The sequence below is a fragment of the Bufo bufo genome, chromosome 4 (genome assembly GCF_905171765.1).
Source record: "Bufo bufo chromosome 4, aBufBuf1.1, whole genome shotgun sequence".
NCBI classification, from domain to species: Eukaryota; Metazoa; Chordata; class Amphibia; order Anura; family Bufonidae; genus Bufo; species Bufo bufo.
Genome location: NC_053392.1, coordinates 476144578 through 477298010, shown reverse-complemented (window position 1 = coordinate 477298010; position 1153433 = coordinate 476144578). Strand labels below are relative to the sequence as shown.

At 44.1% G+C, this 1153433-nt stretch overlaps 3 protein-coding genes across 3 annotated transcripts; 2 read left to right on the top strand and 1 right to left on the bottom strand.

Moving 5' to 3' along the window:
* Nucleotides 1-37653: 37653 nt before the first annotated feature.
* On the top strand, nucleotides 37654-115373 carry LOC120997317 (sulfotransferase 6B1-like). Its single transcript, XM_040427355.1, has 7 exons — nucleotides 37654-37862; nucleotides 88666-88775; nucleotides 91282-91371; nucleotides 100618-100744; nucleotides 106383-106477; nucleotides 107049-107205; nucleotides 115243-115373. The coding sequence occupies exons 1-7, from the start codon at nucleotides 37664-37666 to the stop codon at nucleotides 115371-115373; spliced, it is 909 nt and encodes a 302-aa protein (XP_040283289.1). The 5' UTR covers nucleotides 37654-37663.
* A 55038-nt stretch (nucleotides 115374-170411) lies between these two features.
* SHPRH (SNF2 histone linker PHD RING helicase) lies at nucleotides 170412-296571 on the bottom strand. Its single transcript, XM_040429507.1, has 31 exons — nucleotides 296425-296571; nucleotides 285904-286527; nucleotides 270534-270663; nucleotides 266487-266705; nucleotides 260711-260789; nucleotides 255353-255503; nucleotides 247778-247865; nucleotides 243594-243856; nucleotides 237237-237830; nucleotides 236470-236721; nucleotides 231670-231748; nucleotides 230086-230249; nucleotides 221910-222166; nucleotides 213689-213810; nucleotides 212796-212884; nucleotides 210703-210795; nucleotides 210017-210124; nucleotides 200924-201066; nucleotides 197117-197290; nucleotides 191940-192002; nucleotides 188287-188512; nucleotides 186157-186300; nucleotides 185929-186030; nucleotides 185074-185145; nucleotides 182855-183043; nucleotides 180318-180410; nucleotides 179750-179836; nucleotides 175302-175480; nucleotides 174140-174220; nucleotides 170498-172311; nucleotides 170412-170447 (listed from the first exon to the last, which is right to left on the bottom strand). The coding sequence occupies exons 2-30, from the start codon at nucleotides 286507-286509 to the stop codon at nucleotides 172218-172220; spliced, it is 4941 nt and encodes a 1646-aa protein (XP_040285441.1). The 5' UTR covers nucleotides 286510-286527; nucleotides 296425-296571; the 3' UTR covers nucleotides 170412-170447; nucleotides 170498-172217.
* A 147201-nt stretch (nucleotides 296572-443772) lies between these two features.
* On the top strand, nucleotides 443773-981566 carry GRM1 (glutamate metabotropic receptor 1). The gene is made up of 8 exons (XM_040430147.1): nucleotides 443773-444472; nucleotides 598333-598582; nucleotides 863671-863906; nucleotides 878991-879237; nucleotides 884009-884177; nucleotides 891655-891781; nucleotides 928481-929411; nucleotides 980750-981566. The coding sequence occupies exons 1-8, from the start codon at nucleotides 443773-443775 to the stop codon at nucleotides 981564-981566; spliced, it is 3477 nt and encodes a 1158-aa protein (XP_040286081.1).
* Nucleotides 981567-1153433: the final 171867 nt, after the last annotated feature.

Genomic DNA, 1153433 nt, shown 5'->3' with positions numbered 1-1153433 from the left:
GTAATTTCCACCACACTTTCCTTACATCGTAATCCCTCCCATAATAATTTGCCCCCACACAGTAATCCCTCCAAAATAATTTGCCCCACACAGTAATTTCCCCCGCACTGCCCCCACATAGTAACCCTCCCCCATAGTAATTTCCCCCACACTGCCTCCACATAATAATCCCTCCCATAATAATTTGCCCCCACACAGCCCTCACATAGTAATTTCCCCTCACACTGCCCTCACATAGTAATTTCCCCGATAAAAATGTGACCCCACATAGTAATCCCCCCATAATAATTTGCCCCCAAACTGCCACCACATAGTTATTTCCTCTCACACTGCCCTCACATAGTAATTTCCCCCACACAGCCGCCATAAAGTATTTTCCCCCGCACAGCCAGCCCCAATATAGTAATTGCGCTCCCATGCCCTGCCGCAGTATGAAGTTGTTTGGGTCAGCGTTGGGTCCCTCAGCGGTGCCGGGCCCGGGGCTGCCGACCCGAATGCCCGTATTATAATCTGCTATTGCTCAGGGGTCATCTTCCTTAACGAATCTTCAGCCATGTGCTTTCTTCTCGTGAAAATTTTCCTCTGCATACACAAGCGGGGTGCCATCTTTTTTCACAAGTCCGGCGAGGCACAGGTAAGCCCTTACCTGTGCCTGTGCCGCGAGCCGGTCTGAAAACAAATGCGGTCACCGAGAGCAGGCAGTTCCGAGAACAGCCTGAAGAAGGCCCCCGGTGGCTGTTCTTGAAACTGCCTGCTCCCGCTGACCGCACTTGTTTTTGGACCAGCTCGCGCACAGGCACAGGTAAGGGCTTACCTGTGCCTCGCCGGACTTGTGAGACTTAGCATAAGTTCTTTGTACTTACTGATCACAAAACCCTGATTTATCTTGACAGTGCTAAGTGCTTGAATCCTAGACAGGCACGCTACACAGGGCCGGCGTCAGCACCTGGCATTCCTGGGGGAGGGGGGGCACTGCTCTGCTATGAGAGCTTCCATCAATACAGATGGAAGCGCTCATTGATGGAGCGCCGGGAGCTGCAGTCCTTTCATTCACGCAGCTTCAGACTGGAGCAAGGGAGCATCTGTAAGCCGTGTACCAAAGTGGGCTCCCCAGAATACAGCGAAGTCACAAACGAGGAAAGCAACTCCAACACCAGCTTTTGCCGAAACAGAATTTTACTAACACAACCACAAATGCTGAGAACATAAAATAAATAAAAAAACACACAAAGGCTGAGACCCCTGTGTTGCACAGCACGGCACCTTCTAATGGATGTCAGCGGAAATTTTGAGGTAATTTACCTACTGACGGGCACAACTAAAACCACCTCGTCGTACCTATTATTACCCTGAAGCAAACACAAACAATTGGTTGGGTGCTTAGTAAGTGCTGGCCTTTGGTGCAACACAGCATCTTACCGTGCTCTATATTATTCCCCCTCCCATAACTAGTCCGGTAGCATGTGCCTGATTATTACTCCTGAGCAATACGCTGAACTGGATAGAGTTCGTAGGGATGTTTATCAGCTCCCAAATGTGCAATGTCCCTTTTAGTAATAGAGTCCTTGTAGATACAGTAGCAACTCTTTAGACCTGACACAAAGCAGAGACCCTAACTATCTAACTACAGGCCTGGTCTAAGTCTCTAGGCTCCAACACTGCAGTGTGATGCGTGCACGATCTTACTGACCCGGGTCCGCTCTTTATCCACTGATGTCTCTGAACCGAACAACCAGTCTCTCCAGCAAACATGAGGTCCCACAGTGTATGCAGCTTGTTCCTTACCTCTTTTCAGCCTTCCTGGAAACAATTCTCCTTTCCCTGGACAGGATATGGGTTTTGGAAAATGATCAGCTGCAGCTGTGGTCACACAGAAGGTCCTCCCACTCCTGGATCCATTAGCTTCTGTGCTCACACACGATTCCTCAGCTCTCAGCTCGCTCCTAAGATGGCTGCAACTCCTTCTTCATACTCTGAAGAACCACACCTCTCATGAATATGGAAATATATATGCAGTCAGTCAGCTGTGCCTAGGAAACAGCAGCATCTTGTGGCCAAACAGCAGAACGTCAGTCCAGAACATTTAATTTAATCCACACACAAGCAGTGTTCAAACAATGAAAGCTGTTTCTCAATCTCACATATCCTCTGGTGGACCCTCTGCTGCTGTCCCCCTTACAAGCTCCTGTGCTGCGGAGCTTCAGACACGCCCCCTCTTCACTCCAGCAGAGAAGGACATGTTGCCTTACAAGCTTCAGACACGCCACCTCTACAATGGACGTACCGCCTGAGGAGGAGACAGACCCCAGCGGCTGGAGCAGCAGTGTGAAGAGATGCATACAGTCTGAGTGTCATGGATGAACCGAGACATATTGACGTTCCCGCTACAAGTGGCAGGAGATCTGCGACCCAAACTTGACCCCGAACCCTATTGAAGTCAATGGGGACCCGAACTTTGGAGCACTAAAATGGCTCTAAAAAAAATCATGGAAACTGCTAGAGGGCTGCAAATGGCATAAAAATGTGGTTAAGAGCATGGCAAGTGCTCTGCAAACAAATGTGGATAGGGATATGACTTAAAATAACATAAAATACGCAAAAATAAAAAATAATAATCATGATCTAGGAGGACGAGGTCCATATGGAGTAGGAGGTTGAGGAGCCGGTGGATGTGGAGGTGGAAGCGGCAGTGGAGGAGGTAGCCTACACTGCTTTTTGGTTTAAATTTATTTTATAAATTTTTTTTTGTTTAAATTAGGGTATACCTTAAAACATTCCAAAACATTGGGAAATATAACCTGTGATAACCCCCCTCCGAATTTTTGAAATTTAATTCCCTGTCATCTATGCAGAGCAGTGGTTCTTCATCGCCAAAAATGGGTTAATGTCACCCACCAATGGAACAGAGGATTTTTTAAAATTTCGGTCCCTGTCACCTATGCAGAGCAGGGCAAAAATGTCACCCAAGAATGTAACAGAGGAATTAGTGAAATGTATTTCCTTGTCCACTAGGTAGAGCAGGGGTATATCGCAGCCAAAAATTGGTGAATGTCACCCGACAATGTAACAGACAAATTTGTGAAATTTATTAACCTGTCCACTAGGTAGAACAGGGGTATATCACAGCCATAAATTGGTGAATGTCACCCGACAATGTAACAGAAAAATTAGTGAAATATATTAACCTGTCTACTAGGTAGAGCAGGGGTATATCACAGCCAAAAATTGGTGAATGTCACCCGACAATGTAACAGACAAATTTGCGAAATTTATTAACCTGTCCACTAGGTAGAACAGGGGTATATCACAGCCAAAAATTGGTGAATGTCACCTGACAATGTAACAGAAAAATTAGTGAAATATATTAACCTGTCTACTAGGTAGAGCAGGGGTATATCACAGCCAAAAATTGGTGAATGTCTCCCGACAATGTAACAGACAAATTTGTGAAATTTATTAACCTGTCCACTAGGTAGAGCAGTATATGTGTGAAAAAGGGGGAAAGGCGCTCATAGGATAGTATGAAATAAAGGGGTGAAACAAACACGAAAGGTGCCAATGAATGTGCTCAACTTTGTGTTGTGCATCAGAGGCACCACACTCGTGAGATCAGTGGGTCGGTGCTGCCGGTATCTCTCAGTCCTTGTAGGTGGAGAGGCCAAATTCTCCAGAGGAGTGATGTGAGGTTCAATGGGGGGATATGTACCAAGGCAGTACACAACTGTGATACCTCTTGGTGCAAACGCGTTTCGGAGTGGATGTACTCCTTTTTCAAGTCTTTTGGATCTGTGCTAATGCAGATAGCGTAGCTTCTCACATATGGATGGTCCAAGCTGTAAGATTCAAGCAGCTGCAGGCAGCGCCGCCTCCTTTTTGCTTCCGGGGTCAGGGCCCCGGGTAAGGGTAAAAAAGACTGGTGGCCACTCAATCCTGAGTGCTGGTGTTGTGAATGGTGATGAGAGAGTCTTCAGATAGCACTGAAAGGTTGTTATCACCTACTTCATGACTTTCAGTTGGTATTGCTGTGGTGGAGATGGTGGTCAGGGTGGGAGTGGGTGGCCGTAGCTGGATGGGAGAAGCAGATCCAAAGGTAGTAGGAGGAAAAATGGGACGCTCGTTGGGTTGGTGGTCCGTCTCTAGAACGGGTACCAACGTCAAGTGGTTACTTTGAATGGGCCACGGGGAAAGTGGGGGTTCTGAGTGGGAAAAGGCAGATGTGGTGGGCTTGGGATGTTGGTCTAGGGAACTGGTAGAGGACTCAGAGGTAGGATGTGGCTTGGGATTTCGGGTAAGGGAGTTTGTGCAGGGATCTGAGGTGCGACGCGGGACTACGGTGCCCATGTGTTGGTACATATGGAGGTTTCTTCCTATTAGGCCTCATGCACACGACCGTTGTGTGCATCCGTGGCCGTTGTGCCGTTTTCCGTTTTTTTTCGCGGACCCATTGACTTTTAATGGGTCCGTGGAAAAATCGGAAAATGCACCGTTTGGCAGCCGCATCCGTGAGCCGTGTTTCCTGGCCATGAAAAAAATATGACCTGTCCTATTTTTTTCACGGCCAACGGTTCACGGACCCATTCAAGTCAATGGGTCCGTGAAAGAACACGGATGCACACAAGATTGGCATCCGTGTCCGTGATCCGTGGCCGTAGGTTAGTTTTTATACAGACGGATCCGAAGATCCGTCTGCATAAAAGCTTTTTCAGAGCTGAGTTTTCACTTCGTGAAAACTCAAATCCGACAGTATATTCTAACACAGAGGCGTTCCCATGGTGATGGGGACGCTTCAGGTTAGAATATACTAAAAGAACTGTGTACATGACTGCCCCCTGCTGCCTGGCAGGTGCTGCCAGGCAGCAGGGGGCAGCCACCCCCCCTGTAGTTAACACATTGGTGGCCAGTGCGGCCAGCCCCCCCCCCCCCCCCCCCCCTGTAGTTAACTCATTGGTGGCCAGTGCGGCCCCTCCCCTGTAGTTAACTCATTGGTGGCCAGTGGCCCCCCCCCTGTAGTTAACTCATTGGTGGCCAGTGCGGCCGGCCCCCCTCCCTCCCCTGTAGTTAACTCGTTGGTGGGCAGTGGGCCCCCCCCCCTCCCTTCCCATGTAGTTAACTCGTTGGTGGCCAGTGGGCCTTCTCCCCTCCCTCCTCCTCCTAATTAAAATCTCCCCCTATCATTGGTGGCAGCGGAGTGTACCGATCGGAGTCCCAGTTAATCGCTGGGGCTCCGATCGGAGTCCCAGTTTGATCTCTGCGTCTGGCCGGGAGCTCCTCCTACTGGTAAGTGACATGACCTGTCACTTACCAGTAGGAGGAGCTCCCGGCCGGACCTGTCACTTACCAGTAGGAGGAGCTCCCGGCCGGACGCAGAGATCACAGCTCGCAGGTAAGTATAATGGTTGTACAAATTGCTAAGTAACCATGGCAACCGGGACTGCAGTAGCGTCCTGGTTGCCATGGTTACCGATCGGAGCCCCAGCGATTAAACTGGGACTCCGATCGGTACACTCCGCTGCCACCAATGATAGGGGGGAGATTTTAATTAGGAGGGGGAGGGAGGGGAGAAGGCCCACTGGCCACCAACGAGTTAACTACATGGGAAGGGAGGGGGGGGGCCCACTGCCCACCAACGAGTTAACTACAGGGGAGGGAGGGGGGCCGGCCGCACTGGCCACCAATGAGTTAACTACAGGGGGGGGGGCACTGGCCACCAATGAGTTAACTACAGGGGAGGGGAGGGGCCCCACTGGCCACCAATGAGTTAACTACAGGGGAGGGGGGGGGCCCACTGGCCACCAATGAGTTAACTACAGGGGAGTGGGGGGCGGCCGCACTGGCCACCAATGTGTTAACTACAGGGGGGGGGCTGTCATGTACACAGTTCTTTTACTATATTCTAACCTGAAGCGTCCCCATCACCATGGGAACGCCTCTGTGTTAGAATATACTGTTGGATTTGAGTTTCACGATGTAACTCAAATCCGACAGTATATTCTAACATAGAGGCGTTCCCATGGTGATGGGGACGCTTCAAGTTAAAATATACCATCGGATTGGAGATCCGATGGTATATTAACTCCTGACTTTACATTGAAAGTCAATGGGGGACGGATCCGTTTGAAATTGCACCATATTGTATCAACGTCAAACGGATCCGTCCCTATTGACTTGCATTGTAATTCAGGACGGATCCGTTTGGCTCCGCACGGCCAGGCGGACACCAAAACGACTTTTTTTTCATGTCCGTGGATACTCCAAAAATCAAGGAAGACCCACGGACGAAAAAACGGTCACGGATCACGGAAAAAAGGAACCCCGTTTTGCGGACCGCAAAAAAATACGGTCGTGTGCATGAGGCCTTACTGTTGAGGAAAGTGTTCCTCTGATAGTGTTTAATAGTGGTGTCACGATTCGATACACGTCTTGGTGTCGGGAATGCTTTAGACTGAGTATGAGATGGTACGGCTCCTATCGGTTGCATGGGTGTCTGAACTGGGTGGGACGTGGACTGAGCTGCAGGGGCGTAGATAAGGGGGGGGGATAGGGGGGTTCAAAGTGAAATCCCGGCGCAGGCGTGCGTGATGACGTCATCGCGTGCCTGTGCCGGGACGCAGCACTGTGACGCGCCTGACTCATCCCGCCTTCCTCTGCGAGCAAGCGCCTGGCCCTGGACATAGGTGAGTATTTAGCTTTTCATTTTTTGTTCATTTTTAAAAAAAAATTATTTCATGTGCCTACTTTGGAAGACATGGGGACATGGGGGGGGGGAGACACACAGGAGGACATAGGGAAGATAAATCGAGTACATGATGGGGGGGGAATGTGGGGGCTGTATGGGGCCAAATTATTATGAGAGGGACTACTATGTGGGGGCAAATTACTAGATGGGGCAGTGTGAGGGCAAATTATTATGGGAGGGACTACTATGTGGGGGCAAATTTCTATATGGGGGCAGTGTGGGGGAAACTATTGTGTGGGGGCAGTGTGGGGGTAATTGCTATGTGGGGACAGTGTGGGGTAATTTCTATGTGGGGACAGTGTTGGGAAATTGCTATGTGGGGGCAAATTACTATATGGGGGCAAATTACTATGGGGGGATTACTATGTGGGGACAGTGTGGTGGAAATTACTATATGGGGGTGTTGCTATTGGGGAGGCACTGTAGGGGCAATTCTATTATTTCTGGATACACTATACAAGGATTATTGCCTGGAGCACAATAGAGGGTGTAATTATTACTGGGGGTCTCTAGGGGACATTATAGCTGCTGTGGACACTATAGGAACATTTGGGGCAATTTATCAAACTGGTGTAAAGTAGAACTGGCTTAGTTGCCCATAGCAGCCAATCAGATTCCACCTTTCATATTTGACAGCTCTTTTGGAAATCCAGTTCTACTTTACACCAGTTTGATAAATTACCCCAATTATGTCTATTAGGGTCACTATTAATTCAGCAGTATAGTACCTGGGGCATTGGGGGGCACAACGGGCACAGTATTGGGGGTGGCAGGATGACACTGTGGGGACACCAGGATGAGGAGGTTGATGGAAAAATTTAGAAATCTAACGTGTCTGTGTTACAAACTGTAGAGACGATATGCGGCTGAAAGAATTTGCCATGGTGGTCTGGGTCAAATGGAGGAGAAGAGGAAAAAGAAGGTCTACATGACAGGAGATGTCACTGGATGTAAGAGGTATGTGGTGCTGTATTCTCCTCCATGTCTTTTTTATTACAATTATATGTATTTTAAATTTGGCGACCAAATTTTTCAGTTTAGGACCCAATTTGGGGTACTTTTTTTTAGTCTGAAGATGTCATATGGCCTAGGAAGAGACTGTGGCGCTCATGAAGCACCGCAGCCTCTTCATACAAAAAAAAACGAAACTAAAATGGAGGGGGGGGGGCCCAAGTTGGGTAGACAGCCCTGGGCCTATCATGCACTTAATCTGCCCCTGGGCAGCATAGGCGTGCGCACAGGGTGTGCTGGGTGCCTGGGCACACCCTAATCACACCCCTGTGCTCCGCCGCCTGCCAGCCCCACACTAGTGTAATTTGAGAAAGCTGAACCCCCCCCCCAGGAAAAAAAATTATCTACGGCCCTGCTGAGCTGTAATGTATGATGGTACTGTAGATGCTTGGAAATTGGTGGTATGTTGGTTGTTTCCTCTGTTTGACCAAAATCTGATGTTGTTTGTATGGAAGTCAATCCTATCCCTATTTAGTTTGGTGGACTTGGTTTCTATTGTTTCTTTTTCATATTGGAGGACTCTAGTAGTTATGAGCCGATCAAACTTGATAAAGTCAATATGTGTTGTATATTGTGCGAGATTGGCTACTAGTTCATCTATCCGTATCTTTAGTGTGTCACATAGTTGTTTACGTTTGTTGTGGAGTCTATCTAGCATTCCGCGGGCGCACATCAACATGTATTCATCCCATTCTTTAGAGAAGATGGGATCATTTTTGAAAGTGCTTTCGAATCTTAATCTCAGATTAATTTTCTTTTAAATAAATTTCCAATAGTAACCAGTCCATGTGATGCTGGATCTCTTCCTGCAGTAGTTTCTCTAGACCAGGGGTGCACAACCTTTTCCGGTGGGGGCCACATTGTCAGACTGAAGGAATCCCATGGGACGAAAATAAAAGTTAAAGGGGTATTACCAGCTGATATACTGTATTTATTGCATATTGTACATACAGTATACAACATAAATGTCTGCTTACACCTCCAGGACTCCCATCTAATGGGAGAATACATGAAAAATGCATGCGAGTAGCCACAAGACATAGACATACATGTCTGTCACCAGATGGTTGAGGGCCGCACAGAATGATATCGAGGGCCGCATGTGGCCCCCGGGCCGCAGGTTGTGCACCTCTGCTCTAGACCAAAGAATAAGTGAAGCAAGTCTTTGGATTCAATTGTTCGGGAATCCTCAGATGATTGTAGTTGTTCGTTTTTGCTTGCGACGTCTTGTCTATTCGTCCAGGTTGATACCAATATGGTGCGCTGTTGTATTCTTTGCACGCAGTAGTCCATAATGACACTTTTCGGGATGTTGTAGTAAGGTGGAAATGATTAGACCTAGAGCTGCCATATTCCCAGACCAATTTGTTTGGTCTTGGTCCTGAAAGGTATCAGGAATATACGGTATATGTGGCGAAAAAGGGGGAAAGGCGCTCATAGGATAGTATGAAATAAAGGGGTGAAACAAACACGAAGGGTGCCAATGAATGTGCTCACCTTTGTGAGTGAGATCAGTGGGTCGGTGCTGCCGGTATCTCTCAGTCCTCGTAGGTGGAGAGGCCAAATTCTCCAGAGGAGTGATGTGAGGTTCAATGGGGGGATATGTACCAAGACAGTACGCAACTGCCTGCAGCTGCTTGAATCTTACAGCTTGGACCATCCATATGTGAGAAGCTACGCTATATGCATTAGCACGGACCCAAAAGACTTGAAAAAGGAGTACATCCACTCTGAAACGCGTTTAATTTTTTTAATTTTTTTATAATAATATCTACTGGAGTCGTGTTTGCGCCAAGAGGTATCACAGTTGTGTACTGTCTTGGTACATATCCCCCCATTGAACTAGGTAGAGCAGGGGAAAATATCAGAGCTAAAAATTGGCGAATTTCACCCGAAAATGTAACAAACAAATTAGTTAAATTTGTTTACCTGTCTTCTAGGTAGAGCAGTGGTACTGTATATCACAGCCAAAAATTGGTGAATTTCACCCGAAAATGTAACAGACAAATTAGTGAAATTTGTTTACCTGTCTTCTAGGTAGAGCAGTGGTACTGTATATCACAGCCAAAAATTGGTGAATTTCACCCGAAAGTGTAAGAGACAAATTATTGAAATGACATAAAATAAAATACGTACAAATTAAAAAAAAAAATCTTGATGCATGAGGTGGAGGTCCATATGGAGTAGGAAGTTAAGGAGGCGGTGGACGCAGCGGTGTAGGTGGAAGCGGCGGTGGAGGAGGACGAGGTAGCCAACACTGGTTTTTGGTTTTTAATTTATTTTTTATTTTTAGGGTAGACACCAAAAGAGTGGGAAATATAAAAAATACAACAATGAACAATTGCGCTGTAGTATAACAATGGCTGGGTAAGGCCGGTATACATGTCTATTCTGCACAAGGTACGGACAAGTCCTGTGGGATCCATGCCTGGTTCATTTTAATGAACGTGAGCTTATCCACATTGGCTGTGGACAGGCGGCTGCGCTTGCCTTTGATAACGCCCCCCTGCCGTGCTAAACACACGTTCAGACAATACACTGGCTGCAGGGCAGGCCAGCCCCTCCAAGGCGTAAAGGGCAAGCTCAGGCCACGTGCCCAATTTGGAGACCCAGAAGTTGAAGGGGAAGACCCGTCATTCAGTACGTGTTGTCGTGTGCACACATACTGCTCCACCATATTGCTGAAATGCTGCCTCCTGCTAAGACGTTCCATATCAGCTAGTGGTGCTGGTTGTTGTGGCGTGCAGACAAAGCTTTTCCACATTTCGTCCATGCTAACCCTGCCTTCTGAGGTGCTGGTAGTGCCCCAGCTGCGTTGGCGACCTCTTCCTCCTCCTCTGCCTTCGCCTTGTGCTTCCACTGTGCCCCCGCTGTCAGGTGGGAATGCCACTAGCAGCGTGTCTACCAGCGTGCGCTTGTACTCGCGCATCTTACGATCACGCTCCAGTGACGGAATTAAGGACGGTACAATGTCCTTGTAACGGGGATCCAGCAGCGTGGCCACCCAGTAATCAGCACAAGTTAGAATGTGGGCAACTCGGTGGTCGTTGCGGAGACACTGCAGCATGTAATCACTCATGTGTGCCAGGCTGCCCAGAGGCAACAAAAAAGCTGTCCTCTGTGGGAGGTGTATAATCTGTGTCCTCTGTATCCCCCCAGCCACGCACCAGTGATGGCCATTAGCTGGTTTGGGTGCCACGCTGCTGTGAACACGGTTCCTCCTCTTCCATCTCCTCCTCCTCATCCTCCACCTCGTCATCCTCCAGAACTGTGCTCTGGCTGGACAATTGTGTACTTACCATTTGTGGGTACAGGAACCCACCCTCAGAGCCACTTGTGAATGACTGGCCGGAAACCCTATAAAATGATCCCTCTTCCTCCTCCTCCTCCTCCTGTGCCACATCCTCTTCCATCATCGCCAGAAGTGTTTTTTCAAGGAGGCATAGAAGTGGCATAGTAACGCTGAGAACGGCGTTATCGGCACTGGCCATGTTGGTGGAGTACTCGAAACAGCGCAACAAGGAACACAGGTCTCGCATGGAGGCCCAGTAATTGGTGGTGAAGTGGTGCTGTGCCGCAGAGCGACTCACCCGTGCGTGCTGCAGTTGAAACTCCACGATTGCCTGCTGCTGCTCGCACAGTCTGGCCAGCATGTGCAAGGTGGAATTCCACCTTGTGGGCATGTCGCATATAAGGAGGTATAAGCGTAAGGCCGAAGTTACACTGCAGCGCTGACAGGCGAGCAGCAGCAGGGTGAGAACGCCGAAAGCGCGCACAGACGGCCCACACTTTCTGCAGCAGCTCTGACATATCGGGGTAATTTTTAAGAAACCTCTGCACCACCAAAATCGGCAAATGCGTCAGGCAAGGGATGTGCGTCAAACCGGCTAGTCCTAGAGCTGCTACGAGATTTCGCCCATTATCGCACACCACCAGGCCGGGATTGAGGCTCACTGGCACCAACCACTCATCGGTCTGTTGTTCCATGCCTGTCCACAGCTCCTGCACAGTGTGGGGTTTGTCCCCCAAACAGATAAGTTTTAAAACTGCCTGCTGTCGTTTACCCCTGGCTGTGCTGAAGTTGGTGGTGAACGTGTTACGCTGACCGGATGAGGAGGCAGTAGAGGATGAGGAAGCAGAGTAGGAGGAGGAAGCAACATGAGGCAAACTGAAGTGCCCTGCAATCCTCGGTGGTGCAACGAAGGCCGCACATTTCGTTTTTTGCCCAAAATGGGTGTTTTTTTAAACCCAGGAAATTATTGAATTATTTCAAGCTTGTCTTTCACACTGACAAATGCTGCAAAGGCACCAGATGTAGGGTATTGCCAAAAATGGGTGTTTTTTTAAAACCAGACAATTATTGCAGTATTTCAAGATCGGATTTCACACTGACAAATGCTGCAAAGGCCCCAGATGTAGGATATTGCCAAAAATTGGTGTTTTTTTGAACCCAGATTATTATCACAGTATTTCAAGCTTGGATTTGAATGTCACAAATGCACATATGCTGTGCTGGTGCACTGAACTTGCATAAAATGGCCGCCACTGCCCATCTAACTAACAGACGGATAAAAGTTATTTTTCTGTGTCACTGGGCTCAGGGCAGGGTAAAAAGATTGTGCACTGCACCCACAAAACTAAATCTATGTAGATCGCTGAGTTAACAAGCACTTCAGATTAAAGATTCTTTCCTATTCTCTCCCTCACAGCAGCAGCATCTTATCCTTACACTAAGCACAGCAGAGTGACGTGCAGCGCTACGTGACTCCAGTTTATATAGCGGTAGGGGTCACATGTGTAACATCCCAGAGTTATGTTACTAAACTCTTTTTCCCCGCTACTATTTGTTGGTAACATGTGCCTTGTCATCTAATGTGATTTAATTTAATATTCCTCACAAATGTGCATTTTCTAAGCCTGTTACATGTATTTGCTGTAATTTCCATGTACACCAGCAGGTGGCAGCAATGTGTCAGCAGGACCTTAGTGTCAGTTTAGTGTTTCTAAACTGGAATAGTACATTCCAGTTAACTCCCCCTCTATGAGCAGATGGCCCACATCCTGCCTCATGGGGAGGAAAGGAAGTTCAGTTAGTGTGGCAGCTACCCGTGCTAGGGGAAGGCTGTGCTGGTAGGAGTTCCTAGAAATAGGGATCCCAACCCAGGATTGAGTCTCGGCTGAGACCAAAGATCACCCTTCACAGTCTGAGCCCTTCAGCCTCAACTGGTGACCAGCAAGCAGCCACCTCCAGGATGAACCATTCCCTGTGAGCATAACTGTGAGTAACTATCCAGAGACCAGGAGAAGCCAAATTCCTCCTCAGCTAGTCAGTCCCATACACAGCAGAAGATAGACAGAGCAGAATATATAGATTCCTGCCATATTCTCCAGGCACATGATAGAAGCAGAAGAGAAATTTATCCCTGCCACACATTGCCAATACCTGCTGGGACCCAAGACTATTGCTGTATCTCATTTGGATTAATGCTGCCTCCAGTAAAGACAAGTTGAATTATATTTCAAGTCTGGATCTCATTTACTACTACTAAAACCCTCAATTACTCCTACTATCAACACACTCATTTATTGCAAGTGAGCCAGGATCCAGGAGTCCAGCCGTACCAAGGTAGGAGACACCGTTGACACTATACCTACTACCATACAGAGAGGTAATAAAGGCTCCTCCCTCTGGGCTCCACCCTTACCTCTGGCACTCTTCATGATCGAGGAAGCAGTGAAGATGGTGCTCCCTCAACCTAAGTGGAATCAAATGGTTATCGGAGGAGAGCCGGTGTATGAAGATCACCCGCCAGAGATTCAAGTCTCTCAGCTAGTGAGGAAAAGTGGTCCCTCCGTCTTTGTCACAAGCCCGGAGGCAGTGGATCCCTCCGCGGCTACGGAGTCTGTAACCCTTATCCTTACCAGCGCCGAAGAAGAGAAGGTCGCTGTTGCTGTTGCCACTCCCGCGGAAGAAGACGAGACTCTAGTCAAGTCCTCTGAGGCTGTGGATCCCTCCGCTTCCATTACTGTCAGCGCGGAAGGCGAGACGTCACGTAAGATGGCTGCCGACGCTGAACCAGTCCCCGCGGAGGAAGCTGTTGATGTTGCTGCCCAGGCGTCAAACCAGCCTGCACCGCGGACCGAGATGGGACCCCGCAACGATCACCAAGAGGCACCGGAACCGGCCGCCCGGCCGCTACAACAGGTAGGAGCTGCCGCGCTCCCTGAGGCCCAGGCCCGGTCCTTATCTGCCCCTGCACCGCTACCCGTGGCTCCTGAAACCACCACCAGGCCTAGGTCTGCTCCGCTAAAGACACCCACTGGTGCGGCGGAGGCGGCTGGTGTTTCCACTCCGCCGCCCAGTTCTGCCACTACTAAACCGGGTTGCTTGAATCCCGAGGTCCCGTGGGAAATAACTGCTTATGCCCAGACGGCGTGGGAGTGGGTAAAGTCCGCCATCGAGGAGTGGGTAAAGCAAGAGGTAGACGACCCCCAGCCAGGAGATCCTAAACTCACCAGTCGCACTGGGACTGTGCTCTGGTTCTCCGTCGAAAGGGGAGTTGGATTTCTGCAGGATAGTCACTCCGGGTCGGAGATCTTTGTGGGCCGTTGCTCAGTGAAGCGCCACTATCTGCCGCAGGCCCGTCACAACCTGTACGCGGGGGATCAGGTAGAATATACCCCCATGCGTTCAGTACAGGGTCCCTTCGCTGCTGGTGTGACTTTGTTAGACAAGCCATTAACCCCTGCAGTCACCCCGGAGACCTGGCAGGAGGACCCAGGCTCTGCGGGGAAGGTGAGATGTCTACAGGAGACCCCAGATGGCAGGTTGCGTTTTAGGGAGCAACCCCAGATAGAACCGGCACCTCTTATGCCTGACCTGGCCGTGCCACCAACACTGCGGGTGGGCAGATAAATAACTCTGTACTGACCTTCAACCCCAAGGTGCAGCCTTATGTACTGCCATGGAAGCAGCCTCAGGCACCTTCTGCATGTCTACCAGAGCCCCTCCAGCCAGAGGTTCTGAGCCCCTCTGCACCGGCTAGGGATTCCGGCTTGCAGCAAGTCACGGCTGCATTCTCCAGGCTGTATGCGCAGCCAACTCCAACAGCCACCACCAGAGGTCAGTGGCGCACAACAACTGCTGAGACGATGAGCTACCAGAGGCAGGAGCGCCCCCTGATGCGCTTCAGTAGCTCTAGTATCGAGGAGGACATGGATGCCTTCCTCTAAATGTATCCTCCTTCAAAAATAAGGAACTGTTTGGGAGCCACGTCGTGGACTATTCCTGACGGGTGAGGACCCGTTGGCATTGTGTGCTTTTAATGTTTTTATTTCAGGTTGCCCTAGTTTGTCCTCACCCTGATGGTCATGAACAGTAAGGACTCCCCCCATCAGTATTTAACCCCTCACGTCCAAGTTCATTGTTTTATCCCCTTTCTCAGGTTACTTGATAGCCTTATGGAACTACGGTTCTGAACATGTGCTTTTAGACATTTTATACCTCCTTGGATTACAATTAACTCTTTTATCCCTGTGGATTTCAATTGACTTTTAAAAGTTTCCAGAGGATTCTACTACTTCAAGCACTTCAAGTCAAAGGACTCAAGTTATTTTTGAGCCTATCCTTGCATTAATAAAATTGCACTACTTTTACTAAAAATGTTTACCGCAACATAAAAGCTTGCACCCAAACGTATACCTGAGCTCTTTGTGATTTTCATACTATGTGATATTTTTGCACTAGTTGTACCAGTTTACAGGTTATGTAACGTTCAAGATAACATGCCCATTGTGTATATTCTTTTCTAGGTGCCGCAATGTGACTTTATGCACTATTTGTGACATTTGCACTTACCATTGTGCTTAACCTAAAATGTAGCAACTTACTCTTATATGCCGTATTTGACAGCTCTTGTTCTTTCCTTCCTTTATACGGACTGCCTTCATACGGACGCTTAAAACTAATGGCCTACACCCGGTGATATATACCCATAGGTACCCAGGGTATGACCAAGTGGTGAGTCCCTGCAGGTCCAGTAATTACACAGGTACCCCCGCTGCTTCGGGAATCATTAGAAGTCCTAGACTGCTACTTCCCGCTTGTTTCATGTTCAGGATTGTTCCCATCCTGAGGTGTCTTATTTCCAGGAGATCCATGGGATCGTAATGCCCTCCTCCTGTGACATTGCCGGAAGTATACGGAGGCGATAAATACCTCCCCTTCTGAGCCTTTTGCCTAAGGTATGGTACCTCAAGCCTTAGAACCACATAATTTAGCTACCCCATAGTCACCATAGTGATCGTGCTTTAAGCCAAATTTCTCAGGCTTTGGTGTAGGAAAGGGAATACAGGATAAAGCCAGCCTTTCATTTGCGGGCATTTCATTACACAATAGTGGGACTACAGAGTAAAGACACCCCCATGCTTTCTTTGGTGTCTACAGAGCTCAGGACACTACAAGGTCAGTCAGTAATGTTTGCTTTGTGCAGTATTTAGGTTACCTGGTTATACCAAGAGAAGGAAACTGTGTGTTGGACACCTTACTCTAGCGGGCAGGAACCTGGGGAAAGCCGTTTCATGTTTTGTCTATGTATGTCTTTATATGTAATTCATGCAGCACTTTGTATTTATTGGGTACCCCAGAGCTGGTTCTTTCTCTCTCTCCTAAGCATAAGCCGAGGGTGGCTTAACTCAAAGTAAAGGGGAATGTAACATCCCAGAGTTATGTTACTAAACTCTTTTTCCCTGCTACTATTTGTTGGTAACATGTGCCTTGTCATCTAATGTGATTTAATTTAATATTCCTTACAAATGTGCATTTTCTAAGCCTGTTACATGTATTTGCTGTAATTTCCATGTACACCAGCAGGTGGCAGCAATGTGTCAGCAGGACCTTAGTGTCAGTTTAGTGTTTCTAAACTGGAATAGTACATTCCAGTTTAGTTCCCCCTCTATGAGCAGAAGTGGGCTCCCAGAAATAGGGATCCCAACCCAGGATCGAGTCTCGGCTGAGACCAAAGATCACCCTTCACAGTCTGAGCCCTTCAGCCTCAACTGGTGACCAGCAAGCAGCCACCTCCAGATCTCCAGGACGAACCATTCCCTGTGTAACTATCCAGAGACCAGGAGAAGCCAAAGTCCTCCTCAGCTAGTCAGTCCCATACACAGCAGAAGATAGACAGAGCAGAAGATATAGATTCCTGCCATATTCTACAGGCACATGATAGAAGCAGAAGAGATATTGATCCCTGCCACACATTGCCAATACCTGCTGGGACCCAAGACTATTGCTGTATCTCATGTAGATTAATGCTGCCTCCAGTAAAGACAAGTTGAATTATATTTCAAGTCTGGTTCTCATTTACTACTACTAAAACCCTTAATTACTTCTACTATCAACACACTCATTTATTGCAAGTGAGCCAGGATCCAGGAGTCCAGCCGTACCAAGGTAGGAGACACCATTGACACTATACCTACTACCATACAGAGACTTTATACCACTCTGGCATTCCTCACCTGGTACGTGAGTTGCAACACCTTAAAGGGCCCTGTGTTAGTACCCTGCGCACGCTGCAATTGGCATCACGAACAAAAACTATAGACTTATATACCCATATCCGGACCCACTGCACAATTTGGCTTCCGTGTAACTGTGCCACAGTCCGGCTCATTGCACATGCTCCACTGGCCAATCACAGCCATGCCATAAGTAGGCATGGCTGTGATGGCTTCTAAGGGCACAAGAGTAAAATGCTCGTTGATTGGCTTCTCTGCAGCCTTTCAAAAAGCGTCAATAAATCGCTGAACACCGAACTCAGTAAAAGTTTGGATTCGGGTCCAGGGTCCAAAAATCCTAAAGTTCGGTACGAACCCGAACTTTACAGTTCGGGTTGGCTCAACCCTAATCTTGTGTAGTTATCCCTAGGTCCTGCACAATGTGTAAATGTATTTATGATTCTGTAATGGTTTAACATGTAATGTGCCTGGTTCACCAGCAGATGGCAGCACTTTTGGAAGAGCTGTGTTAGATAGAATGGAACCCTTTCTCCATTCTATTCCCCTCTCTAGAGAGAGAGGAGTTAGTCAGTTAGAAGTTAGTTCAGAGTATCCCCTGCAATGGGAAGGAGCAGGCCCTCGTCCCCCCTGGACAAGCCTGCCGTAGTGAGTTGAGAGAAGCCCCTGTAAGGGGAAGGCTGTGTGTCAACCAGCAGAGCACTGTCTGTTCTGCTGGGCATAGAGGCCCAAGCTGCAAGCCTCAGAAGCCAGGAGGAAAGGTTCCCTGGACAAGATACAGCACAAGAGAAAGATAAGAGAGTTAGACAAAGAGAAAAGTTGCAGCAGAAAGCAAAAGGAAAAGTTCCTGTTTAATCCAGCCAACATAGCAGGGCTGAAAGAGTTCTTATGTAGCAAAGCTGAGAGTGTTTAACTGCCAGAACCTCATGCCAAAGCTTGCTGGTAACCAAGATAAAGTTGGAAGATTGTTCTCTGATGGAAGTTGATGCCAAGTAAAGCGGTTAACTACTTCAATACCAGTCTGGACTCAAGTTATTTCATCCTCATCCTTATCACCCATCCATTTCAATTGCACCGCTGCAGACGACAATGCCTGGGCTTACAGGATATTCAGGTAGGAGCACCATTACAAGTGCTAAAGCCACACCTAAGGGACACTATGGGCAGCCCTTACACCACTCTGGCAATCCTACACCTGGTGTCCACCATCACCTTCTACATAGGGGACCTGGTCCCTCGTTGCTAAAATGCAACTGGCATAACATCACAACAAACTTTTAACCATTATAACACCCCTTAAAGGAACCCCCTGGCCGACGTCGCTGGGAGTCAAAGCAAGAACTCTAGTTTATTGCGGAACAGATGACATTATATAGGGCAGCAAATCTAGAACAGGAAGAAGCGGGGGAGGTAGGGTGGCATATATCTTTGCTATTTGCTAAAAACTCTGTATTTTCTGTCACATGTATGTGCAAGAGGAAGTTCCCCCCTCCTCCCTTCCATATGGGTGAAGCTGCTTGCTTGAGTTGAACAGAAACAGTTTTGAGGCACTTAATAAGGCGGAAAGTAAGATTCTTGTTCTAGGCGTTGGCTGGGTGCCTGGCCATCATTTTAGCTAAAGTATAGTTCTTAACAAGCAAGTATCCATTTTGCCTCAATATTCCATAACATCTGTCCGTCTGAATCTCGGCATATTTACTAGGTAGAGGTCAGATCTCAGTCAGACCTCATTATAGTCAATGGGGTCGGCAGGCCTTCATTTGGCAATGTCGGAACCAGAGAGCTCTGGCAGGCTGTTCACTGAAAGAACAGCCTTCATGAGCTACGACTGGAAGTGGCAAAGAAGCCTAAGCTTTATTTGCTTAACTATTATTATTTGCGGATTATTATTTGCAACAGGAGTTCTAAAATGGCCCTGATCATGCCTTTTGTACTCCACTTTGGTTTGGTTCTATGATGCATCCACCCCATGGTGCTCTTCTAGGTAGAGCTCCTGGGCCCCAAAATCTGAAAGACTGCCTCCACACAGTATTATGCTCCTAAGTGCCCTCCACACAGTATGATGTCTCTTAGTACCCCCTCACAGTATTATGCGACCAAGTGCTCCCCACACAGTATGATGCCTCCTTAAGTAATAGTCACACAATGTAATGCCCCTTCAGTGAACCCCACACAATATGATGCACCCTTGAATGCCCCCCCCACACAATTGTATTCCCCTTTAGAGCCTCTAAAATGAATACATGCCTAGCTTGCTTTCCTACGATGAATGGTAGAGATGAGCGAAGTTATGAAAAATTTGTTTTGGCTGCCTCGCCGAATTTCACAAAGAATTACTTAGTCACGAAGCACATTCCTTTATATGTAGTAGGCACATTGACGTTGAATGGAGATCGCGCCGCCCCCCCCATCATTGAACTTCTCAGATGTTGTGTTCATCGCTGATTGTGGCATCTGAGGCTACAGTTTTAGCCTTTCAGGGTTTAATCAGGGTAAGAAAATACTCACCTTATGTATTTGCTCACGTAGAGGCCATCGAGGCAATCTTGATTGAAGACACCGCGCCAAATCTTGCAAGGGGTGGCATATGACGAGATTTCCCTTGGTTTCTGCAATCAAGATGGCCGCAATGGCCTCTTCACGTGCAAATGGATGTGAGTATGCATTTTTTTTATTAGCGCCATTTCAGGAAAAATAGATTCGTCATCACGAAGATCAAGGAGATTCAGCTCGCAGCAATTCAAATTTTTCCTGAAATTCGTATCGAAGTCATTTTGTTTTGATTCGCTCAAGCTTAATGGTGCAGATCACTCACTGCATGTCTGCTCTAGTATATGCTGTTCACAGTTCATCACAGCAGACATGACAATGACACTGAATTATGCCCAGGGCTGTCTTTAACGCAGGGCAAAAGGAGCAGCTGCCCCGCGCCAGTTGCTCCTGGGGGTCCCAAGGCAGCTGCCTCTTGAGCCCTGCTGGCCACTGGTGACGTGGGGGGCGGCAGCAGGGCACAGGGAGATGAGCGCTTCCATTGTGGAAGCGCTTATCTCCATAATCATCTGTATCGTCGTCCTCAGGACAGCGATACAGATGGAAGTGCTGCTGCGGGGCAAGAGAGGGAGAGACGTCTTCCCCTTTCCTCTGATAGGCTGCAGGCACTAGGCGTCATCGCGCTGCCTGACCCATACAACGCGGGACACAGGACGGAAGAGGCCTGCATCACATTGCTGCCAGACTGATAGAGGTAAGTACTGTATAAGGGCTCATGCACACAACCGTATGGCGTTTTCAGTGTTTTGCGGGCCGTTTTTAACGGATCAGTTTTTCCGTTTTTTGTTTCAGTAGTGTTTCCAGTTCAGTTAGTTCCGTTTTTCTGTATGGCATATACAGTATACAGTAATTACATAGGAAAAATTGGGCTGGGCAGAAAATTTTCAATAGATTGTTCTGCAAAAACGGAACGGATACGGAAGACATATGGAGTACATTCCGTATGTGTTCCATTTTTTTGCAGACCCATTGACTTGAATGGAGCCACGGAACGTGATTTGCGGGCAATAATAGGACATGTTCTATCTTTCAACGGAACGGAAAAACGGAAATACAGAAACGGAATGCACACGGAGACACTTCAGTTTTTTTTGCTGACCCAGTATAAGTAACGCATACTGGACATTAAAAAAACGGCCAGTATACTGAAAGCAAAAAACTTTCGTGTGCATGAGCCCTAAGTGTTTATTTTTTTTATATGGTACTACTACTGGCACATGATTGGGGGGCATCTATGGGGGCACCTGTTACTGGCACATGATTGGGGGCATCTATGGGGGCACCTGTTACTGGCACATGATAGGGGGGCATCTATGAGGGCACCTGTTAATGGCACATGATTGGGGGGCATCTATGGGGACACCGTTTACTGGCACATGATTGGGGGGCATCTATGGGGTCACCTGTTACTGGCACATGATTGGGGGCATTTATGGGGCACTTGTTACTGGCACATGATTGGGGGGCATCTATGGGGGCACTTGTTACTGGCACATGATTGGGGGCATCTATGGGGGCACCTGTTACTGGCACATGATAGGGGGGCATCTATGAGGGCACCTGTTAATGGCACATGATTAAGGGGCATCTATGGGGACACCGTTTACTGGCACATGATTGGGGGGCATCTATGGGGTCACCTGTTACTGGCACATGATTGGGGGCATTTATGGGGCACTTGTTACTGGCACATGATTGGGGGGCATCTATGGGGGCACTTGTTACTGGCACATGATTGGGGGCATCTATGAGGGCACATTTTACTGGCACATGATTGGGGGCATCTATGGGGGTACTTGTTACTGGCACATGATTGGGGGCATCTATGGGGGCACTTGTTACTGACACATGATTGGGGGGCATCTATGGGGGCACATCTTACTGGAACATTATTGGTGGCACTTTTTACTGTCACATTATTGGGTGGCACTATGGGGGCATCTATGGGGGCACTTCTTACTGGCATATTATTGGGAGCACTATGGGTGCTTCTACTGAGGCCACAAAGAAGGGGTATTTTAAATGGGGGAAGGGGGGAGAGGAACACTATGGGGGATTCTACTGAGGCCACAAAGAAGGGGTATTTTATATGGGGGGCTCTGTATAGGGGCATTTTATACAGGGGCACATTATGGTGGGTACTATGGAAAAAAGGGAGAGAGGAGTACTATGGGCTCATCTATGGGGGGCACTAAGAAGGGGTATTTTATTTGCAAATTATGGGGGACACTGAGGGCATTATTACTTCTGGGGCACAGTGGGGACATGTTGGGGGCACTGTAGGAGCACTATTACTACCATGTGTGCTCTAGCAGAGAATTATTCCTATTGGTGGGACTTTTTGTAGCACTATTACTGTGGGGGCATCTTGGCACAGTATCAGCTTACCACAATTATTTTTTTGGGGAAGTTATGTTTACAGTATTAGTGTCAGGGGCACTATTTTCTGGGTGCAGTTATTTTAGGGCACTGTGTGCCAATAATTATTGAAGGGCACTATCTGCATGGTACTACTACTATCAGGGGGTTTATCTGTTTCTGCAGTATAGTATTGGGGAGCATAGCGGCACAGTATTGGGGGAGGTAGGATAATCTGTCCAGAAGATGGGAGGATGATGAAAAAGTAGTAAACTAAGATTTTGTTTGTCAAACTGCAGAGACGAGAAATGGCTGAAAAATGGTGGTCTGGTCTGAAGGTCTTAAAGGAAAAGATGATGAAAGAACATCTACATCAAAGAGACGTCACTGGATGTAAGAGGTATGGGGCGCTGTATTACCCTGTATGTAGGAATGGATGGAGGGGTTAGTAGTACAGTACTATCTGCACATTGTAAAAAAACAAAAAGTAATCTGCAAAATACTATACAGGGAGTGCAGAATTATTAGGCAAGTTGTATTTTTGAGGATTAATTTTATTATTGAACAACAACCATGTTCTCAATGAACCCAAAAAACTCATTAATATCAAAGCTGAATATTTTTGGAAGTAGTTTTTAGTTTGTTTTTAGTTTTAGCTATTTTAGGGGGATATCTGTGTGTGCAGGTGACTATTACTGTGCAGAATTATTAGGCAACTTAACAAAAAACAAATATATACCCATTTCAATTATTTATTTTTACCAGTGAAACCAATATAACATCTCAACATTCACAAATATACATTTCTGACATTCAAAAACAAAACAAAAACAAATCAGTGACCAATATAGCCACCTTTCTTTGCAAGGACACTCAAAAGCCTGCCATCCATGGATTCTGTCAGTGTTTTGATCTGTTCACCATCAACATTGCGTGCAGCAGCAACCACAGCCTCCCAGACACTGTTCAGAGAGGTGTACTGTTTTCCCTCCTTGTAAATCTCACATTTGATGATGGACCACAGGTTCTCAATGGGGTTCAGATCAGGTGAACAAGGAGGCCATGTCATTAGATTTTCTTCTTATATACCCTTTCTTGCCAGCCACGCTGTGGAGTACTTGGACGCGTGTGATGGAGCATTGTCCTGCATGAAAATCATGTTTTTCTTGAAGGATGCAGACTTCTTCCTTTACCACTGCTTGAAGAAGGTGTCTTCAAGAAACTGGCAGTAGGACTGAGAGTTGAGCTTGACTCCATCCTCAACCCGAAAAGGCCCCACAAGCTCATCTTTGATGATACCAGCCCAAACCAGTACTCCACCTCCACCTTGCTGGCGTCTGAGTCGGACTGGAGCTCTCTGCCCTTTACCAATCCAGCCACGGGCCCATCCATCTGGCCCATCAAGACTCACTCTCATTTCATCAGTCCATAAAACCTTAGAAAAATCAGTCTTGAGATATTTCTTGGCCCAGTCTTGACGTTTCAGCTTGTGTGTCTTGTTCAGTGGTGGTCGTCTTTCAGCCTTTCTTACCTTGGCCATGTCTCTGAGTATTGCACACCTTGTGCTTTTGGGCACTCCAGTGATGTTGCAGCTCTGAAATATGGCCAAACTGGTGGCAAGTGGCATCTTGGCAGCTGCACGCTTGACTTTTCTCAGTTCATGGGCAGTTATTTTGCGCCTTGGTTTTTCCACACGCTTCTTGCGACCATGTTGACTATTTTGAATGAAACGCTTGATTGTTCAATGATCACGCTTCAGAAGCTTTGCAATTTTAAGAGTGCTGCATCCCTCTGCAAGATATCTTACTATTTTTGACTTTTCTGAGCCTGTCAAGTCCTTCTTTTGACCCATTTTGCCAAAGGAAAGGAAGTTGCCTAATAATTATGCACACCTAATATAGGGTGTTGATGTCATTAGACCACACCCCTTCTCATTACAGAGATGCACATCACCTAATATGCTTAATTGGTAGTAGGCTTTCGAGCCTATACAGCATGGAGTAAGACAACATGCATAAAGAGGATGATGTGGTCAAAATACTCATTTATGTAGTTTACAGAACCGTTTTTTAGTGGGTAAGGCTACAGTAACTAAATAGTGAAGTAAATAGGCTGGAGATCCACTCTCTTACCTTCCGTTCCTGTGAGCGCGCGCGCCTGTGTGCGCGCCTTCACAGGAAATCTCGGCTCACGCGAGATGACGCCAATCGGCGTTAGCGTAGCCTGGGGGAGCCGCAGAGATGACGCCTTTCGGCGTTAGCTTAGCGGCAAGTGGTTAATATAGAGGGAAAAAAATAAAGAATCAGCACAAAAGTATCAAATAAAATGGCTGTATCATTATTCAAAAAATTTAAAAAGCACAACTTCTGACACAAATATACACTGCGTGCAGAATCATTAGGCAAATGAGTATTTTGAAAATTTTTACAGGTTATGGGTAGCTTATTTCATTTGATTTAAAACTTAACATTTAATTAATGTCAATCATAAAAAGATAGGCCCTTAAATATAAACACTCAAAAAAAGAAAGTATCTGTAACCACTGGTTACACTAGTCTCCTGAAAAAATGGATGGAGATTGGAAGGAATCATAAGCAGGGATAGCGTTTGAAACAGATAGGGTGAAGGGTACAAAGGTACCAAGACAGAGGGACACACTGCTGGGACCATACCCTGGATGTCCCTTATCTATCTAAATCACACCACTATCTAATGCATATATCCCTGCATTCGCCCTCCCTAAAGATGGACTGCCCAGCTTGGCCCGATAGACAGAATAGATGGTCCTGTGATGAGTTAATTCTCTACCGGGTATGGGCACTAAAGTTGGCAAAGGGGACGTGGTGATTAAAGTCCAGGTGGATTGGCAGTACCGATGTGAGGGGTCACAAATCCTGGTCTAAATCAAACACGTATAGGTGTATTAATCAGAAAGGTACAGTGTCCCGACGCGTTTCCTCAGTGATGTCTGATTCATCAGGGGACAAAATTAAATATAAGAGGCTCCCTGGTATGAGGATACCTCTTCCAACCAAAACACGTGACACAGGATGGTATCTAGTTCATAGTCTTGAGTCCTGTGTAGGCCCTGACTATATACCACCCGCCATCCGGTTATATGTCACAATCCGGATAGTGAGTCAAGAGCGATCCTGTGTCACTTAATCACAGCCGTTATAGGGATACATAGACTGCTGTGACTTAAATCCAAGTATAGTGAAAACACCACGTATAAGGTTACATATACATCACAATGAGTCAAAGTGTCAATTTAGTTTGCAGTGTAACAGATCCATGCTAGTTGTAACCCCCAGCATAGGTTAACGATCTGTGCAGTGCTAAATGCATAACAGTACTGAATCACTGTGGTAAGCAAGTATGTCAGCGTGGTACACTTATCTGTCCAGTTCTAAATGGCAACTGTTCCCAGATATCGCTGGGTGGAAGGTGCTCCTTGGCGTCCCGCGTGTAGCAGTGGCAATGAAGCCGCGTTCGCGGGTTGTTTAAAAAGGCCAGGTAGCTCCGCCCCTGCTATACGCCCCCTCAACGTCATGCAGTGCCGTCGTCATGCGATATCTCAGCTGTTCGGCTTCAACTCACATGACCGCACCTCTTCCTATGATGCGGTGTATAGAGGCGTGTACTGTCGCCAGGCAACCATCCGGGTAACCGGCTTCCTTAATGAAGCCAAGATCCAAACAATACAGGTAACCCAGCAACCAGCCGTCTGACTAGTAACTGATCCTACGGCGAGCACTCTATCTTGCGCATGTGTAAGGCGGGTATGTTATGGTGCAGAGATCGGGTCAAAGGGCAAGTTTGCCCAACCTTTGCTACCACCTAAAAACAATGTAATTTCCACCTGTATGCCTAGTTTACAGTTCACATAGTGGAGTCTTGGAGTTTCTAAGGTAGTTCCTCAAAATTACTAACGTTGCCAGCAGTGGCTGTCGCACCCTTTTAAAGGAAGGGGCTCATCCTCCATAGGTAACCGAACCAAGTTCAAATAGAGAAAGCTTATTTTATCCTACAATGCATAAATGTTGTTAGTGTTGTGTGGGCACAGAGGGTAGAAGATGTGATCGGATGGTATATCCCACTTGTCAGAGAGAGACACTATGGATCTATATAGCAACTGAACGACAATTGTTCGTTCAGACCCGTAGGCACCACTGTTTTAAGATGGAAGATCCACCATGTCTCTCTCTGCAGAATCCTCCGATCCCAATCTCCCCCCCTAGGTTGTCTTGCAATGGTCTCAATTCCCATAAATTTCAAAAATGACACATCACCTCCGTGCATCATGTTGACATGCTTTGCCAGGGACGTGTCTCTGTCATTCCTCACGTCACCAAGGTGTTCACCCACCCGTCGTCGCAGTTCACGGGTGGTTTTCCCTACGTTTTCAAGGCCGCATCTACAGTTCGCTCTATAGATTACTCCTTGAGTGCGGCAATTGATGAAATTTTTAATTTGGTAGGTTTTACCAGTGACGTTAGCACGGAATGACCGTCCCTGTGTAATATATTGACATGCCACACAGCCATTACAGTGAAAGCAACCGATCGGGCGCTGAAGCCATGTCCCTTTAAGATCACGTGCCTCACTGTAGTGGCTGTGCACTAGGCGGTCCTTGAGGCTAAGGCCTCTACGATATGTGACCTGTACCCTCTCAGGAAGCACCTTTTTGATGTCCGGATCGATTAAGAGGACCTCCCCGTGGTTCCTCAATATCTGTTTGACCTCATTTGAGGCATCATCAAACGTGCCTATAAGGCGTATATACCCGTCCCCAGTTTTTTTCGGTTTCGGGTGGAGGAGATCCTCTCGCTTACTTTCACATGCTCTCTTAAAGGCCAATTTAAGCACTCTATCAGGGTAACCCCTCTCCCGAAAATGACTTCTCAGGTCATTTGCCTGTTCTTTAAAGGATTCCCAGGTGGAACAGTTCCTCCTAATGCGCAGGTACTGTCCCACCAGTATTCCCTTCTTCAGGGGAAAGGGATGGTGGCTACTCCAATGTAGGAGTGAGTTAGTGGAGGTGGGTTTCCTAAAGGTGCTTGTTTGTAACGCGTCTTCCTTGTCTCTTAAAATCAGTATGTCAAGAAAGGGCAGGGTGTCCTTTTCAAAGACTAAAGTAAATTTCATGTTGATGTCATTAACGTTTAGATTTTTGACGAAATCACAGAAATCTTGCTCTCCCCCTTTCCAGACAACAAAGACGTCGTCGATAAACCTTGCCCAAGTAACGATGCATGGGGTGTGTATATTGGGAATGTCACCGAAGACCAATGTCCTCTCCCACCAGCCCAGGAACAAGTTAGCGTACGACGGGGCACATGAACTCCCCATCGCGGTGCCCCTGAGCTGGTGGTAGAGGACCCCATCAAATAGGAAATAATTCCTTGTAAGGACAAAATTTAACAGTCGCAGGACAAAACCATTGTGTGGATAGAACTGTTGTCCCCTAGTGAGGAGAAATGATTGCACTGCCCTCATACCTGATTCATGGGGTATTGAGGAATAGAGGGCCTCAACGTCAATTGAGGCTAGTGATGTATCCGCCTCTAGACTGATTCCCTCTAAACGACCAAGAAGGTCACTTGTATCCCTCAGGTATGAGGGCAGTGCTTTCACAAAAGGCGCCAGGATATGATCCAAGTAGATCCCTAAATTTTGGGTCAGGCTATTGACGCCTGACACGATTGGGCGCCCTTTGACCGGGGTACCCCCCTTATGGACTTTAGGCAAGCTGTAAAATGTGGCTACCGTGGGGTATTTCTTATAAAGAAAATCAAATTCATCCCCAGATATCAAATTCTCAGTCTTTGCCTGTCGCAAAATATCAATTAGATCTTTCTGATAGGCGGCTGTAGGATCACCACCAAGTCTCTCATATGTCTCCTTGTCGTCAAGTAGGGTCTTACACATCTTTCTGTAGTCATTAGTGTCCATCAGGACAATATTGCCCCCCTTGTCTGAGGGTTTGATGGTAAGGTTCTTCTTCTTCTCAAGATCTAATAATGCTTTATATTCACTAATGCTACAATTAAAGCCCCCCTGCAAAGAGGTAAGATTAGATAGATCTCGACAGACTTGGTTGACGAACACGTCTATACATGTGAGGTCCCCCAGAGGAGGCATTTTAATGCTCTTGTTTTTGAGCCCAGTGAAGGGACCTTTACCCTCGTGGGGGGTACTATCGCTCAAACTGAACAGGAGGCGGACATCTTGAAGGATATCAGGTGAGATACCCATCTCTTTGCTCTCTCGTTTTGCAATGAGCGCAAAATGTTTCCGCCATCTAAGTTTACGAGCAAAGAGATGGATATCTCTAACCCAATTAAAGAGGTTGAAATTAGGGGTAGGAACAAACGAAAGGCCTTTACAGAGTATGTTCATTTCTGAACCTTGGAGTGACTGGTCAGAGAGGTTAATTATTTGGTTGTGTTGCCTAACGGCCTGTTGGTCTGAGGTGGCGACTTTTGAGACCCTCGATTGCGCAGAGTGTATCTAAAAAATCTGATCCACCTTGATCTTGCCTGCCTCTCTGAATTTTCCTCTCCCCTCTACCTCTAAAGTTTTGTGCTTTCCTGTAGCCCCTACCTCTTCCTCTAAATATCTGATTTCCCTCCCTTTCGTTTTCAGAGGCCTCAGTATCACTGGATGTGATGTCCACCTCAGGACGTTTCGTTTGTGATATATTGCGATCTAGCATGGAGTACACCCGGTTATCCCTAAAATCTTGAAGGTCTCTGTTAAATTGGCGGTGTTTCCGCTCTTTGAGGTGAAACTGAAATTTGTCAACGGTATTCTTCAATTGAAGTTCCTTGTTAGCAAACTCAGCTTCTCCCCCAAATTTTTGTGTGAGTTCAATTTGATCTTTTAACTTCCCATCCAATTTAACCAGGTTAGCCTTTTCTTCTTCCAGCAATAGATGCATAAATCTGAGAGAGCTTTTTGTAGCCTCGTCCTCCCACTTGCTCATCAGAGAGGTAGACCTACTTCTAATTGCCGGGGTTAGGGTAATCCTCAATCCTCTGGGTACGATCTTATTTTTCAAATAGTTCTCTATTGATTGAATCTCCCACCACGAGGATATTTGTTCCTTATAAACATTGGTAAGGTCCTTAAAAGCGGCCTTAAATGAGGGTGCGTATTTGCTCTGTGTCAAAGTCTTCTCTGAGAAGACCTCATTGGCATCAGAGAGCAACTGTGTTTTGTCAACGCCAGTGGAGAGGAAACCAGCCATACTCCAGATATAGGTAAATGTAGTTTACAGAACCGTTTTTTAGTGGGTAAGGCTACAGTAACTAAATAGTGAGCTAAACCCTTTAGTCTAGAGAAAATTTTTACAGGTTATGGGTAGCTTATTTCATTTGATTTAAAACTTAACATTTAATTAATGTCAATCATAAAAAGATAGGCCCTTAAATATAAACACTCCTGTTCAGTTTGAGCGATAGTACCCCCCACGAGGGTAAAGGTCCCTTCACTGGGCTCAAAAACAAGAGCATTAAAATGCCTCCTCTGGGGGACCTCACATGTATAGACGTGTTCGTCAACCAAGTCTGTCGAGATCTATCTAATCTTACCTCTTTGCAGGGGGGCTTTAATTGTAGCATTAGTGAATATAAAGCATTATTAGATCTTGAGAAGAAGAAGAACCTTACCATCAAACCCTCAGACAAGGGGGGCAATATTGTCCTGATGGACACTAATGACTACAGAAAGATGTGTAAGACCCTACTTGACGACAAGGAGACATATGAGAGACTTGGTGGTGATCCTACAGCCGCCTATCAGAAAGATCTAATTGATATTTTGCGACAGGCAAAGACTGAGAATTTGATATCTGGGGATGAATTTGATTTTCTTTATAAGAAATACCCCACGGTAGCCACATTTTACAGCTTGCCTAAAGTCCATAAGGGGGGTACCCCGATCAAAGGGCGCCCAATCGTGTCAGGCGTCAATAGCCTGACCCAAAATTTAGGGATCTACTTGGATCATATCCTGGCGCCTTTTGTGAAAGCACTGCCCTCATACCTGAGGGATACAAGTGACCTTCTTGGTCGTTTAGAGGGAATCAGTCTAGAGGCGGATACATCACTAGCCTCAATTGACGTTGAGGCCCTCTATTCCTCAATACCCCAGGAATTAGGTATGAGGGCAGTGCAATCATTTCTCCTCACTAGGGGACAACAGTTCTATCCACACAATGGTTTTGTCCTGCGACTGTTAAATTTTGTCCTTACAAGGAATTATTTCCTATTTGACGGGGTCCTCTACCACCAGCTCAGGGGCACCGCGATGGGGAGTTCATGTGCCCCGTCGTACGCTAACTTGTTCCTGGGCTGGTGGGAGAGGACGTTGGTCTTCGGTGACATTCCCAATATACACACCCCATGCATCGTTACTTGGGCAAGGTTTATCGACAACGTCTTTGTTGTCTGGAAAGGGGGAGAGCAAGATTTCTGTGATTTCGTCAAAAATCTAAACGTTAATGACATCAACATGAAATTTACTTCAGTCTTTGAAAAGGACACCCTGCCCTTTCTTGACATACTGATTTCAAGAGACAAGGAAGACGCGTTACAAACAAGCACCTTTAGGAAACCCACCTCCACTAACTCACTCCTACATTGGAGTAGCCACCATCCCTTTCCCCTGAAGAAGGGAATACCGGTGGGACAGTACCTGCGCATTAGGAGGAACTGTTCCACCTGGGAATCCTTTAAAGAACAGGCAAATGACCTGAGAAGTCGTTTTCGGGAGAGGGGTTACCCTGATAGAGTGCTTAAATTGGCCTTTAAGTGAGCATGTGAAAGTAAGCGAGAGGATCTCCTCCACCCGAAACCGAAAAAAACTGGGGACGGGTATATACGCCTTATAGGCACGTTTGATGATGCCTCAAATGAGGTCAAACAGATATTGAGGAACCACTGGGAGGTCCTCTTAATCGATCCGTACATCAAAAAGGTGCTTCCTGAAAGGGTACAGGTCACATATCGTAGAGGCCTTAGCCTCAAGGACCGCCTAGTGCACAGCCACTACAGTGAGGCACGTGATCTTAAAGGGACATGGCTTCAGCGCCCGATCGGTTGCTTTCACTGTAATGGCTGTGTGGCATGTCAATATATTACACAAGGACGGTCATTCCGTGCTAACGTCACTGGTAAAACCTACCAAATTAAAAATTTCATCAATTGCCGCACTCAAGGAGTAATCTATAGAGCGAACTGTAGATGCGGCCTTGAATACGTAGGGAAAACCACCCGTGAACTGCGACGACGGGTGGGTGAACACCTTGGTGACGTGAGGAATGACAGAGACACGTCCCTGGCAAAGCATGTCAACATGATGCACGGAGGTGATGTGTCATTTTTGAAATTTATGGGAATTGAGACCATTGCAAGACAACCTAGGGGGGGAGATTGGGATCGGAGGATTCTGCAGAGAGAGACATGGTGGATCTTCCATCTTAAAACAGTGGTGCCTACGGGTCTGAACGAACAATTGTCGTTCAGTTGCTATATAGATCCATAGTGTCTCTCTCTGACAAGTGGGATATACCATCCGATCACATCTTCTACCCTCTGTGCCCACACAACACTAACAACATTTATGTATTGTAGGATAAAATAAGCTTTCTCTATTTGAACTTGGTTCGGTTACCTATGGAGGATGAGCCCCTTCCTTTAAAAGGGTGCGACAGCCACTGCTGGCAACGTTAGTAATTTTGAGGAACTACCTTAGAAACTCCAAGACTCCACTATGTGAACTGTAAACTAGGCATACAGGTGGAAATTACATTGTTTTTAGGTGGTAGCAAAGGTTGGGCAAACTTGCCCTTTGACCCGATCTCTGCACCATAACATACCCGCCTTACACATGCGCAAGATAGAGTGCTCGCCGTAGGATCAGTTACTAGTCAGACGGCTGGTTGCTGGGTTACCTGTATTGTTTGGATCTTGGCTTCATTAAGGAAGCCGGTTACCCGGATGGTTGCCTGGCGACAGTACACGCCTCTATACACCGCATCATAGGAAGAGGTGCGGTCATGTGAGTTGAAGCCGAACAGCTGAGATATCGCATGACGACGGCACTGCATGACGTTGAGGGGGCGTATAGCAGGGGCGGAGCTACCTGGCCTTTTTAAACAACCCGCGAACGCGGCTTCATTGCCACTGCTACTTGCGGGACGCCAAGGAGCACCTTCCACCCAGCGATATCTGGGAACAGTTGCCATTTAGAACTGGACAGATAAGTGTACCACGCTGACATACTTGCTTACCACAGTGATTCAGTATTGTTATGCATTTAGCACTGCACAGATCGTTAACCTATGCTGGGGGTTACAACTAGCATGGATCTGTTACACTGCAAACTAAATTGACACTTTGACTCATTGTGATGTATATGTAACCTTATACGTGGTGTTTTCACTATACTTGGATTTAAGTCACAGCAGTCTATGTATCCCTATAACGGCTGTGATTAAGTGACACAGGATCGCTCTTGACTCACTATCCGGATTGTGACATATAACCGGATGGCGGGTGGTATATAGTCAGGGCCTACACAGGACTCAAGACTATGAACTAGATACCATCCTGTGTCACGTGTTTTGGTTGGAAGAGGTATCCTCATACCAGGGAGCCTCTTATATTTAATTTTGTCCCCTGATGAATCAGACATCACTGAGGAAACGCGTCGGGACACTGTACCTTTCTGATTAATACACCTATACGTGTTTGATTTAGACCAGGATTTGTGACCCCTCACATCGGTACTGCCAATCCACCTGGACTTTAATCACCACGTCCCCTTTGCCAACTTTAGTGCCCATACCCGGTAGAGAATTAACTCATCACAGGACCATCTATTCTGTCTATCGGGCCAAGCTGGGCAGTCCATCTTTAGGGAGGGCGAATGCAGGGATATATGCATTAGATAGTGGTGTGATTTAGATAGATAAGGGACATCCAGGGTATGGTCCCAGCAGTGTGTCCCTCTGTCTTGGTACCTTTGTACCCTTCACCCTATCTGTTTCAAACGCTATCCCTGCTTATGGTTTCTTCCAATCTCCGTCCATTTTTTCAGGAGACTAGTGTAACCAGTGGTTACAGATACTTTCTTTTTTTGAGTGTTTATATTTAAGGGCCTATCTTTTTATGATTGACATTAATTAAATGTTAAGTTTTAAATCAAATGAAATAAGCTACCCATAACCTGTAAACATTTTCAAAATACTCATTTGCCTAATAATTCTGCACGCAGTGTATATTTGTGTCAGAAGTTGTGCTTTTTAAATTTTTTGAATAATGATACAGCCATTTTATTTGATACTTTTGTGCTGATTCTTTATTTTTTTCCCTCTATATTAACCACTTGCCGCTAAGCTAACGCCGAAAGGCGCCATCTCTGCGGCTCCCCCAGGCTACGCTACGCTAACAGCCGAGATTTCCTGTGAAGGCGCGCACACAGGCGCGCGCGCTCACAGGAACGGAAGGTAAGAGAGTGGATCTCCAGCCTGCCAGCGGCGATCGTTCGCTGGCAGGCTGGAGATGTGTTTTTTTTTACCCCTAACAGGTATATTAGATGCTGTTTTGATAACAGCGTCTAATATACCTGCTACCTGGTCCTCTGGTGGTCCCCTTTGTTTGGATCGACCACCAGAGGACACAGGTAGCTCAGTAATATGTTGCACCAAGCACCACTACACTACACCCCCCCCTTGTCACTTATTAACCCCTTATTCACCCTTGATCACCCCTGATCACCCCATATAGACTCCCTGATCACCCCCCTGTCATTGATTACCCCCCTGTCATTGATCACCCCCCTGTAAAGCTCCATTCAGATGTCCGCATGATTTTTACGGATCCACTGATAGATGGATCGGATCCGCAAAACGCATACGGACGTCTGAATGGAGCCTTACAGGGGCGTGATCAATGACTGTGGTGATCACCCCATATAGACTCCCTGATCACCCCCCTGTCATTGATTACCCCCCTGTCATTGATCACCCCCCTGTAAAGCTCCATTCAGATGTCCGCATGATTTTTACGGATCCACTGATAGATGGATCGGATCCGCGAAACGCATACGGACGTCTGAATGGAGCCTTACAGGGGGGGTGATCAATGACTGTGGTGATCACCCCATATAGACTCCCTGATCACCCCCTGTCATTGATTACCCCCCTGTCATTGATTACCCCCCTGTAAAGCTCCATTCAGACGTCCGCATGATTTTTACGGATCCACTGATAGATGGATCGGATCCGCAAAACGCATACGGACAACTGAATGGAGCCTTACACGGGGGTGATCAATGACTGTGGTGATCACCCCATATAGACTCCCTGATCACCCCCCTGTCATTGATCACCCCCCTGTAAGGCTCCATTCAGACATTTTTTTGGCCCAAGTTAGCGGAAATTATTTTATTTTTTCTTACAAAGTCTCATATTCCACTAACTTGTGTCAAAAAATAAAATCTCACATGAACTCACCATACCCCTCACGGAATCCAAATGCGTAAAATTTTTTAGACATTTATATTCCAGACTTCTTCTCACGCTTTAGGGCCCCTAGAATGCCAGGGCAGTATAAATACCCCACATGTGACCCCATTTCGGAAAGAAGACACCCCCAGGTATTCCGTGAGGGGCATATTGAGTCCATGAAAGATTGAAATTTTTGTCCCAAGTTAGCGGAACGGGAGACTTTGTGAGAAAAAAATTAAAAATATCAATTTCCGCTAACTTGTGCCAAAAAAAAAAAATTTCTATGAACTCGCCATGCCCCTCATTGAATACCTTGGGGTGTCTTCTTTCCAAAATGGGGTCACATGTGGGGTATTTATACTGCCCTGGCATTCTAGGGGCCCCAAAGCGTGAGAAGAAGTCTGGTATCCAAATGTCTAAAAATGCCCTCCTAAAAGGAATTTGGGCACCTTTTCGCATCTAGGCTGCAAAAAAGTGTCACACATCTGGTATCGCCGTAGTCAGGAGAAGTTGGGGAATGTGTTTTGGGGTGTCATTTTACATATACCCATGCTGGGTGAGAGAAATATCTTGGTCAAATGCCAACTTTGTATAAAAAAATGGGAAAAGTTGTCTTTTGCCAAGATATTTCTCTCACCCAGCATGGGTATATGTAAAATGACACCCCAAAACACATTCCCCAACTTCTCCTGAATATTTGGCAAAGTCCTCAGCTGAGAAGAGAGGAGAGGGTGGAGGTGCTGGGGGATGGAGAAGGGAGTTAAAAGTGCTAAAAAGTTGTTTAGGGCTGTGGGCCAGGGAAGATATGAGAGATGAGAAGTAGGCCTGTTTTGCATCAGTGAGTGAGGATTTGAATATAAGGAGGGATTGCTTGTATGCGGTGAAATGATCTTTTGAATGGGATTTCTTCCATCGCCGCTCAGCAGCCCTGGAAGCTTGTCTGAGTTTTTTGGTCAGGTTGGTGTGCCAGGGTTGTCTGTTAATTTTTGGATTTTGTTGTGTGTGATGGGGGCAACAGTGTCCAGAGCTGTACTTATTGTGGTGTTATATAGGGTGGTAGCAGCATCTGGGTCTTGGAGGGAACAGATGGTAGAGAGTGGGAGAAGAGAGTCAGAAAGCAAGCGAAAGTCTAGATGTTTAAGGTTCCTGCGGGGGTGTGCTAGTGTGTGGACCGGGGGAGCAGCAGAAGAGACCAATGAAGAGAAGGTGAGTAGGTTGTGGTCGGATAGGGGAAGAGGCGAATTAGAAAGGTTAGATAGGGAGCAGAGGCGGGTAAAGATAAGATCCAAAGTGTGACCATCTCTGTGGGTGGGAATGAAGACCACTGTGATAGGCCGAAGGAGGAAGAGAGCGATAGGAGTTTAGAGGCAGTTGAGTGGCAGGTGTCAATAGGGATGTTGACGTCACCCATGATGATAGTGGGGATGTCGGCAGAAAGAAAGTGTAGTAGCCAGGTGTTAAAGTGGTCAAGAAAGATGGTGGCTGGGCCTGGGGGGCGGTTAATGACGGCTACTTGGAGGTTGGAGGGAGAGTAGATGCGAACAGAGTGTACTTCAAATGAGGTGAGCGTAATGGAGGGTGGCAGTGGAGTTGGGCTGTAGGAGCAGGTGTCTGATAGGAAAAGACCAACTCCTCCACCATGTTTGCAGCCAGGGCGGGGGTGTGAGTGAATTGAAATCCACTATATGAGAGTGCAGCAGGTGAGGAGGTGTCGGAGGATGTCAGCCATGTTTCTGTGAGACCCAGAAAGGAAAGGTTTTGAGAGATGAAAAGTTCATGAATGTACGACAGTTTGTTACAGACAGAGCGTGCGTTCCATAATGCTCCTGCAAGAGGAACCAAAGGAGCAGGGGTCACAGGAATGGTTATTAGGTTTAAGGGGTTGCAGAAATTTGTAGAAGGAGATTTGTATTGGGACGTAGAGGTGATAGTGGGGATTTGCTGAGGGGGGCCTGGATTTGGAGAGATATCACCAGCAGTAAGGAGAAGCAGAGAAAGTGTTAATAGGTGAGAATAGGAGAGGGCAGGAGGTATCTGTGTGTGTTTGGGAAGGAAGTGTTTTATGTTGCCAAGCAGGTTTGTGCAAGCTGTCAGATGAGAAGGTAAGATGGAGGGAGAGATGAATAGTTCCTTGCTGGGTGAATGAATGTGGGGGTATTTCAGGAGGTTGTTGACAAGTGGGAACAGTAAGATGAAAAATTTGAAACATTGTTTGCATTAACTATGTCTGTAATTACCTGTGGTCCCCTTCTAGTCCAATTCTGGTATAATTCAGTCTGTGCACTTGAGAGTGGCACTTGAGAGATGTGGCATCATTATTAAAGTTTACTACTCTACGAGGTTTGTGGAATTTTTTTATTGTGTGTGTGTTGTGGTGGAGGGCGTGATTGCATGCTAGGGTGTGGGAAGGCGGGATCCAGGGGGCCCAAGCAAATTCTTGCCCAGGGTCCAATCAATATTAAAGACGGCCCTGATTATGCCTCTCTGTGGCAAACCACCAACAGCAGTGGTCAGGCGTATGGAGGAGCAAGGGGCTGAAGGTTACTGCTTCTTGATTGTCTCCATCTGTATCTGCATCCTGAGGACTCAGATATAGTGAAATCAGGACAGCAGCTGATATCTGGGACATTCCTGCTGGATCTGGGACAATTGAGGCATGCAATCATAAAGGCATAAATTACATTATCCATTGATCAAGTGGATAAGCTGTATACTGAAACAATTTCATTACTTGATTACTTTTTTGAAGCGATCTTGGATCAATGGCTTCTGAAATTATGTACTGACACCAACTACAATATAAAACACAGGACAGCATTCCTCTTCAGAGTGTAAAAGGTTAAAAGCTGTAAAAGCATGAGTACTGCCTCTTGTATGCCTGCCCTCTTTCTCGTTGGATCACCCTCCTTGCTTATTAACAGAAGTTGAGGAGATAAAGAAACCTGTTCCCAGCAGCCCTAGATCACATCACAATGGAGAGCAATTTAAAATTCACTGAAGAAGTGAAAAAAGTACTTGACGCAGCCAAGAACATTCCAAAGGAGGATTTGCTTTTTACATACAATGGAGTTATATATCCAACATCGACTTGTGATGTCGATACATTTAAAACTATTGAAACATTTGAAGCACGTGAAGAGGATTTTATGTTGGTGGCATATCCCAAATGTGGTAAGTTCTAAGCAGAGTTGTAGGGGAGCCTCCATGAGATCATTATTAGTGTTGATATCAAAATTAGTGTTGAGCAAACATGCTCAGCCGAATACCAGTTCGGCTCGAGCATCGCTATGCCCGGCACATGGCGGTACTTACCTAAGCAGCCAATAAAAGTGCAGGTAAGTACTGCGCTCACTGTAATGCCAGTAGCCATGTTGGCTACTGGCATTACAGTGATTGGCTAGCCGGAACGCGTCATCAGGTTCTATATAGCACTCGATGACGTGTGTTCTGCTCATTCGAAGTCAGGGAGAGCTGAGCATAGGAAGGGACAGACAGTGTAAGGAGTGTAATTGAATATTATTTCTGTACAAAAACGTTTCAGAGACCCAAAAGTGTGTGTGACAGCAGCAATATATGTTTGTAGCGCAACCTGCGCTAAATTGCTCAGTGTTAGGGCTCGTTCACATGAACGTTTTTTGCATTCCGTATACGGGCCATTTATTGCGTTCCGTATACGGTCCATATACGGAACCATTCATTTCAATGGGTCTGCAAAAAAAAATGAATGTACTCAGTGAGCATTCCGTTTCCGTATGTCCGCATTTCTGTTCCGCTACATTTTGAGTCTTGTCCTATTCTTGTCCGCAAATCACGTTTCGTGGCTCCATTCAAGTCAATGGGTCGGAACACCGTATGCATCCGTATGTCTTCCGTATGCATTCCGTTTATCTATTGAAAATGTTATGCCCAGCCAAATTTTTTCTATGTAATTACTGTATACTGTATATGCCATACGGAAAAACGGAACCTAAAACGGAAACACAACGGAAACAAAAAACGAAACAACGGATCCGGAAAAAACGGCCCGCAAAACACTGAAAAAGCCATACGGTCGTGTAAAAGAGGCTTTAGGGAGAGCTGTGCATAGGAAGGGACAGACAGTGTAGGGAGTGTAAAATGAAGATTTTTATACAAAAAAAGTTTCAGAGACCCAAAACTCCTTTTAAGGACTGTTGTGTGAGACAGCAGCAATATATATTTTTAGTGCATCCTGCACAAAATACCGTGTAATAGGCCGCTGCGAACAGTTAAATTATTCGTGCCACATCTCCTGTGTAAAGTGTGCGCATCCCTAAAATATCCAGTGCAGTTTTTCCATAGACGTTGTCCACTTTTGACAGTGACATTACCAGGCCCACATCTGCTGTGTAACGTGTGCGCTTCAAAAAAATTTCTGTGACATAAAATTATATTTTTCAATAGACGGTGTCCGCTTCTGACAGTGACCTTCCCAAGACCACATCTGCTGTGTATTATTTTTCAATAGACGAAAGAGTCTTCTGACAGTCGGGAGTGGGTAATTTGCGCGCCCCCCGCTTGCCTTCCTTCAATGTGTTAGCCGTTTCTCAGGCTCCCTCTCTGGAATTGAACACTAATTCCCCGTTACCCATGGTCACCATGTTAGGCGCATAAAAGAACATCGAATGTTGATAGGGCGGACATCCAAATGGATCATCGATGTCACGGGGACGTGCGATCAGGCAGAAGTTATCTAGAGTCAACAAAGCGGCAGCAGGCCCTGGCCCATAATGTTTGCAATGGTCAGCTCACCTGCAGGCCCTCAACCAATTTTTTTTCGATGGTCAGCTAAGCAGCAGGCAGTCTCCCATAAGAGTCTGGTCAACACAATCCTCACCGCCAGGGCCGTCTTTAATATTGATTGGACCCTGGGCAAGAATTTACTTGGGCCCTCTGGATCCCGCCTTCCACACCCTAGCATGCAATCACGCCCTCCATGTTGTGCAAACCTGGACTAGGAAGCACCTCTAGTGTCCATCTGATGAGTGGCCACTAGAGGTGTTCCTTGGCAGTAATGTAAATACTGCCTTTTTTTCAGAAAAGGCAGGGTTTACATTAAAAAGCTTGCAGAGACATGCTATAGCCACCAGAACTACTACGTTTAGCTGTTGTGGTTCTGGTAACTATAGTGTCCCTTAACCTCCATGGCGGTCCGGAAATGCGGATGCGGACAGCACACTGTGTGCTGTCTGCATCCATCCCTGCGCCGTTCAAATTAACTCATGGTGGTTCTGAGAGTGTCTCACGGTTACCGCTGCTTGCAGTGTAATGTGACCCCGAGCCACATTTTGGATTAACACTAAGGAGGTTAATATAGAGGGGAAAAAAAGATTCAGCACAAAAGTATCAAATAAAATGGTTATATCATTATTAAAAAAATTTAATAAGTATAACTTCTGACACAAATATATAGTATTTTGCAGATTACTTTTTTTTTTTTACAAGCTGCAGATAGTATTGTACTACTAACTCCTCCATCCACCCCACCCCCTCTTCTCCAACCACCCAGCACCCTTACTCACATACAGTAAAACATATAATATATCCATTTTTCCCCCCTATGTACAGTACAGACCAAAAGTTTGGACACACCTTCTCATTCAAAGAGTTTTCTTTATTTTCATGACTATGAAGGCATCAAAACTATGAATTAACACATGTGGAATTATATACATAACAAACAAGTGTGAAACAACTGAAAATATGTCATATTCTAGGTTCTTCAAAGTAGCCACCTTTTGCTTTGATTACTGCTTTGCACACTCTTGGCATTCTCTTGATGAGCTTTAAGAGGTAGTCACCTGAAATGGTCTTCCAACAGTCTTGAAGGAGTTCCCAGAGATGCTTAGCACTTGTTGGCCCTTTTGCCTTCACTCTGCGGTCCAGCTCACCCCAAACCATCTCGATTGGGTTCAGGTCCGGTGACTGTGGAGGCCAGGTCATCTGGCGCAGCACCCCATCACTCTCCTTCATGGTCAAATAGCCCTTACTTTCAAAGTTTTCCCAATTTTTCGGCTGACTGACTGACCTTCATTTCTTAAAGTAATGATGGCCACTCATTTTTCTTTACTTAGCTGCTTTTTTCTTGCCATAATACAAATTCTATCAGTCTATTCAGTAGGACTATCAGCTGTGTATCCACCTGACTTCTCCTCAACGCAACTCATGGTCCCAACCCCATTTATAAGGCAAGAAATCCCACTTATTAAACCTGACAGGGCACACCTGTGAAGTGAAAACCATTTCAGGGGACTACCTCTTGAAGCTCATCAAGAGAATGCCAAGAGTGTGCAAAGCAGTAATCAAAGCAAAAGGTGGCTACTTTGAAGAATCTAGAATATGACATATTTTCAGTTGTTTCACACTTATTTGTTATGTATATAATGCCACATGTGTTAATTCATAGTTTTGATGCCTTCAGTGTGAATCTACAATTTTCATAGTCATGAAAATAAAGAAAACTCTTTGAATGAGAAGGTGTGTCCAAACTTTTGGTCTGTACTGTATATATTCCATTTTTTGCCCCCTCTGTATATATATCATATACACTCACCTAAAGAATTATTAGGAACACCATACTAATACGGTGTTGGACCCCCTTTTGCCTTAAGAACTGCCTTAATTCTACGTGGCATTGATTCAACAAGGTGCTGATAGCATTCTTTAGAAATGTTGGCCCATATTGATAGGATAGCATCTTGCAGTTGATGGAGATTTGAGGGATGCACATCCAGGGCATGAAGCTCCCGTTCCACCACATCCCAAAGATGCTCTATTGGGTTGAGATCTAGTGACTGTGGGGGCCATTTTAGTATAGTGAACTCATTGTCATGTTCAAGAAACCAATTTGAAATGATTCGAGCTTTGTGACATGGTGCATTATCCTGCTGGAAGTAGCCATCAGAGGATGGATACATGTTCTCATTCTGTTTACGCCAAATTCGGACTCTACCATTTGAATGTCTCAACAGAAATCGAGACTTATCAGACCAGGCAACATTTTTCCAGTCTTCAACAGTCCAATTTTGGTGAGCTCATGCAAATTGTAGCCTCTTTTCCCTATTTGTAGTGGAGATGAGTGGTACCCGGTGGGGTCTTCTGCTGTTGTAGCCCATCCGCCTCAAGGTTGTGCGTGTTGTGGCTTCACAAATGCTTTGCTGCTTACCTCGGTTGTAACGAGTGGTTATTTCAGTCAACGTTGCTCTTCTATCAGCTTGAATCAGTCGGCCCATTTTCCTCTGACCTCTAGCATCCACAAGGCATTTTTGCCCACAGGACTGCCGCATACTGGATGTTTTTCCCTTTTCACACCATTCTTTGTAAACCCTAGAAATGGTTGTACGTGAAAATCCCAGTAACTGAGCAGATTGTGAAATACTCAGACAGGCCTGTCCGGCACCACCAACCATGCCACGCTCAAAATTGCTTAAATTACCTTTCTTTCCCATTCTGACATTCAGTTTGGAGTTCAGGAGATTGTCTTGACCAGGACCACACCCCTAAATGCATTGAAGCAACTGCCATGTGATTGGTTGACTAGATAATTGCATTAATGAGAAATAGAACAGGTGTTACTAATAATTCTTTAGGTGAGTGTATATACAGAGGGGGTAAAATTGAATATATACATAGGGGGGAAAATTGGTATATAATATATCCATTTTTCCCCCCTTTGTATATATTCAATTTTTTGCCCCCAAAGCCACTATATATTTGTTTGCCACTTTTTTTTAATGATTTTTCCACCGGGGCTTGACCCCTAGGAAGGATTTGCTCTTGCTGCCAGTGCCGAGACCTCCTGCCCTCATACAGCCGGCCGCAACCAGCACTGCCGCACCACTGATCATCACCTCAGATACCCCCCCTTACCGGGATGAAGCAGGAACAGTGTGCCAGGGCAGTGCCATACATTATTATTAAAAAAAAATACTACCTACTTGTTCCGCTCTGTACTAAGTTGCAGGCTGCGGCGAGCTTCAGTTAGGTGGCACGCAAATCGCAATCACGTTACCCTCCCAGTTCCAGCTGTGATCCCGCGAGACCTCGGGCCTCGTGATGACAAGATAAGGAATAGAATTCAGAGCAGCCGCACTTCAAATACAGGGAGGGCCCGGCCGCCGCACTGGCCGGGCTGCGGGCCCCTTCCCGCTGGGCCCGACCTCGATCGTTACGCCACTGGAGTGACCAGCAGGGCTCAAGAGGCAGCTGCCTTGGGCCCCCCAGGAGAAACTGGGCCGGGGCAGCTGGCCCTTTTGCCCCGCGTTAAAGATGGCCCTGCTCACCGCCTGAGGTCACGTAACTAATTAGCACGGAGGAGTCTCGTTGGTTATCGGAATTAACCACCCACAGAATCGAGTAAGAGCTATCAATCTGTCAATCCTTTCCGTGCCTGGGCAGGTTGAGGTTTGTGGTGTTGAGTCAAATTAAGCAGCAGGTGGTGCCCTTCCGTCAATTAGTTTAAGTTTCAGCTTTGCAACCATACTCCCCCCGGAACCCAAAGACTTTGGTTTCCCGTAAGCTGCTTGCCGGGTCATGGGAATAACACTGCCGGATCACCTGTTGGATCGTCTTCGATCCTCCGACTTTCGTTGTTGATTAATGAAAACATTCTTGGCAGATGCTTTCACTGTGGTCTGTCTTGTGCCGGTGCATGAATTTCACTTCTAGCGGCGCAATACGGATGCCACCGGCCGTCCCTCTTAATCATGGCCCCAGTTCCGAAAATCAAGAAAATTTTGGGCTGAACTTGCACTTTATATACAAGTAAATATACAGGAAAGAATGTTTCCTAACAATTTTTCCTCTAAAATCGATTTCATCTTCGGTTTTGTGCGTATTATTGTTAGTCTGTAAAAGTGGCGTACTAATCAGACAACATCGTTCCCAGCAGCGACCTGGGAGTCCAAGATGCATCCAGACATGCTCCCCATGCTGTTCCAGAACCATTTTGGTGGTGTTTCCATCAATTTCTGACATTTTCCTATGAATCAGGCACTCTCCCCTCTTCAAGGCAGGGGGTACCTGGTTTAATGCTCGGGTTCTCCCATTGACTTCCATTATACTCAGGTGCTCGGTCGAGCACCCGAACATCTCGATGTGTTTGGCCCGAGCCCCCAAGCACTACAGTGCTCGATCAACACTAATAATATTCTTAAGGGAACAATTGGGAGGGAACTCGGGGTGCTGTCATGTCGGACTCTGGAAATACAATTACTGGTAAGACTAATACTTACTTTCCAGGAAGTCCTCCATGACAGCACCACATGGAGTAATACCAGATTAATATACAGACCTAGGGAGGGACCACTGCTTGGAGAACTTTCCATCCAAACCTCTGGTCATGGTTTTCTGCAATATCTAATCTATAGTGTTTTCAAAAGGTATGAGAATTTGACCATGTAGCCAACTTGCAAATCTGGTCAATAGAAGCTTCTGCATGTTCTGCCCATGAAGCTGAAACTGCTCTGGTGGAATGGGCTCTGATATCTTGAGGACAGGATATTCCCTGCAGTTGGTAGGAGTCCCTAATTGCCCTTGTTTCGGCCGGCAAATTGTATGAACAGATTAGAGGTGTCTAAATCCACTGGTAGCTTCTGAATAGATAAGAAGAGAACGTCTGACATCTAACAAGTGGAAGCTTTTTTCCCTGTCATTTTTGGGATCCGCACAAAGGGTAGGCAGTATAATTTCCTGATTTAGATGGAATGTAGAAACTACCTTTGTTAAGAAGGATGAATCTAGTCTAAGGATGACTCTGTCCTCTAAAATTTTAAAGGGACACTGACAGGCCCAATAAGCATATTTAGCTATATATGACTGCACAGGTCTTCTAATGTGTACTAAAATCATATAAGTATACCCCCTGTCCACCTTATAAATACAGTAAACTCATGTTTATAACCTGATAGAATCGTCTTCTTTCTGCCCAAGGGGCGGCGTTTCAGCTTCACTTCTGCCCAGCCAGCTGCCCCCAACCGCCGTTTTGAAGCGCCGCCCAACTCATCAATATTCACTTTGCTGGGCGGCTTCTGCTGTCCCCGATGTTCCGAGATCCGGCGCATGCCCAATACAAAGCTATGGGCATCGGACTCCATTTCATCTTCAGCGCATGCGCCCGGCACCCTCACTGGCCGGGATCACATCGCGCCTGCGTCCCCTCTGCTTCTTTGAGGCCTCTTCAGCCTCTGTGCTCTGCGCCTGCGCTGGGCACTCTTCAGAGCAGCGCTTCAGAGCGATGTGATCCCGGCCAGTGAGGGTGCCGGGTGCATGTGCTGAAGATGAAATGGAGTCCGATGCCCATAGCTTTGTATTGGACATGCGCCGGATCTCGGAACATCGGGGACAGCAGAAGCCGCCCTGCGAAGTGAATATTGATGAGCTGGGCTGGGCGCAAGTGAAGCTGAAACGCCCCCCGATTCTATCAGGTTATAAAACATGAGTTTACTGTATTTATAAGGTGGACAGGGGGTATACTTATATGATTTTAATACACATTAGAAGACCCTTTAAGGTAAGGTTCTCAGGTGGTTAAAGCTTGAATTTCACCTACCCTACGGGCCGATGTAATTGCCACTAGGAAGACCATTTTTGGGATATATGTTTTAAAGAGCTATCTTGCATAGGTTCAAAGGGTTCTTTTATTAAACCATTGAGAACTATTGTCAGGTCCCAAGGTGGGACTGAGGATTTTAGAGTTGGCTTTAATTGCTTTAATATACCAGCTTATCCATCTACTTTATGCCAGTTTGAACAGTTATGAACAGTTTAGAAACCAGCTCAAGGCTGCTATCTGGACTTTTAGGGTGTTTGGTCTAAGACCCCTATCAAAGCCATCTTGTAGAAAGTTCAGGATTTCCCCCAAACCCGGAAGCAGCGGATTTCCGTTTCTCAAAGCTATCCATGAGCAGAATCTCTTCCAAATTTTATTATAGATGGCAGCGGTTACTTGTTTATGACCTTTTTGAAGGGTTGATATCACATCATCCGAAAACCCCTGTAATTTTAATAAGTCCCTTTCAGAAGCCATGCTGTTAACTTTAGCTTGCTTATCTCCGGGTTCCAAATTGGACCCTGAGACAGCAGATCTGGGGAAGAGTTATCGGATCTTCCAAGGCCAACGAGGTTAGGACAGGAAACCACGCTTGTTTCGGCCAGAACAGGGCTATAAAAATCACTTTTGATGACTAGGGATGAGCGAACCCGAACTGTATAGTTCGGGTTCGTACTGAATTTTGGGGCGTCCGTGACACGGACCCGAACCCGAACATTTTCGTAAAAGTCTGAGTTCGGGTTCGGTGTTCGGCGCTTTCTTGGCGCTTTTTGAAAGGCTGCAAAGCAGCCAATCAACAAGCGTCATACTACTTGCCCCAAGAGGCCATCACAGCCATGCCTACTATTGGCATGGCTGTGATTGGCCAGTGCAGCATGTGACCCAGCCTCTATTTAAGCTGGAGTCCCGTAGCGCCGCACGTCACTCTGCTATGATCAGTTTAGGGAGAGGATGCTGCTGCTGTTAGGGAGAGATTAGGCAGGAATTTACTCAGCAAAAACACTTAATTCAGTGATCGATCTACAGCTGTGGATCATTGAACTGCTGCTATTTAATTGCTCACTGTTTTTAGGCTGCCCAGAGCGTTTTTATGTCACTTTTTTCTTGGGTGATCGGCGGTCATTTTGTGTCTTGTGGTGCGCCAGCACAAGCTGCCACCAAGTCCATTTAACCATCAATAGTGTGGTTATTTTTTTGCTATATCCTACATCAGGGGCTTGGCTGTGCTTGCTATTTTATTGAGGGGTAAAATACAATTGGCCAAAATAGCAGTACCGTAAATCTGGTGTTTCAGCTGTGGCTAGCCAATTGTAATACTGTCTGCTGTCTGCCGAAGCACAGTTTTTGTTCTGGGTTGAATGCAATTCCCAACTTAGCAATCCCCTAAATATTTTTTTCTGCTGTATCAGGCCAAGTTTAAATTGATCCATAAAAGGGTATATTAGATTGAAGGTGCGGATAGTGTCATCCTCAATAACTTTACACGCTACCGTGCATTTCCAAGTTTAAATAATTCTGTCCGTAAACGTATACCTGTCACCCAGCGCCTAAATAATAGGCCTCAAATTTATATTCAGCTCAATCTGTGTTTATTGCTGAGGCTGGTCAATTTATTTAGTGTCCGCCAAAGCACAGTTTTTGTTCTGGGTTGAATACAATTCCTAACTTAGCAATCCCCTAAATATATTTTTTCTGCTGTATCAGGCCAAGTTTAAATTGATCCATAAAAGGGTATATTATATTGAAGGTGCGGATAGTGTCATCCTCAATAACTTCACACGCTACCGTGCATTTCCAAGTTTAAATAATTCTGTCCGTAAACGTATACCTGTCACCCAGCGCCTAAATAATAGGCCTCAAATTTATATTCAGCTAAATCTATGTTTATTGCTGAGGCTGGTCAATTTATTTAGTGTCCGCCAAAGCACAGTTTTTGTTCTGGGTTGAATACAATTCCCAACTTAGCAATTCCCTAAATCAGTGGTTTCTGCTCTATCAGGCCTACTTTAAATCTATCCATAAAAGGGTATAATAGATTGAAGGTGCAGATAGGGTCATTCTCAATAACTTCACACACACACTACCGTGCATTTCCAAGTCTAATTCTGTCCGTAAACGTGTACCTGTCACCCAGCGCCTAAATAATAGGCCTCAAATTTATATTCATCTAAATCTGTTGATACTGCTGTGGCTGGTCAATCTATTTAGTGTCTGCCAAAGCACAGTTTTTGTTCTGGGTTGAAATACAATTCCCAACTTAGAGCAGAAACCACAAATTTAGGGAATTACTATCAGGCCAAGTTTAAATCGATCCATAAAAGGGTATATTAGATTGAAGGTGCGGATATTGTCATCCTCAATAACTTCACACGCTACCGTGCATTTCCAAGTTTAAATAATTCTGTCCGTAAACGTATACCTGTCCCCCAGCGCCTAAATAATAAGCCTAAAATTTATATTCAGCTCAATCTGTGTTTATTGCTGAGGCTGGTCAATTTATTTAGTGTCCGCCAAAGCACAGTTTTTGTTCTGAGTTGAATACAATTCCCAACTTAGCAATCCCCTAAATATATTTTTTCTGCTGTATCAGGCCAAGTTTAAATTGATCCATAAAAGGGTATATTAGATTGAAGGTGTGGATAGTGTCATCCTCAATAACTTCACACGCTACCGTGCATTTCCAAGTTTAAATAATTCTGTCCATAAACGTATACCTGTCACCCAGCGCCTAAATAATAGGCCTCAAATTTATATTCAGCTAAATCTATGTTTATTGCTGAGGCTGGTCAATTTATTTAGTGTCCGCCAAAGCACAGTTTTTGTTCTGGGTTGAATACAATTCCCAACTTAGCAATCCCCTAAATATATTTTTTCTGCTGTATCAGGCCAAGTTTAAATTGATCCATAAAAGGGTATATTATATTGAAGGTGCGGATAGTGTCATCCTCAATAACTTCACACGCTACCGTGCATTTCCAAGTTTAAATAATTCTGTCCGTAAACGTATACCTGTCACCCAGCGCCTAAATAATAGGCCTCAAATTTATATTCAGCTAAATCTATGTTTATTGCTGAGGCTGGTCAATTTATTTAGTGTCCGCCAAAGCACAGTTTTTGTTCTGGGTTGAATACAATTCCCAACTTAGCAATTCCCTAAATCAGTGGTTTCTGCTCTATCAGGCCTACTTTAAATCTATCCATAAAAGGGTACCGTATTTTTCGCCCCATAAGACGCATTTTTTCCTCCCCAAAAATGGAAAATGCCCCTGCGTCTTATGGGGCGAATGCTGACAGTTTAACATCGCTAGACGCGATGTACGGAGCGGGGGCTGGGGGAGGGACTGGGAGGAGGAGCTGGGGGCCGGCAATAGCGGTGGGGCGGTGCAGTCCCTGTACTATAGCCCCGCCCCACCGCTCCGGTATACTAATATAAAATGTATTATTGAATTAAAAGTTATTAAACATGCCCCCCTCACTCCTAATAGTACCGTATATTCTAATTTCTTCTGTATAATGCCGGCAGGCAGGACGGGCGGGTGGCAGCGTAACTCCTTGATGTCACGTGCCTGCGCCGCCTGCTTTATGAATGAAGCAGGCGGCGCAGACAAGTGACGTCACTGAGGGACGCGCCGGCCGCCCAGCCCGCCTGTCGGCATTATACAGAAGAAATTCGGATATACGGTACTATTAGGAGTGAGGGGGGCATGTTTAATAACTTTTAATTCAATAATACATTTTATATTTGTATGCAGCGGCGGCGGGGGGGGGGGGGGGGGGGGGGGACACACGGAATCTGTGGATGGCACAGTTAAGGAATGGGGGTCTGTGGATGGCACTGTTATGGGCTGGGGGGGCACTGTGGATGGCACTGTTATGGGGTGGGGGGTCTGTGGATGGCACATATATAACAGTGCCATCCACAGATCCCCCCCCCTGTAACAGTGCCAGCCACAGATCCCCCCCTGTAACAGTGTCCATCATCCACAGATCCCCCCATAAGTGTCCGTCATCCACAGATCCCCCCATAAGTGTCCGTCATCCACAGATCCCCCCCATAAGTGTCCGTCTTACACAGATCCCCCCATAAGTGTCCGTCATCCACAGATCCCCCCCCATAAGTGTCCATCATCCACAGATCCCCCCATAAGTGTCCATCATCCACAGATCCCCCCATAAGTGTCCGTCATCCACAGATCCCCCCCATAAGTGTCCGTCATCCACAGATCCCCCCCATAAGTGTCCGTCATCCACAGATCCCCCCCATAAGTGTCCGTCATCCACAGACCCCCCCATAAGTGTCCGTCATCCACAGATCCCCCCCATAAGTGTCCGTCATCCATAGATCCCCCCATAACAGTGTCCGTCATCCACAGATCCCCCCATAACAGTGTCCGTCATCCACAGATCCCCCCATAACAGTGTCCGTCATCCACAGATCCCCCCATAACAGTGTCCGTCATCCACATACCACCATTACTTCCAAACCCACCAAAAGCACACCTTTTGGTTAAAAATATTTTTTTCTTATTTTCCTCCCCAAAAACCTAGGTGCGTCTTATGGGCCGGTGCGTCTTATACGGTATATTAGATTGAAGGTGCAGATAGGGTCATTCTCAATAACTTCACACACACGCTACAGTGCATTTCCAAGTCTAATTATGTCCGTAAATGTATACCTGTCACCCAGCGACTAAATACTAGGCCTACAATTTATATTCAGCTAAATCTGTCGTTACTGCTGTGCCTGTATTAGTGTAATACGGTACCTAAATAGATAGCCAGATAGTGTTAGGTGCCTGTAAAAAAAGGCCTGAATTTGAATTCAATACATTGGGCCAAATAATTTTTTTCTTATTGTGGTGAACGGTAACAATGAGGAAAACATCTAGTAAGGGACGCGGACATGGTCGTGGTGGTGTTAGTGGACCCTGTGGTGCTGGGAGAGGACGTGGCCGTTCTGCCACAGCCACACGTCCTAGTGAACCAACTACCTCAGGTCCCAGTAGCCAGCAGAATTTACAGTGATATTTGGTGGGGCCCAATGCCGTTCTAAGGATGGTAAGGCCTCAGCAGGTACAGGCATTAGTCAATTGGGTGGCCGACAGTGGATCCAGCACGTTCACATTATCTCCCACCCAGTCTTCTGCAGAAAGCGCACAGATGGCGCCTGAAAACCAAGCCCATCAGTCTGTCACATCACCCCCATGCATATCAGGGAAACAGTCTGAGCCTCAAGTTATGCAGCAGTCTCTTATGCTGTTTGAAGACTCTGCTGGCAGGGTTTCCCAAGGGCATCCACCTAGCCCTTCCCCAGCGGTGGAAGACATAGAATGCACGGACGCACAACCACTTATGTTTCCTGATGATAAGGACATGGGAATACCACCTCAGCACGTCTCTGATGATGACGAAACACAGGTGCCAACTGCTGCGTCTTTCTGCAGTGTGCAGACTAAACAGGAGGTCAGGGATGAAGACGATGCAGGGGACGATGAGGTCCTAGACCCCACATGGAATGAAGGTCGTGCCACTGACTTTCACAGTTCGGAGGAAGAGGCAGTGGTGAGACCGAGCCAACAGCGTAGCAAAAGAGGGAGCAGTCGGCAAAAGCAGAACACCCGCCGCCAAGAGACTCCGCCTGCTACTGACCGCCGCCATCTGGGACCGAGCACCCCAAAGGCAGCTTCAAGGAGTTCCCTGGCATGGCACTTCTTCAAACAATGTGCTGACGACAAGACTCGAGTGGTTTGCACGCTGTGCCATCAGAGCCTGAAGCGAGGCATTAACGCTCTGAACCTTAGCACAACCTGCATGACCAGGCACCTGCATGCAAAGCATGAACTGCAGTGGAGTAAACACCTTAAAAACAAGGAAGTCACTCAGGCTCCCCCTGCTACCGCTTCTGCTGCTGCCGCCTCGGCCTCTTTCTCCGCCTCTGGAGGAACGTTGGCACCTGCCGCCCAGCAAACAGAGGATGTACCACCAACACCACCACCACCTCCGTCACCAAGCATCTCAACCATGTCACACGGCAGCGTTCAGCTCTCCATCTCACAAACATTTGAGAGAAAGCCTAAATTCCCACATAGCTACCCTCGATCCCTGGCCCTGAATGCCAGCATTTCTAAACTACTGGCCTATGAAATGCTGTCATTCAGGCTGGTGGACACAGACAGCTTTAAACAGATCATGTCGCTTGCTGTCCCACAGTATGTTGTTCCCAGCCGCCACTACTTCTCCAAGAGAGCCGTGCCTTCCCTGCACAACCAAGTATCTGATAAAATCAAGTGTGCACTGCGCAACGCCATCTGTGGCAAGGTCAACCTAACCACAGATACGTGGACCAGTAAGCACGGCCAGGGACGCTATATCTCCCTAACTGCACACTGGGTAAATGTAGTGGCGGCTGGGCCCCAGGCGAAGAGCTGTTTGGCGCACGTCCTTCCGCCGAGGATCGCAGGGCAACATTCTTTGCCTCCTGTTGCCTCCTCCCCCTACTCGGCTTCCTCCTCCTCTTCTTCCACCTGCTCATCCAGTCAGCCACACACCTTCACCACCAACTTCAGCACAGCCCGGGGTAAACGTCAGCAGGCCATTCTGAAACTCATATGTTTGGGGGACAGGCCCCACACCGCACAGGAGTTGTGGCGGGGTATAGAACAACAGACCGACGAGTGGTTGCTGCCGGTGAGCCTCAAGCCTGGCCTGGTGGTGTGCGATAATGGGCGAAATCTCGTTGCAGCTCTGAGACTAGCCGGTTTGACGCACATCCCTTGCCTGGCGCATGTGCTGAATTTGGTGGTGCAGAAGTTCATTCACAACTACCCCGACATGTCAGAGCTGCTGCATAAAGTGCGGGCCGTCTGTGCGCGCTTCCGGCGTTCACATCCTGCCGCTGCTCGCCTGTCTGTGCTACAGCGTAACTTCGGCCTTCCCGCTCACCGCCTCATATGCGACGTGCCCACCAGGTGGAACTCCACCTTGCACATGCTGGACAGACTGTGCGAGCAGCAGTAGGCCATAGTGGAGTTTCAGCTGCAGCACGCACGGGTCAGTCGCACTGCGGAACAGCACCACTTCACCACCAATGACTGGGCCTCCATGCGAGACCTGTGTGCCCTGTTGCGCTGTTTCGAGTACTCCACCAACATGGCCAGTGGCGATGACGCCGTTATCAGCGTTACAATACCACTTCTATGTCTCCTTGAGAAAACACTTAGGGCGATGATGGAAGAGGAGGTGGCCCAGGAGGAGGAGGAAGAGGGGTCATTTTTAGCACTTTCAGGACAGTCTCTTCGAAGTGACTCAGAGGGAGGTTTTTTGCAACAGCAGAGGCCAGGTACAAATGTGGCCAGCCAGGGCCCACTACTGGAGGACGAGGAGGACGAGGATGAGGAGGAGGTGGAGGAGGATGAGGATGAAGCATGTTCACAGCGAAGTGGCACCCAACGCAGCTCGGGCCCATCACTGGTGCGTGGCTGGGGGGAAACGCAGGACGATGACGATACACCTCCTACAGAGGACAGCTTGTCCTTACCTCTGGGCAGCCTGGCACACATGAGCGACTACATGCTGCAGTGCCTGCGCAACAACAGCAGAGTTGCCCACATTTTAACGTGTGCAGACTACTGGGTTGCCACCCTGCTGGATCCCCGGTACAAAGACAATGTGCCCACCTTACTTCCTACACTGGAGCGTGATAGGAAGATGCGCGAGTACAAGCGCATATTGGTAGACGCGCTACTGAGAGCATTCCCAAATGTCACAGGGGAACAAGTGGAAGCCCAAGGCGAAGGCAGAGGAGGAGCAAGAGGTCGCCAACGCAGCTGTGTCATGGCCAGCTCCTCTGAGGGCAGGGTTAGCATGGCAGAGATGTGGAAAAGTTTTGTCAACACGCCACAGCTAACTGCACCACCACCTGATAAGGAACGTGTTAGCAGGAGGCAACATTTCACTAACATGGTGGAACAGTACATGTGCACACCCCTCCACGTACTGACTGATGGTTCGGCCCCATTCAACTTCTGGGTCTCCAAATTGTCCACGTGGCCAGAGCTAGCCTTATATGCCTTGGAGGTGCTGGCCTGCCCGGCGGCCAGCGTTTTGTCTGAACGTGTATTCAGCACGGCAGGGGGCGTCATTACAGACAAACGCAGCCGCCTGTCTACAGCCAATGTGTGACGTTCATAAAAATGAACCAAGCATGGATCCCACAGGACCTGTCCATCCCTTGTGCAGATTAGACATTTATAACTACCTCCCCTTAACCATATATTATTGTACTCCAGGGCACTTCCTCATTCAATCCTTTTTTTATTTTCATTTTACCATTATATTGCGGGGCAACCCAAAGTTGAATGAACCTCTCCTCTGTCTGGGTGCTGGGGCCTAAAAATATCTGACAATGGCCTGTTCCAGTGGTGGGTGACATGAAGCCTGATTCTCTGCTATGACATGAAGCCTGATTCTCTGCTATGACATGAAGCCTGATTCTCTGCTATGGGACCTCTCTCCTCTGTCTGGGTGTCGGGGCCTAAAAATATCTGACAATGGCCTGTTCCAGTGGTGGGTGACATGAAGCCTGATTCTCTGCTATGACATGAAGCCTGATTCTCTGCTATGACATGAAGCCTGATTCTCTGCTATGGGACCTCTCTCCTCTGTCTGGGTGCCGGGGCCTAAAAATATCTGACAATGGCCTGTTCCAGTGGTGGGTGACATGAAGCCTGATTCTCTGCTATGACATGAAGCCTGATTCTCTGCTATGACATGAAGCCTGATTCTCTGCTATGACATGAAGCCTGATTCTCTGCTATGGGACCTCTCTCCTCTGTCTGGGTGCAGGGGCCTAAAAATATCTGACAATGGCCTGTTCCAGTGGTGGGTGACATGAAGCATGATTCTCTGCTATGACATGAAGCCTGATTCTCTGCTATGGGACCTCTCTCCTCTGTCTGGGTGCCGGGGTCTAAATATCTGACAGTGGCCTGTTCCAGTGGTGGGTGACATGAAGCCTGATTCTCTGCTATGGGACCTCTCTCCAATTGATATTGGTTAATTTTTATTTATTTTATTTTTATTTTAATTCATTTCCCTATCCACATTTGTTTGCAGGGGATTTAACTACATTTTGCTGCCTTTTGCAGCACTCTAGCCCTTTCCTGGGCTGTTTTACAGCCTTTTTAGTGCCGAAAAGTTCAGGTCCCCATTGACTTCAATGGGGTTCGGGACGAAGTTCGGGTCGGGTTCGGATCCCGAACCCGAACATTTCCGGGAAGTTCGGCCGAACTTCTCGAACCCGAACATCCAGGTGTTCGCTCAACTCTATTGATGACCCCATTCTGATCTTTCTGAGAATAGCCGGAATTAGAGGGAAGGGGGGAAAAGCATAAGCCATCTTCATATTCCATCTCTGGGACAAGGCATCTACCGCAATCGGATGGTCTGCTGGATCCCGGGAGAAAAAGGAATTTGTTTGAGCATTTTTACGTGTGGCAAAAAGGTCTATTTCAGGATATCCCCACTTCGCTGGCAAATCCCGGAAAACCTGTTTGTTTAGGGAGCACTCGCTTGGGTCTAGGTAATGCCTGCTGAGGAAATCTGCTGATTGGTTTTTTGACCCTTTTAGGTGAACCGCTGAAATTGATAGGATTTTTCCCTCTGCCCAAGAGAAAATCCTGTTGGAAAGACTCTGAAGTAGAGGGTATCTTGTCCCCCCTGATGTTTGAGAAACGCCACCGTCGTCATGTTGTCTGACAAATTCTCATGTGCTGGCTCAGCAGAAGATCTTGATCTTGTTGCAGAGTTTCCCAGACTGCTCGGAGTTCTCGGTAATTTGAGGATCTCCCCTTTATGGCTTGATCCCAAGTTCCTTGGAAGCAATGATTTCCAATCTTTGCCCCCCATCCCTGCTGACTGGCATCTGTTGTTACAACAGTATAGGGGCCTGGGTTCCAGGAAAATCTTTTTGACAGGTTGTCCATGAAGAACACCATTCCAAAGACTTTCGAGCATCTTCTTTTATGAGAATTTTCTGATTTAGGGACTGATGGTTCCATCCCAAACAGAGAGGATCATCTTCTGAAGTGATCTTGTGTAATACTGGGTCCATGGCACTGTCATACAAGCTGTCATCAGGTCTAGGATGCTCATTGCCTCTCTGATCGTACAAACTGATTTATTTTGAAAAAAACTCTGATTTTCTCCGGAAAGGAAGGATTTTTGCAATCTTGAGTCTAGTACAGTTCCTAAGAAAATTTTCCTGGTATCGGGTGTCAGGTCTGATTTTTCCCAATTTAGGATCCAACCTTGCAGGAGAGTGATCACAGTCTGAGTATGATCAATTAACATTTGCACTGAGTCTGCGATTAGATGCACATTACTGCTCCTGGAGGAATTAGAGGTGTGGTCGATCTGATAGAATCCATCTTGAAGCGCCGATATTTTATTGATCTGTTCAGAGGTTTCAAATTTATTATGGTTCTAAATGAACCATCCGGGTTTTCTTACAAGAAACAGTCTTGAGTAATACCCCTTGCCTTTCTGATGTTTTGGGACCCGAATCACCGCACCCAGATTTTTTCATTTTGTAATGTCTTCTATCAGGTTTCTTTGAGTTGTATTTTCTCCGTACCAAGTCAGTACATATTTTTGTTGAGGAACTGACATAAATTATATTCTGTAGCCTTCTTGTATGATTTGAAGCGCCCACGGGTTTTGAGTTATCTGGCGCCATACTGGTAGAACGAATTTTAGTCTTCCTCCCACCGGCCTGGCGTCATTGTTTGTTCTGGGAGGTGTTGGGGTTAAGTACAAAACCCCTGCCTTTTCCTCCTTTCTGATAGGATCATCTTCCCGATTTTCACTTGTCCTTGTATGTTTGATTTTTTTGCTGAAACTTTTTACGAAAAAAAAGTTTTCTTGGGCTTTCCTTCCGGTAAGGCTTTCTTCTTGTTTGAGGCTTTTTCAAGGATACTATCTAATAGTGGGCCGAAAACATAAGACCCTGAGAAAGGAATCGCACATAATATTTTTTTTAGACGCTAGGTTGCCGAACCAATTTTTTAACCATAAGGCTCTTTTTGCCATATTCAGAAGTGCTAAGTTTTTTGCCGCAAACCTTACTGACTCTGCCAATGAATCTGCTATGAATGCAGTTGCCATTTTTAGGAGAGGAATAGATTCCAGTATATCCTCCCTGGGAGTCCCCATTTTTAAATGGTTTTCCAACTGGGACAACCACAAAAGCATGGATCTTGCCACCGAGGTAGCAGCAATGTTAGTCAAGACTAAGGCTGCTGATGTCTCCCACGTTTTTCTCAAGAGACCGTCTGCCTTATGATCCATTGGTTCTTTTAAATGAGATGTATCCTCAAAGGGAATAGCCATTTTTATAGCCACCCTGGCCACTGGAGTATCTATTTTTGGGATTTCCTCCAACAATTTTGTCTCCTCTTTATGATTTTTTGCAAATCTGACCAGTGTCACTTTAAGTGGTGATAACTTTAAAATGCTTTGACTTATCCAGGCCATTCTGAGATTGTTTTTTCGTCACATATTGTACTTCATGACACTGGTAAAATTAAGTAAAAAAAAAATCATTTTTATTTATAAAAAAATACCAAATTTAGCAAAAATTTGTAAAAAAATTGCAAATTTCCAAGTTTCAATTTCTCTACTTCTATAATACATAGTAATACCTCCAAAAATAGTTATTACTTTACATTCCCCATATGTCTACTTCATGTTTGGATCATTTTGGGAATGATATTTTATTTTTTGGGGATGTTACAAGGCTTAGAAGTTTAGAAGCAAATCTTACATAATAGAAACCACCCAAAAATGACCCCATTCTAGAAACTACACCCCTCAAGGTATTCAAAACTGATTTTACAAACTTTGTTAACCCTTTAGGTGTTCCACAAGAATTAAAGGAAAATAGAGATACAATTTAAAAATTTTACTTTTTTGGCAGATTTTCCATTTTAATAATTTTTTTTCAGTTACAAAGCAAGGGTTAACAGCCAAACCAAACTCAATATTTATGGCTCTGATTCTGTAGTTTACATAAACACCTCATATGTGGTTGTAAACCGCTGTACGGGCACACGGCAGGGCGCAGAAGGAAAGGAATGCTGTGGCAAATCCAGCCACATTGAGAACCTATTCAAGTGAATTTTGGATATGTTATCCTCAAGTTATACTGGTTAAATTGATATAAGTTTTATGTATGTAACCTGTAAACTCACAAAGTTGTAAAAATGTATAAGAGTAACTTTCCAGCTTAGGAGATAGTTGAGAAGATACAGTGATTGACTCAATTAACTCCAAACAGAGGGGAGGAATATGCTGGGTGGGTTTCTATTGTCCCATTGTGTAGTAACTTTTCAGTTTAGGAGATAGTTGGGGAGATACAGTGATTGATTCAATTATCTCCTAGACAGAGGGGAGGAATATGTGTGGGTTGTAACTACAATGTTATTGCTTAATGTATGATAATGTGTGTGTCCCTCTCCTTCATGGGAGCAGGTAATAAAAAGGGCTGCAAGCTAGTGGCCAGGGAGTTCACCTCCAAGCTATGTGTCGTCTAGTTCTTGGAGGGATGGGATATATACACGCTACCTGCATTTCATTCTGATTGTTCCTGTTCTGATTGTTCCTGTCTACCAGTGGAGATACTGCACTTCACCCTGCCTCTTCGCTACAATTGGTGGCAAGCGACGGGATTCGAATCTCACAGCAGAAGACCGTTCAGCTGTTTTATTTGATACGAACGGAAAGGAACCTCATCCGTACAAAGTCATCGTTCGTGAGTATGCGGATTTTATGCGAACAGATGACGAATGGGGACGGATTATACCAGGCTGAAAAGAGAAACGCTAAAGGCATTACTGGAAGCCAGAGGAATTATTGCCAGTAACAAAGCGAAAAGAGTCATTATTGCAGAACTCATGGAGGGCGATCAAGCAGCAGTTACACCAGCAGCCACGGAAACATATAGCTCAGCATGGGCCAACGAAATGAGGATAAGGCTGGCATTTTTTCTGTTGCCACATTCCCAGGAATTTCTGGAAAGGACATCAGCTGATATTAATGAATATCTAGCGGCCACCCGACCAAACCTCACTTCACCTGGGGAAGCAAACCCTCCTGCATATCCGGTAATATCAGAAAAACAGAAATTACCGCACCATGCATTTAAAACCTATGTGGAAACCGAGGACATTGATGGGTACCTGCAGGACTTCGAAAGATTATGCCAGCTGCATAAAATCGATCCTGCGGATAAGGTACCCCTATTGGCCGGCAAATTGTCGGGTAGGGCAGCGGAAGCATACCGGACTATGCCAGATGAGGACAGGACAGATTATCAAAAGGTAAAACAAGCCATATTGACCTGGAATGCCATTACCCCTGAGGCATACCGCCAGCGCTTTCGGGAGCTAAAGAAAGCCGAGAGAGATACCCACACGGAATGGGCACATAGATTGACCCGTGCTGCTAAAGGATGGGTACAAGCAGCACAGGTAACCCAGCTGGAAGAGCTGTTACAATTGTTATTACTGGAGCAATTTTTTCAAGGACTGTCTGACGAATTACAAAACTGGTTACAGGATCGCAAACCCAATACCGTACATGTGGCAGCTACTATGGCAGACGAGTACCAAGATGCCCGGCGGGCACAGAAGGTTGCACAACGACCCCTTTCCGGGGCCCCTACATCTAACCCCGTTCCAGCACCCGTTCCAGCATCCAGTCCAGCACCCTACAGATCGAGTGGGGGCAACTACCATCAAGCACCCAGATACCAGTCTCGCCCTCAGGTCAGATGCCATATTTGCAAGCAGCAGGGGCACATCCAGAAAGATTGCCCCAGGAACCGAAACCGTTCCAACTGGGGAAACCCTAGCCAGCAGATTCATCGCCCAGCGGCAGTACACTGCTTCCAAAATGAGTTTTCCCAGCAGCAATTGGTACCAATGCCTCCAGGGGAGCCCTTGGGCATTATACACGAGGCCAACCCGATACAGGCAGCCTCTGACAACAGACAAGGACATTGCCAGGCCGTCCACCTAGATGGCAGGAGCCGCCAGGGATTACGAGACTCTGGCGCCACCATCACCTTGGTCCGGAATCACTTGATCCCTGCTCACCAGCTCACCGGTGAATGTGTAGCTGTTCGAGTAGCCGGGGGTAATATCTACAAGATTCCTACTGCCCGGGTACATTTGAATTGGGGAGCGGGGTCTGGAAATGTGGAAGTGGGGCTCATGCAAGATTTGCCACCGGATATTATTTTGGGCAACGATTTGGGGGAGCTGACTTCGGCGTTTGTGCCACAACGGAACCTCCAGGAAGCTTTACCTGTTGTTACCAGGCAGCAGGCCCGCACCAACCCACCGGCAAATCACTCTGAGGCTCAGGTAAGGAACAATACCCCTGTTATCCCTTGGGCCCCCCCATTAGAGTTTGGTAGTGAGGTAGCTAATGACCCTTCCTTGCAAGTATATAAAGATAAAGTAGCAGGAAGCCAAACTGGGTTAGAGGGGGAGAGATATGGGTGGGAAAAGGGGTTACTGTATAGATATGCAGAGAAGACAGTAGCCGGTACAGTTCCCGTATCTATGCGACAGTTAGTAGTACCTAAGAGATACCGACGTGAGTTACTACGCATTGCTCATGACATCCCCCTGTCAGGACACTTAGGCGTTAGTCGGACTAAACACCGGCTAACGCAGAACTTCTTTTGGCCCGGTATCTCCAAAGACATTCGGCAGTATTGCCAAACGTGTGACACCTGCCAACGAGTAGGAAAGCGAGGAGATAAATATAAGGCTAAGTTACACTCCCTCCCTATAATTGAAGAACCCTTCAGTAGGGTAGCTGTTGACATTATTGGACCCCTAGCTAAACCCGGCCCCTCGGGGAAGCGGTTTATCCTGACGGTAGTAGATTACGCCACCCGTTACCCTGAGGCAGTGGCATTGACTAATATTCATGCCGAGACCGTAGCCGAGGCCCTTATTAAAATATTCTCTCGCATGGGTTTCCCCCGAGAGATTATTTCTGATAGGGGCACCCAGTTCACCGCTGAAGTCACCCGCCAGTTGTGGAAAACATGTGGGGTAAAGCCGATTATAAACTCGGCCTACCACCCCCAGTCTAATGGCCTCTGTGAACGCTTTAACGGAACATTGAAACAAATGCTCCGTACGTTCATGGAGACCCAGAAGAACTGGGAGCGGTTTTTGCCCCACCTGTTGTTCGCATACAGGGAGGTACCTCAAGAGTCCACTGGGTTCTCACCTTTCGAGTTATTGTTCGGAAGGAGGGTAAGGGGCCCCTTAGATTTAATCCGGGAACATTGGGAGGGGGAAGTCACGATAGAGGGTACCCCTGTTGTTCCATATGTGCTGGAGTTTCGGGACCGCTTGGAGGAGCTAACCGAGACCGTACGCTCTAACCTCCAGGCGGCCCAGAACCGGCAGCGCCGATGATATGATAGAGGTGCCAGGGACCGCAGTTTTCAAGTGGGGGAAAAGGTGTTGATCCTTAAACCTGTTAAGAATGATAAACTGCAGGCTTCCTGGCAGGGCCCATACAAGGTGGTGGAACAAGTTTGTGACACCACCTATGTGATCGGTCCATGTACGGGAGCAGGAGTTAGTCGGATGCTCCATGTTAACATGTTAAAACCATATCATGAACGCCCAGAGGAGGTAAATGCTATTTGCGCCTCTGCTGCAGAAGATATGGACAATTTACCTCTCCCTGATCTCCTGAGAATGGGGAACCGGAACGAAGACCTGGGAGAGGTACAATTGGGGGAAAGATTAAACCCGCAGGAAAGGGACCAGATTGTAGATCTCTTACGAGAGAAAAGCGAAACCTTCTCTAATGTACCAGGGTATACCCCCCTAGCCACTCACCGAGTGGAGACCCCTGGTCAGCTGCCCATGCGTCAACCCCCTTACCGCATCCCTGAATCTGTCAAGGAACACATGCGTAAGGAGATTGACGAAATGTTAGAGCTTGGGGTGATAGAACACTCCGACAGCCCCTGGGCTTCCCCAGTAGTTCTAGTGCCCAAACGGGACGGCACGACCCGTTTCTGCGTAGACTACCGGAAGTTGAATGACAAGACTATATCAGACGCCTATCCTATGCCCAGGATAGACGAACTCTTAGATAAGATGGCCCGTGGTCAGTACCTCACGACGATAGATTTGTGTAAGGGGTACTGGCAGATTCCCCTAGCCGAGAATGCCATCCCCAAGTCGGCGTTCGTCACCCCATTTGGCCTGTACCAGTTTAAGGTCATGCCATTTGGGATGAAGAACGCCCCGGCTACCTTTCAGAGGATGGTAGATTGGCTATTGGAAGGATCCCAGGAGTTTGCGTGCGCATATTTAGACGATATCGCCATATTCAGCAGCTCCTGGGAAGAACATTTAACCCATATCGGGTTTATCCTAGATAGGATCAGGGAAGCCAACCTGACCCTAAAACCCAGCAAGTGCCATATAGGGATGGCAGAAGTTCAGTATCTGGGACACAGGGTGGGTAGTGGGAAACAGAAGCCAGAACCCGCTAAAATTGAGGCTGTCGCCAAATGGCCAACCCCCCGCACCAAGACCCAGGTATTAGCTTTCTTAGGTACCGCTGGGTATTACCGGAAATTTGTACCCAATTATAGCGCCGTAGAAAAACCCCTAACTGACCTTGAACAATGATCGGTGGGTACTCTTCCGGACCTCCCCAAGCCGATCCGTTTGGATCAGACTGTGTATGCTGGCTTGGTTCTGGGGGAGCATTGTGGCAAATCCAGCCACATTGAGAACCTATTCAAGTGAATTTTGGATATGTTATCCTCAAGTTATACTGGTTAAATTGATATAAGTTTTATGTATGTAACCTGTAAACTCACAAAGTTGTAAAAATGTATAAGAGTAACTTTCCAGCTTAGGAGATAGTTGAGAAGATACAGTGATTGACTCAATTAACTCCAAACAGAGGGGAGGAATATGCTGGGTGGGTTTCTATTGTCCCATTGTGTAGTAACTTTTCAGTTTAGGAGATAGTTGGGGAGATACAGTGATTGATTCAATTATCTCCTAGACAGAGGGGAGGAATATGTGTGGGTTGTAACTACAATGTTATTGCTTAATGTATGATAATGTGTGTGTCCCTCTCCTTCATGGGAGCAGGTAATAAAAAGGGCTGCAAGCTAGCGGCCAGGGAGTTCACCTCCAAGCTATGTGTCGTCTAGTTCTTGGAGGGATGGGATATATACACGCTACCTGCATTTCATTCTGATTGTTCCTGTTCTGATTGTTCCTGTCTACCAGCGGAGATACTGCACTTCACCCTGCCTCTCCGCTACAAATGCCATACAGTTTTTGGAAGGCAGGTTTTGCTGGACTGTTTTTTTTGACACCATGTCCCATTTGAAGCCCCCCTGATGCACCCCTAGAGTAGAAACCACCCAAAAATGACCCCATTCTAGAAACTACACCCCTCAAGGTATTCAAAACTTATTTTACAAACTTTGTTAACCCTTTAGGTGTTCCACAAGAATTAATGGAAAATAGAGATACAATTTCACAATTTCAAAATTTAACTTTTTTGGCAGATTTTCCATTTTAATAATTTTTTTTCAGTTACAAAGCAAGGGTTAACAGCCAAACCAAACTCAATATTTATGGCTCTGATTCTGTAGTTTACAGAAACACCTCATATGTGGTCGTAAACTGCTGTACGGGCACACGGCAGGGCGCAGACGGATGCCATATGGTTTTTGGAAGGCAGATTTTGTTGGACTGTTTTTTTTGACACCATGTCCCATTTGAAGCCCCCCTGATGCAACCCTAGAGTAGAAACTCCATAAATGTACCCCATCTAAGAAACTACACCCCTCAAGGTATTCAAAACTGATTTTACAAACGTCGTTAACCCTTTAGGTGTTCCACAAGAGTTATTGGCAAATGGAGATGAAATTTCAGAATTTCAATTTTTTGGCAAATTTTCCATTTTAATCCATTCTTTCCAGTAACAAAGCAAGGGTTAACAGCCAAACAAAACTGAATATTTATGGCCCTGATTCTGTAGTTTACAGAAACACCCCATATGTGGTCGTAAACTGCTGTATGGGCACACGGCAGGGCACAGAAGGAAAGGAATGCCATACGGTTTTTGGAAGGCAGATTTTGCTGGACTGTTTATTTTTACACCATGCCCCATTTGAAGCCCCCCTGATTCACCTCTAGAGTAGAAACTCGCAAAAAGTGACCCCATTTTAGAAACTACGGGATAGGGTGGAAGTTTTGTTGGTACTAGTTTAGGGTACATATGATTTTTGGTTGCTCTATATTACACTTTTTGTGAGGCAAGATAACAAGAAATAGCTGTTTTGGCACCCTTTTAATTTTTTATTATTTACAACATTCATCTGACAGGTTAGATCATGTGGTATTTTTATAGACCAGGTTGTCACGGACGCGGCAATACCTAATATGTATACTTTTTATTTATTTATGTAAGTTTTACACAATGATTTCATTTTTGAAGCAAAAAAAATCATGTTTTAGTGTTTCCATAGTCTGAGAGCCATAATTTTTTCAGTTTTGGGGAGATTACCTTGGGTAGGGTATGATTTTTGCGGGATGAGATGATGGTTTTATTGGCACTATTTTGGGGTGCGTGTGACTTTTTGATCGCTTGCTATTACACTTTTTGTGATGTAAGGTGACAAAAAAGGGTTTATTTAGCACAGCTTTTATTTAAAATTTTTTACGGTGTTTATCTGAGGGGTTAGGTCATGTGATATTTTTATATAGCCGGTCGATACGGACACGGCGATACCTAATATGTATACTTTTTATTTATTTATGTAAGTTTTACAAAATGATTTCATTTTTGAAGCGAAAAAAATCATGTTTTAGTGTTTCCATAGTCTGAAAACCATAATTTTTTTTTAGTTTTTGGGCGATTACCTTTAGTAGGGTATGATTTTTTTCGGGATGAGATGACAGTTTAATTAGCACTATTTTGGGGTGCGTGTGACTTTTTGATCGCTTGCTATTACACTTTTTGTGATATAAGGTGACAAAAAAGTGTTTATTTAGCAGAGTTTTTATTTAATTTTTTTTACTGTATTCATCTGAGGGGTTAGGTCATGTGATATTTTTATCGAGCCGGTCGATACGGACGCGGCGATACCCAATATGTATACTTTTTTTTATTAATGTAAGTTTTACACAATAATATCATTTTTGAAACAAAAAAAAAATCATGTTTTAGTGTCTCCATAGTCTGAGAACCATAGTTTTTTCAGTTTTTGGGCGATTATCTTAGGTAGGGTCTCATTTTTTGTGGGATGAGATGACGGTTTGATTGGCACTATTTTGGGGTGCATATGACTTTTTGATCGCTTGCTATTACACTTTTTGTGATGTAAGGTGACAAAAAATTGTTTATTTAGCACAGTTTTTTTTTTTACGGTGTTCATCTGAGGGGTTAGGTCATCTGATATTTTTATAGAGCCGGTCGATACGGACGCGTCGATACCTAATATGTATACTCTTTTTTTATTTATGTAAGGCTGGATCTCACAGGCTCGTCACCGGAAGGCAGCACGATGCCTTCCTTAGACATCGCGCTGCCTTCCATGCCATCGGGTCCCCCCTACAGCCGCATGGGGACCCGATGGCACCACCCGCCGCCGCAATAGGTAAAAGCCGCAAACCGCAGGTCTGAATTGACCTGCCATGCCATAGTTTCCCGAACGGCAGTAAGAAGAGAGTCCATATCATCTGATGAGAAGCAGTATTTCTGCTCGACTTCTTGGAAAGTTTAGTCTTTCGGAGATGCTGGGAAGGAGCCTAAACAGCACCTCTAGTGCGCTGTGGTTGGAGTTCATTACTAATGCAGAGAATACCAGTAAAGGATTTGAACTGTATTATTCCAGTAAGTCTGCATAAGATAAAATTCATTTCTTAAAGGCTAATTCTATCTTTTTTTTTTATTTAGATTAATTTTTTATTTTTTGCAAATACAATTAATATAGAAAATAACCAAAGTGATAAGATCATACCCAACCCGCCCCGCGAACCCCCCCCCCCCAACTCGCAGGGAAAAAAAAAAGGGAAAAGGGGGAAGCCGGATTAATTAACCATGTCCCAATCCTTCCACAGTTTGCTCCATCCTAAGTAGGATCCTCTTTGTTTATACAGAATCCTCTCATAGTTTTTCACTTTCTCAACCAGACCCAACCAATTATTACAATCTGGGGCAGAGGAGGAGAACCATGTTCTAGATATGAGAAGCCTGGCTAGGAACAAAACCTTTATCAGCAGTCGGCATTTCATAGGCTGGCAGTTAACCTCCGATAAGTCTCCCAGGACCCATATCCTGGGGGACAAGGGAACGTCAACGTTGAGTTTCCGAGCCAAGTTAGTTTGCACCAATCTCCAATACTTGCCCACCATTGGGCAGTCCCAGAACAGATGTAAATGATCTGCCTCGGGATCTCCACAACGTGGGCAATCAGAGGAGGCTCTAAATCCTCTCTTACGTAGCCATATAGGTGTTACGTATATTTTGTGCATAATATTAAATTGTACGACAGTGTGGTTAAAATTATGTGAAACAAAATTTTAACTTTCCCCTATCTTCTCCCAGTCTGGAGGGCCCGCCTCTAAAAGTAAGGTAGACCAAGATCTCTGTCCTGGAGAGAGAACATCCAAAAAATTTTTTTTCATTAAGTGTCTATAGCAATGTGATACTTTCACTTTCGTGACAGCTTTCTTAGAGATTAAATCATGTAAAAATTCAGGAGTGTCTACAGTAAATAAGTGACTATTAGAAGTACTAGAAAGTGCTAACCTCAATTGAAAATATGGGTACCAAGCCACCTCACCAACATTTTCCTTTTGCCTTAGCTCCATAAGGGAGAGAATTTGTCCACCCCTGACCACTTGGTGCAAGTACTGAACATTTTTGATCCTCCAATACTGCCGACAGTTTGGGTCGTCTAAATTCAAAAGCTTTGAATTGTGCCATAATGGGGTACACATGAGTGATGCCTTAACTCTACACCAACTCCTTATAGCCAACCAAGCCTTAGTGGCCATTCTGCAGAAAAATTTATAACCAATCTGTGTGTTTGATAGATAATCAGACTCTAGTACGGTGAAAAAATCTGAAAAACCTGAGTCTTTCACCAGTTTACGACAGAAATGGCTATTTTCCCAATCATTAAAAAGGCAAAGTTGGGAGGCCACAAAGTAACCCCTAAAATAGGGGAGGTTGAGACCTCCCCGATTGTAGGGCATAGAAAAGTAGAGCACCTTCAATCTCACGCGCTTCCTCCCCCATAATAAATCGTTAAGCATCCGCTCTATCAATCTAAAATATTTGTCCTCAATCCATACAGGCGAGTTGCGCAGGACGTAAAGAACCTGGGGCAGCACTACCATTTTTATTAATGAAATTCTGTCCGCTCTTGCAGGCAGGATTTTTTGCCATATCTTAATTTTAGCTCTCAACTTTATCAACAAAGGAATCAAGTTGAGTTGTAGATATTCCTGAAGTTTGGCAGAAACTGTTATCCCCAGGTACTTTATTGAGTCAGAGATCGATAGCCGATTATCCCAATCTCCTCGCAACTTGTCTATAGGGAGGAGGACGGTCTTCTCCCAGTTGACCTCCAGGCCAGACGAGTCGGAAAAAAGCCCAACCAACTCCATTATACGAGGAAGGGTGTTTTCTGTTTGATGAATAAACAACAGGATGTCGTCTGCGTAGAGGGATACGCGATCATGCTTCCCCATTATACCAAAGCCGGCCACTCTCGAGTCCTGCCTTATGCTGGCTGCTAAGGGTTCAATATATATATTAAATAGAAGAGGGGAAAGGGGACAGCCTTGACGGGTGCCTCTTCCTAAAATAAAGCTCTTTGTCATCGTATCGTTAATCCTGATCCTAGCAGCTGGGGAGTTATATAATAGCTGAACCATCGCCATAAATCTGGGGCCAAAACCCATTTTTTTGGCCCCAGGATGGAGCGGGCGCCACACCCAGGGGACTGAATATTCATAAATAGCCTATGCAGGTTGTGGTGAGTGCCCCTTTTTGGCATAAAGCCATTTTGATCTGGATGAATGATGGCAGATATAACCCGAGAGAGCCTCCTAGCCAGGACTTTTGATAGTAGCTTAGCATCAGTATTTAGTAGCGAAATTGGTCTATAAGAACTCAATTCTACCAGGTCTTTATCTTTTTTGGGGATTAGGACTATCAGGGCCTCCATCATAGAATCTGGTAGACCCCCTCCCTGAATTGCTCGAGAAAGGACATCTAGCATATGAGGAAGGATCACATCACTGTACTTGTGGTAAAATTCATACGAAGGCCGTCTAGCCCTGGCGATGAGTTCCCTGAGATAGACCCTAGAGCCTCCTGAAGCTCCAAGAGAGACAAATCCTCTTCCAGGTATTTTATTTGATCTTCCTTTTAGGGTCAAAAGTGGAATCTTCTCCAAAAACCGCCTCGCCTGGTCAGACAACAAGCCAGGAGAGGATCTGTATATCTGGGCAAAGTATTGTAGGAAAGTATCCCTAATTCCTTCTGGATCTGTCATGATTACCCCTTCTAAATTGCGAATCGAGATAATAGATTTATTTTTCTTATCCTGTTATGTGATTATTCTGGCTAAGAGCTTACCAGGGCGTCCAGACTCCGAAAAGTACTTTAGACCCCGAAAAGTACTTTAAATAACTTTTTTGACCCAATTTTAGCAGTGTCATGAAGTACAATATGTGACGAAAAAACAATCTCAGAACGGCCTGGGTAAGTCAAAGCGTTTTAAAGTTATCAGCACTTAAAGTGACACTGGTCAGATTTGCAAAAAATGGCCTGGTCCTTAAGGTGAAATAGGGCTGTGTCCTTAAGGGGTTAAAGAATACTCTATGATTTGCTTTCTCGGTTACATATTTCTCCAAAGAACAGCTAGCCTTCTGCATCTCTTCCTTATTGTGTTCAGTGGGTTGACTGATAAATCGCTCCGTTGTAAGTTCAACAGTCTTGGCCAGTTCCTGCTCTTTTTTCTTAAATGTTTTCCTTGCTGCAGCAATATCGCTTATAAGAAAAACCCCCTCAGATATGCTTTCAGAGCATCCCATACTGAATTGATGTTAGCAGAGGGGAGATTCACCTCCCAAAAGGAGGATATAAGTAGTTTAATAGCCTGATGGTTGTCCATAATGGTAAGCCAATATGGGTTCAACTTGAAACCTAACCCCCTGTTCTCCTTATTCTCCCCAGTGCGAACCTCAATTAATACGGGTGAATGGTCTGAAACTGTTCTTACTCCATATCGTATCCTTCGAATATTCCTCAGATTACTCTCGTTGGTGAATGCTAAGTCATTATTGTGCCCATCATAGACCTAGAGAATGGGAAAATACAATGTAATGATGTATGATCATACCCAACTTCATCCCTAACCTATTATTCTATTGATTAAGAGTCATCGTATTGTAAGACACATTTTCTGATGGAAATGTGATAGGTCAAATATTGAGGGATGTATTCGAAATGGGAAGCCATCAACAGATGAAGTCAAACATTGCTATTTATAACCTATATACATCAGGACTAATAATGGATATAGTATGTAGATAAAGAAATGCAAGACCTTTAGGTAGTCTCCAGGTGCAAGGTCAAATGTCCGAGCTCTCAGCTGTACACCTTTCCCAGGTTGGCATGGTGGTTGCATTAATTGACTGGGTAGTTGGGAGACAACAAGACACCCTGCGTTCCAGTGACTGATGCGCCGCACTCAGCTGAAATATAAGAAGGGGGCAAGGAGTTAAGATCTACAAAATAGTCTATTATCTTTAGTAATGGGGGTGGGTACCTCAATAACTATATATCTATAGAGTATCTATCTATCTATCTATCTACATATCTATCTATCGATCTATCATCTGAAACAAGTCAACATGAATATCACTCCTTCCACAAGTCCTTAACTAGTGCTTCAATCCAAAAACTAACAAATTCTACTATGCCCATACAGACTACAATGCAAAAATATGCAATTGGTTGATGTAAAAATTACTAGCATGGCCCTATCAACTAAAAGATATCTTGCTCCTCATTACACTACTATAAAAGACTGACTGGAAACTAAGCTCACTTTCATCTTCAATGAAATATTGAACTCCTTTGATGTAAGCAGTGGAGACTACAACGCAATTTTCAACCAAGAATCTAATACAGTACACACCATTGATGAAATGTTTATAGAGTTTTCTAAAGTTACTGGAAATATTTGTGACTGAGTTATAAGTTAGCATTTCTTTCTATACCTGCCATAGCACACACTATATTCCATCACTTGTACTGTAATGTTATGCAAATTTCAATTTCCACCGCTGCATTTCATGTCTTTTTCTAATTTGGGCATTAATCATATAGTCTATATATCACTTGGGATCACACTTGAAAATGTCAGGTTGGTAGCTCTGAAACCAGCCCCACGAGATATGAATTACTCAATAAAATGAATTTTTTGTTAAAAAAAGAACCAGTATTTCTGCTGTTCATCATAGGCTGTGGAGGGTATTGAATCGAATTCTTCTTCATCTCCATCGTCCGACGGAGTATATTGTACCTCCACATCCTCTGATTCGGAATCTAAGACCTCTCTAGGTCTCTTAGCTCTCGGGATATGACCGATAACAGGAGGGGGTACAAGGGATGTCACAGATGCTTTTACTTCTTCCCTTATAATGGCTCTAAGGTCCGTTAAGAGAGAAGGCTGTTCTTCTTTCATTATTTTATTGATACAATCTGTGCATAATTTTTTTGAGTATGTATCTTGAAGCCTTTTGTTGCAAGTAGCACATCTTTAAGGCTTCCTTTTAGGTTCCTTTTTTGCCCCTAGGAACCATGACAATTTTTTTTAGGAAAATGATTATATATATTTTTTCCTCTAAAACCCAAGTCTGGTTTTCCTACTCACATGACCCTGGACAGGAGGCTCTGGGGACTGCTCTCTCCTAATAGAGCTGGGGGAATCCATCTGTAAGGACCCTGTTGCTAACCCCCTTCAGGTTTAAATGCCCTCTGCACTTACCCCTCCTGTTGCTATGATGCTCCTCCCCTTCCTTTCTGGGACTCATCCTAAGAGAGTCAACGAGATTGGATGCAAGTACGTTAAGCAAGGCCTCAAGTGTCTCACGCAATGAGAACCGCTGTAGGGCACCGCCATCTTGTTTCCGGGCATCTGTGTGGAACGCACATGCGCTCCAACCACTGAAGGAATCCAATATGGATGCCGCCATCTTACTTCCAGTTGCCCTTACTTCAGCGGAAGTGACATCAGATGCGCTGGGCTCCTGACACCTACGGCCTCCAGTGATTGAGGCGCAATGAAGAGGAGCAAGTCTGGAGCCCAGAGCCCCACCAGGGTTGCGGCTACCAATCTCCCTGCTCGCATCAGTATATTCCGACCTGGAAATCAGCCACAATGCCAACAGGTACTGGAAGGGCTGGGGAGGCTAAGGGACCCCCAGTTTAGGAGGTTTTAGCTGGGCGTCTAAAGGAGGAACGAGAGGAACATGCCCCCCGATCCCAGCCTCCGCCCAGGTCCAAAAAAAATCCTCATCTCTACACTGGGGTCTGTGGGGTGGGGGGGATCTTTAAACCTCTGTTTCCTGTCCCAATAGTGGGTGGGGAGACATCCTCCATGTGGTGCTGTCATGGAGGATGTCCTGGAAAAGGGCATTAAATGCTCATTTGTTATTCCTGGCCAAATTGCGAAAGTTTTTTAAGAATCAATCTTTTTTTTTGAGTCTGCAGACTCATTAGTAGACCGGCTTGACCGGAATAATATTTGAATGTTTTCTTTTCTCTTGGATGGCGGGATGGAGGCAGGAGGGTAGGTGGTCTTAGGTGTGAGTTCTGTCCCAAGAAGGTGGCAGATCATGGAGTGTAAGGGAGCGGGCTGGGATGTAGCTTATGGGGAGGTTTGGGAGGGATATGGGAGGAAATGCGATGTGTCTCTCTTGAGGAGGATGAGGGGAGGTCCCAGAATTTGTCTGTTTTTTCTATTTTGGATTTTTGGGGCTTTGATTTGTTGAATAAATGTCAATTAAAATACTAACTTGGAATGTACGAGGACTTGGCGATAGGCCTAAAAGACAAGCAGTTTTTGATCTGGTTCAGAACCATTTGCTCACAATTGTGTGCTTAGTGGAGACCCACCTTACTGGGGAAATGGCTCGGCGTCTCGATAGAGGATGGGCCGCGCAGACGTATCATTCTATCTTCTCTAGTTATTCTAGAGGAGTTTCAGTTTTAGTTCATAAACGGATTGACTTTTTCTGCCAGGCATCCTCTATCAACAAACAGGGAAGATATGTTTTCCTTTATGGAAAACTTACTGGAAAATTATGTATTCTGGCTTTTGTTCACATCCCCCCACCCTTTTCTTTTGGGGTACTTAATTCTTTGTTAACCTTTATAGATCGTTGGCCTGAATGCCCAGTGATAATAAACGGAGATTTTAAATGCATTATTGACCCAATGATTGATAGGATTTCAAATGGGGGTAACATGCAGATGCCCCTACAAGGGTCACCCCTGGCAAGATTTTGTCAGTAATCAGGTTTTGTCGATATATGGGGCCTTGTAGGGAGAGGGAAGAGAGCCTACTCTTGCGTAAGTAAGTCCGGAAATTCTATGTCCAGGATAGATCTGGCGTTGATAAATAAAGACTACTTGAGTTGTATTAAGCGGATGAAATATGAAGCCAGGGCTCTTTCGGACCATGTACCTCTCTCCCTTGAGGTTTCCATGGGGGACAATAAAGCTATTAGGCTAAATCGCCATTGGATTTCCTTAATGGATAATCATGATATTATGTACCAGGACATGACTCGATTTTGGGACATTAATTATAATTCAGTAAGTATTCAACTAGTCTGGGATGCATTTAAGGTCTATATGAGCGGGGTATTTGTTAGCAACATTTCTAACCTAAGAAAGGAATCTATACATATAAAGAAGGACGTATATATGTGTGTGTGTATGTATGTTCCATGGTCACTCAAAACGCAACCATCGATTTCAATGAAACTTGGTATACACATCCCTTGCTACCTGGAAAAAAATCTTGTGGTGGGGTCACAGCTCTCTAGCACGTATCGTTTCTGAGATATTCCCCAAAAAAAAAGCAAATATGGCACATCACATGACCTACATTAGCCAATAGAAGCCTGCAGGTCTTTCTCTTCATATCCCAACTGGCATACACACGGTCACATGTCCCTTATCAGCCAATAGAAACTTGCAGGTCCTTAGTCTCCACATACACGCAGTATTAAACCAGGTTTCCATAACAACCCAGCCATTTTCTTCACTGCTGCAGGTCAGCTTTAAAGGGGCAGGGCGCTGTTGATGACACTGTTAAGGGGGCAGGGGCCACTATGGAAAGGGCAGCTGCTGTAGAGGTCACTGTTAAAAGGGCGGGCACTGTGGAGGTCACTGTTAAAGGGGCGGGCACTGTGGAGGTCACTGTTAAAGAGGCGGGCCCCTGAGAAGGTCACTGTCAAGGGGGTGGGGTGCTGTGAAATCCACTGTTAAAGGGGCAGGCTGCTGTAAAGGTCAAAGTTAAGGGAATGGGCTGCTGTGGAGGTCCCATTTTAAGAATGCGGGGCACTGTGGGGGGTCAGTGTTAAGGGGTTGGGGGGCTGTGGAGTTTACTGTTATGGGGATACTGTCGATATCTTTTAACGACACACACAAACCTTAAAGGGCTTCTGTCACCCCACTAAACTGATTTTTTTTTTTTGTGTACTTATAATCCCTATCCTGCGATATTGCTATACTTTATGTTATTAATAATTTTTGTTCAGTATATTTAGCAAAAAACGTACTTTTATGATATGCTAATTACCTTTCTACCAGCAAGTAGGGCGTCTACTTGCTGGTAGCAGCCGCAGAAAACCTCCCCCTCCTTCTGTTGATTGACAGGGCCAGCCGGGATCTCCTCCTCCGGCCAGCCCTGTCAGCATTTCAAAAATCGCGCGCCTGTGTTGATTCGGCGCAGGCGCTCTGAGATAAGGAGGCTCGCCTCCTCAGCACTCCCTCAGTGCGCCTGCGCCGATGACGTCTTCTCTTTCGGTGACAGAAGCCCTTTAAGTGAAATAGATGAAATATACCCATGCGAAGCCGGGTCCTTCTGCTTGTATGGTATAAAAGAAAGGGATCTTAAGGATGCAGTGGCAGCTGCTACTATTGAATTCTTCAGAAATAAAACAGTAGAAAATAGAGAAAGTATGGAGAAGGTAAGTCAGAAATTTTTCAAGGGACAAAAATATTTTGTTGAATCAGGACGTCCAGGGAAACTACTAGCCAGGGTTATTTCGAACCAGGAGAAAAATAAAAAATAAATATTAAGCATTCGGGCACCTGGGGGAATAGTCGAAGATCAGGAGCATATAAAACAAACTTTTGTTAGGCATTTTGCCAATTGATTGATTTATATATATATATGAGAGAGAGAGAGAGAGAGAGATATAAAAAAGAACATATGTATGTATGTTCCGCGATCACTGAAAAACGCAACCATCGACTTTAACGAAACTTGGTATACACATCCATTCCTACCTGAAAAGAAATCTTGTGGGGGTCTCAGCTCTCTAGCACGTACCATTCCTGAGATATTCCCCAAAAATGCAAATATGGCACATCACATGACCTACATTAGCCAATAGAAGCCTGCAAGTCTCTCTTCATATCCCAACTGCCATACACACGGTCACATGTCCCTTATCAGCCAATAGAAGCTCGCAGGCCCTTACAGGGAGTGCAGAATTATTAGGCAAGTTGTATTTTTGAGGATTAATTTTATTATTGAACAAAAACCATGTTCTCAATGAACCCAAAAAACTCATTAATATCAAAGCTGAATATTTTTGGAAGATGTTTTTAGTTTGTTTTTAGTTTTAGCTATTTTAGGGGGATATCTGTGTGTGCAGGTGACTATTACTGTGCATAATTATTAGGCAACTTAACAAAAAACAAATATATACCCATTTCAATTATTTATTTTTACCAGTGAAACCAATATAACATCTCAACATTCACAAATATACATTTCTGACATTCAAAAACAAAACAAAAACAAATCAGTGACCAATATAGCCACCTTTCTTTGCAAGGACACTCAAAAGCCTGCCATCCATGGATTCTGTCAGTGTTTTGATCTGTTCACCATCAACATTGCGTGCAGCAGCAACCACAGCCTCCCAGACACTGTTCAGAGAGGTGTACTGTTTTCCCTCCTTGTAAATCTCACATTTGATGATGGACCACAGGTTCTCAATGGGGTTCAGATCAGGTGAACAAGGAGGCCATGTCATTAGATTTTCTTCTTTTATACCCTTTCTTGCCAGCCACGCTGTGGAGTACTTGGACGCGTGTGATGGAGCATTGTCCTGCATGAAAATCATGTTTTTGTTGAAGGATGCAGACTTCTTCCTGTACCACTGCTTGAAGAAGGTGTCTTCCAGAAACTGGCAGTAGGACTGGGAGTTGAGCTTGACTCCATCCTCAACCCGAAAAGGCCCCACAAGCTCATCTTTGATGATACCAGCCCAAACCAGTACTCCACCTCCACCTTGCTGGCGTCTGAGTCGGACTGGAGCTCTCTGCCCTTTACCAATCCAGCCATGGTCCCATCCATCTGGCCCATCAAGACTCACTCTCATTTCATCAGTCCATAAAACCTTAGAAAAATCAGTCTTGAGATATTTCTTGGCCCAGTCTTGACGTTTCAGCTTGTGTGTCTTGTTCAGTGGTGGTCGTCTTTCAGCCTTTCTTACCTTGGCCATGTCTCTGAGTATTGCACACCTTGTGCTTTTGGGCACTCCAGTGATGTTGCAGCTCTGAAATATGGCCAAACTGGTGGCAAGTGGCATCTTAGCAGCTGCACGCTTGACTTTTCTCAGTTCATGGGCAGTTATTTTGCGCCTTGGTTTTTCCACACGCTTCTTGCGACCCTGTTGACTATTTTGAATGAAACGCTTGATTGTTCGATGATCACGCTTCAGAAGCTTTGCAATTTTACGAGTGCTGCATCCCTCTGCAAGATATCTCACTATTTTTGACTTTTCTGAGCCTGTCAAGTCCTTCTTTTGACCCATTTTGCCAAAGGAAAGGAAGTTGCCTAATAATTATGCACACCTAATATAGGGTGTTGATGTCATTAGACCACACCCCTTCTCATTACAGAGATGCACATCACCTAATATGCTTAATTGGTAGTAGGCTTTCGAGCCTATACAGCTTGGAGTAAGACAACATGCATAAAGAGGATGATGTGGTCAAAATACTCATTTGCCTAGTAATTCTGCACGCAGTGTAGTCTCCACATACACACATTTTTATACCAGGTTTCCATAACAACCCAGCCATTTTTCTTCACTGCTGTAGGTCAGCTTTAAAGGGGCAAGGCGCTGTAGACACTGGTAAGGGAGCACTGTGGAGGTCACAGTTCATGGGCAGGTAGGGTGGCCATTCTGGCCACCTTCAAAAGATGGACTTAAAAACCACGCTCCCTGGTCCCTCTAAGCCACGCGCCCTCCCACTCCGCAGCCGACGGGGATTGAAAAAATGAAGGTAAAAATAAACTTCTGTCAGCTGCAGGGGATCGAGGGAAGGTGACTTCCCCCCTGCAGCTCATGCTCATACAGCACAGTGCTGCTGTCTGAGAGTGAGCTGTTTAAAAGAACATCCCTGTGTCCGTCCAGGCCCTGCGCCGGACTGTCCGGCCTAAAACTGGACCTCTGGCTACCCTAGAGGCAGGCTGCTGTGGAGGTCACAGTTAAGGGGACGGTCCACTATGGAGGTCAGTGTTAAGGGGCGGGGGTGCTGTAGAGGTCCCTGTTAAGGGGACGGGGTACTGTGGAGGTCACTATTGAAGGGGTGGCGGCTGTGAAGGTCACTGTTAAGAGGGCCGGATACTGTTGAGGTCACTGTTAAAGGGGCAGGCTGCTGTGGAGGTCACTGATAAGGGGGTGGGCACTGTGGTGGTCTCTGTTAAGGGGACAGGGAACTGTGGAGGTCACAGTTAAAGGGATGGTCCGCTATGGAGGTCAGTGTTAAGGGGCGGAGTGCTGTAGAGGTCACTGTTAAGGGGGATACTGTCTATATATTTTAATGACATACACAAACATTAAATGAAATAGATTAAATATACCTGTGCAAAGCTGAGTCCTTCTGCTTATTTATAACTACACAGAAAAATAAATCTGCACAGTAAACAGAGCAGACCGGTCAGAAAAATGGATGTTTCTGATTAACGCTCAGCAGGTGCAAGACACACGCATGCATATATTATGTGCATGCAAAAATCTATACTAACACTACCTAACTAAAATTGATTATATATATATATATATATATATATATATATATATACACATATACATATATACACACACACAGGTGAAACTCAAAAAATTTGAATATTGTGCAATATATTGTTCATTTATTTCAGTAATGGAACTTAAAAGGTGAAACTAATACTGTATGTGAGATAGACTCATTACTTTCAAAGCAAGATATTTCAAGCCTTTATTTGTTTTAATTTGTATTATTATGGCTTACAATTTATGAAAACCCCAAATTCACAATCTCAGAAAATTTGAATATTGTGAAAAGTTTCAATATTCTAGGCTCAAAGTGTCACACTCTAGTCAGCTAATTAATCCATACCCCCTAAGCAAAGGTTACTTGAGCCTTTAAATTGTCTCTCAGTTTGGTCCAGTAGGAATCACAATCATGGGAAAGACTGCTGACCTGACAGTTGTGCAGAAAACCATCATTGACACCCTCCATAAGGAGGGAACGTCTCCCAAAGAAGATTAATAGAAAGTTATGTGGAAGGGACAAGTGTGGAAGAAAAAGGTGCACAAGCAGCAGGGATGACCACAGCCTGAAGAGGATTGTCAGGAAAAGGCCATACAAAAGTTGGGGACTTTCACAAGGAGTGGACTGAGGCTGGTGTTAGTGCATCAAGAGCCACCACACACAGACGGATCCTGGACATGGGCTTCAAATGTCGTATTCCTCTTGTCAAGCCTCTCCTGAACAACAAACAACGTCAGAAGCGTCTTACCTGGGCTAAAGAAAAAAAGAACTGGTCTGTTGCTCAGTGGTCCAAAGTCCTCTTTTCTGATGAGAGCAACTTTTGCATCTTATTTGGAAACCAAGGACCCAGAGTCTGGAGGAAAAATGGAGAGGCACACAATGCAAGATGCTTGAAGTCCAGTGTGAAGTTTCCACAGTCTGTGTTGTCTTCTGCTGATGTTTGTCCACTGTGCTTCATTAAGTTCAGAGTCAACACAGTCATCTACCAGGAGATTTTGGAGAACTCCATGCTTCCTTCCGCAGACGAGCTTTATGCAGATGGTGACTTCATTTTCTAGCAGGACTTGGCATCTGCCCACACTGCCAAAAGTACCAAAATCTGATTCAATGACCATGGGATTACTGTGCTTGACTGGCCAGGAAACTCGCCTAACCTGAACCCCATAGAGAATCTATGGGGCATTGACAATAGAAAGATGAGAGACATGAGACTGAACAATGCAGAAGAGCTGAAGGCTGCTATTGAAGCATCCTGGTCTTCCATAACACCTCAGCAGTGCCATAGGCTGATAGCATCCATGCCACGCTGCATTGAGGCAGTAATTGATGCAAAAGGGGCCCCAACCAAGTACTGAGTACATATGCATGAGTAAACTTTTCAGAGGTCCTACATTATTCAATTTAACATCCTTTTTTATTGATTTCATGTAATATTCAAATTTTCTGAGATTGTGAATTTGGGGTTTTCATAAACTGTAAGCCATAATCATCCAAATTATAACAAATAAAGGCTTGAAATATCTTGCTTTGCATGTAATGAGTCTATCTCATATATTAGTTTCACCTTTTAAGTTGCATTAAGGAAATAAATGAACTTTTGCACAATATTCAAATTTTTTGAGTTTCACCTGTAGATATAGATATATCTAACTACACGAAGAAAAAAAAATGTACACAGGAAACTGAGCAGACTGGTCAGAAAAATGGATGTTTCTGATCAGCGCTCAGCAGGTGCAGGAAGCACGCATGCACACAGATATGTGCGTGCAAAAATCTACACTAACACTACCTAAAATTGATTTCTATGTAACACTAAATATATATTTTTTCCATTCTAGCCCTTTCTAGAGAGGATGGAGTTCTAGTTAGCTAGAGCAAGTTGAGTCGATCCCCTGTAAGGGGAAAGGTGTGTAGCAGGCCCTCGTCCTTGCTGGACGGGCCCTGCCAAGGCCAGTGGAGCACCAATAGCTCTGCTAGAACAAGAGAGAAAAGCCAAGAGCCTCAGAAGCCAGGAGGAAGAGTTCCCTGGATAAAGACAAAGACAAATATATAGGAAAAAGATAAAGACAGTCATACTACAGAAAGCCAAGTTCAGCAGAAAGGAAAAGTTCCTATTTAATCCAGTTAGCACAGCAGAGCTAAAGAGTGACAGATGTAGCAGATCCGAATGTGTTTGCCTGCCAGAATTTAAGCCAAAGCCTGCTGGTAACCAAGATAAAGTTGGAGGATTGTTTCCCTGATGAAGGTTTATTCAAGTAAAGCTGGTGTTTATTTCTTAATCTACTTCAACAACCCTCCCTATTGCTGCAACGGACGATCACACTTGGGGTTCCAGCGTATCCAGGTAGGACACCATGACACGTGCACAGCCACGCTCAAAGGGACATCTAGGCTACCCTTACACCACGCTCGCATTCCTACACCTGGGAACCACCATCACCATCTACTTAGGGGGACTCCATCCCTTGTTGCTGAAATGCAGCTGGCGTCACGACAAAGACCTCTCATAACACCTTAAAGGGACCCCTGTTCCCGGTCTCTGCTTGCCGCATAAGCTTCTAACTAATACTCCTTAAAAAAAAAAAAAAGGCACTGATGAAAATAAAAATATCTGCACCCAAAAAATGAGCCCAGGTGCTGAACAGCTCGCACACAGAAAAAGTGGTGCAGAGCAGGAAAAAACCCCATAAAAGTGACCAAAAAAAAGTCACAATTTATTCGCCGTAGGCAAAATCGGACGGGGGGGGGGAGGGGGGATAGGAACAGGGATTAGGGATTTGGAACTTTTGCTGCTGCAAAAAAAATTACAAATTCACTGCAGCAGATGTTCTTCTTTCCTTTATTACAGGTACCAGTAAAAACAGTGGTGGTGAACCACAAGTCCCATGCAATATCCAGCTAGAATGGCTGCATGCAGAGGGATTTTTCCTGTTCCTTCTGATGCTGTAGCGCTCCCATAGCAGGGCTGGCAGGGGACGCCAAACTCTGGAGTCCCCTGCCTGACCTCGGAGGAGACAGGTGCTGACTAGTTCAGCACCGGTCACCTACACATGACCCCCCCCTGCCCCCCCCCCCCCCCCCCCGCAGCTCCATACTGCTTTCGGCGCTGCGATGAACCGGTCTTCATTGACCGACCAATCGCAGTGCTTGGAGCTGCGAGGGGGCGGAAATACACTATGCTGCCCTTACCCGGCATGGATGCCTGCCGGTAAGAGCAGACATCGCGCTCCGGTTCCCCTGCGATCCTACACCAGAACCGGCGGACCTTGCGCCATACATGTACGGCGCGGGTCCTTAAGTCACGTCCAGCCTCGCCGTACAAGTCCTCTACGGGTTAATGTGTATGGTCAGCTTATGGTGGATATGTCAATGAATTTAGGTAAATAAATAAAAGTTACTTATAAACCATGTTACAATGGGGTAAAACAGTATTGGGGAAATATGGTTGTTGCTAATGGTGGCAGTTACCCTTAGGTGGTACTGTGACTCAAATTTGTGAGGACCATAAAGGCTCTTAAAGGGAGTCTGTCAGTAATTTTGTCAATACAAAACTGCTGGCACACGTAGGTAGAGGCAGGGGACAGGAGGCATTTTATACTTCTGCCCATGTATTTAATCAAAATCGGATGGGGGGAGGGGGGATAGGAACAGGGATTAGGGATTTGGAACTTTTGCTGCTGCAAAAAAAATTACAAATTCACTGCAGCAGATGTTCTTCTTTCCTTTATTACAGGTACCAGTAAAAACAGTGGTGGTGAACCACAAGTCCCATGCAATATCCAGCTAGAATGGCTGCATGCAGAGGGATTTTTCCTGTTCTTTCTGATGCTGTAGCGCTGCCATAGCAGGGCTGGCAGGGGACGCCAAACTCTGGAGTCCCCTGCCTGACCTCGGAGGAGACAGGTGCTGACTAGTTCAGCACCGGTCACCTACACATGACCCCCCCCCTGCAGCTCTATACTGCTTTCGGCGCTGCGATGAGCCAGTCTTCATTGAGCGGCCAATCACAGTGCTTGGAGCTGCGAGGGGGCGGAAATACACTATGCTGCCCTTACCCGGCATGGATGCCTGCCGGTAAGAGCAGACATCGTGCTCCGGTTCCCCTGTGATCCTACTCCAGAACCGGCGGACCTTGCGCCGTACATGTACGGCGCAGGTCCTTAAGTCACGTCCATCTGCGCCGTACATATACGGCGCAAGTCCTCTACGGGTTAATGTGTATGGTCAGCTTATGGTGGATATGTCAATGAATTTAGGTAAATAAATAAAAGTTACTTGTAAACCATGTTACAATGGGGTAAAACAGTATTGGGGAAATATGGTTGTTGCTAATGGTGGCAGTTACCCTTAGGTGGTACTGTGACTCAAATTTGTGAGGACCATATAGCTAGCTCTTAAAGGGAGTCTGTCAGTAATTTTGTCAATACAAAACTGCTGGCACACATAGCTAGAGGCAGGGGACAGGAGGCATTTTATACTTCTGCCCATGCATTTAATCAATATAGTGCTGTAAAAATGAAATTTGAATGCCGTGGGTAGTGATGAGCGGCATAGGCAATATTCGTTTTCGCTATATCTCGCTAATTTTTCTCATAATAGTCGCAGTAAATTCGCGAATTCTAGAATTCGTGATCTCCAGTCATTATTTTCGCGATTGCGCAAATCGGCACTAATGATAAGCATATTTTTTGCTCAATATATGCAACTTTACATTTTATCAGGTCTGAGTAGATATTACTGATAGGTGCACTAAGTATTGTTGTGAGCCTAGTCTTGTTTGAAAGCTGACAATATGAAGGGTTAAAGAAGCTGTAACGGATCTCCTAGCACCCCGACAGGGTACATCCGTTGATGGATGCTCCTAGTGCTTCCCGAGGACTCCAAGCACTCCGCTCTACACCAAAACCACCACAGGAACCAGGAACAGGAACAGCTCTTACAAGAGCTAATAGTATAGCCAGGGGAGTATAGCAAATCTTCAGCGTTTAGCAATCCCCAGTGTCGATCAGTTACCCAAACACCAGCCTCAACATGATGAAGGGTAAAACAGGAACTCTTTTTTGAACACACAGCATTGACCTTTATACCCATGACATACTGAGGACATGACATAGCAGCCAATCCTGTACAGTTTAAACACAAAACTAACCCTATTCAACAAACACAATGGCATTGTCTGTGACGCAATTAACAAACACACTGGCATTGTCTTTGACGCAATCAACAATGAACATGCAAACAGATATCTTCACCCCCTCCATAATGAATGAATGGGAAGAGGAGACACATGTGATGGGATTATCTCCTGAGTGTATCATAGGAGTCGGCTGCTATTATAATCAACTATCTTAATCCCATCACTAACACAATAAGTGGGAGTCTTAGTGCAGAGTTAACCCTTTTTGTGTTGCTGAATCCACACCATACCTTTTTAATGGGCAATAGGAAATATGTGGCATATAAATTACACACATAAATCAGGGTTCATAGTTCATTGTAACCCCAAAAAGTCTGAGAGGGTCTCCATAGTTCTCGGTCCATAGTCTGTAGGAAGAAGGATGGCCCTCAGCGTTCTCCAGCAGCCCCAGTGACGGTTCAGTCCGTCACAGAAGCCCTTCCCCTTCCGGTGGCTGAGATCGCAGCCAACCTGGAGGAGACGGGGCAGTGAGGGGGCAGATAGGTTGCAGGGAGGAGAGAAAAGAATATCCTCTCTCATGACCCCAGGGGGGAAGGTAAAATGGACTTCTGTGCATGTTACCTATCCATCTCCCCTCCATCAGAGAGGATACTTGCTCTCAGATTGTCACATTTGGAGAATTTTATTCTAGGAAAGGAGTGAGGAGCACTTGCCCATCTAATCACCTCTCTGTGTACAATTAGACCATTTATGACCCAGACATTTACCAGCCTCAGGATCACAGTGACGAATAAGCCACGCCAAACACTTGTACCCCACACACATACAAACATCAATAAAGTTTCCACTTTACACTGTCCTTCAGGTCCATATCCTATCTTTACCACAAAATATCCAGACTGCTTCTCTAGGGCTACCTATTACACACACAGTAACAGCAATAACTAGTATCACTAGAGAGAAATCATATATTAGCCCTCACATGATTACGGCATCAGAAAAATTTAAATGTTCTAGATATTGTGGGGGTCACTCTGGTAGACACTTGGTAGCTGTGCAGGAAGCAGGGACACAGACAGGATAAAGTCCGATTTAAGTGTTTTTATTTCACACTTATATAATTAAACATAAGTATAGCCTTAACAAATAGGCTTAAACAAACAAACCTAATACAACAAGGCAGTCCCCAACTATACGTGGGACCTGCTACCTGGCCCACAGGTACAAATGACAGGTATTGGGTGGCACATGCAATACCTTCTTTAGTTCAGCAGTCAGCTTCTCCAGGTATGGCCACACTGCTCAGCTCTACACTGAGCTTTAAAATTAGGCTCTAATGACCCGCAGTTGTGGGATATGGAAGCCCAGGTGGAGCGAGTGTCCTACTGCCAACCTCACTCACTCCAGTAAGTGTGTCTGGGTTAACCCCTCAGTTCCCAGAGACACACCCAAGGCTTACCAGAACACAGTTTAACCATTTCAAAGGCAGATATCGGTTCTCCCAAACCATGCCCTTCTCACAATATTCAAATGCAGTGACACAAAAAACTTGATTATTTAGTAAAAAATAGGACTGCTGGTATCCAGGGAAACAGGGGAGGGGATACCACCTTTAACTCACCCTTGGCCCCTTTACCCAACCTTGACCCATAACAAAAGACACCGACAACTGTATCACTTTATTGCTGGGTGGTGATCGGCCACAGCTTCTTTATTAAAGCGGCAAACCTTAATAAACCATAATATCGGAACGGTATGCCAAAGGCTGGAATCCCAGCGGGCAAGTTAAACCGTAATCATCAGAGCTGTTTGCCAACCGCTGGACTCCCAGCGGGCAGTTACTCCATCTGCTACCACCATATCTCCGCTGAACTCAAATGCCGCCAGCTGTGACTTCATAAACTCGACCAAAATTCGCAGCTCTCCAAAGCCGTAATCATCGGACCAATATCCAAAACCGCTGGACTCCCAGCAGGGTCTCTTAAAAATAGAAAAAACAAAACAGAATAACCAAGTATCCATAACTGATCAGAACCGTGCACCTCGACCCGCCTCCCAAGAATAACCGCAAAGGGAGGGAGGGAGGGCCAATCTGCTTCCACTTGCAAGAGGAAGTGACCAGGACAGAGAGGAGGTATATGTGACCTTCAGGATTTCCTGCACCGCCCCCATCCTGTCTAAGGAGGATACCCAGTGAATTAACCCCCAATGACCCTAATCTGCAACCTACTTAACCATTACTGAGACGGGGCCAGATTCCTAAATGCCCCTAAGGGGGGAAGGGGGAGGACCATCAGTCCCTAAGCACCCTCCCTATACAGTCAGGCGCTTTCCATTATTTTCATTATGCAAATAATATTATAAAAAAACTATATCAATTTGGCATCATAATCATAGTGGCCTCAAGAATAAAGTTATCATGTTATTTATATCACAGAGTGAATGCCATAAAACTTAAACCAAGAAAATAACATTAACCTTTTTCTGACCTCTGCCGTACATGTATAGTGCAGCGGGAAGTGACTGCCCCCCATCTGACATACAGTACAAGTACAGTATGGAACACTGACCAGGCAGGCGCAGGAGTCTGGCTGTTTCTGAGAGCTAGGCCCCTGCTGTAACTGCTGCCATTTGTGAAAACTCTGATGCCAGAGGATTAACCCCTTAGATGCGGTGGTCAAAGGCTGCCAGCTATAGAAGCCTATGAGGCCCATAGGTGAACTGTCAGTATAGTTTAAAAAAAAAAAGTTAAAAAAGGTATTTTTTTTACAAATAAAAAAGTTAAAAAAAAGCACCCCTTTTGCCTAACTATGTCATTTAAAATTGTAAAAAAAATATAGAAAAAAAAAATCACCGGATCCAGCTCTCTAAATCACATGATCTACACTGTCAGGTGAATGCCTTAAAAAATAAAATAAAAATGGTGCCAAAACAAAATGGTACCAATGAAAATGTCAACTCATCACACAAAAATGAGTGCCCACCCAAGACAATCTCCAGAAAAGAAAAGAAAAAATTATATGGCTTTCAGACAAAGGTCACATAAACTTTTTTTTTTTTTTTTAAAAATTCAGCCTTAATATCTGCTTCTCTGAGTATACTATCAGGTTGGCTGTATTACTTGTATCATCTGTATTCACTGCTATTGCATGATAAGCTATTGGTTTATTACTGTTTTAAAAAATATTTTTCATTAGACCCAATGTAAATCAGACCTGAGATCAGACCCCCAATGTGAAGACCCCCAATCAGACCTCAGATCAGACCCCCAGTGTTAATAAGACCTCCAATATTAATAAGACCCCATTTAGAGCTCAGCTAATCAGCTCTCAAAGCAGATAAAAAATAAATAAATCAACTTACTGCTCCTGTTCCAGACGCTGCTGCCGCTCCTGAGATTCAGCGCTCTTCTTGCCGCGCTGTGCTGTGACCCGACGTCATACAGCGTGAGGTCACTGAGCACACAGATATCCTCACATTGTCAGAGCACAGCATGCGTCCGAGGAAGACCAGGAAGCGACGAGTACAAAGCCCGCACGGGGAGTGCTGTATTCACCGCTCCCCCGGTCCTTCTGTACTAATGAGAGTTTCCATAATGGAAGTGCTCATTAGTATTCGTTCCATAAGATGCACTGGAATTTTTTCAAAATACCTGTGGCATCAAAATGCTCACTTGACCCCCTTAATACCTTATGGGTGGAGTTTCCAAAATTGGTTTACTTCTCGGGGGTCCCATTTATTATTTACCCCAGAGCCACTACAGTTGTTAGTACAAGATGCGTAAATCACCACATTAGGCTTGAAATGCACATGGTCCTGAGCCCTGTTGTATGTCCAGACACAAGATTAGGGCCACATGTAGGGTGTTTATAAAACCAGGAAGCAAGGCATAATAATAAGAGGTTGTTTTTCACACTGGCATATTCTGGTCACAACATATTTTCACTTTGCAAGCTCAGAGCCTCTGCAATTGTCGGCCACTGCTGTATAAATCACCAAACTAGGCCTCAAATGTACATGGCTCTCTTTCTCTTCTGAACACTGCAGTGTGCACAATCAGCAGTCTCTGACCACATAAGGGATGTTGCCCTTTTCATGGGAAAGAGGCGTAACAAATTGTGGGGTGACTTTATCCTATTACCCGTTGTGAAAATGAAAAATGTGGGCCTAAAGTGACATTTTCCTGTAACAAAAATGTAATTATAAATTTTTATAGCCAAGTGTTAAATTTCATGAAACGCCTTCGGGGCAAAAGTGCTCACTACCCATTTTGAAAAACTCCTTGGGGGCTGTAATTTCCAAAATGGAGCCAATTTTGGGTGGTTTCCACTGTAGGGTTACCTCAGTTTGTCTGCAAATGTGACATAGTGTCTGAAAATTACTCCAGTGAAATCTACCATCCAAAAGCCATATGGTGCTCCTTCACTTTTGAGCTCTGTGGTGTGCCCATACAGCAATTTACAAGCACATATGGTCTGTTGCCTTGTTTAGGAGAAAAGGGATAGTAAGTTGGGTGTTTATTTTCTCCTGTTACCCCATGTGAAAATGAAAAAATTGAGCCTAAAGCAACATTTTCTTCTAAAAAAAAAAATGCAATTTTTAATTTTCATGATTAAGGCCTCTTTCAGACGGGCAAGATTTCCGCGCAGGCGGTGATTTTCACGCATCACTTGTGCGTTGTGTGAAAATCGCAGCATGCTCCTCTTTGTGCGTTTTTCACGTAACTCAGGCCCCATAGAAATGAATGGGGCTGCGTGAAAATCGCAAGCATCCGTAAGCAAGTGCGGATGCGGTGCGATTTTCACGCATGGTTGCTAGGAGACGATCGGGATGGGGACCCGATCATTATTATTTTCCCTTATAACATGGTTATAAGGGAAAATAATAGCATTCTGAATACAGAATGCTAAGTGAAATAGGGCTGGAGGGGTTAAAAAAAATAAAATAATGATTTAACTCACCTTAATCCACTTGTTCGCGCAGCCGGCATCTCTTCTGTCTTCATCTGTGAGGAAAAGGACCTGTGGTAACGTCACTGCGCTCATCACACGGTCCATGGCGATGGATCATGTGATGGACCATGTGATGAGCGCAGTGACATCACCACAGGTCCTTTTCCTCACAGTCGAAGACAGAAGAGATGTCGGCTGCGCGAACAAGTGGATTAAGGTGAGTTAAAATATTTATTTATTTTTTTAACCCCTTTAGCCCTATTTTACTTAGCATTCTGTATTCAGAATGCTATTATTTTCCCTTATAACTATGTTATAAGGGGAAATAATACAATCTACACAATCTTGAACCCAAACCTGAACTTCTGTGAAGAAGTTCGGGTCTGGGTACCACATTCAGTTTTTTTATCACGTGTGTGCAAAACACATTGCACCCGCGCGATAAAAACTGAACAACGGAACGCAATCGCAGTCAAAACTGACTGCAATTGTGTACCTACTCGCGCGGGTTTGCCGCAATGCACCCGGGACACATCCGGAGCCAAAACGTGATGCCCGTGTGAAAGAGGCCTAAGTGTTTCTAAATTCTATGAAGCACTTTTTGGCCCTACAGCTCTTGAAAAATGTCTTGCAGGATGTAGTTTCAAAATAGGGGCCACTTTTTGGGGGTTTCCACTGTAGGGGTACCTCTGCGTGTCTTCAAATGCAACTTGGCGCTAAAATTATTCCAGTAAAATCTGCCCTCCAAATACCATATGGTGCTCTTAAAATAATATTTACAAAAGGATGCCAACATAAAGTAGACATATGGTGAATGTTAACTAATAACTATTAGTCTTAAAAGCAGAAAAATTCTATTTTACAAAACTGCTAATTTTTCCATAAATTTTGGATTTTCTTTTTTTAACTAAAGGTAAAATATATTGACTCAAAATTACAACAAATGTGTAATGCAATGTGTCTCAAGAAAACTATCTCAAAGTGGCTTGGATAAATAAAAGTATTCCAAAGTTATTACCACATAAAGTGACACGTCAGATTTGCAAAAAGAGCCAGGGTCAGGAAAGTGAAAAATGGCTGCATCTGGAAGGGGTTAAAATTGCTGGTTTTTTTTATCTCCTCCCAAAAAAATAATTAATAAAAGTTACTATATGTACCTCAAGATGGTTCCAAAAAAATTCAACTTGTCCCACAAAAGTTAAGGTCTCATACAGCTAAATTGAAGTTATGACCACTGGAACACAGAGGTAGAAAATGTCACTGGTCCTTAAGGCTAAACTTAGTTATGTCACTAAAGGGTTAAAATGCCCTTAAGTCACCTGAGTTGCGCTCCAACTATATTTATTTCAGACATAAACTCAAAATCTACAATAAAAAAGTTATATTTTCAGTAGTATTTTTTACAATTTTATTTATGAGGTATCCCATAAAATGTATTAGTAGTATGCAAGGGGAATAGGGAATTTCAAAATATATTATTATTAGTGCTGCTTTAGTGATCTCACAGTGAAGCAGGAGAAGCGGCTCAGACACCTTTCATTCATTCGATCCTACTTCTAAAATCATACACATATGGTATATACAGTAGGAACTGTAGATCTCTGATTACTTATTGCAATGCACTTCTGGGAGATGCAGGTGCTTGGTTGTCACCTGGGAGTAGCTGCTGCCTGCATATAGATAACAAAGAGACAAGTCCTCCAGATTTGTGAGTTTTGAAAAAAGAGAAAAATTGCATGGAGAACAGCATCTTTTTGCATTTATGTAGTTACTATAATGGTGTTTACTCGTACTTCAGTCTTTTTTTTAAAACATGGGATAGCAACTTGCAGTAATTGTGTAAAGATATTCTAATATTTGTCACATACTTTATAGGATCCAATTGGACTATTTTACTGCTACACAGCATTGTGCGAGCTGTTTACAACAAGGAACCATCGGCAACTATTCCATTGATTGAGTTTAAAGCTCCTAATAAATTTGAGGTATGTGCAAACTGTGAGTTTTTGGAGCAACTGTCCATGTAAATTTGATGGGGTTGTAAAGGAATGCAACCTATAGGAAAAATGTTATTTTACAGTATGGTATACTGTAACGGCATACAAGGAAATGCTCCAAACTCCGAATGGAACCTCACGAATAGCTGCTAGCAGACAAATAGGAAACGCACCCAAGCGGCTTACACTCCTAGCAATCAGTCTCTAACAGCATGCAGTGAATCCCCCCAAGAACGAGACGAGGCTCCGTGTTGAGGGTCAAGCAGTGCTCACCCAGAGCTATGTATTTATTGATCTTATATAACATTGGTACACATCAGAACCACCCACAGGGTTTTGTAAAAACAGCTAATAAACACGTACAATACAGTAAAACACTCCCACACAAAATCCTCCCCTCTGCCTGTGATAATTACATCAACCCATTGTGTAAGGTAATTGTATCACAGGAGAATACACAATGTCTTCTGTCCTGGAGACAACCGAGGGGTAATTCAATTATCTCTCAGGACAAAGGGAAATCGCCAATACACACGTGGGAATAATAGGACAGACATCACTATTTAAATATACAATGTCCCAACCATTACAGTAACATAGACATTTAACATATCCCCAGATGGCTTGGATCTGAGCGTTCAAAATATCCAAACAGCGCTCAGATGCCACAAACACAGTCAAATCGCCATGGGGTTTTAGTTTAGCATGGGCTGATGAGAGGGCCCATAATCCTGGGGCAAGAGGCTGGCAACCAGGCCCCTCCAAAACCCAGTTTCGCCACATATACCATAATATAGGGAACACAATAGTGCTTGTGAAGTATACAATACTTGCAGAAAGCATCCTTTCCAAATTTGCAGCTCAAAAGACACACACACAGAAGTAAAGAGGTGGTAAAGCCTAGGGTGTATGGGCTTCTGTATGAATCTGGTCGTGTGAGGAGGTGGTGGTGGTGAAAAATGACATTTGTAATATATATTTTGATGAAGAAAAATGCTTATTTCTCTTCATCTTTCCCCATATATGTGCCTACAGTACTGTTTCTGCTCAAAAACTCTGCACTTACTGAAAAGACATACCAAATACAGTGAGGCTAGAAACGTGTTGGATCCTCTAGTCTCATTGAGGGATCATATTGCATAGAGTAGAGCTATAGAGATACTTAGTAAGGACTGAGTGAGAGGAAATCTGGAAGGAAGGAAGTGAAACTACCCCCTCTCCAGAAAAGTTGCAGGCCATAATTTCAGTAAAGTTGACTTGTTATTCCATACTCAAGTTGCATTATTTTATTATTTAATTTGTCCTGCATCTGAAACCTCATATTTGCCTGCCCCCCCAATCCAATTTTTTTTACCCGTGTACACCTATTCAGATCTCTTATAGTTCCCTTCTGAACAAACCATATTCTAGTGCAGTGGTGGCAAACCTTAGGCACACGTGCCAAAGGGAGCACTCAGAGACCTCTCTGTGGGCATAAGCACAGGGCCGGCTGCTATGAGCGCTTCCATCAATATAGATGGAAGTGCTCATTGCTGGAGGGCAGAGGAGCTGGCAGTCTTTCATTCACTAACCGCAGCTCATTTACCTGTGCTCCTTCTCTCCTCCAGGCCTGGCCCAGTATTGACGTCATGACCTCAGCCAGCGCTCCTCAGCAGCACGATGTACTGTCACACATCGCTCTGCTGTGTACGAGGAGCCGGGAATCAGCTGTGCGCTCTTCCTCTGGCAGTTTCCTGCTACTGCAGAGTGACAGCGTCTGATCGGAGGACTGTGAATGGGCACATATCTGGGCATCAATACTGTGAAGGGGGCCTAGTATGAAAAAAAATTGACATACATGTTGTCCCTCTTTGTGTTTTTCAAAAGTTGGGAGGTATGCGGCTCCCCTGTGCACCAGCAATGATAGGTATGTAAGGGGGCCACTGGGGGTCATTATACTGTGTGAGGGCCCCAGGTTAAGTTGCCATATATCCACTTTGCGATAAATAACTTTGCTCACCTCTAATTGTCATGTTGCATGAAGAAGCATCTAACTGATCACCGTATTGAGGCTTTGAGAACAACAAACTCACTGGGGTCCCTCTGTTAGTCCATTAGAAACAGGCAAAAACTGTGGGCTTGAGTTTGGAAGAACATGTCTGCAGTTTCTTAAGCTATGAAACTTAATGTCCGAGATGGACACTGGCGAGAATAAACTGGTCGAGCTTGACCAGACATACTGTTATTACTAAAGTACATTTATTTTTTCTGAATATTCACTTGAAACGAAAAGTACCCGTTAAGCTTTTTTTTTTCCTATTGTTCTCTTTTGGTGGATTAAACGTTAAGCTTTATTTGCTAGACGCTATAGACCCTTACTTATATATCCTACAGGTCTTTAAAAACAGCATATTAATCACATCTATTGACTCGTAATAAGACAGACAACCTGCTTAATTCTTCAGCCTTGTTTTAAATGTACCACATTAATAAAAAAAAATGATTTATTTTTCAGAAGCTAAAAGTTGAACCTTCACCCAGAGTCCTAGGGACACACTTGGATTATGACAACATACCTCAATCATTTTTTGATAAGAAAGTAAAGGTGAGTATAGTCTCTGATATTGTATAATTAATTATATGTGTATATTTCTTTCAGTAACATATTAGACATGTTTGTGAGAAACCCTCTGTCCGTTGCAAAATAATGCATATACCGTCAGGTCCATAAATATTGGGACATCGACACAATTCTAAAATTTTTGGCTCTATATACCGCCACAATGGATTTCAGCTTTAATTTGAGGGTATTTACATCCAAATCAGGTGAATGGGGTAGGAATTACAACAGTTTGCATATGTGCCTCCCACTTGTTAAGGGACCAAAAGTAATGGGACAATTGGCTTCTCAGCTGTTCCATGGCCAAGTGTATGTCATTCCCTCATTATTCCAATTACAATGAGCAGATAAAATGTCCAGATTTAAATTCAAGTGTGCTATTTGCATTTGGAATCTGTTGCTGTCAACTCTCAAGATGAGATCCAAAGAGCTGTCACTATCAGTGAAGCAAGCCATCATTAGGCTGAAAAAGGTTTTGAAAAAAAAAAACAAATCCATCAGAGAGATAGCAAAAACATTAGGCGTGGCCAAAACAACTGTTTGGAACATTCTTAAAAAGAAGTAACACACCGGTGAGCTCAGCAATACCAAAAGTCCCGGAAGACCACGGAAAACAACTGTGGTGGATGACCGAAGAATTCTTTCTCTGGTGAAGAAAACACCCTTCACAACAGTTGGCCAAATCAAGAACACTCTCCAGGAGGTAGGTGTATGTGTGTCAAAGTCAACAATCAAGAGAAGACACAATACAGAGGGTTCACCACAAGATGTAAACCATTGGTGTGTCTCAAAAACAGGAAGACCAGATTAGAGTTTGCCATACGACATCTAAAAAGCCTTCACAGTTCTGGAACAACATCCTATGGACAGATGAGACAAAGATCAACTTGTACTAGAGTGATGGGAAGAGAAGAGTATGGAGAAGGAAATGAACTGATCATGATCCTAAGCATACCACCTCATCAGTGAATCATGGTGGTGGTAGTGTCATGGCGTGGGCATTTATGGTTGCCAATGGAACTGGTTCTCTTGTATTTATTGATGATGTGACTGCTAACAAAAGCAGCAGGATGAATTCTGAAGTGTTTTGGGCAATATTATCTGCTCATATTCAGCCAAATGCTTCAGAACTCATTGGACGGAGCTTCACAGTGCACATGGACAATGACTCAAAGCATACTGCAAAAACAACCAAAGAGTTTTTTAAGGGAAAGAAGTGGAATGTAATGCAATGGCCAAGTCAATCACCTGACCTGAATCCGATTGAGCATGCATTTCACTTGCTGAAGGCAAAACTGAAGGGAAAATGCCCCAAGAACAAGCAGGAACTGAAGACAGTTGCAGTAGAGGCCTGGCTGTCACGACCATGGTCATGGTCGTGACTCCTGTATCCGCATGCTGTTGCCTGCGGTCTGGTTTGGTTGTTCAACCACAGGTGAGGGCCGCTAGTATGTTGCCTCACTTGTGGTTGCCGCTGGCAACATGTAGTTAATTCGCAGTTTAGCAGCCTGAGCTGGTGCTGGGCAGCTTGCTGCAATGTGCATGCGGTTGCACCTGGCAACCTATCTTTGCTAGGTGTGTCTTTTGTATGTCTGGTGTGCACAGGGTTTTAGTTATGTGTGCACTTTCTCCTTTAAGTGGCTGTCTTCCCTTCCCTGGTGTGAGAAGGGTTAATTCCCTTCTGTGTGTGTGAACACTGGGTGTGTCTGTGTGGGTGTGGCCACTTTGGGCTATATAGCCTCAGTTGAGACCTGATGTCTGAGGGGTACTCCAGCCTTGTTTGTAAGCTGGAGGCACCCTCCTGGTCCCTTATACCATCTGCCAGTGAGGGCCACCCTTGTGGTCATAAATGTTGTTATGTGATGTTAAGTTTATGTTTATGTGGTGTCTGTTATTATTGCAGCTATGGTTCTGGCTTCCTGTGTGTTTATGGGTGCTGTGTCCTTTTATGTCTGTGTGTGGACTTCAGCATTTGTGTCCAGGGATCCAGTCAGTGTGTCTGTGGCAGGTAGGGGTGGAAGTCTTTCACTCTCCTGCCATATCCATAGTCTGTTTATGTTTATATCCCCTTGCAGCTCGGGCCAGTTTAGACTCCTGTTTCTCCGCATCCGGTGAGCCAGGGTAGCCCCAAGTTGGATTTAAGAGGGGCATAGAACCTGGTCAGGGTCAGGGAAGGGGACGAATGGAAGACGGCCTTCAATACCCCTGAGGGTCATTTTGAGAATTTGGTTATGCCCTTTGGTTTGATGAATGCTCCGGCCGTCTTCCAACATTTTGTGAACAGCATTTTTTATTATTTAATGGGAAAATTTGTACTGGTGTATCTAGATGACATTTAGATTTTTTTTCTCCTGATTTCAAGACTCATCTAGACCACCTATGTCAGGTCTTGCTGATTCTGCGGGATAATAAATTGTACGCTAAACTGGAAAAATGTGTGTTTGCGGTTCTGGAGATTCAATTTCTTGTTTTTCTTCTCTCCGCTTCTGGTTTTCGCATGGACCCTGAGAAGGTCAGCGCTGTGCTTTATGGGGGGCTTCCTGAGAATCAGAAGGCGCTGATGTGGTTTTTGGGTTTTGCCAATTATTACAGAAAGTTAATTTTGAATTATTCCTCTGTTGTTAAGCCACTCACTGATATGACTAAAAAGGGGGTAGATTTTTCTTTGTGGTCGGTAGATGCACGTAAAGCCTTTTCTACTATTAAAGAGAGTTTTGCTTCCGCTCCCATTTCCGCTCACTGATGTCTCTCTACAGTTTATTGTTGAGGTGGACGCTTCTGAGGTGGGTGTGGGTGCGGTCTTATCTCAGGGTCCCTCTCCTGCCAAATGGCGACCGTGTGCCTTTTTCTCAAGGAAACTCTCCTCTGCAGAGAGAAATTACGATGTGGGAGATAGGGAGTTGTTGGCCATCAAATTAGCTTTTGAGGAATGGCGCCATTGGTTAGAGGGACCCAGACACCCTAATACCGTGTTTACAGACCATAAGAATCTGGCCTACTTGGAATCGGCCAAGCGTCTGAACCCGAGACAGGCCAGATGGTCTTTGTTCTTTTCTAGGTTTAATTTTGCTGTTACGTTCCGCCCTGGGGTTAAAAATGTGAAGGCGGATGCCCTGTCACCTTGTTTTCCGGGAGGGGGGAACTTTGAAGACCCGGGTCCCATTTTGGCTGAAGGGGTGGTTGTCTCTGCTCTTTATCCTGATTTGGAGGTGGAGGTTCAGGCAGCCCAGGCAGAGGCTCCTGATCTTTGTCCCCCTGGGAGGTTGCTTGTGCCTCTCGCTTTACGACACAAGGTTTTTAAGGAGCACCACGATACTGTCCTTGCTGGGCACCCGGGGAGTAGAGCCACAGTGGATCTCATTGCTCAGAGATTCTGGTGGCCAACTCTTTGTAAGACGGTTGAGGGTTTTGTGGCAGCCTGCAAGACCTGCGCTCGTGCCAAGGTCCCTCATTCACGGCCATCGGGTTCTCTCCTCCCGTTACCCATTCCTTCCCATCCTTGGATGCATCTGTCCATGGACTTCATTACGGACCTGCCTCGTTCCTCGGGGAAGACTGTGATTCTGGTAGTAGTAGTAGTAGTAGTTTTAGCAAAATGGCGCATTTCATTCCCTTTCCTGGGTTACCCAATGCTAAGACGCTGGCGCAAGCGTTTGTTGATCACATTGTTAAAGGGTTTCTACCACCAGAAATACTGTTATGTAGCTGACTGACATTAGCGATGCGCTAATGTCAGCACTACATAACAGTATGTTTCTAACGTTAGTCCGTGCAGCCGTTTTTGTTAAAAAAGCACTTTTATTATATGCTAATGAGCCTCTAGGTGCTATGTGGGCGTAAAATCAGCACCTAGAGGCTCCGTCCACTCATCCATTATCCCGCCCAGGTCCAGTGTTGTGTCCACCCAGCTCCTCTCGATTGATGGCACGGTCCGCCGCATCGCTGCTGAAATCCTGCGCCTGCGCCATTCATTTCTGTCTTGGGCGCAGGCGCAGTGAGTGAAGGCCGCTCTCCTGATGCCGGCTTCCTCACTGTGACGTAGTGCTGACATTAGCGCATCGCTAATGTCAGTCAGCTACATAACAGTATTTCTGGTGGCAGAAACCCTTTAAATTGCATGACATTCCTTCAGACATAGTTTCTGATAGGGGCACGCAATTTGTTTCCAGATTCTGGAAGGCCTTCTGTTCTCGCTTGGGGGTTCGGTTGTCGTTCTCTTCTGCTTTTCACCCGCAGTCGAATGGTCAGACCGAACGCATCAATCAGAATCTGGAGAAATATCTGCGCTGTTTTGTGGCGGAGAATCAGGAGGATTGGTATTATTTTTTGTCCCTTGCTGAGTTTGCTTTAAATAACCGTCGCCAGGAGTCCTCTGATAAGTCAACATTTTTTGGTGCATATGGGTTTCATCTGCAGTTTGGGACATTCTCTGGAGAGGGGTCTTCTGGTTTACCTGATGAGGAGAGATTTTCATTGTCTTTGTCATTTATTTGGCAAAAGATTCAGGGTAATCTGAAGAGGATGAGTGAGAGATATAAGCGTGTGGCGGATAAGTGACGTGTGCCTGTTCCGGACCTGAATGTGGGTGATCTGGTGTGGTTGTCTACAAAGAATATCAAACTGAAGGTTCCCTCCTGGAAGTTGGGTCCTAAGTTTATTGGGCCTTACAATATCTTGTCCGTCATCAATCCCGTTGCCTTCCGTCTTGATCTTCCTCAGACTTGGAAGATCCATAATGTTTTTCACAGGTCCCTATTAAAACCTTATGTCCAACCCACTGTACCCTCCTCTTTGCCTCCTCCTCCGATTGTTGTTGATGGTAATCTTGAATTTCAGGTCTCTAGGACTGTGGATTCTCGCATTATCCGCAGTTCTCTCCAGTACCTCGTTCATTGAGAGGGTTATGGTCCTGAGGAGAGGATGTGGGTCCCAGTGGCGGACATTAAGGCCACTCGTCTCATCAGGGCTTTCCATAGGTCTCATCCTAAGAAGGTGGGCTCTGGGTGTCCGGAGTCCACCTATAGAGGGAGGGGTACTGTCACCGCCAGTTCTGTGAGAAGGTCTGTTAGACGTCCTTCTCTACCTCTTGCATGAGGTTCTTTGTTTTGGTTTCACTTTGTCATCTCTTTTCCTTCTCCCAGCTGTCACCTATTTACCCTAATTGTCTCCCTTTATATTCCCTCCCATACTGCCTCACTTTGCGGTTTATACTTCTTCCTGGATGAGTTGTTCACATGCTGGAGGCTCCTACTGCCGATTCCTCAGATAAGTCCTTTTCCTTTATTTGTGTTTCCTTACTGGCTTGATTATAGGTGACCCTGATTCCGTCCGTATTAAGTGCAGGGAGCCGGTGGTCGTGTCCCCTCACTATTATAGGGTTTTCAGGTGTCACACAGTATAAGGTACGTGGGCATGCAATAGTCTACCATAAAGACCTTTGCATGGGCATAGCAGTCAGGGAGAGCTCTAGGGGTTTTATAGGGCTCACCCATATGCTCCTTAGTTTGTGATCAAGCCAGTCGGATGTTTATTTATAAGTTACAGCTTTCTGCATCACCATCCGTGACACATTGTAAAGGAAAATCTTCCCCTGAGTCTTCTCTTCTTTATGACCCCACTCCTGGACTTAGCTTTAAAAACTGCATCAAAAAACTTGAACATAGAAACCCAAGACTAAAAACTGCATCAAAAACCTAAACATAGAACCCAAGACTAAAAACTGCATAAAAAAACCTGAACATAGAAACCCAAGCCTAAGGTCTCCTGCACACGACCGTATGGTTTTGCGGTCCGTTTTAAACAGTTCAGTTTTTTTGGTTCTTTGTTTCAGTTTCCGTTCCGCTTCCGTTCCATTTTGCAGTTCCGTTTTTCCGTTTGGTTTCCATTTGTGATCAGTTTTTTGCGGATCGCAAACGGAAGCATACAATAATGTTTGAACAGTAAGTAAAAAATTGGGCTGGACATAAATTTTTCAATAGATGGTTCCGCAAAAACAGAACGGATACGGTAGACATACGGATGCATTCCGTATGCATTTAGTTTTTTTTGCGGAACCATTGACTTGAATGGAGCTACGGAACATGATTTGCAGGCAATGATAGGACATATCTTTTCTATCTGTTCTATCTTTTAACGGAATGGAAATACGGAAACAGAATGCATACGGAGTACCTTCCGTTGTTTTTGCGGACCCATTGAAGTGAATGGTTCTGCATACGGACCGCAAAAAAACTGAATGGAAACAGAAAAAAATACGGTCATATACTGTGGAGGAGATCAGTGCATATAATAGCAGCAGCCTCCTCTGCTAGCAAGCAGGCGATTGCCCGGAAGGAATGTTTCCCTCCTGACAATCACCTGTATGATCACTAGGTCTAATACGGTCTTCTAGGTGGCTGTACACTTTAGATAGCTCTTTCATTGGCTTACAGCTATTCCTGCCAGTTGTCCCATACATATGCATGTTCGACTTGGCAGTGTGTGCTCAATAGGGAGGGGGAGCGAACCACTATTAGACATCTCTGACAGCAGCTTATCTCATGTGAGAACAAAAAGATTGAGAGTTGAAAATCAACATGCTCAAGCCTTCTTTCCCCCAACATCTGCTATCGGAGGAGAGTTGGAACAACCCCATACACAATAGAGGATCTGCATGCAATACATTCAATATTCATCCAATGTATATGCAGCGCACGAGGTTGCCAACGGCCATGGGATCCCTTTAAGTTGAAATAATTGTTTGTCGTGACGCCAATTGAAGTAAAGCAACAAGGGCACAGGGCCCCTTTTAGTGATATGGTGGTACCCAGGTGTAGGGATGTCAGAGTGGTGTAGGGTAGCCTACGATGTCCCTGAATGGTGTTGCTCTTGTCACGGTGCTCCTACCTGGATACGCTGCACCCCAGGCGTTGTCGTGCAAAGAAGAGCAAATAGGGTAGTTGAATGGTGGTCCAGACCTTGTATATAGTTAAACAGCAACTTTACTTGAATAATCTTTCTTCCAAACTGTTTACAGGCTTTATCTTGGTTCCAGCAGGCGTTGGCATTAACAGCGGCCGGCAAACTCCTTTCTGCTACGTCAGTTGCTCTCTGGCTCTGCTGTGCTAACAGGATTAAATAGGAATCTCTTCCTTTTCTTTTCTACTGTACTCTACTTTGTAGTCTGGTCTGTCTCTAGCTTTGTCCAGGGAACTTTCTCCTCCTGGCTTCAGAGGCTCCAGGCTTTTGGACTCTATGTCCAGCAGAGCTGAGGGTGCTCCACTGGCTTGGACACAGCCTTCCCCTAGCAGGGGGTACTCTATTCTCACTTCTAACTAGCTAAACTCCTCCCTAGAAGGGAAGAATAGAATGGAAAGAAGGGTTCCATTCCAGGTAAAATAGCTCTGTCATGTATGCTGCCATCTGCTGGTGAACCAAGCATATTACACAGATACATAACAGTATTATGAAGGCACATTTTGCAGGACCTGGAAATTAATACATATGGTGACATAAGGTTAAAAAACTAATCACTATTAACCTCACCGAGGATATGCATATATTATAATTGTAAATTCCTGCAGTATGAACAATTGGATCACAGTGAGCATGAATAAAACATAACCTTTATTATTCAATATTTAATAATCCACCCACTTCAAACAAAAAAGATACAGACGAACAAAAATGTGACCAGATAGATCAAATGGTAACTGAGGGGAGGGGCTAGATGGAGAAAAGAGGATACGCGAGGGAACCACACTTTCCCTATGGGGACCCTCTCTAAAGCCTCAACCCACAGGAACACCCTGATGGTGGGTGGCCTGTGGTCCCGTGCCTGCTCTGACCGTCCCGTGCCTGCCCTAAAACCTCCTAATGCGTTTCCCCTAGCAAAGGTTCATCAGGCGAGAGATGATGGGTATACAACACACCACAACATAAAATAACATATAAGTCTTAGATGCAAATCCGATAAATCAACCCGCAAATGGGCATAGATAATGACATAAGGTTAACCAAAGGAGACAGTAGCAAGGTGAAAAGGTGGTAATGCACCTCTGGGGCGTTACATATATGGCTACCTATTGGTCCATTTTTTTTTTTTCACTTTTCACTAACAGCCATAAATAGAGTAATCACCAACTTAACATGTTAAAAGCCGATGCAGTTTAGCAAAATCATTGTAAAAAAGCACACCATGGTGCCCCATGCAGGAGCCTGAATAGCAGTATGCCAGAATCATGTGCAGCTCCATATGGTTTACTGATAACTCCTTATGTATGAAATCGGTCTCAATAAGAAGCAGGCTCTGTATATATGGCATAAAATAGAGTGTAGAGACAAACTGACCCACCAAGAGACAGAGGTAAAAAAAATCTAGCTGAAGACAACTGCAGTTGACCTTGGAAGTAATCATTTGACCCTAGGATCTATTTCTTATTGGTTGATTTGAATGAATATAGTTTAATTAGACTCAGTCCTGATTGTGACAAATATAACTTTATAGTTTTAACTTGAAAATGTTGACTTTTTTTATTAAATTTTTTGCACTAAAAAGCACTAGTTGCAAAAATATCACTAAAAGTGATTATTGAATTCAAAAAGTGTGGGACTGAGGACCCTTTTACATGGACTGATAGGGTGGGCAATGATTGTGAATGAACCTTACTATCAAGGATCGTCCCTCTACAGTCTCCTGGAATGTTAGCAGCACACCCTAATTTACACATGGCAATACGCGGCTGACAAACGAGGATGTTTGGTGCCGCATGAAAGATACAATCACCTGACAAACGAGCACTTTCTGCACCTTTACACGGCTATTATTGGGAATGAGTGTTGATAGGAATGTTTGTTCCCACAAATGTCCCTGATCCTCAGCCCATGTAAAAGGGCCCTAAGGATTTAAAGGGGTTGTCTAATTACGACATGTTACCCCCATATCCACATGATCCGGTATGTGTCTGATTGGCGGAGAGCTGACTGCTGGGGCCACATCGGCCGCAGGAAAGGGGGTCTGTGGTATGTGCATGCAGGTCTACCTGCATCAATGGTTGTTTTCTTAAAGATGTGGTCTTTTGGAGCGGTTTGACTGTACATGGTTCACTTTCTACAGTATATGTGACCAGACCACCTTACTGTCCTGGCCCAGTGGACTAGACTGTCTGTTGCCCACATATCAATGACTATGTGCAGCTACTGTAACACAAATTCTTATCTCATTAGTGTTTTCATAACTACTTTGTTTAACAGATGCTGGTGGTGTTTCGGAATCCCAAAGATACAGCAGTGTCACTTTTTCACTTCTACAATAACAACCCAGTTCTTCCCGCTTACAATAGCTGGGATGAGTTTTTCCCGGACTTCATGACTGGAAAAGGTATTGTGTTACAATTTTTTAACCATAATTTTGATTATGGTTTGTCACTTTTAAAATGAAATAGATCTTTGCATGAGGGTGGTGTAATAGTGAACAAACAAGTAACAAAACAAGATCTATCAATGAAATATACAAAACACTGTATAGTAGTAGAGTAATACAATTAAAAGAAAAAGATTACTCCAACATAAAACTGTTAATAAGATTCTTCTGAGAGGTCTACCCTGAGTGGAAGACCCAGCCAACAGGGCAGAGGATGAAAAAGGAGGAAAAAAAAAAATTGGCACCTGGTTAACCCATCTTGCAGGGTGGCAGTTGTGGATGATCATATACCTGCATTTTTTATTTATTTTATTCAGGAGGGCCTCTAGTAGGTCTTACCACCAAATGTAGCCAGTGACCAAATGGATAAAGGAATAGACCTGAATCCAATGTCTCTTGATTTGAGGGCAGTCCATTAAGTCTGTAACATGTGCAAAGGATATTGGCACCCTGTGAAACTATTGATTGAGTAGCCTGGTACTGCATGATCTAGTCTGGTAGAATCTTGGATTCTATGTAATAAAGAATCTAACTATTTGATGTAGAAAAAAATGTAGACAACATGTCATGATATAAAGGGAGTGCAGAATTATTAGGCAAATGAGTATTTTGACCACATCATCCTCTTTATGCATGTTGTCTTACTCCAAGCTGTATAGGCTCGAAAGCCTACTACCAATTAAGTATATTAGGTGATGTGCATCTCTGTAATGAGAAGGGGTGTGGTCTAATGACATCAACACCCTATATTAGGTGTGCATAATTATTAGGCAACTTCCTTTCCTTTGGCAAAATGGGTCAAAAGAAGGACTTGACAGGCTCAGAAAAGTCAAAAATAGTGAGATATCTTGCAGAGGGATGCAGCACTCTTAAAATTGCAAAGCTTCTGAAGCGTGATCATCGAACAATCAAGCGTTTCATTCAAAATAGTCAACAGGGTCGCAAGAAGCGTGTGGAAAAACCAAGGCGCAAAATAACTGCCCATGAACTGAGAAAAGTCAAGCGTGCAGCTGCCAAGATGCCACTTGCCACCAGTTTGGCCATATTTCAGAGCTGCAACATCACTGGAGTGCCCAAAAGCACAAGGTGTGCAATACTCAGAGACATGGCCAAGGTAAGAAAGGCTGAAAGACGACCACCACTGAACAAGACACACAAGCTGAAACGTCAAGACTGGGCCAAGAAATATCTCAAGACTGGTTTTTCTGAGGTTTTATGGACTGATGAAATGAGAGTGAGTCTTGATGGGCCAGATGGATGGGCCTGTGGCTGGATTGGTAAAGGGCAGAGAGCTCCAGTCCGACTCAGACGCCAGCAAGGTGGAGGTGGAGTACTGGTTTGGGCTGGTATCATCAAAGATGAGCTTGTGGGGCCTTTTCGGGTTGAGGATGGAGTCAAGCTCAACTCCCAGTCCTACTGCCAGTTTCTGGAAGACACCTTCTTCAAGCAGTGGTACAGGAAGAAGTCTGCATCCTTCAAGAAAAACATGATTTTCATGCAGGACAATGCTCCATCACACGCGTCCAAGTACTCCACAGCGTGGCTGGCAAGAAAGGGTATAAAAGAAGAAAATCTAATGACATGGCCTCCTTGTTCACCTGATCTGAACCCCATTGAGAACCTGTGGTTCATCATCAAATGTGAGATTTACAAGGAGGGAAAACAGTACACCTCTCTGAACAGTGTCTGGGAGGCTGTGGTTGCTGCTGCACGCAATGTTGATGGTGAACAGATCAAAACACTGACAGAATCCATGGCTGGCAGGCTTTTGAGTGTCCTTGCAAAGAAAGGTGGCTATATTGGTCACTGATTTGTTTTTGTTTTGTTTTTGAATGTCAGAAATGTATATTTGTGAATGTTGAGATGTTATATTGGTTTCACTGGTAAAAATAAATAATTGAAATGGGTATATATTTGTTTTTTGTTAAGTTGCCTAATAATTATGCACAGTAATAGTCACCTGCACACACAGATATCCCCCTAAAATAGCTAAAACTAAAAACAAACTAAAAACTACTTCCAAAAATATTCAGCTTTGATATTAATGAGTTTTTTGGGTTCATTGAGAACATGGTTGTTGTTCAATAATAAAATTAATCCTCAAAAATACAACTTGCCTAATAATTCTGCACTCCCTGTATTAGAATTGATGATCTAATAGAATTGAAATTATGACTGCACAGTCAATATTTCCGAAAAATCATTCACAAAACCTTGCAATATAAATTCCTTCTATTTCTAGATTCATAATATTCTCTTCACTTCTGAATTAGAATCATTATACTTACCTGAAGAGCTGCGATCTATGTGACCGGCCGGGAGCTCCTCCTACTGGTAAAGTGACAGGTCTGTGCGGCGCATTGCCTATAGACCTGTCACTTACCAGTAGGAGGAGCTCCCGGCCGGTCACATAGATCGCAGCTCTTCAGGTAAGTATAATGCTGCTATTTGTTGCTAAGTAACCATGGCAGCCAAGACTGCAATAGCGTCTTGGCTGCCATGGTAACCGATCGGAGCCCCAGCGATTTAAACTGGGACTCCGATCGGTACTCTCCGCTGCCACCAATGATGGGGGGGGGGGGGGGGAGAGATGGGAGGCCGCACTGATCACAATACTTTGAATCCGCACTGGCCACCAATGAATAGAGGGAGGGGGAGGCCGCACTGCTCATATTTAATACTGGGGAGGGAGGGAGGGGGAGGCCGCACTGCTCATATTTAATACTGGGGAGGGAGGGAGGGAGGGAGGGAGGGGGAGACCGCACTGCTCATATTTAATACTGGGGAGGGAGGGAGGGGGAGACCGCACTGCTCATATTTAATACTGAGGAGGGAGGGAGGGGGAGACCGCACTGCTCATATTTAATACTGGGGAGGGAGGGAGGGGGAGACCGCACTGCTCATATTTAATACTGGGGAGGGAGGGAGGGGGAGACCGCACTGCTCATATTTAATACTGGGGAGGGAGGGAGGGGGAGACCGCACTGCTCATATTTAATATCCGCACTGGCCACCGATGAATATAGAGGGAGGGGGGCCGCACTGGTTACAATTAATACTGGGGAGGGAGGGGGGGCCGCACTGGCCACCAATAAGTTAAATACAGGAGGGGGGGGGGTCTGCCCCCTGCTGCCTGGCAGCACCTGCCAGGCAGCAGGGGGCAGTCATGTGCACAGTTCTCAGTATATTCTAACTTGAAGCGTCCCCATCACCATGGGAACGCCTCTGTGTTAGAATATACTGTCGGATTTGAGTTTCACGATGTAACTCAAATCCGATGGTATATTCTAACATAGAGGCGTTCCCATGGTGATGGGGACGCTTCAAGTTAAAATATACCATCGGATTGGAGAAAACTCCGATCTGATGGTATAATCCTGACTTTACATTGAAAGTCAATGGGGGACGGATCCGTTTGAAATTGCACCATATTGTGTCAATGTCAAACGGATCCGTCCCCATTGACTTGCATTGTAAGTCTGGACGGATCCGTTTGGCTCCGCACGGCCAGGCGGACACGAAAACGCTGCAAGCAGCGTTCGGGTGTCCGTCAGCTGAGCGGAGCGGAGGACAAACGGTGCCAAACTGATGCATTCTGAGCGGATCCGCATCCACTCAGAATGCATTGGGGCAGTACGGATCCGTTCGGGGCCGCTTGTGAGAGCCTTCAAACGGAGCTCACAAGCGGAGCCCCGAACGCTAGTGTGAAAGTAGCCTTAACCTGTTAGATATCTGGACAGTTAAGTGAATGCTAGAGGTCCTACTGATGCACTTTACAGGACTAAAATGAGAAAAGTTAAATACGGGAATCGCGCTGTATTTTTGACAGTTTATGAAAGTAGTTGAAATAAAGAACCATAAACATGGGGAACTGAGTTCATATCCAGCTGTCGGACGTGCCAATCACAAGTCCGTACTTCACATACAATGGACCTGCTATCCACCTCCAGCCTGTCGTCAGATCTCGCCTTGAGCCACCGACCGCCCACTCCAAACCGGGTCAAGATTACCTTCACAAAAGGACAGAGAGATGGTGCAATACCCTCAACACTCAGAGGTAACCAAGTTTTATTGTACTCACATATTCCAAAGTTTTCACATGCGTACAAAAATGCCCGACCCGGGTTTTGCTGTTAGCTTCGTCAGGGACTGCTGTACAAACGCCGCTATAATCCACGAGTATATAACAACCTTTTACCCCGGGACAAAAACGGACTTCCGTTGTCCGGCGGCATGTCAAACAATCACATGCTTGTTTGACATGCCGCCGGACAACGGAAGTCCGTTTTTGCTCCGGGGTAAAAGGTTGTTATATACTCGTGGATTATAGTGGCGTTTGTACCGCAGCCCCTGGCGAAGCTAACAGCAAAACCCGGATCGGGCATTTTTATACGCATGTGAAAACTTTGGAATATGTGAGTACAATAAAACTTGGTTACCTCTGAGTGTTGAGGGTATTGCACCATCTCTCTGTCCTTTTGTGAAGGTAATCTTGACCCGGTTTGGAGTGGGCGATCGGTGGCTCAAGCGAGATCTGACGACAGGCTGGAGGTGGATAGCAGGTCCATTGTATGTGAAGTACGGACTTGTGATTGGCACTTCCGACAGCTGGATATGAACTCAGTTCCCCACGTTTATGGTTCTTTATTTCAACTACTTTCATAAACTGTCAAAAATACAGCACGGTTCCCGTATTTAACTTTTCACTTTGTACTAAGGAGATTGAACCTACCCTATTAAGGGCACTGCTGCTCTGTCCAGTATTTCACACCAAACATTACTTGTTTTAGGACTAAAATGGGGCCTATTTTTTTTCTTTAGAGAGAGGCTATAGTGCAAATATAATTAAGGTGTCACGGACGTTCCCACGACAGGTGGCAAGAGATCGGTGGTTTGATCTAACAGGTTTTCCCTGTGGATCAATAGGTGTCTGTATTGTTTCTGGTATGGCCACACCCCTTGCCTCAGGTGTTGCTAATGTGGTCATTCAACCTTCCTTATTTATAGTTGGTTCTCCCACTATGCTGTGTGGTTTATAGCTTCAGTTTCAGTTGTGGATTGCTGGTGTGTGTGCGGCTAAGTTCATGGTGATCCCATAGCTCCTTTGAAGTTAAGTCTTTCCTTTCCCTTTTGTATTTTGTTTGGGTTCTGTGTGTTGCATTTCCCTTTTGTTTGTATTAGGCATGAAGGAGACTCCTGTTCATCCTTTCTTTTGGAGGAACAGGTAGTCTCGTCCCTGCCATTAGTACCAGGGTCCTATAGGACTAGTTAGGACTCTAGGTATTCCTGTGCATGAACACAGCTACCTTTGGGATCTGTTCATACTGGTAGTCAGTCAGGATTTTGGCTAGGGTATTACTAGGAGGTGTCCATCTTCCTTCCCTAATTCTTAGGCCTGATCCTCCCTTCCCTCTTATGCTCAGTGTGGTGTATCCCTCCCACACTGAACCGTGACAAAAGGTCTGCCAGGAAAATGCTAAACACGTGTATATAAGAAATTGCATAACTGCCTATTCTCTAAACAAATAAATATAAAACTGTAATACCTCTGTAAGAAAGTTCTCAACTCCAGACTACTTGTTTTTTATCATTTTAGTTGCCTTCGGATCGTATTTTGACCATGCAGTTGCCTGGAACAAACATCTTGACGATGACTCAATTTTGCTGACAACATTTGAAGATATGAAAGAAGTTAGTAAACTTTTACTTCATAGTTTCAGAGTTTTAAAACCACATTCCAGCTGCTGAGCCATTCCTCTTTACTAGCTTGGCCCCTGCCCCCTGGGAGGGTCAAAGTCCCCTCTGACACTTAAAAGATAACAGTATGGAACTTGGTAGATGCAGATTTGCACTTGGGACCCAGCATTCACAAATGCATACCTTTGGAAACAAAGTATGTACAGAATAAAACATGGCTGCATTCTTCCAGAAACAGAGCTTCATAGGCCAATGGGTTGTTCATGATATTGTAGTTCGGCTCCACTGAAGTAAATGGTGCAATACCAAACACAACCTAAGCCCACATGAGGCACTTTCTTTTTTAGAAGAAGGCAGTCATATTTTTATAGTGCTGTGGGCCAGTTTAAACACACAGGATAATTATTCATCTGTACCCTTATTTTTTTATTTTTATCAATTGATCATACAAAGGAGGAATATATTAACTGGGCTCACAGATGATTATTTGCTGCCAGGAAAATCAGTAGAGAAAAGAACATAATATTTCTAGCAGTAACCTTAATCAGATTTACTGCCTTCATAGGATCTGGAAGGTTCCATTAAGAAGATATCTGAATTCTATGGAATTTCAATTACTGAGGAACAACAGAAGCAAATTGCTGAACAAGGAACATTTAAGTCTATGAAGGAGAATTCTGGGAAAACTCATGGGGAGTTCGGAAATATTATTTTTAGAAAAGGTAAGAGTCCAACTGCTACTTGTATCCTATAATATGACCTGAATTCAAATTTGCAAGAATTGCATTATCATTGTATAACTCAACACCAAAAATATATAATTTCGTTAAATTGCTGCTCTGATATATCCAATTAAAAGATGACCTTTGAACGTATGTTTCATACACACAGCAAACAGAGCATGAACCTATATGAATCTGGGAGTAAAATCTACTATAATGTTGGAGGTATATAGATGTACAGTAGGGCCCATAGAGCTATTAGCGAGACATATAATAGCTCTGTAAAACTTGGATGTTCCATGCAAACATGCTATACCTGGAAGAATCACTAGCTACTGTAATAGCATATACTCCTGAGTAACCCTTGTTGATATTGTGAAAGACATGAGAATCCACTTCGTATCAACCTAGAGTAGTGCATTATTGGCAACTTTTGTCCCACAGGATCTGGGAGGTGGAAGAGGGTGTTGCATCAAATTTTTTTTTCCTGCCAATACGTCCCTTGTATAAGGCCATAACCCCGTTGAGATAAACCTTTTTGTGAAGTGCTCCACCCTCATTGCACATTCGGGAACTGAGTCTTATAATGCAGTATCCCAGCATCACATGCAGGTAGAGTTCATGAAGCGGTATTTTCTGAGATAAAGCAGCCCTCCATGTGGCACCTGGGAGATTTGCCAGCTGGACATTTCAGGTGAGTTAGCAAGTATGGAGTAGCCAAGTACCCTCTACTCAAATTATATCAAAGCACCGTCAAGCCTATGATCATACCCTCTGCTGCATATTAAACGCATAGCATTAGGACCTTGGCTGTGTACCCCCTGGCTGAGAATCTAGAGGCATAGGGGTAAATCTATTATTGCCCGCACACCATTTTTCTGGTGTAAAAAAGTTGCAAACACCAATTTTGAGCAGGTGTTGTTTCTCCGTCACCCTCACCACTTTCCTGAAAATGGAGAGCGGGCTCGGCTAGTGGCCCCAGCATATTTATCTTTTTTTTTAATCTGTTTTCTGGCATAAAAGGAGACTGAAATCTACACCAGCTAGGGCTGGTGTAGATTTAGTTTAGGCACATGGACTGCTGAAGCTGCCTCCGTTAGGGCCCAGGCATTTCATTAAAAGGGTTATCCAATGTCTCCAACAGCCCCTCCCTATGTGCCGGCCCCTCACAGGTAATATACTTACCCCGCTCCCAACACCGCTCCTTTTCCCCGCACCACCGCTGCTGCTTCTCCCTGTACACGGATGAAAACATCCGGCGTCGGGGGGGGAGCAACCAATGGCAGGCGGGGACGGGGACGAGCATCCCTAGCATCGTGGGTGACACTAGGGAGGCTCGTCCCTGCCTGCTATTGGCTGCTCCCCCCCGACAACGGGTGTTTTCATCCGTGTACAGGGAGAAGCAGCAGCGTCGGTGCGGGGAACAGGAGCAGCGCAGGGAGTGGGGACCAGAGTAAGTATATTACCTGTGAGGGGCCCGGCACATGGGGGGGCTGTTGGAGACATTGGATAACTCCTTTAACTGGCATAAACGTTGGTCTACAATAAATTACCCCCATATTGTTAGCTCAAGGATGGAGTGTTGGGCAGGTTCCCTGTGAACAAGCATAAATCTATTCTGGAGACTTACTAGTAGAAGTATTGGTGATCTACTTGTATAAAATAATTGTATGATTTTCCTATTTTATGACGTAAAGTCATGATTTTATGAAAGACACGGAGGCGAGTATTGCATTACTCCTTCTTTACTGGAATCCACAGCAGCAAAGAAAAACACAAGAAACTTACAGACCACCCCCAAAGGGGTAACCCCTCCCACAGTCCAGTCTATAAATAGGCCCCTACACCTGAACTCTTCCTCTTTCTTTGTAACGATGAACCTTCTAATCCCAATAACCGGGCTGGAACGACTCCCACCAACATGCTCCAACGGGAGAACTCTGAAGAACACACGGAATCGAAAATCTCCGCCAGGAACTCCGCCTGAATAATGAAACAATCGGCAGGATGGATCAGCCACTTGAACTACTCGGAACTAGTGATCCGGGACATCAACCTAAAAGGAAGGAATAGAACAGAGGTACATGGTAATCGACCAGCTCCAAATCATAATTACTAAAGGGATAAAAGATAATGATAATAAATAACAGCAAAGACATACTATATTATCTCTAACAAACGCAGTAATAAAAAATGTCCCATAGAGAAAAACTATAACTATAACAACGACAAGGGAGGGAAAATTTTAATAAAGAAATATTAGGGAGGGGCAATACTCGCCTCCGTGTCTTTCATAAAATCATGACTTTACGTCATAAAATAGGAAAATCATGCAATTTTATATCAAGACACGGAGGCTCATATTGCAAGTTCAAAGCGTAGACATCACCGAAGTGAAGGCATGCGGAGGAGGCCTAAAATAAAACTCTCTGAACGTAGACGATCTGGACCAATCCGCCAACTTCAGAATATCCTCCAGGCGAGCACCCGCGACGGCCATGGAAGTCGCAGAAGCCCCTCGGACCGAATGAGTAGTGAACACAGATGTGTCAATACCAGACAAGGAAAGGATCCATTTCACCCAACGGGACAGGGTGACACTAGTGACCGGACGAAATGGCCTGCGAAAAGAAATAAACAATTGAGGTGTAGACGCAGGCCGTAGAGAGGAAGTACGAAACAAGTATTCCCTCAGACACCCCACCGGACAAAGCGCCGGAGAATTGGGAAAAGCCGGATAGGAAACAGATTTAATACCGGTCTTGGTGCGGCGGGAAATATTGAAGGAAACCCCTTCCGGGGTAAAATAAAGAGCATCGAAGTCTAAAGCCCTAATGTCTGAAACTCTCTTACAAGAGATAAGACAGAGCAAGGTCACCAATTTGGCTGATAATTGACGAAGGGACAGATCCGAATTAAGAGACCAACGTGAAAAGAAATCCAGGACCGAAAGGACGTCCCAAGAACTGGTAAAACGAGGTCTAGGAGGTCGAGAGAGCTGAGAGCCCTTGAGGAGCCGGCAAACCAAAGGATGTTGGCCGGCCGGGCAACCATCAAACCCTTCGTGGCTAGAGGAAAACGCAGATCTTAACACATTAATAGTCCTATACGCCTTACCTTCGTCAAAAAGGGAAGATAAAAAATGTAGGATATCCGTCACAGGGGCCGTAAGGGGATCCAGATTCCGGCCCACACACCAGCGAGACCAAACGCCCCAAGCTGAACGATACGCTCGTCTAGTACCGGGAGCCCAAGCGTTCTCCAAGAGGAATCTAGCCGTCCCCGATACTCCTGCGACGTCCCAGCGTTCCCCGACACTCTGCACACTAGGAGATGGAGAGACCCGTCCACCAGGAGGGGGTGATGCTGGCCTACCGGGCCGAGGAGGAGATTCGGTGAACTCGGGAGGAGACGAGGATCCTCGATTAGGAGCTCCAGGAGTAGAGGAAACCAAACTTGAGCTTGCCAGAAGGAAACCACCAGAACCAACTCCGCCGATTGGCGGCGAACCTGAGTCAGAACGCGAGGGATCAACACGAACGGAGGAAAGGCATACGAGAGCGTTCCCGACCAGTCCTGTAGAAGAGCGTCCACTGCCTCCGAAAGCGGGTCCGGTCTCCAGCTGTAGAACCTAGGAAGTTGGGAGTTCCATCGTGAAGCGAACAAGTCCACCGCAAAAGGGCCCCAAATCGATTCGATGGAGGAGAACACCTCCGGATTCAATCTCCAATCGCTGAAGTCCGAAGTGTACCGCGAAGTCCAATCCACGAAAGTATTGTGAAGGCCCGGGATGTATTCTGCGATCACTGTGAAACCCCTGTCCAGGCAATACGACCAGAAGTCCTTCGCCAGATGGGTCAACATCGCGGAGTGAGTACCCCCCATGGCGTTGATGTACCGAATTGCCGACCCGTTGTCCATCCTGAGCCTGATGCACGCGGAGACCTTGCCGCCGGTGAAACTGTGGATGGCGAAGGATCCCGTCAAGAGTTCCAGAGCATTTATGTGGAGCCGGGACTCGTTTGCCGACCAAGGACCTCCGGTGGAAACCCCGTTGCAGTGTGCGCCCCAGCCGTACAGACTGGCGTCCGACTCCACGATCAGGTCTGGTAGAGGACCCACGATGGCTCTGCCGTTTCATGCCTCAAGGTTGGAGATCCACCACATCAGCTCGTCCCTTGTCTCCTGATCCAGGACCAGAACGTCCGCATACGATGCTCCTGCCTGCAGGTGAGCTATCTTGAGCCGCTGTAGCGCTGGATAATGGAGAGGAGCCGGATAGATCGCCTGGATGGAAGAGGATAGTAGGCCGATAATCTGCGCCAAATGACGCAGTGAGATCCGGGGAAGCCTCAGCGTATGCCGCAATTCCTTGCGGATGGCTCTGACCTTCGTTCCCGGGAAGCAAAGAGTCTGTGCGGTGGAATCCACAACGAAACCCAAGAATTCCATGGACCTCGAAGGTCGAAGAGAGGACTTCTCGGTGTTGATGATAAAACCTAGGTCGGTGATCAGGGAAACATACGTAGATGAGCCATAAGGATGGACGGGCACTGGGCCAAGAGCAGAATATCGTCCAGGTAAATTACCAGACGAACTCCCTGGCTGCGGAGCCACGCCACCACCGATTTCATCAGCTTGGTGAAACACCAAGGTGCCGATGAGAGGCCAAACGGGAGACACGTGAACCACCAAACCTGTCCCTGCCAAAAGAATTGAAGTAAATCTCTGGAAGGCGGGGCTACCGCGACCATCAGGTAAGCATCCATCAGTTCATACTTCACCATCCAGTCGCCCGGGAGTAGGAGGTCCCTGAGCAGATGGATGCCTTCCATTTTGAAATGACGGTACCGTTCGAACCGGTTGAGGTTCTTTAGATTTATAACAGGCCGAAACTGACCCCCTTTCTTCTCTACCAAGAAGATGTCGCTGACGACCCCCACACCGTGGAATGGGGCTTGTTCCACCACACCCTTTACCCGGAGAGACTGAAGCTCCGCGTCTATGCATTGTTGGGCCTACCTTGATATAAACCTCGGGTGCGGGTTTGGGAGTAACAGAGGTGCGTCTATTAACTCTATATGAAAACCCCGGACCGTGGAGAGGACCCACGGGTCGGACGTGATACGGGGCCAAACATTCAAAAAATGATGGAGTCTGCCCCCTGTGCAAAGAGTTGAAGAAGATACCAGATTTGGGAGACTCACCGAGAGGACGTATTGATCCTGGAAAACCTCTGAAGGCCCTGGATCTTCCGGCGGAACCTCTGAATGGAAAAAACGAGGACTGTTACCTGTGGTCTTGGAACGCAGAGCGTTGACTGAAGGGACATCGACCGTTGCCACGGGTCTGGAAATGGGCACGGACGGACAGTCGGCCCCTGAAACTGCCGGCCCCCCTGGTAGAGACTCTACCGTGAAACACCCTACGCATAGAACTCTACGCCTTATCTAACACAGTAAATGCCCCGACAAACTTGCCCAAGTCCTTTATGAAGGTGTCACCAAAAAGGAGCCCCTGTGCCTCTTTGCCAGACTCTGTAAGCGCCATGTTGGCTAACTTAGGCTCAATCTTGATGAGGATAGCTTTCCTCCTTTCAATGGAAAGTGAAGAGTTCACATTTCCCACCATACAGATGGCGCGTTGCGCCCAGCCACGGAGTTCGTCTGGGTCAATAGGGGTGCCCTCCGCTCTGGCTGTCTCCGCCAAATCAAATATTTTGGTCAAGGGACCCAAGCTATCTAAGAGCTTATCCTGGCAGGCGCGGAGCGCTGAATCCAGGCCCCTGCGGGGATTAAAGCCAGTCTTGGCTAAAAATTGGACCATCTTGGGGTCCATATTAGGGGTTTCACCAACCTTGTTCGGAATAAGAGGGCGCGGGCACTCCGCCCTCAACTTGTTCCGTGTCTTTTTCGAGAGGGGTTTCCTAACCCTGTCCTCCAAATACCGAGCCACATGTGGAGCGGGTAACCATTCCGCTGACCTCGGGTGATGTAAACTGTCGGGGTCAAATAAAGGGTCGCCCAAAGGATCCGTTAGGGAGGTAGGACCCGGAACCTTGGCCTCAAGCGCCGCACTAGTTGACGGGCGTGACAGAGGGACTTCAGACTCAAAATCATCATCCTCCACAAAGACCCCTTCAAGGTCGACATCAGAGGCACTCTGGCCATCATTCAAAGCCTCCTCCTTGGACTCAATCTCTGAGTCAGAACTAGCCAACGGGCTGAGCCTGAGCAGATTTCCAGGGGCGCGCTTTTTCCGCCTGGCGTGGGTAGGCTCTCTTGCGTGTACCAGGCACGCTATCCTTTGATAGCTTAGTTCTATCAGTTCTAAAATTTCTGGAGGCATCAGTGACAGGAGGTGGAACAGGAGCAGGGGTCTGAGCCCTGAGAGCTTGGGAAATAGACTGGGAGATTATGGAGGACATGGAACCCATAGCATTAGCAATGGCATTAGATATGGACTGCTGCAAGGCAGCCGCTTGGGACTCAGTAGGTGAGGTGGAAGCAATGGCCCCAGCAGGGGTAGGGGTAGTACTAAGAGCAGAGGGAATCTGCAAGGCAGAAGGCATAGAAGGGGAGACCTCTACAGGGAGAGACATGGTGAAAGTAGTAGGAGTTAGTCACTCCAATGAGAGAAGACACACTAGCCTGAAACGCTGGCGAACGGAATACTGCAGGGAAACAACAAGATGGAGCCGAGTGAATAACTCCTCCCCCAGCGCTCGCGGGAATATGAAGAAAAAACGCCCCCTTCCGGCATGTAAAGCGTCGTCTGCGCCGTAAGATGGAAAGCAAGATGGCGCCCGAGAATCCCGGCCTCGGGCACCAGAAGCGCGAGAAGCGGCAGAAATCTCGCGAATCGCGATATTACGGACGGAGGAGCGCAAGAACAAACGGAGCTGGTAGAGAAGGCCCAAAATGGCGCAGGATGCGCCGAGGTAAGCAAAGGAGGGATAAACAAAAACCGGCCACAAGGAAGGGGCGCGAGGAAAGAAACCCGCCAGGGGCGGGTGGGGATAGGACGGCAATAAAGGCAGTATTAACCCCCCAGAAAGAAAAGAAAATGGGGCAAAGGGAAAAAAGAAGAAAATATAAAATACAATACAATCTATTACACAAAACCCCAAGGATAATGAAATAATAGAAAAATACAATAAAACAAGGGTATAAAAAAGAAAGGCTTAGAAAGCCATAAACGTAGTACTTATCTGCTATGGACAGCAGCAAAGAAAGAGGAAGAGTTCAGGTGTAGGGGCCTATTTATGGACTGGACTGTGGGAGGGGTTACCCCTTTGGGGGTGGTCTGTAAGTTTCTTGTGTTTTTCTTTGCTGCTGTGGATTCCAGTAAAGAAGGAGTAATGCAATACTCGCCTCCGTGTCTTGATATAAAATTCAGCTTTGCTGTCAAACGGTTCACTTAGTTGGCTTCATTCTGTTATGAAGCTGTTAGAAGTCATCCAAAGCTATATTAAACTTGTTCCATTGCCCATAGACATGAAGGTTCGTATTATCACAGGGTGTTCACATTTAACATCAATTTTGTGCCAATATTTGCTGAATGAAGAGTTAATCAGATGGGAAATGCCAAGCTCTATATCAATGGCAGGAAAAATATGTTGTTATTGCTCCTGAATTCACTTTAATTGGTCTGCATCTATCAGTGTCGGCAACACAGACAGTGCACATGCATTGAGGACTGCAATTTGCGGTCTCAAAGCATGGCGCAGGCGGCACACGTTCATATGCATGAGTCCCAAGGTTTATTGGTATAAGGAGAGGATTCATTATAAAGTAGGGTCCCATCTAAATTAGGTCACCTTTTCTCTGTGGATGGACACAAATGATTTGGATCAAAATGTAATTGCTAAGGAACATATTCATTTATATAGTGGATATAGCATTATTAAAATTTACAATCTATATATTCAATGTTTGTAGAGTGCTGTTGCATTGTGTTTTTGCATGAGTGTAAGAGTATGAGGTGACCCTCAGAGTCACAAATTTTCCACAAGTTTAATTATTTTTTTTTTTATAGGGGAAGTTGGAGACTGGAAAAACCACTTCTCAGAAGCTCAGAGCCAAGAAATGGATGCAAAATTTGAAGAATGTTTAGCAGGAACCAAACTCGGAGAAAAGCTGAAGTATAATGTGCACTGTAAATGGTGAAATTGTAGTGTGCAGCAATAAATATTTTGTCTGTATCATCTATACTGTCTCATTAGTTTGCATCCTGTTATCTACAGTCCTGTTTATGGTCCTGTTCCATCTGAGATCTGTTATTTTAGATGCAGTCCTGCATGCAGGACCCATGATCTGTTTTTTTTTTTTGTTTTTTTTTCTGTTCTTCTGATAGATCAGAGGAACGGAAAAATAAATGGTGATGTGAACCCGGCCTAATATATGGATATACCTTAACATTACGATTGGTGAAGTTTCAACCTACCAGAGCAAATCCCCACAATTGGTGGAGGATGTGGGCAAGTGCAGTGAGGCTGGCCTGAAGGCCAAAAAATGTTTGTTTTTCCGGGCACGGTTGTATGTCTTACATCAAACAAGCCTGATTACAACCCGTGTCCCTTGACAAAATGGAGGCTGTCGTGAAAGCCCTCGTGGAGGCTAACTTGCAGCAGTGGGAGGCTAATAAGCAGCAGCAGGAAACCAACCAGCTGCTATTGCAGCATGTGATGGCTTTGCAAGCGGCAGGAGCGTCCCAGAACGTCCACGATGCCCAGAAAGTGGTCCGTGCGGCGATCCCTAAGATGACCCCCTCGGATGACGTCGAGACCTATCTGGCGGTGTTTGAAAAGGTGGCCGTGAGGGAGAAGCTACCCCGAGATCAATGGGCTGAAGTCGTCGCTCCGTTCCTGGCATCCGGACCCCAGCAGGTGTTTTTCGACTTACCGGATGATCAAGCGGCCGATTACACGACAGTAAAGGGTGAGATTCTGGCAAGACTGGGGGTGAACGTGTTGGTCTGGGCCCAGCGGGTGAATCAGTGGGTGTTTAACCCGGCTGAACCCACGAGACCTCAGTATTATGATCTGTTACAATGGTTGCAAAAATGGCTGCAGCCTGACGTGCTGAGTTCCACTGCTATGCAGGATTGTCTGTTGGCTGATGTATTCTGGAGGGCTTTGCCATACCCTCTCCAGCACTAGATCGGCCAGGTGTCTCCTGGTAATGCCCTTGAGATGGTCAACCTGGTGGAGCACTATGAGGCTACTAGAGGTGGGTTCGTTTGGGAGGGGGCAATCGCACCCCGAAAATCTCCACCCCAGACCCGGCGGCTGGTGTCAGCTAAGCCCGCCCGGGATGTACCCCCTGCAGATCCAGCTCCGATGGTCTGCTGGCGGTGTAAGGAGCCTGGCCACATAAAGGCCAACTGTCCCCATCGGGGCGAACCCATGGATACGAACTATGGCTACCACCACTCATTGTATGCCAGGAAGCTGTGTGCAACAGGTATCCCCAAGACTATAGACAATAGCCACCTGTGCCAGGTGGAAGTTGGAGACACTCTGGTGGTGGCTTTGCGATAAGAGCTGCCCTGGTGCTGCCAAGTATACTGGCCGAAAAGTCGGGTCGTGTGCATCCATGGAGACGTAAAGGACTATTCCACCACCCTGGTTTCTCTGTCCACGGTGGCCGGCAGGTGGTCTCATGAGGTGGCCGTCGCCACCAATTTACATTATGAACTTATAATTCGGAGAGACTTCCCTGGTTTCCCGGCACTGTGGCCTGATACGAAAGTTACCGATACCCGTGAGACAGGTGTAACCCCAGCAGAGTGGCCTTGCTCAGGGGGAAAACCGGAACCCTGGGAACCTAAGACCGAAGGGCCAATGGTAGGGGTGGCCGCCACTGTGGTGGAGGAGGGGGAGGCAAGCCCTCTGAGTGTAATGGTGTAATTTCGGTACAGCACAGCACCGGGACCCAACACTATCTTGGGCCTGGGAAAATGTTGTAATGGTTAATGGTGAACCTCAACAACCGGGGGCCAAGTCGATGTTTCCCCGTTTTGTGGTTCATCAGAAGATGCTGTATCGGGTAAACCAACTACAGGGTGAGCATATTGAACAGCTGGTGGTACCCAAGGCATATCGCAAGCTTGTGTTAGAGCTAGCCCACCAACATGTTCTTGGGGGACACCTGGGATGGCAGAAAACGCAGGATCGGATTCTACAGCGGTTTTACTGGGCCAGGGTGTTCAGAGAGGTGGAAGAATATCGTAAGTCTTGCCCACCCTGCCAGATAACTAGCTCCCAGCCACATTTCCATAGTCCCCTGGTACCTCTACCGATTATCAAGGTTACGTTCGAGCATATCGCTATAGATCTCATAGGCCCAGTACCGAAGTCCGCTAGAGGGCACCAACACATCTTGGTCGTCCTAGACTATGCCACTATGCCACTATACCCGGAGGCGGTGCCCCTGCGACATACAGTACAGACCAAAAGTTTGGACACACCTTCTCATTCAAAGAGTTTTCTTTATTTTCATGACTATGAAGGCATCAAAACTATGAATTAACACATGTGGAATTAAATACATAACAAACAAGTGTGAAACAACTGAAAATATGTCATATTCTAGGTTCTTCAAAGTAGCCACCTTTTGCTTTGATTACTGCTTTGCACACTCTTGGCATTCTCTTGATGAGCTTCAAGAGGTAGTCACCTGAAATGGTCTTCCAACAGTCTTGAAGGAGTTCCCAGAGATGCTTAGCACTTGTTGGCCCTTTTGCCTTCACTCTGCGGTCCAGCTAACGCCAAACCATCTCGATTGTGTTCAGGTCCGGTGACTGTGGAGGCCAGGTCATCTGGCGCAGCACCCCATCACTATCCTTCATGGTCAAATAGCCCTTACTTTCAAAGTTTTCCCAATTTTTCGGCTGACTGACTGACCTTCATTTCTTAAAGTAATGATGGCCACTCGTTTTTCTTTACTTAGCTGCTTTTTTCTTGCCATAATACAAATTCTAACAGTCTATTCAGTAGGACTATCAGCTGTGTATCCACCTGACTTCTTCTCAACGCCACTGATGGTCCCAACCCCATTTATAAGGCAAGAAATCCCACTTATTAAACCTGACAGGGCACACCTGTGAAGTGAAAACAATTTCAGGGGACTAGCTCTTGAAGCTCATCAAGAAAATGCCAAGAGTGTGCAAAGCAGTAATCAAAGCAAAAGGTGGCTACTTTGAAGAACCTAGAATATGACATATTTTCAGTTGTTTCACACTTGTTTGTTATGTATAGAATTACACATTTGTTATTTCATAGTTTTGATGCCTTCAGTGTGAATCTACAATTTTCATAGTCATGAAAATAAAGAAAACTCTTTGAATGAGAAGGTGTGTCCAAACTTTTGGTCTGTACTGTACATCAGCCAAACTCAGAGCTAAGGAGTTAATGGAGATGTTTTCCTGAGTGGGACTACCTAAAGAGGTTCTGACCGACCAGGGGACCCTTTTTATGTCAAAGGTGATGAGGGAACTCTGTAAGTTACTGCACATAAAACAGCTACAGACGTCCGTTTATCATCCGCAAACAGATGGCCTGGTAGAGAGGTTTAATCAAACATTAAAAAACATGTTAAAAAGAGTGGTGTCTAAAGATGGGAGGGATTGGGACCTTCTTCTGCCCTATCTCATGTTCGCAGTGCGAGAGGTGCCCCAGGCCTCTACTGGGTTCTCGCCCTTCGAACTGCTATATGGCCGACATCCTCGCAGTCTGTTGGACATAGCCAAAGAGGCGTGGGAACAACAACTCACACTGTATAAAAGTGTAATTGAATATGTCACTCAGATGCAAAAGCGGATGGAGACAGTGTTGCTGCTTGTTAGGGAACATATGGAGGCAGCCCAGCGAACCCAGAGTAGGTTCTATAATCGGCGGGCACGGATCTTTAACCCTGGAGATCGGGTTTTGGTTTTGGTACCGACAGTGGACAGTAAGTTCCTGGCTAGGTGGCAGGGACCCTACGAAGTACTCAAAAAAGTTAGTGAGGTAAACTACAAGGTACACCAGCCAGGGCGGCAAAAGCCAGAGCAGGTGTACCATGTGAATTTACTTAAACCTTGGAAAGATAGGGAGACCAGTACGGACGACAGCCCGCGGCCGAGTTTTCTAGGGGAAGAGTTTCCAGCCCCACGGTCTGATACAAGGGAAGCAGTTGCCACAGTGAAGATTGCTGACAGCCTTTCCTCTAAACAGACTCAGGAGGCCAGGGAGTATGTCAGCAGGAACACGGATGTGTTCTCAGACCTCCCTGGACGCACTTCTACCACCCAGCATGACATTGTCACTGAGCCTCAGGCCAGTGTCCGGTTGAAACCATACCAGGTACCAGAGTCTCGGCGACAAGCCACCTTGGAAGAAGTGCAGCTAATGCTATAACTAGACGTCATTGAGGAGTCGAAAAGTGAATGGGCCAGCCAGTCTTAATACCCAAGCCGAACGGGACGTTACGGTTCTGTAACGATGTCCGCAAACTAAATAAGATTTAAAAATTTGATGCGTATCCCATGCCTCGGGTGGATGATTTTATTGAGAGGTTAGGCCAAGCCCGGTATTTTTCTGTTTTGGACCTCACCAAAGGGTACTGGAAGGTAGCCTTGACGGAGGCTGCCAAAGAGAAAACTGCCTTCATCACACCAGAGGGGCTGTACCAATATAAGGTGTTGCCCTTTGATCTGCATGGCGACCCTGCCACTTTTAACGGCTCAGGGAAATTGTGTTTCGTCCACATTGTCGGTATGCTTCGGCTTACCTGGACGATATTGTCATTCACAGTACCAGCTGGGAAAGACAGCTACCAAAAGTGCAGGCTGTAGTGGACTCCCTTCGAAAGGCTGGACTAACAGCTAACCCCAAAAAATATGCAATAGGGTTATAGGAGACAAAATACCTGAGGTATGTCATTGGGCGCAGAGTCCTCAAACCCCAAGTGAACAAAATAGAGGCGAATCGGAATTGTCCCTGACCTGTCACTACTAGTCAAGTAAAGTCGTTCCTGGGAATAGTAGGATATTATATGAGGTTTGTCCCCCACTTTGCTACGGTGGCCGCATCATTGACAGGGCTCTTGAAGGGACGCAAGTCGGTGATGGTCCACTGGGATGATCAGGCGGAAGAGGCTTTCTCTGCTTTGAAGTCGGCCCTGTGTGGGTCCCCGGTTTTGGTGATGCCCGACTTCAAAAGGGAGTTTATAGTACAAACCGATGCCTCCGAAGTAGGCCTTGTGCTGTACTGTCTCAGGAAGTCAGTGGGGAGGAGCATCCCGTTGTCTTCCTCAGCCGTAAGCTTACCCCAGCCGAGACCAGGTACAGTATAGTAGAGAGAGAGTGCCTGGCTATTAAGTGGGCACTCGAGTCTCTCCGCTATTATTTGTTTGGGAGAAAGTTCCATCTGGTGACCAAACACTCCCCTCTCAAATGGATGAGCCAGGCCAAGGACAGAAATGCCCGGGTCACCCGATAGTTTCTCTCTTTACAGAACTTTGAGTTTTCGGTGGAACACAGGGCAGGCCGTTTACAAGGAAACGTGGATGCCCTGTCCCGGGTACACTGTTTGACGTGTGTTCACCCCCTCAGGGTTGAACAAAGGGGGGAGGTATGTAGGAAGGTACAAGGGGTCGTCATTGATGGTAGGTATGTGTCACCGAGGTTCCTGGCCTCGGTGAAGTAAGAGCCGGTAATTTAATGGGCCAGCGGGAGCTAATGCTGATTGACACTGCTATTTAGTATGGCTGTAAATAGCTGATCTGGGACGGCTGTTACTGGGAGTAGTCAAAGTGCTGGGTGGGTGACTACTCCCCACATTCCAGGCCGGGTCTTGGCAGGCTTATAAAAAACAGCCAGCGCTGTCAGGTGGTGTGAATTACCTCCCTCTGACAGTGGAGCTCTGGAGATCTCTGTGCTGAGGTCTGAAGACTGTGTGTCAGGCAAGCAGGCCGCCTTAAAGCTTGCAAGTGAACTTTCTGAGGCTGAGCATTCAGCTGGGTTTCAGCTGACTCCCAGGATACCAGGTGAACTTTATTTTGTTTTTCTGTGTGAACAAGCACCAAGCCTGAAAAGTTGTGTTATGTTATAAGTATGAATAAACACTGAAGAGTGATTTACAATCTGGTGCTTTGCCTCTATACTGCGTCCGCTAACCTGCCTACCAGAGCGAATCCCCACAATATATATTTTATATATATATATATATATATATATATATAACAGCAGAAGTTGCTGTTTGACACCTTGCCTTGCTATTTGGTATAGCTGTAATAGCTGATCCGGGACGGCTCTGACTGAGAGTAATCAAAGTGCTGGGTGGGTGACTACTCCCCACGTTCCAGGCCGGGTCTTGACTGGCCTACATAAAAAAAAAAAACAGCCAGCAGTGTCAGCTGGTGGTAATTACCTCTCTCTCTGACAGAAGAGCTCTGGCAATCGCTGGATTGGGATCTGAGCCGTGTGCTAGACTGGAGGCCTGAGTTTGGGAGGTTTGCTCTGTCCTGAGCAATGCCGATCGGGTGTGAACTAACAGCTAGGATAACAGGTGACTCTTTTGCTGTATGAACTGTCTTGGTGTGAACGAACACCAAAACTGCAAATAGACTGTCGTACTGGTTTGTTGCTATAAGTGTGAATAAAACACAGAAGTTTTTGAGTTACAAACTGGTCTTTGCCTCTATACTGTGTCCGCTTGTCCTGTCTACCAGAGCAAATCCACACAATTTTATTAACTTGGGGTTATCGCACATTTCTTTGGGTTAGCGGTCAGTCCAGCCTTCCTAAGGGAGTCCACTACACCCTGCACTTTGGGTAGATGACTTTCCCAGTCGGTACTGTGGATGACAATATCGTCCAGGTAAGCCGAAGTGTACCGACGATGTGGACGCAGCACAATGTCCATGAGCCGTTGAAAAGTGGCAGGGGCGCCATGCAGACCAAAGGGTAACACCTTATATTGGTACAGCCCCTCTGGTGTGAGGAACGCAGTTTTCTCTTTGGCAGCCTCCATCAAGGGTACCTGGTTCAAAACAGAAAAATACCGGGCTTGGCCTAACCTCTCAATAATCTCATCCATCCAAGGCATGGGATATGCATCAAACTTAGAGCTCTCGTTTAGTTTTTGTAAATCGTTACAAAACTGGAGTGTCCCGTCCGGCTTTGGTATTAGCACCATAGGACTAGCCCACTCACTTTTAGACTCCGAGTCCTCAATGACGTCTAGCCTAAGCATCATCTGCACTTCCTCTGAGATGGCTTGTTGCCGAGCCTCAGGTACTGGGTATGATTTTAGGGGCACTTTCGCCTGAGGCTCAGTGACAATGTAATGCCAAATTGTGGAAGTGCGTCCAGGGAGATCCAAAAACACATCCATGTTCCGGCTAATAAACTCCATGTCCTCCTGAGCCTGCTTAGAGGAGAGGCTGTCAGCAATTCTTACTGTGGCAGCCGCTTCCCTTGCTTCAGAGAGAGGGGCCGAAACCTCTTCCCCCTAAACTCGGCCGCGGGCTGTCGTCCGTACTGGTTTCCTTATCTTTCCACGGTTTGAGTAGATTCACATGGTACACCTGCTCCGGCTTTCGCCTCCCTGGCTGGTGTACCTTGTAATTTACCTCTCCAATTTTTTCAAGTACCTCATAGGGCCCCTGCCACCTGGCCAGGAACTTACTGTCCATGGTCAGCACCAGAGCCAAAACCTGATCACCTGGGTTAAAGATCCGGACCTGAACCTGCCGATTATAGATCCGACTCTGGGCTCGCTGAGCGGCCTACGTATGCTCCCGGACAAGAGGCAAAACGGTCTCTATCCGCTGTTGCATCTTGGTAACATACTCAAGGACACTTTTATGCGGAGTGGGTTGCTGTTCCCATGCCTCTTTGGCTATGTCCAACAAACCACGAGGATGTCTGCCATATAGCAATTCGAAGGGCGAGAACCTAGTAGAGGCCTGGGGTACCTCTCGCTCAGCGAACATGAGATAGGGCATAAGAAGGTCCCAGTCCTTACCATCTTTAGACACCACCCTTTTTAACATGGTTTTTAGTGTTTTGTTAAACCTTTCAACCAGACCGTCCGTTTGCGGATGGTACACAGACGTCCGTAACTGTTTGATATGCAGCAACTTACAGAGTTTCCTCATGACCTTGGACATAAAAGGGGTCCCCTGGTCAGTCAGAACCTCTTTAGGTAGCCCCACTCTGGAGAACATCTCCATTAGCTCCATAGCTATAAGTTTAGCCGATGTATGTCGCAGTGGCACCGCCTACGGGTACAGAGTGGTGTAGTTTAGGATGACCAAGATGTGTTGGTGTCCTCTAGCGGACTTCAGTACTGGGCCTACGAGGTCCAAAGCGATTCGCTCAAACGGTACCTCGATGATCGGGAGAGGTACCAAGGGACTGCGGAAAAGGTGCTGGGGGCTAGTTGCCTGACAGGTCGGGGAAGACTTACAGAATTCATCCACCTCCCTAAACACACTGGGCCAGTAAAACCATTGTAGTATCCGGTCCTGTGTTTTCTGCATTCCCAGATGACCCCCAAAAACATGTTGGTGGGCCAACTCTAACACGAGTTTGCGATAGGCCTGGGGCACCACCAACTGTTCAATGGGTTCACCCCGCAGCTGGTTTACCTGATACAACATATCCTGTTGAACCACAAAACAGAGGAACACCGACTCTGCCCCAGCTTGTTGTGGTTTACCATCTACTATTAATACATTTTCCCAGGCTCGGGATAGGGTTGGGTCCTGGTGTTGTGCAGTACCAAAATTATCCCCGGAGACATTGAGGTCTGCCAGCTCAGGCCCTGGTGGCAAGTCCTTCACGTCTCCCACCATTACACTCAGTGGGGTTGTCTCCCCCTCTTCCACTGAAGTGGCGGTCATCTCTACCGCTGGCTCTTCAGCCTCGGGTTCCCAGAGTTCTGGCCTCCCCCCCGGAGCAAGACCACTCTGCTGGGGTTACCCGTGTCTTATGGGTATCATTCACTTTCGTAGTGTAAGTTTTTGGCAACTGCCACTTCGTGAGTATACCTGCTGGCCTCCGTGGTTAGAGACACCAGGGTGGTGGGATAGTCTTTTAAGTCCCCATGACTCCATGAGTCCAGCAGGGCCTCTGCTGGAGTGTCTCCCACTTCCTCCTGGCACAAGTGATTTAGAGTTTCTGGGGTACCCGCTGCACACAGCTTACTGGCATATAACGACTGACGGAATCCATAGTTCGTGCCCATGGGTTCCACCTGATGTGGACAGTCAGCTCGTACATGGCCAGGCTCCCGACACCACCAGAAGACTATCGAAGACGGGTCCACAGGGGGTACATCCTAGGCGTGTTTGTTTCGCACAAGTCAACGGGTCTGGGGTAGATATTTACAGGATTTGACTACCCCCCTCCCAAAAGAACTCCCCTGTAGATTCCGGGTAGCCTCATAGCGTTCCACTAGGTTGACCATCTCAAGGGCATTACATGGAGACACCTGGCCGATCCATTTCTGGAGAGGGGGTGGCAAAGTCCTCCAGATTATATCAGTCAATATTCTGTCCAGCATAGCCATGGGACTCAGCACATCAGGCTGTAGCCACTTTTTCAAAAGATGGAGTAGGTCATAATACTGGGGTCTCGCGGGCTCAGCCGGCTTAAACCCGCTGGGCCCGGACCAACACATTCACCCCCAGTCTTGCCAAAATCTCACCCTTTACTTTGTGGTAGTCGGCCGCTTGATCGTCTGGCAAATCGAAATACACCCGCTGGGAATCGGATGCCAGAAACGGAGCGACGACCTCAGCCCACTGGTCTCGGGGTAGCTTCTCCCTTGTGGCCACTTTCTCATACATCGCCAGGTAGGTTTCGATGTCGTCTGCGGGTGTCATCTTAGGAATCGCCGCACGGACGGCCTTCCGGGCAACGTGGATGCTCGGGGTTGCTCCTGCTGTCTGCAAAGCCATCACATGTTGTAGCAGCAACTGGTTGGTCGCTTGATGCTGCTTGTTAGCCTCCCGTTGTTGCAGGTTTGTCTCTTGCTGCTGCAGATTAGCCTCCAAGAGGGCCTTCACAACAGCATTCATTTTGTTGTGGGACACGGGTTGTAATACCACTGTTTTGATATATGACACACAACCGTGCCCAAAAATGCAAACAAAAAATATTTTGGCGTTCATGCCAGCCTCACTGCTCTTGCCCGCATCCTCCACCAATTGTGGGGGTTCGCTCTGGTAGACAGGACAAGCGGACACATTATAGAGGCAGGAAGAAAATAGGTTCAGGAGCAGCACAACATGCGGCTTGTGTAGAGCAGTGATGGAGATCATGCAACAGCTGGGCAAGAGATCACAGATCCAATACGATCCATAGGAATGTAGAAAGGATAGAGGTTTATTGGTCGATAATTTCACAGCATAGCATAAAAACAATAGCAACGTTTCGGTTAAAAGTAGCCTTTGTCAAGCATATGTTACAACTAAAAGAACCAGCATATAAATCTAAAATACTGGTACCTCCCACAATCATGGTAATCCAATCGACAATAATGTTATGTGACACACCTACCTAACATCAAATCACAATGCTGCTAAATCACACAAGTCAGCTGATTCAAATCGCGATTCACATCGCGACGCCGCTCCCACCTATTTTAGGTTACGTCATAGGTGGGCGCGGCGTCGCGATGTGAATCGGCCGCTCTCTGATGACTCTTATGGACATGCGCACCTTCTACATTGGGACGCCAGCTACCATGCGGATGTCTACACGCGATCACTTCACACAGGTGAACATGTTGTATCGACAGATACTTATTTGAATCAGCTGACTAGTGTGATTTAGCAGCATTGTGATTTGATGTTAGGTAGGTGTGTCACATAACATTATTGTCGATTGGATTACCATGATTGTGGGAGGTACCAGTATTTTAGATTTATATGCTGGTTCTTTTAGTTGTAACATATGCTTGACAAAGGCTACTTTTAGCCGAAACGTTGCCATTGCTTTTATGCTATGCTGTGAAATTATCGACCAATAAAGAAGAATTGCTGGACATGCTGCTGTGGCCCTCTATCCTTTCTACATTATAGAGGCAAAGACCAGTTTGTAACTCAAAAACGTCAGTGTTTTATTAACACTTATGGCAACAAAACAGTAGAACAGTCCATTTGCAATTTTGGTGTTCGTTCACACCTAGACAGTTCATACAGAAAAAGAGTCACCTGTTATCCTAGCTGTTAGTTCACACCCGATCGGCATTTCTCAGGACAGAGCAGACCTCCCAAACTCAGGCCTCCAGCCTAGCACACGGCTCAGATCCCAATCCAGCGATTGCCAGATCTCCTCTGTCAGAGAGAGAGGTAATTACCACCAGCTGACACTGCTGACTGTTTTTTTTTTATATAGGCCAGTCAAGACCTGGCCTGGAACGTGGGGAGTAGTCACCCACCCAGCACTTTGACTACTCCCAGTAAGAGCCGTCCCGGATCAGCTATTACAGCTATACCAAATAGCAAGGCAAGGTGTCAAACAGCAAGTGCCTGCTCCCGGTGACCGCATTTGATTTCAGACCGGCTCCCGGCACAGGTAAGGGCTTACCTGTGCATCGCCGGACGGGTGAGTCAAGATGGCAGCCCGCATGTGTTCGCTGGCGAACACTGCGAACTGACCATCACTGTTCTTCTTTACTGTTCTCTGGTCCCTATTAAGGCTAGTTTCACAATAGCGCTAAAATCTTCGCGCAGGCTGTTCTGGCATAACCAGATACTACCTTTTCCCGCCGGAGTCCATAATTGGACCCTCAACCAGTTTGTTTCAGCATTAGTGCCTGGGTTCGGTCAGACAAAAAACGCTGCTGCTTATACCAGAAGCAGGCTGGATCCCCGTTGGGTCTCATTATAGTCAATAGGTCCTGGCAGTGCTTCGACTTTTCTGGCTATTTACATGCAGTGTATTCACAGAGTACCACCCTAATTAAAACATAGCCTTTATTCTTAAAAGCTAAAATTACACAAAAACAAAGTATATAAAAAAAATATATATATTATTGAATCAAAAATAGTGTAGACAGAAGGGTCATAACTATTCCACAATACGGGATAGGGCAATATCATAGGCAGGGTGGTGATGGTCTGATACGGGGCCTTTCCCTAATCCTCACCATATACTGTAAACCCCTGCCTATAAAACAGAATACCTGGCCCGATAAGGGCGATCCCGTATTCAGGAACCTCCTAAAAGCCCTTGGATGGCCCTGAAGACAGATGTTAAAGACAACTAGGTAGGGTGCCCGAAGCGGGTCTATTAGATAACCTACTCTAAACACAAAAAATAATAAATAATAAGTGCTGAGTACATCAAAGAAACAAACAAACACTGAGTATATCAAAATAAACCCATGCTGAATACATAATGATAGAGAGGTATATCGCTGCAGTGATCTCCTCCACAGTATGGGGAGGAGCGATGACTAATACCATTGTAATCCCCATACAGAATGATTGTTTGCCAGCAGCAGAGGCTATTTAGACGGCACAATCTGCTGCTGGCGAATGATGATTTAGGTGTCCACACCAACAATCCTATTACCTGATGAATGAGCGTTTTGCTCGTCCATTGGGTAATCGGCAGTACCTTTACACCAGCAGATTAACGATAATGAGCATTCGTATGAACACTTAGCGATAATCTCCCCAAGAATCGGCAGTCTAAAGGGGCCTTTAGTGTTTGGCATCCATGGAGCACCATCACAAAGGAAATGAATAATTAACCAGTTATTAGGCTGCACTATGTGTATAATGAATGGACATGCAAGGTCCTCAAATAATGTATACCTTGAGCTTCAGTTTCTCACCACTTCGAAAATCAAAATGGCCGATTTAAAAATTCAACCCTCATTCCCCATAATTAAATAAACAACAAAAAAAAATACAGATCATTTGCAATGCCTCGCCTAAAAACACCCATACTAGTAAAATATAAATAGGTAAATGCTGTAACGGAAAAAAATCAAAATTACAAATTTACATTTATTTTCGTCGCTTCATCTCCCCTCCAAAATTCATTCCCCATTCCCCATAATTAAAATAAATAAACAATTAATAAAAAAAAATCAAAGTCATACTCACTCTATAATAGTATCAATAGTAACACAGTTTGTAAGGCTGACATCCGTCCATCCTGTTCAACCTGTAAGGCTCCATTTACACGTCCGTGGTGTGTTGCGGACCCGCAAATTGCGGATCCGCACACACCCGCCTGGCACCCCTATAGCAATGCCTATTCTTGTCCGCAAGCTGCGGACAAGAATAGGACATGTTCTATCTTTTGCGGAGCTGCGGACCTGAAGATCGGGGCCGCGCTCCACAAATGCGGATGCTGACAGCACACTGTGTGCTGTCCGCATCCATAGAAAATGAATGGGTCCGCACCCGTTCCGCAAAATTGCGGAACGAATGCGGAACCATTTGCGGACGTGTGAATGGAGCCTTATCTTGCAAGTTGATCCAGTTGAAGGCAAAAAAATAGAAGTAGAAGCCAATTTTCCTCATTTTAGGGGAAAAAATGATTTCCCAACTCCAATCAGAATAACTCCCTGGACCAATAAATATAATACGTTTGTGACCCTTTTTTTTTTTTTTTAAACAAAAAGCGCATACGTTTCTGTGAAACCTTTCTTTAAAATAAAGATTTGTAGCTTTGAAGGCATCATCAGAAATTTTGTTTCTAGCCATCTCTCAATCACTGCAATGTATACCTTTCTATGCGTTTTCTTTTCTTTACAGGACAGAAAATTGTGGTATGCTACGCTTTTCTGTTCTGCAAAAAAGTACAGAAACAAACAATGACAAACGGAGTGAAAAGTATTCACTTTTAAACTACGTTTGCCCAATAATAGTCTATGGGTACGTCAAGCTATATGTTTCCATAAGGGTCTATTCATATGTTCGCAAGTGTTTTGCGGTCCGCAAATTGCAGATCCACGAAACACGGATACTGGCCTTGTGCATTCCACATTTTGCAGACTGCACATGACCGGCCCTGTGATAGAAATGCCTATTCTTGTCCACAATTGCAGGCAAGAATAGGACATGCTCTATCTTTTTTGTGGGGCCGCTGAACGGAACTACGGATGCGGACAGCACATTGAAATGAATGGATTCGCACCCGTCCTGCAAAATTGCGGAACGGATGCGGATCCTGAACTATGGAAGTCTGAATGGACCCTAAATCTTTTCTGTTTACAAACGTATCTGCTTGATGTACAGTAAAGACGAGATGTGAATAGCCTGTTTACATTGTAGTTCTATTGAACTACAATGTAAGCTAAGAGCCATCTGAAGAATGCATATTCTAGCCTCCTGTCGGGAGCTAAAAAAATAACAAAAAAAGTGAAAAAATATATATATAAAAAGATATAAAGATTTGTCCCCAACAATAACTGAACTAATTAAATAGAAAAATATTTATCCTGTATAGTCAATGATGTAACAGATTTTTTTTTTACAAAGGCTGATTTGCCATTTTTTCATTGCTTCACTTATCAAAATTATGTAATAAAATGGTATTAATAAAATCTACAGATCGTTCTGCAAAAGGTGAGTCTCCACGCAGCTCCCAGATATAACTATAAAAAAGTTTTAGGGGTCAGAGTATGGTGGTGAATAGAAAAAAAATATCATTTTTTCCAAAGTTTTTTTTTTTTTTTTTTTTTTTAGTATTAAAACACAAGAAAAACTATATAAATGTGGTATTGTTGCAATCATACTGACCTGGAGAATGAGGTTAATAGGTCATAGGGAACATTGTAAAGACAAAACCCGTAAGACTGCATTTTTTTTTCCAATTCTACTTCATTTGGAATTTTTTTTTAAAGCTTCCCACTATATCATATGAAATATTAAGTGGTGCCATTAGAAAGTATGACTTGTCCCACAAAAAAAACAAGCTCTCATACTGCTATGTGAATGGAAAAATAAAAAAGTTATGGATAACGAAAAATGAAAAAATCCTGAAAAACACACAAATGATTTGTTTATATAGCAGTTTTGTTTTTACTACAGTGTAGCATGAATATGACAAGTCAAACCTGCTTAAATTCCAGAGGTTATTATTACTCTTCAATCACAAGCAATAAAGCACCATGGAATTTACTGTTTTCTCCAAAAAACAAACAACCACTACATGACCCTATACATTCTGTTGTCTGCATAATTTCTCACGGATCTGACAGACTTTCAAAAACTGCTGGAAAGCCTATGCAAGGTCAGCAAAATCGTATATACAGCACTTGCACTAAATTCTCATGCATATGCGACATTGTCAGAAAACCATATAACATTTCATATTAAATTTGAAATGTAGTAAATTATATTTTATGTTTAAACTTCATTTAAATAGGTTGTACCACAAAACATATTCTGCATTTTTTTTTCAAAGCAGCACCTGGATCTGAATACTTTTGTAATTTCATGTAATTAAAAATTTAGTATAGCCAGTGATCTATTCAATAAAATGTATCTGTGTAGCGCCATCTGCTGTTTATCATTTTCCTTATTTTTTGTCCATCTCACTGAGCTGGCTGAACGCTCTCAGTTTAAATCTATAGCTGCCACCAGCCATATGTTCTGTTAAAAGCTGTAGTAGTTACAGGGAGAGAGCTGCAGCAGAAAGGACACTCCCCCTGAGCTGCCAGCTTGGGAAATGAATGAGGAGATCTCTGGATCCATGTGAGGTACAGAGCTGGTTCTAGCTTTGTTAGAAAGAGATTTTCATTTTTTACATCAACCATGGCTTAACCCCTTAGTGACCACCCATACGTGTTTTTACGGCGGTCACTAAGGGGCCTTAGGCTGGGCCGCCGCGTTTTTACGGCGGCACAGTTTAAGCGCCGCGCGGGTCCCCCGTGCAGCGGGGAGCGCGGACGCGACTCTCACATGAGAGCCGGGTCCCTGCTCTAACAGCCCGGAACGGCAGGAGTGCCGATCCGGGCTGTTTAACCCTTTACATGACGGGCGCAATGGCGCCCGCTGCATGTAAAGTGGTGACAGAGGGAGCGGACTACCTCTGTCTCCCATCAGCACCCCGAAAATGCGATCGCGGGGTGCTGATGTGCTGGGAAGCTTACCTTGCTTCCGATGAGGGCCCGAGCCTGTCTTCAGTTACTTCCAGCAGGCTGTGCCTCTCTGGCGCAGCCTGCTGGTCAATGTTCGAATAGCATTGCTATTGAAATGCAATGCATTATAGAGATAATGCATTACATTTTAAAAGCAATCAAAATACTGTATATTATAGTCCCCTTGTGGGACTATTAAGTAGTAAAAAAAATAGAAAAAAAATACACATTTATTAAATAAAAAAAATTCCATAAAATAAAAAAATATGCCTTTTTTTCCATTGAAAATACGCTTTTCAATGAAAAAAATTGCAAAAAGAAAATATCCCCCATATGTTTGGTATTGCCGCGTCCGTAACGACCGGGACTACATAAATATTACATAAATTATCCCCTATGGTGAACGCCATAAAAAATAAAAAATAAAAAAAGACAGAATTTCAAATTTATTCTTAGTTTCCACCGAAAAAAAACGTAATAACAAGCGATCAAAAAGCGGCATTTACTCCAAAATCATACCCATGAAAAATACAAGTCGTCTTTCAAAAATCAAACCCTCACACAATTCCATATAAAAAAATTAAAAAAAGTTATGGGTCTTGTGAAGTGGTTAATAAAAGGTGTTTTATTGCAAAAAAAAGTAGTAAAACGTAAACAAAATTATAAGTATTTAGTATCACTGTAATCGTACTGATCCAGAGAATAAAGATATTATGTTATTTGCACCGAAAAATGAACGCCAAAAAATGTATAATGTAAAAACGCAGTGGCAGTATTGCTATTTTTCCCCATCTCCCTCCCAGAAAGAGTTAATAAAAGTTAATCAGAAAGTTATGTGTACCCCAAAATGGCGCCATTAAAAACTACAACTTGTCCCGTAAAAAACAAGCCCTCATAAAGCTATATAGACGAAAAAATAAAAAAGTTATAGCTCTTGGAACGAGACCATAAAAAAAGGAAGAAAAACGCTTGGTCATAAAGGCCCAAACAGGCTTGGTCACTAAGGGGTTAACCCCTTTAAGTGTAATTCTAATTTGGATTGATATAGTACGTATGATAATTGACTGTGAAACACATAGTACATTCTGGCCAAGAAGGTTCAATAACAAGCACATACAAAATAGCCAGCAGCATTAAAGGTTTATTTCATCTCAGTATTTCACAGAATAATCCTTGTGAGTGGCAGTTACGGAAGCAGCAGAGTGGGCAATGATACTCTATTTCTGTAACTTTTAGCTCACTAAGAATTGACTAGACTGGATAAAAAGCAGGACAAAGTATGTACAGGCTCATGTACAGTGGTCCCTCAAGTTACAATAGTATTTGGTGCCGGGAAGACCATTGTAAGTTGAAACCATTATAACTTAGTCCATAACTCTATGGAAAAACAGTAATTGGTTCCAAAGTCCAAAAATGCCATCCCAGAATAAGAAAAAGTGAAGTTTTAAGAAAAATTAGCAGATAACGAAGACATATAAACTAAGTCCTTAAAGGGGTTGTCCGGGTTCACATATCCACATTTTCATCACTCCGGCTCCTGTGATATGAGCATCTGAGCATTTCATGATCCAATGCTCTTCCTTGCCCTGTGGGGCAAGGGCTTGTTTGTTTACCTGCGCACACTGCCAGACGGAAGCTTCCACCCAGCAGTGTATTCGGTGACGTCACTGGCTCTGATGGGCCGGCTTTAGTGCTGCCCTAGCCATTTTACAGGATAGGACAGCACTAAAGCCCGCCCATCAGTGCACCCAGTGGTGTACATAAAGAAGTAAGGGCCCCATAGCAAGGATCAAACAAGGCCCCCCCCCCCCCCATACAGGACAGAAGGGTTTCTGCCTAAACCCCTTTCAGTGACCCTTGGGCCATTTTTCCCACTGCCTCATATGTTAAAAGTTGTTTCTTTAGAGGGTAGAGTCCTGACCAAGTTTTCACCCCCAGTTGAAGAGGGAATGATCCCAACTGGGCCCCCTTTTGCCCTGGTCTGCTGCCAGGGTAATTATGCCCCTGAGTGCACCCATATTAGGGGGGCTGCCTTGGTGAAAATGTGGATATGTCCAGGTTCAGCTCTGAACCCCAACAACCCCTTTAAGTAAAACAGACAGGAATAGATGCTGGAAGCTGTAAATTGCTTTCTATGGTGAGGGCAGGAGGTTGGTCTTGCATAGTACATACATGTACCAGAAAATAAAATGAAGCCGCAGGTAGTATCAATTCATTTGATACTACCAATGTGTATTAACCAGCTGATCACTGGTGGTTTCTGTGCATCAATTATAAGACGCGCCAGACTACACCCCAATCCTCATCAGACCCCAAAAATCAGACCCCCAAGATCCATCAACCTCAGATTAGGCCCCTCAACCTCCATCAGCCTCAGATAAGACCCCCCCATCACCCTCAGATCAGCCTCCCAGCCTCCATTAACCTCAGGTCAGACCCCTCCAGCCTCCATTAGCCTCAGATCAGACCCCCAATCAGCCTCAGATTGGACCCCCAGCCCAAATTAGCCTCAGATCGGACCCCCCAGCCCAAATTAGCCTCAGATCGGACCCCCCAGCCCCACTTAGGCTCAGATCAGAATTTTCAATTTTTTTTATAAAAACTTACCTCGATTGCTCCTAAAGGGCACTGCAGGTCCAGGACTCTACCCTCAATTACTTATTTTGGGTCCTGCTATGTACTGTGAACTGGCCACACACAGCGTCAGTTTATAGTGCGCATCCTATGTGCGCTACATACTGCCGCTGTGAGTGGTAAGGACACCACAGCGGGACCCGGAAGAAGACCAGGGAAGGTTAGTAGAGCCAGCACAGCGCTGCCCTCACCTCCCCGTGCCTTCCACATGCTAATGACCACTTCAATAATGGAAGTGGTCATTAGCTTTCAGACTATAAGACGCACTACCACTTTTTGGGGAAAAATTTGAGTCTTATAGTCCAAAAAATACGGTAGGTGGTTATCGGGGTGGGGTTGTCCAGATGAGACAACACCATTTAAATGCAATTACATTACAGACAGCCCTCAGTTCCAGTAGGGCCCTATTAACACTAACATCACGGTTTTCACTTACAACAGAATCCTGACAGGTAAGCCAAATAGATTTCCAAACAATTACCGATGAATCCTGACAGATCCTATTAATGTCTGTTGGGGTTCCAATATGTTTGCTGATAAGATTAGAGTGTAGACTAAAGTATACTTGCTATAAAAATATCGTAATACTTGATGGAAACCCCCATTATAGGGGTATTCTGGTAGTAACAAGTTATTCCCTATCCACTGGATAGAGGATAAGGCCAAGCACAATCAGGTTTTCTGTCTTCGATGTGATGCTTGTGAAAGGTTAGCATCTGGACTGAATACTGACCCATTCATTTCAAAGGGTATGTGCACATGAGCATTGTTTATCACTGATCACCTCTATGTTCAGGAACAATTGGAGAATGTTCTATACTGTGCGTTTTTTCGCGCAGCCCTAGCTTCATAGAAATGAATGGGTCTTGTGTGAAAACCTGAAGGCATCCAAATGCAATGTGTTTTTTACTGATGGTTGCTAGGAGATAAGCGTGCTCTGCATGGCTCCATACTAGAAATGAGAGAAATCCTTGAAATTCGTTTTGTGTCAGATTCATCTTTTTTTTTTTAATTGGCCTGAAAATTCATATATGACACTATATCTTGTTGTCCACCTGAAAAAAATCTGTAAAGTCATGGCCACTAGGGGTCTCACTTCCACCTAACTTGCAGTCCACTGCCCGTTAGGCAAGATCCATCCCTGGTAACAGATAATCAGAAGACTGCTGAGAGGACGTGGGGGTGTCAGAGCTAGTTGACATTATGACCCTGATTAAAAAAAAAAAAAAAAAAAAAAAAAAAAAAGCTTCTAAATATCACAGGAACCTCTTGCTTTTTTGCGTAATTTATGCCAGCTTATCAGCTTTTTCAGCTCCCTAGAAGAAAACAAACATAGTGGGAAGTACAGGAAGTAAGGTCGCTGCATACAGTACTGACAGAAGGGATACACCCCTGCTTCGGAGAGAAATGCATCTAGTTGTGCTCCGATTGTCTGTCATGAGACAACCCCTTTAAAAAGGTAAAAATATGGCTGAAACAGACTTTAGGGAAGCCCAAACATAACTGATCCTTCACAGTTATGATTGTACAAAGAAGCATAGCCAGTATGCAAACTTTATTATTTTTTTAAACTCAGGTACGTTTTAGGCTCATTAATGCAATAACAGCAATAACAAAAAATGAAAGAGTGACACTGACATATATAGCTATGGGTAAATAAATGGTTGACAGCGCTAACAAATAGCATGTTTCTAAACACACTGTGCCGTCATATTTGTTATGCTTTTTTATATTATCCTAAAGAGATACCATTGAAACGTAACTTTTATTAATATCAGTTAAATCCCTAAGTATGCATGATATACACCAATCGCTGTGCCAATGGTGACCAGGAACTAGGGATGTGGGAAGACTAGTACTGGGTCTCTGACAACTAATCTTACCCTACACTGGATGTACCTTGAGGTGGCAATGTACTATCCACAGAGATATCCCAAATTGCCAGTGGACACCTATAAGGCCCTTCCTGTCCCTGTGCAGCAATGGAGACTGCCCAGCTTCGTCACGCTGTGGTGGGGGGCCCTGTTACCAATATGTTATTCTTGGTCCTAATAAAATATCATTCTTTTGGTCCTAATAAGCGGTCCAACGCGTTTCATTGGACATAGGTCCAACTCATCAGGGGACCTGTTAATAATGATCCCAGTTTCGGAGGTGGTGGTCCCTTTTATTGGGCTGTGTTTGTAACCCCAGACTCAAACCCACCTCTTCCCACTGGGTTACAATGCAATAATCAGATACTATGGGGAAGATGAACCCCCATAGAATAGTATATTAAATAGCGTAGTACTTATCTTTGCCTCCCATGTATCTGTCCACATGGATGCGGCTGTATTGTAGCTTGTATTGTGCCATCCAGTCCACAATGCCATCCTCTTTGTCCTCAATAATAATCTGCCACCTATCAGAGGGACCTGTGGCCTACTACTACTGGCTGGACGGATGGTGCTGCTATTGCTGTTGCCAGAACAACACACAACTCATAGTGACCAGCCTCCCTCACTCTATGATAACCAAGCTTTCCCTGATAAAACCCTACCCAATTATATTTACCTATTCTCTTCTTATACTCTCCATGGCTGAGACTACTGCCCCAATTGGCATATCAGACTGTCAGCCTCTGAGCCAATCAGGGCAACCCCTCCCCCTCCAGCTGTATGTCATTCTCCATCTTCTTCCTTCCCTTAGTTTTTTTCCAGCCAATTTTCACAGTAAAATGGCCCCATTGTTTGCATATTATTGTCCGAAGCGAATCAACCAAACTTTGTTCGGATTCATTTTAGTGGATACATTTTTATGAAATTTGCAACAAATCTGATTAGTTTAAAGCTAACTTGCTCATCTGTAATGGATATTCATTCTGTTTTTAATCTTCGCAACTCTTCCAGAGATTGATCTTTAGGGTGTGAGCTGTGTTTTTTTTTTAAGTTTTTTTAGTCATCTGCCTTGCATTGTGTACTTTACTATTTTTGGATGTACATGGACCATTGTTGCCCTGTGCTTTTATTTGTGACGTTTCTTATTCTCTGCCACATCATTTGGCTTGGTTTGATTGTGATGTTTTTAAAATAGCATGTTAGGGCTTTATACATACAGCAGTTCAGATATTGCAGAAGTGTTGCATTCAGTAATTCACACTGAAAATACTTTCATTTAAAAGTGAATTGCGCATGAATCTGAAGGTAAAACCTTCATACATTAATATGGCTCCACCAGTAAAAAAAAATATATATATTTTTGCCATATTTGTGGCATTTTTTTTTTTACAAACAGTGGCCCAGACTTCCTAACGTGCCTGTGTCTAGAATCTGCCTAAGGCCTCTTTCACACGACCGTTTTTTTTTTTTTTTTTGCGTTCTGTATACGGAACCATTCATTTCAATGGTTCCGCAAAAAAAACGGAATGCACTCCGTATGCATTCCGTTTCCGTATTTCCGTTCCGTTGAAAGATAGAACATATCCTATTATTGACCACAAATCACGTTCCGTGGCTCCATTCAAGTCAATAGGTCCGCAAAAAAAAACCGGAACACACAGAAATGCATCCGTATGTCTTCCGTATCCGTTCCGTTTTTGCGGAACCACCTATTGAAAATTGTATGCCTAGCCCAATTTTTTATATGTAATTATTGTATATGCCATACGGAAAAACGGAACAGAAATGGAAACACAACGGAAACAAAAAACGGAACAATGGATCTGTGAAAAACGGACCGCAAAATACTGAAAAAGCCATACGGTCGTGTGAAAGAGGCCTAAAAAGGAGCACATATTGGCAAAATTTGGGTTTTTACACCTTTTATTTCACCTGCTTTAAAAGAGGGAGGGTCTTATTGAGAAAGGGTGGGACTTCATGGAAAAAGGAGCAGAGTCTAAAATGCAAGGTTTTACACCAAAAATTGCACCACAAATCTTGTGTAAATTTATGACTCAAAAGTGTATATCCATGCAGCAAATTTATCATCTTGCCTCAACCACTGAGATAAATTTGGTGCAGGTCTAGGCAGCCTAAGTTTACCCCCATCTACGGCATGCTGCGTTAAAAAAAACAACAAAAAAAAAAACAGTAAGCCAAAATTAACACTTATTAATACTAGTAGCAAAAAAAACAAAAAACTGGTAATTCCTGCATTTCATATTTTCCAGAGATATTCTTTAGAATGGGCATGGATTTTTCAGATGGAACTGGTGTTTTTACCTCAAATAAGGCTAGGACTACACGGCGACATGTGTCGCATGACTTGTCGCAGAGAAGTCATGCAATTTTTTTTATAATGATAGCCAATGGTGTCGCACTGCAACACAACATCCAAGTTGGATTTCTGTGCGACCGTTGTGTCGCAGGTCGCGGTGCGACACCATAGACTATAATTACAATAAATGTCATGCGACATTGGTGCGACACATGTCTAAATGACTAGGGCGACATTGATCGCCCTAGTCTAAAGGCCACTAAAAATGTATAGAAAAACACCAGCAAAATTTTTTTTGATAGATTCCATTTAACAGATATTTGACACTTGAGTATCTGCATGAAAATCTACAGCAAAATATGCTTGGAATTACATATTGATTTCTTTGAGGATTTTAGTGTGGACTGAGGTGCAGACCTCACTCATTGTATTTTAATGAAATAATTAATGATATCCATGATGAAAATCCATAGCATTTCCACAACAGATTTAAAATCTCCAACAAACTTTGAATCAGTGGTGGATTTTTTTATGTTGTGATATGTCAGTAAAAGACCTCAAAGACCTCTGGGAGAACTGACACTTAGTTTTTTGTTTGTATTATGTCCAGTGTAACTTGGCCATCCACAAGAGCCCCAATTACATGGTAAAACAGACCCCTGTGGGTGCATTGCACAGGCAGAGCTGCTCAGGATTTGCTAAGACCCTGCAGCTCTGCTCATACCCCAAGACACACGGCTATGCTGCTTCCTCTATTCCCTGCATAGCGCTTATTGAGAACTATGCAACCGACACAGGAGAAGCAGTAATAAAACACTTCTGTCTTCTCCTCAGGTCCCTGGCTGTCACTGACAGCTGGGACTTGACCTGCTCCTTTGCCGTCCCCAGATATTAATCTATATACATGTACTAACTGCACAGGGCATAAGCAGTTACCATGTATATATATATATATATCTGGATGGCAGTTAAGAGGCACACACCTCTTAATAACTGAGGAATATCTCAGGCCAACTGTGTGCCAGAACGGATCTCTATGCCAGTTAAGAGCTGGTGTAGAGGTATGCCAGTTTTCTGGTGTAAATTATAATAAAAGTGCTGAGAAAGGTGTCGAGCGAGCAGGGCTTGCACCCAAATTTGCAACGTTTGACACCAGTTTAATTGGTCTTGATAAATGTGGGCCATGGTATTTAGCTTTTTTTTTTTAACACTATTATTGGTGTTTTTAATAACTTTTTTGTACCTAATGCTGCAGCCAGAGGTTAATTGAAAAATCGCAGGAAATATACCAGTAATACTGCATCTTTAAAATGTTACAAAAATGCCTCCAAATGCCATGTAAAATACTTTAAAAAAAACTGTAGTTTTTTTAAACAAGTGTTTAAAAATGCTGAAAACATACTATATATGAAGCAGACCTTTACACTACTAGGCGTGCCCCAAGTATTGCTTCACTATATAGCACTGGGTGAACTGGGTTGTAATACTACAATTTCAATTAGTAAGACGATTCGGAGACGTATTTGCTTTTCAAACAACCTGTCTGGTGAACGAGCTGAAACTGGTGAAACTGGAAACCTTCACGCAATTGCTTTCCTTTGTCTTTTCCTGCTGACTCACTTTCTAATAGCGTGACAGCAGGGAGACCTTGAGAGTCTTCAAACTATTCTTCTCACGTGAGGCAGAGGCCTCTACACTTATCATTCCTGCCCAGAACTAGAGGATCCACTCAGAATGTATCCTTCATAGAGAAGTGCTGGTATCTACATGAACTCTGCCTTATCTCTAGTTGTAGTGGTAAATGCATTTATTGCTAAGCTGTTGTAATCTTTTCTATAAAGCTCCACAGCAATTATATTACACTCATTATACAAGAATAATTCATTTCAGAACAAAGCTAGAAACTTTTTATTTCCGACAAAAAAGTACAGGGGCAGATTTACTAATGCTGTCTAACATGTAGTAGTGTAAACTTAGACCTAAATATGAACCAAATTTATCCAAAAGGTTCACCGACAAACTTTGCGACAAACTTTTGGCACATGTTACATTTAGGTCATGCCCCTTCCGGCTAAGCCACAGCCCCTTGTTTAGTAAGGCACATAAAATGTGTAAAAAATATGTAAAAATGTAGAGCAAGGCATGCAGGTCATTATTTTTTTTCTCAAAAATGTATCCAGAATTCTGGAGCATTAGCTTAGCAGATCTCCTCAATGTTCTTGCCCTCGAGTGATTAATCTCAAGCCGCATCTCATAGCAGCTGCTATGGCTTTAGTTACACTACCCATGGAGCAAATTTACAGACCCAAAATAGGAGTCTGAACTACTGAAATATTAACCACTTAAGGACCACAGGTTTATACCCCCCTAGTGACCAGGCCCTTTTTTACAAATCGACACTCCACAACTTTAGCGGTTTATTGCTCGGTCATGCAACTTACCACCCAAATGAATTTTACCTCCTTTTCTTCTCACTAATAGAGCTTTCATTTAGTGGTATTTCATTGCTGCTGACATTTTTACTTTTTTTGTTATTAATCGAAATTTAACAAAATTATTGCAAAAGAATGACATTTTTCACTTTCAGTTGTAAAATTTTTTAAAAAAAACGACATCTATATATAAATTTTTCTCTAAATTTATTGTTCTACATGTCTTTGATGAAAAAAAATGTTTGGGGGAAAAAAAATGGTTTGGGTAAAAGTTATAGCGTTTACAAACTATGGTACAAAAATGTGAATTTCCGCTTTTTGAAGCAGCCCTTACTTCCTGAGCACCTGTCATGTTTCCTGAGGTTCTACAATTCCCAGACAGTAGAAAAACCCCACAAATGACCCCATTTCGGAAAAGTACACACCCTAAGGTATTCGCTGATGGGCATAGTGAGTTCATAGAACTTTTTATTTTTTGTCACAAGTTAGCGGAAAATGATGATTTTTTATTTATTTTTTTCCTTACAAAGTCTCATATTCCACTTACTTGTGACGAAAAAATAAAAACTTCCATGAACTCACTATGCCCATCATGAAATACCTTGGGGTGTCTTCTTTCCAAAATGGGGTCACTTGTGGGGTAGTTATACTGCCCTGGCATTTTAGGGGCCCAAATGCGTGCAAAGTAGTTTGAAATCAAAATGTGTAAAAAATGGCCTGTGAAATCCGAAAGGTGCTCTTTGGAATGTGGGCCCCTTTGCCCACCTAGGCTGCAAAAAAGTGTCACACATGTGGTATCGCCGTACTCAGGAGAAGTTGGGGAATGTGTTTTGTGGTGTCATTTTACATATACCCATGCTGGGTGAGATAAATATCTTGGTCAAATGCCAACTTTGTATAAAAAAATGGGAAAAGTTGTCTTTTGCCGAGATATTTCTCTCACCCAGCATGGGTATATGTAAAAAGACACCCCAAAACACATTGCCCAACTTCTTCCGAGTACGGCGATACCACATGTGTGACACTTTTTTGCAGCCAAGGTGGGCAAATGGGCCCACATTCCAAAGAGCACCTTTCGGAATTCACAGGCCATTTTTTACACATTTTGATTTCAAACTACTTTGCACGCATTTGGGCCCCTAAAATGCCAGGGCAGTATAACTACCCCACAAGTGACCCCATTTTGGAAAGAAGACACCCCAAGGTATTTAATGAGGGGCATAGTGAGTTCATGGAAGTTTTTATTTTTTGTCACAAGTTAGTGGAATATGAGACTTTGTAAGAAAAAAAAAAAAGAAAAAAATCATCTTTTTCAGCTAACTTGTGACAAAAAATAAAAAATTCTAGGAACTCGCCATGCCCCTCACGGAATACCTTGGGGTGTCTTCTTTCCAAAATGGGGTCACTTGTGGGGTAGTTATACTGCCCTGGCATTTTAGCGGCCCTAATGCGTGCAAAGTAGTTTGAAATCAAAATCTGTAAAAAATGGCCTGTGAAATCCGAAGGGTGCTCTTTCGAATGTGGGCCCATTTGCCCACCTTGGCTGCAAAAAAAGTGTCACACATGTGGTATCGCCGTACTCAGAAGAAGTTGGGCAATGTGTTTTGGGGTGTCTTTTTACATAAACCCATGCTGGGTGAGAGAAATATCTCGGCAAAAGACAACTTTTCCCATTTTTTTTATACAAAGTTGGCATTTGACCAAGATATTTATCTCACCCAGCATGGGTATATGTAAAATGACACCCCAAAACACATTCCCCAACTTCTCCTGAGTACGGCGATACCACATGTGTGACACTTTTTTTGCAGCCTAGGTGGGCAAAGGGGCCCACATTCCAAAGAGCACCTTTCGGATTTCACAGGCCATTTTTTACACATTTTGATTTCAAACTACTTTGCACACATTTGGGCCCCTAAAATGCCAGGGCAGTATAACTACCCCACAAGTGACCCCATTTTGGAAAAAAGACACCCCAAGGTATTTCATGATGGGCATAGTGAGTTCATGGAAGTTTTTATTTTTTGTCACAAGTTAGTGGAATATGAGACTTTGTAGGAAAAAAAAAATATAATAATCATCATTTTCCGCTAACTTGTGACAAAAAATTCTAGGAACTCGCCATGCCCCTCACGGAATACCTTGGGGTGTCTTCTTTCCAAAATGGGGTCACTTGTGGGGTAGTTATACTGCCCTGGCATTTTAGGGGCCCTAATGCGTGCAAAGTAGTTTGAAATCAAAATCTGTAAAAAATGGCCTGTGAAATCCGAAAAGTGCTCTTTGGAATGTGGGCCCATTTGCCCACCTTGGCTGCAAAAAAGTGTCACACATGAGGTATCGCCGTACAAGACAACTTTTCCCATTTTTTTATACAAAGTTGGCCTTTGACCAAGATATTTATCTCACCCAGCATGGTTATATGTAAAATGACACCCCAAAACACATTCCCCAACTTCTCCTGAGTACGGCGATACCACATGTGTGACACTTTTTTGCTGCCTAGATGCGCAAAGGGGCCCACATTCCTTTTAGGAGGGCATTTTTAGACATTTGGATCCCAGACTTCTTCGCACGCTTTAGGGCCCCTAAAATGCCAGCGCAGTATAAATACCCCACATGTGACCCCATTTTGGAAAGAAGACACCCCAAGGTATTCAATGAGGGGCATGGCGAGTTCATAGAAATGTTTTTTGTTTGGCACAAGTTAGCGGAAATTTAATTTTTTAGTTTTTTTCTCACAAAGTCTCCCGTTTCCGCTAACTTGGGACAAAAATGTCAATCTTTCATGGACTCAATATGCCCCTCAGCGAATTCCTTGGGGTGTCTTCTTTCCAAAATGGGGTCATTTGTGGGGTGTTTGTACTGCCCTGGCATTTGAGGGTCTCCGCAGTCATTACATGTATGGCCAGCATTAGGAGTTTCTGCTATTCTCCTTATATTGAGCATACGGGTAATGAGATATTTTTTTTTCGTTCAGCCTCTGGGCTGAAAGAAAAAATGAACGGCACAGATTTCTTCATTCGCATCGATCAATGTGGATGAAAAAATCTCTGCCAAAAAAAAAGGAGGGGAAAGGCGTCTGCCAGGACATAGGAGCTCCGCCCAACATCCATACCCACTTAGCTCGTATGCCCTGGCAAACCAGATTTCTCCATTCACATCAATCGATGTGGATGAATAAATCATTGCCGGGATTTTTTTTATATATACAAAGTGTTTGCCAAAGCATATGAACACCGCCGCCTCCTCAGCTCATATGCCTCGGCAAACGTATCTTTTACTGCAGAGGAGAAATCTCGTCTTGCAGCGCCGCATACACCGACTTTTGTGTAATCTGACAGCAGCGCAATGCCTCTGTCAGAATGCACATCAGTGCTGCAGCTGCTTGATCGCTTGGTCCACCTAGAAGGTAAAAAAAAAAAAAAGGCCGCAACGCAATAAATTTATTAACATTAACTTTAGAGAACATTAACTTTTATAAACTTTTGAAACAGAACAATAACTTTTTTGCTTACCAGTGATTTTTTTTTTTTTTTTTTTTACCTTTATAGGACAAACCTCTCCTTCCCCATGGGACAATGTGCAAATCGCCCAGAGATGTGGCGAAGTACATTATGCACTTTGTCCCAGGTGAAAGGAGAGGTTTGTGGCAGCTCTGTGTGAAAGGGCCCTAAGACCCCTGTGTGCCTGTCCTGTGTACGCAATCCCTATGCTAATAGTGTACCTGAGTGTGGAACTTGCGGAAACACTCAGGGCAGGCTGGTCAGGACAGTCAGGACAAAAAAAGGTGGTGTCACGCCTTATTCCACCCCTGCTACAGACACGACATCTTTTTCTTGGGGAACGTTGAGTTGGGGTACCAGGATAGACAGACGGGAAGTGTCTGCCATGTAGCCGGCTCACTACATCAGGGCCTTGGGGCACGGACCCTCCTGGATACAGGATTTCCGAAATGATCTCTTCCTGGAATTTTAGGAAGGATCCTGTTCTCCCAGCCTTACTGTAGAGAACAAAACTATTATACATCGCCAATTGAATTAAATAAACAGACACCTTCTTATACCAGCGTCTGGTGCGTCGGGAAACTAAATAGAGAGCCAACATCTGGTCATTGAAGTCCACCCCTCCCATGTGAAGGTTATAGTCGTGGACAGAGAGGGGTTTCACAATGACTCCAGTTGCCCTTCCAATTTGTACAGTCGTGTCTGCGTGAATGGTGGACAGAAGGTAAACGTCCCTCTTGTCCCTCCACTTCACCGCGAGCAGTTCTTGGTCACACAAGGCAGCCCTCTCCCCCCGTGCAAGTCGGGTACTAACAAGCCGTTGGGGGAAGCCCCGGCGACTAGGTCGCGCGGTGCCACAGCATTGAATTCCGACTAGATGTAAGTGCCGAAAGAGGGCCACGCTTGAGTAAAAATTGTCCACGTATAAGTGGTACCCCTTGTGGAGTAAGGGTGACACCAAGTCCCAGACAATCTTCCCACTGCTCCCCAGGTAGTCAGGACATCCGACCGGCTCCAGTTTTGAGTCTTTTCCCTCATAGACCCTAAAACGATATGTATAGCCTGTGGCCCTTTCACAGAGCTTATACAGTTTGACCCCATACCGGGCGTGCTTGCTGGGGATGTACTGTTTTATGCCAAGGCGCCCGGTAAAATGTACTAAGGACTCATCTATGCAGATGTTTTGATTAGGGGTATACACATCTGCAAATCTGGATGACAAATGGTCTATGAGGGGCCGAATTTTATGGAGCCGGTCATAAGCAGGGTGGCCTCTTGGATGACAGGTGCTATTGTCAGCGAAATGCATAAAGCACATGATGACCTCAAAACGTGCCCTAGACATTGCAGCAGAGAACATGGGCATGTAATGTATTGGGTCTTTAGACCAATATGACCGCAATACATTTTTTTTGTTAGACCCATGCTGAGGATAAGGCCCAAAAAAATTTTAAACTCGGAAACTGTGACTGGTTTCCACCGGAAAGGTCGGGCATAGTAGCTTTCCGGATTGGCGGTAATAAACTGTGTGGCGTAGCGGTTGGTTTCTGCCACAACTAGGTCATAGAGATCCGCGGTGAAGAACAGCTCAAAAAACTGAAGGGCCGATCCTAAATGAGCCGTCTTCACGCGAACTCCAGACTGGGCGCTGAAAGGGGGCAATACGGGTGCGGCGGAATCAGGGGATTGCCAATTAGGATTTGCCAGCACCTCTGGGAGACTAGGGGTTCTACGGGCCTGTGAACGCGGTGGCTGCGATGGGGGAGTTATTGCACATGCCACCGTACCAGCTGGAACTCCCCTTCTGGTGCTCGCCACTTCACCAGGGAATACGGCAGTGCTGGTAGAAGGTCCAGGGTGTGCTGCGCTGCTGGTGTATGCCGCACCATAAACAAGATCAGCGCTAGCACCACTCTGCTGCAAATGAGGATCATCATGCGGGGTATGCAGAACTCTGACATGGGATCGGGTACGCCTGACCGTAGCAGGGACCTCTACCTCGTCATCTTCGCTAGCGGTTAGAGTGCCACTGCTGTCTACAGGTTCATATTCTGAACCACTGGATTCAGCGGGTGAGGCATCCCCATCGCTTTCATCCATCACGGCCAGAATCCTGTAGGCTTCTTCAGCGGAATACCCCTTGTTTGACATTTTGGGTTCACTAAATTTAGGGGGTATTCCTCTGAGACTACCCGGGAAAAAGAGCAAACCTACCTAGTAAAAAGGAGTGCTTGCGAAGTAAAGCTGCGATCGCTAATAAAGATCCAAAAAGCTCAAAAGTGATCTTTATAGCGGCGCAGCGATTTTATAGTGTTTTTGCAGTGATCAGAAAAAAAAAATTTATGTCACTGCGGTGGGGCGGACTGAACGCAAGTGTGCGCACAAGATCAGGCCTGATCGGGCGAACACTGCGTTTTGTAGAGCCTAAGGTGACCCTAATGTACTTATATAGATCTGAATGCGATCAGTCTTGATCACTTACTGTACAGATACTATATAGTACTAGTGCTGATTAGCGACAGCGATGACGCTAATCAGCGACTAATCAGTGACTGCGGTGTGGTGGGCTGGGCACTAAACTACCTAGCAAGTAGCTAACTACCTGGCAGGGATGAGGGACCCTTACAGGGGGGGTGATCAATGACAGGGGGGTTGACAAGGGGGTGATCAGGGTGTCTAAAATGGGTGATCAGGTGCTAAATAAGGCGTTAATAAATGACTGGGTAATGTGTAATGTGTAGTGTGGTGATTTGGTGCTACTTACAGAGCTGCCTGTGTCCTCTGGTGGTCGATCCAAGCAAAAGGGACCACCAGAGGACCAGGCAGCAGTTATATCAGACGCTATTTTCAAAATAGCGTCTGACATACTGATTTCATTGGTCGATTCATAAATCCACAGCCTGCCAGCCAATGATCGCGGCCGGCAGGCTGTAGATGAACTTGTGCACTACGCGATCCTGTGAACGTGCGCTCCTGTGTGCGCGCGTTCACAGGAAATCTCGGCTCACGCGAGATGACGCCAATCGGCGTTAGTGTGACCTGGGAGCGCCGCAGCAATGACGCCTTTCGGCGTTAGTGTGACGGGAGGTGGTTAAAGGGATTCTGTCATCAGAAATGAGCCCTATAAGCTAAACATATGGAGATGTCCCTTGTAAAACACTGAATCCTAAAGTGAGTTTATCAAATGCCCTTGTGGCTCTATATTCATAAAAAAGTGGTTTATATCACCTGCCAATCACTTCAAAGTGTGTCCAAGGGGACGTCTCATGGTGAAAGGTGCTCGGCTGCAGCCATGTCGTTTAGGTGCCCAGCGCCGCCTTCTGAGCTGAAATCGCCGCCCTCCCTTTCATTCGATCCACCTACCTCAGGTGACTAACCTTCCTTGTGCCCAGCCACGCCCACCTGTGAAGGAGCCTAGCACCGCCTATGTCTCCTCCTTTCATCAACGATAGATAGCCGTAATCTCGCGATGCGCGAGATCGCGCATGCGCAGTGTCGGTATAGTGTTCCTTCCCTGTGCTGGCATCAGCCTCAGGGAAAGAACTGCGCATGCGCGATCTCGCGCATCACGAGATTACGGCTATCTATCGTTGATGAAAGGAGGAGACATAGGCGGTGCTGGGCTCCTTCACAGGCGGGCGTGGCTGGGCTCGGCTGGGCACAAGGAAGGTTAGTCACCTGAGGTAGGCGGATCGAATGAAAGGGAGGGCGGCGATTTCAGCTCAGAAGGCGGCGCCGGGCACCTTTCACCATGAGACGTCCCCTTGGACACATTTTGAAGTGATTGACAGGTGATATAAACTGCTTTTTTATGAATATAGAGCCAGAGGGGCATTTGATAAACTCACTTTAGGATTCAGTGTTTTACAAGGACATCGCAATATGTTTAGCTTATAGGGCTCATTTCTGATGACAGAATCCCTTTAAGTCACTGTAGTGCAATGTTAGCTGGGATGCCCTAAGTACACTAAGTTACCCAACAACATAAATGTCCAAGCATAACTGCCACTAGTTAAAGGGCATCTATCAGTAGATTTGTACCTAGGAAACAGGCTGACCTGTTGCATGTGCGCTTGGCATCTGAAGGTATCTATGTTGGTCCCATGTTTATACAGTATGTGCCCGTATCGCTGAGAAAAATGAAGTTTTAATATATATGCAAATTAGCCTCTAGGAGCAATGGGGGTGTTGCGATTGCGGAGCCCATCGCTCCTAGAGGCTCATTTGCGTAAAATAAAACATAATTCTTATCAGCAAGGCAGGCACATACTGTATGAACATGGGACTAACACAGAGGTCCTCAGCTGCCAAGCGCACATGCAACAGGTCAGCCAGTTTCATAGGTACAAATCTACTGATAGATGCCCTTTAAGGGGAACCTGTCATCAGTTTTATTTTGTCCTAACAAAGGGTCACTTTCTTTAATTGCCCCAGCCGGTTGGCTAAAGTCATGTATTGAACAGAACCAGAACATGGAGATGTCTGCTTATGCATGAGCTCCTGGATCTTCCTATCCACTTACTGAATGCAGCAGGAAAAAACTGTCAGTAGAATGGGCAGAAAGCCCGACACCATGAAGATCAGGACTTGTGCTGGAGCTGTTAGGACTTACAAGTTTGGACAGCAAAACACGGGTGACAGATTCCCTTTAAAAGGGGCTTTCCGAGACACATACTTGCTTGGATCAGCAGAGAGCATGTGTCCATTTAGGATAGGTCATCAATATCAGATTAGTGGGGGTCCAACTCCCGACGCCCCCAGTGACCAGCTGGTTGAATGGACTCCTGCACTCCTGAACAGGTGCTGGAAAATCTCAGCTTCTATTCATTTAAAGGGGTTGTGTCATCTGAAACATTGGTGGGATATCACTAAAATATGCCATAAATGTCAGATAGGTGCTGATGCCACCTGTGGGACCCGCACCTATCTCTAGAAAGGGGCCCCCTAAGCATAGGAGAGCAAACCGTGCAAGTGCAGCATGCTCTCCATTCACTTATATGGGAGTTCTGAAAATAGTAAAGCAAGTGCAGTCTGCTATTGCTGGAAATCACATAGGACGGATTGGAGAGCACACCACTCATGCACGGCCGCCTCCCCTCCCCGGGAATTCTGGAAAAAGCCAAGACGGCACATGACTATTTTTAGGACTCCCATAGAAGTGAATGTAGGGTGGCCGCACTTCTTTGGGGGACCCATTCTAGAGATAGGTCTGGGACTTGCACCTATCTGACATTGGTAGCATATCCTAGCGATATCACAACACAGAGTCATGAGAATAGATGCTCCAGAATTGTTATTACATGGGGGATGCAAGTAAAGTGTAACTGTAATTTTTTTTTTTATGTACTTGGATTGGTCTAAGTTTACCATAGTTCCCTAATTAATACTTTTGTAAAGGGGATTGAATTACCTAGTAATTGCAGAATGTTCTTTCCTCCCCCAGGCATTTCAGTGGTGCAGCTAAAACAGCATTGCTAGGTGTCCTCCGTCTCCTATCTTCTATATACAGAAGACGGAGGAAGTAGGAGTGGGCAGTCCCGAACGCTGCGTGCGCGCTCCTGTCGGACCGGGATAGTGCCGATATTCACTATAAAAAAAATTTGCGATTAGAAGATTCGCGATAAAAATTCACGGTTAGAATATTCACGATCAACACTACTCAGGAGGAAGAGGGCGTGTTTAAGTCTGGAGAAAGCCGATTGGTTGGGGTGAGGCTGCACTTTCCCGAGATGAGCAGAATAGATTCTGGGTAGTTAGGGAGGGAGGTCTTAGCCTCAGGGTAAGGGCATCGGCAGCCATCTTGAGAAGATAGTCAGAAAGAAGTCTTGTGAGGAGCGGTTGCTACGGACGGAATCTTATTAAACAAGTGGTATGTGAACAAAATAATTAGTGAGTATGGATTATCACCACAGCAGCAGCAACATGTATGAAAATTAAATTTTGAGTGAAAATATGACAGTTATCCTTTAATAAAACAGATATGTAAGGAGAAGAGACAGGTTCTCTTTAAAAGGTGATGTCTTCATTTTTATTTTTCCCCCGTTATTTAACCCCTTTCACCCAATTTATTTATTACAATTTCTTTATCAGGGAAGCATGAAGAACATGATCTATACCTTTTTTGCAGTTCAAAAGGTAACTGTGATCAAATGTCAGGTTTTTACAAGCTGGAATGTTAAACCTTTTTTTTTACTGTACTGTGCTATGTATTTTAACTGTGAGGGCCACACAGGTGACCTTCCATGAGCTCCTAGGCTACACTCTGCTCAAATTACAATCCAAAAAGATAATCATATTCTATAGGTTTACTTCAGTCTCTTTTTAGAAAATAGGCCCACGGTTACTTATTCTGTACTGCTTTGACTACAAAATACATTTGCACAAATACAATGCCAAATAGATTGTTCTTCTAGATCTACCTGAAAACCTTTGCTTTAACATTGCGATATAAAGCTAATAAATCTGAGTAAAAGCATGTTTCCATTGTGCTATAAACATTGTGTTGTTATGTAATGGATGGATGTCAGTTCTCAATAAGTCAAAGCTTCAGAGTCTGCTAACGAGTTTTTCAAGTCTCTGTCACATTGACTAGACCACACTAACACAGCATTATGTAAGGTATTAGCGCCCCCTAGTGTACATTCAACAACATGTTTTCCTGTGCATTTTCTCTAGTTAATTCAGTTGTACTCAGTGTCGGACTGGGGTACCTAGGGCCCACCAGTGTAACGGATTCTGGGGGCCCACCTTAGGGCTCATGCACAGCATTTAAAAATAAATAAAAATTTCCGTGTCAGTACCATTTTATTTTTTTTGTGGCATATATGTGAAACTATTCACTTCAATGGGGCCGCAAAAAACTGAAATGACTCCATGTGCATTCCGTGTCTGTATGTACGCATGGCCGTTACCCAAAATGATAGAACATGTCCTATTATTATCCACATTACAGACAAGAATAGGACTGTTCTATTGGAGGCCGGCTGTTCTGTTCCACATAATGTGGAATGCACACACCCGGTATTCATGTTTTGCAGATCCGCAATTTTCATACTGCAAAACATTGGTCGTGTTGAGGACTTACAGTGATAACAGAAATATTAAAGATGACGTATGATGGTAGACATCCACAGCAAAATGCACAAACATACATGTGGGAGAATTTAGGCTACTTTCACGCTTGCAGTAGCAGGGTCCGGCAGGATGGTCTGGCTAGCCCACCGTGCCGCCGGAAGTCCACTGTAATTTTTGTCCTGCCGCCTCTCGGCATGTTTGCCGTGCTGCTACCGGACCTCTGGCCCGCCCCCATTATAGTGAATGGGGCCGGAGCCGTCCTCAGGCGGCACGGTGGGCTAGCGTAAGCACGGATCTGGCAGGATGTTCACCCACTGGAACAGCCTGCCGGACCCTGCTACTGCAAGTGTAAAAGTAGCCTTACACATACAGTTGTGTTCAAAATAATAGCAGTCAGACATCACTAACCTGATCAATCACTGTTTTTGGTAGAAATGATATTTCTAAATGGCAAATAATTTACTAGCAGGTGTAGTAGAGTAATAGAAACCCAACAGAACCAACAGTCATGACATGTATGCTGCTGATTCTCTGTAATTCAATCACTTATTGAAAGAGGCATGTTCAAAATAATAGCAGTGTGGATTACAATGAGTGAGGTCATTCATTCTTTGAAAAACAGGTGGCAATTATTACCCTTATTTAAGGAAGGAAGGCAGCAAATGTTGTACATGCTGGTTACAGTGCATTTCTCTCTGAAATTCTGAGGAAAATGGGTCGTTCCAGACATTGTTTAGAAGAACAGCGTACCTTGATTAAAAGGTTGATTGGAGAGGGGAAAACATATAAAGAAGTGCAGAAAATGATAGGCTGCTCAGCTAAAATGATTGCAAATGCTTTAAAATGGCAACCAAAACCTGAAAGACGTGGAAGAAAGCGAAAAACTACCATTCGAATGGATAGAAGAATAGCCAAAATGGCAAAGACTATTCTCAGCTCCAGGAAGATCAAAGATCAAAGAAGGTCTAAAGTTACCTGTGAGTACTGTTACAATTGGAAGACGCATATGTAAAGCCAAGCTATCTGCAAGAAGCCCCCGCAAAGTCCCACTGTTGAAAAAAAGACATGTGCTGAAGAGGTTACAATTTGCAAAAGAGCACATTGACTGGCCTAAAGAGACATTTTGTGGACTGATGAAAGTAAGATTGTTCTTTTTGGGTCTAGTGGCCGGAGACAGTTTGTCAGACGACCCCCAAACACTGAATTCAAGCCGCAGTACACTGTGAAGACAGTGAAGCATGGTGGCGCAAGCATCATGATATAGAGATGTTTCTCATACTACGGTGTTGGGCCTATTTATCGCATACCAGGGATCATGGATCAGTTTGAATACATCAGAATACTTGAAGAGGTCATGCTGCCTTATGCTGAAGAGGAAATGCCCTTGAAATGGGTGTTCCAACAAGACAACAACCCCAAACACTTCAGTAAACGTGCAACATCTTGGTTCCAGACCAACAAGATCGACGTTATGGAGTGGCCAGCCCAATCCCCGGATCTTAATCCAATAGAAAACTTGTGGGATGACATCAAAAATGCAGTTTCTGAGGCAAAACCAAGAAATAGAGAAGAACTGTGGAATGTAGTCCAATCATCCTGGGCTGGAATACCTGTTCACAGGTGCCAGAAGTTGGTTGACTCCATGCAACACAGATGTACAGCAGTTCTCAGAAACAGTAGTTATACAACTAAATATTAGTTAAGTGATTCAAAGAAAAGCAAAACATAAAAAAAAAAATCAGTTTATATAGTGAATATTTGAGTTTGTAAAGAAGAATACCAACACTGCTATTTTTTTTAACAGTCTAATATTCACTTTTCTTCATTTTTTTTTTTAGAGGAACAACACACATTTGATATATCTTTCTTCATGTTTTGATTTGGAATAGAATGTGTAGTGTTTCCAATGCATTTGTGTGTATGAAAATAAAAGCTATTAGAAGGAGTTTGAGCTTTATTCACTTTTTTAAACACACTGCTATTATTTTGAACACAACTATATATGGATATCCTGCTCTTAAGTCAGTCAGAAACAAGACACATGCAGTTCCTATCACACTTAGGAAACATGCAATGTAGGCGCTAAGACATTTTTTGCCTAACCCTATTAAGTGTAGAACACTTAAAGGGGTTGTCTCACTTCAACAAATGGCATTTATTGTGTAGAGAAAGTTAATACAAGCCACTTACTAATGTATTCTGATTCTCCATATTGGCTCTTTTTAACCACCTCAGCCCCCAGTGCTTAAACACCCTTAATGACCAGGCCACTTTTTACACTTCTGACCTACACTACTTTCACCGTTTATTGCTCGGTCATGCAACTTACCACCCAAATGAATTTTACCTCCTTTTCTTCTCACTAATAGAGCTTTCATTTGGTGGTATTTCATTGCTGCTGACATTTTTACTTTTTTTGTTATTAATCGAAATTTAACGATTTTTTTGCAAAAAAAGGACATTTTTCACTTTCAGTTGTAAAATTTTGCAAAAAAAACGACATCCATATATAAATTTTGCTCTAAATTTATTGTTCTACATGTCTTTGATAAAAAAAAATGTTTGGGTAAAAAAAAAATGGTTTGGGTAAAAGTTATAGCGTTTACAAACTATGGTACAAAAATGTGAATTTCCGCTTTTTGAAGCAGCTCTGACTTTCTGAGCACCTGTCATGTTTCCTGAGGTTCTACAATGCCCAGACAGTACAAACACCCCACAAATGACCCCATTTCGGAAAGTACACACCCTAAGGTATTCGCTGATGGGCATAGTGAGTTCATAGAACTTTTTATTTTTTGTCACAAGTTAGCGGAAAATGATGATTTTTTTTTTTTTTCTTACAAAGTCTCATATTCCACTAACTTGTGACAAAAAATAAAAAGTTCTATGAACTCACTATGCCCATCACGAAATACCTTGGGGTCTCTTCTTTCCAAAATGGGGTCACTTGTGGGGTAGTTATACTGCCCTGGCATTCTAGGGGCCCAAATGTGTTTTGGGGTGTCTTTTTACATATACCCATGCTGGGTGAGATAAATATCTTGGTCAAATGCCAACTTTGTATAAAAAAATGGGAAAAGTTGTCTTTTGCCAAGATATTTCTCTCACCCAGCATGGGTATATGTAAAATGACACCCCAAAACACATTCCCCACCTTCTCCTGAGTACGGAGATACCAGATGTGTGACACTTTTTTGCAGCCTAGGTGGGCAAAGGGGCCCACATTCCAAAGAGCACCTTTCGGATTTCACAGGTCATTTTTTACAGAATTTGATTTCAAACTCCTTACCACACATTTGGGCCCCTAGAATGCCAGGGCAGTATAACTACCCCACAAGTGACCCCATTTTGGAAAGAAGAGACCCCAAGGTATTCGCTGATGGGCATAGTGAGTTCATGGAAGTTTTTATTTTTTGTCACAAGTTAGTGAAATATGAGACTTTGTATAAAAAAAAAAAAAATCATCATTTTCCACTAACTTGTGACAAAAAATAAAAAATTCTAGGAACTTGCCATGCCCCTCACGGAATACCTTGGGGTGTCTTCTTTCCAAAATGGGGTCACTTGTGGGGTAGTAATACTGCCTTGGCATTTTCCAGGGGCCCTAATGTGTGGTAAGTAGGTAAATGACCTGTGAAATCCGAAAGGTGCTCTTTGGAATGTGGGCCCCTTTGCCCACCTAGGCTGCAAAAAAGTGTCACACATCTGGTATCTCCGTACTCAGGAGAAGGTTGGGAATGTGTTTTGTGGTGTCATTTTACATATACCCATGCTGGGTGAGAGAAATATCTTGGCAAAAGACAACTTTTCCCATTTTGTTATACAAAGTTGGCATTTGACCAAGATATTTATCTCACCCAGCATGGGTATATGTAAAAAGACACCCCAAAACACATTCCTTAACTTCTCCTGAATACAGAGATACCAGATGTGTGACATTTTTTTGCAGCCTAGGTGGGCAAAGGTGCCCAAATTCCTTTTAGGAGGGCATTTTTAGACATTTGGATACCAGACTTCTTCTCACACTTTGGGGCCCCTAAAATGCCAGGGCAGTATAAATACCCCACATGTGACCCCATTTTGGAAAGAAGACACCCCAAGGTATTCAATGAGGGGCATGGCGAGTTCATAGAAAAAAAAAATTTTTGGCACAAGTAGAATTTTGGCATAGAAAAATTGATTTTTTTGATTTTGTTCTCACAAAGTCTCCCTTTCCGCTAACTTGGGACAAAAATTTCAATCTTTCATGGACTCAATATGCCCCTCAGCGAATACCTTGGAGTGTCTTCTTTCCAAAATGGGGTCATTTGTGGGGTGTTTGTACTGCCCTGGCATTTGAGGGTCTCCGCAATCATTACATGTATGCCCAGCATTAGGAGTTTCTGCTATTCTCCTTATATTGAGCATACAGGTAATGAGATTTTTTTTTTCCGTTCAGCCTCTGGGCTGAAAGAAAAAAATGAACGGCACAGATTTCTTCATTCGCATCGATCAATGTGGATGAAAAAATCTCTGCCAAAAAAAGAAAAAGGAGGGGAAAGGCGTCTGCCAGGACATAGGAGCTCCGCCCAACATCCATACCCACTTCAGCTCGTATGCCCTGGCAAACCCGATTTCTCCATTCACATCAATCGATGTGGATGAATAAATCATTGCCGGGATTTTTTTTTTTATATATACAAAGTGTTTGCCAAAGTATATGAACACCGCCACCTCCTCAGCTCATATGCCTCGGCAAACATATCTTTTACTGAAGAGGAGAAATCTCGTCTTGCAGCGCCGCATACACCGACTTGCGTGTAATCTGACAGCAGCGCAATGCTTCTGTCCGAATGCACATCAGTGCTGGAGCTAGTCGATCGGTTGGTCCACCTGGAAGGTAAAAAAAACAAAACAAAAAAGAAAAAACCAGGCCGCAAAGCAATAACTTTATTAACTTTAGAACAGAACATATTAACTTTTTTTAAACTTTTTAAACTTTTTTACTTACCGGTAATTTTTTTTTTGTTTAGTTTTTTTTACCTTTATAGAACAAACCTCTCCTTCCCCATGGGACAATGTGCAAAGCGCAAATCGCCCAAAGATGTGGCGAAGTACGTTATGCACTTTATCCCAGGTGAAAGGAGAGGTTTGCAGCAGCTGTGAGTAAAAGGGCCCTAATAGCCCTGTGTGCCTGTCCTGTGAGATGCAATCCCTATGCTAGGTGTACCTGTGTGTGGTACTTCCGGAAACACTCACCTAAGCATAGGGCAGGGTGGTCAGGGCAGTCAGGACAGAAATAGCGGGTGTCACGCCTTATTCCACTCCTGCTACAGACACGACATTTTTTTCGGGTGGCGGTTGGGTTGAGGTACCAGCAACGACACTGGGGAAATGTCGCTCGTGTAGACGGCTAACTACACTGGTGGATGGGGCCACGGAACCTCCTGGGTAAAGGAGGTTCGCGATGATCTCTTCCTGGAATTTGAGGAAGGATCCTGTTCTCCCAGCCTTACTGTAGAGAACAAAACTATTGTACAGCGCCAATTGAATTAAATATACAGACACCTTCTTATACCAGCGTCTGGTTCTGCGGGAAACTAAATAGGGAGCCAACATCTGGTCATTGAAGTCCACCCCTCCCATGAGCGCATTATAGTCGTGGACTGAGAGGGGCTTTTCAATGACACGGGTTGCCCTTTCAATTTGGATTGTCGTGTCTGCGTGAATGGAGGAGAGCATGTAAACGTCACGCTTGTCTCTCCATTTCACCGCGAGCAGTTCTTCGTTACACAAGGCAGCCCTCTCCCCCCTTGCAAGACGGGTGGTTACAAGCCGTTGGGGGAAGCCCACGCGACTAGTTCGCGCGGTGCCACAGGCGCAAATCCGTTCTAGAAACAAATGCCTAAAGAGGGCCACACTTGTGTAAAAATTGTCCACATAAAGATGGTACCCCTTGCCGAATAAGGGTGACACCAAGTCCCAGACTGTCTTCCCACTGCTCCCCAGGTAGTCAGGGCAACCGACCGGCTCCAGGGTCTGATCTTTTCCCTCATAGATCCGAAATTTGTGGGTATAGCCTGTGGCCCTTTCACAGAGCTTATACAATTTGACCCCATACCGGGCACGCTTGCTTGGGATGTATTGTTTGAAGCCAAGGCGCCCGGTAAAATGTATTAGGGACTCGTCTACGCAGATGTTTTGCTCAGGGGTATACAAATCTGCAAATTTCTGGTTGAAATGGTCTATGAGGGGCCGAATTTTGTGGAGCCGGTCAAAAGCTGGGTGGCCTCTGGGACGGGAGGTGGTGTTGTCGCTAAAATGCAGAAAACGCAGGATGGTCTCAAATCGTGTCCTGGACATAGCAGCAGAGAACATGGGCATGTGATGAATTGGGTTCGTGGACCAATATGACCGCAATTCATGTTTTTTTGTCAGGCCCATGTTGAGGAGAAGGCCCAGAAAAATTTTAAGTTCGGAAACTTGGACTGGTTTCCACCGGAAAGGCTGGGCATAATAGCTTTCCGGGTTTGCGGTTATAAATTGTGTGGCATACTGGTTGGCCTCTGCCACGACTAAGTCCAAGAGCTCCGCAGTCAAGAACAGCTCAAAAAATCCCAGGGCCGAACCGATTTGAGCCGTCTCAACCCGAACTCCAGACTGGGCGGTGAAAGGGGGAACTACAGGTGCGGCTGAAGTTGGTGACTGCCAATCAGGGTTTGCCAGCACCTCAGGGACTCTAGGGGGTCTACGGGCCTGTCTGCGCGGTGGCTGCGACGGGGTAACTACTGCACGTGCCACCGTACCAGCTTCAACTGCCCTTCTGGTGCTCGCTACTTCACCATGTTGTACGGCAGTGCTGGTACTAGGTCCAGGAAGGGCTGCGCTGCTGGTGTATGCCTCACCACGTGATCCGGCAGCGACAGCCCCACTCTGCTGCTCTTGAAGCGGATCCTGCGTAACCTGTGGTCTAGCGACACGGGGCCGGGTACGCCTGGTGCTGCCAGGGACCTCCACCTCCTCGTCCGAACTTTGGGTCAGAGAGCCACTGCTTTCCACAGGTTCATATTCTGACCCGCTAGATTCGTCAGATGAGGGTTCCCACTCCTCATCCGACTGGGTCAGAATCCTGTAGGCCTCTTCAGAAGAATACCCCCTGTTTGACATTTTGGACTACTAAATTTAGGGGTATTCCCTGAGACTACCCAAGAAAAAAAGCAAACCTGTCTTACAAAGGGGAGGCTAGCGAAGTACCGGAGGCCGCTGCGGTTGATAAAAAATATCAAAACTGATTTTTTTATCGCCGCAGTGCGTGTAAAGTGAATGTGCAGTGATCAAAAAATAATAATTTTTTGTCACTGCGGTGGGGCGGGTGTGGGTGAACGCACGTGTGGGCGACCGATCAGGCCTGATCGGGCAAACACTGCGTTTTGGGTGGAGGGCGAACTAAAGTGACACTAATACTATTATAGATCTGACCGTGATCAGTTTTGATCACTTACAGATACTATAAAAGTACAAATGCTGATTAGCGATACGCTAATCAGCGAATAAAAGTGACTGCGGTGCGGTGGGGTGGGCGCTAACTGACGCTAACTACCTAACCAAGGGGCCTAAACTATCCCTAAAACCTATCAGTCAATACCAGTGAAAAAAAAAAGTGACAGTTTACACTGATCACTTTTTTTCCTTTCACTAGTGATTGACAGGGGCGATCAAAGGGGTGATCAAAGGGTTAATTGGGGTGCAGGGGGGTGATCTGGGGCTAAGGTGTAGTGTTTGGTGTACTCACAGTTCAGTCTGCTCCTGTGCTGGATCCAACCGACGAAAAGGACCAGCACAGGAGCAGAGAAGCCATATAACAGATCATATTTACTAATATGATCTGTTATCTGGCTTGTGATTCGATTTTTTAAAAATCAGCAACCTGCCAGCGACGATCATTGGCTGGCAGGTTGCTGATGCAATTCTCCTCGAACTTTTGCCGGCCCGCGATGCGCATGCGCGGGCCGGCTGTGACCGAAATCTCGCGTCTCGCGAGAGGACGTGCCGGCGCGTCCACTCGGAATGAAACAACCACCTCCAGGACGCGTCTGTGCGTACAGCGGTCCGGAGGTGGTTAACATTGTTATAAGGAAAAATAATAGCATTCTTAATACAGAATGCTTAGTAAAACGTGCCTTGAGGGGTTCAAAAATAAAAAAAAGTAACTCACCTCATCCACTTGATCGCGCAGCCGGCATCGTCTTCTTTCTTGACCTGCAAAAGGACTTTTGATGACGTAATTGCGCTCACCACGTGGTGAGCTCGGTGATGTCAGCGATCAAGTAGATGAGGTGAGTTATGTTTTTATTATTTTTTTTAACCCTCAATTGACATTTTACTTAGCATTCTGTATTAAATAATGCTATTATTTTACATTATAACCATGTTATAATGGAAAATAATAAAATCTACAGAACACCAAACCCAAACTTCAATGAAGAAGTCTGGGTTCGGGTCTGGGTATCACATTAAGTTTTTTCGCAAGCGCGTGAGAAAAAACTGAATATGGTACCCAGACCCAAACCCGAACTTCTTCACTAAAGTTCAGGTTTGGTGTTCTGTAGATTTTATTATTGTTTTACATTGCACTCGTGCGGAAAAAGGAGACTTTTGTATTACTTACCAGTAAAGTCTCTTTCTCGCTCTTCCTTGGGGGACACAGGAAACCATGGGTATAGCTCTGCTCCCTAGGAGGCGTGACACTAAGCGAAAGCTGTAAGCCCCTCCTCCATCAGCTATACCCTTCAGCCTGGAGAAGAGACTGCCAGTTGCGTGTCCAAGTAGTGAAAGATAACCACCAACCGGAAAAAGAACTGTCGAGCCCCAACGGGGGCAACCAAGCCGGAACCACAACTGTAACCCAATGAAGGGCGGGTGCTGTGTCCCCCAAGGAAGAGCGAGAAAGAGACTTTACTGGTAAGTAATACAAAAGTCTCCTTTTCTCGCCCATATTCCTTGGGGGACACAGGAAACCATGGGACGTTCCAGAGCAGTCCCAGAAGGGAGGGACCAGAACAAACTCAACCAACACCAGAGGCATCAATCAACTGCCGCCTGCAACACCAGACGGCCTAAAGCAGCGTCAGCCGACGCATGAGTATGCACCCTGTAGAACTTGGTGAAGGTGTGCAAGGAGGACCAAGTGGCCGCCTTGCAAATCTGCTCCGAAGAAGCCCGATTTCTCTGAGCCCAGGAAGCCCCGACCGCTCTAGTGGAGTGAGCGGTAACACCAAGGGGAGGAACCCTGCCCTTGGCGAGATAAGCCTCAGTAACAGCCATCTTGACAAAACGAGCGATAGCAACTTTGGATGCCGCCATCCCTCTGCGCGACCCTTCCGGGACCACAAAGAGCGAGTCAGTATGCCTGAAAGAGCTGGTTACTTCCAGGTAAATCTTGAGCGCCCTGACAACGTCCAGGCGATGAAGCTTCCTCTCCCGCGGATGGGAAGGGGAAGGACACAAAGAGGGGAGAACGATGTCCTCGTTCAGATGAAAGGCGGAGACCACCTTAGGAAGGAAGGAAGGGACCGGACGAAGAACCACCTTGTCCTGGTGGAACACTAGGAAAGGTTCCAGACAGGAGAGTGCAGCCAATTCGGACACCCTCCGAAGAGAGGTGATGGCTACAAGGAAAATAACCTTGCAGGACAGAAGTCGCAAGGAAACCGTCCGCAGAGGCTCGAAAGGAGAAGCCTGGAGCGCTGAGAGAACCAGGTTCAGGTCCCAGGGCGGTACCGGAGGGCGATACGGGGGAACCGCGTGAGCCACGCCCTGAAGGAAGGTCTTGACAGGACCAAGGGGGGCCAGTGGGCGCTGAAACAAAATGGACAGCGCAGATACCTGACCCTTCAAAGAACTAAGGCCTAGACCTTGGGCCAGTCCGCTCTGCAGGAAGGACAAAACGGTGGGGAGAGAAAAGCGGAGCGGAGGAATCCCCAGATCGGCACAGAACCCCAAAAAAGTCCTCCAGGTCCTATAATAGATCCTAGAAGAGGACGGCTTACGGGCGCGGATCATGGTGCGGACGACGTCCGCAGAAAAGCCCCTACGTGTCAGGACGGTGGTCTCAACAACCACGCCGTCAAACGTAGGGACCCTAAACGCGGGTGGAAGATCGGTCCCTGAGAGAGAAGATCTTCCCTGGCGGGCAGTGGCCAGGGCGCGTCTGCCAGGAGCAGCATGAGGTCGGCATACCAAGACCGGCGGGGCCAGTCCGGAGCGACCAGAATCACCGAGACGCCTTCCGCCGCGATCTTCCGAAGGACCTTGGGCAGGAGAGGGATGGGAGGGAATATGTATGGGCGCGCGAAGCCTCGCCAAGGAAGAACGAGGGCGTCGGCTCCGCAAGCTCCCGGATCCCTGGCCCTGGACAGATAGGCGGGGACCTTGTGATTGAATTTTGAGGCCATGAGGTCCACGTCCGGAATGCCCCAACGAAGGCAAATGGCCTCGAATACCTCCGGGTGAAGAGACCACTCGCCGGGGTCGACGGTGGTGCGACTGAGGAAGTCCGCCGCCCAATTGTCCACCCCTGGAATAAAAATTGCAGATAGGGCCGGGACGTGGGCTTCCGCCCAACGGAGAATGCTGGTGACCTCCCGCATCGCTGCAGCGCTGCGAGTGCCCCCCTGGTGGTTTATGTACGCCACGGCCGTGGCGTTGTCTGATTGTACACGAACTGGATGACCCTTCAGCAGATGAGTCCAGTGTCGTAGAGACAGAAGGGCCGCTCTCAGTTCCAGGACATTGATCGAGAGTTTGGACTCCGATGGAGACCAAATGCCCTGGACGGATCGGGGAGGAAACACGCCTCCCCAGCCCGAGAGACTGGCATCGGTTGTAACCACCAACCAGTTGAGTGGCAGAAAGGACCTGCCCAGAAGAGGGGACTGTAACCACCAGCGGAGAGATGACCGCACCGGAGGCGAAAGATGGAAGGGATGATCCAGAGACTGCGGCGATTTGTCCCAGGAGGAGAGGATCGCCCGTTGGAGAGGGCGGGAGTGAAACTGCGCAAATGGGATCGCCTCGAAGCAGGCAACCATCTGCCCCAATACCCGCATGCAGAAGCGGAAGGACGGTCGACGGTGGAGAAGGAGACCCCGAACCGCCCCACGGAGGATCAGACGTTTTTCCGAGGGAAGACGTACCTCCGCCGCTCCCGTGTCTAAAAGCATTCCCAGGAAGACGAGTTGTCTGGAGGGGGGAAGGGAGGACTTGGGGAAGTTGATGACCCAACCGAACCTCTCCAGAGTCTCTAGAGTGAGATCCACGCTGGCAACCGCTTGAGAAAGGGACGGAGCCTTGATGAGGATATCGTCCAAGTACGGTAGCAGAAAAACACCCCTGGAACGGAGTAAGGCTAAAACCGGGGCCAGGACCTTGGTGAACACCCGGGGGGCTGTTGCCAGTCCAAAGGGAAGGGCGACAAATTGGAAGTGGAGGTCCCCCACGGCGAATCGAAGGAAGCGATGGTGACACTGGGCTACCGGAACATGGAGGTAGGCATCCTGTATATCGATGGAAGACATGAAATCTCCCTGCTCCAGGGAAGCCACCGCGGAGCGGAGGGACTCCATCCGAAACCGTCGAAGGAGGAGAAAACGGTTGAGCTTTTTGAGGTCCAAAATGGGCCGCACCGAACCTCCCTTCTTGGGAACTACAAAGAGGTTCGAGTAGAACCCTTGGAATCTTTCCTCTAGAGGAACGGGGGTAATCACCCCCCTGTCCAGTAAGGCTTGAACGGCCGCGGAGAACGCAGCCGCGTCTTTCGGGTCTCGCGTGGGGCGGGAGCGAAAGAACCGATCCGGAGGGAAGGATGCAAATTCGATTTTGTATCCGGAGGACACAATTTCGAGGGCCCAGGCGTCGGAGACGTGAGCCATCCAGACGTCCTTGAAAAGGAGGAGCCGGCCCCCCACCCGGGTGGGTGGGGGCGCGCCTTCAGGCAGAGGACTGTTTTGCTGCGGGTGTGCGGGCAGCCTGCGGCTTGCGCCAGGAGGGCTGCGCCCGAAAAAACGGCTTCCTACGCTTGTCCTGGGGAGGAGCCGAAGCGGCAGCTGTGGTGGGAGCCCCAGAGGCCCTGCGGGAGGACCGAAAACGAGACGCACCAGGGCGTCCGCGGGGGGCGCCCCTGGCTTGGGGTTGAGGAAGATGGGTGCTTTTACCACCCGTGGCCTCTGAAATAAGTTCGTCTAAGCGGACCCCGAAAAGGCGGGAACCCGCAAACGGTAGCCCCGCCAAGGAACGTTTGGAGGCAGCGTCCGCTTTCCAGACCTTCAGCCAGAGCTCCCTCCTGACGGCAACTGCCAGGGCGGAGGAGCGTGCAATAAGGGCTCCCGCATCAAGGGAGGCCTCACAGACAAAATTCCCGGCCCGAATAATAAGCTGGGCCAAGGAACGTAGGTCCTGGATGGGGATGTCCGAGTCCAACTCCTGTTCCAGCTGCGTACCCCAAGCAGAGATTGCTTTCCCTGCCCAAGCAGAGGCAAAAACCGGTCTGAGGGCAGAACCGGAGGCAGCAAAAATGCCCTTGGACAGGGTCTCCATGCGACGGTCCTCCGCTGACTGAAGAGAGGACCCGTCGGGAACAGGGATGGCCGTGTTCTTTGACAGCCGGGCCACAGGGGGGTCCACCTTGGGTGGGGAAGACCAGGTGGCCACGACATCGGCTGGAAAAGGATAGCAAATGTCCAGCTTCTTTGGGTTGACAAAACGGGCGTCCGGGCGAGCCCAAGCCTTAGACACCACGGAGGAGAAATCAGAGTGGATTGGAAAGACTTTTGAGGCCTGCCTGGGTCTGATAAAGGAGACGCTAGCTGCGTCCGAGCTAGGGGGGTCATCCTGCACCTTAAAGGTGTCACGTATATCAGAGATGAGTTGACCCATCGCTGAGGCTAGCTTGGACGGCAGGGCCGAGTCCATTTCCAAATCTGAAGCCGCCAATTCACCTTCAGAGAGCGAATCCTTTGGAGAGGAGAGGCTCGTCTGGGTGCGCACGCGTGGCGGGGAGAGGGAGGCATCCGAGGAGGAGGCTCGCTCTACTCTAATACGCTTCTGAGAGTGCCTAGCTCGGGAGGGGTCACTAGGAGAGGGTGAACCCGCTGCAGCGGCAGAAGCAGTGGACCCGGAGGGCGCGACAGTCAGAGTGGCGTCCTGCGGGGTAGGTGGCCTGTCTATTAGGCGGCCCACGACATGAGTGAGGCTTTCCACGGCCTGGGACAGGGATCTAGCCCAGTCAGGCGGGTCAGAGGAAGCAGGGAGCGACACAGCGGGCGACTGAGGCTGCGGTGGAGCTCGGCATGCAGTACAGTGCGGATCAGACTGCCCCCGGGGAAAGGGTTCCCTACAAGCAGTACAGGCATGGTACCATGGCTTGGCGGCTGCAGAAGGGTCTGACATGGTGGAAAGATGTTGCACTTAAAAGTGAGAACCAAGCAACAGTACTGTGGCACGGAGGGGGTTAAACAGTCCTACCAGACCCGGAGATACAAGCGGCAGCTGTAAGGGGAACAGACTGAGGAGGCTGTGGAGGAGAGGCAGCAGCACGGAGCTGAATGGCTTCAGGATCGCACGGCAGAGAGATGAACCCGGAAGTAGCGGAGCTCAGCAGCACGGAGCTGAATGTGTAAGGAAGGTCCGCCCCCCCTCTGCCGCGCTGAAGCCGAAGCAGAGCCGCGCGCGCGCGGCAAAATGATTTTAACCCCCAAGGATGTTGAAGTGCCGGCCATGACATGGCGCCGTTCATGCCAGGAAAACGGCTCCCACCGCGCCTAGATGTAGCAGACGGCTTGCATGTCTGCAGCCGTCCCCTGTAAGGCAGCGTTCTAGGACTTGCCCAGATAAACTGCCCTCCAACTAAGCCCGGTAACGTCCCAATATGCGGGGGGGGGCGGGGGGTGGGGGGGGGGGTTGTCCGGGATTGTAGCAGTGGCCATGTAACAGTGGCCATGTTGGTAGCAGCGGTGGGAGGGAGGAAGGGGAGGCTGGAGCAGCCACTCTCACCATACGCTGTCTTCGCCCTCAGTCCATCCAGCGGGGGTCGCCCCTTCAGCTCCTGGCACCGCGGTGGCAGGAAGCCGGGGGAGGGACTTGGCGTGCGGGCGACCCTGAGCTGGCGGGACGCAGGGGAGCGAGGCTGCCCTGGTCCACCTTGTCTTCTGTGGGGGAGGCGGCAGTGCGGAATTACCGGCACTGGCGCAACTCAACCCCGGGAGAAACAGAGGGGTCTAATGCGCCTCTGTTGTCCCTGTAGGTAGAAAAAAAAAAAAACCGAGTTAAAAACAACAAATACGTAAAAATAAAAATCATAGGATAACAACCCTGCATAAGCAGGGGGTGTCTTGCCTCCTTGGACACTAAGCAAAAACTGGCAGTCTCTTCTCCAGGCTGAAGGGTATAGCTGATGGAGGAGGGGCTTACAGCTTTCGCTTAGTGTCACGCCTCCTAGGGAGCAGAGCTATACCCATGGTTTCCTGTGTCCCCCAAGGAATATGGGCGAGAAAAACTGAACATCGGAACGCAGTCGCAGACAAAACTGACTGCAATTGCTTGCCTACTCGCACGGGTTTCCCGCAATGCATCCTGAACGCATTCGGCCCTGACCCGCGACGCCCCCATGTGAAGGGGGCCTACGGCTCACTACTGTCACACATCTGAGAAATTAGCCCAGCACCGCAGAGGAGTCCTTCTCTCCAGCAGCCACAGTTTCCTGACAGGATGGCGGGCAGGAGGAGGCAGAAGCCTTCTCTCCTCCTTCACAGCCAGCAGCCCCAGAAGTCTAGAAGATACTGAGATACTGCGGGGCCTCCTGTACAATGTACACCAGTAGGAGGCTGCATCGCTGTGCGATACTGCCACCTAGTGGCTACAATAATTATCTCTCCTGAGAAAGGAGAAATAATTACTCCTCCATCTTATCTCGGGCGCAGGAGACTGGGGGCCCATCAAGGAATCCCCCGACTCCCTGGTTGGCTAGTCCGAGCCTGGTTGTACTATATAGAAAAGGGAACACTTATTTAAAAAGGATTAAAGAAGCGATTTAAGTAATTATTGCCCATTTATATTATATACTGTGACATAATACAAGTTCAAAAGCTATACAAAAATATTTTTAAAACAGGCCGTGCGCAATCTTCAAACTGTTACAATCCAAGAGCTCACAAATCAGATATTAAGACAGCAGATTTTGGTTTTCCACTTCAATAACATTTATAAAATTATACAAATCACACATGAGCAAGTTTAAAGGGAGTCTGTCAGTAGTTTTGACCTAGCTTAAACTGCTGACAGCTCTAGGTAAGGGCTGAGGAGAACAGTACAAAAGTAGTGTGAATATGAACATTTATTCTGGCAGATTATGCTCCTGAGAAAGTCCAGTAAGCGGAGCTCCACTGTGTAGTGTGTCTGCATTCAGCTGATTCACAGCCCCCCCACTATTCTCAGAGTGACACCTGTAGTGGTCTCCTGGTTGGATGCTACAGCCTTCACTCGGCTGAGGCAGATGATGTTATAAATAGAGATGGCCAGTTCGCCAGCAAACACATGCGATCTGCCATCTTAACTGACAAGTCCGGCGAGGCACGGGTAAGTCCTTACCTGTGCCTGTGCGCGAGCCGGTCGGAAATGAAATGCGGTCTTCAGGAGCAGGCAGTTCCGAGAACAGCCTCCGGGGGCCGTTCTCGGAACGGCCTGCTCCCAGAGACCGCATTTCATTTCAGACCGGCTCGCGCACAGGCACAGGTAAGGACTTACCCGTGCCTCGCCGGACTTGTCAGTTAAGATGGCAGATCGTATGTGTTCGCTGGCGAACACTGCGAACTGGCCATCACTGGTTATAAATGAGGTTAGGGGGCAATGTGTCTCTTTGGCTAGTAAGAGATTTTCACAACAGTGAGATCGGCTGATGGTGCTCTTATTGAAAATAATAATGACTGTTAGGCCTCATGCACATGGCCCTAAGTGTTTTGTAGTCCGCGAATCGCGGGTCTGCAAAACATGGATCCCGGTTGTGAGCCTCTTTTTCCCCACATCTAAAGAGAAGTCCTATTCTTGTCCACAAAATGGACAAGAATAGGACACGTTCTATGTTTTTACAGGGCCGCAGAATGGATTGAGAAACTACGCTGTGTGCATGAGGCCTTAGACTGTGAGAATCTTTTAAGTCAATGGAGTTTCAAGAGCAAATCGATTTGTTCATAAAAACAAAGTGCTTAAACAATTGGTGAGATAGGAGTTTAAAGTGCACTTCACTTGTCATCTCAAAAAGCCTAATCATTACCAGAAAGTGCAGCGGCGCATGCATAGTCAGGATCTGCGATGCACCGGTCGTAGCAGGGCCTCTGCGCTTGCGCTGCTATTTCGAGTCATGGTGCAGGCACGATATTGACAGGGCCAGGCGAGATGTCCAGCAATGTCACTCAAAGGAAAGGGGGAAGGGGGCACACAGTGTTTTTAAAGCAGGGGTGCAAAACCTTTTCTGCTTGGGGGACATGTTGTCAGATTGAACCAATTTCAAGGGCCAAAAATAAAACAAATGGGTATTATCAACTGAAATACTGTATTTATGGCATATTGAACATCCAGTACATACCATAAATGTCTATTTACACTTCTAGTACTCCCATCTACGGTAATTGGAGAATACATGAAAGGTACATGTGAGCAGCCACAAGACATAGACATACATGTCTGTTACAAGATGGTTGGGGGCCACACAAAGTGGTATCGAGGATAGCATGTAGCCCCCCAGCCATACGTTGTGCACCCCTGCTTTAAATGGAAAACCAACAGTAAAATGTTAAATCTGGACTTTGCTGTAACTGATTTTAAGAATAATACATTGAAAAATAGTTCACTTGACCTTGTGTAAAAGCAGAATTTAATAACCAAGACATTTAACAATTACTTGTAAAATTGGAGACTTTCAAAGAGAAGGATTTCATCAACCATAAAGATGGTAAGGCAAAAAAGTTGGGAAGGACAACTGACAAAATTGAAAAGATTGCTAAAACAATTTAGAGTTACCCCCTTTGGCCCAGTATCCTACCCCTCGCTTGTAATAAAACATGGTGGTCTTCTAGTAAAACAGCACCACACCTGTTCACAGGTAATATGTGATATTACAGCTCAATTCCATTCACGTCAATGGAACTGAATTAAAATACCAGATTTTGTGACTTGCGAAAGTGGCATGCACCCAGATTTAGGCAGGTAGTCTGAGTCAACTAAAGATGTTGGTCCCCGGGCAATAAATATAATAATAATTACAAAAAGGAAAGGAAGGCGGGCCAGAGGGGTGAAATAGGTGTGGTTTTCTGGGCACATCGCCGAAGGGGCCTGGGCACTTGCTGCAGTAACGCCGCCCCTGGGCACTTGCCGAACCTCATTAGCATATGTTTTAAAAGTCTTTTTTGGAAGATCTCGGCGAGGGACAGCACAAATAAAGGTACCATTGTAATGAGGGCACAGGAGTCTATAACCTGATCTGGGCGGTCTAAAAGGTTCAGATTAGGTGACAGAGACTCCCTTTAAAAACATTTTCTGACGATGGTCTTGTGTGAAGGCTTATTTTTTGCAGGATGAGTTGCAGTTTTAATTGGTACCATTTTGGGGTACATAGTACTTTTTAATTGCTCGATATTATGCTTTCGAGCAAGGCAAAATGTCACGGATGGTGTTTCAGAAAACTGGAAGTTATAAATAAACATCCGACTGACTTGATCCCAAACTAAGGAACATATGGGTGAGCCCTATAAAACCCCTAGAGCTCTCCCTGACTGCTATGCCCATGCAAAGGTCTTTATGGTAGACGATTGCATGCCCTCGTACCTAGACTGTGTGACACCTGAAAACCCTATAATAGTGAGGGGACACGACCACCGGCTCCCTGCACTTAATACGGACGGAGTCAGGGTCACCTAGAATCAAGCCAGCAAGGAAACACAAATAAAGGGAAAAAGACTTATCTGAGGAATCAGCAGTTGCAGCCTCCAGCAGTGAACACAATCCAGGAAGTAGTATAAACCACAAAGTGAGGCAGTATTGGAGGGAATATCAAGGGAGGCAATCAGTGTAAATAGATGACAGCTGGGAGAAGGAAAGGAGATGACAAAGTGAAACCAAAACAAAGATCATGATGCAAGAGGTACAGAAGAACGCCTGCCAGACCTTCTCAGCGAGCTGGCGGTGACACAAGGTGATCAAAAAATGGTGTTCTTTTTTTTAGGGCACTCACCTGACGGGTAGATCATGCAATTTTTTTTTTTCGAGCTGGTCGTTTTGGATGCGGTGATACCTATAACCTATTTTTTTATTATTCTAAATGGCTTGATGAGGGAAAAGGGGCGCTTTTTTACTTGAAACTTTTTAACTTTTATTTTTAGAGAAGCATTATTTTTTACTTATAATTTTTGTCCCATTATGGCACTTAAAGGGTCTGATCCCTTTTCCAATGCATTACAATACATGCTGTATTATACTGCATTCGAAATGGCAGTTTTATCCTGACAGATTACCTACGAGACCCAGCTTGGGGGCTGGGCCTCACAGGTTTCTTTCACTGTCTCCCTTATCAGCCATTGGCACCCCGCATGGGCTGAAAGAAGGAGCTCACTCCTTCTGTAAACCCCTTAGGCTGGGTTCAGACCTGAGCGTTTTACAGCGCGTTCCTACGCGCTGTAAAACGCTCAACAGGCAAAAACCAATGTTTCCCGAAGGGCATGGTTCTCACCTAAGCATTTTACAGTGCGTACGAACGTGCTGTAAAACGCCCTATGCCTCAAGAAGTACAGGAGATTCTTTGTGGCGTATTGTCGCGTGTTCCCACCCATAGACTTCAGCGGGAACGCGCCTAAATGGGCGTTTGCTTGTTTCCGCCCATTAAAAAAACGCCCGATACAAACGCCCGACAAAAGCGCCTGTAAAAAGCGCATATCGAATACGCTCAGGTCTGAACCCAGCCTTAGATGTCACAATCTAAGGGGTTAGTCTGCCAGCATTGGAGTTTTCACCAATGCCAGCGGTTACAGCAGGGACCCAGCTGTCAGAAACAGCTGTGCCCCTGCCACTGATCAGGCATGTACAGAATCTGTGTGCACCCAAATAGCCCGCTATACATGTATGGTGCTGGGCATCAAGTCACGTCCAACAATGCTGTACATGTCAATGGTGGTCCAGGAACTTTGCACAGAGAACAAGAGCATAACTAGGAGGATCAGGAGGCAAGTATGTTCTCCTTCCCCGTACAGCACTCGCTCTGCTGCCACCAATGAGTGCCGGGACCTGCATGTAATCAGTGGGAATGCATGATTAGCTAATGTGCTGTAGATTACATGTGGGTTCCAGCACTTAATGGTGGAAGCATAGTGAACAATGTATGGCAGAAGAGATCCTCTCTTGTTCTCTCTGTGGACCACTAATGACTTCTTGTTACATTATAATTATAAGACCATTATGTCACCAACAGTTTCCTTGGAGGGGGAACATAAGTGGGGCAATGTGTTATGTTATGGTGATACACTACTGGGATGGGTGGCTGAGGAGCAACAATAGAGGGTTAGATGAGATGTCTAGACCTCTCAATTATAGAGAGGGGGGAGGGGTGCCCAGATGAGATGGGCGTTTGAATAGCAGTGCTCCAAGGCTTATGGCAGCTTATTTGCATAAAAATAAAAATGCTCAAATCACGGGAATGCTGCTGCTTAAAAACATGGTTTAATAGGGTTGACCATGCTGAGAGAGACTTTTTAACAAGTGGTCACCTCCAGTCTGTATCCTCAGGCCAGACATATTTCTCCATGTTCTGTCACATCTGCTTGCTATGGCAACTTGTGCAGCACAATGATGTTATTGCAGGAGGTTACATTAAATGGAACAGGTCACCTTAGATCTCAGGTTACTGCCCCTACCTGCGTTTGGTATTTTTTGCACTGTATGTTCCTGATCATAGTTACAAACTTTTGCTACATCTCAACCCCAGTTGAGTTGCATTGCTTCTTCAGATTTAAGATTGACTGGACCTCAGCTTCATTTTATGGTTATGTCTTGGATCATCCCTGGTACTTCTGTCTGTTTTGACTACATTCCTGGCAGTGAATACAGATGTGTAGGTCAGGATAGTCATGTCCGTTCCAGACATACTCACGAGCACAGTTGTTGCCATTCGGTAACTACCTCAGGTGGGGGTGTGTTCAAGATAATCTGAAGATCTAAGAAAGTCCACTGAACATTCCAAACTTCACATACACATGCACCGTGTCTCGGCTGAACATGAATGTGCTCTCAAAAGTAAATAAACTGCTGCCAGACACATCTAGCAGTGGTTTATTTCCCATGAAATCCAACATGCCTGTTCCTTTTTCCCGTGACATAGGCCATTACGTTAGGACACTTTCCATACATATTGGTCAGTTGGTCCCACCAAAACTATAGGGGTTCAGCCGATGTTCATTTAATGTGTATGGCCACTTTTAGAATTCTGGTAAGTCTTCACCAAACTGGTTGTCACACTGAAGTTTCCACTAGTGGCTCACATTCTCCATGTGGAAAGTGGCACAGTCTATTAGGACGGGAAGAGGTTAGTCATCCTTCATAAATGCTATAGCATAAGAGCTTTAACATCTATGACTAATACATTACAGATTTGTTCCTAAGCTCTTGTATCACTTGAATAAATAAATAGATACAATGTTTCAGGAATTTCATTTGTGATCTAACATCCCTTTGTAATACTCTCCTTCCCTGTTGCACACTTAGGCTTAGTTAAAACGGGCACAGAAGATTTTATTAAAGAGCACAGAGCCCTTTACGTTATTATTACATAAAAAGCAAGTTTGCGCTGCGGACTTACGAAAAGTCCACAGAATAGAAAATATTGCTAGAAGACTGTGTGTTTATAACATTTCACCAGTACAAACATAAGAAACAGATTTCTCCAGGGAACACAGTTACAGCACTTTGTATTATGCCCACAGTCCCTGGTAGTCCTAGAAGTGCATACTACAGAGAAAATGCTAAAGGTGCTCTGCTCAGGGAATGTCTCTTGGTGGCAGGTTATTCGAGTTCTCTCTCCTCTGTAAACAGGTCGGCGAGGTCAGCTACAGTCAGGACGGACGCTTCAGACTGTTTCATCGATGTACTCGTATGACTGAAAAGCAAATGTGAACAAATTAAAACATTCTAGTTAAAACAATGGAAAAATAATAAGTGATGATTTGCGTTTCAATTCCTCATTGCAATTATTTTACAAAACGTTGGATTTTGCTGCCTGAAATGGTCACAAAAGGAGACATTTGTGATGAGAATAGGGTCCCTTGACCCTTCAATGGAGAGGTGGTTGCACATATATGCAGCACTCTCCATTGAAGTCTATAGGTGTTACATAAGAGTCCTAACTCCTATAAACTTTAATCTAAAGGACCATCTCTCCCACTGAAGTGTTTGGAGAATGGTGCGGCCAAGAATTAGTGAACTGAACCCCAAAGGTGGGAGCTACACCGACCTGATATTTATGACATATCCTGTGGATATGCCAAAAATGCCTATGATGGGAATACTCCTTTAGAGGGGCTGTCCCACCCTCAGGCAGACCCCTAAACGCCCTCCCTCAGCAAGGCTGGACCTGCAGAAGGAACCACACTTACCGAATCCCTGCTGCTGGGTTTCCAATGCGTCATGGCAGTGGGTCATGTGACACGTGGGGAACGCATCACCACTGCAGTCAGTCATTGACTGCAGAGGCTGCATGAGATGCGTCAAACCAGATATTGATGCGGGGACAGCGCAGGCGCTGGAACTCAGCGGAAGGGATCAGGTAAGTGTGATTCGCTCCCCTGCCCAAAAGGCCCCGTGGGTGGACAACCCCTTTAATGCTGATGTTTAGACAAATGGGGAGATAGCGTTTTACAATGCACATCAATTCAAAGTCTAATTATTAACATCCAGTTTTTCAGATTATTGAATATTTGCCACTCTCAATCATTCATATTTCCTTTCAATGTTCTGTGACTCCCTGGATAAACTTTACCCTTGAAGTAATTTTATCCAACAGACACTTCTGGCTATTCAGCACCAGGACATAGCGGATTGCTTCTTGGCCAGATTTAGATTTTGTTGTAGTTCTACTTAACTGATTTATAGTTTTTTCAGGGTTTTTTGCAAGGGTTACAAAAAAGAAAAAAAAAAACACTACAACACCCTGACAGCGAAATACACTTTAAGAAATGGCTCTCCAGGCCACTGCAGACTAAAATGTTTTAACAATTTATCTCCCTTCAGGAAATACTTATGTTTCTATATGATTCTCTTTGATAAATATTACATTTAACTGAATAGAGAACAGATAAATATGCAGTATTACAAAGCGCATGAAAGCAGGCAAATATTTTTTGACCAAACTGTATATGAAGTCAGTACACTAGGTGCGACTGGATAGGAAAGGGGTTGTCCAAGAGTAAAAATTTCCAGGTGGCTGGGCACGGTGTAAAATTATAAAAAAATAAATAAAAATACACACACTAAACAATTCAAAGTGTTCCAGGATTGGCCCTGAGTTCCCATCTCTGCTGGACCAGAAGTCCTATTAACACACGCCATTTCTGAAGGCCAATCATTGGGCTCAGCAGTGATGCAAGAAGAACAGCATGTGACTACTGAGGCCATTTATTGGCCCTCCACAAGGATGTGCATGTTCACGAAACATCATAGGAGAGTGTGTCTTTTTTTAAAATTTTACACTGTGCCCAAAACTACACAGTTCCATCCATTGTGTAGTGGACAAAGCTGCTTACTTCAGTGCTGCCCCCACGTGGACAAAGCTGTGTAGTTCTGGCGCCGGAGCTACTCCCAAACCGCCGATTAGTGGGGGTGCTGGGAGTAGGACCCTCGCTGATAAAATATTGTTTGCCTATCCTACAGCTAGGTCATCAATATAAAAAGGAGTGGACAACCTTGTTAAAATAATAAATTACAAATACCTCCTGTCGACAGTCTTTAGCATTGCTTGCATTCTTTCCTCAATTGTTGCTTTAATTAGAAATCGATGCACAATTGTAGCCCTGAAACAAAGGTAGAAGATCTGATCTGAATTCTTTCCACATTTTTGTAAAGACTAAGGCTACTTTCACATCTGCGCTTTCCCTTTCCGCTATTGAGATCTGTTTTTGCTGATCCATGACGGATCCAGCAAAAATGCTGGTGTGAAAGTAGCCTTACATATAAAAATGTCATCCATGATCCATTTTCAAAAACAATAATTATGAGTGAAGAAGAGTTTAAAGACTCACTAATGAAAAAATTTGCATTGAGACACTGCTTTTTACAAAAGACAGGCCACTCTAGTAAAACACATCTGATAGTACTGTGCTTCACTGGGTGTTTTTGCACCTGCTAAATGGCACCCAAAGACCTCTGTGATGCCAGAGTGTGAGCGCGGTACTCTGCTATCTGTGGCGCTTCCATAAAAATGAATGGTGCGACTGCGTGCTTTTTCCGACCAGCCCCTCCATCCATTTCAGGGGGCGCCAGAGAGTACGGGGCCCCCGTTCCCGTGAGGATCCCAGTGGTAGGACCCCCACCGATCTCATAGTTATCCCCTATGCTGTGTTAGAACAAGAATAGCCCTCTAAAGAGTTACTGTGCTTTCAGAAAACATTTGATATGTTATAGGGACATATCAAAAATTTTGATCAGTGAGAGTCTGAGGGCAAAGACCCCCACCGAACTCTAGAACGATGGGAGAAAAGCGCTCTCTTAGCGCTGTCTCTATCTTTCCTGCACGAGACAGGAGTGACACAGGCCTACAGACTTTCGATTGAGTCCGTCTTGCTTCCTGTCCTTCAGTATGGAGAGGGAACAGGCTAAGTGCTTCTCTTCACTCGTTCTAGAGATTGGTGGGGTCTCGGCTCCTGGACCTCCACCGATCAAAAGGTGTCAAAAGTTTTTTGAAAGTACAGTGACCCTCTAATTTTTATTTTTTTATTTTTAAGTGGCAGATTCTCTTTAATATGCACTTCCACTGTGGTTTCATTTAGAGAACCAACTTGATTTACAAGACATGAAACAAGGTCTATTGTTATAATCAGAAGGAACTGCAAACCATACATACTGAATGTGTTGAATAAAAGCCCTAATACCTACTTTTTTTGGCCAATTCTGTGCACACGACCTATTGCCTGAAGTTCATGTGCTGGGTTTAAAATAGGCTCCACCAACAACACATGTGTAGCCTCAATAATGTTCAGCCCATTGGATCCCGTGTGTAATGGAAGAAGTAAAATGTTGATCTTAGGATCATATTTAAATGCTGAAAGATTTTCCTGGTCAGGAAGAAACACAAATCCAGTTAATAAAGTAATGGGTAGAATGTGACGTATTACTCGAAAGTTACTCAACCAGTTGTCATGAGGTTGTGCCAACAATGGAGCAGTAAAACGCTCCACCACGTTGTGTGCTATTCTTCACTCTCTGATGGATTATGTGCAGAGGCTTCACCAATTTCTATATCAACTGTACCTGATGATTCATGTCTTACATGTTAATCCATCAATATGACAGAACCGCTCCATGCAGCAACCTCAAACGCCCTAAGGCCTCTTTCACACGAGCGAGTTTTCCGCACGGGTGCAATGAGTGATGTGCATTTCAATGGGTCTGTGTACATGAGCGTTTTTTTTCACGCATCAGTTCTGCGTTGCGTGAAAAACGCAGCATGTTCTATATTCTGCATTTTTCACGCAGCCCTGGCCCCATAGAAGTGAATGGGTCTTCAGTGAAAAACGCATTGCATCCTCAAGCACTTGCGAGTTTTTCACTGATGGTTGCTAAGAGATGTTGTTTGTAAACGCACGTGAAAAACGCATCAAAACGCATTGCACCCGCGCGGAAAAACCTGAACAACTGAACACAATCCTAGACAAAACTGACTGAACTTGCTTGCAAAATGGTGCGAGCTTCATTACCCTCGTATAAAAGAGGCCTAAGTGTAAAAATGTTGAAAACTCAAGAGCAGTAGATACAAAGATTCTTTTAATGCTACAATTTAACCTTGGTACTTTGGTTGTGGAGAACATTTCAAGAACTTCTAATGCAATGTAAACTAATCTTGCATGTACAAATAAACTAAAAGGGGTTGTCAGGCTATTTTTCTTTGCTGCTACATATGTATCAATTAAACAAAAAGGAAAAAGCCCATTCTCAACTATGGCTATGTTCATTTTGTTTAGATAGACCCAGAAATCTCACAATAAATGGCCCCATTCATCCTCTCCTTAATACAGTGCAGTCGTCCTGTCCCCTTCCCAGAAAAGTACCCCCAAAGCATGATGTTAACACCCCCATGCTTCACAGTGGGGATGGTGTTCTTGGGATGCAACGCGTCCTTCTTTTTCCTCCAAACACGACGAGTGAAGTGTAGACCAAAAAGTTCTACTTTGGTCTCATCTGACCACATGACTTTCTCCCATGCCTCCTCTGGATCATCCAGATGGTCATTGGCAAACTTCAGACGGGCCTGGACATGTGATGACTTGAGCAGGGGAACCTTCCGTGCAATGCATGATTTGAAACCATGACGTGTTCTACCGACAGTGACCTTTGAAACTGTGGTGCCAGCTCTCTTCATGTCATTGACCAGCTCCTCCCTTGTAGTTCTGGGCTGATTCCTCACCTTTCTTATCATCAGTGATACCCCACGAGGTGAGATGGTGAGATCTTGCATGGAGCCCCAGTCCGAGGGAGACTGACAGTCGTCTTTAGCCTCTTCCATTTTCTAACAATTGCTCCAACAGTTGATCTATTTTCACCAAGCTGCTTGGCAATCGCCCCGTAGCCCTTTCCAGCCTTGTGGAGGTCCACAGTTTTGTCTCTGGTGTCTTTTGACAGCTCTTTGGTCTTGCCCATGGTAGTAGTTGGCGTCTGACTGCGGAGTGGACAGGTGTCTCAGACAGGTGCTACTAAGTTAGATTAATGAGTGGAGTAGAGGTGGACTTTTTAAAGGCACAGTAACAGGTCTTTGAGAGCCACAATTCTTGCTGTTTCTCAGGTGTTCAAATACCTTTGTTCAGCAGTGCAAGAGAAATAAATTCTTTAAAAATCATTTGTGATTTCCTTATTTTTTTTATTTTTTTATTCTGTCTCTCCGAGTGGGAATGCACCTACAATGTGAATTTCAGACCCCTCCATGATTTCTAAGTGGGAGAACTTGCAAAATCGCAGGGTGTTCAAATACTTCGGTTCCTCACGGTATGTCCTAAATCCAAAGGTCAGCCTCGGGTTTCTGCCTCGGAAACATGCATGTGAACATGGTCTATTAAATGTTTGGCTATTTCAAAGCCAAAGGTCGAATGGTCCCTTGCAGCCAATCACTGCTGATGTATAAAAATAAACTGCCAGCGGACCCAGAGACTAAGGGGGTCATTTACTAAGCTGAAACACGCCTATATTAGGACTATTTCAGGCGCAGGTGGAGGTGCAACGGTTAATTGTGCTGCTATCTGCAACTTCGCCCTGCTCATGACAGTTCTAAAATTGTGGGCGTGGAGCGGGTGGGGAAGGGGACGGGACAGTGTTTTTCCCAGTTCCTACATTTAGCATTTTTTTCAGTTTCCCAGTACATCGTAAGCAATATTAAATGGTGCCATTACAAAGTACAACTTGTTCCACACAAAAAATAAGCCCTCACACAGCTATACAAACAGAAAAATAAAGACATTGCTCAGGAAAGGCAGGGAGTGCAAAAAGGAAAATCGCCTGGTAATGAAGCAGTTAAAGAGAGTCTGTCAGCAGTTTCTACCCTGAAAACTGATGATACAGTAGGTCTCCAGGTCTATCTAGTGCTAGGTAAACTTACCTTTCTGTATATTCTTAGTATTAACATCACAAAGAAAGAGAAGTTTTATGCCTCTTTTACACAAATAATCTGTTAAGGATTTAAGGATCTGTTTGGGGAAAAACTGATGCTTTTGCATCCGCGCGAAAAAACGGAAACACTGAATGCAATCGCAGACAAAACGGACTGAACTTGTGTGCAAAAGCATTCGTTTTTCCCTGAACAGACCCTGTGAGAATCCGTAACACTCATGTGATAGAGGCCTTTACGAACGATATGGATTGTGTCAGGATGCGTTCCGTGAAACTCTCACCATTTCGCAAGCAAGTTCAGTCAGTTTTACCTGCAATTCCGTTCAGTGTTTCAGTTTTTATCGTGCGGGTGCGATCAGTTTTGATGCGCTTTTCACATGCGAGAAAAAAACTGAAGGTTTACAAACAACATCTCCTAGTAACCATCAGTGAAAAACGCATTGCACTTGGACTGCATCCGGATGCGATGCGTTTTTCACTGAAGCCCCATTTATTTGTTTGGGGCAAGGGCTGTGTGAAAAATGCAGAATACAGAACATGCCGAGATTCTCACGCAACGCAGAACTCATGCGTTAAAAAAAAATGTGCACAGACCCATTGAAATGAATGGGTCAGGATTCAGTGCGGGTGCTATGCGTTCACTTCACGTATTGCCTCGGCACGGAAAACTCGCGTGAAAGGGGCCTTAATCTGCTGCGCTGCTACAGAAAATACCCATTGGGTGTTTCCTAATGCTGACGTGCTCTCGGCAATGAGTGCTCCACAACCGCTCCCCTCTGAATGTATACTACAGCTATCCCTAAAGGGAAGAGGAGGAAAGGGGTTACTCCAGAGATGGCTGTAGCAGCAAATGTCCGATTAAACTTTCTTTTACGTTTGTTCTTAGTATCAGCATCACTGAGAAGGAAAAGTTTTAAACAGGTCTCCTACCGACAACGGTCATGCATGCTCTCTTTAAAGCTGGACAATCCTTTTAAAATTAGAAATGAGACCTGTGATCCTTTGTGGGAGTTTGCACCCAGGATTTCCATTTCCAATCATTTTTAACGTGAATCTGTCACCAGAAAATTCAGTGTTAAACCAAGCACAAGGGGGGAGATTGATCAGACTGGTGTAAAGGAGAACTGACTTAGTTGCCCATAGCAACCAATCAGATTCCACCTTTCATTTTTCAGAATTCCTTTGGAAAATGAAAGGTGGACTCTGATTGGTTGCTATGGGCAGCTAAGCCAGTTCTACCTTACACCAGTTTGATAAATCTCCCACAATGTCTCGTAGGGCTAGCTCAGCAGAATGTTTTGATACCTTTCACTTTTCGATCCATTGCTTCACTCTGGATCCATATGCAAATGAGGGATTGAGTGCACTGAAGGCGGGCCCATGACACCCTGTATCTTGCTCCTCCTACTTCCTCTGCCAGTCCCTCTATCTCCTTCTTGATTGACAAAGCCACATTCCCCATATTCATCTCGACTGGCACGGGTCAATCAAGAATAGGAGGAGGCTGGCAGAGAAAGCAGGAGGAGCAAGGGTGCACAGAGTGACCTGGGCCTATCCTTGGTGCACTTAATTGCTCATTTGCATATGGATTAAAAGTACTTTTCTCCAGAATGAATCAATGGATCGCTAATACATTCAGCTGAACTATCCTGATAAAGCTAGTTCAGCTTCTTCTCCCTATAACCTTTATTCCATCTCACCGCAAAGCAGTATGGAGTTTTCAGTACCTGAAACTTCTGGATCCCATTGATCTGTGAGAACACCATGCCATTGTCTTGCAGTGCTTTTGCAATAATATCCAATACATCCTGCCACTGGAGTCAAATGAGAAATGACATAAGTGAAGTATATTAGCGTTGCAAATATTACTGCTTTAACTAAGAAGTATTACTGAGGTAGCAGAGAAGGAAAATCAAGGGAAGCGCATCATTTCTCCAGTAATGCTTCATTTTCCCAAACATCACCACATTATCCACTTGCGCTTCTAAGTCACACATTATCCTGACAGCAGGGAACTCCTGAATCCGAGGACTCTTCAGCTTGTGCACAGTACTGACCTGGTCAATAACCATTTTAAGAAAACAACCATTGTCTGAGATGGGAATACGCCTTTAACCTACTTCTACTAGTGGGTAAAATTATACCCTCTAAACTGGGGTGCATATTAAGAAAGGTCCTAAGTAGTCGCAACAGGTATCACATGATCTCTATCTGCGCAGCTGACTGGTTGAAAATGAATCACGTGGTACTGTCTGTCATAGAACAGGTCCTAACTTAAATTCAGTAGACACTTACTGTTGAAAAGACCAAAGATTTTGCACCTGGATCCAAAGTTTGGATTTTCATAAGAGTTCTGACAACTGCCTCAACTTTTGTGGAATGGCTCCCCTTTAAAAACAAATAGAATGAGATTTGTTAGAAGGACATATTTATTCCAAGACCTCTGCAATAAAACAAACATTCTCTTTGAGAAGATCAGTGCTTCTTTGTAAAAACCATTAAAAGGTTTTCCAGGATATTAATAATGATGCCCCCTCCCCATCAATATCTGATCGGCAGGTGTCCGACACTCTGCAAACCCCCTACTGATCAGTTGTTCTGAAGTAGCTCTGGGGCTGGACTGACACAGCTCCATTCACGGTGTATTGGATGGAGCAAGTAACTGCAGAGCTGCTCCCACTGAAGTGAATGGTCCACTACATGATGGATGGAGCTGTTCAAGATTTATTTACAGCGCCAGAACTACTTTGGAACAGCTGGGGTACAGAATTTTGGACCAACGCCAATCAAAGTTTGGTGGCCTATCCTGAGGATACGCGATCAATATAAAAATCCTGGACAAGCCCTTTAAGCGTACACTTTAAAGGCCATTTGCCAGAAGTAGCAACCCTATTTAAACCAGGCACAACGCCTGGTAAGGGTGACCCTGCTAATTAAAGGCATGCCCTTTATTAGATCATAGGTTGCACCTTTATGTAGAATCTTTCTTTTAATGTATATGCAATTGAAGGCTTAAAGAGGACCTTTCACTGGCCCTGACATTACCATATAAATAGCTGGCAGGGTAGGGCATAGTAATGGCATGTGATAGCGTAACAGCCAGGGAGGAAAAAAAAGCTGTGATGCTCTCCGCTGCGATTGGGCAGATCACAGCCAGGGAGAAGGAGACACCCCTTGAGAAACAGGGCTGTCTCCTCCTCCCTGTACCGATGGTATGGATTTACATACCAGGCGGGAAACCAGAACGGGGGGCACAGCGGGGGCAACCTTAGAAAACTTGAAGGTTGAACACTCGCTGATGATAGGTCACCAATATGTGTAGCATGGACAACAACTGTCGTAGGAGGAGAGTTGGAAGGCCCCCATACATATCAGAAATTCAGGCAGTCTTGGCGTACATTTATCTGATGTGCATGTCCAGCTCAAGAAGCATTAGGCCGTCCCAGCCAATAGTTTGCACCGCAACAGTATCCCAGTCATTCACATTATTGAGTTGGGTACTTTAAAAGGACTCTCTTCCTAGAACGTTTGTTAATAAGCCAACAGAAACACTTTGCAGGTTAATCGATTTTCTCATTTTGTTAGATCACCACCAACTCAATGCTGCCGCCGTACACTTAGGCTCTGCGCTACTCCAGACTCCTACTCTGGTTGCTGTAGAGACAGCTATTGATGGCTTTCCAGGTCCTCTGCAAATGATTAGAAAGCTCAACTGTATATAAAAAAATCTGGAAATCTGACAAAAATGCTGTAGCTATAGCAACCACTGCATTGTCTTCTGAAAAGAGCAGAAGCAACAGCCATAAGGGTTAATGCTGTACTACCATGATGTCCAGGATATTATATGTTCTACATACTTCACACAAATGAACACATCATGTCGAATTTGTTTTAAGGGGTTTTCCTGTATTTATTTGTTTTGGCAATAGTCCCTATGCAGAGATCCATATTCACCTGCTTCCCTCTGCTCTGTTCCGGCTCCATTTAATGGACTCCTGGTTCTAGCTGTCAACTTCCGCCAGGATTTGGTCATATTTGCTGCCGCAACCAATGACTAACCTAATTGGTGATGTGTCCCCAAGCAGCAAGTGACCCAGGGGTGATGTACTCCGTGGAAACACGTCATTGCTGAGGCCAGCGGCGTACATGACCCTGTCTATGGGAAAGTTGACAGGGTAAAACTGACACTACCGATTGGCAGTCATGCTTCTGCATGGCCATACAGCATGTTGTTTCCATGTTCTCAGTCATTGGAAAATCCATCATTGTATCCAGATGTTTAGGTTAAGCTGTGAGAATAGAATACAGCGCGCTGCATCTCCAGAGCATAGACACTGCACCTATAGGTCACAAGCTAGGCTGTAGCGTGGACTATGATATACGTAGGATCTAGTTACACGTCTACAGAGGTTAGACTTAGGCTGGGTTCACACCTGAGCGTTTTACAGCGCGTTCCTACGCGCTGTAAAACGCTCAACAGGCAAAAACCAATGTTTCCCTATGGGCATGGTTCTCACCTGAGCGTTTTACAGCGCGTACGAACGCGCTGTAAAACGCCCTACGCCCCAAGAAGTACTGAAGCTTCTTTGGGGCGTATTGTCGCGCGTTCCCGCCCATAGACTTCAGCGGCAACACCCCTAAATGGGCGCTTGCTTGTTTCCGCCCATTAAAAACGCCCGATACAAACGCCCGATAAAAACGCCTGTAAAAAGCGCTTATCGAATACGCTCAGGTGTGAACCCAGCCTTATATCAAACATATCTCTCAGTCTCCCTACCAACGAATTGATCCAAGACATATAAAGCTTGCCCCTCTTACAGAAGAACACTTACCTTTACAGGAATGTCCTTCTCTTCGCTTGCAGCCTCACTTGTGAACACATAAGAAATCTCTTTGTGGGACGTTGTCTGTCTGCAAATAGCACATTTGATAGCACTTCTTCTTGTACCAACACTATACTGCTCAATGATGATCGCTACACATTCATTGCAGAAGCAATGGCCACAGGTCAGCACTGCCCACTAGGAAAGAAAAGAAAGGATGATACAGTTTTGCCACACAAGTGCTGAGCTCTCTATTTATTTCTATGGGAGTTGAGAAAACAGTAGAGCAAGGATCAGTAACCTCTGGCGCTCCAGCTGGTCTGAAACTACAACTCCCAGAATCCTGCTTTCCCTTCTGTGGGAGTTACAAGAACAGCCAAGTTAAGTTTGCATGCTGGGAGTTGTAGTTTCACAGCAGCTGGAGTGCCGAAGGCTGCTGATCCCTGCAGTAGTGTGGCTATCAATCCATTCACAGTGGTCATATCACCAGGCGCGGTCCTGAAGACAAGTGCGGGTCCAAGAGGTGGGACCTGCATCTATCATACAATTATAGCATATCCTGAACCCAAGATGGTACCCAAGGTGCTGCTGTTCCCCCAAAATATAACCGAAGGAGGGTTGTATTCGTCGATGCTGCATCCGCAGCAAGTTTACTAAAAGGGGCATGGATGGTGGCGTAGATTCCACCTCTGGGACTTACTACCTAATCTCAAGGACAAGGCCTACGAAGCGAAGGAGAGCACACCGGTCATGCATGGCAAGTTCTCCATTCACTACTAGGAGACTTCCGAAAATAACAGAGCAAGGGTGCTCTGCTATTTTCAGAGGTCCCATAGCTGAAATTGGAGAGCAAGCCACACAGGCGCAGCCACCTTGCCTGCTATTCCCGGCAATTCCCTAGCAGTGAATAGAGAGGTGGCTGTGCTTGGCTATTTTCAGAACTCCCACGGCAGTGAATGGAGGGTGGCCACGCATGCACGGCTGCTCTCGCTTCACTTTCAAGGCTCAATTCTCCAGATAGAAACAGGTCCCGGAGGTTGGACCCGCATCTAGATGACATTTCTGTCACATCGCAGCGATATGCCACAACTGTTTATATGGGAAGACCCCTTTAAATGTATGCCCAGCTTTGGATCATATTTTTGTGAATCCCAGAAACAAATCTTACAAAAAAGTAGCGTTGCCCTTTAAGACCATCAGCAGAATATGTGTGCTGATGTGCTGCCTCTCCTTTTCTTTATAATCAGATTCGCCAGCTTCTCTCTCTCTCCTTCTTGATTGACAAGGCCAGGTTCCTGTAGTCCCATAGTCATCTTGTCAATCAAGGAGGAGGGGGACGGACTGGCAGAGGAAACAGGGGAGCAAGAGTGCACAGAGTGGCCAGTGCCCACCCTCAGTGCACTTAACTGCTTAGGCTACTTTCACACTAGCGTTCGGGGCTCCGCTTGTGAGTTCCGTTTGAAGGCTCTCACAAGCGGCCCCGAACGGATCCATCCAGCCCTAATGCATTCTGAGTGAATGCGGATCCGCTCAGAATGCATCAGTTTGGCACCGTTTGTCCTCCGCTCAGCAGGCGGACCCCTGAACGCAGCTTGCAGCGTTCGGGTGTCCGCCTGGCCGTGCGGAGGCAAACGGATCCGTCCAGACTTACAATGTAAGTCAATGGGGACGGATCCGTTTGAAGTTGACACAATATGGCTCAATTTTCAAACGGATCCTTCCCCCATTGACTTTCAATGTAAAGTCAAAACGGATCCGTTTGCATAAATGTTTTTGTTTTTTTTTGTTCATGGTACTGCAAACGGATCCGTTCTGAACGGATCTAAGCGTTTGCATTATAGGTGCGGATCCGTCTGTGCAGATACCAGACGGATCCGCACCTAACGCAGGTGTGAAAGTAGCCTTATTGGCAAATGGATCCAAAGTACTTTTCTTCCAGTATGAGGCAGCTGACCGCTAAGTGAAATGTTTCGGTACATTCAGCTGAGCTAGCCTTACAAGATATGGTTCTGGATTATCAGTGAATCTCCTGGTCACTGACTCCCTTTAATACACAGGCACAGGTAACCAAATGTTAGCACCAGTTCAAACGCTTGCTTATTGTGCTTGACATATTTTGATTAACCAACAGTTCCAATTCTGATGCAACACAAATTAAAGAAGGCAAACAATAATCATAAGAAGAAAGAGGACTTTTACTTTAATAGTAAAACCATGCCAGAAATTACCTGCTTCCCCAGATTTCTTGCACATATTGGACAAGGCTCTGGATTTACTCCTCCGCTGGATTGATTCTGAGACTAGAATAGGAACAAATACGTCAGGTTGTTTTTGTTCTCCCCACCAGAAGGTCATAACAAAGTGTCTTGGCTCTGCTCCACTAGAAATAAATGAGTCATCTAGAGTGACGCTGACCCTTTGTACAGTTCATTGGCGCACACTGCCAAGGATATATGCGTTTACAGCAGTAAATTTTGTTAGGCCACACTATTTTTGGAAAACAGTATAAATCTGGGCTGCATGGAGAAACCAAGACATTCAACACTAATGAGATAAACGTAAAGGGGCAAGTACAAGTCATTCTGCATTCAGTGGTAGGGGCTAACTGCTAGATCGTTAGAGTCTGGTCTCTGGGACCTTGATTAATGGCCAGAATGGTGGTTAAGTGTCTTCTGTTCCCCTACATGCAAGACCGTGGCCAGTAGGAGGTAAATTAAGTGGCAGTCGAGTAAAAACGTCAAGCTGTTTCTTTCATGGCCTAGGGCACTGACAAGGACAGCTGTACTCGCTGATCTTCATTAGCGCCATAGACCATGAATAGAGTGACAGTGCAAATGCTTGGCCGCTGCTCCAGTCAACCTTGCAGTTGGGTGAAATGGAGGGACACAGGACTCCAGTTCTGGGGATACTTGTAATTACTGGAATACCCCTTTAACAAGTCACAAATATGTTTCCAAGACCATGAGCGCTCACTACTGGAGTAATGAAAATCCACGTCCTTAGTACTACAGATAAAGGTCACTAATGACATTGTTTTTCACACTTATACATTATTCTTGACTGAATTTGCTAGTCGTAATTACCTTTTCTAAATTTGTAAGGTAAAGAAGCTGGCCCAGTTTCTTCTGTAACTGTGACTTGGCAACGGCTTTGTCATTAAGCAGCTTCACACGATTCTGCTCAACCTGCAGAGACAAATTGATAATACCTCTAGGCATCGAAGAGAAATGATAGACCTTCTAGTAACGATGATGAGTGTTACACTTCTGTACCTGCTCTTAGAAGCCATTGCACTGCACGTATGCACTAACCTCATGCGGTTCAATGATGTGAGGAACAGGAGGGTTAGGCTTGGGTTCATCAGGAAGCCGGACTCTGAGGCGCTGGGTTGCCATTGAAAGCTCGTCAATAGCCGACACGTGGTTACGTAGGACCATCCAGTATTCATGAAGCAACTAAAGTTACCATTTCAGAAAAAAAAGTTGGTTTAAGCCAATAAGTGACTCTCTTTACTGTAAATTATGTTAATAGGTTTATATTTTTTAACCAGCAGTTATGGGTTACTTCACAGTTTAAGAACAAGGGTGTGTACAGCTAGTGCTATGTGGAGAAGAATCAGGGGGTTTGATCTCTGGGACTCACAACCAATTGCCAGAATGGTCCTTCCATGTACCATGTTTCCTCCAGCTGCAATATACTGTGGCCAACGGAGCGTTGGTCGAGCAAGCATGTAGCCGTTTCATTTACTGTCCATGGCATTGACAAACAAAGCTGTACTTGTCGATCTTCATGGGCGCCATAGACCGTGAATGGAGCGACAAGTGGTTGCATTGCAGTTGGGTGGGAAGGTAGGTAACAGGACTCCTATACTGGAGATCAGTGGATAGGGGATAATGCACTCAAATAATATTAAGTAACTACGTAAAACAAGAATGACATTAAACCTCCTCTTAATTATTCTGACCTACGTGCAGGGGGAAAAGGACATTAGGGTTTTGCCTGAGAATATTTTGGGAAGTGCTCTGATTACATGGAGAACTGCTTAGCCTCAGCAGCATCTTCTCCCTTCAGACCCTCATAGCAGGCAAAAGTAACCGAAATAAAGAAACGGAAAACCTGGGCAAAGTTTCTGAGAAAGGCTTTGCCCAAACTTTAATCTTCTCTGCACTACATGAGAGCTATAACTTTCAGCTTTAATGTGAATTTTAGGTGCTTAAACAAGCTTATGAAAATCTACCAACACATCACCTGTATTTTTAATAGTGAGCAACATTAACCCCTTAAGGACCTGGACCATTTTCCTTTTTACCTTCCCACTTTTTAAGAGCCATAACTTTTTAAATTTTCCATTCACATGGCCATATGAGGGCTTACTTTTTGGCAATTTTTTTTTTTTTTTATTGGCACCATTTAATTGACCATATCTTGTACAGGAAAACGGGAAAAAAAATATTTGTGGGGTGAAATTGAATAAAATCCACTATTCCGCCAAGGTTTTGATATACCGCGTTCACTGTGTGCTAAAAATGATGTTATTCTTATTCTGCAGTCAATATGATTATGGCGATACCAAAGTTGTATAGCTTTTTATTTTGTTTTACTACTTAAAAAAAAACATTTTGAAAAAAATAATTTCTTTGCATTGCCATTTTTTGACAGCCATAACTTTTTCATATTTCCGCCTACAGACCTGTATGAGGGATTGTTTGTTTGGGGAGAGAACTTTAGTTTTTATTGGTACCTTTTTTTTTTAAAGGTATGTACAGTTTGCTGACTTTTAATTTTTGGGGGGCAATAAGGTGAATGAAAAAATGGCGAATCCTGGATTTATTTTTTATTTTTTTTGTTACAGCATCCTGTTATGTTTATTTTTACATGTAAAATTGGGAAAGCGGGGTGATTTCTTTACTTTCTCCACAGTAACGTTTAGTCCCCTTAAGGGACTGGAACCTGCAATCTTCTAATTGCTTGTCCCATACACTGCAATACAATACTGTTGCAGTCTATAGGATTTTTAAACACTGCATGCTGTGCCTCACGCATGGGCTTTACAGGCAGTTAACCATGATAGGCCTGGGAACCTTCAGAAGGCCCTAGGCTGTCATGGTAACCAATTGGAGCCCCACGATTTTTCTGCAGGGATTCCAATCAGAAGGCAGTGGAAACCCCTGCCTAACCCCAGAGATGCTGCAATCACTATTGACTGTGGCATGTGAAAGGTTAAATGACCGGATCCGGCCTCACCGCCGATCTTGATTACTGTGGATGGGTGCTTGCTTTTACAGCCAGTACCTGCTGGGCAGGCTCGGTGCAGAAGCTCACTCCATACCAACCCTAAAGCATAATGACATACATGTATGTGGTTAGGGGCACAGGTTTGCCTCTTTTTCAAGTCATAAACTATTTTTAATCAATCAGCTAATAATATTGGAGAAGCTCACCTTATATTCTTTTTTCCACGCCTCAAACAGCTCCATGAAGCATGCACCTTCATCAGTAAGCCAGGGGTCCAGTCGGTGAGTTCTGGCAAATGACAGTATTGCTTTCAAAGAGCGTTCCAACTCACTGGCTGCCCATAGGCCTCGGCTAGTTTTAGGCAAACGATCATCTACCAATCCATTTTCTTCTTCAATCATTTCTTCAAATATAGCAGTCTGACCTTTCACCCTGAAAGTTTAAATAGATGGATGGCAATAAAAGCATCTGACACTTTCTAATATGAGATTTAATTTGATATTCATTTACATCATATTCTGATCTCTGACTTTTATGGTCCAAGGATATGCCACAAAAGTCTAATAGATCCGGGTTCCACCTCTGGTACCTGCATCTATTTGGAAAATGGGGCCCCATTTGCTGGCTACAACATATGGAGAGGTGGCCACGCATGAGTAGCTCTCTCTATTCTATGGGAGTTCCCAGAATTGCTGAGCGCTGTTGCTTGGGTAGGATATACCATAAAAGTTGGAGATTTAATTAAGCTATTCAGGAGACACTCAAAACAGTGCGTTTGGAATTATTTTCCAACTAGCTCCTGGGTACAGATTTGGAAAATGGAGTATTACTGTACTTCTACAATGCTTGTTGCTGGTGTAGCAGAAATTATTTGAAGTGAGAAGTGACCACTTCTTACTCTGGGATGATCTGTAGTTTTCTCATCTGTCTCATTGGGGGACACAGGCATGACCATGGGTACAGCTGTTGCTGCTAGGAGGCGGAAACTAAGCGCAAAAAGTGTAAGCTCCTCCTCTTCAGCTATACCCTTCCTACAGGGACTAAGCTAAATCAGTCTTCTCCGATTGAACCTTTGCAGCAGGTGTAGCTTCGCTTCGTGTCTTACAAGGAGGCGTTTTTGGTGGCAATCACTTCAATCCGTAGGGTGTCGGAACTCGCAGCTCTTTCTTGTCGGTCGCCTTTTCTGATCCTCCATCAGGATACGGTGGTCCTTCGCGCTGTTCAGTCCTTCCTGCCGAAGGTGGTGTCGGAATTCAATCTAAATAAGATTATTCACCCTTCATTTAGTCCGAATCCGTCTCATCCTCGGGAGCAGTCTCTCCACAATCTAGTTTTGGTACGAGCCGTTCAAGTTTATCTGTCCCAGACGTCATCCTTCCGGCAGACGGATTCCCTGTTCGTGATTCCAGAGGGGCCGAGACAAGGGCTGGCATCCATTTCCCGATGGATTTGTTTGGCCATTGTGGAAACGTACCGCATTAAGGACCGGGCCCCACCCTTCCGGTTGACTGCTCATTCGGCTAGGGCAGTCGGAGCCTCTTGGGCGGTGCCTCACAGGGCTTCGGCCCTTCAGGTATGCAAGGCGGCTACCTGGTCGTCTTTGCACACTTTTTCCAAGTTTTACAGAGTGCACAACTTTATGTCTTCTGACGCTTCTCTGGTGCATAGAGTTTTGCAGAAGGGGGTTCTCTGATTGATGGGAGGGGTGCTTGTTATGCCCACCCTTGGGGACTGCTCTGTAACATCCCATGGTCAAGCCTCTGTCCCCCCAATGATACGGATGAGAAAACTAGATTTTTGTACTTACCGTAAAATCTGTTTCTATTCTGTTCATTGGCTCCCACCCAGTCTTTTGTGTAGGGGCCTTTTCGGGCCTGTGTGCGTCTGGGTTTGTACAGTGTGGTATTTTGTCTTGCTTCTCCTACTGCTTTTGCTCTAACTGATTTAGCTTAGTCCCTGTAAGAAGGATATAGCTGAAGGGGAGGAGCTTACACTTTTTGTACTTAGTGTCCACCTCCTAGCTGCAACAGCTATACCCATGGTCAAGCCTGTGTCCCCCAATGAATGGAAGAGAAACTGATTTTACGGTAAGTACAAAAATCTAGTTTTTATTGATACCATTCTGGAGAGTGTGCCTTTTTGACCATGTTATTACATTTTTTGGTGTAAGAGAAGCAATTAAAAAATGGCGAATCAGCCATTTTGATACTTTTTTCCATTATGCATTCGCCACATTGGAAAAAAAAAATTCGATTTTAATAGTATGGGTGTTTTCAGACAAGGTGATGCCCATGAAGTTTATATTTTTTATTATTTATATATTTATTTTTGTTTTTATTATTTTTGTAGCCCCTCTAGGAGGCTACAATGTCCACAATTTTTTTTTTTTTTTAAAGATTGTTACTATACTTTCATAGATGTATAGTAAAATCACTAATTGCTGATCTCCTATATTGCTGATCTCCTATGTTGGCCAACATAGGAACTGCAGCTCTAATACCCTCTCTTCAGATAGACTCAGCTTATTAGAATTAATGACCAGCATCCCCAATCGCTGCACGGGGATGCCGGTCCAAACCCAGAAGCACGCGCTTCCAGGTTTTTATGTATCATGTATTTAGATGCCGTGATCACACTTGAACACGACATCTGAAGGTTATAATGACAGCAATCAGCGTTATTGCCAGTCGCAGACATTAACTGTGGGCCTCTGCTATTTCAAACCGCAGAGACCTGCCGGCTATGGTGCTCGCTGCACGCTCGAGCGGGCACCATGTTTAAAGACCCTACCACCACAGTACATGTATGGCGCTGGTAGCGAAGGGGTTAAGATCCAGAAGATGTATATTTTTTGCTACGGAAAACATGTGAGAAGACAACATACGTGAGCTCTATGGAGTGGGTCTCCTAATGCTTTCCAGAATAAAGGGCTGTGGTGGTCAATAGCGTACCAAAGCAGTCATAGAAATAAAAAAGAAAAGCACCAGAGCTCAGAGGCCACCTAAAATCCATTGGGGTGTCTGTATAAAAACAATACACTTAAAAAAAAATTGTCTCAACTAGCGGTATTTTAGTCCAGACAACCCCTTTAACTTACTTCCCAAGAGTATGTAATATACTGTATATAAAATACCAATTATTCCCCTCCAGGTAGGCACATGAAAGATATGGTCTCAATGCATTTTACTGCTGGTTTGTGGGAGCGTATTGTGAGAATGCAAGTGAATATAAAGCAAAAATTACATAACCGGACTCTGCACCACTTATACTATTCTGGTTTGGAAAATCAGTGTCAGAAATAGTGTCAGGGTACTTGAGAAATATGGCTCTCTTTTCAATGCAATGGTGATAAATAATGGATCATTGATACACCCCACAATCCTTAGAACGAGGGGTTCCCAAGTCTCCTCTCTGAATAGTGTCCATTTTGGTCCACTGCTCTAGCCCCTCACTTCTAGGGGCTGACTTAGCACAAGGTCAACTCAACAGAAGGGAATGGAGCAGTGGACCAACGTGAAAACTACCGCTCCATTCAGAGAGAGGACTCTGGAGCTCCTTGTTCTCGGGACTGCGGAGGGTCTGACCGCTGGGGACAGGTGATAAAATAGTTCTCTGAGAAAACCCCTTTAAAAGTGCCAAAACGTACCTGCGGCATTAAGTGGGGAAGCTTGTAGAGTGCAAGGGAAAGCCTTTACCAGCTTCCTTTGAGTTGGTAAAAAAATGCAGCATTATTACCATATGAATCATGGACTTGCAGCTGCATCACAACAAAACGATAAAAGAATATCACAGCTATAAACAACTAAACTCATTTACTAAGCTACTCAACAATAACCATTGCAGAGAGGTGGCTACTTACGTATGAGAGAAGAGTTTTGACTCATAATCCGTGAATAATTCATCAGCTTTACAAAAGACGCAGCTGTGAAGAGAGGAAACATCAGAGGCCCGCTGTGAGAAGTAGAGCACCCAACAGACACAGGACAGGTAGTCTGGAAGTAGTCACCAACAATGGCACAAATTAACCGTTTAACAACTAGAGTGGCCCGGTTCGAAATGGCCAGACACTTTTCAGTGATATCTCACCTGTGATGGTTTAACATCTCCAATTTCAGTACCTTTTTTAGGGGTACCAAAATCCTTCTTGGACTTCTGTTTGTGATTTTAAATACCATGTTTTGTTAAATCTATAGTCTATTCCTTTATTTTTTATTTCTTTCAGTTTGCTAGGTATTATCATTCCCCTACACTCTTTCCAGCCTAAAAAAGTGGCAAACCCTGCATTTGGGACTGTTTAACCACCCTTGTATCTACATCTAGGCAACGGGGGAGTTTCCATGCCACCCTTGCAACTGTCTCAAACGGGGGTGGGTAGGGTCACTGGCCCCGGTACATTTATCATCATTTACGCCAATTTCCTGGCGTAAATGATGACCGAAATGTATGCCAGCTACAAACTGATGTAGACTTCAACTGAGGTGCACAGAGGATGTGCTTAATTTATGATGATGTGTGCGCCTAGTCCAGAATAAAATGCGTTCTCTGGCAGGGTATATCAGGACCGGTGTACAAGCACTGGTCATGATAAATCTCCCCTAAAATCTTCAAAAATAATATGCTTTCAGTGTGGTTTCTTTATATTTACGGCTTATATCTGTATCAACAGTATCCCCCATAACAGTGACCTCTACAGCACCCTGCCCCTTAACAGTGACCTTCACAGCACCCGCCCTCTTAACTGTGACCTCCACAGCGGCCTACAACCTCAACAGTGACCCCCCTCACACCGCCCCTTTAACAGTGACCTCTACAGCACGCCACCCCCTTAACAGTGACCTTAACAGCCCCCCACTCAACACTAACCCCCCCACAGTGCCCCGCCTCCTTAAAATGCGACCTCCACAGCAGCCCACCCCCTTAACTTTGACCTTAACAGCAGCCCACTCCTTTAACAGTGACCTCCACAACACCCCACCCGCCCCTCTAACAAAGAATTATTGTCTTTAATTGACAGTATATAAAACCCCACAGAATTAGTATACACTTAGGCCTCTTGCACACAAGCGGGACAGATTAGGTCTGGATGCGTTCAGGGTGCATTCAGGAAAACTCGCACCATTTCGGTTCAGACAGTTTTGTCTGCGAGTGGTTCAGTTTTATTCGCGTGGGTGAAATGCGCTTTCATGCGTTTTTCACGAGCATGATAAAAAAAACTGAAGGTTTACAAACAACATCTCTTAGCAACCATCAGTGAAAAACGCTTTTTCACGCAGCCCCATTCACTTCTATGGGGCCAGGGCTGTGTGAAAAACGCAGAATATACAACATGCTGCGATTTTCACGCAAAGCACAAGTGATGCGTGAAAAACAACGCTCATGTACAAAGATCCATTGAAACGAGCATTGCGCCCGGGCGGAAAACTCGCTCGTGTGAAAGGGGCCTTAATGTCATTTGAGTTACATCAGCCTCTACAGCAGGCATCCTCAAACTGCGGCCCTCCAGCTGTTGTAAAACTACAACTCCCACAATGCCCTGCTGTAGGCTGATACCTGTAGGCTGTTCGGGCATGCTGGGAGTTGTAGTTTTGCAACAGCTGGAGGGCCGCAGTTTGAGGATGCCTGCTCTACAACAACGTTGGCTAAGCGTCGCAATCAAAATCATATTAACTGACACATAAGCTGTCTTATACTAAGAATGTCCTTCATTGCCTATAGCAACCAATCAGAGCTCATATGAATGACCTGTAGCAAAATAGAAGTTGAGCTGTGATTGGTTGCTATATGCAGCCTGATGAATATCCAGGCTAACTGCCACAACAGCCAATAGACAATGGTTATGGAGGGGATCTGTGCATGGCACTTTTATGGGGGATCTGTGGATGGCACTGTTATGGAGGGGATCTGTGGATGGCACTGTTATGGGGGATTTGTGGATGACACTATGGAGGGGATCTGTGGATGGCACTGTTATGGAGGGGATCTGTGGATGGCACTGTTATGGGGGATTTGTGGATGACACTATGGAGGGGATCTGTGGATGGCACTGTTATGGAGGGGATCTGTGGATGGCACTGTTATGGAGGGGATCTGTGGATGGCACGGTTATGGAGAGGATCTGTGGATGGCACTGCTATGGAGAGGATCTGTGGATGGCACTGCTATGTAGGGGATATGTGGATGGCACTGGGCACTGTTATGGGGATCTCTGGATGGCACTGTGATGGGGGCATCTGTGGATGACACTGCTATGGGGGGGGATCTGTGGATGACACATATATAGCATCTTATGCTATGTGCCATCCACAGATCCTCCCCATAACAGTGTCCCTGCAGTGTAAATGACCCCCAATACAAAGGCTGGGGGCCGGCATCTGGATTAGGAATGACAGCGGGGACTGGTGCAGTCCCTGTATTCTAATGCACTGGCCCCGCTCACTGTTGTATAATCTTATCTAACCTGTAGGCATTGTTAAAATATAATAATCATGTGTAATCCGGCTGTATTACTTACAACTAAATTCCGTAGCAGAGAGGAGGGAGGCCGGCGCGTCACTCACTACGTCACGCGCCCGCGCCGCCTGCTTCATTCATAAAGTGGGCGGCGCAGGTGCATGACGTAGTAAGTGACGCGCTGCCCGCCCACCCTCCTGGCCTGCCTCCTCCCTCCTCTCTGCTACGGAACTTGTTGTAAGTAATACAGCTGGATTACACATGATTATTAAATTTTAACAATGCCTACAGGTTAGATAAGATTATACAACAGTGAGCGGGGCCGGTGCATTAGAATACAGGGACTGCACCGGTCCCATCTGTCATTCCTAATCCAGATGCTGGCCCCCAGCCCCTCCTCCATCTGTTGATACACCCGCCGACCGTGCTGTGCGGCGGCCGTGTATCATTGTAGGTAATCGCAGCATTTTTGGGTCGGCCAAATCGCCATCGTCGATTATCGTGATACGACTGCTTTGGCGATATATCGTGCAGGCCTAATTATATATATATATATATATATATATATATATTCCACATTAACACAGATGAAAACAGCACCCTGTGGTGATATCAGTAACTGAAATAACTAGTTTGAGAATGCTAAGACCCAGCAGCTCACTGAGCACTATGTAGGCTGGAAGAAAAAAGACAGAAGTGGTTATAAACCGTTCATTTACAATGGCACGGGTTCAAATCAGGATCATACATTTACAGCAGGTGATCTTAGCTTAACAATGGCACTGATCTACTTGTATAGTATATCCAGAAGTAGTAGTAGTTTGAAAACATATATGATGGTGGACGTTCCCACTACGATGTAGATGGGCTGAGATAGAGCAGGAGTGCTGTGGACTAAGGTCATTGAGAGATTCTATGTGTTACACTAATACAGCTAAGCAGGAGGAGAGTTATATGTTACACACTCTCAAGGGTGAAGACGGTTAAGAAAAATCAGTGTTTTTTCTTTCATTCAGTTCAGTGCCGCTTAGCAGTAATAGCTAGATGTATTCAGAATTTGAATACTATACATTGGCATGTGGCAGGGGTGGAATGGTTACAGTAAGTCAGTTATATAGTAATTATAGGATATGTTCCTTTAAAAAGCTAAAACATCAATTTCAACGTAAATGAGGTTATGTTTTTCCAATACATACAATTAAGTCCAGCACTCTAATAAAATAAAATATAACGTTTACTCCATACTTCATATCCAAGGGCAGAAACAGCACAGAAGTCATCTGGGACTAAGGACCCAGAGGGGTCGGAAACGCGTCAGCCTGGTGTGCCGTTTCTGCACTGGCACATTTTATTCTATTTCACTGGAGTGCTGGATTGCTTTCTATGTCGGAAGTGGCCGGGATTCCGTGCACCCAACTGAGGTGAGCTGATAGACTCCATATGTGCAGTTGGATAGGGCAGCAGAATACATCACAATTCGCTAGGATTATAATTAATTAGCAAAGTACAAAAGGGGCTCAGTCTATCATTTAGAATGAATTAGGGGTAGAGACAGTGGTAACCAAAAGAACCTCATGAAGATTCAGTTTAGATGGCAATAATACCCACAGGGATTAGACTGTGTAGAGAGAGGCAAACTCCTACACAAGTGGTGGGAATGGGACAGGGTAAGGATCTATGGAAGGAGGTATCCCAGTTAATATCAAAATAGTGAAGCATTCTTTTGACCTAATCCCTGAACTAGCTATACGAATTTCTACATTATTCGGCCTGTTTACTGATCTCAAGAGATTGGAAAATTTGTAAAAGATATCAATGAAGTAGGAAGGTTAGTGAATACCTTACTGCTATATGAATTTTGGCAACAGGGTAACAGCAAATATTTTATGGGGTTGAACATGAATATGAACATGGGACCAACACAGATGCCTGCAGCTGCCAAGCGCACATGCAACAGGTCAGCAAGTTTTATAGGTACAGATCTGCTGACAGATGCCCTTAAAGAACGCTCAACTGATAAAACTTATTTGAGTAGGTGGCCTCAGATATTAAGTATGGGTAATAAAAATTAAGTTGAGATGGAGGAGGTAAAATGAGATGGAAGGGGAAGGTCTATTTTTTTTTTCTTTCTTTCATTCTTTCCTTTTTATTTTTTGCCCTTTAAAACTGAATATAATTGGCATGATATGATCAATTATTTGAATAAATGGTAAACATAATAAAAAAAAAACAAAAGCAGTCTAATAATGAATGGCTAATCATGCATTTTGCCTTCCTTGCCCTGTACATACAAAGTGGAATAACATACATACTGTATAATGGTGTTCAAAGCCTGCACTTCATAGCGTACATTCACTCTCAGGATGTCAAATCTTCCCCTCCAGGTGTTGTATGTCAGTTACTATTTATGTCAGTCTATAATCAGCAAATGTGTTTCTGAATGCAAGTAAGGGTAAAAATGGGCTAGGAGTGGAAAGGGATAGTTGAAAAGCTAAATTTCTATAAATTCAAAGTAATTCAAAGTTACACTAATTGTAAAAGGCTTCAACATGGAAATGCAATAAGATGCATGTATACAATACATACATATGGAGTGGCAGCCGACCAACCCTAAGGTGGCATATTGATGCTGTCTGGATAACTTCTTTAGACGGGGGACCTTCAAGATTCTTCACCGCCTCTCTGACTTGTTTCTGGCACTTTCTGACTTCCTCCATCTGAGAGGTAACAATGTACTGAAGTCCTCTGCAGTCCCGAAACCTAAAGGTGCGTAAAACAGGTAAGTAACAACAAATCTCATTGTCTGAAGAAAGGGTGGAATGGATTTCTGGCCAGATGAGAAAGAGATCATTGAAGGACAATAAAGTTGTCTTCATACAGAATGAAATTCATACAGAATGAAAATACAAATTTGCTTACTGTTTCTGTTATGTATAGTAAAATACAATTTTTATAAGTCATTTTAGGGGATAATCTAACCATTTCACTGCAAAGAATAGATGTAAACTCTTGCTGCGGCTGGAATAGAAGTTCTGGAGAGTAGAACTACAGTAATACACTCGTATGATCTATACGAGTGTATTACTGTACAGCAGCGGCGGCATGAAGCGCACGGCTTCATAGCAACCAATGATGCCGTGCACTCCTGCTCTGAACAGGAATCCAGCCCGGCATACCACGGACCGCTCTCGGCCGCGGAACACGACCGCGTGCATTCGGCCTAACAGTTTTGCTTGAGATCTGCTCAGGTTTTGAGAAAAGGACCGAACAGTTTAGCACAAGCAGCAGAACTTGGGCAGCAGGCTTAATGGGTGGAGGGCTGCTTTAACCTTTAATATCTAGGTCTATGTAGCAGCTAGAGATGTGAGACGGGTCTTGTTTGAAAGCTTTACAAGACCAGTTTCGTGAGAGCTCCATAAACTTGCTGCTTTCGCTCTTCAAACTATTTCTAAAGAGTATATCACCAGTTTCATGGCAGCTAACACTATGATCCTGGTCTATAAGCCTTAGATTGTCAGTTTTCAAACAAGGCCAAGCTCACATCTCTAGCTGCTACACAGCCTTAGATATTAAAGGTCAGAACAAGCCCTCCTTCTTCAGCCAGCTGTGATCTCAGCCAGCAAGGAGGAAGAGAGGTAATGGGGAAATGCTGACAGCCTGCAGGAGAAAAGAAAAAAGATCCTCTCTCCCTGTGTAACTGTACCTGACCCAAGGGGAGAGTAATATGGACTTCTGTGTATGTTTTCTGTCCCCATCTTCTCCATTAATCATGGAGAATACTTGCTCTATGATTTTCACATATGGAGGTGTCTTTTTCCAGGAAAGGAGTGAGAACACAAGCACTTTGCCCAACTAATTACCCCTCTGTGCATAATTTGGTCATATATTGTTGCCATTACCCAGATGTTTACTGGCCAGATCACAGCATTAAATAAGTCACACCAAACACTTCTACAGCCCATACACACCAAAAAAAAAAAGTTTCCTTTTTTACACTGTCCCTATCATATCTTTACCATATCACTAAAAAGTAATTTCTTTCTTTTTATATACCATATCCACGAAAAAGAATTCTGACAGGCAGAAAATATATTTTCACTCACTGGATGTCACCAAGAAATCTTTTTCATTTACTTTTACAAAACAAAGCATTATAGCAAAACAGGGTAAGCAGGGCTCCTGCACAAAGCTGCACGGCACAGAGGGCACTACTGAAATACATGTATGGTATCCTTGTGGTTACCTGTTTCTCCATAAGGGTCCATTCACACGTCCGTAGAAAGGGTCCGCATCCGTTCCGCATCCCATTCATTCTCTATGGGGCAGGAATGGATGCAGACATTTTCGTAGCGAGCCCCCGATCTTCTGGTCCGTGGCTCTGGAAAAAAAAAAAATAGAACATGTCGTATTCTTGTCCCCAATTGAGGACAAGAATAGGCAGTTCTATGGGGGTGCCGGCCAGGTGTATTGCGGATCCGCAATACACTACGGACGTGTGAATGGATCCTAAAAGCTACTTTTTGGCTGCCTATTGCTTTAAAAAAAAATCAAAGTATGAAAAATTCAAAGTATGAATAAACCACTGGTGTCAATTAACACAATTAACAGTGTGTCTGAGCACTGCTCAAGCTCAGCATCACTGTATTGAAGAGCACATGGGCTACTGCGAATGAGTTGTTCTATTGATTTCCACTGAGGTGCAGAAAGGTGGCCAAGAAGGGAGCTGCTGCACATGTGTGTGTATGGATAGGGATAGGTTTCCTATGACTGTCTCGTTTGGGGGATTCTTTCTTATTTATATCATACAGGTAAGGCTACTTTCACACTTGCAGCAGCGTGATCCGGCGGGCAGTTCCGTCGTCGGAACTGCCCGCCGGATCCGCCGATCTGCATGTGACTGAAAGCATTTGTGAAACGCATCCGGATGCGGATCCGTCTCACAAATGCATTGCAAGAACGGATCTGTCTCTCCGCTTGTCATGCGGACAGACAGATCCGTCTTGTATCTTTTTTCACATTTAGACCGGAAGGAAGGATCCGGAGTTCCGGTATTTTGAATGCCGTATCCGGCACTAATACATTCCTATGGGGAAAAATGCTGGATCCGGCATTCCGGCAAGTCTTCAGTTTTTTTCGCCGGAAATAAAACTGTAGCATGCTACGGTTTTATCTTTTGCCTGATCAGTCAAAACTCACTGAACTGAAGACATCCTGATGCATCCTGAACGGATTACTGTCCATTCAGAATGCATGGGGATATACCTGATCAGTTCTTTTCCGGTATAGAGCCCCTGTGACGGAAAAGAAAAACGCTAGTTTGAAGTACTCTAAGAAGATGAACAGATACACATCTAATCAAATGATATGTAGACTAATAGTTGCAATTGTTTATTGGTATAAAGGGTGCATTCACACGACCGTATATATTTTGGGGTCCGCAAAACGCAGATCCACAAAAAATAAGGATGACCTCCATGTTGCAAAGATTTCTGGTCTGTTCTGGTGAATATGCAATGATATGTGCATGTAGACAATATAAAAAGTGTCATGTATGAACTGAGCACATCTTACACTTTCATTATGTGAGGTGTTGTATGTCTCAGGCTCTGAGTTACACTTTGAGCCACAATCATGTATTTTTTGCTTTTTTTTTTTTTTTACAAAAGGTTACTCTTTGATGCAAAACTGCGTGAGGGCACAGGTGTCTACTTTCAGAAAACATATCAGTCTAAGGCTACTTTCACACTTGCGTTCAGAGAGGATCCGTCTGGTGTCTGCACAGACGGATCCGCTCCTATAATGCAGATGTTGGGATCCGTTCAGAACGGATCCGTCTGCATTATAGTTTAGAAATAATTCTAAGTGTGAAAGTAGTTCAGACGGATCCGTCCAGACTTTACATTGAAAGTCAATGGGGGACGGATCCGTTTGAAAATTGAGCCATATTGTGTCAACTTCAAACGGATCCGTCCCCATTGACTTACATTGTAAGTCTGGACGGATCCGTTTGCCTCCGCACGGCCAGGCGGACACCCGAACGATGCAAGCAGCGTTCGGGTGTCAGCCTGCTGAGCGGAGCAGAGGCCAAACGGTGCCAGACTGATTCATTCTGAGCGGATCCGCATCCACTCAGAATGCATTAGGGCAGGACGGATGCGTTCGGGGCCGCTTGTGAGACCCTTCAAACGGAGCTCACAAGCGGAGCCCCGAACGCTAGTGTGAAAGTAGCCTAAGGGAATAATAAGATTTTTTTTTTTTAGAATTCAGGTTTCTTTGTTTAAAAAGTGTGAAAACTGTCCTGGCAGCGAAGGAGAACAAAAGTGCCTGTCACCAATATGATTTTTTACTATAAGCAAAATGAACATTTTGACGCGAGACCCCCCCATCACTCACTTATCTGCCATGGACAACTTGTTCACTTGGGGTTTGTAGTTGACAGTGATTTCATTTTGCACACGCTGAACAAGATCCTCGTCATTTGCATTTTGGATTGCACGCTGGATCACATCTATCCACCAGGGAGAGGAGAAATTAATCTGCAAAGAACTCAAGAAGTTCAGGCTTGAAGAATTTGAGGCTATCAAATTTTTTAAAGGATTAGGATTAGGCCTCATGCACACGACCGTTGTGTGCATACGCGTCCGTTCTGTCATTTTTCACAGTTTAGCGGAGGTCCCATTCATTTCTATGGAGCTGTGAAAAAAAACTGATAGTCCTCCGTTTTTTCTCCGCATCCGTGATTCCAGTCCATCAAAAAAATATAACCTGTCCTATTCTTGTCAGTGGAAAACGGAGGATGGACCCATTCAAGTCAATGGGTTCATCAAAAAAAACGGATGCACAACTGGTATGTCATCCGTGTCCGTTTTTTTCTACAAGACTTTGGTGCAATAAAATTACACTTTTCATTAACCTTCCTTTTTTTTCCCCTGTCAGACAAAAAAAAAGGAAGACACAACTGAAGCAAAATCGGACACGGACCACTGAAGCCAAATCACTGACAGTGAAAAAACACTGTCGTGTGCATGAGGCCTTATTCTCAGAGAAACCAGATAAAAGGGTAATGGGTAAAAAGCAAATAAAGACAACTCTTCGGCATTGGTAAGCTTTGTCAATTATCACAGGACTATGAAGCGTGAAATAACACAGTTTTAAATTCATCCATTAGTTTTATTGTAGTAGCAATTGTAGAAAACAAAGTCAACCTTGAAATTCAACAGGAACTGCAAATTCCATTATGGAGATTCTGCATTGCTTTAGGAACACTAAACCTAGAAACAAATGATGATATTAGGCTTGTTTCATAGCCTGCCAGATCGATGAATACCGAGTGCTACCAAGGATCCGTCCAGCCACTTTCCCTATAATGGGGACCAGCGCAGAGCCGACTGCAACCCGGCAAATAAGCCAAGGAGCGGCTGAACAAATACCACTGGTTTTTGTCCAGCCGCGTCTCGGCATATTTGGCAGGTTGCGGCCGAATCTCCACCAGTTCCCATTAGTGAACGGGGCCGGACCCGATATTCACGGATCTGGCAAGCTGTTCCCGACCGGAACAGCCTTCCGGATATGTTTTAACGCAGATGTGAAACAAGCCTTAGGAGGAGATAACTAGATTTTTGTACTTACCGTAAAATCTGTTTCTCTTCCGTTCATTGAGGGATACAGGCTTTGACCATGGGTATAGCTGTGGCCGCTAGGAGGCGGACACTAAGCACACAAAGTGTAAGGTTACTTTCACACTTTCATTGTTTAATGCTGGCAGGCAGTTCCTGATCAGTCTGAAAAATGCCTGATCAGTCAGAAAAATGCATTGCAATACCGGATCCGTTTTTCCGGTGTCATCAGGTAAAACGGATTCACCGGAAGGACGGGTCCGGCATTTTGAATACTAATACATTCCTATGGAAAAAAATTCAGGCACTCAGGCAAGTGTTCAGTTTTTTTCGCCGTAGATAAAACCGTAGCATGTTAAGGTTTTCTCTTTTGCCTGATCAGTTAAAATGACTGAACTGAAGACATCCTGATGCATCCTGAACGGATTACTCATTTGCATATCTTATAAAGATCGTTTTTGAGGGTTCTATAAGTCCAGGATTGATGCCAGAGGTAATGTTTTTATTAACTGTAAGCATGCTATGGAGCTGTGGGAAGGGTTAAAAAAGTGAAATGCTGGTGACAGACTCCCTTTAAAAACCCCTGCCAATCAGAGAACTGCTGTCTGCAAAACTCTACGCCCCAAAAGAAGCGTCAGAAGATGCAAAGGTGTGCACTCTGTAAAACTTGGAAAAAGTATGCAACGACGACCAGGTCACCGCCTTGCACACCTGAAGGACAGAAGCCCCTTGATGTACCGCCCAAGAGGCCCCCAATGCCCGAGCTGATTGAGCAGTCACCCGGAAGGGCGGGACCCGGTCCTTAACACGGTACACTTCGACAATAGCCAAACAAATCCATCGGGAAATGGAAGTCTTTGACGCTGCCAGCCCTCGTCTCGGCCCCTCTGGAATCACAAACAGGGAATCCGTCCGCTTGAAAGATGCCGTCTGGGACAGATAAACCCGCACGGCTCGTACTAGATCCAGGGTATGGAGCGACTGCTCTCGAGGATGAGATGGGTCCGGACAAAATGAAGGGAGAATAATCTCCTCATTTAGATGGAATGATGACACCACCTTCAGCAGGAAGGTCTGCACAGCGCGAAGGACCACCTTATCCTGATAGAGAATCAGGAAGGGCAACCGACATGACAGAGCCGCGAGTTCTGACACTGTACGGATAGAAGTAATTGCAACCAAAAGAGCCACCTTATAAGACAGGAAGCGCAGCGACACCTGCTGCAAAGGCTCAAACGGAGAAGATTGGAGAGCATTGACCACTAGATTAAGATCCCAAGGATCCAATGGAGGACAGAAAGGGCAAAGTCAGAACCGCCGAAAGCGAAGCTAAATTTCGCTGAAAAAGAATGGAGAGTCGACACTTGCCCTTTAAGAGAGCTGAGAGCCAGCCCCAGGTCCATGCCCGACTGCAGGAAAGCCAAAAGTCGCGGCAAAGAAAAGCCAACGGGAGACAGCTGTCGCCGCTCGCACCAACTAACGTAGGACTTCCAGGTCTGGTGGTTGATTCTGGAAGACAATGACTTTCTTGCCTGAATCATGATCTGGACTGCCGCATCCGAAAACCCACGAGCTTTCAGTACGGCAGCTTCAACAGCCATGCCGTTAAATGTAGCGACCCTAAATTCGGGTGGAAGATTGGCTCCTGCGACAGCAGGTCCTCCCGAAGAGAAAGACGCCAAGGTTCGTCGGCGAGAAGAGTGACTAGGGACGTGTGCCACACCCTGCGCGGCCAATCTGGGGCCACGAGAATAATGGGCAGTCCCTCGGACCTAATCTTCCGGAGAAGACGCAAAATGAGAGGAAGAGGCGGGAACATGTAAGGAAACGTGAACTGACTCCACGGGATCACCAGCAGGTCGCATGTCCCTGGCCCGCTCGACAAAGTCCTCGACCTTGTTGTTGAAGAGTGAGGTCATGAGATCCACATCCGGCTGACCCCACCTCTTGCAGATGGTCCGAAAGCCCTGCGGGTGAAGAGCCCACTTGCCAGGATCGAGACGCTCCCGGCTGAGGAAGTCTGCGATCCAGTTGTCGACGCCGGGTATGTGAACTGCCGACAGTGCTGGAACATGTTTCTCCATCCAGCTGAGAATCAGCGCCGTCTCCACCATGACTGGTGCAGGGCTCAGGGTGCAGCACTGGTGATTGATGTACGCCACCGCTGTGGAGTTGTCGGACTGCACCCACACTGGACAACCCCTGAGATGGTTGGCCCAATGTCGCAGAAAGTGCCGAATCGCCCTCAACTACAGAACATTGATTGGAAGGGAGCGCTCCTCGCGTGACCATACCCCTTGAACAGAGAGATTTTCCAACACTCCTCTCCCAACCCTTGAGGGAGGAACGAGCGACCTGACGTCAACATCGGAAAGACCATCCACCATCTGAGGGCCCGGCACACTGCGGCAAGGAGACGCATTGGCCGATCGAAGGAGGCTGGGGAGCGATCCCAGCTGGATAGAATGGCTCGCTGAAGCGTTCTGGTATGGAATTGAGCATAGGGAACTGCTTCGAAGGCAGAGACCATGTGCCCTAGAACCGGCATGCAGCGACCAATGCGAACCGGAACTGGCCGCAACAAGGGGAGAATCTGAAGACGGAGAGCGGATAGTTTTTCCGGAGGCAAGAACACCTTGAACTGACAAGTGTCCAGTACCATGCCCAGATAAGTCAACAACTGCGATGGATAAAGACAAGACTTTTGCCTGTTCAGGATCCATCCAAAGCTCTCCAGGGTGTCTAGAACAACGTTCAAGCTGTCCGCCGTCACCCGGAACGACAGATCCTTCCCTAGGATGTCGTCTAAGTAAGGGATCGCCACGATCCCCCTGGCATGGAGCAGGGCCATGACTGCCGACAGAACCTTCGTAAAGACCCTGGGAGCCGTGGCCAGGCCGGATGGAAGGGCTACAAACTGGTAATGAAATGGACCCACTGCGAACCGGAGAAACCTCTGATGACTGATGCATATGGGCACGTGAAGATAAGCGTCCTTGATGTCTATCGAAGACAGGTACTCCCCCGGTTCCATAGACGCAATGACCGGACGCAAAGGAAACGTTTGAGCGCCTTGAGGTCCAGAACGTTATGGAATGGTCTTGCACAGGAACCTGAACAATCACACCTTGCTGCAGCAGCGTGCGAATTGCCAGAAAAAAAGATTCTGCGGCTGCGGGAGAGGCCGGAGGAGATGACCGAAAAAAAAAACGGGATGGAAGGGAGGACTTGAAATCCAGCTTGTAGCCCTCTGCGATGACCTCACCCACGCATCCGAGACATGAGCCAGCCAAACATGCCGAAACACATGAAGCCGCCCGCCCACCCGAACAGAGGGCGCCGGGAGCCGCCCGTCATGCAGCGGAGTTCTTAGTGTTAAAGGACTTGGAGCCTTGTTGACGTAAACGCCAGAAAGGGCGCGGCTTGCAGAAAGGTTTGCGCTTCCGATCCGTAGCCGACTTGTCGGACGCTTTCTTGGGGCTGGAAAAACTCAGAAAGGGACGAAAAAAAGGCTTCTGCTTTTTTGACCTATTAGACCGCCTGTTCTGTGGTAAATGGGTGCTCGTACCACCTGTAGCGTCCGAAATGATCTAATTCAGGCGCTTACCAAAAAGTCTGTCAACGGTAAAGGGGAGAGCCGTCAGGGTCCGCTTGGAAGCATTATCTGCCGCCCAGCAGGAGAGCCATAGGGTACGGCGAATAGCCGCCAACAGGGCTGATGAGCGAGCCATAAACCTGGCCGCGTCCAAAGATGCTTCACAAATCTATGCACTGGCATGCGAGAGCTGCAGGGCCACATCTGCAAGTTCCCCCGAGGGGACTCCCGAATCGAGACCCTGATGTAAATTACTTGCCCACTCTCCCATAGCCTTGCTCCCCCATGTAGAGGCAAACACCGGCTGCAGCGCTGTGCCCACTGCTTCAAAGGCAGATTTTGCAAACGCTTCCAGCTTCTTATCTTTGATTTCAGAAAAAGAAGCCCCATCCGCCATTGGCAAGGTAGTATGTTTAGCCAAGCGGGAAGCTGGCGGGTCCACTATAGGTGGAGCCGACCATTTCTTAGTCAAATCCTCCGGAAAAGGATAAAGGACGTTCAAGCGTTTTGGCAACATGGAATGTCTATCAGGGAAATTCCACTCCTTGGAGAAAGAGGATTCAAACTCCTGGTGGCTGGGGAAACACTTGTGCGAATGACGGGACTTCCTAAAGGAAACACCCGCGATGGCAGATGACAGAGCTGAATCCTCAACCTGCAACGTCTCAATAACTGCCGTAATTAAATTGTCCACCATGGAGGACAGTTTGGACGACTGACCCTCCGGTGAGACAACATCCACATTTGACCCTCTCTCCTCGGAACATGCCTCTTCAACTGAGGACATGTCGGAGTGAGATTCTCTAGTAGGAGGAGGCGAGGCCGAAGAAATGGGAGACACAGACACCCTTTTGGGGGCGGATGTTCTGGCCCGTTTTGTGGGACGGCCGTGATGGGCATGCGCCCCGTGATCCCCAGAGTTGGACCGGTCAGAGGACTGCCTTGCCGACAAACGCCCCAATATATCCACAATAGCTTTGTTGGTATTGGAGACATCCTGCACCACACTAGACAGGGAACGCACCCAATCCGGTTCTTCAGTAGCTTGGGCAGCGGGAAGCAATGGGTCCGGAGCCGAGCCACTTGATGGCGGCGCAGCACACGCAAAGCAGAGGGACTGAGGGGATGGAAAGTTTGCGCGACAAGACGCACAAGCAAAATGACGCACCAAAGGGACCGCCTGCTTCTGGACATCGGGCCTGGCTTCAGACATAATGATACCCCTGGCACCCCAATGAGAAAAAAGGGAAAGGTTAGGCCCTGTAAGAAGGGACAAACAACACTCACCCAGCCTGTGTCGCTCCAAGCAGCAAGCTAGTCCGTCCCACCATGTGCTTTAAATCCTGGAAGTGGGCGGAGCCTACTCTCCCCTGCTCTGCTGCTGGTGTGGTGAACACAATCCCCACCCCCAAAATAATGCCGGGTCTCAGCACCCACCCATCATCTCTGGCCGCGCCCCCAGCGCTCGCTGCAACACGTCGTCATCCCCGGCCGAACCCAGACGGCAGCCAGGTTAAAATAAGTCGCGGGGGGCCCTGCAGGAGCAGGCTGCACAAAAGCCGGGGCCTCAATTAACAATTGCCCCGGTTGCCCCAAAACCGACGTGCCGACCAGGAAGAGGCGCTCAGGAGGAAGCCCTTGGTGAGGGACGCTACACCGGAAACAGAGGGGACTTTTGCTGGGGCGGCCGTGGTGATGCTATTGCTGGCGGGAGACAGAGGTTTTTACGGGAACCTCTGGTCCTGCTTTTCTTCTGGAGACCGGGAACGAGCAGGGGGTTTGGGTGACCCCTGGTCTCCCATCTCCTGGTTGGAAGTGCATGTAGTTTAAAAGACTGCCTGAAGCTTCCCGCTAGAAGTACAAGAGACAAAATTAGCAAACTAGCAGACCTGCAATGCAGGAAGGTCTGCCTCCTACAGACACTAAGCTAAAACTAATTTAGCTTAGTCCCTGTAGGAAGGGTATAGCTGAAGAGGGAGGAGCTTACACTTCGTGTGCTTAGTGTCTGCCTCCTAGCGGCAACAGCTATACCCATGGTCAAAGCCTGTGTCCCCCAATGAGACGGATGAGAGAACCTTGCTTCTAAGGCTACTTTCACACTAGCGTTCGGAGCGGATCCGTCTGATGTTTCATCAGACGGATCCGCTCCGATAATGCAGACGTTTGCATCCGTTCAGAACGGATCCGTCTGCATTATTACTTAGAAAATTTTCTAAGTCAGAAAGTAGCCTGAGCGGATCCGTTCAGACTTTACATTAAAAGTCAATGGGGAACGGATCCGCTTGAAGATTGAGCCATATAGTGTCATCTTCAAGCGGATCCGTCCCCATTGACTTCCATTATAAGTCTGGACGGATCCGCTCGCCTCCGCACGGCCAGGCGGACACCCGAACGCTGCAAGCAGCGTTCAGGTGTCCGCTCACTGAGCGGAGCGGAGGCTGAGCGCTGGCAGGCGGATGCATTCTCAGTGGATCCGCCTCCACTGAGAATGCATTAGGGCCAGACGGATGCGTTCGGGGCCGCTCGTGAGCCCCTTCAAACGGAGCGCACGAGCGAACACCCGAACGCTCGTGTGAAAGTAGCCTAACGCAGTCAGTCTGCAGGATATTCTGTATGATCCTCAAAAAGTCTTTGAGAAGTACTGTAGAGAACACAGGTTAATCTCCTGCTCATCTGTACCCTATTCGTTAGAGATCCATTGAAGAGGTGTTTCTTTTTGTCCTACTGCATCCAGGGCACAGCAGAGAGGCTGTTGCTGAAGCCAGCTGTCTTACAGTCAGACACAGTGAAGAGAAGAAAGAAGACATAGCTGAGCTTTTGGAAGATTTTTTTAGCGCTGGAATAGTTTTTGTGTATTTTCTGTGTTGACTAGTATGTGCCGCCTTAATCTATGCCACCATAATGTGACTTTGGTGATAGAAATGTAAACAGGAGAGGTAGGAAAATGGTGCATAATTGCTCAGATAAGCAGGTATTTGTCATTTTACAAAATTATGCCCATAGAAACTAATATTTATACACTTGAAGAGTATGAACAGTTTTGCCCATGATACACTGGTCATAGTACTAGGTAGAGGTTGGGAAAAGCAGTAAATCATACCTTTTATGAAGCTTTTCTCATCAGGAGATGTAAAAATATGGGGGGTCATTTATTAAGACCGGCGTTTAAGACTGGCAGAGGAGCCGCTGAAGTTAAGAAGAGGCGCTGGCCTATCCATAACTTTAGCGCATCCAGCGCCAGTTCTAAATGTAAGACAGCTTCCTAGCTGGCTTACATTTAGACCATTTTCTACACCTAAAACAGGCATAGAAAATGATGAATAAGACAGCCTACTGGCCCGACCCCTTCCCCGCCCACATTTTTAGACCGGGCTGTCTGCATTGAGAGGATTCACAGCCCCTCCTCTCTGCTCTGAGTGACAGCTGTAGCATCCAACAATTACACTCAGTGCAGAGGGAGGGGTTGAAAAGCAGCACAATGCAATAAAACTAACTCCAGTGAATTTGCAGGAACATAATCTGGCAGAATAAAACTTCATATTCACACTACTCCTGATGAGAAAAGCACCACAAAAAGTATGTTTGTACTGCTCTTCCCAGCCCCTATCTAGTGTGGTGAACAATTTAGCATGATCAAAAGTGCCGATAAACTTACTTTAAAGGGGTATTTCAGTAATTTCAAGTTATTACCCTATCCAAAGGATAACTATTAGATCGGCTCGGACCCCTACCGAGCAAAAGAATGTGGTAATGTGTACTGTGGCTCCCTTCATCTCTATTGGTCTGCCAAGAGTACAAAGCTTGGCTATTTCCAACAGGTCATCACATGTAGATGAAAGGAGCAGACGTGCGCATTCCCAACCTGCCAGTCTATTCATTTGTGGAGGCTCAATGGGTCACAACTGCTGGATTGCATGGTGGTCATAACCCCTGGAAACAAGTAGTGTATAATGAAATTGAAAAATGAATCAAGCCAGCAAAGGACGCAATATGGACAATCACAATACATTAGTAACTGCCTTGTATTAAATTTCTCTACATGATAAAAGCCATTAGCTGAAGTGAGTCAAGCCTTTTAAAATGGAATAATGGGTCAAGAGTATGGTAACCAGAGCATGTCCATACTCCTTTGCAGGGGTTATGGGGAAGCACTTAGATTTCACACCTCCGTCTTGCCTCTGCCAAACCGATTGAAGCTTAGAGAATCCACATCTCTGCTGTGAAAAAGTATGTATATAATTATGATATCCAAATCTTATATTAAACATAATCTACCTTTCTTTGCAGTTCACGTATATTTTGCAGGATTGGTTGCAGAGCTTGGTGAGCCTCGGAAACCTCTGCATTCGATTTGATCATGTAATGTTCTTTAAGTTCTTTTATCTTAAAAAAAAAAAAAAAATAGTAGGAAGTGCGAACTATGAGTATTGTCCAAATGCAAGGCACATGCGTATGATCAATTCACCTGCCATTTTTTCCTGAGCATTTTAGATGTATACCACTCTAAAAAGTCAAACACACTATAGCAAAATATAGACAGCATAACACAAAATCACGGAAAATAATGCACTAACACAATAGATGCAAACATTATATATGGACGAACACCTCACTCTGATATGATAAAATCGGAGACTCTCAGACAATATATTTTGATTAAAGCACATCTGTGCCCGCCTACCAGCGCCAAGGTAGTCTCAGTCAGGCAGGCACTACTCTAAACCGACCTATGCAATTGGGCATCTACATTCAGGAGAGCAAACCCTGCACATATACATGTAGTGTGTAGCTCCTAGTCACCTCTATGTGCATCAAGCAACCAATGAGAGGAGGAGCAAGTACAGCTATATATACCACCTAATTGAGGTCACATGTGGGATAGGCGGGGCAAAAGTGTACAAGAATACTACTCCCCAGATAATAGGAGCGCATAACACACTGCAATATAAAAAAGCATTCACCTCTTCTTCCAGCTTGTCATCACGCAAGGTAGGTGGGATCCCAGGATGCTTTGCAGAAAGCAATTCAAGCAGGTTGTGTGTGGAGTGTAGTCTCTAGTAAAGAAACAAAATGAACAGACATTGGAAATCATATAATGAGTTATTCTTTAATGTTCTATGAAAAATTGACCTTACCGAATTCCGTCCATGTGGCCGTGTCTGAACATTCAAGGGAATAAGGTAAACTTGGTCATGGGCTGCAGTATCAAACACAGCCATATGGACAAGAGCCCAGCTATGTTGATTGACAGAGATGGGAAAAATCTAAACTGGCCACCCAGGACAGAAGGTCTCTCCCTCGAGACTCTTTACTCCCGAGAGGAACAGTATTGATTGCAAAGAATGGGGTGAGGAGAGTCCTGTAGAGGTCTTGCTATCCATTAGCAAAGAGAAAGAGACCAATCAGGACCAGCTACCTCTATCCAAGGGCCACACAGAAGTCACAAGGTCTGCCTCTTTATCATGTCACAAGGGACCATGGCTTGTTGGGTCATGACAGTGTTTTATCTGGAGGGTGAACTCATTTTAAATCCTCGCTCGAGTTTGAGAAATATATTTTGAGGCATATTTTAAAGCGAGAAATAAAATGTAACTAAAATTAAAAATGTAATTAAAGGCAGCAGTGACTTATCAACCTTGGGCCTGCTCGTATTTAATTTTAACAAGTACATTTTCACGTAATCATAACACATTAAGAAATGAGTTGGAGCAAACATAATAATAAGTAGGGTAGCTATAATTTCATTTGGCATCTGGAGCCTCAAATAGGGCGTTGAAATGTTGTGTTTCTAACGGAAAGGAAGCAAGGCATATGACTTTTACATTGTGGGCCAGAAAAGTAGAAAAGATAAAAGAAATATGGTATAGTTATTACACACAGGATTGTAGATATTTTCGAGACAGGTTCAATCCGACAATACGATTGGTTCCCATTTACATTACAATCTTCATTTTTTTGCTCTGTCACAGAAATAATAAGGGAGTGCTGGATCCATTCTATGATGGACATCAATGGAGCCCAACAGTTTCTGTCATGGTGTCAGTATTTCAATGGGAAGAAAAGCAAGGCATGCTTTGAATTTTTCTCATAAAAAATGATACAATTTCCAATTCCAGATCTTTAGCCAGAAAGTGATGCCCCTGGTTCCTACTGATTCATTAAAGGGTTATTCTCATCTCAGACAATGGGATCATATCGCTAGGATATGCCTTCATTGTCTGATTGGTGCGGGTCCCACCACTGGAACCTGCACCTATATCAAGAATGGAGCCCCGAAAGTGGTGGAGGGCACACTGCGCATTCGCCCTCTATTCATTTTCTATGGGGTCAGGCCCATAGAAGTGAATGGGAGCGGTGGCCGGTCATGGGCGGTGCGCTCCCATTCACTTCTATGGGGGGAGCGCTTGGTGGTGGCTGGACCAGAGTCCTCCAGCCACCAATTTTCTGGGCTCCGTTCCCGATATAGGTACGGGTCACAGCGGTGGGACCCACACCTATAAGACAATGGGGGCATATCCTAGAGATATGCCCCTATTGTCTGAGATGAGACAACCATTTAAAGGGTCGGTTCACATTGGTGTCATTGTTTCCATTCATAACAAAGCCATTATAGCTTTGCTGAATCGGTTTCAAAAAAAAATCAAACCTGATGAACCCCATTAAGTTACAATTTTGGGGTTTTGGTAATTTTTACGTCAAAAAGAGCACTGTAGGTTGCACTATTATTGATGTAAAAGCTACTGGCCTGCTTGCTGTAAATAGAAAACCAGGAAACATAGCATTCAAAATGCAGGCTCCACGAATATAATAGCCACTTATATTTCAACATACTTGGGCAACAAACCTTTTGGTCAAAGATGAGCAGAAATTTTGAAGCTCTGATTTACAGATTTTCCACCCCATCTCAAAATGCCATGAGAAATAACGTCACTATGCGCCCAGAAACAGAACAATATGAAGCAATCAACAATACTGCATATTAGACAGTATATCACACCAGAATGGGATGGTCATCAATGATATCACATTAGAATGGAATTTTGGGCATACATACTTGTAAAGAATCAGTCTTTAGTTTTTCTTTTTGTTCTTCGGAGGACCTTAAAACGTCCCTGTACAATTCGGCAGCCATAGGGTACTCACCTGCAGAAAAATACATAAAGCATAGTTCACTTTACTTGTTGTCACTGTCTTATACAAACATGATGCCTCGTGCAGCCACACGCTCCTTCGACAAGGGGACAAGGGGAACATTTAAGATTCCTTTAATTAGCTAAAAACATCCCCAAAGACGTTCCATTCCACAAAATGCAGAACGCACACAACCATTATCATTATCACAACCATTATCCGCAATCTGCGAACCGCAAAACAGGCTACGGTCGTGTGAATGGGCCCTCACATTGCTATATGTCACTGATGAATTTACTATATAGTATGATCTACCTAGATAAACTGTTTGAACATTTTTCCCACCGCTACTAAATATTGTATTGAAGCTGCATATAATTCATGATTTGTAAAAACTACAAATTAAGGCCCATTTAGACGGCCGTAGTGCTTTGCGGATCTGCAAAACACAGATACCGGCCGTGTGCGTTCCGCAATTTGCCGACCACACATGGCCGCAACCATAATCGAAAATGCCTATTCTATTCCGCGATGGCGGACAAGAATAGGACATGTTCTATATCTTCTGCGGAGCCGCGGAACGGAGCCACGAATGCGGACAGCACACGGTGTGCTGCCTGCATCTTTTGCGGTCCCATTGAAATTAATAGGTCTGCACTAGTTCCGCAAAATTGCGGAACAGAGGCGGACTCATTCACACGGCCGTCGGAATGAGCCCTTACCCGGTTGTTTACCCTATAAGTCATCAGCAGGGCCCAATAATTACACTGTAATGAGAAGAAAAAAATCTATTTCTGAGCTTTTCCAATATATCACCTTTAATGATGTGGATTCCGGCTAAACCATTAAAAGCACAGACAAGCTGGCGATGAGCCTCTTCACACTCCGTGCGACACTTTTTCTGGAGAGAAGTCAGAAGTTCTTCCATTGTCATTGTGCTGCAAAGGAAATTATGTATTAAGTAGATACTTCAATAGGATAAGTGAGGGTCACACCGCTGGGACTCCGACAAATCACAAGAACGGGGGTCCCTTGCCTCCCGTTTCAATGGAGCAGTGGCTGAGCATGAGCAATGCCGCTTCTCTCACAGTCAATGTGACTGATGGAGATAGCCAAGGACAGCCACAGATTAACAAAAATGATGATTACACTTACCAGTAATCGGATTTTCCAGACCCCACGACAGCACCACAGAGAGAGATGATCCGCCCCCAGGGACAGGAAACCTGCAGAATAAAAAGGTGGAGCCTCTCTCCCACCTCAGTGGTTTACAGAGCGTGAGAGTGACTCCAACCCAAGTTAGTTTATCCAATATATATATATATATATATATATATATATATATATATATATATATATTTATTTTTTTGCTACACCCAGTGCATGAGAAAGAAGGAACCATGAAACCATGGGAAAAGGGAGGGAATAAGGAAGGGTGCTGTCATGGGGGTCTGGAAAATCTGATTACCGTTAAGCGTAATCCTAATTTTTCCCTTCCCCCACGACAGCACCACAGAGAGAGAATACAGAGAACACCCCTTCCTTACAGGGGGGCCACCACTTGAAGAACCCTGGTACAAAACAGAAGATCAGAGGAAGAATTCAGTTGGAGACGATAGTGCTTGTAGACAGTTGAAGGAGAGGACCACATGGCAGCCTTGCAGATTTGTTTAATGAAGACATTAGATCTTTCAGCCCAAGATGTGGAGACAGCCCTAGTGGAATGTGCCTTAAGAGAGCTTGGAGGAGGACTACCAGACAAGGAATAAGCTAGGGAAATGACTGATTTAATCCATCTAGCTAGAGAACCTTTTGAGGCTACCTTTCCCTTGTTCCTCCCTGAAAAAAGAACAAAAAGAGAAGAGGATTCCCCCCAATCCTTAGTTACATCTAGGTAATGCAAAAGGCATCTCCTAATGTCTAGACAGTGTAACCTACGATCCTCTTGAGTCTTAGGATCAGAAAAAAAGGTTGGAAGAACAATTTCCTGAAGTCTATTAGCCCTTGATGGGACCTTTGGCAAAAAGGCAGGATCTGGTTTCAGGACCACCCTATCATCAGCAATTGACATAAAAGGGGGGTTTATAGATATAGCCCGGATCTCGCTGATCCTTCTGACGGAGGTTAAAGCTATTAATAAAACTAGCTTGAAAGTAAGGAGTTTTACAGAACAGGAAGACAATGGTTCAAATGGTTGATGGGTCAAAACATTCTGAACTAAGTTTAAATCCCACGGGCCCATAATGGGAGATTTTACCGGTAGAATTCTGTCCACTGCTTTAAAGAACCTTTCCACCCATGGGTTAGAGGCAAAGTTTCTATGAAAAAGGGCAGAGAGAGCAGATACCTGAACTTTTAGAGTGCTTTTAGCTAGTCCCCTTGTCAGCCCTTTCTGCAGAAATTCCAGGACTTGGAAAACAGAAGTTTCCGATGGTACAGAACCTGACCTGACCCCTAAAAATTCAAGGTATTTTCTCCAAACCCTAGCATAAATTTACACAGTTACCGCCTTTCTACTTTTTAACAAGGTGGACACTAGGGCTTCAGAAAACCCGTGTAGTCAATAGGGCCCTTTCAAATTCCAGGCCGTTAGATGCAAACCCCTGACGTCTGGATAACACACTGGTCCCTGTTCAAGAAGATCTGGAGTCTCCGGAAATATCCAAGGGTCTGATAGCGACATAGTCTTTAGGAGAGAACCAAGCTCTCCTTGGCCAGAAGGGGGCTATTAGTATCATTCTCGCTCCCTCGTTCCTGATCTTTTTGAGCACCAGTGGAATCAATTGGAAAGGAGGAAAAGCATAACCAAAGGGGAAATTCCACTTCCGGAGAAGAGCATCTAACCCATACGGGGATTCCTTCGGGTTAAGAGAACAAAAACGGTCCACCTTCCTGTTTGCTCTGGTGGCAAACAGATCAATGGAAGGAAGACCTCATAACCTCACTATTTTTAAGACTTTCTGATTTAGTGACCACTCCCCCTGTCTCAACTGGTGTCGACTTAGAAAATCCGCCTGGACATTCTTTTTGCCGGTTATATGGAGGGCGGAGACGTGACTAACCCTTCCTTCCAGATACTGAAACAGTTGCTTCTCTCATGAGGGACGTAGATCTTGTTCCTCCCTAATGATTTATATATGCAACTGCCACCTGATTGTCCAACATTATTCGTATATGATCTAAATAAATTAGGGGTATCGCTTTCTCCAAAGCCAGTAATTCCTTTCTGTTTGAGGAAAACGTCTTCTGCATCGGAGACCATCTCCTTTGAATGCCCTGGTCTAGAAAGTGGGACCCCATCCAAAGAGACTGGCATCCGTAGTCAACACCACTGGACTGGCGAAATTCCAAGGGATTCCCTGATCTAAACTTTACTTCATCTCCCACCATGTCAGACTTCTCAGTGTTTTCTTTGAGATCCTTATTTCTGACTCCAAAGAGCTCCCCCGTTTTTTTTTAGGGTAAAAAGGATCTCCATCTGTAAGGCTTGAGTATGGAATTGAGCAAAAGCCACTGCTGGTATACAAGAGGTTAGGGACCCCAATACTGACATGGCCATACGAATGGACAGACACTTTGATGTTTTTAATATTTGTAGCCTTGTCTGTATGTGTGTGATCTTTTCTTCCGTTAGAAATACCCTCTGGGCTATAGAATCCAAGAGGAGACCCAGGAATAGCTGGTGAGTCTTTGGTTCCATTCGGGACTTCTTCAGATTTATTATCCACCCCAATTGTTTTAAGATTTTTGACACCTTCTGTACTGCTGATATACAACTTTGTTGAGAGTTTGCAATGATCAGAAAATCATCTAGGTATGGCAGGAATAAAATGTCCTCTTTCCTTATGAAGGATGCCACCTCTGAAATTATCTTTGTGAATATTCTGGGGGCCATGGAAAGATGGAATGTGAGTGCCTGATATTGGAAATGACGAATCAGACCCCTGACTATTACGGCCACTCTGAGAAATTGTTGATGAGAGGGGTGAATTGGGACGTGGTAATATGCATCCTTCAGGTCGAGGACTGCCATGAAACAACCCGGGTACAGTAATTGGATTGCGGATTTTACAGTTTCCATCTTGAATATTCTCAGAACAAGGTGTCTGTTTAATTGTTTCAGGTTTATAATAGTGTGAAAGGTATTGTCCAGTTTCTTTACTAGAAAGAGGGGAGAATAATACCCCTTTCCTTGTTCCGTTACTGGAATCAGAACCTGTTTCTCCTCTAATTCCAGAATCTCCACTTCCATTGCTGATAGACCCGATGACGACCCCTGAGGTTTTATGATCTTGAATCTTTGAGGGCGGAATGAGCAAAATTCTAGTTTTAAACCTTCTTTTATTAGGTTCTGAACCCATCTCCGCGCCCCCCCCCCCCCCCCCCCCACACTTCTTCCCATGCGGAAAGGAAGAACTTTAGTCTCCCTCCCACAGAACTTCTGGCGTCATTGTTGTTGGGATGGTTTCTTAGGTTGAGAGGAGGAATTTACGAACAAAAAACCTTTGCTCCCAAACCCCCTAGATCTGGAATTTTGGCTCTTTTCCCTACCACGACTTCTCCTCCTGAACCCTGAGGAACGAAAGGGACATCTAGATTTAGAGAAGGAATTGGAGGTAAAACCTGTAAAGATAAAGACACCTGGAAATTTCCTTTTTTTCCTTCTCTAAGGGTCCATTCACACATCCGTAGTGTATTGCGGATCCGCAATACACCCGGCCGGCACCCCAATAGAACTGCCTATTCTTGTCCGCAATTGAGAACAAGAATAGGACATGTTCTATCTTTTTCCGGAGCTGCGGACCGGAAGATCGGGGGCACGCTCCGGAAATGCAGATAGCACACTGTGTGCTATCCACATCCATTCCTGCCCCATAGAGAATTGCGGAACGGATGCGGACCCATTCTACGGACGTGTGAATGGACCCTAAAAGGGAGTCCAATTCTGGGCCAAACAAGAATTCTCCCTGACAAGGGATACCACATAATCGCTGTTTGGAAGACAGGTCTCCTCCTCTCCAATTCTTTAACCATAGAGCTCTCCGAGCTGAATAGGAAAGAGAGGAGGCCTGAGCTAACTATCTACTACACTGCGTGCAGAATTATTAGGCAAATGAGTATTTTGACCACATCATCCTCTTTATGCATGTTGTCTTACTCCAAGCTGTATAGGCTCGAAAGCCTACTACCAATTAAGCATATTAGGTGATGTGCATCTCTGTAATGAGAAGGGGTGTGGTCTAATGACATCAACACCCTATATTAGATGTGCATAATTATTAGGCAACTTCCTTTCCTTTGGCAAAATGGGTCAAAAGAAGGACTTGACAGGCTCAGAAAAGTCAAAAATAGTGAGATATCTTGCAGAGGGATGCAGCACTCTTAAAATTGCAAAGCTTCTGAAGCGTGATCATCGAACAATCAAGCGTTTCATTCAAAATAGTCAACAGGGTCGCAAGAAGCGTGTGGAAAAACCAAGGCGCAAAATAACTGCCCATGAACTGAGAAAAGTCAAGCGTGCAGCTGCCAAGATGCCACTTGCCACCAGTTTGGCCATATTTCAGAGCTGCAACATCACTGGAGTGCCCAAAAGCACAAGGTGTGCAATACTCAGAGACATGGCTAAGGTAAGAAAGGCTGAAAGACGACCACCACTGAACAAGACACACAAGCTGAAAAGTCAAGACTGGGCCAAGAAATATCTCAAGACTGATTTTTCTAAGGTTTTATGGACTGATGAAATGAGAGTGAGTCTTGATGGGCCAGATGGATGGGCCCGTGGCTGGATTGGTAAAGGGCAGAGAGCTCCAGTCCGACTCAGACGCCAGCAAGGTGGAGGTGGAGTACTGGTTTGGGCTGGTATCATCAAAGATGAGCTTGTGGGGCCTTTTCGGGTTGAGGATGGAGTCAAGCTCAACTCCCAGTCCTACTGCCAGTTTCTGGAAGACACCTTCTTCAAGCAGTGGTACAGGAAGAAGTCTGCATCCTTCAAGAAAAACATGATTTTCATGCAGGACAATGCTCCATCACACGCGTCCAAGTACTCCACAGCGTGGCTGGCAAGAAAGGGTATAAAAGAAGAAAATCTAATGACATGGCCTCCTTGTTCACCTGATCTGAACCCCATTGAGAACCTGTGGTCCATCATCAAATGTGAGATTTACAAGGAGGGAAAACAGTACACCTCTCTGAACAGTGTCTGGGAGGCTGTGGTTGCTGCTGCACGCAATGTTGATGGTGAACAGATCAAAACACTGACAGAATCCATGGATGGCAGGCTTTTGAGTGTCCTTGCAAAGAAAGGTGGCTATATTCGTCACTGATTTGTTTTTGTTTTGTTTTTGAATGTCAGAAATGTATATTTGTGAATGTTGAGATGTTATATTGGTTTCACTGGTAAAAATAAATAATTGAAATGGGTATATATTTGTTTTTTGTTAAGTTGCCTAATAATTATGCACAGTAATAGTCACCTGCACACACAGATATCCCCCTAAAATAGCTAAAACTAAAAACAAACTAAAAACTACTTCCAAAAATATTCAGCTTTGATATTAATGAGTTTTTTGGGTTCATTGAGAACATGGTTGTTGTTCAATAATAAAATGAATCCTCAAAAATACAACTTGCCTAATAATTCTACACTCCCTGTAGAGTCCACAGAGGTATCAGCCATAAAGTCTGCTGCCTTCTGTAAGTTAGGGATAGAGGCTAAGATTTGTTCTCTGGGACATTTATCACGAATCTGTTTCTCCAAGCTCTCTAACCAAATGACCATGAACCTGGCTGCAACCGTAGATGCTACATTAGGTCTAAAAGCGGAGGTGGATGCCTCCCATGTACTTTTAAGGCAGTAGTCAATATTCTTATCCAACTGATCTTTTAGAAATCCCATGTCCTCGAATGGAAAGGAGGAATTCTTGGATATCTTGGAAATGGCAACATCGATTTTTGGTGCCTTATCCCAAGAAGAAGAGGCCTCTTCCTCAAATGGATATCTTCTCTTAAAACTCCTAGGGTTAAGTACTTTCTTATCTGGTTTTTTCCATTCTTTACTAATGAGGGCAATAACGCTCTTATGTAAAGAGAAACATCTGCGTTTCTTCTCTTGAAGCCCTTCAAATACAGAATCAACCATTGACTTACCATCTTTTACATCCTCTAGTTCTAAAGTGGAACGAATAGCCTTTGATAGTTTGTACGTATCTTCCACCGGAAATAAGATTCTTCTAAGTCCTCTCCAGAGGATGAGGAATCCGTAGATATAAATGTCTCCTGATCCTGATCACCGTCTATGGAATCCACTTCTGATGACCAAGCCTCTGTGGATTTCTTCTGACGTTTACAAGATTTTAAAGAAGATCAAACCTCCGACCTAATGAGCGACCTTATATTCTATAGGAAACAAGGGGATTCTTCCGAAACCGTTTTATCTATGCATTCCTGGCACAGCCTTTTAGTGTAAGAGGAGGATAAAGGGCATCCACACAGCGCACATTATTTGTTTTTTCGTTTTGCCAAAACCTTTCTGGGTCTTGTCTAAAAATAAATAAGTGACCAAACATCAATTCAGTAAATAGAACTGGGCACTTACCCCAAATGTCTTCAAACATGAGCTTAAGTACCGGCGCATACAGGAGAGCAGAAATAAACTTCACAGGAGGCAGTAGTCCTGAACCCTCACCGGACCTGCCGGCGTGCGCTCTCTTAAGAGATCCTCCTCCGGAAGCCATGCGCATCGAGGGCGATAGCCAAACCGGACGCGTTTGTGGAATGCACGCCACTGGAAGTGCGTCACATGGAAGTGTCCTTGTGAAGTGCACTCAGCCGCTCTGCCCTCAGAATTCACACACCGGAAAATGCCTCGATCAGGCCGCGTGTATAGGATGGCATCAACCCCCTGGTGCTGCTTCCTTTTCTCTCTCCAGTGTCACGTGGCCTTACTCCCCTGGAGGGGCACACGCACAAGCCGCAAGCACCGGATAGAGGCCCCGGACCTCCACCGGCACCTAGGGTTCTGCCAGCCCAACCTATGGGCGATAGACCCCAGGAGGTATGTTACCAACTAGTACTACAGAACCTCTGGGACTTGCAGACTAGCGGTACCTGAAAGAAAACTGCAGGTTCCCTGCTCCAGGGACAGAAAACCACTGAGGTGGGAGAGAGGCTCCACCTTTTTATTCTGTAGGTTTCTTGTCCCTGGGGGCGGATCCTCTCTCTCTGTGGTGCTGTCGTGGGGGAAGGGAAAAAAAGTCTCTTGCTAGACACTGTTGCATGGAATACTGTAGTCTACTATGCTATTCCACACATTATGCGACATACTGGTCAAACGAGGCCTCGGTCATAGCAAACCTATGGACATGTTTAGCATGCAGGTTGGTGTTTCCAAGCATACATTACAAATGAATGTAGCCTTAGGCTAGTTTCACACTAGCAGCAAGGAACTCAGGCAGGCTGTTCCGGCGGATGAACAGCCTGTTGGATCTGTGCTGTTGCTAGTGCACGCGTGCCCCCGGACTACCACTCCAGCCCCTTGACTATAATGGGGGCGGGCCGGAGTTCTGGCAGCAGCACGGCAAACATGCCGAGAGCCGGCCGGGATAAAAGTACGACAAGTCAATGGGGCCGGAGCGGTAGTCCGGGGGCACGCGTGCACTAGCGGCAGCACGGATCCGACAGGATGTTCACCCGCCGAAACAGCCTGCCGGAGTTCCTTGCCGCTAGTGTGAAAGTACCCTTAGCTGCATGAGTTCACAGTTTATCACTGCAAGTTACAGTCTGAACAGAGATCAAAAACGATGGAAATACTATTCATTTGTAGGGCCAGAGTTGAAAAAATAAGCTCTAGTTTGGGAACCTCTTGCGTTCAATGGAATCCCTTGCTGAAAGCATATTTCCATTGAGTCTATGGTGTCCCTGCAGTGAGCAGAAAAGGAGTGTAAGCGGGAGAGCATTGCAAATATCATTAAGCCATCTTCTTTATGAGGCCTATCTGACTTTCAGTTTGGAAAAACAAAAGAAGGGGTATGTGATTTACCTCTTTTGCAATGGTAAGAATTCCCCACGAACAGCCTGCGGGTGACAACAAGCCTGTCTTAGTCTCAGCAGAGGATACAGGATGGAGGATACAGTCCGTCTGTCTAAGCTACTAAGCTTCAGAGACCAATCTGAGATCTTACGTAGCTTTGCTAGAGCATCCTGACAACAAACTTCATGCTGCCGGTGATAGAAGTGTCTCTCCACTGGAGAGAAGTGAAGCCAGTGAACATCTTCTGTTTGTTCTGGGATTTGAATCTGCAAGAAAGCAAACGGAATCAATTCCACTTCTCTCTGTTCTAGCGTAGATCACTTTGAAAGGATTTATTGAAGTCTATGTACACCTTCAGATTTTGGTTTTGTGACTGCAGTTTTGGCTAAAAATCATATTTTCAATTGGCCTTTATTAAAAATATTGAGCCATTCTGTCACAAACGGTTGATTGTTTTTATAACTGTGGTACTGGTATTTTCATTTTGTGCTGGTCATCTAATAAACAGTATCTCTAAACTACTAAGAGGTCATAAACACTTATTTAAGCCTTAGTAAGATAAGAACTGAGCTATAATGAGTGTTTATAAGTTCAGAGAGCAGAGATAAGGAGTCCCTCATCTCCCCAACTGATGGAAAAAAACAGAAAATCTAGAGGCTGCTACTACAGCATCTCAGCTATGTACAGAAAAAAAAATCCATATTTTAATAAAGACCAACTGAAAAAAATTATTTTTAGCTCAGAATAAGTACAATGCAATAATAAAAATAAAAAAATTGTCCCCAAATGGGTACATAGCCTTTAAGACTGGCGTTTTAGATGCCAGTATTAATACCCCTTGCGTTGGCGCATGATGCCGGCCTCAGATAACTTAGGCGCATCCACTATTGGTCTAAATATACCCCAGCTTCCTTGTTGGCGAAGATTGAGATCATTTTCTACACTTAAAACAAGCGTAGAAAATTATAAATGAGACGGGCCGTCTGTCCTGCCCCTTTCCTCGCCTTTTTTTTTTTAGACCTGGCATGAGCAGGGAAAAGCCGCAGATTCGGCTGCAATTCCCCTTTACAACCTAATGTGCGACAGATATACACCAAAAATAGGCGTATATCTAATAATAAATGACCCCCTTAAATTTTTTCATTTTAGGCTAAAGTGGGGGATGCCACGCAAGTTACTAACTATTAGGGGTGGGCGGTATAGGCGATATAGGCGATATGCGATATAAATTTGGGCCACGATATGGATTTTTGCCATATCGCCTATATCGCCGTAGTGCGATATGACCACCTGAATCATTACCCAGAAGCTTCTTTTGGCCTCCCGACTCCGCAATACCGCTGTACTGGCCAGGGCCGGCGTGCGCACAGCGTCAGGCCGCTTTGCTGACGCTGTGTGTGACGTCAGTGAGGTCCCGCCAGTGCTGGAAGAAGACGCCACACCGCCCGCGGACTCCATTAGCCAGCCGCTGCCGAGCACCCTGCAGGAAAGGTAAGTTTTATAACAGCTGCTCTCGCTCTTGTAGGGGGACTGTCTGGGACTCTTGCTGGAGGATCGGGATGGGGACGCTGGCCGCTGGAGGATCGGGAGGGGGACGCTGGAGGATCGGGAGGGGGACGCTGGAGGATCGGGAGGGGGACGCTGGAGGATCGGAGGGGGGGGGGAGTGGATAAGGAATGGATGGCCATGGGGGCTGATGCTGCAGTCATGCAGTGATCATCTTATGATAGCACTGAGAGTCTGAGACCATGCTCTCTGAATGTATAGCAGGGGAGGAGACACATGAAGTCTGATGATGGCAAATGCCACATTATCTGATGGCACTGGCTCACTGCTGGGGGACACATGTCTGATGGCCCCATGTGGCATTTGCCATCAGACATGTGTCCCCAGCAGTCAGCCAGTGCCATCAGATTAGCCCCATGTGGCATTTGCCATCAGACATGTGTCCCCAGCAGTCAGCCAGTGCCATCAGATTAGCCCCATGTGGCATTTGCCATCAGACATGTGTCCCCAGCAGTCAGCCAGTGCCATCAGATTAGCCCCATGCCCATGGCATTTGCCGTCATCAGACATGTCACCCAGCAGTGAGCCAGTGCCATCAGTTAAGCCCCATGTGGCATTTGCCATCAGACATGTGTCCCCCAGCAGTGAGCCAGTGCCATCAGATTAGCCCCATGGCATTTGCCATCATCACACAGTCTGATAGATGATGGCAAATGCCATGGGGCTGATGGCACTGGCTCTGGGGGACATGTCTGATGATGGCAATTGGCAAATGCCATGGGTCTGTCTGACGCTGACTGACAGCAAATGGCATGGGGCTGATGATTTGCTATACTATTACCACATAAAAATATTGTTTTTAAAAAGCAATTAGCAATACGTTAGCAATAGTTTAAGAGACGGTTTGTCTTATTAGAGACGAGTACTCGATTGCTAAAATAATCGTTTCCTGCAGGCGCCCTATATGTCATCAAGATCAACTTAAGTTGTGCCTGTTTTGGTCAACTTCATGGAGGAGCTTACAGCATGTGGGGAGGAGGAAGAGGAGGAGGTGCTCATAAAGAAGACCGGTGCGACGTCTGTCATATGGACCTGGTTTGGGTTTAAGAAGTCTGATGTGGAGCAGAAAAATATAATCTGCAAAGTTTGCCGGGCGACAATAATAGCAAAGAGAGGGAATACAACCAATTTGTTTCATCACCTCAAAATGAAGCACCCTTTGGAATACCAAGATAGCCAAAAACTGCGCCCTCCTCCACAAACGGCCAGTCAGTCTAGTGGAAAGAAAAAAGGTGGCCCTGCCCACCAGCAGACCGATATTATGAAAGCATTTTCTAAAGGCACTCCGTATGACAAAAAAAATCGGCGGTGGATTGATATTACAAATGCCATTACCCTATACCTGTGTAAGGACATGGTGCCGTTTCTTACAGTGGAGAAACGCGGCTTTCAGAACATGATTAAGACACTCGATCCACGTTACGAGGTACCTAGCCGCAAATACTTTAGCCAAACTGAAATGCCCAAACTGTATGACAAAGTCCGTGAGCAAGTAAAGAACGAACTCCGGAGCATAAAATACTATGCAACTACTACGGACTTGTGGTCAAGTCGCACAATGGAGCCTTACATTAGTCTCACAATCCACTTCATCAATGACGAGTGGAAGTTGTGCAGCAGATGCCTACAGACATCTTATTTTCCCGAGGATCATACGGGTGAACTGATATCTCAGGGATTGAAGGAAGCGCTCGAGTCATGGGGACTTAAAGAAGAGTTACAAGTCTGCATAACCAACGACAATGGCGCAAATATTGTGAAAGCAGTGGAAATTAACGGCTGGACAAGACTGCAGTGCTTTGGTCACAGGCTCCACCTCGCCATAGGTAGGTAAACGTTTCTTTTAGTCCTAGACTAGTTACATTATGCACTGGGGTTGATGTGCTAATGATATCTTCCAATTTTGTCCTTAGAGAGAAGTGTGAAAGACGCCCGTGTTGAACATGCCATTGGCAAATGCAAGAAAATAGTGAGTGCCTTTTCTTACGCTTGGAAAAGGAAGAGAGAAATGGCTAATGCCCAGGCTGAGCTAAACCTGCCTCCTCACCGCCTCATCACTGAAACACCAACAAGATGGGGGTCTCGACAGCAGATGATTCAGCGGCTGCTCGAACAAGAGAAGGCCATATCACAGGTCCTGAAAGCAGACCGGAAAACCAGGCACCTGGTACCAACTTGGCAGGACATTGATGTGTTAGAATCGATGAACAAGACCCTCAGTCCCCTGTTGGAGTTTACAGATGCTCTGTCTGGAGAAGAGTATGTGAGTGTGTCGACTGTCAAACCTGTGCTCCACCTTCTAAACACCACAGTTCTTCCTCTAGCTGATGACGACATTGACACAGAACTGACGAAGGACATGAAGACAGCCATCCTCAAGTATTTAAATGAGAAGTACTCGGAAGTTGCAACTGATGACCTCCTGGATATGGCCTCCTTGGTCGACCCACGCTTCAGATCATCATATATAGCAGATGACCGAAGAGAGTTCATCTTCACAAAGGCAGCAGCAGAAATTCAGGCACTGCTAGAGACGCAAGCTGTGTCTGCCACAGAGTCATCATCACCATCACACACAAGCACAGGAGCTGCTGGAGAAGCCCAGAGAGAACCCAAGAGGAGTAAACGAAGTCTGGGCAGCTTTTTAAAAAATGCATCTGCTCAGCCTGGCCCAGCTGCCCTCACTGACAGAGAAGCGATTAAAATTGAGCTTAAGAGTTACCTGCAGGCACTGGATGTAGAAGGAGAAGCTGACCCACTGGAGTGGTGGAGGTTGCACCAGGCTAATTTTCCCAGGGTGGCAAGCCTAGCCAAGAAATATCTTTGCATTCCTGCCACAAGTGCCCCTTCAGAAAGGGCATTCAGCACCAGTGGCAATATAGTAACATGCCACCGATCTGCACTGAAGCCCGAGACTGTGGACAAACTTGTGTTCCTGGCGAAAAACCTTGGCTGAAGTGCTTTATGTAATGACAGGACCCCTCAGGAGGCGTGCAACGATATACTCCTGTATTTATTATCTCCTTATTGGCGACTCCAGAGGACCTGAGCGTTACTTTCGCACCCTCACTGAATAGTTTTATTGAAATTCTACTTTATTGATATTGATATATCCTTTAAAATCACTTCGTGTTAGACAAGGAACTCAAAAATGTGATTAAAATTACTCAGGGAGTTCAGGTTATAGGGAAGGGACGTGGCCTCCCTGAGTAATTTTAATCACATTTTTGAGTTCCTTGTCTAACACGAAGTGATTTTAAAGGATATATCAATAAAGTAGAATTTTAATAAAACTATTCAGTGAGTGTGCGAAAGTAACGCTCGCTCAGGTCCTCTGGACCAATAAGGAGATATTAAATGTAGTGACGGCACGCAAGGTTGATGTTCAGTCGCACTCGATATTGATTTGCAAGTTTGCAATTTGTTATATATTCAAAGGGAACCTGTCCTGTCATCACCTTTATGCTGACCTCACTGACAGCAGCATAAAATAATGACAAAAATTCTGATTTCAGCGGTGTGTCTCTCATTAACTAAAAGTAAGTGGTTGCTGAGAACCAGCATCATAATCACTGCAGCCCAGGCCTTGAAAAGAGTCAGATCTACCTGAGAAGAGTCCTGGTTATTCCTAATCTCCTGCTCTCCCGCCCATCTGCTGATGATTGGCAGTTCTCTCCTAGACAGAAAGGGAGAAAACTAGGTAGAAGCCTGTCAGTCATCAGCAGGTGGGCAGGAGAGCAGGAATTCATGAATAACCAGGACTCTTCTCAGGTGGCCGGGACTCTTTTCCAGGCCCAGTCAGCAATTAATGTGATGGTGGTTCTCGGGCAACCACTTACTTTTAAACTATGCAGACTGATGAAATCAACTCACCTGTCTCTACTTTATGCTGCTGTTAGTTTGGGCAGCATAAAGTTGATGACAGGTGTCAAGTTCCCTTTAACAGTTTACCGTTAAGAAGCCTGTTGAACTTGAAGGCTTTTTCGTTCAAATATGTGCAACTTTTTATTTTTGTGCAATATAAGTAAGGGCTCGTTCACACATCACCGTTTCTCCTTTCCATTCTCCAGCTCCATTAAGGAGCAGGAGAACGGAAAGGACGGATTCTGCAGATAACGGACACACCTAACTGAGCGTAACGGAGCCTAAGGACCCCATAGACAATAATGGGGTCCGTTCCGTGTCCGCTCAGAACATGATTTTTTAGCGGAGACTAAAGTCCTGCATGCACTACTTTTGTCTCTGCCCAAAAATCATGTTCTGAGTGGACACGGAACGGACCCCATTATTGTCTATGGGGTCTTTAGGCTCTGTTACGCTCAGTTAGCGGTCAGTTATGTGCCAAATCCGTCCTTTCCGTTCTCCTGCTCCTCAACCGAGCCGGAGAACGGAAAGGAGAAACAGTGATATGGATGGAGGGGAGCCTAAGTAATCAGGATAGGAGGAAGAAATGTGATGTTATTTATTATTTTACATTTTGCAATTTGCACTTTATTTTCAAGAAATTTGTGTTTTACTAACACTTCATCTTTACATTGTTTGGAAAAAGATGTGTTACACAATACACATATTAAAAATTTCTTGCAAAGTTTATTAATTTGCATTTTTTTGTATACATACAATCAAATAATATATCGCAATATATATATCGCATATCGCACATGATTCAAATTATATCGCAATATAGATTTTAGGCCATATCGCCCACCCCTACTAACTATGTAAAGTACAAGTAAATAGTGCAACTGCAGTCACCTGATGTCCAAAGTGACCAAGCATCCAGTGGTTTGCACAGTTTATGTATAACTATGTTAATCAGAAAAAGAGGCTCAATTTTATAAAGAGTACTCTGCTTTGGAAAAACCCTACTTGTTAGAATGGTCCCCTAACAAAAAGCTAATTACAAAGTGTCCCCCAGCGATCAGCTTGAATCTGTAAGGAAACTTGGTAGTAAGTGTTCAATTTCCAATAAAAGGGTTATCCAGGAAAAGATGTTTTGGACTTATCCTCAAAATAGGTCATCAGTATCAGATCTGCATGGGTTAGACACCCGGGAACCCCGCTGATCAACTGGTAGAAGAGGCCTTGAGCGGCGCAGCCTCTTCCTAGGCCACTGACATCACTGTATATTGGTCACATGCCCTAGCAGCTCAGCCACATTCAAGTGTGCTGCAATACCAAGCACTGCCACTATACGATGTACAGCGCTGTCCTTGGAAAGCTGCCAGGACCCTGAATTGCTCACCAGAGCTCCGGTGAGCACATAGACTCCCTGAAACAGCTGATCGGTGGGGATGCCGGGATCTGTACCCCCGCCGATGCGATAATGATGACCTATACTGAGGATAAGTCATCATTATGTTTTCCAGGATAACCCCTTTAAAGTGGCCACAAAGCTTAAAGGGAACCTGTCACCTCAAAAATGCATCTACACCCGCCAGCATTACCTTATAGTAGCCCGCAGTCTGATAATAATCATATGTTTCATCCTCTTGTCCGATGCTGCATAAGTTAAAAAAACGCAGTTTTATTCTCCACCAGTGCTATATTGCCGGCCAGCTTGAAGCCAAGGGGGCAGCGGCCTCCTTGCCTCAAGTCAAGGTCACCACGCCCCCTAACCGTCCCCTCTTGCCTGAGTGTGACAGCCTGCAGTGCAGCCGCGATTCCACAAGTCTCGTGCATCCGTATTGCGCCGCTGAAACCCGGCTAACAGCGACAGCAGGAGATGGGATCGCACATTACTACAGAGCGCACCGCGCATGTGCGAAACTTAGGGAATCGAGGCTGCACTGCAGGCTGTCACTCTCAGGCAAGAGGGGACGGTTAGGGGGCCCTCTTGACTTCAAACTGTCTGGCAATATAGCGCTGATGGAGAAAAAAAAACTGTGTTTTTGAACTTATGCAGCATCGGACAACAGGATGAAACATATGATTATTAACAGGCTGCGGGCTACTATGAGGTACTGCTGGCGGGTGTAGATGCATTTTTGAGGTGACAGGTTCCCTTTAAAGGGGTTATGCAATGATTGATGTAGTTCATGACAATCTCTTTCTAACAAAGCTAGAACCAGCCCTGTACCTCACATGGATCCACAGATCTCCCCATGCATTGCTCCAACTGTTTTGCTAGATTTATTTCAGGATGGCGGCTCTACCTACTATGAGAACAAAAGATTGGACATGCCGAAATCCAATATACCTAATTTTCTTTCTCTTACTATCTACAGTGAAGAGAGAGAGTCGGGGCCACCCCAATCACATTAGATGGTTAGACAGATTCCCATGTGTGTGGGCCCCTTTAAATGTCTCGATACCGTATGTCCTAATTCTATATGTAACAGGCAGCAGATATAGGAAATATTGCGCACCCAGTGCTGGTCACTACATAGGCTGAGTTCACACTTCAGTTATTTCCATCAGTTAGTGTGAGCCAAAACCTGCAGTGAAGCCTACACAGAGATCAGGTAGAATGGAAGGATTCGCACCTGTTCTGTGTTTTTGACCCAAATCTGGTTTTGGCTCATACATACATGAACAAATAACAGAAGTGTGAACTCTTTAGACAGCTTTTATATTATTTGACAAAACAAAAAAAAAAAAAGAGATATAAAATACATACCTGATCAATAACATCTTTTTTGGCGGACCTCCACATAATTTTGGCAATAAGACGATATAAAGGAAGAGGATTCCTCCTGCAGTACGGTCTGTAAAGAAGCTGGTCCCACCAGTGTTTTACCCAGTAAGGATCCACTCCAAGAAATAGCACTAGTCCAAATAAATCTGCAAGGCCAAACACAACGGATGAGGGTTTAGATCTGACCTTAAGCTATTTTCAGAGCGCCAGCCTATCTGCAACTGCATAAGGGCTCATTCACACGTATATATGTATGGGTCTGCAATTTTTCTGAACGGGTGCGGACCCAATAATTTCCCAGGGGCCGCAAAATATGCGGACAGCACACCGTGTGCTGTCCGCATCCGTAGTTCCGCTCAGCGGCCCGCAAAAAAGATACAGCATGTCCTATTCTTGTCTGCAATCGCGGACAAGAATAGGGATTTCTATTATAGGGCCGGTCATGTGCGGTCCGCAAAGTGCGGAATGCACGCGGCCGGTATCCGTGTTTTGCAGACCGCAAAACACTTACGGCCATCTGGATGAGCCCTAAGTGAGTACAAAAACGTACCCATTTTATTCTTCTCAATATCATTAAATTTGCATTGCAAAGACAGCGCCTATGACAAATGATCACATTCTCTGCACATATATAAGAGATTACAATTGGAGTTAAAATTCTGAAAATTCAGGGGAGATGACTCTGCCGGGACCTGGCCTTGTCAATTAGGAAGGAGGGGGAGGGGCTTGCAGAGGGAGGAGGAGGAGCAAGCGAGAGAGGCTTGGGTCCGCCCTTACTGCACTTGACTTATTAGAATTTGGATGAAAAGTACTTTTTCTCCAGAATGAAGCAATGGATCACTAATTGAATGGTAGCATTGCATTCAGGTGAGCTAGCCCTACAAGACATTGGGGGAGGTTTATCAAACTGGTGTAAAGTAGAACTGGCTTAGTTGCCCATAGCAACCAGATTCCACATTTCATTTTCCAAAGGAGCTGTGAAAAATTAAACATGGAATCTGATTGGTTGGTAGAAGCAACTAAGCCAGTCCTACTTTACACCAGTTTGATAAATCTCCTCCATTGTGCCTGGTGTAACAGTGAATTTCGCATTGACAGGCTCCCTTTAATGAGGTGGTCTCAAGAAGACCACCAAGGTCTATATGATTTTTTAGGGATGCTCAGCATTCTTCCACGAGCCAAGCAGCTCGGTTCCTATTCTGGTAAATGTGTAATATGGCAGATTTGAGCTTCAGTAGCCGCCATGTCATCTTACATTTCCACTGCAACAGCATCTGCAGGGGAAACGCCAGGTTGCTGTTGCGGGGAAGCTGTAGGTTCAGGACTTACAGTGGTCTGGTGATCACCACAAGGGCTCAAACCCGAAATTTTACCAATGATGTTATGAAACTCATGTCACCAATACATTATATAAACCAGTGTTGGAGAGCAAGACAAACTGCCTCACTTTTGTCTTCAACTCAAGTATGTATAACGGGTGGGAATGCAGAGATGAAAGGAATGCAATTTTTAGCTTAGACTCATTTTAGAAATGCTGCCTTGTCCTGGGTATCGTAGCAATGTTACCTTCTAAGCCCCTCTGTACTGGAGTTCCACTCACACACCACCTATTCACCCCTGTTAAACGCAGAGCCATTTCAGCAGCCTGAAAAAAAAAAAAAAAGAACAAAAACGTACATTTTTCAGCTGGGACTATATTTTAACAATTTGCTGCTTGTTATCTTGCCCCACTTCCCACCACCAATAAAAAAAAAAGCCCATAATATTGCCTTTGGATTTTCACCATCTTTTCTCTGTACCTTATTCGACTATTAGGCTGGGTTCACATCACTTTTTTCTCATCCGTTTAACGAATACAAAAAACATATACGTTAAAAGAATGCCTCTGATGCCATACAGTAGATGTTCACCGTAGAGTTCCATTGTAAAAAAAAAAAAAAAAAAAAAAGATACATTTTTATTACTGGACTCTGCAGGATACAAGAACGTAGTGTGCTGTGTTTTTGTTTCCTTTTTTTGTAAAGTATATTTCAAACGGAGACATAAAACGTGATGTGAAACCACCCTGAAAAAGAAGAACTAAGAACTAAAAAGTAGTGGTTCTAAGCCATAAAAATTTTTTATGTAAAAATTATATTTTAAACAGAAAAAAAAAGTTTTTACCGGATCTGCGCTGCCAACTTTCTCTAAGGCCCCTTTCACATGGGCGAGTGTTCCGCGCGGATGCGATGCGTGAGGTGAACGCATTGCACCCGCACTGAATACCGACCTATTCATTTCTATGGGGCTGTTCACATGAGCGGTGATTTTCATGCATCACTTGTGCATGCTCTATTTTCTGCGTTTTTCACGCAACGCAGGCCCCATAGAAGTGAATGGGGTTGCGTAAAAATCGCAAGCATCCGCAAGCAAGTGCGGATGCGGTGCGATTTTCACGCACGGTTGCTAGGTGACGATCGGGATGAAGACCCGATCATTATTATTTTCCCTTATAACATGGTTATAAGGGAAAATAATAGCATTCTGAATACAGAATGCATAGTAAACTAGCGCTGGAGGGGTTAAAAAATTTTTTTTTTATTATTTAACTCACCTTAGTCTACTTGATCGCGATGCCCGGCATCTCCTTCTGTCTCCTTTGTTGAACAGGACCTGTGATGAGCATTAATTACAGGAACAGGACCTGTGATGACGTCACGCCGGTCATCACATGATCCATCACATGATCTTTTACCATGGTGATGGATCATGTGATGACCGGAGTTACGTCACCACAGGTCCTTTTCCTGTAATTAATGCTCACCACAGGTCTTGTTCTGTTCAACAAAGGAGACAGACGAGAAGCCGGGCTTCGCGATCAAGTGGACTAAGGTGAGTTAAATTATTTTATTTTTTAACCCCTCCAGCGCTATTTTACTATGCATTCTGTATTCAGAATGCTATTATTTTCCCTTATAACCATGTTAGAAGGGAAAATAATACAATCTACAGAACACCGATCCCAAGCCCGAACTTCTGTGAAGAAGTTCGGGTTTGGGTACCAAACATGCGCGATTTTTCTCACGCGCGTGCAAAACGCATTACAATGTTTTGCACTCGCGCGGAAAAATCACGGGTGTTCCCGTAACGCACCCGCACATTTTCCCGCAATGCCCGTGTCAAAGGGGCCTAAGTGTTCTGAAAAGGAGAACTACATGATAACCTTCCTGCGGTAGCTTCTTCTGAGGCCAAGTTCAAACAGTCTTCCCAGTCAATCGCTGTAATTCATGGGCCTGGAGTGAAAGGCCGTGATTTTTATGATTTTAATGGAATGCACATGAATTTTAATTTCTTATATCCTAAATCTTGTGGCTTTTAACCCTGAAGTTACAGTACTTCACTACTGGATTTTCTTCTCATGTGTTTGATTATCAGATCTAGGAGGGGATTTGAATGGAAGAGACTGATGAATAAGGGACCATTCACACATCCGCAACTGTTTTGCAGTCCGCAAATTGCGGATCGGAAAAACACGGACACCGGTTATGTGCGTTCTGTGTTTTGCGGACCACACATGGCCGGCACTATAATAGAAATGCCTTTTCTTGTCTGTGTCTGCGGACAAGAATAGGACATGTTCTATTTTATTGAGGGGCCGCGGAACAGAAGTGCGGATGCGGACAGCACACTGTGTGCTGTCCGCATCTTTTGCGGTCCCACTGATGTAAAACATTCCGCTGTGAACCACTAGAATAATCAAGCAATCAGTGCAGTCATACGCCCCCTATTTTTGAAGGCTCGTCTATCTCTACAGCACAACAGAAAGCTGGGAAGACACTTCCAGTGAAATAATCTACATCGAGCCGCACCAGGGACATCTCGCGAGAACACAGAGATCAAGCTCTACCACACGGGTAGCTGCATCAACGCACGGAGTGAACCCAGTCATCAGGGGGCAACAGTAACAAGCAGGACGCCAAGATTACATACGTCCGGGAGGAGTGGTAATGTAACCATCTTTATTCTAAAGTACTGGTATACACTAACAATCAATGCTATGTAATCCTAATCGACTGCAACACTACTAACAAGTGTCGCTAGATCACCTGAACAAAACTACGCTATACTGCTCCAATCTGCAGCGGCAGCAACACTAATAACAAGCACCGCTACAATATTTGAGCAACAATACCTTTTTGCTCTCACCAGCTATAATGCTATGATAGTAATAATACTATTATAGCTGTGATTTTACAAATATTGGGGAGATTTGTATACATCCCTATCAGAGACATAAAAACATACCTAAGGTTTGGATTACCACCAGGCTCTATGTGACTTTCTCTGGAGGATAACCTGGTTCTATATATTTGGCGGCGACTAATCGATGGTATGCTACTGAAAAGCGCCACTAATATTTACTATTGAGTTTGGTTGATCACCTTTTTATATACCTTTTTTTATACCATGGATTGGCACCATGGAATTGGTGTATTATTAATTTTAGATTTTTAATAAAAAAAATTATTGGTTATTCCATACCTAGGATTTCAATAAATATGGTTGTTTCTATATTTATATATATATATATATTATATATATATGTATCTGAGTAGTTCATATGACACTAGGTAAGTGAGTGCCCTCCAACTTTTATAAACTTTCATACTATAATAGAAATGCCTTTTCTTGTCTGTGTCTGCGGACAAGAATAGGACATGTTCTATTTTATTGAGGGGCCGCAGAACGGAAGTGTGGATGTGGACAGCACACTGTGTGCTGTCTGCATCTTTTGCGGCCCCACTGAAAATGAATTTGCGTAATGGATGCGGACCCTTTTTGCGGACGTGTGAATGAACCCTTACAGTGATTGCTAAGGTCCCCTGCACACGAACGTGTGCGCCCAGTGATCGTGGTGCGGCCCGCAATGCACGAGCACAGTCCGTGGGGCAGCCGCAGCGGATCGTGGACCCATTCACTTGAATGGGTCCGCGATCCGGCCGTTCCGCAAAAATATAGGACATGTTCTATCTTTTTGCGGAAACGGAAGTACGGGACGAAACCCCGTGCTTCCGTTCCGTACCATTCCGCATCTCCGGATTTGCGGACCCATTCAAGTGAATGGGTCCGCATCCGTGATGCGGAATGCACACGGAACGGCACCTGTGTATTGCGGTCCGCAATACGGCAACGAAAAGCACACGTTCGTGCGCAGGGGGCCTAAGACTGTGTGAACCTGGCCATGGAAGAAGTTACCTACCGTAGGAGGGTTATTGTGTAGTTGTTCTTTTTTAGAAAACTTCCATTTTGAGAAAGTTGGCAGCATAATATTTTATTAGACAAAACATTTAGCAGTAATCTCGTAGAGATAAATATTCCCAATGGGAGTCTCAGTTAATGGCTCTGATGGAAAGAAAGGGGTTTATCTGCAAGTTAATCCTCTTTAAAATAATAGGAAGAGGACTCTTGATAGACCTAGATAAACATGCAAACAGAATAACAACGTGATGACCAGTATCATGTCCGAAGCGCTCATTAGTAACAGTACCTGCACAGCAAGGGGAGGTGTGGTGCCCAGGTCTGAGGGTTGGTCTGACAAAAAGTGTTAAAGGGGTCTTCCAAGATTTATTTTTTTTTTAACTTGCCAGAGAGCAGGGGACTGTATGAAATAAGGAAAAGAGCCTCATTCACCTTTTAATCCTAACCCTCTGCCATTCCACTGCAGCGGTCATGAGTGTGATCAATAGCATGTGACAGTTGCAGTTCCAGTGGGGATGGGAAAGGTGGGGATGGAGCGGTAACGTGGTAACTGTGGGACATTTAAAATGTGAGGGACGTTTTTTTCGTTACTTCACACAGCCCTCCCGCTGTCCAAAAAATTGGAAAACCCCTTAAAAAACGAGATTCTGTCATGCTAAAACGCCAGTAAAATAAGGCGTTAAAGACTTTAGACAGAAACTAGTTTTATATCAAAAAATAAATAAATCCACAAATAATTTTTAATGTTTTTTTTTAAACAAAGACTATTAACACATGGGTTAGTAAACATTTCTTACGGAGGTCTCTGCTGTTTAAAAGCACAGAAAAGGCAGGCTACCTTACGGAAGCATAAATGGTTAATGTTTTTACATTGTCTCATACAGTCAACCCCTTCTGGAATGAAAGCCAGTGATCGGCTGATCGATCCCCAGGGGATCAGTCACCTCTTGCCAGACCGTTCCCCTTCAGGGGCCTCTGATTGAATGGCCAGGTCTGCCAGGGATCCATTCTGGTTCAAAAAGAGAGTCCCGAGCTCTATGATGTTACAATGCCGCAATAGGCCCGTGGACAGTCTTCATGAGACAGCCCCAGTCTTCCAGTTTTAACATTGCTACACAGACCATTTACCTTTGCTGTTGTGCATTCCACCATTTGTGCCTCATCTAAACAAATCCGCCACCACTCCACAGCAACAAGCGGGCTTGGTATTGCCATGTAGCGCTTTTGGTTCCGGAACCGCCGGCCATCTTTGCTGTTGCTGTGAGGAATGTCTACATAATTTAACTCCGTTCTCAGAACATCATAAGTGGTTATGACTACGTCTTGCTCTGCTAACATCTGTGGTTGTAGGAAGCCATGTTTCTTTACACCTTGATATACCTAAAGGTACGAAGAACACACCTATTACAGGCCACTTATTAACAGCGCACATAAAACATGTCAGCCAGTTTCATAGTTACAAATCTTCAGACAGTTGTCCTTCCAGTAGATGTTCATGTCAAAGTAACATCCTCATGCATGTTAGGATACAAATTTTCTCCGACCAACATGGGTCAGAGCATTACACTGCCTCCACCGGCTTGCCTTCTTCCCATAATGCACCCTGGTGTCAACTCTTCCCCATGTGTAAACAAAGGGGGTGAATACATACGCACATGCCAATTTTCTGTTTTCTATTTCTAAACAAAAGTTTTATTTATATATTTTTCTCATTTCACTTCACCAACTTAGACTATTATGTTCTGAGCTATCCCATAAAATTCAGATTAACAAAACATTGAATTTAAGGCTGTACTATACCAAAATACGAAAAGTCACGGGGGGTGCAAGGCACTGTATATATATTAAAATACTATATTACACTACAATACAAGCAAAGTAAATAATATTCTTACCATGACATGAAGGGAGGATGATCGAACATGACGGTTAATTTCATCAACCCACTGGTGACAGATGGAACTGGGAGAAATGATCAAGGTTGCTCCTGTTGGAACTGGGTTCATTGCCACAAGACAGTGTGGGCAATAGAAGGGTGTGGTGCTGACACTTTCTCTCTTATAGTTTACACACTCGGCATGTTGCCATAGATGGCACTGCAAGCACTGGACTCGGTCCTTGAGGTCCGGATGCCTGAGACCACCACATATACATTCAAAACGGTAATCAGAGGTACTAATAGGGAAGACATGGCAGTCCATTTCCTGAGATATCAAGTCCATATCATCTTGCTTTGTTCTTAAATCTGTAGATTCAGTAGACCTCTCATCTGGCACAGGAGAACCTTGCAAGGTATCTAACCGCTCCGGCATTCCATTATTTGCAGGACAGCCCTGACGCTCTTTTTCGGGCGTACTTGTTTTACTCAGTGCACAGTAATCATGATCTTTTGACAAGACATTTAGATCCGCACCAGCCTCAGAAGGATCTTCATTGTTTTCCCTGAGTTGAGTCCCACCACTTTGCAGTCTGTTGGAAGATCTTGTATTCTGCAAAAAATATCAAATGTATTAGCATGAGACATGAACAGTTTGTGGTGAAATATTTAAAGGGAATCTATCTGAGAGCAACATAAACTAATGACAGCGATCCAGATTCAAACCCTGGGTCAATAATCTTTTTTTCATATGCAGTTGCCCTACAGTCAATGGTTAGCATCTCCAGCTCAGGAGTCCTTGTCTTGATGAGCTTCTGCCAACACTGCTCTCCCGTGAAATACTGATGGCTTTCTTCCTAAACTGTGTGTAGGAAGTAAGCTGCCATGTTGTTAACGATGGTGAGGAGAGTTGGGGGGCTTAGGATGGTTGTGTGTATAGAGCTGGAAGCTCATGAATACAAGAACTCCACTGTGTATGCCCATCATTGAGCATCACTCTGGTTACACCGGAACTGCTGATGTACCTGGTGTGACCTTATTGGACTTAGTCCTTCTGAGCAGTGATGGAAGCTGCTCACCACTGATTCTAAGAAAACGATGTGTTGTTTGAATCAGGGTTTCTGTCACTAGTTTACTGTATTCTGCCCTCGGATAGGGCAACACAAACCTTATAAAATATACCCTTTAATTCTTCTACCTACACTCTTGGCAAAACAGATGGAATTCAGGATCTCCTCCACCCACATCCACTACAAAAGAAATGAAGACAATAAAGACTAATTTAGCAATGAAGGTTAAAAGGATTTGCCAGTTCTTTCAAACTGGGAAATCCTTAAAGGGGTTATCCAATTTCACAAACAGGCCCCCCCCCCCCACAGGAAATATACTTACCCCGCTCTCTGCGCCGCTCCTGGTCCCCGCACCGCTGCATCCGGTGTCGGAGGGAGCAGCCAATGGCATGCAGGGACAGGGAAGAGCCTCCCTAGCATTGCGGGTGACGCTAGGGAGGATCGTCCCCATCCCCACCTGCCTTTGGCTGCTCCCACCGACACCGGATGTTTTCATCCGCGCACAGGGAGAATCAGCAGCGGCGGGCGGGGACCAGGAGCGGCGCAGAGAGAGGGGTAGTTATATTACCTGTGAGGGGCCTGGTACATGGGGGGCTGATTGTGAAATTGGATAATCCCTTTAAAGGGACCTGTCACTTTAAACATGTGTGTGAGTCACAAAGCAGCAGATTGACATATAGTTTTGAGGGAAAAGATTCTGGAAAACGTTGAAGTAAAGAAGGAGGAGGTCCTATCAGATAGGACCGCCTCCTTCACTTTAGAGCCTAGAATGAGCAGGAATTGAAATGATTTAAATACAAGTTTTACTTAATCTATTCCAAAAATCTATACATAAATCTGCTCCTCTTGTCATCCGCGTCCATCACTAGATGATGATGAGCCCCCAAGGTGGCAGAGAAGCCTCCAGGCGGAGCAAGGGGACCCCCATGTCAGGGACCCTGTGGCCCACACTAGTACGAGCAGCTCTGGGGCTCGTACTAGTTTTCCGGCCCACCAGATAAGTCCACCTGAGCTCCCTACCGGTGAACTTGCATGGTGTACCCCAGAGGATTTTGAGCCCGTGATTCCTGATTTTGTTGGCCAATCAGAAATCCAGATTCGCACAGTGGGCTTCACTGAATATGACAATTTAATTTTCTTTTTTCAGTGGCCACTTTGTGAATCTGATGGTGGAGCAAACGAACTTGTTCGCCCAACAGTTCATTGCTCAACACCTGGGCTCCTTTTTGGCTAGGTCCGGTGGCTGGTCTCCAGTCAGTGCAGCCGAGATAAGAACGTTTTGGGGCCTCGTGCTGCACATGGGCATAGTCAAAAAACCCAGTCTCAGGCAGTACTGGAGTGGGGATGTCCTCTACCAGACCCCACTCTACTGTATGGCCATGACACGTTCCCGTTTTGAGGCCATCCGGAAATGCCTGCATTATGCAGATAATGCAGCATGTCCCCCCCCCCCCCCCCCCCCCCCCCCCCCCGAGGTGATCCTGCCTATGACCGCCTGTACAAAATCAGCCCGGTTATCGATCACTCCGGGGCCAAATTTTTGGAGGCCTATGTACCTGGAAGGGAGGTCGCTGTTGATGAGTCTCTCAGTCTCTCCCATCTCTCAAGGGGAGACTCATTTTCCACCAGTATGTTCCCTCTAAGCGGACGAGGTATGGCGTGAAGCTGTACAAACTTTGTGAGAGTACCTCAGGGTACACTTACAAGTTTTGTGTGTACGAGGGGCGAGATTCCCGTATTCAACCCCCAGAATGTCCTCCCACTCTGGGTGTTAGCGGGAAACTTGTGTGGGACCTTATGCACCCACTGCTAGATAAGGGTTACCACCTGTACCTGGATAACTTTAATACTAGTATCCCCTTGTTCCAGTCCCTCGCCGCCAAATCCACGTCCGCTTGTGGGACCGTGCGGAAAAACCAATGCGGTCTCCCTGCCCACCCCCTCCAGGTACCTATCCCCAGGGGTAAGACCCGTGCCCTTACCAGTGGAAACCTGTTGCTGGTCAGATATAAGGACAAGAGGGATGTCCTTGTACTGTCCACAATTCACGGCAACAGCATCACCCCTGTCCCTGTGCGAGGTACCGCGGCAACGGTCCTCAAGCCCGATTGCATCGTCGACTACAATCGGTATATGGGAGGAGTTGATCTCTCTGATCAAGTCCTCAAGCCATATAAAGCCATGCCCAAAACCCGGGCATGGTACAAAAAAGTTGCGGTCTACTTGGTACAGGTTGCCTTGTACAACTCTTTTGTGCTGTCCCGGAGCGCTGGCAACACAGGGAAATTCCTGCAGTTCTATGAGGCAGTCCTCAAGGCCCTGATCTTTTCTGACCGCGAAAGAGCAGGCCGGAGTACCTCAGGAACTGGAGGCCCCCGGTTTGTCCCTGGCCAACACTTTCCAGGTGTGGTCACCCATACTGGAAAGAAGCGACTGTACCAAAAAAAGTGTCTGCTCTATAAAAATAACACATGACCTAACCCCTCAAATTTCAGAAACACCCCATATGTGGTCGTAAAATGCTGTATGGCCAAACGGCAGGGCGCAGAAGGAAAGGAGCGCCATATGGTTTTTGGAACGCAGACTTTGCTGGACTGTTTTTTTTTACACCATGTCCCATTTGAAGCCCCCCTAATGCATCCCTTCACTTTTGTGGAGTTTCTACTCTAGGGGTGCATCAGGGGGGCTTCAAATGGGACATGGTGTAAAAAAAAAACAGTCCAGCAAAACCTGCCTTTCAAAAACCGTATGGCATTCCTTTCCTTCTGCGCCCTGCCGTGTGCCCGTACAGCTGTTTACGACCACATATGGGGTGTTTCTGTAAACTACAGAATCAGGGCCATAAATATTGAGTTTTGTTTGGCTGTTAACCCTTGCTTTGTAACTGGAAAAAAAATATTAAAATGGAAAATCTGCCAAAAATGTGAAATTTTGAAATTGTGTCTCTATTTTTCATTAAATCTTGTGCAACACCTAAAGGGTTAACAAAGTTTGTAAAATCAGTTTTGAATACCTTGAGGGGTGTAGTTTCTTAGATGGGGTCACTTTTATGGAGTTTCTACTCTAGGGGTGCATCAGGGGGGCTTCAAATGGGACATGGTGTCAAAAAAACAGTCCAGCAAAACCTGCCTTCCAAAAACCAAACGGCGCACCTTTCACTCTACGCCCCACTGTGTGGCCGTACAGTAGTTTACGGCCACATATGGGGTGTTTCTGTGAACAGCAGAGTCAGGGCAATAAAGATACAGTCTTGTTTGGCTGTTAACCCTTGCTTTGTTAGTGGAAAAAATGGGTTAAAATTGAAAATTAGGCAAAAAAATGAAATTCTCAAATTTCATCTCCATTTGCCAATAACTCTTGTGCAACACCTAAAGGTTTAACAACGTATGTAAAATCAGTTTTGAATACCTTGAGGGGTGTAGTTTCTTAGATGGGGTCACTTTTAGGGAGTTTCTCCTCTAGGGGTGCATCAGGGGGCTTCAAATGGGACATGGTCTAAATAAACCAGTCCATAAAAATCAGCCTTCCAAAAACCATACGGCGCACCTTTCACTCTACGCCCCGCTGTGTGGCCGTACAGTAGTTTACGGACACATATTGGGTGTTTCCTTAAACGGCAAAGTCAGGGCAATAAAGATACAGTCTTGTTTGGCTGTTAACCCTTGCTTTGTTAGTGGAAAAAATGGGTTAAAATGAAAAATTAGACAAAAAAATGAAATTCTCAAATTTCCTCCCCATTTGCCAATAACTCTTGTGCAACACCTAAAGGGTTAACAATGTATGCAAAATCAGTTTTGAATACCTTGAGGGGTGTAGTTTCTTAGATGGGGTCATTTTTGGGTGGTTTCTATTATGTAAGCCTCGCAAAGTGACTTCAGACCTGAACTGGTCCCTAAAAATTGAGTTTTTGTAAATTTCTGAAAAATTTCAAGATTTGCTTCTAAACTTCTAAGCCTTATAACTTCCCCAAAAAATAAAATATCATTCCCAAAACAATTCAAACATGAAGTAGACATATGGGGAATGTAAAGTCATCACAATTTTTGGGGGTATTACTATGTATTACAGAAGTAGAGAAACTGAAACTTTGAAATTTGCAAATTTTTCCAAATTTTTGGTAAATTATGTATTTTTTTGTGCAAAAAAAATATTTTTTTTTACTTCATTTTACCAGTGTCATGAAGTACAATATGTGACGAAAAAACAATCTCAGAATGGCCCGGATAAGTCAAAGCGTTTTAAAGTTATTAGCACTTAAAGTGACACTGGTCAGATTTCCAAAAAATGGCCTGGTCCTTAAGGTGAAAATGAGCCCGGTCCTTAAGGGGTTAATGTAGAGAAAATTTAATAAAATATAAAAGTATAAATCACCTCTCTTTTTGTAGAATAAAAAAATAAATACATAAATAACAAAAAATATAAACATTATGGGTATCACCGTGACGCCCGTACTATTAAAAGATAAAAATATTTTCCCAATACGGCAAATGGCGTAACAGAAAAAAGGGTCAAAATGCCCAATTTGCCATTTTTTCATTGCTTCTCTTACTCAAAAAAATGTAATAAAAAGTAATCAAATATAAAAACTATAGATTGTCCCACAAAAAATGAGCCCCCACACAGCTCAGTAGATATAACTATAAAAAAGTTATGGGTGTCAACATATGGTGATGTAAAAAAAATAATAATAATTATTTTCAAAGTTTAAATTTATTTTTACACTATTTAGACATAAAAACCTATACATATGTCGTATCCTTGTAATCATACAGACCCAGAGAATGAGGGGCACAGATCAGTTTTGCTGCAAAGGAACGCCGTGTGAACAAAACATGTAAGGAATTGCATTTGTTTTCCAATTCCACCCCATTTGGAAAAGAAATTCACAGTTCCCACTACATTGTATGCCATATTAAATGGTGGCATTATAAAGTACTACTTGTCCCGCAAAAAATAAGCCCTCATATAGCTATCTGAACGGAAAAAAATTATGGCTCAAGGAAAACAGGGAAGAAAAATGAAAACAAAAAAACCTCCGGTATCCTAAGGGTCAAACTGGCAGCGGCTGCAGTGGCTGTCCCTCGTGTTACAGCTATGCCCTACTCACTTGAATAGGACGTAGCTGTAGAAAACTGTATGTAATACCAGAGACAGTCACTACCAAATAAAGCTGTGTGGAGTACAACGGGGTAAACAGCAAACTGGGAAGGGAAACCCGTCTGATGGATAAAAAAAACAAGCAACGTTCCTGTCCCCTGTAAAACAGAAGTCACCATAAACACAAAAACATCTCCATCACAGCTCACCAATTTTTGGACTGTAGGTTTATCTCGAATCATCTGTTCTTTGTAATTCACTCCTAGCCTAAAGGATCCTTGAAGTCCACGACCTTTGACCTGCTCCACTATCTTTTTGGAAAGTAGCTTATCCAAGGTCTTTTTGAGCAGTCGGTGATTTCTCTGCATGTCATAACTGTACATGGCGCTTATATATTTAAGTATGCCAACTCCAGACACACCTCTGCTGGTGCTCATTTCCTTAATGGCTGCTAAAATCATGACCCGGAAGCCTGTTAAAAAAAAAAAAAGAAAATATTTCAAGCAAAAGACAACTCATAAAAAGGCGTTCTAAAGTGAATACTCGCAGATTTGAGGCAACCATTTTTCATATGTCATACTACGCTATGATGAGATAACGAACCGGTAAACTCAGTACCAGAGACCTGCAGATGTGAAAGCAAGCTAAATGGATCCCCATTCATCTCAGAAGGAACCAGACACTTATCCAATTCCTTAAATACGGTTTTCCCATTATAAAGTTAATAGACAGAAAATGCCCTAAATGTTTGATCAGTATTGGGTATATGACTACTGAGACCCCCGCTGATCCCGAGAACTTGAAAGAAGAAAGAAGGCAGCACCAACAGAGAATGTACAAAGCCCGTGCATGAAAATGGTCAACATAAATGTTTAACTGCATATTTGCTGTCATATTTTTTTTTTTTTGTATTTGCTAGTATTAGTGCTAGGCCTGTATACCTGAGTTAGTTAATGATTGCCAAAAAATCTGTAATTACTTTCATTAATGTCCCCTGTCCCATTCCACTGGTCCCTTAAAGAAGACCTTTCACCCGAATAAAGTATCTAAACTGACTATATAGACTTGTAGAGCGGCGCCCAGGGATCCCCCTGCACTTACTCTTATCCCCGGGTGCCGCTCTGTTCTCCGGTTATAGCCTCCGGTATGTTCATACTTAGGCTCCACCCAGGGGAACCTGCCGCGGTCTCCTTCTCCTATGCTGTAGCGCTGGCCAATCGCAGCGCTCAGCTCACAGCCTGGCTATGAGCTGAGCGCTGCGATTGGCCAGCGCTACAGCATAGGAGAAAGAGACGCCGGCAGGTTCCCCTGGGTGGAGCCTAAGTATGAACATATCGGAGGCTATAACCGGAGAACGGAGCGGCGCCCGGGGATACCTCATAAAATATTTAACATTCCCCATATGTCTACTTTATGTTGGCATCATTTTGGAAATGTCATTTTATTTTTTTAGGACGTTAGAAGGCTTAGAAGTTTAGAAGCAATTCTTCAAATTTTTAAGAAAATTGCCAAAACCCACTTTTTAAGGACCAGTTCAGGTCTGAAGTCACTTTGTGGGGCCTACATAGTGGATACCCCCATAAATGACCCCATTGTAGAAACTACACCCCTCAAGGTATTCAAAACCGATTTTACAAACTTTGTTAACCCTTTAGGCGTTCCACAAGAATTAAAGGAAAATGGAGATCAAATTTTAAAATTTCACTTTTTTGGCAGATTTTCCATTTTAATAAATTTTTTTCTTTAACACATCGATGGTTAACAGCCAAACAAAACTCAATATTTATTACCCAGATTCTGCGGTTTACAGAAACACCCCACATGTGGTCATAAACTGCTGTACGGGCACACGGCAGGGCGCAGAAGAAAAGGAACTCCACATGGTTTTTAGATGCCATGTCCCATTTGAAGACCCCTGATGCACCCTTACAGTAGAAACTCCCAAGAAGTGACCCTATTTTGGAAACTAGGGGATAAGGTGACAGTTTTATTAGTACTATTTTTGGGTACATATGATTTTTTGATCATTCATTATAACACTTTATGGGGCAAGGTGACCAAAAAATTGGTTGTTTTAGCACAGTTTCTATTTATTTATTTTTACAGCGTTCACCTGAGGGGTTCAGTCAAGTGACATTTTTATAGAGCAGATTGTTACGGACGTGGCGATACCTAATATGTATACTTTTTCTCATTTATTAAAGTTTTACACAATAATAGCATTTTTGAAACAAAAAAATTATGTTTTAATGTGTCCATGTTCTGAGAGCTATAGTTTTTTATTTTTTGAGAGATTTTCTTATGTAGGGGCTCATTTTTTGCGGGATGAGGTGACGGTTTTATTGGTACTATTTTGTGGGACATACGCGTTTTTGATCACTTGGTGTTGCACCTTTTGTGATGCAAGGTGACAAAAATTGCTTGTTTTGACACCGTTTTTTTTTTTTGTTTTTTTTACGGTGTTCATCCGAGGGGTTAGGTCATGTGATATTTTTATAGAGCTGGTTTTTACGGACGCGGCAATACCTAATATGTATACTTTTTTTTATTTGTTTCACTTTAACACAATAATAGCATTTTTGAAACCAAAAAAAATTATGTTTTAGTGTCTCCATGTTCTAAGAGCTATATTTTTTTTATTTTTTGAGAGATTTTCTTATGTAGGGGCTCATTTTTTGCGAGATGAGGTGACGGTTTTATTGGTACCATTTTGTGGGACATACACGTTTTTGATCACTTGGTGTTGCACCTTTTGTGATGCAAGGTGACAAAAATTGCTTGTTTTGACACAGTTTTTCTTTTTTTTTTTTTTACGGTCTTCACCCGCCAAGGGGTTAGGTCATGTGATATTTTTATAGAGCTGGTTTTTACGGACGCGGCAATACCAAATAGGTCTATTTTATTTTATTTTTTCTATTTTTAACATTATTTTTTCATTCCTTACTTGGGGACTTTTTTTTTTTACATGTGAAACTTTTTTTTATTTTTTTTATTTTCAACCTTTTATTTTTATTTTTTTTATTTTACACTTTTCGTCCCCCATAAGGTCATACAAGACCTCTGGGGGACATTTACTTCACTTTTTCTTTTTTTTTTTTCACTGTTGATTTCTCCTGTAACTGGGGCTGACATAGTAGCCCCAGTTACAGGATAAATACACCCCTAGAGAGGCTGTACAGCAGCAATCCAGCCTGCATTAGGCTTCAGAGTGAGGAGGCGTGTCTCTCAGTAATCCAATCTGATTGGCTGGCAGGGAGCTGCTGGCTAGAACAAGTGTGTATGTGAAGTGAGGAAAGGCAGTTTTGGCCTCAGAGAACTGGCAGAGGAACCATCTTGAGAAGGTGCTCATATTGTAGGGTTCAAAACAGCTGTAACTAAGGGAAAAACTCAAGAAAAACAGTGCTATATGAAGAAACTAAAGATTGCTTTATGCATAATGCTGCACCAGCAGTAACATATGCTAAAACTGTTTTTTTTATTTTATGAAAACATGACAGTTACCCTATAACATTCAATGTCAAAATTGCTTAGATCTTGAGGTGCACTTCTGATATCAGAACTTGACAGTTTAGCCACCAGCAATCCTTCCTGACTCCCCAATAAGCATTCAAGTTTGAATCATCTACGTTTATGTCATGAGATCGGCTAAAGCCAACATAAGCGTGTGGCATTATAGAGGCATTTACAACCTTATTACATTGTCTGTACAGAAAGTATAATGAAAGGGTGCTAATGGGACTGAGAGGGTCCTACAGCCGTATGCTGCCTTCAATAAGAGGAAGTAATGGCGGACTTGAAAAGAGAATTGCATAGAGCAGTGTGCCAGAAAAACAGTGCCTTTTTCATATTAAAGGGGATCTGTCACCATGATTTAGCCCTAATAACTGCAGTGCGTGTGTCTGTCCAGATCATTATCTTTTATTCTCATATCCCCCCGTCCCCATTGTACGCCGTCAAAGCGGAGCTCGATTATAATCTGGACTGTTGAGCCACAAGCACATAATGGACTACTGAGCTTGAGTTCTACAGTCTGGACTAAGGAATCCAGCTTACCTTTGAGGGATTACAGTGAGGCGGGAGGAGATATGAGAATAAAAAATGGTGATCTGGACTCTATCTGCTGTACGGTAGTTAATAGGGCTATATCATGGTAACAGACTCACTTTAAGGGCTCATGCATACGACCATTGTTTTTGTCCGCATCCAATCTGCATTTTGTGTGGGTCGGATGTGGACTCAATGGGGCCACAAAAGATGCGGACAGCACTCCGAAGGCACGCGGCCGGTATCTGTGTTTTGCAGATCCACAATTGGCGGACCGCTAAAATGGCTACGGCTGTGTGTAAGAATCCTAAATTATATTTAACCATTTAAAGTAGAATTAAACACTCACTGGGACAAGTCTGTCTGTTTTCCATTGTCCTGTCTTTCTTTGTCTTTTCTGTGGGTGGAGGTGGGATGAAGAAGTTCACAGTTTTTCCCTGAAATAAAAAACATCTGATTATATAAGAATAGGATATGGGAATATCTGATACATACAAATACACAATACATTCTGTATTTAGCTGGGACTATATCATTGTTAGATGTTTTACCAGTTGCTGGTTGCTAATTGCCCCTCTAGTTTAACCCTTAGAGGACCAGGGGATTTTTATTTCTTGCATTTTTGTTTTTCACTCCCCACCGCCTTGTTAGGGCTTATGTTTTATGGGACAAGTTGTACTTTCCAATGGCACCATTTACAGTTGCATACAATGTAGTGGGAAGCAGGGGAAAAAATTCCAAATTGGGTAGAGTTGGGGAAAAAAAAATGCAATTCTGACACTTTTTTTTTTATGTCGTTCACTATGCCGTAAAATGACCTGTTACCTTCATTCTCCATGTCAGTACAATTACAACAATACCACACTTGTATAGTTTTTCTTGCATTTTAATACTCCTCAAAAAAAATAAAAAATTCTGACCCCTATAACTTTTTTGTAGTTATGTGTACACAGCTGTGTGAGGACTCTTTTTTGTAGGACTATCTGTACTTTCAAGTGATACCATTTTGAAATGTGTGTAACTTTTCCATCACTTTTTATAAAAAAAATTTGGGCGAATTGAAGTAACAAAAAATTGTGAATGGGCCGTTTTTTTTTTTTTTTTCCATTACACCATTCACCGTATGGTATTACTATTGTTATAGTTTAATAGTACGGCCCTTTTTGCATGCGGCGATGCCCATGGTGTGTATTTTGTTTATTAAGTATTTTGATTTTGGGGAAAAGGGTGTGATTTGAACTTTAGAATTTTTTTAAATAACTGGCAATCATATGATTGCCCATTGTGTTCATTGATGGCTATATAGCCATCATTGAAAACTTCAGGGCACATTTATTAAGACTGCCGTTTTAACCCCTGTAACTGGCAGTAGATCCACTGGAGTTATGGAAAGGCGCCGGCCTTTACATAACTTTGGCGGATCCACCGCTGATTCTAAATGTAAGACAGCTTCCTAGCTGTTGTACATTAAAACCATTTTCTACGCCTAAAACTGGAGTAGAAAATGGTAAATGAGATGGGCCTTGCCAGCCCGTCCCCTTCCCCGCCATGCTCACTTTTTTTAGACCTTCAGTGAGCGGGAAGCAGTCGCAGATTGCGACACAAAGCACCTTTTCGCCGCAATCTGCGCCAGATATACGCCTAATTTAGGCACTCCAGGCCGATGGAGTGAGAGGGAGCCCCCTCCTTCTGCAAACCCCGAACATGCCGCTGTCAGCGCTGACCATGGCATGTGAATAGGTTAATCCACCGGCATCACCGTCTACAGCGATGCCGGTGGATGCAGCAGGCTCCTGCACCCGTCCGATCACATCACGTACATGCACGTGAGGATGCGGCAAGAAGCCGCATTCCCTCACGTACATGTACGAGACAATGTTTGAAGGGGTTAATAATAAACCCCTGTGCTGGCCGCTTCATAACTTTGGTGGATCCTCAGCCAATTCTAAATGTAAGACAGCTTCCGAGCTGTCTTACATTTAGACCTTTTTCTACACCTGAAACAGGTAAATGGTAATGAGAGGGCCCCTTCCAAGCCATGCCCACTTTTTTTTTTTTTTTTTGACGTGGAGTGAGCGGCGAGAAGTCTCAGATTGGCGCAACTAGCTGTTGCGGTGCAATGTGCACCTGAAATATGCCTAAAATAGGCGTATTTCAACTTAATAATAGTGATGAGCGGCAGGGGTCATATATTCAAATTCGTAATATTTCACAAATATTTTGTAGAATATTTGTTGAATATTCGCGAATTCGAATATTTGTTATATTCTACATTCTTTTCTTTTTTTTTACTCGAAAATCGGCAAGGTAATGATTGCGTAATATGCGAATATTACGCGATCAATACAGGCGTGTGTTAAAAAACGAATATATAGCACGATGATTCATGACTTCAGATGGGAAAAAAAGACGCCTATTCTAAAAAACAAATATATAGCATTATATTCAATATAGTGCTATATATTTGTATTTTAGAATAGTCGTCATTTTTTTCCATCTGAAGTGAAGACTGAACACTGTTCACTTCAGATGGAAAAAAATGACGAATATTCTAAAAACGAATATATAGCACTATATTGAATATAGTGCTATATATTAGTTTTTTAGAATATTCGTCATTTTTTTTGCATCTGAAGTCATGATTCCTCCCTGCGTCTTGCTTGTGGACCAAAGACTCATTGGCGCACAAGCAAGAAGCAGGGAGGAATCATGTGTTCAGATGGAAAAAATGATGAATATTCGATATAACAAATATATAGCACTATATTTGAAATATTCGCAAATTCTCAAAGTGGCGATATTCAAGATAAAATCTCGCTTTTCGAATATTCGTGCTCAACACTACTTAATAAATGACCCCCTATATTTATTGGAATACAATTCCTGACATTTTCTGAATTCCTGTAAGTAAATAGGCAATGCAATGTATTTATTAACTGTTATTAAACACTGTTATACACTTAATAATTATCCTCAGAAAATTTTGAAAAGCTATATGTGTATGTCCTAGAAATATAGAGAATCTAAATGAATGAAAGAAACCTGTAAAAAGCGTAGCTGCTCTAGTCAGGGCAATAAATAACTCTGCCTCCGCTATGGAAAGAGTCATAATTACTGCTCCCTGTAGCTCCCATGTGTCTATCTTCCGGTCCGCTGGTATGGGCATGGTCATCTGCTCTGATGTAGCCAATGACTGGATTCAGTGGTGACATGTACACAAGAGAAACATCACCACTGAAGCCAGTTATTGGCTGCCTCAGAGCAGATGATCATGCCTGTGAATTAAACAAGCCATAGACCATAAGATGGACACCCAGGAGCCAGCATGCAGAATGAGAGCTGCGGGTAGCAGGTAACTATAAAGCTGTGAGCTCCTGTCGACAGTTACATATTCCCCTTTAATGTTGTCTTCCTGTTCTGTCTAGTAGTTCTGAGATGACTGCAGGCATGGCCATTACTCAACTTCCTCCTCTGCTCTTTGGAGGTGGAACTCACTACTGAGCATGTGCAGCACAGTTTCAGGCCTTGGAGGAGCATGAAGATATCTAGTATAAGGATCAAGAGAGAACAAATTCTCTATCACCACTAGAAGACCCTACTTATCACTGTGCTGGATAAATAAGGGTCTTAGATTGATAGAACAGAACATATATTTATGATTAACATTTCTAAACTTTTCAAAACTTCTATGAAAGATACATTAATTAGACAGATAATATTATTTTAAGCTGGAGCTGGTACATTTCTACTAACTCCGACTCGACTCCATAGCCCTGCTAGTAATAGGAGACATAATAGGACCAAATGAGTGAGTATGTCTGGAGCTCCGATACCTTTAAAAGGGTATTCCGGTTGTTACAAGTTATCCCCTATCCACAGGTTAGGGGATAACAGACCAGTGGGGGTCCTACCGCTGGGACCAGTACCGATCATGAGAAACAGGGGCCCATACCCCCTGAAGTGGACATGCGTGCGGCTGCTCCATATATTTCTATGGGAATTCTGGAAAGTGTAGCGCTGTACTCAGCTATTTCCGGGAACTCCCATAGAAATGAATGGAGCTTCTGCTCATGTGCGACTGGTCTTTCCGTTCATTTTAGGAGGGCTGCAGGAGGTACAGTACCTCTGGTCTCATGATCGGTGGGGGTCCCAGTGGTAGGATCCCCACCAATCTAGTAGTTTTCCCCTAGCCTGTGGATAGAGGATAACATGAAACAACCAGAATGCCCCCTTAGAGGTTTCAGTGCTCCAGTTTTTTTCTAGTAGCCCCATTCTTGTACTAAGAACCCTTAGTTCCAAAGTAAATAATGGAGAATGACGATCTCCTTGCACCCTCACAGAGATTACACCACCTCCACACTGTCATATTATTCCCTGTAAGAGTTTAGCTATACCATAGCAAAGACAAAGACCAATAAAACTATTTTCCTTCAGTCAACTTTGCCCATTACACCTTCACCCTAAGGATGTTACGGTTTTTCAGTTTTTTGACTGGACACAAAACCGTTGCAAGCGTAAAAAACGTATCCGGCACTGACAATGATTTTAATGCCGGTACCGTTAAGTTCAGTTTCTATTTAATACAACCGGATCCGGATGAAACTGATGCATCTGGACGTATGAAATGAAACGGAAGCGTTTTATTCAGGTTTTGAGATCCTCTGCCGGAATAAAAAAAAACGCTGATGTGTAAGTAGCCTAATTCAAACAATATGGAGAATATACCCTAAAACAGTGTTTCCCAACCAGCGTGCCTCCAGCTGTTGCAAAACTACAACTCCCAGCATGCCCGGACTGCATTTGGCTGTGCGGGCATGCTGGGAGGTGTAGTTTTGCAACAGCTGGAGGCACACTGGTTGGGAAACACTGCCCTAAAAGATGGCTGGCAATATAAAAATTACCGTATTCTTCGCCCCATAAGATGCCGTTTTTTTCCCCCAATGCCCCTGCGTCTTATGGGGCGAATACTAAGGAAGCGCTTCCATTTTGGAAGCGCTTCATTAGTACCAGAAAGCGTTGAAGGATCTGTACTCACTGCTCAGCTGTCTGCTGTGCAGGGCTGCACACCATGTGACCTCACTGTGCGCAGCCTTCACAGCTGACAGCTGAGAACCAGGAAGAAGAGAGAGAGAGCTGGTGGTGAGGAGCGGAGGCGTCCAGGAGCAAGATAGGAAAGTTTTTTTTTTGCGCTGATGGCTGACATGGGGGGGGGGGGCATGATGGCTGACATGGTGGGGGGGCATGATGGCTGACATGGTGGGGGAGCATGATGGCTGACATGGTGGGGGAGCATGATGGCTGACATGGTGGGGGAGCATGATGGCTGACATGGTGGGGGAGCATGATGGCTGACATGGTGGGGGAGCATGATGGCTGACATGGTGGGGGAGCATGATGGCTGACATGGTGGGGGGGCATGATGGCTGACATGGTGGGGGGGCATGATGGCTGACATGGTGGGGGGGCATGATGGCTGACATGGTGGGGGGGCATGATGGCTGACATGGTGGGGGGGCATGATGGCTGACATGGTGGGGGGGGCATGATGGCTGACATGGTGGGGGGGCATGATGGCTGACATGGTGGGGGGGCATGATGGCTGACATGGTGGGGGGGCATGATGGCTGACAGGGTGGGGGGGCAGGATGGCTGACATGGTGGGGGGGCATGATGGCTGACATGGTGGGGGGGCATGATGGCTGACATGGTGGGGGGGCATGATGGCTGACATGGTGGGGGGGCATGATGGCTGACATGGTGGGGGGGCATGATGGCTGACATGGTGGGGGGGCATGATGGCTGACATGGTGGGGGGGCATGATGGCTGACATGGTGGGGGGAGCATGATGGCTGACATGGTGGGGGGGCATGATGGCTGACATGGGGGGGGGGCATGATGGCTGACATGGTGGGGGGGCATGATGGCTGACATGGTGGGGGGGCATGATGGCTGACATGGTGGGGGGGCATGATGGCTGACATGGTGGGGGGGCATGATGGCTGACATGGTGGGGGGGCATGATGGCTGACATGGTGGGGCATGATGGCTGACATGGGGGGGCATGATGGCTGACATGGGGGGGGCATGATGGCTGACATGGGGGGGGCATGATGGCTGACATGGGGGGGGCATGATGGCTGACATGGGGGGGGCATGATGGCTGACATGGGGGCATGATGGCTGACATGGGGGGGGGCATGATGGCTGACATGGGGGCATGATGGCTGACATGGGGGGGGCATGATGGCTGACATGGGGGGCATGATGGCTGACATGGGGGGCATGATGGCTGACATGGGGGGCATGATGGCTGACATGGGGGGCATGATGGCTGACATGGGGGGCATGATGGCTGACATGGGGGGCATGATGGCTGACATGGGGGGCATGATGGCTGACATGGGGGGCATGATGGCTGACATGGGGGGCATGATGGCTGACATGGGGGGCATGATGGCTGACATGGGGGGCATGATGGCTGACATGGGGGGCATGATGGCTGACATGGGGGGCATGATGGCTGACATGGGGGGCATGATGGCTGACATGGGGGGCATGATGGCTGACATGGGGGGCATGATTGCTGACATGGGGGGCATGATTGCTGACATGGGGGGCATGATGGCTGACATGGGGGGCATGATGGCTGACATGGGGGGCATGATGGCTGACATGGGGGGCATGATGGCTGACATGGGGGGCATGATGGCTGACATGGGGGGCATGATGGCTGACATGGGGGGCATGATGGCTGACATGGGGGGCATGATGGCTGACATGGGGGGCATGATGGCTGACATGGGGGGCATGATGGCTGACATGGGGGGCATGATGGCTGACATGGGGGGCATGATGGCTGACATGGGGGGACATGATGGCTGACATGGGGGGGCATGATGGCTGACATGGGGGGGGCATGATGGCTGACATGGGGGGGGCATGATGGCTGACATGGGGGGGGCATGATGGCTGACATGGGGGGGGCATGATGGCTGACATGGGGGGGGCATGATGGCTGACATGGGGGGGGGCATGATGGCTGACATGGGGGGGGCATGATGGCTGACATGGGGGGGGCATGATGGCTGACATGGGGGGGGCATGATGGCTGACATGGGGGGGCATGATGGCTGACATGGGAGGGGCATGATGGCTGACATGGGAGGGGCATGATGGCTGACATGGGGGGGGCATGATGGCTGACATGGGGGGGGCATGATGGCTGACATGGGGGGGGCATGATGGCTGACATGGGGGGGGCATGATGGCTGACATGGGGGGGGTATGATGGCTGACATGGGGGGGCATAATGGCTGACATGGGGGGGCATGATGGCTGACATGGGGGGCATGATGGCTGACATGGGGGCATGATGGCTGACATGGGGGGCATGATGGCTGACATGGGGGGCATGATGGCTGACATGGGGGGGCATGATGGCTGACATGGGGGGCTTATGGCTGACATATGTGACATGGGGGGCTGATCTGAGGCATTGAAAGTCTGATCTGAGGTCTGATTAACATTGGGGGTCTGATTGGGGCTGTGAGCTGAGGTCTGATGATTACAATGGGGGTCTGGTTGCTGGTCTGACCTGAGGTGTAATGGAAAATATTTTTTCTTATTATCCTCCTCTAAAACCTAGGTGCGTCTTATGGGCCGGTGCGTCTTATATGGCAAAAAATACGGAAACATTTCTGCATAAATAATACATAAAAAAAATCTGTCAGAGAAAGTTTATTTTTCTTTTTTTTTTCAATAACCTAATTGTTACAAGAAAAAGCATGATGAATACTGACACGGCAGCCTCTCACAAGTCCTACAGCCTCACATAATGACGTTCTTCCTTGCTGCAAACCACAATTCCCAAGATACCAAGTGCTTGTGGTGTCTGTCATCTGTGAGACCCAGAATGCTTATTACCTCAGGTAACGTCAAAGCCGACTTGCTGACATCTTTCCTAGGATGACAAAGGATCAAGCTCAGAACTTCCACTGTCTTCCCAAGACCCATTTCATCAGCGAGAATACCTCCAGGCCACTCGCGGGCAGCAGCGGGATGTTCGCGTATTATACTGGAGAACAGAAGAGCACAAAAAAGACTAATGGCTTTAAAAACCAATGGCATAAAAATCTATTTTCTTTTATAATAAATGATTACTACGTTTTTATGCAGCAGGATGTGTTGGGAGAATTAGAATACAATGCTGGTTTATTCTGCATCGCATTAAAGGAAACAGAGAGGAAAGAGATGCATAGAACATACAGCAATACTGATTCTGATGGATTTTATCAGGTCCTATCATTTTCTAACTAAAGCCAAAAGATGTCCTATAAATCCCACTGAAAGGAGTGGGGATGTTATTATATACATTTCTCTATATTTTCATGTAAAAAAAAAAAAGACAAACAGAGGAAAAATAAACCTAGTGAATCACTAAGGCCTCTTTCACACTTGTGTTGTCCTGATCTGTCGTGCACTCCATTTGCCGGAGGTGCCCGCCGGATCCGTAACACCGCAAGTGAACTGAAAGCATTCGAAGACGGATCCGTCTTCAAAATGCGTTCAGTGTTACTAGGGCACCCAGGACGCTATTAAAGTCCTGGCTGCCATAGTAGTAGTGGGGAGCGGGGGAGCAGTATACTTACTGTCCGTGCGGCTCCCGGGGCGCTCCAGAATGACGTCAGAGCGCCCCATGCGCATGGATGACGTGTCCATGCGATCACGTCATCCATGCGCGTGGGGCGCCCTGACGTCACTCTGAAGCGCCCCGGGAGCCGCACAGACGGTAAGTATACTGCTCCCCCGCTCCCCACTACACTTTACCATGGCAACCAGGACTTTAGCATCCTGGAAGCCATGGTAACCATTCTGAAAAAGCTAAACGTCGGATCCGGTAATGCGCCGAAACGACGTTTAGCTTAAGGCCGGATCCGGATTAATGCCTTTCAATGGGCATTAATTCCGGAACCGGCCTTGCGGCAAGTGTGCAGGGTTTTTGACCGGAGCAAAAAGCGCAGCATGCTGAGGTATTTTCTCCGGCCAAAAAACGTTCCGTTCCGGAACTGAAGACATCCTGATGCATCCTGAACGGATTTCTCTCCATTCAGAATGCATTAGGATAATCCTGATCAGGATTCTTCCGGCATAGAGCCCCGACGACGGAACTCTATGCCGGAAGACAAGAACGCAGGTGTGAAAGAGCCCTAAAAGAAAAACGAATACAATGTGATATACCTAATACAAGGGCCTGTGGGGCGGTGCATGACACAAGGATTAAAAAAAAAGAAAAATTAATACATCATAAAATCCTTTTGAATGTCATGTCATAGTTTTTATACAGCTGCAAACTTCTTCAAAAGTCGAATAATGTGTAAAGAGGACCTGTGACCTCTCCTGATATGTCCATTTTAGCAACTACTTGCATTCCTCATGTAATAAGAATTTTGGAGCATCTATTCTTATGTTGTGCCATTCTTTTATTATTCTTTGTAGAAGTTATGAACAAATTGCTAGGAGTTTGCACTGAAGGTCCAGATGGGTGTTACCAACTGGGGTGTGTCCCTGCACAGTCTGACAGTGGCAGCATTAATTGGATAGTGTCAGACCGTGTAGGGACACACCCACAAAGGGTAAAAACCCATTTTTACCCTTACTGCAAACTGTTGGAAATTCATTCATAACTTCTAGCAGGAATAGTAAAGGAACGACACAACACAGAGTCATAGAGATAGATGCCCCAGAATTGTTATTACAAGGGGGGATACAAGTAGGTACTAAAACTGACTTGCAAGGAGAAGTTAAAGGTCATCAGCTTTAAGCAGATCAGTATCAGGACAAATCTGCCTTCCTATTAGCCAAACAGCACTAAAGATATCAAGCTGTGCAGCTAAGAATAAACAGGACATACAGTTAACTTTAGTGTATTCACGAGGGAAGTGCCCCACCCTAGCAGTGACTGATGGGTGCTGTACATGCAAGTATACCCTAGCCCATAGCGAGGGGAGGAGGAGGCAGCGCTGACCTCATGAATACACCATACTCAAACTCAAGTTGCCAATACACCTTGTCTAAACAAGCGCTCGACCGATAGCCATCTTTCCCGACACCAGTGGCGGTGGCTTAGCTCCGAGAAGAACAAAAGCATCATCTGTTGGGGGTTTGTCAGGAGCTCCCCATGCCTGTCAGACTGTCAACTAGTCCAGTCAAAAAACTGCAGGGTCTGATGATTAGTACAATGCGTAAAAGGACCTTAGAGGAGTTGTCCACTTTTTACTATTGAATGACCTATCCTCAGGATAGGTCATCAATATCCGATCGGCGGCGGTCCGACTCCCTATGTAGTATTCACTTGCACAGACGGAGCAGTCCCATAGAAGTGAATGGGGACGCCATACTTGTAATGACACCTGCTGCGCACCACTGCTATTGCTGCAGCGAGCAGGTAAACAGAGTAGAGAAGGCAGTGCGTATGACTGCTGATCAGCTGATCGGCGGGGGGGGGGGGGGGGGGGCGGGAGTCGGACCCCTGCCGATCTGATATTGATGAATTATCCTGAGCATAGAACATCAATAGTTAAATGCGGAAAAACCCCTTTAAGACTCTGGTGTATTCCTTGATCATTCCTATTAGCTACAATATTTGTGTGGCCCTCCTGGCTAATAGGAGAGCAGACCTTATAACAGCCTTCTGCCGGATCCGCTCTGAATAATACATTGTGTTACATACCTTGCACTGATATTATAGTTCAAATCTACCCACTAAGCTGCTATTGAAAATAGTCCACATTGTCGGCAAACACCAATTTCTTTATACCAAGATTGCTGCTATAATATAGTTAAAGGAGTTTTCCAAGCTGAAAATATGGCACACGGCCACTAGACTTTGAATGGAGTTGTGCTTCCTGCTGCATTCAAAGTGCTAGTTCCAGCGCCAGAGGTTGCAGGGAACAACTGATTGCTGGGGATGCGGAGTATCAGACCTTCACCAATTGGATATTAAAGAGGTTATCCAACCCCTAAAATGCCTCCCCTACTGCCCAGGACTCTCACACGGATTGTACTTACCTTGCTCCTCGGCTCCCGCGCTGCTTCTGATGCCCGCACAGCTGCCGCTGCATCTTCCCGTCGGGTCACGCTAGGGAGGTTTACGTTTTGGATAACCCCTTTACTGACCTATCATGAGGATAGGGCATCAATATCAGGAGCCTGGAAAACCCCTTTAAATCATTCCACCACACAAGTGTACAGTACCTGGTGTTAAGATAATAAATCAACAGGGCAAATAAGATTTTAAAGGGGTTGTCTCACTTCAGCAAATGGCATTTATCATGTAGAGAAAGTTAATACAAGGCACTTACTAATGTATTGTGATTGTCCATATTGCTTCCTTTGTTGGCTTCATTCATTTTTCCATCACATTATAAACTGCTCCTATCCAGGGGTTATGACTACCCTGCACTCCAGCAGCAGTGGCCGTGCTTGCACACTATAGGAAAAGGAGCTGGCCTATATGCACTCCCACGGTCCCAGTCACCAGAGAGGCCAGCGCGTTTTCCAATAATAAGCAAGTACAAGCAAAGCTGGTGGATTGCAGGGTGGTTGTAACCTCTGGACAGGAGTAGCATATAATGTGATGGAAAAATGAATCAAGCCAGCAAAGGAGGCAGTATGGACAATCACAACACATTAGTAAGTGCCTTGTATTAAGGGGTTTGTACACTGATGACCTATCTTCTGCATAGATCATCAGTATGCGATCGATGGTGGTCCAACACTTGGGACCCCTGATGATCACCTGCTTGAGAAGGCACCAATGCTTACAGTAGAGCCGCGGCCTTCTCTCAGCTTACCAAACACAGTGCAGTACATTGTATAGCTCATTCACTTCAATGGGGCTGACTGATGAATGGGATGTCACATGGCCTAGAAAAGCTGGGGAAGGCCGCGACGCTACTGCGAGCGCTGATGCCTTCTCAAACAGCTGATCGACGAGGGTCCCGACAATCAGACACTGATGACTGATCCAGAAGATAGGTCATCAGTAAAAAAAAAACTCTTGGAAAACGCTGTTAAGTTTGTCTATATGATAAATGCCATTTATTAAGTGCGACAACCCCTTTAACTGTAAAGCCAGCAAAATTGCAACTGCAGCTCGAAGCTGTAACACAGGCTGTTATTTCCGACTAGTCTGAGATAAGTGAAGCACGTACTCTGCAATCGATGTTAAATCTGTAAATTATAGGAGGCTTAAAGGGATTGTCCGGGTTCAGAGCTGAACCTGGACATACCCTTATTTTCACCCAGGCAGTCCCCCTGATGCTAGCATCGGAGCATCTCATGCTTCGATGCGCTCCCTTGCCCTGCGCTAAATCGCGTAGGGCACGGGCTCTTTTGTTTATCATAACACACTGCCGGGCAGAAACTTCCGCCCGGCAGTGTGTTCAGTGACGTCACCGGCTCTAGCCGTTTTACTGGCTAGGGCAGCGCTAAATCCCACCCATCAGTGCCAGTGATTTCACCGGGCTTCCTGGCAGCCCCATGAAGAGCCCCGGTACGTCACCGGATCTCCAAAAAAGGCCTTTGCCCTGCGCGATTTAGCGTAGGGTAAAGGAGAGCATCAGAGTATGAACTGCTCCGATGCTCAAGTCAGGGGGGCTGCCTGGGTGAAAATGGAGGGATGTCCGGGTTCAGCTCTGAACCCGGACAACCCCTTTAAATATCTAGGCATGTAAATAGTCATCTCTTCTAGCAAGCACTGCTGACAGTCCTGCTTTTGGATTTGCTTGTCAACAGTCACGGCTAAGGGTTCATGTACTCGAACATATTTTCTTTCCGTGTCTGTTCTGTTTTTTTGCGAACCGTACACGGAACCATTCATTTTTTAATGGGTACAAAAAAAAAAACGAAAGTTACTCCGTGTGCATTCGGTTTCCATGTCCGTTCCGCAAAAAAATAGAACATGTCCTATTATTGTCCGCATTACGGACAAGAATAGTACATTTTTATTAGGGGCCAGCTGTTCCGTTCCGCAAAATACGGAATGCACACGGACGTCATCTGTATTTTTTGCAGATCCGTTTTATGCAGACTGCAAAATACATACAGTCGTGTGCATGAGCCCTAAAAGAGATATGGAAAGGAGTGTTCATTCTCTATGCCCTTCACATCATTAGTATACCAGGACGGTTCAGGGCACACTGGACAGGTAAGTCATTTCACAAGAACCAGTTTACATCACTTCTAACATACAGAATACACAATTACTTTAAGAAGGTTTACCTTCCAGAAAAGGGGTTATAGTACAGTTTAATACCATCCATTGTTGTGACCTCTCTCCATAATGGGTGCAATGCATTTTCTGCACAAAAAAAGAAACAAAAAGGTGACTGGCACAGAGCACTAGAATGTAATCCAAAATAACACAAGGGACTCATCAGTAGAGGAACACATATCAAGTAAATTGAGCGCATCCCCGTCCCAGCACTGGAGTCAGATGTAATTTCTCCTACATCTACTAAATATGGATTTAAAGGCTATGTACACCTTTGGCGATTTTTTATTTATTATTGCATTATACTCATTTTTTTCAGTTGGTCTTTACTAAAAATATGTAGTTTTTTTTCTGTACATAGCTGTGATGCTCTAGTAGCAGACTCTGGATTTTCTCTCTTTTCCATCAGTTGGGGAGCTGACTGGTTCCTTATCTCTGCTCTCCGACATTATAAAAACTCATTATAGATCAGTTCTTATCTTACTAATAAGAATGTGGCTTAAATAAGTGTTTATGACTTCTTAGTAATTTACAGATAAGGTTTATTAGATGACCGGCACAAAGTGAAAGTAACATTCATACAGCTAGAAAAACAGTTAAACCTTTGTGACAGAACACCTCAATAATTTTAATAAAGGCTAAATGAAGGTATGATTTTTTGCCAAAAATGAGTAAAATGCAATCATAAACAAAAATTGCCTCCGAAAGTGTACATAGCCTTTAAGTGATTCAAGTTTTTTCCCCCACTTAGAAGTGAGAAGCTAGAGTATCGCTGGAAGAACACTTTAATGCTTAGTGTCCACCTCCTCGTGGCAGCAGCTCTACCCAAGGTCTGCCTGTGTCCCCCAATGAGAACGGCATGGTTTAAATTTCTGAAAGCCTCCTTTGCATGTTTCTGCCCTCAGTTCTGTAGAAATGTTGCACTAAGCTGATGATGGTATAAAAGGATGAAATTTTGCTAGGATAATCACTTTAACATCATGGGGGTCCGACCTCTTGGACCATCACTGATCCTGAGACTGAAGGGCACTTCTAGAACTTTATCTCCTTCATGGTTTTCCCTGCAGCGTGGGCCATTCAAGTGAATTGGTTGGCTCCAGTTCACCACACAGCCAGTGGTGGGGAGCACCAATCTGCAGAAGAGACTTAGAAGGAAACAGCACTGCAACCCTGTCTCAGTGGGGGTTGCCAGAGGTCAGACCCTCTCTACTAATGATAATGTGTTGGCATATCCTAGCAATTTGCCAAAACTTTATAAAAATGGGAATACCTATTTAAAGAGGCATTCACATGTCAGCCATTCATGCCTACAGATTTATTGTTTTTGGGCAGCAAATTGTTGTTTAGACAGCATGATTTGCTGCCCAGAAACAGTGATTTAGATGACCGCATCAGCAGTGCTTTAACCCAATTAACAAGTGTTTAATCTTTCATCAAGTGATCAGTGAAACCTTTACATAGGGCAATTAGGAATGTACATTAACGTTAATTGCCTTGATTGTTAGCCCATGTAGAGGCCTTTCGGGTGAAATCAGGAACAACAAGACTTCCTGCCTGGGAAAGATAAAGTCTCAAAGAAGGGCTCAATTAGCAGATACAGTGCATTGGTAAACTCTTCAGACCCTTTCACTATTTTTGACATTTGTTACGTCGCATCATTCTGCTTTGCTTCCATCATTCTGCACTTAATACCCCATACTGAGAAAGCAAAAACAAAAGTTTCACATTTATTAAAAAGGAAAATTTTGCATGAACAGACCCTATGTTGTGACACTTGAAATTTAGATCTGGGGCCTTCTTGTTTCTCTAGATCATCTTTGAGATGTTTCTACACCTTGATTGCAGTCCACCTCTGGTAAATTCAGTTGACTAGACATGATTTGGAGAGACAGCCCAGTCTATATATATATATATATATATATATATATATATATAAAGGTCAGAGCAAAAACCAAACCACAAGGAGGAAAGAACTACCTGTAGAGCTCAGAGACAGGATTGTGTGGATGCACAGATCTGAAGAACAGCACAGCAAAGATTTTCTGCTGCAATGAAAGTTCGCAAAAGCACAGTGGCTCATAATTAGTATAATAATTAGGTATAGAACAACCAGGATTCTTCCTACAGCTGGCCGCTCCACCAAGCTTAAAGGGACACTGACAGGCCCAAAAAGCATATTTAGGTATATAAATGGAAAATGCAAATGTGATCGCACTCTACATCCAGCATTCTGCCCTGCCTCCATGCTGGATGAGACATTGGTGTACATTTTGGCCAAAGCGTAGTAAGCCACTCACCACGTCAAGGTCGCCTCATTTGAGTGGTCCCTAACACTAGTTCCTACCTGTTTATGGGCCATGACAGCCACATATATTTAGGTATATATATGACAGTACAGGTCTTATAAAGTGTATTAGAATCATCTAAGTATCCCCCCTGTCCACCTTATAAATACAGTAAAATGAAGTTTTATAACCTGCTTGAATCGTGTTCAATCTGGCCAAGGGGCGGCGTTTCATCTCCACTTGCGCCCAGCCAGCCTCCCACAACTGCCGTTTGAAGCGCCGCCCAGCACATCAATATTCACTTCGCTGGGCGGCTACTAGTGTCCCCGGCCATCTTCAGCGCATGCGCCCGGCACCCTCACTGGCCGGGATCACATCGCGCCTGCGCACAGTCTGATTCTCAGAGGCCGATGCAGCCTCTGCTTTATGCGCATGCGCCAGGCACAGTTCAGAGCAAGTAGCCGCCCAGCGAAGTGAATATTGATGAGCTGGGCGGCGCTTCAAACGGCAGTTGTGGGGAGGCTGGCTGGGCGCAAGTTGAGATGAAACGCCACCCCTTGGGCAGATTGAACACGATTGAAGCAGGTTATAAAACTTCATTTTACTGTATTTATAAGGTGGACAGGGGGGATACTTAGAGGATTCTAATACACTTTATAAGACCTGTACTGTCATATATATATACCTAAATATGCTTTTTGGGCCTGTCAGTGTCCCTTTAAGGGCATTTTACAAGGGCTGAGAATCTGCCAGATAAACGCTAATGATTGCTCATAGCAATTATCTGCCGGTGTAAAGGTAATGCTGTTATCCAATGAACAACCAAAACACTCATTCCTTGGGAATCGCTTGTGTAGGCACCTAAATCATCACTTGCCAGCAGCATGCTGTGTAAACAGCCACTGCTGCTGGCAAACAATGATTCTGTCTAGGGACGAGGGATGACATTGACGACTGCTTCTCCCCACACTGTGGAGGAGGTCTTCTTCACCGACAAGCAGGCACTTTCAGGAAAGGAACACTTCCTTCCCGACAATTGTATGCGGAATTGGACAGTGTAAAAGGACCTTAAGTAATCAGGGGAGAAGGGCCTTGGCAAGAGAAGTGACCAAGAAACCAATTGTCACACTGGCTGAACTCCAAAAGGTCCTGTGTGCAGATGGTAGAAACTTCCAGAAGGTCAACCACCACTGCAGCACTCCACCAATCTGGGCTTTATGGCAGAATGGCCACCGAAAAAGCCTCTGCTCAGTAAAAGACACATGAAAGCTCACCTATAGTTTGCAAAAATGCACTTACAGGATTCTTAGGTCTGGTGAAACCAAAACTGAACTTTTTGGCCTCAATTCTAAGCATCATTTCTAGAGGAAATCAGGCATTGCTCATCACCTGCCCAATACCATTCACACAGTGAAGCAGGGTGATGGTAGCATCATGCTGTGGGTTGTTTTTTTAGCGGATGTGACAGGGACTAGTCAGGGTTGAGAAAAAAGCTGAATGGAGAAAAGTACAGAGATATTCTTATTGAAAACCTGATCCAGAGTGCTTTGGACATTAGGCTGGGCCGAATGATCACCTTCCAACAAGACAATGACCATAAGCACAGAGCCAAAACAACACAGGAGTGGGGACAGTTAGAGACAATTCTGTGAATGTCCTTGAGTGGCCCAGCCAGAGCCCTGACTTGAAGCCAATCGAATATCTCTGGAGAGAGGGAAAATGGCTGCCCACCGATGGTCCCCACCCAACCTGACAGCGTTTCAGAGGATCTGCAAAGAATGGCAGAAAATCCACAAATCTAGTAAAGGTTCTGAATACTTATGTCAATGAAATATTTTAGTTTTTCCTTTTTTAATAAATTATCAAAAATTGTGAACATTTTTCACTTTCTCATTATTTGGTATTCAGAGCAGAATCTTAAGTTAAAATCTGAATCTTTTTATTTTTTATTTAAGGGTACTTTCACACTAGCGTTTTTCTTTTCCGGCGCTGAGTTCCGTTCTAGGGGCTCAAATCCGGAAAAGAACTGATCAGTTTTATCCTAATGCATTCTGAATGGAGAGCAATCCGTTCAGGATGCATCAGGATGTCTTCAGTTCAGTCTTTTTGACTGATCAGGCTTTTCAGAAAACCGTAGCATGTTGTATTTTTACCTCCGGCCAAAAATCCTGAACACTTTGACTGAACGCCGGATTCGGTCTTTTTCCCATTGTTGACTGAACGTGTGTTCAGTCAAACCGGATACGGCTTTTGCATGTTAAACCCGAAAAATTAGAAAAAAAAGTTAAAGTCCATAAATGGCGGATCCGTTTTTTACAATGCATTTTTTCATTGTGTTGAAAAATCCTGATCAGGATTCAAATGTAATCCGTTTTCACACGTTTTTCCGGATCCGATGGGCAGTTCCGGTGTCGGAATTGAACGCCGGATTTAAACAACGCTAGTGTGAAAGTAGCCTTAGCAGCAACCTGGGCTGGGTGATTATGGCAAAAAATAAAATCCAGATTTTTTTTCAACCTTATGGACGATTTTTGATTTGAATCTCGATTTTCTTATTTTTGTTAATCAAACTGAAAAAAATACCAAAACACAATTCTATAAATTATTTTCTTTATAGAAATAACTTTTAAATATATTACTACAATAATTGTACATAACTTCACGGCATGAAATTGATCAGGACAACAGATTGCACATTTTATGCCATCCGTTGGCCTAAGATGACAAGGCATCTGTTGCCATCAGTTAGGTGTGTAATCCTTTTTTTTTCACGGACAAAAAGTCCTGCAAGTCCGGATTTACAAAACTAACTTATGGCAACGGATGCCACTGATGCCGAAAGACAGCATTAAATGTGAAATCCGTTGTCCTGATTGAACGGATCAGGGCAACGGATTTGTTAACTTTAGTGAAACTGCATGCAGCTGCAATGCAGTTTTTGGTGCACTTTTTCATGCTGTAGGGACTGCACAGTGTCCTGCTCAGACTGCCCAAAGAGCCCGCTAACTACCTGGCCCTGCGGCAATTTTTGGACTGCGGTGACGGTCACAGAAATGCAGTGCACATGGCGGGAGCAGAGTGAGGAGCTCCTGCTCCTCATACGGTATAATGCGGAGATGGCAAGGCGGGCTTACGAGGTGGAGGCGATAGCGAGGCAAAGGCAAATTAACTCAACCAATATGGTTAATCGCCCAAACCTAGATGCAACATAAAATATGAAAAAAGTGAAGGGGTCTGAAGACTTTCCGAATGCACTTAAAATCCAACACTGAAAAGTTTTCTCCGCCCGGAAAAATCTAGGTTTTAAGTTAAAGTTTGCTACAACTGTAATCAGATTTTGCCTATCAATGGCTAAGATGGAAATACCCCTTTAACTAATCTGAAAAACACTGAGGCAAGTACTGTATGATAGCCTGGAAAAAAAATAGCCTGTAGTGTGGTATGCCCCTAGTAACCAGACTGTCAGGCACAGCAGTTTGGTAGCAATCATGGAATTTACCATTAGAAGGCACATTTTTGAAGTTCTCTCTCTGCAGCATCCAATTGACTGCTTCATTCTGGTACAGACGCAGGATGGGTATCAGAGCTGGATGCTGCACATCTTCTTGCAGAACCTTTCCTTCCTGTTGTTGAGTTTGCCTGACATAGGCATAGAGTTCTTCAATATTTTGTCTCTCCAGCTCTTGGTCTGACTCCTCCTCACTGTCATCTGAAATATCTGCAAGGAGATAAAAAAAATATATATATTTAATCACTAATGCAATGAAAACATAAAAAAAAAGAAAAAAATCACTAGATGGAACAAAAAACAGACATTACAAGAGATTTTACAGTAAGATTTAAAAAAAAAAAGAAAAATAGTCAGAAGTGGGTTAAAAGGAGATTTCTGGCATGTTGAGCCGGGACTGGAAGTGAAGAGCAACTGGAGTAGTATTTAACAGCAGTGGTTGGGGATACAAGGAGGTGAGTAATGACCTTCTACTAAATGAAATACTAACTAAATGCTTAATGACTTCTATAATAAATTGTCATTAATATTTATATAAATAATATACAAATATATATATATATATATATATATATATAAAATTTACAATTCAAAATCAAATACGTAATTATAACGATAAATTATTAACTAATTAATACTCTCCAACTTAACTATTCCAATTTACAAATAACGACAATATCAAAGAAACTGTTGTAAAAGTTTTGCTTATTGATCTATAAATCTATTTATCACATAAAAAGAAAGTAATGTAACTTTAAAATATATTATAAAAATGTACTGTTGGGGGGGGGGAACAAGGAGGTGAGTAATGATTCTTTTTTTTTTTTTTACTCCTTCTGACCAGTATTCTAGAAGAAAAAGAAATCTTACAGCGATCAATAACTGGTAAGTGGTAGTGTTGAAGAGTACCACTGAAGCACTGCTATTTGAAGCATGTATTAAGATATTTACACCACAACAGTAGCGTTAAAAAGTCGCAATTTATGGTGCAACCCAGATTTGGCCATAATTGTTATTGAGCTTCTCAACATTTTTCTAAATTGGCGAGAAACGGAAGCAGGGCTTAGTGGGAGGGGGCAAAGCCTATAGTGGCCAAATAATGGAGTAATAGCTGAAGTCTACACCAGCCCCTAGCTGGCATAGATGTGAATTTCTGGTGCTCGGACTGCAAGAGCTGCACCAAATTTATACAAAGGCATATGCCTCCTAAAAAATTAGGCGCATATTACTCCAGCGCAGGGGGATCAAGACTGTGTATGGAAACTCCAGTCTTGATAAATGTCCCACAGTAACTGATTCTGTAATATACTTTACAAGGGTAACAGAGGGGACTGGGTAGCCAGTGATCAGCACTGGCAGCAGATCCAGTAGGCAGGACTCTTAGAATAGGCAGGGACTCTTTGTAGAGCTAGTAGACAGGGGCTAGGGCAGAGAGGAGAGAGACAGGCCTCTTGGCATCCTACAATTAGCCATCTTTAGCATACAGTGCACGCTGAAGATAGAATTTCATTTGTAATGTTTTACAGTTTTTAAATAAGTTTAAATATTTCCCTAAAAGGTATATCATAAAATCACTTAAAGAGGACCTTTCATGGGACCGAACATTATAAACTAAGTATCAGGATACGTAGGGGATAGATCCCTGCACTAACTGCACTTACTATTTTTTCTGGGCGCCACTCCATTTGCCTGCTGTGGCCCCCGTTGTATTCTCCCGCCTGGTATGCTAATTTTAGCATCGGAGCAATGAGAAGGAGACTGAGTCTTTCTCCGTGGGTGTCTCCTTCTCCATGGCTGTAGCGCTGTCCAATTGCAGTGGAGAGCGTCACAGCCAGGGAGAAAAAATTAAAAAAAACACCTTCTCCCTGGCTGTGACGCTCTCTGCTACGATTGGACAGCGCTACAGCCAGGGAGAAGGAGACACCCACGGAGAAAGACTCAGTCTCCTCCTCATTGCTCCGATGCTAAAATTAGCATACCAGGCGGGAGAATACAATGGGGGCCACAGCAGGCGAACAGAGCAGCGCCCCCAGAAAATAGTAAGTGAAGTTAGATCCCTGCACTATCCCCTACATATCCTGATACTTAATTTACAGTGGGGGAAATAATTATTTGACCCCTCACTGATTTTGTAAGTTTGTCCAATGACAAAGAAATGAAAAGTCTCAGAACAGTATCATTTCAATGGTAGGTTTATTGTAACAGTGGCAGATAGCACATCAAAAGGAAAATCGAAAAAAAAACTTTAAATAAAAGATAGCAACTGATTTGCATTTCATTGAGTGAAATAAGTATTTGAACCCCTACCAACCATTAAGAGTTCTGGCTCCCACAGAGTGGTTAGACACTTCTACTCAATTAGTCACCCTCATTAAGGACACCTGTCTTAACTAGTCACCTGTATAAAAGACACCTGTCCACAGAATCAATCAATCAAGCAGACTCCAAACTCTCCAACATGGGAAAGACCAAAGAGCTGTCCAAGGATGTCAGAGACAAAATTGTAGACCTGCACAAGGCTGGAATGGGCTACAAAACCATTAGCAAGAAGCTGGGAGAGAAGGTGACAACTGTTGGTGCGATTGTTCGAAAATGGAAGGAGCACAAAATGACCATCAATCGACCTCGCTCTGGGGCTCCACGCAAGATCTCACCTCGTGGGGTGTCAATGGTTCTGAGAAAGGTGAAAAAGCATCCTAGAACTACACGGGAGGAGTTAGTTAATGACCTCAAATTAGCAGGGACCACAGTCACCAAGAAAACCATTGGAAACACATTACACCGCAATGGATTAAAATCCTGCAGGGCTCGCAAGGTCCCCCTGCTCAGGAAGGCACATGTGCAGGCCCTTCTGAAGTTTGCCAATGAACACCTGAATGATTCAGAGAGTGACTGGGAGAAGGTGCTGTGGTCTGATGAGACCAAAATAGAGCTCTTTGGCATTAACTCAACTCGCTGTGTTTGGAGGAAGAAAAATGCTGCCTATGACCCCCAAAACACCGTCCCCACCGTCAAGCATGGGGGTGGAAACATTTTGCTTTGGGGGTGTTTTTCTGCTAAGGGCACAGGACAACTTATTCGCATAAACGGGAAAATGGACGGAGCCATGTATCGTGAAATCCTGAGCGACAACCTCCTTCCCTCTGCCAGGAAACTGAAAATGGGTCGTGGATGGGTGTTCCAGCACGACAATGACCCAAAACATACAGCAAAGGCAACAAAGGAGTGGCTCAAGAAGAAGCACATTAAGGTCATGGAGTGGCCTAGTCAGTCTCCGGACCTTAATCCAATCGAAAACCTATGGAGGGAGCTCAAGCTCAGAGTTGCACAGAGACAGCCTCGAAACCTTAGGGATTTAGAGATGATCTGCAAAGAGGAGTGGACCAACATTCCTCCTAAAATGTGCGCAAACTTGGTCATCAATTACAAGAAACGTTTGACCTCTGTGCTTGCAAACAAGGGTTTTTCCACCAAGTATTAAGTCTTTTTTTGTTAGAGGGTTCAAATACTTATTTCACTCAATGAAATGCAAATCAGTTGCTATCTTTTATTTAAAGTTATTTTTTCGATTTTCCTTTTGATGTGCTATCTGCCACTGTTACAATAAACCTACCATTGAAATGATACTGTTCTGAGACTTTTCATTTCTTTGTCATTGGACAAACTTACAAAATCAGTGAGGGGTCAAATAATTATTTCCCCCACTGTATAATGTTTGGACCCATAAAAGGTCCTCTTTAAAATCACTGTCCCTACACAGTAAAAAACTGGAAATGACAGTTACACAAGCTCATATAGTTGCTCTTCTATTGCTCCGTAGCAACACACTACACCTGAACAAGAGGACAATTTGTAGTCTGTTGCTAAAAAATCAAACATGATCGCGCTATTTAAAGGGATGGTCCATGTTTATACTGTGTCATAAGTTGGGTGCCCCGATTCCTCCTATATGTACGAAATTATTTAAAAAAAAGATAAGTACTGAGCATTACTGTTGTAGGTTATGGTTCTAGTAAATGTTTTTTTCGGGTACGGCACCTGGTATGGTGAAGCTGTAGAACTTTTCCATCAGCTTTTGAATAATAAGACACGATTTCTTCATCCTCCGGTGTCCTTCACTGAGAAATTCTGGTTTGGATAAACATGCTTCCAGCAAATAGACCCCGACCTAGAAAACAGCACAAGAGAAAAGAGACTCTACAAATCTTATCTGCACCAAACATCAACAAGTAGCACAGTACAATTGGGGTCATTTATCAAACTGGTGTAAAGCAGAACTGACTTAGTTACCCATAGCAACCAATCAGAATCATCCTTTCATTTTCAAAAGGAGCTGTCCCACATGAAAGGTGGAATCTGATTGGTTGCTATGGGCAACTAAGCCAGTTCTACTTTACACCAGTTTGATAAATGACCCCAAATGTCTTTATTCAAAGAAGTTACCAAAGTTAGTGTGAATATTGGTCCCCCCTTTTCATTCACTTCCATGGGAAGGACAGAGAGCAATCTATCACTGTAGCGGGGGCCCCCGTTCTCATCAATAGTGGGCTCCTAGCTGTTCTCAGATACACAGGCGCTGCTATTGTTAGTGTTAGGTGGCCAGTACATCAAGAGGAGACAAGAACTGGGGCAGCAGCAGTGAAACAGAGGGCACTAGGTATGGTAACTCTACATTACACGTGTATAGCTTCAATTTGACTTCTACACAGTAGGCTCGCTTTACAAAGCAACAGAATGGTTTTCATTTTTGCTTCCAATCTAACTTTTTTTTATACTTTTGAAGCTATGTAGCTACTTGTTTTTGGGGGGATGAGTTGTATATTTTACACCCCTACATTTCCGTTGATATAGCTATATTGAGTGTTTGATTTTGGCAAGATGAATTGTACTTTTTAATGACACAGTTTAACGTTCCACACAATATACCGGTATTGCAAAGCTAAAAAAAATTAAAAAATATTATAAATATTAGCAGAAGGACCCGGCTTCGCACGTGACCTCTATAGCACCCGCCGCTTTAAAAATGGCCTCCACAGTGCCCGTCCATTTAACAGTGATCTCCACAGTGCCTGCCCCTTTAACAGTGACCTCCATAGTGGCCGCCCCTTTAACAGTGACCTCCACAGTGCCCGCCCCTTTAACAGTGACCGCCTCTTTAACAGTGATCTTCATAGTGGTCGCCTCTTTAACAGTGACCGCCCCTTTAACAGTGACCTCTGCAGTGCCTGCCCCATTAACAGTGAACTCCACAGTGCCCGTCCATTTAATAGTGGCCCCTGCACACCATGAATGTAGCAGTGTAGTTGTGCCGTCATACGTCATATGACTGAATATTTAAGGACCTGCGAACCGCTAAAACCTGTGATCAGTTGTTATGGCAACCTGGAGTAGGACTGCGAGCTTCTATTGGCTGATGAGGGACATGTGACCGTGTAAATGGCAGTTCGGATTTAAGTGAAAGACTTGCTGGCTTCTATTGGCTAATGCGGGTAATTTTTTGTGAATATCTCAGGAACAGTACGTCCTAGAGAGCTGAAAAAGGTGTAAAACCTTCCCGGACACCTGATGTACCTGTGTGCCAAATTTGGTGAAGATCGGTTCACTTGTTTGGTTGCGCATAAAGAACGTCTAGACAGACACTCATTTTTATAATATAAGATATATATATATATATATATATATATATATATATATATATAAATGACACCGCAGCACATCCAGTGGTGAAAAAGAGTGGAATCCTTTATTCACCTATGCGACGTTTCGGTCCGCTTGCTGGGACCATTCTCAAGCAATACAACATTGAAAACTATGGGTTTTTATATAGTCGTGTCAAGTTAACATAAGTGGCAATTAATAAAATTTACAAAAAAGTGTCAAAATACATCTCATATAAATATATCAGAAATATTGTGCCTGGAAGACAGTGTGAATGAATACATAAATTCATTTAGCCAAAACTACCAGGTATATTAATTCATAAAAAGCATAATAATTTGCACAAGTGGCAATCAACAGTGTATAATCATCACCTGTGACTGTGTTGACGTAACAGGACCAAACGTGGAATCGGGCATGCTCTATGGTGGGAGGATACACTGTAGCGGATAACACCGCATGGATACGGCGTCCTGAATTACTTGCTTTTGCTTTAGATTTACACATTATTATGACGCATGTATCTGCATTATACGTTTTACTTAAGCGACTTGCTATGCGACGTGTCAGGTGATGCTTTACACGGGATCATGTGATTCCTCCCAGTGTGACTTCACTGACATGCGCAGCTTCAGTTCCGGGACGCCGTATCCATGCGGTGTTATCCGCTACAGTGTATCCTCCCACCATTGAGCATGCCCGATTCCACGTTTGGTCCTGTTACGTCAACACAGTCACAGGTGATGATTATACACTGTTGATTGCCACTTGTGCAAATTATTATGCTTTTTATGAATTAATATACCTGGTAGTTTTGGCTATATGAATTTATGTATTCATTCACACTGTCTTCCAGGCACGATATTTCTGATATATTTATATGAGATGTATTTTTACACTTTTTTTGTACATTTTATTAATTGCCACTTATGTATGTTAACGTGACACGACTATATAAAAACCCACAGTTTTCAATGTTGTATTGCTTGAGAATGGTCCCAGCAAGCGGGCCGAAACGTCGCATAGGTGAATAAAGGATTCCACTCTTTTTCACCACTGGATGTGCTGCGGTGTCATTTATTTATTTTGTGTCATACACTTTGGTAAAGTGTTATCATCGCTGGCACCCAACCACTTGCTACTAGGTGTGCTGCCCTGAACTTCCGTTATATATACACACACACATACATCAGTATTTGTGGGGTGAAAAGGGGAAAAAAAAACTATTCTGCCATAGAAGACCAAGGAGCAGTGAATAAATACAGCACCAGAGGAGCTATATTCATCGCTTTACGGTCCCACTGTACTAATGAGCACTTAAGTAATGGAAGCGCGCATTAGTATTCGCTTTTTAAGACGCACTGTTTTACAAAGTGAAAAATACGGTTATCTTTTAGTAGATTGGACATATGTTTATTGATTTAATATGAAAAATTGGGAAAATGGGTATTTTGAAGTTTTAATTTTTGGGTGATTTTTTATTTTATTTTTTAAAGTAAATATTTTCTGACATTCTAAGACAGGCGTAAAAAATAATGAATGAGACGAGCCCGCTGGCCCGTCCCCTTTCCTCACCACACCCACTTTTTTAGACCTTGCGTGAGCACCGCCATATGCGCCTGAAATATGCCTAATATAGGTGTATTTCAATATAATAAATGACCTCCAAAGTGTATATTGTTTTTAGGACCATTTTAGGGTACATATAAATTATTCATTCATGTTCATTACTTTTGCAGGAGGAGAATGGGGAGAAGAGCTATTCTGTTGGGATTTTTTTATATATTTTTTTGGATTCTTCATATTGTTCACCATGTGATTTAAAAAACATGTTAAAGGGAATCTGTCACCTCAGAGAAGCCATAACTTTTTTTTTATATTTCTGTTCAGAGTCGTATGGTGGCTTGTTTTTTGCTTGACAAGTTGTACTTTCTAATGGTATAATTAATATTGCATACAATTTAGTGGAAAGCTGGAGAAAAAAAAAAATAAATTCCACCACCGTTTTATGGGTTTTGTTTACCGCAAAAGGAATGACGTGCAATGCTGACCCACACCCTTCATTCTCTGTGTCAGTACAATTACAGCAATAGCACACTTATACACTTTTTCTTGTATTTTAATACTGGAAAAAAATAAATAAATAAAAAATTCAAATTTTCTTTTAATTTCCGTATTCTGACTCCCAGGTTTTTTAAAGTTAGCTAGTCTTTTTGTGGGACACTCAGTAGTTTTTAGTGATACCATTTTGGAGTGTGTATGACTTTTTGCTCACTTTTTATTCAAATGTTTTGGGGAGGTGAAGTGTAGAAAAAAACTGGGAATTGGTCATTTTGATTTTGTTCCCACCTTACGCCTTTCATCATATGGGATAAATATGTTTATATTTTGATAGTATGGGCCTTTTCGGACCCGGCAATGCAAATCTTCTGTTTTTAATTGTTAATTTTTACTTCAGTGAAAAGGGGATGTTTTAAATTTTTATATATTTACTTTTTTTATATTTAAAAAAAAATTATTTTACTTTACACTTTCTTGTACACTTAGGGAATTGAACATGCAATCGTTAGACTGTTTCTCCCACAGACTGCAAAGAATTACAACTACAGTCTATGGGAGACTCATTATGTTCCTACGGAGCCCTGCCACAGAGCTCCACAAGAACATCGCTGTGGTAAGTCTTTGAGCCTCTAGAAAGCTGAAGGCTACAACAGTGAAAGAGCAGCTGAGGGGTTAAATGTAAAACAGCAGGCACCTGGTGGAGCAGGAACTATCTTTAACCCCTTAAGGACACATGACGTATCGGTACGGCATGTTTCCCGAGTCCTTAAGGACACATGACGTACCGGTACGTCATGTGTTGTTCCGATCACTGCCGCCCGGCCGGCTGTGATCGGAACAAGGTGCCTGCTCAAATCATTGAGCAGGCACCTCGGCTAAATGCGCGGGGGGGTCCCGTGACCCCCCGATGTCCGCGATCGCAACCGCGGCGATCAGAAACTTTAGTGTGGCGAAAATATATATTTATCACCCCCCCCCCCCCTGCACCTCTGAATGATTTTAGCCCGGTGGGAGGTGCAGGGGTGGGTGTTGCGGGCGGTGGGGGCGGTGCGGGAGGCGGGCGGTGCGACAGGCGGGATCGCGATCCCCCGCCCGCCTCCCATTGAATAATCGTTGGTGGCTAGTGGGTATACCAGGGTGCCAGCACATTGCTGGCACCCTGGTATAAACGGCTGACATCGGTGATGCGATGTCAGCCGTTTAACCCTTTCCATACAGCGGTCCATACGGACCGCTGTATGGAAAAAGTTAACAGTAAGAGGGAGCTCCCTCCCTCTCCGATGGGGGGGCTGCTGTGCCTTTGCAGCCCCCCGATGGGAGAGGGAGAGAGCTCCCAGACAGCCCACCGCCAGCCCCGTCCTCACCCTTCCCCGTCTGCGAAGTTCTGGCAGACGGGGAAGGTTCCCATGGCAACAGGACGCCTCTCAGGCGTCCTGCTGTCCATGGTGCTGAACAGATCTGTGCTGAAAGCATAGATCTGTTCAGTGTAAGTAAAATACAGTGCAGTACCCTATATAGAGTACAGTACTGTATTATACAGACATCAGACCCACTGGATCTTCAAGAACCAAGTGGGTCTGGGTAAAAAAAAAGTAAAAAATCAAAAAACACATTTATCACTGATTAAAAATTAAAAAAATTAAATTCCCTACACATGTTTGGTATCGCCGCGTCCGTAACGACCTGATCTATAAAACGGTCATGTTACTTTACCCGAACGGTGAACGCCATAAAAATAAAAAATAAAAAACTATGATGAAATTGAAATTTTGCCCACCTTACTTCCCAAAAAAAGGTAATAAAAGTGATCAAAAAAGTCGCATGTACGCCAAAATTGTAACAATCAAACCATCATCTCATCCTGCAAAAAATGAGACCCTACTTAACCACCTCAGCCCCCAGTGCTTAAACACCCTGAAAGACCAGGCCACTTTTTACACTTCTGACCTACACTACTTTCACCATTTATTGCTCGGTCATGCAACTTACCACCCAAATGAATTTTACCTCCTTTTCTTCTCACTAATAGAGCTTTCATTTGGTGGTATTTCATTGCTGCTGACATTTTTCCTTTTTTTGTTATTAATCGAAATTTAACGATTTTTTTGCAAAAAAATGACTTTTCACTTTCAGTTGTAAAATTTTGCAAAAAAAATGACATCCATATATAAATTTTGCTCTAAATTTATTGTTCTACATGTCTTTGATAAAAAAAAAATGTTTGGGTAAAAAAAAAATGGTTTGGGTAAAAGTTATAGCGTTTACAAACTATGGTACAAAAATGTGAATTTCCGCTTTTTGAAGCAGCTCTGACTTTCTGAGCACCTGTCATGTTTCCTGAGGTTCTACAATGCCCAGACAGTACAAACACCCCACAAATGACCCCATTTCGGAAAGTACACACCCTAAGGTATTCGCTGATGGGCATAGTGAGTTCATAGAACTTTTTATTTTTTGTCACAAGTTAGCGGAAAATGATGATTTTTTTTTTTTTTTTTTTTTTTCTTACAAAGTCTCATATTCCACTAACTTGTGACAAAAAATAAAAACTTCCATGAACTCACTATGCCCATCACGAAATACCTTGGGGTCTCTTCTTTCCAAAATGGGGTCACTTGTGGGGTAGTTATACTGCCCTGGCATTCTAGGGGCCCAAATGTGTGGTAAGGAGTTTGAAATCAAATTCTGTAAAAACTGACCAGTGAAATCCGAAAGGTGCTCTTTGGAATGTGGGCCCCTTTGCCCACCTAGGCTGCAAAAAAGTGTCACACATCTGGTATCTCCGTATTCAGTAGAAGTTGGGGAATGTGTTTTGGGGTGTCATTTTACATATACCCATGCTGGGTGAGATAAATATCTTGGTCAAATGCCAACTTTGTATAAAAAAATGGGAAAAGTTGTCTTTTGCCAAGATATTTCTCTCACCCAGCATGGGTATATGTAAAAAGACACCCCAAAACACATTCCCCAACTTCTCCTGAATACGGAGATACCAGATGTGTGACACTTTTTTGCAGCCTAGGTGGGCAAAGGGGCCCATATTCCAAAGAGCACCTTTCGGATTTCACTCGTCATTTTTTACAGAATTTGATTTCAAACTCCTTACCACACATTTGGGCCCCTAGAATGCCAGGGCAGTATAACTACCCCACAAGTGACCCCATTTTGGAAAGAAGAGACCCCAAGGTATTCGCTGATGGGCATAGTGAGTTCATGGAAGTTTTTATTTTTTGTCACAAGTTAGTGGAATATGAGACTTTGTATGAAAAAAAAAAATATATAAAAAAAATCATCATTTTCCACTAACTTGTGACAAAAAATAAAAAATTCTAGGAACTCGCCATGCCCCTCACGGAATACCTTGGGGTGTCTTCTTTCCAAAATGGGGTCACTTGTGGGGTAGTTATACTGCCCTGGCATTTTCCAGGGGCCCTAATGTGTGGTAAGTAGGTAAATGACCAGTGAAATCCAAAAGGTGCTCTTTGGAATATGGGCCCCTTTGCCCACCTAGGCTGCAAAAAAGTGCCACACATGTGGTATCTCCGTACTCAGGAGAAGTTGGGGAATGTGTTTTGGGGTGTCTTTTTACATATACCCATGCTGGGTGAGAGAAATATCTTGGCAAAAGACAACTTTTCCCATTTTTTTATACAAAGTTGGCATTTGACCAAGATATTTATCTCACCCAGCATGGGTATATGTAAAATGACACCCCAAAACACATTCCCCACCTTCTCCTGAGTACGGAGATACCAGATGTGTGACACTTTTTTGCAGCCTAGGTGGGCAAAGGGGCCCATATTCCAAAGAGCACCTTTCGGATTTCACTCGTCATTTTTTACAGAATTTGATTTCAAACTCCTTACCACACATTTGGGCCCCTAAAATACCAGGGCATTATACCTACCCCACAAGTGACCCCATTTTGGAAAGAATAGACCCCAAGGTATTCGCTGATGGGCATAGTGAGTTCATGGAAGTTTTTATTTTTTGTCACAAGTTAGTGGAATATGAGACTTTGTATGAAAAAAAAAAAAATATAAAAAAAATCATCATTTTCCACTAACTTGTGACAAAAAATAAAAAATTCTAGGAACTCGCCATGCCCCTCACGGAATGCCTTGGGGTGTCTTCATTCCAAAATGGGGTCACTTGTGGGGTAGTTATACTGCCCTGGCATTTTCCAGGGGCCCTAATGTGTGGTAAGTAGGTAAATGACCAGTGAAATCCGAAAGGTGCTCTTTGGAATATGGGCCCCTTTGCCCACCTAGGCTGCAAAAAAGTGTCACACATCTGGTATCTCCATACTCGGGAGAAGTTGGGGAATGTGTTTTGGGGTGTCTTTTTACATATACCCATGCTGGGTGAGAGAAATATCTTGGCAAAAGACAACTTTTCCCATTTTTTTATACAAAGTTGGCATTTGACCAAGATATTTATCTCACCCAGCATGGGTATATGTAAAATGACACCCCAAAACACATTCCCCAACTTCTCCTGAGTACGGCGATACCAGATGTGTGACACTTTTTTGCAGCCTAGATGCGCAAAGGGGCCCAAATTCCTTTTAGGAGGGCATTTTTAGACATTTGGATACCAGACTTCTTCTCACGCTTTGGGGCCCCTAGAATGCCAGGGCAGTATAAATACCCCACATGTGACCCCATTTTGGAAAGAAGACACCCCAAGGTATTCAATGAGGGGCATGGCGAGTTCATAGAAATTTTTTTTTTTTGGCACAAGTTAGCGGAAATTGATATTTTTTATTTTTTTCTCACAAAGTCTCCCGTTCCGCTAACTTGGGACAAAAATTTCAATCTTTCATGGACTCAATATGCCCCTCACGGAATACCTGGGGGTGTCTTCTTTCCGAAATGGGGTCACATGTGGGGTATTTATACTGCCCTGGCATTCTAGGGGCCCTAAAGCGTGAGAAGAAGTCTGGAATATAAATGTCTAAAAAAATTTTACGCATTTGGATTCCGTGAGGGGTATGGTGAGTTCATGTGAGATTTAATTTTTTGTCACAAGTTAGTGGAATATGAGACTTTGTAAGAAAAAAAAATAATAATTCCGCTAACTTGGGCCAAAAAAATGTCTGAATGGAGCCTTACAGGGGGGTGATCAATGACAGGGGGGTTGATCAATGACAGGGGGGTTGATCAATGACAGGGGGGTTGATCAATGACAGGGGGGTTGATCAATGACAGGGGGGGGTGATCAATGACAGGGGGGGTGATCAATGACAGGGGGGGTGATCAATGACAGGGGGGGTGATCAATGACAGGGGGGGTGATCAGGGAGTCTATATGGGGTGATAACCACAGTCATTTATCACGCCCGTGTAAGGCTTCATTCAGACGTCCGGATGCGTTTTGCGGATCCGATCCATCTATCAGTGGATCCGTAAAAATCATGCGGACGTCTGAATGGAGCTTTACAGGGGGGTGATCAATGACAGGGGGGTAATCAATGACAGGGGGGTGATCAGGGAGTCTATATGGGGTGATCACCACAGTCATTGATCATGCCCCTGTAAGGCTTCATTCAGACGTCCGGATGCGTTTTGCGGATCCGATCCATCTATCAGTGGATCCGTAAAAATCATGCGGACGTCTGAATGGAGCTTTACAGGGGGGTAATCAATGACAGGGGGGTGATCGGGGAGTCTATATGGGGTGATAACCACAGTCATTGATCATGCCCCTGTAAGGCTTCATTCAGACGTCCGGATGCGTTTTGCGGATCCGATCCATCTATCAGTGGATCCGTAAAAATCATGCGGACGTCTGAATGGAGCTTTACAGGGGGGTGATCAATGACAGGGGGGTAATCAATGACAGGGGGGTGATCAGGGAGTCTATATGGGGTGATCACCACAGTCATTGATCATGCCCCTGTAAGGCTTCATTCAGACGTCCGGATGCGTTTTGCGGATCCGATCCATCTATCAGTGGATCCGTAAAAATCATGCGGACGTCTGAATGGAGCTTTACAGGGGGGTAATCAATGACAGGGGGGTGATCAATGACAGGGGGGTGATCAGGGAGTCTATATGGGGTGATAACCACAGTCATTGATCATGCCCCTGTAAGGCTTCATTCAGACATCCGGATGCGTTTTGCGGATCCGATCCATCTATCAGTGGATCCGTAAAAATCATGCGGACATCTGAATGGAGCTTTACAGGGGGTTGATCAATGACAGGGGGGTAATCAATGACAGGGGGGTGATCAGGGAGTCTATATGGGGTGATCAGGGGTGATTAGGGGTGATCAGGGGCTAATAAGGGGTTAATAAGTGACGGGGGGGGGTGTAGTGTAGTGTAGTGGTGCTTGGTGGGACTTTACTGAGCTACCTGTGTCCTCTGGTGGTCGATCCAAACAAATGGGACCACCAGAGGACCAGGTAGCAGGTATATTAGACGCTGTTATCAAAACAGCGTCTAATATACCTGTTAGGGGTTAAAAAAAACACATCTCCAGCCTGCCAGCGAACGATCGCCGCTGGCAGGCTGGAGATCAACTCTCTTACCTTCCGTTCCTGTGAGCGCGCGCGCCTGTGTGCGCGCGTTCACAGGAAATCTCGCGTCTCGCGAGAGGACGCGCCGGCGCGTCCAGGAGGAATGAATCAACCACCTCCAGGACGCGTCTGTGCGTACAGCGGTCCGGAGGTGGTTAAGATAATCGCCCAAAAACTGAAAAAACTATGGCTCTTAGACTATGGAGACACTAAAACTTTTTTTTGTTTTAAAAATGAAATCATTGGGTAAAACTTACATAAATTAAAAAAATTTAATACATATTAGGTATCGCCGCGTCCGTGACAACCTGCTCTATGAAATTACCACATGATCTAACCTGTCAGATGAATGTTGTAAATAACAAAAAAAAAACGGTGCCAAAAAAGCTATTTCTTGTTACCTTGCCGCACAAAAAGTGTAATATAGAGCAACCAAAAATCATATGTACCCTAAACTAGTACCAACAAAACTGCCACCCTATCCCGTAGTTTCTAAAATGGGGTCACTTTTCTGGAGTTTCTACTCTAGGGGTGCATCAGGGGGGCTTCAAATGGGACATGGTGTCAAAAAACCAGTCCAGCAAAATCTGCCTTCCAAAAACCGTATGGCATTCCTTTCCTTCTGCGCCCTGCCGTGTGCCCGTACAGCAGTTTACAACCACATATGGGGTGTTTCTGTAAACTACAGAATCAGGGCCATAAATAATGAGTTTTGTTTGGCTGTTAACCCTTGCTTTGTAACTGGAAAAAAAAATATTAAAATGGAAAATCTGCCAAAAAAGTGAAATTTTGAAATTGTATCTCTATTTTCCATTAAATCTTGTGCAACACCTAAAGGGTTAACAACGTTTGTAAAATCAGTTTTGAATACCTTGAGGGGTGTAGTTTCTTAGATGGGGTCACTTTTATGGAGTTTCTACTCTAGGGGTGCATCAGGGGGCTTCAAATGGGACATGGTGTCAAAAAAACAGTCCAGCAAAATCTGCCTTCCAAAAACCAAACGGCGCACCTTTCACTCTGCGCCCCGCTGTGTGGCCGTACAGTAGTTTACGGCCACATATTGGGTGTTTCTGTAAACGGCAGAGTCAGGGCAATAAAGATACAGTCTTGTTTGGCTGTTAACCCTTGCTTTGTTAGTGGAAAAAATGGGTTAAAATGGAAAATTAGGCAAAAAAATGAAATTCTCAAATTTTATCCCCATTTGCCAATAACTCTTGTGCAACACCTAAAGGGTTAACGAAGTTTGTCAAATCAGTTTTGAATACCTTGAAGGGTGTAGTTTATAGAATGGGGTCATTTCTGGGTGGTTTCTATTATGTAAGCCTCGCAAAGTGACTTCAGAGCTGTAGTGGTCCCTAAAAATTGGGTTTTTGTAAATTTCTGAAAAATTTCAAGATTTGCTTCAAAACTTCTAAGCCTTGTAACATCCCCAAAAAATAAAATATCATTCCCAAAATAATTCAAACATGAAGTAGACATATGGGGAATGGTAAGTCATCACAATTTTTGGGGGTATTACTATGTATTACAGAAGTAGAGAAACTGAAACTTTGATATTTGCAAATTTTTCAAAATTTTGGGTAAATTAGGTATTTTTTTATGCAAAAAAAAATAATTTTTTGGACTTCATTTTACCAGTGTCATGAAGTACAATATGTGACGAAAAAACAATCTCAGAATGGCCTGGATAAGTCAAAGCGTTTTAAAGTTATCACCACTTAAAGTGACACTGGTCAGATTTGCAAAAAATGGCCTGGTCCTTAAGGTGAAATAAGGATGTCCTTAAGGGGTTAAAGAGCAGAGCGGGCATCATCTTTAAAGACCTAACATGAGGTTAAGTACAGTAATACATGTACAGAACTCAACATGGGATTAAAAGGATTTTCCAAGACTTTTATACTGATGACCTATTCTCGGGATAGGTCATCAGTATCTGATCAATGGGTGTCCGACACTCTCTATCCCCGCAGATTAGCCGTTTTGAAAAGGTACCGGCACTCCTGTGAGCGCCGGGGCCTTCTCGCAGTTCACCAAGCACATCGTCGTACATTGTACAGCTTCTGCACTTGGTATCGCAACTTAGCCCCATTTACTTCTATGGGGCTGAGCTGCTCCTAGGCCACGTGACTGATGAACTCAATGTGGAGGCATGGGAAACTCATTCACCAAGCTGTATATTTATGTCATGGTGCAATATAAGGGTTAAAACTTACTTTTTAATCATTTATATTAATTAAAGGGGTTGTCCCACGAAAAATATTCTAGTTTTCAAACCAGCACCTGGATCTGAATACTTTTGTAATTGCATGTAATTAAAAATTCTGTATAGTCACTGTGTTATTCTATAAAATGTATCTGTATAGCGCGACCTGCTGTTAGTTTTTTTCTCATTTCTTTGACCTGCTCACTGAGAAGGCCGCACATGCTCAGTTTCATCCTTTAATTGCCTCCTGAGCTGTGATAGTGAGAGCTGAGACACGCCCCCTGAGCTGCAGCAGAAAAGACACTCCCCTTGAGCTGTCGGCTTGATATAAATTCAGCAGATCAATGAATGGGGAGATCTCTGGACCATGTGAGGTACAGGGCTGGTTCTAGCTTTGTTAGAAATAGATTGTCATGTACTATATGATCTCTGATTTAAATTTTTTACATTAATCATGGGCTAACCCCTTTAAAGGGAACCTGTCACCTGGATTTTTGGGATAGAGCTGGGGACATGTGCTGCTAGATCGCCGCTAGCACATCCGCAATACCCATTCCCCATAGCTCTCTGTGCTTTTATTGTGTAAAGATTTTAAAAAGATTTTATATATATATATGTAAATGAGGCTACTACATTTCCGGAGCCCAGCCACGCCCACTGTGAAGGAGCCCAGCACCTCCCGCATACTCCGAATCTCCTCCTCGACGTCACAAAGCTAGAGCGCCGTAATCTTGCGATGCGCGAGCTAACATCGCAAGATTACGGCGCTCTAGCTTTGTGACGTCGAGGAGCAAGGAGGAGATTCGGAGTATGTGGGAGGTGCTGGGCTCCTTCACAGTGGGCGTGGCTGGGCCCTGGAAATGTAGTAGCCTCATTTACATATATATATAAAATCTTTTTAAAATCTTTTTTTTACACAATAAAAGCACAGAGAGCTATGGGGAATGGATATTGCGGATGTGCTAGCGGCCATCTAGCAGCCCATGTCCCCAGCTCTATACCAAAAATCCAGGTGACGGGTTCCCTTTAAAAGGAACATGCCAGCTTCCCTGACGTGTCTGGTTTAGTAAATACTATCATAAGGCTACTTTCACATTAGCGGCAGCCTTCTCCGGCAGGCTGTTCCAGCGGGTGAACAGCCTGCCGGACCCATGCTGCCGCTAGTGCACGCGTGCCGCCGGAAGTCTGCTTCGGCCCATTCATGTCGTCGTTTTATTACAGCCACCTATCGGCATGTTTGCCATGCGGCGGCCTAACCTCTGGCCCGCATCCATTATAGTGAATTGGGCCCGAGCGGACTTCCAGCGGCACGTGTACACTAGTTGCAGCACGGATCTTGCAGGCTGTTCAGCCGCTGGAACAGGCTGCCGGAGAAGTCTGACGCTAATCTGAAAGTAGCCTAACTTAGATTGTGAGCCCTATTGGGGACAGCTTGATGCTAATGTCTGTAAAGTGCTGTGGAATATAACAGCGCTATATAAGTGTGTAAAATAAAAAACTAAAATTCCCCATGAGGCTTTCACATGGTCAGTATTTGCATCTGCATTTGAAAGTCAAAACCAGCATTGGATAGAATAGCATAATGAAAGATTTGTAAATCTTCTGGGTTTCAGGGCCATTCCTGGTTTTAGGTAAGATACTGAAGATGCTGTCATATAAAAGGGCCAAAGTGCTAGTTCACATGGCGGTTAGGTCTCAATCTCCCACAGTTTCTGTGGCGGTTTTTCCATGTTGCTGCCCACATGGACACCACAGCACGAATGAACATGCCCTTTCATTGTGGTCACATGAATGGCAGTGTGGCCTCCCATTAAAAACAATGGCAGCTGGTTTTAGGAAAAAGAGGGAATTCCGAAAATAAAAAAACGTATAGGTCAACAAAGCCTAAATCAACAATTCTGGCTCATCGTTTCCTAGAACTAAGCGTTGCACCATTCCTCTGTTGTCCCTCCGTGGAAAACTGGGTGTTACAAATCTCCTGTCCGAAGGGTATGTCCCTACACAACTACCACAGTTAGATTGTATGGGACAGCGCCAGACTGTGCAGACACATCCTCAACTAGTAACATCCAATTGTCAAGTTATTCATACATTTTTCAGAAGGAATAACAGGAGGAACAAAACAACGTTTTTATAGAAGATGCTCCAGGATTATTATTTGATGAGGAAAGTAAGCATTTACTAAAACGGACATGTCCAGAGAGCCAATAGAGCTTCTTATTTTAAATCACTGCTCCGATCTCCACTGGGCCTGAAGCGGTCATGGGTCACTCATAGTTTCTGTGACTGATGTAGGCCTAGCAGGGATCAGAGTGGTGGGGACCACCAGGGCAATTTAAAGGGGTTTTCCAAGTGTTTAATACTGATGGCCTATCCTCTGGATAGGTAAATACCTGATCATTAGGTGTCTAAATCCATGCACCCTCGCCAATCAGCTTTTTGAAGAGCACCACGGCCTCCTCAAAACTTACTAAGCACAGTGCGCCCTCCACTGGATAGCGGCTGTGCTTGGTATTGCAGCTCAGCCCCATTCACTTGAATGAGATGGAGATGCACCTAGGCCCCGTCACCGATGAATGTGACTTCACTGGCCTAGGAATAGGCAGTGACACTTCACGGAGTGCCTTGGCCTCTTGAAACAGCTGACCGGCTGGGGTGTCGGGAGTCGGACCCCCACCAATCAGGTACTGATGACATATCCTGAGAGTAGGACAACCCGTTAAAGGTCAGTATGGTTTAATTTAACTTCACAAAACATCCTGATCCCTGCCAAGTTTTAACAAATCTTGAAGAACCACTTGGGCACTGGCTGAGTCCAGATTCTACAATAAAGGTACAAGCCCATATTAGCAAAAAAAATAAAAAATACAGAAGGTGGATTGAATTTTTTATGAAAGCAGAAGATGACAGTGACTGATCAGAGACTCCACTGGTAGTAGTAGGGACAAGCAGATCTTTGATTACCTCAAGCTCATTATATGGGGTTGTCCTTTGATAAAGTGCAATAAGCTTCTTCTTCTGCAACCACATTATGTCATCCAGCATCTGGCCACCAAGTGAAGCTTCAACAAGAACCTCTTCTGCACGTCTGCTAGATTCTTGTGTAGACCCTTCATCTACGTCTGATTTATGCACACAAAGCAAAAGCTGGGCAGGTTTGGAGGAAGCGGTACCAGTCAATGTAAAACTGCACCCATCAAAATCCAAACTAGCATACTGCCCAGGAGAAACCTGAAGACTAAATACACAAAGCAAAGCTCTCCAGATGTCATCATCAGGAACGGGCAAGACTACTAAACTAAGATCAACAGATGATGGAGCCAAAAAGTCTCTAGAGTCATTATTTTCTTTTCTTCCTGGCTGTGTACTTGGACTTTCAGTCTCACAGGTGGATAACAACCTTTCAGGACTGTTATTTATTAAAGAAAGTGATGTGCATGGCTCGGCAGGGTCCCCATCCTCTTCAAGAGTGACTTCATTCCTTCTGTCTTCATGCATGTTCCAGGATAACTGTTTCTTTGCGCCATCGTCCAGCTTGACTGGAGGTGCCCGTTTCCTGCGACCTGCCATCTTGTAAGAACTCTAGGCCTACAAAGTAAAGCAAATAACATTTCATGAAGACTTTAATCAGACGTTAATCATCAAAATGAACCATTTTCTGTAAATAACAAAGATTAACGATTTTGTATCATGAAAAATATTCTACATTTTTCAAACCAGTGGCAGTTACAGGGAAAGAGCTACAGCAGGAAGGCCACACCCCAGAGAAAGGACACGTGTCCTGAGAAAGAACACACCTTCTGAGGTACCAGCCTGAAATAGCAGAACAATTGGAGCAATCAGGGAGATCTCTGGATCCATGTGAGGTGCAGGGCTGCTTCTAGCTTTGTTAGATTGTCATGCAGTATATTATGTCTGATTTTCATTTTTTACATCAATCATGGTATGACCCCTTTAAAGGGGTTTTCTGGGATTTTGATATTAATAGCCTATCCTCCATATAAGCAAATAGTGTAACTTCTGATCGGTGGGGTCTGACACAGTAATCCCGCCGATCAACTATTTCATTGTAGCTCTGTCCGTTGGGTTCTGAATGGAACTGTAGGACGCTTCTCCTATTCACTTCAATGGGAGTTATGGCTCCACAATGAAACAGCTGATCGGTGGGGATGTAGGAAGTCAGTCCTCTGCCAATCTAATATTGATGATCTATCCTAAGGACAGGTCATCAGTATCAAAATCCTGGACTACCCCTTTAAGATCAATAACAAGCCTATGTGGCAATGACCTTTAAGTCAATGGTAGCAACAAGACTTGATCATTGGAAACCTCTCTTGAAACATTTAGAAAAAGAACTGAACTTTTCTACTAACAATCATGCTATGTATTCCTGGTCATGCATTACTCACTGGTACGGCTCGTCCGCATGCTGCCACCTCTCCACTGGTTACCTGCTGCTCGCCTACTTAGACTACTTTCACACTCGCGTTTTGGCTTTCCGTTTGTGAGATCCGTTCAGGGCTCTAACAAGCGGTCCAAAACGCATCAGTTTTGGCCTAATGCATTCTGAATGGAAAAGGATCCGCTCAGAATCCATCAGTTTGCCTCAGATCAGTCTCCATTCTGCTCTGACGAAGCAGAGCCAAGCGGATCCGTCCTGGCACACAATGTAAGTCAATGCGGACGGATCCGTTTTCTCTGACAATCTGGCACAATAGAAAACGGATCTGTCTCCCATTAACTTTCAATGGAGTTCATGACGGATCAGTCTTGTCATGCGGTTGAATTATTGTATTGTAACGGATCCGTTTTTGCAGATCCATGATGGTTCCGCCCAAAACACGAGTGTGAAAGTAACCTTAGTAGCAGTGCAGGGTATAGTAGCTTAGTCTCTTTCACTTGAATGGGTCAAAACTGCAACACTCTGCAGTACCGTGTAAACAATTAAGAGACTGCAGAGCGCGCAAAAGCTGAATGGTCAGAGTGCCGAGGGTCAGACCCCCAACAATCTCCAAAAAACAGTAAAAACCTTTTAGGATATAGTCACACATGGCGGAAATGCCACAGGCTTTCCACAATGGAGTTATGGGCGGCAAATCTGCAACGTATTACAGGACTGGCGGAAACTGTCCTTCCGTGCGGATTTAAAATCTGTAACATCAATTTATGCTGTGTATTTCCTTTACAATGTATGGGGTCTGCAAAGAGGGGCCTCCCAAAAAAAAGAGAACCATCTCGCCAGCACCACCTATTGGAAGTGGTTTCAAGATCCGACTTTCCAACAAGTCTTGGGATCTGACAAGGGAATATAGTCAGGCCGGATATTCACCCATAGGCAGATGTTTTGAGGTGCTTGCCCCTCATCAGTATATAGCAGGATTCTGGCTGGCTGGGTGCAATGCCCTGGACGCGGCTCATGGACGGTGCTGGATCTCCTTGAGGAGACGAATCCGTGAAAACTGGGGAAAATCTGCAGCAAAAATCTGCGACAAATCCGCATGTAAGATGCAGATTTTGACTCAGGAATGTCACAGATTTTGACATGGAAATGCAGCAGAAATTTCATTGTAGAAAATCTGGCTGTAAAGGGGTTATCCAAAATCTAACATTCCACCCATATAGATTATACTTACCCTGCTCCCCAGCATCGGCGTCACTCCTGATCCCCACACGGCCACCGCTGCATCCCCCCTCACGCGGATCAAAACATCTGGCGGGGGATCAGACAAAAGCAGACAGCGAGAGGGACGTGCCTCCCTAGCATCGTGGGTGAGGCAGCCGATGCCGTGCGGGCATTAGGAGCGACACGAGGAGCGGGGTAAGTATAATCTATATGAGGGGCCTGGGCATTGGAGGGCATGTTTTAGACATTGGATAACCCCTTTAAAAGGTACTTGGAAGTGACCCTGGCATAATGGTGGCGTGTTATATACTCATTTATCAGTTAAAACTTAACATTTCTATTTCTCTTCATTTAAAGTATTTTAGACGGGAAGAAAGTCTTCTATGACATTTTTAATTAAAGCGGCTTTGTCACCAGGATCAACCCTCTTAAACCAGACATACCGCCTGGTAGGGCGCATCATGCTGAATAAAACTGTACCCTTCTTTTCTCTTTACATTAAACGGCTGCAGAGATATCAGCGTTTTTATTCATATGAAAAATTTGAGTGTGGTGGAGCTATAGTGCAGAGAGTGTATAATACACATATATACAGTGGATATGTATAAGCCAGGACACAGCTCTGCCCTCAGCCTGCTGTCTTGCCCTGTCAATCAATGGGAGAGGGGCGTGTGCAGAGCACAGGGGGTGTTACAGAGCAGTGCTCAAAACATTCAGCCCCGCCTCTGAGTGCTCTCATTGCTCATTAACATAGTCAGGTCCATAAATATTGGGACATCGACACAATTCTAACATTTTTGGCTCTATACACCACCACAATGGATTTGAAATGAAACGAACAAGATGTGCTTTAAAGGGAATTTGTTACCTACTTTTAGCATTTTAAGCTGTCACCATCGCTATATTCACTAAAGTACCTTATTTCCAGCAGTCTTCTTTTTACTTGATTTCGTTTTGTCCTTTTGATTTAAAAGCGCTTTTTATGATATGCTAATGAGGGTCCAAGGTGCCCAGCGGGGCGTTTTTTTCCCTCTCCGGTGCCCAGTGACGCCCTCCTGCAGTGCCCAATAACTGCCCCCAGTGAAGTAACCCGAGCGCTGTTGCCCTGAGGAGGTTGATGATCGCGCAGGCCACAGGCGGTACTGCGCCTGTGTGAGTTTTCTGGCCGCCGACAGGAAGAAGGACGGGGCATTTCTAGAAGGTAGACTATGACGTGGGGAGGGGGCGGAACCGTTTGCCGGGGCTGTGGGAGGTTTTTTCAGAATCAGGAGGCGTTCTTGGGCACTGCAGGGGGGCGTCACTGGGCACCGGAGAGGGAAAAAAATGCCTCGCTGGGCACCTTGGACCCTCATTAGCATATCATAAAAAGCGCTTTTATATCAAAAGGACAAAACGAAATCAAGTAAAAAGAAGACTGCTGGAAATAAGGTACTTTAGTGAACATAGCGATGGTGACAGCTTAAAATGCTAAAAGTAGGTGACAGATTTCCTTTAACCCTTTAATTTGAGGGTATTTACATCCAAATCAGGTGAACGGTGTAGGAATTACAACAGTTTGCATATTTGCCTCCCACTTGTTAAGGGACCAAAAGTAATGGGACAATTGGCTTCTCAGCTGCTCCATGGCCAGGTGTGTGTTATTCCCTCATTATCCCAATTACAATGAGCAGATAAAAGGTCCAGAGTTCATTTCAAGTCTGCTATTTGCATTTGGAATCTGTTGCTGTCAACCCTCAAGATGAGATCCAAAGAGCTATTAGAAACAAATGGGCGGCACTGTGCTTCAGTCGGGGTCCAGGTGCACGGTCAGTAGGTAGATACCCCAGATACTTGCAATAGAAAGACCAGCACTCCGTAATTCCAATAGTGAAGAAAAGCTTTCTTTATTCGTCACCCATATGTGACGCGTGTTTCGACACCAATCTGTGTCTTTGTCAAATTACAGGTGATAACAGCTCAATTTCACATACACAAGGCACCATTTAAATACAATTCAAAAAACCCGCCTCCTAATCACGCAAGTGATCACGTGATCGGGGCCAGACTATGCCGCCCCCAGCCATGTGACCAGTCACGTGACCATAGCATCATATTGCTACGCAACCAGTCCGAAACAAGCTGAATTAACTGTGGGTGGAGTACGGTAAGACATGTATCTGAATCCATATACTATTATATATCTGGGCATTCTATAATCACTTGCACATCAAGTTTAAACATTTTTCATAATATATACTGATACATCAAGATTAAACCGTCTCCATAAGAAATCACGTGACTCCGGAATAAGATCCCGGTCACATGACTTCTCTCATGACATCATATTGCTACGCAACTGATCCAAACAATATTGGATCTTTCAAGGGATAGATTGCGATGCAATATTAAAGATCCATACTATATTCCAACTATGTTTAGGGATCTGAGGCATCCGTGATTAGTTACAGAACAAAAATATACATTAATGCAAAATGATAATTCATGATCACACGTTCTACATACTGAATCAAATGAAACTACTCAGTGAGTATTCCTTATTAAGGCTTTTGGGGGCAAGCGTCTCAAGTCGATGGATCCAATATGCTTCACGCTGGTGGAGCATCTGGATCCGATTTCCTCCACGTCGAGGTAAGGTCACTTCTTCTAAAATTTGAAAACGCAGTTGTGAGATGCGATGATTTTTTTCTTTAAAATGTTGGGGGATAGGTAACAAAGTGTTTTCCTTCCTAATTGTGGACTTATGCTTTCCTACCCGGTCTTTCATACGCATTGTCGTCTCTCCAACATAGCACAACCCACAGGGACATTTAAGTAAGTAAATTACAAAACTACTATCACATGTGAAGTGACCTCGAATGGGGATTTGTTGTCCTGTCTGTGGGTGTGATATGTTGGAGCCTTTGATGACATTGGAACAATGGACACAGTTAAGGCAGGGAAATGTTCCCTTCCTAACTGTTGAGAAAGTGAGCTGTCACTGGAGCACCCTGTCACTTCCTATGTCCGCCCGGACAATAATGTCCCTAATATTTTTATTGCGCTTATAGCACACCATGGGACGGTCCCTAAACGCCTGAATTGTGGGATATGAATTTTGTAAAATATTCCAGTGTTTGTAAATGACAGCTTTGACACGGTCCATCCAAGGATGGTATTTCACAATTAGTGGTATTCTCTGTCCTTTGTCTTTCTTTTCTGATGGTTCTACGGGATTTTCTATCTTGTCTAGCTGTTCTCGTAGTAAATGGGGGGGATAACCTCTATCTACAAACTTTTGGGTCATTTCCTGCAACCTAAGGTCACATGTGTCCCGATCCATGACAATATTGGCCACTCTTCTGTATTGCGAGTATGGCAGAGATTTTTTTGTAGTTGAAGGGTGATTACTATGGAATGACAAGAGGCTGTTTCTGTCAGTTTTCTTGACATACAAGTCAGTGGTAATCCTGTTGTCAATTCCCCTAATCACCCATGTGTCAAGGAAGGAGACACGTTGTGTGTCTTGGTGCAGGGTAAATTTCAGCTCAGGTCTCACATTATTGATGTAGTCCACAAAGGACATAAGGGTCTCAATGCTGCATCGCCATACGCAAAAAACATCATCTATGAAACGTTTCCAAAATATACAGTGATTCTGATATAGCTCACTTGGGTAGATATACTCTCTCTCAAAATGTGCCATATAGCAATTTGCGTATGGCGGTGCAGCATTGGACCCCATCGCGGTCCCACACCGCTGCTGAAAAAAAGTGTCCTGAAATAAAAAATAATTGCGACGCAAAACAATAGAAAGTAGGGACAGGAAAAATTTTGGTTGCGTAGCAATATGATGCTATGGTCACGTGACTGGTCACATGGCTGGGGGCGGCATAGTCCGGCCCCGATCACGTGATCACTTGCGTGATTAGGAGGCAGGTTTTTTTAATTGTATTTAAATGGTGCCTTGTGTATGTGAAATTGAGCTGTTATCACCTGTAATTTGACAAAGACACAGATTGGTGTCGAAACGCGCGTCACATATGGGTGACGAATAAAGAAAGCTTTTCTTCACTAATGGAATTACGGAGTGCTGGTCTTTCTATTGCAAGAGATCCAAAGAACTGTCACTATCAGTGAAGCAAGCCATCATTAGACTGAAAAAACAAAACAAACCCATCAGAGAGATAGCAAAAACATTAGGCCTGGCCAAAACAACTGTTTGGAACATTCTTCAAAAGAAGGAACACCAAAAGACCCAGAAGACCACAGAAAACAACTGTGGTGGATGACTGAAGAATTCTTTCCCTGGTGAAGAAAACACCCTTCACAACAGTTGGCCAGATCAAGAACGCTCTCCAGGAGGTAGGTGTATGTGTGTCAAAGTCAACAATCAAGAGAAGACTTCACCAGAGTGAATACAGAGGGTTCACCACAAGATGTAAACCATTGGTGAGCCTCAAAAATAGGAAGGCCAGATTAACGACATCTAAAAAAGCCTTCACAGTTCTGGAACAACATCCTATGGACAGATGAGACCAAGATCAACTTGTACCAAAGTGATGGGAAGAGAAGAGTATGGAGAATGAAAGGAACTGCTCATGATCCTAAGCATACCACCTCATCAGTGAAGCATGATGGTAGTAGTGTCATGGCGTGGGCATGTATGGCTGCCAATGGAACTGGTTCTTATGTATTTATTGATGATGTGACTGCTGACAAAAGCAGCAGGATGAAATCTGAAGTGTTTCGGGCAATATTATCTGCTCATATTCAGCCAAATGCTTCAGAACTCATTGGACGGCGCTTCACAGTGCAGATGGACAATGACCCAAAGCATACTGCAAAAGCAACCAAAGTTTTTTTAAAGAGGACCTTTCACTAGTTTAAAAACTAAAAACTAAAAACTAACTATATCAGTGGGCAGAGCGGCGCCCAGGGGTCCCCCTGCACTTACTAGTATTTCTGGGCGCCGCTCCGTTCGCCCGGTATAGGTTCCGGTGTCTGCAGCTCCCTCTGTTGTACGGGGCAGAGTTTTTGTATTAGGGTTGTCCCTTGCTGCAGCGCTGGCCAATCGTAGGGCACAGCTCATAGCCTGGGACTCCCAGGCTATGATCTGTGCGCTACGATATAGTTAGTTTTTAGTTTTTAAACTAGTGAAAGGTCCTCTTTAAGGGAAAGAAGTGGAATGTTATGCAATGGCCAAGTCAATCACCTGACCTGAATCCGATTGAGCATGCATTTCACTTGCTGAAGACAAAACTGAAGGGAAAATGCCCCAAGAACAAGCAGGAACTGAAGACAGTTGCAGTAGAGGCCTGGCAGAGCATCACCAGGGATGAAACCCAGCGTCTGGTGATGTCTATGCGTTCCAGACTTCAGGCTGTAATTGACTGCAAAGGATTTGCAACCAAGTAATAAAAAGTGAAAGTTTGATTTATGATTATTATTCTGTCCCATTACTTTTGGTCCATTAACAAGTGAGAGGCACATATGCAAACTGTTGTAATTCCTACACCGTTCACCTGATTTGGATGTAAATACCCTCAAATTAAAGCTGATAGTCTGCAGTTAAAGCACATCTTGTTCATTTCATTTCAAATCCATTGTGGTGGCGTATAGAGCCAAAAATGTTAGAACTGTGTCCATGTCCTAATATTTGTGGACCTGACTGTATGAATAAAAACTCAGATTTCGATGCAGCGGTGAAACATACAAACAAAAGAAAGGGATGGTTTTAACCCCTTAAGGACCCTGCCATATTTAATCTTCAGGACCAGGCCATTTTTTGCAAATCTGACATGTGTCACTTTATGTGTGAATAACTTTAAAACGCTTTTACTTATCCAGGCCATTCTGAGATTGTTTTCTCGTCACATATTGTACTTCATGACACTGGTAAAATTGAGTCAATTTTTTTTTTTTTTTTATTTATAAAAAAAATACCAAATTTACCAAAAAGTTTGAAAAATTAGCAAATTTCCCAATTTCAATTTCTCTACTTCTATAATACATAGTAATACCTACAAAAATAGTTATTACTTTACATTCCCCATATGTCTACTTCATGTTTGGATAATTTTGGGAATTACATTTTATTTTTGGGGGACGTTAGAAGGCTTAGAAGTTTTTTCAGAAAATTTCAAAAACCCACAGTTCAGGTCTGAAGTCACTTTGTGAGGCTTACATAATAGAAACCACCCAAAAATGACCCAATTTTAGAAACTACACCCCTCAAGGTATTCAAAACTGATTTGACAAACTTTGTTAACCCTTTAGGTGTTCCACAAGAATTAATGGAAATGGAGATGAAATTTCAGAATTTCACTTTTTTGGCAGATTTTCAATTTTAATCCATTTTTTGCCACTAACAAAGCAAGGGTTAACAGCCAAACAAAACTCAATATTTAATACCCTGATTCTGTAGTTTACAGAAACACCCCATATGTGGTCGTAAACTGCTGTACGGGCACAAGGCAGGGTGCAGAAGGAAAGGAATGCCATACGGTTTTTGAAGGGCAGATTTCACTGGGATAATTTTAAGTTGCCATATGACATTTAAAAGACCCCTAGAGTAGAAAGTGAAGTGACCCCATTTTGGAAACTACAGGATAAGGTGGCAGTTTTGTTGGTACTATTTTAGGGTACATATGATTTTTGGTTGCTCTATATTACACTTTTTGTGAGGCAAGGTAACAAGAAAAAGCTGTTTTGGCAGCGTTTTTATTTTTTGTTATTTACAATATTTATCTGACAGGTTAGATCATGGGGTATTTTTTAGAGCAGGTTGTTACAGACGCGACAATACCAAATATGACTAATTTTTTGGTTGTTTGTTTCAGTTTTACATAATTCATTTTTGAAAAGCCACAATCTGAAAGCTATAGTTTTATTTATTTTTTGGGAGAATGTCTTGTGTATGGGGCTAATTTTTTTCGGGATGAGATGACGGTTTGATTGGCACTATTTTGGGGTGCATATGACTTTTTGATCGCTTGCCATTACACTTTTGGTAATGTAAGGAGACAAAAAATGGCTTTTTTTCACTGTTTTTTTTAACGGTATTTACCTGAGGGGTTAGGTCATGTGATATTTTTATAGAGAAGGTTATTACAGACGCGGCGATACCTAATATGTATGCTTTTTTTTATTTATGTAATTTTTACACAATTATATCATTTTTTTAAACAAAAAAAATCATGTTTTGGTGTCTCAATAGTCTGAGAGCCATAGTTTTTTCAGTTTTTGGGAGATTGTCTTAGGTAGGGTATGATTTTTGCAGGATGAGATGACGGTTTGATTGGCACTATTTTGGGGTGCGTATGATTTTTTGATCGCTTGCTATTACACCTGCCCGATCACCATGACGCACATGTACTTCTCTGGTCCTTAAGTCACGGCCAGAGATGACGTACATGTGTCCTTAAGGGGTTAATCAGTATGATGCCCCTACCAGGGGGTATGTCTGGTTTAAAAGGTTAAGAGAAATAAAAGTAAAGTTTTAAATGAGTAAAAAGAAAACGGAAATAAGGCGCTTAATGGTCTATGACCAATAGTAATAAATGAGGATCCTTAAAGGGGGCTACACTCTTCTTTATTATTTTCCCTACTCCCCTCCCCACCCCAAATTCCAATAGTTACAAACTTGCGCAAAGAAATGTTAACTGGAGGACGCATGATTACATAGGTTATTACTCTTATTATGTTATACTAGGGAGTTTATTTTACAGTGGGAAGAAGAGATGGAACACAGTGTATGGACCCCTTTAGAGGTAATGCAATATATTATGTCAGGTCTGAGCAGCCCCTCTGAGAAGGTGCCTTATGAGTCTGTCTATAATACAACGTAGCTTTATATATAACGCATACACATGAGAATAACGTACCCGAATCAACGGCAGGCCGAGAGGTCGTACGCTCCTCAGTAGCGCGCACACACAGGCATGGTGTAGGGATCAGAGGCAGCCACACAACTCCTCCATGTCTACTGTATACAAATCACTATGTACCGGAAGCACTGTGCGCACAGCTACAAAAAGCAACCATTCACTTCCCAGCGCTGAGCCCCGCCCCTAACGATCTCTACCCAATCAGCACTCCGCAGATAAAAACAGACCAATAACAGTGCGCCTCTCAAAGGCCCTTCGGACGGCGGTGTGTGAGAGAAGTGTCGTGACAGGTCGGCTGTGTTTGACGTCATGCCATGTGACTTACCATGTGACTAGCTTTGTTATTGTGCTGAAAAGTAGTATATATAATTAAATAAGGACATTATGAGGGTTGTAACTAGAGTGTATGGGCTCCTAGGAGAATCCAGAGCTGCCCCCAAACGTTCCTCAGAAACCTTGACCACCCCCCAGCGACCTAAATAATCATCCACTTTTTTAGCAATTTTGTACAGATGGTGATGCAACTGTTTTTTTTATTTCTCACGCTAGCAAAATAATGTTTGGTAGCCTGAGAAACAGGGCTTATTTTAATGTATTTTTGCATACAGAATTTTTTTTAACTTTTAGTTTTATTGTGTAATTTGACCAAAAAGTTGTAAAAAAATAAAACTTAGTTTTTTTTGTTTTTACATTTATAGTTCGGTGTTTTCTAAATTAGCAAATTTACATTAAAGGGGTTCTCTGGAAATTAGGAAAATGAAAATACTTAAAGGTGTTCAGCTCTGAACCTGGACATACCCAAAATTTCATGCCATTTCATGCTCCGATGCTCTCCCTTGTTTGTTTACTTTGGTACACTGTATTCGGTGATGTCACTGGTTCTGATGGCCGGCCGGCCGGCTTGCCCATTAGTGCCGGTGACGTCACCGTGCTCACTGCTGGGGGAAAGCACTATGATAGAAATGCCTATTCTTGTCTGTGGCTGCGGACAAGAATAGGACATGCTCTATCTTTTTTTGCGGGGCTGCGGAACGGAACTACGGATGCTTACAGCACACAGTGTGCTGTCCACATCTTTTGTGGCCCCATTGAAACGAATGGGTCCGCACCTGTTGCCCAATATTGCGTAACGGATGCGGACCCATTCATGCAGATGTGTGAATGGACCCTAAGTACACACAAAACCTGTCCTAATCACACAGGAGGACAAGTTACTTCACAACGCTGAGCTGAAGAGCTGTCTCATCCTCCTCTCTGCTCCACTTGTCAGGAATTATGATCCTGAATACAGGTGATAGGATGTTCAGCTGAATCTCTGTAGGAATGGAGGTCATGAAGAGACATGAAGGGATGAGGGGTGACTAATGAGCAGCAGCACTTGTATGCAGTTTCCATTACCACAGTCTGTCCTGTCCGTCCTCTCTGTACTTCATGTTTACTCATGAACCCCATTCCCACATAGATTCAGCTAAAGATTCAGGATTATAATCCCTGACAAGTAAAGCAGAGAGGAGGACGAGGCAGCTCTTTAATCATTGCTTCCTAGACAAAATGAGCCATTATAACTAATGGAAGGTATTTGGGAATATATTTATAATAAAATTATATTTAAGTATTTTCATTTTCTTAATTCCCAGAGAACCCCTTTAAAGAGGTTCTCCGGGAATGGTGTAATAATGTCCTTCAGCAACCCAGTGAAAGTACATATCCAAATCGAACAAAGAGCTTCTTTGTAACTTTAAGAAATAACATGACTCAGTGATACAGTATATTCCAGGATTGCAGCGACAACAATATATTGGTATTTTATGGGCATGTACGTAATACAGTATAACATCAGCTTCTGTACTGTTAATGGTGACCAATAGGATCTTTTGTACGTACATTAGGGTTGCTGTATTTGTTTTTTTATGATTGCCCATAAGACGCATGACTAGGGATGAGTGAACCAGGACCGGAATGTTCGGGTTCGTACTGAACATTACGGTGTCCGGGCGGCAGCCAAACACGCACATTGGCGCAAAAGTCTGTGTTCGGTATTCGGATTTTAAATAAACCTTGTTGAAAGGCTGCGCCGCCATTCTGCTCTGAGTAGTGTGCTTTTAATGTGGCTGTTCAGTCTGTGGGTGACCTATAGGCATTTGTGTGGGTGCAATACACCTCCTTTGCCCCAATGACACAGAAATACAATACTTAATTAGGATGTTAATTCTGTGGGTGACCTAAAGCTATTTTTTGGGGTTCAAAACTCAGCTTTTGCATCCGTCTTACTGTAATAGGAGAGTTAATCAGTCTGTTAATTGTGCTGGTGACATAAAGCCATATTTGGGGGTTCATAACACCGCATGTTCATCCGTCTTACTGTAATTACAGAGTTAATCAGTCTATTAATTGTGTCGGTGACATAAAGCCATTTTTTGGGGTTCATAACACCGCATTTGCATCTGACTTACTGTAATACAATAGTTAATCAGTCTGTTAATTGTGTCGGTGATATAAAGCTTTTTTGGGGGTTCACAATACCACATTTGCATCTGTCTTACTGCAATAGGAGAGTTAATCATTCTGTTAATTGTGTCGGTGACATAAACCCATTTTTGGAGGGGTGATACACCTCATTTGTATCCATGACACGGAAATACAATAGTTAATTGTTCTGTTAATGCTGTCGGTGACATAAAGCCTTATTTTTTTTTGGAGGGGGGGGGATACACCTTATTTGCACCCATGACACAGAAATACAATAGTTCATCTGTCAGCCAATTTTGTCTGTGACCGTAAAAAAATGAGGAGAGCATCAAATAAGGGACGTGGCTGTGGTCATGGTACTACTGGTGGTGGTGGAGCTCCTGCTACAGGGAGAGGATGTTGCCGATCTGTGCCAGCTACGCCCCCAAATGAAACACCTTCCTATGGTGCACGCAGGCAACAGGACATTCTGCGTCATTTTGTAGTCCCGAATACCGCTCTAAGAATGGTGAGGCCAAGACAAGTAGAGGCGGTAGGAGATTGGATGGCTGAGAGTGCCTCCAGTTCCTTCACATTGTATTCCACCAGGTCCACTGCTGAAAGCACAGAGTTGGCACCAGCAGCCCATAGTCATCTGTCTTCCACCTCAACCCCTTGCACATCAGCCAAGCAGTCTGAGCCTCAAGTCATGCATCAGTCACTTATGATTTTGAATGACTCTGCTGGTGGGGTTTCCATTGGCCATCCATCCTTGCCCTGCTTCAGAAGGGGAAGAGATTGAGTGCTCTGATGCCCAACCACTTATGTTTGAGGATGAGGACCACCACAGCATGTCTTTCATGATGATGGCGAAACACAGGTGTCAACTGCTATGGATTTCTGCGCTGTGCAGACCGGACAGGGCTGAGGAGTGGGTGGAAGATGATGGGGAGGATGATGAGGTCCTAGACCTCACACGGCATCTATGTCATGCCAGTGACATGTGCAGTTAAGAAGAAGAGGTGGGGGTCACGCAGCGCCAGTCGCACAGAAAAAGAGGGAGCAGGGTGCAAAAGCAGAACGGCCAGCCCCTAGCCAGAGCACCTGCTACTGCCCACCTCACGAGGGACAGAGCACACCAAAGCCAGCTCAAACGAGTTCCCTGGCGTGGCAGTTCTTCAGGCAATGTGCTGACGACAAGACACGGGTGGTTTGCACACTGTACAGTCAGATCTTGAAGCGAGGCATAATTGTTCTAAACCTGATCACCACCTGCATGACCAGGCATCTAAGTGCAAAGCATGAGCTGCAGTGGAGTAGACACTTGAAAATCCACAAAAGATCTGAGGCTCCTCCTGCTCCCTCTTCTGCTGCAGTCTCAGCCTCTTCCTCCCCTCTGGAGCAATAGGGCCACCTGGCACCCCGCAAAGAGAGGATGTGACAGCAACACCACCAGTGTCACCGAGCATCTCCACACTGTCCCATGGAAGCGTTCAGCTGTCCATCCCCCAAACACTGAAGAGAAAGAGGTACCCCCTACCCACCCATGAGCCCTGGCCCTGAATGCCAGCATTTCAAAATTCCTGGCCTTTGAAATGCTGCCATTCCGTCTGGTGGAGATGGACAGTTTTAAAAACTTGATGACAGTGGCTGTCCCACATTAAGGGGTTCCCAGCCATCACTACTTTTCCAGGTGAGCTGTCCCTGCCCTGCACGAACAAGTGTCGGAAAAAAATCAGATGTGTGCTGCACAACGCCATCAGTGGCAAGGTCCACATAACCACCGATACATGGACCAGTAAGCACAGGCAGGAACGTTATATCTCCCTAACTTCCCGCTGGGTAAATGTAGTGGCGGCTGGGCCTGAGGTGGAAAGCGGCTTGTGCTACTGCCACCGAGCATTACTGGACGTTTCTCAGTGCCTCCTAGTCTGCTTCCTCCTCCTGTTCCTCCTCTACTGCCTTCTCATCACATCAGTGCAACATCTGGACCACCAACTTTAGCACAGCCAGGTGGAAACGACAGCAGGCTGTCCTGAAACTCATATGTTTGGGGGGCATGGAAGAACGGACCGACGAATGGTTGGTGCTGCTGAGCCTCAAGCCCGGCCTGGTGGAGTGTGACAACGGGTGAAATCTCGTAGCAGTTCTGGGCCTAGCCGGTTTGACGCACATCCCTTGCCTGGCGCATGTGCTGAATTTGGTGCTGCAGAGGTTCCTGAAGAATTACCCTGAGATGTCAGAGCTGCTGCAGAAAGTGCTGGCTGTCTGTGCGCGCTTTTGGCGTTCTCATCCTGTCGGAGCTGTAGCCTAACTTCTGCCTTCCCGCTCACCTCCTCATATGCGTCACAGCCACAGGCGATAGTGGAGTTTCAACTGCAGCACGCATGGGTGAGTCGCTCTGCGGAACAGCACCACTTCACTACCAACGAGTGGGCCTCCATACGGGACATGTGTGCTGTTTTGCACTGTTTCGAGTACTCCACCAACATAGCCAGTGCTGCTGACGCCATCCTCAGCGTTACTATCCCCCTTCTATGCCTCCTTGAAAAAACACTTCAGGCCATTATGGATGAGGATGTTTTGGAGGAGGAGGAACCGCGTTCACAGCAGGGTGGCTCCCAAATCGGCTCACGCGCATCAATGGAGAGTGGCTGGGGGGATACACGGGACACAGACAATACACCTCCCACCAAGGCCAGCTTGTCATTGCCTCTGGGCAGCCTGGCACACATGAGCAACTACATGCTGCAGTGCCTGCTCAACGACCGCCAAGTAGCCCTCATTGTTACCAGTGCTAATTACTGGGTGGCCACCCTGCTGGATCCCAGCTACAAGGACAACGTGCCGCCCTTACTATCGTCACTTGAGCGTGATCGGAAGATGCGCGCGTACAAGCGCACACTGGTACAGGCGCTACTGACGGCATTACCACCTGACAGCGGGGGCTCAGTGAAAGCACAAGGCTGAGGAGGAAGTCGCCAAAAAAAGCTGGGGCACCACCAGACCCTCAGAAGGGAGGACGAAATGTGGAAAAGCTTCATCAACATGCCACAACATCCAGCACCACCATCTGATATGGACCGTCTTAGCAGGAGGCAGCGTTTCAGCAACATAGTGGAACAGTACGTGTCTACACGTCTGCACATACTGACTGATGGGTCTGACCCATTCAACTTCTGGGTCCCCAAATTGGGCACATGGCCTGAGCTTGTCCATTACTCCTTGGAGATGCTGGCCTGCCCTGCGGTAAGCGTATTGTCTAAACGTGTGAGCAGCACGGCAGGTAGTGTGATCACAGACAGGCGCATTTGTCTGTCCACAGCCAATGTGGACAAGCTCATGTTCATTAATTCTTTCAGCACTAAGCCACTTTTCACCTTAAATCCCAGTCTGACCTGCTTCATTTTATGTGCTAATAACTTTGGAATACTTTTACTTATCCAAGCTATTCTGAGACTGTTTTCTCATGACACATTGTACTTCATGACAGTGGTAAATTTGAGTTGATATATTTCACCTTTATTTATATAATGATCCAAAATGTACCAAAAATTTGGAGAAATTCACAATTTTCTAAATTTAAATTTCTTTACTTTTAAGACAGATAGTAATACCTCATAAAATAATTATCAAAGTTCCCCATATGTCTGCTTTATGTTGGCATAATTTTGTAAATGTAATTTTCTTTTTTTTGGAACGTTAGAAGGCTTAGAATTTTAGAAGCCATGGTCTTTGGGCACCATTTTGTATTTGGAGAGACCCTGACGCACCCCTACAGTGGAAACCCTCAGAAAGTGACCCTATTTTGGAAACTACACCCCTCAAAGAATATAGTAAGAGGTGTTCTGAACACTTTGACCCCCTAAGCGTTTTACAGAATTTGGAAACACTTGGCTGTGAAAATGAAAAGTTTCATTTCTTCTAATAAAATGTTGCTTTAGTCCCAAATTTTTCATTTTCACAAGGGGTAACAGGAGAAAAAGCACCCCATAATTTGTTACCCATTTTCTCCTGAATACGGCAACACCCCATATGTAGTGGTAAACTGCTGTGGGGGCACATGGCAGGTAAGGAGAGCCATATGGCTTTTGCAGCGCAGATTTTGATGGATTGGTTTATAGGTGCCATTGGTTTTTATTTTTTGAGCGATTGTCTTATGTGGGAGTTTTGTCTTATGTGACAGTTTGATTGGTACCATTTTGGGGTACATACGACTTTTTGATCACTTTTTTGTGAGGCAGGGTGACACAAAATGGCTGTTTTGGCACAGTATTCATTTTTTTATTTTTTACAGGATTCACCTGAGGCGGCATATAATGTGATATTTTTATACAGTAGAGCATATTGCTACGGAAGTGGTTAAACATAATATGTCTATCATTTTTATTTTTAAGTTTTACACAGTGAAAGCATTTTTAAATAGCATAAAATCTTGTTTTTGTGTTGCCATTTGTGAGCCATATTTTTTTTATTTTTCAGTGATTGTCTTAGGTAAGGGCTCATTTTTTGCAGGATGAGATGGCGGTTTGATTGGTACGCCTTTTTGATAGTTTGGTATTACACTTTTTGTGAGGCAATGTGACCAGAAAATGGCTGTTTTGGCACTGTTTTTATAATTTTTTTACGGCGTTCACCTGGCGGGGTGGATCATATGATATTTTTATAGAGCCGGTCTATACAGACGTGGCGATACCTAATATGTCTACTTTTCATTTTTTTCGCTATTTTTAAAAAAATTAAATTTTTATAAATTTTGGGAAAAGGACACTTTTTTTTACTTAAAACTTTAATTTTTTTTATTGAGTAAAACTTATTTTTAATTTTTTTCCACTTTATTTTTTTGTCCCACTCTGGGACTTCAACTTTTGGGGGTCTAATCCCCAGTACAAGCCTGGATCTCACAGGATTACAGGTAAGGCAGCCACAATGCCTATGGAAGGCATTGGGCTGCCTTCCCAGCCATCGGGTCCCTGTCCCTGCAGTGCGGGGACTGTCAGGGGTACCGCACATTCCGCGGTCACTGCTGACCGTGGCATTACGAGGGTTAATGCGCTGGCATCTGTGTTTTCACCGATGCCAACGCATACAGCAGGGGTCCGGCTATCAGTGACTGCCGGACCCCTGCCGCTGATCGAGTGGGCGCAGCTCGGGCATAGCTGTACGGCGCTGGGATTTGAACCAGGCGTGGATCTCACAGGACTTGTACTCCAGTGCAGTTTGTGCGTTCTCTTTTTCCATTTCCAAATGTTTTGGGGCCTCCACAAAAAATAAAAATAAAAAATATATATAAAAAACAAACAAACAAAAAAAAAGTTGGCTACCTCCTCTGCCTCTTCCACCTACACCGCCACGTCCCCCTCCTCCTCCACTCGGACCTCCATCTCCTGCCTCAAGACTATTATGTCTTATATTGGCAGATTAAAGAGGTATATCGGCTGCACCCAGCCAATGTGATCTCTTTGCCATTTCCCAATGTTTTGAGATCTTCACAAACCAAAACAATATATAATTGGCTGCCTCTTCTACCTACACCGCCACATCCGCCTCCACCTCCACTCGGACCTCCACCTCCTGGCTCAAGATTATTATTTCTTATATTTGCAGAGTAGAGTAGTATACCTGTTCTGCCCTAGCACAGGGAGATTCATTTCAGATCACGTCTATTTCATTTCTAATTCATTCTGCTGCAATTCTCGTATTTCTGTAGTGATTAGTTAGGTTATAGCACCATCTAGCAGTCTTAAAAATGTACTACATTTAGTTTTTCTGTTGATAAAGATTATTATATTTGTGGGTTTTGCAAAGCATTGTGGGACTGTAATGCATCCTGGGAAAGAGAAGCCCAGTCTCCAGTCTTCATGTTACAGGACATTAGCTGTGCTGTCTCCTGCATATCTCCCTTTCAAACCCCACAATCCTTGTACAAGCATATCTGTTAAGAATTCTACCTTTGTTTCAGGGACATTATGTATGCAGTGTTGTTTAGCTAGGTATAAGTGTTACTCAGGGAAGGGGTTGTAACTGTTAGATGCTAGACATGCATTCTTATGTATAGGTAGCCATTTTGGACATATGCTCAGTGTTAATGTAATGTTAGTATACATGCTGTTCTATGCTTTCTGCTAATACATGTTATGCCTTATACTTATACAAGTTTTTGTATTCTTATAGCTTTACCAATCTCAAATACTCCTGTTTTGCCAATAAACAAGCTAGACTACAAAGAACAGTCCACTTATTTGGAACACAGGACTGGTTTATACTGAATGTCACAGTGTATGAAGACAGAACAATACCGGCCACACCTCACAAAATGGCTAAAGGTCGCACACAGATTAAACAGACAAATGTTTTTCGGCCTCCACAAAAAAAAATGAAATTTTTTTTTTTTAAATAAATAATGTTGGCTAAAAAAAAAACTGTCATGTAATTGCTGTTTTTGCCACCTCACCTCCTCAAATTTTTTTATAAAATGTGATGAAAAAGTGATATGTATCCCATAATCATACCAATAAAATCTACAGCCAGCTCGCGAAGAACAAGCTCTAATACAGTTAGGGCTTGTTTACACGAAAGTATGGGTTCCATTGCCGTATGGCGGACCGCATATGCGGATCCGCAATAAACGGACACCGTTCACTTGAATGGGTCTGCAAATCCGGAGATGCAGTGTGGAACGGAAGCACTGCACGGAAACCCACGGAAGCACTACGGAGTGCTTCTGTGGGGTTCCGTTCCGCACAAAGATGGAACATGTCCTATTTTTTGCGGAATGGAGGGATGAGGACCCATTCAAGTTGAATGGGTCTGGATTCGTCCCGGAGTCCTCACGAATGTTCTCCGTGCATTGCGGACCGCAAATTGCGGCCCCAATGCACGGAACAGAACCCATACGTTCGTGTGAACAAGCCCTTACATTGGTGAAAAATTAAACACTAACCTGGATGTTAGTATATGGCGATGCAAAATGTAATTCATTTTTAATACAAAAATTATTTTATGCTGAAAAATTTGTAAAACAAAAAAAAGTATATAAATTTGATATCACCATAACCATATCAACCCACAAAATAAAATATATATATCACATGATGAACCCCATAAAAAATAAAAATGAAAAACAGAGAATTGCAATTTTTGCACACCTCACTTCCCAAAACATGGTATAAAAAAATAATCAAAAAGACATATGTACCCCTAAATGATACCAATATAAACTGCAGCCCGTTCCGCAAAAAAAAAAAAAACAAGCCCTCACACAGCTCAGTCGACAAAAAAATAAAAAGGTTATGGCCTCTAAAAATAATTTCAGCAAATTCCATGTTAGAAAATCCCAATGCCGCTTCTTCCCTTCTGAACATTGCCGTGCCCCCAAACAGCAGTTCATAACCACATATGGAGTGTAGCCATACTCACGAAAAATGGATAACAAATTGTGGTGTGCTTTTTCTCCTGTTACCCCTTGTGAAAATGAAAAAATTGGGGCTAAAACAACATTTTATTGGAAATAAAATGTAATTTTTCACAGCCAAGTGTTTCTAAATTTTTTGAAACGGTTCTTAGGTTAAAGCATTTACTTCACCCCGTGATAAATTCCTTGGGTGGTGTCGTTTCCAAAATTGGGTCACTTTTTGTGGTTTCCTTTCTAGGGGTACCTCAGGGTCTCTTCAAATGTGACATGGCACCCGAAAACCTTTCCAGCAAAATCTGCCCTCTAAAAACAATATCGCACTCCTTTCCTTTTGAGCCATACAGCAGTTTACGACCACATATGGCAGGGATGGCCAACCTGCGGCTTTCCAGCTGCTGTAAAGCTAAAACTTCCACCATGCCCTGCTGTAGGCAGTTTTGAATAAATTGAGGGTTGTAGTTTCTAAAATGCAGCTATTTTTTGTGTGGTTTCTACTAAGAAAGCCCCTTAAAGTCACTTCAGAACTGAATTGATCTTTAAAATTCATTTATGATTAGATATATGCGTCTTTTTGGAGTACAGTTTCTGTCACTGATTTTGGCACAAAGGTTATTTGTGGCAAAATCTGTGACTTTTGAGACTGGTACGCTAGTGCATAAAAAGGAGGTGTGGGCTTCTACATAACTTTGGTGCATCCACTGCTGGCGCAGAGGTATTAAGACTGGCGTCTAAATCGTCAGTCTTAACAAATGACCCCAATGGTTTTGAAATTTTTCTTCAAAATGTCAGTAATTGCTTCCAAAATTCAAAACCTTCTAAAATCCCCAAAAAATTAAAATTTACAAAATGATGCCAACATAAAATAGACATGTAGGGAATGTTAATTAGTAACTATTTTGTGAGGAATCACTATTTGTCTTAAAATCAGAGAAATTTAAATTTCGAAAATTGCAAATTTTTCCAAGTTTTTAGTAAATTTGGGATTTCTTATGATAAAAGTCAAACATATTAGCTCAAATTCACCACTGACATGAAGTATGAAGTGTCTTGAGAAAACAATCTTAGAATTGCCTGGATCAGTAAAAGCGCTTCAGAGTTATTACCAGATAAAGTGACACATATCAGATTAGAAAAATGGGGCTTCAGCATTTGGTCCAAACTGTTTTATGCAGGAAGGGGTTAAGATAATTTAGTCTGCCCATGTGACAATATGTTATGTTCTTTAAAAAGTTGTAAAAAGGGGTCTTGCGACCATTTTAAGTAAAAAACGTGAGTAAAAATGCTTGTAAATGACCCCCTATGAGTGCAGGGAGAGAATGCTTAAAAGGGTTTTCCAAGAGTTTATTTTGCTCACCTATTCTAAGGATAGGCCATCAGTATCTTATTGGTGGGGTCTGACAAATGGGAACCCCACCGATCAGCTGTTCAAAAAGGCAGCAATGCTCACAGTAGCGCCGTGGCCTTCTCTCATCTTTCTCTAGGCGAAGAGACGACACTTTCATCGGCCACATCGCCTAGGTACAGGTCAGCCCCATTCACTTCAATGGTGATGAGCTGTAACAGCAAGCACAGCCCCTATACAATGTACAGCGCTATGCTTGGTAAGCTGCGAGAAGACCGCAGAGCTCACCGTCGCACCAGTGCCTTTTCAAACAGCTGATTGGCAAGGATAGGTCATCAGTATCAAAATCTCAGAAAACCCTTTTAAGAGCAGCAGCGTATTCTCTCCTCAGCACATGCTGATAGAAGGGAAAACTATGTGATATTTATAAGGGGTTGTCCAAGTACAACAATGTATCCCCTATCGACAGGAATGGGGGAAAAGTGTCTGATCGGTGGGGATCTGACCACTGGGGCCCCTGCTGATCAGTGTGAAGGAGAAAGCTGACCACTTGTACCCATAGAGTTGATGTAACAGAGGCTGCTGTGCGTCACTGTTCCCCTGCTTACCGCTGTGGTCCCGGGCGCCATCTTCAGCGGTGATCTGCTGCCATTGTTTCCTTTCAGCCCTGGCAACAGCATGCTTGCTGCTTTTTTCCTGCAGCATTTCCTTAAGGGCTGGCGCGCTTCACTTCCTGTGTTTTATGGGTTGGATCATGTGACCTCACCAACTAATCCTAGCCCTCCTACACATATATAAGTGTCTCAGCCCCCTTCCCAGATGCCTCAGTGTCAAGGTCCTTGTGTCCTCCTGTCACGGAACCATGAACCAGACGTACAGCAAGAGATAAGTGAAAATAAGAAGGCTTTATTGAAAATAAAGCTGTAAAGCAAAAGTCCAAACGAATGGTGAAACCGAAGCAGAGTCTTTGAGAGGCCAGAGATCAGGAACCAGAAGGGTAGTCAGACGAAGCCAGGATCAGGAACCAGCAGGGTAGTCAGATGAAGCCAGGATCAGGAACCAGCAGGGTAGTCAGACGAAGCCAGGATCAGGAACCAGAAGCAGCAGCAGTCTTAGAAGCATGTGAACACAGGAGGACCAAGCAAGGAACTGAAGCCACAGACCTCCTATATATATGAGCTAGGCATCCAGCTCCTCCCAGTGGGAAGGAGGAGCCGCAGGGTGGAAGGCTACAAGAAACCCAGAAACCAAGATGGCCGCCAGCACATGTCAAACGAAGGAGAACAGCAAGAAGGTAAGACCATGACAGTACCTCCCCCTCAAAGGCCCCTCCTCCGCGGAGCAAAAAACGGTTTCTGAGGGAAGCGTGCGTGGAAGGCTCGGAGCAAGGCAGGAGCATGGACATCTGCGGAGGAAACCCAGGAACGCTCCTCTGGACCATAACCACGCCAATGGACCAAAAACTGCACCCGACCGCGGACCAGGCGTGAGTCCAGGATATTGCTCACCTCATACTCCTCATGATTGCCCACTCGGACCGGACGAGGCCGAGGAACCGAGGAAGTGAAACGATTACACACCAGTGGCTTCAACAGGGAGACATGAAACACGTTAGAGATCCGCATGCCAGGAGGAAGCGCAAGGGCATAGGCTACCGGGTTTACCCTGCGAAGCACTCGGAAGGGACCAACAAAGCGAGGCGCCAGCTTGGGAGTGGGCACTCGTAGGTTGAGGTTGCGGGTGGACAACCATACACGGTCTCCGACCTGCTAGGAAGGAGCAGGCGCTCGTCTGCGATCAGCCTGGAGTCTCTGGCGCTGCGCAGAGGCCTCAAGGGACTTCTGGATCTGTACCCAAGAAGCACGTAGGACGGAAAGGTGATCCTCCACAGCCGGAATATCCTGGGGAGAGAATACCTCCGGTAACACGGCAGGTTGGAACCCATAATTGGCCATGAAGGGAGACGTCCCAGAGGAAGAGTTCACCGCCGTGTTCCTGGCAAACTCAGCCCAAGGCAGAAGGTCAACCCAATTGTCTTGGTGATCGGAGACATAGCAACGAAGGAATTGCTCCAAGGCCTGATTGGATCGTTCTGCGGCCCCATTGGACTGAGGGTGGTAGGCCGAGGAGAAGGAGAGATGAATCCCCAACTGGGAGCAAAAGGCGCGCCAGAACCTGGACACAAACTGACTCCCCCGATCCGACACAATCTCCTTGGGCAAACCGTGCAACCGGAAGACCTCCCTGGCAAAAATCGTGGCCAACTCTTGTGCAGAGGGTAACTTCTTGAGAGGAACACAGTGGCACATTTTGGAAAACCGATCCCCAATCATGAGAATGACCGTATGGCCTCGGGATGCAGGGAGGTCCACAATGAAATCCATCCCCAGGTGTGACCATGGGCGCTCCCCGGTGGCTATGGGTTGCAGAAGGCCCAACGGAAGGTGCCGAGGGGACTTACTCTGGGCACAAACGGAGCATGCCGCTACATATGCGGCGATGTCGGAACGTAGGGAAGGCCACCAGAACAGCGTGAAACAGCCCAGGACAGCTGATTCTTTCCAGGATGCCCCGCGGTCTTGGAGTTATGGTAGGTTCGCAACAACCGAGTGCGCAACTCCTCAGGCACAAAACATCTGCCGTTGGGTCTCCCAGAGGGAGCACCAGATTGAGCCGCCAAAATCTGCTCACCCAGGGGAGAGGTCAGGCTGGTGCGAATGGCGGCCAGGATCTGATTCGGAGGTATGACCGAAGTCGGAATCGACTCCTCCCTGGACAGCTCGGAGTACTGCCGTGATAGGGCATCCGCCCTGATGTTCTTGGAACCGGGTAGGTAGGAGACCACGTAATTAAAACGTGACAAGAACAGAGCCCATCTGGCCTGACGTGGTGTCAATCTCTTGGCCTCAGAAAGGTAGGTCAGATTCTTATGGTCCGTCAGGATGAGAACCGGAACCACCGAACCCTCGAGCAGGTGCCTCCATTCTTTAAGGGCCTGCACGATGGCCAATAACTCCCTGTCACCAATCTGATAGTTGCACTCCGCGGAAGACAGTTTCCGGGAGTAAAACCCACAAGGAAGCAGAGGACCCTCTGGTGTTCTACGCTGAGACAGAAGGGCGCCTACTCCCGTCTCAGACGCGTCCACCTCGAGGACAAAGGGCAACCCAGGGTTGGGATGCGACAGAATCGGAGCCGACACAAAAGCGGACTTTAGGGCCTCAAAAGCTCGGATGGCCTCGAGCGGCCAGACCTGGGAATTACTGCCCTTCCTGGTCAGATCCGTGAGAGGCTTGGCCAGCATGGAAAAGTCCCTGATGAACTTCCGATAATAATTGGCGAAGCCCAAAAAGCGCTGCAGGGAACGAAGACCACTGGGCTGGGGCCACTGTAAGACAGCCGAAACCTTCTCAGCATCCATGGAGAACCCCTCAGCGGAAATGATGTAACCTAAGAAGGTTACCTGGGATCGGTGAAATTCGCATTTCTCAAGCTTACCGAACAGCTTGTTCTCTCGTAACCGTTGCAACACTCGTCTGACATCCAGAATGTGGGCCTCCATGGATTCAGAATATACCAAGATGTCATCCAAATAGACCACCACACACTGCTGCAACAGGTCACGGAAAACATCGTTGATGAATTCCTGAAAGACTGCGGGCGCATTGCACAACCCAAAGGGCATAACCAAGGATTCATAATGACCGGTCCTGGTGTTAAACGCGGTCTTCCACTCATCGCCCGCCTTGATCCTTACCAGGTTATATGCCGCCCTCAGGTCGAGTTTGGTAAAGACCGTGGCCCCTTTAAGGCGATCGAACAGCTCGGAAATCAAGGGTATCGGGTAAGCGTTCTTGATCGTGATGCGATTGAGACCCCTGTAATCGATGCAAGGCCTCAACTCACCGCCCTTCTTTTTCACAAAGAAAAATCCAGCCCCTGCCGGGGACGAGGATTTGCAAATGTGTCCGCGTGAAAGCGCCTCCCTCACGTACTCCTCCATGGCCTCATTCTCCGCTACCGACAGTGGATAGACTTTGCCACGAGGAGGAACGGCACCAGGTTGTAACTCTATGGCACAATCGTATGGGCGGTGCGGAGGTAGGGCAACCGCGCGCACCTTATCGAATACATCCCGGTACTCCTCGTATTCAGGGGGCAACAGAGAGTCCGAGGAAGTACACAGCAACTTGACAGACCCATGGATGCAACTAGCCCCACACTGCGGTGACCACGAGAGGATCTCGGCCGATCTCCAATCGAAAGTCGGATTATGCTTCTGGAGCCAGGGGTACCCCAAGACCACCGAGTAGTGTGGAGACGAAATAACCTGGAGGCAGACCGACTCTCTGTGAACGGCACCAATGGCTATCCCCACTGGAAGGGTCTCATGAGTCACGTGTGACGACAGAAGGGGTCTGCCGTCTATCGCCTCAAGAGCCAGTGGGGAACCTCGAGCCTGCAGAGGAATGGAATTGGCGGCCGCGAACACACTATCAATGAACAAACCACCAGCACCAGAGTCCACCAACGCCTGGGTCGTCACCAAGCCCCCGACCCAGGAGAGGACAACAGTGATCAGTGGTTTGTCAACACGGGAAACCGGGGACGAGGAGACTCCACCCAAGATCTGCCCCCGACAGGATCTCAGGTACGAGCGTTTCCCGGACGGTTCGGACATGCCAACCGAAAATGCCCACCGAGACCACAGTACATGCATCGACCCTCGCGTCTCCGGAGTACCCTTTCCCCCTCGGACAGGCGAGCAAACCCCAGCTGCATGGGTTCACCCCCAGACAAGTCATCCCCAGGAGGCGTGGGAGGAGAGGGAGGCACGGGTGGGACAGCAAACGTAGGCGCCAATCTGTTTGAAGACCTCCGCAGGCTCTCCTTAAAGGAAGGTCTCTCCCTGAGTCTGGTGTCAATCAAAATCAGGAAAGAAATAAGAGACTCGAGCTCCACTGGTAGGTCCTTAGCTGCAACCTCATCCTTCAAGGCATCCGAGAGACCATGAGAGAAAGCAGCGACCAGAGCCTCATTATTCCAGCCCACCTCTGCTGCCAGGGTACGAAACTCAATGGCGTATTCAGCTACGGATCGTGAACCCTGTCTGATGGACATAAGGAGCTTCGCGGCAGAGGCAGCACGAGCCGGCACATCGAATACCTTCCGAAGAGAAGCAACAAAAACCGGAAAACTCGGCAACCACCGGATTGTTGTTCTCCCATAAAGGGCTGGCCCAGGCCAAGGCCTTGTCCGAGAGCAGCGAGATCAAGAAGCCCACCTTTGATCTCTCAGTAGGAAAGGCATGTGGCAGCAACTCGAAATAAATGCCCACCTGGTTAAGGAAACCTCGGCACTGAGTTGGCTCTCCCCCAAAGCGCTGTGGAAGAGGGGCAGAACCGGTCATACCCCGAAACACCGCAGGCGCAACAACAGGTGTCGGGGTAGACTCTGGCGCAACAACCGGAGCGGCAGTAGGAGCGACAACCGACCCATCGGCAACGGGAGCGAAATGAGCCGTGCGTTCAAGCAGGGTTTGCAACGCCACAGCGAACCGACCCAACAGGTGATCCTGCTGATCAAGTCTGGCAACCAGCATGGGTAGCGAGGATGGCCCTGTACCGTCAGAACTCATGGCTTGGTCCTAATGTCACGGAACCATGAACCAGACGTACAGCAAGAGATAAGTGAAAATAAGAAGGCTTTATTGAAAATAAAGCTGTAAAGCAAAAGTCCAAACGAATGGTGAAACCGAAGCAGAGTCTTTGAGAGGCCAGAGATCAGGAACCAGAAGGGTAGTCAGACGAAGCCAGGATCAGGAACCAGCAGGGTAGTCAGACGAAGCCAGGATCAGGAACCAGCAGGGTAGTCAGACGAAGCCAGGATCAGGAACCAGAAGCAGCAGCAGTCTTAGAAGCATGTGAACACAGGAGGACCAAGCAAGGAACTGAAGCCACAGACCTCCTATATATATGAGCTAGGCATCCAGCTCCTCCCAGTGGGAAGGAGGAGCCGCAGGGTGGAAGGCTACAAGAAACCCAGAAACCAAGATGGCCGCCAGCACATGTCAAACGAAGGAGAACAGCAAGAAGGTAAGACCATGACACCTCCTAAGGTTCCTGATATCCGCTTGTGTTCCTGTGTTCCTGACTTGTACTTGTGTTCCTGGACACTGCTACCTGTTTGATCCCTGCCTGCTTGCCTTGAGTCTCCTGTTGCTGACCCAGATTGCCTGACCTGTACCTGTGCTGCCTTCCCTGAGCTATTGCCTGTCTGACTTTGCCTCTGCCTCATCCTTCGGTCCTGCACTGTTGCTCCTGATAATGACTCAGCCTGTTGACAACGCCTGTACCTTTGGTAACTTTCTCAAGTACCTCCTGGTCTGCCTGGACCAGTTGCCTCATGTGCCTACCCTCCTCAAGAGGTAGCGACCTGGTGTTCCCCTTGGGAAAGTCTATCCCCACCATCAGTGGTACTGTGAAGATCGAGGGGTTCACTTAGACAATGCCCTTAGAGGAGGTAGGACATTCGTGGCACAGTGGGTTCACAACCGCTGGTTCGTGACAGTACACTGAGGCCATGGATCCCGCTTGTCACCCCAAGCCTGTCGTTCAGGAATTGTTACATGAAGTGAGGCGTCAGAGCGAACATCAGGATGTGATGATGCAGTTCATGCAAAATGTTGCTGCTCGTCTGGATGCCATCTCTTCTCCAGTTACTGCAGGGTCACCAGTCGCTGCTACTCCTGTAATTCCAACACTGGTGAATGTGGATTTGTGTGCCGCTGGTGTGCAACTCCCTCTGCCATGATGCTATGGTGGAGAACCAAAAACCTGTTGTGGATTCCTGAGCAAGTGTCTGATCCACTTTGAGTTGCATGGGCAGAAGTTTCCCACTGAAAGGTCCAAGATTGCCTTCATTGTGTCCCTGCTGTCTGATGAGGCCCTTGCTTGGGCAAATCCTATTTGGGAACATGAAGGTCCAGAGACCACTAATCTGCAGTCTTTCCTGGCTACCTTCCGGCTGGTCTTTAAAGAGCCTGGCCGCACGTCCTCCGCTGCGTCTACGACAGGGTTCCTTGTCTGTGGGTCAGTATGCCATTTAGTTTCTTACCCTGGCTGCCGAACTTGCATGGAACAATGAGCCTCAACTGGCGGTATTCTGGGAGGGCCCTTTCTGACCAGATTAAGGATGAATTAGCTGGTCGCGACCGTCCGTCTACTCTGGATGACCTGATCACCTTGGCCACAAGGATAGATATGCGTTTCAGGGAACGTTCTAGGAAGGTCAAAGGCACCAGAAGACTACCCCGTTTGGCTCCATCCTTCCAGAGGCCGGTTCTTCCTCTAGTGTCCATCCCATCTGAAGAGCCCATGCAAATAGAGTGCCTTCGATTGTCTGACCAGGAACATTTACGCAGCAAAGCAGAGAACCTGTGTCTGTATTGTGGAGGCAAGGCCCACTTTGTGCGTAATTGTGCATAGAAGCCATAAAACGCCAATGTCTAGGGTCAGTTGGAAGGTGGTCCTAGACAAGAAGAAGTCCTCTCCGAAACTTTCAGTTCTGGTGACTCTCTCTGTGCCTGCATTCTTGGACTCTGGGTCAGCCGGTAACTTTATTCAGCAAGCTCTGGTCCATCAGTACCAGTTTCCTACCATCCGTCTAGAAAGGCCTCTGTTAGTGGCTTCCGTAAATGGACTGCCACTTCCTGAACCTGTGCTTTTTGTTACTATGCCTCTTAAGTTGCAAATAGGGGTTCTGCATTCTGAGATGATCTTCTTCTATGTGCTGCCAGCGTCCGTGAATCTGGTTATCCCTGGTCTTCCCTGGCTGCGTCAGCACACTCCAGTTCTGGATTGGCACTCCGGTCAGATTCTGCAATGGGGATCACCTGCCAGTTCACCTGCTTATCAGAGGTCCGACCTGCTTCTGCTTCTTCGCCTACTGTACCTCAAGACCTGCCTGGACTTCCGCAGCAGTATGCCAGTTTTGCGGATGTCTTCAGTAAGAAAGAGGCCAAGACCCTGCCTCCTCATTGTCCTTGTGCAGCAGGCCATCCCCTGGGGCCCTATTAGCTATACTGAGTACCCAGGTGTAGGAATGGCCTAGTGGTATAGGGTGGCCTAAAATGTCCCTTTATGTTGTATGAGTGTCACGGTGCTCCTACCTGGATACGGCTGGACTCCAGGTGTTGGCTCTGAAGCAAACAAATAGTGAGGAATAGTTGAGGATTATGAAGAAATAATTCCAGACCTTGTGATGAAGTTGAATAGCAGCTTTACTTTGATAAACTTTCATCAGACACAATCTTCCAGCTTTGACTTGGTTCCAGCAGGCTTTGACATTAAAACTCTGGCAGGCAAACTTGTTTCTCCTACATCTGTTGCTCTCTGGCTCTGCTGTACTGACATGCTGACTGTATAACTTTGCTTCTTCTTTATGCTGCAACTTCTCTCTTTGTATGGTCTGTCTCTAGATTAGGCCAGGACACTTTACTCCTGAGGCTCTAAGCTGTGCCCTCCACATCCAGCAGAACTGAAGGTACTCTGGCTGGCTTGGGTTGGGTTTGGGCACATCCAGCAGGGACGTGCCCAGCACACCCACCTTCCCCTAGCAGGGGGTAAGCTAGACTAGACTAGACTGGTCCCCACCCTTCCTGCAGGAAGTGGGACTCGCCCACTCCTCCATAGAGCTGGGTTAGAATAGAATGGAGAGCTCAATTCTCTGTAAGTACAGCTCTGCAGTGTTTGCTGCCACCTGTTAGTGAACCAGGCAGATTGCATTTTAACATAACAGTTGCATTAGAAATAGGAATGCACAGTGTATAGGACCTGAAATAAATGCATAGATAACATGATATTAGCCCATTAAAGACAGTAGGCGGGTGAAGAAGTGTTGATGCCCCTCTGGGGCATTATAATTGTCTGATTGACCTTCTGCCTGGTGCCACTCCTCTTAGTGGTCAAGTCTACCTACTCTCACTTCCTGGGACCCAAGCGATGTCTAATTACATCAAGGAGAATCTCGAGAGAGGGTTTATCCGGAAATCTACTTCACCAGCAGCTGCCGGGTTATTCTTTGTACAGAAAAAAGATAGATCCTTACGGCCCTGTATCGACTATCGAGGTCTGAATAAGGTCACAGTCAAAAATTGATACCCTCTTCTGCTAATCTCCGAACTCTTTGACAGGATCCGGGGAGCTAAGGTCTTCACAAAATTCGACCTGCACGGCGCATACAACCTTATCTGCATTCGAAAGGGCGATGAGTGGAAGACTGCTTTCAATACCCGTGATGGACACTACGAGTATCTCCTCATGCCCTTCGGTCTGTGCAATGCTCCCGCATTATTCCAGGAGTTGGTAAACGATATCTTTCAGGATCTGCTCTATGTCTTTGTGATAGTGTACCTGGACGATATACTGATCTATTCTCCAGATTTGACCACTCACCGGAAGCATGTATGTTTGGTTTTACAGCGGTTGAGAGAGAATCGACTTTATGCCAAACTCGAGAAATGCATCTTTGAAAAATCTACCGTACCGTTCCTCGGATACATAATCTCGGATGCTGGGTTGCAGATGGATCCTGAAAATGTAATGCAGTAATGCTGCTATACAGCGCTTCCTTGGAGTTTCTAATTTCTATCGTCAGTTCAGCCCGAATTTTTCATCTCTTACATCTCCGATCTCCGCTCTTACTAAGAAAGGGGTGAATGCCAGAGTCTGGACTCCTGAGGCAGAGGCCGCCTTTGTCCAATTAAAAAGATCCTTTGCTTCTGCACCTGTTTTGCATCATCCAGATGTCTCCTGCCAATTCTATTTAGAAGTGGATGCCTCCTCCATAGGAGCCGGTGCTGTTTTACTACAGAAAGGTTCCAAGGGCAAGATGTTTGCATGTGGATTTTTCTCCAAGCTCTTCTCCCCTGCCGAGAAGAATTACTGTATAGGAGACAGAGTTTCTAGCCATAAAACTTGCCTTGGAGGAGTGGCAGAATCTATTGGAGGGGGCCTAGCATCCAGTGATAATCTTCATCGACCACAAGAACCTTACATATCTGCAGATAGCCCAGCGTCTGAACCCTCACCAAGCCAGATGGGCACTCTTCTTCTCCCGTTTTGATTTTGACTTTCACTTTCGCCTGGCCGAGAAGAACATCAAGGCGGGTGCTCTGTCTTGGTTATTTGACTTCTCCGACCAGCAGGAGGAGCCCCAGTACATTGTAGATCCTGCTCGCTTGATCACAGTGGCTCTTGTCCTGGTAAAAGATATCCCTCCCAGGAAGACATTCGTGCCATCTGCCAAGAGAAAACGTATTCTAGCTTGGGGGCACAACTCCAAACTGGCTGGTCACCCAGGCATCCGCAAGACCATAGAACTTTTGTCTCGCCACTACTGGTGGCCCACACTGTCTAAGGATGTGCGTGATTATGTGTCTGCCTGCACCGTCTGTGCTCAGAATAAAGTCTCCAGGACCTAACCACCCAGGCTGTTGTTACCTCTTCCTGTTCCTAATGCCCCATGGCAACACATTGCCATGGACTTTGTTACAGATCTGTCCTCTTCTGCCGGATTTACAGCTATCTGGGTGGTCGTGGACCGGTTCTCCAAGATGGTGCACTTCGTTCCTTTGGCTGGACTGCCTTTGACTGCTGAACTTGCTAAACTGTTCATGAGACACATATTCCGCTTGCATGGTCTACCTTGGCATATTGTTTCCGATTGTGGAGTCCAGTTTACCTCTAAGCTCTGGAGAGCTCTTTGCCAGCTGCTCGAAATTGAGCTGGACTTCTCCTCCGGTTATCATCCCCAGACCAACGGGCAAGTAGAGCGGGTCAATAAAATATTAGGGAACTATCTCCAGCATTTTGTTTCAGCCCAACACGACAACTGGGTACAATTGCTACCTTGGGCTGAATTCTGCTATAACAACCACTCTAGTCAGTCTACTGGATTCTCTCAATTCTTTGTCGTTTATGGACAACACCCTCGTACTCCTCTCCCTGTTCCTAGATCTCCTGGGGTACCAGCTGCGAATTCCCTTTTTAAGGATTTTTTGAAGATTTGGCGTGACACCAAGGACTGCATCAACAAAGCGGTGACTCGCATGAAAACGAATGCAGACAAGAGAAGAAGAAAACCACCTCAGTTCTCTTCTGGAAATAAGGTATGGCTCTCCTTTGAAAACATCCGCTTAAGGGTACCCAGTTTCAAGTTTGGTTCCTTGGACCCTTTGAAGTATTGAGGAGGATCAACAAAGTGACATATAAGTTATGTCTGCCTCTCTCTCTGCATATTCCTAATATCTTCCACGTGTCCCTACTAAAACCAATAGTTCTTAATTGCTTCTCGACGGCTCCTTCTACTCCAACTCCGGTATCTGAAGATTTTGACAAGATATTTGAGGTCAAAGACATTCTGGACATCAAGAAGCGTGGCAATAAGACCTACTATCTTGTGGACTGGAAGGGCTTTGGTCCCGAGGAAAGGTCTTGGGAACCATAAGAAAACATTCATGCGCCGAACTTGATAAAAAGGTTTCTGTCTTGTCGTGGACTCAAGAAGAGGGGGCTTAAGGGGGGGTACTGTAACAGCGGCTGCTGTGCGCCGCTGTTCCCCTGCTTACCGCCACTGTTCCCAGGCGCCGTGTTCAGCGGTGATCTGCTGCCAGTGTTTCCTTTCAGCCCTTTCCTGCAGCATTTCCTTAGGGGCCGGCGCGCATCACGTCCTGTGTTTTATGGGTTGGATCATGTGACCTTGCCAACCAATCCTAGCCCTCCTGCTCATATATAATTGGCTCAGCCCCCTTCCCAGATGCTTTAGTGTCAAGGTCCTTGTGTCCTCCTAAGGTTCCTGATATCCACTTGTGTTCCTGTGTTCCTGACTCGTACTTATGTTCCTGGACTCTGCTACCTGTTTGATCCCTGCCTGCTTGCCTTGACTCTCCTGTTGCTGACCCAGATTGCCTGACCTATACCTGTGACGCCTGCCCTGACCTATTGCCTGTCTGACTTCGCCTCTGCCTCATCCTTCGGTCCTGCACTGTTGCTCCTGGTAATGACCTGCTGACAACGCCTGGACCAGCTGTCTCGTGTGCCTACCCTCGTCAAGAGGTAGCGACCTGGTGTTCCCCTCGGGAAAGTCTATCCCCACCATCAGGTGTATTGTAAAGATCGAGGGGTTCACTTAGACAACGCCCTTAGAGGAGGTAGCGCACGTGGCACAGTAGGTTCACACCCGCTGGTTCGTGACAGTTGAATAAAGGGGCAGTAGGGAAGCATATCCCCTGCTCACTCATGATCAGTGGGGGTTCCAGACATCAGGACCCTACCGATCTAATAGTTACCCACTATACTGGATAGGGAATAACTTGATGTACCCGGAATACACCTAAAAGGGGTTGTCCCATTAAACGAGTTGTCTCACTTCAGCAAGTGGCATTTATCATGTAGAAAAAGTTGATACAAGCCACTTACTGATACAGTATATTGTGATTGTGCATATTGCCTCCTTTGCTGGCAGGATTAATTTTTCCAGCACATTATATACGGCTCGTTTCCATGGTTACGACCACCCTTCAATCCAGCATCGGTGGCTGTGCTTGCACACTATTGGAAGAAGCAGTTGCCTCTCTGGTGGCAAGAACCATAGGAATGCACATAGACCATTGTTTTTCCTATCGTGTGCAAGCACACCACAGATGCTGGATTGAAGGGTGGTCGTAACCATGGAAAAGAGACATATATAATGTGATAGAAAAATTAGTCTACCCAGCAAAGGAGGCAACATGGACATTCACAATATATTAGTAAGTGGCTTGTATTAACTTTCTCTACATGATAAATGCTGTTTGCTAAAGTGAGACAACTCCTTTAAAACAACGTATACCCTATCTATAGGACAGGGGATAAGTGATAAATGATGGTCAGCAGTCCCACCAATGGGGCTCCATTCAGCTTTGTAGGACTGCCAGAGATAGGCAGGTCAATATATTTGACTGTCCTATACAGTTCAATGGAGCCGCAAACACTCCAGTGGTCGGACACCGGCCGATCAGACACTTATTCCCTATCCTGTAAATGGGGGATTAGTTGTCCTAATGGGGCAACTCTTTTAACCTCTTAAGGACACATGACGTACCGGTACGTCATGTATAGTTCCGATCACTGCCGCCCGGCGGGCGGTGATCGGAGCCCGGTGCCTGCTCAAATCATTGAGCAGGCACCTTGGCTAGATGCGCCGGGGGGTCCTGTGACCCCCCCCATGTCGGCGATCGCAACAACAGCAGGTCAATTCAGACCTGCGGTTTGCTGCGTTTCCGGGTTATTCGGGTCTCTGAGAACCCGATAACCCGGAACAGGATGGTGATCGGTGGTGTGATAATACACCACCAATCACCATCCTGCAATCCTGAGAGGTGATGGTGACATCACCTCTCAGGATCGCCTCTGATTGGTAGGTGGGCGGGCCGGTGGGAGATTCAAATCATAGCAGCGCTCCTCTCCTCCTCCTTTTGTGTCCGGAGCACGCAGTGCACGTGTGGATCTGAGCCAGCATCACCCCATCTGTGCCCCAGCACCCATCCTTGCCCCAGGACCCTATCTGTGCCCCAGCTCCCCCATCTGATCAGCCAGGTAACCAGGTAATTGCATCACCCTAAGTAGGTTGTCTGGAGTCCACAGCACAGCTGTGTGACCCTAGACCCCCCAGGGGCGCTGCCGCTTCCCCCCTGCCCCCCACCACAACCATAACCGCCATGTTAGGGACCCTGTGGCCCACCCTAGTACGAGCAGCTCTGGGGCTCATACTAGTTTTCCGGCCCACCAGTTAAATCCACCGGAGCCCCCTGCTGGTGAACTTGTTTGGTGAACCCCAGAGCGATTTGAGCCTGTGATTCCTGATTTTGTAGGCCAACCAGGAATCCAGATTTCCACAGTTGGCTTCACTGAATAGGACTTTGTTAGTCATTTTTTCAGTGACCAACTGGCAAATCTAATGGTGGAGCAGACGAACCTGTATGCCCAACAGTTCGTTGCTCAATACCCGGGCTCCTTTTTGGCTAGGCCAGGTGGCTGGACCCCGGTCAGTGCAGCCGAGATGAGGACATTTTGGGGCCTCGTGCTGCATATGGGCCTAGTCAAGAAACCTAGTGCCAGGCATTACTGGAGTGGGGACGTCCTCTACCAGACCCCACTTTACAGTACGGCCATGACACGCTCCCGGTTTGAGGCCATCCGGAAATGCCTGCATTATTCAGATAATGCAGCATGTCCCCCCCAAGGTGATCCTGCCTATGACCGTCTGTATAAGATACGGCCAAATTTGTACAGGCCTATGTACCTGGAAGGGAGGTCGCGGTTGATGAGTCTCTCATTGCATTCAAGGGGAGACTCATTTTCCGCCAGTATGTTCCCTCAAAGCGGGCGAGGTATGGCGTGAAGCTGTACAAACTTTGTGAGAGTACCTCAGGGTACACTTACAAGTTTTGTGTGTACGAGGGGCGAGATTCCCGTATTCAACCCCCAGAATGTCCCCCCACTCTGGGTGTTAGCAGGAAACTTGTGTGGGACCTTATGCACCCACTGCTAGATAAAGGTTATCACCTGTACGTTGATAACTTTTATACTAGTATCCCCTTGTTCCAGTCCCTCGCCGCCAGATCCACGTCCGCTTGTGGGATTGTGCGGAAAAATCAACGCGGCATCCCTGCCCACCCCCTCCAGGTACCTATCCCCAGGGGTGATACCCGTGCCCTTACCACTGGAAACCTGTTGCTGGTCAGATATAAAGACAAGCGGGATGTCCTTGTACTGTCCACAATTCATGGTAACGGCATCACCCCTGTCCCTGTGCTAGGTACCGCAGCAACAGTCCTCAAGCCCGATTGTATCGTCAACTACAATCGGTATATGGGAGGAGTTGATCTCTCTGATTAAGTCCTCAGCCATATAATGCCATGCGCAAAACCCGGGCATGGTACAAAAAAGCTGAGGTCTACTTGGTGCATGTTGCCATTTACAACTCTTTTGTGCTGTCCCGGAGCGCTGGCAACACAGGGACATTCCTTCAGTTCTATGAGGCAGTCCTCAAGGCCCTGATCTTTTCGGACCGGGAAAGAGCAGGCCAGAGTACCTCGGGAACTGGAGGCGCCTGGATCGTCCCTGGCCAACACTTTCCAGGTGTGGTCCCCCATACTGGAAAGAAGGGACGAACCCAAAAAAGGTGCAGTGTGTGTCACAGGAGGGGGATACAGAAGGACACCACTACTCAATGTGACACGTGCCCCGATCATCCGGGCCTCTGCATTATTGGTTGCTTCAGGGAGTATCACACTTCCATGGAGTACTAAATTTATATCCCAATTTAGCCACTGACCGGATAAAAAAACTATGGTTCTCAGACTTGAGACACCAAAAAAAATTGTAAAAACTAAAATAATTTAAAAAAAGTATAGAAATTAGGTAATCTCCGCGTCGGTAATAATCTTCTCTATAAAAATACCCCATGACCTAACCCCCCAGATTAACAGGGTCCAAAAAGAAAAATAGCAAATAACAAAAAGTTTAATAGCAAGTGATCAAAAAGTCATATAGCCCCCAAAATGGTGCCAATAAAACCTTCCTCTCATCCCGCAAAAAATTAGCCCCTACATAAGATAATCGCCTAAAAACAAAAATAAATAAATGACTAATTTAAGATTTTTGCTAAAAAAGGATAATATAGTCTAAAACCTAAATAATTGTAAAAAAGTAGACTTATTAGGTACAAAAAAATAAAACGGTGCAAAAAAGAAAGTTTTTTTGTCACCTTACATAACTAAAAGTTTAATAGCAAGCGATCAAAAAGTCATATAGCCCCCAAAATAGTGCCAATAAAACCGTCCTCTCATCCTGCAGAAAATGAGCCCCTACATAAGATAATCGGCACGTCTGTAAGAATCTCCTCTATAAAAATACCCCATGACCTAACCCCCCAGATTAACACAGTAAAAAAAAAAAAATTAAAAACGCTGCCAAAACAGCTATTTTTGGCACTTTTCCATTTCAATCCGTTTTTTCCGGTAACAAAGCAACAACCAAACAAAACTTAATATTTATTACCCTGATACTGCAGTTTACAGAAACGCCACATTTGTGGTTGTAAACTGCTGTATCACTAAAAGGCAGGGCGCAAAATGAAAGGACCGACATGGTTTCTGGAAGGCCGATTTTGATGCACCCCTAGAGTAGAAACTCCATAAAAGTGACCCCATCTAAGAAACTATACCCCTCAAGGTATTCAAAACTGATTTTACAAACTTTATTAACCCTTTAGGTGTTCCTCAACAGTTAATGGCAAATGGAGATGAAATTTCAGAATTAAAATTTTTAGTAACCTTACCTCACAAAAATGTAATGTAGAGCAACCAAAAATCATATGTACCCTGAAAATAGCCCCAAAAAACCGCCACCTTATCCCGTAGTTTCCAAAATGGGGTCACTTTTAGGGAGTTTCTACTCCAGGGGTGCATCAGGGGGGTTGAAACAGGACACGGTGTAAATAAACCGGTCCATAAAAATCAGCCCTCCAAAAACCACACGGCTCTCCTTTCCCTCTACCCCCCGCCGTGTGGCCGTACAGTAGTGTACGACCACATATGGGGTGTTTCTGTAAACGGCAGAGTCAGGGCAATAAAGATACAGTCTTGTTTGGCTGTTAACCCTTGCTTTGTTAGTGGAAAAAATGGGTTAAAATTGAAAATTTGGCCAAAAAATTAAATTCCTAAATTTCATCCCCATTTGCCAATAACTCTTGTGCAACACCGAAAGGGTTAACAAAGTTTGTAAAATCAGTTTTGAATATCTTGAGGGTGTAGTTTCTTAGATGGGGTCACTTTTATGGAGTTTCTACTCTAGGGGTGCATCAGGGGGGCTTCAAAGTGTAAATAAACCAGTCCAGCAAAATCTGCCTTCCAAAAACCATACGGTGCACCTTTCCCTCTACGCCCTACTGTGTGCCCGTACAGTAGTTCACGGCCACATAAGGGGTGTTTCTGCAAACGACAGAATCGGGGAAATAAATATTGAGTTTTGTTTGGCTGTTAACCCTTGCTTTGTTACTGGAAAAAATTGATTAAAATGGAAAATTTGCCAAAAAATCTAAATTCTGAAATTTTATCTCCATTTGCCATTTAACTCTTGTGGAACACCTAAAGGGTTAACGACGTTTGTAAAATCATTTTTTTTTTTTAACTTTCAAGTTTTATTGATTTTTCAACATAAGAATATCAGATAGTAATTGTATATATATATTGTATTGTTACATAGTCAATCCAACATAAGAATATCAGATAGTAAATATGTCACTTGCATAATCCAATATCAATTGTTAACATATGTAAAGTACATCCTTGACATATACGTCATATTTTAACATTGTCAATCCAAAAACATACTAATACATTTAAGTCCAGAACTTGTGATCCTTCCATGAGCTATAATTTATTCCAATATCCAAAAATCCAGGTGTGAGTAGTCGTATAGTCGGAATATATTTTTCTATAACGTGTCACTATATAGTTGTTCATTATATAATTGTTCATCCACCGTTCTCTCCCACTATGTATACTATACCATCAGTCATTATAAAGCCAAAGAGGAGATTTTAGCTGCAAACGGTAGGGAGTTCCACAACTCCCATCTTTTGTGAGTTTGTAAGCGGTCAGAGTAAGAGTTTGCATATATATATATATTCATGCTGCATATATTGATTTACTAGAGAGATCACATCAGCTAGCTGAGGTGTAATAGGTAACTTCCAGGAGGTCGCAATAAGCTTCCTTGCAGCTGACAGAATGCCTATTATAACCGGTCTATGGGAGTAAGGTAGATGCCCCATTCCCATGGATAACACAGCTAATGGAGGGCTGAGGGGAATCAGGAAGTTTGCTACTGTCGAAATAAGGTCAAAAATCTTCTTCCAAAATGGGAGAATAACAGGGCATGACCACCACATATGGGATAAACTTCCCTTTTCCCCACAGTTCCTCCAGCAGTTTGAACTATAGTCAGGATCCATATGGGCTATACGGGCTGGAGTCAAGTACCATCTAAGCTGTATTTTCCTATTTTGTTCTATGTGATTGATGCATTTGGCAGTAGCTATCGTCCAATGGAAAGCATCCTTCCACTCCTCAACCGTCCAAGAGCTCCCCAACTCTTCTTCCCACTTCTCCATAAAGCTTAGCTTTGCTTCTAATGTAGGGCCAATTGCATGATATGCAGTCTCAAGTCCTTTCTTTTGACCTGTCTTACTAATGAAATATCTACTAAAAGGAGTAGTCCTAGTCAATTGGTCAATGGGAGGTCTCGCCCTTTGTAGCATATGTCTAACTTGGAGGTATTGATAAAAACAAGTGTTAGGTATACCATAAGTTTGATGTAAGGTCTCAAATGTTTTAATGGTAGAACCCTCGTATAGCTGTTCCAGACATAAAATACCTGCTTTCTCCCATTTATCCAGCAAGAGATCAGGAACCCCATACGTGAGTGCAACCAGTGGGATCTCAGATCTCGTAGGAGAGAAAAGCTTCCCTTTCTCTATACAATGGCACCAGGTTCAATCTGCCGCCCGCATAGTCAAGAGGGGGGGTGAAAGTTTAAGCACCTCTAAGGAATGGGCAGCAAGAAAGCCTGGAAGAGAACCCATTTATGTGTAAGTGGATTCTAATTCGTGCCATCTCTGTGGCGAGGAAGGCGCCCACCACTCTTTTGTTTGTTCAATGAGGTTCGCTTTGTAATAGCGAGTAAGGTCTGGAACCCCCAATCCCCCCTCCCTCAGCTTTGGATATAGGGCACGTCGGTCCACTGTAGGTGGTTTGTTACCCCATATAAATCTTAGAAGGTCCGACTGTAGCGACCCTATTATTTTATGTGGTATTATAAGAGGTATACATCTCAGTTTATAGAGAATCTTAGGTAATATCATTTTGACCGCATTAATTCTGGCCACCCATGACATAAAAAGCTTAGAGTATTCGGCATAATCCACTAATAATTCTGTTCTCAGGGAATTGTAGTTACTTCTCACTAAATTTAGTAATAGAGACGTTAGTGAAATGCCCAAGTATGTTATGCCAACCTCTGCCCATTGAAATGGAGCTTTATCCAGGAGCTCCCTTTTGAGAGTGTCTTGAATCGCAAATGGGATAACATGCGATTTTGTGACATTAAGTTTATATAAAGAGGCTCGTGCATACTCCTTTAAAACTGCCATGACATTTGGAAGAGATCTTTCTGGGTAAGTCAGTGATAGCAGAACATCATCTGCATATAGTCCAATTTTGTGTGATGTGTTCCCCACTTGTATACCTAAAATACCTGGGTCCGTGCGGATTCTTTCTGCCAGGGGTTCCATCACCAGCGCAAACACCAACGGTGATAAAGGGCAACCTTGTCTGGTACCGTTCGTTATATCAAAACTTTTGGAATAAAAGCCGGATGCCAATACACGAGCTGATGGAAAGGAGTATAGGTTTAAAATAGCCGACAGAATAGGTCCTCGGAACCCAAAATGATTCAACACCTCTTTCAGAAACCCCCAGTGCACCCTATCAAAGGCTTTTTCTGCATCAAGAGAAACAAAGATCGTGGGTGCACCAGAGGCATCGGCTAGCTGAAGTAGGTCAATCACTCTACGGGTTCCATCTCTGTATTGACGGCCTGGGATGAAACAAACTTAATCTGTGGACACCAATTTAGGAAGAAGGGGCTGTATTCTCAGGGCTAGCAACTTGGAGAATAACTTTAGGTCATTATTTAATAAAGAAATGGGACGGAAATTTGCTGGAATATCATGAGGTTTCCCTGGTTTGGGGATTGTCGTGATAATGGCGCATAACATTTCTTTGGGTATACTGCCTGGGAGTAGAAATGCATTAAAGAGCCGCGTGAGGTACGGTAGTAAGCTTACTTTCTAAGGTTTTATAATAATCTCCCGAAAAGCCACCTGGGCCTGGGGCTTTATGCAGTTTCAGTGATTTTATAGCGGTATCTACTTCCAGTTCCGAGAAGGGGATATTAAGCGATCTCAAATCTTGAGGGGTGATGTTCGGGAGAGATACTGATTTTAAGACATTCTGTATAGTATGTGAGGTGGGTTGTGGGGTGTCATTGTCATCTTTCAAATTGTAGAGTGAGCTATAGTAATCCGCAAATGCATCCGCAATATCAACCGGATGTGTAGTCATCTCTCCATTATTTTGCTTCATTGATTATATGCGGGAGGCTACCTCCCTTTTTTTCAATCTACGAGCTAGCATAGCACCGGCTCTATCTCCTAAGTGATACAACTTTGCCTTTGAGCGGGTTATGGCCTTTTCACATATGCAGAGCAGGAAAGAGCGAAGTTGGAAGCGCAAATCTGTGAGTTGAGCTGATAATGTATCAGTAGGGGCTGCCTTAAATTGCTCCTCCACCTCCACTATTCGAGTTAAGATTTCTTGCATTTGTTTATCTCTTTGTTTCTTAATCTTAGACGCAGTTCGAATGAAAAGACCTCTCATAAAGCTTTTATGGGCGCACCATAATGTGGAGATATTGACATCTGAAGTGTCATTGAGATCAAAGTATTCGTCTAAAGCTTTAGAGAATAGTTTGTATCGGTTTTCATCTCTCAGCAAATATGAGTTAAGGCACCAAAGCGGCGGGTTAGGATTAGGGTAATTATCTGAGATATGTAGATAGATTGGAGCGTGATCAGACCAGGTAATATTGCCTATTGCGGTGTGAATGGTTTTATGGAGGAGGTCTTTGGAGATAAGGAAGTAATCTATTCTAGACTGGGAGATATGAACCTGAGACACAAAGGTGTAATCCCTTTCCGTTGCATGCTGATACCTCCATACATCATGTAGGGGAGTAGTTTTGAGTAGCTTACCCAACGCAGGCCGATGACCCACCGTTTTCTTGGAACAGTCCAGAGAGGTGTCAATGGGTAAATTAAAATCTCCACCTAAAATGATGGAACCCCTGGCAGAAATCAACAGTTTCTTGAAGAACCGTGTAAGGAAAGAAATAAACATTAGCTATAGTATACTCAGCATGATTTATGGAGAAAAGGAGAATAATATATCGTCCCGCTTGATCAATAATTGTTTGATGTGCTTTAAATTGGACCGAGCGTCTAATCCCTATAAGAACCCCAGCTTTTTTAACCTCTGAAGATGCAAAGTATAGATGTGGGTAGTGCCTATTAGAACATCTACCGGTATCTTTGGCCAGTAAATGAGTTTCTTGAGCTAGCAGTATATCACATTTGCTCTTATTGGCATCATTCCATAGCGCAGAGCGCTTGTAGGGGGAGTTTAAACCCCTCACATTTATAGACATTAGGTGTAATACCATTGTGAGCTTGTGGGAGCAAACAGATACTTAGCGTTATTCAGGAGAGAACGGTGGATTACAGGTGGCATGTTAGACATAATAAATTCAGGATTACATTGAAGCTGGAAAAAATAACAGTAGTTAACAAGATCACAAAGTGAAACTAGGCAAACATGCCTATATTGGTATGATAACCAATGATGAGCGCCCATGAGTTTTCAGGAGTGCAAAGGTTTCCGAAATAGACAATAAGATCCTGAAAGGATCACCTTAACTTATAAAAACAATAAGCTACTTGAGGCTAGAATAAGTGAATAGAAACTTGGCATAGTAAATACGTCTATGAGGGTGTTACCCTTTCTATCTCACTCTATAGACAGACAGGCAAAGATGTTAATTAACCTATAGAGGGGTTAGTTATAGAGTAAGTACAGAATAGAAGGACAGTAGTTTCGCAGCATAGAATATATGAACCGTCCCACAGCACAGGATAGATTTTATATTAAAACAACATTCAGGTTATCTCCTCATCAGTGTGTTTGGGGGACAGCCGATCATTCTTTCTCTTATTACTTTTCCCGTGTCTGCCAGCTTGTGCAGTGGACCATGGGATCGAGGCTGGTAGTACTGGAAAAGCCTGCCAATTTTGCACACTACACCAATCTTCAATGGAGATCATGGGATCTCCCAGCGCCGATAAGAGTTCCGTAAGGTCCTCATGCTGCCGAATAGTAAATTTTTTCCCCGCCACCGTAGTGGTGAGTCCAAACGGGAACATCCAGCGGTACATTATCTTCCTACTCCGCAGCAGATCTGTAAGAGGCTTCATTTGCTTCCTTTTGTGCAGAGTCATAGGGGCTAGGTCTTGGTATAGCATAAGCTGGTGGCCCTCGAAGGACCAATTGGGGTTTACTCGGGCTTTCCTCAGCATATCTTCCTTAACTCTGAAGTCCAGAAATTTGCAGATAATATCTCTGGGGGGATCATTAGGGTTAGGTCTTGGTCTTAATGCTCTATGTGCTCTCTAAATATCGATGGAAAGGGGATAGTAAACTCCCAGTAACACAATAACTATCTGTTTCACTGTTGAGAGCAGAGATTCTGCAGCATACGTTTCTGGAAGACCACGAATTCTTAAATTGTTGCGTCTTTTGCGATTGTCTTGGTCTTCTATGTGGGTGTACAGCTGGTTCAAATGGTCTTGGCATGTTTGAAAATGAGTGACAACTTCTCTGGAATGATTGCAGAGTTCTGCTGTGGTATCCTCTAAGCCATCCACACGATGACCAATATGGTGTAGATCTTGTTTCATTTCCTGCAAATTCTGTGCTAGAGGTGACAGAGCGTTGGTAAGGGTTTGCTGAAAAAAGTCCCTTGATAAAGGAAGATCCGTCTGTGCTGCAGCTTGTGGTTCGTCTTGCAGTGTATCATTTAGAGATAGAGGCATATTCACATGAGTGGAGGGGTCTGCACCTGCAGGCGTTTTTGTGACAAATTTCTCCATATTGCCTCTGGCATGAGGAGTTTTCTGAGGCATATTAGGATCTCTGGCTGCAGGTTGACCGTATTTAACCATTGCAAGACAGGTGGTTTATGTCCTTTAAATGCTGAATATATCACAAATCAGGAGTGCTATGCCTTTGTGTGCTGCATATCCTCATATAGGCTAGTAAGGTGCCCAGCCAGGATAGATCATCATTAAAGATCTGGAAACATTGAGCCTGCGGCTCTAATAAGTGGAGTGAATGGACCCCCTTTTAGAGGTAAAAGGAGGAGCGTTTAAAACATTAGGACTTAGTCCTCTATATAGATCAGATCAGGGGCACCTGGAAAGCCCAACTGTGTTGTGAAATAATGGCGCTTCTTCTCTCTGATTGGAGAATTGAGCTGGGGGAAACAAAGCACCTTATAGTGGTGCCAGTTCTTCTAGTAAGGGGTGCAAGTTCACAGTACTTCAGTTTGAAGGCCACGGAGCAGCAGGACTCCTTGCACAGCAGGAAACTCCACTACCGACCGATTCAGAGTGTCCAGGGATCCGACCGATGATCAAAGGTCTCCGGGTGCAGCCCCTGTAATCTGCCGTGTGAGAAGCTCTTTCCCAAGATGGCGCCCCTACTTCAAATGGTTCGGGCGCGCGAACGGAGCGCCAGGCGCAGCGGGACTCGCTCCCCAGACTCCTCAGGTTCCTCATCCGCAGCGATCCACAGCTGAGTAGGCTCCGGTCACTGCACCTCTCTGCAAACAGCAGATGGATGGCTCGGAGGATCGGTGTCCCGATGTATGAAGCGGAGCTGGAGGCTGCCTGTTCAGCTAGGCCTCGATCAGATCTCCAGTTTGCCGGCACCCAGGAAGTCCCAAAGGGGTCCAAACTGATGCTGGTAAGTCACAACCTCCCAATATGAGAGACTTGGGGCTCAATAAGGCGAATTTTCAGCAGGATGGCGTTAGATTGTAAGCAAGCGGCCAGAGCTCTCTCACCACACGTCTTTTCCTGTCCACAGCAAGCCACGCCCCCCCCCTGTAAAATCTGTTTTGAATAGCTTGAGGGGTGTAGTTTCTAGAATGGGGTCATTTTTGGGTGGTTTCTATTATGTAAGCCTCGCAAAGTGACTTCAGACCTGAACTGGTCCCTAAAAATTGGGTTTTTGAAAATTTCTGAAAAATTTCAAGATTTGCTTCTAAACTTCTACGCCTTGTAACATCCCCAAAAAATAAAATATCATTCCCAAAATGATCCAAACATGAAGTAGACATACACTGCGTGCAGAATTATTAGGCAAATGAGTATTTTGACCACATCATCCTCTTTATGCATGTTGTCTTACTCCAAGCTGTATAGGCTCGAAAGCCTACTACCAATTAAGCATATTAGGTGATGTGCATCTCTGTAATGAGAAGGGGTGTGGTCTAATGACATCAACACCCTATATTACGTGTGCATAATTATTAGGCAACTTCCTTTCCTTTGGCAAAATGGGTCAAAAGAAGGACTTGACAGGCTCAGAAAAGTCAAAAATAGTGAGATATCTTGCAGAGGGATGCAGCACTCTTAAAATTGCAAAGCTTCTGAAGCGTGATCATCGAACAATCAAGCGTTTCATTCAAAATAGTCAACAGGGTCGCAAGAAGCGTGTGGAAAAACCAAGGCGCAAAATAACTGCCCATGAACTGAGAAAAGTCAAGCGTGCAGCTGCCAAGATGCCACTTGCCACCAGTTTGGCCATATTTCAGAGCTGCAACATCACTGGAGTGCCCAAAAGCACAAGGTGTGCAATACTCAGAGACATGGCCAAGGTAAGAAAGGCTGAAAGACGACCACCACTGAACAAGACACACAAGCTGAAACGTCAAGACTGGGCCAAGAAATATCTCAAGACTGATTTTTCTAAGGTTTTATGGACTGATGAAATGAGAGTGAGTCTTGATGGGCCAGATGGATGGGCCCGTGGCTGGATTGGTAAAGGGCAGAGAGCTCCAGTCCGACTCAGACGCCAGCAAGGTGGAGGTGGAGTACTGGTTTGGGCTGGTATCATCAAAGATGAGCTTGTGGGGCCTTTTCGGGTTGAGGATGGAGTCAAGCTCAACTCCCAGTCCTACTGCCAGTTTCTGGAAGACACCTTCTTCAAGCAGTGGTACAGGAAGAAGTCTGCATCCTTCAAGAAAAACATGATTTTCATGCAGGACAATGCTCCATCACACGCGTCCAAGTACTCCACAGCGTGGCTGGCAAGAAAGGGTATACAAGAAGAAAATCTAATGACATGGCCTCCTTGTTCACCTGATCGGAACCCCATTGAGAACCTGTGGTCCATCATCAAATGTGATATTTACAAGGAGGGAAAACAGTACACCTCTCTGAACAGTGTCTGGGAGGCTGTGGTTGCTGCTGCACGCAATGTTGATGGTGAACAGATCAAAACACTGACAGAATCCATGGATGGCAGGCTTTTGAGTGTCCTTGCAAAGAAAGGTGGCTATATTGGTCACTGATTTGTTTTTGTTTTGTTTTTGAATGTCAGAAATGTATATTTGTGAATGTTGAGATGTTATATTGGTTTCACTGGTAAAAATAAATAATTGAAATGGGTATATATTTGTTTTTTGTTAAGTTGCCTAATAATTATGCACAGTAATAGTCACCTGCACACACAGATATCCCCCTAAAATAGCTAAAACTAAAAACAAACTAAAAACTACTTCCAAAAATATTCAGCTTTGATATTAATGAGTTTTTTGGGTTCATTGAGAACATGGTTGTTGTTCAATAATAAAATTAATCCTCAAAAATACAACTTGCCTAATAATTCTGCACTCCCTGTATGGGGAATGTAAAATAATAAAAAAATTGAGGTATTACTATGTATTATAGAAGTAGAGAAATTGAAACTTGGAAATTTGCAATTTTTTTTACATATTTTTGGTAAATTTGGTATTTTTTTATAAATAAAAAAAAAAAAAATTTGACTTCATTTTACCAGTGTTATGAAGTACAATTTGTGACGAAAAAACTATCTCAGAATGGCCTGGATAAGTCAAAGCGTTTTAAAGTTATCACCACTTAAAGTGACACTGGTCAGATTTGCAAAAAATGGCCTGGTCCTTAAGGTGAAATATGGCTGTGTCCTTAAGGGGTTAATGTTCTCTGCCTTATTAGCCACTAGATGGAGCTTCATGCATATCATACAGCTAGCATTTAGTTAGAGTAAATCACAGCAGTGAGCTCCCTCTAGTTGTTAATATGTGGTGACATGGTGGTGAAAAAAACGTAAAAAAAATACCTGAAGCTACAATTTTGTGCCAGATTATCATATGACATTTCCTAATGGATCTGAAAATTGACTTATAATGGGATTTTTCAAGGTTCCTTCGTGGTTTGCATCATTTCAACAGCAAGAATAATGCTGCAAGTGTGGATAAAACTTGATTATTTTAAAGAACCATTAATTCCTGTACAGGTAACAAATGGTTTACATACATAGAAAACAAATATTGTACAATACATCTGAATGAACTAAGTGACAGACTAGTACAGAGGGAAGAGAGGACCCTGAACCTGAGATTATCCAAAGGACTTGGATTTGTCATTGTCTTAATTTGTGAAGCCCCATAATCAGCAATATGATATTATATATATTTGTGGGAAAGTTCCTTTAAAATTTGGACTTCAAGCATTCATCTTAGGTAGCAAGCATTAAAGAGGCTCTGTCACCAGATCAACCCTATTAAACCAGACATACTACCTGGTAGGGCTCATCATGCTGATTAAAGCAATACCTTTATTTTGTCTGTACGATAAAAACATATCTAAGATATCTGTGTTTTTATTTAAATGCAAATGAGAGTTTCGAGCACCAGGAGGCTGGACTGAATCTGTGAGCTCTGCTCTGCAGCACCCCTGTGCTCTGCACACTCCACCCTCCCCTTGATTGACAGGGCTAGCTTCAGAATGCTGAGGGTTGAGCTGTGTTGTCACGGTGGAGAGTGGGGAAAACCCCCCACCGTATGATGAAGGGAATAAAGGAAGTAACCAGGCCAGTACGCAAACATAGAAAAGGATTCTTTACGGTAAGAGCAGTGAGAATATGGAACTCTCTGCCTGAGGAGGTGGTGATGGTGAGTACAATAAAGGAATTCAAGAGGGGCCTGGATGTATTTCTGGAGCGTAATAATATTACAGGCTATAGCTACTAGAGAGGGGTCGTTAATCCAGGGAGTTAGTCTGTTTGCCTGATTGGAGTCGGGAAGGAATTTGGCTTCTACCTCACTTTTTTTTTTTGCCTTCCTCTGGATCAACTTGCAGGATAACAGGCCGAACTGGATGGACAAATGTCTTTTTTCGGCCTTATGTACTATGTTACTATGTAAGCAAGGATAGAGAAGATGAAAACCTCCAATACAACCCTCATCCTAGCCCTGATCTCCTGACCGTATGAGCGCCCCCTAATGGTGGGAGGACTCATACACTGGAACCTGAACCCTACTGACCCTAACAATCCCTAGCATAGGGGTCAGGAATAAGAGACAACCAGGTTCATCCACGACACGGATGAACCGGAGTCTCCCACAGGCCTAGCAACAAAGGAAAAGGACACCAAGTAGAATTACAGGTAAGTAACCAGGGGCCAGAGAAAACTGAACCAAGAACAACAGTAAACCTGGTCACTTACCTGCCGCAGCTGCTGGAAGGCACCAAGGAAGAACACACCATAGAAAACTGGAACCCATACAAACGCACTGCAATCCAACACCATACGAATGCAGTACGTACAGACACACAGGGACCAGCACTCCAGCAACGCACATCCTAGACTTCTGGTTCACCCCTCCGGGAAACCAATGGGGCCCCCTTTCGGAGGAAACAACAGACAGGGGAAATATTTAGCGGACATGCTAGACACAAGATAAACAGATGAGATACTGTATGTAACAACGCACTAGACATACACCACACCCAGAACATAAACCCACACCAGACATACAACAATAGAGGTGAGGATACAAGGGAGACAATCTATGTCCAACAAGGTGGCCCTCAAAGACAGGGCAGATTCAGGAGCAGAGCTCCAATACCAAACAAGGCTGGAGTACCACTGACTCCAGCCAGGAAGCCACAAGTAATTTCCACATAGTGGCCACACCCAGGACACACCTAAATCCCCACCAGCTAGAAGATTAACCCCTCACTCACCAAACATCAGCGAGACACACCTAAAAGAGGAAGTGCCCATGCAAACCCAAAACTACACGTTGCCCCTGGCAGTCAGTCTGCACGGCAACCGTGTCACGGTCAAACAACAATACGACCGTGACATGTGTCCCCGCATCTATATATCATATACTCTATGTACTATAGCTTCACCACACTGAGATCTTCTCAGAAAGCTAATCTACATATTACTGCTTATTCACAGGCGCAATATATGATCATACAAACACCATTAATATGTGTTAGCTTATAATAGTGTGGTGAAGCTATAACAGTATATGGAATATATGATATTTACTTGCTAGTACACAGTGGACAGGGCTCTGCCCTCAGCCTGATGTCTAGCCCTGTCAATTAAAGGGAGGGGGAGTGTGCAAAGCACAGGGGGTGTTAAAAAGCAGTGCTCAAAAAATTCAGCCCCGCCTCCTGGTGCTCCAACTGTTAATTAGCATATTTATTTATTTTATGCATTTATATAGCGCTACTATATTCCGCAGCACTTTACAAACATTAGCAACACACTGTCCCCAATGAGTCTCACAATCTAAGTTCCCTATCAGTATGTCTTTGGAGTGTGGCAGGAAACCGGAGGAAACGGCAAACACGGGGGGAACATACAAACTCCATGCAGATTTGGATATGAATAAAAACAAAGATACTGTATCTCTGCACCTATTAATCGTACAGATAAAAAAAAGGTATAGTTTTAATCAGCATGATGAGCCCTATCAGCCAGTATGAGCCATACCACCACAGGCCTATAGAAATAAATATATATATATATACATACACACACACACACTGCAAGAGTCAGGACTATATGTATATACACACCGCAGGACTACCCCTAGTTTTAAATATAGGCTCTGACAGCCTTTTCTGGTGCGAAAGGAGGAGGAGCAGGAGGAACACTGTGACCTCTTGCTCCACGGCATGGTGTCAGACCACCTCCACGTCATCCTGCTGCAACTGAGAGCAGGACTGAGCCATCCAATCCACAATTTATCCTCTTTCTCCTCAATGATAATGTTGCGCCTTTCTGAAGCCAGGGACAACTTCCAGCTACTTCGTCTGGCCAGATAGCTGGTGCCGCTACTACCACATTCTGGCTCTGGGTCTTTGGTTTGGAACCCTTCCATATTCCTGACATATTTGGGCCTAAATGTACACAGTCACACAAAGTATGGAACGTTTTGCAAATCTGTTTTCTGGAACTTAAAGACAGAGAGGCACAATACGATACCCTTCCCTTTCCACAAATGCACTTAAGACACTGACTTTAGAAATAATATCAGTGCCACTAACAGATTTGGGCCTAGTGTTTTTTGTGTGTTAAAATATGCAGATTCAGAAAAAATAAATCTTTCGCTAGTGTAAAATACAAGTTACCCAACTACTATGCGATTATTAAAAAAAAAAAAAAATGAACCTGGATCACACATCCTCATGCTATGCTTTGATTTAACTGCTTCTCCGCATAATTAACATCGCTTCTCAGCGTCATAAATAGTATACAGGCCCCTATGTTGCATGCTATACATGAGGCATTAGTACACATTTTGATCAAAAAGCATAAGCCCACTCACAAAGACAAGGTTGCCTCCTCGAGTAGGAACTTACTCTAAATTTGGCGCGACACTGCGTGGCAACCACCGCTGCACCAGCAAGCAGCGGGACCAGCAGCCAAACAGCTCCCCTGCTGCCTGGCAATTCTACCCTGGCACTGGGCCCCACCAGCACAGCACCACAGCAAAAATTGCAGCCACGCAGCACCGCACCATGTGAACAGTACTATGTGATTATTTCCAGCCCTATCACCCCACAAACACTTGAACTGTATGGAGATGCTCCAACAAGGATTTTATATAAACCATCCACTACCCTGCATATTATAATACATGTATATGCTGTGTTCCAAAACTTCAACCCCCCAAAAAAAAATACATTTCAACTGTGTGGAGAAGCACCCACACACTGATTTTAAACTGCAATGTCACATTATCGCTCAAAAATAATTTACTTCGCTACCCTGCGTATATGGTTGCCAAGCCCAATTTTTCTTAACTTATCCTAAAATCACAGACAGCCAAAATTGTTTATGGACAAATTGGAAAACCATAAAGAATGATAAAGATAAGTGTAACATCCTGAAGTATGTCACTAAACTTCTGTATTCCTGCTACAATAATGTCAGGTGTATATGTGTAATTCCATCTAGTGTAATCTAATTGTGCATTGCCATGATATGTATTTCCAGGTCTGTATTATATATTTGCTGTAATTTCAATGTACACCAGCAGGTGGCAGCAATATGTAACAGGATCTTAGCCAGTTTAGTATTGCTAGATTGGAATAGTTCATTCCAACCTAGCTCCCCCCTCTTTGAGGAGGAGTGGAATGTTCCCACATCCTGCCTCATGGGGAGGAAGGAAAGTTCTAGTTAGTGTGTACCAGCCTCCTCCTTGGGGAAGGCTGTGTTGGTAGGAGCTCCCAGAAACAGGGATCCCAACCTAAGATCCAAGCCTCGGCTGAGGCCAAGGATCACTCTTCCCAGCCTGAGTCATCTACCTCAGCTGGTTGACAAGAAAGCAGCCATCTACAGAACTATAGATCTCCAGGAAGAAGACATCATACCCTGCGAGCAGTCCTGTGAGTACAGATCCAAATACCAGGAGAAACCAAGTACCTCCTCAGCTAGTCAGGCCCAAACTAAGCAGACTACAGACAGAGCAGAAGATAGATACCTGCCAGATCTACTAGGCATATGTATAAGAAGCAGAATAGATATAAATTCCTGCCACATATTGCCAATACCTGCTGGGACCCCAGACTATTGCTGTAACTGTATGGATCAAAGCTGCCAACCACTAAGTAAAGACAAGTTGGATGCTATTACCTGTTTGGATCTCAATTATTCCTCAATTACTCCTACTGACCACACTCAATTTCATTGCAAGTGAGCCAGGATACAGGAGTCCAGCCGTACCAAGGTAGGAGACACCGTTAACCACCTCAGCCCCCAGTGCTTAAACACCCTGAAAGACCAGGCCACTTTTTACACTTCTGACCTACACTACTTTCACCGTTTATTGCTCGGTCATGCAACTTACCACCCAAATGAATTTTATCTCCTTTTCTTCTCACTAATAGAGCTTTCATTTGGTGGTATTTCTTTGCTGCTGACATTTTTACTTTTTTTGTTATTAATCAAAATTTAACGATTTCTTTGCAAAAAAATGACATTTTTCACTTTCAGTTGTAAAATTTTGCAAAAAAAACGAGATCCATATATAAATTTTGCTCTAAATTTATTGTTCTACATGTCTTTGATAAAAAAAAATGTTTGGGTAAAAAAAAAAATGGTTTGGGTAAAAGTTATAGCGTTTACAAACTATGGTACAAAAATGTGAATTTCCGCTTTTTGAAGCAGCTCTGACTTTCTGAGCACCTGTCATGTTTCCTGAGGTTCTACAATGCCCAGACAGTACAAACACCCCACAAATGACCCCATTTCGGAAAGTACACACCCTAAGGTATTCGCTGATGGGCATAGTGAGTTCATAGAACTTTTTATTTTTTGTCACAAGTTAGCGGAAAATGATGATTTTTTTTTTTCTTACAAAGTCTCATATTCCACTAACTTGTGACAAAAAATAAAAAGTTCTATGAACTCACTATGCCCATCAGCGAATACCATGGGGTCTCTTCTTTCCAAAATGGGGTCACTTGTGGGGTAGTTATACTGCCCTGGCATTCTAGGGGCCCAAATGTGTGGTAAGGAGTTTGAAATCAAATTCTGTAAAAAATGACCTGTGAAATCCGAAAGGTGCTCTTTGGAATATGGGCCCCTTTGCCCACCTAGGCTGCAAAAAAGTGTCACACATCTGGTATCTTCGTACTCAGGAGAAGGTGGGGAATGTGTTTTGGGGTGTCATTTTATATATACCCATGCTGGGTGAGAGAAATATCTTGGCAAAAGACAACTTTTCCCATTTTTTTATACAAAGTTGGCATTTGACCAAGATATTTATCTCACCCAGCATGGGTATATGTAAAAAGACACCCCAAAACACATTCCTCAACTTCTCCTGAATACAGAGATACCAGATGTGTGACACTTTTTTGCAGCCTAGGTGGGCAAAGGGGCCCATATTCCAAAGAGCACCTTTCGAATTTCACAGGTCATTTTTTACAGAATTTGATTTCAAACTCCTTACCACACATTTGGGCCCCTAGAATGCCAGGGCAGTATAACTACCCCACAACTGACCCCATCTTGGAAAGAAGACACCCCAAGGTATTCCGTGAGGGGCATGGCGAGTTCCTAGAATTTTTTATTTTTTGTCACAAGTTAGTGGAAAATGATGGGTTTTTTTTTTGTTTTTTTTTCATACAAAGTCTCATATTCCACTAACTTGTGACAAAAAATAAAAACTTCCATGAACTCACTATGCCCATCAGCGAATACCTTGGGGTCTCTTCTTTCCAAAATGGGGTCACTTATGGGGTAGTTATACTGCCCTGGCATTCTAGGGGCCCAAATGTGTGGTAAGGAGTTTGAAATCAAATTCAGTAAAAAATGACCAGTGAAATCCGAAAGGTGCTCTTTGGAATATGGGCCCCTTTGCCCACCTAGGCTGCAAAAAAGTGTCACACATCTGGTATCTCCGTACTCAGGAGAAGTTTAGGAATGTGTTTTGGGGTGTCTTTTTACATATACCCATGCTGGGTGAGATAAATATCTTGGTCAAATGCCAACTTTGTATAAAAAAATGGGAAAAGTTGTCTTTTGCCAAGATATTTCTCTCACCCAGCATGGGTATATGTAAAATGACACCCCAAAACACATTCCCCACCTTCTCCTGAGTACGGAGATACCAGATGTGTGACACTTTTTTGCAGCCTAGGTGGGCAAAGGGGCCCATATTCCAAAGAGCACCTTTCGGATTTCACAGGTCATTTTTTACAGAATTTGATTTCAAACTCCTTACCACACATTTGGGCCCCTAGAATGCCAGGGCAGTATAACTACCCCACAAGTGACCCCATTTTGGAAAGAAGACACCCCAAGGTATTCCGTGAGGGGCATGGCGAGTTCCTAGAATTTTTTATTTTTTGTCACAAGTTAGTGGAAAATGATGATTTTTTTTTTTTTTTTTCATACAAAGTCTCATATTCCACTAACTTGTGACAAAAAATAAAAACTTCCATGAACTCACTATGCCCATCAGCGAATACCTTGGGGTCTCTTCTTTCTAAAATGGGGTCACTTGTGGGGTAGTTATACTGCCCTGGCATTCTAGGGGCCCAAATGTGTGGTAAGGAGTTTGAAATCAAATTCAGTAAAAAATGACCTGTGAAATCCGAAAGGTGCTCTTTGGAATGTGGGCCCCTTTGCCCACCTAGGCTGCAAAAAAGTGTCACACATCTGGTATCTCCGTACTCAGGAGAAGTTGAGGAATGTGTTTTGGGGTGTCTTTTTACATATACCCATGCTGGGTGAGATAAATATCTTGGTCAAATGCCAACTTTGTATAAAAAAATGGGAAAAGTTGTCTTTTGCCAAGATATTTCTCTCACCCAGCATGGGTATATGTAAAATGACACCCCAAAACACATTCCCCACCTTCTCCTGCGTACGGAGATACCAGATGTGTGACACTTTTTTGCAGCCTAGGTGGGCAAAGGGGCCCATATTCCAAAGAGCACCTTTCGGATTTCACAGGTCATTTTTTACAGAATTTGATTTCAAACTCCTTACCACACATTTGGGCCCCTAGAATGCCAGGGCAGTATAACTACCCCACAAGTGACCCCATTTTGGAAAGAAGAGACCCCAAGGTATTCGCTGATGGGCATAGTGAGTTCATGGAAGTTTTTATTTTTTGTCACAAGTTAGTGGAATATGAGACTTTGTATGGAAAAAAAAAAAAATAATCATCATTTTCCACTAACTTGTGACAAAAAATAAAAAATTCCAGGAACTTGCCATGCCCCTCACGGAATACCTTGGGGTGTCTTCTTTCCAAAATGGGGTCACTTGTGGGGTAGTTATACTGCCCTGGCATTTTCCAGGGGCCCTAATGTGTGGTAAGTAGGTAAATGACCTGTGAAATCCGAAAGGTGCTCTTTGGAATGTGGGCCCCTTTGCCCACCTAGGCTGCAAAAAAGTGTCACACATCTGGTATCTCCGTACTCAGGAGAAGGTGGGGAATGTGTTTTGTGGTGTCATTTTACATATACCCATGCTGGGTGAGAGAAATATCTTGGCAAAAGACAACTTTTCCCATTTTTTTATACAAAGTTGGCATTTGACCAAGATATTTATCTCACCCAGCATGGGTATATGTAAAAAGACACCCCAAAACACATTCCTCAACTTCTCCTGAATACAGAGATACCAGATGTGTGACACTTTTTTGCAGCCTAAGTGGGCAAAGGGGCCCAAATTCCTTTTAGGAGGGCATTTTTAGACATTTGGATACCAGACTTCTTCTCACTCTTTGGGGCCCCTAAAATGCCAGGGCAGTATAAATACCCCACATGTGACCCCATTTTGGAAAGAAGACACCCAAAGGTATTCAATGAGGGGCATGGCGAGTTCATTGAAAAAAAAAAATTTTGGCACAAGTTAGCGGAAATAGATTTTTTTGATTTTGTTCTCACAAAGTCTCCCTTTCCGCTAACTTGGGACAAAAATTTCAATCTTTCATGGACTCAATATGCCCCTCAGCGAATACCTTGGGGTGTCTTCTTTCCAAAATGGTGTTATTTGTGGGGTGTTTGTACTGCCCTGGCATTTGAGGGTCTCCGCAATCATTACATGTATGCCCAGCATTAGAAGTTTCTGCTATTCTCCTTATATTGAGCATACGGGTAATGAGATTTTTTTTTTCCGTTCAGCCTCTGGGCTGAAAGAAAAAAATGAACGGCACAGATTTCTTCATTCGCATCGATCAATGTGGATGAAAAAATCTCTGCCAAAAAAAGAAAAAGGAGGGGAAAGGCGTCTGCCAGGACATAGGAGCTCCGCCCAACATCCATACCCACTTCAGCTCGTATGCCCTGGCAAACCAGATTTCTCCATTCACATCAATCGATGTGGATGAATAAATCATTGCCGGGATTTTTTTTTTTATATATACAAAGTGTTTGCCAAAGTATATGAACACCGCCACCTCCTCAGCTCATATGCCTCGGCAAACATATCTTTTACTACAGAGGAGAAATCTCGTCTTGCAGCGCCGCATACACCGACTTGCGTGTAATCTGACAGCAGCGCAATGCTTCTGTCCGAATGCACATCAGTGCTGCAGCTAGTCGATCGGTTGGTCCACCTGAAAGGTAAAAAAAACAAAACAAAAAAGAAAAAACCAGGCCGCAAAGCAATAACTTTATTAACTTTAGAACAGAACATATTAACTTTTTTAAACTTTTTTAACTTTTTTACTTACCGGTAATTTTTTTTTTGTTTAGTTTTTTTTACCTTTATAGAACAAACCTCTCCTTCCCCATGGGACAATGTGCAAAGCGCAAATCGCCCAAAGATGTGGCGAAGTACGTTATGCACTTTATCCCAGGTGAAAGGAGAGGTTTGCAGCAGCTGAGAGTAAAAGGGCCCTAATAGCCCTGTGTGCCTGTCCTGTGAGATGCAATCCCTATGCTAGGTGTACCTGTGTGTGGTACTTCCGGAAACACTCACCAAAGCATAGGGCAGGGTGGTCAGGACAGTCAGGACAGAAATAGCGGGTGTCACGCCTTATTCCACTCCTGCTACAGACACGACATCTTTTTCGGGGTGATGGTTGGGTTGAGGTACCAGGAACGACACTGGGGAAATGTCGCTCGTGTAGACGGCTAACTACACTGGTGGATGGGGCCACGGAACCTCCTGGGTAAAGGAGGTTCTCGATGATCTCTTCCTGGAATTTGAGGAAAGATCGTGTTCTCCCAGCCTTACTGTAGAGAACAAAACTATTGTACAGCGCCAATTGAATTAAATATACAGACACCTTCTTATACCAGCGTCTGGTTCTGCGGGAAACTAAATACGGAGACAACATCTGGTCATTGAAGTCCACCCCTCCCATGAGCGCATTATAGTCGTGGACACAGAGGGGCTTTTCAATGACACGGGTTGCTCGCTCAATTTGGATTGTCGTGTCTGCGTGAATGGAGGAGAGCATGTAAACGTCACGCTTGTCTCTCCATTTCACCGCGAGCAGTTCTTCGTTACACAAGGCAGCCCTCTTCCCCCTTGCAAGACGGGTGGTTACAAGCCGTTGGGGGAAGCCCACGTGACTAGTTTGCGCGGTGCCACAGGCGCAAATCCGTTCTAGAAACAAATGCCTAAAGAGGGCCACACTTGTGTAAAAATTGTCCACATAAAGATGGTACCCCTTGCCGAATAAGGGTGACACCAAGTCCCAGACTGTCTTCCCACTGCTCCCCAGGTAGTCAGGGCAACCGACCGGCTCCAGGGTCTGATCTTTTCCCTCATAGATCCGAAATTTGTGGGTATAGCCTGTGGCCCTTTCACAGAGCTTATACAATTTGACCCCATACCGGGCACGCTTGCTTGGGATGTACTGTTTGAAGCCAAGGCGCCCGGTAAAATGTATTAGGGACTCGTCTACGCAGATGTTTTGCTCAGGGGTATACAAATCTGCAAATTTCTGGTTGAAATGGTCTATGAGGGGCCGAATTTTGTGGAGCCGGTCAAAAGCTGGGTGGCCTCTGGGACGGGAGGTGGTGTTGTCGCTAAAATGCAGGAAACGGAGGATGGCCTCAAATCGTGCCCTGGACATAGCAGCAGAGAACATGGGCATGTGATGAATCGGGTGCGTTGACCAATATGACCGCAATTCATGCTTTTTTGTCAGGCCCATGTTGAGGAGAAGGCCCAAAAAAATTTTAAGTTCGGAAACTTGGACTGGTTTCCACCGGAAAGGCTGGGCATAAAAGCTTCCCGGGTTGGCGGATATAAATTGTGTGGCATACTGGTTGGTCTCTGCCACGACTAAGTCCAAGAGCTCCGCAGTCAAGAACAGCTCAAAAAATCCCAGGGCCGAACCGATTTGAGCCGTCTCAACCCGAACTCCAGACTGGGCGGTGAAAGGGGGAACTACAGGTGCGGCTGAAGTTGGTGACTGCCAATCAGGGTTTGCCAGCACCTCAGGGATTCTAGGGGCTCTACGGGCCTGTCTGTGCGGTGGCTGCGACGGGGTAACTAGTGCACGTGCCACCGTACCAGCTTCAACTGCCCTTCTGGTGCTCGCCACGTCACCATGTTGTACGGCAGTGCTGGTACTAGGTCCAGGGAGGGCTGCGCTGCTGGTGTATGCCTCACCACGTGATCCGGCAGAGACAGCCCCACTCTGCTGCTCTTGAAGCGGATCCTGCATAACCTGTGGTCTAGCAACACGGGGCCGGGTACGCCTGGTGCTGCCAGGGACCTCCACCTCCTCGTCCGAACTTTGGGTCAGAGAGCCACTGCTTTCCACAGGTTCATATTCTGACCCGCTAGATTCATCAGATGAGGGTTCCCACTCCTCATCCGACTGGGTCAGAATCCTGTAGGCCTCTTCAGAAGAATACCCCCTGTTTGACATTTTGGACTACTAAATTTAGGGGTATTCCCTGAGACTACCCAAGAAAAAAAGCAAGCCTGTCTTACAAAGGGGAGGCTAGCGAAGTACCGGAGGCCGCTGCGGTTGATAAAAAATATCAAAACTGATTTTTTTATCGCCGCAGTGCGTGTAAAATGAATGTGCAGTGATCAAAAAATATATATTTTTTGTCACTGCGGTGGGGCGGGCGTGGGTGAACGCACGTGTGGGCGACCGATCATGCCTGATCGGGCAAACACTGCGTTTTGGGTGGAGGGCGAACTAAAGTGACACTAATACTATTATAGATCTGACCGTGATCAGTTTTGATCACTTACAGATACTATAAAAGTACAAATGCTGATTAGCGATACGCTATTCAGCGAATAAAAGTGACTGCGGTGGGCTGGGCGCTAACTGACGCTAACTACCTAACCAAGGGGCCTAAACTATCCCTAAAACCTAACAGCCAATACTAGTGAAAAAAAAAAAGTGACAGTTTACACTGATCACTTTTTTTCCTTTCACTGGTGATTGACAGGGGCGATCAAAGGGGTGATCAAAGGGTTAATTGGGGTGCAGGGGGGTGATCAGGGGCTACAGTGAAGTGTTTGGTGTATATAGCAGAGAAGCCATATAACAGATCATATGCGTGATTGTGCGCAGCGCTGCCACCTCCGGAACGCGAATCTGCGTACAGCGGTCCGGAGGTGGTTAACACTACCATATCTGCTATACAAAGACATTATCCCCCTCTGGCATTCCTCACCTGGTACGTGAGCTATAACATCTTAAAGGGCCCTGCTACAGTACCTCTGCACACATATCCCTTGTTGCTGCCTTGAGTAAAGGAAAAAAGTCACAATTTTTTTACGGACTGTCCAGAAATTTCTGGACAGTTGGCAACTCTGCCTGCATATTGTAATACACGTATATGCTGTAGTGTATTCCCAAACTTCAATCCCCCAAAAAATATTGAAGATGCACCCACACACAGATTTCTGCATAATATTTCAAGTTATCACTCACAGAAGAAACTCACACAAGAAATTCAGTTCATTCTGAATTCATTTGTCACGAAGCGCGTTAAATCAGCTATATCCCAGCATGCAGTTACATTTTATTAACCCCTGGGGGTACATTGATTTGGAGCACCAGAGTGTATCTCAAATGCCCTAATTTAGGGCTACTTCAACAGTAGCTCATGAAGGAAGTCACATGTCGTGAGCTGGCTTGGTGGCTATGTAAGGTGTGTGATAGACTCTCTGCACACATATCCCTTGTTGCTGCCTTGAGTAAAAGGGATGATTTATCAGAGTTGTAAAAAGGGAAACTGCGCAGTTTTTCTGCAGTATTTCTGAAACTGCGCAGTTTAAGAACTGTTTGCTGCTGTGTAAAATTGTATGGTGAGTGGACAAATGACACCATTGAGAATAAGCGACTTGGAAACTGCAGAGCATTACGTTCCATTGATGTGAGAGGTGAACGTCGGCTATGAAGGTGAAAGTCTGCAGCAAAGGCTTTAATTTTTGTGGCAGTATCGGAATTGGACCTCCGATGATTGACAAAGGGTTGCCTTTTCCAAAGAGTCACATTTTCTGCTCCATTGAACGGATGGACATTGGCATGTCAGGCGAGAAACATCAGAGAACAAACACCCTGCAACAATTGCTGACAGAACACAAGCTGGTGGTGGCAGCTTTATGGCCTGGGGGAGGTTTTCCTGGCATTCTCTGGGCTCACTCAGCCAAGTGGAAGGCACTCTTGACGGATTTGGGTATGAATCCATTCTTGCAGATTACGTACACCTATACATGTTGATTGTTTTCCCTGGGGTCGATAGGGTCTTCCAGCATGGTAATGCAACATCTCACACAGGTAGAAATGTCTGACAATTGGTTGGAAGAGCATGACCAAGACTTCCAAGTGCTATGTGACCCCCTAATACCCCAGACCTGAACTTAATTGAGCATCTGTGGTACCACCTCTATCATCATGTTTGCTGTATGGATCCTTCTCTATGCACCCTTTTGCAGCTATGGGATGCACTGCAGTCAGCCTGGCTCCAGATACATGTGACAAACTTCTAGGGCCTTATTAAGTCACTCCAGCCAATCTAGCTGCTATCCGTGCTGCACAAAACGGTTACTCTGGATATTAGCTGGTGGTCATAATAATGTGACCCAACTGTGTATTTTTGCCACAATTTGGACATTTACATTTTATTTTGGATTTGCACTTTTTCACTATAACTGAGATATACAAATGAGCCCCAGTTGGAGGAGAAAACAACACCCTGTAGGGGCATTATACACAGAAAGAGCTGATCAGGGTCTGCTAAGATCCTGCAGGTGTGCTATTACCAAGAAACCCATCGATCACGTGATCATCAGGTTTATTACAGAAAGCTCTGTACATATATAATAAAAGTAAGTTAATACCAAACTAAGCGCCTTACATGTATATGGTACCAGAATCAAGCTTATTGTAGGTATACAGTACCAGAACCAAGCTCAGTACAGATGTAAATTGCAAACTCAGGGTAGCCCAGACATATAAGTTTTTGCCATGAAGTTACAGCTCTCAATATGACCTGAACAATGTTAAGGGTATACTGGGAGTTATTTCATGAACAGGAATGGTACCTCCCATAATCTCTCTACAGACCATACTATGAATCCAGTATTGATCAGATGCAGTCAGAGGGAGAGTAAAAATAGCAAAAATAAGATTTTTTTCACCTGTCCTCCAAGGAAGCAGTTATCCTATGGTGCACATACAAAGGGTTGTCTCCATGATTTCAATTTAACAGTTGTGTGCTGATTCATATAAAGACGCATGGTTTTATCCTGAATGCTGGATACTTACTAATGAGGGATTTAGGCCTCATGCACACGACCGTTTGTTTTGCGGTCCGCAAAAATGGGTTCAGTAGTTCCGTGATCCGTGTCCGTTTTTTTCTTCCGTGGGTCTTCCTTGATTTTTGGAGGATCCACGGACATGAAGGAAAGTAAAAAAAAAAGTCGTTTTGGTGTCCGCCTGGCCGTGCGGAGCCAAACGGATCCGTCCTGACTTACAATGCAAGTCAATGGGGACGGATCCGTTTGACGTTGACACAATATGGTGCAATTGCAAACGGATCCGTCCCCCATTGACTTTCAATGTAAAGTCAGGAGTCCCTATTAATATACCATTGGATCGGAGTTTTCTCCAATCCGATGGTATATTTTAACCGCCTCCGGACCGCCTAACGCAGGATTGCGTTCCGGAGGCGGTCAATTCATTCCTCCTAGACGCGCCGGCGCGTCATCTCGCGAGACGCGAGATTTCCTGTGAATGCGCGCTCACAGGAACTGCAGGTAAACGAGCTGATCTACAGCCTGCCAGCGGTGATCGTTCGCTGGCAGGCTGTAGACAGTGCCGTTGCAAGGACTTTTGCCAACACAAGCGAAGCTACATTTTGGCGCCCCCCCCCCCCCCCCCCTCGCAGCTCATCTGGCCCTGGTCCCGTCTGCAGCAGCTGGCTTCTCCTCTGTGTGTCCTGGTATCTTCTCTCTGCTTTAGACAATCGCTGGTTTGAGGACCGTATTTCTCGCGCTCTAAGACGCACCTAGGTTTTAGAGGAGGTTAATAAGAAAAAAATATTTTCCATTACACCTCAGGTCAGACCAGCAATCAGACGCCCAATGTTAATCAGACCTCAGATCAGACCCCCAATGCCTCAGATCAGACCCCCATGTCAGACATCAGCCCCCATCCATCAGCCCCCTATGTCAGCCATCATGCCCACATGTCATCCATTAGCCCCCCATGTCAGCCATTAGCCCCCCATGACAGCCATCAGCCCCCTGTCACATTTCTCTCCCTCCTTTTTATATAATCCCCTCTGTCACACCACCCCCATGTCACATTTCTCCCCCATGTCACCCCCTCAATGTCACAATGTCAATGTCACATTACTCCCCCTCCACAACTCACAAGTAAGAGATTTAAAAAAAAAGAAGGTTCATTTTTCCACCCCCAGGGTGCGCCCTAAGGCAGTCGCTTGGTCTGCCTTATGGTAGCACCGGCCCTGGCTGTAGATCCGATTTTTTTAACCCCTGAAAGGTATATTAGACGCTGTTTTGTTAACAGCGTCTAATATACCTGCTACCTGGTCCTCTGGTGGTCCTTTTTGCTTGGATAGACCACCAGAGGACACAGGCAGCACTGTAAAGTAGCACCAAACACCACTACACTACACCCCCCCTGTCACTTATTAACCCCTTATTAACCCATGATCACCCCATATTAGACTCCCTGATCACCCCCCTGTCATTGATCACCCCCCTGTCATTGATCACCCCCCTGTAAGGCTCCATTCAGACGTCCGTATGTGTTTTGCGGATCCGCGGATCCGCAAAACACATACGGACGTCTGAATGGAGCCTTACAGGGGGGTGATCAATGACAGGGGGGTGATCACCCATATAGACTCCCTGATCACCCCCCGGTCATTGATCACCCCCCTGTAAGGCTCCATTCAGACGTCCATATGTGTTTTGCAGATCCACGGATCCGCGAATACGCAAAACACATACAGACGTCTGAATGGAGCCTTACAGGGGGGTGATCATCCCATATAGACTCCCTGATCACCCCCCTGTCATTGATCACCCCCCCTGTCATTGATCACCCCCCTGTAAGGCTCCATTCAGACGCCCGTATGTGTTTTGCAGATCCACGGATCCGCAAAACACGGACACCGCGGATCCGCAAAACACGGACACCGGCAATGTGCTTTCCGCATTTTGCGGATCCGCACATTGCCAGAACTATATAGAAAATGCCTTTTACGGACAAGAATAGGACATGTTCTATAGGCTCTACAAAAAACGCAGTGTTCGCCCGATCAGGCCTGATCTTGTGCGCACACTTGCGTTCAGTCCGCTCCACCGCAGTGACAGAATTTTTTTTTTCTGATCACTGCAAAAACACCGTAAAATCGCTGCGGCGCTATAAAAAGATCACTTTTGAGGGGCATGGCGAGTTCATAGAAGATTAGCGGAAATTGTTTTTTTTTTATTGTTTTTTGTTACAAAGTCTCATATTCCACTAACTTGTGACAAAAAATAAAATCTCACATGAACTCACCATACCCCTCATACAAAGTTGTCATTTTAGAGAGATATTTCTCTCACCCAGCATGGGTATATGTAAAAAGACACCCCAAAACACACTGCCTAACTTCTCCTGAGTACGGCAATACCACATGTGTGACACTTTTTTGCAGCCTAGATGCGCAAAGGGGCCCAAATTCCAATGAGTACCTTTTAGGAGGGCATTTTTAGTCATTTATATTCCAGACTTCTTCTCACGCTTTAGGGCCCCTAAAATGTCAGGGCAGTATAAATACCCCACATGTGACCCCATTTTGGAAAGAAGACACCCCGAGGTATTTCGTGAGGGGCATGGCGGGTTCAATGTTATTTTTTGTCACAAGTTAGTGGAATATGAGACTTTGTAAGAGAAAAAAAAATAAAAAAAATAAAAAAAATAAAAATCATTTTCCGCTAACTTGTGCCAAAAAAAATAATATTCTAGGAACTCGCCATGCCCCTCACGGAATACCTTGGGGTGTCTTCTTTCCAAAATCGGGTCACTTGTGGGGTATTTATACTGCCCTGGTATTTTAGGGGACCTAAAGCGTGAGAAGTAGTTTGGAATCCAAATGCGTAAAAAATGCCCTGTGAAATCGTAAAGATTCTCATTGGAATTTGGGCCCCTTTGCGCACCTAGGCTGCAAAAAAGTGTCACACATGTGGTATCACAGTACTCAGGAGAAGTAGGGCAATGTGTTTTGGGGTGTCTTTTTACATATACCCATGCTGGGTGAGAGAAATATCTCAGTAAATGACAACTTTTAAAAAAAAATTATACAAAGTTGTCAACTTACAGAGATATTCCTCTCACCCAGCATGGGTATATGTAAAAATCCCCCCCCCCAAAACACATTGCCCTACTTCTCCTGAGTACGGTGATACCACATATGTGACACTTTTTTGTAGCCTAGGTGCGTAAAGGGGCCGAAAGTCCAACGAGTACCTTTAGGCTTTACAGGGTTGCTCACAATTTAGCCCCGCCCAAAATGCCAGAACAGTAAACACACCCCACAAATGACCCCATTTCGGAAAGTAGACACCCCAAGGTATTCGCTGAGGGGCATATTGAGTCCATAAAAGATTGAACTTTTTGTCACAAGTTAGCAGAAAGGGAGACTTTGTGAGAAAAAAATAAAATAAAAATTTCCGCTAACTTGCGCCAAAAAAAATTTACTTCTATGAACTCGCCATGCCCCTCACGGAATACCTTGGGGTGTCTTCTTTCCAAAATGGGGTCACTTGTGGGGTATTTATACTGCCCTGGCATTTTAGGGGCCCTAAAGCGTGAGAAGAAGTCTGGAATCCAAATGACTAAAAATGCCCTCCTAAAAGGTACTCATTGGAATTTGGGCCCCTTTGCGCACCTAGGCTGCAAAAAAGTGTCACACATGTGGTATCGCCGTACTCAGGAGAAGTTAGGCAGTGTGTTTTGGGGTGTCTTTTTACATATACCCATGCTGGGTGAGAGAAATATCTCTCTAAAATGACAACTTTGTATAAGAAAATGGGAAAACTTGACTTTTACAGAGATATTTCTCTCACCCAGCATGGGTATATGTAAAAATACACCCCAAAACACATTGCCCTACTTCTACTGAGTATGGAGATACCACATGTGTGACACTTTTAGGTCCCCTAAAATACCCCACAAGTGACCCCATTTTGGAAAGAAGACACCCCAAGGTATTTCGTGATGGGCATAGTGAGTTCATGGAAGTTTTTATTTTTTGTCACAAGTTAGTGGAATATGAGACTTTGTAAGAAAAAAAAAAAAAAATCATAATTTTCCGCTAACTTGTGACAAAAAACTTCTATGAACTCACTATGCCATCATCGAATACCTTAGGGTGTCTACTTTCCAAAATGGGGTCATTTGTGGTGTTTTTTTTACTGTCTGGGCATTGTAGAACCTCAGGAAACATGACAGGTGCTCAGAAAGTCAGAGCTGCTTCAAAATGCGGAAATTCACATTTTTGTACCATAGTTTGTAAACGCTATAACTTTTGCGCAAACCAATAAATATACACTTATTGCATTTTTTTTTATCAAAGACATGTAGAACAATAAATTTAGAGAAAAATTTATCTAGAAATGTATTTTTAAAAAAAAAAAATTTACAACAGAAAGTGAAAAATGAAATTTTTTTGAAAAAAATTCTGTCAATTTTGATTAATAACAAAAAAAGTAAAAATGTCAGCAGCAATGAAATACCACCAAATGAAAGCTCTATTAGTGAGAAGAAAAGGAGGTAAGATTAATTTGGGTGGTAAGTTGTATGACCGCGCAATAAACTGTGAAAGTAGTGTAGTGCAGAATTGTAAAAAGTGGTCTGGTCATTAAGGGGGTTTAAGCTAGGGGAGCTGAGGTGGTTAACTTGAAGCGTCCCCATCACCATGGTAACGCCTATATGTTAGAATATACCATCGGATTTGAGTTAGATCGTGAAACTCAGATCCGACAGTATATTCTAACACAGAGGCGTTCCCATAGTGATGGGGACGCTTCAAGTTAGAGTATACTAAGAACTGTGGACATAACTGCCCCGTGCTGCCTGGCAGCACCCGATCTGTTACAGGGGGCTGTGATCCGCACAATTAACCCCTCAAGTGCCGCACCTGAGGGGTTAATTGTGCGTATTACTTAGCAATTTTAGAAGCATTATACTTACCTGCGATGTCTGTGACCGGCCGGGCGCTCCTCCTACTGGCAAGTGAAAGGTCTGTGCTATAAGCAATGTGCCGCACAGACCTTTCACTTACCAGTAGGAGGAGCGCCCGGCCGGACACAGACAGCGCAGATAAGTATAATGCTTCTAAAATTGCTAAGTAAACATGGCAGCCAGGACTGCAGTAGCGTCTTGGCTGCCATGGTAACCGATTGGAGCCCCAGCGATTAAACTGGGACTCCAATTGGAACTCTCCGCTGCCACCAATGATGGGGTGATTTTAATTAGGGGGGGGGGGGAGGGGAGGCCGCACTGGCCACCAATTAATATAATACTGGGGAGGGAGGGAGGGGGGCCGCACTGACCACCAATGAATATAATACTGGGGAGGGAGGGGGGCCGCACTGGCCACCAATGAATATAATACTGGGGAGGGAGGGGGTCCGCACTGGCCACCAATGAATATAATACTGGGGAGGGAGGGGGGGCCGCACTGGCCACCAATGAATATAATACTGGGGAGGGAGGGGGGGCCGCACTGGCCACCAATGAATTTAAAACTGGGGAGGGAGGGGGGTCTGGCCCCTGCTGCCTGGCAGTACCTGATCTCTTACAGGGGGCTATGATATGCACAATTAACACTTCAGGTGCGGCACCTGAGGGGTTAATTGTGCGGATCACAGCCCCCTGTAACAGATCGGGTGCTGCCAGGCAGCAGGGGGCAGTCATGTACACAGTTCGTAGTATATTCTAATTTGAAGCGTCCCCATCACTATGGGAACGCCTCTGTGTTAGAATATACTGTCGGATCTGAGTTTTCACGATGTGAAAACTCAGATCTGAAAAAGCTTTTATGCAGACGGATCTGCGGATCCGTCTGTGCGAAGGTGGCCTACGGACACGGATCACGGACGCGGATGACAATCTTGTGTGCCTCCGTGTTTTTTCACGGACCCATTGACTTGAATGGGTGCGCGAACCGTTGTCCGTCAAAAAAATAGGACAGGTCATATTTTTTTGACGGACAGCAAACACGGATCACGGACGCGGATGATAAACGGTGCATTTTCCGATATTTCAACGGACCCAATGGGTCCGCAGAAAATCACGGAAAACGGAGCAACGGACACGAATGCACACAACGTTCGTGTGCATGAGGCCTCAGAAGGAGAATAAACAGTAATGTTCAGTGACTCACAGATAATGTCATCTCTGATAGTTGTTCTATTTCCTTTTCTTCTCCATCTAGCCCAGACTACTATGATGACTTCTCTCTGCAGGGTTTACCGCACCTGTGTCTTTGGATCCTCACTTTTTTTCATCCTAAGGCCTCATGCACACAGCTGTAATTTGCGGCCCCCAATACACGGGCAATGTCCGTGCGGCGGCCGGACGGATCGAGACCTATTCAACTTGAAAGGGTCCGTGATCTGTCTGCACAGCAAAAAAATAGAACATGTTCTATTTTTATTTGCAGTGCGGAGGCATGGACAAAAACACCACGAAAGCACTCCGTGGTGTTTCCGTGGGGTTCTGTGTCTACGTTCCGCACCGCATCCGTGATGCGGGGAGCACACGGACGGTGCCCGCATATTGCGGACCTGCTGTTTGCGGGCCGCAATATGGCCACGGCCGGGCAACGGCCAAGTGCATGAGGCCTTACTCTGTATTCTACAAACTCATTATAATGCCACATACTACCTGCTGAATATAACAGGGGACACAAACTGTGCCCCCTGAAAGGAACAGAGCCTTATAATGTGCACACCATAAATAATCGTGCCATACTAGTAATGTATGGGGCAATCTGATTAGGGCCCAGGGGTATTTACACCCTTGTTTTAAGCAATATATACCGTATTAAGCGCCATTATACCCCTTTTCTCCATAAATGACCCCCCTCTGGAAAACATGAAGTTGCTTTACAAAAGATACAACTGATTAGATATACTTTACTTCAATCTGCAACCTGTTTGAGATATAGAACGTTAACTAGACTTGTCCTTAGCAGTGATTTATTGGAAACAGGAAAATCAATCCATCAGCCATTCTGCAAAGTAAACAAGAAAATGTACAATATTTTCTGCAAGTGTTTCCATGGAGATGCTTCTGCATTACAGCAGTCTGTTCTCTTTGAATGTTAAAAACCCCTTCGGAGACCTTTTGCACTCTCTCCAGATACTGACAATGTTGCTGCAGTAATGGAGGGTAAATATTGTACTCATCTCATTTGCTGTTTAAAAACAATTACATTTTATTGTCTGATTTTATTGTGTCTTCCACATATATTAATGTGTTTTCTGTAATGTGAAAAGAAAACATTCATTTCCGCTAGATGAACACAATCAGAGCATAGATGCCCAAAGTCATTTTTTTCCTACACAAGATTTAACCTCCATACACGATAAACGGCAACATTTTAGGCTTCGATAAGTATGTTCCAACATCTAGTATCAAAAATTGACATAAATTCCTGCAACTAGTCAGTGAAATATGGAAAACTTTGGATCACATATATATATATGGCAAAATATATAAAAAAAAACATTTATACATGTTCCCCCATTTTTCTTCAGAGGCTAGTAGTGTTAGAATTGTTTGGCAGCTGCTCACCCCTCCTAGGGACTAATATGGTCAGTCAGCTGAGCTGAATATGGATGTGAATGGGAGTATCGAGGGTGATCCTTTCCCGGCTTGCAAATATCTATTGCTTGGAATTTGGAAATTAACCTAGATAAGGGATCAGCTGTTTATCTTTCTTTTTGCATATTTATTAACCCCTTCTACCCTCGGTGCATTTCCAAAGCATAACTTTTTTATTTTTCCATTCACATAGACCAGGGATGATCAACCTACGGCCCTCCAGCTGTTGCAAAACTACAACTTCCAGCATGCACTAATAGCTATAGGCTGTCCAGGCATGCTGGGAGTTGTAGTTTTGCAACAGCTGGAGGACCCCAGGTTGGGCATCCCTAACATAGACGATTGAGGGCTTGTTTTTTGCAGGGCAAGTTGTACTTTCTAACTGTGCCACTTAATATAGCATAACTTTTTAATAGTTACATCTCCGGAGCTGTGTTAGCGCAAATATTTTGCGAGACGATCTGTAGTTTTTAGATATACCATTTTTGGGTGTGTGTGACTTCTTGGTCCCATTTTATTTAATGTTTTGGGGAGGTGAAGCGATGAAAAGAATGGCAAATCAGCCATTTTTATGTTTGATTGTTTTTTTCCGTTATGCTGTTCGCCGTATGGGAATAATATTTTTAGATCACACGGATGTCATCTGTATTTTTTGCGGATCCACGTTTTGCAGACGGCAAAATAGAAACAGACGTGTGAATGCACCCTAAGGGCTGATGCACACGAATGTGGGCAACCCCCGCCCTGTACATTGGGAACCGCAAATTGCAGTGCCCAATTCATGGGCACCGCCACATGGCTGGCGCAGATGGATGCAGACCCATTCAACTTGAATGGGTCCCTGATCTGTCCGCACAGCAAAAAAACTGAATAAGTGCTATTTTTTTGCGGTGCGGAGGCATGAACAGAGAACCCACGGAGGCAATTCATAGTGCTTCTGTGGAGTTCTGTGCCTCCATTCCACACTGCACCTTCTGGATTGCTGACCCATGCGGGCAAAAGCCAGCAACGGTTGTGTGCATGAGCCCTAACTCTCATTTTCAAGGGCAGGAGAGTCCATTCTGGAACATGGAAAGTAAGGGATGACTCTGAGGGGCAGTGTTGGGGCTCATGCACATGACCGTTGTTGGCCGGTGCCAGTATTGTGGCAGGGGTGTGCTGGGGGAGATTAGCAGTGGACTGATTAGCTCAGATGCTCTATTAAGCCTCATGCAGACGTCCGTGGAACACAGTCCGTGAGATACATAGCAACCAATGATGCCGTGCGCTCCTGCAATGCCAGTCTGGGATTTCACGGACCTTGTTCCATGGACGTCTGTATGAGGCTTTACTGTGTGCTAGTGTTTCTGACTAATGGAGCCGAGTCATGGACCTATGTGGTTCTGATCCAGGGACTTTGCGCTCTATTAAAATCCCTTCCTGGCCATACACCATTGTCAGTTACACTCACTAGCTGTTTTGCTGGTTCTTGTTCCTGTGCTTTATTGGATTGATCATGCTTCTGACCCTGGCTTGTCTTCTGACCACTCTGTGTGTTTTGCTTGGTACTGCATAGCCTGTCTGGTTCTAACCCATTTACGTATGACTCTCTGGTATTGTGTTTGTCTGTCTTTGTCTGTTGTCCGTCTCTGCACTTAAATAGCGTAGGGACCATCGACCAGTTGTGGTCCAGCTATCTAGAGCTTGTACTGCAAGTAGGTAGGGAACGCGGGCTGGGTTCAGCCTTAGGGCTCACTATCCTTGTCTGTCCCTCCCTACAGTCATTACAGCTTTTCTGGGAATACAATATGAATGACCTGTCCTCAGCTCCGTACATTGTATAATGGCCATGCTTGGTATTGCATCTCAGGCCCATTCACTTGAATGGGTCTGAACTGCACATAGACCATGTGCAAGGGCCTCTTCAAACAGCTAAACGGGGGGTTCTGGAAGCTGATCAGATACTGATGACCTACGCTGAGGATAGGTCCTCAGTATTCTACTCTTGGAAAACCCCTCTGATGATCGCCTCCTTCCTGTTTCCTGTGAAAATGCATTCGAAAAAAAAAGGAAACATCTGTAAAACACAAATGCCTTTGTAGATGACAAGCTCTTTTTTTTCTTTAAAGTTTTCCTTTTGACTTTTAGTTTTGTAAGTCCTTTTTTTATATGGCCATGCCTTCATGTATTAGTTGTGGTTTATTTTAGACATCTACCAGTATATGATAACAGTATGATATATTAACTCTGTTGACCTACCCAGCAAATACATTTATATCTACATCTCTCATCAATCCATGTCATTATTTAATTAGGGTAAATTGATTCATACTTGGTGCTGGACATAGACTTGATTCTGCAGCATGACGACATCATTACATTCTGCCAATATATTGTGGGTGAACCATGTAATTATATTAAATTTGAAATATATAACACAATGAAATGTTATTTAAGTGACTTTATTTTTCATTTGTACATGACATTTGGCATTCCTTGCCTATCATGGATGCTCTTGGATGCCATTCTGGCTGCTGTGGTAAGACCAGGTTCAGACCATTACAGTAGATATGTATTTTTCTGCCAAAGTCTTTTTTTTTTTTCTATTTAGGATCATTTCCTGGTTTAGATAAAATAAAAAGACATACAAATATAAGTAAACTGCTCTGTGTGAGCCTGACCTTCTTGCTTATAAACTGCTCACAGTACCTTTTTAACCACTTCAGCCCCCAGTGCTTAAACACCCTGAAAGACCAGGCCACTTTTTACACTTCTGACCTACACTACTTTCACCATTTATTGCTCGGTCATGCAACTTACCACCCAAATGAATTTTACCTCCTTTTCTTCTCACTAATAGAGCTTTCATTTGGTGGTATTTCATTGCTGCTGACATTTTTACTTTTTTTGTTATTAATCGAAATTTAACGATTTTTTTGCAAAAAAATGACATTTTTCACTTTCAGTTGTCAAATTTTGCAAAAAAAACTACATCCATATATAAATTTTGCTCTAAATTTATTGTTCTACATGTCTTTGATAAAAAAAAAATGTTTGGGTAAAAAAAAATGGTTTGGGTAAAAGTTATAGCGTTTACAAACTATGGTACAAAAATGTGAATTTCCGCTTTTTGAAGCAGCTCTGACTTTCTGAGCACCTGTCATGTTTCCTGAGGTTCTACAATGCCCAGACAGTACAAACACCCCACAAATGACCCCATTTCGGAAAGTACACACCCTAAGGTATTCGCTGATGGGCATAGTGAGTTCATAGAACTTTTTATTTTTTGTCACAAGTTAGCGGAAAATGATGACTAAAACATCATTTTCCACTAACTTGTGACAAAAAATAAAAAATTCTAGGAACTCGCCATGCCCCTCACGGAATACCTTGGGGTGTCTTCTTTCCAAAATGGGGTCACTTGTGGGGTAGTTATACTGCCCTGGCATTCTAGGGGCCCAAATGTGTGGTAAGGAGTTTGAAATCAAATTCAGTAAAAAATGACCTGTGAAATCCGAAAGGTGCTCTTTGGAATGTGGGCCCCTTTGCCCACCTAGGCTGCAAAAAAGTGTCACACATCTGGTATCCCCGTACTCAGGAGAAGTTGAGGAATGTGTTTTGGGGTGTCTTTTTACATATACCCATGCTGGGTGAGATAAATATCTTGGTCAAATGCCAACTTTGTATAAAAAAATGGGAAAAGTTGTCTTTTGCCAAGATATTTCTCTCACCCAGTATGGGTATATATAAAATGACACCCCAAAACACATTCCCCACCTTCTCCTGAGTACGGAGATACCAGATGTGTGACACTTTTTTGCAGCCTAGGTGGGCAAAGGGGCCCATATTCCAAAGAGCACCTTTCGGATTTCACAGGTCATTTTTTACAGAATTTGATTTCAAACTCCTTACCACACATTTGGGCCCCTAGAATGCCAGGGCAGTATAACTACCCCACAAGTGACCCCATTTTGGAAAGAAGACACCGCAAGGTATTCCGTGAGGGGCATGGCGAGTTCCTAGAATTTTTTATTTTTTGTCACAAGTTAGTGGAAAATGATGATTTTTTTTTTTTTTTCATACAAAGTCTCATCTTCCACTAACTTGTGACAAAAAATAAAAACTTCCATGAACTCACTATGCCCATCAGCGAATACCTTGGGGTCTCTTCTTTCCAAAATGGGGTCACTTGTGGGGTAGTTATACTGCCCTGGCATTCTAGGGGCCCAAATGTGTGGTAAGGAGTTTGAAATCAAATTCAGTAAAAAATGACCTGTGAAATCCGAAAGGTGCTCTTTGGAATGTGGGCCCCTTTGCCCACCTAGGCTGCAAAAAAGTGTCACACATCTGGTATCCCCGTACTCAGGAGAAGTTGAGGAATGTGTTTTGGGGTGTCTTTTTACATATACCCATGCTGGGTGAGATAAATATCTTGGTCAAATGCCAACTTTGTATAAAAAAATGGGAAAAGTTGTCTTTTGCCAAGATATTTCTCTCACCCAGTATGGGTATATATAAAATGACACCCCAAAACACATTCCCCACCTTCTCCTGAGTACGGAGATACCAGATGTGTGACACTTTTTTGCAGCCTAGGTGGGCAAAGGGGCCCATATTCCAAAGAGCACCTTTCGGATTTCACAGGTCATTTTTTACAGAATTTGATTTCAAACTCCTTACCACACATTTGGGCCCCTAGAATGCCAGGGCAGTATAACTACCCCACAAGTGACCCCATTTTGGAAAGAAGACACCCCAAGGTATTCCGTGAGGGGCATGGAGAGTTCCTAGAATTTTTTATTTTTTGTCACAAGTTAGTGGAAAATGATGTTGTTTTTTTTTGGGTTTTTTTTCATACAAAGTCTCATATTCCACTAACTTGTGACAAAAAATAAAAACTTCCATGAACTCACTATGCCCATCAGCGAATACCTTGGGGTCTCTTCTTTCCAAAATGGGGTCACTTGTGGGGTAGTTATACTGCCCTGGCATTCTAGGGGCCCAAATGTGTGGTAAGGAGTTTGAAATCAAATTCAGTAAAAAATGACCTGTGAAATCCGAAAGGTGCTCTTTGGAATGTGGGCCCCTTTGCCCACCTAGGCTGCAAAAAAGTGTCACACATCTGGTATCCCCGTACTCAGGAGAAGTTGAGGAATGTGCTTTGGGGTGTCTTTTTACATATACCCATGCTGGGTGAGAGAAATATCTTGGTCAAATGCCAACTTTGTATAAAAAAATTGGAAAAGTTGTCTTTTGCCAAGATATTTCTCTCACCCAGCATGGGTATATGTAAAATGACACCCCAAAACACATTCCCCACCTTCTCCTGAGTACGGAGATACCAGATGTGTGACACTTTTTTGCAGCCTAGGTGGGCAAAGGGGCCCATATTCCAAAGAGCACCTTTCGGATTTCACAGGTCATTTTTTACAGAATTTGATTTCAAACTCCTTACCACACATTTGGGCCCCTAGAATGCCAGGGCAGTATAACTACCCCACAAGTGACCCCATTTTGGAAAGAAGAGACCCCAAGGTATTCGCTGATGGGCATAGTGAGTTCATGGAAATTTTTATTTTTTGTCACAAGTTAGTGGAATATGAGACATTGTATGAAAAAAAAAAAAAAAAAAAATCATTTTCCACTAACTTGTGACAAAAAATAAAAAATTCAAGGAACTCGCCATGCCCCTCACGGAATACCTTGGGGTGTCTTCTTTCCAAAATGGGGTCACTTGTGGGGTAGTTATACTGCCCTGGCATTTTCCAGGGGCCCTAATGTCTGGTAAGTAGGTAAATGACCTGTGAAATCCGAAAGGTGCTCTTTGGAATGTGGGCCCCTTTGCCCACCTAGGCTGCAAAAAAGTGTCACACATCTGGTATCTCCGTACTCAGGAGAAGGTGGGGAATGTGTTTTGGGGTGTCATTTTACATATACCCATGCTGGGTGAGAGAAATATCTTGGCAAAAGACAACTTTTCCCATTTTTTTTATACTAAGTTGGCATTTGACCAAGATATTTATCTCACCCAGCATGGGTATATGTAAAATGACACCCCAAAACATATTCCCCAACTTCTGCTGAATACGGAGATACCACATGTGTGACACTTTTTTGCAGCCTAGGTGGGCAAAGGTGCCCAAATTCCTTTTAGGAGGGCATTTTTAGACATTTGGATACCAGACTTCTTCTCACGCTTTGGGGCCCCTAGAATGCCAGGGCAGTATAAATACCCCACATGTGACCCCATTTTGGAAAGAAGACACCCCAAGGTATTCAATGAGGGGCATGGCGAGTTCATTGAAAAAAAAATTTTTTGGCACAAGTTAGCGGAAATTGATTTTTTTGATTTTGTTCTCACAAAGTCTCCCTTTCCGCTAACTTGGGACAAAAATTTCAATCTTTCATGGACTCAATAAGCCCCTCAGCGAATACCTTGGGGTGTCTTCTTTCCAAAATGGTGTTATTTGTGGGGTGTTTGTACTGCCCTGGCATTTGAGGGTCTCCGCAATCATTACATGTATGCCCAGCATTAGGAGTTTCTGCTATTCTCCTTATATTGAGCATACAGGTAATGAGATTTTTTTTTTCCGTTCAGCCTCTGGGCTGAAAGAAAAAAATGAACGGCACAGATTTCTTCATTCGCATCGATCAATGTGGATGAAAAAATCTCTGCCAAAAAAAGAAAAAGGAGGGGAAAGGCGTCTGCCAGGACATAGGAGCTCCGCCCAACATCCATACCCACTTCAGCTCGTATGCCCTGGCAAACCAGATTTCTCCATTCACATCAATCGATGTGGATGAATAAATCATTGCCGGGATTTTTTTTTTTATATATACAAAGTGTTTGCCAAAGTATATGAACACCGCCACCTCCTCAGCTCATATGCCTCGGCAAACGTATCTTTTACTGCAGAGGAGAAATCTCGTCTTGCAGCGCCGCATACACCGACTTGCGTGTAATCTGACAGCAGCGCAATGCTTCTGTCCGAATGCACATCAGTGCTGCAGCTGGTCGATCGGTTGGTCCACCTGAAAGGTAAAAAAAACAAAACAAAAAAGAAAAAACCAGGCCGCAAAGCAATAACTTTATTAACTGTTGAACAGAACATAGAAACTTTTTTTTAACTTTTTTAACTGAACGTTTAACTTTTTTACTTACCGGTATTTTTTTTTTTGTTTAGTTTTTTTTACCTTTATAGAACAAACCTCTCCTTCCCCATGGGACAATGTGCAAAGCGCAAATCGCCCAAAGATGTGGCGAAGTACGTTATGCACTTTATCCCAGGTGAAAGGAGAGGTTTGCAGCAGCTGTGAGTGAATGGGCCCTAATAGCCCTGTGTGCCTGTCCTGGTGAGATGTGATCCCTATGCTAGGTGTACCTGTGTGTGGTACTTCCGGAAACACTCTCCATAGCATAGGGCAGGGTGGTCAGCACAGTCAGGACAGAAATAGCGGGTGTCACGCCTTATTCCACTCCTGCTACAGACACGACATCTTTTTCGGGGTGACGGTTGGGTTGAGGTACCAGGAACGACACTGGGGAAATGTCGCTCGTGTAGACGGCTAACTACACTGGTGGATGGGGCCACGGAACCTCCTGGGTAAAGGAGGTTCTCGATGATCTCTTCCTGGAATTTGAGGAAGGATCCTGTTCTCTCAGCCTTACTGTAGAGAACAAAACTATTGTAGAGCGCCAATTGAATTAAATATACAGACACCTTCTTATACCAGCGTCTGGTTCTGCGGGAAACTAAATACGGAGACAACATCTGGTCATTGAAGTCCACCCCTCCCATGAGCGCATTATAGTCGTGGACACAGAGGGGCTTTTCAATGACACGGGTTGCTCGCTCAATTTGGATTGTCGTGTCTGCGTGAATGGAGGAGAGCATGTAAACGTCACGCTTGTCTCTCCATTTCACCGCGAGCAGTTCTTCGTTACACAAGGCAGCCCTCTGCCCCCTTGCAAGACGGGTGGTTACAAGCCGTTGGGGGAAGCCCACGCGACTAGTTCGCGCGGTGCCACAGGCGCAAATCCGTTCTAGAAACAAATGCCTAAAGAGGGCCACACTTGTGTAGAAATTGTCCACATAAAGATGGTACCCCTTGCCGAATAAGGGTGACACCAAGTCCCAGACTGTCTTCCCACTGCTCCCCAGGTAGTCAGGGCAACCGACCGGCTCCAGGGTCTGATCTTTTCCCTCATAGATCCGAAATTTGTGGGTATAGCCTGTGGCCCTTTCACAGAGCTTATACAATTTGACCCCATACCGGGCACGCTTGCTTGGGATGTATTGTTTGAAGCCAAGGCGCCCGGTAAAATGTATTAGGGACTCGTCTACGCAGATGTTTTGCTCAGGGGTATACAAATCTGCAAATTTCAGGTTGAAATGGTCTATGAGGGGCCGAATTTTGTGGAGCCGGTCAAAAGCAGGGTGGCCTCTGGGACGGGAGGTGGTGTTGTCGCTAAAATGCAGAAAACGGAGGATGGTCTCAAATCGTGTCCTGGACATAGCAGCAGAGAACATGGGCATGTGATGAATTGGGTGCGTTGACCAATATGACCGCAATTCATGCTTTTTTGTCAGGCCCATGTTGAGGAGAAGGCCCAAAAAAATTTTAAGTTCGGAAACTTGGACTGGTTTCCACCGGAAAGGCTGGGCATAATAGCTTCCCGGGTTAGCGGTTATAAATTGTGTGGCATACTGGTTGGTCTCTGCCACGACTAAGTCCAAGAGCTCCGCAGTCAAGAACAGCTCAAAAAATCCCAGGGCCGAACCGATATGAGCCGTCTCAACCCGAACTCCAGACTGGGCGGTGAAAGGGGGAACTACTGGTGCGGCTGAAGTTGGTGACTGCCAATCAGGATTTGCCAGCACCTCAGGGACTCTAGGGGCTCTACGGGCCTGTCTGTGCGGTGGCTGCGACGGGGTAACTATTGCACGTGCCACCGTACCAGCTTCAACTGCCCTTCTGGTGCTCGCTACTTCACCAGGTTGTACGGCAGTGCTGGTACTAGGTCCAGGAAGGGCTGCGCTGCTGGTGTATGCCTCACTACGTGATCCGGCAGCGACAGCCCCACTCTGCTGCTCTTGAAGCGGATCCTGCGTAACCTGTGGTCTAGCGACATGGGGCCGGGTACGCCTGGTGCTGCCAGGGACCTCCACCTCCTCGTCCGAACTTTGGGTCAGAGAGCCACTGCTTTCCACAGGTTCATATTCTGACCCGCTAGATTCGTCAGATGAGGGTTCCCACTCCTCATCCGACTGGGTCAGAATCCTGTAGGCCTCTTCAGAAGAATACCCCCTGTTTGACATTTTGGACTACTAAATTTAGGGGTATTCCCTGAGACTACCCAAGAAAAAAAGCAAACCTGTCTTACAAAGGGGAGGCTAGCGAAGTACCGGAGGCCGCTGCGGTTGATAAAAAATATCAAAACTGATTTTTTTATCGCCGCAGTGCGTGTAAAATGAATGTGCAGTGATCAAAAAAAATATATTTTTTGTCACTGCGGTGGGGCGGGCGTGGGTGAACGCACGTGTGGGCGACCGATCAGGCCTGATCGGGCAAACACTGCGTTTTGGGTGGAGGGCGAACTAAAGTGACACTAATACTATTATAGATCTGACCGTGATCAGTTTTGATCACTTACAGATACTATAAAAGTACAAATGCTGATTAGCGATACGCTAAACAGCGAATAAAAGTGACTGCGGTGCGGTGGGGTGGGCGCTAACTGACGCTAACTACCTAACCAAGGGGCCTAAACTATCCCTAAAACCTAACAGCCAATACCAGTGAAAAAAAAAAAGTGACAGTTTACACTGATCACTTTTTTTCCTTTCACTAGTGATTGACAGGGGCGATCAAAGGGGTGATCAAAGGGTTAATTGGGGTGCAGGTGGGTGATCTGGGGCTAAGGTGTAGTGTTGGTGCTACTCACAGTTCAGTCTGCTCCTGTGCTGGATCCAACCGACGAAAAGGACCAGCACAGGAGCAGACAAGCCATATAACAGATCATATTTACTAATATGATCTGTTATATGACTTTGGATTGGATTTTTTGAAAATCGCCAGCCTGCCAGCCAATGATCGTTGCTGGCAGGCTGGTGACGAAATACTTCTTTTAATTTTGCCGGCCCGCGATGCGCATGCGCGGGCCGGCTTTGAGCGAAATCTCGCGTCTCGCGAGATGACGCGTATATGCGTGACTCTGCGCAGCGCTGCCACCTCCGGAACGCAATCCTGCGTTAGGCGGTCCGGAGGTGGTTAATCTGCTTATGTCTGCTCAATTTCCTATTTAAACCCAAGCATTCCCTGCCTGAATCCCACCTACTCCACCTTGATTGACATTCCATACCACAGCGAACGTCATCCATTTGGATCCTCAGATCTTACACAGGTGCCATTTTCCACATTTCTGCAACAAGTCCAGTCATAGTTGGTGTACAATGCCTGTCTTCAAGTCTTTAATGCGTTGCACAGCGGGAGAGCTCATCTCTGGATAGTTTGTGCACCTTGCTGGAGCACTGATGGCTTAGGCCTCTTTCACACTACCGTTTTTTTTTTTCCGTTTTGCGGTCCGTTTTTTGCGGTCCGTATACGGTCCGTATACGGAACCATTCATTTCAATGGGTCCGCAAAAAAACGGAATGTGTTCCGTATGCATTCCGTTTCCGTATTTCCGTTTTTCCGTGCCGTGAAAAGATAGAACATGTCCTATGTTTGTCCGCAAATCACGGTCCGTGGCTCAATGCAAGTCAATGGGTCCGCAAAAAAAACTGAACACATACAGAAATGCATCCGTATGTCTTCCGTTTCCGTTCCGTTTTTTGCTGAACCATCTATTGAAAATGTTATGCCCCGCCCAATTTTCTCTATGTAATTACTGTATACTGTATATGGCATACGGAAAAACGGAACGGAAAAACGGAACAGAAACGGAGACACAACGGAACCCAAAAACGGGACAACGGATCCGTGAAAAACGGAACGCAAAACACTGAAATGGACATACTGTAGTGTGAAAGAGGCCTTAGGGTGAGCTCTCTTGCTGTGTGGTGCATGCTCATTGAAGCCTTGAAGCCTCCAAAACTTGACTGGGCATGAACTGGAAATGTGACAGAAAGCCACCTGTACGTGATCTCCTGAAACAAGGAGATGGCATTCCCTGTGATGCATGACTTCAATTAAGAAATCACAGGCCTCCTTGACTTGAGAAAGCTACGGTAAACTAAATGCACCTTGAGGGAAACATGAGCACAATGAAAGGGCACTGTGGGCAGTTTATATCACAAATGAGCTGACACGTTTTCCTTAACCTGAAGAGGACCTTGCGATTTTCCATTATTGCGTTTTCATTTTTCAATCCCTGCCTTCCCAGAGCCATAGCTTTTAATTTTTCCATTCACACAGCCTTATGCGGGCTTATTTTTTGCAGGACAAGTTGTACTTTCTAATTGCACTATTTAATATTCCATATGATGTAGTAGGGAGCTGGAAAAAATTCCAAATGGGGTGGAATTGGAAAAAAAACAAAAAACATTTCTGCCACAGTTTTATTTTTAGTTTTTTACATTGTTCCCTATTCAGTAAAATTGACCGGTTGCCTTCATTCTCCAGGTTGGTATGATTACAACAATACCACACTTGTATAGTTTTTCTTGCGTTTTAATGCTGAACCTTGAAAAAAAATAGAAATTTCTTTTCATCACCATATTCTGACCCCTATAACTTTTTTTTGTAGTTATATGTTTTTGCGGGGTGATCTGTACTTTTCAGTGATACCATTTTGAAGTGTGTGTTACTTTGTGATCACTTTTTATTACATATTTTTGGAGAGGTGAATTGACAAAAAAAAGACAATTTTTTTTATTTTTTTACTATTTCATCTGGTCTTTTTAATGGAATCTTTTTCATCTGGTCTTTTTAATGGAATCTGCGATGGAGGCCCTGAAATAAGCCTCCAATGGAGATGTGAACTCGCATTTTTTCAGACTTTTAAAAAAAAATAGAAGTCTATGTAAATGCTAAGAAACAAATTCCAAAAACAAAAAAAGGTCATTAACTTTCTTAAAATGCCACTATAAGAAATGCAGTGTTTGTAGGGCAGCCAATAATTTCCTATTGGCTAACATGTACCTTGTGACATCTTTAGCTGTAGTATGAATCCACCCTTATGGTGATTGATACACGGGATACTCTATCTTCTTATGGAGAGTACTTAATCAGTATGAAGAGTCTTAAGGCCAGGCAACGCTCCTCTGGAAACAGCTGTCTGCAGATGAGATGCTGGCTTAATTATTATCCTAGTCATGTCTCAAGCTCTGTTCAAAAGGTCAGACATTGACTTATAAGATAGCTGTCTTACATCTGGTAATATTAGAGGCAGAGCATGCTAAGAGGTGATTGATACAAGGCATGATAATAAAAATTTCATATTTTTGGTCTATTCTGTCCATAATAACAATTTATATAAAGAAAATGCCAGATTTACAAAAACAAAACAAAAAAAACATAATATATGACAGTAACTACACAGTTTAATTTTGCACACACATTTCTGCACCTACGGTATTCCCTACCAAAATCCATGAGAAATCTGCCCACACAATGCAGCTCATTGTCCCATGTAAACCTGCCCAGTAATTAGTGCTAACATTTAATGTGGACTAGTTCTTAGCAAAGTTTATTAACCCTTTCAGGACCAAAACATTTTTCACCTTAAGGACCATGCCATTTTTAGAAAATCTGACATGTGTCACTTTATGTGGTGTGACACAGTGAGATGTTTTATCTGGCAAAACAGGTATTTTCCTCCAAGCATGTGCTGCTGGGCTGGATTCCACCCAGGTGAGGTCAAATACCGGACCGGATTTTAAGTGCCGGTCCGGGTTTTGGCGGCACCAGTTGGGCTCAGAAGTCCGGTCTCTGTGTTGGGATCTGGGAGCCTTGTGTCTGGATGAAGGCTTGCTACCTGTTTGGCATGAAAACAGGTTGGTGCTGCTATGGTCACGGACTCTTTGAGGTAGAATTGCTGCATGGTGTGAATTACCACCAACACCTCAAGATGACTTTTTGTTTGTTTATGACTGCTTGTTTTGTCACTTGCCTACAGTGTGAAAAAAACACTGAACTGTTTGATCCAAAGAACTTGTTGTTGCCTTTATACTGCGCCCGCTAATCCTGTCTACCAGAGCGAAACCCCACAATTGGTGGAAGATGCGGGCAATAGCAGTGAGGCTGGTGTGAACGCAGTTATTTTTTTGGTTTCTGCATTTTTCAGGCACAGTTGTATGTCGTACATTAAACCAGCTGTATTACAACCAGTACAAGCGCAGGGAGAGAAAGAGACACGGCGGCACTGCTCCCACTAATACAGCCGCTGGTAAATATCAAAGTCAGCGTAAATGCGGTGTGAAGATAATCCAATGCGTGGTGCTCAGCAACGGGAGATGCCAGACAAGAGTTCACGATGTGAAGAGAGAAGAATAACAGAGTTGCGGCACTCACCAGGATGTAAGCAGGTATCTTTATTCAGGCTTCCGTGGAAGTCGATACATGAGGGATCCAGAGGCGGACACAATGTTGCAAGCGGCGACGGCCGTTTCGAGCGTGAGATCGCGCTTCCTCAGGCCGCTGTATACGTCATGACGCAGGTTTGCGTTTTATAGAGGCGGACAGGGGACGGCCGACGCCGTCAGCCACAGCTGTGCGCCCTAGGATGGATGACATATGTTAAAAACATGCGTGCAGCGATGACAAATGTGAATACAATTAAATAAAAACATGAGCACAAAAACAAATACAATTCACTTGCTAATACCCACATAGAGTGGGGCATAAATACAAGGTCATGAATAGGTGGCGTAAGTGCAGTGCGAAATCCAGTACATATGATTTTCCAGTAGATGAGGGGAGCGCATTATATTAGCGCAATCAAAGACGAATACATGACAGAGAACAAAGGGCAAAAGCAAAAAGCACAAGGTAAAAAGCAAAGACACACAGACAGGGAATCACAGAGTGTGGAGAGACTGAAACCTGTGAACATATGCCCAACTATCTTGAACGCATACGGATTATAAAAACACGGACATATCGTTCCTATCGTTCATGCCCGCCGGGCCCATAGCGCCTGTCTGCATTATCCACCTTGCCTCCCTCTGCAGGAGTAGGCGATGCCGGTCTCCCCCGCGAGGGATGGGGCGGACATGCTCCACCCCTGCAAAGGAGAGGCAACGTGGATGAGCATCATGGGCGGTGCGGATATGGTCAATAACGCGTGGACTACCTCTACCTGACCATATAGAGCCGACATGCTCGCGGATGCGCTCAAAAAGAGGGCGGATAGTTTTACCTATATAAAAATGTCTGCAGGGACAAAAAACCACGTATACCACGTAAGATGTGCGGCAGTTGATAAATTCCCGCACTGTGTGTGTTACCCCCCTATAAGTAAATGTTTGCTGCAAACGTTGAGTGTGCAAAACGAACAGTGACCGCATTTAAAGTTGCCCTTAGGCTTTCCAACCCAGGTCTCGCCCTTGGGTGTAGAAAAAACACTCCTGACGAGTTTATTTTTAAGTGTGGGGCATTTCCTAAATGCGATCAGCGGTTTTTCGTCCGTCACACTACTGAGAAAGGAATCCCCTCTCAGGAGGTCCCAGTTCTGATTTATCACCCGTTTAACTGTATCTGGGCAGCACTGTATTGAAATGAAAAAGCGAAGCGTGATGGTGTGGAATTGATTCCTCTCTCCCTAAGCAGGGAGGTACGGTTCAATTTGGCGGCTTTGCGGAGGGCCGCTGAAACACCCTTCGACGGATAACCCCTATCCAGGAGCCTATTGCGAAGCTCTCTGGCTTGCCTGAAAAAGCCTTCATCAGTATCATTATTCCTACGTAATCGGACAAACTGTCCGTAAGGGACAGCACGTTTAACTGAGGGTGGATGAAAACTAGTCTGGTGGAGGAGGGAGTTGGTCGCCTTAGGTTTACGGTAACCACTAGTGTGTAATGTACCATCTTTTACAGTAACACGCACATCCAAAAAGTCTAAAGACTCACCACCAAACTTGATGGTGAATCTCATGTTCATCTGGTTGTGTACATTTAAATGATCAACAAAAGCATGGCACAACTCCTCACTCCCCCACCAGACCAGAAAAATGTCATCCACATACCTCAGAAACAGATGAATATGGCGCAGAAAGGGGTTATCCATCGAAAAGATGTAGGTCTCTTCAAATACCGCCAGGTACAGGTTGGCAAATGTGCACGAGACAGGAGTGCCCATTGCAGTACCTAGTACCTGGCGGTACCAGAGACCATCAAATTGAAAAACATTATTGCTAAGGACAAGGTCCAATGCTTCATGGATGAAATTAATAAATGTTACACTCTTGTCAGTTTTACGCAAGACCGTATTGACTGCTCGGAGTCCTAAGTCATGTGGAATACGAGTATATAGACTCTCGACGTCTAGAGAGACAAGGTGAAAATCTTCCTGCCACTCAAGATGACTGAGCGCACGAAGAAAATCACCCGTGTCTTTAAGATAAGTCGGAGTACTACATAACAAGGGCATGAGGAGCCAGTCAATATAACCAGACAGGGGCTCGGTCACTGAGCCGATCCCCGCTATGATGGGACGGCCCGGGGGTCGGGTCAGTGATTTATGGACTTTGGGTACGAAGCACCATGTGGGGATTTTGGGAAAAGCTGGTATAAGTCACACTTTCATGTTTTTTGACAAGAATCCATTAAATATATAATGGTTAATTAAGGCAAACAGTTTAGAGGATATACCGGGTATGGGGTCCCCCCTAAGCTTAGAGTACACCGTGCAATCTCCCAATTGCCGGTGTGCCTCCTCCAAATAGTACTCCCTGGGCATCAGGACCACATTCCCTCCCTTGTCGGCCGGCTTAATGACCATACTGGTCTGTTTACTTAGCCACAAAAGAGCGCGAGATTCTTCTATCGATAGATTAGAAGGTGCTGCGGGATACACCAGCGCACGAATTTCTCTTAATACTCGTTTGTGAAAAAGGTCTATAGCAGAGCCGGCCGACATGGGAGGAAGGAAGGTGGACCTGACGCCCCCAGTATACTTATACATGTGACCCACCGTAGCTGCGGGCTCCTCTGGTTCGGTATTGGACAAAAAGTGTATACAAGCAATTTCTTCCTCAGTGAATCTGCCCGACAGATGGAAGTCGGTGAGGGACATAGTAGCTGGGACATCTCCCGGTGAGGAGTCATGACACCGGAGAGGGGTCTCAGCAAACGCCTTTTTGAGGTACAACTTACGAACAGACAGAAATAGGTCAATCTCAAAATCTACTAGGTTGAACTGTCCAGGCAAGCTGTATCCCAGCCATCGGTTGAGGAGTGGGATACAGCCAGGGGGCAGTTCAGAGCCCGTGAGATTGATGACAATGTTTTGAGTGGGTACACGATTGTCCAGTTCATCACGTTCTACTGCCGCCAAGTGACTTGGCGTCTCCTCCTCGTGGATTTTTGGATTTCTCTTGCTGTTCCTTGAGTGTCTGCCACGTCCCCTTCTCGTGCTTTTTCTAAAGGGGTTGTTTCTTCACCCGAGTTGGCTCCATTACCTTCAGATAGGCTTGACTCAGAGTCAGTAGCCCAGAAGTTATGGCGTCCTCTACGTGGCATGCGCTTGGGGCGGATCCTTTTTTTGCCCCAATCAAATACACGGTCCAGATCATAATCATTTTTATCCCGGATGAACTTATCCCTTTTACGGTCTTTGATCTCTGCCTGTGTGATAAGTAGTTTTTTGTTCAGTCTCTTTTCAAACCCAGCCATTTGTGATTCAAGGAGTCGTTTCTGGAGCTCCTCTCGTGCCTTTGCTAACTCCTCTGTGACAGCCACATATTCCCGCTGGTCGCGGGCCAATACAAGTTCCATAATCTCTAAGGAAAAACGCTGATGCGCAGCCTTCCACTCCCCTGTGAATTGGGGATCGTCATCATACTGTACGATTTCTTTAAACAGGCGCAGGCCCCTAGGGACCCGTCCACTCTCTTTGTAAGATTTAAGAGACTCAATGGTCCAAAAAAGTCTGACCTCCTTATCCGCCAACTGAAATATTTTAGTTTCCAGATTTTTTGTGCTGATGGCGCACACATAGTCCTGCTGGTCGCAAATTGCAAAGAATGTGTCCACCCCTTCTCAACCCTGAGTAAGACCGCATATGGTATCAGGTACAGCTGATGGTACAGGATCCGCGGCTTGAGTGGCGTCAGCGTGCTCTGCCATGGTAATGAGAGTAACTAAGACAAGCGCAGGGAGAGAAAGAGACACAGCGGCACTGCTCCCACTAATACAGCCGCTGGTAAATATCAAAGTCAGCGTAAATGCGGTGTGAAGATAATCCAATGCGTGGTGCTCAGCAACGGGAGATGCCAGACAAGAGTTCACGATGTGAAGAGAGAAGAATAACAGAGTTGCGGCACTCACCAGGATGTAAGCAGGTATCTTTATTCAGGCTTCCGTGGAAGTCGATACATGAGGGATCCAGGGGCGGACACAATGTTGCAAGCGGCGACGGCCGTTTCGAGCGTGAGATCGCGCTTCCTCAGGCCGCTGTATACGTCATGACGCAGGTTTGCATTTTATAGAGGCGGACAGGGGACGGCCGACGCCGTCAGCCACAGCTGTGCGCCCTAGGATGGATGACATATGTTAAAAACATGCGTGCAGCGATGACAAATGTGAATTCAATCAAATAAAAACATGAGCACAAAAACAAATACAATTCACTTGCTAATACCCACATAGAGTGGGGCATAAATACAAGGTCATGAATAGGTGGCGTAAGTGCAGTGCGAAATCCAGTACATATGATTTTCCAGTAGATGAGGGGAGCGCATTATATTAGCGCAATCAAAGACGAATACATGACAGAGAACAAAGGGCAAAAGCAAAAAGCACAAGGTAAAAAGCAAAGACACACAGACAGGGAATCACAGAGTGTGGAGAGACTGAAACCTGTGAACATATGCCCAACTATCTTGAACGCATACGGATTATAAAAACACGGACATATCGTTCCTATCGTTCATGCCCGCCGGGCCCCTAGCGCCCGTCTGCATTATCCACCTTGCCTCCCTCTGCAGGAGTAGGCGATGCCGGTCTCCCCCGCGAGGGATGGGGCGGACATGCTCCACCCCTGCAAAGGAGAGGCAACATGGATGAGCATCATGGGCGGTGCGGATATGGTCAATAAGGCGTGGACTACCTCTACCTGACCGTATAGAGCCGACATGCTCGTGGATGCGCTCAAAAAGAGGGCAGATAGTTTTACCTATATAAAAACGTCTGCAGGGACAAAAAAACACGTATACCACATAAGATGTGCGGCAGTAGATTACAACCAGTGCCCCACGATAAAATGGAGGCTGTTGTGAAGGCCCTCATGGAGGCTTATCTGCAGCAGCGAGAGACAAACCTGCAGCAACGCGAGGCTAATAAGCAGCAGCAGGAGAATAACCAGTTGCTGCTACAACACGTGACGGCTTTGCAGACAGCAGGAGCATCAACGATGCCTGGAAAGCAGTCCGTGCCGTGATTACTAAGATGACCCCCGCAGACGACATCAAAACCTACCTGGCGATGTACGAGAAAGTGGCCATCAGGGAAAAGCTACCCTGTGACCAGTGGGCTGAGGTCATCGCTCCGTTCCTGGCATCCGATTCCCAGCGGGTGTACTTCTAATTGCCGGACGGGTGCATTAGTGGGGTTTCAACCTGGCTGAGCCTGCAATACCCCAGTATTATAACTTACTTCACATCTTGCAAAAATGTCTACAGCCTGACGTGCTGAGTCCCACTGCTATGCTGGATCGTTTGTTAGCCGATATGTTCTGGAGGGCTTTGCCATACCCTCTCCAGCACTGGATCGGTCAGGTGTCTCCTGGCAATGCCCTTGAGATGGTGGACCTGGTGGAATGCTATGAAGCTACCAGGCATCTAAAGGAGGGTTATGTCAGGAGGGGGGGGGGGGATCAGCAAACCCCGGGAATCTCCACCCCAACCCACCTTGGATGTACCCACGGCAGACCTGGCTCCAATAGTCTGCTGGCGGTGTCAGGAGCTGGGCCATGTAAGGGCTAACTGTCCCCATCGGGTTGAGCCCATGGGCACTAATTGTGGTTACCGCCAGTCGCTCAATGCCAGGATGCTGTGTGCAACAGGTACCCCAGAGTCTCTAGATCATTTGTGCCAGGTGGAAGTGGGAGACACTCCGACTGAGGCTCTGCAGGATTCACCAAGTCTGGTGACCTTAGTAAGGGCTACCCTGGTGCGGTCCCCTGAGTATACTGGCCGGAAAGTCAGGGAGATGTGCATCCATGGAGACTTAAAAGACTACCCCACCGCGCTGGTGTTTCTAACTACGGTGGCCGGTAGATGGACCCACGAGGTGGCTGTCGCCACAAATCTACATTGTGAACTCATAATAGGGAGAGACTTCCCGGGCTTCCTGGCAATGTGGCCTGCTATGAGAGTGACTGATACCCATGAGACAGGGGTAACCCTAGCAGAGTGGCCCGGCTCAGGGAGACCATAACCCTGGGAACCTGAGACCGAAGGGCCAGCGGTAGGGGTGACCACCACTTTGGTGGAAGAGGGGGAGACAACCCCGCTAAGTGTGATGGTGGGAGACGTGGAGGACTTGCTGCCGGGTCCTGAATTGGCAGACCTCAATGTCTCCGGGGATAATTTTGGTACCGCTTAACGTCGGGACCCAACCCTATCCCATGCCTGGGAAAATGTGTTAATAGTAGATGGTGAACCACAATAACCTGGGGCAGAGTCAGTGTCTCCCCTTTTTGTGGTTCATCAGGATATGATATATATCGGGTAAACCAACTATTGAACGGTTGGTGGTCCCCAAGGCTTATCGCAAGCTTGTGTTATATCTAGCCCAACACGTTCTCGGGGGTCACCTGGGGCTGCAGAAAACTCAGGATTAGAGTTGAACGGACACCTGAATGTTCAGGTTCGACGGGTTAGGCCGAACTTCACAAAAAAGTTCGGGACCCGTACTTGACCCAAACATGACCCCGAACCCCTTTGAAGTCAATAGGGACCCGAACTTTTGAGCACTAAAATGGCTGTAAAAATGTAATGGAAAGGGCTAGAGGGCTGAATATGCCAGCAAAATGTGGTTAAGAGCATAGCAAGTGTTTCGCAAACAAAAGTGGATAGGGAAATGACTTTAAATACCAAAATACGTAAAAAATAAAAAATAATAATCTTGATCTAGGAGGACGAGGTCCATATGGAGTAGGAGGTAGAGGAGGCGGTGGATGTGGTGGTGTAGGTGGAAGCGGCGGTGGAGGAGGAGGACGTAGCCTACACAGTTTTTTTGTTTTAAATGTATTTTTATTTTTTTAAATTAGGGTACACCACAAAAACATTGGGAAATATAACCTGTGATAACCCCCTCCAGTCATGCTAAACACACGTTCAGACAATACACTGGCTGCAGGGCAGGCCAGCACCTTCAAGGCGTAAAGGGCAAGCTCAGGCCATGTGCCCAATTTGTAGACCCAGAAGTTGAAAGGGGCAGACCCATCATTCAGTACGTGTAGGCATGTGCATACATACTGCTCCACCATGTCGCACGTCCCCGTGATGTCCACGATCCAATTGGATATCTTCTCTATCAACTTTCAATGTTCTTTTATGCGCCTACCATGGTGATCAAGGGAAATCAGGGTTCTAGGCTGGAGAGGGAGCCTGAGAAAGGGATACCACATCCAAGGGAGGTCAATGGATGAAATTAAATGTAATCCAGCGGAAATGTGGGACAAAGTATTAAAGCATAAGCTTCCAAGTTAAGGAGGGTACGTGCGGCAATTACTCACTCCCGACTCGGGGAGGTAGTGACGATAAATAACAATACAGGACTCTTAAGATGCCCTGTTATTGGAATGATTATTAAAAAATTATAGGGAATGTCACTGGGGTATTTTGGATTTGGAAACGTTAGCCAGGAGAGGCCCTGCTGCCGCTTTGTTAACTCTAGATAACTTCTGCCTGATCGCACGTTCCTGTGACGTCCACCATCCATTTGGATATCTTCTCTATCAACTTTCAATGTTCTTTTCTGAGCCTACCATGTTGATCACGGTTATCGGCGAATCAGGGTTCCACGCCAGAGAGGGAGCGTGAGAAAGAGAGACCACAGCCAAGGGAGGTTAATTGTTTCAAATTAAATATGATAGAGTGGAAATGTGGGACAAATTATTGAAGCGCAAATGTGGGACAAATTATTGAAGCGCAAATGTGGGACAACTTGTTAAAGTTTAAGCATTGAATGAAAGGAGGTGGCACGCATCAATTAAAGGGATTCTGTCACCTCTCATAACACAAATTCAGATTTTAAACCAGTCATGCTCCACAGCCTACCTTGAATCGGCTGTGCTGTTCTATATTGTAGTAGTTTTGCAGAAAAACGACTTTTATAATTATGCAAATTAACCCTGAAGGTGCCCAGAGGGGCGTTATGTTCCCCTTTGTGTTCCCAGTAACGCCCCTCTTACAGTGCCCAAAACGCCTTCCTCCAGAATCCCTAACCGCCCACAGCGTCTCATCCCTCTCCTCCCCCTCCCTGACGGCCGAGCGAAGTCTCGCGCAGACGCAGTACCCACTGAGGGCTGCGCCAGTGCGATTTGCTGGAGACTGAGGGCAGGAGCTTCATCGTCGTCACTGGGCATGCGCCGAGCCCAGTGACGTCCGATGCTCGCTCTTCCCTCAGTCTCCAGCAAATCGCACTGGCGGATTACAATATAGAACAGCACAGCCGATTCAAGGTAAGCTGTGGAGCATGACTGGTTTAAAATCTGAATTTGTGTTATGAGAGGTGACTGAATCCCTTTAACCACCTCTGGACCGCCGAACGCAGCGACGCGTCCTGGAGGTGGTTGATTGATTCCTCCTGGACGCATATACGCGTCCTCTCGCGAGACGCGAGATTTCGGTCAGAGCCGACCCGCGCATGCGCATCGCGGGCCGGCAAAAGTTCGAGAAGTATTTTGTCAGCAACCTGCCAGCCAATGATCGTTGCTGGCAGGTTGCTGATTTTTTAAAAATCGAATCAGAAGCCATATAACACCTTATATTTATAAATATAAGGTGTTAAATGGCTTCTGTGCTCCTCTGCTGGTCCTTTCCGTCGGTTGGTTCCAGCAGAGGAGCACACATCATTGTGAGTACCCACCAAACACTGCACTTAGCCCCAGATCACCCTCCATCACCCCCATCACCCCAATTAACCCCTTGATCGCCCCCTGTCAATCACCTAGTGAAAGAAAAAAAAGTGATCAGTGTAAACTGTCACTTTTTTTTTTTCACTGGTATTGACTGATAGGTTTAGGATAGTTTAGGTCCCTTGGTTAGGTAGTTAGCGTCAGTTAGCGCCCAGCCCACCACACCGCAGTCACTTATTCGCTGATTAGCGTATCGCTAATCAGCATTTGTACTTTTATAGTATCTGTAAGTGATCAAAACTGATCACAGTCAGATCTATAATTGTATTAGTGTCACCTTAGCTCGCCCTCCACCCAAAACACAGTGTTTGCCCGATCAGGCCTGATCGGTCGCCCACACGTGCGTTCACCCACGCCCGCCCCACCGCAGTGACAAAAAATTATTATTTTTTTGATCACTGCACAATCACTTTACAAGCACTGCGGCGATAAAAAAATCTGTTTTGATATTTTTTATCAATCACAGCGGCCTCCGATACTTCGCTAGCCTCCCATTTGTAAGACAGGCTTGCTTTTTTTCTTGGGTAGTCTCAGGGAATACCCCTAAATTTAGTAGTCCAAAATGTCAAACAGGGGGTATTCTTCTGAAGAGGCCTACAGGATTCTGACCCAGTCGGATGAGGAATGGGAACCCTCATCTGACGAATCTAGCGGGTCAGAATATGAACCTGTAGAAAGCAGTGGCAGTCTGACCCAAAGTTCGGACGAGGAGGTTGAGGTCCCTGATAGCACCAGGCGTACCCGGCCCCATGTCGCTAGACCACAGGTTGTGCAGGATCCGTTTCAAGGGCAGCAGAGTGGGGCTGGCGCTGTCGGCGTACGTGGTGAGGCATACACCAGCACCGCAGCCCATCCTGGACCTAGTACCAGCACTGCCGTACAATATGGTGAAGTGGCGAGCACCAGAAGGGCAGTTGAAGCTGGTACGGTGGCACGTGCAATAGTTACCCCATCGCAGCCACCGCAAAGACAGGCCCGTAGAGCCCCTAGAGTCCCTGAGGTGCTGGCAAATCCTGATTGGCAGTCACCAACTTCAGCCGCACCATTAGTTCCCCCTTTCACCGCCCAGTCTGGAGTTCGGGTTGAGACAGCTCAGATCGGTTCGGCCCTGGGATTTTTTGAGCTGTTCTTGACTGCGGAGCTCTTGGACTTAGTCGTGGTAGAAACAAATCGGTATGCCACACAATTTATATCCGCCAACCCGGGAAGCTTTTATGCCCAGCCTTTCCGGTGGAAACCAGTCCAAGTTTCCGAAATTACAATTTTTCTGGGCCTTCTCCTGAACATGGGTCTAACCAAAAAGCATGAATTGCGGTCATATTGGTCCACAAACCCAATTCATCACATGCCCATGTTCTCTGCTGCTATGTCCAGGACACGTTTTGAGACCATCCTGCGTTTCCTGCACTTTAGCGACAACAGCACCTCTCGTCCCAGAGGCCACCCAGCTTTTGACCGGCTCCACAAAATTCGGCCCCTCATAGACCACTTCAACCAGAAATTTGCAGATTTGTATACCCCTGAGCAAAACATCTGCATAGACGAGTCCCTAATACATTTTACCGGGCGCCTTGGCTTCAAACAATACATCCCAAGCAAGCGCGCCCGGTATGGGGTCAGATTGTATAAGCTCTGTGAAAGGGCCACAGGCTATACCCACAAATTTCGGATCTATGAGGGAAAAGATCAGACCCTGGAGCCGGTCGGTTGCCCTGACTACCTGGGGAGCAGTGGGAAGACAGTCTGGGACTTGGTGTCACCCTTATTTGGCAAGGGGTACCATCTTTATGTGGACAATTTTTACACAAGTGTGCCCCTCTTCAGGCATTTGTTCCTAGAACAGATTGGCTGCCCCCAACGGCTCGTTACCACCCGTCTTGCAAGGGGGGAGAGGGCTGCCTTGTGTAACGAAGAACTGCTCGCGGTGAAATGGAGAGACAAGCGTGACGTTTACATGCTCTCCTCCATTCACGCAGACACGACAATACAAATTGAACGGGCAACCCGTGTCATTGAAAAGCCCCTCTCAGTCCACGACTATAATGCGCTCATGGGAGGGGTGGACTTCAATGACCAGATGTTGGCTCCCTATTTAGTTTCCCGACGCACCAGACGCTGGTATAAGAAGGTGTCTGTATATTTAATTCAATTGGCTGCCTATAATAGTTTTGTTCTCTACAGTAAGGCTGGGAGAACAGGATCCTTCCTCAAATTTCAGGAAGAGATCATCGAGAACCTCCTGTATCCAGGAGGTTCCGTGGCCCCAACCACCAGTGTAGTGAGCCGTCTACATGAGCGACATTTCCCCAATGTCGTTGCTGGTACCTCAACCCAACCGCCACCCCGAAAAAAATGTCGTGTCTGTAGCAGGAGTGGAATAAGGCGTGACACCCGATATTTCTGTCCTGACTGTCCTGACCACCCTGCCCTATGCTTAGGGGAGTGTTTCCGGAAGTACCACACACAGGTACACTTAGCATAGGGATTGCATCTCACAGGACAGGCACACAGGGCTATTAGGGCCCTTTCTCTCACAGCTAGTCACGAGTTGGAGGTCCCAGGAGAGACCACTGCGTCGTCATGCAATAAACAGAAATCAGGTACAGACACATAAGAGTTTATTGCACAAACAAAACAGGGAAGGCAGCACAGAGAAAACATGAGCTCTATGTACCGTCAGCACAGTGGGAGAAAACCCCCACTGCGCCACTGTCTAGTAATACTCCAGAGGGACGTGACTAAGCAACTCCTGGTTTTCACTAGGGCCTCAGAAGGTGAGGTTAGGCTTTGCCGCAGGAAGTTGCCAGGGTCCACTCTGGAGCGTGAACTAGACAGTGACAGCAGGAGCGAATGGACAACAGGTACCAGAAGGTACCGACGGCACATAGGCAAACATAACAGACAGGTAACTACAAAACAGGGCAAATAATAACACAAGCAGGAGTACACGCAAGGGAGCAGGAGTGGCAATGAGCAGAGAAGGACTTGCTCCACCAGTAGTAAACTGCATGGCCTTGTCATGCCACTCTGCTGCAAAGGCTTGCAGAACACAGACATCAGAATAAACACAAAGTAACTAAAACATAACTGGCAGAACAGATACAAGCAGGAGTTCACGCAAGGGAGCAGGAGTGGCAATGAGCAGAGAAGGACTTGCTCCACCAGTAGTAAACTGCATGGCCTGTCATGCCACTCTGCTGCAAAGGCTTGCTGAACACAGACATCAGAATAAACACAAAGTAACTAAAACATAACAGGCAGAACAGATAACAGACAGACGACGTTAATGAACAAATAGGGAAACTCACAGAGCACAGACAGACAGACACAGATCCCATGGGTCAGCAGCATGGGAGAGAGAGTACAAACCAGGAGCAGGACAGACAACACACACCAGGAGAGCTGACACAGAACTGAGGAAACCTCAGCCTTATATACAGGTTCCATGGGTGCAGCAGAGAGACCACACCCATGAAGCAGACAGAGGATTAACTCCTAATAGGCACACAGGGGAGTTAACCCATAAAGAACCACAAATGACACAGGAACGGAACTTCAGCGAGGAGCGCCGAACGAGCAAGGACGGAAGGTCACAGCCAGAGGTAATGACTGTGACACAGCTGCTGCAAACCTCTCCTTTGCATAATGCATAATGTACTTCGCATAATGTACTTCGCCACATCTTTGGGCGATTTGCGCTTTGCACATTGTCCCATGGGGAAGGAGAGGTTTGTCCTATAAAGGTAAAAAAAAAAAAAAAAAAAAAAAAAATCACCGGTAAGCCAAAAAGTTAACGTTCAGTTCAAAAGTTTATATGTTCTGTTCAAAAGTTATTATAAAGTTAATAAATTTATTGTGTTGCGGCCTGGTTTTTTCTTTTTTGTTTTGTTTTTTTTACCTTCCAGGTGGACCAACCGATCGACTAGCTGCAGCACTGATGTGCATTCTGACAGAAGCATTGTGCTGCTGTCAGATTACACAAAAGTCGGTGTATGCGGCGCTGCAAGAAGAGATTTCTCCTCTGCAGTAAAAGATACGTTTGCCGAGGCATATGAGCTGAGGAGGTGGCGGTGTTCATATACTTTGGCAAACACTTTGTATATAAAAAAAAATATAAAAATCCCGGCAATGATTTATTCATTCACATCGATTGATGTGAATGGAGAAATCTGGTTTGCCAGGGCATACGAGCTAAGTGGGTATGGATGTTGGGCGGAGCTCCTATGTCCTGGCAGACGCCTTTCCCCTCCTTTTTTTTTTTTGGGCAGAGATTTTTTCATCCACATTGATCGATGCGAATGAAGAAATCTTTGCCGTTCATTTTTTCTTTCAGCCCTAAGGCTGAACGGAAAAAAAAAATCTCATTACCCGTATGCTCAATATAAGGAGAATAGCAGAAACTCCTAATGCTGGCCATACATGTAATGATTGCGGAGACCCTCAAATGCCAGGGCAGTACAAACACCCCACAAATGACCCCATTTTGGAAAGAAGACCCCCAAGGTATTCACTGAGGGGCATATTGAGTCCATGAAAGATTGAAATTTTTGTCCCAAGTTAGCGGAAAGGGAGACTTTGTAAGAAAAAACAAAACAAAATCAATTTCCGCTAACTTGTCCAAAAAAAAAAAATTCGATGAACTCGCCATGCCCCTCATTGAATACCTTGGGGTGTCTTCTTTCCAAAATGGGGTCACATGTGGGGTATTTATACTGCCCTGGCATTTTAGGGGCCCCAAAGCGTGAGAAGAAGTCTGGTATCCAAATGTCTAAAAATGCCCTCCTAAAAGGAATGTGGGCCCCTTTGCGCATCTAGGCTGCAAAAAAGTGTCACACATCTGGTATCGCCGTACTCAGGAGAAGTTGGGGAATGTGTTTTGGGGTGTCATTTTACATATACCCATGCTGAGTGAGATAAATATCTTGGTCAAATGCCAACTTTGGATAAAAAATCAGAAAAGTTGTCTTTTGCCAAGATATTTCGCTCACCCAGCATTGGTATATGTAAAATAACACCACAAAACACATTGCCCAACTTCTCCTGAGTACGGAGATACCACATGTGTGACACTTTTTTGCAGCCTAGGTGGGCAAAGGGGCCCACATTCCAAAGAGCACCTTTAGGATTTCACAGGTCATTTACCTACTTACCACACATTAGGACCCCTAGAATGCCAGGGCAGTATAACTACCCCACAAGTGACCCCATTTTGGAAAGAAGACACCCCAAGGTATTCCGTGAGGGGCATGGCAAGTTCCTAGAATTTTTTCTTTTTTGTCACAAGTTAGCAGAAAATGATGATTTTTTTTTTTTTTTTTTCTTACAAAGTCTCATATTGCACTAACTTGTGACAAAAAATAAAAACTTCCATGAACTCACTATGCCCATCAGCGAATACCTTGGGGTGTCTTCTTTCCAAAATGGGGTCACTTGTGGGGTAGTTATACTGCCCTGGCATTCTAGGGGCCCAAATGTGTGGTAAGTAGTTTGAAATCAAAATGTGTAAAAAATGGCCGGTGAAATCCGAAAGGTGCTCTTTGGAATGTGGGCCCCTTTGCCCACCTAGGCTGCAAAAAAGTGTCACACATGTGGTATCTCCGTACTCAGGAGAAGTTGGGCAATGTGTTTTGGGGTGTCATTTTACATATACCCATGCTGGGTGAGAGAAATATCTTGACAAAAGACAACTTTTCCCATTTTTTTTATACAAAGTTGGCATTTGACCAAGATATTTATCTCACCCAGCATGGGTATATGTAAAATGACACCCCAAAACACATTGCCCAACTTCTCCTAAGTACGGAAATACCACATGTGTGACACTTTTTTGCAGCCTAGGTGGGCAAAGGGGCCCACATTCCAAAGAGCACCTTTAGGATTTCACCGGCCATTTTTTACACATTTTGATTTCAAACTACTTACCACACATTTGGGCCCCTAGAATGCCAGGGCAGTATAACTACCCCACAAGTGACCCCATTTTGGAAAGAAGACACCCCAAAGTATTCCGTGAGGGGCATGGCGAGTTCCTAGAATTTTTTTTTTTTTGTCACAAGTTAGCGGAAAATTATGTTTGTTTTTTTTTTCTTACAAAGTCTCATATTCCACTAACTTGTGATAAAAAATAAAAACTTCCATGAACTCACTATGCCCATCAGCGAATACCTTGGGGTGTCTTCTTTCCAAAATGGGGTCACTTGTGGGGTAGTTATACTGCCCTGGCATTCTAGGGGCCCAAATGTGTGGTAAGTAGTTTGAAATCAAAATGTGTAAAAAATGGCAGGTGAAATCCGAAAGGTGCTCTTTGGAATGTGGGCCCCTTTGCCCACCTAGGCTGCAAAAAAGTGTCACACATGTGGTATCTCCGTACTCAGGAGAAGTTGGGCAATGTGTTTTGGGGTGTCATTTTACATATACCCATGCTGGGTGAGAGAAATATCTTGGCAAATGACAACTTTTCCCATTTTTTTTATACAAAGTTGGCATTTGACCAAGATATTTTTCTCACCCAGCATGGGTATATGTAAAATGACACCCCAAAACACATTGCCCAACTTCTCCTGAGTACGGAGATACCACATGTGTGACACTTTTTTGCAGCCTAGGTGGGCAAAGGGGCCCACATTCCAAAGAGCACCTTTAGGATTTCACAGGTCATTTACCTACTTACCACACATTAGGGCCCCTAGAATGCCAGGGCAGTATAACTACCCCACAAGTGACCCCATTTTGGAAAGAAGACACCCCAAGGTATTCCGTGAGGGGCATGGCAAGTTCCTAGAATTTTTTTTTTTTTGTCACAAGTTAGCGGAAAATTATGTTTTTTTTTTTTTTTCTTACAAAGTCTCATATTCCACTAACTTGTGATAAAAAATAAAAACTTCCATGAACTCACTATGCCCATCAGCGAATACCTTGGGGTGTCTTCTTTCCAAAATGGGGTCACTTGTGGGGTAGTTATACTGCCCTGGCATTCTAGGGGCCCAAATGTGTGGTAAGTAGTTTGAAATCAAAATGTGTAAAAAATGGCCGGTGAAATCCGAAAGGTGCTCTTTGGAATGTGGGCCCCTTTGCCCACCTAGGCTGCAAAAAAGTGTCACACATGTGGTATCTCCGTACTCAGGAGAAGTTGGGCAATGTGTTTTGGGGTGTCATTTTACATATACCCATGCTGGGTGAGAGAAATATCTTGGCAAATGACAACTTTTCCCATTTTTTTATACAAAGTTGGCATTTGACCAAGATATTTTTCTCACCCAGCATGGGTATATGTAAAATGACACCCCAAAACACATTGCCCAACTTCTCCTGAGTACGGAGATACCACATGTGTGACACTTTTTTGCCGCCTAGGTGGGCAAAGGGGCCCACATTCCAAAGAGCACCTTTAGGATTTCACAGGTCATTTACCTACTTACCACACATTAGGGCCCCTAGAATGCCAGGGCAGTATAACTACCCCACAAGTGACCCCATTTTGGAAAGAAGACACCCCAAGGTATTCCGTGAGGGGCATGGCAAGTTCCTAGAATTTCTTCTTTTTTGTCACAAGTTAGCAGAAAATGATGATTTTTTTTTGTTTTTTTTCTTACAAAGTCTCATATTGCACTAACTTGTGACAAAAAATAAAAACTTCCATGAACTCACTATGCCCATCAGCGAATACCTTGGGGTGTCTTCTTTCCAAAATGGGGTCACTTGTGGGGTAGTTATACTGTCCTGGCATTCTAGGGGCCCAAATGTGTGGTAAGTAGTTTGAAATCAAAATGTGTAAAAAATGGCCGGTGAAATCCGAAAGGTGCTCTTTGGAATGTGGGCCCCTTTGCCCACTTAGGCTGCAAAAAAGTGTCACACATGTGGTATCTCCATACTCAGGAGAAGTTGGGCAATGTGTTTTGGGTTGTCATTTTACATATACCCATGCTGGGTGAGAGAAATATCTTGGCAAAAGACAACTTTTCCCATTTTTTTTATACAAAGTTGGCATTTGACCAAGATATTTATCTCACCCAGCATGGGTATATGTAAAATGACACCCCAAAACACATTGCCCAACTTCTCCTGAGTACGGAGATACCACATGTGTGACACTTTTTTGCAGCCTAGGTGGGCAAAGGGGCCCACATTCCAAAGAGCACCTTTAGGATTTCACCGGCCATTTTTTACACATTTTGATTTCAAACTACTTACCACACATTTGGGCCCCTAGAATGCCAGGGCAGTATAACTACCCCACAAGTGACCCCATTTTGGAAAGAAGACACCCCAAGGTATTCCGTGAGGGGCATGGCGAGTTCCTAGAATTTTTTATTTTTTGTCACAAGTTAGCGGAAAATTATGATTTTTTTTTTTTCTTACAAAGTCTCATATTCCACTAACTTGTGATAAAAAATAAAAACTTCCATGAACTCACTATGCCCATCAGCGAATACCTTGGGGTGTCTTCTTTCCAAAATGGGGTCACTTGTGGGGTAGTTATACTGCCCTGGCATTCTAGGGGCCCAAATGTGTGGTAAGTAGTTTGAAATCAAAATGTGTAAAAAATGGCCGGTGAAATCCGAAAGGTGCTCTTTGGAATGTGGGCCCCTTTGCCCACCTAGGCTGCAAAAAAGTGTCACACATGTGGTATCTCCGTACTCAGGAGAAGTTGGGCAATGTGTTTTGGGGTGTCATTTTACATATACCCATGCTGGGTGAGAGAAATATCTTGGCAAATGACAACTTTTCCCATTTTTTTATACAAAGTTGGCATTTGACCAAGATATTTTTCTCACCCAGCATGGGTATATGTAAAATGACACCCCAAAACACATTGCCCAACTTCTCCTGAGTACGAAGATACCACATGTGTGACACTTTTTTGCAGCCTAGGTGGGTAAAGGGGCCCACATTCCAAAGAGCACCTTTCGGATTTCACCAGCTATTTTTTACAGATTTTGATTTCAAACTACTTACCACACATTAGGGCCCCTAGAATGCCAGGGCAGTATAAATACCCCACAAGTGACCCCATTTTGGAAAGAAGACACCCCAAGGTATTCGCTGATGGGCATAGTGAGTTCATAGAAGTTTTTATTTTTTGTCACAAGTTAGTGGAATATAAGACTTTGTAAGAAAAAAAAAAAAATCATAATTTTCCGCTAACTTGTGACAAAAAATAAAAAGTTCTATGAACTCACGATGCCCATCAGCGAATACCTTACGGTGTCTACTTTCCGAAATGGTGTTTGTACTGTCTGGCCATTGTAGAACCTCAGGAAACATGACAGGTGCTCAGAAAGTCAGAGCTGCTTCAAAAAGCGGAAATTCACATTTTTGTACCATAGTTTGTAAACGCTACAACTTTTACCCAAACCATTTTTTTTTTACCCAACCTTTTTTCTATCTAAGACATGTAGAACAATAAATTTAGAGAAAAATTTATATATGGATGTTGTTTTTTTTGCAAAATTTTACAACTGAAAGTGAAAAATGTCATTTTTTTGTAAAAAAATCGTTAAATTTCGATTAATAACAAAAAAAAGTAAAAATGTCAGCAGCAATGAAATACCACCAAATGAAAGCTCTATTAGTGAGAAGAAAAGGAGGTAAAATTCATTTGGGTGGTAAGTTGCATGACCGAGCAATAAATGATGAAAGTACTGTAGGTCAGAAGTGTAAAAAGTGGCCTGGTCATTAAGGGTGTTTAAGCTAGGGGAGCTGAGGTGGTTAAAGATGAATTTCTGAAATTGTATTCCCTGTCACCTATGCAGAGCAGGGGTTTCTATCTGGCAAAATTTGTAAAATGTCACCTGACAATGTAATAGACGATTTTTTAAAATTTATGTTCTTGTCACCTATGCAGAGTTGCCCCCGTGACGTCCACCATCCATTTGGGTATTTTCTCTATCAACGTTCGATGTTCTTTTCTGAGCCTACCATGTTGATCACGGTTATTGGCGAATCAGGGTTCCACGCAGGAGAGGGAGCGTGAGAAAGGGATACCTTATCCAAGGGAGGTTAATGGCTGCAATGGGATGAAGCGGAAATGTGGGACAATTCTAGAATTTTTGAAATTTAAGTCCCTGTCACCTATGCAGAGTAGGGGTTTTTTATCGCCAGAAATGGGTTAATGTCACCCACCAATGGAACAGATTATTTTTTTAAATTTCTGTCCCTGTCACCTATGCAGAGCAGAGGTTTATTCACGTCAAAAAAATTTAAATGTCAACCTAAGAATGTAACAGAAAAATTTGTGAAATTTATTAACCTGTCTACTAGGTAGAGCAGGGGTCTATGACAGAAAAAAATTGTTTAATGTCACCCGAAAATGTAAAAGAAAAATTAGTGAAATTTATTAAGCTGTCAACTAGGTAGAGGAGGGGTATATTACAGCCAAAAATTGGTTAAATTCACCCGAAAATGTAACAGACAAATTAGTTTTTTTTTTTACCTGTCTACTAGGTATAGTAGTGGTATATCACAGCCAAAAATTGGTGAATTTCACCCGAAAATGTAACAGACAAATTAGTGAATTATTTTACCTGTCTACTAGGTGGTATATCACACCCAAAAATTGGTGAATTTAAGTTTTTTTGCCAAAAATGGCTGTTTTTCAAACAGAATAGAACCACAGTATGTAAAGGGTGTATCTCACACTTACAGATCCAGACTAGGCCGCAATTTTAGTTTTTTGCCCAAAATGGCTGTTTTTCAAATAACAGAATAGAACCACAGTATCTAAATTGTGTATCTCACACGTACAGATCCAGACTAGGCCGCAATTTAATTTTTTTGCCCAAAATGGCTGTTTTACAAATAACAGAATAGAACCACAGTATCTAAAGTGTGTATCTCACGCGAACAGATCCTGACTAGGCCGCAATTTAAGTTTTTTGCCCAAAATGGCTGTTTTTCAAATAACAGAATAGAACCACAGTATCTAAAATGTGTATCTCATACGTACAGATCCTGATAGGCCACAATCTAAGTTTTTTGCACAAAATGGCTGTTTTTCAAATAACAGAATAGAACCACATTATGTAAAGGGTGTATCTTACATGTACTGATCCAGACTAGGCCGCAATTAAAGATTTTTGTTTTATTAAGAGCAGAATAGAACCACAGTATCTAAAGGGTGTATCTCACAATGACATATGCAGCAAAGGCTGCAAAATTAAGTTTTTGGTCCAAAATGGGTATTTTTTTTTTATAACAGAATATGACAGCAGTATATTGAATTTCACACAGGCAGATGCAGCAAGGGCTGTAAAATTGTGTATTTAGGGAAACTGTAAAGTTCGGGTTCGTACCGAGTTTAGGATTTTTGGACCCCGGACCCGAACCCGAACATTTCAGTAAAAGTTTGGGTTCGGTGTTCGGCGCATTCTTGGCGCTTTTTGAAAGGCTGCAGAGCAGCCAATCAACAAGCGGTTAACTGTCTGACCTTAGAAGCTATCACAGCCATGCCTACTAATGGCATGGCTGTGATTGGCCAGTATAGCATGTGACCCAGCCTCCATATAAGCTGGAGTCACGTAGCGCTGCACGTCACTCTGCTGTGCTTAGTGTAGGGAGAGGATGCTGCTGGTGATTTCAGGAAGAGAATAGGAAAGAGTCTTTGCTCCAAATCTGAATCTAACTCAGTGATCTACATACATTGTGTTTTGTGGGTGCAGAGCACAATTTTTTTTATCCTGCCCTGAGCCCAGTGACTGAAAAAAAAAAAAATTTAATAAGTCAGGGCAGCGGCCATTTTATAAAAGCTCAGTGCACTAGCACTGCATCTGAACTTTTAGGACATTAAAAATCCTAATTTTTTGGGCAATTTACAACATCTGGTGCATTTGCTGGCTTAGTCAGTGTGCAATTTAAGCTAGAAATGCAGCCATCATTTTCTGGGGTTTTAAAAACACACTTTTTCCCCCCAAAAAACACTATTTTCCTGATCTGAAAGTGTTAAATTCAAGTTTAATATATACAGCTTTCATATTCTGTTACCAAAAAAACACTTTTTTGGCAATATACAACATCTGGATTAGTCAGTGTGCAATTTAAGCTAGAAATACAGCCATAATTTTCTGGGGTTTCAAAAACACACTTTTTTTCCTCCAAAAAACACTATTTTCCTGATCTGCAAGTGTTAAATTCAAGTTTAATATATACAGGTTTCATATTCTGTTACCAAAAAAAACCTTTTTTTTGCAATATACAACATCTGGATTAGTCAGTGTGCAATTTAAGCTAGAAATACAGCCATCATTTTCTGGGGTTTTAAAAACACACTTTTTTGACTAAAACCACTATTTTCCTGATCTGCAAGTGTTAAATTCAAGTTTAATATATACAGCTTTCATATTCGGTTACCCAAAAAACACTTTTTTGGCAATATACAACATCTGGATTAGTCAGTGTGCAATTTAAGCTAGAAATACAGCCATAATTTTCTGGGGTTTTAAAAACACACTTTTTTGCCAGAAAAGCCTCTATTTTCAGGCCTTGCAGCATCAGCACGTGTGAAATTACAGGGTTATATACTGCTGTCAAATTCAGTTATTAAACAAGCACCCGTTTGGGCAAAAAAATAATTGTTGGCATCCTTTGCTGCAGATGTCATTGTGAGATACACCCTTTATACATTTGGGTTATATTCAGATATTTGAAATACCGCCATTTGGTGCACAAATCTCTAATTGAGGCCTACTGTGGGTCAGGCCGTGTGAGATACACCCTGTATATACAGAGCTTATATTATTTCATTAATAAAACACAATTTTTGGGGCAAAATACACAATATTTCAGGCCTTGCAGCATCTTGACGTTTGAAATTCCTGGGTTATATACTGCTGCCATATTGAGTTATTAAACAAACACCCGTTTGGGCAAAAAAAGTTTATTTGGCTCCTTTGCTGCATATGTCATTGTGAGATATACCCTTCATACATTTGGGTTATATTCAGATATTTGAAATACCGCCATTTGGTGCACAAATCTTTAATTGAGGCCTACTGTGGGTCAGGCCGTGTGAGATACATCCTTTACATACAGGGGTTTGATTCCGGTATTTGAAATACAGCCATTTTGGGCAAACAAATCTTTAATTGAGGCCTACTGTGGGTCAGGCCGTGTGAGATTCATCCTTTACATACAGGGGTTTGATTCCGGTATTTGAAATACAGCCATTTTGGGCAAACAAATCTTTAATTGATGCCAACTGTGGGTCAGGCCGTGTGAGATACATCCTTTACATACAGGGGTTTGATTCCGGTATTTGAAATACAGCCATTTTGGGCAAACAAATCTTTAATTGAGGCCTACTGTGGGTCAGGCCGTGTGAGATAAACCCTTTAAATACTGGGGTTTGATTCAGGTATTTGAAATACAGCCATTTTGGGCAAATATATCTTTAATTGAGGCCTACTGTTGGTCAGGCCGTGTGAGATACACCCTTTAACCACTTCAGCCCCCCTAGCTTAAACACCCTTAATGACCAGGCCACTTTTTACACTTCTGCACTACACTACTTTCACCGTTTATTGATCGGTCATGCAACTTACCACCCAAATGAATTTTACCTCCTTTTCTTCTCACTAATAGAGCTTTCATTTGGTGGTATTTCATTGCTGCTGACATTTTTACTTTTTTTGTTATTAATCGAAATTTAACGATTTTTTCGCAAAAAAATTACATTTTTCACTTTCAGTTGTAAAATTTTGCAAAAAAAACGACATCCATATATAAATTTTTCGCTAAATTTATTGTTCTACATGTCTTTGATAAAAATAAAAAAATGTTTGGGTAAAAAAAAAATGGTTTGGGTAAAAGTTATAGCGTTTACAAACTATGGTACAAAAATGTGAATTTCCGCTTTTTGAAGCAGCTCTGACTTTCTGAGCACCTGTCATGTTTCCTGAGGTTCTACAATGGCCAGACAGTACAAACACCCCACAAATGACCCCATTTCGGAAAGTAGACACCGTAAGGTATTCGCTGATGGGCATAGTGAGTTCATAGAACTTTTTATTTTTTGTCACAAGTAAGCGGAAAATTATGATTTTTTTTTTCTTACAAAGTCTCATATTCCACTAACTTGTGACAAAAAATAAAAACTTCCATGAACTCACTATGCCCATCAGCGAATACCTTGGGATGTCTTCTTTCCAAAATGGGGTCACTTGTGGGGTAGTTATACTGCCCTGGCATTCTAGGGGCCCTAATGTGTGGTAAGTAGTTTGAAATCAAAATCTGTAAAAAATGGCTGGTGAAATCCGAAAGGTGCTCTTTGGAATGTGGGCCCCTTTGCCCACCTAGACTGCAAAAAAGTGTCACACATGTGGTATCTTCGTACTCAAGAGAAGTTGGGCAATGTGTTTTGGGGTGTCATTTTACATATACCCATGCTGGGTGAGAGAAATATCTTGGCAAAAGACAACTTTTCCCATTTTTTTATACAAAGTTGGCATTTGACCAAGATAGTTATCTCACCGAGCATGGGTATATGTAAAATGACACCCCAAAACACATTGCCCAACTTCTCCTGAGTACGGAGATACCACATGTGTGATACTTTTTTGCAGCCTAGGTGGGCAAAGGGGCCCACATTCAAAAGAGCACCTTTCGGATTTCACCGGCCATTTTTTACACATTTTGATTTCAAACTACTTACCACACATTAGGGCCCCTAGAATGCCAGGGCAGTATAACTACCCCACAAGTGACCCCATTTTGGAAAGAAGATACCCCAAGGTATTCGCTGATGAGCATAGTGAGTTCATAGAAGTTTTTATTTTTTGTCACAAGTTAGTGGAATATGAGACTTTGCAAGAAAAAAAAAAATCATCATTTTCCGCTAAAAGTTCTATGAACTCACTATGCCCATCAGCGAATACCTTAGGGTTTCTACTTTCCGATATGGGGTCATTTGTGGGGTGTTTGTACTGTCTGGCCATTGTAGAACCTCAGAACACATGACAGGTGCTCAGAAAGTCAGAGCTGCTTCAAAAAGCGGAAATTCACATTTTTGTACCATAGGTTGTAAACGCTATAACTTTTACCCAAACCATTTTTTTTTTTTACCCAAACATTTTTTTTTTATCAAAGACATGTAGAACAATAAATTTAGAGAAAAATTTATATATGGATGTCGTTTTTTTTGCAAAATTTTACAACTGAAAGTGAAAAATGTAATTTTTTTTTTAAAAAATCATTAAATTTTGATTAATAACAAAAAAAGTAAAAATGTCAGCAGCAATGAAATACCACCAAATGAAAGCTCTATTAGTGAGAAGAAAAGGAGGTAAAATTCATTTGGGTGGTAAGTTGCATGACCGAGCAATAAATGGTGAAAGTAGTGTAGTGCAGAAGTGTAAAAAGTGGCCTGGTCATTAAGGGTGTTTAAGCTAGGGGGGCTGAGGTGGTTAATGGATGAAATTTAATTGTGATCGAGCTGAAATGTGGGAGAAGCTATTAAAACGTAAGAATTTTTAGGAAAGTAGGGGGCGCGCGGCAATTACCCACTACCGACTCGGGGAGGCAGTGACGATAAATAACAATACAGGACTCTTAAGATGCCCTGTTATTGGAATGATTAATAAAAAATTATAGGGAATGTCACTGTGGTATTTTGCATTTGGAACGTTAGCCAGGAGAGGCCATGCTGCTGCTTTGTTGACTCTAGATAACTTCTGCCTGATCGCACGTCCCTGTGATGTCCAGCATTCATTTGGATATCTTCTCTATCAACTTTTGATGTTCTTTTCTGAGCCTACCATGTTGATCACGGTTATCGGCGGGTTCCACGCCGGAGAGGGAGCGTGAGAAAGAGAGACCACATCCAAGGGAGATAAATGGAAAAAACATTTTTTGGATCGAGTGAAAATGTGGGAAAAGCTGATAAAGCGCAAATGAGGCACAAATTATTAAAGCGCAAATGTGGGACAAATTATAAAAGCGCAATTGTGGGAAAAATTATTAAAGCGCAAATGTGGGACAAATTATTAAAGCGCAAATGTGGAACAACTTGTTAAAGTTTAAGCATTGAATGAAAGGAGGTGGCGCGCATCAATTAAAGAAGAATTTCTTAAATTTTATTCCCTGTCACCTATGCTGAGCAGGGGTTTATTCACGTCCAAATTTGTAAAATTTCAACCCAAGAATGTAATAGAAAAATTTATGAAATTTATTAACCTGTCTACTTGGTAGAGCAGGGGTCTTATTGTTTAATGTCACCCGAAAATGTAAAAGAAAAATTAGTGAAATTTATTAAGCTGTCAACTAGGTAGAGGAGGGGTACATCACACCCAAAATTTGGTGAATTTCACCCAAAAATGTAACAGACAAATTTGTGAATTTTTTTAACCTGTCTACTAGGTATTGCAGTGGTACATCACATCCAAAAATTGGTGAATTTCAACCGAAAATGTAACAGACAAATTTGTGAAATTACATAAAATAAAATACGTACAAATCCCCCCCAAAAAATTGATTTATGAGGTGGAGGTCCATATGGAGTAGGAGTTGGAGGAGGCAGTGGTTGTAGCGGTGTAGGTGGAAGCAGCGTCGGAGGAGGACGAAGTAGCCAACACTGGTTTTTGGTTTTTATTTAATTTATTTTATTTAATTATGGTACACTCCAAAAGAGTGTGAAATATCCAAAATACAAGAATAAGCAATTGAGCTGCAGTATAACAATGGCTGGTTAAGGCCGGTATACATGTCTATTCTGCACATGGCACGGACAAGTCCTGTGGGATCTATGCCTGGTTCATTTTAATGAACCTGAGCTTGTCCACATTGGCTGTGGACAGGTGGCTGCGCTTGTTTGTGATAACGCCCCCTGCCGTGCTAAACACACGTTCAGATAATACACTGGCTGCAGGGCAGGCCAGCACCTCCAAGGCGTAAAGGGAAAGCTCAGGACATGTGCCCAATTTGGAGACCCAGAAGTTGAAGGGGGCAGACCCGTCATTCAGTATGTATAGGCGTGTGCACACATACTGCTCCACCATGTTGGTGAAATGCTGCCTCCTGCTAAGACGTTCCATATCAGCTGGTGGTGCTGGTTGTTGTGGCGTGCTGACAAAGCTTTTCCACATTTCGGCCATGCTAACCCTGCCTTCTGAGGTGCTGGCAGTGCCCCAGCTGCATTGGCAACATCTTCCTTATCCTCTGCCATCGCCTTGTGCTTCCACTGAGCCCCCGCTGTCAGGTGGGAATGCCACCAGCTGCGCGTCTACCAGCGTGCGCTTGTATTTGCGCATCTTACGATCACGCTCCAGTGAGGGAATTAAGGATGGTAGATTGTCCTTGTAACGGGGATCCAGCAGCGTGGCCACCCAGTAATCAGCCCAAGTTAGAATGTGGGCAACTCGGCGGTCATTGCGGAGACACTGCAGCATGTAATCTCTCATGTGTGCCAGGCTGCCCAGAGGCAACGAAAAGCTGTCCTTTGTGGGAGGTGTATTGTCTGTGTCCTCTGTATCCCCCCCAGCCACGCACCAGTGATGGCCATGAGCTGGTCTGGGTGCCACCCTGCTGTGAACATGGTTCCTCCTCCTCCATCTCCTCCTCCTCATCCTCCCCCTCCTCATCCTCCAGAACTGTGCCCTGGCTGGACAATAGTGTACCTGGCATTTGTGGGTGCAAGAACCCACCCTCGGAGCCACTTGTGAATGACTGTCAGGAAACCCTACGAAATGATCCCTCTTTCTCCTCCTCCTGTGCCACATCCTCTTCCATCATCGCCAGCAGCTGTCACGGGAAGGGAAGGTAAAAGGAAGTGCACCCCCTAGACTGCCACCCTCAACCCTGTCCCTGCCTACTTGCACCACCCACCCTAGGTGACGGGGCGCAACTGGGCGACGGTCCCTAACCTCCGTAAGTGCCGGGTAGGGGAGGAAGGAACAGAGAGGGTACCGGACAGCTAGGCAGAGAACGGTACTCGAGATGCAGGCAGACAAATGGACAAGGAAGTGGACAAGGGAGAGGTACCCTGTGAAGGAGAAGGCGGGTCAGCTAGCCGAGGTCAGTCCGGGAGGTCACGTCAATACAAAGGGAAGAGGCAAGTGGCAAATCCGAGAACGAGCCGAGGTCAGAATCCGAGATGTAGCGTCAAAACAAAGGGAGCAGGCAAAGGGAGGTCAGGAAACAGTCAAGGACAAATTCCAGAGGTCAATCAATAGAGTAGCTAACAATACACACAGCCTAAGAGACTAAAATCACAGGCAACCTGTAGCCAGCAGGCCATCTGTATTTATAGTGGGGAGTGAGGGTCATGTGACGTGGCCAGCGTCACATAACCGACAGACAGACAAGTCGAGCACCGAGTGATCAGCTCGGCGCTCAAGGCAGACCTAGAAGCAGGGAGCCTCCCAGCTAGCAAAGCCACCCTGGGAACGAGGCCAAACACAGATCCTCGCTCCCGAAGCTAAGCAGCAGGTTTGCGGCTGATCGGAGACCGAGTGCGCCTTCGGCGCCTCGTTACAGCAGTGTTTTTTTTCAAGGAGGCATAGAAGTGTGATAGTTACGCTGAGGAAGGCGTTATCGGCACTGGCCATGTTGGTGGAGTACTCAAAACAGTGCAACAAGGAACACAGGTCTCGCATGGAGGCCCAGTCATTGGTGGTGAAGTGGTGCTATTCCACAGAGCAACTGACCCGTTCGTGCTGCAGCTGAAACTCCACTATCGCCTGCTGCTGCTCGCACAGTCTGGCCAGCATGTGCAAAGTGGAGTTCCACCTTGTGGGCACGTCGCATATGAGGCGGTGAGCGGGAAGGCCGAAGTTCTGCTGCAGCGCTGACAGCAGCAGGGTGAGAACACCAAAGTGCGCACAGACGGCCCACACTTTATGCAGCAGCTCTGACATATCGGTGTAAATGTTAAGGAATCTCTGCACCACCAAATTCAGCACATGCGCCAGGCAAGGGATGCTCGTCAAACCGGCTAGTCCCAGAGCTGCTACGAGATTTCGCCCATTATCGCACACCACCAGGCCGGACTTGAGGCTCACTGGCACAAACCACTCATCGGTCTGTTGTTGAAGGCCCGTCCACAGCTCCTGCGCGGTGTGGGGTTTGTCCCCCAAACAGATACGTTTTAAAACTGCCTGCTGTCGTTTACCCCTGGCTGTGCTAAAGTTGGTGGTGAAGGTGTTATGCTGACTGGATGAGGAGCCGGTAGAGGATGAGGAAGTGGAGTAGGAGGAGGAAGCAACAGGAGGCAAACTGAAGCGCCCTTCAATCCTCGGTGGTGGAAGGACATGCGCCAAACTGCTATCCGCCTCAGGCCCAGCTGCCACTGCATTTACCCAGTGTGCTGTTATGATATATGATATAACGTCCCTGACTCTGCTTACTGGTCCACGTATCCATAGTGAGGTGCACCTTGCCACAGATGGCGTTGCGCAGTGCACACCTGATTTTGTCCCCCACTTGGTTGTGCAGGGAAGGGATGGCTCGCCTGGAAAAGTAGTGGCGGCTGGGCACGACGTACTGTGGGACAGCCACCGCCATAAGGTCTTTAAAACTATCCGTCTCCACCAGACGTATTAATGACAGCATTTCAAAAGCCAGTAATTTAGAAATGCTGGCATTCAGGGCTAGGGATTGTGGGTGGGTAGGGGGGTACTTCCTCTTCCTCTTCAGTGTTTGGGAGATGGAGAGCTGAACGCTTCCGTGGGACATTGTGGAGATGCTTGGTGACCCAGGTGGTGGTGTTAATGGCAGATCCTCTTTTTGCGGGGTGTCAGGTGGCACTGTCACTCCAGAGGTGGATGAAAAGGCCGAGACTACAGCAGAAGAGGAAGCAGGAGGAGCCAGAGACCTTTCTTGGTTTTTGAGGTGTCTACTCCACTGCAGCTCGTGCTTTGCACTTAAATGCCTGGTCATGCAGGTTGTGCTCAGGTTGAGAACGTTTATGCCTCACTTCAGATTCTGATTGCACAGCGTGCAAACCACTCGTGTCTTGTCGTCAGCACATTGTCTGAAGAACTGCCATGCCAGGGAACTCCTTGGAGCTGGCTTTGGTGTGCTCGGTCCCTTGCTGCGGTGGGCAGTAGTAGGCGTACTGTCTAGGGGACGGCCGCTCTGCTTTTGCACCCTGCTCCCTCTTCTTCTGTGATGGTGGCTCTGTGCGACCACCGCCTCTTCCTCTGAATTACATAGGTCACTCACATGACCTTGATTCCATGTGGGGTCGAGGACCTCATCGTCCTCCACATCATCTTCCACCCAGTGTTCACCCCTGCCTTCCTTGTCAGTCTTCACACTTTCGAAAGCCCCAGCAGTTTTCACCTGTGTTTCGTCATCATCTGAGACGTGCTGCGATGGTCCTCCCATGTACTCATCTTGAAACATAAGTGAAACATGGTTGGGCATCGGTGCACTCAATCTCTTCCACTTCTGGGGCAGGGCTAGGTGGATGGCCCTGGGAAACCATGCTAACAGAGTCATCAAAAAGCAGAAGAGACTGCTGCATGACTTGGGGCTCAGACTGCTTGGCTGATTTGCAAGGGGGGGAGGTGAAAGACTGATGGACATCGGCTGCAGGTGCCAACTCTGATCTTTCAGCAGGAGACTGGATGGGAGACAATGTGAGGGAACTCGAGGCACTGTCAGCAACCTAATCTACTATCGCCGCATTAGGCCCGACCAAATACCGCTGCAGGTTCTGTCGCCTACTCGCACCTGAGGAAAGGGTTTCACTTGTGCGTGTAGCTGGCACAGATCGGCCACGTCCTCTCCCTGCAACAGGAGCTCCACCAGCAGCACCTCGACCTGGGCCATGTCCCTTATTTGACGCTCTCATCATATTTCTCAAATGTAGGATCTTGCCCTAAATGGGTGTTTAATTAATAGCAGAATAGAACGACAGTATGTAAAGGTTGTATCTCACACGTACAGATGCAGACTAGGCCGCAATTAAAGTTTGTTGCCCAATAAATGGTGTTTTATTAATAGAAGAATATAACCACAGTATCTTAAGTGTGTATCTCACACGTACAGATGCAGACTAGGCCGCAATTAAAGTTTGTTGCCCAAAAAAGGATGTTTTATTAATAGAAGAGTATAACCACAGTATCTAAAGTGTGTATCTCACACGTACAGATGCAGACTAGGCCAGAATTTAAGTTTTGTGCACAAAATGGCTGTTTTTCAAATAACTGAATATAACCACAGTATCTAAAGTGTGTATCTGACATTGACATAAGCAGCAAAGGCTGCAAAATTAACTTTTTTGCACAAAACGGGTGTTTGTTTAATAACTGAATATGACAGCAGTATATAACCCTTGAATTTCACACGTGCTGATGCTGCAAGGGCTGTCAAATTGTGCATTTTGCAAAAAAAAGGTGTTTTTAAAAACCCAGAAAATTATGGCTGTATTTCTAGCTTAAATTGCACACTGAATAATCTTGCAAAGGCACCAGATGTTGGATATGGCCAAAAATTTGTGTTTTTTCAAAGCCAGAAGATTATTTAGATTTTTAAAACTTGTTTTTAACAATCACAGATACAGCAAGAGCTGCAATATTAAGTATTTTGCAAAAAAAGTTTTTTTTTTATAACAGAATATAAAAAAAACTGTATATAACGATTGAATTTCACACGTAAAATAGTGTATTTTGCACAAAAAGGGTGTTTTTAAAAACCCAGAAATGTATGGCTTTATTTCTAGTTTAAATTGCACACTCACTAATCCAGATGTTGGATATTGCCAAAAAAGTGTGTTTTTTTTGTAACAGAATATAAAAGCTGTATATAACGCTTGAATTTCACACGTGCAGATGCATCAAGGGCTGTAAAATATTGTATTTTGCAAAAAAAAGGTGTTTGTAAAAACCCAGAAAATTATGGCTGTATTTCTAGCTTAAATTGCACACTGACTAATCCTGCAAAGGCACCAGATGTTGTATATTGCCAAAAAAGGGTGTTTTTTTTAAACCAGATTATTAGTGCAGTATTTCAAGCTTGGATTTGAATATCACAAAAGCTCAGATGCAGTGCTGGTGCACTGAGCTTGCATAAAATGGCCGCCGCCCACCTAACTAACAGACAGATAAAAGTTATTTTTTTCTGTCACTGGGCTCGAGCAGGGTAAAAAGATTGTGCACTGCACCCACAAAACTAAATGTATGTAGATCGCTGAGTTATATTGGAGTTCTGATCACAGATTCTGTCCTATTCTCTCCGTGAAATAACCAGCAGCATCCTCTCCCTACACTAGTAACAGCAGAGTGACGTGCAGCGCTACGTGACTCCATCTTATATAGAGGCTGGGTCATATGCTACACTTGCCAATCACAGCCATGCCATTAGTAGGCATGGCTGTGATGGCTTCTAAGGGCACACAGTTAAACGCTTGTTGTTTGTCTGCTCTGCAGCCTTTCAAAAAGTGCCAAGAAATCGCCGAACAACGAACCCGAACTTTTACTGAAATGTTGAGGTTCGGGTCCGGGGTCTAAAAATCCTAAAGTTCGGTACGAACCCGAACTTTACAGTTCGGGTTCTCTCAACCCTACCCGAAACGTGTTTTGCGTCAGCTCCCTCAGGGGGAGTGATGTGATGCCCATTTTGGGCACGGTATCGCATCACCATATTTTGACCCCTATAACATTTTTGTACTTCTGTGTACGGAGCTGTGTGAGAGCTCATTTTTTGTGGAGCAATCTGTAATTTTCCACCATTCTGAAAGTGGTCATCAGCATGCGGGAGGCGCAGGGAGCAGTGAGGGAAGTGCTGGCTTTACTCAACCTTCCTGGTCTTCTTCCAGGCTTCCCTCTTTACTATGTCCTGACGGCGGACAGTGTCAAGACGTAGTGCATGTAGGCGCGCATTATGACCTGATGCTGTGTGATGTCACGCGGGCCAGAAGAAGACCAGGGAGCAGTGAGTCCTGGATCTGCAGAGTGGCAGCACCGTCCGGAGCTAGCGAGGTAATTTTTTTTTTCAACGCCTGATCTGATGTCTTATGGGGGCCTGATCTGAGGCTAATGGAGTCTGATATGAGGCTGATGGGGGCTGATCTGAGGCTGAAGGAGCTTTGGGGTCTGATTTGAGGCTGATGGAGCTTGAAGGTTTGACTTTAGGGTCTGATCTGAGGTCTGATGAGCTTGGTGGTCCGATTTTGGGGTCTTATCTAACATCTGATGAAGAATAAGGGATTGGGGGTCTGTACTGAGGTCTGAAAAATATTTTCTTATTTTTCTCCTTCAAATCCTAGGTGCATCTTTTAGTCCATTGCATCTTATAGAACGAACATATAGTATATACTTTTAGAATTGCATTATACCTTTTGCTTTTCCCTGCAAACTTAAAGGGGTTCCCTGTTTGTTATATTAAATCTGGCCTTTCTTCTGACCTGTGGAAGAAAGATCATTTGGTTTATACTTACCCATCTACTAAGCTGCCGAGGCCACTGTCTCCACTGCACTCACACAGGCTTGCAAGTTCTTCTGCTCGGGTCCTGACTGAATGTGTGCTCTTTTTTTCCTTTTTCAGCTGCCCAATAGTAAATGTAGCTGAACAGGAAAAGAAGGTAGTACATACTGTTTGGACCAAAGCAGAATAGGTCTTATGAAAAGTTGTGATACCTGTGAGGCCAGCCTAAACTTTGGTGCAAGAGAATCATACTTCATCTAGTCTGTTCACTTGTCATATAGCTATCAGTCTAATGTGTGTTTTAAAAGATTCCTATGATAAGTGAAATTTTGCCTTTCCAGTTCACATCAGTTTTCATTTAATGGTCTCTCCATGGCAGATAATGTTTTTATGCTTTGAGGCCAGTCAGTAAAATTTGCCTCTGGAACTAGTCCAACTAACAACAGAAGAGACCCGTGGCAGAAGCCCATGATAGTTGTCAACATTTATTTCTAAAGCAAATCCCCTTTCTGGGAACAGTACCAAACTGTCTATGCCAACTTTAGAATCTCCAAGTGTAATATTCTATGAAATGTCTATGATTTCATCTTTTATATCAACATCATATAATTTTGTTTAATAACAACTTCAATGTGAATTACATGGTGTCTTAAAAATAATGCATGATTCTTATTGTATTTGTGCATAAATTACTCAAGTTTCTTGAGTGGCTCATTCAAACAAATGTATACTGTTTTTTGTAAATTTAATAGGCAGCAGCTCTGGAAATCAAAGGGCTATCTAAAGTCTCAAGATCCCTGGTGCAACAATGTATCTTTATCTCAGCTTCCATTCGCCATACCTATGAAAAAAACAAAATTTTGGCCTGGATGCATTGGGACAGATTTACTAATCCTGTAGAAGTGTAAATTTAGACAAGCTATAAAGACATGCATCTGCACCCTGCTTTAAGACAAAATTTTACATCAGATCTATGGCACAATTTTAGCGCTAAATATTGCGTCCCTGTGCTTTCCACAAAGCCACGCCTGCTTCCCGCCAAGCCCTGTACCTTCTCAAGAGAGTCCAAAAATGTGTATATGCAAATGAGCTCTTGGCAAGCTCTGCCTCTAATAGTGGCAGAACCTGCTAAGAGCTCAGAATTCAAGAGGAGCATTATCTTCCAAATCCTGAGCACTTTTTTTTTTACACATTCTAGGTGCAAGCACATTAGTAAATCTGAGCCATTGTTTATACAGATCACACTGACATAGCTCAAGTTTTATGAAGCTATAATATAGCTCCTGTAGAACTTTTTGCCTCCATACACTGACGGGCAAAAGGGTAACAATATTTTGAACTTTTGACTTTCAGGCTCTATACCTCACCATCCTCTACAGCTTTGAATGTGAGACTACCATAATTTTATAGATCATCTTAGCTATCTCATACATAAATTGTACTTTGTAAGGGATCGTCTTTTTTTTACAGGGGATCACCATCACAAACTTCCTTCCGGACAATGGCTTTAATGTCCAAACGGTGCATTTATTTGGCAGTCTTCACAAACAAAACGACATAAATGAACACCTGCCCGGCTAGGCACTACCTAATACATAACATATTACCTGACTCACCTATAAAGGACTGTTCAGACACAGAATCAGGTCCGGCTCCCTCAGCCAAATGTATACCAGCCTCCAGGCTGTAGCAAGGTCAGTATGTCTGGGGAACTTAGGCTCAGCAGTCCACCTGACTCTGGCCGTGTGACTCTTTCCCAGCAGGTGTTACTTGGTCCCCCAAACTCAAGGCTATCTCCCAGCCTTGTGGCCCCTCAGCCTAGCCCGGCTGAGACCACACACACAGAGCCCCACCAGGTCTCTGTTTCAAAACTCTCTACCCTCTCACTCTCAGGATTACTTTATCCCCAGGTGATTACTGCACCTGGTCTTGATTCATGCCTGGTGATTGTGGGGAAGACACAGCAAATCCTGCCATATATCTCCCCTAACAACTATGAGGCCTGTCACTGCCTCACAACTTGCAACTATTTTGCATATGATTAGTTATGCAGATTCTTGTCATGTAACTGGATTGTTACTGTTTTGCTCCTAACATTCTAAATTTTAATTTTTATTATTTTGTTACTATTTTGTAAATCCAACTTTAGAATCCTTCTGGGTATGCTCTCTATCAGATTCAAGCATATCTTAACCAAAATCTGTTCCCAGGTCTCTTCTACACATTCCCAATGTTAGTGCATAATGGTTAACTCACGTGGGTACGAATACAGCTTTTTCTTCAACTTTACCCACAAGTGTTCGATTGGGTTGAGGTCTGAGGACTCTGGGGCCAATCCAGCACCTTTACTTCATTGTCATTGAACCATTTCTTCGCCAATCTCGATGTATGCTTCTGGTCATTGTCCTGCTGGAACACTATGTTGTCATTTTCATACCCATAGTACTTGAGTGTAGCTTGTCTTTTATTATACTCACATATAGCTCAGCATTGAAACCACCATTAATCCTGGTCAAGTCCTGTTCAAGTCCAACGCCTTTGGCTCTGAAACAACCCATATCATGATGCTTCCTCCACCAAACTTGACAGTTCCTTCAATTTTTTTGATCCATTAGCCCCCTTTTCCCTTGTTTCTTCCATACCCATTTGCACTCATCAGAGCCCAATCTATTGACATTCGTCTCATCGCTCAAAATCACCCGTTTCCAATCCTCTACTGTCCACTGTTTGTATTCTTTTGCAAACTGGAGCCAACGCTTCTTATGACGATATTGAAGCCCAGGCTTCATCATCTTTTTTCAGGCCACCATTCCAGACTTGTGTAATGCGCGTCACATGGTGCTTGCATGGACGCCTGTGATTAAACTATTATGAAGCATACGAGCCACCTCCACTGGTGTGTTTGTCACGCCACAACAGAAAGACCTTGTGATGAGCTGACTTGTTGACTCTAATATTTTGCCTGGACGTCCACCTATTGGCTTTGGAATAGATGGATGAACTTCATTTCATATTCTTCCAACTGTCATGGCACTCACATGATGCAGTATGGCAATTATCTTGGCCGAGATACCGCTATCAATGATGCTGTTTCTCTTTTCTTGGGAAATCTTCTTATTGTTGCTCCTGGATTTGAATCAGTGACCTTGTGAGAACAGGTTGTAATTTGTAGTATACAAGAAGAAAAAGTTTGTTCCACAACCAGGAGCAAAACAGTAACAATGCAGTTACAAGGCAAGAATCTGCATAACTGATCATATGCTAAATAGTTGAAAGTCTAATGTATGTATGAGAGAGCCAAGATTGTCTATAAAATGATAGTAGTCTCACGTTAGAAGCTGTAGTGAATGGTGAGATATGGAGCCTGAAAGTCAAAAGTTCAAAACATTGTTACCCTTTTGCTTATCAGTGTATGCCCCTGATTTTATATGAACACAGAGGGGTCATTTATCAAACTGGTGTAAAGTAGAACTGACTTAGTTGCCCATAGCAACCAATCAGATTCCTCCTTTGGTTTTCTAAAGCAGCTGCCAAACTGAATGGTGGAATCTGATTGGTTGCTAAGGGCAACTAAGCCAATTCTACTTTACACCAGTTTGATAAATGACCCCCAAAGTTTTTTCTGTTAGAGTATATATAAAGGCAACTGTAAAAAAAAGTGTTTGCTCCATTGCATGCCGTATTACAAGGGAATTCAGGGGAAAAATATCCCCTTAAAGGAGTTGTCCAGGTTTAGGGCTGAACTTGGATATAAGCTCCCCTTCACTCCTTTACCACGTAGTAGTGGAGCATTGGAGCATTTCCTTTCTCCGATGCTTCCCTTGCCTTGCGCTGCATTGCTCAGGGCACGGTCTGTTTGTTGTGAGCCGGTGACGTAACGGGCTTCATATCAGTATGCTAGGCAGAAACATCCGCATAGCAGGGAGCCTGGTGATGTCACTAGCACAAATAGGCTCACGACAAACAGACCTTGACCTGCATGATGCTGCACAAGGGAAGCGTCAGAGCAAAGAAATGCTCCGATGCTCTACTCCTACATGGTACAGGAGTGAAAGGGAGCTTATATCCGGGTTATACCTTGAACCCAGACAACCCCTTTAATCCAGTGTTGTACAAACCAGAGACTGAGGCTGTCCTGCCATTCTAAAGTACAATTTTTGGCATGATTTTCACAAAATTCCATATCTCTATTTATTCCAGACCCCGTTTCAGGCCTCAAATGCTTGACCAAACACTACAAATAATTTGGACTCTAAAATGTATTCGGACCCCTGAGCAGACCCCTAAATCAATTAGGCCTCAGATGTATTCAGACCATCCACACCAAACTATAGAATGTATTGTTTCTTGTCCCGAAATCTAATTTACCCTGTCCAGCAGACTAAATGCTACATAAAGAATACTAAATACTACACTGCTGAGCTGACAAATCTGGTGCATCCATGATTTCGGGGTCTGTTCACATGAGTGAATGCTACAACCCCTACAGTTATGTCACTGCTGATAATGTCCATGAGCTTATAACACTGCAGTTACATCATATGTCATTAAGGAGTTACTGTACTACTTTCTCAACATGTTTGTCATATTTATAATAATGTATGCGGACACTGAATAATACAGAGTGCTTTTTTAGAATCCATTATGACTATAATTGCTTTAACATGGCAATTTCTTTTGTATATGTGATGTAAAGCAGGGCTCTTGTGTCTAATCTCTCTGCATATAATAGACAATGTGGAGGAATTACATTGCACATTTGTGGCATTTGATGAACAAAGACCCATAGAGTCCAGTTATAACCTAATTCATTCAGCTCCTGCAGGTTCAAAGTGTTGTCTTATTGTCATCATAATGTCATGTTGTATCAATCATACACTTCAGCATAAATGTATAAAAGTTCCGTAGGCGGCGCTCACCTGGTCAGTCTTGCAGTGAAAGCACGGACGGTGCTTGGAAGGCGCACCAGTTGCAAACTGTATGAAAATAAGACGGGATGTCCAGCTTTCCAAAAAAGACGTTGTTCTTTATTCCAAAATGACACAGGATAAAAAACAAATCCTAAGTTTTGCGGAATGATTTGCGCAAAAATGGTGCATCATTTTGCTGTGAAAATTGTCATGGAAAATGGCAAGAAGGCTTGCCCTGATTTGCTCAAGGGCTGACAGATAGGATGCGATCCAATCAGGGGCAGAATTTTTGGCAGGCTTTTCAGTCTCTGGGCTTGTTCACAAGCCAGAGATGCCATTCTGAGCGCAGTTTGCGTTCTGAGACCATGTGTCTTGGATATATCTGGAAGAAAGTAATTACAGACACCTAGGTACAGACAACCTAGGTGTTGTAGAGTCAGTATAAGGAAATATTTAGTTCGAAGTTTAGGTAGATTGAATCAATAGGTCGAAGAGTCAGAGTTTTATCAGGGAAAGAATAGGGTGGTCACTCAGAGTTCTGTGTTTGTGCATTATACTGAAGGTAGATGTTGGCTGTAGGTGTAAAGTACATGTATGAACTACAAATTCTGCAATCACGAAAATCCTGCACCAACCTCATTTTTTTCTGGATGTGAACAGCCAGCCTTATTTAAAAAAAAGCAAAAACGCAAGCTTTTACAGTTCTCGTGTTTTATAGTTTTTTTCCCAGCAGCATACATTTTTCTGTAAATGTTGTGCAAGCCCTCCTTTTTTCTGTTTCTAAAAACAGTTAAAATTTTACTACCGTTTATAAGTACTTCAGCACATGTAAGTGCATCAATGCCGGTGTGTTCATAGAAGGGGACATACACTGCCTGTCCCAAAAAAAAGTCGCCACCAAAAAAACGTCACACACTCTAATATTTCAATGGACCGCCTTTAGCTTTGATTACGGCACGCATTCGCTGTGGCATTGTTTCGATAAGCTTCTGCAATGTCACAAGATTTATTTCCATCCAGTGTTGCATTAATTTTTCCCCAAGATCTTGCATTGATGATGGTAGAGTCTGACTGCTGCGCAAAGCCTTCTCCAGCACATCCCAAAGATTCTCAATGGGGTTTAGGTCTGGACTCTGTGGTGGCCAATCCATGTGTGAAAATGATGTCTCATGCTTCCTGAACCACTCTTTCACAATTTGAGCCAGATGAATCCTGGCATTGTCATCTTGGAATATGCCCGTGCCATCAGGGAAGAAAAAATCCATTGATGGAATAACCTGGTCATTCACTATGTTCAGGTAGTCAGCTGACCTCATTCTTGGAGCACATACTGTTGCTGAACCTAGACCTGACCAACTGCAGCAGCCCAGATCATAGCACTGTCCCCACAGGCCTCATACAGTAGGCACTAGGCATGATGGGTGCATCACTTTATCTGCTCTCTTCTTACCCTGATGTGCCCATCACTCTGGAACAGGGTAAATCTGGACTCATCAGACCACATTACTTTCTTCCATTGCTCCAGAGTCCAATCTTTATGCTCCCTAGCAAATCGAAGCCTTTTCTGGTTTGCCTCACTGATTAGTGGTTTTCATACGGCTACGCAGCTGTTCAGTCCCCAATCCCTTGAGTTACCTTCACATTGTGCATGTGGAAATGCTCTTACTTTCACTATTAGCCCTGAGTTCTATTGTTTTTCTTTTTTTTTCAATTTCATTTCACTAAACGTTTAAGTGATCACTGATCACGATCATTCAGGATTTTTTCCCCGCCACATTTCCTCGATACGATGGGTCCCCACTATCCTTCCAGTTTTTATAATGCGTTGGACAGTTCTTAACCCAATTTTAGTAGTTTCTACAATCTCCTTAGATGTTTTCTCTGCTTGATGCATGCCAATGATTTGACCCTCGTCAACAGTCTAACATATTTTACACGACCATGAGATGTGTCCTTTCGTCATGGTTGTTTAAGAAAGTAGAGCAACTCATTGCTCCAGTTGGGGTTAAATAACTTGTTGCCAGCTGAAAGATAATCGCCCAGCAGTAATTATCCAATAGGAGGCTCATAACTATTTGCTTAGTTAAATCCAGGTGGCAACTTTTTTTTGGACAGGCAGTGTATAATTGCACATCTTTTAGTTCCCTAAAAAGCAGCAATTTTGCTACCATGTGTAATTACACAGTTTATTGAATTTAACCATTATGTTTGTATCAGGCACTATTTCATATCGCCGTTGTAATTACCAAAAAACAGTTTCAATTTAGCTACTGTTTTTACTTGGTCATTTCAGAGCATTTCCGTGCATTGATATACCAATTTCATTCAATGCATTTGTATTGCATTAATATACCATACAGTTTTAGTTAACGCATTGTAGTGCAATAACTGTGTGCAATAACTGCATTAATATAGCAGTTTCATTCAAGCATTGTATTGTGTCAGTATACCATGGAGTTTTAGTGAATGCATTGTAGTGCAATAACTGCATTAATATAGTAATTTCATTCAATGCATTGTATTACATTAATATACTGTGCAGTTTTAGTGAATGCATTGTAGCACACAGTTTTAGTGAATGTATTTTACTGCGTTATTTGCATGAATATTCCAGTTTTTTTCAATGAATTGTATTATGTCATTATACTGTGCCGTTTTAGTGAATGCTTTGTACTGCAATAACTGCATTAATACAGCAGTTTCATTCAACACATTGTATTTAGAGATGAGCGAATCGAAGCTGACAAGGTGGGATTGTTCCGAATTTCATGAAAAATTCATATTCGCAACAAATGCGAATTTCCTCGCCCTACGTGGTAACGAATCAAATTTTTTCCTAAAATGGCTGCTGCACGTGTGAGGACATGGAGAAAGGGAACTCTGGGAAGGCGGGATCACCCATACTGCCATGCATGCAGCCAATCAGCAGCCAGCCAGTGCTGTGATGTCACAGCCCTATAAATAGCGGCAGCCATCTTAGATTCTGCCATTTACCAGCGTACTTAGTGCAGGGAGAGACGTCTGCAGGTACAAGGGACAGTGATAGAAAAAACATCATTGTGCGAAAAAAAAAAACTATTTACAAGTGCAGGGAAAGATTATGTCAAGTGTAGGGAAAGGATAGGGAGGAATCATTGCACTGCATTTCTGTTGAACAGGGTTCATTCGGGGAGGTGACAGCCTGGGTAATAGGAACAATCCTCTTACACCTTGCTGCACTGACTGGGGATCCAAATTGCCATTATAAGTTCTGTATCTGTAATTCCAGCAAACCGTTCTTATTAGGGTGCAAGTGCTGTGTGATACAGGCATTAACAGGGTTAGGCCTCATGCACACAACAGTTGTTTTTATCGGTCCGCAAAATGTGGTTCCGTTGTTCCGTGATCCGTGTCCGTTTTTGCTTCCGTTGTGTTTCCGTGTGTCTTCCGGTTTTTTTTGCAGACCGTCAGAAAACAAGGAAGGGTGAAAAAAATGTAATTTTAATATCTCCACCCAGGATACTGGTATATATGCAGGTCACCTGAGTTTGGTTTGGTGGCCATTTTATGTACTCTTTACAGGGTACAGAGGTTCTTTTTGGTTGCTTGTCTTTGCTGTTTGACCATGGCGGATGACTCCCGAGGAAGAGGTCGTACTGCATTGGCTTATTTCTCGGCGATGGAGACAGCGCGCTCTTTTGTTGGACGAGGAACCTAGTAGAAGGCGGCGATTTTGGGTCGATCCGATTGTTTCACAATGCAACCGGAAAGGACACTTTCATACCCTCTACCAAATCTGCGCCTGCATCCTGAGAAGTTTTTTTCCTTCTGTCGGATGTCAGTAACTACATTTGATCGTTTTGCTGTCGTCTCTACGTACTGTCCTTACCTTCATGGACACTAATATGAGGCACAGCATTTCTCCTGAGGAAAGGCTCATCGTCACGTTGAGGTAAGCAATATTTTATGTTTCTAGTTTCAACAGTAATGTGCACTGCTTCTGTCAGGAGGAACATGTTTCTGTAAATGGCTGCTGTTAGACATGTGCTACTGTTTGCTGAAGTAACCTTTCTTTGCTCATAATGTTTTGCAAACATTGTTATGTCCTTTTTTTTTTTAAACTAGAATCCCTGACACATAACATGGCAATATTAAAGGTCGTCGATTCTTTTTAGCAGGTTTGCAATTTGTGTCAGCTAACGTCATATCATGCATAATGTTCACTCATAACCTTCAGCATGTCAATGGTCTAAACACAGTTGTTGTAACTTAGTTGTGGTAGTACTGCCCACACCCCAATCACTGGTAGTGTTTGGTTCATACACACAAAATCACTTTTTTAAATTTTGTTTAGTCGACAATGGACATAGATAGTTTTAAATCATGTCTGTATACAACATTATAGGCGAATCATGTATCTGATGTTCCTTTGATTTGCTACTTACTGATTTTTTTTCTTCTTTTTCCTACAGATTCCTGGCAACTGAGAACTCTTTTGCATCCCTGCATTTTGAGTTTCTTTTAGGAACCTTGACGATCTCTCGGATTGTACGTCACACTTGCCATGTCATCTGGCAGCAACATCCGAGAGACGGTGATGCCACAGCCCAAGGCGGACGATTGGGTTCGGATCGCTGAGGGCTTCAATATTTCTCTGCGCAGTTTCCAAACTGCATCGGGCAATGGATGGCAAGCACATCCGTGTGAAGAAGCCTTCTCACTCAGGGTCACGATTTCTTCAATTCTAAACACTATTTTTCGGTAGTGCTAATGGCTGTTGCTGACAGTAACTACCGGTTTATAATGGTTGAATGGGCTAATGTATAGACTCTATTTGGCAATACCGGCGATACCAGCGATACTAGCGATAATAGCAATCTATTGCTCTGTGGATTACTTGGCGGTGGCTATTTCAGGGGGAGAAGGGAATACTAGAACGGTGACACGGATGATACCGTCGCAACTGGTGGCAAGCAGCTGGATTTTCCCTTATTTTTTCCTGCACAGAGGATTCAAGGAAGGCACTAGTGTATGGTGCATGGAGGGCAACGCTGGCACTCGTGCAGCAACCCTGGCTTTGAAGGAGCTCAAGGGACCGAGCTAGCTACCGGGCAGCGTTCCTATCCACAGCAACATGGAAGCAGAGTTTCACTGGAGGTCGCAGCAGTACTTGGCCCAACAGGATGGGCCTTTATCAGAGGAGGGCATACTGGACTACAGAGATGCCACTCGAAAGGGGCTGTGGTATGACGCTTTGGAGGAGGTACAGCAGCAGCGGAGAGAGAGTCTTCCCAGTGAGGAACAGAGGCTCCAGGTACTCGTGGCCCTGCGGTCACCGTTCCTAGGAAAGCAACCCTTGGCTGAGTGGGTGACAGAACTGTGGACCCTGAGTTGGAGGGAGTTGTGGCTGAACAAAGCATACCGGGCACTAAAGTGGTATGCCACCCAGCGCAACCCATGGATGACTAACCACTATCTGCCGAAGGGAGAGGATAATAATGGTCCGGGCATACTGTGGGAAGCCTTTGATGAGGGCGATGACTTTGGATGCCCCACAGAATGTCGGTTCTGGGACATCCACGACATCAGGGAAACCGAGCTGGACCTTCCCCGGCCGGATGACCTGGGGCCAGACCTGATTCATCTAGTCACCATGGAGTGGGAGCTGGAGCAGAGCTACCGTCAACTGTTCAACCTAGCTCAACCACCATCCCTCAGCCCAGAGGATTGCCTGGAAATTATACCCTCTTTTGCCCAACCAACCTCAGAGGTGAGCAACCTCATAGACTTGTCCTGGGAGGACCCACAGATGGCAGGTGGAGATGGGAACGGGGTCTCTCTACCAGCCCCTACAGGGCAGCTTGCTGGGCGCCTGCCCAGATCTCCAGCGGCAGTGCATATCACAGGGAGAGGAGACAACCGGGTCTCTCTCCCCAGCGGCAACTGAGTTCCAGGGGGAGGTGCTGCTGGTCCTCTGCCCTACAGCACCAGAGTCCTGGGAGGAGAGGCACCGGCCTCACCTTCCAACAGCAGCCGGAGATACCGGGAAACTGGGAACACATACCCCTCTACACGGGCGCAGATGACCGACACGGGCTCTGTGCCAGTCCTACGGGATGCTGGACGGTCGGTCCCGAATTCCCCAGCCAACTCTGCAGGCATTACCAGGAGGAGGAGGTAAGCGACCGCTCCCCCCTTCCAGCTACTTCCCACAACCGAGTTCCTGGGGGCAGGGGATGAGCCTGCGATGCTCACTGATCCCTCCAGCCGAGTCTGTTGGCAGGGGATGAGCCTGTGATACCCACTGATCCCTTCCCAGCGGAAGAGCTGGCAATCGCCGGCAGAGCACCGCTAGCCTCTGCTCCACCGACCCCCCCTTGGTTACAGGACTGGATTGCACCCCCCTCGCCCCAGCAGAAAGAGCTGGCATCAGGGCAGAGCGCCGCTAGCCTCTGCTCCACCGACCCCCTTGTTAAGGACTGGCATGCACCCCTTTGCCCCCCAGCAGAAGTGCTGGCCTTCAGTGCAGAAACACAGCTGGCTGCTTTTTCCCCAAAGTAGCCCCAGCGGTTTGCCTAGCTGCACCAGGGAGACTGAGGATGCGGAACTGTTTCACCACAACCTGGGACTACAGACCAGTACTGTCCCTGGTGGATGAGCTACCCTGTTAACTATTTACCGTGGGTGGGCAACTCTGCTAATGTTTCTGTGTGGGTGGGCTTCCCGAGCTAATCTAGGTTACTGACCGACAGGAGGTCAGATACTGTTTAGTCTTAACCCCAAAGGGAAGATCTGTGACAAACTCCCCTCTTTTGAGGTTGCCCGACGAGTGCTTGGAGAGACTACTTTGCCCGCCTCTTACCATGCGATTATGGTCCCTGTTGTATGCACTGGTTTTGTGCAGCCAGGCCAAGAGACTTGTACTAACTTTTGAATTCGTGTCATTTTGGGATGGTGTTAAATGTCTATGTGTTTTGTAAAGGGTGGGACATTGTATGTTTGAGTAGAGTGAGGTCTGTTCCATTGTCTCTCTCCTGTGTGTATTGGCGATTGTCCTCTGTCCGGAGACAACCGAGTTGTATTTCGATTGTCTCTCAGGACCGAGGGCAATGTGTATTCTCCTGCCTGTGTTGCTTATGTTATACATGGTGTTCTATGTGGGTTGTAACCTTTGTGTTATGGGTTAATGTATGTTTGTTGTGGGTGTCTCCCTTGCATGGAGCAGGGGATAAAAGCACTTGTATTTTTTCAATGTGAGGCCTTCCAGTAAAGTATTTCTAGCATTCAGCTTGGGCTAATGTATAGACTTATTTGGCGATACCGGCGATACCAGCGATACTAGCGATAATAGCGATCTATTGCTCTGTTGATTACTTTGGCATGGTGCTATTTACAAGGGAGAAGGGAATACTAGACGGTGACACGGGAGTGATACTCGTCACATGCGGCCCTTTCCAAAGCGTGGTCTGGATGTCAGGAGGTGTATTTTCAACCTACCGGTTGACCTCCGTGCCCGTCGGTATGTTGATGTGCGCTTTCCGGGATACTCTCCCTCGCAAGTGGGAGGTGTTTTTGTCATCCATACAAATGGATCCGGAGAATGCTACCCTGGTGATTCAAGCTTGTGTTGTTCTACACAACTTCACCAGGATTAATGAGGCTTCCTCCTTCTGTTGACATGGAAGATTTTCCTACGTCATCAGATTTGGGTTTGGAAGGACCCTGCATAGACGCACCTGGGACTGCAGGCATTGCAGTTCGGGGAACTCTATGCAGACTACTTTTAGCAGCCCGAGGGGTCCTTGCCGTGGCAGAGGGACGCTATTTGTGGCAGTGTTTGATATCTTCTGGCCCTCGTTAGTTTTTAATTTATTTTCTAGATAGCTAATCAAAATTGATTATGGTAGTTGAGTGAAGGGCCTCGCAAGAGAATGAGGCACCCTTGACGTGGGCTTGCGGGCTGAGATTTTTTGGACATCACATATTTTAAACTCATAAAATAAATATTAAGGATGTTTTCTACAAATGTTAATTGACTATAACATCTTTAGTATTTTGCTTATATGGTCCAACACAAATTTCTAATACCTCATGACTCACATATATCCAAAAATTACAGATTTGTTCTTCAAATAAAGTGTTGATTTGTGAGCTATAGTGTTGTGTCGATGTGTTTTTGCGATGTGTTGAACTCTAAATGATTTGTGTATTTAAACAAATTAACACAAGTCAAATGTTTTTTCCAAACAAACTTAAATAAAATATGTGGATCACAAATCCCAAACCAATAACAAGTACATAAATATAAACACATAATCAAAAAGTGCTAAGAAAACATTTTTGAAGCATATCTCAAAGTTCAGAGAGGTTCATGGGTAAATGACCCCAGGACCATATGGCTGTACATGGCCTGTTGTTGTGGCCCCAGTTGCCAAAGTGGCCGGGGTTATTTGGCTGACCCACATGTTGTGTCGGGTCTTGGGAATGTTTGGTATGGTGGTTGGGGGGGAAAGATGGCCTTGAGTTGGATTGGGGAGGCTGGTGGTAGCTGCGTGTTTGCAGCTGCTTGAGCAGCATTTAATATTTCATTTTTTAATAAATTAATTTTTGAGTGTATGTCTCCCTGGTAAGGGGAGGAATACATTTTAATGACTAGGGCCAGAGAAGCCTTGCACTCATGGTACTTTTCCAGAGTGGCCTGCTTCATTAATGGCCATAGTCCCCTTAACATTGCCTCCTCCATGCCATCACTCCTCCTCTGGGCAAGGAATTCTATGACTCGTGCATCAATCCTTTCACGATTCGCTTGCCCAGAGGAAGAGGGAGGGACAAGGCGGCGACACCTGGGCTGCGGCTGCTGGCCTCTCTCTGGGCTCGCCATTGCTAGGGTGGGCTGGGCCAGTGATGACTCTTCAGGCTCCTCTGCTGGCGTTGGGGCTGGACTTGTTGCGGGCGAAAAAACAGCCGGTGTCTCACTTCCCGCCATCTCGGAGTCATCTGAGGCATCCAGACTGTCCACAGTACTGTATTTGAAAGAAACAAGAAAAAATATGTTACATAATTTGACTACCTCATTGCAAAAGTACATCATTTTTACTTAAGTTAAAACAGCCGTGTGTGTACAATATATACGGTGAGGCTGCATACATCACATATTGTTTTAAAACAAGGGAATAACACCTTCAATGTGAATTTTTCAAATTAAAATAAAAATATTAAATAAAAAAAACAAAAACATTTGGATATTTTGATGTAAAGGCCTAATGTGAAACTTTTTCGGAATACATTGTTTGCGTTTGAGCTGTCCAGCACCAAAAGAGGTTATTCATTTCAAGGACCAAAACCAGTGCTGATATTCCGTCCATCTCGTCTGTATGTGGCCTGCTTCCACATCCAAACATCCTTGATGTAATGTAAACCTAATAGAACATAATTTCCTGAGAAACAACAGTGTACCAGGGCAACACTTGCCTATGGGTGAGGTAGTAGTTTAAAATCTGCTGGTCGGACGTAGTTGGAGCATCATTATACTCGATTAGGCATTGGATTATGTAATTGGCATTTTATGGGAACTTTTAGGATCCATGTTGTGGTTTGTAATATACCATTTAACCTATGTAAATGACAATGACAGTACAGAATGGGTATCAAATTCTAAAACAGACAAAAGTAAGATAGCAGGGTATGTAGGCAAAAATATATAACAACCAAAACATACGCAAATGGCTACACTATTCAGGCCCTCCCAAAAAAGGAGGGTTTGTCCAACCTTTGAGATTTGTGACCTATCCACAGGATAGTACACAAGATTATATTGGTGTGTGACCAACAGCCGGCAAACACGATGATCAAACATATGAGGAGACAATGCGTGCAGTGAGCACGTGCCATCTCCCCTTCTCTATTCCTGCTCTGATTGCAAACATCTATGTTCCTTGACCGTGAAAATATTGCTTCACATGAACAAAAGAGAGAGGGGAGGCGCCATGTGCGCTCTGCACGTGTCGTCTCATCATACAGCTCATCAGCGGTGGTGCCTGGTGTGACTCCCCCACAAAATTGATGGAGATCACCTACACCAGGCATGTCCAAACTATGGCCTGCCAGCTGTTGCACAACTACAACTCCCAGCAGGACTGGATAGCTTACAGCTATTATGGCATGCTGGGAGTTGTAGTTTAGCAACAGCTGGAGGGCCACAGTTTTGACATGCCTGACCTACACAAAGGATAGGTCATCAATAGTACAACACAACACAACCCATTACATTCTTTTCCACTATTGCTCACCAAGATTAGAAACTAATTTTAACCAACATTTAAAAAAAATAAAACATCAAAAATACTTACAGCCTCAAATCCATAACTGGTCGCAAAAACTGCAACTGGGCAGTGTACAGATAGGGCTTTTTTTTTGAGGTTCCTTCCCCACTCCGGCCTTTATTTGTAACCTCTCGACGAAATTGATGCCGGCAACTAGACCACCGGGTTTTAGTCTGTTTGACTGTAAATAAATGACATAATATACAAATTACAAAAAATTTTATAGAATCAAAAATAAAATAAAAAATCTAGACAAATAACAAAGTTCAAATGTTAACCTAGATCAAGGAGACAAATCTCATAAATGTCTGAATTGGCAAGATTATACAGCACATGGTACAGTACTGCAGGTGTGTGGATACTAATGTACAAGTTCCGGAAGGAGGAGACTAGTCGTGCAAGCCATTTGTACTAAAATACTTTAGAATATGTGAGGGTGACAACTATAAGATGCTCAATTACAACAGGGACACATGTGTCACCAAATAAAAAGTGCCCATACATGTTATTATACATGAGTACTGTATGCTGTAGCAAAGGGAGGGACAGCCATTTAAAGTTAGAAATGGTGGGGTATGGTATTTAGTGCACGACTCATTTAAAAAACATGTACAGGCCTTTATGCAAAATGAAGCTGGGCCACAAAATATACAGTATTCTGACCTCATGGAATTTATAGATACATCATTTTGGCACACACAGGGCAAGGACAGTACAACTACATTGCTAGCACTTACCTAAATCTGCCCGGCCTCGGCCATCTGCTTTGGCCCATTCGGCCCGTCTCATGCTACTTGTTCCCACGCAGCCTCCTTACGGACTCGGTCCTGATAGGAATTGGTCCGGGTGTCCCATAGTTCGGGCCTCTCCTGTACCAAATTTATTAATTTTTCGACATTCCAGCGTGGCATTTTGACAGAAAATCGATCAGCAATGACTGCCACACCACACTAATGATTTTCAGCACAGGTGCCTAGCAATTGGCATAAGTTTTGGCAGACAGTTTTGCCATGGCAAAAGATAGAAATAAAACGGACGCGGACGTGGATGTCAATCGGGTGTGCCTCCGCTTTTTTTCACGGTCCCATTGACTTGAATGGGCCCGAGAACCGTTTTCCGTGAACAAAATAGGACAGGTTATATTTTTTTGACGGACTGGAACCACGGATCACGGACGCGGATGACAAACGGTGCATTAGCCGAGTTTTCAACGGACCCATTGAAAATCAATGGGTCCGCTGAAAATCACAAAAAACGGTGCAACGGACACGGAATAAAACAACGGTCGTGTGCATGAGGCCTTATTACAAGGAAATATTTCTACTTTTTATTTGCCATAGTGTGGTGCAGTTATATGTTCTAAATCTAAAGCATTTTTTGGCTTGTATTAGTAGGGAAAAAAGGGCTTATTAGCCGTTGTGTGGTGAAGTGCTAAAATGAAAGTCCTTTTTTTTTGGCTATTAGTGGTAAAAGGAAAAATATATTTGCCGCCTAGCAGTGCAGTTATCTGTTTTGAAGCCCTTTTTTTAGTGTATTAGTGGAAAAAGGAAAAATATCTTTACCACTCAGCGGTATAGTTAGATATTTTACAGCCCAGTTTGCCGTGTATTACTGGCAAAATAGAAATATATTCTCTGTTCATTATTGCACTTATCTGTTGAAAAGACTTTTGTGTAAAAAATAAAAAAAAATTAGGGCCTAATTGCTGTTCAGTGGTGCAGTGAGATATTTTACAGCCCAGTTTTCCGTGTATTACTGGCGAAATAAAAATATATTTGCCGTCCTGCATTGAACTTATCTGTTGAAAAGCCTGTTGTGTTCTGTAAAAGTGTAAAAAAACTAGGGCCTAATTGCCATTAAGCAGTGCAGTGAGATATTTTACAGCCCAGTTTGCCGTTTATTACTGGCGAAATAGAAATATATTTGCCGCTCATCGTTGCACTTATCCATTGAAAAGCCTTTTGTGTAAAAATAGAAAAAAATGAGGCCCTATTTGCCGTTCAGTGGTGCAGTGACATATTTTACAACCCAGTTTGCCGTGTATTACTGGCGAAATAAAAATATATATATGCCGTTCTGCTTTGCATTTATCTGTTGAAAAGTCTGTTGTGTTCTGTAAAAGTGTAAAAAAAACTAGGGCCTAATTGCCCTTGTGCGGTGCAGTGCTATACTCTAAAGCCCAGTTTTCCATCTATTACTGGCGAAATAAAAATATATTTGCCGTCCTGCGCTGCACTTATCTGTTGAAAAGCCTGTTGTGTTCTGTAAAAGTGTAAATAAAATAGGGCCTGATTGCTGTTTAGCGGTGCAGTGAGATATTTTACAGTCCAGTTCGCCGTGTATTACTGGCAAAATAAAAATATATTCGCTGTTCATTGTTGCACTTATCTGTTGAAAAGCCTTTTGTGTAAAAATAGAAAAAAATTACGGTCTATTTGCTGTTTAGCGGTGCAGTGATATTTTCTAAAGCCCTGTTTGCTGTGTATTATTGGCAAAATAAAAAATATTTGATCTAACATTTTGGTTATTTGATCTAACAATATGTCAGGCAGAGAATTGCCAGGCCCTGCACAGAGGTGTGGCAGAGGACTAAATGTTTCTGGCACAGGCAGAGTTCGCAGCAGAGTAAGGGGCTGTGGCAGCAGGGGTCACTTCGAGAGGCCTGAGCTCCCAGTCTCAGCTAGTGGTCGTGTCGTGACCAGATACCCAGTGGTTCTTGAATGCTTGACTCGATCTTTGACTTTGTCGCAAGCGACATCAGACACTCCCAGCCAAGAGTCAGTGGGTTCTTCAGACACAACCCTTAGTTGGCATGGCCCAGGAGCAGGCCCTGTGCCCTCACCTGTCGTCAACCTGCCTCTGTCCTTTTCTGTTCCCTCACCGCGAGAAGTATTATATGCTGTAGGCTCAGCTCCACTTTTCAGTGAGAAAGAGCTACTAGAGGACTGTCAGCAGCTACTGCCCAGCCAAGATGTAAAGGAGACATCAGCCGCTTCCTCCACTAGGTGGGCAAGTAGTGATGAGGAGAGTGGCGTGGGAGCTGGTGTTGAGAGCGGTCAGGCTCCTGACCCAGAGACGGTTAAGTAGGAAATCAGTGACGTGCAGACAGTACTCGATGATGATGATGATGTAGCTGATCGCACTTGGGAGCCAGGTGACAAAAGGGCTTCATCATCATCGGGAGAAGAGGGTGGCAGCTTGCTTGTGAGGCAGTGGCGGAGCCAGCAAGTCGCTAGCGTGGGCGGGAGTCATCAGGGTGGCAGCAGTGTGAGGTCAGTAGCCAAACACACACGGGGTAGACCACCCGCTTCGCGGGAGCCTACCTGCCCAGGAAGTAGCGGTGCAGCGGCTGAAGGAGGCAGCGACGGTAACAGACAGTCAGTGCGTAGTGTTGGGGATGAAATCACCTACTCGGTGATGTGGCAGTATTTTTTAAGCCACCGGAGGAGGTGAAGGTGGCCATATGTAGAATGTGTGGGCAGAGGGTGAAGCGTGGCCAGGGTGCCAATGTTGGGACTTCGGCCCTGCGTCAACATATGCAGCGCCGCCATAAAGTGGCCTGGGAGAACCGTGGCTCCGATGTGGTGGTCCAGCCTGCTGCAGAAACCGCTGCATCACCCACTGGCACGCACCCGGTTTCTGGCAGTCAAGGCTCCACCACCTCAGCCAAAGGGAGCTGCCTGTCCTTCCCATCATCTGCTGGTCCTGATGCTCCTGCTCCTCCTACTCCTCGTCACGCATTCCGTCAGTAATTGATCACCAAAGCGATTGCCAAGAGACAACAGTATGCGTGCACTTATCCGGTGCAGAAGCTGAATGTGCTCCTGTCCAAGTTGCTGGTGCTGCAGTCCCTCCCTTTCCAAGTGGTGAACTCTGCACCTTTCAGAGAACTGATGGCTTGTGCCGAACTGAGGTGGAGAGTCCCAAGCCGTCATTTCTTTGCCAAAAAGGCAGTACCAGCCCTGCATGTAGAACAGAAGGTGGGCCAGTCCTTGAGCCTGTCAGTGTCTGCCAAAGTGTACTGCAGCGCCAACGTGTGGTGCTGTAACTACGGTCAGGGACAGTACATGTCCCTTATGGCTCACTGGATGAGTGTGGTTCCTGCACAGCCACACCAGCAACTTGGCCAGGTGATGCCGCTTCTGCCTCCACGTTGCCACGACAATGTCCGCCTCTGCCTCCTTATCCTCCACCGTGTTCTCAGCCTGCAGAGACAATTCACAGGGGCCCTCCAGCATACCACATGTGCAGGGCACGGCGGTGTCACACTGTTTTGCACCTCGTTTGCCTGGGCAAACGGAGTCACACAGGGGAGGAACTGCTTCATGTCCTTCAGCAAGAAATCGAATCCTGGCTTTCTCCGCAACAACTGAAAATCGGAACCATGGTGACCGACAATGGGAAGAACATTGTGTCGGTGCTGCGTCAAGGAGGGCTGAGCCATGCGCCCTGCATGGCACATGTGTTTAATCTGGTTGTCAAGTGGTTCTTGAAGTCTTCCGCCCATTTGCAAAACATCCTAAAAATGGCCAGGAAACTTTGCATACACTTCAGCCACTCGTACACCACAAAACACACCCTCCTTGAGCTGCAGCAGCAGAACGGCATCCCCCAACATAGGCTGACATGCGACGTTTCCACCCATTGGAATTCCACCCTCCATATGTTGGACCGACTGTACGAACAAAAAAAGGCCATCAACGATTTCCTGATGATCCAAGCGGACAGGAGTACTCCCATGTGTAACTTCGATGTCAGCCAGTGGCAGCTCATGGGTGACACCTGCCATTTGCTCAGTCCCTTTGAGGAGGCCATGTTATTTGTCAGTCACCAGGACTACAGGATGAACAATGTCATTCCACTGCTTCATGTCCTGGAACAGATGCTGGTAAATATGGCTGGTCAGGGGACTGGAGACGTGGCACCTAGATCTCACGGCCACATGAGCCCTGTGGGGGCTGAGCTGAAGGAGGAGGTGGAGGACATTGGAGGACAAGCAATGTGTAGCGAAATGGGTGGTTTTTCTACACAGGTGACAGGAGAGGAGGAGCAGGAGCAGCCAGAGGAGCTACAGGGCAATGAGGAAGATGAGGCAGAGGACCCAGACACACCGTGGTAGTATGCAGTGGGGATGGAGGCAGGGAGTTCCTCCAAGTCACTTACACAAATGGCCCGCTGCATGCTCACTTGCTTGGGTAGTGACAGCCGAATTGTCACCATTCAGCAGAAGGATGACTTCTGTCTCTCCACCTTGTTGGACCCTCGCTACCAGTCCAAAATGTGGGCCTTTTTTACACCTGCTGAGAAGGAGGACAAACTGAACTACTATAGAGACATCCTATGTAGTCAGTTGGCTGCTGCCTATCTGTGCCATTGTCCATCCTCTCGCAGGTCTGACCGGGGGGGCCCTCTGCACTCACATTCCACTGCCATGGCTGCTGGGGAGGGGTGGGGTGGCAGCAGCATTACCAGCTCCATCAGCAGCAGCCTGAGTCTAAAGTCGCTGATAAGCAGCTTTCTTCATCTGCATAATGAAGAAACTACTCACCAGCAGCTAGACGTAGAGCAGAACCTGAACCAGCAGGTGGTGGCATACTTGGAGTTCACCCTGCCAGCCGACATTGAAGATCCGCTGGACTACTGGGCAGACAAACTGGATTTGTGGCTGCAACTGGCCGAGTTTGCTCTGGAAAAGCTGTCCTGCCCGGCCAGTAGTGTGGCATCAGAGCGGGTGTTTAGTGCGGCGTGGGCCATAGTTACCCCAAGAAGAACTTGACTGTCCACCCAAAATGTGGAGAGACTGACCTTTGTCAAGATGAATCAGGTGTGGATCAGCCAGGATTTCCACCCACCAATTCCTAAAGCATCAGACAAGATCATCCATGGTGCCACACCAACACTTTGAAAAAAGAGACTGGTTTCTTCTGGCTACCTGCCTCAACTACTATTCTGATGCTGCCACCTGCCTGATGCCACACATCTGATGCCAAGTGCTCCTTCTTTCACCCACCATCTTCAGCGGGTACTGGTATTGCCACCCACCTCAACACTATGTCACCTTGCTACTCTGTGGTCTTCTGATGCTGCCGCCGCCTCCACACTCTGTCATTGTGCCACTCTGTGGTCTCCTGATGCTGCTGTCACCTACAGACTCTGTGATTTGGCCACTCTGTGGTCTCCTCATGCTGCTTCCACCTCACCACTATGTCACCTTGCCACTCTGCGGGCTCCTGATGCTGCCGCCACCTACACACTATGTAACATTGCCACTGTGGCATCCTGATGCAGCCACCACCTCCACACTCTGTCATTGTGCTACTCTGTGGCCTTCTGATGCTGCCACCAACTACAGACTCTGTGATTGGGCCACTCTGTGGTCTCCTCATGCTGCTTCCACCTCCACACTATGTCACCTTGCCGATCTGTCGTCTTGTGATGCTGTCGCCACCTCCACACTATGTGACCTTGCCACTCTGTGGTCTCCTCATGCTGCTGTAATCAATTAGTGTACTCCCGTACGTTTTCAATCCTAGGCTGACTTTCACTTTGACTCAGCGTTCACAATCTTCATATACAATACAGCTATATATCACTTAGAGCATACTTTGATAGATGAAGAGAGTATTACTCACACTAAGGCCTCCTGCACACGACCGTTTTTTTTTAAGGTCCACAAAAATGGGGTCCGTAGGTCCGTGATCCGTGACCGTTTTTTCGTCCGTGGGTCTTCCTTGATTTTTGGAGGATCCACGGATCCGTCCTGAATTACAATACAAGTCAATAGGGACGGATCCGTTTGACGTTGACACAATATGGTGCAATTGCAAACGGATCCGTCCCCATTGACTTTCAATGTAAAGTCAGGAGTCCCTATACCATTGGATCGGAGTTTTCTCCAATCCGATGGTATATTTTAACTTGAAGCGTCCCCATCACCATGGGAACGCCTCTATGTTAGAATATACCATCAGATATGAGTTAGATCGTGAAACTCAGATCCGACAGTATATTCTAACACAGAGGCGTTCCCATGGTGATGGGGACGCTTCAAGTTAGAATATACTAAGAACTGTGTACATGACTGTCCCCTGCTGCCTGGCAGCACCCGATCTCTTACAGGGGGCTGTGATCCGCACAATTAACCCCTCAGCTGCTGCACCTGAGGGGTTAATTGTGCATATCATAGCCCCCTATAATAGATCAGGGGCTGCCAGGCAGGAGGGGGCAGACCCCCCTCCCTCCCCAGTTTTAATTTTATTGGTGGCCAGTGCGGCCCCTCCCTCCCTCTATTGTATTATTTTCATTGGTGGCACAGTGTGCGGCCTCCCCGGCCCCGCCTCTCTCTATTGTATTATTTTCATTGGTGGCCAGTGTGCGGCCCTTCCCCCCGCCCCCCCTCCCTCCCTCTATTGTATTATTTTCATTGGTGGCCAGTGTGCGGCCCTTGCCCCCAGCCCCCCTCCCTCCTCTATTGTATTATTATTTTTATTGGTGGCACAGTGTGCGGCCTCCCCTCTCTCCCCCCCGATCATTGGTGGCAGCGGAGAGTTCCGATCGGAGTCCCAGTTTAATCGCTGGGGCTCCGATCGGTAACCATGGCAACCAGGACACTACTGCAGGCCTGGTTACCATGGTTGCTTAGCAATATTAGAAGCATCATACTTACCTGCTGCGCTGTCTGTGACCGGCCGGGAGCTCCTCCTACTGGTAAGTGACAGGCCTGTGCGGAGCATTGCTTAATGATCTGTCACTTACCAGTAGGAGGAGCTCCCGGCCGGTCACAGACAGCGCAGCAGGTAAGTATGATGCTTATAATATTGCTAAGTAAGGGGAGGCCGCACACTGTGCCACCAATGAAAATAATACAATAGAAGGAGGGAGGGGGGGCGGGGGGGCCTCACACTGTGCCACCAATGAAAATAATACAATAGAGGGGGGGTGGGGGGGCCGCACACTGTGCCACCAATGAAAATAATACAATAGAGGGAGGGAGGGGGGGTAGGGGGCCGCACACTGTGCCACCAATGAAAATAATACAATAGAGGGAGGGAGGGGGGGCGGGGGGGGCGCACACTGTGCCACCAATGAAAATAATACAATAGAGAGAGGGGGGGCCGGGGGGGGGGGCGCACACTGTGCCAGCAATGAAAATAATACAATAGAGGAGGGGGGGCCGGGGGGGGGGGGCCGCACTGGCCTCCAATGAAATTAAAACTGGGGAGGGAGGGGGGTCTGCCCCCTGCTGCCTGGCAGCCCCTGATCTCTTATAGGGGCTATGATATGCACAATTAACCCCTCAGGTGCAGCACCTGAGGGGTTAATTGTGCGGATCACAGCCCCCTGTAAGTGATCGGATGCTGCCAGGCAGCAGAGGGCAGTCATGTACACAGTTCGTAGTATATTCTAACTAGAAGCGTCCCCATCACTATGGGAACGCCTCTGTGTTAGAATATACTGTCGGTTCTGAGTTTTCACAAAGTGAAAACTCAGCTCTGAAAAAGCTTTTATGCAGACGGATCTTCGGATCCGTCTGTATGAAAGTAACCTACGGCCACGGATCACGGACGCGGATGCCAATCTTGTGTGCATCCGTGTTCTTTCACAGACCCATTGACTTGAATGGGTCCGTGAACCGTTGTCCGTCAAAAAAATAGGACAGGTCGTATTTTTTTGACGGACATGAAACACGGATCACGGATGCGGCTGCAAAACGGTGCATTTTCCGATTTTTCCACGGACCCATTGAAAGTCAATGGGTCCGCGAAAAAAAAAACGGAAAACGGCACAACGGCCATGGGTGCACACAACGGTCGTGTGCAGGAGGCCTAAGAACCATCGGTACTTTCATAACTTTATTCTTCAAAATAAAAAATGCTCGCAGGCCCATAAAATTCAGAGAATGCCAAGTTGTAGCACATTCAAGCGCTACAACTTGGTGTTCTCTGAATACAGTATATGGACCTGCAAGCCATGCAACATTTTTTATTTTGAAAAATAAAATTATGAAGGTACCGATGGTTCTTCAGAAGTGTGAGTAATACTCTCTTCATCTATCAAAATATGCTCTAAGTGATATATGGCTGAATTGTATATGAAGATCGTGAACTCTTCATGCTGCTGCCACCTCCACACTATGTCACCTTGCCACTATGTGGACTCCTGATGCTGCGCCCACCTTCACACTCTGTCATTGTGCCACTCTGTTGCCTCCTAATTCTGCCGCCACCTACAGGCTCTGTGATTGGGCCACTCTGTGGTCTCCTCATGCTGCTTCCACCTCACCACTATGTCACCTTGACACTCTGTGGTCTCCTCATACAGCTGCCACCTCCACACTATGTCACCTTGCCACTCTGTGGCCTCCTACTGCTGCCACCACCTCCACACTATGTCACCTTGCCACTCTGTGGCCTCCTGATGCTGCCGCCACTTCCAGACTCTGTCATTGTGCCACTCTGTGGTCTCTTGATGCTGCTTTCACCTATCTACTATGGCATAGGGCCACTCTGTGGACTTCTTATGCTGTTCCCACCCTCCCTATTTTATGACTGGTCCACTATTTAGCCTTTTTGGCTTGGCTGACATCATCATTTTTTTGACCCTTCCTCTGATCTGTCAGAAGGAAGGTAAAATGAGACACACAATGGATCCTGTCTGTGTAGCAGCTGTAAGGCCTGTATGGTCCCATCAGAATTGGCTTGTGATTTGGTAGCCAAAAGCAGGAGTGGGTACAAAACACAGAAGACCGAGTGAAGGTAGATGCTCCACAGACAGGATCAATTTTTTTGTGTTATTGTTCTGATGGATCAGAGGAAGGGCAAAATAATCAGTGACATCCACACAAACTTACTGCTGACACCCTCTCCACTCTGTCGAAGGCTCTACTTGTATAAGCATTTAATAGAACAGGTTCTTTAGACATCTATGTAGAATCAGCTGACGGCGGTGTAAAAGGAGTGCGCTTTTTCTAGCGCTAACATCGACCTGTAAGGCTGAGTTCATACTTGAGTTATTTGGTCAGTTTTGGCCCCATGACTGCCCAAATAAGTGAAGTGTGTAGTGATTCTAAGAGCGACGCCTGTCATCTGCATGTCATACTGACTCACAGTATTATTTCATTACCAAAGCAGACTCCCTATGCGGGTTACTGCAAGGCACAGTGTTCTACACCACTATAAAGGCTCTCTGCAGCTAGGAAATAGCAATTTTTAACGTTATTCGGCCCAAATTTATTCGTATCGAACCAAATATTTCCCCAAAAATTCGGCGAACCGGCAAATCTTATTTTTGAAAAATGTACTCATCTCTAATTGTATTACATCAATATACTGCACGGTTTTATTTAGCACATTTAACTGCATTAATATAACAGTTCATTCAACACGTTATTTACCGTTTATATACCATCATAAATTGTCAATACCAACGTGCAGTGTTTTTGTAGAAGACGAGGGATATTTAATGGCACCTATGTCTATAAATTACAGAAAAAATGCTTCTATTTTTGTTGCCTTTTAATAATCTGTGTACCAAAACTGGGACTTTTCATTTACAGAGCTCAAATGACAGATTGGAAAATGAAAGACCCATGCCTCATCATCCACGAGTCAGAATAAGGATGGATATACACGTAGTAGTGCAGACAGCTGTAGCACCAACAGATGTCCGTAGTAGTAGTAAAAGTAGCAGGCCAGAGTTGTCCCTTTCTTCCAGTAGGTCCTAAATTTTTAATGAGTTTAAAGAGAATGACATTGTGGACTATAGTCTGATATTGTGCCTTTGAGCCAGGGCTCAGAGCATCCCTCCTGCTCTTCTTTCTTGCAGCCCAGAGAAGCTTTTCACCGTGTTATCACTGCCCCCTCCTAGTGGGGTGCCTTCTTTTTTCCTAAGAAGAGGCAACAACACCACATGCTCAGGGCCGTCTTTAATATTGATTGGACCCTGGGCAAGAATTCACTTGGGCCCCCCGGATCCCGCCCCCCCCCCCCCCGCACTTTGCTGTACTTGCTATACAGCGGCACTTACCTGTCACATCCAGGGCCTCCAGGTGACGTCTCCTCTCTGTCATCATCCTCTCTGTAGATCTTCTCTCTCATCATCTTCGCCACTCGGTCTGGACAACTTCTTTCAGCCGCCTCGTCTCTGCAGAGTGTGACACCCAGACATCTTAGCTTCCTCACATTCTATCATTATCCCCCAACTGGAGTCCCCACAGTGTTATCCTGCTGCTTGCTGTGCCCCCCCCCCCAGGGGTGTAGCTATAGGGGGTGCAGAGGTAGCAGTCGCTACCGGGCACAGGAGCATGAAGGGGCCCAAAGACCCTTGTGCCACATAAGACACACAAAGCACTGAGGGAAGGGGGGCCCAAGCTGAACTCTTGCACCGGGGCCCATGAGCCTTTAGTTACGCCCCTGCCCCCCCCCAATACCCCCAAATACTATCCTGAAGAAACATTATTGCCCCCCATAGTAATAGTGCTACTCATAGTCCCACCAATAGTAATTCCCTTCTAGAATGCCCTCATTAGTAACACTGCCCTAACCGTGATAATGCTCCTTAACAATGCCCCCATTATTAGAAGAGCCCTCCCATATTAATAATACCCTCACAGAGCCCCCCAGTAGAAATAAGGCCCCCTATCGTTCCCCCAGTGGTAAAAAAGCTCCCTACAGACCCCTCAGTAGTAATAAGGCCCCCATAGTGCGCTTAGTAGAAATAAGGCGGATCTATAAGACCCTCCTATAGAGCCCCCAGTAGTAATAAGACAGCCTATAATGTCCCCTGGATCTGCAGTGCCCATGTAAATAACATCACCTCCTCCCCAGCCGCCTCCAACGCACAATCCCATGTAAACATCACCCCCTAAGGCTACTTTCACACTTGCGTTCGTGCGGATCTGTCCTGTACTTGTACAGGACGGATCCGCACCGATAATACAAACAAATGCATCCGTTCAGGACCGATTCGTTTGTATTAGATTTGAATTTCTAAGTCCTAATACGGATCTGTCCTGACTTACATTGAAAGTCAATGGGGGACAGATCCGTTTACAATTGCACCATTTTGTGTCAGTGAAAACAGATCCGTCCCCATTTACTTACATTGTAAGTCAGGACGGATCCGTTTGCCTGCGCAAGGCCATGCGGACACAAAAACGCTGCTTGCAGCATTTTGGGGTCCGCCTCCAAAACGGAACGGGGGGCCGTACGGAGCCGAACGAATGTATTCTGAATGGATCCTCATCCATTCAGAATGCATTGGGGTTAAACTGATGCATTTGGGGCTGCTTGTGAGAGCCTTGAAATGGATCTCACAAGCGGATCCCCAAACGCAAGTGTGAACGTAGCCTAAACATTAAGTCCCATGTACATAAACATCATTCTCCCCACCATCCACTTTCAACATACAGTTCCATGTCAATAACATCCCTCCCTTCAGCCCTAACATACATCCTAGTTAAATAACTACAACTCCCAGCATTGCTCTGCCTCTCCCTTAACTTACCTCTCCTCATGTACAGACATCACCATTAGGCTCCTTCTCCTCTTCACTCCGGTCCAATCCTGCACTGGTCACATGATGTGACATCATCCAGGTCATCCTATCACAGCCTGTTTTGCTGATCACATGACCTGTGATGTCACCACAGGTCCTTCACCTCTTCCCAGTGTATTAGATTCAATTGTATTGCCGTTTTGTGTACGGCAATACAGTTGTATCTAGCAGGCAGGCAGGATATTCGGGGCCTGGGACAAAACATCCGGGGCCCAGGCACCGAATGTTTTAACCTAGCGACGCCCCTGGACTAGTGAATGGGAATCGGGAAACAGAGTTCCCTTGGGCCCCCAAGAGCAACTGGGCACCGGGGCAGCTCCCCCTTTTGTCCTGCGGCAAAGACGGCCCTGCATGTGCTATTAAAGAAACTGAAGGTTGTCTTCCTGTTGATGACTTATGTGAAAAGCGTCAGCGTTTGGATTGCCATGAGTAGGAGATTCAAGCACAGGTCGGCGGTCACATGCTTATCTATGTTGGTGACACTTGTAGCCACGATGGTGTCAGTAGGGTCAGCAGCAGTAGCAGTGGGGACAGTGACACATGGGAAGATACAGAGAAGGGAATCATGGGAGGGCCAAGGAGCTCAAAATGACATATCACAGTATAATAAAAGTGATGGAGAGGGTGAGGATTATGATGTTGATTGTGTGTTGGATAGGACCTGGGAGCTGGATCAGGGTACTGAGGAGGAGGTGACATCAAAAGAGGAGGGTGATGGTTGCAGCAGCAATAAAGAGCAGAGGCAATGTACAACCAGAACCTCCAAAAAACTTGTAGCGCCAGATCTGCTTCTATTGTGGTCACCTCGGGAACTGGTGATGACACTGATACTGTGGGCACAGGCTCAAAATGTGCCAGACCTAGGAAATGCTTGGCTGCCACTAGCTCTGTGCGAGTATCTCCCATATGGTGTTTTTTTCTCCACAAGTCTAGCACACCGAATCCCTGTCATGTGCAAGATCTGTAGAATGAGAGTAAGCTGTGGGCATTCAAACATAAACATAGGTACCAGGGCTCTATTGCATCAAATGAGATGGCATCATCAAATCCTGTGGGGAAATATAACTGACCAGAATTCCAAATTGGAACTAGTCTGTCCTCATTCTCCTGGTCTTCTTTCTGGCAGCCATGCTGCATCCCCAAGCAGTATATAACCTTGTCATCATCATCAGCTGTTTCTTCTCCTTCTCATACTTCTCCTCCTCCTTGTCCCCAGCTACATCGTGAGATATCCATAACAATGTGTGGCAAGAGAAAACTATTCGCAATTAGCTTTTGTGAAAGCTGAACTCACACCGGGCCAAGTTGCTGGAGGTGTGTTGTGATAAAGGTGGTACACTTTTATGCCTTGACCAAAATTAAATCAAGCAGACATTGCTAGCTCTAGCCTGTTGTCTGTAAAAATTGTCTCATCATTCTGGTAATGTAGCACACTTCTGCGCCTTTATCAAACTTGAATTCAGCTGCATGATTGTTGTACTTCTGGCCACCTATCCATGTTTAAATTGTTTAAAATTGTCTTGATTTTTAAATGACTATGGCCTTTCCCTGGCACATACCCCATTCCCTGACCCCAAGGACTTCTGGGCAGGCAGATTGAAACAGTGACTGGAAAACAGGCCCAGTTTGCTCTTGCTGTACTGTCTTGTATAGCCTCCAGTGTCATCTCAGAGAAGGTTCTCAGTGAGGCAGGTTGTGTTGTCACACCTCAACGGACAAACTTGTTCTCCACAAGTGTTAAAAAAAATCACATTTTCGTCAACATGATTGAGGCATGGATCCATTAGGATTATCACCTCCAGCTGAGGCCGATGAATAGATCTGCAATTTATGACAGTGGCTATTTATTGTCGGCCCCAACACGTCACTGCTGCTGTTTGCCTGCCTATTGCCATGTTCTGTACTGTATGGCTGTTACTGCTGCCACCACCACTGCAGCTGCTACTCCCCCCAATACCACTAGCATTAGCCCTACCCAGCAATCACTACTACTATAATTACCCCTACACAACTGCACACACATCTACTGCCTTATCTGTTCTATGCTGAGCTGCTACTGTTACTACTACTGCTACTGCTATTGCTGCCACATACCTTTAGATCTTAACCTTTCCACATCCAAATTGTACTGCTCCTGCTCCCAAAAAAGGGAGAATTTTCTATAGCTTGTTCATAACAAGTCTCTGTTTCTTCCGACACTACCATTTGTGTGTATAAATACGGGCATACATATGCCCCCTTAGGGCATAAATTTTGGACACGTATGTAGAACAAGCCACTGTTTCTTCTGACATTAACATTTGTGTGTGTAGAAAATGACATCTGCCTTATTAAGGCATAATTTTTGGATGCTTGGTCCCAACAAGCCACTTTTTTCCTATACTGGTTTCATGGCAAATCTTTGCAAATCTATAATCGGTCTTTTGGACAACCACTTTCTGAATGCTTGGTAGGACCAATCCTGCTGAATAAAAACTTACATTTCTTATTTCAATCTGTTACTGCATTTAGGAGAAATAAGTGTTTTTTAAATATACAAATTAGAGCTAGTCATTGTGCTTTAGTTCCTCTGTTTTGCTTCCCTGGATGCTCATCCCTCACCAGGATGTCTATCCCTCTCATTAAAGTGGAGAGCAGGATGTCAAGGGAAGCAGATTGGGGGAGCTTAAGTGCACCGAGTGTCTAGGGCCCGCCTTCAGTGTCCTTAAAGAGGACCTTTCACGGTTTTGTTTTACTCTAGATAAATACCTTTACTTGCGGGGTACTGGCTGATGCTGCCACCCTGAATGTTTTTTTTTAAATATCGCTTCTATACCCCACTGTGCCCCCCTGTAGTTTTCTCGCTTAGTATGTTAATACTGAGCATCGGTACAGGGAGGAGGAGACGCCAGGGTTTCTCAATGGGCGTGTATTTCTCCCTGGCTGTGCCGCAGTCCAATCACAGTGGAGAGCATCACAGCCAGGGAGAGAAAAAAAGCTCACCTTCTCCCTCGCTGTGAAGCTCTGCACTGTGATTGGACCGTGGCACAGCCAGGGAGAAGGAGACGCCCATTGAGAAACCCTAGCGTCTCCTCCTCCCTGTACCGATGCTCAGTATTAACATACTGAGGGTGAAAACTACAGGGGGGCACAGCGGGGCGGAGCAATATTCTAACAAAACATTTAGGGTGGCAGCATCAGCGGGGGGTACCCCGCAAGTAAAGGTATTTATCTAGAATTTAAAAAAAACTTTAAAGGTCCTCTTTAAGTCCTCATTTGCATATGTCCTAAATGCAGCAAAGTACTGATGGAAGAAATGTGCAATATGTTTTTAATCAGCAGTGTTAGCCTACCATGCGAATCATATGCTGGTCTTAAATTAGACTACTGTTTATTCACTCAACTTTTTGCAAACCTGATCTCTATGGGATTAAATCGGGCTCTCAACATTTGATGTGCCACAAAAGTTAGATGATCTATTTTTTTTCTTTTGTCCTACCCATGATACCATGGAGCATTAGTGCATTAGTGTCCAATCATGACACAGCCATATAACAACTCTCCATTGTAGATATAGCATTTCCTCAAGCTTCATTCAAGATAAATGAAAAAGTTTAAAAGTTTCATATAAATCAAGATCATTTGCACCAAATGTGCTGAATTAGCAGCCCCTCATAAGGTAAAATGTGACAGTGTGGTCATGCAACAAGAAAAAAAAGTAATGTAACCCAGCTTTACTGTATATTACTATTTGTGTTTGGTATTGGTTTCTGTATACTATAGTTGCCATTATGCAACAAAACCAGGTGCTCAGGGACATGACTTATTGTGTGTATTACTTATTTACAGTTGCAAGAAAAAGTATGTGAACCCTTTGGAATTATATGGATTTCTGCACAAATTGGTCATAAAATGTGATCTGATCTTCATCTAAGTCACAATAGACAATCACAGTCTGCTTAAACTAATAACACACAAAAAATTCAATGTTACCATGTTTTTATTGAACACACCATGTAAACATTCACAGTGCAGGTGGAAAAAGTATGTGAACCCCTAGACTAATGGCATCTCCGAGAGCTAATTGGAGTGAGGTGTCAGCCAACTGGAGTCCAATCAATGAGATGAGATTGGAGGTGTTGGTTACAGCTGCCCTGCCCTATAAAAAACACACACCAGTTCTGGGTTTGCTTTTCACAAGAAGCATTGCCTGATGTGAATGATGCCTCGCACAAAAGAGCTCTCAGAAGACCTATGGTTAAGAATTGTTGACTTGCATAAAGCTGGAAAGGGTTATAAAAGTATCTCCAAAAGCCTTGCTGTTCATCAGTCCACGGTAAGACAAATTGTCTATAAATGCAGAAAGTTCAGCATTGCTGCTACTCTCCCTAGGAGTGGCCGTCCTGTAAAGATGACTGCAAGAGCACAGCGCAGAGTGCTCAATGAGGTGAAGAAGAATCCTAGAGTGTCAGCTAAAGACTTACAAAAGTCTCTGGCATATGCTAACATCCCTGTTAGCGAATCTACGATATGTAAAACACTAAACAAGAATGTATTTCATGTGAGGATACCACAGAGGAAACCACTGCTGTCCAAAAAAAACATTGCTGCACGTTTACAGTTTGCACAAGAGCACCTGGATGTTCCACAGCAGTACTGGCAAAATATTCTGTGGACAGATGAAACCAAAGTTGAGTTGTTTGGAAGAAGCACACAACACTATGTGTGGAGAAAAAGAGGCACAGCACACCAACATCAAAACCTCATCCCAACTGTGAAGTATGGTGGTGGGGGCATCATGGTTTGGGGCTGCTTTGCTGCATCAGGGCCTGGACGGATTGCAATCATCGAAGGGAAAATGAATTCCCAAGTTTATCAAGACATTTTGCAGGAGAACTTAAGGCCATCTGTCCACCAGCTGAAGCTCAACAGAAGATGGGTGTTGCAACAGGACAACGACCCAAAGCATAGAAGTAAATCAACAACAGAATGGTTTAAACAGAAGAAAATACGCCTTCTGGAGTGGCCCAGTCAGAGTCCTGACCTCAACCCAATTGAGTGTCGGGATTCGAACCCGTGACCAGCCACATCCCAGGCAGTAGCCCTGCTTACTAGGCTACCGTCCTCTCTGGACATTCCTCCCTGAAGCCTATTAGTTAACCTCAGTCTTGCCAAGCCTTGCTCATTACCCTTGATTCCCCACACCTGGTACTTCCCTATATAAGTCCAGCCCATTGCACTCCAGTTTGCTGATTATTGAGTTCCTGAGCCTTGATCAAGCTTCTCCTCATCTGCTGCTCTTGCTACTGCTGGAAGTCCACTGCTGACCAGGAATTGCCTACCGACTACTCTTCTGCTTGTCCCTACCAACTGAACTGCTACCACCGTTGCCATCCGGATTGTCTGACCACGCTTACTGCCGCCTGCCCTGACCCACCGCCTGCCTACCGACTACTCTTCTGCTTGTCCCTACCAACTGAACTGCTACCACCGTTGCCATCCGGATTGTCTGACCATGCTTACTGCCGCCTGCCCTGACCCACCGCCTGCCTACCGACTACGCCTCTGCCAGACTTCCTGCACCTACTACCTGCCTGCGGTCCTTGCCACTGGGCTCCACTCCTACCTCCAGCCAGCGGTCCTCTGACTCAGGTGAGCCTGTAGGACTGTGACAGAATAATCAGCCACACTATGGAGTCCGCAATGGCCACTCTGCGTAAGCAGGTCTCCGAACTTCAAGAATTTGGTACTACATATCAGGAGAAATTTGCCCAGCTCCAAGGCGTAGTCCAAAGCCAACAGAGGGAGATTATTGAACTACAGAGGCAACTCCTGGACGTCCGCGGCGCGCCCACAGACACCCGCATGCCACTCCCATCAAGATTCAGCGGCGACAGACGCCAGTATCGGGGGTTTCTAAACTAATGCCGCATCTATTTTCAGATGTACCCGGCCCCCTTCACCACCGAGAAAAAGAAGGTGCTATTCGTGGTCAATCTCCTGACGGATGAAGCATTAGCATGGGCATCACCATACGTGGAGACTAACAGTCAGCTCCTTGACAACCTAAACAACTTCATCACCGCCATGAGCCAAGTCTTCGATGACCCCAACCGCTGTGCGACAGCCGAGGCGCGACTACATGGTCTGCGGCAAGGGAGACGCTCCGTCGCCGAATACACCGCCGAGTTTCGCCGTTGGGTCACGGACACCGCCTGGAACCCAGCGGCACAGAGAAGCCAATTCCGGGGAGGCCTGTCAGAATTAATAAATACGAACTCGCCAGAGTTGAGGCCCCGGACGATCTGGATGACTTCATTCAGTTATGCATCCGGATAGATCAAAGACTCTCCGAGAGGAAGAAAGAGACTCTGGTCCTCGGACCACAGACCCACTTACTCCCTCTCTTCCACCGCCCAGCGCGACCCCCAGTCAGTAACTGAACCTATGCAGGTTGACGCTCTACGTAGGTCTCTATCCACAGCTGAGAAGGAGAGAAGGCTGGCCGAAAACCTCTGCCTCTACTGTGGGGAGCCGGGTCATTTTGCCATCAAATGTCCTCATAAGATCCGAAAGACTATTGCCGTCACGGAGCTAAAGGAGCAACCACAGACTCCAACCCCGCCAGCAGCCCCTGAAAATAACAACACGGCGGCTCATGGATCCCACTTCATCGTCCCCATCCTCATCGACATTGAGGGGCGATAACTCCCCTGTTCAGCGATGTTAGACTCCGGGGCGGGAGGCAACTTCATGGACCTAACCTTCGCCCGCGAAAAGAACATTCCACTGACAATCAAGGCAGCCCCCGTTGACCTGGAAACCGTCGACGGATCCCCACTCTCCTCGGGGCCGGCCACTCACGAGACCACCGAACTACAACTCCTCATAGAACCTGATCACCGTGAAAAGATCCACTTCTCTCTGATCGCCTCCCCGAAGTTCCCAGTGATCTTGGGCATCCCATGGTTGGCCACTCACAACCCCTCGGTGGACTGGGAAACCCGCTGCATACGATTCCCATCCGAGTTCTGCACGCTAAATTGCTCCCACAAACCCGTCCTTCCACCCGAAGACACCACCATCTCAAAACTATCCGTCAAGGATCTGCTACCCCCTCAATACCGCGAGTTCCAGGATGTCTGCGACAAGAAAAACGCAGACAAGCTGCCACCACACCGACCCTACCACTGCCCTATAGAACTGTTGCCCGGGGCCGAAATACCCTTTGGCAGTACCTACTCCCTCTCAGAGCCTGAACTCAAGGCTCTGAAAGAGTACCTGGACGAGGACCTGAGGAAGGGGTTCTTCCGGCCCTCCACCTCCCCCGCGGGAGCCCCCTTTTTCTTCGTAGAGAAAAAAGACTCCTCCCTGCGTCCCTGCATAGACTACAGAAAGCTTAATGACATAACCGTAAAAAACCGGTACCCGCTCCCACTGATTTCCGAACTCCTTGAGAGACTCCGGGAAGCGAAGATCTTCACCAAACTCGACCTTCGAGGGGCCTACAACCTCGTCCGAATCCGCCCTGGGGACGAATGGAAGACCGCCTTCCAGACACGTTATGGTCATTTCGAGTACCTGGTCATGCCTTTCGGACTCTGCAATGCTCCCGCCACCTTCCAGCACTTCATTAACGACGTCCTCAGGGACATGCTGGATCTGTTTGTAGTCGTTTACCTGGAGGACATCTTGATCTTCTCTGAAGACCTCGAGCAGCACCGCGAACACGTCCGCAGGGTACTGCAGAGACTCAGACAGAACTCTCTCTATATCAAGCTAGAGAAATGCGAGTTTGAGCGAACCACCACTCAGTTCCTCGGATACATCATCTCCCCAGAGGGCCTAAGTATGGACCCGGGGAAGGTCCAAGCTGTGATGAACTGTCTCGTTCCGAAAAACGAGAAGGAGATACAAAGATTCATTGGCTTCGCCAACTTCTATCGGAAGTTTATCCGGAACTTCTCCAAGGTCATAGCACCAATCACCCAACTCACCAAGAAGGCAGTCCCCTTCTCCTGGACACCCGAGGCCCAGGAGGCCTTCACCAAGTTGAAACTCCTCTTCACTTCTGCCCCAATCCTAATCCACCCGAACCCCGAGCTCCCATTTACAGTCGAAGTGGATGCATCAGACTCTGCGGTGGGGGCAGTTTTGTCACAACGGACAGAGGAGAGGATGCTATTACACCCGTGCGCATATTTCTCCCGCCAGATGTCCCCCTCCGAGAAGAACTATGACATCGAGAACAAAGAACTACTGGCGATCAAGGATGCCTTCTCCGAGTGGAGACACCTGCTGGAGGGAGCCACCAACCCCATAATCGTACTTACTGACCACAAGAACCTCGAGTTCATCCGCAGCGCTAAGAGACTCTCAGCCAGACAGGCCAGATGGAGCCTATTCTTTTCCCGCTTCAACTATCTCATCACCTATCGCCCTGGATCAAAAAACGGCAAGGCTGACGCCCTCTCCAGAATGTTTTCCGAGCCCTCACAGAGTAACAAGGGCCAAAATAACATCTTACCCGAGAGAAGGGTCGTAGGGGCCACCTACTCTAAAGAACTCCTGGGCACAATCAAAGAAGGATACGAAAATGACCCCTTCCTCGCCCACCCCACAGGGAATATCAGCCTTACGTTTAAGAACGGTCATTGGTTTCATCAGGACCTACAACTATATGTACTAGAAATCGCACGGCTCGAAGTGCTCAAACTCAACCATGACTCCAAGCTGGCCGGCCATTTTGGCACAAGAAAGACCCAGTAGCTTCTCTCCCGCTCCTTCTGGTGGCCAACATACAAGGAGGACATCAAGAGGTACATCTCCTCGTGCACGGTCTGTGCCCGCAATAAGACTCCTCGTTCCTCCCCCGTGGGTCTGTTACAACCCCTCCCTATTCCCTCCCGCCCCTGGGGCTCGATCTCCATGGACTTTGTGGTAGACCTTCCTCCTTCAAAAGGGATGAACACTATCCTGGCTGGTCGTAGTCGACCGTCTCACCAAGATGGCCCATTTCATCCCCTACAAAGGCATACCCACCGCCAAACAGACGGCCGATCTAATTCTCAGAGAGGTCTTCAGGCTGCATGGGATCCCGGACGACGTGGTCTCCGACCGAGGCGTACAATTTGCCTCAAAGTTCTGGAAGAACTTCTGCCTGGCGCTCGGGGTTAAAGTGAACCTGTCCTCTGCTTTCCACCCTCAGTCAAACGGGCAGACGGAGAGAACTAATCAGACCCTAGAGCAATACCTACGCTGTTTCAGCTCCCACCTGCAGGATGACTGGCTTGATCATCTCCCCACGGCCGAGTTCGCCTACAACAATGCTGAGCACAGCTCAACCAAGCATAGCCCCTTCTTTGCTAACACAGGCTCGCACCCGGTGTTCATTCCCCACCTACCCATCGCCTCCACCCTCCCAGCAGTGGCCGAACGCCCAACAACCCTACAGGAGGCACAAAAGAACATTATAGACAACCTCCAGCTTGCCCAGAGGCGCTTTAAACAGGGAGCAGACAGACGTCGCAAACCCACCCCGGGCTTCCATGTGGGAGACAAGGTGTGGCTGTCCACCAGGAACCTCAGATTGAAGGTCCCCTCCAAAAAATTTTCCCAAAGATACATGGGTCCGTTCCGGATCACCGCACAAATCAACGAGGTCACGTTCCGGCTCGACCTTCCGGACTCCATTAGGGTGCACCCTGTCTTCCATTGCTCTCTCCTCAAGCCATACGTGGAGAACACCTTCACAGGCCGCCACTCGCCCCCTCCACCACCCGTGAGGGTACAGGGTGAAGAAGAATATGTTGTCGCAAAGATTCTCGACTCCAGGATCCACCGGGGAAGACTACAATACCTAATTGGGTGGGAGGGTTACCCTCCCGAGGATAACTCCTGGGAGCGAGAAGAAAATGTCCACGCCCCCAGACTGGTAAAAGAGTTCCACCAACGGCACCCCGGTAAGCCTGCCCCTGCGGTGCCCGGAGGTCACCTTGGAAGGGGGGGAGTACTGTCAGGATTCGAACCCGTGACCAACCACATCCCAGGCGGTAGCCCTGCTTACTAGGCTACCGTCCTCTCTGGACATTCCTCCCTGAAGCCTATTAGTTAACCTCAGTCTTGCCAAGCCTTGCTCATTACCCTTGATTCCCCACACCTGGTACTTCCCTATATAAGTCCAGCCCATTGCACTCCAGTTTGCTGATTATTGAGTTCCTGAGCCTTGATCAAGCTTCTCCTCATCTGCTGCTCTTGCTACTGCTGGAAGTCCACTGCTGACCAGGAATTGCCTACCGACTACTTTTCTGCTTGTCCCTACCAACTGAACTGCTACCACCGTTGCCATCCGGATTGTCTGACCACGCTTACTGCCGCCTGCCCTGACCCACCGCCTGCCTACCGACTACTCTTCTGCTTGTCCCTACCAACTGAACTGCTACCACCGTTGCCATCCGGATTGTCTGACCACGCTTACTGCCGCCTGCCCTGACCCACCGCCTGCCTACCGACTACGCCTCTGCCAGACTTCCTGCACCTACTACCTGCCTGCGGTCCTTGCCACTGGGCTCCACTCCTACCTCCAGCCAGCGGTCCTCTGACTCAGGTGAGCCTGTAGGACTGTGACATTGAGATGCTGTGGCATGACCTCAAGAAAGCGATTTACACCAGACATCCCAAGAATATTGCTGAACTGAAACAGTTCTGTAAAGAGGAATGGTCAATAATTACTCCTGACCGTTGTGCACGTCTGATCTGCAACTACAGGAAAAGTTATTGCTGCCAAAGGAGGTTCAACGAGTTATTAAATGCAAGGGTTCACATACTTTTTCCACCTGCACTGTGAATGTTTACATGGTGTGTTCAATAAAAACATGGTAACATTTAATTCTTTGTGTGTTATTAGTTTAAGCAGACTGTGATTGTCTATTGTTGTGACTTAGATGAAGATCAGATCACATTTTATAACCAATTTGTGCAGAAATCCATATCATTCCAAAGGGTTCACATACTTTTTCTTGCAGCTGTAACTCCTAATTCCTATAAAGCTTGTCATTTCATTATTGTGCTGTTGTTCTTTTGACATAGATGCTTTGTTGTTATAACAGGACAAAATGGAATCTGGAAAACAGTACTGAGAGGCAGCAGAAAGACAATCAGGTTCATGACTTTCAATCCAACAGATTTTAAGTTAGCAGACAGAAGGGTCACCAGAGTGATATCCTGGTTTCAGACAGAAGGAGATAGTAATTACAACATCAAGACAGTACACAAATGTCAGGTAAAGAGGGTCATTAAAGGTTAGTGCCAAAATGACGATTACTATCACAGGAACCTACTAAGTGTTTGAGGAACCATAACTTTACATATTATCATCATCGCTGTTTTCACCATCATCACTATTATTAGTATTATCATTATTATCATCATCATCACTATTATTAGCATTATCATCATTATTATCATCATCATTAGTGTTGAGTGAATCGAAGTTAATGAAGTGGAATTCGATCAGAATCTGAACGTCCTGGCGCTTCATGGTAACGAATCAATTTTTCCTAAAATGGTTAAAAAAAACATACTCCCCTCATCCATTCGATCATGGAGAGGCTAACGCTGACATCTTGATTGAAAAAAAAAAGCGTCAATTGGGGTCCGCGCAGACATGTGCCGTCACCACGGCATCTTGCTGGGCAGGCGCGGTGATGTCATCAGTGATGATGTCACCGCGCCTGGCCAGCGTGATGACGTGGTGACGTCATCAAGCCCACGTGCAGCCCAACTGACGCGTTTTCTGCAATCAAGATGTCCGTAACCGCGTCTCCACATTTAAATGGATGAAGTGAGTGTATATATTTTCATTTTAACCCCCTAAAGAGCTGAATATGACCCTCAGATGCTGCAATCAGGGCAGCGCGATCGCCGTACCCCATACAATGGAATGTGATTTGTTACAAAGTAATTTGGAACAAATCTAATTTCTTGACAAAATTAGGCGAAGCAGCTGAATCAAATTTTTTAAAACGTTGCTCATCTCTAATCATTATCATTATTATTGTCCTTACTATAAAATTCAGCACTTCAAGCACAAATCACTGCGTTTATGATTTGATCACAATGTTACGTTACTTACAATGATTTGGAGAAACGCTAGCACTGAATACGGACTAGTTAAACATCTGGGGAATACAATCAAAGCTCATGCCTAGGATGTTACATACATTGCTGCAGGGGGTTGTCCATTTACAGCTCAACCCTTCACATTCCTAATCATATGCTAAAGCACCATGACATAACAGATCCTACAGAAGAAAACTTTGTCTCCTTGTGGTGAAATAATGTAGAAGGAAGAGGGCACTAGAGTACAGACAAAACCCTGGATCTGTAGCTCATTGTGTCAGTGCAGTAGCTGGTGTTCACAGAGCAACGATTTCATCAAGGAGCCGTTCTCTATCTCTCACCTAGGTAAGTCTTAACTTTGATCCTTTAACTCAGCATTGCCACCTTCATTCAGTAAACCTCCTATCCCATGTATGATTTTTATCAATTCCATCACTTGCCACTGCCAAGCTGATTTTATTTTTTTTGTGCTCCTTTCCGTATGGCACTCCTGCATGTGCTGAGAATGTGAGTGTAATCCCTATTGATTATTGAGTGGATGTGTCACTGGTCAGTAGGTGTCTAGTCTTAAGAGACAGCCATGCTTAGAGTGGGCAATGCACTGCGCCCACAGCAACAGAAGGAACTGGTGGTTGGAAAGGCTTGTGTGTGGGCTGCTGAATGTGTGTGGGTGCTTTGTGGTTGTGGGAGAGAGTTATAGACAGAGCTAGATAAGAAAGCAACTGTGGCTATGGACATGAGTGGACCACTGTTTCCTTGCACTGTCTGGGTAAGTGACGACGGATGGGAGTTATAGTCACTTAGGTATAGCTGTAGCATTGTCCTTGGTGCTGGAGCAATCATGTTACATAGAAAACACACACAATGCATTGACATTCTTTAAATGCACGTAGTTAAAAGCTGCTCTACAGTTACCTTCTGTGCAATGCAATAGCTGGATTTCAGCAGATCCAGCAGAAATCACATAGGATTATGCAAAACACGTATAATGATAGAGCATTGACTCTGGCTTTGATGCCACCAGATACTATGTAAAGAACACAACATGCCTGCAACATGCATTTAGGTTAGTTATACAACAAACATATAGTAGTAGAGTATTGTCCCTTGCTTTGAAGCCCCCAGATCTTCTACAAAGCATATAGCATTGCATACATTGCACCTGTACCATGCATATAGGTTAGTTATGGATAGATTACTGTCCCTGGCTTTGAAGCCCCCAGATCTTCTACAAAGCATATAGCATTGCATGCATTGCACCTGTACCATGCATATAGGTTAGTTATGGATAGATTACTGTCCATGGCTTTGAAGCCCCCAGATATTCTACAAAGCATATAGACTATAGCATTACATGTAGAGCACCTAACATACATGTAGGTTAGAAGTTGCTGTCTTTTCACTCACTGTACAGCAGCAATACTCATAGTGATAGACCAAGCTCTGTCCCTGGTGCTGAAGCCAGTACATTCCCCTCACAATTAAACTAGGTGCATAACATTCATATAGAGTAGTACTATAGAATACCCACAGATAAATCTCTGTCCCTGGTGCTGAAGCCTGTGGGTTTCCTTCACAATTGAAATGATTGCATAACATTCATATAGCATAGTACTATGAAGCCCCCACTGAGAAAGTTCTGTCCCTAGTGCTAAAGCCTGTAGGTTCCATAGAAATCTACAAATACATGGACATAATGTTCACATACTGTACAATAGTTATTGCTTTGTACTATACAACAGACATAGAGAAAGCTGGTACTGTCTACCATGTATTGAACAGTTCAAGCACTACTTACCCATCAGCTTATTTTAATATCATAGACTAATGTATATATGCAGAGCACAAACTAGGTGGTCAACCACGAAAAGCCTCGCAATGAGCTCTTTTTATGCCAAATATCTGTAAACAACATATCCATTCTCTATTCATAAAACCATGTCTATATAGCTATTTCACACCATGAAAGTTTCTACAGACTTAGGTTACATTCTTTATCTGGCAATGGTTCTGCATTTGTTAGCTGCTCTGTGTGCACAAGTTGTGACCTTGCCAAAAGGACGAGATAAACAAGTTGAATTTTTTAACATAAATTGGGAAAGAATGATGCAGGGCTATTTTTCAACCCTATGTTTCGCCTAAAGCAAGGAAATGACAACCTTTCATGATGAGAACTGAAGTTGACATGCAACAAAATACCAGCAATCACACATAAGCATGCTTGTGACACTATATCTATCTATCTATCTATCTATCTATCTATCTATCTATCTATCTATCTATCTATCCAATCACACTGATGACCTAAGGTATTTCATATCAATATATTCTTTCTATTTCTATAAAACAGGGTCACTGTGTCTGGAGAGATGTTCCTGGCTACAGACTCAGTCTGTCTAATGTAAGGTTACTAAGGCTGGATCTGGAAGCACTGGATTGTGACTAGGAAAATTTAGAGCTAAGGGGCATCATTTCTGAGCAACGCATTCACCTCTCTCCCAGGATCTGCATGGCTTTCTTGGGCAAAATGTTAAATTTCTTCCTGATTATCATGATGATGATTATAACACTGGAAAGCTTTGATGGAATTGTAGGTAGAGCTGGTGCCTCTAGCCCAAGGTCGGTGGCTAGAATGGATGGAGATATTATCATAGGAGCTTTGTTTTCTGTACACCACCAGCCACCTGCTGAAAGGGTACCAGAGAGAAAATGTGGAGAAATCAGAGAACAGTATGGCATCCAGAGGGTAGAAGCCATGTTTCACACACTGGATCTGATTAACATGGACCAGACTTTGCTACCCAACATTACCCTGGGGACAGAAATACGAGACTCTTGTTGGCATTCATCTGTAGCCCTGGAGCAAAGCATAGAATTCATACGAGATTCTCTTATTTCTATAAGAGATGACAAAGATGGCATCAGCAAATGTTTAGATGCCACACCAACCCCTCAGGGCAGAATTAAAAAGCCTATTGCTGGTGTGATTGGACCAGGGTCTAGTTCTGTAGCAATCCAAGTTCAGAACCTGTTGCAACTTTTTGATATACCACAGATCGCTTATTCTGCAACAAGTATTGACCTGAGTGACAAAACTTTATTTAAATACTTTCTGCGGGTGGTCCCCTCTGACATTCTTCAAGCCAAGGCTATACTGGACATCGTGAAAAGATATAACTGGACTTATGTGTCTGCTGTCCATACAGAAGGTGAGATGATTGCGTTGTGTAAGAGAAACTAATGAAAAATAATAATCATATATAACAATAATTATTTATATACTGTACTGTTCAAAAACTTTAGGCAGCGGTGGGAAAAATGCTGCAAGTAAGAGTGCATTCAAAAATATTAATAGTTTATTTTTTATCAATAAACAAAATGCAAAAGGAATGAACACGAGAAATCTAATTCAAATCAATGTTTGGTGTGACCACCTTTTCCTTCAAAACAGCATTGATTCTTCTAGGTACATTTATACACAGTTTTTGAAGGAATGTGGTAGGGAGGTTGTTCTAAATATCTTGGAGAACTAACCATAGATCTTCTTTGTATGTAGGCTTGCTCAAATCCTTCTGTCTGTTCATGTAATCCCAGACAGACTCGATGATGTTGAGATCAGGGCTCCATTGGAGGCCATATCATCACTTCCAGTGCTCCTTGTTCTTCTTTACCTGAAGATAGTTCTTAATGATATTGGCTCTTTTTTGGATAACTATATATATATATATATATATATATATATATATATATTATATATATATATATATATATAAACCAGTAATAATCTGTAATAGTCATTCTCAAATTTTCATAATGCAAGATTTATTTAATACGTGGTTCAGTCATAGCCATCCCCATATGCATATAGTGTATTGCAGAAAGTTGGAAATAACATCTATTTATTATAATTGCCTTGATTCACTTTTACTTCATTGTGCTAGTATATACTTTCTGTGCAACACATCAGTGCACAGAAGAGAATATAGTAAAATGCAGTCCACTTGGTTTCTAATCCCTGGCAAACACTTTCATTTTGGAGGAGAGCATTTTGCATATGGCAGAGAGTACTGAGCACCATCTCTTTATCTTATTGTTGATTCTCCATAAAGAAGTCTTAGTATTCCATTGAGGCTAAAGATGGCTCCTTAGCGCTTTTTCAAAATTTATTCATGGTAGTACAACCGGACAAATGGATACAAGGATAGGATATGATGGCCATTTAGTCCATTATGACTCTGGATTTTGAGCTATCTAGACATTCTTAAATAGCTGGAGAGTTGCAGTACAATTTTGGATAGTCCTTCATCTGACTTCATAAGAGTTTTCTGTGATACAATTTAAAGTCTATCCTCAGGCAGTCAATGTTGAAGTCAATTCACCCTTTTTACCATACATATATAGAACAATTGTCAGTTTAACAGATGTTATAATCATTGATGGAATAAGTTTTATACTGTACAAGGCAATGCTTTCATATGCCAATGTTCCTAGTGTGTCCGGTGTTTTATGCTCCTGTGCCTCATGTTTAGTGGTTGTTGCAGTCAACTCAAGTGTCTTATCACCCAGTCCCTAATATTTGGGGCTTATATTTTAGACTCAATAAATAATGTGACCTCTTACACTAGTATTTTGGCGTCTCTGAAGTTGACTGGATGGCTTCAAAAATACTTTTGTCTGCCTCTTTATTTTCCTTGGTGCATATCTATATAAAAAAATGTGGCCAACGGAGATCCATGGTAATGCTGTAAAGTAATACCCTGCTAAAGCTAATAAATGAAGGGGGTTTGTCTAGCTTTTTTATCTTCATGACCTATCCTGAGTAAAGGTCATTGATATCAGATCAAGGGGGCTTGACTGCCAGCACCCCCCGCCGATCAGCTGTTTGAGGAGAATGCAGCTGTCACACCGGTGACAGGTTTGAGAAGGTCTGAAAGATTATCTGCACGTTAGTGATCTGACAGGCTCTTTTGGTTTCACTTTGTATGTGTGTTGCTGGTATGTCCACACCTCCTGTTCAGGTGTGGATCATGTGACCTTTACCTTCGCCTATTTAGTCTGAATTTACCCATCACTCCTTGCTCTGGATAGCTTCATTTGGTTTTTGGAAGAGCTGGAGTGTGGTTCTAGTTGAAGTCCTGTTCATCCATCATCCATCAGCCTCAGACGTTAAGTGTTCCGCTTGTTGTATTTTGTATTCCCCCCACCTTTGTTGTTTACTAGGCCTCAGCGAGACGCTGGTTCCTTCACCAGGGAAGGAGCTGGTTGTCTCTGCCCTGTCATTACTATTAGGGCATCTGAGGGCCACCAGGGTTTTCTAGGTTCCTGTGTATGGGCATCTCTACCATCGAGAGGTGCCCGTAAGGATAGGAGTTAGGGCCAGGAGCAGGGTTTTATAGGTGGTGACCCTTTTCCTTCCCTAGCGGTGCGGCCTAGTGTCTTTTCCCTTCCTTCTTGTTATCTTTTGGTGTTCTCCTCTACTACATCCGTGACAGCAGCGCTCGTATGAGCACTGTGTTCTCTTCACTGTTTACCTGCTCGTCGCCAATATAGCAGCAGTGAGCAGTGTAATTACAACTCCGCTGTCCCCATTCACTTCAATGGGATGGCGGAGTTGTAATTACTTGAGTAGGAAGGAGCCGTCCTATTGAAGCAAATGGGGATGGCATGGTTGTAATTACACTTGCTCACTACTGCTATTGCTGCAGTGACAGGTAAATAGTGAAGAGAAGGCATCGCTCGTATGAGCTCTGTGGTCTCTTCAAAAAGCTGATCATCAAGGGGGCCAACAGTCAGGACCCTGCCGATCTGATATATTGTCATCAGTTTTCGTTCTACACGGTTATGTTTCAGTCTGTCTGCAGAGTAATTTGCTTTGTTTCACACTGAACCCAGCACATTGCTGCTCTGACAACTCCAACACCTGACAGCATTTATTATAGCTAAATTCCTATCAAAATGATAAGAATATGGCGTAAATTAGTGTTTATGAGCTGTCAGGAGTTCAGAGATTATACACAGTGCCGTCAAAAAGCAAGATATTGACATTTTTTAATACAAATCAGTTGAAAAATTTTAGCACAAAATGAGTATATTCAATCATAAAATAAAATTGCCTCCAAGAGTATTCATAACTTTTAAAATGAGCATTTGTGAAGTGTGGGTTGTATTGAGAGGGCGTATATCACTGACAAGGTTCTTGTAATGTTTTACAAACTGCACAATATCTAAATCATTAGCTATAGAGTTAGATAGGTAGGACTGCTGCCAGTGTCAGACTGGGGTGCCTACGTAGGTCCACCAGTAAAATCATTCTGGGACCCACTGTACAGCTACAAGCAAATTTTACCTGCTCACACAGCGACAGGCAGTCGCAAGTCTATAGAGGTCCCAAGAAGGGAGGTCCCTAGGGAAATTAAAGGGGTTATCCGAGACTAAAAAATTCCCCCCATATGCTTGGGTCCCTCACACTGAATCTACTTACCTGGCTCCCTGTCCGCTCCTGCTCCTCTCACCACCGCCGCTGCTTCTCCCCATGCACGGATGAAAACATCTGGTGTCGGCGGGGAGCAGCTAATGGCAGACGAGGGCGGTGACAGGCCTCCCTAACGTCAATCACGATGCTAGGGAGGCTTGTCCCCGTCCTCACCTGCCATTGGCTGCTCCCCCCGACACTGGATGTTTTCATCCGCGCATGGGAAGAAGCAGCAGCAGGGGTGCGGGGACAAGGAGCGGCCAGGGAGCAGGGAGCCAGGTAAGTAGAATCAGTGTGAGGGGCACAGGCATATGGGGGACATTTTTTAGTCTCGGATAACCCCTTTAAGCACTGGCTGTCCAGCTTCTGTCCCTAAAAGTAATCTCAGCCACCCAATAAGTCTATAATAATAAACTGATTAGTTTGTTAGTTTCTTTAAGGATGCATACACTGGCTGAGATGCTGTAGCTGACAATATGTATGTAGTGCTGTTAGTCTACTGTGCCATGTGCCATTTGTGCAGGGGGTGAGGGACTGGATTGCCACCCTTGCTCGGGGGCCCACTGGGAGATTCTCCTGCTCCCCTGTGGGCCATTACTATTTCACATACTTCACTTTGATCTGATTACCAAGAAGAAAAAGATTTGAACGTCTTTGAATTGCAAAAAGGATGTTAAAGCACTGTATCATTTCCTGTGACCGATTATACATTTCAATTTATATTACATATTTTCTCTAGATGTATTATTATAGCATACTATACTACGTATGGCAACATTTTTCTGGATTAGACCCATTGTTTCTAACCCCTTTGGGCACTTTTTATTGTCAATTTGAATTTTGATTTTATGCCATATTACATATTACAAAAGTATTTATTAACATTGCAGTTGTAACCTTGACAGTACTGTGAATATTGTCTCATTGTCGTATTTTTTTCTCTTTCTTTGTAATTGCTTAAGGCTTAAAGCACGTAGAGTTGTACAAACATAGACATTTTTAGATGATATGTGCTGTGCTCATATGTAAGTTCATAGCTTTGCAGACGTATTTCCAACACTTTTGTCCCAGATGATTCACCTCAAGATTGTTGTAGACTGCATTTATGATGTGTTGCAGCACTGTGCCTTTTATTAGCATAAAGTTAGAAAAAATGACGCTCAATATAAGCATTGCTTATTGTGTATTGTGTTATTGTGTTGATCTAAATCATATTAGCATTAGAGATGATTTGAACAGTATTAATATCATAAATTGAGATAAAATCTGAATGTAATTCAGTTGCAGAGTCTAACATGAGCACATCTGAGAGCTTTTCTACTTTTCAAAGCCTACATACACCTTTATCCTTAAAGTATATTATTATAGCACATAGATTGCATTGGTGTTTTTACCAACGTTTGCTTCAAAGTCATCATATTGTCAACTTTTTTCTCTGTGTCTTTTAAGAGTATTTCTAAATGTGAGTGCACATTAAAAACTACAAAGCACTATAACAAGTGTTGAGTGAATCTAACCTGATGAAGTGGAACTCGATCCGAATTTCAGGGAAAATTCGATTAGCTGTGAATGAAGCCTAATTTCCTTGTGCTTCATGGTAGTGAATTGATTACCCCCAAATGGTGGTAAAAAACACAAAATATCATACCTACCTCATCCATTTGAACACGAAGAGTCGGCTGCCGCCATCTTGATTTAAGATCCCCCGCAAAATCCTGTGCATGGTGACGTATCACGTCACCGCGCTGGGCAACCTGCTGACCTCATCACGGGCCATGCGAGATTTCACGTTAGATCTTTAATCAAGATGGCGGCGGCCGGCTCTTCGCAATCAAATGGATTAGGGTCCATTCACACGTCCGTTGTTTCTTTCCTGATCTGTTCCGTTTTTTGCGGAACAGATCTCGACCAGATCTGTACCCATTCATTTTCAATGGGTCCTGAAAAAAATCGGACAGCTCAATGTCTGATTTTTTTTCAGGACCCATTGAAAATGAATGGGTCCAGATCTGGTCCAGATCTGTTCCGCAAAAAACGGAACAGATCAGGAAAGAAACAACGGACGTGTGAATGGACCCTAAGAGTGAGTATGATTTTATTCATTTTTATTTTATTTAACACTGTAATATTGCTATCAGCTATAAAAGTGGCATCTGAGAGGTGCAATGATGGGGGGTGGCGTTCCTTGTCATTGCACCCACTACTTACAAAGAAATTAACTTTGTGACGAAGTCACAAAGTGAACTTTTTTGTAAAATTCGGCGAAGCAGCTACAGTAAATCGAATTTCCCAATACTTTGCCCATCACTAGCTATAACCAGCACAAGACGTGTAGAGAGAGTTAGATCGGATCCGTTAGAAAAGCACTGCTCTTTCCTTCTTGCACAATGTCCACTAATACCACCATACATTACTCATATAATAGTGTCATAGTGTGCTCAAATAACACTGCCATACTGTACAAACAGTGCTATATAGAGCCTAAATAATGACACCACTGTAAGTGTGATGTTCAACATTCAAAATAAGATCTGTCAACTACCCAGCAGAAACTATTCTGTTCGTCTGTTAGCTTTGCTGTGACCTATCACTTTGGATGGTCCATTGTGAAAGGGAATTGGAAACCCTTAGGCTTGCTTTGTATGATGTAGAGCTTTATGATGCACAAACTAATTTTTAGGAAACATTTCAGATTTTTCATTAATCAAATATTTATTTTTTTCGCACACTTTTTGCATTAGAACATTTCTAAATTGATTACACATACTGTAGTATTTCATTATTTAGAACACATTATATTACAATGCAAAACAAAATTCAGGGTTTTTTTTACAACGGTCGCTGACATTGACTAGGAGATATTTTTTAAACTATTCTATGGATGTTTTCAGCTGTTTGATGTTTGAGGGATTTCTTGCATGCACAGACCATTTTAAATGTCTCCACAGTAACTCAGTGAGTTCCAGGCGTTGACTTGGCATAAGAATTCACTTCTCGTGAACTGCTGCCTTTGATTTTCACCATACATGTCTTTTGGTACCGTGGGCCAATAAATCTATCTAATGTCTTTTCTTTCCATAAGACATTAGCAGAAGTACAGATGTGTTACTAGGTGTTTAGTCTTGATGTTCTCTGTATAGCAATAGTTTCCTCATAGTACATGTCCTATGTAGGTTCATTCTTTGCAATCTCTTTCTAATGGTGGACTCGTGCACTTTCACATCAGTACTGGTGAGAGCTACCTGTAGGTTGTGTGTTAAAATTATGAGCTTCATAAAAATTTCTTTTAGAATTTTGTGTCCTGCTCATAAGTCGAACATACTTGCAACTGGCAAATTGGCAGTTTTTGGGGAATTAATGATGTCCAATTGTTGGGTGTATTTTTAAGTCACTGATCTGCCCTAACAGATCAGAGCACCTGCCTAATGTTATGTAGGTCCCCCTTAAAAGCAGCTGAAGTGGCTTTAACCTGTCGAGGCATGGACCCCACCAGACCTTTAATGGTGTCCTGTGGTATCTGGCACCAAAACGTTAGCAACAGATCTTTAAGTCCTGTAGGTTGAAAAGTGGGGCCTCAATGTATCAAACTTGTTTTTCCAGCATGTCCCACAAACACATGATCAGTATGAGATCTGAGGAGTTTGGAGGTTAAAGTGGTTTTCCAACTAAAAATATTCTACATTTTTCAAACCAGCGCCTGGATCTGAATACTTTTGTAATTGCATGTAATTAAAAATGTATTATTGTATATTATTCAATGAAATCTATCTGTGTAGAGCCACCTGCTGTTTGCCCTTTTTTCTAATTTCACTGTCCACATCACTGAGACACAACTGCGTTCAACTGCCACTAGTTGCAGCAGACAGGACAAACCCTCTGTGAAAACAGACGCCCCATAAACTGCCAGCTTGAAATAAATCTAGCAGAACAATTGGAGCAATGAATGGGGAGATCTCTGGATCCATGTGAGGTACAGGGCTGGTTCTAGCTTTGTTAGAAAGAGGTTGTCATGTACTAGATTATGTATGATTTATGCCCAAACTTGAACTATGTGTCATGTTCCTCAAACCATTCCTGAACAATTTTGTCAGGGTGTGTTATTCTGATGAAAGAAGCCACTGCCATTAGGAAACACAGTTGTCCATGGAGGGATGTATTTGATCTACAATAATGTTTAGATAGGTTGTACATGTAAAAATAAATCCACATGTCTGCCAGGACCCATGGTTTCCCAGCAGAAGAGCATCACACTGCCTCTGTGGCTTCTTACAATAGTGCATCATAGTGATTCATAAGACCAGAGCATCTTCTTTATTACTCCACGATCCTTTTCTGATGCTCATGGTCGTATTTTCTGAGCTTTTGGATAGAAGTTATCATAGGTGCAATGACTTGTCTGCAATGAAGCAGCCTCATACAGAGCAAGCTGTGATGTACTGTGTGTTTGGACACCTTTCTATCAAAGTGGGAACACTCCATAACACCATTTTGGAGATACTCTGACCTGATCATCTAAAATTAAGTTAAAATTACTCAGATCCTTACACTTGGCCCTTTTTCCTGCTTCCAATGCATCCTTAACAAAAATTGCATGTTTACTTTCTGCCTAATAGACCAAAATCTTTCGCATACACTGACAAGCAAAAGGGTAACAATGTTTTGAACTTTTGAATTTTAGGCTCCGTATCTCACCATCCACTACAGCTTTGAACGTGAGACTAACATAATTGTGTAGACAATCATCTTGGCTATCTTATACATGAATTGTATAACTTGCAACTGCAGCGTACTCAAGTTAGGTGTAGAAATGTTCCTGGGTGTTGTAGTGCAATAGACACTAACCTGAGACGGCTGACTCTCTGCAAGGGCAGGTGATGATGAGAAATGTTCGTGACGCCAGTGCCAATTAAACGGTGGCACGCCGTTTGCTGATAGCAGGAATAACTGAGGAACCACGTGATGTTAAAGCAGAACTCAAACTTTAGTAGTCATCATATAGGGACAATAACGGAAACGCAGTTCCTTTGCAGACAGTTGATTTTCAGTACAGTTGATGCAGGCAATATATGTATAGCAAGGTGACTTCAGAGTGTTAAACACAGGACTTGCAGTACAGGCAGCTTGCACTCTATTCCTGACTGATCCTGGAACATAGAAACTCTTCTCCAAGGTCCAATGCCCTAGCTCTGGCGTATATCCTTGGTTTTATCTTTATCAAGTACCTCCTCTGTTGTCTTGAGTACCTCTTGCTTTTCTGGGCTTTGCCTCTGTCTCTCCCTCAGCTTCCTCAGGCTCTTTAACTGAGGTGTTCCTGCTTCTGCATAGGTGAACTCAGGAGGGGAACCTTCTCTTTGAATCTGGAACCCGGTTACAGGGACTGCAATACCCTCTCCTGGTCTGCAGGCTTCCGGCCTGGACTTGACTCTGACATAGTCTAAACTCCAACTGCTGTAGACTGGCTTTAGACTAGACTGACTGTAGACTCCCACTACAGACTGACTTTCCTTTCCCTGACTGGGCCTTATATAAACTAGGGCTCCCTAGCTCCCTCTAGTGACTAAGAGCTGGAATGACACCCCTAGCAGGCCTGTACATGCAAGTTTCACAGTAACAGGGAAATACATAGCATTACAGTTTATAAAGATGACTTATACCAACTTCCCCATAAATAAGGGGGGACGACAGCACACAAGTGACCCTTCTGTAGTGACGGGCATTACAGTCCCCGTACACTACACAACTATTTAGTATATGATTAGTTATGCAGATTCTTGTCATGTAACTGCATTGTTACTGTTTTGCTCCTGGTGGCGGAACAATAGTTCTCTTCTTGTATGCTACAAATTACAACATGTTCTCACATTCCCTTATAGCTCAGTGTGTTATTGGCTTGATTCCCAAGCGAAAAGTCGCTGGTTCGAATTCAAGAGCAGCCAAATAAAATAATGGTAGTCTCACATTTGAAGCTGTAGTGGATGGTGAGATATAGAGCCTGAAAATCAAAAGTTCAAAACATTGTTGCCCTTTTGCTCGTCAGTTTATGCCATTGTGATGAGATAATGTTATATACTTCATCTGTACGTGGCTTTGGGGTGCTATCCCATGTAGCAGCCCCCACACAGCTGTTTATCCTGCAGAATATTGATGTGGTATGACCAAAAGCCTAGCATGCATGTGGTTCATTAATAAAAATAAAGCACAGGTAGTTGTTTAATAATGGCTGTGCAATTTTAGGCAAATTGAACCACAATTAAAGATTAGCAACATGTAAACACTTTATTTCATTAGCAAACCGCCTGCACTGGGGTCTTTTGGTCACATTGTGGTCGCATTCTGGCAACAGGTTGGCGGTGCAACGTCTGTACGCTGACCTCTACGTGGGACAGTATCTTTGATGTTATCACTGAGAACAGTTGGATTTTGGCATGCTGATACCAAATACTATATTTCAACAACCAAGGGCAAACTAAACCAAATGTGCCATTACACTAGCAGCTGTGGGTACCGCTCTGTTTACCTCTAAGCTCCAGGCTGCAACTGGACTTGTCATTGTTTCAAGTTGGAAATCCAGCTTGGCAATTAGCAGTTAACCACAAGCGCTGCTTGTGACCCCTAATGTGCATGTAAAAGTACCAAAAGGGTCTCAGGTTTAAAGGGGTTATCCAAGAGTATAAAAAGTCTCCCAATATGCTGGACCCCCCCCCCCCCACACTGAATATACTTACCCCGCTCCCTGATCCCTGTGCCGCTCCCAGCCAATGGCAGGCACTGACGGGGACGAGCCTCCCTAGCATCACTCTCGACTGCTCCCCCTGACACCGGATGTTTTCATCCATGCACGGGGAGAAGCAGCAGTGGCGGTGCGGGGACCACGAGTGGCACAGGGAGCAGGGAACATGGTAAGCAAGGTATATTCAGTGTGGGGGGCCCGGCATATTGGGGGGCTTTTTATACTCTCGGATAACCTCTTTAAGTAAGGTAGGTTACGCTTCTTTAACGATGTTCAAATAATTTGCTCCTAAATTGGTGCTCAAAATTCTAACTTTAGGCTAGTGACTAAAGTAGTGTAGTGTGTCCAAATATTGCAGCAGCCTGATGCTACATAACAACTAGTGAAAGTGAATGGGGTTTGCATTGTGATCTGCAAGGTGCAATGACTGCAGTAGAGTTGGATTTCTTACAACTGTTGGGTCTCAGTCACAGCAACTCGTGGGTTTCAACATGACCCCATTCATTTTCACTAGTCGTGATGTAGCATTGCATTGCTGCAATCTTTGGATGTGCAACAAGTATTATGGGCCAAACTTGCCATGAAGCCACAGTGTTCACACATCCGCAAAACACGGACACTGGCCATGTGTGTTACGCATTTTGCCTGTGATAGAAATGCCTATCCTTGTCCGTGGCTGGAACTACGCTGGTCCGTGGAATGGAACTACGGATGATTACAGCACACGGTGTGCTGTCCGCATCTTTTACGACCCCATTGAAATGAATGGGTCTGCACCCATTCCGCAAAATTGCGCAAAGGATTTGGACCCATTCATACGGACGTGTGAATGGACCCTTTAAGGGTTTATCCCATGAAAAGTATTCCTATGCAATGAATAGGGCATTTCAAATAACAGGTTTTATGTACATTACACTGTCTCCCTGTGCTTCTGGTTCACCATCTCCTGCAGTCAGAGGTGGACCAACATGCTCAGTGGCTTCCCTCCCTAAGTCCTAGGAAAAGTTGGGAGTTGAATAGAACGACTGCCACATGATTTTTTTTTTAGATATTTGCATTATGGAGCAGGTGTACAGTCATACTTAATTAAGTTATTACTTTTATGCACTATATACTGTATGTACATTGAAACCTCTTCGAGACAACTACTCAAAATTGCAGCAGAAAATGCTCTAGAGCGGTGGCTGTCTCATAGTAGAATGCCGATATACATAAGTTATAAGGAAACTGACAATCCATCACAGAAAAATCAGGTCTAGATCCTGTACCTTTCTAAACCTAATTTAACTTTATATCCATCTAACTTTCTTGATTCTTAATAAACTATTAGTCGATTGTAAGCTCCTTCTGCTATTAATGATTTAATATGCATCTATAAATCACTAAGCACAGCATGAATTACTTTCGCTCCTTGAGCCTAAATGACATGTTGACAGTTTATTTTGGAACCATATGAAAAGTGGCTGCAGATGTGCACATTCTCAGCATGCGTTCTCCACATCCTGTAAAAAATAGGAAGCTATGATGTATTTATTGTGCTAAAACTCCTGTTAAAACAGTCCTCAGCTGTATTTTCTTAATCCCTGTATGAATTATGCAACAAACTGTAACCGGTTTGATCCTTATGTGGTTGTCAAAATATGTACATGATCCCAGGGATTCTATATTTAGAATGAGTAAAGTATTTAGAATTTAAACACATTTTTAAAAATTCAATTATGATTATTATAATTACCAGTGGCGGATTGGGTAGACCATAAATCCTAGGCTGTTTTCCAAATGTGGCCCCCCCTTTCCCAAATGCCGCACTGTAACCGTCTGAGCAGCAATTATCTGTGCTAGCTGGTATATTTCTGGAAAAACTGGAATCCATATTCTTCCCAGTCCCACACTGTCCAACTATTGTGAAGTTTATCAAACTGTGTAGAGTCACATCCTTTTGACAAAGGAAATGATAAAACCTAATTGTCAACTTACGTAGGGGTACATGTTGACTTTTTGTATTGCTGCTTGATCAAGTGAAAGCTGGGGTTCACTACATTGAATACAGCTCAGTTGCACTGTACCACAGCTGTAGATCTATAATTACAATCAATGTCTTCTCCGAATGAAGTTGTTCTCTTTCCCATTCTTCTCCACTTAGCCCAGACTGTTATGGTGTCATCTCCTAAACACTGCAAAGTGTTCTTGTAATGGTGCAGAACCCCAAACAACCAGACAGAGTTTAAACAATGGTGGATTTATTAAATGACGGCAGTCCAGACCAGAAATCATATGCAGGTAATTAATCCAAATAACAACTTGTGCAGGAAAACTCACAAGGGACAGCCAGACCAGGCTAGGGACCTAGGGACGAGACATTTCCAGGGTCCGATCCGAGGTCCAACACGAGACAAACTGTTCCACATAGAAGTTTCCCACAGACAGTCTCTAGAGATGGATTGAGGAAGTCAGAGGTCATGCACAGGTAGTCTGGAAGAATGTGAACAGCAACATACACCCGGGTTATCAAAACAACAGTGGGCACTGACCAGCCAGGGAGATCACCTCTTAAACACCTGCTAGCCAATCACAGAGTGCCATGTGTCTATTCCTCATAGGCCATATGATTATCCTAATCCATGACACTTGTGCGGCCTTGGCTGGTCATTGACCACATAACCCATGCCTGCCCTCTAATCTACTAGAGTTTATGTACAGGTATATTCTCCGTCAGCGGCCGGCGTAGCGAATAAGATGCGCGTACGTTCGGCTGCATAACCCTTTGCGAACCTCCTCTCAAGCATGCACACGGATGCTCAAGTGGCCCAGCATGGATACGCGATTGCATCGGCACGGACTCCGGAACTTCGTCCGCCCGCAAAGGAGTCGGAACCGAAGATTCTGCAGGCACATGCGTGAACTGTCCCGCTACTCCAATGGGGTCCCCCGCAGGCCAAGCCCCAAGAGAATTCCTGGGGGACCCAGTGGAATGCGAAACAGGAGAGTGTCTTACAGTTCTGCTGTGAGATCTTTACCTACAGCATCCTCCTTTTGCATGCCATTCCCAGTTACTATAGCAATTCAAATAAATTCAGGCCAAACCCCTAAATTATTTCAGACCCTAGACCAGACCTCTAAATTAATTAAATCCCCAGACTAGACCCTAAAATTAAGGCAGATCCTAGACCACAGCCCTAAATTAAGAGACTCTATACCAGACAAGAAAAAAATATTTTGACCCTGTATCAGATTTCTTATTTATCTAAATTTTTTTGGAGCAGAAGTTTCCTGGTAGTACAGTACCATCATCACTCATATACTGCAAATACAGCATGAATATACTACTACTACTACTATCACTACTAATAATTATTTATATAGAACCACCATAGTCCGCAGCGCTTTACAATTCAGAGGGTTCATGTACAAAAATATTGACATCACAAAGTTACTGGCTAATATACAATTGAAGCAATAGGTGTTAGGACCCTGCTGGCAAGAGCTTACAATATATGAGGATGTGAGGGTGATACAAAAAGTTATTGTTATATGAAGTGGTCTAGCAATCCTTGTACGAAAAGGAGTGGTGTAGGCCGATCTGCGTGTGCTGGTGATTTGGGTGTCAGAAGATTGAGCCTCTCACAGAGTGGGCACTGGACAAATGTGCTGCTGCTCATAAACTGCATATATGACTTGCGTGTACCACTCTCACCCAGGATGCATGATAAATACCAATAAGACACATCTCCTATAGAGTAAAAGAGTATGGCATTATATGACTTAAATTAGAATGTGAATAGACTACGTTATAGGTAGGTTATGCGTATGGTTTATTGCAGTCTGTTTTTGTAATAGTATCTATTATCAAGTACTTGCCTACAAGAAAACATGTGTTTAAACTTTTTTATTATTATTTATTCCCTATTCAGGAACTCTGACATAAACTATACTGTATCTCCATTACGTATAAATGATATAGTTATCCCTTAATTTAAATTCAATAATCCTACAAATTATTCATTCATGTGTCACTGTCAACATATTCAACTGATTGCGTCGTCTTATATGTTTTGGACTATTGACTAGATGTTGCTTATAGGGACCTGGTTATACTATAGTAGGATAACCTACAGGATACATAGAAAGAATCAAATCAAACAAAAGAACTATACGGTATAATGGTCTTCTAGAGGGGTGGTCCTCTCAAAGAAGATGGAAGGTTATGCATGGCAAATGATGAAACTAAAAATCCATCATAGAATATCCAGTCTAGATAAAGGGATGGTCTTCATAAAGTGTAAGCTTTAGGAGAGGTTTCACTATAGTATATTCTGAGAGATTGTGTATGTGCTCTAATGTTTATTTAATACTTTAAAGCGATATTCCAGTAAAGTAACTTCATTTTTGAAAGGCTGCAAGCTGTGACCCAACCAGAACCCACACCTATACATATAGCCAGAGCTTCAATTTACCTTGTAATCCATTTGTCTAGCTCCTGTGTGAGCCTGCAACACACTGAGTATCATGGCGCCTGATCTTCCCTCACAATCCCCACAATCCCTAAGCTTTCCTGCTGTGAGTTTGTCCTTGTTCATGAGTGTTGATGTTTATTGATTGGGTGTCTGATATACCGTCCAGTCACGCACCCTCTACTCAGTAATCACCAGCACAAGACATTTACCTAGAGAATTGATAGCAACTCACTGAGCATGCTCGACCTAACAAAGGATCAGAACTACAGGTCGATGCCATTGTAATTTATGAGAAACACAGTGGGTAGCAGAGGAAGAAAACTGATTTTATAACTACTGAACGGTAAATGTGAAATTTTCATTATATTAGGTAATTATTGATGATGAATTAGTCTAAAACATAAGTTATATTTATGGTAACCGGGCTAAGCCAATATTAGTGGCTGTGTTTTTGTTTTTCCTCTCCGCCATCCAAGAGCAATCACTTTTTATTTTTTTGTCTACAGGGAGATTTTTTTCTCTTTTTAATAGAAAGATATAAGCAATAGAATGCAATCTGAATTGTGCATTCAATGTAATAAAAGAGTATCCACAGAGCAATACAATTCAAAAGTGACAGTCATAATGCATGAAAATATGAGTCCTAAAATCTATTATAGATTGAAGACAGGCGCTCTACACCTGAAACCATTCCGAGAAAATATAACCTAAGATATATATTTTTAATATAGTACATCCACATTAATGATAGATAAAAAATAAAATAATAATAATAATCAATGGATCATAGATAAAAATAGGATAAAAACGGAATAATAGAAGATGTTGCATATAATACAGTGGCGATATTATACCAAAGACTGTATGTATGGTAAATCTACTGGTGTTATTAGTTAAGATTGATAGTTACCATCCATACAGCTGTAGAAAATCACCACAGTAAAGTACCTCAATTATAAGTGGTGGTAATAAATTGTAGACAATACCTTTTAAAAAATAACACATTTTAAAAATAATAACACAATTTGTTTAACCCACGAGACTGCTGTTTTTCTTATAGAGATAATGTCTCCTTTGAAAATAGTTCACTCTTAATGATACTTGTGAGACTGTTAGTTGATTCATCAGATTAAATAAATTTAGGTGTTCATATCTGCCGACCATAGCGTCCCACGTGGCGATCAGTACACTGACCTTTGTTTCCTCCTTCCGATAGCTGACTCAGCTGATATTACCTCTACTCCCTGCTGCATTCTCTGTAATCCCCGAAGTCGGTACCTGGCGTCCCACGTGACTTGTTCTGCTGATACATGGCGTCCCACGTGTTCCAATACACTGGTCCAGGACTTTTAAGTCCTCTTGGTTGAATGGGGTGGGCAGGGAAGGTAGGGGAAGAAGGGATAGGCAGAAATGATGAAGGAAGGCATATGAAGTAGTAGGCGAGGAGTGAAGGAGGCCAAGAGGCGAGGTTAGGGCCATAGAATCCAGTGAGAGTTTTTAATTGTCTTGATCACTTCAACCCAAAAGGGATATACTTCAGGGTAGGACCACCACATGGAATAATACGTTCCAATTTTGTATTAGTATTTTTAGCATGTTGAGGGGTAGGATCTATAGATGTATTTTTCCCGCTTCACACGAAACCACGTAAGAGATTGTTATAATCTGGGTGTTTTTATAAAGCTTTTAGGGCACTAGTAAGCACAGAGAGAAAGTTAAGAGCAGGAATTGTTAGAATCACCTTCAATTCATCCCTAGTTGGTAGAAGGGCCTGTTGAAGAACTGTTTAAAGAGAAAGAGTATTGTGACTTAAAACATCTGTAGTGTGGGGTGAAAGATCTCAGACCTGTATTAAAAGTAAAGTGATGGTGATGAGCTTGTATGTTGAGTTAGTCAATCTCCATATAAGTATTCCATAGAATGTGAGAATAGTTTAGGTAAACGGAAAGAGTGTAAGGCTCAACATCCATGTAGGACAATCTGTCTGAGAGGAAACAAGGCAATATTCTATTGCACTACAACCCGGTTCTTATGTTTTGGCTGTCAGCCAGTCCACTATCCAGTTAATATGTACAGATTTATAATTTAAGAGATGGTCTGGTAAGCCTATATCTCCCAAATTAACTGATCTGATTAGTGTAGAGGAACCTATCCTGAGGAGCGTCATATAAATTTAGAAAATAACAATTTAATTGAACTAAAATAGGATATTGGCACATGTATAAGTAAGGGTTGAAAAACATAGGAATTTGGGGAGTTTTTATGTCCAATCGAAGAAAAAAAAAGGGACTTCCAATGAGGAAAATGTTTAGGAGACTGCAGTCAATAATGGTAGATAATTGAGCTTGTATTGATCTATAAGGGTAAAAAAACATAGGAAGGGTTGAAAAACATAGGAATTTGGGGAGTTTTTATGTCCAATCGAAGAAAAAAAAAGGGACTTCCAATGAGGAAAGTGTTTAGGAGACTGGAGTCAATAATGGTAGATAATTGAGCTTGTATTGATCTATATAGTTAGGGGTTATGTTTATTCCTAGATATTTGAGTGTTGGCTTTAACCAGTCAAATGGGGATGAAGACATAATGCAATCTGCTTTTTCCAGGGCAAGGGATATACTAAGGACCTGAGATTTAGACATGTTAATCTTGAAACCTGACATAAAGTCGAATTCTTCAAAAAGGGATTGCAGATAAGGTAAGGCTGTGTCAGGGTTAATTAAAAAGCAGAATTTGTGTTCTCTGTCTCCACACATTATTAGTGTTGGGCGAGCATGCTCTGCCGAACACTAATTTTACTCGAGCATCACGATGCTCGGCACATCGCGGTGTTCGGCCGAACACCGCGTGTGCTCGAGCACGATGCTCGAGTCTCATCCCCACACGTTTGTTGGCTGCTATGCAGCCAATAAACGTGTGCTGAGGTACTTGCACTCCCTGTAATGCCGTAGCCATGTTGGCTACTGGCATTACAGTGATTGGCTGACCAGAACGCATCATCGGGTGCTATATAACACCCGATGACACATGTTCGGCTCAGTCTTAGTCATAGAGAGCTGTGCTGAAGAAGGGACAGATAGTGTAGGGAGTGAAATAGTAATATTTTAGAGAAAAGAATTGTTTGAAACCCAAAAGTCCTTTTAAGGGCTATTGTTGTATCTGGCAACAATATAATAATTAGCGCAACCTGCGCTAAATTGCGTGGAATTGTTAGAGACCCAAAAGTTATTTTAAGGACTATAGTTGTATCTGGCTGCAATATATATTATTAGCGCAACCTGCAATTGTTAGTTGCGCTTCTGATAGTGACAACCTCTGCTACATCTTTTATTTTGCATTTGCGCAGCCAAAATATCCGTGACATTCAGCGCAATTGTTTGCCCGCTGGTGACAGTGACATCACCAGCACTACAACTCCTGTATAATGTTTGCGCATCCTAAATATCAGTGACATTAATTTAGTGTCATTTTTTATTAGCCTCTGGTGACAGCGACATTAATTGTGCTATACCTCCTGTATAAAGTTTGTGCATCCTGAATATCAGTGACATTCTTTCAGTGTAATAATTTTTTAGCAGATAATGACAGCGACATTACTTGCGCTATACCTCCTGTATAACGTTTGTGCATCCTAAATATCAGTGACATTCATTCAGTGTAATTTTTTATTAGCCACTGGTGACAGCGACATTATTTGCGCTAAACCTCCTGTATAACGTTTGTGCATCCTAAATATCAGTGACACTCATTCAGTGTAATTTTTTATTAGCCGGTGGTGACAGTGACATTACTTGCACTATACCTCCTGTATAACGTTTGCGCATCCTAAATATCAGTGACATTAATTCAGTGTAAATTTTTTATTAGCCGCTGGTGACAGCGACATTACTTGCTCTATACCTCCTGTATAACGTTTGCGCATGGAGAGTCTTGGCAAACAAGTGATCCCACACTCGGATATTCCGAGGAGCTTTCATCGCCATTCCTTGATTTGGACCTCTCGACAAGCCCGCTTGAAGAGGGACATGAGGAGATATTGTGCCCTGATTCCCAAACTCTTGAGCATCCACAGTCACAAGAAGATGACGGTGGGGAACGACAATTAGTGTTTCACGAGGTGAATGATGATGATGGGGCACAGTTGCCAATAAGTCAACCGCAATTAGTGCCTCAAGAGGTTCATGATGAGGATGAGACACAGTTGTCAATAACTGAGGTTGTTGTTAGGTCAACAAGTCAGGAAGATAATCAGAGTGAGGAAGTGGAAGAGGAGGTGGTGGACGATGAAGTCACTGACCCAACTTGGGAAGGTGGCAGGCCGAGTGAGGACAGCAGTACAGAGGGGGAGGGATCCTCAGCACCGCAAGAAGCTGGAAGAGGCACTAAACAGACCCGCAACTGTTCCCTGGAGCACCCCCTTGCGTCAATCTCCCTTGATGTTCTGCAGTCTGTCGCTTTTTTGAGGAAAGTGCAGACGATAAAAGAATTGTCATTTACAACCTGTGCCATAACAAAATGAGCAGGGTCGTGAACACTAGCAACCTCACCACCATCAGCATGATCCGCCACATGGCATCAAAGCACCTCTAATAGGTGGGCCGAACGCCTGGGTCCACAACCAGTGTCTGCGGGTCACACCACTGCCTCCTCCTACCCTATGTTACATGCTGGCCAATCCCCTGTCCAAGACGCAGTCTGGTCCCTTATGCCTCCCGCCATGCACCTGGACTTTCGCAAGCACCATCAGCTATCACATCCACTTCTGTGTCCCAGCGCAGCGTACAGATGTCTATACCCCAGGCATTTGAATGAAAGCGCAAATACCCACCCACCCACCCACAGACCATAGCACTAAATGCGCACCTTTCCAAATTGCTGGCCCTGGAAATGTTGCCATTTATGTTTGTGGACACTGAGGCTTTCCGCGGCCTGATGGTTTCGGCTGTCCCACGGTACTCTGTCCCCAGCCGCCAATATTTTTCACGGTGTGCAGTCCCAGCCTTACAACAGGATGTGTCCCGTAACATCACCCATGCCCTAACCAATGCAGTTATTGGGAAAGTCTGCTTAACGACTGACACATGGACAAGTGCTTTTGTCCAGGGACACTACATTTCCCTGACGACACACTGGGTGAACGTTGTGGAGGCCGGGAGCGAGTCGTACCCTGGGATGGCACAGGTGCTACCGATGCCAAGTATTGCGGGCCCTACTTCCATAAGGGTTTCCACCACCACCTACTTTAGTGGCTGCAACCCCCCTTCTCCTCCTCTGCCTCATCCTCCACTTCCACCTCTGAATTATCTTCTTGCAGCACCAGTCAGACACCAGTCAGTAACTGAAAACAATGTAGCACTGCAGTGGGGAAGCGGCAACAGGCCGTGCTTAAACTGATCTGCTTAGATGACAAACAGCACACCATCGCAGAGCTGTGGCAGGGGATAAGGGACCAGACTGAGCTGTGGCTCTCACCTCTCAACCTAGAACCAGGCATGGTTGTGTCTGATAATGGCTGTAACTTGGTGGCGGCTTTGGAGCTCGGCAAGCTCACACACATCCAATGCCTAGCCCACGTGTTCAACATAGTGGTTCAGCGGTTTCTCAAAACCTACCCTAATTCGCCTGAGCTACTGGTGAAAGTGCACAGCGTGTGTGCCAATTTCCGCAAGTCATCCACAGCTTCAGCCGGTCTGGCAACGCTGCAGCAACGCTTGCAATTGCCAGCTTACCAACTGTTGTGCAACGTAAGCACGCGCTGGAACTCGATGTTCCAGATGTTGCCAGGCTTTGTGAGCAGCAGAGGGCAGTAGTGGAATACCAGCTGCAACACGGTCGTCGCCTTTCCAGTCACCTTCCCTCTTCACAAGCGACGAGTGTTCATTGATGTCTGACCTCTGTCAAGTTTTACGCAACTTTGAGAAATCAACACAGATGGTGAGCGGTGATAACGCTATTATCAGCGTAACTATCCCACTTCTGTGTCTACTCAAACGCTCGCTGCTCACAATTAAGACTGACGCTTTGCATGTGGAAGAGGTGGAAATGGGGGAAGACAGTAAACAGGGTGATAGCCTGACCATCCTCAGTTCGTCTTCGCAGAGCGAATTGGATGATGAGGAGGAGGAGCAGAAGACGGTTGCCTCCGCTACAGAGGGTAGTACCCATGGAAGTTTTATTCCATCTGTTCAGCGTGGATGGGTAGAAGAGGAGGAAGAGGATAATGAGATTTAGAGTCATCCTCCTGATGAGGACAGCGAAGTCCTGTCTGTTGGGACTCTGGCACACATGGCTGACTTTATGTTAGGCTACCTTTCCCGTGACCAACACTGATTACTGGTTGTTCACCCTTCTCGACCCTCGCTACAAAGAGAACTTCTCATCTCTCATTCCTGTGGTGGAGAGGATGAGCAAAATGATGCAATACCAGAAGGTCTTTGTGGAAAAATTGCTCCAAAAACTTCCAGCTGACAATTCTGGCTGCAGAGTACGTAGTTCCTTGTCCAACCGAGGAGGGGATACGAGGGGAACACACAGCAGTTCCAACAGAGGCAGGGCAACACTCTCCAAGTCCTTGGACAGTTTTATGACACTCCGCCAGCACCGGTAAGTTGATGCGCGGCCTAGTGTCACAAGGAGGGAAACATTTTGGAAGATGGTGAAGGAGTACATAGCAGACCGTTTCAGTGTCCTCAGCGATCCCTCTGTGCCTTACAACTATTGGGTGTCCAAGCTGGACACATGGCACGAACTGGCGCTCTACACCTTGGAGGTGCTGGCCTGCCCCGCTGCCAGCGTTTTGTCAGAGCGTGTATTTAGTGCTGCTGGGGGCATAATAACTGATAAGCGCATCCGCCTGTCAACTGAAAATGCTGACAGGTTGACTCTTATAAAAATGAACAAGGCCTGAATTGCCCCTGACTTCTCTGTTCCACCAGAGAAAGCGGCTGAACATAAATGCACTCTAAATGTGGCTTTTATGGTGTATTGAATACACTGTATTCCTATGCACCCCTTCCTCCACTAAAAAGGGTATATGGTCCAATCTCCCTTTTCTCGTCCTCCTCCTCCATCATATCAACATGCTTATTAGGCTGTCCTCGCTCCTAATGTTTTAGAGGGTCAGCTCAGCAGCAGTCCCTCACCAATAATGTTTTAGAGGGTCACCAGCAGGCCCTCACCCATAATGTTTTTTAGGGTCACCAGCAGGCCCTCAACCATAATGTTTTTGAGGGTCATCAGCAGGCCCTCTTTCATAATGTTTTTGAGGGTCACCAGCAGGCCCTCGACCATAATATTTTAGAGCGTCACCAGCAGGCCCTCGCCCATAATGTTTTTGAAGGTCACCAGCAGCAAGCACTCGCCCCTAATGCTTTAGAGGGTCAGCTCAGCAGCAGACCCTTACCCCTAATGTTTTAGAAGTTCAGATCAGCAGCAGGCACTCGCCCCTAATGTTTTAGAGGGTCATCTCAGCAGCGGACCCTAACCGCTAATGTTTTAGATGGTCACATCAGCAGCAGGCCCTCGCCCCTAATGTTATAGATGGTTAGATCAGCAGACCCTTGATCCAATCGTTTTTGAGGGTCATTTTTGGCAGCCCTTTCACTTAGTGCATAGGCTTTATGAGTGTAGGAGTCCCACTACCTGAACAATTGTACCACAAGGTGAATGAGGCCCTTCTTTATACGATTTGGTATACAGGTTGTATCGGAGTGCCTCTTCCTTGTAATTTTTGGAAGCACATGCACTTTATATACAAGTAAATATACAGGAAAGAATGTTTTCTAACAATTTTTCCTCTAAAATCGATTTTATCTTTGGTTTTGTGCGTATTATTGTCAGTCTGTAAAAGTGGCGTACTACTCGGACAACATCGTTGCCAGCAGCGACCTGGGAGTCCAAGATGCATCCAGACATCGTCCCCATGCTGTTCCCGAACCATTTAGTGGTGTTTCCATCAATTTCTGACCTTTTCCTGTGAACCGGACACCCTCCCCAATTCAGAGCAGGGGTTGCCTGGTTTAATGCTCTGGTTCTCCCATTGTCTTCCATTGTGCTCGGGTGCTCTATAGAGCTGATCACCGAACTTAAAAAGAAAGGGATCCGCCACTCGGCATCAGCACGAAAGGCAGAGTTATATCGTCTGCTCTTTCCTGAATCGCCCAGGGCTCCCGAACCACCCGGAGCCTCCGAAGACCTGGTCTCCATGTCGACCATTCAGCTATCCTTGACCCAACTCCACGCAACCCTTAATAACCTAGCGTCTTCAATGTCGCACATCGATTCCAGGCTCCAGGCCGTCGAGAACAAGATTTCCACGCCTCCTCCTCCTGCAGAGCTTGAAGCTGTTCCTTCAACTTCCCGGGCAAACATCCCAGGTACAAGTCTTGGCACTCCCGACATCGCCCCCGCTTTCTTCGTACCAGAGAATATCAGGCAGGATATCCTGGCAGGAAAGGACATCAACTTGGCCGCCATCCTGATCTCCACCCACGACACGGTCGAAAACCGGACAATCGCCTGCGGTGATGTATCGGTGGTGCTGAGGTCTAAAGACGTCCGCCTCAATAAGAAGCTTACCATCCCCGAATTTATGCTGACCTTCAGCCTGTACCGTGACATCGTGTGCTCCATTCATCCCCACCGCAGGGAAGAACTGGATACATACCTATACAGGGTCACCGAGTTAGGATACAAATATGGCGGTTTCGCTTTTTACGAATACCACCGGTCATTTTCCGCAAAAGCTGCAGCGGCGTTCCTCCAGTACCAGCATGTCACCAACTGGGCTGTTTTGGACATGGAGCTCTTTTGCAGGCATTTTGCCGGCCAAAACTCCCCAGCCTGTGCCGGTTGCCAATCAGTCCTCCATTCTTCTGATTGGTGCCCCCATGTCACAAACCCACCCCCTGCCAGGCCAATGATCAGCTCCGGTGCGCAGAAACCTAACCCCATCACGGACAAACTCGGTCGTCCCATCACTTTCTTAGGAAAGAATCAGATATGCAACAATTTCAATCTAGGCTTCTGCAGTTATGATAAGTGCAAAGTCTTGCACATTTGCTCCATCTGCTTTAGGGCCCATCCTCAGTCCTCCTGTTCCCAATGCACAGCCAAACGCTCCTGACTAGGCGGGGTCAACATTGACCTGTTACTCTCCCTCCTCCAACAACATCATGACCCCAGTTTCGTCCTGTTTCTCAAACAGGGTTTTTCGGAGGGTTTCCACACAGGGCTAGTCACCCTTCCGCAGGTCACTCTCTTCTCTTGCGGATCCCACCCTTCTCTCTTCTCTTGCGGATCCCGTGGCGGTGGACGAATTGTTGGAAGCTGAGTTGCAGAAAGGCTTCATGATTGGTCCATTTGCCGAATACCCTTTCCTTGTGTACCGGGTCAGCCCCATAGGTTTGGTTGCCAAGAAATCCTCAAATAAAAAAAGATTAATCTATGACCTGTCTGCTCCTCATGCATCCAGCACCCCCAGCCTAAATTCCCTGGTCCCGTCGGACGAATTCTCCATGCACTACTCTTCCCTGGACGAGGCCGTAGAGCTCATCTTACAGGTCGGGGCAGGAGCTTGGTTGTCAAAAGCGGACATTTCTGATGCCTTTAAGTTGCTGCCGATTCTGCCTCACCTGTGGAAGTTCTACGGCATCAAATGGAGGGCAAAGTATTATTTTGCCACCCGCTTGACGTTTGGGTCAAAGAGCAGCCCCTGGCTCTTTGACCAGTTCGCCCAAGCACTTCACTAGGTTCTGGTCAACCATGCCCATTGTCCGAGGGTTATCCATTATTTGGACGATTTCTTGCTCATCGAGCAGGCCGAACACGCCCCGGATAGCCTGGACAGCCTCCTCAGCCTGTTCAGTCGCCTGAACGTTCCAGTGGCTTCAGCAAAGGTCGAGGGCCCCTCCAGGGTAATCACCTTTCTGGGTATCACCCTGAACACAGTCAAAATGGAGGCCAGCCTTCCCCTGGACAAATTAATCAGATTAAAGGACTCAGTGGCCAGGCTCGTGGGTACCCGCACGGTGTCAAAGTTGGAACTCCAGTCATTATTGGGGTCTTTCAACTTTGCCGCCAGGATCATGCCCCAGGGCAGATCGTTCACCTCCGGCCTGATCAGACTCCTCCCAACAGCCTCAGATCAGCATGCCCTCATCCACCTCGGACGCGATGCATTGGCGGATCTGGCCATGTGGTCAGTTTTTTTGTCCAGTTGGAATGGCGTCTCCAGCTTCGTTCCCCAGTGGAACGATGCCTCCCCCTTGGTGTTTTCCAATGCTGCTGCTTCCCTCGGTTTTGGGGCCATCTGCGGGGACCAATGGTTTGCGGGTCCTTGGCCCACGCAGGTCTCTTCAGACCAGGAGGCTGCCAAGTCCTCCCCCCTGCTCGAAGTCTACCCCATCGTCGCAGCCGCTCTTGTCTGGGGGCAGTCATGGAGTAACAGGCCAGTATGCTTCATGACAGACAACCAAGCAGTTGTCGACATCCTCGCCAGGGGTAGGTCCAGCTCCCCCAAGGTCATGCATCTAGTTCGCAAGCTCACCTGGCTGTCTTTACAATACAACTTCCGTGTCATCTGCAGGCACATAGAGGGCAAGAAAAATACCGCAGCCGATGCCCTGTCCCGTTTAAACTTTAATTTGATTTTTCAGGTCATGCCGGGAGCGCGGAGAGTCGGAATCAACCCTCCGGGGTTCGAAGCCCTGATCATGGACTAGATGAGTACATTTCCGCAGCCCACGGTCTCATCCGCAAGTCACTCTCGGCTAATTCTGCCCGGAACTATCTAACGGGGTGGAACACCTTCAGACGGTTTTCACACCTTCACCCCAGGGGGGACAGGGACAAAGTCTCCTTCGTCCTGGCCTTCCTGGTGTACTGCCACAAGGAGCTCCGGTTGTCCCACAACACCATCAGACTTTATTTAGCGGGCATCCAGCACCACCACATGATCAGTCATCCCAGTCATTCCTCTTTCTTTTCCTCCCAGGCAGTCAAGGCAGTCTTGAGAGGCATTCAGAAGCTCTCTTCTCCTTCCACTCCCACCAGACAACCGGTTACAGGGGATTTATTTCAAAAAATTTCTGCCGCCCTAGATGGTAGTCCTTTTGGCCCATTCAAAAGTTTGATCCTCAAAGCTGCCCTCTACCTCAGCTTCTACGGGTTCCTCAGGCCTGGGGAGTTCTGCTGCACCTCAGCCCAGAACTCAGGGCCAGCAATAAGTCAGCTCCACCGTAGTCTAGACCACTTCATCTTCTCTCTACCTTCCTCCAAAACCTCCCAAGTCGGTCCACGGTACAGATTGAGTACTTCAATTCATTTAACCCTTGGTGCCCAGCGACAGTGTTCAACCAGCTGCTCTCCACTCTCCATGACAGAACTCCTGATAGCCCCTTACTGCCTTTTCCCGTGCTCTCACTGACTTCTGCGCAGTTCATCAGACACATTCGCTCCATAGCTTCGGGTCTAGGGTTCCACGCTGCCTCCATATCCGGACACTCTTTCCGAATTGGGGCCGCGTCTGCAGCTTCCAAACACGGCGTCCCCGCTCACGTCATACGAAAGATGGGACGGTGGCAGTCTTCATGTTTTTCCCGTTACATCCCACATCCACGGGTCGAGATTGCCAAAGCTTTTTCCAGTTTGGTTTTGTAATTTCTCAAGCAATAAACTGCCTAAATTCATGTTTTGCCCCCTTTTTTGGCTTACCCGCGTTACATGGCTAAAGGCACACCACTAGCCAAGTTAGGTCCTACTGTGTCCAGTTTCTCCGCCTTCGTTTCAGCGCTCCCCCCGGAGTCTTGACCACAAGTACAGCAGGCTGGATTTCCAGCCTGCATTTGTGGGAGGGGCATAGGGTATTTAGCCGGCCGCACGGCCTCCCGAAGGTGTCGGCATCGCGTGGTGCCCCACCCTACCCTCCCTCATTTCCAGTCTCACTTCTAGCTCAGACTCCCTGGGTTAGCCCCCTTTTCTGGCTTACCTGCGTTACATGGCTAAAGGCACACCACTAGCCAAGTTAGGTCCTACTGTGTCCAGTTTCTCCGCCTTCGTTTCAGCGCTCCCCCCGGAGTCTTGACCACAAGTACAGCAGGCTGGATTTCCAGCCTGCATTTGTGGGAGGGGCATAGGGTATTTAGCCGGCCGCACGGCCTCCCGAAGGTGTCGGCATCGCGTGGTGCCCCACCCTACCCTCCCTCATTTCCAGTCTCACTTCTAGCTCAGACTCCCTGGGTTAGCCCCCTTTTCTGGCTTACCTGCGTTACATGGCTAAAGGCACACCACTAGCCAAGTTAGGTCCTACTGTGTCCAGTTTCTCCGCCTTCGTTTCAGCGCTCCCCCCGGAGCCTTGACCACAAATAATATCAGATCAGAGAGTGAGATAGTGCGGTAGTTCCCGCAGAAAGAAGGTTAAGGATGTCTTTATGGAGTATGGAGATATAAGCAGCTAAAATTTAAGGCAGAAAAGGAGTCCCATCAAAAGTGTGTTAAACATGGTAGCAAAATGTCTTAGTAACATGGTAACATAGGCTGAAAAAAGACATCTGTTCATTCAGTTCAGCCTGCAAAGTTAATCCAGAGGAAGGCAAAAAACGCTCAGGTACAAGACAATTTTAGGGGAAAAAATGATTTCCTGACTGGTGATGGCAATCAAAATAACTCTTTGGATCAATGACCCTTCTCCAGAAATCTAATAACTATAACCTGTAACAATATTGCACTCCAGAAATACATCCAGGCCCCTCTTGAACTCTTTTAGTGAGTTCATTATCACAACACCCTCAGGCAGAGAGTTCCATAGTCTCACTGCTCTTACAGTAAAGAATCCCCTTCTATTTTTTTTGTAGAACCCTTCTTTCCTCTAGTCGTAGTGAATGTTCTCTTGTCACAGTCACAGTGCCGGGTATATATAGATCATTGGAGAAGTCTCTGTACTGACTCTTATTATATTTATACCCTGGTTTTAGATCTTCCCTCCCCTCATCCTCTTTTTTCTAAACAAAATAACTCTAATTTTGACAATCTTTCTGGGTACTGTAGTCCACACATTACATTTAGTACCTTAGTTGCCCTCCTCTGAACCTTCCTTAGCTCTGCTACATCTGTCTTGTATACATGAGCCCAGAACTGTACACAGTACTCCATGTGTGGTCTGACTAGTGATTTGTAAAGTGGCAGGACTATGTTTTCATCATGGGCCTCTATGCGCCTTTTTATTGCCATCCATAATCTTATTGGCCTTGGCAGAAGCTGCCTGACACTGGTTTCTACAGTTAAGTTTACTGTCAACTAAAATTCCTAAGTCCTTTTCCATGTCAGTGTTACCCAGTGTTTTACCATTTAGTATGTACAGGTGACTTGCATTATTCCTTCCCATGTGCATAACCTTACATTTGTCAGTGTTAAACCTCATCTGCCACTTATCTGCCCAAGCCTCCAATCTATCCAGATCCCTCTGTAGTAGTATACTGTCCTCTTCCGTGTTAATTACTTTACACAGTTTAGTGTCATCTGCGAAAATAGATACTTTACTATGCAAGCCTTCTACAAGATCATTAATAAATATATTGAAGAGAATAGGGCCCAATACTGACCCCTGAGGTACCCCACAAGTGACAGTGACCCAATCTGAGTGTGTACCATTAATAACCACCCTCTGTTTTCTATTATTGAGCCAGTTACTTACCCACATACAGACGTTTTCTCCCAGTCTGAGCATTCTCATTTTATATACTAACCTTTTATGTGGTACAATGTCAAATGCTTTGGAGAAGTCCAGATATACGACATCCATTGATTTTGCCGCTGTCAAGTCTAGAACTTACTTCCTCATACTTACCCACATACAGACATTTTCTCCCAGTCCAAGCATTCCTATTTTATATACTAACCTTATCCAGATCCCTCTGTAGTAGTATACTGTCCTCTTCAGTAATAATCACTTTACACAGTTTAGTGTCATCTGCCAAAATTGATATTTTACTGTGCAAGCCTTCTACAAGATCATTTATATATATATATATATATATATATATATATATATATGTAAATTGTGGGGATTTGCTCTGGTAGACAGGCTTGTGGACGCAGTATAGAGGCAACGACAACGTCTTTAACTTAAACAGTTCGGTGTTTATTCACACATAAGGATAAGCAAAACAAAAAGTCAGTTTCAAGGAAAACATTCACCTTGAGTCTGGTGTTTGTTCACACCATGCAGCAATGCAGAAGTCCTTGGACATAGCAGAAACCACCTGCTCTCACGCCAACAAGGTAGCAGACGTTTACCCAGGCCCAAACTCCCAGGTCCCAACACAGAGACTTACAGAGCTTCACTGTCAGAGAGGAGTACATTCCTACCACCTGACAGTGCTGCCTGTGTTTTATAGCCCAAACCAAGACCCTGCCTGGAACGTGGGGAGAAGCCACCCACCCTGCACTTTGGCTGCTCCCAGTAAGAGCTGGCCCAGATCGGCTTTACAGCCATACTAAATAGCAAAACCATGTCAGCCAGCACTATCTGCCGCTGACACATGAAATTACTGGCTCTTACCTCACTGAGGCCAGGAATCTCGGTGACACATACCTTCCGTCAATGACGGACCCTTGCGCCTTCCTACAACATATATATATATATATTTAGAAGAGAATATGAGCCGATACTGACCCCTGTGGTACTCCACTAGTGATGGTGACCCAATCTGAGTATGTACCGTTAATTACCTTTTATGTGGCACAGAATCAAATGCTTTGGAGAAGTCATGATACATGATGTCCATTGACTCACCCAGGTCCAGTCCAGAATTTATCTCCTCATAGAAATTGATAAGATTAGTTTGACAGGACTGATCCCTCATGAAGCCATGCTAATACAGCGTTATACTTTTATTTTCATTGAGATAGTTCATAATAGCATCTCTGAAATAGAGTACTGAGTACTGAAATATCAGAAATAAGGGTCTGCCTATTACATGACTTAATTCTCTTGGGAATTATTTTGAAAGGTCATATAGTAAAGCGTAGTGTTTATCGCGAATATTCAAATCACGATTTTTAATCGCGAATATCGCTACTTCGAGAATTCATGAAGATGTAGAATATAGTGCTATATATTCGTATTTGCGAATATTCTAGATTTTTTTTTCATCTGAACCCATGATCCCTCCCTGCTTCTTGCTTCCGGGCTAATGAGAAGGCTGCAATGCCTTTGTCTGAGCTTAGCAACATCCCTAGCAACCAATAGGAAAGTTGCCTACCCCTTACTATACAAGAACCTCCCCAGCAGCCATTTTCTGCAGTTTTTTGCAGTTCTAAAAGAGACAGCAGTGTCATTGCTGTGCTCTGTGCTTTGCTGTGTAATTACATTAGATAGTTAGCTCATATATATATACAGTAATACAGATAGTTATATATCTACATATAAAGCTATTGTGATGTTCTGCCGTGCCAACCATTTTCTCCAGTCTCAGGAAACTTCTAGAAGCTTAAAAAATGTAGCAAAAGTAACCCACGCCTGTATTGCACACGCATTACGCAAATATTACACTGCCATTTTCGCAATCAAGAAAATAATTGTGAATTCTCGAATTTGCAAATATATTACGAATATTCGCCCAAATATTTGCGAAATATCGCGAATTTGAATATTGTCCCTGCCGATCATCACTAGTAAAGCGATGTGAGGCCATCTGGACCTAGACATTTATGCTTAATCTGCCATAGGGTGACTAAAACTCTTGTGTAGTAAAAGGTTTTCACAATTCATCTGCTTGATCTGGTGACACCGAAGGGTGTTGGATATAGTCTCAATAGGACTTAGTTATGTCTTAAGGTCTGTAACATCAGGGTAGTCCATGTGGTCAAGGTTACAGAGATCAAAATAAAATTTTCTTAATTCTTCAGCTATGGCTGAGGTTGTGTACTGTTTTTCTCCTGAAAAGGATTGGATTATGGACATAAAGGATTGTGCTTTTCATGTATTTACTTGCGCTAACGTGAATGTAGTGGGCTTGTCTCCACTAGCATAATATTCTTGCTGGGGGGAGAAAAAAAATTGCATAGACTTCAAGAGGCTGTACAAGAGTCTAATGCAACCCTGTGATTATCACCTAGCCATGGCATGCTTTGGTAGGGGTAGACTCTAACCTATAGTGGAAACTGGAAAGGAAGGTCCATGCAAAAGCCACAAGACATCTTGGATGCAAACTGACCTACAATAGGATTTTTTATGTGACCACAGTGTCCCTAGAAAGAGACTGTTCAGAGTTCTGCACCTGTTCTGCTGTAATGTGCAAATTTCCCACCAAGTGTGAGTGTAACCATTAAGTTGATGTACTGCAACTGCCACAGTTGTCATGCCTCTCTGTAAGACGAAATAAAGATAGTTGTGTCTTCTGGTGTCTGTGACATTCCAGTGGGGTGCCAACCCCCCCCCCCCCCCCAACAATGGTACATGCGTATTATTATAAGAAGCAATCCCATTGAATCCAGCACTTCAATATTCCATAAAATCAGATATTTCATTGATGCATATGAAAACAAATGCAAAAAAAAATATATATATATGAATATCCTAAATTTTTTGGGCAATACATGCCACACTCAACAGTAAAATAGGCTGTCATCTCTGATTTGATCAATTATAAAGAAACATTCATTTGTAGTAAAGTCAAACACATACAGTATGCAGAGCAATTAGTATGTTGAAGTGTACTCTGCATGGATTATACACTGCTCAAAAAAATAAAGGGAACACAAAAATAACACATCCTAGATCTGAGTTAATTCAATATTCTTCTGAAATACTTTGTTCTTTACATAGTTGAATGTGCTGACAACAAAATCACACAAAAATAGAAAAATGGAAATCTAATTTTTCAACCCATGGAGGTCTGGATTTGGAGTCACACTCAAAATTAAAGTGGAAAAACACACTACAGGCTGATCCAACTTTGATGTAATGTCCTTAAAACAAGTCAAAATGAGGCTCAGTAGTGTGTGTGGCCTCCACGTGCCTGTATGACCTCCCTACAATGCCTGTGCATGCTGCTGATGAGGTGGCAGACGGTCTCCTGAGGGATCTCCTCCCAGACCTGTACTAAAGCATCTGCCAACTCCTGGACAGTCTGTGGTGCAACGTGACGTTGGTGGATAGAGCGAGACATGATGTCCCAGATGTGCTCAATTGGATTCAGGTCTGGGGAACGGGCGGGCCAGTCCATAGCATCAATGCCTTCGTCTTGCAGGAACCGCTGACACACTCCAGCCACATGAGGTCTAGCATTGTCTTGCATTAGGAGGAACCCAGGGCCAACCGCACCAGCATATGGTCTCACAAGGTGTCTGAGGATCTCATCTCGGTACCTAATGGCAGTCAGGCTACCTCTGGCGAGCACATGGAGGGCTGTGCGGCCTCCAAAGAAATGCCACCCCACACCATTACTGACCCAATGCCAAACCGGTCATGCTGGAGGATGTTGCAGGCAGCAGAACGTTCTCCACGGCGTCTGTCACATGTGCTCAGTGTGAACCTGCTTTCATCTGTGAAGAGCACAGGGCGCCAGTGGCGAATTTGCCAATCTTGGTGTTCTCTGGCAAATGCCAAACGTCCTGCACGGTGTTGGGCTGTAAGCACAACCCCCACCTGTGGACGTCGGGCCCTCATATCACCCTCATGGAGTCTGTTTCTGACCGTTTGAGCAGATACATGCACATTCGTGGCCTGCTGGAGGTCATTTTGCAGGGCTCTGGCAGTGCTCCTCCTGTTCCTCCTTGCACAAAGGCGGAGGTAACGGTCCTGCTGCTGGGTTGTTGCCCTCCTACGGCCTCCTCCACGTCTCCTGATGTACTGGCCTGTCTCCTGGTAGCGCCTCCATGCTCTGGACACTACGCTGACAGACACAGCAAACCTTCTAAGCCACAGCTCGCATTGATGTGCCATCCTGGATAAGCAGCACTACCTAAACCACTTGTGTGGGTTGTAGACTCCGTCTCATGCTACCACTAGAGTGAAAGCACCGCCAGCATTCAAAAGTGACCAAAACATCAGCCAGGAAGCATAGGAACTGAGAATTGGTCTGTGGTCACCACCTGCAGAACCACTCCTTTATTGGGGGTGTCTTGCTAATTGCCTATAATTTCCACCTGTTGTCTATCCCATTTGCACAACAGCATGTGAAATTGATTGTCACTCAGTGTTGCTTCCTAAGTGGACAGTTTGATTTCACAGAAGTGTGATTGACTTGGAGTTACATTGTGTTGTTTAACTGTTCCCTTTATTTTTTTGAGCAGTGTATATCCTCATATGTTATTACTGGAAAGTAATAATGTAGAAAACTATACCATGAAGGGTCACATTCATTCATACAAAATTTTTTCATTCATGGTTTTATTAATTTCTATAATGGTTGGATTTAAAGAAACAAGACAGATGATATCTACTGCCAAATGCAACCCCTGGGTCATGGTGGAAAACTTCATATGTATTTAATGCACATCAGTTCATGTGCAAGAAATATGTTTTATGGACACAGTTGTTGATCTTGAGCTAAGCAAAATGTCACTTTTTATTTAAATAACTCTACCTTTTCCCTTAAATACTTCATTTTCAGTCAAAGCTCAAGCTTATCGGTTTTATTTGTAGTTGTATTTTACTTTGCCCTCAGAAGCTTGGAATCACTGTGGGAAATAAAGGAACAACAATCTGACATGACTGCCGCTTTCTCTACAGCTGTCGGAAATGTTTGTGTCCTTTAAGCATCTGGGGAACTCGTGCAGAAAGCAACTAAAACCTGAGTTTGTTGTCAGAGCTTGGGAAAATCTTGTATACTACTAAAAAAGCAAACATCTTTTATAAACTATATAACTTGGCTTTTCTTTGAAAATATAGTGCGTTCCTTGCTGGTATTATTTCAACTACTGTTTCAATAAGGATTAAGGGACAAAGGATTGTACGTTTGTCATGTTTTAACGATTGTAAAAGTTTTATCGCAGACATCTGTTCACTTGGCAACAAAACTGTCAATATGACTACCATTTTAGCCTAAAGATAGGTTTGTTTTATTAAAAATATGCCAAATGAAATGCTTCTTTGCATTTAGAATACTAGTTTTCTCCATACTGTTTGAGGTGGAGATGGTAGTAGTGACCCCTTCGTTCCTAATGTTCTTCTGAAATACTTTGAAGTTCATGTTGGCACCATTCTTGAGCTGGGATTTATCAGCCTTGCTATATCATTTGGTTCTGTTGAGGCTCTGAACTCCTGGATGGGAGGCAGAAACACTAGCAGTGAGCCACAGGCTGCACTGTCTCCAATGGGAGGATTTTTTTTTAACTTAAAGTGGACCTATAACCTCTCCTAACATGTTTGTTTTAGCAACTAGCTGCATTCCTCCTGTAATAACAATTCTAGAGCCCCTACTCTTATGCCTATGTTGTGCTATTCCTCTATTTTTATAATAGAATTTATAAATATATTATGATTGATATGAAGCTATTAATTGCAAGCAATTTGCAATGAAGTTCCAGATGGAGTTGTGCCTCTGCTTAAACTGACACTATCCTATCAGTGCTGCTGGTATCAGACTGTGCATAGACACCCCTTCTCCCTCCAATTGGTATCATCCATCTTGAACTTCATTGCAAACTGCAAGCAATTTAGTCATTATTTGTAACAGGAATAATAAAAGAATGGCAATGGCTAATAAAACTGTCATAATTCCTATTTTTCAGTATTTCCCCTAAATCACAAAATTATAACTAGGTGGCGCTATACAGGTTTTATTGAATAACTCAGTGGCTGTACTACATTTTTAATTGAATGCAATGACAAAAGTATTCGGATCCAGGAGCTGGTTTGAAAAATTTAGAATATTATTTGTAGGACAATATTTGTAATACAAATTAAACTTTTGCTTGTGTATAAGGCAAAATGGCCCCTCAATATAAATCTGTCTCACAAAAAAGAAGACCTCATACAGCTAAATTGATGTAAAAACATAAAGGGTACTATAATTGGAATTTCCAACAGTGAAAAGACAGAACTTCGAGTGTATTCATATGAGTAATTCTTTGTCACAGTTTTTGCTGCAATTTTCATAATTGCTGCAATAATGTTGCAGTTGTGCCAGACTTTTCTGTAACTGTCAACCCCATTGAGATGTACAGTACGTATGTACCTGATTTTCATTCACTAAAACTACTACAACCATTTTGCATGTGAACATTCCCTTAAAGGAATGTCCATACAGTTATGGTTATACCAAATGTATACATTTTTATTTTTGTTTCACCACTTTTGCATAGTAAACTTTAAAAACAAAATTGTTTCTGTTTCGTCATATTCTGAGAACCAACACTTTTTATTCTGTCTTTGGATCTGTGTGAGGCCTTGTTTTTTGTCATGAGAGCTGTAGTTTTTCTATGTTACCAGTTTGGGGTACATATCCCTTCTTGGATTCTCATCTTTATTTCATTTTTTAGAGGCAAGATAACAAAAACCCACAAATTCTGGCATAGTTTTAAATTTTTTATGACATTCACCATGTGAGTTAAATATTGCAGTAATTTCATAATGTGATACCAATTCTGTGTTCTTTTTATTGTTTTTATTTACTTAAGTTTTAATGGGAAAAGGGGTTTTGTAATTTTTCATTTTTTATTTTATTTTAAACATATTTTCATTTTTTTTCCCAGTCCTACTATGGGATTAGAACACAAGGGGGCTCCATCGCTGGTAAAATACACTACAATTTTTCTTTACAGCACAGCACAATACTTTTTATACCTGTCAGCATTGTGCTGTTAGGCCCAATATCAGGTCTTTCCTCTGGCAAAGCCTAATAGGTGTACCAAGATAGCGGACATGGAAACATTTATTATTATAACAAACCAATGGCACAATGTTGTTGTATTGTGGGCATTGTGTCTGGTGACTGCACTTCTGTCAAACTCCTTAAAATGCTGCAGACGCTATTGGCCATGCATCTAAGGGGTGATATAGCCAGGATCAGAGTTATCTCTGATCCTGGTCATTGCGGCAGGGTGTCAGCTTTAGGCTACTTTCACACTGCCGTTTCTGGGTTCGCTTCTGAGATCCGTTTCAGGGCTCTCACAAGCGGCCCAAAATGGATCAGTTCAGCCCCAATGCATTCTGAATGGATAAGGATCCGTTCAGAATGCATCAGTTTGGTCTCCGTTCCGCTTTTGAAGACGACACCAAAGCGCTGCTTGCAGCGTTTTGGTGTCCGCCTGACGATGCGTCCTGACTTATAATGTAAGTCAATGGGGACGGATCCGTTTTCACTGACACAATATGGTGCAATTGAAAACGGATCCGTCCCCCAATGACTTCCAATGTAAGTCAGGACGGATCTGTTTTGACTTAGACTTTTTTTTTAATGAATAATGCAAACGGATCAGTTCTGAACGGATACAAGCGTTTGCATTATCGGTGCGGATCCGTCTGTGCAGATACAAGACGGATCCGCACCGAACGCAGGTGTGAAAGTAGCCTTATGGTACAGATTACATCCTTTGATGATGGTGCAGGCTCAGCTTTGAACACCATAAGAATGCTGTAAATGTCAGGCATTAAAGCCCACCTTTCTGTGACCTATATATACATTATTTACTATGTTTACATGCTAGGTTTATATTGGCGGACTTTAGTGATAGTTCTGATTATTTGCCTAGCAACTAGAGATGTCATTCTCTATCCTATTTTATGATTGGTTCAGTATGTTTTTTACCTAGTAAATCAGAGTGCTAGATGTAAACTTGTTACTTTGGTCAAATGCAACAATTAAATTACTTTCCTACACAATTTAGCATATGATTTAACATAAACCTTTATATTAGATTTATGCAGGCTGATTCTAGTTTACAAACAGGGGTGTAGCTATAGGGGATGCAGCGGTAGCAGTCGTTACCGAGCGCAGTAGCCTGAGGGGCCCCAAAGACCCTTATGCCTTTAAATTTTTGCCTCAGGCAGCACAAAGATTATGTGATTCCCTGCCCCGGGCCACAAAGCACCGAGGGAATGGGGGCCAAGCTGAACTTTTGCACCAGGGCCTATAAACCTTTAGCTGCACCTCTGGTTATAAAATCTGCCTAGTAACTGGCCACTATTTATTTTTGATTGGCTCAGCTGGCCTGTTTTCCCTCTCATTGTTTCTTCACGGGGATGGGAGTGTTTTTGGGAAGTTATCCTGCTGATGGAGCTATGTAAATGAACTACTTATGACATCATGAGTAAATGCATCAATTTTCTTTCAACATTGTACAGATCATTATCTATTTATTCTGCTATTTGTTTAAAGGGGTATTCCCATCTCAGTGATCATAGTTTAAGTTGATAAATATGTCCCATTGAGCATTTTTGTAAATCTATCTTATTAATTTCTTTAAAATCTTATAAATTTACAAGCGTTCCCCCTAAAATTTGTTGCCTCCTACCTCATTTTATATGTTTGGTATCCCATGGATACGGCCACCTCTTGGCTGCCGCATCCATGGGCCACGCTTGCGCAGAAGAACTAGCTCCATCCAGTGCCCAGCCTCTCCATGTCATCGCGAACAAGCATGGCGCAGGGCGGCCGCGTATGCGCAGACGCCCATACCCCGCGTGCGGGGCTCAACTTTAGCAGCGGCACCAAGAAACACACATCCGCGCATGCGCGGCCGCCCGAAGACTGCCGAAACTACAGAGGAGCGCGAGGACGTGCCGGAGAAGGATCGGAGGCAAGTTCAAAAGAGGTGAGTATTATTTTTAATAAAAATACTATATGCACCATTAAATCCACCAACGATATAACATTATAACAATATATGATAATAAAAGAGAATCAACAGGAATTGAGGAACTCCATTATGGAATATAGGAACATAGGGGAAAGACAAATATGGAGTGGATAGAACAAAGGTCCACATTTAGGGAATAGGAGGACATTGTATATTTGAGGGGCACATGGAAAAGCAGTCTGCAGGCTGCTGATGACAATCCACATGAACGAGTTTTCAGACTGCCTAAGCCCGCCCAGCCTTAGCAGAAGGAAACCAGGAAGTGAACAACAGAGCTGGCTGCAGGTGAGGATGAAATAGCAAGATGGGAATACCCCTTTAATGCTTTCTCTTAATCTAGATGTTAGATTTCTATACTCTTACCATTGATTTTATGTCATAGACTTGCTTCTTTTTGTTATTATGGCCTTCTTTTCAGCTGTATATATACACCATATAGGTGTATGTGTTTGTTATCCTCTTACTGACTTGATACCCCCAAAATGGTTTTAGAGGAGAACAATAAGAAAAAAATATTTTCCATTACACCTCAGGTCAGACCAGCAATCAGACCCCCAATGTTAATCAGACTTCAGGTTACAGCCCCAATCAGACCCCCAATGTCAATCAGACCTCAGATCAGACCCCCAGTGCCTCAGATCAATCCCAAACTTTCAGCCATCTATCAGCCCCCATATGTAAACCATCTATCAGCCCCCATATGTCAGACATCTATCAGCCCCCATATGTCAGCCATCTATCAGCCGCCATATGTCAGCAATCTATCAGCCCCCATATGTCAGCCATCTATCAGCCCCCATATATTCAGCCCTCAGCCCCATATATCAGCCCCTATATGTCAGCCATCAGCCCCCAGCGCAAATAAAATAAAAAAATCTCACTTACCTTTCCTTACCTCTCCTGCTCCTGGATGCCACCGCTCCTCACCATCGTGATCCTCTTCATCCTGCTGTCGGCTGTGTATCGCGGCGCACAGTATGAGGTCACTGAGCACCCTCATGCTGTGCGCCGCAAGTCAATATATTTCATCTTTATTCATAAAAAAATCCAAAAGTTAACGAAAATTTTAAAAAATTCACAGTTTTCTAAATTTTAATCTCTCTGCTTTTAAGACAGTGATACCTCATAAAATACCCATTAATTAACATTCACCATATGTCTACTTTATGTTGGCATCATTTTGGCAATGTAATTTTATTTTTTTAGGATGTTAGAAGGTTTCGAATTTTAGAAGCAATTTTTGAGAAAATTAATTGGGGAAATGTTTATTTTTTTTACATGTGAAACTTAAAAAAATCATTTTTTGGAAAACACTTTATTATTTTTATTTTTATTTTTTTTATTTTACACTTTGTGTCCCCCATAAGGTCATACAAGACCTCTGGGGGACATTTAACTTCACTTTTTTTTGACATAGTAGCCCCAGTTACAGGGAAAATACACCCCCTAAAAAGGCTGTATAGCATTATACAGTGCTTTACAGCCTCAGTACAGGGCTGATCGAGGCCTGTGAAAGACCCAGCAGCTCCTGCACTCTCCCGACGCCAGCGGTCACATGACCACCAGGCTGGGACAGGAAGCGACATAGCACTTCCTGATCTGTATACACAGCGCTCGTTCAGCGCTGTGTATATGACGGTCTAGAAGTCAAGTCACCCAGGAGCGGTCCCTGCCTTCTCTCTGGGGTGCCCTGCTGTCACTTACAATGATCCTATTAAAAGTTCAATTTTAAATAAGTATACTCCCCCCTCTTGCTACAGGGGCCCATTGTCTGCTTGTCACTTTGGAGTGTCTGCATAGCCTGAATTGATTCAGTGCTCTGATCATTTTTTCACTTACAGCAGGCCCCCGATACAGCAGCTGTACTATTAGCGTGCAGCAGCAATCTCTGAAAGGACGTCCCAAAATGTCTGATCAGAGATAAACCCGACTGCCCAGGATGTTTATAGTCAATGGGCGGTCGGGAAGTGATTAAAGGAACTGCAGATCTTTGTAATTCAAAGACTCCACAGTGACAGTCTTCAGGTGAACAGACCGTGTGGTTACAGCTTGTATATGATTTATTTTCATTATTAGAAACAGGTTTGCAAGCTTTCTTTCCTCGCTGCAGAGGAGACAGATTAGAGGTGGGTTCATGGATTTTCTATTGAGCTTCAGCGGTGAGGATATATATTAGGTAATTTATCAAACTAGTGTAAAGTAGAACTGGCTTAGTTGACCATAGCAACAAATCAGATTCCATCTTTCATTTTCCAAATGAGCTGTGGAAAACTAAAGGTGGAATATGATTGGTTGCTATGGGCAACTAAGCCAGTTTTACTTTACAATGGTTTTAGAACCCCCCCCCTTTGTCTTTACCTCTTTCTGCTTAGAGATCTTCAAATTGACCATCTAAAAAATTTTGTGGGTGAGGGCCTGCTGCCGAGCTGACTATCTAAAATATTTTGTGGGTGAGGGCCTGCTGCCGAGCTAACCATCTAAAACATTTTGTGGGCGAGGGCCTGCTGCTAAGCTGACCCTCTAAAACATTATGGTTGAGGGCCTGCTGGTGACCCTCAAAAACATTAAGTGTGAGGGCCTGCTGGTGACCCTCTAAAACATTATAGATGAGGGCCCGCTGCTGAGCTGACCCTTTATAACATTATGAGCGAGGGCAGCCTAATAAGCATGTTGATATGATGGAGGAAGAGGAGGACTAGAAAAGGGAGATTGAACCATTTACGCTTTTTAGTGGTGGAAGGGATGCATGGGAATAGTGTATTCAATACACCATAAAAGCCACATTTAGAGTGCCTTAATGTTCAGTCGCTTTCCTCTAGTGGAGTAGAGAAGTCAGGGGCAATCCAGGCCTTGTTAATTTTTATAAGAGTCAACCAGTCAGCATTTTCAGTTGACAGGCAGATGAGCATATCAGTTATTATGCCCCCAGCAGCACTAAATACACGCTGTGACAAAATGCTGGCTGCGGGGCAGGCCAGCACCTCCAAGGTGTAGAGCGCCAGTTCGTGCCACGTGTCCAGCTTGGACACCCAATAGTTGTAAGGCACACAGGGATCATTGAGGACGCTGAAACGGTCTGCTACGTACTCCTTCACCATCTTCCAAAATGTTTCCCTCCTTGTGACACTAGGCCGTGCATCAGGTTGAGGGTGCTGGCGGGGTGTCATAAAACTGTCCTAGGACTTGGAGAGTGTTGCCTGCCTCTGTTGGAACTCCTGTGTGTTCCCCTCATCTCCCCTCCTCGGTTGGCCAAGGAACTACATACTCTGCAGCCAGCGTTGTTAGCTGGAAATTTTTGGAGCAATTTTTCCACAAGGACCTTCTGGTAATGCACCATTTTGCTTGTCCAATCCACCACAGGAATGAGAGATGAGAAGTTATCTTTGTAGCGGGGGTCAAGAAGGGTGAACAACCAGTAATTGGTGTTGGCCAAAATGCGTACAACATAAGGGTCACGGGAAAGGCAGTCAAACATAAAGTCAGCCATGTCTGCCAGAGTCCCAACAGACAAGACTTTGCTGTCCTCATCAGGAGGATGACTCTCAATATCCTTATCCTCTTCATCCTCTTCTACCCTACGCTGAACAGATGGAATAAAACTTCCATGGGTACTACCCTCTGTAGTGGAGGCAACCGTCTTCTGCTCCTTCTCCTCCTTCTCCTCCTCATCATCCAGTTTGCCCTGCGAAGACGAACTGAGGGTGGTCTGGCTATCACCCTGTGTACGGTCTTCCCCCATTTCCACTTCTTCCACATGCAAAGCGTCCGCCTTAATTGCGACCAGCGAGCGTTTGAGTAGTCACAGAAGTGGGATAGTTATGCTGATAATAGCGCTATCGCCGCTCACCATCTGTGTTGATTCCTCAAAGTTGCGTAAAACCTCACAGGTCAGGTCAGACATCAATGCCCACTTGTCGCTTGTGAAGAGCGGAAGCTGACTGGAAAGGCGATGACCATGTTGCAGCTGGTATTACACTACTGCCCTCTGCTGCTCGCAAATCCTGGCCAATATGTGAAACGTGGAGTTCCAGGGCATGCTCACGTCGCACAACAGATGGTGAACTGGCAATTGAAAGCGCTGATGCAGCATTGCCAGACCGTCTGAAGATGACGATGACTTGCGGAAATAGGCACATAAGCGGCGCACTTTCACTAGTAGCTCAGGCAAATTGGGGTAGGTTTTGAGAAGCCAGTGAACCACTAGGTTGAACACGTGGGCTAGGCATGGTATGTGTGTGAGCTTGCCGAGCTCCATAGCCGCCACCAAATTACGGTCATTATCGGACACAACCATGCCTGGTCCTTTATCACCTACCACAGCTCTGAGGCGGTGTGCTGTTTGTCACCTAAGCTAAGCAGATCAGTTTAAGCACGGCCTGTTGCCGCTTCCCCACTGAAGTGCTACACTGCTTCCAGCTACTGACTGATGTCTGACTGGTGCTGAAAGATGATAATTAAGAGGTGGAAGTGGAGGAGGAGGCGGAGGAGGAGAAGGGGGGGTTGCAGCCACTAATGTAGATGGCAGCAGAAACCCTGATGGAAGTAGGGCCCGCAATCCTTGGCGTCGGTAGCACCTGTGCCATCCCAGGGTACGACTCTCTCCCAGCCTCCACAACATACACCCAGTGTGCCGTCAGGGAAATGTATCAGCCCTGGCCAAAAGCACTTGTCCATGTGTCAGTCGTTAAGTGGACCTTCCTAATAATTACGTTGGTCAGGGCACAGGTGATGTTATGGGACACATCCTGGTGTAAGGCTGGGACTGCACATATTGAAAAATATTGGCGGCTGGGAACAGAGTACCACGGGACAGCCGACTCCTTCAGGCTGTGGAAAGCCTCAGTGTCCACAAGCCTAAATGGCAACATTTCCAGGGCCAGCAATTTGGAAAGGTGAGATTTAGTGCTATGGTCTGTGGGTGGGTGGCTGGCTGGGTATTTGCGCTTTCGTTCATAGGCCTGGGGTGTAGACATCTGTACGCTGGGCTGGGACACAGAAGTGGATGTGCTAGTTTATGGTGCTTGTGAAGGTCCAGGTGCATAGCAGGAGGCATCCGGGCCTGCAACTTGGACAGGGGATTGGCCACCACGTAACACAGGTGAAGAGGAGGCAGTGGTGTGACCCGCAGACACTGGTTGTAGACCCAGGCTTTTGGCCCACCTATTAGAGGTGCTTTGATGCCATGTGGCGGATCATGCTGATGGTGGTGAGGTTGCTAGTGTTCACGCCCCTGCTTATTTGGTATGGCACAGGTTACAAATCACAATTCTTTTATAGTCCGCACTTTCTTCAAAAAAGGGCCAGACTGCGGAACATCTACCCCTTGATAAGGGAGATTGCCGCAAGGGGGTGCTCCAGGAAACAGTTGTGGGCCTGTTTGGTGTGGCTCGCCTTCTCCCTTTTGCCACCCCACTGCCTCTTCCAGCCTGTTGCAGTGCTGCGGATCCCTCCCCCTCTGTACTGCTGTCCTTGCTCGGCTTGCCATCTTCCCAGGTTGGGTCAGTGACTTCATCGTCCAGCACCTCCTCTTCTACTTCCTCACTCTGGTCATCCTCCTGACTTGTTGACCTAAGAACAACCTCAGTTATTAACAACTGTGTCTCATCCTCATTATGAACCTCTTGAGACACCAATTGCGATTGACGTATTGGCAACTGTGTCTCATCATCATCATCCACCTCGTGAAACACTAATTGCTATACCCCACCATCATCTTCTACTGACTGTGGAGTTTGGGAATCAGGGAACAAGATCTCCTCATCTTCAAGCGGGCTTAGCGAGAGGACCAAATCAAGAAATGGCGATGAAAACAGCTCCTCGGAATATCCGAGTGTGGGATCACTTGTTTGACAAGACTCTCCATGGTGGGTGGAAGGAGTATCAGGATGAGGATTCTGTTGACCAGACTCTTGGCTACTGAGACTGGACTTTGTGGAAGACAGGGTGGTGCTTAACCGACTGGTAGCATTATCTGCTGCAATTCAACCGACCACCTGGTTCCACTGGTCTGACTTCTAGAGTGGTGTCCTGCTCCGCCCTGCAAACTGGGACATGAATCTAGGTATCGTGGATGAGTGTGTTTCTTGTGCTCCGGCAGCAGGCACAGTTTCACCGCGCCCAGGGCCACAGCCTCTGCGTGCACCATCAACAGCACGCCCACTTCCCCATCCCTTACTGTTCCCCTTCTTCATAATAAATGGTATATATGATTAAAAGTCTGTCACACGTACAATGGTGCAGGTTTTGTAAGTGTATGCGCAAATAAGGCTACTTTCACATTAGCGTTTTTCTTTTCCGGCATAGAGTTCCGTCACAGGTGCTCTATACCGGAAAAGAACTGATCAGGCATACCCCCATGCATTCTGAATGGAGAGTAATCTGTTCAGGATGCATCAGGATGTCTTCAGTTCAGTCATTTTGACTGATCATGCAAGAGAGAAAACCGTAGCATGCTCCAATAAAAACTGAAGACTTGCCTGATCCGGCATTTTTTTTCCATAGGAATGTATTAGTGCCGGATCTGGCATTCAAAATGCCGGAATGCCAGATCCGTCCTTCCGGTCTGCGCATGCGCAGACCTTTAAAAATGAGAAGAAAATAAAATACCAGATCCGTTTTGCCTGATGACACCGGAAAAACGGATCCGGTATTGCAATGCATTTTTCTGACTGATCAGGCATTTTTCAGACTGATCAGGATCCTGATCAGTCTAAAAAATGCCTGATCAGTCCGAAAAAATGACATGCATTTGCATACAGTTTGCCTGATCAGGCAGGCAGTTTAGGCAACGGAACTGCCTGCCGGAATCAAACAACGCAAGTGTGAAAGTACCCTAAAGTACACAGAATGTCACAGATAATGTCGCTGTCTGCAGTGGCCAAACAATTGAAAGCTATTTAGCGCAGGTTGCGCTAAAAATATATATTGCTGCCAGATGCAACTATAGTCCTTAAAAGGACTTTTGGGTCTCTAACAAGTTTTAGCAATTTAGTGCAGGTTGCACTAAAAATATATATTGCTGCCACACCCAATAGTCCTGAAAAGGACTTTTGGGTCTATAACAAGTATAAAAACTAAAATATTGCCATTTAAATCCCTAAATTATCTCTCCCTGACTAATACTGAGCCTTTCAATCCCTACACTATCTCTCCCTGACTAATACTGAGCCAAACACGTGTCATCAGGTGCTATATAGCACCCGATGACGCGTTCTGGCCAGCCAATCACTGTAATGCCAGCAGCCAACATGGTTACAGCTTTACAGTGAATAGCAGTACTTACCTGCACATTTATTGGCTGTGTAGCAGCCAACAAACGTACAGGGAGGATGCTCAAGCATCGTGCTCGACTACACGCGGTATTCGGCCGATCATGCTCGCCCAACACTACTCACTATCTGTCTAGGAAAATCTGACCTCCATCAGTGCAGGAGAGCAGGATTGCAAGTCTTGTGGATCTATACACACTATATACAGATAATATTACCCCTAAATTATGCAAGTAACCTAGATTTCCCAGGATTCTGAAAGGTAAATCGGAGAAGCAATAGCAAGCATTGTTTAGGAGCAAGGAGAGGAATTTGTCTTGGTAGATATGGTATTGTGCATGTTATATTACAGTGCCACATGATGATAGCCCAGCTTTCCCAGGACCTTGAAAGGCAAATCTGCTTAGCTATAGGGAGATTTGTCTTGGTAGATTTATTATTCTGCATTCTCTATTACAGCTACACATAGTGGTAACCACGCTTTCCCTGAACCCTGAAAATGAAATCTGCCTCGCTAGGGCACTATTTAGGAATGAGGAGCAGAATTTATCTTGGTAGATTTGGTGTTCTACAGTCTATTTCATTTCCACATGGTGAAAACCCATATTTCACACGACCCTGAAAGGCAAATTTGCCTAGCTATAGCACTATTTAGAAGTGAGGAAGGGGATTTATTTAGGTAGACTTAGTATTTATAGTCGTCTCTATCACAGCTCCACATAATATGTTACCCAGCTTTCCCAGGACCCTAAATGATAAATCTATCTAGCTATGCTACAGTATAGAGGATTTGTTACTGGTATTCTTACTCAGCTTCTCCAGGCCCCTGGCTAGCAAATTCAGCCGACCTATCTCATTTATAATTTTCTATGCCTGTTGTAGGCATAGAAAGTGATCTAAATCTATTCCAGCGAGGGAGCTGGAGTAGATTTAGGCCGGTGGTGGATGCACCTAAGTTATTTAGAGGCTGGCGCATCATATGCCAGCGTAAGGGATATTAAGATCAGTATCTAAAATGCCAGTGTAAATAAATGGCCCCATATATCCATAAATATAATATCAGGACAAAAGGCAAATCTGCAAAATTATAAAATGAAGGGAGGAATTATCTCTGTGTAACTGGGCACATTAGCTATTCACCTGTATGTACCATCAGTTGTGCTATGTATATACTATAACTGGAACTATGGTTGTTGCTGTTACCAAATCTATGTTTTACTATTAGTAACTAGAAGATTCCTCCTAACAAATTGGCCATGCTTAGAGTGTAGACAGAAATTATCCAGACTAAATACCATCCCCTAAACTGTCTGGGTCACATGCTCTAGCATCAGTGGGGGGAAGAGGGAGGGGATAGTAGATGTGGTTGCAGCTTGAGAGAACAATGCACTGCTTTTCTAATTCATTTTTCATGGTTTGCAATTGTGATATTACATTTTGCTGATTGTTCTCTTTTCTTTGTTTGGATTCAGAGTTTATAGGCTCCTTTAATATTACTTACGTATCTCTTCAATATTTGTTGAAACTTTCAATAAAAAGGAAATTGAAAACAAAAGAAAGCTATACCATGAGCAAAGACTTAAGCGGTATTAAGCGTGTAGCAAGAGTGCATTTTATCCTAGTGTAACACTGTTAATGTCACCTTCCAGGGGCCTAAGGCAGACTTCCAGGACATCTTGCAAACAAGACACATGCAAGATTCAGACCAGGGACCAAAATAATACTTTATTACACATGTTATAAAAGAACATGACAGTAACAGATGTGAAGGTTAGGCAATAGTGGTAGAACTATCACAGAACCAAATGCACCAGAAAACCAGAGGCAAAACCCAGAGGGCGGAGAACCAGCAAGCCCCGTTCTTCACAGAGCCTCTGGTGGTGGGGAGAAACTGGGCCGAGTGCTCACTGGTCGCACCTCCAGGAAGGTCCCGATACACTTGGCTGCTACCTGCAGAGAACCACAAACAGGACTGGAATCTAATCAAACACAGGACATGGAACAGATGATAAGACAAACGGGAACCAGCACACAAGCAGATGCCTGGACCCCATGCGGAACAGAAGCATGGCGGTCACAGGCAGACCTGCACACAGACTAGCGATCCTCCCTCCGGAGAACCCAAGAGCCCTCTTACGAAGGCAGGACATACACAGGAAAGTAAGAAAAGCAGTAAGGCACTGCCAGGCTGGACATAGAACAGATAGGATCAGAGGCAGTTAAGCACTGCCAAGCTAACAGACGCAGTTAGAGCACTGCTGGGCTAAACATGAAACAGAGTGGATCAAGACACAGAACAGGTACAGAAGATCAGACAAGGCAACAACATCAATGCTTTACCAGGCAACACCACACAGAAGGGCAGATGGCAAAACCCCCTCGGTCAGCAGCAAGGGGCTACACCCAGCAAGGCACAAGACAGACTGACCACAAGCCCCATGGTTTACAGGTAGATATAGCTGTGATAAAGAGGGCATCTGTTAAGACACACCCAGGAACAGACCAGGGAATGTTAAGCCCATAACCAGGAGTTCCAGAAGCACTGAACAAACAATACAGGCCACAGTTCACACACAAGTCCGCAGCCAGCATGCATCGCAGAACCAGCATACATGGGAACATCCACACCCAGTAAACAAAGCACATGCAGCCAGCTTGCACAACACCAGTGACAGGAACCACAGAGATATGGACATGGAAGTTACAAACACAGACCAGAGTTTACACACAAAGGCCGCAGCCAGCACACATCGCAGAACCAGCATACGCAGGAGTCAGCCTGCAGCCAGTATGCGAGAGGACATGCAGCCAGCCTACACGGCCACAACTGTCACAGTGAACAGCACCGTGACAGTTAATATGCTGTTTTAATGAATTTTCAATAAAGGTGTAAGAATTGTTTTAGCATGAGTACTGCATCGGCTTCAAGTTTATACTGGGATTGAAGTAGCATCAAAGGAGTGAACTGATCTGTGCGCCAGGGCCAGGTGTGCCAGATTCATAAACAGTTGCCCTAACATACAGAATTATATATACTCACTCCTGATGCCTCGCTGACACTACTTATTGGTTATTGGAGGGGCTCCACACCGCACACATATTATACCTGTATAGATGCAGTGCAGAAAGTTGAAGTAGAAGCAGAAAAACTCAGCCAAAACCACTGGGAGTTTAGACTAGAGGCACAGCTCAAGGAGAAAGGTTCTCTCATGGTAGTCTGAATTACTGAGCTGCATATGTGGGTTGTTATTGCACATAGTAGTGCTCCATTGATTTGCAGCTGTAGGGGGCTATGGTGGAGTGTAGGAGGCAATGGATCTAATCCAGCTGATGGCCTTCTCTTGGATCACTGTCTGAGGACAGCATGCAAGTGATTTTCTGTGAGTTGCTATTGTCACTCTGACTGTACGACTGGGGTGCTAATGTATATATCCTCAGTTTTGATGACCTACAGTACCAGTCCTGGATGCTCCTGTGAAACTGGGGAGAGGATTCCACAAAGTGTGCTCATAGCTCCCCAGTATCACGTTTCATTGTGTATTCAGGTTATATCAAGTCACCCCTTATCTACAAGATAGGCGATACTAACATTGGCATAAAAGGGATAAATTGGAGACATAGAGATGGGAAGAAGGGAATAAAAGTAAGCAGCCATTTTTCTCTAATCCTGGACAACCCTTTTAGAGTAATTTCTGCCCCAAAAGTATATTTTGTATCAAGAGAGCAGGCATTGATTTCAGGTATAATTTATGCCAATTAGCTTGGTGTGAAATATAACAAATGTATGCCGACCCCACTCCATCCACTTTTTGGAAAAGTGGTGAATAGGGTGAAAAGCTTACCAAAACTCACAGATTTTTTGTGCAAGCTGGACTTTTTGACACCAGTTTTCGTCGTACATGGATTGATAAATGTGGATCTAGCCATGTGTGTATGTATTCCATATAATAGATACTGTGGTGATGCCATTTAGTTCACAGTACCCAATACCCCAAATAGTTTGTGACAAATGATATTAAAACCTGCTGTGATATCTCTATTAACTATATGAGGAAGGTAATGTAGTTCCTCCAGGTTTATTGAATCAAAGTAATTCAAGATAAGCTGAATGAACTATGGGATATCTGGCTTATTTGAGCACGCTGTGGGATAGCTGTGATCTTTTCCCGTTTCATTATTTACCCTCTATTGCCTGTCATGTATCCTGTTGTCCACTAGATGGAAGACTATGAATTTTATCAAGGGCACACAGTATATTTTACTGATATCACATAATATTAAAAACTTCCTAAGACACAACATAAAAAAACAAATAATTTATATACCTGTTTTGTACACTGGAAAGGCTCAAACATAAAATAAATCTATACATTATAGATAGTATTTCTCTTCAACTACTGTATTCTATTCTATTGAATTATAAATTTTAGATAACATAGAAGTTGTAACAAAGCATCGTAGTTACCTTATTATCAGGGTCACATACAGGGAAGAGACATAATGGTATGAAGCTAAAGGAGCTTATCAGTTTCATACAAGTGAAGCTTATTTAATTAGAATAAAAAAACAATACAAGTTTCTATGGGGGGGGGGGGGGGGGGGGGGGGGGGGGGGGGGGGGGGGGGGGGGGGGGGGGGGGGTTTATCAAGAATGGCATTATAACGTAAGTCTTGATCTAGTTCTTGGTGGGGTTAGATACAATGTATTTATGAGGAGCCAGGTCTGTATACCAGAATCTGAAATCTACAGCAGCTAGATTTCTGGCTTAACTTGCATCAGAAAACTAACACAAGAAATATTAAATTTGTCTGGCGGCATAGACCCTGCTGCTCACCCCTGCACCACTCATTTCATTCTACAAATCTGATGAGTGTGGTGTAAAAGGACAAAAAGTTGCAAATCTGGTTTTAAGTCTGGCACAGAACATTTTGGACAAGGTGCAGTGGTTTATCGGCTTACATATTGTATAAAATAACATAATAATTATCCAAATTTTACAGCAAATCGTGCCACAGATGAGCTGTAGCCAATATAGTAAATGTGGGCAATTCGCTCCATCATCTATACTGAATTAACCCTAACCTACCAAATATACAATAGCAAGAAAAAAGTGACGGCTGACAGTATAAACTACAGAGTTAGACTACACAGGGTTTGCATTGGGCTGCTTAGTATCTGTAGGCACAAGGCTGTAGCATATTTACAATCAAGACTCTTTTCAAATCATTCGCTTTTTCATTTAAGTTGCATAGGAACATTAAAAATTGTTATGAATGCAAAAACTGCCCTTATAGAGGACAGGGCATCTTACCTGACAAGTCTTTTTAAGTAATTATTTATGTCTCACTTTTTATCCTTTATAAAAGTCATGAACAAATTGCCAGCAGTTTGCCAGTTGGGGGTGTGTCTCTGCATAGTCTGACACTATTCAATCAGTGCTGCCAGTGCCAGACTGTGCAGGAACACCCCATACCCCCCAAACTGTAGCACCCAGCTAAAACTTTATTGCTGACTGCTGGCAATTCATTTATAAACTTCTAGCAGGAATAATAGCAAAATGGTACACAGTCATAAGAATAGATGCCCCAGAATTGTTAATGCATGGGGAATGTAAGTACTTACTAAAACAGACATCAGAAGACGTGACAAGTCCTCTTTAAGGGCTATTGTCTGAGTAGCCCTGCTGCTTTCTCCATTCAAAATATTGGAGCAAAACAGGAAATTGCTGCAAACATGACCATACCCTAGGCCTATAACAACTTCTATCTTCCTAAATGGCAGAATACAGATCTGTATTTTGCCAACATTAATGGACGAATGTTATTTCTCATTCACACTCAGAGTATTTTAAGATATTGGCCATGATGCAATTCCCTGTATACTAGTGACAATTCTCCACTGAGGACCCCTTTGAAAAGCTTGTATCTCAACTATAAGACCTGTCCTGATGTCCAAGGAGCACATATGGACTTTATAGACGGCACCCCTTAAATGTACCAGAATGGAGAGCTTTTTGAAAAGAACAGAACGTCGGCCGACCTAGAGCATCATTCTATTACATGAATGGATGTTCAGTTAAACAGTTGGCATGCTATGCCGCTTCTAAGGACAACCCTTTTAAAAGCTATGATTATGATACCGTGTGTAAGTGGTTGCACTGTTTCAGTCAGTAATTTTAATTCATTCATTTTTAGAGTCGCTGATATATACTGTACTTTGCAACCTGCGCCTTGCATTTGGGTGATTCCTCCACCTCTGTATTCTGTCCCCAGTCCTCTTTCTGTACATTGATACACAGCCTGTCTATACCCTTGATATAGTTCAGTGTGTGTGACTTGCTCTCTCTGAAAACCTGGATGCTTTCCTACCTCTCCTTTCTCTGATCTGCCCTGTGTACTACACCTCACTACCATCTTTAACACTGAGAAGAGGAAAGAGGAGAGCACAGAGAGACAGGAGCAACGTGTTGTCTGATCAACATTCAAAGCAGCAGGACAGCTAGTTACGTGAAATAATTACACAAATTGTATAAACTGGTTGGAAATTTAAGATAAGAAAGTTGTTTTCTTTTAAATAAATAAATAAATAAATAGTTACATTGTTGCATAGTTAATACGGTTGAAAAAATACATAAGTCCATCAAATTCAACCAAGGGATGGGTGGGGACGTGAATCCCAGAAGGAAGTTAGACTCAGATTTCTACACATTTTAATAAGCATTAATGTCATTTACTTTTAAGAATTCATCTAAACCCTTTTTAAAACTGTCTACTGTTCCTGTTGTGACCATGTCCTGAGGAAGTCTATGCCACAGATTCATAGTTCTTACAGTAAAGAAGTTTTGATGCTTCTGGAGACTGAACTTTTTCTTCTCCAGTCAGAGGCAGTGCCCCCTTGTCTTTTGAGGGCATTTGACATGGAACAGTTTTTCACCATATTTTTTGTATGGCACATTTATATATTTGTATAGGTTAATCATGCCCCCCCCTTAGACGTCTCTTCTCAAGACTAAATAAATTTAATTATTTTAATCTTTCTTCATAACTAAGACCCTCCATGCCTCTTATCAGCTTAGTCACACTCCTCTGTACTTTTTCCAGCTGAAGAGCATACTTTCTATGGACTGGTGCCCAGAACTGAACTGCATATTCCAGATGAGGCCGCACCAACACTTTGTAAAGTGGTAATATTACATCCCTGCCCCCCGAGTCTATGCCTCGTTTAATGCATGACAATATCCTGGTGGCCTTAGAAGCAGCTGATTGATATTTTATGCTGTTATTTAATCTACGATCTACAAGGACACCCAAATCTTTCTCTATAAGTGACTCTCCCAGTGTTACATCCCCTACGGCATATGATACACGGAGATTATTACTACCAAGATGCATGCTTTACATTTATCCACATTGAACCTCATTTGCCAAGTTGATGCCCAATCACTCAGAGTATTTAAGTCAGCTTGTATTTTTTAGCTTGCATTTTATGGACATCTTCCATAGACTGCACAGTACTACACAGCTTATTGTCATCTGCAAAAATAGAAAAGGTGCTATAAATCCCGTCCTCAATATCATTAATAAATAAATTTAATAATAGAGGACCCAGCAATTGAACCTCGGGGTACACCACTTATAAACCGGGACCATTCTGAATAGGAATCATTGACGACAACTCTCTGGACGCGGCCCTTCAACCAGTTTTCAATCCAATTACAAACAATACTTTCCAAGCCTATAGACCTTAATTTACCTATTAAACGTCTATGAGGGACAGTATCAAAAGCCTTTGCAAAATCCAGAAACATTACATCCACAGCCGCCTCTCTGTCCAGGCTACTACTCACCTCCTCTTAAAAACAAATCAGGTTAGTCTGACAACTTCTGTCCTTGGTAAAACCATGTTGGTTATCACTTATGATTAGAGTTGAGCGAACACCTGGATGTTCGGGTTCGACGAGTTCGGCCGAACTTTCGAAAAATGTTCGGGTTCGGGATCCGAACTCGACCCGAACTTCATCCCGAACCCGAACCCCATAGAAGTCAATGGGGACCCGAACTTTTGGGCACTAAAAAGGCTGTAAAACACACCCGGAAAGGGCTAGAGGGCTGCAAAAGGCAGCAAAATGTAGTTAAATCCCCTGCAAACAAATGTAGATAGGGAAATGATGAGTTAACATAAAATAAATAAAAATTAAACAATATTAATTGGAGTGAGGTCCCATAGCACAGAATCAGGCTTCAAGTCACCCACCAATGGAGAAGGTCACTTACTATTATTTTGACCACAGCACCCAGACAAAGGAGAGAGGTCCCACAGCAGAGAACCAGGCATCATATCACCCACCACAGGAGTAGGCCACCATTTAGTTACTTTGACTCCTACACCCAGACGGAGGAGAGAGGTTACACAGCAGAGAATCAGGCATTTAGATCACCCACCACAGGAGTAGGCCACCATTGAATCAGACCCCGGCAACCATGTCAGATGGCACAAGCATAAGCTTTATATCAATCAGCACAGGAGAAGGCGACTTTGACAGACTTTGACCCCTACACCCGGACGGAGGAGAGAGGTTTCAAAGCAGAGAATCAGGCATTTAGATCACCCACCACAGGAGTAGGCCCCAATTTAATGGGACCCCGGCAACCATGTCAGATGGCACAACCATCAGCTTCATATCAATCAGCACAGGAGAAGGCGACTTTGAAAGACTTTGACCCCTACACCCAGACGGAGGAGAGAGGTTTCACAGCAGAGAATCAGGCATTTAGATCACCCACCACAGGAGTAGGCCCCCATTGAATCAGACCCTGGCAACCATGTCAGATGGCACAACCATCAGCTTTATATCAATCAGCACAGGAGAAGGCGACTTTGAAAGACTTTGACCCCTACACCCAGATGGAGGAGAGAGGTTTCACAGCAGAGAATCAGGCATCATATCAACCACCACAGGAGAAGCCACCATTTAGTTACTTTGACCCCTGCACCCAGGAAGAGGAGAGAGGCACCACAGCACATATTCTGGCATCATATCAGCCACCACAGGAGAAGCCACCATTGAGTTACTTTGACCCCCGCACCCAGGAAGAGGAGAGAGGCACCACAGCACATATTCTGGCATCATATCAGCCACCACAGGAGAAGCCACCATTGAGTTACTTTGACCCCTGCACCCAGGAAGAGGAGAGAGGCCCCACAGCACATATTCTGGCATCATATCAGCCACCACAGGAGAAGCCACCATTTAGTTACTTTGACCCCTTCACCCAAACAGAGGAGAGAGGTTCCACATCAGAGAATCAGGCATCATATCAACCACCACAGGAGTAGGCCACAATTTAATGGGACCCCGGCAACCATGTCAGATGGCACAACCATCAGCTTCATATCAATCAGCACAGGAGAAGGCGACTTTGAAAGACTTTGACCCCTACACCCAGACGGAGGAGAGAGGTTTCACAGCAGAGAATCAGGCATTTAGATCACCCACCACAGGAGTAGGCCCCCATTGAATCAGACCCTGGCAACCATGTCAGATGGCACAACCATCAGCTTTATATCAATCAGCACAGGAGAAGCCACCATTGAGTTACTTTGACCCCTGCACCCAGGAAGAGGAGAGAGGCCCCACAGCACATATTCTGGCATCATATCAGCCACCACAGGAGAAGCCACCATTGAGTTACTTTGACCCCCGCACCCAGGAAGAGGAGAGAGGCACCACAGCACATATTCTGGCATCATATCAGCCACCACAGGAGAAGCCACCATTGAGTTACTTTGACCCCTGCACCCAGGAAGAGGAGAGAGGCCCCACAGCACATATTCTGGCATCATACTAACCACCACAGGAGAAGCCACCATTGAGTTACTTTGACCCCTGCACCCAGGAAGAGGAGAGAGGCCCCACAGCACATATTCTGGCATCATATCAGCCACCACAGGAGAAGCCACCATTGAGTTACTTTGACCCCCGCACCCAGGAAGAGGAGAGAGGCACCACAGCACATATTCTGGCATCATATCAGCCACCACAGGAGAAGCCACCATTGAGTTACTTTGACCCCTGCACCCAGGAAGAGGAGAGAGGCCCCACAGCACATATTCTGGCATCATACTAACCACCACAGGAGAAGCCACCATTGAGTTACTTTGACCCCTGCACCCAGGAAGAGGAGAGAGGCCCCACAGCACATATTCTGGCATCATATCAGCCACCACAGGAGAAGCCACCATTGAGTTACTTTGACCCCCGCACCCAGGAAGGGGAGAGAGGCACCACAGCACATATTCTGGCATCATATCAGCCACCACAGGAGAAGCCACCATTGAGTTACTTTGACCCCCGCACCCAGGAAGAGGAGAAAGGCACCACAGCACATATTCTGGCATCATATCAGCCACCACAGGAGAAGCCACCATTGAGTTACTTTGACCCCCGCACCCAGGAAGAGGAGAGAGGCACCACAGCACATATTCTGGCATCATATCAGCCACCACAGGAGAAGCCACCATTGAGTTACTTTGACCCCCGCACCCAGGAAGAGGAGAGAGGCACCACAGCACATATTCAGGCATCATATCACACACCACAGGAGAAGGCCTCTTTCAGTGATTTAGGCCTTTGGACCCAGACAGAGGAGAGAGGCACCACAGCACATATTCTGGCATCATATCAGCCACCACAGGAGAAGCCACCATTGAGTTACTTTGACCCCTGCACCCAGGAAGAGGAGAGAGGCCCCACAGCACATATTCTGGCATCATATCAGCCACCACAGGAGAAGCCACCATTTAGTTACTTTGACCCCTGCACCCAGGAAGAGGAGAGAGGCACCACAGCACATATTCTGGCATCATATCAGCCACCACAGGAGAAGCCACCATTGAGTTACTTTGACCCCTGCACCCAGGAAGAGGAGAGAGGCCCCACAGCACATATTCTGGCATCATACTAACCACCACAGGAGAAGCCACCATTGAGTTACTTTGACCCCTGCACCCAGGAAGAGGAGAGAGGCCCCACAGCACATATTCTGGCATCATATCAGCCACCACAGGAGAAGCCACCATTGAGTTACTTTGACCCCCGCACCCAGGAAGAGGAGAGAGGCACCACAGCACATATTCTGGCATCATATCAGCCACCACAGGAGAAGCCACCATTGAGTTACTTTGACCCCCCGCACCCAGGAAGAGGAGAGAGGCACCACAGCACATATTCAGGCATCATATCACACACCACAGGAGAAGGCCTCTTTCAGTGATTTAGGCCTTTGGACCCAGACAGAGGAGAGAGGCACCACAGCACATATTCTGGCATCATATCAGCCACCACAGGAGAAGCCACCATTGAGTTACTTTGACCCCTGCACCCAGGAAGAGGAGAGAGGCCCCACAGCACATATTCTGGCATCATACTAACCACCACAGGAGAAGCCACCATTGAGTTACTTTGACCCCTGCACCCAGGAAGAGGAGAGAGGCCCCACAGCACATATTCTGGCATCATATCAGCCACCACAGGAGAAGCCACCATTGAGTTACTTTGACCCCCGCACCCAGGAAGAGGAGAGAGGCACCACAGCACATATTCTGGCATCATATCAGCCACCACAGGAGAAGCCACCATTGAGTTACTTTGACCCCCGCACCCAGGAAGAGGAGAGAGGCACCACAGCACATATTCTGGCATCATATCAGCCACCACAGGAGAAGCCACCATTGAGTTACTTTGACCCCCACACCCAGGAAGAGGAGAGAGGCACCACAGCACATATTCAGGCATCATATCACACACCACAGGAGAAGGCCTCTTTCAGTGATTTAGGCCTTTGGACCCAGACAGAGGAGAGAGGCACCACAGCACATATTCTGGCATCATATCAGCCACCACAGGAGAAGCCACCATTGAGTTACTTTGACCCCTGCACCCAGGAAGAGGAGAGAGGCCCCACAGCACATATTCTGGCATCATATCAGCCACCACAGGAGAAGCCACCATTTAGTTACTTTGACCCCTGCACCCAGGAAGAGGAGAGAGGCACCACAGCACATATTCTGGCATCATATCAGCCACCACAGGAGAAGCCACCATTGAGTTACTTTGACCCCTGCACCCAGGAAGAGGAGAGAGGCCCCACAGCACATATTCTGGCATCATACTAACCACCACAGGAGAAGCCACCATTGAGTTACTTTGACCCCTGCACCCAGGAAGAGGAGAGAGGCCCCACAGCACATATTCTGGCATCATATCAGCCACCACAGGAGAAGCCACCATTGAGTTACTTTGACCCCCGCACCCAGGAAGAGGAGAGAGGCACCACAGCACATATTCTGGCATCATATCAGCCACCACAGGAGAAGCCACCATTGAGTTACTTTGACCCCCGCACCCAGGAAGAGGAGAGAGGCACCACAGCACATATTCAGGCATCATATCACACACCACAGGAGAAGGCCTCTTTCAGTGATTTAGGCCTTTGGACCCAGACAGAGGAGAGAGGCACCACAGCACATATTCTGGCATCATATCAGCCACCACAGGAGAAGCCACCATTGAGTTACTTTGACCCCTGCACCCAGGAAGAGGAGAGAGGCCCCACAGCACATATTCTGGCATCATACTAACCACCACAGGAGAAGCCACCATTGAGTTACTTTGACCCCTGCACCCAGGAAGAGGAGAGAGGCCACACAGCACATATTCTGGCATCATATCAGCCACCACAGGAGAAGCCACCATTGAGTTACTTTGACCCCCGCACCCAGGAAGAGGAGAGAGGCACCACAGCACATATTCTGGCATCATATCAGCCACCACAGGAGAAGCCACCATTGAGTTACTTTGACCCCCGCACCCAGGAAGAGGAGAGAGGCACCACAGCACATATTCTGGCATCATATCAGCCACCACAGGAGAAGCCACCATTGAGTTACTTTGACCCCCGCACCCAGGAAGAGGAGAGAGGCACCACAGCACATATTCTGGCATCATATCAGCCACCACAGGAGAAGCCACCATTGAGTTACTTTGACCCCTGCACCCAGGAAGAGGAGAGAGGCCCCACAGCACATATTCTGGCATCATATCAGCCACCACAGGAGAAGCCACCATTTAGTTACTTTGACCCCTGCACCCAGGAAGAGGAGAGAGGCACCACAGCACATATTCTGGCATCATATCAGCCACCACAGGAGAAGCCACCATTTAGTTACTTTGACCCCTTCACCCAAACAGAGGAGAGAGGTTCCACATCAGAGAATCAGGCATCATATCAACCACCACAGGAGTAGGCCACAATTTAGTTTATTTGACCCCTGCACCCAGGAAGAGGAGAGAGGCCCCACAGCACATATTCTGGCATCATATCACACACCACAGGAGAAGGCCTCTTTCAGTGATTTAGGCCTTTGGACCCAGACAGAGGAGAGAGGTCAGAGATTAGCTTCATATCCCCCAGCACAGCAGAAGACCGCTTTATTTGACTTAGGCCTCAGCACCCAGACAGAAGACAGAGGTAGCATGGCAGAGGTTATGGCTTCATGTCACCCGTTAGTTTAACCGGCCACTTTCATCTGGTTAGGCCCCGGCGCCCAGACAGAGAAGAGTTTCATTCAACTGTGGGTTTCATAAAATTTGTATCAAATAAAGAAGTGGCCCGTAGCACAACAAGACATGTTTTAGGCAGTTAATAAGGACTACTCTGCACAAGGGAGGGACAGGTCCTGTGGGATCCATGCCTGGTTCATCTTTATGAAGGTCAGCTTGTCCACGTTGGCTGTGGACAGGCGGCTGCGCTTGTCAGTAATGACGCCCCCTGCCGTGCTGAATACGCGTTCAGATAAAACGCTGGCCGCCGGGCAGGAAAGCACCTCCAAGGCATAACATGCTAACTCTGGCCACGTGGACAATTTCGAAACCCAGTAGTTGAATGGGGCCGAACCATCCGTCAGGATGTGGAGGGGTGTGCAGACATACTGTTCAACCATGTTAGTGAAATGCTGCCTCCTGCTAACACGTTCCGTATCAGGTGTCGGTGCAGATAGCTGTGGCGTGGAGACAAAACTTTTCCACATTTCTGCCATGCTAACCCTGCCCTCAGATGAGCTGGCCGTGACACAGCTGCGTTGGCGACCTCTTGCCACTCCTCTGCCTTCACCTTCCACCTGTTCCCCTGTGACATGTGGGAATGCTCTCAAGAGCGCCTCTATCAGCGTGCGCTTGTACTCGCGCATCTTACGGTCGCGCTCCAGTTCAGGAATTAAAGTGGGCACATTGTCTTTATACCGGGGATCCAGCAGGGTGGCCACCCAGTAGTCTGCACACGTTAAAACGTGGGCAACTCTGCTGTCGTTGCGCAGGCATTGGAGCATATATTCTCTCATGTGGGCCAGGCTACCCATGGGTAAGGACAAGCTGTCCTCTGTGGGAGGCGTATCGTCATCGTCCACCGTATCCCCCCAGCCACGCACCAGTGATGGGCCTGGGCTGCCACCCCGCTGTGAACTTGCGTCATCCTCGTCCCCCTCCACCTCCTCCTCCTCATCCTCCTCGTCCTCCAGTACAGTGCCTTGGCTGGCGACTTGTGAACCTGTCCTCTGCTGCTTAAACAAACCTCCCCTGAGCCACTTCGAACAGACTGGCCCGAAAGTGTTAGAAACGAGCCCTCATCCTCCTCCTCCTCCTCCACCTGGGCCACCTCCTCTAACATCATTGCCCTAAGTGTTTTCTCAAGGAGACATAGAAGTGGTATTGTAACGCTGATAACAGTGTCATCGCCACTGGCCATGTTGGTGGAGTACTCGAAACAGCGCAGCAGGGCACACAGGTCTCGCATGGAGGCCCAATCATTGGTGGTGAAGTGGTGCTGTTCGGCAGTACGACTGATGCGAGCGTGCTGCAGCTGAAACTCCACTATGGCCTGCTGCTGCTCGCACAGTCTCTCCAGCATGTGCAAGGTGGAGTTCCACCGGGTGGGCACGTCGCATATGAGGCGGTGAGCGGGAAGGCCGAAGTTCCGCTGTAGCGCAGACAGGCGAGCAGCGGCAGGATGTGAACGGCGGAAGCGCGCACAGACGGCCCGCACTTTATGCAGCAGCTCTGACATGTTGGGGTAGTGGTGAATGAACCTCTGCACCACCAAGTTCAGCACATGCGCCAGGCAAGGGATGTGCGTCAAACCGGCTAGTCCCAGAGCTGCCACGAGATTTCGCCCATTATCGCATACCACCAGGCCTGGCTTGAGGCCCACCGGCAGAAACCACTCGTCGGTCTGTTGTTTAATACCCCGCCACAACTCCTTTGCGCTGTGGGGCCTGTCCCCCAAACATATGAGTTTCAGAATGGCCTGCTGACGTTTACCCCGGGCTGTGCTGAAGTTGGTGGTGAAGGTGTGTGGCTGACCGGATGAGCTGGTGGAAGCAGTGGAGGAGGAAGCCGAGTAGGAGGAGGAGGCTACAGGAGGCAGAGAATGATGCCCTGCGATCCTAGGGGGCGGAAGGACGTGCGCCAAGGAACTGTCCGCCGGGGGCCCAGCCGCCACTACATTCATCCAGTGTGCAGTTAGTGAGATATAGCGTCCCTGGCCGTGCTTACTGGTCCACGTATCTGTGGTTAGGTGGACCTTGCCACAAATGGCGTTGCGCAGTGCACACTTGATTTTATCGGACACTTGCATGTGCAGGGAAGGCACGGCTGTCTTGGAGAAGTAGTGGCGGCTGGGAACCACATACTGCGGGACAGCCATGGCCATCAGCTGTTTGAAGCTGTCTGTGTCCACCAGCCGGAATGACAGCATTTCAAAGGCCAGCAGTTTAGAAATGCTGGCGTTCAGGCCAAGGGCTCGAGGGTGACTCGGGGGGAATTTGCGCTTCCTCTCTAAGGTTTGAGATATTGAGAGCTGAACGCTGCTGTGTGATATAGTGGAGACGCTAGTTGACGGTGGCGGTGGTGGTGGTGTCGGTGGCACATCCTCTGTTTGCTGCTCGGCAGGTGGCAACATTCCTCTCGAGGCGGAAGCCGAGGCAGCAGCGGTAGAGGGAGCAGGGGGAGCCTCAGCGAGTGCCTGGTTTTTAAGGTGTGTACCCCACTGCAGTTCATGCTTTGCATGTAGATGCCTGGTCATGCAGGTTGTGCTGAGGTTCAGAACGTTAATGCCTCGCCTCAGGCTCTGATGGCAGAGCGTGCAAGTCACTCGGGTCTTGTCGGTAGGACATTGTTTAAAGAAGTGCCATGCCAGGGAACTCTTTGAAGCTGCCTTTGTGGGGCTGGGTCCCTGTTGGCGATGTCCAGTAGTGTTGAGCGCGAATATTCGAATATTGAATTTTTTTCGCGAATATCGGCACTTCGCTAATTCGCGAATATTTCGAATATAATGATATAAATTCGATATTTCGAATATTCGTTTTTTTTTTTTTTTTTTATTGTTATATTTTTTTCTTTCCCACTTCCCTAAAGTTGTTCTTACCTGTCCTTTGGATTCCTGGCTTCCTGGCTGCTCCAGTCAGTGCCCGTTGCCGCTTCTGCCGACTTCCGTGCTCATGGAGCGTCCCCATCACCATGGGAACGTCTCCATATACTAGAATGTACTGTCGGATTTGAGAATTACGTGAAAAATCGCAATTTGATTATTTCAAGTTATAATAATCGAATTTCGATTTTAACTTAGCACTGCTATATTTAATTCTAGCCTAATATGGAATATAGCAGTGCTAAGTTAAAATCGAAATTCGATTATTATAACTTGAATTAATTGAATTGCGATTTCAACTTGGACCTGGTTTACTATGGTTGGCTTGGTAGAATTAGCGAATATGACGAATGTATTCATCATATTCCACAAAACGAATATAACGAATGTATTCGTCATATTCCACAAAACGAAGATAACGAAGTATTCTGCATCTTCGTTTTAGCTACCTATTCATCAACTTCGCTAATTCTAGCAATCATATAGGAAAGTTTACTATAGAGACAGCTAAGTTTAATTCGCTATGCGATTATATTACTTTGCTGTTTTTTTATAAATAGAATAATTATAATAATTATCAGGTATTATAATTATTCTATTTTTTTTTTTTAAAAAGCAGTCATATAATCGCATAGCGAATTAAACTTAGCTGTCTCTATAGTAAACTTTCCTATATGATTGCTAGAATTACCGAAGTTGACGAATAGGTAGCTAAAACGAAGATGCAGAATACTTTGTTATCTTCGTTTTGTGGAATATGATGAATACATTCGTTATATTCGTTTTGTGGAATATGACGAATACATTCGTCATATTCGCTAATTCTACCAAGCCAACTATAGTAAACCAGGTCCAAGTTGAAATCGCAATTCGATTAATTTAAGTTATAATAATCGAATTTCGATTTTAACTTAGCACTGCTATATTCCATATTAGGCTAGACTTAAATATAGCAGTGCTAAGTAAAAATCGAAATTCGATTATTATAACTTGAAATAATCGAATTGCGATTTTTTCACGTAATTCTCAAATCCGACAGTACATTCTAGTATATGGAGACGTTCCCATGGTGATGGGGACGCTCCATGAGCACGGAAGTCGGCAGAAGCGGCAACGGGCATTGACTGGAGCAGCCAGGAATCCAAAGGACAGGTAAGAACAACTTTAGGGAAGTGGGAAAGAAAAAAATATAACAATAAAAAAACAAAAAAAAAACAAAAACAAATTCAAGTTATAATAATCAAATTTCGATTTTAACTTTTAAAATCGCAATACGCGATTATTTAAATCGCATATTAATCGCGATAACAAGAATAATGACGAATATTCGATTTCGACGAATATAAAACGAATATTCTATCGAATATTCGCGAATTTCGGCGAAATCGAATATGGCACCTGCCGCTCATCACTAATGTCCAGTAGCAGGCGAACTCTGGGGGCGGCGGCTCGTCTGCTTTGGCCCCCTGCTCCCTCTTTGGCTTCGCTGTTGTCTCGGTCTCACCACTACCTCTTAACTGTGAAAGTCATCGCCACGACCTTCAGTCCATGTGGGGTCTAAGACCTCATCGTCCTCTGCATCGTCTTCCACCCAGTCTCCCTCCCTGACCTCCTCCTGTTCAGTCTGCACACTGCAAAAAGACGCGGCAGTGGGCACCTGTGTTTCGTCATCATCAGAGAGTCGGTGACTCTGCTGTGGTGGTATTCCCATGTCCTCTTCATCTGGAGACATAAGTGGTTGTGCGTCAGTGCATGGTATGTCTTCCTCCACTGGGGAAGGGCTAGGTGGACGCCCCTGGGAAACCCTGGAAGCAGAGTCTTCAAACAGAAGAAGAGACTGCTGCATAACTTGTGGCTCAGACCGTTTCCCTGATATGCTTGGGGGTGATGTGACAGACTGATGGGCTTGGTTTTCAGGTGCCACCTGTGCGCTTTCCGCAGAAGACTGGGTGGAAGACCATGTGGTGAACGTGCTGGAAGCACTGTCGGCCACCCAATCGATTAATGCCTGTACCTGCTCAGGCCTTACCATCCTAAGAGCGGCATTGGGCCCCACGAGATATTGCGGTACATTCTGCCGGCTAGTTGAGGGAGTTCGTTCCCTACTGTGTGCGCCTGGGGCCGAACGGCCACGTCCTCTACCAGCAACAGAGGCTCCACGGACACCACCACGACCGCGTCCTCGTCCCTTAATAGTATTTTTCTTCATTGTTGCGATTCAACTCGCACCACAATGAAATATATTATTTTTTATAAGCAAAATCCCCTCACTGGAATACTTTCAGTCTTTTGACTGTATGGATTACAGATGGAATGACTGTTATATGTGAGTACCGCTTTCTTTGACAGATTCTAGTATGGGTACATATATGTTTTCCCAACCCCAGCACATTAGTTTGCTAATTCCAGATGTATGAAACGCAGGCCTAACTGTATCTAGTATATTGAACGCCAGATAAACTAACTTGGCCTTTTTTAAATAAAAAAAATCCCCTCACTGGAATACTTTCAGTCTTTTGACTGTATGGATTACAGATGGAATGACTGTTATATGTGAGTACCGCTTTCTTTGACAGATTCTAGTATGGGTACATATATGTTTTCCCAACCCCAGCACATTAGTTTGCTAATTCCAGATGTATGAAACGCAGGCCTAACTGTATCTAGTATATTGAACGCCAGATAAACTAACTTGGCCTTTTTTAAATAAAAAAAATCCCCTCACTGGAATACTTTCAGTCTTTTGACTGTATGGATTACAGATGGAATGACTGTTATATGTGAGTACCGCTTTCTTTGACAGATTCTAGTATGGGTACATATATGTTTTCCCAACCCCAGCACATTAGTTTGCTAATTCCAGATGTATGAAACGCAGGCCTAACTGTATCTAGTATATTGAACGCCAGATAAACTAACTTGGCCTTTTTTAAATAAAAAAAATCCCCTCACTGGAATACTTTCAGTCTTTTGACTGTATGGATTACAGATGGAATGACTGTTATATGTGAGTACCGCTTTCTTTGACAGATTCTAGTATGGGTACATATATGTTTTCCCAACCCCAGCACATTAGTTTGCTAATTCCAGATGTATGAAACGCAGGCCTAACTGTATCTAGTATATTGAACGCCAGATAAACTAACTTGGCCTTTTTTAAATAAAAAAAAAATTCCCTCACTGGAATACTTTATGGCTTTTCACTGTATGGATTACAGGTGGACTGGTATTAGTAGGGGTGACACAAGCACACCCAAGTCCCTGATGTAGGATTTCTATGGCACAGACCACTATTACAAGTGATTAATGGACGTTGGGAGAGATTGTGCTGCAGCACTAGTCCCAAGATGGCCGCCGCCCATCAGCCCAGTAACATGTGCCACAAAATGGTCTGCACAACCTTTAAAAAAAATAGCCTTGGACTGTGCTGCTAAATCGCTATTGGTCTGAATCCCAGGTGTAGATGTCTGACTTGTTTGGAGCTTTGGAATGCACACTGTGGCAGCTTCTGCTGCAGCACTACAAGTCGCAAAATGGCGGCCGGCGGTCAGCCCAGGTACATGTGGATGGAAAAATCACTCTGGCCACTCTAAAAATAGCCAATCCCTATCAAAAAAGCAGCTCAGCTGCAGTTGTTCAGATGAATCACAGGTGGAGGAGAGAAATTTGCTTCCAGTTATTCAATTATCCCTGCCTATTCTCGCCCTAGCATCAGCTGCGTCTATCCCTGTTCTATTCACATCGGGAGTGAGCACGTCCCGACGTGCGCACAAGCTTATAAAGAGGCTGAGTCACATGCTGCACTTGGCCAATCACAGCCTTGCCAATAGTAGGCATGGCTGCGATGGCATCTTAGGGCAAGTAGTATGATGCATGTTGATTGGCTGCTTTGCAGCCTTTCAAAATGCGCCAAAATACATGCCGAACGACGAACCCGAACTTTTACGAAAAAGTTCGGGTTCGGGTCCGTGTCACGAACACCCCAAAATTCGGTACGGACCCGAACTATGCTCGAACTGTTCGCTCAACACTACTTATGATATTATTTACGGTCATAAACTCCTCTATATAGTCCCCTAAGAGTCCTTCAAACCTTTTTCCCATGACAGAAGTTAAACTATCTGAGCAGCACATTTGCCTTGCGCCAATCACTTGGCACTGTAGCAGTACCTACAGATTCTTTAAAAATTATAAACAGGGGCACATCAATAATCGAACTGAGCTCTTTAAGAACTCTTGGGTGTAATCCATCTAGAACCGGAGCCTTGTTCACATTTACCTTATTTAAACAGCCCCAGCACCACAGATATCTGCTCCTTTCTCTTCTTTTGTATATACAGAGCTAAAAAAAACATTTAGTAACGCTGCCTTTTCCTTATCTTCAGTGACTAACACCCCTTTACCATTATTTAGGGTCCCCACCTGCTCAGACCTTGCTTTTTTAGCATTTATATATTTAATATATTTAAAGATTTTTTGGGGGATTTGTTTTGCTCTATTTTGCCACCTGCTGTTCATTTTGGAGTTCAATTTTAGCCATTTATACTTGTTACCTGAAGGAATAAATGCTCTCCCATTTATCCTCAGTATTATTATGTGACAGTAGCTTCTCCTAGTCTATACTCTGAAATGCTACCCTCAACTCAGGGAAATTAGCCTTTTTAAAATTCAGTGTTTTTGCTTTGCCTGGCAGAATTTTCTTCTTATAGTGTAGGGGGAGTATAATTATATTGCAGTTACTATTACCTAGTGTTTCTTGAACAGTAACATTTCCAACAAGCTCTGCATCATTAGAAATGACCAGATCCAACAGAGCATTGCCCCTAGTGGGAGCTTCTACAAACTGGCCCATACAGTGGTCCTGCAGCAAGTTGAGGAATTTTCTCCCCTTTGCAGTTGAGGCAGAATCATGACCCCTGTCAATGTCTAGGAAGTTAAAATCTCCCATTATGACCACTGTACTGTACAGTTGAGCTTCTATCTCCTCTGTGATGTTAGGGGGTCTATAGATTACACTAGTGTTGGTCAAGCACCAAAGTGCTCAGGTGGTCGAGTAGAACACCTCGGGATGCTCGTGTGCTCTAAAGAGCACCCGAGCACAATGGAAGTCAATGGGAGAACCAGAGTATTAAACCAGGCACCCCCTGCTCTGAAGAGGGGAGGGTGTCTGGTTCACAGGAAAAGGTCAGAAATTGATGTAAACACCACTGAAATGGTTTGGGAAAAGCATGGGGAGGATGTTTAGATGCATCTTGGACTCCCAGGTCGCTGCTGGAAACAATGTTGTCCGAGTAGTACGCCACTTTTATAGACTGACAATAATACACGCAAAACTAAAGATAAAATCGATTTTAGAGGAAAAATTGTTAGGAAACATTCTTTCCTGTATAGTTACTTGTATATAAAGTGCAAGTGCTGCCAAACATTACAAGGAAGAGGCACTCCAACACACCCTTTATTACACATAAAGGAGGGCATCATACACTGTCGGGGATATAAAGCTAATGATTTTATATAAAAGAAAGGATCAAAAGAAACATTTAAAAGGGAATTGATCCTAGAGGTGGAAATATAAAATACCTCAAAAAGAGATCGTTGTTAATTTAATTATAGTGTGCAATCAGTAAAATAAGGTATAAGCGTCTTGACGACAATTATGAGATATACACAATAAACTTAATATTGATTAAGGTAGATACGAACCCTTGCTCTGCTCAAACTTTGACCAATCTCGGATATCGGGTAGTATTGCAACACAACTTATAAATTATCAGGCCAGATATTGGCTATGGAATTGAATATTCCAATCATAGATTTTCTCCAATATCAATATTGGATCTTTTATTCAGTAATATGCATCTTTATTGAATAGTGATAATATTGATGTAGCACTTTTAACATTATACATCCGAACTAATGCAGGTAGTTACTAAATATCAGGCCAATTAATTCAATCAATACTACACATAATAAAGTTATATGTTACCTGAGAGTGCAGATGATATGCAGAGTCTGAGGCCACTTTCACACGGGCAAGTTTTCCGCGCGGGTGCAGTGAGTGAGGTGAGCGCATTGCACCCGCACTGAATCCAGACCCTCTCATTTCTATGGGGCTGTGCACATGAGCGGTGATTTTCACGCATCACTTGTGCGTTGCGTGAAAATCGCAGCATACTCTCTATTGTGCGTTTTTCACGCAACGTAGGCCCCATAGAAGTGAATGGGGCCTACGTGGGGATGCGGTGCGAGCAAGTGCGGATGCAATAAAGTGCGGATGCGGTGCGATTTTTACGCATGGTTGCTAGGTGACGATCGGGATGGGGACCCGATCTTTATTATTTTCCCTTATAACATGGTTATAAGAGAAAATAATAGCATTCTTAATACAGAATGCTAAGTAAATTAGGGATGGAGGGGTTAAAAAAAAATAAAAAATTTAACTCACCTCATCCACTTGTTCGCGCAGCCCGGCTTCTCTTCTTTCTTCTTCTTTGAGGACCTGGGAGAAAAGGACCTTTAGTGACGTCACTGCGCTCATCCCATGGTCCATCACATGATCCATCACTATGGTCCATCTGTGACCACAGGTGACAATTTGTCAATGACGACATAGGGTCCCTTCCAGGAAGGCAGGAACTTCCGTTCCTTCACCTGATCCCGGGCAAAGTTATAGAGATTAACCTGATCGGAAATCTGGTATTATTTTTGAGTAGTCTTTAGGTCATTGTAGGTTTTGGTGCTTACTTCTGCTTTTTCTATATTCTTCTGGGCAAACGCAAAAGCATGCTGAAGGTGCTTGCGTAGATTCTCCATATATTGATGAGCTGTTAAAGCATTTATCAAATTGTGGTCTGTTGTCCGGTAGAGTAAATGCTGGGATGATACCATCTTCCTGCTTGTGATCATTTCAAAGGGAGAGAGTTTGGTTGTCGCGCTTGGGGTGGCCCTGATGGCCATGAGAACCAAAGGCAACCTTACATCCCAGTCTTTACCGGATTCATTGACAAATTTCTTTAGAATGTTGACAATTGTTTGGTTGTATCGTTTTACTCCACCACTAGAGTCTGACCAATAAGCTATATGTAGCTTTTTCTTTACCCCCAGTATTTCCCACATTTTCATCATCACTTCTCTAGTGAAATGACTTCCGCGATCGGACTCGATGCATTGGGGAAGACCAAACCTGAAAAATACGTAGTTAATGAGTAGAGAGGCGTACACACTTGAACTGCATGTTTTGCAAGGCAAACATTCCACCAATTTTGTGAATTAACAAGTCACGGTTAACATATATCTGTTGACTTAATAATTCATACGTTAATTCATACGTTAACTTCTCACCTCGATGACCAGCCATTGGGGCGTCATGGGCGTGCTGCAACATCAAACCTCAGAATGCCGCGGGTACCACCCATTGTGAGATACCATTCTTACCAATAATCCATCCTGTGACGAGAATTGGAACTTACCCTTCATCAAAATCCGTAACTCTAACTTTTCCATCCCGGGAAGTACTCCTCAAAGCTATTGCGAATATAATTAGAATCTGTGTTTATAACAAACTCTTTAATACCAGATTTGATAGACATTTGTACGGGGTTATACACAGCGGTAAGCTCTGTGACTTGGCTACTTTTGGGACCAATTTTGTAGCCCACGGACACTTCTGGGAATATATTTTTCCACACAACTCGGATACCTGCAACCAATGTACATTCAGTTCCTATAGTGGTATGGAAAGAACAGCCGTCTACATATACACATGCTAAGGATTTGTAATCCTCTTGTTCATAAGATTTGTATGGAGATAAAGATTGTTCTTCCAGGAAATCATTTCCTGTTGATTCATCTATATGTCCTGCATTCGTACAATCGTGAAGTTCAGCTAATCCTTGAGCAACTGGGTTCTTATTATTTAGTGTGTATATGATTCCCAATGGCCATACCATTAAGGACATCGTCCAGGCGGTTATCCTGCTGTTTGACAGATTTCCATCCTTGATTCTATCACTTTGCAAATATTGCAGTGGTTGGTGTGCAGTTTCCACAATGATCTTTTCGCCTTGGATAAAACTCCTGAAATATTGCAAAGCCCACACCATTGACAGTAATGGTTTTTCACAGTCATTGAATTTTACCTCAACCGGTGATAAGGACTTGCTGGCATAGTCGATGATCTTATTCAGGTTGTCCTGTTTCTGGAAGAGGACTGCACTCACTCTTTTGTCAGTGAAGCCTGCTTCAATGAAGAAAGGTTTTCCACCTTCTGGGTAAGCAAAGCATGGGGCTTGGGTGAGTCTGGCTTTGACCTCATTCACAGCTTGGTCGTGACGTTCACTCCATTCGCATTTCACCCCTTTCTTCAGCAACTGCAAAAACTGGTTTCGTAATCTCAGCATAGTTGTCTATGATAGTTCATCATACCCAGGATGGATCTCAACTCCTTGAGATTTGTAGGTGGTCACTGCTTCCACTTTCTTTTTCTGTGGGTTGATTCCATCAGCAGTGATTTCGTGACCTAGGAAATGGACTTTGGTACGACACCATTGAGCCTTCTGCAAAGAAAGTTTTACACCAGCTTTCCTCAGTTGGGTTAGTACATGCCTCAATTCCGCAATGTGTTCCTGAAAAGTCATGCTTCGATCAGGATGTCATCCACATAAGATAAGGTACCTCGTTCAGTGGCATCAGGCATCATCTTATGCATGAACACAGCAAACTCATAGCCTGCATTAATGAACCCGAAAGGCAATTGGGTCCAGGGATATTGCTGCTTCCCAAATGTGAAGGCCAATTTGTATTGATACTTCTCGTCGACCTTAATCGTCCAATATCCCTGTGCACAGTCAAGAGCAGTGAAAATTTTTGGACCCCTGTATTTGTGGCAAACACTGGTCAATATACAGCACGGGCCATCCGGACATATATACACGTTTATATAACTGCCTCAGGTCCGAACAGAGGTGAAATTGACCATTTGGTTTGAGAATCCCAAGTATAGGATGGTTGAACGAGCTGTGCACCGGACAGATGATTCCCCGCCTCTCCAAATTCTTGACGATTTCCGATAGCGACTCGTAAGCTGCCAGCGGAAGTTGGTACTGTTTGACATATACAGGGGGTGCATTGGGATCCGTCTGGATTCTTGCAACGTACAGGTCAGTTTCCCGAAAGTCATAAGAATTCTTAGCAAACATGTCTTGAAATTCTGCAAAGAGCCCTTTTAGCTGTTGACACTCCGACTCATCAGCGCATACGTTAGCTATAGAGATTTTCTCTTCAACCCATTCCTGAAATTCTGGAAAGATTCATAAGCTTCTTCAAGCTCACTAGTTAAATCGTTTTGAGTATTGCGTACCTTCTCTTTTCCCTATTGGCATGACTCGTACTCCTTCTCATTGCTCTCATGGTGGAAAACCAAAGATGATTCTTCAATGTGGCATGTACCTTCTTCAGGACTGAAACAATAAACAGAGTGGTTATTGAATAACTCCTCAGGTGTTGAGGAAAAACGTTGTTCCACTACTTTTTCTTCTGTCAAGTATTCATCAGGAATATGTTCAATGGAATCATTCTGGAATCCAAAAGTGTAATACTTCGAATTCATACCTAGACCAATGATGGTACCTTTTTGTAAGGATATGCTATGGGGAGCCATATTATGAATTACCATTTGCAATGGATTCTGTTGGATGTTTACCATAGGAGTGGGCTTTACCTTCAGGCCGAGTTGCTGTATCCGGTTAGACAAACAGATCAAAGCATCTGCATTGTTTAATTTTTGCCCCTTCTTTACTTGAATGAGAAGAAGAAATGGCTTGCACCCTTCAGGGATTTTAACCTCATTAGCAACCATGATACTTACGGCATAGGGCATCTATTGTCCCCATCTCAAGTATTGCTCTTCATTTTGGAATCCCTCCGGGTCTCCAGGTAATCTGGACCATATAGTATTGTTGACCAGATCAAGAGTATTGTTGACCAGGTCAATCTGCACGGCAAATCGGTGTAGAAGGTCATTACCTAAATACATCTGGTACAGTGGTTCAGTTAATACGATGAATAAATGTTCTGTAGTCTTACTCCTATGGAAATAGACAATAGACATCTTGCAATCACATTATGACTCTGAGAATCTCCATCCAGATCATGAACCCATTGGTCCTGTGGAGAGGAAGCTTTAATCACTTTAGGGCTAGCGACCTGTTTTAAAAGACCTGGGCTTCTATAACTGGCTTCGGATTTTAGATCCACCTTGGCATATTTCCCCCGGGCTATATTGTTCACCTGTATGGGAATCAATAAGTTATCACTGACCTTCTCAATAGTGATGGACGAACATCTGCCGGGACTGTTCTCGAACGCGATCAAATGTTCGCGAACCGCAAGTTTGTGGCGGGTCCCATTCATTTTAATGGCAGGCGAACCTGAAAAACCTTCAGCTCATATTTGCAGCCAAGAAATAATTACTAGAAGTGCACAAATAGTCCCACAACATGGACAGTGACATACCAGATTTATTATTCGAATTTGCGATCCCAATAACGCTTGTCCCTCTATATACCTGCAGTATCGCAGCAGAACCGCACACAACTGCCGCACAATACAAATGCACTATAATATACTTTCTAACATAGAAAGTATATTATAACATTGCACACGGAAGGCAATCCATTAGAATATACATAAATATAAAATGTAACCTTTAATAATGTTACTATGAGGGTCCATTCACACGTTCATAAGTGTTTTGCGGATCTGCAAAACACGGACATTGGCAATGTGCATTCCGCAATTTGCGGACGGCACATCGCCGGCACTATAATAGAAAATGCCTAATCTTGTCTGCAATTGCGGACAAGAATAGGACATGTTCTATTTTTTTGCAGAAACGGTAACACGGATGCGGAACTGCAGATCCACAAATGCGGATGGATACGGATCCACAAATGCGGTTGCGGACAGCACATTCCGGCCCCATTGAAAATGAATGGGGCTGCGGAGCGAATGCGGACCCATTTTGCGGATGTGTGAATGGAAAAGATATCCCTCAAAATGAAAATAAATTAAATTATTAAAGTTAAGCATAAAGCATAGATGTGGTAGGCAATAACAAGTGCTCGACGGCACTAAATCAGGTGCTCGGCGGCACCAAAACAGAGACCATATGTCCTACCACAATCCGGGGGGTTCCAGTGCACATCCATGAATCCTGGAGGGAAAGCAAAAAACATCTAACCCTGGGCTAGATGATGTGGTATTGAAGGACAGGGTGGGCAAAGAACTGTCCCTGATATTGCCCTACAGGGGAGGTGCTATTCTGGCCGTGATAGCCTAACCACAGACCACCTGCCCTGATAAGAGCGACCCTGTCCGGAAAATTGCCCTATATAAAAATGGCCCTAGTAATCCCCTAGCCCCTAGGCCCCTGACTTCCAGGTGATCACTATATAGATCTATGTGTTTTTGACTCATTATAAAAGTATATTATAAGTATATCGCACCCCTCTGTGTATCACACCTATTCATAGCACACCTATACCAGTCCTTAAAATGACTTTTGTGTGAAAATTGCGTCCAGATCAGGTTTATTTATAAGGTAGGGGGTATGTCCATGTGCTGAAACATCTGAATGTATGTTCGCATGTTCGGCGAATCGCGAACACGCAAAGTTTGCCGCAAAACGACCGCCGGGCCAACCGGAAGGCCATCTCTACTTCTTAATCCATACCATGGATTGAGTATGCTTGGTCTGGTCCGCCACTTCTTAATTTTCCCCTTCTAAAGAAATGGTTAATACATCCCATCCAAGGTTACCTTTTCAATTCTGTCCTTCTGGATGGTTATGGTATGAGCGGTACCATTGACATTTTCCCTAGGCTTACAATTTCTCAGGATCGTGACATCCGGCATCCTAAAACGAACTTCAACACAGTTAAGCCTTTCTTCAATCACATGACAACTACGTTGGGGTTGTGCATTGCAAGAATACTCTTAGGCAATAGGGTGCCTTTACCTGAGTCCAGATTGCTTAGAATCAACAAAATATCGGACTTCAACCTGAAACAGATCACATAAGAAATTAGGATGCTCACTAGTGTTGATCGAGCATGCTCGGCCGAACACCAGTTCGGCTCGAGCATCTCGATTCTCAGCACATGGCGGTATTCGGCCGAATACCGCATGTGCTCGAGTGCAATGCTCGAGTCTCCTCCCCGCAAGTTTCTTGCCTTTTTAAAATTTTAACCATGCTGTACCTCTTACTTGCAAAGTGTCTCCGCCCACACTTATAAAAGAGCCATCAAACGATTTCAATTTCAGCCTCTTTACTGTCAAATCCATAAGCTGCTGGAAATAACTATATGACAATATAATGGCTTGTGATCCAGTGTCAAGTAAACCCGATAAGTTCATCTTGGAGATAAGAATCAACAAAATATCGGACTTCAACCTGAAACAGATGACATAAGAAATTAGGATGCTCAATAGTGTTGATCGAGCATGCTCGGCCGAACACCAGTTTGGCTCGAGCATCTCGATTCTCAGCACATGGTGGCATTCGGCCGAATACCGCATGTGCTCGAGTGCAATGCTCGAGTCTCCTCCCCGCAAGTTTCTTGGCTGCTACGCAGCCCAAAAATGTGCAGGTAAGTACTGCCCTCACTATGATGCCTTAGTCATGTTGGGTACTGGCATTACAGTAATTGGCTGGCCGGAACACGTCATCGGTTGCTATATAGAACCCGATGATGCGTGTTCAGCTCAGTCTTAGGCCTCTTGCACACGAACGTGTGCGACCCGTGGTCGTGCTGCGGCCCGCAAAATGCGTGCCGCAATGCACGAGCACAGTCCGTGGGGAAGCTGCAGCGGATCGCGTACCCATTCACTTTAATGGATCCGCGATCCAGCCGTTCTGCAAAAAGATAGGACATGTTCTATCGTTTTGCGGAATGGAAGTATGGGACAAAGTGCTTCCGTAGGGTTCTGTTCTATGCTTCCGTTCTGCACTATTCCGCATCTCCGGATTTGCGGACCCATTAAAGTGAATGGGTCCGCATCCGTGATGCGGAATGCCTACAGAGCGGCACACGTGTATTGCTGATCCGCAAATGCGGTCCGCAATACGACAACAGGGCGCACACGTTTGTATGCAAGAGGCCTTAGTCAGGGAGAGCTGTGCTGAGGAAGGGACAGACAGTGTAGGGAGTGATGTACAAATATTTTTAGTAGAAAAACTTTTCAGAGACCCAAAAGTCCTTTTAAGGACTATTGTTGTGTGTGGCAGCAGCAATATCTATTTTTAGCGCAAACTGCCCTAAATAGCAAAAACTTTACAGACCCAAAAGTCCTTTTAAGGACTGTTGTGTAAGGCAGCAATATCTACTTTTAGCAAATCATGCGCTAAATAGTGTGCAATAGTTAAGCTGCTGCAGGCAGTGACATTAGCTGCTCCACATCTCCTGTGTAAAATGTGCGCATCCAAAAAATATCTGACATCCAGTGTACTTTTTCCATAGACGGTGTCCACTGCGGACAGTGACATTAACTGCGCCACATCTCCAGTGTAAAGTGTGTACATCCCAAAAATATCAGTGACATACTGTGTATTTTTTCAATAGACTGTGTTTGCTTCTGACAGTGACATTACCAGTGCCACATCTGCAGTGTAACGTGTGCGCTGAAAAAAATTATTTGTGACATACAGTGTACTTTTTCCGTAGACTGTGTCTGCTGCAGACCGGGACATTACCAGCGCCACATCTGCAGTGTATCGTGTGCGCTGAAAAAATGTATCTGTGACATACAGTGTACTTTTTCAATAGACGGTGTCCGCTTCTGACAGTGACATTACCAGCGCCACGTCTGCAGTGTAACGTGTGCGCTGAAAAAATGTATCTGTGACATATAGTGTACTTTTTCAATAGATGGGTTCTGCTACTGACAGTGAATTACCAGAGCCACATTTGCAGTATAACGTGTGCGCAGAAATTTTTTATCTGCAACATACAGTGTACTTTTTCAATAGACGGTGTTTGCTTCTGACAGTGACATTACCAGTGCCACATCTGCAGTGTAACGTGTGCGCTGAAAAAAATTATTTGTGACATACAGTGTACTTTTTCCGTAGACTGTGTCTGCTGCAGACCGGGACATTACCAGCGCCACATCTGCAGTGTATCGTGTGCGCTGAAAAAATGTATCTGTGACATACAGTGTACTTTTTCAATAGACGGTGTCCGCTTCTGACAGTGACATTACCAGCGCCACATCTGCAGTGTAACGTGTGCGCTGAAAAAAATTATTTTTGACATACAGTGTACTTTTTCCGTAGACGGTGTCTGCTGCGGACCAGGACATTACCAGCGCCACATCTGCAGTGTATCGTGTGCGCAGAATTTTTTTGATCTGTGACATACAGTGTACTTTTTCAATAGACGGTGTCCGCTTCTGACAGTGACATTACCAGCGCCACATCTGCAGTATAACGTGTGCGCAGAATTTTTTTATCTGCAACATACAGTGTACTTTTTCAAAAGACGGTGTCCGCTTCTGACAGTGACATTACAAGCGCCACATCTGCAGTGTAAAGTGTGCGCAGAAAAAATGTACCTGCGACATACAGTGTACTTTTTCAATAGACGGTTTCCGCTTCTGACAGTGACATTACCAGCGCCACATCTGCAGTATAACGTGTGCGCAGAAAAAAATTTATCTGTGACATCCAGTGTACTTTTTCAATAGACGGTGTCTGCTTCTGACAGTGACATAATCAGTGCCACATCTGCAGTGTAACGTGTGCGCTGAAATTTTTCATCTGTGATACACAGTGTACTTTTTCCATAGACGATGTTTGCTACTGACAGTGACATTACCAGCGCCACATCTGCAGTGTAACGTGTGCGCTTAAAATTTTTATCTGTGATATACAGTGTACTTTTTCCATAGACGATGTTTGCTGCTGACAGTGACATTACCAGCGCCACATCTGCAGTGTAACGTGTGCACTGAAAAAATGTATCTGTGACATCCAGTGTACTTTTTCAATAGACGGTGTCCGCTTCTGACAGTGACATAACCAGTGACACATCTGCAGTGTAAAGTGTGCGCTGAAAACCTTTTTTCTGTGACATACAGTGTACTTTTTTCGTAGATGCTGCGGACAGTGACATTACCGGTGGGACCTCTTCTGTATAATGTTTCCTCATCCCAAATATCTGTGACTTCCCTGTAATTTTTTATTAGCCGCTGGTGACAGCATTGACATAATCTGCGGGATATCTCCTGTGTGACTTTCCACATCCCAAATACCTTTTTAAATTTGTTTGCACATACACTTCCAAATCCTACGCTACTATATGTGTGACAGACTTTCAAGCATATATAACATTTAATATGAAGAAGGCGAGCAGTAAGGGACGGGGCAGTGGCCGTGATGCTGATGGTGCACGCAGAGGCCGTCGTCCTGGGCACGGTGAAACTGTGCCTGCTGCCAGTGCACAAGAAAAACAATCATCTATGATACCTAGCTTCATGTCCCAGTTTGCAGGGCGGCACAGGACACAACTCTTAAAGTCGGACCAGTGCGACCAGGTGGTCGGTTTGATTGCAGCAGATAATGCTTCCAGTCGGTTAAGCACCACCCTGTCTTCCACCAAGTCCAGTCTCAGTAGCCAAGAGTCTGCTCAACACAATCCTCACCCTGATCCTCCTTCCTCCCACCATGGAGAGTCTGGGCAAACAAGTGATCCCACACTCGGATATTACGAGGAGCTTTTTTCAGTGCCATTTCTTGATTTGGCCCGTTCGCCAAGCACCATTCCTTGATTTGGGCCTCTCGCCAAGTACGCTTGAAGAGGGACAGATCTTGTGCCCTGATTCCCAAACTCTTGAGCATCCACAGTCACAAGAAGATGACAATGGGGAACGGCAATTACTGTTTAATGAGGTGGATAATGATGAGACACAGTTGCCAATAAGTCAACCGCAATTACTGTCTCAAGAGGATGATAAAGAGAATGAGACACAGTTGTCAATCACTGAGGTTGTGGTTAGGTCAACAAGTCAGGAGGATGAGCAGAGTGTGGAAGTGGAAGAGAAAGTGGTGGACGATGAAGTCACTGACCCAACCTGGGAAGATGGAAAGCTGAGCGAGGACAGCAGTACAGAGGGGGAGGGATCTGCAGCACCGCAACAGGCTGGAAGAGGCGGTGGGGTGGCAAAAGGGAGAAGGCAGGCCACACTAAACAGGCCCGCAACTGTTCCACGGAGCAACCCTTGCGGAAATCTACCTTGCCAAGGGGTAGGTGTTCCGCAGTCTGGCGCTTTTTTGAAGAAAGTGCGGATGACAAAAGAATAGTAGTTTGCAACCTGTGCCATACCAAAATGAGCCGGGGTATGAACACTAGCGAGTCATACCCTGGGATGGCACAGTTGCTACCGACGCCAAGGATTGCGGGCCCTACTTCCATCAGGGTTTCCGCCACCACCTTTGTTAGTGGCTGCAACCCCTCCTTCTCCTCCTCCACTTCCACCTCTTAACTATCATCTTGAAGCACCACTCAGACATCAGTCAGTAGCTGGAAGCAGTGTAGCACTGTAGTGGGGAAGTGGCAACAGGCTGTGCTTAAATTGATCTGCTTAGGTGACAAACAGCACACTGCCGCAGAGCTGTGGAAGGGGATAAGAGACCAGACTGATCTGTGGCACTCGCCACTCAAGCTAGAACCAGGCATGGTTGTGTTTGATAATGGCCATAACTTGGTGGCGGCTTTGGAGCTCGGCAAGCTCACACACATCCCATGCCTAGCCCACGTGTTCAACTTAGTGGTTCACCAGTTTCTCAAAACCTACCCCAATTTGCCTGAGCTACTGGTGAACGTACGCTGGTGTGTGCACATTTCCGCAAGCCATCGACAGATTCAGCTAGTCTGTCAGCGCTGCAGCAGCGCTGGAAATTGCCAGCTCACTGGCTGTTGTGCGACGTGAGCACACGATGGAACTCGACATTCCACATGTTGGCCAGGCTTTATGAGCAGCAAAGGACAGTAGTGGAATACCAGCTGCAACATGGTTGTCGCCTTTCCAGTCAGCTTCCGCTCTTCACAAGCGACGAGTGGGCATTAATGTCTGACCTCTGTGAGGTTTTACGCAACTTTGAGGAATCAACACAGATGGTGTCTACTCAAATGCTCGCTGCTCGCAATTAAGCATGACGATTTGCATGTGGAAGAGGTGGAAATAGGGAAGACATTACACAGGGTGAAAGCCAGACCACCCTCAGTTCGTCTTCTCAGCTCAAATTGGATGATGAAGAGGCGGAGGAGAAGGAGGAGGAGCAGGAGACGGTTGCCTCCGCTACAGAGGGTAGTACCCATGGAAGTTTAATTCCATCTGTTCTGTGTGGGTGGGCAGAAGAGGAGGAAGAGGATGAGGAGATTGAGTCATCCTCCTGATGACAACAGCGAAGTCTTGCCTGTTAGTACTCTGTCACACATGGCTGACTTCATGTTAGGCTGCCTTTCCAGCGACCCGCGCGTTATACATATTTTAGACAACAGGGATTGCTGGTTGTTCACCCTTCTGGACCCCCGCTACAAAGGGAACTTCTCATCTCTCATTCCTCTGGTGGAGAGGATGATCGAAATGGTGCAATACCAGAAGATCCTTGTGGAAAAATTTCTCCAAAAATTTCCAGCAGTCAACGCTTGTGGCATATTTCCGAGGAGGGAAGACAAGGGGAACACACAGCAGTTCCAACAGACGCAGGGCAACACTGTCCAAAGCCTGGGACAGTTTCATGAAACCTCGCCAGCGCCCTCACCATGATGAACGGCCTACTGTCACAAGGAGGGAAACATTTTGGAAGATGGTGAAGGAGTACATAGCAGACCGTGTCAGCTTCCTCAATGATCCCTCAGTGCCTTACAACTACTCTTTTACAGGGTCAGCTCACCTGCAGGCCCTCGCATATAATGTTTTAGAGGGTCAGCTCACCTGCAGTCCCCCGCATATAATTTTTTAGAGGGTCAGCTCACCTGCAGGTCCTCACCTACAATCTTTTACAGGTCAGCCCACCAGCAGGCCCTCACCTACAATCTTTTACAGAGTCAGCTCACCTGCAGGTCCTCACATATACATTTTTTAGAGGGTCATCTCACCTGCAGGCCCTCGCATATGTTTTACAGGGTCAGCTCACCTGCAGGCCCTTGCATATATTGTTTTACAGGATCAGCTCACCTGCAGGCCCTCACATATAATTTTTTAGAGGGTCAGCTCACCAGCAGGCCCTCGCATATAATGTTTTAGAGGGTCAGTTCACCAGCAGACCCGCACCTAAAATCTTTTACAGGGTCAGCTTACCTGCAGGTCCTCGCATATAATTTTTTAGAGGGTCAGCTCACCAGCAGGCCATCAATCATAATTTTTCAAGAGTGTATGATGCCCTTCTTTATGTGTATTAAAGGTTTTATTGGAGTGACAGTTCCTTGTAATTTTTGGAAGCCCTTTCGCTTAGTGCATAGGCTTTATGTGTGTAGGAGTCCCACTACCTAAACAATTGTATCACAATGTGAATGAGGCCCTCCATCCCTCCATTATGTGATATACAGCTTGTATCAGAGTGCCTGTCACGGAACCATGAACCAGACGTACAACAAGAGATAAGTGAAAATAAGAAGGCTTTATTGAAAATAAAGCTGTAAAGCAAAAGTCCAAACGAATGGTGAAACCGAAGCAGAGTCTTTGAGAGGCCAGAGATCAGGAACCAGAAGGGTAGTCAGACGAAGCCAGGATCAGGAACCAGCAGGGTAGTCAGACGAAGCCAGGATCAGGAACCAGCAGGGTAGTCAGACGAAGCCAGGATCAGGAACCAGAAGCAGCAGCAGTCTTAGAAGCATGTGAACACAGGAGGACCAAGCAGGGAACTGAAGCCACAGACCTCCTATATATATGAGCTAGGCATCCAGCTCCTCCCAGAGGGAAGGAGGAGCCGCAGGGTGGAAGGCTACAAGAAACCCAGAAACCAAGATGGCCGCCAGCACATGTCAAACGAAGGAGAACAGCAAGAAGGTAAGACCATGACAGTACCTCCCCCTCAAGGGCCCCTCCTCCGCGGAGCAAAAAACGGTTTCTGAGGGAAGCGTGCGTGGAAGGCTCGGAGCAAGGCAGGAGCATGGACATCTGCGGAGGAAACCCAGGAACGCTCCTCTGGACCATAACCACGCCAATGGACCAAAAACTACACCCGACCGCGGACCAGGCGTGAGTCCAGGATATTGCTCACCTCATACTCCTCATGATTGCCCACTCGGACCGGACGAGGCCGAGGAACCGAGGAAGTGAAACGATTACACACCAGTGGCTTCAACAGGGAGACATGAAACACGTTAGAGATCCGCATGCCAGGAGGAAGCGCAAGGGCATAGGCTACCGGGTTTACCCTGCGAAGCACTCGGAAGGGACCAACAAAGCGAGGCGCCAGCTTGGGAGTGGGCACTCGAAGGTTGAGGTTGCGGGTGGACAACCATACACGGTCTCCGACCTGGTAGGAAGGAGCAGGCGCTCGTCTGCGATCAGCCTGGAGTCTCTGGCGCTGCGCAGAGACCTCAAGGGACTTCTGGATCTGTACCCAAGAAGCACGTAGGACGGAAAGGTGATCCTCCACAGCCGGAATATCCTGGGGAGAGAATACCTCCGGTAACACGGCAGGTTGGAACCCATAATTGGCCATGAAGGGAGACGTCCCAGAGGAAGAGTTCACCGCCGTGTTCCTGGCAAACTCAGCCCAAGGCAGAAGGTCAACCCAATTGTCTCGGTGATCGGAGACATAGCAACGAAGGAATTGCTCCAAGGCCTGATTGGATCGTTCTGCGGCCCCATTGGACTGAGGGTGGTATGCCGAGGAGAAGGAGAGATGAATCCCCAACTGGGAGCAAAAGGCGCGCCAGAACCTGGACACAAACTGACTCCCCCGATCCGACACAATCTCCTTGGACAAACCGTGCAACCGGAAGACCTCCCTGGCAAAAATCGTGGCCAACTCTTGTGCAGAGGGTAACTTCTTGAGAGGAACACAGTGGCACATTTTGGAAAACCGATCCACAATCATGAGAATGACCGTATGGCCTCGGGATGCAGGGAGGTCCACAATGAAATCCATCCCCAGGTGTGACCATGGGCGCTCCCCGGTGGCTATGGGTTGCAGAAGGCCCAACGGAAGGTGCCGAGGGGACTTACTCTGGGCACAAACGGAGCATGCCGCTACATATGCGGCGATGTCGGAACGTAGGGAAGGCCACCAGAACAGACGTGAAACAGCCCAGGACAGCTGATTCTTTCCAGGATGCCCCGCGGTCTTGGAGTTATGGTAGGTTCGCAACAACCGAGTGCGCAACTCCTCAGGCACAAAACATCTGCCGTTGGGTCTCCCAGAGGGAGCACCAGATTGAGCCGCCAAAATCTGCTCACCCAGGGGAGAGGTCTGGCTGGTGCGAATGGCGGCCAGGATCTGATTCGGAGGTATGACCGAAGTCGGAATCGACTCCTCCCTGGACAGCTCGGAGTACTGCCGTGATAGGGCATCCGCCCTGATGTTCTTGGAACCGGGTAGGTAGGAGACCACGTAATTAAAACGTGACAAGAACAGAGCCCATCTGGCCTGACGTGGTGTCAATCTCTTGGCCTCAGAAAGGTAGGTCAGATTCTTATGGTCCGTCAGGATGAGAACCGGAACCACCGAACCCTCGAGCAAGTGCCTCCATTCTTTAAGGGCCTGCACGATGGCCAATAACTCCCTGTCACCAATCTGATAGTTGCACTCCGCGGAAGACAGTTTCCGGGAGTAAAACCCACAAGGAAGCAGAGGACCCTCTGGTGTTCTACGCTGAGACAGAAGGGCGCCTACTCCCGTCTCAGACGCGTCCACCTCGAGGACAAAGGGCAACCCAGGGTTGGGATGCGACAGAATCGGAGCCGACACAAAAGCGGACTTTAGGGCCTCAAAAGCTCGGATGGCCTCGAGCGGCCAGACCTGGGAATTACTGCCCTTCCTGGTCAGATCCGTGAGAGGCTTGGCCAGCATGGAAAAGTCCCTGATGAACTTCCGATAATAATTGGCGAAGCCCAAAAAGCGCTGCAGGGAACGAAGACCACTGGGCTGGGGCCACTGTAAGACAGCCGAAACCTTCTCAGGATCCATGGAGAACCCCTCAGCGGAAATGATGTAACCTAAGAAGGTTACCTGGGATCGGTGAAATTCGCATTTCTCAAGCTTACCGAACAGCTTGTTCTCTCGTAACCGTTGCAACACTCGTCTGACATCCAGAATGTGGGCCTCCATGGATTCAGAATATACCAAGATGTCATCCAAATAGACCACCACACACTGCTGCAACAGGTCACGGAAAACATCGTTGATGAATTCCTGAAAGACTGCGGGCGCATTGCACAACCCAAAGGGCATAACCAAGGATTCATAATGACCGGTCCTGGTGTTAAACGCGGTCTTCCACTCATCGCCCGCCTTGATCCTTACCAGGTTATATGCCGCCCTCAGGTCGAGTTTGGTAAAGACCGTGGCCCCTTTAAGGCGATCGAACAGCTCGGAAATCAAGGGTATCGGGTAAGCGTTCTTGATCGTGATGCGATTGAGACCCCTGTAATCGATGCAAGGCCTCAACTCACCGCCCTTCTTTTTCACAAAGAAAAATCCAGCCCCTGCCGGGGACGAGGATTTGCGAATGTGTCCGCGTGAAAGCGCCTCCCTCACGTACTCCTCCATGGCCTCGTTCTCCGCTACCGACAGTGGATAGACTTTGCCACGAGGAGGAACGGCACCAGGTTGTAACTCTATGGCACAATCATATGGGCGGTGCGGAGGTAGGGCAACCGCGCGCACCTTATCGAATACATCCCGGTACTCCTCGTATTCAGGAGGCAACAGAGAGTCCGAGGAAGTACACAGCAACTTGACAGACCCATGGATGCAACTAGCCCCACACTGCGGTGACCACGAGAGGATCTCGGCCGATCTCCAATCGAAAGTCGGATTATGCTTCTGGAGCCAGGGGTACCCCAAGACCACCGAGTAGTGTGGAGACGAAATAACCTGGAGGCAGACCGACTCTCTGTGAACGGCACCAATGGCTATCCCCACTGGAAGGGTCTCATGAGTCACGTGTGACGACAGAAGGGGTCTGCCGTCTATCGCCTCAAGAGCCAGTGGGGAACCTCGAGCCTGCAGAGGAATGGAATTGGCGGCAGCGAACACACTATCAATGAACAAACCACCAGCACCAGAGTCCACCAACGCCTGGGTTGTCACCGAGCCCCCAACCCAGGAGAGGACAACAGTAATCAGTGGTTTGTCAACACGGGAAACCGGGGATGAGGAGACTCCACCCAAGATCTGCCCCCGACAGGATCTCAGGTACGAGCGTTTCCCGGACGGTTCGGACATGCCAACCGAAAATGCCCACCGAGACCACAGTACATGCATCGACCCTCGCGTCTCCGGAGTACCCTCTCCCCCTCGGACAGGCGAGCAAACCCCAGCTGCATGGGTTCACCCCCAGACAAGTCATCCCCAGGAGGCGTGGGAGGAGAGGGAGGCACGGGTGGGACAGCAAACGTAGGCGCCAATCTGTTAGAAGACCTCCGCAGGCTCTCCTTAAAGGAAGGTCTCTCCCTGAGTCTGGTGTCAATCAAAATCAGGAAAGAAATAAGAGACTCGAGCTCCACTGGTAGGTCCTTAGCTGCAACCTCATCCTTCAAGGCATCCGAGAGACCATGAGAGAAAGCAGCGACCAGAGCCTCATTATTCCAGCCCACCTCTGCTGCCAGGGTACGAAACTCAATGGCGTATTCAGCTACGGATCGTGAACCCTGTCTGATGGACATGAGGAGCTTCGCGGCAGAGGCAGCACGAGCCGGCACATCGAATACCTTCCGAAGAGAAGCAACAAAACCGGAAAACTCGGCAACCACCGGATTGTTGTTCTCCCATAAAGGGCTGGCCCAGGCCAAGGCCTTGTCCGAGAGCAGCGAGATCAAGAAGCCCACCTTTGATCTCTCAGTAGGAAAGGCATGTGGCAGCAACTCGAAATAAATGCCCACCTGGTTAAGGAAACCTCAGCACTGAGTTGGCTCTCCCCCAAAGCGCTGTGGAAGAGGGGCAGAACCGGTCATACCCCGAAACACCGCAGGCGCAACAACAGGTGTCGGGGTAGACTCTGGCGCAACAACCGGAGCGGCAGTAGGAGCGACAACCGACCCATCGGCAACAGGAGCGAAATGAGCCGTGCGTTCAAGCAGGGTTTGCAACGCCACAGCGAACCGACCCAACAGGTGATCCTGCTGATCAAGTCTGGCAACCAGCATGGGTAGCGAGGATGGCCCTGTACCGTCAGAACTCATGGCTTGGTCCTAATGTCACGGAACCATGAACCAGACGTACAACAAGAGATAAGTGAAAATAAGAAGGCTTTATTGAAAATAAAGCTGTAAAGCAAAAGTCCAAACGAATGGTGAAACCGAAGCAGAGTCTTTGAGAGGCCAGAGATCAGGAACCAGAAGGGTAGTCAGACGAAGCCAGGATCAGGAACCAGCAGGGTAGTCAGACGAAGCCAGGATCAGGAACCAGCAGGGTAGTCAGACGAAGCCAGGATCAGGAACCAGAAGCAGCAGCAGTCTTAGAAGCATATGAACACAGGAGGACCAAGCAGGGAACTGAAGCCACAGACCTCCTATATATATGAGCTAGGCATCCAGCTCCTCCCAGAGGGAAGGAGGAGCCGCAGGGTGGAAGGCTACAAGAAACCCAGAAACCAAGATGGCCGCCAGCACATGTCAAACGAAGGAGAACAGCAAGAAGGTAAGACCATGACAGTGCCTCTTCCTTGTAATTTTTGGCAGCACTTGCACTTTATATGCAAGTAAATATACAGGAAAGAATGTTTCCTAACAATTTTTCCTCTAAAATCGATTTTATATTTGGTTTTGTGCGTATTAGTGTCAGTCTGGAAAAGTGGCGTACTACTCGGACAACATCGTTTCGAGCAGCGACCTAGGAGTCCAAGATACATTTAAACATCTTTCCCATGCTGTTCCCGAACCATTTCGGTGGTGTTTCTGTCACGGATGATGTTGCAGAAAGCTGGAACTTATGAATATTCGTCCGACTGGCTTGATCCCAAACTAAGGAGCACATAGGTGAGCCCTATAAAACCCTAAGAGCTCTCCCTGACTGCTATGCCCATGTAATGGTCTCAATGGTAGACGATTGCATGCCCACGTACCTATGACTGTGTGACACCTAAAAACCCTATAATAGTGAGGGGACACGACCACCGGCTCCCTGCACTTAATAGGGACGGAGTCAGGGTCACCTAGATTCAAGCCAGCAAGGAAACACAATACACAAAAGACTTATCTGAGCAAACAGCAGCAGCCTCCAGCAGTGAACACTTCATCCAGGAAGTAGTATAAACCGAAAAGTGAGGCAGTATGGGAGGGAATATAAAGGCAGACGATTAGACTAAATAGGTGACACCTGGGAGAAGGAAAGGAGATGACAAAGTGAAACCAAAACAAAGAAAGTCATGCAAGACTGCAGGACGACTGCCAGACCTTCTCACAGAACTGGCGGTGACAGTTTCCATCAATTTCTGACCTTTTTCTATGAATCAGACACCATCCCCTCTTTAGAGCAGGGGGTGCCTGGTTTAATGCTCGGGTTCTCCCATTGACTTCCATTGTGTTCGGGTGCTCGGTAGAGCACCCAAGCATCCCAAGGTGTTTGTCACGAGCACCCAAGCACTTTGGTGCTCGATCAACACTAATGTTCACTCATCTGATGCTTTTTGAGGATTTGATCCTTTTGCAGCGGTGCGACTTTTGGAAAAAGCCGGACATTGTTACTGCATGCGGCAGCAGCCCCCACTTTTGGGCAAAACTGGATTATATCACAGCTTACAGACGGCAGCTCACAAATTGACACTAAAATGATGATGGAACCACTCATTGGAGAAAACTAGTGGTGATCGAGCACCCCGTACCTACTGAGCACCCGAGCCCTATAGAAGTCAATGGGAGGACCCGAGCATTAATCCAGGCACCCCCTGCTCTGAAGAGGGGAGGGTGCCTGGTTCATAGGAAAAGGTCAGAAATTGATGGAAACACCACCGAAATGGGTCGGGGACAGCATGTGGAGGATGTCTGGATGCATCTTGGACTACAATGTCGCTGCTGGTAACGATGTTGCCCGAGTTGTACGCCACTTTTACAGACTGACCATAAAACATTCTTTCCTGTATATTTACTTTTATATAAAGAGCAAGTTCAGACAAAAATGTTCGTGATTTTCGGAACTGGGGCCATGACTAAGATGGAACGGCCGGTGGTTTTGATAGTGTTGACCGGACTCTTGGACGATCAAACTGAACTCATTGGAAATGGAATGGCCGGTGGCATTCGTATTGTACCTGTAGAGGTGAAATTCTTGTACCGGCGCAAGCCGAACCACAGCCGAAACCTTTGTTGCCACGAACGTTTTCATTAATCAACAACTTAAGTTGGAGGTTCGAAGACGATCCCCGGCAGCGTTATTCCCATTTCCCGCCGAGTATTTTCTGGGAAACTAAAGTCTTTGCGTTCCGGGGGAAGTATGGTTGCAAAGCTGAAACTTAAACTAATTCATGGAAGGGCACCACCAGGAGTGGAGCCTGCGGCTTAATTTGACTACGCACGGGAAGCCTCACCCGGCCCGGACACAGAAAGGATTGACAGATTGATACCTATTTCGCGATTCTGTGGTTGGTGGTGCATGGCCATTTTGAGCGTGTGGATCGAGTTGATTTGTGTGGTTCATTCCATTAACCAAAGACACTCCTCCGTGCTAATTAGTTACGTGACCCCCAGTTATTATGATTGTGTTGACCAGACTATCATCTGATGATAATGAACTTGGAAGAGGAACGGACGTTGAGCTGACCTTGTAAAAAATTGTAGGTGAGGGCCTGCTGCCGCTTTGTTAACTCTAGATAACTTCTAAGCTGATCGCACATCCCTGTGATATTGACGATCTATTCGGATGTCTGCTCTATCAGCTTTCGATGTTCTTTTTTGCGCCTACCATGGTGACCACGGGTAATGGGGAATCAGGGTAGGCTTCCGGAGAGGGAGCCTGAGGGATGGCCAGGGCTACCACTTCCAAGAAAGGCAGGTGGGGGCGCGCAAATTTCCCAGTACCGACTCAGGGAGGTAGTGACGATAAATAACAATACAGGACTCTTTAGAGAGCCTGTCATTGGAACGAGTACAAAAAAATTGAAGGGAACGTCATAGGTATTTAGGATAAGGAAACGTTATACAGGAGAGGTAAAGTATGATTGATGGCCTGCTGGTGAACCACTAAAACATTAGGGGTGAGGGTCTTCAGCTGAGCTGACCATCTAAAACATTATGGGTGAGGGCCTGCTGGTGAGCTGACCATCTAAAACATTATGGGTGAGGGCCTGCTGGTCAGCTGACCATCTAAAACATTATGGGCGAGGGCCTGCTGGTGAGCTGACCATCTAAAACATTATGGGTGAGGGCCTGCTGGTGAGCTGACCATCTACAACATTATGGGTGAGGGCCTGCTGGTGAGATGACTATCCGAAAAATTATATGAGAAGGCATATACGTGATGGACGAGGAGGAGGAGGATGAGAAAAGGAAGATTCAACCATATACCCTTTTTTGTGGCGGAAGTGGTGCATGGGAATACAGAGTATTCAGTACATTCTAAACAACACATTTAAAGTGCCTTTATGTTAAGTCATGGCTTTCCTCAGGTGGAGTGGAGAAGTCAGGGGCAATCCAGGCCTTGTTCATTTTTATAAGAGTCAACCTGTCAGCATTTTCAGTTGACCGCCGGATACGCTTATCTGTTATAATGCCACCAGCAGCACTAAATACCCGCTCAGACAAAACGCTGGCGGCAGGGCAGGCCAGCACCTCCAAGGCATAGAGCGCCAGTTCGTGCCACGTGTCCAGCTTGGACACCCAGTAGTTGTAAGGCACTGAGGGATCACTGAGGACTCTGACACGGTCTGCTACGTACTCCTTTACCATGTTCCAAAACTTTTCCCTCCTTGTGACACCAGGACGTGCATCATGTTGAGGGTGGTGGCGGGGTATCATAAAACTGTCCCAGGCCTTGGAGAGTGTTGCCCTGCCTTTGCTGGAAGTGCTGTGTATTCCCCTTGTCTCCCCACCTCGGTTGCCCAAGGAAGTACGGACTCTGCTGCCAGCGCTGTCAGATGGAAATTTTTGCAGCAATCTGTCAACAAGGAACTTCTGGTATAGCACCATTTTGCTCGTCCTCTCCACCGGAGGAATGAGCGATGAGAAGTTCTCTTTGTAGCGGGGGTCCAGAAGGGTGAACACCCAGTAATCCCTGTTAACTAAAATGCGTATAACACGGGGGTCACGGGAAAGGCAGCCTAACATGAAGTCAGCCATGTGTGCCAGAGTACCAGTGGGCAAGACATCACTGTCGTCATCAGGAGGATGACTCAATCTCCTCATCCTCTTCCTCCTCTTCTGTCCACCCATGCTGAACAGATGGAATTAAAGTTCCATGGCTACTACCCTGTGTAGCGGAGGCAACCGTCCCCTGCTCTTCCTCCTCCTCCAATACGCGCTGAGAAGACAAATTGAGGGTGTTCTGGCTATCATGTCTTCCTTCCCCATTTCCAACTCTTCCCCACGAACAGTGTCGACCTTAATTGTGAGCAGCGAGCGTTTGAGTAGACACAGAAGTGGGATGGTTACACTGACAAAGTTTCTTAACACCTCACAGAGGTCAGACATCCATGCCCACTCCTCGCTTGTGAAGAGCAGAAGCTGACTGGAAAGGCGACGACCGTGCTGCAGCTGGTATTCCATTACTGCCCTTTGCTGCTCACAAAGCCTGGCCAACATGTGTAATGTGGAGTTCCAGCGCGTGCTCACGTCGCACAACAGCTGGTGAGCTGGCAAATTCAAGCGCTGCTGCAGCGTCAACAGACCGGCTGAAGCTGTTGATGACTTGCGTAAATGTGCACACTTCGCCAGTAGCTCGGGCAAATTGGGGTAGGTTTTCAGAAACCGCTGAACCACTAAGTTAAAGACGTGGGCTAGGCATGGGATGTGTGTGAGCTTTCCGAGCTCCAAAGCCGCCACCAAGTTACGCCCATTATCACACACAACCATGCCTGGTTGAGTGGCGAGAGCCACAGCTCAGTCTGGTCTCTTATCCCCTGCCACAGCTCTGCGGCGGTGTGCTGTTTATCCCCTCAGCATATCATCTTCAGCACGGCCTGTTGACGCATCCCCACAGCAGTGCTACAATGCTTCCAGCTACCAGCTGATGGCTGACTGGTGCTGCACGCAGAGAATTCAGAGGTGGAAGTGGAGGAGGAGGCGGAGGAGGAGGAGCCACTTACATAGGTGCTGGCGGTAACCCTGATGGAAGTAGGGCCCGCAATCCTGGGCATCGGTAGCACCTGTGCCATCCCAGGGTACAAGTCGCTCCCAGCCTCCACTACGTTCACCCAGTGTGCCGTCAGGGAAATGTAGCGTCCCTGGCCACAAGCACTTGTCCATGTGTCATTCGTTGGGTGGACCTTAGCAGTAACTGCGTTGGTCAGGGCACGGGTGATGTTAGTAGATACGTGCTGGTGTAAGGCGGGGACGGCACACCGGGAAAAATAGTGGCGGCTGGGACTGAGTACCGAGGGACGGCCGCCGACATCAGGTCGCAAAAGGCCTCGGTGTCCACAAGCCTAAATGGCAACATTTCAACCGCCGGTAACTTAGAAAGTTGGGAGGTTAGTGCCATAGCCTGTGGGTGGGTGGCTGGGTATTTGCCCTTGCGTTCAAATGCCTGGGGTAAAGACATTTGGACGCTGCGCTGGGACAGGGAAGTGTATGTGGTCGCTGATGATGCTTGCGACAGTACAGGTGCAGCGCGGGAGGCATCCGGGCCTGCGCCTTCGACAGGAGATTGGTCGTCACCCAACATAGGGGAAGAGGAGGCAGTGGTATGACCCGCGGTTTGAGAATCAGGGCACAAGATCTCATGTCCCTCTTCAAGAGTGCTTGGGGAGAGGGCTAAATTAAGTGATGGGGGTGAAAATAGCTCCTTGGAACATCCGAGTACCGGATTGCTTGTTTGGCCAGACTCTACATGGTGGGAGGAAGGAGGATCAGGGTGAGGATTGTGTTGTTGACCAGACTGTTGGCTACTGAGACTGGACTTGGTGGAAGACAGGGTGGTGCTTAACCCAGTGGAAGCATTATCTTCTGCAATCCAACCGACCACCTGGTCGCACTGGTCTGACTTCAAGAGTGATGACTTGCGACGCCCTGCAAACTGGGACATGAAGCTAAGTATCGTGGATGACTGTTTTCCTTGTGCTCTGGCAGCAGGCACAGGTGCAACGCGCCCTGAGCCACGGCCTCTGCGTGAACCATCAGAATCACGTCCACTTCCCCGTCCCTTAATACTCGCCTTCTTGATATTGACACTGGATGTCACTGATATTTGGATTAAATATAGGCCTCACACACTGTCTAGAAATAAGTGTATATTTTCATCTCACTGGTCACAGCAAGCAGAGTTTGTTAATACAGAAACTGACTGTAATTGCAATTTGGATTAAATATAGGTGTCACACACGGCCTAGATATCAGTGCTGATTTGCTTCTCACTGGTCACAGCAAGCAGAGTTTGTATAATACAGAAACTGACTGTAACTGCAATTTGGATTAAATATAGGTGTCACACACGGCCTAGATATCAGTGATGATTTGCTTCTCACTGGTCACAGCAAGCAGAATTTGTATAATACAGAAACTGACTGTAACTGCAATTTGGATTAAATATAGGCGTCACACACGGCCTAGATATCAGTGCTGATTTGCTTCTCACTGGTCACAGCAAGCAGCGTTTGTAGAATGCAAAAAATGAATGTCACTAACGGTCGCCCTGACACAAAAAATAATTCCCCCAAAATAAATTTTGCTGCCACCTCTAACAATAGTCCTTTAAAGGACTTTTGGGTCTCTGAAAGGTTTGAGATCAAATGCGCTCTACACTCGCTCTGTTCCTTCCTAACAGCAGCTCTACCTGACTCGCAATGAGCCGAACCCGCGTGACCGGGTGCTATATAGCACCCGATGACGTGTTCCGGCCAGCCAATCACTGTAATGCCAGTAGAAAACATGTCTAATGGCATTACAGTGATGGCAATACTTACCAGCATGTTTATTGGCTGCTTAGAAGGCGCCAAACGTCCAGGGAGGAGACTCGAGCATGGCGCTCGAGCACATGTGGTACTCGGCAGAGTGCTCGGATCTGCCGAGCATAGCGATGCTCGAGCCGAACCGGTACTCGGCCGAGCATGCTCGATCATCACTAGAGAAGACACATTAGTGCACAAATCTACATGGTTAGACACCTCCTCTTTGGCCTCAATTTTAGGGTCAAGAACGCTGCAAGGCAATATAGGATTAGGAATCACATTAGATTCTTCTACAACGAGCTCGGAAACCTTGCGTTGGCCTGGGCTCTGACCCCGCCCTGACTGCTTTATAGGGCTGAGCTGGGACCTGCAGCCGCCCCTAAAAAAGGCTCAGGTTGTTTTTCAATGGACACCTGGGACATCTTATTAACTATTTCACTTAATTTAGCCATTTGATCTGCCAACTGATCAAACCGATCATTTGATTTGTGCACAGTTTGGTTTTGTGGTGTACCCTTACTAGAGGTGGGTGACCGACTTCTAGGTGAAGTAGAGGGTTTAGGCCTACCTTCCTTCTATTGTCTGGGCCTGTTATTTCAGCACCTGTATCCCAGCGGACCCCTATTGTAATATTGGGAACGGTAGTTAGACCTCTTATCACCATTATTATCCCTCTCTGACCCATTGGGGCTATGAGGTTTTGTTTGCTTGGGTCCTATCTATTGTCGTTGGGTTTGTTGGAAAGGTCCTGTAGACGGATGGTACCTGCGTGGCTGCGTTTCAAATCCCAGGTTAGGGTTTATTTTAGCTTCTGCTACGTTTTGTTCTGGGTACCTTTTGTATCTTTTCTCACCCATAGCATGGCACTCACTCATATTATACAGTGAAGTGGCCGCCATCACCAATCTGTCCAAGGGAGCTTTAAAATCAAGATCTCTAGCTAGGCTAAATTTAATTTGCATAGGCATTGCATCATAAAACAGTTGTTTGAATTCCCCAGATTGCCAATTTGGGGACCTATACGTTAACCCACAGGCATTTTTAAGGATAGAGAAAAATTCCAGGGGACTTTGATTGGGTCTACATGTGAGTTTATACAGTCAGGTCCATAAATATTTTTACATTCCATATTTTTTTGACTCTATACACCACCACAATGGATTTGAAATGAAACGAACAAGATGTGCTTTAACTGCAGACTGTCAGCGTTAATTTGAGAGTATTTACATGCAGATCAGGTGAACGATGTAGAAATTAAAATTGTTGGCATATGTGACTCCCACTTGTTAGGGGCCAAAAGTAATGGGACAGAATAATAATCATAAATCAAACTTTCACTTTTTAATACTTGGTTGCAAATCCTTTGCAGTCAATTACAGTCTGAAGTCTGGAACGCATAGACATCACCAGACGCTGGGTTTCATCCCTGGTGATGGTCTGCCAGGCCTCTACTGCAACTGTCTTCAGTTCCTGCTTGCTCTTAGGGCATTTTCCCTTCAGTTTTGTCTTCAGCAAGTGAAATGCATGCTCAATCGGATTCAGGTTAGGTGATTGAGATTGCATAACATTCCACTTCTTTCCCTTAAAAAACTCTTTGGTTGCTTTTGCAGTATGCTTTGGGTCATTGTCCATCTGCACTGTGAAGCGCCGTCCAATGAGTTCTGAAGCATTTGGCTGAATATGAGCAGATAATATTGCCCGAAACACTTCAGAATTCATCCTGCTGCTTTTGTCAGCAGTCACATCATCAATAAATACAAGAGAACCAGTTCCATTGGCAGCCATACATGCCCACGCCATGACACTAGCACCACCATGCTTCACTGATGAGGTTGTATGCTTAGGATCATGAGCAGTTCCTTTCCTTCTCCATACTCTTCACTTCCCATCACTCTGGTACAAGTTGATCTTGGTCTCATCTGTCCATAGGATGCTGTTCCAGAACTGTGAAGGCTTTTTTTAGATGTCGTTTGGCAAACTCTAATCTGGCCTTTCAGGTTTTTGAGGCTCACCAATGGTTTACATCTTGTGGTGAACCCTCTGTATTCATATTGGTGAAGTCTTCTCTTGATTGTTGACTTTTACACACATACACCTACCTCCTGGAGAGTGTTCTTGATCTGGCCAACTGTTGTAAAGGGTGTTTTCTTCACCAGGGAAAGAATTCTTCGGTCATCCACCACAGTTGTTTTCCGTGGTTTTCCGTGTCTTTTGGTGTTGCTGAGCTCACCGATGCGTTCCTTCTTTTTAAGAATGTTCCAAACAGTTGTTTTGGCCACGCCTAATGTTTTTGCTATCTCTCGGATGGGTTTGTTTTGTTTTTTCAGCCTAATGATGGCTTGCTTCACTGATAGTGACAGCTCTTTTGATCTCATCTTGAGAATTGACAGCAACAGATTCCAAATGCAAATAGCACACTTGAAATGAACTCTGTACCTTTTATCTGCTCATTGTAATTGGAATAATAAGGGAATAACACACACCTGGCCCTGGAACAGCTGAGAAGCCAATTGTCCCATTACTTTTGGTCCCTTAGTGGGAGGCACATATGCAAACTGTTGTAATTCCTACACCGTTCACCTGATTTGGATATAAATACCCTCAAATTAAAGCTGACAGTCTGCAGTTAAAGCACATCTTGTTCGTTTAATTTTAAATCCATTGTATAGAGCCCAAAATTTTACAATTGTGTCGATGTTCCAATATTTATGGACCTGACTGTAAATATCACGTTTTGCAGCAGAAATAGTCCGGTAAGGGCCAAATTCTAATTTCACCTCGTGCAAAACATCCTGGCAATCCTGGATCCCCCTGCCTCTAAAGGAAATAAAGTAGTGGCGATACTTATTTTCAAATGCCCATGGTAGGAATATGATCCTGTTCGCATGAGAATACAATTTTAAAGAATCCATGGTGGACTAGTATAGTTCTAAGTGATCAGAAATTTCAGGAGAACCTCTCTTAGAGAATTTAGGTACAGTGGCATTTAGAAATTTAATGATACTAGAGGAACTCTGATCCCTTTCTGAACACTGAGCATTTTTCTTTCTAGAGACCACCTCAGCATATGAAGGTCGCCTAGAACTCTCATCCCCCTTGTGGGCAAACTTATGCCTTCACGGTAGGGAATAAGCCACACGCTTTTCATAATCACTCATACTCCGCACACTTCCATTGTACTCACTTGGCACAGGAGACTTAACCCTAACATTCCTCTATAGGGGAAGGTGTGGGGGGACACTTCTGTGGCCTTTATTGTCGCTAGCGCTTAGTAAGGCGGTTACAGCTTGAAACGCCTGATTTAATTGGGTTAATGCATCCTGTGTAATCATGCCATCACCCTCGGGTGGCTTAGGATCTTGGATGGATTCTGCTTTAGGAGCACTTGATGTCGACATGTCTGTATTTTGGGGTGTGAGAGCTGAAAGATCCAAAAATCTCTCATTATCAGACAGATCACTTTCAACATTGACTATAGTATGGCTTGGTCTGTCTGTTTCTGAAGTCTGCAATAACGGCGGTTCAGCTCATCTGCCTCCCTTTTTAGTTGATAATGGGCAACATGGCTGAGATCGAGCTCACGCTTTAAGTCCTCAATCGATGCTTTCGCAGATTCTAATTCTGTTTCTATATGGGATATATAGGCCTGCATGTCTGTTATATGCATATTTCTACTCTTTAAGAGGGTACTGACTTTTAATATTGCATACAGGACTGGTGGCAACATCTTTAGGAGGGGTTGGTCTTTTTTGGTGTTACTTTTAAGCACACCAAAATAGGTTAGATGTCTCCTGACTGTACCAAGTGATGTCCATACAGCCACACATTCTCTCTTGGCTTCTGTCTGTAGCTCACTTAACCATGCAGTTACATCCTGATCCAAACCAAACCGTGATTTTACATATTCAACAATGTTATGAATTAACTGTTCTGGTCTAGATGGACTACCTTCTGTAGCTTCACCAGAACCTGCTTCACTACTGGCTGCGCTCATTTTCCCTACCAATTATTAGTACACAGATATATAAACAATCTGGTTAGCCAAGAAAATGAATGGAACATTTACTATTTGCACAAATAATTAATAAATTAATGATCTCAGCAGTGCCTACAATTTATGTCGGGGATATAAAGCAAATGCTTTATATAAAAGAAAGGATCAAAGGAAATTTTTTAAAGGGAATTGATCCTAGAGGTGGACATATAAAACACCTCAAAAAGAGATCGGCGTTAATTTAATTATATTGTGCAATTAGTAAAATAATGTACAAGCATCTTGACGACAATTATGAGATATACACAATAAACTTAATATTGATTAAGGTAGATACGAACCCTTGCTCTGCTCAAACTATGACCAATCCCGGATATCGGGTAGTATTGTAGCACAACATATAAATTATTAGGCCAAATATTGGCTATGGAATTGAATATTCCAATCAGAGATTTTCTGATATCAATATTGGATCTTTTATTCAGTAATATGCATCTTTACTGAATAGTGATAATATTGATGTAGCACTTTTAACATTATACATCCGCACTAACGCGGGGAGTTACTAAATATCAGGCCAATTAATTCAATCAATACTACACATAATAAAGTTATACGTTACCCAAGAGTGCAGATGATATGCAAAGTCTAAGGGAAGTTAGCTCTAAAGTACGTTCTAGTCATTGGGATTTTTTTCCTGTGGTCTCTCCTTTCTTTCTTTGTTTCTGTGTTTCTGGGTTCTCTTCTTCCCCCCCTCGTTTGTGTGGTTTATGATCACAAACTTATCAGTCAGACACACCTTCCTAACTTGGAGTTTTCCAATCATTGACGGTTAGGCATGTACATATGATAATGACTGTGATGTCACTATATTACCCAGAATGCATTTCGGCTGTTGGTGCAATGTTACTCATTTGTACCTAGGTGGCACTATTACATAAGCTATTAGTATCATACTAGTAAAGGTTAAATGTCCAGGTCTGATTTCGTCTTACATTCCATACACATTACATAAGGAATCATAAATCAGAGCTAAGGGATTAACTTTGACACATGGACCAATTAAAACACAGACGCTTGGGTACCATTTGAGACATTTCCCAAGCTACTAAATTTATAGTACCGATAAGAATATAATAGACCTTGTATTATCACAGACATGTGTGTCTCCTCTGTTACTCCAACGGTTGATTGATTTATAGTTAAAATAACACTATCTTACTAAAAAAGTTTACACTTAAAATTATTCTCATCATGCTTTAGGAGTGTATGCGTTCCTAGTGAGAAATATATAAGATAATAGATACATTGACGTCCTTCATAATATCCAATAATATAATACAATACATGTGTCCTATTGATTATCTTATATTAGATCTTGTTCATTATACATATACATCACAGATTTTCTGCTTCATCAATAGACATTAAACCATAGGGATAATTAGTACCAGATGCGTCTAGAAAATAACACTATCTCAGTCATAAATCTATAAGGAGACAAGAATGACTCTTCTCAGACTGGTACATCTACAGAGAAGAAATTATATGAACTGTAACCTCTTCATGAACCTCTTTCAGCCTACTTTAAAATACATACGAAATGGTGAATATAACACAATATGGCCTATTATGTATCAAATCCACTATAATTATGATATTTAGATATAAATATTATATACCTATGAAAAAGCACGACAACACACCATAAAAAAATTATGATCGATGGCCTGCTGGTGACCCTCAAAAACTATTGTAGCAAGGGCCTGCTGATCTGACCATCTAAAACATTAGGGGTGAGAGTCTGCTGCTGAGCTGACCATCTAAAACATTAGGGGTGAGGGCCTCCTGGTGACCCTCAAAAACATTATGGGTGAAGGCCTGCTGGTGACCCTCTAAAACATTATGGGCAAGGGGCTGCTGGTGACCCTCTAAGACATTAACAACAAAGGCTTACTAGTGACCCTCTAAAACAATATGGGTGAGGGCCTGCTGGTGACCCTCAAAAACATTATGGGCAAGAGCCTGCTACTGTGCTGACCCTCTAAAACATTAGGAGCGAGGGCAGCCTAATAAGCATGTTGATATGATGGAGGAGGAGGACGAGAAAAGGGAGATTGAACCATATGCCTTTTTTAGTGGTGGAAGGGGTGCATGGGAATACAGTGTATTCAATACACCATAAAAGCCACATTTAGAGTGCCTTTATGTTCAGCCACTTTTCTCTGGTGTTGTAGAGAAGTCCGGGGCAATCCAGGCCTTGTTCATTTTTCTAAGAGTAAACCTGCCAGTAGGGTTGAGCGAACCCGAACTATAAAGTTCGGGTTTGTACCGAACTTTAGGATTTTTGGACCCCGGACCCGAACTTTTCAGTAAAAGTTCGGGTTCGAGTTCAGTGTTCGGCGATTTAATGGTGCTTTTTGAAAGGCTGCAGGGCAGCCAATCAACAAGCATTTAACTAGGTTGCCCTTAGAAGCCATCACAGCCATGCCTACTGTACTAATGGCATGGCTGTAATTGGCCAGTGCAGCATGTGACCCAGCCTCTATATAAGCTGGAGTCACGTAGCGCCGCACATCACTCTGCTTTTACTAGTGTAGGGATAGGATGCTGCTGCTGTGAGGGAGAGAATAGGAATAAATCTATCTGTTATCAGAACTTGTTGTTAACTCTACGATCTACAGCGATTTTGTTTTGTGGGTGCAGTGCAACATTTTTGTACCCTGCCCTGAGCCCAGTGATACAGAAAAATATGTTTTATCCGTCTGTTAGTTAGGCGGGCGTCGGTGGCCATTTTGTGTAAGTTCAGTGCACCAGCACTGCATATGTGCCAGGGACAATAATTTAACCCTGTTCTTTTAGTTCAGTGGGCAACAGATACCCATTTTTTAAGTGCACCTGCACTGCATATGTACCAGGGGAAGGGAAAATAATATAGGGAATCCGTCTGTGAGTTCAGGGACCCAGGGGGTGACATATTCACATTTTTTTCTGTAAAGTACAATCCAATTAAATGCATCTGTTAGATTCACTGCATTTGTTTTTTCAACAATAAATTTTTATTGAGTGGCATATAGTAAATAAGACAGTTTACAAATTATGCATACCAAACAAAAGTAATAATACAAACAAATAAAATAAAGAAGAAATAATAATGTAAGGTACCAAGTTGCACGTATAAAAGTATACAATCATTGTATATAGCTTGTTCCAGAGAGGTTACCTCTATGTCTATTGCATCGTGCACAATTTATATTATAGCAAGGAGAGATTCACTGCATTTGTAATAGGGAAAGAAAATCAGTTAAAGGGAATCTGTCACCGGGATTTTGTGTATAGAGCTGAGGACATGGGTTGCTAGATGGCCGCTAGTACATCCACAATACCCAGTCCCCATAGCTCTGTGTGCTTTTATTGTGTAAAAAAAAACCAATTTGATACATATGCAAATTAACCTGAGATGAATCCTGTACGTGAGATAAGTCAGGGACAGTAACTTTATTTACATTTGACCCTCTAACATGTGTTGAGACGCAATAAACTAAATATTTACAATTGGTCACTAAGACCATTAGTTGTCTCTGGGTTGACACGTGTTACTGAAATACTAATACAGCCCTGCCCATACCCCTTTGCATATGTATCAAATCGTTTTTTTTTACACAATAAAAGCACAGAGATCTATGGGGACTGGCTATTGCAGATGTGCTAGCAGCCATCTAGCAACCCATGTCCTCAGCTCTATACACAAAATCCCAGTGACAGGTTCCTTTTAAATCCATCTGTTTAATTGTGGGTGAAATTTATTTTTATTTTTTTCATAAAGTACCTTTGCGGCCTGCACTGCAAATCTGATAGTGAAATATAATTAGTAAATCCATCTGTTTAACTGTGGGTGAAAAAATCATATTTTTTTTTCCATAAAGTACCTTTGCGGCCTTTGCTGCATTTGTGACAGTCCAATACACGCGTTAAATACTGCTGTTATATTCTGGTTTTATAAAATTTAGTGCAGGTTGTGCTATATTGCTGCCAGATACAATAGTCCTTAAAAGGATTTTTGGGTCTCTCTAACAATTCAATGCAATTTAGCGCAGGTTGCGCTAATAATTATATTGCTGCCAGATACAACAATAGTCCTTAAAAGGACTTTTGGGTCTCTAACAAGTTTTTTCAATAAAATACTACTATTTCACTCCCTACACTATCTGTCCCTTCTTCAGCGCAGCTCTCCCTGACTAAGACTGAGCCGAACACGTGTCATCGGGTGCTATACAGCACAGGATGACGCGTTCCGGCCAGCAAATCAATGTACTGCCAGTAGCCAACATGGCTACGGCATTACAGTAAATGGCAGGCTTCATCTGCACGTTTATTGGCTGCGTAGCAGGCAACAAACGTGTGGGGAGGAGATTCGAGTATCGCGCTCGAGCACATGCGGTGTTCGGCCGATCACCGCGATGTGCCGAGCATAGCAAGTATTATTTTTTTTCAGTGTTTATATCCCTTTGAACTTCCACCCATTTCAACATCCTCACCATTCGCACCCACAATTGCCTCTTTTACACGTGTCTTCACATCACTCCTTACATACAGTCACACGCCACCACCTTTTCTATTGACCCTGTCTTTCCTAAATAGTGTAAAACTCTCAATATCAACAGCCCAGTGATGCGAAGATTCCAACCATGTCTCAGCCACACCAACTACATCTATGTACCATAGCCTCCTGCTCCCCCATAAATAAATAAATAAATAAATAAAAATGAGTGCAAAGGTATTTATAGCCTTTAACACCTTAAGGACCCAGGACGAGAATGCTCGTCCTAAATGGCTGGTACTTTGCGCCCCAGGACAAGCATTCTCGTCCTGTGGTCCTACTTTTCCACCATATGCGGCGCAGCAATCAGCAGCACGGATCTAGCTGTTACTGACAGCCGGACCCCTGCTGCCATCACCACCATCGGTGATAACGCAGACGCCAGTGGATTAACCCCTCATATGCCGTGGTCAGCGCTGACCACAGCATATGGGAGGTTTGCGCTCTTTCTCCTTAGCCATCGGGTCCCCGTGCTGCGGTGGTGGGGACCCGATGGTTGCCATGGCAGCCCCAAGCCATTCTAATATTATTCCCAAAAAATAAAAGTCGTGTCAAAAAAGCAATTTTTGGTTACCGCAAATCATAAAAAGTGTAATACCAAGCGATCAAAAAGTCATACGCACCCCAAAATCATACCAATCAATCTGTCATCTCATCCCGCAAAAAATGAGAACCTACCTAAGACAATCGTCCAAAAAATAAAAAAAACTATGGCTCTCAGAATATAGAGACACTAAAACATGATTTTTTTGTTTAAAAAATGCTGTTATTGTGTAAAACTTTAATAAATTAAATAAGTATACATATTAGGTATCACCGCGTCCATAAGAACCTGCTGTATAATAATATCACAAGAACTAACTCCTCAGGTGAACACCATAAAAGAAAAGGGTGTCAAAAAGCCATTTTTTGTCACCTTACATCACAAAAAGTGTAATACCAAGTGATCAAAAAGTCATATGCACCCTAAAATAGTACCAATCAAACCATCATCTCATACCAAAAAAAATTAACCTTACATAAGACAGTCGCCCGAAAAAAAATAAAACTATGGCTTTCAGAATATGGATACACGAAAAAAAAATTTTTTTTCAAAAATGCTTTATTATGTAAAATGTAACCAAACAACCAAAAAAAGTCATATTTTGTATTGTCACATCGGTAACAACCTGCTCTATAAAAATACTTCATGATCTAACCTGTCAGAGGAACGTTGTAAATAACAAAAAATAAAAACGGTGCCAAAACAGCTATTTTTTGTTACCTTACCCCACAAAAAGTGTAATATAGAGCAACCAAAAATCATATGTACCGTAAAAAAGTACCAACAAAACTGCCACCTCATCCTGTAGTTTCCAAAATGGGGTCATTTCTTTGGAGTTTCTACTCTAGGGGTGCATCAGGGGGTCTTCAAATGTGACATGGCAACTTAAAATTATCCCAGTGATATCTGCCTTCCAAAAGCCAAATGGCATTCCTTTCCTTCTGCCATGTGCCCATACGGCAGTTTACGACCATATATGAGGTGTTTATGTAAACTACAGAATCAAGGTAATAAATATTGAGTTTTGTTTTGCTGTTAACCCTTGCTTTGTTACTGGAAAAAATTTATTCAAATGGAAATCTGCCAAAAAAAATGAAATTCTGAAATATTATCTCCATTTTCCTTTAATTCTTGTGGAATACCTAAAGGGTTAACAAAGTTTGTAAAATCAGTTTTGAATACCTTGAGGGGTATAGTTTCTAAAATCGGGCCATTTATGGGTGGTTTCTATTATGTAAGCCTTACAAATTGACTTCAGATCATAACTGGTCCTTAAAAAGTTTGCTTCTAAATTTCTAAGCCTTTTATAGTCCCCAAAAAAAAAGTAATTTACAAAATGATCTAAACATGAAGTAGACGTATGGGAAATATAAGGTAATGACTATTTTAGAAGGTATCACTATCTGTTTTAAAAGTTTTGGTAAATTTGGTATTTTTTTAATAAATAAAAATGAAATATTTTGTCTCAAATTTACCAGTGTCATGAAGTACAATATGTGACAAAAAAACTATTTTAGAATGGCTTGGATGAGTAAAAGTATTTTAAAGTTATCACCACATAAAGTGACACATGTCGGATTTGATAAAAATGGCCTGGTCCTTAAGGTGAAAAATGGCAGGGTCCTTAAGGGGTTAAAGTAAAAAATTGCAAGGTCCTTAAGGGGTTAATCAGGTCCTTTATACTGCTGTGTTCCTATTCCAGTTGTTTTCAAGAATGAAGATGGAATATGCTGGGTCTATATTTTATCCCTGTAAATACTGTACAGTTCTCGTTATCTCAGTTGTTTAGTTATGACATTACAATGCCCTATATTTCACAGAACTGCTCACTTCAATAATACAGAGTGGGTCCTGTTGGCAAAGGGAAATATTTTCAAGGTGGCAGAATTCCTAAGCTTGCTGCATTGTGTTTTATGTTGAAAGCCAATTTCTATGCAGAACATTCTTTGGCTTGATTCCATCTTAAAAGTGTTGTTATTTTAAGTAGTTATTTCCCTCGCTGTCATATAAAAGCCTATTCAGTAGATAAAGTGATGGCCATTTTTGTCTTATGTCAACATCTGGTTGCATTTTAGGATGACATAATGTATTTTGATAAATAGCTGCCAATTTGCTGAAAGTTGCATCCAATTTACTTATGATGCTAGTCAACTGGCTGTATGCATTATGAACAACGAATACTTCAATAATACGTTAAAGGGAATGTGTCATCAGAAAATGAACCTATTGTTTAAATCACATTTTTATGTTAAACATTTATTTTTTATTTTTGGTGATTTTTTTTTACCTATGTCACTATCTATATCTAAAAAACTGTATATAATCCTGCAATTTTCAGACTGGCCACTAAGTCTAATAAATATGTCATGATTTCCTGTTCTGTGCAGGTAACATATATCATTATCACCACAGGCAGAATTACAATGAAAAGTAACACCTCTATATGGATAACACAGAATGCACAATTCACAACAGGTGATATCACAGCTTATCTACTCCCTCCTGACCTCTGCACAGGTCACAGAGCATGCCTAGAAAACTCTCTCATATAAGTCAATTAGTCAGCCCCTGTCTATTGTGTCTATATCTCATGTATCTGCTCTCAAAAGGCAGGAGGTTTTAACATATTTTAGGCCTTGTGGTCGATGTGAAAACTGCAAGATAATATGCATTTTTAAAAATATAGAGACATGGAAAAATAAAAAATAAAAAGTTAAAAAATATGTTTAACATAAAAATGGGATTAAAGTGACATAATTTTCTGATAACACATTCCCTTTGAATCTACAACTGGGCATTACCCCAGAATGAAGGAAGATATATCATCATAGGGTTTTGCAGTAGAAAAGCCTTAGTGATCTATCTGGGTTTATTGTAGCACCACAGCTCTGGGGCAGTCCTCATGTGCCAGTGTGGTACAGACTGCTGGAACTTTGTCAGCGGATTGTTGGGTATGCTCAATGTACTGTATGTAACTCTATGGCCTCTTTCAAACGGGCGTCCCGGATTTGCTCCGGGTGCATCGCGTGTACTTTGCGGGAAACCCGCTCGAGTGCGCATGCAATTTCAGTCAGTTTTGACTGCGATTGCGCTGCGTTGTTCAGTTTTTATCGCACAGGTGCAATGTTTTTTTGCACGTACGTGATAAAAAAAACTGAATGTGGTACCCAGACCCGAACCCGGACTTCTTCACTGAAGTTCGGGTTTGGGTTAGGTGTTCTGTAGATTTTATTATTTTCCCTTATAACATGGTTATAAAGGAAAATAATAGCATTCTTAATACAGAATGCTTAGTAAAATGTGTCTTGAGGGGTTAAAAAAATAAAATAAAAAAAATTAACTCACCTTATCCTTCTATCTTCATTCAGCAGGACCTGCGCTGACGTCACCGTGCTCACCACGTGGTGAGCTCGATTACGTCATCAAAGGTCCTTTTGCAGGTCAAGAAAGAAGACGATGCCGGCTGCGCGATCAAGTGGATGAGATGAGTTGATTATTTATTTTTTTAACCCCTCAAGGCAAGTTTTACTAAGCATTTTGTATTAAGAATGCTATTATTTTCCCTTAAAATCATGTTTTACAATGCATGAAAATCACACCGCATCTGCACTTGTTTGCGGATGCTTGCGATTTTCACGCAGCCCCATTCATTTATATGGGGCCTGCTTTGCATGAAAAACACAGAATATAGAACATGCTGCGATTTTCACTCAACGCATAAGTGATGCGTGAAAATCACCGCTCATCTGCACAGCCCCTTGAAGCGAATGGGTCCGGATTCAGTGTGGGTGCACCCGTGCAGAAAACTCGCCCATGTGAAAGGGGCCTATGTGTGTGTAATGTATATAAATTTACGTGTGTATGTTAAGTGTGTAATATTTATGGATATGTGTGTAACATGTATGACTAGATCAGCACATCCTGTGTAGTCGGTTCAGTCCCAGTGGCTCAGGTGACAGGAACTGACGAGAGCTTACAGGCTGCGCTGATGCAGTGCCCCAAATCACTGTAAGGAGACATCATGGTTTCCCTCGGTTTCTCCTGCTGTGGCTCCTCCCTCCAGGCTCTGTGTTTCTGGTCTGTAAAGTCCTTCATCTTCCCTCATTGACAGCAGTGGTCTTGTCTCCTAGCTACAGGAGAGGTGGCTCAGGTAGTCACTGGATGTTAAGTGCAGGCTGTGAGCGGCATAGTGGCTGGTACAGAAGAATGTGGCCTCTGTATCAGTGGCACAGTGTGGGGCTCCAGTAACATCCTGCCTGATAGGAACCATTGAGAAACTTCAGAGGGTTGCACTCTAGTGTCACTGTTGGGGCAGGGCTCTCTGGATGTCACTGATGAAAATGGTACTGGCTATCACTATTTGGGGGTACACTGCTGTCACGGTTGGGCAGCACTCTTGCTTTCACTGTTGGAGGGATGCTGGCTATCACTGTTGGGGGAGTACTTTCGTGTCACTGTTAGGGAGATACTGGCTGTAACTGGAGGGCATTCTGGTTTCACTGTTGGGGGAAACTGGCTGTCACTGGTGTGGGGCATTCATCACTCTGGTTCACACTGTTGAAGGTGCTCTGCTGTTATTGTTGGGTAGATCTGCTGCTCATCACTGTTGAGGAGCACTGGTTATCACTGTTGGGGCGACTCTGGTTGTTACTGTTGGGGGGCATTGACTTAAGCCAGGCTCCCATTGTAATGGTCTGCATTGGAATTTACTCTAATGTCGGCTGCTTAACTCCCTAGATGCGGTGGTCAATAGTGTCTACATCATCTAGGCAGTTGCAGAGAGAAGGCTCCCTCTGCCACCATTGACCATAGCAGCCAGGGGCCCCCAGAACTGCCATGACTGTAATTCTTAGACTGTGCCGCAGACACAGCCTAATAGACTGCCTGGCACTGGTACGATGATATGCTATAATGCAGGCATGCTCAACCTGCGGCCCTCCAGCTGTTGCAAAACTACAGAAAGGCATGGTGGGAGTTGTAGTTTTACAACAGCTGGAGGGCCACAGGTTGAGCATCCCTGCTATAATGCATTGGTATACAAGGAATACCACTGCATTAGAAAATCAATGCTCCCTAGTAAGAGTAAACAAAAAAAAAATTAAAGGTTAATGAAGTTTATTAAAAAAATAAAAAACTTGTACAAAAAGTGGTAAGAAACACACGCACACATATATGACATCACCCTGTGTTTGCCACAGCCCTTACCTGTATAATAAAGATAACATATTAAACTGCTCAATGAACATAAAAAAACATAATAGTTTTTTTTCCTTATTCACCCCTGCCCCGAAAAATAATAAATGTTAATCAATAAATCCCATGTACCCAAAAAAATGCTACCAATGAAAACTACGTCTCGCCAAAACACAAGCCACATATGGGTACATCAACAGAACACAGCGGCACATCGTCTTATTTTGTACTACCACATGGCTGAAAATACTCCTCAAAAATGATAAGAGGAGTTTTTTTTTTACTCTTCCAGAAAAAAATTGTGCAACCTTTGGCTGTACAGGGAGTGCAGAATTATTAGGCAAGTTGTATTTTTGAGGATTAATTTTATTATTGAACAACAACCATGTTCTCAATGAACCCAAAAAACTCATTAATATCAAAGCTGAATATTTTTGGAAGTAGTTTTTAGTTTGTTTTTAGTTTTAGCTATTTTAGGGGGATATCTGTGTGTGCAGGTGACTATTACTGTGCATAATTATTAGGCAACTTAACAAAAAACAAATATATACCCATTTCAATTATTTATTTTTACCAGTGAAACCAATATAACATCTCAACATTCACAAATATACATTTCTGACATTCAAAAACAAAACAAAAACAAATCAGTGACCAATATAGCCACCTTTCTTTGCAAGGACACTCAAAAGCCTGCCATCCATGGATTCTGTCAGTGTTTTGATCTGTTCACCATCAACATTGCGTGCAGCAGCAACCACAGCCTCCCAGACACTGTTCAGAGAGGTGTACTGTTTTCCCTCCTTGTAAATCTCACATTTGATGATGGACCATAGGTTCTCAATTGGGTTCAGATCAGGTGAACAAGGAGGCCATGTCATTAGATTTTCTTCTTTTATACCCTTTCTTGCCAGCCACGCTGTGGAGTACTTGGACGCGTGTGATGGCGTATTGTCCTGCATGAAAATCATGTTTTTTTTGAAGGATGCAGACTTCTTCCTGTACCACTGCTTGAAGAAGGTGTCTTCCAGAAACTGGCAGTAGGACTGGGAGTTGAGCTTGACTCCATCCTCAACCCGAAAAGGCCCCACAAGCTCATCTTTGATGATACCAGCCCAAACCAGTACTCCACCTCCACCTTGCTGGCGTCTGAGTCGGACTGGAGCTCTCTGCCCTTTACCAATCCAGCCACGGGCCCATCCATCTGGCCCATCAAGACTCACTCTCATTTCATCAGTCCATAAAACCTTAGAAAAATCAGTCTTGAAATATTTCTTGGCCCAGTCTTGACGTTTCAGCTTGTGTGTCTTGTTCAGTGGTGGTCGTCTTTCAGCCTTTCTTACCTTGGCCATGTCTCTGAGTATTGCACACCTTGTGCTTTTGGGCACTCCAGTGATGTTGCAGCTCTGAAATATGGCCAAACTGGTGGCAAGTGGCATCTTGGCAGCTGCACGCTTGACTTTTCTCAGTTCATGGGCAGTTATTTTGTGCCTTGGTTTTTCCACACGCTTCTTGCGACCCTGTTGACTATTTTGAATGAAACGCTTGATTGTTCGATGATCACGCTTCAGAAGCTTTGCAATTTTAAGAGTGCTGCATCCCTCTGCAAGATATCTCACTATTTTTGACTTTTCTGAGCCTGTCAAGTCCTTCTTTTGACCCATTTTGCCAAAGGAAAGGAAGTTGCCTAATAATTATGCACACCTAATATAGGGTGTTGATGTCATTAGACCACACCTCTTCTCATTACAGAGATGCACATCACCTAATATGCTTAATTGGTAGTAGGCTTTCGAGCCTATACAGCTTGGAGTAAGACAACATGCATAAAGAGGATGATGTGGTCAAAATACTCATTTGCCTAATAATTCTGCACGCAGTGTATGTGTATAATGTGTATTTACATGTGTACTGTGAATATAGGTGTTTATAATGTGTATACATGTTTGTGAAATGTGTGTGTTTATGTACGTGCGCAAGCTATGGGTATATCATATGGCAGTGTCATACGCAATCTGTGTCCCTGGTGAAGAAAAGCCTAGCTACAACTAAGTTTTGGGTAAGATGTGACACGTGACATGTGTTGTCTGACTGGAATTATTTGCTTGTACCAGATCACTCTCTACAGTGAATGGATCCTGAATCCACATCCCCTATTAATCATGATCTAGTACATCATGAACTAGCTAAACCTGGTTAAGATCCTGGGCTGATATATCATTTACTTTGTAGCGTAATTGGTACTGGCAATGTTTAATGTATGTCGAGATAAAAGTAGAGGCTCATGAAGCAAAATCCCATCTGACAGGTATAATAGGGTAGAGTCGTACTTTATACATGGCTTACATGCCGCATGCAGGCTTTGGTTGAAGCACTTATCTTAAGAAATGCTTAGATTTATATTTAAAATAATAAATGTTTCAAGCTTTGACATGTGCACCGATAAGGAATTAATAGAGAGTGACCACTTGGAAACTTTCTAAGAATAAGAAGGTTCTAATTCAAGATGACAAGTCCTTTGCATGTACGGTATACAACTAAGGAAGTATATCCTGTTTAACTCTTTTATAGCCACTAGTGATGGGCAATATTCGAATTCACAATATTTCGCAAATTTTGGGGGAATATTCGCCAAAAATTAGCAAATTCGAGAATTCGTGATCTCCAGTCATTATTTTCTTGATTGTGAAAATCGGCAATCCCAAAATTAGCGATAAAAAAATTCACGATAAAAAATTAGCAATACGAAAATTCGCAATTAACACTACTCCTAAAGTCAAAGATATTGCAGCCTTCTCATTGGCCCACAAGCAAGAAGCAGTGAGGGATCATGGGTACTGATAAAAAAATCTAGAATATTCACGATTACTAATATATAGCACTATATTCTAGATATTCGCGAATTTTTGAAGTGCCAATATTCGCGATAAAAATTTGCCATTAGAATATTCGCAATCAACACTAATAGCCATGTATGTGAACCATCCATTGGAGTAATATACACTAATTGACAAAAAAAATATGCACCAAGAAGGTGCATTACAATATTTTAGGATAATAAAGGATAAGCTTCTAAGGGTAAAACTATACAATTGAAAGGAGACTCTAATACCCTGTTGAGCATCTAGCCTGGATACAAGATAAGATACGATTGGACATGGAGACATACAGGTTCTATATGGTGTCCTGTTACACATTTGCTCACAGATGTTGCAGCTGGGCCTGTAGATCCTGCACACTCGTAGGATGCTGAAGTTGGTGTCCCAGCCGGTCCCATAAATGCTCAATTGGCAGACAGGCCAAATCCTGTGCACGGTGACATATGATGTCACCACTCCGTCATCACGGGCTGCACGAGATCTTCAAGCAAGATGGTGGCGGCTGGCTCGTCATTAGCAAATGGATAAGGTAAGTATGTTTTTTTAATCTTTTTTTTTTTTCATTTACACTGTTATTTATATAAGATACCTCGCTCATGTATGAACGCGGCATCTGAGGGGTACAATGATGGGGAGCAGCGCAATTGCCGCTCCATTTCATTGCACCTATTACTTACAAAGAAATATGCTTTGTGATGATTTAATTTATTACAAAGCAATTTTTTTTATATAATTTGGCAAAGCAGCCGAAAAGATGGGTGTTATATACCAATTTGAGCCAATTTCCAGGCCTGATGAAGCACATAGTCATGAAATGGCCATTGCCTGTACCGCATCTTTTGTATCTTCATTTACCCAAATTTTAATGGATTAATAAAGAAGTGGAAGTTTTCCAATTTTTTTTGCTATTGTATATTATTAGCTTTGTATACCTAGCAAACTGGTGTTCATTTGGAACTCTGCTCTCTAGAGACGCAGTATGTCCTTTGTAGAAAGGGAGGGACTGTAGTACCAGCAATTTGGTCAGGTGCACGTTCAGCTTCTGCGCCGTTGAATGAGTGCACACATACTGTTGTCTCTTTACAGTCACCTCAGTGATCTATTGCTAGCGAAACACATGAGTAGGAGGAGGAGCATCAGGAGCTGTAGACGAACGGAAGGAATGACAGCCTCCTTTTTCTGAGATTGAGGAGCCCTGACTGCTGGAGAGGGAGTGCAGGCTGCTGGGAGATGCAGTGGTTACTGAGTCAGGCTGTACCACTACATTAGTGCCACCGTTTTGCCAGGCCACTTTATAGTGACACTCCATGTGTTGACACAGGGCATGGTGCCAACATTAGCACCCTAACCACGCTTCATCTTCTTCCCACATATCTTGCCTAACTAACATCCTCCAGCGACTTGATAAGAAAACTGCTGAGTATAGCATTTTGCCCCCACCACTCCATGCCGACTGCCTGCGGCTGCCTTTATAAACCTGTTCACCGCTAGTTGTTTCTTGACAGGTAGGCTCTTGAGTAGCAGACGGTCTACCCCTGACACATTTGGCTCCAGATCTCCTACTTCTTCCACCCTGCTGCTGTCTTACGGGCCTGCTGCCACCCTCACCCCTTGATGATGATGATGATACGCCATCTTCACACGGCTCCCATGTGCAATTGGCTACATTATCATCCACTACTGTCACTGGTCTCATGGACACATCCCTGACTGCTTACAACACGTGCTTCCACCCGACTGTCATCATCCCTAGTTGCACACCTAACAGTGGATGCAGCAGACCTCCACTCCAAGTCTGTTCTGGCCTGTAGCTACTGACTGCAAAAGCGGAGCAGAGCCGACAGCATGTATTACTTTCTGAGCAGAAGGAGCAGCAAAAGAAAGAGCCAGTTGCAGGACAGGTGAGGGCACAGAGGTTGTTCCTGGTCCATGCCAACTAAGTGTGGTGTCAGAGGAACCCACCGATTCCTGGCTGTGTGTATCTGTTGTCACCTGAGATGATGTTGAAGAGCAAGTCAACCATTCCAGTACAGCTGGATTGTTGGTCAAAACATAACCGCTGAATGACAGTGGCACCTCTGGCCTGTTGCTCTGTTGGCCATAGTGTTCAATAACTGAATCAGTAATGTAACCATATAACTAAGTATGAATGGCACAGCAGGTGAACTAGACAAACACGCCTATATATTAGACCGCCTGTTGACACTAAGTCTGATGCACAGTAAGTCTATGTATAACAGAACAGATTAAGTATTAATGATGCAGTAAGTGTACTAGAAAAACGCTCCAATATACTGTATATCACACCACCTGTTGACAATGAGTCTGACGCACAGTAAGTCTATGTAAAAAAGAACTGGTTAATCCATGTATAAAGTGTAGGGTTGAGCAAATTGTAGTATCCAAAGTGGACTTTGTTCTGAATTTCAGGGAAATTTCAGATTTGCCGCAAAGCTGAATTTCCTTGTGCTTCGTGGTAACAAATCAATTTTCCCTGAAATGGCAGTAAAAAAAAATCATTCTCATCCATTTGAGCGTGAAGAGGTCGCAATGGCCATCTTGATCAAAGATCATGCGCAAAACCTTGTGCGCGATGACGTATTGCTTCACCACAGGGGCCATCGTGATGATGTCATCACGCACCGAGCAAGATTTTGCGCCGGATATTCAATCAAGATGGATAAGGTGAGTATTATTATTTTTTTTACTGATTAAGCCCTGAAATCCATAATTTTTCATTTCAGATGGCGCAATCAGTGATGAATGGGGGTTCTATGACTTGGGGGTGACACAATCGGCTTTCCCCCTCATTGCGCCCACTACTTACAAAGAAATGCGATTTGTAACAAAGTAATTTGTTGCGAAGCTAAATTCTTTATGAAATTCGGCGAAGCAGCTGAAGTGAAATTTTGGAAACTTCGCTTATTGCTAGTACTAGATAAACGCGCCTATATTTTAGACTGCCCATTGACAGTGAGTCTGATGCACAGTAAGTCAATGTATAACAGAACAGATTAAGAATGAATGGCGCAGCAGTTGAAAAAGTTGGACAGGGTTATTACACAGAGACTTCACAGTCCCTGCAGTTTCACTATGCTCTCCCTACAGTGTCTAAAAACTCTCCCTATGATCTCCCTACACTGTCCCTGCACTGTCCCTATCCAATATTTTACAATGATACCTTAATGACCGGGCCACTTTGCACCTTCGTGACCAGGCTTATTTTTTATGTTTCAAAGTGTTTTATTTATTCATAATGATAGAAATCAAGTACATGTTGCTGTGTACAAAAATGGTACAAAAGTATTATGCTTCATACAAATCAGTTCGTACATGTAGAATGAATATCATTATATCCATAAGAAGTACAATAGAACATAAATAATGAATAAAGCAAAAAATAAAGTAAAATAAAGTAAAATAAAATAAAATTAACATGCGGAGATCATGTCAAAAAGCAAAGGTTAGCAGATTTAGTACCTACAATTACTTAATAAGCACACAAATACCCTTAAATAAGAATTCCCAAAGAGCATACCCTAAAAATCGTAATTTCTAATAGGTCATCCCACATTGCACATTCACTGAATATGAGGAGGACACCCAAGGCTCCCACAGTTTCTCAAAGGCTTCATAGGTATCCTGGCGGATAGCAGTAAGTCTCTCATAAAGGAATATTTTGTTAATTCTGTCCACTACTGCTTGAAAACTAAGTTCCGCCGTTCTCCATTTATAAGCGATATGAATCCTGGCAGCTAATAACATGTGCTGGGACAATTTAAATTTGGAGTAGGATAGCCTTGTAGATTTGTCACCAAGAAGGCATAAGATAGGTGATAGTGGGAAGGCACAATCCAGCACAGAGGAAATCAAGTCACGAATCCTACTCCAAAATCTCTGTACTATTGGACAGGACCACCAAATGTGGTAGACCGTGCCATCCACTCCACATACCCTGAAACATAAAGGAGAGACTTCCGGATAAATGCGGTGCAGTCTATATGGGACTACATATGTCCTATGAAGAACCTTGATTGAAGTCTCTTCTAGAGTAATTTGCCAAGAGGTCTTAGTCAAGGTCTGTGAACATTGATGCCATTTAGCTATAGAGAGATCTTTCTGGATTTCCTTCTCCCACTGTAACATATATGGCTGTTTAGTTCCTTCCGGCATAGTATTTAACAAACCATAAATCCTGGAAAGTAACCCCTGTTTATACAATGAATAAGTGATAAATCTCTCAAAGGGTGTAAAATCCAGTGTCAAATTACTAATCTTCAGGGAGTGGAGGCATGAGAAGATTCGTAAAGCATTAAATGACTCACTATCTGGGAGATCGTATTTATCCTTAAAGAGGACCTTTCACCGATTCTTACCCTATGAACTAACTATACAGACATGTGGAGCGGCGCCCGGGGATCTCACTGCACTTACTATTATCCCCGTGCGCCGCTCCGTTCTGCCGATATGCCCTCCGGTATCTCCGCTCACTAAGTTATAGTAGGCGGAGATACCAGTCCCTAAGTTATGGTAGGCGGAGTCTGCCCTAGCGCTGGCCAATCGCAGCGCAGAGCTCACAGCCTGGGAGGTTATTTTCTCCCAGGCTGTGAGCTCTGCAATGCGATTGGCCAGCGCTAGGGCAGACTCCGCCTACCATAATTTAGGGAACGGAGATACCGGAGGGCATAGCGGCAGAACGGAGCGGCGCCCGGGGATAACAGTAAGTGCAGGGAGATCCCCGGGCGCCGCTCCACATGTATGTATAGTTAGTTCATAGGGTAAGAATCGGTGAAAGGTCCTCTTTAAAGTCGGCTAGGGACATAAGTTTCCCTCTAGTCAGAAACCTATAAAGGGTAGTAAAGTTATTGGAAGTCCACCACCTAAATTACCCCATCTGGAGACCAGGGGGGAACACTGGGTTACCAAATAAGTGAAAGAGCGGAGAATATTTGGATTGGAAACCCGCTTTAAATCTAACAGACCGCCACAGAATCAGTGAGTGATGTGACAATGGTGAAGTTGCTCGAATGGTTGATGGTAAGGGAGTGATGTTCCAGAGCAAGGATCTCCAGGTCCAGGGTGCACAGAGGGTTTGTTCCAGGGATACCCACAGGGGGAAGACCTCTGGTTTTAAGTTGGTTAAGAATAATTGAGCCAAACCTGCTGCTTTATAGTACTTGATGAAATCTGGTACAGACAGACCTCCCTGAGATTTGTGTTTACACATTGTGGACCTGGCGATTCTGGCCCGCTTGCCGCGCAATATAAATTTCATAGTATCTGCCTGTAAGATTCGAAGATCTTTGATAGGGACCTGAACCGGGAGGGTCCGAAATAAATAAAGGATGCGGGGTACAACCACCATCCTGACTATATGTATTCTCCCAATCCATGAGACTGGTAGGGAGCTCCAAGTTTTGTAATCTTCTCTAATCCTGCGGTAAAGCGGAAGGTAATTGAGTATATATGTCATGGACAATTTCGGAGGTATTGAGGTTCCCAAATACTGAATATGGGTGGCTAATTGAGAGAAAGGAAAGTTTTGCGAAAGTGAGGATTGAAGGGATGGTGGGGAGTTACATAATAAGAGTTCAGACTTCTTGTGGTTAATTTTAAGCCCAGAGGCTATGGAAAAGGTCTTCAACATCTTTAATAAATTTGGAAGCGAGATAAGAGGGATAGTAGGAGATCATCAGCAAATAAACTCAGTTTATATTCAGTGTTTCCTATCTTAAGGCCTGACAAGTTAGGGTCTTTCCTAATAGAAATAGCGAGGGGTTCCATGGCTAGGGCGAATAAGGCAGGAGAGAGAGGACAACCTTGTCGGGTGCCTCTGAGAATTTGGATTGGGGTGGGATGGGTTGTTGGGAGTTTGAGGTATGCAACAGGTGTAGAATATATAGCCTGAACCGCCTGTAAGAAAGGGCCCTTAATGCCCATATTGAGTAACACTTTATACAGGTATTCCCAGCTAATGGAATCAAAGGCCTTTTCTATATCTAAAGCCAAAATGGCCAAGGGGGTCTTCCTTGTGTTGGCCACTTGAATCACGTTAAGCACTTTTCTGATATTGTCCGGCGCTTCCCTGTCGGGGATGAATCCTACCTGATCTTTATGTATAAGACCGGGGAGGATGATATTAAGGCGTCTCGCTAAAATTGATGTAAATATTTGTAGGCGATAGGGGGTCCTTTTTAGGTTTGGGTAGTACAGTAATGTTGGCACGAAGGAAATCAGAATGAGGAGTATGGCCAGTTAGTAAATGGTTGCAGAATTGTGTAATATGGGGCGTTAAAATTGAAGAATACTTTTTGTAATACAAAGCTGGTAATCCGTCTGGACCCGGGGCGTTGCCTAATTTCAAGGAGCTAATCGCATAGACTACCTCTTCAGAACTAATAACCCTACCCAAATCATGCAATGCATCGGGAGTCACCTGAGGTAGCGGGGTCGAGGATAGAAAGTCGTCTCTAGCTGAGACACGTCCATCATCCGATCCTTTATAGAGCTGTTGATAAAAAGCATGGAACGTATCGTAGATGGTATTAGGGTTAGAAGTTATATGGCCGGAACGCGAGCGGATTTGGAAAACCTGGTTCATTTTCTGTTTGGCCTTCAGTTGTCGTGCTAACATTTTATCAGGTTTATTAGCATACCTGTAGAAATACGACGCGGTCCATCTTAGAGCTTTTTCCGTATCGTTTGATAAAATTAGGTTTATTTGGATTTTGGTGTCCTTGACTGCTTTAAGTAGGTATAATGAGGGTGACCTCTGATGTGCCTGTACTAGTCTGCTCAATTTAGATTCAAGGGCCAGGAGGGCCATCTGTCTCCCCTTCTTCAGATGAGATGCCTCTCTAATCAGCCTACCCCGTATGTATGCCTTATGTGTAAGCCATATTAACATGGGATCCATATCGGGGTGAACATTTTCCGCAAAAAAACACTTCATGTCCTCCTGAATCCTATCACGAACGGCTGGCCGAGTCAAAAGTTACTCATTAAGTCTCCAGGAGAATAGTCGATTTGTAGGTGTGTTTGGAGTCATTTCAATCATTACCATGTCATGATCGGACCAGGAGGACACAATATGCCTGCTATATACCAAAAAGGGGAGCATAGATGTAGACAGCAAAATATGATCGATACGGGAATACAAATTGTGAGCCGGTGAGTAATAAGTAGAACCCCTGGGCGTACGGTTATGCTCCCTCCACGAGTCCGCCACAGAAAGAGATTCCAAGACTTTCCTGATAGCAACCTTACATGAAGTCGGACGTGGTGTAGTGGGTGGAGCAGAACGATCCAACACAGGATCCATTACAAAATTAAAATCCCCACTCCAAATTATTTTGTCATAGTTAAGGGACTCAAGCTTGCGCTGCATATGGGAGAAGAACAGAAGTGATTCAACATTAGGCGCTTATATGCTGACTATACACCACACCTCACCGCAAAGATCACCCAATAGAATGACATAACGCCCATCCTGATCTACTATGGAACGGGAAACCTGAAGTGGAAAGTTATTTTTAAGTAGTATCATGGTCCCTCTGCTCTTAGATTGAAAAGAGGAGGAGTAAAATCTGGTGTACTGAGGGTGGAAGTACTTAGGGTGTGAAGTTGTGGTGAAATGGGTCTCCTGTAAACATATGATATCAGGTTTATGCCTACAGTAGGATAAAAAAGCTGTTTTACGTTTTCTCGGGGAATTAAAACCCCTTACATTGTGTGTTAAAACCTTACACATGTCTTAATACAATACAAGAAATAGTTAGAGCAGGTCATAGTGTGCAGTAATACATATCTCACAAGGTACAATATGATCTCCAACAGAACTAAAGAAAGTTATAACGGTCAAAGAAACTGATGCACTAGAGCGTGCAACAAAGTACAGTATAAATGGGTGAAATGTGGTCATCAGGAAAAGAAAAAATAATCCCGATACCACAAAAATCAAATGTCCCATAAAGACGGGCAACAAATACGTCCGATCCACTGTGTCCCTTCATAAAAACATGTGAACCATGAAGGGAAACGATAATGATAAGAATAAAGCAGAAAAGAAAAGAAAAAAGGAAAAAGCTGCGAGTTACCCAAACTCATCGAGATCCCGCAGGTCCCGCATGGCAACTACAAACTGAGGTATATCATTCAGGTCGCCGGTGATCTGATTCCTGACGGAGCTGCTGAGACGACCTTCGTCCACTCCCGCGCCGGGCGCTGAGGCCTAGGGCGTGCAGAGGGACCTTCTGGGCGATCCATTTCGATGCCGGCTTTCTGCAGTACCTCGATCCCCTCAGCCGCCGTGCGGATGGTGTGGCTACGTGTGTTCAGCTGAAAGGAGAGGGCGAAGGGAAATCCCCATCGATACTTCACTTGCGCTTGTTGGAGAGCCTGTGTCACCGGTCTCATCTCCCTATGTTTCCGTAATGTGGACGGTGCCAGATCCGCGTAGAGGTGTACTGATGAAGGAAGACCTGGTAAGTTGGTCAGATTCCGTGCAGCATACAGGATTTTATCCCTCATCTCGGGGTGGTGCATACGCAGAACCACGTCTCTCGGCATGTCAGGTATTCTTGGTTTCCCCAAGGATCTATGGACCCTGTCCATCTTCAATTGGTCAGAATGTGTATCTGGCAATAACTCTGCAAACAGGGTTCCTATTGTCGCGGGCAAATCTTGATAAAGTTCAGGCAAGCCTCGAACTCTGAGGTTACCTCTTCTGGACCTATTTTCTAGGTCTTCTATTTTAAGCTCTATCTCCTGCAATTGAGCCGTATGCGAATCAATGTCCGCTCTGTCAGCCCCGATGGCATCTGCAAGCTCATCAGCTCTGGACTCCATATCTGAAACCCTGTTGCCCAGGTCTTGGATCTGCCGTGTAAATTCTGCCACCGCCTGTGTCAGCTCAGTTCAAAAAAGAGCTGCGAGGTCAGTCGGATCTGGCTGAACCTTTTCAGGAGCTGGTTGCTGTCCACTATCAGTGGAAGAAGCAGGGCTTGCCGGGTACGCGGCCTGGTCCGCCATGATGGATTGGCGCGTAGATCTGAAGATCTCCGGGATTGTCTGAGATGAAGCGGGTGTAGCTGGCAATTTAGTCTTCCCTATGCCGCGGGCTGTTTTCTGTGTCCCTTGCATGAGATCACTTCTGCAGTGGAGCCGCGATGACGGCGATTATAGCGGGATTAAGACTGCGGTCGGTGCGGAGCTCACTCCGACATGTCCTTCCAGCGAGCCGCGCGCATGCGCCCTCCAGGCTTATTTTTTAAATTCTGACATATATCACTTTATGTGGTAACAACTTTGGAACACTTTCACTTATCCAAGCTATTCTGAGATTGTTTTCTCGTGACACATTGTACTTTATGACAGTCATTAATTTGAGTCAATACATTTCATCCTTATTTAGGAAAAAAACATATTTACTGAAAATGTTGAAAAATTAGCAATTTTCTAAATTTCAATTTCTCTGCTTTTAAAACAGAAAGTGATTCCTCATAAAATATTTATTACTTAACATTCCCATATGTCCACTTTATGTTTGGATCATTTTGTAAATGTAATTTTTTTTTTTTAGGGCGTTAGAAGGCTTAGATTTTTAGAAGCAATTCTTAAAATTTTTAAGAAAATTTCCAAAACCCACTTTGTAAGGACCAGTTCAGGTCTGAAGTCACTTTGTGGGGCTTACATAGTAGAACCCCCCCCCTCCCCCCACAAATGACCCCATTGTAGAAACTACACCCCTCAAGTTACTCAAAACTGAGTTTACAAACGTTGTTAACCCTTTAGGTATTCCACAAGAATTAAAGGAAAATGGAGATAATATTTCTGAATTTCACTTTTTTGGCAGATTTTCCATTTTAATCCAATGTTTTCTTTAACACATTGAGGGTTACCAGCCAAACAAAACTCAATATTTATTACCCTGATTCTGCGGTTTACAGAAACACTGCATATGTGGTTGTAAACTGCGATAAGGGCACACAGCTGGGTGCAGAAGAAAAGGAGCGCCGTATAGTTTTTGGAAGGCAGATTTTCCTGTCCCATTTGAAGACCCCTGATGCCCCCTATAGTAGAAACAATCAAAAAGTGGCCCCATTTTGGAAACTACAGGATAAGGTGACAGTTTTATTGGTACTATTTTGCAGTACATATGATTTTTAATTGCTCTATATTACGTATTTTGTGTCTCCATTTTCTGAACGGCATATTTTTATTTTTTTTATTCCGATCGTATTATACAGGGGCTCTTTTTTTGCAGGAAGATTTGATGTTTTTATTGGTACCATTTTTGGGTACATACGATTTTTTTATCATTCATTACTACACTTTATGGGGCAAGGTGACCAAAAAATTGGTTGTTTTGGCACAGTATTTATTTATTTATTTTTACGGGGTTCACCTGAGAGGTTAGGTCATGTGATATTTTAATAGAACGTGGCAATACCTAATATGTATGCTTTTTCTTATTTATTTAAGTTTTACACAATAATGCAATTTTTAAAACAAAAAAATTGTCTTATGTAGGGTCTCATTTTTTGTGGGATAAGGTAACGGTTTGATTGGTACTATTTTGGTCTATATTGGACTTTTTGATTGCTTGGCATTATGCTTTTTTATGTAAGATGACAAAAATTGCTTTTTTGGGACAGTTTTTATTTACTTTCTTTTAACAGCATTCACCTTAGGGGGTAGTTCATGGGATATTTTATAGAGCAGGTTGTTACAGACATGGCGATACCTATTATGTCTATTTTTATTATTTTAATTTGGTTTTACACAATAAAAGCATATTTGAAAAAACAAAATGTTTTTGTGTGTCCATTTTCTGAAAGACATATTTTTTTATTTTTGGGGCGATTGTCTCATGTAGGTGCTCATTTTTTGCGGGATGAGGTGACGGTTTGATTGCTGCTAATTTGGGATACATATAACTTTTTTGATCACTTTTTATACCATTTTTGGGGAAGTGAGGTGGGCAAAATTGCAATTCCATCACAGTTTTTCTTTTTTCTTTTTTTATGGTGTTCACCATGCGGTAAAAGTAATGTGATCATTTTATATATCAGGTCGTTATGGATGCAGCGATACCAAACATGTGCATTGTTTTTTTGTTTTTTTCATATTTACCCAATTATAAATGTGTGGATACGGAAAAATGTTTTTTTTTACACTTTTTTTTAACACTTTTTGTACACAGACCCACTTAGTTCATGAAGATCCAGTGGGTCTGATGCCTCTACAATACACTGCAGTACACTGTATAGTGTACTGCAGTGTATTGTGATAACACTTAGCCTAAAGGCAGGAGCCTGATCAGGTTTAGATATACTATGGCAAGCCTAAATGCCTGTGAAGGCATCCGGTTGCCATGGTAACCATCGGGACCCTGACACAGCAGAGCAGCAGCCCGATGGGAGGGGGGAGCTCCCTTCCTCTATTATGATCAAACCATCGGGACTTTGCCACAGCAGCGCAGCAGCCTGATGGGGGAGGGAGCTTCCTCCCTGTTAACCCCTTCCATACAGTGGTCCCTATGGACCGCGGCATGGAAGGGGTTAAACGGCCGACATTAGTGCCAGTGTATGCTACAGCTGACACTCTACTACCGCTGAGCCATCCTGAATGATTGTGGGGGCGGGGAGAGGTGGGGGGTAGGCACCCTGATGATTATGGGGGTCACGCTTGGCCATCCTGAATGGGGGGTGATTGGGGCAGAATAAACTTAACAGCCCAGCCCCAATCTCCTCACCACTCACTAAGGAGATAGGAGCTGCGCTGCTGAAAGCTGTGATTGGTCAGTCAAATCTGACTGACCAATCGCAGCAATTCAAAGGCAGGGACCGCACTGATTGGTCCCCTGCCATTTTCCCGGACAGCTCTGCTATCTGTGATACCGGTTTAGATGCTGATGTCACTGCAAGTGTACTTGCAGTGACACCTTGATTTCATGACGTACTGTGTGTACATCAAGATGTAGTAACTAACACCACATCATGACGTACACCGTACATCATTGGTCATTAAGAGGTTAAAAGCTTTCTAAAACATTGTCCCTAGTGCTAGCCATGTCTCTCCCTATGCTCAGTTCACAGTGAAATGGCGGCGACTGCACAGGATAAGGCTTTTATAGGGCTGTGACATCACAGGGATAGCTATCTGCTGATTGGCTGGCTGCACAGCATTACGGGCCTTATCGAGTTCTCATGCTTCTTACTATCATTTTGTATCTTGTGTAGCTTGAGGAAATTCAGATTCCTGGCAAATCTTTTTCTGAAATTCGGATCTAAGTCAATTTGTTTAACTTTGATTTCCTTAACACTAGTCCTGAGCCGCACAGATTTCCATGAAAGTAGTCACCTCAGACTTGGTATACATAACATTCATCCATGAACAGAGGGTTGTCTCAATAAGAAAACTCCTTTTAAAATGTAGAAAACTCATCACCAAGGTCCAACTTCTCTAACTGACGGTGATCAGCTATTATCGCTGGGTGGAGGAGTGGCTAGACATACAATAAATAACTGTCCATGCAATGCAAGCACATGCCAGGTCTTCCAGAGTTTCCCTCAGTCTATGACATCCATATATATCCAAAAAGGTCAAGTACATTCAGTTCCTCAATGTGAATATATTGTAGCTATATTCATCTAGAGCATATCATTGCATATTTCTAAATATATATGTCACACTCAAGAAATTAATTGTTTCATCTATTTAAAGTGTATTCTTTGCATAATGAAAAGTTGATTTCCCTGTATCAATTCCTCATGGTCTTCAAGATTATGCAACAACTAAGCTTTATATTCGAAAACGGGGATAACCCCTTTAAGACTACTTTCAGCGTTTTGGCATTTTTGGCTTTGAGATCCAGCAGAGTATCTCTAAACCGGGCCAAAACGGTTCAGTTTAGGGTCACTGTATTGTGAACGAGGAGTGTTCCGGATACATTAGTATGCATTCCATTCTGGTAGCATTCAGTTTTGTGACTGGATAAAAAAACACTGCAAACTGGATCCGTCACTAAAAACAATGTAATTCAATGGTGCAGGATCCGTTTTTTTCAGATCCTCAAAAAAAACACAGATCCTTCACCCATTGATTTACATTGTTTTTAGTGACGAATCCGGTTTGTAACAATTCGATTCAACACAACTGCATCCTAACAGAACGGATGCATCCTGGTGTGTTAAATCAAATGGAACCGTTTTGGTCCGGTTTTGAGATCCTCTGCCAGATCTCAAAACCGGAAACCAAAGCGCAGATGTGAAAGTAGCCTAATACCCCTGGGCACTAATAAATTTTACTGGTAATGTTGGTTCAACACAACTGACAAATAAGTTGCAAAAGGCAAGTAAAGATGTAATTCCTTTTTTTCCTTCTAAATATGCAATTTAAAAAAACATCAATGATTATAGTGCTTTTTTATGTACTTTGGAATTTGGAGATGTTACTTTAATTCACAATGACTACTCTGCTTTTCTACAAAGTTGCTAAGATTCTTACCTGCAAGATGTCCCATTAATTCGGTCAGATAGGTAATTTAAAGGGCTTCTGTCACCCCCCAAAAGTCATTTTTCATTTTTGGGCTAATTAAAATCCTTATAGTGCGATTATTCAATATATAGTGCTCCTACCTTTTTCTGTGCCTTAGTTTCTTTAAAAAACGCACTTTTATAATATGTTAATTACCTTGCTACCAGCAAGTAGGGCGGTTACTTGCTGGTAGCCGCCGCATCCTTCTTTCAAAAAAACGCCCCCTCCTCCTGTTAATTGACAGGGCCAGCGAGCGCTCTCCTCTTCCAGCTGGCCCTGTCTGCAATTCAAATCCCGCGCCTGCGTCTTACGTGTCTTCATTCGGCGCAGGCGCTCTGAGAGAAGGACGCTCGCTTCCTCAGCACTTCCTCAATGCGCCTGCGCCGATGACGTCTTCTCTTTCGGGTTTAGAGGTGATGTCATCGGCGCAGGCGCACTGAGGGAGTGCTGAGGAAGCGAGCGTCCTTCTCTCAGAGCGCCTGCGCCGAATGAAGACATGTAAGGCGCAGGCGCGGGATTTGCAATGCAGACAGGGCCAGCCGGAGGAGGAGAGCGCTCGCTGGCCCTGTCAATCAACAGGAGGAGGGGGCGTTTTTTTGAAAGGAGGATGCGGCGGCTACCAGCAAGTAACCGCCCTACTTGCTGGTAGCGAGGTAATTAACATATTATAAAAGTGCGTTTTTTTAAAGAAACTAAGCCACAGAAAAAGTTAGGAGCGCTATATATTGAATAATCGCACTATAAGGATTTTAATTAGCCTAAAAATGAAAAATGACTTTTGGGGGGTGACAGAAGCCCTTTAATGTGAGTACTTATAATACCATTCTATATATTGTGATGTGTATGAAAGTGTTAAGCAAGTAAAAGCCATCAAGGATGCTATGATAATTAGACTTTATTTTAAGGAAACCTTTCAAATTAACATGGTGTCTTATCTGCAGGCAGCATGTTATAGAGCAGGAGGATCTGAGCAGATTGACATGGGAAGAAATTGTGTATGACTTATATTTTAGTCATTTAAATTCCTGCTCATTCGGAGTTTAGGAGTCCAGCGGGCAGTCCTATTCAGTGACTGGTAGCTCTCTGTAGGAACACATAAAGGGAAGGCTGAGTAAGACCTTGACTCCTAAGCTCAGAATGATCAGGGATTTAAATGAATACATTGTATTATACTAAATCTTTTCCCATAAAACAATATATTAATCTGCTCAGCTCCTCCTGCTCTACCGTATTATCATGCTGCTTAATGTGAAGGGTTCCCTTTAATGTAATTATGATAAAATGGAAAATACTTTTCGGAAAGCATTGAAATAGCCGTTAGTATGTCACCCAGGAAAGAAGATGTAAACTGCTTGTTCGGAAAAGATTGGCAGGCTCATGCACGCTTTCACGTACTATTTCAGGCATTAGAGTTATTAGACAGTTATTTTTTCTGACAACCAGATGTTGCCAGTATCTGGCTAGTCTACTAAGTATGCACTATACCAACAAACGGTGTTGCTTGTAAATTTATATCTTTTGCTACCTCCCCCGGACACTGCTTTTCATATAAGAGGTAAAATATTTATAGTGTTAAAATATTTTTTAATCTTAGTCGCAATTCACACCACGTTTCCACTGCATTGTTGGTATTTATAGCTGAAAAATCTCTAGACATATACACCGATGTGCCCATAGACTTTAATGTTGTTCTTTGTGAACATGTTAGGATACAGCCATACCTCACAGCCTCTACTGTATTCAAAAGGGCACACCAACCTTTTAAAGATGGGTCTCTTTCCTAGGATCATGTATACCCTACAAGCATTTCTCTTTTCGCTACATTCCTATGTTGAGGGGATCAATAAGGTATTAAAAGGGTTGGCCACTTTCTGGTTACCGTTGACCAATGTGTTTGTAAGATGATTAAATGGCACTTACTAATGTAGCCTTTGTTGAAATGATGTGGCATTTCTTATATTTCATAATGTATGTTCCTTTGTTGGCCAAGTCTTTTGTGCTGTTCCTACAGAGGTCCTGTCCATAAAATGGCTGCTGATGGAGGGTCATGTGATCAGGCAAATCACCTCCATGCACACTGCACCTGCACTAAACTCCTAACAGTGCAAGAGCAAATCACAGGCGCAGTGTATTTGAATGTAGGAGGATGAGTGATGTGGATGGTCACATGACCCTCCATCAGCAACCATCTTATGGACAGGACCTCTGTGTGGACAGCACAGAAGATTTAGTTAGTGCCATATAGTCATCTTACAAACAAATTGGTCAACTGAGGTCAGAAAATGGCTGACCGCTTTAAAGGAATTGTGTCCTCAGAAAATGAGCTTGAGGAGTTTTTGACGATGATATTTTTAATTTCCCATGTCAATATCTATATTTAAACAAAAACCATAAAATCCTGTAGTTTTCACACTGGCCACTAAGCCTCATAATAGGTGCCACTTCTTAGTCTGTACAGATTGTGCAGACTGTGCAGTTAACTGCTTATCTGTAATTCTAATGGATGAGCGGTTCCTGATGTCAAAAGGTAAAGCATTGGTAGCTTTCACATTTGCACTTTTACATTTATGTTTTTCTGTTCCTTATTTCTTTGACCTGCTCACTGGGAAGGCCGCACATGCTCAGTTTCATCCTTTAAATGCCTTCTGAGCTGTGATAGCGAGAGCTGAGACACACCTCCTGAGCTGTGATAGGGAGACCATCGACACACCCCCTTATCCGCAGCAGAAAAGACACTCTCCTTGAGCTGTCGGCTTGATATAAATCTAGCAGGGCAATGAATGAGGAGATCTCTGGAGCCATGTGAGGTACAGGGCTGGTTCTAGGTTTGTTAGAAAGAGATTGTCATGTTCTATATGATATCTATGATGTTTTTTATATTAAAGGGGTTTTGCCATTTCAGCAAATAGCATTTATTATGCAGAGAAAGCTTCCATGGTTACGAGCAACCTGCAGTCCAGCAGCATGGCTGGGCTTGTACACTATAGAAGAAAGCACCATTTTTTCCTATAGTGTGCAAGCATGAGCACCACTGGTGGATTGCAGGGTGGTCATAACGATGGACACAAGCAGTGTACAGTGATCCCTCAAGATACAATGGCCTCAGGATACAATATTTTCAACACACAATGGTCTTTTCTGACCCATCGTAAGTTGAAACCAGACTCAACATACAATGTCTCAGTCTCAGACCCAACCAATCAAGACCACTTCTCTGGTAAAATAGCTGTATTAATAGCAATTGTCCCTGCTAACTGTTATATGTAAGGACTTGTTTTATCTGTCTTAGTTATCTGCTTATTTTTCTTAAATCTTTATTTTCTCTTATCTTGGATGATATTTGTGGGCTTTGGAACTGATTACTCAACTTACAATAGTTTCAAAATACAATGGTCGTCCTGGAACCAATTAATATTGTAACTTGAGGGACCACTGTATAATGTGATGGAAAAATGAACCAAGCCAGCAAAGGAGACAATATGGACCATACATTAGTAAGTGCCTTGTATTAACTTTCTCTACATGATAAATGGATGCGGACAGCACACATATAACATTCGTGTGCTGTCCACATTTTTTTTGCGGCCCCATAGAAATGAATGGGTCCGCATTTGATCTGTAGAAAATCCAAACAGAAAATAAGTTTATGTGCATGAGGCCTAAATGTATATACATATGTACATAGCTCTCAATCACTGATAATTGATCGGGGGCGGTCTTAAAGGGCTGTTTCACTTCAGCAAGTGGCATTTATCATGTAGAGAAAGTGAATACAAGGCACTTACTAATGTATTGTGATTCTCCATATTGCTTCCTTTGCTGGCTGGATTCATTTTTTCATCACATTATACACTGCCCGTTTCCATGGTTACAACCACCCTGCAATCCATCAGCGGCACTCGTGTTTGCACACTATAAGAAAAAATGCCAGCCTATCTGGTGGCCAGGACCGTGGGAGCTCACGTAGGCTGGTACCTTTTTCTATAGTGTACAAGCACAGCCATGATGCTGGACTGCAGGGTGGTCATAAGCATAATAAATGCTATTTGCTGAAGTGGCAAAACCCCTTTAACTGAAGCAAGTGGAGCCTATGGACCCCATTGACTATGATGGGATCTGTTAGGTTTCCATTCAGGCAGTGGCGTACTCCCAATTAAGGCAGACCACGTTGTTTCTATGGGGCCCACAGCACAGGGGGGCCCGGAGTGCATGGAAGGCCATGCCCCCTACATCTACATAGTTAATAGAGGCGGTCCATGGCCCGCCCACTTGTGTTCTTTCTCTGGCTCACACACAAAGGCGCGCACCCAGCGTATCCTCTCCGCTCACGTGCTGCCCGCCAAGGAGATAAGCAAGTCGCTGGCCTGGCTCTGCACTGATCCGGAAGATCAGAGGTGGAGGACGAGGTCAGGAGCAGGAGTCCTGCCACCAATGAAAGTGCAGCTTTATTTCCCACGTGGTCAGACACGTCAGACTGTGCAGCACTGTGGCCAGGTGCAAACTCTGTCCAATGGACTAGCATGACTGTGACAGGTGAGTGAGGTGTGTGCGTCATCACAGAGGTGTGGGGGGTACAATAGGGGACTGTTAAGCTGCTGGGGGGCACTATAGGGGACAGCTGAGGGGCACTATAGTGGACTGCTAAGCTGTTGGGGGCACTATAGCGGAACATTTAGGCTACTAGGGACACTAAAGGGGATCATTTCAATTACTGGGGGCACAATATGGGGCATTTAAGCTACTGGTGACCCTATAAAGGGCTTTATAATTAGGGGGGGCACTCTGGGAGAGAATAATTAGTATTAATTATAATTTGGAGACCACTGTTACTATAGGGGGCTGTCTATAATGCACTTTTTTCTACAGTATAGTATTTGGAGGCATTGTGCAGTATGACAGGCACTGTATTGACTGCCTCCCTTGTCTCTGGATGTTTTCATCTGCGTGACGGGAGGGAGGCAGTGGTGGCTGTGCGGGGATCAGGAGCATTGCGGGTGCCGGGGAATGAGGTAAGTTGCCCGGGCATTTTGGGGGGCATTATAGGGGTTAGATAACCCCTTTAAATCCTTGCTGCTGATCCTTGCTGCTGAGGAGACAAAAGCACACTGTACTTCTGAGTCCTCTATGAGCCTACAGGCCCCCCTGCATCAGCAGCAAGGAGTTAAAGGGGTTATCTAAGCCCTATAATGCCCCCCAAAATGCCTGTGCACCTTACTTACCTCATTCCCTGGCACCCGCATTGCTCCTGATACCCACACAGCCATCACTGCATCCCTCCTGTCACGCAGATGAAAACATCCAGCGACATGGGGGGCAGTCAATAGCAGGCCACGATGGGAATGAGCCTACCTAGCATTGCGGGTGACACTAGGGAGACTAATTTCCGACGCGACCTGCTATTGGCTGCAGTAGTATTAAATATTATCTGTATGCGGTGCCTGGGAATTTTGGGGGGCATAATAGGGGTTAGATAGCCCCTTTAATCCTTGGGATACCAGAATTTTTTTTTTTCATTTTTTCATTTTCTTTTTTCTTCTCTATCTTCCTTGAGCCATAACTTCTTTGTTTTTCCATTCACATAGTTGTATGACGACTTATTTTTTGCGGGAGAAGTTGTACTTTAATATGGCATACAATGTAGTGTGTAGCAGGACTTTTATCTCCGCTACAAAATGCTTCTCCTGAATGGAAACCTAACGGATCCCATTGCAGTAAATGGGGTTCATAGGCTCCTTTGGCAGAATCCAGCACTTCCACTATTTTCGTTCTTCTGCTTCTATAACTGAGCAGAAGAATGGAGATGTAAAAGTGCAAATGTGAAAGCAGCCTTAGCTTGTATGGCTCGATATATTAAAGACTTGGCTAAGGTTGGTTATATATAGAGTGAGCCAGGACATAGCAGAAGACAAATCATATTCAATGATATTAGGAGAGATGACTAAAGCTTAATTCACTTTAAGAAATCTGTTTGGACCCTTACCCTCAATATCTAAAAAGATTAAACAAGCTGTTGTCTGAAATGTCGCTTCTCCCCTGAATGCCTTGCTGTTACTTTTGCGACTCAGATCACCTCTTCTTCTCAGTTTCTGAGATATGAATCCCTGTGTTTTTCCACCCTATACATGTATAGGTGTCCAAGGGGCATTCACAATGACTTCTCTTCTCAGATACATTTAGTTCAGTGGTGATAAACCTATGGTATGGGAGCCAGAGGCGGCACTCAGAGCCTCCTCAGTGGGCACCTGCATCCTGGAAAAAGTCTATGGTGTACCAATATGCCTCAGACTTTTCTTACTATTCAGCGCAGGGTGCACTATAGTGCAGGGCGCACTATAAACAGCACAGGCAGCACAGGCTGTTATAGCTAAATTATAAAGTAAATAGAAGATTGACTGTATTGTTAAGGTTAAATTGTTGTGCTGGCACTTTGTGATAAAAAAGTGTGTTTTGGGTTGCAGTTTAGACACTCGGTTTCTAAAAGGTCCTCCATCACTGATCTAGTTCATCACTTCGAGGCTGCCCAAAAAGCAGGGACAGTGTCAGAGCAGCATCTTCCTGGCTACGATTGTCGTAAAGCGGATTCGGAACACTTACATGGCAGCACAGCCAATCCTCAGCCTCTGCTGTTGACCACATCAGCACTGGATCCTTTTCTTCTTGCCTCTTCTTTACACTGCTGAGAACTGTTACGTAGTTACATACTTACATAGTATGGTTGAAAAAAGACACAAGTCCATCTAGTGCAACCAAAGGATGGGTGGTGGTGTGAATTTTAGGAAAAGGGGTGAAGAACTGACTTCTACATATTTAAATAAGCATCAATGTTATTTAAGAATTCATCTAAGCCCATTTTGAAACTGTTCATTGTTCCTGCTGTGACCACGTCCTGAGGTAGACTATTCCACAGATTCACAGTTCTTTTGGTGAAGAAGCCTTGTTACCTCTCCAGTGCCCCCTTGTCTTTTGAGGGGATTTTGCATAGCATGATCTTGCAAGATCAGACATATCTTGGGAGACCATATCTCTGTATACTTTGGCTGACTTTACTACCTTACAGAGCAGTTATTCTCAGCAATGTGTAGAACAGTCAAGCAGAACAGGATCCAGCACTGATTTGGAAAGCAGTGAGGACTTACAATTAGTTGAACTGCCATGTAAGTGTCCCAAATTCCTTTACCAACAAGCATATCAATTTCCCTGGAAGATGGTGCTTTGATGCTATCTGCACATATTGGTCAGCATCACAGTGATGAACTGGATTCTGCATGAGGAGAGAAGTATCTCTAAAGACAACCCATATTCCATATAACCTAGTTCTACATAATATATTTTTTATAGTTTACTACTGCATTTATTAAAATGTCTGGTTCACACAAACACATCTCAAATTTGTGAGTTACAGATGCATAATCCGGCATCCATGGACCTATACTTGTAACCCTTTGGGACTCAATGATGTTATTTTCATGGATTCCAGAAAAAGTATTGTGGCATGTTCCATTTATGTGATAGAAAGATATTCTTCCTGTGGAAGAATAGAGTGCATCATGGCGGAACCCTTGATTGAACCTGATGGACCTATGTTTTTTTTTTAACCGTATTAACTATGTTACCATGCAGTGGCCTATTGAGTGTCTATGAGTTCTTTCAGAGTCCATGCACACAGCATTCATATGCGTATTAGCCCTAAATCATGTAAAAAGTAAATGCTCCGACAGCAAGCCAAGTAGAAAGTTGATCAATTTGTTGGCATGAAATGACAATGTTAATGGATAGTAAAGAGAAAACTCCAGCACTGTGCGTCAAAGCTTGTTTATTTGGAATGCGGCGTCGTAACGTGACGTTTTGGCCAACAAAGGTCTTTATCAAACTATGTGACAAGAAATATAAAGAAGCAATAATTACAATCGTGCATCAAATCCAACACATGGTGTAAATTATGGGTGATACTAACATAGGATGATATAGTACACAGATGCCCATAATAATGTTATATACAGGAAAAACGGAAAAATTCTTAAATACACAACAGAGAGAGGCATCAAGTCAATAATCATAGTGGGATGAGTTAATTCTCATATGGGCGAGGGAGGCCTGTGGAGGTGAAATCCGTACATAAAAGTTAAAAGTTAAGGAAAAAAAATGCTATATAGAACATGGTAAATGGATCTCCTAACCTACATATATCAAGCATACGGTAGGAACAAGACCTATAGAAGTGCACTAAGCTGCAAAGAGGACATGATCGCAGATAATATCAGATAACCAAAAGTGTATGCTGACAATAGTAATTGGACTGGGGGCAAAAGTTAGTACATTGATAAAAGTGTTACAGGGAGCCATCTGAGGAGAGAGATCTATGTATAGTGTGATATGAAGGGTTTACCTAGTGCCGCTGTCAGGAGTAGCGCCAATCTGTGCTGCGCTGTAAAGTAATAGCGTGTGTCCACACACTGGATAGGATTGCGCCTCTATCTGTTTAAGTGGTGCCTTTAAGTAGGGTAGGGGGCGGGTCGAGAGCGCTCCGGCTTTCTGCCGGTCTGGAAGTGGTGCGTTCCACCACTTGCATGTCGGACCTCACTTAGTTCCGGCGGATGTGACGTAGCGCATGACCGGAAGGACTGTGCGTTCCAATGTGATCCGGAAGTGGTGCGTTCCACCACTTGTGTGTCACCGCTGCTATTGAAGCGCAGGCTGCTTGTATTGAAGTGCCCAATGTCTGTCACTGATGTTTGCTGGTGTATAGGTGTTATATGGGAAAATGGGAGAGGAATTGGTCGTAATTGGCCAGGTGTTTGGCCGTATATTTGGATGGAATAACACTATGGAAGCGCTATGAGAAAAGAAATATATGTCAAAAAGTACATAATTGAGTAAAGCTATATAGAACCTGAAGAGCTATATATGTAGAGTCTATAATTCTGTTTTAAAGGACATCATACTACCTGATATTCTTTATGTAACCTGGGGAAAAAGAAAAAATGTTATTAAAAAGACATACTGAAATATGTAAATATAAACAGAAAACAGTAATGGGTTGTGGCGGCTCACTCGTTAGTAGTTATGGTATTGTGCTACAAGCTCATGTGGAGGGAATCACCCTACCCTCTATTAAAAGTGAATGTAAAAGTTGAGAAATGAGTGGGCACTCATACAATTGGCTAACAAATTGAGATATGCAGAAAATATTTATTGTTAAATCCCCATAAAATTCAAATATTAAAAATAATAAAAACTATGTACTAAAACAGTAACATACATAAAAAGCAATCACATATAATAAATGGTGGGTATAGTCGATAATATATTCGATACTGAATCCAAAAGTGTTCAATAATATTCGATAGTAAATAATCGATGAGTTCAATAATGTTCAATGGTATAAATCACACGAAAATCTTCAAGTATTATCCAGATTTATATGTGCTGTTATTCCAAAGAGGGAGGTATTCCCTCTGTAACTTCGTCCCAAATTGGGAAGGTGAATGTCACTTAAAATATTGCAAGTACATTTCCCCTGGGAGCGCAATGTTATCATAAAGCATCCACAGGAATCCGATAATATTGAGCTTAAAGTCTCTTATGGCATTTCCTTTCTAGGTAGAGGTAAACTTTAAACCAATATTTGGCTTACCGTCTGATGTCTGCTGTCTCCCTATTGCTTGAACGGAGCTTTGAATGTTAGCCGGCTTGTTTAATCGCTCCTTGAAGCAAGCTGGTTAGAATTCCGCGGGAGTTCCAAAGATCGCGGGAATTGGCACTTTGTTCCGCAATTTCCTTCCGTACAGCGTTCGACGGAAAGGTATTTATTCCTTTACTGTAAGATTTTTTTCTCTGTATGGCCATACAGTTTTATCAGAGGCTTTTCAATGCAGGTACATCACTTGTTTCACCAGTGCTCTTATCCTTGGAATATGTCTGAATTTGACATGTTGATCACGTAAAACACTGTACTGTATTTCATAGTCTCTATTGAGCCCCTTTGGTTCCAAACAGTCCAATTTGTGGATCCAGAAAGCTTCTTGTTTTTTTATATGTGTCACCTGGTCATATCCCCTTCTGTGGGGTAAAATTTGCTCTATTACTTGGTATTTAAGTTGAGCTAGGTTGTGACCCGTATTATCAAAGTGGGCCGGTACTGGGAGTAAAAGTTTTTTCCGTCGGACAGATGATTTATGTTGACATATGCGATCTCAGATTTTTTGTGTCGTTTCTCCTACATAAATTTTACCGCATGGGCATTTCAATAAATATACCACGAAAGATGAATTGCATGTAAAGAAGCCTTTTATGGGAAAACTTTTTCCTGACTGGGGGTGATGGAAATGGGTACCCTTGAGAACATTGGTGCATTGTAGGCAATGGATACATGGAAAGGTTCCTGTTTTTTGTACCGTAAGAAATCTTTGTTTGGGGATGGTCTGTGTTGGGCTAATATCGGCTTTGACTAGAAGGTCTCGTAAGTGCTTGGGTCGTCGGGTGCATGCTAGGATGGGGTTTTTAAATTCTAGTACCTTAGGAAAAGCTTTCTGTAAAATGGACCAATTATTTCTAATACTGTTAAGTATTTTTTTTAGTGGTGGGATGGTAGGTGTGGACGAATAGTATACGATTGAGATCAGTTTTTGGTTTCCTGGATGTTGCGGTGATCTTCTCTCTAAGGAGCTGTTCTGGGTACCCTCTCTCCTTAAATCTATCTTTCATTTCCGTAAGGCGAGTTTGTAATTGTTCACTGGATGTGACGATGCGTTTAATCCGTGTATATTGTGAGGTTGGAAGGGATTTTTTGGTATTTAATGCGTGGAAGCTTGTATAATGCAACAGATTATTACGATCAGTGGGTTTGCGATATAGGTCAGTGGATAGAGTACCAGATGAGGTTCTGGTGACTGTTGTGTCCAAGAAAGTGATGGAAGTGGAATCGAAGTGAATAGTGAATTGCAGTTCTTGATATACGCTGTTCAGATAGGTATGGAAATCGATCAAGGATTCCTTGGGGCCCCTCCATATGCAGAAAACATCATCGATGTAGCGTTTCCAGATGAGGATAAATCAGGATAAATGTAAGATTCCTCGAATTCGGCCATGTAACAATTTGCATACGGAGGGGCCACATTGGACCCCATCGCGGTCCCTTGGCATTGTAAAAAGAAAAAAGTTATTGGTAAGAACAAGTTCCAAGATGTCCATGTAGAAGGATATGGTGTCTGGGTTATTTAAATTGGCTGTGAGACATTTGGAGATGGCCTGTAGTCCCTTATGGTGTTGGATTGATGTGTACAGGCTGGAGACGTCCCAAGTCACGAGTAACGTGTCCTGGGGTAGTGGTGGGAGGTTATGAATTATGTGTAAAAAATCTGATGTGTCTAGCACGAATGATTTGGTTTGTTTGATCAGAGGGGTAAGTGATTTTTCCAGCAGAATGGAGAGTGGTGACAGTATCGAGTTTGTCGAGGCCACAATTGGTCGGCCAGGTGGATTGTGTAGATCTTTATGGATTTTTGACAATGTATATAGGACCGGAATCACGGGATTATTGTAAGATAAAAATGTGACGGTAGAATTGTCAATGATATTGAGCATCTGGTATTGCTGTACAATCTTATGTATTTTATCTCTGATCTGTGGGGTAGGATCTGAGGCAAATTTACGGTAAATCGTACCGTCTTGTAATTGGCGGTATATTTCCGTCCTGTATTGGGCTTTGTCCATTAGGACTAGTGCCCCTCCCTTGTCGGCTGGTTTGATGATAAGATCTTTTCTTTTAAGTAGGGAGAGGAGAGCTTGTTTTTGGACATTGTCCAAGTTATTCCTTTCCCATTTTCCCATATAACACCTATACTCCAGCAAACATCAGTGACAGACATTGGGCACTTCAATACAAGCAGCCTGCGCTTCAATAGCAGCGGTGACACGCAAGTGGTGGAACGCACCACTTCCGGATCACATTGGAACGCACAGTCCTTCCGGTAATGCACTACGTCACATCCGCCGGAAATAAGTGAGGTCCGACACGCAAGTGGTGGAACGCACCACTTCCGGACCGGCAGAGAGCCGGAACGCTGTCGACCCGCCCCCTACCCTACTTAAAGGCGCCACTTAAACAGATAGAGGCGCAATCCTATCCAGCGTGTGGACACACGCTATTACTTTACAAAGCAGCACAGATTGGCGCTTCTGACAGCGGCACTAGGTAAGCCCTTCATATCACACTATACATAGATCTCTCTCCTCAGATGGCTCCCTGTAACACTTTTATCAATGTACTCACTCACCGTATGCTTGATATATGTAGGTTAGGAGATCCATTTACCATGTTCTATATAGCGTTTTTTTCCTTAACTTTTAACTTTTATGTACGGATTTCACCTCCACAGGCCTCCCTCGCCTATATGAGCATTAACTCACCCCACTATGATTATTGACTTGATGCCTCTCTCTGTCGGGTATTTATAAATGTTGTATATAACGTTATTATGGGCATCTGTGTACTATATCATCCTATGTTAGTATCACCCATAATTTACACCATGTGTTGGATTTGATGCACGATTGTAATTATTGCTTCTTTATATTTCTTGTCACATAGTTTGATAAAGGCCTTTGTTGGCCGAAACGTCACGTTGTTACGACGCCGCATTCCAAATAAACAAGCTTTGACGCACAGTGCTGGAGTTTTCTCTTTATTATTATATGGGGTAGGAACCCGACTCCAAGCAACATTCTCCAGAGTGCCAGGAGGTTTACATCTCTAATGTTAATGGATAGCTAAGGACTCCATGTCCCACATTACAAAGAATCAATCAATCAATGAACACAAAGTTTATTAAAAGCAGAAAAACAGATGTAAGGAAACAATGTTATAAAGTGCCTCTTTAAGAAAATAAACTTTCTTTTTCCCCTCTCTTCCTATAGGTTATGCCCTGTAGACAGCAGTCAATGTTTTGCTAAGAAAATTACTAAGTACTGTATGCTGGAGAGTGTTTGCTTATAAAGTACTTTAGCCGTACTGATAATTTGTGCTCATATTGGATATGAGTGGGAGGGAATGCTGGAAATGCCAAATCGCTCTGTTTGAGACATTCTAAAACCCCCTTTGTCTTCATGTCACCTTTTCAGTGGGCTTGTGAGACTTTACAGGTTTAACCTCTGTCCTGCCAAATAAGTCTCATGAATGTAAATACCGAGCTTCTCAATCACTGTCAATATTCTTATTTAATTTTTAATCCCAATTTTCTTTCTATAAAATATGTGTGCAACAGATTAAAAATCCCCACTACTTTCATAACATACAAGATAATAAATTACAGTATATTAAAGATGTTCTCACATCAAACTGACTGACTAGTGAATAATGGCAATTTATGGAAATTTGAGTAAGGCTACTAGTGTTTTGGCTTTCCGTTTGTGAGATCCGCTCAGGGCTCTCAAAAGCGGTCCAAAACGGATCAGTTTTGCCCTAATGCATTCTGAATGGAAAATGATCCGCTCAGAATGTATCAGTTTGCCTTCATTTAGTCACCATTCCGCTCTGGAGGCGGACACCAAAACGCTGCTTGCAGCGTTTTGGTGTCAGTCTGACGAAACTGAGCCAAACGGATCTGTCCTGGCACACAATGTAAGTCAATGGGGACAGATCCATTTTCTCTGACACAATCTAAGACAATAGAAAACGGATCCATCCCCCATTGGCTTTCAATGGTGTTCAAGACGGATCCGTCAAGGCTATAGAAGACATAATACAACCGGATCTGTTCATGACGGATGCATCCTCAGGATAGGTCATCAATATCAGATCGGCGGTGGCAAAGACCACAGACAGTAGCAGCGGACAGGAAGAGAGAATGGAGGAGGCATATGCACACTGCGTGCACTGTCTCCTCGTACAGCTGATCAATGGGGGTGACGGGTGTCGGACCCCCGCCAATCTGATATTAATGACTTATCCTCAGGATAGGTCATCAGTAGAAAAATCCTGGACAACCTCTTTATTTGTTTGCACAATGTAATAAGTGTCTTTTAACTGCTGGCTCTTGCTAATGAGTGAGATTGCGAAGTAGGCACCGGTCCGCCTCACAGTGCAATTCCTTAACTCAGAATGTATCTCTACTTAGATGTTTTTTTGTCTCTGCTGTGGGATCATATTGTAATGTTGTGTCTCAAAACCACAATAAAAAGAGAGTATACATAACATTAATTGATTGCACAATGTATAGGAAAAGTATGGGGTCTTCTCACAGCTCCAAAGAGATATCCAAACAATTTCTCAATCATAAGAAATGTTATTTCTATTTCTGCTACAAGCACATCATGTTTTGAACCCAAAAGTGCTTTTATAAACACAGTGGTGGTACCAAAATGTCTATAATTTAATTTTCGTCTGCTTGGAGATGAATTGGGAAATAATAATGAAACTTAGAAATATTGAATTCTAAGGTTGATGTTAGTACTTGAATACTTGGTGGTTGGATAAAGGGGTGGACAAAGTAATGAATGAATGAATGCTAAACAGTAGAGGTGAGTGTACTGATTCTGAACAAATCAAATGCATTATGAATTCCCCCCACAAATTTGGATTCTAATGAATACAAAACCATTACGATTTTTTTCGGACAAATTGCTCAAAATGGCAGCTACCATTTGAAGACAGAAGAGGCTCAGAAGATAGAGAAGAAGACATCTGGCACAAAAAAAGGAATAATTTTTAGAATGTTTCTAATAAAAAAAAATCTGACAGTTGATTATGTTTTTAAACAGGATGCTTGTTACCACCGGCTGCCATCTGTTTACCCGTTTACCCACGGCCATATACTGTATGTTGCTGTCACTTTGTCATTACTAATGCTGCGTTGGAATTAAAGAGCTTGAAACTGATACAGTACTAGAAGACCTCAGAGTGTCATATACAACTTTTCTGGGCAATCAAAGCATGTTTGATTCAGGAAACTAAGTCAGACCTGCAGTGGCTTCCAGGAAACGCATTGGGCAGAGAGGATAGGAGTGATTTTGTGGCAAGAATGACGGTTGTAGTACTCGTGGTGGTGATCCTTCTGAGCTCTCCCTACCCTGGTGCACAGTGAAGGTAGGGGTGCACTCTTTCTTCCCCTCAGGACACACCCTGGTTTGAGGGTAGCCTACCTGATGGCAGTTGGGGTGCGCTTGGGGTTAGTAGTGTTTTAAGGGGTGCAAAGCATCAATCCCTTAAAGCAACAGTAGTGGAAATGGTGGTGGTACAGTTCCAATAATGAAGCAAGTTTCATAAAACAGATACAGTGAATTTGGAAAGTCTTCAGAGTCTTTAAATTTTTCCACAGTTTGTTTGTTGTAGCCTTGTGCTAAGATAAAATAAAGTTTACATTTTAATCCCCACCATTCTGCACTCAGTACCCCATAAATGAGAAAGTAAAAATAGAATTTAAAAAATCTTTGCTGATTTATTGAAAAGGAAAAACAAAAATATTGCATTGACATAAAGAATTCAGGCCCTTTACTGTGTGCTTACATGAAGCACCTTTGGCAGAAACCTTTGGGTATGATACCACGAGGTTTGCACACATTCATTTGGGGATTATCTCCCATTCTTCTTTGCCGATCCTCTCAAGCTCTGTCAGGTTGGATGGGGACCGTTGGTGGACAGCCATTTTCAGGTCTTTCAGAGATCGATTGGGTTCAAGTCAGGGCTCTGTCTGGGCCACTCAAGGACATTCAAAGAGTTGTCCCTAAGCCACTCTTGTGTTGTCCTGACTGTGTGCTTAGAGTCACTGTCTTGTTTGAAGGTAAACCTTCAGTCTAGTCTGAGGTCCTGAGTACACTGGATCATGTTTTTATTGAGAATATATCAGTACTTTTCTCCATTCAGCTTTCTCTCAACTCTGACCAGTCTGCCTCTCCCAGCCACTGAAAAACACCCCTACAGCATGAGGCTGTCACCACCATGCTTCACTGTAGTGATGGTATTGAGTAGCTTCTGGTTTCCTTCAAACATCACAATTAGAATTGAAGCCCAAAAGTTCAGTTTTGGTTTAGTCAGACCAGAGAATCTTGTTTCTTACAGTCTGAGAGTCCTTTAGGTGCTTTTTTTTTGCTTTCTTTTACTGAGGGGAGGCTTCTTTCTGGCCACTTTGCCATAAAGCCCAGATTGGTGGAGTGCTGCACTGATGGATGACCTTCTGGAAGTTTCTCCAATCTGCACACAGGATATTTGGAGCTCAGCCAGAGTGGTCACCTCTTGGTCACCTCTCTTACTAATGCCCTATTCTCCCAATTAATACGTTTGATGGGCCAGCCATCTTTAGGAAGAGTCCTGGTTGTTTGCATTAAAGGGACACTGTCACCTGTATATTAACATTACCACATCAGTCTCCACGATTTACATTAAAATATACTAGTATTACTGCCCTGTGTCTTGTAAATTGTCTATAAAATCGTTTTTAGTAATATGCTAATTACCTCAATAATGAGCCCAAGGGGCTGTCCCTCTAGCTTTTGGAGCCCAGCCGCGCCCATTACTTCGGAGCCCAGCACTGCCCTACTGCTAATTTATTTACTCGTCCTCGTCTCCAGCTCCTGAAGTCACGCTAGAAGTCAAGGGGGTAGCCCTTCCCTCACTCCGGGCTGTAACTCCCCTGCCCTAACCCCTCCTCTAAGTAGTGTAACTGACACCCGGCTCAGTCGCCGGGACCGCGCTTGTACAGGCGGCGCATGCGCCGTCGGACTCAAGCGCGATCCTGTAACTGAATCGCGCGTGAGGAAGAGAAGGCAGGCATCGGGGACGGCGCATGCGCGATTCAGTTACAGGATCGCGCTTGAGTCCGATGACGCATGCGCCGCCTGTACAAGTGCGGTCCCGGCGACTGAGCCGGGTGTCAGTTACACATAGGGGCTCAATACCGGAAAATAACGCTTCAGTTTTGTCCCCATGCATTGTCATAGGGGACAAAACTGAACAGAACAGAATGCTTCAAAATGCATTCCGTTCCATTTAGTTGCTTTCCCATACCGGAGAGCAAACCGCAGCAGTATGTTGTAGTTTGCTTTCTGTCCTGGGATGCGGAGCAAGACGGATCTGGCAGGACCCCCAATGCAAGTCAATGGGGACGGATCCGTTTTCTCTGACACAATCTGCCACAATAGAAAATGGATCAGTCCTCCATTGACTTTCAATGGAGTTCATGACGAATCCGTTTTAGCAATGTAAAGATAATCCAACCGGATCCGTTCATAATGGATGCAGATCCATTAAATTAAAAATGCAATTATTATTACTTGTAATCCCCAATACTCCAGACTCAAAAACCTCTATTATCTTATATTGACTATCTTTGCACCCCAAATTCCCCAAATACCAACTCAAAATAGGTGTTATTCTATCTCCATTCATATACCCAAACTGTACCACCAGAAAATAAAAATACAATTAGGAAGCGCCCTACCCCTTCTTTAATAGGCAATTGCAAAATGTAATTCCTTATTCTAGGGCTCCCTCCTTTCCAAATAAATTCCCTCATTATCCTATCAATAATATAAAAAATCCTAATTGGCAACCATACTGGGGCACACTGCAATACATAGAGAATCTTCAGGAGAAAAATCATCTTTATCAGATTAACCCGCCCCGTCATTGACATAGGTAGTCTTCTCCAAATGTGGATTTTTCTTTTCAACTCCTCTATAAGGGGAATCACATTCAACTTAATATATCCAGTTAAGCTCTTTGCAATATTTACCGTATTCCCAAATGCTTGAAACTACTTTCACTCCCCATGACGTGTACATCCAAACACCCATCTTGACCCCTATCCCCCAATAACATCAAATGTGATTTTCCCCAATTTATTTTCAAACCAGAATAATAACCAAATTTACCAATTGCGTCCAACTCTAAATCCGTATCAGCCAAAAACAATAAAATGTCATCTACATACAACATTATTTTATCACTTACCTTACCATATTTAAAAACCTTAATACTTTCATTCTCTCTTATACTAATCGCAACGGGGAAACAGGACATCCCTGCCTAGTGCCCCTGAAAAGGGCAAAAGGGCAGGGACGTAACCCCATCCACCGCTACACTTGATCTGGGATGTGAATAAATAAGCTCAATCCAACTTATAAAAGAATCCCCAAACATTTGAGGACCTCCCACAGATATTCCCACTCCATGCAATCAAATGCTTTGGTTGCATCCAGCGACATCGCTTTTTTAGTATCTTTACTTTTATTTCCTTCTACTGTATATTCATAAAAAGTCTTCTAACATTAGAGTATATCAATCGCCCAGGAATAAAGCCTGTCTGATCTTCATTAACCCCTTAAGGACCTCCGCCGTATATGTACATCGGAAGTCCGGTCCCTAAACATGGTGCCCGCTCGCACGTGCATCGGGCGCCATAGCTGCCGGGTTTCTGCTATTGTAAATAGCAGAGACCCGCGGCACATGTATGGCTGATCGCATACATTTTACCCTTCAGATGCCGTGGTCAAATGTGACCACAGCATTTTTGCAGTCCGGAAGCGGATATCGCGTGCTTCCGCTTCGGTAATAGCGTTCCCCGACTGAGATCGGGGAACCTGTTACATTGCTCAAATAGCCCGAAGCCTCAAAAAGGCTTCTGAGTCTATTTCAGCAATATGCAATACAGGCCACTAGGTGGCAGAATTGTATTTTTATATTGCAAATTAAATGTTCAATGATGGCTATATAGCCATCAATGAACACAATGGGCAATCTAATGATTGCCAGTTATTTTCACCCCAGGTGACTTAAAAAAAGTAAAAAAAGTTTTTACAAATATAAAAAAATAAAAAAAACATAAAAGTTCAAATTACCCCCTTTTCTTTCAAATAAAAATACTTAACCAATAAAAAAATAAACTTCATGGGAATTGCTGCATGGGAAAATGCTCATGCAATAAAAATATAACAATATTAAAAGTGATCAAAAAGTTACACACACTTCAAATTGGTATCACTGAAAAGTACAGATCATCCTGCAAAAAATTAGCCCTCACACAGCCCCGTACACATAACTACATAAAAGTCATAGGGGTCAGAATATGGTTATAACATATTTTTTTCCCCTCAAAGGTTTTAAAAAAAAAAATTCAGTATTAATGAAAATGCAAAAAGGAAAATCTCAGGGTCCTGAAGGGGTTAATTATTGTTTTATTACTTTTATTAACCTCTCTGCCAATACCCTAGATAACAACTTAATATCAGTATATGGCAAAGAAATGGGTCTATATGACTCTAGCTTTAATAAGTCCTTATTGGCTTTGGGGATCAAAACAATGATGGCCTCCTCCATAAAAGCAGGCAATTTTTTTATGACTTGGCCTCAATCAGGGTCTCTATTCATTCCGGAAGTAGCTCCTGGCTAAACTCCTTATATATTGCAAATGGTAACTCATCCCCTCCTGTGGACTTTTTGTCACTAGTTGAGTTCAAAGCTCTCACTAATTCCTCCAATCGTATATTTTCCTCAAGGTAATTTTTTTGATCTTCAGTAAGTCTCCTAAAGGGAATACCACCCAAGTATTGACACAAGTCTCCCTTTTTATACAAAACTTCAGATTTATACAACTCCTAGAATTTTCCCCAAGTGTATTACTAATCTGTTCTGGAGTCCTGAGTATATGTCCCCTAACATTCTATATTGCACCTATCCAATTTCTTTTATTTGCTGGTTATTAACTATATTTGCCAAAAGCTTACCCACTCTCTCGCCCTCAGCAAAATACCTAGCTCCCTGAAAAAACAGTAATGTTTGAGATCTCTTCATGTGTATTTCATTAACTATACTATGTTCTTTTTCCCACTTTCTCAGATTTTCTGATGAAGGGTCTTCTGCACATTGTTTTTTAACTTCTTTTAACCTCTGTTCTGCAAGCTGATTTTTACTATTTACCTGTTTTTTCCGGTTACTCAGTTGCTTATATAGTATTCCCCTTAATAATGCCTTTGATGCATCAAACAGCACGTTTTTATTTGCAGAATCTCTATTAACCCCTTCTACCCCGGGCCAGTTTTCACCTTCCTGCCCAGGCCATTTTTTGCAAATCTGACATGTGTCATTTTATGTGGTAATAACTTTGGAACACTTTTATTTATCCAAGCCATTCTGAGATTGTTTTCTCATGACACATTGTACTTCATGACAGTCAGAAATTTGAGTCAATATATTTCACCTTTATTTATGAAAAAATCCCAAATTTACCAAAAAATGTTGAAAAATTTCTGTTTTTAAAACAGAAAGTGATACGTGATAAAAATATTTATTTCTTAACATTCCCCATATGTCTACTTTACGTTTGCATCATCTTGTAAATGTAAAAAAAAATTTGGGGACGTTAGAAGGCTTAGAATTTTAGAAGCAATTCTAAAAAAATATAAGAAAATTTCCAAAACCCGCTTTTTAAGGACCAGTTCAGGTCTAAAGTCACTTTGTGGGGCTTACATAATAGAAACCCCCCATAAATGACCCCATTGTAGAAACTACACCCCTCAAGTAAGGTTTGTCTTTTTGCTGATGACACAAAGATAGGTAACAGGGTTGATGTTCCTGGAGGGAAACGCCAAATGGAAAAGGATTTAGGAAAACTAGAAGAATGGTCAGAACTCTGGCAACTGAAATTTAATGTGGATAAGTGCAAGATAATGCACCTGGGGCGTAAAAACCCAAGGGCAGAATATAGAATATTTGACACAGTCCTGACCTCAGTATCTGAGGAAAGGGATTTAGGAGTAATTATTTCAGAAGACTTAAAGGTGGGAAGACAATGTAATAGAGCAGCACGAAATGCCAGCAGAATGCTTGGATGTATAGGGAGAGGTATAAGCAGTAGAAAGAGTGAAGTGCTTATGCCGCTGTACAGAACACTGGTGAGACCTCACTTGGAGTATTGTGCGCAGTACTGGAGGCCATATCTCCAGAAGGATATAGATACTCTAGAGAGAGTTCAGAGAAGAGCTACTAAACTAGTACATGGATTGCAGGATAAAACTTACCAGGAAAGGTTAAAGGACCTTAATATGTATAGCTTGGAAGAAAGAAGAGACAGAGGGGACAGAGGGGATATGATAGAAACTTTTAAATACATAAAAGGAATCAACTCGGTAAAGGAAGAGAGCATATTTAAAAGAAGAAAAACTACCACAAGAGGACACAGTTTTAAATTAGAGGGGCAAAGGTTTAAAAGTAATATAAGGAAGTATTACTTTACTGAGAGAGTAGTGGATGCATGGAATAGCCTTCCTGCAGAAGTGGTAGCTGCAAATACAGTGAAGGGGTTTAAGCATGCATGGGATAGGCATAAGGCCATCCTTCATATAAGATAGGGCCGGGGGCTATCCATAGTATTCAGTATATTGGGCAGACTAGATGGGCCAAATGGTTCTTATCTGCCGACACATTCTATGTTTCTATGTTTCTATGTTTCAAGTTACTCAAAACTGATTTTACAAACTTTGTTAACACTTTAGGTGTTCCACAAGAATTTAGGGAAAATGTAGATGAAATTTCTAAATTTCACTTTTTTGGCAGATTTTCAATTTTAATCCATTATTTCTCTACATAATTTAAGAGTTCCTTATCTAAGTGTGTTTCCTGTAGGCAGATGATGGCTGGCAAATACCTCCCCATCAAGTCAAAAATTGCAAATCTTTTTAATCTATCTCTTAACCCGCGTACATTAATTGAAATAATTCTGATCATTTATCGGACAATATGAACACATTCAAATTGGGGGAACCTTTATCTTTCAGGGAAACCCAATCCTCCCCCCATCCCAAAAAACACCATGTTACTCCCTATTTTATCTTAACAGTAAGCCCTCTATCAATGCTTGATAAACTCCTTATTAGAGTTGAGCGGACACCTGGATGTTCGGGTTCGACGGGTTCGGCCGAACTTCGGAAAAAAGTTTGAGTTCGGGACCCGAACTTGACCCCGAACCCCATTGAAGTCAATGGGGACCCGAACTTTTGAGCACTAAAATGGCTGTAAAAATGTAATGGAAAGGGCTAGAGGGCTGCAAATTGCGTCAAAATGTGGTTAAGAGCATGGCAAGTGCTCTGCAAACAAATGTGGATAGGGAAATGACTTAAAATAACATAAAATATGCAAAAATAAAAAATTATAATCTTGATCTAGGAGGACCAGGTCCGGATGTGGCAGTGTAGGTGGAAGCGGCGGTGGAGGAGGAGGTAGACTACACAGTTTTTTTGTTTTAAATTTTATTTTTTAAATTAGGGTACACCCCAAACATTGGGAAATATAACCTGTGATAACCCCCTCCAGTCATGCTAAACACACGTTCAGACAATACACTGGCTGCAGGGCAGGCCAGCACTTCCAAGGGGTAAAGGGCAAGCTCAGGCCATGTGCCCTATTTGGAGACCCAGAAGTTGCAGGGGCTGTCCCCTGTCAGTCAGTTCGTGTAGGCGTGTGCACACTTACTGCCCCACCATGTTGCACATCCCCGTGATGTTCACGATCCAATTTGATATCTGCTCTATCAACTTTCGATGTTCTTTTATGCGCCTACCATGGTGATCACGGGTGCCGGGGAATCAGGGTTCCAGGCCAGAGAGGGAGCGTGAGAAAGAGAGACCACATACAAGGGAGGATTAATTTTCTCAAATTTAAAATTAGAGTTGAAATATGGGAGAAATTATTAAAGCATAAAAGTGTGACAACTTTTCAAAGTTTAAGCATTGAATGTAAGGATGTGGTGCGCATTAATTACTGAATAATTTATTAAATTTTATTCCCTGTCACCTATGCATAGCAGGTTTTTATTCACAACTAAATTTGTATAATGTCAACCCAAGAATGTAACAGAAAAATTATTGAAATTTATTAAGCTGTCAACTAGGTATAGGAGTGGTACATCACACCCAAAAATTGGTGAATTTTACCAGAATATATAACGGACAATTTATTTTTTTTTCAACCTGTCTTCTAGGTATAGCAGTGGTACTATACACCCAAAAATTTGTTTATTTCGCCAGAAAATGTAACTGACCAATTTTTTATTTTTTTTTACCGTTCCACTAGGTATAGCAGTGGTATTATACACACCAAAATTGGTGAATTTCACCCTAAAATGTAAATGACAATTTATTTATTTTTTAACCGGCCTACTAGGTATAGCAGTGGTACTATACACCCAAAAATTGGTTAATTTCACCCGAAAAAGTAAATGACAATAATTTTTTTTTTGTTTAACCTGTCTACTAGGTTTTATTAGTGGTACTATACAGGGAGTGCAGAATTATTAGGCAAATTAGTATTTTGACCACATCATCCTCTTTATGCATGTTGTCTTACTCCAAGCTGTATAGGCTCGAAAGCCTACTACCAATTAAGCATATTAGGTGATGTGCATCTCTGTAATGAGAAGGGGTGTGGTCTAATGACATCAACACCCTATATTAGGTGTGCATAATTATTAGGCAACTTCCTTTCCTTTGGCAAAATGGGTCAAAAGAAGGACTTGACAGGCTCAGAAAAGTCAAAAATAGTGAGATATCTTGCAGAGGGATGCAGCACTCTTAAATTGCAAAGCTTCTGAAGCGTGATCATCGAACAATCAAGCGTTTCATTCAAAATAGTCAACAGGGTCGCAAGAAGCGTGTGGAAAAACCAAGGCGCAAAATAACTGCCCATGAACTGAGAAAAGTCAAGCGTGCAGCTGCCAAGATGCCACTTGCCACCAGTTTGGCCATATTTCAGAGCTGCAACATCACTGGAGTGCCCAAAAGCACAAGGTGTGCAATACTCAGAGACATGGCCAAGGTAAGAAAGGCTGAAAGACGACCACCACTGAACAAGACACACAAGCTGAAACGTCAAGACTGGGCCAAGAAATATCTCAAGACTGATTTTTCTAAGGTTTTATGGACTGATGAAATGAGAGTGAGTCTTGATGGGCCAGATGGATGGGCCCGTAGCTGGATTGGTAAAGGGCAGAGAGCTCCAGTCCGACTCAGACGCCAGCAAGGTGGAGGTGGAGTACTGGTTTGGGCTGGTATCATCAAAGATGAGCTTGTGGGGCCTTTTCGGGTTGAGGATGGAGTCAAGCTCAACTCCCAGTCCTACTGCCAGTTTCTGGAAGACACCTTCTTCAAGCAGTGGTACAGGAATAAGTCTGCATCCTTCAAGAAAAACATGATTTTCATGCAGGACAATGCTCCATCACACGCGTCCAAGTACTCCACAGCGTGGCTGGCAAGAAAGGGTATAAAAGAAGAAAATCTAATGACATGGCCTCCTTGTTCACCTGATCTGAACCCCATTGAGAACCTGTGGTCCATCATCAAATGTGAGATTTACAAGGAGGGAAAACAGTACACCTCTCTGAACAGTGTCTGGGAGGCTGTGGTTGCTGCTGCACGCAATGTTGATGGTGAACAGATCAAAACACTGACAGAATCCATGGATGGCAGGCTTTTGAGTGTCCTTGCAAAGAAAGGTGGCTATATTGGTCACTGATTTGTTTTTGTTTTGTTTTTGAATGTCAGAAATGTATATTTGTGAATGTTGAGATGTTATATTGGTTTCACTGGTAAAAATAAATAATTGAAATGGGTATATATTTGTTTTTTGTTAAGTTGCCTAATAATTATGCACAGTAATAGTCACCTGCACACACAGATATCCCCCTAAAATAGCTAAAACTAAAAACAAACTAAAAACTACTTCCAAAAATATTCAGCTTTGATATTAATGAGTTTTTTGGGTTCATTGAGAACATGGTTGTTGTTCAATAATAAAATTAATCCTCAAAAATACAACTTGCCTAATAATTCTGCACTCCCTGTACACCCAAAAATTGGTTAATTTCACCATAAAATGTAACTGACAAAGTAGTGAAATGATATAAAATAAGATGCGTACAAAAAAAATATGGATTTATGAGGTGGAGTTCCATATGGAGTAGGAGTTTGAGGAGGCGGTGGACGTAGTGGAGTAGGTGGAAGAGGACGAGATAGCCAACACAGGTTTTTGGTTTTAATTTAATTTTGTAAAATTAAGGTACACTCCAAAAGAGTGTGAAATATCCAAAATACAAACATGAGCAATTGCGCTGCAGTATAACAATGTCTGCTTAGTGCTGGTATACATGTCTATTCTGCACAAGGTACGGACAAGGCCTGAGGGATCCATGCCTGGTTCATTTTAATGAACGTGAGCTTGTCCACATTGGCTGTGGACAGGCGGATGCGCTTGTCTGTGATGACGCCCCCTGCCGTGCTAAACACACATTCAGATAATAGACTGGCTGTAGGGCAGGCCAGCACCTCCAAGGCGTAAAGGGCAAGCTCAGGCCATGTGCCCAATTTGGAGACCCAGAAGTTGAAGGGGGCAGACCAGTCATTCAGTACGTGTAGGCGTGTGCACGCATACTGCTCCACCATGTTGGTGAAATGCTGCCTCCTGCTAAGACGTTCCATATCAGCTGGTGGTGCTGGTTGTTGTGGCGTGCTGACAAAGCTTTTCCACATTTCGGCCATGCTAACCCTGCCTTCTGAGGTGCTGGCGGTGCCCCAGCTGCATTGGCGACCTCTTCCTCGTCATTTGCCTTTGCCTTGTGCTTCCACTGTGCCCCCGCTGTCAGGTGGGAATGCCACCAGCAGCACGTCTACCAGCGTGCGCTTGTACTCGCGCATCTTACGATCACGATCTCCTCCTCCTGTGCCACATCCTCTTCCATCATCGCCAGGAGCGTTTTTTCAAGGAGGCATAGAAGTGGGATAGTAACGCTGAGAATGGCATTATTGGCACTGGCCATGTTGGTGGAGTACTCGAAACAGCGCAACAAGGAACACAGGTCTCGCATGGAGCCCCAGTCATTAGTGGTGAATTGGTGCTGTTCCGCCGAGCGACTCACCCGTGCGTGCTGCAGCTGAAACTTCACTATCGCCTGCTGCTGCTCGCACAGTCTGGCCAGCATGTGCAAGGTGGAGTTCCACCTTGTGGGCACGTCGCATATGAGGCGGTGAGCGGGAAGGCCGAAGTTACGCTGCAGCGCTGACAGGCAAGCAGCAGGGTGAGAACGCCGAAAGCGCGCACAGACGGCCCGCACTTTATGCAGCAGCTCTGACATGTCGGGGTAATTTTTAAAGGAATCTCTGCACCACCAAATTCAGCACATGCGCCAGGCAAGGGATGTGCGTCAAACCGGCTAGTCCCAGAGCTGCTACGAGATTTCGCCCATTATCGCACACCACCAGGACGGGCTTGAGGCTGACTGGCACAAACCACTCATCGGTCTGTTGTTCAAGGCCCATCCACAGCTCCTGCGCGGTGTGGGGTTTGTCCCACAAACAGATACGTTTTAAAACTGCCTGCTGTCGTTTACCCCTGGCTGTGCTGAAGTTGGTGGTGAAGGTGTTATGCTGACCGGATGAGGAGCTGGTAGAGGATGAGGAAGCAGAGTAGGAGGAGGAAGCAACAGGAGGCAAACTGAAGCGCCCTGCAATCCTCGGTGGTGGAAGGACATGCGCCAAACTGCTATCCGCCTCAGGCCCAGCCGCCACTTATTTACCCAGTGTTCTGTTATGGACATATAACGACCCTGACCGTGCTTACTGGTCCACATATCCGTAGTCAGGTGCACCATGCCACAGATGGCGTTGCGCAGTGCACACCTGATTTTGGCCGCTACTTGGTTGTGAAGGGAAGGGATGGCTCGCCTTGAAAAGTAGTGGCGGCTGGGCACGACGTACTGTGGGACAGCCAACGCCATAAGGCCTTTAAAACTATCCGTCTCCACCAGACGGAATGACAGCATTTCAAAGGCAAGTAATTTAGAAATGCTGGCATTCAGGGCTAGGGATCGCGGGTGGGTAGGGGGGTACTTCCTCTTCCTCTTCAGCGTTTGGGATATGGAGAGCTGAATGCTTCCATGGGACATTGTGGAGATACTTGGTGACCCAGGTGTTGGTGTTGCTGGCAGATCATCTGTTTGTGGGTTGCCAGGTGGCACTGTCACTTCAGAGGGGGATGAAGAGGCCCTGACTGCAGCAGAAGAGGAAGCAGGAGGAGCCATAGACCTTTCTTGGTTTTTGAGGTGTCTACTCCACTGCAGCTCGTGCTTTGCACTTAAATGCCTGGTCATGCAGGTTGTGCTTAGGTTGAGAACGTTTATGCCTCGCTTCAGGCTCTGATTGCACAGCGTGCAAACCACTCGTATCTTGTCATAAGCACATTGTCTGAAAAACTGCCACGCCAGGGAACTCCTTGGAGCTGGCTTTGGTGTGCTCGGTCACTTGCTGCGGTGGGCAGTAGGAGGCGTACTGTCTAGAGGACGGCCGCTTCGCTTTTGCACCCTGCTCCCTCTTCTGCTGTGCTGGTGGCTCTGTGTGACCACCGCCTCTTCCTCCGAACTACATAGGTCACTCGCATGACCTTGATTCCATGTGGGGTCGAGGACCTCATCGTCCTCCACATAATCTTCCACCCAGTCTTCACCCCTGACTTCCTTGTCGGTCTGCACACTTTCGAAAGCCCCAGCAGTTGGCACCAGTGTTTCGTCATCATCCGAGACGTGCTGCGATGGTCCTCCCATGTACTCATCTTGAAAAATAAGTGGTTGGGCATCGGTGCACTCAATCTCTTCCACTTCTGGGGCAGGGATAGGTGGATGGCCCTGGGAAACCCTGCTAACAGAGTCATCAAAAAGCAGAAGAGACTGCTGCATGACTTGGGGCTCAGACTGCTTGGCTGATTTGCAAGGGGGTGAGGTGAAAGACTGATGGACATCGGCTGCAGGTGCTAACTGTGGTCTTTCAGCAGGAGACTGGGTGGGAGATAATGTGAAGGAACTGTACTTGTTCAGGCCTCACCAATCGTAGAGCAGCATTAGGCCCGACCAAATACCGCTTCAGGTTTTGTCACCTATTCGCACCTGAGGAAGGGGTTTCATTTGTGCGTGTAGCTGGCACAGATTGACCACGTCCTCTCCCTGCAACAGGAGCTCCACCAGCAGCACCACGATCTGGGCCACGTCCCTTATTTGACGCTCTCCTCATATTTTTCAAATTTAGGATCTTGCCCTAAATGGGTGTTAAATTAATAGTAGAATAGAACGACAGTTTGTAAAGGGTGTATCTCACACGGTCTGAACCAGTGTAGGCCTGAATTCAATATTTCTTTGCCCAAAATGGCTGTATTTCAAATGTCTGTATTTCAAATCCCTGATTCAAACCCCTGTATGTAGAGGGAGTATCTCACAGGGCCTGAACCAGTGTAGGCCTGAAGTAAATATTTCTTTGCACAAAATGGCTGTATTTCAAATGTCTGTATTTCAAATCCCTGTATGTAGAGGGGGTATCTCACACGGTCTGAACCAGTGTAGGCCTGAATTCAATATTGGTGCACCAAATGGCGGTATTTAAAATCTCTGAATGTAACCCAAATGTATTAAGGGTGTATCTCACAATGACATCTGCATCAAAGGCTGCCAACAATTTTTTTTGTGCCCAAACGAGTGTTTGTTTAGCAACTGAATTTGACAGCAGTATATAAGCCTGCAATTTCACACGTGCTGATGCTGCAAGGCCTGGCAATTGTGTTTTTTGTCAAAAAAGTGTGTTTTTGGTAACAGAATATAAAAGCTGTATATATTAAACTTGAATTTAATACTTGCAGATCTGGAAAATACTGTTTTTTGAAAAAAATAGTGTGTTTTTAAAACCCCAGGAAATGATGGGTGTATTTCTACCTTAAATTGCACACTGACTAATCCAGATGTTGTAGTTTGCCCCAAAAAAAATTGTGATTTGCAATGTCCCAAAAGCTCAGATGCAGTGCTGGTGCACTGAGCATGCATAAAATGGCCGCTGCCGCCACCCACTTAACTAACAGAATTATAAAAGTTATTTTTTTTTTGGTCAATGGTCTCAGGGCAGGGTAAAACGATTGTGTCCTACACCCACACAACTATTTCTAGGTAGATCGCTGAGTTAGATTCTCTCCTATTCTCTCCCTGAAATCACAAGTCCAGCAGCATCCTCTCCCTACACTTGTAACAGCAGAGTGACGTGCAGCGCTACGTGACTCAATCTTATATAGAGCCTGGGTCACATGCTGCTCTGGCCAATCACAGCCATGCCATTAGTAGGCATGGCTGTGATGGCCTCTTGGGGCAAGTAGTATGACGCTTCCAAAAAAAGCGACAAGAAAGCGCCGAACACCGAACACGAACCGGAACTTTTACGGAAATATTCGGGTTCGGGTCCGGGTTCCAAAAATCCTAAAGTTCGGTACGAACCCGAACTTTACAGTTCGGGTTCGCTCAACCCTACTCCCAAACTTTTTACGTTAGGAGAGGGATCTTAAGTGTGTGTTTGCAATCTCTGACTGGAAGGGGGCTGTACTTTGGCCAAAAATAGTTGGGAAGGGAGTGGTTATGTGGGAGCTATCACAAAAGATCATGCTCCGTTGATATCCCAGTACAGATTTCTAAAAGTCATCCCAGTCTCTCGGACTTATGCTGGAGAAGGTGTGGCCAACAAGGCACAATCTATCACAAGTGGTGGGGCTGTCCATCCGCTTATCAAATATGCCAAAAATCGCTTTATTTTGCCTCTCAATTACTAAACTTACAACTTGATCCAGATCCTGCGTTAGCACTGCTGTTCTTAAAAGGGTTTCTCTGGGAATTAGGAAAATGAAAATACTTAAATATTACTTTATTATAAATATATTCCTAAATACCTTTCATTAGTTATAATGGCTCGTTTTGTCTAGGGAGCAATCATTAGCAAAAATAAAATGGCCGCAATCCTGTTAGTACACAGAAAACCTGTCCTAATCACACAGCAGGACAATTTACTTCAGATCAGCAGTGAGATAAAGAGCTGAGTCATCTTCTTCTATGATCCTGAATACAGTTTAATATGATCTTCAGCTAAATCTCTGTAGAAATGGAGTTCATAAGGAGGCATGAAGTACAGAGAGAAGGGTGGGGGTGATGTGCATAATGAGCAGCAGCACTTGTATGCAGTCTCCATTACCACAGTCTGTCCTGTCCATCCTTTCTGTACTTCATGTCTCCTCATGAACTCCATTCACACAGAGATTCAGTTAAAATTCTTATAATCTGTATTCAGGATCATAACCCCTGACAAGTAGGGGAGGAGGATAAAGCAGCAGTAACATGTCCTCCTGTATGGTTAGGACAGGTTTTGTGTGGCCATTTTGTTTCTCCTAATGATTGCTCCCTAAACAAAATGAGCCATTATAAATAATAAAAGGTATATGGGAATATATTTACAATAAAGTAATATTTAAGTATTTTCATTTTCTAAATTCTCTGAGAACCCCTTTAAGGAGCCGTTGCTTAATCACTCATATATTACATATTGCAGGATCGCTTATAGCTAGATCATGAAGACAGGCTTTTAATATGTCAACTGAGGACCTGACCCCTCCCTTGCGATATATTTATGCTATGGAGCAATTGATGTCTGTTTGCCATCAGACACTAAAGAGGTTTACCAACGTCTGGAAGCCATTTGAACAATTTCTGACACAGACTTGTTCTCCAATAGTGACATTTGTGTCTCTCTGATGCCACAATATGTGGGAGAGAAATGGTAACACAATTTGGGTAGCCAAGTTTATAATGTAAAAGGGGAGACATTAGTCCCAATGGATAATAAGATAACGGTTTGATCCCTTTTAATAATGTTATGATATTAAGATGATAGGGACCAAGATTGATTAAGAAACAATGAGGTCAGGTACTACTTGTTTATGTGTTTGTTTCACCGGTACGTCTTATTATGTATTTATGTGTGATTGATTTTTTTCTTGTGATTTAAATTGATTTAACCATCACAATGTTGATTTTATTATGTGATTTCAGGGGGGGTTGTTTGTTTCTTTTCTTTTTTCATATTTTCTTTTTGTAATTATGTTGGAAAAAATCAATAAAGAAATAATTGTTAAAAAGAAAAAAAAAGGTAATATAAGGCTCTTACTAATGTATTGTAATTGTCCATATTGCCTCCTTTGCTGGCTTGATTCAGTTTTCTATCACATTATACACTTCGTTTCCATGGTTATTACCACCCTGCAATCCAGCAGCGGTGGTCGTGCTTGCACTGGCTGATGTGCACTCCCGTGGTTCTGGCCACCAGAGTAGCCGGTGCCTTTTCCTATATTGTGCAAGCAATACTTGATTTAAACAATAGATAATTTCCTAATGACATGCTATTAAGAAAGAAACCATATGAAATTCCTTTAATGATCCAATACAGAGGTGCTTGATAATCTGGAATTTCCTAAATCAAGAAACAAAAGAATAAGCAGAGAAAACAAATTGCTAAAAAAACAAAGTCATATTGTACTTCTTATTTTATTCTGGACTCCAAGACTCCATGTTCTTACAAGTAAATTGTCTATGACCATCCAGCAATTTAGAACATTAAGTGCCGTTAAAGCCGGATCAAAGTATTTTAGTTATTTAAATATTTTATTTTACAATTTTAGCTTGTCGTCCTGTATAGATTCAAGTACCGTAGATGGTGGGTTTATGTAGTTGATTTATTCTGTATTCAGTTCCTAAAAGCAGAACTAGGTCCCGTGCTACAAATGTCCTTATATTTTTAATGTTATGCCTTGGGCAAGGATTTCCCATCAAAAAGATTGTAAAATCATTTTATTTATGCTGTGAGTGCAATGTCTGGTTCAGCGGGTTATGCCAATGTGAGCTCTCAGCTATGAAGCCTAATGTCAAATAATCAGAAAGTGCATGAATTTTAAATGCTGCAAACACAATATCAAGAGACATGTTCAAATGCAGGAAACACTAAAGTCATATTTCTTATGTTATAGGAAACTATGGAGAAAGTGGGATGGAGGCTTTTAAAGAACTTGCTGCACAAGAAGGCCTGTGCATTGCCCACACTGACAAGATCTACAGCAATGCAGGAGAGAAAAGCTTTGACCGACTACTCAAAAAACTTCGTGAAAGATTGCCAAAAGCAAGAGTGGTGGTTTGTTTTTGTGAGGGAATGACAGTGCGAGGACTTTTAATGGCGATGAGGAGATTGGGTGTGATCGGCGAATTTCTTCTTCTTGGAAGGTAAGACCATGACTTCAATATCAAGTCATTACATGACTTCATATATATTTAACCAATATAGTTGTCTTATGGTCGCAGGCTGCTCTCTGGATATGGATTGCCGGCCGGTGCTGGAATGCCCAGTGCTGCAAATATGAATCGACTGGACAAAAACCGTTGTGTGCAATGCCAGATCCAGTGAGCTCCAGCAACCTTCTCTGCCACAACAGCTTGCCGGATCTCATGCTGCGAATGTGAAACTTGCCTAAGCCACTATACACAATAGATTATCCAGGTCTCTCTCCTTAACAGATGATGTTGGTGGAAAGAGCAATTAGGCAAGGTGAATTTCACGCCCAATCCTTTGGTCTGGCAGAAGACAAGCTGCTGCCAGAGGTGTCTGGTAGTGGCTTTCTACTTTCCTGCTAAGGCTACTTTCACACTAGCCTTTTAGTTTTCCGGTATTGAGATCCGTCATAGGGTCTCAATACCGGAAAAAAAACTCTTCCGTTTTGTCCCCATTCATTGTCAATGGGGACAAAAAGTAACTGAACAGAATGGATTGCTCCAAAATGCATTCAGTTCCATTCTCATAACTGTCCTGGGATGCGTAGCAAGACCCACAATGCAAGTCAACGGGGACGGATCAGTTTTCTCTGACACAATCTGACACAATAGAAAATGGATCCGTCCCCCATTGACTTTCAATAGAGTTCTTGGCTATGTTTAAGATAATGCAACCGGATTCGTTCATAACGGATGCAGATTGTTGTATTATCAGTAACGGAAGCATTTTTGCGGAACCCTGCCGAATCCAGCAAAAACGCTAGCGTGAAAGTAGCCTTACACATGCTCCAAACTGAGCATGCATGTCTATGGTGAGTCAGGAAGAATACCTGTCAGCTGAATGAGCAATGAAGGTGTTTGAGCACCTTAAGATATTGACAAATTGTGTGGATTTCGACCCACAGTACCATTTCTGACAGTAAACTGATAATAGATATATTTGGTTAGATATCCATTTGTGATTATGCGTTAAAAAAAGCTAATTGGCAAAGCTGAGGCAGACTGGCCTACAGGATTACGAGAGAGTCTCCTGGTGTGTGCAGGTTCTTACGAAATAATAGTCCTGAAAGGTCCATTCAGAGCTGACATCATTGAAGAGAACCTGTCACCACAAAATCGGAAAACACCATGTTATAGAGCAGGAGAAACTGAGCAGATTGATATAGTTTTGTGGGGAAATATTCAGTAAAACCTGTAATTTTCACATTTATATCTTTGCTTTTTCCACTTCCTGTGAAAAGCTATCGGTACAGGGAGGGGGTGTCATCAGTGATTCCACACGTATACACACTATGCTATCAATCACTGATAACCCCTCCCTCCTGTACCAATAGCTGTTCACAGGAAGTAGAGAAAGCAGAGGCATAAATGTATAAATTACAAGTTTTAGGCTCCATTCACACGTCCGCAAAATGGGTCCGCATCCGTTCCGCAATTTTGCGGAACGGGTGCGGACCCATTAATTGTCTATGGGGACGGAATGGATGCGGACAGCACACAGTGTGCTGTCCGCATCCGCATTTGCGGATCGCGGCCCCGATCTTTGGGTCCGCAGCTCCGCAAAAAGATAGAGCATGTCCTATTCTTGTCCGCAGTCCGCAACACAGCACGGACGTGTGAATGCAGCCTTACTATATCTTTTCCCAGAAAACGATATATGAATCTGCTCAGCTTCTCCTGCTCTCTAACATGGTGCTTTCAGATTACATTGCATTTTGTGGTGACAGGTCCTCTTTAACAATAAAGGTTATTACAAAGGTTATAGATGCTGCAGCCATAGTGATAGAAATAGGACTGTATTGGACCTAGGAGGACTATAGCACTGGTCTTTATGGGGTTCAACTAAAATATAAGGAGAAAAGAGAGATGTACAGTAGAAAAATTTGTGACAAAGTTTAGAAAGGTCAGCTGGTATTTTTACACCCGAGTAGCCTTTGTAGTATGCGGTTTGCCAAAAATATGTGATGTTTAGCTGTAGCTGACAGATTTTGCCCAGGGGAGGGAAAAGTTTATCTCTTCTGATTGAACAATGATTGGAGACTGCTTGCGTTGTACTGAGCACAGGTGTTTTTTTTATTGTATAAATAGCAAAGTTAGTAACATAACTATGTACAATGTAGGTAAAAAGACAGTTTTGGAATCAGCTTTGAGCTACCACAGGAGACCTGATCCCTGTAGTCCAGAAAGACATAGAACTGCAAATAAAATCAATGTCCTGGAGCACTTTGTACAACAAAATGCAGGGTTATAAAAGTTCTCACCACTTTTGTATTTGTGTGGATGTAATTTAGATGTCAAACAGTCTCCTCACTCTATGCGGTATTGCAGGTAGTAGACACTCCTAGAAGGACATTTGTCACCAGCCATGATCTCCCAGCGCTGGAGTGAGATGCACCTAATTTATTAAGATGCAGATGCCTCTTAGGCCTCTTTCACACGGGCGAGATTTCCGCGTGGGTGCAATGCGTGAGGTGAACGCATTGCACCCGCACTGAATCCATGCCCATTCATTTCTATGGGGCTGTGCACATGCGGTGCAATTTTCACGCACGGTTGCTAGGAGATGATCGGGATGGGGACCCGATCTTTATTATTTTCCCTCATAACATGGTTATAAGGGAAAATAATAGCATTCTTAATACAGAATGCTAAGTAAATTAGGGATGGAGGGGTTAAAAAATAATAAACAAATTTAACTCACCCCATCCACTTGGTCACATAGCGGATCTCCTCTTCATTCTTTTTTCTTCAGGACTTGGGCAAAGGACCTTTGATGACGTCACTGGGCTCATCACATGGTCCATCACATGATCCATCACATGGTCCATCACCATGGTGACGGACCATGTGATGAGCGCAGTGACGTCCTTAAAAAGGTCCTTTACCCACGTCCTGAAGAAAGAAGAGAAGATCCACTACGCGACCAAGTGGATGGGGTGAGTTAAATTAGTTTATTATTTTTAACCCCTCAATGTGTGCTGTTCCTTTCATATTGAATTTCTGCACTGTATTATTTCTTGTTTTACCTATGTTGTTTAAATCTATTGTTCTCTGCTGCCATCTGCTGGCCGGAATTTGTATGCTGCACGCTTCGTTCGTTGTCTATAAAGTTTTCTCTGGGCGTGGTTTTAGCAGCCTTGGGCCTGGTCACTTCCTGTAGCCTTTTTCAGTGCTGCATCCTTTGTGACTGGAGACACACACCTCGGCTTGTGAAGGCATCAGTTTTTGACCAGCAGTTGCCTCAGCAGTTAGCCTCAGAAAACACATCCACACCACAGCATCTACTGCATTCCTGTATTGTATCACTGTATGTCACTGCTCTGGATCAAATAAACCCCCGTTTGATTGCATCCTCATGTCTACGTCTGGATCCATCTAACCTGAGCATCTGCCGGTCCGGTCTGCTCCACTGCTTGGATACGAAGGTAGGACAGTCACAAAGTCATTATCAGTTACACCTTCAATCGCCTTCATGTGGGGACAGAACAGTCAAAAACTGCCTTAAAGCCTTATACCCCAGTAAATACCCGTCTGAATGTCCAATGCCGGCTACAGGTTCCCTCAGAGCCCAGTGCCACACTCAGGAACCTCCCCTGCAACAGGCCCACTCCCAGCAAATCTGCCCAGCAACAGTGCATGTCCCATAAGCCTAAGGGGAAGCACGGCGTGTCCGCAGTAGATATATTCTCGCCTGGAAGTCCTCCACTACTCGCCAAGCCACTTTCTACATCCGATGTTAACCCTTGCTCGCATGATATAAGAACTGTTCACGCACGCGGGGCCTCCCTTAAACCAAAACCCCGCAATTCACTAAAAGGACTTTGGGAAACTCATCGGGGTGCCTCATCTGAGCCGCACAGCAATTTTCAGCCCCCAATTCAAAAGTTCATTTTCTTAAAGAGACAGCGCACCTTAAATAAAAATGGCCGAAAAGGACCTCGTACAGTTCCCCAGTGATGAAACAAAACAAATGCTACCTGATACTGATCATTATGAAGAGCTCGAGGTAGAAACCACACTTCCAGCAGACCAAGTCACGCGACCAACGCGCTCTCTCAAACCAACTATAAAGATCACAGAAAATTATCACACCAGGAAAGATGAGCTATGTGACAACCTGGAAGAGCTATGGGAACGAGTTTCCTCCCTCATATCAGGATTTAAGTCCTCCTCAGGCGATGCCACCAGTTTACAAGTTGCCGTCGGGCGGCTGAACGCAGCCCATGAAAGATACAAGAGACTGTCCACAAGGTATATAACCTTTCTAAAAGACTCTAATATTGAAGAAGCCCCGTCAGAATTGTGCAAGGCAGAATCAATAGACAGACAAAGAGACGCCATGGTGCTGGATGCTAAAGATAAAGTGGAACTCCGTATCTCTCATTTGCAAGAAACTAGATCACACAGATCGCATTCATCCAAACATTCCTCGCGGTCCTACAGATCATCATGCTCTAGAAGCTCCACCCTGAGCGACAGATTACTAGAGGCCCGCATAAATGCAGAGCAATCCAAAGTGAGGCGTTCCTTCACCGAAAAAGAAGTCCTTGCGAGGGCTGAAGCAGAAGCCAAGAGGGCAGAAGCGGAGGCAGAAGCCAAGAGGGCAGAAGCGGAGGCAGAAACCAAGAGGGCAGAAGCGGAGGCAGAAGCCAAGAGGGCAGAAGCCAAGAGGGCAGAAGCGGAGGCAAAAGCCAAGAGGGCAGAAGCAGAAGCGGAGGCAAAAGCCAAGAGGGCAGAAGCAGAAGCAGAGGCTCGAATAAAGATCCTTGAATCAGAGAGGGAAGAGGAAATCGCATTAGCAAGAGTAAGACTACTTGAGCAAGCATTGAGCCAAGGCCCTGATTCAGTCTGCTTACCACCAGAGGAGATAGACGATCCAGCTGATCGCACCAGCGACTACGTACTGAAACAGTTACCTGCACCACCCCCAGTGTGCAGTACTGTCCAAGCCAACAACACTGAAACCTCCAAGTCAGCTCTACCTGCAGTGCCAGTGACACCCACAGCACCTGAGCAATCCAATAACAGTCGCCCAGACGCACCCTCTCAAGGACAGTTATTACAGCAAGATGGCTACCAGGTGTTTCCTGGCCTACCTCCACAGCTCAAGCAGCAGTCATCAGAATCTACAGAGGCTAGACCACAGCTCAACCCTGCAGCAACATCATTCTACCCGGAAGCATCTCACCCCTTCACGCCACGCAGCCTATACGCCCCAGGGGCATCACAAGTTGTCATGGCAACAAGCAGTGAGAAATCAGATATGTCTGAGTTTGCCAGGTTTATGGTGAGCAGAGAGCTAATTAACACCAGTCTCTCAAAATTTGATGACCGTGCGGAGAGCTATAGAGCCTGGAAGGCAACCTTCATAGCCGCCATCGCCAACCTCAACCTAACTGCAGAGCAGGAGCTCGACCTCTTGATCAACTGGCTGGGCCCAGGCTCCACAAATCGCATCAAGAGCCTTAGAACTGTCTATGTGGGACAAGCAGAAGCAGGTCTCGCTGCAGCCTGGCAGAGACTCGAACGCACCTTTGGCAGCGCAGAAGCAATAGAGAAGGCACTATTCAGGAGACTGCAGAATGTCCCCAAGATCAGTCTCAAGGATGTCCATAAGCTTCAGGATTTAAGTGATTTGCTCATGGAACTGGAGCTTGCCAAAAGAGACCCTCGTCTGTCCGGGCTGTGCTACCTGGATACAGCCCATGGGGTGAACCCAATTGTCGTGAAGTTACCATACAGCCTGCAAGAGAAGTGGGCGGCATCAGTCTCAAGGTACAAAAGAGTGCATGACGTCACTTTTCCCCCATTTATTCATTTCTGCAGATTCATCGATGAACAGTCCCAGATGAGGAATGACCCCAGCCTCGACTTCCTGGAGTTCAATACTACAGCCTCAGTGACACCATCATCAAGGTATGAAAGTATTGTACATAAACACAGAGACTTTAAGAGCAGCGTGAATGTTAGAAAGACTAACCTACCATCATCTGCAGTACCCACTGGTAGACAGTACACTACCTCATCAGGAGACAAGGCCTTCAATCGTGAATGTCCCATTCATAAAAAACCACACTCACTGAACAAATGCAGAGGATTTAGATCCAAAACAATACAGGAGCGCAGGAAAGTCCTGACCGAGCTTGGGGTATGTTTCAAGTGCTGCGCTTCATTGGAGCACATGGCTAAGGACTGCAAATCCATTATCAAGTGTGAGGAGTGTCATAGTGATAGACATGCCTCAGCTATGCACCCAACTCCACTCACAAGGGATTCACCTGCTGCCGTCACCACCAGTCCTGCTCCAAGTCATGGCGGGGAGCCCCAGAACCACGCTAACACAGCCACTGCTGTTTCCTGCTCATGCTTGGACGTATGTGGGGAGGGCCAGAGTGAGAAATGTTGTGCCCGCATATGCCTAATCAAGGTCTACCCGGAGGGGCTACCAGAAAAGGCAGTAAAAATGTATGCCATCATTGACGACCAAAGCAACCGCTCCCTAGCAGGACCTAAATTCTTTGAAGCCTTTGGAATAAAGGGACCGTCAGAACCCTACATCTTAAACACCTGCTCGGGTCGCATAGAGACTAGCGGCAGGAGGGCACAAGGATTCATCGCTTGTTCCGTCAGTGGAAATACAGAAATACCTCTACCGACGCTGATCGAATGCGATCAAATACCCAACCATAGGGATGAAATTCCTACCCCGGAAGCTGCATTTCACCATCCACACCTAAGGCACCTAGCCAACGTTATCCCACCTATGGACAACAACGCCGAGATTCTACTCCTGCTTGGCAGAGACAATCTAAGGGTACACAAGGTGCGTCAACAGTGTAATGGTCCCGACTATGCACCATATGCCCAGAGACTGGACTTGGGATGGGTAGTCATAGGAAATGTATGCTTGGATCAACCAAAAATCCGCTCATTCAAAACGTATGTGCGTGGAGATGGACGCACGACTTGCATTAAGCCTTGCCCTCATCACTATGAGGTGAAAGAGAAGCCTCCAGACCTCATACAACCACCTGACGACATTCCTCCCTTTGCTGACAACTTGGGAAGATTAGTCTTTCACACAAGCAAGGACGATGATAAAGTAGCTTTGTCAGTAGAGGACAGAGAATTTATCAAGATAATGGACAATGAGTTCCTTAAAGACGAAACCAATCACTGGGTTTCTCCATTACCCTTCCGAGCTACCAGGGTGAGACTCCCGAACAATAGGGAACAAGCTCTGTCTAGATTTAACTCTCTTCAGCGTACCATGAACAGTAAGCCTGAGATGAGAGAACACATCGTTGCCTTTATCGACAAAATATTCCGCAACAACCATGCAGAACCAGCTCCTTCCTTAGGGAAGAACGACGAGTGCTGGTACTTGCCTTCATTTGGAGTGTATCACCCACGGAAACCTAATCAAATTAGGGTTGTTTTCGACTCAAGTGCCAAACATCAAGGTGTATCTCTTAATGATGTCCTTCTCACAGGTCCTAATCTGACGAATAACCTAGTTGGAGTGCTGATGAGGTTCAGAAAAGAGCTCGTTGCCATCACCGCTGACATTGAACAGATGTTCCACTGTTTCGTAGTCAGAGAGGACCACCGGAATTTCCTCAGGTTTCTGTGGTACAAAAACAACTACACCAACAAATGGCCGACTTGCCTGCGGACAGACTATGTACAGAGCCGCCTTTCACCTATGTTGGCCTAGATGTCTTTGGGCCATGGATGGTATCCGCACGCAGGACCCGCGGCGGTCACGCAAACAGTAAGCGTTGGGCTGTACTATTTACTTGCATGAGTGTGCGAGCAGTTCACATAGAGGTGATAGAATCTATGGACACATCCAGCCTTATCAATGCCTTAAGACGGTTCTTCGCAATCAGAGGACCAGTTAAACAATTGAGGTCTGACCAGGGAAGCAACTTCATCGGAGCTTGTAGAGAACTTAACATCGACACCAAGTCCATTCAAGATCAGTTGGCGGAAAAAGGTTGCACCTGGATTTTCAATCCTCCTCATAGTTCCCACATGGGGGGCTCCTGGGAGAGAATGATCGGCATCTCACGCAACATCTTAAATTCTATGCTGATGGATGTAAATTCGTGAAGACTCACACATGAGACTCTAGTCACCCTTCTCGCTGAAGTTTCAGCCATTATCAATTCAAGACCCCTTGTGCCAGTGTCTATGGATCCTGAAACACCAGCCATACTGACTCCGGCTATTCTACTTACCCAAAAAACTGAGAGTACGCTAATACCTAGTGGAGAATTTACTCATGCCAACATCTATCAAAAACACTGGAAACGTGTACAATATCTAGCAGATTACTTCTGGAACAGGTGGCGAAAGGAGTACCTCAGTATTCTTCAAGGAAGAAGAAAATGGCAACACAACAAACCAAACTTGAAGGAAGGAGACCTTGTATTGATGAAAGAGCAACAAACCGAAAGGATTGACTGGCCTATCGGACTAATTTCAAAGGTTTTCCCTAGCAAGGATGGCAAGGTCCGGAAGGTGGAGTTGAAGATCTTCAGGAAAGGCGAGCTTAAAACGTTCTCAAGACCAATCAACGAACTCATTTTAATATTGCCCATCGAGAACGTCCCTGCAGGGTGAACAGGACTGTATCAAGCTTCGCAGATCTTCTCCATTCCAAGTTGGAAAACAGGACTAATCTTTTTTGCATTCTAACATGTTTTTCTTTTACAGGTTGTTTATATTTTATGGACATTCGTCATAGTGAAATCCCCAAAGTGAATTTCAGACGGGGAGTGTGCTGTTCCTTTCATATTGAATTTCTGCACTGTATTATTTCTTGTTTTACCTATGTTGTTTAAATCTATTGTTCTCTGCTGCCATCTGCTGGCCGGAATTTGTATGCTGCACGCTTCGTTCGTTGTCTATAAAGTTTTATGTCTGGGCGTGGTTTTAGCAGCCTTGGGCCTGGTCACTTCCTGTAGCCTTTTTCAGTGCTGCTTTCCTTTGTGACTGGAGACACACACCTCGGCTTGTGAAGGCATCAGTTTTTGACCAGCAGTTGCCTCAGCAGTTAGCCTCAGAAAAGACATCCACACCACAGCATCTACTGCATTCCTGTATTGTATCACTGTATGTCACTGCTCTGGATCAAATAAACCCCCGTTTGATTGCATCCTCATGTCTACGTCTGGATCCATCTAACCTGAGCATCTGCCGGTCCGGTCTGCTCCACTGCTTGGATACGAAGGTAGGACAGTCACAAAGTCATTATCAGTTACACCTTCAATCGCCTTCATGTGGGGACAGAACACAATGGACATTTTACTAAGCATTCTGTATTAAGAATGCTATTATTTTCCCTTATAACCATGTTATAAGGGAAAATAATAAAATCTACAGAACACCTAACTCAAACCCGAACTTCTGTGACGAAGTCCGGGTTCGGGTCTGGGTACCAAACATGCCGATTTTTCTCACGCGCGTGCAAAACACATTAAAACGCTTTGCACTCGCGGGGGAAAAAATCGCACCGGCATCTTTTCCCGCACGTCACCCGCAACGCCCGTGTTAACCCAACCTTAACCACCTCCGGACCGCCTAACGCAGGATCGCGTTCCGGAGGTGGCAGCGCTGCGCACAGTCACGCATATACGCGTCATCTCGCGAGACGCGAGATTTCCTGTGAACGCGCGCACACAGGCGCGCGCGCTCACAGGAACGGAAGGTAAGAGAGTTGATCTCCAGCCTGCCAGCGGCGATCGTTCGCTGGCAGGCTGGAGATGTGTTTTTTTTAACCCCTAACAGGTATATTAGACGCTGTTTTGATAACAGCGTCTAATATACCTGCTACCTGGTCCTCTGGTGGTCCCCTTTGTTTGGATCGACCACCAGAGGACACAGGTAGCTCAGTAAAGTAGCACCAAGCACCACTACACTACACTACACCCCCCCCCCATCACTTATTAACCCCTTATTAGCCCCTGATCACCCCTAATCACCCCTGATCACCCCATATAGACTCCCTGATCACCCCCCTGTCATTGATTACCCCCCTGTCATTGATCAACCCCCTGTAAAGCTCCATTCAGACGTCCGCATGATTTTTACGGATCCACTGATAGATGGATCGGATCCGCAAAACGCATCCGGACGTCTGAATGAAGCCTTACAGGGGCGTGATCAATGACTGTGGTGATCACCCCATATAGACTCCCTGATCACCCCCCTGTCATTGCTTACCCCCCTGTCATTGATTACCCCCCTGTAAAGCTCCATTCAGATGTCCGCATGATTTTTACGGATGCACTGATACATGGATCGGATCCGCAAAACGCATCCGGTCGTCTGAATGAAGCCTTACAGGGGCATGATCAATGACTGTGGTGATCACCCCCCTGTCATTGATTACCCCCCTGTAAAGCTCCATTCAGATGTCCGCATGATTTTTACGGATGCACTGATAGATGGATCGGATCCGCAAAACGCATCCGGACGTCTGAATGAAGCCTTACAGGGGCATGATCAATGACTGTGGTGATCACCCCATATAGACTCCCTGATCACCCCCCTGTCATTGATTACCCCCCTGTCATTGATTACCCCCCTGTAAAGCTCCATTCAGATGTCCGCATGATTTTTACGGATGCACTGATAGATGGATCGGATCCGCAAAACGCATCCGGACGTCTGAATGAAGCCTTACAGGGGCATGATCAATGACTGTGGTGATCACCCCATATAGACTCCCTGATCACCCCCCTGTAAAGCTCCATTCAGATGTCCGCATGATTTTTACGGATGCACTGATACATGGATCGGATCCGCAAAACGCATCCGGTCGTCTGAATGAAGCCTTACAGGGGCATGATCAATGACTGTGGTGATCACCCCCCTGTCATTGATTACCCCCCTGTAAAGCTCCATTCAGATGTCCGCATGATTTTTACGGATGCACTGATAGATGGATCCGATCCGCAAAACGCATCCGGACGTCTGAATGAAGCCTTACAGGGGCATGATCAATGACTGTGGTGATCACCCCATATAGACTCCCTGATCACCCCCCTGTCATTGATCACCCCCCTGTCATTGATTACCCCCCTGTAAAGCTCCATTCAGATGTCCGCATGATTTTTACGGATGCACTGATAGATGGATCCGATCCGCAAAACGCATCCGGACGTCTGAATGAAGCCTTACAGGGGCATGATCAATGACTGTGGTGATCACCCCATATAGACTCCCTGATCACCCCCCTGTCATTGATCACCCCCCTGTCATTGATTACCCCCCTGTAAAGCTCCATTCAGATGTCCGCATGATTTTTACGGATGCACTGATAGATGGATCGGATCCGCAAAACGCATCCGGACGTCTGAATGAAGCCTTACACGGGCGTGATCAATGACTGTGGTTATCACCCCATATAGACTCCCTGATCACCCCCCTGTCATTGATCACCCCCCTGTCATTGATCACCCCCCTGTCATTTATCACCCCCCTGTCATTTAGCACCCCTCTGTAAGGCTCCATTCAGATATTTTTTTGGCCCAAGTTAGCAGAATTTTTTTTTTTTTTTCTTACAAAGTCTCATATTCCACTAACTTGTGTCAAAAAATAAAATCTCACATGAACTCACCATACCCCTCACGGAATCCAAATGCGTAAAATTTTTTAGACATTTATATTCCAGACTTCTTCTCACGCTTTAGGGCCCCTAGAATGCCAGGGCAGTATAAATACCCCACATGTGACCCCATTTCGGAAAGAAGACACCCCCAGGTATTCCGTGAGGGGCATATTGAGTCCATGAAAGATTGAAATTTTTGTCCCAAGTTAGCGGAACGGGAGACTTTGTGAGAAAAAAATTAAAAATATCAATTTCCGCTAACTTGTGCCAAAAAAAAAAAATTTCTATGAACTCGCCATGCCCCTCATTGAATACCTTGGGGTGTCTTCTTTCCAAAATGGGGTCACATGTGGGGTATTTATACTGCCCTGGCATTCTAGGGGCCCCAAAGCGTGAGAAGAAGTCTGGTATCCAAATGTCTAAAAATGCCCTCCTAAAAGGAATTTGGGCACCTTTGCGCATCTAGGCTGCAAAAAAGTGTCACACATCTGGTATCGCCGTACTCAGGAGAAGTTGGGGAATGTGTTTTGGGGTGTCATTTTACATATACCCATGCTGGGTGAGAGAAATATCTTGGTCAAATGCCAACTTTGTATAAAAAAATGGGAAAAGTTGTCTTTTGCCAAGATATTTCTCTCACCCAGCATGGGTATATGTAAAATGACACCCCAAAACACATTCCCCAACTTCTCCTGAATACGGCGATACCACATGTGTGACACTTTTTTGCAGCCTAGGTGGGCAAAGGGGCCCATATTCCAAAGAGCACCTTTAGGATTTCACAGGTCATTTACCTACTTACCACACATTAGGGCCCCTGGAAAATGCCAGGGCAGTATAACTACCCCACAAGTGACCCCATTTTGGAAAGAAGACACCCCAAGGTATTCTGTGAGGGGCATGGCGAGTTCCTAGAATTTTTTATTTTTTGTCACAAGTTAGTGGAAAATGCTTATTTTTTTTTTTTTTTTTTTTTTCATACAAAGTCTCATATTCCACTAACTTGTGACAAAAAATAAAAACTTCCATGAACTCACTTTGCCCATCAGCGAATACCTTGGGGTCTCTTCTTTCCAAAATGGGGTCACTTGTGGGGTAGTTATACTGCCCTGGCATTCTAGGGGCCCAAATGTGTGGTAAGGAGTTTGAAATCAAATTCTGTAAAAAATGACCTGTGAAATCCGAAAGGTGCTCTTTTGAATATGGGCCCCTTTGCCCACCTCGGCTGCAAAAAAGTGTCACACATCTGGTATCTCCGTAATCGGGAGAAGTTGGGGAATGTGTTCTGGGGTGTCATTTTACATATACCCATGCTGGGTGAGAGAAATATCTTGGCAAAAGACAACTTTTCCCATTTTTTTTATACAAAGTTGGCATTTGACCAAGATATTTATCTCACCCAGCATGGGTATATGTAAAAAGACACCCCAAAACACATTCCTCAACTTCTCCTGAATACAGAGATACCAGATGTGTGACACTTTTTTGCAGCCTAGGTGGGCAAAGGGGCCCACATTCCAAAGAGCACCTTTCGGATTTCACAGGTCATTTACCTACTTACCACACATTTGGGCCCCTAGAATGCCAGGGCAGTATAACTACCACACAAGTGACCCCATTTTGGAAAGAAGAGACCCCAAGGTATTCGCTGATGGGCATAGTGAGTTCATGGAAGTTTTTATTTTTTGTCACAAGTTTGTGGAATATGAGACTTTGTATGAAAAAAAAAAAATAAAAAAAAAAATCATCATTTTCCACTAACTTGTGACAAAAAATAAAAAATTCTAGGAACTCGCCATGCCCCTCACGGAATACCTTGGGGTGTCTTCTTTCCAAAATGGGGTCACTTGTGGGGTAGTTATACTGCCCTGGTATTCTAGGGGCCCAAATGTGTGGTAAGGAGTTTGAAATCAAATTCAGGAAAAAATGAGGAGTGAAATCCGAAAGGTGCTCTTTGGAATATGGGCCCCTTTGCCCACCTAGGCTGCAAAAAAGTGTCACACATCTGGTATCCCCGTACTCAGGAGAAGTTGAGGAATGTGTTTTGGGGTGTCTTTTTACATATACCCATGCTGGGTGAGATAAATATCTTGGTCAAATGACAACTTTGTATAAAAAAATGGGAAAAGTTGTCTTTTGCCAAGATATTTCTCTCACCCAGCATGGGTATATATAAAATGACACCCCAAAACACATTCCCCACCTTCTCCTGAGTACGGAGATACCAGATGTGTGACACTTTTTTGCAGCCTAGGTGGGCAAAGGGGCCCATATTCCAAAGAGCACCTTTCGGATTTCACAGGTCATTTTTTCCTGAATTTGATTTCAAACTCCTTACCACACATTTGGGCCCCTAGAATGCCAGGGCAGTATAACTACCCCACAAGTGACCCCATTTTGGAAAGAAGAGACCCCAAGGTATTCGCTGATGGGCATAGTGAGTTCATAGAAGTTTTTATTTTTTGTCACAAGTTAGTGGAATATGAGACTTTGTAAGGAAAAAAAAAAAAAAAAAAAAAATCATCATTTTCCGCTAACTTGTGACAAAAAATAAAAAGTTCTATGAACTCACTATGCCCATCAGCGAATACCTTAGGGTGTGTACTTTCAGAAATGGGGTCATTTGTGGGGTGTTTGTACTGTCTGGGCATTGTAGAACCTCAGGAAACATGACAGGTGCTCAGAAAGTCAGAGCTGCTTCAAAAAGCGGAAATTCACATTTTTGTACCATAGTTTGTAAACGCTATAACTTTTACCCAAACCATTTTTTTTTTACCCAAACATTTTTTTTTTATCAAAGACATGTAGAACTATAAATTTAGAGCAAAATTTCTATATGGATGTCGTTTTTTTTGCAAAATTTTACAACTGAAAGTGAAAAATGTCATTTTTTTGCAAAAAAATCGTTAAATTTCGATTAATAACAAAAAAAGTAAAAATGTCAGCAGCAATGAAATACCACCAAATGAAAGCTCTATTAGTGAGAAGAAAAGGAGGTAAAATTCATTTGGGTGGTAAGTTGCATGACCGAGCAATAAACGGTGAAAGTAGTGTAGGTCAGAAGTGTAAAAAGTGGCCTGGTCTTTCAGGGTGTTTAAGCACTGGGGGCTGAGGTGGTTAATTAATTGCATCTCTGGCACTCTTTGTACCATCTATGCCAGCTAGGGGTTAGTGTAGACTTCAGCTATAATTTACACCAGTTTCTGGCATAAGTTATAGCAAATCTGGCAGGCCGCACAAAGCCCTGTCCCCTCCCTCTACTCCCTACCCTTTTTCTTTATCCTTTAGAAAAGTGATGAGAAGCTTAAAAAGTCACAAATTATGGCGCAACTATGGTATGCATCTACAATAATGGTGAAAAACCTCCCCCTAGTGCTTTGTGCAGTTGGTCATCATTCTCAAGTATCTCTCCTATGAAACACAATGAGAATTGTTCAGCAACCTCTAGCAGCGCTACAACACTTCTTCCTCCTTCCATATCACTGGATTCAGCATAGTCTCAAGTCTTTGCTCCTACCCAAATCTGTACAGGGGGATCAAAGACACCTTGCATAACCTTGCGTTTTGATCAAATGCATCACATTTTAATGGTACTACTTAAGAATATGATTTATTATCTAGGCAGGGATGCTCAACCTGCGGTCCTCCAGCTGTTGCAAAACTACAACTCCCAGCATGCCTCAACACATACAGCTATTAGGGCATACTGGAGTTGTAGTTTTGCAATAGCTGGAGGGCTGAGGGTTCAGAATCCCTGATGTAGAGTGTCACCTAGTACAGAAGTTACTGCTACTGCTGAAAAAAATGGATTTTTGTGATTATACCCTTTCAGTTTCCTTTTTTCCTTTCTGCTCTCCCCCTTCTTGGGTAGAAGAAGTAGAGTTGAAATGGGTATATAATGTGTTAGATAGCTCTGTACCCTATCCCTTAAAGGGGTTGTCCGAGTTATTTTTTTGTTCTTTCTATGTTCCTAACTAGGCAAATATAACAGCTTTCCAATTCACTCACTTTATCTCCAGTGGCTGGTTTCTCAGATTTCACTGAGGGTCACATGACCTATGATGTCAGCTTCTCTCCCTGCTCTGATAATGTTCATTTACAAGCCTGTAAACGGAGATGTCACTGTGCTGGCCACGCCCCCTTCACTGCCGGGCTGTCTGCTCTCTCCTAGGATTCTTAACCCCTTCAGCTGCACACACTGGGTATCTGCAGCAGTGACAATTCTGGGCACAGGAGCTGAAAGAGAAGTTTTGCAGAGCATTACAGGTAGGGTGAAGATCCTGTGTGTATTAGCAGTGTCATTATACAGGTGGGACTTGTAGTTCTACACATACAGCATGCTGCTGAGTCTCCCAGGAGGCAGACATGTCACTCAGGGCAGCACTTGTATTCACTCCCTTAGCAGTGTCATTATACAGCTGGGACTTGTAGTCCTACACATACAGCATGCTGCTGAGTCTCCCAGCAGGCAGACATGTCACTCAGGGCAGCTCTTGTACTCACTCCGGGCAGCTCTTGTACTCACTCCCTTAGCAGTGTCATTATACAGCTGGGACTTGTAGTCCTACACATACAACAAGCTGCTGAGTCTCCCAGCAGGCAGACATGTCACTCAGGGCAGCTCTTGTACTCACTCCCTTAGCAGTGTCATTATACAGCTGGGACTTGTAGTCCTACACATACAACAAGCTGCTGAGTCTCCCAGCAGACAGACATGTCACTCAGGGCAGCACTTATATTCACTCCCTTAGCAGAGCAGGAGGAGGGGCAGAGATCATTTTTTATTGCAAGTAGACAAAGGGTCAGAAGAGAACGAGGGAAATTAGGAAATAGATATATATATTTTGCATAAAACTTGTTTGCTTAGTTATATATCGCTGCCCATCAGATTTTCTGTGCTATATTTTTTTTTTCCATAACTCGGACAACCCCTTTAATGAAGGTCAAAACTGTTTGGGAGGAGCTAGAGGGTCAATTTTATAGTTTTTGGACTCTTATATTTTTTCAGCCCAATACAGGTTGTTTGCTTCTTTTAAAGCCAATAGCATCATTAAACCTTAAATCATTTTTTCAAAAGGTGCTCTGCATGGCGTCTTTGCCCTTGATCTCACAGTACAGATTTGGGTCTAACCAATAACTATGTTCAACTGAGGAGGAAGAAGTGGTGTAGTGCTGCTAGATATCACTGTTGTATTCCTAAGGTGGGATACACGAAAAGGATGTCCACCTGCACAAAGCACTAGAAACATGTACTATCTGTAATACCGCATAGGCTGAAGAGACTACTCCATATTCACACACATACAAAAATGGTGAGAACTTTTATAACTCTGTAATTTTGATATACAAAGAGCTCTGTTTCCTCTCATACCTTGTGATGCCAAACAGCAAAGCTAGCCATACTACATCTACTGGTGATGCTGCAGGCATGAGATATGCTGATGTATGCGTAACCACTTGTATATGGATAGTTATACAGTATATGGAGTTAGGGGTGGTTGCCAATTAAGCACGATACTTTGCTCACTTGCATGTGAACCTGGCCTAATAGACTGACAATCAAACTAATTCTCAGATAATTAAAGGGATCCTGTCACCGGGATTTTATGTATAGAGCTGAGGCCATGGGTTGCTAGATGGCCGCTAGCACATCCGCAATACCCAGTCCCCATAGCTCTGTGTGCTTTTATTGTGTACAAAAAACAATTTGATACATATGCAAATTAACCTGAGATGAGTCCTGTACGTGAGATGAGTCAGGGACAGGGCTCATCTCAGGTTAATTTGCATATGTATCAAATCGGTTTTTGTACACAATAAAAGCACACAGAGCTATGGGGACTGGGTATTGCGGATGTGCTAGCGGCCATCTAGCAACCCATGTCCTCAGCTCTATATACACAATCCCGGTGACAGGTTCCCTTTAAGTCCATTTCCTGGATGTGGATATGCATCAAATTTTTGACTGTAATAATTTTTATTTTATTTGATCATGTTTTTGCTATGTATTGTATTTTTCACAAGATTTTTCATGGTTGATACAATTATTATTTTGTTTAGATATGATTCTTCTTTTTATGTTTACTTTGAAAAAACACATTGAACCTCTTTCTACAGCTGATACAGTTTATAGTGTAGAGTATAACTCATCCTAGGGTATAGAAATCTGCTAGCAGTATACAATGACGGTTGCTTGATGTTCGTTGATGTAAATCTTACTTTGTCCTACAATTGCTAGATTTTTGCTTGCCCTTTCTATAGTTGTCTATTAATACTGGAATCACAAGTCATCCTAAGAGTTGAGCTATAACCATGGATATTTTACTTCATTTGTAGTATGGTACCTTGCCACCCTACTCATAGATTGGGTGCATTCACAAGTCAACCACTTTGCTATTTTTCTTTTTGGGGGTATGACATTTTTTTGGAGGGGCTTATGCTATCTTCCAGATATCTGAATGGCTTTTCATAAAGAAACTGTCCCCCATGTTACAAGTAGTATCAACTGTACAGTCCTCAACATTAAAATTGCAACACCAAGAAGGAAAAGTAATGGAATTATGGAAATCACAGGATCGATAGACATGTTAATGATCTGCAAATGATACATAAAGAATACGGATATTCCTTGCAGATGTATTGCTTAAATGGGAATAGGAACTGCCTTGAAATATGCCAGCAAGGACACTACACATTGGATGGAGCCTAATACTTCTATCTCTGTCCACTGTTATGCTTCTGGCACTAGTAGCTGCTACATAGTGGTGATTGGTGGGGGTGTCAGGTGCTGGACCCCCAACAATCTGATAATATTAATATCTAGAAGGTGGACAGACCTTTTAATTATGAATAGAGTTGGATTAAGAGGCCCTTATCGTTTTATTAAAATATTTTAAGGTTAAAATTTTGCTTTAAATGCCCATACACCCGAGATATTATGTCACAAAAACCTCCATGGTTGATCATAATCTATCTCAGTAAACACTTGTGGGCAGCTCACTCTCTACAAGAAACTCCAGACTTCTTCTGCCTTTAAGTTTGAATGCTCCCAATATTATATGTTATCATTGAAATATGATTCATTATTTGACCATGAGAAAGTGTCAGCCAACCCAGGGGAAGCAAGGTATTTGGTAATACTTCGTAAAGGGTACCTATTATTGAAAAAAAATAACTAGTTGAAAAACTAGAAGAGTTGAGCAAGAGGTGTACAGACTCATAGACCTCATATGAGCCAGTACATTGGTTTCTCCTCTATCTGAGGAGAGCTGAGCAGATCTGATCAGAATCTAAGGGACACAACACACAAAATTTCAAAGACGTCACTATGACATATCAAATGTTTTCAAATGATAGGTAATGATTAAAGGGGTTGCTCAGGATAGGTCATCAATATCAGATCGGCCGGAGGTCTAACACCTGACACCCCCGCCGATCAGCTGTTTGAAGAGAAAGCAGCACTTGTACGAGTGATGCCTTCTCTGCTCTGTTTACCTGCTAAGTACAAGTATGGCATCCCCATTCACTTCTATGGGCCGGCTCCATCCTATTCACTTGAACAGACAGAGCCATCCCATAGAAGTGAATGGGGACGCCATAGTTGTAATTACATTGCTCGCTGCAGCAATTGCAGCGGCAAACAGGTAAACAAAGCTGAGAAGGCAACGCTCGTACGAGCTGATTGGTGGGGGTGCCGAATGTCGCAGCCCCACCGATCTAATATTTATGACCTCAATAGGTCATCAATAGTAAAAGGGGTCATCGGTGGTTCTGTTCTCAATAGCAACCACAGTATCTAAGTGCTTTAAAAGGGTTTTCCGAGATTTTTTTACTGATGACTTATCCTGTAGATACTAGGTCATCAGTATCTAATCGGTGGGGGTCCAACACCCAGGACCCCCACCAATCAGCTCTTTTGAGAAGCCACCTGTCTTCTCTCAGCTCACCAAGCATAGCACCATACATTGCATAGCGGCTGTGCTTGGTATCGCACTCAGGCCCATTCACTTAATTGGGGCTGAGCTGCGCCTAGGCCATGTTACACATGGACATGTTGTAACTCGGCCTCCCTCTGTCTTCCATCTGTGAATAAGATCATGGGGTAGGGACATCTTTGCATGGCAGCATGGGGCCTAATAAAGGATTAAAAAGAATATAATTAAGTTCGAATGAAAATACAAAAATGTTTGGTATCCCTTGCATTTGTAAGAAACTGAACTATACAATTATCATGTTATATATCCTGTATGGTGAATGTTGTAAATAAAAAATGCCATAATTGCTGTTTTTTGCGTATTTTAAAAAAATTTAATAGAAAGCAACCAAAAATATTATGTAACAAAGTTTTATACAAAATCACAGATCTTTTTATTGGTACAAAATTAGAGTTGTGACCACTGGCCACACAGACATTTAAGAACACTTAAAATGCCATACAGACCGCAGATATGTGGTAGTTACAATGATAATGCGTAAAGTGCAAGTGCTAAAAACTTTACAGCCCAGAGATTGGTCAGTGCCAAACACCAAGTTAGGTCTTGTCTATACTATATAGCAAACGGTAAATATTGGACCATAAACTAAAAGGACCTATTACTTACATCAGTGACTCTAAACAAATAATGACATGAATGAGAAAGCATACTGACCACAATCTCTACCACGGCACTGACAGTCTGTGCCCCGACGCGCGTTTCGCCGTCAGCTTTTTCAAGGGGTAATGACAAACAGCTTCCTAACCGGGTATATATGGTCCACATAGTGGGCGGACACACTTTCACCTAACCTATAGATGAAGGGCACACTGATAAGGAGGCAGGTTCCACAGCATTCCTCACCTGCATAGTATGTTATGCTCGTCTCGTGTGTTATGGCGCACGAACCGCCGCACACCGCCAATGCTCACGTGACCGGCCGTCGCAATGACGCAGGGCGGCTACGCTCACCAGAGCACAGGACGTCCTACGTCAGAGCCAGGGCCGCGTCAGTGCGCCCGCGGCTGCGCAGATGGACGTGCGCACTACGAGCTCCATGCAGGTTAAGGGCAAAACACTGTCTTGAATCAATTGCTCCAACAGTGCGCTCTCCATCCTAAAACATATATACATATGGGGTTATGTGGTTTTCCTTATCTCCCTACCAATATTTGGTTCGTCATGTATCTCTAAAGGTATATACATCAAAATAGATATGCACAGGTATCATACATTATGAATTAAATTCTGAAAAAAGCTCCCACATTAAAAATACAAGAACCCACAACGACAGTGATTCGTGACGCTAGTGATAGTGCTATAAACAGTATATATATATTTATGTAAAATACACATAAATTGTGAGACAATTAATCATTATGTAACTATATGCATGATTACCATTCCAAAGGACATGATTATCATACTACAAAAATACAGTTTGACTTAATTAACATCGTGCAAAAATTTATATAAATTTACATGATCATAACTATAAATATATTGTCATGCATGCCTTATCACGGTACACCAACACCGGCATGAACAAGCAATACATGTGTTATAAAAATAAAAAAAGACATGCATTTAAAAATTATTAGTAATAAGAATACATGATTTCATCAACATGTGTTTATAATGTACAGACATAAATGCACTTCATAACATGATGTATATACATGACTCATTGATCGCAGTTCACCAAACGATCCAATGGTTTGTAGGTCCTATCCATATTTATTCTTATGGAGAAAAAGATTTTCCAATTCCATAACAGCAGTATATATATACCCTACATATGTAGACAAAAAAGAGATCAAATCAGTGTGCATAGTTCATACATCACACCATACGAACCCGGCTAGAGATAACCTAAAAACATAGACATCCTAACTATCTAAAACACCACACATCAGGGATGATGCTGCACCCTACAAAAACGAGGCAAATGGAACTTTATCATTCAGGCCAAATGGCACCTGAGTATTCAGCTTCACAATCCACTTGCTTTCAACCTGCTCCAACCGTTTAAAAAGATCACCGCCACGCGCACCAAGGGAGACCCTATCTATCCCCCTGAATTTTAAGTCCTGCCAACAGTTGTTATGTTTCTGACGGAAATGTTTTGCAATAGGTTTTAATTTTACAAGTTTATCTCTTTCTCCATCCGCAATTTTGGCGGCTGCCCGAATGTCTTTCTGATGTTCCTGTATGCGAACCCGAAACTCACGAGTCGTCATACCAATGTATATCAGGCCACATGGACATGTGGCGTGATATATGATTCCTGTGACACTACAGTTGATAAAATGGACAATATTATAGCTCACTTTACCTGAGGAATCCTCAAAAGTCTTGGTTTTGATAATTGCTCTACATGTGGTACAATGACCACATGGTACAGAACCCCATTTGGGCCCTTTGGATTCAAAAATGAATCCAGATTTAGATGGTATATAATGGCTCCTCACTAGAATATCCCTGAGATTTTTGCTCCGTTTTGCCACAAATTGGGGGGTTGGGGTAATTATTTTCCCCAAGTCCACATCCGATTTAAGGATGGGCCAAAATCTTCTGAAGATTTCTCTCATATTGTACCATTGAGTATTGTAGTTGGTTATCATACGTGTGACAGGAGTTTCTGGGTTGACCCGAGCCTTGGGAGATAATAGGGATTCCCTTGATGCGGCGGCGGCACGTGTATAGCCACGTTGTATATCACTATGATTGTACCCCCGTTGTGTGAATCGGTTTTTTAAGGTTTCAGATTCTCTTTCAAATTCGCCTCTTGATGTGCAGATCCGTCTTGCCCTCAAGAATTGACCAATCGGTATTGAGGTTTTTTGATGTTTGGGGTGGAATGAAGTAGCATGAAGCAAGGAGTTAACGGCAGTTGATTTCCTATGGATCGAGGTTTCAAGGTCACCATTAGTTGTTACTTTAATGTTGATGTCTAGGAAGTCAATTTCTTTCTGACTTACCACTTTGGTTAGAGTGATGTTCCAATTATTCGCATTTAATTTCTCCAAAAACAAATCCAAAGACACCCGTGACCCCTGCCATATAAACAAAACATCATCAATAAACCTCATCCATGATATTACCTCCCCATCAGCTTCATCCATAGATGACTGCACACACTGTCGCTCCCAATTACCCAAAAATAAATTTGCATACGAGGGTGCGCATTTCGCACCCATCGCTACTCCTCGTAGTTGTAAATAATGTTGGTCTTTAAACAAAAAATAATTATGCCTCAATATGTAGTCTAGAAGTTTCATCAAAAGATCAATCAGATCCTGTGGAAGATTTCTTGTGCGTAGAAAGAAAAGGGAGGATTCCAATCCTATATCGTGTGCAATACACGTATACAGCGATTCTACATCACATGTTATTAAAAACATGTTATCCTCCATTTTGACATTCTCCAGACGTTTTAACACGTCTGTCGAGTCACGAATATACGAAGGTAAGCTCTCAACGCATGGTTTTAGATAAAAATCCAAGAACTGGCACACTGGTTCATTAAGACCACCACATCCCGAAACAATCGGTCTCCCAGGAGGCTTAGTGGAGGACTTATGGACTTTCGGTAGTAAATATAAAGTCGGGATGACCGGATGTTTAATCAAAAGGCTCTGATATACCGATTGGGTAATGATGTTGTCTTCAACCCCTCTTGATAGGATGTCCTCCAACCACGTTTCCACCCTTGTCAGCTGGTTTGATCACCACATTTTTCATGTTCTTTAATTCTGTTATGGCCAGTCGCTGATTTTTCGACACATTATCATATGGCCTCCTCGCTGGTAGTCTATACAACTCCTGCACCACCAGCTGACAAGGGTGGAAACGTGGTTATCTGGCCTACGGATATGTACGAAACTGAAGTATATAGGCAATTGCGGGATAGGATGTGTTATGAACGTTTGTTTGCCAATCCAACCATTGGTTTCAAACTCCAATTGGAGGACATCCTATCAAGAGGGGTTGAAGACAACATCATTACCCAATCGGTATATCAGAGCCTTTTGATTAAACATCCGGTCATCCCGACTTTATATTTACTACCGAAAGTCCATAAGTCCTCCACTAAGCCTCCTGGGAGACCGATTGTTTCGGGATGTGGTGGTCTTAATGAACCAGTGTGCCAGTTCTTGGATTTTTATCTAAAACCATGCGTTGAGAGCTTACCTTCGTATATTCGTGACTCGACAGACGTGTTAAAACGTCTGGAGAATGTCAAAATGGAGGATAACATGTTTTTAATAACATGTGATGTAGAATCGCTGTATACGTGTATTGCACACGATATAGGATTGGAATCCTCCCTTTTCTTTCTACGCACAAGAAATCTTCCACAGGATCTGATTGATCTTTTGATGAAACTTCTAGACTACATATTGAGGCATAATTATTTTTTGTTTAAAGACCAACATTATTTACAACTACGAGGAGTAGCGATGGGTGCGAAATGCGCACCCTCGTATGCAAATTTATTTTTGGGTAATTGGGAGCGACAGTGTGTGCAGTCATCTATGGATGAAGCTGATGGGGAGGTAATATCATGGATGAGGTTTATTGATGATGTTTTGTTTATATGGCAGGGGTCACGGGTGTCTTTGGATTTGTTTTTGGAGAAATTAAATGCGAATAATTGGAACATCACTCTAACCAAAGTGGTAAGTCAGAAAGAAATTGACTTCCTAGACATCAACATTAAAGTAACAACTAATGGTGACCTTGAAACCTCGATCCATAGGAAATCAACTGCCGTTAACTCCTTGCTTCATGCTACTTCATTCCACCCCAAACATCAAAAAACCTCAATACCGATTGGTCAATTCTTGAGGGCAAGACGGATCTGCACATCAAGAGGCGAATTTGAAAGAGAATCTGAAACCTTAAAAAACCGATTCACACAACGGGGGTACAATCATAGTGATATACAACGTGGCTATACACGTGCCGCCGCCGCATCAAGGGAATCCCTATTATCTCCCAAGGCTCGGGTCAACCCAGAAACTCCTGTCACACGTATGATAACCAACTACAATACTCAATGGTACAATATGAGAGAAATCTTCAGAAGATTTTGGCCCATCCTTAAATCGGATGTGGACTTGGGGAAAATAATTACCCCAACCCCCCAATTTGTGGCAAAACGGAGCAAAAATCTCAGGGATATTCTAGTGAGGAGCCATTATATACCATCTAAATCTGGATTCATTTTTGAATCCAAAGGGCCCAAATGGGGTTCTGTACCATGTGGTCATTGTACCACATGTAGAGCAATTATCAAAACCAAGACTTTTGAGGATTCCTCAGGTAAAGTGAGCTATAATATTGTCCATTTTATCAACTGTAGTGTCACAGGAATCATATATCACGCCACATGTCCATGTGGCCTGATATACATTGGTATGACGACTCGTGAGTTTCGGGTTCGCATACAGGAACATCAGAAAGACATTCGGGCAGCCGCCAAAATTGCGGATGGAGAAAGAGATAAACTTGTAAAATTAAAACCTATTGCAAAACATTTCCGTCAGAAACATAACAACTGTTGGCAGGACTTAAAATTCAGGGGGATAGATAGGGTCTCCCTTGGTGCGCGTGGCGGTGATCTTTTTAAACGGTTGGAGCAGGTTGAAAGCAAGTGGATTGTGAAGCTGAATACTCAGGTGCCATTTGGCCTGAATGATAAAGTTCCATTTGCCTCGTTTTTGTAGGGTGCAGCATCATCCCTGATGTGTGGTGTTTTAGATAGTTAGGATGTCTATGTTTTTAGGTTATCTCTAGCCGGGTTCGTATGGTGTGATGTATGAACTATGCACACTGATTTGATCTCTTTTTTGTCTACATATGTAGGGTATATATATACTGCTGTTATGGAATTGGAAAATCTTTTTCTCCATAAGAATAAATATGGATAGGACCTACAAACCATTGGATCGTTTGGTGAACTGCGATCAATGAGTCATGTATATACATCATGTTATGAAGTGCATTTATGTCTGTACATTATAAACACATGTTGATGAAATCATGTATTCTTATTACTAATAATTTTTAAATGCATGTCTTTTTTTATTTTTATAACACATGTATTGCTTGTTCATGCCGGTGTTGGTGTACCGTGATAAGGCATGCATGACAATATATTTATAGTTATGATCATGTATATTTATATAAATTTTTGCACGATGTTAATTAAGTCAAACTGTATTTTTGTAGTATGATAATCATGTCCTTTGGAATGGTAATCATGCATATAGTTACATAATGATTAATTGTCTCACAATTTATGTGTATTTTACATAAATATATATATACTGTTTATAGCACTATCACTAGCGTCACGAATCACTGTCGTTGTGGGTTCTTGTATTTTTAATGTGGGAGCTTTTTTCAGAATTTAATTCATAATGTATGATACCTGTGCATATCTATTTTGATGTATATACCTTTAGAGATACATGACGAACCAAATATTGGTAGGGAGATAAGGAAAACCACATAACCCCATATGTATATATGTTTTAGGATGGAGAGCGCACTGTTGGAGCAATTGATTCAAGACAGTGTTTTGCCCTTAACCTGCATGGAGCTCGTAGTGCGCACGTCCATCTGCGCAGCCGCGGGCGCACTGACGCGGCCCTGGCTCTGACGTAGGACGTCCTGTGCTCTGGTGAGCGTAGCCGCCCTGCGTCATTGCGACGGCCGGTCACGTGAGCATTGGCGGTGTGCGGCGGTTCGTGCGCCATAACACACGAGACGAGCATAACATACTATGCAGGTGAGGAATGCTGTGGAACCTGCCTCCTTATCAGTGTGCCCTTCATCTATAGGTTAGGTGAAAGTGTGTCCGCCCACTATGTGGACCATATATACCCGGTTAGGAAGCTGTTTGTCATTACCCCTTGAAAAAGCTGACGGCGAAACGCGCGTCGGGGCACAGACTGTCAGTGCCGTGGTAGAGATTGTGGTCAGTATGCTTTCTCATTCATGTCATTATTTGTTTAGAGTCACTGATGTAAGTAATAGGTCCTTTTAGTTTATGGTCCAATATTTACCGTTTGCTATATAGTATAGACAAGACCTAACTTGGTGTTTGGCACTGACCAATCTCTGGGCTGTAAAGTTTTTAGCACTTGCACTTTACGCATTATCATTGTAACTACCACATATCTGCGGTCTGTATGGCATTTTAAGTGTTCTTAAATGTCTGTGTGGCCAGTGGTCACAACTCTAATTTTGTACCAATAAAAAGATCTGTGATTTTGTATAAAACTTTGTTGCTTGAGTTGTGATTTGATACTTATAGATCCATATATCTTTTATTGGTTTTGTAATGAATGATTGTGGATCATTTACTTATTTGAAATAAGGAAACAGTGTTGGTTTATCCAAAAATATTATGTACCCCAAAATGCTACCAATGAAAACTAGAAATCTGTTTGAGACATAGAAAATTGTCTAAATGTAAGACAGCAAGGAAGCTGTCTTATATTGAAAAGCGTCGGTGGATCCGCCAAATTCATGTAGAGGCCAGAGACTCTATATAACTCCGGCCGCCAGATATAGGGGATATAGAGACCGGTGTCTAAACCGCCAGTCTTAATAAATGGCCCCTATATGTATTTGGTATCTCTGCAAAATATTAATGTTATTTGTGCCCAAAAAAATGAGCGTCGCTAAACAACTTAAAAACTCAGTGGCGGTATTGCTGTTTTGTTCCCATTCCCCCCAAAAGCAATTAAGAAAAGTTGATCGAAAAGTTGATCAGTAAATAAGTGTACCCCAAAATGGACCAGCAGTCTCTAGAGGGATTAAAGGAAATGTTCTGTTAGGGTTTTGCTGTGCGACCTGTATAACATAACCATGTTCTGTAGAGCAGAGTTATTATGGGGGAAATTTTCTATGACGAGTGTCTTATAAAGTCCACTGGTTTAAAATGCACTAAAGTGAAGGAACAGGCCTCTTAGTAATTTTGAAATATCATTTTGGCACCAGAAGCTGAAATCTACGCCCCCTAGATGCAGATTTCAGGTTTAACTTTCACCAGTTTTACGGACTAAGGGGGACAATTATAATGGGAAGTTCACCACTTTTTTCGACCTTTGTTGCAGATTTGGTCGCAAAGGGGATTTTCAACCGAATATGCAACTTTTCCCCGCTTATTCCACTTTTCTGAAGTGGAGTAGAAAATTACGTAAATCTATGCCAGCAAGGGAGCTGGCATCGATTTAGGCAAGTTACACAGCCACCAGTAAAGAGTCTAAGTTATGTAGAGGCCGGCATCAAGCAGCAGCAGACATGGACTAAGACCGGTGTCTAAAACACTGGTCTTAGTAAATGTCCCCCTAATTTGTCTTAAATCTACCAGGTCACATGGACCCTACAATTTTCTGCCCAACCCCCACCCATTTTTAGGAGGAGTGAAAAAGGGGAAAAGTTGCACATTTTCTGTGGAAAACGAATGTAGAATCATTAAAAAATCCTCCTATGTCTATATGTACGGATACGTTGACAGTTTGCTGGCAAGAAGCCGCTTGCTTTTTGTTACACCTTTGTTGGGTTAAAAGAAGAAGAATACATTGTTCATTGCTTGATTGTAGTGATGATTAACTTAATGGATGGATAATATCAACATCAGAGCAGACAGGACAGAGGATGATTATGTGCGTAGGATGTCAGTCTTGATACTATAAGGAATTGAATTTCACTATTCTCTCTTTATGTTTGCCTTTTTGTCTACGTATTCCCCTGTATTTAGCTGAAACACAAGCTAGCATCTAGACGTTAAGGGGGTCATTTCTCAAACTGGTGTAAAGTAGAACTGGCTTAGTTGCCCATAGCAACCAATCAGATTCCACCTTTCATTTTGGACAGCTCCTTTGCAAAATGAAAGGATAAATCTGATTGGTTGCTGTGGGCAACTAAGCCAGTTCTACTTTACGCCGGTTTGATAAATGACCACCTAAAAGTGCATAGTCGCCTATCATTTCATGCTTTTTAGATTAATATTGGAGACACAACGTGCATTCCAGTTTCCAATAATGCTGGTGCACTGTATAGATAGTGTATAGGATGTTGTCTTGACAACAAAAGTAATGGGAAAATGCTGGCAGGAGATAAAATCCCTATGGCAAGAGAGTGATATACACAAGGATTCATTAATATGATATAACTCAAGACTGGGAGAATTAGAAACAATAGGAAAATAAATTTGGATGAAACGGGGGGTCCTAAGGTTAAGTCAGGTTTGGAAAAATGGAGAGATGATAAGTTATCAGGAAATTAAAGAAAGGTATGGATTTCTGGATAGGCAAATTATTTATTATCTCCAGCTGAGACACGCTTTGGAAAAGTCAATAGGTAAGGGTAAAATTAAAAGGCTCCCCCAAACATTAACAAGTATAATAAATTTAACAACAGAAAGAAAGCAGATTTCAATAGTGTATAACATATTAATAGCCCAAAGATCGAAAGAAATAGGGATCTTAAACGTAAAGCGTAACTGGGAGGGGATAGTGGCTCAAATGACCGAAGAGAAATGGGGACAGATAACAGGGGTCAGAAGGAGAATCTCAAGAAATCCATCCCATAGAACGGCCCAGTTTTTTCTGTTGCACCGACTATATTATTCACCAAAAAAGCTTGTGCGGTTTTATAAAAATAAAGAATTTAAATGTCAAAAATGTGGTGAAATCGGAGCAGATGATGTACGTATCTTATGGGACTGTACTCTAATACAGGTATTCTGGGAGAAGGTGATCTTGTGGATAGAGAAAGAGGGGGAATGGAAATGGGGATGGAAAGATAGGAGGCTGTTGTGGGAGGTGGAGAGGAAGAATGACGAGGCTTTTCGATGTTGTTGTTTTTTTTTCTCTTCCTTCTTTCTTCTTTTTCTCCCTCTTTTCCCTTCTTGATGAGGGAAGGGGAGGTTCGGTGGGAATGATAAAACAAAATGATGGTAAAATACTGTAAAGTGGAATTTAAGAAATAATTTGTATTGTAAGGTATGTCCTTTGGAAAAATAATAAAGAATATTTATTAAAACTGCTGAGACCAGCGATTGGCCTCAGCATCCACGTGAAAAAAAAAAGGCCTAGCAGGAGCAAAGAGAATAACAGAATAAGAGTAAAAGAAGTGCAAGAATCAGCATCAAAGTGCGAAAGAGGTCAGAAACATCCAAAGCAAAACAGGGTCAAAACTTTAGAACCACAAGCAGTCCAAAGAGCAGGATCAGGGGTGTAACTAGAAAAGACTGGGCTCCATTGTTTGAATGCTCGCAAGCAACTTCACAGCAGCTCTTCTCCTGTGGCTAGTCAAGACTGCCCATACTAGCCATACAACCCCCCACCAGCTCAGTAATTATGCCCATGGGAGGAACTAGAAATGGCTGGCCCCATAGGAAATTTTCAAGCAACTTCCTGACAAGCCCAGCAGGTACCCACTACATAAGATGTGGGATCACGTCTTGTCCAGAAAAGCGATAGTGATCATACTTACCCAGGCATGGGATTCAGACAATTCCCTCCAGTTCTCCAGATCCGGTTGTTAAAATTACAACTGGATCAGAGAACCAGGGCAGCTGGAGATGTTCACTTCCATTGCTTTGCGCACCGCTGATAGTTTAGCTCCTTAGTTGGGTGGTATGTGTGTGTAGTGAATATATGGTGTATTTATGTATGTGTACCATGTATATGATGTATTTATGTGTATGTGTGTTGCATATATATGGTGTATGAATATGTAAACATGTGTCGTGATGCTGCGTATCCGCCGTTTAGTAGGGAACCTGTTAAAAATGTGAATCCCACCCCTGCACTTACCTGATCCCCACCGCTGGATTCCAGCTCCATTGCTGGCTCTGCAGGTCCCAGGTCTCCATGTGTCCTGTTCTCACAACATGTACCCCCGGGGTCTGTATGCAGTTCAACAGGCAGATATCACCATTCTACTAGTTAATAAGATGAGACTTGTTTCTGTAGTCTGTGGTTTTTATTAACCGGCAGTAGATAAGGTAAACTATAAGAAAATGAACATACAAGAACTGAATATACAGCACAATGTACACAAAACCAATACAAAAACATGAATTAATCCCTTACCGACGATGCTTTAGTAAGAAACACACAATGTGAAGCTGCTCCTTCCATGAGGTGAGGAGAAAAGGAAGCAGGAGCCTGTCTCTTTCCCAGAAAGCACTGTGAGCAGGAAGTCAGGTGACCTAATGAATATGCATAACTTAACAAGGCAAAAGATGCACTTACAGCTAAAGGTCACTAGATGGTGTGGAAGGCACACACATGAACAAACTATGCAATAGTTAGTGAAGAGAAGACAGTACACCATGCATCAATATCCATTGATTAGCCACTGCATTGGCAGTGCCTCATGGGTGATTCCCAATATTACGGTCATTACAGGTAGAGAGGTATAAGCGGAGAGAACTACAAATCCCAGCATGCACAGACGGTAATTATAGGGCATTAGTAAATATTACAGGGAGAAGAGTATAGGAGGAGAACTACAACTTCCAGCATGTGCAATCTGTTTTATACGGCATCAGTGGACCTTACAGGGAGAGGAATATAATGAGAGAACTACAACTCCCAGCATGACCAGACTGTTATATGGCATCAGTAGACATTATAGGGAGAGGGGTATAAGAGAAAAGAACTACAATTCCCAGCATGACCAGGCTGTTATTATGGGCTATCAGGGGACACTACATGGAGAGAGTATAAGTAAAGAACTAAGGGGGTCATTTATTAAACTGAAATACGCCTATATTAAACATATTTCAGACGCACATGATGGCGCAGTGATTAGTTGCGCTGTTATCTGCTACTTCTCCCTGCGCAGGCCAGGTCTAAAATTGTGGGCACGGTGTGGACAGGGAAGGGGACGATCCTGCAGGCCTATCTCATTCATCATTTTCTATGCCTGTTTTAGTCTATACATAAGACAGCTAGGAACTGTCTTACATTTAGAACTGGTGCTGGATGCGCCAAAGTTATGCAGAGGCCTGCGCCTTCACACAAAACCTGTCCTAATCACACAGCAAGACAAGTTAGTTCAGAACATTGAGCTAAAGAGCTGCCTCATCCTCCTCTCTGCTCTGCTTGTCAGAGATTATGATCCTGAATACAGCTCATAAGATCTTTAGTTGAATCTATGTGGGAATGGGGTTCATGAGGAAACAGAAGTACAGAGAGGACTGACAGGACAGACTGTGGTGATGTGGGACAATGGTAATCTAGCTGACTGCATACTTCTGTGCTTCTGCTCATTAGCCACACTCCCACCCTCCTCTCTGTACTTCATGTCTCCTCATGAACTCCATTCCTACAGAGATTCATCCAAAGTTCTTATCAGCTGTATTCAGGATGATAATCCCTGACAAGCAGAGCAGGGAGGAGGACGAGGCAGCTCTTTACCGCAGTGTTGGGAAGTCCCTGCTGTGGGATGTGGACACGTTTTGTCTGTACTAATAGGACAGCGTCCATTTTATTTCTTCTAAAGATTGTTCCCCTGACAAAACAAGCCATTATAACTAATCAAAGGTATTTGGGAATATCTTTATAATAAAGTAATAAAAGTATTTTCAGTAATTTTATTTTATGAATTCTCGGAGAACCCCTTTTCAGTGGAAACAGAATCGGAGAAATATTTCTTGATCAATTTTGTCATATCCAGTAAAGGTAACCCTTGCTTATTGTTCAAAATGTTGTAATTGCAAGTCCTTTGACTGTGAATGAATTACATACTTACAGGCTTCGCTCTTAAATTTTTTTAATCTGTAAAATGAGCAGCACTTAATTTATGACTACCCCTCAGTTTTTTAAGACCTTTCAAGGTGGCCTTCTATTTGCATTGCAAAGTAGAAAAACTGTCAAAATTAGGTTATTTTCATTCCTCTGTAATAATATACTATTCATAGGTTTCCATAATTACTCCTGATAAAATGTTTTATTTTAGAAAGTTGTCACAGAAAAGTATTACCAACGTATATTTTTGTAATTAGACCTTTATGTAGTAATTTGGTGTTTTTATATAAATTTACCATTAAATATATTCCATTGTTAACAGGCGATTATTGGTTTTGATATTATTTTATCACATTGTCTACCTTTGCCCACATTTTTATGATCTCAATCAGTACCTTAAAGAGGTGGTTAAGTTTTAACAACAAATTCTCCATCAGACATGTGGACATGGTGGTAGCTGATGATGCATGTGCCCTGGATGTTAAATCTCAGTAGGGGGTAACAAAAACCACTCTTGCTTAGAAAAGGTACACTGGGTATCTTCCCCTAGTGAATGAACATTCTAACCAAACCTAACCAGTTAAAACCCAGATTGTTTTCGTGACACAGAGAACCATGGTAGTGTCAGTTATGTCCATCAGTTCTTGTGAGCCAAAACCAGGTGCAGATCAAAAACACAGAACAGGTGCAGATCCTTCCATGCTACCTCATCTCTGAGTAGGCTTCATTACTGGTTTTGGCTCACAATAACTGATGGAAATAATTGACCAAATCACTGAAGTGTGAACTTGGCGTAACCCATTGAAATCAGTGACATTCCAGGACTAGTCTCCTTATATAGTCTAGTGCAATTAAGGCATCAAGCACAAAATGTGAATCTGCAAAATACAGGTGACGTTCGTGTTGCATCCATTTTTTGGGTGGAACCATTGACTTCAATGGGTCAGTGGTCCACATTTTGTGGCCAAGTATAGGATATGTTCTATCTATTTTTGGAAGGGACATATTTATAGCCTAATTGTAAAAAAAAGTAATTGTAAAAGAAAACAAAATCTCAGACATTTACCCATAGTATCTACAATTCTGAAGTAGACTACATTTTGTAAAGCCAAATGAAAACCTGAATTACACGTATCTCCGCTTGCTAAATTGCAGTGTGACATATTTACACCAACTAATGAATGCACATTCTGCCATTGTGGCTGTTTTGAGGGGAAATTATTATAGTTTTATCGTCTATCACTCATTAAAATCATCCTAAATGTAAGACATGTTTGAAATAAACATAACCATTCAGTGTTAGATAAAAGCCTGTGTTAGATGACCTTCCTAAATGGCTCGAGAAGACTGAAATGGTAATCATATTTTCTGAGTCTGAAGCCAGTACAACACATGTTTAGCTTACAGTTATTTGAGAGTCGCCCAAGCATATAACTAGTCCAGATCCAATTAGTCTAAACCTTCTGCTACAGTAACTTAATTTTTGCAATATTATTTTATCAGTGTGTTCACATTTAAGACTTGGGGACAGTAATTGTTAGTAGATGTCACCACAATTTATTTTTATGAGGCGCTAATAATTTTCTGTTTTTTTAATGTGTCTAATCATTTTATGTCTGTTTCTTGGTAAAGATGTTATTTTTAATACTCTAATCATTATTCTGTCTCCTTATCCGATGAAAAGGATGTCGGAGGATGAAAACTTATATTGTTTTGGTGACATATAGAAAAAGGCTCTTTATTGAAGTGTATAATAGTCTCAGAATACTGCTTCATTATCCTCAAAAAGCTAAAACAGGGCCATGAGGAAGATTTAGCTTCTGTGTTATGAGAAAAAATAAACTAGTGGGATCACTGTTATGAGACCCATTAGCACTACAGCCAATTATAAAAAGTTTTTAACAGTCCATAAGTTTGGATGGCATATTAGCTACACAATTATTTTCTGCTCAGCTGAGAAAGGATTTGATTTACTGCATTTCATTAATGGGAAATTCTGATAGTAGCTTTGTAGGATATCACTATGTTTTATTAAGTACCTAAATAGAGAAGCTTGGAAAAGGGTTGTCAGGTTTAGAATACCCATTTCAATTTATGAGTTTAGGTGAAAGTCCCATGTCCAGGACCTCATCTATTAGAAAGAGTGGCTACAAAGAGAGTTCCTTGCTCTGGTGGATCTGGTATATCCATCCATACATTATATAAACAGCGTGTTTTAATTTTAATGGTGACTATGTTAGTCCCATCCTATGGTAGTGCTGCTATTGAAATAAAGAGTTATATTGCGGTTGGAGGTCCTAGAAGTTAAAAAATGTGCAAGCAGCTTATTATTGACTCTTCTAATTAAGGGGATTTTCCAAAGCAGAGAATAACCCAAAAGACTTTTTGACATTTCAACTCGGTTGTCCAGGTTCTAGATATTGACCCATCCTTAGGATAAGTCATCAAAATCAGATTGGTGGGAGTCTGATACTTAACATGCCCACTGATCAGCTATTCTCAGCAGTGTAGTGGCTGTGTCAGATTCCTGCAGATCAGCTCCCATTCAAGTGAATGTAAGAGGAGCTACAGTAACCCGATTGCATCCACTGTGTTATTTTCAAAGCCAGCAGGTTCAGAGAATAGCTGATTGATGGGGGTATCAGATCCCATCTGATAATGATGACTTATCTTATAGATAGGTCATCAATCTCTAGAACCTCAACCACCCCTTAAAAATGTAGGTCTAACTAAGGAAATACATATTTTATAAGCTTATAAGATATACTATGGGGAAATGTGGTCCCATAAAGCTCATTTTAGGGATCACTATCACAGACAGGAACAGTGTTTACTTACTTATAGTGCATGCATTTGGTAATGAATGTGTAAATAAGCATAAACCCCTACCCCCTCTATCTGAAATTTTCAGATATTGTTAAACACATTTAAGCACATTTAGTACTCCGTTCAAGTGATTCAGATATCAAATCTCATTGTTAAATATCTGATAGAGTACACGTTGGCAATCCCAGCACTAACCATCACCTACCCCATTAAACATTGTTACTGTTTGCATACAATATACTGTACATGATGCAACAACAATCCAGTCTATATATACAGTATTGTGTAGCAAGGTATTTTAGTGGTTATTTTTTTGTTTGTCCACCCGCCTCTTGAGGATTGACCACAAGTTCTCAATGGGATTAAGATCTGGGGAGTTTCCAGGCCATGGACCCAAAATGTCAACGTTTTGGTCCCCGAGCCACTTAGTTATCACTTTTGCCTTATGGCACGGTGCTCCATCGTGCTGGAAAATGCATTGTTCTTCACCAAACTGTTGTTGGATTGTTGGAAGAAGTTGCTGTTGGAGGGTGTTTTGGTACCATTCTTTATTCATGGCTGTGTTTTTGGGCAAAATTGTGAGTGAGCCCACTCCCTTGGATGAGAAGCAACCCCACACATGAATGGTCTCAGGATGCTTTACTGTTGGCATGACACAGGACTGATGGTAGCGCTCACCTTTTCTTCTCCGGACAAGCCTTTTTCCAGATGCCCCAAACAATCGGAAAGAGGCTTCATCGGAGAATAGGACTGTGCCCCAGTCCTCAGCAGTCCATTCACCATACTTTCTGCAAAAGATCAATCTGTCCCTGATGTTTTTTTTTGGCGAGAAGTGGCTTCTTTGCTGCCCTTCTTGACACCAGGCAATCTTCCAAAAGTCTTCGCCTCACTGTGCGTGCAGATGCACTCACACCTGCCTGCTGCCATTTCTGAGCAAGCTCTGCACTGGTGGCACTCCGATCCTGCAGCTGAATCCTCTTTAGGAGACGATCCTGGCGCTTGCTGGACTTTCTTGGACGCCCTGAAGCCTTCTTAACAAGAATTGAACCTTCTTCCTTGAAGTTCTTGATGATCCTATAAATTGTTGATTGAGGTGCAATCTTAGTAGCCACAATATCCTTGCCTGTGAAGCCATTTTTATGCAACACAATGATGGCTGCACGCGTTTCTTTGCAGGTCACCATGGTTAACAATGGAAGAACAATGATTTCAAGCATCACCCTCCTTTTAACATGTCAAGTCTGCCATTTTAACCCAATCAGCCTGACATAATGATCTCCAGCCTTGTGCTCATCAACATTCTCACCTGAGTTAACAAGACGATTACTGAAATGATCTCAGCAGGTCCTTTAAGGACAGCAATGAAATGCAGTGGAAAGTTTTTTTTTTGGGATTAAGTTAATTTTCATGGCAAAGAAGGACTATGCAATTCATCTGATCACTCTTCATAACATTCTGGAGTATATGCAAATTGCTATTATAAAAACTTAAGCAGCAACTTTTCCAATTTCCAATATTTATGTAATTCTCAAAACTTTTGGCCACGACTGTAGTTGGTTAGTGATACCAGATACTGGGCTATGTTCCTGACCCTGAGGTCTGAAGCAACTGTACCGTGGAAACACATAGGTGGGAGGAGCTGTAGGCACAAGTCGTAGGACTTTATTAATAAAAATTAGTTACAAATTTGCATAATAATTTATGTTAGATACATTAGCGCAATACAAAAATACTTGCACACAAAATATTTGATACTCTTTACTGAGTAGGTGCAATCAACTCTCCTTTATACATTTTTAATATAGTAGCTTCAACCTTTTAATGCTCACTGTCTTAGTTCATTTAAAACCAAGGGGCACATTTATTAAGACCAGCGTTTTAGATGTCGGTCTAAATAAGCCCTGCTGGCGGTGGATCCGCTGGAGTTATGAAGAGGCACAGGCCTCTACAAAACTTCAGCGGATCCACCGCTACTTCTAAATGTAACACAATTTCCTAGCTTCTTTATTACATTTAGACCATATTCTATGCCTAAACCAGAAATAGAAAATGGTAAATGAGATGGGCCTACCGACCCGTCTCCTTCCCCACCCACACCACAGCGCTTTTTTAGACTTGGCGTGAGCAGGGAGAAGTCACAGATTGCAGAACAAAGGACCTTTGCACCACAATCTGCGTCAGAAATAAGAAATGTTTTCACAGTCTAATAAACTAATGTTATTGACTGTGTCAGTTTTTGTTTAATACGATATCTTACAAAATATCTAAGTAAACATTACTTTATAAATGTACTACAGTAATTGTGAAAATAATATTTCCACCAAATATGAAACTTGTACCTTTAAGACATTGAGCAAGATGTGCAATATGTCCCCAGTGGCATTAATGCAGTGTATCATTATTGTTAATGATGTTTAGTCCCATAGTTAATAGGATTGCACTTTTAATTACAATACAGTACGCTGTAGGTGTGCAATATAAATATTTACTTTATGTGGATGACGTTGTTTATTTTTTAAATAGACATTGGAGTCCTTAGATACTGCTCTTTTTATTTTGGATACATTTCCATTTCTGGTTTAGAAGTAAATAAAGAAAAAACAATAGTGGTGCCATTAGGAAAGATACCATATACTGTACAACATTTGGTCTTAATGTGGTACAAGAGAGGGGATGTTTTAGGTATTTAGGAGTAAAAGTGAGTAGGGATCCTGTGCAAAAGGATAATGTATTTAAAAGGGCTTCTGTCAGCCCACTAAACCGTTTTTTTTTTTTTTGTTGGTTACTAATAATCCCTACACTGCGGTCTCTGCATACATAAGCAAAATAATGATTTTCGTTCAGTAAAATTTGCTAAAAATCGATTTTTAAAATATGCAAATTACCTTGCTACCAGCAAGTAGGGCGGCTACTTGCTGGTAGCAGCCGCATCCTCCGATCGAAATGACGCCCCCTCGGCATCGTGATTGACAGGGCCAGGGAACGGAATCGTTCTCTGCTGGCTCTGTTAGAATTTCAAATCTTGCGCCTGCGCCGTACATGTCTTCAATTGGCGCAGGCGCATTGAGAGGCGGCCGCTGGCTCGACCGCTCCATCCTCAATGCGCCTGCGCCGGTGACGTCATCGCATACACCCGGAAGAGAAGACGCCGGCATCGCTGGAAGGAGGCGGAGAGTCTGGATGACGTCGCTGGATGCTCGAATCAGGTAAGTATGTAGGTAATAAGCATGCTGCCACAAAAACCACTAACAAAATGAGAATAAAAAATAATAAATGATTTTATTAAGAGTACAATTATTACACCAACGAATATGAATAATAAGCACCTACTCAATAAATATACAGATGCTTATATATGACACATATATAAATATCTGTATATATCTGTCAAATAGTAAATATATATATAAATATATATATGCTATATATATATATATACATATATATTTTTGAGTAAGTGATATATATCATTATATATGTTTCTTTGTGTATATATTACTATATATATGTTCACGGCATATATATACACATAGAAACAGATATAGAGATACACATAAATATATATATATATATATATATATATATATAAAAAAAAAATATATACATAGAGTAATTCCAATATATTATCATAAATATATATATAGAAAGAGTCGTAATAGATAGTCACAGATGGACAGGCACAGATGGACAGGCAGACATGGACATGTAGAGATGGAGACGCAGAGATAAACAGGCAGACATGGACAGGCAGACATGGACAGGCAGAGATGGACGATCAGAGATGGACACGCAGACATGGAGACGCAGAGATGGAGACACAGAGATGGACAGGCATACATGGACAGGCAGACATGGACACGCAGAGATGGACACGCTGACATGGACAGGCGGACATGACATGGACACGGAGAGATGGACAGGCAGAGATGGACAGGCAGAGATGGACAGGCAGACATGGAGACGCAGAGATGGACAGGCAGACATGGACAGGCAGAGATGGACAGGCAGAGATGGACAGGCAGAGATGGACAGGCAGACATGGAGACGCAAAGATGGACAGGCAGAGATGGACAGGCAGAGATGGACAGGCAGAGATGGACAGGCAGAGATGGACACGCAGACATGGAGTCGCAGAGATGGACAGGCAGAGATGGACAGGCAGAGATGGACACGCAGACAAGGAGTCGCAGAGATGGACAGGCAGAGATGGACAGGCAGACATGGACAGGCAGACATGGAGACGCAAGAGATGGACAGGCAGACATGGACATGGAGAGATGGACACGCAGAGATGGACAGGCAGAGATGGACAGGCAGAGATGGACAGGCAGAGATGGACAGGCAGAGATGGACAGGCAGAGATGGACAGGCAGAGATGGACACATAGAGATGGAGACGCAGAGATGGACAGGCAGACATGGACATGGAGAGATGGACACGCTGACATGGACACACAGAGATGGACAGGCAGACATGGAAAGGCAGAGATGGAGACGCAGAGATGGACAGGCAGACATGGACATGGAGAGATGGAGACGCAGAGATGGACAGGCAGACATGGACAGGCAGACATGGACAGGCAGACATGGAGACGCAGAGGTGGACAGGCAGACATGGAGATGGACACGCAGACATGGACAGGCAGAGATGGACAGGCAGAGATGGAGACGCAGACATGGACACGCAGACATGGACAGGCAGACATGGACAGGCAGACATGGACAGGCAGACATGGACACGCAGAGATGGACACGCAGAGATGGACACGCAGAGATGGACAGGCAGAGATGGACAGGCAGACATGGACAGGCAGACATGGACAGGCAGACATGGACAGGCAGACATGGACAGGCAGACATGGACAGGCAGAAATGGACAGGCAGACATGGACAGGCAGACATGGACAGGCAGACATGGACAGGCAGAGATGGAGACGCAGAAATGGACAGGCAGACATGGACAGGCAGACATGGACAGGCAGAGATGGAGACGCAGAGATGGACAGGCAGACATGGACATGGAGAGATGGACACGCAGACATGGACACGCAGAGATGGACAGGCAGAGATGGACACGCAGACATGTCCGCCTGTCCATGTCTGCGTGTCCATGTCTGCCTGTCCATGTGTGCGTGTCCATGTGTGCGTATCCATCTCTGCGTGTCCATGTCTGCCTGTCCATCTCTGCGTCTCCATCTCTGCGTCTACATGTCTGCGTGTCCATCTCTGATCGTCCATCTCTGCCTGTCCATGTCTGCCTGTCCATCTCTGCGTGTCCATGACTGCCTGTCCATTTCTGCGTGTCCATGTCTGCCTGTCCATGACTGCCTGTCCATCTCTGCGTCTCCATGTCTGCCTGTCCATGTGTGCGTGTCCATGTGTGCGTATCCATCTCTGCGTGTCCATGTCTGCCTGTCCATCTCTGCGTCTCCATCTCTGCGTCTACATGTCTGCGTGTCCATCTCTGATCGTCCATCTCTGCCTGTCCATGTCTGCCTGTCCATCTCTGCGTGTCCATGACTGCCTGTCCATTTCTGCGTGTCCATGTCTGCCTGTCCATGACTGCCTGTCCATGTCTGCCTGTCCATGACTGCCTGTCCATGACTGCGTCTCCATGTCTGCGTGTCCATGTGTGCGTGTCCATGTGTGCGTGTCCATCTCTGCGTGTCCATGTCTGCCTGCCCATCTCTGCGTCTCCATCTCTGCGTATCCATGTCTGCGTGTCCATCTCTGATCGTCCATCTCTGCCTGTCCATGTCTGCCTGTCCATCTCTGCGTCTCCATGTCTGCCTGTCCATCTCTGCGTCTCCATGTCTGCCTGTCCATGTCTGCCTGTCCATGTCTGCCTGTCCATGTCTGCCTGTCCATGTCTGCCTGTCCATGTCTGCCTGTCCATGTCCCCGTGTCCATGTCATGTCCGCCTGTCCATGTCTGCCTGTCCATGTCTGCCTGTCCATGTCTGCCTGTCCATGTCTGCCTGTCCATGTCTGCGTGTCCATGTCTGCGTGTCCATCTCTGCGTCTCCATCTCTGCGTCTATATGTCTGCCTGTCCATCTCTGATCGTCCATCTCTGCCTGTCCATGTCTGCCTGTCAATCTCTGCGTCTCCATCTCTACGTGTCCATGTCTGCCTGTCCATCTGTGCCTGTCCATCTGTGACTATCTATCACGACTCTTTCTATATATATATTTATGATAATATATTGGAATTACTCTATGTATATTTATATATATATATATATATATATATATATATATTTATGTGCATCTCTATATCTGTTTCTATGTGTATATATATGCCAGTCCGTGAACATATATATAGTAATATATACACAAAGAAACATATATAATGATATATATCACTTGCTCAAAAATATATATGTATATATATATATATAAATAGTATATATATATATATATATATATATATATATATATATATATATATATATATATATCTATATCTATATCTATCTATCTGAAGATGAAGAAAATGAGCAGCACTCCGGTCTTGTGGTAGAAAATAGGTGATATTTTATTCACACCCAAACGCAATGCAGCATTTCAGCCCTCTCAATGGAGCCTTTGTCAAGCTAGTGAATCCAGTGCTCTCAATACATTATATAGGTGAAGCTCATTACAATAGCATAATTGTTCATTAAGGACATATTCAGTGAACAAGAGTATAAAACTGTGAAAATATAGTTCTTTCTTCATAAAATATTACAGTGTGTCAATATATGTGGACCATATGTGGACACACTGTAATATTTTATGAAGAAAGAACTATATTTTCACAGTTTTATACTCTTGTTCACTGAATATGTCCTTAATGAACAATTATGCTATTGTAATGAGCTTCACCTATATAATGTATTGAGAGCACTGGATTCACTAGCTTGACAAAGGCTCCATTGAGAGGGCTGAAATGCTGCATTGCGTTTGGGTGTGAATAAAATATCACCTATTTTCTACCACAAGACCGGAGTGCTGCTCATTTTCTTCATCTTCCTATATTTACACTGCTCCCTGTCCAGGAGTATTTTGGGATTTGCACCTGGCACATCATTGGAGTGCTGCTGACCTTTCTTTTTTCTTTTTTCTTTTTTCTATATATATATATATATATATATATATATATATATATATTTACTATTTGACAGATATATACAGATATTTATATATGTGTCATATATAAGCATCTGTATATTTATTGAGTAGGTGCTTATTATTCATATTCGTTAGTGGTATAGTGTTAATAATTGTACTCTTTATAAAATCATTTATTATTTTTTATTCTCATTTCGTTGGTGGTTTTTGGGCAGCATGCTTATTACCTACATACTTACCTGATTCGAGCATCCAGCGACGTCATCCAGACTCTCCGCCTCCTTCCAGCGATGCCGGTGTCTTCTCTTCCGGGTGTATGTGATGACGTCACCGGCGCAGGCGCATTGAGGATGGAGCGGTCGAGCCAGCGGCCGCCTCTCAATGCGCCTGTGCCAATTGAAGACATGTACGGCGCCGGCGCGAGATTTGAAATTCTAACAGAGCCAGCAGAGAACGATTCCGTTCCCTGGCCCTGTCAATCACAATGCCGAGGGGGCGTCATTTCGATCGGAGGATGCGGCTGCTACCAGCAAGTAGCCGCCCTACTTGCTGGTAGCAAGGTAATTTGCATATTTTAAAAATCAATTTTTAGCAAATTCTACTGAACGAAAATCATTATTTTGCTTATGTATGCAGAGACCGCAGTGTAGGGATTATTAGTAACCAAAAAAAAAAAAAACGGTTTAGTGGGGTGACAGAAACCCTTTAAGGTAAAAGATGGGCTTTTGCGCTTTCTAATATGGAAGGGAAAACCAGCTAGACTGAGTCTGTCCTTTGTCAGTTACACAAATCAAGAGGTGGTTTGGGTACTCCAAATTTTAAGCTCTATTTTGTGTCAGCTTAGTTGAAGTATCTTTTATTTTGGGATTATTTTTTAGAACAATATAATAAAAATAAGAACTTAGATATACAACTCTGTATTTTAACTTTTGGAAGCAGGTCAATTTAATAAACAACCTTTTAAATGTATTGATGTGTTTGTAATGGCATATAATATGTGGGTATGGCTTAGGAAGTATTTGGGGCGTTTGGTTCATTACACTTATCACGTTTATTGGATAATTTTGTTATAGGTTTTGTACACAATTCTGAATTTTGATTTTTTTTTTTAAGAAAAAGGAATTAACTTTAATATCACAAATCTACTGTATAAGGAAGGAAATGTTATTACTTTTGCAGATGTAAAGCGTTTATTTGGTTTATCAGAGGCCCAAGGTTTTGTTTTTTTTCATATCCCATTATACTATGTATTTAGAAAGATGACAAATAATCTTAGACTCAGGTCCAACACTGCCCTTTCATTGATGAGTTAAACAACATTAAGGGATTCATTTCTCAAACTGGTGTAAAGTAGAACTGGCTTAGTTGCCCATAGCAACAAATCTGATTCCACCTTTCATTTTTCACAGCTCCTTTGGAAAATGAAAGTAGGAATCTGATTGGTTGCTATGGGCATCTAAGTCAGTTCTACATTACACCAGTTTGATAAATGACCCCTAAGTATTTTAAGGGATAAATTTCGAAGGTTTGCAGGATTCTCTTAAAGTAAAATAAAGACTCTAATTTTCACATGTTGAAAGAAAAATGGTTAAAGGATGAAGTTATGGTTGATGAGAAGGGATGGTATAGGATTTTTACAATGTCCTTTAAATATTTTCCAAGCAATAATCATACAGCAATTCAATGTAATATTTTACATAGACTTTATTTTGTGGTTAAACGATTAAACATTTTAAACTAAGGGACTCAGATAATTGTCCTAAATGTAAAAATATATAGGAAGATGGATACATCTAATATGGCGCTGTCCTAAACTGATTAGGTACTGGTCATCTGTTTTTATTCGTTTAAACATATATAATTGTGTGTATGGGGATTTTTCTGGAATTGCTTTACCTTTATCCCAGTTTGCCGGTATATATAAACTTTTTATGGCTCGGGCAGTTATTGCTAGTGCTTGGTTATGGCATAATATACCTACCATCCTCATGTGGAAGAAACATATGCTTTATTATTTAACTCTTTAATGGAGAGCATTTAAATCTGAAAATAGACTCAGGGAATGGGCGGATATTTGGAATTGGTGACTTAAAGTTCTAGATCCAGACAATAGACTCAATACTACAATTATGGGTTCTACAGTATTATACTTTTTTTTTTTTGGGCTCGACTTTCTGTGGCTGCTGGGGGGGAGGATGGTAGGGGTTTGTATTAGTGATTTTAAAGATGTATTTTTTATGTCTTGTTTTTTGTAATTAAATTTAAATAATTTATAAAAAAAAGAATAAAAAATACAACACTACCTTAGAAATGTAGTACAGTAATTGTGAAAATATTATTTCCACCAAATATGAAACTTGTACCTTTGAGACATTGAGCAAGATGTGCAATATGTCCCCAGTGGCATTAATGCAGTGTATCATTATTAATCACATTTAGGCCCATAGTTTAGAAGATTGCACTATTAATTACAATACAGTACGCTGTAGGTGTGCATTACAGTTGTATTGTAGTTACAAATGTTTTAAAATAGTGTAAGTTTTGCATAAATATTTTACTGAGGTACAAGAAATTTGTCCATATAGTGGTATAACTTACAGGAGTTATAGTATGATCGATGTAAAAAAGAAAAATCAAACATCGTATAGTACATGACAATCTCTTTCTAACAAAGCTAGAACCAGCCCTGTACTTCACATAGGTTCAGAGATCTCCCCATTCATTGCTCCAGTTGCTCTGCTAAATAAATTTTAGGCTGGCAGCTGAGGGTGTGTGTCCTTTCTGCTGTAGCTCTTTCCCTGTAAGTGCCGCATCTTCTAACAGAAGATATGGTTGGTGGCGGTTGAAGATTTAAACTGAGCTTGTGAGACCACCACAATGAGGTGGACAGAAAATCAGAAAAAGAATAAACAGCAGGTGGCACTATACAGATAGATTTCATTGAATAATTCAGTAGCTATACTAAATTTATAATTACATGCAATTACAAAAGTATTCAGATCCAAGTGCTGGTTTGAAAAATGTAGAATATTTTTCATGATGCAACCCCTTTAATGTCTCTGCTCTTAGCACTGAAAGAAATAACTATGCAGAAACCAACTAGCATTCAAGCATAAGGCCATGTGCACAAAAGTATTTCTCAGCTGTAGAAGTTTCTTGAAATCTAATTTGCATGTGCTATACATTCAGCTGTGGACTTTGCAGAGGAGCTTACCCTTTGCATTGCAATTAGGGATGAGCGAATTGACTTCGGATGAAACATCCAAAGTCGATTTGCATAAAACTTTGTTCTAATACTGTACGGAGCAGGAGCTCCGTACAGTGTTAGAAAGTATTGGTTCTGATGAGTCAAAGTTATTGCTTATAACTTCATAAATTAATTTGTACTGTAAAAAAACATTTCCCGAACCCACTTGGAACTGAACCCGAGTTCGGGAAATGGTTATTTACAGTACAAATTAATTTATGAAGGTATTGCGCGAAGTCTCGCGAGACTTCGCAAAGCAATAACTTTGGCTCATTGGAGCCAATACATTCTAATACTGTACGGAGCTCCTGCTCCATACAGTATTAGAACGAAGTTTTATGCGAATCGACTTTGGATCTTTCATCCGAAGTCGATTCGCTCATCCCTAATTGCAATGCATGACATCAAATGCAAATCCAGAAAAAAAGTAATGACTCAAAAGTATGCCACATGTGAAAATGGGCACACACTTTCTTTTCACAGCATCATTTTCACCTCCCACTTTCCTTAAAGTGATCCTCTCACATAAAAGTGTAATATTATCTAGGAAATGCTTAGTAAACGTACCTATTGCCCTCCTTTTCACTCATTGTGCTGCTGATGTGCCGCAGACCCTCTTGTTCCTCCTAACACAGCTTTATCGTAGTAGTATGAGAAGTGCGCAGCCCCATTGGAGGAAAGCAGAGGGGACCAGGAATTAACATATTGGTGGCACAATTACTGAAAAAGAGGGAACATGTAATTTTACTAAGAATAGTGTTTTTATGCTAGACTAGAAGGGCACTTTAAAACAGCTGTTCCGTTGGGAGTCCAAAAATAATATGTAATTCAATGCCTGCAGGGGATAGTGCATACTATTTAGGATGCCTGCTATTATTTTTCTCAGTTCTGGCTGCTTGCCCGATTATTAGCTCATTTCTATAAGCGCAGTATAGCAATCTATGACTTTAGCTTAGTTTCAGTGCCTACTGGGCAGCTGAAGTGGTCTGGGTCTTGTCTCATTATTGGTTCAGACTACTGCCCTCACCCTCCACAGAGCTGTTCTGCCTGTTCAGATTTGACAAGAGAAATAGTAACACCCATTTGTCAATGTACTCAGAATTGAGGAATGGGACAATGCAGATTTCTAAGAAACTCCTGAATTATTACATGGGGAATACAAACATTTACAAAAATACTTTCAAAGTGGCTCAGATCTCAGTAGAGGATGAAAGGAAAGCCTTTTAATATCAGATTTCTTTCCTTCTTCACAGGGGGAGACTGAGGGAACCATAGGTTTTCTGAACTAGTAACATCATCATTAGTGTTGAGCGAGTATGCTCGGCCAAATACCAGTTCGGCTCAAGCATCGCTATGCTCGGCACATGGCGGTACTCGGCCGAATACCGCATGTGCTCGAGTGCAATGCTCGAGTCTCCTCCCCACACGTTTTGCGGCTGCTAAGCAGCCAATAAATATGCAGGTAAGTACTGCCCTCACTGTAATGCCAGTAGCCATGTTGGCTACTGGCATTACAGTGATTGGCTGGTCGAAACGCATCATCGGGTGCTATATAGCACCCGATGACGCGTGTTTGGCAGATTCAAAGTCAGGGTGAGCTTAGCAAAGGACGGACAGAGGGTGTAGGGAGTGTAATTGAATATTATTTCTGTACAAAAAGTTTCATAGACCCAAAAGTCCTTGTAAGGACTATTGTGTGTGACAGCAGCAATATATGTTTGTAGCGCAACCTGCGCTAAATTGCTCAGCGTTAGAGAAAGCTGTGCATAGGAAGGGACAGACAGTGTAGGGAGTGTAATAGAAATATTTTTATACAAAAAACTTTTCATAGACCCAAAAGTCCTTTTAAGGACTATTGTGTGTGACAGCAGCAATATATATTTTTAGCGCATCCTGCGTTAAATACCGTGTAATAGGCCGCTGCGGACAGTTAAATTATTCACGCCACATCTCTTGTTTAAAGTGTGCGCATCCCTAAAATATCAGTGACATCCAGTGTACTTTTTCCGTAGACACTGTGAACAGTGACATTACCTGTGGTACCTGTCCTGTATAACGTTTCCTCATCACAAATATCTTTGTACATTTTTTTTGTACATACACTTCCAAATCCTACACTACTGTACGTGTGACATACGGTACTTTCAAGCATATAACTGTCACGACTGCTATCCCAGCAGCAGTCGTGTCGCACCAAACGGAGGGGAAGGGGGACCCTTATCTACGGATGGGAAAAGAATGGCCACCCCTGACTAACCCTAAGCTGGCACCTGTCTGCCCTGATACCCTAGACTGGGTGTGAACCCGTGCGGCGAGCTGGATGCCTAAACCCTCAGTCACCCTAACAAGCCTAGAGTGGGGAAAGGCCGACGGGAGCACTAGTCACCATCACTCATGTCTAGGAGAACAGCAGGGGAAGACAGCAACAAACAAACTATAGCAGAGATAGACTTATCCAGTCACGAGCAGAGAAGGCGATCCCAATCACGACAGTCCACGCCGGACAAGAGGCTCCACAGCAACACCACCAAACGATCTCCTTCAATGGTCAGAATAGAACTGGAAGTAAGGACTATATCTGGCAATGACTGCAAGTGAAACTGAAACTAATATAGTAGCTGACAGGACTATCGTGATTGGGACTCACCTGAGAAGGATGCCTACAAACTCCTAGTCAGGACAAAAAGGTTCACAAGGCAAAACCCAGATGACATACTCTGAACCATGGAGCAAACTCACAAGCTATTGCGAGTAGCAAGTCGCTGCGACCTTCTCCTCCCAGACCTGTCTGGATCAGTCACAGTCGTGACAGTACCCCCCTTTCTACGAGGGTCCCCTGGACCCTCAAGACCAGGCCTCTCCGGATGGGAGCTATGAAAAGCCCGAATGAGTCTGTCCGCTTTTATCTCTGATGCTGGAACCCACATTCTCTCTTCGGAACATAACCTTTCCAGTGCAACAGGTACTGAAGAGAGCGGCGAACATATCGTGAATCAACAATCTTTTCTACCTGAAACTCAAGACTGCCATCAACAACCACCGGTGGAGGCGGTAGTGGCAATGGTTCAGGAGGTTCTACATATCTCTTAAGCAGAGATCTGTGGAAGACATTATGGATCCTTAGAGTCTGAGGTAGCTCCAGACGAAAAGCCACCGGGTTAATGATCTTAATTACCCTATAAGGACCAATAAATCTCGGACCTAATTTCCACGAGGGAACCTTCAACTTGATATTTCTGGTAGACAACCACACCAAGTCATTCACCCCAAGGTCCGGACCTTCAGAGCGCTTCCTATCAGCCGCACGTTTGTATCTACCACCAATTCTCTTCAAACTTTCTTGAACACTCTGCCACACTGAAGAAAGTGAAGACGCAAATCGTTCCTCCTCGGGAATCCCAGACGGCCCCCCCTCACTAAACGTACAAAACTGAGGATGGAAACCATACGCACCAAAAAATGGTGACTTATCGGTGGATTCTTGACGACGATTATTAATGGCAAACTCGGCTAACGGTAAATAAGATGACCATTCCTCCTGATTTTCGGAAACAAAGCATCTCAAATATGTCTCTAGGTTTCGATTGGTACGTTCAGTCTGACCGTTGGACTGTGGATGGAAAGATGAAGAAAACGACAGATGAACCCCTAAACGAGAACAAAAAGCTTTCCAAAATTTAGAAACGAATTGGGTACCACGATCCGAAACAATATCGGAAGGGACCCCGTGAAGCTTCACGATGTGGTCAATAAAAACCTGAGCCAGTGTGTTAGCATTAGGCAATGCGGCAAGAGCAATAAAGTGCGCCATTTTACTGAATCTGTCAACAACTACAAGAATAACAGTCTTCCCCGCTGATACTGATAGATCCGTAATGAAATCCATTGACAGGTGCGTCCAAGGCCTGTTGGGGATGGCCAGAGGTAAAAGACGCCCTGCCGGACGAGTATGATCTACCTTAGAACGAGCACAGGTAGCACATGCAGACACAAAATTCAACACCTCCTGGCGCCATTTAGGCCACTAGAACCGACGAGACACTAACTCAGAGGTTGCCCTACTACCTGGGTGTCCTGTCAGTGTGGAGTTATGGTGTTCTTTTAGTATCTCCAGTCGTAAATTTTCTGGCACAAACAGTTTACCCGAGGGGCAAGAGGCCGGGGCGTCCCCCTGAGCTTCCAACACCCTCCCCTCCAAACCTGAGTGTAATGCAGAGACCACCACCCCCTTTTGCAAAATGGGCTCTGGTACCTCAACATCACCCCCTCCAGGAAAACTTCGAGACAATGCATCCGCCTTAGTATTTTTTGCCCCCGGGCGATAGGTTATTACAAAATTAAACCTAGTAAAAAATAACGACCACCGAGCCTGTCTAGGGGTGAGACGTTTAGCAGACTCCAGATATAATAAGTTTTTGTGATCAGTAATCACCGTGATGGGATGAACCGCCCCCTCCAAAAAATGACGCCACTCCTCAAAAGCCAACTTAATAGCCAAACGTTCCCTGTTGCCAATATCATAGTTCCTTTCTGCAGTAGACAATTTCTTCGAAAAGAAAGCACACGGACGCCATTCACCAGGGGACGGGCCCTGAGATAGTACCGCTCCCACCACCAGCTCTGATGCGTCAACCTCTACAATAAAAGGAAGCGAGACATCTGGCTGTACGAGAATAGGGGCCGAGGTGAATCTCTCCTTCAGAGATGCAAAGGCAGTTTTGGCTGCATGTGACCATTTGGAAAAATCGGATCCCTTACGGGTCATGTCCGTCAGTGGTTTAAACCACCAAGGAATAGTTCTTTATAAACTTTCTATAAAAATTGGCAAACCCTAGGAAGCGTTGCAATTAGGGATGAGCGAACCCGAACTGTATAGTTCGGGTTCGTACCGAATTTTGGGGTGTCCGTGACACCGACACGGACCCGAACATTTTCGTAAAAGTCCGGGTTCAGGTTCGGTGTTCGGCGCTTTCTTGGCGCTTTTTGAAAGGCTGCAAAGCAGACAATCAACAAGCGTCATACTACTTGCCCCAAGAGGCCATCGCAGCCTTGCCTACTATTGGCATGGCTGTGATTGGCCAGTGCAGCATGTGACCCAGCCTCTATATAAGCTTGGGTCACGTAGCGCTGCACGTCACTCTGCTGATTCAAGCATAGGGAGAGGTTGCAGCTGCGACGTTAGGGCGAGATTAGGCAGATTAACTCCTCCAAAAGACTTCATTCTGTGATCGATCTGCAGCTGTGGATCATTGAAGTGCTAATATCGACTTGCTCACTTTTTTGAGGCTGCCCAGAGCGTTTTTAGATCACTTTTTTCTGGGGTGATCGGCGGCCATTTTTTGACTTGTGGTGCGCCAGCACAAGCTATCACCAAGTGTATTTAACCATCAATAGTGTGGTTATTTTGTGCTATATCCTACATCAGCTGCAGGCTGAGCCTGTGTCACCGAAGTTCATTTAACCATCAACAGTCTGGTTATTTTTTGGCCATATACTACATCTGGTGCAGGCTGAGCCTGTGTCACCCAAGTGCATTTAACTATCAATAGTATGGTTATTTTTTGGCCATATACTACATCAGGGGCAAGTTGAGCCTGTCACCCAGCGCCTAAAAAATAGACCTTACATTTCTATTCAACCAAATTTGTACTGTTTTAGCTGGTCAAGTTATTTGTAGTGACCGTAAAAGCACAGTTTTTGTTCTGGGTTGAAAAACTATTCCCAAATTTGCCACTCTCAAAATAACTAGTTTCTGCTATATGAGGCCTACTTGAAATCTATCCCAAAAAGGATATCTTACATTGAAGGTGCTGATAGTGTCATTCAGAAAAACCTAAGACACACGCTACCGTGCAGATAGAAGTCTTATTCTGTGATTAAACCTATACCTGTCACACAGCGCAAAAAAAAAACAGGCCTTACATTTCTATTCAACCAAATCTGTACTGTTTTAGCTGGTCAAGTTATTTGTAGTGACCGTAAAAGCACAGTTTTTGTTCTGGGTTGAAAAACTATTCCCAAATTTGCCATTCTCAAAATTGTGGTGAACGGGAACAATGAGGAAAACATCTAATAAGGGACGCGGACGTGGACATGGTCGTGGTGGTGTTAGTGGACCCTCTGGTGCTGGGAGAGGACGTGGCCGTTCTGCCACAGCCACACGTCCTAGTGTACCAACTACCTCAGGTCCCAGTAGCCGCCAGAATTTACAGCCATATTTGGTGGGGCCCAATGCCGTTCTAAGGATAGTAAGGCCTGAGCAGGTACAGGCATTAGTCAATTGGGTGGCCGACAGTGCATCCAGCACGTTCACATTATCTCCCACCCAGTCTTCTGCAGAAAGTGCACAGATGGCGCATGAAAACCAAGCCCATCAGTCTGTCACATCACCCCCATGCATATCAGGGAAACTGTCTGAGCCTCAAGTTATGCAGCAGTCTCTTATGCTGTTTGAAGACTCTGCTGCCAGGGTTTCCCAAGGGCATCCACCTAGCTCTTCCCCAGGGGTGGAAGAGATAGAATGCACTAACGCACAACCACTTATGTTTCCTGATGATGAGGACATGGGAATACAACCTCAGCACGTCTCTGATGATGACGAAACACAGGTGCCAACTGCTGCGTCTTTCTGCAGTGTGCAGACTGAACAGGAGGTCAGGGATCAAGACTGGGTGGAAGACGATGCAGGGGACGATGAGGTCCTAGACCCCACATGGAATGAAGGTCGTGCCACTGACTTTCACAGTTCGGAGGAAGAGGCAGTGGTGAGACCGAGCCAACAGCGTAGCAAAAGAGGGAGCAGTGGGCAAAATCAGAACACCCGCCGCCAAGAGACTCCGCCTGCTACTGACCGCCGCCATCTGGGACCGAGCACCCCAAAGGCAGCTTCAAGGAGTTCCCTGGCATGGCACTTCTTCAAACAATGTGCTGACGACAAGACCCGAGTGGTTTGCACGCTGTGCCATCAGAGCCTGAAGCGAGGCATTAACGTTCTGAACCTTAGCACAACCTCCATGACCAGGCACCTGCATGCAAAGCATGAACTGCAGTGGAGTAAACACCTTAAAAACAAGAAAGTCACTCAGGCTCCCCCTGCTACCTCTTCTGCTGCTGCCGCCTCGGCCTCTGCTGCTGCTGCCGCCGCCTCGGCCTCTTCCTCTGGAGGAACGTTGGCACCTGCCGCCCAGCAAACATGGGATGTACCACCAACACCACCACCTGCGTCACCAAGCATCTCAACCATGTCACACGGCAGCGTTCAGCTCTCCATCTCACAAACATTTGAGAGAAAGTGTAAATTCCCACCTAGCCACCCTCGATCCCTGGCCCTGAATGCCAGCATTTCTAAACTACTGGCCTATGAAATGCTGTCATTTAGGCTGGTGGACACACACAGCTTCAAACAGCTCATGTCACTTGCAGTCCCACAGTATGTTGTTCCCAGCCACCACTACTTCTCCAAGAGAGCGGTGCCTTCCCTGCACAAACAAGTGTCCGATAAAATCAAGTGTGCACTGCGCAACGCCATCTGTGGCAAGGTCCACCTAACCACAGATACGTGGACCAGTAAGCACGGCCAGGGACGCTATATCTCCCTAACTGCACACTGGGTAAATGTAGTGGCGGCTGGGCCCCAGGCGGAGAGCTGTTTGGCGCACGTCCTTCCGCCGCCAAGGATCGCAGGGCAACATTCTTTGCCTCCTGTCTCCTCCTCCTCCTACTCAGCTTCCTCCTCCTCTTCTTCCACCTGCTCATCCAGTCAGCCACACACCTTCACCACCAACTTCAGCACAGCCCGGGGTAAATGTCAGCAGGCCATTCTGAAACTCATATGTTTGGGGGACAGGCCCCACACCGCACAGGAGTTGTGGCGGGGTATAGAACAACAGACCGAGGAGTGGTTGCTGCCGGTGAGCCTCAAGCCCGGCCTGGTGGTGTGCGATAATGGGCGAAATCTCGTTGCAGCTCTGGGACTAGCCGGTTTGACGCACATCCCTTGCCTGGCGCATGTGCTGAATTTGGTGGTGCAGAAGTTCATTCGCAACTACCCCGACATGTCAGAGCTGCTGCATAAAGTGCGGGCCGTCTGTTCGCGCTTCCGGCGTTCACACCCTGCCGCTACTCGCCTGTCTGCGCTACAGCGTAACTTCGGCCTTCCCACTCACCGCCTCATATGCGACGTACCCACCAGGTGGAACTCCACCTTGCATATGCTGGACAGACTGTGCGAGCAGCAGCAGGCCATAGTGGAGTTTCAGCTGCAGCACGCACGGGTCAGTCGCACTGCGGATCAGACACACTTCACCACCAATGACTGGGCCTCCATGCGAGACCTGGGTGCCCTGTTGCGTTGTTTCGAGTACTCCACCAACATGGCCAGTGGCGATGACGCCGTTATCAGCATTACAATACCACTTCTATGTCTCCTTGAGAAAACACTTAGGGCGATGATGGAAGAGGAGGTGGCCCAGGAGGAAGAGGAGGAAGAGGGGTCATTTTTAGCACTTTCAGGCCAGTCTCTTCGAAGTGACTCAGAGGGAGGTTTTTTGCAACAGCAGAGGCCAGGTACAAATGTGGCCAGACAGGGCCCACTACTGGAGGACGAGGAGGACGAGGATGAGGAGGAGGTGGAGGAGGATAAGGATGAAGCATGTTCACAGCGGGGTGGCACCCAAAGCAGCTCGGGCCCATCACTGATGCGTGGCTGGGGGGAAACACAGGACGATGACGATACGCCTCCCACAGAGGACAGCTTGTCCTTAACTCTGGGCAGCCTGGCACACATGAGCGACTACATGCTGCAGTGCCTGCGCAACGACAGCAGAGTTGCCCACATTTTAACGTGTGCGGACTACTGGGTTGCCACCCTGCTGGATCCCCGGTACAAAGACAATGTGCCCACCTTACTTCCTACACTGGAGCGTGATAGGAAGATGCGCGAGTACAAGCGCACGTTGGTAGACGCGCTACTGAGAGCATTCCCAAATGTCACAGGGGAACCAGTGGAAGCCCAAGGCGAAGGCAGAGGAGGAGCAAGAGGTCGCCAACGCAGCTGTGTCACGGCCAGCTCCTCTGAGGGCAGGGTTAGCATGGCAGAGATGTGGAAAAGTTTTGTCACCACGCCACAGCTAACTGCACCACCACCTGATACGGAACGTGTTAGCAGGAGGCAACATTTCACTAACATGGTGGAACAGTACCTGTGCACACCCCTCCACGTACTGACTGATGGTTCGGCCCCATTCAACTTCTAAGTCTCTAAATTGTCCACGTGGCCAGAGCTAGCCTTTTATGCCTTGGAGGTGCTGGCCTGCCCGGCGGCCAGCGTTTTGTCTGAACGTGTATTCAGCACGGCAGGGGGCGTCATTACAGACAAACGCAGCCGCCTGTCTACAGCCAATGTGGACAAGCTGACGTTCATAAAAATGAACCAGGCATGGATCCCACAGGACCTGTCCATCCCTTGTGCAGATTAGATATTAACTACCTCCCCTTAACAATATATTATTCTACTCCAGGGTACTTCCTCATTCAATACTATTTTTATTTTCATTTTACCATTATATTGCGGGGCAACCCAAAGTTGAATGAACCTCTCCTCTGTCTGGGTGCCGGGGCCTAAATGTGTGACAGTGGCCTGTTCCAGTGGTGGGTGACGTGAAGCCTGATTCTCTGCTATGACATGAAGACAGATTCTGTGCTGACATAAGGCCAGATTCTCTGTTACGGGACCTCTCTCCTCTGCCTGGGTGCCTGGGCCTAAATATGTGACAGTGGCCTGTTCCAGTGGTGGGTGACGTAAAGCCTGATTCTCTGCTATGACATGAAGACTGATTCTGTGCTGACATAAGGCCAGATTCTCTGTTACGGGACCTCTCTCCTCTGCCTGGGTGCCTGGGCCTAAATATGTGACAGTGGCCTGTTCCAGTGGTGGGTGACGTAAAGCCTGATTCTCTGCTATGACATGAAGACTGATTCTGTGCTGACATAAGGCCAGATTCTCTGTTACGGGACCTCTCCCCTCTGCCTGGGCCTAAATATGTGACAGTGGCCTGTTCCAGTGGTGGGTGACGTTGTCACGGAACCATGAACCAGACGTACAACAAGAGATAAGAGAAAATAAGAAGGCTTTATTGAAAATAAAGCTGTAAAGCAAAAGTCCAAACGGATGGTGAAACCGAGCAGAGTCTTTGCGAAGCCAGAGGTCAGGAACCAGAGGGGTAGTCAGACGAAGCCAGGATCAGGAACCAGCAGGGTAGTCAGACGAAGCCAGGATCAGGAACCAGCAGGGTAGTCAGACGAAGCCAGGATCAGGAACCAGAAGGGTAGTCAGACGAAGCCAGGATCAGGAACCAGAAGCAGCAGCAGTCTTAGAAGCATGTGAACACAAGAGGACCAAGCAAGGAACTGAAGCCACAGACCTCCTATATATATGAGCTAGGCATCCAGCTCCTCCCAGTGGGAAGGAGGAGCCGCAGGGTGGAAGGCTACAAGAAACCCAGAAACCAAGATGGCCGCCAGCACATGTCAAACGAAGGAGAACAGCAAGAAGGTAAGACCATGACAGTACCTCCCCCTCAAGGGCCCCTCCTCCGCGGAGCACAAAACGGTTTCTGAGGGAAGCGTGCGTGGAAGGCTCGGAGCAAGGCAGGAGCATGGACATCTGCGGAGGGAACCCAGGAACGCTCCTCTGGACCATAACCACGCCAATGGACCAAAAACTGCAACCGACCGCGGACCAGGCGTGAGTCCAGGATATTGCTCACCTCATATTCCTCACGATTGCCCACTTGGACCGGACGAGGCCGAGTAACCGAGGAAGTGAAACGATTATACACCAGTGGCTTCAACAGGGAGACATGAAACACGTTGGAGATCCGCATGCCAGGAGGAAGCGCAAGGGCATAGGCTACCGGGTTTACCCTGCGAAGCACTCGGAAGGGACCAACAAAGCGAGGCGCCAGCTTGGGAGTGGGCACTCGAAGGTTGAGGTTGCGGGTGGACAACCATACACGGTCTCCGACCTGGTAGGAAGGAGCAGGCGCTCGTCTGCGATCAGCCTGGAGTCTCTGGCGCTGCGCAGAGACCTCAAGGGACTTCTGGATCTGTACCCAAGAAGCACGTAGGACGGAAAGGTGATCCTCCACAGCCGGAATATCCTGGGGAGAGAATACCTCCGGTAACACGGCAGGTTGGAACCCATAATTGGCCATGAAGGGAGACGTCCCAGAGGAAGAGTTCACCGCCGTGTTCCTGGCAAACTCAGCCCAAGGCAGGAGGTCAACCCAATTGTCTTGGTGATCGGAGACATAGCAACGAAGGAATTGCTCCAAGGCCTGATTGGATCGTTCTGCGGCCCCATTGGACTGAGGGTGGTAGGCCGAGGAGAAGGAGAGATGAATCCCCAACTGGGAGCAAAAGGCGCGCCAGAACCTGGACACAAACTGACTCCCCCGATCCGACACAATCTCCTTGGGCAAACCGTGCAACCGGAAGACCTCCCTGGCAAAAATAGTGGCCAACTCTTGTGCAGAGGGTAACTTCTTGAGAGGAACACAGTGGCACATCTTGGAAAACCGATCCACAATCATGAGAATGACCGTATGGCCTCGGGATGCAGGGAGGTCCACAATGAAATCCATCCCCAGGTGTGACCATGGGCGCTCCCCGGTGGCTATGGGTTGCAGAAGGCCCAACGGAAGGTGCAGAGGGGACTTACTCTGGGCACAAACGGAGCATGCCGCTACATATGCGGCGATGTCGGAACGTAGGGAAGGCCACCAGAACAGACGTGAAACAGCCCAGGACAGCTGATTCTTTCCAGGATGCCCCGCGGTCTTGGAGTTATGGTAGGTTCGCAACAACCGAGTGCGCAACTCCTCAGGCACAAAACATCTGCCGTTGGGTCTCCCAGAGGGAGCACCAGATTGAGCCGCCAAAATCTGCTCACCCAGGGGAGAGGTCAGGCTGGTGCGAATGGCGGCCAGGATCTGATTCGGAGGTATGACCGAAGTCGGAATCGACTCCTCCCTGGACAGCTCGGAGTACTGCCGTGATAAGGCATCCGCCCTGATGTTCTTGGAACCGGGTAGGTAGGAGACCACGTAATTAAAACGTGACAAGAACAGAGCCCATCTGGCCTGACGTGGTGTCAATCTCTTGGCCTCAGAAAGGTAGGTCAGATTCTTATGGTCCGTCAGGATGAGAACCGGAACCACCGAACCCTCGAGCAAGTGCCTCCATTCTTTAAGGGCCTGCACGATGGCCAATAACTCCCTGTCACCAATCTGATAGTTGCACTCCGCGGAAGACAGTTTCCGGGAGTAAAACCCACAAGGAAGCAGAGGACCCTCTGGTGTTCTACGCTGAGACAGAAGGGCGCCTACTCCAGTCTCAGACGCGTCCACCTCGAGGACAAAGGGCAACCCAGGGTTGGGATGCGACAGAATCGGAGCCGATACAAAGGCGGACTTTAGGGCCTCAAAAGCTCGGATGGCCTCGAGCGGCCAGACCTGGGAATTACTGCCCTTCCTGGTCAGATCCGTGAGAGGCTTGGACAGCATGGAAAAGTCCCTGATGAACTTCCGATAATAATTGGCGAAGCCCAAAAAGCGCTGCAGGGAACGAAGACCACTGGGCTGGGGCCACTGTAAGACAGCCGAAACCTTCTCAGGATCCATGGAGAACCCCTCAGCGGAAATGATGTAACCTAAGAAGGTTACCTGGGATCGGTGAAATTCGCATTTCTCAAGCTTACCGAACAGCTTGTTCTCACGTAACCTTTGCAACACTCGTCTGACATCCAGAATGTGGGCCTCCATGGATTCAGAATATACCAAGATGTCATCCAAATAGACCACCACACACTGCTGCAACAGGTCACGGAAAACATCGTTGATGAATTCCTGAAAGACTGCGGGCGCATTGCACAACCCAAAGGGCATAACCAAGGATTCATAATGACCGGTCCTGGTGTTAAACGCGGTCTTCCACTCATCGCCCGCCTTGATCCTTACCAGGTTATATGCCGCCCTCAGGTCGAGTTTGGTAAAGACCGTGGCCCCTTTAAGGCGATCGAACAGCTCGGAAATCAAGGGTATCGGGTAAGCGTTCTTGATCGTGATGCGATTGAGACCCCTGTAATCGATGCAAGGCCTCAACTCACCGCCCTTCTTTTTCACAAAGAAAAATCCAGCCCCTGCCGGGGACGAAGATTTGCGAATGTGTCCGCGTGAAAGCGCCTCCCTCACGTACTCCTCCATGGCCTCATTCTCCGCTACCGACAGTGGATAGACTTTGCCACGAGGAGGAACGGCACCAGATTGTAACTCTATGGCACAATCGTATGGGCGGTGCGGAGGTAGGGCAACCGCGCGCACCTTATCGAATACATCCCGGTACTCCTCGTATTCAGGAGGCAACAGAGAGTCCGAGGAAGTACACAGCAACTTGACAGACCCATGGATGCAACTAGCCCCACACTGCGGTGACCATGAGAGGATCTCGACCGATCTCCAATCGAAAGTCGGATTATGCTTCTGGAGCCAGGGGTACCCCAAGACCACCGAGTAGTGTGGAGATGAAATAACCTGGAGGCAGACCGACTCTCTGTGAACGGCACCAATGGCTATCCCCACTGGAAGGGTCTCATGAGTCACGTGTGGCGGCAGAAGGGGTCTGCCGTCTATCGCCTCAAGAGCCAGTGGGGAACCTCGAGCCTGCAGAGGAATGGAATTGGCGGCAGCGAACACACTATCAATGAACAAACCACCAGCACCAGAGTCCACCAACGCCTGGGTCGTCACCGAGACCCCGACCCAGGAGAGGACAACAGTGATCAGTGGTTTGTCAACACGGGAAACCGGGGACGAGGAGACTCCACCCAAGATCTGCCCCCGACAGGATCTCAGGTACGAGCGTTTTCCCGGACGGTTCGGACATGCCAACCGAAAATGCCCACCGAGACCACAGTACATGCATCGGCCCTCGCGTCTCCGGAGTGCCCTCTCCCCCTCGGACAGGCGAGCAAACCCCAGCTGCATGGGTTCACCCCCAGACAAGTCATTCCCAGGAGGCGTGGGAGGAGAGGGAGGCACGGGTGGGACAGCAAACGTAGGCACCAATCTGTTAGAAGACCTCCGCAGGTTCTCCTTAAAGGAAGGTCTCTCCCTGAGTCTGGTGTCAATCAAAATCAGGAAAGAAATAAGAGACTCGAGCTCAACTGGTAGGTCCTTAGCTGCAACCTCATCCTTCAAGGCATCCGAGAGACCATGAGAGAAAGCAGCGACCAGAGCCTCATTATTCCAGCCCACCTCTGCTGCCAGGGTACGAAACTCAATGGCGTATTCAGCTACGGATCGTGAACCCTGTCTGATGGACATAAGGAGCTTCGCAGCAGAGGCAGCACGAGCCGGCACATCGAATACCTTCCGAAGAGAAGCAACAAAACCGGAGAACTCGGCAACCACCGGATTGTTGTTCTCCCATAAAGGGCTGGCCCAGGCCAAGGCCTTGTCCGAGAGCAGCGAGATCAAGAAGCCCACCTTTGATCTCTCAGTAGGAAAGGCATGTGGCAGCAACTCGAAATAAATGCCCACCTGGTTAAGGAAACCTCGGCACTGAGTTGGCTCTCCCCCAAAGCGCCGTGGAAGAGGGGCAGAACCGGTCATACCCCGAAACACCGCAGGCGCAACAACAGGTGTCGGGGTAGACTCTGGCGCAACAACCGGAGCGGCAGTAGGAGCGAGCCCAGGAGCGACAACCGACCCATCGGCAACGGGAGCGAAATGAGCCGTGCGTTCAAGCAGGGTTTGCAACGCCACAGCGAACCGACCCAACAGGTGATCCTGCTGATCAAGTCTGGCAACCAGCGTGGGTAGCGAGGATGGCCCTGTACCGTCAGAAGTCATGGCTTGGTCCTAATGTCACGGAACCATGAACCAGACGTACAACAAGAGATAAGAGAAAATAAGAAGGCTTTATTGAAAATAAAGCTGTAAAGCAAAAGTCCAAACGGATGGTGAAACCGAGCAGAGTCTTTGCGAAGACAGAGGTCAGGAACCAGAGGGGTAGTCAGACGAAGCCAGGATCAGGAACCAGCAGGGTAGTCAGACTAAGCCAGGATCAGGAACCAGCAGGGTAGTCAGACGAAGCCAGGATCAGGAACCAGAAGGGTAGTCAGACGAAGCCAGGATCAGGAACCAGAAGCAGCAGCAGTCTTAGAAGCATGTGAACACAAGAGGACCAAGCAAGGAACTGAAGCCACAGACCTCCTATATATATGAGCTAGGCATCCAGCTCCTCCCAGTGGGAAGGAGGAGCCGCAGGGTGGAAGGCTACAAGAAACCCAGAAACCAAGATGGCCGCCAGCACATGTCAAACGAAGGAGAACAGCAAGAAGGTAAGACCATGACAGACGTAAAGCCTGATTCTCTGCTATGACATGAAGACTGATTCTGTGCTGACATAAGGCCAGATTCTCTGTTACGGGACCTCTCTCCTCTGCCTGGGTGCCTGGGCCTAAATATGTGACAGTGGCCTGTTCAAGTGGTGGGTAACGTAAAGCCTGATTCTCTGCTATGACATGAAGACTGATTCTGTGCTGACATAAGGCCAGATTCTCAGTTACGGGACCTCTCTCCTCTGCCTGGGCCTAAATATGTGACAGTGGCCTGTTCCAGTGGTGGGTGATGTGAAGCCTGATTCTCTGCTATGACATGAAGACAGATTCTGTGCTGACATAAGGCCAGATTCTCTGTTACGGGACCTCTCTCCTCTGCCTGGGTCTAAATATGTGACAGTGGCCTGTTCCAGTAGTGGGTGACGTAAAGCCTGATTCTCTGCTATGACATGAAGACTGATTCTGTGCTGACATAAGGCCAGATTCTCTGTTACGGGACCTCTCTCCTCTGCCTGGGTGCCTGGGCCTAAATATGTGACAGTGGCCTGTTCCAGTGGTGGGTGACGTGAAGCCTGATTCTCTGCTATGACATGAAGACTGATTCTGTGCTGACATAAGGCCAGATTCTCTGTTACGGGACCTCTCTCCTCTGCCTGGGTGCCTGGGCCTAAATATGTGACAGTGGCCTGTTCCAGTGGTGGGTGATGTGAAGCCTGATTCTCTGCTATGACATGAAGACTAATTCTGCGCTGACATGAAGCCAGATTCTCTGCTATGGCATGAAGAGACTGATTCTCTGCTGACATGAAGCCAGATTCTTTGCTATGGCATAAAGAGACTGGTCTCTGCTGATGTGAAGCCAGATTCTCTGCTATGGGACCTCTGTCCAATTGATATTGGTTCATTTTTATTTTTTTTATTTTAATTTTAATTCATTTCCCTATCCACATTTGTTTGCAGGGGATTTACCTACATGTTGCTGCCTTTTGCAGCCCTCTAGCTCTTTCCTGGGCTGTTTTACAGCCGTTTTAGTGCCCAAAAGTTCGGGTCCCTATTGACTTCAATGGGGTTCGGGTTCGGGACAAAGTTCGGGTCGGGTTCGGATCCCGAACCCGAACATTTCCGGGAAGTTCGGCCGAACTTCTCGAACCCGAACATCCAGGTGTTCGCTCAACTCTAGTTGCAATGCCTTCAGGTTCTCAGGCAGATCCCAGTCTATAATCGCCCGGACTTTCTCTGGATCCATGCGGAAACCTGAATCTGACAACACATACCACAGAAATGGCAGTTCTTTTACGGCGAACACACATTTTTCTAACTTAGCAAACAATTTGTTGGCCCTTAATATCTGCAGCACTTGTCTCACATGGATCTTATGTGTATCCAGATCCGGGGAATAGACCAGGATGTCATCAAGATATATCCCGATAAGGTGACTAAAAATATTGTTGACAAAATGTTGGAATACCGCAGGCGCATTAGTAAGACCAAATGGCATGACCAGATTTTCATAATGCCCTTCCGGAGTATTAAAAGCCGTCTTCCACTCATCCCCCTCTTTGATGCGAACCAGGTTATAGGCTCCTCTGAGATCCATTTTGGAGAACCATTTAGCACCAGCAACCTGATTAAAGAGGTCGGGAATGAGAGGAAGAGGATAGGGATCTCGGATAGTTATCCGGTTTAATTCCTGGAAATCCAGGCAAGGACGTAGGCCCCCATCTTTCTTTTTAACGAAAAAGAACCCTGCAGCCACAGGTGAAGAAGAGGGTCTGATGTGTCCCTTAGCCAAACTCTCCGAAATATAATCTTTCATAGCCTTCCTCTCCGGGCCGGAAAGATTGTATAACCGGGTTTTAGGTAGTTTTGCCCCAGGTAATAGATTAATCGGGCAATCATATGGACGATGAGGTGGTAACCCCTGACAACCCTTGTCAGAGAACACATCCATAAAATCTGACAGAAAGGCAGGTAAAGATGTTACAGAGAGTGTAGAGCACCTACTACTCAAGCAGTTGTCCTTACAATGTTGACTCCACTCCACAATCTCCCCGGCCTGCCAATCCACCACTGGATTGTGAGTCACCAGCCAGGGAAGCCCCAATACCATAGGAGCCGGAAGACCGTCCAGGACATAACAAGAGATATGCTCTTTATGGAGGTCCCCTACCTGCAGATGGATATTATGGATGATCTGAGTTAACTCTCTCTGAGTAAGAGGGGCGGAGTCGATGGCAAAAACAGGAATAGTTCTGCATACCGGTTCCGGAGTAAAACCCAGAGCCTGAGCAAACCGTGAATCCACCAAGTTGACCCCCGCCCCACTGTCCAAAAAGACGGAACAGATCTCAGTTTTATTGCCCGCCTCAACGGTAGCGGACAACAAAAACTGAGACATGCGTATAGAGGAAGCGAATACGCCCAGACTGTTCTCCTCCGCACAATCTGGGGACTCTAGTTTTTCCGGCGGCTCCTTTGTTTGTGGTCTCTTGGGTTCTGAGGGACAAACCTTTACAAAATGACCCCTCCCCCCACAACGAAAACAAACCTCTGACCTACGGCGGAACTTAGGAGGATTCACCCGTCTAGTGGCGCCCCCTATTTGCATTGGTTCGACTGGACCATAACAGACCGATCCCTGCCCTATAGAGGCCTCCGTAAAATTTAATAGTCTCTCCCTGAGTCGTCTGTCGATTCTTATGGACAGAGACATGGCAGCCTCAAGAGACCCAGGGACCTCGTATACCGCCAGCGCGTCTTTTAATTTTTCAGACAACCCCTGGAAGAACTGACTCCTAAGGGCCGAGTCGTTCCATAACGTATCAGTAGCCCACCTACGGAATTCGGAACAATATAGTTCAACAGACCGGTTCTCTTGCCGAAGTCTACGTAGCTTAGACTCAGCCAGTGAGACCCTGTCCGGGTCATCATATACGAGACCCAGTGCTTCAAAAAACTCCTCCACTGATCGTAAGGCCGGAGAGTCTGATGGTAGGGAGAAAGCCCAAGCCAGCGGATCTCCTTGCAGGAGAGAAAATACAATGCCCACCCGTTGTTCCTCACCGCCGGAGGATCTAGGGCGTAACCTGAAGAACAATTTGCAAGCTTCTATGAAGGTTACAAATTGGTCTCTCCCTCCTGAGAACCTATCAGGTAAAGCCACTTTTGGCTCAGGAGTACCTTGGTTTCCCGTAGCAACGGTGGAACCCAAGGATTGCTGCTGCAGCACTGTTGCTTTTAATCCTGCCACTTCAAGGGATATCCCCTGTAATTGTTTCGCCAAAACCGAAACCGGATCCATAGTGGAACAGACAAAATACAAAGCAAAACAGCAAGCAGGAAAAAAAAAAAAGAAGAAATGTCACTTTTATTTTTTTTTTTTTTCTAAAAGGCCAGATATACTGTCACGACTGCTATCCCAGCAGCAGTCGTGTCGCACCAGACGGAGGGGAAGGGGGACCCTTATCTACGGATGGGAATAGAATGGCCACCCCTGACTAACCCTAAGCTGGCACCTGTCTGCCCTGATACCCTAGACGGGGTGTGAACCCGTGCGGCGAGCTGGATGCCTAAACCCTCAGTCACCCTAACAAGCATAGAGTGGGGAAAGGCCGATGGGAGCACTAGTCACCATCACTCATGTCTAGGAGAACAGCAGGGGAAGACAGCAACAAACAAACTATAGCAGAGATAGACTTATCCAGTCACGAGCAGAGAAGGCGATCCCAATCACGACAGTCCACGCCGGTCAAGAGGCTCCACAGCAACACCATCAAACGATCTCCTTCAATGGTCAGAATAGAACTGGAAGTAAGGACTATATCTGGCAATGACTGCAAGTGAAACTGAAACTAATATAGTAGCTGGGAGTGGCAGACAGGACTCACCTGAGAAGGATGCCTACAAACTCCTAGTCAGGACAAAAAGGTTCACAAGGCAAAACCCAGATGACATACCCTGAACCATGGAGCAAACTCACAAGCTATCGCGAGTAGCAAGTCGCTGCGACCTTCTCCTCCCAGACCTGTCTGGATCAGTCACAGTCGTGACAATATCACATTTAAAATGAAGCGGCGAGCAGTAAGGGACGGGGAAGTGGCCGTGATGCTGATGCTGCACTTAGAGGCCATAGCCATGGGCGCGGAGAAAATGTGCCTGCTGCCAGAGCACAAGAAAAACAATCATCCAAGATACCTAGCTTCATGTCCCAGTTTCCAGGGCGGCGCAGGACATCACTCTTGAAGTCAGCCCAGTGCGAGCAGGTGGTCAGTTGGATTGCAGCAGATAATGCTTCCAGTCGGTTAAGCACACCCTGTCTTCCACCAAGTCCAGTCTCAGTAGCCAGGGAGTCTGGTCAACACAATCCTCACCCTGATCCTCCTTCCTCCCACCATGTACAGTCTGGACAAACAAGTGATCCCACACTCGGATATTCCAAGGACCTCTTTTCATCGCCATTACTTGATTTGGCCCTCTCGCCAAGCATGCTTGAAGAGGGACATGAGATCTTGTGCCCTGATTCCCAACCTCTTGAGCATCCACAGTCACAAGAACATGATGGTGGGGAACGGCGATTAGTGTTTAATGAGGTGGATGATGATAAGACACAGTTGCCATGGAGTCAACCTCAATTACTGTCTGAAGAGGTTGATGAAGAGGATGAGACACAGTTGTCAATCACTGAGGTTGTGGTCAGGTCAACAAATCAGGAGGATGATCAAAGTGAGGAAGTGGAAGAGGATGTGGTGGTGGACGATGAGGTCCAACCTGGGAAGGTGGAAAGCCGAGCGAGGACAGCAGTACAGAGGGGGAGGGATCTGCAGCATCGCAACAGGCTGGAAGAGGCAGTGGGGTGGCAAAAGGGAGATGGCAGGCCACACCAAACAGGCCTGCAACTGTTCCCTTGCGTAAATCTCCCTTGCCAAGGGGTAGATGTTACGCAGTATGGCGCTTTTTGAGGAAACTGCGGATGACAAAATAATAGTAGTTTGCAACCTGTGCCATTCGAAAATGAGAGGGGGTGTGAACACTTGCAACCTTACCACCACTAGCATGATCCGCCACATGGCATCCAAGCACCGTAATAAGTGGACCAAATGCCTGGGTCCACAATCTGTGTCTGCAGGTCACACCACTGCCTCCTCTTCCCCTATGTTACGAGCTGAACAATCCCCTGTCGAAGGAGCAGGCAAAGATGCCTCCCATCCTGCACCTGGACCTTCGCAAGCACCATCAGCGACCACATCCACTTCCATGTCCCAGCGCAGCATCCAAATTTCCTTATCCCAGGCCTTTGAAAGCAAGCAAAAATACCCACCCACACACCCACAGCACTAAATTCACAGCTTTCCAAATTGCTGGCCCTGGAAATGTTGCCATTTAGGCTTGTTGACACTGAGGCCTTCCGCAGCCTTATGTTCGCAGCTGTCCCACGTTACTCTGTCCCCTGCTGCCACTATTTTTCAAGGTGTGCCATGCCCGCCTTACACCAGCATGTGTCCCGTGACATCACACGTGCCCTAACCAAAGCAGTTACTGGGAAGGTCCACTTAACCACAGACACATGGACAAGGGACGCTACATTTCCCTGATGGCACACTGGGTGAATGTTTTGGAGGCCATGAGCAAGTCTTACCCTGGGATGGCACAGGTGCTACCGACACCAAGGATTGCAGGCCCTAAGTCGATCAGGGTTTCCGCCACCACCTACGTTAGTGACTCCAAGCCCCACTTCTCCTCCTCCACTTCCACCTCCGAATTATCCGCGTGCAGCACTAATCAGTCATCAGTCGGTAGCTGGAAGCAGTGTAGCACTGCAGTGGGGAAGCGGCAACAGGCCGTGCTGAAGCTGATATGCTTAGGGAACAAACAGCACACCGCCACAGAGCTGTGGTAGGGGATAAGAGACCAGACTGAGCTGTGGCTCTCACCACTCAACCTAGAACCAGGCATGGTTGTGTCTGATAATGGCCTTAACTTGGTGGCGGCTTTGGAGCGAGGCATGCTTAGACACATCCAATGCCTTGCCCACGTCTTCAACCTTGTGGTTCAGCGGCTCAAAACCTACCCCAAATTTGCCTGAGCTACTAGTGAAGGTGAGCCACATGTGTGCACATTTCCGAAAGTCATCGACAGCTTCAACCGGTGTGTCAATGCTGCAGCAGCGCTTGAAATTGCCAGCTGACTGGCTGTTGTGCGACGAGAGCACGCGCTGGAACTCCACATTCCATATGTTGGCCAGGCTTTGTGAGCAGCAAAGGGCAGTAGTGGAATACCAGCTGCAACATGGTCATCGCCTTTCCAGTCAGCTTCTGCTATTCACAAATGAGGAGTGGGCATAGATGTCTGACCTCTGTGAGGTTTTAAGAAACTTTGAGGAATCAACACATATGTTGAGCAGCGATAACGCTATTATCAGCGTAACCATCCCACTTCTGTGTCTACTTAATCACTCACTGCTCACAATTAAGGACGACGCTTTACATGTTGAACAGTTGGAAATGGGGAAGACATTACACAGGGTGTAGACAGACTACCCTCAGTTAGTCTTCTCAGCGCAAATTGGACGATAAAGAGGAGGAGGAGGAGCAGGAGACGGTTGCCTCCGCTACAGAGGGTAGTACCCATGGAAGTTTAATTCCATCTGTTCAGTGTGGGTGGGCAGAAGAGGAGGACGAGGATGAGGAGATTGAGAGTCTTCCTCCTGATGATGACAGCAAAGTCTTGCCTGTTGGTACTCTGGCACACATGGCTGACTTCTTGTTAAGGAACCTATATATAGCCCAAAATAAAGTCCAGGACCCATCCCTAACTAACTATTCAAGTACCCCTTGAAAAAGCTAAACGCGAAACGTGCGTTGGGGAGTAGACTGGTGGTGTTCGTGTGTGGTATACTAGGTTGGTTGGTCAGTATTTTCTATGTGCCTATTACATTTTTAGTTGCTCTATTGCCTCAGGCAGCCCTTGTGGTTTGTATTATCATCCACATGCTTTGGTGTCTGTTGTACAAATATGCATGTGAGTTTTTTTTTTACTACGTATTTTTGAGCCATAGTGGTTTGGTGTAATATACCTTTCTACTAGTGACCAATCATAATTATTGCACTTGCACTTTATAAATATATACCATACCAACAGTCCACCATCGGTCCCCTTGGTTTTTAATACTTTTATGTATTGTGACCTGTGTTAAATGTGTTTTCTGACTTGTGCCAATTATGTCCTTTTGTAATTCTCAATAAAATCATGTTATTTTTTGATTACTTCAGTATTATAAGTGTTTTTATACCTAATTGACCCATTCCTTTTGGTTGGTTTTCATTACTTCATGTTAGGCTGCCTTTCCTGCGACCCGCGCGTTATACGCATTTTAGACAACACAGATTACTGGTTGTTCACCCTTCTAGACACCCTCTACAAAGAGAACTTCTCATCTTTCATTCCTGTGGTGGAGAGTATGAGCAAAACGGTGCAATCCATCTGACAACGCTGGCAGCAGAGTCCATAGTTCCTTGGCCAACCGAGGAGGGGAGACAAGGGGAACACACAGCAGTTCCAGGGCAACACTCTCCAAAGCCTGGGACAGTTTCATGACACCCCGCCGCCAGCACCCTTACCTTGATGTGCAACCTAGTGTCACAAGGAGGGAAAAATTTTGGAAGATGGTGAAGGAGTACATAGCAGACCATGTCTGCGTCCTCAATAATCCCCGTGCCTTACTAGTGATGAGCGGCAGGGGTCATATTAGAATTTGTGATATTTCTCAAATAATTTGTAGAATATTCATCATGTATTTGCGAATTCGTATATTCGTCATATTCTACATTCTTTTTTTTTTACGTGAAAATCGTCAAGGTAATGATCGCGCAATATGTGAATATTGCACGATCAATACAGGCGTGGGTGAAAAACATTCAATATAGTGCTATATATTCTTTTTTTAGAATATTCAGCATTTTTTTCCATCTGAAGTGAACAGTGTAACACATAGGAAAAAGGACAGTGTAACACATAGGAAAAGGACAATACAAATGAATTTGACATTACCTAATCACAGTCATTTCGGGCAAAATAACCTTGGTCACTTGATATGTTATATTCTGTCAAACCAGTGTTTCACTAACAATATCATTCATTATGGTCCAATTTGGCGATTCCCACTTGAAATCATATGCATATAAACAAAAAAAGCATCTAATCCAAGAAAAACGCACATGCGTTTTTAATGCAATTTCTGTGTGTTTTCTGTATAAAATGCATTGTTCCAATCTATTCTCTTCTAGAAGGACATATACATTATTAATCCTCGAATATTTGATACTCTTATCAAGTATTATGCATGTACAGAAATTTTTTGCCATTTTTCAATCTTATTTTTCTTCCTTATGCATACTGAATATACTTCTATATAAATGAATAGACTTCAAAGAAGGTGAAGGACGGGAGGCCTCCCATTGAGGCAGAATCGGGGAGCAGAAGTGTTAACTTCAGATGGAAAAAAAATGACGAATATTCAAAAAAACGAATATATAGCACTATATTGAATATAGTGCTATATATTCGTTTTTTAGAATATTCGTCATTTTTTTCCATCTGAAGTCAGTCATGATTCCTCCCTGATTAAGTTGCTTGTGGGCCAATGACTCATTGGCCCACAAGCAAGAAGCAGGGAGGAATCATGTGTTCAGATGGAAAAAAATTCAGAATATTTGATAAAACAAATATATAGCACTATATTCTAAATATTTGCAAATTCTCGAAGTGGCGATATTCGCGAGAAAAATTTGCTTTTCGAATATTCGTGCTCAACACTATTCCTTACAACTACTGGGTGTCCAAGCTGGACACATGGTACGAACTGGCGCTCTACGCCTTGGAGGTGCTGGCCTGCCCTGCCGCCAGTGTTTTGTCTGAGCGGGTATTTAGTGCTGCTGGTGGCATTATAACAGATAAGTGTATCTGCCTGTCAACAGAAAATGCTGACAGGTTGACTCTTATAAAAATGAACAAGACCTGGATTGACTATGACTTCGTGACTCCACCAGAGGAAAGCTGATGAACATAAAGGCACTTTAAATGTGTTGTTTATAATGTACTCAATACACTGTATTCCCATGCACCCCTTCCATCATAAACAAGGGTATATGGTTGAACCTTCCTTTTCTTATCCTCCTTCTCCTCTTTCATCATATCAACACATGTTTATTCATCGCATAATAAAGTTGATAGGCCAGACATCCGAATGGATCGTCGCCGTCACGGGGACATGCGATCGGCCCCAGGTTAACTAGAGTAACCAAAGCGGCATGCGGCCCTTATCCATAATGTTTTAGATGGTCAAATCAGCAGGCCCTTGCTCCAAATGTTTTTGAGGGTCACCAGCAGGCCATCAATCATAATTTTTCAAGGCTGCGCATGAGGCCCTCCTTTATGTGTAATAAAGGGTGTTTTGGAGTGCCGATTCCTTGTAATTTTTGGCAACCCTTTCACTTAGTGCATAGGCTTTATGAGTGTAGGAGTCCCACTACATGAACAATTGTACCACAATGTGAATGAGGCCCTCCTTTATGTGATATACAGGTTGTATCGGAATGCCTCTTCCTTGTAATTTTTGGCAGCACTTGCACTTTATATACAAGTAAATATACAGGAAAGAATGTTTGCTAACAATTTTTCCTCTAAAATTGATTTTATCTTCGGTTTGGTGCGTATTATTGTCAGTCTGTAAAAGTGGCGTACTAATCGGACAACATCGTTCCCAGCAGCGACCTGGGAGTCCAAGATGCATCCAGACAACCTCCCCATGCTGTTCCTGAACCATTTCGGTGGTGTTTCCATAAATTTCTGACCTTTACCTATGAACCAGGCACCCACCCCTCTTCAGAGCAGTGTTCGGGTCCTCCCATTGACTTCCATTATACTCGGTAGAGCACCCGAGCATCCCGATGTGTTCGGCGCGAGCCCCTACGGAGCTCGATCAACACTAATCATCATGCCAAAGACTGTGACATCATTTAATATGAAACGAAGGTTGGCCATATATTAGGAATTTCAGGTGACTGTTTTCTAAATGACTTGTCATTCGTAGTTTATCTATGAAAGTTGTCTTTTTGAGGGACAAAGTCTTAATTCGTCAACATGTATGACTTTCCAACTAGAACACCCCCAAACTGGCAAAAAAAGTAATTTCAGTCTGTATCTGCCATGTTTATTAAAGGGATTTTCTGGGAATTTTAAATGATGATCTATCCTCAAGAGCTCATCAGTATCTGATCGGTGGGGGTCCAACACCTGGGACCCCTATCGATCAGCTGCTTGAGAAGGCATCGGCCCTTGCAGTAGCTCCACGGCCTTCTCTCTGCTTACCAAGCACAGAGCCATACACTGTACAGCAGCTGTGCTTTGGTATCGCATTCACTTCTATGGGGCTAAGTTGCGACTGATAGCACTATAAGGCCTCTTTCACACGGGCAAGATTTCCACGTGGGTGCAATGCGTGAGGTGAACGCATTGCACCCTCACTGAATCCAGACCCGTTCATTTCTATGGGGCTGTGATTTTAACGCATCACTTGTGCATTGCGTGAAAATCGCAGCATGTTCTATATTGTGCGTTTTTCACGCAATGCAGGCCCCATAGAAGTTAATGGGGCTGTGTGAAAATCGCAAGCATCCGCAAGCAAGTGCGGATGCCTTGCGATTTTCACGCATGGTTGCTAGGATGGGGACCCGATCATTATTATTTTCCCTAATAACATGGTTATAAGGGAAAATAATAGCATTCTTAATACAGAATGCTAAGTAAATTAGGGATGGAGGGGTTAATTAAAAAGAAAAAAAAAATTAACTCACCTTTTCCACTTGTTCGCGCAGCCCGGCTTCTCTTCTGTCTTCTTCTTTGATGAGCTGGGAGAAAAGGACCTGTGGTGATGTCACTGCGCTCATCACATGGTCCATCACATGATCCATCACCATGGTGATGGATCATGTGATGGACCATGTGATTTGTGCAGTGACATCACCAAAGGTCCTTTTCTCCCAGCTAATCAAAGAAGAAGAAAGAATAGAAGCCGGGCAGCGCGAACAAGTGGATAAGGTGAGTTTAATTTATTTTATTTTTTTAACCCCTCCATCCCTAATTTACTTAGCATTCTGTATTAAGAATGCTATTATTTTCCCTTATAACCATGTTATAAGGGAAAATAATCAAATCTACACAACACCTAACCCAAACCCAAACTTCTGTGAAGAAGTCTGGGTTCGGGTTTGGGTACATAACATGCCGATTTTTCTCACGCGCGTGCAAAACGCATTAAAACGCTTTGCACTCGAGTAGAAAAATCATGCATTTTCCAGCAACGCACCCGCATCTTTTCCCGCACGTCACCCGCAACGCCCGTGTGAACCCAGCCTAACAGATCACTTTATCAAAATCTGTCCTGCTTGCCTTATATACTTACTGCTGACATCAGCCTGAGTGCGTCCAAACAGGTCTGGACATGTCCATTGAAATATCTCCAATATAATGCATTAATATTCTAACTGAATAGGCTTTGCATATATAACTTAACCCCTTTAATCCTTAACCCTTAAGGACCAACATGTACGGCGGAAGTCTGGTCCCCAAACATGGCGCCCGCTCGCTCATGCAGCGGGCACCATAGCCGCCGGGTTTCTGCTATTTTAAATAGCAGAGACCCGCGACACATGTATACGATCAGCCATTTTCCCTTTCAGATGCCGTGGTCAAAAGTGACCACGGCATCTGCGCAGTCCGGAAGCGCTTCGGTAACCACGTTCCCCGACTGAGATCGAGGAACCTGTTACATTGATCTAATAGGATGAAGCCTCAAACAGGCTTTGGTGCCTATTAGATGACTTTACCAATACAGGCCAGTAGGTGGCAGTATTGTATTGGTATAGTGCAAATTAAGTGTTCAATGGTGTCTAGTTAGACATCAATGAACACAATAGGACATCTAATGATTGGCAGTTATTGAAACCCAAGATGACTTAAAAAAAGTTAAAAAAAGGTTTTTGCAAATATAAAAAATAAAAAAAAGTTCAATTCACCCCCCTTTCCTTAAAATAAAAATACTTAAACAAATAAACATCATGGGCATCGCCACGTGCGAAAATGCCCATACTATTAATTCCATATAGCAAATGGCGTAACGGAAAAAAAATTAAAACAGCCAATTTGCCACTTTTTGTCACTTCAACTACCCAATAATTTTTTTATAAAAAGTGATCAAAAAGTCGCAAACACTTCAAATTGGTATCAATAGGGGTCAGAATATGGTTATAAAAAAAAAAATTTCCCTCAAAGGTTTCATTTTTTTTTTCAGTATTAAAACGCAAGAAAAATTATACGTGTGGTATCGTTGTAACCGTACTGACCTGGAGAATCAAGATAACAGGTCAATTTTACCGCATACTGTAAAGTGTAAAAAAAATACTTTAGCAGAATTGCGTTTTTTCCCAATTCTACCCCATTTGGAATTTTTTTACCGCTTCCTACTGCATGGTATGCAACCATAAATGGTGCAATTAGAAAGTACAAGTTGTCTCGCAAAAATAAGCTCTCATAAGGCTATGTGAATGGAAAGATAAAAAAGTTAGGACTATCGGAAAGCTGGTAGTGAAAATCGAAAACGCTAAAATTGAAAATCCCAGGGTCCTTAAGGGGTTAAACTCTAGAGGAGTTCATATTTGGAATCAGCGCGCTCATTTTAGTATAAATCACATGTTTTTCTCTCAATAGTAAAATCATTGTTGCGCAGTGTTATCAACAACAATAGCATTCAGGATCATACTGTGATCTACTGCAAATGCAAAGTTAGATTGTCATGATGTGTAATATCACCATGGAGTATAATACACAGGCAAGTCATCAGGAAAGAACATTTGGACGAACACTCATTCTAGTTAAACAGCCCATATAAAGGTGCTGAAGGCATGATGAAAAATTATGCTTTAATGTATGCAAATAAGTCTCTAGGAGCAACAGGAGTATTGCTGTGATTGACAGGGCCAGGCAGTGTAATACATATATTAAACCTTTCTCTGAAATGCAAGCACATATGAACATAGGACCAACACAGATGACTTCAGCTGCCAAGTGCATATGCAAAAGTTCAGCCAGTAACATAGTAAAAAATCTGCTGACAGATGCCCTTCAAAGGGGTTGTCCCACAAAAAAATATTCTACAGTTTTCCAACCAGCACCTGGATCTGAATACTTTTGTAATTGCATGTAATTAAAAATTTAGCATAGTCACTGTGTTATTCAATAAAATGTATCTGTATAGCGCCACCTGCTGTTTGTTCTTTTTCTTAATTCTTTGACCTGCTCACTGAGAAGTCCGCACATGCTCAGTTTCTTCCTTCAACTGCCTCTGAGAGCTGAGACACGCCCCCCTTAGCTGCAGCAGAAATGATGGAGCTTCAAATATGTTAAGGTATTTTGTGAAATTTATCAGAACCAAATTTTGCACACAAAATCAACATGGTGTCAGATTGTGGTCTTTGATAGTTTTCCTTATATCAGTAGAGATAGATAGATAGATAGACTTGACTGTTTGCGCATTGTCACATGGACTCTGAAGTTTATGCACTGAAGCTTAATCGACTTGCATTGTACTATCTAATCCAAGAAAAATAAATGATTGAAAAAATAATGATGAAGTATCCCGCCACAAAGGAAAAATTTGCATATGAACCATGGCAACAAAAGAGAATATTGAACTTTAAGCTGCTCTCATTTGTTTATCAGACATCCAATCTGTTGGCTGCAATGTATTTTCTTTTGACATTAAAATTCAGCTTCTGGAATTGCCAAAAAAAAAGACCCCTCTGATATTTGTAAACACATATTTCCCCTGTGTATTGTTATCTAATACAGTCAGTATTAATCGTCTATGTAGTGCAGTAATCTGTGCTTCACAGAATCTGACTGCTGCTACAATGTACATGTAAACTACTCGGTATTTAAAGGGAATCTGTCACCTCAAACCTTCATATAAATGCATCTTACATGGTAGATGTGCAACGAAGATATTGTCATCGCACCTCGTTGCGCCCAGAGCCTCCGCTTATTCTCTCCCAGGCCGTCCCTCCACTACACAGACTGATCGGGTCAGGCAGTGAAGACATACTGATGCTCGCCCTGAAATCACATGCAATATATGGCTGGAGATCTCCGGGCAGATGGAATTCTGCCCAAGACTTCATGGCGAGACATGACTACCTCTTCTCTGCCTGGTCCATTCAGTCTGAGCAGTGGGGGCGCTGTCTGAAAGAGAATGAACAGCGCTTCTGGGTGCAATGCAAATACCTTTGTTGCACTGAGGGGCTAATTTTAATATGATTAAAAGGCTGATTTCTCCAAATTAGGGCAGCCAATCAAGATGGGAGCAAGAGCATTAGGAAGTGTGGACAAGCACATATTGTATCTGCAGCGACCGGGTCCGTACTGTACTCACGGTTAGCAGAGCCTCCCTGGGCCAGCTTGCAGTGAATGGGAAGACAGCACTAAATCCTCTGGGGCACTCTCTAGTACAGGGATCACCAGCCAGATGGTAGTTGAGGTGCTCTTGATGGTATAGGTGTTTAGGGGTGCTTTGGAGGCTGGGACCCCGGTTGATCATGACACCAGCACTGTTAGGTGCAAAAGTTGGCGGTGGAAAGGATGAGGAGTCGGTTATAGTAAAACAGTTGAACTTTACTTGAGCAATTCGTCTTCTTCAGGTAGTCAGTACAGTTCATGTATATGGTAAAGCAATAATATAAATAAGGGTTCAGCTGTATTCCTAGTAACAGGCTTAGTGATGGTAATTGTTAGTTATAGAGTTTATACTTTGTCCACACTGTAGCACTCAGGTACTGGATATAATAGTTCTTACTAGTCAGTAGGAATCCACAGGGCGGCTCCCTAATAGCAGGCATCAGTCTTCTGCTCCATTCTTTGGAAAGGACGCTCACTGAAGAATTACAGTCCACTATGTCCCTAGAGGCATGTATTAAAGGATAATTTTGCGCATTAATCACCTGGCTGTGTACAGGTACTTTTAGGTTCCTCCTGGTCATTGTTGCTTGTGAAGTCCTTGGCTAGTTTAGCTCTAATCTCCACTAGACTTTCCCGATACCAAACGTAGACTCACTGGTCTGTGCTATGCTGCTTGAATGTAGTTCATGTTCTATGTGCTCCCTTTGCTTGGCCAGAGCCAAGAGGCTAATCAGGCAGCTACATGGTGGACTAGACTTCCTCCTGTTCTGCTAACCTCCTTCCACACACTAACTCAATCCACTTCCTGTTAGCAAACCCCAGACTATATATATATATGGGTAGTGCCAGCACCACCTAGGGGCGAATAGATGAAATTACCTACAACAGACTGTTAATAGATATTACAGGAATATACAGAAATACATCAACTAAACATAACAAAGTTTAAAGTGCCCACTACCATCACTGAGTAGGACACTACATATCTACCATGTGAGATGGATATACAGTACAGACCAAAAGTTTGGACACACCTTCTCATTCAAAGAGTTTTCTTTATTTTCATGACTATGAAAATTGTAGATTCACACTGAAGGCATCAAAACTATAAATTAACACATGTGGAATTATATACATAACAAACAAGTGTGAAGCAACTGAAAATATGTCATATTCTAGGTTCTTCAAAGTAGCCACCTTTTGCTTTGATTACTGCTTTGCACGCTCTTGGCATTCTCTTGATGAGCTTCAAGAGGTAGACCCCTGAAATGGTTTTCACTTCACAGATGTGCCCTGTCAGGTTTAATAAGTGGGATTTCTTGCCTTATAAATGGGGTTGGGACCATCAGTTGCGTTGAGGAGAAGTCAGGTGGATACACAGCTGATAGTCCTACTGAATAGACTGTTAGAATTTGTATTATGGCAAGAAAAAAGCAGCTAAGTAAAGAAAAACGAGTGGCCATCATTACTTTAAGAAATGAAGGTCAGTCAGTCAGCCGAAAAATTGGGAAAACTTTGAAAGTAAGGGCTATTTGACCATGAAGGAGAGTGATGGGGTGCTGCGCCAGATGACCTGGCCTCCACAGTCACCGGACCTGAACCCAATCGAGATGGTTTGGGGTGAGCTGGACCGCAGAGTGAAGGCAAAAGGGCCAACAAGTGCTAATTATCTCTGGGAACTCCTTCAAGACTGTTGGAAGACCATTTCAGGGGACTACCTCCTGAAGCTCATCAAGAGAATGCCAAGAGTGTGCAAAGCAGTAATCAAAGCAAAAGGTGGCTACTTTGAAGAACCTAGAATATGACATATTTTCAGTTGTTTCACACTTGTTTGTTATGTATATAATTCCACATGTGTTAATTCATAGTTTTGATGCCTTCATAGTCAGGAAAATAAAGAAAACTCTTTGAATGAGAAGGTGTGTCCAAACTTTTGGTCTGTACTGTATGTGAAGGCATGAGGTGACAGATTCCCTTTAACCACCTTACTGGTTTTCCCAAGCATGGGCCTGTTTTTTTTTTAAAGCATTCCAGGCTTCCATACAAGACCAAAATGACAGCATTAGCCCAAGATAAGCAGGAGATATCACTGAAGTTGGGAATACTTGAGGTAAAACCTGTTTTTACTTTCAGCAGTATTACTTGCTTCCCGATTTCTGACAGTGATATCTTCCCATGAAATGAACATATTGCTGTCATTCTGGTATTGTTTGAAAGCTTAGAATGCCAGAAAATACAAAGCCCATACTGTATCTCTAGTTGGTACCAAACCAGAGATATGAGCAGCTCAAAAAGTTGCCCCCCCTCCCCCTTCAGTCTGGAGGAGAATGAGGGAGCAGTTGCAGAACTGACAGCCTGCAAGAGGAGAGGAAAACATATTTTTTTTATAGAACTGTGGCATTATCATCACTCTCTCTACTGACCCACATAATAAAGTTATGTTATTTTGTACCACAAAGTGAACGCCATGAATAAATTCCACAAAATAATGGTAAAATTGCAGTTTTTTATATCCTAACCCTAAAAATAAGATAATAATAGTTATTTACTATACAATATATAACACAAAATGGTTCCTAAAAAAACTTACAACTAAGGGCTCATTCAGACGATCGTATGAATGAGTCCGCATCCGCTCCACAAATTTGCAGAACAGGTGTGGAACCATTCCTTTAAATGGGGCTGTAAAATATGCGAACAGCACACTGTGTGCTGTCCACATTCGTAGTTCCGTTCTGCGGCCCCTCAAGAAAGATAGAGCAAGTCCTATTCTTGTCCGCAATCGCGGATAACAATAGTAATTTCTATAATAGTGCGACTGCAAAACACTACGGCCGTTTGAATGAGCCCTAATCCCACAAAATAAAAAAAATTGGAAGAAAAAAATCTAAAAGTTATGACTGCTGGAACACAAAGGGGGACAATATTTTTGGTCATTAAGGCTGAAATTAATTATGTCACTTAGGGGTTAAAAATACAATAGTCTCCCCTGAGTTGTGTGCCAACAAGATTTATTGCAGACACATATTAAAAATCTAGAATAAAAAAAGTGAAGTTTTTCCAATTTTTCCAATTAGGAGATTAATTCAGTAGGAAGGGAAATAACAGTAAAACCTCAACCAATTAAGATACATTCTACCACCAGTCTGTTCTGAGTTGTTCTGATTATTAGGGACTGGCACATAAATAATAATTCTTTATCTATGTTTTAGTTGCTTCAGTAAGTTACAGCATCAAACAGACGTTACATGTGATGGCCAAGATTTTTAAAAATTCACACAATAGTTGTAAAGTCTTGCTGTCATTGTGCTGTTCTTTATTTTAAAACTGTAGTGTATAGTATCCAATTGTACCTCCATAAAGCTGGTGCATGCTGCTCCGGAGCGATTATTGTAATGTGATGACCTGTCACTTCATCTTTACATGGAAGCCGTTGGCTGCTTCCGAACATTGCGTTACTATGGATACAACTTCATTGTGGTCAACAGCAACCATTGACATTACATTACAACAGTGTGGCAGGACCCACAGATGGCAGAGGTAGTTACTGGCATATAATTAATCTATCAGTATGATTTCTCATGCTGATAATAAAGGAAACCCAGAGAAACGCATTGAAACTTGGATAAAAACGTGAAGCATTTTAAAAGCATTAAAAGCAAGACCAGAAAAAGCATTGAAAGGGTTATCCCATAAAAAGGATTCCTATGCAATGAGTATTATTGCATTATACTGTACATATGGTAAAAAATATTGTTAATTTTTTTATATAGTGTACATTGCATTTTCCGCTCTGCTAGGGCCTCCTGTTTCCCCTGTAGCTGAAATTCTGGCCCATATTCTGCATTCAGAGGTGGACTATAGCTGGGTTAACATCATGTTTTTGCCATCTGTTTAACTTATACGTTGTGAAAAAAGGATACAGCAGTATAGTACAGTAAGTTTTTCTATCCTGCAGAGTGCGCAAATTTTTTTTACAATTTTTACCATAGAACTCTTTGGTGAACGGATGCCACTGTATGCCACTGTTTTTGTATACACTAAACAGATGGCAAAAATGTGATGTGAACCCAGCCAAACATGCTCAGTACCTTTGCTGCCACCTATCTCCTCTCAGTGCTGGAGTAGTGATCTCATGGAAAAACAGGTGAAGTAGCCCATATGCAGCAAGCCCCTGAAGAAGCGGTGTAGAGGATGGAAGTGATAGTGGCCCTAATGCGGTGTTGTCATACGGTGTACTTCCTCAGGCCATTGCTCAATGCAGTGAAAATGTGGTTTGAATAATCAGTCCAGAAGTAAAAGTATAACAGGTTCTCTTTACTTAGTGCAAACTATAACTTGTGGCACACCCAGCAGTAGTAAATACAAAGTGCCTTTTTTAGCACCAGATGAGGAGATATGGTGGCTGGTTGTGTGACAATTAACTGGTACTTGCAGGCACTTGTGAATAGACATGTCCACTGTGTTATACAGGCTTGCAGTTAATCTGGCCTGGAGGTGGTTTAGGTGGGCGTCTGAGCCGTAGTCCCTCACCTGCAGCAGGGTCTGTAAAGCTGTGGTCTTGCTGATCACTCTGCTGACGAAGCACACTGATGCTTCAGAAAAGCTGTATTGGGTCTGACGATCTTGCTGGAGTGGTGGTCTCACAGGAGAATATTATAATAAGCTCTTGGAGTAGGAGTTACGGCATATGCTTCCTATCTCCTTCACTATCTCTACGGAACTGCTGCTTTAATCAAGGTCATCACTTGTATTGGACGCTGGATTCACTTTGCTTTTTTAAGCTGCCTCACATGCCTAGTTCCAGGCATTTCTGTGCTTCCTAAGTGATTACAGCAGGTGAGCGCTACTATTGCTTTCATTTTGGACTTGTAAGGCTGCACATCGATCTTTGGTCATGCAATGGGAGTTGTGGCCAAGATCAGTGTGTAGCCTGAGCCTAAAGGATGCAGTATAAGGGCCTCTTCACACAATGTTTTTTTGGTGCTGTTTTTCATGCATTTTCCAAGCCAAAAAACATCTCTAAAAAGCATCCCATTGATTTCAATGGAAGGCAGAACTTGCTTTTTTTTGCATGCTGAAAACAACTGAGTGGAAAAAGAAGTGGAGTGGAATCCGAATGAAATGAATGAGAAGCTGAAAAAATGTGCCAAAAATCACACCAAAACCACGCTGATATCAGACAGCAATGCTAGATGACTGTGGTATGGAGGATTCTCATAACTGTACACTTACTGACTTACATACAGTACGTAAAGGGGTTCTCCAGTGCTTTACCTAAATTCTATTATTCAGCGAAACTGTGAAAGGAAGTTTCAGCAGTACTTACCTTTGCGTCGCGCTGTCACCGATTCCGCAATTTTGACGTGATCACAGCTGAGATTGCAGAATCAGAGGCATGATGGAAGGGTAAATACTGGTGAAACTCTTATTTTCACAGGTTAGCTGAAAGATAAAATTTAGGTAAAGCCCCAGAGAACCCCAACCATAAATGCTCAACATTGCTCAGAAACTAAATGGGTATGTTCTCCATCACTTTTGTGGGCTGGTTCAAAGGACAGTCCTGTAAAATATGGAACTGTAGGCAAGCTTTCATAATACAGTACTAGCATATCAGCTGCAAATTGTGTGGTTGTTGCTCGTTTTCACATAGGAAATAATATGACTACGGTCTAAGATTAGCAAGATGCCAGCGACCTTGTAAAACAGGTATTAGGCTTTATTGAAGTGCTTGTCCTTTACATTTGTTTCTTTGATGATGTATAAGGTTTATGCTGTAAATTACTGAGCTGCATCCTTGACGTTTCCCAGAAGTCCTTTGGCTTCCTTTGAATGCATTTGGCACTCATATATAACAAATGGCAGAAGCAATCTGTAGTGAAATAATCTTCTTGCTTCACAGAGTCGTCTTCGTGAACAGTGTTCTGTTCTGCAATCTGAGGTCTATGGACGTGTGATTTCACCACCTGGCATTCAGTAACTGGCTGATCCTAGTATTTCACTATGAATATTGTCCTGTTCCTAATATTTGATATTGAATTATCTTGGAAGATGGAGTAGGTCAAACGCATATTCATGTGGAGGATAATCATATAATATAATATATAGAATTACATATAATGATTGTGCTAACGATTTTAATGAGTTTGTTGTCTCTTTTCTGCAATAAATTAGGTTGGGGTTGTCAAAAAATGCAATTTTTTGAGGCCCATGGTCCATTTATTGTAACATCTAAAAATGTGTCACAAAAAAAACGTTAACAGCTTCAGAGCAGCACCAAATGTGACTCATGCATTATATAATTTATCTGATTTGTCATGAAAAAAAACAACTATTGATGCAACTTGGTGTCGTTTTTAGCCTATGCCATATGCAGCAACATGTACAGTAATATACCATCCCTTACCGTTAATAAGTCCCTCAGTGTGGGCAATAGAAGTTTTCTAAATTTTCATAGAGGGTCAACAGTAGTGACTGCTGACAGTCAGGTAGTCGCTTCTGCTGTGTATCTGCCTGTGATAAAACCACTTGTATTAATTTAAAGGTTACCTGTCACCACAAAATGCAGTGCAATCTGCAGGGAGCATGTTATAGAGCAGGAGGAGTTGAGCAGATTGATATATAGTTTTGTGGGAAAAGATTCAGTAGACATTGTAATGTATTTATTTAAACCTCTGCTCATTGGAGTCAGGTGGGTGGGGTCTCTCAATGATAGCTACTAGTGTTGATCGAGCACCAAAGTGCTCGGGTTCTCAAGTAGAACACTTTGAGATGCTCGGGTGCTCTACAGAGCACCAGAGCACAATGGAAGTCAATGGGAGAACCAGAGCATTAAACCATGCACCCCCTGCTCTGAAGAGGGGAGGGTGTCTGGTTCACAGGAAAAGGTCAGAAATTGATGGAAACACCACCAAAATGGTTCGGGAACAGCATGGGGAGGATGTCTGGATGCATCTTGGACTCCCAGGTCACTGCTGGGAACGATGTTGTCGGAGTAGTACACCACTTTTACAGACTGACAATAACACGCACAAAACCGAAGATAAAATCGATTTTAGAGGAAAAATTGTTAGGAAACATTCTTTCCTGTATATTTACTTCTATATAAAGTGCAAGTGCTGCCAAAAATTACAAGGAAGAGGCACTCTGATACAACCTGTATATCACATAACGGAGGGCCTCATTCACATTGTGGTACAATTGTTCAGGTAGTGATACTCCTACACTCATAAAGCCTATGCACTTAGTGAAAGGGCTGCCAAAGATTACAAGGAACTGCCACTCCAATACACCCTTTATTACACATAAAGGAGGGCATCCTACACACCCTTGAAAAATTATGATTGATGGCCTGCTGGTGACCCTCTAAAACATTAGGAGCAAGGGCCTGCTGGTGACCGTCTAAAACATTAGGGGCGAGTGCCTGCTGCTGATCCTACCATCTAAAACATTATGGGCGAGGGCCTGCTGGTGACCCTCTAAAACATTAGGGGTGAGGATCTGCTGCTGAGCTGACCCTCTAAAACATTAGGAGCGAGGGCAGCCTAATAAGCATGTTGATCTGATGAAGGAGGAGGACGAGAAAAGGGAGATTGAACCATATACCCTTTTTTGTGGTGGAAGGGGTGCAAGGGAATACCGTGTATTCAATACACCATAAAAGCCACATTAAAAGTGCCTTTATGTTCAGCCGCTTTCCTCTGGTGGAGTAGAGAAGTCAGGAGCAATCCAGACCTTGTTCATTTTGATAAGAGTCAATCTGTCAGCAGGGGAAAAACGCCTATAATGTCCCCTGGATTTGCAGTGCCCCCTGTTGTTATATTCCCACCTCCACGATACAGTCCCATGTAAATAACATCACACCATCTCTCCTGCCCCCTCCAAAATACAGTCCTATGTAAATAACATCACTCCCCTCCCTTTAGCCCCTCAAACATACAGTCCCATGTAAATAACACTATTTCCCTCCCTCTGCCGTACAGTCCCATGTAAAAAACATTACACCATCTCTCCAGCCCCCTCCAAAATACAGTCCCATGGAAATAACATCACCTCCTCCCCAGCTGACTTCGACATACAGTACCAAGTAAATTATATCACCCCCTCCCCAGACGCCTCCAACATGCATTCCCATGTAAACATCACCCCCTCAAATTTCAGTCCCATGTAAATAACATCACTCCCTCCCACAGCCGCCATCAACATACAGTCCCAGGTAAATAACTTCACTGCCTCCCCCAGCCCCCTGCGACATACAGTCCCATGTAAATAGCATCACTCCTTCCCAAAGCCGCCTCCAACATAGAGTCCCATGTAAATAACATCCCCCTGCCCCAGCCCCCTCCAACATAGAGTCCCATGTAAATAACATCACCCCCTACTACAACCATTATCAACATACAGTCCCATGTAAATAACATGACCCCCTCCCCAACCACCTCCAACACACAGTTCCATGTAAATAACATTCCTCCCTTCAGCCCTAACATACAGTCCCAGTTAAATAACCACAACTCCCAGCATTGCTCTGCCTCTCCCCTCACTTACCTCTCCTCATGTAGCAGACATCACCACAGCTTCTTCCCCTCTTCCCTGCCGCACTCTCCTGTACTGGTCACATGATGGTGACATCATCACAGGTCCTTCTCAACCACTGCCTGTTTTACAGGTAACATGACCTGTGATGTTGTATTAGAAATATTTATAGTAGAAATCCGCTCGCATCAGACTTTGTGTAAGGAAAGGTAAATCTCTTCACGACACAGACAAAGGTGTTATCATCTTGAGTTCTTGCTGAGCACTGCCCTGCTCCTGCCCAGTCTGTTAACTTTTATTTCTTACTCACAAAAGGTGTAACAATAGAAAAGGGGTTGGCCCATCACCCGACCACTTACTTCATGTAACAAGGATGCAGGAAGTGATGACATACAGGAAGTGATGACATAGGAAGATAAGACACTATCATTTAGAATAACATAGCCAGCTAACACCCATTACCACTGGAGCGAACTTTATCCAGCCTTGCTCAGTGATCAATGCCAAATAAAGTTACTATGAGCCTCATGCATGTTTATTTACAGGACAAAGTCATTATCTCCAGCGGCTGATCAGGCGCACTAGAGACAACAAACGCACGTTCCTTTCATATATTGTTCTCTTAACAAATGCATCCACGCTAAACCAATAAATCTGCGTCTTGCGCGGGGGCCCTAACCGGCGTCCATACATCAGCCAAGAAAACACTAGCAGGAGAATTTCTACCCATCCAGTCTTTGAAATGTTAATTTGCCCAGCCCCAAACCAATTTCATATTCATTTTACTAAAGAAGCAGGATTTAACATTACAAGGTCCCAAAACCAATTTTTCAGGGGAAGGGAGCATATCTTAAATTTACCCTTCTCTGGCACACAAAATTAGAAACTCTACTGAATTCCAGAAACCGATCTCTTTCCTCTCTGAGCTTCACATTTTCTCATTTTAACCGTTCATATTAGGATTTAAAATCTGCTTCATTGATAAATGACCTTGGCTGTCCCTGGGTTCTATGCCTTTGCAAAGAACCATGTCTGGGACCATTACCCCACCTTGCTGAATAAACCACTTTACTTCTAGGTGTGGTTCTGGGGTACTTAACATCCCTGTGTCTTTTGCCATTAGCAACATCACAATATCGTGCAATGTGCCCAGATTTCCTGCATGCAAAACAACAAATAGCTTGTCTCCCTGCACAATACCTTCTCTGGGCATGGGCACATGGTGATCTGACTTGCTGCACAATATTAACCATCCCAGCATGACTAGATCCCACACATTTGAGGAATCTTCTGGCATTGTGTTAACACTTCCAACTTCAGGGTCAGACACATTGTCCATCTCCATCCCTGGGTCGGATCCACTATGTGACCCCCAGTCCTCAGACTTCTCCATGCTTTCAGCCCATACATTTCCTCTAACCTCAGACACATTACTCTCTAACGGTTGTTTCAATGACTTTGGCTGCAATAAGCACTGAGAATGTTCAACTTCTGTCCTCCTGCAGAGAGCAGACAATTCCCTTACAGCACCCTGTGCATGCATCAGGCTTTCTGATAACCATTCATTCTCATTGCGCAGCTCAGTATTACACCTCACAGTACATTCATACTCAGTGCTAGCTTCAGCTGCCTGCTGGACAAGAGTTCTCAATTTAACAATTTCCACTTTTAAATCTTCCATTTCTCCTTCCAAACTCAGCTTCAGCCTACAAGACTCCTGATATTCATCCGCTATCCACCCAGCAGCAAAAATCAGAGCATACTTGCACATACTTTTGCGCCATTTTCTGGTACCGATCAGGTTTGCTACACAATTCTCAGCCTTCAGCCATGGATCAGTAGATCCCTGCATAGCTTGAAGAATGGCCGCCGTGTCCTTCAACTTTGCAACTTCTTTAAAAATGCTTTGCATTGTACAGGAATATAAACACCACAATGTTTGCTACAAAAAACAAACAAACACTGGTACCGATCTCTAGGAGTTGTCCTAATTCTTTTGGCACAGATTGTGAATAAAAACTTAATGCAATGATGTGGAGATGGCAAATGTCAATATTTTATTTGTAATAGAACGTAGATGACAGATCAAACGTTTAATCCGAGTAAATGTATCATTTTAAAGGAAAAATAAGTTGATTCCAATTTTCACGGTGTCAACAAATCCCCAAAAAGTTGGGACAAGTAGCAATAAGAGGCTGGAAAAAGTAAATTTGAGCATAACGAAGCTGGAAGACCAATTAACACTAATTAGGTCAATTGGCAACATGATTGGGTATAAAAAGAGCTTCTCAGAGTGGCAGTGTCTCTCAGAAGCCAAGATGGGTAGAGGATCACCAATTCCCACAATGTTGCGCAGAAAGATAGTGGAGCAATATCAGAAAGGTGTTACCCAGCGAAAAATTGCAAAGACTTTGCATCTATCATCATCAACTGTGCATAACATCATCCGAAGATTTAGAGAATCTGGAACAATCTCTGTGCGTAAGTGTCAAGGCCGTAAAACCATACTGGATGCCCGTGATCTCCGGGCCCTTAAACGACACTGCAGCACAAACAGGAATGCTACTGTAAAGGAAATCACAGAATGGGCTCTGGAATACTTCCAGAAACCATTGTCAGTGAACACAATCCACCGTTCCATCCGCCGTTGCCAGCTGAAACTCTACAGTGCAAAGAAGAAGCCATTTCTAAGCAAGATCCACAAGCTCAGGCGTTTTCACTGGGCCAGGGATCATTTAAAATGGAGTGTGGCAAAATGGAAGACTGTTCTGTGGTCAAACGAGTCACGATTCGAAGTTCTTTTTGGAAATCTGGGACGCCATGTCATCCGGACCAAAGAGGACAACCCAAGTTGTTATCAATGCTCAGTTCAGAAGCCTGCATCTCTGATGGTATGGGGTTGCATGAGTGCATGTGGCATGGGCAGCTTGCATGTCTGGAAAGGCACCATCAATGCAGAAAAATATATTCAGGTTCTAGAACAACATATGCTCCCATCCAGACGTCATCTCTTTCAGGGAAGACCCTGCATTTTTCAACAAGATAATGCCAGACCACATTCTGCATCAATCACAACATCATGGCTGCGTAGGAGAAGGATCCGGGTACTGAAATGGCCAGTCTGCAGTCCAGATCTTTCACCTATAGAGAACATTTGGCGCATCATAAAGAGGAAGGTGCAACAAAGAAGGCCCAAGACGATTGAACAGTTAGAGGCCTGTATTAGACAAGAATGGGAGAGCATTCCTATTTCTAAACTTGAGAAACTGGTCTCCTCGGTCCCCAGACGTCTGTTGAGTGTTGTAAGAAGAAGGGGAGATGCCACACAGTGGTGAAAATGGCCTTGTCCCAACTTTTTTGGGATTTGTTGACACCATGAAATTCTGATTCAACATATTTTTCCCTTAAAATGGTACATTTTCTCAGTTTAAACTTTTGTTCCGTGATTTATGTTCTATTCTGAATAAAATATTAGAAGTTGGCACCTCCACATCATTGCATTCAGTTTTTATTCACGATTTGTATAGTGTCCCAACTTTTTTGGAATCCGGTTTGTACAAACATTAAGCAGAATCATCAACTATAGGACAATTTCACTGCTAAACTGCCACTAATGCTCACACAATGATTCCTGTATCAGACTGGTCACTGAGCTATACCATAACCAAACACTCAACTGATATCCAGCACAAAACTTACCAACACAAAATCAAACTCTACATAGAAAGGTTACAAAAAGACAAGATAACTATTCTGGACAAAACTGACATTTGAGTCATAAAACAACCAAATCACTTTCCATAGACATAACAAACCCCCTGTTTAGATACTGATGGCGATATATCTGCCTGCTGTGGTGTTAAACTATAAACACCCGACCTTACACACAAAGCCCTCTGTGGGATCTCTCACCATAGATCCTCTGTCCCAACAGAGCACTGACCAGCCCTTTACAGTTGAGAAACCCCCACAGCAGTTATCCAAATATGCAACAACAAGTATCTGGGCAGCTATTATTGGAAAAATATCAACCACATACACCAAAACTAAAAGTTAAAAGTGACCCAGTTCAAACTAAAATGAATTCCTTGTTAAAACCTGCAGCACCAAACTAACCAAGATGTCTGCCAAAGCCACATGTTCTTCACACAAAGGAAATCAAGATAGTGTCTACAAAATCCAGCAATAGAAAATCCAAATTAAACAAAACAGTTTCTATATTTCTTGTGCCCCACCCCCGAAACAGAGCAAACCTCCACTCTGCGGGTGATTTACTGGCTAACAATATAAAAATACTCTCTAAATGCTGTCTCTAATGTACAAACATTAAAACAAATTGCTGCCTCTACAAAATCACAGTAATATAAAAGTTACAACAAAAAAAAACACAATACTCTGTACTGCTCAGCACACACATCGCTATCTCTGTACAATCAACTCAGATCCACCAAAAACTACACAACGGAAAAGCACTTGTCCTTACACAAATAGAGCAAAAACGTTCTTTCATCAAGCAGAAATTTCCTCTGACGCAGCAGACAAAATTACAGTTTACTTTTCTCTCCCCTTTTTACCTGCTGTGCAGAGAAAAAAATCTGTTCGATCCTTCTTAGCTCGCCATCTGTAATAGAAATATTTGTAGTAGAAATCTGCTCGCATCAGACTTTGTGTAAGGAAAGTTAAATCTCTTCACGACACAGACAAAGGTGTTATCATCTTGAGTGCTCAGCAAGAACTCAAGATGTAGAAGAGATTTACCTTTCCTTACACAAAGTCTGATGCGAGCGGTTTTCTACTACAAATATTTACATTACAATGTCACCACAGGTCCTTCCGCTCTTCCACCGCATTAGATTCAATTGTATTGGCGTCCTGTGGATGGCAATACGGTTGTATCTAGCAGGCAGGCAGGACATTCGGAGCCTGAGACAAAACATCAGGGGCCCAGGCCCCGAATGTTTTAACCTAGCAATGCCCCTGCCTGTCAGCATTTTCAGTTAACAGGCGGATGCACTTATCAGTTATTATGCCCCCAGCAGCACTAAATACCCGCTCTGAGAAAATGCCAGTTTGTGCCACGTGTCCAGCTTGGACACCGAATAGTTGTAAGGCACAGAGGGATCACTGAGGATGCTTAAACGGTCTGCTACGTACTCCTTCACCACCTTCCAAAATGTTTCCCTCCTTGTGGCACTAGGCCGTGCATCAGGGTGGGGGTGCTGGCAGGGTGTCATGAAACTGTCTCAGGCCTTGGAGAGTGTTGCCCTGCTTCTGTTGGAACTGTTGTGTGTTCCCCTTGTCTCCCCTCCTCAGTTGCCCACGGAACTACGTACTCCAGCCAGCGTTGTCAGCTGGAAATTTTTGGAGCAATTTTTCCACAAAGACCTTCTGGTATTGCACTATTTTGCTCGTCCTCTCCACCACAGGAATGAGAAATGAGAAGCTCTCTTTGTAGCGGGGGGTCGAGAAGGGTGAACAACCAGTAATCGGTGTTGGCCAAAATGCGTATAACGCAAGGGTCATGGGAAAGGCAGCATAACATGAAGTCAGCCATGTCTGCCAGAGTCCCAACAGACAAGACTTTGCTGTGCTCATCAGGAGGAAGACTCTCAATCTCCTCATCCTCTTCGGCCCATCCACACTGAACAGATGGAATAAACCTGCTATGGGTACTACCCTCTGTAGCGGAGGCAACCGTCTCCTGCTCCTCCTCCTCCTCACCATCATAATCCAATTCGCGCTGAGAAGACGAACTGAGGGTGGTCTGGCTATCACCCTGTGTACTGTATTCACCCATTTCCACCTCTTCCACATGCAAAGTGTCCGCCTTCATTATGAGCAGCGATAGTTTCAGTAGACACAGAAGTGGGATGGTTACGCTGATAATAGCGGCATCACCGCTCACCATCTGTGTTGATTCCTCAAAGTTGCATAAAACCTCACACAGGTCAGACATCTATGCCCACTCGTTGCTTGTAAAGAGCGGAAGCTGACTGGAAGGCGACGACCATGTTGCAGCTGGTATTCCACTATTGCCCTCTGCTGCTCACAAAACCTGGCCAACATGTGGAACGTGGAGTTCCAGCGCATGTTCACGTCGCACAACAGTCGTGAGCTGGCAATTGCAAGCGTTGCCAGACCGGCGGCAGCTGTAGATGACTTTCGGAAATGGGCACCTTCACCAGTAGCTCAGGCAAATTAGGGTAGGTTTTGAGAAACCGCTGAACCACTAAGTTGAACACGTGGGCTAGGCATGGTATGTGTGTGAGCTTGCCGAGCTCCAAAGCTGCCACCAAGTTACGGCCATTATTAGACACAACCATGCCTGGTTGTATGTTGAGTGGCGAGAGCAACAGCTCAGTCTGGTTCCTTATACCCTGCCACAGCTCTGCGGCGGTGTGCTGTTTGTCACCTAAGCAAATTAGTTTCAGCTGGGCCTGTTGCCGCTTCCCCACTGCAGTGCTTCCAGCTACTGACTGATGGCTGACTGGTGCTACAAGATGAGAATTCAGAGGAGGAAGTGGAGGAGGAGGTGGAGAGGAGAAGGGGGGTTTGCAGCCACTAATATAGGTGGTGGAGGGGTAATCCTGATCGAAGTAGGGCCCACAATCCTTGGCGTCAGTAGCCTGTGCCATCCCAGGGTACAATTTGCTCTCAGCCTCATCAACGTTCACCCAGTGTGCCGTCAGGGAAATGTAGCGTACCTGGCCAAAAGCACTTGTCCATGTGTCAATCGTTAAGTGGACCTTCCAAATAACTGTATTGGTCAGGGCATGGGTGATGTTACGGGACACATGCTGGTGTAAGGCGGGGATGGCACACTGGGAAAAATAGTGGCGGCTGGGGACTGAGTAATGGCCGCCGCCATCAGGCTGTGGAAAGCCTCAGTGCCCACAAGCCTAGATGGCAACATTTCCAGGGCCAGCAATTTGGAAAGGTGCTCATTTAGTGCTATGGCCTGTGGGTGGGTGGCTGAGTATTTGCAGTTTCGTTCAAAGGCCTGGGGTATGGACATCTGTATGCTGCGCTGGGACACAGAAGTGAATGTGCTAGCTGATGGTGCTTGCGAAGGTCCAGATGCAGGGGGGAGGCATCTGGGCCTGCGTCTTGGACAGGGTTTTAGCCAGTATGTAACACAGGGGAAGAGGCAGTGGTGTGACCCGCAAACACTGATTGTGGACCCAGGCGTTCGGCCCACCTATTAGAGTGCTTTGATGCCATGTGGCGGATCATGCTGGTGGTGGTGAGGTTGCTAGTGTTCGTGCTCGAAAGCAATGCTCGAGTCTCCTCCCCTTACATTTGTTGGCACATTTACCCAGTGGGCTGTGAACGACATATATTGTCCTTGACCACAGTTCAACTCCATACGTTAGCACTAGCCTGAACTCTACCAGACACCGAGAGGCCCACGGACTAGCCCAGCTTCTGCTCAAGGTACATGCGTATTGCTGGTACAGTTTTTTTGGGGAAAAGTAATGTTGTCTTGGAACTCTCCACATTGGCTGGGAACAAGCCATTAGTTCTCTGAAATGTGCAATGTTAAAGGGGTTGTCCAGAATCTATTTTTTTTTATAAATAAAAGTTAACCCACTATTAATTGCTGATTCAAGGTCCCCCCAGATATTTTCATGTATTTTTTCCACTTCTGTAGGGCTCCGACGGTCCCCCACTGATTGTTTACATCAATGTTTATGTGTGCGGTAACTTCCTGCCGCACTGCCTTGTCGGTCCCAGTGCAGCGCAGCATCACATGGTTTCAGCTGTTTATCAACTCCTCCGTGCATCCGCCCCCTCATTCATATTCCACTTATTTCTCCAGCCTGCCGCCCCATTTGCCTGTAATTTACATTGGAGGCGTTTACTATGCTAAATAGCATAGAGCTCTGCCTCCTTCATTGATAAGAAAGCGCACTGCCCGGGGATGTCACCAGACAAGAGAGGCGTGGCTTAGCGAGGTGCGTTGCCGCCTATTTATTACCCTTCATGGGCTCTGCATAATTACTGTGGCTGACGGTGACGTCACCGGACTCCTTGAGAAACGGAAGAAGAGGCTTCGCTTTGCACAAAGGGCCCCGGTATGTCACTGACTCGGCGAAAATCTGCACTTCCGGCTGAGAATTTCTGAATTGAAAATGGGGCATCAGAAAAGTCTGGTAAAGGTAGCACAGGTATGTATGTAATATTTAGGTGACTGTTGTACACTTACACCAATGTCCCCAATCCCGGACAACCCCTTTAACTACATGGAAAGGAAGGGAACGTAGTACCAGCAACTTGGCCAGGTGCACGCAAAGCTTCTGCGCCAGTGCACACATACTGTCTTTTTGCAGTCACCTCAGTGATCGATTGCTGTAGAAACAAGTGACGAGGAGGAGAATCAGGAGCAATAGACGACATTGAGGTTGATGGGAAGGAACAACAGCTTTGTTCTGCTGATGTTGACAAGCCCTGACTGCTTGAGAGGGGGTGCTGGCCGGTGGGAGATGCAACAGTTGCTACATCGGGCTGTAAGACTAAATGAGTAGCACGGTTTTTCCACGCCACTTTATGATGCTGTTCGATGTGTTGACACAGGGCCGTCCTGCCAACATTAGCACCCTGGCCGTACCTCACTTTTTGTCTACACATCCCCAATCTAACATCCTCCAGTGATTTTATGAAAAATTCCCAAACTGCAGAGTATGGCATTTTCCATCCACCACTGCATGATGCCTGCCTGCCACTGCTTTTATGAACCTGTGCACTGCTAGTGTGTTCCTCCCAGGTAGTCTGCTGGATAGCATACGGTGCACCCCTCCTGTGTTTGGCTTCAGTTCTCCTACTGCTTCCACCTTGCTGTCTTACGGCATGCTTTCACCCTCGCCCCTGATGATGATGCCCCCTCTTCTACTGGCTCCCATGTGCAATATGCTCCATCGTCATCTACAAATGTTTGGTCCTCACTTGTGTCACCCTCATCTGTCTCTTGAGCATGTTCCTGACCTCTCACAACATGTGGTCCCATCCGACTATCAACATTGGTAGTTCCATGCCTAAAGCAGTCTGGGCTCTCCTCTAAGTCTGGGCTGGCCTTTAACTGCTGACTGTCCTCACAAAGCTCATTGTCACTGAAAAGCAGAGCTGGTGGCTATCGTTACTTGGCTAGCAGAAGGAGCAGCAAAAGTAAGAGGCAGGTTCAGGACAGGTGAGGACATAGAGGCAGTTCCTGAGCCATGCCAACAAAGCATGGTGTCAGAGGAACCCACTGATTCCTAGCGGTGTGTATCTGTCGTCACTTGAGATCATGTTGAAGAGCGAGTCCAGTACAGCTGGATTATTGGTCAAAACACAACTGTTGGATGACAGTGGCAGCGCTGGCTTGTTGCTGCGGCTGCTTCTACCCCCTCTTCTTCTGCTACTACTTGTGCCAGCTATAACAACATTATTGCCACTGCCCATTCCTTTGTAGGGCCAAGAACTGTCTGTTGGTCATAGTGTATAACAACTGTATTGCTAACAGAATGGATTAGCTATTATAAATTTCGCTCCACTACACACTTCTGTACAGGGCAATGAATTACACTTGCCCGTAATATGGAAGCAACATAATGCTACAGCTAACACAACAGATTAGCTATGAATGTCAGTGCAGTACACAGTGATGCACACGGCGATATATTACACCTTCCTTTACTACTGAGGCACACTAACTATCACTAAAATGGCAGATTAAAGGGGCTATCAAACCCCTAAAATGCCTCCCCTACTGCCTGGGCCCCTCACACTGATTCTACTTACCTTGCTTCATTGCTCCCTTGTCCCTTCTTATACCAGCACGGCAGCCGCTGAATCTCCCCATCACGAGGATGAAAACATCCGGTGACGGGAGGAGCAGCCAATAGCAGGTCGCGAACCTCGTACCCATCACAGCCTGCTATTGGCTGCTCGCGGCTCGTGGCTGCTCGCGGCAGCCGTGCGGGCATCACAAGCGATGCGGAAGCTCGGGAGCAAGGTAAGTAGAATCAGTTTGAGGGGCCCGGGCTGTAGGGGAGGCATTTTAGGGGTTGGATAACCCCTTTAAAGGCTCATGTACACGACCGTATGTATTTTGCGATCCGCAAAAAATGGTTCCGCAAAAAATACAGTTGATGTCCGTGTGCATTCCAGATTTTGCCAAATGGGAACAGCTGGCCCTTAATAGAACAGTACTATCCTTGTCTGTAATGCGGACAAAAATAAGGCATATTCTATTTTTTGTGTGGAATGGAAATACGAACATAAGGAAATGGAATGTACACAGAGTAACTTCATTTTTTTTTGCGGACCCATTGAAATGGATGGTTCCGCATACGGCCTGCAAAAAAAACAGAACGGACACGGAAAGAAAACATGTTTGTGTGCATGAGCCAAGTCTGAATGTCGGTGCACTGCACAGTGACGCACACAGGGATATATGACACCTGACTTTAATACTGAGGCACACTAAGGCCCCATTCACACGTCTGCAATTTTGTTCCACATTTTGAAGAACGGAATTACGGACCCATTATTTTCTATGAGGCAGCACGGTGTGCTGTCCGGATACGGAATTGCGGACCCGCACTTCCGGGTCTGCAATTCCGTTCCCGAAAAAAATAGAACATGTCCTATTCTTGTCAGCAATTGCAGAAAAGAATAGGCATATTCTATTAGTGCCGACAATGTGCGGTCCGCAAAATGCGGAACCACATTGCCGTGTCCGTGTTTTGCGGATCCGCAAAACACGTTACGGACGTGTGAATGGACCCTAACTGTATCACAAAAATAACAGAATAACTCTGAATGTCAGTGCAGTGCACAGGGATGCACACAGCGATACACTCTCCCAGCACTCGCCCTGCAGTCTCCCTCCACTTTCCCTCTCCGATATTGTCCCATTAACACTTTGCAGCAACACTGTCCCTAGCGCATATGCACTTGTCATGTCTCTCCATATGCTTAATAGAGAAAAGGAATATCCCACGGCGCAAGAACCACCCAGTGGTTGGAATAGAATGAGGGTTCTTTTTTATTAAGCAAGCGGTACAACGCGTTTCGGGGATATACCCCTTCTTCAGGTACAAATGACTTGCATGTGCTTAGCTCACAGGACATTGGTGGAGACAGCTTGGGATGAGGCTTTTATAAGGCGGTGACATCAGAGGGATTGACTGGCTGCACTGCATTATGGGTGATCTCTCATTCCCGTGATTCTTACTTTCACTTTGTAACAAATGCAGCTGCCATTTTAGGAAAAACTGATTTGTTACCACAAAGAGCGAGGAAATTTTGCTTTGTTGCAAATCAAAGTTTTTCTAATCTTTGGACCGAATTCCGCTTTGAACCAAACGTTTACCTATAGCTATATATGTCAGTGTCACTCTGACATGATTTGCTATTGCTGTCATTTCAAGAGCTTAAAAAGGAGAAAAGGGAGAGAAAGAGCAAAATAAGAAAAATATATAAAAAAAAGATAGAGATAATGAAAAAATAAAAGTCCTAGGAGACCTCAGAGTGTGATATACCAATTTTCCAATTTTTGGAAAAATTTGTCAAATTGGACATGGATTGGACAAATTGGACATTAATTTTAAGAAGTTCGCTTATCTATAAAATTTATATATTTAGTGGTATATATTCTTCAGCAATATACAGTAACTGTGACACAGAAATAGTCTGTAATCAACTGAAGTTTTTTTTTTTTTAAATGGTTAATTGGACAAAGTTCAGTGCAATATATGACAACTGTGATACAGACTAATACATTAGGTACAATCATTTGTTATCAACTGAATTTTTTAAAAAAAAAATTGCAATTTTTTAAATAGTCAGTTGGAGTCAATTACTATATATAGGAACTGTCATATATACCCATATTTTTCGCTTTATAAGGCACACCCGATGATTAGACGCACCCCAGGTTTAAGAGGAGGAAAATAAGAAAAATATATTTTTCATCAGACCTCATATCAGATACTCAGATCAGACCCCCATAAATATCAGGACATCAGATAAGACCCCCATATCAGGACATCACATCTGACCCCCTTATCAGGACATCACATCAGCCCTTCATGTCAGAACCCCATCAGACCTTATATCAGCCCACATAGTGAGACCCCCATCTAACCTTATATCAGCCCCTAGTGAGACCCCCATCAGACTTCAGATCATCCCACATAGTGAGACCCCCATCTAGACCTTATATCAGATAATAGTGAGACCCCCCATCAGACCTCAGATCAGCCTACATAGTGAAACCCCCATCAGACCTTATATCAGACCATAGTGAGACCCCCATTAGACGCCAGATCAGCCCACATAGTGAGACCCCCATCTAGACCTTATATCAGCCTATAGTGAGACCCCCATCGGACCTCAGATCATCCCACATAGTGAGACCCCCATCTGACCTTATATCAGCCCCTAGTGAGACCCCATCAGACCTCAGATCATCCCACATAGTGAGACCCCCATCTAGACCTTATATCAGATAATAGTGAGACCCCCATCAGACCTCAGATCAGCCTACATAGTGAAACCCCCATCAGACCTTATATCAGACCATAGTGAGACCCCCATTAGATGCCAAACGGCCATTTTTTACCCCACTTTTGGGGGGGGGGGGAGTGTGTCTTATAAAACGAAAAATACGTTATATAAAACAAAAGCATCAGATGGTACTCTATCACCATCTGATTATTATTATTACTATTATGTGATGTACATTGGGGTGATATACATTAATAAAGAAATGTAATGGTATAGCTTTAAATGCTGCTGCAGCACTCACTTTAAATGACTGGAAGCCTGATTGAATTACACAGTGACACACTACACTACACTGTCCCAAGCTAAAACCCATCTCTCTCTGTCAATTAATTAAACTAAATAGCTATTGTCTCAAAAGCTCTCCCTGATACTTGTGGTTCCTTTACACGGGACGATGATCTAACATATTGCAGGGAAGGAAGCGTTCGTTTGCGGGGGAGACCGGTGCATTTACATGTACCAATCTCCTCCAGCTCCTCCAGAGTATGGGGAGGAGCAATCGCTAATGCCAATGCTCATCCCCATACTGTCTTACTGTTTCCCGGCAGCAGTTGGTGTTTACACAGCACAATCTGCCACTGGGAGGCAATTATCTTTTGTGCTGCACAAAAGATACAATTACCTGATGAACAAGTATTTTGCAGTGCATTTACTCTGCTAGATCATCACTAACGAGCATTACTAGTAACACTGGTTAGCGATGATCTGTTCAATTGTCGGCAAGTGTAACGCTGGGTTCACACCAGAGCGTACTGAACGTACGCTCTGTATGCGCGATTGTACAGGCGTTTACAATCGCGCCGCGGAGACAAGCGAACGCCCATTGTCGCGCGTTCCCGGAAGTCTATGTACGGGAACGCGCGACACTACGCCCCAAGAAAGCTCCTGAACTTCTTGGGGCGTCAGGCGTTTTACAGCGCGATCGTACGCACTGTAAAACGCCCAGGTGAGAACCATGCCGATAGGGAAGCATTGGTTTCTCCTTGTTGAGCGTTTTACAGTGCGTAGGAACACGCTGTAAAACGCTCAGGTCTGAACCGGCTGTAAAGGGCCCTTAACCGGTAGGATACCAGGATACATAGGAATTGGGTCTGAAATACCAGCGCCGTACATGTACGGCGGGTTGATCGGGTGCTGCGCCCGCCTGATCAGCGGCAGGGGTCCAACAGTGAAAACACGGATGCCGGCGCATTAACCCTTGCACTGCCGCGGTCAGCGTTGAACACGGCATGTGCGGGATCCTGCCGGGTGCGGGGTGGCCATCGGGTCCCAGAGCTGCTGTGATGGGGACCCGATGGCAGGGAAGGCAGCCCGATGCCTTCCTTAGACATCGTGGCTGCCTTCCATGACAGCCTGTGAGATCTAGCCCCCTGGATCTCACAGGCAGGAAGCTGTAAGTGTATTACAGTGTGTAATACACTAGCAGCCAATGCATTACAATACAGAAGTATTGTAATGCATTGTAAAGGGGATCAGACCCCCAAAAGTTGAAGTCCCAGAGTGGGACAAAAAATAAAGTGAAAAAAGTAGTAACAAAAAAAAAAGTTTTACAAAAAAATTTAAAGTTTCAAGTAAAAAAAAAAGCATCCTTTCTCCAAAATAAAGTAAAAAAAATTGCAGACATATTAGGCATCATTTTGTTTAAAAAATTATATTATTGTGTAAAAGCATACATATTAGGTATTGCCAGGTACCTTCTCTATAAGAATATCACATGACCTAACCCCTTAGGTGAACATCGTAAAAAAAAAAAAAACTGTGTCAAAAAAGCAATTTTTTTCACCTTACATCACAAAAAGTGTAATAGCAATCGATCAAAAAGTCATATGCACCCCAAAATAGTTCCAATCAAACCATCATCTCATCCCACAAGAAATGAACCCCTATCTAAGACAATCACCACAATCGCCCAAAAAAAATAAAAAGGGCTCTCAGAAAATGGCAACACAAAAACAAGATTTTATTTAATTTCACTGTGTAAAAGTTAACAAAAATAAAAATGATAGACATATTAGGTATCGCCGCATCCAGAACAACATGCTCTATAAAAAATATCACATTATATGCCCCATCAGGTGAATGCTTTAAAAAAAAAAAAAAAAGCCAAAACAGCCATTTTTTTTCACCTTGCCCCACAAAAAGTTTAATAACAAGCAATCAAAAAGTCTTATGTATCCCAAAATGATACCAATCAAACCATTACCTCATCCCGCAAAAAATGATCCCCCACATAAGATAATAACTTCAAAAATAAAAACCAATGGCACCCATAAACCTATCCATCAAAATCTACACTGCAAAAGCAATATAGCTCTCCTTCCTTTCTGAGTCCTGCCATGTGCCCCCACAGCAGTTCACCACCACATATGGGGTGTTGCCGTATTCAGGAGAAAATTGGTAAAAAATTATGGGGTGCTTTTTTTTCCTGTTACCCCTTCTGAAAATGAAAAATTTGGGGCTAAAGCAACATTTTATTGCAAAAAAACGAAACCTTTCATTTTTACAGCCAAGTGTTTCCAAATTCAGTAAAACGCTTAGGAGGTCAAACTGATCAGTACCCCTTAATATATTTTTTAAAGGGTTTAGTTTCCAAAATAGGGTAACTTTTTGAGGGTTTCCACTGTAGGGGTACGTCAGGGTCTCTTCAAATACAAAATGGTGCCTTAAAACCATTCTAGTGAAATCTGCCTCGAAAATCCATATGGCGCTCCTTTCCTTCTGATCACTGCCACGTGCCCATATAGCAGTTGACCTCCACATATGGGGTATTTCTGTAAACTGCAGAATCAGAGTAATATATATTGAGGTTTATCTTGCTGTTAACCCTTGCGGTGTTGCAAGAAAAAAAATTAAGATAAAAAATCTACCAAAAAAGTAAAATTTTCCTTTAATTCTTGTGGAACATCTCAAGGGTTAACAAAGTTTGTAACATCAGTTTTGAATAATTTGAGGGGTGTAGTTTCTAAAATAGGGTCATTTATCGGTGGTTTGCATTATGTAAGTCCCTCAAAATCACTTTATAACTGAATTGGTGCTTAAAAATATGGTTTTGGAAATTTTGTTGAAAATTTGAAAATAGCTTCTAAACTTCTAAGCCTTTTAATGTCCTAAAAAAAATAAAAAATGACATTTACAAAATTATGCTAACATAAAGAAGACATATGGGGAATGTGTATTGATAACCATTTTATGAGGTTTTACTATCTGTCTTAAAAGTAGAGAAATTTTTGGTAAATTTTGGATTATTTTATAAATAAAGGTGAAATATATCGACTAAATATACCCCTGCCATAAAGTACAATGTGTCACGAGAAAACAATCTCAGAATGGCTTGAATAAGTAAAAGCGTTCCAAAGCTATTACCACATAAAGTGACACGTTAGATTTGCAAAAATCGGTCTGAGATTTAAGGTGAAAAGTGGCCCGGTACGGAAAGGGTTAAACTGGCTGTATTCTGCGTTTAAAGATAACATTTATTTTCTCTCTCTGACTTCCTGACACATTAATGTATAACAATGGAAATGGAAAACACATACATTTATGGGTCACTATAGTCCCTCATGATTGGCTGAGGTGGGTTGCAATGCATTAATCGCACCACTTGGGGTAATTTGATCCTCCTTCTTCCTCTTTCCTGCAATGCCGGCGATGCTGCCCCTAACAGCGGGCAAGGCACCGGGCTCCCTCTTTCCCTGCCACCATGCGCCGTGCTGACAAGCGCTGGCAGCAGATAGCTTAACTATGGTATCTGTGTTCCATGCCAGAGATTACTTCCTGCTGGAGACTTGTACTGGTCTCTCTCCACCTATGAAGCAGCACATACACGTATTTAAAGGCGCTTCCTACCACAGGAAGATGCCTGAGCAACTCATTGTCTCTAGCTTGTCTAGTTTCAAGTGCTAAGTTGTTTCTCTTGTCTGTTTTACTGAGTACCAGACTCTGCTTATTGAACTCCTGGACTTTGCCTGTTTGCCTCTGACCTCGGATTTTGCTTACTGACCTTTGATTGCTGCCTGTCCAGACCCGGAACCTCCTGTCCACGCACGTCCCCTCGGTGCTTACACAGGGTACTCTGACCCTCTGGTCAGCTGCCACTGACTCGGGAACTGCTCTGGAGTGGCACCTGGCAACTACCCAAATGGCTCAAGCCTATCCTCAACATCAGAGGCTCTAGTGAAGACTAGTGATGAGCAGCAGGGGCAATATTCAAATTTGCGATATTTTGTGAATATTTGGGCGAATATTCGTCATATATATATTCTTGATTGCGAAAATCAGCAATGTAATATGCGCGTATTGCGCGCACAATACAGGCGTGGGTCACTGTTGCTACATTTTTCAAGCTGCTAGAAGTTTCCTGAGACTGGAGAAAATGGTTGGCACGGCAGAACATTACAATAGATTTATATTAGTGATGAGCATATTTTTGCGCAATACGTGCAACTTCACATTTTAGCAGGTCTGACTACATGTTACTGATTGGTGCACTAAGTATTGTTGTGAACTTGTGACATCACAGCACTATGTCTGTAGCATGTAGGTATGGACAGCAGAACCTATCAGCTACACTATATCATGATCTAACCTACACTGACTATCTTCCACTAACTATCTATAATATATATATATATATATATATATATATATATATATATATATATATGCTAACTATCTATCTAATGTAATTAAACAGTAAAGCACAGAGCACAGCAATGACACTGCTGTCTCTCTCAGAACTCCATAAAACTACAGAAAATGGCTGCTGGGGAGGTTCTTATATATCGTAGTAAGGGGTAGGCAACTTTCCTGTTGGTTGCTAGGGATGTGGCTAAGCTCAGACAAATATATTGCAGCCTTCTCATTGGCCCACAAGCAAGAATGAAGGTTACTGATGAAAGAAATATCTAGAATATTCGAGAATACAAATATATAGCACTATATTCTAAATCTTCGTGAATTCTCGACGTGGCGATATTCGCAATTAAAATTCGTGATTCAAATATTCGCGCCCAACACTAGTGAAGACTAGGCAGTTGCTTAGTTATGCCCCTCCAGAGTACAGCCAGTCCTTTGACTATTTTCGTGTTTTGGTGCCTCACAACCTGGAACTAACATGGCTTGTTTGAGGATTTGCATCATTTAATTTACACGACATGCCCACAACATTGAAGATGTTTTTTTTATTTTTATTGTGAAGCAAACAACAAATAGGACAAAATAACAGAAAAAGTCAATGTGCTTAACTATTCACCCCCTTAAAGTCAATACTTTGTAGAGCCACCTTTTGCGGCAATCACAGCTCCAAGTCGCTTTGGATAAGTCTCTATGAGCTTGCCACATCTTACCACTGGGATTTTTGCCCATTCCTCCTTGCAAAACGGCTCCAGCTCCTTCAAGTTGGATGGTTTGCGCTTGTGAACAGTAATCTTTAAGTCTGACCACAGATTTTCTATTGGATTGAGATCTAAGCTTTGACTAGGGCATTCCAACACATTTACATGTTTTCCCGTTACACCCCTCAAGTGTTGCTTTAGCAGTGTGTTTGGGGTCATTGTCCTGCTGAAAGGTGAACCTCCGTCCTATCCTTAAATCAGGCACAGAGTTGTACAGGTTTTGCTTAAGAATATCCCTGTATTTAGAAACATCCATCTTTCCCTCAACTCTGACCAGTTTCCCAGTCCCATCTGTGGGGATGGTGTTCTTTGGGTGATGTGATGGGTTTGCACCAGACATAGCGTTTTCTTTGATGGCCGAAAAGTTCAATTTTAGACTCATCAAACCAGAGCACCTTCCTCCATACATTTTGGGAATCTCCCACATGCCTTTTCGCAAACTCACAACGTGCCTTTTTGTTTTTTGCTGAAAGTAATGTCTTTCTTCTGGCCACTCTGCCATAAAGCCCAACTCTATGGAGCGTACGGCTTATTGTCGTCCTATGTACAGATACTCCAGTCTCTGCTATAGAACTTCGCAGCTCCTCCAGGGTTACCTTAGGTCTCTCTGCTGCCTCTCTGATTAATGCCTTCCTTGCCCGGTCTGTGAGTTTTGGTGGGCGGCCGTCTCTTGGCAGGTTTGCTGTTGTGCCATGTTCTTTCCATTTGGTTATGATAACCCTGACTTGTACTTCTCAACAGCATTGTCCCTTACTTGTTTGGAGAGTTCCTTGGTCTTCATGGCAGTGTTTGGTTAGTGATGCCTCTTGCTTAGGTGTTTCAGCCTCTGGGGCCTTTCAAAAAAGGTGTTTATATGTAATGACAGATCATGTGACACTTAGATTGCACTCAGGTGACATCATTTCACTAATTATGTGACTTCTGAAGGCAATTGGTTGCACCAGAGCTTTTTATGGGCTTCTAACAAAGGGGGTGAATACTGACGCACATGCCAATTTTCTGTTTTCTATTTCTAAACAATAGTTTTATTTATATATTTTTCTCATTTCACTTCACCAACTTAGACTATTGTGTTCTGATCCATCACATAAAATTCAGATTAATGAAACATTGAACTTAAGGCTGTAATGTAACAAAATACAAAAAAAAGTGAATACTTTTGCAAGGCACTGTAGATTAGTTTACAATTGCCTCATAATTTATATACTCCAGTCAGACAGAACACTGTATAAAAAAAAAATTGCTGAAAGCATAAGAAAAAAAAGTTTAACATTATAAGTATTATTTACTATCTATTTCAAATCCCAGTAGTCTACTGCAACAGACTTTAAACAATATGTGCATGAAAGGAAAAGACATTCACATTTATAAAGCTTTACAAAAATTTCCATAAAATTGTAAACATTACTAATCCTCTGTTCATAGAAAGACACCATCTGATGAAATTAAATAAAAAATAATGAAACACAAATCACAATGAAAATCATTCCTATTGTTAGGGATACTGTATAATAATTATTTCTGCAGCCTTAGGCCCCCTGCACACGAACATGTGCTTGCCGTTCCCGTATTGCGGACCGCATTTGCGGATCCGCAATACACAGGTGCCGTTCCGTGGGCATCCCGCATCACGGATGCTGACCCATTCACTTGAATGTGTCCGCAAATCCGGAGATGCGGAATGGTACGGAACGGAACACTACGGAAGCACTACGGAGTGCTTCTGTGGGGTTTCGTCCCGTACTTCCGTTCCGCAAAAAGATAGAACATGTCCTATCTTTTTGCAGAACGGCCGGATCGCGGACCCATTCAAGTGAATGGGTCAGCGATCCGCTGTGGCTGTCCCACGGACTGTGTTCGTGCATTGCGGCCCGCATTTTGCGGGCCGCAGCACGACCACGGGGCGCACACGTTCGTGTGCAGGGGGCCTTAAACAGGAGTTACATTCAATGTGTGATAAAGGTAACCTCCTAACATGGGTATTCTTACAGTAACTGTAGCCTATTCTTCTTGGAATACCAAGGAGAAACAAAAAGCTGAAAAAGTGACTTGGTATATTAGTAAGCACTGCATCTGACAAATGATGTCACTTAAAACAAAGTCAAAAGCAAAACAAATGAAAGAAAGATGAAAATGCTGCTGGAGATAATGGACTAGGTTGAAAGATAAGTAGAGTAGAGATGCTTGCATTACTGCATATTGTTGACATATATTCTCAATATACCTATTCCACATGTGCACACAAAAGGTTTGCTTTATGTTCTTTTATGTTCTCTATGTATTTGTCATTTACAAAGTACAATCCTTACGCAATAAAATCACATAAGCCCTACAAAGATTTTAGCTTTTTATAATATCCTTTATTAGAAGAGTCCCCTAATAATATCTGACCACAAGGTATCTGGTTTCTGAGATCCTACAATTAGATGCAATTGGTAAGGGAATTTGGCAGCGACTGTTCATGTTTCTTGCAGCACCCCCACAGGGCAAATTAAGGCTACTTTCACACTTGCGTTCGGAGCGGATCCGTCTGGTGTCTGTACAGACGGGTCCGCTCCTATAATGCAAACGCTTGCATCCATTCAGAACGGATCCGTCTGCATAACAGTTTTTTTCAGATCTGATTTTTCACTTCGTGAAAACTCAGATCCAACAGTATATTCTAACACAGAGGCGTTCCCATGGTGATGGGGATGCTTCAAGTTAGAATATACTAAAAGAACTGTGTACATGACTGCCCCCTGCGGCCTGGCAGGTGCTGCCAGGCAGCAGGGGGCAGACCCCCCCCTCCCTCCCCTGTATTTAACTCATTGGTGGCCAGTGCGGCCCCCCTCCCTCCCCTGTATTTAACTCATTGGTGGCCAGTGCGGACGGCCCCCCCTCTCCCCCTGTTTTTAACTCATTGGTGGCCAGTGCGGCTGGCCCCCCCTCCCCCCCCTAATTAAAATGACCGACCCCCCATCATTGGTGGCAGCGGAGAGTCCCGATCGGAGTCCCATCATCGGACTCCGATCGGTAACCATGGCAACCAGGACGCTACTGCATTCCTGGCTGCCATGGTTACTTAGTAATAGAAGCATTATACTTACCTGCGATGTCTGTGACTGGCCGGGTGCTCCTCTTACTGGTAAGTGACAGGTCTGTGCTATAAGCAATGCACCGCACAGACCTTTCACTTACCAGTAGGAGGAGCGCTGGGCCGGTCACAGACATCGCAGGTAAGTATAATGCTTCTATCTAAAATTGCTAAGTAACCATGGCAGCCAGGAATGCAGTAGCGTCCTGGTTGCCATGGTTACCGATCGGAGTCCCAGCGATGAAACTGGGACTCCGATCGGAACTCTCCGCTGCCACCAATGATGGGGGGGTCGGTCATTTTAATTAGGGGGGGAGAGGGGAGGCCACACTGGCCACCAATGATTGGGGGGTGGTGATTTTAATTAGGGGGGGAGAGGGGGGACCGCACTGGCCACCAATGATGGGTGGGTGAATTTAATTAGGGAGGGGGGGAGAGGGGAGGCCGCACTGGCCACCAATGATGGGGGGATGATTTTAATTAGGGGGGGAGAGGGGAGGCCGCCCTGGCCACCAATGATGGGGGGGGGGGGTGATTTTAATTAGGGAGGGGGGAGAGGGGAGGCCGCACTGGCCACCAATAAGTTAAATACAGGGGAGGGGGGTCTGCCCCCTCCTGCCTGGCAGCACCTGATCTCTTACAGGGGGCTATTATACGCACAATTAACCCCTCAGGTGTGGCACCTGAGGGGTTAATTGTGAGGATCACAGCCCCCTGTAAGAGATCGGGTTCTGCCAGGCAGCAGGGGGCATCACTATGGGAACGCCTCTGTGTTAGAATATACTGTCGGATCTGAGTTTTCACAAAGTGAAAACTCAGCTCTGAAAAAGCTTTTATGCAGACGGATCTGCGGATCCATCTGTGTGAAAGTACCCTACGGCCACGGACCACGGACGCGGATGCCAATCTTGTGTGCATCCGTGTTTTTTCAAGGACCCATTGACTTGAATGAGTCCGTGAACCGTTGTCCGTCAAAAAAATAGGACAGGTCATATTTTTTGGACGGACAGGAAACACGGATCACGGCCGCGGATGAACAACTGTGCATTTTCTGAGTTTTCAACGGACCCATTGAAAGTCAATGGGTCCGCAGAAAATCACAGAAAACGGAACAACGGCCACGAATGCACACAATCGTCGTGTGCATGAGGCCTTATAAGGATTAGGGTATGGCTACTAGTGATGAGCGGCATAGGAAATATTTGTTTTTGCGATATTTCGCATAATATTCGCAATAAATTAGCAAATTCTAGAATTTGTGATCTCCAGTCATTATTTTTGCGATTGCACAAATCGGCACTAATGATGCGCATATTTTTTGCGCAATACATGCAACTTCACATTTTATCAGGTCTGAGTAGATATTACTGATTGGTGCACTAGGTATTGTTGTGACATTACAGCACTATGTCTGTAGCATGTATGTATGGACAGCAGAGAAACAGTAATTCCTATCACACTACCGGTGATGAGCGGCAGGGGCAATATTCGAATTCGCAATATTTCACAAATATTTGGGTGAATATTCGTCATATATTAGCGAATTCGAGAATTCGTGATCTCCAGTCATTATTTTCTTGATTGTGAAAATCGGCAATCGAAAAATTTGTGCTAAAAATTTGCGATGCGAAAATTTGCGATCAACGCTACTCCTAAAGTCAAAGATATTGCAGCCTTCTCATTGGGCCACAAGCAAGAAGCAGTGAGGGATCATAGGTTCAGATGGAAAAAAAAAATCTAAAATATTGGCGAATACGAATATATAGCACTATATTCTAGATGTTCACCAATTCGCAAAGTGCCAATATTCGCGATAAAAATTTGCGATTAGAATATTTGTGATCAACACTACCTAACACCCAGCTACACTATATCACTAGCTAACCTACACGGACTTTCTCCCACTAACCATCTAATGTAATTGGTAAGGAATAGGATGCAGAGCACAGCAATGTCACAGCTCTCTCTCTCAGACTACACAGCAACACTGGTTGCGCATCTCGTCCAGGTTGGTTGAGTAGCAGTGATCCCATAGAAATGAATGGGATCAACGCACCCGCTGCTAGAAATCCAGCAGTGTGGGTGGCAATATTTTGCCAGGAAAAATTGTTATGTATTAGATATGTATCAGAAAAATGTATTTACATTGTAATATTAGTGCAGGTTTAGGCCCCTTTCACACGGGTGAGTATTCCGCGCGGATGCGATGCGTGAGGTGAACGCATTGCACCCGCACTGAATACCGACCCATTCATTTCTATGAGGCTGTTCACATGAGCGGTGATTTTCACGCATCACTTATGCGTTGCGTGAAAATCGCAGCATGCTCTATATTCTGCGTTTTTCACTCAACGCAGCCCCCATAGAAGTGAATGGGGTTGCGTGAAAATCGCAAGCATCCGCAAGCAAGTGCGGATGCGGTGCGATTTTCACGCACGGTTGCTAGGAGACGATCGGGATGGAGACCCGATCATTATTATTTTCCCTTATAACATGGTTATAAGGGAAAATAATAGCATTCTGAATACAGAATGCATAGTAAAACAGCGCTGGAGGGGTTAAAAAAATAAATAAAAATAATTTAACTCACCTTAGTCCACTTGATCTCGTAGCCCGGCATCTCCTTCTGTCTCCTTTGTTAAATAGGACCTGTGGTGAGCATTAATTACAGGAACAGTACCTTTGATGACGTCACTCCGGTCATCACATGGTACGTCACATGATCTTTTACCATGGTGATGGATCATGTGATGACCGGAGTGACGTTATCATAGGTCCTGTACCTGTAATTAATGCTCACCACAGGTCCTGTTCAACAAAGGAGACAGAAGGAGATGCCGGGCTACACGATCAAGTGGACTAAGGTGAGTTAAATTATTATTATTTTTTTAACCCCTCCAGCGCTGTTTTACTATTCAGAATGCTATTATTTTCCCTTATAACCATGTTATAAGGGAAAATAATACAATCTACAGAACACCGATCCCAAGCCCGAACTTCTGTGAAGAAGTTCTGGTTTGGGTACCAAACATGCACGATTTTTCTCACGCGAGTGCAAAACGCATTACAAAATCGCAGGTGTTCCCGCAACGCACCCGCACATTTTCCCGCAACGCCCGTGTAAAAGAGGCCTTAGTGTTCAAGATTCACTCTGCTGTTCTTGATTACTTTTGCGTTGTACTGTCAATTATCCTAGTCTCCTGTTAAAGTAAATACAGTTGATGTGACGCAGTCTGTACTGTATGTATTACATGACAGCACATTCACAGTCTTGACAGAAGCACAAAATAGATAGTCATAAATCCTGATTTATCATGCCTTCTCTCCAGAATTCTGGCTTCAAAAAGTTGCAAAATAGAAATTTTGCAACTTTTTGGTCTCACTTGCACAAAAATGTTGTAACTTTTTCATTTTCACATCACTCTAGTTTTGAAATACAGGTGGGAAAGTTTAGCTATGTTTAGCTATATTAATGAGTTTCACTCTAGATTTATCATAGATGTTTTTTAAAAAAGTCACTAAAAAAGTCGCAATCTCAGTAGGAAAATGGAGTAGGAAAACTGGAGTAGCTTTTCTAGACAAAAATGTTAAGTTCAAGGATGAGCCAAATTTATCACACATGCAAAATTTTATAAATGTGGTATAAAGTACACACACACAGACTTAAGCAAAACTGACTTCATATATTCCCCTCATGATAGATAGGTTTTCTAAGTAGGGCTACTTTCATACTCGTGTTTGGTGCAGATCTGTCATGGATCTGCACAGACGGATCCGTTCAGATAATACAACCGCATGCATCCGTTCAGAACGGATCAGTTTGTATTATCTTTAACATAGTCAAGACGGATCCGTTTTCCATTGTGCCAGATTGTGTCATAGAAAATGGATCCGTTTGGCTCAGTTTGGTCAGACGGACACCAAAACGCTGCAAGCAGCATTTTGGTGTCCGCCTTCTAAGCGGAATGGTGATGGAACGGAGGCAAACTGAGGCATTCTGAGCGGATTCTTTTCCATTCAGAATGCATTAGGGCAAAACTGATCCGTTTTGAACTGCTTGTGAGAGCCCTGAGTGGATCTCACAAATGGAAAGCCAAAACGCCAGTGTGAAAGAGGCCTAAGTCACCACCCCTCACTCTTCCCAGGTCTGACTGAAGGTTTGAGTAAATGCTATCAGTGCACACACAGAGGAAGTTGAAGACACAACACAGAAACTATGTAGCTTATATGGAGTGACTTTAAAAAAAATTACATGGAAAAAGAAAACTAAATACCAATACATATAATAGTCATGTATTGCTTGGTAATGTGTGGGGAAAAACTGACAGAAGTGTACCTTTAAAAAAGTGAGGTTTTTTTTCACAGTTTTGGATAAAAAGGTACAAAAATACTGTACCTCATTTCTGGTTATTCCAGAAGATGCAAAAAAAACATGTAGGAAATGATAAATTCTGGTTATAAGATACTTTGCTGTGTCCTCTGAGTTAGGTCTCATGCACACGACCATATATTTCATCCATGTGCATTTTCTATGGCTAGAACACTAAATGACCCATTTATTTCTACGAGGCCATGCACACATCCATTTTTCTTATGGATCTGCGTGGCCTTTCCGCAAATTATATAATATGTCATATTCTTGTCCACAGTCTATTGATGGAGGTGAGAAAAAAAGCGAGATACACATAGAAGGTATTCATATTTTAAGATCCGTTGTTTGAGGAGCAAAATAGGGGCACAGCCATGTGCATGAATCCTTTATGAAGGAATAACAAAATGTGACATTTGTATGCCATCTGTTTTTTTTTTGCGGATCCACTGTAACAATGCCTAAAACAGACAAGAAAAGGACATGTTATACTTTTTTTGTGGGGCTACGGAACGGACATACGGATGCGGATAGCGCACAGTGTGCTGTCCACATTTTTTGCGGACCCATTGAAATAAATGGGTCCGCATCCTATCCGCAAAAAAAACGGAACGGGCACGGAAACAAACAACGTTCGTGTGCATGTAGCCTAACCGTTATGTTTCCATTAGTCTATTTCATAGTACATTTTTATCTTTTCATTTTCAGTCTTGCTTGTCAACAGGATAATTATTGCTACGGTAGTGTTATTTTACTGATTAAAATGTAGAGCAAGAGAGAGTCAATTTAGCAATTGAAACTGCTTTGAGTTGTTGAGGAAAAAATCATTTAGAAAATGAATATATTTGTGTCATCATGGGCTTTTCAATCTCTGTTTCATTTCTTAAAAAAAGTTATATGATATACCAGATAAACAAAGAGCGATCACAAAAAGACATGTAATAGTGTTAGCACAAAGTCATCAACTGCTTGGTCTAATGAGGAGTAGTAACATGAAATCTGACCTAGACACGAAGGACATCAAAGTCAAATGCAGAAGAGTGAATTCTCCCCACGCATCAACACATGAAGATTTTGTGTGAGGTGTGTACAATGATCTCATCGGGTGATAATTGCATGCAGTCACATTGAAGGTGGTATCAAACTCGAGTTGAAAGCTTATCTCCTACTTCATGGTCGTGCTAATTTATTAGGTGATTAAGCACACTGTGTATCTCTTTGCAATCAGAAGATAAAATGGAAACATGTGGAAACCAATTAAAATGTCTCAGCAGAAAACATCTGAGTTTGGTTTTGTAAAATCTTTGTGATAGCAGAAAATAATTAGCATTGCTTCACTGTCTCTGCATCACACATATTACTTGAAAGGAATGTGCTTTTGTTTTTGCAAATTTTTAAGGATTGTTGTATAAAAATAAAATTTCAATGTTCTTTATAATAATTTAATACAAGGTGTCCTCTAAGTATTTTAAGCCACACATACCTCTGCTTATGGCCTGCAGAGTCTAAAGCTGGGTTTCTACATTCAGTTTTCTATGTCGTTTTTGAGGCCAAAGTAAGGAGTGGATTTAGACTGAAAAGACTCAGGGTGGGGGTAATTTATAAAGTAGGGAGTTTTACAGTCATAATTTGCCCCAAATATATGACAGATCAGAAGAAGGGACAAATAAATGATGATGTCAACCAGGCCAAAAAAGCAAAATAATTGCCCAGTCATGGAGTAGGGAAAGTGGGAACAGCATAAGAAGTCCACAGATTGGCCCAATGACATAGTGTGGAGATGGCAGCGGCATCAGGAGACCACAGAGTGGCAAGGTGACATAGTGTGGAGGTGTCAGCAGCATCCGGAGACCATAGAGTGGCACAAAGACAGAGTGTGGAGGTGGCAGCAGCAGCATGAGGAGGCCACAGAGTGGCAAGGTGACATAGTGTTGAGGTAGCAGCAGCATCAGGAGACCACAGAGTGGCAAGGTGACATAGTGTGGAGGTAGCAGTAGCATCAGAAGACCACAGAGTGTCAAGGTGATATAGTTAGGAGGTGGCAGCAGCACCATAAGGAGGCAAAAAAAGGCAAAATAGTGGCCCAGTCATGGAGTAGGGAGGGTGGGAACAGCATAAGAAGTCCAAAGAGAGGCCAAATGACATAATGTGGAGGTGGCAGCAGCATCAGGAGACCACAGAGTGGCACAATGACAAAGTGTGGAGGTGGCAGCCGCAGCATGAGGACGTCACAGAGTGGCAAGGTGACATAGTGTTGAGGTAGCAGCAGCATCAGGAGACCACAGAGTGGCCGAATGACATAGTGTGGAAGTGACAGCACCATCAGGAGACTACAGAGTGGCCCAATGACTGTGGAGATGGCAGAAGCATCAGGAGACCACAGAGTAGCAAGGTAACATAATGTAGAGGTGGCGGCAGCATCAAGAGACCACAGAGTGACCCAATGACAGAGTGTGGAAGTGGCAGCACCATCAGGAGACTACAGAGTGGCCCAATGACTGTGGAGATGGCAGCAGCATCAGGAGACCACAGAGTGGCATGGTGACATAATGTGGAGGTGGCAGCAGCACCAGGAGACCACAGAGTGGCAAGGTGACAGTGTGGAGGTGGCAGCAGCATCAGGAGACCACAGAGTGGCAAGGTGACAGTGTGGAGGTGGCAGCACCAGCATGAGGAGGCCACAGAGTGGCAAGGTCACTTAGTGTTGAGGTAGCAGCAGCACCAGGAGACCACAGAGCGGCAAGTTGACATAGTGTTGCAGCAGCATCAGGAGAAAACAGAGTGGCACAATGACAGAGTGTGGAGGTGGCAGCAGCTGCATGAGACTACACAATGGCCCAATGACATAGTGTGGAGGTGGCAGCAGCATCAGGAGACCATAGAGTGGCAAGGTGACATAGTGTGGAGGTAGCACCAGCATCAGAAGAACACAGAGTGGCCCAATGACATAGTGTGGAGGTGGCAGCAGCATAAGGACGCCACAGAGTGGCAAGGTGACATAGTGTGGAGATGGAAGCAGCATCAGGAGACCACAGAGTGGCAAGGTGACATAGTGTGGAGGTGGCAGCAGCATCAGGAGACCACAGAGTGGCCCAATGACAGAGTGTGGAGGTGGCAGCAGCAACAGGACGCCACAGAGTGGCACGGTGACAGTGTGGAGGTAGCACCAGCATCAGAAGAACACAGAGTGGCCCAATGACATAGTGTGGAGGTGGAAGCAGCATCAGGACGCCACAGAGTGGCGAGGTGACAGTGTGGAGATGGCAGCAGCATCAGGAGACCACAGAGTGGCAAGGTGACATAGTGTGGAGGTGGCAGCAGCATCAGGAGACCACAGAGTGGCCCAATGACAGAGTGTGGAGGTGGGTGGAGGTGGCAGCAGCATCAGGAGACCAAAGAGTGGCAAGGTGACATAATGTGGAGGTGGCAGCAGCATCAGGAGACCACAGAGTGGCACAATGACAGAGTGTTTCACAAGTGAATCGGAGGGACTCCCTGCTTCCATCTCCACTGCATACTGCCACGATGTGTCTGGGTCATCTGCCACGTCTTCCTTATCTCCCTCTTGCTCTTCTGGCTTCTCCTGCTCCTCCTCTCCTGTCACCTGTGTAGAAAAACCACCCATTTCGCTACACATTGCTTGTGCTCCAATGTTCTCCTCTTCCTCCTCGAGTTCAGCCCCCACAGCGCTCATGTGGCCGTGAGATGTAGGCGACACTGGGAGCTCAGGCCTCTCGAAGTGATCTCTGCTGCCACGCCGACCCTACTCTGCTGCGACCTCTGCCTGTGCGAGAATAATTTAGGCCTCTGCCACTCCCCTGTGCAGGGTCTGTCACTTCTCTGTCTTACAAACTGTTAGATCAAATAAGTAAATAAAAAGGAAATTAATACACGCCAAAATGGGCTTTAATTTTCTCACTTCACCACAGAACGGCTAATAAGCACTTTTTCTTTTCCCCCCACTAATACACGCCCAAAAAAGGCTTTAGAACATATAACTGCGGCGGCGAACGGCAAATAAAGTTTTTTTTGCCACTAATACATGCTGAAAAGGGCTGCAATTTTCTCACTTCCCCACACAACGGCTAATAAGCCCCTTTTTTTCCAACCACTAATACATGCTAAAAAAGGCTTTAGAACATATCACTACGGCCGTGAACGGCAAATAAAGTTTTTTTTTGCCACTAATACACGCCAAAAAAGGCTTTAATTTTCTCACTTCACACACAACGACTAATAAGTCCTTTTTCTTTTTCCACACTAATACACGCCAAAAAAAGGCTTTAGAACATATATATAACTGCACCGCACAAGGGCTAATAAGACTCCAATAACAAGAACGGTTTGCTGGAAGTACAGAGGTATTGCAAACGTGAAATGAGCAGCAGTATAATGGCAATTTGGAGCCACAGTCAGTACAGCAAGGTGAAATAGAATTGTTCCTATTACCCAGGCTGTACACACTCCTACTGAACCCTGTACTGCTTTAATACTGTGTAATAATTCCTCCCTATCCTTTCCCTACACTTCTAATGTTCTTTCCCTGAACTTTTATTGAGCAAAATATACATTTTCAAGTCTTTCCTAGCACTGTCTCTAATGCCTGCTAACGTCTCTCCCTGCACTAAGTACACTGGAAAATGGTTGAATCCAAGATGGCTGAGGCTATTTATAGGGCTGTGACATCACAGGGCTGGCTGACTGCTGATTGGCTGCATGCATGGCATTGTGGGTGATCCCTCATTCCCAGAGTTCCTTGCTCCATGTCCTAACATGTGCAGCAGCCATTTTAGGAAAAAATTTGATTTGTTACCACGAAGCGTGAGGAAATTTGCTCATCTCTAATTGTCACCCAATAATTGATTTGGGACATCTTTAAAGCCTCATGCACACGGCCGTTGAGTGGCAGTTCCGTGCATTGGGGACCTCAATTTCCAATCCCCAATGCACGGGCAACATCCGTGCGGTGGAAGGGATGGATCGAGACCTATTCAAATTGATTGGGTCTGTGATGCGTCCGTACCGTGAAAAACTAGAACATTGGTCGGCGAGCACACGGCTGATGGCCGCATATTGCGGAGCCGCTGTTTGCGTGCCACAATACGGCCACGGCCGGGATTTTGGCAATTTTTTAGACTTTTCAAAAAGTTGAAGTTGATAAATCTGGCTTAGCTACTGTTCTGTCTTGGAGAAAAGTGAGGAGGCTTTGTAAATTGGATAGTAATCTTAATCCATTCCAACCCTTCTTGGGAAACCCAAATATTCTGGGCGGGAGGGGGAAAGGTTGACTGCCTACAATCTACAGGGAGTGCAGAATTATTAGGCAAGTTGTATTTTTGAGGATTAATTTTATTATTGAACAACAACCATGTTCTCAATGAACCCAAAAAACTCATTAATATCAAAGCTGAATATTTTTGGAAGTAGTTTTTAGTTTGTTTTTAGTTTTAGCTATTTTAGGGGGATATCTGTGTGTGCAGGTGACTATTACTGTGCATAATTATTAGGCAACTTAACAAAAAACAAATATATACCCATTTCAATTATTTATTTTTACCAGTGAAACCAATATAACATCTCAACATTCACAAATATACATTTCTGACATTCAAAAACAAAACAAAAACAAATCAGTGACCAATATAGCCACCTTTCTTTGCAAGGACACTCAAAAGCCTGCCATCCATGGATTCTGTCAGTGTTTTGATCTGTTCACCATCAACATTGCGTGCAGCAGCAACCACAGCCTCCCAGACACTGTTCAGAGAGGTGTACTGTTTTCCCTCCTTGTAAATCTCACATTTGATGATGGACCACAGGTTCTCAATGGGGTTCAGATCAGGTGAACAAGGAGGCCATGTCATTAGATTTTCTTCTTTTATACCCTTTCTTGCCAGCCACGCTGTGGAGTACTTGGACGCGTGTGATGGAGCATTGTCCTGCATGAAAATCATGTTTTTCTTGAAGGATGCAGACTTCTTCCTGTACCACTGCTTGAAGAAGGTGTCTTCCAGAAACTGGCAGTAGGACTGGGAGTTGAGCTTGACTCCATCCTCAACCCGAAAAGGCCCCACAAGCTCATCTTTGATGATACCAGCCCAAACCAGTACTCCACCTCCACCTTGCTGGCGTCTGAGTCGGACTGGAGCTCTCTGCCCTTTACCAATCCAGCCACGGGCCCATCCATCTGGCCCATCAAGACTCACTCTCATTTCATCAGTCCATAAAACCTTAGAAAAATCAGTCTTGAGATATTTCTTGGCCCAGTCTTGACGTTTCAGCTTGTGTGTCTTGTTCAGTGGTGGTCGTCTTTCAGCCTTTCTTACCTTGGCCATGTCTCTGAGTATTGCACACCTTGTGCTTTTGGGCACTCCAGTGATGTTGCAGCTCTGAAATATGGCCAAACTGGTGGCAAGTGGCATCTTGGCAGCTGCACGCTTGACTTTTCTCAGTTCATGGGCAGTTATTTTGCGCCTTGGTTTTTCCACACGCTTCTTGCGACCCTGTTGACTATTTTGAATGAAACGCTTGATTGTTCGATGATCACGCTTCAGAAGCTTTGCAATTTTAAGAGTGCTGCATCCCTCTGCAAGATATCTCACTATTTTTGACTTTTCTGAGCCTGTCAAGTCCTTCTTTTGACCCATTTTGCCAAAGGAAAGGAAGTTTCCTAATAATTATGCACACCTAATATAGGGTGTTGATGTCATTAGACCACACCCCTTCTCATTACAGAGATGCACATCACCTAATATGCTTAATTGGTAGTAGGCTTTCGAGCCTATACAGCTTGGAGTAAGACAACATGCATAAAGAGGATGATGTGGTCAAAATACTCATTTGCCTAATAATTCTGCACGCAGTGTATAGGACTCTGGCTAGCCAAGGATGTACTCTACTTATTGAGTTATTGGATCATATGTGTTCTGTCCTTACTTTCCAGACTACGTCTCTTAAAATTTCCTACCTTTTCTACTCATCGCTTTACTTTCTTGCAAGCCCATAGTTTTTTATTGCAATGTATCTGTGTAGTGTCCCTAAAGTTTCTCTGGGCTACTAAACTACAGTAAATATTTTCCTCAAAAAAGCTGCTACTCATCCCTCATCTTGAAAGCTGCTGTTCGCCCTCTGCTACTCTGTAGTGGCATTTCCAGCCACTGGTTTCTCCTGTGTTTCCTGCAGGCCGTGGCCTATGCTGTGTTGTGAAGGCCTCAGACCTGTCTTTAGGATGCATGCTCTCCTCAGCTCTTAAAGGATTAGTACGTACCCCACTTGCTTCCAGCCAATGGCTGTTTACTCATGTCTATTTAGGCACCTTCCCTAAGTAGAAGGTGCCTCGGCTTTAGTTCTCCTAGGGTGCTAGCCTTCCTGCGAAGGTGTGCTCATATACCCTACCTCCTCCTGTTTATTAACTCTGATTGTCCGTTGCCTGCAATGACTACAGCCTGACTACCGTATTGTACCAATGCTGCCTGCCATGACCTAAGACCAGTTTCCCAGATATGCATGAACTCTGCCTGCCCTGACCTCTGCCTGTTTCTCACTACGTATATTGCCTGATCCTTCTGTGCTTCACACTGGTATGTCTGACCCTGTGGGTCAGCCACCAACTACACCAGGACATCATCTCAAGAAGTAAAGGCCTGGTGGGTTCCCTGCAACGAAGACCAGATGCCTGGTTAGGGGTTAAAAGGTGAAAACAAAGAGGAAAATGCCCATATAGATAGCCCAAAGTCAAACCGGTTATTTGGTACAGTGGGTGCACACCCACTGCTCGTTACAAGATGAATAACTTAACAGAGAAAAAAAGATTCACTAAAAAGGTTATTTTAAACATGGCCTATTTTTATTAATTAGTAACCTTTCACGTGATATTAAGACATGATTCACTTCCAATTGTAAACATACAAATTGGTATCAGAAATTTTCCATGGATATACCCTTATTCTGTTGTCAGACCACTGATTTCTATTCTTGCTAGTGTTTTGTCACTACCAAAGGGCAGGTGTTCCGCAGTATGGCGCTTTTTTGCGGAAAGTGCAGATGACAAAAGAGTGGTAGTTTGCAACCTGTGCCGTACCAAAATGAGCCGGGGCGCGAACTCCAGCAACCTCACCACCACCAGCATGATCCGCCACATGGCATCCAAGCATCCTAATCAGTGGGCCAAACGCCTGGGTCCACAATCTGGGTCTGCCAGCCACCCCACTGCCTCTTCTTCCCCTGTGTTACGCACTGCTGGCCAATCCCCTGTCAAAGGTGCAGGTCCGGATGCCCCTTGCCCTGCACCTGGGCATACGCATGCACCATCATCAAATACATCCACTTCCCTGTCCCAGCACAGCGTCCAATTGTCCTTACCCCAGGCATTTGAACGCAAGCGGAAATACCCAGCCACCCACCCACTGTCCATTGCTCTAAATGAGCAACTTTCAAAATTACTGGCCCTTGAAATGTTGCCATATAGGCTTGTGGAGACTGAGGACTTTCGCAGCCTGATGTCGGCGGCCGTCCCTCAGTACGCAGTCCCCAGCCGCCACTATTTTTTACGGTGTGCCGTGCCCACCTTACACCAACATGTGTCCCAGAACATCACCCGTGCTACCCACACCCAGGATTGCGGGCCCTACGTCCACTTCTCCTCCTCTTCCGCCACTAACACCACCACTTCTATCTCCAGCAGTCAACCATCAGTCGGTAGCTGGAAGCAGTGTAGCACTGCTGTGTGTAAACGTCAACAGGCCGTGCTGAAGCTGATCTGCCTAGGGGAAAAACAGCACACCGCTGCAGAGCTGTGGCAGGGTATAAGGGACCAGACTGAGCTGTGGCTGTCGCTACTCAGCCTACAACCAGGCATGGTTGTGTCGGACAATGGCCGTAACTTGGTGGCGGCTTTGGAGCTCGGCAACCTGATGCACGTGCCATGCCTAGCGCACGTATTAAACTTAGTGGTTCAGCGCTTTATTAAAACATACCCAAATTTGACAGAGCCACTAGTAAAGGCGCGCCGCGTGGGTGCCCATTTCCGCAAGTCGTCCACAGCTTAAGCCGCTCTGCCAACGCTGCAGCAGCGCTTGGGGCTTCCAGCTGACGACTGCTGTGCGACTTGAGCACGCGCTGGAACTCTACGTTCTACATGTTGTCCATTCTTTGTGAGCAGCAGAGGGCAATTGTGGAATACCAGCTGCAACATGGTCGTCGCCTTTCGAGTGGGGTGGGCAATGATGGCAGACCTCTGTGAGGTGTTACGAAACTTTGAGGAATCCACACAGATGGTTAGTGGCGATAACGCTATAATCAGCGTAAGCACCCACTTCTGTGTCTACTCAAACGATCTCTGCTCACAATTAAGTATGACGCTCTGAATGTGGAAGACGTGGAAATGGGGGAGGACTTTAGTGTGGGTGATAGCCAGACCACCCACATTTTGTCTTCTCAGCGCAGATTAGACCATGAGGAGGAAGAGGAGCTGGAGAATGTTGCCTCTGCTACAGAGGGTACTACCGACGGAACTTTAATTCCACTGGTTCGACGTGGATGGGCACAAGGGGATGAGGAGGAGGATCAGAATATGGAGAGTCATGCTGACGTCGACAGACGTCTTGCCTGTTGGTACTCTGGCACACATGGCTGACTTCATGTTAGGCTGCGTTTCCTGCGACCCTCGCGTTATACGCATTTTAGACAACACGGATTACTGGGTGTTCACCCTTCTCGACCCCCGCTACAAAGAGAACTTTTCATCTCTCATTCCTGCGGTGGAGAGGGCAAGTAAAATGGTGCAATACCAGAAGGTACTTGTTGAGAAATTGCGCCAAACATTTACATCTGACTGCTGGCGGCAGAGTCCGTACTTCCTTTGGCAACCGAGGAAGGGAGACAAGGGGAACACACACCAGTTCCAACAAACGCAAGGCAACACTGTCCAAGGAATGGGGCACTTTTATGACACCCCGCCAGCAACCTCACCCTGAAGTGCGGCCTAGTGGCTCAGTACAATGTTTTATGGGGTTCGCTCACCTTCAGGCCCTCATCTCCAATGTTTCATACGGTCTGCTCACCTGTAGGCCCTCACTACAATGTTTTATGGGGTTCGCTCACCTTCAGGCCCTCACCTCCAATGTTTAATACGGTCTGCTCACCTGTAGGCCCTCACTACAAAGTTTTATGGGGTTCGCTCACCTGTAGGCCCTCACCTCCAATGTTTCATACGGTCTGCTCACCTGTAGGCCCTCACTACAATGTTTTATGGGGTTAGCTCACCTTCAGGCCCTCACCTTCAATGTTTCATACGGTCTGCTCACCTGTTGGCCCTCACTACAATGTTTTATGGGGGTTGCTCACCTTCAGGCCCTCACCTCCAATGTTTTCCAGGGTCAGCTCAGCAGCAGGCCCTCACCTGTAATGTTTTAGAGGGTAACCAGCAGGCCCTTGCTCCTAATGTTTTTTGAGGGTCACCAGCAGGCCATTAATTATAATTTTTAAAGGGTGTGTATGATGCCCTCCTTTATGTGTAATAAAAGGTGCATTGGAGTGCCGGTTCCTTGTAATTTTTGGCATCCCTTTCTCTTAGTGCATAGGCTGTATGAGTGTAGAAGTCCCACTACCTGAACAATTGTACCACCATGTGAATGAGGCCCTCCTTTAGGTGAAATACAGGCTGTATCGGAGTGCTTCTTCCTTGTAATTTGTGGCAGCACTTACACTGTATATACAATTGAATATACAGGAAAGAAAGTTTCCTAACAATTTTTCCTCTAAGAAGGATTTTTTTGTTGGGGTCCAGGGTTTTCTGCGTTCTTTTGGTCAGTCTGTAAAAGTGGCGTACAACTTGGACAACATGGTTCCCAGCAGCAACATTGGTGGCCAAGATGCATCCAGACATGGTCCCCCTGCTGTTCCTGATTGATTTCAGAGGTGTTTCCATCACTTTGAGACCTTTTACTATGGTCCAGGCACCCTCCCCTCATCCGAGCAGGGGGTGCCTGGTTGTCTCCCATTGACTTACATTATACTCGGGTGCTCAGCCGAGCGCACGAATATCGCGATGTGTTCGGACCGAACACTAGTGTTGAGCACGAATATTCGAAAAGCAAACTTTTATTGCGAATATTGCCACTTCGAGAATTTGAGAATATTTTTAATATAGTGCTATATATTCGTTATATCGAATATTCTGCATTTTTTCCATCTGAACACGATTCCTCACTGCTTCTTGCTTGTGGGCCAATGAGTCATTGGCCCACAAGCAACTTAAGCAGGGAGGAATCATGACTTCAGAAGGAAAAAAATTACGAATATTCTAAAAAACGAATATATAGCACTATATTCAATATAGTGCTATATATTTGTTTTTTAGAATATTCATCATTTTTTTCCATCTGAAGTCATGATTCCTCCCTGCTTTAGTTGCTTGTGGGCCAATGAGTCATTGGCCCACAAGCAAGAAGCAGGGAGGAATCATGTGTTCAGATGGGAAAAAATGACGAATAATCTAAAAACGAATATATAGCACTATATTCTATCGTGCTATATATTTGTTTTTGACCCACACCTGTATTGAGCGTGCAATATTCGCATATTAAGCGATCATTACCTTGCCGATTTTCGCCCAAAAAAAAAAAGAATGTAGAATATAACGAATATATGAATTCGCGAATATATGACAAATATTCTACAAAATATTTGCAAAATATCACGAATTCGAATATGACCCCTGCCGCTTATCACTACCGAACACCCGAACACTTTGGTACTCGCTCATCACTAGTAATATATCATTTAAAGGCAGCAAAGACGACCAATCAAGATAGAAACCAAATTTACTTAGGCGAATAAGTAATGGTGGTCGCGCTGCCCAGTACATAGAGATCCGTCAGGTCAAAGGTATATCGGATTTCCAAGCTCTTCACAATGCAGCCACACAATAAAATTCAGGGGTCGATGCACCAAAGGACATCCAAACCGCTGTAATGGAAATTTGGCACAAAATAGTGAAGTTCCACAAGGATAAATTTCCCAAGGATTTTTAATATACTCACAAGAAAGTGAATTATAAAAGGGGGGATCACCCCTGACGAAGCTGACTGGCGAAAACTAGGTCGGGTGCTACACGAGGAACCTCCATTTGGTTTTATGCTTTCATAATTCACTTACTTGTGAGTATATTAAAAATCCTTGGGAAATTTATCCTTGTGGAACTTCACTATTTTGCACCAAATTTCCATTACAGCGGTTTGGATGTTCTTCGGTGCATCGACCCCTGAATTTTATTGTGTGGCTGCATTGTGAAGAGCTTGGAAATCCGATATACCTTTGACCTGACGGACCTCTATGTACTGGGCAGCGTGACCACGCAGTGGATCTGCAGCACCGATAAGTACCCTACAACGTTTTGAGAGACTATATCTGTTTTTCATTCTATTAAATTTACTTAGGACCAATGTTCTATCTAGATGAATAATAAATAGGTTGTACAGCAACCTGATAAAGTGCATACAGCAAGATTAATAGTGTACAAAGCACCCAGATGAATATTGCACACAGAATCAAGATATTGCATTTCAGGTTTACCGTGAGCTGCACCTCCCTCACTTATCAATACTAATTGATGAAGACTGCATTGTGTCAACACGGATAAAAGAGAAAAGTGAATATGCAATTTATAGGAAATCCTTAAGGGGGTATTCTGATTATTCAAAGGGCCCTATTACACCTACAGATTCTGCCGGCGATTGTTGGGAGGGAAGCGTTCCTTCCTGGCAATTGCCTGCTCGTTAGCGGAGGAGGCCACTGCATTTACATGCAGCAATTTCCTCCACAGTATGGGGATGAGCGATTGCTAATGCCATTGCTCGTCCCCATACTGAATCATTGTTTGCCAGCAGCAGAGTGCTGATTACACGGCTCGATCTGCCGCTGGTAGATGATGATCTTTAAATATGTTGAAAGGCTCCAATTACCCAATGAATGAGCGTTTTGCTCGTTCATCGGGTGATCCGGTGGGAGCATTAGACTGCTGGATCATCGCTAATGAGCATTACTAGGAACGCTTATTAGCGTTGATCAGCAGGTGTAATAGGGCTCTAAGTTGTTACATATTGCAGTCTTGTAATTTACCCAGAACTTCATCTTTTCTCATTTATTAGGTAAGTGACAATGGCAGTCTGACTGATGGGACCCCCACCAATCAAAAAATGGGGATCAATAGCTTGCGGGGGTCATTGAAATGAATGGGACTGTCAAAATGTCAGTATATTAGATTCTTATGATTAGTAAATTTGTTGAATAAAAAAAAAAAATCTGATATGGACAGCCTTTTGTTACTTTGACGCTAAACGGTGCAATTAAAGTCAATTGTACTTAAAAAGGTCTTCCTGGATTACTATGTGTAACGGATCTCCTAGCACCCCGACCGGGTACCTTCATTGATAGATGCTCCTAGTGCTTCCAGAGGACTCCAAGCACTCCACTTGACACCGTAAGCACCAGTGGCGTATCTATCACGAGGCAAACAAGGCATTTGCCTAGGGCGGCACTTGCCAATGGGGCGGCAAAATGCCTTGTTTGCCCCTGTCCCATCCATCTTATATGTTGCCGCTAGTATACTCAGAAGATCCGATGGTATATTCTAACCCCCAGGCGTTCCCATGGTGACGGGGACGCTTGCCTGGGTGTTAGAATATACCATCGGATCTGTGTTTTCACAATCTCAGTGGGATCGTAAAAACTCAAATCCGATGGTATATTCTAACCCCCAGGCGTTCCCATGGTGACAGGGACGCTTGCCTGGGGGTTAGAATATACAGGGCCACGCCGCTCACAGGAGAACATTTATAAACGAATCATTAACTTTAACTTTAATCATTGCTAATCTCTTTACTGGATATCTTACTCTGTCTTGACTCTTAGCTCTGGTAACAGCAGGCAGTGCGGGCGGCGCTCACTCACTGACGTCACGCGCCTGCGCCGCCTAGTGGGAGAAGCAGGTGCGTGACGTCAGTGAGTGAGCGCCGCCCGCACTAACTGCTGTTACCAGAGCTAAGAGTCAAGACAGAGTAAGATATTCAGTAAAGAGATTAGCAATGATTAAAGTTAAAGTTAATGATTCGTTTATAAATGTTCTCCTGTGAGCGTCGGGGAGGGGGATCTGTTGATGGCACTATTTAGGGGAGGGGGATCTGTTAATGGCACTATTTAGGGGGGAGATCTGTGGATGGCACTGTTTAAGGAGGGGGATCTGTGGATGGCACTATTTAGGGGAGGGGGATCTATGGATGGCACTATTTAGTGAAGGGGGATCTGTGGATGGCACTATTTAAGGGGGAGATCTGTGGATGGCACTGTTTAAGGAGGGGGATCTGTGGATGTCACTGTTTAGGGGAGGGGGATCTGTGGATGGCACTGTTTAGGGGGGAGATCTGTTGATGGCACTATTTAGGGGAGGGGGATCTGTTGATGGCACTATTTAGGGGGGAGATCTGTGGATGGCACTATTTAGGGGAGGGGGATCTGTGGATGGCACTGTTTAGGGGAGGGGGATCTGTGGATGGCACTGTTTAGGGGAGGGGGATCTGTGGATGGCACTGTTTCGGGTAGGGGGATCTGTGGATGGCACTGTTTCGGGGAGGGGGATCTGTGGATGGCACTGTTTCGGGAAGGCCAAAGAATGTATAGAATAAGCCACGGCACTCCAAAGGGATCCAATCGATTTCTTTATTACACCTTGTGCAGCAACGTTTCAACCTAATGGTCTTTATCAAGCTCCCAATACACAGATAACATAGTGAACTTTAAATACAATCCCATGGCCTCGCATTGGTTATTGCTAATCCCTACCCATTAACCCCCTCATTACTTCCTAAAAACATTCACATATTGCCAACTCCATTATCAATCCCTGATGACATACTTTTGTCTGCCCCATCAGACTTTTGTCTGCCCCATCAGACTCCATCCAGGCCTCTTCACTTCAGGTGCATGCCGATGTTCTCCCGCTGTTCCATGAGGCCTCGGCGTCCCTAGATCCAATCTGCGCAGGCGCGACATCACTTCCGCCCTTTCAAGCGCACTTCCGCCAGGCTATGCCCTGCTTTCCGACCACATGACCCTGTCGCTCCAGTGACGCGGTGTCACATGATCATGCTTCGCTATCTTCATGTCACTAGGCGCCGGGGCTCAGTTATATTAGATATTTGAGCAAACCTACAGGTAGAAACTCCCGTTGGATGATGTGGGCTGCCTGGTGCAAGTCATTATAATACACAGGTTACTTCAGTGAAGAAGCTGCAACCATAAGGTCCATCATTACATCCTTATTTAGGGGTGCTTTCATCTCAACTCGAGAAGCTACAGAGTGAATAACATGGCGTTTGTTCAAAGGCTGTTCATGCTGGTTTTCCATCATTCATCCGGTGGCTGGTATATAGAGCAAGTGTTCCAGGGGTAATAAGCCCTCAGTCCACTAGCCCATCCAGTCCCATACTGACATTCATTCTACAGGGAGGTTGGAATGGGAGTGTGTGGAGTAACCCTCCTTTAGGGAAGGTCTCCATCACCCTCTCACAACCTCACAGTGTTTATGGTTAATCCCGCTATATCATTATTCAGCTCCAACACCATTTCACTCTATTGTCCTTTTAAATTAGGTAAAAGGGGAGGGGGATCCGTGGATGGCACTGTTTAGGGGAGGGGGATCTGTGGATGGCACATAGGAAGGGGTGGGGTTTAGAGAGAAAGGGGTTTGGCCTTGACAGGAAGGGGTGGGGTTTAGAGAGAAAGGGGTTTGGCCTTGACAGGAAGAGGTGGATCAAATTTATATTAGGGGGGTGCCCGAGTTTAGTCTCGCCTAGGGCAGCACAAAACCAAGATACACCACTGGTAAGCACTGCAGACCCCACGAACCGCCGAAGCTTGGTTGAGGTCTCACCATCTCCTACCCACCCTGGACCTACGACAAGGCTCCAGGCTCCAGTGGGTGAACCTCTCCTAAATCCAGAGAGCAGGAACAGCTCTTACAAGAGCTAGTAGTTATAGCCAGGGGAGTATAGCAAATCTTCAGCGTATAGCAATCCCCCAGTGTTGATCAGTTACCCAAATACCAGCCTCAACATGATGAAGGATAAAACAGGAACTCTTTATTGAGGGCTACCCACCCATATTTATGCAGGTCCCCATCTGGTGAACACTCCCCTAGGGGACCAGATGGAAGACTGACACAGGACAGATATGCAGCAATTCAGGATACACAGACACAATACATCCCCACAATGCATCATGGATTCCTCCTCTCTGCCCTGGAGACACCCGAGGAGTAATTCAATTATCTCTCAGGACTAAGGGAAATCGCCAATACACATGTGGGGACAACAGGACAGAAATCACCATTTAAACATACAATGTCAAAACCCTTACAGTAAACACAGACATTTAACATATCCCCAGATAGCTCAAGTCTGAGTGAATATTGATAGGTGAATGGCACTCAGACTACACGAATACAATAAAATTAGCTATCTGGGTACCCTCACATAACATACACTACCATTCCAAAGACAGATGGTTCTGTCACACACCTCAAAACCCCACTGTGGCTAAACCAACCTCGCCACTGGGTTTTGGAGGGGCCTGTTTGCCAGCCTCTTGCCCCAGGATTATGGCCCATACTATCTTTGAAGGAGAAGACAGACCGGCCGCACAGCTTAAATCTGTGGAACTGTTTTGGGCAGGAAAGCCATGCTTGCGGCCCGGCCAAATGTGACTTCCATGGAATTCAGGAACCCCTGCTCGGATCTGGGTGATTTTTGGATATGTTGCTCACCCAGATCAGAGCTATCCATGGATGTATACATTATGGGGATATGTGGGGTTTTGGGGTGTTTTCTGTGTTTTGGGGAAAAATGTGTGTTTTCTGTCTGTGAGTGATTAAGATAACCCATTACGTTTGGTAATTGTATTTTGTTGATTGCGTCTCTGACAATGCCAGTGTGTTAGCTAATTGCGTCACAGACAATGCTCATTGTATTTTGTTGATTGCGTTACAGACAGAGGGAAGGGGATTGTGTGTACAATTGCTGGGAAGGTTTGAATACTGTAAATGCATGCGATTGGCTGTTTTTACAAAACCCTGTGGGTGGTAACCTTGTTGGAAGATGTGTATAAATCAATGCTTGTGTGTTCAAATAAAGAGAGTTCCTGCTTTGCCCCTTTATGAAGTCTTGGCTCATGTTTGGGGGATGGGATAACTACACTCTTGGGGATTGCTATATCATAATACTCCCCTGAGTATAAGCTCTTGTAAGAGCTTGTTCCTGGTTCCTGCTCTCTGGATGTAGAAGAGGTTCACCCACTGGAGCCTGGAGCCTTGTCATAGGTCCAGGGTGGGTAGGAGACGGCGAGACCTCCACCAAGCTTCGGCGGTTCGTGGGGTCTGCAGTGCTGACGGTGTCAAGTGAAGTGCTTGGAGTCCTCTGGAAGCACTAGGAGCATCTATCAACAGAGGTAACCGGTCGGGGTGCTAGGCGTTTCGTTACACCCACCTATCTGCATAATGTATACATCCATGGATAGCTCTGATCTGGGTGAACAACATATCCAAAAATCACCCAGATCCGAGCAGGGGTTCCCGAATTCCATGGAAGTCACATTTGGCCGACCGCAAGCATGGCTTTCCTGCCCAAAACAGTTCCACAGATTTAAGCTGTGCGGCCGGTCTGTCTACTCCTTTAAAGTTAGTATGGGCCATAATCCTGAGGCAAGAGGCTGGCAAACAGGCCCCTCCAAAACCCAGTGGTGAGGTTGGTTTCGCCACACTATGTTATATAGTAGATAAGCTTATGTACTGTAGTTGCTTACCTCATGTACATCTTCCCCATGTTTTTTTTTGGGCCTCTCCTGTGCTTCCACCATATAGACATATCACTCTGGTTTGTTTCCATCCTGTATGTAGCACTTTCTGTTACTGTTTCCAAGCAAACCCTTGATGCACTTCTCCTTCCTCTGCCACAGCTCTAGAACCGCCCCTAACACACCCAGCTAGTTTATAGCTCCTTCCACCCAGCTAGTTACATAGACACTCCCCTATCACCGCCCATAACAATACCCAGCTAGTTTATAGCTCCTCCCACCCAGCTAGTTACATAGACACTGCCCTATCACTGCCCCTAACAACATCCAGCTAGTTCATAGCTTCTCCCACCCAGCTAGTTATATAGACACTGCCCTATCCCTACCCCTAACACCCAGCTAGTTTATAGCTCCTCCTACCCAACTAATTTCATAGACACTGCCCTATTATTGCCCTTAGTTACACCCAGCTAGTTTATAGCTCCTCCCACCCAGCTATTCACATAGACACTCCCCTATTACTGCCCCTAACAGCACCCTGCTAGTTTATAGATCCTCCCACCAGCTAATTACATAGACACTCCCCTATCACTGCCACTAACACCCAGCTAGTTCATAGCTCCTCCCTTCAGTTAGTTACATAGACACTCCCCTATTACTGCCCCTAACACCACCCAGCTAGTTTATAGCTCCTCCCTTCAGCTAGTTACATTGACACTGCCCTATCACTGCACCTAACACCCAGCTAGTTTATAGCTCCTCCCTTCAGCTAGTTACATAGACACTCCCCTATTACTGCCCCTAACACCACCCAGCTAGTTTATAGCTCCTCCCTTCAGCTAGTTACATTGACACTGCCCTATCACTGCACCTAACACCCAGCTAGTTTATAGCTCCTCCCTTCAGTTAGTTACATAGACACTCCCCTATTACTGCCCCTAACACCACCCAGCTAGTTTATAGCTCCTCCCTTCAGCTAGTTACATTGACACTGCCCTATCACTGCACCTAACACCCAGCTAGTTTATAGCTCCTCCCTTCAGCTAGTTACATAGACACTCCCCTATTACTGCCCCTAACACCACCCAGCTAGTTTAGAGCTCCTCCCACCCAGATAGTTACATAGACACTGCCCTATCACTTCCCCTAACACCCAGCTAGTTTATAGCTCCTCCCACCAGCTAGTTACATAGACACTCCCCTATCACAGGCCCTAACAACGCCCAGCTAGTTAATAGCGCCTCCCACCAGCTAGTTACATAGACACTCCCCTATCACAGCCCCTAACAACACCCAGCTAGTTAATAGCGCCTCCCACCAGCTAGTTACATAGACACTGCCCTATCACTGCCCCTAACAACGCCCAGCTAGTTAATAGCTCCTCCCACCAGCTAGTTACATAGACACTGCCCTATTACTGCCCCTAACAACGCCCAGCTAGTTAATAGCTCCTCCCACCAGCTAGTTACATAGGGGCAGTAATAGGGCAGTGTCTATGTAACTAGCTGGTGGGAGGAGCTATTAACTAGCTGGGCGTTGTTAGGGGCAGTAATAGGGCAGTGTCTAACAACGCCCAGCTAGTTAATAGCTCCTCCCACCAGCTAGTTACATAGACACTGCCCTATCACTGCCCCTAACAATGCCCAGCTGGTTAATAGCTCCTCCCACCAGCTAGTTACATAGATACTGCCCTATCACTGCCCCGCCCATGGACATAACATCACAGGAAATAAGAAAGAGCTGCATGGACATGGTCATGTGACTACAGCCCAGAACGGAAGATAGCAGCAATAAAGGTGAAAAAAATATATGATGAATAAATGACAGCTACCTGCATAAATAATTATTTTAAATGATTTTGATGCAAACTGAAAAAGCCCTTTAAAACACATCTATAAGGTGATAAAAATTGAAAACAGTAGCTATAAAAGTCACGTCTATCATTCCACATTGACCCCTCCCAACTTTTTCTCGGGAACTTTAGGATTGTCAATGAACACCCAGACCTGCAGTGAAAAACATTTATGACATCATATATTTTATATTCAATTCTCATAACTCATTTAATTTGAATTCACTAATGAATTTTGTATTATATGGCTAAATCACATGAAACAACATGCCTGTTTACCATAAAACACTTACTAAGGCAAATAATAAAGTAAGTGAATCACAATATACAAAAAAATAAGGGGGTCATTTATAAGGACCGCCGGTCTTAATAACCCTTATACCTGGTGGTGGAGTCCATATAGGTCAGGTATGTGGGCAACATCATATCTCAGTGGCGACGGCCGTTTCGCGCGGTCTGTGCTCCGTCTACCCTGATGAGGCTAGACGGAGCGCAGACTGCGTGAAACTCGGTATGATTACTTCACACAGTCAGTATTTGGCCACCTGCCCAGGAGTGCGTAAGAACGCACATAAAATCCACACAAATTTCAGTTTGGATTTATGTGTGTTTCTGCAGCATATCCGCACCAAAATCCGCAATTTCTAATTTGATGCCATTTTGCCGCAGATCTCACCCTTCTATTTTAACGGGCGAAATCCGCAGCTAAAACTGCAAATATAATGGACATGCTGTGGATTTGCAAATCTGCAATGTAGGTCAGTTTCCGCATGGAAACAATCCGCAAAGTGTATACGAGATCTGTGTAATTGCATGCACTTTGCTGGTACTGTACTACGCAGCGTTTTTTCTGCATGGCAATCTGCACAGAAAAACCTTCTGCAATTCTGCAACGAGGCCGTTTTCATCAGTGTTTGTAAGCCAAAACCAGGATTGGGAACAAAAAACAGAAAAGGTAAACTCTCTCCATTTTCAGGGATCTCAAGTCTCCCAGAGGTTCAGGGAGTCTCCCGCTATTAGATAGCGGCTCCCTGACGCCCGCATGTGAAACAATACATCCCGGAAAGGTTTACTGATAGCAGAGCAGAGAGATAAGAGAAGTGACAGGACACAGAGTTTACATTACAGGTTGAATTAACCCTTTAGGGTCAAATTGGCTTCTCAAGATGATATATATGTTAAAGGCATCCCTTCTTCTGTCTCATTCAGTAGCTATAGAACTATTGAGACAGATGTATTTTTTTTAAAATACATTTACACATTTAACCCTCCATTTTAATTATATTATTTACCCCAGTGTTAAATTCACCCCCTGGATGCTTGTGTTTTTTCCCCCTGGATGCTTGTGGGGTAGATAATTACACACAGGGTTTTAAAGAATAAACTTCCTGACTCAGACCAAGAGCCGACTCAGCGAGTCAGCAAGTGAATCGAAGCATCCGCGCATGCGCATTGCGCAACCTAAGCTTCGGTTCACTTGCTTCTTGTCAGCTCAGCGAATAAACCGAAGATTCGATTCATGAATCGGTTCATTTGAATGAACTGATTCAAATGAACCGATTCATGTGAAAGATCCGAACTTCCCATCTCTAGTTTACTTGCAGTAAACCTTTCCGGCAACCTGTAGCAGTGTCCCCTTCTCGGCGCGTGCGCACAGTGCAAGAAGAAGCCGATGCCAGCAGTCTGCAACGGCACATCAGGCTGAGCCTGTGCGCACGCGCGGGATCTCAAAGCGGGAGGAGGGGGAGGGAGAGGCGGCACTGAGGAGTAGAAGGCGGCGGTGGGCACTAACGGCGATGCGTGTGGCCGGGCACCATGCATCCACAGACCTCCCCTGCTTGGGCACCTTAATTCAGTGATTGACAGGTTAGTAAAACCTGTTTTTCCGCAGAATAAAGCCACAAATAGCTTGTATAAGGCCACCTTAGAAATCAGAATGCTGCCTGGACATGAGCATATGTTTAGCTCACAGGACTTATAGGTGGTGACAGAATCCCTTTAATCATTAACATAAAATATGATAATTTGGGGCAGGGTAATGAGCCCAGTCCTCCACACCATAGAGCAAAGTGTGCAGATACTGCATATGTTTGGAAAAAGTAATAAAAAGTTCGTAAAAAAAAAAAAAGAAAACCTCCCTGAAATGAGAAGTGCACGCCCCTGAAATGGTTTTTTGCAGGTTGGGATGTCTGCATTTTACACTTTCGCTGTAGGTTCCACTTCTAGTTTTGCTTACCAGCAGTGATGGCCAGTTCGCCGTGTTCACCCGCGAGTCCTTACCTGTGCCTGCACCGCGAGCCGGTCTGAAACAAATGCGGTCACCGGTAGCAGGCAGTTCCGAGAACAGCCCGATGAAGGCCCCCAGCGGCTGTTCTCGGAACTGCCTGCTCCCGGTGACCGCATTTGTTTCAGACCGGCTCGCGGCGCAGGCAAGGACTTACCTGTGCATCGCCAGACTTGTGATTTATAATGGCAGCCCGCATGTGTTCGCGGGTGAACACGGCGAACTGGCCATCACTGCTTACTAGTACTGGTGCCCAATACTAACTAAACACTAACCATGTGAAAGTGGCCAATAAGAATAAGTTACATATATGGTCTTTACTTGTGTTATGTCTATAATTGTTATGTCTGTATTACTGACTGTGCAAGAAGACTATATGGGCACCTTGTTTCCAGTTGCTAATGTGAGGACAGCAGGATTCCCGGCACTTTTATGGTAATGTTACCGGTTTACTATACCAGCAAAAAACTGCACATTTATGTCTTCTGCCATGTCATGCTGATTGAGCATCACGCCAGCTATTACGTTCCTATATTTTATTGGTGATGTGAAGGGGTTTATGGGGACACCATAGTTGTAAAGAGGGCTAGACATAATTTCCACCCAATAAGTGCTGTTGTGAAGGTGGGCAAATGTCTTATCTGTTAGTTTTAAATCCAGAGATAATGTGAAGAGTGAATGTTTTCCTAGATGAGATGCTGAGGATACAAACTGCTTTGTACATCTTACACCTGAAAGACTTAGGGGGTCATTTATCAAACTGCTGTAAAGTAGAACTGGCTTAGTTACCCATAACAACCAATCAGATTCCTCCTTTCATTTTCCAAAGGAGCTGTCCAACATTAAAGGTGGGCAACTATGCCAGTTCTACTTTACACCAGTTAAATGACCCCCTTAATTCTTCCCATGGCCCGGCTGTCAGTTCAGATTGAGTTAATAGAATCACGGGTGACAATGCACATGTACAAACATTGCTAAAATGAAAATATAAAGGTTTTAGTCTCTACAAACAGCCATTTGTAGAAATCCAACAATCAAAACAATGCCAAGATTTTGAAATGATATGAACAGCTGGTATTCAGAAAAGGGAAAAACCTATTTCCTGCTTTGCAATTCTTTCTGGACATTTGCCTGGCTATCCAGAGCAATAGACAGTGAAGAACAGGATCAGATTCCTTCATAGTCAGGAAAGGTTTTCTTGAGAATATGCTGTATGTCAATATCTGATCCAAGTTCAGGCTCTATTTCCTAATCCTATTGCAGGGATGGACAACCTGAGGCTCTCCAGATGTTGCAAAACTACAATTCCCAGCATGCCCAGACTGCCTACAGCTATCAGCCTATGGCAGGGCATGATGGGAGTTGTAGTTTTACAACAGCTGGAGAGCCGCGGGTTGTCCATGCCTGTCCTATTGTCTTGATCTCCTGTGACCTGGAATGAGATTGGCCTTTTTATTTTAAGATGATTCTTAAAGAGGTTATCCGCTTTTTACTATTGATGACCTGTCCTCAGGATAGGTCATCAATATCAGATTGGCGGGGGTCCGATTCCCATCACCCCCACGATCAACTGTTCGAAGAGAAGGCAACGCTTATACAAGCACTGCCTTCTCTGCTCTACTTACCTGGATGCCGCAGTAATAGCTGTGGTGAGCAGGTGTAATCACAAGTATGGTGTCCCCTTCATTTCTATGAAACGGCTCTGTAGTATTCACTTGAACAGATTGAACCGTCCCACAGACGTCACCATATTTGTAATTACACCTACTCACCACTGCAATTTCTGCGGAGTGCAAGTAAACAGGGCAGAGAAGGCAGCGCTCATACAAGCTCTGCCTTCTCTTCAAACATTTTATGGGGGTAATGTATGGTCATTTCTGAATTATTTGCAACCTGCGAGCCTTATTTAGGAAATGATTGAATAGATAAAGTTATATTTCGCGGTTATTTTACCATATCAGAAATTATCAATATTACGTATATTATATACGTTTTATATTGTTTGGGCAGTATTCAGCACTGTTATATAACAATATTATGGTGGCATCATTTAGTGCCTGAACTGCAGTATTATGGTACAGAACATTTGCACAGTGTGTCCTTCAACCTTCAATCGCGGCTGAAATTATTGAAGGATAAACACACATCCCAGGAACACAATGTCAAGATTTTAAGCACTGTCTTGAGAAAACTATTACAAAAAAGAAATAAGCTTCAGTAAATACATTAACCCTGTCTGAGGTTAAGCAGTAAGAGCAATCATTCTCACTGTGGCTTCAACCCAGTCGTTCCAGAAAAGGTGTTCAACAAGTATAAAAAACGTATCCTGACATAGCTGGTACTAGTGAGAGCATACTGGATACAGATCTACAGTACGCAGGGCTCATTTCATAAATGGAGTCCTGTAATAATTGGTTTGCTGCCCCAAGTGGGAGGCTAGTCCTGCAAAAATTCAATTATTTCAAAAAATCCTTATTATGTTCCCTAAGGGTACTTTCACACTAGCGTTATTCTTTTCCGGTATTGAAATCCGGTAAAGGGTCTCAATACCTGTCCCAATGCATTCTGAATGGAAAGCAATCCGTTCAGTATGGATCAGGATGTCTTCTGTTCCATCCCTTGTACGGTATTTGACCGGACAAAATACCGCAGCATGCTGCAGCATTTTTTCTGTCCAAAATTCCCGAACACTGCCACATTTCCATTGAAATGTATTAATGCCGGATCCGGTACCAAGTGTTCCGGAAAATTGACTCACCGATGGATCCGGTTTTCCAGTCTGCACATGCGCAGTGCTTTCTAGCTTTGAAGAAATTAAATACCGGATCCGTTATTCCGGATTATACTGGAAAAAGACAGATCCAGTATTTCAATGAATAAGTCTAACGGATCCGTATCCAGAAAAAAAAAAAGGATACCCGTTTTCATACGGATTTCCGGATCCGGCAGGCAGTTCCAGCAACGAGTGAAAGTACCCTAAGAGAAACAATTGGCTCACCTAACACATCACACTCTAAAACTGGGGCCTGAATGGATAAAACTGTTGATAAATAAATAATTAAATGTTATCATAAAGTACCTTCCAATGAAGGTATTATTAGGAAATTCTAATCTTAAAGGGGTTATTCCAGCTCAACAATTATGACATACTAGTAGATAGCCCATCCCAGGACATTGAATGAGAGTTCTTGTTCCAGGACAACGACTGCAATCACTATATATAGAAATACCGTATCCACGCTCATGAAAATTACTTAGTGGAATTAGGAATAATAGTTGTAAAGGCAACAGCTATTTCGAACATACAAAATACCCATGACAAACCAAAGTGGAGGTTCCTTTTCATGTTGCCCCACTGACCTACCTTTGTACACACTGGAATCCACCTCCCCGTCCCTGTATTTGGGCATCAGGAACCACTAAGCAAGTACTCCCTTGTGCTTGCCAGCACCCACGTCATGCTGTACATTCCTGTACATCGTTTCGATGTGGGCACTAAATGCAGCAGGTGCGGCCAGCCACAGATTGGTAAAGCAGGAGCAGCTGAGCCAACTGTGTAGGTTAGTGTAGCAGTAGCCGCTCTCCTTTACACTGCAGGGAACAATGGAGTTTGGTACTGCCCACATCATGCTGTACATTCCTGTACATCACTTTGATGAGGGCACTAACTGTCATTGTAGCAGCTGAGCCGCTACACTGATGAGTGGGTGAAATGGCATTGTTCTCCCTCAACCCCCGCCCTCCAACTGGTTAGTGCGAGCAACAGTATAAACTATTATGTGTCAAGTCCCCCTCTACTGACATATATCATATTTTCTGGACTATAATACACCGCCCAGTTTTAGACAACAGAAAATGAAACAAAAATATTTTCTTCTTATTAAACCTTTTCTTCGTGGTTTAGTGGAGGGGTTAAAGTGGAGGGGTTAAAGTAGAGGGGTTAAGGTCAATAACTTACACACACAGACCCTGCTACATACACACCTGACAAACACAGCTAGCATACACACACAGCACAGTGGGATATACCCCATGACAAACAAAGGACTTCTACATAGCTGTTAGTATATGTCACAAATGTCAGATTGGTGCAGGTCCCACCTCAGGGACCCGCTCCTTTCTCCAGAACAGGGCCCTTGCAGTGAAGCAAAGAACACTGTGCATGCATAGCGTCATTTCCATTTACCACTAAGAGACTTCCAAAAATAGCTGAGCTCCGCTAATTTCTGCGCTTCCACAGCAGTGAATGGGGCTTCAGGGGCCCTGTTCTAGAGAAGGGAGCGGGTCCCAGAGGTTGCTCCTGCACCTATCTGATATTTGCCAGCTTTTTGCTGTTTCTTGCTAAAACCATAAAAAAATAAGGAACTTTTCAAAGATTTTGTAAAAAGTATGATGGTTGCCATAGCAAAAAGGCAATGCTTGATATCTGCTTTGCTGTTGGACATAACTGCTAGGATCTAAGAGTCATCTCAGTTCAAGCCATGTACTGCTTTCTCGTATTTATATATGACTTTTTTAGAAAATATTTCATCTTAAAATATGGAAAAGGTGGATTTTTTTCTTAAATTAGGAACACCAACAATTCTGAACCTGTATGGTAACTGTAGAGTCACTGAAAATTACAATGTCTTGATTATTTCTTGGGGCTCTAATTTCTAATGGTTAAACATGCAGACTGTCATTATGAACCTAGGCAACCGGCCCAATGTCTCCGTTTATAGACTCTGGGCAGCTCCAAAATTCAGTAATTAAGCAAACTGGCAAATTAAGGAACATCGTTATGGTACTTGTTGGACAGTGCAAAATACAGCTTCTGCATTGTTACTCGGCCCTTAACCATGGAGCAGCATCTGCCAACTATTAGCCAGTAGGGTACTATGCACAAGTCAATTTCTTGGGTCTGAGAGGCGTCGTTATAAAATAATTACTTTTACAAATATATTTTTTCCTTGGACCGCAGTTGAATGAGCAGCATACTTGGACAAAATTGATCTCAAATGTAAATCACAGAGGTGGATAAATGAATTGTAAACTCTATCCTCAGTGCAGCCTTAAGCAGGCTTTTAATGATAAAGGTTTAAAAAGACTCTCAAGAAGGGAAGATGGGATTAGTTTAGCTATAAACAGGCAAATCAATCCTGAAAGGGAAATTAATTTGTTTCTGTGAATTTCTAGGAGAATGGTAAAATGATCTTGGAACATTTTATCGAAGTCAGGTCTTCTATAAATATACTGTATATTATAATGCGGCTTAGCCTTGGTTATTGGCATGTGAAAGAGCATTAATGAGCTTTGACTTCAATCCAAGGATTAAACAATTGTTCACATGAAGAGGTCAGAAAATAACACAGTTAATTCACATTTAGGCTAGGGCCACACGACGACAATAAGTCGCGCGACACATAGGGCACAACTATACTTGGATTGATTTTTTGCTACTGTCGCGTCACAGTCGCAGCATGTTGCATGTCGCAGTGCGACATCATTATAAAAAGTGTTGCGCGACACATGTTGTGGTGTAGCCCTAGCTAGGGATGAGCGAATCGACTTCGGATGAAACATCCGAAGTCGATTCGCATAAAACTTCGTTCTAATACTGTATGGAGCAGGAGCTCCGTACAATATTAGAATGTATTGGTTCCAATGAGCCGAAGTTATTGGTTTGAGACTGCGCAATAACTTCATAAATTCATTTCTACTTTAAAAAATTTTTTTTTAAAGTACAAATTAATTTATAAAGTTATTGTGTAAAGTCTCTCAAAGCAATAACTTCGGCTGATCGGAGCCAATACATTCTAATACTGTATGGAGATCCTGCTCCGTACAGTATTAGAATGAAGTTTTATGCTAATCGACTTTGGATGTTTCTTCCGAAGTCGATTCACTCATCCCTAGCCTTAGAATTTTCCACTTTCTCTCTGAATTCAATGATTTAGCACAATCCTTAAAACTATATTTACTTTTAATGAAGATTTTATTGTAGCTATGTTTCTATATTGATGTACAGGAGAGTACCATTGTAGTGAAACTAATGGTAACCTGTCTAGCAAATTGCACACCAGCTGCCAGACTGAAGAGCAATCGCACTATGAGAACCTAACTAGATAACCCTGAGTGGTCCCTCCAGGTGGAATAGAATCTATCTTTCAGGGTAGATGATGGTAGGTGGTGCCTACAGGTTGAGTAGCCATACTAGCGGAGGTCAGAAACAGAATGCTCAAACATCAAAGCCTAAACAGTATCCAATAGCAATGTCAGAAACAAGCTCTGTACTCACCGCTTCCTGGTCCTTGGCTGTCGGCTGTGCAGTGGCAGCGCACAGCGTAAGGACGCTCTATGACCTCATGCTGTGCGCACCAGTTCACAGCACAGCCGACAGCAGGAGTAAGAAGATTGCGAGCGGTGAGGAGCTGCGGCGTCCGGGAGCAGGAGAGGTAAGTGGGTTTTTTGTTTTGTGTTCTGTGAACATGGCAATGGAGGCTGATATGGGGCTTAAATATGGCCATGGGGGCTGATATAATAGCTGAAATATGGCAATGGAGGCTAATCTTGGGGCTTAAATATGGCCATGGGGGCTGATATAAGGGCTGGAATATGGCAATGGGGGATGATATGGGGGTGGAAATATGGCAATGGTGGCTGATATGGGGGCTGATGAGAGGCATGGGGGCTGATATGGGGGCTCATGAGAGGCATGGGGCTCTTATCTTAGGTCTGATTGGGGGTCATTCACATTGGAAGTTTAATCTGAGGTCTTATTGGGGTCTTATTAACATTGGGGGTCTAATTGAGGCTGTCATCTGAGGTCTGACGAAAAATATTTTTTTTCTTATTGTCCTCCTCTAAAACAAAAATGTGCGTCTTATGGGCTGGTGCGTCTTATAGGGCGATAAATACGGTGTGTGTGTGTGTATATATATATATATATATATATATATATATATATAAATATAAATAGCAGCACTCCAAGTGTCGACCAAGTGCTAAGTATATATAAGTATAATAGATGCAGTGTGTACTAAAATATACCTGTAGTATATACAGCAGTGTTCTGGTATTTTAGGTACAAGGTAGAATAGATGCAGTCTGTACAGGTATATATGGGGTAATTTTTTTAACTGGTGTTAAGTAGAACTAGTTTAGTTATCCATAGCAACTAATCAGATTCCACCTTTCATTTTCCAAAGGAGCTGTCAAAAATGAAAGGTGGAATCTGATTGGTTGCTATGGGCAACTAAGCCAATTCTACTTTACACCTGTTTCATAAATGACCTCAATAGTATATACAGCAGTGTAGCGATATGTGAGGTACGAGGTATAATAGATGCAGTGTGTCCAGATATATAGTATATACAGCAGTGTACTGATATGTGAGGTACGAGGTATAATAGATGCAGTGTGTCCAGGTATATAGTATATCCAGCAGTGTACTGATACATAAGGTATGAAGTATAATAGATGCAGTGTGTACAGACATAGTATATACAGCAGTGTGCTGATATGTGTGGTACGAGGTATCATAAATGCAGTGTGTACAGATATACATTATATAAAGCAGTGTACTGATATGTGAGGTACACTGTATAATAGATGCAGTGTGTACAGGTACATAGTATATACAGCAGTGTACTGATATGTGAGGTATGAGGTATAATAAATGCAGTGTGTACAGATATACAGTATATAAAGCAGTGTACTGATATGGGAGGTACGCAGTATAATAGATGCAGTGTGTACAGGTACATAGTATATACAGCAGTGTACTGATATGTGAGGTATAGTAGATACAGTGTGTGCCGGCATATAGTATATACAGCAGTGTACTGATGTGTGAGGTACCAGGTATAATAAATGCAGTGTGTACAGATATATAGTATATACAGCAGTGTACTTATATGTGAGGTATAGTAGATACAGTGTGTGCTGGCATATACAAACCGGATTCCAAAAAAGTTGGGACACTAAACAAATTGTGAATAAAAACTGAATGCAATGATGTGGAGATGGCAAATGTCAATATTTTATTTGTAATAGAACGTAGATGACAGATCAAACGTTTAATCCGAGTAAATGTATCATTTTAAAGGAAAAATAAGTTGATTCCAATTTTCACGGTGTCAACAAATCCCCAAAAAGTTGGGACAAGTAGCAATAAGAAGCTGGAAAAAGTAAATTTGAGCATAACGAAGAGCTGGAAGACCAATTAACACTAATTAGGTCAATTGGCAACATGATTGGGTATAAAAAGAGCTTCTCAGAGTGGCAGTGTCTCTCAGAAGCCAAGATGGGTAGAGGATCACCAATTCCCACAATGTTGCGCAGAAAGATAGTGGAGCAATATCAGAAAGGTGTTACCCAGCGAAAAATTGCAAAGACTTTGCATCTATCATCATCAACTGTGCATAACATCATCCGAAGATTCAGAGAATCTGGAACAGTCTCTGTGCATAAGGGTCAAGGCCGTAAAACCATACTGGATGTCAGTGATCTCCGGGCACTTAAACGACACTGCACCACAAACAGGAATGCTACTGTAAAGGAAATCACAGAATGGGCTCAGGAATACTTCCAGAAACCATTGTCAGTGAACACAATCCACCGTGCCATCGCTCTACAGTGCAAAGAAGAAGCCATTTCTAAGCAAGATCCACAAGCTCAGGCGCTTTTACTGGGCCAGGGATATTTTAAAATGGAGTGTGGCAAAATGGAAGACTGTTCTGTGGTCAGACGAGTCACGATTCAAAGTTCTTTTTGGAAATCTGGGACGCCATGTCATCCAGACCAAAGAGGACAAGGACAACCCAAGTTGTTATCAACGCTCAGTTCAGAAGCCTGCATCTCTGATGGTATGGGGTTGCATGAGTGCGTGTGGCATGGGCAGCTTGCATGTCTGGAAAGGCACCATCAATGCAGAAAAATATATTCAGGTTCTAGAACAACATATGCTCCCATCCAGACGTCATCTCTTTCAGGGAAGACCTTGCATTTTTCAACAAGATAATGCCAGACCACATTCTGCATCAATCACAACATCATGGCTGCGTAGAAGAAGGATCCGGGTACTGAAATGGCCAGTCTGCAGTCCAAATCTTTCACCTATAGAGAACATTTGGCGCATCATAAAGAGGAAGGTGCAACAAAGAAGGCCCAAGATGATTGAACAGTTAGAGACCTGTATTAGACAAGAATGGGAGAGCATTCCTATTTCTAAACTTGAGAAACTGGTCTCCTCGGTCCCCAGACGTCTGTTGAGTGTTGTAAGAAGAAGGGGAGATGCCACACAGTGGTGAAAATGGCCTTGTCCCAACTTTTTGGGGATTTGTTGACACCATGAAATTCTGATTCAACATATTTTTCCCTTAAAATGGTACATTTTCTCAGTTTAAACTTTTGTTCCGTGATTTATGTTCTATTCTGAATAAAATATTAGAAGTTGGCACCTCCACATCATTGCATTCAGTTTTTATTCACGATTTGTATAGTGTCCCAACTTTTTTGGAATCCGGTTTGTAGTATATACAGCAGTGTACTGATATGTCAGGTACAAGCTGTAATTTAAACCGCGTACCTGTCTATACACTGCTGTATATACTATATATCTGTACACACACTGCATCTGTTATACCTATTTTGTGTGCCAGGGCTGTTTTGTAAACCCAGTCCGGCCCTGATGGCACACAATATAACACAGCAGCAAGCACACTTCATGGAGCAAGTGGAGAGGCTCGGAATAGGTATTGGGATGTGCTATAAATGGAGCATGGGGGTCCAATTCAGATTCTTGCTATGGGGCCCAGTGATTTCTATCTACACCCCAGTGGTGGTGTAGCTAGAAATGTCTGGGCCCCACAGCAAATTTTTGAATGGGGCCCCCCTCCCCCAGTAATTTTTTCGCAACCCCTCTTTCCTACACTGTCTATACTGTCACTGTATATAATTTAAATGTGTAATACTGTTGAGGGGGCCCTGACCAAATCTTTTAGTCCTCCTCCTCCTGGATGGGCCCCTTCTGGGTCCGGGCCCCAAAGCAGCCGCTTCCCCTGCTTCCCCTATAGTTACGCCCCACTACACCTCTGAGTGTATCTACTAGATTACAGGATTTTTGAGCTCACAATAGGTGGAACCTTGAATGGACTATGGCAGCAAAAGACCAGTCTTGTCAAGTAGGAACACATAGGCAGAAACGTATTTCAAGCATTTCAGTGTGTCTATTTTGATCAAATATCTTCAAGAACTTTAAAGGGAACCTGTCACCAGATTTTGTACCCAACATGTCCTTATACTGCTGAGGTATAGTGTCAATTCCAAAATACTCTATTATAGAATTAAGTTAAAGGGAAGCTGTCACCTCAAAAATGCATATAAAACAGCATTACCTCATAGTTGCCCCTAGTCTGTTAATAATCATATGCTTGATCCGGTAGTCTTATGCTCCATAGATTAATAAAAACGATGTTTTAAGCGCCATCAGAGCTATCTTGCCGGTCAGCTTGAAGTCAAGAGGGCCAGCCGGGCTTCAGCGGCGCACGGCGTATGCGCAAAACTTATGCGATCCCAGCCACACTGCAGGCTGTCAATCTAACAAAAGAGGGGATGGTTAGGGGGCGTGCTTACCTTGACTTGAAGCAAGGAAGCTGCCGCCCCTTTGACTTTAAGCTGACCGACAAGCTAGCGCTCATGGCGCTTAAAACATTGTTTTTTGAATCTATGGAGCATCAGACTACCGGATCAAACATATGATTATTAACAGACTGTGGGCTACTATGAGGTACTGCTGGCGGTTTTATATAAGTTTTTGAGATGACAGGTTCCCTTTAAACTACAGCATGAGCTGTAGGCAAATTACCATAGAAGAGCCATAATATGAATAAAGAGTCTCAGGTTGTGTCGTGCTTCTAGTGTTTTATTATTTCATATGGTTAGTTCAGATTCATTCCATACACCTTTTGTGTTAAATTGTACAATGTCTTGTGTAATAACCCTTCACAGGCATGTGTCTGGTGTCCCTGCCGCTCCCATTTGAATCCAGCCCTTTGCACCTTTACTCCACCTCCCACAGCTTCCAATGTCACCAAGCAACACATCATAAAGCAGAGGGGAGAAGTTGGGTTCAGTTCAAATGGAAGCGGCTTGGACTCTTTTATACTAATTTGCATGTGGATCAAAACATCAAGAACAGCAGATAAAGGTATGTTTGGGATTGTGCCTATAATAAGTAGGGGTGCATCAGGAACAGTTTGAAACGTACAGAAGTGGTGACAAACTCCCTTTAATTTTCACATGGTTGGCTACATTACAGATACTGGTGCCTTAGAGATTGGATTTTTGACATACCGTATTGTTGAGGTGGATGACCAGTAGGTCTCCCATTGCAGCACATGGTATTTGTGCTTTTTATATTTATTTGTTTTCCGTAAAGGAACACAGAGTCTAAAGATAATTTATAAAAATAAACAATACATAAACTTTCCCACAATGATTGTCAGCATGAAGGATTGCTCAAACAAGTGGTCAATTTTTGGCTTACAGATGGCTTATGGGTAGGGCTTAAAGGGATTGTCTCATTTCAGCAAATTACATTTACCATGTAGAAAAGGTTAATACAAGGAACTTACTAATGTATTGTTATTATACAGTACAGACCAAACAACTGAAAATATGTCATATTCTAGGTTCTTCAAAGTAGCCACCTTTTGCTTTGATTACTGCTTTTCACACTCTTGGCATTCTCTTGATGAGCTTCAAGAGCTAGTCACCTGAAATGGTCTTCCAACAGTCTTGAAGGAGTTCCCAGAGATGCTTAGCACTTGTTGGCCCTTTTGCCTTCACTCTGCGGTCCAGCTCACCCCAAACCATCTCGATTGGGTTCAGGTCCGGTGACGGTGGAGGAAAGGTCATCTGGCGCAGCACCCCATCACTCTCCTTCATGGTCAAATAGCCCTTACTTTCAAAGTTTTCCCCATTTTCCCGGCTGACTGACTGACCTTAATTTCTTAAAGTAATAATGGCCACTCGTTTTTCTTTACTTAGCTGCTTTTTTCTTGCCATAATACAAATTCTAACAGTCTATTCAGTAGGACTATCAGCTGTGTATCCACCTGACTTCTCAACGCAACTGATGGTCCCAACCCCATTTATAAGGCAGGAAATCCCACTTATTAAACCTGACAGGGCACACCTGTGAAGTGAAAACCATTTCAGGGGACTACCTCTTGAAGCTCATCAAGAGAATGCCAAGAGTGTGCAAAGCAGTAATCAAAGCAAAAGGTGGCTACTTTGAAGAACCTAGCATATGACATATTTTCAGTTGTTTCACACCTATTTGTTATGAATATAATTCCACATGTGTTAATTCATAGTTTTGATGCCTTCAGTGTGAATCTACAATTTTCATAGTCATGAAAATAAAGAAAACTCTTTGAATGAGAAGGTGTGTCCAAACTTTTGGTCTGTACTGTACATATTGCCTCCTTTGCTGGCTAGGTTCATTTTTCCATCACAATATACACTGCTCATTTCCATGGCTATGATCACTCTGCAATCCATCAGCGGTGGCTGCGCTTGCACACAAAAAAGTCAGACTATGTTCACTCCTGCAGTTCCAGCCACTATAAAGGCCGGCTCTTTTTCTTATAGTGTGCAAGCATGACCACCACTGCTGGATAACAGGGTGGTTGTAACCATGGGAAGGGGTAATGTATAACGTGACATAAAAATGAATCCAGCCAGAAAAGAAAGTAATATGGATAATAATATTAGTAACAATATTAGTAAGTGCCTTGTATTAACTTTCTTTATATGATAAACACCATATATATATAATTTAGACTTGTGTTAATGAGTTTTAGTATTCCAAATCCTTATTGTAACACTTGCAGGTAAACTATAAGGCCTAAGAGGTAGATTCCACTGGTAGATCTTTATCAGGCACCCAGCGGCCTTAAAAACCTATCGGCACCTCGCATTGCAGGACAGCAATATCTGAAATAAGGAGCTGTGATCAGAAGTAACTCCGATCATGTTTATTGCAGGTGGACCTTTGCTTCTTTGTTTATTTTACAGCCGGGCACCCACAGCCTATGGCGTAGATACAGCTCCTGTGCCATACACTGAACACATCTTTACATCCTATTAGTAAGAAAAACACATTTGGGATGTAATGGCACATCCAACTGAAGAAAGCATTCAAGTGGTTGTACAGATTTAGAGAAATATGGAAGCTCCAAAACCAGCTCCATAGCTTTCACTGTGTGTGGTGTTGCAGCTCAGCCCCCACACAGTACCATGCACTTCTTCTGCACAGTGTTGGTTTCTAACCTTGTAAATCCCTAAAAAAAAAACATATAAACCTACTGGAACATTTTAGTTTTATTCTTTGATAACAGTTAATTACTTGACAATGTCAAATGAAGTGGCGGAATCTGAAAACATCTCTGTGAAAACATCTGTGTCAATCAGATTGACCTATAGGACAAGTTAAATGGTAATAGCTATATTTAATTTTAAGAGACAATTATGGAAAATATAGAGTCGAGGGATTCAAGAGGCTACAATGATGCTGTGACACGTCACAGATTCCTCATGATCCATTCGGAAGATCCATTATGATCAGCTTTTTCTTAATTAACCTATCAAGGGTCCACCAGATTCTTCTTTTTTTATTTTCCAACTATGCTGTTCTGGATGGGAATCTGTCAGCAAAGAAATAACACAGGATTGTGTTATCCAAGACAAATGATACTGCAGTAATTGCATCAAATATTCTGACTTCTTAGTTGGTATAAAGACGGAAGAGCTCTTTAGAATAGTGACTGATATACACATTATACACACGTGTATGATAAAAATATAAACCTGCCAAATTAAGCTGTGTCATCCCGAGATGTGCAGGTACTGTAATTCTTTTTGAAAGAGTTTTGACATATCTGGGGCATTTTCTGTCTTTACTGCAGTAGAACATTTTAATGTATGACTCTCTGGAAAAAAGACTCTGCGGGAGAAAGACTAATGACACTACAAGAGGCTTGTGTTGACAGCTCCACAGACATAAAGCAAACCTTAAATCTACAACTCAGAAGTTTGGCTAAATACTTTTTTTTCTGTTTGTTCCTTCTTAGCATAAGGTAGCTGAATTCGTTTTTTGGAAATAACTCGCCTATGTACTAGATTTACCGATGATGAGATGCATGTAGGTTGACTGAATGAATGAGCAGCAGGATGATTTAATATAAGCCGACTATCAAACATATTGGTGTGCCATGGAAACCTTAATACCAAGTCAGTTCAATTTCTACACTCCTGCATGACTTCCCGGTATTACAGTTTTGTATGCGCTTAGTATTGTACAGACAGAGTCCAAATATGGAACATATAGAAGTCTATAGACTAGTACTATACCTTCTTAGGTCTCTGATTTTGATAGCTCGGCTATCTCCATCAGCCCCATTGACGTGAATAGAGCGGTGGACACGCTTGCACAGTGCGCTTCCCATTCATTTCTATGGGGCTTCCGAAAAGAGCACTGCTTTGTTATTTTTAGCATTCCCATATAAATGAATGGAGGGCAAATGCAGTCCGCACTCCTCCACTTTGCGGGCTCCGTTCTAGAAATATACTAGGTGCAGGTCCCAGAGGTGGGCCTCGCACCTATCAGACATTGTATGAGATGGACCAACCCCTTTAAAGAGCAGAATCTGGAAGAGTAAAAGCTCATATACTCATTACTTCTGATTAGTGATGAGTGAATCCACTTGTATGAATTAAATTACTTCCAAAATCAGGCTGGTCCCACTGCTCAAAAGATTCCTCCTCCCCCTTGATTGACAAGGCCAGACAAGCCTTGTCAATCTCACGCCTCTGTGCCATTGCTACAAGTAACGGCACAAGGGCACAGCTGCTGCTGGTATTTGGACAGGTACACACAAAGTGAAACACACCCACAGTCCGCATCTGCGTTGTTCGGGTAGCAGCAGCAGATCCTCTGCTTTCGTGCTGTTACTTGGAGCAATGGTGCAGACCAGGTGAGATTTCTGGCCCTGTAAATCAAGGGGAGGGGTGTCTCTTTAGCAGCATGGACAGACTCTTGCTGCTCAAGGAGGCAGATTTTTTAACACTTTCAATTCGTAAGAATCGATTCGCTCATCATTACTCTTGATGATAAACGCACCACAAAAGGGATGTTTGTACTTCTCAGAATGTATTATCACTTAGACATTTTCTGTAATACTATGCCAATCAGAGGCATCATATGGTGGCGCATAGTGTGCCTACAACTCTGGAGTATAGGCCATTGGTACTCCATGTTCCAGCATACAGTCTCTGTGCTGAAATGCTGAACTAAACAATTACCAAAACGTTAGTATGAAATTTTCAAAAATTGATAACTCCTAAAACATACAGTCACATGCAAAAGTTTGGGCCCCTCTAGTCAAAATTACTGCTACAATGAACAGTTAAGCAAGTTGAAGATGAAATGATCTCCAAAAGGCATACAGTTCAAGACAACACATTCTCTTTGTATTTTAACAATTTTCTTTTTCATTTTTATATTTAAAAAATAAAAAGTAAAAGGATCCAAAGTAAAACTTTGGACACCCAGCATGGGTAGTATCTAGCAGCACCCCCTTTTTAAGTATCACAGCTTGCTATCCATTTGTAGAAGCCATCCTCTTTTCAACTTCAGCTTTTTTACAGTTGGTGTTATGCTTGCTTCCAGAATTTAATGGAATTTCATTAAATCCATTCTTCCCTCTTCCCCATGCCATTGGCTGCAACACAACTTCAAAGCATGATTGATCCATCCCCATGCGCAATGGTTGGACAGGTGTTCTTTTTATGAAATGCTTTTTTATCCAAACATACCTTTGCTCATTGTGGCCAATGAGTTATATTTTAACCTCATTGATGCACAGGACTGTTTTGATATTCTTTTGAAAACTTCAGTTGCTGAATTTTGTGGTGAGCACGCAGGAGAGGTTTTCTCCTGATGAGTATGTCATGAAGGTTATACTTGTGCAGTTGTTGCTGAACAGTAGAAAAATCTACCTCAACTCCAGAGTCCGCTAAATCTTCCTGAAGGTCTTTTGCAGTCAAGCGGGGGTTCTGATTTGCCTTTCTAGCAATCCTACCAAAAGCCATCTATGATATTTTACTTGGTCTTCCAGACCTTCTATTACCTTCACTGTTCCCGTTCACTACAATTTCTTAATTACATTTTGAACTAAGGAAATGACAACCTGAAATCGCTTTGCTATATTCTTATAGCCTTCTTGCTTTGTGGGCCTCAACCATTTTCATTTTCAGAGTGTTAGGCAGCTGCTTAAAAAAAAACTATGGCTGCAGTTTTTTGGGACAATATTAGAGGATTCTGGGTATTTATTAAGCTTTGAAATATGCATTATCAGTCCTTCTCTAACAATGATTGTGAACAAGCCTTCACCCTAACAGGATATTTTAGTTCTGAGATCTCAGTCAAAGTTTTTTGAGTGCTCAAATTTCCTTGGGTTCCCATACGTTTGCAAGGTAATCCTTTCCTTTTTTCACTCTAAATTTGTATGAAACCAAAACAATACACTAATATCTTTACCTTTAAGCCTTTTGGAGATCATTTCATCTTCAACTTACTTGACTGTTCACAGTAGCAATAAGTTTGACCAGGAGTGCCCAAACTTTTGCATGCCATTGTATGTTAAGTAAACCTGTAAAACATTAACAGTGTATTTAGCAATTTGATCTCTACACTTCACTGAAAAACACATAAAAATCCAGTTGTTTAGCCCCAAAAACTTAGGTCAACTTTTCAGATGGAACAAAACATTTGGAGTGTTAGATCGTTTAGGAGCTACTCAAACCATACTACCATAAATATCAGAATGTAATTTTAAAAAAATATAAAAGATACCACAACAAACTAGTGATTAGTGATGGACGAAGATCGGCCGGGACATTTCATGAACGCGCGTTCGCGATCAAATGTTCACGAACCGCAAATTCGCGGCGGGCCCCATTCACTTTAATGGCAGGCGAACCTAAAAAAAACCTTCAGGTCATATTTGCAGCCACCAAATACTTACTAGAAGTGTATAAATAGTCCCACAACATGGACAGTGACAAAACAGAGCGGGATCAATGGCAAAAATTCCCACAAAAAATATGTATTTTAATCAGGGGCCATTTTTATGCATCCTAAAAGGAACTCTCAAAAATGTGCCCTGCCGGAGCCTAGAAATTTTTTATTTTAGGCCAGTGGAGTACGGGCCCCAAAAATTAGGCATTCACCTGACAGAAAAGAACAAGTAATTATGTGGCTGGAGGTATATAAGGCGGTCAGTGGATAACAATTTTACTACAGGCCAGTGGAGTACAGACCCCAAACATTAGGAATTCACCAGACAGAAAAGAACAAGTGCTTATGTAGCTGGAGGTATATTAGGCGGTTAGTGGATAACAATTTTACTGTAGGCCAGTAGAGTACAGGCCTCAAAAATTATGCATTCATCTGACAGGACAGAACAAGTAATTATGTGGCTGGAGGTATATAAGGCGGTCAGTGGATAACAATTTTACTACAGGCCAGTGGAGTAAAGACCCCAAACATTAGGAATTCACCAGACAGAAAAGAACAAGTGCTTATGTAGCTGGAGGTATATTAGGCGGTTAGTGGATAACAATTTTTCTACAGGCCAGTGGAGTACAGGACCCAAACATTAGGAATTCACTAGACAGAAAAGAACAAATGATTATGTGGCTGGAAGTATATTAGGCGGTCAGTGGATAAAAATTTTACTACAGGCCAGTGGAGTACAGACCCCAAACATTAGGCATTCACCGGACAGAAAAGAACAAGTGACTATGTGGCTGGAGGTACATTAGGAGTTCACTGAATAACAATTTTACTGTAGGCCAGTTGAGTACTGAGCCCAAAAATTAGTGGGGACTGGTACAGTGCCAAGTGATTGGCGCAAGGCTAACGTGGTGCCCATATTCAAAAAAGGATCAAGGTCCTCCACAGGTAATTAGACCAGTTAGTTTAACTTCTGTTTTGGGAAAAATGTTTGAAGGAATCTTAAGGGACTATATACAGGAGTATGTGACTATACATAATATTATAAGTGATAACCAGCATGGGTTTGCCAAGGACAGAAGTTCTCAGACTAACTTGATTTGTTTTTATGAGGAGGTGAGTAGTAGCCTGGACAGAGGGGCGGCTGTGGATGTAGTGCTTCTGGATTTTGCAAAGGCTTTTCATACTGTCCCTCATAGACGCTTAATAAGTAAAGTAAGGTCTGTTGGCTTTGAAAGTATAGTTTGTAATTGGATTGAAAACTGGCTGAAGGACCGTGTCCACAGAGTTGTGGTCAATGATTCCTATTCAGAAAGGTCCCAGGTTATAAGTGGTGTACCCCAAGGTTCAGTGCTGGGCCCTTTATTATTTAATTTATTTATTAATGATATTGAGGATGGGATTAATAGCACCATATCTATTTTTGCAGATGACACTAAACTGTGTAGAACTGTACGGTCTATGGAAGAGGTCCACAAACTACAAGCTGACTTGAACACAGTGATTGGGCATCAACTTGGCAAATGAGGTGCAATGTGGATAAATGTTAAGTTATGCATCTTGGTAGTAATAATCTCTGTGCTTCATATGTCCTAGGTGATGTAGCACTGGGAGAGTCACGTATAGAGAAGGATTTGGGTGTCCTTGTGGATGGTAGATTAAATTATAGTATACAATGTCAATCAGCTGCTTCTAAGGCCACCAGGATATTGTCATGCATTAAACGAGGCAAGGACTCACGGGGCAGGGATGTAATACTACCACTTTACAAAGCGCTGGTGCGGCCTCATCTGGAATACGCAGTCCAGTTCTGGGCACCAGTACATAGAAAGGATGCACTGCAGCTGGAAAAAGTACAGAGAAGAGCAATAAAATGATAAGGGGCATGGAGGGTCTTAGTTATGAAGAAAGATTAAAATAATTGAATTTATTTAGTCTTGAGAAGAGACATCTAAGGGGGGGACATGATTAACCTGTACAAGTATATAAATGGGCCATACAAAAAATATGGCGAAAAGGTGTTCCATTTAAAATGTGCTCAAAAGACAAGGGGGCACTGCCTCCGACTGAAGAAGAAAAAGTTCAGTCGCCAGAAGCGTCAAAGCTTCTTTACTGTAAGAACTGTGAATCTGTGGAATAGACTTCCTCAGGACATGGTCACAGCAGGAACAGTGGACAGTTTCAAAAAGGGATTAGACAAATTCTTAAAAGTAAAAAACATAAATGCTTATGAAAACGTGTAGAAATCTGAGTCTCACTTCCTTCTGGGATTCGCATCCCCACCTATCCCTTGGTTGAACTTGATGGACGTTTGTCTTTTTTCAACCGTATTAACTATGTAACAGAAAAGAACAAGTGATTATGTGGCTGGAAGTATATTAAATGGTCAGTGGATAACAATTTTACTGTAGGCCAGTACTGGCCCCAAAAATTAGGCATTCAACTGACAGAAAAGAACTTGTGATGATGTGGCTGGAGGTACATTAGGCGGTCACTGGATAAAATTTTTACTGTAGGCCACTGGAGTAGGGGCCACAAAAATGAGCCATTAACCTGACAGTAAAGGCCTTTTATGCCACTGTATATACATAAGACAAGGACTATTCTTCGTTCTGGGTGGTGGCGGATATGTGTCAGCTGACATGAGGAAATTCAATTACACGTGGTCGTCACAGGTGTTGAATTCCTCCGAGATCCATGCCTTATTAATTTTTAGAAATGTGAGGTAGTCCACACTGTCGTGAGCTAGGTGAGTGCGCTTATCGGTCACGATCCACCCTGCTGCGCTGAACGTCCTTTCGGACAGGACACTCGACGAGGGGCAGGCCAAGTGTTCTATGGAAAATTGTGCCACCTCTGGCCACAAATCAATCCTGCACAGCCAGTAGTCCAGTGGTTCCTCACTTCTCAGAGCGTACACATCGGCCGTTAACCCGATGTAGTCAGACACCTGTCGGTCTAGGCGTTCCCTGAGGCTGGATCTGGAGATGGGCTCTCGATAGTTTGGCTGCAAGAATGATCTCAAATCTGAAGTGACCAACACATCTTCAAACCACCCTCTTCTTGCAGGCGTGGTAGGATTGGTACCCACACCTGTTTTGCTGTGGGTGGAAATTCCTCTGCCAAAGCCCGCAACAGCAGAATGCAGCATTTCTCGCAGCAAGTCCTGGAAATGCTGCATTCTGACAGCCCTCTGTGATGCTGGTAACATGTCTGCCATTTTGTGTTTGTACCGGGGGTCTAAGTACGTTGCCACCCAGTACTTTTCCTTGCCCTTTATACGAGGGTCCCTCTTCAAACACTGGATCTTGAAGATGGAGTAGCCCCCCCCCCAGGAATTCATTCAGGAGACAGAGGATGGAGTAGGAGGAGGAGAAGCAGAGACAGGCCTGCATACAATCCGTGGTGGTAACACCAAATCCACACGTGTGCCACGGGTTACATGCTTGACGGCCGTCAGAAGGGTCACCCAGTGGGCAGTAAAAGTTATGTACGTTCCCTGCCCGTGTTTGCTAGACCATGTGTCTGTGGTCAGATGCATCTTGGCACCGACACTGTGTGCCAGAGTTATATTCAATTGCTGCTGAACATGGCCATATAGCTCTGGGATGCCCTTCTGGGAGAAATATTTCCTTCCGGGGACCTTCCATTGCGGTGTTCCAATAGCCACAAATTTTCTAAAGGCCTCCGAGTCCACCAGTTTATATGGCAGTAGTTGGCGGGCTAGCAGTTCCGACAAGCCAGCGGTCAGTCGTTGGGAAAGAGGGTTATCCGGTGTCAACTTTTTATGCTCGTTCTGGGTGGTGGCGGATATGTGTCAGCTGGCATGAGGAAATTCAATTACACGTGATCGTCACAGGTGTTGAATTCCTCCGAGATCCCTGCCACGTAAGCCTGCCTTCTGCTAGATGAACGCGACGACGACACGGTGGAAGGTGTAGTGGAGGACAAATGGGAAGGAGAGAGGAGAAGCAGAAGAGGCAGGAAGTGGAGCGCCGGGAGTGTGGCTTTGTGGGTTCTGATGGCGTTGCTCTGTCATATATCTTCTCGATTCTGTCCTTCTGGATGGTAATGATATGAGTGGCACCGTTGACAGCTTCCTCTGGCTTACCATTTTTCAGGATAGTGACATCCGGCGTTTGACTGCTCCTAAAATGAACTTCAACAGAGTTAGGCCTCTCTTCAACCACATGACAACTACGTTGGGTTTGTGCATTGCAAGAATAATCATAGGCAATGGGTGCCTTTACCTGAGCCCAAACTGCTTCATTAATGAAGTCTATTATGGAACTCAACCTTTTCAGAAGGTCAATTCCTATGATCAGCCGATCATATGGAAGGTCCACAATCAGTGTGGGGTGTTTAATTGTCTTCTTGCCAATTTTGAATGTCAACCATGATGTACCTTTTGCCTGCAAAGTGTCTCTACCTACACTTATCAGAGAGCCATCGAACGATTTAAATCTCGGTCTCTTTGCTGTTAAATCCAGAACCTGTTGGAAATAACTATGTGATAAGATAGTTGCCTGTGATCCTGTATCAATTAAACCCCTGATCGGCCCGATATGCTCATCTTGAAGATAAGAGTCCACGTAATATCGGCCTTTGACCTGAAACAAATCACATAGGAAATTAGGGTGAGTGTTCTTTTCCTGTTTTCTGAGAGCGTGACCTCTCTGCAGCGTCACGACCTCTATGAATCCTTCACATTCCTGCTGCAGGGAACAGGAGTGGTAGCCCCCACCTTAGGGGAAAGCTGGACTAAGTCACAGTTTATAGACGGTTCACAGCCTGACGCTGATACGATAGGATCACTTGTTGGAGAAGACACAGAATTGTATGGATCGACAAGATTAGTCTGCAAAATAGATAACATATTAGACACCTCCTCCCTGGCCCCAACTTTAGGGTGAGGAGCGCTGCAAGGCAAAATATGATTCTTCCTCAACCACCTTGATAACCTTGCATTGGCCTGGGCTCTGACCCTGCCCTATTTGCTTTATGAGGCTGAGCTGGGACCTGGAGTTGCCCCTAAAAAAGGTTCAGGCTGTTTTCCTTGGGACCCCTGGGACAACTTACTTACAATGTCATACAGCTGGGTCATTTGTTCAGCCAGTTGATCAAACCTGTTTGGTTTGCGTACATTTTGATTTTGTGGGGCGGCCTGGTTATTGGTGGGTGACCTACTCCTAGGTGAATTTGAGGGTTCCTGCCTATCTTCCCTTTGGTGTCTGGGCCTTTTGTTCCAGTTCCTGTATCCCTGGGAACCCCTATTGTTAAAGGGCCTAGATCCCTGGGGGCCCCTATTGTAATAGGGACGGTAGTTAGACCTCCCAGCACCAGAATTATCTCCCTCTGACCCATTGAGGTTTTGTGGTTTTATCTGTTTGGGTCCTACCTGTCATCGCTGGGTTTGTTGGACAGGTCCTGTAGATTGATGGTATTTGTGTGGCTGCGTTTCAAATCCCAAGCTAGGGTTTACCTTAGCTTCAGCTACATTTTGCTCTGGGGACTTTTTGAACCTCCTCTCACCTGTAGCATGGCACTCACTGATATTATACAGTGTGGTGGCAGCCGTCACCAACCTATCCAAGCAAGCTTCAATATCAAGATCTCTAGCTAGGCTAAGTTTGATTTGGGTTGCCATTGCATCATAGAACAGCTGCTTAAACTCTTCAGATTCCCAATTTGGGGACCTATATTCTAACCCATAGGCATTTTTAAGGACAGAGAGGAATTCACGGGGACTCTGATTGGGCCTACATGTAAGCTTATATATCTCACGTTTTGCAGCAGTAATGGTTCGGTAAGGTCCAAATTCCAGTTTAATTTCATGCAAAACATCTTGCCAATTTTGAATTCCTCTATCCCTAAAGGAAATAAAATGGTGACGGTATCTATCATCAAATGCCCATGGTAGGAATCTGATCCTGTCAACATCAGAATACAACTTTAAAGAATCCATAGTGGACTCATACAGTTCTAAGTGGTTTGCTATTTGAGGAGACCCTTTCTTAGAGAACTTGGGCACAGTGGCATTCAGAAACTTAAGGATGCTTGAGGAACTCTGATCCTTTCCTGAATACTGAGGATTTTTCTTCCTAGAAACCACTTCAGCATATGTTGGTCGCCTGGGACCCTGATCTTTCTTATGGGCAAACTCATACCTGCGTGGTAGGGAATGAGACACACGTTTTCCCGCATCACTGTCAGAATCAAATGCACTTTGATCACTTCCACAAGACACATATGGGGCAGGGGATTTAACCCTTGAATCTCTCTCCAGTGGAATGTGTGGAGAGACACTTCTAGGGGCTTCTGTGTTGTTGGCACCTAGTAAGGTGGTTACAGTTTGGAATGCCTGACTTAATTGGGTCAATGCCCCCTGTGTCATCATGCCATCACTTCTGGGTGGCTTGTGGTCTGGAATGGAGACTGCCTTAAGAGCATGTGATGACATGTCTAGATGTTGGGGCGTAAGAATTGGGGGGTTTGGAAATCCCTCAGTATCAGACGGATCTTGATCAATATCAATTATAGTATGGCTTGATTTGCCTGTCTGCTCAATTTTGGAATGCCGGAGATGTAACTCCTCTAAGTCACTTTTTGCCCTTTGATATGCATCATGGCTGTGATAAAGGTTGTATTTTAAGTCCTTAATCTCGGCCTGTGCGAATATGAGATCTGCTTCTAGCTGGGCTATATAGATCTCCATTCCCTGCACAGACTCGCGTCTCTTTTGTGAAAGAGTACTGACCGCCAGTAATGCATACAAAACAGGTGGCAATGTGCATAAAAGGTGTTGGTCCTTTTTGTTTTTATCTTGCAACACATCAATATATGTCAGGTATATTTCAACCATGTCACCTAACTGCCATATCTCCCCACGTTCTTCCTTGGCTTTTTCCTGCAGCTCATTAATCCATTCATTTATATCTTTATCAATTTTGTTCCGTGAGTGTATATATTCAACAACATTATGGATCAGCTGCATCGGGCTGGGTGGACTACCTGCTGTAGCATAGTCACTACCCGGGTCACTGTCTGTAACACCCATCTTTCTGATCAATAATCAATACACAGATGTAACACCACGCTGGCTAGCCAAGAAAAAATATGGAACCTTTCACTATTTGCACAATCAATTAAAGAATTACTCGATCTCGGTGGGACCTCCATTTATGTCATATATCTTCTATATAAAAGAATCTTCATATAAAAGAGAGGATAAAAAAAAAAAAAAACATAAAAATTATAATTATCCTTCGGGCAGACATAAATACGCCTCTAAGTTCTTTTTATCAAGTGTCTTAATTTGATTTGTGCAAGCAGTGAAACAAAGGGACAATTGTATATGCAAAAATATATAATCGTTTATTATAAAAACAAAGAATATAAAATCAATACAATTGCAAAACAAATGATGAAGTTACAAAATAATTCCCAAAATGTAAAACACGGTGGTGTTAACACACCCCTATCTCATCAGCACAGTATGATTTAGTGATTTATGACAACCAGAGTCATACTTTTAACAAACAGACTCATATACCAAGAGAAACTTAGGATCTTCTGTTTATTAAACAGACTATAACAATAAAACACGGATTATACAGTAAAATAACTATTATCCCTTGACTCTGTTTTCCTATGACCAATCAAAAATATATGATATTAATATGATAAAATTTTCAGCTCAGCAATCAGGCTATGGAAAATAACTTTCCAAGAGTTTTAGTCCTCTTTTCAAATAATGTCTGATCTTCCATTAACAATATGCATCTTTTCTAAGAGAATAATTAGCATTATGGAGGCGCCTAACACTATATATTCCCACAGTATGGGAACTCTTGGCTATATACCGAGAGAAATATCTTATTAATATCACGAGTAGTAAACACAAATATACGTTACCGGGTCAAAGGTAGACCAGTTCTGAATAACTTTCCTAGTAATCCAAAAAAATAATCCAAGTTTCTTCTGGTAAAGTTTTCTTTTTGATTGAATGAATGGATGGATCTATGGCTTAATATGGATCAATATGGATCTCCATTGCTGCTCCGCACATGAGTAAGTATTCCCCCCCTTATCTAAGAATCATCCCCTTTAGATTAGGGATTCCCAATAACACCATGATGTCATATTAACTCCTAATATGGTATAGAACAAATAATGAAATAATATAATATTGTCCATCTGCCTCCAGATGGCACTGCGGTACTGAAGATGAACATCACAACTTTCAAGCATTAAAACTAAATATCTAATACGTTCACATGACCTCCTTGACCTTCTTAATATACATCATTGAGGAAGGTCTTTTCCTGACACTTTTAATTACCTATATCCTGGACTTGTTGGAGTTGGCTGTCTTCTCCTATCTTTTTGAAATATAGGTTGACTTGATGAAAATTTTATATTACGGCTTTGATGCTTGGCATCAGAACTTGTACATTTCACTTATCTACATCCATGAATAACTATTGTTTTGAAATAACAGTTACTCTTCTCAGAAATCCAATTAACATAAACTTACTTCAATGTTTCTGTACCTTCTACAATACCTTCTAAATGATAAATACATGGTATAATATCTATATAAATCAATACATTGTTACACAGATTACACATTATATGAATTATTGATTAACATATGTTGTAAACTAAATATACCATACAGAGATATATATAATTATGAATATATAAATTGAACCTCATACAGCAGGTGTGCCTCAAGGATATAAACCCTTATCACGTCATGGCTTATCCATGAAACAACCTTGTTCCCTCCAGACAGACATGTCTTAGGAAGTTGGTATACTCCCCATAGATAAACCCATATCCTTAGCAATAATTTTTAAATACAATGTCCGTTTATGTTCACAATTATTTTTATATAAACTGAACTTGCCATGAACTCATCTTGGCTTCCCCAGCCACAGAATAGAACTTTGGTTCAGGCTGATTTTATTCTTATAGGCAATGAGATGAGCATTAATTTTGGTTATAATGTCATTAGATAATATTGTATACGTATGAAAATGCACAACAGCTCCCACTGGGCTCGGTGATGGGAGGCCAGGTGCCTTCTTAAGGCGGCCTTCCCTAGGTAAGTGTTGGTCTTTCTGCGACTTATGCATTGACAGCACAGGCTGCAGATGGCAACACTATTGTCAGCAGCGGACACGTTAAAAAAAAAAAGCCCACACTGCGGAGCCATGTGCCGGCATCCTGGGAGTGCAAGATGTGACCGTGCATGGTGGATGGCTCGCTCCAGATACATTTGCATTCTGCTTTTTACCTCCTGTGCACTGCGAGTTCTGCCTGCTGTTCCTCTTTCTCCTCCCTATCTGCTGCTCTGTCTCTCCATCTGAACTCCCCTCCTCTTCCTCTCTCATGGGCACCCACGTGACGTCCATCGACACGTCATCATCGTCACCTTCACCACCACTGACATTAGAGATCTCGGAGTAGGCAGCAACAGTGGGGACCACCCTCCTTGGGCTGATCTGGGTACTGTCGTCCTCTTCCTCATCTGATGCCAAGAATGGCTGCGCATCGGTAAGATCTGGGAATGGATGAAAAAAATAGTTCTGTAGATGCAGGTATATTGCACCCCTCAATAAGTATCTTGTGGCAGCAGGTATATCAAACCCCTTAATCAGTATTTTGTGGAAGCAGGTATATCGCACCCCTCAATCAGTATTTTGTCAAAGCAGGGATATAGAACCCCTTAATCAGTATTTTTTTGAAGCAGGTATATCGCACCCCTCAATCAGTATTTTGTGGCAGCCGGTGTATCGCAGGCCTCAATCGATATTTTGTAGAAGCAGGTATATCTCACCCCTCAATCAATATTTTGTGGAAGCAGGAATATCGTACCCCTCAATCAGTATTTTATGGAAGCCGGTATATAGAACTTCATAATCAATATTTTGTAGAAGCAGGTATATCTCACCCCTCAATCAGTATTTTGTGGAAACAGGTAGAGATGGCCTTGGGGTACGCCCGGCGGTCGTTTCGCAGCGAACTTTGCTTGTTCGCGGTTCGCCGAACGGGCGAACATATTGCGATTTCCGCCGGCACCATATTCTTTTACATTGTGAAGAACTTTGAGACGTTTCAGCACATGGACATACCCCCTACCTTATAAATAAACCTGATCTGGCTGCCATTTTACATTCAGTCGTTTGCCAGAGTAGGGAGAGGTTGCTGTGTGGATCAGGGACAGACTGTTAGGGACACCAAACGCTAGCTAATAGGGCCACAAAAGTCCTTTTAAGGACTAGCATAGGTGTGCTATCGATAGGTGTAACTTACTGAGGGGTGTAATACAGTCCCTGACAAAAGTCTTGTCGCTTCTCTATTTTGTAGAAACTCCTGCTATTAACCTGACTTTTAATTAATCAATTGGTGTTAGAAATAGCTCATATGAAAAGCTAAAGCCCTCCCAAATGATGTTTAATGCACTGAAATAAATCTTTTTTCAGTGAAACTAATTTATCATTTAATCAAGACAGAAAGGTCAAATTTTGGCAAGACAAAAGTTTTGTCGCCTATACAGAAATTGAACAACTTTACTGCAAATCCCAAAATGTCAGCAAATTAAGTAGTGGTACTGTGAGATCCAAATTTAATATCTTGTATGACTTCCATGAGCTTGAAGGACAGCATCCATGCGGTTTGGCAAGGATTCATACAATTTATTGATGAAGTCATCAGGAATAGCAAAGAAAATAGTCTTGCATGCCTCCCAGAGTTCAATATTCTTTGGTTTCGTCTTCCATCCTTCCTCTTTCATCCTACACCACATATGCTCAATGATGTTCATGTCTGGTGACTGGGCTGGCCAATCCTGGAGCATCTTGATCTTCTTTGGCTTAAGGAACTTTGATGTGGAGATGGAAGTATGCGATGGAGCACCATCCTGCTGCAGAATTTGGCCTTTTTTATGGTTGGGAATATAAGAGGTAGCTAAGATTTCTTGGTATTTTAGACTATTGATGTTGCCTTCCACCCTGCAGATCCCTCGCACACCCCCATACTGGATGTAACCCCAGACCATGATTTTGCCTCCACCAAACTTCACTGTTTTCTGGGTAAATCTCGGCTCCATGCAGGTTCCAGTAGGTCTCCTGCAATATTTGTGGCAACTGTGGTGTAATTCAACAGAAGATTCATCTGAAAAATCCACCTTCTGCCACTTTTCCAGCGTCCATCCTTTTAGCAGGCTGTGGGCCTTGGCAAATGCCACACGGTTTTTCAATTGTCTTTTGTTTAGTGCTGGCTTATGGGCACTGATTCGACCATGGAGGCCATTTCGAGACAGAATCCGACAAACTGTTCTGGTTGACACAGGGACTTCAGGTGACCAGGTCTCGTGGAGCTCTGCTGCAGTGAAAAATGGGCTGGCCTTGGATTTTCGAGCCAACAAACGGTCCTCTTGAGCAGTTGTCTTGCGAGGTCGGCCTGACCTGGCCTTGTCCAAAACGTCTCCAGTCTCTTCAAATCTTTTTTTTATCCTCTGAACTTGACGCTGAGACACATTGAAGGTGTCTGCCACATCAGCAGTGGATCTGGTCTTCAGCCTCTTGATAATCAACACTTTAGTCTCCGGGTGAATCTTAGCCATGTTTGCAGAGGTCTAGTTGCAGTTGATGTGAAGGTCTAGTGTACTGGGGTTCTTTTTATACACACCTGAGACCTAATTGATCCATTATTAGTCACAGGTGAAGCTCATATGACAAGGCGACAACACTTATGTCTTGGCAAAAATTGACTCAATGGGCTTTACCAAGCTGTGAATATTAGAATACTTTTTGTCAGTTTTGTTTTGCACTGAAACATTATTACAAAAGCTGTTGGGATTAAAATGACCCATTTCTTGTAACAAAATCTTGATTAGAAATATATTTTAGCGGCACTTCAGTTCAATTTGTACACAAGCGACAAGACTTTTGTCAGGGACTGTATACTTATAATATAACTTTCTACCATAGAAAGTATATTATAGTGTTTTTGTATTGTGCAGCAGTTGTGTGCGGTTCTGCTGCGATACTGCAGCTACACAGAGTGACAAACGCTATTGGAACAAATCTGGTATCTTCACAGACGGATCCGCACCTATAATGCAAATGCTGGTATCCGTTCAGAACGGATCCGTCTGCATTATTCTGTCCACAAAAAGTCGAAGTCTAAGTGTAAGTCAAATGGATCCGTCCTGACTTACATTGAAAGTCAATGGGGGACAGATCCGTTTACAATTGCACCATATTGTGTCAATGTAAACGGATCCGTCCCCATTGACTTACATTGTAAGTCAGGACGGATGCGTTTGGCTCCGCATCGCCAGGCAGACACCAAAACGCTGCAAGCAGCGTTTTGGTGTCCGCCTCCAGAGCGGAATGGAGGCGTAACGGAGCCAAACTGATGCATTCTGAACGGATCCTTATTCATTCAGAATGCATTGGGGCTAAACTGATCAGTTTGGGGCCGCTTGTGAGAGCCTTGAAACGGATCTCACAGGCGGACCCAGAAACGGCAGTGTGAAAGTAGCCTTATCGAATTTCAACTCTTCTCATTAGTTTTTTTTTCAAGAGGGGGGATTTCGTTAGCCATGTTTTTAATCCGATTTTATACTTTTAGTTCTTTTAAACATATGTATTTGACTTGTATTTCTACTGGCCTGCAGTAAAACTGATATCCATTGACTGTGTAATATACCTCCGGCCACATAATCACTTGATCTTTTTTGTAAGGTGAATGCCTAATGTTTGGGGCCTATAGTTCAGTTGCCTACAGTAAAATTTTTATCCATTGACCACATAATGTACCTTGAGCCACATAATTAGAATTTCTTTTGTCAGGTGAATGCCTAATTTTTAAGGCCCGTACTCCTGTGGCCTAAAGTAAGAATTTTCTAAGCTCCAACAGGGCACATTTCAGAGAATTTCCCTTTAAGAAGCATAAAAATGTCCCCTGATTAAGATACATATTTTTTGTTGGAATTTTTGTCATTGATCCCCCTCTAATATGTCACTGTCCATGTTGTGGCACTATCTGTACACTTCTACTAAGTATTTGGTGGCTGCAAATATGAGCTAAAAGTTTTTCAGGTTCAATTGCCATTAAAGTGAATGTGGACCGCCGCGAACTTGTGGTTTGCGAACATTTGATCGCGTTCGCGAACTGTCCCCGCCGATGCTCGTCCATCACTAGAAACAGGTATATAGAACACATGACTCTTTATTTGGTGGAAGCAGGTATATTGCACCCCTCAATCTGTATTTTGTGGAAGTAGGTATATCAAACCCCTTAATCAGTATTTTGTGAAAGCAGGCATTTCGCATCCCTCAATAATTTTTTTGTGGAAGCAGATATATAGAACCCGTTAATCAGTATTTTGTAGAAGCCGGTATATCGCACCCCTCAATCAGTATTTTGTGGAAGCCTGTGTATCGCAGGCCTCAATCAATATTTGGTGAAAGCAGGTATATCGCACCCCTCAATCAGTATTTTATGGAAGCAGGTATATAGAACCCCTAAATCAGTATTTTGTAGAAGCAGGTATATCCTACCCCTCAATCAGTATTCTGTAGAAAAAGGTATATAGAACATCTGAATCAGTATTTTGTGGAAGCAGGTATATCAAACCCCATAATCAGTTTTTTGTGGAAACAGTTTTATAGAACCCCTGAATCAATATTTGGTGGAATCAGGTATATCGCACCACTGAATCAGTATTTTGTGGAAGCAGGTATATCAAACCCTTCAATCAGTTTTTTTTTGGGGCAACAAGTTTATCACACCCGTTGCAAATAGTTGTTCCAAAAACGCTTGTCCCTCTATATACCTGCGGTATCGCAGCAGAACTGCACACAACTGCTGCACAATACAAATGCACTATAATATACTTTCTATGTTAGAAAGTATATTATAGGTATATCACACCCCTCAATCCGTTTTTTTGGGGGGCAACAGGTATATCACACCAGTTTCAATTAGTTATTCCAATAGCATTTGTCCCTCTATATAGCTGCGGTATCGCAGCAGAACCGCACACAACTGCTGTACACTACTAATGCACTATAATGTACTTTCTATGTTAGAAAGTATATTATAAGTATATCACAGCCCTCTGTCCCTGCTCCACATAGCAACCTCTCCCTACACTGGCAAAACACAGAATGTAAAATGGCTGCCAGATCGGGTTCTGTTATAGGGTGGGGGTGTGTCCATGTGCTGAAACGTCTTAATTGGCTGTCCTGTCCCACCTGATGGATGTGTCATCGGTCAAAGTTTGGCGCAATGCATAAGAATATGGCGCATGCAAACATCGCCATATGTTTGCATGTTCGGCGAATCGCGAACAAGCAAAGTTCACCGCGAAATGACCGCCCGGCGAACCGCAAGGTCATCTCTAGATTTCATTATGCCACTACTACTGTACCTTCAGGCATCAGGCCACTTGATTTCTCCTTGCTTCTCTCTTTTATTGGAAAGGTTACACATTAAGAAAAACTTGGGAAGATGTTAATCACTTCTGCATGCCTAAAGAAGTTGTTGGATAAAGTCATTTGGACAACATAGATGTGGCTCATCCACTCAGGAAGCCATAATAGAGATGCATTGTGTAATGGCCATCATGTAATGTTACACTTTCCCTGCAGTATTAGCCACAGGAGATATGTATGGCCAGACATGGCTATCCTCGGCCACAACTGCTGGTCACTGGAGACTTGGAGTTGGACTGCTGATTACTGAACCTCTCACTCTTATTTTAAAGGTTGCACATTAAGAAAATGTCAAAAAGGTCAATGTTACTAACGTCAGCCATCTTAAGTAGGGCGTGTCTTAAAGACCTCTTCTGTCTAAATTTCTAATTATGACATATAGATATCTTATAGGAACCCCCACTCACTAATCCCCACCAGAACAGAGAGCCCTTCTGTAATGGCCACTTTGTGATGCCTCACTTTTCCTGCAGTGGTGGCTCCATGGGAAATGTATGGCCAGACGCTACTTCACCTGGCCACAATTAATATTCACCAGAGGCTCAGACAAGTTGGACAGCTGATTATTTGGCCTGCTTTCTTTCCAGACGGGTTTGTCTTAGTAAATCACTCCTCAGTATCGCAAAATAAAAAGAAAAATGTATCTGTTTCTGGCTGCTAGAATTACCATAATGGATTCTTGGAAAACTCCTACAATTAACCCAATGCTTTAACTGTTCTGGATTATGGTCAGTGGCTCTCTAGCATCCTCTCGTATTAAAACTCAAATGTTTGAAAGGATATAGTCGCCTTGGAAACAATATTCAGTGCATATGGGAATCGGAGACATAGTCCAGTCCTCCGTCTCTCTCCTCCCCTTTTGTTTTTTGTCTCTCTCCTACTGTATTTTGTTAAACCATAGGATCACTCATAGGTTGTGTGGGTATATTTCCACTGTTTTGATTCATTTGCCGTTTTTCTTGCTTTAATTTAGACTTTGTAGACATTGTTGACTTTGACATTTACGTTGTCTTAATCTGTTGTCTTAATCTAAAAATCTTTAACCCCTTTAGGATCCTGCCATTTTTCACCTTAAGGACCAGGACATTTTTAGCAAATCTGACATGTGTCACTTTTTGTGGTGATAACTTTATAACACTTTTACTTATCCAGGCCATTCTGAGAGTGCTTTTTCGTCACATACTGTACTTCATGACCGTGGTAAATTTGAGTCAAAATATTTCATTTTTATTTATAAAAAAAATACCAAATTTACAAAAAACTTGGAAAAATTTGCAAATTTCTCTACTTTTAAAATAGATAGTAATACCTCCAAAAATAGTTATCACTTTACATTTCCCATATGTCTACTTCATGTTTGGATCATTTTGAAAATTAAATTAAAAAAATTTGGGGACGTTAGAAGGCTTAGAAATTTCCAAAACCCAATTTTTTAAGGACCAGTTCAGTTATGAAGTCACTTTGTGGGCCTTACATATTAGAAACCACCCATAAATTACCCAATTTTACAAACTACACCTTTCAAGCTATTTAAAACTGATTTTACAAACTGTTAACCCTTTAGGTGTCCCACGAGAATTAAAGGAAAATGGGAATGAAATTTCAAAATTTCACTTAGCAGATTTGAAATTTTTATCTATTTTTTTCTACAACACATCAAGGGTTAACAGCCAATCAAAACTCTATTACCCTGATTCTAGAGTTTACAGAAACACCCCATATGTGCTTAAAAAGTGATGTATAGGCGCACAGCAGGCTTCAGAGTAAAAGGAACACCATATGGCTTTTGGAGAGTGGATTTAGCTGGAATAGTAATTGGGAGCTATGTTGCATATGAAGACACCCTGAGGTGGCCGTACAGTGCAAACCCCCAAAAAGTGACCCCATTTTGGAAACTACACCCCTCAAGGAACCTTTCAAGGTGTGTAGTGAGCACTTTGACCTCGAATGTGTTTCCTAGAATTAGGAAACATTTGGCAGTGAAAATGAAAAAAAAAAAGAATTTATAGAAAAAGTTGCTTTACACCCACATTTTTCACTTTCACAAAGGGTAACAGGACAAAATGCACCCCACATTTTTTCCCCATTCCCCCCGACTACGACAACACCCCATATGTGCTCAAAAACGGATGTATGGGCGCACAGCAGGCTTCAGAGTAGAAGGATCACCGGATGGCTTTTGGAGAGCGGATTTAGCTGGAATGGTAATTGGGAGTTATGTCGCATATTAAGACACCCTGAGGTGACCCTACAGTGGAAACCCCCCAAAAAAAGTGACCCCATTTTGGAAACTACACCCCTCAAGGAATCTTTCAATGTGTGTAGTAAGCACTTTGACCTCAAAGGTGTTTCCTATATCCCATATGTTCTCAAAAAATGATGTATGGGTGCACAGCAGGACTCTAGAGTCAAACATCAAAATATGGATTTTGCTGACCTGAATTGGCAAACATTGGTTTAAGGGTCATGTCGCATTTAAAATATTCCTGATTTCATGATGGATGAAATTAAATAAATACTACATGGATGAGTGGTACATCTAAAGTGTAAAAGTGGTCAATGACAGGCCTAACCTTGAACAGACGGTCAAATGTTGGGTCGTTTTGGAGTGGGCACTGTGCATTGTCGTTGTAGTGTAGGCATTTCCGAATTGACTCAAATCGCTTCCGGGTCATGGTCTTACTGTAAATAAGAGTCTAATAGAAAATGTCCGAACTCTAATATTGTCTAACGTTTGGCTTCTTTACAATGCCCATATGCAGCACGAGTCCCCAAAACTTTATAATCTCTGCTGCACTTACTGGGGTCCAACCTAGGGGTCTAGCGTATGCCGATGTAGGGTTCTGATCAATGAATTGTTGGGTGTATAGATTGGTTTGGGCCACCATTAAATTTACAAAATCTTCAGAGAAGAAGATTTTGAAAAAAATCTAGTTCAGTGAAGCCCACACAGTCTCTGTATTCCGGAGCTGCCCTCAAAATCTGGAATTTGGGGCTGATAATCATCAGGGGTCCATATGGGCTCACTCTGGGGGGCTGCCTCAGCTGTTCTGGTGTGCCTTCTAGAGGGTCCCTCATCAGCGGGTAGAGGAAAGTGGCATCCTCTTCTTTCTCACTGGCAGACTCCGTATTGGAGGCAAGCATGGTGTATGCCTCTTCAGCTGAGTATACTCGTTGGGACGGATGGGCCATTTTTATTTTATTGGGGTGTGACGTGTGAAATATGTAAACCTTTATTTAGTGTGAGGGGTGTGTATGCTGTGTTTTCACACGTGAAGTGGCTTGTAATAAATTTGAAATATAGAGAAAAGGAGTAGAGAAAAAAAAATTATTGCAGGATGCACGCACGCACAAAGATGCGGGTGTGCAAAAATCTACACGAACATCTACACGAAAGAAAAAAAAAAATCTGCACAGTAAACTGAGCAGACCGGTCAGATCAGCTCTCAGCAGCTGCAGGACGCACGCACACAGATATTATGTGCGTGCAAAAATCTACACTAGCACTACCTAAAATTTATTTCTGTTTAATACTAAATTACAAAAAACAAAATGGCTGCACACCGTTATATATACAAACAATAGAGCTAAGAAATGGGGGTCATTCTAGATAAAAGTGGTACAATACAGACTATAAATGAGTATAAATGAATAATAGAAGCTCTTAGCGCACATACGTGTCGGGCCCACCTACCAGGCATCAAGGTGGCTTCCGCAGATGGGTCCCTATCACTAAAGAAACTGCCTCACTTTGGACTTACTTACGCCTACAATATTCAGGGCAGTGTAGGAACCAGCTACAAACGTACTCTGCTCATAAGTCCCAGGTAGATGGGCGTGTCCAGTCTAAAAGGGGTGCCACCCCCAATATATTTCTGTTTAATACTAAATGTATTTTTTACACCAAAAAAAAGAAAACTGAGCACAAAAGCGAGCACTAAAACATTTTTTACTTATTGGTGCTCAGGGCTGCAGAACGCACGCAAGCTGACATTTGGTGCGTCCGTGCAGACACTGCAGTATAAAAATTTACTGCAGATACAAAAAAAGAACACTATCTAAAAATCTACTTATATATGTATAAGATTCTAACTTACTTAAAAAAAAAAAAAAAAAAGCACAGATGAAAAAAAAATTGCACCAAAAAAAGAGCCCAGGTGCTGAACAGTGAATTACGGACTGATCAGCGCTTGGCGTTCACAGCTCGCACACAGAAAAAGTGGTGCAGAGCAGGAAAAAAAAAAGCCAAATAAAAGTGACAAAAAAGTCACAATTTGTTCGCCGTAGGCAAAATCGGACGGGGGAATAGGGACAGGGATTAGGGCTTGGGAAGGGGGGGGTGGATTAGGGATCTGGAACTTCTGCTGCTGCAGTGTTGTTCCAGCCAATCGCAGAGCTGGCAGGGGACGCCAAACACTGGAGTCCCCTGCCTGACCTCGGAGGAGACCGGTGCTGACTATTTTAGCACCGGTCACCTCCCCATGACTCCCGCCCTGCAGCTTCCTTCTGCTACCAGCGCTGCGAAGTGCCGTTCTTTATTGACCAGCCATTCGCAGCGCTTGGAGCTGCAAGGGGGCGAAAAAACACCATGCTGCCCTTACCCGGCATGGATACCTGCTGGTAAGAACAGCCATGGTGCCCCGATTTTCCTGTGATCCTGCCCCAGTACCCGGCGGACCTTGTCACGTCCAGCTGCGCCGTACATGTACGTCGCAGGTCCTTAAGGGGTTAATAAAAATTGAACCACAGAAGGGGTTGTCATCATACCAGCTTGCAAACCCAGCCATCATTCAAGAACCTTCTATCTGCTTTATAGACTTGACCACATCTGATCAAGTATAACATTTTCCAATAACATAATTATGTCTTTTCATACAGATGTCTATGACACTTGAATCATGCTAAGTAAGGAGGAATGCCTGGACTATCTCAAAATGACATAAACATCACATCCCCCTACACTCAATGTATTTTTTTAAAATATCTATCAAAAAGGTAATCAGAGCAGCTCTCACCTGTCTGGAAACTTCATTCATGAAGGCACAGACCGCTTCCTCACCCGGATTGGAAGCCAAATTTGTATAAATGAAAAAAAGAGGTTTGTCCAGACTTTTCTTTGCGAAATTCCAGTAGCACTGTTTTTCATACAAAACTTAAAACATCCAGGTACAGAACATGTTGGTCTACGCGTTTCAGGCAACAAAACTATTACAGCCCTTACTCAGGGCTGTAATTGTTTTGTTGCCTGAAACGCGTAGACAAACATCTTCTGTACCTGGATGTTTTAAGTTTTGTATGAAATAAAGTGCTACTGGAATTCCGCAAAGAAAAGGCTGGAAAAAACTCTTTTTTTCATTTAAAAAAAATTAATATTATCCTTCACCAGAGAACTAAAGGTTCCTTCTGACATCAATGTGAGTATCTAGATTTTAAGCAACTAGTTGCCATGGTAAACACATGCAGAGCAAAGAGTACATTCACTAACATAAAGAAAACTTAAGATATAAAAGAAAACCTCTTTTGAGGCAAACCATGACTGAGCAACTCTGAGTCAGTTTTGATAGTCTGGATGTTCTGTGAAGTTTATACAAGGACTCTAGTACCAGTCTCCAGTGGTAGGCCAGGCAAAAGAATCAGATCCTTGGGGCCCTAGAGATCAGCGGGATTGTCTGGAAAAAAAATGACTTAAGGGGTGGACATACAACTTCTGCAGCTCATTCACTTGCACAGGGACCCAGTGGGGCAACTGGGGGACCACTTTCTAGCTGTAGAGCAGTAGCAGGAGTGCCCAGGCTGTCCTGCTAAGCTAAGATTGGAACTTAGTAGGCTGATGGGGGTAAGACTTAGAAGTGAGACTGGGCCTCCAGACTTAACTTTACTTGGGGCCACACAAATGCCACATCTGTCCCCGTACATCAATATACTTTAGAGAATGTTCACAAGAGAGTAGAACTAACAAAAGTTTCAGTATTAGGGCTCATTCAGACGAACTCATCCGTTTTTGTGGTCCGCAAATTGCTGATCCGCAAAACACGTATACTGGCCATGTGCATTCCACATTTTGCGGAACAGAACGGTTCTAACATTTTTGGCTCTATACACCACCACAATGGATTTGAAATGAAACGAACAAGATGTGCTTTAACTGCAGACTGTCAGCTTTAATTTGAGGGTATTGACATCCAAATCAGGTGAACTGCAGAGGAATTACAACAGTTTGCATATGTGCCTCCCACTTCTTAAGGGACCAAAAGTAATGGGACAATTGGCTTCTCAGCTGTTCCATGGCCAGGTGTGTGTTATTCCCTCATTATCCCAATTACAATGAGCAGATAAAAGGTCCAGAAGTTCATTTCAAGTGTGCTATTTGCATTTGGAATCTGTTGCTGTCAACTCTCAAGATGAGATCCAAAGAGCTGTCACTATCAGTGAAGCAAGCCATCATTAGGCTGAAAAAACTAAACAAACCCATCAGAGAGATAGCAAAAACATTAGGCGTTGCCAAAACAACAATCAAGAGAAGACTTCACCAGAGTGAATACAGAGGGTTCACCACAAGATGTAAACCATTGGTGAGCCTCAAAAACAGGAAGGCTAGATTAGAGTTTGCCAAACAACATCTAAAAAAAGCCTTCACAGTTCTGGAACAACATCCTATGGACAGATGAGACAAAGAACAACTTGTACCAGAGTGATGGAGAAGGAAAGGAACTGCTCATGATCCTAAGCATACCACCTCATCAGTGAAGCATGGTGGTGGTAGTGTCATGGCGTGGGCATGTATGGCTGCCAATGGAACTGGTTCTCTTGTATTTATTGATGATGTGACTGCTGACAAAAGCAGCAGGATGAATTCTGAAGTGTTTCGGGCAATATTATCTGCTCATATTCAGCCAAATGCTTCAGAACTCATTGGACGGCGCTTCACAGTGCAGATGGACAATGACCCAAAGCATACTGCAAAAGCAATCAAAGAGTTTTTTAAGGGAAAGAAGTGGAATATTATGCAGAGGCCAAGTCAATCACCTGACCTGAATCCGATTAAGCATGCATTTCACTTGCTGAAGACAAAACTGAAGGGAAAATGCCCTAAGAACAAGCAGGAACTGAAGACAGGTGCAGTAGAGGCCTGGCAGAGCATCACCAGGGATGAAACCCAGCGTCTGGTGATGTCTATGCGTTCCAGACTTCAGGTTGTAATTGACTGCAAAGAATTTGCAACCAAGTATTAAAAAGTGAAAGTTTGATTTATGATTATTATTCTGTCCCATTACTTTTGGTCCCGTAACAAGTGGGAGGCACATATGCAAACTGTTGTAATTTCTACACCGTTCACCTGATTTGGATGTCAATACCCTCAAATTAAAGCTGACAGTCTTCAGTTAAAGCACATCTTGTTCGTTTCATTTCAAATCCATTGTGGTGGTGTATAGAGCCAAAAATGTTAGAATTGTGTCGATGTCCCAATATTTATGGACCTGACTGTAGTTATTAGTTCTCCCCTGAGTCGTCTCTTTTCTAAAGTGAATGACCCTAATTTTGATAATTTTTCAGGTACTGTAGTCTACCCATTCCAGTTATTACATTTGTTGCCCTCCTCTGAACCCTCTCCAGCTCTGCTATGTCTGCCTTGTTCACAGGAGCCCAGAACTATACACAGTACTCCATGTGTAGTCTGACTAGTAATTTGTAAAGTGGTAGGACTATGTTCTCATCACGGGCATCTATGCCCCTTTTGATGCAAACCATTATCTTATTGGCCTTGGCAGCAGCACCCTATGATGTGGGGAATAAAGAACTGTTCGGTATCATTGCAGCTTTTCAGGAATGGAAACATCATCTTCAAGGAATCTCACAGCAAATCGTTCTGACTTTATCACTGTAATTTGGAATTCGTTAGATCTGCCAAATGTTTATCTACTCGGCAAGCTCGTGGAGTGTCTTCCTCAATCAATTCAACTTTGTAATCTCGTACAGGCCCGATTCCCATAACGGCAAGGAAGATGCTCTATCTAGAATCTTTTCCAATGATTCAACTATAACGATTCCGCTCAAGACTATTGTTCCGGAGTCTAATTTTGTGGGAGTAATCCATAATAAGGACTTGCTTGAAGAGATAAAAAAGGCCTATGACACCGACTCCTTGCTGTCTCGACCACCTGATGATGTGCATTTAAGGCTTAAGAACAAGGTGTGGACCCATGGGCAGCAGCTATATATACCCAAAAAAATAAGACTAAAAATTCTAAAGTTAGTCCATGATTCTAAGATTGCTGGTCACAAAGGAGTGCAGAAGACACAGGAATTTTGATCCCGTTTCTTTTGGTGGCCCAATTATCAACAGGATGTAAGGAAAAATGTCATGTCATGTGACATTTGTGCTAGATGCAAGACTCAACGTTCTTCACCCATGGATTTATTACAGCCTTTGTCGGTCCCCTCTCGTCCCTGGGGTTCTATTTCCATGGACTTTATGGTAGATCTACCCTTCTCTAAGGGAAAAAATAAAATTCTGGTAGTAGTTGACTGGCTTACCAAAGCTGCATATTTTATTCCATGTACCGGCCTACCTTCTGCCAAAGATACCGCGGACCTTGTAGTTCAGAATGTGTTTTGTTTTCATGGAGTTCCTGATGAAGTTATCTTGGATCGTGGGGTGCAGTTTACATCAAAATTATGACGTAGTTTTTCCACAGCACTTGAGATTAGAGATGGCCTTGCGGTTCGCCAGGCGGTCGTTTCACGGCGAACTTTGAGTGTTCGCGATTCGCCGAACATGCAAACATATGGAGAAAATCTCGCCCGCCAGATTCTTTTACATTATGAAGAACTTTGACCCATGACACATCCATCAGGTGGTACAGGACAGCCAATTAAAACATTTCAGCACATGGACATCCCCCCTACCTTTATAAATAAACCTGATCTGGCCGCCATTTTACATTCAGTGTTTTGCCAGTGTAGGGAGAGCTTGCTGTGTCGAGCAGGGACAGGCTGTTAGGGACACCAAACGCTAGCTAATAGGGCCACAAAAGTCATTTTAAGGACTATATAGGTGTGCCATCTATATGTGTGACACACAGAGGGGTGCGATATACTTCTAATATACTTTTATAATGAGTCAAAAATGAGTCAAAAACACATAGATCTATATAGTGATCACCTGGCAGTCAGGGGCTAGGAGCTAGGGGTTTACTAGGGCCATTTTTATATAGGGAAAGGTTCCGGACGGGGTCACTCTTATCAGGGCGGGTGGTCTGTGATTAGGCTATCAGGGCCAGAATAGCACCCCCCTGTAGGGCAATATCAGGGACAGTTCTTTGCCCACCCTGTCATTCAATACCACATCATCATCTAGCCCAGAGATAGATGGTTTTTGCTTTCCCTCCGGAATTCATGGATGTGCACTGGAACCCCCCAGATTGTGGTAGGACATATGGTTTCTGATTTGGTGCCGCCGAGCATCTGATTTAGTGCCGCCGAGCACTTGTTATTGCCTACCACATCTATGCTTTTTGCTTAAAGGGGTTCTGCACTTTGTTTTAACTGATGATCTATCCTCTGGATAGATCATCAGTATCTGATCGGCGGGGGTCCCACACCCGGGACCCCCGCCGATCAGCTGTTTGAGAAGGCAGCCTCGCTCCAGCTGCGCGTTGGCCTTCTCGCTGTTTACCGCTGGCCCAGTGACGCCACGACTAGAACACTTCTGCATCTGTGCTTCCGTTTCCGCAATTGCAGACAAGATTAGGCATTTTCTATTATAGTGCCTTCCTTGTACAATGTTATAATATACTTTCTATGTGGAACAAATAATTTCTACCGGTGTGATATACCAGTCGCACCCCAAAAAAACTGATTTAAGCGGGGTGTTATATACCAATATACTTTCTTTATAGTGCATTTGCGCATGCGCGTACGCGAAAATGATATTGCCGATATTTCGCATTGAAAAAAATTATGAATGGAGATCGCAAATTCGAATAATACATCTGGTATGTCACTGTCCATGTTGTGGGACTATTTGAGCACATCTAGTAATTATTTATTGGCTGCAAATATGAGCTGAAGGTTTTTCAGGTTCGCCTGCCATTAAAATGAATGGGACCCACCACGAACTTGCGGTTCGCGAACATTTGATCATGTTCGCGAACCATCCTGGCAGATTTTCATCCATCACTACCTGAGATTGATATTAATCTATCAACCGCCTTTCACCCACAATCTATTGTACAAACTGAACACACAAATCAGACTCTGGAACCGTATCTTCGATGCTATATCTGTCATTTACAAGATGATTGGGTCGATCTGCTTCAAGCAAACTCCTTTCTTTGCAAATTTTGGGTATCATCCAAATATTCTTCCCAAATTCCCTGCTGTTTCACCTATTCCAGCAGTCGCGGAAAGGATCTCTGCATTACAGCAAAATTTAGAGCTACTAAAAGGAACATTAGAGAGGGCTCAAGAAAACTACAAGAAGGCGGCAGATACATTTCGTAGACCAGCACCAATTTTTAAAACAGGGGAAAAAGTATGGCTTTCCACTAGAAATTTGAAACTTAAGGTTCCTTCACCAAAACTAGGACAGAAGTTTGTTGGGCCTTATAAGATTATCGGGATAATTAGTCCAGTAGCTGTTTGGCTCAAGCTCCCACGATCTATGAAGATTCATCCTGTTTTTCATGTGTCTCTACTAAAGCCTGCCGTGCCCAACCCTTATGCCTCCTCCTGCTGATGCGGTGGAGATAGATGGGCAAGAACAGTTTGTTTTAGAGAAAATCTTGGACTCCAGAATTTTCAAGAACCATCTACAATACCTCATTAAGTGGCAGGGTTATGGGTCTGAAGAGAATTCTTGGGGACCGGTGAGTAATATTAATGCTCCCCCGACTGATTCAGCAGTTTCATCAAAGACATCCTGGAAGACCAAGCCGGGTCTTGTCCAGGGGCCCCTGTTGATGTGGGAGTAATGTCAGGAATCATCCTGTTATGTCTGTTTAGTTCAGACTGTTTTGCCCTTAAGTTTTCCCTCAGTTAAGATGGTGAATTGTGTCTCAACTGGTGCCATCTTACTTCCTGTTTCATATATAAACCTCTTAAGCCTGTTACTCATTGCTTGAGTGTTTTTGAGTGTTTTAGCTCCTGCTTGTGCAGTCCTCTCACCTGGAACTTTCTCTCTGGTTTGTTCCTTCTCCTTGCAGTTTACCCTGCTACTCCTGGACACCTGCTGAACGCTCGCTGGGTTTCCCCCTGATCTCTTGTCTGGATCCCTGCCTTCATCTGCATTCTGCTAACTCCTGTTCAAGACTCCGGTGCCTCCTATGTTTAGGCCTTGTCCCTGCCATTGGAATCCAGCAGTATTCCACTAGTATCATGACACTATTAGTCCTTTTATCACCAGACAGTGTTATTTTATTATAACCGGAGATGAGCAAATTCGTTATTCACTCATGGGGGAATTTTCTATTATTAAGCAGTATTTCCCCTCGTATAAGTCAATGGAGACAGGGATCTTTATTAAAAGATTACAGTCTCTGTTATCTTATATTGTACTTATCACGTGTTGGTGATGTGTAGTGACTGTATTATATTTTTATGTTTCAATTTTGTTTAACCCTTGGTTAAAGGGTTATTCCCATTTTAGATATTGGGGGCATATCACTAGGACATGCCCCCAATGTCTTATAGGTGCGGGTCCCATACTTAGAATGGAGCCTGCAAAGTTCTGGAGGGCGCACTGCGCATGAGCAACCGCCCTCTATTCATTCCTATGACAGCACAGAAAATAGCCAAGCACTGGCTCTGCTATTTCTGTCAGCCCCATAGAAGTGAATGGAGCAGTGGCCACTCTTGCACGGTGTGCCTCCTATTAATATCAATGCGACTTCCGAAAATAGTCAAACGTGGTGCTCAGCTGTTTTTGACGCCCTCATAGGAATGAATGAAGAGCGGCCACGCATGTGCGGTGTGCCCTCCGGGACTTTGCAGGCTCCCTTCTAAGTATACCTGTGGATTCCAGAGGTGGGGCCCGCACCTATCAGACATTCGGGGCATATCCTAGCGATATGCCCCCAATATCCTAAATGCGAATAACCCTTTTAATTATATGAATTGCACATGCGAAGAAAGAAGAGAAAAAGTGAGAAAAATGATAATGATCTTGAATAATGGAAGAAAAGCCCTAGATGCACTAAATGTTGCCATTTTGACTCACTTTTTAAGACAGATTTTTGGTGCAGATACATTAGTAAATCTGGGACATTGGGACTGTATTATTTCAGTACTACCAGTAAAATAGTGAAAATAGGGGGTAATTTACTAAGCTGAAATACCCCTAAATTAGGCATATTTCAGACGCAGATGGTGGCACACAGGTTAGTTGCGCCGCTATCTGCGACTTTGCCCGACTCACGCCAGGTCTAAAATTGTGGGAGTGGTGTGGGCAGGGAAGGGAATGGGCCAGCTATGGGTTTTTATTAAGACCGGCATCTAAAACATCGGTCTTAATAAATGTGCCCCATAATCATTTATAGCTCAAACTACCATCTCATAGCAATTTTCCCATGTAACAAACACTTAGGGAAATGTCTTAATGGGGTTCTCCCACTAAGGACATTAATCATGTATCCACAGGATAGATGATAAATGTCTAATTGCTAGAGGGCCACACCATTTGTACTCAGCCACTAGAAAGGGAGTCTGGAGCACCCCCTCACGCTCCCTACATAACAGTAGCTGTTTGAATGGAGCGATAGTAACACATCACACTGCCATTTCTTTCAACGTCTATAGAATTGAGAGCTGTGCTTCTGTCAGCTCTATAGTCATTGAATGCATGACACCTGCTTCATTTGAACCCATTCTTTCTGCGGTCATGCAGTAAGAAGAAATCGGCGTTCAGGACACCATTCTAGTGAGTGATGGGTGTTCATCCATGAGGATCCCACAACTCAGACATTCTTCACATATCCTGTAGATAGGTGATTGCATTATACTGTATATACAGTAGTAGTTTATTTTTGTACTATTTTTTGCGATCATATGTATGACAAATGCATTGACGTCGTGGAAATTTTTCAATGGGATATAGACCAAGAGAATTACTGATATAAGCATTGGCTGCCGTCGATGGAATACATCCAATCAGGGGCGTAGCTAGAAATGCATGGGCCCCATAGCAAAAAAAAATGTATTGCCCCCCCCCCCCCCCATAACAGCTTCCCTGACAGCGACTGACCCCCAACAGGGGGTGGAGGCCGACAACTATTGTAAGACGGACCCCGCGTTCCTTATGTAAGTGAGCTTAAAGGGAACCTGTCACCAAAAAATCACTTATTAAGCTGTTAATAGTACCTTATAGTGCTGCATAGTAGTTTCCTAATGCACTTTTTCTTCATTTAGCCTCCTTGAGAAATCGATGTTTTATTCAGTCGCTGCCCCCTGCTTCAAGTCAGGTTTGAAGTCAAGGGGGCAGCGGCCTTTATTGACACGCCGGATCTCAGTGCCAGGACCGCGCTCCCAGCCCGCATGCGCAGTAAAGGGCTGCTGTATCCTGTAGCGCGATCCCGGCTCCGGCTCGTACACTCAGCCGGCTTCAGTTTCGCTACTGCGCATGCGCCCGCCAGCCTTACATACTAGCGCAGTTAAAGAAGATGCTGGGCGCATGCGCAGTAGCGAAACTGAAGCCGGCTGAGTGTACGAGCCGGAGCCGGGATCGCGCTACAGGCTACAGGAGCCCTTTACTGCGCATGCGGGCTGGGAGCGCGGTCCCGGCACTGAGATCCGACGTGTCAATAAAGGCGGCGGGGAGAGCAGGATTGGAGACGCCTAGGCCGCTGCCCCCTTGACTTCAAACCTGACTTGAAGCAGGGGGCAGCGACTGAATAAAACATTGATTTCTCAAGGAGGCTAGATGCGGCTAAATGAAGAAAAGTGCATTAGGAAACTACTATGCAGCACTATAAGGTACTACATAGTAGTACATACTTTGCACAAGTTTATTATTTACAACTTAAAGGGAACCTGTCACCAAAAAAATCGCTTATTAAGCTGTTAATAGTATTTTTTGGTGACAGGTTCCCTTTAAGTTGTAAATAATAAACTTGTGCAAAGTATGTACTAGTATGTATACTACTATCTAATAATCCTTATCTATCACTTGACACTTCACTAACTTACTGGGGACAGTCAGGACTCCTCTCCACGCCAGACTTTTTCTTTTTACTGTGGCAGACTGCTGGCAGTGCACAAAAGATCAGAATCCATTCACTTCTGTATTGATGACACATCCTGAAGATCAATTAGGCACACTGGGCGTGGGGGGGGGGCGGGCAGGCAGGCTCCCGCTCTTCACATTCAAAATAGGCAGCCGGCGGCAGCGTAACGTGACGTCACTTCACTCCGTCACGCCGCACGTGCATGGCTGGCAGTGCAGGAGGCGGAGCACAGGGCTGTGATTAGGCTGTGCCCAGGCACACCTCGTGCGCACGCCTATGGGTACGCCCCTGTTCCGGCCCCCTCCACCACCTACCTCATCTTCTGCCCCGGGCCCGCCTGCTCCAGTCCTGAGTCCTGAGTTGACGTGGCTTCCCCCCAGCCAGGCCTGAGCCGCGGACCGCCCACGCCCCACCCACTACACTGGGCGGGCGGTCGGGCCTGGCTGCCAGTGCCTGTGTGTGTGTTAATAAAAAAATAAAAAATAAAATGAATGCGATCCGGACGGGCCCCCAGTGGCGTAGGGCCCCATAGCCACTGCTATGGTTGCTATGGCGATCCCTACGCCACTGCATCCAATAATGTCTACATTTAGCATGCAGAGGTTTATCTTGATAACATCTTGTATAATAGGATTCTGGGTTCTTATATAAAGCCTTAGCGGCCTCTTGTCCTGCAAAACGTCAAAAAGCAAGAAGTAACACTACTGTAAATATAGTAGAAATCTTAGTGATAAAATGACAGTATCATCTATGTTAAAGGGCATCTGTCAGCAGGTTTATTGCTTTAAAACTGGCTGACCTGTTACATGTGCACTTGTCAGCTGTGTACCTCCATATGACTCCATTCCTGTTAACCTGTGAGGCATCTCATTCACTAAACAGAAGGCAATGTGCAAACCCATATTATGAGCCACCCCACTTCTGGACCCAAACGCCACACATTTCGCAAAGAAAAACAGTGTAAACAATATGACTTAAAGGGGTTAAACAATGAAAATCAGACATCATGTAGTACATAAACATATTTTCCTAATGAAGTGTGGGATTCGCTCTGGTAGACAGGGTATGCGGACGCAGTACAGAGGCAAATTATCCGGTTCTTAAATCAAACTTCCGTGTTTATTCACACATAAGGCAAAAACAAAACGTCACTTTGCAGTCTTGGTGTTAGTTCACACACAATGGAAAGTCCACATAGCAAAAATCACCTTGTTGGCAGATCTCCAGCAGTCCATAGCAGGCTTTTAGGGGGCCTGTTTCCCCTAAACATGGGTCTCAGCCCTCCAGCACGGCACAAGCCTCAGATCCCAGCACACACACACTTTGCTGCTGAGCCCAGCTGTCTTTTAAGGACAGCTAGGTGCTGTCAAAACCCAAATCGGCACTTAAAATCCAGTTTGGTGTTTGACCCTACCTGGCTGCAAATCAGCCCAGCAGCACACGCTGGGAGGAAAATACCCATTTTCCCAGACCATACCCTTCACTGTGTCACATACCCCCCCTTTGGTCAACCCTGAGGGGGTGAACACTCGCCAGACAATGTACTCGGGACAGGGCATCCACGTTTCCCTGTAACTCGCCTGCGCTGTGTTTCACTGTAAATTTAAAGTTCTGTAGGGAAAGGAACCATCAGGTGACCCGGACATTTCTGTCTTTGGCCTGGCTCATCCACTTGAGAGGGGAGTGGTCGGTCACCAAGCTGAATTTTCTCCCCAACAAATAATAGCGGAGAGACTCAAGTGCCCACTTGATAGCCAGGCACTCTCTGTCCACTATACTGTACCTGGTCTCGGCTGGGGTGAGCTTACGGCTGAGGAAGACAATGGGATGCTCCTTCCCGTTGACTTCCTGGGACAGTACAGCACTGAGGCCTACTTCATAGGCATCCGTCTGTACTATAAATTCCCGCTTGAAGTTGGATGTCACCAAAACCGGGGACCCATACAGGGCCGACTTCAAAGTGGAGAACGCCTCTTCCGCCCAATCATCCTAGTTAACCATCACAGACTTATGTCCCTTCAAGAGCCCTGTCAATAGCGCGGCTATCGTAGCAAAGTGGGGGACAAACCTCATGTAATAGCCCACCATCCCCAGGAACGACTTTACTTGCCTAGAGGTGACAGGTCGGGGACAATTCCATATTGCCTCTATTTTGTTTACTTGGTGTTTGATGAATCCACGTCCAATGACATACCCTAGGTATTTAGTCTCCTCTAACCCTATAGCATATTTCTTTGGGTTAGCTGTTAGTCCAGCCTTCCGAAGGGAGTCCACTTCAGCCTGAACTTTGGGCAGGTGACTTTCCCAGTGGGTACTGTGAATGACAATATCATCCAGGTAAGCTGAGGCGTACTGCCGATGTGGACGAAGCACAATGTCCATTAGACGTTGAAAAGTAGCGGGGACACCATGCAGACCAAAGGGTAACACCTTATACTGATACAGCCCCTCAGATGTGATGAAGGAAGTTGTCTCTTTGGCAGCATCCGTTAAGGGCACCTGCCATTACCCTTGGTGAGATCCAAAACAGAAAAATACCGTGCTTGTCCTAACTTCTGGATTTGCTCATCCACCCGGACATGGGATATTCATCGAATTTAGATATCTCGTTCAGCTTACGAAAATCGTTACACAATCTTAGCGTCCCGTCCGGCTTGGGTATTAAGACTATAGGACTGGCCCACTTCACCATCTACTATTAATACATTTTCCTAGGCTCAGGATAGGGTTGGGTCCCGGTGTTGTGCAGTACCAAAATTATCCCCAGAGACATTGGGGTCTCCCAGCTCAGGCCCTGGCGGCAAGTCCTCCACGTCTCCCACCATTACACTCAGTGGGATTGTCACCCCTACCGCTGGACTCGGGTTCCCAGGGTTCTGGCCTCCCCCCGCAGCAAGGCCACTCTGCTGGGGTTACCCCTGTCTCATGGGTATCAGTCACTTTCGTAGCAGGCCACAGTGCCGGGAAACTCAGGAAATTTCTCCCGATTATTAAGTTCGTAGTGTAAGTTTGTGGCAACTACCACTTCGTGAATCCACCTGCCGGCCCCCATGGTTAGAGACACCAGGGCGGTGGAATAGACTTTTAAGTCCCCATGAATGCACATGACCCTGACTTTCCGACCAGTATAGTCAGCGGACCGTACCAGAGGAGCCCTTACTAGGGACACCAGACTCCCTGAGTCCAGCAGGGCCGCCGCTGGAGTGTCTCCCACTTCCACCTGGCACAAATGATTTAGAGTTTCTGACAATATCATCTATGTTAAAGGGCATCTGTCAGAAGGTTTATTCCTTTAAAACTGGCTGACCTGTTACATGTGCACTTGTCAGCTGTGTACACTCCATTCCTGTTAACCTGTGAGGCAGTGAACATGACCAGTGCTCTGGCCTCATCTCATTCACTAAACAACCGGAGGCAATGTGCAAACCCATATTATGAGCCACCCCACTTCTGGACCCAAACGCCACACATTTCGCAAAGAAAAACTGTGTAAACAATATGACTTAAAGGGGTTAAACAATGAAAATCAGACATCATGTAGTACATAAACATATTTTCCTAATGAAGTGTGGGGATTTGCTCCGGTAGACGCAGGGTACGTGGACGCTGTACAGAGGCAAATTATCCGGTTCTTAAATCAAACTTCCGTGTTTATTCACACATAAGGCAAAAACAAAACGTCACTTTGCTGTCTTGGTGTTAGTTCACACACAATGGAAAGTCCACATAGCAAAAATCACCTTGTTGGCAGATCTATCTCCAGCAGTCCATAGCAGGCTTTTAGGGGGCCTCTAGCCCTCCAGCACGGCACCAGCCTCAGATCCCAGCACACACACACTTTGCTGCTGAGCCCAGCTGTCTTTTAAGGACAACTAGGTGCTGTCAAAACCCGGACCGGCACTTAAAATCCAGTCTGGTGTTTGAACCCACCTGGCTGCAAATCAGCCCAGCAGCACACGCTGGTAGGAAAATACCTGTTTTCCCAGACCATACCCTTCACTGTGTCACAAAAGCTAGAACCAGCCCTGTACCTCACATGGATCCAGAGCTATCCTCATTTATTGCAATTTGCCCAGCTTGATTTATTTATTTATTTATTTATTTAAGCTGGCAGTTGATAGGGCATGTTGTTTCTCAGGTGGTGTGTCCTATCTGCTGCAGCTCTCTCTGCAATTGTCCCAGCTTCCAACAGAAAATATGACTTGTGGTATTTGAAGGATGGAACTGAGCATGTGTATTCTCCTCAGGTGGACAGAGAAATAAGGAAAAGAACAAACAGCAGGTGGCGATATACAGATACATTTTAGCGCATTTTTTTTTGTACATTTGCAATTACAAAAGCAGGCACTGATTTAAAAAATGAAGATGGACAACCTCTTCAACATAACATGTATTATATCCAGGTTACACTCCATAACGTTTTCTCAATTTTGAGCTTATATATGTTCCATAGCATCTTGGTTAGATCATCAGTTCTCCTTTACACCCAAAAATAGAAGGCTCTTAAATCTTGGCTAGGATTAGAGATGAGTGAAGTATTACTTCGTCACAAAGTGCATTTCTTTGTAAGTAGTGGGTGCAATTACAGGGAGCAGCGATTGTGCCCCCCCCCCCCCCCCCATCATTGTACTCTCAGATGCTGCAATCATACATGATCGCGGCATCTGATATACATAACACGATGTAAAATTAAAAACAATAAGCCGCCATCTTGGTTGAAGATCTGGTACGAAATTGCGCGGCCTGAGAGGACGTCATCACGCCAGCCAGGGTGGTGATGTCATATGTAACCGTGCACAGGATTTCATGCGAGATCTTCAAGCAAGATGGCGGCAGCTGGCCTGTCGTGAGCAAATGGAGCAGGTAAGTATGATTTAATTTTTTTATTTTTCACCATTTAAGGTTAAATAGATTCACAACCACGCAGCACTTTTCCTGAAATCCGGATCCGATTCACTAGCTAGGATGGGTGGATGCTTAGTAATCTAGCCAGTCCATTGTTATATTAATTTGGAGATTCAGCAGCTCCTTTTCCTCTCTTTTTTGAACTAATCTGTAGTACGAGCATCTCGTTCCCTAGATGTCAGCTGACGTTGGATATCTGTGTATATCGTGTTATGGCTATATAACATACTATTTAAATATATCAATTTTATGTTAAACCGTATTTACCATTTCTATTAATAATATTATTCAAGTTTTTTATGGTGTTTATGCCTGTTTAAATCGAATTCCACAAAAAATGCTGCACACTTGTATGTAATATTTAACGTACTTTATATCATATGTTTTATATGCGATGATGGATTACTATCATTTTTATTGTAACTTATTTTGATTATTTGAGATGGGGTACCTGATCCATTGAAAAAATGACTTTTGGCCTAGTTGTAATTCAGTTTGTGCGTGACGTACCCCTGGTATGTTGAATCATTGGAATAAGGCCTCATGCACGCAAAAACGGATCCGCAAAAAATACGGATGATGTGCTTGTGCATTCAGTATCAAACTGAACAGTTGGGCCCTAATAGAACAGTCCTATCCTTGTCCGTAATACGGACAATAATAGGACATGTTCTATTTTTTTTGTGGAACGGAAATACGGACATAGAATGCAAACGGAGTACCTTCCGGCACATCCTTCAATTATCATAATCCTAAAAAACAGGGAAAATAAATGGAGTGGAATATAAAAAAGAGGGGAGGGGAGAAGAAAAAGTAAGGTTGTGTAGCCTTGGTAACGCAGGGTTCATATTAGCGTTATTGAATTCCGCTATAGGTTCCGTTATAACGGAATAGGATTAAATGTACAATAAAAGCCTTTAATAACGCCAATGTGAACTCGGCCTAAGGCCTCTTTCACACTACCATATTGCTATTTCAGTGTTTTGCGGTCCGTTTTTCACGGATCCGTTGTTTCGTTTTTTTGTTTCCGTTCCGTTTTTCCGTATGGCATATACAGTATACAGTAATTACTTAGAAAAAATTGGGTTGGGCATAACATTTTCAATAGATGGTTCCACAAAAATGGAACGGATACGGCATTTCCGTATGTGTTCCGTTTTTTTTTTTGCTGAACCATTGACTTGAATGGACCCACGGAACGTGATTTGCGGGCAATAATAGGACATGTTCTGTCTTTCAACGGAACGGAAATACGCAAATCCGGAAACTTTTTTTTGCGGAACCATTGAAATGAATGGTTCCGTATACGGACCATATAAGGAACGCAAAAAACAGCCCGCAAAGCGAAAAAAAAAAACGGTAGTGTGAAAGAGGCCTAAACCAGTGAAACATTGAAATTCACCGACAGGAACGACGCTCACCTGCATAAATTGTGCTGTGATATTTGACACAGCTGAAAAGCAGAGATATTGAGTCTTAGAGCTCGGTGATAGATACTGCAGACTCAAGAAGGAAGCAGCATGCAATTGTTTCTTAGTGATGATGGGTGTATTAAAAAGTAAAAAAAAATATAATTTCTAGGTGAGCACTGGCATTCTTTTGTTCAAGAGGAGGAAAAGCACAGACTCTAACTTAAAAAAAAGGTGGTAGAAATGCCAAACGTTTAATAAATAGTAAAAACATCTGAACAATAAAAAATAAAGTTTTGCCCAGCTCCTTCCTCAGGCGATGAGTGTAGTAAGGCCCTGTGTTTTTGGTTCTGTCTGGATTCCTTAATGGCATTTTCGACTGCAAGATTTCCGCAGCATGCAGTTAGTGTTGAGCGAATTGAAGTCCAGATTAAAGTGCAAAAAAATATATATATATCATACTTACCATTTGCTTGCGACATCTTGCTTGAAGATCTCGGCCGAAATCCTGTGTGCGGTGATGTAGGATGTCATCTCAGGCCGCGTGAGATTTTGATTCATGAGCAAATGGAGCAGGTAAGTATGATTTTATTTTACATCATGTTATGTACATCAGATGCCGTGATCATTTATGAACACTGCATCTGAGGGTACAATGATGGGGAACGGTGCAATCGCCTCTCCCTGTCACTGCACCCACTACTTACAAAGAAATGCACTTCATGACAAGTAATTCATCACAAAGAAAATTTTTTTGTAAAATTCAGCAAAGCTGCTGAATCGAATTTCCCAATACTTAGTTCATCTCTACAATGCAGTATTATTTGTGACATTAAAAACTGCAAAATCAAAGGGGAACATGAGACACAGTCATCAGAATGTTATAGCTTCCATTATACATTATAAATTGCTTCCCTTTAAACAGTAAAATCAAATTAACACAACAAAAGATGCTTCTGTGCTTTGTAACAAATGGTTAAAAAAAATAAAAAATTCTCTTTAAAAGGATGCTAACTCTACCATCTAATTTCTAGCACATATTAACAGCCTATATGTGGATATAATTTTGAATGGGTGAATAGTTTCCTGGATGTAATTGTTTGAAGTCTGTCCATATATTCTAATGTCCTCCTTTGTTTGGATTCTTTGCACATAAAACAGCCTTGCTTCACTTTCGTAGTCAGACCATCACTCTGACCAGAGAGGAAAGATGTGTGATTCAATTAGAGCATCACACATTACACTGATAAGGTCAATGCTCTTCTGTGAGCCTTTTTTTTTAAATTTTTTATCTAGGGCTATCAAGGGAACAATAAAGCTTTCATGGTGTTATCCTAATTCTACATCTACTATTAAGAATCAAGATTACCTTGCAGATAACATCTTCCCACCACAAACACATCTATATAAGAGTTTTGTCAGCCAAAAAATTTTCTGTTAAAAAAATACCCCTTTCTAACTGGTGTCACTTTAAGGATGCAATATGCAGATTTTCTATTGCAGTGAAATATGCAGTGCACAATCTGATGCAAGAATATGCCAACTCCGCAAAATGGAAGATTGAATATAATATGCAGCTTGTCTTTAGGTAGCCAATAAATGCTGAGCTTCTGATTCACAAACACATTGTTGGTGAGAAGAGATGAAACTAAACAACACTTACAGCTTTACTAGGTGACTCTTTTAGGATTCTCACCTTAGCAGCGGGAAGAGACACTGCATAAATTTTTACCTTGTTATAAGTGGCATTAGAATAGAAATCAACATTTTTGCCTAGCAACAATATATATTACTCTATGAAAATACTATAAAATGTCGCCATCTACTGTTCAGTGTCACAGGAACGAGAAGCAAATACAAAGTGTGTGTGTGTGTGTGTGTGTGTGTGTGTGTGTGTGTGTTCTGCAGTGTGCAAACTGAAAGGGTAGTCAGGTCACCGCTTCCCCTTTAGATGCTGACCACCATGCCAGGAGTCAGACGTGACCGGAATATCCGAGACAGAGAGGACATCCAGCTGCACTAATAGTGCTCTATGTTTGGATGCTGGTAATCTGTATTGTAGTGCATGTGTGTATGGTGTGGTGCAGTGTCTGTATATTAGTAGTGTGTGTGTGTATGATGTGGTGCAGTATGTGTTTGTATGTAGTGTGTGTTTGTGTGGGTATGGTGGTGGCGTGGTGAAGTATGTGTTTGTATGTATACTAGTGTGTGTGTGTGTGTGGTGTAGTGTGTAGTGTGTTTGTATATTAGTAGTGTGTGTGTGTGTGTGTGTGTGTGGTGTAGTATGTGTATGTATGTATACTAGTAGTGTGTGTGTGTGTGTGTGTGGTGTAGTGCGCTTGTATATTAATAGTGTGTGTGTGGTGTAGTGTGTTTGTATATTAATAGTGTGTGTGTGTGGTGTAGTGTGTTTGTATATTAGTGAGTGTGTGTGGTGCAGTATGTGTTTGTATGTATACTAGTAGTGTGTGTGTGTGTGTGTGTGTGTGGTGTAGTGCGTTTGTATATTAATAGTGTGTGTGTGGTGTAGTGTGTTTGTCAATTAATAGTATGTGTGTGTGCGTGTGGTGCAGCATGTGTTTGTATATAGTGTGCATGGTGGTGGTGTGGTGTAGTGTGTGTTTGTGTGCATATGGTGGTGGCGCGGTGTAGTATGTGTTTGTATGTATACTAGTGTGTGTGTGGTGTAGTGTGTAGTGTGTTTGTATATTAGTAGTGTGTGTGTGTGTGTGTGTGTGTGGTGTAGTATGTGTATGTATGTATACTAGTAGTGTGTGTGTGTGGTGTAGTGCGCTTGTATATTAATAGTGTGTGTGTGGTGTAGTGTGTTTGTATATTAATAGTGTGTGTGTGTGGTGTAGTGTGTTTGTATATTAGTAGTGAGTGTGTGTGGTGCAGTATGTGTTTGTATGTATACTAGTAGTGTGTGTGTGTGTGTGTGTGGTGTAGTGCGTTTGTATATTAATAGTGTGTGTGTGGTGTAGTGTGTTTGTCAATTAATAGTATGTGTGTGTGCGTGTGGTGCAGTATGTGTTTGTATATAGTGTGCATGGTGGTGGTGTGGTGTAGTGTGTGTTTGTGTGCATATGGTGGTGGCGCGGTGTAGTATGTGTTTGTATGTATACTAGTAGTGTGTGTGGTGTAGTGTGTTTGTATATTAATAGTGTGTGTGTGGTGTAGTGTTTGTATATTAGTGGTGTGTGTGTGTGTGTGTGTGTGGTGCAGTATGTGTTTGTATATAGTGTGTATGGTGGTGGTGTGGTGTAGTGTGTGTTTGTGTGCATATGGTGGTGGCGCGGTGTAGTATGTGTTTGTATGTATACTAGTAGTGTGTGTGGTGTAGTAAAATTGTATATTAATAGTGTGTGTGTGGTGTAGTGTTTGTATATTAGTGGTGTGTGTGTGTGTGTGTGGTGCAGTATGTGTTTGTATATAGTGTGTATGGTGGTGGTGTGGTGTAGTGTGTGTTTGTGTGTATATGGTGGTGGCGCGGTGTAGTATGTGTTTGTATGTATACTAGTAGTGTGTGTGTGTGTAGTGAATAATAGCAATCAGAACTCTGAAGTCATTTTTTCGTGTCAGTGTGTATGTACTGTATGCGTGTGTGTGCATACTGTACGTGTGTGTGTATAGTGTACGTGTGTGTGTGCTTGTGTGGTTTGCATTTGTGGGTGTGTGAGTGTATAGTGAAGAGTGATAATACTATAAATTCCTATTTTCATAGCTGTGTAGTTTTGGTATGGTGTAGTGTGAGTGTACAGGAAATACAATTACAAACCTGAAGTCATCTTTGGTATGACAGAGTTGTGGTTGTGGTGCAGGGTGTGTGTGCATATACATTGAATACTGATAATCAAAACTGTGATTTTCTATTTTTATCAAATTAATGTGATAGAAATAAATCAATTTCAGTGTTAAATATAATATATTGCAGTGAATAATAAATGTGATAATGATTTATTTCTGAAAACTGCACGGATACTGTACTAGTGTTTAGTAACAAGTTCAAAAAGCCATTCAATGCACATTTACTATAGTTTTGTATTAACTTATGCTCGGCTCACGTTTCAGTTTTATACAAATAAATGGACCACTGTAAAAAAAAAAAAAAAGTATACCGTTTGATATACACTCACCTAAAGAATTATTAGGAACACCATACTAATACGGTGTTGGACCCCCTTTTGCCTTCAGAACTGCCTTAATTCTACGTGGCATTGATTCAACAAGGTGCTGATAGCATTCTTTAGAAATGTTGGCCCATATTGATAGGATAGCATCTTGCAGTTGATGGAGATTTGAGGGATGCACATCCAGGGCACGAAGCTCCCGTTCCACCACATCCCAAAGATGCTCTACTGGGTTGAGATCTGGTGACTGTGGGGGTCATTTTAGTACAGTGAACTCATTGTCATGTTCAAGAAACCAATTTGAAATGATTCGAGCTTTGTGACATGGTGCATTATCCTGCTGGAAGTAGCCATCAGAGGATGGATACATGTTCTCATTCTGTTTACGCCAAATTCAGACTCTACCATTTGAATGTCTCAACAGAAATCGAGACTCATCAGACCAGGCAACATTTTTCCAGTCTTCAACAGTCCAATTTTGGTGAGCTCGTGCAAATTGTAGCCTCTTTTTCCAATTTGTAGTGGAGATGAGTGGTACCCGGTGGGGTCTTCTGCTGTTGTAGCCCATCCGCCTCAAGGTTGTGCGTGTTGTGGCTTCACAAATGCTTTGCTGCATACCTCGGTTGTAGCGAGTGGTTATTTCAGTCACTGTTGCTCTTCTATCAGCTTGAATCAGTCGGCCCATTCTCCTCTGACCTCTAGCATCCACAAGGCATTTTTGCCCACAGGACTGCCGCATACTGGATGTTTTTCCTTTTTCACACCATTCTTTGTAAACCCTAGAAATGGTTGTGCGTGAAAATCCAAGTAACTGAGCAGATTCTGAAATACTCAGACCGGCCCGTCTGGCACCAACAACCATGCCACGCTCAAAATTGCTTAAATCACCTTTCTTTCCCATTCTGACATTCAGTTTGGAGTTCAGGAGATTGTCTTGACCAGGACCACACCCCTAAATGCATTGAAGCAACTGCCATGTGATTGGTTGACTAGATAATTGCATTAATGAGAAATAGAACAGGTGTTCCTAATAATTCTTTATGTGAGTGTATGTTTCTTTTCTGTATACCGTTTGATATATGTTTCTTTTCTGTATGCCTCTGTAAAGATAAGGCTAGTTTCACAGCAGAGGTGCAACCTGCTGGAGTTCCTCATATCCGGCATTGCCGGATACTGCCAGAGCCCATAATGGGACCCGATGTTGATCCGGCCTGTTTTCGGCAAGCACCAACTTTTGTCTGGGTCCCACTATAATTAATGGGGCCTAGCGGTGCTCCAGCCCTTTCCAGCTATGCCAGAAATTATGATAATTTTACCACTAATGTGAAACTGTAGACTGCAACAGACTGCAGGACACTCTTATGGCACATGCCATGTGCACGGAGCCATATAAGCTCTATTTATGCTCCAGGGGTTTTCTCCTATATGCTGAATGGGTTCTTAGGAGAGCCTTATTGTCAGATTTCTAAAAATCTCATCCACTTTTCTGCTACTATAAATGCTACAGATTTTCAACAAGCAATTCCACAGCAGAAAATCCACAGCATTTATACTACGTGTGGCTTTACCCTTATAGGTCCAGAGTCCATGTGTCATAACAGAAAGATTATGATGACAAACTGCTCCCTTCTGATTTCTGTCAGTGTTATCATAAAGATCGTGTATCCATTTAAATCACCAAATACATTCTGCCTCAATACAAAGAAATAAATTATAGCATTAAACACTTGGGAAAGTAATGAGCTGAGCATGGGGTGGGGAGCTTCCTCGCAGATATTTCTTCACATGCCAGTCCTAATCAATACTGGGCTGTAGTGACCAGGATGAAGTTTATTAAGAAGCGCACAATTGTAGTCCAAAGGAAACATTATTTTCTGAGCCTCAAGCAGTCTCAGACTGGGGTTCCTTGGGTCCACCAGAGGAAATTGTTCTTGGAACCCAACCCCTATGTCATCAATAAAGTCTAATAGGTATTAAATCAAAGAAATAGACCCTAGTGGCAAGGTCTCCTGGACCTTTGGGGCTCACTATAACATGAGAGTCTAAGCCCAACCGAGGATCGTCTAGTACCCTTTTGGGCCAGTCTAACTGTGCCTTCAAGGTTAGTAGGATAAGTTCCCTGGAGCACTGTTACACTTTCCATATTATTATTATTAATTATAATTTTAATTACCTGAGTGATGAGAGAATGCTTGTGGTGAGGCAATGCTTGACACTAACACTTGTGATCAGGTATTTCAGAGTTTGAATCACACCACTGTTGATGACTGAAGTGCCTTTCCTTCATCTGAAAGTTATGTCCTTCTTACTGTTTTGCCTAGAATGCTTAGATATGGGTAAAGAACAGTGTTAAATAGGAGAGGTGTAAGAAATGTTCCTTGTGCCAGGGCACATTTTAGGTGGGGGTACCATATTGAACGTGTGACCTAAGAAGGTGTAGGAGGAGATTGACATCAATATCCTTTTTTGACATTAGGTCTTAAACCTGTAACATCTATTCTTCACAACTAAAGACAAAATTATCTAAAATGGTAGCATAAGAAATCTTATTTTAATAGTTGGGTACCTAAAAAATGATATGTATGTCATTATTTTGGGAAGTGCTAATCTGCAATTTAAAAATATTTGATCTGTGACTTTAGCTTAGCTCTATAGCCTGAAGGGAGTCCAAGGCAATGTGAAACTGATCTGTTTCATAAGAACTTCTAGATACTGTTCTCCCTTCACATACTTTATACTTCAGCCCTGCCTGCACAGAATGGCTACTGTATGTGACTTCAAGTCCTGAACAATCCAGGCATAAATGTATGGAGAGCTGATTTCCAGGAATTCAAGTGATTGCAAAATCTTCTTCTATGAATGACATATTAATGTACCGAAAGTTTCAGACAGCTATAGTTGTAAACTACAAAATTAGAGAAATATCACTGTCATCTAAAAATAAAACAAAAGTGAATGACAACCATCAATCATATGATTCAGGACATCTCAAAGGACAAACAGGACCTTCTGTTCTATTTAGTCAAATGCATTACAGCACAAAGTCTGGAGGCCTTTACTGAGACATATTAGTCAAAGAGTGTTTGTGTCATAGTTCATAAATTTAATTTGATATCTGGCAAAGGACTGTCTTGGAAATTGTATGATGCACATTACATTGCAAAATTATATTGGAAATAATGAAATCTGGGGATCCTCAAAGGTGTTAATCAATTGACTAATTTCTAATTAGTGCTACTTTTGGTATCTAAAGTAGTTTAATTTTGATGTTTTATTAGACACAATAAAAATCTAATCTATTGATATATAATATAATAACCAGTCTAGCATAATTGTACTGCCAGTAGTCCAGAAATTGTGAATCTGACATGGCACAACAAGAAAATCAAGAATCTCAGACCAGATCCAATGATAACTTTCCCATCCATGTGCATCAAACACCCCCAGGCAACACAAAAGGCAAAGTGTGACTTCCAAGATTTCTAATGCATTTATGATTTTTTTAATTTTATTTAGTGAAACAAATTTTTACTGAAAAAACTATAATTAAAAAAGTTGCCCTCTACTTCAGTCACTTTATTCAACTTCTGTGATGAAAAGTGGAACAGAACCTTCATAAAATATGGCGATCGGTCTGAATACCATATTTCTCAATGTATTTACACCAGACAACTGGCATAAATGCATCAATAAATCTCCTGCTTCCCTTCATACAGTATATTATAACACTGGTTGCCTGCAGCCACCACTAGGGGGAGCACAGTGCATATCAATTTATACAGTGACCATTGATACAAATGAAAGTTTAAAGAGATTGTCTCACTTCTTCAGTACATCTGAAGTAAGACAATCTTTTTAATGTATTGTGATTGTCCAAATTGCCTCTTATTTGTACGCTTGATTCTTTTTTCCATTGCATTATACACTGCTTATTTCCAGGGGTTACCGCACTGCTGTGGTAGCCGGGATGGAAGCTGCTGCTGATGTGTGCCTATGTGCACTCCCACAGTCCCGGCTGGTATATCTGCAAATGTTATGTTAGGTAATGTTATATTATTTAATGGTATGTTCAATGAGCATGACCTGGTATGGCTGGCAGGGACAGGATTAACCACCCTATTCCGCCTCTCTCAGGACAAGCAGAAGTGGGCTGGTCCTACTTTCTGACTAGAGAAAGTGTAGACTAGTGTGTAATGAAGGAGGCAGCAAGTCCAGGTGCTCCTTCTCCTTAGGCCTCCAGAGACTAATCTCTGTGAAAGTTACTACTTCTGCATGAATCTGTATGGCATAGGAGTCAGCAAGTCAACCTGCTACTAGCCAAACTTTGCTATTCATAAGAGATTACAGTTAAGACACCTACCATGCTTAACCTTGTCCTAGCCAGACATGCTTCTAAAGACCTGTATTCCGCAGTGGACAGTGCAGCCATAATTGCCAGATTACAGTTGCCAGCCAGAGATTCTAGTGAGAGAGACTTTAGCAAGATAGCATACCAAGATACTGTAGCATACCTCACTATCTGCGGGAAAGAATTTGCACTGTGTTTTTGGATGTACTACAGCCCTTATTTTGCACTCAGTAAAAAGAGACATTTATTTTTTCACCTCTGGCCCGTTTTTTTTGACTACTACTACTATACCATACGCTGGCCTTTACACCTTGCACTACATGCCCTGCCTTGCCTCCACGTGGACAGTTAACTTCATGGGCACCTCCTTCAGGCAGGAAAACCCAGCATCAAGGTGTGCCTCCATTAGTTGCATGGGTCCTAGTAAGCAATGGCCTTAGAGGCAATGAGCGAAATTATTCCACAGAATCAATTTGTCCAATCAGCAGGGCTAAGGGCTAATGCAAATCGGGAAGCCCTGCTGGTTGGACAAATCAATTCTGTAGAAGAATTTCGTTCATCTCTAGAGCCACCACCACTCCCATCCCCCAATCTGGCTCCTCCGTCGCTGAACAATCGCAGCCACCACTGCAATATTGCAATGGTGGCTGTAATTCCTGGAAAGGAGTGGTGAAAAGCCAGCAAAAGCGGAAATATAAACAATCACACTACATTAGTGTCTTGTATTAACTTTGTCTACATGATAAATGCCATTTGACCCTTTTTTTTCCAGAGTTTTCATTAAAACCTACATATATGTGGTATCTTTGTAATCCCAGAGAATGAAGGGCACAGGTCAGTTTTTTTTTTATAGAGAATGCTGTAGGGACAAAACCCATAAAACTGTGGCAGAATTAAGTATTTTTTTCTTTTTCCACCCTATTTTGAACTTTGCACTAAGCAACTTCTAGTGTTGGTTGCTGAAAAATACTATGAATCTGTGTCAGGAACAAAGAAGTAGTTCAGCGCTCTGGGCATAGCAATCACATGGTGTGCCTCTATGGTAGGTATGCCACTGAATGTTATTTATTTTTCTATTACCATCCACTAATTAAAAATCTAGTTATCGCACACTTAAATGCCTAGAATGGTAATAGGTACAATAATGACAGCTCTCAGAAAGAACTGTAAATGCCTTTTTTAATATAAGATGTTTTTCTCCTGTTGTTTATTCTTCTTTTGATGTGGTATGAGAGCTTGTAGGAGACTTCAACCCCAGTTTACTACGGCTCTGCTCATTGTTTAACTTAGCCCCATCCCCTGTTTCTGAATTAGAGGTGACAGAGAAGAGGACAGGATTTGCTAATGAACTGAGCCAGACTTCCAGCTCCTTCATCATGTCATTGTTTACATGCAACGCATGGAGAGAAGGAAACTTTCCTAGCCACTGAGGCTGAATGTAGTGTAGAAACACATATGTTTCTGCTGCTCCATTTATATCTATGAGGCTGCCAGAGGTAGTCAAGCACTTGTACTCAGTGGGTCCATGTCCTCATGATTGGCAGACCCCAGCAATGGAAACCTCTCTGATCAGACACTTTTCTCCTATCATGTGACCTGACACAATCTCGGTTCCTCACAAGACCTCCTTCTTTACTGTCCTGTTATCTCCTCTTCCCACAATCACCTCCAAGATTTCTCCCGTGCAGGCCCCGGACTCTAGAACTCTCTACCGAAACATTTCAGATGCTCACATAACGTGGAAACCTTCAGACAAGCCTACAACCTACAGTAACCCTGCTGCCACTATAGCGCCTTGACCAGCTTTACCCTCACCTACTGTATCCTTCTCCCATCCCTTATTGTAAGCCCTTGTATGCAGGGTCCTTTCTCCTTCTGTGCCAGTTTGTAACTTGTCTTGTTCATGCTTATTGCAATTGTTTTGTATTATTTATGTATACTCCTTATCATATGTACAGTGCCATGGAACTAATAGTGCTTTGATGATAATAATAATATTAGTATTGGTTAAGCCTTTATAATGGGACATCCCCATTAAAGGGCATCTGTCAGCAGATTTGTATCTATGAAACTGGCTGACCTGTTACATGTGCGCTTGGCAGCGGAAGACATCTGTGTTGGTCCCATGTTCATATGTGCCCGCATTCCTGATTTTTTTTTTTTTTATATATGCAAATGAGCCTCTAGGAGCAACAGTTGAGGGCATGGTTGCCGTTACACCTAGAGGTTCCACTATCTCTGCAACTGCCGCACCCTCTCTACTTTTTTACAGGATCAGGCATAATGATGTTTTCACTGCCTAAGGGCTCGTTCATACGACCTTTGCCCCTCTGTGCCCATGCTGTGGACCGCAAATTGCGGTCCGCAATGCACGGGCACCGACCGTGGGCCAGCCGCATGCGGATCGTGGACCCATTCACTTGAATGGGTCCGCGATCCGTCCGTTCCGCAAAAAGATAGAGCAAGTTCTACCTTTTTGCGGTGCGGAGGCACGGAATGGAACCCCAGGAAGCACTCCATAGTGCTTCCGTGGGGTTCCGTTCCGTGATTCCGTTCCGTTCCGCACTGCATCTCCATATTTGCGGATCCATTCAAGTGAATGGGTCCGCATCCGTGATGCGGAATGCACATGGCCGGTGCCCTGTGTATTGCGGACCCGCTGTATGCGGGCCGCAATACGGCAGCGGAGGGGCAACGATCGTGTGAACAAGCCCTAACTCTGTCAATCAATATGCAGAGGGCGCGGCAGTTGCGGAGCGAGCAGAGGCTCTACGTGTAATGGCAACGTTCCCATATGAACATGGGATCAACACAGATGCCTTCTACTGCCAAGCACACATGTAACAGGTCAGCCACTTTCATAGGTACAAATCTGCTGACAGATGACCTTTAAGGCACGGAATTTATTTATTTATTTATGTTTTTTGATCTCTGCATATCAAAAAACATAACTTTTATTTGTATCCATTTGTATCTTTTATTGGCATAAGATAAAAAATTTGTTGGGCGACAATGTGAAAAAAAAGCAATTCAGCATTGCGTTTAGAGTTTCATTTTAACATTATTCACTTCATGGTAAAAATTAACTTTATTCTGCCAGTAATATTATGAAGAAACCAAATTGATATCGTTTTTGTCATGTATTACAAATTTCAGAAAATTAAAAAGCTTTTAAAAAAATTAGAATAGGATTGCTTTGTGTCACCATATTCTGACACCCATAACATTTTTATTCTTATGCCAACAGAGCTGTATGAGGGTTAATTTATTGCATGGTGAGCTAAAGTTTATGCTGATCCATATTGAGATACATGTGACCTTTTGATAATTTTTATTGAATTTTTTGGGAGGTGAGGCAACTAAAAACAACAACTCATGATACATGATAAATAGCATGATATTTAAAAAAAAAAATACTTGTCACCCGACAATAGCAGTCACACAATATTAATCCGAGGATAGAGGGAGCTCTCACCGCTCAGATGCATGGTTGCTATTGATGACAGTATCTACGGTGTTAGGCCTCTGGCACACGACCGTATGGTTTTGCGGTCCGTTTTCTTTTTTTGTTTGTTTCAGTAGTGTCTCCGTTCCGCTTCCGTTCCGTTTTGCCGTTCCTTTTTTCTGTTTGGTTTCCGTTTGCGATCTGCAAAAAACAGATCACAAACGGAAACGGAAGCATACAATAATGTTTGAACAGTAAGTACATAAAAAAATTGGGCTGGGCATAGAATTTTCAATAGATGGTTTTTCAAAATCGGAAAGGATACGGAAGACCTACAGATGTGGAACCATTGACTTGAATAGAGTCACGGAACGTGATTTGCGGCCAATAATAGGACATGTTCTATCTTTGAACGGAAATACGGAAACGGAAGGCATACGGAGTACCTTCCAATTTTTTGAGGATCCATTGAAATAAATCGTTCTGTATATGGTCCGTATACGGAACGCAAAAAACGAAACGTAAATGGAAAAAAAAATGTTTGTGTGCAGGAAGCCTTATACTGCCAGGATCGGAATTATCTCTGATTTCGGCAGTTAAAAGTGACCAAAAAATTACAATTCTGGAATTATCTCTGATTTCAGCAGTTAGGGTAGGGTGTCAGATGTATAATAGTATATTATGTTAGAAACACATGAATAATGTAGCACCACCAACAAACAATATGGCCACTAAGCAAGATATTGTGTTGGATAAAAACTATAAAAAGGTGTGACTGTGTATTAAGGCTATTGCAAAACTACAGTGAGAAACCACTGGTGTATAGGAGATGTTTTCTGCTGATATAATTGTCAATTCTCCCAGTCATTCTATATCTTAATTACATTTTTTGTTAAATTCCAAATGTCAAGCAGCATATAATCCCAAAAGTGAAATGAAGGAAATATTGAGGACAAGAAACATACCGGTATTTGTCTCCTTAGTGAAGCATACTGTGCCTGAAGCAAACCTACTCGAAATTTATTGGTACAGAAACTCTACAGGGAAATGGTAGAGCAGAGATTCCTAAAATAGGAAAATGTTGAAATTTTGGATAAAATGAGCAAAGGAATAGATGACTGAATATTGTTAAAGGGGTTTTCTGAGACTTCTGGATTGGTCGTCAGTATCTGATCGTTGGGGGTCCGACACCCTGGACCCCCTGCCGACCAGCTGTTCAACAAGGCACCGGCGCTCTTGTGATTGCCGCGGTCTTCTCCTTACTCACCAGTGCCATACATTATATAACGGCGGTGCTTGGTAACGCTGCTCAGTCCCATTCACTCCTATGGGGCTGAGCTGCACTTAGGCCATGTGACTGATGAACGTGTTGTCAGTTGCCCTAGGGAAAGCTGAGAGAATGCGCTAGTGCGAGCGCCAGTGCCTTCTCAAACAGCTGATTAGCGTCAGACCCTCCCCTATCATATACTGATGACCTATCCAGAGGATAGGTCATCATCCGTATTTCAGTCTCAGCAAACCCCTTTTAAAACAAAATGTGAACAAACGCCAACTATAATGTCACGGCAGTTTACCTAGCTAAAGCTAGTTGTCTGAAACCAACTGGTGATGTCACAATATCTTGTCTGACAGAAACATAGTTGTGACGTCACAGCAGTTACCAGCTGGTGACACAGTTTTGATGTCACAATAGCTTACCTGACTGAAACCCATTTCTGATGTCACAGCAGTTACTTGAAGGAAGCCTACTTGTGATGTCATAGCAGCTACCTGACGGGGACCTGCTTATGATGTCATAGAAGCTTACCTGACTGAAACCCACATGTGATGCCATAGTAACCTACCAAAGGGCAGACACTAATATCAGAGGATGTCTGTGCATGAACTTTATTGAACACAAATTCTAGTCTTTAGTGCATAATAGCAATTCTGTTCTTCTGAATGTATTTTTATGTAGGTGTGCGTGTACTTAGTGAATGTGTGTATATACAGTATATTAATAGAACGTTTTGTATTGATATATGTGTGGTGAGTATGTATGTCTTCTCATATGTAACAGTGTGCATATGAACATATGTTACATTCAATTTCTTTTTATTTTTGGTTAATTTTTTACATTGAATTGAAAATAAATAATCAATCTTATACAGTATATTAAACTAGATCCTGTGACACATTTTGGTACTGAGTAAAACTATTTTCTGTGGCATAATTAATAATTTATGATAAATAACTATAATCCTATACACATTTATATAACAAGCATAAGCTGTACCCTGACTGTGCCAGTTATATAACATAAAACTAAATTCTGTCTTGAGGCTCTCAGCAAGTAACAAGGATACTATAAGAAATATTTGGGCCCCATAAGTCAATGGAACCTCTAGGCACTTTCCTACGCTGACCACCTTTCATCCCATACCGTACTGTGCACATTTGGTGGCCAATAAGGAAATCTGTTCTCCACCCACCAGGAAGTTGGTGCATGGAGAACAGATTTCCCCTGAAGTAAGGGCTGAATTAGTAGTACAGACTACTAAACCACCAGTAGTAAAAAGATGATTAGCAGTTATTTGCCATAGATCTACTGAGGCATAGTAATAGGGAGACTGAAGGGTTGGGCCACTTTAATAAAAGTCTTAGGTAGGAAGTTATCATTCCTCAAAACCCTTGTTTTACAACTTTTAAAATGCCATTGTGGCTTTTTGCCACTGGCATCTTTATGCCACCATTGCCAGTTTCCAAAAAGGGCCGTTGCAAGGGCGGGATGTGGACAGAGCGCGGACTGCCAGACTAGTGCACGTACTGCCAACTCATCATAAATTACATGTCTCCTATGGCAGCTCAGGCCTAATCAAGACAGACATAAGACACGTCGAACTTGATAAACGAGGGCCTTAAAATTTTGTTTTCTATATTTAATTTGGTAACACAAAATTAGTTATATATGTCTACTAGCAGAAGGACCCGGCTTTGCACGGGTATATTTCATCTATTTCATTTAATGTTTGTGCGTGTCATTAAAAGATATCAACAGCATCCCCCATAACAGTGATCTCTACAGCACTCCGTCCCCTTATCAGTGACCTCCACAGCCCCCCACCACTTAACACTAACCCCCCACAGTGCCCTGCCTCCTTAAAATGTGCAGCCCACCCTCTTAACTTTGACCTTCACAGCACTCCGCTCCTTTAGCAGTTACTTCCACAGCACCCCACCAGCCCCCCTAACAAAGACCTCCACATAGGGGCATTATTGTCTTTAATTGACAGTGTATAAAACCCCACAGAATTAGTATACATTTAAGGTCATGTGAGTTACATCAGCCTCTACAACAACGTTGGCTAAGCGTTGCAATCAAAATCATATTAACTCACACATAAGCTGTCTTATACTAAGAATGTCCTTCGTTGCCAATCAGAGCTCATATTAATGATCTGTAGCAAAATAGAAGCTGAGCTGTGATTGGTTGCTATATGCAACCTGATGAATATCCAGGCTAACTGCCACAACAGTCAATAGACAATGGCTCCTGTAGTTTGGCGTTAAGTTACTAAGCGCATTTTTTGGCAAATAATTGGAAAGCGTATGATGAAAATATCCACTCAAAACATAGTCTATGACGTTCCCCGAGTCACAGGAGGCAGTTGTGCTAAATTTTGTGATTGTAAATGCGAATGTGCGGATTCCTTTTGCGGACACATATACATACATACATACATACTGTCAGCTTTATATATTAGATATATGTTTATTATTGCATTCTACTCATTTTGAGCTGAAAATAATTTTTTTCAGTTGGTCTTTATTAGAAATTTTGAACCCCTGTCTCTTTATTGCTTTGAGTTTCTCTGGTAGCAGAGAATTTTCACTCTGTTCCATCAGACAGCTCAGCTGACGGCTCCTTATCTCTGCTCTCTGACCTCCTAACCACTCATTATAGCTCAATTCTTATCTTAGAATGTGGCATAAATAAGTGTTTATGACCTTTTAGTAATTTAGAGCTAAGGTTTATTAGATGACCGGTGCAAACTGAATGTACCATTCACACAGCTAGACAAGCAGTTAACCCTTTGTGACAGAGCGGCTCAATATTTTTAATAAAGAACAATTAAAAAAATTATTCTTTGTTTTAGCCCAAAATGAGTGAAAAATTGCCTCCCCCCCAAAGGTGTACATAGCCTTTAAGCTTTTTTTTTCTTCTGGAATGCACAGTTTAAATGCACAAATGACAATCCATATTTTTTTTGTGATACATTTTTCAGACTTCTTCACATTGCTAGGAAAATTTTTATTCCAGATATGTCCCCTAATGTCTTCATACATTTCAAATAATGTGTAAATATTTGAATATGTCAAATGTTTTGCTTTTGTATTTTCTACATTAATCTGTCTTTAAGTGCTGTAACACAGCCTTCTTCAAAATGTTGATAGCGGCAGGATTGCTTATCACTACACTGCAGGACATTCCTGAACAAGTCCTGCAATTTATTTTGCAGGCAAGCATCAAACTGGTACAACTCTGTGGTTTAAAAGAAGACTAAACCTATTAATGAATGATAGAAATAAACAAGAAATGTAGTTGCATTCATCATTTGCAGCACTTTCTGCAAAATCCTGAGCCTTAGGCCTCATGTACACGACCGTTTTTTTTTTAAGGTCCGCAAAAACGGGGTCCGTAGGTCCGTGACCGTTTTTTCATCCGTGGGTTTTCCTTGATTTTTGGAGGATCCACGGACAAACGGATCCGTCCTGAATTACAATGCAAGTCAATGGGGACGGATCCGTTTGACGTTGACACAATATGGTGCAATTTCAAACGGATCCGTCCCCCATTGACTTTCAATGTAAAGTCAGGAGTTAATATACCATAGGATCGGAGTTTTCTCCAATCCGATGGTATATTTTAACTTGAAGCGTCCCCATCACCATGGGAACGCCTCTATGTTAGAATATACCATCGGATTTGAGTTAGATTGTGAAACTCAGATCCGACAGTATATTCTAACACAGAGGCGTTCCCATGGTGATGGGGACGCTTCAAGTTAGAATATACTGAGAACTGTGTACATGACTGCCCCCTGCTGCCTGGCAGCACCCGATCTCTTACAGGGGGCTGTGATCCGCACAATTAACCCCTCAGATGCTACACCTGAAGGGGTTAATTGTGCATATCATAGCCCCCTATAAGAGATCAGGGGCTGCCAGGCAGCAGGGGGCAGACCCCCCTCCCTCCCCAGTTTTAATTTCATTGGTGGCCAGTGCGGCCCCCCCCGGCCCCCCCCCTCCCACTATTGTATTATTTTCATTGGTGGCACAGTGTGCGGACCCCCCGCCCCCCCTCCCTCCCTCTATTGTATTATTTTCATTGATGGCACAGTGTGCGGCCCCCCCTCCCTCTATTGTATTACCACCAATGAAAATAATACAATAGAGGGAGGGAGGGGGGCCGGGGGGGCCGCACACTGTGCCACCAATGAAAATAATACAATAGAGGGAGGGAGGGGGGCGGGGGGGGGGCCGCACTGGCCACCAATGAAATTAAAACTGGGGAGGGAGGGGGGTCTGCCCCCTGCTGCCTGGCAGCCCCTGATCTCTTATAGGGGGCTATGATATGCACAATTAACCCCTTCAGGTGCAGCACCTGAGGGGTTAATTGTGCGGATCACAGCCCCCTGTAAGAGATCGGGTGCTGCCAGGCAGCAGGGGGCAGTCATGTACACAGTTCTCAGTATATTCTAACTAGAAGCGTCCCCATCACTATGGGAACACCTCTGTGTTAGAATATACTGTCGGATTTGAGTTTTCACGAAGCTCTGAAAAAGCTTTCATACAGTCAGATCTTCGGATCTGTCTGTATGAAAGTAACCTACGGCCACGAATCACGGACGCGGATGCCAATCTTGTGTGCATCCGTGTTCTTTCACTGACCCATTGACTTGAATGGGTCCGTTAACCGTTGTCCGTCCAAAAAATAGGACAGGTCATATTTTTTTGACGGACAGGAAACACGGATCACGGATGCGGCTGCAAAACGGTGCATTTTCCGATTTTTCCACGGACCCATTGAAAGTAAAAAAAAAAACGGAAAATGGCACAACGGCCACGGATGCACACAACGGTCGTGTGCATGAGGCCTTATAGAAATCCTAAAGTTAACTGCCTGCTGATTTTTTTCATCTTTGGCTACAGACTGACTGAGCAGGTGGGGCAGCAGAACAGTACTTACAGGGCAACTGTCAGTAGTTTTGTATCTATGAAATTGGTATCTGTGTTGGTCCCATATGTGCCTGCATTGCTGAAAAAAAATGATGTTCTAATATATGCAAATGGGCCACTAGGAGCAACGGGGGCATTGTTGTTGCACCTAGAGGCTCTGCTATCTCTGCAACTGCCACACCATCTCCACTTTGATTGACAAATCTAGATGTAATGACATTTTCACTGCCTATAGGTGTAATGGCAATGCCCCTGTTGCTCCTAGAGGCTTTTTTTTTAGGCTCTCAAGGGCCTAACAACATGCAATCGTGAGATTGCAATTTCTATTTAGGAATGGGATTTAAGACACTACTAAATAAAAAAAATTCTGTATATTCCAATGTGGTGCTGCCACCAGCAGGCCTACGTTGGAATATACGGTACCTGTGAAAGGCCTGGTAGTCTCCAGCAGGCTCTGGCCTTTCACGAAGAATGAGCAGCTCCCTCGATCGCCTCATGGGGATCTGCTCCAGGACTGGAAGCTCAGTGATTCTGCGCTTTCAGCTCTCAGATGCTGTGTTCACACTTGAGCACAGCATCTGAGTGGTTAAATGTCTGCTACCTGCGTTATTGCCAATTGCACACATTAGCCCCAGGTGTCTGCTGTGTGTGCTATTTTTAAAGACCGGACTTTTAAAGGTCCAGAAAGGGTTAACATACCTTTAGTGGTTAAATGTCAGCTACTGAAAGGTTATAGGGAAGTTTTACTGCTGCAAGCAGTAAAGTGGTTGGCCCATCTGGATATGCCACCAATGTTTGATAGGTGCAGGTCCCAATCTCTAGAATGGAGCCCGCAAAGTGAAGGAGGCAGGCCGTGAATGCATAGCCACCCTCCATTAATTTCTATGGGACTGCCTGTTTTCAACACTGCCATAGAAATCAATAGAGGGCAGCGGCACATGTGCGGTCGTCTATCCTTCACTTTGTGGACTCCGTTCTAGAGATAAGTACGGGTCCCAGAGGTGAGACCTGCATCTATCAGACATTGGCGGCATAGCCTAGCGATATGCTATCAATGTGTGAGATGGGCCAACCCCTTGAGGTTCTAGCTTGCAGCAGTAAACATTTCCTATAGCATTTCAAGAGCTGGCGTTTTGACCACGACCCCAGTAAAACAGATGTCTCCACAGCTTATTCAGATAATTGAAACATTGTTAAAAATAAAACAAATCTTCCACAGATTTTTTTTTTATATCTTTCTGGACATTTGTCCAGAATGTCCTTTTGACCCCCATCAGGCTGGTATATATTAGTATCCCTTTTTTTTGTTACTGTACAGAAAAATATAGTCTACTACATTTTTATGCAGAGGCATCCAGCAAAGGAAGCACTTCATGATGTCGCCTAGACACTGTCATATTTCAGAACTTTCTGTCAGTGGTACGTCAGGAAATATTCCTGTGGGTTTTCAAAACTAGACAACCCCTTTAAGATCAGATCTTGAGGTCTGAATTAGTATAAACCTGTAATACTAATTAGACGTACATAAAGTGCTTGTTTAAGAATCATTTATTCATTAAAACCGTGCAAAGTTCTTAATTTCTGGTCCCAGCCTTGGTTAATATTTTAAATCTTAAAACATTCCCCTGATACAGAACTGCATCTCAGCTGTTTTTTATCCCAACCATTTAATCTTTCGCTTCTGAATGTTGAGTCACATAAAGCGTGCGTGAGTTGCATGCTTGATGAATAGAAATTCTGTCAATGAATGTGATACTTCTGCTCAGTATGTAAGAAAATCATTTAAAATATGTCTCAATAAGGGCTTGTTCACATGTGGGTTGGAGGCGCCGTTTAGATCCTCCATTCTGCCAAAAAGACTAGACAAAAAGCTCCTGCATGCAGAACTTTCTTGTCCATTAAAAAAATATATATATGGATTCCGAACGGAAACTGAACAGTCTCTATTGCAGTCAATGGAGTCTGTTCAGCTCTGTTCTTCTCAGTTATGTCCCGAATGCGGCACCATTATTTTCTCTGTTCTACTCCTCTAACAGAGCATAACAACGGAAATATGCAGCGGTGGTGTAAACCCAGCCTAATAGTGATATATTCAGTTTGTTTCTAGTATTTTAAACTTTTAGTTTGACCTTCTAAAGTTCAGTAGTTCTACTAAAGTTCAGAAGTCTACTACTTGAATGGGTCCGCAAATCCAGAGATGCAGTGCGGAACGGAAGCACAGAACGGAACCCCACGGAAGCACTACAGAGTGCTTCCGTGGGGTTCCGTGCTTCAGTTACGCAATTTGCGGTCCGCAGCACGGGCAGGGCCAGCACACGGTCGTGCGAAAGAGGCCTTAATCTATCCCCTGCTGAGATAAGATGCACCACAATTATTAAAGAGAATCTTTTACCACGATCTTTGACTATTATTTGCAGTGTTACATGACGGGTAGTCCAGATGGCTATTTTTTATTCTTCTACTAGCCTCCCCATCCCGTCCCCCATTGTTAACACTCAAAGCTGTGGTGAAATACACTGTTGGGACTGGCGTGCATGTGCACATAATGGAGAGGACTCATGTGCCATAGTCCCAACAATATATTTCAGCGCAGCTTTGAGTGTTAACGGGAGGGGGGGTATGGGTTGGCAGTAGTGGGGGAAAAAAATTGTAATCTGGACTCCTTATAGGCCGTACTAGTAATATACAGGCCATTTATATGGATACACCTTAATAAAATGGGAATGGTTGGTTATATTAACTTCCTGTTTGTGGCACATTAGTATATGTGAGGGGGAAAACTTTTCAAGATGGGTGGTGACCATTTTGAAGTCGGCCATTTTTTCAATAGGAAGAGGGTCATGTGACACATCAAACTTATTGGGAATTTCACAAGAAAAACAATGGTGTGCTTGGTTTTAACGTAACTTTATTCTTTCATGAGTTATTTACAAGTTTCTGACTACTTATAAAATGTGGTCAATGTGCTGCCCATTGTGTTGGATTGTCAATGCAACCCTCTTCTCCCACTCTTCACACACTGATAGCAACACCGCAGGAGAAATGCTAGCACAGGCTTCCAGTATCCGTAGTTTCAGGTGCTGCACATCTCGCATCTTCACAGCATAGACGATTGCCTTCAGATGATACGAGATGTGCCACAAACAGGAAGTTAATATCACCAACCATTCCCATTTTATTAAGGTGTATCCATATAAATGGCCCATCCTGTAGGTCTGCAGATAATAGTCCAAGATCATGGTGACAAATTCTCTTCAAGAGGTTCATTTGTGCAGGTCAGTTCTCTAGGAAGCTGGTGTATATTTCCGCAATAATCTATGCCAATATCCTGCGGTAGATTATAAAGGTTTTTTCAAGATTTTGATACTGATGACCTATCTTCAGGATAGGTCATCAGTATCTGATCAGTGGAAGTCCGGCGCCTGGGACCTCCGCCCTTCAGCTGTTTCAGAAGACACCTGTGCTCCTGTGAGCGCTGCGGCCTTCTCGCAGCTTACCCAGCATGGCACCGTATATTGTATAGTGGCTGAGCTTGGTATGATGCTCAGCCCCATTTAAGTGAATGCTGCTGAATTGCAAATGTATGGCACTGTGCTTGGTGAGCCCAGAGAGGCTGTGGCGCTCACAGGAGTGCCACTGCCTTCTCAAACAGCTGATCGGTGGAGGTATCGGGTGTCGGACCTCCACCAATCAGGTACTAATGACCTATCCTGAGGATAGGTCATCACTATTTAAGTCTCGGAAAACCCCTTAAAAAGCAAAATGTGAACAAACGCCAACAATGATGTCACAGCAGTTTACCTTAAACCAACTGGTGATGTCACAATAGCTTGTCTGACAGAAACATAGTTGTAATGTCACAAAATTCCGGAAATACCCTTTGATATTGACAAAACTAGGCAAAAATAAAATCTTGAGCTTCTTCTTGGAGTTATGTTTCTTATTCCCTATAAGTCTGGCTTACTTGAACATGGCACAATGTATTCAAATCTTATCCAAACAGATTTACAGTATGGATGCATAGACTTTCGGACACGGTATTACAGCTCTGTACAGCTTGTAGGTTATAGGGTGCTGTGTGCAGAGCGTATCTTAGAGATTTCCAGTGGTGTAAAATTACAATAAATTACAATACATGCACACATTACTATTATGCACCACCATTGCAATCTGTGAAGGCTTAGCAGATGGTAATTAGATTTCAATGACTACTACATTTTTACTTTTCAAAATGTTTCTTTTTATTATGTCTATCTTTTATTAGCATTTTATAACATGCTGGTGATTTCTTTTCAAGCCAGCTGAGCATGTAATAGAATTTGTACTTCAATATCAATACTCTCAAGGTAGGCTCACACTACTGATTCTGTCACTCCTGTGACAGGTCTTAGAAGGTCTGAAAGATTATCTGCACATTAGTGATCGGACAGCCTCTTTTGGTTTCATTTTGTCTGTGTGTTGCTGGTATGTCCACACCTCCTGTTCAGGTGTGGATCATGTGACCTTTACCCATCCCTATTTAGTCTGACTTTACCCATCACTCCTTGCTCTGGATAGCTTAATTTGGTTTTGGAAGAGCTGGAGTGTGGTTCGTGTTGAAGTCCTGTTCATCCATCATCCTCAGAAGTTAAGTGTTCCGCTTGTTGTGTTTTGTATTTCCCCCCCCCTGGTTGTTTACTAGGCATCAGCAAGACGCTGGTTCCTTCACCAGGGAGTGAACGGGTTGTCTCTGCCCTGTCATTACCTTTAGGGCATCCGAGGGTCACCAGGGTTTTCTAGGTTACTGTGTATGGGCATCTCTACCATCGAGAGGTGCCCATACGGATAGGAGTTAGGGCCAGGAGCAGGGTTTTATAGGTGGTGACCCTTTTCCTTCCCTAGGGGTGAGGCCTAGTGTCTTTCCCCTTCCTTCTTGTTGTCTTTTGGTGTTCTCCCCTATTACATCCGTGACAGATTCACTGCATATCCCATGGCAGAAACTGTTGCGGTTTCTGACGTGAGTTTTAATTTTAAATGGTGCGGTCATGCTCTTGGTTTAGTTCCATTGGCTGGAGCTAAACTGGAAGCAGGCTCCCGCTACGGCTTTCTGAGGTGTCCACACGGTAACCGTGCCAAGAATGGACATGTACCAACCAGACATGTACCAAATGGAAAAAATCCTTGGCTGCATTAACTGTGGTGCCGCTTCCCATTGAAAACAATGGTAGGCAGTTTCAGAGAAGATTTGGCATGGTTTTTGGCACTGAATCTGAGTTGAAACCTGTGCCAAAAAAGTTGTGTGAACCTACCCTTATTGGTTTTAGAAAACTGTACGATAAATACATATTGCAAATTCTAAGATTCAGGGATAGGATTACACAGTCTAGGTGAATTAAAAAGTTTGCTAAGTGTGATTAAATACATAAAAAATTAAATACACACTCTGAACTGTATTCACTAGGCAAGATCCCTTGTCGACCGTCATGAAATGACACAGGCCTATAGCATATACTGTTGACTGTCCTTGCAGTGGCATAGGCTCATAGCTGATGCCCAGTCATGGTGGAATACATAAGAGAGACTCTTCTGACATCCTTCCTCACGAATGTTCCATGGGAGCTTAAAGGTTGTTTAAAGGGGTTGTCCCACTAAAAATATTCTACAGTTTTCAAACCAGCACCTGCATCTGAATACTTTTGTAATTGCATGTAATTAAAAATTTAGTATAGCCACTGAGTAATTCAATAATATGTATCTGTATAGCGCCACCTGCAGTTTGATTTTTCTCGTTACTTTGACCTGCTCACTGAGAAGGCTGCACATGCTCAGTTTCATCCTCCAACTGCCTCCTGAGCTGTGATAGGGAGAGCTGAGACACGCCCCCTTAGCTGCAGCAGAAAAGACACTCCCCCTTGAGCTGTCGGCTTGATATAAATCTAGCAGAGCAATGAATGGGGAGGGCTTTCAAGTGTTTTCTGTAGGCTTCCGATCCATGCCTCTGCACCGCAAAAGATAGGACATGTTTTACATTTTTCCGTATCTTGTGGATTGCGGACCCATTCAAGTCAATGGGTCCACATCTGTGATGTGAAGTTTACACGGCTGATGCCCGTGTTTTGAAGACCTATATTTGCAGTCCGCAACACAGCGATCATACAGTCATGTGAATGGGCCTTTAATCTGGACTAATAAGGTGACATTTTGTAAGTGGGATTTCCACAAGTGAAACTGTGTTTGGGTGAAATCTTGGGCCATGGACTGACAGGTATTCTCGGGAAAGAGAGGTCTCATCGCTAATACCATATCTGGAATGCTGGTTGATCACAAGAAGGTATCCTCCCATTAGAAAGGGGTATTTAAAAAAAACCTCAATGGAAACATTTTTTTGCATTTTGATCAGTTTTTTTTTATTTATTTTGGCAGTACTTTGCCATTGAAAATGAAATACAAAATATTGTCCTTCTATAGCAGTCAGTACAAATGATAAGACCTCCTATATAGATGGGCAATGCATTGCTCATTTACTGCTGCTATGAGAGGAAGACATTATCTGAAGAGTAATACTCATGATAATAATAGGGGTAGAACTGAGATATGGGGTAGAACAGTATGACATCTCTATTGTCCTCTTAATAGACCTAGATAAAGATGCCCAAAAAATTACATCACATAAGGGCTTGTTTTCTATGGGAAAAGCTAGTGGGAAGCTGGAAAAAAATTCCAAATGGGTTGGAATTAAAAGATGTGCCATAGTTTTATGGGTTTTGTTTTTACCATGTTCTCTGCGTGGTAAAACTGACCTATTACTTTCATTCTTCAGGTCACTATGACAGCCATCCCACATTTGCATGGTTTTTCTTATGTTTTAATACTGAAAAAAACTAATATTTTTTTTTATTTGCATTGTCATAATCTGACCCCCCCCATAACTATTTTATATTTCCACCTACGGAGCAATGTGAGCAGAGCAATCTTTAGCTTTTATTATACCATTATGGATTGTGTTTGACTTTTTATTTTTTATACATTTTTTATAAATTTACATTCAGCGTATAGGATAAATACGTTTATATTTTAGAAACTGTGTTGCACTGGCACTTGTGCTAATAACTATATCTATCTGTAGTGCACTTCCGCTGCAATATGGATATTGCTGCAAATAATCTAAAACATCAAAAAGTAGAAATAGGTCACACGCTACTCTAAACCTGCACCTATTAAGACACCTTAGATAGAGGTATAGGTGCATACACAACATGAAACCAAGTATGTAACTTACTGAGCTCCACTGTCACTTGCTGCCCATGTTGTTCCTCTCTTGCATACTGGTGCTTCTTATCATGGTGGGATAAAAGGTCCTATCAACTAGAGTAAGATAGAGTGTGCCCCAGCCAGTGGCACCATTTTAGATCCTATCCGCTTACTCGCGCTCAAACAGAGTGCCTAGTGACGTCACTTACTGAGTACGGGTGCCTAAGAGTGTCAAGAAATCCAACGTGTTTCGGATACTACGATATCCTTCGTCAGGGATGTGAAGAAGGATATCATAGTATCCGAAACGCGTTGGATTCTTTTAAACACCCCTAGGTCACATGAACATGCAATCATTAGATTGCATCTCACATATGCTACTGTGAATTAATACAGTAGTATATGTGTAATACAGTATATTCTTATGTAGTGCTGCCCACTGCAGATCTACATTGGAATATACCTGGGGTAGGCCTGGTAGCCTCATACAGGCTCCAGCCTATTATAACCAGTGAATGGCTTTCCCAGTCTCAGCTCAGGAAAGGCTCTTGGGCCCTTGGAGCACAGTCGTTCAGTCCCTGGGAAAGCTGCATCAGATGCAGTGGTCAAAATTGACCACGGCATTTGAAGGATTAAATGTCCGCTACCCGCATTGTGAAACAGCAGGAACCCAGTGGCTATGGTGCAAAATAGATAGTTCTTTCAAATAAATGGCTTTGGAAATTTTATATGTGTGACTAGTGTGACACAAACCCCCACTTCATATACCAAATGTTTGCTATGACAATAATGTTTGTCTCTTTTGTTGTAACCGTTCACCAAAAAAAAAAAGAATGATATCTCCCCCTGTCCACTGAAACAATGTCTATAATAAAAAAAAATACCTTATACAACCAGTTTTGTTTTTCCAAAAAGGTACAGCTTTTCTGATAAAACTATCTTGGTCTAAAGTCATTATTCGTTATTATGATTCTTCTTATTATAAAAGCATCTTGTTTTCAATGTTTTATGTATGCATTGTAAGATCCCAACAAAAAAAGAAAAAGAGCTCACTCGCATGTGGATACCCAAAAATGTACTGCATCCTGAAACTAGCCTGGACTAGCTGCCTCGTGTGCCAATCCTCCTCAAGAGGTAGCCACCTGGTGTTTCTCTCGGGAAAGTCTATCCCCCACCGTAAGGGGTACTGTGAAGAACAAGGGGTTTCTCTTAGACAATGCCCTTAGAGGAGGTTGGTCACGTGGCACAGTGGGTTCATACTGGCTGGTTCATGACATAGTGTAACATAGGTACCAGAAATCTGCATCCATATAGTCCAAGCAGTATCCATGCCACTGTACCAAGCAAATATCAGCGCACAAAATAGAAAACTGCCACTTGCATTTCCCTAAGCTATTTCTACTAGAGACAGCCATAGGTATATGTACTAATCTTTGTGATCACAGACAACTGGGTGATAACTTACAAATGAATAGTAAGAAGAAAGGGCACAAACAATCCCCCTACCTCGATGTGAAATTTCTTTTTTGCTCAAAATTGTTCAGATATTGATAAAGAATATTTACTGGAAGATATAATTATAGTTGTTTATAGGCTAAAAACATGTCATTCCAGATTTGTATTAAAAATGAAAAAACGAAAATGGAAAACTTAAACCTTAATAAGTTTACCTTCACAACATCAGACTCAGCATAATTGTGCTTTCTGTCTTCCATAATCTTAACGTCTAAAAGAATTGTGTGAAGCTTGTGTGAAAACAGTATGAAGTGTGAAGTTACTGTATGTATGTGCTAACAATGTGATCACTGTGCCTGCTGTGAATACTTTATATTTACAGATATATAGTGATTGCTGAATCGTGATCCTTGTATAGGAGAATTCAAGGAAATAGTTCTTTATCTATGTTATACGGCCAACGGCTTAATTTAAAAAGGGGCAATTTTTTAATGTTATATAGATTTTAAAAAATACTTAAATCTTGCAGCCATTTCATTATCATCAAAAGCAGGATTACAATGAAAGGTAAGTAGGAGTTCACCCCTTTCCTGCACAGTGTTCTATGCATACATTAGAGGGTATGAACGCAACAGTCTCTAGAAGTCAATAGGTCATTTTATTTTATTTTATGTACATATTCCTTTAAAGCAAATCACTAAACTTCTGTTCATAGCTCTGAGGAGCAGCTATGGCAAGATGGCTGCCCCATAAGCATGTAAAAAAAAAATTGAATAAAAAGCCATTGGCAGATGAATACAGTAATTATGTGTTTATGAAAACTGATGCAATGCCTAAAAAGACTAGTATAGGGCCAAGTCATCATGATTTTGGAACTTCAGGATGCAGTTATATTGCAGTAAATGCAGATTTCCATTACTTTTTGCAACTTTTTTTATATCATTTTGAGAACTGCAGTAGTTAACCTGGCAAATCGACTAACTTATCTAAATCACTTGAACATATGACTCTATACATGACAAAAAGTTCACATAAGGAATTAATTTCACCATTTGCAATTAACCACCCCATTAATAAATGTTTAGCCATATTGGATATTGTCATTATATTGTCATTAACCTGTGATATAATCAGTGCATGATTTTATTGGATTTACTTAGCCCCTTTGTTACCAGCGCCGTACATGCGTGCAGCGAGCGCCATAAGCCGGCAGGTTTGAAGAGACCCAGGGTATTGAAGCTGCAATTTTTAGCCAACAGGTGGCAGGCCAACATAAGAAATGAGCAATTCTGCTCTCCTCATGGATCTATAAGAAGCATGATGGTTCAGGATAAAAAAAAAAGTTTTGTAGCCTCAAACATGAGATACAATACCATAAAAAGTAAAAAAAAAAACTGTTAAAAAATATATAAAAATTAAAAAATATAAAAAATTTTAATCACCCCCTTTCCGTCGAATTTTTTTTTTTTCCAATTACATCCTATTTGGATTTTTTTTCCCGCTGCTTACCACTACATTGTATGTAATATTAAATGACATTAGAAAGTACAACTTGTCCCGCAAAAAATAGATGGATATGTGAACAGAAAAAGGAAAAAGTTATGGCTCAACGAATATAGGGAAGAAAAATGGAAACGCAAAAACGGAAAAAAACTCTGGTAGCCTAAGGGTTAAAGTGAAGGCGATTGACATAATTAATACAATGAAGCTACTAGGTCTTTTAACATGCCAGGGTTGCTATTTATTTTACTCTGGTTCCCCAAATGCAAGTTTCTGAGGATGTAATTTGGTTAACAGGTTTTCCTTATACATTTATATACAGAGAGAACTGTCAATCATTCCGTGTGGGCTGGGAAGGCAGGACTTGAAACTTTTTGCATACAATACTAAACCAAACAATAAAAAAAAAAACATATTCCCAAGCCTAGTCGATTTCCTTATATCCTATGCTTACGTCTGACTTGGCAGAAATTGGCACCAAATTTATATTTAGCTAGTTTCCTCTGACCAATAAATCCTTTAGGATTAATTGTAAACACAAGTTTTGGGGTGGCCAAAACAGGATATTCAATTCTTGCCTAGAAGGTCATTGTTAGAATGTTTTAATCTACAGTATAATTAAGCAATGTACTGTATATATGTGAAGAGCAATAAATGTTGATGCTACAGTCCAAATCTCTTTGTTCTTCACTATGTGAGTTCCCTTCAGACTTTTGAAAAGTGTGAAATGCTGAGCTGTACTCAGCATTTATTGTAGTACCATCCGCTGTGATTTACTGAAATACGTGTACGGTCCTTTGAAATTAAACTGATCTCACTGGGATCACTTCACATATTTCGTGACTGTACAGTAAATTGAGATTTTCAGTTTCTCTTATCTAGCTTCACTATGCTTAGTCCTGTTAGGGTGCCCTCACATTGAGGAATGTTACACAAATTCCACAAATAAAATCTGCAACATAAAGATATTCCCTATGTTAGCCTTTGAGGATGAAAAGGGTCAATACCTGGGTTCTGTTCCGCAGCAGAACAGAACGAAATAATGATTCCTTGCAGATGTCTGATTTTAGTGGAGATGTAATCCGAACAGAAATCCGCAACATAATTCACAAAAAATAACCAACCTATCCTGTTGCGGAAAAATCCACAACAAAATCTGCAACAAAAACTGCAACTTTGTGAAATCCACATCTGTGGAGCATGTGAGGCACCCTCAGTTATCAAGATGTGATATTTATGGTCTGTATATAAAACAATGTACCTAACGGGCTAGAATCAGAGCGATAGCCACTAACATACTGTCCAAGCTGGAAGTCTAAATCGTATCAGAAAATTTCAAAAATTTGTTTCAAAAAGTGTTTCTGCCCAGTTATAGCAATTTTCCATTATCTCTCAAATATAGTGCCACCTGCTGTTTGCTGTTTTTCTACCTGCTCATTGAGATGGAAGCACATGCTCAGTTCCATCCTTCAACTGCCACTAGCTGTGGCAGATAGAACATGCCCTTTGAGAAAGGACACACTCGCTAAGCTGCCATCTTGAAAAAAATATAGTAGAACAATTGCAATGATGAATAGGGAGATCCCTGACTCATTTGAGTTGCAGGGCTGGTTCTAGCTTTGTTAGAAAGATTGCAAAGAAAAAGGGGATCAGCCAGCACATCGAAATGCGCAGGTGCGCGCTACCATGGCTAGAAACACAATGCTGCAGCACTCTGCAAACCAAATAAAGTACAATAATGCCATAGTAATAGAAAATATATTTGTACTAAATAATTTGAGCCCGTCTGCCACACGTCAAAGCGATCTCTGTAAGATGGGAACCTAACACTAAATTCTACCTGTTATGTGCCATAACGGCCACCATATGCATGCTGGGTCCACTCTGCTTTTTATCATTTTTGGTGCCAAACTGGCCTTCATTAAATTTAGGGAATGCAGGTACCAACATGCATGCTGAGCCCCCGTTCCGGCCACCTCGTATCTGCACTGCAGTGGTGGCCGTAACCCCTGAAAATGAGCCGTGTATAATGCGATGGAAAAATAACTCAAGCCAGCAAAGGAAGCAATATGGACAATCACTATACATTAGTAAGTGCCTTGTATTAACTTTCTCTACATGATAAATGCCATCTGCTAAAGTGAGACAACCGCTTTAATACGGGTATTATTACTTTGGCTTGGTTGTGTCTGCTATCATTAGGACTTAGATAACAACCAGACCACATTTTATTAGTAATTAATGCAGAAACTCGGGCAATAAATAGTTCATTTATATTTTCTTGCAGCTCTATGATTATAAAAAGGGTCTACTTGTGTTTTTTTTCCTAAGACACACGTCTCTAATGCATTGGTTGTGCCTGGTTGCAGCTCAGCCCCATTCACTTGAATTTGTTTTAGATGTTATAATGCATAACGAATGACAAATAGATAGAGCATTAAATATTTGTAAAGGCTACCTAAATGTATAGGCTGTATTCAGATCTGCACTGGAGGATCCCACTATAGGCAATTACAACCCCAGTATAGTCAGCAGGGTGTGTCAGATGCTGTTAGATTCAAGCCAGGGATCCAAGACGTGTGTTATCGTCATTGTTCTGCTATTATCACAGAGGAGCAGAACAATAGAAATAATGCAGCTGTGAACAGAGCCTTACTAATAATTTAAGCTTAAGTGTAATCCTTAGGCTTCAGATTTACTAATATTGGCATTTCATATACCAATTTTAGTCAAAAGTCAGTTGGAGTAAGATATTGTCACGGCTGAGGATGGGGGAAATCCTCAGCCGTGTGCAGCCAGGTGATGTTATGGCCTACTCGGCCGGGAGAACAGGATAGGGAGCAGGTCACCTCCTAACAGCGTCCCTACCCTGACCCTAACTCCTAACTGCATGGGCCGACCTTAAAGGTAGGAGGACCCATGTGCAGGAACCTCGGATCCCTAACTCACCCTCCGTCCGGTCCCTGCGCTAGGAGTCAGGGTAAGACGACCTACTCCTCCTAGACACGGAGGAGCAGGAGTCTCAACGGCCAAGCTGTTGGGAAAAAGGGGAAACATAAACAGACTAACGGAAATGGCAGGTGAACTCAGTAGCTCAACCAACCTGCCACAGCCTTGCTGACTGGATCCCTGACACAGAGAATCCAGAACCATTAGCTGCACAAACCAACATAGGAAAATCCCAACAGACCATCACCCAGACATGACACATACAGGTAAGCATAAACTTAATAAGACATAAAACCTGAACTTAAACCTATGACCACAGTGGTGGCTCTCACAGAGGAATGAAAAGCACAGGAGGCTGCCTCAGCTAGCAAGACTGAAGCAACCTACTGAGCCCTGCTAGAAAGAGGGTATATATAGGCCAAAGTGGACACACCCAGTGACATCACACACACACTGGGAAGGAAGTTAACCCTTCCAATGCCACAGAAGGGAAAACACACATACATAAAGGGAAAGTGCACACAATAACATACCACACGGTGCACTCAACACACACACCTAACAAAAGGTTGCTAGGTGTGACCGCATGCCAGGGCAGCAAGCTACCTAGCGACGCTCAGGCTGCTCTGCTGCTAAAAACAACACTGGTTGCCCGCGGCAACCACAAGTGAGGCCACAGACAAGCGGCCCTCACCCGTGGTTGAACGCCCATACAAAACCGCAGGCAACCGCATGCGGTAAAGGAGTCACGGTCATGGGCATGGCCGTGACAGATATGCAAGATTCATTAAAAAGAGGTTCATCTTTGGTATGTCTGTGCATCATGAACTGAGATTTCAACTGGTCTGGCCTAAATAATTATAAATCTATTGGGTTAAGGGGGTTTGCACGTTCCACCAAACAAAACGGGCTCGAAAAACATTTTAAAAAAATCTCAGAAAATGTACAAAAATGTTTGTGTTTTGTAAGCCAAAGTACTGGTTCACAGAGCATGATACATTCCCTCTAATAACTAATTTCTATAAGTGCTACATGAACTATAGTCAGTGTAAACATAGGACAAAGAAGCCTATCTGATCTTTTGCCTTATTTCATAGTTTTTGTATTGTATTTTCATCAGTGAGGTCAAGATAAAACTTAGATATCCACCTTGTGCCTGGAATAATTAATAGACCTAGATTTCTTTCATAAATGATATCTCCATAATTTTGAATGATTTCCATAATCTGGCGGCTTTATCTATCACAGTTGATTTGCATGAAAACTAGTGTATGTTTTTGTTTTATGCATCACTAGTAATATGACTAGACTCATGGTTTTAGACGGCCCATGTTAACACCTGTTGTGATTCTTACCTGTTTAGTAAGGAGCAGATCCAATATAGCAAGAACATGTTCTGTAAAGATTATCCTTTCTCCCTAGACTCTGCTGAGAAGATAATTAGCTCAGCAACAGTCAAGCAGCCAGCAATGGAGCTAAGGATAGCAGCTGTGCCTGCAGGGACCTTAACAAATAATTATATTCTGTACAACCAAAAAGCACAGAGGTTTGATGAAAAATCTTCCAGCCAGAAAGCATATGTCAAATAAGTAGCATCACTACAGATACAGACAGCACTGGTAGATAAAAAGATTTGCTGTTCCCCTGTCTTAGCTTTCAAAATCTAAAATGTCACATACTTCTGCACTATCGAAAATTGAATACAACGTGAGATGAGCCTAAAACCTCTTTCAACATGTCTCCCCACCAACAAAAGCTTAACTTTTTGATGCCATAGCTTGCAAGCCTCCCAGTTATTATAATCAATTACAAGAGTTTACGTTACTTTTATTTACAACAAATAACAGAACCCTTTGCGTTTTCACCTCAGATGTAGAGCTGAGATTATAAATTGACCCAAACCAGAGACTAGATTAACATTTGATACAACGCCTGCGTCTGAGGGACAGCCAAGTACAATAGTCCACTAACCACGTTATCATATTTGCTATGGTTATTATGGCATGAATAATCTGTTGATTGTTATGAACTTTATAAAAAGTTTTGAGAGGGTTTTTCCCTGAAGATAACCCTTGTCCATAAGTATATGGACATCATAGAGAATGGTTACCTGCACGGAACCCCACTCTATGAGCCACGAAGGCAGGGGCATACACAGATCTCATAGAGCCCTAGAGCAAAACTTAGTATGGGCCCCCCTGCCCCACCAAGTGTACCAGTATGCGTGCATCAATCACTTCCAGGCAATGAAGAATGCAAAGCATTACACCCCATATTTCTGATGAATTAACTATTTTTAATTATGCAGAGGAATTTTTAATTTAAAAAATGAAATAAAAAAAGTTCACCCTCGGCCCCACGCACTATATCAGACTTCTATGTTAATAAAGTGGAACAGGTGCTTAATAAATATGGCTTATTTGTAAACCATATTTCTCAATGTATTTACAACAGACAACATGCACAAATACATTGATATACTACTGCTTCCCATCTATTACAGAACTGGCTGCCTGCAGCCACCACTAGGGGGAGCTCAGTCCATAGGAATTTATGCAGATAGGAGAGTCAATGTCATAAAGTAGCCATCTTTGGTTGGCCCAGTATATCCATGCATTATATGGATGCCCCTCATTTGAATGACTCCCATGTAATGCTACATTTTCCTTGCAGCGGCTACTACAAGCTAAATAGATAGACACAGCTATCCCTGGCAATAGCAGTTAACTGTCAGGGGCTAGAGAAGCTGATGTAGTAAGACATCCCCTGTGCTGGGGTTGTCCAACCTTCAAAAGAAATGAGTGAACCCCAGGGAGCTGCTTAAAGGAAAGGACTAAAAAATGATTACCCCTTTAAGAAATATATGTTGTTCTAAACATAATGCCATACATTAAAAAAGTAAGAAGACCCTTGAATAAGTCTAGTATGCAAATAACCCAACTTCCCACAGAAGTTGGGTCCTACTTCGGTGATCTTGCAATCCCAGTAACTTTTCACAAACCCCCACAACAGCATACAGTCCCAAGATCACACTGGTGATCACAAGATCTTGTGGCTCCTTTTAATGGAACACTATCTACTGCATTAATATAGCTGTTATCACTCTTTTAGACATGACCATGAGATCTTACTGTTTCTCATAGTTTTGAGACTGCATGCTGCTGTGGGGGTTGTGGAAATTACCTGATTGCACCAGGATCACCTAACCAGGAAGTTTGATCTGGACTCCGCCAGGAGCCATAACATTTGCCTACTAGATGCACGACTGAGGCCTTATTTACACATCAGTTATTTTCAGTGATTGTGAGCCAAAACCAGGTGCGGCTCTAAACGCAGAACAGGTGCAGATCTTTCCCTTATACCTTATGTCTGTCTCCGGGTTTTGGCTCCCAATCACTGATAAAAATCACAGACCAAACACTGACGTGTGAATAAGTCGTTATACAAAGAGATTTTTGATAACAGATATTTTGAGAAATATTTTTTTCTTAAAGAGCTAATTATTTTTTCAAATAAAACAAATACCCTATTACTAGTGATAGGTCCTCTTTAAGAATGCATGCTGTTTTACACCAAAAAGGTAGCTACAGAACGATAATAATGATATACTGTAGGTGTATAAAGATGTTAGATTGCAGATAAAAGTAGAGGCAACCAAACCACTTGCTGTTTCCTAGACATTGAGCGCATGTAATGTATTGCATTGTTCTCTTCATATATTAAATTAGTTCATATTACTTCACTAATTCTACACCTTCTACTTTGCTCTTTTCATCCTGATTGTTCTGTGTCTCACTAGTTTAGAAACAGAGAGAGACATCTCCATAAAACTTCTGAGGGAACAGGAAAACCTTGTCAGCAGTTCACTTTCTCCCTCATCTCATCTCTCACGGTCTCTTATGGTTTTACTTTACATAGACTCTTCGGTTAAGTTTTAAATCACCTTTAAATATTAAGGGTGAATATCCATTTTTTCCATATATTTTCTAATGAAATACTTGCTCAATCAACCATCTCAGACATTGATGGCATGTTGCTATATGCTGTGGCTCTCTATGTCTTCATGCAAAGTGAGATTGTGTTTGTTTGATGTGCAAAACAAATTGTAGTATGTTGCACTGGATGCCATATCATTGTGATATTTTGCCTTAGATGCATTGGTTGTAGAGGAGAATACCTCTGTTACAGTGTAAGTACAGACCAGCATACAGGTTCCTCAAGCAAAGCTTTGCTGTGCACATCGAGCCTCACTCCATAGATGTTATTCTGTCAGACGTTTGTTAGGTATGTTAGTTAGTTCTATTCATTAGATCCTCACATAAAATAATGTTATATGTGAAATTATCATTTTTGATTTCTATAACTATCTCACCTAGTAAAAAATGCTACAAATCAGTTTAATTTTTTCTTTACACGTATTCACATTTTGGTGAGACCTGTCCTTGGCTTTAATATGATTTTGATGTTGGTGATAAAATGATCCATTGTACTGAGCTGATTGTAATTGTCTTTCATTTGTCATCTTTAGTAGTTTCAGATACTCCTTTTAAAAGTCAGCTATCCAATTACTGAGACATTCACTGCTTTTGCCACTGACTTACACAGTATGACTTTATGGTGACATTCTATTACTTTGGAAACCTGAGCTCAACTTTTGTTGTTTTTTCACACATAATCCAATTAACCAAAGTGTCAATAGAACGTAAGTTATTGTAACAGTCCTTTTACACGTACGGATATTAGGCCTTAACAAGCAATGATTGACGATACAGCAGGTTGATTGGCATTCATTTCCATTATTGTCGGCAACACGTCCCCTGTTTTTCAGGTAGACATGCTGCTAACAAATGATCATTTTTAATGCCACTTTAAAAGATGCGATCAGCTGGCAACTGAATGTTTGCTCTTTTGTCAGCTGATTCCAGGGCATAACAAATGTTTGATAATTAGCCTTAATGGGATTTTCAGGGCTATAAAAGGGTCTTCTAAGCAGGAATTGCCATATACACTACCAGGACATGAAAAAAGAACACCTGCAAAACTTAATTTCATTGAGCTGAGATTGAAAAAGTATAGGCCTCTAGTGGTGCTTGGTCAATGATCACACAATCAAGGTGGGGAACCCTTTATTTTGGCCTGTGCAGCCAAAATAAAGGGTTGAGGAAGAGTCACATGGGTGGTATGTCCCCTGTGATACAGGCCGCCACTCTGGCTGTACCCTGTATATCCTCCTGTGGTATGTAATTCCAAGATCTTTCAACTTGGACCCGTAGTTCAGCCAAGGTGGTTGTTAGTTACTGTACATGGGAGATCAGTCACCCCATTCAGTCTCAAACATTTATAACAGGGGAGAGATCTGGTGATTGAGCTGGGCAAGGAAGCTGCTGGATAGCATGTTGTATAGTGCAGGCAATGTGTTGTCATGCATTTTCTTATTGGAAAACCATGTCTCCTGAGTTAAAAATACCAGACAGGAACATGGTAGCTAATATTGCTCTACACCATGACACCTGATGATGGTCCTGTGTGTCTCCATACTAGGCATGATGGCAGTAGGTGCTCCGGTGTTCGTGGTGGGAACATTGACCATCCTTTTTTGACTGATCTGGTGTTCCAGCAAGATTATGCCTGCCCACGCTACACAACATGCTCTTCAGGATATGTAGCAGCTCCCCTGGTCAGCTCCCTCACCAGATAATTCCCTCACCTAGAATGTCTGGCACTGGATGGGGGTGAAGGGTCTCCCATGCACAGCAGCTACCCATCTATGGGTCCAAGTTGAAAGATCTTGGAATGACATACCACAGGAGGAGATCCAGCATCTGTATGACCCTTAATATGCCACAGTGGCAGCCTGTATCACAGCAAGGGGCGATGCTATGCAGTATTTATGTGACAATGTATAAACATATACCCTGTTTTAGAACTAAAAATACAGGGTGCACCACCTTGTTTGTTTGATCATTGATTAAGTACCACTAGCAGTTTATATGTGGCCTAACTCATTTAAGAAATGCGCCAGAAAAGTGGCACACATTACACCAGAGATCTACTCCAGCTCCTGTCTAGAGTAGATTTGTGTTATGAAACATGGACAGCAGAAGATGCAATAAATCTATTAAGAGGCATGCACTTCATAATAAATTGCTTGAATCTTCAGCCAGCGGTCTTAATGAAATGACCCCCATTATGTGCATAGTTTCTTTCTTCATCCTAATAATGTACCAAATCCATCAGTATCTGTTTTTCCGCATCTCTAAATTGTCTGGATTTTCATATTCTCCATTGGAAATCATATCCCTTTATTGCAGCAACAATAGGTTCATGTTTTGTGCCAATCATACTCTGCTTCAAGGCACTGTGGAAAATTGTTATGTACTGTAGTATGCCAAATACAGGGTCTGAGGGGTGGTACATGACATAGATATCCAAGAAACAACAAAGAAAAAAATGCCTCATGCACCACCCCCTTCTGCATTAAGTATTCCTTAAAAGTGTAACTATCATGTTCTCATAAAAAAAATAATTCTATTTTAACATATGTTACTGCTGCTGCAGCATTATGCATAAAGCAGTCTTTAGCTTCTTCACATACCACTGTTTTCCTTGAGCTTTTCCCTTAGTTAACAGAGTTTTGAAGTCTGCATTATGATAATATTCTCAAGATGGCTTCTCTGCCAGTTCTCTGAAGCCAAAACTGCCTTCCCTCACTTCCCATACACACTTGCTTTAGTCAGCAGCTCCCTGCCAGCCAATCCGATTGAGTTACTGAGAAACAGGCCTCCTCACTCTAAAGCCTGATACTATGTACACACAGGAATGCAGTGTGGAGGACCGCCCCTCTGCCTTCTGTTTACACTGAGTTGTAGATAGAAAAGACATGGCAATGGTCTTTTACGGGACCAATGGAAAGGGAATTAAAGCTGTTATTATAAGGTAATTACAGATCTTTTGAAAACCATTGACAGATTAACTCTTGTTTATATGACTAGCTCTAATAAACTAGCAAATAAAAAATATGACAGTTACACTTTGAGCGCTGCTGGGTTAAACACTAATTTACACTGGTTTTGTGATCTGTGAACTCAACATGAGCAAATATTGGCATAGGCCCTCTAGTCAAGTCATTAGATGCAATAAAGCAATCAGCACCTAGGTATTATAATAAGTAAGTGTGAAGTCAGCTAATGGATTTTTTGTGAACCCACATGAACTTTCTTTTTACCCAAGCAGCCCTTGTTTAGCTTACTCCTATGGCTAATAGGCGGTAATTACAAGCATACCTATTGTGGGGATACGCTCTGGTAGACAGGACAAGTGGGTGCAGTATTTGCAGTACGTTTGTAACTCAAAAACTGCAGTGTTTATGCACACTAGTTGCAGGTTCACAGTACGATAGTCCATTTTCAGTATTGGTGTTAGTTTACACCCAAAACAGTTTATACAGGAAAATATTCACCTTTGATCCTGGGTGTTTAATCCACAAAGCGTGGGGAATAGAAAACAAGAAAATGAACCAGCCACACAGTTGGCGCCAATCACCTATTATAAAATGGAAGAGGGTAGGATGGTAAAAAGGGATCTATATCTGTAAAAGAGTAGTTGGTTAGAGTATGTATGTATATATATATACACACACGGCCGTAGATAAAATGGCGGCCGTGCGTTTAATAGAGATATAGTGGTGGAGGGGGTTAGAAAATCTCAATCATGGTAGAAATTATAGGTTTAAAAACAATAAATAAAACAAATTCGATATAAAACGAATAGAATAGAGATAAAATCAATAGAATGGAATTATACATAAAAGTAACTCACTTCACAGGGGGAGACAATCTGAGGGATAAGCATAAAACACCCAAAGGCTAAACTCCCCCGGCCAGGATCACTTGTAGAGTAGTAGGAACAAACCGCAGTCACCACGCGAGGGGCTCATTATTGAATCAAGGCTCAACGCGTTTCGGGGGCTGTGTAGATACCCCCTTCCTCAGGAGCAATATACAAGTAAAAATATATGATGTTTTTACTTATAAATTGCTCCTGAGGAAGGGGGTATCTCCACAGCCCCCGAAACGCGTTGAGCCTTGATTCAATAGGAGGAATTTTCCAGAAGCCCCTCGCGTGGTGACTGCAGTTTGTTCCTACTACTCTACAAGCGATCCTGGCCGGGGGAGTTTAGCCTCTGGGTGTTTTATGCTTATCCCTCAGACTTTTTCCCCCTGTGAAGTGAGTTACTTTTATGTATAATTCCATTCTATTGATTTTATCTCTATTCTATTCGTTTTATTCATTGTTTTTAAACCTATAATTTCTACCATGATTGAGATTTTCTAACCCCCTCCACCACTATACCTCTATTAAACGCACGGCCGCCGTTTTATCTACGGCCGTGTGTGTATATATATATACATACTATAACCAAACACTCTTTTACAGCTATAGATCCCATTTTACCATCCTACACTCTTCCATTTTATAATAGGTAATTGGCGCCAACTGTGTGGCTAGTTCATTTTCTTGTTTTCTATTCCACTTGCTTTGTCATTACAATATACATCTATCCTTGCTGTGTATTCAGCCACTCATGGCGGCCTACCACTTTTCACCTCCCAACCCACTATAGAATTCTCTCACCTCCCCTGTGGTGCCCGGTTGTTGTCTATAAGACCACCTTTGGAGTTTCCTAACAAGGGTAATGTAAATCTAACACTCTTTTTTGGGGGATTTATTTCCCCTCCTCCTACTTCATGTTTAATCCACACCCAGCTAAATGCTCAGCCTCTGAAAGTCCACCTGCAGGCTTTAGATAGCCTGCTTGCCTGACACACTGTCTTGAGCTTTCAGCCCACACACAGGCCTCAGATCTCAGCAGAGTTTCACACAGCTCCAGTGTCAGAGAGGAGTAATCCACCCACCTGACACTGCTGGCTGTTTTTTTATGCCTGTCAAAACCCGGCTTGGAACATGGGAAGTAGTCACCCTCCCAGCACTTTGACTACTCCCAGTAAGAGCCGTCCCGGATCAGCTATTTACAGCCATACTAGATAGCAAGGTGTCACACAGCAAATGCTGCTGACACATGAAAACTGTCTCTTACTCCACCACCGATCTCAGGAACCTCGGGGACACATACCTATCGTCCACGATGATTCCTTGTACCTTCTTACACTATGTAGATCCTTATGTAAGGAAATTTCTGTTCAAGGAATTCCCCAATATATTCAAAGTGGATCCCAATTAGATGAGATTCATGGGAAATAAGAGTTTACCTTTAAAATTCAGTACATTGGACTCGTGTTGGTAGATGTTAAGACTCATAGTTCATCTCCTTGTCACAAACTTTTAAAGGGCTGAGGAAGGAGCGGCCAAGCGAGCGTCCTCCTCTCAGTGCGCCTGCGCCAACTGAAGACCGGTACGGCGCAGGCGCAAGATTTGGAACGCAGACAGGGCCAGCCGGAGGAGGAGAGCGCTCGCTGGCCCTGTCAATCAACAGGAGGAGGGGGCGTTTTTTTTTTAAAGGAGGATGCGCCGGCTACCAGCAAGTAACCGCCTTACTTGCTGGTAGCGAGGTAATTAACATATTATAAAAGTGCGGTTTTTAAAGAAATTAAGCCACAGGATTTTAATTAGCCCAAAATGAAAAATGACTTTTGGGGGGTGACAGAAGCCCTTTAATACACAGTTTCACCCCAGGCAAAAATAATAATAAAATAATTCTGCCTTTTAAACCATAAAGTGCATCAGGCATGCTAGCAAGAAGATTGCAGTAGGCACACATTAGTAAGTTGATGGGAAGCAAAGCTGGCAAGGTGATATTTTTTTTAGAAGAGGTGCACATAGTGAAGTGCACATTAATTAGAAGAAATACAATACCGGCTAGTAAAATATAAATTTGGCATAGAGACAATCACACCATGAACCGCAGAATTTGCAAAGCTCTACATGAGAGCAGACCATTGTTTTCTCGATAACATATGGTCACACTGCCAGGATTTATCCATTTTTATTTTGCGAAGCAAAACTATGTTGAAGATAATTTTGGAGCCAAACCTAATATTATTCTTAGAGATGTTGACCTAGCTGAGTTTTTATTCAAAATGCTTAACTCTTGTGTATATGAGATATTAAAAATAATATAGAATACGTAACCATTTAATTAAAAAATGAACATTTATTTTTTATTTTACTTTCCTATAGTAGGAAAGATTCTGCATTTGAGGTCTCATTGCAGATGCTTAAAGTGAATGTCTGTATACTTTTTAAAACCTTGTCGTTTTTAGTTTCATGTTGTTTAGAGATGAGTGAACCAGTCAAGATTTGTTTTAGGTAAGGTTCACATAATTTAAAAAAAAGTTTGGATCCAAACCGTAGTTGCTCCAATTGTCCTGAAAGATGGTATATAACCCCCTCTAGCCTCCTAGGACTTATACTTTTTAGAAAAACTTGTTATATCTTTTCAGTTATGTTTTATGATTTTTCCCCCTCCCCCTGCAAGCTCTGGCACGCAATGACAGCAATTAGAGATGAGCTTCAGAGAGTCTTTATAGTGGGGTAGAACACTGTGCCTTGCAATAACATGCATAGGCAGTCTGCTGTGGTAGTGAAATAATACTATGAATCAGTATGACATGCAGATGACAGGCGTCGCTCTTAGAATCACCGCACACTTCACTTATTTGGGCAGTCACGGGGGCCAAAACTGACCAAATAACTCAAGTATGAACTCAGCCTTACAGGTTGATGTTAGCGCCAAGAAAAAGCGCACTCCTTTTACGTCAGCTGATTCCTCATAGATGTCAACAGAACCTGTTCTATTAAACGCTTATACAAGTAGAGCCCCCCCGGACAGAGTGGAGAGGGTGTCAGCAGTAAGTTAGTGTTGACGTCACTGATTATTTTGCCCTTCCTCTGATCTGTCAGAACAATAACCCACAAAAAACAGATCCTGTCTGTGGAGCATCCGCCTTTACTCGGTCACCATTTGGTCAGTAATCCATCAGTATTGCTAATGCCAAAAAAACAGGAGTGGATCCAAAACAGAGAATAGAATATTTGCATGTTTTCTGTGTTTTGTACCCACTCCTGCTTTTGTCTACCAAATCATAAGCCAATTCTGATGGGACCATACAGGCCTTACAGCTGCTACACAGACAGGATCCGTTGTGCGTCTCATTTTGACAGATCAGAAGAAAGGTCAAATAAATGATGATGTCAGTCAGGCCGAAAGGCAAAATAGTGGCCCAGTCATGAAGTGGGGAGGGTGGGAACAGCATGAAAAGTCCACAAAGTGGCCCTATGACATATTAGTGAGGTGGAAGCATTATGAGGAGGCCACAGAGTGGCACAATGACAGTGTGGAGGTTGTGACAGCATCAGGAGGCCACAGAGTGGCGCAATGACAAAGTGTGGAGGTGGCGGCAGCAGCATCAGGAGGCCACAGATTGTAAAGGTGACATAGTGTGGAGGTGGCAGCAGCAACAGGAGACCACAGAGTGGCAAGGTGACATAGTGTGGAGGTGGCAGCAGCATCAGGAGACCACAGAGCGACCTGGAGACAGAATGGGAAGGTGGGTGGCAATACCAGTACCAGCTGAAGATGGTGGGAGAAAGAAGGAGCACTTGGCATCAGATGTGTGGCATCAGGCAGGTGGCAGCATCAGAATAGTAGCTGAGGCAGGTAGCAGAAGAAATCGGTCTCTTTTGTCAAAGTATTGGTGTGGCACCATGGATGATCTAGTCTGATGCATCAGGCATTGGTGGGTGGAAATCCTGACTGATCCACGCATGATTCATCTTGACAAAGGTCAGTCTCTGTCTGGACAGGTGAGTTCTTCTTGGGGTAATTATGGCCCCCGCCGCACTAAACACCTGCTCTGATGCCACATTACCGGCCGGGCAGGACAGCTTTTCCAGGGCAAACTCGGCCAGTTGCGACCACAAATCCAGTTTGGTTGCCCAGTAGTCCAGTGGATTTATGTGGTGGCAGTGTGCTGTCCAAGTATGCCACCACCTGCTGGTTCAGATCCTGCTCCAGGTCTAGCTGCTGCTGGCGATTAGTTTCTTCAGTAGGCAGGTGAAGAAAGCTGCTCATCAGCGACTCTAGACTAAAGCTGCTTCTAATGGAGTTGGTTCCGCTCCCAACCTCCCACCCCGCTACAGAGGCCATGGCAAAGGAACATAAGCGCAGAGGGCCCCCCCGGTCAGACCTGCGAGAGGATGAACGATGGCGCAGATAGGTAGTGGCCAACTCACTACATAGCATGTCTCTATAGTAGTTCAGTTTGTCCTCCCTCTCAGCAGGGCTAATTGTGCAAGTGACTCAGAGGGACTCCCTGCCTCCATCTCCACTGCATACTGCCATGGTGTGTCTGGGTCCACTGCCTCATCTTCCTCATCGCTCTGTAGCTCCTCTACCTGCTCCTCCTCTCCTGTCACCTGTGCAGAAAAACCACCCATTTCGCTACACATTGCTTCTGCTCCAATGTCATCCTCCTCCTCCAGTTCAGCCCCCACAGGGCTCATGTGGCCGTGAGATCTAGGCGCCACGTCTCCTGTCCCCTGACCTGCCAGATTTACCAGCATCTGTTCCAGGACATGCAGCAGTGGAATGATGTTGTTCATCCCGTAGTCCTGGCGACTAACAAATAACGTGGCCTCCTCAAAGGGCCTGAGCAAATGGCAGGTGTCAAGCATGAGCTGCCACTGGCTGACATCAAAGTTACACAAGGGAGTACTCCTGTCCGCTTGGATCATCAAGAAATTGTTTATGGCCTTTCTCTGTTCGTATAGTCGGTCCAACATATGAAGGGTGGAATTCCAACGGGTGTAAACGTCGCATATCAGCCTATGTTAGGGGATGTCGTTCTGCCGCTGCAGCTCAAGGAGGGTGTGCTTTGCGTTATACGAGTGGCTGAAGTGCATGCAAAGTTTCCTGGCCATTTTTAGGATGTCTTGCAGATGGGTGGAAAACTTCAGGAACCGCTTGACAACCAGATTGAACATGTGTGCCATTCAGGGCACACCATGTTTTTCCCATTGTCGGTCGCCATGGTTCTGATTTTGAGTTGTCGCAGAGAAAGCCAGGATTCAATTTCTTGGTGAAGGACACGGAGCAGTTCCTCCCGTGTGCAACTCCGTTCGCCCAGGCAAACGAGGTGCAGAACAGCTTGACACCGCCGTGCCCTACACATGTGGTATGCTGGAGGGCCCCTGTGAATTGTCCCTGCAGTGGAGGCTAAGGACACAGTGGAGGATGAGGAGGCAGAGGTGGACATTGTCGCAGGACCACAGCACAGCACAACACAAAGACTACCCGGTGATACAGCGCATGAGACGCCAACTGACTAGGCCGGCAAACACAGCGGGGAATAGACTACACCACAGTGCAGACATTAGGAGCAGTAACGTAACCTGAATGTTCTATATATCGCTCATATATAAATATATACTGCGCTATTGATCACCTCAGGATTTATCTAACTTGTGGTCTAACACAGAGGATAACTGTAGCATATGAAGAGGGGACTTTAAGATCCTCTTATATACTAACTTCCTACTAACAGGAAAGGAATCATCAGTGAAGTTTACCTGCTACACTGGGAGCTTCATGTGATATGAAGCAGGGACTTTAATACCTCCTAACAAACACTAATCATTACTAATAGGAAAGTAACAAATGGTGACTCACATCTGACATACCTAATACAGAGTCACATTCAGTGTGTGAAAATGTTCAGAGAAAAGTCCAGCTCACTCGATCATCTGGATCACCCGCGTGCACGGAACAGGCCGGTGAACCCATGCAGCATTAATGATAAAACAAAGTTCCAGCACTCACGTTTTCTTAGTAGCTAAAATCCTCATCGTTATTCAGGCAGTAGAAAATAATGTACAGGACATGCACCCACTAGTGTAGCAACATTGACGCATTTCGAACAGAGTTCTTCTTCTTAACTGTGAACAGTGCCTTTTCCAAAGATTAAATACTGGTCTGGGAGCACATGGTTCCACCCCCACCTGAAGGGCGGGGGTATGGAAAAAGAGGAAAGGGTGGAGCCCTCTGCTCCCTAAGTAAGGCACTGTTCACATTGTCCAACAATGGAGATGCAATAAGCATCCATGTGAAATCAATAATCTTACATATATAATGTGAAAATTCCATAACCAAAACAATGAATATAAATATAAATTGTCATATGCAAAATAAAAAATACACAATATAGATATAAATACAGATATAGATTATCACGCATCAGTGTATTTAATAGCATATGCTAATTACAACATAAATAAATCCTAATTCTCCATTAGCAATCGATGTTTGGTATCTAACTTGAAAATCCAAAATGCCTCCCTCAATCTAACCAACCGCTTTGAATCACCTCCCCTTTTCGATAGCCTCTCTTGTTCAATCGCAAAAGCTCAAAAATTTTGCACCTTGCGTTCATGCTTGTAAATGAAGTGTATATTTTTATAGTATGGGTGTTTTCGCAAATTCTTTCTCACAAAAGACAGGTTGATGTTAGATAACCTTTTCTCCTTGACATGATGATTTAAGAAACTGTTTATGCAGTCTTTGTCAAATTGTGAAGATCAGACATAATCGTGCCTAAGGCCTCTTTCACTCGGGCGAGATTTCCGCACGGGTGCAATGCGTGTGGTGAAAGCATTGCACCCGCACTGAATCCGGACCCATTCACTTCAATGGGGGTGTGCACATGAGCAGTGATTTTCACGCATCACTTGTGCGTTGCGTGAGAATCGCAGCATGCTCTACTTTGTGCGCTTTTCATGCAACGCAGGCCCCATAGAAGTGAAATGGGCTGCTTGAAAATCGCAAGCATCCGCAAGCAAGTGCGGATGCGTGCGATTTTCACGCATTGTTGCTAGGAGATGATCGGGATGGGGACCTGATCATTATATTATTTTCCCTTATAACATGGTTATAGGGGAAAATAATAGCTTTCTTAATACAAAATGCTTACTAAAATAGGGCTGGAGCGGTTAAAAAATAAATAAATTTAACTCACCTTAATCCACTTCTTCGCCCAGCTGGCTTTTCTTCTTTCTTCTTTTTTGCTGTGCAGGAGAAAAATGACCTGTGGTGACGTCACTGCGCTCATCACATGTTCCGTCACATGATTCATCACCATGGTGATGGATCATGTGATGGACCATGTGATGAGCGCAGTGACATCACCACAGGTCCTTTACCCAGGTCCTGAAGAAAGAAGACAGAAGAGAAGCCGGGCTGCGCGAACAAGTGGATTAAGGTGAGTTAAATTATTATTATTATTTTTTTAACCCCTCCAGCCCTATTTTAGTAAGCATTCTGTATTAAGAATGCTATTATTTTCCCTTATTACCATGTTATAAAGGAAAATAATTACATATACACAACCTTGAACCCAAACCTGAACTTCAGTGAAAACACATTGCACCCACGCAATAAAAACTGAACAACGGAACGCAATCGCAGTCAAAAGTGACTGCAATTGTGTACCTACTCGCGCGGGTTTGCCGCAATGCACCCGGGATGCACCCTGAGCCAAAACGTGACGCCCGTATGAAAGAGGCCTAAGGGCTGAAATTTTTACACACAGCGGCATTCAGTCTCTTTAGAGATGAAGGAACATGATGGGCTAAATAACACAAATTGAAGCCCAATAAAAGCCAAAAAAAACTAAATGTGACAACTATGTATAATATATTTTCTCATGGTGATGTATGTTTGTATAACTAGTACTGTAGATAACTAATTATTTTGATTGAAAAATGTGTTGCAAAACATAAATGCATTACATTTCTCAATACTTCCAACTAATTAAAATGGAAATAATGTGTGCTAAAAGCTTTATTGTTCATTATAAGCATCTAAGAACACACATTGGGTTGTTAGTAAGAGATACTCATTTGCATATTCAATGCTAATAATCTATAATGACAAGTAAAAAAAAAAGTATACTCCAGTCTTTTATTACGATCCGGGGTTGTGCCGACCTCTGCTCCCCCTCTTTGCGTGCATGGGTGCCGCATCACTAACCCCCTCTCCAATCTGCTTTATTGGTGTGTGCCTTCCTCTGTGCCATGTGCCCGCTGCTGCCATGCTTCTCTGTTGCAGACTGCAGATGTATGCTCCATGACCCTTCAAAGGCCATTGTGTGTGCACTCTTAGTCTTCCCCATCCTATTACTGGCCACTTCTGGGTATTTAAGTCGCTCTCTCCAAGCAGAGGGTGCCTGAGCTTTTCTTTTCCTAGTTTGCTAGTTACAGTGCAGGTGTACTTGTCTGACCATCTGCCCATGTACTGTACCTCTTCCTGTGTTACCGACTCTGATGCTCCACTGCCTGTTTTGACCTTGCCTGTTTCTCATATTAATTAATTGCCACCTGTCCTGACCTCGGACTAGTCTTCTGTATATGCTCTGACCTCTACCCATTACCTGACTATGAATATTGCCTGATGCCTTGGCGCTTTGCGGTTAGTTGATAAAGGGTGCCACCCCCACTACCTGTTACATCCTCTAACCTATAAGATGGTTTTGTCATTGCACAGAATAAAAACGAAATCAGGATGGATAATCTTATAGAATGTAATACATCATGCTTCTACTTTGGAGTTAAGATTTATGAAATATGTAGCCAAAAAACGTGTTTGTTCCATTCCACTTCACGATTCATTCTAGCTATCTGAGCCTGGTTATGGATAGGTTTACTTTTTAGCAATATTTTAAATATGCAACTATCTAAAGGGTTACAAAAAAACGAAAAAGTCACATGTCACACTATAGTAGGCTGGCTAAAATTGTTGCTATTTATTTTCACAAATGTGGAACCAGACCAGTTAATACTGTGGGGGATCCAGAAAAAGCCAGTCAAAATGATCTTCTGTAATGGATAAAGTATGTGTATGAAATGATGGACAAACACTGATATCATTAATTTAGGATATATGTCAGATTTCTGGAACCAGACATCTATGAGAAGTGCCCGAATGGTTTGAATGTTCTTTAAAAACCTTTCATTCTGTAAATCATTGGTGGCCAACTAATTAGTTTGACTATGAGCTAGTCCTAAAGACGTTATCCTGGCAGTCCCCTGGTTTTCATTTCAGCAAGTGGCATTTATCATGTAGAGAAAGTTAATATAAGGCACTTCTTAATGTATTGTGATTTATCCATATTGCTTCCTTTGCTGGCTAGATTTATTTTTCCATCACATTATGCACTACTCGTTTCCAAGTTTACGGCCACCATGCAGTCCATCAGTGGTGGCCGTGCTTGCACACTATAGGAAAAAGTGCCGGCCTCTCTGGTGGTTAGGACCATGGGAGCTCACATAGGCCAAGGCTTACTCCTATAATGTGCAAGCACAGCCACCCCTGATGGATTGCAGGGAGGTCATAACCATGGAAACAAGTAGTGTATAATGTGATGGAAAAATGAATCTAGCCAGCAAAGGAGGCAATATGGACAATCACAATACATTAGTAAGTGCCATGTATTAACTTTATCTACATGATAAATGCCATTTGCTGGAGTGACACAACCCCTTTAACCCCTATACAGGGATCTGACCTTCACTGCTGGAAAGCCACCAGGCCTCTACCTCTTGGCATAGTCCTGGTGTGGTTGGATGCTGACCAACTGAGATCAGATACACTCATGCCTGACACCAACGGATCAGACAATACATGTAGTCAGGAAACAGGCAGCGGTCAGGGATGGCAGAGTTCATGCAAAAAAATCACAGGATCAGCATGATAAACAGCCAGAGGTCAGGTCAGGCAGCACATGATCAGCGTCCAGGAAACAAGAAAAAGTCCATACACTGTGAAAAATGGATTATAGCTCTTTACAAGCTCTTGCAAGTAAGATAAAGCTAGCAAGATCTGTAGAGACAAAATTCTCAGGCAAGGAAGTGAGGTCAACAGAACAGCTATATAGGACAGTGGATAAGCTCATTAGATAAGCAGCTGAGCACATGATCAGAAAGGGAATTAACCCCTGCAGTGCTGCAGGGAAAAGTCTCTCTAATGCACACACATAAAGAGACCTTGCAGCCAGACAGATATATAGATTAATATTCACACATTCAGTTGATGGTGTACATTTGTTTTCATAACTTTATAAATCTGAATCCTGAGGTACAAAAATAATTACTTTTGTCCATTTTTTCAATCTATTTTCAAGCTGCAAAATGTATAGGATATTGCTGAGCTTAAACAAAGCATGAATTATAGTGGATGCAGTGTTTTCTTTCAAACTAATAGGATTTTGTTAGACTAGAATGTATTGGGTTATTGATTTTTTTGAGTAAGCAGGAATTTGCCTTTCTCTTAAGTTAGTGCAGAATCATGCTGGCCAGTCATTAGAAAATATTGCTAGGGTCTGGTTCAATAAAGGCTATAGAGATTAATTACATCACAAAAACGATTCATCACCAAGTCCTTCTGATAATTCTATATTTAGTCTCTGCAGAGGTTTTGTTTGGAAACATTGCTTAAAGGGAGCACTGCACTTTGAAAATTTGAAATAAAACTTTGAAAGTTCAAAAAATTTGGTTTAACTAGTGGTTTATAGATTTAGATTCAGTTTATTCTTTCTGAGCTTCGGAGTCCAGTAGACAGTCCTAATCATTGATTGCTAGCCTTCCCTCTGAGTGTTTAGAGATAGCTGTCTACATGACCATGACCAGGCATATAAATGAATAAATTACTAGGTGTACTAGATTCTTTCTTGTACAACTAAACAACAATTGGTAGTTTTCCCAAACTGCATCTTTCTTAAATGGAAATTATCAACTATATTTGTTTTCCTTTGGAAAAAACTTGGATAGGGGGTCACTCAAATATCAGGCAAACACTTGGAGATGTATCCACACTCACTTTATAATACATAAATTACACAATAATAAATGCTACATAAAACATATCGTAAAATACAATATAAAAAAACGCTGGTATCCCAAATGTCTGTTGAGATTGTAACCACAATTAGGGGACCTATTTCAATCTAGCTGGAGGCTGACTGTGGGTCCCAAATAGCCACAATAGGGATAAGAGTTCCTCAAGTTGCCGTTTAGAAGAAAGTCACTCTTGCATTTGTGGGTATAAAAGTACTAGAAAAGTGGATCAATTGTACGTTACCATACCGGACCTTCGGTGAAGTCTCCCGCTTCCAAATGTGAGGCTGTGTGAAGCTCAGCAGGCTAGTACCGCACTATGGTAGTCGCTTCCTGCTGTGACCTTCCAGGACCTTACGTGGCGTCCCACGTGGTTCACTGTTTGGTCATGTGCTGGTGACGTCTTCTGCGCGGAGATTTCAAATCACCTGTGTCCGGTTTGTTGGTATATTTCGTAGATGCTGCTTGGATAATCCCTCACTGTTTCCCAAACGCGTTTCGGGGATGAGCCCCTTCTTCAGTGGTTAAACAGTGGAGATGAAATGTCCTCTTTATATAGTGTCCATGTTAAAGACATGTGGGTTGGGACATTGGATTAGCCGGGTGAGGGATATCTCAAAAAGCAGGAAGGAACCTGTATTCAGGGATCGGAGCTTATCATTCTATCTTCTATACCTTACTATCAAAATATATATTAAAAGACACTTCATACTGCATAGTGGACTGATAAAACCGGTCAGGAATAGCCTATAAATAATATACTGACCCTAAAAAGATAAAATCGTAAAAAACGCACCTGCGGTTTGAATGCGTTATCGATGCGTTTTTTCGAAAAAGTAATAAAAATGGATCAATTCAATAAAATAGGATACATAGATGCTAAAACCTAGTACACGTGAAAACAATATATATAAATAGTTGATTAATATAGTTTGCTTTCATCTTCAGGGGCTTGTACATTAGTGGAGATAGAGATGTAGATGTAATAGGGGCGCTGAGCTGGCGGCAGAGAGAGATCTGGGTGCTGGAAAAGACAGCCCGACACAGATGTCCCTGTCCCATCAGGCCAACGCCCCAGCTTATAGAAAACCAAATAGTTCTAAATCGGCATTTAAACCTCTTGGCAAAAGTGTGTCAAATTCAAATATTCTTTTAGATTCCAATCTGGACATCTGTAGGATATGATTTCCTCCTCTCCATGCATATTTCACTTTTTCTAGCGCCATATATTTAAGGCTTGATGGATCACTATCATGATAATCTTTATAATGTTTAGATAGTGTATGCAATTCATATCCTTTTTTTATATTAGAAATATGTTCTGACACTCTTTTCCTTAAGGTTCGCTTTGTTCTGCCGATATATTGTTTATGACATGGGCATTCAATTAAATATATAACATTGGCAGAATCACATGTCATACCTTCCCTTATATCCATTGAAAAGGAGTTTTGGGTTGACTGTGCCTTTAAAGTCTTTTTAGGGAATTTGGTAGTTTTACAATTGGAACAGCGTTCACATCTGTGAAAGCCGCTAAAGGATAGCCAATTTTGTTTTCCCTGTATAATATGTTCCTTCTTTTTCACTGAGGGGGCAACTTTAAGGCCCAAGTTGGGGACCTTAGTGTATGTAATTTGAGGTGTGGTGGTTAATAGTGGTCCCACTATTTTGTCACCAAGCAGATGATGCCAATACTTTTTGATTATTCTCTCCATGCCCTTGTATTGGGCATGAAATGGTAGGATCATCCTCAAATTGTCCTCCATTATCTCTCTCTGCCTGGGGACAAAAAAGTCTTCTCTTCTCATCATCCTAACTTCCTCTAGTGAACCCTCCAAAAGATGGATAGGGTATTCTTTTTCTAAAAATTGCTGTTTTAATGTTTCTGCCTCCGTCTCAAATTGTAATTCTTGAGTACAATTGCGTTTTAATCTCCTAAACTGACTTTTTGGCACATTAGTCAACCATCTAGGTAAATGACAGCTCGTGTATAGTATATAACTGTTTTTACTTACAGGCTTTTGATATGTACTACACACGAGTTTATCATCCTCCACTGCAATGTTCAGATCTAAGAACTGTATGTTCGTATCACTAATCGTGGAGGTGAATTTAAGGTTCCAGTCATTTCTATTTATTTCTTCCAAAAACAATGAGAGTGCTGGCATTGTATCCTGCCATACAAATATCACATCATCTATATACCTTCTCCATAGTACCAGACCCGCCCCCAGCATTGGCTCAATGGTGGTGGATTCCCACTGAGCCATAAATAAATTAGCATAGCTGGGGGCGAATCTGGTACCCATGGCGGTCCCTTTGCATTGCACGTAAAACTCATCATTGAATAGGAAATAATTATGTTTCAATATATAGTCAACCCCCTCCATTATATAAAGGATCTGTTCTTCTTTCATATTTCCGTGTGTAGTCAATTGCTGACGCAGAGATTCCAAACCCAATATATGATCGATTATAGTATAGAGGGAATTTACATCTAGGGTACCCAAGATCCACCCCTTCTTAAACTCCATCCCCTCCAATACCTTAATAATGTCTGTCGTATCTTTTATATACGAAGGTATAGTCTTTACCACAGGCTGCAGTAGTCTGTCTATATAGCCTGATAAGTTGGAGGAGATGGAGTTTATCCCTGATATTATGGGTCTCCCCGGGGGTTTCTGTGGATCTTTGTGGATCTTGGGAATACAATACAGCACAGGTAACCTTTTTTCTGTGTTTGTAATGTATTTACCCTCTTGTTCTAGCAAAATACCAGAATCAATGCCTTTCTTGCAATATTGTACCAACAATCTATAATACTCCTCCGTGGGGTCTTGTTTGAGCTTCTTGTATGTGGTTTCATCATGCAATTGTCTAAGACATTCTTGATTGTAATCTGCCGTATTTAAAACCACTATTGCGCCACCTTTATCCGCCGGCCTAATGGTTATATCATTAATGGATTGTAGCTGTTTAATTGCCTCAATTTCCTTCTTAGTGAGGTTATTTTTTATATTATAACCCTTCAGTTTTCTTAGATCGTTCTCAACGCATTTTTTAAAAGTTGCCATTTACATCTACATCTCTATCTCCACTAATGTACAAGCCCCTGAAGATGAAAGCAAACTATATTAATCAACTATTTATATATATTGTTTTCACGTGTACTAGGTTTTAGCATCTATGTATCCTATTTTATTGAATTGATCCATTTTTATTACTTTTTCGAAAAAACGCATCGATAACGCATTCAAACCGCAGGTGCGTTTTTTACGATTTTATCTTTTTAGGGTCAGTATATTATTTATATGCTATTCCTGACTGGTTTTATCAGTCCGCTATGCAGTATGAAGTGTCTTTTAATATATATTTTGATAGTAAGGTATAGAAGATAGAATGATAAGCTCCGATCCCTGAATACAGGTTCCTTCCTGCTTTTTGAGATATCCCTCACCCGGCTAATCCAATGTCCCAACCCACATGTCTTTAACATGGACACTATATAAAGAGGACATTTCATCTCCACTGTTTAACCACTGAAGAAGGGGCTCATCCCCGAAACACGTTTGGGAAACAGTGAGGGATTATCCAAGCAGCATCTACGAAATATACCAACAAACCGGACACAGGTGATTTGAAATCTCCGCGCAGAAGACGTCACCAGCACATGACCAAACAGTGAACCACGTGGGACGCCACGTAAGGTCCTGGAAGGTCACAGCAGGAAGCGACTACCATAGTGCGGTACTAGCCTGCTGAGCTTCACACAGCCTCACATTTGGAAGCGGGAGACTTCACCGAAGGTCCGGTATGGTAACGTACAATTGATCCACTTTTCTAGTACTTTTATACCCACAAATGCAAGAGTGACTTTCTTCTAAACGGCAACTTGAGGAACTCTTATCCCTATTGTGGCTATTTGGGACCCACAGTCAGCCTCCAGCTAGATTGAAATAGGTCCCCTAATTGTGGTTACAATCTCAACAGACATTTGGGATACCAGCGGTTTTTTATATTGTATTTTATGATATGTTTTATGTAGCATTTATTATTGTGTAATTTATGTATTATAAAGTGAGTGTGGATACATCTCCAAGTGTTTGCCTGATATTTGAGTGACCCCCTATCCAAGTTTTTTCCAAAGTCTTACGTATCAGCAATTGGGAGTGCTGAGGGGTTGTGCACCAATCCAGAAGTGGTACAGTGAGAGAGCCACCATTTGTTTTTTCCTTTACCTAAATTTTCTCCCATTGGTTGAGCTCCCACTGACCCACTATGGATATCTGGCAACATATGGATACAAAGTATAAAGCAATTGACACATATAACTTTGATCCATCTATAGAGAACCATGATGATTCTGGAAAGAATATTGATGAGATATTTGGTAATTTAGAAAAACTTTTGCAGAAACAATTACGGAACAAGTGGGAAATAAGGGCACTTAACCAATATATACAGAGTGGCCTTATCCCCAAAGGATTAACATTAATTAAGACTCCAGCTTCGGATTTAATGAATGACAGTTTCAAAAAAGAATGGGATACATTTCTAAAAACACAGTCAACTAGTCTAATACACATGATTATTGGCAGACGCACACAAATATTAGAAGATATCTCAGAACAGGTGAGCGATCTAAAGAAAATAGTAGACCAATTCTCTAATAGTGAACAAGTGAAAGGATGGCAACAGAGAATCTGTAGGAATCTAGACACTTTAGAAAAAGACATTATATATAAAAAATCTAGGAAACTGAAAAATTCAAAAAATTTAAGAAACCTTAATCTTGATGATGTCCATAATATTAGCACAGAAGAAGGCACCAGTAATGATTATCCTAATTTAGGTACACAATCACAAACACATCAAGATAGGGGACATGCTAATCAGTATAATGTCCCCATCACTAATAGATATGAATCACTTTCATCACCCCTTTTTTTAGATTACACACCCCCACATCACAAAACAAAAACGAAAAAAGTCCGAACACCATCACCAATAAGAAAAACAGGGAGGGAGCACAGACAAACACACCAGTACAACTTAAGACACCGACAGACACCAGTGAAAGACACATCACAGAGGCGGAATCACAATTATCAATATCCATCACAAACGCACTACCTGACACAGGACTACGAACCGAGGACATACAGAAAGACGCAATCATACAGGGGAGAAGGAAGATTAGAAGAGGGAGATACACAAAGACGAAACAGATACGAAAAACCGAAGCCTTATCGAGCATAGTAAATCTGAGCAATACCGAACTCACGGATGTTCAGATAACTCTGTTGAATAAAGGTTTAAAATATGCCCCTACCACGAAGCTAGACAAGTTCTCCACCTATATAGGAGTGGAGAAATTCATTAGGAAACTCTGCTTGAAAAAATATTTCATCAAAAACCCAGTGATAAAACAAATAAATGCGGATTTTAATAATACCAAATATATACACACAGGGCTGAGAACAAGTTCAAAACATTACCCTAAACAGGAGATTAGTCACCAAATGGCAACTTTTAAAAAATGCGTTGAGAACGATCTAAGAAAACTGAAGGGTTATAATATAAAAAATAACCTCACTAAGAAGGAAATTGAGGCAATTAAACAGCTACAATCCATTAATGATATAACCATTAGGCCGGCGGATAAAGGTGGCGCAATAGTGGTTTTAAATACGGCAGATTACAATCAAGAATGTCTTAGACAATTGCATGATGAAACCACATACAAGAAGCTCAAACAAGACCCCACGGAGGAGTATTATAGATTGTTGGTACAATATTGCAAGAAAGGCATTGATTCTGGTATTTTGCTAGAACAAGAGGGTAAATACATTACAAACACAGAAAAAAGGTTACCTGTGCTGTATTGTATTCCCAAGATCCACAAAGATCCACAGAAACCCCCGGGGAGACCCATAATATCAGGGATAAACTCCATCTCCTCCAACTTATCAGGCTATATAGACAGACTACTGCAGCCTGTGGTAAAGACTATACCTTCGTATATAAAAGATACGACAGACATTATTAAGGTATTGGAGGGGATGGAGTTTAAGAAGGGGTGGATCTTGGGTACCCTAGATGTAAATTCCCTCTATACTATAATCGATCATATATTGGGTTTGGAATCTCTGCGTCAGCAATTGACTACACACGGAAATATGAAAGAAGAACAGATCCTTTATATAATGGAGGGGGTTGACTATATATTGAAACATAATTATTTCCTATTCAATGATGAGTTTTACGTGCAATGCAAAGGGACCGCCATGGGTACCAGATTCGCCCCCAGCTATGCTAATTTATTTATGGCTCAGTGGGAATCCACCACCATTGAGCCAATGCTGGGGGCGGGTCTGGTACTATGGAGAAGGTATATAGATGATGTGATATTTGTATGGCAGGATACAATGCCAGCACTCTCATTGTTTTTGGAAGAAATAAATAGAAATGACTGGAACCTTAAATTCACCTCCACGATTAGTGATACGAACATACAGTTCTTAGATCTGAACATTGCAGTGGAGGATGATAAACTCGTGTGTAGTACATATCAAAAGCCTGTAAGTAAAAACAGTTATATACTATACACGAGCTGTCATTTACCTAGATGGTTGACTAATGTGCCAAAAAGTCAGTTTAGGAGATTAAAACGCAATTGTACTCAAGAATTACAATTTGAGACGGAGGCAGAAACATTAAAACAGCAATTTTTAGAAAAAGAATACCCTATCCATCTTTTGGAGGGTTCACTAGAGGAAGTTAGGATGATGAGAAGAGAAGACTTTTTTGTCCCCAGGCAGAGAGAGATAATGGAGGACAATTTGAGGATGATCCTACCATTTCATGCCCAATACAAGGGCATGGAGAGAATAATCAAAAAGTATTGGCATCATCTGCTTGGTGACAAAATAGTGGGACCACTATTAACCACCACACCTCAAATTACATACACTAAGGTCCCCAACTTGGGCCTTAAAGTTGCCCTCTCAGTGAAAAAGAAGGAACATATTATACAGGGAAAACAAAATTGGCTATCCTTTAGCAGCTTTCACAGATGTGAACGCTGTTCCAATTGTAAAACTACCAAATTCCCTAAAAAGACTTTAAAGGCACAGTCAACCCAAAACTCCTTTTCAATGGATATAAGGGAAGGTATGACATGTGATTCTGCCAATGTTATATATTTAATTGAATGCCCATGTCATAAACAATATATCGGCAGAACAAAGCGAACCTTAAGGAAAAGAGTGTCAGAACATATTTCTAATATAAAAAAAGGATATGAATTGCATACACTATCTAAACATTATAAAGATTATCATGATAGTGATCCATCAAGCCTTAAATATATGGCGCTAGAAAAAGTGAAATATGCATGGAGAGGAGGAAATCATATCCTACAGATGTCCAGATTGGAATCTAAAAGAATATTTGAATTTGACACACTTTTGCCAAGAGGTTTAAATGCCGATTTAGAACTATTTGGTTTTCTATAAGCTGGGGCGTTGGCCTGATGGGACAGGGACATCTGTGTCGGGCTGTCTTTTCCAGCACCCAGATCTCTCTCTCCCGCCAGCTCAGCGCCCCTATTACATCTACATCTCTATCTCCACTAATGTACAAGCCCCTGAAGATGAAAGCAAACTATATTAATCAACTATTTATATATATTGTTTTCACGTGTACTAGGTTTTAGCATCTATGTATCCTATTTTATTGAATTGATCCATTTTTATTACTTTTTCGAAAAAACGCATCGATAACGCATTCAAACCGCAGGTGCGTTATTTACGATTTTATCTTTTTAGGGTCAGTATATTATTTATATGCTATTCCTGACCGGTTTTATCAGTCCGCTATGCAGTATGAAGTGTCTTTTAATATATATTTTGATAGTAAGGTATAGAAGATAGAATGATAAGCTCCGATCCCTGAATACAGGTTCCTTCCTGCTTTTTGAGATATCCCTCACCCGGCTAATCCAATGTCCCAACCCACATGTCTTTAACATGGACACTATATAAAGAGGACATTTCATCTCCACTGTTTAACCACTGAAGGGGCTCATCCCCGAAACGCGTTTGGGAAACAGTGAGGGATTATCCAAGCAGCATCTACGAAATATACCAACAAACCGGACACAGGTGATTTGAAATCTCCGCGCAGAAGACGTCACCAGCACATGACCAAACAGTGAACCACGTGGGACACCACGTAAGGTCCTGGAAGGTCACAGCAGGAAGCGACTACCATAGTGCGGTACTAGCCTGCTGAGCTTCACACAGCCTCACATTTGGAAGCGGGAGACTTCACCGAAGGTCCGGTATGGTAACGTACAATTGATCCACTTTTCTAGTACTTTTATACCCACAAATGCAAGAGTGACTTTCTTCTAAACGGCAACTTGAGGAACTCTTATCCCTATTGTGGCTATTTGGGACCCACAGTCAGCCTCCAGCTAGATTGAAATAGGTCCCCTAATTGTGGTTACAATCTCAACAGACATTTGGGATACCAGCGGTTTTTTATATTGTATTTTACGATATGTTTTATGTAGCATTTATTATTGTGTAATTTATGTATTATAAAGTGAGTGTGGATACATCTCCAAGTGTTTGCCTGATATTTGAGTGACCCCCTATCCAAGTTTTTTCCAAAGTCTTACGTATCAGCAATTGGGAGTGCTGAGGGGTTGTGCACCAATCCAGAAGTGGTACAGTGAGAGAGCCACCATTTGTTTTTTCCTTTACCTATATTTGTTTTCCGCTTAAAACTACACCACGAGACATCCTTTTTTTAAATAGATTTTTATTTTCTGATTTTAGTTCTTTATTCCATTTTCTGTGCACAGTTAAGAAACTGACTTTGCAGCTGCCACATGGACATACAGTATGAAAAAACTTCTGTGGGAGAGTTGTGGGTGCATGCTCTGTGTCCTGTGCAGAGGTCATTGTGCAGGGAAGGGGATGAAGTGAGCTGCATTTTTTACCTATTGCTAATGGTGTGATACTGTGTATTGGTTTCCAATTAATAGAGATGCTGCTTTTTATTATAACCCTGCTCTTTGTTGATAATGAAATGACTGCTGCAATATTTCAATTTTATTTGTATATTTATATGGGAAAAAACAAAAAACAATTAGGCAGATGGTAGACAGTTTAGACAAGCAGTCTACAGAGCCACCTGTGAAATGTTTAATGTGTTAAGAGAACTAGCTAAGAGGAAACCATTATGTGTCTGAATTGCATATTTTTTTTTTATCCTTTTGTACAAGATGGTTTTAATGCATTTACAATAAAAACATTTCTAGTTTTTTTCTACATTGGAAGTCTAAAGATCCACATAATTTATCACAGTGACTCAGGCTGGATGATAAATTTGGTGCATGGCTAGATAAGTCTGCCTGATTTTATACCACCTGAGGCAAGGTGGGTTGATCTTTTTGTCTTACTTGCTTCGTAAATATATCTAAAATGGAAATGAAATGCACCAAGTTGTGCCCAAAAATGTATAAAATGTTGACACAAAAAATTGCACCACAATTCAGGAGCAGCCACAATACTAAATGTGTGCACACTGAGCATCTGGTTATCATACATATTCTGCAGCACTGTACATAAATCGTAGAAAACCACACTACTCCTTTGTAGTAAAAAATCAAGTGGAGTCCTTATTTACCAAACAATGCAATATTTCAATCCATAATAAGTGTTTTTAGAGAAAATATTGACAATGTATAGTGAGATATACAGTATATAGCAGCAGTGATGTCACATATCCAATCATATTATGCAAATACCAAAACACATTTACGGTATCTATAGCTCTCATCAAATAAAAACAAAACTCTGTTACAAATGTGTAGAACTACTGCATTTACAGCTAACAATCCACAGATGGAATTTAGGCAAGATGATTTTCAAAAACAGGTATAATATTGCTAGAAGTGTCCTACTGACTAGAGTTGAGCAAATCGAATCCAACAAAGTGGAATTCGATCTGAATTTCAGGATAAATTCGATTCGCCGCAAAGCCGAATTTCCTCGTGCTTCGTGGTAGCGAATCGATTTAACCTGAAATAGTGTAAAAAAACAAACAAAAAAAAACATTCTTACCTCCTCCATTTGCTCGCAAGAGCCGGCGGCCAGCATGTTAATTGATGATCTCGGCCGAAATCCCATGCATGGTGACGTATGATTTATTGCGCCAGATCTTCAAGAAAGGGCGGCCGGCACTTTGAGAGCAAATGAAGACGGTAAGTAGGATTAAAAAAAAAAATCTGTAAATTTTACACTGTTTTTACTCTCAGATGCCACGATCATGTACGAACGCGGCATCTGAGCGATACAATGATTGGGGGCGGCGCTACTTACAAAAGAATGCGCTTTTTTTTTTAATTCAGAGAAGCAGCCAAATCTAATTTTCCAAAACTTCACTCATCTCTACTACTGACATATTACTATTTCTGCTGAGCTGCACAGATTGTCTTCACTCACATCAGTCCCTATACTCATTTTAATTTGCAATTTAAATTCTAAATTAAACAGAATTAATCAAAATGTTTTTGACATATGGAAAGAAACCAAAGCATGGCAAGGAGAACCCAGGATGCTGCTGCAAAGCAGCCATGATAACTAGAGTTGAGCGGACACCTGGATGTTCGGGTTCGACGGGTTCGGACGAACTTCACCAAAAAGTTCGAGTTCGGGACCCAAACTTGACCCTAAAGCCGAACTCCATTAAAGTCAATGGGGACCCGAACTTTTGAGCAGTAAGATGGCTCTTAAAATGTCATGGAAAGTGCTAGAGGGCTGCAAATGCCAGCAAAATGTGGTTAAGAGCATGGCAAGTGCTCTGAAAAATGTGGATAGGAAAATGACTTAAAATAACATAAAATACATGAAAATAAAAAATAATAAGCTTGATCTAGGAGGATGAGGTCCATATGGAGTAGGAGGTTGAGGAGGCAGTGGATGTGGCGGTGTAGGTGGAAGCGGCGGTGGAGGAGGAAGTAGACTACACTGGTTTTTGGTTTTAAATTTTTATTTTTTATTTTTAAATTAGGGTACACCCTAAAACATTGGGAAATATAACCTGTGATAACCCCCTGTAGCCGTGCTAAACAAACGTTCAGACAATACACTGGCTGCAGGGCAGGCCAGCACCTCCACGGCGTAAAGGGCAAGATCAGGCCATGTGCCCAATTTGGAGACCCAGAAGTTAAAGGGGGCAGACCCATCAGTCAGTACGTGTAGGCGTGTGCACACATACTGCTCCTACCATGTCGCACATCCCCGTGATGTCCACGATCCAATTGGATATCTCCTCTATCAACTTTCGATGTTCTTTTCTGCACCTACCATGTTGATCACGGTTAGCGGGGAATCAGGGTTCCATGCCGGAGAGGGAGCGTGAGAAAGGGATACCACATCCAAGGAAGGTTAATTTTTTTAATTAAATATGATTGAGCGGAAAAGTGGGACAAATTATTGAATCGCAAATGTGGGATAAGTTGTTAAAATTTAAGCATTGAACATTTTTGAAATGTAATTCCCTGTCACCTATGCAGAGAAGGGGTTTGTATACGGCAAAATTGGTAAAATGTCACCTGACAATGTAACAGACGATTTTTTGAAATTTATGTCCCTGTCACCTATGCAGAGCAGGGGTTTAATCACAGCAAAAATAGTCAAATGTCACCCAAGAATGTAACAGACAAATTAGTGAAATGTTTTTACCTGTCTACTAGGTATAGCAGGGGTATATAACAGCCAAAAATTTGTGAATTTCACCCGAGAATGTAACAGACAAATTAGTGAAATTAGTTTACCTGTCTACTAGGTATAGCAGGGGTATATCACAGTCAAAAATTGGTGAATTTTACCCGAAAATGTAACAGACAAATTAGTGAAATTTTTTACCTGTCTACTAGGTATAGCAGTGGTATATCACACCCAAAAATTTGTTAATTTCACCCGAATATGTAACAGACGAATTAATGAATTTTTTTTACCTGTCTACTAGGTATAGCAGTGGTATATCACACCCAAAAATTTGTGAATTTCACCCGAAAATGTAATAGACATATTAGTGAAATGTTTTTTCCTATCTACTAGGTACAGCAGGGGTATATCACACCCAAAAATTGCTGAATTTCACCCGAATATGTAACAGACAAATTAGTGAAATGATACCTGTCTACTAGGTAGAGCAGGGGTATATCACACCCACAAATTGGTGAATTTCACCCAAAACTGTAACAGACAAATTAGTGAAATGTTTTTACCTATCTACTAGGTACAGCAGGGGTTTATTACACCCAAAAATTGGTGAATTTCACCCAAAAATGTAACAGACAAATTAGTGAAATGTTTTTACCATTCTACTAGCTAGAGCAGGGGTATATCACACCTAAAAATTGGTGAATTTCACCCAAATATGTAACAGACAAATTAGTGATTTTTTTAAATCTGTCTACTAGGTAGAGCAGGGGTATATCACACCCAAAAATTTGTGAATTTTACCCTAATATGTAACAGACAAATTAGTGAAATGTTACCTGTCTACTGGGTACAGCAGTGGTATATCAGACCCAAACAAAAATTTGTGAATTTCACCCGAAAATGTAACAGACAAATTAGTAAAATGACATAAAATAAAATACGTACAAATTAAAAAAATTATCTTGATTTATGAGGTGGAGGTCCATATGGAGTAGAAGTTTGAGGAGGCGGTGGACGGAGCGGTGTAGGGGGAAGTGGCGGTGGAGGAGGACAAGGTAGCCAACACTGGTTTTGGTTTAATTATCTTTTTTTTTTTATTAGGGTACATTCCAAAAGAGTGGGAAATATCCAAAATACAACAATGAGCAATTGCGCTGTAGTATAACAATGGCTGGTTAAGGCCGGTATACATGTCTTTTCTGCACAAGGTACGGACAAGTCCTGTGGGATCCATGCCTGGTTCATTTTAATGAACGTGAGCTTGTCTACATTGGCTGTGGACAGGCGGCTTCGCTTGTCTGTGATAACGCCCCCTGCCATGCTAAACACACGTTCAGACAATACACTGGCTGCAGGGCAGGCCAGCACCTCAAGGGCGTAAAGGGCAAGCTCAGGCCATGTGCCCAATTTGGAGACCCAGAAGTTGAAGGAGGCAGACCTGCCATTCAGTACGTGTAGGCGTGTGAACACATACTGCTCCTCCATATTGCTGAAAGGCTGCCTCCTGCTAAGACGTTCCATATCAGCTGGTGGTGCTGGTTGTTGTGGCGTGCTGACAAAGCTTTTCCACATTTCGGCCATGCTAACCCTGCCTTATGAGGTGCTGGTGGTGCCACAGCTGCATTGGTGACCTCTTCCTCCTCCTCTGCCTTCGCCTTGTGCTTCCACTGTGCCCCCGCTGTCAGGTGGGAATGCCAACAGCAGCAGTACCAGCATCTGCTTGTACTCGCGCATCTTACGATCACGCTCCAGTGAAGGAATAAAGGATGGTACATTGTCCTTGTAATGGGGATCCAGCAGCTTGGCCACCCAGTAATCAGCACAAGTTAGAATGTGGGCAACTCGGGGGTCGTTGCGGAGACACTGCAGCATGTAATCGCTCATGTGTGCCAGGCTGCCCAGAGGCAACAAAAAGCTGTCCACTGTGGGAGGTATATCTTCTGTGTGCCCCCAGCCTCGCGCCTGTGATGGCCATGAGCTGGTTTGAGTGCCACCCTGCTGTGAACATGGTTCCTCCTCCTCCATCTCCTCCTCCTCATCCTCCACCTTCTCATCATCCAGAACTGTGCCCTGGCTGGACAATTGTGTACCTGGCGTTTGTGGGTGCAGGAACCCACCCTCGGAGCCACTTGTGAATGACTGGCCGGAAACCCTATAAAATGATCCCCTTTTTTCAAGGAGGCATAGAAGTGGGATAGTAACGCTGAGAACGGCGTTATCGGCACTGGCCATGTTGGTGGAGTACTCGAAACAGCGCAACAAGGAACACAGGTCTCGCATGGAGGCCCAGTCATTGGTGGTGAAGTGGTGCTGTTCCACAGAGCGACTCACCCGTGCGTGCTGCAGCTGAAACTCCACTATCGCCTGCTGCTGCTTGCACAGTCTGGCCAGCATGTGCAAAGTGGAGTTCCACCTTGTGGGCACGTTGCATATGAGGCGGTGAGCCGGATGGCCGAAGTTACGCTGCAGCGCTGACAGGTGAGGAGCAGCAGGGTGAGAACGCTGAAAGCGCGCACAGACGGCCCGCACTTTATACAGCAGCTCTGATATATCGGGGTAACTTTTAAGGAACCTCTGCACCGCCAAATTCAGCACATGCGCCAGGCAAGGGATGTGCGTCAAACCGGCTAGTCCCAGAGCTGCAACTAGATTTCACCCATTATCGCACACCACCAGGCCAGGCTTGAGGCTCACTGGCACCAACCACTCATTGGTCTGTTGTTCAAGGCCCATCCATAGCTCCTGCGCGGTGTGGGGTTTGTCCCCCAAACAGATGTTTTAAAACTGCCTGCTGTCATTTACCCCTGGCTGTGCTGAAGTTGGTTGTGAAGGTGTTACGCTAAACAGATGAGAAGCCGGTAGAGGATGTGGAAGCGGAGTAGGAGGAGGAAGCAACAGGAGGCAAACTGAAGTGCCCTGCAATCTTCAGTGGTGGAAGGACATGCGCCAAACTGCTATCCGCCTTAGGCCCAGCTGCCACTGCATTTACCCAGTGTGCTGTTAGGGAGATATAACGTCCCTGACTGTGCTTACTGGTCCACGTATCCATAGTTAGGTGGATCCTGCCACAGATGGCGTTGCGCAGTGCACACCTGATTTTGTCCCCCACTTGGTTGTGCAGGGAAGGGATGGCACGCCTGGAAAAGTAGTGGAGGCTGGGCATGACGTACTGTGGGACAGCCACCGCCATAAGGCTTTTAAAACTCTCTGTCTCCACCAGACGGAATGACAGCATTTCAAAGGCCAGTCATTTTGAAATGCTGGCATTCAGGGCCAGGGATCGCAGGTGGGTAGGGGGGTACTTCCTTTTCCGCTCCAGTGTTTGGGAGATGGAGAGCTGAACGCTTCCGTGGGACATTGTGGAGATGCTTGGTGACCCAGGTGGTGGTGTTGCTGGCAGATCCTCTGTTTGCGTGGTGGCAGGTGGCACTGTCACTCCTGAGGTGGATGAAGAGGCCGAGACTGCAGCAGGAGAGGAAGCAGGAGGAGCCAGAGACCTTTCTTGGTTTTTGAGATGTCTACTCCACTGCAGCTCGTGCTTTGAACTTAGATGCCTAGTCATGCAGGTTGTGCTCAGGTTGAGAACGTTTATGCCTCGCTTCAGTCTCTGATTGCACAGCGTGCAAACCACTTGTGTCTTGTCGTCAGCACATTGTCTGAAGCACTGGCACGCCAGGGAACTCCTTGGAGCTGGCTTTGGTGTGCTCGGTTCCTTGCTGGGGTGGGCAGTAGCAGGCGTACTGTCTAGGGGAAGGCCGCTCCGCTTTTGCACCCTGCTCCCTCTTCTGCTGTGCTGGTGGCTCTGTGCGACCACCGCCTCTTCCTCCAAACTACACACTGGTCACTCGCAAGACCTTGATTCCATGTGGGGTCGAGGACCTCATCGTTCTCCACATCATCTTCCACCCAGTCTTCACCCCTGCCCTCCTTGTCGGTCTGCACACTGCAGAAAGCCACAGCAGTTGGCACCTGTGTTTCGTCATCATCCCAGCCGTGCTGCGGTGGTCCTCCCGTGTACTCATCTTGAAACATAAGTTGTTGGGCATCGGTGCACTCAATCTCTTCCACTTCTGGGGCAGGGCAAGGTGGATGGCCCTGGAAAACCCTGCTAGCAGAGTCATCAAAAAGCAGAAGAGACTGCTGCATGACTTGGGGCTCAGACTGCTTGGCTGATTTGCAAGGGGGTGAGGTGAAAGATTGATGGACATCGGCCTCACCATTCGTAGAGCAGCATTAGGCCCGACCAAATAACGCTGAAGGTTCTGTCGCCTACTCGCACCTGAGGAAGGTGTTTCACTTGTGCGTGTAGCTGGCACAGATCGACCACCTCCTCTCCCTGCAACAGGAGCTCCACCAGCAGCACCATGACTGGGGCCACATCCCATATTTGATGCTCTCCTCATATTTCTCAAATTTTGGATCTTGCCCAAAATGGGTGTTTTTTAATAACAGAATAGAACAACAGTATCTAACGCGTGTATCTCACACTTACAGATGCAGCAAAGGCTGCAATATTAAGTACTTTGCCCAAAATGGGTGGTTTTTTTTATAACAAAATACAACACCAGTATCTAATGCGTGTATCTCACACTGACAGATGAAGCATAGGCCCCTGATGTAGGGTATTGCCAAAAATGGGTGTTTTATTAAACCCAGAATATTATTGCAGTATTTCAAGCTTGTATCTCACACTGACAGATACTGCATAGACTGCAAAATTAAGTATTTTGCCCAAAATGGGTGTTTTTTTAAAATAACAGAATAGAACACCAGTATCTAACACTTGTATCTCACACTGACAGATGCAGCAAAGGCCACAGATTTATTATTTTGCCCAAAATGTTTTTTTTTTATTATAACAGAATAGAACACCAGTATCTAATGCGTGTATCTCACACTGACAGATGAAGCATAGGCCCCTGATGTAGGGTATTGCCAAAAATGGGTGTTTTATTAAACCCAGAATATTATTGCAGCATTTCAAGCTTGTATCTCACACTGACAGATACTGCATAGACTGAAAAATTAAGTATTTTACCCAAAATGGGTGTTTTTTTTAAATAACAGAATAGAACACCAGTATCTAACGCTTGTATCTCACACTGACAGATGAAGCATAGGCCACTGATGTAGGGTATTGCCAAAAATCTTTTTTTTTCTTAGACCCAGAATATTATTGCAGTATTTCAAGCTTGTATGTCACACTAACAAATGCAGCATAGGCCCCAGATGTAGGAGATTGCCAAAAATGGGTGTTTTCGGGTGCTCAAAATGGGTGTTTTTTTAATAACAGAATAGAACACCAGTATCTATTGTGTGTATCTTACACTGACAGATGAAGCATAGGCCACTGATGTAGGGTATTGCCAAAAATGGGTGATTTTTTAACCCCAGAAAATTATTGAAGTATTGCAAGCTTCAATTTCACACTGACAAATGCTGCAAAGGCACAAGATATTGCCAAAAATTGGTGTTTTTTTTAAACCCAGATTATTATTGCAGTATTTCAAGCATGTCACGCCAACAAATGCAGCATAGGCTGCAAAAATTAATATTTTGCCCAAAATAGGTGTTTTTTAAATAACAGAAAAGAACACCAGTATCTAACGCTTGTATTTCACACTGACAGATGCAGCAAAGGCTGCAAATTATTTTTTTGCCCAAAATGGGTGTTTTTTTAAACCCAGAAAATTATTGAAGTATTTCAAGCTTGTCTTTCACACTGACAAATGCTGCAAAGGCACCAGATGTAGGATATTGCAAAAAAATTGTGTTTTTTTAAGCCCAGATTATTATTGCAGTATTTCAAGCTTATATTTCACACAACAAAATGCAACATAGGCCCCAGATGTAGGGTATTGCCAAAAATGGGTGTTTTTTAAACCCAGAAAATTATTGCACTATTTCAAGATCAGATTTCACACTGACAAATGCGGCAAAGGCCCCAGATGTAGGGTCTTGCAAAAAATGGGTGATTTTTTAAACCCAGATTATTATTGCAGTATTTCGAGCTTGGATTTGAATGTCATAAACGCACATATGCTGTGCTGGTGCACTGAGCTTGCATAAAATGGCCGCCGCTGCCCACCTAACTAACAGACGGATACAAGTTTTTTTTCTGTGTCACTGGGCTCAGGGCAGGGTAAAAAGATTGTGTACTGCACCCACAAAACTAAATCTAGGTAGATCGCTGAGTTAACAAGCACTTCTGATTAAAGATTCTTTCCTATTCTCTCCCTCACAGCAGCAGCATCCTCTCCCTACACTAGTAACAGCAGAGTGACGTGCAGCTCTACGTGACTCCAGCTTATATAGAGGCTGGGTCACATGCTGCACTGGCCAATCACAGCCATGCCATTAGTAGGCATGGCTGTGATGGCTTCCAAGGGCACAGAGTTAAACGCTTGTTAATTGTCTGCTCTGCAGCCTTTCAAAAAGCGCCATAAAATAGCCGAACACCGAACCCGAACTTTTACTGAAAAGTTCGGGTTCGGGTCCGGGGTCCAAAAATCCTAAAGTTCGGTACGAACCCGAACTTTACAGTTCGGGTTCGCTCAACCCTAATGATAACCACACTAAGCAACCATACTGGGAGTGATTTGAATAAGAACACCGTAGGAATAAGGACTACAAACGCTCATCATGCATGTACAGCTTTTTGTTTTCCTCTAGTAAAGATAAATGAACTAAGACCCCTTTTGAGCTGTAAAGACTTAAAGGGGTTGTCTTATCATGGACAATGGGGGCATATCGTTAGGATATGCCCCCTTTGTCTTATAGGTGTGGGTACCACCACTGGGACCCACACCTATATCGAGAACAGAGCCCCGCAAGTGAAGGAGGGCGCAGTGCGCATGCGCAGCCACCCTCCATTCATTTTCTATGGGGCCCGCGAAAATAGCAGAGCGTTGGCTCGGTTATTTCCGTCGGCCCCATAGATATGAATGGGAGCGGGGGCTGTGCATGCGCGGTATGCTTCCATTCATTTCTATGGGGATCCGGCTTGGTGGTGGCTGGAGCGGAGTCCTCCAGCCTCCACCTTGCGGGGCTCCATTCTCGATATAGGTATATAGGTGCGGGTCCCATCGGTGGGACCAGCACCTATAAGACAATGGGGGCATATCCTAGCGATATGCCCCCATTGTCTATGATGAGACAACCCCTTTAAACATGTGTATATTCAATAGGTGTTCCCAATGCACAAGATTAGAATATTGTCGGGCACACTAGGTAATCAGAATAGGTAGTTTGCACTCTGAAGTGATACATTTCCTACTGTCCTATATAATTTCTCCTTCAATGAAGACATTTATTTGATTAAAGTTAATTTCAGAGGTTCTGTTACACATATTGAGAATTACTCTCAACTCGATCTATACTGGTTTGTGGTATAATTCATGTGAATGTTGGGACGGGGGGTGGGGGATTACTTGGAAAAACCTTCCAATACACAACTGCCCAGGAATTAATAAGTGAGCGTTACATACAGACATAACTGTTACCAGTGCTGTTACAGCTAACAGTTGTGTAACCAATAGAGTTGAGTGATGTTCTCAAGAATTCAATTTTGCTGCTTTGCCTAATTTTACAAAAAAAATTGCTTTGTGATCAATTACTTTGTCATGTCAATAGCAGGTTCAATGACAGGGAACAGCAATTGCACCGCCACCTGTCATTGAACCCTGCAGATGCCACGTTCATTGCTGATGGCGGCATCTAACATCTATATTAAAGCATTTTAGTGTTTTCAAATTTTAGAAAATTTAAATTGTACTTAACTGATCCATTTAATTGCAAAGAGGCCACCGTGGCCATATCCAGCGCAAAATCTCGAGCAGCACGTGATGACGCCATCATATCGGCTGGAATGGTGACATCATAAGATTTTGCACAGGATCTTTAAGCAAAATAGCCGCTCAATTCGCTCAACATTAATAACCACCCTAAGTGTCAACACAAATACTTGTAGCATTACTTCTGATTCCAGAGATACCTACTTGGAACTGTCCTTGCCCACACTAATGATCCCTTTTTTTCATGTGATGATCTTCACCCCTTCCCTTATCCTAAAGGGGTTCTCTAAGTATAATGCTATTTTGACAAGTGGCAGCAGCCTGCCTCTCTGAACAGCAGATTTATACTTACCTGCTCCCAACTGCTCTGGTCCTCTGTGGTGCCTCCATGTTCCCATGCTGTGCTGCATGTCAACAGCTCGGAGAACCAGAACAATTAAACAAATAAACAAATGAGTGGTTGTTAGCGTTTTTTCTCCAGGCAGGTTTATGATGGTTATACGATGAGGCATCAGACCTCCAACCTGTGAATATTTCCCTTTGCAATGAATATCCTATTTGCACTGGCCAGGAGATATCAGACTGCCCAGACTCAACTCAGGTAGTCAATATCCAAAATCGTTATTCCACAGCACATACTTATAGGGTATTGGGGGTGGGAACATAGTGTTTGGCAAGATACAGTTGAAACTTCGTTAAACAATACTGGTATCTGGTATATACAATACAGGAAAGGGTTATTTTACATATTGGCCAAGGTTAATCTAAATGCTAATAAGTTGAATGACTTGTCATAGGTTGCTGTCATTGTATGTGAGATGTGATTTTAAATAGCCTTTTGTTAAGGGAGGAAGGTGCTGTTGTGTTCATCAACTGGCAAAAGGTGTGATATGTGCTGATTCGGGGTACTGCATTCCACAAGAGATGAGGCCTGTAGGCCTTGTCTAATCTATGATGTCTAAATAGTAAAATTATGAAAAATCCCTTTCAGTGGTGAAGTTGGATTATCTTTTTAAAAGCATTACAGAGGGGTGTTCTAGTTTATCAATATTTAGGCAAAGCCTGTGCCACAATTTTAGCTCTTCCTGTACCTTTCTCTGATTGTAGTATGGATTAATCAAGTGATCCCCACACCTCAAGTGAGCAAGGTTACTAACTGTCTGTACATTTCTAGACAGTCTATAAAAAAGGAAACTTTATTCCAGTGTCCATTAAAAAATATTAGCTTCAACATAAAAAGTGCAATCATGACACCTACCAACTGTTTATTGCATCAATCCATCACATAAAACTCTTTTCAGTGTAAGGATTTTAGCAGAGATCTCTCTTCAAGCTCCATCTTATCTGATGTTTCTCATCATACCCGGAGCTCCAAGCAGGACTACAAAGCTGTTAGCTTCAGGAACATACAGAAAATGCTGCATACTGACAAGGCAGAGACAAGATTATCTCCCTTACTTGCATAATTCCTTTCTAGGTTTAGTGTTCTTTATATTTTTAGGGGTTGCCACTAAGCAAATGACCCATGGACAAACTGTAGACCCCCTACCCTCATATCTTGCCCCAGTAATTTTCTCAGCAGTGTGTTGAGTGGGTAGACATTTTATGGTAGAAGTGGTCTAATTTGATCTGCCTCCATAACAGGTTAGAAAACTAGTTAGAAAAATGAGAACAACCAGATAAATATATGATGTTGCTTTGAAGAATGGTCCATGCATTATATGAAGTTTTTGCTTTTTTTTCCTCATTCGTTTCAATGGTAATATTTTATAAGTGAGCTAGATGAGTAAATATAATAGGACGTTTACCTTTTTTTAATTGAAAATTAATAGACTAAGACCGTACAAGGCTGATGTCACTATCTACCCACATTTGATGTAAGAAGCAAAAACATATTACCTGATAATTTTCTGAACACCCACTTATTTTAAACACAAGAAAAGTAGACACATTTTGAGTGAATTAATTCTACTCTAAAGCAACCGTAATTATAGAATATTATACTTCAAGTTTATGGAGATTTTCTAAAAAGTTTCACATTAGTAGTTACAGTAGACACAATTTATTCTGATTAAATATATATGTGTTGCTCACTTGGGCGCACTAGTTAGACTAAAGCCCCAAACAATCCTGAAATACAATGCAAATAAACTTGTTTTTTTGGGTCCCTTTGATGCATATAAAATAAATACAGGGTGGGCCATTTATATGGATACACCCTTATAAAATGGGAATGGTTGGTGATATTAACTTCCTGTTTGTGGCACATTAGTATATGTGAGGGGGGAAACTTTTCAAGATGGCTGGTGACCATGGTGGCCATTTTGAAGTGGGCCATTTTGAATCCAACTTTTGTTTTTTTCAATAGGAAGAGGGTCATGTGACACATCAAACTTATTGGGAATTTCACAAGAAAAACAATGGTTTTAACGTAACTTTATTCTTTCATGAGTTATTTACAAGTTTCTGACCACTTATAAAATGTGTTCAATGTGCTGCCCATTGTGTTGGATTGTCAATGCAACCCTCTTCTCCCATTCTTCACACACTGATAGCAACACCGCAGGAGAAATGCTAGCACAGACTTCCAGTTTCCATAGTTTCAGGTGCTGCACATCTCGTATCTTCACAGCATAGACAATTGCCTTCAGATGACCCCAAAGATAAAAGTCTAAGGGGGTCAGATCGGGAGACCTCGGGGGCCATTCAACTGGCCCACGACGACCAATCCACTTTCCAGGAAACTGTTCATCTAGGAATTCTCGGACCTGACACCCATAATGTGGTGGTGGACCATCTTGCTGGAAAAACTCAGGGAACGTGCCAGCTTCAGTGCATAAAGAGGGAAACACATCATCATGTAGCAATTTCACATATCCAGTGGCCTTGAGGTTTCCATTGATGAAGAATGGCCCCACTATCTTTGTACCCCATATACCACACCATACCATCAATTTTTTTTGTTCCAACAGTCTTGGAGGGATCTATCCAATGTGGGTTAGTGTCAGACCAATAGCGGTGGTTTTGTTTGTTAACTTCACCATTCACATAAAAGTTTGCCTCATCACTGAACAAAATCTTCTGCGTAAACTGAGGGTCCTGTTCCAATTTTTGTTTTGCCCATTCTGCAAATTCAGTGCGCTGATCTGGGTCATCCTCGTTGAGATGCTGCAGTAGCTGAAGTTTGTAAGGGTGCCATTTGTGAGTAGCTAATATCCGCCGAAGGAATGTTCGACTAATGCCACTCTCCAGTGACATGCGGCGAGTGCTACGCTGTGGGCTCTTGCTGAATGAAGCTAGGACAGACACTGATGTTTCTTCATTAGAGACAGATTTCATGCGTCCACATTTTGGCAAATCCAACACTGAACCAGTTTCACGAAACTTAGCAAGCAGTTTGCTAACTGTAGCATGGGAGATGGGTGGTCTCGTAGGGTGTCTTGCATTGAAATCTGCTGCAATAACCCGGTTACTGCGTTCACCAGACATCAACACAATTTCTATCCGCTCCTCGCGTGTTAACCTCAGCGACATGTCAATGGCTGTAAACAAAGAGAAACTTGTAAATAACTCATAAAAATAATAAAGTTACGTTAAAACCAAGCACACCATTGTTTTTCGTGTAAAATAAAATAGAAAATGTCAGTCCTGTGTCCCAAAACACGGACAATTACTTGCGCTGCTGGTTCCGGTGTAGTGTGGTGGGTAATTCACACTGGAAAGTCATATAGTAAAAGTTTGAAACCGCGCTGCTTGTGATTTAGTCATCCGATGCACAAGTGAAATGAATCAGGGTATTAGCCTTCGTCCTCCTTTCTCAAAGGGTTCGATCCTCCTCAGACCGCCTCCTCTGCAGGATTAAATGACTGGCATATAGTGAAGTACCCTCTTAGTTGTTAGTATAAAAAGTTTTATTCTACTCACAGACAAGAGTAGATAACAGGCATATCACAATGATAAAATCAATAACGTTCCTGCCCCACCCGGGTTTCGCTCTCTGGCTTCCTCAGGGGCGACAACTGCGCATGTCCACAGTAGGGCCCTTTAAATAGCCCAGCTTCCCAAACTGCGGGAGCCATAACTCAGCCAAATCATATTAAAATGCATCAATAAAAAACAATGCCTATTACATATACTTAATGAGAGAATCGCTCTCACAACAATCTACTTATCTCTGTATTTTTCACTATCATGTTACCGCAGCCTTACGATATATGTAAGCCTCATTAGTCCATTCTATTGTCTCTTTCATCTGGACCGCTTTTATGTATTACAATGTATCCTCTATTTCTTTCTATTTTCTTTCTATTTACGCAGCCTTTATTCCACATTCTCGGAAAACCTCTCAACTGTAAAGCCCTTCATAATTTTCTTATCCCGTTCATCACGTAATCACATCATTTCTTCTCCGCCCACTACTGGTCACGTTACTCCAAAAACTCTCAACCCCACCTCTTTCCCTTTCATGATGTTCACATCACATGATCCAACCGCCCAATTGTTTTTCATGTGAAATTCCCAATAAGTTTGATGTGTCACATGACCCTCTTCCTATTGAAAAAACAAAAGTTGGATTCAAAATGTCCGACTTCAAAATGGCCACCATGGTCACCAACCATCTTGAAAAGTTTCCCCCCTCACATATACTAATGTGCCACAAACAGGAAGTTAATATCACCAACCATTCCCATTTTATTAAGGTGTATCCATATAAATGGCCCACCCTGTAGATATGCATTGTTAATTTTATACATTAAATACAATATTGATTACCACATAACCCTACAACCTAAATCACCAAGGTTTCAACAGTCATGGAAAATCATGAGTCTGATAATGCCTCCAATCCTTAACCTATTAAGCTTCTATGGCATAATTGTATGTCATAGTCAGGATAGCGCTCAGCAGGATACATAGTGGTGATTTTATGGTGTGCCAGAACAATCACTGCAGTAGCCTGGCTGTGACTGACAGACAATCCCTGAATGAATCAGTTGGGATCGGAGATAGCTCCAATCCTGGCTTTTTATCCTCCTAGATGTGCTGTTAATGTGATCATGGCATCTAGGTAATTAGATAGAAGGGGACAAAGTGGATCACAGGTCCTGATGGTTGCCATGGCAGATCCTAACAAAGGCTCTCAAGGCTGCCATTGCTGTGTGCTTATTAGTGTTGAGCGCGAATATTCGAATTGCGAATTTTTATTGCGAATATCGCAACTTCGAGAATTCGCGAAGAATAAGAATATTTGCCTCTATATTCGTTAAAACGAAATTTCGTTTCCTTTTAAGCTAATAAAATAATAGAAATATAATTTATTAGGCCCAATGCATTTAGAACAACTCACATATTATAAATCACACACAAGCTGTAAGCAAAAGCAGCTAACAGTAGTTTGGATGAGCCAGCTAACCATTACACAAACAGAATTTTTTTACGAATTTAATGGTAGCGAATTTTCACATACAATATAAGAAAGAGTCAAAATTATATGAGTATTGGGAAGAGCCAGCTAACCATTACACGAACAGAATTTTTTTACGAATTTAATGGTAGCGAATTTTCGCATACAATATAAGAAAGAGTCAAAATTATATGAGTAACTGAACACTTTTTACATGTCAAGTGAATTCTCGGCACGGTTGCTTGTCATGGAACATAACCTAGCCTTTGCCTTTGCGAAAAAAAAACGTCTTTACAACATGCGATCCGCACACAAGCTTTAAGCATTAGCAATAAGCATAGTAATACTTGACTGATGAAATGACTCGAAATTTTTCGAAAATAGTGCTATATACGAAAATCAAGAATATAGCACTATATTCGAAAAATACGAAAAATACGGCATATTCGTAATATTCTAAAAGACGGAGTTAGAGCAATATTACGAATATTCTAAAAGACGAAGTTAGAGCAGTATTAAGAAATTTCGTAAGGAAAACAGGAAAAAAAATCGTACGGAAAATTTATTCGCATATTATTCGCGAAAAATAAAATAATAACGAATATTCGATTTCGACGAAAATAATGCGAATATTCATTCGAATATTCGCGAAATATCGCGAAATCGAATATGGTACCTCCCGCTCATCACTAGTGCTTATAAGATGACCTGTTAGTTTTACACTAATAGACAATAATCCTTTGGTATACTGAGTATACCAAATATTACAAAAGTGAGAAATTATTGCATTGGAAAATTCCTTAGTGGAGCAAAAAAATTTTTTTATTAAAAAACATTTAATAAAATTGGTTTTATTTTGTAAAAATATTTTAAAAAACACATATATGGTATCACCACAATAATGAAAATCTGTATAAAAACTTGAATTTTTGTTGCCCTTTCCCCACCACCACAAAAAAATAATATGTTTTGATCAACAAGTGCCATGCACCCCACAATTGTATGGGTTTATCAATTGAAAAATGAAAATATATGGATTTTGAAATGCAGAGACATAAAAAAAAACTATCATTCTAAATTATGTGTCCTATTATTATGCAAAAGTAGTAGATCATTAAATAAATAATTGGGATCACTATCATTGAATAAACCCATAGAATAAAAATAATATGTTAATTAATGCACACAGTAAATAGCATAAATTTAATACACAAGATCACTGACACATTTTTTTTTCTATTATCACGTAAAGAGTTTGTAAAAGTTAATTTTGTAAGTTAATACTTACTGTATATGTAACCTGAAACAGTGCCATTGAAAATACAATTCATCAGACAAAAAAGCATGCATTCATAGGGCTATGTCAACAGAAAAATAAAAAAGTTATGGGTCTAAGAATGTTGGAATGCGAAAATTTAAAATTGCAAAATAGACTTGGTGTGAAAAAGTTATTCAATATAACATCTGTAAATGAATCTATAAATTATCTGTAAATGAATCCAGAAATACTAATTTTGAATATAAAACCAGCCACAATGAATAACAGTACATAAAACTAAAAGGTTCACACGCAACAATAATAAGTAAAATGAGTTTCACAGTTGAACCCATATTCATGGGTTTTATAATGACCAACCATGGGGCCAATGCAGTGTCAGAGCCGTGGGGGCTTTAATTATCAAGAGTAGTATTAATATATTCTGTCCGACACTGCTCCTGAAAGTGCACTGGAGATGAAGTTTAACTGTAAAGTGTCCTCCATTTTCTGCACCAGTTGATTCACAACATCCCTTTGCTCTGAGTGACATTTATAGCATCCAACCAGTAGATCTCTACAGTTAGAGAAGGGAGGGACTATAAAACAGCTCACTGGGGAGAGAAGATAGCACTTTACATTGAAGCTCTGTCTCCTAGACACCTACAGGAGCAGTGTCCAGCAGAATAAAAATTCATGTTAAAACTACTCCTGATAATAAAAGCTCAGTAAAAGTTTTTCCTGTTCTACCCAACCCCTACCTAGTGCTGTCAGCAGTTTTTCATGGTAAAAGCTCTGTTATCTTCTATGGTGTGTGATGCTGGGACTGGGCAGTGCTATCTTATTGTCGGGTTCTTAATATGAATCAAAAGTGAGCATGAAAAGCATATTTTTTTTAATTATATGTGGTTTATGTCCCATTTTAAACCTTTTATAAAGCCATATAGTTTGCCACTGATGAATTGTAGGTCAGTACATCAGTATAACAGACCTTTTTTAGATTAGAAAGATTTCTTAAAGGGATAGATAGATAGATAGATAGATAGATAGATAGATAGATAGATAGATAGATAGATAGATAGATAGATAAATACCAGTATCTCAAAAAAGTGAGTACACCCCTCACATTTTTGTAAATATTTTATTATATAGGTGAAACTGGAAAAATTAGAATATTGTGAAATGTTCATTTATTTCAGTAATGCAACTTAAAAGGTGAAACTAATATATGAGATAGACTCATTACATGCAAAGCAAGATATTTCAAGCCTTTATTTGTTATAATCTGGATGATTATGGCTTACAGCTTATGAAACCCCAAAGTCACAATTTTGAGGTACACTTTGCTTAGAGGGTATGGATTAATCAGCTGACTAGAGTGTGACACTTTTCATGGGACAACACCGAAGATATGACACTTTCATACAATGTACAGCTTGTACTGTATAACAGTGTAAATTTGGTGTGCCCTCAAAATAACTCAATACACAGCCATTAATATCCAAACTGCTGGCAACAAAAGTGAGTACACTTCTAAGTGAAAATGGCCAAATTGTGCCACCATTATTTTCCAGTACTGCCTTAACTCTCATGAGCATGGATTTCACTAGAGCTTCACAGGTTGCCACTGGAATCTTCTTCCACTCCTCCATGACAACATCACAGAGCTGGAGGATATTAGAGACCTTGCTCTGCTCCATCTTCAATTTGAGGATGCCCCACAGATGCTTAATAGGGTTTAGGTCTGGAGACATGCTTGGCCGGTCCAGCACCTTTACCCTCAGTTTCTTTAGCAAGATAGTGGTTGTCTTGGAGGTGTGTTTGGGGTCATTATCCTGTAGTAATACTGCCCTGCGGCCTAGTTTCCGAAGGGAGGTGATCATGCACTGCTTCAGTATGTCACAATACATGTTGGCATTCCTTGTTCCTACAATGAACTGCAGCTCCCCACAGCTGGCAGCTGTGCAACCCCAAACCATGACACTCCCACCACCATGCTTGGCTGTAGGCAAGACACACTTGTCTTTGTACTCCTCACCTGGTTGCAGCCACTCACGCTTCAGTAATTATATTCAAAAAGTGAAACTCCTATATTCTATAGATTCATTACACACAGAGTGATCTATTTCAAGAGTTTATTTATTTAAATGTTGATGATTATGGCTTATACGTAATGAAAACCCTAAAGTCAGTTTCTCAGAAAACTAGAATATTGTGAAAAAGTTAAATATTATAGACTCATTTACAAAATAGGTAATTATCTTCACCAACTCCACTCCACATTAACAAACACTTGAAGTTAGGCGTGACACGGTGAGATGGAACTCCAGATAAGATACAGAAAATAGGGTCCATTACTGTCATACAATAAAATCAGAATCTTTATTTCCTTTGTCAAGACGTATAGACAGATACACAATCATTTATTAAAATACACATTTGAAAAAATGTCGAACCAATAAGGATCAAGGATCACATTAACTCCTTGACTGGCACTGCTGGCCACCACTTTGCTGGCTTTGTTTTTATCTTTCAGACCCAAAGGCCCCAAGGCTCTTCTTTTTATAATGATCATAGCTTCCTTCTGCAGAAGTGTGCTCTCTTGGTTTCCACCTCTCGGTGCATGCTTCAGGAGCATCAGACCGCAAAAGTGCACCTGCCTTGCATCTCCACTATGTTGTGTGCACATGTGCTTTATTAACGATGGTGAGCCCACTTTAGTTGCCTAATAGTCTTGCGTATGTAATATAGACCACAAGTGTAGGTAATGGCATACACCACATATTTGGTTTTACAAGTAATTGAACCCTTCACTTGAAACTGATCTACTAGACGTACGTTGAAACATATTCCAAAAAAGATATACAGTCAGGTCCATAAATATTGGGACATCGACACAATTCTAACATTTTTGGCTCTATACACCACCACAATAGATTTGAAATGAAACGAACAAGATGTGCTTTAACTGCAGACTGTCAGCTTTAATTTGAGGGTATTTACATCCAAATCAGGTGAACGGTGTAGGAATTACAACAGTTTGCATATGTGCCTCCCACTCCCAGCTTTTCCATGGCCAGGTGTGTGTTATTCCCTCATTATCCCAATTACAATGAGCAGATAAAAGGTCCATAGTTAATTTCAAGTGTGCTATTTGCATTTGGAATCTGTTGCTGTCAACTCTCAAGATGAGATCCAAAGAGCTGTCACTATCAGTGAAGCAAGCCATCATTAGGCTGAAAAAACACAACAAACCCAGCAGAAAGATAGCAAAAACATTAGGCATGGCCAAAACAACTGTTTGGAACATTCTTTAAAAGAAGAAACGCACCGGTGAGCTCAGCAACACCAAAAGAACCGGAAGACCACGGAAAACAACTGTAGTGGATGACCGAAGAATTATTTCCCTGGTGAAGAAAACACCCTTCACAACAGTTGGCCAGATCAAGAACACTCTCCAGGAGGTAGGTGTATGTGTGTCAAAGTCAACGATCAAGAGAAGACTTCACCAGAGTGAATACAGAGGGTTCACCACAAGATGCAAACCATTGGGGAGCCTCAAAAACAGGAAGGCCAGATTAGAGTTTGCCAAACGACATCTAAAAAAGCCTTCACAGTTCTGGAACAACATCCTATGGACAGATGAGACCGAGATTAACTTGTACCAGAGTGATGGGAAGAGAAGAGTATGGAGAAGGAAAGGAACTGCTCATGATCCTAGGCATACCACCTCATCAGTGAAGCATAGTGGTGCTAGTGTCATGGCGTGGGCATGTATGGCTGCCAATGGAACTGGTTCTTTTGTATTTATTGATGATGTGACTGCTGACAAAAGCAGCAGGATGAATTATGAAGCGTTTCGGGAAATATTATCTGCTCATATTCAGCCAAATGCTTCAGAACTCATTGGACAGCGCTTCACAGTGCAGATGGACAATGACCCAAAGTATACTGCAAAAGCAACCAAAGAGTTTTTTAAGGGAAAGAAGTGGAATGTTATGCAATGGCCAAGTCAATCACCTGACCTGAATCCGATTGAGCATGCATTTCACTTCACAAAACTGAAGGGAAAATGCCCCAAGAACAAGCAGGAACTGAAGACAGTTACAGTAGAGGCCTGGCAGAGCATCACCAGGGATGAAACCCAGCGTCTGGTGTTGTCTATGCGTTCCAGACTTCAGGCTGTAATAGAATTAAAAAGTGAAAGTTTTATTTATGATTTTTATTCTGTCCCATTACTTTTGGTCCCTTAACAAGTGGGAGGCACATATGCAAACTGTTGTAATTCCTACACTGTTCACCTGATTTGGATGAAAATACCCTCAAATTAAAGCTGACAGTCTGCAGTTAAAGCACATCTTGTTTGTTTCATTTCAAATCCATTGTGGTGGTGTATAGAGCCAACAATTTTAGAATTGTGTCGATGTCCCAATATTTATAGACCTGACTGTACGTTTTGCTATCTGGTTTTAACTAGAAGAAAAAAAAATTTGTGACACATTCCCTTTAATAATTATTTTGTGAGACATTGCACCTTTATAGTACTTAATGCATGGCAGGCAATGTAGGATTTATCATATATAACTGCATAAGAAGTCTTACCTTTTTTCATCAGAGTAACAACTAACTGCAGGAATTTAGCAAACCATCTAATTTGATGGTTATCAAATTATAATCTAAGGGCAGTATTACACTGGCCGACTGCCGGCCAGATCATCGGTAATGAGCGTTCGAAGGAATGCTCGTTAGCGATGATCTGGCTGTGTAATACAGCCGCCGATTACCCGATGAATGAGTAAACGTTGGGCAATCCAGATTTTTAATCAGACTTGAAAATCATTTTTTGCTGGCGTCAGATCATGTTGTGTAATCACGATCTGCTGCCGGCAGAGTGATGATAATTGCTGGGAAGGAACGCTTCCTTCCTGACAATCGTCATGATGATTGCTTAATGTAATACTGGCCTTAGTACAAAAGTTATTAATTATACGTAGCTTAATCAGTCAATAAAAATGCATACAAAATATAAAGTCATTATTTCACAGAATGTACCATTTCAAAATCTTTCGGTTGATTAACTAATATACTGTATATGACGTTCACCTACTAAAGCTCATAAAGACTCATCAGCCTAAAAACTAAATATATGACAGGTTATTTTTTTGTATAAACCGTTTTCTTTTTTACCTTTTTCAGTGATGGTTGGGCAGACAGAGATGAAGTCATAGATGGCTTTGAAACTGAGGCGAATGGAGGAATTACCATAAAACTTCAGTCCCCAGAGGTCAGGTCCTTTGATGACTATTTTCTAAGCCTACGTTTGGACACCAATTCACGAAATCCTTGGTTTAGTGAGTTTTGGCAATACCGATTCCAGTGTCGTATTCCAGGACATCCTCAAGAAAATACCAACTTTAAAACGATTTGTAAAGGTAAGGATATTATTTATTTTATTATCTTGGAGTGATTTAGTTCTTATATACATTGGCGTTTTCCTTAACCACCCATTTTGCCCCAGTCTAGCTCCAGCAGTGGGAAAAGTAGCCAACTGGAGGGGGAGGGCTGCTTTAGATGCTGTTATCTCCTGAAGCTGGTATTCCAAGCTTTCAGACAATACCAGAATGATAGCAATCTGTTCAGTACAGGGGAATATTTTACTGATAGAAATAGGCATACTGTGAATGTTTTACCCGCGATTATTCCTGACTCAATTTCTAACAGTGTTTTCATTGTCATCACTGTCATTGTCTTGTATAAAAGCCTGGAATGTCAGCTTTCAAACAAGACCAGTTGTATGTCTACCCATTCAGGACATAGCAGCATCTAAAGCAGCCCTCCCCTCCCCAGTTAGCTACTTTTCCCACTGCCTGAGCTGGGAAAAGTAGCTAACTGGAGAGGGGAGTACCCCACATATTAAAAAAAAATATATAAAAAGTATTATCTCTACTATATCAGTCCAAAACATGCTGTTCTCCAGTATAATGTTCATTTTTTTTATCTCTCTTTTTACACACCCCACCTAAAGCTCTTGTCTCTTCCCTTTCTGTGGGTGGACAGTAGCTCATCACATATGACCATCAAGCACCTGCATCCCTCTGGAGTGCATAGCATTCAGTTCTTGTTAACTCCTTCCTCCTCTGCATAGAAAATGGTCCCTAACATACAGCCCCAGCACTTTCACTAAAGAATAGCACTATGGTATACAATGTCTCGTTCATTTCATTATCCACTGTCTAAAGAGAAAGATGGCTATATACTTCTATGAATTTAGAGGCAAAAATAAGAGAATGAAAGATGTCTGGGTTGCTTCACTATGAGATCACTTTGGCAGCACTGAGAGAAAGAGAGCAGCAAAGCTACTGAGCATGTTGGCTCATTGCTGAATACAGGGGAGGTGGACCTGAATTTCATCCACAGGAGAAACAGCAATGAGTGTTACCTGAAAGTCAAATGTAATGTACATTAAAAAAATATAATATTTTACTGCATGTATATTGCAATAATTCTTCATTTGAAATGCCCTATTAATTGCATAGTAATACTTTTCTTGGGATAATCCCCTTAACTTTTTTTGTACAGAAATGCAGTGTATCCCATTTACATCTCTAGGCTGGAAGGTAGAGAACATATTTATTTTAAACATACAGTGAGAAACAAAAGTATTTCAACACCCTGCGATTTTGCAGGTTCTCCCACTTAGAAATCATGGAGGGGTCTGAAATTCACATTGTAGGTGCATTCCCACTCTGAGAGACAGAATAAAAAATAAATAAATCAGGAAATCACATTGTATGATTTTTAAAGAATTTATTTTGTCTTGCACTGCTGAACATAAGTATTTGAACACCTGAGAAACAACAAGAATTCTGTCTCTCAAAGACCTGTTACTGTGCCTTTAAATAGTTCACCTCTACTCCCCTCATTAATCTAACTTAGTAGCACCTGTCTGAGCTCTTTAAAGACACATGTCCACCCCACAGTCCGTCAGACGCCAACTACTACCATGGGCAAGACCAAAGAGCTGTCAAGAGACACCAGATACAAAACTGTGGACCTCCACAAGGCTGGAAAGGGCTACGGGGCAATTGCCAAGCAGCTTGGTGAAAATAGATCAACTGTTGGAGCAATTGTTAGAAAATGGAAGAGGCTAAAGACGACTGTCAGACTCCCTTGGACTGGGGCTCCATGCAAGATCTCACCTCATGGGGTATCACTGATGATAAGAAAGGTGAGGAATCAGCCCAGAACTACAAGGGAGAAGCTGGTCAATGACATGAAGAGAGCTGGGACCACAGTTTCAAAGGTCACTGTCGGTAGAACACTACGCCGTCTTGGTTTCAAATCATGCATTGCACGGAAGGTTTCCCTGCTCAAGTCATTACATGTCCAAGCCCGTCTGAAGTTTGCCAATGACCATCTGGATGACCCAGAGGAGGCATGGGAGAAAGTCATGTGGTCAGATAAGACCAAAGTAGAACTTTTTGGTCTAAACTTCACTCGTCTTGTTTGGAGGAAAAAGAAGGATGAGTTGCATCCCAAGAACACCATCCCTACTGTGAAGCATGGAGGTGGTAACATCATGCTTTGGGGGTGCTTTTCTGCAAAGAGGACAGGACGACTGCACTGTATTAAGAAGAGGATAAATGGGGCCATTTATTGGGAGATTTTGAGCAACAACCTGTCACGGTCATATTGGTGTTTGACCGTGATGCGGTTGCCATGCAGACTGGTTGCCGATGGCAACGTGTTGATGGCAGTTTGTATGTGCACTACCCCTTTAAGGTTTGCCTTCCTGCTGTTTGGTGAGCAAGGGGTTAATCTTCTTGCTAGTGGGGATTAAGGTGTTTCCTGGGTGTGGCCGCGGGCTTGATTTATACCTGTGGCTTGCTGGCTGGGTGCAGTTGTACTACAGCCTTGCTTGGTGTTGGAGGTTTGCTCCTTGCCTGGGTGTTTCTGCCCAGTCCTTGAGGGCCATCTTATGGAACATAAATTGTCCTCCCTTCTGTACCCTCCATGTACCTTAACCCTCACTTGTTGTATGTGTGGTGTGGGTTTATGTTCTGGGTGTGTGAAGCGTTTTGTTGGTTGCTACATGTCTGGGCTGTTGTTGGTGTTTCTCCCTGCATGTATGCTATTCATCACCCGGTATGTTGATACCTCCAGAAGGGGGCTGGTTTCCTGGAGGGGTGAACCATAAGTCTGCATGCAGTGCTGCCTGGGGCTGCCATGTACCTTTTTGTATAGGCCCAGGCAGTATCAATTGTGCTGGATTCCTGTGTGTGGTGTTGTTTGTATGGTGTCCTATTTGGTGTGTCGGCACCTGTACTTATGCATGGGTTCCAGTCGTGGTGGCTGTGGCAGGTAAGTGTGTTTCTGGTGTTCTTACCTGCCGACTCTGTTGCTGTATTCAGTCTTCCAATTTTCCCTGCAGCTAGGCCTCTGGAGACTCTGGTTCATCCGTGTCTTGGATGAACATGGTTGTCTCTTGTCCCTATCTCCTACCTCAGGGATATTCAGGGATTTCAGGGTTCTGTCCCAACATTACCGCTGATAAGCTGTTTCGGGGAACCACTGCTCTCATCAGAGCTCTGGTGAGTGATACAGGCTCCCAGCAGCTTTCCTAGGACAGTACCATACATTGTATAGTGTTAGTGCTTGGTATTGCAGCTTAGTCCCATTGACTCAATACTTTGCTATGAAAATGAAAAATTGTATTTCTTCAAATACGTGTAAAATGTTTTAATTTTCGCAAGGGTTAACAGAAGAAAAAGCACCCCACAATTTAGTATGCATTTTCCCCTAAACACAACACCATATGTGGTAGTAAACTGCTGTATGGGCACACCGCAGGGCTCAGAAGGGGAGGAGTGCCATATGGCTTTTGGAGAGCAACTTTAGCTGGAATTGTTTTTGGGCGCCATTTCGCTTTTGAAAAGATCCTGCTTCCAATTTTGGGAACTACACTCCTCAAGAATTGTACTGAGCACTTTGACCCAACAAGCATTTCATAGAACTTAAAAACACATCTGTGAAAATAAAAAATTTAATTTCTTCCAATAAAATGTTGTTTTAGCCCCAGACTTTCCAACAGCTGCACGATTAGTGTGCAGCTGCCATCTATGTACTGACGTTTTAAAAAGTCAATGCAGAGATGTGTCCGGACTGCACAGATGTTTATAGTGTATGGGAGGTTGAGGACTAGTTAATGAGGATTGTCTTTGAAATGTGCTTTCCATCCAAGAAGTATCCAATTATTTGAATAAAAGTTAGTAATCCATTCCTCTTTAGTACGCTTAAAGCTTTTTTAACAAATGCTCAGTTTTATTTGTAATTTTTTTAAATATGCACTTATATCTGATTTTACGCTTAATGGCTGGCAATGGAAGAATCTTAGAAATATAGGAAGAAATGTATGTATAAAGCAACAGTCAGTTATGATGTTTTCTGCCTGGATTTACAGTTCAGGAGGAATGTTACCATGGTGACCAAAATTGCAATATCCCAGAGGGGGTTTAAAGATTTTCAGAATTGATTCAAGGGCATGATATTAGTAATTGAAAACATCTTCTGATTTAGCAGTTTAGCACTTATTTAATGTTGTGTTATTCGCATGGCACTCATCTGGTTGTGCTCCTAAAATAGGCTAATGATCAATGGGAAACATATCAAGTTATATTTTCCTTACGTTGAGATTTTTTTTCTAAATTATGTTTTATTTATGTTTTCTATCTATATCTATTTCACCAAGAATAATATTAATTAATCATATTAAACTTTTTTTTATGTGCAGCCACCATGGATTTTGCCATGTTCTTTGTCAAACCCCGATTTAGAAAAGCTGTCAATATAAATGTCTACATTATCAAATACCAAAAAAAAAGCAAATGATGATAAATGTGAATTCAAAATGATATCTAATAATGTTGCATAGCGCCAATATATACACTTGTATAAACTGCTGTTAGGACAAAAAAAAAAATCTGTGAAGTATAAATGTATAAAACAAATCTATATTAATTACAAAGTGAAATAAAACATCAGTTTAATGTTTCACAACTGTTATGATTAGTGTTGAGTGAAGCATTCAGATTTTAGGAAAAATTCAGTCCGAATTTTAGGAAAAATTTAATTCTAAACAAAGCGGAATTTCCTTGCGCTTTGTTGTAACAAATATTTTTTTCTCAAACGGGGGCGGGAGTTGTCTTCGAAACAAAAGAAAAAAAAACCTCATCGCCATCACGTGATCACACTGGGAACGCACAGTGACGTCATCATGCTCAGCGCAGGTTCTTCAGAAGGTCTTTTTCAATCAAGAGAGGAGTGGACTGCCTCTGCGTGAGCAAGTGGATAAAGTGAGTATTTGTTTTTAAAACCCATAAGGCCATATTGCACTAGCATATTACTTTTTTTAGGCCGTTAGACAGGTGGCCGTTAAAAACAGTCCCATTGACTGATAGGGTGAATAGGGTTTTAAATCTCAGCCTGATAGAACATTAAATATGAAAATAGTAAAGTTTTTATTAGAATCAATCAAAAGGGTGATAGATAAAATCAGGCATACAGGGAATCAGAAGTGCGGAGAGGGATCAGGTAATAGACCGTCCGACACTCTGAAGGCCTGACTAGTAACCTGTGTATCAGGCTAACACTCAGTGTTGGAGCACACTGATGAAGGTGTAGCCTGTAACAACAGGATAATAATAACACTGCACTTAATACAGGGACTAACAATGCTGATCTAATCCACTTGGCAATTCCTAATGCTCTGTGTGTTGAGCTATACAGTGGATGGTCAGCACAGTTGAAGCAGCTATAATGGGTCCTGGTGCACCCTATTAGCGCTACCCTGATAAGTGAGCGGTATGTAACGCTTCAATACGCTCAAAGCCAGACAGCCAGTGTGAGTAGGATATCACTTATTTGAGCTGCCCTACCTGAATAGGGTTTTAACATAGCGATTCGTGACAAATTAATTTGCAACTAATCAAATTTCTTGTGAAACTTTGGCGAAGCCGCCGAATCAAATTATTCAAAACTTTGCTCATCTCTAGTTATGACATCAAATAATTATAGTTAAGGTCCAGTGTCCTTTTCAGCTATTCCAACCAACAGTCCTGTACAAAGTACAAAGCTGCATTCACAATTCTTCAGGCTTCAGAACTGTAATATACTCAGTAATTGGTGCTGTCATTACATAGATCTTGCTGTGCTGCTTTTCATCTTTATTCCCTGAGTGGTAATCTTACAGGAAACTGCCATTGGACAAATGGGCACTGTGACCTATTTATCACAGTGGAGCAGTCATGACTTTACCGAGCCAAGATATTCTTCATGGCTATGCTGGGAGGGTTGCCATGCTGACCAGTTGATCCCCAGCTGGTTGACCTATCAATGAGGCTGGAAGCTGAGCCAATGCGGTTCTTAGCTCAATGTCCAATCCCAGAGCTAGGTGGGAGGTTTAAGTCTGCTACCCAGTCATTGCAAACTGTCTGTGATTGTGTGTATGTGTCTGGGCTCTGTTTGTACCTCTATACTTTGTACCTGAACTAAAGACCTACTCATTAATAGAGATGGCCTTGCGGTTTGCCCGGCGATCCTTTCGCGGCGAACTTTGCACGTTCGCCAAACATGCAAACATGTGGCGATATTTGCGACCGCCATATTCTTTTACATTGTGAAGAACTTTGACCCATGACACATCCATCAGGTGGTACAGGACAGCAATTAAGTGCTGGAAAAGATTATTCAAGGTGTATGGAAAGGATAGGAGGAATCATTCCACAGCATTTATGTAGAACAGGGTTCAGTAGGGGAGGTTACAGCCTGGGTAATAGGAACAATCCTATTACACCTTGCTGCACTGACTGGGGACCCAAATTGCCATTATACAGCTCTGTAATTCCACCAAACCGTTCTTATTAGGGTGCAAGTGCTGTTTATACAGGCATTAACAGGGTTTATTACAAGTAAATATTTCTACATCTTATTTGCCCTTGTGCGGTGCAGTTATACAGTCCCTTGCAAAAGTATTCATCCCCCTTGACTTTTTCGTATTTTGGTGCTTCACAACCTGGAATTAACATGGATTGTTTGAGGATTTGCATCATTTAATTTACAGAACATGCCCACAACTTTGAAGATGTTTTTTTCACTTTTTATTGTGAAGCAAACAACAAATAGGACAAAATAACAGCAAAAGTCAATGTGCATAACTATTCACCCCCCCTAAAGTCAATACTTTGTCGAGCCACCTTTTGCGGCAATCACAGTTGCTTTGGATATGTCTCTATGAGCTTGCCACATCTTACCACTGGGATTTTTGCCTATTCCTCCTTGCAAAACTGCTCCAGCTCCTTCAAGTTGGATGGTTTGCGCTTGTGAACAGCAATCTTTAAGTATGACCACAGATTTTCTATTTGATTGAGATCTGGACTTTGACTAGGCCTTTCCAACACATTTACATGTTTCCCCTTAAACCACTCAAGTGCTGCTTTAGCAGTGTGTTTCGGGTCATTGTCCTGCTGGTAGGTGAACCTCCGTCCTAGCCTCAAATCACGCACAGAGTGGTACAGGTTTTGCTTAAGAATATCCCTGTATTTAGCACCATCCATTTTTCCCTCAACTCTGACCAGTTTCCCAGTCCCGGCTGCTGAAAAACATCCCTACAGCATGATTCTGCCACCACCATGTTTCACTGTGGGTATGGTGTTCTTTGGGTGATGTGATGGGTTTTCGACAGAGATAGTGTTTTCTTTGATAGCCGAAAAGTTCAATTTAAGTCTCTTCAGACCAGAGCACCTTCCTCCATACATTTTGGGAATCTACCACATGCTTTTTCGCAAACTTACAACATGCCTTTTTGTTTCTAGCTGAAAGTATTGGCTTTCTTCTGGCCACTATGCCATAAAGCCCAACTCTATGGAGCGTACGGCTTATTGTCGTCCTATGTACAGATACTCCAGTCTCTGCTGTGGAACTCTGCAGCTCCTCCAGGGTTACCTTAGGTCTCTGTGCTGCCTCTCTGATTAATGACCTCCTTGCCCGATCCATCAGTTTTGGTGGGTGGCCGTCTCTTGGCAGGTTTGCTGTTGTGCCATGTTCTTTCCATTTGGTTACGATAGATTTGATGGTGCTCCTGGGGATCATCAAAGATTTGGATATTTTTTTATAACCTAACCCTGACTTGTACTTCTCAACAGCATTGTCCCTTACTTGTTTGGAGAGTTCCCTTGGTCTTCAAGGCAGTGTTTGGCTAGTGATGCCTCTTGCTTAGGTGTTTCAGCCTCTGGGGCCTTTCAAAAAAGGTGTGTATATGTAATGACAGATCATGTGATACTTAGATTGCACACAGATGGACATCATTTCACTAATTATATGACGTCTGAATGTAATTGGTTGCACCAGAGCTTTTTATGGGCTTCCCAACAAAGGGGATGAATACATATGCACATGCCAATTTTCTGTTTTCTATTTCTAAACAAAAGTTTTATTTATATCATTTTCACTTCACCAACTCACACTCGTGTTTGGTGCGAATCTGTCATGGATCTGCACAAACGGATCCGTTCAGATAATACAACAGTCTGCATCCGTTCTTTAACATAGCCAAGACGGATCCGTCTTAAACACCATTGAAAGTCAATGGAGGACGGATACATTTTCTATTGTGCCAGATTGTGTCATAGAAAATGGATCCGTTCTCATTGACTTACATTGTGTGTCAGAACGGATCAGTTTGGCTCAGTTTCATCAGACGGACACCAAAACGCTGCAAGACATTGTATGTTCTAAAGCATTTTTTGGCTTGTATTAGTGGGAAAAAAAGGCTTATTATGTGGAGAAGTTCTAAAATTACAGCCCTTTTTGTCGTGTATTAGTGGCAAAAGTAAAATATATTTGCCTTTCAGCTGTGCAGTCATATGTTCTAAAGCCTTTTGTGGCGTGTATTAGTGGCAAAATAAAAATACATTTGCCGTTCAGCGGTGCAGTTATATGTTCTAAAGCAGGGGTGCACAACCTGCGGCCCGCGGGGCGCATGCGGCCCCCAGAGCCAAGATTTGAGGCCCCCGTCCTCCTGGACAGAAACACAGCTGATCGTAAAATCAGCTGTATTTCTGCCCACAGCGCTCCTGCCCCTGCACTGTAGCAGGAGCAGAACGGGTCGTCGGCTGTCAGTGACAGCGGGGGAGCCGAGGAGAAGGCAGAAGCAGTTATCAGCGCTTCTGCCTTCTCCTCACACAGGTGAGCGCTATGTAGGGTGGACCCGGCTTGGGGGCAGAGGAGCGCAGAGCTGTCAGGTGTACAATTCCCCCACCGCAGGCTGGTTTCCCCTGTAACTGGAGCTCCTTTGGATGCCCAGTTACAGTGGAAATAGTGCAAAAAAAAAAATCTGTGTTCCCAAAGGTCTTTAAGTGACCTCTTCGGGAGAAATTATGTGGAAAAAATATATTAAATAAGTAAAAAAATTATTTTAAAAAATATAATAGATCACAAATAAAAGAAAAAAATGAATAAAATATGATGTGGCAAAAATTTTTAAAATTATACAAAAAATTAAATACAAATAAAAGGAAAAAATAAAAGGAAAAATTACTAAGTAAAAGAGTGTTCACTGCCCCCTAACAGTCTTTTTATGATCCCTTGTCATTATGTGGCAAAAATATATATTAAAAAAATAGAAAATAAAAAATTAAATAAAAATTTACAAAAATAATAAAATACTAAAAAAATAAAAAAAATAAAAAGTGAAAAAAAATAGTAGAGTGTTCATTGTCCCCAACAGACTTTTTATGAACTCTTGGGGGAGATATTATGTGGCAAAAATATATTTAATAATAAGAAATAAACCAATAATAAAAAAAATACAATAAAATATTAAAATACAAATAAAAGTAATAAATAAAAAGGAAAGAGTGAAAAATTCGCAAAAAGTGTCAGTGTCCCCCAAAGGTTTTTTTATGACCTCTTGGGGAATATTATTTGTAGCAGAAATATATTAAAAATGAAGTTCCATTGTACGTTGCCATTATCGCCCCATTCATGTGAAACTAACTATACATATACATATAACAAAACGACCGACACAAAATAGGGAACTAATTATAATAATTTATTTTGGTGTCAGTTTGCATATTTAAAGAATAAGGAGCTATAGTTTGAAAAAAAAATACTTTTTAAAAATGTTTTGTGCAGTTTTCTCCAAATAAAACTAAAAAATAAATAATAAGGCCCTATGTGTCAAGTGAAAAAGTGTTACAAAAATTATTTTGGTAGTCCCAAACATAAAAAAGTTACAACCGTTCGAACCACCAGGTGCACAAAAACACAAAAAAAGCGCTTTTCCCACTAGTAAGAGAAAGTGCTTACTGGTTTATTGCAGGGCGCCTGTAACTGGCAGGAGGCGGTAATAACCAGGGAGCACGGCCTCTGCAGTGAGGGAAATCACTGATTTATGAACAAGTTCCTGCAGCGTGGCCTCTGAACCAGAAGATGCATACTTACCTGCTCCATGCCGCCCTGCCCCCACTGCCTCCCTGCTCCATGCCGCCCTGCCCCCGATGCCTCCATCTTCCATTTCCTGCACATTTACACCTGTCCGTGCATGACCGTGGTCACATACACCGCTCCAGTCAATGAGGGGCTGCAGCAGTGGCACGCTGCTTGTGGCCACATCACTGCTGAAGCCAGTGATTGGCTGCAGAGGTACATGTGACCATGGCCATGCACTGACAGGTGTAATCAGCGCCGGGAGCAGGTAAGTATAACTCTTCGGTTTCAGGGGCCATGCTGCAAGAACTTGTTAAAAATTCATTTTTACTGGGAAATCCCTTTAAGCCAGGGTGGATTAGCCATCGATCTCACAGGGAAATTTCCCAGGGGGCCGCCTGGGCCCTCCTCACGGCCAGCCAGTGAGAGTTTTTGGGGATGTATTTTGTGCTCATAGGGGCAGTATTATGTGATGAACTGTGGGGTGGTATAATGTGCCACAATATAGTATTGCTGGCCCGGACTTCCATCAATTTGTCCCCGACTACAAACCGGGGCCACTGTTAGTATTTTTCCAGGGCCAGCAGCGAGATATTCAGGTCAATTACTGGAAACAAGTCTTCATATGGACACTCACTCATGATAACTGGCGGTATATTCGTGCCGCACATCTCTCTGTGTGATCAGGGATGTGCTACTGATAGTCAATGTAACTAAATGAAGGAGGAATGACTGTGATAGCGATCATTCCTCCGCAGTCACTTTACATCGGCCTGTGTACATTGCTGCCCCTTGAAATAGAGCGATGTGACAATGCGGCCCTCAGACCAAAAAAGGTTGTGCACCCCTGTTCTAAAGCCTTTTGTGGCGTGTATTAGAGGAAAAAGATAAATATATTTGCCATTCAGCAGTGCAGTTATATGTTCTAAAGCCTTTTGTGGCGTGTATTAGAGGGAAAAGAATAATATATTTGCCGTTCAGCAGTGCAGTTATATGTTCTAAAGCCCATTTTTGGCGTGTATTAGTGGGGAAAAAGAAAAAGGGCTTATTAGCCGTTGTGTGGTGAAGTGAGAAAATGACAGCCCTTTTTGGTGTATATTAGTGGCAAAAAAATGTGCCGTTCAGCGGTGAAGTTCCATTGTACTACAGCTATTTACAGGGTGTATTAATAGGATAGATACGTATGTCCTATTAGCCGTTCTATAGTGAATTGTGATTGTTATATTTATTTTTTTGGGGTGTATTAATAGGAAAAAGAATACGTCTTATTAGCCGGTCTGCAGTGAACCGACATTGTTATACTGCCATTGTTGGGGTGTATTAATGGAAAAAATAAGTATGTGTTATTATCCATTATGCAGTGAATTTAGACTTCATTTTGCTGTATGGACCGAATTATGTCGATTAGCCATTCAGTGGTGAAATTTTTTTGTGAAACAGCCTTTTTTGGGAAAATTGGTCGGTAGCTGTAACTACGGTCAAGGACAATATATGTCCTTTACGGCCCACTTAGTAAATGTGGTTCCTGGCCAGCCACACCAGCAACTTGGCCAGGTGACGCCGCTTCCACCTCCACGTTCTCACGATATTGGTCCTGCGACAATGTATGCCTCTGCTTCTTCATCCTCCACCATGTCCTCAGCCTCCACTGCAGGGAAAATTCACAGTGCTCCTCCAGCATACCACATGTGCAGGGCACAGCGGTGTCAGGCTGTTCTACACCTCGTTTGCCTGGGCGAACGGAGTCACACAGGGGAGGAACTGGTCCGTGTCCTTCATCAAGGAATCAAATTCTGGCTTTCTCTGCGACAACTCAAAATCGGAACCATGGTGACCGACAACGGGAAAAACATGGTGTCAGCGCTGCGTAAAGGAGGGCTGAGCCATGTGCCCTGCATGGCACACGTGTTCAATCTGGTTGTCAAGCGGTTCCTGAAGTCTTCCACCCATCTGCAAGACATCCTAAAAATGGCCAGGAAACTTTGCATGCACTTCAGCCACTCGTACACCGCAAAGCACACCCTCCTTGAGCTGTAGCGGCAGAACGGCATCCCCCAACAAAGGCTGATATGCGACGTTTCCACCCATTGGAATTTCACCCTCCATATGTTGGACCGACTATATGAACAGAGAAAGGCCATCAACGAATTCTTGATGATCTAATCGGACAGGAGTACTCCCCTGTGTAACCTCGATGTCAGCCAGTGGCAGCTCATGCGTGACACCTGCCATTTGCTCAGGCCCTTTGAGGAGGTCACGTTATTTGTCATTCCACTGCTTCATGTCCTGGAACAGATGCTTGTAAATCTGGCTGGTCAGGGGACTGGAGACGTGGGACCTAGATCCCAAGGCCACATGAGCCCTGAGGGGGCTGAACTGGAGGAGGAGGACATTGGAGCACAAGCAATGTATAGCGAAGTGGGTGGTTTTTCTACACAGGTTACAGGAGAGGAGCTACAGGGCGATGAGGAAGAGGAGGCAGAGGACCCAGACACACCGTGGCAGTATGCAGTCGAGATGGAGGCAGGGAGTCCCTCCGAGTCACTTGCACAAATGGCCCGATGCATGCTCACTTGTTTGCGTAGTGACAGCCGAATTGTCACCATTCGGCAGAGGGATGACTTCTGGCTCTCTACCTTGTACCCTCGCTACCGGTCCAAAATGGGGGCGTTTTTTACCCCCGCTGAGAGGAAGGAACAACTGAACTACTATAGAGACATCCTATGTAGTCAGTTGGTCGCTGCCTATCTGCACCATCGTCCATCCTCTCGCAGGTCTGACCGGGGTGCACTCTGCGCTTACGTTCCACTGCCATGGCTGCTGGGGAGTGATGGGGTGGCAGGAGCAGTACCAGCTCCATCAGCAGCAGCCTGAGTCTAGAGTCGCTGATGAGCAGCTTTCTTCACCCGCATAGTGAAGAAACTACTCACCAGCAGCTAGACATAAAGAAGGACCTGAAACAGCAGGTGGTTGCATACTTGGACAGCACCCTGATACCCCACATTGAAGATCCACTGAACTGCCGCGCAGCCAAACTGGTTTGCCCTGGAAAAGCTGTCCTGCCTGGCCAGTAGTTTGGCCTCAGAGCAGGTGTTTAGTGTGGCAGGGGCCATAGTTTCCCTTAAGAAGAACTCGCCTGTCCACCCAAAATGTGGAGAGACTAACCTTTGTCAAGATGAATCAGTCGTGGATCAGCCAGGATTTCCACCCACCAATTCCTGATGCATCAGACTAGATCATCCATGGTGCCACACCAACACTTTAAATAAAGAGACCGTTTTTTTCTGGCTACCTGCCTCAGCTACTATTCTGATGCTGCCACCCGCCTGATGCCACACATCTGATGCCAAGTGCTCCTTCTTTCACCCACCACCTGATGCTGCTGCCACCTCCACACTATGTAACCTTGCCACTTTGTGGCCTCCTGATGCTGCTGCCACCTCCGCACACTATGTCACCTTGCCACTCTGTGGCCTCCTGATGCTGCCGCCACCTCTACACTGTCATTTTGCCACTCTGTGGCCTCCTTCTGATGCTGCTGCTGCCCCCACCTCCACACTGTCATTGTGCCACTATGTGGCCTCCTCATGCTGCTTCCACCTCACCACTATGTCATAGGGCCACTCTGTGGACTTCTCATGCTGTTCTGACCCTCCCCACTTCATGACTGGGCTACTATATTCCTTTCGGCCTGGCTGACATCATCATTTATTTGACCCTTCTGATCTGTCAGAAGGAAGGAAAAATGACACACACAACGGATCCTGTCTGTATAGCAGCAGTAAGGCCTATATGGGCTCATCAGAATTGCTTGTGATTTGGTAGTCAAAATCAGGAGTGGGTACAAAACACAAAAGACATGCAAATATTCAATTTCCGTGTCATCTCTGTTTTGGATCCACTCCTGTTTTCTTTTTGTGGCATTAGTAATACCGATGGATTACTGACCAAATGTTGACCGAGTGAAGGCAGATGCTCCACAGACAGGGTCAGTTTTTTGGGGGTTATTGTTCTGACAGATCAGAGAAATGGCAAAATAATCAGTGAGGTCAACACAAACTTACTGCTGACACCCTCTCCACTCTGTCGGGGGGCTCTACTTGTATAAGCGTTTAATAGAACAGGGTCTGTAGGCATCTATGTGGAATCAGCTGATGACCTGTAAGGCTGTAACATCGACCTGTAAGGCTGAGTTCATACTTGAGTTATTTGGTCAGTTTTGGCCCTGTGACTGCCCAAATAAGTTAAGTGTGCAGTGATTCTAAGAGCGACGCCTGTCATCTGCATGTCATACTGACTCACAGTATTATTTCACTACCACAGCAGACTCCCTATTCATGTTACTGCAAGGCACAGTGTTCTACACCACTATAAAGGCTCTCTGTAGCCCAGAAATAGCTGTTTTTTAACGTGATCTGCCGCTAATAAATTTGGATCAAAACAAATTTTTTTAGAAAATTCGGCAAACCGGCCGAATCAAATTTTTAAAAAATTCTCTCATCTCTAATTATTACTGTATGCCATTTCATAAATTTGGTGCAACCTCACAAAGCAAGACAGAATTATAACTGATGTCAAAACCACCGCAAATGATAAATTCCACCCAACAGTGCTTATATGGTGTGATATATTCATGGTATGCTTCTTGCATATGAGATCTTTCCTTCTGCAGATATTACAGCACAGACCTTGCTTGAACCATGCTGCCTGCTCTTCATAAATTGCTGCAATAAAGACAGGCCGTGCACTCTGTCTCCTAGACTCCTGTATTTAGGAATTTTATTTTGCAGATTAAATTATTTGTAATACTATGGAAGCCTCCTACTAAGTATGGATCTTTTCTTTTGTATCTGCAGAAACTCTCTGAGGAAGTATTGTACGAGTATGCTACTAAAATGTCAAATCCAGTTGGATATATAATAACTGGAAATGATGTGTAGTATCCATATTATTCATAAATGCAATATATTCCGTGCTTTCAAAAAATGTATTGTACATAAAACAAATCCTTGATTTTTGATATTTTCCAGGCAATGAAAGCTTAGAAGAAAACTATGTACAGGACAGCAAAATGGGATTTGTCATCAATGCAATCTATGCAATGGCTCATGGCCTCCATAACATGCATGAATCCATGTGCCCAGGTCATGTCGGTCTGTGTGATGCAATGAGGCCTATTGATGGAAGCAAACTGCTTGAATTCCTAATAAAAAGTTCATTTGTTGGTGTTTCTGGGGAAGATATTTGGTTTGATGAAAAAGGAGATGCCCCAGGAAGGTAAGAGTTTGGTTCATACCAGCATAGCATGAGGACACATTTTAGCACAATTGGTAGGAGTTTAATACATTTTTTTCCTTTGAAAACTCTACCTATTACTTAATATAAAGCATAATGCCCTTCAGTGTATAAAATCATTAATAAAATATAAAGTACAGATTGCCCCTGTCATAGGCAAAATGCTAAATACACTCATTGAGAATGTAATGATGATATAGGTAAGTGATTACAATATTAGATCAATAGGATATGTTTATTTGGAGACTTACAGGTTCCATATGGTATCCTGCGTCAAAGGATTGAAGTGCTCATCATGAGGCCTCCATACGTCAAAACCAACCATTATTGGATCCCAAACAGAACCTTGATTCACTAAAGATAATATGGTTCCAGTGTGTAGCAATAATAAAATTAATTATATCACCACACTGGATAAATCTGTGGCGATATCTGATTACACCCAAATAATTATCAGATTCGTTTTGTAAACTGGGATTACTTTAAAACATAACATTTACTAAATCATTTAAAATAATGGTTTCTGTAAGGTGATGGACAACAACAATATCTCCAATATACCACTTCAAATGCATGAAAAGAGGGTGGATCTTACCCCATTCTGTGGGATCCACATTCAATGGAGAAATTTCCTGGTCTTGAATAGTACCAGGAACCGGTGTGACCAGGGTGCTTGCGTCCGTATTGGCACTGCAGATAACTCCTAATAGGCCCTATTCTGTCTTTCCTACCTCATTAGGGGTCAGGGGCTACAAGCAGCGCCTACCTATCACACATGGAGCACCCGCCCCGACAGGGGCGACCCCACACCGAACCTTTCCCTCAGTATGGGTCTAGTGTTCTATATGGCCCTAATTACAAAGCCCTACATGCCATGTTTCTGTCTTTCTTTTGAGACATCATCAGGGGACTTCACACATGTATTCAAGGGCAGTAAAGATCAAGGTGGTTTTGGCCTCGTGTCTTCACTCAGGATATTCAGTTGTTCCTATCCATGCTGTACAATGGGAAGTGTCCCATGGCAGCCAGTGTCTCACCACAAACAGCAATGATTTGGGTGAGCACTCAACAGTTGTTATCCTCATCCTTATATACCTCACCTTCCGGTTAGTGTACCCCCCCCCCCTAATTACCTACCTCACCTGTCCGTATCCATTGTGGTGCATGTTGCTGCAAATGGAACGCACGCCGCTCCCATGCGTTCCACCGGACCGGAAGTTGCAATCACATGGGTCGGGCTGACCGGAAGTGACGTAAAGACCTGCATCTAGGCGTCGCTGGTAACATAGCAACCTCCAGACGCACGGCCAGTTCCCAGGCATATGATAATTTGCCTGCTCTTTTCTATATGCACAATCGCAAACTAGATTTATTAGGCAGGATTGCCAAACTCGATCTCCCACTCTTCACAGCCTTTACCAAATAGGCCTGGGGGACATACGATATCAGAATTCCATCTGGAAGGGGAGCAAGTGGATCCATATTCATACCGAATAGGCCATCACATCTCACATTTTTATTATGAGCGATGATGTTTCCACTCTATCCCAGAAGATCTTCAGTATTCTGGTCAGATCATCCATTACATCTCACATGCCCATCACTGTGGATGAGCTACTGTGAGTGGGAGGGAGATCTGGCCATTTTACAACACTAAACCGCTCCTAGGAGTCAGGATTATTCATATAAAGCAGCAGTAATTTTGTTGTTCGTTTAGGCCAAAAGGGTGAACTGTCTTCAAATAGAAGATCCATTTTGCTTCACATTGAAGGATCCTTCTATCAAAGTCGCCCCTTCTTATTCCTGGCTTGATTTTTTCGATCCCCATAAAGGAGAGACAATCAGGCCTGCCATCATGTTCAGTATTCACGTGTCGTGCCACCGACGTATCTCTGCCATTTCTGATGTCGCTCACGTGTTCTCCTATCCTTCTCCTCAGTTCTCTCCCTGTCTTCCCCACATATTCCTTTCCACATTTGCATGTAATTTTGTACACCAATCCCATGCTTTTACAGTTAATCATATCATTGACTGTATACATTTTGCCAGTGTTATTGCTCCTAAATGACTTTGCCTTGGCCAGTGTGTAGCAGTCAAGGTTTCTTCTTGATTATTCCACTCCAAACTAAGGCAACGGTGGCTGGCTGTCAATTGCGGGACACATAATGGGCGGTGTGGCAAAAATAACCTCGCCACTGGGTTTTGAAGGGGCCTGTTTGCCAGCTTCTTGCCTCAGGATTATTGCCCACATACTAAAACTTTGAAGGAGAAGGTAGACCGGCCGCACAGCCTAAATCTGTGGAACTGTTTTGGGCAGGAAAGCCATGCTTGCGGTCGGTCAAATGTGACTTCCATGGAATTCGGGAATCCCTGCTTGGATCTGGGTGATTTCTGGATATGTTGTTCGCCCAGATCAGAGCTATCCAGGGATGTATATTTTATGGGGATATGTGGGGCTTTGGGGTGTTTTTTGTGTTTTGGGGAAAAATGTGTGTTTTCTGCCTGTGAGTGATTAAGTTAGCCCATTGTGTTTGGTAATTGTATCACAGGCAGTGCCCATTGTGTTTGGTAATTGTATCACAGGCAGAGTCAATTGTGTTTGGTAATTGTATCACAGGCAGAGCCCATTGTGTTTGGTAATTGTATCACAGGCAAAGGGGAGGTTGTGTACATTTGCTGGGAGTGTTCCAATACTGTAAATGCATGTGATTGGCTAATGTGTAAATTGTCGCAGTCTTCCACAAGGTCCCCAGGGGGAGTGTCCCTTGCTGAAGACCTGCATAAAAGGCTGACATGTAGCCCCATTAAAGAGTTCCTGTTTACCCTCAACATAGAGCCTCGTCTCATGTGTGTGGGGAAAAGACTGCATCTACACTGGGGAATGGTATAGCGCTGTATGCTCCCCTGGCTATAATCCCTGAGCTCTTTTAAGAGCTTGTTCCTGCATCACTCTCTGAAGGAAGAGAGGTTCACCCACTGGAACCTGGAAGCCTTGTCGTAGGTCCAGGGTGGGTAGAAGACGGCGGGATCCCAACCAAGCTGCGGCAGTTCATGGGGTCGGCAGTGCTTACAGTGTCAAGTGGAGTGCTTGGAGCCCTCGGGAAGCACTAGGAGCATCCATCAACGGAGGTACCCAGTCGGGGTGCCAGGAGATCCGTTACAGGCGGGGAGCTGCTTGTGCTTGTCAGCAGATCTCTATTGGTGGTCTGTATGGGCTATGTGGAGCCTGTTTGCATGTTTGCCCTCACCTAACCACTACTCCCAACACCTCTTGACAGCTAGGTCAGAATGGCCTAGATGGTGGGTAATTTGTCAAAATGATTATCCTGCTTCTTTCAGTCCAATGATGGACCCCCTCTGAAACTCAGTCAGCTGGGTAAAATGTCCTTGATTGCATCATATATGGGGTGCACCAAGCTGTTTTTTCCCCCTCGTAAAGGATAACCTAGATACACCTCTTGTACAATAAAGAGGTATTACAGTTTTACAAATGAAAGTTATTCTTTATACAATGACCAGTTCTACCATTTTTACATGTGCTCCATGTTTTCCACATATGTAATGAGAGTGACCTATACAACCTTACATTATGTTAGTGAAAAAGTTAAAGTAGAACTTCACTTATATTGTTTGTGGTCTTGATACTGTTTGTTAATATTGTGTACCAGGACTTAGAGCTCTGTTCTCTTACTTAGCGCTCTGATAACCTGTCCTTTCTATTGAATGAAAAAATAAATGTTCAGCAGCCAATGGCTTCTGCTAAGTAGACTTGTCCATCTTCACTTTCCATTGAGATCAATAAGATGCTCCCTGGGCATTAAATTAGTTATGTTCATCCATGCCCTCCTCATTGTAACATTTTAGTTAAAGGTGAATGCAAACACTTGAACAATACTTATTTTTTTATACCTAAATAGGGCGAAACCCTGTGCTGATCATTTTGATAATGTGGTTGGAGCCCCCGTTTCCTGACACAGAATTGAACATATTTTGTCTATTTTCTATAATCCATTTTAGTAAACAATTTTATTCCCCATAATATAACAGTCGTGAAGCATCTTGTGATGTTCCACTTACATTCCTCCTAGAAATGTAAGATTCAATTGACAGCTGGGTGTTACCAGTCTGGAGTGTGCCCCTACACTCTCTCTGACACAACCACACTGTGTAGGGACACCTCTCTTTGACAAGGAGACTGGTAACACCTAGTTGTCAATGTATTCATAAATATTATGGGGAAATAACAGAGTTTTAGGAAAATATTCTGAATCAGAAAAGTTTTGCTCCAATACCTATTTACAATGGATTATAACAGAATATAGGTACTAAAATGAGTGTTAAAAGGGTCTCATTAATTTTAGCCTCGGAATATGGATTTATGTACATGCATTCCATGCACTCACCATTACTGACAAACTAGATAACATGTATGTTCTATCAGCTGTAGAGGTGAAGTTAATAAAGTAATAGATAAGTAATGTAATAGCACAAATGATTTTACTATATAAGGACCTAATTGGTTCAGTGCTAGCAAATAAAAGAAATAAAGTTCAGACATAAATGCGACATTCATTTCAATGAGCTCATGTTCTTTTATCACTGATTTGCTTGTCCGGTTGTATTAACTGTGAGAGATTATTCGTCTGTGCATTGATTTTTAAACAGATGCTACATAGCAAATGGATATAAGGCATCATGAGAAGATGAGCTGAGAAGATTTCTAAATAAAAAAATAATTTCTTTCCAACTTTAGATATGATATCATGAATCTTCAATTCATTGAGCCAAACAGCTACGATTATGTTCTTATAGGAACTTGGCATGAAGGAATTTTAAATATTGATGACGATAGGATACAGATGAATAAAAGTGGGATGGTGCGATCTGTCTGCAGTGATCCTTGCTCAAAAGGACAAATAAAGGTAGGCAATTACTGTGATATATATATATATTGATAAAGAAGAGAAGCAACTGCAGCGCTCACCTGTGTACGTATTGGGAGGCACGGATGAAAGCCCGGACCCGGCTTAACAATGTGGAAAAAGAAGGATGAATCCAGCTTCCAATAAAAAACTTTTTCTTTATCCTTGTTGCGGTAAAATGACATACATGGACACCACAGTCTACGCGTTTCGGACAAAATAAATCTTAGTCCTTATTCATGTCATGAAAAAGGACTAAGATTTATTTTGTCCGAAACGCGTAGACTGTGGTGTCCATGTATGTCATTTTACCGCAACAAGAATAAAGAAAAAGTTTTTTATGGGAAGCTGGATCCATCCTTCTTTTTCCACATATATATATATATAAAAACATTTAATAAAAAATGTATTTATTAAAAAATATACACATCTACAGTATAGATTCAAGGTAAATGCATTTCATAAATCATTAGGTTGCACAGGGCGTTTCTGTGTTTATGTACGTAACAATCACTGTATAAATGAAAAGTTCAATAACTTTCCAATATACTTAAATGCTATATTATACTATATTATGTTGATTTTTTTCTCCATCTTCAAAATATTTGCTTGCTGTCAGTGAATGAGAACATTGCTATTTACATTGTGTCTACAGATGGATCACTCTTCCTTTTGGAGCAGTTTCTGCTTTGGCTTATATCAACTAATTTGCATATTTTTTCCCCATAAAGCATTGCCTGAAAAACCAGTCTCTATATGGGGGGTTGGGTCTCTTCAATGAGAATCAATACCATCTCTACCGCCAAGCTGTATCTAAGGCATCACATGAAGCCATCCAGTACTGAAAATGGGCAAGACCGCTCCCAAACAGCTGTCTATAGATCAGTTGCTCTTCATTTTGCAGAAGTCCCTGGTTTGGCTGATTTGCATACTTTACTAAGAAAAATAAAACTCAATACATCCCCTTGATCAACAGGCTGAAAACTCAGATTTATTCTTACTCTAAAGTGAGAGGTGGATACAATGGGGGAGATTTATTATCTCCTTTGTGCCGGAAAAATGGTGTTAAAAGGTTTCAGATGGCACTTTTTAAAAAGGGGGCGTGTCCGGGGCAGGGAAGGGGCGTGGTCAGCCACCCTGACAAACGTATCTTCTTTTACGCCAATTTTCTGTGCTTAGGCACATGGACTGCAGGAGGATACGTCTAATTTATGACTAGGCATGTGCCCCGTCATAAATGTGGTGCATCCTCCAACAGTGCAGGGGATATCAAGACTGTTGCAGAAAGGACCAGTCTTAATAAATCTCCCCCAATGTCTCCAGGCTAGGCAATGCACTGTGAGCTAAAAGCCTGGACCGATACATTGTAGCAGCTACTGATGATGTATTTATTACAAGTAGGTTACACAGAACATAGACATACACATAAACAGTAATTAAATATACTATGTTAAATAAACCCGGAAAGAGTAAGTAACAACCCACTCAGTGTACATGAATACACCAACCAACAAGAATAAACTGAGATTAAACGGGTATATCATCAAAAATAAATCCTTTATTGAATAAATGACACATAAACGAGACATGAGACAACAGATAAAAAATGGCTACATCTGAGGAGGCATGTTAACACAAATGAGACTTAGGGAGGGGGGGTTTGGAGTATGCAATGTGCAAAAGGCGGTAGAAAAAAGGAGTGCAGTACCTCACTGATTTCTGTATGTATAACTGTAACCACAGATATGAAAATGCTAAAGTGCAAATGCTGAGTAGCAAAACACCATATCAAAAAGTGGTTGCAGATTACACCGCGGCATATGGATGTCTGATGGTTCCAAATTATGGGACCATATGACAGCCAGCAGAAGGTTAAAGTGCAAGTGCACAGTGAACATCCACCTGTGGATAACCCATGTGGGTATAGCTGAGCACCTAGAGCCAATGAACATATCCCTCAAAGTCCACAACAATATAGCATATCTACATACCCATAAATATGGAGATATACACCTCAGGAGAGCCACGTAACCCCGATGCGCGTTTCGGCGGATGTCTTCCTCTGGGGGTGAGGCTCTCTTTGTGAATGCGCTTCTTATAAAGAGCCCTACACACCTGTATCACTTATCAAATTAATCTAGGAACGCCCATTGTAATCAGGACATTGGGAGGAGGGAAAGTTAAGGGCGGGCAAAGTAGCGCAGCTGGCCAATGGCCAGTTAGCCGGCCGCACCCCTTGCCCCACCCATATGACGCGTCAGAGCCGCGATGGCCAATCGCGTATCCGTAAACGCCCACAAGAAGGCAGGGAACCTTCTGCTGGCTGTCATATGGTCCCATAATTTGGAACCTTCAGACATCCATATGCCGCGGTGTAATCTGCAACCACTTTTTGATATGGTGTTTTGCTACTCAGCATTTGCACTTTAGCATTTTTATATCTGTGGTTACAGTTATACATACAGAAATCAGTGAGGTACTGCACTCCTTCTTTCTACCGCCTTTTGCACATTGCATACTCCAAACCCCCCCCCCTCCCTATGTCTCATTTGTGTTAACATGTCTCCTCAGATGTAGCCATTTTTTATCTGTTGTCTCATGTCTCGTTTATGTGTCATTTATTCAATAAAGGATTTATTTTTGATGATATACCCGTTTAATCTCAGTTTATTCTTGTTGGTTGGTGATGATGTATTTAGCTCACATTTCATAGACTGGATATAATTGAATCCACATCTTAGCTAAGAGCAGGATAAGGTCTGTATGGTTCACTGTATCTGAATGGAACAGTTTTCTCATTCACTGACAGCAAGCAAATATCTTGTTAAAACCGACAAGGAAATGAAACACATTTATTATGACCCCCCTATGCCAGAAACTTGCGCAAAAGTCACATTTTGTTACTTTTTGAACACCCCTGGCATTTCTATGCCACCTTCATCAAGGACAAGTTGGATGTATGGTGTAGGCACTTCCATCGGCTCTGACACAGTCACTTTCATTTACTCCAGTTTCCTGGCATACATGACAATTGAAATCTCCTCCAGCGATGGACAGGAGCAGATTTCAATCTAGGCGTATAGAGTGCCAGAGGATGAGGCTCGCAGATTGTCATAAATTAAGAGCATCTGCCATCAGCGCAAGGGATATATTTACACCGGTCATTGATAAGAGACCCCCAAAATATATAAAGTTGTAGAATGTTCCATTTATATATACTGATTAAAAGGATTATCCCACAGCAAACACTTGTACCCTATCCATAGGGTAGAGGATAAGTGTCTGATTGGATGGGTTCCAGCTGCTGGACCCCACCGATCACAAGAACGAAGCTTCTGTGTTCCCCTGTTTGAATTGGGCAGTGGTTACGCATATGCACTGAATGTGCAACGGGTGAGTATTTGCTAGAATGTAATAAACAGAATGCAAGAATCAGTTCTAACATTACACCTCTGCATTACACACACAGTGCAGTGATTTTCTATAAAAAGGTATTGTTTCCTTCCTCCTGGCTTCATCTTCCACCAAACACCTGGGAACACTGGAGGACAAATTACTTCATACACTCACAGTGGGATTGTTTGCTAATTTCTCTAGTTTGCTTATCGCTTCTGCGGTTGTAGGTAACACATGAATAGCATGTATCATTCAGGAAGCTAGGTTTCTCTTGGAAGTATTGCCAATAAATCTGCCTACTTAATTCCCAGGTAAACTGTATAATTAAATACTTCAAATAATTAAGCATTTAGTAATCAACCACCTATCCATGTTTACTACACACATTATGATTAACACAGACAATTCTTTGAAAACATTACTTACCAGCCGCCTGTAGGGTGAACATGTAGGGTCAACCCTTTTCATCTGGTGAGAGTATAGTGCCCCACAGAACCACCATTGCTTGCGTTCATGCATATAGCATTGTCTAGGACAGTTATGCCTGTTTATATGTAATAATTCAGAGAGATCATATTGGTAATTTCACAATATACAATAAATACACAAAACAGTCAATGATAAGAGTATAATTTATCATTAATAAAAATTGTATGATAAGAGTATAATTTATCATTAATAAAAAAAATTTGATCATGCATAAAAGGATAGATTTTTCTATATATTTAAGTTTACTGATATTGTGAAAGGGGCTGTTCCCATGAAAAGTCTTACTATGAAATGAATAGGGCATTTCAAATCATGTATTATTGCAATATACTGCACAGGCAGTAAAAATATAGTTTTTTTTAATGTACACTCACCTAAAGAATTATTAGGAACACCTGTTCTATTTCTCATTAATGCAATTATCTAGTCAACCAATCACATGGCAGTTGCTTCAGTGCATTTAGGGGGGTGGTCCTGGTCAAGACAATCTCCTGAACTCCAAACTGAATGTCAGAATGGGATAGAAAGGTGATTTAAGCAATTTTGAGCGTGGCATGGTTGTTGGTGCCAGACGGGCTGGTCTGAGTATTTCAGAATCTGCTCAGTTACTTGGATTTTCACGCACAACCATTTCTAGGGTTTACAAAGAATGGTGTGAAAAGGGAAAAACATCCAGTATGCGGCAGTCCTGTGGGCAAAAATGCCTTGTAGGATGCTAGAGGTCAGAGGAGAATGGGCCGACTGATTCAAGCTGATAGAAGAGCAACGTTGACTGAAATAACCACTCGTTACAACCGAGGTATGCAGCAAAGCATTTGTGAAGCCACAACACGCACAACCTTGAGGCGGATGGGCTACAACAGCAGAAGACCCCACCAGGTACCACTCATCTCCACTACAAATAGGAAAAAGAGGCTACAATTTGCACAAGCTCACCAAAATTGGACTGTTGAAGACTGGAAAAATGTTGCCTGGTCTGATGAGTCTCGATTTCTGTTGAGACATTCAAATGGTAGAGTCCGAATTTGGCTTAAACAGAATGAGAACATGTATCCATCCTCTGATGGCTACTTCAAGCAGGATAATGCACCATGTCACAAAGCTTCCCTGCTCCCTTCCCTTGGTGCCGACGTAATGATCTCATAGAGAAGCAGGTAAAGTGGCCCAGACACCTTTCATGCTTTCTTCTCTATTTCTATATGCATAGTTATTAGGTCATTTTCTAATTATACATTCCTTTTTAACGGTGCAATCACACGACTATATATATTTTGCGGTCCACAAAACATGAATCCTCAAAAAATACAGATGATGTCTATGTGACATCCATTTTTTTTTGCGGATCCATTGCAACAATGTCTATTCTTGTCCTCAAAACAGACAAGAATAGGACATGACTCCGGAACAGACATACAGATGCAGACAGCATACGGTCTTCTGTCTGAATTTTTGGCGGACCCATTGAAATAAATTAATCGGTTTGGATGTGGATCAAAAATACAGTCGTGTGAATGCACTCTTACAGTCCAAAAATTTTGACAAGATATGTCCCTAATCCTGCAATGCAAAACAGACACAGAGGGGGACACTTAATAAGACCGGCGTTTTAGAAACTGGTCTTGATAAACCCTATATCTATAGCTTCCTTGCTGTCTGACATTTAGACCATTTTCTATGCCTATAACAGGTGTGGAAAATGATGAATGAGACAGGCCTGTCTGCCCATCCCCTTCCCCGCCCATGTCACGACCAGTGTTTTAGACCTGGCGTGAACAGGGAAAGGTCACAGATTGCGTCGCAAAGGACCTTTGTGCCACGATCTGCGCCAGAAATACACCTAATTTAGGCATATTTCAGTTTGATAAATGACACCCAGAATACTATTGTAGTATAGAAGCAATCTTTTTAAAAGGGATTATCCTGAAAATTTTAATCTTTTTTTTTTACTCATAATCTTCCCTTTCTGTGGGTTGGCAGCAGCTCATCAGGCATCTGCATCTCCCAGGATGCATTTCAAATAACTGTAGTTAACCCCTTCCTCGCCTGCATAGAAAATAGTCCCTCACATATAGCCCCAGAGATAAATATAGTATGTAAAGTCCTCCTATGAGTTGATAAGTAGGGATGAATGATTGGTGTCTGAGCCACTTTACCTGCTTCTCTAGGAGATCATTACGCCAGCACTGATGGGAGTGGTAGGGAGCAGGGAAGCTATTGAGCATGTTAATCCACCTCTGAATGCAGGAAGAAGGTGGACCAGAAGGAGAAACAGCAGGGGGTGCTACCAGATTAAAACATTAAACAACATAATAAACCTTACCTTGAAATGACCTATTCATTGCTTAGTAATACTTTTCACAGCATAACCCGTTTAACATACAAAACAGTTATTGAAACATACTTTAATATTGCATCAAAAGGCTTTTTACTTTGTGATTTATAACATGATTCATTTTGATTTGTTTTAATAATTTACTTCTGTGAGGCAAAACATGAAAAAAGAATTAAAGGTGTTGTCAAGAAAATCAATTTTCAGTCATAACATTAAAACCATTATCATCATGTAAGGCCTAATTGTGCCTTCAAAACAGCTCTGATCCATTAAGGAATGGACTTCACAATACTTTGGAAGTTGTTCTGGGAAGTCCAAGAGGTTACGAGCAAATCCTCTAAATACTTTAATTTGTGAGGTTGGCCCTCTATAAATCAAAATTTCTTTCAGCATGCCACATAGATGGATTGGAAGCCAATTCAACTCTTTGAAATCCTTGTCATGTTCCTCAGACCATTTGTGAACAATTTTTGGAACAAAGCTGCTGAAAGAGGTTACTGCCATTTGGGAATTCCATTGCCCTGAATGGGTGGATTTGGTGTACTGTACAAAAAATTGAATACAGGTAGTACATATCAAAGTAACATCCACAAATCCATGAATGCCAGGACCCAAGGTCGCTCATATCAATTTGAGCGACCTTGAGATCAATTTCACTTGCTGCCTAATATACCCAACTCCTTTAAAAGGTGCCACTGTCACAAAATTACTTGCCTGTTATTCACTTCACCCTTTAATGGTTATGTACTTTTTTTAGGGAATTCAGAATAAATAGAGGGGTTCACCTGTTCAGGATCCTGATCTCCTGGCTAGAGTGCACAGTAGTTAGAAAAAGCAACAACTCTCTCTCTCTCTCTCTCTGGATAACCTGGCCTGTCTTACCTTACACAGACATCCTAGTGAGATGTGCACTGTGTAATGCTTTATTCCTCCTGTGGGGGTGCTGAAGGAAAATTGAACACTTACTACCAGGTTCTACCACAGGGTACATATTATTTCTAGAGGTCCAAGCAGTTGTTTTCAAGGGACCCTTCTTTCATGACGGATTGCCCAAATGGAGATCCCCTTTAATGGCTATTGGTCTTAACAATACTTAGCAGACAACACTATAAGCTTATATAAACAGTTTGCATAGACTGGGTAATGGAAAATCTTATACTGATTTACTGTTGACAATAATAAAAAAAAAAGTCAAGTAATTTATTTGACTTTTATCGTTATTATTTGGTCTGATATTGCTTTCCTTTCTATATGGTTCAGGTGATCAGGAAGGGTGAAGTAAGCTGTTGCTGGATCTGTACCCCTTGTAAAGAAAATGAGTTTGTACTGGATGAATTTACATGCAAGGCTTGTGATTTGGGCTGGTGGCCCAACCCTGGACTGACAGGTGAGACACCATTTTATAGTACATATTCAGAACTGATTTTTTTTTTGTGATACAAAGACATCATGTATTCATAAAGAATACGTTTTTACTTTTGACATTAGTTATTCTACATATTGTTATTTACTGCAGTTTACTACAATTGTATTAAAATATGACAACTGGTTTTGGTAGGGATAAATTAATAATAATAAATATTTTCTCTAGTAATAGAGCTACACAGTAAAGAAAATGCTTAACTGTTAGGGATGTTTCTGGCAACAAGCTTGCTGACTATACACAGAGAAAAATAGCAGAATTGTGAATGCAGCTCTGTGAAATAATGCATTCATCCTTCAGGTTCTAAACCCTGAGGTTATAATAAATTCAACATGCAACTGTCTTTCTTGAGCCATTGTACCTAGAAACCACATACAATGTCTCAGACAATGCTGACCTGTGGCCAATGTGATTGGCTGGAAGAAACAACCAATCAGCATGTGCATTTCATTGGTCAAACAACTGTTTTACTGAAGTGGATGCACTATCTGGCTGTCTAGTAGTGCCTCTCTAACGTACATTAGTAATATTGTAACCTGAAGGATTACTGTACAGACTAGAACTCATTATCTGTGAAATACAGTACAAGTAATGAAATGTACCTACGAAAGCTTTACAGCTATTGAATAGGATAGACTATATATAGAGAGACTGTAAACTGGTACTCAAAAATAGACATGCCGATTATTTCATCAAGCTCATTAATAATTTAGCAGAGCTGTATTTATTTTATACACTGCGTGCAGAATTATTAGGCAAATGAGTATTTTGACCACATCATCTTCTTTATGCATGTTGTCTTACTCCAAGCTGTATAGGCTCGAAAGCCTACTACCAATTAAGCATATTAGGTGATGTGCATCTCTGTAATGAGAAGGGGTGTGGTCTAATGACATCAACACCCTATATTAGGTGTGCATAATTATTAGGCAACTTCCTTTCCTTTGGCAAAATGGGTCAAAAGAAGGACTTGACAGGCTCAGAAAAGTCAGAAATAGTGAGATATCTTGCAGAGGGATGCAGCACTCTTAAAATTGCAAAGTTTCTGAAGCGTGATCATCGAACAATCAAGCGTTTCATTCAAAATAGTCAACAGGGTCGCAAGAAGCGTGTGGAAAAACCAAGGCGCAAAATAACTGCCCATGAACTGAGAAAAGTCAAGCGTGCAGCTGCCAAGATGCCACTTGCCACCAGTTTGGCCATATTTCAGAGCTGCAACATCACTGGAGTGCCCAAAAGCACAAGGTGTGCAATACTCAGAGACATGGCCAAGGTAAGAAAGGCTGAAAGACGACCACCACTGAACAAGACACACAAGCTGAAACGTCAAGACTGGGCCAAGAAATATCTCAAGACTGATTTTTCTAAGGTTTTATGGACTGATGAAATGAGAGTGAGTCTTGATGGGCCAGATGGATGGGCCCGTGGCTGGATTGGTAAAGGGCAGAGAGCTCCAGTCCGACTCAGACGCCAGCAAGGTGGAGGTGGAGTACTGGTTTGGGCTGGCATCATCAAAGATGAGCTTGTGGGGCCTTTTCGGGTTGAGGATGGAGTCAAGCTCAACTCCCAGTCCTACTGCCAGTTTCTGGAAGACACCTTCTTCAAGCAGTGGTACAGGAAGAAGTCTGCATCCTTCAAGAAAAACATGATTTTCATGCAGGACAATGCTCCATCACACGCGTCCAAGTACTCCACAGCGTGGCTGGCAAGAAAGGGTATAAAAGAAGAAAATCTAATGACATGGCCTCCTTGTTCACCTGATCTGAACCCCATTGAGAACCTGTGGTCCATCATCAAATGTGAGATTTACAAGGAGGGAAAACAGTACACCTCTCTGAACAGTGTCTGGGAGGCTGTGGTTGCTGCTGCACGCAATGTTGATGGTGAACAGATCAAAACACTGACAGAATCCATGGATGGCAGGCTTTTGAGTGTCCTTGCAAAGAAAGGTGGCTATATTGGTCACTGATTTGTTTTTGTTTTGTTTTTGAATGTCAGAAATGTATATTTGTGAATGTTGAGATGTTATATTGGTTTCACTGGTAAAAATAAATAATTGAAATGGGTATATATTTGTTTTTTGTTAAGTTGCCTAATAATTATGCACAGTAATAGTCACCTGCACACACAGATATCCCCCTAAAATAGCTAAAACTAAAAACAAACTAAAAACTACTTCCAAAAATATTCAGCTTTGATATTAATGAGTTTTTTGGGTTCATTGAGAACATGGTTGTTGTTCAATAATAAAATTAATCCTCAAAAATACAACTTGCCTAATAATTCTGCACTCCCTGTATATTTAGCTCAATCCAACCAACAATGTTTTGGAGTTTTCTATAGGATCACTGGTAGACCCAGTATAACTGGCCATTGTTGTCATAGAGCGTCAACCTCACAGAATAATTTTTGAATGCTAACTGCTGAACCCCGGTTCCTTCTATATAAACTCATTGACAAAAAAAAGCCTAGTTGTTGGAATCTAAATTAAATTTTCTATCTGTGAATGTGATGATGATATATGTAAGTTATTATAACATTAGAGTGAAAGGATACTGTATTGAGGAAAGCTGCACAATTGAAAGGAGGCTCTATTAGGCTACTTTCACACTAACATTTTTGCTGGATCTGGCAGGGTTCAGCAAAAATGCTTCCGTTACTGATAATACAACCATCTGCATCTGTTATGAACGGATCTGGTTGTATTATCTTTAACATAGCCAAGACAGGTCCGTCATGAACTTCATTGAAAGTCAATGGTGGACGGATCCGTTGTCTATTGTGTCAGATTGTGTCAGAGAAAACGGATTTGTCCCCATTGACTTGCATAGTGGTCATGAAGGATCCGTTTTGCTCCGCTTCCCAGGATGGAAAGCAAACCGCAGCATGCAGGTATGAGAACGGAGCGGAATGCATTTTGTAGCATTCCATTCTGTTCAGTTACGTTTTGTCTCCATTGACAATCAATGGGGTGTGACACAGTGAGAGATTTTGTCTGGGAAAACAGGTATTTTTCTCCCAGCATGTGCTGCTGGGCTGGTTTCCAGCCAGGTGAGGTCAAATAACGGGCTGGATTTTAAGTGCTGGTCTGGGTTTTGGCAGCACCTGGCTGTCCTTAAATAGGCAGCTGGGCTCAGAAGCCAGGTCTCTGTGTTGGGAACTGGGAGCCTTGTGTCTGGATGAAGGCTTGCTACCTGTTTGGCGTGAAAACAGGCTGTTGCTGCTATGCTCAAGGACTCTTTGAGGCAGAATTTCCGCATGGTGTGAATTACCACCAACACCGCGAGGTGATTTTTTTGTTTGATTATGACTGCTTGTTTTGTCACTTGCCTAAACTGTGAATAAAACGCAACTGTTTGATCCAAAGAACTTGTTGTTGCCTCTATACTGCATCCGCTAATACTCAAGAAAGTGGAAAACCGCGCTGCTTGATACACCTCCTTCCTTCTTGGTACGGGTTACAAAAGGCACGGGAAAAGATCTGCAAGGGGTATACCCAAGGATCCCTCCTCTCTCCAACACTCCTGTGGGTAATTAAAGGTCGCAACAATAGGGAAGCCCAGACTTCCACCATCACGTGCAAAGATTTATTGTACTTACAACAGTATCTCTGATAAAACACATAAAACAATGGTATGCACACTTTGGTATCACCCGACCCGGGTTTCGCTGTCACGCTTCATCAGGAGCGAACATCTTAGCATCAGAAACCAATCTTAAACACCATTAAAAGGCACACCCTTTCCCTGTATCACCACTCAAGGTCACACCTCCTTTGTTACAATATAAAAACACAATTCAAAAATACATCAAAATTTATCATAAAAGAAGTGTATAAATAATTTCAATAAAAGTCAACAGATTCACAGTATCAAAATACATAAAACAACTAAAACCATCTTTCTAGTACTCGCTCCTAATAGATCTAAAACCGCCTCTTTCAATACCTTTCCACACTTCTATAGGCCGGCCCCTTCTAGCTGGTCACAGCGGCTCTGCTCAATCACCTCATTCATTCTATCACAAGACTCGACTAGTCAGACCTTCAATCCACCTCTCATCCTATCCCAGTTAGGAAGAACTCCTCCCATCACAGGTCCTACCTGGTCACAGGTAAGAGAAGTGGAGAGGTACAATATCCTTCCACACTTCTATCTTAGGCCGGCCCCTTCTAGCTGGTCACAGCGGCTCTACTCAATCACTTCATTCATTCTGTCACATGACTTGACTAGTCAGGGCTGGACTACTTTGTCAGACCTTCAATCCATCTCTCATCCTATCCCAGTTAGGAAGAACTCCTTCCCTCCCAGGTCCTGGAAAGGTATTGAAAGAGGCTGTTTTAGATCTATTAGGAGCGAGTACTAGAAAGATGGTTTTAGTTGTTTTATGTATTTTGATACTGTGAATCTGTTGACTTTTATTGAAATTATTTATACACTTCTTTTATGATAAATTTTGATGTATTTTTGAATTGTGTTTTTATATTGTAAAAAAGGAGGTGTGACCTTGAGTGGTGATACAGGGAAAGGGTGTGCCTTTTAATGGTATTTAAGATTGGTTGCTGATGCTAAGATGTTCGCTCCTGACGAAGCGTGACAGCGAAACCCGGGTCGAGCGATACGGAAGTGTGCATACCATTGTTTTATCAGAGATACTGTTGTAAGTACAATAAATCTTTGCACGTGACGGTGGAAGTCTGGGCTTCACTATTGTTGCGACCTTTAATTACCCACAGGAGTGTTGGAGAGAGGAGGGATCCTTGGGTATACCCCTTGCAGATCTTTCCCCGTGCCTTTTGTAACCCAAACCAAGAAGGAAGGAGGTGTATCAAGCAGCGCGGTTTTCCACTTTCTTGATTTACTTGCTTCTGTGATCTTCCCACATCGCATTGAAAACCTGCAGCGCAAGATTACAGATACAGATACCTATACTAGTGACTTTTTTACTGTGAATCCGCTAATATTGTCTACCAGAGCGAAACCCAACAGGGGACAAAACTGAAGCTTTTTTTTTCCGGTATTGAGACCCTATGACGGATCTCAATACCGGAAAATAGAAACGCTAGTGTGAAAGTAGCCTTACCCTGTTAGGCCTCCTCTAGCCCGGATACAAGATGATATACTGTTGGGCATGGAGACATACAAGTTCTATATGGTATCTAATAGCACATTTGCCATAGATGTTGCAGCTGGGCCTGTAAATCCTGCACACTCATAGGTTGCCAAAGCTGGCATCCAATAAATTCTCAATTGGCGATAAATCTGGTGACTGGGAAGACCAAGGAAGTGTTGCAATCTGATGGAAACATTCTGGGGAACCCTTACTGTGTGTGAGCAAGCATTATCCTGCTCACAAATGTCAGTTGGAAGCCCTGTCATGACAGGCAGCACAGGTGGCCGCAGGATATCCTGCACATGCAGTATTCATGATCTGTTAGTGTCCTTCTTATAACCACTAGTGGTGACTGACTGTCATATGCCATAGCTCCCCAGATCATCACACCGTAGTTATGTCAAAGTGTCACTCCAAAGCAAAGGCAAGATAGAACAGCTCACTATGAGGCCTCCATTCTCAAGCCTGTTGTTGGATCCCAAACAGACCCTGAATTCAGGTCCTGTCCATGACAGTCCAAGTTTGTAATTCACTCCAAACAAAGGCGACGGGGGCTGGCTTTCAATAGCAGGTAATTGGTGCAGTGACACCAAACTTCCTTCTGCTAAGCGCCAGAAAATGGCCCAGGCATAGACAGGTGTGTGTATTGAAGGTGTCACTTGTGTCTGGCTGGTGGACAACAAAACTGGAGGAACTGCTCATGCTTGTCACTAGATAAAACGATCCTCTCTACTGGGTTCTGTCTAGATCATATAGTTGCATTTCATCATGTGTGCATGCTCTCACTTAACCACTGCTCCCAACACCGCCTAACAGTTAGGTCAGAACGAACTACATGGCAGGCAATTTATTGAAATGACTAGTGTTAAGCGAATTGAAGCTTCTGAAGTGGAATTCGATCCAAAGTTCAGGAAAATTTTGATTCGCCACAAGGCCGAATTTCTTCGTGCTTCATGATAACTAATTGGATTTTTTTCTAAAATGGCTGCTGCACATGTTACAAAGTGAAAGTAATAAGCTTGGTAACGCGATATGACCCATAATGCCATGCAGCTAGCCAATATGCAGATAGCCATTCCCTGTGACTTCACAGCCCTATAAAAAGCCTATCATAGAGAGCATAGAAGAGAGAATTCTGTTCATGCGCGAAATCACTGGTAGAGACGGTCTTGATGATCAGATACAATTCTTCTTTATTTGAAGGTAGCGCATGTACAATAGGGTAGTACGTTCAATGCAAATGCAAGGAAATTAAAAGGCAAATCTATTGTAGACTTGTGTGATTTAGACCTTTTTACCAGGACTGCAGCCGCAGAAGGAATTTCTTTGGGATCGGATGCACAGTCCCCCAAAGGATACTTGTAGAAGAGAGAATTCTGTTCAGGTGTGAAATCACTGGTAGAGACGGTCTTGATGATCAGATACAATTCTTCTTTATTTCAAGGTAGCGCATGTAGCGCATGGTAAAAAGGTCTAAATCACACAAGTCTACAATAGGGTTGCCTTTTAATTTCCTTGCATTTGCATTGAACGTACTACCCTATTGTGCGCCCCCCTTCCCGCTTTTGTCTTCATTCACCTCGTCCTCGAGCGGAATCTAGATACGCCCGACCTTGAAGATCATAGAGAGCATAGGGAAGGACGTGAAATATGCTAGGGACAGTGGTGCAGAAAGCTTTTAATTGGAGAATATTCGATAGAGAGAGAGTGCAGGAATAGTGTAGGGAGATCGTAGGGAGAGTTTTTAGACACTGTAGGGAGAGCATAGGGAGACTGCAAGGACAGTGCAGGTTGAGTGTAATCACCATGTGCATCTTGTTCACCTGCTGCCACAATCTCAGTTAATCTTTTAATTTATGCATAGAACTACTGTACCTCAGTATTAAAGTGCAGTGTAATATATAGCAGTCTGCATCTTTTTTATTTAACCGTGGGCACATTCATAGTTAATCTCTTATTTTACTGTATATATAGAATTACTGTGCCAAAATTTTAAAAGGCGGTCTAATATATCTCCATCTGCATCCTGCTTAACTGCCGACTCATTCTCTTATTTTATATATAGAATTACTGTGCCGCAGTGTTAAACGGCGGTCTAATATATTGCCCTGTGCGTCTTGTTCAACTGCTGACACAATCCCCGTTATCTTTTAGTTGATATAAAGAATTACTGTGCTGCAGTATTAAAGGGCGGTATAATATATTGCCATTTGAATCTTGTTGAACTGCTGACACATTTGCAGTTAATCTGTTACATTACCGATACAGCTACTGTACTTTATGGCCAACAGACAGTTGCCTGGACCCTCTAAAGCAAAAATTTTGCTGTAGCAGCGGAAAAAGGGTTGGTGGTAATTAGAGATGAGCAAGGTTTTCAAAAATTCGATATGAATGCTTTGCCGAATTTCGCTAAGAAATTGGCTTCGTTACGAATTATTTTGTCACAAAGCAAATTAAATCAGGCCTATTCTGGCCTACAGTTAAACTTTAAGGACAGTATCTCAATGTACGTCAGTGTGCATTACACCAACATGCATAGTTAATCCTTTCTGGTAGCGAAAAAGTTATTGTGCGTCAGAATGACAGGTAGGTCACATATATGGACATGCGCACAGGCTCTGACTGGCCTACAAGGGAACAGGTGAATCCCCCGGTGGGCACATGAGCAAAGTAGGCCCCTAGCCCCCCACCCCCTATACAAGTGGCACAGGATACAGTAGACAAACTGCACTACATATACAGTAGATAGACAGCGTACAGCCTCTCAAACAGCCTGTGTTCATATGAAAACTTGGTAGATTATTTCGCAGACTACACAGTTTGTTATTACAAATGCATCCAGTGGCTGAGATGATATCTAGGCACAGAATCAGGCCAGCCATTATCCTCTTTCCCCAGGGACATGCCCTCTCAAAGTCACTGCAAGGGCCCCCAAAATGAACATTACTGGTGGGCCCTAGGTACCCCAGTCTGACATTGCATGCCCATCATCTTGTAGGCCACCAACATTCCTAGCTAATGCCTTTTTTCTAAAACAAAAGAAAACATACAGCATCCTTCAGTAAAGCAAAAAAGCAATGCGTACCGCTGCAGTCCAAATGACTCTTTCGTGGCACAAAATAAAGAAAAGGAGGCAGAACCAATAAAGTAGTGGACACAAAAAAATGTTCCTTTAATGCATGTTGTGGCAGTCCAAACACATAAAAAAAACTTCAGTTAGCTGTAGAATGTGCGTCACTATTAGGCCCAGTTAATACTTTAGTTATTTGGTCAGTTATTCTCATCATTTATTGTCAGCCAAAAGCAGGTGCGGCTCAAACCCACAGAACAGGTGTAGATCTATTCACGATACCTAATCCGAGAGTAGGCTTGGCTCCTTAATTTGGTTCACAAAAAATGATGGAAATAACTGACCACATAACTGAATTGAGTCTTACAGCTTAATGTTAGTCTCAGGTCTAATTTATTGGCATGGACTAAACCGTGCAGTGGCACAAGATTCAAGTAGCGGTTGTGTTGACGTCACTGTTTATTTTTCCCTTCTTCTGATCTGTCAGAAGAACAGCAAAATAAAAGCAGATCCTGTATTTTGAGCATCCTCCCTAACAAGGTCAGTATTTGGTCAGCATTTAATCAGTATTTGTAAGGCAAAAAAGGAGTGGGTTCCAAAACAGAAAAAAATGTGTTTTGGACCCACTCCTGCTTTTGGCTTCCAAATCATGATCAAATCCTGATGCAAAATGCTGACCATGTGATAGAGGCCTTATGGACACTCAAACGACAGGATCCATTTTGTTTTTTATTTTTCCGTTCTTCAGATGGATCAGAAGAACAGAAAAATAAACAGTGATGTCAACATGGCCAAACATGGAGACTAGTGGCCCCGTAACATACTGGTGAGGTGGCAACAGCATGAAGAGCCACAATGGTGGCCCCATAACAGACTGGTTAGGGTGGAAACAACTTGAAGAGTTACAATAGTGGCCCCGAAACAGAGTGGGGAGGGATGGGGCAACAGCAGTGGTAGTAACAGGACAAGATTGTGGCAGATCAGTAGGGGCAAATGGTAGTAGAGGCAGCAGGTGTGTGGCATCAGGCAGGTGGCAGCCACAGAATAGTGGCAGCAACACATGGCCAGAATTAATGGGCCTTTTGTCACAATGTTTCGGTGTGGCAGCACACTACGATCAGATTATTATTGCCAGAATGGTCTAATCCTCAGGCACACTTGATTCATCTTTATAAAGGTTAATCTCTCAACATTTTGTGTTGAAATGCGAGTTCTCTTTGGGGTAACTATGCCATCCACCATACTAAACACCCGCTCTGATGCCACACTACTAACTGGACAGAAAAGCTTGCCCAGGACAAACTTGGCCAGTTGTGGCCACTAATGGCTGTCCAGTAGTCCAGGGGATCTTGGATCTCGGGTGACAGGGGGCAGTCAAAGTATGCAACCACCTGCTGGTTCCGGTTCTGCTCCATATCCTGCTGCTGCTGGGTGGTTTCTTCAGTAGGCGGGTGAAGAAAAGTACTCATCAGAGACTCAAAAATGACCCCTCCAGCAGTCATGGCAGTGGAGCGTGAGCACAGAGGTTCCCCCCAATTAGACCTTTATGAGGATGGGCGATGGCACGTGTAGGCAGCAACTAACCAAATACAAAGTATGTGGGTGGTTGAGTTAGCACAACCCGTATGTAGGTGCATATCACTATGGCGAAATACATATACAAACGGAAAATGCAAATGTGATCGCACACTACATCCAGCCCTCTGCCCTGCCTCCATGCTGGATGAGACATTGGTGTACATTTTGGCCAAAGCGTAATAAGCCACTCACCGCGTCAAGGTCAAATACAAAGTATGTCTTGATAGTAATTGAGTTTTTCAGCCCTCTCAGAAGGTGTAAAAAAGGCCCTCATTTTGGATCAGTACTGAGGGTCTAACATTGCAGAGAGCCAGTAGTCATCCCTCTGCCGAATGGTAATAATGCAGCTGTTACTACGCAAACAACTCAACATGCATCTGCCCATTTGCGCAAGCGACTTGGAGGGACTCCCTGCCTCGATCACCACTGCATACTGCCATGGTATGTCACGGTCATCCGCCTGGTCTTCATCAACGCCCTCAGCTCATCATGCTCCTCCTGCTGGTCTTTTCCTGTCACTTGGGGAGAAAAACCACCTAGTTTTGTATAGTATTCCTGGCGTTTTTATCCTCCTTCTCGACCTCATCCTTCTACTGTGCCAGTTCAGCCTCCACACTCAGGAGGCCGTGAGATGTAGGTGCCACGTCTTCTATCCCCTTGCTATTCAGATTTATGAGCATTCTCTGCAGGACGTGAAGGAGTGGAATGACATCATTCATCCTGTAGTCCCTGGTGACTGACAAATAAAGTGGCCTCCTTATAGGTCTTGAGTAAACAGTAGGTGTCACAGATGAGCTACCACTGTCAAACATCAAAGTTACACCGGGGAGTAGTTCTATCCATCTCCATCATCAAGAAATCGGTCACGGGTTTCCTCTGCTCATACAGTCGGTCCAACGTGTGCGGCGTGGAGTTCCAACGTGTGGAAAAGTTGCATTTGAGGCAATGTAGGGGAACAACATTCTGCAGGGCAAGGAGGATGCATTTTGCAGGGTGGCTAAAGTGCATTCGCAGTTTCCTGAACATTTTTAACAGCTGCATCTCAGATTAAAGATGTGCACCATGCAGGGTGCATTGGTCAGCTCTCCCTGATGCAGCGCAGACAGAATGTTCTTCCCATTATTGGTGACCATGTTTCTATCTCCAATTGGTGAGGAGACAGTGAGAATTCGATTTCTTAATTTATGACGTAGAAGGATTCCTCCACGATGTGACTCAGTTCTCCCAGGCTGACCAGGTTCAGAACCGCACAACAACGTCGTGCTTTGCATAGGTGGTATGCTGGAGGACTACTCTGAAGTGTGCCTTCAGTGGAGACTGAGGATAAGGTGGAGGATGTGGAGGCAAAGGAGGACATTGGCACAGAAATCCAACAATTACAACACGGAGGCGGTATTGCCATGACCTGGTCAAGCTGCTGGTGTGCCTGAGCCAGAACCAAATTTATCCAATGGGCTGTAAAGGATATATATTGTCCTTGACCATAGTTACAGCGCCATATGTCAGCGCTGGCCAGAACTATACCAGATGCCGACAGGCTCAAGGACTGGCCCACCTTCTGCTTAACATACGTGTGCAGAGCTGGTACAGAATTAATGACGGCTTGAGACTCTTTATCTTGGCTGGGGATAAGCCATTAGTTCTCTGAAATGTTCAGAGTCCATGATATGGAAAGGGAGGGACTGTAATACTAGCAACTTGACCAGGTGCATTTTTAACTAAACATGTGACAAGGAGTAGGAGGAGGAGCATGAGGAGTAATAGACGAAGGGAAAGAACAACAGCTTCCTTCTGCTGAGTTTGAGGAGCCCTGACTGTTGGAGAAGGGGTGTGGGCTGCTGGGAGATGCAGCGGTTGCTGAATCATGATGTGCCACTACATTAGTGCCACTGTTTTTCTATGCCACTCTATGGAGACTCTCCATGTGTTGATGCAGGACCATGGTGTCGACATTCGCACCCTGACTGTGCTTTACCTTCTGCCCACACATCTTGCATACCGCCACGCTAACATCCTCCAGCAACTTGATAAAAAATAGCCATGCTACAGAGTATGGCATTTTACCGCCACCACTCCATAATGACTGCCTGCCACTGCCTTTATGAACCTGTGCACCGCTAGTTGTTTCCTGACAGGTAGACTCCTGAGTAGCAGACGGTCTACCTCAGGCGCATTTGGCTCCAGATTTCCCACTGCTTCCACCATGCTGGCTCATCGGCACGCTGCCACCCTGCTGCTGTCTCACGGGCCTGCTGCCACCCTCCCCCCCTGATGATGATAATACCTCCTCTTCAGCGAGCTCCCACGTGCAATTGGCTACATCATCATCCACTACTGTCTGGTTGTCACTTATGTCACCCTGACCGCTCACAACACGTGCTCCCATCCAACTGTCATCATTGCAAGTTGCATGCCTAAAGGAGGACGCAGCGGACCTCTCCTCCTAATCTGGGCTTGCCTGTAGCTGCTGATTGTCCTCAATAAGCTTGTCCTCGCTGAAAAGCAGAACAGTGCCAGCAGCATACATTACTTCCCGAGCAGAAGGAGCAGCAAAAGAAAAAGGCAGTTGCAGGACAGATGAGTGCACAGAAGTTGTTCCTGGGCCATGCCAACTGAGTGTAGCGTCAGAAGAACCCACCGTTTTCTGGCTGTGTGTGTCTGAGATGATGTTAAAGAGCAATTCAGCCAATCCAGTACATCTGAATTGGTCAAAACAAGACTGCTGGATGACAGCTCTGTCCTGTTGCTGCGGCTGCTGCTACCACCACCCTCTCTTCTTCTGCTACTTGTGCCAGCTACAGCAATAATTTTGCCACTACCCATTCCTTATGAAGGTCCAGGCAACTGTATGTTGGCCATAGTGTACAGTAACTAAATTAGTAATGTAACTAATAATGAATGACGTAGCAGGTGAACTAGATTAGTGAGCCAATATATTAGACCCCTATGGAGACCGAGTCTGATGCACAGTAAGCCTGTATAACGGGACAGAATAAGTATGAATGACGCAGCAGGTGAACTAGATAAATGCGCCTATATATTTGACCGCTTGTTGAGGCCGAGTCTGACACACAGTAAGTCTATATATAACAGAACAGATTAAGTATGAATAGTGCAGCAGGTAAACTAGATAAATGTGCCACTATATATATTAGACCACCTGTTGAGACCAAGTCTGATGCACAGTAAGGCTATCTATAACAGAACAGATTAAGTATGAATGGCACAGCAGTTAAACAAGATGTACAGGGCGACTACACATAGCCTGCACTGTCCCTGCTGTCTACCTATGCTCTCCCTACAGTGTCTAAAATCTCCCTATGATTGTTACGACCAGAGGATGTGGATCCTCTGTGTCAGCTGATAGAGGACTGGGAATTAGTCCAATATTGCTGACTGCTGACTCTCAGAGACAGGACCCTGGTGTCTGCACTGGTTACCTTGAATGCAGCTACCTGCAGTAGTGTGAACAGAGTCCAACAAAGGCAGAATAAAGGAACAGATGGTCTTTACTGGCAGACAATATTCAAAAGTCACTTGACAGATACAGGCAACACAAAGTTCAGAGCAATATAGCATGCAGATATAAGCAGTCTCATAGGCAGCGCAGGGTCTGGATCCAGGCACACTTACAGGAGGAGATGGGCAGATGAGTAGTCAGGCAGTGCAGATATAAGCAGTCTCATAGGCAGTGCAGGATCTAGATCCAGGCAGACTTACAGGAGGAGATGGGCAGATGAGTAGTCAGGCAGTGCAGATATAAGCAGTCTCATAGGCAGTGCAAGATCTGGATCCAGGCAGACTTACAGGAGGAGATGGGCAGATGAGTAGTCAGGCAGTGCAGAGGTCTATAATCCAGGTGATCCAATAAACAGACAGCAGGCAGATGCGTGGTCAAACGAAGCAGAGGTCAGAATCCAGGAAATCCAATAAACAGACACAGAGGAATGCTTCAGCGGGAGTCAAGAGGTACAACAACCACGCTTGGGCACTTCATGATGAGTGAAGCTGCCTTAAATACAAATAGTCCCGCCTCCGGGTGGGGATGGTAATCAGGAACCAGCTGCCTACTCCTATAAGAAAGGGAGAGGTGCGCGCGCGCATGCTATAGCACATCAGATGACACCTGGCAAAGAGGACGGATGCGGCGGTATGCTGGCGGGCACCTGCGTCTCCTATAAGGTAAGCCAGTACTGGGACCCATAGTGCTGCAATGTGTAGACAGCGGTCTGCCACCCTGCAGTGGAGATGCAGATCCCATACTGACAATGATCTCTGTACACTGTCCCTGCACTCTCCCTATCCAATATTCTACAGTGAAAAGCATTCAGGAACAATGCCCCTAGTGCTTGAGATGTCTCTCCCTAAGCTCAGTTCACAGTGAAATGGCGGAGACTGCGCAGAATAAGGGTTTTATAGGGATGTGACATCACAGGGGATGACTATCTGTGGACTGGCTGGCTGAATGGCATTATGGATGATCCCGCATTCTCAGGCTTCTTACTTTCACTTTGTAACAAGTGTAGCTATCATTTTAGGGAAAAAAAAAAGATTTGTTATAACGAGGGAAATTCAGATTTTTTGCGCATCAAATTTTTCTAAACTTCGGATTGAATTCCACTCGGATGCTTCAATTTACTCAACACTAGACGTAGCAGCAGCCGCAGGTCATCCAGAGCTGCCACTGTCATCCAGCGATCATGTTTTGATCAACAATCCCGCTGTACTGGAATGGTTGACTCGCTCTTCAACATCATCTCAGGTGATAACAGATACACACAGCCAGGAATCGGTGGGTTCCTCTTACACCACACTTAGTTGGCATGGCCCAGGAACTGCCTCTGTGCCCTCACCTGTCCTGAACCTGCCTCTTGCTTTTGCTGCTCCTTCTGCTAGCCAAGTAATGTATGCCGCCGGCTCTGCTCTGCTTTTCAGCAAGGATGAGCTTTTTGAGGACAGTCAGCAGTTACAGGCAAGCATAGACTAAGGCCTCATGCACACGGCCGTTGTTTTCGTCCGCATCCGAGCCGCAGTTTTGGCGGCTTGGATGCGGACCCAATTCACTTCAATTGGGCCGCAAAAGATGCGGACAGCACTCCTTGTGCTGTCCGCATCCGTTGCTCCATTCCGTGGCCCCGCAAAAAAAAATATAACCAGTCCTATTCTTTTCCGCGCTTTGCGGACAAGAATAAGCAATTATATCTAAGGCTGTCCATGCCGCTCTGTAATTTGCGGAATGCACACGGACGCCATCCGGTTTTGCAGATCCACGATTTGCGGACCGCAAAACACACAACGGTCGTGTGCATGTAGCCTTAGAGGAGAGAACTGTAGGTTGAGTGTATTGCCGTGTGCAGCAAGTTCTACTGCACCCACATTCGGGGTTAGGCCTCATGCACACGACATGAGTTGGGCCTCATGCACACGACCGTTTTTTTTTTAAGGTCCGCAAAAACGGGGTCCGTAGGTCCGTGATCCGTGACCGTTTTTTCGTCCGTGGGTCTTCCTTGATTTTTGGAGGATCCACGGACATGAAAAAAAAGTCGTTTTGGTGTCCGCCTGGCCGTGTGGAGCCAAACGGATCCGTCCTGAATTACAATGCAAGTCAATGGGGACGGATCCGTTTGACGTTGACACAATATGGTGCAATTGCAGACGGATCCGTCCCCCATTGACTTTCAATGTAAAGTCAGGAGTCCCTATTATACCATCGGATCGGAGTTTTCTCCAATCCGATGGTATATTTTAACTTGAAGCGTCCCCATCACCATGGGAACGCCTCTATGTTAGAATATACCATCGGATTTGAGTTAGATCGTGAAAACTCATATCCGACAGTATATTCTAACACAGAGGCGTTCCCATAGTGATGGGGACGCTTCAAGTTAGAATATACTTTGAACTGTGTACATGACTGCTGCCTGGCAGCACCCGATCTCTTACAGGGGGCTATGATACGCACAATTAACCCCTCAGGTCCTGAGGGGTTAATTGTGCGTATCATAGCCCCCTGCAAGAGATCATGTGCTGCCAGGCAGGAGGGGGCACACCCCCCTCCCTCCCCAGTTTTAAATTCATTGGTGGCCAGTGGGCCCCCCTCCCTCCCCTGTATTACTGTAGATTCATTGGTGGCCAGTGGGCCCCCCCTCCCTCCCCTGTAGTACTGTAGATTCATTGGTGGCCAGTGGGCCCCCCTCCCTCCCCTGTAGTACTGTAGATTCATTGGTGGCCAGTGGGCCCCCCTCCCCCTCCTAATTAAAATCTCCCCCCCTATCATTGGTGGCAGCGGAGAGTTCCGATCGGAGTCCCAGTTTAATCGCTGGGGCTCCGATCGGTAACCATGGCAACCAGGACGCTACTGCAGTCCTGGTTGCCATGGTTACTTAGCAATTTTTAGAAGCATTATACTTACCTGCGAGCTGCGATGTCTGTGACCGGCCGAGCGCTCCTCCTACTGGTAAGTGAAAAGTCTGTGCGGCGCATTGCTTATAGCACAGACCTGTCACTTACCAGAAGGAGGAGCACCCGGCCGGACACAGACATCGCAGCCTCGCAGGTAAGTATAATGCTTCTAAAAATTGCTAAGTAACCATGGCAACCAGGACTGCAGTAGCATCCTGGTTGCCATGGTTACCGATCGGAGCCCCAGCGATTAAACTGGGACTCCGATCGGAACTCTCCGCTGCCACCAATGATAGGGGGGGAGATTTTAATTAGGAGGGGGAGGGAGGGGGGGCCCACTGGCCACCAATGAATCTACAGTACTACAGGGGAGGGAGGGGGGGCCCACTGGCCACCAATGAATCTACAATACTACAGGGGAGGGAGGGGGGCCGCACTGGCCACCAATGAATCTACAGTACTACAGGGGAGGGAGGGGGGGCCGCACTGGCCACCAATGAATTTAAAACTGGGGAGGGAGGGGGTTGCGCCTGGCAGCACATGATCTCTTACAGGGGGCTATGATACGCACAATTAACCCCTCAGGTGCAGCACCTGAGGGGTTAATTGTGCGGATCACAGCCCCCTGTAAGAGATCGGGTGCTGCCAGGCAGCAGGGGGCAGTCATGTACACAGTTCAAAGTATATGCTAACTAGAAGCGTCCCCATCACTATGGGAACGCCTCTGTGTTAGAATATACTGTCGGATCTGAGTTTTCACGAAGTGAAAACTCAGCTCTGAAAAAGCTTTTATGCAGACGGATCTGCGTATCCGTCTGTGTGAAAGTAGCCTACGGCCACGGACCACGGACGCGGATGCCAATCTTGTGTGCATCCGTGTTTTTTCACGGACCCATTGACTTGAATTGGTCCGTGAACCGTTGTCCATCAAAAAAATAGGACAGGTCATATTTTTTGGACGGACAGGAAACACGGATCACGGATGCGGCTGCAAAACGGTGCATTTTCCAATTTTTCCACGGACCCATTGAAAGTCAATGGGTCCGCGAAAAAAAAACGGAAAACAGAACAACGGCCTCGGATGCACACAACGGTCGTGTGCATGAGGCCTTAATCTGTTATGTTAGCGAAACAGTTAAGTTGTGTCTGTATTCCAAGACGGTGTAATATTTTGCCCTGTTAAACTGTGCAGTGAAGCCAAATTTATCATAACAAATGTATTTTGTTAGCTAATGCATTACTCAGCATCAGTATTAGGCCATGGTTAAATACTTTACCCTGTTCAATTGAGCAGTGGAGCCAAATTTCTCATAGCAAATGGCTTCTGTTAGCTGTTGCGTTACATAGTGTCAGTTTTAGAACACAGTTAAAGATCTAACTGCGAGCTTCTTAACTTCATGAATTTTTAATACACATTGGAGCTTTAATTACTGCAGCTGCAGGTGTAATATATCATCATGTAAATCACGTTCTACTGCACCGACATTCAGAGTAAGGGTCCATTCACACGTCCGTAGAATGTGTCCGCACCCGTTCCGGAATGGGTGCGGACTCATTTATTCTCTATGGGGCAGGAATGGATGCGGAAAGCACACAGTGTGCTGTCCACATCCGCATTTCCGGAGCGCGGCCCCAAACTTCTGGTCCACGGCTCCGGAAAAAAATAAAACATGTCCTATTCTTGTCCGCAATTCTATGGGGGTGCTGGCCAGGTGTATTGCAGAACCGCAATTTGCAGATCCGCAATACACTACAGACGTGTGAATGTACCTTTAGTCCATTATTTTAATGATATAGTTACTTAAATATTTTGGCCTGTAAAAGTGTGCAGTGGAACCAAATAGTTCATTGCTAATACGATCTGTTATCGCAAAAATGATTCTGCGTCCATATTACAATCCCTGATCTCTAGGATGAACAGTATCCAGGCAGCGAAGGGTAGACACACAGCGATCCCTTCCATTGTAGCGCACGTGCAGCCCCGGACATCTAAGGGCATCACACACCTGGACACGGACCGCCTGAAAACTAGCTGCCATATAAGATGATGACCAAACAGGGGCCGTTGCTGATTATTTGACCACTTGGGGTCAAATAACTACTTAGCACGGAGGAGTCTCGTCAGTTATTGGAATGAACCACACATATCGCTCCACAAACTCGACCCAAATTCATCATAACTAATACATTATTTTAGTGAAAGAAATAGTCTGCCTCGTTATTGCAATTGTTTCTGGTTGGAACTATGACAGTATTACCAGACACAATACCTATCAAATATGGGCAAAAATATCACCAAGCAACAATTGAATTATAGGTGCTAAGAGAAATATAACGCCTATAGAAGAAAACTAAAGCACACTGCAAGCATTATATCACCGAAGGGCAGCAGAGATAGAACGGAGAGTGAAAAGTGCAGTGAACAAACATGGTGAGCCCCTGTGACTGACCGTGAGAATAAAAGAGTTGTAGTGCCAAAAAGGGAAAAGTATTATTATTCTTTTTTATTTCTTTATTTATCTTTCATCACCCTCACTTCCATTACTTTTCACTTTTTGGCACTACGACTCTTTTATTCTCAAGGTCAGTCACAGGGGTTTACCGTCTTTGTTTACTGCACTTTTCACTCTCCGTTCTATCTCTGTTGCCCTTCGGTTCATGGCTTCTGCTTATCCTCTCACTGAGGATTCGGCACGGATTCTCAACGGCTTGAAATGGCATTTGCCCACATCCAATATGGCGCCATGTGGGTTTGCGCATTATGGCAGGGCCGTCACGTTGTGTCGCGCTTCCACCCGATCATGTGATCGATAGAGGCATGTCACGCGGAGGTCTGGTTTTGCATTTTAGGGATTCACCTAAGAATTATTGCTATCACTTAGGATATATGGATTTATAAGGAACTGGGGGACAACTGGTGATTGTTGGTTCTATATATTATTGATAATTGATGCGTTTCAGCCCCTTTGGAGTGCGCATGACCTGGTCATATGACGGTCATGTGATCACTTTTTTCACTCAGGCGTCCTCTGAAGATGCTGAACGTCAATTTAACATGATAGGAAGTATGCTTCAGTGATTCATCTTAATTTGCATCAGATGTTTTCTATGCCTCTTATTGGTCGACTCTGGGTATATTTAGGGACATTTGGTCTAATACTCTCAATTCCCCTGAGAAGGCTGATGCGAAACGTGTCGGGATGTCTTTGGAAGTACCATTTTGGGTCTGTATTTTATTCTTGCAGGGCTTATTTATTGTACTATATGTGGGGGTGTTAAGTGGTATACGGTCAAATTTTTATTATCCCCCCAATCTATTGTATCTCTTATTTGCCTGTTACATCTGATCCCATCATGACATACTCCTGTGTTGTGTGGTTGTTAATGCCTATTTATATATGTGTTTTATCATGTCTATTTTAACTCTCAATAAAGATATGTATTTTTTTGATACATTGTGATATAGTGCTTGCAGTGTGCTTTAGTTTTCTTCTATAGACAGTATTACCAGACAAATCGCTCCAGCAACTGGACCCAAATTTACGATTCCTAGCTAACATGTTCTGCACACAAATTTTATACAAATTATACGTCACTGTGCAGTGCAACAAAATTTAAACCCATGTTGATCCCTCCATAAGGTGCGGGATATCTCCATACTATGAACCATTTTTAAATATCCGGCCGCCGAGATAAATATACTATTGGTGATCAAGTCTGGGTTAACTTCCATGCCTTAACACTGAGAGGCCCTGTTATACCAGATTCATAGCAATTCATGTCAAATTTATTCATAACAAAACTAATAATTTCTTGTCGAAGTTCGTCAAATCGACAATGCATTTTAGAGGTATGTCTAGCAGTCAACGATCTCTGATCAAGTGGTACACTATCCAAAATAGCCTATGAAACCTAAGGCCCCTTTCACACGGGCGAGTATTCCGCGCGGATGCGATGCGTGAGTTGAACGCATTGCACCCGCACTGAATACCGACCCATTCATTTCTATGGGGCTGTTCACATGAGCGGTGATTTTCACGCATCACTTGTGCGTTGCGTGAAAATCGCAGCATGCACTATATTCTGCGTTTTTCACGCAACGCAGGCCCCATAGAAGTAAATGGGGTTGCGTGAAAATCGCAAGCATCCGCAAGCAAGTGCGGATGCGGTGCGATTTTCACGCACGGTTGCTAGGAGACGATCGGGATGGAGACCCGATCATTATTATTTCCCCTTATAACATGGTTATAAGGGAAAATAATAGCATTTTGAATACAGAATGCATAGTAAAATAGTGCTGGAGGGGTTAAAAAAAAATAAAAAATTATTTAACTCACCTTAATCCACTTGACCACGGAGCCCGGCTTCTCCTTCTGTCTCCTTTCTTCAGGACCTGGGTAAAGGACCTGTGGTGACGTCACTCCGGTCATCACATGATCCATCACATGATCTTTTACCATGGTGATGAATCATGTGATGGATCATGTGATGACCGGAGTGACGTCACCACAGATCCTTTACCCAGGTCCTGAAGAAAGGAGACAGAAGGAGATGCCGGCTCCGTGGTCAAGTGGATTAAGGTGAGTTAAATTATTTATTTATTTTCCCAAGTTATAAGGGAAAATTATACAATCTACAGAACACCAATCCCAAGCCCGAACTTCTGTGAAGAAGCTCGGGTTTGGGTACCAAACATGCGCGATTTTTCTCACGCGAGTGCAAAACGCATTACAATGTTCTGCACTCGCGCGGAAAAATCGCGGATGTTCCCGCAACGCACCCGCACATTTTCCCGCAACGCCCGTGTGAAAGAGGCCTTAGAGAGCCTTTTTATGGGGCACAGGGGAAGCAGTTTTAAACTCTCTTGTGACAAGGCTTAATGTCTGATCAGACCACCTCTGTAATCATTTACATATCTGCCTGACACATAACTGCATCTTGGTTAATGAGTGTTCACCCTGAGATTTACAGCATCTTTATTGGAACCATATGAACAATCTTCATGGTTGCTTCATGTTCTATTCTCTGTTTACCTGCTCACTATCGCAACTGCAGGGCGAGCAGTATGATTAGAACTATGGCATTCCCATTCACTTCAATGGGACGGCACCGTCGTATTCACTGGAACAGACAGGAGCTGTCCCATAGAAGTGAATTGGGACGTCATACTTGTAATCACACTGGTCACCGCTGCAGTTATGAAAGAAAGCAGGTAAACAGAGAAGAGAACACAGCGTTCGTACGAGCGATGCCTTTTAGAAAATAGAGACACTAAAACATAATTTTTTTGTTTGAAAAATGCTTTTACTATGTTAAAGTGAAATAAATTTTAAAAAAGTAGACATATTAGGTATCGCCGCTTCCGTAACAACCAGCTCTATAAAAATATCACATGACCTACCCCCTCTGGTGAACACTGTAAAAAGTAAAAAATAAAAACTGTGCAAAAAATCTATTTTTGTCACCTTACAACACAAAAAGTGTAATACCAAGCGATCAAAAAGTCATATGCACCCCCAAAATAGTACTAATCAAACAGTCATCACATCATGCAAAAACAGGGCCCCTACATAAGACAGTTGCCCAAAAGAATAAAAATAAAATATTGCTCTCAGAATATAGACACTAAAATGTATTTTTTTTTGTTTCAAAAATGCTTTTATTGTGTAAAACTTAAATTAAAAAAGTATACATATTAGGTATTGCCACGTCCGTAATGACCTGCTCTATAAAAAATATCACATGACCTACCCCCTCAGGTGAACACTGTAAAAATAAAAATTTAACTGCCAAAACAACCAATTTTCTGGTCATCTTGCCCCATAAAGTGTAATGCTGAATGATCAAAAATGTATATGTACCCAAAAATAGTACCAATAAAAACGTCAACTCTTCCTTCATAAAACAAGCCCCTGAACAAGACATACGGCAGAAAAAAAAATATATGACTTTCAGAATATGTAGACACAACAGCATAATTTTTTTTCAAAAATACTTTATTATGTGAAGCTGAAACAAACCAAAAAAGTGGACATATTTGATATTGGCACGTCCGTAACACCCTGCCCTGTAAAAATAGCACATGATCTAATCTGCCAGATGAACATTGTAAAAAATTAAAAATAAAAACTGTGCCAGAACAACCATTTTTTGGTTCCGTTGAATCACTAAAAGCATAATATAGAGAGATCAAAAATCATATGTATACCAAAATAGTATCGATAAAACTGTCACCTCATCCTGTAGTTTCCAAAATGCGGTCACTTTTTGGGAGTTTTTACTGTAGTCCAGTCCAGCAAAATCTGCCCTCCAAAAGGAGCAAAATCTGCTCCTTTTCTTCTGAGACCTGCCGTGTGCCCTTATAACAGTTTACCACCACATGTGGGGCGTTTCTGTAAAATGCAGAATCAGGGTAATAGATACTGAGTTTTGTTTGGCTGGTAACCCTTGATGTTTTACAGAAATAAATGGATCAAATTGGAAAATCTGCCAAAAAAAGTGAAATTTGGAAATTTCATATCTTTTCCTCTAATTCTTGTGGAATATTTAAAGTAACAAAGTTTGTAAAATCAGTTTTAACCACTTACCGTCACGCTAACGCCGAAAGGCGTCATTTCTGCGGCGCTCCCAGGTCACACTAACGCCAATAGGCGTCATCTCGCGTGAGCCGGGATTTCCTGTGAACGCGCGCACACAGGCGCGCGCGCTCACAGGAACGGAAGGTAAGAGAGTTGATCTCCAGCCTGCCAGCGGCGATCGTTCGCTGGCAGGCTGGAGATGTGTTTTTTTTAACCCCTAACAGGTATATTAGACGCTGTTTTGATAACAGCGTCTAATATACCTGCTACCTGGTCCTCTGGTGGTCCCCTTTGTTTGGATCGACCACCAGAGGACACAGGTAGCTCAGTAAAGTAGCACCAAGCACCACTACACTACACTACACCCCCCCCCCGTCACTTATTAACCCCTTATTAGCCCCTGATCACCCCATATAGACTCCCTGATCACCCCCCTGTCATTGATTACCCCCCTGTCATTGATCAACCCCCTGTAAAGCTCCATTCAGACGTCCGCATGATTTTTACGGATCCACTGATAGATGGATCCGATCCGCAAAACGCATCCGGACGTCTGAATGAAGCCTTACAGGGGCGTGATCAATGACTGTGGTGATCACCCCATATAGACTCCCTGATCACCCCCCTGTCATTGATTACACCCCTGTCATTGATTACCCCCCTGTAAAGCTCCATTCAGACGTCCGCATGATTTTTACGGATGCACTGATAGATGGATCCGATCCGCAAAACGCATCCGGACGTCTGAATGAAGCCTTACAGGGGCATGATCAATGACTGTGGTGATCACCCCATATAGACTCCCTGATCACCCCCCTGTAAAGCTCCATTCAGATGTCCGCATGATTTTTACGGATGCACTGATAGATGGATCCGATCCGCAAAACGCATCCGGACGTCTGAATGAAGCCTTACAGGGGCATGATCAATGACTGTGGTGATCACCCCATATAGACTCCCTGATCACCCCCTTGTCATTGATTACCCCCCTGTAAAGCTCCATTCAGATGTCCGCATGATTTTTACGGATGCACTGATAGATGGATCGGATCCGCAAAACGCATCTGGACGTCTGAATGAAGCCTTACAGGGGCATGATCAATGACTGTGGTGATCACCCCCCTGTCATTGATTACCCCCCTGTAAAGCTCCATTCAGATGTCCGCATGATTTTTACGGATGCACTGATAGATGGATCGGATCCGCAAAACGCATCCGGACGTCTGAATGAAGCCTTACAGGGGCGTGATCAATGACTGTGGTGATCACCCCATATAGACTCCCTGATCACCCCCCTGTCATTGATTACCCCCCTGTCATTGATTACCCCCCTGTAAAGCTCCATTCAGACGTCCGCATGATTTTTACGGATCCACTGATAGATGGATCGGATCCGCAAAACGCATCCGGACGTCTGAATGAAGCCTTACAGGCGCGTGATCAATGACTGTGGTGATCACCCCATATAGACTCCCTGATCACCCCCCTGTCATTGATTACCCCCCTGTAAAGCTCCATTCAGACGTCCGCATGATTTTTACGGATCCGCTGATAGATGGATCGGATCCGCAAAACGCATCCGGACGTCTGAATGAAGCCTTACAGGGGCATGATCAATGACTGTGGTGATCACCCCATATAGACTCCCTGATCACCCCCCTGTCATTGATTACCCCCCTGTAAAGCTCCATTCAGATGTCCGCATGATTTTTACGGATGCACTGATAGATGGATCGGATCCGCAAAACGCATCCGGACGTCTGAATGAAGCCTTACAGGGGCGTGATCAATGACTGTGGTGATCACCCCATATAGACTCCCTGATCACCCCCCTGTCATTGATTACCCCCCTGTCATTGATTACCCCCCTGTAAAGCTCCATTCAGACGTCCGCATGATTTTTACGGATCCACTGATAGATGGATCGGATCCGCAAAACGCATACGGACGTCTGAATGAAGCCTTACAGGGGCATGATCAATGACTGTGGTGATCACCCCATATAGACTCCCTGATCACCCCCCTGTCATTGATCACCCCCCCTGTCATTGATCACCCCCCTGTCATTGATCACCCCCCTGTCATTGATCACCCCTCTGTAAGGCTCCATTCAGACATTTTTTTGGCCCAAGTTAGCGGAATTATTTTTTTTTTTTTCTTACAAAGTCTCATATTCCACTAACTTGTGTCAAAAAATAAAATCTCACATGAACTCACCACACCCCTCACGGAAACCAAATGCGTAAAATTTTTTAGACATTTATATTCCAGACTTCTTCTCACGCTTTAGGGCCCCTAGAATGCCAGGGCAGTATAAATACCCCACATGTGACCCCATTTCGGAAAGAAGACACCCCCAGGTATTCCGTGAGGGGCATATTGAGTCCATGAAAGATTGAAATTTTTGTCCCAAGTTAGCGGAACGGGAGACTTTGTGAGAAAAAAATTAAAAATATCAATTTCCGCTAACTTGTGCCAAAAAAATTTTTTTTCTATGAACTCGCCATGCCCCTCATTGAATACCTTGGGGTGTCTTCTTTCCAAAATGGGGTCACATGTGGGGTATTTATACTGCCCTGGCATTCTAGGGGCCCCAAAGTGTGAGAAGAAGTCTGGTATCCAAATGTCTAAAAATGCCCTCCTAAAAGGAATTTGGGCACCTTTGCGCATCTAGGCTGCAAAAAAGTGTCACACATCTGGTATCGCCGTACTCAGGAGAAGTTGGGGAATGTGTTTTGGGGTGTCATTTTACATATACCCATGCTGGGTGAGAGAAATATCTTGGTCAAATGCCAACTTTGTATAAAAAAATGGGAAAAGTTGTCTTTTGCCAAGATATTTCTCTCACCCAGCATGGGTATATGTAAAATGACACCCCAAAACACATTCCCCAACTTCTCCTGAATACGGCGATACCACATGTGTGACACTTTTTTGCAGCCTAGGTGGGCAAAGGGGCCCACATTCCAAAGAGCACCTTTAGGATTTCACAGATCATTTACCTACTTACCACACATTAGGGCCCCTGGAAAATGCCAGGGCAGTATAACTACCCAACAAGTGACCCCATTTTGGAAAGAAGACACCCCAAGGTATTCCGTGAGGGGCATGGCGAGTTCCTAGAATTTTTTATTTTTTGTCACAAGTTAGTGGAAAATGCTGCTTTTTTTTTTTTTTTTTTTTTCATACAAAGTCTCATATTCCACTAACTTGTGACAAAAAATAAAAACTTCCATGAACTCACTATGCCCATCAGCGAATACCTTGGGGTCTCTTCTTTCCAAAATGGGGTCACTTGTGGGGTAGTTATACTGCCCTGGCATTCTAGGGGCCCAAATGTGTGGTAAGGAGTTTGAAATCAAATTCTGTAAAAAATGACCTGTGAAATCCGAAAGGTGCTCTTTGGAATATGGGCCCCTTTGCCCACCTAGGCTGCAAAAACGTGTCACACATCTGGTATCCCCGTACTCAGGAGAAGGTGGGGAATGTGTTTTGGGGTGTCATTTTACATATACCCATGCTGGGTGAGAGAAATATCTTGGCAAAAGACAACTTTTCCCATTTTTTTATACAAAGTTGGCATTTGACCAAGATATTTATCTCACCCAGCATGGGTATATGTAAAAAGACACCCCAAAACACATTCCCCAACTTCTCCTGAATACGGAGATACCAGATGTGTGACACGTTTTTGCAGCCTAGGTGGGCAAAGGGGCCCATATTCCAAAGAGCACCTTTCGGATTTCACTGGTCATTTTTTGCAGAATTTGATTTCAAATTCCTTACCACACATTCGGGCCCCTAGAATGCCAGGGCAGTATAACTACCCCACAAGTGACCCCATTTTGGAAAGAAGAGACCCCAAGGTATTCGCTGATGGGCATAGTGAGTTCATGGAAGTTTTTATTTTTTGTCACAAGTTAGTGGAATATGAGACTTTGTATGAAAAAAAAAAAAAAAAAAAAAATCATCATTTTCCACTAACTTGTGACAAAAAATAAAAAATTCTAGGAACTTGCCATGCCCCTCACGGAATACCTTGGGGTGTCTTCTTTCCAAAATGGGGTCACTTGTGGGGTAGTTATACTGCCCTGGCATTCTAGGGGCCCGAATGTGTGGTAAGGAGTTTGAAATCAAATTCTGTAAAAAATGACCTGTGAAATCCGAAAGGTGCTCTTTCGAATATGGGCCCCTTTGCCCACCTAGGCTGCAAAAAAGTGTCACACATCTGGTATTGCCGTACTCAGGAGAAGGTGGGGAATGTGTTTTGGGGTGTCATTTTACATATACCCATGCTGGGTGAGAGAAATATCTTGGCAAAAGACAACTTTTCCCATTTTTTTATACAAAGTTGGCATTTGACCAAGATATTTATCTCACCCAGCATGGGTATATGTAAAAAGACACCCCAAAACACATTCCCCAACTTCTCCTGAATACAGAGATACCAGATGTGTGACACGTTTTTGCAGCCTAGGTGGGCAAAGGGGCCCATATTCCAAAGAGCACCTTTCGGATTTCACTGGTCATTTTTTGCAGAATTTGATTTCAAATTCCTTACCACACATTCGGGCCCCTAGAATGCCAGGGCAGTATAACTACCCCACAAGTGACCCCATTTTGGAAAGAAGAGACCCCAAGGTATTCGCTGATGGGCATAGTGAGTTCATGGAAGTTTTTATTTTTTGTCACAAGTTAGTGGAATATGAGACTTTGTATGAAAAAAAAAAAAAAAAAAAAAAATCATCATTTTCCACTAACTTGTGACAAAAAATAAAAAGTTCTATGAACTCACTATGCCCATCAGCGAATACCTTAGGGTGTGTACTTTCCGAAATGGGGTCATTTGTGGGGTGTTTGTACTGTCTGGCCATTGTAGAACCTCAGGAAACGTGACAGGTGCTCAGAAAGTCAGAGCTGCTTCAAAAAGCGGAAATTCACATTTTTGTACCATAGTTTGTAAACGCTATAACTTTTACCCAAACCATTTTTTTTTTACCCAAACATTTTTTTTTTATCAAAGACATGTAGAACTATAAATTTAGAGCAAAATTTCTATATGGATCTCGTTTTTTTTGCAAAATTTTACAACTGAAAGTGAAAAATGTCATTTTTTTGCAAAAAAATCGTTAAATTTCGATTAATAACAAAAAAAGTAAAAATGTCAGCAGCAATGAAATACCACCAAATGAAAGCTCTATTAGTGAGAAGAAAAGGAGGTAAAATTCATTTGGGTGGTAAGTTGCATGACCGAGCAATAAACGGTGAAAGTAGTGTAGTGCCGATTTGTAAAAAAGGGCCTGGTCTTTAGGGGGGTATAAACCTGTGGTCCTTAAGTGGTTAAATAACTTGAGGGGTGTAGTTTCTAAAATGGGTTCATTTATGGGTGGTTTCTACTATGTAAGCCTCACAAAGTGACTTCATAACTGATCTGGTCCTTAAAAATTAGGTTTTGGAAATTTTCTTAAACATTTTAAAATTGCTTCTAAAATTCTAAGCATTCTAACATCCTAAAAAATAAAATAACATTTTCAAAATAATTCCAACATAAAGTATATATATGGGGGATGTTAAGTAATAAATATGTTATGAGGTATCACTTTGTGTTTTAAAAGCAGAGAAATAGAAATTTTTAAAATTGTGAATTGAGTCAAATTTATGACTATCATGAAGTACAATGTGAGAATGAGAACACAATCTCAGAATGGCTTGGATAAGTAACTGTTTCCAAAGTTATTTATAAGTGACACATGTCAGATTTGCAAAAAATGACCTGGGCAGAAAGGTGAATACTGGCCCGAAGTTGAAGGGGTTGTCTTGCTTGCAAATAACATTCTAAACTAAGGTTACAAGATTATTAGAGATGGTGGCGTGCTAAGGGGGAGGCGTGGGGGGGGGGGGGGGGGGGCCGCCCCAGGTGCTGGCTCTCAGGGGGTTGCCAGAAGCGATGAGCACTTTCATCAATACAGATAAAAGCGCTTATTGCTGGATTGCAGGGAGCTGGGTCCTGTCACTCACCACTCAACTCCCCGCGCTCCTCCCCTCCTTCGAGCCGGCGGCGCACATAATGGTGAAGCAGGAAGACTCCACTCTGCTCCACCAATCAGCCTGCAGACACAGATCGCTCTGCCAGCCTGTGTGGGCGGAGCCCGCAACCCGTAAAATCGCATAAGCTCCACCCACACATTGCTGCAGAGCGATCTGTGCCTGTAGGGAAGAGAGGTATGTGAACTTCAAGAGTGGGACAAGGTGAGTAGTTACTGTGTTGTTGTTGTTTTTTTTTTTTAATACAGAGGAGGTAAAGAGGGCATTATTACTGTGAAGGGGCACAGTGGGCATTATTACTGTGAAGGGGGCACAATGGGGATTTCTACTATGGAGGGGGCACAGAGGGCATTACTAGCACAGTGGGCATTACTACAATTAAGGGGGCACAATGGGCATTATTACTGTGAAGGGGGCACAATGGGCATTATTACTATGAAGGGGTACAGTGGGCATTATTACTATAAAGGGGACATAATGGGGATTATTACTATGAAGGGGGTACAATGGGACACAATGGGGATTATTACTGTGAAGGGGGCACAAAGAGGGCATTACAATTGTGAAAGGGGCACAGAGGGCATAACTAGTGTGAGGGGCACAATGTGGGCATAACTACTGTGAGAGGGCACAATGTGGGCATAACTACTGTGAGGGGGCACACACCTGTACAAAACTACAAACCGGATTCCAAAAAAGTTGGGACACTATACAAATCGTGAATAAAAACTGAATGCAATGATGTGGAGGTGCCAACTTCTAATATTTTATTCAGAATAGAACATAAATCACGGAACAAAAGTTTAAACTGAGAAAAATGTACCATTTTAAGGGAAAAATATGTTGAATCAGAATTTCATGGTGTCAACAAATCCCCAAAAAGTTGGGACAAGGCCATTTTCACCACTGTGTGGCATCTCCCCTTCTTCTTACAACTCTCAACTGTCATGGTCTTACCTTCTTGCTGTTCTCCTTCGTTTGACATGTGCTGGCGGCCATCTTGGTTTCTGGGTTTCTTGTAGCCTCCCACCCTGCGGCTCCTCCTTCCCACTGGGAGGAGCTGGATGCCCAGCTCATATATATAGGAGGTCTGTGGCTTCAGTTCCTTGCTTGGTCCTCCTGTGTTCACATGCTTCTAGACTGCTGCTGCTTCTGGTTCCTGATCCTGGTTTCGTCCGACTACCCTGCTGGTTCCTGATCCTGGTTTCGTCCGACTACCCTGCTGGTTCCTGATCCTGGCTTCGTCTGACTACCCTGCTGGTTCCTGATCCTGGCTTCGTCTGACTACCCTTCTGGTTCCTGACCTCTGGCTTCGCAAAGACTCTGCTTCGGATTCGCCATCCGTTTGGACTTTTGCTTTACAGCTTTATTTTCAATAAAGCCTTCTTATTTTCACTTATCCCTTGTTGTACGTCTGGTTCTTGGTTCCGTGACATCAACAGACGTCTGGGGACTGAGGAGACCAGTTTCTCAATTTTTTTTTTTTTTTATACCCAATCATGTTGCCAATTGACCTAATTAGTGTTAATTGGTCTTCCAGCTCTTCGTTATGCTCAAATTTACTTTTTCCAGCCTCTTATTGCTATTTGTCCCAACTTTTTTGGGATTTGTTGACACCGTGAAAATTGGAATCAACGTATTTTTCCTTTAAAATGATACATTTACTCGGATTAAACGTTTGATCTGTCATCTACGTTCTATTACAAATAAAATATTGACATTTGCCATCTCCACATCATTGCATTCAGTTTTTATTCACAATTTGTTTAGTGTCCCAACTTTTTTGGAATCCGGTTTGTACTGTGAAGGTTGTACAATGAGGGTAATACCACTGTAAGAGGGTACAATTTTCTTTTAAAGTATTGGGGAGGGGGTTGCCAGAGAAAGGACCCACCCCGGGTGCCAAACACCCTAGGCACGCCACTGATTAGAGATGGGCAATTGATCCACAAATTCTATTCTTGGAGTCAGAAAATATTTTTTCCATCATTAAGATATTCTAACCTGCAGCACTCCAGCTGTTGTGAAACTACAACTTCCAGCATGCATACTTGCTCTGCTCTTTTCAGAATTCTTATAGAAATAAATAGAGCATGCTGGGAATTGTAGTTTTACAACAGCGGGAGTGCCGCAGGTTGCCGACCCTTATACTAGATGGATTTCTTTCATCATGCAAATTTTGCATTTTATTACAGTATATTATCTAAAAGGCGGAATTCCAACACAGCATTTTGGTCAGGATTTGCAGTATTTTTAGTAGCCAGATATTTGCTGGATGTTAATAAGAGAACATGCATTTCTCTATCCACAATAGGATACAATTTGCAGTTGTGTAAGAGTGTATTCACACACAGCATTTTTATAAATGTGCCACACCGTTTATGAGTCAAACTCAAGAGTAAAAAAGTATTTCCTTTACTGAATATTTCCCATCTATTTTCTGAATAAGCTGTCCATAGTTTACACACAGAGACAGATATTCTGCTCCCTAGCTCTCTCTTACTCAGAATCATTCTGAAGCACCATATAGATATTTGATATTATAGAGAAATACTGAGTACTATAGATGTGAATAAAGCAGCTGGGGTGAGATATAACTATTAGCTGACGAATCATTCCTCAGCTGTCTGGTCTCTTTACACTCCCCCCCCCCCTCTTTCTTTCCCCATCTATGGAATAATGTAATCTGATCCTTCAGTGAGCAGGCAGCCGATCTTTGTCTCACAAGATGAATTTCTCCTATATTTTAGAGACAAAGTTGGTTTAGAAATTGGGAGAGAGGAAGAAAATGGATGATAACTCTATAACAAGACATTCTTCTCTGATAAGATATATTACAAATTGTTTTATATTCACTACCAAGTAAGGCTGAATCACAAACTGCAAAATCTCCACTAGTGTGTTTTCTATTTTATTACTGTTTTTAGCTTATGATTTAGTCCCTCTGGCATTTTTTCTATCTCTGCATGTAGCATTTTTTCATAGAGCACATTTTTTGCAAAGCTTGCACCAAAAACTGCAGCTGTCTGACAATTTACCAGGAAAAAAGATGCAAAGGAGGCATAGAGGGGTATTTCAGCTTTAGTCATATTTTTACTTTTGGCCGATATATTAGTAGATTGCACATATTTTACTTATTTGTGTATACTGAGTGATTTCATATGCAATTGGCAGAAAGCCTGAAACACTGAACTTGAACGGTTATTTCAGCTTTAGGCAACATTTTATCTTTGGCCAGTTCTCCACTGTACATTAATAAAGAAATCCACGCACCTGCTCATTGGTTCCAGTGCAGAAACTCCTCTCCGCGATGCTTCTGTTCCCAGGCATGTACACATCAGGATGGGGTCATGTGCATTGCTATAGCCAGTGACTGGCCTCAGCAATGACATCTTCCCAAGATGACCCAGCAGTTCATCACTCACTGTTCTGCAGTGGTTTTGCACTGTAGGTGAGTAGATTTTTTTGTTTGGGTACAGCCAGTACTGACTTTTAAGGTCAGTATTTCAGTTTTTCATCAGTTGTATAATAAATTATTCGATATATACAAATATGTAAATATTTCCAATATACTTCTATAAAGCAAGGCTACTTTCACACTTGTGGCGGTGTGATCCGACGGGCAGTTCCGTTGTCGGAACTGGCAGCCGGATCTGCCGATCTGCCGCTGACTGAAAGCATTTGTGAGACGGATCCGGATGCGGATCCGTCTCACAAATGCATTGCAAGGACAGATCCGTCTCTCCGCTTGTCATGCGGACAGACGGATCCGTCTTGTATCTTTTTTCACATTTTTACCTGTCTGCGCATGCGCAGGCCGGAAGAACGGATCCTGCATTCCGGTATTTTGAATGCCGGATCCGGCACTAATACATTCCTATGGGAAAAAATGCCGGATCCGGCATTTAGGTATGTCTTCAGTTTTTTTCGCCGGAGATAAAACCGTAGCATGCTACGGTTTTATCTTTTGCCTGATCAGTCAAAACTACTGAACTGAAGACATCCTGATGCATCCTGAATGGATTACTCTCCATTCAGAATGCATGGGGATATGCCTGATCAGTTATTTTCCGGTATAGAGCCCCTGTGACGGAACTCTATGCCGGAAAAGAAAAACGCTAGTGTGAAAGTACCCTAACATATTCTGCTGTCTGATGGAACCCTAAATATATTGATGCAGTACAAACCAGATGATCTAATATAAAAAAAATTGAACTGGCATACACCTGTTGGCTGAACGAGTGTTAGGATGACAGCTATCTCTCCTGATCCCCTCATACATGTATGCTTGGCTCAGCCTTGTGTGCATGTGTTGTCAATAGGAGAAAGCTGCTGCCAGACACCTATCTCCATTAGAACGAAAGGATCCAACATAACCAACCCTTCTGTCTCCCAACATGTGTTGTTGAGTGAAAGTAGGGAGGCTCCTCTACACATAAAGTCTTCGGCTACTCTTGCCAAAATTGATGAGATTGGCCAACATACATGTAATGTGTATGGCCACCTGTAGTGTGGCACTTCTCCATCTTAGTGTATGTGTATGTAATCTCATCAGCATGATGACCTCCCCAAAATAATACTTGATGCATTACCTCAGTACAGACAGAAAACATTAGAAGTAACATCATAATAAATAGCATGTTGTAAATAGTGTGTTATTCTGTGTTCAGGCAGCATGGTCCATCCAAGCTCGTAATTCCTAAATCTGGTACGGTAGTTTCCTAACTTTTTCCAAACCTACACTAACAGGTGCAGAAGTAAAAGGTTCCCAACCTTTCGCTTATCATAGCACTAACTGTTTCTTGACTTTGAAATGGCCTATGGAGACCATTAACTGCAAGTATAACACACAGAAAGACTGTTATGTTTCACATTATGACAACATAAAAACACCATAAGGTGATATTGTAAATGTGCCAAGCAGATGGAGATTAAGTTATACAAACTGTTTGCTTAAGTAGTGAATTTCAATAGTACAATAAAAATGGAAATGCAATTTTCCAAGACATTCTGTTGTACAACAAAATCTTTGCTTAATGTATAACTTATCAACAGGATCTGCTGCAATGCCGACTCTTTGTACTCACGGTAAACATCTCACTGGATCTCACCCTGAAATGAATTTCTTGTTTTTCTGATGCTTTCTAGAATATTAACAGTTAGTTAATGGAACCAAAGTGAATCAGAAGCATTCACAGTCAAGGAAAACTGTCATTCTTATCATTTTTAAGAAAGTTTAATGTATTTATGATTATTAAGATAATTATGACTGAGAAAGCCTATACAACATAAATTCCTTTACATAGGTGCATATACCTTGATCAACACAAAAGTTTTTATGTAGAGATGAGCATTTCGATCAATATTTCATTCAACTCCAAGTCGATTCTGCCCGAATTAAAAGTTCTCCAACTGGCCTGAAAATTTGTATATGGCCATTCTGAGGTCTCCTAGTACTCATAGTTCTCTCTCTCTCTCTCTCTCTCTCTCTTGTCTTTCACTTTTGTCTTATTTTTATTCTCTCTGTCTTTCTCTCTCCTCAAATTCACCCAAATCAAATCACCAAAATTTCTGATTCTGATACAGCTTGAAGTTTTACAAAATTTGGGTCAAATCTGATTAGTTTAGAATCTATTTGCTCATCTATAATCAGGGTTGGACTGGGGTTCCTCGGGCCCACCAGAGGAAATTATTCTCTGGGCCAAACCCCTCACATCATCAATAAAGTCTAATAGGTTTTGAATCAAAAAAGTAGGTCATAGTGACAAATTATTGTCTCCAAAGTCATCTCCAAATATGTTTTTTCTCCTGGAACTTTGGGACCCACTATGGTATCACAGCCTGGGCCTACCAGAGGATTCTCTTGTACTTTGGTTGGCCAGTTTGACACTGCCTATAACTGTAGGTGGATAATCAGACATGCAAAAGAACAAGTAAAACTTCATAATTCAGGGTTAATTAAAGAAAATAGCCATACACATGTTTACCTCAGGAGGAATGCACAGCTACAAAAATGTTCTCAGGTTAAGGCTACTTTCACACTTGCGTTCGGAGCGGATCCGTCTGATGTTTCATCAGACGGATCCGCTCCGATAATGCAGACGTTCGCATCCGTTCAGAACGGATGCGTCTGCATTAAAACTTAGAAAATTTTCTAAGTGTGAAAGTTGTCTGAGCGGATCCGTTCAGACTTTACATTGAAAGTCAATGGGGAACGGATCCGCTTGAAGATTGAGCCATATTGTGTCATCTTCAAGCGGATCCGTCCCCATTGACTTACATTGTAAGTGTGGACGAATCCGCTCGCCTCCGCACGGCCAGGCGGACACCCGAACGCTGCAAGCAACGTTCAGGTGTCCGCTCACTGAGCGGAGCGGAGGCTGAACGCTGGCAGGCGGATGCATTCTCAGTGGATCCGCCTCCACTGAGAATGCATTGGGGCCAGACGGATGCGTTCGGGGCCGCTCGTGAGCCCCTTCAAACGGTGCGCACGAGCGGACACCCGAACGCTAGTGTGAAAGTAGCCTTAGTGTTAGACCTGGAAAAGAAATTGATAAATTTCACAAGGATTATAGGTTTAAACTATTTTCAGTACATCAGGAACATCAATTTAGTTACAACAAATTATAAACTGAAGCTACTAGCTCAGGTAATATAACTCAGTATAAATGCTTGTGATTGACCTATCAACCAAAACTCTTTATTCACTCATAAATCTGAGATTTAGATTCCAGTTTAATAAAATATCACCGTTAATCCATCCAGGAACCACTCCAGTCACTTTAAGCCACTAAACAGAGTAATAGTCATTTAACACCAGAAACCAATCTATTATTCTAGCATAATTCACTGACATTCCCCAAGCACAAAGCCATTTTACAGATACATACAAATTCAGAATTTACATGCTTCCAATTTGGTAGCGTACAAAGTTTCCATATGAATCCAACCGAAAGGAAATAGAAACATCAATCGGAGGCTGCAATATCAAAGGATTCTCCCCTGAATAGCATTTGTAGCCCCCTATGGCATTACACATAGTATTAGACTTTATTTTGACTAGTGTGTCTTGGTAAAGCACGGCCTTTAACTTAGGCTACTTTCACACTAGCGTTCGGGTGTCCGCTCGTGCGCACCGTTTGAAGGGGCTCACGAGCGGCCCCGAACGCATCCGTCTGGCCCCAATGCATTCTCAGTGGAGGCGGATCCACTGAGAATGCATCCGCCTGCCAGCGTTCAGCCTCCGCTCCGTGAGCGGACACCTGAACGCTGCTTGCAATTTTCTAAGTAATAATGCAGACGGATCCGTTCTGAACGGATGCAAACATCTGCATTATCGGAGCGGATCCGTCTGATGAAACATCAGACGGATCCGCTCCGAACGCTAGTGTGAAAGTAGCTTAACTGATTTTTTTTCCCAGAGAATGGTATTTTATGGACTTCAATACCAGACAGACATTACTCATTTACTTTTATAAATTTCTGCATACATGTCTGACTTTAGTCCTACATCTTGAGCAATTTTATGGATAAAAAATTGTTAAAGAAAGTTGTTACCTGACCTTTTCTACCTATGCTCTTCAGTGACTCTCAAGTCCAAGACCTAGTAAAAGTTAACTAATACTTCCAATATATACACCACTGGGACAAGAAACCTTGATGACTTAAACACACACATTTGTTCTACTATCTTAATTCAGTGAGTGGAAAGAAACATTTAACAATTCTTGTAGACGACATTGCTCATCGGTATTGTAAATGGTCCCATTAATTTATGTTTGCAGTTTTAGGGTATTAAAATTGTTAATATAAATCAGAAACTGTCAATATGTGCTTCTAGTAAATAGAGCAAATAACCTCTTTTCTTTCTTCTAACAGGTTGTGAACCGATAGTTATAAGATATCTACAGTGGAGTGACATAGAATCCGTCATTGCTGTGGCCTTTTCCTGTGTGGGCATTCTTATCACTATGTTTGTCACATTGATCTTCATTCTCTACAGAGACACACCTGTGGTTAAGTCATCAAGTCGAGAGCTCTGCTTCATTATCCTGGCTGGGATTTTTCTAGGTTATATATGTCCTTTCACACTACTGGCCAGGCCCACAACAACTTCTTGTTATCTGCAACGTCTATTGGTTGGCCTCTCCTCAGCAATGTGTTACTCTGCCCTGGTGACCAAGACCAATCGTATTGCCCGAATACTAGCAGGAAGTAAAAAGAAAATTTGTACACGTAAACCTCGTTTTATGAGTGCTTGTGCTCAACTGATCATTGCTTCAGTACTGATTAGCCTGCAGCTTACTTTGGTAGTTACCTTGATTATCATGGAGCCCCCAATGCCGATCCTTTCTTATCCAAGCATTAAAGAAGTCTACTTGATCTGCAACACTAGTAATTTAGGTGTGGTGGCTCCTCTGGGCTACAACGGCCTTCTGATAATGAGCTGCACCTACTATGCATTCAAGACTCGCAATGTTCCAGCGAACTTCAACGAAGCTAAATATATTGCATTCACAATGTACACTACTTGCATCATCTGGCTGGCATTTGTTCCAATCTATTTTGGGAGCAATTACAAGATTATTACCACATCTTTTGCTGTCAGTCTTAGTGTCACAGTTGCTTTGGGCTGTATGTTTACACCCAAAATGTATATAATTATTGCCAAACCGGAAAGGAACGTTCGGAGTGCATTCACCACCTCTGATGTGGTGCGCATGCATGTTGGAGATGGAAAAACACCATGCAGGTCAAACACCTTCTTCAGCATCTTCAGAAGAAAGAAACCAAGTGCTGGGAATACAAAGTAAGTATTCTTACAGTGTGACTTATGGGGCTTATATGCAATAGAAAGTTTTGAAGGAGCTCTTGGAAACTCTGAAGTGTTACAGCCTGGATTTATAGGGTATGACATGGATAACTATTCTTACCTTAAATTACGTACAGTACAGACCAAAAGTTTGGACACACCTTCTCATTCAAAGAGTTTTCTTTATTTTCATGACTATGAAAATTGTAGATTCACACTGAAGGCATCAAAACTATGAATTAACACATGTGGAATTATATACATAACAAACAAGTGTGAAACAACTGAAAATATGTCATATTCTAGGTTCTTCAAAGTAGCCACCTTTTGCTTCGATTACTGCTTTGCACACTCTTGGCATTCTCTTAATGAGCTTCAAGAGGTAGTCCCCTGAAATGGTCTTCCAACAGTCTTGAAGGAGTTCCCAGAGATGCTTAGCACTTGTTGGCCCTTTTGCCTTCACTCTGCGGTCCAGCTCACCCCAAACCATCTCGATTGGGTTCAGGTCTGGTAACTGTGGAGGCCAGGTCATCTGGCGCAGCACCCTATCACTCTCCTTCATGGTCAAATAGCCCTTATTTTCAAAGTTTTCCCAATTTTTTGGCTGACTGACTGAACTTCATTTCTTAAAGTAATGATAGCCACTCGTTTTTCTTTACTTAGCTGCTTTTTCTTGCCATAATACAAATACTAACAGTCTATTCAGTAGGACTATCAGCTGTGTATCCACCTGACTTCATCTCAACGCAACTGATGGTCCCAACCCCATTTATAAGGCAAGAAATCCCACTTATTAAACCTGACAGGGCACACCTATGAAGTGAAAACCATTTCAGGGGACTACCTCTTGAAGCTCATCAAGAGAATGCAAAGCAGTAATCAAAGCAAAAGGTGGCTACTTTGAAGAACCTAGAATATTACATATTTTCAGTTGTTTCACACTTGTTTGTTATGTATATAATTCCACATGTGTTAATTCATAGTTTTGATGCCTTCAGTGTGAATCTACAATTTTCATAATCATGAATATAAAGATAACTCTTTGAATGAGAAGGTGTGTCCAAACTTTTGGTCTGTACTGTACGTCACACTGTATCCAGATCTAATTTTAAAAGCTATGGACACCTGACAACTTATCTATAATTTTCTGGCAACTCATAAACACTCATTATAGCGAAATTCTGAACAGTTTGATAAGCTTGATTCTAAAATGAGTGTTTATGAGCTGTCAGGAGTTCAGAGTTAAGGGTTACAGATCAAGCTGTAAGAGCAGCTCCCTGAAAGATTCAGAGTAAAACAGAGAGCAATAGTCCCTAGAAACACTGAAATTGAAGGGTGTAGAGAAACAACAGTTGAATTTTTTTATAAAGACCAATTGAAAAAAATTATTTGGAACAATAGTTTAGTTTTAACATTGTCAGAATCACCAATAATTTCAGCAATCATATAATCATATAATATCTACTGTTTGCATATAGTATTCCTTAAATGGTTAGAGTTAGAGTATAGCATAGTAATCAAACTAGCATACTGTAAATGTACAATCCCTGTTTTCTCAATATGACACATTCTTTAAAATAACTAATTTGACCACTATGAGTAACATAATAAACTGAGGGACGAACATCTGCCAGGGCGGTTCGCGAACGCGATCAAATGTTTGCGAACCGCAAGTTCGCGGCTGGTCCCATTCATTTTAGTGGCAGGCGAACCTGAAAAACCTTCAGCTCATATTTGCAGCCAAGAAATAATTACTAGAAGTGCACAAATAGTCCCACAACATGGACAGTAACATACCAGATGTATTATTCGAATTTGCGATCTCCATTCATTTTTGTTTTCAATGCGAAATATCGGCAATATAATTTTCGCGTACGCGTATGCGCAAATGCACTATAAAGTACCCAAACGCACTATAAAGAAAGTATATTGGTATATAACACCCCGCTTCAATCAGTTTTTTGGGGGGACGACTGGTATATCACACCAGTAGAAATTATTTGTTCCAATAACGCTTGTCCCTCTATATACCTGCAGTATCGCAGCAGATCCGCACACAACTGCCGCACAATACAAATGCACTATAATATACTTTCTAACATAGAAAGTATATTATAACATTGTACAAGGAAGGCAATCCATTAGAATATACATGAAGATAAAACGTAACCTTTAATAATTTTACTATGGGGGTCCATTCACATGTCCGTAAGTGTTTTGCGGATCCGCAAAACATGGACACCGGCAATGTGCATTCCGCAATTTGTGGACTGCACATCGCCGGCACTATAATAGAAAATGCCTAATCTTGTCTGCAATTGCGGACAAGAATAGGACATGTTCTATTTTTTTGCAGAAACGGAAGCACAGATGCGGAAGTGCGGATCCGCGGATGCGGACAGCACATTCCGGCCCCATTGAAAATGAATGGGTCTGCACCAGTTCCGCAAAATTGCGGAACGGATGCGGATCCATTTTGCGGACGTGTGAATGGAAAAGATATCCTTCAAAATGAAAATAAATGAAATTATTAAAGTTAACCAAAAAGCATAGATGTGGTAGGCAATAACAAGTGCTCAGCGGCACTAAATCAGGTGCTCGGTGGCACCAAATCAGAAACCATATGTCCTACCACAATCCGAGAAGGGTCCAGTGCACATTGATGAATCCAGGAGGGAAAGCAAAAAAACATCCATCCCTGGGCTAGATGATGATGTGGTATTGAAGGACAGGGTGGGCAAAGAACTGTCCCTGATATTGCCCTACAGGGGGGGTGCTATTCTGGCCCTGATAGCCTAACCACAGACCACCCTCCCTGATAAGAGCGACCCTGTCCGGAACCTTACCCTACATAAAAATGGCCCTAGTAAGCCCCTAGCCACTAGGCCCCTGACTTCCAGGTGATCACTATATAGATCTAGGTGTTTTTGACTCATTTTAAAAGTATATTATAAGTACAGTTGTGTTCAAAATTATTCAACCCCCACTGAAATTTAGTGTTTTGGCCAGTTTGACATTGATTTTGATAATTTCAGTCATCTTGTTTACAATTAAATCAAAGAGGCACTTGTAAGTCCGACAAATATAACATAACATTTATAATGAAATAACCACAAATGTATTTTCTGTGCTCACATCATTGTCAGTTTTATTCAACCCCCAAGTGACATTCAATCTTAGTACTTAGTACAACATCCTTTTCCAGTCATAACAGCTTTTAAACGTGAAGCATAGCTTGACACAAGTGTCTTGCAGCGATCTACGGGTATCTTCGCCCATTCTTCATGGGCAAAAGCCTCCACTTCAGTCACATTATTAGGCTTGCGCGCTGCAACTGCTTTCTTTAAGTCCCACCAGAGGTTCTCAATCGGATTTAAGTCTGGTGACTGCGATGGGCACTTCAAAATGTTCCAGCCTTTAATCTGCAACCATGCTCTAGTGGACTTGGAGGTATGCTTGGGATAATTGTCCTGTTGAAAGGTCCAACGTCTCCCAAGCCTCAGGTTTGTGACGGACTGCATCACATTTTCATCCAATATCTCCTGGTACTATAGAGAATTCATGGTACCTTGCACACGCTGAAGCTTCCCTGTACCTGTAGAAGCAAAACAGCCCCAAAGCATGATTGACCCCCCGCCATGCTTCACAGTAGGCAAGGTGTTCTTTTCTTCATAGGCCTTGTTCTTCCTCCTCCAAACATAGCGTTGATCCATGGGCCCAAACAGTTCTAATTTTGTTTCATCAGTCCACAGAACACTATCCCAAAACTTTTGTGGTTTGTCCACGTGACTTTTGGCATACTGCAGTCGACTCTTCTTATTCTTTGGAGACAGCAAGGGGGTGCGCCTGGGAGTTCTGGCATGGAGGCCTTCATTACGCAGTGTGCGCCTTATTGTCTGAGCTGAAACTTCAGTACCCACATCTGACAAATCTTTTTTCAGTTCCTCAGCAGTCACACGGGGACTTTTCTCCACTTTGCGCTTCAGGTATCGCACAGCAGTCGAAGTCAGCATCTTCTTTCTGCCACGACCAGGTAGCGTTTCAACAGTGCCCTTTGCCTTGAATTTGCGAATGATGCTTCCTATGGTGTCTCTTGGTATGTTTAACATCTTTGCAATCTTCTTATAGCCATTGCCCTTTCTGTGAAGAGAAATCACCTTTTCTCTTGTCTTCCTGGACCATTCTCTTGACTTCACCATGTTTGTAAACACACCAGTAAATGTCTAGAAGGAGCTGAGTATCACAGTCCTTTTAAATCTGCCTAATTGGTGCTTATTATGCTTGATTGCTGCTCCTTGACATCCACAGGTGTTTTCAATACCTGATCGAAAGCACTTGAATGAACCTCTGTTCTTAAGAGTGGTAGTCTTTAAGGGGTTGAATAATTGTGTCAATGAAGAAATCACAAAAAAAACATTTAATACTGTATTACAAAAACAATTGATGTCATTTTAGTTGCATTTGGTTCTTTAAAAAGTCCTTGTAAGATTTCATTCTGAACACAATTACAAATGTACACTAAATTCCCTAAAACCCTTTACAGCATTGGGGGTTGAATAATTTTGAACACAACTGTATATCGCACCCCTCTGTGTATCACACCTATTGATGGCACACCTATACTAGTGCTTAAAATGACTTTTGTGGCCCTATTAGCTAGCATTTGGTGTCCCTAACAGCCTGTCCCTGCTCCACACAGCAACCTCGCCCTACACTGGCAAAACACTGAATGTAAAATGGCAGCCAGATCGGGTTTATTTATAAGGTAGGGGGTATGTCCATGTGCTGAAATGTCTCAATTGGCTGTCCTGTACCACCTGATGGATGTGTCATGGGTCAAAGTTCTTTCACAATGTAAAAGAATATTGCGCGCACAAATTTCTCTATATGTTCGGATGTTCGGCGAATCACGAACACGCAAAGTTCGCCGCTAAACGACCGCCGGGTGAAACGCAAGGCCATCTCTACTTGTCACCACTGTATATATTTAAAGGAGATTTCCTTGAAGAAAATAGAAAGCAGTCCTTATATGCTAGCTATTGTTTCAGAAAACATCTGAAAAGATAAATTGAAACCCTGAAAATAAAGGGGCAAAATTACTCAACTTATGCTCAGAAATGCAAGTAGAGTGGTGTATATGGACTCATGAAAGTCTTTGAATCAGCCAGCCTAACCTGCTTCCAAGGCATTACACTCCCTTGTCACACCCTTGTCATGTCCCAAGGCTTGTTAAAAAGTCAGAGACACTTCCAAAAGGTGGCGCTCATGACATGGTTCTCTTTCCCTGGGATATATCTCTTTGCCTATTATTTTCCCATGGAGCATTGCCAATATGTCTCCATACAAAGCTGGCCTTTTTAAGGAGAGACAGCACCCTGCCTGCAAATTGATGTAGAGGAAAACCCTGAAACGGCTGTCTACGGATGGATATTTGGCTTGTCAATTTTCTTTGGTCATGTTCCAAAGCTTGTTAAAAAGTTGAAATTTGACCCATAGGGAGCCACTTCCAAAAGGTGTCACTATAGAGAAGGTTTTCTTTCATTGGGAGATATCTCTTGACATGGGTCTATGAAATGTCACAAGTTTCCTGAAAGGAGAGTGACAGTTTTACTGTGCATTACTGTAACTATCTGAAATATTGTTCTTAATATTTTATTATTAGGCAGAAATATGATAACATAATGTAGTCATGGGACCAAAGGCTGCACTTCAGAAGGGGTCTGATTACATTTCTTGTTCTTATTTCTCTTACAGCAACAATTAGGGCGCAGCAGAAAGTGACTTCCCATAATCCGCCATACTATTATGGTGCGCTGATTGGGCAGGCATTGGAGCTGTGCCCGCTGAATCAGTCAGGGGGCCTGGCTGTTACTGACAGCTAGGTCCCTGCTGCATCATTTTAAATGCCAATGTTGGTGGATTAACCCCTTAGATGCTGCAGTCAATGCTGACCACAGCATCTACTGGGTATAGAAAGGAAGAGAGCTCCCTCTCTATCTCCATTTACTTTCTGCAATGCAATCAGGATGTACCAATGGTTGCAAAGGCACACAGAAGCCTTAGAAAGGCCTCCGGGTCTGCACTGTATGGAAGCCTATGAGGCTCAGCCCCCAGGCTGGGTCTCATAGGCAAATTATAAGTGTAAATTCTCATTCACACCTCTGTCTCTGTGCTAAAAATACGTGAGAAGGTGGTCAGTAATGCATCCGTAAACTTGTCTTATAAGGATCCATCTTTGGTCCGCGTGTCAGTTTTTTGCTGTCCGTGTGCCATCCGTGTTTCACTGACTCAGCACAGCTGAAAAATAATTTTCAAAGCATCTTTTCCTAATGATCTGTGAAACACGAATGGCATCCATGTTGCATCTGTGGCTTTCATGGACCCATAGACTATAATGGGCGTGATGGATCCATGAACATGGACAAAATAGAGCAATTATGCATGCTAAAAACACAGACCAGGCTAAAACACTGATTTCTGAATACATATATAAAAAAGAATGGAGATGCGTGCTGTCCATGGAGAACACGTACAGCACATGTCCGTGAAACACTGATGTGTGAATGAGGCTTAATACTGACAGTTTCAATACAATACAATGCAGCATATATTTTACTGCATTGAAACAGGGATCAGACCCCCAAAAATTTCTTTAAAAAAAAAAAAAAAAAGTTTCAAGTGTAACAAAGCACCCCTTTACCCTCACTTAGCCATTAACAAATGTAAAATAAAATTTAAATATTAGGTATTACTACGTACATAACAACCAGCTCCATAAAAATATCACATTATCTACCACATCAGGTGATTGCTGTAAAAAAAAAATATATATAATTTCCCAGAAAAGCACTGTTGAAAAGGTCACCTAATCCTGCATAAAAAGAGCCCTCACACAAGGCAATTGCCACAAAAATATGACATTCAGAAAATGGCAACACAATAACATGATTTTTTTTTCCCAAAAATGCTTTTATTGTGTAAAACTGTTTAAAAGAACTAGACATGGAAGACATTAGGTAGTACTACATCCATAATGACCTCTCAAGATACAATATTAATTGGTTACAGGAGGACCACTGTATGTTGAAACCATTGTAAGTTGAGTAATCGGTTCCAAAACCCCGAATGTCATCCAAGATAAGAGAAAATGAAGATTTAAGAAAAATAAGCAGATGACAGATAAAACAAGTCCTTTCATATAATAGCTGCTAACTAGCAACTAATCCAGCGATTTTTCCAGAGTAGTGGCCTGGATTGGTTGAATTTGGGTCTGAGGCATTGTATCTTGAGACTAGTTTCAACTTACGATGGGTCATAAAAGTGCATTGTATCTTGAAAATATTGTATCTTGAGTGACCACTGTATTACTATGCCAAAACATAATATTCAACAATCGAAAAGTACTATGTACCCCAAAATGGCACTAAGGCCTCGTGCATACGGCCGTGTTTTGGTCCGCATCCGAGCCTCCGTTTTTGCGGCTCGGATGCGGACACATTCACTTCAATGGGGCTGCAAAAGATGCGGACAACACTCCGCGTGCTGTCCTCATCCGTTGCTCTGTTCCTTGGCCCCGCTAAAAAAATATAACATGTCCTACTCTTGTCCGCGCTTTGCGGACAAGAATAGGCATTTATATTGAAGGCTGTCCGTGCCGTTCCGCAAATTGCTGAACGCGCACGGACGCCATCCGTGTTTTGCGGATCCGCGATTTGCGGACCGCAAAACACACCACGGTCGAGAGCATGAGGCCTAACGATAATGTCACCTAATCCAGGAAAAAAATGAGCCCTCACACAAGAGCATTGGCAGAAAAAAAAGTAATAATGGCTGTCAGAAAATGGCAACCCAAAAACACGATTTTTCTTTTTAAAAGTGGTTTTATTGTGTAGAACTAAACAAAAATAAAAAAAACTGACATATTTGGTAGGACCTGATCTCTAAAAATATCACATGACTACTCAGATAAAACAAAACAAAATAAAAACTATTCCAGAACAGCCATTTTTTGGTCACCTTGCTTCCCAAAAATCATAATATCAAGCAATCAAAATCAAATAGGTCATATGTACCCCAAAATAGTACCAATGACAACCTAATCCCACAAAAAAGACCCCTCACACAGGACAATAGCCAGAAACAATAAAATAAATATGGCTTTCAGAAAATGGCGACGTAAACACTTGATTTTTTTTTCCAAAAATGCTTCGTGTTAAAATGTTTAAAAAAAATCTATATATAGAGAATTGGTATCTCTGCAATTGTACTGACCAGCGGCATAAGGCCTCTTTCACACGAGTGTTGCGGGAAAATTTGCGGGTGCGGTACGGGAACACCCGCGATTTTTCCGCACGAGTGCAAAACATTGTAATGCGTTTTGCACTCGCTTGAGAAAAATCGCGCGTGTTTGGTACCCAAACCCGAACTTCTTCACAGAAGTTCGGGCTTGGGATCGGTGTTCTGTAGATTGTATTATTTTTCCTTATAACATGGTTATAAGGGAAAATAATAGCATTCTGAATACAGAATGCATAGTAAAACATCGCTGGAGGGGTTAAAAAAATAATAATAATTTTTTAACTCACCTTATTCCATTTGTTCGCGGCCCGGCATCTCCTTCTGGCTTCATCTGATCTCTGTGCAGAAACAGGACCTTTGGTGACGTCATTCCGGTCATCACATGATCCATCACATGATCTTTTACCATGGTGATGGATCATGTGATGACCGGAATGACGTTACCAAAGGTCCTGTTGCTGCACAGAGATCAGATGAAGCCAGAAGGAGATGCCGGCTACGCGAACAAGTGGACTAAGGTGAGTTAAAAAATTATTTTTTTTAACCCCTCCAGCAATGTTTTACTATGCATTCTGTATCCAGAATGCTATTATTTTCCCTTATAACCATGTTATAAGGGAAAATAATAATGATCGGGTCTCCATCCCGATCGTCTCCTAGCAACCGTGCGTGAAAATCGCACCGCATCAGCACTTGCTTGCGGATGCTTGCGATTTTCACGCAACCCCATTCATTTCTATGGGGCCTGCGTTACGTGAAAAACACACAAAGAGGAGCATGCTGCGATTTTCACGCAACGCACGAGTGATGCGTGAAAATCACCGCTCATGTGAACAGCCCCATAGAAATGAATGGGTCGGTATTCAGTGCGGGTGCAGTACGTTCACCTCCCGCATCGCATCCGCGCGGAATACTCGCTCGTGTGAAAGGGGCCTAAAGGTAACATTACATGGGGATTTCCACTGTAGGAGTATCTCAGGATTTCTTCAAATCCAACACGGCGTGGAAAAAAACTGACTAGCAAAATCTGTCTTCCAAAAGCCATATGGCGCTGCTTCCTTTCTGTGACCTGCAGTGTGCCGATACAGGAGTTTACAAGCAAATATGGGATGTTGCTATATTCAGAAGAAAATACATAACAAATTGTTATGTTTTATGAAAATGAAAAATCTGGGGCTGAATAAATTCCTTCAAATGGTGTAGATGTCAAAATGGGGGTTTCCACTGTTGGGGTATCTCAGGGTCTTTTCAAATGTAACATGGCACCCAAAAACTATTCTTGCGTGGTCCTGCAGAAACGCAAATGTACGGTATGCAGGCACTTCACCACAGCAGCCAAAACATTATGTCCCAGCTGCAGCCTGGTGGAGAGGGCAGAGCAGTGGATCAAATAGTGCTCAAGAAGGTGAGTTTAAGTGTTTTTTATTTTTTTATTTATTTTAACAGCCTCGCTGTAGGTTTTCCTCAAAAATTTGAACTTGGACACCCCGTTCAAGCTCAATTCTTACAGTTGCAAGAAAAAGTATATGAACCCTTTGGGAATTATATGGATTTCTGCACAAATTGGTCATAAAATGTGATCTGATCTTCATCTAAGGGCTCTTTCACACTTGCGTTGTTCTGTTCCGGCATAGAGTTCCGTCGTCGGAGCTCTATGCCGGAAGAATCCTGATCAGGATTATCCCCATGCATTCTGAATGGAGAGAAATCCGTTCAGGATGCATCAGGATGTCTTCAGTTCCGGACCGGAACGTTTTTTGGCCGGAGAAAATACCGCTGCATGCTGCGCTTTTTGCTCCGGTCAAAAATCCTGAACACTTGCCGCAAGGCCGGATCCGGAATTAATGCCCATTGAAAGGCATTAATCCGGATCCGGCCTTAAGCTAAACATCGTTTCAGCGCATTACCGGATCCGACGTTTAGCTTTTTCTGAATGGTTACCATGGCTGCCAGGACGCTAAAGTCCTGTTTGCCATGATAAAGTGTAGTAAGGAGCGGGGGAGCAGTATACTTACCGTCTGTGCTGCTCCCGGGGCGCTTCAGAGTGACGTCAGGGCTCCCCACGCGCGTGGATCACGTGATCGCATGGATCACGTCATCCATGTGCATGGGGCACTCTGACGTCATTCTGGAGCGTCCGGTAGCCGCACGGACGGTAAGTATACTGCTCCCCACTACTACTATGGCAACCAGGACTTTAATAGCATCCTGGCTGCCATAGTAACACTGAACGCATTTTGAAGACAGATCAGTCTTCAAATGCTTTCAGTTCACTTGCGGTGTTATGGATCCGGCGGGCACTTCCGGCAAATGGAGTACACGACGGATCCGGACAACGCAAGTGTGAAAGAGGCCTTAGTCACAACAATAGACAATCACAGTCTACTTAAACTAATAACACACAAAGAATTAAATGTTACCATGTTTTTATTGAACACACCATGTAAACATTCACAGTGCAGGTGGAAAAAGTATGTGAACCCTTGGATTTAATAACTGGTTGAACCTCCTTTGGCAGCAATAACTTCAACCAAACGTTTCCTGTAGTTGCAGATCAGACGTGCACAACGGTCAGGAGTAATTCTTGACCATTCCTCTTTACAGAACTATTTCAGTTTAGCAATATTCTTGGGATGTCTGGTGTGAATCGTTTTCTTGAGGTCATGCCACAGCATCTCAATCGGGTTGAGGTCAGGACTCTGACTGGGCCACTCCAGAAGGCGTATTTTCTTCTGTTTAAGCCATTCTGTTGTTGATTTACTTCTATGCTTTGGGTCGTTGTCCTGTTGCAACACCCATCTTCTGTTGAGCTTCAGCTGGGGGACAGATGGCCTTAAGTTCTCCTGCAAAATGTCTTGATAAACTTGGGAATTCATTTTTCCTTCAATGATAGCAATCCGTCCAGGCCCTGACGCAGCAAAGCAGCCCCAAACCATGATGCCCCCACCACCATACTTCAAAGTTGGGATGAGGTTTTGATGTTGGTGTGCTGTGCCTCTTTTTCTCCACACATAGTTTTGTGTGTTTCTTCCAAACAAGTCAACTTTGGTTTCATCTGTCCACAGAATATTTTGCCAGTACTGCTGTGGAACATCCAGGTGCTCTTGTGCAAACTGTAAACATGCAGCAATGTTTTTTTTGGACAGCAGTGGCTTCCTCTGTGGTATCCTCCCATGAAATCCATTCTTGTTTAGTGTTTTACGTATCGTAGATTCGCTAACAGGGATGTAAGTATATGCCAGAGACTTTTGTAAGTCTTTAGCTGACACTCTAGGATTATTCTTCACCTCATTGAACAGTCTGCGCTGTGCTCTTGCAGTCATCTTTACAGGACGGCCACTCCTAGGGAGAGTAGCAGCAGTGCTAAACTTTCTCCATTTATAGACAATTTGTCTTACCGTGGACTGATGAACAGCAAGGCTTTGGAGATACTTTTATAACCTTTTCCAGCTTTATGCAAGTCAACAATTCTTAATCGTAGGTCTTCTGAGAGCTCTTTTGTGCGAGGCATCATTCACATCAGGCAATGCTTCTTGTGAAAAGCAAACCCACTGGTGTGTGGTTTTTTTAGGGCAGGGCAGCTGTAACCAACACCTCCAATCTCATCTCATTGATTGGACTCCAGTTGGCTGACACCTCACTCCAATTAGCTCTTGGAGATATCATTAGTCTAGGGGTTCACATACTTTTTCAACCTGCACTGTGAATGTTTACATGATGTGTTCAATAAAAACATGGTAACATTTAATTCTTTGTGTGTTATTAGTTTAAGCAGACTGTGATTGTCTATTGTTGTGACTTAGATGAAGATCAGATCACATTTTATGACCAATTTGTGCAGAAATCCATATCATTCCAAAGGGTTCACATACTTTTTCTTGCAACTGTATATACAGTGGGATGCGAAAGTTTGGGCAGCCTTGTTAATCGTCATGATTTTCCTGTATAAATCGTTGGTTGTTACGATAAAAAATGTCAGTTAAATATATCATATAGGAGACACACACAGTGATATTTGAGAAGTGAAATGAAGTTTATTGGATTTACAGAAAGTGTGCTATAATTGTTTAAACAAAATTAGACAGGTGCATAAATTTGGGCACCACAAAAAAGAAATGAAATCAATATTTAGTAGATCCTCCTTTTGTAGAAATTACAGCCTCTAAACGCTTCCTGTAGGTTCCAATGAGAGTCTGGATTCTGGTTGAAGGTATTTTGGACCATTCCTCTTTACAAAACATCTTTAGTTCATTCAGGTTTGATGGCTTCCAAGCATGGACAGCTCTCTTTAAGTCACACCACAGATTTTCAATTATATTCAGGTCTGGGGACTGAGATGGCCTTTCCAGAACGTTGTACTTGTTCCTCTGCATAAATGCCTTAGTGGATTTTGAGCAGTGTTTAGGGTCGTTGTCTTGTTGAAAGATCCAGCCCTGGCGCAGCTTCAGCTTTGTCACTGATTCCTGGACATTGGTCTCCAGATTCTGCTGATACTGAGTGGAATCCATGCGTCCCTCAACTTTGACAAGATTCTCAGTCCCTGCACTGGCCACACAGCCCCACAGCATGATGGAACCACCACCATATTTTACTGTAGATAGCAGGTGTTTTTCTGACACAGATTGTGGTGCAAAGGTCCTTAGCACCGCAATCTGCATATTTTTCCCTCTTATGCCAGGTCTAAAAAAGGATGGCGTGGGCAGTTATTGGATACCACCGCCATACATTGACCGGATAACACCTCTGTACAGTGACCAGATAACACCGCCATACCGATGGTCCTTATGGTAAATGCATTTCGTACGCCACCATAATGAGAGGCAGAGGAGTAAGACAGGGGTGTGATTATGTGGCTAGAGATAAAAAATTTCACTGTCGGCCAGTACAGGACCCAAAAATTAGGCAATAGGCATTCACTTGACAGCAAAAAACTTTGGATTCTGTGGCTGGAGGTACATTAGGTTATCACGGGATAAAAATTCAACTGTCGGCTAGTACAGGCCCCAAAAATTAGCCAATAGGCATTCACCTGACAGCAAAGAACTTTGGATTCTGTGGCTGGAGGTACATTAAGCGGTCACAGGATAAATATGTAGCTGTCGGCAAGTACAGGCCCCAAAAATTAGGCAATAGGATCTCACCTGACAGCAAAAGAACTTTTGATTCTGTGGCTGGTGGTACATTAGGCAATCACAGGATAAATATGTAACTGTTGGCCAGTACAGGCCCCAAAAATTAGGCAATAGGCATTCACCTGACAGCAAAGAACTTTGGATTCTGTGGCTGGAGGTACATTAAGCGGTCACAGGATAAATATGTAGCTGTCGGCAAGTACAGGCCCCAAAAATTAGGCAATAGGATCTCACCTGACAGCAAAAGAACTTTGGATTCTGTGGCTGGAGGTACATTAGGCGGTCACAGCATAAATATGTAACTGTCGGTCAATACAGGCCCCAAAAATTAGGCATTCACTAGGGTTGAGCGAACCCGAACTGTAAAGTTCGGGTTCGTACCAAACTTTATGATTTTTTGACCCCAGACCCGAAACCGAACTTTTCTGTAAAAGTTTGAATTCGGTGTTCGCCAATTTAATGGCGCTTTTTGAAAGGCTGCAGAGCAGCCAGTCAACAAGCGTTTAACTCGTGTGCCCTTAGAAGCCATCACAGCCATGCCTACTAATGGCTAGTGCAGCATGTGACCCAGCCTCTATATAAGCTGGAGTCACGTAGCTCTTACTAGTGTAGGGATAGGATGCTGCTGGTGTGAGGGAGAGAATAGGAAAGAATCTATCTGATATCAGAACTTGTTGTTAACTCTGCAATCTACAGCGATTTTTTTTTTTTTTGTGGGTGCAATGCAACATTTTTGTACCCTGCCCTGAGCCCAGTGACACAGAAAAATAAGTTTTATCCGTCTGTTAGTTAGGTGGGTGTCAGCGGCCATTTTGTGCAAGTTCAGTGCACCTGCACTGCATATGTGCCAGGGCAAGGGAAAATAATATAGGTAATCCGTCTGTGAGTCTAGGGACCCAGGGGGTGACATATTCAGATAGTTTTCTGTAAAGTACCTCTGTGCTGCATATGTGAGTGTAATCAATTCAGTAAATCCATCTGTTAGATTCTGGAGGGACAAATTAATTTTTTTTTGCTAAAAAGTACATTAACCCATTTTTTCCATTGCTCTGCATAGTTGACAGGGTTATAAATTTAAAAAATTTGCCTGTTTCATTGGTGGGTGACATTAAGTCATTTTTGCCATTGAAAAACCCCTGCTCTGCATAGGTGACAAGGAATTAAATTTCTAAAATTCGTCTGTTCCATTGGTGGGTGACATTAACCTGATTTGGTCATTGAAAAACCCCTGCTCTGCATAGGTGACAGGGACCGAAATTTCAAAAAATCATCTGTTCCATTGGTGGGTGACATTAACCTATTTTTGTCGTTGAAAAACCCCTGCTCTGCATAGGTGACAAGGATTAAAATTTCTAAAATTCGTCTGTTCCATTAGTGGGTGACATTAACTCATTTTTGCCATTTAAAAACCCCTGCTCTGCATAGGTGACAGGGATTTAAATTTCTAAATATCGTCTGTTCCATTGGTGGGTGACATTAACCCAATTTTGCCCTTTGAAAAAACCCTGCTCTGCATAGGTGACAGGGATTTAAATTTCTAAATATCGTCTGTTCCATTGGTGGGTGACATTAACCCAATTTTGCCCTTTGAAAAAACCCTGCTCTGCATAGGTGACAGGGATTTAAATTTCAAAAATTCGTCTGTTCCATTGATGGGTGACATTAACCCATTTTTGCCATTGAAAAACCCCTGCTCTGCATTGCTGACAGGGAACTAAATTTATTAAAAACGTCTGTTACTTCGGTGAGTGACCGCAAAAATGAGGAGAGCGTCAAATAAGGGACGTGGCCCTGGTCGTGGTGCTGCTGGTGTTGGTGGAGCTCCTCTTGCAGGGATAGGACGTGGTCGATGCCAGCTACACGCCCAAATGAAACACCTTCCTCAGGTGTGCGAAGGCGACAGAACCTTCAGTGTTATTTAGTAGGCCTGAATGCTGCTGTACGAATGGTGAGGCCAGAACAAGTACAGACGCTAGTAGATTGGGTGGCTGACAGTGCCTCCAGTTCCTTTACATTGTCTCCCTCCCAGTCCCCTGCTGAAAGATCAGAGTTGGCACCTGCAGCCCATGTCCATGAGTCTTTCACCTCACCCACTTAAAAATCAGCCAAGCAGTCTGAGCCCCAAGTCATGCAGCAGTCTCTCCTGCTTTTTGACGAATCTGCTAGCAGGGTTTCCCAGGGCCATCCGCATAGCCCTGCCCCAGAAGCGGAAGAGATTGCCCAACCACTTATGTTTCAGGATGAGTACATGGGAGGACCACCGCAGCACGTCTCAGAAGATGACGAAACACAGGTGCCAACTGCTGTGACTTTCTGCAGTGTGCAGACCGACAAGGAGGACAGGGGTGAAGACTGTGTGGAAGATGATGTGGACGATGAGGTCCTCGACCCCACATGGAATCAAGGTCATGCGAGTGACCTGTGTAGTTCGGAGGAAGAGGCGGTGGTCGCACAGAGCCACCAGCACAGCAAAAGAGGGAGCAGGGTGCAAAAGCGGAGCGGCCGTCCCCTAGACATTACGCCTGCTACTGCCTACCGCACCAAAGGAGCGAGCACACCAAAGCCAGTTCCAAGGAGTTCCCTGGTGTGGCAGTTCTTCAGACAATGTGCTGATGACAAGACATGAGTGGTTTGCACGCTGTGCAATCAGAGCCTGAAGCGAGGCATAAACGTTCTAAACCTGAGCGCAACCTGCATGACCAGGCTTCTAAGTGCAAAGCACGAGCTGCAATGGAGTATGTCACGAACGTACCTGTACGCAGATGGATACCGCACGTGACAAGGGGTGGTTAACTTCTGATTAACCCTTTATAGATACAATTCGGTATACTGCCACTACATGTTTTAAGGGCACACAAACCGACTACCGGTCACTCACCCTCACGCAGAGCAGGGAATGAACCAGCTCCCGCTTGCTGACCGATCGCAATTGTTCAGCCAAGCAACAATCAAAATGACCTTTCTCACACAAAATGGTAACATTACTCTCTTCAGAGAAAGGATTCGTTAATTGCTTTGCTTAGAACACGGAAGACTTAGCAAATAAGATTTTTCAATCTTTTAATAAAAGGTGAAAGGAAAAACAGTGCATATATACATTTACAGAAAAATGACTATTTTAGATAATAATAATTCAAGGTAATAGTAATTCACGACAGTTAAAATAAAAGGGATAATGGATGAAAAGTATAATTACGTTCCTCTGTTTCAGTCCTTGAAGCTGTTATGCAATCCAATTGGTATAATATCAGTGGACCCTGAGCACTGACATTCAGAATGCAATACAAATCCAGGTGTTAAGGCAAGGCAGGGTTACCATACAATGCCCTGACAGCATTTTATAACAGTTCTAAAATAGGAGGTGCCAGCAGTTCTGCCCACCAATGGTACGAACGTGTGGGCAGGGTCGAGGAGGTGCCAGCAATGTTTATGACCCAGCTAAGGTCAGCCCAGAATGTCCTTATTCTGGCTGAGCTCACAGTTCTGTGTAACCACAAAATACAGCTATGACATTCATGTATTAATGACCCTTATGATTTTACGAGTCTAACAAGACCGAACTTGACTCTGTTGGGGCTTGTGGTTCTCCAGGACGGCTTAAAGCTGGCTTTTCAGCCTTACAAGCGCACAAGAACATACTGTTTGATATTTCCGTGATTGCACTGGTCCACGAAGGTTGAATCCGGCCTTAGCCAGTGCAGAATATGCCTACGAACAGAGATATGAAAAATGACTATGTTTGAGTCCCTCAAAGGTTCAATAGGTCGCATTACCATTTCTCTGGTCCCCTGCTGGGACTGTAGTCAGAATGTCTGGCTAATGTTATCCCAGGATCCAGTATTTTATGATGAGCATTGGCAGGGGTGCTTTTGAAGCTCCCATCCTTATCTTTATGACGGGGAAGTGTCATTTTCAATTACTAGGACACAGCTCCAAGCAAGGGAATATTTCTCTTTTAAAGCAGAATAAAGGGGGCCTCTAGGCCTGTAAGTGTGTGTGTATTTAAAAAGGGGAATCTACTTGGGGTACCCTCATCAGAGAGTAGACACCTTAAAAACCAAGAAAGGTCTCTGGCTCCGCCTGCTTCCTCTTCTGCTGTGGTCTCGGCCTCTTCATCCACCTCTGGAGTGACAGTGGCACCTGCCACCCCGCAAACAGAGGATCTGCCAGCAACACCACCACCTGGGTCACCAAGCATCTTCAAAATGTCCTACGGAAGCGTTCAGCTCTCCTTCTCCCAAACACTAGAGCGGAAGAGAAAGTACCCCCCTACCCACCCGCGATCCCTGGCCCTGAATGCCAGCATTTCAAAATTCCTGGCCTTTGAAATGCTGTCATTCCGTCTGGTGGACACAGACAGTTTTAAGAATCTGATGGCGGTGACTGTCCCACAGTATGATGTGCCCAGCCGCCACTACTTTTCCAGGCAAGCCATCCCTTCCCTGCACAACCAAGTGGGGGACAAAATCAGGTGTGCACTGCGCAACGCCATCTGTGGCAAGTTCCACCTAACTACGGATACGTGGACCAGTAAGCACGGTCAGGGACGTTATTTCTCCCTAACAGCACACTGGGTAAATGCAGTGGTGGCTGGGCCTGAGGCGGATAGCAGTTTAGTGCATGTCCTTCCACCACCGAGGATTGCAGGGCGTTTCTCTTTGCCTTCTGTTGCTTCCTCCTCCTACTCCGCTTCCTGATCCTCTACCGCCTCCTCATCCGGTCAGCGTAACACCTTCACCACCAACTTCAGCACAGCCAGGGGTAAACGACAGCAGGCAGTTTTGAAACATATCTGTTTGGGGGACAAACCCCACACCGCGCAGGAGCTGTGGACAGGCATGGAACAACAGACCGATGAGTGGGTGGTGCCAGTGAGCCTCAAGCCCGGCCTGGTGGTGTGCGATAATGGCCGAAATCTCATAACAACTCTGGGCCTAGCCAGTTTGACGCACATCCCTTGCCTGGCGCATGTGCTGAATTTAATTTAATAACTTGTCCCGCATTTCCGCCCGATCACATTTCAGCCATTGACCTCCCTTGGATGTGGTATCCCTTTCTCAGGCTCCCTCTCCGGCATGGAACCCTGATTCCCCATTAGCCGTGATCACCATGGTAGGCACATAAAAGAACATCGAAAGTTGATAGGGAAGATATCCAATTGGATCATGGACGTTACGGGGACGTGCGATCAGGCAGAAGTTATCTAGAGTCAACAAAGCGGCAGCAGGGCCTCTCCTGTATAAAGTTTCCAAATCCAAAATACTTCTGTGACATTCCCTGTAATTTTTTATTACTCATTCCAATAACAGGGCATCTTAAAAGTCCTTTATTGTTATTTATCTTCACTACCTCCCCGAGTCAGGAGTGGGTAATTTCCGCGTGGATGCTTCTCAATAACTTGTCCCACATTTGCGCCCGATCACATTTCAGCCATTGACCTCCCTTGAATGTGGTATCCCTTTCTCATAAAAGTCCACAGAACTCAAAAACACGTCACCTGGCATTCCACAGCAGGCTTTAGGGCGCCTGGCTTCCAGCTGGCAGCTCTCATGCAGATCTCAGCCTTGCAGTATGGCAGAACTGCTCAGCTCCCAAAACACAGAGCTCCACTATCACCTGGAGGTTAATTTCACACCCAGCTGAGCTGCTGGCTGGGTTTTTAAACCCCAGCCCAAAACCTGGCCTGGACGTGGGGAACAGCCACCCACCCTGTTCTTTGGCTGCTCCCAATAAGAACCGGCCCGGATTGGCTTTACAGCCACACTAAGCAAAACAGTGTCAGCGAGCACTAGCTGCCGCTGACACACAAAATTCCCGATTCTTATCTCACCGAGGCCAGGAACCTTGGTGACACGTACCTTTCGTTAATGACGAACCCTTGCGCCTTCCTACATACCTCCCCCCTTTGTTCAACCCTGAGGGGGTGAACACACGCCAGACAGTGTACTCGGGACAGGACATCCGCGTTTCCCTGTAACCGGCCTGCCCTGTGTTCTACTGTGAACTTAAAGTTTTGCAGCAACAAGAACCACCTAGTGACCCGAGCATTCCTCTCGTTGTCCTGGCTCATCCACTTGAGAGGGAAGTGATCGGTTACCAGACAGAACTTCCTCCCCAACAGATAATAGTGGAGAGACTCGAGTGCCCACTTGATGGCCAGGCACTCTCTCTCCACTATACTGTACCGGGTCTCAACTGGAATGAGTTTACGGCTGAGGAAGACAACGGGATGCTCCTCCCCGTTGACTTCCTGAGACAGTACCGCACCGAGGCCTACTTCGGAGGCATCAGTCTGTACCACAAATTCCCTCTTGAAGTCGGGCGTCACCAAAATGGGGGACAAACCTCATGTAATAGCCCACCATTCCCAGGAATGACTTTACTTGTCTAGAGGTGGCAGGTCGGGGCCAATTCCATATCGCCTCTATTTTGCTTACTTGGGGTTTAATGACTCCGCACCCAATGACATACCCAAGGTATTTAGTCTCCTCTAACACTATCGCACATTTCTTTGGGTTAGCTGTTAGTTCCGCCTTTCGAAGGGAGTCCACTATGGCCTGTACTTTGGGCAGGTGACTTTCCCAGTCGGTACTGTGAATGATAATATCGTCCAGGTAAGCCGAGGCGTACCGCCGATGTGGACGAAGTACAATATCCATTAGATGTTGAAAAGTGGCGGGGGCGCCATGCAGGCCAAAGGGTAACACCTTATACTGGTACAGCACCTCTGGTGTAATGAAGGCAGTTTTCTCTTTGGCAGCCTCCGTCCTGCCAGTATCCTTTGGTGAAGTCCAAAACAGAAAAATACCTGGCTTGGCCTAATTTCTCAATTAGTTCATCTACCCGAGGCAATGGATATGCATTGAACTTTGATATTTCGTTTAATTTCCAAAAATCTTTACAAAATCGTAACGTCCCGTCTGGCTTGGGAATTAAGACTATAGGACTGGCCCACTCACTTTTAGACTCCTCAATGACGTCCAGCCGCAACATGAGCTGCACTTCCTCTGAGATGGCTTTTCGCTGAGCTTCGGGTACCCGGTATGGCTCTAACCGGATTTTTGCCTGAGGCTCAGTGACAATGTCATATTGGATTACGGAAGAGCGTCCAGGGAGGTCTGAGAACACATCCGTGTTCTGACTATCAAACTCCCTGGTTTCCTGAGCCTGTCAGCAATTTTTATTGTGGCAACCGCTTCCCTTGCATCAGACATAGGAGCCGGAATCTTTTGTCCAAGAATGATTGGCCGCGGGCTGTCTTCCGTACAGGTTTCCCTATCCTTCCAAGGTTTTAGTAAATTAACATGGTAAACCTGCTCCGACTTTCGCCTCCCCGGCTGGTGTACCTTGTAATTTACCTCTCCAATTTTTTTCACATACCTCGTAGGGCCCCTGCCACCTGACTAGGAACTTACTGTCCACAGTCGGCACCAGAACCAAAACCCGATCACCCGGGTTAAAGTTCTGGACCAGAGCCTGAACGATTATAGATCCGACTCTGGGCTCGCTGAGTGGCCTTCATATGTTCCCTGACAAGAGGCAATACGGTCTCTATCTGCTGTTGCATCTTGGTAACATATTCAAGGACGCTTTTATGCGGAGTGGATTGTTGTTCCCACGCCTCTTTGGCTACATCAAACAAGCCACGAGGATGTTTGCCATAGAGCAATTCGAAGGGCGAGAACCCAGTAGAGGCCTGGGGCACCTCTCGCACTGCGAACATGAGATAGGGCAGAAGAAGGTCCCAATCCTTTCCATCTTTGGTCACAACCCTTTTTAACATAAGTTGTTATAGTTTTGTTAAACCTTTCAACCAGTTCGTCCGTTTGTGGATGGTACACTGACGTCCGTAACTGTTCAATACGCAGCAACTTGCAGAGTTGCCTTATGACCTGTCCTTGGACATAAAGAGGTTCTGACTGACCAGCGGACCCCTTTTAGGTAGCCCCACTCAGGAGAACATCTCCATTAGCTCTTTAGCTATAAGTTTTGCCAATGTACAGTACAGACCAAAAGTTTGGACACACCTTCTCATTCAAAGAGTTTTCATGACTATGAAGGCATCAAAACTATAAATTAACACATGTGGAATTATATACATAACAAACAAGTGTGAAACAACTGAAAATATGTCATATTCTAGGTTCTTCAAAGTAGCCACCTTTTGCTTTGATTACTGCTTTGCACACTCCCTGAAATGGTCTTCCAACAGTCTTGAAGGAGTTCCCAGAGATGCTTAGCACTTGTTGGCCCTTTTGCCTTCACTCTGCGGTCCAGCTCACCCCAAACCATCTCGATTGGGTTCAGGTCCGGTGACTGTGGAGGCCAGGTCATCTGGCGCAGCACCCCATCACTCTCCTTCATGGTCAAATAGCCCTTACTTTCAAAGTTTTTCCAATTTTTCGGCTGACTGACTGACCTTCATTTCTTAAAGTAATGATGGCCACTCGTTTTTCTTTACTTAGCTGCTTTTTTCTTGCCATAATACAAATTCTAACAGCCTATTCAGTAGGACTATCAGCTGTGTATCCACCTGACTTCTCCTCAACGCCACTGATGGTCTCAACCCCATTTATAAGGCAAGAAATCCCACTTATTAAACCTGACAGGGCACACCTGTGAAGTGAAAACCATTTCAGGGGACTACCTCTTGAAGCTCATTAAAAGAATGCCAAGAGTGTGCAAAGCAGTAATCAAAGCAAAAGGTGGCTACTTTGAAGAACCTAGAATATGACATATTTTCTGTTGTTTCACACTTGTTTGTTATGTATATAATTCTACATGTGTTAATTCATAGTTTTGATGCCTTCAATGTGAATCTACAATTTTCAAAGTCATGAAAATAAAGAAAACACTTTGAATGAGAAGGTGTGTCCAAACTTTTGGTCTGTACTGTATGTCACAGTGGCACTGCCTCCGAGTACCGAGTAGCGTAATCAAGGACAACCAAAATGTGTTGGTGTCCCCTAGCGGACTTCGGTACAGGACCTACCATGTCCATAGCGATTCGCTCAAACGGTACCTCGATGATTGGGAGGGGTTCCAAGGGACTGCGAAAAAGGTGCTGGGGGCTAGTTGCCTGACAGGTCGGGCAAGACTTACAGAACTCGTCCACCTCTTTAAACACACTGGGCCAGTAAAACCGTTGTAGTATCCGGTCCTGTGTGTTCTGCATTCCCAGATGACCCCCGAGAACATGCTGGTGGGCTTACTCTAACACGAGTTTGCGATATGCCTGGGGCACCACCAACTGTTCAACGGATTCACCTCGCAGCTGATTTACCCGATACAACGTATCCTGATGGACCACAAAACGGGGGAATTTAGACTCTGCCCCTGGTTGTTGTGGTTCACCATCTATTATTAGTGCATTTTCCCAGGCTCGGGATAAGGTTGGATCCCGGTGTTGTGCGGTACCAAAATTATCCCCGGAGACATTGAGGTCTGCCAGCTCATGCCCCAGCGGCAAGTCCTCCATTTCTCCCACCATTACACTCAGCAGGGTTGTCGCCTCCTCTTCCACCGAAGTGCCGGTCACCCCTACCGCTGGCCCTTCGGACTCAGGTTCCCAGGGTTCTGGTCTCCCCCCTGAGCCGCGACACTCTGCTAGGGTTACATCTGTCTCATGCGTATCAGTCACTCTCGGAACAGGCCACAGTGCCATGAAACCCGAGAAGTCTCTCTCTACTATAAGTTCATAATGTAGGTTGGTTGCAACACCCACCTCGTGGATCCACCTGCCGGAAACCGTAGACAGAGACACCATTACTAGTAGGATAGTCTTTTAAGTCCCCATGTATACACATGACCTTATGGCCGATGTACTCAGCGGAGCGTACCAGGGAATCCCTTACCAGAGTTACCAGACTTCCTGAGTCCAACAGAGCCTCCGCTGGAGTGTCTCCCACCTCAACCTGGCACAGGTGGTTCAGAGACTCCGGAGCACCCACTGCACACAGTTTCCTGGCATATAATAATTGACGGAAGCCATAGTTCGTGTCCATGGGTTCCCCCTGATGTGGACAGTCCGCTCGAACATGGCCAGGCTCCCGACACCACCAGCAGATTATTGGAGCGGGGTTTGGTAGGCACCGGTTGCTGGGTCCGGGGTGGAGAGTTATGGGATTTGACTGACCCCCTCCCAACAGAACCTCCCTGTAAGTTCTGGGTAGCCTCATAGCACTCCACCAGGTCGACCATCTCCAGCGCATTACCTGGAGAGACCTGGCCAATCCATTGCTGGAGAGGGGGTGGCAGAGCCCTCCAGAACCTGTCTGCTAACAACCGATCCAACATAGTAGCAGTGGGGCTCAGCACATCAGGTTGTAGCCACTTTTGCAACAGGTTGAGCAGGTCATAATACTGGTGTCTCAAGGGCTCCGCCGGGTTGAACCCCCACTGATGCCCCCGCTGAGCCCGGACCAGCACATTCACCACCAGTCTTACCAAAATTTCCCCCTTTACCTTTGGGTAGTCGGCCGCTTGATCGTCCGGCTGTTCAAAAAACACCCGCTTGAACTCTGATGTCAGAAAAGGAGCGACAACCTCAGCCCACTGGTCTTGGGGAAGCTTTTCCCTGGTGGCCACTTTCTCATACATCGCCAGGTAGGTCTCGACGTAGTCTGCGGGGGTCATTTTAGGGATCGCTGCACGGACTGCTATCTAGGCATCGTGTACGCTTGGGGTTGCTCCTGCTGTCTGCAAAGCCATTATGTGTTGTAGCAGCAACTGGTTGGTCTCCTGCTGCTGCTTATTAGCCTTGCGTTGCTGCAGGTTAGCCTCCATGAGGGCCTTCATAACAGCCTCCATTTCGTCACGTGAAACTGGTTTGAATCTAGCCGATTTGATAAATGACATACAACCGTGTGCAAACAAAAAATATTTCGGCGTTCACGCCAGCCTCACTGCGCTTGCCCGCATCCTCCACCAATTGTAGGGATTTGCTCTGGTAGGCAGGGTAAGTGGATGCAATACAGAGGCAAAACCACGGTTGAAAAGCAAAAGTCAGTGTTTATTCACACAAAAAGGCAGAAAAGAAACACAATACTTGGCAGGGCCCTGGTGTTAATTCACACCGCAGGAATCCTCGTGTTAATTCACACAGCAATAGTCCACAGAACTCAAAAACACGTCACCTGGCATTCCACAGCAGGCTTTAGGGCGCCTGGCTTCCAGCTGGCAGCCCTCAGCCTTGCAGTATGGCAGAACTCCAAAACACAGAGCTCCACTATCACCTGGAGGTTCATTCCACACCCAGCTAAGCTGATGGCTGGGTTTTTAAACCCCAGCCCAAAACCTGGCCTGGACGTGGGGAACAACCACCCACCCTGCTCTTTGGCTGCTCCCAATAAGAACCGGCCCGGATTAGCTTTACAGCCACACTAAGCAAAACAGTGTCAGCGAGCACTAGCTGCCGCTGAAACACCAAATTCGGTGACACGTACCTTCCGTCAATGACGGACTCTTGCGCCTTCCTACACCGTGTACCACTATTTGTGGTCTGAAGTGCTCTTGCCTCCAGATCAGTCCATCTAGCAATCAGTCATCTGGCTACAGTATGATCTTTACAAGTGCCCAGGTGATAAGGGAACTCGGGAAGATCAAAACAGGGAAGGCCGCAGGGCCGGATGGCATGAGTGCCAGGGTACTTAAGACCTGCAATGATCAGCTGTGTGGTATTATTACATATATGCTCAATATGAGCCTGAAGTTAGGAGAGGTACCACAACTGTGGAAATCATCTTGTGTAGTACCAATTTGGAAGACACCTCCTCCAATGGACCTCAACAGCTACAGACCGGTGGCAATGACATCTCACTTGATGAAGGTCTTGGAGAGGTTGGTTCTCACACATCTCCGCCCTCTAGTTAGCTCATCCACGGACCCCCTCCAGTTTGCTTATCAGCCTGGAATTGGGGTGGACGATGCCATGATCCACCTTCTACAACAAGCTCTTTCTCACCTGGAGAAACCAGGGAACACTGTGAGAATAGTGTTCTTAGATTTCTCCAGTGATTTTAACACCATAGAGCCAGGGCTACTAGGAGACAAGCTGGATCTTGTGAGAGTGGACCACCGCCTCTCCAATGGGATCCTAGACTATCTGACAAACCGACCTCAGTATGAGAGAGCCTGGGACTGTGTGTCAGAAATGGTGATCTGTAGTACAGGGGCACCTTAGGGTACAGTTCTTGCTCCTTTCCTCTTCAGGCTGTACACTGCAGACTTCAGGTACAACTCATCTAGCTGATACTTACAGAAGTTCTCTGATGACTCTGCAATAGTAGGCCTCATCACAGACACGGATGACATGGAATACAGAGAACTGACCCATGCATTTGTGGATTGGTGCCAGCAGAACCATCTTAGGATTAATGTTAGGAAGACTAAGGGGATGCTTTTTGGACTTTCACAAGCATAGACATACTCCTAAACCAGTAAACATCCAGGATATGGACATTGAGATAGTCCTGGGTGTACTCCTCAATAATAAGCTGGACTTGGCAGATAACATGGACGCAATATACAGAAAGGGCTACAATAGGATTTACCTGCTTAGGAGGCTGAGAACTTTTGGAGTGCAGAGGGCACTTCTTTGGTCCTTTTTCAACTCTGTGGTGTCATCAGCCATCTTCTTTGGAGAGGCCTGCTGGGGTAGCAGCATCTCAACCAAGGAGAGGAAGAGACTTGACAAACTGATTAGAAGGGCCAGCTCCATCCTAGGGAGTCCCCTAGAACCAGTGCAGGTGGTAAGTGAGAGAAGGGTAGTATCCAACTTGATCTCCATGGTGGAGAATAACTCCCATCCCATGCATGAGACGGTGATAGCATTGGGCAGTACCGTCAGTGACCAACTGCTTCACCCAAAGTGTGAGAAGGAGCGTTATGGGAAGTCATTCCTCCATGCTGCTGTTAGGCTGTACAAACAACACCGACACAAGCAGAGATAGACTGCACTCATTGCATCAGGTTCCTGTGGATATCATTCCATCCAGAGACTGAATTCTATAAGCTGTGATATCTATATCCCTTATTTTTTAATTTTATATATGTAATCTAGTGTCACTGTAATGCCTTGATTTTGGAGTTTTTGTATTCTATGTGCTGCTGTAACACTGTGAATTTCCCTATGGTGAGACTATTAAAGGATTATCTTATCTTATCGTATCTTATCGTACACTGAGGAGCAAAAGGGAAACCATGTTTTGAACTTTTGACTTTCAGGCTCCATATCTTACCATCCACTACAGCTTTGAACATGAGTCTACCATCATTTTATAGACAATCATCTTGGCTATCTTATACATAAATTGGACTTTTAACTATTTAGTATATGATTAGTTATGTAGATTCTTGTCATGTAACTCCATTTTTACTGTTTTGCTCCTAAAATTCTAAATGTTACTTTTTATTATTTTGTTTAGTATTTTGTAAATCCACCTTTGGCTTTTCAACACTGCCTGAATCCTTCTGGGCATGCTATCGATCAGATTCAAGCATGTCTCAACCAAAAATCTGTTCCCAGGTCTCTTCTTCACGTTCCGAATATTGGTGCATACTGGTCAATTCACTTGGGTACAGCTTTTTCTTCAACTCTACCCACAAGTGTTTCGATTGGGTTGAGATCTGGGGACTGTGAGGGCCAATCTAGCACCTCTACTTCATTGTCATTGAACCATTTATTTGCCAATCTCGACGTGACACAACCCCATATCATCAGGCTTCCTCTACTGAACTTGACAGTTCCTTCAATTTATCGATCTGTTAGCCCCCTTTTCCCTTGTTTCTTCCAGACCCAATTGCAAACATCAGAGCCCCGTCTATTGACTTTCGTCTCCTTGCTCCAAATCACCCATTTCCAATCTTCTATTATCCGCTCTACATAATTTTTTTTTAACTTGACCCAACGTTTCTTGTTAAGTTATTGAAGTCGAGGCTTCTTAGCCTTTTTTTGGGCCACTATTTCAGACTTGTGTAATGTGCGTCTCACGGTGCTTGCATGGACATCTGGGATCTCACTATTACGAAGCATACAAACCACCCCCACTGCCATGTTTGTCACTCCAGAACTGATAGACCTTGTGATGAGCCGACTTGTTGACTCTGATATTTTGCCTGGACGTCCACCTTTTGGCTTTGGAATGGATGGATGGACTTCAGTCCATATTCTTCCAACTGTCATGGCACTCACATGATGCAGTTTGGCAATTTTCTTGGCCGAGATACCGCTATCGATGAGATGGATGATGCTGTTTCTCTTTTCTTGGGAAATCTTCATGGCTGCTCCTAGATTCGAACCAGTGACCTATCGCTTGGGAATCAACCTAATTATACACTGAGCTATTAGGAAATGTGAGAACACAGACACAGCCTCCTTTCTCCAACAGTAGTCACTGCCATGCCACTCTCTTTCACCAGTAGCTAGTGTAGTAGCTGTCCCCAACTTTCAGCACTGACCACAGTAGTGCTTCCCACCCTCCCTCTAGTATTCACAGCAGTGTATCCTCCCCTTCATATGGTGTTTAAATAAGTGATTCCACTTTAACAGTCATAACAGTCATAAAATCAGTGTCTTTTAATACTCCCCATATGCAACACAGGGCTACCTTTGACACAATAGTAGGGCTTCCCTCTCCTGCTATTATTTTATTACATCACACATACCTCCTCCCTGAGGGCAGAAAGCAATATGTTAGCAAACTAGTCTTGGCCTCTTGTACATCTATATGTCTGCTTACAGGGAACGCCCAATTGCCATAATAAAACCAAAAAGGAAAAAAAACTAAGAAACAAATGGAAACAAACAAGAAAACATGAGATAGTTGGTATTAATTTAAGTAATATTGGAAACACCACAAACTTATTGTCATAGACACTCTATTTGTTCTTCTAAGCTGCACAAGACATTGAGAAACTGAAGTAGCCACATTAAAAATACAAGTGTCAGATTTTATTACGCAATCCAGTCCAGCTGAACAGATGTCCTTTTTATAGTATTGTTAAATTATGGTGCTGGGGTCGGAAACAGATTTTGAATGGTGCCCCAGCTGCATTGCCACTGTAATTCAGAAAAGATCTCAATCAGCTGAAGAAGTAAATTGTAGCTTGGGAAGTAGATTGCAATTTCATGACATTATTCAAACTACGGTATGTAACTTCCCTTCCTGCTTCTATAAAATATTCCATACTTTGTGACCTGCAATAAAATATAAATTTTACAAATGAGCTTTATTTGTATTACTGTTAAACCAAATTATTAAACTTCAGCACATTCTTATTATATATTATACAATGGAGCCTGTTCAGTTAATATACATTTAGGAGTATATCTAATGCCTAAGGGCATGAATACCATAGAGACAGGCCATGCAGCTGTTATAGGGCCATTGGTGAGAGGAAGCCAAGCCCTCTCCATATTAAAAGAATTATTAGCAAACTCAGAGTGGGAACTTGGTACAATGGAAAAGTTGTGAAGAGACAATGAACATCAATAGCTTCTGGCCTGGGTGTCAAAATCCAGTTCTGTTCCACTATGTTTCCCTATTCTACCTGTGGGACTCAGATGTCAAATGCAGACTTAAATGTTAGGCTTCTTTCAGACCTGCAGCCTGGTGTTTCGGCAGCCAATGCTAGGAATTGGCCACACCAAAACCGCTGTATGCAGTGGTATTTGTCTGGCCAAATCCCGGCATATCTGCCAGATAGAGGATGGATGTCTGCCAGACCCATTATAGCAAATGGGGCTGACGGGCATTATGGTATTGTCCCCCAATGACGGATTCAGAGAGCTCCGGCAAGCTAATCTCTGCTGGAACAGCCTGCCGGCAGTGTGAAACTATCCTTAGTCAATATGCCCAATTTGCATATCTAAAAAAATTAAAAATTTTTTTAAAAAGTGGTGCTAGATTTTTCCTGATATATTTTGGGATACGGTCTGTTTCACACTGTCTGAAAGGCTGTTCCGGCACTAAGCGTTTTTTGTTCGGCTGAATCTCGACATATTTGCTTAGTAACAGCCGGACCCCTTTATAGTCAATAAGGCCTTTGTGCATTCTAGTAACATCCAGCAATGCAAAGAGATCTAAAGAGCTCTGGCAGGCTGTTCTCTACTAGAAGAGTCTGCTGGAACTCTTAACGGCAGTGTGAAAAAGGCCAAATCTGCCTACCCCTCAGCAGTTTTGATCAATAAAACCCATTGTGGTTTAATATTTTAAAATAAAAAGCAAATACTTATTCCTTGGTGCAACTTGGCACTGGCGGTGTGTAGTTAAAGCCAATAACCATAAATGTACATTGCAGGAGATGTGCCCAAGCCATGAAAAGTGAGTACAGTTATCAATGGCAATTGACACATCTTAGCTACTTCCCTTCCAAAAAAATAAAATTATTTATTTAAAATATTAAAAGAATGCTTAACCCAGAGATTTTACTTTTTTGTGTTTTTGTTTTTCACTCCCCGCCTTCCCATAGTCCGAACTTTTTTATTTTTCCATTCATATAGCCTTATAAGGGCTTATTTTTTGTGGGACAAGTTGTACTTTCTAATGGCACCATTTACGGTTGCATACCATGTAGTAGGAAGCAGAATTTTTTTTCTCCAAATGGGGTAAAATTGGGGAAAAACGCAATTCTGATAAAGGTTTTTTTAACACTATACACTATGCGGTAAAATTGATCTGTTATATTCATTCTCCAAGTCAGTACGGTTACAGCAATACCACACTTGTATAATTTTTCTTGCGTTTTAATACTGAAAAAAAAATGCAATCCTTTAAGGAAAAAAATAATTTTTTAAACCATATTCTGAACCCTATAACTTTTTTGTAGTTATGTGTATGGGGCTGTGTGAGGGCTCATTTTTTGCAGGACGATCTGTTATTTTCAGTGATACCAATTTAAAGTGTGTGCGACTTTTTGATCACTTTTTATAAAAATATTATTGGGTAGTTGAAGCGACAAAAAATGGCAAATTGGCTGTTTTAATATTTTTTTTCATTATGCCATTTGCCGTATGCCATTAATATTGTTATGTTTTACATGTATGGGCATTTTCACACACGGCGATGCCTATGATGTTTATTTTTTTTTATTGGTTGGTATTTTTATTTTTATTTTAAGGAAAGGGGGTGATTTGAACTTTTAGTTTTTTAAATATTTTTTTTATATTTGTAAAAACTTTTTTTTGACTTTTTTACTTTTTCGTTTTGAGAAATTTAGATGTCAGACACTAGCGATCCGCTAGGGTCTGCTCTACCAAACAATGCTATTATAATAGCTTTTTGTGCAGCCGTTTCCATAAAAAACTAACTTTTATCGATATGCTAATGAGCCTCTAGGTGCTATGCGGGCGTCTTTTCAGCACCTAGAGGCTCGGTCTACCTTCACAAAATGCCACCCAGCGCGTCCCTCCAGCCCCCCCATCTCCTCTGGAATGCGATCCTCCTGACCGTGGAGATGTCTGTGCAGAAAGCAGTCAGACATTAACTGCGCCTGCACCGAAGACAGACGCGCACGGCGCATGCGCGAGAATTCGTCCAATGACTCAGAGGGAGGATTGCATTCCAGAGGAGATGGGCGGGCTGGAGGGACGCGCTGGGCGGCATTTTGTGAAGGTAGACCGAGCCTCTAGGTGCTGAAAAGACGCCCGCATAGCACCTAGAGGCTCATTAGCATATCAATAAAAGTTAGTTTTTTATGGAAACGGCTGCACAAAAAGCTATTATAATAGCATTGTTTGGTAGAGCAGACACTAGCGGATCGCTAGTGTCTGACAGCTAAATTTCTCAAAACGAGGTGGTAGAAACCCTTTAAGTCACCTTGGGTCACAATAACTGCCAATCATTAGATTGCCTATTGTGTTCATTAATGGCTATATAACCATCATTGAACACTTTATTTGAAATATAACAATACAATGCTGTCACCTAGCGGCCTGTATTAGTATATTCCTGAAATAGACTCTGAAGCCTGCTTGAGACTTCGGGCTATTTCAGCACTGTAACAGGTTCCCCGATCTCAGCCGGGGAACGCTGTTACCGGAGCTGAAGCGCGCGACTTCCGCTTCCGGACTGCCGGACTTCCGCTTTTCCGGAAGGGTAAAATGTATGCGATCACCGTTATGGCTGATCGCATACATGTGCCATGGGTCTCTGCTATTTAAAATAGCAGAAACCCGGCGGCTAAGGCGCCCGCTGCACCTGCGAGCAGCCCCCATGTTTAGGGACGGACTTTTGCCGTACATATATACGGTGGAGGTCCTAAAGTGGTTAAAGTTCAGTATGTCACTCAATATATATATAAATATATTGTGGGGGGTTAGCTCTTCTCTGGGAGTCATTCTCACAGATACGGCTTCAGGACACCATGTTTCAGGTCCAAACAGTGCATTTATTGTGCCACACCAGCAAAAACAAAACAATAAACACTCGCCCGTCCAGGCTCTAACTAAACACAAAATTCCTGACTCACCTAAGTGACCGTTCACACCCTGTGAACACATGCGGCTTTCTCAGCCAATGTCCCACAGCCTCCTGGCTGTACAGGGCACAGTACGCCAACTGTCTCCAATCTAGTGTCTCTTGTGGGGGATTGGGGCTCAATAGTCCGCCTGACTATGGCCCTGCAACCCTCCATGGCGTCGCTTTGTTCCCCAACTCCAGGCTATCTCCCAGCCTTGTGGTCCCTCAGCCTTCCCAGCTGAGACCACACAGACAGAGCCTCCAGGCCTCTGTCCACAGGTAACACACTCCCCCCTTGCTTTATGCCAGGCTGAGTACCTCCAGCTGGTCTCACCTGTGGTGGAATAGGGGTGTGGACTGCACTATCCACCCCTTCCTTGCCTCTAACCTGTGTGAGACCTGTCACTGTCTCATATACCCCCCTCCCTTTGTTTAAGCCCGTGAGGGTAAACACATGCATAACCACGGGAGGCTGGTGAGAGGGCATCCACCTAGCCTATATCCTTCCTTTTGTTCTGCCATACCCACGCCAGCAGACCTTGGTTTATCACCAAAACTGACGTCTTACCCAATAGAAACTGCCTAAAGGCCTCATGTGCCCATCCCATGGCCAGATACTCTTTTTCTACTCTTTCCCTGGTGATGATGATGCGCTCTCGTACATTTTGATCTCTCTCTCTTTTTGGATCCTCTGGCTCCCGCACATGTGCCACATTTCCTTTCTTGAACTGCTGCAGCTCTTGCGTGAACTGTTCCCAGTCATGGTCATGTCCAGACACTTCCTCCTTTGCTTTGACGGGCTCCTTCAGCAGAGCATGCCTGTCCCTGCTCGCTTCTTTTACGTGCATTTGGGTCACTTCTTCCTCCTTTCCAGCAGTAGTTTCCCCAGCTACGGTGGCAGTCTCAGAGACCTCTGCTTCTTTAGTGGCTTTTTCTACTTCAGGTGCCGCTCCCTTTGTCCTTACTTTGGTCTCTGCAGCACCTGGGGACTTCACATCAGCCAACACATCGGCCTTAACTTCTTCAGCCTTTGTCTTCTTGGAGTCTCCAGTCTCTTTGACCGCCTTCTCATTCTTCTCGGACATGGCACCATACACTTGCCCTGTTAATTCCTCCCCCTCTTTCTCATCGAGGCAGGAGGCACCAGGGTCTTCAGCAGACTCCTCGTCTTCTGTCATTTTCTCCAGAGGCTCACCCAGGACACTGTTCTACTTTTGGGGAGGAGTCAGGAGAGACAGCCCATCGTAATAGCCAGAATCCAAAAACTGATCGTTTACCTTCTTGTACTTCTTCCTCAGCAAGCTGCTGGCTATTTGGAAGGCCTTGTAGGCAGAGGGGACTTCGTCCAGGCCTGGGCTACACTCTACCGAGGGTCTGTGGTCTTCGGCATCCACATCAGCCCCATCAACTGGTTCAGCAGAAGCATCTTCCATCTTCTCTGCCACAGTCAGCACCGCAGTGCCACCATCTCCATACCCATTCTTAATAGGCTCTAACTTAGACTTTTCCAACTCATAGACGTTTATTCCGATGTCATCCTTTGAGCTCACAAGATCATCTAACTCTGCTCTAAGTTGATTGTTCCGCCTCTCAAATTCAGCATGCTCCTCAAGCGCTTCTTCAAGGGCTCTAGCCAAGGAGAGGGCCTTGGTCTCCTTTTCCCAAGCATATCGAGCCGAGCTGTATTTCTCTTCCGCCAGGAGCCAGTCAAACTTCTTCTGTTTCTTCGCTAGGTTAGACATAATTTGCTTTTGGTGATCCAGGTCCACCATTAGATCATTTCTCCAGGCGCTGAACCACCAACTCCATGTTTTTCAGCAGTTTCTTTTCAGCTTTTTGCACAAGCTTGTGGGAAGTGCCCCGTTTTTGGGCCTCCGGTTCCAGCTGCTCCTTGCTCGGCTCTGCTGCAGCAGATGTAGGAGAAACACCATTCTCTTTCTGGTTCTCCTCCTTTGCCCTTTCTGAAACCTTCTTCAGTTGCTCTGTGAAGACAGATAGTCCCGTCTCTAACGTTTCTAGGGAGCGTGAGGAGAGAGAGAGAGATCATCCTCCTGTTTGCAGCTGTACTGTCGTTTCAGGTCATGTACAACTGCCTGGACATGGACCTCAGACACTAGGCTGATGTCACCTGACTTAATTCTCATCTCGTCAGATATAACTGTCTGGTCGCTACTAGTAACAACCTTTGTTTCGAAGGACCTTGACATGGTAGCTTCACTCTCTGAGTTGCTATCGGTCACAGCACATACGTCACCCCTACCGCTCGTGTCAATATTAATTCTGACCTCTAGTGGCACCGATGAGCTAATCTCCACCTGGGACACTTCCTTAGTAACCAACAAACATTGTGGAGACTGCATAACCACCTCTGGAATGTGCGGTACACCCTCTAGCCCTATCATATTTTCCTGCACCTTCAAACACAGAGCTGGAGCTGTGCTTTGCTCCCCACTACTTATATGCATGTCTTCAAATGTTTTGATCAAGTCATATAGATCTTCCTGAAAAATAGCAGATGCAGAAAATAAAGCTTCATTATCATTTACATTTTTACCACCAGGGGCCGCTTCTCCCCAGACCACAACCTGCAATGGAAAAGGTATATCACTGTCACCACATATTTCATATGACATCATATTTTCAGTATGCATTTCCGCACTCTTGTCACCATCCCTTTGCACTTTACCAGCACCATTGTTTTCAAAGGTCAATATTCTTTCCCCATGGAGGTCAAAGTGCAGCTTCCTTAGATCTTCACTTAAAGAGACAGGTACAGGTTCTGCAGGAGTTTTGTCACTATCTGCAGAAGTGTCTACATTACCCCACAGCAACAAAACTATATCACGGCCCAATAACACATTAGGTATACGTGAAACTGCATCACGAAGTTCACAAGTCCCGGATTGCACTGGAGTCTCACACTCAGGGAGAGCCACCGGACAGTTCATGCTGACTCCATGAAGGTCCCGCACATAGTTCTCAGCCACCTGGCTGGCAGGTACCAGGATCACCTGGCTCTCTGCTTCCAACAACGCCTGGACTGGACTGCCCTTCTCCACAAGGTCACACATTGGCGTAGCAGTCTCTAGTCCGGGTGTTTTTACACCAACTGGCTCGGCAGATAGCAACTGCTGCTCATACCACAGCACAGGGCTTCTGAGGCATTAGGGCACTGGTCAGCAACATGCCCAACCGCCAGAGCCCTGCTCCCTGTCACTTTAACTGCTGAATAAGAAACAACTGGAACGCTCTTACCCACAGCTGCCACGGGTTTGGCGCTCCCCAGTGTTGTACGCACGTCTCCACAGCAGTCATCTTCCTTCTCTGGGATGTTGGGAACCTCCAGCCCTTGGTTCCTGGTCACCTAAACACCTCGACTCCAGTCTCCTTCCGGACAGTCACTCCAGCCGCACACTTTAGGACTCTGTACCCACTGGCAGGGAATACCAGAACTCCTGAAAGTCGCACCACTCTCCATCTCGCTTTCTTCCCGTCGGTTGCCCTTGGCAACGGCATACATTTTTTCTCTAGCACTCCACTCTCAGGCAAGTTCAGAGCAGCCTCTCCAAGCACAGCACTCGGCTTCCTCAACAAGGAATTTGCTTCCTGCACCAGCTGCTTCATTACTTTCTCTGTGGCCTCGGTTTTCCGCCAAAACGGGCCACTTCCCCCAGAGGACATCACCTCCGGTATGAGAACTTTCCACCACACTGGACCATCTTTTACCCAGGTCACCATTTTGACCAAAAAAAAACTTCCACAGGTCAGTCTCTCTCACTGGCTTCTGGCCCTTTACAGGGAGTGCAGAATTATTAGGCAAGTTGTATTTTTGAGGATTAATTTTATTATTGAACAACAACCATGTTCTCAATGAACCCAAAAAACTCATTAATATCAAAGCTGAATATTTTTGGAAGTAGTTTTTAGTTTGTTTTTAGTTTTAGCTATTTTAGGGGGATATCTGTGTGTGCAGGTGACTATTACTGTGCATAATTATTAGGCAACTTAACAAAAAACAAATATATACCCATTTCAATTATTTATTTTTACCAGTGAAACCAATATAACATCTCAACATTCACAAATATACATTTCTGACATTTAAAAACAAAACAAAAACAAATCAGTGACCAATATAGCCACCTTTCTTTGCAAGGACACTCAAAAGCCTGCCATCCATGGATTCTGTCAGTGTTTTGATCTGTTCACCATCAAAATTGCGTGCAGCAGCAACCACAGCCTCCCAGACACTGTTCAGAGAGGTGTACTGTTTTCCCTCCTTGTAAATCTCACATTTGATGATGGACCACAGGTTCTCAATGGGGTTCAGATCAGGTGAACAAGGAGGCCATGTCATTAGATTTTCTTCTTTTATACCCTTTCTTGCCAGCCACGCTGTGGAGTACTTGGACGCGTGTGATGGAGCATTGTCCTGCATGAAAATCATGTTTTTCTTGAAGGATGCAGACTTCTTCTTGTACCACTGCTTGAAGAAGGTGTCTTCCAGAAACTGGCAGTAGGACTGGGAGTTGAGCTTGACTCCATCCTCAACCCGAAAATGCCCCACAAGCTCATCTTTGATGATACCAGCCCAAACCAGTACTCCACCTCCACCTTGCTGGCGTCTGAGTCGGACTGGAGCTCTCTGCCCTTTACCAATCCAGCCACGGGCCCATCCATCTGGCCCATCAAGACTCACTCTCATTTCATCAGTCCATAAAACCTTAGAAAAATCAGTCTTGAGATATTTCTTGGCCCAGTCTTGACGTTTCAGCTTGTGTGTCTTGTTCAGTGGTGGTCGTCTTTCAGCCTTTCTTTCCTTGGCCATGTCTCTGAGTATTGCACACCTTGTGCTTTTGGGCACTCCAGTGATGTTGCAGCTCTGAAATATGGCCAAACTGGTGGCAAGTGGCATCTTGGCAGCTGCACGCTTGACTTTTCTCAGTTCATAGGCAGTTATTTTGCGCCTTGGTTTTTCCACATGCTTCTTGCGACCCTGTTGACTATTTTGAATGAAACGCTTGATTGTTCGATGATCACGCTTCAGAAGCTTTGCAATTTTAAGAGTGCTGCATCCCTCTGCAAGATATCTCACTATTTTTGACTTTTCTGAGCCTGTCAAGTCCTTCTTTTGACCCATTTTGCCAAAGGAAAGGAAGTTGCCTAATAATTATGCACACCTAATATAGGGTGTTGATGTCATTAGACCACACCCCTTCTCATTACAGAGATGCACATCACCTAATATGCTTAATTGGTAGTAGGCTTTCGAGCCTATACAGCTTGGAGTAAGACAACATGCATAAAGAGGATGATGTGGTCAAAATACTCATTTGCCTAATAATTCTGCACGCAGTGTAAATCCTGCCCAGTTTGCACCACAGAAGGGAAAAAAAAAGTCCAGATTATCATCAGCAGTTTTCTAGCAGCCCCTGCTCCTGCAGACTAGCAGGCTTCCAGCACTTTTACTTGTCAGCAGGGACGCGTGCACGCACCCTCCACCAATTGTGCGGGGTTAGCTCTTCTCCAGGGGTCATTCTCACAGATACGGCTTCAGGACACCAGGTTTCAGGTCCAAACAGTGCATTTATTGTTCCACACCAGCAAAAACATAAAAATAAACCCGGGAGCACACACTGGGAGGAAAATTCCTGTTTTTCCAGACCATACCCTTCACTGTGTCACAATATATATATATATATATATATATAATTTTATTTTCGCCCTATAAGAACCACTTTTTTCCCCAAAGGTGGTGTGTCAGTGCGTCTTATGGGGTAAATACTACTGAGCGCTTCCATTATGGAAGTGTTAATTAGTATGGGAGGACCAGGAAGAGGGCTCTGTACTCACCATTTTCTAGTCTTCCTCGGCTGCTCAGACCATACTCTTCACTGTGTCACATACACCCACCCCCCTTTGTTCAACCCTGAGGGGGTGAACACTCGCCAGACTGTACTCGGGAAAGGGCATCCGCGTTTCCCTGTAACCGGCCTGCCCTGTGTTCCACTGTAAATTTAAAGTTCTGTAGGGAAAGGAACCATTGGGTGACCCAGGCATTTCTGTCTTTGGCCTGGCTCATCCACTTGAGAAGGGAGTGGTCGATCACCAAGCGGAATTTTCTCCCCAACAATTAATAGAGGAGAGACTCGAGTGCCCACTTGATAGCCAGGAACTCTTTCTCCACTATACTGTACCTGGTCTTGGGTAAAGTGAGCTTACAGCTGAGGAAGACAACGGGATGCTCCTCCCCGTTGACTTCCTGGGACAGTACAGCACCGAGGCCTACTTTGGAGGCATCCGTCTGTGCTATAAATTCCCACTTGAAGTCGGGCGTCACCAAAACCGGGGACCCACACAGGGCCGACTTCAAAGCGGAGAATGCCTCTTCCGCCCGATCATCCCAGTGAACCATCACGGAATTATGTCCCTTCAAGAGCCCTGTCAATGGCGTGGCTATCGTAGAAAAGTGGGGGACAAACCTCATGTAATAGCCCACCATCCCCAGGAACGACTTTACTTGCCTAGAGGTGACAGGTCGGGGCAAATTCCATATCACCTCTATTTTGTTTATTTAGGGTTTGATGACTCCACGCCCAATGACATACCCTAGGTCAGTGATGGTGAACCTTCTACAGATCGAGTGCCCAAACTGCAACTCAAAACCCACTTATTTATCGCAAAGTGCTAACAAAGCAATACAACCTGAATACTACAGGCCAATATAGTATATCCTCCATGTACTTTATCATTTAGCTATAATAGCCTGCCTGCATTCAGTGCACTGCTTGTGCCGTTCATAGTGCACCCTGCGCCGATGAATGGCAGGAAAAGTCTAAGGCATATTGGTACAGCATAGACTTTTTCCAGGGTGCGGGTGCCCACAGAGAGAGCTCTGAGTGCCGCCTCTGGCACCCGTGACATAGGTTCGCCACCACTGCCCTAGGTATTTAGTCTCCTCTAACCTTATCGCACATTTCTTTGGGTTAGCTGTTAGTCCAGCCTTCCGAAGGGAGTCCACTATGGCCTGTACTTTGGGCAGGTGACTTTCCCAGTCGGTCCTGTGAATGACAATATCATCCAGGTAAGCCGGGGCGTACCGCCGATGTGGACGAAGCACAATGTCCATTAGACGTTGAAAAGTGGCGAGGGCGCCATGCAGACCAAAGGGTAACACCATACTGATACAGCCCCCCTCAGGCGTGATGAAGGCAGTATTCTCTTTGGCAGCCTCCGTTAAGGGCACCTGCCAGTACCCTTTCGTGAGGTCCAAAACTAAAAAATACTGTGCTTGTCCTAACTTCTCGATTAGCTCATCCACCCAGGGCATGGGATATGCATCGAATTTAGATATCTCGTTCAGCTTACGAAAATCGTTACAAAACCGTAACGTCCCGTCTGGCTTGGGTATTAAGACTATAGGATTGGCCCACTCACTTTTAGACTCCTCGATGCTGTCTAGCGGCAGCATTAGCTGCACTTCCTCCGAAATGGCTTGTCGCCGAGCCTCGGGTACCCGGTATGGCTTTAACTGGACTTTTGCCTGAGACTCAGTGACAATGTCATGCTGGATTGCAGAAGTGCATCCAGGGAGGTCCGAGAAAACATCCGTGTTCCGACTAACGAACTCCCTGGCCTCCTGAGCCTGTTTAGAGGAGAGTCTGTCAGCAATTTTTACTGTGGCAACCGCTTCCCTTGCATCAGACAGAGGGGCCAGAACCTCTTCCCCTACAAAACCCGGCCGCGGGCTGTCTTCAGTACAGGTCTCCCTATCTTTCCAAGGTTTTAGTAAATTAACATGGTAAACCTGCTCCGGCTTTCGCCGTCCTGGCTGGTGTACCTTGTAATTTACCTCTCCAACTTTCTTGAGTACCTCATAGGGCCCCTGCCACCTAGCCAGAAACTTACTGTCCACGGTCGGTACCAGAACCAAAACCAGATCACCCGGGTTAAAGATCCGGACCCGAGCCTGCCGATTATAGATCTGACTTTGTGCTTGCTTAGCTGCCTCCATATGCTCCCTAACCAGAGGTAACACTGTCTCTATCCTTTCTTGAATCTGGGTAACGTACTCAAGGGCACTTTTGTGTGGAGTAGGTTGCTGTTCCCAAACCTCTTTGGCTACGTCCAACAAACCATGAAAATGTCTGCCATATAGCAGTTCGAAGGGCGGGAACCCAGCCTGGGGTACCTCTCGCACAGCGAACATGAGATCAGACAGAAGAAGGTCCCAATCTTTCCCATTATTAGAAACCACCCTTTTTAACATGTTTTTTTATGTTTTGTTAAACCTCTCTACCAGAACGTCCGTTTGCGGATGGTTTGATATGCAGCAACTTACAGAGTTCCCTCATGACCTTGGACATAAAGGGGTCCCCTGGTCAGTCAGAACCTCTTTAGGTAGCCCCACTCAGGAGAATATCTCCATTAGCTCCTTAGCTATAAGTTTAGGCGATGTATGTCACAGTGGCACTGCCTCTGGGTACCGAGTGGTGTAGTCTAGATTGACCAAGATGTGTTGGTGTCCTCTAGCGGACTTCAGTACTGGGCCTACAAGGTCCATAGCGATTCGCTCAAACGGTCCTTCGATGATCAGGAGAGGTACCAAGGGACTGCGAAAAAGGTGCTTGGGGCTAGTTGCCTGGCTGGTCGGGCAAGATTTACAGAATTCGTTCACCTCCCTAAACACACTGGGCCAGTAAAACCGTTGTAGTATCCGGTCCTGTGTTGTGTGCCTTCCCAAATGACCCTCGAGAACATGTTAGTAGGCTAACTCTAAAACGAGCTTGCGATAAGCCTGGGGCACCACTAACTGATCAATGGGTTTACCCCGCAGCTGCTTTAACCGATACAACATATCATGATGAACCACAAAACGGGGGAACACCAACTCTGCTCCAGCTAGTTGTGGTTCACCATCTACTATTAATACATTTTCCCAGGTTCGGGATAGGGTTGGGTCCCGGTGTTGTGCAGTACTAAAATTATCCCCGGAGACATTGAGGTCTGCCAGCTCAGGCACCGGCAGCAAGTCCTCCACGTCTCCCACCATTACACTTAGCCATCACGTGTTGTAACAGCAGCTGGTTTGTTTCTTGCTGTTGTTGGTTAGCCTCCACAAGAGCTTTCATTACAGCCTCCATTTTGTCACGTGACACAGGTTCGAATTTACCTGGTTTATTCCAGTACATCCAGCCGTACCCGAAAACAAAAATATTTCGGCGTTTACGCCAGACTCTCTGCACGTGCACGCATCCTCCACCAATTGTGAGGATTTGCTCTGGTAGACAGGGTATTCGGACGCAGTACAGAGGCAAATTACCAGTTCTTAAATTAAACTTCCGTGTCTATTCACACATAAGGCAAAAACAAAACGTCACTTTGCAGTCTTGATGTTAGTTCACACATAGAGTTGAGCGGACACCTGGATGTTCAGGTTTGATGGGTTCGGCCGAACTTCACAAAAAAGTTTGAGTTCGGGACCCGAACTTGACCCCGAACCCCATTGAAGTCAATGGGGACCCGAACTTTTGAGCACTAAAATGGCTCTAAAAATGAAATGGAAAAGATCTTGATCTAGGACGAGGAGGTCCATATGGAGTAGGAGGTTGAGGAGGCGGTGGATGTGGCGGTGTAGGTGGAAGCGGCGGTGGAGGAGGAGGAGGTAGCCAACACTGGTTTTTGGTTTTAATTTATTTAATTTATTTATTTTTTGTTTAAATTAGGGTACTCCCCAAAACATTGGGAAATATAACCAGTGATAATCCCCTCCACTCTTGCTAAACACACGTTTAGACAATACACTGGCTGCAGGGCAGGCCAGCACCTCCAAGGCGTAAAGGGCAAGCTCAGACCATGTGCCCAATTTGGAGACCCAGAAGTTGAAGGGGGCAGACCCATCAATCAGTTCGTGTAGGTGTGTGCAAACATACTGCCCCACCATGTCGCACGTCCCCGGGATGTTCACGATCCAATTGGATATCTGCTCTATCAACTTTCGATGTTCTTTTCTGCGCCTACCATGTTGATCACGGTTAGCGGCGAATCAGGATTCCACGCTAGAGAGGGAGTGTGAGAAAGAGAGACCACATCCAAGGGAGATCAATAGATGAAAAAGCAGAAGAGACTGCTGCATGACTTGGGGCTCAGACTGCTTGGCTGATTTGCAAGGGGGTGAGGTTAAAGATTGATGGACATCGGTTGCAGGTGCCAACTCTGATCTTTTAGCAGGAGACTGGGTGGGAGACAATGAAAAGGAACTGGCGGCAATGTCAGCAACCCAAGATACTATCGCCTGTACTTGTTATGGCCTCACCATTCGTAGAGCCGCATTAGGCCGGACCAAATACCGCTGAAGGTTCTATCGCACCTGAGGAAGGTGTTTCACTTGTGCGTGTAGCTGGCACAGATCGACCAGGTCCTCTACCTGCAACAGGAGCTCCACCAGCAGCACCACGACCGGGGCCACGTTCCTTATTTGACGCTCTCCTCATATTTCTCAAATTTAGGATCTTGCCCAAAATAGGTGTTTTTTATATAGAGGCTGGGCCACATGCTGCACTGGCCAATCACAGCCATGCCATTAGTAGGCATGGCTGTGATGGATTCTAAGGGCACAGAGTTAAAGGATAACTGTCGTATTTTTTTTTGCGAGTATTGGATTGTGGTGATTAATATCACCTTGGTGGCCCTATTTCAACTTTTCACTGTGTATTCAATTACCCCTTAATTCCACATTTTTGTTCCCTGTACTGCCTATTTTTTCCTGTGCTTAAAATAGGGTTGCTAGGCATGGTCCGTCTATCTGTTGAAGCACGCAGAAGCAGGCTGCGTGCAAGGTCACATTACTGACAGCCAGGGACTGTAAGTAAATGATTAAAGCCAGGTCCTCCCCAGCAGCTGATAACAGTGCCTGGGCTGTGTGCACTTCTCCCTGTCCCTGCGCTTGGCAGACGCTCCCTCACTCAGCAGAGCAGGAGAATGCAGAGTTGGAGCAGCGCAGACCAGGGAAGAGAGATCTCCCATCTGCTCAGTGTATAAATGAAAGCAACATGTGGTAAGAGAACCACTTTGTGCTGCAGAAGATTAACCCTTTAGGGGGGAGGGCTCTGGTTACTGACACTTTTGGGGGGCTATTGTTACTGGCTAGTGAATGTGTGGAGATCAATGCATTGTAGGTAGTGAGGGCAGGCGGGATTAGCCTCAGGGTGAGGGCAGTGGCGGCCTTTTTAGCTGAATAGTGAAATTTCAGTTTTATGCAGACTGGTTGCTAAGGGCCGAATCTTATTAAATATAAGGTATGTCAGTCTAATAGTAACTGATTCTGGAATATCATGTTATTAACTACATATATGAAAATTGAAATTAGGGTCTAAATGTGACAGTTATCCTTTAAACTCTTGTTGATTGGCTGTTCTGCAGCCTTTCAAAAAGCGCCATTAACTCGCCGAACACCGAACCCGAACTTTTAATGAAATGTTCGGGTTCGGGGTCCAAAAATCCTAAAGTTTGGTACGAACCCGAACTTTACAGTTCGGGTTCGCTTAACCCTATTCACACAATGGAAAGTCCACATAGCAAAAATCACCTTGTTGGCAGTTCTATCTCCAGCAGTCCATAGCAGACTTTTAGAGGGCGTGTTTAGGGGGCACATACCTCAGATCCCAGCACACACACACTTTGCTGCTGAGCCCAGCTGTCTTTTAAGTACAGCTAGATGCTGTCAAAACCCGGACCGGCACTTAAAATCCAGTCCGGTGTTTGACCCCACCTGGCTGCAAATCAGCCCAGCAGCACACGCTGGGAAGAAAATACCTTTTTTCCCAGACCATACCCTTCACTGTGTCACAATATATATATACAGTTAGGTCCATAAATATTGGGACATCGACACAATTCTAACATTTTTGGCTCTATACACCACCACAATGGATTTTAAATGAAACAAACAAGATGTGCTTTAACTGTAGACTGTCAGCTTTAATTTGAGGGTATTTACATCCAAATCAGGTGAACGGTGCAGAAATTACACCAGTTTGCAAAAGTGCCTCCCACTTGTTAAGGGACCAAAAGTAATGGGACATAATAATAATCAGAAATCAAACTTTTACTTTTTAATACTTGGTTGCAAATCCTTTGCAGTCAATTACAGTCTGGAACGCATAGACATCACCAGATGCTGGGTTTCATCCCTGGTGATGCTCTGCCAGGCCTCTACTGCAACTGTCTTCAGTTCCTGCTTGTTCTTGGGGCATTTTCCCTCCCTTTTTTTTTCTTCAGCAAGTGAAATGCATTCTCAATCGGATTCGGGTCAGGTGATTGACTTGGCCATTGCATAACATTCCACTTCTTTCCCTTAAAAAAAACTCTTTGGTTGCTTTTGCAGTATGCTTTGGGTCATTGTCCATCTGCACTGTGAAGCGCCGTCCAATGAGTTCTGAAGCATTTGGCTGAATATGAGCAGATAATATTGCCAGAAACACTTCAGAATTCATCCTGCTGCTTTTGTCAGCAGTCACATCATCAATAAATACAAGAGAACCAGTTCCATTGGCAGCCATACATGCCCACACCATGACACTACCACCACCATGCTTCACTGATGAGATGGTATGCTTAGGATCATGAGCAGTTCCTTTCCTTCACCATACGCTTCTCTTCCCATCACTCTGGTACAAGTTGACCTTGGTCTCATCTGTCCATAGGATGTTGTTCCAGAACTGTGAAGGCTTTTTTAGATGTCGTTTGGCAAACTCTAATCTGGCCTTCCTGTTTTTGAAGCTCACCAATGGTTTACATTTTGTGGTGAACCCTCTGTATTCACTCTGATTAAGTCTTCTCTTTGACACACATACACTTAGCTCCTGCAGAGTGTTCTTGATCTAGCCAACTGTTGTGAAGGGTGTTTTCTTCAACAGGGAAATAATTATTCAGTCATCCACCACAGTTGTTTTCCGTGGTCTTCCGGGTCTTTTGGTGTTGCTGAGCTCATCGGTGCAGTCCTCATTTTTAAGAATGTTCCAAACAGTTGTTTTGGCCATGCCTAATGTTTTTGCTATCTCTCTGATGGGTTTGTTTTGTTTTTTCAGCCTAATGATGGCTTGCTTCACTGATAGTGACAGCTCTTTGGATTTCATCTTGAGAGTTGACAGCAACAGATTCCAAATGCAAATAGCACACTTGAAATGAACTCTGGACCTTGTATCTGCTAATTGTAATTGGGATAATGAGGGAATAACACACACCTGGCCATGGAATAGCTGAGAAGCCAATTGTCCCATTACTTTTGGTCCTTTAAAAAGTGGGAGGCACATATGCAAACTGTTGTAATTCCTACACCGTTCACCTGATTTGGAGGTAAATACTCTCAAATTAAAGCTGACAGGTTGCAGTTAAAAACATCTTGTTTGTTTTATTTCAAATCCATTGTGGTGGTGTATAGAGACAAAAATGTTAGAATTGTGTCGATGTCCCAATATTTATGGACCTGACTGTGTATATACAGTCAGGTCCATAAATATTGGGACATCGACACAATTCTAACACTTTTGGCTCTATACACCACCACAATGGATTTGAAATGAAACGAACAAGATGTGCTTTAACTGCAGACTGTCAGCTTTAATTTGAGGGTATTTACATCCAAATCAGGTGAACGGTGTAGGAATTACAACAGTTTGCATATGTGCCTCCCACTTGTTAAGGGACCAAAAGTAATGGGACAATTGGCTTCTCAGCTGTTCCCCGGCCAGGTGTGTGTTATTCCCTCATTATCCCAATTACAATCAGCAGATAAAAGGTCCAGAGTTAATTTCAAGTGTGCTATTTGCATTTGGAATATGTGGCTGTCAACTCTCAAGATGAGATCCAAAGAGCTGTCACTATCAGTGAAGCAAGCCATCATTTGGCTGAAAAAACAAAACAAACTCATCAGAGAGATAGCAAAAACATTAGGTGTGGCCAAAACTACTGTTTGAAACATTCTTAAAAAGAAAGAACGCACCGGTGAGCTCAGCAACACCAAAATACCCGGAAGACCACGGAAAACAACTGTGGTGGATGACCGAAGAATTATTTCCCTGGTGAAGAAAACACCCTTCACAACAGTTGGCAAGATCAAGAACACTCTCCAGGAGGTAGGTGTGTGTGTGTCAAAGTCAACAATCAAGAGAAGACTTCACCAGAGTGAATACAGAGGGTTCACCACAAGATGGAAACCATTGGTGAGCCTCAAAAACAGGAAGGCCAGATTAGAGTTTGCCAAACGACATCTAAAAAAGCCTTTACAGTTCTGGAACAACATCCTATGGACAGATGAGACCAAGATAAACTTGTACCAGAGTGATGGGAAGAGAAGAGTATGGAGAAGAAAAGGAACTGCTCATGATCCTAAGCATACCACCTCATCAGTGAAGCATGGTGGTGGTAGTGTCATAGCGTGGGCATGTATGGCTGCCAATGGAACTGGTTCTTTTGTATTTATTGATGATGTGACTGCTGACAAAAGCAGCAGGATGAATTCTGAAGTGTTTCGGGCAATATTATCTGCTCATATTCAGCCAAATGCTTCAGAACTCATTGGACGGCGCTTCACAGTGCAGATGGACAATGACCCAAAGCATACTGCAAAAGCAACCAAAGAGTTTTTTAAGGGAGAGAAGTGGAATGTTATGCAATGGCCAAGTCAATCACCGGACCTGAATCCGATTGAGCATGCATTTCACTTGCCGAAGACAAAACTGAAGGGAAAATGCCCCAAGAACAAGCAGGAACTGATAACAGTTGCAGTAGAGGCCTGGCAGAGCATCACCAGGGAAGAAACCCAGCGTCTGGTGATGTCTATGCGTTCCAGACTTCAGACTGTAATTGACTGCAAAGGATTTGCAACCAAGTATTAAAAAGTTAAAGTTTGATTTATGATTATTATTCTGTCCCATTACTTTTGGTTCCTTAACAAGTGGGAGGCACATATGCAAACTGTTATAATTCCTACACCGTTCACCTGATTTGGATGTAAATACCCTCAAATTAAAGCTGACAGTCTGCAGTTAAAGCACATCTTGTTCATTTTATTTCAAATCCATTGTGGTGGTGTATAGAGCCAAAAATGTTAGAATTGTGTCGATGTCCCAATATTTATGGACCTGACTGTATATATATATAAAAAAAATTCGCCCTATAAGACACACTTTTTCCCCTAAAGGGGTTGTGTCAGTGCGTCTTATGGGGTAAATACTACTGAGCGCTTCCATTATGGAAGCGTTCACTAGTATGGGAGGACCAGGGAGAGGGCTTTGTACTCACCATTTTCTAGTCTTCCTTGGCTGCTCACTGCATTGTGTCCTGCACATAGCATGAGGATGTCAGTGACCTCAAACTGTGAAGCGGTAGGTCACAGCACAGCGTGGCAGGAAGACCAGGAAGACATTGAGGCCTGATCTGAGGTCTGATTGGAGGTCCTATAAAAATTGGGCATCTGATCAAAGGTTTGATTGGCGGTCTAATCTGAGGTCTGAATAGGGGCCTCAACATTGGGCGGTCTGATCGGAGGTCTGATTGGGGGTCTTACTAAAATTGGGGGTATGTTCTGAGGTCTGATTAAAATGGTGGTCTAATTGGGGCTCTGAAGTGAATTCTGATTAACATTGGGGGTCTAATCTCAGGTCTAATGAAAAATATTTTTTTCTTATTTTCCTCCTCTAAAACCTAGATGCGTTTTATGAGCAGGTGTGTCTTATAGCGTGAAAAATATATATGTTTGGTTTTGCCATAACTGTAATGATTGGTCTCATAAAAAAAATAAAAAAATTGTATGGCTATGTAGTTATGTAATACAATACAGTGTTAGGAAATAAAAACTGGGGTTCATTTATAGCTCCTGCAGCTTTAATAACACAGAAAAGTCACAAATTTTGTAACTTTTTAACTTTGATTGACACCCACTTTTACAAGACATGAGTGGGGCGTGGATGGGAAGAGGCGGGCCGTTAACAGGACCACCATGGCCCTACTTATTTAACAACATAAAAACTGGTGCACATTAGACCAGAAATCTACTTCAGTTCCTGGCTGGAGTAGATTTAAGTTCTTTTGCATGGAAAGGAATACCGCCCAGAGTTTTTTTTTTTTACTAAGACTGGTAAGGCCGGCCTTTAAAAAATGACCCCCACTGTGTTCTAAGGTTTAAAACAAGAGCCATTGGAGTCAAATGACATAATATAAGCACTACATATGGGAGAGTGGTTATTTACTAAGCTAAATATGCCAGAAATATGGCTTCAAGCATACAAAAAAGCAGGCAAACATTACACCATATTAGATATGCGTTTTAGGCAATTTCTGTGACTCGCTAGACAACGGGGTGTGGCTTACCAGTAAATGAGCATGACTTTGTGCAAAAGGGGGTTAGTTTAACTTAAAATTGTTTAAAGTATCTAAATATATATCAAATTTATCATCCAGCAAGAGCCACTTTAAATATTAAACAGGATTAGTAAATCTGCCCCAATATTTTCTGTTCTTCTATGGTCCTAATCTATACACTAGACATTACAGTAAACAGTATGAAGTTACCACATAAAGTTGAGGAGGACTGTGGGAGGTTTCCATAATGAATATAACATTGCATTTCTGATATTTTTGAGGCTGAAAAGAAAAGTTAGAAGTTTCTAAATGTGTTTAAAATGAAATTGGTAAGCATGTCAAATGTAGCTTATAATATGAGGAATGTGGTTTAAATGGCCACATGTCTAATAATACGACTAGTGGATATTTTTTTCTTAGTAGATTGATTGATTGACTATACTTGTTATAATTGATTTCCAGCAGTGATTCATAGCGAATGAAGCTTAAAGGTCTTCTCCAGGAATTTATATTAATGGCCTGACCTTAGGTGTGATTGGTGGTGGCCTGACCCCAAGAATTCCCACCAATCAGCAGAATGTTCATTGTACTGGACACAAAGGGGCCACACATGTGGATGTGCATGGCACTGCAGCTCACACCAAGCTATTTCTTATTTACTTGAAAGCGGCTGAGTTGCAGTACTTAGCACAGCAGAATGTATTTAAGTACTACTGTGTCTGGTGGAACAGTGATGGGCAAGTTTGTTCTGCAGATCATTGGAGACATATTTAGTTTGCCCCCCAACAATTACATCTAAGGAGAGTAAAAATTATTCTACTACTATAATACTGTGTTAGCCAGCAAATAAAAGATAAACAATTTGTTTCCTCAGTAGTTTATACCTTTTAATGGCTAATTGAAAAGATGATGATGTAATTGCAAGGTTTCGAGACTACTCGTGCATCTTCCTCATAAATCTTTTAGGACAGTATGTAGGAAAACTTATCATCTGCCTTGTGCCAGAAAAGTGGCTTTAAAAATCGCAAGGTGTGTTTGAGAAAAAAAGTTGCAAGTGCCTCTTTTTATGCTATCCCTAGCCCCTTTTCCAAAAGGAGGAGTGACAAGGGTGGGAAAGAGGTATGACGAACAGCGGAGACAAATTTATCTTCATTTACGCCAGTTTTCTGGGTCAAATGAGGCCAGAAATCTACAGCATTCAGAGCTGTTGTAGGTTTCCGTTAAGGCGCACAGACTGCTGGAGGATGCACCTAATTTATGATGAGACCTGAGCCCCTTCATAAATGTGGAGCATCCTCCGACAGTGCATGGGATATTAAGACTGGCGCAGAAAGCACCTGTCTTGATAAATCTCCTCTATTGTTTTAAGACATAAATGTATACAGATCTTCAGATATTGTCTTAAAAGATGCCTGAGAAAGAGGTCTGAATAGACTCGAAAGCTAGCAATTGTGTCATCATCTTTTCAGTTAACCAATGAGGAATCTCAATTATTTATCAGCTAAGGTGAGTTATGGGAATTTATTGATAACCCATTTAAAGATGTTGATTTTATGTTCTGTTAAAATTAATCTCTGCATAAATAGATACTGCATAAATGAATGATGTTTAAGGTGATGTTGCAGTTTTGTCCATTCTAGGATGGGAACTCATGTAGAGTGATATATGTTGGCCCATAATTTATCAACCAGCATGCTTCACCCATACTGACATTGTGTTTGTTTGTAAAGTGCATAAAATAGCCTTGAATGTATCTCTATTAATCGCATGATTTCATACACGCTATGGCCAGACTGATCTGAGCATGGAATGTAAGCTATGAAAATTCATTGTACTGCTTTAGCAGGCTAAAATTGTGTTATTTTATTTCTGCTAATCAATTCTGCATCCATCAGATTTTGCTGAGAGCAAATATTTTGCATGTCAATCATCAGAGTTTGTTACACGGACACATCAATTTTAATTCTATACAAAAACACATAGACATGATACTACATATTAATTGACTTAAATTTGATACAATTCATCTGTTAGCTTCTTTTAAAATACATGCCAGACATAAGTGATATAATTGTATACAGTAATCAAAAGAAATCAAGCAGATATTATTTTAGATATAAAATGTCCTGTACATTAAAGATAAAGACAAAAGAAATACCGGTATATTAGCATATTTTTACTATAATTTGCCAACTTGAAATGAGTATCAACATGTGTTTTCTAAAATTCTGTAATTATTAATAAGCTAATGTGGTTATATAAATACATTTTATTTGCCTTTTTTTTATCATCTGACTAAATACATTACAAATATAATAAGCATAGTTTATTAAGAACTACCTGCATATATAACTGAGCTGAATAAGCTGCATTTAAGTCTTCATTTCCAGTTAAAGAAACCTTCCATTTAAAGAAAAAAAAAACACATTAAGTGGGAATCGAACAGAAAACTTATATGATGCTACCTTTTCATCTTTTTAGTTGCAGATCTGCTAATTCTTGAGCTCCTCTTCTGCCATCCAAAATGCTTCTTAGACTACCTGATGCCCACTGTGCATTGGGAGCCCAAGAAACTTCCTCCTTGTCCAGACTTTCTCTTGGACTGGCCAGCACTGTTCACATGAGCCATGCTGGCCAATCCAATGGCAGCAGGAAGAGTGTTGGGCTACCAAATGCACAATATACATCAGGTATTCTGAGAAGCAGTGCAGCCAAAAAGATAAAAAGAAAGTCACCATTTAAATGTTTGGTTTGTTCCAGAGTTAATATGATTTATTTTTTTATTTTTTTGGTTGCTTTAAGTTTGAAAGAAATCTTACAGCCTTAAAGATATAATATTAAGTAAAACTAGATATTTAAAAAATAAGAAAATAAAATTAAATGTACATAACTTAAAAAAATGTATATACATATATTTCTTATATTCAGAGAAATAAAGATAATATATAATTTTCACTACCTTAAACATATATCCCAAATAAAATATTCACTCATTTACATATTTACCTGCTTTTTATTTTTTATTTTTGATGTGATTTTCTGCATGCTGTTTATTCAAATGCACCCATCTTTATTTTATTCATAGTTCTAATGGAAAGTCTGTGTCATGGTCTGAACCAGGTGGAAGACAAGTACAGAAGGGCCAACACATGTGGCACAGACTATCAGTGCACGTGAAGACCAAGGAGGCAGGATCATCAAACCAGACAGCTGTGATAAAGCCCATAACCAAAGGCTACCAAATTCAGAACAAGAGCCTCACATTTTCAGATACTAGCACTAACGCTTTCTACAATGTGGAAGAGGAAGATGAAAATGAGCCAGCAAGGTTCAACCTACCAAGTAGTCCATCCATGGTGATACATAGGCGATTGAATGCAACTCCTCCACCTTCTCAAGAATTTGAGGAGGGATCAGTATATCTGTCAGATCAAGTCTCTAAAAGCTTACCACTGCAAAAGTCTATTTTAGACCAGCTACATGGGGTTATCAACAAATTCTCAACCGGAATTCCAGACTTTAACTCTGTTATTCCAATACCCGGGCCAGAGAATGGTGGTGACTCCATCTACCCTACTCAGCAAGTGCTTCCACTTCAGATGGCGGCTTTCAGTGAAGGTATAGACTCCTCCACTGAGGAGATAGAGAATGAAAAATTAAACCTTATTCGGGATTATATGTATGATAGCACAGATACACCTGATGAAGAACTTGTTCCAAGCAAATTAGTGCTGGAGCACTCGCCTGCTTTGACTCCTCCATCCCCTTTTCGGGATTCAGTAGCATCGGGCAGTTCTGTGCCTAGTTCACCTGTGTCGGAGTCAGTACTCTGCACACCCCCAAGTGTGACATATGCTTCAGTTATTTTGAGAGACTATAAGCAAACCTCATCCACTTTGTAGACAAAGTTCATACATTTCTAAAGGTAAACAGGGCTTGTAAGTGGAAGTGAAAAGAACAATGGATACAACATGTGAAAGCAGAACGAAAAGCAAATAATATGGGTCCTGCACTAATCGATCTATATGAGGGCTCCAAGTTTTAAAAGCTGTATCTATTTGTTTCACTGTATTCATAGACAGATGTTGTATATTTAGCTAAGCACAACATTGTAATCTGCATCTAAAGAAATCTATAATACCTGGCATCCATAGCTGAAAATGTTGGTAAAAACCATTATGGTCATATTGGTCTTATTATTTTGCCAGTGCCAATGGAACTTTATTGGGATCTGAATATTAAATGTGTATGGCTACCTTAAAGAAAGCTTTTATACAGTGTACTATGCTGTACTTAAAAGGAGGACTGATAATTATTGTACCCATTTCTAACTGTATCTCATTTTTCAAAAACTTCTGATGTGTCAGAAAAATATAAAAAAAATAAGAAGTTTGACCTTAATAGGATCCCAATGCTCCTCACAAGCATCTTCTGATCAGGGTATTTACCATATATGGTAACAGGGTACATGTAATTAGTGATATCAAGACTTGACGTTTCATTAGCATCACAATGTAATGCAATGCAACATGTTTCTGGTCAAACCATTAAAGTAATGGAGCATCACCAAGTGCTACTTACTATTTAAGTGGCTACATCTATATAACTTTCCTAACCTTTATCAAAGAACAGTCCATTTCCACTTCCCAGTTGCCTCTCTTTTGGCTGGTGGAGAGTTTTCATTGCTGTAAAGAAGGGGTGTATACTGTGTGATCATACCAAAAGAGATAGTGCCAAATGTAAGCGTTTCTACATAATCCCCAGGGTATAGACCCAGCAGTCATGAATGGGGTCTTAAAATGAATCATTCATCATAACAAAGAAAGTTTACTTATTTTATTTCATTAGTTTATTATTAATGATATATATAATATTAATCTGTATATTAATTAATACATACGTGAATCATAACAAATCTATTCAAACTGAATAACTCTAAATTATAATCATAAATTTAAAATAAACATTGCCATCAAATACTTTATATAAGTTATGTAATTTGTTATATTGTTGCCAGAAGAAAAAATGTAAAGGCTGTGTACATCTTTGGGGGCATTTTTTTTATTTTTTTTATTGTATTGTACTCATTTTGAGCTAAAAATAATTTTTTTAATTGGTCTTTATTAAAAATATGGCATCTTTTTTTCTGTACAGAGCTAACATGCCCTAGTAGCACCCTTTGGAATTTCTGTCTTTTCCATGAGACCAGGAGCAGACAGAATCCTTATCTCTGCTCTCTGCCCTTATAAACACTCATTATAGCTCAGTTCTTATCTTATTGGTAAGAAAGTGGCCTAAATAAGTGTTTATGACTTCTCAGTAGTTTAGGGATAAGGTTTATTAGATGATTGGCACAAAGTGAATGCATTAGTCACACAGCTAGAAAAACTGTTAACCCTTTGTGACAGATACAGCTCAATATTTTGAATAAAGGCCAATTAAAAAATCTTTTTTTGTCAAAAACGAGTAACAGGCAATCATAAATAAAATTGCCTCCGAAGGTTTATGTAGCCTTTAAAGAATTGTTAAATGGGGTTTCCAGAGACAAAATAATATTTAATACGGCTCAGCAGGGTTAAAATAAATGAATAAAATGTTTACTCACCTCAACAATTCCCTGTCAATCTCATTCCAAGGTTACCTGATCCCCTGTCATTCTCTACTTCTTGCTGCAGTGTCAACAACCCCACACAGGCACATATGACAACCACACTCTATGTAGCACCTCATTGCAGGAAGTAGAGATGAGTAAGGGACCAAGCATCCTCATCCAAAGGACAAGTGGAGGACCGCTGCTGACCCTGCTGAGAAATTTTTAACATTTTCTACCACTAGAAAATGCCATTAAAAGAGAGCCAGAGTGAGAAGAAAATCAAATGTAATCTTTCCACCAATAGAAATCTCTAATGTAACCCCCACCACATGTCATCTGACATCAGTGAAATATAGTAAAGTGTGTCTGATCACAGAGCTGTGGCATCTTAGACTTTGAAATCGAAGGCCAAACACAAACTTCTATTATGTGTCATACAAGAAATGTATGTATGTAACCAGGGAGCACATTTTCTATATTTTTTTCGTACATGTGTCTTTGAAAGCCATAACTTTTTTTTTCCATTCAGTTATGTAAATAATTTTTGCGCCTTTTTGGGTGGTTTACAGGGCTTCATTTTTATGTCATTTTTATTTTTGTATTTTTTGGTTTTTATTTTTAATAACCAGGAAAATCTTTAAAAAAGGGAAGAATAGTCAGTTTTTCACGGTTTCGCATCTGTTATTTTGTTAATAGCACAACAAGCAACTAAAGTATATTTTTTATATTATGTCCCCTTTCTGTAATTGTCATTTTGATATATGAGAAGTAGGGGTTATTGTCACTGGAGGGAGGTGAGGTTAGAAGCTGTGGCGTGATTTTTAGTATTTTTTTTTTTTTTTACCTTTTTTTTTTTATTTTACACTTTGTGCCCCATCATATGGTCAACAAGACATTTGGGGGACATTTAACATTACTTTTTTATTGCTGGTTTCTCCTTAAACTGGGGCTGACATATTAGCAGGGGAATATAGCTGCTGAGAGGTTGTTCAGCCTCACTCAAAGCTGATCTGGGTCTATTAAGACCCAGCAGCTCATGCAGGTACCAGACCACAAGTAAAAATGGAGTAGGTCTGAGGTTCATATCCCTTGCTTGATGTAAGTAAATATTACTCCTGTTTAAAAGTGTAAACCTTTCATACTAACTGATGGCATTTTTTCATACTGTGCTAGTAGGAGAATTCATGTTTTTCCACCCTTTCATAATGAATTTCCTAGATACCAATATGACTCTAGTTATGGATAATCCATTCCATATACTTTGATGTTTATTATGTCCAAAACATTGTTCCACATTTAAACATAAATCAGGCTCATGGCTAACCTAATATCTACGTAGCTTGTAGCTAGACAGTTTTTTCTGCCAATTGACTAATGAGATTCCACTGAACTCCCCAAACCATTTGTCCAGACCATACTGAGTGTATATATAACTTTTTTTTTAAGTTTAAGAGGTTAAAATATATAATTTTAAAAATGTAATTCATTTTAAGTAATATTTCAAGTTATATTCATTCCTCATATAAGACTGCCTTAAAGATTTATCCCTAAAACTGAAGTAGTTCATAATTTGGAGAATATGATTAATACCCTCTTTGCCCGACTAGAAAATCCTTGCAGTATGCATATTTAAAGTGTAACTGTCATATTTTCACAAAAAATAAATTTTTCATTAATATCATTGCTGCTGTGGTGATATACCATAATCACTCATTATTTTGTTGACAGACCACTTTTTCATATGATTATGTCCATAGCAACCTCACCTCACAAGTCTGCAAGTCTTCTCAAGATGGCCATTGATGCCCTTTCCCTGGGGCTAAGACCACCGTCCCTAACTTCCCAAAATTACTTTTGTTCATCTTGGGAGCGTGCCGCTTCCCCACAACCAATCAGCTTCCCCCACAGTTAAACACACCCTCTTCTTCCCTAGACTGCTTTACAGTAGTTAAAACTGGAAATACATCATCCTAGAAACAAGGCACTTTCGTGGACAGATGGAAGTGCGCACGCAGCATTCAGGATCGTCCATAACTATGTCCTCCGTCTTCTGTATATACAAGATCGGAGACAGGAGAGACCTAGCAACACTGTTGTAGCCACACCACTGTAATGGCTGGGGAGTATAAAGAAAGCAGCCATTAAATTAATAGCAGTTGAAAAAGATTAAAAACAAAAACTAAGGTTTAATTATTTACATTTAGTGAAATAGTAAAAAAATATATACACTTTAATAAACATTCTGAAAGAAAGGACAAAAAACTGAATAAAAATCTTCCTCACTTATTCCTTTGTTGCTTTGATGTAATCTGCAAGATTTATGAAGCAATAAAGTAAAATGTAAAATTGGCACGCCCAAGTCACCTTCATTTAGTTAAGGATATGCTTTATCCATACCTAGTCTTATAGTCCTTTTTCATGGACTGACAATCTTGGCAATCATCAAGGACGAGAGTTTGTAGAAATGCCCATTCCCGAAAACTGGCCTGCCTAAAAGGTGCCAGCGATGTCTGATGAATGAGAAAATGTTTCTTCATCAGGTGATTGTGTGTTTCAGCCAGCTAAAATAATCGAATCTGGGCAGTAGATCACACTTTGTAAACAGAGATCTGTGCCCAGAAATAAAACCGTATGGGGACAAGTGCCCTATGTACTGATTGCTCATTCCCATACAGAAGAGATTATTGCTGCATGTAAATGCTGTTCTCATCTTCGTGACAATCAGACAATTATTGTAATTGTTTTGTTCGTTCACGATAATTGTCTGCTAAATTGGTCTGTGTCAAAGGGCCTTGGTTATGCCAAATCAAATCAATAGTGAGTGGAAACCAATAATCTTTCAACCAAATGTGAACTATGAAGAAACTGTGCTAATACAATTACTGTCAAGAGACAAACAAATCCATAACCGGAAGCAAAAACCTTCTCCCAAAAAAGTACCATATTTCAGGTGTGGCCATATTTTTTGTCACTTCTGTATCAGAAAAATTATGGTAAAATAGCCATCAATTTTAAATTAAAAGGGTTCTGCAGGTTGCTTAAACTGATGATATATCCTCTGGTGTCGGGACCCCGCTGATCAGATGCTGATGATCTATCCAGAGGATAGATCATCAGTTTAAACAAATTGCAGAACCCCTTTAAGAGTTTATCATCAGTTGCTAAGAAGAAACTTCAAAAGTGAAAGCCAACATGGCTGCACTTCTTCATTTGTTGACTGCTACAACAAAATAGAGAAATGCCAATATCTCTATCTTCAGCTAGTACTCCAACTTCCTGGTAGCTAATATATGGCTATTTTGGGTGGAAATCCTTTTTAAGTTCTAATAAAGTTTTTAGTAGATTCGTAAAAAATTGAAATATTTAAGGGGTATAATATCCACTTCAGCCCTTTTCCATCCCAGATTGCAATCCAGTTAGTGAACAAAGCAACCTTACTATAGGTTTCCCAAGTCTGCTACAGCAGGAACCTTCTTCTATGTATAGTGGGAGACTAGATAACCTAAATTGCATATTTCGAAGAAGCCCACCCACTAATTTGGTCCCCACCTGATAATAGGGGAAAGTCTATATTATTTTGATAACATTTATTTCCGGGTTACGTGTCCATTACCATTACACGAACAACTTTCATAATGAGAATGGCAGCTAGTTTTAGTTTGTATATCAGTATTGGAAACATTAATGTTAATATTTTAAGTGTAGAATTGTTCATGAAATAAATTATATATTAGAGAGCAGTGTCTTTGGAGAACTGATGTATAAATGTGGGGTATTCCATGGAGTACTCTATAGTTTTCAAGGGTATGCCCATGTCTCCTATGTTCATGGCTAGAGTGTAGGTAAACATATAGCTCTGCTCATAAGAAGCTTTGATCTGATTCTGCACAGATTAAAAGCATTGTTCACATATTTTTTTTATCACTGGGGGAAAAAACAATTCACTTGTCGCTGTTTTCTTTGTATATTTGAGCTGTAGAAACAACTAAGAAATCTCACAGATATATATTACTGCTATTTTTGTCGACCTGTGTTTATGACTTACATACAGTTTTCTCACATGTGGCTATTATCTACAGCCTAAGATATAAAGCTAAACTTTGTATGTCTGAGATAGCTGCTAAAATAAAAACTTTTTTGGTTTATGCGTGGAAGTTATTAAGGTGTTTGCAATAAAAATGCATAAGATAAAAAAATTGTAGAAATTGTATTGCACAATCGAGTATTTATTATAATCTTTGAAAACTGAAGAAAAAGATATTTTCATTTTTGCAAATGTTTTCATGGACAATATTTATTGTACCATATTAGGATTTTTCCCTATAGCTTAATGTGAATTAACTTGTAGAATAGGAGTTGTGACCTAGTGCTCACCGGTTGTTTTGGAAGTATATTTCCCAGCATGTTCTCTCAACTAGCTGCCATCCAGAACTTCTGGAAAGCTACAGGTTAGCAACATTTGATTTGGAAAAACCAGACCATTTTTACCTCAGTGTTGGTATTTTAGACTCTGTTTTGTTTTCTATGTTGCATGTTTCCTCTGCATTTTCTATTTCAGGGGATAATTATCTATATTTTGCCAAGGAAATGACAGTGTTTCTGGTGGCATTAAATGTTAAAGAACCTTTACTGCATTGTTGTGGTCCATTTCACTTATTACTAGGCCACAATCTACTGTATGATGTATGAGCAAGTGAAGTATGAAGCAAAGACCTACACTGCGTTTAACATATTAAAGCCGTTTACCATATAAATGCTGCCATTTATTTATCATATTAATGAATGTAAATTATTTGCATTAATGACAATAAAAATTACAAATCTTTTCTACTTGGTTTTATATTTTTTTTTTAAGAAGTCAGTGTCTGTAAGACAGCATTATTTCTTTGTGTTGCATTTTTACTAAGGTCTGATGAGCTAATTTCTTTCTCTCTCTCTCTCTCCCGCACACTCTCTCTCAATCTTTCTGTCTCACTCTCCTTGACTCTCCTGAATCAAATCACACAAAATTTGGGTTCAGTAGAATAAAAAAAGATTACAGTTTAAGTCAAATTTCTGAATTTTAGAAATTATTTGCTCATCTCTAATAACATTCAATGCATGAATGAAAAAAGTGCTGCAGAGCTCTCCACCACTGAAGACTCATCCGGAACTATTGGTGTGAAAGTGAAAGTTTTAGCTATACATAACAATTTGAGGTACTGTATGACTGACCCCTTAGTTAGGAACATACTGGTACTTACTTTATTTACATTCCTGATTCCAGATTGGAGCACCGCTATAGCTGTTTTTTTTCCACACTCCATTCTTTTATCTACCTTCAGCATCTCCTGATGTTCCAAACCAGTCAGAACATCAACCAGGATCCTCGTCATCGGTTTTGTGCCTAAGTATTACAATGTAAGGCTACTTTCACATCTGAGGCAGCGATTCTGGAAGGCTGATCCGGCAGCCTGCCAGAATTTTCCAGATCCGACAATGTCAGATGCAACTGGAATGCCCGCGGGCCCAATTAATTATCTCTGTGTCACATATGTGAAAGTAGCCTAAGTAGGTTATTACCTGCCCACCCCAGGATTCCACATCCTTTTTACCATTGTCCAGACATAGATCTTAGGTCTTAATAACCCCTGCGCTAGCAGTGGTTCTGCCGAAGTTATGTAGAGGCACCAGCCTGTACATAACTTTGGCGCATCCACCGCTGGTCTGAATCTACACCAGCTTCCTTGCTGGCGTAGATTTAGAGCATTATCTACTACTAACGTCACACCCCCTTTTTTAGACCAGTCGTGAGCAGGGAAAAGTCACAGATTGCGGTGCAAATAACATTTGTGCCGCAATCTGCAACAGATATACGGCAGAAAACTGTTGTATATCAGTTAGTGAATGACCCCTATAGTGTTTTTGTCTTGCTTTATTGTTCTACTTTCTCTACTATCTCATCATATGACAGTTTATTGTCTCTTTAAACTGCCACTGTTTCAGCGCCTCCACCACTCCAATCTTCACCGGTCTCCTGATGGCATCCATGTTTTCATGGACCATTCGTACTAGATGCTCTGGAAATTAATTTTCAGCCTAGCAGTGTACATGGAATACAGATGACACACACAGGGCAAAAAATGGATGCATGGACCAAGAATGGATCTTTCATGGATATCTTCATGGAAGAACCACTGACCATCTTGTTACAGATGTCATCAAGGACACAAACATGTGAATAAGGCCTTACAATGGATTTGTAGAGGGATAATATTACACTGAGATATATAACATTGGGATCTTATTGGCTTTTGCATGTGTGCTTGGCATTGAGTTATTCTCTTGCTTTGCTGCCCTTAGTTTTATTCCATTTAACTGCAAATATACTTATTGAAGCCTAGATGCATTACTTTACATTTATCAACATTAATATTTATCTGCCATGTTCTTGCCACTGCTGCCATATTATCTAGGTCTTTCTGTAAAGACCCCTTTACATTGCTCAATATACCAAGCGATTTTCGGGAAGGAAGCGTTCCTTCTTGATAATCGCTTGCTCATCATTGGAGAAGAAAGCTGCATTTACATGCAGTGATCCCTCCACAGTTCTGGGAAGGACCGATCACTAATGCTATCGTTAGTCCTCCTAGCCTTTCTGCTGCATGAGGCAAAAATTTAATATGCCCCTTTCCAAATTCTCAATCTAACCCCTTTCCTCCTAGTCTACTGTTAAAGACATACTTGGAAAATATTACATACAGCGCTACAAAACATACAGGGTAATACAGTGTCGCATGCCTCTTACATCCAATGATGTCTCCTCTGATGTCGACATTCTTTTTCCTCATCTTCTCCATTCGAACAAGACCACCTTGGTGACTTCTAGCAGCTGCAGCAGAGTTTGCCACACAGACATCTTAGATCCTTCATGTTTCCATCATCCTCCTCACCATGGTGCTGCAACAGTGTTATGCTACTGCCAACCCCAATACTGTGCACCTCAATAGCCTCAAATACTATACTGCAGGAATAATAGTGCCACACAGATAGCCACCAGCTCATAGTAAGACTACTCCCAGATGGCTAAGATGGTGGTAATGTTCCCAAAAAGTTCCCCCATTAGTAAGTCCTCCCTTAAATAGAGCCCCTGGCTCCTTCTGTATTCCGTGCACTTCCAAAGTGTGTCTGCCACTCTCTTCCTCAAAACTACTGTACTTGGCAAGTGAGCACCTTCTCACAGTTTCAAACAGGGCCAAGGCCCACCAGTGGAATTTATTTTGGTGGCCCACTAATACTTACTACTATGGAAGTTAGTAGATATGGTATATGTTTTGATCCAGGACAGCCTAAATTTGTTGGGACAACCTCTGAAAATTAGAGACAGTCCCTACAAATGCAGGACTGTTGGCAACTATGAGCCCACCCTACAGCTGCAAGGAGACATTACCTGTTTATTTTTAGGCCTCATACACATGGACATGGGCATTTAAGCCCACAATACAGTATGCAAAACAGAACTGTTTTGTATCCTGCACTATCTCAATGTGAATATATATATATAGTGAAATAGTGAAAGTACAAACTTCCACAGCCAATATATAGTGATTCGACCTGCCACAGCACATATATAGAGGTACGACCTGCCACAGCCCATATATACAGGTATGACCTGCCACAGCGCATATATACACAAGTAACTAGGCATAATGCATATATAAAGGATATGAGCAGGTATAATGCATATATAAAATGTATGACCAGGCAGATTAAACAAATTTAACAACATGCATGATACATATACACACAGGACGCTTACCCCTCCACCAGTCACAATACATAGGATCCTCTCATAGGCTAATTTCTCATGAGAGTGTTTAGCCTGGGAAATGAACTCCATGTGACGGTCGCATTTCTTAAACTGATAATTGCTCCTCCTCATCATACTGTAATGATTTATGATGTTTTCAGTTCCTGCCTTAGGCCTTTACTAGACCAGCAGATGAGGCTGTTGGGAAGAAAGTGTTTCTTTCCAACAATCGCCTGCTCATCAGTAGAGGAGACCGCTATATTTACATGCACCGATCTCCTCCAGAATATGGTGAGCAATGATCGCTAATGCCCTCGCTCGTCCCCATACAGAGTCATTATTTTCCAGCAGCAGAGTGTGATGATTTTTTTTAGCCTGCATAAAAGATGTGATTGCCCGATACGAATGCTTGTTAGCGATGATCTGCCCAAAGCATCCCACGATCTGCAGATTCTTCGGCTTGATTTGAAGAAAGGAGGCTGTAGTGCCTTCCCCCCTCATATTCTCAGGTTCCCCTCCCCCTCACAGCCTGGCTGTGGACAGGACCTCCTGTGACGGGGGAAATGAACATCCTGCAGTTGCTTTGGAAGGTACACCTTGATAAATGAGGAGGAGGGAAGAACTAACTTGCTTGCTTTCAGTGATGGCCTGACATCATCGAGAAAGAAGGCTAGCACTGATTGGCCTAGGTTTAGCCAATTAGTGTAAGATTACTCTCCCACTCACAGGCTGCAGGCAGAGTAGTCAGGACATGCCGCCCTTCAATACAGCATTGCAGGAGGCACGTCCCGAGCTGATTCCACAGTAACACAGCGCATAGGGTACTATCCATTACAGTACTACTGCACATCACTGCCTCCCCCAACTTTCCCTTTGATGGCGCTATCTGAGGCAACATCTCATTTTGTCTTGCTGACAAGTTAGATTATTGCCTCGCTGACACAGGCAGATTATTGCTAATGAGCATCCATACGAACGCTCATTAGCGATAATCTGCCTGAACATCGGGCAGTGTAAAGGGCCCTTAATATTTTACAATAAAGCTTAGTTTTAAGTAGCCCACAAAGTTTTTCATCATCGGAAAAAAAACTAACATTTTACTCTCAATCCTATCCACAATCCTATCCAGTTTTAAGTAGCCCACAAAGTTTTTCATCATCGGAAAAAAAACTAACATTTTACTCTCAATCCTATCCACAAGACCATTAATAAAGTGATTTTTTTTTTATGGGCTGCTAACAGATCCTTGTGCTGGTATCTTTTGTTTATTTTGAGTCAATACCATTTACTACAACTCTTTGATACCACAGGTGTTAATACAAATCTCCTTCCTAGACTGCACAAATTTGTGACTGAAATGTTGTGTATTTTACTAACCAATCAGCCATACTAACATGCCTACTATGCTTTCAATGCTTAGCCTAGTTGTGATCTGATTTATTAAAACATATATATATTGAGTGTACTGTGAACCTTCTTTATAGTAATCTGAACCAAGACATATCCTCGTTTTCAACCAGGCAGCCCCTCTGATGTGAGCATCGGAGCTGAATCCCGCAGAGCATCTAGAGATCCGGTGACGCTAGTTGGAGGCTTCCAGCTAGCAGTGAGCCTGGCGATGTCACCAGCACTAATGGTTGGGATTTGCGATGCCCTAACCTGTAAAGCGCGTAGGGAAGTGCTAAAGACCACCCATCAGTGCTGGTGGCCTCCGCCTTGCAGTATTAAAAATATAAACAAAAAAGCCCTTGGCCTGTGCGATACAGTGCAAGGCAAGGGAGAGCATTGAGCATCGGAGAGCCTGCATGGTTAAAAATTGGGATATATCCGGGTTCAGCTCTGAACTGGACAACCCCTTTAACCCATTGGCTTACCTACTAGGATAGAGGGCATCCCAGCAACTAACGGGACACATTTCTACCCAGAAGTGAGGTGTTCTCAGCGATTGATAAATGAGGATAGAGAAACTTACAGAAGAATACGTGGAGAAGGAATGAGATGTTTGTGGAGAAGGAGACCAAAATCATCAAAAAGTTTTCTTATCATGACCTGAACTCACATGCTGCAGTCAACTTGCTTTTCTACATTGTAGCATGATGTGGATGTTATATGCATGACACAAATCCTCCTAGACCAGTTAATGTGCTATCTGGATGGCAATTACCTCCTCATAGTTATTAGGTACACAAAGCTAAACTCCTGCTGGGGTCGGAAAAATGTAAAAAAAATGGAAATTGATGCATCACAAGCATCCAACAAAAATTGCTATTTATGAATATCTCTACTTTTTAAAGCCCTGTATAATACAATTTTACAGTGAACAGTAAAAAATGATGGATTTAGCTAAAAGGACATTTTTTAAGTATTGTGTATCTATCAGCAATGTATGGTAATTACTTCTCTTAGCAATTTTATTGTTTACAGTGATAGATAAACTCAAAGGACCTTTTGCCACAGAAAAGAAAATCATTTCAATAAATGACTTTGAGAAATATAGAAATGATGAATGTAATTCCACCAATTTTATATTAGGTAATGCACAGAAATAAAATTGCCGATAATCTTGATTCCTTATTTTCTCACTGTATGTTTTTTATTGTGTCTCATAAGACTGATTTTAAAGGAAATCTGTCACCAGAATAATCGCTATTGAAGTCAAGCCATAGCCTAATAGCACTTAGTACTCTATTTCCAGATGTGCCTTTGCTTCAGCAATAGATGTTTTGTATCTTCTGAAAATTCTGTTTATTTGGTATGCAAATTAGCCAATAAGGTGCCCAGGGGAGCTTCATTCTTGCAGGAAGGAGCCCAGGCAAGCCTCCTGCTAGTGCCCAAGCCTGCCCTCATGCTGGGAGCAGGGAAAAGGGGGGCAGTTATGGCTCGAATGTGAAGCTATGGCTTGAAGGTGGGTGGACACATTGTGGCAGGGGAGTTCCTGGGCTCTTTCTGCAAGAGTGACGCCCCTCTGGACACCTTACTGGCTCATTTGCATACCAAATAAACTGGATTTCAGAAGATAGAAAACAGCTATTGCTGAAACAAAGGCACATCTAGAAATAAGGTACTAAGTGCTATTAGACTTAGGCCCCTTGCAGACGAGCGTGTCCGAATTAGGTCCGGATGCGTCCCGGTGCATTGCGACAAACCCGCGCAAGTAGTTAGACAATTTCAGTCAGTTTTGACTGCGATTGCGTTCCGATATTCAGTTTTTATCGCGCGGGTGCAATGTGTTTTGCACGCGCGTGATAAAAAACCGACTGTGGTACCCAGACCCGAACTTCTTCACAGAAGTTCAGGTTTGGGTTAGTTGTAGTGTAGATTGTATTATTTCCCCTTATAACATGGTTATAAGGGAAAATAATAGCATTCTGAATACAGAATGGATAGTACAATAGGGCTGGAGGGGTTAAAAAAATAAAAATAAATTATTTAACTCACCTTAATCCACTTGTTCACGCAGCCAGCATCTCTTCTGTCTTCATCTGTGAGCAATAGGACCTTTGATGACATCACTGCGTTCATCACATGGTCCATCACATGATCCATCACATGATCATGTGATGAGCGTAGTGACGTCATCAAAGGTCCTATTGGTCACAGATGAAGACAGAAGAGATGCCGGCTGCGCAAACAAGTGGATTAAGGTGAGTTAAATTATTTGTAATTTTTTTTTAACCCCTCCGGCCCTATTTTACTATGCATTCTGTATTCAGAATGCTATTATTTTCCCTTATAACCATGTTATAAGGGGAAATAATAATGATCGGGTCCCCATCCCGATCGTCACCTAGCAACCGTGCGTGAAAATCGCACTGCATCCGCACTTGCTTGCAGATGCTTGCGATTTTCACGCAACCCCATTCATTTCTATGGGGCCTGCGTTACGTGAAAAACACACAAAGAGGAGCATGCTGCGATTTTCACGCAACGCACAAGTGATGCGTGAAAATCACCGCTCATGTGCACAGCCCCATAGAAATGAATGGGTCCGGATTCAGTGCGGGTGCAATGCGTTCACCTCACGCATTGCACCCGCGCGGAAAACTCGCCCGTGTGAAAGGGGCCTAAGGCTTTACTTCAATAGCGATTATCCTGGTGACAGACTTCCTTTAACAATGTGCAAACAGTATGAGTATTGTGTTTCTGTTTGAAGAGATTGGTTTGTCCTCAAGATAGGTAAACCATACAAGTATAGACCTCAGGAATTACTGTACATGTTCATGAAGTGGGTTCATGCAAAGAAATATATCATTATTAAAAAGCAATACCTTTCAAGGGCATGTGCAAATTTATGGTCATAAATGTCTCATCAGAATATTTAGAAATACAGGTTTGAAAATGTTACTTACAGTCTAAATGCAAAATTCAATACTACAGGACCTTCATTTTCAGGATTGGTGTAAACCCGGAAATTAGACCCTTACCAATCAAAAAGTAATGGTAAATCCTAGTGATATGTCATAACTATATGTGGCAGGAAAACCCCATCAATTTAAGTATATTTCAGTGTAAAATGGATAAGCTATAGGTAGCCAACAAAGCTGTATGTTTTATTTACTAGCTTGTGTTTATATTTCTAGTGAATTTACTATGTTATTATTAACTTAATCTAAGACAGCAAGATTCATTTCATGAATATTAATAATGATACAAAACATATCAAAATATGTAAAAGGCATGCATAATATACTACATCTTAAGTAAATGATGCATAATAAAATGCTTTAGTAATATACATCTCATTGTAAATGAATTATAAATGAAACAAATCATTATGCCATTCTTACAATCCAAGAACACCAGAACTTATTGGCCCACATTTACTAATATGATTGTGTCTAGAATTTGGCTAAATGTGATTATCCAAATAAAAATATTACTATGCAATCAGACATTTCAAATGAAGTATTATTATGTACTATACATTGTTATAAATATTATGTACATCACATCTTTCTCTCTGGTAGTGCCCCCTGTGCTTATCCTTCTGGTTCAGCTTCTCAACCAACATGTTCTGTAGCTTTCCTGCTGCCTTTCTTCTCTCAGTGCCGGCATAGTGATTACATAGTAAAGCACGTGAAGAGTCTCAGACACCTTTTAATCATTCATCCTTACTTCTTAATACATAGAAATATATAGCTATATCTGTCTCTAGACAGTGGAGACAGGAAATGCATTGCATTTACTAGTGGAAAAGCTAGGCTGGGTGTTATCAACTGTTCTCTCTGCAGGGGAGGAAGGGGTCAACAAAAGCTGATTGCAACACATTCCTGGGAAATGTAGTTGCCAGACTGTCACATTGGAGGAGCTACTGTCAATCCAAAGATAGTGAACAATGATGAGTGAAGTTTTCAAAAATTCGATTTGGTCGCTTTGCCGAATTTCCCCCCAAAATTTGCTTCAATCTGAATTAATTTGTCACAAAACGTGTTAAATCAGTCCATATCCCGGTGTGCAGTTAAACTATAGGAGTAATGTATCCTGGTGTACATCACTGTGCAGTGCAGCAACATGTATAGTTAGTTCTTTCTGATAGCGAAACAGTAACTGTGCGTCTCAATGACAGGCAGGTCACAAAAAGTCCTAGCTAATCCATAGCTAAAGAAAAAATAAAGCATACAGGATCCATCATTAAAGAAAAAAATGCTGTACACCCCTGTAGGTGTCACAATGACTCTTTAGAGGAACAAAATAAGGACATGGAGGCAGTGCCAATAAAGTAGTGGAGAAAAAAAAGGTTCTTAATCCATGTTATAGCAGTGCAAACACATGCGTTTGAATCCCTTCTGTTAGCTTTAGAATGACTGTGCGTCACTGTTAGGCTTAGTTCACACCTCACTTACAGTATTTGGTCAGTAATTGTCAGCCCAAAGTAAGTACGAGTCAAACCCACAGAACAGGTGCAGATCTATTCATGATACCTAATCCGAGTGTAGGCTTGGCTCTTGAATTTGCCTCATAATAAGTCCTGGAAATAACTGACCAAATAACAGAAGTGTGAACTCCACTTTACAGGTCAATGTTAGTGTCAGGTCTCATATATCAGCATGTACTTAACCGTGCAGTGGCCCAAAATACAAGTATTGGCCCTGTGACAGTGGTGAGGGTGTCAGCAGTCTGTGTTTACACCACTGTTTATTTTTATGTTCTTCTGATACATCATAAGAACAACCCAAAAAAGTGAATCCTGCAGTTTGAGAATCACCTTCACACCGTCAGTATCTGTTCAGCATTAGATCAGTAGTGGTAAGGCAAAAACAGGACTGGGTCCAAAAGAGAGATAACATTTAATGGAAATATTTGCATGTCTTTTGTGTTTGGGACCCACTCCTGCTTTTGGCTTCCAAATCCTGATCAAATCCTGATGCAAAATACTGACCATGTGATAGAAGCTTCATGCTCAATTTGCATGATTTTGCCATTTGCCATTTGCATCTGAAATCGGTGTTCAGATTTAAAAGAAGTCCTGCATGCAGGACTTTAATGGCCTCTATCACATGTCAGACACACATCAGTCACATGTCAGTATTTGGTCAGCTTTTTGTATGAGTATTTGATCAGTATTGGTGAGGCAACATGTGATGGAAATATTTGCATGTCTTCTGTGGTCTTCTGTGTTTTGGGCCCACTCTTGCTTTTAAAAAGAAGTCCTGCATGCAGGAATTTAATGGCCTCTATCACAAGTTAGTATTTGGTCAGTTTTTTGCACGAGTATTTGATCAGTATTGGTGAGGCAAAAACAGGAGTGGGTCAAAAACAGAGATAACATGTGATGGAAATATTTGCATGTCTTCTGTGGTTAAGATCCACTTCTTCTTTTGCCTTCCAAATCTTGATCAAATCCTGATGAAAAATCCTGACCATGTAACATTGTAACATAGTTTATAAGGCTGAAAAAAGACATCTGTCCATCCAGTTCAGCCTGTTACCCTGCAAGTTGATCCAGAGGAAGGCAAAAAAGAAACTGTGAGGTACAAGCCAATTTTTCCCACTTTAGGGGAAAAAAATTCCTTTCCGACTCCAATCAGGCAATCAGAATAACTCCCTGGATCAACGGCCCCTCTTGAACTCTTTTAGTGAACTCGCCATCACCACCTCCTCAGCCAGAGAGTTCCATAGTCTCACTGCTCTTACCGTAAAGAATCCTCTTCTATGTTTGTGTACAAATCTTCTTTCCTCCAGACGCAGAGCATGTCCCCTCGTCACAGTCCTGGGGATAAATAGATGATGGGAGAGTTCTCTGTACTGATCCCTGATATATTTATACATAGTTATTAGATCTCCCTATAGTCGTCTTTTTTCTAAAGTGAATAACCCTAATTTTGATAATCTTTCGGGGTACTGTAGTCCATCCTTTCTAGTTATTACATTAGTTGCCCTCCTCTGAACCCTCTCCAGCTCTGCTATGTCTGCCTTGTTCACAGGAGCCCAGAACTGTACATAGTACTCCATGTGTGGTCTGACTATTGATTTGTAAAGTGGCAGGACTATGTTCTCATCACGGGCATCTATGCCCCTTTCGTTGCAACCCATTATCTTATTGGCCTTGACAGCAGCTGCCTGACACTGATTTCTACAGCTTAGTTTGCTGTTCACTAAAATTCCTAGGTCCTTTTCCATGTCAATGTTACCCAGTGTTTTACCATTTAATATGTACTGGTGTACTGGTGACTTGCATTATTCATTCCCATGCTTAACCCTTTCATGACCAAAAGTCATTGATGCCCCAGTGTCCAGGTCAAAATTTACAAATCTGACATGCGTCACTTTAAGTGGTAATAGCTTTGGAACACTTTTACTTATCCACGCCATTCTGAGATTGTTTTCTCGTGACACATTGTACTTCATGACAGTCATAAATTTGAGTCAATATATATCTCCTTTTTTTAAAAAAAATCCCAAATTTACCAAAAAATTGTAAAAATTAGCAATTTTCTAAATTTCAATTTCTCTGCTTCTAAAACAGAAAGTGATACCTCATAAAATATTTATTACATAACATTCCCCATATGTCTACTTTATGTTGGCATCATTTTGGAAATGTTATTTTATTTTTTTAGGACGTTAGAAGGCTTAGAAGTTTAGAAGCAATTCTTAAAATTTTTAAGAAAATTTCCAAAACCCACTTTTTAAGGACTAGTTCAGGTCTGAAGTCACTTTGTGGGGCCTACATAGTGGATAACCCCATAAATGACCCCATTGTAGAAACTACACCCCTCAAGGTATTCAAAACCAATTTTACAAACATTATTAACCCTTTAGGTGTTCCACAAGAATTAAAGGAAAATGGAGATGAAATTTCTAAATTTCACTTTTTTAGCAGATTTTCTATTTTATTACATTTTTTTCTTTAACACATTAAGGGTTAACAGCCAAACAAAACTCAATATTTATTACTCTGATTCTGCGGTTTACAGAAACACCCCACATGTGGTCGTAAACTGATGTAAGGGCGCACGGCAGGGCGCAGAAGGAAAAGAACTCCACATGGTTTTTGGAAGGCAGATTTTGCTGGATTGGTTTTCTGAACGCCATATGTTTTTTATTTTTCTACCGATCGTCTTGTGCAGGGGCTCATTTTTTGCAGAAAGAGTTGAGGTTTTTATTGGTACCATTTTTGGGTACATAGGATTCTTTGATCATTCATTATTACACTTTATGGGACAAGGTGGCCAAAAAATTGGCTGTTTTGGAACAGTTTTTTTTTTTTTTTTTTACAGCGTTCATCTGAGGGGTTAGGTCATGTGACAGTTTTATAGAGCAGATCGTTACGGATGTGGCAATACCTAATATGTATACTTTTTCTTATTTATTTAAGTTTTACACAATAATAGCATTTCTGAAACCAAAAAAATGATGTTTTAGTGTCTCCATAGTCTGAGAGCCATAGCTTATTTATTTTTTGGGCGATTGTCTTAAATATGGGCTCATTTTTTGCGGGATGAGGTAACTGTTTGATTGGTACTATTTTGGGGTATATTCACCTTTTTTGATCGCTTGGTGTTGCACTTTTTGTGATGTAAGGTGACAAAAATGGCTTATTTTTTTACACCGTTTTTATTTTTTATTTTTTATGGTGTTTATTGGACGGGGTTGATGATGTGATATATTTATAGAGATGGTCGTTACGGACGCGGTGACACCTAATATGTGTGGTTTTCTGTTTGTTTTTTTTTGTTTTTTTTATAGGAAAAGGAAATTTATTTTTTACATTTTTATTTATTTATTTTTACTTTTATTATTTTCACATTTTTTTTTATCAGTTCCCTCTTGGATCTTGAAGATCCAGTGGGGCTGATGGTTGTACTATACTTTGCAATGCTCTTGCATTGCAAAGTATAATACAATCAGATGCCTGTAGGTGGCAGCACTGGACGCCTATACCATGGCAACCGGACGCCTTTGCAAAGCGTCCGGTTGCCATGGCAACCATCGGGCGCTGCGATCGCAGCAGCCCTGATGGTTGAGAGAGAGGGGGCCCCCTCCCTCTATTACCCCCATGGATGCCGCTACTGCGGCATCTATGGGGTTACAGCAGTGTCAGCATAGAGCTGACACACGCTGCTGATGGAGGCGGCTCAGGAATGGAGCCGCCGCCATCACACACACAAGGGGGACCGCATCGGGGTCAGGGGGCAGCGCTGGAAACGGGGGAGGGGGGGCAGCATTTTACTTACAGATCGGGGCAGGAGGGGGCGGACCGCATCGGGGGCAGGATAAGATGATGGACAAGAAGGGGGCACAGATCGGTGCAGGAGGGGGCGGACCGCATCGGGGGCAGGACATGAACAAGGAGGGGGCACAGATCGGGGCAGGACCGCATCGGGGGCAGGACATGAACAAGGAGGGGGCACAGATCGGGGGCTTCAGGACACATTACCGATTTCAGGCTCTGATCTGCAGAGCGCAGATCAGAGCCTGAAACCGGCATTTTTTCACTGCCGCGATCCGATTGGTTAGTCTGCACAGACTAACCAATCGGATCGATTGCCGGCAAGGGGCCACTCTGATTGGCCCCTTGCCGGCATTACCGCACTGTATGCTGTCCGTGACAGCAGCAGGACAGGGGCAGAAGCTTAAATCCAAGCGCTTTGCAGCGCTTGGATTAAAGAGCTGCCAGAACGTGTATATATACGTGGTAGCTGCACGGGGCATGTGCAGCTATCACGTATATATACAGATTGCAGTCGTGAAAGGGTTAATGACAGGAAAAATAAACGGTGCTATCAACATGAACTAACAGGGACACTAGTTACCCCGTAACAGAGCAGGTATGTTGGAAACAGTGTGAAGAGTCACAAAAGTGGCCCCATAACATAGAGGGTAGGGTGGCAATAGCATGAAGAGTCACATTAATGGCCCCGGAACAGAGTGGGGAGAGTGGCAACAGCATAAAGAGTAACAATAGTAGCCCTAGAACCAGGGCTGTCTTTAATATTGATTGGACCCTGGGCAAGAATTTACTTGGGCCCCCTGGATCCCTCCTTCCCACACCCTAGCATGCAATCACGCCTTTCACCACAACACACACACACAAAAAAATTCACAATATGCAGTATAGCACCCTATAGTATACAGCACCCCACAATATGCAGTATAGCACCCTATAGTATACAGCATCCCACAGTATGCCGTATAGCACCCTATAGTATACAGCACTCCACAGTATGCAGTAAAGCACCCTATAGTATACAGCAGCCCACAATATACATAGTATATAGTAATGCAGTATAGCACCCCACAGTATACAGTAGAGCAGTATAGCACTCCACAATATACAGCACCCCACAATATACAGCACCCCACAGTATACAGTAGAGCAATATAGCACCCCACAGTATACAGCACCCCAAAGTATACAGTAGAGCAGTATAGCACCCCACAATATACTGCACCCCATCGTATACAGCACCCCACAGTATACAGCACCCCATAGTATACAGTAGAGCAGTATAGCACCCCACAGTATACAGCAACCCACAGTATACAGCACCCCATAGTATACAGTAGAGCAGTATAGTACTCCACACTATACAGCACCCCACTATACAGTAGCTTACAGTATATTAGCATAACAGCCCCTGTCACCTTTTCCTGATGTCACAAAAAAAGCTCCACAATTATGGCAAACTTCTCCCGAAGGCTGCAGCAACACTCCTGGTAGAAAGAAAGGATCCTTGATTACCTCATAGCCATGTGACCAGTAATATCGCTATGTTACTGGTCACAGGGTGATGATGTCATCTAAGGTCCTTTCTCCTAAGAGAATCACAGCTCTCACTCTCACAGTTTGCTTCGTGGAGTGCCTGAACTCAGGCAGGCATGGCAGCACCCCACTGTGTAGCTGACAGTCTGACACCCGGGGCAGACCGCTACCCCCCCCCCCCCAGGCACGCCACTCGATGTCATTGAATTAGTGGGCAGTGGCCAGCGGGGCTCAAGAGGAAGCTGCCTTGGGCCCCGCAGGAGCAACTGGGCCCGGGGCAGCTGCCCATTTTTCCCTGCGTTAAAGATGGCCCTGCCTGGAACAGAGTGTTGGGGGAGCTGGCAACAGCAGTGGCAGCAACAGCGCAAGATGGTGTCAGATCACAGTAAGGGCAGATGGCAGTAAAGGCCGCAGGCATATGGTATCAGGTGGGTGACAGCATCAGAATAGTGGCAGCAGCACATGAGCAGAAGTAACGGGCCATTTGTCACAATGTGTTGTATCAGGCACCAGTGTCTGGAAATCCTGGCTGATCGAGGCCTGATTCATCTTTATAAAGGTTAGTCTCTCAGCATTTTGTGTTGAAAGGCTAGTTTTCTTTTTGGTAACTATGCCACAACTTATGACACACTACTGGCCAGGCAAGAAAGCTTGCCCAGGTCAAACATGGGCAGTTATGGCCATAATTCAAGTTTGGCTGTCAAATAGTCCAGGGAATATTGGATCTGGGGTGGAGTAACAGGGTGAAGTCCAAGTATGCAACCACCTGCTCCATGTCCTGCTGCTGCTGGGAGGTTATTTCAGTAGGCGGGAGAAGAAAAGTGCTTTTCAGAGACTCAAGACTTAAATTTCTGCTGATAGAGTTGGTGTTGCTCCTGTACACCCCTCCAGCAGTCATGGCATGGCATGTGAGCTCAAAGGGTCACCTCGGTTAGCCCTTACTGAAGATGGAAGATGGGGCACATAGACATCGACTAATCAACTATAAAGGATGTTTTGATAGTAGTTTTTCCAACCTCTCAGAAGGTGTAAAAAGGACCCCATTTTGGACCAGTGGTGAATGTCTGATATTGTGGAGAGCCAGTAGTCAGCATGCATCTGGCCATTTGCGCAAGGGACTTGGAGGGACTCCCTGCCTCCATACTCATCTAGTTCTGTATAGAATTCCTGGCAATTTCTGTCTTCCTGTTCCTCAGGTGCCAGTTCAGCCTCAACAGGGCTCAAGTGGTCGTGAGATGTAGGTGCCACGTCTTCTGTCCACTTGCTAGTCAGATTTATCAGCATCCCCTCCAGGATGTGAAGGAGTAGAATTACATCATTCTTCCTGTAGTCTTGGCGACTGACAAATAAAGTGGCCTTCTCAAAGGACCTGAGCAAACGGCAGTTGTCACATATGAGGCGATGTAGGAAAACACCATTCTGTCGTTTCATCTCAAGGAGGGTGTGTTTTGCATGGTAAGAAACATAGAAACATAGAATGTGTCAGCAGATAAGAACCATTTGGCCCATCTAGTCTGCCCAATATACTGAGTACTATGGATAGCCCCTGGCCCTATCTTATATGAAGGATGGCCTTATGCCTATCCAATGCATGCTTAAACTCCTTCACTGTATTTGCAGCTACCACTTCTGCAGGAAGGCTATTCCATGCATCCACTACTCTCTCAGTAAAGTAATACTTCCTGATATTACTTTTAAACCTTTGCCCCTCAAATTTAAAACTATGTCCTCTTGTAGCAGTTTTTCTTCTTTTAAATATTCTCTCCTCTTTTACCTTGTTGATTCCCTTTATGTATTTAAAAGTTTCTATCATATCCCCTCTGTCTCGTCTTTCTTCCAAGCTATACATGTTAAGGTCCTTTAATGTTTCCTGGTAAGTTTTATCCTGCAATCCATGTACTAGTTTAGTAGCTCTTCTCTGAACTCTCTCCAAAGTATCAATATCCTTCTGGAAATATGGTCTCCAGTACTGAGCACAATACTCCAAATGAGGTCTCACTAGTGCTCTGTAGAGCGGCATGAGCACCTCCCTCTTTCTACTGGTAATGCCTCTCCCTATACACCCAAGCATTCTGCTAGCATTTCCTGCTGCTCTATGACATTGTCTGCCTACCTTTAAGTCTTCTGAAATAATGACCCCTAAATCCCCCTCCTCAGATACTGAGGTTAGGACTGTATCACTGATTTTATATTCTGCTCTTGGGTTTTTACGCCCCAGGTGCATTATTTTGCACTTATCCACATAAAATTTTAGTTGCCAGATTTTTGACCATTCCTCTAGTTTTCCTAAATCCTTTTCCATTTGGTGTATCCCTCCAGGAACATCAACCCTGTTACAAATCTTTGTGACATCAGCAAAAAGACACACCTTACCATCGAGGCCTTCTGCAATTTCGTTGATAAAGATATTAAACAATATGGGTCCCAGAACAGATCCCTGAGGTACCCCACTGGTAACAAGACCTTGGTCTGAATATACTCCATTGACTACAACCCTCTGTTGCCTGTCCCTCAGCCACTGCCTAATCCATTCAACAATATGGGAGTCCAAGCCCAAAGACTGCAATTTATTGATAAGCCTTCTGTGTGGGACAGTATCGAAAGCCTTACTGAAGTCTAGATAAGCGATGTCTACTGCACCTCCGCCATCTATTGTTTTAGTCACCCAATCAAAAAAATCAATAAGATTAGTTTGACATGATCTCCCTGAAGTAAACCCATGCTGTTTTTCATCTTTCAATCCATGGGATTTTAGATGTTCCACAATCCTCTCCTTAAGTATGGTTTCCATTAATTTCCCCACTATTGATGTCAGGCTTACTGGCCTATAGTTGCCCGATTCCTCCCTACTACCTTTCTTGTGAATCGGCACAACATTTGCTAATTTCCAATCTTCTGGGACGACTCCTGTTGCCAGTGATTGGTTAAATAAATCTGTTAATGGTTTTGTTAGTTCACCGCTGAGCTCTTTTAATAGCTTTGGGTGTATCCCATCAGGCCCCTGTGACTTATTTGTATTGATTTTAGACAGCTGACTTAGAACCTCTTCCTCTGTAAAGACACATGCATCAAAAGATTCATTAGTCTTCTTTCCTAACTGAGGACCTTTTCCTTCATTTTCCTTCGTAAAGACTGAACAGAAGTATTCATTGAGGCAGTCAGCTAGTTCTTTATCTTCTTCCATATACCTTCCTTCTTTTGCTTTTAATTTTGTATTTCCTTGTTTTAGTTTCCTTTTTTCATTTATGTATCTGAAGAATGCCTTATCGCCTTTTTTCCCTGACTGAGCTAATTTCTCTTCTGCCTGTGCTTTAGAAGCTCTTATAACTTGTTTGGCCTCTCTCTGCCTAATCTTGTAAATTAGCCTGTCATCCTCATTTATTTATTTTTTTATAATTCCTAAATGCTATCTTTTTGTTTTTAATGATTTTGGCCACTTCTGCTGAGTACCACAGTGGTATTTTCCTTTTTTTGCTTTTACTGACAAGCCTAATGCAATTTTCTGTTGCCTTTAATAGTGCCTCTTTTAAGTAGTCCCATTTCTCCTGGACTCCAATGAAACTGTTCCAATCTGATAGGGACTCGTATACCACTAATCTAATTTTAGAAAAGTCAGTTTTTCTAAAATCTAAAACTTTTGTTTTTGTGTGGTGTGACTCAGTCACTGTACTTATAGTAAACCACACTGACTGGTGATCACTAGATCCCAAGCTTTCCCCTACAGTAATATCATATACCAAATTCCCATTTGTGAATACTAAATCTAAAATGGCCTCCTTCCGGGTTGGCTCCTCAACTACTTGCTGTAGAGATAATCCCGGTAGGGAATTTAGAATATCTGTACTCCTGGCAGAACTAGCTATTTTGGTTTTCCAGTTTACATCAGGAAGATTGAAGTCTCCCATAATGATAACTTCCCCCTTCAATGTCATTTTAGCTATTTCCTCAACTAGTAGATCATCTAATTCTTTGACTTGGCTAGGTGGTCTATATATCACACCTACACGAGTTACCTTATGATTATTAAGCTGCAAGGTAACCCAAACTGACTCTAAATTGTTCTCGCTAACTTGTATCAAATTAGATTTTATGCTGTCTTTCACATACAGGGCCACCCCTCCCCCTTCTTGCCTTCTCTGTCTTTCCTGTATAGAGAGAACCCTGGTATTGATATATCCCAGTCATTACTCCCCTTGAACCACGTCTCAGTAACAGCCACTACATCTATATTCTCAGATGCCATTATAGCCTCAAGTTCATTGATCTTATTCCCTAAACTGCGAGCATTTGTAGATAAGAATCTGAGCTTGTCATTTCTTAACCTTTGTGCTACTGGCATCTTCTGGCATTGTTCCGGGGGGCAGTCGGACTGCTGGATTATCACTCTTTTGAGTGGCTGAAGACCATGCACAGTTTCCATTATCATTTTCAAGACACCTTGCAGTTGGGTGAAAGACTTCAGGAACTGGCTGACAACCAGATAAAAGACATGCACCACCCAGGGCGCATGGGTCAGCCTTCTCTCATGCAGCACAGACAGAATGTTCTTCCCGTTATTGGTTACTATGGTTCCTATGTCAGTTGTGAGGAGACAGTCAGGATTCAATTTCTTGGTTGATGACGCGGAGCAGTTCCTTCCTGGTGTGACTCCGTTTGCCCAGGCTGACCAGGTGCAGAATTGCGTGACAATGCCATGCTTTGCATAGGTGGAATGCTGTAGGACTACTCTGAACTATGCCTACAGTGGAGGCTGAGGACAAGCTGGAGAATGAGGAGGCAGAGGAAGACATTGGTGCAGAAATGCCGGGGCGGCATTGCCATCACCTGGCCAAGTTGCTGGTGTGCTTGAACCAACACCACATTTACCCATTGGGCTGTAAAGGACATACAGTTGTGTTTAAAATAATAGCTGTCAGATATCACTAACCTGATCAATCCCTGTTATTGGTAGAAATTATATTTCTACACGGCAAATAATTTACTGGCAGGTGTAGTAGAGTAATAGAAATCCAACAGACCCAACAGTCATGACATGCATGCTTCTAATTCTGTGTAGTTCAATAACTAATTGAAAGGGGCATGTTCAAAATAATAGCAGTGTGGAGTTCAATTAGTGAGGTCATTCATTCTTTGAAAAACAGGTGGCCATTATTGTCCTTATTTAAAGAAGGAAGGCAGCAAATGTTGTACATGCTGGTTACAGTGCATTTCTCTCTGAAATTCTGAGGAAAATGGGTCGTTCCAGACATTGTTCAGAAGAACAGTGTACCTTGATTAAAAAGTTGATTAGAGATGGGAAAACATATAAAGAAGTGCAGAAAATTATTGGCTGCTCAGCTAAAATGATCGCAAATGCTTTAAAATGGCAACCAAAACCTGAAAGACGTGGAAGAAAGTGAAAAACTACCATTTGAATGGATAGAAGAATAGCCAAAATGGCAAGGACTCAGCCAACAACCAGCTCCAGGAAGATCAAAGAAAGTCTAAGGCTACTTTCACACCTGCGTTCAGGTGTCTGCTCGTGAGCTCCGTTTGAAGGGGCTCACGAGCGGTCCTGAACGCAGCCGTCCGGCCCCAATGCATTCTCAGTGGAGGCGGATCCACTGAGAATGCATCCGCCTGCCAGCGCTCAGCCTCCGCTCCGCTCAGTGAGCGGACACCTGAACGCTGCTTGCAGCGTTTGGGTGTCCGCCTGGCCGTGCAGAGGCGAGCGGATCCGTCCAGACTTATAATGGAAGTCAATGGGGACGGATCCGCTTGAAGATGACACCATATGGCTCAATCTTCAAGCGGATCCGTTCCCCATTGACTTTCAATGTAAAGTCTGAACGGATCCGCTCAGGCTACTTTCAGACTTAGAAAATTTTCTAAGTTATAATGCAGACGGATCCGTTCTGAACGGATGCAAATGTCTGCATTATCGGAGCGGATCCGTCTGATGAAACATCAGACGGATCCGCTCCGAACGCTAGTTTGAAAGTAGCCTAAAGTTACCTGTGAGTACTGTTGCAATTAAAAGACGCCTGTGTGAAGCCAAGCTATCTGCAAGAAGCCCCCGCAAAGTCCAACTGTTGGAAAAAAAGACGTGCTGAAGAGGTTACAATTTGCCAAAGAGCACATTGACTGGCCTAAAGAGAAATGGCGCCATTTTGTGGACTGATAAAAGTAAGATTGTTCTTTTTGGGTCTAGTGGCAGGAGACAGTTTGTCAGATGACCCCCAAAGACCGAATTAAAGCCACAGTACACTGTAAAGACATGTATCATGATATAGGGATGTTTCTCATACTACGGTGTTGGGCCTATTTATCGCATACCAGGGATAATGGATCAGTTTGAATACATCAGAATACTTGAAGAGGTCATGCTGCCTTATGCTGAAGAGAAAATGCATTTGAAATGGGTGTTCTAACAAGACAACAACCCCAAACACATCAGTAAACGTGCAACATCTTGGTTTTAGACCAGCAAGATTGACGTTATGGAGTGGCCAGCCCAATCCCCAATCTTAATCCAATAGAAAACTTGTGAGGTGACATAAAAAATGCAGTTTCTGAGGCAAAACCAAGAAATAAAGAAGAACTGTCGAATGTAGTCCAATCATCCTGTGCTGGAATACCTGTTCACAGGTGCCAGAAGTTGGTTGACTCCATGCAACACAGATGTACAGGAGTTCTCAGAAACAGTGGTTATACAACTAAATATTAGTTCAGTGATTCAAAGAAAAGGAAAATCTTTAAATATTTTTCAGTTTATATAGTTAATGTTTGAGTTTGTAAAGAAGAATACAAACAGTCTAATATTCACTTTTCTTCAATTGTTTTAGAGGAACAACACAAATTTTATATACAGTCAGGTCCATAAATATTGGGACATCGACACAATTCTAACATTTTTGGCTCTATACTCCACCACAATGGATTTGAAATGAAACAAACAAGATGTGCTTTAACTGCAGACTGTCAGCTTTAATTCTAAGGTATTTACATCCAAATCAGGTGAACGGTGTAGGAATTACAACAGTTTGCATATGTGCCTCCCATTACCAAAAGTAATGGAACAATTGGCTTCTCAGCTGTTCCATGGCCAGGTGTGGGTTATTCCCTCATTATCCCAATTACAATGAGGATATAAAAGGTCCAGAGTTAATTTCAAGTGTGCTATTTGCATTTGGAATCTGTTGCTGTCAACTCTCAAGATAAGATCCAAAGAGCTGTCACTATCAGTGAAGCAAGCCATCATTAGGCTGAAAAAACAAAACAAACCCATCAGAGAGATAGCAAAAACATTAGATGTGGCCAAAACAACAGTTTGGAACATTCTTAAAAAGAAGGAACGCACTGGTGAGCTCAGCAAAACCAAAAGACCTGGAAGACCACAGAAAATAACTGTGGTGGATGGCCGAAGAATTCTTTCCCTGGTGAAGAAAACACCCTTCACAACAGTTGGCCAGATCAAGAACACTCTCCAGGACGTAGGTGTATGTATGTCAAAGTCAACAATCAAGAGAAGTCTTCACCAGAGTGAATACAGAGGGTTCACCACAAGATGTAAACCATTGGTGAGCTTCAAAAACAGGAAGGCCAGATTAGAGAGTTTACCAAACGACATCTAAAAAAGCCTTCACAGTTCTGGAACAACATCCTATAAACAGATCAAGATCAACTTGTACCAGAGTGATGGGAAGAGAAGAGTATGGAGAAGGAAAGGAACTGCTCATGATGCTAAGCATACCACCTCATCAGTGAAGCATGGTGGTGGTAGTGTCATGGCATAGGCATGTATGGCTGCCAATAGAACTGGTTCTCTTGCATTTATTGATGATGTGACTGCTGACAAAAGCAGCAGGATGAATTCTGAAGTGTTTCGGGCAATATTATCTGCTCATATTCAGCCAAATGCTTCAGAACTCATTGGACGGCGCTTCACAGTGCAGATGGACAATGACCCAAAGCATATTGCAAAAGCAACCAAAGAGTTTTTTAAGGGAAAGAAGTGGAATGTTATGCAATGGCCAAGTCAATCACCTGACCCGAATCCGATTGAGCATGCATTTCACTTGCTGAAGACAAGACTGAAGGGAAAATGCCCCAAGAACAAGCAGGAACTGAAGACAGTTGCAGTAGAGGCCTGGCAGAGCATCACCAGGGATGAAACTCAGCGTCTGGTGATGTCTATACGTTCCAGACTTCAGGCTGTAATTGACTGCAAAGGATTTGCAACCAAGTAATAAAAAGTGAAAGTTTGATTTATGATTATTATTCTGTCCCATTACTTTGGTTCCTTAACAAGTGGGAGGCACATATGCAGACTGTTGTAATTCCTACACCGTTCACCTGATTTGGATGTAAATACCCTCAAATTAAAGCTGACAGTCTGCAGTTAAAGCAATTCATTTCAAATCCATTGTGGCGGTGTATAGAGCCAAAAATGTTAGAATTGTGTTGATGTCCCAATATTTATGGACCTGACTGTATTTTTCCTCATGTTTTGATTTGGAATAGAATGTATAGTGTTCCCAATGCATTTGTGTGTATGAAAATAAAAGCTATTAGAAGGATTTTGAGCTTTATTCATTTTTTAAACACACTGCTATTATTTTGAACACAACTGTATATTGTCCTTGACCATAGTTACAGCTCCACATGTCAGCACTGGCATTAACTGTACCAGACACCGACAGGCTCAAGGACTGGCCCACCTTCTGCTCAACATACATGTGCACCTTGGTTGGGCACAGGCCATCAGTTCTCTAAAATGTTCAGAGTCCACGATATGGAAAGACAAGGACAGTAGTACCAGCAACTTGGCCAGGTGCACATTCAGCTTCTGTACTGTTGGATGAGTGCACACATACTTTTGTTTCTTTGCCATAGCCTCGGTGATCTATTGCTGGCGAAACACATGACAAGGAGTAGTAGGAGCATCAGGAGCAATAGATGAGGGGTAGGAACAACAGCTTCTTTCTGCTGAGGTTGAGGAGCCCTGACTGCTGGAGAAAGCGAGCAAATCGCTGTAAGATGCAGCACATGCTGCATCAGGTTGTATAAGTACATTAGTGCCACTATTTTCCCAGACAACTTTATGGTGACGCTCCATCTGTTGACGCAGGGCCGTGGTGCCAACTTTAGTAATCCTGACCGCACTTCACCTTCTGCCCATATATTCTGCATACCTCAACGTCTTCTAGCTACTTGATAAAAAATTCCCACACTGCCATTTTACCCCCAACAGTCCATTTTCACGAATAACAGGAAGAGGAGGGACACCAGAAAGACAACAGAAGGGAGAGGACAAAGAACTAGGCCTCAAAGCTAGGGAGAAGGGAAAGGTCACCTCCTAGGAAACTCTGGCCCTGATTCTTGTCAGTATGTATAGACCCTGAAGGTGGGAAAATACATATACCTTAACCTAAACCCTAGGAGATACCCTAGAGGTAGTAAAAGGGAATGAGACTATTGGTTCCTTCCCAGGTGAATGAACCAGCGTCTACCTGAGCCCTAGTAATAACAAGCACAAGGGAACAACCAAATACAAAGAGCAGTACAACTTATCTTATAGAAAATGGATAAGCAGGAACACAGATAAGGTCCACACACCAACTCTTCCAAATCCAAGCAGAGAATATCAACCGCATGGTATGAAGTGTGTAACCGAACTAAATAGGGAAGCAGTAATGACCACCAGCTGCACCTGACAAGAGGTATGGTCATTACCAAACCAGAACACTGAGAATCAAGAGACTGTCAGTTAAACTCACGTGCAGTCAGTCTCTCTGATCTTCTAACCTCTGTCACAGAATGTACCGTGACATCCATGCTGCCACCCTCACCTCCTGATAAGGATGATGCCCCCTCTTCACCAAGCTCCCACGTGGTAGTGGCTACTAGTGATGGACGGCGGTCCCCATTCACTTTAATGGCAGACAAACCAGAAAAACCTTCATGGCCTTTTTTGCAGCCACCAAATGCTTACTAGAAGTGCACAAATAGTCCCACAAAATGGACAGTGACATACCAGAGGAGGATCAATGGCAAAAAATTTTATGTGTCTTAAAGGGAAACTCTCAAATATGTGCCCTGCTGGAGTCTAGAAAATTTTTATTTTAGGCCACGGGAGTAAGGACTCCAAAAATTAGGCATTCACCTTACAGAAAAGAACAATTGATTATGTGGCTGGAGTTATATTAGGCGGTCAGTTGATAACAAATTTACTGCAGGCCAGTGGAGTACAGGCCTCAAAAATTAGGCATTCACCTTACAGAAAAGAACAAGTGATTATGTGGCTGGAGGTATATTAGGCGGTCAGTTGATAACAATTTTACTGCAGGCCAGTGGAGTACAGGCCTCAAACATTAGGCATTCACCTGACAGAAAAGAACAAGTGATTATGTGGCTGGAGGTACATTAGGCGGTCAGTAGGTAACAATTTTACTGTAGACCAGTGGAGTACAGGCCCAAAAAATTATGTATTCACCTGACAGAAAAGAACAAGTGATTATGTGGCTGGAGGTATATTAGACGGTCAGTGGATAACAATTTTACTGTAGGCCAGTACAGGCCCCAAAAAATAGGCATTCACCTGACAGAAAAGAACAAGTGATTATGTGGCTGGAGGTACATTAGGGGGTCACTGAATAACAATTTTACTGTAGGACAGTGGAGTACAGGTCCCAAAAATTAGGCATTCACCTGACAGAAAAGAACAAGTGATTATGTGGTTGGAGGTATATTAAACGGTCAGTGGATAAGAATTTTACTGTAGGCCAGTACAGGCTCCAAAAATTAGGCATTCACCTGACAGAAAAGAACAAGTGATTATGTGGCTGGAGGTACAATAGGCGGTCACTGAATAACAATTTTACTGTAAGCCAGTGAAGTACAAGCCCCAAAAATTATGTATTGACCGGACAGAAAAGAACAAGTGATTATGTGGCTGGAGGTACAATAGGCGGTCACTGAATAACAATTTTACTGTAAGCCAGTGGAGTACAGGCCCAAAAAATTATGCATTCACCTGACAGAAAAGAACAAGTGATTATGTGGCTGGAGGTACATTAGGCGGTCAGTAGGTAACAATTTTACTGTAGACCAGTGGAGTACAGGCCCAAAAAATTATGCATTCATCTGACAGAAAAGAACAAGTGATTATGTGGCTGGAGGTATATTAGACGGTCAGTGGATAACAATTTTACTGTAGGCCAGTACAGGCCCCAAAAAATAGGCATTCACCTGACAGAAAAGAACAAGTGATTATGTGGCTGGAGGTACATTAGGGGGTCACTGAATAACAATTTTACTGTAGGCCAGTGGAGTACAGGTCCCAAAAATTTGGCATTCACCTGACAGAAAAGAACAAGTAATTATGTGGCTGGAGGTACATTAGGGGGTCACTGAATAACAATTTTACTGTAGGCCAGTGGAGTATAGGCCCCAAAAATTAGGCATTCACCTGACAGAAAAGAACAAGTGATTATGTGGTTGGAGGTATATTAAACGGTCAGTGGATAAGAATTTTACTGTAGGCCAGTACAGGCTCCAAAAATTAGGCATTCACCTGACAGAAAAGAACAAGTGATTATGTGGCTGGAGGTACAATAGGCAGTCACTGAATAATAATTTTACTGTAAGCCAGTGAAGTACAGGCCCCAAAAATTAGGCATTCACCTGACAAAAAAGAACAAGTTAATATGTGGCTGGAGGTACATTAGGCAGTCACTGAATAACAATTTTACTGTAGGCCAGTGGAGTATAGGCCCCCAAAATTTGGCATTTACCTGACAGAAAAGAACAAGTGATTATGTGGCTGTAAGGTATATTAGACGGTCAGTGGATAACAATTTTATTGTAGGCCAGTACAGGCCCCAAAAATTAGGCATTCACCTGACAGAAAAGAACTTGTGATGATGTGGCTGGAGGTACAATAGGCGGTCACCGGCTAAAATTTTTACTGTAGGCCAATACAGGCCCCGAAAATTAGGCATTTACCTGACAGAAAAGAACTAGTGATTATGTGTCTGAAGGTACATTACATAGAAGGTAATCCCAGCAGACGTACTTGCTCTTAATGGTATGCTTTATTAACTGTTCACAGAACGCGTTTCGGCTTGTTCAGCCTTCCTTAACTGCACAATGTGAACTGACACTTTCTCACATTTTATAGGCATAGATCACAATCACATGGTCATGACTCATGACATCATCAATCAATTAGTAACACAGGAACTGACATCAAAACTCATATCCTGATTCATGTCCATCCAGACTAACTTCGTGGCACTGCAGTCTGCAAAAAAAATAATAATGAAAAACCCAGATTAAAAACACATGACATCATAATCCCTATTAAGCCCTTTTGGGTATAGCGTATCCAAAGTATGGATCCAAAAGGCCTCCCTGCGCAACAACAACCTCTTCAATCACCTCCCCTCCTTGGTTGACATACCTGCCCTATGACTTGATATTTCAGTTGTGAGATTGAATGATTGTGATTGTGGAAATGAGAAGGAATAGGTAACAGCAAATTTTGTTTCCGTATTGTGGATTTATGTTTGCATATACGGTCTTTCACCATTTGGATTGTCTCCCCCACATACAGCAAGCCGCACGGGCACTTAATAAGATAAATTAATTTTTTGGTGTCACAAGTGTAGTAGCCTCTAATCTTATAGGCCTCGGTCTCCTCCCCCCAGCCACAGACAACACCAGAGATCCCTGAAAGGTTTAAAGTCCCCCTCAAAGCCTGCTCTTTTTGCTCCTCCTCCTCCCCACAGTCACCATCCTCCTCCGACTTCTGTTCAGACTCCTGCTGACTTGTCTCAGATGGAGTAGCCCCCCTTGGGAATTCATTCAGCATTGCGACTTCCTCATCTTCCAACTCCTGCTGCTCGACGGCTTGATCAATGACACAACGCAATGCACTCTATAGAAAGAAGGCATAAGGTACAATGTCACTGATGGTGTCCTGGCAGCGACTGACCAGTTTGGTGATCTCATCAAATGGCCGCAGAAGTCTGCATGCGTCACGTATGAGCAGCCACTGGCGCGGTGAAAAGAAAACAAGCTCCCCAGAACCTGTCCTGCTGAAGAGTTCATACAGGGAGTCATTAATGGCACGTTGCTGCTGGAGCAGCCTATCAAGCATATACAAGGTGGAGTTACAGCGCATCGTGCTGTCACAAATCATATGTCCGACGGGCAGGTGGTGTCACTGCTGAACATCAGCAAGGCGAGCCATGGCCATGTAAGAAGTTCTAAAATGGCCAGAGATTTTCCTGGCCTGCCGCAAGAAGTCCTGGACCCCGGGGTATTTGGCAACGAATTGCTGCACGACTAAGTTAAGGACGTGTGCCATGCACGTTACGTGTGTCATTTTGCCTTGTTTCAGCGCGCTCAGCAGATTGGCACCATTGTCGCACACCACTTTACCAACTGTCAAATTGAGCAGGGTTAGCCACTGTGACCACAGAGCTGAAAGCAGTGCAGGATCGGTGTGGCACTTGGCTTCCAGGCACAACAGCCACAGCACAGCATGGCAACGTCGTCAAATAGGTTCTCAGGAGCTTAGGGGTGAAGCGAAAAAGGTGGTAGCAGTGGAAAAGGAGGAGTCAGCCGAGGAGGAGACGGAGAAAGGAGTACGAGGAAGGGAAGAAGAGGCAGGTCTGCATGCAATCCTTGGCGATAACACCAAATCCACACGGGTGCCACGGGTTACATGCTTGACGGCCATCAGAAGGTTCACCCAGTGGGCAGTAAAAGTTATGTACCTTCCTTGCCCGTGTTTGCTAGACCACGTGTCTGTGGTCAGATGTATCTTGGCACCGACACTGTGTGCCAGAGATATATTAACCTGCCGCCGAACGTGGCGATATAGTTCAGGGATGCCCTTCTGGGAGAAATATTTCCTTCCGGGGACCTTCCATTGCAGTGTGCCAATGGCAACACATTTTCTAAAGGCCTCCGAGTCCACCAATTTATATGGCAGTAGTTGGCGGGCTAGCAGTTCCGACAAGCCAGCGGTCAGTCGTTGGGGAAGAGGATTATCCGACATCATCAACTTTTTACTCTCGAACATTTGGGCCATGGAAGACTGCCTTCTGCCAGATGAACGCGACGATGGCACGGCGGAAGGTGGAGTGGAGGACAAATGGGAGGAGAAAGGAGAAGGAGAAGAGGAAGAGGAAGGACCTGGAGCATCGGGAATGTGGCTTCGTGGGTTCTGACGGCATTACTCCCACTGGGCTTGGTGGATGGGGGGCCAGGTGCCTTCTTAAGGCGGTCGTCCCTAGGTGATTGTTGGGCTAACCGCGACTTATGCGTTGACAGCACAGGCTGCAGATCGCAACACTATTGTCAGCAGCTGACACGTTAAAAAAAGCCTACACTGCGGAGCCATGTGCCGGCGTCCTGGAGCGCAAGATGTGACCGCGCATGGTGGATGGCTTGCTCCAGATACATTTGCAGTCTGCTTTTTGCCTCCTGTGCACTGCAAGTTCTGCCTGCTTCTCCACCTTCTCCTCCCTTTCTGCTGCTCCATCTCTCCCTCTGAATTCCTCTCCTCTTCCTCTCTTGTGGGCACCCACATGACATCCATTGACACGTCATCATCATCACCTTCATGAACACTGACATTAGAAATCTCAGAGTCGGCAGCCAATCACTGCACAGCGCTCCACATATAAGAGGCGGCCCCGGCTCCGGTATCAGTGTTTTCTCCAGGAGAAGTCTTTCTGTTTTCTTCCCACGTCTCGGGGGCCACCCTCCTTGGACTGATATGGGTACTGTCATCAGACCTCTGGGTGGCGGCCATTGCTACCTCCTCTTCCTCAGCCGATGCCAAGAATGGCTGCACATCGGTAAGGTCTGGGAATGGATGGGAAAATAATTCCTCTGACTCGAGTGGAGGGGCTATGGTGGTGGTGGTGTCTTTGGGGGTGCACACAGCAGAGAGCGAGGAGGGTGCAGATACAGAGGATGAAGAAGCGGAGCCACTCAACCAACTCTGGTGCGTCCTTTCACGTAATCGCATGCACCTTCTCCAACTTCCCACTTAGGCTCCGACCTGGTGCACCTGCCGAACCCTACCACCTTTGCAGAATGGCCTGCCTCTTCCTCTGCCTGTCATTTTCAAAATGACCCTGTGCAAAAGTCCCTAGAGAAGAGCAGTATTTGTGGAAGCAGGTATATTGCAGGCCTGAAATCAGTATTTTGTGGAAGCAGGTATATCGCACCCCTCAATCAGTATTTTGTGGAAGAAGGTATATAGAACTCCTTAATTAGTATTTTGTGGAAACAGATATATAGAACACCTGAATCAATATTTGGTGGAAGCAGGTATATCGCACCCCTCAATATTTTTTTATGGAAGCAGATATATAAAACCCCTTAATCAGTATTTTGTGGAAGGAGTTATATCGCACCCCTTAATCAGTATTTTGTGGAAGCCTGTGTATCGCAGGCCTCAATAAATATTTGGTGGAAGCAGGTATATCTCACCCCTCAATCAGTATTTTGTGGAAGCAGGTATATCGCACCCCTCAATCAGTATTTTGTGGAAGCAGGTATATATAGAACCACTTAATCATTATTTTGTGGAAGCAGGTATATAGAACACCTTATTCAGTATTTTGTAGAAGCAGGTATATTGCACCCCTCAATCAGTATTTTGTGGAAGCCGATGTATCGCAGGCCTCAATCAATATTTGGTGGAAGCAGCTTTATCGCACCCCTTATTCAGTATTTTGTAGAAGCAGGTATATCCCACCCCTCAATCAGTATTTTGTGGAAACAGGTATATAGAACACCTGAATGAATACTTGGTGGAAGCAGGTATATCGCACCCCTCAATCAGTATTTTGTGGAAGCAGGTATATCAAACCCCTTAATCAGTATTTTGTGGAAGCAGGTATATCGCACCCCTCATTCTGTATTTTGTGGAAGCAGGTATATCAAACCCCTTAATCAGTATTTTGTGGAAGCAAGTATATCGCCCCCCTCAATCTGTATTTTTTGGAAGCATTTATATAGAACCCCTTAATTAGTATTTTGTAGAAGCAGTTATATCCCACCCCTCAATCAGTATTTTGTGAAAACAGGTATATAGAACCCCTGAATCAATATTTGGTGGAAGCTGGTATATCGCACCACTCAATCAGTATTTTGTGGAAGCAGGTATATTGCACCCCTCAATCAGTATTTTGTGGAAGCCGGTGTATCGCAGGCCTCAATCAATATTTGGTGGAAGCAGCTTTATCGCACCCCTCAATCAGTATTTTGTGGAAGCAGTTATATAGAACCCCTTAATCAGTATTTTGTAGAAGCAGTTATATCCCACCCCTCAATCAGTATTTTGTGGAAACAGGTATATAGAACCCCTGAATGAATATTTGGTGCAAGCTGGTATATGGCACCCCTCAATCATTCTTTTGTGGAAGCAGGTACATCAAATCCCTTAATCAGTATTTTGTAGAGGCAGGTATATCGCACCCCTCAATCTATATTTTGTTTAAGCAGGTATATCAAACCCTTTAATTAGTGTTTTGTGGAAGCAGGTATATCACACCCCTCCATCAGTATTTTGCCGAAGCAGGTATATCGTACCCGTCAATAAGTATTTTGTGGAAGCAGGTATATAGAACCCCTCAATCAGTATTTTGTGGAAACAGGTATATAGAACCCCTGAATCAATATTTGGTGGAAGCAGGTATATCGCACCCCTCAATCAGTACTTTGTCTACTGCACAATACAAATGCACTATAATATACTTTCTATGTTAGAAAGTATATTATAGGTATATCACACCCCTCAATCAGTTTTTTTTTAGGTCAACAGGTATATCACACCAGTTGAAATTAGTTATTCCAATAGCGTTTGTCCCTATATATAGCTGCGGTATTGCAGCAGAACCGCACACAACTGCTGCACAATACAAATGCACTATAATATACTTTCTATGTAAGAAAGTATATTATAAATATATCACACCCCTCAGTATATCACACCTATCGATAGCACACCTATTCCAGTCCTTAAAAGGACTTTTGTGGCCTTATTAGCTAGCGTTTGGTGTCCCTAACAGTCTGTCCCTGCTCCACAAAGCAACCTCTTCCTACACTGGGAAAACACAGAATGTAAAATGGCTGCCAGATCGGGTTCTGTTATAGGGTGGGGGTTTCTTCCATGTTTTGAAACGTCTCAATTGGCTGTCATGTCCCACCTGATGGATGTGTCATGGGTCAAAGTTCGGCGCAATGCAAAAGAATATGGCACATGCGAACATCGCCATATGTTTGCATGTTTGGCGAACCACGAACAAGCAAAGTTCACAGCGAAACGACCGCCTGGCGAACCGCAAGGCCATCTCTATTGACTACATCATCATCCACTACTGTCTGGTTGTCACTTATATTACCATCACCAGTCTCATGTCCACATCCCTGACAGCTTGCAACACATGTTCCCACCCGAATATTATCATCGCTAGCTGCACTCCTAAGGCAGGATTTAGCGGACCTCTGCTCTAAGTTTGTGCTGGACATGTAGCTGCTGACTATCCTCACTAAGCTCGTTCTTGCTGAAAAGCAGAACAGAGCTGGTAGCATGCATTACTTTCTAAGCAGAAGGAGCAGCAAAAGAAAGAGGCAGTTGAAGGACATATTAGGGCACAAAGGTTGTTCCTGGGCCATGCCAATTAAGTGTGGTGTCAGAGGAATCTGTGTGTATCTGTTGCCACCTGAGATGATGTTGAAGAGCGAGTCAACCATTCCAGTACAGCTGGATTGTTGGTCAAAACACGACCGCTGGATGACAGTGGCAGCTCTGGCCTGTTGCTGCGGCTGCTGCTACCACTACTCCTTCTTCTGCTGCTACTTGTGCCAGATACAGCAACATTTTTGTCACTACCCATTGTTTTTGAGGGTCCATACTGGCCATAGTGTACAGTAACTGAATCAGTAATATAACATATGAAGTATGAATGGCACAGCAGATAGACAAGAAAAACACACCTATTTATTACACCGCCTGTTGACAATGAGTCTGATGCACAGCACGTCTAAGTATAACTGAACAGACTAAGTATAAATGGGGCAGCAGATGAACTATAGAAACGTGCCGATATACAGTCCTGATCAAAAGTTTAAGACCACTTGAAAAATGGAAAAAAAAATATTTTACATTGTTGGATCTTAACAAGGTTCCAAGTAGAGCTTCAACATGCAACAAGAAGAAATGAGAGTGAGACAAAACATTTTTTGAGCATTCAATTAATTGAAAATAACGATTAAACTAAAACAGGCTGTTTTTCAGCTGATCCAAATTTTAGGACCACATGCCTTTAAAAGGCCAAATCTGTGCAAAGATGTGGATTCATTGTCATTTTCTGTCAGGTAGTCACACGTTGTGATGGCAAAGGCAAAAAAACTCTCCCTTTTTGAACATGGTCGGGTTGTTGAACTGCATAAGCAGGGTCTCTCATGGCGCGCCATCGCTGCTGAGGTGGGACACAGTAAGACAGTCATTTGGAATTTCTTAAATGATCCTTAGGGTTATGGAACCAAAAAGTCAAGTGGAAGACCCAAAAAAATTTCATCAGCACTGAGCCGGAGGATTCAATTGGCTGTCCGTCAAGACACTGGACAATCCTCGACCCAAATTAAGGCCCTTACTGGTGCTGACTGCAGCCCCAAAACCATCAGACAGTATCTGAGACTGAAGGGCTCAAAAACAAAAAACGTCTTCAAAGACCTCGTCTCCTTGAACGCCACAGAACTGCTCGTTTGGACTTTGCAAGAGAGCACCAAACATGGGACATTCAAAAGGTGGAAGAAAGTTTTATTCTCTGATGAGAAAGTTAACCTTGATGGTCCTGATGGTTTCCAACGTTACTAGCATGACAAGCAGATCCCACCTGAGATGTTTTCTATGCGCCACAGTGGAGGGGGCGCCATAATGGTCTGGGGTGCTTTTTCCTTCAGTGGAACAATGGAGCTTCAGGGGCGTAAAACGGCTGCTGGCTATGTCCAGATGTTGCAGAGAGCATTCCTCATGACTGAGGGCCCTTGTCTGTGTGGTAACGACTGGGTTTTTCAACAGGACAACGCTACAGTACACAATGCCCGCAGGACAAGGGACTTCTTCCAGGAGAATAACATCACTCTTTTGGCCCATACTGCGTGTTCCCCTGATCTAAATCCAATTGAGAACCTTTGCGGATGGATGGCAAGGGAAGTTTACAAAAATGGACAACAGTTCCAGACAGTAGATGGCCTTCGTGCGGCCGTCTTTACCACTTGGAGAAATGTTCCCACTCACCTCATGGAAACGCTTGCATCAAGCATGCCGAAACGAATTTTGGAAGTGATAAACAATAACGGCGGAGCTACTCATTACTGAGTTCATGTTTGGAAGTTGGATTTCTGTTTTGGGGGGATTTAGTTTTCTTTGGAGGTGTGGTCCTAAACTTTTGATCAGCTGAAAAACAGCCTGTTTCAGTTTATTCGTTGTTTTCATTAAATGGAATGCTCAAAAAATGTTTTGTCTCACTCCCATTTCTTCTTGTTGCATGTTGAAGCTCTACTTGGAACCTTGTTCAGATCCAGCCATGCTAAATATGATTTTGGTCTTAAACTTTTGATCAGGACTGAATTACACCGTCTGTTGACAAGGAGTCTGCTGCAAAGTACGTCTATGTATGACTGAACAGATTTATTGATGGCGCAGCAGATGAACTAGGGACATGCGCCTATATATTAGTCTGACTGTTGAGACTAAGTCTGATGCACAGTCTATATATAACAGAGCAGATTAAATATAAACGGTGAAGCAGATGAACTACAGAAATGTGCCTATATATTACACCATCTGTTTACAATGAGTCTGATGCACAGTATGTCTATGTATAACTGAACAGATTAATTATTAACCCCCTAACACAAAATGCCGTGCATGTATAGCGGGATATGCTGTGCCAGAACGCATTCCGCCGTACATGCATGGCAGGCTGATCGGGCAGGTGCAGGAGCTGCGCCCTCCCGATAACTGCAGGGGTCCGGAAGTCCCTGGTAGTTGGGCCCCTGCTGTATTAACCGGCATCGCTGTTTACAGCGATGACGGCGGATTAACCCCTTCTATGCTGCGGTCAGCACTGACCGTGACATAGAAGTGGTTTGTGGCAGGTGAAGGAGCGCATCGGTTTCCCGCGCTGCTGTGGCGGGGACCCGATGTGTGATAAGGCAGCCCGATGCCGTGTGGAGGCTGCCCAATGCCTTGCACAGCATGGTGTCCTGCCTTCTACGGGTGCCCTGAAGATCCAGGCTCAGGCTGGGTCTCTTTGGCAACCTGTTAGTGTATTACTTAGTGTAATACACTAACAGGCAATGCATTACAATACAGATGTATTGTAATGCATTGCAGAGGGGATCAGAAATAAAGTTTAAAAAATAAATTAAAAAAAGTGTTTTCAATAAAAAACATAAAGGTTCAAGTTAAAAAAACAAGCACCCCTTTCCCCTGATTTTATAATAAAAAATAGAAAAAAAACGCACACATATTAGGTATTGCCGCGTCTGTAACGACCGGCTCTATAAATCTATCATATGATCCACCCTGTCTGATAGACACCATTAAAAAAAACTGTATTAAAAAAAGTCATTTTTGTCACCTTACTGTCACAGCGGAGGATGGGGAAAACCCTCAGCCATGCAATGGCGGAAGATGGTGGTGGCTGCTTGGCCAGGAGCACAGAATTAGGGAGCAGGTCACCTCCTATCGCATCCCTAATCTGACCCTGACTCCTAGCTGCATGAGCCGACCTTGAAGGCAGGAGGGCTCATGCTCCGGAACCTCGGATCCCTTGTAACCCTCCGGAGATCCCTAAAGCTAGGAGCAGGGTAGGACGACCTGTTCCTCCTAGACACGGAGGAACAGGAGTCTCACAGGCCAGGCTACAATAAAGGGGAACATATACAACTCATGGCAGTGGCAGGTAAATGCCATAAGCACAACACCCACCTGCCACAGACACAAAGCCTGGAACCCATGCGCAAGTGCTGCTGTCCTAACACAGAAACGGACACAGCACACAACACACCTCACACAGGAACCCAGGACCATAAGCTGCAATAAGCAACATACAACAGACACATCTTCATCACATCAAACAAGATTTATGACCACAAGGGTGGCTCTCAGTGGCAGATGGTATAAACCATGAGGGTGCCTCCAGCTTACAAACAAGGCTGGAGTACCTCTCAGCTTCAGGTCTCCACTGAGGCTTTATAGCCCAAGTAGCCACACAGACACACCCAGTGTTCACACACACAGAAGGGAATTAACCCTTCTCACACCAGGGAAGGGAAGACAGACACTTAAAGGAGAAAGTGCACATATGACTAAAACCCTGTGCACACCAGACAAACACAAGGCACACCTAAAAGACAGGTTGCCAGGTGCAACCGCATGCAAATGACAGCGAGCAGCCTAGCAACCAGCTCCAGCTGCTCGACTGCCACATAACTACATGTTGCCAGCGGCAACCACAAGTGAGGCAACATACTAGCGGCCCTCACCTGTGGTTGAACAACCAAACCAGACCGCAGGCAACAGCATGCGGATACCTCAGATTAACACCGTAAAAAAATAAAAATAAAAATGGTGTCAAAAAGCCATTTTGTCACCTTACATCACAAAAAGTGTAATAGCAAGCAATCAAAAAGTCATATGCACCCCAAAATTGTACCAAACCGTAATTTCATCCTGCAAAAAGATACCCTACCTAAGACAATCGCCCAAAAAATAAAAAAAACTATGGCCTTCAGACTATGGAGACACTAAAACATGATTTTTTTGTTTGTTTTGTTTCACAAATGCTGTTATTGTGGAAAACCGAAATAAATTTAAAAAAGTATACATATTAGGTATTACGACGTCCGTAATGACCTGATATAAAAAAATATCACATTACCTAACCCCTCAGGTGAACACTGTAAAAAAAAACAATAAAAAAACGGCATGAAAAAAGCTATTATTTTCACCTTACATCACAAAAAGTGTAATACCAAGCGATAAAAAAGTCATATGCACCGTAAAATTGGTACTACCAATCAAACCATCATCTCATACCGAAAAAAATGAGCCCCTACATAAGACATACAACCGACAAACTTGTAGGTCCTACAGGAGGTGGCCACGCTATTTATATTAATTATGTGAGATTCAGGGGTCTCTATTAATTCATCAAGCCACGCTTTGGTCCTAGAGACCCCTGAATCTCACACCTACATAAGACAGTCACCCAAAAAATAAAAAATAAACTATGGCTTTCAGAATATGGAGACACTAAAAAGTCCTTTTTTTCAAAAATGCTTTATTATGTAAAACTGAAACAAACAACCCAAAACCCATATTTGGTATTGTTGCGTCTGTAACAACCTGCTCTATAAAAGTAGCTCATGATCTAACCTGTCAGATGAACGTTGTAAATAACAAAAATAAAAACAGTGCCAAAACAGCAATTTGTTTGTTACCTTGCCTCACAAAAAGTGTAATATAGAGCAACCAAAATTCATATGTACCCTAAAATAGTACCAACAAAACTGCCACCTTATCATGTAGTTTCCAAAATGGAGTAACTTTTTTGGAGATTCTACTCTAGGGGTGCATCAGGGGGGCTTCAAATGTGACATGGCAAGTTAAAATTATCCCAGTGAAATCTGCCCTCCATAAACCATATGGCATTCCTTTCCTTCTGCACCCTGCCGTGTGCCCGTACAGCAGTTTACGACCACATATGGGGTGTTTCTGCAAATTACAGAATCAGAGCAATAAATATAGAGTTTTGTTTGGCTGTTAACCCTTGCTTTGTTAGCGGGAAATAAATTATTAAAATTGAAAATTTGCCAAAAAAGTGAAATTCTGAAATTTCATCTCCAATTTCCATTAATTTTTGTGGAACACCTAAAGGGTTAACAAAGTTTGTAAAATCAGTTTTGAATACCTTGAGGAGTGTAGTTTCTAAAATGAGGTCACATTTTTGGAGTTTCTACTCTAGGGGTGCATCAGGGGTCTTCAAATGGGACATGGCGTCAAAAAAACAGTCCATCAAAATCTGCCTTCCAAAAACCATATGGTGTATCTTTTCTTTCTGCACCCTGCTGTGTGGCCATACAGCAGTTTACGACCACATATGGGGTGTTTCTGTAAACTACAGAATCAGGGCAATAAATATTCAGTTTTGTTTGGCTGTTAACCTTTGCTTTGTTAGCAGAAATAAAATGATTAAAATGGAAAATCTGCCCAAAAAGTTTAATTCAGAAATGTTATGTCCATTTTCTATTAATTCTTGTGGAACACCTAAAGGGTTAACAATGTTCGTAAAATCTGTTTTGAATACCTTGAGGGGTGTAGTGTCTAAAATGGGGTAATTTTTGGGTGGTTTCTATTATGTAAGCCTCATAAAGCGACTTCAGACCTGAACTGGTTCTTAAAAAGTGGGTTTTGGAAATTTTCTGAAAAAGTTCAAGATTTGCTTCTAAACTTCTAAGCCTTCTAACGTCCCCAAAAAATAAAATGGCATTCACAAAATGATCCAAACATGAAGTAGACATATGGGAAATGTAAAGTAATAACTATTATATGAGGTATCACTATCTGTTTTAAAAGCAGAGAAATTGAAGTTTGGAAAGTTGTGAATTTTTTAAAAATTTGGGTAAATTTGGTATTTTTTTATAAATAAAAATGAAATATTTTGATTCAAATTTACCACTGTCATGAAGTACAATATGTGACGAGAAAACAATCTCAGAATTATCATCACATAAAGTGACACATGTCATATTTGCAAAAATCTGTCTGGTCCTTAAGGTGAAAAATGGCCCAGTCCTTAAGGGGTTAATAGCGTAACAAATTAACTAGGTACACCTATATATTAGACTGGCTGTTGAAACTAAGTCTGATGCACAGTCAGTCTATGTATAACAGAACAAATTAAGTATAAATGGCGTAGCAGATTAACTACAGAAATGTGGCTATATATTACACCGCATGTTAAAAATGAGTTTGATGCAAAGTACGTCTATGTATGACAGAACAGATTAAGAATGAATGGCGCAGCAGTGGAACAAGCCAAATCTGCCTCTGCAGTCACCCTATGCTCTTCTTATGCCCACTCTACAGTGTCTGAAAACTCTCCCTACGATCTCCCTAGACTGTCCCTGCGCTGTCCCTATCCAATATTCCACAATTAATTGATTGCTAAAACACTATCCCTAACACTTGCCACGTCTCTCCCTATGCTAAATTCACAGTAAAATGGGGGGGGGGGGGGGGGGGAGGGACTGGGCGGGATTAGGCTTTTTATAAGGCTGTGACTACCAAGCAAGAGGAAATTCAGATTCGTGGCAAATTTTAGTTTTCCTGAAATTCGGATCCAAGTCAATTTGTTTCATTGTCTGTCTGCCTCAGTACCATCACGTTCTGTACAGCTGCAGCCTACATCGTGCTACATGTCACCTTTCAACCATAACGCTATGCACGGCAGCTGCTGCCGCCACCTCCGTCATGCCACCAATGCCATCATGCCACTGCTGCATCCTGACGACAATCATCTTCCATCAATGCCATCATGCTGCTGCCTTTCTGCCAACATGTACCATATGGCTGCTGCTGCAGCCGCCACAGTTGCTGCTCTCTGTTAATCTCTTTTATCAAGATAATTTTTCTTCTGACAATCAACACTTGTGCCTGTTGTACTGGCTGGCATTCCGACCCTGTCAAGGCATAATTTTTGGACACTTGGTCCCCAAGCCACTTTTGTTATTTTTTATTTATTCTATAAAACCATGTGTATATAAACATCATCTGCCCCTGATAAGGGTCCATTCACACGTCCCTAGTGCATTGCATCGTTACATCCGGCCGGCACCCCCATAGAAATGCCTATTCTTGTTCGCAATTGCGGACAAGAATAGGACATGTTCTATTTTTTTCCGGAGCCGCGGACCGGAAGATCGGCGGCGTTCTCCAAAAATGCGGATGCGGAGAGCATATAGCTCCTCTTGTCGGTCCAAGGAGCTTTAGTCCGACAATGAATATTTGAGATATTTTATTTAACCCTAGAGCTAGATTTATGGTTTGGATTGTTTCTACACCAATGGAGTGGAATACATGCACAGGGGTATACCTCTCCGAAACTGACCTAGCTGGTCTTCCTTCATTTTCTTCTATCACATCTTTAGACAGCCTAAATTTATAATGTCAAAATTTTATACAGGATTAGTGAATCTGCCCCATTTCGTTTTCCTTTTTATACTTTAAGCACAAAACATGATGGTACAAATCAAGGCAACTACACTGCCACTTACTGTATAGTATACACAGCGTTTTATTTAGTAATGTGTAAGTAACTACCAAGATGAAAGTAGCAGTAAGGATGATCAAAGTTTTCAAAAATTTGACTCGGATGCTTCACTGAATTTTTTAATTTTTTTTTATTAGATCCGAAATAATTCATCACGAAGCGCATTAAAAATCAGCTATTTCCCGGCTACAGGGAGCATGTATCTCAGTGTACAGTATATGACTGTGCATTGCAGAAACATGTAAAGCTAGCTCGCTGTGGAAGTGAAACAGTTAGTATGACAGGCAGTTGACAGCTTTTTGCAGAATGGTATTGGTGCAGCCTGTGAATGAGGTCAGGGCAGTAAAGTAACACAAAATGAATAGTTACAGTCAGGTCCATAAATATTGGGACATCGACACAATTCTAACATTTTGGGCTCTATACACCACCACAATGGATTTGAAATGAAACAAACTAAATGTGCTTTAACTGCAGACTGTCAGCTTTAATTTGAGAGTATTTACATCGAGATCAGGTGGACGGTGTAGGAATTACAACAGTTTGCATATGTGCCTCCCACTTGTTAAGGGACCAAAAGTAATGGGACAATTGGCTTCTCAGCTGTTCCATGGCCAGGTGTGTGTTATTCCCTCATTATCCCAATTACAATGAGCAGATAAAAGGTCTAGAGTTAATTTCAAGTGTGCTATTTGCATTTGGAATCTGTTGCTGTCAACTCTCAAGATGAGATCCAAAGAGTTGTCACTATCAGTGAAGCAAGCCATTATTAGGCTGAAAAAAACGAAACAAACGCATCAGAGAGATAGCAAAAACATTAGGCGTGGCCAAAACAACAGTTTGGAACATTCTTAAAAAGAAGGAACGCACCGGTGAGCTCAGCAACACCAAAAGACCCGGAAGACCACGGAAAACAATTGTGGTGGATGACCGAATAATTCTTTCCCTGGTGAAGAAAACACCCTTAACAACAGTTGGCCAGATCAAGAACATTCTCCAGGAGGTAGGTGTATGTGTGTCAAAGTCAAGAGAAGACTTCACTAGAGTGAATACAGAGGGTTCACCACAAGATGTAAGATGGTGAGCCTCAAAAACAGGAAGGCCAGATTAGAGTTTGCCAAACGACATCTAAAAAAGCCTTCCCAGTTCTGGAACAACATCCTATTGACAAATGAGACCAGGGCCGGTGCAAGGATTTTTGCCGCCCTTGGCAAGATAAAAATTGCCGCCGCCCCCCCCCCCCCTTTATCAGATGATCTGCCCATATCATGACATCACATATGTTCCACCCCTTTCTCAGCATTTAAATTAAAAGAACTGCTATGTTTCCCTTAGGGTTAATCAAGCTTCTTGTAGCTGTCTCCCTGAGCCACTAGAGGTGCTTCCGCGATTCTCACTGTGAAAATTACAGTGGGAAGACGCGGAACATAGTTTTAAATGCGTGCGCATACGCATTCGCAGCTGAGAGGAGGATCGGGGAGAAGAGTTCCCAGTGCCGGCGCTGGAGAAAGGTAAGTGGCTGAAGGGGTTTTAATGCTTTTTTTAACCCCTTCATCCCTCCCTTGTCACTCTCTTCTCCCCCCCCTCCTTCGTCACTCTCTTCTCCCCCCTCCCTCGTCACTCTCTTCTCCCCCCTCCCTTGTTACTCTCCCCCCCTTGTCACTCTCATTTCCCCCCCTTGTCACTCTCATTCCCCCCCACTCCCTTGTCACTCTCATCATTTCCTCCCCCCCACTCCCTTGTCACTCTCATTTCCTCCCCCCCTTGTCACTCTCATCATTTCCTCCCCCCCATGTCACTCTCATCATTTCCCCCCCTTGTCACTCTCATCATTTCCTCCCCCCCTTGTCACTCTCATTCCCCCCCTTGTCACTCTCATTCCATTTCCCCCCCCCCCACCTCTAGTGTAGCGTAGCCGAGCTCTGTTCGGTTCGCGGTACAGGAGCATTTGTTTCCTGTACCCGGCCGGACTGAAAGGAAGTGCACACTAAGTGAGCACTTCCTGTCAGTCCGGCCGGGTACAGGAAACAAAAGCTCCTGTACCGCTGACTGAACAGAGCTCGGCCACGCTACATTAGAGGCGCTTCCCTCCTGTCAGTCCCTCTCTCTGGGCAGTGCGGCAGCCGCCCGGTGCGGGGGAGGGCCCGCCACCGCCGTACCTTAAAAAAAAAACTTGCGGCAGCGCATTTTTTTTAAACCGCACGGGGCAGGCGCCCCCTGCTAAATTGCGCCCTAGGCGGCTGCCTAGGTCGCCTTACAGGTGGTGCCGGCCCTGAATGAGACCAAGATCAACTTGTACCACAGTTATGGGAAGAGAAGACTATGGAGAAGGAAAGGAACTGCTCATGATCCTAATCATACCACCTCATCAGTGAAGCATGGTGGTGGTAGTGTCATGGCGTGGGCATGTATGGCTGCCAATGGAACTGGTTCTCTTGTATTTATTAATGACAAAAGCAGCAGGATGAATTCTGAAGTGTTTCGGGGAATATAATCTGCTCATATTCAGCCAAATGCTTCAGAACTCATTGGATGGCGCTTCACAGTGCAGATGGACAATGACCCAAAGCATACTGCAAAAGCAACCAAAGAGTTTTTAAAGGGAAAGAAGTGGAATGTTATGCAATGGCCAAGTCAATCACCTGACCTGAATCCGATTGAGCATGCATTTCACTTGCTGAAGACAAAACTGAAGGGAAAATGCCCCAAGAACAAGCAGGAACTGAAGACAGTTGCAGTAGAGGCCTGTCAGAGCATCACCAGGGATGAAACCAAGCGTCTGGTGATGTCTATGCGTTCCAGACTTCAGGCTCTAATTGACTGCAAAGGGTTATTCAAGCTTCTTGTAGCTGTCTCCCTGACAGCCGCTAGAGGTGCTTCCGCGATTCTCACTGTGAAAATTACGGTGGGAAGACGCGGAACATAGTTTTAAATGCGTGCGCATGCGCATTCGCTGCTGAGAGGAGGATCGGGGAGAAAAGTTCCCAGTGCCGGCGCTGGAGAAAGGTAAGTTGCTGAAGGGGTTTTAACCCCTTCAGCCCAGTGGCAGGGGGACCACTCCTAACAACTATATAGTGCCAGGAAAATGAGTTTGTTTTTCTGGCACTATAGTGCTCCTTTAACACCAGTACTGCACAGTGTCTTTTCTCTGCAGGAACAGGCTATAGACACCAGTACCACTATATTAAACTGTACTGGTTCTGGGACTATAGTGTCCTTTTAATGTGAGGTAAATTAGTTTCCAATGTAGTATTAATAACTAAACAATTAAATAATAAACATATTGCATTGTCTACTTACAACCAGGACAATAAGATGATCTGGTCTCTGGCTGCAGTCTGGCTCTTGGTCTGGCTCTGGGGACTCCCTTGTCACTCTCTTCTCCCCCCCTCCCTTGTCACTCTCTTCTCCCCCCCTCCCTTGTCACTCTCTTCTCCCCCCTCCCTTGTCACTCTCTTCTCCCCCCCCTCCCTTGTCACTCTCTTCTCCCCCCTCCCTTGTCACTCTCTTCTCCCCCCTCCCTCCCTTGTCACTCTCTTCTCCCCCCTCCCTCCCTTGTCACTCTCTTCTCCCCCCTCCCTCCCTTGTCACTCTCTTCTCCCCCCTCCCTCCCTTGTCACTCTCTTCTCCCCCCTCCCTCCCTTGTCACTCTCTTTCCCCCCTCCCTCCCTCGTCACTCTCTTCTCCCTCCTCCCTCATCACTCTCTTCTCCCCCCTCCCTCCCTTGTCACTCTCTTCTCCCCCCTCCCTCGTCACTCTCTTCTCCCCCCTCCCTCCCTTGTTACTCTCTCCCCCCTCCCTTGTCATTCTCATTCCCCCCCCCCCCTTGTAACTCTCGTTCCCTCCCTCCCTTGTCACTCTCATTTCCCCCCCTTGTCACTCTCATCCCCCCCTCCCTTGTCACTCTCATTCCCCCCCCTTGTCACTCTCATGAGAGTGACAAGGGAGTGGGGGGGAATGAGAGTGACGAGGGAGTGGGGCGGAGGAAATGAGGAGAGTGACAAGGGAGTGGGGGGGGCAATGAGAGTGACCAGGGAGTGGGGGGTGGGAATGCGAGTGACAAGGGAGGGGGGCTCCCTTGTCACTCTCATTCCCACCCCCACTCCCTGGTCACTCTCATTCCCCCCCCACTCCCTTGTCACTCTCATCATTTCCTCCACCCCACTCCCTTGTCACTCTCATTCCCCCCCACTCCCTTGTCACTCTCATAATTTCCTCCCCCCCTCCCTTGTCACTCTCATTCCCCCCCACTCCCTTGTCACTCTCATCCCCCCCTTACTCCCTTGTCACTCTCATTCCCCCCCACTTCCTTGTCACTCTCATTCCCCCCCACTCCCTTGTCACTCTCATTCCCCCCCCCCACTCCCTTGTCACTCTCATCATTTCCTCCACCCCACTCCCTTGTCACTCTCATTCCCCCCCACTCCCTTGTCACTCTCATAATTTCCTCCCCCCCTCCCTTGTCACTCTCATTCCCCCCCACTCCCTTGTCACTCTCATCCCCCCCTTACTCCCTTGTCACTCTCATTCCCCCCCACTTCCTTGTCACTCTCATTCCCCCCCACTCCCTTGTCACTCTCATTTTCCCCCCACTCCCTTGTCACTCTCATTCCCCCCCCACTCCCTTGTCACTCTCATAATTTCCTCCCCCCCACTCCCTTGTCACTCTCATTTCCTCCCCCCCTTGTCACTCTCATCATTTCCCCCCCCTTGTTACTCTCATTCCCCCACCTTGTCACTCTCATTCCCCCCCTTGTCACTCTCATTTCCCCCCCCCCCTTGTCACTCTCATTCCATTCCCCCCCCCACCTCTAGTGTAGCGTGGCTGAGCTCTGTTCGGTTCGCGGTACAGGAGCATTTGTTTCCTGTACCCGGCCGGACTGAAAGGAAGTGCACACTAAGTGAGCACTTCCTGTCAGTCCGGCCGGGTACAGGAAACAAAAGCTCCTGTACCGCGGACTGAACAGAGCTCGGCCACGCTACATTAGAGGCGCTTCCCTCCTGTCAGTCCCTCTCTCTGGGCAGTGCAGCAGCCGCCCGGTGCGGGGGAGGGCCCGCCACCGCCGTACTTTAAAAAAAAAAAACTTGCGGCAATGCTTTTTTTGAAAACCGCACGGGGCAGGCGCCCCCTGCTAAATTGAGCCCTAGGTGGCTGCCTAGGTCGCCTTACAGGTGGCGCTGGCCCTGAATGAGACCAAGATCAACTTGTACCAGAGTTATGGGAAGAGAAGAGTATGGAGAAGGAAAGGAACTGCTCATGATCCTAATCATACCACCTCATCAGTGAAGCATGGTGGTGGTAGTGTCATGGCGTGGGCATGTATGGCTGCCAATGGAACTGGTTCTCTTATATTTATTGATGATGTGACTGCTGACAAAAGCAGCAGGATGAATTCTGAAGTGTTTCAGGCAATATAATCTGCTCATCTTCAGCCAAATGCTTCAGAACTCATTGGACGACGCTTCACAGTGCAGATGGACAATGACCCAAAGTATACTGCAAAAGCAACCAAAGAGTTTTTAAAGGGAAAGAAGTGGAATGTTATGCAATGGCCAAATCAATCACCTGACCTGAATCCGATTAGTACATATAGTACATTGCATTTCTAGAAATATCAATCTGCTCTAATGGCTGCAAGCCTGCAACATCTAAGTGGTCAGACTGAGGAGGTGGCTTCCTCTGTCACCCTATCAGCACCTCCGAGATGTGATCACAGATTCCCATTCGGTTGCAATGGTATTATATGAGCAAACAAAGGATTGCATGTTCAAGTCCAAAAAAGTTTAAAAAAAATGCCCTTTTCTGTTACAAAGTCCATTATTAGGCTACCAGCGCACTGGTGCAGGATTTTAAATAGAAAATCTGTGCGTTTTTGGGCAGATTTCTATGTGTTCCCACATCAAATCCGCACTAAAAACCTTATGTGTTAATTACAGTTTTTGGTGAGGATTTGATGCAGTTTTGCCTCAGATCTCACCCTTCTATTGAAATGAATGGGAAAAGTCAAAAAACTGTTCCGTACGTGTCCATCCACATCCACGCCAGAAACCACAACCTGAAAATGCTGCAGATTTCAAAATCCGCACTGCACGGAAGAAAAAAGTAAAGTGCACGGAAACGTACGGAGCTGTTTTCTAACGCTTCCCATTCATTTCAATAGGAGATTCAGCACAGATTCCTCCCCACGTGGGAAAAAAAACAAGTGCTACTTTCCGTTGACATGAAAGGGAGACTGTTTTGAGGGTTTTTTTGGAGCTGATTTTGAGGCAAAAAAGTGGCAAAATCTGCACCAAAAATGATGCGTGAACTGGCTCTAAGGCCTGTTTCACACGGTCAGTATTTTGCATCAGTAAAAACCAAAACCAGAAGTGGATTCTACATCCGATGCTTGCACACAGCCTTGTGTACAGGTGATAATTAGTTTCCTTCTGACTTCTAGAATTATGTCAAACTCTGAGATGTTTTCCCTGAGTCTCAATAGGTTTCCTAACCAATGTTGTGTCTAGCAACATATTAAAGGAACGGCTTTGAAAGCTGCATCTCTATCAATTTCCATATTATCTTCAGGGACACAGTGTGTGTTTAACGAATGCCATTACGTTTAACCATTTTTCTCTTGGAACCCCAATGGAGAAAGATATATCTAATGAGAATCCTAGAAAGGCTAGGCACTTTGTAGGGATTCATATAGATTTTCTTTTAAATCCTGCTCTGCAAACATCTAAAGGATTATTATTATTTTTTTTTTTTGGACAAAGAGTACTTCCAGATTCATATTGAAAACTTAGAGATGGTCCAAATAAAAAATGCATGTCATTCCTGACGTTCTCAGATAAGAGGTAAGAACCTTCATTACTAGTGTAAAAGTGTTAGGGGCAGTGAAGATTTAATGGGTTTTTACCTATAGTGTGCAAGCACTGCTGCTGGATTGCCGGGTGCTCGTAATCCCTGGAAATAAGCAGTGTATAATGTGATGTAAAATGAATCCAGCCAGCAAAGGAGGGAATATGGACAATCACAATACATTAGTAAGTGCCTTGGATTAACTTTCTGTACATAATACATGCTATTTTCTGAAGTGAGATAACTCCTTTAAGGGATGTCACATGTCGTCAGCTGGCCTATTGGATATATATACGATGTATGATAAGCTGTCTGCACACATATACCTTTTTGCTGTCATGGGTAATATGGGCAATTTATCAGAGTTATTATTATTATTTATTATTAATGCACCATTCATTCCATGGCGCTGTACATATAGTTCCAAAAAAGGATGAATATTGGCTTTCAGGCCAAAGGTGGCAGTATTTTTGAAACTATGCAGTTTGTGAACTGTCTGTGTGCTGCTGTGGTAGTAGTGTATTGTTAGAGTACAAATAGCACCAATGTGAATAAATGACTTGGAAACTGCAGAGCATCATGTGTCATTGTTGTGAGAGATGAACGTTCGCTACTAAGGTCCATGAGGGAAGACCAACACACTACCACAGACATGCATGAGAAACATCAGAGAACAAATACCCTGCAACCATTGCTGGAAGAATACAAGCTGAGAACCAAATATTTATGTTTATGGGGAAGCAAGGAGAGGGTCGGAACAGCTAGTGACAGCTATTGAATGTATATGGGAACCTTAATAAAAGGCACCACTTCTTAGTATGTACAGATCACTGTACTGCAGATATCTACTTATCACTACCTACAGGATTAGAATGACAGATATCACCTTCATATAAATAACAAGGAGAAAAGGCTTATCTATATAGATATATATAGATAACACAGAGTAGAAGCTTATCTATTCCCTGACAGGTCACACAGCATGCCTAGAAAACTCTCCCAGAGAAGCCAGCGAGTCATCTCCTGTCTACAGTGTATATGCTTCATGGTGGCTACTGTAAAGCATATCTCTAAATGCTGTTTACAACAGCTCAGGTAAGATGGTAGCCCCTATATTCATGTTCAGAAAATAGAATAAAACAATAAGAGAATAAAGACTCCCGCCTATCTGATATTCATGACCTATCCTGAGGATAGGTCACCATTATTAACCACCTAACTGATTTGCCGGAGTCCAGCTCGGGCAGTCGGAAAAGTAGCTAACTGTTCTGCCCGAGCTGGGCTTGGGCAGAAAGTGGACGGGGGAGGGCAGCTTTAGATCTGCTATCTCCTGAATGGTAGCAGCTAGAAACATGCAACTGGTGTTGTTCGAAAGCTGAAATTCCAGGCTTCCATACAAGACCAAAAGATTAAAAAACAAGCAACAGAGGAGAAATCACTCAAGTTGGGAATAATGGCGGGTAAAACCTGCTTTTTCTTTCACTTTCAGCTGCATTCACAGCATTCTGATGATTTCTAACTGTGATATCTTCCCCTGCACTAAACATATTGCTGTAATTCTGGTATTATCTGAAAGCTTGGAATGTCAGCTGCCCCCCCCCCCCCTGTCAGTCTGGAGGAGAATGAGGGAGCAGTTGACTGGCTGCAGGAGGAGAGAAAAATATATATATAGAGAAATGTGGTATTATCATCATTGTAGTGACCCAGATAATAAAACAATGTTATTTTTACCACACAGTGAAACCCATAAAAAAATTCCACAAAATAATGTAAAAATTGCCGTTAATCTTTCCCCCTAAAAAAATAAAATAATAAAAATTATTTAATACACAATATATACACCAAAATGGTTCATAAAAACCTACAACTAATCCTGCAAAATAAAATTAAAAAAATGTAAAGAAAAAATTAAAAAGTCATGACAGCTAGAACACAAAGGGGGAAAATATTATTGGTTTTTAAGCCTAAAAGTAATGATGTCACACATTAAAAATCTACAATAAAAAAGTGACATTTATGGGAGGGTTTTTCCAATTTTAACGTGACTGTTAGGAGGTTAAAAGCCTGGAAAACCCCTTTAGGCCCCTTTTACACAAACTATACAGATTGGCTCAGGATGCGTTCGGTGAAATGCGCACCATTTTGCAAGCAAATTCAGTCAGTTTTTTATGAGATTGCGTTCAGTGTTTCAGTTTATTCCATGCAGGTGCAATCAGTTTTGATGCGTTTTTCACACGCTGAAGGTTTACAAACAACATCTCCTAGCAACCTTCAGTGAAAAATGCATCGCATCCAGACTACATCCAGGTTACATCCGGATGCAATGCATTTTTTCTGAAGACCCACTTCTATAAGACCAGGGCTGCGTAAAAAAAATTCAGAATATATAACATGCTCTCGATTCTCACGCAACACTGAAATGATGAGAAAAAACACTCATGTACACAGAGCCATTGAAATGAATAGGTCGGGATTCAGTGCGGGTGCTATGCGCTCACTTCACGCATCGCACCTGCGTGGAAAACTCGCTCGTGTGAAAGGGGCCTTAATCATATGTCACCTGCTATATGGGAATATATACCTTACTCATCTGAAACAGAAACCCTTTTTTCTATCTCTGTATCTTCTACCATGGTTGAATTTGAAATTATAACATTAAAAGGTGAAACTTGAAAAATTTGACTATTGTGCAAAAGTTCATTTATTTCAGTAATGCAACTTAAAAGGTGAAACTAATATATGAGATAGACTCATTACATGCAAAGCGAGATATTTCAAGCATTTATTTGTTATAATTTGGATGATTATGGCTTACAGCTTATGAAAACCCCAAATTCACAATTAGAGATGAGCAAATTGAAAAAAATTCGATTTGTCCGGTTTGACAAATTTTGGGGAAAAATTTGCTTCGATACAAATTAAAAAAACGCCTATTTCCTGGCTGGGGAGAGCCTTTACAGTGGTGTAGAACACTGTGCCTTGTAGTAACACGCATAGGGTGTCTGCTTTGGTAGTGAAATAATACGGTGAGTCCGTATGACATACAGATGACAGGCGTCGCTCTTAGAATCACTGCACACTTCACTTATTTGGACAGTCATGGGCCAACACTGACCAAATAACTCAAATGTGAACTCAGCCTTACAGGCCGATGTTAGCGGCAGGTATAAAGAACCGTGCAGAGTCACAAGATCCTACTGTAGCTTGAAAGAGCGCACTTCTTTTACACCATCGTCAGCTGATTCCACATAGATGTCTGCAGAACCTGTTCTATTAAACGCTTATACAAGTACAGCCCCCCTGACAGAGTGGAGAGGGTGTCAGCAGTAAATTTGTGTTGACGTCACTGATTATTTTGCCCTTCCTCTGATCCGTCAGAAAAATAACCCACAAAAAACTGATCCTGTCTGTGGAGCATACACCTTAACTCGGTCAGCATTTGCTCAATAACCCATCAGTATTGCAAATGCCCAAAAAAAAACAGGAGTGGATGTAAAACAGAGATGACACGTGAATGGAATATTTGCATGTCTTCTGTGTTTTGTACCCACTCCTGCTTTTGGCTGACAAATTATAAGGCAATTCTGATGGGACCATACAGGCCTTACAGCTGCTACACAGACAGGATCCGTTGTACGTCTCATTTTTCCTTTCTTCTGACAGATCAGAAGAAAGGTCAAATAAATGATGATGTCAGCCATGCCGAAAGGCAAAATAGTGGACCAGTCATGAAGTGTGGTGGGTGGGAACAGCATGAGAAGTCCACAGAGTGGACCTATGACATAGTGGTGATGTGGGAGCAGCATGAGGAGACCACAGAGTGGCCCAATGACAGGGTCTGGATTTGGCAGCAGTATGAGGACGCCACCAAGTGACACAATTACAGAGTCTGGAGTTGGCAGCATTATGAAGAGGCCACAGAGTGGCACAATGACAGAGTCTGGAGGTGGCGGCAGTATGAGGAGGCCACCAAGTGGCACAATGGCCGAGTCTGGAAGTGGCAGCATCAGGAGAAGGGTACCGAGTGGAAAAATGACAGAGTCTGGAGGTGGCAGATGCAGCAGCAGCATCATGAGAAGGCCACCGAGTGGCACAATGACAGAGTCTGTAGATGGCAGCAGTATGATCAGGTTACCGAGTGGCACAATGATAGAGTCTGGAGGGGGCGGCAGTATCAGGAGGTAGTCAATGTTTTCATGTACTTTTTGTATATTTGTTGTTTCATAATATATATTTTCCACAGACTTTAACCCCTTAAGGACTCGGCCCTATTTCACCTTAAGGACTTGGCCATTTTTTGCAAATCTGACCAGTGTCACTTTAAGTGCTCATAACTTTAAAACGCTTTGACTTACCCAGGCCGTTCTGAGATTGTTTTTTCGTCACATATTGTACTTCATGACACTGCTAAAATTGGGTCAAAAAAGTAAATTTTTTTGCATAAAAAAATACAATTTTTACCGAAAATTTTGAAAAATTAGCAAATTTCAAAGTTTCAGTTTCTCTACCTCTGTAATACATAGTAATACCCCCAAAAATTGTGATGACTTTACATTCCCCATATGTCTACTTCATGTTTGCAGCATTTTGGGAATGATATTTTATTTTTTGGGGATGTTACAAGGCTTAGAAGTTTAGAAGCAAATTTTGAAATTTTCAGAAATCTTCAAAATCCCACTTTTTATGGACCAGTTCAGGTTTGAAGTCATATTGTGAGGCTTAGATAATAGAAACCTCCCAAAAATGACCCCATTCTAGAAACTACACCCCTCAAGGTATTCAAAACTGTTTTTTCAAACTTTATTAACCCTTTAGGTCTTCCACAAGAGTTAATGGCAGATGGAGAAACAATTTTGAAATTTAAATTTTTGGGAAAATTTTCCAATATAATCAATTTTTTCCAGGAGTAAAACAAGGGTTAACTGCCAAACAAAACTCAAAATGGGTTGCCCCGATTCTGTAGTTTGCAGAAACACCCCATATGTGGTCGTAAACTACTGTTTGGCCGAACGGGAGCACATAGAAGAAGGGGAACACCATATGGGTTTTGGAAGGCAGATTTTGCAGGACTGGTTTTGTTTATACCATGTCCCATTGGAAGCCCCCTGTTGCACCCCTAGAATAGAAATTTCAAAAAAGTGACTCCATCTAAGAAAGTACACCCCTCAAGGTATTCAAAACTGGGTTTACAAACTTTGTTAACCCTTTAGGTGCTCCACAAGAGTTATTGGCAGATGGAGAAACAATTTAGAAATTTCAATTTTTTGGAAAATTTTCCAATATAATCAATTTTTTCCAGGAGTAAAACAGGGGTTAACTGCCAAACAAAACTCAAAATGGGTTGCCCTGATTCTGTAGTTTGCAAAAACACCCCATATGTGGTCGTAAACTACTGTTTGGCCAAACGGGAGCACATAGAAGGAGGGGAACACCATATGGGTTTTGGAAGGCAGATTTTGCAGGACTGGTTTTGTTTATACCATGTCCCATTTGAAGCCCCCTGTTGCACCCCTAGAATAGAAATTTCAAAAAAGTGACTCCATCTAAGAAAGTACACCCCTCAAGGTATTCAAAACTGGGTTTACAAACTTTGTTAACCCTTTAGGTGCTCCACAAGAGTTATTGGCAGATGGAGAAACAATTTAGAAATTTCAATTTTTTGGAAAATTTTCCAATATAATCAATTTTTTCCAGGAGTAAAACAGGGGTTAACTGCCAAACAAAACTCAAAATGGGTTGCCCTGATTCTGTAGTTTGCAAAAACACCCCATATGTGGTCGTAAACTACTGTTTGGCCAAACGGGAGCACATAGAAGGAGGGGAACACCATATGGGTTTTGGAAGGCAGATTTTGCAGGACTGGTTTTGTTTATACCATGTCCCATTTGAAGCCCCCTGTTGCACCCCTAGAATAGAAATTTCAAAAAAGTGACTCCATCTAAGAAAGTACACCCCTCAAGGTATTCAAAACTGGGTTTACAAACTTTGTTAACCCTTTAGGTGCTCCACAAGAGTTATTGGCAGATGGAGAAACAATTTAGAAATTTCAATTTTTTGGAAAATTTTCCAATATAATCAATTTTTTCCAGGAGTAAAACAGGGGTTAACTGCCAAACAAAACTCAAAATGGGTTGCCCTGATTCTGTAGTTTGCAAAAACACCCCATATGTGGTCGTAAACTACTGTTTGGCCAAACGGGAGCACATAGAAGGAGGGGAACACCATATGGGTTTTGGAAGGCAGATTTTGCAGGACTGGTTTTGTTTATACCATGTCCCATTTGAAGCCCCCTGTTGCACCCCTAGAATAGAAATTTCAAAAAAGTGACTCCATCTAAGAAAGTACACCCCTCAAGGTATTCAAAACTGGGTTTACAAACTTTGTTAACCCTTTAGGTGTTCCACAAGAGTTATTGACAGATGGAGAAACAATTTAGAAATTTCTATTTTTTGGAAAATTTTCCAATATAATCAATTTATTCCAGGAGTAAAACAAGAGTTAACTGCCAAACAAAACTTAAAATGGGTTGCCCTGATTCTGTAGTTTGCAGAAACACCCCATATGTGGTCGTAAACTACTATTTGGCTAAACGGCAGGACATAGAAGAAGGGGAACGTCATATGGTTTTTGGAAGGCAGATTTTGCTGGACTGGTTTATTTACATCATGTACCCTTTCAAGCCCCCTGATGCACCCCTAGAGTAGAAACTCCATAAAAGTGACCCCATCTAGGAAACTACGGGATCAGGTGGTTGTTGTTTTGGGACTATTTTAGGGGTAAATATGATTTTTAGTTGCTCTTCATTACTCTTTTTTGAGGCAATGTAACAAAAAAAAAAATTAAAAATTGTTTCTACATTCGCTATTTAGTTTTGTGGAACACCTAAAGGGTTAACATAGTTTGTAAAGTAACTTTTGAATACCTTGAGGGGTGTAGTTTCTTAGATGGGGTCACTTTTTTGGAGTTTCTAGTCTAGGCTACATCAGGGGGGGCTTCTAATGGAACATGGTGTCAAAAAAAAAACTGTCCATCAAAATCTGCCTTCCAGAAACCGTATGGAGTTCCCTTCGTTCTATGCCCTGCCGTGCGGCTATATAGCCATTTACGACCACATATGGGGTGTTTCTGCAAACTACAGAATCAGGGCCATAAATATTGAGTTTTGTTTGGCTGTTAACCCTTGCTTTATTACTGGCAAAAAGGATTCAAATGGAAATTTTGCCCAAAAATGGGTGTTTTGGCACCGTTTTTATTTTATATTTTTAACACCGTTCATCCGAGGCGTTTGGTCAAAAGTTATTTTTATAGCGACGACTTTTACGCACGCGACGATGCCCAATATGTATGGCTCTCAGACTTTGGAGACACTAAGCAGGCATCCTAAAAACTGCGGCCCTCCAGATGTTGTAAAACTACAATTCCCACCATGCCCTGCTGATGGCTGTAGGTTGTCTGGGCATGCTGGGAGTTATAGTTTTACAACATCTGGAGGGCCGCAGTTTGAGGATGCCTGCTCTAAAACTAATATTTTTTTGGGGAAAAAAAATTGTTTCCGTGTCTCCAAAGTCTGAGAGCCATAGTTTTTTATGTTCTCTAGTGGACTGTTGGGGATTATAAAAATTTAGTACTCCATGGAAGTGTGATACTCCCTGAAGCAATTGATAATGCAGAGGCCCGGATGATCGGGGCACGTGTCACATTGAGTAGTGGTGTCCTTCCGTATCCCCCTCTTGTGACACACTCTGCATCTTTTTTGGGTTCGTCCCTTCTTTCCAGTATGGGGGACCACACCTGGAAAGTGTTGGCCAGGGACGATCCGGGCGCCTCCAATTCCCGAGGTACTCCGGCCTGCTCTTTCCCGGTCCGAAAAGATCAGGTCTTTGAGGACTGCCTCATAGAATTGGAGGAATGTCCCTGTGCTGCCAGCGCTTCGGGATAGTACAAAAGAGTTGTACATGGCAACCTGCACCAAGTAGACCGCAACTTTTTTGTACCATGCCCGGGTTTTGCGCATGGCATTATATGGCTTGAGGACTTGATCAGAGAGATCAACTCCTCCCATATACCGATTGTAGTCGACGATACAATCGGGCTTGAGGACCGTTGCCGCGGTACCTCGCACAGGGACTGGGGTGGTGCTGTTACCGTGGATTGTGGACAGCATAAGGACATCCCTCTTGTCCTTATATCTGACCAGCAACAGGTTTCCACTGGTAAGTGCACGGGTCTCACCCCTGGGGATAGGTACCTGGAGGGGGTGGGCAGGGAGGCCGCGTTGATTTTTCCGCACGGTCCCACAAGCGAACGTGGATCTGGCGGCAAGGGACCTGAACAAGGGAATGCTGGTATAAAAGTTGTCCACGTACAAGTGGTAACCGTTATCCAGCAGTGGGTACATAAGGTCCCACACGAGTTTCCCGGTAACACCCAGAGTGGGGGGACATTCTGGGGGTTGAATCCGGGAATCTCGCCCCTCGTACACACGAAATTTGTAAGTGTACCCTGAGGTACTCTCACAAATTTTGTATAGCTTCACGCCATACCTCGCCCGCTTTGTGGGAATATATTGGCGGAAACTGAGTCTCCCCTTGAACGCAACGAGAGACTCATCAACCGCGACCTCCCTTCCAGGTACGTAGGCCTGCTGAAATGTGGCCCCAAAGTGATCGATGACCGGCCGTATCTTATACAGCCGGTCATAGGCAGGATCACCTCGGGGTGGACATGCTGCATTATCGGAATAATGCAGACATTTCCGGATGGCCTCAAACCGGGGACGTGTCATAACCATACTGTACAGTGGGGTCTGGTATAGGACGTCCCCACTCCAGTATTGTCTGACACTGGGTTTTTGGACTAGACCCATATGCAGCACGAGGCCCCAAAATGTCCTCATCTCGGCTGCACTGACCGGCGTCCAGCCACCGGGTCTAGCCAAAAATGAGCCTGGGTTTTGAGCGACGAACTGTTGGGCATACAGATTCGTCTGCTCCACCATCAGATTCACCAGTGGGTTACTGAAAAAAAAACTAAAATAGTCAATTTCAGTAAACCCCACTGTGGGAATCTGGATTCCAGGATTGCCAGCAAAATCCGGAATCTCAGGCTCAAAGTCCACTGGGGGACACCAGCTAAGTTCATCGGCAGGGGGCTCCGGTGGACTTATTTGGTGGGCCGGGAAACCAGTACGAACCCCAGGGCGGCTCGTACTAGGGTGGGCCACAGGATCCCTAGCATGTGGGGCCCCTGGCTCCGCCTGGCGGCGTCTCCGCCGCCTTGGTGGCTCATCGTCATCCGATGATGATGAGGAGGATGCGGATGACAAAAGGAACGTGGGGTCATCCTCATCCTCACTGGGGCTCTCGGAGTCGGAGGCAATCTGGGCGTATGCCTCCTCGGCCGAGAACATCCGGCGGGCCATGGGTGTGTGTGCGTGTATGTGTGCGTGTGTGGCAAACTTTATTATATGTGCGTGTGTGTGGGGGCAACGGGTGTTCGCGTACTAAATAAGGAAAAAAAAGGGGCAAGTGTTTAGAAAAAAAAAAAAAAAGTTCAAAGTTGCTGATCAGCGGTACAACGCTGATCAGCGGTGGGGCGGTGGGGCGGGCGATGCGCTAACAGTGGCCGGACAAAAAAAGAAAAGTGCCGGACAGTCAGCGCACGCAGAAAAAAAAAATAAAAAAAAAAGTGGTGGTAAGGGGGAGGGGGGGGGGGGGGGGGGGGGGGGGGGGGGGTGAGGGGGGGGCTGGTGGTGGTGGGGGGCTGGTGGGGGGGGCAAGTGGCAGGGGGGGGTCTGGGGATTAGATGGATCAGAAAGAAAGAAAGAAAAGAAAGTTTAGTAAAAGTTTTTGTTTTTTTTCCTAACTTTTCCCTTCTTTCCCTTCCTAACGGTGCCTCTCCCTCACTGACCCTAACCTACCTGGGTGGCGATGGGTGCAGGAGGGTGATGGACTACGATTAGGGGGACTCAGGAGCTGGACGCTGGACGGTGCTGCACGGTCAGGGTGCTGGACAGGAAGAGGAGGGGGGAGAGGAGCGCAGGAAGTTTGAATCTCGCGCCTCTCTCCCCTGCACCAATCAGCACCCTGGACAGCAGCGTTCAGCACCAGGGCCAGCGCCGCCTCTCCAAATCCTCGGACTGCGATAGGTGGTGTATAATTACGCCACCGATCGCAGTCTTTTTCCGGTTCATCGGGTCACAGGACACCCGAATGGACCGGAAACGCAGAAAACCGCAGGTCTGAATTGACCTGCGGTTTTCTGCGATCGTCGATACGGGGGGGTCAAATGACCCCCCCCTGCATTGTTACGGGATGCCGGCTGAATGATTTCAGCCGAAATCCCGTTCCGATTAACCCCCGCGGCGCCGGAATAGCAAATTAAAGCCATGACGTACCGGTACGTCATGGGTCCTTAAGGATTCGGGAACCATGCCGTACCGGTACGTCCTAAGTCCTTAAGGGGTTAAGACGTCAGATGACCTCACACGACATCATTTGGTCCATACAGCAAAAGGAGTTTTTCAGTCACCCATCATTTTTACCGGAAAAAAAAACACTTTGAAAGAGTGGCACAATGAAAGAGTCTGTAGATGGCAGCAGCATGAGGAGACCACAGAGTGGCAAGGTGAAATAGTGTGGATATGGCAGCAGCATGAGGAGACCACAGAGTGGCAAGGTGACATAGTGTGGAGATGGCAGCAGCAGCACCAGCATCAGGAGACCACAGAGCGGCAAGGTGACATAGTTTGGAGGTGGCAGCAGCATAAAGAGGGCACAGAGTGGCAAAGTGAAATAGTGAGGATATGGTAGCAGCAGAATACCATAGAGTGGCAAGGTGAAATAGTGTGGAGATAGCAGCAGCATGAGGAGGCCACAGAGTGGCAAGGTGACATAGTTTGGAGGTGGCGGCGGCATCAGGGGGCCACAGAGTGGCAAGGTGACATAGTGTGGAAATGGCAGCAGCAGAATACCATAGAGTGGCAAGGTGACATAGTGTGGAGATGGCAGCAGCATTAGGAGGCCACAGAGTGGCAAGGTGACATAGTGTGGATATGGCAGCAGCAGGATACCACAGAGTGGCAAGGTGACATAGTGTGGGGATGGCAGCAGCATGAAGAGATCACAGAGTTGCAAGGTGACATAATGTGGAGATGGCAGCAGCATGAGGAGACCACGGAGTGGCAAGGTGACATAGTGTGGAGATGTCAGCATCATGAGGAGACCACAGATTGGCAAGGTGACATAGTTTGGAGGTGGCAGCAGCATAAGGAGAACACAGAGTTGCAAGGTGACATAGTATGGATATGGTAGCAGCATGAGGAGGCCACAGAGTGGCAATGTGACATAGTGTGGAGATGGCAGCAGCAGCAGTGGGGCGTTGGGTGGCAATACCAGTACCCGCTGACGAAGGTGGGTGCAAGAAGGAGCACTTGGCATCAGATGTGTGGCATCAGGCGGATTGCAGAATCAGAGTAGTAGCTGAGACAGGTAGTCAGAAGAAATCGGTCTCTTTTATCAAAGTGTTGGTGTGGCACCATGGATGATCTAGTCCAGGCATGCTCAACCTGCGGCCCTCCAGCTGTTGCAAAACTACAAGTCCCAGCATGCCCTAACAGCCTACAGCTATCAGCCTACAGCAGGGCATTGTGGGAGTTGTAGTTTTACAACAGCTGGAGTGCCGCAGGTTGAGCATGCCTGATCTAGTCTGATGCATCAGGAATTGGTGGTTGAAAATCCTGGCTGATCCACGCCTGATTCATCTTGACTAACGTCAGTCTCTCCATATTTTGGGTGGACATGCGAGTTTATCTTGGGGTAACCATGGCCCCCCGCCGCACTAAACACCTGCTCGGATAGGCCAGCTTTTCTAGGGCAAACTCTGCTACTTGAGGCCACAAATCCAGTTTGGCTACCCACTAGTCCAGCGGATCTTCAATGTGGGGTGGCAGGGTGCTGTCCAAGTATGCCACCACCTGCTGGTTCAGGTCCTGCTCCAGGTCTAACTGCTGCTGCTGGTGAGTAGTTTCTTCACTATGCGGGTGAAAAAGGCTACTAATCAGCGACTGTAGACTCAGGCTGCTGCTAAAGGAGCTGGTACTGCTCCTGCCACCCCACCTCTCCCCAGCAGCCATGGCAGTGGAACATGAGTGCAGAGACCCCCGGTAAGACCTGCGAGAGGATGGACAATGGCGCAGATAGGCAGCGGCCAACTGACTACATAGGATGTCTCTGTAGTAGTTCAGTTTGTCCTCCCTCTCAGTGGGTGCAAAAGAGGCCCCAATTCTGGACCGGTAGCGAGGGTCCAACAAGGTGGAGAACCAGAAGTCATCCCTCTGCCGAATGGTCACAATTCGGCTGTCACTACGCAAGCAAGTGAGCATGCATCGTGCTATTTGTGCAAGTGATTCGAAGGGACTCTCTGCCTCCATCTCCACTGCATACTGCCACGGTGTGTCTGGGTCCTCTGTCTCGTCTTCCTCATCGCCCTGTAGCCCCTCTGGCTGCTCCTGCTCCTCCTGTCCTGTCAGATGAGTAGAAAAAACACCCATTTGGCTACACATTGCTTGTGCTCCAATGTCCTCCTCTCCCTCCTCCTCCTCTTCCTGTTCAGCCCCCACAGGGCTCATGTGGCTGTGAGATCGAGGCGCTACGTCTCCTGTCCCCTGACCAGTCATTGTTGCAATGACGTTGTTAATCCCATAGTCCTGGCGACTGACAAATAACGTGGCGTACTCAAAGGGCCTAAGCAAACAGCAGGTGTCATGTAGAGTACTCCTATCCGCTTGCATCATCAAGAAATCATTGATGGTCTTTCTCTGTTCATATAGTCGGTCCAACATATGGAGGGTGGAATTCCAACGGGTGGAACGTCGCATATCAGCCTATGTTGTGGGATGCCGTTCTGCCGCAGCAGCTCAAGGAAGCTGTGCTTTGCGGTATACGAGTGGCTGAAGTGCATGCAAAGTTTCCTGGCCATTTTTAAGATGTCTTGCAGATGGGTGGAAGACTTCAGGAACCGCTTGACAACCAGATTGAACACGTGTGCCATGCAGGGCGCATGGCTCAGCCTTCCTTGACGCAGCGCTGGCACCATGTTCTTCCGGTTGTCGGTCAGCATGTTTCCGATTTTCAGTTGTCACAGAGAAAGCCAGGATTCGATTTCTTGAGCATTCGCATGGAGCAGTTCCTCCCCTGTGTGACTCCGTTCGCCAAGGCAAACCAGGTGCAGAACAGCATGACATCGCCGAGCCCTGCACATGTGGTATGCTGGAGGGGCACTGTGACCTGCTGTGGAAGCTGAGGACATGGTGGAGGATGGGGAGGCAGAGCCGGATATTGTCACACGACTAACGGTGTGAGAACGTGGAGGCGGAAGCGGCGTAACCTGGCCAAGTTGCTGGTGTGGCTGTGCAGGAACTTCATTAATTATAAATAAGACAGCACTACTCACTGTTTTGTTACAGTTCTTCCATTCTGTGGCGGTGCCTGCAGCATTGAATCCTGGCCTCTTGGACTCCTTAGTAACTTGGAAATATAAAAGAAAACTGCAGCACTCCAAAATCTTAGTGATTTTCTTCTTTTGCTTCACCAAGACAGCGACATTTCGACCTGTTAGGTCTTTATCAAGCTTGAGAAAGACCTAACAGGTCGAAACGTCGTTGTCTCGATGAAATAAAAGAAGAAAATCAATAAGATTTTGGAGTGCCGCAGTTTTCTTTTATATTTCCAAGTGGCTGTGCAGGAACCACATTCACCCAGTGGGCCGTAAAGGACATGTATTGTCCCTGACCGTAGTTACAGCTCCACACGTTGGCGCTGCAGTGCACTTTGGAAGACACCGACAGGCTCAAGGACTGGCCCACCTTCTGTTCTACATATTTGTGCTGCCTTTTTCGAAAAGAAATGACGGCTTTGGACTCGCCACCTCGGCTCGGCACAAGCCATCAGTTCTCTGAAAGGTGCAGAGTCCACCACTTGGAAAGAGAGGGACTGCAGCACCAGCAACTTGGACAGGAGCATGTTCAGCTTCTGCGCCGTTAGATGTGTGCACGCATACTGTTGTCTCTTGGCAATCGCTTCGGTGATCGATTGCTGACGGAATGACTGAGTAGGTGATTTTCCCTTCAACAGTCTGCACTGACTGATTGCTACGTTTTGCTCCCGACCTCCCACTGCACTGCTGCCACCCTGCTGACTCCCGGCCATGCTAGCAACTTGCTGGCTCAGCCGCTGCCTGACGGGCAAGCTGACACCCTCTTCTCCTGATGATGACGAAGACCCTTCTTCATCCGACTCCCAAGTGCGATCTGCTTCATCATCATCGAGTAGTGTCTGCACATCACTGATGTCCTCCATTGGCAACACAAGCTCCCGTGCCACTCTCCTCATCACTACTTGCCAGCCTAGCGGAGGAAGTTGGGGAAGTCTCCTCCACATCTTGGCTGGGCAGTAGCTGTTGAATGTCCTCTAGTAGCTCATCTTCGCGGAAAAGTTAAGCTGAGCCCACTGCATGTAGTACTTCTTGCAGGGATTAAACAGAAAAGGCCAGAGGCAGGTTGAGGACAGGTGAGGGCACAGGGTCTGCTCCCGGGCCATTCCAACCAAGGGTTGTGTCTGACAAACCCTCCGGGGGTGTCTGATGTCACTTGGGATGACGTGGATGACCAAGTTAACCAATCAAGAACCACAGGGTTGCTGGTCAAGACACGACCGCTAGATGAAACCGGTCCGGGAGTTCAGGTCTCTCGCTGCAACTACTGCTGCCACGACCCCTTACTCTGCTGTGACCTCTGCTTGCACCAGAAACATTCAGGCCTCTGCCACTCCTCTGTGCATGGCCTGGCACTTCTCTGCCTGACATACTTGTAGCTGAACAAAACAAATAAAATGGATATCAAAACACCCCTAAAAGAAACAAATATCTTTTTATGTTTGTACTGAAATAGGCCTCTAAACGCTTTCACCACAATTAACTGCTGAAATGCACTGAGAATATATTTTTCTTGTTGTACTAAAATACGACCCTATATGCTCTGACCAGAAAGAAATTAAAGAGTGAAGTGCGTATATATTTCTTGCAGTACTGAAATACGCCCCTATATGCTTTCACCAGAAATAACTGCAGCAGTGAACTGAGAATATATATTTCTTGTTGGACTGAATTAGGCCACTGTACGCTTAGACCAGAAAATAATGAAAGAGTTAAGTGCTTATATATATTTCTTGCAGTACTGAAATACACCCCTATACGCTTTCACCAGAAATAACTGCAGCAGTGAACTGAGAAGATATATTTCTTGTTGGACTGAATTAGGCCATTGTAGGCTTTGACCAGAAAAAAATTTAAGAGTGAATTGTGTATATATATTTCTTGCAGTACTGAAATACGCACCTATATGCTTTCTCCAGAAATAACTGCAACAGTGCAGTGCGTATATATTTGTCTTTTTTTTACTGAAATACGCCCCTATACGCTTTCACAAGATATAACTGCAACAGTGCAATGCGTATATATTTTTCTTTTTTTACTGTAATACGCACCTATACGCTTTCACAAGAAATAACTGCAACAGTGCAGTGCGTATATATTCATATTTTTTTTACTGTAATACGCCCCTATACGCTTAGTAACATAGAATATAAGGCCGAAAAAAGGTAGAAGCAAATTTTCCCCACTTAGGCTGGGTTCAGACCTGAGCGTCTTTGATATGCGCGTTTAACGCGCGTTTTTGACGCGCGTTTTTTATGCGCGTTTTTTGCAATAGTAAACGCGCGTTTGACGCGCGTTTGTGTGATTGACTGCAATGTCCTATGGCCACAAACGCGCTGTAAAACGCCCCAAAGAAGCTCAAGTACTTGTTTGAGCGTAGGGCGTTTTACAGCGCGTTTTTCAGCGCTGTAAAACGCTCAAGTGAGAACCAGGGCCATAGGGAAGCATTGGTTTTCATGTGTTGAGCATTTTACAGCGCGTTTGAACGCGCTGTAAAACGCTCAAGTGTGAACCCAGCCTTAAGGGGAAAAAATTATTTCCCGACTCCAATCAGGCAAACAGAATAGCTCCCTGGATCAACAAAACATCTCTAGTAGCTATAGCCTGTAATATTATTACACTCCAGAAATACATCCAGGCCCCTCTTGAACTCTTTTAGTGAACTCATCATCACCACCTCCTAAGGCAGAGAGTTCAATAGTCTCACTGCTCTTACCATAAAGAATCCTCTTCTATGTTTGTGTACAAACCTTTTTTCCTCCAGACGCAGAGGATGTCCCCTCATCACAGTCACAGTCCTGGGGATAAGTAGATGCATGTCTTCTGTGGTTTAGATCCACTTCTTCTTTTGCCTTCCAAATCTTGATCAAATCCTGATGAAAAATCCTGACCATGTAACATTGTAACATAGTTTATAAGGTTGAAAAAAGACATCTGTCCATCCAGTTCAGCCTGTTACCCTGCAAGTTGATCCAGAAGAAGGCAAAAAAAAACAAACATGAGAGGTAGAAGCCAATTTTTCCCACTTTAGGGGAAAAAATTCCTTTCCGACTCCAATCAGGCAATCAGAATAACTCCCTGGATCAACGACCCCTCTCTAGTACCTATAGCTTGTAATATTATTACACTCCAGAAATACATCCACACCCCTCTTGAACTCTTTTAGTGAACTCACCATCACCACTAACACAGTCAGAGAGAATTCCATAGTATCACTGCTCTTAACGTAAAAAACCCTCTTCTATGTTTGTGTACAAACCTTCTTTCCTCCAGACGCAGAGGATGTCCCCTCGTCACAGTCCTGTGCGGTCTGACTAGTGATTTGTAAAGTGGTAGGACTATGTTCTCATCACAGGCTTCTATGCCCCTTTTGATACAACCCATTATCTTATTGGCCTTGGCAGAAGGTGCCTGACACTGGTTTCTACAGCTTAGTTTGTTGTTCACTAAAATTGCTAGGTCCTTTTCCATGTCAGTGTTACCCAGTGTTTTACCATTTAGTATATATTATTCCTTCCCATGTGCATAACCTTACATTTGTCAGTGTTAAACCTCATCTGCCACTTATCTGTCTGAGCCTCCAATCTATCCAGATCCATCTGTAGCAGTATACTGTCCTCTTCTGTATCAATTACTTTACACAGTTTAGTGTCATCTGCAAAAATTGATATTTTACAGTGCAAGCCTTCTACAAGATCATTAATAAATATATTGAAGAGAATAGGGCCCAATACTGACCCCTGAGGTACTCCACTAGTAACAGCAACCCAATCTGAGTGTGTACCGTTAATAACTACCCTCTGTTTTCTATTACTGAGCTAGTTACTTACCCACATACAGACATTTTCTCCAAGTCCAAGCATTCTCATTTTATATACTAACCTTTCATGCGGTACAGTGACAAATGTTTGGAGAAGTCCAGATATACTACATCCATTTATTCGTCACTGTCAAGTCTAGAACTTAGGCTACTTTCACAATCGCGTTTGGTGTGGATCCGTCATGGATCTGCACAAACCCATGCGTTCAGATAATACAGCCGCATGCATCCGTTCAGAACAAATCCGTTTTTATTATCTTTATTATAGCCAAAACAGATCCGTCTTGAACACCATTGAAAGTCAATGGGTGACGGATCCGTTTTCTATTGTGCCATATTGTGTCAGTGAAAACGGATCCGTCCTCATTGACTTACATTGTGTGTCAGGACGGATCCGTTTGGCTCAGTTTCGTCAGACGGAATGGAGGCGAAACAGAGCCAAACTGAGCCAAACTGATGCATTCTGAGAGGATCCTTATCCATTCAGAATGCATTAAGGGCAAAACTGATATATTTTGGACCGCTTGTAAGATCCCTGAACGGATCTCACAAACGGAAACGAAAATGCCAGTTGGGAAAGTAGCCTTACCGCCTTTTAGAAACTGATTAAATTCGTTTGACATGACCGATCCCTCATAAAGCCATGCTGATATTGCGTTATTTGCTTATTTTCCTTGAGGTACTCCAAGATAGCATCTCTTAGAAGACCTTCAAACAGTTTACCCATGACAGATGTTAAACTTACCGGCCTATAGTTTCAGGGGTCTGTTTTTGCACCCTTTTTGAATATTGGCACCACATTTGCTATGCACCAATCCTGTGGAACAGTTCCTGTCAGTATAGAGTCCTTAAATATCAGAAATAAGGGTCTGACATTACTTAATTCTCTTAGGATATGGGGGTGTATGCCATCCGGTCCTGGCGATTTGTCTATTTTAATCTTTTTAAGACGCCGCTGTACTTCTTCCTGGGTCAGACAGGGCACTGTTAATGGGGAATTAACTTTTACATTATGCATTTCATCTGACAGTTTATTTTCTTCAGTGAATACAGTGGAGAAAAAAATATTTAATAACTTTGCTTTCTCCTCATCGCTCTCTGCAGCTCCCCCCTCATTGCTCTGTAGAGGGCTGACACCTTCAGATTTATACTTTTTACCAATTATATAATTGAAAAACATTTTAGGGTTAGTTTTGCACTCTTTGGCAATTAATCTCTCGGTCTCTAGTTTGGCTGCTTTTATTTGTTTTTTACATATTCTATTTTTTCCTTATAGTTTTTCAGTGCTTCCTTGCTACCCTCCTGTTTTAGTGATTTAACCCCTTAGGGACTGGGCTCATTTTCACCTTAAGGACCAGGCCATTTTTTGCTAATCTGACCAGTGTCACTTTATGTGGTGATAACTTTAAAACGCTTAAACTTATCCAGGTCATTCTCAGATTGTTTTTTCGTCACATATTGTACTTCATGACACTGGTAAAATGGAGTCAAAATAATTCTTTTTTATTTATAAAAAAATACCAAATTTGCAAAAAATTTGAAAGAATTTGCAAATTTCCAAGTTTCAATTTCTCTACTTCTATAATACATAGTAATACCTACAAAAATAGTTATTAATTTACATTCCCCATATGTCTACTTCATGTTTGGATCATTTTGGGAATGACATTTTCTTTTTTGGGAATGTTACAAGGCTTAGAAGTTCAGAAGCAAATCTTGAAATATTTTAGAAATTTTTAAAAACCCACTTTTCAAGGACCAGTTCAGGTCTGAAGTCACTTTGTGAGGCTTACATAATAGAAACCACCCAAAAATGACCCCATTCAAGAAACTACACCCCTCAAGGTATTTAAAACTGATTTTACAAACTTTGTTAACCCTTTAGGTGTTCCACAAGAATTAATGGAAAATAGAGATACAATTTAAAAATTTCACTTTTTTGGCAGATTTTCCATTTTAATAATTTTTTTCAAGTTACAAAGCAAGGGTTAACAGCCAAACAAAACTCAATATTTATGGCTCTGATTCTGTAATTTACAGAAACACCCCATATGTGGTCGTAAACCGCTGTATGGGCACACAGCAGGGCGCAGAAGGAAAGGAATGCCATACGGTTTTTGGAAGACAGATTTTGCTGGACTGGTTTTTTGACATCATGTCCCATTTGAAGCCCCCCTGATGCACCCCTAGAGTAGAAACTCCAGAAAAGTAACCTCATTCTAGAAACTACACCCCTCAAGGTATTCAAAACTGATTTTACAAACTTTGTTAACCCTTTAGGTGTTCCACAAGAATTAATGGCAAATACAGATACTATTTAAAAATTTCACTTTTTTGGCAGATTTTCCATTTTAATAATTTTTTTCCAGTTACAAAGCAAGGGTTAACAGCCAAACAAAACTCAATATTTATGGCTCTGATTCTGCAGTTTACAGAAACACCCCATATGTGGTCGTAAACCGCTGTACGGGCACACGGCAGGGCACAGAAGGAAAGGAATGCCATACGGTTTTTGGAAGGCAGATTTTGCTGGACTGGTTTTTTGACACCATGTCCCATTTGAAGTTCCCTTGATGTACCCCTAGAGTAGAAACTACAAAAAAGTGACCCCATTTTAGAAACTACGGGATAGGGTGGCAGTTTTGTTGGTACTATTTTAGGGTACATATGATTTTTAGTTGTTCTATATTACACTTTTTGTGAGGCAAGGTAACAAGAAATTGCTGTTTTGGCACCGTTTATATTTTTTGTTATTTACAAAATTCATCTGACAGGTTAGATCATGTGGTATTTTCTAGACCAGGTTGTCACGGACGCGGCAATACCTAATATGTATACTTTTTTTTATTTATGTAAGTTTTACACAATGATTTCATTTTTGAAACAAAAAAAATCATGTTTTAGTGTCTCCATAGTCTGTGAGCAATAGTTTTTTCAGTTTTTGGGCGATTGTCTTAGTTAGGGGATGATTTTTGCGGGATGAGATGATGGTTTTATTGGCACTATCTTGGTGTGCGTATGACTTTTTGATCGCTTGCTATTACACTTTTTGTGATGTAAGATGACAAAAAATTGCTTTTTTTACACCGTTTTTTTAATGGTATTCACCTGAGGGGTTAGGTCATGTGATATTTTTATAGAGCAAGTTATTACGGATGCGGAGATACCTAATATGTATACTTTTTTTTATTTATGTAAGTTTTACACAATAATATCATTTTTGAAACAAAAAAAAATCATGTTTTAGTGTCTCCATATTCTGAGAGCCATAGTTTTTTTCAGTTTTTGGGCGATTATCTTAGTTAGGGTCTCATTTTTTGCGGGATGAGATGACGGTTTGATTGGCACTATTTTGGGGTGCATATGACTTTTTGATCGCTTGCTATTACACTTTTTGTGATGTAAGGTAACAAAAAATGGTTTATTTAGCACAGTTTTTATTTTTTATTTTTTATGGTGTTCATCTGAGGGGTTAGATTATGTGATATTTTTATAGAGCCTGTCGATACGGACGTGGCAATACCTAATATGTATACTTTTTTTTATTTATGTAAGTTTTACACAATAATATAATTTTTGAAACAAAAAAAAATCATCTTTTAGTGTCTCCATATTCTGATAGCCATAGTTTTTTCAGTTTTTGGGCGATTATCTTAGGTAGGGTCTTATTTTTTGCTAGATGAGAGTTTATTTAGCACAGTTTTTATTTTTACGGTGTTCATCTGAGGGGTTAGGTCATGTGATATTTTTATAATTTTTTGGTGGGCATATTCCGTTTGATCGCTTGCTGTTGTACTTTTTGTGATGTAAGGTGACAAAAAAATGGTTTATTTAGCACAGTTTTTATTTTGTATTTGTTACGGTGTTCATCTGAGGGATTAGGTTATGTGATATGTTTATAGAGCCGGTCGATACGGACGCGGCGATACCTAATATGTATTTTTTTTCCCCCAGATTTTTTACCAATTTTTGTTTTACTTTATTTGGGAAAATGACGTTTTTGTTTATTTTTACTTGAAACTTTTAATTTTTGGGGGGGAAAACTTTATTTTTTAAACTTTTTTTTCCACTTTATTTTTTGTCCCAGTTTGTGGGTCTAATCCCTTACAATGCATTCCAATACTTCTGTATTGGAATACATTGGCTGTATGATTAATACAGTGAGTATTACTAATACAGCTTCCGGCCTGTGAGATCCAGGGAGCTGGATCTCACAGTCTCGTCATCGAAAGGCAGCGCAATGCCTAAGGAAGGCATCGCGCTGGGGACCCGATGGCACCGCCGCAGCATAAAAAGCCACAAACCGCAGGTCTGAATTGATTTGAGCAGGCACCTTGTTCCGATCACTGCCCGCCGTTGCAGTGTCTTTTATTGCTTTCTTTACAGTTCTATTTATCCACATAGTTTTTTTCTTGTTCCTTAACCTTTTATTCCCATAAGGTATGTACCTCTCACAATTAGATTTTAGGATGCTTTAAAAAATATTCCATTTTGTGGCTGTATTTTTATTTTTAAGGACTTTGTCCCAGTTAGTTAGGCCTGTGGCCTCTCTTAGTTGGCTAAATTTAGCTTTTTTGAAGGATAATTGGAAGGCAATTACTTTATGGTCACTATTTCCCAGGTGTCCCCCGACCTGCAAATCCATTGTTCTGTCAGGTCTATTGGTTAATACTAAGTCCAGTATGGCCATCCCTCTAGTCAGGTCCTGAACCAGTTGGGAAAGGTAATTGTCTTTGGTTATTGCCAAGAACCTATTTCCTTTATGAGATGTACAAGTTTCAGTTTCCCAGTCTATATCTAAGTAGAGAATTCCCCCATAATAACCCCCTCATTATGATTTGCCGCATCGTCTATCTCGTTTAGTAGCGGATTTTCTGTGGACTCTGGTATATTAGGTGGTTTATAACAAACTCCTATTAGTAATTTATTATTGTTTTTGCCTCCATGTATTTCTACCCACAGTGACTCCACATGTTCATGTCCCTCACTTATATCTTCCCGGAGTGTGGGCTTTAGACAGGACTTTACATAAAGGCAGACCCCTCCCCCTCTCTGGTTTTGGCGATCCTTTCTAAACAGACTGTAACCTTGTACGTTAACTGCCCAGTCATAGCTATCATCCAGCCATGTCTCAGTTATTCCCACTATGTCATAGTCCTCCGTCCTCACACATCACTAATTCCAGTTCCCCAGTTTTATTAGTCAGGCTTCTGGCATTAGTATACATACATTTAAGAGGTTTATGTATGTTTTGTACCCTACACTTTTCCATCTGAGCTTTTCTAGTCCCTCCTTCCATTTCTCCCCTAGTCCCATTACCTTTCCCCCTGGTCTCTATCTGCACTATCTTCCCACCCTATAACGTAATTACCCTCCCCAGTCTCTAGTTTAAACACTCCTCCAACCTTATAGCCATCTTCTCCCCCAACACAGCTGTCCCTTCCCCATTGAGGTGCAGCCCATTCCTTCGATAGAACCTGTAGCCAACAGAGAAGTCGTCCCACTTCTCCAGGAACCCAAACCCCTCCTTCCTACACCAGTTCTTGAGCCATTTTTTAACCTCCCTAATCTGCCGCTGCCTTTCTTGTGTGGCTCGTGGTACCGGTAGTATTTCAGAAAATACTACCTTTGAGGTCCTTGCCCTAAATTTTTGACCTAAATCCCTAAAATAATTTTTTAGGATGCTCTACCTACCTTTAACTTTGTCATTTGTTCTGATATGGACCATGAACGCTGGATCTTCTCCAGCCCCTCCCAGTAATCTGTCAACCCGATCCGCGATGTGTCGAACTTGAGCGCCAGGAAGACAACACACCGTTCTCCTGGTCCCCTGCTTACTGGAGCTGACATTCCCGACTGGCAGAGGAAGTGTCCGGCTGCAGCAGTACTCTCTCTGAACTGACATCCCCTGTCGGGATTCGAACCCGTGACCAGCCACATCCCAGGCGGTAGCCCTGCTTACTTGCCAAGCCTTGCTCATCACCCTTGATTCCCCACACTTGGTACTTCCCTATATAAGTCCAGCCCCTTGCACTCCAGCTTGCTGATTATTGAGCTCCTGAGCCTTGATCAAGCTTCTCCTCATCTGCTGCTCTTGCTACTACTGGAAGTCCACTGCTGACCAGGAATTGCCTACCGACTACTCTTCTGCTTTGTCCCTATTTTTTAACCTCCCTAATCCCCAATGCCATCCGGATTGTCTGACCACGCTTACTGCCGCCTGCCCTGACCCACCGCCTGCCTACCGACTACTCTTCTGCTTTTTCCCTACCTACTGAACTGCTACCACCGTTGCCATCCGGATTGTCTGACTACGCTTACTGCTGCCTGCCCTGACCCACCGCCTGCCTACCGACTACACCTCTGCCAGACTTCCTGCACCTACTACCTGCCTACGGTCCTTGCCACTGGGCTCTACTCCTACCTCCAGCCAGCGGTCCTCTGACTCAGGTGAGCCTTTAGGACTGTTACATCCCCCTCATCTACCAACCGTGCAAACTTATTGGTGTGTGTCAGATCAGGGTTAGCCTCCCTGGAACTCTTCCCTCTACCCCGCTTTCTAACTGTTACCCAGCTAGCTACCTCACTTTCCTGAGCCTCCTCGCTACCACCGTCCCCCAAATCTACCCCATAGAGTGCTTGCTCAGTGAGCAGCAAACTCTTTTCCAAACTGTCAACGCTTCTCAGTGTTGAAATTCGACCGTTTAGATACTCGATGTGCGATTCCAAACGGGCAATTTGCTCACATTTTGAACAAAGATATGCACCCTCAAATGGCTGTTCCAGGACTGCATACATTATACAAGATGTGCACTGGACTGCGCTGTCAATAATGGAACACATACTAAGTGGGGGATTATGCAAGGAAAAGAGACAAATACAATATAGTGCAGTGATAAGAATCTAACTTGCTGTAGTCCCCTCCTAAATTCCCTGAATCTGAAGTCATGTAATTTAAAGTCACACACTTAATACAAACACACACTTGAACTAAAACACGTGAACGCTCACAAACTCACGTTATTTGCCTGCTTGTATAAATGCAGCTCTTAAACCAGCCTGCTTTTTTCCCCTCTAGATTCAAAGGACTGAACTGCCCTCAAGGCTGGCTATTTAACTTCTCCTAATTAGACATCATCACCCTAATTACTCACCTGGTCAACACCTTGAAATCAAACACATGAACGCTCACAAACTCGCCTTATTTGCCTGCTTGTATAAATTCAGCTCTCAAACCAGCCTGCTTTTCCCCCCCTCTGGATTCAAAGGGCTTTAACCATAAATAACTGCAACAGTGCAGTGCATATATATTTTTCTTATTTTAATGAAATACTCCCTTATACTCTTTCACCAGAAATAACTGCAACAGTGCAGTGCGTATATAGTTATCTATTTTTACTATAATACGCCCCTATACGCTTTTAATAGAAATAACTGCAACAGTGCAGTGCATATATATTTTAATTTTTTTACTGTAATATGCCCCTATGCACTTTTAACAGTAATAACTGCAACAGTACAGTGCGTATATATTTTTATTTTTTAAATGAAATATGCCCCTATATGCTTTCACGAGAAATAACTGCAGAAGTGACCTGAGAATATATATTTCTTGTTGGAATGAAATAGGCCACTATACGCTTTAACCAGAAAACAATTAAATAGTGAAGTGCGCATTTATTTTTATGGTAGTACTGAAATATTCCCCTATACGCTTTCAACAGAAATAACTGCAACAGTGCAGTGCGTATATATTTGTCTTTTTTATTACTGAAATACGCCCCTATACGCTTTCACCAGAAATAACTGCAACAGTGCAGTGCATATATATTTTAATTTTTTTACCTGTAATACTCCCCTATACGCTTTTAACAGAAATACTGCAACAGTGCAGTGCGTATATATTTTTCCTTTTTTTTATGAAATACACCCCTATACGCTTTCACCAGAAATAACTGAAACAGTGCAGTGCATATATATTTTTCTTGTTGTACTGAAATACGCCCTCATACGCTTTCAACAGAAATAACTGCAGAAGTGAAATGCGTATATATATTTTTTGCCGTAATGAATAAGATACTAAGATATAAGCCACTAAAGGCTTTCCAACATAATACTTGAAGCCCAATAACAAAAAGCTGGAATGACAGAGCTGTCTAATAACTATTTGGATCCCCAAATGATCGTTCCCTGCACTTGTAAATCACTTTCATATCAATGTCCCTAGCGTCTTCTGATGTCTCTCCCTGCACTAAGATGCTGTGAAATGATTCCTCCCTATCCTTTCCCTGCACTTATAAATCTTTTTTTTCAGTTTTTTTTAAACATAGAGGTTTTTCCAATAGCTGTCCCTAGTGCCTTCACACATCTGTCCCTGCACTTTGAATGCTGGAAAATGGCAGAATCTAAAATAGCTGCCGTATTTATATGGCTGTGACATAACAGGGCTGGCTGCTGATTGGCTGCATGCAGGCATGTCAATCTGGGTGATCCCGCCTTACCAGAGTTTCTTGCCCCATGTCCTCAGTCCTCACACGTGTAGCCGCCATTTTAGGAAAATTGCGATTCGTTACTACGAAACGCGAGGAAATTCGCATTTGTTGCGAATCGAATTTTTCCTGAAATTATAAACGAATTCCACTTCGTCAGCTTCGATTCGTTCATCTCTATTCAAAATCTCTGAAAATTTGAATATTACATGAAATCAATAAAATAAGGATGTTAAATTTAAAAAAATGTAGGACCTCTAAAAAGTATAATCATGCATATGTATTCAGTACTTGGTTTGGGCCCATTTTTGCATAAATTACTACATCAATGCGGCACGGCATGGATGCTATCAGCCTATGGCACTGCTGAAGTGTTATGGAAGACCAGGATGCTTCAGTCCACTCCTTGTGAAAGTCCCCAACACTTTTGAATGGCCTTTTCCTAACAATCCTCTCCAGGATACGGTCATCCCTGCTGCTTCTGAACCTTTTTCTTCCACACTTGTCCCTTCCACATAATTTTCTATTAATGTGCTTTGATACAGCACTTTGGGAACATCCAACTTCTTTTGCAATTACCTTTTGAGGCTTTCCCTCCTTATGGAGGGTGTTAATGATGGTTTTCTGCACAACTGTCAGGTCAGCAGTCTTTCCCATGATTGTGATTCCTACTGAACTAGACTGAGAGACAATTTAAAGGCTCAGGACCCCTTTGCAGGTGTTATGGATTAATTATCTGACTAGTGTGTGACACTTTGAGCCTAGATATTGAACCTTTTCACAATTTTCTAATTTTCTTAGATTGTGAATTTGGGGTTTCTTAAACTGCAAAACCATAATCATCCAAATTATAACAAATAAAGGCTTGAAATATCTTGCTTTGCATGTAATGAGTCTATCTCATATATTAGTTTCACCATTTAAGCTGCATTACTGAAATAAATTAACTTTTGCACAATATTTGAATTTTTAGAGTCTCACCTGTACTTCAGTTTATTTTGGGAGTAAGTTTTTTCTTATCACAGATTGCAATGCAGATAAATCATTGCCCACCACATTTTTGTCATTTCAATCTACAACGCTCGGCTATGTATTCTGCAAGACAAATAATTATATGTGCAGCTGCTACAATATTTGTCTTTGTTCCCTGTCATTTATTCCTTATCCTAAAATAACACTTAAAGATATTGTAAAGATTTTGTCAAGGTTTACTGAGAATGAAGCTAACAATGTGCCTTAAACATTGAAAACATAATTAATTCATTCATAACACGTTAGGCGTAAACTGGGGAGGAACGTTTTGTACCACCATAGACTTTTAAAGAGCCCCATTCATCCAAGTGTTGTCTTCAAAAGATGTGTATTAAAATATTTTACAGTCTGTGTTATTTTAGGACAAATTATAATATAATACATTTGTGATTCTCACATAGAATGTTGCCAAATTATATTTTTTAATGATCTGCTACCTTTCCCTATTAGAATAGGCTTGTTTTTAACGCACAAAGTCACTTTGGCTCAGTGGCGTAGCTATAGGGGTCGCAGCGGTCGCCAATTGCGACCGGGCCCCTAAGTCAGGGGGGCCCACGGGGCCCCCCCAGGAGATAATGAGTAAAGCACTGGCCCGGGTAGTTTACAATACTTGTGCACGGCAGGCGGCGCCGGCCCTAACCCCCAGGCGTTCCCATGGTGACGAGGACGATTGCCTGGGGGTTAGAATATACCATCGGATTTGAGTTTTACGAGCTCACTGAGATCGTAAAAACTCAAATCCGATCGGTATATTCTAACCCCCAGGCGTTCCCATGGTGACAGGGACGCTTGCCTGGGGGTTAGACTATACAGGGCCACGCCGCTCCACAGCAGTATATTTTATAAACTAATCAGTAACTACTTTAACTTTAATCATTGCTCATTGCTGAGCTCTTTACTTGGATTATTTGGATATCTTACTTTGTCTTAGCTCCGGTAATAGCAAGCAGCACGGGGGGCGGCGCTCACTCACTGACGTCACGCGCCTGCGCCGCCTAGTGGGAGGAGCAGGCGCGTGACGTCAGTGAGTGAGCGCCGCCCCCCGCACTGCCTGCTATTACCGGAGCTAAGACAAAGTAAGATATCCAAATAATCCAAGTAAAGAGCTCAGCAATGAGCAATGATTAAAGTTAAAGTATAGTACTGATTAGTTTAGGGGAGGGAGATCTGTGATGGCACTGTTTAGGGGAGGGGGGGTCTGTGGATGGCACTGTTTAGGGGGGGATCTGTGGATGGCACTGTTTAGGGGGGATCTGTGGATGGCATCGTTTAGGGGGGGAGATCTGTGGAGGCACTGTTTAGGGGGATCTGTGGATGGCACTGTTTAGGGGGGATCTGTGGATGGCACTGTTTAGGGGGGATCTGTGGATGGCACTGTTTAGGGGGGATCTGTGGATGGCACTGCTTAGGGGGGATCTGTGGATGGCACTGCTTAGGGGGGATCTGTGGATGGCACTGTTTAGGGGGGATCTGTGGATGGCACTGGTTTAGAGGGGATCTGTGGATGGCACTGTTTAGGGGGGATCTGTGGATGGCACTGTTTAGGGGGAGGTGTGGATGGCACTGTTTAGGGGGATCTGTGGATGGCACTGTTTAGGGGAGGGAGATCTGTGGATGGCACTGTTTAGGGGAGGGGGGATCTGTGGATGGCACTGTTTAGGGGGGGATCTGTGGATGGCACTGTTTAGGGGGGATCTGTGGATGGCACTGTTTAGGGGGAATCTGTGGATGGCACTGTTTAGGGGGGATCTGTGGATGGCACTGTTTAGGGGGGATCTGTGGGATGGCACTGTTTAGAGGGGGATCTGTGGATGGCACTGTTTAGGGGAGGGGGATCTGTGGATGCACTGTTTAGGGGAGGGGGGATCTGTGGATGGCACTGTTTAGGGGGGGATCTGTGGATGGCACTGTTTGGGGGGATCTGTGGATGGCACTGTTTAGGGGGGATCTGTGGATGGCACTGTTTAGGGGGGATCTGTGGATGGCACTGTTTGGGGGGGGAGATCTGTGGATGGCACTGTTTTAGGGGAGGGGGATCTGTGGATGGCACGGGGGGGCCCATAATTTTTTTTGCTATGGGGCCCATGCATTTCTAGCTACGCCCCTGCTTTGGCTGAAATTTGCTACATGCTTAACATTCTGCCCCTTTGTCCCCCCATATCTGATGGGAAACTGACAACCTTTCCAGCGGTTGGAAGTTTGTCATCATATACTGAGCATAAATTTTCAGCATTTGAATGCCAAATTATACATTTTAGACAAAGTGGATTGTTAGATTATTGAATTGTTATATTATTCTATTCTTCTGCAAGTGTGGGTTCCAAACAGATTTTGTAGCCTAGAGTTTTTTTTCTACCATACTAAGTTATGGCATATCAAAAGACCCCCCAACATTTAATACAAAGGTTCCAACACCCCTTCAGGATTGTTATACATACTGTAAAATTGTACTCTCTACAAAAAGAACTGTGGAGTGCTAAAATGCAACATGAAATCTGCCTAACTCAACTTGGTTAATCGTTAATCTATTCATATTCCACGTATTACTTTGGTTGCTCCCTCACTTTTGCTGCCCCAATTTTAAAAGTAAAAGAAAACTGCAGCACTCATCCTGTATGTGCAGTGGCCGGGTTTGGAGTGGCCCCAATGCTATGCTGGGTCCCCGGACCACCGTCGAGGAATCACCACATGTTGCTGCTTTCCAGAGGGATGGTAAGGTGTGGTGCACCCCAGTAGTCACGTCCACAGTCTGTAGCTCAGTAGTCCAGGTTGCTCCTTGGTCACATGGCTGGTGACCCATTGTCTGTGGCTGAGCGTCCCCATCTCAGCGTCTTCTTCTGGTGACTCATGCAGGCTGCATGAGTCTTACCCTCCAATCAATGATATGGTATATCTGGACTTCTCCAAAGCGTTTGACACGGTACACATAAAAGGTTAGTATATAAAATGAGAATGCTTGGACTGGGAGAAAATGTCTGTATGCGGGTAAGTAACTGGCTCAGTGATAGAAAACAGAGGGTGGTTATTAACAGTAGTCTCTTCAATATATTTGTTAATGATCTTGTAGAAGGCTTGCACATTAAAATATAAATTTTTGCAGATGACACTAAACTGTGTAAAGTAATTGACACGGAAGAGGACAGTATACTGCTACAGATGGATCTGGATAGATTGGAGGCTTGGGCAGAGAAGTGGAAGATGAAGTTTAACACTGGCAAATGTAAGGTTATGCCATGGGAAGGAATAATGCAAGTCACCCGTACATACTAATAGTAAAACACTGGGTAACACTGACATGGAAAAGGACCTAGGAATTTTGGTGAACAGCAAACTAAGCTGTAGAAAACAGTGTCAGGCAGCTTCTGCTAAGGCCAATAAGATAATGGGCTGCATCAAAAGGGCATAGATGCCCATGATGAGAACATAGTTCTACCACTATGAGCGGGACAAATGTGAATATTTAGGTTACTTTTAATGGAAGGCCAAGAAGCTCCACCTTTTTTTTTTTTACAGCAACTGAAGTTTGTACACATCATTTGCTGTAACTAAGCCTTTAATGAAATAACTGCAAAAAGCTAGAACCATTTTGTTGATAAGAACTTATATTTTGACTCACACAAAAAAAAAAAGTATTTTAAAGTTCTTAATCAGACGATATAGGCAATTAAAAAAATGGGACAAATACGTCCCTTGGTCCTCAAAGGGTTAAGTGTCAAAAATGGCTTCTACCTCACAGGTTTTTTTTGCCTTCCTCTGGATCAACTTGTAGGATAACAGGCTGAACTGGATGGGCAGATGTCTTTTTTCAGCCTTATAAACTATGTTACTTATAAACTATGTAAGCATTGGTCCTTAACTGCAAAACACAAGAGGCTCTGACTGCTCTCCTTATATTACCATTTATAGCTAGACTAGACCTTCTAGTGGAAGGGGCAGAGTGGAGAAGCTAAGCACAAACAAATACATGGTAACACCTTTACGTCTCTTTATAGACTTACACTAGAGCTTCAATGATACTCCATGCCAATGACACAGCAGTTTTTTCTAGACAAAAACAAGTTTCCAGACATAACAACAGAGCTAAAACCAGACATTGAAAAGGTCAGACTCTCTGTTTTTGATGGTAAACAAGTCAGGCTTTTTTCCCTTCAAAACATGCTCTTCTTTTAACTCTATGGCAGCTGTGGAAAATCACCAGCTTCTCATTCAAAGTCCTAACAGTCTCTCGGTATTCATTAACCCTTTCCACAGAGCCTTACAGATATAGTGTTAATGAACAGGGAGTTATTCTGATTGCCTGATTGGAGTCGGGAAGGAATTTTTTATTCCCCTAAGTGAGGAAATTGGCTTCTACCTCACAGGGTTTTTTTTGCCTTCCTCTGGATCAACTTGTAGGATGACAGGCCGAACTGGATGGACAAATGTCTTTTTTCGGCCTTATGTACTATGTTACTATGTTACTATATCACAACATACATATAAAATGCAGTAAATAGTAATAAACAGTATAAGTTACCCCTTTCAAGTTAACTAAAGTAAGAAGTTTAACTTTGCATAGGGGAAAATAGGCAAATGTCCTAATGTCAAAGTACCCCCTGCTCCAGGGCACTACATATGCAAAAAAGCTATGTAGCTTTATTCAATAAATAATGAAAAGCTTCAACCAACAATGGTTTTTTCTCAAGCAAAGTGCATACTGTAGTACAGTCGTGGCCAAAAGTTTTGAGAATTACATAAATATTGGAAATTGGAAAAGTTGCTGCTTAAGTTTTTATAATAGCAATTTGCATATACTCCAGAATGTTATGAAGAGTGATCAGATGAATTGCATAGTCCTTCTTTGCCATGAAAATTAACTTAATCCCAAAAAAACCTGTCCACTGCATTTCATTGCTGTCATTAAAGGACCTGCTGAGAACATTTCAGTAATCGTCTTGTTAACTCAGGTGAGAATGTTGACGAGCACAAGGGTGGAGATCATTATGTCAGGCTGATTGGGTTAAAATGGCAGACTTGACATGTTAAAAGGAGGGTGATGCTTGAAATCATTGTTCTTCCATTGTTAGCCATGGTGACCTACAAAGAAACGCGTGCAGCCATCATTGCGTTGCATAAAAATTGCTTCACAGGCAAGGATATTGTGGCTACTAAGATTGCACCTCAATCAACAATTTATAGGATCATCAAGAACTTCAAGGAAAGAGGTTAAATTCTTGTTAAGAAGGCTTCAGGGCGTCCAAGAAAGTCCAGCGAGCGCCAGGATCGTCTCCTAAAGAGGATTCAGCTGCGGGATCGGAGTAGCCACCAGTGCAGAGCTTGCTCAGGAATGGCAGCAGGCAGGTGTGAGCACATCTGCACGCACAGTGAGGCAAAGACTTTTGGAAGATGGACCTGGTGTCAAGAAGGGCAGCAAAGAAGCCACTTCTCTCCAAAAAAAAGTTCAGGGACAGATTGATCTTCTACAGAAAGTATGGTGAATGGACTGCTGAGGACTGGGGCAAAGTCATATTCTCCGATGAAGCCTCTTTCCGATTGTTTGGGGCATCTGGAAAAAGGCTTGTCCGGAGAAGAAAAGGTGAGCGCTACCATCAGTCCTGTGTCATGCCAACAGTAAAGCATCCTGAGACCATTCATGTGTGGGGTTGCTTCTCATCCAAGGGAGGGGGCTCACTCACAATTTTGCCCAAAAACACAGCCATGAATAAAGATTGGTACCAAAACACCCTCCAACAGCAACTTCTTCCAACAATCCAACAACGTTTGGTGAAGAAACAATGCATTTTCCAGCACGATGGAGCACCGTGCCATAAGGCAAAAGTGATAACTAAGTGGCTCGGGGACCAAAACGTTGACATTTTGGGTCCATGGCCTGGAAACTCCCCAGATCTTAATCCCATTGAGAACTTGTGGTCAATCCTCAAGAGGCGGGTGGACAAACAAAAACCCACTAATTTTGACAAACTCCAAGAAGTGATCTATGAAGAATGGGTTGCTATCAGTCAGGAATTGGCCTAGAAGTTGGTTGAGAGCATGCCCAGTCGAATTGCAGAGGTCCTGAAAAAGAAGGGCCAACACTGCAAAATACTGGACTCTTTGCATAAATGTCATGTAATCGTCGATAAAAGCCTTTGAAACGTATGAAGTCGTGTGTAATTATATTTCACTACATCACAGAAACAACTGAAACAAAGATCTAAAAGCAGTTTAGCAGCAAACTTTGTGAAAAGTAATATTTGTGTCATTCTCATAACTTTTGCCACGACTGTACTTAAAGGGGTTTTAGCCCCCTGTATTAGTCTGAGTGTCCCATAGCAGTGACATTATTAGTACCGATGTCTGTCATTGTGTAACCAAGAGATCCACCAGAGTGCCCCACAATGACCCATAAGTACAAGCCAAAGTGCTCCCTCTAGTTCAAGCCATTATACCCCCCATGAGTACCAGCCACAGTCTTCTTCCATTAAAGCCCCCTCCCCCCATGAATATCTTGTCTACACACCATTACATTGTAAAGGTAAGGAACACATATATATTATGTTACTGATGTTTTTAAATGACATTTAAATTCACATACCCTGATGAGCAAAAGGATAACAATGTTTTGAACTTTTGACTTTCAGGCTCCATATTTCACCATTTACTACAGCTTCAAATGTTAGACTACCATCATTTTATAGACAATTATAGAGTGGGCTCTGATGGATGAAATGGGTCTGGAAGAAACCAGGGAAAATGGGGCTAAAGGATCGAGAAATTGAAGGAACTGGCAAGTTCGGTGGAGGAAGCCTGATAATATGGGGTTGTTTCACAGCCAAAGACATTGGATACTTGACCAGGATCGATGGTGGTCTCAATGTTGAGCTATATATTAGTATCCTACAAGACAAGTTACTTTGTATACTCAAGTACTATGGGTATGAAAAGGATGACAGAGTTCCAGCAGGACAACGATTCGAAGCATACGCTGAGATTGGCAAAGAAATGGTTCAATGACAATGAAGTAGAGGTGCTGGATTTGCCCCCACAGTCCCCAAACCTCAACCTAATTAAACACTTGTGGGTAGAATTAAAGAAATAGCTGTACTCATAGCATAGTGAGTAGACCACGACGACCAGTAGGCAGCAACATTTGGAATGTGTAGACGAGACCTGAGAACAGATTTTAGTCAAGACATGCTTGAATCTGATCGAGTGCATGCCTAAAAGGATTCAGGCAGTGTTAAAAGCCAAAGGTGGATTTACAATATACTAACAAATTAAGAAAAATTACAATTTAGAATTTTAGGAGCAAAACAGTAACAATGTACATGAAAGAATAAAGTTACGTTAAAACCAAGCACACCATTGTTTGATGTGTCCCAATAAGTTTGATGTGTCACATGACCCTCTTCCTATTGAAAAAACAAAAGTTGGATTCAAAATGGCTGACTTCAAAATGGCCGCCATGGTCACCACCCATCTTGAAAAGTTTCCCCCCTCACATATACTAATTTTCCACAAACAGGAAGTTAATATCACCAACCATTCCCATTTTATTAAGGTGTATCCATATAAATGGCCCACCCTGTAGTTACATAACAAGAGTCTGCATAACTAATCATATACTAAATAGTTGTAAGTCCAATTTATATCGGAAATAACCAAGATGATTTTTCTCTAAAATTATGGTAGTCTCACATTCGAAGCTGTAATGGATGGTGAGATATGGAGCCTGAAATTTAAAAGTTCAAAACATTGTTACCCGTTTGCTCGTCAGTGTAAGAATGGTGGCTCTATGCAATGCAGAGTAGTGTCAGGGGTAAAGCAAGAGTCGATCTCCTATTCTAGATGGTAGATGGCCATAGATAGACAGTAGATAAATGCTGTTACAAAAGTTATTCCATGGATGGTGATCTCATATGATCTGATTTGATTTGATTCAACTTACACATTTATAATACAAAATACAGGGTAATGAAATACAGTTTGCATCCAATCAGAAGTGCAAAGAGCAGCAAGTGCAATAAAAAAGTTATATACAGATAAGGATAGTGTAGAAAGTAGAAATAGTTATGTACAGATTATGTACAGATAAATTAAGTATACAGGTGTTTATATTGCTATATAGAGAGAAAATATACAGATGTACTATGGACAAATACTGCACTATGTACTATGGACATATGATTCCTTCATACCCTTGACCATTTGGGACAGTGGAATTGGCATTTTATATAATTTTATATCTATGATTAGAATAGGATAAGTGGCTACCAAACACTCTTAGAGGGACCAATAGGATTTTGTTTTTACCAGTATGGGCCTGGTTTCATGATATACTAACTTCCACTTCATTTTGGCATTTTGTGAGTCATCTGACCATTAGTGGTAATGAAATTACAACATCCAACTTTCCAGTATACTGTAAGGCACAGTGTACTCTGTAGTGTAGGCCCTAGTTATTAGCACAAGGTTGGCCACATAAATTTACCAAAATCTTTGATTTCTTAGTGATTATTAATACTCTGGAACTACACTAATACTGTTTAATTTTTGAGTCTCACATGGAATAGTTAAAGACTTATTCCCATCTCAGCTATCATGGCTAAGATCGGAATACTCTTCTTATGTGGCTGATAGGATGGCCATAGTTAGGAAAAAGCAGAGCAGCCACCACATATGATGGGTATTGCTGAGATGGAAATATTCCTTTAAAGTGCTCTTCCAATTCCATTCTCCCACATCAAGCGTGGAGAAAAGAAAGATACATGCTAAAAGCTTAAATTGCTGAGGCCATTCAAACTAAGGGTGGGGCTACACAGCAATCTTGGCCATGACATCTGTTCTACACAGTAATGCGATGGGTGTCGTAGCCAAGACAGCCATGTAGTACCAGCCTTACAGGACCCATGCACATGCCTCAGCAACTCTACCATCCAGTCTCTTCTTGAGACATGATGTCAGATTGGGTGGGGGATGAAACTGAAAGGACACTTTAAAGCTGGGGCTACTCGCTATCTTCACACCCATTCAGAGGCGTACATAGAAATCACTGGGCCCCATAGCAAAAATCTGAATTGGCCCCCTTAACCCCACCCACTACCCACCATGGCCCCTCCCACTTCCTGACCATGCCACACTCCCATTAAATAAATTTATACATGACCTACAGTCCCCACTGATCCCTGCCTAGTCCAGCAGCCATCATGCAGGATCGGAACAGCCCTGCAATACTTCAGGAATATTGAAGAAGGGGTGATGGAGGGCTCCTGGATGAAACCTGACAGGGGGATCCACATCTACTAAAAAGTTTCCTCAGCGGTGCCTGGAGCTGACGTATAAATCACTCACTAGAGATTTCCCAGCACCCACACTTGTTACACTTGGCCCCCCCAGCACTTACAGCCAAGATCTCATTGCTTATTATGTGGGATAGCCAAAAAGCTCAGCCCCCATAAAAATGGGGTAGGAAGCCTGGCCAGCTGCTCTAACATATGGGAAGAAGACCACCCAAAGGGTCCTGATGACATCACCAGGCTCCAAGAGCCAATTCAATGTATTGTTAACTATTTAGTGGGCAGGCATCCATAGCTGCAGGGTGAAGGCATGTCCCCCCCAAAGGTGAGTCAGTGACCTGGACGTGTCTGCTGGGGAGATGTCACCTCCAGCTGGGGACACGGACCCTGCTGCATCGCCGAGGGGAGGACAGCAGTGGGGGGGGTCAGAGGGCAGCAGGGGGAGAAGTAACATTGCCTACCTGGCACCCGATCACTCAGCCGGATGATCGCACAGAAGGGAGGACAGCGCAGAAGTTGCAGGGCAGCCGGCAGGCACTGACTCTGGTGACGGCCGACAGCGAAGTTCGAGCCGATTCTCCCGCCCGCCCCCTTGCGCCACTGGGCAATCAGCAGCTGCCTCAACAGAGAGTTGCCTGTGCTGATTGGCCAGCGGCTCGAGCGCCACATGTAGGCTGGTTTGATCCTGATTCCGGGCCCGGCAGACGGTCCGGGTCAGGAGGAGGTCAGGTCACGTGACGTCTGAGACACTGAGGTCAGCGTCAGACAGAGGATCAGTCTCAGGTCAAGGGGGGGGTCTGTGCGTCGAGGGCGATTGCGGAAGATTAGATAAGATGAGTTTACTTTGATGACGTTGCTGCTGCTGGGGAGAAAAGCAGCCGCAGGCATAGCCATAGCCAGCTGCAGGTAATGAGTGGGCGGGGCCAAGTAGTGTGGGCGGGGCCTTCTCTGCGCTACGGGCCCCCCAGTGCCTCGGGCCCCATAGCAGTGGCGTGGTCTGCCTCTATGGGCGGTACGCCACTGCACCCATTGTAGTAACAAAGATCGCTGTGTAGCAGAGCAGCCATTGAATTGAATGGGATTGCACTGTGTCTCATAATTTGCCTCAATCACAGAATCGCAAAAATTCAGCAGTGTTGGATTTTTTGGGGGGATTCAGGGGTCGAGTTTCAGCAACTTATGAGTTGTATTGTTACCCTATTTAGTTCAATGGCTGCCCTGCTATTGAACAGCAATCGCTGTGCAGCTAAATGTTTTGTTTCTTGTTTGTTCTGATGATTTTTTATATTGTTTGTTATTGCTGTACACATTTATATGCAATGTTTATTATGCCTAATGATACCACTCTCCACCATTTGCATGTGTGTGTGATGTACATGTTTTCATATATATTTGGTAAATTGTAAATGAGGCACAAGCACACAAATATGCAAATAAAAATATGCATTATATACATTCTGTATATAGACTGTGCAAGTACAGTTTTCCTTAGAATATTAGCATATTAGCATACAGCATGTTATTATATTCAAATCTTAAATTGCTAAAATTTTAAGCAAGAATGGCTAGCATAACCAGAAGGAAAATTAAGATTCGAATGATCCCCTTTGCTCAAAGGCAGGCATGCAATATAAAAAATATAAAAAAATAAAATAAAAAAATGATGACTCTGCAGCCTTGGATTAATCAAGAGTAAAGCTGACTTCAAAGTTTTATATCCTCCAAAGGCATATCATTTCAGACTCTATATTGTATTATTAGTAAAATGCTTATTCTTATAATTAAAGTTAATGTTTTTTGCATGTCAATAAACCTTGAGTTCAGCAATTATTTATACCAGACCAAATCTCCAATGCTATTATTAAAATAGCAATAATGGTTATTTTTATGCAGTTTATTCTAGTGCTGTTCTGGGTTTTGCTGCCTCAGAACCCCATCAGATTGCATAGGTAGCTGAGTGTGTAAAAAGCACAATCCATTAAGATAAACATACTGTAGTTAAAAGCCTCAGAACAGGTTTAGTTATACAGAAAGTTCTTGCAATTTTGTTTTGTAATTTGTATCCTAAATTGACTGGAATATCATGGCGTGTTGTCTTCATCCGTATTTTCTGAAATAACTCAAATTAAAAAAAATACCTCCATTCTCTTAAAGGGTGCTAAACTGCAATACCAGACAAAGCCCATGGACAAGACTGGTATAGTCTCTGGAAAACAGCACCAAACCTTTTTCTGATTGCAAAGTGTTATATAATATAATGTTATAGAACGAGTCATTATGGACATGGAGAGTACAACATTTATATAGTGTTTTGTTGTTTGTTTGTTTTTCGATAACTAAGACTTTTATTGATAAAATTGCAAGGGCCTAATAGACTTCCATGGCAGTCAGACCTGGAGGCCATTGTTAAAGGGGTTGTCTCACAGCTTTTATTATGTAGAGGAAGTTAATACAAGCCACTTATTAATGTATTGTGATTGTCCATATTGCCTCCTTTGCTGGCTTGATTCATTTTTTCATCACATTATACACTGCTTGTTTCCATGGTTACGGCCATCCTGCAATCCATCAGCATGGCTGTGCTTGTACACTGTAGGAAAAAACACTAGCCTATGTGTGGTCCCATGGTCCCGACCACCAGAGAGGCAGGCGCTTTTTCCTATAGTGTGGGAGCACAACAGCCATTGATAGATTGCACGGTGGTCATAACCATGAAAACAAGCAGTGCATCAATTGGTGGAACAATGAATCCTGCCAGCAAAGGAAGCAATATAGAAAATAATAATACATTAGTAAGTACATTAGTAAGTACATGTATATCTGTAAAGAATAAATCAAGGCAACTGGACTTACTGTAGATTTCTTGAAAACGTTTCACTCGTTCTTCCAACGAGCTTTCTCAATTCTGAGTGACTGTACAAGAATTCTCTGGGAATAAATATGTAACTGAATCAACATCTGGTAATTATAACCAGCATGGGGTCAGAAGTCATTATACCCAGCATGGGGTCAAAGGTGCTGATTCCATTATCCTAATTGGAGTCAGTAGGTGATAATGACCTCCCATAAAAAGGTGTCAAGACAGCATTGTATGTGGTAGACAATAGATGTCTAACCCCCCGCCTCTATTCAAGCTTGGCTTCTCCATTTTTACGTAGATGGCCTCCTTCACAACTCGTTTGTACCAATCGGCCTCCTTATCTAAAACACGTACTTGACTGTCTTCAAAGGTGTGACCTGTTTCTTTTAGATGTACAGTTGCAAGAAAAAGTATATGAACCCTTTGGAATGATATGGATTTCTGCACAAATTGGTCATAAAATGTCATCTAATCTTCATCTAAGTCACAACAATAGACACAGTCTGCTTAAACTAATAACACACAAAGAATTTAATGTTACTATGTTTTTATTGGACACACCATGTAAACATTCACAGTGCAAGTGGAAAAAGTATGTGAACCCTTAGACTAATGACATCTCCAAGAGCTAATTGCAGTGAGGTGTCAGCCAACTGGAGTCCAATCAATAAGATGAGATTGGAGGTGTTGGTTACAGCTGCCCTGCCCTATAAAAAACACACACCAGTTCTGGATTTGCTTTTCACAAGAAGCATTGCCTGATGTGAATGATACCTCGCACAAAAGAGCTCTCAGAAGACCTACAATTAAGAATTGTTGACTTGCATAAAGCTGGAAAGGGTTATAAAAGTATCTCCAAAAGCCTTGCTGTTCATCAGTCCACGGTAAGACAAATTGTCTATAAATGGAGAAAGTTCAGCACTGCTGCTACTCTCCCTAGGAGTGGCCATCCTGTAAAGATGACTGCAAGAGCACAGCGCAGACTGCTCAATGAGGTGAAGAAGAATCCTGGAGTGTCAGCTAAAGACTTACAAAAGTCTCTGGCATATGCGAACATCCCTGTTAGCGAATCTACGATACGTAAAACACTAAACAAGAATCGATTTCATGGGAGGATACCACAGAGGAAGCCACTGCTGTCCAAAAAAAACATTGCTGCACATTTACAGTTTGCACAAGAGCACCTGGATGTTCCACAGCAGTACTGGCAAACTATTCTGTGGACAGATGAAACCAAAGTTGAGTTGTTTGGAAGAAACACACAACACTATGTGTGGAGAAAAAGAGGCACAGCACACCAACATCAAAACCTCATCCCAACTGTGAAGTATGGTGGTGGGGGCATCATGGTTTGGGGCTGCTTTGCTGCGTCAGGGCCTGGACGGATTGCTATCATAGAAGGAAAAATGAATACATTTTGCAGGAGAACTTAAGGCCATCTGTCCACCAGCTGAAGCTCAACAGAAGATGGGTGTTGCAACAGGACACCGACCTAAAGCATAGAAGTAAATCAACAACAGAATGTCTTCAACAGAAGAAAATACGCCTTCTGGAGTGGCCCAGTCAGAGTCCTGACCTCAACCCGATTGAGATGCTGTGGCATGACCTCAAGAAAGCGATTCACACCAGACATCCCAAGAATATTGCTGAACTGAAACAGTTCTGTAAAGAGGAATGGTCAAGAATTACTCCTGACCGTTGTGCACGTCTGATTTGCAACTACAGGAAACGTTATTGCTGCCAAAGGAGGTTCAACCAGTTATTAAATCCAAGGGTTCACATACTTTTTCCACCTGCACTGTAAATGTTTACATGGTGTGTTCAATAAAAACATGGCAACATTTAATTATTTGTGTGTTATTAGTTTAAGCAGACTGTGATTGTCTATTGTTGTGACTTAGATGAAGATCAGATCACATTTTATGAACAATTTGTGCAGAAATCCATATCATTCTAAAGAGTTCACATACTTTTTCTTGCAACTGTAAGTACACGGCTGAATCTTGACCAGAGGTTTTGTCTCTTCTATGCTGTGCCATACGCTGATGTAGTTGTTGTTTTGTTTCGCCGATATACAGTTCTGAGCATTCCTCATTGCACTGGACTGCGTACAAAATGTTGTCCATCTTGTGTTTAGACGATGGGTCTTTTGGGTGAACCAGTTGTTGCCTCAGTGTGTTGCTGGGTTTAAAGCAGACAGGGATGTGATGTTTATTAAAAATCCTTTTGAGTTTCTCAGACACACTTAGCTACATATGGGATAACCATATTCTTGCATCTGTCATGGTATCCAGATTGGGCTTTTGTCAAAACATAAGGAAGGAGACTAAAGAGCACCAAGACTACCAGTGAGAGCGAGAAGCATGACAGACGCAAGAATATGGTTATCCCATATGTAGCTAGGGTGTCTGAGAAACTCAAAAGGATTTTTAATAAACATCACAACTGTACATCAGCGTATGGCACAGCATAGAAGAGCCAAAACCTCTGGTCAAGATTCAGCTGTGTACTTACATCTAAAAGTAGGTGTTTTGGATAAGGAGGCCGATTGGTACAAACGAGGTGTGAAGGAGGCCATCTACGTAAAAATGGAGAAGCCAAGCTTGAATAGAGGCGGGGGCATTAGACATCTATTGTCTGCCACATACAATGCTGTCTTGACACCTTTTTCTGGGAGGTCATTATCACCTACTGACTCCAATTAGGATAATGGGATCAACACCTTTGACCCCATGCTGGGTATAATGACCTCTGACCCCATGCTGGGTATAATAACCAGATGTTGATTCAGCTACATATTTATTCCCTGAGAATTCTTGTACAGTCACTCAGAATTGAGAAAGCTCGTTGGAAGAACGAGTGAAACATTTTCAAGAAATCTACAGTAAGTCCAGTTGCCTTGATTTATTCTTTACAGATATACCATGACCTGGATAAATGAGAACCTTCACAGACACATTAGTAAGTGGCTTGCACTAACTTCCTATACATAATAAATGCTATTTGCTGAAGTGAGACAATCCCTTTAAGCCCTCCAGCTGCCAGAGTAAGCATTGGCACCAGGCATGTTGTGGAAGCATGAGTTAGCGTGATTGGAGACAGCTTTGATTTCAGATGTTGCTGCAGGAGCTCAGCTGTATACTACAGCCAATTTCTGCTTCTAATGGTGCATCCACAACTGCTGATCCTGCTCTGTCCTGGAGATGTCATTGTACATTACTGGGCAGTTAGGTAAAATTTGATGTATTGTTACATTGTTTTGCACATAGGGGTTGAATGTAAGCTGGAAAAAGAGTGAACCTCTTTAATGCCCAACATGTAGCTGATAGCACCAATCAGCGTTTCCATATGTTATTCTGGGGCATATGCCTTCCTTACAGTAACAGGAAATAACTAGAGACATATTACCAAGTTGGTCTGTTTTTAGCAAATAAGGAACCATACCACTTCAAGCTACTTAATCTGTGGAGCACCAAATAAGTGCTACATGCTGAGTATGAGGGTTTGTTCTAAAATAAAGAAGCTACTTCTTTTCTGTTGTATAAGAACAATGCGTTTATCCTGATTGTGGGCTAATGGTGGCATTTTTATTTATTTTTTATTTTGTAATCATTATAAGCAATGTTATTAAAAGCAATGTACAGTCGTGGCCAAAAGTTTTGAGAATTACATAAACATTGGAAATTGGAAAAGTTGCTGCTTGAGTTTTTATAATAGCAATTTGCATATACAGAATGTTATGAAGAGTGATCAGATGAATTGCATAGTCCTTCTTTGCCATGAAAATAACTTAATCCCGAAAAATACTTTCCACTGCATTTCATTGCTGTCATTAAAGGACCTGCTGACTGAGATCATTTCAGTAATCGTCTTGTTAACTCAGGTAAGAAGGTTGACGAGCACAAGGCTGGAGATCATTATGTCAGGCTGATTGGCTTGAAATCATTGTTCTTCCATTGTTAACCTGCAAAGAAACGCGTGCAGCCATCATTGCGTTACATAAAAATGGCTTCACAGGCTTCAGGGCATCCAAGAAAGTCCAGCAAGCACCAGGATCGTCTCCTAAAGAGGATTCAGCTGAGGGATCGGAGTGCCACCAGTGCAGAGCTTGCTCAGGAATGGCAGCAGGCAGGTGTGAGCACATAAAGAACAGACCCATGGGATGAGTACTTTGGATGGTTCAAAAATTGGAAATCCTTCCTCACCCAGATAGGTATGGTGATAGTCTTGATGCTAGTATTAATGTCAGTAGTGTTATGTTGCATTGTACCCTGTGTCCGAAAAATATGTGAAAAAATTGTGACTTCAACTACTGAACAGCCCATCATGCTGCTATATGGTGAAGAAGAAATGGAAACCAAAGAATTCAACAAGAATTCAAGTTCCCCCACCAATTACGATGTCATACTGAGATAGGGAAAGTTGAATCCCAGGGTACTATCATAAGTCTGATTAACCGGGAGTCTACCCAAAAGGGGTAGGTTGTCGCCACTGTGGGTGAAGAGGATTGCGAATGGTATTCCCAGGGGTTCACTAGGCAGGCAAAGTTCTACAATCAAGAATCCAAGGGGGGACTGTTATGGAATATAATGGACACTTGCTTGTCACTTACAAAATGGTGTCTGTCCGAGAGACAACCCCCAGTATGCATTCTATTATTGAAACTATTTGCAGCAAAGACTTGAAACTGTCAGGAATTCCTCTGAGTCTATCATACATATGCCTTAAACTTCTTTCCTGTTTACATTTCTTCTCGCTAAAAGACCAATCATGTGAGCCCACTCCACCCACTAATATGGAGGGTATATAATGTGAAGCCCCCACCTAATAAATTAGAGTTATGCTTTGACCTTATCTAGTGTCAGTGTTATTTCTCTCGCCGTGCATGCACGTATCTATCTATCTAATTTGGAGCAGTGTATCAACCTACCTGACCATTGATCAGAACCAGAACATTTGCCCACTCGTCGCTTGTGAAGAGCGGAAGCTGACTGGAAAGGCGACGAACATGTTGCAGCTGGTATTCCACTACTGCCCGCTGCTGCCCACAAAGCCTGGCCAACATGTGTTCCAGCGCGTGCTCACGTCGCACAACAGTTGGTGAGCTGGCAATTGCAAGCGCTGCTGCAGCATTGCCAGACCGGCAGCAGCTGTAGATGACTTTTGGAAATGGGCCCACACGCGGCGAACCTTCACAAGTAGCTCAGTAAATTGGGGTAGGTTTTGAGAAACCGCTGAATAACTAAGTTGAACCAGGCATGGTATGTGTGTGAGCTTGCCACCAAGTTACAGCAATTAGCAGACACAACCATGCCTGGTTGTAGGTTTAGTGGCGAGAGCCACAGCTCAGTCTGGTCCCTAATACCCTTCCACAGCTCTGCGGCAGTGTGCTACTTGTCACCTAAGCAAATTAGTTTCAGCACGGCCTGTTGCCGCTTCCCCACTGCAATGCTACACTGCTTCTAGCTACTGGCTGAATAGTGCTGCAAGATGAGAATTCAGAGGTGGATGTGGAGGAGGAGAAGGGGGGGGGCCACAAATGTAGGTGGTGGCGGAAAACCTGGTGGAAGTAGGGCCCGCAATCCTTGCCGTCGTTAGCACCTGTGCCATCCCAGGGTACGACTCGCTTTCGGCCTCCACAACGTTCACCCAGTGTGCCATCAGGGAAATGTAGCATACCTGGCCAAAAGCACTTAACCATGTGTCAGTCGTTAAGTGGACCTTCCCAATAACTGCATTGGTCAGGGCGCGGGTGATGTTACGGGACACATGCTGGAGTAAGGCAGGGACGGAACACTGAGAAAAATAGTGGTGATTGGGGACTGAGTAACGAGGGACGGCCACCGCCATCAGGCTGCGGAAAGCCTCAGTGTCCACAAGCCTAAATGGCAACATTTTACAGGGCCAGAAATTTGGAAAGGTGCGCATTTAGTGCTGTGGGTGGGTGGGTGGCTGGGTATTTGCATTTTCATTCAAAGGCTTGGGGTATGGACATCTGTATGCTGCGCTGGGACACAGAAATGGATGTGCTAGCTGATGGTGCTTGCGAAGGTCCAGGTGCAGGGCGGGAGGCATTCGGGCCTGCGTCTTGGACAGGGGATTGGCCTGCACATAACACAGGGGAAGAGGAGGCAGTGGTGTGACCCGCAGACACTGATTGTGGACCCAGGCGTTCAGCCCACCTATTAGGGTGCTTTGATGCCATGTGGCGGATCATCCTCGTGGTGGTGAGGTTTCTAGTGTTCACGCCCCTGCTCATTTTGGTACGGCACAGGTTCCAAATGACAATTATTTTATCATCCGCACTTTCCTCAAAAAAGCGCCAGACTGCGGAACACCTACGCCTTGGCAAGGGAGATTGCCACAAGGGGATGATCCGTGGAACACTTCTCCCTTTTGCCATCCCACTGCCTCTTCCAGCCTGTTGCGGTGCTGTGGACACCTCCCCCTCTGTACTGCTGTCCTTGCTCGGCTTGCCACCTTCCCAGGTTGGGTCAGTGATTTTATCGTCCACCACCTCCTCTTACACTTCCTTACTCTGGTCATCCTCCTGACTTGTTGACCTAACATATACCTTACTTATTGACAACTGTGTCTCATCCTCATCCTCATTCTCTTGAGACACTAATTGCCGTTGACTTATTGGCAACTGTGTCTGATCATCTTCATCATCCACCTCGTGAAACACTAATTGCCGTTTTTTGACTGTGGATGCTCAAGACTTTGGGAATCAGTGCACAAGATCTCCTTATGTCTCTCTTCAAGCTGGCTTGACAAGAGGCCCAAATCAAGGAATGGTGTTGAAAAGAGCTCCCCGGAATATCCAAGTGTGGGAGACTCTCCATTGTGGGAGGAAGGAGGATCAGGGTGAGGATTCTGTTGACCAGACTCTTGGCTACTGAGACTGGACTTTGTGGAAGACAGGGTGGTGCTTAACCAACTGGAAGCATTATCTGCTGCAATCCAACCGACCACATGGCGCACTGGTCTGACTTCAAGAGTGGTGTCCTGCGCCACCCTGCAAACTGGGACATGATGCTAGGTATCGTGGATGAGTGTGTTTCTTGTGCTTTGGCAAAATGGCACAGTTTCACAATGCCCAGGGCCACAGCATCTGTGTGCACCATCAGCAGCACGGCCACTTCCCCGTCCCTTACTGCTCGCCTTGAGCATATTAAATGGTATATACCGTATGCTTGCAAGTATGTCACACGTACAGTAGCGCAGGTTTTGTAAGTGTACGCGCAAATAAATTACACTGAATGTCACAGGTATTTAGGATGCGCAAATGTTATACAGGAGATGTAGCGGAGGTAATGTCGCTGTCAGCAGCGGTCAAACAATTGCGCTGAATGTCACAGATATTTAGGATGCGCAAATGTAACACAACAGATGTAGCAGAGGTTGTGTCACTGTCAGCAGCGGCCAAACAATTGCACGTAATTTAGCACAGGTTGCGCTAATAATATATATTGCAGCCAGATAAAACAATAGTCCTTAAAAGTACTTTGGGGTCTCTAACACCTTTCAAGACTAAACCCTGCCTAAAAAAATAAAAAATTCCTGTCCCTACACTTTCTGTCCCTTCTGCTGCAGCTCTCCCTGACTAAGGCCTCATGCACACGGCCGTAGTTTTGGTCCGTGTCAGAGCTGCACATTGTGCGGCTCGGGCGCGGACCCATTCACTTCAATGGGGCCGCAAAAGATGCGGACAGCACTCCGTGTGCTGTCCGCATCCATTGCTCGGTTCCGCGGCCCCGCAAAAAAAATATAACATGTCCTATTCTTGTCCGCAAAATGGACAAGAATAGGCAGTTATATCAATGGCCGCCCGTTCTGTTCCGCAAATTGCGGAAGGCACACGGGCGGCTTCCTTTTTTGCGGACCGCAAAAAACAGCACGGTCGTGTGCATGTAGCCTAAGACTGAGCCTAACCACGTGTCTTCAGGTGCTATATAGCACCTGAAGACACGTTCTGGCCAGCCAATCACTGTAATGCCAGTAACCAACATTGCTATGGCATTATAAAGAGTGCCAGTACTTCCCCGCACGTTTATTGGCTGCGTAGCAGTCAACAAACGTGCAGGGAGGAGACTCAAGCATCACGCTCGAGCACACGCGGTGTTCGGCCGAACACCCTGATGTGCCGAGCATTGCGATGCTCGAGTCAAAATGGTGTTCGGCCGAGCATGCTCGCCCAACACTAGTCAAGAGCTTTCTTGGATTTGCAAGTTACTATCGGAGATTTATCCCACACTTCGCTCCAATTGCGGAGCCTATCCAGGAGCTTTTGAAGGGTCATCCCGAAGGCTGTCAGAATGCTAAGATACCGGTAGAGTAGAACGAAGAGTGAGAGACCGCTTTCAAACTGTTAAAAGAAAAACTTACAGAACCACCAGTCCTGGGCTACCCTGACTATAGCTTGACATTCTGCCTCTATACTGATGAAAGTAAGAAAGGTTTAGGAGCCGTACTATCTCAGACACAAGCCGGAACTGAAAGGGTCATCGCCTATGCCAGCAAGTCTTTGCGAGAACCGGAACGAAATGACCAGAATTATAGCTCTTTAAAATTGGAGTTCCTAGCCTTGGTATGGGCTGTAACTAAGAAGTTTAAGGATTATCTGGCGGCAACACCTTTCACAGTCTACACTAATAATAATCCACTAACTCACTTGAACACTGAGCGCCTGGGAGCTCTAGAGCAAAGATGGGCCTCTAGACTGTCGAACTTCGACTTCACCATTAAGTTCCAGACTGGCAAAACTAATGACAATGCTGATGCCTTGTCCAGGCTACCTGTCCAGAAGGAAATAATTTCTAAGGATGATCAGTGGGAAGACGTGGGAATGCCAATGTTCTACTCCCAATGTGCCCGGCAGGAAGCTCTACATACTAAGCACCAGGTCTCCAAAGCCACTAGTTCTCCAAAGACCTGTGGTCCCTCACCTCCAGTTGAGAAACAGCTTTGGCTTAACCTACAAGCAGAGAGTAGAGTCATCGAAAAACTGTTGGATTATTTTTCCAGTGGGTGCGTACCGGAGAGAATCCAGTAGCGGAGAACCGACTCGGAGCTAGTTCGCCTCTGGCGACAACGGAAACTGCTCTTACTACAAAGATATCTGCTCCTCAGGAGAACACTTGATGCAGTCACCTGTGAGCGCCTCCATCAGATAGTGGTGCCCCAAAGAGGTACTAAGATGGCAATGGACATGTACCATAACAGGTCTGGTCATTTTGGAACCCAAAAAACGGAAGCCACCATCAGACGGCGTTTCTACTGGATTTTCATGAGAAGTGATATTGAAGCTGTCACGGAACCAAGGCTTTATTGAAAATAAAGCTGTAAAGCAAAAGTCCAAACGGATGGTGAAACCGAGCAGAGTCTTTGCGAAGCCAGAGGTCAGGAACCAGAAGGGTAGTCAGACGAAGCCAGGATCAGGAACCAGCAGGGTAGTCAGACGAAGCCAGGATCAGGAACCAGCAGGGTAGTCAGACGAAGCCAGGATCAGGAACCAGCAGGGTAGTCAGACGAAGCCAGGATCAGGAACCAGCAGGGTAGTCAGACGAAGCCAGGATCAGGAACCAGAAGCAGCAGCAGCAGCAGCAGTCTTAGAAGCATGTGAACACAAGAGGACCAAGCAAGGAACTGAAGCCACAGACCTCCTATATATATGAGCTAGGCATCCAGCTCCTCCCAGGGGAAGGAGGAGCCGCAGGGTGGAAGGCTACAAGAAACCCAGGACCCAAGATGGCCGCCAGCACATGTCAAACGAAGGAGAGCAGCAAGCAGGTAAGACCATGACAGTACCTCCCCCTCAAGGGCCCCTCCTCCGCGGAGCACAAAACGGTTTCTGAGGGAAGCGTGCGTGGAAGGCTCGGAGCAAGGCAGGAGCATGGACATCTGCGGAGGGAACCCAGGAACGCTCCTCTGGACCATAACCACGCCAATGGACCAAAAACTGCAACCGACCGCGGACCAGGCGTGAGTCCAGGATATTGCTCACCTCATATTCCTCACGATTGCCCACTTGGACCGGACGAGGCCGAGGAACCGAGGAAGTGAAACGATTACACACCAGTGGCTTCAACAGGGAGACATGAAACACGTTGGAGATCCGCATGCCAGGAGGAAGCGCAAGGGCATAGGCTACCGGGTTTACCCTGCGAAGCACTCGGAAGGGACCAACAAAGCGAGGCGCCAGCTTGGGAGTGGGCACTCGAAGGTTGAGGTTGCGGGTGGACAACCATACACGGTCTCCGACCTGGTAGGAAGGAGCAGGCGCTCGTCTGCGATCAGCCTGGAATCTCTGGCGCTGCGCAGAGACCTCAAGGGACTTCTGGATCTGTACCCAAGAAGCACGTAGGACGGAAAGGTGATCCTCCACAGCCGGAATATCCTGGGGAGAGAATACCTCCGGTAACACGGCAGGTTGGAACCCATAATTGGCCATGAAGGGAGACGTCCCAGAGGAAGAGTTCACCGCCGTGTTCCTGGCAAACTCAGCCCAAGGCAGGAGGTCAACCCAATTGTCTTGGTGATCGGAGACATAGCAACGAAGGAATTGCTCCAAGGCCTGATTGGATCGTTCTGCGGCCCCATTGGACTGAGGGTGGTAGGCCGAGGAGAAGGAGAGATGAATCCCCAACTGGGAGCAAAAGGCGCGCCAGAACCTGGACACAAACTGACTCCCCCGATCCGACACAATCTCCTTAGGCAAACCGTGCAACCGGAAGACCTCCCTGGCAAAAATCGTGGCCAACTCTTGTGCAGAGGGTAACTTCTTGAGAGGAACACAGTGGCACATTTTGGAAAACCGATCCACAATCATGAGAATGACCGTATGGCCTCGGGATGCAGGGAGGTCCACAATGAAATCCATCCCCAGGTGTGACCATGGGCGCTCCCCGGTGGCTATGGGTTGCAGAAGGCCCAACGGAAGGTGCCGAGGGGACTTACTCTGGGCACAAACGGAGCATGCCGCTACATATGCGGCGATGTCGGAACGTAGGGAAGGCCACCAGAACAGACGTGAAACAGCCCAGGACAGCTGATTCTTTCCAGGATGCCCCGCGGTCTTGGAGTTATGGTAGGTTCGCAACAACCGAGTGCGCAACTCCTCAGGCACAAAACATCTGCCGTTGGGTCTCCCAGAGGGAGCACCAGATTGAGCCGCCAAAATCTGCTCACCCAGGGGAGAGGTCAGGCTGGTGCGAATGGCGGCCAGGATCTGATTCGGAGGTATGACCGAAGTCGGAATCGACTCCTCCCTGGACAGCTCGGAGTACTGCCGTGATAAGGCATCCGCCCTGATGTTCTTGGAACCGGGTAGGTAGGAGACCACGTAATTAAAACGTGACAAGAACAGAGCCCATCTGGCCTGACGTGGTGTCAATCTCTTGGCCTCAGAAAGGTAGGTCAGATTCTTGTGGTCCGTCAGGATGAGAACCGGAACCACCGAACCCTCGAGCAAGTGCCTCCATTCTTTAAGGGCCTGCACGATGGCCAATAACTCCCTGTCACCAATCTGATAGTTGCACTCCGCGGAAGACAGTTTCCGGGAGTAAAACCCACAAGGAAGCAGAGGACCCTCTGGTGTTCTACGCTGAGACAGAAGGGCGCCTACTCCCGTCTCAGACGCGTCCACCTCGAGGACAAAGGGCAACCCAGGGTTGGGATGCGACAGAATCGGAGCCGACACAAAGGCGGACTTTAGGGCCTCAAAAGCTCGGATGGCCTCGAGCGGCCAGACCTGGGAATTACTGCCCTTCCTGGTCAGATCCGTGAGAGGCTTGGCCAGCATGGAAAAGTCCCTGATGAACTTCCGATAATAATTGGCGAAGCCCAAAAAGCGCTGCAGGGAACGAAGACCACTGGGCTGGGGCCACTGTAAGACAGCCGAAACCTTCTCAGGATCCATGGAGAACCCCTCAGCGGAAATGATGTAACCTAAGAAGGTTACCTGGGATCGGTGAAATTCGCATTTCTCAAGCTTACCGAACAGCTTGTTCTCTCGTAACCGTTGCAACACTCGTCTGACATCCAGAATGTGGGCCTCCATGGATTCAGAATATACCAAGATGTCATCCAAATAGACTACCACACACTGCTGCAACAGGTCACGGAAAACATCGTTGATGAATTCCTGAAAGACTGCGGGCGCATTGCACAACCCAAAGGGCATAACCAAGGATTCGTAATGACCGGTCCTGGTGTTAAACGCGGTCTTCCACTCATCGCCCGCCTTGATCCTTACCAGGTTATATGCCGCCCTCAGGTCGAGTTTGGTAAAGACCGTGGCCCCTTTAAGGCGATCGAACAGCTCGGAAATCAAGGGTATCGGGTAAGCGTTCTTGATCGTGATGCGATTGAGACCCCTGTAATCGATGCAAGGCCTCAACTCACCGCCCTTCTTTTTCACAAAGAAAAATCCAGCCCCTGCCGGGGACGAAGATTTGCGAATGTGTCCGCGTGAAAGCGCCTCCCTCACGTACTCCTCCATGGCCTCATTCTCCGCTACCGACAGTGGATAGACTTTGCCACGAGGAGGAACGGCACCAGATTGTAACTCTATGGCACAATCGTATGGGCGGTGCGGAGGTAGGGCAACCGCGCGCACCTTATCGAATACATCCCGGTACTCCTCGTATTCAGGAGGCAACAGAGAGTCCGAGGAAGTACACAGCAACTTGACAGACCCATGGATGCAACTAGCCCCACACTGCGGTGACCACGAGAGGATCTCGACCGATCTCCAATCGAAAGTCGGATTATGCTTCTGGAGCCAGGGGTACCCCAAGACCACCGAGTAGTGTGGAGACGAAATAACCTGGAGGCAGACCGACTCTCTGTGAACGGCACCAATGGCTATCCCCACTGGAAGGGTCTCATGAGTCACGTGTGGCGGCAGAAGGGGTCTGCCGTCTATCGCCTCAAGAGCCAGTGGGGAACCTCGAGCCTGCAGAGGAATGGAATTGGCGGCAGCGAACACACTATCAATGAACAAACCACCAGCACCAGAGTCCACCAACGCCTGGGTCGTCACCGAGCCCCCGACCCAGGAGAGGACAACAGTGATCAGTGGTTTGTCAACACGGGAAACCGGGGACGAGGAGACTCCACCCAAGATCTGCCCCCGACAGGATCTCAGGGTACGAGCGTTTCCCGGACGGTTCGGACATGCCAACCGAAAATGCCCACCGAGACCACAGTACATGCATCGGCCCTCGCGTCTCCGGAGTGCCCTCTCCCCTTCGACAGGCGAGCAAACCCCAGCTGCATGGGTTCACCCAGACAAGTCATCCCCAGGAGGCGTGGGAGGAGAGGGAGCACGGGTGGGACAGCAAACTAGGCACCAATCTGTTAGAAGACCTCCGCAGTTCTCTTAAAGAAGGTCCTCTTCCCGGAGTCTGGTGTCAATCAAATCAGGAAAGAAATAGAGACTCGAGCTCAACTGGTAGGTCCTTAGCTGCAACCTCATCCTTCAAGGCATCCGAGAGACCATGAGAGAAAGCAGCGACCAGAGCCTCATTATTCCAGCCCACCTCTGCTGCCAGGGTACAAACTCAATGGCGTATTCAGCTACGGATCGTGAACCCTGTCTGATGGACATAAGGAGCTTCGCAGCAGAGGCAGCACGAGCCGGCACATCGAATACCTTCCGAAGAGAAGCAACAAAACCGGAAAACTCGGCAACCACCGGATTGTTGTTCTCCCATAAAGGGCTGGCCCAGGCCAAGGCTTGTCCGAGAGCAGCGAGATCAAGAAGCCCACCTTTGATCTCTCAGTAGGAAAGGACATGTGGCAGCAACTCGAAATAAATGCCCACCTGGTTAAGGAAACCTCGGCACTGAGTTGGCTCTCCCCCAAAGCGCTGTGGAAGAGGGGCAGAACCGGTCATACCCCGAAACACCGCAGGCGCAACAACAGGGTGTTGGGGTAGACTCTGGCGCAACAACCGGAGCGGCAGTAGGAGCGAGCCCAGGAGCGACAACCGACCCATCGGCAACGGGAGCGAAATGAGCCGTGCGTTCAAGCAGGGTTTGCAACGCCACAGCGAACCGACCCAACAGGTGATCCTGCTGATCAAGTCTGGCAACCAGCGTGGGTAGCGAGGATGCCTGTACCGTCAGAATTCATGGCTTGGTCCTATGTCACGGAACCAAGGCTTTATTGAAAATAAAGCTGTAAAGCAAAAGTCCAAACGGATGGTGAAACCGAGCAGAGTCTGTGCGAAGCCAGAGGGCAGGAACCAGAAGGGTAGTCAGACGAAGCCAGGATCAGGAACCAGCAGGGTAGTCAGACGAAGCCAGGATCAGGAACCAGCAGGGTAGTCAGACGAAGCCAGGATCAGGAACCAGCAGGGTAGTCAGACGAAGCCAGGGGATCAGAACCAGCAGGGTAGTCAGACGAAGCCAGGATCAGGAACCAGAAGCAGCAGCAGCAGCAGTCTTAGAAGCATGTGAACACAAGAGGACCAAGCAAGGAACTGAAGCCACAGACCTCCTATATATATGAGCTAGGCATCCAGCTCCTCCCAGGGGAAGGAGGAGCCGCAGGGTGGAAGGCTACAAGAAACCCAGGACCCAAGATGGCCGCAGCACATGTCAAACGAAGGAGAGCAGCAAGCAGGGTAAGACCATGACAGAAGCCTGGTGCCGGGAGTGTCCCACCTGTGCTGTGGCCAGAGGAGAAAGACATGATCAGCAAGCCCCCCTTCATCCAATAGTGAGTAGGAGTCCTCTAGAAATCGTGGCTATCGACCGTGAAACTTGAAACCAGCAGATCAGGGTACACCTATGCTACAACAATCATAGACCACTACACCAAGTTTATCATGGCTGTACATATAAAGGACTTAAAGGGTTTCTACCTCCTCATTTTGACCTAATTAGCTCTCAGACATTAGCGATCTGCTAGTGTCTGATCTACCTAACAATGCTATTCTCAGACCTGTGTGTGGATCCGTTTCACTAAAAAACGAACTTTATTAATATGCTAATGAGCCTCTAGGTGCTGTGGGGGCGTCTTTTCAGCACCTAGAGGCTCGGTCTACTCACATTGTATGCTGCCCCGCTCATCCATTAAGCCCGCCCATCTCCTCTTGAATGCATTCCTCCATCTGAGCCAGTGGACGAATTCTCGCGCCTGCGCCGTGCGCGTCTGTATTCAGCGCAGGCGCAGTGAATTTCTGACCGCTGCCTGCACAGACATCTCAGTCATCGCGCAGGCGCAGTGGAGATGTCTGTGCAGGAGCGGTCAGACATTCACTGCGCCTGTGCCGAATACAGACGCGCACGGCGCAGGCGCAAGAATTCGTCCACTGGCTCAGATGGAGGATGATGAGGGCCGCTCTTTGTGATTCTACTGTCACATTCTTGCACTGTTTTTGCATTAATGTTTTATAATGTTATGCAATGTTTATGCACCTTAACCCATTTAATGCACTCTTTAAGGTGCAACACTGTGAACTTTTGCACTTTTAAATGGACTTTAGTAAAACTGATGCAGTTAGCAAGATAGCTAGCAACTTACTTTCATCGCTCATATGAACTGCTCTGAGGACGTTAATGTATGTCACAAGAAGATCTAACAATGCCAAGGGTAACCCCACGCAAAAATGGAGTTTTAAAAAGGGAGCAGCCTCATAGGAACTATGGAGAGGTAAAACCGATTCCCTCTCCTAGTTCAAAATGTCCTAAGGCATTGCGGCCTGTCTTTAGGAAAATAAGTTTAGCTACCTGGTTTAGTCATCATGGCGACAAAGTGTTAAGCATGATAAGCCTTGGTGCTTGGAAGGGGATACAGTATGAAGCCACCTATCTAGTTGCGGGCTTTCACTGCATAGTGTAGGATTACAGAGTAAATATACCCCCTGCTTCCTTTGGTATTCATGGCCAGTATACTCTAAAGGAAGCCAGGAATGATTGCTTGGTGCAGTCTTTTGGCACTCTGGTTATTACCAAGAGGGAAACTGTGAATGGAGACCCTACTCATACGGGCAGAGACTAGTGGTAGCCATTGCTATACCAGTATATGTATGTCATAATAGTAAAGAGGTCTTATGCAGCACTTTAACCTTCCTTAGGTTCCTTAGAGCACAACCTAAACACAAGCTGAGGACGGCTTGGTTTTAAGGGGGAATGTAACACCCCCGAGTTTACTTGCACAATATTTGACTCAGGTTATGGAAAAAACCAATAGAGAATATTTTCACATGTTTGGAGTCTGGTTATATGGGATTGAGGAAGTCCTTATGCTACTGTGGACCCTACAGAGGGTTTGGAATAAGCTTAAGGAGATTCTAAAAGTATCCTATTCTTTTGCTTTCACCCCTCTGTGGGAGAACAGGAATCTGGTGGAATTCTTCAAAATCACAGATTTTGTTTATTGGTTACGTAAGGGGGTTGTCAATGTGTGTCATCTTTTTTCTTCGTTAAATCGTTTTTGGAAATTTAATTTCACTGATAGTACAGCATTAGACTTGTTTATGTACTCACGTTTAAAACACGTATGAGGCCTCTAGGAATAAGGGCTACATTTTTCCACAGGAGAATTTATTTTTTGATTATTATTAACGCCCAGATAGACGAGAGGGTTAAGATAGCTAGTTTTATACTGCAAACTTCGAATGGCACTGGCAACTGTAACTCTATTTAAAAGCCCAAGTAAATGGGAGCAAGAGTTGCATTGCCTTCCACTACAATGGACCAGTATCTATAGAAATGTAGAAAGGCTACACTCTCTAATGCTCAGAGATTAATAAAATTTAAGATCTTGCACCGATTTGTACTATACGCCGAAAACCCAAGCGAAATTTCCCCAAAACAAAGGCCGAGATATGTGAATGCGGATTACGGCCATTTACTTTGGAACTGCAGCAAACTAAAAAAGTAGTGGGAGCAGGTCTTTGTAGCTCTACAAAAGGAGTCCTCTTCGACATATACCCTGGGATGTTGACAGTGATATTAGGATACTTTGCCCCAGATATGGCAATCCCGGTCCTGGTCAGACAGATCTGGATGAGGGGTCTGATGGCAGCAAAAGTTATTCTAATTAAATACTGGGGGTCCGTCTCCCCACCCTTGTTAAATGAATGGATCCTGTACCTTCAACAAATTAGAATTTATGAGGATATGGAAAGAAAACGGAGAGCGGCACGTATTACTGTTTAGGTATAATTATATTGTAATTATGGTTATATTTGATAGATCTGACGTGACGACAGCCAATTGGGGGGGGGGGTTATAGTTGTATTTTTTGTATATTTATTCTGAATTCATAGTGACATGTACAATTTAGGCAGGATTCTGTTTTTTGATTATAGGGTAGTTGATTGTTGTCTATAATGGCAATCCTGTAAAAAAAAATAAAAAAACACCCCCGAGTGTGTTTTCACTCTACACCCTGCTACTGTCCTTAAAGGTCAAACATAAAGTCATCTATGCATTATGTTCCAGGTCCTCTCCATGATGTGCATCTCTAATAATGTTTGCAACTGTTTATAACATTTAATATGCCTGGTTCACCAGCAGGTGGCAGCAAACCCGGCAGAGTTGTAATTATGTAGAATGGAGCTAACCATTCCATTCTAACCCCCCTCTGGAGAGAAGTAGGTGAGTACTATTTCCTGCAGAAATGGTGGGGACCAGTTAGAACTGGTTCTAGTTCTAGTGCTAGTGTAGTGTGTGTGCTGGTAGGGACTCCATGTTGGAGCTCACCGAAATCTTACCACATATCTTGGCTGAACATAAGCCCGACCAAAGAGTGAAACACAGCATCAAGAAGAAAGCAAAGACACTAATTAAGCGTGTCAGGACAGCAGAGTCAGATAAAGCAGAGTTGATTTGCCTGCAATTTTAATGCTAAAGCATGCTAGAACCAAGAAAAAGCCTGAAATCTGTTTGGAAAAACGTTTACTCAAGTAAAGCTGCCATTGAACTTAATCTCAAGGTCTGGACTCAAGTTCTTCCTTAATCCCTCAATTATTCCCTTTATTTATTGCTTCGGAGCCAAAGCTGGGGTCCAGCGGTATCCAGGTAGGAGCACACGTGAGACACATAAAGAGACATTTGGGCCGCACCATTACACCACTCTGCATTTCTATACCTGGGACGCTTTATATAGAGGGCCCTATGGTGTGACCTCCCATTGCACTAGCCAGTGTGGCTACTCTCTCCCCCAGGGCAATCAGCTCCAACACAGTATGGCAAAACTTGACGACACATTTCATAGGTAGGAGGGGTAGTAGGGAGATGTGAGCGATGCTGTGCCCTGATGCCTGTTTGGGGATGGGAAATGTGTCCATGGAGGAGGTGTCAGAGTGCCTGGTGTGGGAGCCAGACTCATGATATGGTGGGAGGGGGGCAAAAAGTCCTGCCATGTTGCTTGGGTTGCTGCCTCTCCACTGCCACTAAAAAATTTCCCTGTAGGCCCTGAAAGACCATTTCTGTCCCTGCTTCAGGTGCCCACCATGGAGTGCAGACTGCCTCACAGAGAGAATTACAAGGAGTGGCCTGCACTCTCCGTCACATGACAGTATAAGGCACTAGTACAATGGTACTGCAATGACTGCACCACCAGCAATGTGGCCAGGTGGGGGTTCAGCTTGTAGACAAGTTAATTGTTGGTGGAGAAAAGTTTTTTCATGTGGAAACAGAATTCACAGAATCAGATGATTGCGGCTGAACAATCAATTTCATGTTAACACTCACAGGTAGATTGCTGCCCTACCCTGTGTATTGCTGCAGTGATCAGGTATATATGCTGGTTTAATTAAATTAAGCAATCCCTCCAAAAAAATTATTGCAACCATGTGGAGAAATAAATGAATGTCAATGGATAATTAAGGGCCAAGTCTCACTCTCAATTTCTGGTTATCACTCACAAGCAGATTGCAGCCCTACCCTGAGTTTTTCTGCAGTAGTCACGTGTATATATGCTGGTTAATTAAATTGAATAAAAAAAAAAAAGAATTTGCAACCGTGTGGAAACAAAATTTACGGAAACAAACATTTGAGGTTTGATGCTCAATTTTATGTTAACACTCATAAGTAGATTGCTGCCCTACCCTGTGTATTGTTGCAGTAATTAAGTATATATGCAAAAAATATTGTTTTAACTGTGTTGAATATATGGAAACGTACGATTGAGCCCTGACCCTTAATATTGCCTAAACACTCACACTGGTAAAATGTTACCCTAGTGCAGTGATGGCTAACCTCCGTCACTCCTAATCTGGTGAAACTATGACTCCCAGCATGCTCCATTCATTTCTAAGGAGTTCTTAGAACAGCTAAGCAAGTGTGCATCTTGGGAGTTGTAGTTTTACCACAGTGCCGCAGGTTAACCATCACAGCTAGCCTATAAAAAAATTGGAACTGAACTGTGCATGTGTGGAGATAATAAATGGTATTTCAAATGAAATATATATATATATATATATATATATATATATATATATATACATAAAATACATGAGATGACCTGACATAGTTCTACTAAGCATTCTATGCTAGATTGTGGTAGGTAGAACACAAGTTCGGTATAGTTTTCTCTTATTCCCAACCTTCCCCCCACCCCACCCCAAAAAAGGATTTCTGTTAAAATAGAAATAATTTTAAGTATTTCCTTGCAGAAAGCTTGCTTTTAAGGGTCCCATTCAGGACGTCCGTAGTGCATGTCGAATCCGCAAATTATGGATCTCGCAATACACCCAGCGTCCACCCACCCATAGACTTGGCTATTCTTGTCCGCAATTGCGGAAGAATGGGACATGTTCTATTTTTTTCCGGAGCCTGCGGACCGGGAAGATCGGGGACAATTTTTGAAGGTCATCCAAGATGAAAAAGCAATGGACACCGTGTTTACCCATAGCTATATCTGTCATGTTACTCAGACCAGGGGCGTACCTAGAGGCATTTGGCACCCGGGGCGAACCCTTGTTTGGCACGCCCCCCCCCCCCCCAAGAAAGTTAAGAAAACATGCAAACTTTTTTGCAATGTTTTCAATAATAAAAAAAAATAAAACCCCTTAATAAAATAAACCTCTGCACACACCCCTTAACGAAATAAACCCTTAACCCCCCCTTAATAAAACCCATTAACCACCCCTTAATAGACCCCTTAACCCTTCCTTAATAAAATAAAAACTGCACCCCCTTAAACCCTAGTATAATAAACATTGGTGGCGCAGTGCGGCCCCCCCCCAACATTAATAACATTGGTGCGGCAGTGGCGCCCCCCCCTCCCTAGTATAATAAACATATAAACATTGGCGGTGCAGTGCGCCCCCCCAACACCCTAGTATAATAAACATGGTGGCGCAGTGTGCCCCCCCAACATAATAAACATTGGTGGGCAGTGCGCCCCCCCCTCCCTAGCATAAAACATGTAAACATTGGTGGTGCAGTGGCGCCCCCCCCAACACCCTAGTATAATAAACATTGGTGGCGCAGTGTGCCCCCCCAACATAATAATCATGGTGGGCAGTGCGCCCCCCCTCCCTAGCATAATAAACATATAAACATTGGTGGTGCAGTGCCCCCCCCCCCCCCAACTCCCCAGGTATAATAAACATGGTGGCACAGTGCGCCCCCCCCCCAACATTATAAACATTGGTGGGTAGTGCAATGAGGGTTAAAAAAAATAAATAAAATTAAACTCACCACCTCCAATTGATCGCGTAGCAGCCGGTCTCATGTACTTCTTCAGGACCTGTGGTGATGTCACTGAGCTCATCACATGATACATCACATGATCCATCACCATGGTAATGGACCATGTGATAGAGGCTGGAGCTCAGTGACGTCACCACAGGTCCTGAAGAAATTACAACGAGACCGGCAGCAGCTATGCGATCAATTGGAGGAGGTGAATAAATTTTTTATTTTTAACCCTCATTGGCACTGCCCACTGCCCACCAATGTTATTATACTGGGGGGGGGCCGCAACTCAATTTTTATTATACTGGGGGGGGGGGCGCACTCAATGTTATTATACTGGGGGGGGCCGCACTCAATGTTTATTATACTGGGGGGGAAGGGCCGCACTCAATGTTAATGAAGATAACTGACCGTTAATACAATGCAGGAGGCGGGTGCCGGAATCAAATAGCGGCACCCGACCTCTATGACAGGGAGCGGCACCTGAGGGGTTAACTGCCGCTGATGAGGCTGATCGCAGTTCCCTGTCATAGAGGTCGGGTGCCGGCTATTTGATTCCGGCACCCGCCTCCTGCATTTGTATTAACAGGTCAGTTATCTTCATTGGTGGCGCAGTGGCCACAGCCCCTCCCCCGGGCCCTGTCCCTTTCTACTGGCCGCGGCGGCAGCAGCACAGGGGGAGGGAGAGACCATCTGGAGCCTGCCCCTATCACAAGCGCCACAACCTGGCCCACTCGCCACATTTATATATATTTTTTTTTTTATCCTCAGTCGCGGCTGGCACCCCCCTTGTGAGTGGCACACGGGGCGGGCCGCCCCCCCCCCCCCGCCGCCCCCCCCCCCGCCCCCCCCTTGGTACACCACTGACTCTGACATTATTTTCTATTGCTAATTCAAAAAAACTCCAGCGAGATAGCGTTGGTATTCTTGGTATTTATTGAGATCGGCCAAGTTTACCACTTTGTGTGGACGTTTCGGCTGAAAATAGCCTTTTTCAAACTGTGTAAGTACAGAAAAATACAATTAATGGATGTATAGTCAAAACAACAAAATGACGTGGTGATAGACATCAATTTGCATAAATACAAATAACGGTGAACATCAATTAACATAGAGACAAGAGGTCTCTCTGGGTATTGAAGAAAGTCCAGGTGCAGGTTGGCGAATCACATCTTATGGAGCGTAGTTAAGAAAATTAATCATATCTCACAGATACATCACTAATTATCATACAATGAAGCCGAATAGGGTATGGTGAAAAATCAAATAATAAGAAAGAAAAGTACAGGAGCGACATCCATACATGTGTCCATAGGATCTGGGAATCAGGGGTATCATCATATGTGTAGGTAACAGGCTGCAGATAATATACTGGTACTGCAGTCATATATGCAAAGGCACTGACAGGTAGACAGTCAGCAGGGGATGCAAATGGAGCCACCAAAAGAGAGAGCACAATCAATGCAGTAAAGAGCAAAATGAGACCTAGAGCGGGACTTAACATATTACAGAAGCATTCCCCAGGTACAAGAATTTAAAAATCCATTCTTGCATGTAATCGCAGACCTAAAAATCTTAGATACCATCTGGTCAAAGCTGACATTGGCCCATTACTTAACATACCTAACAGCGATTCCTAGGCACACCCAAGTCGGCACCTTCCATGTCTCCACTGTTTTCAGTGTTCCAACATCCTCAAGGGCTCTCACTTCCACCACCCCCCATTTGGTCATCGTTTTCCCATCAAAGATTTCTTCACGTGCGATTCAACATTTGTCATTTATCTGCTCAAATGTCCATGCGGCAAATTTACATTGGGGGAAACCACACAGAAATTAGAGACCGAGTGTGCCAACACAAATCATCATCGGACGCCAGAATCTCCTTCTTCCAGTCCATTTCACTTTCACCAGGCCAGGCCACAATATCTCTCAGCTCAGATTCCAGGTTATTGAGCACATCCCATCACACAGACGCGATACGACCGCATTGCACAACTCAAAAAAAAGAGAATCCTTTTGGATACACACATTAGATTGCTTAGAACCAAAAGTTTTGAACAGGGACTATGAAGTTCAGAGTTTCATTTGAATTTTTCCTATTTCCCATCTAGATCTCTTTCCTCCTATATGTGATTTTGCAACCTGTTCTCTTCCGATACAGATATCGGTCGTCCTTAACTGCCTCATTTTTTTCCTCTTATACTAGTACACATATCTCTGCATCACTGATTATCCATTTTACTCTCTCTTCTTCTCTTTTTCCATTTATATACCCATCCAGCACATCGCATTTTCTTCAATAAATATCCATATACCCATTATTCCACTGATATAGGCCCTATATACTCGTGATTAAAATTCAAGATCCCAGTTGCTATTATTAGCTCCTTTTAAATGTAGTTTTCCCTAGTTGACTAGCACTTTAATCATATGCCCATTTACTTATAGGTGTCATAGCTGCATTGTCTACCCCGGAGATTTGTATCCTTCATAGTTGATTCTTACATAGTTGTCTAGAGTATATATCGCTCTTCCCTCCCCCCCCCCACCTTTCTCTTCCCTCCTCTCCCCTTTTTTTCAACATCTATCATGTGTCTATATGGGTCCAGTACTCTTAGTACATATATCACTGATTCCTGCTTGTGAACGCTCATGGAACGCACTTCCTGCCTGTGGAATGCTGATGGAACGCATCACAAACATCAGCGTCACTTCCTGTCCGTGAACCGCAGTTGGAACGCACTACTTCCGGTTTCGCGATACCGGATGTGCCGTCCCCGCCCAGCTATCTGGCCCACATATACACCACCTCAGTGGCAATATGGAACGCTCCTGTCTACTGCATGCATAGGCACGCCACCTGTACCGCAGCGCAACATCCACTGGCTCCTTCCTCCAGAGCGGCTGATGGTAGTCCCCGCTCCTAGGTCTCATTTTGCTCTTTACTGCATTGATTGTCCTCTCTCTTTTGGTGGCTCCATTTGCATCCCCTGTTGACTGTCTACCTGTAAGTGCCTTTGCTATATGACTGCAGTACCAGTATATTATCTGCAGCCTGTTACCTACACATATGATGATACCCCTGATTCCCAGATCCTATGGACACATGTATGGATTGGTCGCTCCTGGACTTTTCTTTCTTTATTATTTGGATTTTTCACCAAACCCTATTCGGCTTCATTGTATGATAATTAGTGATGTATCTGTGAGATATGATTATTTTCTTAACTACGCTCCATAAGATGTGATTCGCCAACCTGCCCTGGACTTTCTTCAATACCCAGAGAGACCTCTTGTCTCTATGTTAATTGATGTTCACCGTATTTTGTATTATGCAAATAGATGTCTATCACCATGACATTTTGTTGTTTTGACTATACATCCATTGATTGTATTTTCTGTACTTACACAGTTTGAAAAAGGCTATTTTCAGCCGAAACGTCACACAAAGTGTAAACTTTTTAACCGCATCACAATAAATACCAAGATACCAACGCTATCTCGCTAAAGTTTTTTTTAATCATATGTATGGGGTGGGATCCCGACTCCACGCAGCACCATCTAGAGTGCCACACTGTTTATTACACCATTATTTCTATTGCTGTCACTGTGTTAAAGATATTAAAGGTAGGGGGAGAGCAAAATTAACCGCCTTCGGACCGCCTAACCAGGATCGCGTTCCGGAGGCGGCAGTCTAAGGCAGAGTCATGCATTGGCGCGTCATCTCGCGAGACGCGAGATTACGCTCAAAGCCGGCCCGCGCTTGCGCATCGCGGGCTGCAAAAGTTAGAGGGATATTACACACCAGCCTGCCAGCCAATGATCGTCGCTGGCAGGCTGCTGATTTTAAAAAAAACGAATCACAAGCCATATAACACCTTATATTTATAAATATAAGGTGTTAAATGGCTTCTCTGCTCCTCTGCTGTCCTTTTGGTCGGTTGGTTCCAGCAGAGGAGCAGACATCACAGTGAGTACACCAAACAGCACACTTAGCCCCCAGATAACCCCCCATCACCCCAATTAACCCCTTGATCTCCCCTGTCAATCACCTAGTGAAAGGAAAAAAAGTGATCAGTGTAAACTGTCCCTTTTTTTCCCCACTAGTATTGGCTGTTAGGTTTTAGGATAGTTTAGGCCCCTTGATTAGGTAGTTAGCGATCGTTTAGCGCCCAGCCCACCGCACCGCAGTCACTGATTCGCTGATTAGCGTATCCCTAATCAGCATTTTGTACTTTTATAGTATCTGTAAGTGATCAGAAACTGATCACAGTCAGATCTATAATAGTATTAGTGTCACCTTAGTTCGCACTCCACCCAAAACGCAGTGTTTGCCCGATCAGCTAATCGGTCGCCCACACGTCGTTCACCCACGACCGCCCCGCCGCAGTGACAAAATAATTTTTTTTTTTATCACTGCACAATCACTTTACAAGCGCTGCGGCGATAAAAAAAATCAGTTTTGATATTTTTTATCAATCGCAGCGGCCTCCTGTACTTCGCTAGCCTCCCATTTGTAAGACAGGCTTGCTTTTTTCTTGGGTAGTCTTCAGGAATACCCCCTAAATTTAGTAGACCAAAAGTCAAACAAGGGTATTCTTCTGAAGAGGCCTACAGGATTCTGACCCAGTCGGATGAGGAATGGGAACCCTCCATCTGACGAATCCAGCGGGTCAGAAATATGAAACTGTAGAAAGCAGTGGCAGTCTGACCCAAAGTTCGGACGAGGAGGTTGAGGTCCCTGATAGCACCAGGCGTACCCGGCCCCGTGTTGCTACACCTCAGGTTGCGCAGGATCCGCTTCAAGGACAGCAGAGTGGGGCTGGCGCTGTCGGATTACGTGGTGAGGCATACACCAGCAGCGCAGCCCGCCCGGGACCTAGTACCAGCACTGCCGGACAACATGGTGAAGTGGCGAGCACCAGAAGGGCAGTTGAAGCTGGTACGTGGCACGTGCAATAGTTTACCCCCGTCGCAGCCACCGCACAGACAGGCCCGTAGAGCCCCTAGATGTCCCTGAGGTGCTGGCAAACCCTGATTGGCAGTCCCCAACATCAGCCACACCATTAGTTCCCCCTTTCAACTGGCCCATCGTTGGAGTTCGGGTTGAGACAGCTCAGATCGGTTCGGCACTGGGATTTTTTTGAGCTGTTCTTGACTGCGGAGGCTCTTGGACATAGTCGTGGCTGAAACAAATCGGTATGCCACTCAATTTATAGCCACCAACCCGGGAAACTATTATGCCCAGCCTTTCCGGTGGAAACCCGTCCAAGTTTCCTAATTAAAAAAATTTCTGGGCCTTCTCCTCAACATGGGTCTAACCAAAAAGCATGAATTGCGGTCATATTGGTCCACGAACCCAATTCATCACATGCCCATGTTCTCTGCTGCCATGTCCAGGGCACGATTTGAGGCCATCCTGCATTTCCTGCACTTTAGCGACAACACCACCTCCCGTCCCAGAGGCCACCCAGCTTTTGACCGGTTCCACAAAATTCGGCCCCTCATAGACCACTTCAACAACAAATTTGCAGATTTGTATACCCCTGAGCAAAACATCTGCGTAGACGAGTCCCTTATACATTTTACCGGGCCCCTTGGCTTCAAACAATACATCCCAAGCAAGCGCGCCCGGTATGGGGTCAAATTGTATAAGCTCTGTGAAAGGGCCACAGGCTATACCCACAAATTTCGGATCTATGAGGGTAAAGATCAGACCCTGGAGCCGGTCGGTTGCCCTGACTACCTGGGGAGCAGTGGGAAGACAGTCTGGGACTTGGTGTCACCCTTATTTGGCAAGGGGTACCATCTTTATGTGGACAATTTTTTACACAAGTGTGCCCCTCTTCAGGCATTTGTTCCTAGAACAGATTGGCTGCTGTTGCACCGCGCGACCTAGTCACCGGGGCTTCCCCAATGGCTGTTACCACCCGTCTTGCAAGGGGGGAGAGGGCTGCCTTGTGTAACCAAGAACTGCTCGCGATGAAATGGAGAGACAAGCGTGACGATTACATTCTCTCCTCCATTCACGCAGACACGACAATACAATAGAACAGGCAACCAGTGTCATTGAAAAGCCCCTCTCAGTCCACGACTATAATTTGCTAATGGGAGGGGTGGACTTCAATGACCAGATGTTGGCTCCTTATTAGTTTCCGACGCACCAGACGCTGGTATAAGAAGGTGTCTTATATTTGATTCAATTGGCTATGTACAATAGTTTTGTTCTCTACAGTAAGGCTGGGAGAACAGGATCCTTCCTCAAATTTCAGGAGAGATCATCGAGAACCTCCTGTATCCAGGAGGTTCCGTGGCCCCATCCACCAGTGTAGTGAGCCGTCTACACGAGCGACATTTCCCCAATGTCGTTGCTGGTACCTCAACCCAACCGTCACCCTGAAAAAGATGTTGTGTCTGTAGCAGGAGTGGAATAAGGCGTGACACCCGCTATTTCTGTCCTGACTGCCCTGACAACCCTGCCCTATGCTTAGGGGAGTGTTTCCGGAAGTACCACACACAGGTACACTTAGCATAGGGATTGCATCTCACAGGACAGGCACACAGGGCTATTAGGGCCCTTTCACTCACAGCTGCTGCAAACCTCTCCTTTCACCTGGGACAATGTGCATAATGTACTTCGCCACATCTTTGGGCGATTTGCGCTTTGCACATTGTCCCATGGGGAAGGAGAGGTTTGTCCTATAAAGGTAAAAATAAATAAAAATAATAATCACCGTAAGCAAAAAGTTAACGTTCTGTTCCAAAAGTTCAGATGTTCCGTTCAAATGTTATTAGAAAGTTCATAAATTTATTGTTGCTGCGGCCTGTTTTTTTTTATTTATTTTTTTACCTTCCAGGTGGACCAACCGATCGACTAGCTGCAGCACTGATGTGCATTCTGACGAAAGCATTGCACTGCTGTCAGATTACACAAAAGTCGGTGTATGCGGTGCTGCAAGACGAGATTTTTCCTATGCAGTAAAAGATACGTTTGCCGAGGCATATGAGCTGAGGGGGCGGCGGTGTTCATATGCTTTGGCAAACACTTTACATATAAAAAAAAAATTCCGGCAATGATTTATTCATCCACATCGATTGATGTGAATGGAGAAATCGGGTTTGCCAGGGCATACGAGCTGAGTGGGTATGGATGTTGGGCGGAGCTCCTATGTCCTGGCAGACGCCTTTCCCCTCCTTTTTTTTTTTGGCAGAGATTTTTTCATGCACATTGATCGATGCGAATGAAGAAATCTGTGCCGTTCATTTTTTCTTTCAGCCCAGAGGCTGAGACCATCAAATGCCAGGGCAGTACAAGCACCCCACAAATGACACCATTTTGGAAAGAAGACACCCCAAGGTATTCGCTGAGGGGCATATTGAGTCCATGAAAGATTGAAATTTTTGTCCCAAGTTAGCGGAAAGGGAGACTTTGTGAGAAAAAACAAAAAAAAAATCATTTTTCCGCTAACTTGTGCCAAAAAAAATAAATTTCTATTAACTCGCCATGCCCCTCATTGAATACCTTGGGGTGTCTTCTTTCCAAAATGGGGTCATATGTGGGGTATTTATACTGCCCTGGCATTTTAGGGGCCCTAAAGCATGAGAAGAAGTCTGGGATCCAAATGTCTAAAAATGCCCTCCTAAAAGGAATTTGGGCCCCTAGGCTGCAAAAAAGTGTCACACATGTGGTATCGCCGTACTCAGGAGAAGTTGGGGAATGTGTTTTGGGGTTGTCATTTTACATATACCCATGCTGGGTGAGATAAATATCTTGGTCAAATGCCAACTTTGTATAAAAAATGGGGAAAAGTTGTCTTTTGCCGAGATATTTCTCTCACCCAGCATGGGTATATGTAAAAAGACACCCCAAAACACATTGCCCTACTTCTTCTGAGTACGGCGATACCAGATGTGTGACACTTTTTTGCAGCCTAGGTGGGAAAATGGGCCCACATTCCAAAGAGCACCTTTCGGATTTCACAGGGCATTTTTTTACAGATTTTGATTTCAAACTACTTCTCACACATTAGGGCCCCCTAAAATGCCAGGGCATTATAACTACCCCACAAGTGACCCCATTTTGGAAAGAAGACACCCCAAGGTATTCTGTGAGGGGCATGGCGAGTTCCTAGAATTTTTTATTTTTTGTCACAAGTTAGCGGAAAATGTTTTTTTTATTTTTTATTATTTGTTTCTTACAAAGTCTCATATTCCACTAACTTGTGGCAAAAAATAAAACTTCCATGAACTCACTATGCCCCATCACGAAATACCTTGGGGTGTCTTCTTTTCAAAATGAGGTCACTTGTGGAGTAGTTATACTGCTCTGGCATTTTTAGGGGCCCTAATGCGTGAGAAGTAGTTTGAAATCAAAATGTGTAAAAATGCCCTGTGAAATCCGAAAGGTGCTCTTTGGAATGTGGGCCCTTTGCCCACCTAGGCTGCAAAAAAGTGTCACACATGTGGTATCTCCGTACTCAGGAGAAGTTGGGAAATGTGTTTTGGGGGTGTCATTTTAGAGAGAAATATCTCGGCAAAAGACAACTTTTCCCATTTTTTTTTATACAAAGTTGGCATTTGACCAAGATATTTATCTCACCCAGCATGGGTATATGTAAAATGACACCCCAAAACACATTGCCCAACTTCTCCTGAGTACGGCGATACCACATGTGTGACACTTTTTTGCAGCCTAGATGCGCAAAGGGGCCCACATTCAAAGAGCACCTTTATGAGGGCATTTTTTACAGATTTTGATTTCAAACTACTTACCACACATTAGGGCCCCTAAAATGCCAGGGCAGTATAACTACCCCACAAGTGACCCCATTTTGGAAAGAAGACACCCCAAGGAATTTCGTGATGGGCATAGTGAGTTCATGGAAGTTTTTATTTTTTGTCACAAGTTAGTGGAATATGAGACTTTGTAAGGAAAAAAAATAAAATAAAATAAAATCATTTTCCGCTAACTTGTGACAAAAAAATAAAAAGTTCTATGAACTCACTATGCCCATCAGCGAGTACCTTAGGGTGTCTACTTTCCGAAATGGGATTATTTGTGGGGTTTTTCTACTGTCTGGGCATTGTAGAACATCAGGAAACATGACAGGTGCTCAGAAAGTCAGAGCTGCTTCAAAAAGCGGAAATTCACATTTTGTACCATAGTTTGTAAACGCTATAACTTTTACCCAAACCATTTTTTTTTTACCCAAACATTTTTTTTTATCAAATATATGTAGAACAACAAATTTAGAGAAAAATTTATATATAGATGTCGTTTTTTAAAAACAAAATTTACAACTGAAAGTGAAAAATGTCATTTTTTTGCAAAAAATTAGTCAGCAGCAATGAAATACACCAAATGAAAGCTCTATTAGTGAGAAGAAAGGAGGTAAAATTCATTTGGGTGGTAAGTTGCATGACGAGCAATAAACGGTGAAAGTAGTGTAGTGCAGAAGTGTTAAAAGTGGTCTGGTCATTAAGGGTGTTTAAGCTAGGGGGCTGAGGTGGTTAAAGGGCTTCTGTCACCCCACTAAACAAATTTTTTTTTTTGGGGTACTTATAATCCCTATACTGCGATTATCCATACATAATGTAATTAATCATTTTGGTTCAGTAGATACTGCAAAAAACGTACTTTTATAATATGCAAATTACCTGTCTACCAGCAAGTAGGGCGGCTATTGCTGGTAGCAGCCGCATTCTCCTCTCATAAACACGCCCCCTCCTCATGTGATTGACAGGGCCAGCCAACGCGCTCGTTCTCTGCTGGCCACTGTCTGCATTCCAAATCTGGCGCCGGCGCCGTACCTGTCTTGAGTCGGTGCAGGCGTACTGAGGGGAGGACGCTGGTAGACAGGTAATTTCCATATTATAAAAGTAAGTTTTTTGCAGTATCTACTGAACCAAAATTATTAATTACATTATGTATGGATAAATCGCAGTATAGGGATTATAAGTACCCCAAAAAAAAAAAATGAGTTTAGTGGGGTGACAGAAGCCCTTTAATTACAAAAAATAATCATAGTCCTAGGAGACCTCAGAGTTTTTTCAGGTCAAATGGAGCATACCTGACTTGTGTAGAGTCAATTCAGCCACAAATCGAATTTGACAAATTTGACAAATCGGTCTCAAAACGAAGTTTGCTCATCTTTAAGGCGGTCCAATCACTGATTGACAGCTATCTCTGTATTCACAGTCAGAGAAGGAAGGTTGTCAATCACTTAATATGACTGCCTCCTTGACTTCAATAACAGAATAAGCATGGATATACAGTAAATGAGTTTATTGTAATGTATACTGAAGCTTTTCTCATAAAACTGTATATCAATCTGCTCAGCTCCTCCTGCTCTATAATATGCTGCCTATAGGTCAGTTACCATGTTCAATGTGACAGGCTACCTTTAATGTTAATACAAAATACATTTAAAGGGGATAAACAGTGAAACATCAAAGAGTATGTGAATACTGTTCATAGGCATTCTGGAATGAATATTATACATGTAGCATATTCTTGTCATTAATAATAATACATTAATTTGAATAAGGGTCCATTCACACATCCGTGTGTGTTTTGCGGATCCGCAAAAACACGGACAGCGGCAATGTGCGTTCTGCATTTTGCGGACGCACATTGCCGGCACTAAGAGAATATGCCTATTCTTGCCCGCTATTGCGGACAAGAATAGGACATGTTCTATTTTTTTCAGGATCGGAATTGCGGACCCGGAAGTGCGGGGTCCGCAATTCCGGATCGGGGCCGCACGTCGTTCGGCCCCATAGAAATGCATGGGTCCGCAATTCCGTTCCGCAAAATGCGGAATGGAATTGCGGATGTGTGAATGGAGCCCTATACTATTTGCTTTAAAATACCATCACCCTAGTTACCCGTTAATGAAAACAGCATTAATTTTAACCTCTCCAACTCACTATTATTCCAGATTACCTTCTGTCCATTACACAGTACATTCTGTAATTCTATGTATAAAGATTTACAGTATTTTTCGCTTTATAAAACGCACCCGATGATAAAATGCACCCCAGATTTTAGAGTAGGAAAATAAGAAAAAAATATTTTTCATCAGACCTCATATCAGCCCACTCAGACCCCCATCAGACCTCAGACTAGCCTTATGAGACCTCAGATTAGCCCATCAGACCCTTATGAGACCTCAGATTTGCCCATCAGACCCCCATCAGACCTCAGATTAGCCCATGAGACCCCAGATTAGCACATCAGTACCCCCAATCAGACCTCAAATTAGCCCATCAGTACCCCCAGACCTCAGATTAGCCCATCAGTACCCCCAGAACTCAGATTAGCCCATCAGTACCCCCAGAACTCAGATTAGCCCATCAGTACCCCAGAACTCAGATCAGCCCATCAGTACTCCCAGACATCAGATCAGCCCATCAGTACCCCCAGACCTCAGACAAGCCCATCAGTACCCCCAGACCTCAGAATAGCCCATCAGTACCCCAATCAGACTAAAATAAAAAATCATCTTACCTGTCCTGCGCCGCAGCTCATCTTCAGCTGTCGCGCTCCCATCTTCTCAGCCCCCCACTAAAGCGAAAAATACCGTAATTTCAGTAAATTGCCAATTTTAATTGACTGTTCATTGTTCCATTCAAGCATCTTTTATGCCTTGCTAGTCACTGTCTTAAGATTCCTTTTCCCATCACATATTGTAATGCTCAAGCAAGGGTTTGACAGCATAACAATAATTGTGACATGTTTTACCATCAACGATTCATGCTTTTCCACTATCACTATTTTGCTACTAATTATTATTTTGTCTTACGTGTTAATGCTGGCACTGTTCCGAATTGTGCAGATGTCATGAAATGATGGAATATTATCGTGTGAAAGGAGGATAATAATAAAAGACCTTACCAAAGTCACTTGTATGTATATATATATATATATTGTGACACAGTGAGGGGTTGTGTCTGGCAAGGCAGGTATTTTCCTCCCAGCATGTGCGGCTGGGCTGGTTTCCAGCCAGGTGAGGTCAAATACCGGACCGGAGTTTAAGTGCCAGTCCGGGTTTTGGCAGCACCTGACTGTCCTTAAATAGGCAGCTGGGATCAGCAGAGATGTCTCTGTTTTTGGGATATGAGGCTTTGTGCCATGCCTGGAGGGCTGAGAGCCGCATGCTGTGGAAACAGGCCCAATAAAGTCTGCTGTGGAATACTGGAGGCAGAACTGCCAGCAAGGTGACTTGTGTTATATGAACTTTCCATTGTGCGTGAATTAACACCAAGACTGCCAAAGTTACGTACTGTTTTGTGCAATTGCCTCTGATGTTTTAAGGGAATCTGTCACTAGCATATTAGCAAATTTTTTTTTTCATGAATCCATGTGTAATAAAGTACCTTATATCCATATGTCTTGTTCTTTTTATTGTGAGTCTTGTCATTTCTTCAAAAAAATGCTTCTTATGATATGCAAATGAAGCTGTAAGGAGCCCAGAGGGGCGTTATTCTTTCTCCTTGGTGCCCAGGAACGCCCCTCTGAAGTGCCGTGCCCGCCTAAATTTGAAAACGAATAACTCCTCCAAGTTCAGCTAAATCGCCTCCCAGAGGCGAGGCTAAGTGCTCCGCCACCCCAGCGCCGCGCTCAGCGGGAAACACCCGCGATCCTCCTCTCGCCAGCAACCGAAATCCCGCGCAGGCGCAGTGCCGGCGATTTAGCTGGCTGAGGAAACCCTCAGTCGTCTTATCATAGCGCAGGCCCAGGAAATCGCCGGCACTGCGCCTGCGCGGGATTTCGGTTGCAGGCGAGAGGAGGATCGGGGGTGTTTGCCGCTGAGCGCGGCGCTGGGGGGGGAACACTTAGCCTCGCCTCTGGGAGGCGATTTAGCTGAACTTGGAGGAGTTATTAGTTTTAAAATTTAGGCGGGCACGGCACTTCAGAGGAGCGTTCCTGGGCACCGTGGAGAAAGAATAACGCCCCTCTGGGCTCCTTACAGCTTCATTTGCATATCGTAAGAAGTGTTTTTTTTAACCACCTCCGGACCGCCTAACGCAGGATCGCGTTCCGGAGGTGGCAGCCCTGCGCACAGTCACGCATATACGCGTCATCTCGCGAGACGCGAGACTTCTGTGAACGCGCGCACACAGGCGCGCGCGCTCACAGGAACGGAAGGTAAGAGAGTTGATCTCCAGCCTGCCAGCGGCGATCGTTCGCTGGCAGGCTGGAGATGTGTTTTTTTTAACCCCTAACAGGTATATTAGACGCTGTTTTGATAACAGCGTCTAATATACCTGCTACCTGGTCCTCTGGTGGTCCCCTTGTTTGGATCGACCACCAGAGGACACAGGTAGCTCAGTAAAGTAGCACCAAGCACCACTACACTACACTACACCCCCCCCCCCGTCACTTATTAACCCCTTATTAGCCCCTGATCACCCCTAATCACCCCTGATCACCCCATATAGACTCCCTGATCACCCCCCTGTCATTGATTACCCCCCTGTCATTGATCAACCCCCTGTAAAGCTCCATTCAGACGTCCGCATGATTTTTACGGATCCACTGATAGATGGATCGGATCCGCAAAACGCATCCGGACGTCTGAATGAAGCCTTACAGGGGCGTGATCAATGACTGTGGTGATCACCCCATATAGACTCCCTGATCACCCCCCTGTCATTGATTACCCCCCTGTCATTGATTACCCCCCTGTAAAGCTCCATTCAGACGTCCGCATGATTTTACGGATCCACTGATAGATGGATCGGATCCGCAAAACGCATCCGGACGTCTGAATGAAGCCTTACAGGGGCATGATCAATGACTGTGGTGATCACCCCATATAGACTCCCTGATCACCCCCCTGTAAAGCTCCATTCAGATGTCCGCATGATTTTTACGGATGCACTGATACATGGATCGGATCCGCAAAACGCATCCGGTCGTCTGAATGAAGCCTTACAGGGGCATGATCAATGACTGTGGTGATCACCCCCTGTCATTGATTACCCCCCTGTAAAGCTCCATTCAGATGTCCGCATGATTTTTACGGATGCACTGATAGATGGATCGGATCCGCAAAACGCATCCGGACGTCTGAATGAAGCCTTACAGGGGCGTGATCAATGACTGTGGTGATCACCCATATAGACTCCCTGATCACCCCCTGTCATTGATTACCCCCCTGTAAAGCTCCATTCAGACGTCCGCATGATTTTTACGGATGCACTGATAGATGGATCGGATCCGCAAAACGCATCCGGACGTCTGAATGAAGCCTTACAGGGGCGTGATCAATGACTGTGGTGATCACCCCATATAGACTCCCTGATCACCCCCCTGTCATTGATTACCCCCCTGTAAAAGCTCCATTCAGACGTCCGCATGATATTTTACGGATGCACTGATAGATGGAATCGGATCGCAAAACGCATCCGGACGTCTGAATGAAGCCTTACAGGGGCGTGATCAATGACTGTGGTGATCACCCCATATAGACTCCCTGATCACCCCCCTGTCATTGATTACCCCCCTGTCATTGATTACCCCCCTGTAAAGCTCCATTCAGATGTCCGCATGATTTTTACGGATGCACTGATAGATGGATCGGATCGCCAAAACGCATACCGGACGTCTGAATGAAGCCTTACACGGGCGTGATCAATGACTGTGGTTATCACCCCATATAGACTCCCTGATCACCCCCCTGTCATTGATCACCCCCCTGTCATTGATCACCCCCCTGTCATTGATCAACCCCCCTGTCATTGATCAACCCCCCTGTCATTGATCAACCCCCCTGTCATTGATCAACCCCCCTGTCATTGATCACCCCTCTGTAAGGCTCCATTCAGATATTTTTTTGGCCCAAGTTAGCGGAATTTTTTTTTTTTTTTCTTACAAAGTCTCATATTCCACTAACTTTTGTCAAAAATAAAAATCTCACATGAACTCACCATACCCTCACGGAATCCAAATGCGTAAAATTTTTTAGACATTTATATTCCAGACTTCTTCTCACGCTTTAGGGCCCCTAGAATGCCAGGGCAGTATAAATACCCCACATGTGACCCCATTTCGGAAAGAAGACACCCCCAGGTATTCCGTGAGGGGCATATTGAGTCCATGAAAGATTGAAATTTTTGTCCCAAGTTAGCGGAACGGGAGACTTTGTGAGAAAAAAATAAAAAATATCAATTTCCGCTAACTTGTGCCAAAAAAAAAAAATTTCTATGAACTCGCCATGCCCCTCATTGAATACCTTGGGGTGTCTTCTTTCCAAAATGGGGTCACATGTGGGGTATTTATACTGCCCTGGCATTCTAGGGGCCCCAAAGCGTGAGAAGAAGTCTGGTATCCAAATGTCTAAAAATGCCCTCCTAAAAGGAATTTGGGCACCTTTGCGCATCTAGGCTGCAAAAAAGTGTCACACATCTGGTATCGCCGTACTCAGGAGAAGTTGGGGAATGTGTTTTGGGGTGTCATTTTACATATACCCATGCTGGGTGAGAGAAATATCTTGGTCAAATGCCAACTTTGTATAAAAAAATGGGAAAAGTTGTCTTTTGCCAAGATATTTCTCTCACCCAGCATGGGTATATGTAAAATGACACCCCAAAACACATTCCCCAACGTCTCCTGAATACGGAGATACCACATGTGTGACACTTTTTTGCAGCCTAGGTGGGCAAAGGGGCCCATATTCCAAAGAGCACCTTTAGGATTTCACAGGTCATTTACCTACTTACCACACATTAGGGCCCCTGGAAAATGCCAGGGCAGTATAACTACCCCACAAGTGACCCCATTTTGGAAAGAAGACACCCCAAGGTATTTCCGTGAGGGGCATGGCGAGTTCCTAGAATTTTTTATTTTTTGTCACAAGTTAGTGGAAAATGCTTATTTTTTTTTTTTTTTTTTTTTTCATACAAAAGTCTCATATTCCACTAACTTGTGACAAAAAAATAAAAAGTTCCATGAACTCACTATGCCCATCAGCGAATACCTTGGGGTCTCTTCTTTCCAAAATGGGGTCACTTGTGGGGTAGTTATACTGCTCTGGCATTCTAGGGGCCCAAATGTGTGGTAAGGAGTTTGAAATCAAATTCTGTAAAAAATGACCTGTGAAATCCGAAAGGTGCTCTTTTGAATATGGGCCCCTTTGCCACCTAGGCTGCAAAAAAGTGTCACACATCTGGTATCTCCGTAATCGGGAGAAGTTGGGGAATGTGTTTTGGGGTGTCATTTTACATATACCCATGCTGGGTGAGAGAACTATCTTGGCAAAAGACAACTTTTCCCATTTTTTTATACAAAGTTGGCATTTGACCAATATATTTATCTCACCCAGCATGGGTATATGTAAAAAGACACCCCAAAACACATTCCTTAACTTCTCCTGAGTACGGAGATACCAGATGTGTGACACTTTTTTGCAGCCTAGGTGGGCAAAGGGGCCCACATTCCAAAGAGCACCTTTCGGATTTCACAGGTCATTTACCTACTTACCACACATTTGGGCCCCTAGAATGCCAGGGCAGTATAACTACCCCACAAGTGACCCCATTTTGGAAAGAAGACACCCCAAGGTATTCGCTGATGGGCATAGTGAGTTCATGGAAGTTTTTATTTTTTGTCACAAGTTTGTGGAATATGAGACTTTGTATGAAAAAAAAAAAAAAAAAAAAAAAAATCATCATTTTCCACTAACTTGTGACAAAAATAAAAAATTCTAGGAACTCGCCATGCCCCTCACGGAATACCTTGGGGTGTCTTCTTTCCAAAATGGGGTCACTTGTGGGGTAGTTATACTGCCCTGGTATTCTAGGGGCCCAAATGTGTGGTAAGGAGTTTGAAATCAAATTCAGGAAAAAATGACCTGTGAAATCCGAAAGGTGCTCTTTGGAATATGGGCCCCTTTGCCCACCCTAGGCTGCAAAAAAGCGTCACACATCTGGTATCTCCGTACTCAGGAGAAGTTGAGGAATGTGTTTTGGGGTGTCTTTTTACATATACCCATGCTGGGTGAGATAAATATCTTGGTCAAATGACAACTTTGTATAAAAAAATGGGAAAAGTTGTCTTTTGCCAAGATATTTCTCTCACCCAGCATGGGTATATATAAATGACACCCAAAACACATTCCCCACCTTCTCCTGAGTACGGAGATACCAGATGTGTGACACTTTTTTGCAGCCTAGGTGGGCAAAGGGGCCCATATTCCAAAGAGCACCTTTCGGATTTCACAGGTCATTTTTTACAGAATTTGATTTCAAACTCCTTACCACACATTTGGGCCCCTAGAATGCCAGGGCAGTATAACTACCCCACAAGTGACCCCATTTTGGAAAGAAGAGACCCCAAGGTATTCGCTGATGGGCATAGTGAGTTCATAGAACTTTTTATTTTTTGTCACAAGTTAGTGGAATATGAGACTTTGTAAGAAAAAAAAAAAAAATCATCATTTTCCGCTAACTTGTGACAAAAAATAAAAAGTTCTATGAACTCACTATGCCCATCAGCGAATACCTTAGGGTGTGTACTTTCAGAAATGGGGTCATTTGTGGGGTGTTTGTACTGTCTGGGCATTGTAGAACCTCAGGAAACATGACAGGTGCTCAGAAAGTCAGAGCGGCTTCAAAAAGCGGAAATTCACATTTTTGTACCATAGTTTGTAAACGCTATAACTTTTACCCAAACCATTTTTTTTTTTACCCAAACATTTTTTTTTTATCAAAGACATGTAGAACTATAAATTTAGAGCAAAATTTCTATATGGATCTCGTTTTTTTTTTGCAAAATTTTACAACTGAAGTGAAAAATGTCATTTTTTTGCAAAAAAATCGTTAAATTTCGATTAATAACAAAAAAAGTAAAAATGTCAGCAGCAATGAAATACCACCAAATGAAAGCTCTATTAGTGAGAAGAAAAGGAGGTAAAATTCAATTTGGGTGGTAAGTTGCATGACCGAGCAATAAACGGTGAAGTAGTGTAGGTCAGAAGTGTAAAAAGTGGCCTGGTCTTTCAGGGTGTTTAAGCACTGGGGGCTGAGGTGGTTAAAGAAATGACAAGACTCACAATAAAAAGAACAAGACATATGGATATAAGGTACTTTATTACACATGGATTCATTAAAAAAAATTTGCTAATATGCTAGTGACAGATTCCCTTTAAGTTAAGAACTTGTATTTTGCCTCTGTACTGCGCCCGTTTACCCTATCTACCATAGCGAAACCCCACTATAATATATATATATATATATATATATATATATATATATATATATATATACAGTACAGACCAAAAGTTTGGACACACCTTCTCATTCAAAGAGTTTTCTTTATTTTCATGACTATGAAAATTGTAGATTCACACTGAAGGCATCAAAACTATGAATTAACACATGTGGAATTATATACATAACAAACAAGTGTGAAACAACCTGAAACTATGTAATATTCTAGGTTCTTCAAAGTACGCCACCTTTTGCTTTGATTACTGCTTTGCCACACTCTTGGCATTCTCATGATGAGCTTCAAGAGGTAGTCCACTGAAATTGTCTTCCAACAGTCTTGAAGGAGTTCCCAGAGATGCTTAGCACTTATTGGCCCCTTTTGCCTTCACTCTGCAGTCCAGCTCACCCCAAACCATCTCGATTGGGTCAGGTCCGGTGACTGTGGAGGCCAGGTCATCTGGCGCAGCACCCCATCACTCTCCTCATGGTCAAATAGCCTTACTTTCAAAGTTTTCCCAATTTTTCGGCTGACTGACTGACCTTCATTTCTAAAGTAATGATGGCCACTCGTTTTTCTTTACTTAGCTGCTTTTTTTCTTGCCATAATACAAATTCTAACAGTCTATTAAGTAGGGACTATCAGATGTGTATCCACCTGACTTCTCCTCAACGCCACTGATGGTCCCAACCCCATTTATAAGGCAAGAAATCCCACTTATTAAACCTGACAGGGCACACCTGTGAAGTGTAAACCATTTCAGGGGACTACCTCTTGAAGCTCATCAAGAGAATGCCAAGAGTGTGCAAAGCAGTAATCAAAGCAAAAGGTGGCTATTTGGAGAACCTAGATAATTACATATTTTCAGTTGTTTCACACTTGTTTGTTATGTATATAATTCCACATGTGTTAATTCATAGTTTTGATACCTTCAGTGTGAATCTACAATTTTTCATAGTCATGAAAATAAAGAAAACTCTTGAATGAGAAGGTGTGTCCAAACTTTTTGGTCTGTACTGTATATATATATATATATATATTGTGGGGACTCGCTCTGGTAGGCAGTGGTAGCGAGTGCCAGTATAGAGGCATCACAGACCGGTCTTAGTGTAAAACACAATGCTTTGTTTATTCACACGGTGCATATTTGTGAAAGGCGGTGCAGTTCACAGGAGGGTGGTCACACACAGCAAAATAATAGTTCAAACACAGCAAGTCCCTGCTGCAGGCTGCTTGAGGCCTGTTTCAGTCACATAAAGCAAAGTCTATTTAAAGCCAGGAGTAATGTCACCTTTTCTCCTTGGAGAAGTAAGTCCATGGGTCCGGCTCCTAGCCACAGGACATGGATCCCTCTGGATTCAGCTGCGGGTCCCTGCACACTCCTTTACAGGCCTCAGCACGCAGCCCAGTCACCTCCACTCCTCACTCTCACAGCCAGAGAACACAGAAGCTCCACACTGTTGCACCACACCCTTGTTGCTGGTCAGGTTTTAACCCTTCCCTGCAAAACCTGGCCTGGACGTGGGGAGACAGGCACCCGCCCGCATATCTGCCTGCTCCCAATAAGAGCCGGCCGGATCCGTTGTTAACAGCGTAACCGCTGCAAAATGCACTTTTCCGGCTCTTACTCCAGCGGGGCCAGGACCCCCCGCTGGCACGTACCTCCCGTTTACCACCACCCCAGGTACTCTCCTACATATCCCCCCCCCCTTTGTTCAATCCTGAAGGGTTGCACACCCTGTTCAATCCTGAGAGGTTGGACCACGTACAACAGTGTACCCTGGACAGGGCATCGGCATTCCCCTGTAAGCGGCCTGCCCTGTGTTCGACACTGAACTTAAAATTCTGGAGGGATAAGAACCACCTGGTGACCGGGCACTCCCCTCCTTGGCCCGGCTCATCCACTGAAGAGGGGAATGGTCGGTCACCAGACGGAACCTTCTCCCTAACAGATAGTACCTAAGGGACTCGAGGGCCCACTTAATGGCCAGGCATTCTCTCTCTATCACGCTGTACCTGGTTTCCGCTGGGGTGAGTTTGCGACTCAGGAAGACAACAGGGTGTTCCTCCCCACTGATTTCCTGAGAGAGTACTGCCCCTAGGCCCACTCCAGAGGCGTCCGTCTGAACGACAAATTCCCGTGTGAAGTCTGGTGTCACGAAAACCGGGGACCCACACAGAGCCGACTTCAAACGGGAGAACGCCTCTTCCGCCTGCTCATCCCAGCGGACCATCACAGTCTTCCTCCCCTTTAAAAGTCTTGTCAATGGGGCCGCTACTGTGGCAAAGTTGGGGATAAAGCGCCTGTAATATCCTATCATCCCTAGGAACGAACGTACTTGCTTGGTGGTAAGAGGTCTGGGCCAGCTCTTGATCGCCTCAACCTTGTCTACCTGGGGTTTGACAACTCCCCGCCCAATCACGTTATCCCAGGTACCGGACCTCCTCGAACCCGATCGAACATTTTTTTGGGTTGGCCGTCAGTCGGCTTTTCTAAGTGAATCGACTACGGCCTGTACCTTGGGCAGGTGACTCTCCCAGTCCTGGCTAAACACGATGATGTCATCCAGATAGGCCGAAGCATATGGACGATGGGGCCGTAGTATGACGTCCATCAATCGCTGGAAGGTGGCTGGAGCGCCATGCAGGCCAAAGGGCAAACTTGGTACTGAAATAACCCCTCGGGGGTGACAAAGGCAGTCTTCTCCTTTGCCGCCTCCGTGAGAGGCACCTGCCAATATCCTTTTGTGAGGTCGAGGACCGAGAAATAGCGAGCTTTCCCTAGCCGTTCTATGAGCTCGTCTACCCGGGGCATGGGGTAGGCATCGAATTCGACACTTCGTTGAGCTTTCTAAAGTCATTGCAGAAGCGCAGAGTACCGTCAGGTTTTGGGATGAGGACTATGGGGCTGGCCCCACTCGCTCCTTGACTCCTCAATCACCCCTAACCTCAACATCGACCTTACTTCTTCTGAAATGGCCTGTCGCCGGGCCTCCGGTACACGATACGGCTTTAACCGTACCCTGACGTGGGGCTCGGTGACGATGTCATGTCGGACTACCGAAGTTCGACCAGGAAGCTCAGAGAACACGTCCCTATTCGACTCACCAACTCTTTGTTTGCCTGAGCTTGTTTGGTCGACAGACCACCCGCTATCTTACCGTGGAGGTGCCCTCCGGGACCTCGGGTGGAGCTGGATCTTCCCCGCAGACAAGACAGTGCTTGGGCCGTCCCCAATGAGACACTCCCTATCTCTCCACGATTTCAGTAAATTTACATGATATACCTGTTCTGGCTTCCGCCGGCCTGGCTGGGATATCTTGTAATTCACTGGCCCTACCTTCTCTTTCACCTCGTAGGGACCTTGCCACCGTGCCAAAAACTTACTGTCAATGGTAGGGACTAGCAACCAGTACCCCGGTCACCCGGGTTAAATGTCTGGACCTGGCACTCCGGTTGTATACCCGGCTCTGTGCCAGTGGGCGGCCTCCATGTGTTCCCGGACGATTGGTAGGACTGTCTCGATACGGTCCTGCATTCTTTTCTATATGCTCTATAATACTCTTGTGTGGGGTGGGCTGTTGCTCCCACGCCTCTTTAGCGATGTCCAGAACCCTCTTGGCCCGTCGGACCCGTACAATAGCTCGAAGGGCCGGAGAATCCCGTAGAGGCCTGGGGCACTTCTCGCACTGCGAACACTACGTACGGCAGCAACAAGTCCCCAATCCTTTCCGTCTTTGGCTACGGTTCTTTTAAGCATAGTTTTTAGGGTTTTGTTAAAGCGCTCCACTAGTCGTCGGTTTGAGGATGGTATACGGACGTGTGTAACGTTTAACCCTAAAAGCTTGCAGAGCTCCCTCGTCACCTTAGACATGAAGGGTGTCCCCTGGTCGGTCAGGATCTCTTTTGGAATCCCCACTCTTGCGAAATGCCCATGAGTTCTTTAGCTATGAGCTTAGCTGAAGTATGACGTAGTTGGATCGCTTCAGGATAATCTGGTGGCATAGTCTAAGACCACCAAGATATAGCTGGTGCCCCTCTGGACCGACTTGTTTATGGGGCCTACCAGATCCATCCCTATTCTTTCGAAGGGGACCTCAATGATGGGCATGGGTACTAGGGGACTGCGATAGTGGGGTTGGGGGCTCGTCATCTGACACACTGGACAGGATTGGCAAAACCTTTTGACCTCCTCATAAACCCCGGGCCAATAGAACCTTTGCAGAATCCGCTCTTGGTTTTTTTTTACGCCCAAGTGTCCTCCCAGCACGTGGGAGTGGGCCAAGTCCAGTACCACACGGCGGTATGGCTGGGGTACCACCAGCTGCTCCACTACCTCGTGCTGCACTTTGTCCACCCTATACAGCAGGTCCTGGTTAAAAGCTAAATGGGGAAACACCGAGTCGGCCCCTGGGTGCTGAGCCACCCCATTTACCACTGTCACCCCTTCCCTCGCCCGCAATAATGTCGGATCCTGGAGCTGGGCGGTCCCGAACGTGTCACGGGATACCTCCAGGTCCGGGATGGACGGGGTTTCCACGGATTCGCCTGCCAACACCTCTAGGGGAAACCTATCGGGATGACACTCTACAGGTGACGTGGTGACCCCTACGGCTGGTATCCCCGCATCGGGATCCTCGGGCACTGGGCCAGATTGTCGCCTGTCCCTAAGGGAAGGCATATCGCTCTTCCATAGAGTCCAGAATAAAGGAAAATCCCTTCCCAGTATGGCGGCATAAGGGATTTGGCGTCCCACTCCGACGACATGCCTGCACCTCTTTGCCCAACACGGACACGGTAACCCTGGCAGTGGGGTACTCCCGGCGATCCCCATGGATACAGACAATGGACAGGGTTTGCTTCTCTGGGAGTGTCTCAGACACTAAGGACTCATGCACTAGGGTTACCAGGCTCCCAGAGTCCAGCAAAGCATTAATCGGATGCCCATCGATCAAGACTTGGCACAGAGGTGGCATATCGGCGTCCGGCCAGGCATCTGCGGTACATACAGGCCGGGCAAAGAAAGAGGACCGGCGAGCGAACCCGCAGTCCATGGGTTCAGGTGTTTGAGGACAGTTCGCTGCCCTATGTCCCAGGCCGTGGCAGTGCCAACATTGAATCCCCGTGGTCCCTCCCCGGTCTCTCTTCCCTGGAGTAGGACTAGCCTTCCCCCCCCTTTGTGGTTGGGTCCCTTTTTCCGGATCCCTAGCCTGAGAGGGAGCCTGACGGGATTCCCGTACCTGCGTTGAGTCCCGCACCAAGTCCTGGGTCGCCACATACCTCTCGACTAGGCTTACTAACTGATCCAGGTTGCCGGGGTCTCCCTGACCAACCCAGCGCTGTATGGCCCTTGGCAGGGTCCGCACCAAACGATCGACCACCACCCGTTCCACCATCTGCGAGGGGCTCAATGTCTCAGGCTGCAGCCATTTTTTTTACTAGGTTGTAACAGGTCATAGGCCTGGGACCGAGCAGGCCGGGACTCAGAGAAGGCCCACTGGTAGACTCGATGTGCACGCACATAGGTATTAACCCCAAGACGAGCCAACACCTCCCCCTTCAGCCTCTTATAGCTCTTGGCTTCCTCCTGACTGAGGTCGAAGTAGGCCTTTTGTGCGTCTCCCACTAAAAATGGTGCTACTACTTCGGCCCACTGTTCTGCAGGTAACCTTTCCTGTTCCGCAGTGCGTTCGAAGACCATCAGGAACGCCTCGATATCATCCTCGGGGCCCATCTTTCTTAACGCTGAGCGCACCTTATCCCGGGCAGCAGGTAGGACTGCGGTTCCCCCTGGGACGGCTTGTTGTTGTAACACACGCATGGATTCCTGCATAGTCGCCAGTTGCTGGGCCAGTAGACTATTTAACTGCCGCTGGTCTCTCAGGGCTTCCTCATGTCTCCGAGTAGCCTCCTCATTACTTTGCACCAAGTGTCTAATGGCTTCCTCCATCTTATCTGGAGCCACAAAACTTGCCGGCTTAATATATGACGTACAGTTCAAACAACACAATTTTTCGGCCTCACTGCTGTTTGCCCGCTGAAGCCACCAATTGTGGGGATCCGCTCTGGTAGGCAGTGGTAGCGAGTGCAGTATAGAGGCATCACAGACCGGTCTTAGTGTAAAACACAATGCTTTGTTTATTCACACGGTGCATATTTGTGAAAGGCGGTGCAGTTCACAGGGAGGGTGGTCACACACAGCAAAATAATAGTTCAAACACAGCAAGTCCCTGCTGCAGGCTGCTTGAGGCCTGTTTCAGTCACATAAAGCAAAGTCTATTTAAAGCCAGGAGTAATGTCACCTTTTCTCCTTGGGGAAGTAAGTCCATGGGTCCGGCTCCTAGCCACAGGACATGGATCCCTCCTGGATTCAGCTGCGGGTCCCTGCACACTCCTTTACAGGCCTCAGCACGCAGCCCAGCTCACCTCCACTCCTCACTCTCACGGCCAGAGAACACAGAAGCTCCACACTGTGCACCACACCCTTGTTGCTGGTCAGGTTTTAACCCTTCCCTGCAAAACCTGGCCTGGACCGTGGGGAGACAGGCACCCGCCCGCACAGGGCCGCTGATAGAAATCATGGGGCCCCGTACAGCATACATGACGGGGCCCCCTTCAGCTCCACCCCCTGATCCCTCCTTCAGCCACACCCCTGGCCCCGCCCTTGGCCCCTCCCCAGACGCCGCCTTGAAACAACATGCAGATTTGTCTACAAGTGATATTTATGGCGCTGGGGGGTCGTCTGTGAATGGCGCTGTTATGGAGGGGATCTGTGAATGGCACTGTTATGGAGGGGATCTGTGAATGGCACTGTTATGGAGGGGATCTGTGAATGGCACTTTTATGGAGGGGATCTGTGGATGGCACTGTTATGGAGGGGATCTGTGGATGGCACTGTTATGGAGGGGATCTGTGGATGGCACTGTTATGGAGAGGATCTGTGGATGGCACTGTTATGGAGGGGATCTGTGGATGGCACTGTTATGGGGGGATCTGTGGATGGCACTGTTATGGAGGGGGATCTGTGGATGGCACTGTTATGGAGGGGATCTGTGGATGGCACTGTTATGGGGGGATCTGTGGATGGCACTGTTATAGAGGGGGATCTGTGGATGACACTGTTATGGAGGGGGATCTGTGGATGGCACTGTTATGGAGGGGATCTGTGGATGGCACTGTTATGGAGGGGATCTGTGGATGGCACTGTTATGGAGAGGATCTGTGGATGGCACTGTTATGGAGGGGATCTGTGGATGGCACTGTTATGGGGGGATCTGTGGATGGCACTGTTATGGAGGGGGATCTGTGGATGGCACTGTTATGGAGGGGATCTGTGGATGGCACTGTTATGGGGGGATCTGTGGATGGCACTGTTATAGAGGGGGATCTGTGGATGACACATACCGCCCACGTCCCTATTATAGTCAATGGGGACGGAGCGGCGGTCAGGCGAAATAGCCGCAGGACGGATCCGACATGGTGAACAGCCTGTCTGATCCGTCCTGCCGCAAGTGTGAAAGTAGCCTAAATGACTTTTTCTAAGATTTTTTTTTTTTTTTTGTATGAGAAACAGGCACCTGAAATTCAAGTGCCTATAGTGCTTAATAATCCATACTTTCGTACACCGCTGATATGACAGTGGTGTACAGAAGTACAGATTTCACTAGGGCTGCAGCGAGCGATGTACAGCACACATCACTCTCCCTGCCTGTCTGCTAAAGCCTGGCACAGTGGGCACAGGCAGGAAGAGCGATTTATATGCCAGTAGAGCTGAAGGAGGGCAAGGCAGGAGCTTGCATAGCATCGTTCCTCCTGCTTGTGCCCACTCTGCACAACACCCCCCCTCCATGAACTCTTCTTAATGCTAATGTGACAGAGTTCACTGTAATGGGGGGGGGGGGGAGCTGCTAGGGCATCGTTGTCTATATAAGCATCAACAGCAAGCAGTGTTAATGGGGGGGGGGGGGGGGGGCTGCTTGAGGCACATTGTTCTGTATATGATAAGATTATGTAGAGGGCAGTGTGCCCCCCCTCCCCTCGAACTCTGCTTGCTGCTGCCCCCTCACACTAACCATTCGCCCCTCCCCCACACTTCCCCATTAACTTTTTTTTAACTGTTGACGGTGCACAGATGCAGTGCACACTACTTACATTGTCCGTAGCTGTGCAGCCTGCAGGGCACGCTCTCTGGAGACATTACTAGTCTCTGGGGATTGGAGTTAACTGAGCCGGGCAGGCAGCGCAGTGGAAGACAAGTCTAGCATCCCGCCCGCTCAGTCCTGTCTCTGTCTACTGAGCTAGGCTAGCCAATCAGCAGCAGGCTATTAACGCTGCTAAATGCTGATTGGCCGGTTCAACACCCAGCAGACAGACAGAGGAAAGCGCACTGGCATAGGCTGGCTGGGCACTGTCTGTCACTGCAGGAGCCGGCAGGAAGATTGATAAAATATGTAAGGGGAGGGGGGCCCTGAGCACAGGGGAAGCAGGGCCCGTCTGAGCCCCAGATAGGGAGAAGTGATAGTGGAGCCACAGCAGCTATGTCAGTGTAATTAGGGGCGGGGCCTTCCATCCACTCCAGGCCCCCCCCTTCACGGGCCCCATAGCAGCCGCGTGGTCTGCCTCTATTGTAGGTACGCCACTGGGCACAACAACACTGCAGCAGGAGGCCTCCAGCGCACCAGCCGAACAGCGCCGCCCAGAGAGGCTTCCCCGTGACGTCACTGACTCAGTCCCCGCCCCTTTAACCTTTAGAGTCGGCAGCCCGGGCCCCCCTGCCAGCCGGGCCCGGTACAACTGGGCCAGCTGTACTGGCCTATCAGCGGCCCTGCGCCCGCATATCTGCCTGCTCCCAATAAGAGCCGGCCCGAATCCGTTGTTAACAGCGTAACCGCTGCAAAATGCACTTTTCCGGCTCTTACTCCAGCGGGGCCAGGACCCCCGCTGGCACGTACCTCCCGTTTACCACCACCCCAGGTACTCTCCTACAATATATATATATATATATATATATATATATATATACACACAGTATCTCACAAAAGTGAGTACACCCCTCACATTTTTGTAAATATTTTATTATATCTTTTCATGGGACAACACTAAAGATCTGACACTTTGATACAATGTAAAGTAGTCAGTGTACAGCTTGTATAACAGTGTAAATTTGGTGACCCCTCAAAATAACTCAACACACAGCCATTAATGTCTAAACCGGTGGCAACAAAAGTGAGTACACCCCAAAGTGAAAATGGACAAATTGTGCCCAAAGTGTTATTAATTTGTGTGGCCACCATTATTTTTCAGCACTGCCTTAACTCTCTTGGGCATGGAGGTCACTAGAGCCTCACAGGTTGCCACTGGAATACTCTTCCACTCCTCCATGACGACATCACGGAGCTGGTGGATGTTAGAGACCTTGTGCTCCTCCACCTTCTGCTTGAGGATGCCCCACAGATGCTCAATAGATTTTAGGTCTGGAGACATGCTTGGCCAGTCCAGCACCTTTACCCTCAGTTTATTTAGCAAGGCAGTGGTCGTCTTGAAGGTGTGTTTGGGGCCGTTATCATGTTGGAATAATGCCCTGCTTCAGTATGTCACAGCACATGTTGGCATTCATGGTCCCCTCAGTGAACTGAATCCCCACAGCCAGCAGCACTTATGCAGCCCCAAACCATGACACTCCCACCACCATACTTGACTGTAGGTAAGACACACTTGTCTTTGTACTCCTCACCTGGTTGTCACCACACATGCTTGACACCATCTGAACCAAATAAATTTATCTTGGTCTCCTCAGACCACAGGACATGGTTTCAGTAATCCATGTCCTTAGTCTGCATGTCTTCAGCAAACTGTCTGTGGGCTTTCTTGTGCATCATCTTTAGAAGATGCTTCCTTCTGGGACGACAGCCATGCAGACCAATTTGATGCAGTGTGCAGCATATGGTCTGAACATTGACAGGCTGACCCACCCACCCCCATCCCTTTAACCTCTGCAGCAATACTGGCAGCACTCATACAACCTCTGGATATAACGCTGTGCTCGTGCATTCAACTTCTTTGGTTGACCCTGGCTAGGCCTGTTATGAGTGGAACCTGTCAAGTTAAACTGCTGTATAGTCTTGGCCACCGTGTTGCAGTTCAGTTTCAGTGTTAGCAATCTTCTTATAGCCTACGCCAGTGATGGTGAACCTTTTATAGACCGAGTGCCAAACTTCAAGTAAAAAGCCACTTATTTATCGCAAAGTGCCAACACGGCAATTTACCCTGAATACTACAGTCCAATATAGTACATCTTCTATGTACTTTATCATTTGGCTATAATAACCTGCCTACATTTAGTGCGCTGCTTGTGCTGTACTTAGTGCGCCCTGCGCTGATGAATGGCGGGTAAAGTCTAAGGCATATTGGCATGCCTTAGACTTTTTCCAGGGTGCGGGTGCTCACAGACAGGGCTCTGAGTGCCACCTCTGGCACCAGTGCCATAGGTTCGCCACCACTGGCCTAGGCCATATTTATGTAGAGCAACAATTCTTTTTTTCAGATCCTCCGAGAGTTCTTTGCCATGAGGTGCCATGTTGAACTCCCAGTGACCTGTATCAGTGAGTGTGAGAGAAATACCAAATTTACCACACCCGCTCCCCATGCACACCTGAGATCTTGTAACACTAACGAGTCACATGACACGGGAGGGAAAATGGCTAATTGGGCACAATGTGGGCATTTTGACTTAGGGGGTGTACTTACTTTTGTTGCCAGCAGTTTAGACATTAATGGCTGTGTGTTGAGTTATTTTTAGGGCACACCAAATATACAAGCTGTACACTGACTACTTTACATTCTATCAAAGTGTCAGATCTTCAGTGTTGTCCCATGAAAAGACATAATAAAATATTTACAAAAATGTGAGGGGTGTACTCACTTTTTTGAGATACTGTATATATAAAATATATACCGTATTTTTCGCTTCATAAGAGGAAAAATGGCCCTGCGTCTTTTAAAGCAAATACTAGTGAACGCTTCCATTATGGAAGTGCTCACTAGTATGAATTAGGTGCCGGGAGCAGGGAGTGAAGCACTTGTGGCAATCATCCTCTCTGTTCTTCCTTCCTGGGGCCGGCGCTTCACTATCCTGACCACGTACAGCGTCAAGACGTAGTGCACGCACTATAACCTGATGCTGCATGCAGTCAGGTGACAGAGCAGCGCAGGCCAGGAAGACAGGGGAGAACAACTTCTGATGTCCTGATATTTATGGGGTCTGATGGGGTCCAACACTGAGGGATGATCTGAGGTCTGATGGGGGTCTAACATTGAAGGCTGATCTGAGGTCTGATGGGAGTCTGACAATGTGGGCTGATATAAGGTCTGATGGGGGTCTGACAATGTGGGCTGATCTGAGGTCTGATGGGGTTCTGACTAGGCATCGACCGATATTGATTTTTTAGGGCCGATACCGATACCAATAATTTGTGAACTTTCAGGCCGATAGCCGATAATTTATACCGATATTCTGGGAATTTTCATTTTTGAGAAAAAAAAAAAATTCCTACACAAATCTGCTGAAAATTAATATGTTTATTGTTAATGTGTATTTTTTTGTTTATTGTTAATGTGTATTTTTTTTTTATAAGTCTTTTTCATTTATACTTAATATTTTTGTGTTTTTTTTTTTTACTAACTTTTAGCCCCCTTAGGGACTAGAACCCTTGTCCTATTCCCCCTGATAGATCTCTATCAGGGTGAATAGGATCTCACACTGTCCCTGCTGCTCTGTGCTTTGTGCACACAGCAGCATGGAGCTCACCATGGCAGCCAGGGCTTCAATAGCGTCCTGGCTGCCATGGTAACCGATCGGAGCCCCAGGCTTACACAGCTGGGGCTCCGATCGGAGGAGCAGGGGAGAGGGGATCCTGTGGCCACTGCCACCAATGAGTAATACTAGGTGGGGGGGGGGCGCACTGCGCCACCAATGTTTTTACTATTGGCCGGGATTGGGGTGGGGGCGCACTGCGCCACCAATGATTAATACTGGGGGGCTTGGGGGGGGGGGCGCACTGCGCCACCAATGAAGATAAGTCTCTCAATCATTCATATACAGGAGGCGGGAGCTGGCTGCAGAATCACATAGCCAGCTCCCGACCTCTATGCGCGGTAGCTGCGATCCGCGGCACCTGAGGAGTTAAATACCGCAGATCGCAGTTACTGCTCATAGAGGTCGGGAGCCGGCTATGTGATTCTGCAGCCAGCTCCCGCCTCCTGTATATGAATGAATGAAAGGCTTATCTTCATTGGTGGCGCAGCGGCCACAGCCCCTCCCCTCCTCTTGTCTTCTCTTCTGTCATTGGCGGCAGCGGCAGCAGCAGCAGCACAGGGGGAGGAGACACTGCTTCCTTCTCCCCTGTGCTGCGGAGGGAACACAGAACGCGCTGAGAGCAGCGCGTTCTGTGTTCCCCATACGTTATTGGTATATCGGCAAAATAGATGCCGATACCGATAACGTTCAAAATCCTCAATATCGGCCGATAATCGGTCGATCCCTAGTTCTGACATGGAGGGCTGATGTGATGTCCTGATAAGAGGGTCAGATGTGATATCCTGATGTGGGGGCTTGATCTGATGTCCTGATATTTATGGGGGCCTGATCTGATGTCCTGATGTTTATGGGGGTCTGATCTGAGGATCTGATATGAGGTCTGATTAAAAATATTGTTTTCTTATTTTCCTCCTCTTAAACCTGGGGTGCGTCTTATAAAACAAAAAAAAGGTGTGCTGGACAGATGAAACCAAAGTTGAGTTGTTTGGAAGAAACACACAACACTATGTGTGGAGAAAAAGAGGCACAGCACACCAACATCAAAACCTCATCCCAACTGTGAAGTATGGTGGTGGGGGCATCATGGTTTGGGGCTGCTTTGCTGCATCAGGGCCTGGACGGATTGCTATCATCAAAGGAAAAATGAATTCCCAAGTTTATCAAGACATTTTGCAGGAGAACTTAAGGCCATCTGTCCACCAGCTGAAGCTCAACAGAAGATGGGTGTTGCAACAGGACAACGACCCAAAGCATAGAAGTAAATCAACAACAGAATGGCTTCAACAGAAGAAAATACGCCTTCTGGAGTGGCCCAGTCAGAGTCCTGACCTAAACCCGATTGAGATGCTGTGGCATGACCTCAAGAAAGCGATTCACACCATTCCAAGTATATTGCTGAACTGAAACAGTTCTGTAAAGAGGAATGGTCAAGAATTACTCCTGACCGTTGTGCACGTCTGATCTGCAACTACAGGAAACGTTTGGTTGAAGTTATTGCTGCCAAAGGAGGTTCAACCAGTTATTAAATTCAAGGGTTCACATACTTTTTCCACCTGCACTGTGAATGTTTACATGGTGTGTTCAATAAAAACATGGTAACATTTAATTCTTTGTGTGTTATTAGTTTAAGCAGACTGTGATTGTTTATTGTTGTGACTTAGATGAAGATCAGATCACAATTTATGACCAATTTGTGCAGAAATCCATATAATTCCAAAGGGTTCACATACTTTTTCTTGCAACTGTATAGATATATATATATATACACACACACACACACACATATATGAGTTTCACTAATTAATTTTCTTGGTAAACTATAGATGTAGTATGTGCCAGAATAAAATGTTGCGTATGGTGACATATTCGAAACAAACCATTGCATTAAAGGGGTTTTCTTACTTCATCAAATGGCATTTGTCATGTAGACAAAGTTAAAATACTGCATTTACTAATTTATTGTGATTGGCCATATTGCCTCCTTTGCTAACTTGATTCATTTTTTTATTGCATTATACACTGCTCGTATCCAGGGGTTACGAACACCATGCAATCCATTAGTGGGTGGTGGCCGTGCCTGCACACTAAAAGAAAAGGTGGCGCCATCTCTGGTGGCTGGTACCGCAGAAGTGTGCATAGGCTGGAGCTTTTTCCTACAGTGTGCAAGTATGTCCACCACTGCTGGATTACAGGGTGGTCATAACCCCTGGAAACAAGCAATGTATAATGAAATAAAAAATGAATCAAGCTAGCAATGGAGGCAATATGGAAAATTACAATATATTAGTAAGCACCTTGTATTACCTTTGTCGACATGATAAGTTATATTTACTGAACTGAGGGGGGGCGTGGCCTAGCGGAGTATGTGAGCGGACGCGCGTTGCTGAGCTCCTCCGCTACCTCGGACATAAAATCCTAGTAAAATCCTATAAGCGGAACGGTTATACCTGTATCCAGTCGAAAAGGCATCAGGGAATCCTTCTGGACTGTTGTGGTGGTTATAGTAGGTCAGCATGACCCGTAAGAAGAAGCAGCGGTCAAACTGGGGAAATACGCCAGACCATCGGCGGTGACTTCTGGAAAAGGTACTCCTAGAAAACAGAGGGGGGCTGAAGATATGTCCGGCGCGGATTCTGAGGTGGAGGGGCGGGGCCCGGGTGCTGTGCCGGCGGCCTGCTCCAGTCGATATGATGGGCTGGCAAGTGCACATGATTGCCTGCCCTCGGAGCCGCCGGATTCGGACGCGGAAGAACCGACGCTAAAAGACGTTATGCAAGCCATAGCAAAATGTGGCAGGTCCCTGAATACACTTACCATGCAGGTGGGGGCCATCAAGGAGGATGTCTCCATAGTGCGACACGATATGAGGAAGTTGGCAGACCGCACTACAGCTTTGGAAGGCCGAGTAGGTGAAATGGAGGACGTTATGACACCTCTAACTAATAATGTGAGGGACTACTCCAGGAGACTGGATATTATCGCCGCAAAGCAAGATGATCTAGAAAATCGATCTCGCAGAAATAATGTGCGGGTGGTGGGAGCACCAGAGAAGGTGGAGGGCGGGAATCCATCAGAGTTTTTCGAATCCTGGCTAAGGGAGAACTTTGGCGCAGATGTATTGACCCCCCTGTTTGCCGTTGTGTCATGGTCTTACCTTCTTGCTGTTCTCCTTCGTTTGACATGTGCTGGCGGCCATCTTGGTTTCTGGGTTTCTTGTAGCCTCCCACCCTGCGGCTCCTCCTTCCCACTGGGAGGAGCTGGATGCCCAGCTCATATATATAGGAGGTCTGTGGCTTCAGTTCCTTGCTTGGTCCTCCTGTGTTCACATGCTTCTAGACTGCTGCTGCTTCTGGTTCCTGATCCTGGTTTCGTCCGACTACCCTGCTGGTTCCTGATCCTGGTTTCGTCCGACTACCCTGCTGGTTCCTGATCCTGGCTTCGTCTGACTACCCTGCTGGTTCCTGATCCTGGCTTCGTCTGACTACCCTTCTGGTTCCTGACCTCTGGCTTCGCAAAGACTCTGCTTCGGTTTCGCCATCCGTTTTTTGACTTTTGCTTTACAGCTTTATTTTCAATAAAGCCTTCTATTTTCACTTATCCCTTGTTGTACGTCTGGTTCATGGTTCCGTGACATTAGGACCAAGCCATGAATTCTGACGGTACAGGGCCATCCTCGCTACCCACGCTGGTTGCCAGACTTGATCAGCAGGATCACCTGTTGGGTCGGTTCGCTGTGGCGTTGCAAACCCTGCTTGAACGCACGGCTCATTTCGCTCCCGTTGCCGATCGGTTGTCGCTCCTGGGCCCGCTCCTACTGCCGCTCCGGTTGTTGCGCCAGAGTCTACCCCGACACCTGTTGTTGCACCTGCGGTGTTTCGGGGTATGACCGGTTCTGCCCCTCTTCCACAGCGCTTTGGGGGAGAGCCAACTCAGTGCCGAGGTTTCCTTAACCAGGTGGGCATTTATTTCGAGTTGCTGCCACATGCCTTTCCCACTGAGAGATCAAAGGTGGGCTTCTTGATCTCGCTGCTCTCGGACAAGGCCTTGGCCTGGGCCAGCCCTTTATGGGAGAACAATAATCCGGTGGTTGCCGAGTTTTCCGGTTTTGTTGCTTCTCTTCGGAAGGTATTCGATGTGCCGGCTCGTGCTGCCTCTGCTGCGAAGCTCCTTATGTCCATCAGACAGGGTTCACGATCCGTAGCTGAATACGCCATTGAGTTTCGTACCCTGGCAGCAGAGGTGGGCTGGAATAATGAGGCTCTGGTCGCTGCTTTCTCTCATGGTCTCTCGGATGCCTTGAAGGATGAGGTTGCAGCTAAGGACCTACCAGTGGAGCTCGAGTCTCTTATTTCTTTCCTGATTTTGATTGACACCAGACTCTGGGAGAGACCTTCCTTTAAGGAGAGCCTGCGGAGGTTTTCTAACAGATTGGCGCCTACGTTTGCTGTCCCACCCGTGCCTCCCTCTCCTCCCACGCCTCCTGGGGATGACTTGTCTGGGGGTGAACCCATGCAGCTGGGGTTTGCTCGCCTGTCCGAGGGGGAGAGGGTACTCCGGAGACGCGAGGGCCGATGCATGTACTGTGGTCTCGGTGGGCATTTTCGGTTGGCATGTCCGAACCGTCCGGGAAACGCTCGCACCTGAGATCCTGTCGGGGGCAGATCTTGGGTGGAGTCTCCTCGTCCCCGGTTTCCCGTGTTGACAAACCACTGATCACTGTTGTCCTCTCCTGGGTCGGGGGCTCGGTGACGACCCAGGCGTTGGTGGACTCTGGTGCTGGTGGTTTGTTCATTGATAATGTGTTCGCTGCCGCCAATTCCATTCCTCTGCAGGCTCGAGGTTCCCCACTGGCTCTTGAGGCGATAGACGGCAGACCCCTTCTGCCGCCACACGTGACTCATGAGACCCTTCCAGTGGGGATAGCCATTGGTGCCGTTCACAGAGAGTCGGTCTGCCTCCAGGTTATTTCGTCTCCACACTACTCGGTGGTCTTGGGGTACCCCTGGCTCCAGAAGCATAATCCGACTTTCGATTGGAGATCGGCCGAGATCCTCTCGTGGTCACCGCAGTGTGGGGCTAGTTGCATCCATGGGTCTGTCAAGTTGCTGTGTACTTCCTTGGACTCTCTGTTGCCTCCTGAATACGAGGAGTACCGGGATGTATTCGATAAGGTGCGCGCGGTTGCCCTACCTCCGCACCGCCCATACGATTGTGCCATAGAGTTACAATCTGGTGCCGTTCCTCCTCGTGGCAAAGTCTATCCACTGTCGGTAGCGGAGAATGAGGCCATGGAGGAGTACGTGAGGGAGGCGCTTTCACGCGGACACATTCGCAAATCCTCGTCCCCGGCAGGGGCTGGATTTTTCTTTGTGAAAAAGAAGGGCGGTGAGTTGAGGCCTTGCATCGATTACAGGGGTCTCAATCGCATCACGATCAAGAACGCTTACCCGATACCCTTGATTTCCGAGCTGTTCGATCGCCTTAAAGGGGCCACGGTCTTTACCAAACTCGACCTGAGGGCGGCATATAACCTGGTAAGGATCAAGGCGGGCGATGAGTGGAAGACCGCGTTTAACACCAGGACCGGTCATTATGAATCCTTGGTTATGCCCTTTGGGTTGTGCAATGCGCCCGCAGTCTTTCAGGAATTCATCAACGATGTTTTCCGTGACCTGTTGCAGCAGTGTGTGGTGGTCTATTTGGATGACATCTTGGTATATTCTGAATCCATGGAGGCCCACATTCTGGATGTCAGACGAGTGTTGCAACGGTTACGAGAGAACAAGCTGTTCGGTAAGCTTGAGAAATGCGAATTTCACCGATCCCAGGTAACCTTCTTAGGTTACATCATTTCCGCTGAGGGGTTCTCCATGGATCCTGAGAAGGTTTCGGCTGTCTTACAGTGGCCCCAGCCCAGTGGTCTTCGTTCCCTGCAGCGCTTTTTGGGCTTCGCCAATTATTATCGGAAGTTCATCAGGGACTTTTCCATGCTAGCCAAGCCTCTCACGGATCTGACCAGGAAGGGCAGTAATTCCCAGGTCTGGCCGCTCGAGGCCATCCGAGCTTTTGAGGCTCTAAAGTCCGCCTTTGTGTCGGCTCCGATTCTGTCGCATCCCAACCCTGGGTTGCCCTTTGTCCTCGAGGTGGACGCGTCTGAGACGGGAGTAGGCGCCCTTCTGTCTCAGCGTAGAACACCAGAGGGTCCTCTGCTTCCTTGTGGGTTTTACTCCCGGAAACTGTCTTCCGCGGAGTGCAACTATCAGATTGGTGACAGGGAGTTATTGGCCATCGTGCAGGCCCTTAAAGAATGGAGGCACTTGCTCGAGGGTTCGGTGGTTCCGGTCCTCATCCTGACAGACCACAAGAATCTGACCTACCTTTCTGAGGCCAAGAGATTGACACCACGTCAGGCCAGATGGGCTCTGTTCTTGTCACATTTTAATTACGTGTCTCCTACCTACCCGGTTCCAAGAACATCAGGGCGGATGCCTTATCACGGCAGTACTCCGAGCTGTCCAGGGAGGAGTCGATTCCGACTTCGGTCATACCTCCGAATCAGATCTTGGCCGCCATTCGCACCAGCCTGACCTCTCCCTTGGGTGAGCAGATTTTGGCGGCTCAATCTGGTGCTCCCTCTGGGAGACCCAACGGCAGATGTTTTGTGCCTGAGGAGTTGCGCACTCGGTTGTTGCGAACCTACCATAACTCCAAGACCGCGGGGCATCCTGGAAAGAATCAGCTGTCCTGGGCTGTTTCACGTCTGTTCTGGTGGCCTTCCCTACGTTCTGACATCGCCGCATATGTAGCGGCATGCTCCGTTTGTGCCCAGAGTAAGTCCCCTCGGCACCTTCCGTTGGGCCTTCTGCAACCCATAGCCACCGGGGAGCGCCCATGGTCACACCTGGGGATGGATTTCATTGTGGACCTCCCTGCATCCCGAGGCCATACGGTCATTCTCATGATTGTGGATCGGTTTTCCAAAATGTGCCACTGTGTTCCTCTCAAGAAGTTACCCTCTGCACAAGAGTTGGCCACGATTTTTGCCAGGGAGGTCTTCCGGTTGCACGGTTTGCCCAAGGAGATTGTGTCGGATCGGGGGAGTCAGTTTGTGTCCAGGTTCTGGCGCGCCTTTTGCTCCCAGTTGGGGATTCATCTCTCCTTCTCCTCGGCCTACCACCCTCAGTCCAATGGGGCCGCAGAACGATCCAATCAAGCCTTGGAGCAATTCCTTCGTTGCTATGTCTCCGATCACCAAGACAATTGGGTTGACCTCCTGCCTTGGGCTGAGTTTGCCAGGAACACGGCGGTGAACTCTTCCTCTGGGACGTCTCCCTTCATGGCCAATTATGGGTTCCAACCTGCCGTGTTACCGGAGGTATTCTCTCCCCAGGATATTCCGGCTGTGGAGGATCACCTTTCCGTCCTACGTGCTTCTTGGGTACTGATCCAGAAGTCCCTTGAGGTCTCTGCGCAGCGCCAGAGACTCCAGGCTGATCGCAGACGAGCGCCTGATCCTTCCTACCAGGTCGGAGACCGTGTATGGTTGTCCACCCGCAACCTCAACCTTCGAGTGCCCACTCCCAAGCTGGCGCCTCGCTTTGTTGGTCCCTTCCGAGTGCTTCGCAGGGTAAACCCGGTAGCCTATGCCCTTGCGCTTCCTCCTGGCATGCGGATCTCCAACGTGTTTCATGTCTCCCTGTTGAAGCCACTGGTGTGTAATCGTTTCACTTCCTCGGTTCCTCGGCCTCGTCCGGTCCAAGTGGGTAATCGTGAGGAGTATGAGGTGAGCAATATCCTGGACTCACGCCTGGTCCGCGGTCGGGTGCAGTTTTTGGTCCATTGGCGTGGTTATGGTCCAGAGGAGCGTTCCTGGGTTCCCTCCGCAGATGTCCATGCTCCTGCCTTGCTCCGAGCCTTCCACGCACGCTTCCCTCAGAAACCGTTCTTTACTCCGCGGAGGAGGGGCCCTTGAGGGGGAGGTACTGTCATGGTCTTACCTTCTTGCTGTTCTCCTTCGTTTGACATGTGCTGGCGGCCATCTTGGTTTCTGGGTTTCTTGTAGCCTCCCACCCTGCGGCTCCTCCTTCCCACTGGGAGGAGCTGGATGCCCAGCTCATATATATAGGAGGTCTGTGGCTTCAGTTCCTTGCTTGGTCCTCCTGTGTTCACATGCTTCTAGACTGCTGCTGCTTCTGGTTCCTGATCCTGGTTTCGTCCGACTACCCTGCTGGTTCCTGATCCTGGTTTCGTCCGACTACCCTGCTGGTTCCTGATCCTGGCTTCGTCTGACTACCCTGCTGGTTCCTGATCCTGGCTTCGTCTGACTACCCTTCTGGTTCCTGACCTCTGGCTTCGCAAAGACTCTGCTTCGGTTTCGCCATCCGTTTTTTGACTTTTGCTTTACAGCTTTATTTTCAATAAAGCCTTCTATTTTCACTTATCCCTTGTTGTACGTCTGGTTCATGGTTCCGTGACACGTTGAGAGGGCCCATAGGGTCCCTATGCGACCCCTACCACCGGGTGCCCCACCCAGAACAGTCCTGATTAAGATATTACACTTCAAAGACCGGGACATTATCCTAAGAAAAGCTCGAGATAAGCCAGACCTATCTGTTGATGGGCATAAAGTGGCACTATTCCCGGATTACTCGCAGGAGGTCCAGAAGCGGAGAGCCAGATTTATTGATGTGAAAAGGCGTTTAAGAGCACTTGGCGTATCTTATTCCATGATGTATCCGGCCAAGCTGCGGGTTGCTGCACTAGGAACCACTCATTTTTTCGAAGATCAGAAGGAGGCAGCAAGGTGGACCGATCGACATGAAAGGCAGCTGGAGGCAGAACAAGGCTGATCTATTTCAGGAGGACTACCACTCTGTTTACAGGCTCAGTTCATTCCGTTTTGTTGGATGTGGCCTTTTGATATAGAGATACGAATGTCAGAATGTAGAGGTGTGCATGCTGTGAATTTGTGAACAGGTATAGCAATATATATTATTTTGCTGAAAGTATTATTTGACAGGTATAACCACTACGTAGAAGTTTTTCTTATAAATGTCCGGGGGGGCTTGGAGACGTTAGTCCAAGGTCCGTTCTAATTTTAGCTCAATTACTAGGGTTACTTGAGCGCAGTTATTTTTATTTATTTTTTCTGAGATTTTTTGGAAGCGCCTTAACCTCTTATCCAAGTAATTGAGGTGTTGCTTGGTATGCGACTTATTTCGACAGCGGGTTACGCACCCTTTATCCCACTGGCCTGTATTAGGTGTTATTGTGGGGCTCGCTGGAGAGATGGTCGTTGTGCTGAGTAATAGTTTTGAAATGTTCGAGAGGGAAGGTTGTGGGGGGGGGGGATATGTTTCACCCAGGTGCACATACTGTAAGTAAAGGTATAAGTAGAGGTCTATGGCTCAAATATGGAATGTCTTATTACTGTGTCTACTCTCTTACTACTACTAATCCGGGTATTAGGAATGCATATTCTATGATATTTAAATATGGCAGGAAAGGTAAATGTGATTAGCTGGAATGTGAGGGGAATTAAAGATGTGATTAAGAGGCGGGCGGTTATGGACTGTCTGAGCCAGTATCAGCCGGTGATATGCTGTGTGCAGGAGACTCATCTCACCTCAGACCAGACTAATCTGCTTACCCCTAGGTGGGCGGGACATTGCTACCATGCCACGTTCTCATCATATGCGAGGGGGGTGAGTCTCCTGATACACAGGTCAATTGCATTTCAATGTATTGCTGAAAAGGTGGATAGCGGGGGGAGGTTTATCTGTTTACACTGTACAATTTTTGCAATGACGTGTGTCCTAGTGGGAATATATGTCCCTCCACCATATTCGTCAGCGGTAATTAATAGTGTGATACAGTTTATAGCGGGTATTCCTGACATTCCGGTTCTGCTGATGGGAGACTTTAAAAATGTTCTTAACCATGACCTAGACAGAATGGGGTTGGGCCAAAGCCTTCAAGGAAAGGGAATGACGCCGTTTGGTGTCCTGATGCAGGAAACCATGCTGTTAGATTTCTGGAGGCTGAAAAACCCGGTAGCAAAGCAATTTTCGTGTTGCTCCAGTACGTATAATTCTCTATCTAGGATAGATCTCATCCTTGGAAATGACCTGTTAGGACAGTATGTGGGAGATGTAAATTATTTGCCACGTAAGATTTCGGATCATTCACCGGTGGCAATGGTGCTGGATCTACGTGCTTCGCGAAGCATGAGATGTGGGGGATGGAAGTTTAATACTTACTGGTTACCCCTCCTACCAGATGCTGGCGGAATTGGTGGAAAACTTGAGGAGTTCTTCCAGATTAATTTGCCATCCTCCACTAAATTGGTAGTTTGGGAAACCATGAAAGCCTTCTTGAGAGGCCTGCTTATGGCAGAAGTGAATAAGAAAAAGAGTGAATCTAGGGCACACACGAAAAAATTAATTAGGGAAGTAGAAATAGCAGAGGCAGATTTTATCTTGCATCCACAAGATGGCACTAGAGAGAAATGGAAGGTGTCTCAACAGAAATTAAATGACAGGTTACTGATGCAGGCAAAAAATAAAAGATTCTTCCAAAAGCAAACCTTCTATGAAGAAGGAGAAAAAGCGGGTAGACTTTTGTCATTGATATCTAAAGGCCAATTACAGTCCACGTATATTGCTGCTTTGAGAGATTCGTATGGTAATGTACAAATCACCACATTTGCTCCAGGTCATGTACTCATTCTACTCCCAGCTTTATAAATCCAAGCTAAAATCCACAGATGGGGAGATAATCCAGTTCTTACAGCCGTTGAGATTGCATACACTATCAAATGAGCACAAGGCATTATTAGATGGTCCTATTACTATACAGGAGTTGGAGGTAGCACTTAGTAATATGTCTAACAACAAAGCTCCAGGTAAAGATGGCCTACCGGCTGAGATTTATAAACGTTATTCAGATATTCTTCTACCTCAATTACTGGAGGTTTGTAATGATGCAAAGCTGAAAGGTCGGCTCCCGGATTCTATGAATGAAGCGGTTGTGATACTGTTGCCCAAGCCGGGTAAAGATGTGTTGGAGGCTGAATCATATAGACCCATTTCCTTGCTACCTGTTGACATTAAATTATTAGCAAAAGTGTTAGCTAATCGTTTAAACTCTGTAGTAAAGACTTTAATATGCCAGGATCAGGCTGGTTTTATGCCCAATATGTCGACGGCAGTAAATATCAGACGGCTGTTTTTGAATATTCAAGCAGCACAGGTTCACGCCTCGACCGCGGCGGTCGCATCTCTTGATGCGGCCAAAGCGTTTGACAGCGTGGAATGGCGCTACTTATGGCTGGTACTTGAAAAGATGTGCTTTGGAAGTGAATTTATAGCATGGATCCGGCTTCTCTATTCTTGCCCTAGAGCGGTGGTAAGGGTTAATGAAGACCTGTCTGATCCTTTCATGTTGTTTAGGGGAAATAGGCAGGGGTGCCCACTGTCACCGCTTTTATTTGCGGTGGCGATGGAGCCCTTAGCGGAAGCATTAAGGATGGCCACGAATGTTAGAGGACTTCAGTATGGAACCAGAATAGAAAAGGTGGCATTATATGCAGATGACTTGCTTTTGTTTTTGAATGATTGGGAGGATTCTCTCCCTGCGGCTATGGAGATCATTAATAAATTTGGGACGTTGTCCGGGTTAGTAATTAACTGGTCATAATCGGCTTTGCTGCCCTTGGGAAATGGTACTGCAGTTGCGGCATCAGAATCGGGAGGGTTGCAGATAGTGACATCCCTAAAATATTTGGGAATATGGGTAACGGCAAATCTGGGTGATTACGAAAGGCTAAATTTGGTGCCCATGCTCACGGAATTTTGAAGGAAGGTACAGGCCTGGAGCAAATTACCCCTGTCTGTGATAGGAAGGGCCAATCTCTTAAAAATGATATTGATGCCAAAACTCTTATATCTACTCCATAATGCGCCGATTTGGATTCCACTCAGGTTCTTTAATACTATTAACGCAGTATTTAGAGATTTAATATGGAGGGGGGTGTCCCTAGGATTAAGCTCTCAACCCTGCAGAGGCCTAAAACACAGGGTGGATTGGCGGTACGAGATCCCTGGGCCTATTACATTGCGGCACAGCTGCAACATTTTAGAGGATGGGGTGATGAGGTGCAACTGAATAGTGCAGGCCGCATAGTTCAACATTTAATAAATCGAACATGTTTACTGTCGGATTTGGAGGATGGCGCGTTCCTCTCGAGAGGCACTCAATACTCACTGATAAAGTTGATGCATAAGATATGGTGGAAAACTAGGGAAAAAATGAATGTAGCAGGTTATAGCAATCACACTTCTATTTGGCCTAACTATTTATATCCAGAAGTGAACAAGGTTAATGTAGTGCAGCAGTGGGAGCAATATGGGTTGGGGAAGATGGCTCAATTATATTCAGATGGGACCTTGAAGAGCTTTGAAGTATTAAGAAGGGAATTTAATATCCCACATAGGTATTTCTATGTATATTTGCAACTAAGGCATGCTATCCATACTCAGGAGAAGAAGGGGAAAATTCAACAGGCTGCTAGATGCATTATCATGGATTACACAGCAAGATCAGGGACCACCAGTGGGGTGATCTCCACTTACTACAATACACTTAGAGAGGAAATTGAAAAAGCTAACCCACTGAAACTTTATGAGAAATGGAGTAAGGAAATAGAGGATCTTTCTGAGGAGAAATGGAAGAATATTCTCACTGATTTACCGAAATTATCAATGAGCGAGTCATATAGACTCTCACAGGTATATCTCTTGCACAGGGTGTACAGGCAGGGCCGCTGATAGGCCAGTACAGCTGGCCCAGTTGTACCGGGCCCGGCTGGCAGGGGGGCCCGGGCTGCCGACTCCCGAGCCATTTTAATTTTTTTGCTGTCAGTGGGCTGGCTCCAGTAACAGCAGGCAGTGTGGGGGCGGCGCTCACTCACTGACGTCACACGCCTGCTCCTCCCACTAGGCGGCGCAGGCGCGTGACGTCAGTGAGTGAGCGCTGCCGCCCGCACTTGTTACTGGAGGCTGGAGGGTGGAGGGAGGAGGCAGGAGCTGAATGTAAGGTAGTATTTTAGTAAAGAGATGAGCGCTGTGCCTGTGCTAAAATTAAAGTTACTGTCTGCAGCCTGTGGATGACACTTATGGGGGGGATCTGTGGATGGCACCATTATGGAGGGGGATCTGTGGATGACACTGTTATGGGGGGGATCTGTGGATGACACTGTTATGGGGGGATCTGTGGATGACTGTTATGGGGGGGATCTGTGGATGGCACTGTTATGGAGGGTATCTGTGAATGGCACTGTTATGGAGGGGTATCTGTGGATGACACATAGCATAAGATGCTATATACGGTATGTGTCATCCACAGATCCCCCTCTATAACAGTGCCATCCACAGATCCCCCCATAACAGTGCCATCCACAGATCCCCCCATAACAGTGCCATCCACAGATCCCCTCCATAACAGTGCCATCCACAGATCCTCTCCATAACAGTGCCATCCACAGATCCCCTCCATAACAGTGCCATCCACAGATCCCCTCCATAAAAGTGCCATTCACAGATCCCCTCCATAACAGTGCCATTCACAGATCCCCTCCATAACAGCGCCATTCACAGACGACCCCCCAGCGCCATAAATATCACTTGTAGACAAATCTGCATGTTGTTTCAAGGCGGCGTCTGGGGAGGGGCCAAGGGCGGGGCCAGGGGTGTGGCTGAAGGAGGGATCAGGGGGTGGAGCTGAAGGGGGCCCCGTCATGTATGCTGTACGGGGCCCCATGATTTCTATCAGCGGCCCTGTGTACAGGACACCTACATTATTGTTCAAAATGGGTTACAGGGAGAATGATATATGCCCACGCTGTAACATAAGTAGTGCAGATTTGATCCATCTTATGTGGAATTGCCCAAGGTTAAGAAGGTATTGGGTGGAGATAGTGGAACTCATAAGTAAGATTTTTGAAATCAATCTGGAAATCAATCCGCTGACATGTTTGCTTGGCTATGTGACAGTGCCTAGGAACATGCATAAAAAAAAAGTGGCTGTCATGAGGGTACTGTATCAAGCAAGAAAGTGTATAGCATTCCACTGGATTGATGAAACAGCTCCTACGAGTCAAGAAGTGGTAGAAAGGGTGCATACACTAGTCAAATTAGAAGAATACGTATATTTGAAAAGAAACTCGAGGAAAAAATTTGAGGAAATATGGTCCACGTGGATTACGCATTATAATTTGTCAGAAGGAATGTCAGTAGGGTATGAGAGAAGTGGTAGAGATGGAAGTGGATGAGGAGTGAATGGTCAGATGTGGGTAAATGTAGTGTGATAGGATGTTGGTGCTGATATAATATATGGCTGTTTACTTAGCAGGATAGTGGCTTCGTGAGGCAACGGATTCGTTTTAAAGAAAACGGACTAAGATATTTCCAGATGAACTTTTCAATTGCAATGGTGGACTGGAAAATGTTGTTTGCTTGCGGGTGTGCACTTGGGGGGGTTGGAGGGGTTGGGGTGGGAAAAGGGGGGTTTATATTGTAATGTATTACAATTTTCTTGAAAAAACAAATAAAAATTATCTGAATATTTACTGAACTGAGATAAAACTTTTAATAGTGTTATAAACTTAGTAACACTGGTACAGTTATGGCCGTAAATGTTGGCACGCCTGAAGTTTTTCAAGAAAATGAAGTATTTTTCACAGAAAAGTATTGCAGTAACACATGTTTTGCTATACACATGTTTATTCCCTTTGTGTGTATTGGAACAAAACCAAAAAAGGGAGGAAAAAAAGCAAATTGGACATAATGTCACACCAAACTCCAAAAATGGGCTGGACAAAATTATTGGCAACCTTTCAAAATTGTGAATAAATAAGATTGTTTCAAGCATGTGATGCTCCTTTAAACTCACCTGGGGCAAGTAACAGGTGCGGGCAATATAAAAATCACACATGAAAGCAGATAAAAAGGAGAGAAGTTCTCTTAGTCTTTGCATTGTGTGTCTGTGTGCCCCACACTAAGCATGGACAACAGAAAGAGAAGAGAACTGTCTGAAGACTTGAGAACCAAAATTGTGGAAAAATATCAACAATCTCAAGGTTACAGTGCGCAACATTATCAAGAGGTTTGCAACCCATGGCACTGTAGCTAATCTCCCTGGGCGTGGACAGAGGAGAAAAATTGATGAAAGGTGTCAACGCAGGATAGTCCGGATGGTGGATAAGCAGCCCCAAACAAGTTCCAAAGATATTCAAGCTGTCCTGCAGGCTCAGGGAGCATCAGTGTCAGCGCGAACTATCTGTCGACATTTAAATGAAATAAAACGCTATGACAGGAGACCCAGGAGGACCCCACTGCTGACACAGAGACATAAAAAAACAAGACTACATTTTGCAAAAATGAACTTGAGTAAGCCAAAATCCTTCTGGGAAAACGTCTTGTGGACAGATGAGACAAGATAGAGCTTTTTGGTAAAGCACATCATTCTACTGTTTACCGAAAATGGAATGAGGCCTACAAAGAAAAGAACACAGTACCTACAGTGAAATATGGTGGAGGTTCATTGATGTTTTGGGGTTGTTTTGCCGCCTCTGGCACTGCACTGGGTGCCTTGAATGTGTGCAAGACATCATGAAATCTGAGGATTACCAACAGATTTTGGGTCGCACTGTAGAGCACAGTGTCAGAAAGCTGGGTTTGCGTCTGAGATCTTGGGTCTTCCAGCAGGACAATGACCCCAAACATACGTCAAAAAGCACCCAGAAATGGGTGTCAACAAAGCTCTTGAGAGTTCTGAAGTGGCCAGCAATGAGGCCAGATCTAAATCCCATTGAACACCTGTGGAGAGATCTTAAAATTGCTGTTGGGAAAAAGCGCCTTTCCAATAAGAAAGACCTGGAGCAGTTTGCTAAGGAAGAGTGGTCTAAAATTCTGGTTGAGAGGTGTCAGAAGCTTATTGATGGTTATAGGAAACGACTGATTGCAAAACATGTGTTACTGCAATACTTTTCTGTGAGAAATACTTCATTTTCTTAAAAAATTTCAGGGGTGCCAACATTTACGGCCATGACTGTATCTATGCTGGGACCATTACTATTTATGGCCTTTAAGAATGCAAAAATGTGATTTTATAGTAAGTTTTGCAATATAAATGTATCTAATATATAAAGCTGAGTTTATGTGTGTGTGTGTGTGTGTGTGTGTGTATGTCCGCTAAAGAAATCTGCACCGTCGCATTTACAATCACGAAATTTGGCACACAGGTACATCAGGTGCCCGGGAAGGTTTTACACCACGTCTCAGCTCTATAGGACATACCGTTCCCAAGATATTCCCGAAAAAAATGCATTAGCCAATAGAAGCTTGGTCACATGACCCTTATCAGCCAATAGAAGCTCGCAGGTCCTCCAGCCTCCACATACACAGTTTTACTCCAGGTTTACCCAACAACCCAGCCATTTTTCTTCACTGCTGTAGGTCAGCTTTAAAGGAAATCTGTCACCAGGATAATCGCTATTGAAGTAAAGCCATGCCCTAATAGCACTTAGTACCTTATTTCAAGATGTGCCTTTGTTCCAGCAATAGATGTTTTTACCCTCTGAAAATCCAGTTTATTTGAAATGCAAATGAGCCAGTAGGTGCCCAGAGGGGCGTCACTCTTGCAGGAAGGAGCCCAGACACGCCCCCTGCCACAATGTGTCCACCCTCAAAAGACGAACTTAAAACCCCGCCCCCAGGTCCCACTAAGCCATGCCCCTGTTTCAGTTAGGCCAATCAACTTCTGTCAGCTGCAGGGGTGGTAGGGACGGTGACTTTCTTCCTGCAGCTTACACTCAGACAGCACAGTGCTGCTTTCTGAGACTGAGCTGTTCAAAAGGACATCCTTGTGTAAGTCCAGATGGAGGACAGGGAGTCTGAAAGCCGGACTGTCCGGCTTAAAACTGGATGTCTGGCCACCCTAGGGGCAGGCTGCTGTAGAGGTCACAGTTAAGGGGATGGTCCGCTATGGAGGTCAGTGTTAAGGGGCAGATTGCTGTAAAGGCCACTGTTAGGGGGTGGGCCCCTGTGGAGGCCACTGTCAAGGGGGTGGTGTGCTGTGAAATTCACTGTTAAAGGGGAAGTCTGCTGTAAAGGTCAAAGTTAAGGGGGTAGGCTGCTGTGAAGGTCCAATTTTAAGGGTCGAAGCACTGTGGGGGGGGTCAGTGTTAAGGGGTGGGGGGCTGTGGAGGTCACTGTTAAGGGGACAGGGTGCCGTAGATGTCACTGTTATAGTGGATAGTGTTGATATCTTTAAACAACACACACAAACATTACATAAAAATAGATTAAATATACCCGAGCAAAGCCGGGTCCTTTAGCGAATAGGTAATAAAGTGGAATATTGATCCAAGGCACTACCTGATTACAAGTAAAGTCATGAAATAAAAAAAGTTCAGTCCTAAGGCAAATTGGTGCATAACATTCACGGGTGGTTACAGCTTCAGCTGAGTTTATGAGTATGCAGGGTAAAACCTGATGACTTGATATTTTCTTTGCAACCCACTAAATAATGCCCCCTCTAAGCCTTTTAACTAGTGAATATGGCAGTTAGGGACCTGGAGATTGTTCCAAAGAGCATCAAATACATCTTGCCACTTTAATAGGTTATCCCATGTTTAATGGGAAAAATGAAAATCAGACATCATATAGTATATGGCAGTCTCTTTCTTACAAAGCTAGAACCAGCTCTGTACCTCACATGGATCCATAGATCTCCCTATTCATTGCTCTACTAGATTTATATCAAGCTAGGAGCTCAAGGGGAGTGTCTTTTCTGCTGCAGCTCAGAGAGTGTGTCCATTGTGCTGCAACTCTCTCCCTATAACAGCTCAGGAAGCAGTTAAAGGATGAAACTGAGCATGTGCAGCCATCTTAGTGAGCTGGACAAAGAACATACAGTAGGTGGTGCTATTCAAATACAATTTATTGAATAACTCAGTGGCTATGCAAAATTTTTAATTACATGTAATTACAAATGTATTCAGATCCAGGTGCTGGTTTGAAGACTGTAGAATAGTTTCCATGGGACAACCCCTTTAACATCCAAATAATTAGCCATACAGCAACCAGATACAGTGCATTTGGAAAGTCTTCAGACCTTTTCACTTTTTTTATATTTTGTTATGTTGCTACCTTGTGGTAAAATAAAATAAAAATTCAAATTTTCCCCCATCAATCTGCAATCAATCTCCCTTAATGAGAATGTGAAAACAAAATTGAAACGTTTGAAAATTTATTATAAAATAAAAACTAAAATGTTGTATGGACTTAAGTATTCAGATCCTTTGCTACTAAACTTGAAATTTAGCTCCAGGGCTTCCCATTTCTCTTCATCATCTTTAAGGTTTTTCTACATCTTGATTGGAGAACACCTGTGGTAAAATCAATTGATTGGACATGACTTGGAAAGATACGCCCCTGTCTACATAAGGTCTCACAGCTGACAATGCATGTCAGAGCAAAAACCAAGCCATGAGGGGAAAAGAATTGCTGTAGAGCTCAGAGGCAGGATTGTATGGAGGCACAAATCTGGAGAAGGGTACAAAGAAATTTCTGCTGCACTGAAAGTTCCCAAGAGCACCGTGGCCTTCATAATTTATAGATTCAAGACGTCTGGGAAAAACAGGACCCTTCCTGGAGCTAGCAGCCCCATAAAACAAAGTAATCGGGGAAAATGGACCTTAGTAAGAGAGGTGACTAAGAATACAATAGTTACTCAGGCTGAACTTCAAAGATCATGTGTGCAGATGGGAGAAACTTCCTGAAGGTCAACCATCACTGCAGCATTCCACCAATCTGGGCTTTATAGCAGTGTGAGTGTGCAGTGCCCGGGTTTGTGGTGGCCCCAATGCTACGCTGGGTCCCCCAGACACAGTCGAGGTGTTACCACATGTTGATGCTCTCTGAAAGGGATGGTAAGGCATGGTGCACCCCGATGGGAAATAAGTCCAGAGAGTCAGGGTCTGCAGTAAACCAGTGTGCTTCTTTACCGGAGGAATTCAGGTGCAAAACAATACAGGCGAGGTATAGGACTGGTGTAAAAGCAGCCCTAAATTAGGGCATTTTAGATACACTCTGGTGTTCCAGATCAATGTACCCCCCCAGGGATTAATATCCACACGTGGCTGAGAGACTGAACACTAACACAGAAGTTGGTCAAAGCAATCTCTAACTTTTATTACATCAGGTAAGCCGTATTATACATCTTCAGGAGAGGGCAGTCCTCACTGAGGCTAAAACATTGTTTCATTGGTCAAAAAGGAAGAAGAGTTAAGAGAGAGGAGATAATACACCTGCATCTGCGCAGTGAATACCACTTTGGAATGTGAACTAATGTAAACATCTCGTTACCATCGCCATTTTGTAATGGCTTCTATTCTAACAATAATACTGCATACGTCATATGTGACACTTCAAAGAGGTGCTTCTCTATAGGCAGTGAATAATATATATATCATCAAGCCATATGATTGGCTTACGCATCTCCACCACACTCTATGGGACACCTGCAAGAAGATGAGAAATCAGACACTTCTTACAGCACAGCACTTTGCCCCCCTCTCTCTCCTCTCCAGCCTTGAAACAAAGAGAGGGGTGGGGGGGAGGCACTTGGAAAAGAAAAAGTTAACTCATTACAGTCCTAGATATACAAAATATAGAAAAAAATTCACACATCTTTAACAGTCCCCCCTTGAATTTCATTCTCTCCCTAAACCTAAAGATCTGTCCCAATGCTCCGCCTCCTCTTCACCAGCTTCCACGACAAGCCATACCTAGCGAACAGCCTCCCGTGACACTGGACTTGAGCACGGGGAAGTCAGATGATCTTTCCCTAACCGGCGTTGACATTATATGGGGGGACTGGAGGTCATCAGTGCTTCTGATTTTCTGAATCGATGTTTTCATACAATTTTCCATATTCTTTTGAGTCATGATCAACAGTCACACAAGGGAAAACCAGTCTAAACACTTCCTTGAAATCAATCCAATTTTCCTTTTCTTTGAACTTCACTGTGCATGTGGTCAACAACACTCGGAATGGACCATCAAACCAGAGTTTTAGGACTTTTCTAACGTCTCTTTTTCTACCACCCAATCTCCAGACACAAGTGGGTGGGTTCCTGGTACTTTATCAAAACCTGGAAGTGAAGCAAAAACTCGAAAATGTACTTTAGTCAAATGCCTGTACAAACTGATCACATAATCTGTCAGACAACCATGTTGCATCTGAAGCTGCTGTGGGAAATAAATCCTATCCTAGGGGCTGACCCAAAAAGGACCTTATAGGGACAAAGGCCTGTCTCACGGTTAGGCGTATACCTTACTAAAAGAGGGCTACCAGCAGGCACTCTAAGGCTTTTGAATCTTTAAATTAGTGTCCCGTTCAGTTCCTTTTCTCTACTCTACTGCTGCTTTGTGGATGGTACGAAGCATGTAAGGCCTGTCCTACACCCAAAACCTTCATCATCTCCTGCATGACTTCACCTGTGAAGTGAACACCTGTGACACTTTCAATGATCTAAGGTACCCAATACCTGCACACAACTTCAGCCATAATCTTTTTTACTTCTTTGGGTACGGTTTTGGCCATCCTGAAAACAAGTCACATATCAATACATACTCATACATGCCTACCTCGTGTAGTTGAAGGTAGTCTGTAAATTTATCCTTGAGTATGTCTGACTGTTACAGTGCTGAACCCTGGGGCGTACCATATGCTACGTACTAAATCACACATAGCAGTTTTTGTCTGGTGCGTCACTCCATGGGTTGCCTGTGCCATCGTGGATTAGAGGGACCTGGGAAGGCAAAGTTTCCCTTCTTATTTGTAGTCCCCCCTTTTCCATCCACCAGTCCCTTTCCTGCTTCCCCATCTGGTTCTGTAAGGTCTTAAGAACTTTCGGGAGACAGGAGGAGTTATTTCAGGGACCTGAACTGTGGCCACTTAAGACAGGGGTCTGCTTAGGTAATTTGGCAGCCATTTTTGCCACCTGATCTGCCGTGGCTTTCCCCTTTGCCTCCTCTGCATCTGTTTACAGTGGCCTTTCGTTGCTATCATCACCTCTCATGTTAGTGACAAGAGGGCTTCCATCAGAGACCTCACTGCTTCCCCATTTTCGATGGGTTTACCTGAAGCGATCAAGGAGTCTCTGGCTTTCCATATGGGCCCATAGTCATGGGCTATCCCAAAAGCACACCTGGAATCAGTGTAAATGTTGGCTGTTTTTCCATCTGCATATCTGCAAGCCATCTTCAGAGTCTTGTAGCTCCACTTCTTGAGTCGACATGTGTGGTAGTTCACGTTTAATCACCACTGCCCAACCTGTGTAGTACCTGCCATCCTGGCCATACCTCGATCCATCCACAAAGAGCACATGATCTAGATTACCTAATGGCTGATTTACCAAATCCAACTACCTCTTGTGACATCATCTGCAAACAGTCAGGAGCCTCTTCCTTTGAATCTGGAAGAAAAGTTTAAAGTGCGGTGCCCTAACTCTTCCCTCCCCCCTTGGTCCAGAGGCAACAGGGTGGCTGGGTCCAAAGTATTACACCTTTGGAGAGCAACATTGTCAGGCAACAAAATGGAACACTGCATTCTCAAATAACGGGCAATAAAACAATCATTTGGATTGTACGTTCATGAGGATAGATGTAATATCACCGTCACTTTGTGGTTCAGAACTATCTCAGAGCTTTCATCAAGCACAGCTAGTACAACTACTACAGCTCTGATGTAGAAAGGGGCACCTCTGACCACGGGATCAAGTCTGACTGAATAATATGCTACGGGGCGTTACTGCTGGCCATGCAGTTGGGTGAGGACAGCTGAGTCATGGCCACTCACTTCATAACAATACAATCTAAATGTAATAATCTGATAGTACATTGTGGGGGAACACAAAATTGCCAGTTCTAGGCATAAAAAGCATCTACCACCTCATCTGTGAGGCGGTAGGGACTAAAGGACAAATCAATCACAGTGGAGTGAGTAGGGGTAATGGGAACCTGAGCCAACAAGGTGTGTGTATTGGGCACGATGTGGGTGTTAGAAACTGTGGCTTCATTAACGGCATGTAGGTCATGTACCATCCAATGGTGAGTGGTTTTGCTTTTTTCAGCTTCTGGGAGTACTGATACAAACATGGACCAGGGAATTTTATCACCAATGGCCAACAAACAAAGTTCCTGGTCGTTAACAAACAAAGTTCCTGGTCGTTGAGGGCACCTGTAAGCTTCACAGTGCCGTCCTCCTGATATGAGATACCAGAATGTACTTTTGCAAGCAAATCTGCACCTAGGAGGCAACAAAGGGCGTTACCACTGACCAGCAAACGGGCAAGCGCATCTTGGTTAGGGGCAAATCTAATATCGATGGTTTCTGTTGAAAAGGAAGCGTACTACTTTCCCATCCACTTCTACCCAAAGACTGGTGTGCTTGGAGAGTAAATCAGGGGAGGCCATGTTTGCTGTGCACAACTGTCTTGGCTGCTCCAGTATCAATCAAAAACGGGACTACTTCTTTATCACCCAGAGTAAGGGATATCATTGGGCCAGACTGAATCTGCTTAAAATGTTTAAAAGTAGAGCCGATACTGGATTTCCTGTTTCCTAATCTTCATCTAACTCCCCCCCTCCCTGTCTTTGTGTTCTCCTTATGACAACAAAACATGGGTGTCTGTGGGGATGGACAGTGATCCGGGCATGGTCAACATAGAATACAATCCTCTCGTGTGGTGTGGACGAGGAGTACCACACACAGCACAACACTCTGTCTTCTGGGATCTGGGTCCCACAGACTCTGCAGGCCCATCACAGGGTGGCAGACTTACTTTTTTCCTCACTTCAATGAGGCGTTTGGCATCAGGGCTGAAGCAATGCCAAAGTAACACTACCTCTGGTTGGCACCACTGAACCACCCAATGCCGCTTGATGTTACTTTGCATTTTGGCTTACAGAAGTATCCAACTTTTCCTATCGCGGAATTAATAGACTGGGAAAAAAACAGGACTTCTCATCTTCCATGGGAGTGTCTTATAACTAGGGGATGGGCACAAGGGCTGTCGTTGTCTGTAACGTCCACCCCTATCCTCCTCCCTCCGCTCTGAGTCATCAAAGTCCACCCCTTTCAGTCGGACGCTGTGGTCCTTCTTTTGTCTGTCAGTAATGTGGCAGCTGTCCATGAGAACAGAGCTCTGATGTTTAGCACAACACTTAACATGTAACACGTAACTTCAAACATTGAAACAAACAGATCTGACAATACAGACATGAACACACAAAGGGCCCATAAAAACTTTTCATTGACTTCGATATAAAAAAATGTACAGCTTGATCAATGCTGTTGGCACCAATATAAACCCCAAAACTTCCAAGAAAAATAAAATAAAATCCTCAATGCGCATATTATTTCAAAAACAAATACCGTACTCCATAAGCATTCATATACATTTTCATGTACTCCGTCTCATTAACAGATCATAATCAGTCTTCACACATATTCGCCTCAATTACAACTCAAAGCCACACCCATTCACATTCCACTGAATCATTTATGTCTTCCAACCCACATTGTTTCATCCCAAAACTTGCAGCACAGACAAACACAGCTTTCCTGGAAACAGATAGCCACACCACAACCAGAATTGCTGATGGTCTGTCGCTGTAAGACAATATACATGTTATAATCATACAGTCATTTTGTTAAAAGCCGGATTCCCACAGTGCACTGCTTGGGAAAGAAGAAAGAAGATTATTGAACAATTCTTTGTCTTCTATAATAATATTACACATATAACATCACTTACTCTGCACGATTCCCTGCCCCCATTTTTCCCTCCCCCCATCTTCCTGCTCCTCTTATCTCAGGAATGTTTCTGTGTGAAGGGGGGGGGGGGGAATGAATTTCTCTATTTCACAGTTCCTGACCATCTTTTTTTGGATCTTCCCTATTTAACCAGTTCATTTCTGAACATTTAACACAAGCGCCTTTCTGATTGCAGACACTGGGGCACTTTCTTTCTTGCTAATGCCATCAACTATCATCCTGACACTGCTCTGTTTTCTCACTCATTAAAAACTCCCCCTTCAACATCACCGGAGTTCTGATGCCCTCAATCTGTAAGCTCTAACTTCACAGTTTCTTTCAGATTTTCATCCCTGTTGCCAGCCGGGCGACCTTCTGTCCGGGGCCACCCTTTCTCTAACATTCTTTGTCACATTTTAACTTTCAATTCTCCATATCACATCCTATAATCTCCCTTAATTTCTTATCATTCTTCACATGTTGACTTCCTTCTTCTCTCGCTACAATCTGAGGAGCAGTATATTCTCTGGACTGCCCTCTTAACAACAGTATTTCAAACTGACACACACACAAAACAGAGGAGTGATCAGCACCTTTAGCCCTTTCTTCCGCAGACAAAGGATTCACCCTCCCCACTGGTTTGCTCAAATCTGACTATCACGTCTGACTAGTCAGCTGGGACTCCCCGCACATCTTCAGGCGGCTCTGTCGCGTCTTCCTGGGGTCAGGTCAGGTGGAGAATATCTCCGCAGTCTTCCCTTTCGGGTCATACGGCTCCACGCGTCTCCCTGAGGTCAGGTCAGGTGGAGAATATCTCTGCAGTCTTCCCTTAGGTCAAGGGTCATACAGCTCCACGCGTCTCCCTGCCAGGTCAGCCGGAGTTTACTTTGTCCCACACCTCGGCGCTACAGCGCCTCCTTCCAAACCAGGAGGTTACTGTCCCCTCCCTTTGTCTGTGGTTTTACCGTCTGTGCTCAACTCACTCCTCACATATCACAGACACACACAAAACATATACACACCAGAGTGATCTATGATTTCAGACTATGGTTCTATGGACCCCAGGCTTTCAGCATTACAGCCGACTACTATACTTACATGGGTACCACCTCACAGCAGACTAAGCCAACATGAAGTGACGAACTAAATGGCAGAAAGGCAGGTAAGAGTATTCTTACCGTTCTATGAAAGCCGGCCATCTCCTCTCTGCCGTTCGTCAAGTCCTGGGGCCTCTTGTGTGTCGGCTGTCGATGCTCCCTTCGCCTTGGGGCCCCACGTTGGGGGCGCCATTTGTTAAAGCAGCCCTAAATTAGGGCATTTTAGATACACTCTGGTGTTCCAGATCAATGTACCCCCCAGGGGTTAATATCCACACGTGGCTGAGAGACTGAACACTGACACAGAAGTTGGTCAAAGCAATCTCTAACTTTTATTACATCAGGTAAGCCGTATTATACATCTTCAGAAGAGGGCAGTCCTCACTGAGGCTAAAACATTGTTTCATTGGTCAAAAAGGAAGAAGAGATAAGAGAGAGGAGATAATACACCTGCATCTGCGCAGTGAATACCACTTTGGAATGTGAATTAATGTAAACATCTCGTTACCATCGCCATTTTGTAATGGCTTCTATTCTAACAATAATACTGCATACGTCATATGTGACACTTCAAAGAGGTGCTTCTCTATAGGCAGTGAATAATATATATATCATCAAGCCATATGATTGGCTTACGCATCTCCACCACACTCTATGGGACACCTGCAAGAAGATGAGAAATCAGACACTTCTTACAGCACAGCACTTTGCCCCCCTCTCTCTCCTCTCCAGCCTTGAAACAAAGAGAGGGGTGGGGGGGAGGCACTTGGAAAAGAAAAAGTTAACTCATTACAGTCCTAGATATACAAAATATAGAATAAAATTCACACATCTTTAACACTGGCTTCTCCAGTCTCCTCCCTGGTAGAAGAAGGGTTTGATGCTGAAGAAAGGCCTGAGCTTGCTGTCCTTCTCTCTCTCAAAAGGCTGGTACCCTGGTCAAAGGCTGGAGGACCACGGTCTGTGTCTCAGAAGTCCGGGTAGCTCCTTGGTCACAGGGCTGGTAACCCATGGTCTGTAGCTCAGCATCCCCATCTTAGCGTCTTCTTCTGGTCACTCATGCAAACTAGCATGAGTCTCCCCTCCAAGCACTGGTCCCTGACTGCAGAACACTGACTGCTCTCTTTATATACCATTTCTAGCTAGACTGGAACCTTCTTGTAGGAGTAGTGGAGTAGAGAAACTCAGCACAAATACAAAGTGACCACTCCCGTCTGACATAGACTTACATTAGAGCTTCAATGATACTCAATGGCAATGACACAGCAGTATTTCCAGACAAAACAAGTTTCCAGATGTAACAACATAGCTAAAACCAGACATTCAAAAGGTTAGTCTGTCTGGCTTTGGTGGTAAACAAGTCTGTTTTTCCCTCCAAAACATGCTTTTCTTAAAGCCCTATGGCAGCAGTGGAAAATTACCAACTTCTTATTCAAAGCCCAAAAAGTCTCTTAATATTCATTAACCCTTTTCACAGAGCCTCACAAATACAGTACAGTGCAATGAACAAGATATACTGTATATTACAACATACATATAAAATGCAGTTACACAGTATTAACCACTTCCCATCTGTGCCATTTGCCCCCTTCCTGACCAGGCCTTATTTTGCAAATCTGACATACTGTATCTCACTTTATGTGGTAATAACTTTGGAACGCCTTTACTTATCCAAGTCATTCAGAGATTGTTTTCTCGTGACACATTGTACTTCATGATAGTCATAAATTTGAGTCAATATATTTAATATTTATTTATGAAAAATCCCAAATTTACCAAAAATTTTGAAAAATTAGCAATTTTGCTTTTAAAACAGAAAGTGATACCTTATAAAATATTTATTACTTAACATTCCCCATATGTTTACTTTATGTTGGCATCATTTTGGAAATGTTATTTTATTTTTTTAGGACGTTAGAAGGCTTAGAAGTTTAGAAGCAATTCTTCAAATTTTTAAGAAAATTGCCAAAACCCACTTTTTAAGGACCAGTTCAGGTCTGAAGTCACTTTGTGGGGCTTACATAGTGGATACCCCCATAAATGACCCCATTGTAGAAACTACACCCCTCAAGTTATTTAAAACCGATTTTACAAAACTTTTTTTTAACCCTTTAGGTGTTCCACAAGAATTAAAGGAAAATGGAGCTCAAATTTTTAAATTTCACTTTTTGGGCAGATTTTCCATTTTAATCCAATTTTTTCTTTAACACATCGAGGGTTAACAGCCAAACAAAACTCAATATTTATTACCCAGATTCTGCGGTTTACAGAAACACCCCACATGTGGTCATAAACTGCTGTATGGGCACATGGCAGGGCGCAGAAGAAAAGGAACTCCACATGGTTTTTAGATGCCATGTCCCATTTGAAGCCTCCCTGATGCACCCTTACAGTAGAAACTCCCAAGAAGTGATCCCATTGTGGAAACTAGGGGATAAGGTGCCAGTTTTATTGGTACTATTTTTGGGTACATATGATTTTTTGATCATTCATTATAACACTTTATGGGGCAAGGTGACCAAAAAATTGGTTATTCTAACACAGTTTTTATTTATTTATTTTTACAGCGTTCACCTGAGGGGTTCAATCAAGTGACATTCTTATAGAGCAGATTGTTATGGACGTGGCGATACCTAATATGTATACTTTTTCTTATTTATTAAAGTTTTACACAATAATGGCATTTTTGGGAAAAAAAATTATGTTTTAATGTGTCCATGTTCTAAGAGCTATAGTTTTTTAATTTTTTGAGAGATTTTCTTATGTAGGGGCTCATTTTTTGCGGGATGAGGTGACGGTTTTATTGGTACAATTTTGTGGGACATACGCCTTTTTGATCACTTGGTGTTGCATATTTTGTGATGTAAGGTGACAAAAATTGCTTGTTTTGACAGTTATTTTTTTATTTTTATTTTTTATGGTGTTCACCCGAGGGGTTAGGTCATGTGATATTTTTATAGAGCTGGTTTTTACAGACGTGGCAATACCTAATATGTATACTTTTTTAAATTTATTTCACTTTAACACAATAATAGCATTTTTGAAACAAAAAAAAAGATGTTTTAGTGTCTCCATGTTCTAAGAGCTATAGTTTTTTTTATTTTTTGAGAGATTTTCTTATGTAAAGGCTCATTTTTTGCAGGATGAGGTGACGGTTTTATTGGTACCATTTTGTGGGACATACTCCTTTTTGATCACTTGGTGTTGCACTTTTTGTTATGTAAGGTGACAAATATTGCTTGTTTTGACAGTTTTTATTTTATTTTATTTTTTACGGTGTTCACACGAGGGGTTAGGTCATGTGATATTTTTATAGAGCTGGTTTTTACGGACGCGGCAATACCTAATATGTATACTTTTTTTTTATTTCACTTTAACACAATAATAGCATTTTTGAAACCAAAAAAATGATGTTTTAGTGTCTCCATGTTCTAAGAGCTATAGATTTTTAATTTTTTGAGAGATTTTCTTATGTAAGGGCTAATTTTTTGCGGGATGAGGTGACGGTTTTATTGGTACCATTTTGTGGGACATACGCCTTTTTGATCACTTGGTATTGCACTTTTTGTGATGTAAGGTAACAAAAATGGCTTTTTTTTTACAGTTATTATTATTATTATTTTTATGGTGTTTATCGGACTGGGTCGATTATGTGATATATTTATAGAGCCGACCATCACGGAGGCGGCAATACCAAATATGTCTATTTTATTTTTCCTATTTTTAAAAAAAAAAATTATTTTATTTTATTTTTTTAACACTTTATTTTTTTATTTTTTATTTTACACTTTTCGTCCCCCATAAGGTCATACAAGACCTCTGGGGGACATTTACTTCACTTTTTCTTTTTTTTTTCACAGTTGATTTCTCCTGTAACTGGGGCTGACATAGTAGCCCCAGTTACAGGAGAAATATACCCCCCCAGAGAGGCTGTACAGCCGGGCCGGAACAGGAAGCGCATAGCGCTTCCTGCTCTGCATACACAGCGCTCGGTGAGCGCTGTGTATGCAGCGATCCAGAAGGCAGGGACACCTGGGCACTGTCCTTGCCTTCTCTCTGGGTTGCCCTGCTGTCACTGACAGCGGGCAACCCGATCAGCAGCTCCACGATTAGCGTGCAGCTGCAGTTTCTGAACGGAGGTTCTGGAACGTCCATTTAGAAATAGAGAACCACCTCCCGGACGTTTATAGTCAACGTGCGGACGGGAGGTGGTTAAACAATAGAAGTCAATGCAAGTTAACCCTTTCAAGTGAAATAAAGCAAAAAGTTGATGAATTTACATAGGGGAAATAGGCAAATGTCCACAAATGTCCAAATGTCAAAATACAGCTGCTTCAGGGCACTACA

Bases quoted from the DNA above. Each gene is read 5' to 3' on its own strand.
- LOC120997317 (XM_040427355.1), top strand. From the start codon at position 37,664: ATGGAGAGCAATTTAAAATTCACTGAAGAAGTGAAAAAAGTACTTGAC. The intron at 37,863-88,665 runs GTAAGTTCTAAG...CATACTTTATAG, and splicing joins GGTGGCATATCCCAAATGTG to GATCCAATTGGACTATTTTA. The intron at 106,478-107,048 runs GTTAGTAAACTT...CTGCCTTCATAG, and splicing joins CATTTGAAGATATGAAAGAA to GATCTGGAAGGTTCCATTAA.
- SHPRH (XM_040429507.1), bottom strand. From the start codon at position 286,509: ATGGCAGGTCGCAGGAAACGGGCACCTCCAGTCAAGCTGGACGATGGC. The intron at 188,513-191,939 runs GTAAGTAGCCAC...TTAAACTTTCAG, and splicing joins TCAAAACTCTTCTCTCATAC to GGTGAAAGGTCAGACTGCTA. The intron at 185,146-185,928 runs GTAATTACGACT...TTCCTATTCTAG, and splicing joins ACCTTACAAATTTAGAAAAG to TCTCAGAATCAATCCAGCGG.
- GRM1 (XM_040430147.1), top strand. From the start codon at position 443,773: ATGGCTTTCTTGGGCAAAATGTTAAATTTCTTCCTGATTATCATGATG. The intron at 891,782-928,480 runs GTGAGACACCAT...TTCTTCTAACAG, and splicing joins GCCCAACCCTGGACTGACAG to GTTGTGAACCGATAGTTATA. The intron at 929,412-980,749 runs GTAAGTATTCTT...TTTTATTCATAG, and splicing joins CCAAGTGCTGGGAATACAAA to TTCTAATGGAAAGTCTGTGT.